This window comes from Macaca fascicularis, chromosome 18 (genome assembly GCF_037993035.2).
Source record: "Macaca fascicularis isolate 582-1 chromosome 18, T2T-MFA8v1.1".
NCBI lineage: Eukaryota > Metazoa > Chordata > Mammalia > Primates > Cercopithecidae > Macaca > Macaca fascicularis.
Genome location: NC_088392.1, coordinates 46,416,928 through 47,570,360, shown reverse-complemented (window position 1 = coordinate 47,570,360; position 1,153,433 = coordinate 46,416,928). Strand labels below are relative to the sequence as shown.

Here is a 1,153,433-nt window from a genome sequence, read left to right as displayed (position 1 = left end):
GAGCAGTACATCCACCATCAGGGTTCTCTGTCTAATCTGTTTTTATTTTTAGTCTTTGTCTCATTTCCTTATAAATGAATACAGGTGACATCACCATGATTTTCTCGTACTGAATCTGGAGACTTAAAGCTAGAGTGGGTCTAGATGAACTTTAAATCTTCCTGATGAAGCTTGGGGAGTGATAGCAGGACTGGAAGATCAACTGGGGCTGAGGGATGCTGTTAGGGTTAGAAATTGAGAAAACATAGTTTATGGGACCAGGTTCTGGGTTCCTAGATGAGCGAACAAAAATTAAATCATCAGCAGTAACAACACAAGAGATTTACTGTGGAATCAGATATGTTTTGATGGGCCCTCTATTGCTCAGATGATAGACACACCCCAGTAATTGGATAGCTCAGCTGGAAACATCTTAAGAGAAAAGTTATCATTGTCTCATGAAGTTCTGAGTAGCAGGATGGCCTCGGTAGGAAAATGCATCTCTTGACTACGCTTTGCACAGGTGTGAACATTACCCACTGGTGAGTAATGTCAGCTGAAAATGGCTCTGTTGTCAGTGAGCATCCCAGATGGAAGTCTTGAGCCCGTTCACTCTGGCTTTTGAAAAATATTTTTCTTTGAAAGACATTTTATTTTTAATAAATGAAGAGCTGTGAGTCATCTTGCTTTAGAACTGGAAGAGAAAATTTACTTCTGCTATAATTAAAGAATAATTATTATTCTTTCCTCTGAGGGAGAACTCTGGGAGATAAACAACTTCCAGATAAATAAGGCTTAGGGAACATGGGCCAAGGCTTCTGTTGATTCACAATATATTTATCTCTCTCTTCCTCCCAAATAAAATATAATGATAGTAATTATTTTTAAAAATGATTCCCTTTTTAATCATTTAAAATTGCTGTTTTCCACTCCACTCAAGCAGTAATTGCTTTTATGGCCCTGATGTAACTTGTGGAGAGGATGGGGACAGAATAAGCAGTTGAGAAAATCTACTCCCTAGGCAGCAACTCCAAGGCACCAATTAGTATGAGCTGACCTTGAACTTGGTGTGCAGTAGGAGGCAAGAGGACTTGACCAGGGTATGAAGACTTGGATTTGGCCACTTCTTACCTGTGTATAGATTTGGTGGCAAGTCATTTAATTTCTTGGAGGATGGTTACTCTTTTGACAAATGGTTATAATTCTTAATTTATCTACCTCATTGTGTTTATCTTAAATGACTATTTTTTTATATATATATGTAAATTACAGTAAAGCATATAAATTAGGGTCATGGAACTTTGAGATTAAAAGCATTCTACAGGAGGCCAGGCACAGTGGCTCATGCCTGTAATCCCAGCACTTTGGGAGGCTGAGTCAGGTGGATCATGAGGTAAGGAGATCGAGACCATTCTGGCTAACACGGTGAAACCCCGTCTCTACTAAAAACACAAAAAATTAGCCCAGCGTGGTGGCGGGCACCTGTAGTCCCAGCTACTCGGGAGGCTGAGGCAGGAGAATGGCACGAACCTGGGAGGCGGAGCTTGCAGTGAGCTGAGATAGTAGTGTCACACTACATTCTAGCCTGGGGGACAGAGCAAGATTCCGTCTCAAACAACAACAACAACAACAACAACAACAACAACAAAAACATTTTACAAAGAGAATGCTGGCCCTAAATATTTTCACATTTTCCAGTTTCCTTCAGTTGGATGAAAAGCAAACTAACCCTGGAATTCCTTCCTGAAGAAATTTGGAAGTGACATTTGTGGGGATACATAAAGAGAGAAGGAGTCATCTAAAATTAAAAAGGCTTCTTGAAGTTTTTATGACACGTGCAGTGCTGTCAGCTCTTTCTCAAGTGTGGAGACAGAAAGGAGCTACATCACATTTGGGTAAAAATGTACTAAACTGCCAAGGCCTTCATTAGAGCATAAGGTAGTATATTGTAGTTATTAAGCAGGTACCTGGAGGGGTCAGTCAATCCAAAGCTTACTCATTACCTGGGGATGATATTAAAATATCTACCTCATATCCTATGAATAAAATAAGTTCGTCCAAGTAAAGTACATAGGAAATTGCCTGGCATATAAAATATACTTAATAAATGGTTTATAGGGATGGCTCTATTAATTTTACAGAGAGTACATTTCTGACTTCATAGTATAATTTGAGGAACATTGAAAAACCTGATGATCCAAGTATTTCCCTTTTCAATATTTCTCAGTGCTTTCCCCTACTTTTTTCCCATTCAAAATCTTCTCATTCCAAGAGAACTAGCTATGATCTGACTTCCTGAGATCAGGTACTGTGCTTCTTTTGCTTACTACTGTGCATCCAAGCCCTTCAAGGTGCACTTGGCAAATGTTCTTGCTGAGTAGATGTATGTTAGTAACTTTATGGAAGCTGTAATCCATGTGTTCCAATCTCTGCGTGATGCCAGAATTAAAGAAGTGTCTAATTCCAAAATAATGGCAAAATAAGAATGTGTTTATTTACATTTCTTCAACAAATGGAAAAGGATACTGCTATGGACTGAATGTTTGTGTCCCCACAAAAATGTATATGTTAAAGCCCTAATGTGATGGTTTGGGGAGATGGGCCCTCTGGGAGGTAGTTAGGTCATGAGAGTGAACCCTCCTGAAGGGATTAGTGTCACTATAAGAAAAGGAAGAGTGCAAACCCCCTTTCCCTACTCTCTGCTTTTTGAGAAACAAAAAGATAGTCATCTGTTTGCAGTGGGCCCTCACCAGACATTGGATCTGCCAGCACATTGATTTTGGAATTTCCAGCCTCCAGCAGTCTGAGAAATTAATGTTTGTTTTATAAGCTACTCAGTCTATGGTATTCTGTAGTAGTAACCTGAATTGGTTAAGACTGATACAAAGTTTACAAATTACTTCTTAAAATGTTACTTTTTTTTCTCAATTAGCTTCCCTCACAAAAGACAGCAACTCTTGTATCTTTCGCGAATTTTTCAAATTAGGTTTTGCTCATTCCTAATCCAATGTATCTTTATCTATGTCTCTTTCTTTCCCATTCTGTACCATAAACCCTGGAAGAGCTTGCCTGATAAGACAGAACCCTCATTATAGGGCAAGAGAGGTTAAAGAAAAGAAAAATCTCAGTGCAAAGCCAAAACTTGCTTTAGTTGGCAGTGAGGGAAAGCTGGAGACATTTGTATGACGATGTATTGTTGTTGATTTTGTTAACTGAACAGTTTTTTAATTAAAAATTAATTTTTAATTGAAAAAAACCCTTAATAAACTCTTATTGTCTTATACCCAGAAGCAATTGACATACGTGAAAAGTACTTGAAAATTAATCATTCACTGCTCTTTGACAGATCTGTTTTTGTCTCTATATGTTACTTAAATCTCTTATTTTACTGAACATTTGTCCATTATGTCTTTTCTGCCCAATTAGTAGATTTTTAAGAAAATTAATTTTATGTATAATACCTAACATGGTATTTTATACATAACAAGTGTTTAGAAATATTTGTGGAGATACTTTGAAAGACTTATCTATAAAACAAATTTTATCTAAAAGGGATTTTATTCTGAGCCATTACTAGCCTTTATACGATAAATTATTTTATTATTCAAATTCAAGGTATTTAAGAAGGGATGCTTGAGGCTGAGGACATGGGGGAATAAAAACAAAATAGGGTGAGGCAAGTTGGGGAGTGTGGCTGCGAGTTGAGAGATCACTGGATTAGAACTTGCCAGAAAGAAGGAAGATAATGCCAGCAAGGAAAAGAGAGGGGCCCATTAGAGTAATATAAAGTCTTTTACATCGTATTATTGTTCCATACAATTTTCTCCTTCCTTCTTCTTGGTGAGCAGATTATAATTTCCCACTCCACTGGCTTTTTCATATGGCTTACTTTGGCCAATGAAATGTGAATAAAAGGGATATGTTTTGCTTCCAGGCAAATCTTCAACAGACATTCAGGGATTTCTCTGTTGGTCTTTTCTCTCTGCTACGAGCCTGGCCTGATGCATATGGGGCCTGCTCCTTCAGGCTTGCCTCAGGAGAAAAGGTAGGGAGAGCTGAAGCTACACAGCAAATACTTAATAATGTTAACATTTTAAAAATAATGTTTTCTAGAGAGAGATTTGTGCCATGGACCACTCCCTTGGTTTAGCCAAATTTGTTTTACAAACATGGAACCATAGATAGGCATAGCATTCTCCAACTTCCAGAGATAATCTGCAATTACCTGTATTAAAAATATGTAAATACGGGAGGCTGAGGCAGGAGAATGGCGTAAACCTGGGAGGCGGAGCTTGCAGTGAGCTGAGATCCGGCCACTGCACTCCAGCCTGGGCGACAGAGCGAGACTCTGTCTCTCAAAAAAAAAAAAAAAAAAGTAAACAGATATAATGAAAATATTGTGTATCTATAAAGAAAACAATGATTAATTATGAAAATTTCTTTTGAAGATATTCTACTTCAAGTTATAGAGTATATGGAAAGAACTGTAAATCATTAGGATTCTGGCATGTAAAGTATTCAAAGCAGTGAACATTATTTTAGGTAATGATATACTCCCTCTCATTCCTGAACAATTTTGATTTTTAGGAATAATCAAGGAAAACCTGTTGTTGAACCTGTACAGAGTTTCATAGATGTTGAGCATTTTGAGGAAAACATCTTTTGTCTTTTGCAAGCCACCTGCACTTGCAAATCATTCACCAGAAATGAGAACAGTAGCTGAGACTGTTGAACTTCCTCTGATGCAATTAGTGGACAGAAAGTCATTAGTGTAACTCTAGACACAGACAATTGTCCAGACTTCAGACTGTTTTGGAGGCAGCTTCTAGGTCAGTAGAAGGAACAGTATCACTCAAGCTAGCCCACGTAGTCTCTAGCTGTGTCTCTATGAGTGCAGAATTATTTCTTTTTTTCCCCTCTGTAGTAATTATTATTAGATTCTGCCAATAAATTTTGTTTTTCCCTGGTTTATAATAGCTAATATTTATGAAAAATTTTCCACGGGTCAGCATATTAACTATGATTCCTTTGGTTACAAGTGATAGAAATCCCAACCCAAGTTACTCAGGTACAAAGTTCTCTTTTTGTACCTTTCTCAGGTGTACCTTTCTCGTGTGATCCAGCTTGCATGTAACAGAGGACTAGCTGGCTTTGAGGATGATTCAGACCAAAGACCAGCACTTTCTTCTCCCACCTCCACCTCTTTCTGTATATTGTCATCATTTTTCTTACTGTGTTCTGGCTTCTTCCATAGGCTGTTTGGGGCTCATATCTTTCCAACTGCGACCAATAATTCCCAGTTTGCCTGAGACTTTCCTAGTTTCAGTGCTGAAAATCCTGCATTCTGAGAAACCCCTCAGTCCTGGGACAACCTGGACAGGTGGTCTTCAGCGAGGACAGAGGCTTTTTCCTTATTCTGTAGTTCAAAGATGGTCTAATTTTGTCTCGATTGATTCCTCTTTCCACCCTTGAGGACCAGTCACTGTGGCTAGAAAGTGAGGTCCTATGGTTAAATCAGCTTAGATCAGGTGCCTCCTGGAGGCTCTAACCAATCATTTATCCATCTCCAAATTTCTTCTTCTTCTTGTTATTATTATACTTTAAGTTCTAGGGTACATGTGCATAATGTACAGGTTTGTTACATATGTATACTTGTGCCATGTTGCTGTGCTGCACCCATCAACTCGTCAGCACCCATCAACTCATCATTTACATCAGGTATAACTCCCAATGCAACCCCCCCTCCCCCTTCCCCATGATAGGCCCCGGTGTGTGATGTTCCCCTTCCCGAGTCCAAGTGATCTCATTGTTCAGTTCCCACCTATGAGTGAGACCATGCGGTGTTTAGTTTTCTGTTTGCTGAGAATGATGGTTTCCAGCTGCATCCATGTCCCTACAAAGGACATGAACTCATCCTTTTTTTCTCCAAATTTCTCAAGGCTGTTTCAAAGCACTTGCCTCCTGGAATTAAGGGAAGCAGGGTGAGTAACATGATGGCATCTTCCATTCTAACCCTTGTCAAATGACAAGTGCGGGGCAAACCTAACATTCACTGTTGACTAGAGTTCGACGCAAAGCTAAGTGCCGCATCCAATTTAGTCCTTAGCAACCCCGTGCAGCAAATACTCTCATTATCTCACTTTTACAGATGGGGGAGCTGAGATTTCTTCAAGAGGCAATGAGACAACAAATGAAACCTTAAACACCCTTATAATTCTTTCTGGCTAGCTGGTTCGGTACTAATTCCTAGTTTGCTGTAGTTTATTTTGTTTTGTTTTTAAGATTTTCTCTCACCACTACATCATGCACTCATCTCTTTCTCCCTTGAACTTCCATGGCACTAATTTGGATTTTTAAATTATAGTTTTACTATGCATGTGCCGTTTTGCTTAAAAATAGTGTCTCCTCAAGAAGCTTCTATTCTATTTGAGAGCAGATTCTACATGACCCATCTCTCTGATCATTCTGTTTGTTTGTGAGTGTTCATCTTATGTCCTACATGATAGTTCTGGATTTTTTTTTTTTTAACCTTGCACCTAGTTTTTTTCCAGTCATGTGTGTGCATTTATTATACTTAGAATCTTGTTGGAATTTAGATACTTGTAAATTAAAATGACTTTTATTTTTAGCATCTTTTTTTTTTTTATTGCTTGGCCTTAGGATGGTGACCATTAAATGTGCAACCTAAATGTGTGCAACAATTGCAGAAAAAGCCTGACATGATAATTATAATAGAATCAGTACCACATACTCTGAAGTTAAATAAATGGGAGGCATAATGTAGACCAGGCAGGGATAAAAAACAGTGCAACTTTAGAAAGATATTTAAAGGCTACTTATAAATGCTTAAGCAAAATGAGAAATCTGGGAAAAGTTTTTATGCTAAATGTTTGCAGAACTTAGAATATTAAAGGAATATTCATTGAAAAGTCACTTGACAAAATGCTGATTTCCAACCTGCTTACATTTTTTAGTGTCCTATAATTTATTTTTAGATGACATGTTTTGTTTTTAAATCTAAAAAGCAAGTGTTTTAAAATAGATGTGTGAAATTTGAAGATGAATAAAAAATAGTAAGGATTGTCAATTATAAGTTGTTACTTGAGGCCAGTTACTTAACTTCTCTGAGGCTCAACTTTGTAAAGTGGTGGTGATAAAGTTAGGCCCAAACAACCTAGGATTGTATCTTCCCACCCTAACAGTTTTTGGTTTATTTTTTATTTTATTTCTATTGTTGGATTCTTACATTCATTATAACTGGACCAGAACCTTTATAAGAATATTAAGCACTGTTTACTGAAGACAAGACATGATAAAAATAGCTATTATTTTAAGGCCTTAACTAGATGTTCATTAATTTTATCAAACATGAATTTTAGATAGCCATACCTATAATTCAGTTAAAAAGTGATGTTCATATTCTCATATAGATGAAGCCTAAAATAGAGGCAAAAATAACAGAAACAGATTCTATGGGTAAGGATAATCTGATGGACTTTTAGGTTTCATGATTCATATTTCCTGCCTATAATTTAAAATTATGAGAATAATTATTATCTTAAAATATGAAACCAGATGCCTTGTTTTATTCTGTTAAGAGATGTCTACCTATATGCAAGGTGCTAACTTACCTTCTTGGTTTTCTTTTAACCAGGATCTTTCTAAATTTGACATAGATTTAGTTAAATAGGTTAGATAGAGGAATTTCATTGTTTCTGGAAAGGTAACTCATGAAATTCAGTACTTTTCATGAGATATAATTTTAAGCCCTGCATACAACCTAGTGTAGTTCTGGGGTCATGATATATACTTCAACATGGTTAACTCAAAGATAATCCTTTATCCTAATATGTCATACCTGCTCCCAATGTTTGCAGCATCCAGGGAAGAATAAAAATGGAAGCTTACATTCCATATGTCTAAATATTTAAAAGTTATACATCAAGCTAGTGAATTGTTGAATCTAATGCATTCTATTCTCTCCCTCCTTGGCTAATGCATCTTTATAATAACCTGGAATGACAGGTTTGTGTTTAGATACCTGAACACACCCCTCTGGCCTAAGATCACATCTTTTGTCTTCCCACCCATGTTTCTGTTCTGCACTGTGAGGGACCTTACAAGGACATGAGTAAACGCCCCAGATTAAGCTTTACCTATGCCCTTCCCACAGCCTTCCTGGAGCAATCCTTGGGCCCAAGGACATCTACACCAGTCACTCAATCCACCCTGAATCGAACAGTACAGAGAAGAGGTTCCTGAAGAGGATTCTGGGGAATGTGGGCTCCAGGTAGACACATCCTCTTGGGTTTCTGTGGAGGGCATGGCTAGAGAAATGCTCCAGTGTCACTGGAGAGGCATCTTTTGCTTGATTCAGACTCTTTCAGTTATGATAGAAACTCAAGGAACCATATTAGATGACTCCACAAGGATAATTTATTTCAAGTTTACCGGGAAGACTGAAGACCTGGAATGTGTTGGGTGTTGGGACCAAGGACAGAATCTCCCTCTTCTCTTGATACTGTGCCTCTGTGCTTTAGTCTGTCCCCCTGCATGTAGTTTTTCTAGGTCCACATGGCTGGAAATCTGAGTACAGGCTGTTCCTAGCTGTACCTGTTTTAGTCTGAACAACCAAAAATACGCTTTTATTTCTCATTCTAAAATTCTATGGCAATGAGTTTGCTCTTCTTGGTCCAGGTTGCTTATCCTCAACAAATCCACTATGAACAGCTGGGCACGGTGGCTGATGCCTGTAACCCCAGCACTTTGGGAGGCCGAGGCGGGCAGATCACCTGAGGTTAGGAGATTGAGACCATCCTGGCCAACATGGTGAAACCCCGTCTTTACTAAAAATACAAAAATTACCTGGGCATGGTGGTGCCTGCCTGTAATCCCAGCTACTTGGGAGGCCGAGGCAGGAAAATTGCTTGAAGCAGGGAGTCGGAGGTTGCAGTGAGCAGAGATCCTGCCACTGCACTCCAACCTGGTGACAGAATGAGACTCTTTAAAAAAAAAAAAAAAAAAAATTGCTATGAACAAGGAAATGGAGTACAGTGGTTGGCAGAGAGTTTCATGGCAAATAACACAAAAGAAATTTCATGAGAAAAAACAAACTCTTGAAAAATAAAATTTAAAACGATAAGTTGATTTTATGTTGTAATTGGAATTCTGAGCTAATTCTTGTAAGAAAAATAAAGAATATGCAACAACTTAACCATCCTTTGCTTTACATTTGGCTTTTCTAGCACCTTCATGGAGAAAGTCCTTTCTGTATAAATATTTGAGGGCTTCACCAGAAACACTAAAGAGCCCCCTTCATTCTTTGTTATTTAAATCTTTCTTTTCTGAAGCACCTATTCTGTCTTTTGGTTTTTTCTTCATTTTTGTTATTAACTAGTTTAACTCTACTTTATTCTGATTTTTCAAGGGCTTTTGTGTGTTCTAAGCAGTTTTCTATGATCACTTTCATAGACCTCAGGAAATCTTGAATCTTCTGCAAAATGTGTGATTTCACTTTGCAGTCATTTTACATTCCATAATCATATGTGAATGCAGTGCAAATAAACAAGAGACACCCACCAGAATGGTAGAGCAGGAAGGATGGGTAGGTTGAGGCTAGGTTAAGAACTGTGGGGAAGTAAAAGGATTTACTTGTGTACATAGTTGACTTATTAGTGAATCTTTTCATGTTTTAAAGAATTTTTCCTCCCTAAAATATCATTACTATGGGAATCAGCTAATAAATTTTCAGCAAATGAGGACTCCAGAATAAACATGTGACTAAGAGTAGGATTTTTTTTTAGTGGGGGAGGAATTTGAACAGTTTGGGGTATGGCTCTGCCAATTATTTGTGGTTTCCTTTCATGCAAGGAGCTTCTCTCCAGTCTGTAGTTTCCTCCTCTATAAAATGGGGTCAAAAGCCTCCTTTTCGTTGTATAGTTGGAAAAATTAAAAGGGAAAATTATCTGGCACTAGTGTTTTCTCAGTAAGTGGAAGCTATTGATTGAGACACATTTCTGGTCCTCGAGGAGCTTACTTTAGAGGGGATAAAAACAAGAACAGTTAATTACAACATATCATGAAAAATGCAATAACAGTGATTTGCAATAGCCATTCAACAAACGTTTAGGAATGAGAAGTCATCCAGGAGAGGGGTGTCAGGGAAGGCTGCCTGCTGGGGTGATACCTGGGGTGATACCTGAGCTGATACCTCAGGCACAGACAGAGTTATCCAGATAAAAGAGGGTGGGGGGAGGTACTGCTAAGAGAAGGGGTCCAGACCAAGGCCCATTAGGAGCAAAGGCACAGGAGTGACACAGAACCCACATTCAGACAACTGCTCACAGGTCTTTGAGGCTGGAGTCAGATGAAAAGGCAAGATGCAACAAGAATTCTTTGTAATTTTGTGGGGAGAAATGAATTTCAAGTTACAAATATCTATTCACAATCAACCTTGCAACTAACTACCTTATAAGTTATATTACCTTCTATATGATCATGTGAACATCTTCCCTCCCCAAACACCAAAAAATATAACATAATTCCTAATTTAATACACCCTGGTATTGGTATGGTTAAATAGAAATATTTATATACCTTTATAGAGACCTTTATAATATATATTTAACGGAGTCTGATTCTGTCACCCAGGCTGGAGTATAGTGCCATGATCTTGGCTCACTGCAACCTTCTCCTCCCGGGTTCAAGCGATTCTCCTGCCTCAGTCTCCTGAGTAGCTGAGACTACAGGCGCCCGCCACCACGCCTGGCTAGTTTTTGTATTTTTGTAGAGATGGGGTTTTGCTACATTGGTCAGGCTGATCTCGAACTCCCGACCTCAGGTGATCCACCCACCTCAGCCTCCCAAAGTGCTGGGATTACAGGTGTGAGTCACAGTGCCCAGCCAGCCCTTTATAGTTTTTAATATACACTTACATTATCAGATATGAGCCTCACCATAACCTTGTCATGCAGGTGAGTTAACTATTAGTTTCATATTCCAGATTAGAAAACCCAGACTTAGCAATATTAAGTGACCTCCTCAAGGACACATTCAGCATAGTGCTAAGACAGGATCAGGGTCTTCTGAGAACTGGTTGAGTGCCGTTGCTTTTTCCTCTGTAACAATGGTCAACAAACCTTTTCTGTAAAAGGCCAGATTGTACACATTTCAGGCTTTGTGGGCCATATGGTCTGTGTCACAACTATTCACCTCTGCTGTTGTAGCATGAAAGCAACGATACACAATGTAAAAATAAAAGCAAACAGACATCACTGTGGTCCAATAAGCTTTTTTTCTTTTTCTTTTTTTTTTTTTTTTAACAAAAAAAGGATGGATGTGGACCAGATTCAGCCCAGTTTACAGTTTGCCAATCCCTGCCCTGCCCTTTTAAAATTCTACGGACATTTTTTCTATATTAAGTAGTGGAGAATTTTAGGTATGTGGCTCCAATACATTTTTCATGCATATTCATCCCTAGTATCTTCTATCTGGATAGCACTTATTGTGTTAGTGTCACAATCTCCCCTTTGTTCTCTCCTCCATAAAGATCACCTACCTCTGGAATAAGCAGGATTTTTTTCCCATTGGTTCCTGGGTCAGTTCCTACAGAAACCAGCTCCTCTTTTCTCACTAGTGTTTTCACAATCTCTTTCAGCTGCCTCTTGGTGCTCTCTACCTTGCTTCTGATCGTTGCCTGGAATTTAATGTTTCCATTCTCCCTATGGCTATTGTTATATGGGCTTCCATGGAAAGGAAATGGAGAGGAGTTTCCGTACACTAGCCTCAGTTTCCCAAAGCGCCATTGCCACAGGCTGTCATGGATAACATATTTTACTGAAGGAGTCTCACCTCCATCCCTTATGACAAACTATCATGTAGAAAAATCCCACTTTTCCTTTAGGAAACCCCCTCAAAGGGGCTGTTCTCACCACTGGGCCTAGCCTCTTCCTGCTTCCAGGACAGGTTGCAGCATACACACTGCAGAGCCTGTGCTATTCAGCCTGGAGTAATACACACCTGGCCACATGCATCCAGGCTCCTCTCCCTCACTCGCAGTGTCTCACCAGCCAGTGAATTCTCTTGCTGTCACTGACTTAATTAGCCCTCATTCTCTCTCATTTGGAATACTGTCTCCTTCTTACCAGCCTCCAGGCAATTTTTCATTATTCTCTCATTGGTCTGGTCTTCCCATCCCCTCACAACCTGAGCCATAGTTCCTAGAAGTAATGCTGATCACATCACATCCCTGCTCAAAATTCTATTCATAGTCCCTTTTACCCACAGCATACAGTGCACATTTCTTAGCTTCACTCAAGGCCTTTCAAAATCTGGCTCTATCTTTACTTACTTTCTTCTCCCACCCCTAACTGAAATAGGTCCTCTCTTCCTACTATATGTCTAATAACTCCCCATTCAGGAGAGGTCTTTCCTCAAACTCATGCCTTTAAAAACCCTTTTCCTAAGCTAGTAACATGGGTAGACAGTCTGCTTTCTTCTCTACTACAACTAAAATACGGTAAATAGCACTGTTTAGCAATAGTAGGCCTGGGATAGGATGGTAAGGTATTGATGCTGTCTGTTCCAAACACCTATCCTAAACACCACACACATACACACACACACACACACTCTACATAGACATCAGTTTGGCCTAAAATATGCTAAACACACCACATGGTATTTAGAAGAAGAAATGGCTTACAAATGTGATTTGTACAGATTGACTATTACCTATGATTACCCTCATTAGATAATTCCTCAACTCCATTGTAACTGCCTAATTTGTTTCTAGACAATACTCTGGCTGGGCGTGGTGGCTCATGCCTGTAATCCCAGCACTTTTGGAGGCTGAGGTGGGCAGATCACGAGGTCAGGAGATTGAGACCATTCTGGCTAACACAGTGAAATCCTGTCTCTACGAAAAAATACAAAAAAAAAAAAAAATTAACCGGGCACGGTGGTGGGCGCCTGTAGTCCCAGCTACTGGAGACGCTGGGGCCAGAGAATGGCGCGAACCCGGGAGGCAGAGCTCGTAGTGAGCCGAGATCACACCACTGCACTCTAGCCTGGGCGACAGAGCAAGACTCCGTCTCAAAAAAAAAAAAAAAAAAAAAAAAAAAAAAAAAAAAAAAAATTGTTTAATTTCTGAGTCTATGAAATTCATCACAAAATAAGATTGTGTTGACTTGGTGGTTTTCCCTTCCTCCCCTCATCACTCCTTCCCTTGTTTTCTTACTCCTTTCTTCTCTCTGTCTTCTTTCTTCCCCAATTTCATTAGTTTTGAGTTTCTCCTAGATGCACAGCATTGTTCTTTTGGTTGTGAAAAACTCCAAGAAGTAGATGTTGTCCTGGTTGATGGATGAATATTGAAGCCCTCAGGTACATAACAGTAAGGAAAAGATGATAAAAGAAGCTATGTACTTGATAGAATAAGGTTTAGAGAGGGTCAGAGGAGAGAGAGACTGCTCTGAGAAGCAATCTTGGGACATGTGAGCTTGAAGCAGGGACCTAGAGAATAAATAGCATTTCAGTCAACAGAGGGCAGAGAAGTGCAGCTTCACAGGGGAGGGGCACTGCGTGTCATGGGGGCAGTAATGTGATGTGTGTTGGGGATATCAGTTTAGTAATGTTTAGGGGGAGAGGTAAATTTGAATCAATCTGGAATTTGTATTGTAAAGAGTAGGTATGTGAGGTTCAGTTTTTCTATACATAAACATATCAAGAGGGATATTTGCTTTGCTTTTGAAATTGTACTTGAGCTCATTCCCCAATCCAATAGAGATGAGTAAAAATCTTCCTTTGGTTTTCATTTGTTCATCAAGAGCTATTGATTGAGTGCCCATGTTTATCAAATACTGTGCCTTACTCTGTTCACGTAAGATTGTACATCAGACTTAAGTATGAATTGTATGTGAGATTGTGGATTAAATCTCCAAACCTGTATTGAACGCTATTTTCACATTTCCACATACTAGTAAATGAGAGCTTTCCAGTCCATCTATTATTGAGGTTACCACTGCCTTGACTAAAGATAGAGAAGAAAAATTCAAAACTTGATTTTATTATATGAGCTTTACTAATTGAATTGATTTGTGAAGTTATCTACTATCTATTTTAACCATGAAGGATAATAGCTGTCACATGCATCAGTGTCACATTTATTTTGTTATGGCAGAGTACAGAAGTAAACTGACTATTTTCCCTAGAGTTTTTGCACAAAAGGGACATGGTTATCTGCTCCTAACTGAACTGCATTAGTGGATCATTCCTTATATGTATCCTAGCAACATTGAAAACAACCTAATAACTACCCAATTCTCCTCATCAGCAGACTGTGCAGTTTTCCCTGTGTTCACAGACACAATCTCAAGGTCATTGCCAAATCTCCAGTTAACTATACTATTTGAAATGATTCAATTACATTTTCCCAATTAAACAAAAGGCAAAAAATGATCAGGAAGTAATCATGTGTCCTAGGAAATAGTGTGTGTGGGAGATTGCGAGGAATATTTGTTTCAGTTATTATCTTGTGCTGAAGAGGTTTGATCCAAGGTTAATCATCTTCTGCTTAGCTTCATCCTTCCACTTGGCTAGGTGCCTGCCTAGTGCCGGGAGAGCGGAGCGACACTGGGGGACAGATGAGGCTGGGAATGATTGAGTATGGGTCTTCTCTTTCTACTTTTTTCCTATTTATTTGTGGAATGGCACCTGGCACTTTAAATAGCATCTTTAGTCAGAGTGACTTAAAGTGCTTTCCAAATAGACGCATTATCCTTATTTTATAAACAGAGGAAGACAGAGGGACAGTTATGTGACTTGCCCAAGGTCATAGAAGTGACAGAAGAGCTGGAAATAGTCCTCAGAGTATTGCCACACAATCTCAAATCACGGGTGTCCTGATGAGATGCAGCGGAGGCCAGGGAGTCACAGGACCGGGTCGCTGCCAGCTAGTTCTGTGTGACGGAGCACAGTACTCATGCTCTCTGGCTTTGGTTTTTCTTATTTTTAGAATTAATAGGGGACAGGTTTTCTCTGAGATTCATGCTAGCAATAAATTTCGACGTCATGGTTTCAGAAACATCTACCTCTTCACTTTCAAGATAACGGTAATTTGGCAGAGCTCAATTGACATTTACCTCTGTGGTTTTTTTTAAAAGAAGAATTTTCAAGTTAATGACAGTTTAAATTAAAGAAAAAAAAAAGCCCACTTGTTTGGCGCCCTTGGTATCACTAATTAGAGGCAAGTGAGTTTATTCAGTAGCATTGTCTCAGGGGAGGTCTAGCTGAAGTATATTCTATTGGCCATATATTTTTATTTATTTGGCACAGTTTTTATTGAATACTATATTCAAAGCCTATGTTAGATGCTTCTGGAATGCAGAAATGAGTAAAATATAATCCTTGCTCTCTATGTCCTTACAATGAGTAGGAATGGGTTATTAAAAAAAACACACACACACACACACACACACCTCAATCATTAGAACCCAAGGAATAATTAAATAACAGTGAAATAAGTTTAAACTAGAGGATTGAGGCAATGCCCTGATAAAAATGGAATTTTGGAGTCAGGAAACTTGGATTTGAATTTCAACTCAACCATTTATTTGGTCAGTATATAGCAGTTCGCATAGATTCTATAAACCTTGGTTTTTATTGTCTGTAAAGTAAAACTAATAATAATGCCTATTTCATGCAATTAAATGACATAATTGATGTGAAAATTTTATACTAGATAAGTTTATGTATAAAAAGGAATTAGGGGCTGGGAATTAGAAAAAAATCTAAAAGAGATGGTATTTGAATGACGACTTGAAATCTCAGATAAATATCAATAACTGAAAAAGGAGCAATGAAAATTAACACATTAAAAAGCCACACAAATGAGCAAAGGCCTGGGGACATTCAAGAATCTGTAGTCGATAAGGATATTCACTTCTAGAGTTGGTGAGGTTGCATGCTTTTATAAACAATCACTCTTATTTTCAAACATTTCATTATAATTCCTTCTTACTAATTCAGATTGACCTCTAAGAGTAAAGCCTGTGACATTTTATTATATGTTGTATGACGAAAAAGCTATAAAACTAATTGTCATGTGCAGCCTGACACCCCACAGACAACCTTAAAGTCACATATAAACTATTTGTTATTCTTGTGTAGTTATTTACTTTCTGGAGTACCCATTTCAATACTTTCTTACTTTTCTTTTTGCATTACCCTAGACCCATTGGGAAAATCACCTTGAGGGTGTCGGCTGATTATTTCTTTGCCTCCTCTTTGCCCTATGTAAAGTGAAAAATATATTCTTGGAGTGCTTTTTGATGAATAGAACTTTGACAGGGTATTCCAAAAAGTATCTTTCTTAAAATAATTTGATTTTGAGGAATTTAAAATCTATCTAGGAACTCTCATGCATTACTGATGGATATGTAAAGTGGTGCAGCCACTTTGGATAACAGTTTGGGAGTTTCTTAAAGTGTTAAAGGTAAGTTTATCATATGATCCAAAAATTCCAGTCTTAGGTATCTATGAGAAATAAAAACATATGTCCACACAAGATCTCTACATGACTGTTCATGGCAGCATTGTTCAGAATAGTCAAAAAGTGAAAACGACTCACATGTTTATCTATTGGTAAATGCATAAACAAAATAAGGTATATCCATAAAAAGGAATATTACTCAGCAATCAAAAGGAGTAAGTACCAATACATGCTACAAGGTGGATGAACCTCAAAAACACTGTGGCAAGTGAAATAAACCAAACACAAAAGACCACATTTTTTTTTTTTTTTTTTTTGAGATGGCGTCTCGCTGTGTCCCCCAGGCTGGAGTACAGTGGTGCGATCTCGACTCACTGCGAGCTTCGCCTCCTGGGTTCACGCCATTCTCCTGCCTCAGCCTCCTGAGTAGCTGGGACTACAGGCACCCACTACCGCGCCTAGCTAATTTTTTTTTTTTTTAAATTTATTTATTATTATTATACTTTAAGTTGTAGGGTACATGTGCATAACGTGCAGGTTTGTTACATATGTATACTTGTGCCATGTTGCTGTGCTGCACCCATCAACTCGTCATTTACATCAGGTATAACTCCCAATGCAATCCCTCCCCCCTCCCCCCCCATGATAGGCCCCGGTGTGTGATGTTCCCCTTCCTGAGTCCGAGTGATCTCATTGTTCAGTTCCCACCTATGAGTGAGAACATGCGGTGTTTAGTTTTCTGTTCTTGTGATAGTTTGCTAAGAATGATGGATTCCAGCTGCATCCAAGTCCCTACAAAGGACTCAAACTCATCCTTTTTTATGGCTGCATAGTATTCCATGGTGTATATGTGCCACGTTAGTGTGCATGTGTCTTTATAGCAGCATAATTTATAATCCTTTGGGTATATACCCAGTAATGGGATGGCTGGGTCATATGGTACATCTAGTTCTAGATCCTTGAGGAATCGCCATACTGTTTTCCATAATGGTTGAACTAGTTTACAATCCCACCAACAGTGTAAAAGTGTTCCTATTTCTCCACATCCTCTCCAGCACCTGTTGTTTCCTGACTTTTTAATGATTGCCATTCTAACTGGTGTGAGATGGTATCTCATTGTGGTTTTGATTTGCATTTCTCTGATGGCCAGTGATGATGAGCATTTTTTCATGTGTCTGTTGGCTGTATGAATGTCTTCTTTTGAGAAATGTCTGTTCATATCCTTTGCCCACTTTTTGATGGGGTTGTTTGTTTTTTTCTTGTAAATTTGTTTGAGTTCTTTGTAGGTTCTGGATATTAGCCCTTTGTCAGATGAGTAGATTGCAAAAATTTTCTCCCATTCTGTAGGTTGCCTGTTCACTCTGATGGTAGTGTCTTTTGCTGTGCAGAAGCTCTTTAGTTTAATGAGATCCCATTTGTCAATTTTGGCTTTTGCTGCCGTTGCTTTTGGTGTTTTAGACATGAAATCTTTGCCCATGCCTATGTCCTGAATGGTACTACCTAGGTTTTCCTCTAGGATTTTTATGGTATTAGGTCTAACATTTAAGTCTCTAATCCATCTTGAATTAATTTTCGTATAAGGAGTAAGGAAAGGATCCAGTTTCAGCTTTCTACTTATGGCTAGCCAATTTTCCCAGCACCATTTATTAAATAGGGAATCCTTTCCCCATTTCTTGTTTCTCTCAGGTTTGTCAAAGATCAAATGGCTGTAGATGTGTGGTATTATTTCTGAGGACTCTGTTCTGTTCCATTGGTCTATATCTCTGTTTTGGTACCAGTACCATGCTGTTTTGGTTACTGTAGCCTTGTAGTATAGTTTGAAGTCAGGTAGCGTGATACCTCCAGCTTTGTTCTTTTGACGTAGGATTGTCTTGGAGATGCGGGCTCTTTTTTGGTTCCATATGAACGTTAAAGCAGTTTTTTCCAATTCTGTGAAGAAACTCATTGGTAGCTTGATGGGGATGGCATTGAATCTATAAATTACCTTGGGCAGTATGGCCATTTTCACGATATTGATTCTTCCTATCCATGAGCATGGTATGTTCTTCCATTTGTTTGTGTCCTCTTTGATTTCACTGAGCAGTGGTTTGTAGTTCTCCTTGAAGAGGTCCTTTACATCCCTTGTAAGTTGGATTCCTAGGTATTTGATTCTCTTTGAAGCAATTGTGAATGGAAGTTCATTCCTGATTTGGCTCTCTGTTTGTCTGTTACTGGTGTATAAGAATGCTTGTGATTTCTGCACATTAATCCTGTATCCTGAGACTTTGCTGAAGTTGCTTATCAGCTTAAGGAGATTTTGGGCTGAGACAATGGGGTTTTCTAAATATACAATCATGTCATCTGCAAACAGGGACAATTTGACTTCTTCTTTTCCTAACTGAATACCCTTGATTTCTTTCTCTTGCCTGATTGCCCTAGCCAGAACTTCCAACACTATGTTGAATAGGAGTGGTGAGAGAGGGCATCCCTGTCTTGTGCCAGTTTTCAAAGGGAATTTTTCCAGTTTTTGCCCATTCAGTATGATATTGGCTGTGGGTGTGTCATAAATAGCTCCTATTATTTTGAGGTACGTTCCATCAATACCGAATTTATTGAGCGTTTTTAGCATGAAGGGCTGTTGAATTTTGTCAAAAGCCTTTTCTGCATCGATTGAGATAATCATGTGGTTCTTGTCTTTGGTTCTGTTTATATGCTGGATTATGTTTATTGATTTGCGAATGTTGAACCAGCCTTGCATCCCAGGGATGAAGCCCACTTGATCATGGTGGATAAGCTTTTTGATGTGTTGCTGAATCCGGTTTGCCAGTATTTTATTGAGGATTTTTGCATCGATGTTCATCAGGGATATTGGTCTAAAATTCTCTTTTTTTGTTGTGTCTCTGCCAGGCTTTGGTATCAGGATGATGTTGGCCTCATAAAATGAGTTAGGGAGGATTCCCTCTTTTTCTATTGATTGGAATAGTTTCAGAAGGAATGGTACCAACTCCTCCTTGTACCTCTGGTAGAATTCAGCTGTGAATCCATCTGGTCCTGGACTTTTTTTGGTTGGTAGGCTATTAATTGTTGCCTCAATTTCAGAGCCTGCTATTGGTCTATTCAGGGATTCAACTTCTTCCTGGTTTAGTCTTGGAAGAGTGTAAGTGTCCAGGAAATTATCCATTTCTTCTAGATTTTCCAGTTTATTTGCGTAGAGGTGTTTATAGTATTCTCTGATGGTAGTTTGTATTTCTGTGGGGTCGGTGGTGATATCCCCTTTATCATTTTTAATTGCGTCGATTTGATTCTTCTCTCTTTTCTTCTTCATTAGTCTGGCTAGTGGTCTGTCAATTTTGTTGATCTTTTCAAAAAACCAACTCCTGGATTCATTGATTTTTTGGCGGGTTTTTTGTGTCTCTATCTCCTTCAGTTCTGCTCTGATCTTAGTTATTTCTTGCCTTCTGCTAGCTTTCGAATGTGTTTGCTCTTGCTTCTCTAGTTCTTTTAATTGCGATGTTAGAGTGTCAATTTTAGATCTTTCCTGCTTTCTCTTGTGGGCATTTAGTGCTATAAATTTCCCTCTACACACTGCTTTAAATGTGTCCCAGAGATTCTGGTATGTTGTATCTTTGTTCTCATTGGTTTCAAAGAACATCTTTATTTCTGCCTTCATTTCGTTATGTACCCAGTAGTCATTCAGGAGCAGGTTGTTCAGTTTCCATGTAGTTGAGCGGTTTTGATTGAGTTTCTTAGTCCTGAGTTCTAGTTTGATTGCACTGTGGTCTGAGAGACAGTTTGTTATAATTTCTGTTCTTGTACATTTGCTGAGGAGTGCTTTACTTCCAATTACGTGGTCGATTTTGGAGTAAGTACGATGTGGTGCTGAGAAGAATGTATATTCTGTTGATTTGGGGTGGAGAGTTCTATAGATGTCTATTAGGTCTGCTTGCTGCAGAGATGAGTTCAATTCCTGGATATCCTTGTTAACTTTCTGTCTCGTTGATCTGTCTAATGTTGACAGTGGAGTGTTGAAGTCTCCCATTATTATTGTATGGGAGTCTAAGTCTCTTTGTAAGTCTCTAAGGACTTGCTTTATGAATCTGGGTGCTCCTGTATTGGGTGCATATATATTTAGGATAGTTATCTCTTCCTGTTGAATTGATCCCTTTACCATTATGTAATGGCCTTCTTTGTATCTTTTGATCTTTGATGGTTTAAAGTCTGTTTTATCAGAGACTAGTATTGCAACCCCTGCTTTTTTTTGTTCTCCATTTGCTTGGTAAATCTTCCTCCATCCCTTTATTTTGAGCCTATGTATGTCTCTGCGTGTGAGATGGGTCTCCTGAATACAGCAGACTGATGGTTCTTGACTCTTTATCCAGTTTGCCAGTCTGTGTCTTTTAATTGGAGCATTTAGTCCATTTACATTTAAGGTTAAGATTGTTATGTGTGAACTTGATCCTGCCATTATGATATTAACTGGTTATTTTGCTCGTTAGTTGATGCAGTTTCTTCCTAGCCTCAATGGTCTTTACATTTTGGCATGTTTTTGCAATGGCTGGTACCGGTTGTTCCTTTCCATGTTTAGTGCTTCCTTCAGGGTCTCTTGTAAGGCAGGCCTAGTGGTGACAAAATCTCTAAGCATTTGCTTATCTGTAAAGGATTTTATTTCTCCTTCACTTATGAAACTTAGTTTGGCTGGATATGAAATTCTGGGTTGAAAATTCTTTTCTTTAAGAATGTTGAATATTGGCCCCCACTCTCTTCTGGCTTGTAGAGTTTCTGCTGAGAGATCTGCTGTTAGTCTGATGGGCTTCCCTTTGTGGGTAACCCGACCTTTCTCTCTGGCTGCCCTTCAGATTTTTTCCTTCATTTCAACTTTGGTGAATCTGGCAATTATGTGTCTTGGAGTTGCTCTTCTCGAGGAGTATCTTTGTGGCGTTCTCTGTATTTCCTGGATTTGAATGTTGGCCTGCCCTACTAGGTTGGGGAAGTTCTCCTGGATGATATCCTGAAGAGTGTTTTCCAACTTGGTTCCATTTTCCCCCTCACTTTCAGGCACCCCAATCAGACGTAGATTTGGTCTTTTTACATAATCCCATACTTCTTGCAGGCTTTGTTCATTTCTTTTTCTTCTTTTTTCTTTTGGTTTCTCTTCTCGCTTCATTTCATTCATTTGATCCTCAATCGCAGATACTGTTTCTTCCAGTTGATCGAGTCGGTTACTGAAGCTTGTGCATTTGTCACGTATTTCTCGTGTCATGGTTTTCATCTCTTTCATTTCGTTTAGGACCTTCTCTGCATTAATTACTCTAGCCATCAATTCTTCCACTTTTTTTTCAAGATTTTTAGTTTCTTTGCGCTGGGTACGTAATTCCTCCTTTAGCTCTGAGAAATTTGATGGACTGAAGCCTTCTTCTCTCATCTCGTCAAAGTCATTCTCTGTCCAGCTTTGATCCGTTGCTGGCGATGAGCTGCGCTCCTTTGCCGGGGGAGATGCGCTCTTATTTTTTGAATTTCCAGCTTTTCTGCCCTGCTTTTTCCCCATCTTTGTGGTTTTATCTGCCTCTGGTCTTTGATGATGGTGATGTACTGATGGGGTTTTGGTGTAGGTGTCCTTCCTGTTTGATAGTTTTCCTTCTAACAGTCAGGACCCTCAGCTGTAGGTCTGTTGGAGATTGCTTGAGGTCCACTCCAGACCCTGTTTGCCTGGGTATCAGCAGCAGAGGCTGCAGAAGATAGAATATTTCTGAACAGCGAGTGTACCTGTCTGATTCTTGCTTTGGAAGCTTCCTCTCAGGGGTGTACTCCACCCTGTGAGGTGTGGGGTGTCAGACTGCCCCTAGTGGGGGATGTCTCCCAGTTAGGCTACTCAGGGGTCAGGGACCCACTTGAGCAGGGAGTCTGTCCCTTCTCAGATCTCAACCTCCTTGTTGGGAGATCCCCTGCTCTCTTCAAAGCTGTCAGACAGAGTCGTTTGCGTCTGCAGAGGTGTCTGCTGCGTTTGTTTAGTTTACTGTGCCCTGTCCCCAGAGGTGGAGTCTACAGAGACAGGCAGGTTTCCTTGAGCTGCTGTGAGCTCCACCCAGTTCGAGCTTCCCAGCAGCTTTGTTTACCTACTTAAGCCTCAGCAATGGCGGGCGCCCCTCCCCCAGCCTCGCTGCTGCCTTGCCAGTAGATCACAGACTGCTGCGCTAGCAATGAGGGGAGGCTCCGTGGGTGTGGGACCCTCCCGGCCAGGTGTGGGATATGATCTCCTGGTGTGCCTGTTTGCTTAAAGCGCAGTATTGGGGTGGGAGTTACCCGATTTTCCAGGTGTTGTGTGTCTCAGTTCCCCTGGCTAGGAAAAGGGACTCCCTTCCCCCTTGCGCTTCCCAGGTGAGGCAATGCCTCGCCCTGCTTCAGCTCTCGCTGGTCGGGCTGCAGCAGCTGACCAGCACCGATCGTCCGGCACTCCCCAGTGAGATGAACCCAGTACCTCAGTTGAAAATGCAGAAATCACCGGTCTTCTGTGTTGCTCGCGCTGGGAGTTGGAGACTGGAGCTGCTCCTATTCGGCCATCTTGCTCCGCCCCCTAATTTTTTGTATTTTTATTAGAGACGGGGTTTCACCGTGGTCTCGATCTCCTGACCTTGTGATCCGCCCGCCTCGGCCTCCTAAAGTGCGGGATTACAGGCGTGAACCACCGCGCCCGGCCAAGACCACATATTTTTTTATTTCATTCATATAAAATTACCAGGGAAGGCAAATTTATAGAGATAGGAAGTAAACATAGAGTTGCTTCCGGATAGGAGTATGAAGGAGGGGTGAGTGCACATGAGCACACTTTCTGTTTTGAAGTGATGAAAACTTTGAATTATGTTATATAAAAGTTGCACAACTCTACCAAAAATTAAAATGGGCAAATTTATGGTATGTAAATTTTACCTCAATAAAACTAATAAAAAGCTATTTGGAAAGATAAGATACATTTAAGGCAAAATACAAGGAGCATTAAAATTTACTGACGTGTGTAATGTGTCTTAATTTTTAAGAGATTAGAAAAGAAAGAAAATCACTTTTGGTTGAGTGTTAGATAATTCTTTATGGAAAAAGTAGCTTTCTGAAGTGACTATAAAAGAGTTTGCATTTGAATTGAGTGTTGAAAGATAAATAGAATTCATTCAAGATCCTTTAATAGTTTGACCCAAAGGAAACTGCTTTAAACTCATATATTTTTTTTAGGACACTTTAGTTTTGATTAGAATTTCCCACTCACTCTTTGTTAAATACTAGTTGATATGTATCACTCTATCTTAGAGTTTTACTTTGCCTTTTAGAAGTCCCTTTATAAAAAATAATAATAGCTTATTTCTTTGTATTCACCAATAAGGAATCTATCAGAGTACATAGTTTAGTTAGTGCCCAATAAAAATAGCCTTTGGTTGCTTAAGTGACCAACTGATACCATGCCAGGTGGGTAGGTCAAAATGACAGGGGTAGGGGGTGATAAGCCTTGTACTTGGCAGAGAGTTGATAATTCATTGGGGCCCAATTAGGAGGCTCTTGAATGCCAGGTAGAGGAGTTTGGCAATCGGGTAGCAAAAGAGTGGCTAATACAGATGGTATAATGAAAAGCAAACCTGCCAGCAGTGTGAGGGTCAGCTTATGGGAGGAAGGCTTGGCATCAATTAAGACATGATAATTTTTTTTGTGATCACAAATTTTAAAGCTCAGTTCACCTTATTGAGCATCTGGTGATTGTTTGCCTTACTTTAAATTCTACTTCCTGGAAATCATTTGTTTTTTTTCGGTTCTCCTTTGACAGTAACTTGAGGAGGCTGAGTTTATTTGAAAAGTTCCTCCAGCAGCATTCTTTGGAACAAGGCAACTTTTTTTTCCCCCCATAAATTTTATTCCTGTTCTGCTATCATTGTTTTGAGAGGCAGCTATAGGAAATAAAATTTCTTTAAAAATATTGACCCAGACTAGATATTGCATTGTATTTTGTTAAATAAGATACATTTGAGTTGAAAACCCCTTTGTGCTACAAAACTTGTTCACTCATGAGACTTTAGTATCATGTCCACAATATTTTATTTCTTGCTGGATAAAGAAGATTCCTTGGCGTCGCAGCAGCCCACAAAGTCCCACTGTTAAGAGCAGCACTGTGATTTAGTTATTTCTAGTCTGACCTGCAACATATCTGATAGACCCAAATGAATGCCCTGAGCTCCGCAGGGCCTGAGGACCAGAAGGACGTGTGATCTTGAAGTCAGTATCAATAACCATAGCACATAAGCTCACATCCAGTTGTACATTTTCCTTCATTCTCCTTATGAAATGGTGAGTTCAATACTCTTCTATTTTGAAGGGAATTGAAGTTCATGGAACAAAAGGGCTATTAATGCTACACAAATCACACTGATGTTGCAGTGGACAGCTCCTACAACTCCAGCTGGAGCTCATAAAACTCTGAAGTCTTGTGCTCCTTAAGACCAAAAGGTGGAAAGATGCACATTAACTTATTTTAAGGTGAAGGGAAGAAACGCATCAAATCAAAAAGCGGACAAAACAGCTTCCATACATGTACTCCCCATATTTCAGGGAGAGCAGAATTTGGGATGGACTTAAATAGCCTCTTGCAGAATTAGACAATTAAAATGCTTAGCAATGACAAAGATACATGAGCAGGCTTTCCAGGAGTGAAAGCACTTTCATTGGCTGGACTTTTGGCAGGTCATTTGAGCTGGCATATTTTTTCAAACAAGTTGATCATCACTTTCTCCTCCCAGTTAAGTTTGGCAGAGCCACAGAAATCAAGGTCGGTTTATTAAACTGAACTGTCCTTATAGAAAGTTTTAGATAGATTAGTTTGACCCACAGTAGAATTGTTCTTGAAACACGCAAATATCACGCACTGAACACCTCAGGATTTAGTCAGAGAAAATTCCAGTGGTTTTGAATCGTGTTGAAACCAGCCGTCACTGTTAAAATATATTATCTAGTTGCAGTGCCAAACTAATATCACATCATGTCTACCGTTTTGCATCAAAAGCAACAATTGTGTGGTGAATTTTTGGTGTGGTAAACCTCAAATATATAAATAGGCTCCAGAGAAATGAGGTCTATGATATACTATGATTCATGTTAAATTTTTCCTCAAGGAACCCCAGCTACCAAGATATCACAGGGATGTTACTGGAAGATTATACAGAGGGAAGGCTCCCCAGGCTTAGCTGAGGAAGGGAAGAAATTGGTAACTATGGAAACAAATGAGGTGTGTGGGGGTGTGAGAGATTTGGTGACCAGGTGCAGGAGTCTGTTGTTCCAGAAAGAGCAGTGCTCCATTCATCAAGCCTTAAGCAGCCAGGGAGATCCATAAGGGAGTGGTCACATGGAGTGATCACTCACTAGCAAAAATGTAGTAGGAAGGGGGTTAACCCCCAATCTCCAATCGTCTATTTCACTGAGACCTGAAGACAAAAATGTAGTAGGAAGGGGATTAACCCCCAATCTCCAATCGTCTATTTCACTGAGACCTGAAGACCTACCACAAATAATTCCTTTCCTTGTTGTAAGCTTTGCCGTGCAATATATATATATATATCTCACTCTGTTGCCCAGGGTGGAGTGCAGTGTCATGACCTCGGTTCACTGCAACCTCCTCCACCTCCCAGGTTCAAGTGATTCTCCTGCCTTTGCCTCCTGAGTAGCTGGGATTACAGGCACGTGCCACTACACCTAGCTAATTTTTGTGTTTTTAATAGAGACAGAGTTTTGCCATGTTGGCCAGGCTGGTCTCAAACTCCTGACCTCAAGTGATCTGCCCACCTCGGCCTCCCAAAGTGCTGGGATTACAGGGATGAGCTACCGTGCCTGCCCCTGTAATACTTTTATATAGATAAAAATACTTCTGGGAAGGGTAACACTAGAAGTTAAAACCCCAAGAGACTTTGGATATGATTTAGTGCCATGTTTCACTTTACAAAAGAGGAAGCCGAGGCCCAGAGAGTTCAAGCAAGAGTTATAGCAAGTTCACAGTGAGTCCAGTACTAAAACTCACTTTCAGGCTTTTCTGCTATATTGAATCACCACATATGTGTGTTCATTAACATTAAAGCAATTTGACTTCATATGCCCTTCCTGTGCAGCTGTGGTTCTGATTTAAATATCATTTCTTGAGAGCCACATAGGTTATTGACTCATGTTTCTACCTATTGCCAAAAACAACCACAGTCGTTTGGGGGAAAAAAAAAAAAAAGTTTTGCAGAGATACTTGCTATTTGGTTAATTTGAAAAGCATATCCTGGATGATTTCCCCTTACCTTAGAACTTCTTGTAAAAGATTCAGGAAGTTTCTGGCATTTTCTCCCTTTTTAACTTTTTCTTCTTTTATCCTGGAAAAGAATAGAGAGAAGATTGGTATATAATGAATGTTGAATGATGAGCAAGAATGATTTTCTTCCAAAGTCAGGGTTGGCAGCTGGTCACTCGCTGAGTGATAATAGCAATAAAAACAAGAGCTAACACTGATGGACCGTTTACCATGTGCCGCACATATTGTTCAAAATGCCTTCATTATTTGATTGAACTTATTTTATCCTTATGATTTTGCTACAAAAGGTTGAGCAATTTTCCCAGCTCTTAAGGGCCAGATCCAGGATTCCAACTACAGAATCTTCCTTTCAGAACCTAAGACACTAACCACTCAACCACACATAAATTTTTTTACAGAATGCAGCTGATTTCCCTGAACTTTCTTCTTGGTGATCATTGTTACAGTTGCTCCTGTCCTCCATGCTGAAGGGTACATGTGTAATCTGGATCTCTAACATTTTATATGATATTAATTGCTTTTCTCTGATGTACAGAAATATTCAGATAAAAGAGGTCCTGGGGTTATGAGACTAAGATAAGGTGATGGAAAAAAGTCCAGGACTTCTCAAGATTGGTGACCCCAATGGCAAAAACTTTCCAATGGCTAGAAGCACCTCTCTATTTTGTGACAAAGGAAAAGTTTATTGTGAGAAATGTTGTCTAAGAGACCAGAGACTACCCTGTACCACTTGTGTGCTATGAGACGCTGGGCAAATTACTTTTCTTCGAGAGATCTGATTGGTCAACTTCATATTCATCTTTGTGTTTTCTTCTTTTTTTTCTTCAATCATTTAGGAATTTCAACATTGTTTTTCCACATGACTCTTCTTGGAGAGTAGAATAGCTAACGCTACCTGCAGATAAGAGCCAGGGCAGGCTTGAACTCTCACCTCCATGTCCCAAGTGAGCCCTCCTCTTTTTGGCTTTATGGTGGGTCAGTGCTGAATGGCAAACCAGACAGAGCTGCCTCCAAGACAGCTCATCACTGGCAGGAAATCATTCTAGTTCCTGGCATTACACCTACACATTCTCTTTCATTGCCCATTTCTCCACTCCCAGTCATAACAGATTGGGGGGGGTCCTTGTCCTATAGTCCGATGCAACTAGGAAGGTCTGGGGAGTGGAGACAGGGATGGGGAAAGAACCGTCAGAATGGTCCTCAGCTGCTTTTCAGCTAGTGAGGCTGGATGCAGAGGTGGTCCATGGCCATAGTATTAAAGGAAATATGATCGTCATCAGCTCAGCCACCATCACTCACCCCAGGTCTCACCACCAAATACAAAAACAGCACCCATTTCCATACCTTGCCCTCTTTGTTGACACTTCCTCCTTGCTTTCTTTTCCTGTTAATCTTTTTGTACATGTTAAATAAATTTAAATAAGTTCCACTAGCATAAGCATTAAAGTGAGAGAAATTTCACTATTCAATTTACTTTGGACTGTCAGAGATGTCAGTCAGGATTGTTCAAGTAGATGAACGGTGTAGAGATGGGCTTGGGTGGGTGTCACCTGAGGACCGGAAGAGGAAAGGGCAGAAGGAGAAATCAACACCCAGATCATCAACCAAAACCCCCATCTTTTACGTCACAAGAGTCTCTCTTTCCCATTTTCTAAGAAGGATTCAGCGTGGAAGAGGCCATAAAAGCATGTTTCTTTGGCATTCTTAAGTCTAAATAACGTGGTTGGGCTGAAAACCTGTGTCCAACACAGTCGGTTTCACCGTGAAGATGTTGAGAGTCAAACCCAGCACAGGGGCATACGCCTGCAATTTAGCTGCTTGAGGCTGAGGTGGGAGGATGGCTTGAGGCTGGAGTTTGAGACCACACTATGCAACGAAGGAAGACCACATCTCAAAAAAAAAATAAAAATAAAAAAAAAAGTACAGGAGTCAAAACCACCACAGAGCCTCAGGTGTCCAGTTAATATAGAATGTGAGAATGAGACTTCCTCTCAGTTCCCCAATTCCCCCCTCCTCAGTCTCTGTCGTTTGATTCTTTGGGTATGACAACTTAGCACATAGAGTAAGCTCACTTCATGTTAGTTAAATGGAGTTATGAAATGCACAACATTGAGAATTTTGAGAAAATAGGGGCAACAAAAAGAGTAGGAAGGTACCATGCAAAAAGCCTCCCCACCTTATCCAGCTCATGCATATACATAAAACACAAGAAAGTTAAACAGAATTTCATGATATAGTTTGTAGTTTGTCTTAGTGAAAGAAATTAAATGATTTGCAGTGAATTTCAACCCGTTGGCAGAATTCATGGACCTATTGCTGTGCAGACACTGCTGCTTGAGGGCAATGGAATTGGAAATTTCCATGCACCAGGGCTCCATGGCCAGCAGATGGCGATGTTTCTCAGTTTTACAGGAAGATGCCAGGCCAGAGGCCGTTAGTTATGCAGGGCGTGTTTATCAGATGGCTGTTAAATCGGTTCAAAATCTGTAAAGGATGACAGATCAGCTCTTATTTATTTATTTTTACTTAGAGTTGATGAATTCAGTGAAATTTCATGATGGGAGAATGAACGCTGTGCCTTCGTGTTGGGGATGGGAGCAGAGGACGACCCGCATCCAAAATGGTTGGGTAGCTGCGTTTTATCTCCCTCAGTTGCTTTTTAAAATGAGATTCTTCTCGCGCTGCCTTCTGGCAGCCTGGATTTAGTCAATTGGGACCAAAGGGCACACCGGCAGCAGTTTTGTTCATTTTCTTTTCTATTTCTTTATAAGTGGGCTTGTCTTCCCGGATCAACCACTTGGCCCGCAGATCCTGGGGCAGAGGCAAAATCTGGGTGAGGCTGGGTCAGGAGCCAGAGCAGGGCTGCTCAGAGTTGAGGAATGGGAGGGAGGAGAGCTGCTCCTAGGCTCGCTCTCAGCCACGTGGGAGAATTGGAGACGGATCCACTTTCTCCTCCCTGAGCACAGCAGCTATTGCACTGAGAGCCAGCATCCCTCTGGAAAGAGGCCGAACCATTTTAAGCAGAGGGAAAGAAATTTGTGGACTAAATTGGTCTTAAAATACTGCCTCCTCTGTGTGCTGACCCATTAAAGGACATGGCACCACCTGGGATCCAGGGTATTCAGTTTCTTGATTTGGAGGTGTCACTAGCCTACTGTGTGATGTTGAACTTGTTTTTTCGTCTGTAATATGAACACTTTGATGGAAATCTTACAACCATACTTAAAATTGTATTCTTCTGAACTAGCAACTCTTGTGATACAGGAGAATTTTTAGATGCCCAATTAAGTCAGAATATTTAGGGGTGGGACCTCGGCGTGCATCTTTTTTTAATAAGCTGTCCAGGTGATGTGAATGTTCAGCTGGGCTTGAGAACTATTGCTCTAACCAGGGGATCTCAAAGGAAAGTCTCAGGACAGCAGCATCAGCCTCACCTGGAACCTTTATTATTATTATTATTGACACAGAGTCTCTCTCTGTCACCCAGAATGGAATACAGTGGCATGATCTCAGCTCACTGTAACCTCTGCCTCGCAGGTTCAAGCGATTCTCCTTTCTCAGCTTCCCAAGTAGCTGGCATTACAGGCACCTGCCACCATGCCTGGCTAATTTTTGTATTTTCAGTAGAGACAGGATTTCACCTGTTGGCCAGGCTGTTCTGGACCACCTGACCTCAAGTGATCTGCCCCTCTCGGCCCCCCAAAGTGCTGGGATTACAGGTGTAAGTCACCACGTCTGGCCCAAAAACTTTTCAGAAAAGCAAATTATTAGTTGCCCTGATCAGAATCAGAAATTCTGAGGGTGAGACCCCAAAATCTGTTTTAACAAGCACTCAAGGTGATTTTGATGCAAGCTAACGCTTGAAACCTACTGTCGCGTTTGGGAGGATGAAACTTCCCCATATCTTTTGCATAAGTGAGGCCGGGGATTACTTCTGGGAATGGGATGTAAACACAGTGCTGTATGTCATTTCCTGGGCTAAACGTTTAATTGTTCGTGCATGACCTTCCATTTTCTCATCTGGGTAGGTTGTGTGATTTTAAATAGAAACGCAGCATGCTGGAGCTTCTGCTAATTCGGACCCCAGAGTTGCTACATGAACATCTTGTAAATGAAAGACAACAAAACAAAAATTTTTATGTTAAATAACTGAAATGTTGTGGCTGTTTGTTACTGCATTATAGCCTATCCTATCCTGATGAATGCAAGTACTAATGCTGTAGTTCTGACAATTTGGTTTGATTAGTGCTGATAAGAAGAGAAGGGACTCCCCCATCCCTCCTCAGTCACCAAACATCCATTTCACAGTTCTTCTAAGAACATATATTTAGGTTTAACATACTAGGATAATTTAAGACAAGCTTCTATATCTGGTTGTGGGTTGCACATGCCAAAAATGGGAATGGAATTGAAAAAAAAGACTCAGTCTCATGTCCTGATGTATCCAAATATCTATATCTGGTATTATAGTGTTCAAATATTGGGGTCCGAGTTTGCATCCTTGAAAGTTCTTTCTATAGCTCCGGATTATTATGCTGATACTAAGAATTTGATATTGCTTCTTCCCATTGCAAGAGCTCAATTCTGGGAAGGCATTCTCCTTCTCTTTAGACCTTTCCTAAGTAGACTACTTTGTCTTTCTATGACAGGAACTGCACGTTTTGTGCTCCTTTACTGAGGCGAGCGTCCCTGGGCTTGTCCTCTCCCCACCATTGCTTTTTCCTTTATGTATTTATAACCATCACTCTATTAAGACTGCTTCACAGGTTGGCTACCTTCATTTCCAATTTTATATTCATTAATAGAAACTTTCTCAGACCTCTGTTTTCATCATTTCTACCATTAATCTTTCTTGACTATTATTGTTTTGTCAGACCCCATTACTGTTGTCATCAAAATCATCATCACCACCATCATGAATATTGACAGCATAGTCAACATTTATTGAAATTTTGCTACGTTGTTAGGGTCTGAACTATTGATCATTGATCAAGGCATCATGTCTTTGACCGTCCTTTTGCCACATCAGTTTGCTCTTCTGCTCTGCTTTGTAACTGTCTCTTACCTTTTCATACTTCTGCGACATGAAATTACTGCCCTGATCCAAGATCCTTTATGTATATTTTTCTTATTCCTACCTTAGTTCATTTATTAAAAATTATAATGCTCTCATTTTCTTCATTAAGATATAGCCCTTAGGATCTTGATTTATAAACAGCAAATGACCAATTCTCATTCCTCTAGGGATCTCTTTGTGACTTAGTCCATTTTTAAATTGGGAGTGCTCAACAAAAGCTGCTGTTATATCTGCATGAGTTTTTCCCTCTGGAGTTAGTGTTGACGATCTCCCAAGAGTTTATTTGATTGGGTCATTAAGATGGATGAAATAACCATATTGACTGTTTAGTGAGCTGGTTATTACAGTAATCTTAATGAGAGAATTAGATCGATCCCAAGGTACTCCAAATCCTTATTTGATGATTGACCTACAAGCAATCAATTGCCCATGTTGCTCTATATGAATTCTCTGCTTCCAGAGAATTCAACCAGTCTCACACCCCACACCCCCTGCTAAACATGAACTCTACAATACTCATATACACATGTACATGCATGAGAAAACCCATGGGCAGATGCCTCATTGGAGATCAGGCTGGAACACACAAGTAAAAATGTGCAAGGGGATTTCATTTGTGTTTCCGAATGTTACTAGGACTCAGTCCAGGGAGGGCAAGAAGGGGAACTGGTGGCAGAGTGTAACCTTATCACATGATGCATGTGGTCACTGGAGCAGGGTGCTCAAAGCCTATTTGTGTGGATGTTGAAGCAGGAGGGAAATATGAAGCTTTAAAATTTACAACACACTCTAATGTTTGTGCTGCTATAGCAAAATATCATAGATGGGTAATTTATGAAGAATAGGGATTTATCTTTCACAGTTCTGGAGGCTGGGGAGTCCAAGATCAAGGGGCCTGTGTTGGTGTCTGGTGAGGGCCTGTTCCATCAATGGTACCTTCTCACTGTGGCGACCTCTCTTGGAGGAAGGCAGAAGAGAAACAAGGGGCAAACTCTCTCTGAAGACTTTTTTATGAGGACTTTACATCTTAATACCACCAGAGTGGGGATTAAGTTTCAATGTTAATTTTGGAGGGGACATTACATTCAAACTCTCCTTCCAACTCTTCTCTTTGGGAAGTTCATCTATAAGCTGGGAATTGTGACCCTAACCCTACCAACTGTACAGGACTTGTGCTTACTAGATAAGACCTAGATGGAAAAAAAACTTTGAAAAGTATAAAGCATTGTAGGAATGAAGATACTCATACTCAAGGCCTAATATCGGCCATCAAAAGGAACTCAAATGTGGGAGATAATTTGTCAGCAATGACTAACTTAAAAAGTAAATGTTTTCTCTAATATTTTAGTAACTTCCTTGACCTCAGTTACCCAGATAATAGCCTCATATCTCACCCAAATGTTTGCTTTGCCTGTGTGCTTGCATTTTGAGTTTCCCTCTAAAGATAAAAAAGAATTTGTGTGTTTGCGTGCACACATATGTGTCTCCGATGGGCAGAATTTGGGAGTGTGTAGAATCTTGAAAGGGCACAGGGGCTTCAACTGAATGATCCAATCTGGCTTTGAAGCCATTTACAGGACTCAAAGCTCTAGACTATCCTGCTGAGACTCTCACACAGAGCAAGAAGGAGGGATGAGAAATGTCCATAAGTATTTTCACTCAAACCATGATGCAGGAAAGAAATGCCACAGACTATCAAAGAAACCACTATTGATGTCTCCTGTTTCTGAAGCGCTACAGAATTTAAAGTACTAAAATGTAAGTTTGGTCTTTTTGCATCATCTTTTATAATTGTCTTGCTTGTAAGGGGGTTTGTCCTGTTTCCCCAACTATGTTTTAATGTCTTTTTTTTTTTTTTTTTTAAACCAAAAATGCCATCCTCTGTTCCCTAGAACCTATCATTTAGGACACACGCCAGGTCTTTTTTTTCCCCTGAAAAACTTGTCCCTAAATAATTCAGTTAGTCTTAATGCATTTGCTTTTACACAACTGAGCTCTACCATGGTTTTGAATTAAACTACCTCATAGTGTAACACTAGACAGATCTCTGAATTAAGATGACAGAACTGAAGGAAACTTTGGGGGTTCTCAGATGTAAAACCTTTATTTCACTCATGAGGAAGCTGCAATCTAGAAATCTGGACTCCTTAAAATTTACACATATTTCTACCTTGACAGAGCTTAGAAAAGAATCAGGTCCCTTGATCCCAGCCCAGGGCTCCCTCCACTATAGCATTTACTCGCAGCTCTCGTTCTGACATAAACCTGCTGTGTGGCCTCGGGCATTTCATGTGACCTCTCTTTGCTTAGCTTTCTTGTTTTTAAAAAATGAGGCTAATATAAATCTCAGTCCTTCTGTCTCAGATATGCTTTGTGAATCACAGGAGACATGTGAATTCACATTTATGTGACTAGACCTAAAATCACTTTGAAATAACAAATTCTGTCCTAAAGTAATACAGTATATTATTCTATTGAGATAGTCATGGACCAGGCTTGTGTGGAATCGATACTAGTTGATGCTAATGATATTGATAATGTGGATAGATGTCAGAGTGTATGTGATGCTGGTACTAGCAAAGCGAGGAATACAGCTTTAAAACTGGAATGTGAGGGCAAAGGAAAAAACAGAATACAAACCTGAACACCTTGAAATGACTCCCCATGGACCCAAGGAATACGAGAGTTAAGGAGATTTCATTACAAGGAAGTAGAGGGGCTTGTAAAACAATAGCCAATATGTGGTAGATTAAACATCTGCTGCAGACATAAATCGAATCCCACTCGGAAACAGCCGTATCCTCTGTAGAAATAACGCTGTTCATAGGAACATTATATACGGTACAACCATGGTAAGGAGAAGACACATTAACCCACTATCTTAAAGGTTTCAATCTCATTTTTTTATTTGTATTTCAGTTTTTAATCCAGCTATAGTCATTACAAAGTATTTAATGACTGACTTGCTAATTGTGTATGCCAGGATGAAGCTGAGAGAAGTTAACATACAAACTGGTCATTAACTATGTTAATGATCAAGTTCTTTGGGCTTATGACTATTATAAGCCATAATTAACAGTTTTTAACAATTTTTTTTCTTTTTAGTGAAAAACAAAGAAATATTCTTGAGGCTCAGACAGAAATAATGAATGCTGGCCTCACTGTTGTTTCTTCTATCATAAAGAACAGCTTCTGGGACAAGTTCTTGTTTTCTTAATCATTATTCGAGCTCTTCAAAGTAAATGTTGGTTCTGGTCAACTGAGCAAATAGGCTCTGTCCTGTCCTCACTAGAACATCATGAAGGGCTTATGCCTGGACCATACAGCCTCTCGGCTTCTAGAAATGTTTCCATCAATTCTCACGTGGTAAAAAAAAAAAAAAGAATTTAAAATGGTGCTGCAAACTGCAATCTTGGGGCGCAATTTGCCCCGTGGAAAAACTCCTGGGCCTGATGAAGGCTTGCAAAACTTTAGCTGTGTTTGTGAAATTTATCTTTTCCACACTGTACCCTTTCTTCCCCACATGAAATATCTTATGGCCTCTCATTCTCTCTCTCATCGAAAACATTCTTTCCAGAATGAAACTAATGAACATCAGAAGATAAAAATGACTGATCAATAAAGTTTTAAACCACAGGTGAAGTCAACTAGTAGAAGGACTGCCCTTATCTCCTTGGCCTTGGAGGACAGAGCTCTAAGAAATAAGGGCAGAGTTGGTGGAAGGGCACAATTTCCTTCTGGAGCTCCATCCTCATAGGTTAGGACCCCAACACAAACTTATTAGTCCATTATAGTTCTACTGCCTAGTAATTTCTTTAAGCTTTTCTTAAAACACCTTGGCCTACTATAAAATGAGGGGAATTAAAATATTTATTTTTATTTTAAATGGTTTTTCTTTAATTTTCTTTCATGAATAGAGATGGGGGTCTCACTGTGTTGCCCAGGCTGGACTTAACCTCCTGGGCTCAAGCAATCCTTCCATCTTGGCCTCCTAAACACTGGTATTACAAACATGAGTCACTGTGCCTGGAAAAAGTATTTTTTTTTTTTTTTAGACGGAGTCTCACTCTGTCGCCCAGGCTGGAGTGCAGTGGCCGGATCTCAGCTCACTGCAAGCTGCGCCTCCTGGGTTCACGCCATTCTCCTGCCTCAGCCTCCCAAGTAGCTGGGACTACAGGCGCCCGCCACCTCGCCCGGCTAGTTTTTTGTATTTTTTTAGTAGAGACGGGGTTTCACTGTGTTAGCCAGGATGGTCTCGATCTCCTGACCTCATGATCCACCCGTCTCAGCCTCCCAAAGTGCTGGGATTACAGGCTTGAGCCACCGTGCCCGGCCTGGAAAAAGTATTTTTAAAATGTCATTGAACTTTAAAAATCTTTATTGGGGCTGGGCACAATGGCTCACACCTATAATCCCAGCACGTTGGGAGGCTGAGGTGGTTGGATCAGTTGAGGCCAGGAGTTCGAGACCAGCCTGGTCAAAATGGTAAAACCCTATCTCTACTAAAAATACAAAAATTAGCCGGGTGTGGTGGCGTGTCCTGTAATCCCAGCTACTGGGGAGGCTGAGGCAGGAGAATTGTTTGAACCCAGGAGGTGGAGGTTGCAGTGAGCCGAGATCGCACCATTGCACTCCAGCCTGGGTGAAGAAGTGAGACTCCATGCCCCCCACCAAAAACAAAAGTCTTTATTGGAAAACAAATATTAACATTAGTATTAACAACTATTTTGTATTTTTAAGTTACTCTAGAGAAAAATATTTCAGATAAAAATATATATATTTCCAAGATAAAAATTAGATTAGAAACTTTCTATGAGAACAAAAATTAAAAAATAGAGACTACTATGATCAGTGATATATTTTATTTGATGTTCAGCAAACATACACTGCTGTGTTCCAGGTGTAGCTTGATGGTGATGGTTACAACAGGAACTGGACGTTGGCACCTCTTTCGTGGTACAGTGCGAGGGACTACTGTTGACAAGCTATGATGAACGTGGAAGCTTTGGGTCCTGTGGGAGTCTCTGTGGGTAGGGGCGGGTGGAGTCTAGCCTAGTCCAGGGTGCAGGGAAAACTTTCTGGGGAAATGAAGTTTTGTCAAGAGGCAGACCAACTGCCTCTTTTAATGAGAACTCCTGAAATCCTGGAAGAACGCAGGGCTTCTGCTAAGCGCCGTGTCAACAGCAGTGTCACAAAAGAAACAGAGGGTCATTGGATGATCAGGTGCTAGAAACAAGCCTAAAAGTGACTGCCTATAATGGAGGAGTGGTGCGAATACCTAAAAAGGAAGCAACGATGTATCTGAGTCACAAAACTTCTGTATTTATATGGTCTGAAAACTGGGGCACAATGTAAATGACGAGTTAATGGGTGCAGCACACCGACATGGCACATGTATACATATGTAACAAACCTGCACGTTGTGCACATGTACCCTAGAACTTAAGTATTATAATAATAAATTTTTTAAAAAAATATTTGAAATCAGAATAAAATGTTTTCATAAAAAATGCTTTCTACTGGAAGAGTGGAGGTTTTTGCTACTAGCCTTCTCTTAGTGACATCAGAGAAGTTGGGTCTGATTAACATTGTGTTGCATCATTCATGGAGATGAGCTCATGGTAGGTAATGGAGGCCCTGCTGAACTTCACACATTGTAAGAAAGATAATGGTTCATAGAAAATGGCCAAACCCTTTTTATATGAGTCACGTTATCAGAAGTTATCCTTTCCTGGAATTCACTTCTTTCAATTAATTTTTTAAAAATAATAACTCACAAAAGCTTTTACTAACACATTTATGAAGGATGTCCTACATGCTTCATAAAGCCTTCCAGAAATTTCCTTTTCCTAGTGTTTTTCTCTCATGTACTTGAATAGATATGGCATCTTTTGACAACTAATTATCTGACTTTTGAATATAGCTTTTATTTACTGGGTAGTAAAACAGCGAAAAGTTAAATTATGGCACCCAATTAAGCAAATCTTTTGCTTTGGTCAGCTAAAGGGAATGGAAAATTTATTTATTTTTTCTCTACTATAACTTCTTTTTATCAGTAACTTGACAAATGGTGTCACTAAGATGGTAAGTTTTTTATATTGAAATGATAAGACTGAATTTTAGAAACTGTTAACTTTTAAGAAGTGTACATAATTGGATTCTTTTTATTTTTCTAGTTTTATTCTCATATATTCTGTATTTCATGGCTTTGCTTTTTATTGCCTTCATTCTGAGTTAAATATACAGTCAGCTTTGTGTGGAATTAATATCTAAGATGTTGGGATAATGTAAGCTGCTCCTAACAATGGATCACAATTCATTTTAAATTAGTGAGTTCATTTAAATGAAATAATTGGGTCATTATTTACATATACACAGTTGTTTCCAAATTTTATTGGGAATAAAATAATAAAAGAGTTGCACTGACAATTTTGACATCTCTATAACTCAGGACAAGAGATGACCTATTTTCTCTCTCCTCATATTATAGTCCCATAATTTCCCCAATTACTACCTCATAGAAACGTCAAGTTGGTGTTGAGTAGTTGGCAAATAAATGAGAGTGCTTGAATTGTAGCATTGTTCAGCTCAGAGATAACTGCATTTTATCATGTGGAAAGGATCTGTGTTGCTAAAGTGAGGGTAACACAGAAATATCAACCAAACCCACAATAGAAGAGAAATCCACACTTTTAAGAAGACTCGTCCTCTCCCCTGACTTGACATTCATCAGCCTCCTTGATCACTCCAACCTTTGCTCCTTGGCTCTGTATTCATAAGACATTTTCTGTGTTAGTTTTTATTTAGCTGATGTGAGTCGGTCTTTGCTTTTCCTCAAATAAAGTCTTTAAGAATAAGTACCATTTAAAATTATTTTCTTTTATCTCTCCCAGTCAGACTCAGCTAAATGTAGGCAAATGTAATGGCCAAATAATCTAATAACCAGCATGTTATGGGAATACAGGAACTGACTCTGTGTACTTGAAGCCTGCAATGGAACAGGCTCTGGAGGCCCCTGCTGTGCCTAGTACTCACCCTTTAGTTGCTGGATTGTGAGAATATCCAGTAAGTGCCTGAGAAGGGGCTGGAATAGCCAAAGACAGTGGCTGTTTCCTAATCAGTTTGGAAATATTTCAATATTTTGGGTAGACTAACAACTCTAGCTATGGGAAAGCATTATGGTTGCTAGAACTCAGATGTTTCAGCCTTCAGCAGACTGTGACTAAAACTAAGTTTCCTTTTGACATCCAAATCATCATGTTGCAAGCCTGTGAAAGCTCACACATTTTTTTTTTTGTTTTTCTTCTCAGATATCTCTGGACATGTCTAGGATGGCTGATAAGTTGGGTTCCAAAAATCCGTCCAGGTAGTGGTTCCTACTGCTGCTAAGTACCAGCTGCAGGCCATTGTACCATTCTTCAGAAGTGCTACAGGTAAAGCATCTTTTCTCAGGCACCTGTTACTCCCTCTGCACCTCTTTATTTAATGTGTGGGTCAAGCCTTGCCCGTAATTTCACAGAGTGATGGCTAAGGACAGCTTCTAGTGCTTAGACTTTATAAAAAGTTGAAGAAAAAATGGAGAAATCCAAACCTGGAAAGTGATATGACTCTTCTAAAAGTCCATTGGTTGTGGTCCCTCCTTAAGGAAATTTCCAATGGGTCCCTTAGCTCTGGTCTATTGCAGGAACCAACTGCACCTACTAGGTAGCTTTTGATCAAGGCTCTTCTCAAAGCCTAAGACTCACTTTTCTGAAATCCAGAGGGAGAAAAGTCTTTTAAAAAATTCCTATCCAAAGCTGACTCTTCTATCTGCTTTACTTATCTCTTCCCACAACTCTAAGGCCATTCCCAGCTTCTAAAATTTTCTAAGTTAGGGTCACTGCATTAGTCCATTTTCATGCTGCTGATAAAGACATACCTGAAACTGGGCAATTTACAAAAGACAGAGGTTTAATGGATTTACAGTTCCACGTGGCTGGGGAAGCCTCATAATCATAGCAGAGGGCAAGGAGGAGCAAGACACATCTTGCATGGATGGCAGCAGGCAAAGAGAGCTTGTGCAGGGAAACTCACATGTTTAAAACCATCAGATCTCATGAGACTTATTCACCATCATGAGAATAACGTGGGAAAGACCCACCCCCATGATTCAATTACTTCCCACCAAGTTCCTCCCATGACACATGAGAATTGTGGGAATTACAATTCAAGATGTGATTTGGGTGGGGACACAGCCAAACCATATCAGTCACTTAGTCCTGGATCACTTTAAAAATGGAAGGCTAGAACTCTACTCCAGATTTCCCTAAACCCAACTCTGTTCTACCCTCATATTGTCTTCATTTCACCCTAGAGAAAAGGAGCGAATGTACTGCATATTCTTACTAAGTTCTCTCACAACTTCCTGATTCCAGCTATTGAGCTGCACATGTGCATGCATCTCAAAAAAAACAACTTTCAGTTAAGGGGGGGTTTAAACTCTGATTTAGGGGAAAATGTAATAAGCAGATTTGCATAATTTTGCAAAAGCTAATACCTATTTTCTAGCACCCGAATAAAGAGAGCATGATATCTGAGTTTGAAGTGCCTATGTTCAGATTCCTTCATAACTTTCAATTCTCCCCCCAAATAATGGGAGTAGTAATCGTAGATAGGAATAAATAGGACCATCCATCAGAGTGACCACTCCCAGAAAAAATGCTGTTTCTATTAGCAAAAATGACTTCCTCAGCTTCCAGATCACTCCTCCAACAAAAACAGAAGTTCCATTCTTTACCAGGTATTTTGATGAATTTGATTTATTGTTAAAGAAAGTTAAAATTGTAAAGAGAATTATTAATAGAATTATTGTCTCTCTGAGTACATGTGACTGTGGAATAGTGGGGTCTGTAAGTTACTGATGGCCTCTAAGAGTGAAAATGTCAGAGCCATGGGGCTTTATAATGAAAACAGAGAATGGTGGGGTAGAGAGTTATGAATAGGTAAACTTGGATGGAAAGTTGTGAATAGGTAATGTGTGTGTAGAGGGTGTGACAAGCCTGTGCTGTTTTACTGCCTGAGATATATTTTAGCACATACATTAGGATGAAATTTTCAGATATTAACAGGGATTCCTGTTATTGAACTTCTTTAACTCTTTCTCATCTCTTGGGGAACAGTGGGAGCTTTCTGTAGGCACTGCCCTCAGGGGAAAGGCAGATTTGGTGAGTATGAGGAATCTTTGGTCAGCTTTGAGGTTGTAAAGCCCACAGCAGAAACAACAGTTTAGAAATCTATGCTTTCCATGTGCAAGAAGCAGGATTTTTGAAATTTTTATAATGGTTTCTATACATAGGTTTCAAAGAGTCAGATCTTGGAGGACTAAGTACAGTTTTACTTATTCGGTTTACTAAAAGCTAAAGCAAAGGGCAAAGGCAACTTGATAAACTACGCATTGGCACTCAGTCTGCCCAGCAGTGACCTACAGACACTTCCACTCATATTCCAGTGGCCAAAGTGAGTCATGTGGTCCTGCCAGGTTCAACCACGGAATGGTGTCTAATCCTCTTACAGGTAGGGCACCACAGAAGAGGATGCCAAATATGGGTAACTAGACACACAGTCTGCCACACAGACAAATGTACATTTCAGCAACGCCGTGTGGAGAACAGAGTGGGCACACGTCTGTGGACTGCTCAATCCCTGCATGCTTGACACCGCTGGAGTTCAGACCAGTACTGTGTTTCTGATTAGACCTGGGAGGGCTGAGGAAACCACAGCTTATGTAACTCCTCCTACAGAGAAATTTTCCTCTAGAAATATTTCCAGTGAGCTTCGTTTTTTTCCCACTTCTGTCAAGAAGAAAACAACCTGACAATAACGGCAAGGGGGACAGGGGAGAAGCACAAAGTCAAAATGACAGGCATGGAATGAAAGAATCAGGCCAGTAGTGATGTATGAAATGTCCTACTTTTGATTTTTCATGTAGGAAACACTTAAAATTGATTTGCATTTTCTCCGTCAATATTCTTCGCCCCTATTGTCTATTTCTTGTGACAGGATGGATATCCTGTCTCCCTCCAGTCTTCTGCCTCCCTATTTTCCGTCCCCACTTTCCCATGTAGTTAACACTAGCCATCCTTATATGTAGTATAAAACATAGCCTATTTACATATTAATCCAGCAACCACAGAGGACATCAGAAAACCTAAGGATGGCTGCATTTAGGGCTCAGTGTAACAAGGCCCTTTGAGTCTTAGACTGTGATAAAATGTGAAGTGACATTTCGCAGAAGGAAAAGCTTCTATTTTTACCTTAGTGTTTAGAAATGGCCCCTGGGAGGAATTGTTGCTCCATCTCAGGGCTTCCCAGATGTGTCAGATTAGAGACCCACCCACTGGAAACACTTCAGGAAGTAGTCAGCCACTCCCTGGGGCTTTCCTAATGACTGGCCATCTTGTCTGAGTTGGTTAACTCAGCTGGATGCAGTGTGTGGTGTTAATTCAGTGGGGCTAATTAGACCAAGGTCATGGGTTTGATTTTCTAGTTTTTTTGTTTGTTTGTTTTGTCTTTGTTATCTCAGAGAAAATCATTTCTAATCTCTTATTGGCTAACTTAAAAATATGTATTATTGTCCTAAGGAAAGCAAATTAACATATAGCTGTACAAACTACAACTCACCCCTCCCTTCTAGAATACAAAGAGTATTTTAGTATGTGTGATGTGCTATGAATAAGCATTAGCTGCAGTTTAGTAGGATGGGCAAAGGTAAAGAGTTTGCAACATGCTTTGGCTCATTTCCGCTGCTACTGTGCAGTGCTAACAGTGGCTATGTTACTAAGCCGTGCACTGCAGTTCAGTAATGATGATCATTGAATGTAACTGGTAATGGTCAATGAGATTTCTCATTGGATGATGCCAGTCAAACCACAAACTCCTCTAGATGGCATTGGTTGGGCCATCTGCGTCAGTGTGCCTGGAAACTGTGGTGTGTGGCTTCCCTTATTTCATTAGCAGCAGGTTGTTTCCTATGTGTCTGGCCTTTCTAGCTCTTCCAGGGCATGACCTTGACTCTGCACCAACTTCTAGAGTCTACCTCACTGAAACGCTCCTCTGAAAACCTTAGGCCTTGAGAAGTGGCACAATCTATACATTAATATTACCGCCCCCCCCCACTTTAGTGACTGTAGCATCACATTTAGCCACGTTGTTTTGAAATTTTCATCTGTGCCATGAATAATTTAATTGTTAACCTAGAATAGGCACAACTCAAAATAATTAGCCAAATTTCCCCCAACACTTAGTATGAAACCCTTATGACAGGAGATATTTATTGAGTACTAATCTACATTGTCAAGAAGGGCTTTGCCATTTCAAGTTTATTCTCTCTCATGTTGCATTCCCCTCTGAGAATCATCATCATTGTATTTACGATCTGGACTTGTTGTTAGAGAGACTAACTCCAACAACAAGTCGCCAAGACTTATATCTCATGTAGTGAGTTCATTTCTCCAGAAGCCAAGATTACTTCTGAGAGGTCTTACCAATCTGTTGGCCTTAGAAACCAGGAAAAACCCCTCTGTTTTATAATCATAAAACATTTGGACACAACCAAGTCACTTAATGATATTTTCTATTAGCCTTTAAGAGAATCAGCCCAGGGAGCACTAATGCCTTGTCCTGTGCAAGGGTGAGCGAAGCTAGTGAGTGGAAGGTTGAAGACAGTAACCTAGGAATCAGGAAGTCTAGGATTTGCTGAATCTGGCACAAATCTCTTTGTGCCTCATTTGGCAAAGTGACTGATGCATGTAGTAGTTAAAAAATTAGATCTTTTCCTTAAAAAGATTCAGAGAATAGTCCATCCTTATTATCCACAGATTCAGCATCTGTGGATTCAACCAACTGTAGATTAAAAATATTATGAAAAAAGTAATATAAATTACAATACAGTAATTAATAATACAAATAAAAATGCAGATAGCATTTACATTGTATTAGTTATAAGCAGAGATGATTTAAAGTATATAGGAGGATATATATATATATATATATATATATATATATATATATATATTCTTAACAGTCCTGAAACCAATCTTCTGTGGATACTGAGACTGCACTGAGTAACCGTAATATTTAATATGCTTTTATTTTGCCTTGTTAGTAGACCCACCACAAAAGCCTATCTGATATTGTTGATGCTTGGCCGTCAGCAAACACTCTTCTGCAAGGGCAGTGAATTACCATGCTCCATTGCTGTGTTACTCTGTTTTCACACTGCTGATAAAGATATACCCAAGACTGGGCAATTTACAAAAGAAAGAGGTTTAATGGACTTACAGCTCCACATGGCTAGGGAGGCCTCACAACCATAGTGGAAGGTGAAAGGCACATCTCACATGGCAGCAGACAAAAGAAGAGAGTTAGTAGAGGGAAACTCCCCCTTAAAATAACCATCAGATCTCATGAGACTTATTCACTATCTCAAGAACAGAATGGGAAAGACCTGCCCCCAGGATCCGGTTACCTCCCACTGCGTACCTCCCACAACACATGGAAATTCAAGATGAGATTTGGGTAGGGACACAGCCAAACCATATCAGTTTCCCATTTGAGACGACACCTATAGATGCTAGAAACACCAGCCCACCTTTTTCCTTCTGCCATCACTTCACCAAAGGAAACAAGAGTGTCAAAAGAAAGTCTTTTACATATAGCTATTAGGTTATCTGTTTGATCTATTTAGTAATTTATTTGATGTTTAGTTTAACCTAATTTCATGTGCTTGAATAATGTTGTGGAAGAGTTGAAATAAGGTATACAAAAGTATGAAGTTCGAATATGGAGGTCAAAAGAAAATGAAAGAATAGAAGACCGTAGGTTGTAGCACTGATTTATCAAACCTTCCAAAATTCCTAGAAAGCCCATCACATTTTTCAGTGAATACTGAATCCAGTAACATTTTAATGCTTTGAAAAAGCCAATCAGCTCTACAGGGGACCAGTCTTTATAGCCGTGCTGCCCAGCTGAATAGCTGCTAAGCACATGTGACTATTTACGCTTAAATAAAATTAAAAATTTAGTTACTCAGTGGCATTAGCAACATTCAAGTGCTCAATAGACAGATATGTTAAGTGGCTAGAGACTTGGACAGTGCACATATAGAACATTTTCATCATTGTTTGGAAAGTTCTACAGGACAGAATTCTAAAGAATTTGAGAATCAGAAAATTCACTCAGATGATAAGTGCACGTTAGATAAATATGCAACACTTTTTCAGGAAAGGTTTTTTTACTTGTTGGAGTAAGCAACTGCTGCTCAGGTATTTATGATATACTGCATGACATTGAAATGTTTTCTCCTCATATTGATAAGAGATGTTGGAAAGGGAAGATTGTTAATGTTATTGAAATACCTTGTATGTGTGCTAGACATTTTGCTGCGTGTATTAAATATCACCTCACTTATGACATAGCCAACCTTAGTAAAGTTTTACAATTAGCTGGATTTTTACAAATGGGAAGAAGACCCAGGTTCTACAATTAATAAATGGAGAAAAAGCAGTTTGTCTGACACTAAAATTAGTCCCTCTAACCATCTCTGTCTCTCTCTCTCACACACACACACACAGAGAGAGAAAGAGAGCGAGAGAGAGAGAATTACTGTGTTAAAACAAATTTTACCCTCATTAGAATTTGCCAGATCCTAAGCATAAAGTACTAGACTTACTTCTACATGAGTTGTATGGACCTAAGAACTGGATTAAAAAGAATTGCTATCAAAGCATGAATTGAACAAAATTTGCCATGATTAAAACTCATTTTTCCATTTGGAAAATCTTCCCTTCAGGACAAGATGAAAAACATTCAGAATAAAATGCATGTAGATTAATATAATCTTCAGAGACCGAGGCAAGAAACATGTAAAAGAGAAAACAGAAAACAACAACAACAAAAAATCAGCCATTTGCTCTAATTTTCTGGTGATGAGGAGCTTTCCTGTACTTGTTATGCATAGCTTGAGAAATTCATTTCTCAACTAGACCAGCTGGGATACATGGGGAACAAAGACCAGCACATCTCAGATGTGTATAAAGGCTCACTTAATTTCCAATGACTACATTCCTGACATGCAAAGATCATAAAGAAGCACGTAGCTAGTCAACTGTTGTCTTACAAACAAGGTAATGAAAGATCCTTTCACCATAAGATGTCAGACATGTGAAGAAATAATACTTATTTCTGCAGTAATGAAGTGTTTTTACAGAGTCCAGATGCAGCCTGTTTGATTGTTGAGAAGCTCTACTATGGCCCTGAAGTCAGACAGACTTGAGTTTGCATCTGGACATGACTCTTTAATTGTGTGGGGTTAGGTAAATGACTCAATTTCTTTAACATTTGGTTCTCCCATTTCTAAGGATGGAGATACTACAGTTTATTCTACACAGAGTTGTGGCAGGAACCAACTGAGAGAATACCTGTAAAGCTTTTTGCACTATGACTGGCTACCTGAAATACTCAGGATAAGCTATTATTATTAGAATTATTAGCAAATCCTTTTTATTAAGACTAAACTGCCTCATTTATCTAAAACCCATTAATCTTATTGGGCCCTCAGGATTCAAAAAGGGCAAACTGACTCTACTGTATGGCAACAAAGTCTAACACACCAATCAGGTCTAGGTCTCTCAACAATTCCTCATACGACAAAATTTTCTAATATGATATTATTCATGGTAGCCTACTCTTCTGTGCATTAATGACTATTGTTCTTCTTTAAAATGTGATTCTGTAAATAAAATTCAGCACCTTAGATATGGTGTGACAATGCCAGAGTACAGTGGAACTATCACTTTGAAGGACTGATATGCAATATGTTTGTTACTGACAAATCAGTTTACTTTAAAAGTTAGCCATAAGAGGCCGGGCGCGGTGGCTCAAGCCTGTAATCCCAGCACTTTGGGAGGCCGAGATGGGTGGATCACGAGGTCAGGAGATCGAGACCATCCTGGCTAACACGGTGAAACCCCGTCTCTACTAAAAAATACAAAAAACTAGCCGGGCGAGGTGGCGGGCGCCTGCAGTCCCAGCTACTCAGGAGGCTGCGGCAGGAGAATGGCGTAAACCCGGGAGGCGGAGCTTGCAGTGAGCTGAGATCCGTCCGGCCACTGCACTCCGGCCTGGGCGACAGAGCCAGACTCCGTCTCAAAAAAAAAAAAAAAAAAAAAGCCATAACAGATCTCTTGCATCTGGGAAGATGGAGTAGACATATTTCCAAATTCCTGCCACTAATTGTACTAAGTACAATTAACGACCCCAGACATTATGCATATAAGAAACAAAAATACTGAAAAGTAGAGGGAAGTCAGATCAACTGAGAAATCAGGGAGCCACAGATTTATAAAGTAGTGAGTTCTCTGGGTTTTCTGCAGAAGAAAACTTTTATATATCCCAATGGGTGTGCACCCATTGAGGGATAAAAGTCTACTCTCTCTAGCTAAAGAACCAGGAAAACAACAAGAAAACTCTCCCCCATCTTGCTGAGATAGCATTAGATAAAGCCTAATGGAGAGTCAAAACTTTTACCATGCCCCAGTAATAATGGGGCTACCTTCCCCTCTGCCCTCTGGTTTTAGCAAAGGCAGAATGGTGACTACAAATGAAGCACTTCCACTCCTCCTAGCCAAAAAGATATCTGTAAAGGTATAGCAGAGAGCTAGAATTATCATTCTACCTAGTGGTATTGAGGAGCTTCTCCCCATTTAGGTGTCAACAGAGGTTGAGTGGAAACCTGCACTTCTGCCCCTACCTGGCAGTGTTGAGAGTAAGGAGCTGATACCTTGTTCCCTTCCCCTGACAAAGTATTGTCAGGACAAGGCAGTTGAATAAAAAAAAAAATTAAATAAGATCTACAACCTCATAACATAATATCTAAAATGTCAAGGTTTTGATTGAAAATCACTCATCTTACTAAGACCCATAAAGGAGTCACACTAAATAAAACAAGATAATCAATAGATGTCAACACTGAGATGGCAGAACTGTAAGGATTATCTGAGGGAAAAAAGTAAAGCAGCCATACTAAAAATGCCTCAACAGCAATTACAAACAAACACAGAACAAAAAATAACCCCGAAAAGATATATGAAGTCTCAACAAGAAACGGAAAATAAAAAGAAGAACCAAATAAAAAAAATAGAACTGGAAAATAACCAAAATAAAAAGCCTAGTAGATAAACTTTACAGCAGAATGAAGGGAGGAAGAGTAGAGAATGTGAAGACAGAACAATAGAAATTACATAATCTGAACATCAAAGGGTAAATAGACTAAATTTATGAAAAGAACAAAGCCTCAGAAACCTGTGGGAAAATAGCAAGAGACATAACATTTCTGTCAGTTAAGTCCCAAAAGGAGGAAAAGAGGACAGAGACAAAAAGTACTCAAAAACCTAATGGCTGAAAACTCAAATTTGGCAAAATATATAAATGCATAGATTGAAGAAGCTGAGTGAACATTAAACAGAATATACCCAATGAAATCCAACCAGGAAAATTTATAATCAACCTTCTAAAAACTAAAATCAAAGGAAAGGTTTTTAAAAAAGTGATAAACAACAGCTTATCTATGGGGGAAAAGCAATGTGGATAACATTGTATTTATCATCAGAAATTGTAGAGGCCAGAAATAAAGAGGCACAATATTTTTCAAATGCTGAGGAAAAAATGGCTTGCAACCCAGAATTTATGCTCAATAAGACATATCCTTCAAGGAAGATGGAAAAATCAAAACATCAAAATATTCTCAGATAAAGGATTACTAAGAGATTTTTTTTTACCAGCATACCTACCTTAAAAAAACATGACTGAAGGAAGTTCTTTAAACCCAAAGCAAATGATAAAAGAATAAGTTTCTGGAACATCAATAAAGAAGAAAAAAACAATTAAACAAATGACTAAATACAATAGATTTTTCTTCTTCTCTTCAGTTTGCTATACAATGTTTGACAGTTAAAGCAAAATTATAACAATATCTGTGCTTCTAAATGTATATAGAAGAACTTTTATGAAAAATGAGGGGGAAGAGATATAAAGGGAATAAGATTTCTGTTCTTCACTCAAACAGGGATGATGACATCAATAGACTGATAAGTTATGTATGTATAACGTAATACATAGCACAACCACTAAAAAAGTCATCTACCAAAACACACTCAAAACACTATTAATACATAAAAAAAAATTTGAAAAATATTTTGTAACCCACAGGAAGACAGTAAAAGGAAACAAAAACTCAGAACAAAGAGAAAACACAAAACAAAAAGGCACACTAAAACTGTAGCATATCAATAATAACACTAAATGTAAATAGTATAAGGGGCATTAATGAAAAGACAGACATACAGATTAAACAAATATGATTCAACTACATGTTGTCTACAAAAAATTCACTTCAGATACAGAATGCAGGGAGGTTGAAAGTACAAAGACGGGAAAAAATACATCATATAAGCATGAATTAAAATAGAGTAGAATTTACTAAGAAGACATAGCAGTCCTAAATGTCTATACTCCAAAAAACAGAGCCTCAAAGTATGTGAAATAAAAACAAAAAGAAGAAATAGGCACATCCACAATTTTAGTAGTTGCATTTCAACACTCTTCTATCAAGAATTGATAGAACTACTAGATAGGAAATCAGCAAATATATAAAAAAAACCTCAACAGCACCATCAAACAGCAAAATCTCAGCATAACACTCCATCTCCAAAAAGCAGATAAATATTGTTTCAAGTGCTCAAAGAATATATACCAAGGTAGATCACATGCTGGACCATAAAGCATACCTAACACATTTAGAAGCATTGAAATCATACAATGCATTATCTGATCACAATGGAATCAAACTAAAGATCAGTACAGAAAGATAACAGATAAATCTCCAAACCCTTTGGAAATACATAATTTATTTGTAAATAGTTCATGGATCAAGGAGGAAGTCTCCAGGTGAATAACAAAAGGATATTGAACTGAATAAAAATGAATTATCAAAATGTGTAAGATACAGCTAAAGCAGTACGGAGAAAAATATTTTGGACCTTAAATGTTTACATTAGAGAAGAGGGAAAAAAACTCAGATCACTAATTTAAGCACCCACTACAAGTACCTAAAACAAGATAAACAAAATAAATCTAATGTAAGGAGAAGGAAAAAAATAAAGATAAGAGCAGGAATCAATAAAAACAATACAGAAAATTAGTAAAACAAACAGCTGGATTTTTTAAAGTCTGAATAAATCAACGAATCTCTAGCAAGACAGGCAAAAAAAAAAAAAGACAAAAATTACCAATATCAAAATGAAATAGAGGATATTACTACAAACCCTGAGTACATCAAAAGGATAATTCTTAGAGATTGGTATGACCATCTCTACAAACATATATTTGACAACTTAGATGAAATCTATCATTTCCTCAAGATACACAAACTACTTCAACTCACTCAATATAAAATAGATAATTTCCATATCCCTATGACAATTAGAGGAATTAAATTTATACTTAATCAACAACCTCCCTCTGAAAATATCTCAGATCCATGTGGTTTTATTGGTAAATTTTATCAAAAATTTAATGCAGCATGTAATGTAAATTTTCCATAAAAATAGAAGAGGAAATAATTCATTTTTTGAGGCTAAAATTAATGTAAAAAAGAAAACTACATGTAAATAAAAGAGATCAACATCTCTCATGATGTTAGACACAAAAATTATCAACCAAATATAGATGATTGAATTCAGTGATTAGGTGGGATTTATTTTGGGTATGCCAGAATCCTTCCTTCACCGGTTCAGATATGCAGTGCCTACATGATTCTCTCACTCCTTTTTTTAAAAAATCCATCCCTCAGCAAAAGGTGACACCAATCATGTACTTTGGAGGATACTTTTGTTTATGGTCAATTGCCATTTCAGTTTTGTCACATTCTTCTGCCCCCTGCCCCATCAGGACCTTGGAGAATTCTCTTTCTCCTGCTCATCTAGAAGAGAAGACACCCTCCCCAGAATACCATGTCCTCTCTTTCAAATTCGGGGTCAGTCCTGTTTATACTTTAGTATAGTGATGCTCAGTTGCCATTTCAGCCTTGTCTTTAATTCATAAAGAAATGGCTTGGCTACCTTGACAAAGTGAAGTCAGGCATATGTGAACCAGGAGGAAGCTGACTTTTGAGCAAGGGGCCTTCCTCTCCTGAAACTCCGGAATTGGGTGTTCTAGGTGATTGGACCCACTTGAAGAGTCAACAATGTGTAATGTCCATATTGGAATCGAAAAGATTCTGGCAGTCATGCTTTGCGTCTTTTAATTGCTGAGCCTATGATACTTACATTTAGTTTTATTGCACTTTGGGATCCATCCCGATTTACCCTTTCTATTTAGTCAACTCCAGCCTAGGCTTCATAACTTGCTTGCCTTTGGTGCATGGTAGCTTATTAGAATGGCACATATAATGATAGAGACTGAGGGAAATTCTCCCACTTCTTCAATCCGCCTTATCACTTTTGCAGGCAACATCACTTTATGAGCACTTCAGCCTTAAGTCAGTGGCATCTCCTAGATTTAAAAAATCAGACATCACTCAATTGCCTTGCTATGTGAAGAGAAAACAATCACTCCGGTGTAATGCTGTTTCTTCCAAGATGGCTGTTACTTCAGGCTGCCAAGAATCCTCTCATTAAGAAAAAGTGACAGCAGCTGAGTACCTCCATCTAAGTCTTGAAGCACATGCCTCTTCATCTTTCCCAACCACCAAATCCAGCACCTTGTTTCTCGCCTCTGAGGTACTGCATGGTAAGGTAGCTGGAAATCTGCTGTCATCTCCTATTCCTCTGAGAAGAGAGACAGTTCCTGGACAGAGGCTTCTGATCTTTACTAAGCCTGACGTGAAACTCAGAGGGTTGTGGTGCACTTCTGGCTTATCAGAAGAAAGTTACAGTAAAATCATTGTTTCTCACAGATTTCTATTCTTAAAATGTCTTAAAAATAAGAAGAACACTACAAAATAAGCAAAATAAGACAAACCATAAAAAGGTAGATAAAATCAAACTTCTGTCATGCATTTGTGCTTAATATGTATAAGTCTCAGGGAACTGGGGCATACCAAAGTATAATCAAGAATGACTCCAAGTTTGGAAGAGAGAGAACATGGTGTTCTGGGGAGGTCTCTCCTCTAGAACAGCGGGAGAAGGAGAATTCTCCAAGGTACTGATGGGGCAGGGGGGGCACCATGAATATGATGTCACTTAAGGAACTTTCTTTGACCCTTGAATACACCTTTGCCAAAGCAAAACAAAGAAGATGTACCACTCATCACTTTTGAAAACATTTGTGTTAGGATTTCAAAGCACAAGTGAAACTGCCATTGCAAAATTTACAACAGAGACAGTGAAAGAAATCTGACCTAACCAACTCCATCCTGCTTCTAACCTCCAAGCTGTCCTTGTTCATTCCCCAGTGTTGGCTGAACTAACTTTGGGAGAAACTTAGTTTATAGTTCATAGTTTAAAACAGACAATAACAGCCGTTTCCCAAAACAAAACCCCTTCTTGCCTGGGGACTCGACAGCCTTTGGAAGACTAACAAATTAGCAACAGGATTAGCAATTATGGTTTAGGAATCATGCAGCTGGAGACTATGAGATTCTGACCTTCCCCAAATTTCTCCTGGGGATAACATCACTATTGTAAAACCTAAGATCAGTGCTTGAGATATTTTGCAGGCCCTGCACTTGATGGATCAGCTGGCACCACTCAGATTGATAAACTGGCTCATCTAATTGTGACCCCACCCAGGAACTGACTCATTACAAGAGGACAGCTTTGACTCCATATGATTTCATCTCTGACCCAACCAATCAGCACTCCCGACTCACTGACCTCCCCCCACCCACCAAATTATCCTTAAAATTGCTGACTCCCCAATGCTCACAAGACTGACTTGAGTAGTAATAAAACTTGGGTCTCCCACACAGTGTGAATTATTGTTTCTCTATTGCAATTCTCCTGTCTTAATAACTTGGCTCTGTCTAGACAGAGGGCAAGGTGAACCCATTGGGCAGTAACACTAGTTAAGTTTTTATTTTATTTATATTTTCATTTACAGCTTTCTTAGTATAGACAGTTTTTCCTTGAGAGTACCTAAATACCAAAAGCACAAGGCAGATGGACACTTCTTTAGAAAATGTTTATTTCTGGCACGACATGGTGGCTCATGCCTGTAATTCCAGCACTCTGGAAGGACGAGGAGAGATGACTTCTTGATGCCAGGAGTTGAAGACCAGCCTAAGCAACAGAGCAAGACCCCTTCTCTCTTAAAAAAAAGAAAAAAGCTACAATGGTGGGACATGCCTGTAAATCCCAGCTATTCAGGCAGCTGAGGCAGGAGAATTGCTTGAGCTCAGGAGTTCAAGATGACAGTGAGCTATGATGATACCTCAACACCCACAGCTTGGGCAACAGAGCAACACCCTTCCTCTACAAACAAAAAAATTAGCCTGGTGTGGTGACATGCACCTGCAGTCCTAGCTACTTTGGTGGGATAATTGCTTGAGTTCAGGAGCTTGAGATGACAGTGAGCTATGATCGCACCACTACATGCCAGCCTGGGCGACAGAGAGACCTTGTCTCCAGGACAAAACAAAACAAACAGACAACAACAACAACAAACAACAGAAAAAAGGAAAATATGGATTTCTGCTCCTTTACCTAGAAAAGAGCAACAGAGGTTAGGGAAGGAGGTAGTGGCAGGTCACATGTTATTCTAATTCTTGAATTGAAAGATGAAGTCTTCCTTGTGGAATCTCTGTTTTTTGATGATGTAACAGGCATATCTGAGCAGGTTCTTTGGTCCTGACTCTCAAGGGGAGAAGCTGTCTCTTGTGGAGTCCTGTGTAGGAGGCTACTGGAAAATTTTACCCCTTTAGCTGAGTGTTGAATGCTGTAAAAGAGATAACCAGGAACTTGGATGATAACTCCCAGTTGTCAAACCCTGACCAAAGGTATTTCTTTCCTCTATCAATGCAGCTTCTCCCTCCTTATTGGTACTCTGTGTCCTTCGATTTGACAGGTGGTTTATATATTTGATCTCATAGACAATTTTGTTTTTTCGTCTTAGCTTAATATCTTATTCAACACCTTCCTATGTCATTATCTTGTTAGCTTATAGAGCCAACCTTTATTTCAGACACATACACACCCATACTCATATATAATAAACAGATTCTGTTAATACAAGTTATTTTCCACCTAACAATTTACACACATTACTCCATACTCAAAAGTGTTATTTCTACTGCATACTTCACCCAACAATGGTGTCCTTAAAATATGCAATGATTGAAAAAGTGGAAGTCTACACAATTTGAGGATTTTTCTACAAAGTCTCCAAACTGTTGTAAAAATGCATAAAAATAATTTATTTGTTTGTTTGTTTATTTTTTGAGACAGAGTGTCACTGTCTCATCCAGGCTGGAGTGCAGTGATGTGATCTTGGCTCACTGCAACCTCTGCTCTCCTGGGCTGAAGTGATCCTCCCAACTTAGCCTCTTGAGTAGCTGGGATCACAGATATGTGCCACCACACCCGGCTAATTTTTTGTATTTATGTAGAGTCGGGGTTTTGCCTTGTTTTCCAGGCTAGTCTCAAGCTCCCGAGCTTAAAGCGATCCACTCACCTCGGCCTCCCAAATTGCTGGGATTACAGGTGTGAGCCACCATGCAGGCCCAAAATAATTTATATTTTGATATGCTCTTTTGTAGTTTACATGCATTACTTATGTGTGTGTTATGTTGACTGTTTTCTCTGAAAAATCAGTGTGAGAGGCAAAAATAAGCAAATTGAGTTTCAGAGAAATTGAATAGCTGGTCTAAGTCCTCAGAATTTGAAATTGACTAGTATCCCCAACTTCTGATTCTCAGTCCAACTATGTATCCTATCAGATCTCCTCTACACTCTTTCAGGTATGTATTGTCAATACGTAATCAAAATCAGTTTGGGGACATAACATAAAGGCCAGGAAAGGAACCATGTGGACCCCTATTCCTGTCTTTTTTCAATATCTGCTTATGTACCAGTGTACTCTTTTATCTTCCTTAAAAAAAAGTTCAGTATCTTATGTATCTTATGCTTGACACAAACAAAACAACAAATATTTTAATGAATAAATGTATGAATTACAAATTAGACTTCTTAGAAGAGGTGGCAGGTGAATGGAGACATTAGAGTAACTATTAGACCAATAAAAAAGCAGTATTGTCCCCCATGAGTTATCTCTCAATACCTAATCTATTTGTTGTCGGCCAGATAACATCAAGCTCAAAAAAGCACTGCCAGACCTCGTAAGGGAATGACTCTTATAAACACACTCCTATGTTCAAGTTTATAACACATCTGCCCAAGAAAACTTACGTGCCCTGCAGATCCTAGGAGAACTAAATTGTTTGACATGTGGATCTAAACAAGCCCTTTACAGTTTATTCCACCATGAAATGAACAGTAGAAATGAATTCAGAATTTGGACTCTAGCCCAGTTTCTTTGTCAGATTAAAATATTTTAAAATTTACCTGGGCATGGTAGCTCATGCCTGTAATCCCAGAACTTTGAGAGGCCAAGGCAGACAGATCACTTGAGCCCAGGAGTAAAAGACCAGCCTGGACAACATGGAGAAACCCCATTAGCCAGGCATGGTGCTGCGTGAATGTAGTTCCAGTTACTCGAGAGGCTGAAGAGGGAGGATAGCTTGAGCCTGGGAGGCAGAGGTTGCAGTGAGCTGTGATTGCACCACTGCACTCCAGCCTGGGTGACAGAATGAGACCCTGTCTCAAAACAAAACAAAAAAATGAACAATTAAATTAATATATAAGTAGATATTCATTGTAAAATGTTTCAAGCTATAGAGAGATACATACAATAAAAAAGTAAAAGGCTTATCCCTGTTTAAAAAATACCTGTATAATATTTTATAGTGTAGATGAAATATGACCTACACCATTGTACTTGCCATCATTTTTCTTATATGGCAAACGATGGCATAATAGACATTCTTAATATTTGTCTTTGTGTACATGTATAATTATTTTTATAGGACAGATTTCTAGAAGCAGAAGTTCAGGGTCAAAGAATATGTCTGTGAGTAATTTTGATAAATAATACTAAATTTCCTCCTAAAAAAAAAACTGTATCCCTTTAAAATGTCACTGATTTCTCACATACTTTTCAACACTGGAGTTTGTCTTTAAAATCTTTAAAATTTCTATCAATGTAGCATAGTCTTCCACAGTAATGCTTCCCGAGACCTTAAACAATCTTTTTGTTTTGTCTTGTTAGAAGATTCGGTAAAAATGGGTTCATAAATTCTACTTCAGGAGAGCTGTGAAGCTCCAAAAGGGAATCACTGTGTCCTGTCATTGTTGCATATTCTCATGAAAACCAAGGGAAAAATTGCATTTACCAATGCAGCCGAAAGCACTGTTTTTAAACATTAAGAGATAAAATTGTTCTTCATTCAATACTGTTCATGGGGAATCAATTGTATAGTTTGTCAGAAGTACAAAGGTATAAACCAGAAATGAAATTCTAGGGCCACCACCCCAACCAACTGAATGGACTCCTTTTCTCAGCTGATGGCATTCCAAAGTTAACCTGAAACAAAAGTTCAGGCCATGATGGGAATGGGTGGTCAGACATGCCTCATTATGCCCTGCACCTTTTGAATTCAGAAACAACTCACCAGCATTAACGTTAAAACAGACCTTAAAGATTATCCATTCTCTTTGAAGCTTGTTACCTGGAGGCTTCATCCACATAATAAAAACCTTGGTCTCTACAACCCCTTATCTTAACGCAGGCACTCCTTTCTATAAATTCGAGGTCTTTATATAAACTCTTTCAACCAATTGTTAATCAGATTTTTTTTTTTTGAGACAGAATCTTGCTCTGTCAAGCAGGCTGGAGTTTAGTGGAATGATCTCAGCTTACTGCAACCTTCACCCCTCTGGGTTAAAGCTATTCTTGTGCCTCAGCCTCCCAGAAAACTTTTGCCTCTACCTATGACCTGGAGCCCTCCCACTGACTCCTTGCCTGCCTTCAAGTTGTTCCTTTTTACTGGGTGGAACCGATGTACATATTACATATACTGATTGATGCCATATTTCTCCCTAAAATATATAAAACCAAGCTATCACTTGAACACCTTGGGCACATGAACTCAGGACCTTCTGTGACTGTGACAGGGGCATGTCCTCAACTTCGGCAAAGTGAACTAAATTCATTGAGACCTGTCTTGGATACTTTTGGTTTGCAGACCCCTTACATGACTGTATACGTGCAATCATCAAATATGGCATGGCGCATGAGGTGGGGCTATAGAACCCATTCCAATTTACTCAGGTTTCTTGGGTGTCCTGTGAATGGGCTCACATTTTCCCTCTGGAGTTTTTCAAAGCACCAATGCTGTGAGAGTTCTTCATAGGACCATACGCTCCTCTTTGTGGAATGTAAGAGTAGACTAAAAATACTGATGCCCACCCGCCAAACATTTCCATAAATGTTTCCACTTCTTATCTGAAAACTGGCATTATGTGATCACAGTCAAAAGCAGGGCACCATTACTTGCTCTAAAATTTAATTTAGGAGACTGTAACCACCCAATGGGTTTACCTTGCCCACTGCCTAGACAGAGCTGATTTATCAAGACAGGGAAATTGCAATAGAGAAAGAGTTTCACTCATGCAGAGCTGGCTTTATGGGAGATCAGAGTTATATTATTACTCAAATCAGTCTCCTTGAAAACTCGAGGATTGGGGATTTTCAGGATAATTTGGTAGATAGGGACCGATGAGTCGAGAGTACTGATTGGTCTAGTGGGATATAAAATCATAGGGCATTAAAGCTGTCCTCCTGCACTGAGTCAATTAACCTGAGTCAGGGCATAAGACCAGATGAGCCAGTTTATTGACCTGTGTGGTGCCAACTGATCCATCAAATGCAGTGTCTGCAAAATATCTCAAGCACTGATTTTAGGTTTTATAATAGTGATATTATCCTCAGGAGCAATTTGGGGAAGGTCATAATCTCATAACCTCCAGCTGCATAACTCCTAAACCATAATTTCTACTGTTGTGGCTAATTTGTTAGTACTACAAAGGCCCAAAGTTAGTTGGGCCTACACCCAGGAATGTGCAAGGACAGCTTGGAGGTGAGAAGCAAGATAGAGTTAGTTAGGTCAGATCTTTCGGTGTCATAATTTTCTCAGTTATAATTTTGCAATGGCAGTTTCAACACTCCAGTGCTACAAAGAATCCTGGCATTCTTCCTCCTCACCGCAAAGGAAGCAGGATAATAGCTGTTGAAGTACATTTTTAGTCTGAATGTGCCAATATTTTAGTCTTCACAGAGGAAATTTTCTAGCAGTGATCTTTGATGTGTCACCATGACTCTGACTGTAGCCCATTCTTTGACTGGAATGGACCCAAGGAATACCCTTCTTTATTGCCTATTGAAGAGGCTAAGCAGGAGATGGGTGCTTTTCATGTTAGCCAGTCAAGAGATATTTATAGAGATCTGTTTTGTGACCAATCCTGTGCTACATGGGGTTGCGGGGAATAGTCTCTCTCCCAGAGTTATTTTGCACAAAACATTTGGCAAACAGTTTAACATTTTGCTAGAATGGCTGGTACAGGTAGGTCGGAGTTGTTTTTGGCATCTCTGCCTGACATTCCCATTGCTACCACTCTGGTTTAGGTGTTGTATTTTCTTAAGTCTGTGGACATCATTTGCAGTTTTCTTTTACTTAAAAATATATATTGCTACAATTTTAGTCTTTATGTAACTTCTGTTCAAAAGCCTTCAAAGGCTACCCATTTTCCCAGAGTTTAAATCCAAATTTTTAATACTTTTGATTCAAGGTGTGAAGGGAAAATGTGGGGGCCCCAAAATTACTAAGCTAAAGGGAAAAGTCAAGCTGGGAACTGCTCAGGGCAAACTTGCCTCCCATTCTTTTCAAAGTCATCCCTCTGCTCACTGCAATAGATGCATCTCTGATTGCCTCCTTTGGAAAAGTTTAGCAGAAACTCAAAAGAAGGCAACCATTTGTCTCTCACATACCTGTGACCTGGACGTCCCCTTCTTGCTTTGAGTTGTTCCCATCTTTCTGGATGGAACTAGTGTACTTCTTACATGTATTGATTGTTGTCTCGTTTCTCCCTAAAATGTATAAACCAAGCTGACTCCCGACCACCTTGGGCACATGTCATCAGGACTGCCCGAGGCTGTGTCATGGGTGTGCATCCTCAACCTTGGCAAAATAAACTCTAAATTAGCTGAGACTGTCTCAGATATTCAGGGTTCACAAAGGGTATACATTACCTGATTCTCACCATGCTTTCTAGCCTTCACTACCTTTGTACTCAAGTTTGCTCAGTCTACCTATTTTAGTCTACTCATGGTTCTGCCAACATGCCACCAACTTCCCTCTGTAGCATTACTCATTTTTTCTAAAGAGTCCTCACCTCAAGGCTTGTCAAACTATTGCCACCTCCAGGAAGTCTTTCTTGATTATTTACAACAGCAATTCTACCTCCTATTTCTAAATTCCTATGGCATTTGGTTTGTAAGTCTCATGATACTTAACATCCTTTTCCCTTGGGTAGGTGTTATAGGCTCTGGAACGAGGTAAGAACCTGAAGGGGAAAGATAAAGTGTTATTCTTTGTATATTCTTTCTAATAGCAGAGATTGGTAAATAAATTTAGTAATGATATAAAAATATAGAAATTCAGAGAAGAGGGCTATCAGTGTAAGCTGAGGTAATTAGTGGAGCAGTAAACATGAACGTAAATTTTTCAGGATTCCCCACAGGGTCAGCCACCAGTCTCTGTAGGACTTCTCTGAAGGCATCTGAAGTCTTTCCTAAGTATTTTTGGAGACAAGTATAGCCAAAATCCTATAGCCACCTAAACTCAGCAGTTGATATTATAGGATGCTGCATGAGATCTATTTGCAATTTGTTTGAGGCCACAGCACAGCAGCATAACATTTTATGGTCCCATTTTATACAGTGGGGTTTCTCATTTTCGAATAGACCCATTAAAACTCTTATTAAGCTATTAAGTGTCTACAAGGTGATTTCACGGCTGTCATTACAAATGCTGTCTTCATGGCAGACACTTCGGCAGAAGACCACTTGCTCCCACCTTCACAGAGCACACTTTGCTTTTAGCTTCTTCCCAAATGTAACTGCCTATTTCAATTTTGCCTTTTTCAGGGGGAAAAAATTTCAAAATGTTTACTATTTTTAAAGAAGAAAGTCACCTTGCTCAAAGGAAACTTGGAACTCATATGAACTCTTGAAACATTTCTCTTCTTTAGTGCATCAGTTTCAGAGGGGTGACTGTGGACTTTCTTTATACTCGAAGGCAGGCATTTTCCCAGAATATCACAATGCTACCACAACAGGTTCCTGTCTGTATTGACCCAATAGCAGGAGCAGAAGGCAAGTCAAGGAATATGGCAGCTTCCAGATTAGCCTCTGGATGCTGTCCATTCCAAGGCATGTGGGGGCAGATTGCTAGTACATTTCAAGCCCACTTCTGCCTCAGAGACTTTGTACTTATTCTTTCTACCTAGAGTACTCCGCCTAGATATCTGTGTAATATACCTCCTATCTTGTTCTCCTCTCTGAGGTGAAATGACTTTACCAGCAAGGACTTTACTGACTACCCCAAATAAAGAAGGATTCTGCTTCCTATCCCATCGCTACTTCCAGAATTCCATACCAGATTCCTTTTATTCTGCTTAATTTATCTTCACAGTACTTTCTACAATCTAACTTGATATGTATTTACTTATTTTCTTTTGTACTGTCTTTCTCCATCCATTAGAAGTTAAGCTCCTGGAGGGAAGGGTCTTTGTTTTAAATCAAAGTATTCCTAGGGTTTAGAACAATGCCTGACACATGTTAGGCACTAAATAAATGTACCTTGAATTTTTAAAAACTGTTCTTTAAAACTCAAGAAAATAATTTAATTCTAGTGACCAAAAACATCTTAGAAATGATTTAGGGCAACCCTCTCCCTTCACAGAGGGAGAAACTGAAGACCAGATTGATGGAATGACCTGCAGGGTGACTTGGTGATCAGTTGTAAAGCTGGGACCCAGCTCAGTTTGTCTGATTTCCAGACCACACCCTTCAAGCACATGGCCATCTCAACTCCAAATGAGGCGATTTCTCACATTTTAAGTGTTTCGGCAAGAAAAAGAAAGAAAAGGAAAAAGCTAGAACAGAATCAAGGTGGGTCTCAGGGGATTTGGTCATTTGCCAGGGCAATGAGCAAGTCCCACATTACTGAGAACCCAAAGATAAACCTTCTGTATCTACTCTGCGTATTTAACATACGCGTTGTTGTTGTTGTAACCAAAGCAATTGAGCAAGTAAGAAACATACTGAGGGCCGGGCGCGGTGGCTCACGCCTGTAATCCCAGCACTTTGGGAGGCCGAGGCGGGTGGATCACAAGGTCAGGAGATCGAGACCATGGTGAAACCCCGTCTCTACTAAAAAAATACAAAAGAAATGAGCCGGGCGCGGTGGCGGGCGCCTGTAGTTCCAGCTACTCGGGAGGCTGAGGCAGGAGAATGGCGTGAACCCAGGAGGCGGAGCTTGCAGTGAGCCAGGATCGCGCCACTGCACTCCAGCTTGGGCGACAGAGCGAGACTCCGTCTCAAAAAAAAAAAGAAAGAAAAAAAAAAAAAAAACATACTGAGAAATCCATATCCCTTGCCACTTAATAACAACACATCATTTTGTAAAGTAGCATGCTACGGCCTGGTGGCAGCTGATGCCATTTGTTCTTCATGGTGACATTCTGTAAGGTATAAGAACTCATCATGCCTAGTTAGCAGATGTTCTCTGAGTTCCTTCAAACCAGTTGATAGAAAAATTTGCCAAGAAACATCCTGTTTTGGACAAATTATTGTGATCTACTCAAATAAAGACATTGTGATGTTTTACTGTAATTATCATGTGACTCATTTTCTTTAGTGCTGGCATCAAACTCAACCAGACCCCATCAGCCCTGACAATGCTATGTCTCTGTGATGCTCATGACCATGGGAACCCCTGCAGACACCTCCTCCTCCTCCTTTGCGGTTCTGGGGGCCATTCTGTGCCCCTAAGGTCCTCCTTTTTTCTCACCAATACATGTATTTTCTGTCCTTCATAACTCTATTAAACCTCACATTTGATGGTTGTTTTCTTAAGCTTCCTTTACTTGGCTCCTGCATTATTTATTCCTTCCCAACACAATCCATAGTAATGACATTCCTATTACATTCCTCTCCATGCTTAGTCATGAATGTTCTTTTGCCATATCAGCATCTACCGTACATTGAGAGGAAAGAGAGAAAAACGTGTCCTTGTCTTCAAAGGAGTTTGAAAATTTCTTGAGAGGGAAGTCTAACATCATGAAGCAATAAAGGGGGCAATTAATGGCAAATTGTGTAGCACTGACAAGATGCTGTGCATAGGGGGGCCTGCAGTATAGTGGAGAAGAAAAAACATTTTGGCATCTCAATCTGAATTTAAACTTTTTTTCCTCTTACTAACTGGATAACCTTGGGCAGGTAACTTAATCCAAGATAATAATGGGAGAAAAAGCACAATTTCTACTTTACCTGATTGCTGTGGAGTCTAAGGAGGAAAAATATGTGATGCATGTGGCACAGTGCAAGGCCCAGAGATCTTTGCTGCTATTGTGCCTCTAGTTAAATCACAGGTCCCCCAAAACCAAGAGCCCCCAAATTTTGTCCAATTCTTGTTACGATTGGATGTGACATGGGGATCCTGATTAAAAGGAAAATGGCTGCTGATCAAGAAAAATGTTAAAGGCACTGGTGGAACAGTAATAATACAAGGTGTTTGCAGGAGAATGGAGAATTCCAACTGGGTGCAGTGGTTTATGCCTGTAATCCCAGCACTGGGAAACTGAGGCAGGCAGTTCATTGGAGCTCAGAAATTTGAGACTAGCCGGGACAACAATGCAAAACCCCATCTCTACCAAAAATACAAAACTTAACCGGGTGTAGTGGGCATGTACCTGTAGTCCCAGATACTCAGGATGCTGAGGTGGGAGGATGACTTAAGTTTGGGAGTTCGAGGCTGCATTGAGGTGTGGACCTAGCTGGGTAAGACTGACTGAACCTAATATGGCACTGGATTTGACCTAGGTTTCACCTGGGATCTCATTATATGTTCATTAACATACTAAATCACACACACACCAGTACCATGACAGTTCCAGGAACATCCATATTTGGTGTAAAAATGGGTGGCACCACAGTTCCAGGAAACCTCCACCTTCTTCAAGGAATTTTCTTGAATATTCTACCCCTTGGTAAAAGAAACCCATAAAGGTAGCAGCTCCAAAGGCCCTTGGGCGTGACTGTCTCTTGAGTATGCCCACACTCCCTTTATTGAGTATGTACTTTTCCCTTTGCAATAAATCTCTATACTTTCATTGTATTTCCATTGGTCCTTGAATACATTCTTGCAGTGGTCTCAAGAGCCTGGACAGCAGCTGGGGTTGAGGTCCCACTAGTGTTTGGGGACCTCCAAGTGATACCCAGGTAGTGATACCTGCCCACTGGTATCACTGAGACATCCCATTAGCCTACAAAAGTTTTCTGCCATGTGACTCCTGAAAACACACCTTAGGTATTGACTCCTTTGATCTAAGCACTTGCCTTTCTTTGAGGGTCTTCTCTTCAAATGTGCATGAATGAGAGACTCTTCTATTCACAATATAGTTGGATCTGTTCACAGCCTGAGGCTTGTTCCTGCAAAGTACTGGAAGAGGAAGATGGGAGTAGGAGGATCCAGAAAAGCAAGGAAAAGAAAGTCACCCCTGGTGAAAACAGTCCATCTCTTCTTAATTCACAAATTTTGTTCAAAACTATCCCAGCATATATGAATTTTTCAGAGAACCACAAGTCCTGCTTTATGCCTTTTTAATAGGGTGAGCAAGAAAAGAAATACTTAACTACATTTGGGGGTGTAAATGCTTTAATACAGGAATATTTATTGTTTAAAATAATTTGTTTCCTTAGAAAAGGTTTAGTAGTTTTTCTGAGTTTCAGAAATGTCAGCCTTGCTCAAATGGAATCCATAATTGAGACATGACACCATCACTCCCAAATATTTACTGGGAGTTTGCCTCAGAAAATAACTGCCTAATATCACTGCAAGATGTGCAAACAATGCAAAGCAAATTGGGTTTCCTCCCGATGAAGGTGTGGATGTAATGCAGCATGAAGAATGATGGGGCTCAATCTGGTGTAAAAGCAGCACCAGCAAAAGGGCCTGGTGCCTTGTTACGAGGCAAAAATCCTGTCTACCCTGATGATTAAATTAAAACGAGGTCCTACATTGTCACTGTTGGTAAAATGACTTATCTGCTTGCTCCTATCCTTCTCTACGCAGTGCTAGTGTGTGGGACGGACATGGAATGGGGTGCTTGAAAAGAAAGACATGAGCAAATTTTTCTCCTGTCATTGAAATTTCATTGCGAATCTCTCAACAACATGGAATGCTCCTGTTGGAGCCAAAAGCCCAGTTATCATCTCTGGAAAACTGGAATAAAAGAAGAGTTCAAATCACAAGGCTCTTCCAAACGTACCCTCTCTCCCTTGCTTGTACTCTCTTCTTTCAAATTATTTATCTTCATCAACACAATGCTGGAGGCAAGCGCGTTCTTGGCTGGGCACACGATGCTATGGGACCTTAAAAACAAATGGACTAGCTGCAGGTTTAAATAATGCTATAGTCCTCAGATGCTCTATATTATTCATAACTCTTTCAGCTCTATTATCTCATGTGTTCCTCTCAGTGGCTCTGTGAATTACCCAGGACAGGAAAGAAATGATAGAATGTGAAGATAGAAGAGTCAGTAGAGGTCAGAACCCTTCCCCAGCCCCTCAACTTTTTTTTTTTTTTTTTTTGAGATGAAGTCTGGCTCTGTCACTCTGAAGTGTAGTGGTGTGATCTGGGCTCACTGCAACTTCTGCCTCCCGGGTTCCAGCGATTCTCCTGCCTCAGCCTCCCGAGTAGCTGAGACTACAGGTGCACGCCACCACGCCCAGTTAATTTTTGTATTTTTTAGTATAGATGGGGTTTTGCCACATTGGCCAGGCTGGTGTCAAACTCCTGACCTCGTGATCCGCCTACCTCAGCCTCCTAAAGTGCTGGGATTACAGGCGTGAGCCACTGCGCCCAGCCCCGCTCTGCTCTTCTTATTGAGGAGCCTGAGACAGAGAAGGAAAGTAACCTCCCAGAGGAGGTTACAGACAGGACCAGAAATCACATTGCCCAACCGTCAGTGCAGGTTTTCATAACTGAAAACTGATGAAAAGGCAAGCAAGAAAACAGGCAGACAACATATGTATGTAAATAAATTATGTTGATTCGTGGTTAATTAGGCAGGGAGAAAGGGGCCTTCAGAATCTTGGGCAAGGAAGATAAAGGAAGCTTTATATTTTGAAAAAATTGACAGAGGATGTTAATCCACACAGCCCTCCCACTCCCCTGCTGTAGAGGGGAAAAAAATAGCATTTCATCCTTCTGCATTTTTAAATGTCTATCCCAAGTTGTGGAAAGGAAAAAATGCATAGGAAATGTGGGAGGAAGTGGGAAAAGGGCTTACTGAATGCCCAGTGACCAGGCATCCACAAAGTGCTGGGTAACTGAGGACTGACATGATGCTGTAAGAACTGTATTTGAGGTAGGTGAAGGCTTGGCTCTCTGGCTCTCCTAAGACTTTTTCTGAGACTCTCTGATTTCTCCTGTCTATGATCACTTTTCAGGCAGCCTCCAGGTTGTCCTCATGGGAGATGGCACACATTACATGGAAAATTATGAAGTTTGAAGTACAAAGAATTGGATTCCAATCTTATTGGCCATTTACTAGCCCTATAATCTTGAGAAAGTTATGGTCCCATTTTGCCTCACTTTTGTCATCTGTAAATTTTGGAGGGTAATACCTTCCTCACTGGGTAGCTTTGAGGAATGCATGAGCTAGATCTGAGTAGTGGAGGTTGTATTTTCAGGCTGCCTAGAACTCTTAAACACCCTCACTATGCATGGGGAATGTGTCACCTTAATAATTCCTTCTCTTATAGAAGGAGCTAGGAATTATATCCCGGTTTTCATGCAAGCAATAACACAAGCTTTATCAGTGATGTGCATTTTGTGGGCCATCAGTAGTTGTAAAATCCCGTTTCTGGTCTACAACTGGTATCAGTGCTAACAACATTTGTGGTTCCTGGTAGTTATTATCCAACATACTGGTTGACTGGTTGACTTAATCCAGTCTCTTTTTTAAGGGTGGGTTAAGTTTTTCAGTCTTTTTTTTTTCCCTGAAGAAATGTATGTAAGTATATATGAATGTGTGTGTATATATATGTTTTATTCTTGAGCCTAGGGCTCAGTCCATTTAGGTTTATATCAAAAACAGTAGGAAGTAAGGTGATTCTCTTGTTAGAATGTTTCCTAAAGGATCCTTGAGGGGCCTTGACTTAAACTGAGTGACTATGTGGACTTGCCAATTTAGGTTTTCATATTCCTAATCACTGAACATTCGATTTTGGTCTTCTCCATCCTGGTTTTCAAGGTTTTAATTTTTTTTTTCTTTTCTTTTTTGTTCTAGGATGATTACTTACTTCCTGCATTCTAATTTGGATTCTTGAACCCATCATTTCACTCCCATTTCTTTTCATGTTTTATAGCTCCAGTGCCATGACAGTTTTAATCTTCTGGCTCCATCTGCATAGATTTCAGTCTCTAATTGAGGAAAATCATCTGTTTTTCTCAGGAGCCCCTTGATTCAAGTTTACGCAAAATTTGCCTTTGGAGACTATCCTGTTAATTAAAACAGTTCAGATCCCACTTGTATGTGAGACAGATGCTTCTCTGGCCACCAGACAGGTACCACTAAAGGAGGTACAGGTAACAGATCATTTAATTTAATTACATTTTCACATGTCAGAGAAAAGATGTATGAGATAATATTGCACAGCCCCTGCCTGCCTGCCTGCCTTCAAAGAGTCCATGGTTTAAAGGAATTACACATAACAAAAGTAATGTGGCCATGATAAGAATGCACAGAGAAGGGGCATTTTGTTCAGCTTCAGTGTGTGGGGCTAGGGTGATGTCAGTAAAGGCTTTCTGGAGATAATGCCTGAGAGGAGGCTTAAAAAGTAAATCAACATTTTCCCAGGGAAGATGGGAAGCAAAGATACACTGGAGTGGTAGAGCTGGGGACACTACTGTGACTTAAGATGCAGAAGCATGAAGCAGCCTGGCTGGCTAGGATACTACAAGTAGTACTAAGAGGTAAAGAAGATGGCAGAAAGTGGCCATATGGGCTGAGCAGTTGTTGAGAAATATGAAACAGAGGGTCTTCTTTCTGATCATGGGCACAGATGCTTTTCTATGACATGAGGCAGACCTGAGTGAAGACAGGCTTAAGTGGAGGCAGGCATAGCTTACTTCTTGCCCTTGAACTAAGGGCCAGTGTGTTAGTCTGTTCTCACCCAGCTGTAAAGATACTACCTGAGACTGGGTAATTTATAAACAAAAGAAGTTTAATTGATTCACAGTTCTGCATGGCTGGGGAGGCATCAGGAAACTTACGATCATGATGGAAGGCAAAGGGGAGGCATGGCATGTCTTAGATGGCAGTAGGAGATAGAGGGAGCACAGGGGAAACTGCCACTTTTAAAACAATCGGATCTTGTGAGAACTCCCTTACTATCTTGAGAACAGCATGAGAGATCCGCCCCCATGATCCATTTACCTTTTACGAGGTCCCTCCCTTGACACAAGAGGAATACAATTTGTGATGATATTTGGGTGGAGACACAGCCAAACCATGCCATTCTAACTCTGGTCCCTCCCAGATCTCATGTCCTCACATTTGAAAACCAATCATGCCTTCCCAAGAGTCCCTCAAACTCTTAACTCATTCCAGCATTATCCCAAAAGTCCAAGTCCAAAGTCTCATCTGAAATAAGGCAAGTGCCTTCTGCCTATGAGCCTGTAAAATAAAAAAAACAAAAAAACAAAAAAACAAAAACAAGTTAGTTACTTTCAAGACAGAATGAGGGTACAGACATTAGGTAAATGTTCCCATTTCAAATGGGAGAAAGTGGCCAAAAAAAAGGGGGCCATAGGCCTTATGCATGTCCTAAACCTGGCCAGGCAGTCATCAAATCTTAAAGCTCCAAAATCTCCTTTGACTCCATGTCTCACATCAAGGACACACTGATGCAGGGGGTGGATTCCCACAGCCTTGGGCAGCTGTGTGCCTGTGACTCTGCAGGGTACAGCCCCTATGGCTGTTTTCACAGGCTTGTGTTAAGTGCCTATGGCTTTTCCAGGTGCATCATGCTAGCTATCGGTAGATCTACCTTTCTGCAGGGCCCTCTTCTCGCATCTCCACTAGGCAGTGCCTCAGTGGGGACTCTTTGTGGGGACTCCAACCCCACATTTCCCTTTTGCATTGCCCTAGTAGAGGCTCTCTAGGAGGACTCTGACCCCAAAGCAGACTTCTGCCTGGACATCTATACATTTCCATATACCCTCTGAAATCTAGGCAGAGGCTCCCAAAGCTCAACTCTTGTTTTCTGCATACCTGAAGGCCCAACACCACATAGAAGCCACCAAGGCCTGGGGCTTGCACCCACTGAAGCCATGGGCTAAGCTGTACCTTGGCTCCTTTTAGCCAGGGCTGAAACTGGAGTGGCTGGAACACCAAGCTCCATGTCCAAAGGGTGCACAGAGCATCAGGGCCCTGGCTTGGCCCATTAAACCATTTTTCCCTCCTAGACCTCTGGCCAGTGATAGGAGGGGCTGCCTTGAAGATCTCTGAAATGCCCTGAAGACACTATCCCCATTGTCTTGTTGATTAACATTCAGCTCCTCTTTACTTATGGAAATGTATTCAGCCACCTTGAGTTGCTGTGCAGACAGTGAGTTTTTGTTTTCTATCACATGTTCAGGCTGTGAATTTTCCAAACTTTTATGCTCTTCCTCCCCTTTAAACATAAGTTCCAAATTCAAAACATCTCTTTGTGAGCACATATAGTTGTATGCTTTCAAGAAAAGCTAGGTCACCTCTTGAATGCTTTGCTGCTTAGAAATTTCTTCTGCCAGACTCTCTCAAGTTCAAAGTCCCACAGATCTCTAGGGCAGGGGCAAAATGTCATCATTCTCTTTGCTAAAGCCGAGCAAGAGTGACCTTTGCTCCAGTTCCCAGTAGATTCCTCATCTCCATCTGAGGCCACCTCAGCCTGGACTTCATTGTCCATATCACTATCGACATTTTGGTCAAAACCATGCACTTCTCTAGGAAGTTCCCTACTTTCGCCCATCTTCCTGTCTTATTCTGAGCCCTCCAGACTGTTCAAACCTCTGCCTGTTGTCCAGTTCCAATGTTGCTTCCACATTTTCAGGTTATCCTTATAGCAGTGCCTCTCTCTGCCAGTACCAATTCTCTATATTAGTCCATTTTCACATGCTATAATGATGCTAACTGGGTAATTTATAAACCAAAGAACTGACCCCCAGTTCCATATGGTTGGGGAGGCATCAGGAAGCTTACAATCATGGTGGAAGGCAAAGGGGAATCAAGGCACATCTTACAAGGGAGCAGGAGAGAGAGGGAGTACAGGGGGAAATGGCCATTTTTAAAACAAATCAGATCTTGTGAGAACTCCCTCAGTTTCACAAGAACATCGTGGGGGAACTACTTCCGTAATCTAATAACCTCTCACCAGGCTCCTCCTTTGACGTTGGGGTATTACAATTTGTGATGAGATTTGGGTGGGGACATAGAGCCAAACCATATTAGCCAGCCTCTTGGTGGGAACTTATTTCTTTTTGCAGGTGCCTCTCTATTCCTAGCTTACTCAGAATACCCTCCTTCCTCAAGCAAGTGTGACTTAGGTCATCTGCATCATGATTTCTCACGTCGCTAAGATGAGAAACCTCCAGAGATTACCCACAGCAAGGCTGCAACCTGTTGATATGACTTTACCTTTCTCTGCCACGGGTAGTTTGTCTCCTTTGTTCATTTACTCTGAGGACACAAATCTTTCTTGTCATCTTTGGGGTGGAGGGATAGGGTAATTCTACTTTTTACCATCAGCCACTTTCTGCCTAATCAGTACTTCAATCTCCACCCCAGAAAGAATCATTGATTTTTTTTCCAGATTATCCTCTGACTTGTTTGAGGGTCCCCTATCATGTTATATATCACCTCCCATCTAGGGCACCCTCTACAATTCATGAAACATTCTAGACTTCTACATTTTAGTAGGATCTGGGGAATCAAATTTAAACCTTGGATGTTTCAAGCCTACCAGGGTCAAAAATTAACTTTACAATTAGAACCGTGCTTTGACACTTGAATGAGTTCTCACTGCAGGGATGCCTTTGAAAAGCGATCTGGCTTCTTATGATTGATATATGCGGTGGAGCTTCTTAGCAAACTACTTCCTTTAGAAGTTAATAGAAGAACATCCATGTTCAGGAAATCACTGTTTGCTGGTAATTGAGACAATCAGATGTTTCAAAGTAGGTGAACTGTGAACAAATGAACTCCTGAATGACAGCAGGTGACAGCGTGTGGCCTCAATGTTTATACTGTGTAACCATGATCACCAAAACACTCTCATCTATTTTAAAACAGAAGAAACTATCATCAGTGGATAAAACTGGATTTAAAAGCAAGCCACCAAAAGCTCATGATTTTTTGAACTGAGCATTTTTCAAGGATGATAACATAAATACAGTCAAGCTACTTCTATAAATTTTTTAACTTTGATACCTTTTTGGAAAACAGATCCCACAGAACCATCTTAGTAATATGGATTATTTTTATAGGGGAAAACACCAACAAAACCCCTTAACCCTAGACTCTCCACTTGTGGCTTAATATTTATCAATTCTTTTTTATTATTTCTTTTATATTTTCCCAATTATTTAGATTTTAGAGCTAGAAAGATTATTCAGTAATGACATTTTAGTGGCATTTTAATTAATGGGTTCACAGTTCAGGTCAGTGTATTAGGTAATGGTTGTAGGTTGGAAGCAGGCAAAGGCAAACATCAGCCCTAACTCATGTGATATCTGGGTTAAGAGAATCTTTGTGTATAAATAGCCTCTCTGTGAAGAAGGTATAACAGCATGAGTCACGCTTTTTTTTTCTTTCTGGGACTCTGAATGATTTTATATAAATGTTAATGAGTCCCCAACAATTCAAGTTTTCTTTAAACTCCTTCATAAGTATTCCTAACTTCAGACTCTCCTTTTTTCAACTATTTTGCATATTAATAGCAATTATCCCACACAGGGAGAGGAAACAGCATGCCAAACCCTGTGTTAGAATCATTAGCTCATTGTAATATTAGTCCTGAATACAACCACAGTTACTACATCAACCTCATTTAAAAAAAAAAAAAAAAAAAAAAAAAAGTCTCAGCGATGCTAAATAACTTGCTCAAGTTTGGACAGCTATTTTGAGGCTAAGTTAGGATTCTTTTCTTTTTTCTTTTTTTTAAGGCACTGTCTCACTCCATTGCTCAGGCTGAAGGGCAGTGGCACAATCACGGCTCACTGCAGCCTCGAACTCCCAGGCTCAGGTGATTCTCCTACCTCAGCCTCCTGAGTAGCTTGGACTACAGGTGTGCACAACCATGTCCAGCTATTTTTTGTATTCTTTGTAGGGATGGGGTTTTGCCGTGTTGCCTAGGCTGGTCAACTTCTGGGCTCAAGTGATCAGCCTACCTCGGCCTGCCAAGTTGCTGGAATTACAGATGTGAGCAACTGCACCTCATCCCTGAGTTGGGATTCAAAAATAAATTCTGATGAACACGCTGCTGTTCTACAGTATTTTTCCTTCTGTTATGGTGAGTTTGCCTGATTTTTCTTATTTAATTTAGGGTGGTTCCCAATGATTGCCTTTAAAATCTACTTGTTTAACAGCCAGCCTTAGAATTTTGCCAGTGAGGAATGTTAAGCTCCTGAAGGTAACTGGATATTCTTTCCATGTTTTCTGTCCTGGGCTTCTTATACTTTAATAGATGTCCTGCACATTCTTGTAAAAGATGTTTTTTATTTATTTATTTATTTATTTATTTATTTAGAGAAAAGAATAGCTGCAGGATAGGGTTGTGTCCTACCTGTTCTCTGTAACCTACCAGTATTACCTGATTTTGAGTTGCTGCCAACATCTGTGACTGTAGCATTCCCAGTTCTCTCCCCATGCACATTACAGGGATTTCTCCATCATTGTCCTGCTGACATTTGACTTTGCAAATCTGTTCAAGTTCACATTTAGGTTGAGCATCAAGAGTAAATACGTGTAGGGGCCAAAGGAAAACCTTCCCTTTGTCGTCTAAAGGTTTGCTGAAAAATCAACTGATAAAGAGTAGATTAATAGGAGAAATGACATACAAATGTATTAGTATGCATGAGCGGAAATTGCAGAGCGATTGCTCCATCTCCCAATAGGGCACAGATACTTATATACTTCTAAGGGGAAAGGGAGATGGGGAAGTGTGGATAATTTTACAGGGTGGTAAATAATTTTTAGAATAATTCAATGGGCTTGAAGAACATACATTGGCCTGGGACAAAATCTGTTGAGCCTGCAGAGCAGACAATGGCTTTTGACAAAAGTCTGTTGACAGACTTTAGCCTTTCTTCCTGCAATATGAGTTCAGTTACTGAAAACTCAGGGAAGGGACCAGAGATAATTGTTTTCTTCTTTGGCAGGTCCAGATGTTAGGCAGATAAGGGAACTTCAGGTAACAATTTCATCTTGTCCTTTGGGAGAGACAGGACTAAGAGATAGTGGGAGCTGGGGTCAGGGGTTAGGGAGTGGAGAACAGAGAGACCTTGAGGCTTCTTTTTCAGTTGAGCATGTCAACATGCCATTTTTGGAGGGTATTAGTTTCTGAACCCCAACACATGGAAGTGGCGCAGTTGATAACTTGTGTCAGATTAATGTATTTAAAGACAATCCTAAACAGGGATTCCATTCTCTCATTGGAGGAACCTTTCTTGAAATAAGGCAAATTTATCTATCTTCTAAGCATTTTTATGTTAGCAAGAGACTGAATGTAATATTCAGGGGAATATACTTAGTTTTATTATTTTTTCTTCCTGTATGAAACACAGGTTGGAAAGGACATTTGTCATAAGAGGACTTTTTCCCCAGGTCATTGTCTGTGCATTAATCTTCAGAATGTGATGGACCATGTGAAACATTATAATTTGTCTGTGGGATAAAATCCAATGGGAATCCAGAAAGCCATTCATGCAGAAACACTCTTGGAGGCCTTGGTAGGCCAACTTTGAATACAGACTTCGTCCTTTCATCTTTGGCAACAGCCAACTGCTCTTTCATGAAGCGCCGCCTTGTTATGTTCAAAGAGTTTATTATTAAAATAGAGCTAAGCACAGTTCTGTATTCACCATCTGCTGGAAGGTGGATTGCTGCTGGTATGTTTACAAACTACCTTACATACTCTTTATCACTGGCTTATACCTAGAAAAAAAAAAATATATATATATAATCTTTTTTATTGTTTTTATGTAAACATACTGGGTGACAATATGGTATTCAGCTTGGTCAACATTTGGTGTAATGAATCAATAGAAAAAATATTTACATTTTTCCTAGTGGCTAATGTATAGGCATTTTTACAACTTCTGACTAAGTCAAACCAATTGATTGTACTTGTATACACAACAGTATTTATTGGTGTATGGGTTCCAGGGACCTTTTCTTATCTAACCATATGATGCCCAGATATCAGTTTGAATGAAAAGCCTAGCCAATATTAGGGCTCAGAAAACAACACTGGAAAGTATGGTGTTTTGGCATGCTGAGCACTTTGAATGAAAATAAATGGGGATGTTAGGGGCTGCCTCAGAACTAAAAACTTTCTATCCTCCTCTTGTTTGTCGTCTCTCAAACTCACGAAGGTACTCTGTCTGGAACTTCCTTTTCTGACTGAGGAAACTTCTTTCTAAAAGAAGCGCCATTGCCCTAAACCTGGTTCCCACAGAATCCCATTGCAAAAACAGGAAATATTAATCACAAAAGAAAAGAAGATACTAAAAATCCTCAACACACCCAGTCAGATTTTTCATCTATTCTTCTAAGGGCATCTTCCAGAGATTACCTAAGAGACTTTATCTACATAATAAGGCAACATTTGTTCACAGGGCACTTCCACCCCTCAACTTCCTATAACTTGCCAGTCCCATTCAGTTTCCAAAGGAACCATTTACAAATTACTGTCTGTATTTTGGGCCCATTAAACTCTACTAAAAAATCATTTACTATGCCTGAAAATTGTCTACATACTCCCATTTCCCCCTCACATATGAAGAGAGTGCATTTAAACCTCAGCTATCTGACCCTTCTTTGAGTCTCATATTTTTTATGGTTCCTGGGCTCATGTACATTAATATATTTGTATGCCTTTTTTGCCTGTTAATGTTTCTATTGTCAGTTTCTTTCAACAGAGTTGAATTTTCAGAGGGAGAGGAAAAATTCTCTTCACTCCTTTACCAATCAGCTATATATTTTGTTGATATAGTAAAAAACAATAAATAGTAAAAAATAAACTTTCATATTTTCAGGAATTTGTTTAGGAAAAATATTTGAATAAACTGAATATTTTGCTTAATTAGCAATTATCACACTATAAACATTATATGTATCACACAGATGATTATTTTCCAGATAAATAGAGTACAATGGAATTAATGTATGATTAAAATTCTGTTAAAAATCATTGACAACCTGATTTAAAATTTGAAGACCTTTCAAAGCTTTAGGCTCACCATTCTAAATATATATTTAATTACTGAGAATCTTAGAAGCAGGGATTATGTGGAGGTAGGATTTTATTTGCAAATTCTGGAATATATCCTGGAAGTTGCTTTGTTTCTCTAATAAATTCCACAGATCAGGTTTGTGACTTGATTATAAGAGCCAAGTTATGCAAGAACAAAATTAAATCAGATATTTGAATTCCAGGTTGAGAGAGAATGATATGAGAATAATTTCGCTTTATCTTAAGATATAGATGATTTGGACTCTAACCAGAGCTCCCACAACAGGATGTGAGGTGAGGTATTTTCTTTTTTTTTGCTGGTCATAAGCACTTATGAAAGATAATAAACCCTAAGCTTTTCAAGGACAGTCACCAAGATGTAAACAATTGTTGTTGTTTTATGTATTATCCATGAGGAAAAATGAGATGCATTACAATAGGAAAAGCTACTGCATTCGCCTTCCAGACTGTGTCTTACAAGACCAGTCAATCAAAATTCTCAGGGAATAGCACCTCTTCCAATGTTCAGCTTAAGTATATGTCTGCGAAATGCATTTGAAAGCTTAATGTGTGTCTTTTGGAGTGACCATTCTTTGAATTTTCATTGTCCATTTCATTTCCAGGAATGGTAATCCTTCACTTTATGTTTGTAAGCACTGCCCCATCCTTGGTATTATTTGATTTGCATAACTATGTACTGTGGGAATAGAGTTATAATTCCTATGTACTGGTAAAAAAAAAAAAAAAAAAAAAAAAAATGTCTCTGAATCCAGTACAGGCAGAAAAGTTGTATTTGAGAACCTGCCAGGTAAGAAAGAGGCAGGTTAGCCAGCAAGAGGGAGAAATAATCACTTATGATTTCCTTAATGACTCACAAAAATGGCATTGGTCATTAAAATGCATTATACAGGTGTAGTTTTATTTAAGCCACATGTCAGGTTATCTTCTTTTTGTTATTTTTTTTCAAGATTTTATTAACCAAATATTACAGGCTAAGCATGGTTCTCATCACTGGAATGGCTACCACCTGTGCTGCTTTTGCAACTAGAGGAGAACCATGATCACTCACTCCCACCATGAGTACCAGCGTAGAAACTCCTCTCCACCATTGCGTCCAGATGCAGGGGTCCCTGTGGTTTGTAAGAATAAATAGGAATACAAAATAAGAGGCTCAATTCTCCTTGTCAAATATAAGGGAGGAGACTTCTCTCTGCCTCCCTTTGTTAGGTGATTTACTATAGAAAACTTGTAAATTCTTTCTCTATCTCTTTAAAATGTATGTTCAGTTTCTTAGGCATTAAATAAGGGCCTGCCGGCGTTATGACCTAGGAATGTCTTTTTCAAGAACCTGGGGGCCCTCTTTTTGAAATGGAAATGTCAAGGGAGACAGTACCCCTGTATCACGATTTCTGTGGGAGGGTAGGAGCCTATAACTTCAGTGGGTGCCTGGCTCCAAGCTGCAAAACTACCTTCTGTCAAAAAGATATGGAAAGTTTATTTTTCCTTTGTATAAAACCAATTAACTAACACAGATGGTCACCCCAATTAACAGGTAAATTTAGGATAAACTATATGTAATAAATGGCACTGTCAAATCCTCTTACTTGAGGACTAATTATTGTCTATTTAGAGAGCGTGTAGATAATGAGTTTTATCCGGTTGGCTTTATAAAAGGGTTAGATTTCTTTCTGTCTTTGCAATCTCTTAGCAGATTGCTTGTGATGTGTATCACATTCTGGTTTAATGCTTATTCAATAATAAAACTGTTCTCTTTCTCTACTATCTTATGGAGAGGTTTTCTGGGTTGAGGGAAGATTTTGTTTTAATTGTATTTATCCAACAGTCTTACATGCAACTTTAAGGCCTTGTGGGAAAACATCCTAATGAGGAGGTCAAATGAGGTAGAAAGAAACAATTCCAGGTCAGAGCAGGCGTTGTCACTCAGACTGAAGTGTGAGTCTTGGCTGACTGGTGGAGGCTCTGGGTAGAGGCACTAGTTACCACTTACATGAAAATGACAAAGCTAGGTAGCAAGTTCTCCTTAGTTTGATCCCTTCCTTGGGCATTTAAAACATGTCCCTTATACATGCTCTCTCTTTAGTCTACTTTTTCAAGCACTTCTCAGACTACCAAATCTGTTCCACAAAATCTCTTCAGGACTGGGTTCCAGACTTCTGGGCCTTTCCACTCAAGACTTTAGCACCTACTTTACCCCATAGTTAAATTAACTTTTTCTTTCATTCCTCAATGCATTCCCTTCTTATTCCCACAATTGCTCTCAAATGATCTTTCCAAGAGTTAATGGCCAAATACTTCTTCTGACATCTGTTGAGATGATCATATGGTTTCTATTTTGTTGATGTGGTGTAAATTAAAACAGAAGTCAAACTATTAGCAGCACAGGACTCGTTTGAGGCTTTGATTTTCAAAAACCAATAGGACCTTGACAATGATAACTGTGGTGGTACTGGTGGTGTTGGGGACAATAGGGCAATTTTTCCAGGTACAGGTAAATAATAAACAAAATTAAACATTAAAGTGTTATGTTTTTTAAAAAGTTGAAATTTCCAAGCCTTTTCCAAGCGCATTTAGATCATTGCTTTGCTTTGCCTGAATCCGCATGGGACTTTCTGGAACAGGATTTGTGTGCCTTGTAATTCACCCAGTCAAGACACTTCACCCATCTTCCCTTCTGTGATAGTGTTAAAAGAAAACCTTAGATAAATTAAAGGTAATAGAGTTTAATTGGGCAAAGAACAATTTGCCTGAATCAAGGAGCCTCCCAAGCCAGTGTAAGCTCAGGGAGACTCCAGCGCATCCATGTGGTAGAAGATTTATGGACAGAAAAGAGAAAGTGACATACAGAAAATGGAAGTGAAGTGCAGAAACAGCCAGATTGGTACAGCTTGGCATTTGCCTTATTTGAACACAATTTGAACAGTTGGCCACCTTTAATTGTCGAAAGCTTGGTGATTGGCACAAGGGTAAGTTAATCTGCTTGCACATTTAGTTAGGGTTACTATGTACAGAGGAATCTTTAGGCTGAACGTAAAATATGAAATGAAGCAACTTTAGGCTAAACTTGATTTTACAATAGTATATCCTGAATTCAAGGCAATCTTCACAAATTTGGGCACTTCCTTACCTTGATGCTGTATTACATCTCAATACAATTATACCTAAACATTAAAAAGCAATAAATTATGTAAGCAGTATTTGTGCCATTTGGATAAAGTATCATTTTATTGTGTTTCTCAGTGTGACTTTTTATTATTTCATTTGTCTCCAATGCATTTCATACGTAACAGTCAAGAAGATTTTCTCTCTTAGCATCCACCTCCAAGCTACTTCATGGCTTCCAAATTTTGCTTTGGTGTTTTCCCAGCCGTAGAATGATACATTCTTCTCAATACCTTCCATATTAGGAGCTAGCACTGATAGCCTTTAATAATGCCATTGTTTAATATTCACATTGACCATTTAGATATAGTGTTTCCGTCTTTTTTCTACATGCTATAACATATACCAGTTTATAATAACGATAATGATAACAATAGTATAATTTGTCATTTTTTTTGAGCTTTTATAAAGTATAATAAATTTCATGGTCATTTTATATACATGAGTTTATTTGAATTCTAAAACCATATGAAATAGGTATGATTTGTATCTCTACTATCCAGAAAGAAAAACTGAGGGTTAGAAAGTTGAAGTAACTTGCCCATGCTTACACAGTGAAGTACCCTATTTTGGATACTTAGCCCCACAGCTAGACCCTTTAGTCATGTTGCCATACTACTGTAAAGTAGGTAGAGTTTTTGTTTAGTTACTAACCTTCCTTCAAAAGGGATTCAAGATAGCGTTGTTGTTCTTTTATTAAGCAGATAACAAATCTGTATTTCATAATAATTAAGGATGTAGCTTCTGTGTCTGAAGGCCTGTGTTAGTTGTTTCTATTACTGTTATGCTAGTATTAATGAATAAGAAATTTTTTTTTAAAATTACACTGCATGTGCACAACATGCAGGTTCGTTACATATGTATACATGTGCCATGTTGGTGTGCTGCACCCATTAACTCGTCATTTACATTAGGTATATCTCCTAATGCTATCCCTCCCCGCAAGAATAAGAAAATTAAAAATACTCCTTAAGTTTGGGTAAGAGAACATTTCCAGTCAGGAGTGGGTCTTTTAACCCAACAGAAAATTTTTCTCTAGACTGTTGCAACAGAAGGAACAATTTTGTTATTTGGAGGCTGTTATCCACAGAGCCAACCCAAATCACCAGCTTCATCCGTTAACACAAAATCAGTAATCTGAGAAGCAAAATGGATTTGGTTTGTCTAATAAAGGGACAAACTTACGATAAAAATATGAAATGAGTTCAAAATAGTACCAATGCGGACATAGACCTATTATATTTTGACATTCAGTAATTTGGTAAAATCCAAATATTGTGTCATTTCAGTTAATACTTTTTTTTTTTTTTTTTTTTTTGAGACAAAGTTTCACTCTTGTTGCCCAGGCTAGTGTGCAATGGTGCGATCTCGGCTCACCTCAACCTCCACCTCCTGGGTTCAGGTGATTTTCCTACCTCAGCCTCGCGAGTAGCTGGGATTATAGGCATATGCCACCATGCCCAGCTAATTTTGTATTTTTAGTAGAGACGGGGTTTCTCCATGTTGATCAAGCTGGTCTCAAACTCCCAACCTCAGGTGATCTGCCCACCTCGGCCTCCCAAAATGCTGGGATTACAGGCATGAGCCACCATACCCAGCCCAGTTAATTCTTCTGGTGTCCTAATTTTAGACCTTCAGACCTCATTCCAGGGATATCATATGGCATTTTAAAATAATAACCTCCAAAAATAAAATATTTAACTTAATCAGAATATTGAACAATACTGAGTAAGAATCTTTAATGGGCTACTACCTGAATTTGAAAAAGGAGGAATAGGCCGGGCGCGGTGGCTCAAGCCTGTAATCCCAGCACTTTGGGAGGCCGAGACGGGCGGATCATGAGATCAGGAGATCGAGATCATCCTGGCTAACCCGGTGAAACCCCGTCTCTACTAAAAAATACAAAAAACTAGCTGGGCGAGGTGGCGGGCGCCTGTAGTCCCAGCTACTCGGGAGGCTGAGGCAGGAGAATGGCGTGAACCCGGGAGGCGGAGCTTGCAGTGAGCTGAGATCTGGCCACTGCACTCCAGCCTGGGCGACAGAGCTAGACTCCGTCTCAAAAAAAAAAAGAAAAAGAAGGAATATCAGTCAAAGATATATGAATAAAAGAAAATTGGTAAAGTCCATGAAAGCAAGAAATTGTCTTCTAACACTCAGGACTTACATACAACCAGTTAGCCCTATGCAAAGAAAACTCTCTGTCTTATCTGCCTAGTATTGATAGAGGCAGGAGGCAGAGAAATTCTAGGCAGACAGGGGCAGGTCCCTAGTGAAACCTCACCTTCAAGTCAAAGTAGCTTGAGACCTGCACCCAAAAGTGTGAACCTCTATCCCTGTTTGCCCACTTTCTCCTGGTTGGTTCTTTCTGAATAATGTCTTTTTTACCAATTGAATGTTGCCTTTTCCAAAACCACCTCTGGCTGGCCGGGCGCGGTGGCTCACGCCTGTAATCCCAGCACTTTGGGAGGCCGAGGCGGGCGGATCACAAGGTCAGGAGATCGAGACCACGGTGAAACCCCGTCTCTACTAAAAATACAAAAAAATTAGCCAGGCGCGGTTGTGGGCGCCTGTAGTCCCAGCTACTCGGGAGGCTGAGGCAGGAGAATGGTGTGAACCCGGGAGGCGGAGCTTGCAGTGAGCCGAGATCGCGCCACTGCACTCCAGCCTGGGCGACAGAGCGAGACTCCGTCTCAAAAAAAAAAAAAAAAAAAAAAACCACCTCTGGCTTGCCCCACCCCCATCTTGTGCCTATAAAGACCCCAGACTCAGTTGGTAGAGGAGAGATGGCTTGACTTTGGAGAGAAGACTACTGGACTTCAGGGAAGACTACCAGCTGGACCCATACTCTTTCCAGCTCCCCTCTCTGCTGAGAGCCATTCCCATCTCTCAGTAAAATTCTTCACCTTCACCATCCTTCAAGTGTCAGCAGGACCTGATTCTTCTTGGACGCTGGACAAGAACTCGGGTCCCACCAAGTGCAGGTACTCATAAAAAGGCTGTCATAATGGCCCTTTGCCCTCGCTGGTGGACAGCTGCACCATGTGACGAGGCAAGGGGCCAACTGAGCTGTTAACACACAGCTGTCTGTGGAAGGTGGAACTAAAGAATCGTTGTAATACACCCTGTGGGGCCTTGGGGTCACACGTAACCCCCTACACAGACACCTGGGCACTGCCCCTTGGAGCTTGCTCCTGCTGGCGCCTAGAGTGGCTTGCTGGTTACTGCACTATCTCACTGGTGCCTGGTCTGGCCATGGGCCCCGTATAGAGCTTGCCCCTGCCACCACCAAGACAGAGAGACCCTGGCCAGATCCAACATTCACTCGCTCATGTGCTCCCTCCCACTAGGGGTTGAGCATGGAGAGCTGAGTAAATGGAGCACCCCTGTCACGAGTCTGATGATGAGGCTGAGAAAAATCCTGCATCAGTATGATGACCAACCCTTAGCAAAATACATCCTGGTTTTCAACAGCAAATTCTCTTTGATGCCTTACAGGGGTTTTGCTACACTTCATTTTTAAACATAAAACAACAAACATACTAGCCTGGAGAAAAGTTCATTTTTAGCTAAGCTGCCTTTTAATTCAGGTATAACACAGTGCCCCAAGACTCTTCTAAATTTGTCCTGGTAGATATTTGCAGATCTATTTATCATGGTCACAGCATGAAGTAGTTTCGGATTTATGTGGTGAGCTTTAGACTTTTGGTATTTTCTCTTGTGGCCTCAATCTATCAGAAAGCAGCCTGCATCACATTTAACACCAATATAGCAGTGTTGATAATGCTCAAGCAAACAGCATGCACAGCAAAGAGGACTCTGGCGGAGATGGAGAGGTTAGAATGTTAGCTAGAAGCCTAAGCAGCATAAACTGAAAGATTTTTCAAATCTATAGGATTTTTATATATTTGAGGGGGGAATAATGTGTGCTGCTGAATTAGAAACCTGGATAAGATTTCACATATAAGTGGAAAATTACAGTTAAACTCTATGTGTTTGGTATGGTTTCAGCAAAAGGCTTTCAGAAGGTTTCAATGAGAGAGAAAATGGGTTTCTCAGAGGTCTGGGTCAACCAGACCATAAGCCACAGCATCATCACTTTCCCACTATCTAGTATAGAACCTGCCATAGTAAAGGTGATGATAACTACAGTTTAGGTCTAACTCAAAGTCAGATCATGCTATAGCTGCTTGTAACCTCTAGATTCCTAACTTTTACCATATCATCACTTCACACCTATGTTTTGCTTCGGATGGCACCCAAAATATTTCAAGCTGCTTTCCTATCCAATTTCTCATTTCTAGCTAGGGAGCCATGTTATGTCCAAATCCTAGTAGAGGTTATTTTGGCTGAAGAGAGCCATGAAACAAGTTATATATTTGTAATTGAGCGTAAATTCACTTTCTGAAGCCTAGCCAAATTTTTGTCATGCTATTACATTGTATCTCTGCACATGATAGATACTAGGTGCTCAGTAAATTTGCTGACAACTTTAGACAAATGAAATGGAAAAAGAATGAGGGGCTGTCATGTGGATGCTAGAGTGTTTATAACAAACATTGGCCAGAAAACATTTATTGCTTCAACAAATATTTACTGAGTATATACTATGTGGCAGACACTCGACTTAACGCTGAGATGTAGTCTTGGCACTGGGAGCTCAGAGTCTATTGTAGATAACACCCACATTAACAGAATAATTATGTTCTGGAGTGGTGGAAGCTGTACCAGAATGTGAGAAAACTAGGAGGACAACAAAGAAATGGTGTGGGGGTTTGGAAAGAGATTAATATAAGAAAGCAAAACCAGTCGCATAGAATTGTTTACCTCTTCTTGTAAACTTTTATTTTGGTGTTGGTTGTGAGATATAACATGCTTATACAAAAGTGTGTAGAACAAAGATATACCATGTAGTGATTTATCATAAATTGAACATTTATGTTAAAAAGTGCTTTTCAAACGATCTGTAATGACAGACCAGATTTTGTTTTTGTTTTGTTTTTCCTAATCCATCAGTTAAAAAATACAATTAAAATGAAATACTAAAAAAGGAAAAGGAAAACACATGTTTTTATAAAGATACAAACTTTTGAATAAACCAGTAGAAAAGAATTACCAGAAAAATAAAAGAGAAAGAACAAAGATAAACAAAATCCAAGTCAACATTTTAAATTATTGTATCCAACAGGCATAAAATTACTTGGTAAAATAAAGTTTCTGAATATCTATTGTGAATTCTTGTACTTATGTGAACCCATGGACTAATCATGGCAATTAGGCAAGGTTCAACTGCTAAAAAAACTGATAGGACCCAAATTGACAAAGCTTACAAAAATTCAGTCTGTTCCAGAAGAACATACATTATTGCAGTAGCATTAAAGTAAAGCTACATATCATGGCCAAAGGCTGTCTCCCAGCAAGATGTCCAGAGAGACAAGATGCAGGTTCCAATTGTCTTACCTCTGTAGCATCATATTGGACACACTTTCTTTTGGACCATTAACATACATATCGAATATTTAGATTCTGGGATCCCCAGATGGAGTTTTGCTGGTGCTTCTTATGGTCATATAGGCATATTCTTGCTATTAAACCAGTCCCAGTAACAGAGTTCTTCAGTGGTCATACTGGAACCAACTCTAAATCATTAATCTCAATGTTAACAATGAACAATGCTGACAAGTTGGCACAAACCACCCTAAACTCCTTAGACTCATGTTAACAAAAAAACACACACCATCATCAGTACCTTGATCAGCATCTTGAAGGTACTTTAGCCAAACAGCTCAGGCCAATTCCAGGCCTGTTGGAATTAACTTCACAGTGTTGGAGCCAAGGGAAGACTTTCCTTTCATTGTCTCAAGGTTCACTGAAAATCACTGACAAGAGGCAGATTAATAGGAGAAAAAGGATATAAATGTATTTGATTCTAGTTTTATGTGACACAGAAGTCTTCAGAATGAAGACCCAAAGGTACAGGGGAAATTATCCATTTTATGCTTAGGTTCAACAAAGTATGGGAAACTATTTTTAAATATGATTGGACAAAAGAGTCTGATCTGATCTTAACAGACTGAGCAGGGGAACCCAGCAAGGCCTGTCTGTCTAGTTTTTCTTGTCCTCTCTGAGCACGTATTTCTTCCTTCTGTGCATGGGGCAGGACTCTCTCTGGAATGAGGGTCTTATGACCTACAGTCAAACAAGGCACATCAGATAATTTCTTTTTGGCCAGGTTTTTTTTTTTTTTTTTTTTTTTAAATACTTTAAGTTCTAGGGTACATGTGCACAACGTGCAGGTTTGTTACATATGTATACATGTGCCATGTTGGTTTGCTGCACCCATTAACTCATCATTTACATTAGGTATTTCTCCTAATGGTATCCCTCCCCATACCTCCCACCCCATGACAGGCCCCGGTGTGTGATGAGCCCCTCCCTGTGTCCAAGTGATCTCATTGTTCAATTCCCACCTATGAGTGAGAACATGCGGTGTTTGGTTTTCTGTCCTTGTGTTAGTTTGCTCAGAAAGATGGTTTCCAGCTGCATCCATGTCCTTGCAAAGGACATGAACTCATCCTTTTTTATGGCTGCATAGTATTCCATGGTGTATATGTGCCACATTTTCTTAATCCAGTCTATCATTGATAGACATTTGTGTTAGTTCCAAGTTGCTATTGTGAATAGTGCCGCAATAAACATACGGTGCATGTGTCTTGATAGTAGCATGATTTATAATCCTTTGGTTATATACCCAGTAATGGGATGGCAAATGGCCAGCTTTTACCTGAAAGGTGGTGGTAGCGGGGAATTAGAGTATTTTTAGGTTTTATGATGACTTTTGAAGAGAAAGCTATTTGGTTTTTATGACCTGTCTTGGGGAAGAGAGCTTCTATGGCTAACCTTCAAGGGGAAACAGACTCAAAGATAGGAGGGTGGGAGAAGGTCAGAGAAAAACTTTTGCTTCCGAGGCTGTTTCTGAGGTCTTCATTTTGGTGCATGATTTTCTGAGTCCTCAAAACATCATAACTCACAGCAGTATATGGATGGGTACTAGGTTATGGACCACGCTTTGAGTAACAGTGATCTATGGAACATAAGAATGGAACTAAAAATAGAATGGAACAAAAAACAGAATATGATAAGTACCCCAGAAGTCTTTATTATGCCCTTACAATTATTAATCTCTCCTTGTCTCAAAGGTAAACCAACTATCCTGAATCCATGATGATTACTTTCTTTTCTTTATAGTTTTTCACCTCTGTCTCTTTTTACATTTTAAATAAATAGAATCATAAAGCATATATTACTTTGTGTATGGATTCTTCTGCTCAAAATCATATTTACAATATTCCTTCAATCTCTTAGGTAGTGTTGTAGTTTGTTCATTTTCAGTGCAGTAATGAACTCCATTTGTGGCTCTACTATGATGTATCCATTTGAATATTGATGAACGTTTGGGTGGTTTTAAATTTTTGACTATCATGAATAGTGATGCTGTGACCGTTTGTGTTCATGTAAATTTTGTAATTCTCTTGCATGTATAACTATAGTTCAACTGTAAAGTCGCAGGTTATATATGTTTAGCTGTTGTGCTTGCCGCCATATAGTATATTAAAAGAGTTGTACCAATTTACTCTTCCACTAGCAATATAAAATTTCCTTTTGCTTTACATTGTTGGTAATAACAGTATTATTAATTTTTAAATTTTTACCACTTTAGAGAATGTAGAGGATAATTATACTGTGGTTTTCATTATATTGCCCTGATTATGGAAAAGAAAAGGTTGAACATTTATTGGCTATTGAAATAGAGGCTTTACCTATTCAGGTTTCTTGCCCTTTTTTCTACTGATTTCTATTTTTTATTGACTTGTTGTAGTAGTAGTAGTAGTAGTAGTAGTAGTAGTAGTAGTAGTAGTAGTAGTACTTCTTCTTCTTCTTCTTGTTTTTTTTTTTTTTGAGATGGAGTTTTGCTCTTGTTGCCCAGGCTGGAGTGCAATGCCGCGATCTTGGCTAACTGCAACCTCCGCCTCCCAGGTTCAAGCAATTCTCTTGTCTCAGCCTCCTGAGTAGCTGGGATTATAGGCGCCTGCCACCACACCCAGTGAATTTTTTGTATTTTTAGTATAGACAGGATTTCACTATGTTGGCCAGGCTGGTCTCGAACTCCTGACCTCAGGTGATCCACCCACCTTGACCTCCCAAAGTGCTGGGATTACAGGTGTGAGTCATCATGCCCAGCCAGCTGTTCTTTTTATATTGTGGATATAACTCTTTCTTTAGATATATGTGTTGTAAATATAATCTCTTATAGTGTGGATACCTTTTAAAGGCATCTATTGATGATAAACATTTTTAATTTTAATGTAGTAGCACAGTATGTAAGTACTTTCCCTTTACAATATAAAAATGATATTATGCTATATTCACCTTTTGCCATCCCAAGATCATCAAAATTTTACAGAAGCCTCGTTGCTTCGCATGTCACACATAGATATGTTTTTTATTGTGTGAGGTAAGAGTCATTTTATCATATTTTTCACTTTGATATTCAGTTAATCCAGAACCATTTATTGAAAGGAATATTCTTTTCCCATTAGTCTACAGTAGCAACTTTGTCATTAATCAATTACTTATTTATTGTGTGGGTCTCTTTCTGGGCTCTTTCCTCTATTTCACTAATTTAATTTTCTATCTTTGTTCCCCTGTTACACAGTCTCAGTGACGAATTTATGGTAATTCCTGCTACCTGGTAGAGTAAGTCCTTCTACTCTGTTTTTCTCCATTAGTGTCTTAGCTGTTCTTGACCCTTCACATTGTCATGTAAATTTTCGAATCAGCTTGACAAGTTTCACATAAAAAATTGATCAAATTTGGGGATCGCTGACTATCCCTCCATTTATGCCTGCTTTCATGTGTTTTACTTAATAGTATTTTATCATTGTGAGGGCTTGCACACATTTAATAGATTTATTCCTGTGTATGTGTTGCTGTTCTGGTACTTGTTCTAAAATTTCATTTGAAAATGCAACCAATATTTGTGTTTTGATTTCTGTATCCACAAACCTTGTTAAACTCATTTATTAATTATAATGATTCATCTGTCTTTTGCGTTTTCTATATCTACAGTCATATCAACTATGAATAATTACAGATTTATTCATCTTGCCTATTGAAGGTTAGATTCCCCATACATAGCCCTGAGACAAACATTCAGGTGTAAGTGATTTATATGGAACTTGATCTCAGAAACATTGGAATGGGAGTAAAGAAGTGAAAGAGGATAGCTGATACAGGGTTCACTCTCAAGAAAATTACCTTGAAAGCTCAATCCAACTGGGGAATTAATTAATCAATGTAAAAAATTTGCATCCGAGTTTTCACATTTAAGGGGTAAGCCATGTAAAGTACTTACTGTAAATCTTCTGTGGACCTGTGGTTAGAGATGTTACCGGGAGTGAGTTCATTCTCTGGGGTGAGCCATTTCTAGCCTGCTAGTAGGACAGGTGAAGGGACTCCAACAGTGAAAGAAAGACTTCAGAAAAGAAATGAAGGTGCTAGTAGTTGACTGGTGTACACTGAAGTGGTAAAGTCAAGGTGGTATAGATGCAGTACCAATAGCACCTACTATAGTGTTCAATTCTTACAGAATTTCTTTCTTTTTCTTACATTGCTATATTGGCCAAACCCCTAGTCCATATTGATTAAAAGAAGTGATAAAGGTCATTCTTGCATACTGTCTGATTGCAAAGGAAAAGCTTCCCCATAAGTTTACTATAAATACCTTTATCAAATTATGGAAGTTTCTTCTATCCACATATATTTTTAAATTATGTATGAGTGTTAAATTATATCAAACATTTTTACTTATCTAAAGAGACAATAGTGTTACTTTTCTCATTTATTCTGTAAATGGGCTAAATTTCATTGATGATTATTATTTTTGAAACCCGGCCTCGCTCTGTCACCCAGGCTGGGGTACAGTGGTGCCATTATGACTCACTGCAGCTTGGAACTCCTGGGCTCAAGTGATCCTCCTGCCTCAGCCTCTTGAACAGTTAGGACTACAGGTATGAGCCATTGCACACATCCTAATGTTTGAATACTTAATTAATATTGCATTTATGGAATAAACCCACCTTGTTTGTTTTGGTTATTATATTACAAAAACATTTTGGTAATATTGAGATTTTTGCATTTATATTCCTGTATGAGATTGGCTAGTACTTTTGTTTCCTTTCTCTTGATTTGCCCATTAAATTTTCCTGGAAAGGTTATGCTGGTTTACTGAAATGATTAAGAGGTATTTTTTCTTTTGCTATACTCTTGGAGAATTTGTATATATTGAAATTATCCTTTCCTTAAATTATTGGAAGTATTTGCTGAAGACATCTGGGCCTAGAGTTCTATATGGAAATATTTAAAATTATATATTTGATTTCTTTAATAGTTATATAAATATTTATACTTTTGATTTCTTCTTGTTTCAGTTTCATTACATTGTATTTTTAAAGAAATTTTTTCATTTTATTACAATTTTAAAATTTATTCACAAAGTATTTCATGAGAAATTTTTATTTGGTTTATAATAAAAAAGACTTCTACATTCTTAACTTTGGTTATTTGTATCTTTTAACTTTTATTTTTCCTTGATCAGTGTCACCAGGGATTTATTAAATTTATTGGTCCTTTCAAAGAACCATATATGGCTTCATTGACCCTCACTATTTTATGGTTGTTTTCTGTTTCATTGATTTATGTATGTTATTTGCTTACTTTTCCTGTTTTGATTAACTTTACACAACCTTCTGTCACCCTCAGGAAGAAAGTATTTCTAAAAGTCAGTCTCTGCATTTTGGCCTGATAATTATTTACTATCTTGCTTCAATATTTTCAAGCAGATGTTTTAAATTTTTGTATCTAGCTTTTCTAGTTGTCCTCTGAGAAAGTACTGGCCCAATTTAGCTAATCCACTATTACCCAAGGGGAAAGTCTCCACTGGTTTATTTTTTGACTTTTTTTTTTTTCTTGGACAAAGTGTCATGTTTTTATCTGAAAGCCTTTCCAGCAGTCTTTGGATAGAATTGAATTCTCTGATTAAAACTGCATTAATTGGTAAAATAAAACCTTTTACAGGGAATGCAGAGTAGAGGAGGGGAATAAGGGCCTGAGACAGTAAGGTATTACCTGCTGTAATTGGCTTGCATCTGTTCTTAGGCTCACCTTTAGGTTCAGGACCTCATCTAAAGTGTGATGGGAGCTATTACATGTGAGGAGGAATAACATTCTGAGTGTTCCCATACCTTCTTCCCCTTTCCTTTAATGTTTCTTGCAGCTCTTTTTTACATGCCAGAACGAACTGATAAATATGAGCCACCCACTATAAAGTATAAACAAGAGCTGTAAATATTGATACCTGAAACAAACTTATGGCTTAAGTGTAAGAAGAAAAACTTCAGATGCATACTTACTGGGACTAGATAAAAAGACAATGGCTGAAGTGAGGACAAAGGAGTGTGATAATGTGGATAGCAGAAGGTGGGACTGAGGAACCATGAGATCCACTGGGGAAAAAACCATCAGAATTGGGAAGCTTCATGGAAGCTGGATCACTGTAAGTGGTGTCTTTCATCAATGTCTGGTGAGACCAGTTGCTGATAATGGTTAGTGTGTTGTTTGTTTCAGTTGAAATAGTCTTACCTGCATTGTATGATTCTACCTTACGCTGGTGCAATGTATGCCTTGTGAACAGCATTCCATTTTTTCTTTTTTTTTTGAATTGCACATTTATTTCTCAGCATTTCCCCAACAGCAGAAGAGAGAGGTCTTGAATTATTCAAGGGGTGTTGGTGACATTAAGGTAAAACCTCACCCCTGACCAAATTGTGCCACCAGAACTAATTTGTAGCAATTGTGTGGTGGTAACAATAAAGCATATGGCCTTCCCTCTATATGTATAAAATGTATACTTAAATGAGCACTCTTATATTGGTAACTCAGTTTTTACCCTTGCAGAATTTATAGCATAGTTCAGGAGGAAAGACACACACACACACACACACACACACACACAGAGACACACACATGCACGCACGCATGCGCGCGGGAGCGCCAAGAAAAGCCATTGGGTTAAATATCCATCAATAGCACAGAAGTTAAAGGCAGATAGGTGTGGGCTGGAGTTGTAAGGAAGTGTTTATGCAAGATATGAGATCATCTAGGTCTTAGAGGTTATAAAAAGATGAAGGACAGGAGATTAATAGATTAAACAAGATCAACATCTTGACCTGTACCCTATGAACAATGGCCTTTTACTCAAAATAGCATATATCCTTTAGCTTACTACAGATATGACTCTCACTGCTACACTATTTGAAATAGTATTAACTCATGCATCTCAGTTTAGTTCTTTCTTCTTTGATTTCTCTACATTCTTTTTAGAGTTATTTTAGGTCTAGAATATAATAAATACTTAATTTAGATTGGAGATTTTGAGCCAGCACAAAGGATATTATCTTAGAATAACATATTTTCTATAGAACATTAACAGAATAGGTTGCCAAGATCTAAATACCTGTAGTCAGGTGAGTTGTCAGATTGATTTCTCAGTGAGTCATTTTTGGTTGGTTGATGAACCATGGCTGCCTTCTGTAGGTGGAGATTTATAGAGCTATAACTTCAGACGTTCTCAGTTTTATCCTAGGTCGGGAAAGATAAGTCAATGGTAGATATATAGACATAAGTCTATTTTCTTTTTTCTTTTTCTTTATTTTATTTTATTTTTTTTAGAGGGAGTCTCACTCTGTCTCCCAGACTGAAGTGCAATCGTGTGATCTCGGCTTACTGCAACCTCTACTTCCTGGGTTCAGTCGACTCTCATGCCTCAGCCTCGCAAATAGCTGGGATTACAGGCACATGCCACCGCAGCCAGCTAATTTTTGTGTTTTTGGTAGAGATGGGGTTTCACATATTGGCCAGGCTGGTCTTGAACTCCTGACTTCAAGTGATCTGCCCGCCTTGGCCTCCCAAAGTTCTGGGATTACAGGCATGACACATCATGCCCAGACGACATAAGTGTATTTTCTTGGCCGGGCGCGGTGGCTCAAGCCTGTAATCCCAGCACTTTGGGAGGCCGAGACGGGCGGATCACGAGGTCAGGAGATCGAGACCATCCTGGCTAACACGGTGAAACCCCGTCTCTACTAAAAATACAAAAAATTAGCCGGGCGAGGTGGCGGGCGCCTGTAGTCCCAACTACTCGGGAGGCTGAGGCAGGAGAATGGCGTGGACCCGGGAGGCGGAGCTTGCAGTGAGCTGCGATCCGGCCATTGCACTCCAGCCTGGGCGGCAGAGCGAGACTCCGTCTCAAAAAAAAAAAAAAAAGTGTATTTTCTTCTCTTGGCTCAACCGTAGCTCTTGTTCCACCAAGATTATTAACACCTCAAGATCTTTCTCAACAAGATCACTGAGGCATTTCTATCAATCCATTAAAACTATAGTAAATTTTGTCTTTAGGATGGCAAGCTTAAAGCCATAGCAAACAATAAATTTATAATTCTGGGGGCTTCAATCAGTAGATAATAGTAGCAAGAACCTATATGATTAGGCTCTGAGCAAGGAAAACAGAGAATATAATCAAGGTGATTAAGTTTTTGTTCTATAATGTAACTCAGTGATGATAATTTGGAGTGTTTTTTTTAAAAAAAAACATAAATATCTGGGATAATATCAAGTAGTTTTTAAAATGAAGTTTCTATCATTATTTCATGTAATCTCAATAAATATCACAAGGTAGATATTTTTAGTATCAATATAATTTTTACTAGTTTGGAATAAATTTGGTTGTTTGTAATAAAAACTCCACTGAAAGTGGCTTAAATAACAGAGTTCAGTTAACAAAATCTCTCATAATAAGAAGTTCCAAAAAGGTGGCTCCCAGACTGACTAATTCAGCAGTTCAACTCCATCAGGTCGCATTTCTCTTTTTTGCAGTTCTTTTATCTTTCTTTTCATGGCTGATGGTTGGACAATATTGGATTCAAACATGACCTTCTCACACAATAATATTCAATGCAGGTAGGAAATGGGGAGTGTCTGGGGATGGTCTTCGTATGCTTCACTCTATTTGTCAGGGAGGCATGTATTTCTAAGAAATCTTCAGCAGTATTTCTCTTTGGTTTTATTTAGTTTTGTGCTTTTGTCTTGCTGTTGGGCTGAGAGACAGCCTTTGAGTGGATTTGGGCATTTCCAACCAGAATAAAAAGGCAAGGGGAATTGTGACCAACAGTATAGCTGCCATATTTACCAAGACTGACAGAGAGAATATGATCTTTTAATATTCTTGTAGGCTTTATTTTGAAGGTGTCTCATCATGGTAATAGAGAAGTAAGAGAGAGGAATTGTTTTTATATTAATGACAATATAAATTACAACATTAATTGCTCTCACTTATCAGCACCTACTTTCTCCTAGGAACTGTGCTACTTGGTATTCTTTGCATAGATTGTTTCCTTTAATCTTTTCCCCATGAGACAGTAAATATAATTCATCTCAATTTATAGATGAGAAAACAAAGACTTAGAAAGGTGAAATAATTTGCCCAGTATCTCTCAAGTGGAAAAGAAAAAACTGAGTTCAAACCCAGGCAATCAGTTTTCAGATTATGAATTCCTAATGACTTACCATTCTACTTCCCTGTGAAATAATAGTGTTTCTCCAAGAAGTCATTGGTTTTCTCCTCTCTGAAAGGATTGGAATGTTCAGAAAAAAGTTCAGGGCCCACAATGACTGCTTGAAAACTTCTGTTTCCATAAGCTGTGATTGATCTATTTCTCAGGGTATGGTCTTGGCAGAGAGAACAGAAATGACCATGTGCAAATCAATTGCTGAGATTTGAGGGGCTCCTGAAAGTCTGCAAGAAATAAATCTTGCCTCTTTTGTTCAGAATAGTATTCCCAGTGCCTAGCACAGCACCTGCTAGGCTTCTAAACCGTATTTATTTATTTATTGTTTTTACTAGCAATATATGTATTGCTTCTCTGACACCTCACTGCATGAAATGATAGATGCAAGCATTTAAAGTTTTTCTTTTTTATTATATTTTAAAACTACTAACAATTTAAAACATTTGAAATGCAATAAATAAGCCATTTTTAGATATAAATTAATTCATTAGGTCTCTCTATCTTTTTCTTTAGGATATTTAGTTGAGACTTAATACTTAATCAACATAACAGGAAAGGTAGTTATGGGGCAGAAGTAGAGGGGAAGTATGAGGATGTTTAGAGGTTGAATATTGCCCAACAGGGGTGAGTGTGGATAAAGCACTAAATAAGGTGGCTCAGTAACATTAAGGCCTTGGATTAATGGGATATGTGTCACCAAGAGAGGAGAGACCACAGTTATTTTGATCAGTATTATTTCTACCTGAACTATGAAACTACCAAAACTTACTGAGATGTCATAGAAAAAATTTCAGATAGAAAGTTAAAGACCTTTAATTTTAGACCTGATTCTATCAGAAACTTCTTTAGTGACTTTTGTACATTTCTCTACTGAAGTGGAATTAAAAGGTATTTTTTCTGGGATACAAGAAGCAAAACTGACATTCTATGATTCTGAGACAATGGCCTAATTTACCCATTCTAACTAATCAGAGATGGCAAATGTGTGACTAACACACAGGTCACCATTCCTAGCCCTACTCCTATTGTGAGCATCACTAATCAAGTGCTGCATTGTTTCCCACTTAATTGAGATTTAGCCTCAGAAATCAACACAGAATACCAAGAGACCTCTGCTTTTCGATCTAAGCTGGCCACATAGAGCAAAAAGAGAGAAAAAAAAAAAAAAACACTCACTGCTGGGCCAGGCATGGTGGCTCACGCCTGTAATCCCAGCACTTTGGGAGGCCAAGGCAGTGGATCACGTGTGGTCAGGAGTTCAAGACCAGTCTTGCCAACAAGGTGAAACCCGTCTCTAATAAAAATATAAAGAATTAGCTGGGTGTCATGGCGGGTGCCTGTAATCCCAGCTACTTGGGAGGCTGAGGCAGGAGAATTGCTTGAACCCGGGAGGTGGAGGTTGCAGTGAGCTGAGATTGTACCATTGCACTCCAGTGGGCAACAAGAGGGAAACTCTGTCTCAAAAAAAAAAAAAAAAAAAAAAAGGAAAAAAACTGCTATATGACTTTTGTAGGTAATAAATTTATTTCAATGCTGATATCACTTATTTAAAATAATTAACTTTTTTTCTTTACAAATACAATCTCGCTATTTTTCCCAGGATGGTATTGAACTCCTGGCCTCAAGCAATCCTCCTGAGTCAGCCTCCCAAAGTACTGAGTGTATAGGTGTAAGCCATCACGCCTGGCCCTCTTTAAAATAGTTTTTGTTGCAATTTCAATTTTCTATTGCTGCTCTAAGAAATTACCACAATTTTTGTAGATGGAAACAACACACATTTATTACCCTACAGTTCTGAGGTCAGAAGTCAAAAATGTAGGTGTGTCCGCAGGCAGGGCTCTGTTCCTTCTGGAGGCTCTAGAGGCACTTCTATTTCTTTGAGTTTTCCAGCTTCTAAAGATCACCTTTGTTCTTTGGTAGTGGATCCTTCTTTCATTTTCAGAGCCAGCAGCGTCGCATCTTCAAATCCCTGTGACTTCTGCTTTCATATCTCATTTTCCGACTCTGCCTCTCTCTTATGAGGACTCTTTAATTACACTGGGCCCACTAAGATAATGCAGAATAATCAGCCCCTCTCAAGACTCTTAATCACATCTATGAAGTCCTCTTTTTCATATCAGGTTCTGAGGATTAGAACGGGCTTTTTGTTTTGTTTTGTTTTGAGACAGAATCTTGCTGTGTTGCCCAGCCTGGAGTGCAGTGGTGTGATCTCAGTTCACTGCAACCTTTGCCGCCCGGGTTCATGTTATTCTCATGTCTCAGTCTCCCGAGCAGCTGGGATTACAGGTGATGACTCCCACACCTGGCTAATTTTTGTATTTTTAGTAGAGATTGAGTTTTACCATGTTGGCCAGACTGGTCTCAAATGCTTGACCTCAAGTGATTTGCCCACCTTGGCCTCCCTAAATGCTGGGATTACAGGCCTAAGCCACCGTGCCCAGCCTGAACAGCGACATCTTTGAGAGGGCATTCTTCTGCCTACCACAGTGATTAAAGTCTTTCCAGAGCCCCTCTTTTCTATGTTATTTACTGCCTCTAGCATATTGTGTTAAATATTCTCAATTATAGAAGTGCATGTCATGTCACCAAATATCTTTCAGAATCAAGTTTGATCATCAAACTAGGCAAAACCATTTTAGGTCAAAAATGAGATTTACCTACGAAGTAATGAGACATTTTCTTTTGTAGCTACGAGTCTGGTTCTGAAAACATTTCCTAAGGGGGTTACCCAGCAATATAAGAAAGAGCACTGCTGTTAAAATAAGTGTAAATATCCCAAACTGAGTGTTTCAAATGGCATAGTCATGCAGATGGCATATTATAGCGCCAAGGAAAATGACTGAGTTTAGAGAGGTTGAACTGCTCTTCCCTGTAAAATCAGCATCTATCACAGTGCCTCACTCATACATAACACTAAATGATTGAATTAATAAAATAATGGTATAGACACCCAATGTACATGGAAGTGAGTTCACAGTTCTAAAACTTTATAAAAATGGAAAACATCTTTATGAGCATCCCAAAATATTAAGGATGGCCATGATATTAATATTCAAGCAGATAAAATCTATTTAAAACATTTCCTAACTATCTTGTCTTCTTAAATGTCTTGCAACTTAAACGAAGGGAAAATAACAGGGATTAGCTCACTTCTATTGTCTGCTTTTCTGTCTTAATCAGATTTCACAGTGAAAAAAAAAATATAGCATCCTTTAAAGGCGGAAAAATAAGTGCAGTCCTTGGTGATTTTAATCACTTCTTAACTGCTTTCCTGAGAAAGCCCCATCTGCCCTTCCAGTCCATCTGCTGGTTGTTAACACTTAGTCAGTCACTTGACAAATCCAAAATCTGAACTGAGATTGGGGAGGGGGATGTGAGATCATGGTTTCTGATGATTACATGTTGTGATTGACACACACACACAAATCAAGATGCCTTTGTTCAGGCTCAGCTTGAGCAGGACCTGGAGCCAATTTTGCCCAGGAAAGTAATGTCAGTGTGGCCAAGGGAAGATGCACCATTGCAAATGTTCATGGTTCTGCTGGACATTTCTTTGTTCAAGAGTTAATTTTTCTTTGTCATGAAGGCTGGTGATCAAATTATTTAATCATTTAATCACCAGTACAATAAAAAAAGAGATGAAATTTGATCCAGTTTCCTGATAGAAAACGTGGCTGTTGGACTCCTTAGACTGATTTATTTAACACCAATATCTGTCAACATTCAGAACAGATTCTTGAACAGATGGCTTGAATGTACTTAGAAAAGGAAAGGCTGTAGACTCTTCTATTTGAAAAGGGGCATAGTAACTATCCAGGTGGGTCTTACTTTACAGCCAGGAAAACCAAAGTCTAGCAAAGTTGAGGGAGCTACCATGGGACATTACTAATGCTTATCAAACACTAGTTACACAGTAGCCTTTTGTCTGGTGGAGTAGAGCACATTCTTCCATATGACCCTTGAACCTTCTTCTTGCAGTCCACATTTCTGAGCTGTGGAAACTCCACATGTGAAGCTGATGTACCACTTCACCTGACATATTTTCACTTTAGCTTGAAGCTTTTAGCAATGAGATAGCTGTCAACTTCAGCTTGAACAAAATCAGTTTATGTGATCATCTCTTTGGGGCAATACATTTTATTGGATAAGTTCAAGTTGCAAACACCTGACTAAATAGTAACTTGTGTGGAAAATACTTATAGATATTTCTTTAATTTGAGCCAAAATTATAAGTGATATTAAATATCACATTATATATTAACATAAACTTAGAGTTTATTACTAGCAATATAATGCCATGATTAAGAAAACTAGCTATTCCACTCAAATATGCATTGGTGGTATGACATTTAGAGTATTGTGCTTTGATCTGATGATCACAATCAAGAGAACCTTTGATAAAATGCTTAGAGTCCAGAAGGAGGCCAAAGGAATGACCAGGTTGTCTGAAAACCATGTTACGTGAAGAACAATACATAGAATGAGACGTGTTTGACTAGGAACAAAAACATGTTAAGAGAAAGACATGGTATCTGCCTTCAAGTAAATGCAGTACTATCAGTTAAAATAAGTTGGAGTTGGTTTGTGTCACTTCAGAGAACATAACTAAGACTTGGTTGGAAGGTGCTGCAAAGCAGATTTTGTCTTAGTACAAATAAAAAAGAATTTCTTGAAAAGTAAATCTGCCAACAGCATAATGTTTAACTGCTTCAAATAAAGGCCAGAATGCCTGGCATGAGTAGAGATGTCTTTTGAGGAAAGAGTTCCTTTAAGTTTCACCCAATTTAGATGCTAAGATAAGGAATTTCCAAGGATCTACTATGTAAAATGCACTGTTAGATTGTATGGAGTTTCAAAAAGAAGTATACAACAAAGTTTCTTTTTTAAGATGCTTGTACTGTAGTTTGAGAATTAAAATATGAAAACATGAGCATCTACCGTAGCCTTCTGGAGAATATGTGTTATCTAATTAAGAGAACAGGATAATCACAATAGACAGGGAGAGTCAGAAAAGAATTTGTGGGAGAGGCCTTAAAAAAAAAATGGTAAGAGAAAGAGTGATGAGAATTGTGAGGCAGATAGATTGTGAAAGTGTGACTATATATGCTGTGATCAGAGAAACTTTGATCAGGTTACTGGGTTGTTTTGGGAGAGTTGAGACCATAACAGAAGAGAGATGATTGTGAATAGATTTCAGTATAACTTGAAAGGCATATTTAGGAATTTAAACTTTTATTTTTATGCAGTTGGCAACCATTTTATGCCTTTACATGGACAGGGAAATCGTATGATGAATATGGTATTGAAAGAAAAAGACTTGGATGTGCTTGAATAAGAAAAAGCTGAAAGCAGCAAGCACAATGAAATAGGCTGCATCCTTGGAGAAACACAGACAGCATTCTTGGAATGGCAAATATGCTGTAGGTTGCTTCAACCACTTCAGGCATCAACAATTGCCTTGACACTCATTTAGCAACTTGTCTATGTCAAATAATGAGAGTTACCTCTTTGGAGCCTTTAGCAACCTAGCAACTACAGAGCCATAACAATGTTGTTTATCATCTCCTTGTCCAGCCTAATGATGCATGATTCTGTTGCTTCTTAGACTGAATTGGAAAAAAAAATTTCTGTTGGAACACACAGGAATTTTACATTTTTCAAAATAGACAAGGCTATTAGCCTCCTAAGTCTGAGAACTCATTTTCATTTCTAATTAGTTTCTGGAATCGTCAGAGAACACACGTCTTGCCACTTTACTATATTTTGGGGCTGAGTAAATTTAACAAGGGCATGAAAAAACCTTTCTTTCCGCTCATCGTAATTTCTGAGCATAGGTAAATAAGTAGGATCTTTACATTTATATTAGCTATGGAGATATAAATGTCAGTAATAGTCACATACTATTCCAGCTCAGTCAAATCATACCGTAACCATCATATAAATCTTTCTTGCTTGAGAAATGGTTTTCCACTTGTTTAATTTCATATTAAGTTTCCAAGATTCATCTTCTTTACAAAATCCTTTCTCATTTTATCTTCACAATAATTCCCTAGTGAATTCAGATAGAAACAGAAGAAGAAAATTGGATTTTGAATCAGGAATCCAGAATTTTAGTCTTGTCTCTGCTGCAAACATGCCTTGGTATAGTCATGTAAGCTTTCTTCTTCGGTTTTCTTTCTTTTTACGTTAAAAATGGTGACGTTACCTTTTTTTACATAAAAGTGTACAAAAACTTTTTATGTTAAAAAGCTCAATATGCAAACACCTGAATAAATAATAATTTATGTGGAAAATACTTACAGATATTTCTCTAATGAGAGCCAACATTATAATGCCCAAGCAAACTAATAATGCTGCTTTATCTATTTCAAATAAAACACCCCGAGTAAGCACATACTGTTGCTCTATCTATTTCAAAAGTGGTTGTGAGCATCTGAAGAGACAGAAAAAGATAAGGGAACATTTTGATAACTATTACACCTGTGCTTATGACTGTCATTATTTTCAGAATTAACACCAGTGTAGGAGGAGAGATTATAAGTATGAGAAGGAATTGTGAAGGTTATCCTGAATTCTGTTTTATTCCTCAGCTACTGCACTGAAAATAGCTAAGCAAGTCATTGAAGTTCTTGGAAACTTCACATTTTAAAATCAAAGATAATGGAGTGGAAGAAATAGGTCTATGCACATGTACAAAGTGAGCAGGGACATAAAAACTGGGATGGACTCATCGAAGGAAGTATTTCAATTATATTTGTTTTATTAAAATTACAAAGCCCAAGCTGTATGAGTTGTATTAAAACATCCAAAAAAAAAGGAATATAAAAGAAAAAGAAAAACAGATGAATAAATTAAAGAAAGAAAGAAAAAAAACCAAACAGGTCTATGAGAATTTATCTGGTTACCGGGAGCATTGCCAGCAGCTAGTATAGAGTATTTGAGCATGTGAATCTCATAACTATGCCCCTTTTATGTATATAGGGGGATCCAATTTGAAGAAAGATATTTACATCAGTTTTCTATGCTGTATCACATATTACCAAAAATTATTGGCCTAAAATCATACATATTTATTATGTTGCAATGTGCATGAGGCAGGAGTCTGGATGTAACTGAGTCTTCTAATTAAGGTCTTCAATACTAACTGGGCTGTGTTCTTATCTGGAGGTTTGACTGGAGAAGAATCTGCTTTCAAGTTCACTCAGTACATTTACAGAATCCATTTCCTTGAGGCTGTGTGGCTGAGAGCCTGGCTCCTTATCGGCTGTTGGCTACCCTCAGGTCTTAAAGGTTTTGACTGTTTGCTGCCACATGATTCTCTCCATATGCAGTTCCCAGCATGGTTGTTTGCTTTTTCAGGGTCAGCAGGAGAATGTCTCTCTCCAGTTTGTTAGGACATTCTTATACAGCATAAATAAATCATGGTGGCGATATCCTACCACCTTTGCCTATTTATTGGGTAGAAGCAAATAACAGGTCCTACTTGCATTTAAAGAGGGGGTTATACAGGGAACTGCAGCAGAGGATGGAGAGCCTGAAAACATCTTAGAATTTTGCTTACCATGGCACTAAGCCAAGCCTAAGTAGCTTTGATTCACATTGAAATAAGTTTTAATTTCTTTCTTAAAGATTGCATTTATGGTTTATGTATTATATATTATGTTATAAATGGCAAAAAAATCCCTGATCACATTGGAGTACACACTGCCAGTCCAACATTTGTCATAGTGAAGTATTTCCAGGTTTTTGCACCTGTCATGGTCAAGATAATATACAGCTACAAAATACCAAAGAGAGAGAGAGAGAGAGAGAGAGAGAGAGAGAAGACTACCTAAAGGGAGTAAGAAATAAAAAATGCTGTTGAGATAAGAACAACTCTGTTTGCCAAAGTTTCCCACTGAAGTTGCCCACTTCAGTTTTCCAACTTGATCTCCTCTCTCTTCAAGAATACAACTTTCTTTCTCAATACTTTCAAGCCAATTTAATAATTTTCAGTACAGGTAAAATTACAGTAGGCTGTGTAATAGGAAAAAAGGAAATTCTCTCTTTCCTTTTCAGTGAGTGTTTCTAAGAGCGTTCAGAGAAAAAAAGTGAATTTCTGTCTAAAAAATTTTTCCACTTTTAAAATTCCAGAAAATTAATTTATTAATTATATGATTAATTTAGGAATACAGCTATATTTATAATTTAAAATTATATTGACATTTTCCTTTCATAGATTGGGTGAGAATAAACCTGAAATATGATAAATTATAATAGTTTTAGACTCCTGAGCCCCATTTTTTTCACATGACCTGCTAGCAATATTAACACCTGATTAATCATCTTCCAGGAAATATTCTGCATAGTTCAAATTAATTTGGTTATAATATTTGTTTAATTACAGCATTTAAATTTATAGTTGGTTATTCAAAATGCATGCTTGTTTGATTTCAATTCAAAAGGAAAGAGAATATTTATCACTCAATTGACTTCTCTTGTAGTCATTGTGATTTTACAACAAGAAAGTTGTTGTGATGCAATTTTCCAGAAGGCCCACTGGCTTAACTAGAAATTCTCTCCCATACTGCTTCTTAGAATAACTGAAATGCTGTCATTAATCATTCATGCATTCATTTATTCTTTCCATGGTAATTCAATAGTTCCTTGATTATTGTATGTGCCCAACTTTTTGCTAGGAGCTTAGAAGTAGTGACAGTGGGAATGGGTACACAGCATGGGTTAGATAGAGACCCTGCTACTAGGTAGCCCAAATTGAATAAGGACGGTAGAAACATAAATTACCAATTATAATAGAAAGCAATTAGTTATGTAATAGAGTTATGTGAAGAAGACAATGGTAGTGTAGAGGAAGAATCAGCTCCCTCTGCCTGGCGTAAATAGAAAGGCTTTTTTGAAAAGGCCATGTTGTCCTTGTAAATTTTCTTGGAGAATACCACCAAGACAAAGGCACGTGGATGTGGCAGAATCAGGTATATTCCATGAGTAGGAAATGGTTTTGTGCGGAGGTGGAAATTGTAGGGGCAAAGGGAGGACCTCCCATTTGCCCTCTGAAGGTTTGCTAAAAAATCAACTGACAAAAGGCAGATTAATTGAAGAAAAGGCATACAAATTTATTAACATGCACATGGGGGAGAACCACAGAGTGATTACCCCAAACTCCCAATGGGGTTCAGAGCTTATATACCATCTTGAGGTTACAGAAAGAATGGGGGCTTGGATCATGGTAAAACAGGTTTTGATGGCAAGACACGTTATAGCAAGGGAAGAAGAGGGGGTCTGGCTAGCAAAGGTGGTCTTGTTATGTAGATGAAACGTCACAGAAAGCAGCCCTCTGAGAGAAGAGATGGTTAATGTTTGTTTTAGATCTTTAAAGGTGTCAGACTCTCAGTTAATCTTTCTTAAATCTGGACAAGGGAAGGCCTCAGAGAAAACCTGGCTATATTAATGCAAATTTTCTGATCAGTGTAAATCTTCCCCACAAAAATAGCTTTGCAGGGCTAATTCTGTTGCAGGCCCTCTGAACAACCACCTCAAAATTGGTCAGACAAGAATATTCTGAGGTGAAATATTTTTATTTCCTTCAAAACCAAGGGAGGTAGGGAACTTGCCAGATTTGATACAGGTTGAGTCCAGCTTGTGGAAATCTTGAGTATCGTGGTACCATGAGTTTGTTTTTTAGCTGAAAGAGAAGGATGCCTTGAGGAACAAATGGAGGAATCATTAGGATAAGGTTAATTGAAGAACAAAATGTTCGAAGAGGTATTATAGAGTCCTGGTTGTAAGAATGAAGGACGTGAGGCACGAAGGAAAGAAGAATGAATAGAGACAAAGATGAGTGTTGAGTTGGAAAGGTGAGAGCTAGAATAAGATTATAATTTGGAAATGTGTTTATATGCTCTATAGTAGCACCTTATTAAAATGCAGATCCTTTTTAGGTGTAACAGAGAGCTCTTTCTGATTAATATGTTAGTAGGGAATTCACTTAGCCACTGAGGGCGAGGCCCTTTGAGAATGGGAGATGGGACAGTAACTGGCCATCATCAGGGATGATAGAGAATGGGAGCCAAGGATGTGGCAGAGAGATGAGAGAGGGACTTAGGAGTAAAAACTGGAGGTCTGGAAAAGCCAAATTAGTCTCTTACAAATCCTTTCAAGGGCTGGTTCTATAAAATTGGTGCAAAAGTAATTGTGGTTTTTGCCTTTACTTTCAAATGTAAAAATCACAATTACTTTTGAACCAAACTAATAGTTCTTAAAATACAGCATTGCCTATGGTACCAAGTGCTTAGGCATTTCTAGACTAGTGTGTGGGTCCTTGTCTGCTCCTCTGAAGCATCAATGGCCCATTAAGCCCTGCTGGGCCATAGGACGACAGTCAAGATGTTTGGGTACTAAGAGAGTTCAACTTGCGTGGTGAGATGAGAAAAGAACTTTTATCTGAGGAATGTCAGTCCTTTTAAGTCACTAGGCCTAGAGAGGATTTAAAATGAAGTAGCAATCATGTTCTACTCCCTCACTTTTAAGCTGTAGAATCATCTCTGGAAACTGCTTGCTATTGCCACAAGTGGTTATAAATTTAAATTTTTAAAATTTGTATTTTAATAGTTTTTGGGAAACAGGTGGTTTTTTGGTTACACACATAAGTTCTTTAGTGGTGATTTTGGAGATTTTGGTACCCCCATCTTCTGAGCAGTTTACTCTGTACCTAATGTGTAGTCTTTAGGCCGTCACCTCTCTCCCGCCCCTGAGTTCCCAAAGTTCATTATATCCTTCTTATGCCTTTGTGTTCTCATAGCTTAACTTCCACTTATAAGTGACAATATATGATATTTGGTTTTCCATTCCTGAGTTACTTCACTTGGAATAATGGTCTCTAACTCCATCCAGGTTGCTGCAAATGCCATCATTTCATTCTTTTTATGGCTGATTAGTATTCCATGGTGTTTCATATATATATATTACATTTTCTTTATCCACAAGTGGTTATAAATTAACCTAATAATGCCATATTAGACATTATAACTCACACCCTATAGCTTAACAATGTGTAGTCAATCAGTAGTTTTTGTTATATTAATGTGAATTATTGGTAAACAACCCAGGAACTGCCTCTTCTTTCCCTTTAAAAGTCCACTTGTAATTGTTACTAATTGAAGTGTATATTCAGAGAAATTTGAATCTATATATCCATGTTGCAGTCCTCAAGCTAGGCCCAAATAAACTCTCTACTTACATTAATTCTGCCTCAACTTCTTCCTTTTAGATCTACGCCAGCTTGCCTTAACTGTGATTTCCACTGATACTGGGCCCTTGCAGGGTTATACTGTGATTGGGGACGATGTTATACACGTATTTGGGGGGTTTTATTACAGCTTGCATCATTACAGAACTATGAGCAAACAGGACTTAAATGACTCTAAATGCCCTCTACATCATATTGTGAATTCCTGGGATTTCATAAAAAAGAGAAAAATACTCATCAACTAAACTCTAGATGTTGCTTGGTGTTGAGGGAGGAAGGTATAAGTTAGTACCAATAGAATAAGTGTGATTAATTTTCGAGTGCTCTACTTTTGCCAGAAGGTCTGAGTTGGTGTTCTAGTTTTGTCAGTTGCTGCTTTCTAATTTTTTTTGAAGCAGTGAGAACTGAATAAGATATTGTTTCTGAAAAACCTTTGTAAACATCAAAGAGTTGTACATGCATAACACATTTTAGTAATACTGCTTTTGTTTGTGAGACACTCAAATATCACGTGCCACATCTAACACATATGTGTGAGAAATTGTCAGTCTCAGACTTAAATACAAACAGAATTCATATTTCACATATTCCATATTTTAAAAATCAAGGTTATTTTTATTATAAAAGTAATGCCTGCTTATTATAGAGTTTACCACATCAAAAGTAGAGAAAAAAGTTGATTGTCTATCACTCAAAGCTAGCACATTTGAATGTTTTTCTTGAGATTTCCTGTGAAAATGTGTAGTTTGTTTGTTTTATGTAGTTGTAATTATACTTTATAAGTTTTGAGTCCTGACTTTTTCATTTGACAGTGTAGTATAAGGATATTCTCATGTTATTTTAACCTTAAGGAAATATTGTTTTTAGTCATTTCATAAATTTCAACCATTGGATATATCATAGTTTGCTCTTGAGTCTCATAAGAAGTTTAGCAGTCTGTGATTTTTGCCATTATAACTTGCTCCTATGGTAGCATATCTTAAGTTATTCTTATGTTAGTTTATATCTGACTTTACAAGTATAAAACTCCAGAATGAGGTGGGTAATTATGGGAAGAGTAAAAAAAAAAAAAAAGAGGCTAAATACAAATACTTTCGTTCTTGTTGTCTTGACAACAGAAGAAAAGAAGACTTTCTTTTATTAAATGGAATTATCAAGATCAAAGGTGGGCAAAGAGGCCTGTAAAGAGGCAGATAGTAAACATTTTAGGCTTTGTAGGCCACGTAACCCATTTCTCAATTAGTTACCTTTGCTTGTGGTGTGGAAGCAAACAATATGTAAATGAATGGGTGTGACTGTGATCCAATACAATTTTATTTACAAAAATATAGGTTGGGCTGAATTTGGTCCCTGGGCCGTGGTGTGCTGACCCCTGCTTGAAATTGTGATTTCAATTATGTACATTTTGAGTGTGCTATATAGACTTTAAAATGTGAATTTCAAGCTGAAAAATGTATTGTTTAAAGCATAACTAGAGTAAGGTCTTTGGAGTGATGGGCCTTGTCAGTTATTCTTCCTAGAGGAGTGCAAATTCAGGGAGGGACAGTCTTCATATATTTATTCCATGTAACAAATACGTAGCTCTTTGTATATGCCAGATACAGTTCTCAGTGCTTGTGTTAGTCTGTTTTGCACTGCTCCAAAGAAATACCTGGGACTGAGTAATTTATAAAGAAAAGAGGCTTAATTGGCTCATGACTTCACAGGCTATACAGGAAGCATGGCAGCATCAGCTTGGCTTCTAGGGAGGCCTCAGGAAAATTATAATCATGATGGAAGAAGGCACAGCGGGAGTCAGTACTTCACATGACAGGAGCAGAAAGAACAGAGAGAGGAGGGGCAGGCATTAGACACATGCTTTTAAACAACCAGATCTTGTGAAAACTCTACCATGAAAACAGCATGAGGGAATGATGTTAAACCATGAGAAACTGCTCCCATGATCCAAGTACCTCCCTCCAGACCCCACTTCCAGCACTGCGGATTATATTTCAACAAGAGATTTGGGTGGGGACACAGATCCAAATCATATCAGTACTTTAGGTATATTAATATAATGAAGCTTGGGTAAGACTGTTGAGTTCGCTTAGTGTCAGGTTTACTTATTTGTTCTTTTTGATTCCTTGAAGATCTTTCCTCCTCTGCTTCAATACTCCAGTGAATGTGAGTTGTCCTGATTATCCAAACTTACTATTAGGAAAGAACCACGTACGTCATTTACACTAGAGGTCGTGGTAATGAACATCAGGAAATAGTATCTCTTGGTATGCTTTCTCACTAACGAGATTTGAAACAATCTCTCTTTGTCCCTAATTCTAATTTACAAAATGGGGACTGTGATTAGATGGATGGTTTTTACAGCTCACTGTAGATCAGAATTGAAAAAGGATTGAAAAGTGTCTCTATTTTAAAAATATCTCTTACTAAGTGTTTACTAAGTGCTTGGTAAGCTTAGTGCTTACTATGCTTGTTAGATTCTTATGAAGCCAGCCCAGTGGTCCTCAATCTTGGTGTACATTACGCTCAACTCGGAAGTTTTACAGACACTGATACCTCAGTCAAACCCTTAGAGATTCTAATTTCATTGGCCTAAGATATAATCTGGGCATGAAGATTTTTATAAAGTTACACATGATTCTACTGTGCAGCTGCTGAGCTAGTCTGAACTTAATCATCTGATTTGTGTTTGCAAATGGGTTTGGAAGAATTTCAACATATTTTCTTTTCCCCATTATGAAGAGTCCAGGACTTTATATTATTAACCCAATATAATATAAAAAAATATGGTAATTGAGTTATTATAACCATATTTATCCAAGGTTATGTTCAAGTTACTGTTTCTTTAGAGTATACCAAACTTATCTAAATGATTTTGAGAGTGCTGTGTTACTGCTCAAGGCCTTAATAAATTGTAAAATATTTGAAGCGTAACACAAACTAATGTAAGTCAACATGTTCTCATGGAAATCAAAATGTACATGTGGCATGTTGAATAACTGTATTTTTAGATCACTTCAAGTAAAATCCTGAGACCATGTTGAAGAGCAGTGTCTGTCGCTGGTTGTTTAAAACTAAATTGAATTAGAAGACCTGGATTTGACATTAGAGGCTGGAAGATTCAATGATTAATCCATCAAAAAACTAATTTATATCCTACATTGGTGTAAAAAAGGTACCATACTCTTGGCTTTGGCAGATGCCAAACTGAAGAAAATATAATCTTTGACTTTGGGTAATTTGTAATGTTAAATAAAACTTAAACAGAGAACAGGATAATAAGTGCCAATTTGTAACTGCTATATGAATTCAGAACAGCAAAGCTGATAGGTAGACAAGGTGTAATTAGAGTGGCTTTCAAAGTGAGACCTGTAGGCTACTTGCACAAGAATACTTTATATATGGTAGCATGAATACATGGCAACACCTTATACCATGGATTCCTGGCATTCTCATCCAGGACTACTCAATTAGTCTCTGGGACAGGGAATGGAAATCTGCCTTTTAAACAGATTCTTCAAGTATGTATTATATATACTCAGCTTGAGTACAATAGATTTAGCAGGTATATGAGCCAGGCCTTAAAAGATGGTTTGGAGCTATGTAATTATGATAGCAGTTAACATTTGTTAAATCCTAGATACTTTCTAATATTATACATGTATTACATCATTTAATCCGCATAAAAATGTTAGGCATTTTATTTTTTATTATAGACCCAGAGGGTACATGTGCAGATTTTACAGGTTTGTTACTTGGATGTATTGTGTGATGCTGGGGTTTGGGTTTCTGGTGAACCCATCACCCAAATAGTGAACACAGTACCCAATAGATATATAGTTTTTCAACCCTCACCCCACTCTCTCTCTCCCCACTTTTGGAATCTCCAGTGTTTATTATTCTCATCTTTATGTCCATATGTATCCATTGTTTAGCTCCCACTTATAAATGAGAACACACAGTATTTGATCTTCTGTATCTGGGTTATTTCACTTAGGATAATGGCCTCCAGATCCATCCAAGTTGCTGCAAAAGATATGATTTCCTTCATTTTTATGGCTGTGTAGTATTCCACATGTATATATACCACATATTCTTTGCCTGATTCACTGCTGATGGGCACCTAGGTTGATTCCATGTCTCTGCTGTTGTGAATAGTTCTGCAATAAACATATGAGTGCAGGAGTATTTTTGATGACAATTATTTCTTTTCCTTTAGGAAGATACCCAGTAGTGGGATTGCTGGGTTGAATAGTTGTTCTATTCTAAGTTCTCTGAGAAACCTCCATGCTGTTTTCCATAGGGGTTGAACTATAAATAGTTTACATTCCCATCCACAGTGTATAAGTGTTTCTTTTTCTACGTATCCTCGCCAACATCTGTTGTGTTTTTGACTTTTTGCTAATAGCCATTCTTACTGGTGTGAGGTGGTATCTCACTGTGGTTTTAATTTCCATTTCTCTGATGAATATTAATGATGAGCCCTTTTTCATATGTTTGTTGGTGTTTGTATGTCTTCTTTTGAGAAGTGTCTGTTCATATCTGTTGCACACTTTTTAGTGGGTTATTTGGTTTTTGCTTATTTATTTGTTTAAGTTTCTTATAGATTCTGGATATGAGTCCTTTGTCAGATGCATAGTTTGTGAATATTCTCTTCTATTATACAGGTTGTCTCTTTATTGATTGTTTCTTTTGTTGTGCACCACCTCTTTAATTAAATCCCATTTGTCTATTTTGGTTTTTCTTGCATTTGCTTTTGAGGCCTTAGAAGAGTTTTTCCTAGATTTTCTTCTAGAATTTTTATAGTTTGAGGTCTTACATTTAAGTCTTTAATCCATCTTGAGTCAATTTTTGTATATGGTTAGAGGTAGATAGGGACCCAGTTTCATTCCTAGGCATATGGTCAGCCAGTTTTCCCAGCAACATTTATTGAATAAGGTATATTTTCCCCTTGGTATATTTGTGTAGACATTGCTGAAGACCAGTTGGTTTTAGGTGTATGGCTTTGTTTCTCAGTTCTCTGTTCTGTGTCATTGATCTGTATGTCCATTTTTGTACCAGTACTATGCTGTTTTGGTTACTGTAGTCTTTCAGTATAGTTTGAAGTTGAGCAATATGATGCCTTTGGCTTTATTCTTTTTGTTTAAGATTGCTGTAATAGTCCGTTCTCATATTGCTATAAAGAAATACCTGAGACTGGATAATTTACAAAGAACAGAGGTTTAATTGACTCAGAGTTCTACATAGCTGGGGAGGCCTCAGGAAAGTTACAATCATGGTGGAAGGTGCCACTTCACGGGGCAGCAGAAGAGAGGATGAGTGCCAACAGGGGAAATGCGAGACACTTATAAAACCATCAGATCTGGTGAGAACTCATTCACTATCACAAGAACAGCATGGGGGATATTGCCCCCATGATTCAGTTACCTCCCGCTGGGTCCTTCCCACAACATGTGGGGATTATGGGCATTACAATTCAAGATGAGATTTGGGTGGGGACACGGCCAAACCATACTAATTGCTTTGGCTATTCAGGTTCTCTTTTTGTTCCATATGAATTTTAGAATAGCGTTTTCTAATTGTGTCAAAAATAACATTGCTAATTTGATAGGAATTGCATGAATCTTACATTACTTTGGGCAGTGTAGTTATTTTAATGATATTGATTCTTCCTGTCTATAAGCATAGGATTTTTTTTTCACTTGTTTGTATCATTTACAATTTCTGTCATCAATGTTTTATAGTTCTTCTTATAGAGGTCTTTAATATCCTTGGTTAGATATATTCCTAGGTATTTTTTGGAAGGGGTTTGAGTTCTTGATTTGGTTCTCAGCTGTAGCTGTTAGTGTATAAAAATGCAACTTGTTTTTTGCACTGATTTTGTATCTTGAAATTTCATTAAAGTCATTTATCAGGGTAGGAGTTTTTTGTGAGAATCTTTAGGATTTTCTAGGTGTAGGATCATGTCATTAGTGAGCAAAGATCATTTGACTTTCTCTTTTCCTTTTTGGAAGGCTTTATTTCTTTCTTTTGCCTGATTTATCTGGCTAGGACTCCCAGTACTATGTTGCATAGGAGTGGTGACAGTGGACATCCCTTTTCTTGTTCCACTTCTTAGGGGGAAATGCTTTCAATTTTTCCCCATTCAATATGATGTTGGCTGTGTGTTTGTCATATATGGTTCTTATATTTTGAGATATATTCTTTCAGTGCCTTGTTTGTTGAGGGTTTTTATCTTGAAGGAATGTTGGATTTTACTGAATGTTGTTTTTTTCTGCATCTATTGAGATAATCAATAGATGCTGCTATTCTATTTGGAGGGGTTGAATAAACAGAATTCTGCCATCTGGAAACATGATATGAACAGCTTTAATACAATTATAGTAGAATCAGGAGAGTGGCCCAAATATAAACACCAAACCAATACAATTTAATGATCAATACTTCCTCTTTTCTTGAGGCTAGAATCAGGTAAACTTATGGTAAGGAAAGTGAAGTTTTTCTTTAGATGGTGGAAAATACATATGTTGGAGACATTTTAGGCTTTAACAAATGTTGTATTCATTGGGCATTCTGGAAGTCATCATGGGAAACAATGATGCAAGTTGTGCAAACAGACCAGAAGCAGAGGCCTGAAGATGGTTAGTGGGTAGAGTGGCAGCTAGTGGCAGCAGAAAAGAAGCTCAGACGGTCCCAGACTAGATCAACACTGCTTTCTACATGTTAGGACTGGCAACATAAATCATATCTGAACAGGCAAATGCACCGAAGGGGTGGGATAGAGCCAACAAGCCTTGGTAATGAAGTGAGAATATTAAAACTTTTAACTCACTGGTTTGCAAGGACCCTTCTTCCTTTTTGGGTATTATAGTTGACCTCTGAAATAAACCCTTTAAGTATTCAAGAATAGGTTATTATAAAGTCCATGTGAAACATGGGTACATCAAAACAGAAATTTGTTGGCTAAAGTGACATTTAGCATTGCTCTTGGTTTTATACAGTCAGGACCCAAAAGTAGGGATTATCCGTAGTTGTGAATGTTGAATGTTTTTGTTTAGGACCTAATGTCAACAATAAAATTATTTGTTTAGAATGACTAAACCAATGAACACTGTGGTAAGACTTGATCTTTTTGCATAGATTTTAATCAACCTATGGAAAGGATGGTTTATTGTATACTCTAAGGAAACAGCCTAGTGACCACTCACCATCCACATTTCATTTGAACTGAGCTGCTCCTTCCTCTTTTTCATCTACAATTGGGAGAACTTCAATAAACTCCAGGCATCTGAATTCATTCTACTGTATGCTGAAGCTGTGAGTGCTTGAGTTTCCTGATTATAAACATTTATGTTGAATGATTACTAGATAAATGATGCAATACAGTTTGTCTTAGTCAATATACATTTTACTAATTTTATAAAATAATTTTAAAGTTTCATAGAATTATTAAGGATCTGAAAGAGTCACTTAATTTGTTTGTATAATACTCTATTGTATTTTAAGAGAAAAAATAAATGACTCGGATGTTATTCATAAATTGAGAATTCCCCAGTATCTCAGGGACACATCATGTGAGATTATCAAGTGTTTAGTGTCTATAGGTTTTATTACCTAGTACCTTAAAATCATTGTATAAAACATACTACAAATATTTTAATATGGGGTTCTTTTTTTAGAATCTTAATTTGAATTGTATTACAAAGGAAACACATACTCTGTAGAAAATGCTTACAAGTAAAACAAATCTCAAAGACAATTACTTCTTAAAATTTTAAATGTATCATTTCAGATATAAAATATTTTAATAGACAACTGAATCACTCCATGGGTGCCTACTATTTTTAACACAGACTTTTTCATTTAATAGTATGTCATGAATATACTTTCATATCTAAAAATAGTTACTACATGTTAATGGCTAACATCTCCTTTTATGTTTACACTAAGATTTATTTAAGCAATCCTCTATTTTAGGGTGTTTAAATTATTAAATATATCATTAACTTCCTTTGGCTGAATGATTAGAACTGGGAATGATGAATCAGGGAAAATTCATTTTCAATTCTTTTAAGGTATATAAGTCAAAAATGACTCCTGGAGAATGATGTAATTTACACTCACTTCACAAATACAGAAGTATCAATTTGATAAAAAGGGGTAGTCCTTGTTTCATTTATGTTTCTTCCATTACCTGTAAGTTCTATCTTTTTTCCATGTGTCTGTTGTTAACATAATGCCTATCCATATCTTTGCCCTTTTGTCTTTTAGTCGGCTTATAATTTGTATTTTCTAGAATTCATTAACTATAGCAAATTTTTTTGGGCCCTGCATCATGCACTCTTGACCTGCCTCTAATATCAGTCATAGCTGTGGATGACAATCCTGTTCAAGGTCAAATTCTCATCAGCATGCATGTCATATCTTTCTGCCTTCCATTTCTGGGCATTCTCCAAAGTCTTGCAGTCTACTTGGTTAGAAGGAGGTAATACTCAAGCAATGAGGGATTGGAAGCCGTGGATCACAGCCCCAGCACACCTACACTGGATGCTTAATCCTGGGAAACATATTGTATGCTTCTCAGAGGTCTCAGTGGCTCCTGTGGCCTTTAACGGTGACTTTGTTCAATGCCAAGTGTATTAGTTTCCTCTTGCTGCTATAATACATTGATACATATTTAGTGGTTTAAAACAATCTTAAAAATCCATCTAATAGTTCTGTAGGTCAGAAGTGCAAAATGGGTCTCACTAACCTAAAATAATAGTGTTGGCAGGCCTTCATACCTTTTTGGAGGCTCTAGGGGAGAATCTATTTCCTTGCTCTTATTTTTTTTTTTTTTTTATGTTCTAGAAGCTGACTATATTCTTTGGCATATGGCTGCTAACTCCATGTTGGGATTTGTGTATCACTTGCTGACTGAGTACCTTGAAAAAGGTGAACGTTATTGATTTTATAAGATTGAGTCATGTTCTGCCTTTCACAGTACAGTAGTAGGCTTAGTCTGTGGAAGATTCAAGTCTGTAACAAAGCTGAGTATGCTGGAGTAGAGGGAGAGAAAGAACATCTTTGGAGTTAAAGATAAATTTAAAGTCTAGTTCTTGGACTCACTTTCACGTGTTCTTAGATAATGTGCTTCACTTCTCTGAACCTCAATTTTCTCATCTGGTAATTGGGGATGTAAATAACATATTTCATAGTAAAGGAGTAATTAGGAAAATCATGAAATAGCATTTATAGTAAAGCATCTGTCATGGGCTTGATGAATAGTTGCCATTTTAGAACACTACTCCAGCAATTCTCCCCCTACTTCTGGCACTGTAAACTTTTCTCTCTCTACTGCCTCATTTAAAGCAGCATAAAAATTGGCAGTATTTCTTCTATCTATAAAAAGGCTCTAACTTAAGCCCACTCTCCCCTTAAGATAACACTCATTTCTCCACCCCTTTTTAAATTCACGGTAACATTCTTCAAAGAGTAGCCCATACTCTGTTTCCAGTTGTTCTTCCTCCCTCTTTGGGTCTCTATTTCTCCCTAAACTATAATTTATACGCCACAACATTTACTAATTTTTCAACTACAACTCAATGATTTTAATGAATACTTGCTCCTGAAGGGATGCTGTTGAATGGTGTAGAGGACACTTTTCTTGGTCCGCTCACATCACCTTGGATCCCTTTTAGCTTATCTCTTAACCTGCCCTCCAGCTTTGGGGAGGCTTTGCTGCTAACAGAGGGCATCTGCAACCATGACAGAGTCATTCCAGGGTACTGGAAACATCTTGATTCTCTGGAGAGCAGGAAGTACCTGAGGCTTCATGTTACCACCCCAACCCTGAAACCCAGGCTGTAAAGGCCAATGGCTAGCTGCTGTGGGAGGACAAAAGCCTGGCTTCTTCATCTCAAGTCACGAAAAACTCTGAGGTATGATTTATATTCCAGAGCTCCCCAGGGGATGAGGCTGAGGCTGAGACACGTGTAGCTTCTTTCCCTTTATTATTCTGATCCCCTTGCTCCTTAAATGCTTTTTTTTTCTGGGGATGCTTCTTAGGAAATCACTTCTACTTAACCCCTTGGCTCTGAGTCTGCTTCTGGAAGAACCTGACCTCCCCAGATGACCCAGTGTCAGAACTGGTCACCCCCACAAGCAGAATTTATGTTATATGCATGGAGGGAGCAGGCAGGCATCATAAAAGTCTAAAACAATGTGGCATCCTGTAGTGGGAGATACTTAGGGGAGATAGAGAAGACCAGGGTCTCAGATGAGCAATGTGAAGAGGTCCTCTGAACAGTGATTCAAGCGGACAGCACTCTGGCCTTACACATCATCTAGTTTCATCATCTCTTCCTAGACCTAGCTTTCTGTCTCTGAGGCCAGGCTTTGTTAGTACATGCTTAGGTCACTGATGTAACTTGCTGCCCTTATAAGTCTAGTAACAACCTGTATTTGTATTTGGGCCTTCTCCAAGGTCCATATTTTGTGACTGTGAGGAACTGAGAAGGAGACCTACAGGACTTATTTCCCAGTCCTGATAGGATAAAGTAAAGAAACTGGCAGGAATCAGCAGATGGCAACCAAAACTACCCTGGCTACCCTCACTGCTCATCAGCATGAGACACTGTCACCAGCGCCATGACAGTTTACAAATGTCATGGAAACAACCCGGAAGTTACCACCTCTTTCCTAAGAAGTTCTAAACAACCTGCCCTTCAGTTTGCATTAACTCCACCCCTTAATTTGCCTGTAATTGAAAGGGGTATATTATACAATTGCCAAGAGCTCATAGGCTGTCGACTCTGGGCACACTGCTTATGAGCTATACCAGTCAGTAAAACATTGCTGTCTAACAACATTGGCTCACACTTGAATTCTTTCTTCAGCGAAGCCAAGAACCCATCTGGGCTAACCCCCAATTTGGGGGCTTACTTCTTCCTGCTTTGGAACCTCCTTGGAGTTTCTAGATTCCTTCTTTAAAGTCTTTTTCCCTCCTCAAGATCTGTATTCCCTGACCTTGGCCATAAGAGTTACCTAGTTTCAGATAATGCGAGTTAACTGTAAGACCTTGAGTTCAACTTTATATTACATAAGACAATACACACAATGGCAGAAGAAGAGGACTTGCTGGAGAAAGAACAAACAAATATCCACATAGCAGGTTGGGCCCTGTCCATCTCAATAAGTCACAGAGTGTCTTGATTTTTGACTCAGTCACAGTCAGGCAGGCCTGAAGTAGGCCTAGTAGGTTCTGTTTCACGTGGTAGTGTGAAAGGAAAATAAATCTTGGGACAGAAAAATCACGAAGCCAGGGGAAAAGACAGGCTTGGCATAATGTTAGGCAAACTGGCGACCCATTTTATTCCTAAATAAGATAGCTACAAAGATAAAGAGCTACTTGCCTCCCTCATGATTTACCCACAAAGAAACTCCTTGTGGACAAAGTATAGACAGAACTCAAAGTCATCCCTCTAAGGCTCACCTGAGACAAATCCATATCTAATTGTTTCCTCTGCCCTATTGTTTATTTAAAGTGCAGAGTCACTGAGCCAGACTAAATTGTGTATTCAGTGGAAGGCTGATCAAGAACTCAAAAGAATGCAACTTTGTGTTTCTTATTTACTTATGACCTGGAAGCCCCCTGCTTCAAGTTGTCCTGCCCTACCAGAGTGAACCAAAGTACATCTTACACATATTAATCGATATCTCATGTCTCCCTAAAATATATGAAAGCAAACTCTAGCCCGGCCACCTTGGGCACATGTTATCAGAACCTCCTGAGGCTGTGTTATGAGCATGTCCTTAACCTTTGCAAAATAAGCTTTCTAAATTGATTGAGATCTGTTTCAGATATCTTTGGGTTTACAGTAGAAAAACATATGTCTTTAAAACATTGCCAATGAATTTGAATGGGTAAGTATCTAAGGATTTGAAAGTCAGTTTTGTGGAATACTTACTCGTGGACATTAATTATATTTTGATTTTTACTATTTTCTGTGTGTTGAGTTTTACCCAAGAGTGTATTTGCTGGAGTTGACCCTTTAGGAACTTATAATTTTTATTATCTGCACTGTGCTGTTTGCATTTGATAATTACTCATTACATGCTTATTATTAGTCTGGCTGTGTCAAAGTATCATCTTGTGTTCATAAGGAGTTGACCTTCAGAGGCAGGGTCCTGTCTAATGATTCTCTGACTTGTAGTTAATAACCATTTGTAATAACTTATCAGCAATATTTTCAATTGATGCCCAATCCTTGTTATCTTAATTTGTGCCCTCTTCCTTTTTAGTAAAATCTCTCATTTGTAATAAATTATGTCGATGTTAATAAAGAAAGCCAACCTGATACCTGCCGAGTGTTTGGGCAGTGTCTTTCCTGATATTTTCTCTCTGAGGCTTCAGATGACTGAGCAGCCCCACCTCTGCTGGTGGTCAGAAGACAGGATATCCTCTTGCTTGTGTGGTCAGGGCGGAGATGTCTCCTTGACAAACTAAGGCTTAGCAGTGATGAGCAACCAGTCCACTGAGCTCCAAATCTCCCTTCCGTGTCATAGCATCTTTCTGGAGCCTATGGAGGGTGTTGTGAAAGGGCAGAAGTTTCTGACAAAGTCAGGACCAAGGGGAGTGAGGGAGTGTATCTTGTCATTGCAGTCGTACAAATAAAGAACACTGAAATACTGATGTCCTCATTAGTGGCACAGGATATTGGGAAATTCGCAGCTGCTTCCTCGTGAACCTCATGTTGGTTGTCTGTGAAAGCTCACTGTTCCCTCTGCTCCATCATATCTACTCTCTTTTTCTTTTTGTTTTTGCTCATTTCTTCTTGGCAGTTGTTTCCTATGTTGTCTGAACTTCTTGAATAGTGCTAGGAAAAGAACACAGGTAAGATAGAGCAAAAATATGATTCTGTTGTAGACAGTCAGGAAACAGTGGAGGAGACGTCTTTTTTTGTTGTTGTTGTTGTTTTGTACTTCCTACATGTTGCATATTCAGCCAATATTTTACATATGTTGATTCATTTAGTCTTCATAACAGTTAAATATTATTTCCCACAATATGATGGGCAAATAAACCATGGTAAGTACTTTGTCCATGGCTCTACATGGACAGGATTTTCTTATTGCAAAGCCACTAGTTACTTAGTATTTCCTGCCATCTCCCATGCTGAGCTTTGATACAGTCTCATGAAGAGGGATTTTCCTGCCTGATAATCAAGAAGCTATGTAGTAAGAAGATTTGGCTACATTGCGGTAAGAAGCAGACTAGACCTAGAATTAGAAGACTTAGGTTGGAATTCCAGCTCTGGCACTCATTATCTGTGTATGCTGGATAAGATAATGCAAGATAAATCTGAAAGCAATGGGCACATGCAAGATAATCATTTATTCAAAACAATCTGTTGCTGTGTAGCTTTGAGTAAGTCACTTAGCCTGTTATTTTCAGTTGCATCACCTCAAAAGTGAGGTTAGTTGTATTCCTGAGTAAACAGGTTCAGAGATGCTTAGATGCTTAGCCCTTGGCCTTCTGCAGGACTGTAGAGTGAGAAAATTTGAATGCCAAATTTCTCATTCTCTCTTTTTGATGGCGATATGCTCTTGAGGGACCAATAACCCTATATCCCCTTGTCTTTCTTTTTACTTGCAAGCATTTAGTTTTAACTCTTTAATTCCCATTGAAATTTGATTTCTTTTAAGGATTACGCATTTGAACAAGGGTTGTTGTAAGGGAAGATTTTAGTCTTGAACAATGGGAAAGGTGCTCTTGAGAGCAGCAGCCCCACCTTGGTTTCCCCAAATTATTCCAGGTGATTTGATATGTGTAAGGCTGAGTCTTATGGCTACTATTTTGATGTCAGGCTGAGAATCACTGTGAGCTGAATAATGACAGTACCTAGCACTTCTGTAATGTTCACTGTGTGTAGGCATTGTGATCATACATCACATGCATTACCTCATTCAGTTTTAAGAGACTCCCATGAGATGGGTACTAATATTTATTTCCGTTTTCTAGAAGATGAAATTGAAGCCTAGGGAAGTTAAGTAACTTGTTTAAGGTCACGGACTAATAAGAGACAGTGGCAGGACTTACCCTGTGCAGCCCCAGTGCATACTGTTCACATTCTGCTTCATGGTCTTGGGATAAACTCAGATGAATCACTGTATTGGCATATTTATTTTTGTCATCAGCAGAAAGTAGAGCTTAGGAACTTGGAAGAAAGGGATACTTATCAGTCGGTATTTTCCCTTGAAAGACACTTATAATACAATATTAAATTCTCTCTTTGAAGTTCATCCATTTCAAATAATATTAAGAATAAATAGGGATCCACAATCCTTTTTCCATAATGCCAAAATCAAAAAAGTACCCCACACCAAAAGTTTTCATAAGTTTATGGCAGAATGATTTGACAGCCAAACCTGATCTGAACTTGAACAGGGTCATGTATAACTTTATACCACTTAGTTTAAATATGTTTATGTTTTGCTGCATAAAATTAATACATTTAATGTGTTTGAATCAAAGTTATACATTATGTAATATACAGCATATGCACAGTATTGTCTTTGTAAAATAAAAAGAATTCAGAATCTGAAACATAAATGTCTCAAGTTCAGAAAAGGGCCTCTGGGTCTGAATATTTGGTACAAACTGGCCCTGAGTAATAATTTTTCCACTTTATGATGGTGCAAAAGTGATGATAGCCAGTACACTCCTCACCTTACCATGATAGGTTTATCAGGAAATAGCCTCACCGTAGGTCACAGACATCGTGTAAATTAGGCTGAAGGATCTCATTGTCGACTGTGAGGTGCTGCAAAGGTTGAATATGATGTAGGTTGTCTTTGTCTGGTATGACATTGCATGGAATCACTAAACAGGTCCTATTAGAGAATGATGCATACTCTATCCCTTCCCTCATACCCCAGTTCACAACAACTTTCACTGCTCGGTGTATCTACTGGCAGTTGAAAATGTTGGCAGCATCTGTAACAAAACTGGGAAGATTCCCCAAGAGTTTACCTTTCTCGGATTGCACAGAGCCATCTGTAAATAATCTGTTCTAGAAATTTGCTGGAGTTTGATGTCCACCCAGAAATACAGAATTTGGACTTTTCCTTTTTGAAAATTGATACTTTCACCCCTACCTTGTTGAGTTATTTTCTCATTCCTGCTTCTATCTATCCTTATTTTCTCTTGCCTCTTACTTTCTTCTTTCCACTCCTCTCTTTTCTCAATCTGGGAGGATGGGGAGATAGATGGCATTTTCTAAGGGAGCCAGATAAAATCTAGAACTCAGAAGTAAAGGAGGGTCTAATTCTAGAACAGACCAGGAGCAAAAGCTGGAAGATTAAGTAGCACATATAACACAAAATGAGAGAGAGCATTACCTTCAGCATTACTTCTCTCAGGCTCCTATCTTTTGAAGTAGTTCTTTAATTCCCTTTCAGGAGAATGGAGCCATAGCTCTGGAATTGTAAAAGCAGAGGCTGATCAGAGAGAGAGTGTAAGTATATGAGTATTTGTCAGCTGCATGAGGAAAATCACTCACATTAAATCACAGATAAAGTTTGTGTTTCCACAGAGATAGGGGTGTGGCCTGAAGGCAGAAGATGGAGCACTACACATATCTGAAATCCTTCAGGATGATGTTATTTTTTAAAATATATACTTTAAGTTCTAGGGCACATGTGCACAACGTGCAGGTTTGTTACATAGGTATACATGTGCAATGTTGGTTTGCTGCACCCATCAACTTGTCATTTACATTAGGTATTTCTTCTAATGCTATCCCTCCCCCTGCCCCACACCCCCTGACAGGCCCCCATGTGTGATATTCCCTGCCCTGTGTCCAAGTGTTCTCATTATTCAATTCTCACCTTTGAGTGGGAACATGCAGTGTTTGGTTTTCTGTCCTTGTGAGTGTTTGCTCAGAATGATGGTTTCCCGCTTCATCCATGTCCCTGCAAACGACATGAACTCATCCTTTTTTATGGCTGCATAGTATTCCATGGTGTATATGTGCCATATTTTCTTAATAAGGTCAATATTTGATGGACATTTGGGTTGGTTCCAAGTCTTTGCTATTGTGAACAGTGCCACAATAAACATATGTGTGCATGTGTCTTTCTGGTAGCATGATTTATAATCCTTTGGGTATATACCCAGTAATGGGATCGCTGGGTCAGATGATATTGCTAGTTCTAGATCCTTGAGGAATCGCCACACTGTCTTCCATAATGGTTGAACTAATTTACACTCCCACTAACGGTGTAAAAGCGTCCTATTTCTACACATCCTCTCCAGCATCTATTGTTTCCTGACTTAATTGCCATTCTAACTTGTGTGAGATGGTATCTCTTTGTGGTTTTGATTTGCATTTCTCTGATGTCCAATGATGATGAGCATTTTATCATTTGTCTGTTGGCTGCATAGATGTCTTTTTTTGGGAAGTGTCTGTTCATATCTTTTGCCCACTTTTTGATGTTTTTTTTTTTTTCCTTGTAGATTTGTTTAAGTTCTTTGTAGATTCTGAATATTAGCCCTTTGTCAGATGGGTAGATTGCAAACATTTTCTCCCATTCTGTAGGATGCCCAGTCACTCTGATAATAGTTTCTTTTTCCATGCAGAAGCTCTTTAGTTTGATTAGATCCCATTGGTCTATTTTGGCTTTTGTTGCCATTGCTTTTGGTGTTGTAGTCATGAAGTCCTTGCCCATGCCTATGTCCTGATTGGTATTGCCTAGGTTTTCTTTTAGGGTTTTTATGGTTTTAGGTCTAACATTTAAGTCTTTAATCCACCTTGAATGAATTTTTGTGTAAGGTGTAAGGAACAGATCTAGTTTCAGCTTTCTACATATGGCTAGCCATTTTTCCCAGCACCATTTATTGAATATGGAATCCTTTCCCCATTGCTTGATTTTTTTCAGGTTTGCCAAAGATCAGATGGTTGTAGATGTGTAGTGTTATTTCTGAGGCCTCTGTTCTGTTCCACTGGTCCATATATCTGTTTTGGCATAAGTACCATGCTGTTTTGGTTACTGTAGCATTGTAGTATAGTTTGAAGTCAGGTAGCATGCTGCCTCCAGCTTTGTTCTTTTTGCCTAGGATTGTCTTGGCTATGCGGGATCTTTTTTGGTTCCATATGAACTTTAAAGTAGTTTTTTTCAATTCTGTGAAGAAAGTCATTGGCAGATTGATGGTGATGGCATTGAATCTATAAATTACCTTGGGCAGTATGGTCATTTTCATGATATTGATTCTTCTTATCCATGAGCATGGAATGTTTTTCCATTTGTTTGTGTCTACTTTTATTTCATTGAGCAGTGGTTTGTAGTTCTCCTTGAAGAGGTCCTTCACATCCCTTGTAAGTTGGATTCTTAGGTATTTTATTCTCTTTGTAGCAATTGTGAATGGGAGTTCACTCATGATTTGGCTGTTTGTCTGTTATTGGTGTATAAGAATGCTTGTGATTTTTGCACATTGATTTTGTATCCTGAGACTTTGCCGAAGTTGCTTATAAGCTTAAGAAGATTTGGGGCTGAGACGATGGGGTTTTCTAAATATACAATCATGTCGTCTGCAAACAGGGACAATTCAACTTCCTCTTTTCCTAATTGAATACATTTTATTTCTTTCTCTTGCCTGATTGCCCTAGCCAGAACTTCTAACACTCTGTTGACTACGAGTGGTGAGAGAGGGCATCCTTGTCTTGTGCTGGTTTTCAAAGGGAATGCTTCCCATTTTTGCCCATTCAGTATGATATTGGCTGTGGGTTTGTCATAAATAACTCTTGTAATTTTGAGATACGTTCCATCAATACCTAGTTTATTGAGAGTTTTTAGCATGAAGGGCTGTTGGATTTTGTTGAAGGTCTTTTCTGCATCTATTGAGATAATCATGTAGTTTTTGTCATTGGTTCTGTTTACGTGATGGATTGTGTTTATTGATTTGCATATGTTGTACCAGTCTTGCATCCCAGGGGTGAAGCCAACTTGATTGTGGTGGATAAGCTTTTTGATGTGCTGCTGGATTCGGTTTGCCAGTATTTTATTGAGGATTTTCGCATTGATGTTCGTCAGGGATATTGGTCTAAAATTCTCTTTTGTTGTTGTGTCTCCGCCGGACTTTGGTATCAGGATGATGTTGGCCTCATAAAATGAGTTAGGGAGGATTCCTTCTTTTTCTGTTGATCAGTATAGTTTCAGAAGGAATGGTACCAGCTCTTCTTTGTACCTCTAGTAGAATTCGGCTGTGAATCCATCTGGGCCTGGACTTTATTTAGTTGGTAAACTATTAACTCTTGCCTCAATTTCAGAGTCTGTTATTGGTCTGTTCAGAGATTCAACTTCTTCCTGGTTTAGTCTTGGGAGGGTGTATGTGTCCCGGAATTTATCCATTTTTTCTAGATTTTCTAGTTTATTTGTGTAGAGGTGTTTATAGTATTCTCTGCTGGTAGTTTGTATTTCTGTGGGATCAGTGGTGACATCCCCTTTATCCATTTTTATTGCATCTATTTGATTCTTCTCTCTTCTTTATTAGTCTTGCTAATGGCCTATCAATTTTGTTGATCTTTTCAAAAAACCGGCTCCTGGATTGATTGATTTTTTGAAGGGGTTTTTGTGTCTCTATCTCCTTCAGTTCTGCTCTGGTCTTAGTTATTTTTGCCTTATGCTAGCTTTGAATGTGTTTGCTCTTGCTTCTCCAGTTCTTTTAATTGTGATGTTAGGGTGTCAATTTTAGATCTTTTCTGCTTTCTCTTATGGGCATTTAGTGCTTTAAATTTCCCTCTACAGACTGCTTTAAATGTGTCCCAGAGATTCTGGTATGTTGTGTCTTTGTTCTCATTGGTTTCAAAAACATCTTTATTTCGGCTTTCATTTCATTATTTACCCAGTGGTCATTCAGGAGCAGGTTGTTCAGTTTCCATGTAGCTGTACATTTTCAAGTGAGTTTCTTAATCCTCAGTTCTAATTTGAATGCACTGTCGTCTGAGAGACAGTTTATTGTGATTTCTGTTCTTTTATATTTGTTGAGGAGTGCTTTACTTCCAGTTATGTGGTCCATTTTAGAATAAGTGTGATATGGTGCTGAGAAGAATGTATATTCTGTTGACTTGGGGTGGAGAGTTCTATAGATGTCTATTAGGTCTGCTTGCTGCAGAGATGAGTTCAATTCCTGGATATCCTTGTTAACTTTCTGTCTCGTTGATCTGTCTAATGTTGACAGTGGGGTGTTAAAGTCTCCCATTATTATTGTGTGGGAGTCTGAGTCTCTTTGTAGGTTTCTAAGGACTTGCTTTTTGAATCTGGATGCTCCTGTATTGGGTGCACATATATTTAGGATAGTTAGCTCTTCTTGTTGAATTGATCCCTTTACCATTATGTAATGGCCTTGTCTTTCTTGATCTTTGTTGGTTTAAAGTCTCTTTTATCAGAGACTCAGTTTGCAACCCCTGCATTTTTTTGCTTTCCATTTGCTTGGTAGATCTTCCTCCATCCCTTTATTTTGAGCCTGTGTGTGTCTCTGCATGTGAGATAGGTCTCCTGAATACAGCGCACTGATGGGTCTTGACTCTTTATCTAATTTGCCAGTCTGTGTCTTTTAATCAGGGCATTTAGCCCATTTACATTTAAAGTTAATATTGTTATGTGTGAATTTGATCCTGTCATTATGATGCTAGCTGGTTATTTTGCCCATTAATTGATGCAATTTCTTCATAGTATTGATGGTCTTTGCAATTTGGGTTGTTTTTGCAGTGGCTGGTACCGGTTGCTCCTTTCAATGTTTAGTGCTTCCGTCAGGATCTCTTGTAAGGCAGGCTTGGTGGTGACAAAATCTGTCAGCATTTGCTTGTCTATAAAGGATTTTATTTCTCCTTCATTTATAAAACTTAGTTTCACTGTATATGAAATTCTGGGTTGAAAATTCTTTTCTTTAAGAATGTTGAATATTGGCCCCCACTCTCTTCTGGCTTGTAGGGTTTCTGCCAAGAAATCCCCTGTTAGTCTAATGGGCTTCCCTTTGTGGGTAACCCGACCTTTCTCTCTGGCTGCCCTTAACAATTTTTCCTTCATTTCAACCTTGGTGAAACTGACAGTTATGTGTCTTGGTATTGCTCCTCTCGAGGAGTATCTTTGTGATGTTCTCTGTATTTCCTGAATTTGAATGTTGGCCTGCCTTGCTAGGTTGGGTAATTTCTCCTGGATGATTTTCTGAAGAGTGTTTTCCAACTTGGTTCCATTCTCCCCATCACTTTCAGGTACACCAATCAAACGTAGATTTGGTCTTTTCACATAGTCCCATACTTTTTGGAGGCTTTGATTGTCTCTTTTTACTCTTTTTTCTCTAAACTTGTCTTCTCACTTTATTTCATTAATTTGATCTTCAATCACTGATACTCTTTCTTCCACTTGGTTGAATTGGCTGTTGAAGCTTGTGCATGCATCACAAAGTTCTGGTGTCATGGTTTTCAGTTCCATCAGGTCATTTAAAGTCTTCTCTACACTGTTTATTCTGGTTAGTCATTCATTTTTTCAAGGTTTTTAGCTTCCTTGCAATGGATGAGAACATGCTCTTTTAGCTCGGAGAAGTTTGCTATTACTGACCTCTGAAGCCTACTTCTGTCAGCTCATCAAAGTCATTCTCCATCTAGCTTTGTTCCATTGCTGGTGAGGAGCTGCGATCCTTTGGAGGAGAAGCGATGCTCTGGTTTTTAGAATTTTCAACTTTTCTGCTCTGGTTTCTCCCCATCTTTGTAGTTTTATCTACCTTTGGTCTTTGATGTCTACGGATGGGGTTTTGGTGTAGATATCCATTTTATTGATGTGGATGCTATTCCTTTCTGTTTGTTAGTTTTCCTTCCAACAGTCAGGTCCCTCAGCTGCAGGTCTGTTGGAGTTTGCTGGGGGTCCACTCCAGACCCTGTTTGCCTGGGTATCAGCAACTGAGGCTGCAGAATGGCCAATATTGCAGAACAGCAAACATTGCTGCCTGATCCTTCTTCTGGAAGCTTCATCCCAGAAGGGCACCCACCTGTATGAGGTGTCTGTTGGCCCTTACTGGGAGGTGTCTCCCAGTTAGGCTACACGGGGGTCAGGGACCCACTTTAGGAGGCAGTCTGTCGATACTCAGAGCTCAAACGCTGTGCTAGGAGAATCACTTCTCTCTTCAGAGCTGTCAGACATGGAATTTTAAGTCTGCAGAAGTTGCCTACTGCCTTTTGTTTAGCTATTACCTGCCCACAGAGATGGAGTCTAAAGAGGTAGTAGGCCTTGCTGAGCAGCAGTGGGCTCTGCCCAGTTCAAGCTTCCTGGCCCTTTATTTACCTACTCAAGACTCAGCAATGGCGGATACCCCTCCCCCAGCCAGGCTGCCACCTCACAGTTCAATCTCAGAGTGCTGCACTAGCAGTGAGCAAGACTCTGTGGGTGTGGGATCCGCCAAGCCAGGTATGGGAGAGAATCTCCTTGTCTGTCAGTTGCTAAGACCTTGGGAAAAGCACAGTATTTGGGCAGACATGTCCCATTTTTCCAGGTACAGTCTGTCACAGCTTCCCTTGTCTAGGAAAGGGAATTCCCCCAACCTCTTATGCTTCCCAGGTAAGGTGATGCCCTGCTTCAGCTCGTCCTCTGTGGGCTGCACCCACTGTCCAACCAGTCCCAATGAGACGAACCAGGTACCTCAGTTGGAAATGCGGAAATCACCCATCTTCTGCATTGATCATGCTGGAAGCTGCAGACCAGAGCTGTTCCTATTCAGCCATCTTGGAACCCAACTCAAGGATGATGTTCTTGAGGGATACATTCAAGACTTCCTCCACTGCTATTTGTAATATGTTGGCACATGCTTCTCCCCAGAGCTATTCTATGTGCATGTAGTTTCTCTCTAGGTCCTGGTATACTTGCTTCAGTCATGTTGTGCGTTGGAATCTGCCTGACTTGCTTCATGCACAAGCATGGGTACCCATGGGTGTGATGGCTTTTGGGCTCTAGGTTTGCGTCTTCATTTCACTAAGTATAACTTCTACTCATGCATCATGGTCTGACAAATGAAGGTGAGCAGTAAGCTCAGGATATGATATTTGAGTCCTTTTTTTTTTTAAGTTGATCATGATAAGTATACAGAAAATGTCATAACCTTCTGGGTGTATGTTACGCTGGCTTCTCTTATCAGATGCAGTGTCTTGGAAACATAAATCCCAGGCTTGTAGCTGAACTAACAATACCAAAGAAGACTTTTGATCTCTGCCACTTTACATGTGCACAGTTGTTAATAAAACTTCTTTACCTCTTTCAGCTTCACTTATAAAAATGGAGATTGTGAACTATTTGAGCTCTAAAATTTCTGTGTTGCATGTTTAATATTCTAAAACAAAGAGCTTGGAATTGGCAGTTACCTGGTAAAATTAGAATAAATCTCTATCCAACAACTTCATCACTATGGTGATCATATACTCTGATTTGCCAAGGCAGTTCTGATGGATGTCTGTTGTGCTGGTATAGTTATTGACACTATACCAGTAAAGGGATATAGTAACCCCTTTATTCTCCAAGAGGTCTCCAGTTTAAAGGACAATTTACATGGTTGTTCTATAGATAACACCCATTGTCCCTAGTCAGACTTTTTTGTCCCTAGTCAGAACATCCTCATGAATGTTCTCTAAATAAGGCCAAGTTTTGGATGCACTGCTGAGTCCTGTGTCCTATTAGGTTCCCTTTTCCTTCTGGCCCTGACAGGTGATAAATAAACAAAACAAATGGCCTCTCGGGAGCTGTTGTCAACTTTGCTCCTACCCAGCCCCAGTTTGAGATGTTTTTTGTTCCTGTTCCCATCACTCAGGCCTTGAAGGCTGATAGATTTCTGATTTCTTCCTTGAAACATGACATGATGAATAAGGCTGCATGCTTTACTGCACAGTCCAAGAGAGAGAACTCTAAAAAGTGATTGTCCTATACAATGGGAAATTATTTAACAGGGCTGGCCTTTTGCATGGGGAAAAGTAGGAGCATGATTTCGGAGTTCAGAAAAATTTTCTTCCCCAAAAACATCTCTGGGGAATGAACAATCTTAAAATTTTCTTGAACTAATGTCAAAAGATCTGCAATGAGAGAACTGGTTTAAATTGTATACATTTTTAGGAAAGTAAATTTCATGGCATTCAAACTGTCATTTTACCCCCAGCAACCTAGGTCCCATAAAGAGAAATAGAGTATTCATATCTCCAGAGGTGAGATGCCAGTTCTTCTGTGCCTTGCATTTGTTTGGTACACAATATCTAAAGTAGTGTGATCAATTTTAGGTGTCTCATTATCAACAAATACTAAAAATGTCCAGCACCATTTTTTTTTCTTACTTTTTATAGTATCATCCCTGTGTCTAGGTGTGTTTATTTTTGTTTTCTAATTTGTATTGATCAGATTGCTTTTCTCTCATCATCTGACATATCTCAGCATAATGAGGACCGGGAAGTTGGAGTTCTGAAGAAGCGGTGCGGGAGATCAGAGAAAGGACAAGAATATTAGTTTGAAACTTGAAACCTTCGAAGAACGTTGCCTTAGTTAAAATGTTCCAATGATATAATTGAGTGGTCTGGGGACAACAAGAGCTACTGCCCAGAATTTCTCACTGCCTCATCCGTGCTTTGGTGTCTGTCGACTTTCCTCTCTATTGCCTCTACCTTAATCATAAATTTATTGAGCATTTTACGTGTAATAACTTATTTAATTCTCATAAAAACCTTGGGAGGGAAATTCTATTAATATTGCTATTTTATAAATTATGAACTTGAAGCTTGGACAGGTGAAGCAACTTGCCCAAGATCTATGTTACAGCTTGTATGCAGGAGAGTCAGGATTCCAGCTCACACATACATTCCAAGCCCACACTCGTTTTGTTTTGTTTTGTCTTTTGTTATTTTATTTTTTCTTTTACCTTTTTATTTTTACCTAATTTCAGACTTACAAAGAAGTTGCAAGAGAAAAAATCCTATATACTCTTCACTTGGATTTTCCAAATGTTGACATATCACCATATTTGCTTTATTATTTTTATTCTCTGTGTTGTAGTTGTGAGATACCTCTTTGCCCCTAAATACTTCAGTGTATTTTCTAAGAATAAGGATTTCACTTACATAACTATCGTATAATTAAAATCAGGGTATTAATATTGTTGCAATAGCTAATCTAATCCAAAGACTTTATTGAGATTTATATATTCTATAATGCCCTTTTATAGTCCAAGAAAATCCTGCATCACACATCACATTTAATACTCATTTTTTTTAGTCTCCTTTGATTTGGAACAGTTCCACAATCTTTTTTATTACATGATATTAACTTAAAAACTACTGTCCAGTTATTTTGTAGAAAGTTCCTTATTTTGGATTTGTTTACTGTATTATCAGGCTATTCATTTTGGCCAAGAATACCAGAGAAGTGACCTTGTATTCTTCCCGGTGCATAAACATGTGATTTGGCTCTGTCCTATTACTGCTAATGTTAACTTTGGTCACTCAGTCAAAGTGGTATGTTCTGACTGATTCCATTTTAAATGTTACATTTTTTTTCCCTTTATGATTAAGAAGTATCTTGTCAGGAGATACTTTGAGACTATATAAATGTCCAGCTACTAAACAAAGTTTCACCCACTATATTTAGCATCCACTGGTGATTCTTACCTAAGTCAATTATTATTATAGTGGTTGTCAAGAGTTACTTTATTAATTCCAATATTGGTTCTACATTTAGTTAGTCATTCTACTATAAAGAAGAACTTTCCTCCTTTCCCTCCTTCTGGCCTTTCTTCTTTCCTTTTTTTCTTTCCGTCCCTTATTCCTTTCTTTCTTCCTTCCAGACTCTACAAACCTAACACTCAAATATGGGTTTGGAATGCATTATCCACCAGGAGGAACTGTTCCGTTCCCTCCCTCCCTCCCTCCCTCCCTCCCTCCCTCCCTTCCTTCCTTCCTTCCTTCCTTCCTTCCTTCCTTCCTTCCTTCCTTCCTTCCTCTTTCTTCCCTCCATCCTTCCCTCCCTTCATCTCTTGTTCTATCATTATTTCTTCATATTAATAATAGACTCATAGGCCATGCACAGTGGCTCACGCCTGTAATCCCAGCACTTTGGGAGGCAGAGGCGGATGCATCACGAGGTCAGGAGTTCAAGACCAGCCTGACCAACATGGTAAAACCCCATCTCTACTAAAAATACAAAAATTAGCTGGGTTTGATGGCATGCACCTGTAATCCCAGCTACTTAGGAGGTGGAGGCAGGAGAATCGCTTGTACCCAGGAGGCAGAGGTTTCAGTGAGCTGAGATTGTGCCACTGCACTACAGCCAGGGCGACAGCGTGAGACTCTGTCTCAAAAAAAAAAAAAAAAAAGACTCATAACGTATTATTTAAAGGATTATAATCCATTGCTATTGCTTTAAAGAAATTGATACTCACTTGTCCTAGATTTGGACAGAGGGTACTCCTTTAAGCTAATGCCTACATATGAGGTATTTGTCAATACTCCATCATTCTTCAAGCACATTCTTACTTTGAAGGTGTTCTAGGTTTGTGTTGTATTTCCCCAGCCCTGGAATCAATAGTTCTTGTTCTTTCTGGTGGATAATGCACTCCAAACCTATATTTGAGCATTAGGTTTGTAGAGTCTGAACTCCTAACCACTGTGATCACTGTGTCTCCTAAGTTCTCTTGTTTCTTCTCTGGACTCTGTGACAGCATGCTGATGATGTCCCCGCAGCCACCTTGCTCCACTCCAGTTTGTTTTCCACACTGTAGCATGATGTTCTTTTCAAAATGCCTCCATGATCTTGTAAACTTTCTGCTTACAAGACCTCTTCATGGTGTCTCTTGGTAATGAACTAAAAATATGTTTAATCTGCTTCCTGAGACTACTCCTGGCCTCTGAGACAACTCCAGCCTCTTCTCACTCTGTTCTCTTCCTTACTTTCTGCCCTCCAGGCAGAGAAAGACCTCCCTGGTCTTTCTTTTGGTTACCTGAAACTCATATGTTCCTCCTAGTTCAAGGCTCTGCTTGTGTTCACTTCTTGTTGAATGCTCTCACATGCAGCTCTCCACCCAGCACAACTCCTCAGATCTCAGCTCAAATGTCACTTCATTAGACTTCAGCCTAGATTAGAGTCTCTCACTGGGCCCCATTTCTTTATGTCTGTTTGTGATTATACACTCAATACTGTGATATTTTGATTAAATTTTCTTCCCTACTCTTCACTCTAAGCTCCATTCTCAACACTGTTTCCTTAAAAACCTGGACAGGGTTTGGCACATAGTAAGAGTTTTATACAAATTTGGTGAATAAAGTATATACTGCCCACATAGAAGCAAGGATTGACTGAAATACTACTACATTGTAAATGCCCAGAATTAGACTCTTTTTGTTGTTTTTTGTAATAGTCTTGAAATAATTCTGTTGCTATAATGAGGTTGCAGAAATATTAAAAAGCAATGTAATTTTAGAAATCAATATACAGAGGGCAAATATGATGCTTTGTGTTTTCGATAATAAGACTGTGCATTTGGCTGAAACAAGCTTTTGATTTGAAAGAGATATCAACATTTTAAGTAACAGTTCTTTGAGAAAACAATAAGTCATTCTAAGATGAGATTTAGAATGGAAATACGTTTATTTTCAACCTACTTAAAGACAATAGTTTGGCTGTCATTGATATTAGATTGCCAGCATTATTGTTAGAAGCACCATAGTATTAATTTGAATCAATAGTACCTTAATTACAGTACAATTTTCTAAGTAACATCGTCGTCCCCCAAGTCATTGTGATCTCTCTAGTTAAATGTGTTTTTCCATGATAAAATAATCATCAAGCTATGTCCATCCCCTAAGACTCAGAATGTTATTCAGTCTGCACCTTATTCAGCATCAAACCACTATTACTGTCAATTAAGTTTCACTTTAAAATGGTAGAAGTGGAAGTAGTCAGTTCCTTCGACACTTAAAAAGCTTTTTTTTTTTTTTTTTTTCTTTTTTTAAATCCTATTCCAGCACCATCCTTCCTAAGGATTTTTAATTTTCTTCTATACCAATTTTTAATAAACTAACAACCCACAGATGAGAAATAAAAACCCATATAAAAGGTGATTAAAACATAATGCAACATTATTCATTCTCACAAGTATCCTGAATTCCCATGGCAAATTACCAAATTTTACAGTTTTAAAATAGGGAAATGGATATGAAGTTAGTAGAAAAATTTGCATTGGTGATGAATATCATACATATGCATAATACCCATAAGAAAGACAATTACTGCAGCTTTGCTCATTGGCCAGTGGGCATTTGCCTGATATGCACTTAAGTTCTGTGGAAGAACCAGGCTTATTAGTCAAATGCCATCTGATGAGAATAAGGATCAAGAGTTTACTGAGGCATTTGTTTCCAAGCATTGTGTAGAGTCTTTGTCTTTAAGAGCCTGCCTGCCTTCCTTCCTTTCCTTCCTTCCTTCCCTCCCTCCCTCCCTTCCTCCCTCCCTCCCTCCCTCCCTCCCTCCCTCTCTCCCTCCCTTCCTCCCTTCCTCTCTCCCTTCCTCCCTCCCTCCCTCCCTCCCTCCTTTCCTCCCTTCCTCCATTCCTCCCTTCCTCCCTTCCTCCCTTCCTCCCTCCCTCCCTCCCTCCCTCCCTTCCTTCCTTCCTTCCTTCCTTCCTTCTTTCCTTCATTTTTTGAGACAGAGACTTGCACTGTCACCTGGGCTGGAGTGCAGTGGCGCAATCTTGGCAAACTGCAACTTCCGCCTCCCAGGTTCAAGTGATTCTCCTGCCTCAGCCTCCCCAGTAGCTGGGACAATGGGACTACAAGTGCCCGCCACCACGCCCGACTAATTTTTTTTTGGTATTTTTAGTAGAGACGGGGTTTCACTATGTTGGCCAGGCTGGTCTTGAACGCCTGACCTCGTGATCCACACACCTTGGCCTCCCAAAGTGCTAGAATTACGTTTGTGAGCCACCACACCCAGCTGTCTTTAAACTGTTCTCCCTAATTGAGACTTGAGTCTTCAAAGGAAGCCCTTAAGCAAAGATGGGAGGTGAATGTGAATTCTATTCAGTTCCTGTGTTTAGAATTATTGTTACCTTTTGACACATTAAAAAATTGATATAACACTACGTGGTTAGCATATGTTGTGTGCATAGAAAATTACATAAAGTACACTAATATTATGAATAAAGCTCAATGAGTATGGACATATGTACACACTCATTTATCTACTACCCAGAAGAAGATATGGGACATTTCTAGTGCCCTAGAAGGCTCTCTCATGCTCCTTTCCAGTTGGTGGCCCCCCTCCAGCCCATAATTACTACTCTGATTTCCTTAATGAAGTCATACATTATACATCTTTTGCATCTAACTGAAAGTTACCCATATTGTTGCATGCATTAGTTACATTTTTTAAATTGTTATATAATATTCAATTTCGTGGAAAACTACCATTTATTTGTCCATTTTCTTGTTGATTGACATTTAGATGATTTTCTTATTTTGATCATTATAAATAAAGCTATTATGAACATTATCGTACACATCTTTTGGTGGCCACATGCACTCGTTTCTCTTGGATATATGTCTAGGAGTAGAACTTCCATTTAATGGGTAAGTGTATTAGTTTGTTTTCATGCTTCTGATAAAGGCATACCCAAGACTGGGTAATTATAAAGGAAAAAAGGTTTAATGGACTGACAGTTCCATGTGGCTAGGGAGGCCTCACAATTATGGTGGAAGGCAATGGAAGAGCAAAGGGATGTCTTACATGGTGGCCGGCAAAAAGAGAATGAGAGCCAAGCAAAAGGGGAAACCCCATATAACATCATCACAACTCATGAGACTCATTCACTACCATGAGAACAGTATGGGGGGAATGGCCACCGTGATTCATTTATCTCCTACTGGGTCCCTCTTACAACAGATGGGAGTTATGGGATCTGTATCGCAAGATAAGATTTGGGTGAGGACACAGCCAACCTGTATGAATAAGTATTAAAAATGTTGCATTTAAAGGTATTGCCTTTTCTATGATAAAGGCAATGATCATTTTGCATGATAAACTAATCATCAAGCTATGTCCATCCCCTAAGACTCAATCTTCCAACTTGGTTATACCATTTTACATTCTTGTAAACAATGTGTTGACACTTCCAGTTACCTCAATCCTTGCTGATATTTGGTATTGACAAGTCATTTTAGTTTTAGCCATTTTGATGATGTGCATATATATTTTTTGGTAACTTCTGGCTTTAGATTTTTGTATGGTTTTTAGATCTCCAGTTTCATTCTCAGATTTAGCACCTCGGATTTAGCCCATCTTTGTATCTAGTACTGGTGTAACAGAGTACCCCCATCTTTCTAGAGGTGATTTAATTATTTTTTTTCTCTCTTCCCCAACTTCCTGTTTTCTACTTAGCCCTTCTGAAATGCAAATATAGGCTTTCACCTCCCCCCTGTCACCAGACATTCTTTACAGGCCAAGTTCTTCTAACTGTGTGTTCCAAGACAGATCTCTCTGGCAGAGTTGACAATCTGCAGACCAAAGCATAGTGCCATGGAAATTTCATCTCCAGCGAGTTGTCTCAGAACTTCCATCCTCCCTGGGTCACCTCTGAACTCACACTCACTAGCAAGGCTTACCTAATGCATGCCCACCTGTCCACTGTTATGACTTACTTCTGCCCAGGAAGGCACCAATTCAAAATCCTGTAGATAAAAGGTAGCAGGGGACCCCTGCCCTTGCTCCTTTCCTTCCCTACCTTATAAAAATGTCTGCTTTCTGCTCCAAAGGTGAAATAGCACCTTTGAAGGCAGGATGCTTTGTGTCATCTTCCCCTTTCTGAATAAATTCACTGTTTGTGTGTGTCACGTCTTACTCTTGTTAAATGAGCTATACATACAGGGAGCAACTAACCTGCTTTTCAGTTACACCAGTCACCTTCTCTGATGTTACTTTTCCTGATTTCCTCCAGTGTATGTTTGTTTAGAATCTCATTCTATAGCTACAACACTACCCCAGTTTTATTTTTATTATTACCTAGGCATTAAAAGGTAGCAGTTATTTGGATGTACCTGGAAAATAAGGTAGACAACTTAGATAACTGCTTGCTTTTTTAATTAAAAGATCAGATAATACATACAGACAAATATAGAGAGAAAACAAATGTGCTACTGCATGCCAGCACCATCTGCTTTCCACACAGCTAATCTGAGATCACTGGAAAGAATTAGGCTGACATTATTTATATAGAATTGAGTCGAATAGAAACTGGTCCTTAAATGACGAATAGGCTTTGTATAACTGATCCAAAGGCTCATCCCAATGGATAGAGATGGAAATACTTCAGTGTTTTTGTTTCTGATAGCAGAGCTAGAAAAAAATAGAAATGACCATAAAGATTCAGTTAACCAGCACATACAAGGTGCGGGAAATTTGGTCAATAATATCTCATGAGGAATCAAATATCTAAACCAGATTAACACATTTTTGTCAAACTTTCTGATGGGCATAGTCTTAGTGTCCACGTTTGTTTTATGTCTCAGTAAGGAGAGGCTATTGAACGTGATTGATTTTGTCTCTGCAGACTGGGGACCTTAAAGAGATTTGGCGACATCTCAATGGCCCTGAATTCTCAGTGCGCTGTATTAAACATAGAGACAGAGAATGAGTTCACACCCAATCTATGACCTTAGGATTTGCAGTGCATTTTTGAAGTAAAATGCTCCATGTTGGTTTTCTTGTCTACTGCTTCTTTCTCTTAATCCGTTGAACTGAGAACAATATTACATTTGCCAGGTGGTTACTTCAGTTTCAATTAATTGAGGCTGTACCATCATTTGCTAATAAATATACTTTCCTAAGGTGGGAAGCCAACTAGAAAAGAGACATGAAAATCAAAAAGTCACACAAGAACACACAAAGTCAATATTGTGTTAGGACTCAGTGAAGTCCACTTTATTAGGTAAAAGCAACAAGTTCTGAACTTATCTCGGGACTGGAAGAATTAACTTGATCTTGATCTTGATCAAGTAGGTATATTTTCTTTTCTTTTTTTTCTTAATTGAGATAGAGTTTCACCCTGTCACCAGGCTGGAGTTCATTGGCGCAATCTCAGCTCACTGCAACCTCCACCTCCCGGGTTCAAGCAATTTTCCTGCCTCAGCCTCCTGAGTACTGGGACTATAGGTGCACACCACCATGCCCAGCTAATTTTTGTATTTCTAGTAGAGACAAGGTTTCACCATGTTGGCCAAGATGGTCTTGATCTCTTGACCTCATGATCTGCCCACCTCAGCCTCTTAAAGTCCTGGGATTACAGGTATGAGCCACCGTGCCCAGCCAAGTAGGTATATTTTCTTGAAAATAACATGAAATTTTGAAGTTCAGTGGTCAGGGTCCAAGTTCCAGATTTAGTGTGACATTTAGCATGATGTTAACTTTTCTGTGAACCAGTTTTGCCAGCCAAAACAGGAAATAGTAACAATAATACTTAAAAATTATTGTGAGAATCAAATTAGAGATACACATGAAATATCTGTATGATTGGTGAAAGCTTAGGACAACAGAAGATATCATTATGGTATCGAATGAAACCATGGAGTACAGAGGGGTTTTGATAGCGTGTGAGGTAGTGTCCTTACTGTGCTCATTTGATCATATGTATGGAGGTGAGATGATGTCACTTTTAGTAATTAGTGAATTACTCAAAGTCTCCTTGAGCTTGTTTGTTTGAGAGAAAGCAGCTGGGCTTACCTTCCAGTTTGAATTCTAATTGCTTTGGTTGTAATAAAGAAACTGAAACTCACCTGTTCAGGGGTTATATCCGATGAGGGAAACATTACCTTAAGTTATCTGATTAAGCATAATTTGGGTGAGAGAAACTGGCCATCAGTGACTTGCTCCAAGGGCTGGAGGATGCCCCTTAGCTGTACTTGTAGGCTGAAACAGATGAAGACCTGAGCAGTACAGATTTCCAGGAGAGGAGAAAGGAAGGTTTGGTGCACTGAAAAGAATGCTGGTCTGAAAATCTGGAAATCTGGATTTCAGCAGCAAGGAGGTGGAAGACCTTGGCAAATTGGCCTCTCTCCTTTTTTTTAATTCCATCCTGTCTGTCTGTCTGTCTGTCTGTCTCTCTCTCTCTCTCTGTCTCTCTCTCTCTGTCTTTCTTTCTTTCTTTTGTTTTTTCAAGATAGGATCTCAGTCTGTCATCCAGGCTGAAGTGCAGTGGCATGATCACGGCTGCAGCCTCAACATCCTAGGCTCAAGGAATCCTCCCACCTTAGCTTTTATTTATTTATTTATTTTCTTAAGAGAAGGAAGAATTCACTGTGGTCCTCATCATTATTTCTCACTGTGTTTCCCATGTTGGTCTCAAACACCGGAGCTCAATTCTCCCATCTTGGCTGCCCAAAGTGCTGGGATTACAGGTGTGCATTACTATGCCTGACCTTTCTTCTTTAGACCTCCCTCTTATGTGTGAAATGGTTGGGATGTCCTCACATTCTTCATTCTTGTCTACTCCCCAGTGTAGTATCCTTATGGTGTCTTTTTGCCCTCCATTAAAATCGATCAGGAAAGGATTTAAAAGCCATCCATACTAAACTACACACAACTGATGAGATTTCCACTGTAGAAGAGATGGAAGTTTTAAGCTTAAGGAATGAAGCACCAGCTGTAGAATTCCAGGCATTAATCAAAAGGTAATTATTTTGGAAGCAAACAGAAACTTTCTGAGAGCCTACAATCAACACTTGGAGGTAGCTGTGCTTTTTTTTCTATACTGTCATCTGGCATGAGTGGAAAGATAAATATGAGAGAAGCAATGTGTTTGGGAAGTTCATCACAGCGTGCAGGCCCTGTATGGATGCCAAATAGGGAAAAACAACTCATCATCCTGCCCTGCTTGGCTGGTTTGTGCCCCGATTTCCTTCTTAGGGGTTGCAGAATATTTTATTTAGTTTCAATGTCTCGTTTTTGAAACTTATACTCTATAAGTAAATAAGATTGTACCATTCTAAAAGAGAAGAGGCTTGACTAAGTATGTTTGGTCCCTGGACAGCAGTAGCAGCATCACTTGAGAACTTGCTAGAAATTCAGAATCTCAGGCCCACCCTGGACTCACTGAATTAGAATCTACATTTTAACAAGATCCCTAGGTGATTTGTGAGCACATTAAAGTTTGAGAAGCGCCGAATTCATGTATCAGGACATTTATTCCCCAGTAATTAAAATCCCTGGTGAGTGTCACCAAAGGCCCTTTTCTCTAATTTAAGCGGTTCTTCTTGCAATGCTGTTTTCATCCTCTGGCTACTAATATACAGTTGTCAGATCCCTCAAGCCCGCTCAGAATTGCTGTGAAGCCCAGCCTTACATATTTAGTTCTTTTAATGTTTGCTCATAAATCAAGTCCTCCGTCCCCTTAATCAATCCAGCAACTCTCCACTGAATTTGCAGCAATTTGTCAACATCTTTCTATATCTGAGAAGCTCTAGGCCTGAATGTAATTTTCTATGAGGAGACACAGGTATTATTTACAGGATTTAAAATTCCTTTAAGATATGTGGTCAAGGCTAATAATCAAACAAAGTGAAGGTAGTGTATGTGCAAAGACTAGACAATCAATTAGAGATACATTTGATAGTAGCATCATCACCATGGTCCTCATCATCATAAACTGCAATCAAACGATATCTCTCAAACTCTTATGTGTAAGCATGGTGGCAGGTACTAAGGATAAACAGAGGTATCAGACAGGATTCTATTTCTTGGAAAGGTTTGAGTCTCAGAGACAAAGGTTTGCAATAAAATAAGTAATAGGAAGTAAAATAAGTGATTGAGGCCCAGTAAGGAGAAGAGAATTATTGTGGACCAGGGTGCTTAGAAAAGTTTTGGGGAGGTCTTAAGAAAATGTAGCAATCTAGATTAATGGAAAAAAGTAGAAAGAATATTCTAGGCAGAGCAAATAAATTGAAACTATGGTTTTAGACAAACAAAAATTTTAACTCTTAAAAGTAGACTCTCCACCCACCACATTCTAGATTGCCTATTTCTTTTTCTCTCTACATTTTTCATATCTTCTGAAGGTTTTTATTAATCATGTATTACTTTAAAAAGAAAAGTAAATGATACTTTATGAAGCAGAGAGAAAAAAATAACTTAGTTTATATATTTTTAAATCTTACTCTCTCTTTCATCTAAGAGAAGGGAGAATTCAGCAAAACAGTGTACACAGAGGAAAAGTCAAGGTTCCCTTAACTGCCCTTTTCTCATCTTCAGGCTGGCATAGGAAGGGAATGGATCTGCAAAAACAGCCTCCTACAACATTTTCCAGTGAAACATTTGAAATCAGGCTCGGGAGCTCTGAGCTCCACAGCTGGTCCGGTTGTGACTGAGTTGCATGATGTGGGGTGTCACTTATTCTTTCATATGCCAAATGGGAGTTGTATTATGTTTATCATGGGTTTCATAGTAGTCTTATTAGGATGATAAGACCTTAATAAGGGCTTCTAACATCCGGAGCTAAGTCTGTAATATAGTGGTATCAAATAACTGTGTGATTTATTGTCCAAATTCAGATGTCTTTGAGAATGAGAAGGGCTTTTGTTAATATTCACACCACAGCAGCCCGTAACAATGAGGCCTGTCCCCGCTCGTAGGTCTGTTTGGTCAACCCAGCGGGTACAGACCAGAGTATCACTACAACTCTGTTGTGGGAGAAAGAAATGTCCTTTTCTAGTAACAGATTGTTTGGTTTTTGTGAGACTAAGATTCCCCCCGCCCCCCCAGTGTAAGCAGCTCTGCCCAGAACCCATGTTTTGGGTGAAGAACACCCTTAGTCTATGGAGTGAGCAACAGGGATTTGCTGGATATAACAATTTTCCAGCCTCTCCCTCTCACCTCTGCTATTGAAGATTGACTTAGACCTGCTCTCAAGGCCACAGAATAGATTGTTGCATATTCTAATTCCTAATGCCTGTTGGGCAATAACTCAGGCTGATTCCTTCAGCTACAATAACAAGGTTTATTTTATTGCAGTTTGAAAGCTGTTTGGGGCCTCACTAGGAGAACATGTCCCCTGGCTCAAATAGGTTAAACATCTGCTAACATTCCCCCCAACTTTCTCCTTAACTTTGTTTTATTGTTATTGCCCTCATGAGGCCACTAAGCAGGAGTTCATGGGAGGAAGAATGGAAGTGACATTTCTATCATCATTCAGCACATTCAGGCAGTTTATTATCTGGAAACTCATTCCTCCTCAACCCCCAAGGAACTTAATATGAAATAATATTAACACATTAAGCATGTAATGTGAGGCTGCATTAATTAATATAATGTGCAGATCTCTTACAAATTGTGACCCAACTGTACTCCTATTACTGAGCTCAGACATGGAGGCGGGTGTTACGTCCATGTTTTTTTAAGAGAAAACATGGTGTCCAGAGGGTGACTAGGCACGTGAGATGCCTAAAAACAACCTTGTTCAGTGTGCAGGAGAAGAGAGATGTGGAATTTCTCTTCTGGAAACTGAAGGCTTGCCATGGGGAAAAGAAGTGCATTTATGTTAGTGATGATCCAGAAGACAGAATGAAAGCAACGTAAAAAATAACTTCCTGCAAGGTAGATCGGAGGCCAGCCTATGTATATGGGAGATATTTTAGAAAAGGCTAGTTATTAGGGGTGAGGCAGTTTTCTGCCCTGGATAAGTGCAAATCTGTAAAGAAACTCAAAATCTAGGATTCTGTGGTCTGTAGTTTGTACTGTAACTTGAAGTTTATTAGTCCTTCTAAGCTAGAAACCCACTTGAACTTAAAGCAACTGCATGTCAACTTTTAGGTTACTATTCTCCACATGGGTTCTTTTTACTCTATAAAGTAGTAGTTTGCTTTATAGTAACTGCTTTCAAATTTTGAGAATATTTCTTGTAATTATAATTGTCATGAACATTTCCTGTTGCCTCCCGAACATAAATTTTCTCCTTTTTGGCAGATTTTACTCAGGTTTCTATCTTTCTCTTGTGCAGCTATGTTAACCTAGAAAAGCTGAGCCCATCTCTAGTTTCAGAGATGGGCTCTGATTAGTTGAATTGATCGTGGTAATGACTTACCAGTCATTGATCTGGGAATAGACATATGACCTAATTCTGACCTGTGAGACTTAAGATGAAAATGGTTGGAGGCATTTGCAAAGATTCTACTTTTATGAGAAAGGAAAAGAGGGTCTTTTTTTTTTTTCTGTCTCAGAAAAGACAAGAGGCATCTTGGCCTCAAAAACTGATATCCATCATAAGATCATGATGAAATACAGCCTGAAGCAAGTCCACAGTGAGAAGAGAAAAGAATCACAGAAATGGGGCTGGAGTTTCAACTGTATTAAGCCAGAAGGCTGCCTATCTCCAAACTTTCAAGGCACCAGCACAGTTTCTGACTGTTTAAACTAATTTGAGTTGGATTTCTATTGCTTGTATCTAAAAGTATCCTAACTGGTAAGATAAACCTTCTGGAGATGATAGTTAGGGACTTTATTTACTATTCACCTTTACTTATTATTATTTTACTTTTATTTTAAACTAATTTTAGACCAACAGAGAAGTTGACAAAAATAGTAGAGTTCATATAAACTCTTCACTAATATTACCATCTTACATAACCACAGTATACTGATCAAAACTAGGAAATTAACTATAGTACAATACTGTTAACTATGAACTTTATTTGAATTCCACTAGTTTGGCCACAAATATCCACTTTTATGTTCAAAGATCCTATCAAAGATCCCACATTGCATTTAGTTTTAATGTCTCCTCAGTTTCTTCCAATCTGTAACAATTCCTTAGTCTTATCTCTTTCAATATCTTGACACTTTTGGAGTGTACTGATCAATTATCTTTCATGATTACTGGTTGCAGGTCTCCTCAGCTCTGGTTTTGCAAACTAAAAAGTCTTGTGATTTTTAATGCATTCATGAATATAAATTACTCAGAGTTTTTTGGCTTCTTTTGTAGTAGTCTCTCTTGGAAACATTTCCTTTTCATGATTATATTTTATTTTATTTTATTTTATTTTATTTTATTTTTTTTTGAGACGGAGTCTTGCTCTGTCGCCCAGGCTGGAGTGCAGTGGCCGGATCTCAGCTCACTGCAAGCTCCGCCTCCCAGGTTTACGCCATTCTCCTACCTCAGCCTCCCGAGTAGCTGGGACTACAGGCGCCCGCCAACCCGCCCGGCTAGTTTTTTTGCATTTTTTAGTAGAGACGGGGTTTCACTGTGTTAGCCAGGATGGTCTCGATCTCCTGACCTTGTGATCCGCCCGTCTCAGCCTCCCAAAGTACTGGGATTACAGGCTTGAGCCACCGCGCCCGGCCCATGATTATATTTTAAAGAGGACACCATCAACACAGTATAAGAGTTTACTTGGGATTGTCCTCTGGTATTATTAACAAAAGGGTTGCTGTTTTAATTAATTTGTAGCTTATTTCCAATGGTCATTTTGAAGGTTTTTCAAAAGTTTGTTTGACATTTAGGCCACAAAAAAAGACATTCAACAAACATATATTAAACTCTCACTTTGAGCAAGAAATTGTGCTTCTTGTTTGGAATACAAAGGTGATATGACATAGCCCATTCTCTCAAGAAAAACAAAATATTGGGAGACATCTTCAGAGAAAGGTAGATTGTGGTCCTTAGGTCTGTTTTAGCAAGTGTGGTTGAAAATCTGTAACCTGTTATTTTCATCAACATGGGGTGTGTCTGGGCCAGTTGCTTAGGGAAGAAACATGGTCCTAAAAGAGTAAAGGGAGAGCATCTTTCACTTCATTCTAATACACACACACACACACACACACACACACACACACACACACACACACACACATTATATATATCTTAATGTATAAATACATATTCTATAAATATATCAGAGAAATATATATGCAATTGAGAACAGGCATATCTACAGTCACCAGAACCAAGAAATCTGTTTACTTTCATGCAAGATTTAGGCAGATTAAATTTTCTTCATATAATCTCTCCAATATTTTGCAAACTTTGTGTCTGGTGGTTGGACTGTCAGATCTTATGACCATTTACTGTAACAGTCATCACCAGACTATTGAAAAAAATGTGGACTTAACATTATTATGGCCTTTACAAAGGCAAGATACTAATGAAATGTACCTTGCAATAATTTTGGGCATTCAAATTAATTAGAATTAAAATGAACATGCTATTTTCCTAGAAACAATAGTCACTCTCCGAAGCTCTACAAATACTGTAGTTATAAAAATCATAATTTGTTCTGAAATAGCTAAAATGTGTGAAGCTTAATCTGTAATGCCTTGTAGCCAATGAAGCTGTGTCAAGTTTCTGCCATTGATTAAATGTAGTAGCAGAGCTGGAGCATTTAATCAATCATAAAAGCCACTTTAATGCATTGTATCACTCTAAAGCTAGAGTGATTAGGGCAGTTGCACTGCAGGCCAGAATGCAAAATGCAGAACAATAAAAGGGAAGGAAAAAGAGTCTATGTCCAGGTCTTCATGTTTCAAAACATGCAAAAGGATAGTTTTGTATGCATTATGTGTGTCATTTTACTGGCACAGATATGGCAAAGCAATCATTATTTGCAATGTGTAGAGCTATGTCTGCACACATATAAGTGAGCATAAACAAGTATAGTAGTTTGAGAGAAAAAATAATAATGGATTTTGAACAATGATGAAATTTTATGCAGTATGTCACTTCTGAAAGTTACTTAATTCCCACCTAAATGAGAATTTCTAACGTTACACATACCACTGCCATAGGAAAAAAGAAGGTATTGACAGAAGAAGAAAGAAGAGGAGAAGAAAGAGGTATGGGGAAAGAGAAAGGAAGGAAACAGGGAGAGGAAGAACTGAGGCCATGTGACTGGTATATCAGATTTGATATAATAGGATGGTCAGTGTAGGGATCACCATGTGGCATGGAATGATAAGACCAAAGAAAGTAATGATGGGGTGAGACCATACAAAGAAAGAAGGTAGATGAATGATCTATTTACATGGATGAATGAGGATTTATCTTGGTCCATTATGAGGAAGAATTATAGTGAATACCACAACCACATGGTATTGATAAATTGCTATTCGTTTTACCTACATATATAACCTATATATATAAAATATTATAATTTAGTTCAGAATTAATCTGTGTATATCATAGTATTCGATTATTGTGCATATTCAATTAATTCCTTTGTGATCTTTGTCAAGTCTTGAGGCAACAGAACCTCAGCATTGCTGAGGAGATATTCCTGAAAGAGTTGGATCCAAACTGACATTTGAAGTTGAAACTATGGATTCCAACGCTGATAGAAAGGCAAATTATCCCTGACAATGATCTCATGTTGTATCACTCTGCAGCATTTACTGCCAAAATGTTTACCCATTTGTACAACTAAACTGAAGAGGAATCTGGCTTCGCAGCAGTTCTATGGAGCCTTGCCCTCACCTTTTCTTCATGCTCAAATTTTAGCTTTAATGTTTTGGAATATATTGTGAGTTTTGATTATTAATCATACCTGTGTGCCTTCATTATTTTGACTGGATGCCAAATTTGATTGTATAATGACAGTTGTACAATAAGCACCATGTAAATACTTAACAAAATTACCTCCTTAAGTTTGAAATTTTGAGCTGCTACTGAGCATATTAAATGACCACTGTCTTCAAGGAATTGTTAATATTACCGAAAAGCCAATGTTAGTACGTATGATATTACATGTAAATATCTTGTATAATAGAGCATATAAATGCAAATTGCAGGCTAAAATTGTTGTAAGATCTGAGAGAAATTCAAAGACAAATATGGCCAGTGAGAACCAAAGTGATCAAGGAAGACTTCAAGGGGGAGGTAGGATGAAACCCAAGCCATCATGATAAATTAGACTACTTGAAATGAGTAGAAAAATTGATCAAGAGAATTTAGAAGCATCATAGGCTTAAGAAGCATCCCATAGTTTCCTGTCAAACAACTGAGGGAACACAGAATTTAGGGGTGGATCAAAAACATTAGAGAAGACAAGGACCTGAGCATAAGTGCTTCAGAAGACAATATTTTCCAAAAAAAGTTTCAAGGTGAATATTTCTAATGTGGCATCTGTTCATGCGTTTCTTTTGTTGACACAGTGTAACCATGCTGAGGAAATTCCTGAGAGAGTGGGACCAAGGAGGGCACTTGGTTTTTATTCAAGTTAAAGAGTGGCTTTGAGTGTGCACAGGATTATCCTAAAGGCGCTGAGTGTTTGAAGACAGTATGGGGTCGTGGGGGTGGGCAGAGAGAAGTACTTGGCTTTGGAAGACTGACATATTTTATTCAGTATTTCATAGCAGGCTCTGACTATCCACATACATAGCTGAGCTGCTGTTTATCTCCCAGTTTTTATCCTCTATCTTTTCCTTTTAGAATTAGAGCCTCTAAATTTTAACTGGACACATGCTACCCAAAATAAAGTCTTAAACTTCCAGACTTCTTTATACTTAGTTGCAGCCATTTGTCTAAGTTTTGGCTAATGGGATGAAAACAAATTCATATTTTGAGTTTCCGGGTTATGCCCTCCTTGTGGTTTGAATCTGTATCTCTGCTAAATCTTATGCTAAAATGTAATCCCTGGTGTTGGAGGTAGAGCCTGGTGGGAGGTGTTTGGATCATGGGGGAGAATACCTCATGAATGGCCTACCACCATCCGCTTGGCGATGATGGAGTTCATGCAAGAAACGGTTGTTTAAAAGTGTGTGGCACCTCGCACTCTCTCTTGCTCCCACTAGTTTCCATGTGACATGCTGCTTCCACTTCACCTTCCCCCATGATTGTAAGCTACCAGAGGCCTTCCCAGAAGCTAAGCAGATTCTGGCACCATGCTTCCTGCACAGCCTGTCAAACTGTGAACCAATTAAACCTTTCTATATAAATTACCCCATTTCAGACATTTATTTATAGCAATGCAAAGAACAGCTTAATACAGCCCTTAAAAGAGAATGGACATGATCTTTATGTCCTCTTCTTCCCCTTTCCTGCCGGGTTGAATGTGAACGTGGTGATGAGCTATCTTGGACCGTGAAGGACAAGGGCAGCACACTAGGAAGGGCAGAGCTGAAAGATGGAAGGAAGCAAAATCTCGAACTGTGTTGTGTCATCATGCTAGCCTTCGACTACCTAACATACTCATGTAAGAGAGAACTGCACTGCTGTTTAACTTAGGCCAGTATATTTGGGGGTCTTTTTCCTTCTGCAGTTGTTGGCAAGATGTAAATATTTTGATGATTGCTTACTAAAGGCTTATTGATTACTTGAGTAAATTAAGAAGGGCTGTTTCAATATTCACTCATAGCACGTGCTTTGATCACATTTTACTTGTAAGGAATTTGGTTTTCTTCTCAGCCTTGGACGTAATTCACTCTGCAGGAAGATAGGCAGCTATGTGGCCCCATCTTTATTTTCCCCATATTCATTCACATTGATAGTAGAGCAAGGCACCATGAACACGTGGCTGGATGTTTCTGAGTGTTTTGTGTCACTGCTTTTGTCACTAGAATAAGACAGCTGCTTATTTCACGATCCTTATTTTGGAGGTTCTTCTGAAATTAGTTTGAACACATTGAAGCACATACCTTTTTTACAAAGGTTATCATGTCTCTACTTTGAACTTTGAAAAGAGTCGAAGAGATGTAATCATTTGCAAGCAGCCGTTGTGTGGGGTCCTTCATGTCAGCAGGTTGTCACAAGCAGAGACACAGAGGTTTGTTCTCTGTTGGGTTTCATAATTTCATTTCCCTGACTTCATTAATACCAGAAAATTGATGGCTATGACATTTAAAAACATGTAGGTGTTGAAGTCAGGCCTGGGTGATGTTCTCAAGAGAACAAATGCTTTCCAAAAGTCACTGGGTATTACCTCTTGCTTCGTTACCTCTGCTGCTACCATCTGCGAATTTCAGAATCATTTCTGACTGAGGCAAAGGATTAGCACCTTTGCAACAGTGCCCTTCCAGGCCAGCACGGTGAGCCCTCCCTGTACTCTGAAGGAGAGAAATGTGGTTTAAATCAGGTTATAAACCCACAGACTCTGAACTAATCAGCAGTGGGAAATTTCTGGGAAGGCAGGTCCAGGGTTATCAAACTCTATTAGAAGCAAGAGCATCGGTTATGCAAATAGCATCATATTAACAAAGTCAAAATCCCTGGGGAAAAACATTTTTCTTTCACACTTCTCATCGAGATATAAAATGCATTAACATTTTAAAAACAGCATTATTGAGGTATAATTGACATATGATAAACTGCACATATTTAAGTGCACATTTTTAAAGTTTTGACACTTACATATTTGGGAAGTCACCACCACAGTCAAAATAATCAGCATGCCCATCAGTCCCAAAAATTTTATTTTTAAATTATATAGTTTTTTTTAGTTTTATTTTTAGTTGACGTATTACAATTTTACACAATTAAGGGATATAGAGTGATACTTCAATACATATGCAATGTGTAATGATCAAATCAAGGATATTAGTATTTCTATCACCTCAAAGATTTATAATTTGTGTTGTATACATTCATAATCCTTTCTTCTAGCTTTTTGAAAACATGCAATAAATAATAGTTAAGCATATTTATCCTACAGTGCTGCAGGACCCAATAACTAATTTCTCCCATTTAGCTGTAATTTTGTACCCATTAACCAACCTTTTCCTATCCTCCCCTCCCTACTACCCTTCCTAGCCCTAAGAACCACAATTCTACTTTCTATTTCTATGAACTCAAGTGTGTTTAGCTTCCATGTATGAGTTAAAACATGTGGTATTTATATTTCTGTGCCTGACTGATTTCACTTAACATAATGTCCTTTAGCCACATCCATTTCTCCACGAATGACACGATTTCATTCTTTTCTCTCTCTTTTTTTTTTTGGCCGAATAATGTTCCATTTTGTATATATACCACATTTTCTTTATCCACTCATCTGCTGATGAACATTTAGGTTGATTCCATATCTCAGCTCTTGTGAATAGTGCTGCAATAAACAGAGGAATGTGGACATCTCTTCAACATACTGATTCCTTTACTTTGAATAAATACCCAGTAGTAGAATTGCTAGATTATATAGTAGTTTTATTTTTAGTTTTTTTTTTAAGAACTTCCATGCTGTTTTACATAATTGAATTTCAAATTTACATTCCCACCAAGAGTGTGTAAGAGTTCTCTTTTCTCTACATCCTTGCCAGCATTTGTTATTTTTTTTTTCTTTTTGATAATAGCCATTCTAACTAAAGTGAAATGATATCTCAATGTAGTTTTGATCGCATTTCCCTGATGATTAGTAATGCTGGAAAAATTGCATTTTTGCTTCTGCTTATTTTCTTACCTTTCTTTCTTTCCTATGTTCTACCACTCCACCTTCTTCTTGATGAAGAAATAGTACTTACAAGGTCACATGGGAGGTGAACATAGTAGGATGTGAGGAAGTGAAGGTTCAGTAAGAGTTCTGTGGTATGGAAAGATAGGCACACATGTCTGCAGAGCTGCCTATTCTTCCTGCTCCAGAAGCAGCCCTGCTCAGTCTCCATACTTAGCAAGGTGCCCGGCAAAGACTCAGTGACATTCAAGTCTATCAAGCAGATTTCCTAATTTATGTATGTGGGATTTGCAAACTTCACCATAATATATTGTGAAAGTTTTGCATTCTTTCGACAAGATATATTGAATCTCAGGTCCTGGTCTCTGATTGATCCCAACACTGGGGTCATATGTTAGAGTGTTACACAGTTCTCTGACAAGCCTTTATTATATATTGTAAAAGGCTAACATCCTGGGTGAAAATCCTCAAAGGTCATTCCTGAAAAAGGGCCTAGGCTTTTGAGTTGGGTGTGAAATGCGGAGCTGTTTCCACTCACAGTGTTGGCCGTACCAAATACATGCTCCTGGCTCCAGCTGCCTTTATCAAGGTGTGAGATGCCTGTTTGGAGAGAACTGCCTTAAACCAAGGTCATGACATTCATTCTCAACATGAGAGAAATTGATTTTTTAAATTTCTGTTTCATAGCTTTAGAGTACTTGTAGCCTAGGCTAGGCTACTCCAAGTAAATATCCTGGGAACAAAGAGGACCCCAAAGGAGCGTTGATGTGGCATGCCACCAACGGCTTCCCTTGGAAAAATCGGGAAGTCAGTAAAACTTAGAATTTTGCCTGTCATTTTACTCAGATTTCTTCCTTTCTTGGGTCTCTATTGGATGACCAAATCTTAGACATTTCCGCAAAGGATACTGGTAATAACACAAATTGTGACTACTAACAGAGATTTAATAAATGTCTGGAGGTTTAAAAGCCCCAAACCTCAAAGGAATAAAGCTGTAATGATTGAATGAAAGCCTATTTGTTTAAGGTTTGGGGAAGGAAACTAGGACACAGGCCCTGTAAATTAAATCGCTGACAGGCTTTCATCCAGCCTAGATGACCCAGTTCCTCACCTGGGGTAAAGAAAGCAAAACACCAATAGTAGATCAAGAATACCAACTGCATGCAAGGACATTATATGCGTTAAAAAATTATCTCAGGGCGGCTGTCACGGGCCCTTTCTCCGACTTGCTGACTCACCTTAGAAATATTACTTCCGGCCGGGCGCGGTGGCTCAAGCCTGTAATCCCAGCACTTTGGGAGGCCGAGACGGGCGGATCACGAGGTCAGGAGATCGAGACCATCCTGGCTAACACGGTGAAACCCCGTCTCTACTAAAAAATACAAAAAACTAGCCGGGCGAGGTGGCGGGCGCCTGTAGTCCCAGCTACTCGGGAGGCTGAGGCAGGAGAATGGCGTGAACCCGGGAGGCGGAGCTTGCAGTGAGCTGAGATCCGGCCACTGCACTCCAGCCCGGACGACAGAGCCAGACTCCGTCTCAAAAAAAAAAAAAAAAAAAAAAAGAAATATTACTTCCCCATTGGTTTGCCGAAGAAGTTAGGATAGATGATTTCATCTATCCGCTTGAAGTGAATCTCTTTTCCTCTCTGTCTGCTGTGGCACACGGGAATCAGTGAGAGAATGAGGGTAATGGTAACTACAGAAGCACTGGTAAAATTTTCTTAGTGTATGCCAGTCTGTGTGAGAGAAAAAGATGTCTTACTCAAGGTTAGTTACAGGGAGACGTTGCTCCCAACACTCTAGGATTTATGACAGTCCCACTCACTATTCTGGAGAGCAGACTCTAACCCTCCTCATTGGATACAGTTTGTGGAATTGCTGCAAAGTGTTATTCTTTGCAACAGATGGCATTCCAGGCATGTGGCAAAATTACTCTATTTTATTTGGGCATCAATCAAATTTTAGAAGGGTGAAATGAAATGATTTGGAACAAATGAGGTATTTTTCCCCACTCCATCAGGTACAAACTTTTTAAAATTTGTTTGCTGGGAAATACATTTTATTTAAAGTTACAGAATACTAAGAGAAAGCTTTTCAGATTGTGTATCCTCTGACTTGGAAAGGGAGAAGTGGCACAAAGCTAAGCAGCGATATTATCATTGTTTAGCCTGGGGAGAAACTTAAAGCCTAGGAGTAGAGCTACCAGTTTTAGAAGGTAAAGAAAACCAGCTTCTTCCTCTGCGTGATTTGAGAGGTGATAATAAGGTCCTACTAGACGAAGATAATTTGTGAATTATAGGAAGTTAAGACTTTAACGGTCCAATTGAGTTTTCACTGTGGGATGATGGTATGATACTAAACACATGAAGATGCCTTAGAAAACCACTAGAGACATGCTATCCATTCAATCCATTTCAGTTTTCATCATTGTAGTGATTATTGTTGCAATCACAATGTTTCCCTGTGAATGTTTCACCCTTTGCACTTTCCACGATAATTTACCATTGTTTATTTATGTGACTTTCTCCTTATTTGTCTGGAGCTCCGTGAAAGTAGGAGCTGAGCTTGAAGGCATTTCTTAGCATTCCATGCTTATCTAACCTTGAATATTAGAGATAAACAAAGCAAGTGTTATTTTGCACATTGAAATTTCCTTCTTTCTGCAGACATTTTTCTCTTTTCAAAGAAAAATAGCAGCCACAGCAGCACTAATAGTCAGGGTTCAAATAATAAATAAGTTTTATATTAAAACTATATGTGAATCAAAAGCCACTACATATAGGTAAACATGACTCTTGCAGAATCTGAAGACTGATTTACTCAACACCACTGCAACTCTGTTGTAGTATGTTTCCTGTAGCCAAATGCTACAATTACCAGACTCCCATAAGCTCAAACTATTGCTGTGATCTGAGTCAGCCAAATACACCTGGATGAGACTTGGAAAGCAGACATAAACATCAGAACACAGAAATGTACAGTTTTGTAAAAGTATATTCATGGAAATACTTGTGTTTTGTTTATTTCCTTTTGTTCTGTGGCAGTTGTTCTGGAACTTCTGGTGTTTAACACCCTAGTTAACAGCCTAACTTTTTGGGTGTTAAGCAGTAGGTGACACTATCACTGGCATTTTCATTGGAATACCTCAGTGATGTATATGGGTATCTATCTCTGCTTAAGTTAAGCTAAGAATAGACTGTGTTGCCTGCAACTAAGAACACTGACCCATACAATAAGTGGGAACAGAAGTGGCAGGTAGGAGATCCAAAAAGGAATGAAAATCTGAAATGGGTTCTCTAATTTGGAAGGGGAAGGATTCAGTTACTGTTAGAGGGTGGGGTATTGGTATTATTCCATGCCACTCAATGCAAACTGTGATGTTTAAATTATCTCTTTGGGCCACCAGAAATGAAAGAATGGTTTTGATAGACTGAAAGAATTCTACAATAGAACATTACAAAGAGAACAATAATGATGGAAAAGACTAGCTACTTCTACTCATATTGAATAATTAAAGAGAAAAAAAAAAATAACAGACTCAGGATCTTAGATTCCAGGCTAAGTTAGAAAACAAGAGAGTTTCTGTGACCTACCTAAAACGATGTCCTGTAGGTCCAGGACCTGATCATATAGGTTGCTGAATTTAAAATACTTAAATTTACAGTTTATGAGGTCTCCCAGGCAAATGTGAAGTCATTGATTGGTAAAGAATTAGATTCCACTGGATTAGAATTGGGATGCTTGGGGAAATTTCAATAACTCTGAATCCCCTGTAACTCCTAGGGCTGGCAGAAGCAGTCCCCATGTCCTGTCAGATAAGACTGATCCTGTGATGCTTGAAGACATTGTAATAACTTAAAAAAACAGGGTGCTAAGACTCCCCGTCTTGCTCTACTACTTCACCTGGCATCTGAACGTAGATCCCAGTATGCTCTTGAGGATCAATTAAACAAACCAAATCTGGATGTTGACTTATGCATTTCAATATTTTACATCAGCAAAAGACCTTGGATATGTGTGTAGGAATTGGTCCTAAGGGTGCTAGACCAAAGAGGGGAAATTATATTTTACATCAGGTTAAAAATGTCTATATTGGTACACTTATAATAAATTCTGGACTTAATGTGCTAGGTCAAACTAGCCCAAATAGCTGGAAGTAAATTTTATAATTTTCTTGTACTTCTTTTTTCTTATTAAAGATGGATCAAATGGTAGTAGTCTATATCAAATGAAGTGAAGATATCAGAAATGTTTTGGTTTAATATAAATCAAGAAATCCAAAGTCTTAAGAAAATATTGGATTTTAGGGTAGATTTATTACGTGTGACTTATTCATCCTTTCAAAACATCTAGTCCTTCCTGAAAAACAGCCTAGATGTTATTTCTTTTCATTCAGCATAGAAAAATACATTGGTGAGAGAAGCAAAAGAGGCCTTAAAAAGTACTTCAATGACTCTCCTCTTTAGGGTGCGATAAAGGTGAGAAATGTAACCATTTAAATGGCTTCCTGATCTTAATGATAAGGTTGGGTACTCAGAGTAACAATGACAAAGTAATACTTGTTAATGCCCAGAAGCAAGAAGGGCATGCTATGTTACCATTGAAAACAGCAGGCATAACTGATAATCAGAATAATATGACTTACATGAAATTTTGGCAATGACTAATTGATCATGGGGTTCCTAGAGTTTAAATGGGTAGACATTTCATCAAAATTTGACTTGATTTGCATACCTAAAAGAGAATAACTCAGGGCTTGGTGAATAGAAGCTTGACTTGAATCAATGGTATAGACTCTTGTAGGCCCTCAACCAACTTATAATCCTGACCTAGCACCAGTTGAATGAAGGGAAAGTTGAACATGCTTAAGGAGGGACTCTGTCTCAGTCTGTTTTGTGTTGCTATAACAAAATATTGAAATCTGGGTAATTTTTAAGAACACAAATTTGTTGTCACACAGTTCTGAAGGCTGGAGAGTCCAATATCAAGGTACCTGTGTCTGGTGTGGGTCTTCTTGCTGCATCATCTAAAGGCAGAAGTGAGAACATGAAAAAGAGCAAGGGGAGGTAGAGCTTGTTCTTTTATAATGACACCAATCTCATCCATGAGGGTGGAGTCACGATGGCCTAATTACCTCTTAAAATTCGACTTTTTAATAGTATTACAATGGCAATCGTATTAGTCCACTCTCTCATTGCTATAAAGAAATACTTGAGACTGGGTAATTTATAAGGAAAAATGGTTTAATTGACTTATGGTTCTTCAGGCTGTTTAGGAACATGGAACTGGCATCTACTTAGCTTCTGGGGAGGTCTCAGAAAACTTATAGTCATGGTGGAAGGCAAGGAGGGAGCTGACATTTCAAATGGCCAGAGCAGGAGAAAGAGAGGGGGAGATGCTATACACTTTTACACAACTAGATCTTATGAGAACTCAAGACAATAAAAAGTGGGAAATCTGCCCCATGATCCAGTCACTTCCCATCAGGCTCCACCTCTAATATTGAGGAATACAATTTGACATGAGACTTGGTGGGGACACAGATCCAAACCATATCATTCTGCTTCTGGCCCATCAAATCTCATGTTTTTCTCACATTACAAAATATAATCATGACTTCCCAATAATCCCCAAAAGTATTAACTCATTTCCAGCATTAACTCCAAAGTCCAAAGTTCAAAGTCTCATCTGAGACAAGGCTAGTCCATTCCACCTATGAGTCTGTAAAATCAAAAACAAGTTAGTTACTCCCAAGATACAACGGATGTATAGACATTGGGTAAATACTCCCATTCCAAAAGGGAGAAATTGACCAAAAGAAAGAGGCTATAAGCCCCACAGAAGTCTGAAACCCGGTAGAGCAGTCATTAAATCTTAAAGCTCCAAAATAATCTCCTTTGACTGCATGCCTCACATCCAGGATATACTGGTGTAAGGAGTAGGCTTCTAAGGTCTTGGGCAGTTCTGCCCTTGTGGCTTTGCAGGATTAAGCTCCAATGGCTGCTCTCAAGGGCTAGTGTTGAGTACCTATGGTTTTTCCAGGTGCAGGGTGCAAGCTTTCAGTGGACCTACCATTCTGGATTCTGGAGGATAGTAGTCCACTTCTCATAACTCTATTAGGCAATGCTGCAGTAGGGACTCTGTGTGGGGGCTCCAACCCCACATTTCCCTTCTGCACTGCCTTAGAGGAGGTTCTCCATGGGGCTCTGCCCCTGCATTAGGCTTCTCCCTGGGCATCCAGATTTTTCCATACATCATCTGAAATGTAGGTAGAGGCTCCCAAGCCTCAACTCTTGCACTCTGTGCACCCTGGGGCTTAACATCACATGGAAGCTGCCAAGACTTATGGGTTGCACCCTCTGAAACAGTTGACTGAGCTGTACCTGGGCTCTGTTGATCCAAGGTTTGAGCTGGAGCAGCTGGGACATAGGGAGCAGTGTCCTGAGGCTGTACAGAGCAGTGAAGCCCTTGGCCTGGCTCACAAAACCATTCTGTCCTCCAAGGCTTTGGGGCCTGTGATGGGAGGGACTCCTGCTAAGGTTTCCAAAATGGCTTTGAGGCCTTCATCCCATTGTCTTGGCTCTTTCCCCTTGGCTCCTTTTCACTTATGCAAATTTCTGCAGCCTACTTGAATTTCTACCACCCCTAACAAAAATGGACTTTTTTTTTTTCCTACCACATGGCTAGCATGCAAACTTTCTAAAGTATTATGCTTTGTGTCTCTTTTAAATATAAGTTACAATTTCAGGTCACTTCTCTGCTCACACATATGAGCATAGGCTCATCACCTAAATCATCACTCTCAAGTTCAAAGTTCCACAGATCCCTAGATCAGGGACACAGTGCAGCCAGTCTCTGCTAAGGCATAGCAAAAGTGACCTTTATTCCAGTTCCCAGTAAGTTCCTCATTTCTATCTGAGACCTCCTCAGCCTGGACTTCATTGTCCATGTCATTATCATCATGTTGGTCACAACCATTCAACAAGTCTCCAGGAAGTTCCAAACTTTCCCTCATTTTTTAGTCTTTTTCTGAATCCTCCACACTCTTCCAACCTGTGACCATTACCTAGTTCCAAAGTTGCTTCCACAGTTTCAGTATCTTTCTAGCAATGTTCATTCCTTGGTACCAATTTTCTGTATTATTCTGTTCTTGCATTGCTATAAAGAAATACCTGAGACTGGGTAATTTAAAAAGAAAAGGGGTTTAATTGACTCACAGTTCCACAGGCTGTACAGGAAACATGGCAGCATCTACTCAGCTTCTGGAGAGGCCTCAGGAAAGTTACAATCAAGGCAGAAGACAAAGAAGGAGTTGGCTTTTCGCATGGCTGGAGGAGGAGAAAGAAAGAGAGAGGGGAGGTGCTATACATTTGTAAACAATCAGATCACATGAGTACTCAGGACAGTACCAAGGGGGAAATCCACCCCCATGATCCAATCACCTCTCAGCAGGCCCTCCCTCCAACACTGAGGATCACAATTCAACATGAGATTTGGTAGGAACACAGATCCAAACCATATTAGTAATTAAATTTTACTATGAGTTTTAGAGAGGGGAAGCAAATCACTACAGACCCTGTAATGACTTTTCAAGTATTAATTATACATTTTTCTCTCAGCTTTTCCCAAAGAGATTGCTGGCAAATCTAAGGTTAACTTTGCCTTAATTGCCCCCTGGTCTTTGGAGAAGTTACTGGACGTTGACTCTATGACCATACTGTTCACAGGTAAATCACAACAGTACTGTGGTCCAGAGGTCATAGTTGAGACTTATGAGTGAATATCAGGTGGTTATGAGAATTTATGCTTGATATTATGTCCTAGTGGGCCCAGAGGATTCACAAACTCATCCTATGGCTACTGTGGTATAGATGGAAAAGATATATACTCAGCAATAAGCAGCAGTTCCATGTTAGCCTTGAACTTGTGGAGTGGAAGCTATTAAAAGACAAGTGGATGTAAATGACGAGTTAATGGGTGCAGCACACCAACATGGCACATGTATATATATGTAACAGACCTGCACATCATGCACATGTACCCTAGAACTTAAAGTAAAATAAAAAAATTTTAAAAATTAAAACAATTTTTAAAAATTTTAAAAATAAAACAATAAAAAAAGACAAGTGGAAGTCCTTGTAACAGAAAGAAATATTCCTAGAATAAATGCAGAGGTTGGTTCATAATCATAAACTCGAAAGATACAAAGATGGTTGTTTCTATTATATTCCACTTAACATTGTGATGACTGTGTAGTGAAAGAAGAGCCTTGGTAATGATAAAAGATTATTAATGTAAGCGTAATTAAATGATGAATCCAATTGTAATTTTCCAGATATATTATCTTTGTTATTAGCAGATAATCCCAGCTTTTGGCTCCTGTTCTTTAGCTATTTAGCTTGAGAGGGTTTTTAATGCCCCCTCCACCCCATCCTAATAAACAGAAAATGCCAGAAAAAGATTTTTTCTGACACCTGGAAGGAACACCAGTGTACCATAACCATCTTTATCTGGGCTTAGTCAATGGCTACATGCCTTGATTTTGTCCTCAGGAACTTTCTCCGTCACATAATTTCTCAGGATAACATGTTGGTCTACAAAATTGATGGCATCATGTTGATAGAACCAGGGGAGCAGGAAGTAGGGTTGCCTTAAATAGTTCAATAGGAGTCACGTGTGCTTGGCACCCCAGTGAAGATATCTGGTGATATATACTTTAACGTTCGAGGCTACATCTTCCAAAGAGAAATACAAGTTGCAGCACATTTTATCTTCTCTCATTAGGATAGAGGCATGATGTCTAATGGTCCTATTTGAATTTTGGAGGCAACACATATCACATTAAAGTGTACTGTTTGAACTTATTTGCCCAAAATGCCTATAGCCTTGGGCAAGAGGAAGGTCTTATATATAAGCATCCATCTTGTATATAAGCAATGCTGCTAGTTGGCTCTCATGACCCAGAGAATCCAATGGTGCTAAAAACATCTGAGGCAGATCGGTATGTTCTGTGGGCCCTTTGACAAGCTCTCTGGGGAATTATAGTTGAGGCTCCGGTTTTGGAGCAAAGTCAAACCCTCTTCTGAAACAATTTTCCTTTAAGAAATAGTTGTGAGCTTGCTAATGAATCATAATGTAGAAGAAATCATAGGACATGTTTACATTTAACCTAAGTTGCTTATCTTTAACTAGGTGTAGTCTAATCTACTGTGTCATAAAGTCAGATGAAACCAAGAGCTTTTTATCAATAAATTTAACTATTAGTTAGAATATTATGCAAATTACATAGGATATTGCTGGCCAAAAGCCAGCTGCTAAAAGTTATGCCTCTCACCCCAATATGTCTGAGTGGTTGATGTGACTGGTACTCACTTGGATGGTGTCCTAAGACGTAGCTCTCTCTCTCCTTGGGCTTTGACTTCCATTCTCTGGAATGGGAAATACCGGATACTCAGTTTACCATAAGCCACATCCACGGGGGAAGGGTATGCCTAGATCTATTTGTTTTAGAGAATACGTTGTGATGTGTCTTTTTTTTTTTCTATTTATTTAGACACATGAGGAACTGAGAATAAGAAAGGTTAAATGAATTTCCCAAGGTGACAGTTTTAGGAAACAGTTCAGCTGATGCTAAAGTTCTCTCATTCTTTATCCAATGTGCTTTTCACTACAATTCTGTTTCACTTGGGCTTTAACTGTTATTACTTTAAGAACTCTCAGATGATGCCTTTACATAGTACTAAAAGATGTTACAAAAAATCCTTATTCTTTTCATTTCCCAGGGACTTCTCTTTTTTCCAATCCCAAAATTACCTTCCGCCCTCCATCCCAGTCTGTCACTGCTCCATCTTACTCTAAATGCATCAGTAGTTTGTTTTCTGATTAGGCTACTTTTATCTTTGGAATTTTGCAGTGTAATTTCATCATCATCATTCTTTCCCCTTGCTCTTGCCAACTTTAGGCGTACTGGTTTCTGTCCATTGTTTACTTTACATCATAAAAGACCAGCAATTGGAAAGGAAGATTCAAAGAAAAATTAAGCAGACCAAACCTAAATGATTAGACTATAATCCTACAGAAAATAATGATCCTTATCCCAAGGCAATACTCTTTCAAATATGTGAAGACAATAGTTATTTTCCCCTTTGAGTCTTCTTTTCCCCAGGCCTTCCTGCCTTTGCAGGACTTACTGCCTTAGTCCTTCTAAAGCATTTTCACAAGCCCTAGTTTTGCTTTCTGTTTACTAATCTTGCGGATGTGCTCCCATTTTTTTATATAGACAAGTTGACCAACTATGCCACTGCCAGTATGGAAGAAGAAGATGATATTTTCTCTTGCTCTGACCTCTATATTTCTATGAAGAACGCCCAGTTTTATTCTCACTTTTTTCCTCAGTAATGTCACACTTTGTATCTCTTTTTTTCAGCTGAAACTTTCAATGTATTTTTACCTTGTATCTTCCTTTAGCATTCTTGAGTTGTTTCACATTCCTGCTACATAACTAATATTATCACCACCCATTGTCTTGCTTTATCCTATGGGATGTGCTCTTTATTACAACTACTGGTAAAATTTCCCTACTGTGACCTCTCTTCCAGTTCCAGAGTTATGTAAAGATACTTGCTTACAAGCCTGGATGTGGTCCAATCGGCTATCTACACTAATGTAATCCTGCTTCACATCAAAGGCACAATATCTGCAAATTTGCTTTACATCTATAGCTTGAAACTGACATATTCTTATTTTGGTTTTTTGGGAAGACATTTAGTTCTTCTTGGTCCTGTCTGAACACTGTCAAAGAGAATTCCCTCCTTCCCCTACCCCATGACTTTCAGAAAGTTATTGTGACATTTAGACAGCTATAATGTTGATAGTATGTTTCCTTTATTTCCTCCTCTGACTTAGGTAGAACTCTACAGAGCATTGGAGACTCCTGAATCAATGGTGCAGATATTCATTTTTCACTAACTTTGACAACTGTCTTGTACGTTTCCCTTCCCCATTTGGCCCAGAGCTAACCTGTGCCTCTCTTGCTGGAATATGGGGACCTGGACGTTTCACAGGCTGACAGGGTGAGACAAAAGCAAATGCAGCTGACCTGATGGGGATGTTGTCAGATGCAGTCAACCCCACTGGAGGTATACTCACTCAGAGAGGCTGGTCCTGAGTGCTCCTCCCATCTGCCTCCGGGTCCCATGGTTGTGCCCTGGCTGTCCCAGGCTGACAGTGGGGCTAGCCAAGCATAGCTGTTGTGAATATCTCAAGACGATTCAGACAAAAAGCCCAGACATCATTTTGCAGAGGATATTATACATACAGACTTGGAAGCAGTTTTAGGAAAGGTGGATAAGGTCCAAGGCAATTTTTTTTAGCTCTATTTGAGGGTGTAGGGGGGTGAGTGGGAGTGAGGGTGGGGTTGCAAGTCCAGGGAAAAGATACCTGACTTGACTGACCATCTTGAGTGCAAATTATTAACTATACAAATCATGAGTGGTTGGCAGCTACTGTTTTTGTTTGTTTGTTTTTTGAGTCAGAGTCTTGCTCTTTTGCCCAGGTTGGAATGCAATGGTGTGATCATAGCTGGCATCAGCCTTAAAACTCTGACTAATTTATTTATTTATTTATTTTTAGAGATGAGATCTCACTATGTTGATCAGTCTGGTCTCAAACTCCTGGTTTCAAGCTATTCTCCCACCTCAGCTTCCCTAGTAAATGGGAGTATAGGCGCAAGCCACTCTGCCTGGGTCTTTTTTTTTTTCAAGCCAAATCTTTCCCTCGGTAAAGAAGTTCCTCCCACTTTCCACCAAACCTGGACTTCGTGGTTGTCACTTTTATGCATTATGGAAGGGACAAATGTGAAGGGAGTGAGTATATTTTCATATATTTAAGAGAGTGTCTATCTTTTATTGCATTATGAATATGGCATTTGGTCAGGGAAGCTGAGTCCCCTAGACAGTCAAAAAAAAATGACCTGTAGATACTGTTCCAGGTCCCAGGCCTTCTTCAGGCTGCCAAATATTAGCCTTCTTCAAGGCTTACTTCAAATTCCACCTTATTTTGGAAGCATCTGCCTATTAACTCACCCAGCAGAAATTATTCTCCCTCTGAGCTCGCCAGAGCATGCACATTGTCTGTGATGTCACTTATTTGGTAGATTTTGAAAGAGGCAACTTGTTTTGCTCCTGTGTGCTTCCAGTCTTGAAGCTTCCCTGGCTACCTGTGTGGCCTTGGGGAAGTTAGTTAGCCTGCCTGAATCCATATGCTCTCATCTCACCCAGACAGATGATAACATGGCCCCACTGTCCTAATCCTTGGGTATTGCCATGATTCGTTGTTACTATGTTAGTGCCATTGCTTCATAAGCTGTGAGGAATTCCAAGGAAGTCAGTAATGATTATTATGACATCATATAATTTCTAAAGTGGAGGCATCTTTATTTTTCCCAACCATACTGACAACTACTTGAGATCAAGGATTAAACATTATGAATCTCTGCTTTCCTAACAGTGTAATGCTATGAACATAGTAGAAAGTTAATAAATATTTATTGGGGGCCAGACGGGAATCATGATTCCCTTGAAAAATTACAAACTGTTGACATATCATCACCAACTTCTTTCCAGAAAAAGAGTAAGTAGATTAAATGATGATTTATTTTGCAACATTGTAACTTTAAAGTCGTTGTACTGTGGAATTTGTGAGTCACAGCTTCTTGTCTACAGTATCAACTCTAAGAAGAGACTATAAAATAATGACACCAGTTAGACAAATTTGCCAGAACTTTCCATATCTAAATGCTTCAAAATATTTACTTTAGGAGGTTTCTCAGTTATTTCAGAAGCCATTGCTCACCATAATCAAATCCTAGTACAATTCAAAATAAAAACAGACAAACAAAAAGCAATCATTGCTCTGCCCAGAACAATGTCTACCCATCCAAATTCTTCAGTCTTCCAATCAAGGCCCATCTCAAGCTGGCTTCAGCCAGCTTTTCCTCTCTTACTATTCACTAAGCAGATTTAGCATGGTGAAGGTAATGTTAGATTTGTAAGAAATGTAGGGGCAAAATCTAACTCTGTCTCTCATTTTTCTATGACCTTGGAAGAAGTGTCTCATCTATCCTGAGTCTTAATTCTTATATCTATGAATGAAGATACTGATGTTTTTCTGTCTCAGCATAAGGATTAAATAAGATGAAACACAACATATGTAAAAGTGTCAGTTTGGGAAATATAGTAGGGTCCTAACAGGTGCTAGTTCCCTTTTTTGGCATTCTTTAGACAAATTCCTGATTTTCTCCATACTCACTGATCTCAGCGTTGGGAATGTCCACCCAATGTCTCTCTTCCTACTTAACTTTTACAGACTAATTCAAGTTAGTTTTACTGGGCAAAACCTCTACTGTCCCCTCTGACCAGAAAGGTCTCTTTTTCTCTAAACTTCTTTAGTACTTGTAAAACTAATCATGTATTTGCCCTTTGCTGATCCATATTATTAAGTAAAAAAAAATTCATTTCCTCCACAAGATTGTAAGTTACCTAGAAGACATGGATTTCTCATATATATTTATATTTCCTTTATTCTGTAGGAAGGTGTCATGCCTATAGGGAGGCAGCTCATTGTAGGGGAAAGAACCAACGCTTTCACATGAGGCAGACCAATTTCCAACTACAAAGTGGACAAAGTACTTGAAAGATGTTATATTCATATACACAGTCAGGTAGATGAATGTTTGATTTCTCCTATTAAGTACATATGTGTCCATTAAGTATAGCTATACATTTTTCTTTACAAGTATAGATAAGATTGGGTATAGAAAGTTATGAGTAAATAAAAAAGTTCTGGTAAAAGTCAAAACTGAGCCAAGAACAGGAATTGCCAGGCAGCACCAGCAGCCCTTAAGAATAAGCAGGATGCTGTGTAAGATAATGGATCAGACAAAAATGCCAATAAAAGAATTGACTGAAAAATTATCTTTTGCATCTCTTGAGTAAATGTCATCCTTGGCTCCCTCCTGCTTCCACTCCTCATATTTAAATCCATTCTCAAAATATGTTCCCAATCTGTCTACTTTTCTCTGTTTCCACAGCTGCTACTCCACATGAAGCTACCACTCTCTATCATCAGGATTATTTTACGGTCTCTTACCTGTTCTCCCATTTCTGTCCATTTTTCCTTTCTTTACAGAAGAACCAGATGACTCTTTAAAAACATAAATCAAATCATGTCATTACCTGCAAAAATACCTAATGGCTTCCCTTTGAAATAGAATATTTTAATCCTGGCTTACATGTTTTTTAAAGCCAAACAGCTTTTTACCAGAAGATGGTATTACACATGGATGACTGGCAGATATTTCTCTGGTAGAATAAGATTTGATGCTGATGATTTGATATATGGCCAGGGGTCAGAGTTCAGTCAATACTGCAATTTGTATTTAAAAAGAAGTGATATTCTAGGCATTCAATATGGAGGAAATTTTTGTTTCAACATGGGCCATACCATACATATACTTTGTATTGATGCAGGAGTTTTTCTTGACATCTTCATCAGACTTGCAATGGGAGTGCCCTGCTTACTTGGGCTGCTGTGCTGCACCTCTTGCAGGAGGGAATGCATGAGCTAGTGAGTGTGGAATCTAGCTGGCCATTTTGGGCACTGGCAGGAAAAGGCTCCATGGGCGGCCCCACGGTAGTGCCCAGCTGGGTGTGCCTGCCACCCCTGAAGCCCCAGAGGGTGTGTTACAGTGGTATCTTAGCTCCACCATCCATGGACAGCCGTGTGTTATCAGCTCAGTGGGTCCCTTACCTCATCGTGTAGGGCAGCTGCCCTTTGCCAGTGAGGGCAAAGGGCCAATGTGACAGACATTTTTCAGTACCTGGCTAGGTGGGTCCTGAGCTTTTGTCTGGTATCTAAGAAGAATGAGGTCGAATGGATACTTGAAGGATGGTGGAGATGGATAATTTTATTTAGTCATGCTTAGGGCTGTCAGTGGAGAGGGAAGCTGGAGAGGGGACAGGTCAGGCAGATAATCTTCCCTGAAGTCTGGCCATCTCCAGCCAGCCCTTCTCTGAAGTCCAGTCATCTGGACTTCATCTGAAGCCATCTCTTCTCTGGAGTCCAGTCATCCCTCTGAAGTCAAGTTGCCTCTCTGCAGTCAAGCAGCTTCTCTCCCTCTACCAGCTGAGTCTGGGGTCTTTATAGGCACAGGATAGGGAGCGGGACAGGCCATAGGCAATTTTGGAAAAGCCAACACTCAATTGGAAAAAATCCATTATTCAGAAAGAACCAATGGGGAGAGAGCAGGCAAACAGGGATTTAAGTTTTTACACTAGGCTGTGGGTTTCAGGCTTTTCAGCTCGGAGGTGGGGTTTTGCCAGGGACCTGCCCATATCTGCCTAGCATTTCTCTGCCTTCTGCCTCTATCAGTATGGAGACAGTGAACAAACCAGAATGATAAGTAGCCCTTGAACCTGGCTTTCCTCTCTCAAGTCCTTCCTACTCTGTTCCAATGAAATCCTCCATTGTGTCTATAAAAAGCAGCTGAGTTTTTGTTTACATGTCTAAAAGCCAAGAATGAATAAATACTGCAGTGTGGTGAAAACTGCAGGTCACTTTGTGGTATTTGTTTTATCTGAGTTTTACAAAGCTTCCTGATAATTTCACAGAAGACAAAAAATCCCGTGAAAGCTGAGACCTTTACATTTTCTGAACTTATAAAATGTCTTTATTTGGTTCTAAATGACCTCTAATAACATGCTCATGGCAGGAGTTGAGATTCTATGTACACTCTACCCACCCCCTTCCCAAATGCACTAAAAGTTCTTCTTTGATAAAAATTTATAGTTCTTGGAATTTCAGCGACCTACCGTCCTACCAGATCACTTTCTTGGCTTTACTGTCATCTATATTTAAAAGCGGTTCCTCTTGTAGCCACAAACTGCAACTTGAAATGTCAACATAATATTTTATGAATGTTTATTATAATAAACAATGAAAGAAAAAATACAAGCACAGGGTTATACTCTAAGGATCACAGGATATAAATAAGCATCGTGGCTTACAGAAGGAGAGAAAAATGGAAGTGCCATGTTTGGATATAGAAAGAGAAGATTTCTTAATAAAAAGTGATTATAAGACAGAATCACCAACTATGTATTATTGAATGAATCCAACATACCCTAACTATCTGTGTATATCTTTTAAAGCAGTATAATTAACAAGTTAAGTTTTAAAATAATGTAGACCTGTCACTGTCACTGTTGGAAATAGTCAAATAATCTTTTTTTTTTTCTTTTACAACATACTTTTGCATAATTTGTTCTGTAAAGTAGACTAAATCATGTTAGAGAAAGTCATATCAATAAATATTTTGAGCTCCTACCATGTTTTCTGTTCTTGAATAGGTAGTAAATAACAAAGGACTGAAAATATTTTCTTTGCTTTTCAGGAGCTTGCTACCTTCTAGAAGAGATAAGTCTATAAACAAGGCAGGAAAGCATCAAATGCTAGAATTCTCGGAATAGATTTCAAATGCTCTAGCATTTTCCATTTGTAGGGAGTCATATTTCAATAAAGCAGATGAAGGCCATTCAAGGTTTGGGCAAAATAATTAATGTAGAAAAGATGTTGTCTGTGGGGTGTATCAAGATGTCCACCTCTCTTTTCAAGGAATGATATTATATGACCTATATGGCTGTGAGCTCAAGCTCCACAAACGATCACACAAATCTTTTCCAATATTCTATCTGAAAGTATTCTTCCTACAATATACTGTATGGAAGATGCATGTAATGATTTGATAAATAAAATTACAGATGATTTTTATTCTCAGTGGCTTTTTAAAGCAAGTCAAACGAAAATTATTTTCAGTCTAACTGCAGCAATTTTACTTACTGTAACTAAATCTGATAGTAACCTGACATACAATGTGAAGGAAAACTTGAACTCGTTATATTATCTTTCTTTTATTGTGTCACTCATTCAAAAGAAGAAGGGATTTGTACTAGATTATATCAAAAGTCCTTCCCTAATTGAAATGTGTCTTTTAAAATCTTGTATGTTTGAGATATTCTCTAAATGTCTTAATGTTTTATCATTTAAAAAAAAATCTACTGATTATATATATGCATATATATGTGTATATATATGCATATATGTGTGTATATATATGCATATATATGTATAGATGCATATATATGTGTATATATACGTGTGTGTGTGTGTGTGTGTGTGTATATATATGGTAAATGGGGTACCCATTGCCACAAGCAATTATGCTTTGTGTTACCAACAAACAATTATACTCTTTTAGTTATTTTAAGATGTACAATTAAATTGTTATTGACTATAGTCACCCTGTTGTGCTATCAAATACTGTCTTGTTCATTCTTTCTAATTATTTTTTCTGGTGTGTATATATATATATATATTTGAGACAGAGTCTTGCTCTGTTGCCCAGGCTGGAGTGCAGTGGCGCGATCTCGGCTCACTGCAACCTCTGTCTCCCAGATTCAAGCTCTTCTCCTGCCTCAGTCTTTCAAGTAACTGGGACTACAGGCCTGTGCCACCATGCCTGGCTAAGTTTTTGTATTTTTAAGTAGAGAGGGGATTTCACCATGTTAGCCAGGATGGTCTCGATCTCCACCTCATGATCCACCTGCCTCAACCTCCCAAAGCATTGGGATTACAGGCGTGAGCCATGGCACCTGGCCGATATATTTTACAGTTATATATATTCTCATACTTCTGGGTGTCTTTTAGGTATTAAATTTTGAAAGATTCAGAAGACACCAAGTCTAGTAATAAACTAACCATCTAACTTTTGACATAATGCTAGGACATATGTCCAAATTCAAAACTCAAAAAGACTTTGTGGTTTATTTTAAAATAGAGTCTATGAATAAGATAGTATCTATCTATCTATCTATCTATCTATCTATCTATTATCTAACATCTATGTGTCTACATATATCTTATTACTCTTAATTGCCTATATAGGAAAATTGACATTATAAAAACCTGAAGTTTTTTTTTTAAAAATTTTAATGTTTGTGGGTACATAGTACATGTATACATTTATGGGGTACATGAGATATTTTGATACAGGCATGCCATGCATAATAATCACATTAGGGTAAATGGGGTACCCATCACCACAAGCAATTATGCTTTGTGTACAAACAACTCAATTACATTCTTTTAGTTATTTTAAGATGTACAATTAAATTGTTATTGACTATAGTCACCCTTTTGTGCTATCAAATACTAAGTCTTGTTCATTCTTTCCAATATATTTTTTGTACCCATTAATCATCCCCACTTCCCCCAGCTGCCATGCCCCCACTACCCTTCCCAGCTTCTAGTAAACATCCTTCTACTCTCTATCTGCATAAGTTCAATTATTTTAAATTTTAGCTCCCACAAAGAAGTAAGAACATGAGAAGTTTGTTTTTTTTGTGCCTGGCTTGTTTGACTTAAAATAATGATCTCCAGCTCCATCCATGTTGTTGCAAATGGCAGGATCTCATTCATTTTTATGAGTAAATAGTACTCCATTGTGTATATGTCCCATATTTTGTTTATCCATGTATCTGTTAATGGACGGTTAGGTTGCTTCCAAATCTTGGCTCTTGTGAATAGTGTTGCAATAAACATGAGAGTGCAGATATTGCTTTGATATACTGATTTTTTTTTTTTTTCTTTTGGGTAGATCTAGCAGCGGGATTGCTAGATCATATGGTCTCTATTTTTACTTTTCTGAGGAGCTTCCAAACCATTCTCCATAGTGGATATACTAATTTACATTCTTACCAACAGTGTACAAGGGTTCCCTTTTCTCCATATCCTCACCAGCATTTGTTATTGCCTGACTGTTGGATAAAAGCCATTTTAACTGGAGTGACATAATATTTCATTGTAGTTTTGATTTGCATTTATCTGATGATCAATGATGTTGAGCACATTTTCATATACCTGTTTGGCATTTGTATGTCTTCATTTGAGAAATGTCTGTTCAGATCTTTTGCCCATTTAAAAATCAGATTATTAGAGTTTTTCTTACACAGTTTTTGTTAGTTCCTTACCTATTCTAGTTATTAATCCTTTGTCAGATGGGTAGTTTGCAAATATTTTCTCTTAATTCTGTGGGTTGTCTCTTCACTTTGTTGATTGTTTCCTTTTCTGTGCAGAAGCTTTATAACTTTGTGTGATCTCATTTGTCTATTTTTGCTTTGGTTGTCTGTGCTTGTGGTGTATTACTCAAGAAATATTTGCCCAGTCCAATATCCTGGAGAGTTTCCTCAATGTTTTCTTTTAAGAGTTCCATAGTTTGAAATCTTAGATTTAAGTTTTTATTCCATTTTGATTTGATTTTTGTATATGGAGAAAACTAAGTGTCTAGTTTCATTCTTCTGCATGTGGAAACCCAGTTTTCCAGCATCATTTACCAAAGAGACTGTCTTTTTCCCAATGTATATTCTTGGCACCTTTGTTGAAAATTAGTTCACTGCAGGTGTATAGATTTGTTTTTGGGTTCTCTATTCTGTCGCATTGGTCTATGTGTCTAATTTTATGCCAGTACCAAGTTGTCTTTGTTGCTATAGCTCTGTAGCATAATTTGAAATTAGGTAATGTGATTCTTTCAGTTTTGTTCTTTTTGCCCAGGATAGCTTTGGCTATTCTGGGTCTTTTGTGGTTTTGGAAGAATTTTAGGATATAAAAAATTTTGTGAAGAATGTCATTGGTATTTTTATAGGGATTGCATCAAGTCTGTAGATTGCTTTGAGTTGTATGACTTTTAACAATATTTATTCTCCCATTCCATGAACATGGAATATTTTTTCTTTTTTTGTGTGTTTCTTTCATTAGCATTTTACAGTTTTTATTGTAGAGATCTTTCACTTCTTTGGCTAAGTTAATTTCTAGGTATTTTATTTGATTTGTAGCTATTGTAAGTGAGATTACTTCCGTGATATTTATTTATTTATTTATTTATTATACTTTAAGTTCTAGGGTACATGTGCACAACGTGCAGGTTTGTTACAAATGTATACATGTGCCATATTGGTGTGCTGTATCCGTTAATTCGTCATTTACATTAGGTATATTTCCTAATGCTATCCCTCCCCCCTCCCCACAATAGGCCCCGGTGTGTGATGTTCCCCTTCCTGTGTCCAAATGATCTCATTGTTCAGTTCCCACCTATGAGTGAGAACATGTGGTGTTTGGTTTTCTGTTCTTGCGATAGTTTGCTGAGAATGATGGTTTCCAGTTGCATCCATGTCCCTACAAAGAACATGAACGCATCTTTTTTTGTGGCTGCATAGTATTCCGTGGTGTATATGTGCCACATTTTCTTAATCCAGGCTGTCACTGATGGACATTTGGGTTGATTCCAAGTCTTTGCTATTGTGAATAGTGCTACAATAAACATATGTGTGCATGTGTCTTAATAGCAGCATGATTTATAATCCTTTGGGTATATCCCCAGTAATGGGATGGCTGGGTCAAATGGTATTTCTAGTTCTGGATCCTTGAGGAATCGCCACACAGTTTTCCACAATGGTTGAACTAGTTTACAGTCCTACCAACAGTGTAAAAGTGTTCCTATTTCTCCACAACCTCTCCAGCACCTGTTGTTTCCTGATTTTTTAATGATCACCATTCTAACTGGTGTGAGATGGTATCTCATTGTGGTTTTGATTTGCATTTCTCTGATGGCAAGTGATGATGAGCATTTTTTCATGTGTCTGTTGGTTGTATGAATGTCTTCTTTTGAGAAGTGTCTGTTCATATCCTTTGCCCACTTTTTGATGGGGTTGTTTGTTTTTTTTTTTTCTTGTAAATTTGATTGAGTTTTTTGTAGTTTCTGGATATTAGCCCTTTGTCAGATAAGTAGATTGCAAAAATTTTCTCCCATTCTGTAGGTTGCTTGTTCACTCTGATGGTAGTTTCTTTTGCTGTGCAGAAACTCTTTAGTTTAATTAGATCCTATTTGTCAATTTTGGCTTCTGTTGGCATTGCTTTTTGTGTTTTAGACATGAAGTCCTTGCCCACGCCTATGTCTTGAATGGTATTACCTAGGTTTTCTTCTAGGGTTTTTATGGTTTTTGGTCTAACGTTTAAGTCTCTAATCCATCTTGAATTAATTTTAGTATAGGAGTAAAGAAAGGATCCAGTTTCAGCTTTCTACTTATGGCTAGCCAATTTTCCCAGAACCATTTACTGAATAGGGAATCCTTTCCCCATTTCTTGTTTTTGTCAGGTTTGTCAAAGATCAGATGACTGTAGATGTGTGGTATTATTTCTGAGGGCTCTGTTCTGTTCCATTGGTCTATATCTGTTTTGGTACCAGTACCATGCTGTTTTGGTTACTGTAGCCTTGTAGTATAGTTTGAAGTCAGGTAGTGTGATGCCTCCAGCTTTGTTTTCTTGGACTTCCTCTTTTCCTAATTGAATAACCTTTATTTGTTTCTCTTGCCTGATTGCCCTAGCCAGAATTTCCAACACTATGTTGAATAGGAGTGGTGAGAGAGGGCATCCCTGTCTTGTGCCAGTTTTTAAAGGGAATGTTTCCAGTTTTTGCCCTTCCCAGTATGATATTGGCTGTGGGTTTGTTACTTCCGTGATTTCTGTTTAAGATTCTTCACTGTTGGCGTGTAGAAATGCTATTGATCTTTGTATGCTGATTTCGTATCCTGCAACTTTACTGAGTTTATTAGTTCCAATTGTTTCATGGTGGAGTCTTGAGGTTTTTCGCAATGTAAGATTATATCTTCTGACTTTGGGAGGCTGAGATGGGCAAATTGCTTGAGCCCAGGAGTTTGAGACCAGTCTGGGCAACACGGTGAAACCTCATTTCTACAAAAAAATACAAAAAATTAGTCAGATGTGGTGGCATGTACTTGTATTCCTCACTACCAAGGAGACTGAGGCAAAGGAATAGCTTAAGCCTGGGGGGCAGAGGTTGCAGTGAGTTGAGATTGTGCCCCTGCACTCCAGTCTGGGCAACAGAGCAAGACCCTGTCTCAAAAAAAAAAAAAAAAATTGAACAACAAGAAAAAAGATTACATCATCTCCAAACAAGGATAATTTGATTTCTTCCTATCCAATTTGGATGCCTTTTATTTATTATCTTGTCTGACTGCTCTAGCTAGGACATCCAATACTATGATGAATAGCAGTGGTGACACTGGGCATCCTTTTCTTGTTCCAGATCTTTGAGAAAAGGTTTTCAGTTTTACCTCATTCAGTATGATACTAGTTGTGGGTCTGTTGGATATGATTTTTATTATGTTAAGGTATGTTTCTTCTATACCCAGTTTTTTTAGGGTTTTATTATAAAAGAATATTAAATTTTATCAAATGCTTTTTCACCATCAGTTGAAATGATTATGTGGTTTTTGTCCTTCATTCTGTTGATATGATGTGTCACATTGATTTACCTGGGAATGCTGAACCATCCTTGCATCCCTGGGATAAATCTCACTTGGTCACGATGAATGATCTTTTTAATGTGTTGTTGAATTCAGCTTGCTCGTATTTTGTTGAGGATTTTTGCATTAATGTTCATCAGAGATAAAAGCTGGTAGGGTTTTTTTTTAATGTGTCTTTTTCTGGTTTTGGTGTAAAGGTAATACTGGCCTTGTAGAATAAGTTTGGAAATATTCCCCTCTTCTTGTTTTTCAGGGTAGTTCAAGTAGAAATAATATTAGATCTTCTTCTTCCTCCTCCTCCTCCTTCTTTTCTCCTCCTCCTCCTCCTCCTCCTCCTTCTTCTTCTCCTCCTCCTCCTCCTTCTCCTCCTCCTCCTCCTTCTCCTCCTTCTCCTTCTCCTCCTTCTTCTCCTTCTCCTTCTTCCTTCTCCTTCTCCTTCTTCCTCTCCTTCTTCCTCTCCTTCTTCTTCTTCTCCTCCTTCTCCTCCTCCTCCTCCTTCTCCTCCTCCTCCTCCTCCTCCTCCTCCTTCTCCTTCTCCTCCTTCTTCTTCTACTCCTTCTTCTTCTTCTTCTCCTCCTTCTCCTTCTCCTGCTTCTTTCTTCTTTCTTCTTTCTTCTTTTTTGAGATGGAGTCTCGCTCTGTCACCCAGGCTACAGTGCAGTGGCACAACCTCAGCTCACTGCAACCTCCACCTTCCAGGTTCAAGTGATTCTCCTCCCTCAGCCTCCTTAGTAGCTGGGATTACAGGCACATGCCATCAAGCCCAGCTAATTTTTGTATTTTTAGTAGAGATGGGGTTTCACCATGTTGGTCAGGCTGGTCTTGAACTCCTGACTTCATGATCCGCCTGCCTTGGCCTCCCAAAGTGCTGGGATTACAGACATAAGCCACTGTGCCCAGCCATATTAGTTCTTTCAGTGTTTGGTAAAAGTCAGCCAGTGAAGCCATTAGGTCCCAGGCTTTTATTTCCTGGGAAACTTCTTATCGTGGCTTCAATCTCATTATTGTCATTGGTCTGTTCAGGTTTTGGATTTTTTTTTTCAGGGCGAAATCTTTGTAGGTTGGATGTGTCTAGGAACTTATCAGTTTCTTCTAGATATACCAACTTATTGGCATGTGGTGGCTCATAATAGCCACTAATGATCATTTGAATTTCTGCGGTATTGATTGCAATGTTTCCTTTTTAATCTCTGATTTTATTTGGGTCTTCTCTCTTTTTTTCTTAGTGTGGCTAAATGTTTGTCAATTTTTCTTATCTTTTCAAAAAACCAACTTAATGTTACCTTCGTCTTTTGTATTTTTTTTCCCATTTCCATTTCATTTATTTCTGCTCTGATCTTTATTATTTTTATTCTTCTACCAATTTTGTGTTTGAGTTGCTCTTGCTTTTCTCGCTTTTTAAGATATATTGTCAGCTTAATTATTTGAAGTTTTTCTTCTTTTTTGACAAAGGCTCTTATTGTTATAAACTTCCCTCAGTACAGCTTTCACTGTATCCAATAGGTTTGGGTATGTTGTGTTCCCATTATCATTTGTTTCAAGAAACTTTTAAATTTTCTTCTTGTTGTCTTCAGTGACCCGCTGGACATTTAGGAGCATATTGTTAAATTTGCATATGTTTGTATAGTTTGCAAAATTCCTCTTGTTATTGATTTCTACTTTTTCTAGTTTGAATTTTTTGTTTGAAAGGTCACACATCTGTCCCGTCTTGGTCCCTTGTGCCTTGTGTAGTTCATTTTGTGAGGTCATGTTTTTCTGGATGATCTTGATGCTTGTGGATATTCTTTAGTGTCTGGGCATTGAAGAGTTGGATATTTATTATAGTCTTCACAGTCTGGGCTTGTTTATACCTGTCCTTATTGGGATGCTCTCCCAATATTCAGTGGGACTTGGGTGTTGTTATCTAAACTGTATCTGCATTAGGGGGCACTCCAAGCCATGTAACACTGTGATTCCTGTAGACTTATAGAGGTACCATCTTAGTGATTTTAGATAAGAACCAGAAGAATTATCTGAATTATGAGGCAGAGACTCTTTTTATCTTCCCCTACTTTCTTCCAAACAGTCTCTCTCTTTGTGCTGAGATGCCTGGAGCTGGGTGTAGGATGACACAAACAACCTTGTGGCCACCACCACTGGGAATGCACTAGGTCACAGCTGAAGCCAGCAGAGCACTAGCTCTCATCCAAGGCAAGCTGTATTCACTACATGGCTACCATCTTTGTTTGATCAAGGCCCTAAGGCTATACAGTCAGCAGGTGGCAAAGGCAGGCCTGTTTGCTTACTTTTAGGATGGTGAGCTCCACGCAGCTTCAGGTGGGTTCAAAGATAACATCCAAGAGCGAGGAATTGGAGTCAAAAACCTAGAAATCTATCTGGTGCTCTATTCTACTGTTACTAAGCTGGTGCTCAAACCACAAGACAAAGTCCTTCCCATTCTTCCCTCCTCTTTCCACAGTCAGAGGGCCTCTTCCTATGGCTACCACCATCACAAACCCATGGGGAACATTGCCAGCCTATTGCTGATGTTTACTACAGGCCCACGGGCTCTCCAGTCAGTTTGTGGTTAATGCTTCTAAACCTGGAACTCACCTTTCAGGGCAGTAGGCTCCCCTCTCATCCACACCAGGTCAAGAAATGCTGCTCAAGAGCCTAGGCCTGGAACTGGGGACCCCAAAAGCCTATTTGGTATTCCACTAATCTGTGGTCAAGCCGGCACCTAAGGTGAAAGAGAAAGTCCCCTTTACTTTTCCTGCATTTTTCAAGCAGAAGTAGTATCTCATCATAACTACAACAACTGGGAATGTGCTGGGTCTCACATGAAGCCAGCATGTCTCTGAGTCTCACCCAAGGCCCATGGTGTATTGCTGCTGGTTCTTCAGGGGCCAGGAGTTCTTAAGTTAGCAGGTGATAAATCCTGCCAGGACTGAGGCCTTCTCTTCAAGGAAGTGGGTTCTCTTCTGGCCCACCATGTATCTATATGTGTTTTCCAGGGGCTGGGGCCTGAAATGCAAGCCTCAGAACTCTGCCCAGTTCCCTATTCTACTGTGACTGAGCTTGTATCCAGGATGTAAGACACATTTCCCTTTATTCTCTGTCTCCTCTTTTTAAGCAGAAAGAGTCACTTTCATTGCTGCAAACTGCACTGCCAAGGGTTGGGGCAGGGGTAGTACAAGCACTCAGCCTTCCTGCCGATGTCTCAGTAGGATGTGTGCCCCCACATCCACTGATTCTGTGTCCAACACAGCACTCAGACTTGCCTAGGAATTCTGGTCCTTGTGGCCTAAACTGCCTTTCAAGTTTTATTTAGAACCGCAGAGCACTTTAGCCTGCAGTTGTAAGTCTGGCCAAAACTCAAGTTCTGACAACTGGCATGGGCAATGGGCAATTCCCTTTGGCTAAGGCTAGTCTAAATGCTCCCTCTGTGGACGAGCAGCAGCTGAGTTTAGCCTGGTTTTACTTTCCACTGTGACAGGGCAGCGCTGACTTCAATACAGGGCCCAACAATTGCTGCACTCTTCTTCCCCCAAGTGAACAGATTCTCTGCATCATGTGGCGGCTGCTGCTGCTAGGTGGGAGTGGAGGAACAGGGGAGGGCTGGTGTTAGCTATTCAAGGCTATCTTTCCCTATCCTCTTCAGTTTCTATTTCTGCAATATGAAGTAAAAACAAGGTACTGTGATTGCTCACCTGATTTTTCGTTCCTATGAAGGTGGCTTTTTTGGTGTAGTGGTTAAATTTGGTGTTCCCGCAGGGAAAATCATCAGTGAATGCTTCTATTCAGCCATCCTGCTCTGCCCACCTCTGAAGGAATTTTTGATTCAGTTATTGGCTTTCCACACCCAATCCTGGCCATTTGTCTTCAGTTTCTCAGTACATATATTCATCCTCCTAAACTGTTCTTTCTACTTAACGGCATCATAATCTATTGCTCTTTGGAACTAGAAACCTTCTTATTTACTCTGGTCACTTACTTTCTTATTCAATGTCACCAGATCCCATTGATTTTAGTTCAAATCTTCATCATCAGTCGAACCTTCTGCACTGATAGGTAAATTCCACTGCTAAGCAGTTCTAGTCCTTAGTAAGCTGCCTCACTTCTCAATGTCTTGTTTCCTCACCTCTTAAGTGGAGATGATAGTAAGTTCTTTCTCATTGGTTTATTATACGGATTAGGTGAAATAATGCAATAATATGCTTAGAAGAGTGCCTGGCACCTATTAAAATAAATTCTATTTATGACTATATTATCATAATTTGCTAGACTTTTAAAAATACCTTCCTTTATCACTGGCTTGGCGTCAGTGTTTGAATTGAAACTTGTCTTCCTGAATAAAACTAGGATTCTCTTTGTAAAACCAGGTTCTTTTTTTTTTTTTTTTTTTTTTTAGGTTAGATGTCTTCTTCCTAGGTTTTATTAAAATAATTATGTCATCTCTGAAATACATAATCTTAAAGTTGTGGTTGAATTTTTATGAATTTGTTTACTAAGAATTACCATCTGATGATATTTATTCTAACAATTCCATGACTTTCCAAATTTTCTATTGTATACATGCTTTAAAATATGTCTTTTAGTATATTATTAAAATATTATTTAAATATCATTGAGTAATTATAATTAGCTATGTGACAATATTTTAGACCAGTACAAAAAGAAAGATTATTGAATATTGCTAGTTTTGTATAATTCTAACTTTTAAAATGAACTTATACATAATACTTTCAGCAACTATTTGTATTGTTTTTTTTTTTTAATTTATTTATTATTATTATACTTTAAGTTGTAGGGTACATGTGCATAACGTGCAGGTTTGTTACATATGTATACTTGTGCCATGTTGCTGTGCTGCACCCATCAACTCGTCATTTACATCAGGTATAACTCCCAATGCAATCCCTCCCCCCTCCCCCCTCCCCATGATAGGCCCCGGTGTGTGATGTTCCCCTTCCTGAGTCCGAGTGATCTCATTGTTCAGTTCCCACCTATGAGTGAGAACATGCGGTGTTTGTAAAACCGGGTTCTAATTATGCTACCATGGTCTAAAAGTCCTCAGTGGTTCCCATGCATGTATAGTAAAGTCTGAACTCTTACCAAGGTGAGCAGAATAATAAAAACTGAAATTATTGCTCCACTCTTATCTCTACATATCATTCAACTTTTCACCAGGGATGTTGTTTACTTTTAGGACATGTGGACAGATAAGACTCATGCTATCACGAGTTTCATGCTGTGCTGGGACTACACTGCATCCTTATGTACTTTCTTGCATCTAAGCCTTTTCACAGTCCTCTTTCTGCCTTGAATATCCACTCGCCTCCTTTCTGTGTCTAGTGTATGTGAACTCAACCTTCTAAGACCTATTTAGATGACTCCTTCATTTTGAAGCCTTTTCTATGATTCAAGTATAGGCAATTGTTTGAGCATTAGAGTTTCCACAACACGTTAGATATATTTTTATTATGGCACTGAACACCCTGATACATTCTTGCTTGTTTGTTCTTTACTTCCATTATCCTGCATTATAAATCAATTGAAAACAATGGCCTTGGCTGGGAGGAGGGTAAGGGTATGAGATGAATCTAGGCTATGCATTGTTCCAGATATTTTTCTTATGCTGTTCCATTTAATCCTCACAATTAGGCTATAAGAATTAATGAGCCCAAAGTAACTTTAGGAGGTTAAGTTACTTATCACAGTTATGAAGTATAAAAATTCAAGCTAGTTGTGAACTAGGGAGGCAACTATTCTTTCAAAATTACTGAATGCATTGCATTGATAAACAGAAAGTTTTTTTGGATAATTGACATCTTTACTTGTCTTCACCAAAATCTAGCCTTTTTATCCTGATGATGATAACACACATTTATAGTATCTCCTTCGTACAGAGCAGAACTTTTTAATGCTCATCCTCAGAAATCCAGGATTGTACACATCTGCCTCTGAGCCCGCTTTGGAAAGTAGAAGCTACAGCCTTTTTGGCTTTAATCCTCTTTAAGTGGAGAAACTATAGTCTCAAAGCCAACCACAAATAAATGATAAATCAATTTCTAATTTAATTCAAACTCAATGTAAGTTATGCCAAACCATTGGGAAAGGCCAGAGGGTAAAATCAAAGGGTTGGGGAATGAAATTTTTTGACTTTCAATTTTACCCCAGGCTTATTTGGAGCTCCAAAAACAGGGCAGCTGTGTGGCGGAGGGAAAGTGACCACCTAGATCACCAGGGGGAGGAAGGAGGACAGCTGGAAGCTCATTCACCCAGACTCCACTTTTGATTTTGGGGGAACTTTCAGTATAAACTTAGTGGCCACAACTGAATGCAGTATATGTAGCTTTTGCAGCAGGGCAGATCAGCTCTCTGGATCTATTTTCATGGTTTCTGCTTACTTTGCCGTGGACAATCCTTCTCTTTAATAAATCTGATGTTGCTGAATAGGTGTTCAATTTCCCATCTCCCATCTGAGGCTAGCTCAGGAAGAGATTTATTCCTGTCTATGTGGTCAAGCAGCCCTGCAGACAGTGTCAATAGGAAAGGTCACCTGATGTTTGGCTGCCACGCAGCTAGTTCTTCAGGACAGATCTGCTGCTGCTGCTGCATTGAAATGTGTTCAGCACCTCTTCAGGGACAGAGGCATTAAAGTTAAATGTTACAGATGTGAACGGATGGCAGCGAGTAGTTGGGTTTGCAAAAGAGCCCTGACTCGGGATGAAAATGTTACCTGTGGTGACAGAATTTATTTTCGAAGCAAAAGGAGTTTTTAAGGATAAAAAGAAAAGGAAATTAAGAAAGGAAACTTGCCTCCCTCTATAATCTGACCCCATCCTACCTGTCCAACCTTGTTTTTCCTAATGGAGATCCTCATCTCTGGTCTCCTCTCTGAAAGTCTGTATGCATTTCATATCTGGCTGAAAGGCCTCCTCCTCTGCCTCCTTTCTGTCCATAAGCTAAAGACTCAATGGGTATTGGTAACTTGATTTGTCATGCAATTCTTTGTTGTTGCTGTGGCTTTTTTTTTTTTTTCAAAGTCAATGCTATTGATTTTTTCTCATTTTAAATGCCTACCTTCCACAGAGCTTTCTTTATTATTAAAGTTATTATCATTCTTTAATGTGAAGATTTATGGGGTCACATGGCCCAGGAAAGATATAACTACCCAGGCCATGAGATTCATATCTTAGGACCCACTGAGATCCCATATTGCAAAAATAGCTAATAACATGCAACTGGAATTGGCAATTTATAGAATTTCCTTGTCAGCGCTGTAAGAGACCACTGATACAATCTTTTCTAACTGTCTGGTGTGATTAATGAGCAAATTCTTTTATGTCCAAAAGGAGATTATCTGCCCTTTATGAATAGGGTATACACTTGGTCTGATTTTCTAAAAATAGAGATGGTTAAAACTAAGAAACCCATAGACTGTTACCTAGGTATTTTTGTAATCAATACTTTAAATTTGTAAAGTTAATGATTGGGATTTTCCAAAATAGAGGTAAAATTATAAAGGAGTGTACTGATAAATCTGAACCAAACTTGTTCAGAGTCCCAACAGTAAATATTAAAAGAAAGTCTCCATGGATAAGAAGTGAGTATCCATAAGTTTGAGAAGCTTGTACCATGGATACAACCAGAATTAATGGTGTTACCAGCAGGATTCTTGTTTTTGAAAGTGGGTATGAGAATAAGGCTGGGGCCCAGTTCCAAAGAAGCCAGGATACATTCAGGTTTCACAGTAAGTATATAAATGCTCCAAGTAATAAGAAAGACACCATTGCTAGGGATAAATTATGACAAGAACATTCATCAAGTTTGTAATTTCCACATAATCCCTACTTTATGTGCTGGCATAGTACAGTCCTAGACAATACATTGTATGGTGGCATATTCAATTTTACAGAAAAGACAAAGATGACTTTTTGACTTTGGTTAACCCAGTATTTCCCAAACTCGTCTTTAACCATGGTTCTTTTGTGTGTGTGTGTGTGTGTGTGTGTGTGTGTGTGTGTGTGTGTGTGTATGATATGCCTATTAACCACTCACAGACTTGGCATGCAACTAAATCACTTTGGAAATGCAGATCTACAAGTCCTATGTTTTAACTGCCTTGTGGTCTGGACTGAGAAGGCTTAATGGCTTCAGCTATGGGGTTACAATGCACATGGGGCAAGGGACTAGGCAGACTGTGAGATGAACTGAGTAAAGGTATACCTGCAGAAATTCATATACCTCAGTATACATTGAGGAGGACATATAAATAAGGGAAGTAAAGATGATGAGGAGAAGACAATATTTCTCTATTGATAAACTGAATAGGTAAACCTGGTGGATGTAGTTGAATGTGGTAGGAAAGAAGGGTTGTTATTTTAAACATGGAATGGTAAGTATAAAATTGTATTAAAGGATAATCTACTGTGATGTCACATATGATGAACTGTAGGAAGAGAAGGTAGAAGATAAGGCAACTGAATGACTTGGTTGAACTAATAAAGCATGGAATGATATAGATCTGAAATTGGGTGATGACATTGTGAATGGAACCAAATGTAAGAAGGAATGAATAAAAGACCAGATATGGTATCTACCATGATAGTTGAAGAAAAAAGAGTTAAAAATTATTTTGCAATTTACACTTCCAGTGATTAGAGAAGTGTATTGGGGGAACCCACCCCCAGTATTTCAAAGTAGGTTTTTTTTTTTTATTTTTCCCTAAGTATTGGCTGGTCTGCGAAATAAAGAGAAAGAATACAAAGAGAGGAATATTATAGCTGGCCCGCTGGGGGTGACATCACATATCAGAAGGTCCATGATGCCCACCTAAGCCACAAAACCAGCAGGTTTTTATTAAGGACTTCAAAAGGGGAGGGGTTGTACAAACAAGGAGTAAGTCACAAAGATCACATGCTTCAAAGGCCAAAAGGAGAACAAAGATCATGTACTTCTGCCAATAAAGATCACAAGGCAAAGGGCAAAGCAAAGATCACAAGGTAAAGGGTGGAATCAAAAACTCCTGATAAGGGTCTATGTTCAGCTTTTCACGTATTGTCTTGATAAATATCTTAAACAACAGAAAACAGGGTTCAAGAGCAGAGAACTGGTCTGACTTCACATTCACCAGGGTGAGGTTTTTTCCCCACCCTAATAAGCCTGAGGGTACTGCAGGAGACCAGGGTGTATTTCAGTCTTTATCTCAACTGCATAAGACAGACACTCCCAGAGCAGCCATTTATAGACCTCTCCCCAGGAATGCAATTCTTTTTCCAGAGTATTAATTATCAATATTCTTTGCTAGAAAAAGAATTTAGCAATATCTCCTACTTGCACGTTCATTTATAGGCTCTCTGCAAGAAGAAGAATATGGTTCTTTTTGCCTGACCCCACAGGCAGACAGACCTTATGGTTGTCTTCCCTTGTTCCCTAAAAATTGTTGTTATTCTGTTCATTTTCAAGGTGCACTGATTTCATTTTGTTCAAACACATGTTTTACAATTAGTTTGTACAGTTAATGCAATTATGGTGGTCCTGAGGTGACATACATCCTCAGCTTACGAAAATAACAGGATTAAAAGATTAAAGTAAGACAGGCGTAAGAAATTATAAGAATATTATTAGGGAAGTGATAAATGTCCATGAAATCGTCACAATTTACATTCCTCTGGCACGGCTCCAGCCGGTCCCTCTGTTTGGGGTCCCTGACTTCCTGCAACAGGAGTGGATGGTTTTCTAACAGAAATGATACTGTTCCACAGGCAACCAGAACTCGAAATCTCATATGTAAGGAATGAAAAAAGGAAAAATCACATTTTTCTGAGGACATCAGCAAAGATAAATAAGTATGTTAGTAAACAAGTTCAGAGTAATAATTATAATTAAATGTCTGCAGCATCTATATAAAAGTGATACATAAGCAATGTTATGTGTTGGTTAAGATTATCCAAGGTTTTTCTTTTTTTTACTGTTACAAAATGTCTGTGTTGACCATATGTTTATGCCATGAAGTGGGAATTATAGCCAACTTCTTCTTTTTCTTCTTTTAGAGTAAACCTCTTTCTTTTTCATTTCTTGATATAGACCAAGGATGAAATTTGGAAATTGTTTTTAAACACATTCTTGTGCTTTTATGGGGTATAGCTTGAAACATGTCAGAGGGATGTACCATCTTTGCAATCTTTAAACAATAATGTTGGAAATATTTTCATCCACTTACACAATTAATAAGCTAAAAAATTTTGAATATAACAAACTAAATTTCTCCAAATATTTAAACATTGATTGAAAACTTAATTAAATGTTGTATAACTTCATATATCAGTTTCTCTTAAAAGCTTTAAACTGCTTAAAAGATTATAAAAGCTGATTTAGCTAAATTAATTTAAAAATTCCAGTAGTCATAATGGAATTATGACCATTTTATTTATTTGCCATAGAGAAGTTTTGATAAGAGGGTATCTGTCAGATGGGTGGGGATTTTGCTCTTTAGTATGTGGAGTAGTAGTATTTTTGCTCTTTAGTATGTGGAGGGCTCCCCAGGCATTGGTGAGAGAAGCTACACTCTGGGTCTTTTCCACATGATACTAAGCTTCTGAAGATATGTTAAGCTGGTTTTATGCTTAGACCCCAAAGTGGTGTGAAATCATTTAAAAAACTTAATTTAGTCAAATAACTAGTCGAGAATCGACTTTTCTTATGATTGTTAAGTATCTGATCATTTGCAGATATTTAACGTTTTTGTTAAAAATAAATGCTCATTTAACTGAAGCAAATTTATGTAAAACGTAATTGAATGTATTGGCCTTCCTAAGAATGGACCTATAATTACAAATTGTATAAAATGAGAATGGTGTGTTAGAGAACAGATAAAAGCCCTTCTGCCAACAGATGCACAGTGAAAATTATTCCAAGATTGAAAATTACTATATATCCTGGCTCTCTTATCACTTCCTGGTTGCCTTTTGGTGTGAAACTTCAACATTCTGAGTCCTGATCCCTCATCTGTAAAATGAAATGATAACTAATGTCTTACATGGTGGTAACGGTGATTAAATTAGATAATAAATGTAATAGTACCTGCACAATGCAAGTCCATATGTTATCCTCTGCTTTGGGTAGCTAACATGTACAAGTATGACTAGATAATAATCATAACAGCTGATGAGACTTTATTTCTCCAAATTCAAGATGAACTTGAAGTGAATATGAATGGATAAGAACTATTTTATTATAACATAAGATGACTTCTATGGAGGGTGAATGGTCAGAAGTAGCATCACTAATTCTTCTTGTTTTTTTAGGTGTCATAAACTTTCTAAGATAGTACCTTTCCTGAAGACTATGAGTTTCTGTGCACCCTAGGACCTCTATAGAAGTTAGATAATTCTTGATGAAGTTAAACAATCATATTGTAAGAAACTCCTCAAATCAAGAGTAAATTAAAACAAGAGTAGCCTTAAAATTTACTGCAGAGTACATTAATACAGTTCAAATCTAAATATCTGCTCTTGCATTTCTGTGACTTTTCATGCCATGCTGAAAATCTGGAATGGAAACTCTCATCCATCTTGGTGATTTCCTAGTGCCCTGAGGATGGTTTCATTTAAAAGCATTTGAAGATTTAAGTTCTTTCTGAGATGTGCTCTTGTTTTCAGGAATAAAAGTGGCATTATGATGAGTTACTACGAAGTCCCTATTCATTTACCAGTTTTAGGCTTCCGAAAATTAGCTGTCATTTTCAGCATTTAAATTCTTAAGCTTATAAAATGGACTTGTGTGGGACTCAATGATTAGTACTGTGTAGTTTACCTCCCACATACTTGCTGCTCTCCCTTTCACCTGTGCATGCTGTCTTTTCTGCCTCAGATGCACTTCTGCAAAGATTCAGACAATCATTGAGGTAGTAGAGAAAGGTCATGTAAAGTCCTTGAGGGTTTTGTCAGAACTTTGGCTTTTGCTTTGAATGACTTGAGGAATCATCAGATGTTTTTAAGCAGAAGAGTGAGATGATCTTCATTTAAAACTGAAACTCTGGTTACAATGTAAAGAACAGATGGTGAGGGACAAGGTTGGAAATAAAGACTAGTTGGGAAACTACTGAATTAGCCCAGCTGAGAGACAATAGTGGCTGAAGCTGGTATACTATGGAGATTCTGGATGTATTTCGGAGTTGGGGCCAAAAATACTGACAGATTGGATGTGAGAATGACTTGGAGATTAACATGATTAAAAATAATTTTGGACTAAGAAAACTGAAAAGAATGGAATTGTGGTGTACTGACAAGGGTATAACTGATGAAAACCAGGCCTTAAGAGGAGAATGTCAAGAGTTAGGATTTAGATGTGTTAAGTTTGAACTGCCTGTTAGACATCCAAATAAGGCTGTCCTGTGTGTTTTGGATATGTCTGGAATTTGGAGGGTAAGGTACATAAAGACGACAGGCAAGGGTGGGCAGGGTGCTATTTTATATAGGATTATAAGGGAAGACTTCTTTGCCAGTGTAACATGTAAGAACAGATTTGAAGAAAAGAAATAAATTAATAACTAGAACTATCAATCTGGGAGTTTTGGGGGATCTATGTAGTATTTTGTAGCCACTTGACTGGATGAGATTGCCTAGGCAGTTAGTGTAGGTACAGACTAAAGAAGTCCAAGGACAGAGCCATGGGACTCTCCCACATTTAGAGGTTGGAAAAATTAGAAGCAATCAACAGAGGAAGTTGAGGAGCAGTCAGTATAGTGTTAGGCAAACCATGAGGGAGTGATGTCTTAGAAACCAAGTGAAGAAAGTTTTTCCAGAAAGAAGGAGTGAAGCACTGTGACAAACACTACAGAGAAGTTATATGAGAACTGAGAAATGGAAATTAAATTGGGCAATGTAAAGATCATTGTGATTTTGATGGAATCTATTTCTGTGATCTGGGCTCAGCTTACGAGCCCAGGGAAAGCTTCTTGTTTCTGATTGTATATGATTCCTGGTAATCATTATTTTTCATCTTTAGCTACTAGGTTATAAAGAATAGTTTTCTTTTACATCACTTAAAGGGATTAGAGTTGTGGGTACCCTTGGTAGACTAGTAATTTGATGCCCTTTCAAAATGATATTATTGAAATAGTTAAGATGAGGAGGAACTTATTTTAATGTACCGTATAAATTGGCCCCCAGACAGCTACCCATCTAGCTCACTCCTTAACAGAGCTCTCACCCAAATGGCCACTCATAGTGACAGATGGTTGAAGTAGTATGTAAAGGCATGGGAGGTGGAAGGAGCGATGGCCAATAATCAAGTGATGTGAACCCTGGCCTGGGCCCTGTCACTGCCCAACTCTTCTATCTGCAACTATTAGCAAGTTATTTGATCTTTATGGGTAGTACTCTTCTTAGAATTGAATTAAATAATCTTTAATATCATCTTTAAATTCTAAAAAGAAGGCACTTTCATTATCAATCATATACGCATATTATTGAAAGAGATGTAGCTACAGGAAGAGGGGAAATAACACACTGAAGAAAAATGCTGAATGTCTCTTATATCTAAAATGAATGCTGGGACCATCTTCCCAGCTGCTGCCAGCCCAGAACACCTGAGACACATTAGTTCATTTAGCAGAGAGCTTTACATCACCTTCTGGTGTCCATTGTGAATCCCCTCTGAGATTGTTCTAGTAAGAATATCTTGGGCTCTTTCTGGGAGAGAGAAGAGTCTCTGTCCCTAGGTTATTCTTGCCTGGAAGGCTAGTTTTAAAGTTAATAGAAAGATTTTCCAGATGCAGCAGTCTCTGGTTTTTCTGACTGTCTATGCAGTTCTAGGTGTGGAACTATATATTCCTGCATCTTTCACCTCAGTCTGCTGCTGACTGCTCAGAGTGACCTAAAGGCTTGCATCCCACTCCTGGCCAAGCTGATCGAAACACTAATTTTAGTTATGACATGACCCAGTTATGGTATAAACAATCCTTTATCCACAAAGTATATTTAAATCTCCTGAGGATGACTATATGCTAACTTCATAACCTAGAGAGGGCAACAATACATGCTGTGTAAACACATCACATTGTAATGAATCGAACTGAATTTATTAGAATCCATTATGTCCCTCAGGACCAGAAATGTTCTGGCTAAGAAGCAAGAATCACATAGGTGATTTTGCCAGACCCTAGCACAAATAGAAATCAAATAATTTGTGCGAATTGAACTGTTAAACTGAATTTCTTCCATGGAGACCTATTTTATGTCTTAATTGGCTCAAAATAAATGTATTACATCATTGTCTTGGTAAAGATTCTTTGTTAATGTCTACTTTTCCTTATGCCCTATTCTATCCAAACACATATGATTCTTGACCAGTGCATTTAGCAAATATGAGAATTGACCATTTTCAATTGTTTTGGCAATCATGAGGATGTTGATAAAGGTAGGGGTTGGGGGCAGAGGTGATTCTTTAATGATTTTCTGCAAATGAACGTTGGCTAAGTTACAAGAGAATTAATGTGAAATTAAATATTACAGTAAGGCTATTATCAAAAGAGGTCACGGTGATGAATGGCATATTTAAATGAGACCACCAGAAGGAATTAGAGCTGAAGCCTATTAATCCCAGTCAGTCTGCAAGACTCCATTTTTATGTAGATTAAACTATATTTCAGGTTGATAAATCATCATGACGTACTCTGTGACAAGAGCCAAATTTCTTTCCCTTTCTTTATTTCTGTGTGGTTAGGGCTACAGCTGGGTGGATACAGTTTAGTGAGAACTTCCCTGTAATGGGCAGCACTGATTGAGATGAGTGGCAGATGATGATTTAGTTCATATTGTTGGACCTCTGGTTTGACTTCCTTTCCTTTTAGCCAGTGAATTTGGAGCTGCCAATAATTGCGGAATTATTTATGTGTTTTTTCTTGTGTGTGTGTGTGTTGGCACTGTGTGCTGTTCTTATTCCTGCTGCTTTTCCTTAGAAATCCAGTTGCACTTCCCAGATTTTCTTTTTCTCTTTGGAAAACTTGGTGCAATTAATGTATTTTCCCTTCCTTAAATTAAGTGAAATTTAATAAAATATTTCTGGAAAAACTGGTGTGCTTTATTTTTAGGTTCCAATTAAACCACTGTAAACATAACACAGATAAAGTCCATGCTATTCGCCCAACTGAAAATGGTTGCTCCAGAACATGTGATGGAAATGGGATGATGGATAACACAGCTGGGAGCGAGGGCACCTAGCTTAGCCCTACACTAACCAGCCCTCTGACCTTGGACAAATCACTAAAATTAAAACATACAGCATAGTACATTGTGCATGATAGGTTCTCAATGAATATTTAGTATTAGGTGGAGTGTACTGAACTCCTCTAATTCCAGACTTCCTTCTAAATTAAGCATCATATCTTGCATGGATGGAAAATGTGACAGCTGCAATTGACCCACCTGCCTACAAAAATGAGCCTGCTGGCTCTCACTGGTCTCGACAGATTCATGGTATGAACAACTTCCTAGCTTAATTTAGCATTATTTCGATTTTTAAAGTTTTTGAGAATACTTTAATCTCTTTTATAGTAGTAGTCCCTGCAGCCTAGGAAGAACAGGCATTGTTATTCACCTGAGGAAGAACCAGAGCAGCAGATATTTGTGGCTTCTCCAAACGGAAGCACAATTCTAGTGCTTCAGCTCTCCTGAAGTACAAGAACTCTGATCCCCAATGTATAGGGCTGTGTACTGTCCTGTGCTGCTACTAACCCAGGTTGTAACTGTTTCCTTGCAAAACAACTTGGGGGGTAATATTATTTCATGAGAAAAAAAAAACGTGGTCAATGAGAATTAATTACCTTTTGGTCCTGAGGGCCATGGACATCTGAGAGGGGTTGAAATTGGGGTTTGCCACGGTATTCCTTACCATCATTGTTCCTTGGGTGTGCTTCTTGTCATTTACCATACCTCTAACTGACCCATTGAGCAGTGAATGGGCTGGGGAAGGCAGGAAACTGGCTTGTTCCCCAGAAGCATCACATTGTGGTTGTAGCATGACCCAGTTATGTCGTGAGCAGCATGTCTCACAGAGGGAAATAGCTTGGAGCCTGGCCAGGGCAGGAGAGAAGCCACATGGTCGGTGAGTACTGGATGCTCTCTCTGTGGCAGGAAGCAGCCTCCTAGCTGTGTGCCATCTTGGGAGCTTGCAATATTGCCAAAACAAAGTAAGGGCCTTCTTGTTTATAGAGGTAACTTTATAAGGACTATTGTAATTCTCCACTAAATATATGTGACCTTCACCTGATACGGGTATCTGAGATTCCCTTGTTGGAGAACAAAGACTTTTGATTCTATTGCTGGAGTCTAGGCATAGAGTGCAAAACCCCTGATACAGAGAACATGTTGAGTTTAAAGTTATTCATATCAGGGAAGTGTACATGACTGATTGCACTAATTTCAGAAGGAGGGTGAAAACTGGGATTCTCACGCATGTAAACACACACACACACACACACACACACACACACACACACACACACACACACTTCTACATACTCTTGTTTTTCTTAAGCTGTTTCCTCTGCCTAGAATCTTACTATGCCTAATTTCTAGTCATCTCTCCAGACAGGGCTCAGAGCTTACCCACCTTGTGATGTCTTCCTTCTTTCCCATCTCGTTGCCTGATTTGACTTTATCCTCTTCCTCTGGGCTTCTACTGTACCCCATGCATGTTTCTACTGTGGCATGTATTATGCTATATTTTCATACATGATTTTTCTCAAGCATGTTCATAGATGTACCTTTATAGAAAGCATTCTTTTTTTGTTTAAGTTTTGAGACTGTATTTGACTTATTAAATTTAAAAATGTAAAAATCTACTTCTGGGAACATGATTTTTAGAGTTAATGGAAAGGAACACGAGACATCTATATATTCATTAACTGAAATCAATTTTATTGTCCTTCCTAGATTTCATAATAAGGTTTTCATAACATCCTGGATATGGATAAGATTCAGGTCCCAGCGTTCCCATGCTACTCTGAGCCATTTGCTTATGTCTCGCACCTGTATGATGCAAGGAATCATGTCTCACACGAGGGGAACTCATGAAGACTTGTCAGGGGGACAGAACGACCCTCCAACCTGAGAGCAAGGTTCTCTTTTACTCCAGTGTTGCTTGGTTCTCTAAAGAGATTCAGCTGGACTTCTAGACAGTTTGTTGGAACACAATTGAAATTAGAAACATTTGGAATATAGCTATGCAGTGATATGTGTAGGGAAGAGATAGCTGTTGAGATGCTTATGGGTGAGGTAGCTGTTCCTCTGAAAGAGTAAGGGAAAGGAGCAGCCATGGGGATGGGGAGGCAAATTCAGCCTCACACAGAAGCCATTATTCTGTCCCTTCACAATTATAACTGTGATACCCACTGTCCTAATGAGTCAGCTGAGTCTCTGTCCTGCAAGTTCATAGATTTGACTTCCCCATGCCTGGGTACCAAGGCATTCTCAAATTGTGATTCTAAAATTCCTAGGAGTTCAAGGCTTAACCCTGATCACATCACCAGTGCTAAATTAACATGACGTGATTGATTCTTCTAGACCTCTGCCCTTACTCTAAACCTAGCTATTCCACTAGCCAACCCATCACACTACTGTCTCCTCTAGCAGATGATTTGTACTCCACGCACTGATATTATTCTAGAATGCTGTGGAGAGGAGATTTTTAGCTCAAATATAGGAACTAAAAAAGTCCCATTGTTGGTCCTCATGTCACTTGTCTGTCTACATGCATCGATTTTAGAAGTCCAAATCTTACTTGGCTCTGAGTCTTTGTTCCCTCACTTCCTTAACTGAACTTCTGATCCGTGTCTTAGCTCACTTTCTGGACATGATATCTGGCCTATCTGACATACAGGATTTTTATAAACTCATGTAAATATCATTAGAAACTAGTAAAGGAGAGAGAGAATTGGTGAGAAGAGTGGGTCTCACAGTCTGGAAACTGATTTTCAATTGACTACCATAGTTCCTTGATTCTGAAAAGCACACTTGTTTTCTACAATTGTGTATCTCTGAAATCAAGGTGTCCTGTAAATAAGAATTAAATCTAATGCAGAAAGTATCTTTTCTTTCTGAAAAACTTTTAATGCATCAGTGTGTTGAATCTGTGCTCAAATCTAAGAATGAAGAATGAAGGAAGTATTATATACCTGCAAGTATTTTGGTTATGTTGATTTGCTAGCCCTAAGGGCATTAAGGTATGTGGTACAGCTAGGAAAACTGAGATGAGTAAAGAGAAGACAATCAGGGATCAGCCAGGGAGCATAGGGCTAGTTTTTCATTTTGACCTCCAATTCTTTCTTAATTATTTGCTCTGAGCATCTGAGCCTCCTTCCTGGATCTTGCATGCTTCAGGCTGCTTCTTTGTCTTTGTGGTTGAGGTTAGTGGAGGCTGTGTCTGAATTTAATATCCTGCTTTCTTATAGTGAGCTGATCCTTTCAAGGCACAGGTAATTCAGCAACACCTAAAATATTATTTGCCTTTGTGGGGGTTGGCGGTAGAGTTCCTATATACCAGAGCAAGTGCTTTATGGGTGTATACAGTTTATAATTTAATTCTCAGAACAAACCTATGAAGTGGTAACTATTTTCTCAGTTTTACATATAGGGCAGCAGGTCTAAAGATGCTCAGTAAATTACCTGTTTTTGACCCAAGGAATTTCAAAGAATTTAATGATGTTAGTCTCTGAAATCCATTTTATGGTCATTATGCTGACCCTCAATAGACCTTTATAGCACCTTAATTGGATATAGTGAAGATGAATATGTTCGCAATCTCTCCCACATATGCATGACACACACACACACACACACACACACACACACACACACACAATTTATCAGCAAATTTATTGAGAAATAGTTTAAGTCTGGAGACAGGAGGTCGGGATACGAAAGTACCTGGTACATAGATACGGAGAAAGGAATTGAGTGCAGGCCAGAGAGCCTGCAATCTTCAGTACTGAGTCAGAACAGCTGTGTGCACACAGGATAGGAAGCCATTGCAATGCTGAAAACCGAGGAACAAGAAAGGATCCTGGGAGGTCATCTAATATCTTTCCTGTTTTCAGACAGTTCCAGATTTAAGCTGTTCTGAAAGCATTTATGTGGAATTTGAAATGAAATGTAGCTGCTTAGTCTTTAATAGAAGACAAACAAAATGCAGGAACTTGTGGGTCGATTCTGAATAAGGTATCTTTTTTTAATGCATCACACTGGTGGGTGAACACATATTTGAAAGGGCTTAGAATGCACACAAAGACTCTGTACTTTGACCTTGACTAATGTCAGAGAATGCAAATCCCCACAGTAAGAAACTACCACCCAGAACTATAAATAAAAAGGAAATGAGAAATAAATGAGCTACATTTTGGTATTTTGTGACAAATCCCCCAGATTGATGAGAAGAAAACCACAAAAACGCGTCCTGGAATGTTGAGATCCATAACATATGTACAAAATGCAAAAGCCAAGCTTCTTAATGCTTCTTTACGGGCTGCTTCTCTACGGACTGCTTCTCCATGGGGGTTGTCCCGAAAAAAAATGTGTTTTGGGAAGTAAAAGAGAACCTTCACTCTAAGATCTTAGTTCTGCAGTGCTTAAATCCCTCTCACAGTGACAGAGACCATAAATGATGCTTTTGAAGTTAGGTTCAATCTAAGAAAAGATTCTTAAGCTTTTAATAAGACTCTGGATAGAATAGCTGGATCAGGATTTTATTTTTTGTATATCGTCTGAATGTCACTGAACAAAGCATTTGGAGACAGAGGAAGTGTAGGGCATTATTAACTGGAGGAAAAGTGATGACTTTTCCCTTTTTGTTCATTCTTAATAAATTATGTGCTTTCAGCCAAAATAAATGGGCTCAGGATTCATAACCATTTCACACTTCATGTTAACTCTTTTTGTTGTTCCTCAGCTCCCTGTGAGCCAAGTTCTTTATGAAGACTTGCTTTTATTATCTGAATTAATCTAGAGTTCTAGGTAGTAAGGATTATCCCCTGAAACCATGAATGAGAAAATGGATATAGGTGAGGTGCTTTTCCTCTGCTGCTTATCATAATTTACACTGATCTGGATTGCAAGTTTTAGGGGAGAATTTGTTCAGTTGTGTATTGGTAGATATTTAACAACTGGCTCTCCAGAAAAGAAAAATAAATAAATAAAAAGAGAAAAAAATCCCCACTGATAACCGTGTTTGGCCATTTCCTTGGTATAAATGCTCTCACCAGTGTTGAATTAACCTACCAGTGCTTTAATAACTGGCCAAATTTTGCCAATTGACAATTGTTAGAACTGACTTTGACCTTTCATTACCTCTTTTAGTTTTGCTTCTCAAAATTCTCTCAATTAAAATTGGAAAGATCATTCCAATAAGCGGAAACCACCACCGCCATCATCACCACCACACTACATTAAGTCAAGCAAAATCACTATGTACCCATAGGTATGTGTAATTATCACGTCACCTACAATTTTTAAAAAAATAAAACATGCAAAAAAAAAGTCAAACTGAATATTGAACCCTGCAACACATCACTAGGGAATACAGTATGTCTTATTTAAACTTGCCTATAAGTTTTTGGATATACTGTATGTTATAGAAACTTAACTCTTGTTTATATCAATTAACCCTATGGTAAAATTGTTTCTTTAATGCAGTACATTGTTTCCCTTGAAGTCAAACTTTTCAAAAACCTATTGACAATATTAAGTGAGGACTCACTGTATACCCTAGTTTACTTTTATGTCTATTTAAGGGCCACAGAGAGTATCAAAAATATAAGCCCAGGCCTCACTTCTGGATGGCTGTGAATAATAAAACATATCCTCTTCTTTATTTTTTTTTTAAGTTCAAGCAATTTTTACATAAACAAAAGTGATTTATTGCCTTTAACCAAAAGTCTGTATTTTGGCAGGAATATTGAGTTCATCATTGTACAGTTCTAACCCCTGAGTGCCTGCTTACTCTGCCTGAAATATTCCCTTGCACTTTCCGCCTGTCACAGATGACTCTTCTTCTTGGTCATCAGCCAAAAAAGAACACAAGATGCTTAGCTGGTGAGGTAACCTGTTGATTTTAGCTTTGACCTTTTAAACCTCAGTTAGTTTTTATTATTTGGTTTGTTCAGGAATAGGGCAACATTCTTGATGACCATACACTCAGTGGTCAGCTAGGGCAATAACATTGATGCTCCTGTAATTGCCAAGCAATGCAAAGGAAGTAATGAAGAATACTCATGGCTAGACTTCAGGCAGCTAGGGCAGGAGGGTACAGTTTGGAAATGATGGCTGCTTGGTTCGTGTTAGCACAAGAGTCAGGCAGAAGAGCATTTAGGGAGAAATTAGAGGAATAAGATTGCATGTGTCAGTCCAGGATAACATAGTCTAGATAAACTTTGTATCTCTAGTCCTAATTATTAACTTAATGCCTTTACATTATCTCTTTGGCTTAGAAACCTGGTTATTTCCATGGAAACAGGGCTAAAATATCAGGGCATAAATAAGGAGAGTCTATATGTGTTATCCTGATAGGGTGGTATATGAGTTTATTCTTGCATTGCTATAAAGAACTACCCAAGACTAGATAGTTTATATAAAAAAAGAGGTTTAATTGATTCACAGTTCTGCAGACTGTATAGGAAGCACAGTTGGGAAGGCCTCAGGAAACTTCCAATCATGGCAGAAGTTGAAGGGGAAGCAGGCATGTCTTACATGGCTGGAGAAGAAGGAATAAAGGGAGGGGAGAGGTGCCATACACTTTTCAACAACCAGATTGTGTGAGAACTCACTCACTATCATGAGAACATCAAGGGAGAAGTCCACCCTTGTGATCTACATTATCTCCCACCGGGCCCCTTCTTCAACACTGGGGATCACAATTTGACATGAGATTTGGTTGGGGACACAAATTCAAACCATATATTTGCAACCCTGCCCCTTCCCAAATCTCATGCCCTTCTCACACTGCAGAATGCAATCAACCCTTCTCAACAGTCCCCCAAGTCTTAACTCATCTCATTATCAGTATTAACACAGAAGTCCACAGTCCAAATTCTCATCTGAGACAAGGCAAGTCCCTTCTGCCTGTGAGACGTAAAAATCAAAAACAAGTTAATACTTCCAAGATACAATGAAGGCACAGTGATTGGCTAAATACTCTCATTCCAAAAGGGAGAAATAGACCAAAACAAAGGGATACAAGCCCCATGCAAATCTGAAACCCAGTAAGGCAGTCATTAAATATTAAATCTCCAAAATAATCTCCTTTGACTCCATGTGTCTCACACCCATGTCACACTGATGCAAGGGGTGGGCTCCCAAGGACTTTTGCAGCTCTGTCCCTGTGGCTGTGCAGGGTGTGGCCCCTGCAGCTGTTTTCAAAGGCTGGAATTTAGTGTCTGTGTCTTTTCTAGGTGCATGGGGCAAGCTGTTGGTGGATCTACCATTTTGGGGTCTGGAGGATAGTGACCTTCTTCTCACAGCTCCTCTAGGCAATTCCCTAGTGGAGACTTCGTGTTGGGGCTTCAACCCTAGATTTTTGCTTCACACTGCCCTACTAGAGATTCTCCATGAGGGCTCCATCCCTGCAGCAGACTTCTGCCTGGATATCCAGGTTTTTCCTTTCATCATCTGAAATCTAGTTGGAAGCTCCCAAGCCTCAACTTTTGCCCTCTGCCCGCTCACAGGCTTAACACCACGTGAAGGCTGCCAAGGCTTATGGTTTGCACCATCTGGAGAAGAAGTCTGAGGCATATCTAGGGCTGTTTTAGCAATAGTTGGAGTTGCAGCAGCTGGGCCACAAAGAGCAGTGTCCTGAGGTTGCACAGGGCAGCAGGGCTATAGGCCTGTCCCTGGAAACCATTCTTCCCTCCTAGGCCTCCAGGCCTGTGATGGGAGGGGCTGCCACAAAGGTCTCTGAAATGCCTTCAAGGCATTTTCCCCATTGTCTTGGCTATTAACATTCAGCTCCTCTTTACTTATGCAAATTTCTGAAGTGACTTGAATTCCTCTCCCAAACATGGGGAGAGGAATTCTACACGGTCAGACTAAAAATTTCCTAAGCTTTTATTCCCTGTTTTCCTTTGAAATATAAGTTCCAGTTTTAGCTAATCTCTTTGCTTATGTATATGACCACACACGAAACAATCACACCAAATCTTGAGTGCTTTGCTGTTTAGAATTTTTTTCTACCTGGTACCCTAAATCACCACTCTTGAGTTCAAAGTTCCACAGGTTCCTTGAGCAGGAGCAGAATGCCACCAGTCTCTTTGCTAAAGCTTAGCAAGAGTTTCTTTTACTCCAGGTCCCAATAAGTTCCTCATCTCCATCTGAGACAACCTCAGCCTGGACTTCAATGTCCATGTCACTATGAGCACTTTGGTCAAAACAATTTAACAAATCTCTAGGAAGTTCCAAACTTTCCCTCATATTCCTGTCTTCTTCTGAGCCCTCCAAACTGTTTGAACCTGTGTCTGTTGTCCAGTTCCAAAGTTGCTTTCACATTTACAGTTATTTTTACAGCAATACCCCACTTTCTAGTATGAATTTTCTGTATTGATCTGTTCTCACATTGCTGTAAATAACTGAGACTGAGTAATTTATAAAGAAAAGAGGTTTAATTGACTCACAGCTCTGCAGGCTGTACAGGAAGCACAGCTTGGGAGGCCTCAGGAAACTTACAATCATGGCAGAAGGTGAAGGGGAAGTAAGCATGTCTTACATGGCCAGAGAAGGAGGAAGAGAGAGAGGGGAGCGGTGCCACACACTTTGAAGCAACAAAATCTTGTGAGAACTCACTATCATGAGAACAGCAAGGAGGATGTCTGCCTCCATGATCCAATCACCTCCTACGAGCCCCCTCCTCCAATATTGAGGATTACAATTCAACATGTGATTTGGGCAGAAACACAAATTCAAACTATATCAGGTGACCAACTTGTTCCTGTTTGTCTATAAAAATGGAAAATATTTTTCCCATTTTAGAACTGAAAACACCTTGTTCTGGAAATGCTCTCCATTCACAGGAAAACAGGAACAGTTGATACCCTAGATCCTGAGCATTCAGATCACATTCCCATAGTAAGTGTATGTTTGTGTGTGCATGTGTGCACTTATTGAATCAGATTTATAAACTACTATATGACACATCCATCAATTAACATTTTGGGGTGTACAATTGTTTAATCAGATATTATCTATCTGTTTATGCCATAATTAAGTCCATAAATTTTCAACTTGTCAAAAAATATGTCATGAGGGGCTTGTTTTTCTGACATCAGGATATAAGAAATTAATATATCAGTTGTGCCATTGCAACAAACACATTAAAAATGACATAAATGTCATAAAATAATATTTTTGAAAATTTGACAGAAATTAATATTAAACCCTCTGTTCAATAGAATATAGAACTTCCTAGGCCTATAGGCCTCTTTTCAATTTACTATCATTTACTTTTTACTTTACTATCAGTTTTGTGCTTTTAAAGAATACGTGGCTTTGCAATTTAGGCAGAACTTGTGTTAAATCTTGTATCTTCCACTTGTACAAGTCATAACCTCTATTTCAAGCCATTCTATCTTTCATTTCCTCTATAAAGTTGTGCTTTTTTGAAGACTTATATTTAATTGAGATAATACATGTAAAAGGTTTGATCCATAGTATATGTTCAATAAACATTAGTTTACTTCCTTCATTTTTAAAAAGCTAGTACCATGTTTGGCCATATCCTGTTTTGTAATCTTCTCATAATTCTTTTGTAATGATTGACAATGGTTTTGTAAAAATATAGATCAGCTAGTGATATGACAGATAGGACAGTAATTTATAAAGCAAAACTTTTATTTTCATAACACTAGTGCATAAAATACTAATAACAAATGTATCTGATTACTGCCTAATGTGAGACTAAGGATTGAATACTATTCTGTGCTCTTTCATTTTCATTCTGAAAATGAAAACATTTACTTGAGGTGTGAATATGCTTTTGATGACAATAATGAATCCTTTCTTTCATGTTCATACTAAACTATTTTTGAATATTATATAAATACTGGTGCATCTTAACAAGCTGACTCTAATTACAGTACACTAAGTCAAGGTGCCAGCCCCTGATTGATTAATTACTTGGTTGACTTGACTGAAGTTTGTCAAAGTTAACTCTCAGTATATTTGTAGAGCCAGTAATGAAAATGAGTGGGGATACTAAATACAAATACTAAATAAAATAAGATATTAAAGATATGTTTATACAAACTTCTCATTTTAAAGAAGAAACAAAAAAGTAAGTGTCAGAAGGAGCAGTCCCAAAATCACACAGAGATTTAGCAACAATTAGGAAAAAAATTAAAAATCTTGGCATCCTAATCAACACTGTCTCCACCACATTTTATATTTTATAAAAGAGATTCGGTGAGAAGCTTGAAAACAATGTCTTTTTTTCCAATATTCAGAACACATAAATTTTTTTCAAGAAAATTTGTATTCTAAAATTATCAAATACAGGGTCACTAATTAGCAGAGTGGAAGGATACAACTACATTCTCATTGGAACAATTCTATAGGAGTTACTCTACTAATTGGGTTTTAGGGGTTGTTGCCCTGGCCAGTTGACTGCTAACCCCTGCAGACAATGGTATTATGTGATAGGTATCTATTCTTACTCCTTGTCCAGTTACATTAATTGACTGATGTTGATAAATCTTTATTTAATCACATCACGAGAAATAAGAAAAATGGTCTATTTTAGAACATCAGAATAAGAGCCTTTTCCCAATGCAAACCAAGAGGATTGTAGCTCAAAATATCTATCATTATCTTAAAAAGTGATCTTCTTAATGAATATTGTAATTGAATTTAGTACCAATAACCAGAAGAAAATTATACAAATTTAGTTATTAAAGGAGATTATGTTTACATTCTCCAAGAGCGTTGTACAAAGTTGCAATGAGAACTAAGAAAATACAGAGAGAAGAAAAAAGGATGCATTACTGAAATTCTCAACAGAAAAAAAACAGACCAACCTGGACCTGAGAAGAACAAAATGAAGGCTGAGGGACCCATGAGAAGGGTGGCGTTGGGGGGATGTTGGTGAAATTCACCAAAAAAATGGATTTTGGGAGGCAGAGCAGCTTATTTGAAAAGGTTGGGTCATAAGGAGTATGTACTTTAGGTGTGTTAAAATCTTATTACATGAAGTTACATAAACTTATATTACTGAGGTGGGAAAGTTCAGTAGACAGTATAAGTCATGGGCATTGAGATTAAGGTAGAGAATGCAGTTGCAGCAATATCTTCCAGAGTCACTGATATTTGCATGATACCATATTCTCACCATGTATCAAACCATGTATGTTATAATAAATTACCTTGTCCAGACTCTCCAGGGATTTGCTCATACTTCAGTAGAGGAAGCAGACAAATAAATCAGTGAAAATAGAGAGTGATAAAAATCATGGTAAAATAATATATAAATGTCCTCTGGGATCCAGAGGGAGAAATTGCCTCTAATTTGATTTTAGAATGGAGCATAGAAATTTGTTCATTGCAGAGTGGTGGAAGAGCAGACCAGGGAGAAGACCAGAGTTGGTAAAGCCACGGAGGTGGAAAAGAAAACACAAAATTTTGAAGGAGCTCATTATGGATTCATCATAGATGGTAAAGAGTGAATCAAATAACATGAACTGAAGAGATAGCGAGTAGTACCTTGTAAAGGTTGTTGTTAGTCCTATAAAGAATTTGAACTTGTTTTTGTTGGGGCAATCATTAAATCATTTTCATCAGAGAAGTGACATGATCAGATTTGTATCTCAGGAAGTTCAGTTAGGCTTTGTGAGAAATGAACTAGAGGGAAACAAGTAGAAAGACTAGACAAGAGGCCATTTCAAAATCTAGGCAGGTGATGATCATGGCTTGAAACAAGAATTTTGATAGTTATTTAGGGGGTAGAATTAGTAGACTAGGTGAATGAACGAATATAAAGACCAGAGAATAATAATAATTCACATCTAAAACACAGGTTGTGGCATGATGGGGTCATTCATTGAGATAGTGATAACAAGTAACCAAGTAAAGAAAGAAGGATGTGATCTTGAACATACTGAGTTTGAGGTACTCATGAGAATCACGAGTTGTCACCTTGACATATGCGTTTGGAACAAAGTACAAAGGCATGAGATGAAGTAAAGACTGGGAATTATTACTAAGCTTTAGTTTTTAGGGTTTTTTAAAAGCCTCAAAATTAAATTAAATCTACTATGAAGAGCATGAAGAATGAGGAAAGAAGAGGTCTTCATGCAAAACCCTGAGAAACCCTAACATTATAGGCAGAGGTAGAGAAACAACCTGTAATGGATTTAGAGGAGGCATCTATGTATGAAGAAAACCAGAGAAATGTGGTGGTACAAACTTGAATATAGATAAAGTGGACAGTTGACTCTACCTTGAGGTGGAACAATACTGGGTAGATGTAATAAAGGAAATCTGGGGCAAAAATTTAAAAATTATGGTAAGATTGTTGCAGTGATCAGAAAATGGTAGCTAAGAGAGCCAAAGAAAGAAAGACATGAAGCAATAAAAAAAAGTGTCAAATCCCAGAAATTCTCAATAATGTCAAGATATAGGTAAAGAGAGTAACAGAGTATAAGAAAGATAAATATTGTGGTAAAGAGTTTTTTTCATATATATGCATTTAAAATTTCTACAAATAATGTATACATACATTCTTATTGAAAGCAATTCAGGACATACAGAACTACAAAGGGTGAAACATTAAAATGTCTCCTTATTGTCCTCATTATTAACCTTTTTCCCAAAGAAATCACTCTCAGCACTTTATCCTTTTGGAAAATTTCTATACATTTATACATACACACAGCTGTAAATGTTTTATTTGCACAAAAATGGATTGTAATATTCTGATAAAAGTCCATTAAGGTACATTGTTAATTGACTTTTTTCATTTAACAATATGTTTCAGTAAACTTTCATATCAGTATATTTTTATCTACCTTATTCATATAAATAATTGCATGATATCCTGTATTATGCAATGACAATAATTTAGCCATTTCCTATTGTTGGGCAATTAAGTTATTTGAGAACTGAATTTAAATGAAATGTTTCAGAAGTAAAATAACACTGGGTAGTAGCAATGTTTAGGGTGAGGGCAGTGAGTGGATGGCAGAAATAGGGTGGGGGAGGCATTGGTGATAAAAACACAGAGAGGAAGTTACCAGTTGTTCAGTGGCTTAAAACAAGGGGTACTGAGGACACCTGGGGTGGAGACAGAAATGGAGCTGGGCCAAAGGGTGGTATGCTCTACACTAAAGGAAGCAATGAAGAAGGATGAATGACCAGGCGTATGATAGATATTAATGATGAGGAGGTATTCAAATTATATGATTAGGTAAAAAGAGCTGCAAGAGTTATTTTTCTTTGTTATTTTTCTGACTAAGGTCTAAATAGAAATATCCTAGAAAAATCACTAGAGAGAGGGTAATGAGAATGATGACCACTTCTTTGACCTAGAGGCAAGGAAAATGAAGGAGAAAAAGAAACGTTCATTTGAGACACATTTATTACAATTTTTATCCTTCAGGCACTTCCAGATATCTTTTAAGGCCTGGAAGGGGCAAAACAATTCAGGAAGCAGTTGAAGATAAAGAGGTTTACAATGGAAGAGAAGATCCAGGTGCCTTCAGGGAAATGCTTGTGGTTAAAAAGAGATGAAGATGAGCATCCCTGGAAAGAGGAAGAGCCAGCCAGGTACGGTAGCTCATCCCTGTAATTCCAGCACTTTGGAAGGTGAAGGCTGAGGCAGGAGGACCACCTGAGGTCAGGAGTTCAAGACCAGCATGGTCAACATGGTGAAACCCTGCCTCTACTGAAAAAAAAAAAAAAAAAAATTAGCTGGGCATGGTGGTGGGTGTGTGTAATCCCAGCTACTCAGGAGGCTAAGGCAAGAGAATCACTTCAACCTAGAAGACAGAGGTTGCAGTGACCCAAGATCGTGCCACTGCACTCTAGCCTGGGTGACAGAGCAAGACTCCTTCTCAAAAAACAAAAAACAAAGAGAAAGAACCAAGCAATGTGGAGTTGAGAGAAGAGGCAGGATGTGAACAAGGGTGCTGGGAGTATGTGGGAGTATGAGGTGGTAGGTTGAGACAGCCTGCTGATTCCTCAACTTAGTCCTTCCATTGGCCAAGGAGGAAGTGGGAGTGAGCGGATTCAGGCCTCTTAAGTGTTATTCATGACCTGGAGAGAGGGTGCTCATGAGAAAATTCCGGTTACAGCAAAGAGGCTGACAATTGAAACCAGTCCCTGCAACTGCCACTTTGCACTAGAAATAGCGCCTCTCTCCTGCAGACGGCAATGATATAGGGAGCAGTGTCTCCGTACCAGGGTCGTCTCTGCAAGTGATTCTCCCAGTCTGGGTGCAATTTCCTCATTTTAAAATAAGTGATTACACTAAATTATATCCATAGTCAAAAATAAAAGATTCCACATATTATCCTTTAGTGCATAAAATTTTCTTTCTTTTCCTTTTTTAGGAAAATTATACCATCAGCAAGACTGGCATCAGCAAGTAGTTCACAGTGTTGATTGTTCTTGGTTTCGTAGGATTTTATAGGAGGTATGGCACTTATTTAAATGGATTTGTTTCTTTGCTACTCCTATTCCATGTTGGCTAGACAGCTTTCCTTGGGGTCTCTCATCTATTTCAGTGCCATTCCATTCATCACTCACAAATCATTAATTTGCCTGTGTTGTGTTACCTCCTGAGATTTTCTGTTTCTGAGTCAATAGAGTTGAGAGCTAATGTACATTTCACAAATATTGCTGGGAAAAGGGCTTAGAGCAATAATTGAAGAGACTTTCTATTTTAGTATTGTATGTACCATAATAACTCATTCCTTTTATATGAGCGTGGAAGAAGGGAACTGCCAGATTAGAGGCAAGTGCATCAAAATCATTCCTCCATGTATTCAGTCAGACAGAGTTATGTTCAGCTGAACTTAAATCATAAGCAGTTATTGACCACCAATAATATCCTTAGCATTGGGCTTGGCTAAGATAATGGAAGGAACATGAAACATGGTTTTTCTCTCAAAATAGTCACAATTAGTTGGAGAGACCAAAAACAACCATATAAACAGATAAATAAAGATCAAAAGTAAATAATATTAATTGTTAATAAAAGAAAAGGTATTACAAAGCAGAACTTAATGAACAAATAAATTATACAGATAGGAATTGCCATAGACTTTGAAAGGAAATGGGGATATTTCAGGCTATAATAAATAGTGAAGATTTTAAGGTAAAGTTTAGTGTTAGATCTTAGTGTCTTGAGTATATAGCTTAAAGTATAGGCAGGATTTGAACATATGAACAGAATTAGGAAGGAGCTATGCAAGGTGGCTGTTTGAGAAAGATCTGAACAAACACATTACAGTGAGAAATAGCACTGTACATTTGCAGTAGAGGACATATGAGTGGAAGCATTAGGAGTTGGAGTCAGATGATGGAGGCTACGGGAGATAAGCCTGAGGGTTTTGGTTTACTCTATAAGCAGTCTTTGTTCAGGACAAGGGAAATAGAACTCTGATACAGAGAGACATTGTGAGTGTCAATAAGGAATGAATAGAGCTTGAAAGCAAGAAGACCATAAGATTGATGAGAATAGAGCAAAGTCCAAGGGAATAGGCCTGAACAGATGCAGTACAGTGGGAAAAGGTGAAAGAAACCCTGGGAAGAGGAGGACTGACTCACTCACAAATGCCTATCCTCTTTCTGCTTCCTACACATTATTCTCAGAGCCATTGTACTAGTTGATCTCTCCATCTGCCATAATCTTCTTTCATAGCTTTGCATAGTTTTTTTTTTTTTTTGTCTTTCATGCTCTCAAAAAACTGTCTGTAAAAGTGCCATACATTTTCTATCACATTCCACTGTCTTATTTTCTTCCTTATTCTTCATTTGTTCATTTTTTTTGCTTGCTTATAGTAATATGGCTCCCTTGAAAAAGCGTAAGCTCTTTGGGAGGCTGAGGCAGGAGAAGCACTTGAACCTGGGAGGTGGAGGTTGCTGTGAGCTGAGATCATGACACTGCACTCCAGCCTGGGCGACAGAGTGAGACTCCGTCTCAAAACAACGATAACAACAACAACAAAGTGTTATTAATCACTGCTAGTCACCTGGAGTACATTAGTCATGCTGTTCTCTTCTTCCTACCCTTTTATAAGGAAGTCATTCCACCTGTTGCAGAAACAGGATAACCTATGCTAAACCCTCCTGCTTAGAGGGTGTGGATGGTCTTGAACTCTAATTCTTCCAAATAAGGTTGCATTGGTGGCTGTTCATGAGACTAAAAAACAAGCATGCTGAAATGTTCCAGATGGCTTCTATCCAATATTTTATTTGTAACCTGCATAAGAGATGTAAATAAAACTGACTTTTATCTTGATTCAGTCACTCCTCAGTTAATCACAAATGCCACAAATCACAAATGCAAGAGTTCAAACAAACAGAACTCTTGCCTACAAAGTTCATAACTGTGATCTGCAGCACCCAAAATAATAGCTGGCACACAGTAGGTGCTTAATAAATACTTGTTGATGAAGGAATGGCAGTGAGAAAAAAAGGTGCAATGATGTAAACATCATTTCTGAAGGCTGTAATTCACATTATTATCATATGTGTAATGTGTAATGATGAGTCTGTGCTTAAAGAATTCCAAATTAAAGTCTTGATGCCAATGACTAGCCGAAAATATTACCCCTAGGAAAATTAAATGTTGTACCAAAAAATAAGAATATTTATTCCATTAACTTAAGTGCCCATAGGACTGGTGTAGAATTCCTTCAAATTTATTGAAAGAATGCTTCAGACAGGTTCTAATATACTAGCAGCAGTATCTCTAAGGTCTCCTTCCTTCCAATGCCAACACTCTTATGATTTTAAGTTACTGGTTTCATAATCCAAATCAATATTATTTTTATATAAGTACTCAGCAAGGGTAGCCACACACTTATTCCACTAAAACTTCAAATATCTAATATTTATGAATGTTACCATGGGGAACAATATTCATAGCCTGTTTCAAGAACCACATAATTAAATATATCTCATAACTTTATATGCTTCAGTTTTTGTTTAAAGTTTTATGAGAGAAACCACTAATTTTTTTAAAAAACACACATTGAGGCACTTGTTAAGACTGAATCAAATTTCTTTAACATAATCTAACACTGTGCAGTGATAAGTTAGAAGTATAAATTGAATTTCATGTTAAATTGTGCATTTGTGATTAACTGAGGAGTGACTGAATCAAGATAAAAGTCAGTTTTATTTACATCTCTTATGCAGGTTACAAATAAAATATTGGATAGAAGGCATCTGGAACATTTCAGCATGCTTGTGTTTTAGTCTCACGAACAGCCACCAACACAACCTTATTTGGGAGAATTAGAGTTCAAGACCATCCACACCCTCTAAGCAGGAGGGTTGAGCATAGGTTATCCTGTTTCTGCAACAGGTGGAATGACTTCCTTACAAAAGGGTAGGAAGAAGAGAACAGCATGACTAATGTACTCCAGGTGACTAGCAGTGATTAATAACACTTTGTTGTTGTTGTTATCGTTGTTTTGAGACGGAGTCTCACTCTGTCGCCCAGGCTGGAGTGCAGTGTCATGATCTCAGCTCACAGCAACCTCCACCTCCCAGGTTCAAGTGATTCTCCTGCCTCAGCCTCCCAAATAGCTAGAATGACAGGCATGCTCCACCACACCTGGCTAATTTTTGTATTTTTAGTAGAGATGGGGTTTTGCCATGTTGGCCAGGCTGGTCTCGGACTCCTGACCTCAGATGATCTTCCCGCCTCAGCCTCCCAAAGTGCTGAGATTACAGGCATGAACCACCATGCCTGGCCAAAAAATTGCTACTTAATCTAAGCAGAACTAAATTAGGTAGAAAAGTCAGAAACCTAATTTTGATTGCAAAAGAGTTTGCTCTTATTCATTCACTGCTATATGAAATATTTTTAGCAGAATTCTAAGCATGCCAGGATGATGTTTAAAAGGAAACTTAAACAATCCTTTTACAGAGATAACTGTGAGCTAAATTCACAGAAAGCTGTAATCGAGTGGTATGAGCATCTTCACTAAGAACATTATTTGAGAAGTATGGAGGTAGGAAGAACGATAAAGGAGAAAAAGAAAGAAATAGCTCAATAGGAAGAGAATATGGAACAAGCAAATCAGGGTTGAAAAAGGACTGTGTTTAACTTTACAATTTCGCTTCTAAAAGTCACTTTCTTTCAAAAAACAAAAATAAGGAAAATAACTATAAGCAGTGGTTCTCTTCTCCACTACAAGGTTCTGCAGTCTAGCTTAAGAAAATTCCCTTGATCTGGAAATAAGTTAGATAAAAATCCCATGGGGTAAAACTATTGTGAAGTGATTATGAGCTTTCTCTCCTAAAAGGACCAGCCACCAAAGTGTACAATAGCACAATCAGCTCAGCCTCTGTGAACTGCTTCAGGCGTGTCTCAGTGGATCCAGTGTAAGTGTTTTTACCATCGGGGAAAAAATGGTATTCCTTAGAAAATGAGGGTTCCACAGACTATTTAACATAGACATGAGAAGTGCTACAAGGCAGAAGAAGAAGTTATGGCTTGAACCTGTTAGATGATCTTCTTAGGTGTTTATTAATAAGTTATAGGTTGTGTTTTTTTTTCAATGATATAGCAAGGATTTTTAACTTTTACAAGATATCAAAGGAGTTTGACTCTCATTTTCCCTGTGGATATTTGGTGGAGAGTCTCTAGATTATGGTGATAACAACACCTTAGATATTTATTCAAGAAGTGCCCCTTGTCCCTTCCTTCAGAGAATTCACAAATCTTTATTCAATTCTATCAGTCTCTGGCAAGGGAAATGCCATTTAGTCCAGTGAACAATTAATAAATGGTGCTCAGTAAGTGCTAGTTGATGATAATGATAATGATAATAATGATGAGATGATGATGATGATGGTAATAGACATCTTGATTCAAAAATAAATATGTGTAATGTATCTGTATATATGTTTATGTATATATGTAAATATACATGTTTCAAATGCTCTTCAGCCTTGAAAATGAAGATTGCACATTTTTCTTTACCATATGTAAAGGAATGCTTTCAGTTTCTGGTTTCCTATGTAAAAATTCTAGAATATTTTATCATCAATGCTTGCACTTAGTTTTAATGAGCAGTCATTTCTCAGCTGCATATAAAATGCTTCAGTAAAATAAATGGAAAAAGTTATTAGTCTTTAGTTCTTGGTGCAAAAATGATTTTCCCCAAAATTGTAAGGATTAGAAAAGTATGGTAAAATAGTAGATTTTTAACTCCTATCCAAGCCATTAATCTCTTCTCAATCTTTAGGATTCTGTAAACTTTAACATGTACTGAGTTTACTCTTGAATACTCACAATCACTTACTCTCCTTCAAGCTCTCTCAGCCACAAATAAGATAGACAGCTTTCATGTGTGGTTGGGAAATTTCCTCTTGTAGGATGGAGTTGTGCAGGCAAGAAATAACTCTTAAGATAGTCTGGGGAATGAGTCTAAAACATGGGCAGACAGAGGGTAATGTGAGACTGTATAGGGGGATGTTTGGGGGCATAATAAATAGAGGAAGAGTGGTACACAGACATATTTTTGTCCTAGGAAAATAATGTAATGTAAATTTAGTAAAAATATGTTCGATATTTATTCCAATATATCCCACAATAAGCTAAGAGAAATACAAAATTTGATGTCTTGTAGTTAAAGAGTAAACAACAAGGACTGTAATTTTCTTCTCCTTCAGTCAGCCTGCATAATAGGGAGAGCTATTACCAATTCATTCATTCATTTGACAACCACTAATTGAGCTTTAACTATGTGTCAAGCTTTGCAATAAGATCTGCTCTTTCAAGTCAGAATCAAACACTGTCCTTATCTGAAAGAAACTCCCAGCTTGAAGGGGAGGAGGTGTATACATATGCACTTAGGATATTGAGATAAGTGAGGAGGTGGTTTGTAAAGACCCCGGGAAGTATAAAGAATAAAAGCACCCATTTGTAAGGTGGGGCATAAAGTGTCAAGGGCATCCACAGACAGGAGATGATAACCAAATTGAAGGATGAGTAGGAGCTTATCAAGCAGAGTGGAAAGGCCATTCCAGAATCAGAGGCTCCCGGGCACAGGCATGATGCAACGGGGATGATTCAGGAAGCTACAGGGAGTCTGGTGCAATTGCAGTAGGTGTTGTCTTGAGGGCAGTGATAGGTTTTGAGGTTAGAGAAATAGGCAGGCACCAATTCACAGAAAACTTTTTTTGTAAAGCTATAAATTTTGAGTATGAGGCAGTCCTTAACTGTATCAAATGTGAGGATATTTCTTAAAACCACATTTTTTTCAGATGCACACATGACAGAATAGTTACTAAATGAGAAAATATATAATGACATAGGACCACAATTAATAATGCACTTAATAAATTTATACTTTACTGATCACTACCAAAAAATTTACTGAACACTTACATTTTGCCCTTCATGGTACTGGGAAAGGAAGAGGTGCAATTTAAAAGAGACAGTTCTGGTTCTTGAATTGCTTAGCATCTATTGAGGGAACAAATAGTTAACAACCCAAAACAATACATTGTGAAAATTTCAATAATGGAGGGACCTGTAGGTGTAAAAAGGATTGCAGAGATAAGAGAATCCTAGGTTTTCTTAGAAGTGTCAGGGAAAGTGTCACAGAAGGAGGCTTAGCTTACTTTTTGCAAAAGGAGTAGGAATTCTCTAGAAAGAAACATTTCTATGAAGGAGGCAATAGGGCATTTTAGGTGGGGGAAACAGCTTGTGCAAAGGCGTAGAAGTTGGGAAAGGCAAAACATGAACTTACAGGAATGGCAACAAGGTCAAAGGGCTAAGAAATTATGACTGTGAAGATTTCTTTTTATCTAATTTGGAAAATGAAAAGAGTTAGTTATCCAGCATATAAGAGGTAGGCAGATTCTTGACCAACTAGTTTGGCATTGGGACTCCTGGGCATAAGAACTTTTAATTAGAACGTCTAGTTATTATTGGAATCTACAGCGATTCTCTGCTTGCCTGAAATATCACAGCGAAAACAACAGAGGAAGCAGCTTTGTAGGAATTATACAACATTATAAAAATGGAAATAAAACTGAAATTATATACACTTCTAATTTGAAAATGCAGATCAGAGAGAAAATATCAAAATGATAATAGCTGCATTTTAAAAGCACTATTTGTCACTACTTTGCAACCTACTATTATTGGACTATTACCTCGATGATTAAACTTTTCAATTACATGTTGCATTGTATTAGACTTTATACAATCATTAATTAGTTCACTCACATAAAACCCAGTGAGGAAGCTGAAAGATTTTATTACCCACTGTTTTACAGATGAGAAAACAAAGGCAACAAGGTTAAGTGGCTTCCTGAATTTTTCCTATTGGGTCTGAGGCCTGCAGGATGGGAGTCTGGCCCCCTGCATGGCCTGCCTGGCATGGCATCCTCAGTTCTGCTCCCAGCTTCACATGCTCCACTAATTGGGGATGGGTACCCCTGGTGTTCTCGAAAATTAATTATATTCAAAGCTACAAGATGTATCTGTTGTAGTCTATGTTTGTTTACTTGTGGCAATTAGTGACCATCTGCTCTGGAGGTGATGGTATTAGGCCCTCCTTTGGAAATGGTAACTTCTAGGAAGGAGAGGCCCAGGCTATTAGGGAAGGAGGACTGACAAATGAATAGGGTCTTGGGTTCTCCAGAGGGTGGAAAGGCTGCATGTCAGACGTGTAAGAAAAAAAGCAAACTGAGTCATTTACCCTCTTCTCTTGTGGCCTCTCCTTTTTCTCTATCTTCTCTCATCAAATCATGGTTATTTGCCCAGAGTTTCTGTCAGTCCTCTGAGCCCAAGCTAAGCCATCATATCCCCTGTGACCTGCACATATACATCCAAATGGCCTGAAGCAATTGAAGATCCACAAAAGAAGTGAAAATAGCCTTAACTGATGACATTCCACCATTGTGATTTGTTCCTGCCCCACCCTAACTGATACATATATTCTCCCCCTGCCCTTAAGAAGGTACTTTGTAATATTCTCCCCTGTCCTTGAGAAGGTACTTTGTAATATTCTTCCCCACCCTTAAGAATGTACTTTGTATGCCTATCCCAAACCTATAAGAACTAAAGATAATGCCACCACCCTTTGCCGACTCTTTTTGGACTCAGTCCGCCTGCACCCAGGTGAAATAAAGAGCCTTGTTGCTCATCAAAGCCTGTTTGGTGGTCTTTTCACACGGACACATGTGACAGTTTCTATTAGAGTAACAAAGAGCTGCTGAGACACAGTGTGATCCCCTCGATTTTGGCCCTTCTTCCCAAACAACTGCACGTGGCTGAGTTCCTAGGATGAGCCTGTATCTACTGTGCACTTGCTGTGCACCTAGAGGTGGCCATGGCATGGGGGTGACATGGAGAAGCTACATGAGAGGAAAACGTCAATACCAGATGAGGGATAGGAAATTAGATAGGAGTTGCATGATTATAAAGAATGTCCCTGGTAATTGTTTTATGGGAATCTTCTGTACCTTTTGGGATGATGAAGTTGTCACTTGGCCTCTGTCAGGGGCTCTCATGCCTGCAAGAAGGCCTAGGCAGCCTGGGAAATGTAAGAGAGTACTTTTTAAAAAAGAAAATTTAAGCTGCCTGGCTGATCTACAAGATAACAAATCCCCAGGTGTCCTGGCTCGATTTCCTCAAACAGTCTGCCAACCTGAAACGTGACTCTGGTGAAGCTTTGACTCCCAAGCTTACTGCACGGGCCAAGATCTTGTTCTGGTTGCTTGAGATTAGGCATTTTCCCTTTTTAAAAGGATTTTTTCTTCCATTCTCAAGTCTGTCTTTTTTTGCCTGTATGCCTGGGGTCTCCTTCTTGAGTCTGATCACTCATTTACTGACAAGTAAAACATACCTGTCCCATGTCTCCTACTCATTATTGGTGCTGTTTTCCTCCAACCTTTTTCATTTGTTGTAAGAAACTAGCACCAGGGAGACCACTGACCTTAAATCTAATATTATAGGAACTCTGCTGCATCCTTCCCAGAACATTTACATTTGTAAAGATAATGGAGATGGCCAACTCAACAAGCTGCTTTTTCAGGAGAAAGGTTCAGAATTCCTGATGATTTCTAATGGCCTTGGCGGTAGAGTGCTGGGCCAGTTTCCATTGGTTTACAAGAACTAATTGTACATACCTCTTTCTTTTTCCATGTCTAGTAACCTCACCCTGGTAGCCTAAAGTTAGCTATGGTGGGAGTATTTACACAATGGGAATTGGTAAACCCTACACATCAGGGCTTCTTTTCTTGGAAAGCCAATTTACCAATACCCCATTACCTTTAGGCTCCATTGTGTAGATGATGTCCTTCTGTGTGGGTGATTAAATGTGGTCTTGTTTGCTCACCCTTTTGTATCTCATAACTCAAAGCTGTAAAGTGTTCAATATGTTGAGCTGCAGAACTCATAATGTTTCTGGCCTGAGTTTTACTGGCGGCAGGTTGTAGAGTGAGCTTGAGGAGCACAACCTAGCCCAAGCCACATTTCAGGTGGCTGGTTCATTCTGGGGAAGAAAACTCAGGCTTGGAGTCAGAAGCCCCAGACATTTGTCTTTCTTCTCTCATGAATCACCAGCATAGAGCAATTATCTGTTAGATGGGGACAATCATTTGTTCTCACATGACTCTTACTAGCTTATCCTAAGAAACACATGGAATGATGTCTTTTAAGTGAGCAGGTTGCACATGGCCAGGGTGAAGAGCATGGATTTAGGAATAAGATGGACTAGGTTCAAAATCTGGGCTTGTCTATGAGAATGAGCTGTGTGACCAATTCCATCAGTTCTAAGGTGCAGCTAATGACAACTTATCAAAGTAGCTGTAATGATTAAATGAAGTAACCATTTAAAAATGTTCGGAACTCAATATATGGCTGCTACTATTATGAATAGTAATGCTTTGAAAATACTATACACATTTGAAGGCATGACTATTATTTTATTTCAGTACATGGAACATCTGTAGTGATCACTTGCTCTGCTACATGACTTACAGTGAATGTTTAGTAACTTTTTAAAGGATTTGTAAAATTCAGCAAGGTTATTTTCAGTACATTTCAAGTTCAGGTGAATTACTTTCCTAAGTAACCACAATCCTCAGAGTGGGGAAAAAAGAGTCTCTGCTTCAGACAAAATATTTTTGGCAAAGTGACTGAAAGTTGTCCTTCAAAAATCTAAAGAACCTAGGTAAGTGAAACTGGCTGGTAATAAACTGCCTTAATAGATATGAGACATTGTAGATTTTATCATGGGGACTTGAGAGTTGTCATAAACATGGCACTTACATTCTAATTTCTTTAGGGGTTGTTTGTAAGATTCTTGTAAGTGTTCCCTTGGGAACTAACCTGTTCACATTCAGGCTGAAAACAGAAGTGTGCTTGGCTGATTCCTTTTAGAAATGTAAATTGAATAGAGTTATACATTTATACAATCCCAGGAAGGCAGCATCCTTTTCCCATCTCCCCCAGAGTAGAAACAAATGAGGATTTGATTTGTTATTCTCTGTGTGTATACTACTAGGGAACAGCGAGGCCCATATATGGCAAGAAAAATATTTCACTTATCAGGGTCATTTATTCCAGGTTAACATCTCACTTCTGAAGAGAAAATAATCAGGAAATAGTTGCTAGGCTGCCACACAAAAGGCTTTCATTCTCTCTGTTGAGCTGGAGGAGCAATGCTGAGGGTTCCTTTGAGGAAGGGGTGGAAATGTTTGGTGGAATGAGCCTTAGCTTTGAGGTCCCCTAGAGCACTGGGGAACCTTGGGCTAGTTGTTTAGTTTCTCTGAGTCCCAGTTTCCATGTTTGAAATACAAGGGAGGCATTTGCTACTTTCTGGAGTAATGATAAGGATTAAAACAGCTAATGTATGTGCAATAGAATGTCTGACACAGATCTGGAACCAATATTAATCTTTACCCCAACAACCAAGGATTTTAGTTATTAACACCTTGGGTATATTTGTTACTGGTTTCTGAAATAATAGCAGATTCCCTCAAAGAAGGACTGAGGTAATAAAAAGACCCTGAGCTAAGGGTATTGCCCTGAGGGGTGGAACTGTGTGGCAAGGCTTGAACCTCCAGGTGGCCTGATTGTGTCAGGGGTGGGTACAGCAGAAGAGGGAGGAGCCTAGGGAAGTTGAGGGTAATCCTCCCCTACTTTGCAATTTTGCCTGGAAGAAGTCAAGGAACTTGGAAACCTCCTGCTTCTGTAACTGTTGCAAACATTTCCTACAATTTTGGAATTTTACCTGGATTATCCTAATTATTGTTATTATTTTTAGTAAGGTGTTCCTCCTGAACCAGAGGAAATGAATCTGGTGATTGGCAGTTTCATCCTGCAAATTAAACATAAAGGGAAACAGAGCTACTTTGTTAAAGGTTTGAGAAAACATAATTCTTGTTTAAAAAAACAGGCAAGAGGCCGGGCGCGGTGGCTCAAGCCTGTAATCCCAGCACTTTGGGAGGCCGAGATGGGCGGATCACGAGGTCAGGAGATCGAGACCAACCTGGCTAACACGGTGAAACCCCGTCTCTACTAAAAAAATACAAAAAACTAGCCGGGCGTGGTGGCGGGCGCCTGTAGTCCCAGTCACTTAGGAGGCTGAGGCAGGAGAATGGCGTAAACCCGGGAGGCAGAGGTTGCAGTGAGCTGAGATCCGGCCATTGCACTCCAGCCCGGGCAACAGAGCAAGACTCCGTCTCAAAAAAAAAAAAAAAAAAAAAAAAAAAAAAAAAAAAAAAAAGCAAGACCAGTCAGACGGATAAAGATGTATGGGTTAATTGCTGAATCTGCGTCTCACCTGCATCTTTTATGTGGCAGATACGAATACTTTATAGGAAATGAGGTCCTCAACAGGAGAATTATGGCCTAATGGCCTGACATTTGTAAAGCTGTAAAATGCAAGGGGAGATTTAACAAGCAAGATGAGCTGCCCTTCCGCATATTAACACAACTATGTACCTACGCACACATCTAGGTGTAAATAGTGTATTTATAGCATTAGGATTCTCCGAAGAATATTAAGTAGATGAATGTGGATTTTAGTTTTTTGTTTTGTTTTGTTTTATTACAAGAAAACCTTTCTGTTTGTCTGGAAACTTTCGGGGGCTCTGAGTCTTTTTCACTCTTTCAGAGGTCTCTGCCTCTGTGATGTGTTTTGTAGCAGGGCTAGCAGGACTGACAGTGCACTCAGATTCCGGGAACTGAGGCTGGGCGGTGGGTACTTCAAGCTTCCTAACAAAGATGCTGCTACACTGGAGGCCAGAGGGCCTGGAAGGCCCACCCCATGTAACTGACTTTGCTTGCAATATTTGGCTTTTCTGTTCCTTGCCTAACTTTCTTTCTTAAAGCTTTTGGAGTTTTTAACAGTGTGAGATTAGCCTAACTCTTGAAATATTTTTGATTTAGAGTCTAAGAGGAAAGTGACATTGTTGGACCACCAGGCAAAATGAAACAGGTTAGGAAATAAGTGTAAGAGGGAAAGAATATTTCAGCACTGCTTTTCCCTTGAACCGTGGTTTTCTTTCATGAACCTATAGCCTCTTACCTACCCCAGTAAGCGCCACTGAATTACACAAACTAAAACATGATAAAAGAAAAACTGCAACCAAATTAAATTTAAAGGAGTTTAACTGAGCAATGAATGATTCACGAATAGGGCAGCCGCAGAATCACAGCAGATTCACAGAGACTCCAGCAGAGCCATGTGGTGGAAGAAGATTTATAGACCAAAAAAAAAAAAAAGGTGGGGGGAGGGGGAAATGACCTACAGAACTAGAAAGCCAGGTACAGAACGGCCAGATTGGTTACAAGTTAGCATCTGTCTTACTTGAACACAGTTTGAAAGCTCAGCAGTATAGGAATGGTTGAAGTATGGCAGCCGGGATTGGCCAAGACTCACCTATTGTTACAGGCGCATACTGTGAAGTGAAGTTTTCAGTTCTTTCCTGCCTGTTAAGCTAGGTTGCAGTTCATCCACAAGGACTCAAATACAGAAGTGAGGAGTCCTTCTCAGGATTTTAGTTCACTTTAACAAAGAATTCTTATTTTCTCAAGTCCCAAATCAAGGTGTCACGAGGTCCCTGATCCCTTAAAGACTTAAAGAAAATACCCTTTCTTGCCTCTTCCTAGCTTCTGGTGGCTCCTGAAAATCCTTGGCTTTCCCTGACTTGCAGCTGCCTCACCCAAATCTCTGCCTCTTTTCTCACGTGGCTTTCTTCCCTGCGTGACTGTGTCCCGCTGTCTATAAAGAAAGACACCCTAAGAATCCCTGTAAGAACCTCTGCCATTAAGAACACTTGTCATTGAATTTAGGCTCCACCCTAATCCAATATGACCTTATCTTAGCCTCGTTGTATCTACAAAGACCCTATTTTCAGAAAAAAAATCACATTCACAGTTTTCTGGGGTTAGCATTGTAATATGTTCTTTTGGGAAATACAACTAAACCCACAACATTCGAGTAATAAAAATAAATTCATGATCTACTTTCAGTATGAAACATGAGTTGTGAACACATGTCCACACTAATATTTAACATTGTGAAGCAACAGCCAATTTTAGAGATGGATGTGTAGTTTGATAAGTTCCCCAATGTTTCAGCAGGCATTTTCTTTGCTAGAGAACAGTTGCTTAAGGATGGAGAAAATCAGGGTGAAAGAGTTTTACAGTTCCCACTAAATCTGGACTTCATTCCCAATCTTCTCTCTGTATTTATTTTTTTCCTCATTAAATAGAGAACCCTCAGTCCAGCCAGGCGGTATTCTCCTGTAGTCCTACCCCGATTCTGTTCTCATATTTTATTATAGATTTAAATTTCTGATTTCTTTTTTTCCTAGAGTAATTTCCCACTGAAAACTTCATCTCTAATGAAAGGAAAGACTCTATTCTTCCTCAAAAAAGAATTGTAGACATGAGTTACAATGAACAGATTAGGACGGTGTTTTGAAGGGAGGTTGGTTTCAGTGCTCTTATCATCAGCAGGAATGCCAGTTCTGATTAATGTCAGTTCTTTGTGCATAGATACACACTCAGAGGTGTTTAAGCAGACTTTCTCCTTTGCTTGATTGTCTGGGTGATTTTTTTTTCTCATCGTTCACCTGTTCGAGGTAAGAACTAGGGTATCCAATTGCAGAAAGCCAAAGCCATAGACAATGCCATAGTTACGTACTTCTAGCTCCCTCTTGTATCTCAAAGAGCTTTTCTGCTCACCAAACAGCACTTGTTCCACTTACGGGACTCAGTTGAGAGAATGGATGAGCAAGAATTTATTGGCTGAGTTAGAGCTTGGAATAGAAAGCTGCCTTATTCACCTTCATGAATCCAATTAGGGTGGGTGCAGGAGAGAGCAACACATCATCTTTCCTTTTAAAATTCTGTAAAAGTAAAGGCCATTCTGACAAAAGTTTTCTATAACAAAATTTTGTCTTTATTTCAGAGCGTAAGCCTTGGTGAAAATTTGCTGATCTGGTTATAGCACATTCACAACAATGGAAATCCATATAATTAATAATCACAGGATTTTATTCTTGGTCCAGCCCAGGAAGCAGTCACTGTCTATAGTACAAATTTTCATGTGCTCTTGGCACTGTTTCACAACAGAAGTGAAAGAGTCTATGGCTCTGTAACTCTTTCACTTTTTTAAAAAGCTATTTTATTCATTATTCTTAGCTCCTCCAAATCCAATATGATTTTCCCAAATTTACTATTTCTTCTCCAAATTGGGCCCCTAAATATGGTAAATTTTGGCTGGAATAATTTTTCTATCTTATGTAGAGTACATCTACTCACTCATATAGAAGCATAAACAGAAAATTATTACTTTTTCAGTTTGGGAAGCACTTACTATTAGCTAGGCAGTATATTACACACTAAAGATAAAATGATTAATGCTTGACAAAACCCTGTCTCTGCCAAAAATACAAAAATTAGGCAGACGTGATGGCACATGCCTGTAGTCCCAGCTACTCTGGAGGCTGAGGCACGAGAATTGCTTGAACCTGGGAGGTGGAAGCTATAGTGAGCCGAAATCATGTGCTGAAACTCCAGCTTGGGTGACAGAGGGAGACTCTGTCAAAAAAAAAAAAAAAAAAGAGGAAAGAAATATGAATGCTGCTGGTCCATGTACCCTGGTAGCTCAGGGGTGTGTGTGTGTGTGTGTGTGTGTGTGTGTGTGTGTGTGTGTGTGTGTGTCTGTATGTATGTGTGTGTTGGGGGCAAGAAGAGTTGAGAGTAGGGGAGTAGGGTATATAGAAAGTGTAAGGATGAAGATGGAGAGGAGACATGTTAAGTAGAATTAAACAAATGGTGTAAGTGACACACATGGGAGGGAAAATGTGTTGTGTACAAAATGGGCCAGGGAGGGCTTCTGGAAGAAAAGAAGGCCTGAAATGAAAAATGCCTTACATATAACCAGGCCAAGCTGTGAAATGGAGTTTTAAGAAACAGCATGTACAAGAGGAAGGAGCTATATTCAGAGGCTGGCAAGTGGTTCAGCTTGGCCATCAGTAGGTATTCAATTTATAGATTGATGTCTAGGGAATCCCTCATTCTAGTCCAATTCCAGCTTAACAAAAGAATGTGAATGCCCAGTGGGGTTCATTAAAATGGATGTGAAATATGTTGCATGCAGAAGTGTGAATGTACATTACTGTAGGTTGTAGTACATTCACATATATTTAAAGAAATGGAAAGAAAACCCTGGTCTTCTGTGATGAGCTATGTCACTCCCTCCCATTTAACGTGATTAAAGTCAACGTTCAGTAGGTCCATGGAGCTTTCTATGCTGATCCATATCTCCTGGGTAGCAAGCATTTTCTTTTATCCTGCATATTAGGGTACAAAACAGCAGTGTGGCATCAGTTATAAAAGAGAATCTAGGTTAAAAACAATACCATGCAGTCCTGTGATTCTTTGAGTTCAGGATTATTAGGCATGTTTTACACAAATGTCCCTGCATTTCCAGTTAAGAGGGGGAAGTGTTCTCTGTTGGCATTGCTGTGATCTGCTTCTAAGTTCAAGATTGGAGGGTCAGCAGCAATGCCAACAGTTAGACCTTTCACTGCCCACTGTGTGTGCCTTCTAGTCTCTGGACAGTGTGAATGAACTGCAGGTGTGTGTGTGTGTGTGTGTGTGTGTGTGTGTGTGTGTGTGTGTGTGTGTGTGTCTAGGTAGGTAGGTAGGTGGTTTAGGAAGGTAGAGTATCCCAGAGGCTTTTTACCAAAGGAACCTGAAGAGAACGTGTGTGTGTGTGTGTAATTTCACATGTAGAATGAGTCAGCCAGCCTTAGAACTACTAGATGGAAAAAGATAGTCTGGGAGAAGTGGTGTGAGAAGTGATGGGAATTGCCAGAGAAGTATTTTAAAGGTAAAATAAAATATGTTTTTCATACGTAAAAGAAAGGACCACCTAATGTGAAGATACATACATTTAAAAAAGGTATTAATTTTGTCTTATGTATTTGGGAGGATTGCACCCCTGCACTCCAGCCTGGGCAACAAGGTGAGACCCTATCTAAAAAAAAAAAAGAAAGAAAAAAAGAAATATAGGAAACAAACCAATAAATATAAAGAATGATCATTTGAACTCCTTCTGTAGGTTTGTGATAGCCAATTCAGGAAGATAAGGAATAAATGGGGTGGGAATATAACTTCCCAGGGTCAATGGTTGCTATCAAAACTTGACATGTGCCTCTGGAAAGTCCTGCTTCATGGTCTTCTTTCTTCTTTCCTTTCCTTTCCTTTCCTTTCCTTTCCTTTCCTTTCCTTTCCTTTCCTTTCCTTTCCTTTCCTTTCCTTTTTCCTTTCCTTTTTCCTTTCCTTTTTCCTTTCCTTTTTCCTTTCCTTTCCCCTTTCCTTTCCCCTTTCCTTTCCCCTTTCCTTTCCCCTTTCCTTTCCCCTTTCCTTCCCCTTTCCTTTCCTTTCCTTTCCTTTCTTTCCCTCTCTCATTTCTAGAAGATGCTTCTGAATAATGCTGTTTCATGTTATTCACCCTGTGAATCCTGATGGTGGCAATTAACTGATTTGTCTTTTTCTATCTTTGTTTACATTCAAAGAAAAGTTTATTATTAGTGCGCACTCTGTGTCATGCAAATATGTGGGTGTAACTTGTTGGATAATAGTATTAAGAAAGCTGCTATTTGTTTATGGAGCACTTTGAAGTTCTCAGTGTGTGTATGCCTCCGATATCCCTTCTGATTCTTATGATGCCTTTAAGAATTGGAGGACTGGTTAGAATTCCATTTAACTACAGATAAGGTTGCAACAACTCAGGTGAAGTTATTTGGCCAAGGTTATACAGCCAGTTCCACTTAAGGTCTGGATTGCAAATCTAATAATTCCAACATTTCATATTTTTTCACAATTTCTTAAATTTCTTAATTTACTAAAACAACTTTTATAGATTTTAGTAAAGAAAGGTCAACTTCTTTGTAGAAGCTCACATTTTAAGGATGACCTTGCATGCTTTAAACTGAGAGAGTCATTTCACAAATAAAGTGTTCCAAGTGTCATAGCACACTTTAGATGGCATGATGGTGTCAGAAAGTTCTTTCCTCATACACTTGGGCTATTACTTAAGTCCTGCTTATAATCTTACTGATTTCAATCATGTGTTCACAAATTTTCCATAAAAAGAGTGTACTGTATGCTAGATTTATAGATGATTTCAGTAAAGTAATTTACATGAACAATTTTAGTTAAACTTACAGTAACTCTGTGAGGGCTGTTAGTATCACTCCTTACTACCACCACCCCACCCTGACTTTTTTAAGAGCTGGTGTTTTGCTATGTTGCCTAAGCTGGTCTTGAACTCCTGGCCTTGAGTGGTCCTCCTGTCTCAGCCTCCCAAAGTGCTGGAATTACAGTTATGAGCCACTGCACCTGGCCCGGTATCTCCATTTTTAGGATAAGACAACTGAGACCGAGAGATAGATGTTAATTAACAAGGCATCAGGCAGCTGGCAGATTAATTTTCACATTCAGGTCTGACTTGATCAATGCATGGAAATGCTTGTTACACTTCTGATTAGTTCATAACCTCAGTTATTTTCGTGTGGCCCAGAGCTGGTGTGCATTACCTGAGGCTGTTTCAGAATCATATTTCTCCTACCTGCTCTGCTGGTGGTTGATATTCCCTTGTATTCTCGTGATGTCTTTCTCTGTTGTCACCTGGAGCAGCCACATCAGTGGGGACAGAGTCTGCACTCGGAGCCCCTGATCATCCCAGAAATGTTGCATAATGACCTTGTCTCATGGGACTGGCCTGGTCCCCTCTGTCCCTGCATACCACAACCTTACTTTCCCAGTCCCAAAGGAGAACATGAAGTCCGGGTAGCTTTTGATAGCAGGTGTACCTTACATCAAAGTCAGCCTGTTAGCTGCAGCTGAATGGTTCTCTTTAACAGAACTTATTGCAACTACCATCATGCCTCTCAGATACTCCCAGCTTTTGTTATGTTTAAAGTCGTATTTTTCCACGCAGAAGAGTGACATTCTCATGTCAGGGTCTGTGTCTGGCTCCACCGAAGCATAACAACCTTTAGCTAGAGGACAAGACTTCCATGGATTGCTCAGCTGCAGTGCTCAATTAGTCTTCCAATGTATATTTTTTCCCCTATTTTCCCCTAACATGCTGTCAAACATGTCAAACACAGAGCAGCTTTTTGATGTGGACACTGCCTCATTAGGCCCCAGCTGAGATCATTAAATTCTGTTTCTTTAAGGCTGATGGAAAGGGCAGATTTATGTTTCCTTTGATAGAGCTGGTCTTAAATTTCCTCCCTATTGTGAGACGGATAGCTGGTGATGAATCAGTGAGATTTCAGACTCCACTGGGGGCAGATTGGCTGTTCATAGGATTGAGGTTTCTGGGCTAGAACAGTAAATGGGAATCATTGAGTGAACACACACATTTCTGATGTTGCCTCCTGCCGTGGGCCAGTCTTAGTGGCATTACCTGTCACCTTTAAGACAGGGTTTCTCAACCTTGGAGGTATCAATGTTTTGGACCAGGAAATCCTTGTGACAAGAACTGTTCTGTGCATTGCAGGATGTTACCAGCATGCCTGACTTCTACCCAGTAGATGCCAGTAACACACCCTCCAAGGTGTGCCAACCAAGTGTCCCCAGACATTGCCAAATTTCCCTTGAGGGCAAAATCACCTCCAGTTAAGAAACACTTTAAGATATTCCAGGAGTTAGCTCCCTCAAGTCAATTACCTAAAGACAATAAACCATGAGTCTAAGTTATACGGTGGTAGGCATGGAAACATCAGATGGTGCTCGAAAATATGGCCAGATGAGCAGACTGGGAGTCAGGAAGAAGTGTTTGTAATGACTTCTGACTTCTGTCTTGTTTACCTCTCCTTTCACTCTTAACCCCTCTTTACCCTACTTGCTGATACTTAGTTCTCATCTGCTATCTTGTAGCACACAGTTTGCTGCTATAGTTTGGGCCAAAGTTGGATCCCCTGGTGACTCTGTACATTCTCCGGGCTGTACTTTTCTTCCCACAATATCTATGAAACATTACTTTTATGTGTTCTGTTCTCCAAGAATCCTGCTGACTAGAGAAACAATATACATACTCGTAATTGAGTATTAATAGTTGTTAAGGGTTGAATGGTTTCATTCTCCCAGTGTGTGTGTGTGTGCGCGTGTGTGTGTGTGTGTGTATATAATTTCAGTATAAAACAACTGAAAAATGTGTGAAGAGATATTTAGATACCATAGTAGGACTACAAATAGGTTATATGACGAGCAAGACTCCAAATCACAGATCTACCTAACTATGAGAATCTTGGGTTTTGTAGTTCAGGATTGGGGTATCTTTAAATAGAATTTCTTTACTTCTGATCCTATAGGACAGTTCTTCAAACTGTGTTGATAATGCAATATCTCAAAAAATTGAAAAAAATGTGTGGGCCTCAGTATGTGTATCATTTGTAAATTATATAAGTAAACTATTTTTAATCATACTATATATTAAGAATTAAATTCTATAATTTTTGGATAATTTTTACAAGTTGACGTTATATATTTTTTCCATTCCCCACAAATCATCCTATTATTCTGAAAGTGCTTAAACCCCTACACTGGAAACCTCTTCTTGGTCCTCCATGGATGAGGTTCAGGAGGCCTCAAACCCTCTAGAATTGGGTATATAATTTTGTGATCCTAGGCACAAGTTGCATTTTTGTCCATGGCATTCGCACCATTTAAAAAGAGGTCCATACTCTAAAAGTTGTTCAAGACCATATATGGTGACCTTTGAGAGTAATCAAGCATCCATTCAGTGGAATGTGGTAGAATTGACATCTTTATGTAGGGATGTAGGAAACAGAGCAGCTTTCTCTTCAAACACTGGTCCTTCTTGGCTCCTGATCCTGAATCCGGGGAGTTTTCTCAGCCTCCATTCTTCTGTGGTCATCATGAGCTAAGTCTTTGAATTTTAATTTTTCAAATATGCAATTACCCTGACATAAAGCTAGAGGCAATTTTGGATATCCTATAGTTGTCCTTTCTATTTTTAGAGATGAGAAAAGCATAGCTTCCAAGGTCATCCAAGTCTTCTGCTCATGTACATATATGTTACACTGGTGCTCTCCGGGGATTATTTTTATAGTTGCTTCACTCTGTAATCATTTTAATGTTAAAAAAAGAAAGTTGCCACAAACCAATGACCTCTGGTGTGCAAATGTTAAGAAATATTTAATATGCTTCTGGAATTCATCTTGAATTTCGCTGAGGTCTGGGCACCTGGACAGAGTGACTGAAACAGCAAACTTATCATTAAATGGATGGAAGTATCTGTGAAAGTATTTGAAGGGAAACAAGTGGAAATGATGAGTAAAACAATGTCTTTAGTAGTTAAGAGGAACTTATTTCATTTAGTCTGTGATGAAGCTGTTTTAGGGATTGCATTGCAAGTGTGTGCATGCATCTACACACACATACGTATTAACACATCAGAACTGTATTTTAAGTTAAAGGAAATGAGGAATGGCATGAATATTAATTCCCTTTTCTAGATACTGCCATTGAAAATCATAGGACCTGAAGCTTAGAGCATTTTTGCTCATCTGTGAAACCTGTTGCTCATCTCGTGTTTCAATCTCTGTCCCCACAGGTTATCCCCACAGGCTGTAGTTGCTCTCATATCTGCTCCTCCCCAGGGTCAGAAAAATGGGTAGTGTTGTGTGCGATTATACCCTCACTACTATGCTGCATTTCACTCTGCTCAGATGACTATTGCTCCCATGGGAAGACTCCTTCCTGTGAGCTAGACATCCATTACCGAGCCCAGAGCCCATGCCTTCCTTCTTCCCTAGAGCCCTGCTCATACTGAGCACAACCTGGGGATGATTGTGGGTAGCATTCTTCTCACTGTGCTTCCGAGAGCCTCTGTAAGGGCTGATAAAGCCATGATACTCTTATCGGTTGCACACATTGGGCTTCTGAGTGAGCCTGTCCAAAGTTTGAAAATTATTGATTTTGTCTACCACCTTTGTTACCCAGAGACAGAGAGTGACTTCTCTGTGGTCACTTCCTATGGCCACTCCTCTATGGTCAGAAGGAATTCAAGTTCTGCTTCCCATCAGGTCTTTATTCTATTAATCTCCACAGTCTTTCTCTGTGTTTTCCTATTCTAATTATGAAACTAGACAGTGGGTTTATATCCCAGATGAACCAGTTTCTAGCTGGAACAAGTTATTTAACCCCTATGGTTCAGTTTATTCACTTGAAAGTTGGGGTTACAATGGAACCCACATCTTGGGTTTAATGTAAAAATTAAAGAAGACCATGTGTGTAAGCACAGGCGTGGGCAAATTCATTTATTATTCAGTTCATTTATTCAACAACTAGTGATTGTGTATGCTGAATGAAATTCTGCTCTAGGTTGTGGGAAAAGAAAACTCTGTACTCATGGAGCTTATATTGAGAGGGGCAAGACAAAAATAATAATGAAATATTTACATAAGTGACATAATTCCAGACAGTGCTCTTGAATACAAGATGCAGGGATGGGGAGAGATGGATGGGGAGAGATGGATGGACGTAGGTGGGAGGGGTCACTTTAGATGGTGGTCAAAGCTCTGAAAAAGTACAGTTGAGAAGAGGCTTTGTATTACTCTGTTCTCACACTGCTAATAAAGACATACCTGAGACTGGGTTATTTATTTAAAAAAGAGATTTGGGTGGGGGCACAGCCAAACCATGTAAGGCCTGCATTATGTGAAGGAGAGAGCTTTGAAAGGATTTGACCTGAGAGCAGTCAGGTAGTGGGACAGAGAGAATGGAAAGTCCTTGTACCTTACTGTCTTCTAGGAACAAGAGACCAGTGTAGTTGGAGTGAAATGAGTGAGAGGAGGATACTGTGGTAAAATATGAGACTAGAGATAGCAAAGTGTACAGATAAGAAAATGTTTCAAGTCCTGGTCTTAAAACAGTCACTTTTCTTACTAAATTCTAACCATGAAATATAACGTCTCTGAATTGATTAGAGTGTTTTTTTCCTTACCAGCTCAAACTAGAAGAATGTATTTTATTGGGTTTGCTTAATTGTAGAGTCACCATGATGTGGTTGCCAAGGTTGTCTAGGGCTGGTGCTATCAATGTACTTCCTCTTTGAAGGTAAGCTGACTGACCTGGACATGTGTAACTCTAGGGCTAGAGGGGTACCATCCACACTACTGACTCTAAATAATCTCAGTACTGGCTTGAGTTCTCTCCATAACTGTTCTAAAATCTAACATCTGTATGCTCTCCTATGTATAACTCATGGTATTTTTATTGTGTAAGATGTTGACAGTGGAAAATATTGAATAATTGGCCATACAAGTCCATCCTACCAGATCATTAGTAATTGTATTCTTCACATCTTTAATATTCATGGCCTGTCAGCTCACTGGGGTCACATAATGACCAAATCTTACTTAATATCATGTGAATTTTTTGATTTGGCTCAAAGTATTAGCCTGCAGTATAGGAGTAGGCAACGTAGCGTCTTGAGCCTGAGTTTATGTGTTTATAAGGAAAAGGACACTTTAAAGAATCCAGCGAAGGTATATTCCATGGGGTGTGTGTGTGTGTGTGTGTGATTGTGTGTGTGTGTGTGTTTGGAGAGAGAATGGAAGGGACCATGGGGGAGAGAGAGATTTCTTTAAACCAATTGTGTATATGTATATGTTTATCTCTACATGGATGAGGGTTGAAATAAACAACAAAACACACTTAGTTTCAAAACAGATAATTTACTAAAAGTATCTCCCATTTAGATGAATTCTCTGATATGTGAACAGACTTATGAATTACAAATTTCTGGACAGAGAACATAATAAAAAAAAAAGCTCCGCCAAAGTTGGCATATTCTGAAATGCTCCCTTCAAATGTGACCAAGGTGTATCATGGAGAAGGAGTAAGTTCTCAAGAATGGAGCAAAGAGTCTTGAAAAGCTGTGGGCTGGGGAGGTATTCTCAGGCAGCAAAACTGAAGCCTAATCAAGGAATATTTTCTGTCCCCAGGTACTATCACAACATTTCATCAGGGGAATTTCAGAATTGCTATGGACTAGTAATTGCTCAATGCTGCTCAGAATTCTCCTTTCTGAATCAGTTATGGAGACTGTTCCCCCTTTGTATGTTAATTGTGTGTGTGGAGGGAAACAACTTATTGCTCTTATTTTTTTTCCTGTTTTTCTCCTTCCTCCTCCTCCTCCACTGCTTCCTTTTCCTCTTCCTTACTTTTCTCTTCCTTACCCCGTCCTTTTCTTTCTTTTTCTCCTCCTTTTTCTCATCCTTCTTCTCCTTCAAGTTCACCTTATACTTCTGTTTCAACTTCTTATTCCCCTCGTTCTCTTCCTCCTTTTTCTGGTTTATGATTCTCCAGATTAAGAAGAGCCATATATAGAAATATTGTTGCAGATACCATCATAGGAGCTAAAACTTTGAGTGTGATGATCTAATAGGATAAAACTTTGGGGGTTCTTCCTTGAAGATAAGGTGAGTATATTTGTGTGCAAGATAAACAGAGGAAACATGGTGAACAGGAGGGTGACTGTGATAGATTGTATTATTCAGCAAATAGTCATCTCTGCCTCTCTGCTCATTGATTGTGAACTTGGCCATGAAATTTATTTTTTACCAATGGAGCATAAATGGACAAGACGTTCAGTATGTTCAATCCTGGATCCCATAATGACAAGACCTAAATGTAGACCTGATCCTGACCCTTGACCTGGAACTGAGCCCAGAAAATGCTACCAGGAGTAAAGCCAACCTGCAGCAAGCCTAAAGATCTATGAGTAAAAAATAAATGCTTTTTGTTATTAGCCATTACGTTTTTAAAAAAATCCAACATATCTTCTTTGAAAGTTAACTAATATAAGCACTTATTAGTGTCAAAGTCTGTTCTGAATGGTAGAAAAATAATATCAAGCAAAACAATCAAATATTTATCCTCCAAAGAGATATTCTGTGTGTGTACACCTACGTGTGTGTGTGTGTAGTGTATATTCATTAGTATTTTATATATAATATATAGATACAAATGTCTTCAGTTGTGTGAAATGTAAGAAGACGTGCTCACTTAACATGTCAGAAATAGTTGACCCAGGGAGGTGGAGAGAAAACAGTAATTAAAACATCGAATAATTTTTAAATCAGGTCTTCCAAACTTCAAATCCTGTGCCCTTTTCTCTATATTATCCAGCTTGCCACTGCTGTTTTTTCACACTTTTCTGATTCAGGGAAATTCCCAGGGCAGGGAGCCAATAAAGATTTTACCATTTAAAATGTTCTAGAAGGGTCCTCCCTCACCCATATGACAGCAAGCACAGCTTGCAGTCAAGAATAGCAGAAGTAACTTCCATCCAAAGACAAAATGCTCCCAGGTTTCCTTCTCTACTTGTAGCAGCCTGGGTATAATATTGTTAATCTTTCATTACCGGGTAGAAGAAAAACTTTAGAAAAATGTTTGCCCTATACAAGTGACTTAATAAGGCCTTAATATACAGACGAAGACTTTTGTTCCCAGGAAACTAGTAAGCGTGCATAATTTTATATTCCTGAGAAAACTTCCCTCTACTGATCAAGCAGGTTTCAGTCTACCTGTATTTATCTACACAGTTGCAAAATTACCACAGGTCAACCATGGCAGTGTAATGATTTGTGCCCTCACAGAAAACACGGAGGCTGACTAAAAACAATTATGTAAATGTTGTTTCTATAGTTATAGTTGTATGTTTCTCACACTTTGACATACTTAGCACATACATAAATATGTCTTTTTAGAGCATATTATAGTTTTCAACCATTTTTACATATATCACCTCATTTCACTTTCCTAGCAGCCTTGCCATATAGGTAGAACAGGGTTTATTCTACAATTCATAAGTGAGCCCAGGAAATTCTAGTGGTTGACTAAAGTCAACACAGCTACAAAACACAAGGTTGGAATATAAACCTGTTTTCAACCTCATTGTCTGATAGCCTTACCATTTTTAAATGCCTAGCCACCACTTCCTGTCCGTTTTGTAAATATCTGAACACTTTGCAATTGAAAAACAAAAGCAGTTTCCTAAAAGAAATAAATAGTTGCTATTTTATAGGTGAAAGGCACTACTGAACTCCTTTCCCTGTAGAATATTTAAAGAATGAATTTGAACAGGGTCCAAAATAAGAGAAAGGGTAGAGACTTAGCCCTGGAGGGTAGCAGCACAGTTTTCTTACATTATTTTATGCTGGGTGCCTACTGCAGAACCTGGCACAGGATGAGTACTTGGCACATACTTCCTTGAGTGAATGAATATATGCACGAATAAATTTTGTAATCCAACTACACATTGTGATAACCAAATGTAACTCAAGTCTCGTGGGGTGCATACTTAGGAAAAATAAGGTCCTATTTGAATAGGGTGGCAATCTTTTATAAAAAAAACAAATGCGTCAATGAATAATCTTAACCAGCTTCTGTCTTAGCATCCTCACCATTCTCCTCAACGTCTTGCAACCTGGTTTTCCTGCTGTTGAACGGTTGTTGCTGTAGTCCACAGTGACTTTTTTTTTTTTTTTTGAGACGGAGTCTCGCTCTGTCGCCCAGGCTGGAGTGCAGTGGCGCGACACTGCAAGCTCACTGCAAGCTCCACCTCCCGGGTTCACGCCATTCTCCCGCCTCAGCCTCCGAGTAGCTGGGACTACAGGCGCCCGCCACCACGCCCGGCTAGTTTTTTGTATTTTTAGTAGAGACAGGGTTTCACCATGTTAGCCAGGATGGTCTCGATCTCCTGACCTCGTGATCCACCCGCCTCGGCCTCCCAAAGTGCTGGGATTACAGGCTTGAGCCACCGCGCCTGGCCTTTTTTTTTCTTTTGAGATGGAGTTTCGCTCTTGTCACCCAGGCTGGAGTGCAATGGTGCAATCTCGGCTCACTGCAACCTCCACCTCCTGGGTTCAAGTGATTCTCCTGCCTCAGCCTCCCAGGTAGCTGAGACTACAGGTGCTTGCCACTGTGCCCGGCTAATTTTTTTTTTTTTTTTTTTTTTTTTGAGACAGAGTCTTGTTGTGTCGCCCAGGCTGGAGTGCAGTGGCATGATCTTGGCTCACTGCAAACTGCCTCCTGGGTTCAAGCAATTCTCCTGCCTCAGCCTCCCAAGTATCTGGGATTACAGGTGCTTGCCACTAAGCCTGGCTAATTTTTGTATTTTTAGTAGAGACGGGGCTTCATCATCTTGGCCACGCTGGTCTCAAACTCCTGACCTCACGTGATCTGCCCACCTCGGCATCCCAAAGTGCTGAGTATACAGGTGTGAGCCACCGTGCCCGGCCAACAGTGACTTTTTTCCTCTTTAGGGTTTCTTGCATCTGCCTACTCCTCTCCAGCCCTATGGCCACCACCTGAGTTCATTTCCTCAGTAAGACATGTCTGAGCTACTGCTGGGGCATGACTTCACTGGCAACCCACCAAAGCTGTGAGCTACTGCTCTCTGAATGATGAAGGTTGTGCTTGAGTGTCTGTTCATTGGCAATATATCTCTTTTGCCTGCTTTTAACGCATTTTCAAGGCATCACTCAATCCACAGATAAAGTTCCTCTTCGTTTGCTAACCCTCCTGAGTGATTCTGAGTCCATCAGGGCAAATGGAAAAGAAAGAAAACCAGAACATCTGATGACCACTCAGTTGCCACTATTTGCTAGATGTTGGTCTCTGTGCAGCCAATGAGCTCCTCAGGCCCTACTTGAAGATCAGGTTTGTGGTATAAAGAAAGTATTTTAGCACTTTCTAAACTGTAAAATTCTATTTAAATGTAAAATAAAAGTTGCTATATTGAACATCTACCCATATGGAAGCCAATTTGGTTTTTTAAGTCTATAATCCTAAAATCCTAAAATGAAACTTCTATTTTACAGATAGGGAAACAGAACTCTCTCATAGAGGGCTTACCCAGCTCTAAAATATTTGATCCCAACCATCACATGCTTCCACTTATTGAAAATATGACTCTGCTCAGGTCCTTTAATATCTCCTCACTGAACAGCTGATCCAAGTTGAGTTTCTTGGTCTAACATACCAGACCCTTATATCAACTGGTCAAAAACTTGTATGCCTGACTTCTGAACATTTCCTGATATTTTTTTCTGACTCTCGAACATCTACCCTTGGTTCTGGCTACTACAATTTCTTTATTATGCCTTCTCCCTTCCAAACATATTGTAAGCCCCTGCCTAAGACTTCTACAATATGTTTGGATTTCTGGACAGAAAACAGGATGAGAAAACTGCTCTGCCAAGGTGGGTATATTCTGAAATGCTCCCTTCAAATGTGGCCAAGGAGTAAATCCAGACATATTGTAATCCCCTGCCTAAGGCTTCCTTTCTTCCTTAAACCTTCACAGAATAACACCCTAGTCTGGTCTCTTACTCATAAAAAAGGTGGCAAGAGAACTCAACTAATTCACAAAGACATGCTGTTGTTTCAATCATTTTTGAGAATTGCCCTCTGTTTGTTTTATGTGTTTATTTGCATGTTTCAAACTAAATAAACTGTAAGCTTTGAAGAGCAGGGGAAATACTGATTTTTAAAAAAGCTTTCTTAACACTTTACAGAGAACTCTCAATTTTAGACAGCCTTGCTCAATGAATTATTTATCTGAACATATCTTGAAAGGTGGATTTTCCTCAGAAAGCTACATTTTTGACTCTCCTTTGATGGCACCTACTTACTTCCTAAAGCTGTTTAATAGTAACACACTCTGTAAAATATTCCACTTTCAAAGACCCTTTTTAGGTAATTGTTGAACTCAAACTCACAATCACCACATAAGGCATCTACTGTCATTCCTATTTTGTAGATGAAAAACCTAAAGCCTAGGGTCTAGATGGATTGACCAGGGTTAAACAGAGAGTTACTGAGAAAGTCAGAATTGGAAGGAGGTTTCCTGCTACCCACCCAATTCAGCATGCTTGCACCATGATGCCTTTCTACCTCCTGTTGCCCTGCACCCAGTTGGAGCTTTATCCATCGGCACCTTTACATTATGGTGTTTGTAAGGATGGCAATAAGAGTATGCACATTAGCATAATAAAAAGTGATGTGCAATGGCTTGACAGATCCCTCAGATTTCCTAATGAGAAAGGGATATTGAATTTGAAATTCATAATTTTGATGAGTGAAACCATTCTACCCTTTTGTGTAAACAAGGTTACAGGAAATATTTCCTGACAAGCATGGTGATGCATGGGAACCTGACAGGGCTCGTATGTCATCTACTAGTTACGACTTTTTGACCTTAAACCATTTCTTTTGTGTCCTGGCCCTTTTCTGCTCCTTTTTAAAGGTGCAACTCATCTGTAGGATGCATTTTTATTCCTTGAAGCCCATCTATCAACTTACTGAAATACAGTCAAAGCCCTTTCACTCTTACATACAGTACATTTGTAGGCCATCAGTGGAACTGCTTGAAAATTACAGGGCACCATAAAACCCACACTTCTCTGAATTCAGCCCATGCTCAGCAGTTTTCAATTTGCTTCCTCCATTATTTCTTACAGGTGTGCTCAGGGTTATGCAATTAGATCACATTACACATTTAAAATTTTCCCCCTGACTCCATCCTTACCAGATATGTAAAAGATAACGTGTTTTGAAGAGCTAACTAAAACTAACAGAATCTGGTAATAGAAATATTACTTAGATGTGTGTGTGTATATATATATGTGTGTGTGTGTGTGTATATGTGTATTTGAAGCTTTTTTTGTTTTGGTGAGGTGACACATACCACAAGACTGTCCTAGAATCAGGAACATCACTATCTGAGTTATGTAAGAAGATTAAGGTTTCCAGAAGTTTGATTTTTACCCCACTTTGGTCACCAAGGTAACTAAACAAATATAGCAACTAAATATAATATAAAATGCAAATATGCTTATTTGTTTTAAAGATGTTTCTTAATTAGTGCATCCAACAGAAATATAACATGAGCCAAATATGCAATTTTACATTTTCTAGTAGTCATATTAAAAAAGTAGTTAATTTTAATAGTATGTTTTATTTAACTCAATGTATCTAAAATACTAATATTTCAACATGTAATCAATATAAAGATGTCAAGATATTTTGCATCTTTTTTGTGTGCTAAGTCTTCAAAATATATTGTGTATTGTATGCTTAAAACACATTTCAGTTTGGACTAACCATCCCAGTGGAATGCTGAGACCAGGTCTCATTGGATTCTAAGAGCTAAATTTTTGGAATTTCATGAGCTAGTTGATGGTAGGTTGAAATTGCCCACTGTGGGAGTGTTTATTCCAGAGAACTATCAAATGCTGCAATTTCTGATTGTGGGTGGGATTGGGGAGCATACTGTTAAACGTTTACTAGCATACCACCTCTCAATAGTCACTGTGGCTAGTGGCTACCATATTGATAATAGTGCATGCCTAGGTAATAAAAATAATTATATATTTATTAGACAATATTCTTAAGCATGCTTAGAACTTTCTTTAATGTTTTCTAAGTGTGGTGACAAAATGGTGCATTTCACAATGGACAGCAGGAATAATAAGCATGACTGAGTGTCTATTAGCAGCAAAAGCCACACTGCTCCACTGCTCCACACAGTCCCAGGCAGGGTTCGGTCTGGGGAAAGATGGCTTCTTGTGTACTTTAAGAATAAGTCTATTCATGAGTGCTGGCATTGTTGAGGAGACAAGTAAGAGAAGCGGATTAGCATAAAAACATGAGCAAGACACTTTCTTATAACGTTGTAAGCAGCAGTTCTTCTGTTTTATGAGGAAAATAGAGATTTTATGTAAAGATATTAGCTTATCTATTTAAACCTCATAAAGAGTTATTAAATATTATTTATTAAAGAGCACATAATTCACTGGGTTTTAAAATTACCTAATATACTTCTAATAAATTAAATTTAAATAATTAAATCTAATTTTAGTGGAGCAGAATATGGAGAAGGTATTCTAAGGTGTTCTATTGCAGAAGTCTCTGATATATGTAACAAATATATACTCTTCCATAAAACAATAATATTTTGCTTTCATTGGGTGTGTAACTATGTGCCAGAGACTTTAAATATATATTTCAGTTGATTTACACAACGGTCCTAAGATGTGGGATTAATTATATGAATTTAAAGAGTAGAAAATTGAAGCTCAGGAAAGTTAGTGAGTTCAGCCAGCCCTCAGGTAAATGGTAGATCTGAACAATGAACTAAGGTCTTTCTTATTTCAAAGTCTGGACTTTTTCTCTAGATCATATTGCCTCCTTAGGAGTTTAATTCATGTTTATTGGATTTTTCTGTTTTCCTTCACTGGGAGGATAGGAGTAAAGGAAGGTTGGAAGCCTCATGATGTTATAAATACTAAAGCCTCTTATGTTCAAATGATAAGGTTGGCAGGAACTGAGGAAAATAACAAGCTCAAACATGTAAAGCACAATATGAGCTTTATCTTGTTCACCCTGGTATCCCCAGTAAATATCACAGCACTAGGGCATGATGGGTACTAAATACCTATATGGAGAACAAATGTGTGCTCTTACAGAAAAGCAAAATAAAACAGAAAACAATAACAATAGCAAAACCCTTACTCTCCAGGAATGATCATGGCAGGCGGCATTTCCCTAGCACACACCAAACAACAGGCACTGTTCTAGAGGCTTCACTTGCATTGCCTCATTTAATCCTCACAACAATTATATGAGGTTAAGTACAACTAATATTTCCATTTTACACATAGGGAAGGCTGAGACACATGAAAGATACAAAACTTCCATGCTACAAATATATAGCATTATTGAGATTTAAACCCAAGGAACCTGAATCCACAGTGCACACTCTTAGCTACTACATCCTATATCTGCTTTTTATTTATTTATTTATTTTTAATTGAGACATGATCTTGCTCTCTCACCCTCTCACCCAGGCTGGAGTGCAGCAGCATGATTCCAGCTCACTGCAGACTAGACTTCCCTGGCTCAATTGATTCTCGCCTCAGCCTCCCAAGTAGCTGAGACCGCAGGCACACGCTACCACACCTGGCTACTTTTTGTATTTTTTCTAGAGACGAGGTCTCGCCATGTTGTCCAGGCTGGCCTGAAACTCCTGGGCTCCAGTGATCTCCCTGCCTTGGCCTCCCAAAGTGCTGGGATTACAGGTGTGACACTGTGCCCAGCCACCTATATCTGTCTTGTTATATAGCAGACAAGTCATAGGCACCTCAAACTTTTAACAATAACATGATGAAAATACAAGTTCAAAGTGACTATGAAAAAGAGATATATGTGATTTCATATATTAGTTCAATATTAATTTGCCATACTAGAAATAAGAAATGATTGTGGGGAGAGAAATCACTTCACACTCTCAAACTATGGAAGATAGCAGAGCTGGAACTTAGGTTATTGAAGGATAAGTGGGATTTGTATAAGCAACAGAAAATTAAAGCATATCTAGCCAGAGAAAACAGTATGAATATATACATAAGTAACAAGCTCTAAATCATATATGGGCCTGCAAATTTTGGAAATGTTGGAGTGGACAATAGCAGTGGAAAAGTGGTTATGGGTGAGAGCAGGCTTAGGTCTACCTCATATGCAGTGAGGAATTCAATTTTCCACACATTAGGCACTCCTATTCATGGAACCTCCATCACAGGCAATATGAGGATTTTAACACCTCCAGGAAGGTATGCATATTCTAGTGTGCTATATGACCGATAACTCTAACATAATGTAAAGTAAGGTAAGTGGTCTAGCAAGCACAGTGCTGTGGAAGAAAAGAAGAATATGGGAGTTTAAATAGGGAGACGCATATGGTACTGAAGACTGTAGGAACGGCTTCACAGATCATGCTGTATTTGGAGAACATCATTTGGTTCGTTAATGCATCATATGTTATGTGATGAGGAACAATGGTAAATGACACTAGAAAGATCAGTTGAGATCATAGTGTGGAGAATGGCAAATGCCAAGTGTGAGGAACTTTGCTTTATCAATAGCAAGTGAGTAGGTAGCCTTGATGGGTTTCGAGCTTCACAGTCTAGAATTACATTTCCATTTTCGGAAAATAAATCTGACAGTTATAATGGGACAAAGAATAATAGCAGGATTTGTAGGCAGGAATTAATGTTGGTGGTTATTCTAGAAGGTTGAGCTAGCGATAATGACATTTGCAGATAAGATAGTGGCAGTAGATATAGAAAGAAGAGGATGTGTGAAAGTACTTTGGCTACTAAAAAAATTGTTCTCAGTATAATGAGGACAAAAACAGGATTTGAGAGCAGGGAAATGGCAAAATCAAAAGTATATGACTTAGAAATTCTCTTGCTCTGTTCTTCATCCTTTAGTATGTGCTGAGATTCAGATAAAACAGGAATGGTGGAAGTTTAAGAGTTTAGGGATGGCAGATAATATCTAAAACATTTGCCCTCCTTTGAGCAGTCAGAAAGAAAGTTGATTGCCTAATATAGGTGTGGGGACAAGGGAAAGCCATTTTTCCAAAATATTGTGTGAGAATGTATTAAACAATTCATCTTTTAAAAGGTGATATCACTGTATTCACTAGCAGAAATGCTACACAAATGTTATATTCGTTTTTTTCTTGGTCGACTTTAGCCATCAAAGTATTTTTGCAGGGTAGACATCATGTCTGGATAAACTAATATTGCCACTTCTCATATAATCTGTGCTGAAGGATCTCTTTCTTTTTTATAAAATTGCCTGCCCATCACTGACCAATACTGGAAATTCATAGACAAAATAAAATGAATAAAAAACTGACATGTAACTTCAAACCCCATTTATTATTATTTCATTCAATCGACCAAATTACTCCATCAGATTGCTAAAAATTCTAAATTACTCCATTGAATAACTGTAAAAATTTCTAAATAGTTTCAGTTTCTGAGCTTGTCTCATCGTATCAGTAACCAACATCTCAGGCACCAGCACCTCCCTGCTCTGCCCATTCTTCCAATCACTCTGGTGTGTTCATCGCTACAATGTGATTTCAAAGATTTTAGGAAGAGTAAGGTTCTCTTTTATCCTGTTCTAATACTCTAATTCTACTTTGCCTATTTTCTGCGTATTGTGAGGGAAAATATTACACTTTTTGTCATCTATGTTTTTAGCTTAAGGAATAAGTGAGAACCCACATACCTTTGCAATGACATATACTTTGTACCACCCTCATATATACTTTGCTGAGAAGAAGTGTAATCAATAACTGATGGATAGAAAGGAAACAAGACAATGCCACTACTCTACACAAACAAACCACTCAAGCCTATGTCGCTTGTTCACTATCTACCAAATTATCTTTCAGCCATTTGCTTCTTACACTACTTCCATTTAACAAGCTCCCCATTTCCCTCCACTTACTAGAATTTTATCCTACTTCAATGCCTCAACCAAGTCATAGCTCCTTCGTGAATACAATCATGGCCCAATGCAACCCATAATCATTTCAACCTTCTCTGACATTTTTAGAATGACTGTACTCTCACTTGGTATTATTTGTAACATATTGCCTAGTGCTTATTCTTGCTCTCTTATTGTTTTCTCTATTTAAAAAGACACATATTTCCTACACATATTTAGAGTTTTCTTTTTACATACCTATATGCACACCGAGGGACAATAATAAATCAAGCAACTTTCAAAGAATAACCAGGTAAGAAACAAAATTACTGAGACTATGCAGAAGGCCCTGCATGCATCAGCATTTGCATCCTCCTACCTCTACCCCAAGAGACAACTACCATCCTGATCTTTATGATAATTAATCTCTTTCTTTTCTGGACAACTTTTCTACCAATGAAAATATTTACAAATGAATTATTAAATATATACAAATATATGCACATAAATTTATGTATATATTTTAAAATATAAATATATTCCTATAATTATATAAATAAGTATACATACATATATATGTATGGTGTATATTTACATATTTTTACAGTTCTGTTTTTTATGAACCTAATAGGAATTAAATCATGCTGTAGGCATTTTTCTTTCCTCAATATTATATTTATTGTATTAATCCACGTTAATTTGGGTGACAGGTCATTTACTTTCACTACTCTCTAGAAATTATGTGCATGAATACATAATTTACTATCTATTATATTGTGAATGAATTTTTTGTTGTTTACAAACCAAATTTTTGCTGTTGTGAACAATGATTCTGTAGACCCATGTCCAATTTCTCCTGGTACACATGAAGTATTCTATAGTATAGAACCATGGGTCAGACTGCTGCATTGCAGGGCATGAGCATGGTTCATTTAACTAGATAGTGCCAAACTTTTATCACATTAGTCGTACCAATTTGTACCTTCTCCAACAGTGTATGACAGTTCCCATTGATCCATAGACTGGACATCATTTGGTGTAATAGATGTTACTAGTGCCCATCAATATTTCCAGGACACCTCTTCTTTCAGGGGACAACAAGGCTGATCACACTTCCTCACCTCTTTAAAGCTAAGCAAAAGCATGTGACCATGTGACTTAGTCTTTTCTTTGGACAATGGCATTCATTTCTGGGCGGAAGCATCGAAAGACATTATAATTCTCCATGTTGTTTTTCTTCTGTGGCAAGTCCAGATGGCAGGGTCATAATATGGTGAAACGTCTTTCAGCCTTATTTACCATAGCTTTATAATGAGTTGTGATAGATAATGAGTACCCAACCTCAATCTCTCTTTTTAAAACATTTGACTGTTCCTGATCTTTGCCCTTACAAATATATTTTAAGATCAATTTGTCAAATTCCATGGTTAAGTCTGCTGGAATTTAGATTGGAGTAATGTGAACTTAATAGGTCAGCATGGGAGAGAACTGAAATCTTTACAATATTTTATCTCCTAATGTAGGATCCAAGAACAGATAATTTTCCTTTATTTAGGTCTCATTTAGTGTTTTTCAATCAGGCTTTATAATTTTCTTCATAAAGTGTTTGCAACACATTTGGTAGATTTGTCTTACGGTACTTCATATTTTTGATGCTACTGTAAGTGCTAATTTTTAGATTTTTCTTTTTTTCCAGGTATTTTTGACATATGGTTATTTAATTTATTTTCTTGTGGAATAATGGAATAATTTTGTGCCAGCAATCTTATTAAATATTCTTATTAATGTAAACATTTTATTTACAGCCTCTTTTGGGCTTTTTAATACAACAAACATATTACCAATAATTGTCCTTTGTCCTTTCCAAACTTTATGCCTTTTATTTTAATTTTTAAAATTCATTATTATGCTGGCTAAATAGAAGTTGTGATAAAAGTCATATCACAAAGGCTTTTCTTCAAAGAAAATGCTTTCAATGCATTTTTTTATTCATTCATTGCAGGGCATGAGCATGATTCATTTAACTAAATAGTGCTCAAATTTGTTTTATGAGGTTTTCCTTCTTCTTTCTCTCTCTGTCTCTGTCTTCCTTTCTAGATACCTGTATCAGGTTAAACATTTTTCTTCTTTTCATAGTTGACCAAGAGTTTTTTCATCGTGAATACATGTTGACCTTTAATAGATATTCCTCCAGATTTTTTTGAAGAGGTCCTATAATTATTTTTAATTGTGTTCAGTAATTCATATTAACTTTAGCTAATATAAATTAATTAATGTCAAATCAATCTTTAATTGTTACGATAACCCAACTTGGTCATAGTTTTCATTCTTCTCATATCTTGTTATATTCAGTTCATTCATGATTTGCCTTAGATAGTAGTTATGTTTATAAGTCATTTTGAGCATATTTTTCATTCACATAATCTCCTTGCCAAGATTTTGTATCAAGCTAATTCTAGACAAGCAGCTCTCATCTGGGACTTATTTTTGCCTCCCAGGTTTCACTTGGCAATACTCAGAGATAATTTTGATTGTCACAACTTGTGGTGAAGGTACTATTGGCATTTAGTGAGTAGAAGTCAGGGATGGTGATGAACATCCTGTATTGTACAGGACAGCATTCCAAAACAGATCATTATCTGGTCAAAAATGTTAATAGTGAGAAATCCTGTTCTACCTTCATAAAATTGCATAATATATCTAAAACTGAAATTATTTGTTTTATAGAACTCATCAATGAAGATACAGAGGCTAAGAGTTTTTTTGTGAAATATGTTTGTCTTTCTGTTTTTCTTTGGTTATAGAACAAGTCTGGTTTCTTTTGGGAGATTTAGTAAATCATATTATCCTGATAATTAGTTTGCTTCATCTAATATTTAAAATTTATTGTCTAAAGATGTTTATTGTTCACCTTAACAACTTTTAAATATCTACAGTACCTGTAGTGATTTCTCCTTTTTATATTTCATATTTTTTCATTTGTCTCTATTATGTTTTTGTGTGTTTGTTTCTCTTGTCAGTGTAACTAAGGTTTCTCTGTTTTATCAGTTTTTCAAAAAACTGTTGATCCTTTTGTTGCATATTTATTTTCCATTTCATTGTCTTTTCACTTATGTTTACTATTTCCTGTTTACTGTCCTTTTAAGATTTATTTTTCTGTTTTTTAAAAGTTCTTAAGATAGATACTTGGTTCACTAGAGTTAACATTTTATATTTTCTACTATAAGTATTTTAAGGCTATAGCTCCCCCTCTGGTTTTACTTATAGTTGCATGCTATTTATATTATACATTTTTAGTGAGCTTGAAAATATTATGTGTTCTGTAACTGGTGTATAGTATCATCTATATCTCAGTAGCTCCAGTATATACTAATTACACTGTTAAACTCTTCTAAATCAATAACTCTTTTTTATGATTTATATAAAATATATGTCATCTCTCATTGTGATTGTGAATTGCCAATTTCTTCTTGAAGATATCTCAATTATTTCTATACATATTGAGACTGCATTATTAGTTATATTTTAAGTTTAAAATTATATCTCAAACTGATATGCAACTTCAGCAAAGTCTCAGGGTACAAAATCAATGTGCAAAAATCACAAACATTCCTATACACCAATAACAGACAAATAGAGAGCCAAAACATGAGTAAACTCCCATTCACAATTGCTACAAAGACAAAAATATACCTAGGAATACAACTGACAAGGGATGTGAAGGACCTCTTCAAGGAGAACTACAAACCACTACTCAAGAAAATATGACAGGTCACAAAAAAATGGAAAAACGTTCCATGCTCATGGATAGGAAGAGTCAATATTGTGAAAATGGCCAACCTGCCCAAAGCAATTTATAGCTTCGATGCTATTCTCATCAAGCTACCATTGACTTTCTTCACTGAATTAGAAAAAACTACTTTAAATTCCACATGGAACCAAAAAAGAGCACACATAGCTGAGACGATCCTAAGCAAAAAGAACAAAGCTGGAGATGTCACACTACCCGATTCCAAACTATACTACAAGACCACAGTAACAAAAACAGCATGGTACTAGTACCAAATCAGATACATAGACCAATGGAACAGAACAGAGGCCTCAGAAATAACCCCACACATCAATAACCATCTGATCTTTGACAAACCTGACAAAAACAAACAATGGGGAAGGGATTCCCTATTTAATAAGTGGTGTTGGGAAAACTGCCTAGCCATATGCAGAAAACTGAAACTGGATCCTTCTTTACGCCTTACACAAAAATTAACTCAAGGTGGATTAAAGACTTAAACGTAAGACCTAAAACCATAAAAACCCTAGAAGAAAACCTAGCCAATACCATTCAGGACATAGGCATGGGCAAATACTTCATGACTAAAACACTAAAAGCAATGGCAGCAAAAGCCAAAATTGACAAATGGGATCTAATTAAACTAAACAGCTTCTGCACAGGAAAATAAACTATCATCAGGGTGAACAGGCAACCTACAGAATGAGAGAAAATGTTTGCAATCTATCCATCTGACAAAGGGCTAATATCCAGAATCTACAAATAACTTAAACAAATTTACAAGAAAAAAAATCAAAAAGTGGGCTATGGTTATGAACAGACACTCTCAAAAGAGGACATTTATGCAGCCAACAAAAATATGAAAGAAGAGCTCATCATCACTGGTCTTCAGAGAAACACAAATCAAAACCACAATGAGATACCATCTCACACCAGTTAGAAAGGCATTCATTAAAAAGGCAGGAAACAACAGATGCTGGGGAGGATATGGAGAAATAGGAACACTTTTACCTTGTTGGTGCGAGTGTAAATTAGTTCAACCATTTTGGAAGACAGTGGGGCGATAGAAATACAATTTGATCCAGCAATTCCATTACTGGGTATATACCCCAAGGATTATAAATCATTCTATTATAAAGACACATGCACATATCTGTTTATGCAGCACTGTTCACAATAGCAAAGACTTGGAACCAATCTGAATGCCCATCAATGATAGACTGGACAAAGAAAATGTGGCACATATACACAATGGAATACTATACAGCCATAAAAAAGGATGAGTTAATGTCCCTTCCAGGGACATGGATGAAGCTGGAAACCATCATTCTCAGCAAACTAACACAAGAACAGGAAACCAAACACTGCATATTCTCACTCATAGGTGGGAGTTGAACAACGCAAACACATGGACGCAGGGAAGGGAACATCACACACTGGGACCTGTTGTGGGGTGGGGGGCTAGGGGAGGGATAGCATTGGGAGAAATAACTAATGTAGATGACAGGTTGATGGGTGCAGCAAACCACCATGGCACGTGTATACCTATGTAACAAACCTGCACGTTCTGCACATGTACCCCAGAACTTAAAGTATAATAAGAAAAAAATTATTTTACTTATGGATGAATTCAACTTATTAATATTATGAACTACCTATATCTAGTAATGCTTTTGCTTAAAAGTATATAGTGATAGGAAAACCATTCCTGTTTACCCAGTCACCGCACCCGGCCTGTATCATTAGGTTTTAAACTTATTGCAAATCACAGGTGGTTGGATTCTTTTCAGTTTGGTTGATTTTTTTGAATTAACTAAGTTTTTATTACTTTAATTGGAATATAATATCTAATATATTGGAATTTGGATCAAACATCTTATTACAAGCTTCCCATTTCCAAAATATTTTGTGCCATGTTTTCCTTCCTTTCTGCTTTTGGAATTGTTGAGATTAATTTTTTAGCCATCTCCTGACTTATCCTTTCATGATTTTGTACACTTTTTTTTCTTTTTTTGAGATGAAATCTCACTCTGTCTCCCAGGCTGAAGTGCAGTGGTATAATCTCAGCTCACTGCAACCTCCACCTCCCGGGTTCAAGCAGTTCTTCTACCTCAGTCTCCCAAGTAGCTGGGATTACAGGCACGCACCACTACACCCAGCTAATTTTTGTATTTTTAGCAGAAATACAGGGTTTCGCCATGTTGGCCAGGCTGGTCTCGAACTCCTGACCTCAGGTGATCTGGTCTGCTTGGCCTCCCAAAGTCCTGGGATTACAGGCGTGAGATTTTGTACATTTTATAAGCAAATATCATCAAACATGGCTATGTTAAGCAGTTAATGTTTGTTTAAATTCACTAACAAATTTATCACATTAGTGTCCATCATTTTTTCATCTCAGATTTGATTGTCCATCTGTTATCACTTTGCTCATTATATACTATTTACTATTTATTTATTTATCTCTAGTTAGGGTCTGTTGATGTAAACTCAGCTTACATGTTTCAGAAAATATCTTCATATTGCTATCATAAGATATTTTTACTCAGTGTAGAACTTTTAGTTGACATTCCTTTTTTCTCTGGGCATATTGAAGATATTATTCCGCTGTATTTAACTTTTAGTTTTGCCAATGAGATGTCAGCTGTCAGTGTGTTATTTCCTGGAAGATAATTTCTCTTTCTCTCTTTCTCCCTAGCTGTTTTTTCTTTTTATTATTGGAGTTTTATGTTTTAATTCTATTATGTTTATATTGTTTAGTATTTATTGGATTTGTTAAATATATATACAGATACACACACACATATATACACACACACACACACACATATAGATGTCTTTCTTCGATTCTGGAGAATTCTCAGCCATTTTTATTAAAATATTGTCTCTGCCACTTTTTCTTTTCTTCTCTGGAATAAACATAGATATTTTTCTCTCTATCCTCTATGCATCTTAGCTTCCTTTTATATTTTCATCATTCTACCTCCTTTTACTTTATTCGTGATAATTTCTCAGATCCCTGCTCCACTTTGATAACTTTCTCTTCCATTATGTACACTAAAGTTTTAAGTTTCAAATAATTTTTTTTTTTAATTTCTGGAATTTCTATTTGCTGCTGCAAAATCTGTGTTTTTCTTTAAGGATGTTTGTCCTCTGCACATATTCAAGCTTGCATTTTATTTTGTTTTAAAATTAAGCAGTTATTTTTTTACTTTCCCTACTGCCTAGTTGTTTTGCTTTTGGTTATATTTTATTTTGACTTTAGAATGTACATTTGGTTTTGTATGCTTCTATTTCTTTAGTGAAATTTCCTGTTATTTAAGTTGTCATCACATCTTTCCTTTAATTCACTCAATAGAGCTTACTTTAATTCTTTTACTAAATTTATAATAAGTGCTTAAAATCTTTGTCTGCTAAATTCATTATCTGTGTCCCCTTGGAGTTAAATTTATAATGGCTGATTTTTCCCTGAGCAGTGTAGATCATTCTTCTTATTTCTTTGCCTGATATATATGCACTTTGTTAACTGGACAAAGCTAGTCAACCAGGAATGTGTGAAGAGCTTCTCTCTTCTCTTCTGTGGCTCTCACAGGATCACCCCATAAAATATATGATGGCCCACTGCCCACCCCCATCAGCATCATAAACTTCGGCTCCGAGAACTGTAGGTTTTTCTCATTCGTTTGGTAGCAAGTTTGTTACTTTCACTGACAACACTACTGTGCATGTTCACCCTCCATTTAAAATTGGGCCTACTCTTGCTGGAAGACACAGCCCTAGTTTTCCTGGCCAGCCCACACTGGTAACTACTGTTTTTGTTGCTGGAGCTGGTAGAGGGTGGATGGCAGCAGCTCCATGCAAAAGGATTGCAGACTCTGCAGCTCCTACTCAAAGTTCTAGCAACTTTTCATGACTAGCCAATGCTCAGGATTTTTTGTTTTTCTTTGATAAATTGCTGGAGCTGCAAAATGGTTGTTTTGACCATTTGGAGCAATTTGATCATTGCTTTTAGGGGTGGGAATTCACCATAATCTTCATTCTACCATAGTCTTACATTAGATATCTAAGTTGCTTTAAAAGTAAATAGTTATTCTGTAAACTCATTCTAGTTATTTCTATATCTGAAATCTTTACAGATCTTTTAAAACCCTCTGTTCATTTCTGCTGGTTCTTGCTCATGGTATCCTGTGTATTTAAAAAATGTATTTTTGTCTTTGAAATATTTCTTGGAGGAAATTACTTGAGGCCTTAGACGAAGATTGTTTCTTCCAGAGAAGATTTGCTTTTGCTTTTATTGGATATCTGAAGGTACCACCAGCCTAGTGACACTCAGAGTTAAGTTTTTTGCCTGAGGTATTTATGGTTCATGAATGGTATGAATTTGGGATATAAATCTATGTAAGGGCTGACTTGCATGTCCTGCTTTCAGTAAATATTTTTTCCATTCTACTCTTCATCAATGCTGAGAAGCATTTACTTTTATGACCCTCAAGGTGGATGGGAAAAGGGTTTGGTTACCATACCAACTTACAGTGAGGATATAGTTGTGTGGGCACCTCCTTTTAGACTCTAAACTAGGGTAGATTCGGGACTTACTGTTGTTGTTTTCTGTTCGGTCTGTAAGAGCCGTCTATAGGATCTAAAGTTCAGCAAATTGGCAAATGGCAAAAGCCGACTTCAAGTTCCCTTTTTAATTCTTTGAGTTCTTATTTTACTCTGTTTTTTGTTTTTTTTTCCACTTTTTGCATAAGAATATCTTACACTTTTGTGACATTTGGATGAATTTTAGAAACTGTGTATGTATTTGTATTTGTAGTTATAGTCCAGGATTCTTATTGTGTCAGCGGCAGGATCAGTGCAAGTCTCTAGTCTACCATATTACTGGAGTCCTGCCTTTTCTACAAAAGGAAAAGCAAATGAAAATATCTATGTTTTTATCTACTCACCTATAGTGCCTAGCATAATCTCTTATGTGTAATTGATATTCAGTATACATTTTAAAATACATGAACTCTTTTTACTTCTTATATCAGCAAAATATACCATTAACATCAATGTATAATGTCTTTTATTGTAGATAATCTAGTCTCACCTTTATATGATTCTTAAATGGCCTCATTAATATTTGTATCATAAGCACTTATAGCCTCTGCTTCTGTTTGTGAATAACTCCAGTGATCAGTAACTCCTTTCCTCCTTTAGGGGCCAATTCTATTTCTAGTTAGTTCTACTTTTTGGGAAATGCCATTTATGCTGATCTGAAAAACCCTGTAAGAAAGATGTAATATACGTAAATATCTGCATTTCAAAGCAATGCATACATGCAATTGGTAAGATAAGAACTAAGTGCAGAGGCCAGAGAAGGCCCATTCTGGTTGAGATGATGAAGAAAAGTACAGTAGAGAAAGGATGAAGTTTGGTATTAAAAGATAAAAAGGACTTCAATAGAGAATAGAGATACAGAAAGGGCAGGTCAATGAGTGAAAGCAATGAAAGAGTAGTGGTAGAAAAATGTTACTCATGTTTGGAAAATTTTAAGTAATGTGAAAATTTTTGTGTAGGGTAAAGTTGGAAAGGTAGTTCCAACTCCTTTAGAATCAACTTCATAGAGAACTTCGAAAGTTTCCAATAATTGTTGTTGTTTGTTACAGTAGAAGGGTCTGCTTTAATAATACTAATTACCTATTGCTGTCTAAAATACATTAGATCATTGAGAGTCTGAAAACAAGAAAACATATTAGGAATAGTTATCAGAGTCTGAGCTTGAGGTTATCAAAAATTGGATAGAGGCACTTGTACTGAGAATTGAAGTAAAGAAATGGATTTAGGAAATACTATGATAGAGGACATGTCTTGAGTCCTGATTAGATGTAGAAAGGATAAAGAGAAAAAACAGTAAAATTTAACTGGGATTTTGGGAGGAGTAACAAGAAAACATGTTGTCTCACAGCCAGAGAATATGAACTTGGAAATATTTTGATAGTGAAGATGATGAATTCAGCTTTTATATATGCTGAGTTCAAGACACATAAGACACATAGATAAGAATGTACACTTCTTCTGTAAGAAGACATATAAGACTGTAATCCATGAGAGAGGGAAGTCTAAGATGACATGTTTGGGAATCCTTTATATGGACATGATAGATGAAGCCAAAGAGAACAATGAAATGATTCATGTTGAGTTATTTGACATTTTAAAAAGTATATAAGTATTTTAATAGTGTGACCATTTGTGTCTGGAAATTTTGAAAAGCACAACGATCTACAATGATTTATTTAACTCTATACTGATCCGTAGGAAGTTTTTGACATGGGAAATTGTGCTAATGAGTATTTGGAAACAAGAAGTGTATTAAGTAAGGATTTACAAGATCATTAGACTTTCATTTTGCAGACTCAGTCAGATCTGTTCACTATAGTCTCCTGTTGGCATAATTGGTTTCCTGAGGACTTATTACCTGTAGATGCACAATTTTTCATTCCAACAATGTTCTGCATTCCTTTTGGACTTTCCTGTCTTGAGGATCTCTTTAAAGAGCTAAAACCTCAGGAACTTCTTCTACTTGTTTCTTTAAAGTCAGGATGAGAGACAGAATAAAGCATCCAGCCATGATGGTTTTTCCCCAGGTTCTTCTCTCATGCTAAGCCCTTTATGGTACGATGTGCCTCTCAAAGAGAATGCAGATCTAATACTATTGCACCACTCTGAAAGAAGCATGAGGAGAAGGCAGAAGAGCTATGAAGAGAAAAACAATCCTGATACTTTTATTATTCTCAACAAAGGAGCATATTTTCTAGAGTAACCTAATTTTGTGTCTTTGGTTCTTGGCAGATAGTAATGTCCTGGGTTCTTGGAAGTAGAAGGTAGATGGATATAGAGATAATAGGGATACAGATAGAGATGGAGAGATATTATTTACCTTTATGACTGTGTATTAGGGAAATAGCGGTGTTGAGAAAATATATCGGTTGATGCTGTGAGTCAGTAGTTGACAAAATTGGCTGCCTCGTGGAGTAATTTGCATAGCTCTTCAAATAATAATCACATGGACCACATTTCTGAAGAGTCTAACTCAGTAAGTCTAAGCTGGAGTACTCCCTGTGAACAAGGTTTCGCCTTGTCCACAGGTAGTACATTCTAAGACCCTCAGTGGATGCATGAAACTATGAATAGTACTGAGACAACATATACTACATATTAACTTATTTTTCGTTTCTTCACAATTTCATGGATAGTAGATTTGTTCTTACGTGGATCTTGGCAACCTCAGCATTTATGTTTTTTCTTTCCTTATTAAGTTGAGAACTTTCACCTTTTCATGTAAAGAAAGCACTTAGCAACTTCTCTTCGGCATATCTGAATTGCTAGCATCACTACTCTTGTGCTTTGGAGCCATTATTAAGTAAAATGAGGGTTACTTAAATACAAACACTGAGATACCTGCACTGTTAATCTGATAAATGAGACAGCTACTAAGTGACTAATGGGCAGATAGCATAGACAGCATGGACATGCTGGGCAAAGACAATCCTCATCTCGGGCAGGATGGAGTGGAAAGGAGAAGGACATTGTGTGATTTCATCACACTACTCAAAATGATCCACAATTCAAAACTTAGGAAGTGTTTGTTTATGGAATTTTTCATTAATATTTATAAACTGCAGCTGACCACAAGTAACTGAAACCGTGGGAACAAAAACCATGGATAGGCAGAGGATTCCTGTAGGTGTCTAAGATAGACACGGAATAAACCAGTCTACCTGACAAACAAGCTTCCTGAGTGATTCTGAGGGGCAGGGCTCCTGTTAACTTACAGGGCATCTTTGTGCAATTAGAGAGGTACATGATCCTCCATCCCCAGGGCAGATACAAACTTATACCGAGATGCAGAGCTTGGTGAGTACAGTATTGACTAGATTTAAAGTCTTATCTACCTCCTCCTTGACTGAGTACCTGTGTACCATGCATACACTGTACAACCAATAGTATCAGCCCTGCTCATGGGCACTAGTTGTCAGATCTGCTTCTAAAGGTCACTGAATATTAAGGAGTTTCAAGTATAAAAGTCCCCTATGTCTTCCCAAATATCAGCCACAGCCTTGGTATGAAATTCCCTTTGGCAGTGGAAAAAGTCTTTTTCTGTGTCACTGTGCACCATTTCCCCTATCTAGTTTCATCTTTTCTCACAGACTATCCCCTCTCATGCAATACTCTGACTATTCCAATTGCTGAGATACTCGCTGGGAATGCTCTCTTACTCCTGCCAGCCATTTATCCTGAGATTAGCCTCTCTCAAGAGATAAAGAGGAGTTCATTGGCCTTATTTAAATGAACTTGTAAAATAAACTTATCATATTTTGTTTAATTTGTAGGACACCAACAATGGACTCACTGTATTATATTGTCCTATTACTTTGTCAGGTGTAGGTGAGCTCAGCAGGAATCATGCTTAAAGTGATTTACTGGCACTGCCAAGAGAAAATGAAAGAAGAGTGGGCACTTTCACTATTTTCAGTCAGTGATAGAGGTTGTTCCTGAGGGAGATAAAGGTGGCCCGTGCATCAACCACATAGCGATGTTGCTAAGTCATGAGTCACCTTTAGGCTGATGTTATAAAAAGGATTATCCTATATTTGCAAGTAAGTGATAATGCTTATATTTGCTTTCACTCAACCCACCTCATCTGTGAGAGAATATAAAGGCCTGTGTCATGATAGTAGAAATGAAATGAGACTTGCTCAAGTTTTTCCAAATGTTCCCATGTGTTCTTCCATTGAGTCCTGAAACTCTGCCCTAAAGAACTGATTTCTGAATTATAAAGTATTCTAGATCATATTTCATTTGAAAAAACTACGGCTCAGAGGAGTGAATTGCCCAGGGCCATACAGCTACCTGTCCACGAAGCTAAGGCAGAACTCCTGGATTCTAGTCCTATGTACATTTATTATGTCATGTTGCATTTACCCCATTGCTCTTGCTGGTATTCTGTTTAGCAATCAGATAATCTCAGGAGAGACCACATAGTATGTTCTTAACACTTCAGTCTTAATGAGTTGTAAACTTCATGATAAAAGAAATCAGAGTAAGACAGAAGAAACCAGGGTAAGATACTATTGGATTCTAAGAAACAAAAAGGAGTAAAGAAAGGGGAGGAAAAGTTGAGGAAAGAGAGATTCAAAGTGAAACCTTGGAGTGTCAGAAGGAATTTTTGTCCTACCTGATTTTCAGTTTTGCTTTGGGTCAAACTGGCCTTGTGAAATCAAGAGTTGTTCATTAATCTGCCTGCTTCCCAAGGCCAGTGTATTATCACTATGTTTATTATCTGTGAAGCTCTGCGTTACCAGTTCATTTTATTCCTATCCTTTTTATTCTGAGGAAGACAAACAATTGTGCTATCACCCAAGTAGGCAGTGTCATCTGTGAAAATGTGCTGCTTCCAGGAGTCGGGGATCGGTGCTCTTTGTAAAAGAATTTTAAATCAGAGGAGACTGTCAACCATCACAAAGAGGAACTTCTTGTTTCTTTGAGTTCCCACTACCTTTTCTAACATGCCACAGCAATCTTCATATAGCTGAAGGAAGTCAGGCATGAAATGGTGTTCTATTTAGTTTAATGGTAAACAGACAACTTCAACAGCCACATTCAACACATTAGCCTTGTGTTGAAAGACTTGATAATTTTTAATAAGGTCAAAAAGTGTTCTGTATATAACCCTACTGTATAGCAGAAGTATCCTTGGCTGTCTATTTCTTTTCTTTGTCACAAAATATATTGCAGAGTGAGGTTTCATAACAGTGTTTTTTTTAGCTTTTGCTTTCACAAAGTGAGTAGCTCATGGTTCCATGGAGTTCAAAAAGAGAATTAAAATGGAAGAACTTCCTCCAAATGTTGAAAAGATCTTAGCTATCTTCTAGTCCAAGTCCTTTTATTTGTTAAAGAAATCAAGTCTAGAAAAGTTGAGTGACTTCAGTGACTCAATTTATTAATGCATAGCTTATTTTTTTCTCCTTCCCTCATTTTCTCCTTTTCCTTCACCTTTTCTCGCTCCTCTTCCTTTTTTTATTCTTTTGTGCCACTCACCCTTTCATTTCCCTTTCTTCCTCTCTACCCTCCTTCCTTCCTCTTTCCCTCTTTCCTTCCTTTTTATCTTCTGTCTTTCCTTCCTGTGTTTCTTCTTAATGCTATGATATTATTTTTTACCTCTCTTTCAATTTTATTTTTGTTTTCAGTATAAAAGGCTGCTTCTCCTCACACCCACACAGTGGCTATTTTCCTACAAGATGAAACGCCATTTTCCTGGAAAAGAAGAGAAAGCAGTGTGTAATACCTGATTTTCTCTTATTTTCTAATTATTATGTTTCCTGGTCCCAACATGTCTAACTTCTAAGTTTAACTCTAAACATCTAAGTTCTCGGGGCATCATGTTTCTTTTGGTATTCATTTATTTACTAGGTGAATAAATAGTTTGCTCTAAGATTACATTAAAACTTCATCTTCCATCTGATAGAATTAAGAAAACTCGAAGAAAGAGCATAATTATTGATTATTTTGACTAAAACATGAAATATATTTCAAATATGGATTATTACAATTATTTTCCATGGATGTTTAGCATTATTATCTCATGTAAGTCTTGTGATCATCTTCTGGGGATAATATAAAGAATATGACATTATCTTAATTTTCATAAATGAGAAAATGGATTTCTAAGATTTCACATGACTTGGTAAAGGTCATATGTCTCAGCATTAGACCGATATTGGAAACCAGACTTTCTAACACCCAGCTCAATATTCTTTCACTGTACCAAACACTTCTCCTCATGACAGTAACTTCTGTTTGATTATGTACTTAATCAGAAGCTGTGACAGAGAAACTGGGCTGAGAAAGAGTCTTGGGAGGGTGAGACATGGGACAGCATTGTGGAGGAGAACGGAAGAGAGGATTGTCTCATTTAACTTTAGGTCTGTACAGAGATAGTGGCAAGATAGAAGAGAAGTACCTGGTTTATACGAGAGACTCCACATCATTATGAAACTGCAGATTCTATTAGTCCAGAAAATTTATTTCAAGGTTGGAGGTAAGCACCATAGACAGCTCAAAACAAGCAAAGGACTGAAGCAAAGGGAACCCATGATACAGATCAACGAATCTGACAGTGGGAAAAATAGTAACCAGGACAAATAAAATTATATAGTACTATGGAAGGATTGGATCTTTCTGCTTTTTGGTCTTAGGTAAATTGCCTATTCAAACAAATTTCCGTGTGTATGTGTGTGTGTGTGTGTGTGTGTGTGTATAATTTATTTTCTTCTTTTGCATAATCTGCATCAATGAAGGGCTTCCAATATGTTCAGTGCAATATGATCAGTTCCATGAATGATATCCTTGCATGCCGCATTCTCAGATTCTTCTCATTCTAGGGCTCTGTGTCAGAAACTGTTGTGTGGAACAAGACCCACTAACTTGGGACTTAACAAGTGTTTACTTGACTTTGCATTGGCTTCATATAGGCTAGCATCTTGTAGATTAACAATTTACTCCAAGAACAATAACATGTCACAGCACTGCTTAAGATGCAAGTAACATTTTCCTTCACTTGGAGGGCCCATTTAACAAGATGGTCTAAGGATATGGTTTGAGTGTATGCTATCTCATGAGCTATCACTGTAGGTTTATGTTACTAATTTTATTAAATATACAATAATTAATGTTTCCAAAAGGTATTAGTCTCTCTTTTAAAGTAACAATCATGGGAAGTTGTAAGCAAGTTTAAATAATATACTCATTTTGGGAACTCTTTTGGAATAATTTTAAAAATGTACCAGAGTGCTTTTATTGGAACTTGAACTCTAAGTGCCCACCTAATGCCTGTTGGTTAATATAACTTATATCATAGGACCATAATAAGGAGGACAATAGATAAAGTTCTTCCAAAAACTCCAGTGATTCTACTAAACCCTGTTCACTTCCTTTGTTGCAAGTCAGAGAACACAGTTTCTGGTCTAAACTATTTCATTAATTGTGTAGTTTGAGACAAGTGTTTTAACCACTCAATATCTTTATCTAAAAATTGGATTACATGATCTCTTAGTTTCCTGCCAGCTTCATCAGTCTGTGTTTCTGTGGTCCACTTGATGTCAAAGTCAGTATTCAAAGTCAGGTTCACTTTGGGAAAGTGTGATCTATTTTTTTAAAGATTGTCTAGGTTCACAAGTTTAATGGAACCCTGCCTGTGCCTTGGAAATACTGTCTATGATGGTTAAGCCATTTTATAATATGCAGGTTTAAAGTGATCTAATAACTTCTCACAATATAAAAGAACTTAAAAATATTTTTTTAAAATTTTGAACATAAGGAAATTTACCAACTTTAATTCCACTGGGTAGAATTAAATCTGCAAATAAGTGGCTAATTGTATGTACTTATTGTCAATTGGGACTTCAGTAAAGAGCACTGCCAAGCTGTATGCTTTGGATAAGACAAGCAGTGTGGAAAGAAGGAGCAGGGGAGCAGAAAAAAAATAAATAAGAATAATGGAATGATTGACGAGTTTTGAATATCCAGGAGAATTATTCAAATAAATAGCACTGACACATTTTTAAACAATCATAGATAGATTCAAGTAAACATGAACAGAAAAATAAACAGAAAGGAGAAAACTCATCCTGTGACAGTCTGTACATTTTTTTAACCTAAAACATCATTGGGAATAAACACAAAAATGGAATATAACTTAAATATTAACAGAGGTCATCGTACCTAATGAGAATAAAAAACAACAAGCTCAGTTAACCCACTCCCTACCCTCCATTCTATGAGATGCCTCATGTCTTTTCTAAGACTTTGGGAACATTTCAAGGTCTTGTAATTTCCAAAAATTCCAGGGTTTTGCAATTTCCTAAGAATCTCTGGCCTGGTGTCTCCCCTCCAGCCAAGCTGGAACAGCGTTATAATGCCCATCTCTTGGTGTATCTCCTTCTTAGGCTTTGTGCTCATGCTCAACGTCGAGCTCAATCTCCTGATGTGGCTATCCATTAAAGCCATTCCATGAAATGTCTACATATACAAAATATTGGCCGGGCGCGGTGGCTCAAGCCTGGAATCCCGGCACTTTGGGAGGCCGAGACGGGCGGATCACGAGGTCAGGAGATCGAGACCATCCTGGCTAACACGGTGAAACCCCGTCTCTACTAAAAAAAATACAAAAAACTAGCCGGGCGAGGTGGCGGGCACCTGTAGTCCCAGCTACTCGGGAGGCTGAGGCAGGAGAATGGCGTAAACCCAGGAGGCGGAGCTTGCAGTGAGCTGAGATCCGGCCACTGCACTCCGGCCTGGGCGACAGAGCGAGACTCCGTCTCAAAAAAAACAAAAAACAAAAAACAAAATATTTTGGGAAATATAGTGTTCATGGCAGCAACAACAAAAATTTAAATCTTTCACATAGCTATTGTGGTGTTTTGGAGCTGTGCCACCATTTTGGAGCTCTTTCTGTGGTTCTTGGGCATACATTAAGCCCTCTCACTTTCAGGAAAGATCTCCCCCTGCTCAATTCCCCTTCCTCTAACTAGCTACTCTGAGGGTGTATGTCCTCCCTTTAACAAGAATGCAGATTTTAACTTCATGTGGTTGATGGTCAGGTTTTCCAATATCAAATAAAACCTTGCACTGAGTTTAGAGAAGTTGATCAATAACAGCATTAGCTAAGTAAACAAAATAATATCTCAGACTGTTGAGTTTGGGAAATGATTCTCGAGTTTGCCTCCTGCAATCTTAACAACTGCACATGGCTATCAGACCATGAAACTACTAGAATGCTTATTGTTTAAACATTTCCCCTCCAACTGCACACACATTTTATCTAGAGATGAATTTAAGCATGGAAACTTTAGTACCGAAATGAAACACTAAACACAAAGTGCAAAGAAGGCAAACACTACTCATCTGAGGAGAACATGGCAGTGATTTAAAATCACATGTTTTTGTCAAATAAATCTTTAGGCCAAAGTGGTGAAGTACTCTCGCATTCTTTGATCCTTTGCAAGAAGACTATAAATGTCAGGAATGCCAATGACAACAGAAAAAAATCTACATTATTATGCCTAAATTATCATTTGATTCTTTTAAAATGGTCTTGCCATGTTATATTATTTCTTAACACACCAAGATACATGCTACATTGGATTATAAATTACTTTGAATCTCAGAATCCGAATTTGCAAACTGCTGTGAGTTGTCAGACTGCTATACTGATTAAATGAGCAATCTAAACATTTGCATGAAGAAGAATTCCTAGGGCAATACTCAACTAGAAAACAAGTTAGAAAGAGAATAAAATGACTAAGAGCTGTAGGTGGGAATCACCACCAAGAAAGTGGCAATGCTGTGTCACAAATTTGGGGCTGTGGCTATGTATGAAAACCAGCAGGCAGGTATTAGAGAGAGTGAATGGTGAAAGAAAGGAGGGAGGGAGAGAGTGAGACTTAGAGGGTAGAAGGAGAAGACTGGAAGATGAACGTGGTTCTGAGTGAGAACATAATTACCATGTAAGTGGTCACAGCCTCCCTTCCTCAGAAAGAATTTTGAGTGTCAGTATAGATTCCCTTTCTTCTCATATCATTTCCCAACAATGTTGCCAGTATCTTCCTTGCTCCACTCATTTTCTATCCAAATAGTATGTCAAGTTAGAGTGTCAACTTTTGATACATGGCCCCTAGTGGAGTTAGTTCAGTTGGCAAGACTAAGAAAGAGTTGAACAGCCTGTAATCCCAGCACTTTGGGAGGCTGAAGCAGGGAGATCATGAGGTCAAGAGATCAAGACCATCCTGGTCAACATGGTAAAACCCCATCTCTACTAAAAATACAAAAATTAGCGGAGTAAGGTGGTGCACACCTGTAGTCCCAGCTACTCAGGAGGCTGAGGCAGGAGAATGGCTTGAACCTGGGAAGCAGAGGTTGCAGTGAGCCGAGATCGTGCACTTCAGCCTGGTGACAGAGTGAGACTCCATCTCAAAAAAAAAATGAGTTGAATAATTCTGAAAAATTCTTTAATTGGACTATGAAGTGAGTAAAAAAAATACAACAGCCTCAGGCCACCGTAATTTTACCTGTGAAAGCCACCAGCCTTAAATAAAAACAGGACTTAGAATAGAACATCTGGTCTGTTTGCATCTTTTGACACACCTGGAGTAGCTAATATCCTTTACCCACGATATTGATGCCTGCAATCTTAATTGCAGGAGTTAATGTTTCAAGGAAGAGTTAGAGTAAGAAATGTGAGTGGCAACAAATCTGTGCTGTTTTTCATGGAGCTGCAATCAGGCATTCTTTTGCCAAAGGAAGAACAGAGTTAAGTTAATTAAAATGGCTAATATTGACTAGAGATAAGATTTTGTATTCCAGCAGGTGCTCTTTAAATTTGCCTACTTATACGTTATGATTAATCATTCTTCTCTAAAGAATCTATGTATTTCAAAATTGCAATTACCTTTATATATTTGACTAATTTTATACAATATCAAATTATGGATTTTGTACACATTGTTCTCCAAAATTGCTAGACAGATGTGACAAAGTCAAAATTATTAAACTTAATCTATCTTAAATGGTCAAAAATGATTATGTTGTAGGTTTAATTGGAATTAGAGAAAGGGAATTTCATAAGTACACTATTGTCTTAGTTTGGGCTGTCATAATACAAAACCTTAGACTGGATAATTAAGAAATAACAGACATTTATTTCTTACAGTTCTGAACACTGGGAAGTCCAAGAGCAAGGCGCCAACAGATTCAATGTCTGGTGAGAACTACTCTGCTTCCAAGATGGCACTTTCTTACTGCATTCTCACACAGAAGAAGAGACAAGTACTGTGTCCTACCACGGTGGAAAGGCAAAGAGGAGCCAAACAGGCTCCCTCGAGGCCTTTCTTTTTTTTTTTTTTTTTTTTTTTGACAGAGTCTTGCTCTGTCTCCGGGCTGGAGTGCAGTGGCGTGATCTCGGCTCACTGCAACCTCCACATCCCAGGTTCAAGCAATTCTCCTGCCTCAGCCTCCTGAGTAGCTGGGACGACAGACATGTGCCACTACACCCGGATAATTTTTTGTATTTTAGTAGAGACGGGATTTCACCATGTTGACCAGGATGGTCTCGATCTCTTGACCTCATTATCCTCCCACCTCGGCTTCCCAAAGTGCTGGGATTACAGGTAAGAGCTACCGCGTCTGGCTCTCAAGACCTTTTATGAAAGTACTAATCCCATTCCTGAAGGCAGAGACCTCATGACCTGATAACCTCCTAAAGGTCTCACCTCTTAATACCTTCACACTGAGGATTAAGTTTCAGCATGAATTTTGGAGGGAAACAAACATTCAGACTATAGCAGTTACCAATCTTTACGGGGCTACTGCCCTCAAAGTGCACTCAATTTACATCATATCAATTGCTATACTAATTGACATTGTTTTCATCATGTAATTTTTTTTCCACTTTTGCTCTGCTTTTTTCCTGCCATTATTTTTTAGCATTGCTATTATATGCATTAAAACATCATTGTCATGTTACATTTCTTTTAACAAATATTTAATGAATTTCTCCCCTTCATTGCCTGCAGGATAAAGATCCATTACTTGGCTTTTAAAACTCTACAGGACATAGTCCTATGTGAAACACCATCTTTTTATGGGTTATAGTAACAAAATTGGTGCAAGCCTTGTAAGAATGCTGACCTGAGAACCTAGTCAAGGTAACTTAATTTTTTTTATCCCATGGATAAAATATAATCCTATATCTCAGTTTTTAAGTTTCCACATGATTGCCTCCTGCCTAATCCTTTATCAGCTGTGACCCAACTTCCCATACTTTATCCAGTACACTTATGTGTAGCATTAATGACATTTTGGTCAATTACGGCCCACGTATACAAAGATGGTCCCATAATGTTATAATGGAGTTGACAAATTCCTATTGTCTAATGACATCATCATTGTCATGTCATAGTACAAGACATCATTAACATGTTTGTGGTGATGCTGGTGTGAATAAACCTACTGTGATGCCAGTTGCATAAAAGTCTAACATATACAATTAGGTACAGCACCTAATAATTGATAACATACATAAACAACTATGTTACTGGCTTATACTTTTTATTGTAATTTTAAAGTGTACTTCTTCTACTTATAAAAAAAAAAGTGTTAAATGTAAAGCTGCCTCCAGCAATTCCTTCAGGAGGTATTCCAGAAAAAGGCATTATTATAGGACATGAAATCTCCATGCATGTTACTACCTCTGAAAATCTTTCCGTGGGACAAGATGTGGAGGTAGAAGATAGTGATATTAATGATCTTGACCTTATATAGGCCTGGGCTATGGTGTGTGTTTTTGCCTTAGTTTTTAATAAAAATGTTTAAAAAGTAAAAATATGTTTTATAAATAGGAAAAACCTTATAGAATAAGAATATAAAGGAAGAAAGTATTTTTGGACAGCTGTGCCATATGTTTGTGTTTTAAGTCAAGTATTGTAACAAAAGAGTCAGAGTTAAAAAATTAAAATGTTTACAAAGTGAAAAAGTTACAGTAAGCTGAGGTTAATTTAGTACTGAAGAAAGAAATTTTAAAAATAAATTTGGCTTAAGTGTACAGTGTTTATAAAGTATACAGTGTGTCCGGTAATGTTCTAGGCCTTCACATTCACTCACCACTCACACACTGACTCACAAAAAGCAACTTCCAATCCTGCCATTTCCATTTATAGTAAGTGCCCTATACAGATGCATCTTTTTTAAAAATTGTCTTCTATAGTGTATTTTTACTGTACTTTTTCTGTGTTTAGGTATGTTTAGATATACAAATACTTACCATTGTATTACAGTTGCCTGTACTATTCAGTACAGTAACATATTGTACAGGTCAGTAGCCTAGGAGCAGTAGGCTGTACCATATAGCCTAGGTATGTAACAGGCTATACCATCCAGGTTTGTGTAAGTACACACTATGATGTTAGCACAATGATGAAATAATCTAGTGACTCATTTTTTGGGGGGAAGTAATCCCTGCTGTTAAACAAAGCATGACTATAGTTAAAACTTCTGTTGTTCCCTCTTTGCTCTGGGGCCTTACACCTGCTGATCCCTCTGCCTGAAAGTTTTTGCCCCAAGCCTCCTTGTTAGCTCTCTTATTTTAGCCTCCCTCCTACCCCTATTTTATGTATCAAACAACTTCCCCTTTCTCTGAGAACTTTTTATGGATAGCTCAGCTTGGACTAGGTGCCCATACCATGTGTTTCCATGCCATTCTGTGCTGCCTTTATTATACAAAGATATTGTCACACTTCATTGTAATTGGTTCCATGCCTTCCCATAGACTGTAAAAAGTTTGGATCACCTTCATTTTATTCATCATTTTATTCCAGTATCTCTCCACATCCCATCATTTCTGGCTTATAGCATATGAATAAATGCAATTTCCAAGTTAAGGCTATGAAAAAATATTTTTGAGAGCAGAAAGAAGTAGCAAAGTCAAAGTGATAAATGCAAATTATAACATCAAAAAGCAATTTTTCAAACATTGTTTTTGAGTGGAAAGAGTGGCAATGAACAAAGTTCTAAAACCAAGAAGACTTAGCCAAGAATTCTACACTCCATCCCAAAGCAAAGTGGATCTGTATTTCCCCCAGGTTGTTTGAATCCCTCTTGTACTATGACTGTAGTTTCTAGTTTATTTCTTTGCTGATTTTGTTTTTCCAGTTTTTAGTATTTCGTTTCCTCCATTTACCTGAGTTCTAAATGGCAAAACCACAGCAATTTTCGTTCTTGCCAAATATCTCCTCTGACACAGCTATCTTCCCCCAACCTTAAGTTACTTTCCAAGTATTGATTTTATTGTTGATGTTCTTATTATCTCCAGTTTGGTTCTAAGCTCTACCAAGGAAGGAAGAGTGCCTTGTGCATTTTGGGGTTCTCGCTTAAATTACCTTGGGTACTGTCCAGCACATGGTTAATAATCAATAAACAAACAGCCCACTGGACTTGCCAGTTTTCCTGGGAGAAGGCGTCTTTTATGTCAGGAACAAAATATATTTTACAAGCAAAGAATGCATAGATAAACTTATTTTAAAAGTTCTATATTTTTATATTACTTATTTGATTTGTTAGTGTTATTCTCTGCTTTATTCCAACAGAATGTGATGTGGGTGAGAAAGGATGATAAAGTCAAAGCTACCTTGGACACTAATCAAAAATTTAGGTTAAACTGTATAAGTTGTCTGAGCATCAGTGAGTTATGCAAGCACTCTGGGCTTCAGTTCTCTCACTTGCAAAATAAGAGGCTTGGGTCAGAGAATTTTAATGTCTCCACTAGCTACAACAATTCTATGATTACTTTCATATTATGCAAACAGAGATCTTTACACCTGCTGAGAATCTCAGTGTTTATCCATGATAGTTAAATAATAATCCATTGATAGTCAAATGCTCTTGTTAAAAGATTTCAATATGTTTAATGAGTATGTTTATTACCAATTGGAAAACACTGAGTGATATAAAAAAAATTCTATCACTTACCATAGAACTTCCCTTCAGCACACAAAATCAACCACCAAAACTCTAGTATTATCATGTATCTACAACTCGAATTCAGTTTTACTCTGCTGCTGCAAAGAGTTCTACAAAAACACACTGTGCTTGGCTAACCTCTGGACACATAGTCACACCTATTTAATGTGAAGGAGTTTGCAAGTGCCACTTTCCAAAGTACATTGTGGGAAAAGCTTTCAGCAAGATAAGTCACAGCTAAATGCATTCTTGAAGATTAATTATCACTTGGGTCTTTTCAGCTTTCAAATATACAATTGCATTAAGCATAAATTAACTACCTTGGAGCTGCATAATGGACACTGGGTAGAGGACTTTCACCTTTATGTCTTTGGTTGGAATCTATCCCCAGCTTAAGATTGACTGAAAGTCATTATCCTTTGTCAACTGTTCGGTGACTTATGAAATGAGTTATTGGTCTTAGTTAAGATCCTAGCGTAGCCAAAAAGACCTTCACAATTGATGATCATCAGGAACTGCAGGGACTTGAGAAAGAGGGTCAGAGATTGAATTGGTCATGGAAATTGAATTAGCGTTGCCCGGTCCACCTTCCAAATACTCATTGAGGCTGAGTTTTGCCCTTCTCTGGAAAAGAACGATTTCAGTCTTTAGGGTTGCTGACTGGACGTCTTTCATTAGCATAACATGATGGAGACAATTTATGGCTTTTTCTTCTAGTTAGGGCAGCATAATTCTCCCCAATTCTTTTCTTCACATAAAGAGATATCTGAAGGCTTAGTCAACTGTGGAAAAGATTTTATTTTGTTTGTTTTAAGTATCACAGAGTACAGAAAAGCTACTGAGATTCCATAATATATCTCATCATTATTGTGTCTACGGAGGCAAGAACATGTTGGCATCAGATTATTATTTTTATCTGTCTAGAAATAACATGGTTCAGGAAAAGGCGTCCTTGTTATGTGAAGGCTTTTGTTGTCTGAGTTTTTTGTACCTGCCCTGCATCTGTCAGTGAATGGAGTTTGAAGCTTTGGTTTCCCCACATATGAAGTAAAGGATATGAGACTGGATTTTTCAAAGTCTCTTCTGATTTTATTGGGTTCTAGGATTGACATATTTTCCTTTTCCTGAAGGGCCTTCAGTAGTCCTGGGACTATATGGAAACCTGGGGCTTTTCTCTTAGGAAGACACTATTATTTTAATAGTTGAACATTAGATAGGATGTAGCTTCATTTGGAAGTCATTAGCTGAGGAACATAAAAAAAATTATATTAAATGAAGAGTGGGAATTATTAACAGTGACGATAGAGAACAGATAAATAAAAACTAGAGTTAGAGTGTAAATGGGTAAACAATGCTTTCTATCATATCCCAGGAGGGTGAGAATGTAATTCAGAAGGATTGCAAGAATCATTTCAAGTGTAAAGATGACAATCAGAGGCCCAGCGTAGAGACAGCAGCTGAATCTGTGATGGTCAGAGGCCAAAAATTGGTGCCTGGGAGTTCAGAGTTCTTTCTCTTCTTCTTCCTTCCCTTCCCTCCCCTCCTGTACCTTCCCTTCTCCTCCTCTCCCCATTGTAAAATACATATTTAAAAACCAGAGATTGGCCAGGCGTGGTGGTTCAAGCCTGTAATCCCAGCACCTTGGGAGGCTGAGGCGGGCAAGTCACCTGAGATCAGGAGTACGAGAGCAGTGTCGCCAACATGGCAAACCCCCGTCTCTATTAAAAATCCAAAAATTAGCTGGGTGTGGTGGCATGTGCCTATAGTCCAAGCTACTCAGGAAGCTGAGGCAGGAGAATGGCTTGAACCCTGGAGGCGGAGGTTGCAGTGAGCCAAGATCGCTCACTGCACTCCAACCTGGGTGACAGAGTGAGACTCTATCTCAAAACAAAATAAATAAATAAATAAAATAAAATACAAAACCCCTGAGATTTATACTTGATTCTTGAATTTTTCTTCACTCTGCTCATATAGATTCTACTATTAAGTTCAGTTGATTTAATTGAATTTTCCTATTACTCTTCATCTCCACTGTCACCATTTTAGTCTAGACACTTGCCATCTCTTATCCAATTTACAGGGATAAATTTCTTTCTCTTTGATTCCAGTTAGCCCACTTTCCCATCTTGAATCTTTTCTCCACATAGTTGTATAAATCATCTTTTAAAAAACATATGTTAGAAAACAACTTATGTTCTTAAAACCTTTCATAGTTTCACATTTTCATGAAATCCAAATTATTTACCATGACTTAAGTATTCTGCCTTGAACTTTTACATATCTCCAATATTGCTTTATGTCACTGAGGTCGACAGAATAATGTCCCCCACTTCCCCACCAAATGTAGACATTCTAATTCCTCAAACCTGTAAATATATTACCTTACCTGGCAAAGAGAACTTTGCAGAGGTGAGTTAAGAATGTTGAGATAAGATTAGCTTGAATTATGTGTGTGGGCTGAATGAAATCACAGGGTTTCAGAAGAAGGAGGCGGGAAGGTCAGAGTCAGGGAAGGAGAGGTGATGACAAGCAGAGGTTGGAATGATGCGATTGCCAGAAAGGGGGACCATAAGCAAAAACAGGCTGCCTCTAGAGGCCAGAAAAGGCAGGGACATGGATTCCTTGGCAACCTTGATTTTAGCCTAGGGAGACTCATTTCAAACATCTGACCTCCAGAACTGTAACTTGTGTTGTTTTAGGCAACTAAGTTTGTGGTATTATGTGACAGAAGCAATAGAGAGCTAATAAAATCACTCTCTTCATTCACAAGCAATGCCCTACCTATGTGTCTTTTCTCGGTTCTTGGAATACAACATGGTTTGCAATGCCACGGGGTCTTTGTACCGACTATTAGCCTGGACTTGTGTAATTCTATCCATAATTATGGGCTAATTTCACTTACTCCTTTTGTTATCATCAGTTTAAATGACATCTCCTTGGATAGATCTTCCCCAACCTCTTCTTTTATTTTCTTTCAGCTCCTTCTTTTCGTTTTTGTTTTAATAGGATGCCTTTGTCCTGACAGTTGTTTTGTTTATTGTATACTACTTGGGGCTTTTTGGTCCATTTTATGGGTTTTTCCCTCTTTTCTTGGTCTACTGCTTTCTGTAGAACTAAGTTCCATGACAGAAGAAACTGTACCTATCATGGTTAGCCTCGTATCTTTAGAACGGTGTCTGGCACATAGTAAATACCAAATGAATATTTAAAGTCTTCTTGGCAGACAAAGTGAATGATTTAGGGGGAAGCAGCATATTAGGAAGAGACTCTACTCTAAGAAAGGAAAGCTACTAAATGCTAGCCAAGGATGCCCAACCATTGCTAGATTTTAGGCTTGATTTTGTGCCACAGGGGAGATCAGGCCCTAAGGACAACAGGACAAATGCTAAAGGGGAGTTGTCAGAGAAGAAGCCCAATCCAGGAAACTAAGCAAATCTAAATGGGACTGGTCTGCAAAGGTGCTGTATGGGGCTTAAATTTCAGACAGGTGTTTGTGCCTGAATGTTAGATCCTTGGTCAGGTGAGGCTCAGAGGCCACACAGGAACCCAGCAAATGGAGCAAGTTGTAACTCCTAGGATAAGGGAAAAAAAGATGAACCTAAGTGGAAAAGAGGGCAGAGACCACTACTCTCTTGTCCAACTTGGAATCCTGAAAATTTGATTTAATGCCAGGCACTTAAGAAATCCCTAATAAAAATAGGACAAATACGAGTGAGGGATGAATGAATGATGAATCTATGTATATAAAAGTAATTACCATAATACTTGACGTATTAGACATTCCCGCTCTCTTTCTCTTTTGTAAGTTGTAGCAAATGATGGAGCTGGTGCTGTCTTCTATCTTGTCAGGGACGGCTGTGGAATTGGGGATGGGCTTTTGAAACGCCAGCAGGTCCCATGGTGGAAAAACTGGAAAGACAAAGACAGAAACAAGGCAGGGTCAGCAGCAGCAACTGATTGCTTCAGGGAAGAGGCTGCTTAGAGGAGATACTAATACTGTCGCTGTTTGAGTGACGTTTCTTCAAGATTTTCCTCAGTAAAGTGAGTTAGATTAAGCTTAGTATAATTAACCCAAAGAAATTAGCTTTAATCAAGTATTCAATTCTGTAATTTTCTTGTCTGCTTGATCTCTCTATTCCTTCCTAATCCTTTTGGCATTCAATCCTATTTTATTCTAGATTGATATCTGTTGAATCAATTTCCCTGGCTATCTAAATGACATTTGCTCCAAAGAGAAATAGCAGGCCTTAATTCCCCTAGTGTGTTAATTTCCTTGGGCTGTCATAACAGAACACCACAAACTGAGTAGCTTAAAACGACAGAAAATTATGTATTCTTTAAGGTTATAGAGTCTAGAAACCAAGACGTCAGCAAAGCCACGATCCCTCTGAAGGGTCTAGGAAAGAACAATTTTCTCTTCCTAGCTTCCAGTGGTTGCCAGCAATCATTGGCATGCTTGTTCTCATGGCTGCATAATTCCAGTCTCAGCTTCTTTCTTCATATGGCTTTTTCTCCTTGGTTGCTCTGCTTCCAAACTGCCCTCTTCTTACAAGGCCATCCATTATATTTGTTTTAGGGCTCACCCTAGTCCATTATGACCACATCTTAACTTGATGACATTTGCAAGGACCCTATTTCCAAATAAGGTCATATTCACAAGTTCTGCATAGGCACGAATTTTTTGGGGAAAACTATTTAAACCACTACACACAGAAAGAAAGAAAAGTACTATTGTGGGATATGCCTAGGTTGAAGACTTTGTTGAGGAAAGCCTGGGGAATTTTTCACAGAGAGTTTTGTTTCCTGTATACTTTCTCATAAGGGACTGTCCCTTAATCATCTTTATATTCTCTGTTTGTTTTTTTTGAAACTTGTTCTATACACAGAGGTATTTATTGAATACTACAAAAGCAGTCTTGAATAAATGGACATTAATAATGATCCTCTTGGCTTATGACCCCAGCAGTCCTCCAGTACTAATGAACTAGCTTTGTATTGACTCAGGATCTAGGCTGGGGAATGCCTGATTCACATGTCTTGGCCTCCTGGGATCACCAAACTTTTCTCCTGACATGCCTGTCACCTGGGTGATATGTTCATGACTCCTTTTGACACCTGAATTTTGAGCAGTGCTTTGAGAAATGAAACCTACAGGATGAGGAATTTTTTTGTTCAACAATGTTAGTAATAGACTGGTGCTTAAATGAACTATTTTAAAGATAATATTTATACAGACAATCTACTTAAAATAAGAGGTTGATACAAAAGAGTTGTTCTTCAATTTATAACAAGCTGTCTGGCTAAATTCAACTATGTTGTTTCTAAAAAAGCCTAAGAAGTATAAATCTAAACTTTAAAACAAATGAGCTGGTAGAAACAAACAATGCTAAATAATATGTTACATTTTCTAATTGTTTCATTTGATCAGTACCCAGTAAATAAGACATGAAATATTTTCTTCTCTTACCAAACAGGAAACTGAAGCTCAGAGAGGGTAAGTGGTAATGTTAAAGATAACAAGGGAACAATGAGTGGCAGGGTTTTATGTCTCCATATTCTGGTCCCCTTCCATTTCCAGTACATCACTGCTTCCCATTACCTGGGGTTACAAGGTTCTTTTCACAATGTCTACTCAGCCTGTAGCTATATGTTACCGCCCACTTCTCCATTTAACTTGGTCATAATATGGATTTTGTTCAGAGACTACTAGATTTTTCATGTTCAATTAGTTTTAACATTATTTTCTTTGTTTACAGTCTTTTAAAAAATTACATCTCAAATATAAACATAAAATTAGAGAACAGAGAAGTCCTGTGTACTTGGCCCTAAAGTATCCAATTCATAGTCCGACAGCCTGGGTTTAAGTCCTGTGTGATGTAGGGTGAGCTGCTGCACTCAGAGAGAGAGAGAGCAGTCATGCTGAGCCAGTGTGGGCTCCTGAATTTGCCAACCCTGTGACATGCCCACATCTGGATATGAATGAGGAGAAGAGCTCCAGCAGGAAGTATTTGTAAGTAAATTGGTCATTCTGGTTGCATTGCCAATTAGACTTTGCTCGGCACGTGAATGACTTTGGGCCTATTGATATTTGCTGTGACACTTAAATGTTCAGCACATTATTGATTCTGAATGTCAAGCCCTCTGCTTAGATGCTGTTTCTATGTGATGAGCAGATTACCACAGAATACTAATTGAACCAATTAAACACACACACACACACACACTTTTTTTGTGTGCACAGTGCTGACAAACAGCAATTTTAGTGCACATTTTATCAGAGCCTCTTCTCAACTTTAACAGAAGCAAACAAAAAGCAGTCTTTTAAGTGTTGCTGAATGGTTTGTGGTTATTTCATCAAGAATGAAATATATTTAAAAGATAAATTGCTTCCTACCAGCATATATATTTCTATTGTTTCCTACTACAAAATAATTGATGAGAATATTTCATAAATATAATTTCAAAGAGTTAAAAGACTGTTTTTGGTAAGTATCTAGCAAAGACATTTCAGTTGATAAGTGTTAGTCTACAGTGTTGTAAGAATAGTTCTTAATATTTTGCAATTGATGATTTGGCATCTTGGAAATCATAGGCCAAATTAACAGCTAAAGTAGTTTACATTCCTACCATCTTGTGTTTGCACAGGTGCAGAAAAATCATATTAAAAATCTTCCAGCCACAAACCCCAACACCTATATTTTGCTTCCTGCCCAATAGGAGGTATTTCCACCTAACAATGTCCTGCCACTATAGAATTAAGGGCTCTCATTCACGCCTTCCCCTAACTCTTTTCTCCTGATAACCCTGGTGCTTGCCCACGTGGTCCCACAGGATGGTATGCCTTCTCTTTTTGGGTACTAGAAGTAATAAACTATTCTTTCAATGACATTGGCTTCTCTATGTCATCACTCAGTCACCTTCAAAGTAAATTCCAGGTACATTTAAAAGAGCTATTTAAAAAGTACAATTTTAAATGATTCAGTTGTAAGCTATTTCTCCCTTTTGACATACCTACGTATATAGATACATACACATACACATATCTAAAATCATTTTAAGTACATACTTCTAGAAGCTTAGTTTAAAAATAGCAAGAAAGTCTTTAACACACATTTACTTGAAATAATGCAAGCTCTTTACCTCAAAGAATCAGAAATCTTTTGATTAAAATTAGACTAACTTGTTTTATGATTTAAGGAATTAACAGTGAAGTTCTACCAGGTCTATAAATCATATGAGAAGTCATCTTTAGCCTCAGTCTCTTCTGATTCTGACATAATAATCAGGACCAGAAGGACCTACCAATAAAAAATGAGTTCTTTTTTGTCTCTCAGGCAAAATTGCCCCATGTTTTTCCTAAACATGGATTCACTAAAATATCCTCAGGCTTTTGGGAAGGGAAACATTATGGCTTACTATACGACGACAAAGATAGCCACCAGGAAACACACCTGACAACCAAAAAGCACACCAGCAAAATTATTATCTCTGTTTGTTTAAGATCTATTGTCATAAACCATGGTTTCAAGTTCCTAGTTTCTGAAAGCTGAAACAACATTGAAATCTTCAGTGGATTTGTTATAAAAAAGACCAATTCAATGCAGACATTTTATGGAAAAATAAATGCCTTGTTGTTATGGCTAGTGGAGCATCATCTACAATAGTGACATGATGGGTTTCACCACTGTAGCATCAAATTCAACCCTCACATTAATAACACAAAACCACGAGCTGATATTGAGTGTTAAGGGTGTCCTTTCATGTTCCCTCATGAAGATGAGGATTAACTGTGGCTTGCCAAGCATTTACAGGATAATCTTGTCTTTAACTTCAAAAGGGATGCTAAATGTGATAAAGCCAGATAGCATAGCACTCTTATTTGCAATGTTATCTACTTTGGTGCATACACACAGCTGATGCACTTATGCCGTCAGGAGACTTTAATAGGTCACACTCTCAGAAAAAAAGATGGAGTTTCAAAGGCTGTACTGGGACCTGCTAAGTGTAATCCAATACAGTAGGTCTGATCTTGTCAAGTATATAAGACACTCCCGAAGTTGTCAGGCAGTCTGACAACTTCAGGAGCTCAGGAAGAGCCCCCTGAGCTTCCTTGCTTCTGGTGCTGTGTGATTGTAAGGCCAACAAGACAATGGCATCCAATCAAGCATCACCAACAAAGCACCAACAATACTGTCAACAAAATAAGGCATTTCTTTCAGCTCCAAAGACTGTGCAAGTCAGTGCAGTGGCCCTCGCCTATGATCCCAGCACTTCGGGAGGCTGAGGAAGGAAGAGTCCTTGAGGCCAGCCAAAGCAAAACAATTAGACCCCGTCTCCACAAAAATAAAAAATAAATAGCCAGGCATGGTGGCACACACCTGTAGTTCCAGCTACTGCAGAGGCTGAGGCAGGAAGATCATTTGAGCCTAGGAGTTCAAGACTGCAATGAGCTATGATCAGGTCACTGCACTCCAACCTGGGTGACAGAGTGAAACCCTGTCTCTAGAAAAACAACAAAAACTGAGAGGTGCTATTAAATGAACCTCCCAATTAGCTATTTGAAAAACAACTGCTTATTTGAATTAATTAATTTTGTTTCTTTGTTTTAAATAAATTTGTAAGTAAATCTAGCTATCAGGAAAAAAAGTCCTTTTGGATGTCATTAATAGTTGAGTCATTAATACCTGACTTAGAGAAAATGAAACACTTTTCTCTCAGTTTCTTCAATGTGGTGGGTACAATTCTAAGTTCATAAATACAGTTTGCAAGACATATGACTTTTATTTTCTTAAATCGTGTAATTACCAAACCTGAGAGTTTGCCTTGCGGAGGTTGATGGGAAAATTCGCTTCAGGTCATTTGAGGTTCAGGCCCCACAGCCTTGTCAAAGGTTATGCCAAGGTTCCATGTTTGTTCCAGAGAGACCCCTCCGGTCATGGGTCTTTATGTCCATGCTTGGAATCATGGAGATGGCTGTTGTCTTAGCTCCCATGGATCCTTAAATCGTGGATTACCACTCTTTTGGTGTCTTGAAATAGATGTGGGCATTTTTTGTGGTGTGGGGTCTGAGATGTGCACATCAGAGACTTCAAAGTCCTCCCCTCTTCCCCAGGACACCTCCACAGAATAGGGAGAAGGCACCTGTTTCACCAAGAACCCAGGCTCCTTTATCTTCAATTCTGCTCAGAAGTTAGCCTTTCCTCCTCAGGTCCAATTTTATTAATCATCAAGTCAAATTGCACTCAAGGCCAAAGAAGTAAATTGCTGAGTGAAGTGAGTAGGCAAAGACCATCCATGATTCTTATGAAACGAACATTGTCTTAGCCAGTGTGGGGTGAGCCAATCCCCTTATGACAGGGATATGGGCCCAGTGTGGCCCAAGTGCTGATGTCTGTAAGAGATTTCAGAAGCAGATTGTTGTGTGAAATTTACCAATTCTTAGTGCTGACAAGTCTCATTTTAAAATAAATTAATTGATTAGCCTTTAAGACTATCTGCAAACTGTCCAGGTCTAAAATGACCTCTGCCCAGGATGCTTAGGTTTATCTTTTCAATTAAGTGGAATTTTTTATTGTTTGTTTGTTTTGGAAATGAAAGAGAGAGGAAAGTATCTTCCCAACAGATTCTGCCTTCTACTCAATGACAAATCCCCTCCACTACAAATTCATTCCTGTCCCTCAGGACAACATGCCAGGGCCTGAAACTGTTGTGTAGAGGAATAGATAAGGGAGAAATATGAGAAAAACAACTCTGAAAGCAGAAATGTATCTGCCACACTCTCCATGATAGAGCACCACCCCTCTCTGATTCAGAAATGCAACTTTGGAGTAACATTTTATTTCTTTATTTTTATCTGGAGTTGTATTTTACTTCCCAACTGAGCTTCTGCTGGGTCTCTCTTAGGTCTCCGTCTTCTTACTTTTTGCCATTCTTCCCTGCCTTATACCCCCAATGGCCTCATACTGCACCGATTCCTTACTGAATTGAAGTCTTGGAATTGAAACTGCTCAGAAAGAGAGGTTTGGGTCTACAATCCAAGTGTGAGTTCATGATGGTTGCCTTGAGGGCTTGGACGTTTTCTATTTTTCCTCATGGCAGTCTCAGTGCAGGTCCTTTTTGTTGAATGAATAGATTTTGCCACTGTTCAGGGCAACATGATTGGAGTGTCAGGATGAGCCCACAGAGGTTCATGATTTCGTGCAGCCCTTCAGACACATCTTTACAAAGTTCAACTCCTTCAGTTCGTATAAATCCAATACCATTTTAGGTGCTTTACATGTACTTTTCCTAAAATGCAGCTGGGGTTATGACCGCCTCCCTATAGCAGCTGGACTCTAATTGCTGCACGTAAACAAACATCATCTGGAACAGGGCCACCTTATAACACTGGATGCTATTTATTTTCAAGACTACCAAGGTCATTTATCACTAATGGCAGGAGTCTGTAGCTGGCTGGAGTTGGCAGAGTCCTGTTTCTATGCAAGCTGCATTTCAAACTGGCTGCAAGCATCTGGGAAAATGAACAGTCTAAACTTATGGCTCTCAAACCTCTATCCAATTTCCATGACCTTGTCTTTACATGATGTCTTCGTATGTCACAATATCATCCATTTGTTGTCTACATAACCAATTAACATGCAGTTGTGTATGAGTGTCATATGCTATTTACATTCTTATATGTCTATATCATATATCTTTAGGATATAAGTGGGATCCCTTTGGGAAGCTTAAAGTATTAAAAGCTATAAGCACAGAAATTTGACATTGTTGAATGTGTAGAAATTAATAATCACTGAAGCATAGGAAGGGTCATCTCATTCTAACCCTTGAGTTGACAGTGAAGGAAGGGCAGAGTGTCAGTGGAGCCCAAAGAGGAAAATGATCCATTTGTTGGGCCCCTGAATGTCTTCCTTTGCAGAAGTCAGGGATAACAAATTCACACACTCAGCCCTACATACACATACTCAGTAATATGATTTGTTTTTCAAATTAGAATACATTTAAGGAAAATTATGGCACAGAATTCAGTATTCTGGTGGCTCAGTCTTAACCTGGACCCACTCTAATCTCATATCTAAATTTTTATGATTTACAGTTTTATTTTCTATGCTTCTTAGACCAAAACCTCTTAGTGTGTATGCTATAGCTCATAACAAGTTACTGATTGATTTCCCTTTGTAGCTCTAGATGATATTTTCTGGGGATTTGTACCATGTACCAGATAGCATTTTAAGTACTTTACACATACTTCCTTCCTTGAGCCTCCAAAAACCCTGTGAGTTATGTAAGATGGCTTTACTTTATATTTGAAAATCTTGAGGCAGAAATAGGTTGTGTTTTTTCCAAGGTCTCACAGCCAGTGAGACCCAAGATTCAAAGCCAGCAGCCTAAACTTCAGACCCCATTCTTATAAACACCCAATTTATATCTCTGACTTGATTTATGGAAATATTACTAGTTGTTGCATCAACAAACAAAATTGGACACTGTCTAGTTCCCATTGCTGGAGTCAGGGTACAGATGGCTAGGAGGTCAGTCATTGAGGGCTTGGCCGAGGGAGGTTCCAAGGCTGGTCCTCAGTTAAAGGGAATGTTTTTTTAGTGAAATGAAAGAAAAGTAAGATCTGACTGTTGATATGGATCATATTCCAAGACAGAGGATAGCAGTTGGTGTTAGAGGAAATGCTCCTTCTATTAGATCTGATGAGTTAGTGCAATCAATAAGCACAAGTTTAGAAAAGGGATTTGATCCAGCACTTTGGGAGACCAAGACAAGAGGATCGCTCGAGGCCGTGAATTTAAGACTAGCCTAGGCAACATAGCAAGACCCTGTCTCTATTAAAAAGCAAAGCAAAGTGAAGCAAAACACAGCAAAGCAAGGAAGGAAGGAGGGAGGGAGGGAGGGAGGGACGGAGGAAGGAAGGAAGGAAGGAAGGAAGGAAGGAAGGAAGGAAGGAGGGAAGGAAGGAGGGAAGGAAGGAGGGAAGGAAGGAAGGAGGGAAGGAAGGAGGGAAGGAAGGAGGGAAGGAAGGAGGGAAGGAAGGAAGGAAGGAAGGAGGGAAGGAAGGAAGGAAGGAAGGAGGGAAGGAAGGAAGGAAGGAAGGAAGGAAGGAAGGAAGGAAGGAAGGAAGGAAAGGATTTGAATTAATTACAAAGAGAAGTAATGAAAACAGCATTAAGAAGGTGGCTGGAATGTGACTTACAAGGGTGAGGTAGACTGACCGCAGGAAAACACAGCAGGTAAGTAGACAGACATAGCATGATTAGCAAATAATTTTGCTGGTAAGAAGCAAGGCCTTTACAAACTGTTGGTTTCCAGAGCTAACTCCAAGCCTTTTTGTCTGTGAGGAGAGGAGCAGAAACAAAGTAGGCAGGGCTAAGAGACCATAAAAAGATTTGGTCAGACAAAAGCCAGACTTAGAATCTTCATGCGTCTGCTTTTTCTCTAGGGTACATTTATCCTGGCTCTTTCCCATCCTCTAGAGAGGCTTCGTCTAATGCCCAATCTATGGTAGTTATCTCTGTTTCTCTTTTTCATGGCAACAGTGCTTCTTTTTCCTTGTATAAGGTTACACAAAATGTGTACTGTATACTCATTTATACCCATTTATTTGTTTATTGGTTGTTTTCCTGTCTCAAATACAAACTGTATGAAGTTAGCAATCATTTCTGATTTTTTCAAATTGTGCGCTCAAGGACTGTTCATAAGTAAGCACTGAATAAATGAATGAATGAACAGGGCTCAGGCACAGGGATAAAACAGATGAGCCATGTAATGTACCAAGCCTAGAGCTAGGGAGGAGACTTTGGAGGGAAAAAATGATCACTTATGTTGAATGACCACCTGACTATTATTTAGCATTGATGAACTATCTAAGATCCCTAGTACTAAATGTTATAAGCATGTAATGAAGACAGAAGACAGACACGTCTGCAATGGCCTTTTCACAATGTCATCACTGGGAGGAGCTTCATCCTCGATATAAATTTTTGGAAGTTCTGCTTACTAGTGTGCTAATATAGAATATTCACCAGAATGGATGTATATTGAACTAGTATTTTCAGTAAACCACCCCTGAAAGTACAGAATAAAAAGTTTAATGGGGTAACTTATTCCACTTAAGTGTATCTGACATGAAGTGTAAGAGTATTACATTCTTTCTATCTGTTCCTCCAACCTAGCATACACACTAAAGCTTCTCCTCCTCCTCTCCTCTCTTCCCCAGAGGCTCTGATCTTTTCATTACAGAAAAATCACTCTCACAGGGTTCTGCTGAGGGTGTGTGATTACAGATGATGCCAAGGAGCACTCCGGGAACCTCTAATGGGGAGGACACAAGACAAAGCAAATGGACAGTCATTTTTCCAAGAGATGGGCCCCCTGCCATGAGGAAGCTCTTCAGGCTGCATCTCCTTTTTGTGTTTTTATTTGATCTTTAATAAAGAATATTAAGACTGAGCTGACTGCCTGCTACAACCCTCTAAACACAGACTTACATTTGAGAGGCTGAAGGGAGGAAACGACAGCCCCGTGGTAAGCAGGGAGCTAAGAAAACAATATGCAATGAACTTCTCACCTCTGCTCCCTGTCTTGAGGCACAGTGAAAACAGGATGCCTCCTATTAAAAGGTTGTCTGCTATATGGGGTCTTGTTAGAGGTCTGGGACTACAATTGGCAGGCCTGTGCAGATCTTATTTATCTATTATTGATGCTTGCTTTCACCTTCTTCCTTCTCAGAAAGTTTCTGCTTTTGCCAATCCTAAATCTCAACCTCTTTTTATTAAACAAGGGCCAGAGTTAAAAACAAAGGTTATGTCAACAGAAATAAGCAGCATAAGGCTTTATAGTTATTCTGCCACTTCTTAACCTCGCGTTTGCAAGGATTGCTTATCTACTTTCAGATTCGAATGAGACAATCGTGCGATAACTTCTGAACTTTATTATTTGTACTTCAGTTCTTGTTTGTAGAACTACATCTAAGAGGTAGGAAGGATGGTGATCAAAGTGTTTAATAGTCGTGGAGATGCAGTCATGTCACCTGACCTTAATTCTAGCTCCATTCCCCTTAAAAAGAACTGTCGGTTTCAAGAATTAGTGGCCAAACTTTGGAAGACATTTTCCCGGGGAAGGGGCTTGCCTCTTAAGCCCTTGCCCAGACTTCCCCAAGTCTCTTCTAGTATGCATGTCATTTGATAACTTATACTTGCAATTTCATTAGTGAAAACGTCCTTACATTGTTCTGGTGGACAGTTTATCCACCAAAAGCTGCCCTTAGATATCCAAAGCTTAGTGCAAATGAATTCCTAATGCTTTGCAAAAAGCAGATCTTAGAGAGAACAGAAAGGAGAGGGTCTCTGGACACTGACCACCATAGAAAGTTAAAGAGGACAACAGCCCATGGAAAAAACCAAAAAGATACGAGAAGGCTACAGACCTGAGAGGCTGTCACTGCCAATTAGGATGTTGGCTTAATTGACACTTTACCAAAGATCCTCTCCTCCTTTATTCTAAAATTCAAATTGGGCAATAAGCCCCCAGAACCCTCTGTTTGGTGCTGCTGGTCGAAAAATATATACAGATATTATCTCGTGGCTGATGCAGCCTAGCCTGGAGCCAGAGCAAGAAGGAGACAGTGAAGGGCACAGCAGGAGCTCCATTATAGGATGATATATAGTATGACATTTAGATTTTGTTTTTAAATAGATTTACAATGCTCCCTGTAGTTTTTTTTTTTTTTTTTTTTTCTTCTCACTTGCACTTTTTCTTTCTTTTTTTCCAAATATGCTTACACATTCTCCTCCAGACTGGGTCTTTCTAATGTTAAGGTGAGTGCACAAATACTAGATTTTTTTTTTTTTTTTTTCAGTTCATGATGAATGGAGTTCAGGATCAGATGCCAGAGAAAAAAGATGACCAGATAAGCAGGTTTTGAATTGGTGCAGTCTCCCTGCGACACTGCTCAGCCTGTCTCCCGTTTCACATTTCAGTGTCTGTAACAGCCCCCACCTGTTTCCCAGTGCCAGGCCTGCCTTCTCAAGACAGCTGAGCCTGGAAGATTGTACCCACTAGAAGGATAAGGAAGTTCATTCCTCAGCCAAGTGTTGGTGCAAACTCCTGCTATAAAATAACACTGGGAAAATGACTGTCAAGTCATGGATCAGTTTTGTAAAAAAAATGATTTAATAGGTGAAGAAAAAAATGCAATTTTCTGATGGAAATGTTTGGGAAAGAACAGTAGATACAGAGCCACTTTCTTAGGTTGGCTACTAATTAGAGACCTCGTCCTGGGGTAGTTGCTTATTGTGGGAAATGATTAGGCTTATGTGCTCTCATGAAGGAGTAGATTAAGACAAATATGCTCTAATGTCTCCTCCTCTTTTGTGTATGTGGTTTTGTGAGCTTTCATGGTAGAATAGTATTCATTTCTGTTGGTTCTACCAACATCCCAGAACTTGACACCCATTCTCCCTCCTCTTCCTACATGTCTGTGGTGGGATAAATTCTCTGCAACCCACTAGCTCGTGCAGTTAGAAGTCACTACCCATAATGAAATACTATGAAAAGAAAAGCTATTAACAACTTAAAGAACTACTTCTCATTAAGATATTTGGACAGTATTATGATTCTTAAGAATGGTTCTGAGGAACGACTTTTGAGACAGTGATAAATGGTGGAGTAGTTATTTCTGATCGGTTACCATTTCATATTAAATCACAAATGCTCTACTTCCTGCAAAAGTCAGTCTTACTTAAGTGACTCAACTACATTTAGCCCATGTCTCCATTTAGACTAGTCTTCATTTCTTTATTTGTTCTTTTGAATACTTTTATTGATTACGGAGGCCCGGTGTTCCTGTCCATGTGCTTGGTACCTGGTAGGGAAGATACAATCCCTGTCCTTAAGCAAACTGCAGGTTTTCAACAACAGCCTCCTCTGAAATTGAAGGAGAGACGCATTGTTTTCCTGTTTGGCCCAGATACTTTTCTGAATTATCAGGAAAAAAATGATGGAGGATGGGGACAATATTTTTCTGAAGGAAAAGAAAACAGAAAGAGGATCTAAATCAATAAAACGTTTTTAATCAAAGGAGGAGATTTACTGGTGGCTTACCCTGTCTCTTAACTTGTGAATTAACAAGGGTGGCATTGATCAAAGGTCTAACTGGGACATTGTCTTTGGCTCTTTGCAAAACAGCCTGATCAAGTACTGCTTTGTGTGGTGTTATCTGAGTTCACAGAAAAGAGAAATCCGAATTAGCTTTGGTTGCCTTGGGAAGTTTCTTGGTGAAGTGGGACTTGAAGTGGTCGGACCAACACTAGGCAAAAAGGAAGTCATTCCAAGAGGACTAGTGGCATTAGTGAATGCAGGATTAAATGTTGCACATAGATGAGATGAATAGTATGGCTAATGCTCTTTGTGTCTTAGGAGCAGAAAACTCAAACCTCTGCCGAAATTAGGAATGTCATATAAATGATTTAAGAGCAGAGGGTGAGAAATAGAGGCTGATTTAGCTTTCGCAGAATTTGGGTCCAGCATAGAGAGAGAGTTCTATTGGTCAAGAGAATTTAGAAAGCTGCCTTTGTCTTTATGCATGTGTAATTTTAACTGTTGACAGTTTAGTTATGTTTTCAAATCCATGTGGTGCAAATGTAATGCATCTGTTGGGTAGATCTTTTCTAAACACTACCAGCTTGCAACCTCTTCACAAAAGGATTAAGATTGGATTGGCAGACTTAGCAGTCTTCTCAAGAGATCTTTGAAGAGTAGGAGACAACATTGTGCTCATAGTTAACAATACTTGACCACACACTTAAAAATTTAAGTGGATAGTAAGTGAAATAACTCAGGAACAGGAAGTCAAATACCTCATGTTCTCACTTTTAGCTGGGAGCTAAACAATGTGTACACATGGACAAACAACATGTAATAATAGATACTGGACACTCTAAAAGATGGGAGGGTGAGTGGAGGTGAGGAATGAGAAGTTAACTATTGGGCACATGTACACTGTCTGGGTGATGAGTACACTAAAAGTTCAGACTTCACCACCGTGCAATATATCCATGTAACAAAACTGTACTTGCACTCCCTAAATATATCAAAATTTAAAAAACTAGAAAAATAGCCTTTAGAATAAAAAAATTAAGCGCATAGGTCTCATGTTATCTGTGCTTACCACAATTAAAAAAAAATAAGTATGAAATCAATTAGCATGATGCTACCGGAATCTGTTTATACAACGATAAAACAGAACAAAAATGAAAACTCCAAGGAAAAAAAGTGTTCTATTGAGAATGCATCTTATATGTACTATGTGTGCTATTTCTGAAAGTCACAGTGATTAGCTTTGAGGTTGAAAACAAAGACAGTAAGAAGCCTATTTGGATATGTTAAAGACTTTTTCTCTCTTTACTTTTCTAAACAGTATCAAGTGATTTTATGGTATCAATAACTCTTCTTTATTCATTTCTGAACAGTGACCTCCTGGGAAAGATAACATTTATTTGGGTGAAGTTGTAAAATGCATAATTTGTATCTGAAAATCAAAACTTGACAGCAAGTTGTTTGTATCTTTTTTTTTTTAAATCAAACATTTCTGAACTAAAAAAAGAGAACATTTCTCATTTTTATAGCTAGAAACAGTATCGCATAATGAGGATAGTGCTTTTCCATTGTGAAAAATGATGCCAAGAATGACTAGAAAAGATAAATTCTCCACACATACTCACAAAATGTTACAACTTTCATGTCATGTGTATCTATTCTTCTAAGATGGCCTTAAGCTACAGGGAAATATATGTTTTCCCAGAGGATAGGGTCCAGACTACTTGAGTTAAATATCAGATTTTGCTTTCTACAAGGTCCTGCAGTCATGAGTATTCACCATAATGCCATGAAATCACACCATAAATCTATGTAACCACTTCCTTTTACATTCATTATTTGAGAGCAGAAGCAACTCTCAGAATCAGAAGCAGCATCTATATGGTCAGGAAGGAAAGGCTTGCCATACTATTTTTTTTTTTAATAAACTTAGCACAAACTTATAAACACATTATTCTGAAATGGGAATGTATTAATCCAATTATAGCAGACATATTTGAAAATATTTCTTAGCTGATAAAAATGCATTTAACTGATAGTTGATGTATCTATATATTCACACAGTATAATTATTAAAGGAGAAATTTCAATGATATAAGAAAAATTCTGATGCATTCATGTTGTCAGTCAAAATTTAAGTTTGAGATACAGTGGGATACATAATCAAAAGTGTAGGATACAATTGCTACCCTTAGGACCAGCTTCCAAGCAAAATCATGTTTAAGCAAAGTTCCCCTTGACCACCCGTGTTTGCATTCAGACTCCTTTTTCTGTGTTTTGGGGGCCAGTCTCTGACTCATGCCTCTGTTCTCAGATACCCGTTAGGAGAGAACTTGCCTCAGGATCTCTCACTCATCTTCCCTGTTCCTATGGCTCTTTAAATGGGCTTTTAGGTTGTTAATGAACAATCTAAAGGTTGTTGTAAATTAATTCTATTTAATTCACTGGTGAATCTTTGTGCACTTCACTAGGCAATTTCCTACCCAGTTGAGAATATTCTTCCAGAAAAAGAAAATATTCAGACACCAAAATAGATATCTTAAAGATGCCAGAGTTAACCCTATTTTAAGTGTTAATTACATTTATCAAATGTCGTACATTCCGTTGTTTTATTGAGGGATTGAAGAACTAATGCTCCCAAATTGAAATGATGCTTACCATGTCATATACAATCAATATAGTTAGGACAGACAATAAAATCTCTTTTAAAAGCACCTATGTAGAAGACTGAGTTGTTTGGTCTAGCAAGGAAGCAGGATGCTTATCTCAACATTTTTACTCTTTCTTGTCTCAAAGACAGTTTGTACTTGTGTGTTACATGCATGCAAATGTGAGTGTGTGGGACTATGTCTCTAACTTTTTATTATTAATATTATTATTATTATTGAGATGGAGTTTTGCTCTTGTTGCCCAGGCTGGAGTGCAGTGGCACAATCTCGGCTCACCACAACCTCCACCTCCCGAGTTCAAGCGATTCTCCTGCCTCAGCCTCCTGAGTAGCTGGGATTACAGGCATGCGCCACCACACCCAGTGAATTTTGTATTTTTAGCAGAGACAGAGTTTCTCCATGTTGGTCAGGCTGGTCTCGAACTCCCAACCTCAGATGATCTGCCTGCCTTGGCCTTACTTTTTAACCATACCCGATTCTTTTCTGTTTCTTTTTTTTGCAGAAAAAAAAAAAATCCATGTTTCTTATGCTAATAAACGCAACGGTATTTATCTAATACCAAAACAAATACTATATAAAATGACAATAATTAAAACTATCCACCCTTACATTTATTTACTAAAAAGCACAGAAACAAAACATATGCTTGTCAAAATTTAGATTTGTAAAAATTTGATTCAGAGAAATTAGGTATAATGAAAATGGCAAATGCAAAAGTAACAACATAGGAAAAAATATCTTTACATTATGGTGTCATTTTAAAATTTAATCATATTTATTCCAAATTGACATGAGTTTTTAAAAATTAATATTAAAAAAAGATCGAAAACAGTTTGCTCTGTGGAAAATTAATCATGGAATTCAATTGAGTTCATGCAATTCAATTTGGAAATAAGAACGTGTAATCAATATTAGCATAATTCACATGAAAATGTTTTTACAATGCCCTCAGGATCAATATGAGCAACGTCAGAGTGGATCACAATATCCTCACAAGCTCAATTTGAGATGGAGTACAGATATAAATATAGAATAACAATAAAGTTTTTAGAAGAACAAATTTTAAAAAACCATCATTGTGACCTTGTAGTAGGCAAAATTTCTTTTAATAGAATACAAAAAATTAATAATCATAGAAATTGAAAACAACTACTGTCAAAAGACATCAAGAGTGAAAAGACACCCCATAGGAGAGAAGATAATCATAAAGCATATGTCAAAAAAAAAAGATTCACAGCCAGAATGTATAAATACATAACTTCTACCAATTAACTAAAAAAAACCAATGGAGAAATGAAAAAAAGGCTTGAGCAGGGGCCTAGGAAAAATGGATATCCAAATGGCCAAAAGCACAAAAATTAATTTTGAAGAAATACAAATTAAAACCATAATGCCATAATGCCATACACAAAAACTATTTTTTTGAAAATAGTTTTTCAAAAAAAACTATTTTATTTTATTTTTTTTAAAAGAGAGATAATACCAAATTGCTGGCATGAGTATGGAGTGACTGGATCTCTCATGCTTTGCTAGTAAGAATTTAAATTGGTATAATTGCTTCAGGAAACATTACATAATATCTACTAAAGCTGTACATATGCATATCCTATGATCCAGCAAATCTACCTGAGAAATATACCCCAAAGAAATGAGTGCTTATGTCCAGCACAAGACATGCAATTTAAGTATTACCAATGGCCAGGCACGGTGGCTCACATCTGTAATCCAGCACTTTGGGAGGCTGAGGTGGGTGGATCACGAAGTCAAGAGATCGAGACCATCCTGGCTAACATGGTGAAAACCTGTGTCTACTAAAAATACAAAAAAATAGCATGGCATGGTGACACACGCCTATAGTCCCAGCTACTCAGGAGGCTGACGCAGGAGAATTGCTTGAACTCGGAAGGCAGAGGTTGCTGTGAGCCAAGATTGCACCACTGCACTCCAGCCGGGGCGACAGAGCGAGACTCCATCTCAAAAAACAAACAAACAAACAAAAAACAAAACAGCAACCAAAAAAAAAAAAACCACGCACACAAGAAAGTATTACCAATAATATTAGTGATATGAAGCATAGGATGGATAAGTATATTGTCATGTACTCCTACAATGAAATACCATACAGCACCCAAAATGAATAAACTCCAAGTACATGCAACAGTGTGGATAAACCTCTCAGACATATTATTGAGTGAAAGAAGCCAGACATAAATGATCTGACACAGCTGGATTTCATTTTTATAAATCTCAAAAAGAGGAAACATTAATCTATATGATTAGAAATGAGTGGTTTCCCTCAGTTGGAGTAGAAGATAGATAGCAACCAGAAAGGACTTTAGGGAGATATGCCTTCTGGAGTCTGTTGATATTCTGTTTCCTGATCAGGGTGTTAATTACATGACTGTGTTCACATTTTGGAAATTTCATTGAATATGATTTGTGCATTTTCTTGAAAATTAAATGTGATGTGTGTACTTTTTGTATATGTATGCGATATTTCAGTGAAAATTGAAAAACATATTAAGATTAATACATTCTAAATGTCTCCCTACCTTATTCCCAAGGTCTGTTTTATGAGAAAGTAAGAATAAAAGTGCATCACTGAAAAAGAAATGTTCTATGCTACTTCCCTTTCCTTCTCAGTGTGAAGGTGCCTTGAATTTAATATGGGAAGTATGCAGTGGGTGGGTAAACATTTCCTTTGCTGAAGGGGTAAAAGTTAGTGATAATCTTCAGTGATAAATTTTCTGACATTTCCCCAAGAGAACGGGTTGTACATCATCTTCAGCCTAGAAAATATGTGGCCTTCAATACAACCTCTTTTATTGTCATAATGGGGAGAATAGAGTACATGATCTAGGAGCTCCAGATAGAAAATTGCTTCACTTTCTTCAACCAAAACTCACTGTGCCACTGCAAGGCTAGGAAAGGAACCAGAAGAAGAGGTATACAGAAACAAGTCTTCTGTGGGAAAACTTTTGAAATGCTCACATGTAATGAAGCAACCTAAATTTCTTGGCTAGTGGAGCTCAGCCACAAACCAGTGGGGAATGTTGTAGGGAAGCACTCCTTTCTTTCAACCCATGCCGATCTCCACTGTGTGTAAACTCTAGTAGCGTATTCTAATGTATTTACATCTGAAAATAAAGATGTACAAATCATTTGAAGCATATATGTGAGTACTCAATCAAATTCTTAAATTGTGGCATTTACATTTGTATGTAGAGAAACTTGGTTTGTATGACTTTCTTTTTTTTTTAAGTTCTTATCAAAAATTTATTTTTGAATATTACTAAAATTTCTATATCTTTTGGGGTACAAGTGATTTTTGATTACATGGATGAATTACATAGTGGTGAAGTCTGAGATTTTAATGTACTTATCATCCGAGTAGTGTACATTGTACTCAATATGTAGTTTTATATCCCTCTCTCCTTTATTTTTTAATATAATACTGTTTATTTAACTTCAAAAACATTTCAGCATTCTAAACATACAAAAAAATGGAATATTGCAAATTATGTTTAAGTACAGAAGGTTTTTGAACTTTCTTTTTTTATTATTATTATACTTTAAGTTCTAGGGTACATGTGCATAACGTGCAGGTTTGTTACATATGTATACATGTGCCATGTGGGTGTGCTGCACCCATCAACTCGTCAGCACCCATCAACTCGTCATTTACATCAGTTATAACTCCCAGTGCCATCCCTCCCCCCCCCCCACCCCATAATAGGCCCCGTTGTGTGATGTTCCCTTTCCCATGTCCCATGGGAATGAGATTCCCATGATCTCATTGTTCAATTCCCATTTATGAATGAGAACATGCAGTGTTTGGTTTTCTGTTCTTGCAAAAGTTTGCTGAGAAAGATGGTTTCCAGCTGCACCCATGTCCCTACAAAGGACACGAACTCATCCTTTTTTATGGCTGCATAGTATTGCACGGTGTATATGTGCCACATTTTCTTAATCCAGTCTGTCACTGATGGACATTTGGGTTGATTCTAAGTCCTTGCTATTGTGAATAGTGAGTATGGCTTACTTTCTACAGTGGCTGGCACAGGGAAGCCATTGCCTGCCATCTTGAGAATCCAGTGTTTTGGCCACACAGGAATCTTATAATCATGTCTAATACTTTCTGAAAAAAGAAGCTGTCAGGACAAGAGAGTTCTTTATAGAGAGTTTTCCACAGAAACCTAATCATATATATATAATTAAAAATATATATGTGAGGCCGGGAGCAGTGGCTCATGCCTATAATCCCAGAACTTTGGGAGGCTGAGGCAGGTGGATCACGAGGTCAAAAGTTTGAGACCAACCTGGCCAATATGGTGAAACCCCGCCTCTACTAAAAATACTAAATTAGCTGGGTGTGCTGGTGCATGCCTGTAATCCCATCTACTTGGGAGGGTGAGACAGGAGAATCGCTTGAACCTGGGAGGCTGAAGTTGTGGTGAGCCGAGATCGTGCCACTGTACTCCAGCCTGGGCAACGAGAGCGAAACTCCATTTAAAAAAATATGAAATAAAAAATATATATGTATGTATATATTATATAAAATATTATATAGTATGTTACATAACATATATAAAATATAATTATATATACCATATATTACATAATATATATATTGAACTACCAGGATACAAAAATAATATTAAACAATATGATATTATCTATTTTCATTTTCTGGTAACATCTCATCCTCCAATAGTCTACTTCATCCCCCTTTTGCTGTCTCACTAGACTAAGTTCTAATAGCTACTAGGTGGAGAATTGGAGCAGTAATTCAAATAATTCAGGCTCAAAAGACAGGACACAACTGATTCATTATTTCTCACAATACTGATTTTATTGGCCTGATTCATTATTTCTCACAATACTGATTTTATTGGCCTGAATAACCTTAATAACTGTCCATTTGGCCTTGATATTCACATACAAAGACAGCTTTCAGCAATTATCAAACAAAAGATGAAATTTAAAAATCTTTTGGAGTGTTCAATTTCTTTTTGTCCTACAGCATGAAAGCCAGGCTTTATTTTCATGGTCATGTCAATCACTGTGTTTCAGACAATATGGCTTAGAAAATGCAGAGGTGGGGTAGAAATTATCCTTGAAACTCTTACTATTTCTAGACCATAAAAGATTTCTTCATCTGAGCCTGATCAGCATTAACTCAGAAGAGACATTTCTGAAAACTAATGATAACATCAGGTATGCTTCAACATTTACATTTCCTATTCAATTGAAAATTAAACACCTCCTCCTCCTCCTGAAAATGCTGGATATGTGCATATTTAGTTAAGTTTTATTAGCTAATGAATTAGATTCTAGGAAAGTCAGCATCTTCCAAGTCACTAGTTTACATACTTAATTAAAACTCTATTGACTTCATTTGTTATGCAAAATAATGATTTTGGGATTTGGGGATTAGAGGACTTTTGTTAGGGAGCTAGAATGTGCTGATTTTACGGGCTTCCTTCATAGATTTTGTGACTCACATATACAGAAACAGTTGTCATACATTTCATAAAGCTTTGAGGCAAAGAAAGAAGAGATCAGGGTTTGGGGAAAGTGTTTTTTTGCAATATTTCTCCTTTTATAGGTCTGCGGTTAATTTTAGTTTTCAAGAAAAACAAAAGTACAAAAAAAAAAAAAAAAACCTCTTAAATGAGGTCCTCTCTTTTTGATCAGGAGGTAACAAGTTATCTACTAGTTACAGATAGGGACTTCTCTATTGGAGACCAGATCATAACATGAAGACAGACTGTGCAGTGTGGGTCTCTGTGGTTATTTTAGGGCTTCACACTTAAGAAGAAATGTGTCTTCACTCCTTCATCTATTTCTTGGCATTGTTTAATGCTTTAAACAATTTCCAACGTATTTAAACACACATGTTCTTACATTCCTCATTGCTGGCCCATGGGCTAGGTAGGGTAGCTTATGAACTCTATTTTTAAGTGGGAAAACTGAAGTCTAAAGGTCCTGAGGTTTCCAGTCTCTGTGGTCAAATTTGCACACAGAGCAGAGGTTGTAACTCATGGCTGGACACTGTCCTCAGTCTCTGTGAGTCTGATGTCTGATGTCTTAACAAAACACCTAAGCATGACTCACTCAATTGAGTCACATGTGGCATATGTGAAGGGAAGAATCAAATTGCATTTGAGGGATAGGAGGGATCTCCGACTGTACTCAGTAATGACCCTTCAGAGGCAAGAGGAGGAATACTGGAACCTTCTGTATATTTTCTTTTTTAGCTGTAGTTATGGATGCTGATGTGTTTTTATTGTGGTCGTTGTTGCTCTGTTTTTCAAGTCATACTTTTTTGATGCCTAGAAAATATGCAAAAACATCTATTTTAGTTTCATACAGAAAATAATATTACAACTTATATACATCATGTTGTTGTCTCTGATTACTTGCTTAAATGATTAGAAGTTCAATAGATCAGGACAAGAATAATTAATCATTCAAAATGTCTTTATTTAGTAGTTACTCTGTGCCTTGTTCTGTATTACCTATTCTACAAGATACAGAAATTATAAAACACTCTCTCAGTCTTGGCACTGACTACGTTTTATGAGGTGAGACACTCATACATGAGTCCAATAACATTTAAATTATTAAATATATGACTGACAGTAAAGATGAAATAAGAAATCAGTATGGTGACAGGCACTATTAGACAGGGGCTAAATGCAGGCACCCTGCAACTGGACTATCCAGATTTTAAACCCTGGTTACACCATCCACTAACTCTATGGCCTCACTCTTTTATTATTATTATTAATTATTATTATTATCCTTTAAGTTCTAGGGTACATGTGTACAACGTGCAGGTTTGTGCCATGTTGGTTTGCTGCACCCATCAACTCATCATTTACATTAGCTTTTTCTGCTAATGCTAGCCCTCCCCAGCCCCCCATCCACTGACAGGCCCTGGTGTGTGATGTTCCCCACCCTGGGTCCAAGTGTTCTCATTGTTTAATTCCTGCCTATGAGTGAGGACATGCAGTGTGTGGTTTTCTGTCCTTGTGATACTTTGCTGAGAGTGATGGTTTCCAGCTTCATCCATGAACTCATCTTTTTTAATGGCTGCATAGAATTCCGTGGTGTATATGTGCCACATTTTCTTAATCCAGTCTATAATTGATGGACATTTGGGTTGGTTTCAAGTCTTTGTTATTGTGAATAGTGCCACAATAAACATACGTGCACATGTGTCTTTATAGTAGCATGATCTATAATCCTTTGGGTATATACCCATAATGGGGTCACAGGTCAAATGGTATTTCTAGTTCTAGATCCTTGAGGAATCACCATACTGTCTTCCACAATGGTTGAACTAATTTACCAACAATGTAAAAGTGTTCCTATTTCTCCATATCATCTCCAGCATCTGTTGTTTCCTGCTTTTTAATGATTGCCATTCTAACTGGCATGAGATGGTATCTCATTGTGGTTTTGATTTGCATTTCTCTGATGACCAGTAATGATGAACATTTTTTCATGTGTCTGTTGGCTGCATAGATGTTTTCTTTTCAGAAGTGTCTGTAGAAGCTGTTTAGTTTAATTAGATCCCATTTGTCTATTTTGGCTTTTGTTGCCATTGCTTTTGGTGTTTTAGTCATGAAGTCCTTGCCCATGCCTATGTCCTGAATGGTATTGCCTAGGTATTCTTCTAGGGTTTTTACAATTTTAGGTCAGACATTTAAGTCTTTATTCCATCTTGAATTAACTTTTGTATAAAGTGTAAGGAAGGGATCCAATTTCAGTTTTCTGCATATAGCTAGCCAGTTTTCCCAGCACCATTTATTAAATAGGGAATCTTTTCCCCATTTCTTGTTTTTGTCAGTTTTGTCAAAGATCAGATGGTTGTAGGTGTGTGGTGTTATTTCTGAGGCCTCTGTTCTGTTCCAGTGGTCTATATATCTGTTTTGGTACCAGTACCATGCTGTTTTGGTTACTGTAGCCTTGTAGTATAGTATGAAGTCAGGTAGCGTGATGCCCCTAGCTTTGTTCTTTTTGCTTAGGATTGTCTTGGCAATGCGGGTTCTTTTTTGGTTCCATATGAACTTTAAAGTAGTTTTTTCCAATTCTGTGAAGAAAGTCATTGGTAGCTTGATGGCGATGGCATTGTATGGCCTCACTCTTAACCTCCCTCTGTCTCAGTTTTCTTATCTGTCAAATACAGGTAATAATAACTATTAGTACTACTGTGAAAATTAAATATATTAAAACATGTAATTTTCAGCACAGAGTACATGACCAATTATTGTTTGCTATTATTATGGGCTGGGACATACCTAGAGGTCTTAGACAGGAGATGAGACTTGGAGTAAATTATTTATAATAAAATAATTCAAATGAAGGACAGAATGGATTCTGGGTCAGGTTAGTGACATGAATACATAAGTAGCTATAGTAGGGATGGAAGTGGCTAGCTCATGGATTATGGAAAACCACATCATCAGTAGAAGAGGAAGCAAAAAGAAGAGAAATAGTGCTGAATAGATGGGGAGGTTTGGAGGAACTGACTGAGGTTCATGAAGAGCTGGCCTGTCAGAAAGCTGGAGCAGGAACTTTGCTTTGGCTATTGCCTTCAGTCTCTCCTTGGATTCAAGGACATTCATTTACAAAGATAAGCCTGGCTGCATGGTTTTTTATTTAATTGTGAACAAAGTAACATAGTTATTTCAAAGAAATTCTAAACTGTAAGAATTAATACTTTAGTAGTTTTTCTAGAAACTTCCCTGGACAACATTATGAATGAAAGAAAGAAAGCATGAATGAATGAATGAGATCTTTAGTTCATGGAAAGCTATCTTCATGTAGAGTGTTCTGTTAGCACAGGGAACCTCACAGTGTCAGTCCTTAAAGGGGGAATGTGATATATTTTAGAAGTAGTCAAGGTTATATACAATAGTTTTTCTTCTTGTTTCTTCTGGCCACTGTCACTCCTTATGAGTGTCCATTGTTCCAGACCTTTACATTATTTACTATTGTTTCTCCTTCTCCCCCGGTCAATCTTTCCCCAAATTAAACATTTCTGACTTGTGTCTTAGTCACCAAGCTCTTTCTGGGAAAATTAGCAAATAATATATACAGCAAACAGGTAATGATTCTTTATATTTATTTACATTGTATATATATGTGTTATCTATATGTGTATATATATGTGTATATATATATAACACACACATATATATAACAATGTAAATGTGTGTGTGTGTGTATATATATAACATTATATGAGTTTATTTCTACATCCTGTTCAATAGATTTTATGGTGCAAGCCTAGAAGCTATGTATATCAATGACTGTCTGTGGCAATATGAGGAGTTTGCACCAGAATATAAATCTAAACATTGCTTCCCTTCTCAAGAAAGTTGTGTTTCAAAAAAGTAAGGCTTTATGGCTTCAGCTCTGATATATAAAGAGCTTGGAATTCATCATCCCCTTCTTTACACCAAAAATGTACTTGAGCAATTTAAAAATCAACAACTTTTTTTTGGCCAATCAGAGAACTGAGGTTGCAAAGCAAATTGGCACCCCAAAATCTGGAAAGGCAGGTATATCTGAGGAGTCACAGCTTATATCTGAGGAGTCATCTGCTTACCTGAAATGGAAGCCACTGGATCCATAAACTAGTAAGAGCACCAAAATGGTAATTTTGACAAATTGTTGGAAGCTGAGTGTGAACTAGTGTGGAAGTGAGAACATATGGGGTTTGAGAGAGTCACAGTCTTACAGGAACTCCCACAGTTTTGTGGCTTTACCCCTGGAAACTTCATGTTTTCAGAATGAATATCGAAGTAATATTTCCTCATGGCTTGAGGGAAAGGGTGATGGTGTGAGGAGAGTAACTACTGTGAAATAAGCCCAGAGTGTTCTCCATAATGAAGACTTACTCTGCAGGGAAGAAGATTTTACCAGAGTCTTAGGTAAGCTTGGAGAAAGGCATTCATTAGAATCTAGCTCCCTCTAGACTTCCTGTCTCACCAAAGTGGGGAAATACAAAAGCTATACAACAGGAGAAACATTTGAAAAGTCATAGCTCGTATACAGTACAGAAGGCCACTAAATGACTGTTCAATCATAAGATTACAGAACATTCTTTCTCCCCCACTACCATCCTTACCACTAGACCAAAAAGGCTCCAGTACAGTAACAGTGGGTTAGAGCTGAAAAAGGTGCAAGACACAGACTGTCTCTGAGAAGGACAGGAGGATTGGAATAGTCTTCTATAAGGCATGTACTTTATATAAAGTGGAACAGTGTTATTTGAGGGAGAGATTATTAGTTGAAAACGTGTATTGGAAGCTGTAGGGCAACTACTAAAATAAACAACAAAGGATTGTAATTGATATGGTAAGAGAGGAAATAAAATAGAATAATATGAAATACTAAATTAAAACTAGAGAAGACAGGAGAAAAAATAAAAGCAACAAATAGAAAATAGTTACATACACGATACATATTAAACCATATAGATGATGATATTAAACATGAAATGTCTAAATACACTAATTAAAAGATAGAGGTAAGCAAGTAAGACTCAGCTCCATGTGGTCTGCAAGAAGCCCGCTTTAAATACAAAGACATAGATAGGTTAAACATAAAGGAATAGATAAAGATATACCATGCTGACATTAATCAAAATGAATCTGGAATAGCTACATTAATTTAAAATCAAAAGGATGTTTGGGAAAAAATTATTAGAGAAAAAAGGAGCACTGCATGATGGCAAAGGGATAAATTCTCCAAGAAGACATAAGAATTCTAAATGGGTGTGCACCTAACATACACGTCAAAATACATGAGGTCAAAACTGATAGAACTGAAAGGAGAACAGAGAGATCCACTATTATAATTAAAGATGGCAATACCCCTTTTTCAGTGATAAAATAAAGTGATACATAAATCATAACATAAAATAATGAATACACACATAAAACAATAAAAATATTGTTAGATTGTAATTTAAAGTATAAAATAGACATCTATGAGTCCATGGTAATATGAATAAATGCTTGAGTAAATACATGTGGAAGAGACTAATCTCCCATGAAAAATATTCTAATTGATTTATGTAGATACTCAACCCTGAAGGAAGCAGCACACACCCCTCCTCTGTTTAAATGTGGGCTGCACATAGTGATTTCTTCCAAAGGCTCCAGTGTAGAAAAGGGGGAAAGAATGCGTTTACAGTGGAGAAACCTTGCAAACATGATCTCAGCCAAGTGCCTGAGGTAAACTTCAACAGGGAAACCATGTTGTTAGCATGTACTCTTCATACGATGTGATACAAATGGTACTTTACTTCTGTGATCTGTCTCCCGAAAACACAATCACAGTCTAGCAATGAGTAAAACGTTAGAAAATCAAAATAGAGAGACTTTCTACAAAATATGTGACCAGCACTCCTCAAAACTGTCCAGGTCATCTTAAGGAAAGTCTGAGAAACCGTCACAGCAAGAGGAGCTTTAGGAAGCATGACTATTTAATAATTACAAAGTGATATCCTTCATGGGATTCTGGAACAAATAAAAAGGATGTTAAAACAAAAACTAAGGAAATCTGAAATTTCCTTAGTTTATAAAATTATAAATTTTCATAATAATAATGTATCAATATTGAAGAATTGTAACAAAAGTAACATATAAGCATAACACGTTAATAATAGGGAAATGGGTATGGGGGGTATGGGGTACATGGGAACTCTCTGTAAAATCTCAATTTTTCTAAAAAACCAAAACTGTTTGTAAACAATTTTTTAAAATAGTCAAACCAGTGCTGTTAATGACATGGAGGAGAGAAATGCTGGTGCAAATATGTTTTTATATTACCATAGACCAGTAATTTGAATTCATTTTTCTGGTATCCCCACACTTTGGGCAGCTCTTGTGCACATCACTTTTCACATTCCATGAAAAAAAACGAATCTGATGGTCCCAGTGAAATTCAATGAAAGCTGCAGAACAGTTTTCCTGTGTGATCAGAAGGAAAATGTAGCAGTTTACTGAACTTATAAAATGTCTCTGCCACATGCTTTCAATGGATCATTCTGGGGACTTTGGGAAAAGACTCAAGTGGAGGTCAGGGAGGAAGCCAGAAGCCTGTTTAGCATTCTCCCCTTGCTGCCTGAAAAATTCCTAGCTCGTGTCTGTGACTAAGGGTTTCTTCATCTGAAGGCTTTCCTTGACCTTCCTAGGTACATCTTTCTGTTTTACACCCTCATAGCACCGGACAACACAATTGCAATTTTACATTTCTGTGTATGATAGGATAATGTTTGTTTCCCCCATTAGATTATAAACTTACACAAATTATTAAAAATATTATATAATTATTTAACATTTTATTAAACATATTAAAAATGAGGGCAGAAACTGGATCTGTATTTGCTGATTTTTTTTAACATTAACTGCGTACCTATGGATGATCAATGCTCACTAAATATTTGCTAAATTAATGGATAGAAATTATTTTGAATGCCATATTACTTTGCTAGGGTTGACATACAAAGTATCACATATTGGGTGACTTAAACCACAAAAAATGATTTTCTCACAATTTTGAAGACTAGGACCAACATGTTAGCTGAGTTGGTTACCTTAGGGAACTTTTTCCTTGGCTTGAACATGGCCACCTTCTGTTTGTTTTTTTTCAGATGGCCTTTGTGCATGACTGTGTCCTAATTTCCTTCTATAAGAACTCGGACAACCCTATATCCAAATACAAATTCTGAGGTACTGAGGGATAGGAGGTAAACATATAAGTTTTTTGGGGGGTCACAGTTCAACCCACAAAAATGCATTATTAGCATTTGAGCCTAAAGACAAGTTTAAGAATCAGTGACCTGTTTAGGTGTCACTTAGATTCAGAGGGTCAAGAGTCCATCCTTGATTTTCTTACTTCTTATTTTATATTTCTATTATCTCCTCTTCCAATTAATTCTTTACCTGTTTACTTTGACCTGAGCGTTTGTGATGGGATCTTACACTTCTGAATGTCTTCAATGTTTGGATCAGTACTTTATCTTTAACAGATAAATGTAGTTCACATGTGCACTTTTTGGAGGGCTTTTTCTTTATATCATGTGATAATGCATAGATATGATATTATTTTCCCCATTTTACTGATGAGCAATAGGAGCAAGTTGTTCACAGTCACGCAACTGTAATTATCCCATTAAGGGATCGTTATAAAAAGAAACATGTCTTCAGACTCTGAAACAAGGTCTTTCTAAACATTTTAATTGTTTATATAGTAAAAGCTTTCATATTCCTTACAGAGTGTTTCCAGAAATCCTAAAGTGAGTTGCAGAATAAAACTCACTGGAACCCCAAACTTTACTTACAAACATTTAATTTCTGTGGTATTAGTCCCTTTGCATCAATTTCTGCAAGAGCTAAAAATAATAAGATTAATGACAGTCATGCACTTGCATCCTTCCTTCTCAGAACCAGTCTGAGTGGGTTATATAAGAGGGGAAGGACTTTTTAGACTTCTGATTGCTCAGAGAAGCTAGAAGGCCAACCGTGCTGGGGTTTGTCCAGGGCTAATGAGAGCATACTGTAATGATGGGATTTCTGTACCTCAGTGCTGGCTCCCTAAGCTTCTACCCTTGAGGTTGTTTCCCTTCCCTACCAACTCATGGGGTGATTTATGCATCCCTCAAGTGTCTGTAGTCAGCCTCAAAGGCACAGGTGATGGGAGGGCCTCAGAGTCCAGCTCGGTGATAGACAGTTTCCTGCTGTTGGGCATTCCATTTATGTGAAACACTTACATGTGAAATACCATCTCACTCACAGATTGAATTATTTTCTTCTTTCTCATTATGATGACTAAGGAAAGAGAATGAGGTGATTAAAATTTTTTTTTGGAATAGCATGTTAAAATATGACTATTAAAATATTAAAATAGCATATTAAAAGTATTAATCTCCTCTCTAAATGGGGCCACTGTGTGCTTTCTAATGTCCATCTGGATATGAGAAGCCTCCTTCTCACCATTTTCTTTCACCTCCAGGCATCAATCACCAATATTATTTAGAATCGTGTGTGTGTGTGTGTGCGCGCGCGTGCGTGCGCGCGCATATAGGGTATGTGTGACCATCTTTGTGTAATTCTGTTTGTGCACCTTGAGATATACAGAGGATTTCTATTTCTCTTTTTGCCTAAGAATGTATAATTAGTGTCATTTTATTGGGGAGAAACTTTTTTTGTCATTTCTCTGAAGTTGACATTTGATGATTGTATTCTGAATTCTACCACTCCTCTAGGAAAAAAAAAAAATCTCAAATGAAGATTGTACATTTTAAGTCTTGGTTTTCCCTCTTGAGGTATGCTATTTTTAAGGTCATTAATTCAAAATAGAAACATTTCTTTAAAGCACTAGAGTAAAAAATTTTAAAATATGGTGCTTTGATGTAATTATGAGAAAAGTGCCTGAATCTTAAAACTAACTGTCTATAAAGTCCGTATAACAAATGATTATATATATAACAAAGTAAAAGCAAATAGTGTAGAATATTAAAGTTCTCTTCCAGGACAATGGGTATTGTGGGGGATTAAACAGAAGCCCCTTTGCTCTGATCAACTGCAAAGGAGAGAAACTAAATATGATTCGGTGATAAACAAAAATAGCAAAGACTGATCAGGGCAATGAGAAAAAGCTGTGCAAGGACAGATGCTCATCAGGCCAGAGAATTTTAAGTGCTAGTAGCTTTACTTCTGCATATTCCATCAGTAGAATCAGCTTTGTTCTTTTAGTCTCAGTGACACTTTGAAGGTCTTTGCATTCATTACACTTTTATACACTGCTTTTCTTTTCTCTTTGTTCTTTTTATTTCATCCAACACACTAAGAAAGGAAGAAGTTTATTGATACATTGCCCAATAAAATACAAATCTGTTGCAACACAATGCATACATTTTATTAGCATTCTTGTTAGTTCTAAAAATCAATTCATCCATACACACTTATTCCCAGCCTTCAAATGGAAAGCTCTCTTTATGCAAGAGAAAAAGGTATTTAAAAGTGACCAAATTTTCAAATGAGGAATTGGTTATGCTGAATTTCTGTTCCAAGATCACTAGGTAAAAATTCCATATCTAATAATGTATTTTAGGAACAAGCCAAGGTTGGTTATTAAGACATAGTAACATTAAACTAATATTTAAAAATAGATTTAGCTATATTTACTCCTGAGAAAAAGATTTCTGTGGTCAGGACAAAACCCACCTTGATCTTAAAGGGACATTAGCAGTGCCCATATCAGAGCCTTCTCACATTCTTGGAATAAAGTAAACCACCCCAGAGAAGGTGAGGTCACCAAATGGATCATTCTTCAAAATGAAAGGCAGTCTCCTACTTTCTCTTGAGACATTTCTTCCCTATTTGGGGATTTTGTGATTGCTGTTCTGGAGGACACACATGTTCTTCTTCCATACAGGGCAAATCCCTCTCTTGGGTTTGGGCAAAAGAAGTGAATCCACCTAACAGCGTTCTGATTAGATAAGAATATCATTGGATCTTATCCAGGGACAAGAAAGTGGCATGACCAAAGGCTCTCCTTATGTCTCTTTCTCTAAATGATGTCCTAATTTGCAAAATGGTACTAGATAGAGTAGTTTCTGATAAGGAGCTTTTTGCTGTGGTGTCTGTTCTTCCAGGTTAAAGGCACACAAAGCCTTCTGTGGTTCACTTGTGCTTGTCTTCTGAATTCACTGAAACGTGGCAGAATAAAGTTAAGGGAAAATGAATTTTGACTTTACATAGTTAAATGAGTAGGAGTTATGGCAATGAAAAAAAAAGAGATTATAAATAAGTTTTGACTTAGTAAGGGCTCTTTTTCAGAGGAAGAGTCAGAAAGAGACTTTTCTGATAGCGGTTATAATAACCCTGAGCTTGAGAGCCCATGTGCTGCTGAAAAGGATTATGGTTTTTGTATCTTAAAGACATTAGTTGCTAATTGGATTAGCCATCCTTATCAGTTTTGGACTGAGAAATACCCTTGTAATGACACAGCCCTCCATAATGAAGTACCATGTTAATGTCTATCGGGTAGTAGGTTAGAAATATAGTTTTGAAGAGTGAATAATGACAGTAGTCAGTAGTCACGTTCTTCAATCTGAATATAAAGAATTAAACTGAAAAATACTATTTTTAAATGTATCTACAAATATGTAAGATTAATGTATATTAGTAATGCATTTAATAAACCATACTCATTAAAAATAGAATTTATAAAACCAGAACATTTTGAAAAAATCCAGACATATGGTAACTTTATGGTTGATGCAGTGAGTAAATATCATCCAATTTTTTTATTTTTAATATCCCTTCTATTATAGATTGAGGGCTCCTGGCCTTAGTTTGTTCAGGTCCCTCCTTTTACACTGACTTTGAGCTTGGTCATACTACTTGCTTGGACAGTAGGATGGAAGTAGGCATGATGCCTAGAGACTTGACATGCACTTTTTCACGGTATTTGCCCTATTCCTGTTCTTGGAATCCTGCTACCAAGTGAATGAGTCCAACCTAGTCTACAGGAGGATGAGCGTGCACACACACACAATCGTACTCCATGAGACATTTCTGTCAACAATGGACCACATATGCAATGGTGGTACCAGAAGATTATGAGATTATGATACTGTATTTTTAATATGCCTTTTCCAGGTTTAGATATGTTTGGATACACAAATACCACTGTGTTACAGTTGCCTACAGTATTCTGTACAGTAACATGTTGGACAGATCTGTAGCCTAGGAGCAATAGGGTCATGCCATATGTCCTAGATGTGTGGTAGGCTATGCCATCTAGGTTTGTGTAAGTACACCCTACAATGTTTGCACAACAATGAAATTGCCTGAGGACATATTTCTCAGAATTTCTCCACATTGTTAAGTAACACATGAATGTGTGTGTATGTGTGTGTGTGTATATTACATTTCTTTATCCATTTATTTGTTGTTTAACATAGATTGATTCCATATCTTGGCTATTTTAAATAACATTTCAATGAACATAGGAATGCAGATATATTTTTGAGATACTGATTGCATTTCCTTTAGATATATATCCAGAAGTGGAATTGTTGGATCATATGGTATGTCTATTTTTAATTTTTTTAGGAACCTCCATACTGTTTTTCCAAAATGGCTGTATCAATTTACATTTCCACCAACAGCATACAAGGGTTTCCTTTCATAACACATCTTTGTCAACACTTACCTTCTGTATTTTTTATGATAGTCATTCTAATGACTGGAAGGTAACATTGTTGTTTTGATTTACATTTGCATGATGATTAGTAATGTCAACTTTTAAAAAATATGACTGCTAGCCATTTGTATGTCTTATTTTGAGAAATGTCTTTTCAGGTTCCTTTGTTTATTTTTAGACTGGGTTATCATTATTTTTTTTTTTTTTGCTATTGTGTTGAGTTTTTACACATTTTTGGATATTACCTCCTCATCAGATGTATAAATGGTCAATATTTTTTCCCATTTTGCAGGTTTTTCCCTTTACTCTGCTGGTTGTTTCCTTTGCTGTACAGAAAGAAGCTTTTAAATTTGATACAATCTCATTTGTCCATTTTTGCTTTTGTTGCCTGTACTTTGGGGGCCATATCAAAAAAACTGTTGCCCAGAGCAATCTCAGAAACTGTTTTCCCTTTGTTTTCTTCTAAAAAGCAGCGATTCTTAATGAAATTCCTTATGTTCTTCTCGGGGAGAAAAATGAGACTCTAAAGCAAAGTTTCTCAGTGTGTGGCCCGCGGGTCCCATACATCAGTTCTATATGACTATTGAAAATTCAGATTCCTGAATACTACTCCCATAAACTGAACTAGAATTTCTGTGGAGCACCTGGTGAAGGGGAGTGGGAATGAAGCCTGGGAAGCTGTATTATTCATTAAAAATCCATGTTGTGGTCGGGCGCGGTGGCTCAAGCCTGTAATCTCAGCACTTTGGGAGGCCGAGACGGGCGGATCATGAGGTCAGGAGATCGAGACCATCCTAGCTAACACGGTGAAACCCCGTCTCTACTAAAAAATACAAAGAACTAGCCGGGCGAGGTGGGGGGGGCCTGTAGTCCCAGCTACTCGGGAGGCTGAGGCAGGAGAATGGCGTGAACCCGGGAGGCAGAACTTGCAGTGAGCTGAAATCCAGCCACTGCACTCCAGCCTGGGCAACAGAGCAAGACGCTGTCTCAAAAAAAAAAAAAAAAAAAAAAAAAAAAAAAAAAAAAAAATCCATGTTGTTAGACTTTTGGACCAGTGCTTTAAGAGAATGAATTTTGACAAAAACTGAAGCAATTAACATCACCAAATAAAACTAAGCTACTTGAGACAAATGAGAGAAAATTGGAAGCTCCCTCCTTAGCTGAAGGGCAAAAGAAGAGAACAGGAGACAGAGTAGGAGGCTTTGGCCTCTCTGCAGACACATAATCAGCCAGGAACCTCTGACAGGAGGACTGACAGAACATTTAAGCACAGGAGCATTTTCTCAGCAAGTTCAAGGCGATTGTGTTGCTGACATGGTGAACATTCCCCACCTAGTATTTTCTATCTCCATTTATTCAGTTACTGTCATCACAGTTTTAGATGTTTTCATTACTTTTTTTTTTTTTTAATTGCTTTTGGTTCTGATAGTGTATGTGTTTGTGAGCAAAATCTGGCTTGGTGATTCACAGGTGAATCAGTGCTGTGGGGAACAGAGAAAGCAGGTTGGAAGGATACACTCGAAGGCGAAAGACATCCTGAGACTCTAAGCCTCGACAGAACTAGCAGAAGTCTAAGGGACAGCTTTGCATGTCCACACAGGGTGTATTAATGTTTATAGTCAATATCATCTCAAGGATTTGGGAGGTCTGGAGGGTAACTAGGTCACACAATTAAACCATTGCCAGTAGCCATCTTCTGTTTGGTTTGTGTGGTGCCAGCCAAGGCCTCCGGGCACAGTTAGTGGATACTATTAACTGCTGCTACTTCTACAGATGGTGATACAGTTTGGCTCTGTGTCATCACCAAATCTCCTCTGGAATTGTAATCCTCATGTGTTGAGGGAGGGACCTGGTGGGAGGTGATTGGATCATGGGGTCAGTTGCCCCCATACTGTTATGATAGTGAGGGAGTTCTCATGAGATCTGATGGCTTAAAGGGGGCAATTTCCCCTGCACTCTCTCTCTCTCCTTCTGCCATGTAAGACCTGCCTTGCTTCCCCTTCCTCTTCCGCCATGATTGTAAGTTTCCTGAGGCCTTCTGAGTCATGCAGAACTGTGAGTCGAACCTCTTTTGCTTATAAATCACCCAGTCTCAGGTATTCTTTATAGCAGTGAGAAAATAGTCTAATACAGATGGTCTCTCTTGAATAACCTCCGGTAGCTGAGAGGCAACATGTTTGCAGCCCTGAAGATAAATGTGCCATTGTTCCTTTCCTGCATCCCAGTCACAATGCAGTATTGGTTAGTCCTAAATGTGCCATTGTTCCTTTCCTGCATCCCATTCACAGTGCAGTATTGGCTAGTCCTCTAATCTGACAGTCCCTCCATCCAGCTTTTGAATCAACAACCTCAGCAAAACACAGAGTGGCTCTCTCAGGGATGAGTTTTTTTAAGCAGCCCAGATATCTCAACTTCCTTTTTTCTGATTCGCTAGAGGTGAAAGAGTACAGTACAAAGAGCAAGAAAGGTGAACAACTTTTTTCTGCAAGCCGAGAGCAAAGTCACAGGATTGTTGATATTCTTAAAAAATCATGCTAGCATACAGATACTGCAAGAAGGTCTTGGGCCTTATTTACAATGAACATTGGAAGAAATTACTTCTATGTAGGAAGTAAATAAGCATGCTACGCATTTGGCAATTTGTACAGATAGCTTTGTAAAGGGAACAGATTTTTGAGATTAGGTTAGTACAATCTCTGTTAATGTTAAGAGAAACTGAGCTCCAAAGAAATTAATTACTTTTCTGAACTCACAGATTTGATTGTTGTACAGGTAAAATGATCAATAAAAAAGAAGCTCAGGTTATTTTTTTTCTCCATTATAAATCAACTTATAATGAGTCAACAATAAGCCTAGAGTTAAAACAATATGAACAAAGAAGACAGTGAAAACATTTTCTTGATGTAAATACACTTAAATTTATGGCAACTCTATAAAGAAAAGATGTTTTAAGCAATTGCCTACATAATTCCAGCCACATAACAAAAGCCTCATTCTTTTGCATTTTAAAATCCTGATTTAATAGATTGTTTCCAATTTGTTTTGCTTGAGCTATATCTACACCATATTTAAAATCTGTTCTATTTTCTTAGCCATTGCCTTAGAAGAGTCTCTAATTTTCTTTTTTTCCCAACCATAGAAAATGCTTCCAGACTGGTCTGCTTGCTCAATCTGTGCTGTAGATTGTTGCCATTTTCTAAATCATTGCCTGATCATGATCTTGCCCTGTTCAAAGCCCTTGATAATTTTATTTTACTGAAATATTAGTATAAAAGCAATATTAAGATTAGTCCAAACTGCTCACAATTTCAGTTTGCTACCACAGAATCTTTTTTTCATTTTTTTTTTTTTGTGTGTGACTCCTTACCCTCCATTTCTTTCCAAACTTCTCTCTCAATATTTCATGCATTCTATGCTCCAGGCACAAGAAACTAGGCATGATCCTTGAATATATCAAGAGCTATTCCTTCTGTCTGTGAGATCCTTCTTCTCTTTCTCTAAATGTCTAAATCATTTCCATCATTATCGCCAAGGTTATATGTTAACTTTTCTATTACTTTGAATCCCTTCTGCTTAAATTATTTGTCCTGCTTGGGTTTGCACTGTATATTTTGTTTTTCTTTTTGTTGTGTGGAATGAAACTTACAAGAGTCTGATATAAAGTTAGTGTGGCATGCTTGTGAAGTGAAATTGCTTTCTTAGAAAAAAAAATAATTCTCAGACTTCCAAATTTGACAAAAGAATTTATGTATTCCTGTAAGGAACTGGTGTGTAAATGTTAAAAGAATGCTTTTGCTTCTAGAACCCCAGAATTCTGATGCTGGGGTTTAAGCACTGACTTTAACACCTACCAGCTTTGTGAAAGTAGGCAAGTTCTTTGCAATTTTTGCTTCTGTTTTCTCATCTAAACAATACTAATTTCATCAGGTTTCTAGAAGTGTTAAATGTGTTGTACAATGTAACTCACTTACAATAATATCTAACAAGAATAAGTGCCCCAAAATATTATCTATTCTTATAATAATAGAGAGTAAGCCCAACACACGAACAAAGGTTTTGTTCTAACAGCGACCCTTTTACTTGTTTTCTTCAAATATGTTTTAACCTTTAAAAATAGTTTTATTCATGAGCTGAAATAAGTAATCTTGTCTTTTATCTCCTTAAGCATAGAATAAATAAATATTATTCTAAAATCTGTACTTAAAAATTCCAATTAACTAGATTCTTATAGGTCTAATTCTAATTTATGTTGTTTTTATTGGAGCTCATAGATGTGGTCTTGTGTTCTAATAAAAATCTCACTTGATTTTTGTTCATTGTTTGTTTTAGACATTGCCATTTACTGTATCACCAGAAATAATAAAATAGCTAGAAATAAATTAAGCAAGGAGAGAAAAGGCTTATACAATGAACATTACAAAACATTGCTGAAAGAAATGTGTCAAGAAATGTTTTAAAGAAACATTTTTATGTTAAAATGTTTTAAAGAAGGACTAAATAAATGAAAATACGTGCAATAGTCATTAATTGGAAGATATATTAAGATATAATATTGTTAGTACACTATTAACCAAAACAATTTACAGATTTATTAAATGTCAACAGCATTTTCTTAGAAATTCAAAAGCTGATCCTCAAATTTATGTGGAACTGCAAAGGACCACAGTGAGCCAACACAATATTGAAAAGGAAAAACAAAATTGATCACTCAGTCTTCCCAATTTCACAATTTACTACTATGGTAATAAAAACAGCATGGTACTGGCATAAAGATAGAAATACATATCAATAGAATAAAATGAAATGTTCAGAAATCCATACATCTATGGTCAGTTGACTTTTGGCAAGGGTTTTTAAGACTATTCATTGCAAAAAGAACCTTTATTTAACAAATAATGTTGGGACACTGGTATCCACACACAAAAGAATAAAATTGGATGCATATCTCATACAGTACACAAAATTTAAAAATCAATCAACAACCCAAATATAGAAGCTAAAACTGTAAAGCTACTGGAAGAAAACATAGAAGTCAACCTTTATGACCTTAGGTTTGGCATTGGATTCTTTTTTTTTTTTTTTTTTTTTAGGACACATCTTTTCTTTTTTTATTTTACCTTATTTTCTAGGGTACATGTGCACAACATGCAGGTTTGTTACATATGTATACATGTGCCATGTTGGTGTGCTGCACCCATTAACTCGTCATTTACCATCAGAGTGAAACGGCAACCTACAGAATGGGAGAAAATTTTTGCAATCTACTCATGTGACAAAGGACTAATATCCAGAACCTACAAAGAACTCAAACAAATTTACAAGAAAAAACAAACGACCCCATCAAAAAGTGGGCAAACGATATGAAGAGACACTTCTCAAAAGAAGACATTTATGCAGCCAACAGACACATGGCATTGGATTCTTAAATATGATACCCAAAATATTGTTACCAAGAGCAACAATGACAACAAAAACAGGAAAATTGGACATATCAGAATTTAAAACTTCTGTGTATTAAAAAAGATTAACAAGAAAGTGAAAATATAATCTACAGGATGGGAGAAAATACTAGCAAATGACATAGGGTCTAATATGTATAAAATTACAGAACTGTTACAACTAACAAGAAAAAGAGAAACAACCCAGTTCAAAAATAGGCAAAGAATTTGAATAGGCATTCTGTGAAGAGCATATACAAATGGCCAACAAACACATTAAAAAATGCTTAACAACATTAGTCATTGGTAAAATGCAAAACAAACTACAATGAGATACAATTTCACACCCAATAGGATGGCACTAATAAAAAATAGGAAATAACAATTGTTGGCAAGGTGGAGAAATTAGGACATTCATACATTGCTGGTAGAAATGTAAAATGTTTTAGCCACTGTGGAAAACAGTTTGGCAAGTCTTCAAATAGTTAAACATAGAATTATCATATGATCTAGTAGTTTCACTTCAGATATAAACCCCAAATAATTAAAAGCTGATGCTTGAACAAAGACTTGTACACTCACATTTAGAGTATCATTATTCACAATAGCTAAAACATGAAAATGACTCAAATATTCATAAATAAGTGAATGAATAAACAAAGTTTTGCATACATATAAAATAGCATATTATTCAGTTTTAAAACGAGTTCATACTCCTATTGACTATTACATGAATAAGCTTCCACAGTATTTTGCTAAGTGAAAGATACAAAGGGTCATATATTGTGTGATTCCATTATAGAAAACAGAGAAGGCGAGTCCATAGATACAGGAATTAGAGTGGTGTTTGCCAAGGACTGGGGGCAGAGAGAAATGGAGAGTTACTATTTAATGGGTACAGTTTTTTTTTCTTTTGGGATAATGAAAATGTTTAGAAATTAAAATAGAGATCATGGCTATATAACATTGTGAATATCCTACTAAATTCTTAAATGCTTCAAAATGGTTCAAAATGGTTAACGATTCAAAATGGTTAAATGCTTCAAAACGCTTCAGAATGGTTAAATTTATTTTAATCTCAATAAAATAAATAAGAAAATGTATTCACATTTATTTATGAAGTTTTTTCTAGTTTTTTTCAACATAAGGCTTAGACAGAATTGCCCAGTCAGCTTTATTTTTTATTTTTTGTATTTTACCAGTGTGCCTTTATTTATTTAATGCAAATTATTTATGTATTCTGCTTTCATTCAGGGTTCCCCAACCTTAGCACTATTTATATTTTGGGCCAGATAGTTCATTGCTATGGGTGATTGTTCTGTGCAATGTAGAATGTTTAGCAAGATTCCATCCCCCACCTACTAGATGCCAGGAGTATCCTCAGCCCCAATTGTAGTGATCAAAAATGTTTCCAGGTATTGCCAAATATGCCCTGAGAGGCAAATGCGCCTCTGGTTGGGAATTCTGCTCTGAATTAAGATGTTCTTGGCCTTGTTTGCATCAGCTCCTAGAGCATGCAAGGAGTGTCTATGAAAACTCTACAGTTGTATACACCCAGAGGGAAAGTAGAAAAAGAGTTAGTAATTTCATGTGAAGAAAGGTTTAGAAAGTTAAAAACAAATTTGAAAATTGTTCTCCTTCAGGAGTCACAATACAGTGATACGATGAACGTGTCCATGGATATTTCTAATGCCATATGAAAGAATATGATAGGAGTCTAGGATAGGAGGAAGCTCTGATTTTAAACACCAGTGCTACAGCAGAGGAATTAGCCTCCACCACACATCTGCCTTTTCAGCTGATATCCAAGTGCATCAAATTAGGGGAACCTGAATCACATCCAAATCCTGGTTGAAAGTAAATCAAGGAAATGTAGGTTTTTTTCCTCCTTTTTTGTGTGTGTTTTCTAAATTTTCAACTAAGAGGAAGTTCAAATTTGAGTTTCAAGAACCAATTCAAGTAGCTACTGTGTAAAGAAATTCACTTAGATGATGGGTTGCATGAATGTCAATAAATATACGAAAAAAGTACCTAAAATTATTTTGAAGTTTGCTTATTACCTTAACATTATTGAAAAATAGTCATTTTTACTAATGTGCAAATGAACAGGATCTGGCACAATTTTGTAGTTCAAACTGGGACAGTGTAAATTTCTGAAAACTAACATATCTATCTCTTTAAACACTGTCACATAAACTACAGATGTAGTTTTTTGTTGTTATATCCCTGTGTCTCTTAACCCTCTCTATTATATCTTATGTAAACTTTTACCTGAATAATCCAAATAATTTTTACATCATTTTCCCTATTTGAAGTTTGTCATGTAGAGCAGAGTACTAAAGCTTCTTGGTGAAAGTTGACTTGACTCAAATGGCCTGTCTTTCTCCATAGATAATAAAGTGTTTTATTTTCCAATAATCCTTACTGAAGTATATTTTAAAGTGAGAGAAAGCTGGAGAATCTTTATTTTATTGGAATTCTAACCTACTAATTTTCACACTGGGCAGGCAAGCTGCCACTAACCTCAGGCAAGTCAATTTTCCATTTGCCTGACTCTCACAGGTAACTAATGGTGGACAAGGGCTGACTGCATACTTGCTGTGCTGACTCGCTTTGAGGATTACCTGCTATGTAAAATTGACTTTAAGACACTTTATTATTATTCTCCTCTTACAGCAATATAATAACACCCCCACTTCTCTCCCATTAGATAACTCTTGTTCTAGTGAAGCCCATTGGTCCTCCTAAAACAGGTGAAATTAATCTTATTAACTAATTTAATTGTAAATTCTTATAGCTTGATGTGTTATCTTTCTTTGTCTTTATTTATTTATTTATTCATATTTATTTATTTTGAGAGAGGGTCTCACTGTGTTGTCTAGGCTGGAGTGCAATGTCACGATCATGGCTCACTGTAGCCTCAATTTCCCAGGCTCAGTTGATCCTCCCACTTCAGCCTCCTGAGTAGATGAGACTACAGGCATGCACCATCACACCTGGCTAATTTTTGTACTTTTTGTAGAGGTAATGTTTTGCAATGTTGCCCAGGGTGCTCTTGAACTCCTGGGCTCAGCCACCCACCTGCCTCGGATTCCCAAAGTGCTAGGATTACAGCCATGAGCCACTGTGACCAGCTGGCATAATGTATTTTAAACTCTATCCAGCATTATTCAGGTGTGGTTGAGGAAGATGTTTTTGATCAGGACAACTCCTAAATCACATTTTATAGATTGCAGTATTATATCTGCCTGCTTTACTACATGAACAAGAGATTTATTGAGTGATATACGTAAAGATCAATTGTTTGTATAGGCAACTGAGGGCTACTCATCAACATACAGATTTATACTGATTGTAGTAATATCTTGGTTATATGGAAGACATAAAATTATTGCATTTTAAAGATATGACAGCAGAAATAGAGTATCTTTACAAGTTAACCAGATATTAAAGAATTCAAAACAAAGCAATCCAGTCTATGAATCAAATGAGATAGAAGGTGATTCTTTATATAACATATTGTTTACTAATGTATACCTCAGCTAAATTTTTTTCAATAGAGAGTATGTCTGCAGTAGTAAATCTGCTTAAATATCAGTGAAAGCATTCCAAAACACACTCAAGCATTAGTAAATTATACTCTCATTTTTAAATGAAAAGACTGAATTTTTTATGAATTTTAAATGAAATGAAAAGTTGTCCTGATCTTATGTTACAAGATTGTTTGTTTAACCCAATAAATATTCTGAGAACTGAGTGAGCAATATCTGCAAGTATCACTTTGTCCACATTGTGTCTTTGGATAAAGTAAATGGTTGATTGTCAGGGCCCTTTTTATGAAGAAGGAGATGTCAGGAGACAATGTCCAAACATTGACCAGACTTTCTTACATGGCATATAAAACTTTGGTAATATGTCCAAAAATGATAAACTCTCAGTATGCACTAAGCTTCAGGTAACTAACAAAGGATGAGACCACCAATCAATACCCCAAACACAAAACACAAAGAAGAAAAATAATATATTGCTTATTTAAGTGAAAAAGCCTATGCTGGTCAAACATATGCTTTTAGAGCAGAGCAGGACTTTGCTCTTAAACATAAATTTTATGTGTAAGATTTTTAGGAAGGGAGGAATTCAGAGTCTGCCAGATTTCAGAGGTGGGAGTGAGTTGTTTTTAACTACAGATGTATGCCTGATCAAGTGAGACTTCCTCATTAGTTAACATTCAGAAGCATGTTCATAAGTGTTAATCTACTTCTGATTGCCTAACTTTTAGAAGCAAAGTGCTGTCACTGGTTGGTTGGCTTGCAGAAATATATTCATTGAGTTGTCCACATTGATAAATAATGATATGGCTACATAATTATCAGATTTTTTTTCCCCTAAAAGTAGAAAATGCTTTTCCCTTTAGCATAATTATCTTCAATAATGTAGAGAGTAGCAAAGTTATGAAAAAAAGCTGATCATCACTAGTCATAAGAGAAATGCAAATCAAAACCACAATGAAATACCATCTCATGCCAGTTAAAATGGCGATCATTAAAAAGTCAGGAAACAACAGATGTTGGAGAGGATGTGGAGAAATAGGAACACTTTTACACTGTTGGTGGGATTTTAAACTAGTTCAACCATTGTGGACGACAGTGTGGCGATTCCTTAAGGATCTAAAACTAGAAATACCATTTGACCCAGCAATCCCATTACTGGGTATATACCCCAATAATTAGAATTCATTCTACTATAAAGACACATGCACATGTATGTTCATTGTGACACTATTCACAATAGCAAAGACTTGGAACCAACCCAAATGCCCATCCATGATAGACTGGATAAAGAAAATGTTGCACATATACACTATGGAATACTATGCAGCCATAAAAAAGGATGAGGTCATGTCCTTTGCAGGGACATGGATGAAACTGGAAACTATCATTCTCAGCAAACTAACACAGGACAGAAAACCAAACACTGCATGTTCTCACTCATAAGTAGGAGTTGAACAATGAGAACACATGGATACCGGGAGGAGAACATCACACCTCAGGGCCTGTTGGGGTGTGAGGGGCTAGGGGAGGGATAGCGTTAGGAGAAATACCTAATATAGATGATGGGTTGATGGGTACAGGAAACCACCATGGCATGTGTATACCTATGTAACAAACCTGCATGTTCTGCACTTGTATCCCAGAAATTAAAGTATAATTCAAAAAAAATTTACAAAGACATTTTCAGGATGCTTTATGTTGCAAGTAATGGAGACCAAACTCAAACCAGCTAAAACCATAAAAAATGTTTTTGGTTTACATAAGAGAAAGTACAGCAAAAAGTCAGATTTCAAGAATTGACTTAATTCATCTGCGAATCTCTTTACCTAAATTTTCTAATTCTCCCCTCTACACAGTGTTGGCACCATCTTCAGGCTTTAGAGGACAGATTAATTCCTAGAATAAGATGGCATCCAAGGAAAACAGTGTTAGCTTTATTAATCAGGAAGATTATTTTTCAACAAATATTGATCTTTTATTATTGATCTCAGTTGGATTACCTATAAAAATTTGAATCAATCAATGTGAAGGGAGAGGAATTACTTCTAGACCAATCAGACTCACCCCCAGATTTGTGGATGGGTTCACCCTGAGGTGTGTGGGTAGGATTGATACTTGAATAAAATCATGGATCTACAAGGATAGAGGAAGAGAGAATAGATGCTGGAGGGAAACCAATAGTCTACTATATGTCATAAAATGAGAAATACAGTACCTAATATCTGTATTTAACATTTACTATATATTTTCCCTTTTTATTTTATTTGATGCTCATGACCATTATTGATGGTTTTTGGAACAGTTACTTATTTCTTTCAAATCTTTCAACTCCTTTAGGCCCACCCTGCATTTATCCTCATTAAAAAAAAAAAAATTCCAATAGAAGCCCATATTCCATTCCTGAAGACAAAATCACCTTGCTCCTGTATGCTTTTCTCTATCTTTAAGGCACTTCATTTATTTATCTTGGAAGTTCTATTGATTTTTTAAGACATTTCTTAGCCCTTCTAACTGTAATTTGTCCCTTTATCATATTGGTCTCAGTGCTTTGTACATATTTCTGTAATAGCATTTTACAAGTTTGTTTTATACTTACATATTTATGTACCTATTTCACAGCTATGATGTGAATCTGGAGGTGAATGGGCAAGGAAGGAAGGGATCGAGGACCTTATTTTAAATATCTTTGCATTTCTAGTAGCTAGCAGTTCCTGGAAGACAGACATTCAATAATCATTAAATGAGTAATCAAGGCAGAAGACTCATAGTTGTATAACTTTGGTAAAATCCATATATTTGTCCTTTCTTCACTTTTCAAATGGCAAAAATGAAGTTAATATGGAGAGTGTATAATGAGCATTATTTTCCATGTTTATAAACTTAAAATGAGATGTGTGAGAAAATCTTTTGCAAAAGGAAACTCATGGAGGTAAAATGTAATACTATTATTGTTATTATCATTCATTCACTCTCTATATATTTATTGTTTATTCGGTCTCAGGTGCAGCACATGGAACATACTGCAACCTGAAGGAAATGGTCGCTTACTATTTCTTTTAACATCTCTGCCCCTATTGTTAACTGAGACAAAACAATCATTTGGAGTGTTTTTGTTTTTGTTTTTGCTTTCATTCACAGATGGACCTTCTCCTACAAGTCTTATCTTTGAAGTCTCCAAAGTCTTGGCGTTTTCCAGGCCAAAGACTTAAAGGCCAAGTGGACCCTAGGGGAGATCTAGTGTCCCATCCAGACAGCCAAGCTCATGCATCCCTGGATTTGGATGGATGGTTTCCCATGGGGCCTTGGACAGATTGGACCCAGCACTGGCACAGGGCTGACTTGGAAGAATAAGCTCCTGGAAACCTCGATTAGTGTTTGGTGTATGAACATTAAACAATACTGAATCTGGAAACAATACATCACACAGCGGGTCCAAGGAAATAAGCAGAAGGCTGGCAGCAGGCCAGGGCCAGGGGCCAAATCGCTCCTCAAGGACAATTCTTCATGGAGAGATGACAGCAGGCTTGAGGACAGCAGGTATGACCTAACAAGATAATGATATTAATTACATTTTGAAAATGGAAAGAGGACAAAATGAAAGTGGTTTTTATTTTGCCTATGTAATAACAGATTTTACTTCTTTTGCCCAGCTATCTTGAGTCTGAAAGAAATGGATTTAGTTTTAAAAAATAAGGCAATATTAACTTATACTAAACACTATTGCACCCCAGACACTGTTATATTTGTTTGTTTTAAATGTGTATTGACTTAATACACATAAATAACCTTTGGAATGGGTAGAGTTATTATCACCATTTTACAGGGAAGAAAAAGGGAGACAAGAGAGGTTAGGCAACTTGCTCTGGGTCACACAGCTAGCAATGATGGAACTAGAAATCAAACAAAGGTAATGTGGTCCCAGAGACCACTCGTTTAAGCATGATGTTGTACTGCCTCTATATTCTGTCATAATTTAAGAGAGGGTGAAATTCACCTGGATGGACAAATAACCCAATGAAACATAAAATTGAATTCAGAAACAGGCTCTTGCACATACATACTCTTGCTATATGATAGAGGTGGAATACAGATCAGTCAGGGAAAAGATTTGACTCTTTAATAAAAAGTGATAAAGAAATTGGTTTTTCATTAGGGAAAATATAAATTTAGGTGCTTACCTCATGCCATGTGCAATAATTAAACCTAAGACTGAAGAGTTACATGTGAAATGCAAAGCTTTTCAACTATCAGAAAAATGCATTTATTGCATTTGAGAACAGAATAATTTTTTAAAGTATAAACTGTGTAGGTATTTTAAAAAGAATTAAGTTATAATTTAAATTTTTAATTCAACAAAATACATATTTTAAAATGAAAATACAAGTTTACAATTATAGTAAATATTTGCCACACATGAAATCAACAAAAAATTTGAATCTAGAATATGTAAAGCACTTCTATGAGTCAAATAAGTAAATATATGCACAACTTAAAAACTGAAGCAAACATATAAAGAGATTTCACAGAAAAGGAAACATTAATGGACAACAAACATGAAGTAATTCTCAAGCTCATTATTAATCAGGCAAATTCAAACAAAGCCATAAAAGCTTTCATTTCACATTCAGCATTTCGGCAAAAGTTAAAATTTATGACAATGTCAAGAGTTGGCAAGGATGTGAGACAGAGGTGAATGTTATAGACTGCTCTTGGGGTAGAAGTGTATGTTTGTATAATCTCTCTATGAAATAATTTGTCACTACTTGGTAAGCTTGAAGATGTCCAAACTCTAAATTTGAAAGGACAGTTTTCTAACCTCTCTTGTATCTCCGTGTCTTCATTTGTACATTTTACCTAACTCACAAGGCTAGTGTAACGATTTAATGAGTTATACATATAAAGTGCTTTGCTTGGAGCTTGGCATGAAATGAGCAGTGTTATTTTTTTTTTCTGAGATCTTAGTTTGCACATGTCTGTACATCTTAATTGAGATTTAGTAGTCATAGCTTTTAAAATATTCTTTAAATATGGTTTCTTTGTATCACTTGATCAGGATTCCCTCATGTCTATTATATCAGATTGGGACCTTCAGGATCTAGCATATCATCTTTATAGTAGTATCCATTCAGTGGATTTTATTATTGGCTGAAATTTTAAGTATTAATTGACTTAAATTTTCCTTTTGGTATTCCTGTATCTGGTTACTGTGAATGGTCTTTGTGATAGAGGATTGCTAGGTGGTTACTTTAGGTTGGATAGTTGAAAAATAGGAAAAGAGCATTCCAGATGGGGAAAGAGCTAATGTAAAGGATCTAAGGGCTCAAGGTGAACTTGTCAAAAAACAAAACAAAATAAAACAAAACAAAGCCAGTGGCTAGAGGGAAGTATATAATCAATTTGGAAAACAAGAACGGGATCATGTCACACTACGTAAGTTTATGTTTTCTTTTGTACAGGTACAAATCCACAAACAATTTACAGCAGAGGTCTATCAAAATATGATTAGCATTTCACAAATACTTTCATGACTGCTTTGTGAAGAATAAATTGCAGATGGACAATAGTGAAAGCAGAGCGACCAGGCAGAGCAATACAGTGATAACCTGGGCAAGAAATGAAGGTGGCTTGAACCAGTAGTTACGAAGCTGAAAGGATTGAATAGATTTGAGATATGTATTGCTGGTAGTCAACAGATGTGCTTAATGATTGAGATATTGGGGAGAATAAAAACAGAAGACTAAAGGATAATGCATAGATTTTTGGTCTAAACACTGGTACCATCTAATAAGATTTGACAGCCCAATGTACTGTTGGGTAAGAGCAGAGGATGGATAAGGAAATCGGATTTTATTTTGGCATGTTAAGTTTGAGATACAAAGTAGATATTTAATTAAATATGTCATGAGGGCAGGTAGATATATGAGTTTGGTATCCAGTGACAGGTAAGGGCTGAAGATAAAATTGAGGAGCCAGCTGATTTAAACTTATATTTTAAATATAACTTGAACTATATTTTAAATCTATGAGTTTAAGTTTCAGTTTTCTTATTAGGTAACTTCCAGAGACATTTTTGAGAGTCAAATGAAGTAACAAATAAAAGTGTTTTGCAAATTACCCTGGGTACAAAGAACAATGGATTAGGAATTAGAAGATAGGAGTTTTAGTCATGGCACTTTCATTGGCTAGTGTTAGCACTTGAGCCAAGATATGTAATTCATTTGGACTGAGTTTCCTTAGTTATAAAATGATGAAATTAGAATCATAAACTTATTGTTCTCTTTCTTGTCTCATATTTGAAAAGAAAAACTTCCCTCTATTGTTGTTAGTTTCCCTCCTTCACTGAGAAGAGCAGGGCCTATAATTATTTAGCTGCAAATTAATTAAACATGTAAACTTTATAATCACTTTATTGAAAAAACATTAAGCTCCTAAATGGAACATTACAAGGACATCTTAACTTTGAGCCAGAGAAAGGACCCAAGAAGCAGACTGAATTCAGTGTCTGTCTGTGCAATTTTGTACTGAAAGTAATCTTGCTTTTCTTATCTTGATTTGCAGTGGCCAGTTAATTTAGGCAAAGTGGATCTGGGAGTGAGGATAAATAATAGTAAGAAAAAGAAAATAAGTATTGGATAGATTTTTTTTTTTAATCATGAACAAACAGAAGTCTTTATTTCTATAGTTAAGCAAAGCCTTTATGGGTGGAACAAACATTTTAGAAAGCATAGTTAATTTTGGCTGCATTCATATTTTTCTGTGACCTTGACATTTATATAATCTGGATGCAAATTTGTTATTAGCTTAGAGGACAGGTGAGTATGAACTGGCTAATGGGCAACAGTTTAGAGACCACACAAAGATATTACCAGTCTCTAAGTTCTACATGCCATGCACAGAATCACAAATTTCCAAAGACTAGTTAACTTAGAGCTCAACTTCGTTCCTTTAGGACCAATTATAGACGGCCTTGAACTGATATCTTATGAAAAAACGGATACTATTTTTGTACAATTCTAAATGATAGGTAGTCTCTTTTTCTTCCTTGCATTCTGTTTTTGTTCTTAGAGAAACAAATAGACAAAGAAGTAAACATGTAAACTTATTTGAATATATTGGGTCTTCTGAGAGCTATCCATCTTCATGTTCTTCAAGTATTTGTTATTCAGCTTTCTGCAATACCTCATTAATACAGTTTATCTTTTTATGCATGAGTTCATTTTAGTATTTTACATTTTAAATATGTTAGCCAGAAAGAACTATGATGACTTAGATATTTAATGACAATTGCAGAACTTCGTGGAATGCACCACCTTCAGGATTGACTCAGTGAGCTTGTGTGATTAGAGAGTCCCATATCTTTCTCTTAAGACTGTTGAGCCAGACATTACCAATTGTACACTTTTATAAAGTTTGAACTTTTTTCAGACTTAAATTTCGTAAGTTTCATATATGGCATTTCCTTCAACCTGACCTGTCTCTTAAAAGCTCTGTGTTCATTTGACTCCCATGATCACTAGAATGCAAATCTACTCTTCCTATTCTTTGTGTTGATGAGACTACTGATGGCCAGCACAGTATTCAAGTCAAGATGTTTTCATTTCAGGGCTTGTCATCAAATACCATTGTGACATATAGTGTCTTTTAATTCTAACCAAACACAAATCAAGCTTTTAGGCTTATTATTTTAATGCATGCATGAGTCGAGTTTTAGAAAACTCTGATCCCTGACAAGCATATTTAATTCTTATTTTTATAACGTAATAATTCCTGTAGTATTGATATCTACTCTTTTTAAAATGATAAAATTTACATTTTCTATGTTACATTTATCCTGGTTTATTTTTGCCTAGGTTCCAGCCATTATATATCATTTGAATATACAATCTGACATCTGTTGTGCTAGCTTGGTCGGTTCTTAAAGTCATACTAAAATGTCTTCTGTCAATCCTTAATGAACTATATAATGAAGAGAAAGCCAAGGAGAGAATTCCATTGACTGTTGAGAGACTTGTCCTTTGCTACTTGGAATCTTTGCTTATGTTCTCAATCCTATTTCTGGATCTTATGGCAGAAGATCCTCAATTCTATGCTTCGTTTTCTGGTTTCATGATGTTATTGTGCAGACACTCTGCCTGGATATGGGTAAATTTACCTGCATATCCCTGAGGTACCATAGGGTTGCATCTCTGATGCAGACTCATTTCATAATTCTAACCATTGAGGAATATCTATCTTTAGATAGCTTTAGGTAACTCCCACCCTGCTCTTTTATTTTCTGTTCCCAGCCAGTAACCTTATGTTTAAAGCCTACCCCTCCTTCTGTGACTAGTGTGCTAGTCTGTCCCGTCATATAGTTCATGTTGATATTGCACCTTCTCTGATGATACATGAAGAATATGGATACTATTAAGTTGTTATTGTTATCACTTCTTTATTTCTAAAAGATTCAGTCTTATTATTAACATAATGTTCATAATAACATGATTACCATCATCAGCTTGGTAGTAGTAACAGCATCAAAAGGTTTAATTAGAGCTATTATGTTTGCTGTTTTAATGACATGATGAGTAAAAATCACAAATACTAAGCCATTATTATCCCATCTTCTTCAATGTCAAATGAGGCCTTTCTCAAACCAACCATGCCATGTCCTCCATTGATTAGCATCACCTCTAAAGATGGTAATTTATTTGAAATTGATCGGTCATTAATTTAACATTTTTAAATGCCAAGATTTAAATCTGAATACTAAGTCAGGAGGCCAAAAGCTGCATTCATGTATACTGGCTTCTTAAATAAGGTTTACAGATCCCAGAAATTCTCATATTCATATTAGTTGACCAAAACAGGCTTAACTGGCCAATTTGACTTTTTCTACTAGAGAAGAGCATTTACATTTTAAAACTGCTTTCATTGCTTCAGATGCCTTGTCTGTGCTTAATTCTCATTACAATTATATAATTGTATATAATTATATAATTGTTATCTTCATTTTGTAGATAAGGTAACCAAAGCTAAGAAATATTAAAGAGCTACACTAAGGAAATAAAGAGCAGAATCAAGGTGTGCATAAATACATCTGACCTCAATGCCTGTTTTCTTTTTCTATTCTGCCTTACAGGAAGAAAATTTTCCTAACACTTTACTAGGTATATTATCTTGAAAAACTTCTTTAATTCTCCTAACTATAACATGGGTATGAGAATAGTAACCATCCCTTAGAATTGCCTTGAAGATTTAATATAAAGTTCTTATTACAATTTATATCATGTAGGTGATTAAATATACATTATATGATAATGATAAAGATAATGAAGATAATTCTTGCTGTAGATTAAACCATTCAGAAAAATTCCAGAGGAAGTTATATGGTGTTTTAGAAATAACACTTTATTAGGAATGTACTCAAGGAAAGAAAGTACTACAAGGTGCTTCTAAGATTTCAAGCCTGGTTGAGGGAGAGAATTAGAGTGTCAGTATAAAAGAGAGAAATAATAAAAGTAATGATCTACTTGGGAGTAAAAAAAGATGGGCTTCGTTATTGGCACACAGAGTTCCATGGAGTCTCTATCAGACTGTCAAGATGGGGATAGCCAACTTGGAATTGCATCAGTGGGAATCGTGATAAGGAGAATCGTGAGAGCTAAAAAACTATGTCTGTGAGGTCTCTGCATGCATCTCTGTTGAAGCTAATAGAGTCAATAAAATAGATCAGAATGAGAATTTAAAGTGTACAAAGAAAAGAAATGGGAACAGAAACCTCATAGCATCTACATTAAGGCCAGAAATAAAGAACACATTTACCAGCAAGAAATGACCGAGGCCCAGGAGTACCTACATTTGTTGACTATAAAGCAATCAGAGGTTTTTCTGGGGGGTAGGTGGGGGTGGTGGATAATTATAACTGACTTCTTGCTTGTTGTTTAACTCAGACATCAAAATACCCCTGCCCGTTTGAAACAAGTTGTGAAGACACTTTTGCCTCCTCAACTTTTTGTCCATACCACAGAAATTTGAAACTGCAAATTGAAGAAAAAATGACTATTTTGTTTTATTTTCTGCTTTTTTATAGCATCAGGGTAATTTCTGTATATTCCCATTAACTTTCTTCTATTCAGACACTGCAGATATTAGGACAGAAAGCATAGGGCTGGAAGACTGAGGTAGGTAGTAGATATTTTAATCTAGCGATAGTCTTCTTGACTGACGTTAAGTTGTAACTCTACCTACTTGACTGTAAATTTTGAGGACAGAGAATATGTTTTTATATATAAGCAATCAAATATTGTTCAGCAAATAAATACATAACAAATGAACAGCTAGATAAGGGATTTTCCCAGATAAATAGCCTTGCTTAGAATTCTAGTTTTTCATATATTTTAACCATTTAGAGAATGAGATAAGCAAGCAATGGGAAGTGAAAAGAATATTACCTTAGCAACGCTGAACTAGATAAATGAGTACTTAGCAGTGGGATTTATAGAGAAAGCTTTGCAAATCTAGCTGTCCTCTAACTGTGGTTCTGGAAAGTGGATTCCTCTATTACCTAAATAGTTGGTGAAGAAAGGCAGGAAAAATCCATATGCAAATTCTCTTTCTTTCCTCAGTCCACTGCCAAGTGTCCTGTCATATAATCTTACTTAGATTCAAGGCAAGTTTGAAATGCAGTGTTCTTGTGCACTCACAAGGTTAAATGAGATTGGTGAACATTTAGCTACTGTTCGGTTTTTCAACCTCTGAAACTCAGTAATTACGTGACCTGCTTTAGCAAATATTTTGCATTTAACAAGAATCTCCCCCGGACAAATCTGCTGTATCTCTTTCCTGTCAACTGATGCTAACTTCTAAGAAAATATCAGATGCTTTCGAATTTTGTTTCACTGGTACCTCGGTTTTGATACTAATTTTTGGATTAATTTCAACTATTCTGCAGCATCAAAACACTCCCCACCCCCAAATCTCATGACTTAACTCAGTTAAAAACTGTCATTACCTCATGTCTCAGTGTGCTATAGAGAAGGAGAAGAATTTCCCTGCTGACACTTCCAAGCAGGGACTCAAGGACTTCGGCTCCTTTTCTAGAGTGGTACCATTATCTCATGCATGTAGATGAGGAAAAGTGAGTAGATGGAAAATCATGAAAGATAGGTATGATCAGTTTCTTTTTGGCTACTGTGTGGACAACTAGGCTCTAAAAGGTAAAGGTAAGGAAGGCATAGACTGGTTGGGAGACTACTGGAATAATCTAGATGAGAGCTGCTGATGATCGAAGAGGGGAATTAGAGGGGGAAGTAGTGAAGAGACAGGATAGTAGATAAAAATTTAGAGTACAACCCATGAGTCCAAGTTATATGGCTAATAAGTAGCAGAACCCAGATTCAGTTCTTGTCTAATGTCTGAGTTTATTGCACTATTCCATGTGGCTTTAACTTTACTCTTCAGCTTATGTGTGGAATAAGCAAATACTTAACAGTCTTTTTTTGTTTGTTTGTTTTTTGTGGCTCAAAATACACAATTCTCCCCTGCTATGATGGATCCTGACTAGCAGGTTCACAATCTAGTCATTTGTGGGCATGGGGAGAGACTCTCACCCATTGAGACTGCTCATACTTCTTGTTAATGAATAAGCTACACTACTCAATTGCTCAGTCAAGTGTTTTTTTTCCCCCCACAATCCTCATGGATTTGCTTGTTTCATCCATTTTCTTGTTTACCAAGAGGCAAGTCAGGTGGTCTGGGATTGCTGCTTTGCCTCTAGCTGGCTTCAAGTTGAAATGACTGAATTCAACACCATTGTTGAGACAATGTACAACCCTTGTTCTTTAATTACTCCTACTTACTTTCACCACATATTGTGATTCATTTGCTTAAAATCACTGCAATAGTAGCTGCCATAACAAATGCTTTTCTGAGAGTCAGATTAATGTTCCCCTTTGTTTCCAGTTTATCTGCAGCCTGTCTGCAGTAATATACTCAACCCAAACAAGCGTATTTTTCACTCACAGCCTGCCTTTTATGCGTCCCACTGACAGTTCCTTAATAAATAATGCATTTCTAAATGTTCCTAAGCTTTTTTCCTTATTAATAATTCCAGTAGCTTTCCCATGGCTGAGGGGTTTAATTTGGTCACTGACTCGATTTTATTCTTGCCTGTTTCTCTTTATTTTACTTTTTGAAACTAGTGTCTGGACAAGAAGGAGGTTAAAACAGTGCTCTATCGTAGCTGGTATTCAATAATTGTGAGTTAGTACACACTACGCATTCACATGTATAATGGAGACTTTCTTGGGTGTTTTTTTTTGTTTTGTTTTGTTTTGTTTTTTTGTACCTCTGGTCCTTTTGCCATGAGAACAAAACAAAATCCTTGAATCCCATTGAAAGATACCTTCAGGTTGATTCTCTGGAGACGTATTTGTCACTATGTTTGCAAAATGCATTCAAATTAGCATGTTTAGGTATGAGATGTTTATTTTTGGTGTTTTCAGCAAACTATCTTTCTTTGTGTTTATCTGTAATAATGTGGAATTGTAACTAATGCCTAAAGGAAGTCTTTGATCTTTGTTACAAAAAAAGTGTTGGTTCAATGCATAAAGAAACAAAAATAGTCAATTAGAGGAAAAGAAGAATAAATTCATGTAATTACTCATTCTTCACACTATGTTTCTCTGTTCTGATAACGCTAACTGGGAATGTCCGTTCCATTCTTCTTCCATAAAGCATTTTCTTCATAGCTAAGATCCATGTCTCCCTATTCTGAAATCACCAGTTTATGGCTACCCAGTGGATGAATTTTTAAGTACTCCCCTGTAGTATTCCCTACTGTTTCATCATTATTATTTCTTCCAAGCATATTATGAATTGAAGGAGGTGGGAGCAAGGCTTTGGCTTAGTTACATAGCATTTCATGTGAGATTTATCAGAGAAAGGACACTCAATATATGTGTTATAATTAATTGATTTATTTACTTCTATTTACATGTTATCTTTTGTGTGTGTTTTGTATCTTTTTTTTTTGTATGCTTGTCAGGAATTGTCTTTTGTGGAAACTACACAAGCCAGCAATTATGTTTCAGTTTTTTTTTTTTTAGTTTATGCTGACAACCAGATTATTCTACATATAGTAGGAGTTAATAAATGATGATGTACTACAAAGAAAGAGACAGAAAATTTCACCATAATAAGAAAGTTGTTGAGTAAATTCATTTTTCTAGAAAAACTAAACAGTTTTAAATACTAACTATAACATATAATTTGCTTGATTCCTTGTGCTGTTGTAAAACCAGTTTAGCTCCTACACTACATATACTCAGGTTTTGAAAAGAAAAGTGGTGTTACAAATAAAGGTAAACAAGTTTGGATTCTAAGAAATTTTGATTTGAAAAACAATTCTGATAATCCTATTATGGCATGTAGAACCTCACAAAAGCATTCAGTCTTTGGAGGGAATACACTATCAATTTCCCACCAGGATTCTCTAGTCCTATCTTTTCAATGCACACCAATCAACTTCCAACTGCTGGCACCTGTGCTTTTTACTTGAACACTTTCTCTTGTCACAGAAATCTCCAATTTTGCACTGGTTGGGTGGAACAATTCTGAGTTGTGTGCCCTACCTCACTCCTACAATTTCCCTGTGGGCTTAATCTCTAGTCTTCTATAGTGGTAGTTGGTTTCTCATTTGCCTTTTATTGTTTACCTTTACTTTGCTGTGCTTCCCTTCCCTGTCCCAATTCCCCACTTCCATACCAGCATTCCTGTCACCCTCAAAATACAATCCTCACACTTGAATTCTTGAATTTGTGTCTATATCTGGGGGAACTCAAACTAAAACACTGAGGTATGCTTCTTATTTCAACATAAATTTATTTTTTATTTCAATTATTTGAATTTATTTATGCTTTACTGATTTTTTTTAATGGAAACCCACTCTGGACAAATACAGAATTCTTCATGTGATGGCCCTAAGATTGCATGAATATGTACATTTCACTTGAGAAATAGGAAGAAGCACTCTCTTGAGGAGAGCCTGCTGAACGAGCTTAACCTAAATCCTCATTAAAGCATATAGTGTCTGTATTAGTCTCTTCTCATTTTGCTAATAAAGACATACCCAAGACTGGGTAATTTATAAAGGAAAGAGGTGTAATTGGCTCACATTTCAGCATGGCAGGAGAGGCCTCAGGAAACTTACAATCGTGATGGAAGGGGAAGCAAACATGTCCTTCTTCACATGGCAGCAGCAAGGAGAAGTGTAAAGTGAAGACGGGGAAAAGCCCCTTGTAAAGCCATCAGATCTTGTGAGAACTAACTCACTATCACAACCACAGGATGGGGGAAACTGCCCCATGATTCAATTGTCTCCACCTGGTTCCTCCCATGACACATAGGGATTATGGGAACTACAGTTCAAGATGAGATTTAAGTTGGGACACAGCCAAACCATATTAGTGTCATTCGCAGGGATGTTGAGAAAGGCAAATAAAATCTTTGGTAACCAGCTCATATTTGGAAGAAACACTCACTTTGAAATAAAAGGGAAAATTTTAGTTTTTATGTTTAAAGGGAGTACAAAGAAACCAAAGTTCTAATACCATGAGCATAGCAAAACTGAGATAAAAATGCAAACCTATTGATGTACTCACAGTCTCACATCTCGGGTAATGCTCTAAAGTTCCTTCATTTCCATCTGATGGCTAATCCAAAGACGTTGTTTCTCAGGAATAGCTGATTGGTTGTCTGCAAATAGTCAGTCCCTGAAACTACAGTTTGGATGTGAGGCATTGGCTCAATGAAGCAGAGAGATGGCATGAGGTAGCCTGGAACTGATTTTCTCTTCTGACTGCATATATCAGAGCCTGATTTACCACTCGTTTATAATTAGAGTATTGATCAGTGTGCCGATTCACTAAGAACACAAGTTAACATATTATATGCTATCCAAAACGTCAATTGCAAATTCTTATAGCTTGTATTTGGGGGTCAAGTAGTTTTAAGTATGATTTTGTGTGTTGTCCATACACCAATTCAATTTCTGTAGCTTTGCTTGTGATGTGCCTTCTACCACACACCCTCCTGTTTTGGTATCTACTGAACTTTATTTGCATTGCAATGCCCGAAGTCACATGGAGTCAGATTTCATTGCCCCACAAAGGCTTGTACTATATTCCAAGTTCTTCTGCAGTTAATGTCAAAACCACTCACTGGTTTCTCTTTTGAGGTAATTATTGTTTCATGCCTGCATGCACGTCCTTTCTGATATGATAGTAAGATAGTAAACAACTTGAGGGTTTTAACTTGCTTTTATTTTATTTTCATGATGTCTACCACTCTTTGGGCACTTAGCTTTTCTCTCTTTCTCTCTCTCTCTCTCACACACACACACACACACACACACATTTTTCTTAAATAAATGAACCATTCATTATTTTAAAGAAATTGGTGGATACTTGCTAACATTTACCCTTGCTTTTACTTTCTGTGAACATTCTCTCTAACAATGAAAAATGATTTTTGAAGTGTTCTCAGTCTCCTGAAACCCTTTCGTTAACTTCTACCCTGTTCCTGCCAGTGAGAATCTTGTCTTTAAGTATTTCAAAAACGTTGCTACTAAGAGTGGTCTTCCTGCCCAATATATACAGACATACTTTCATATGCATCCAGAGATCAGAAGTACAGTTCTTCTCTAAAATCAGAGAATGAGGTGCTCAACAGCAACCTTTCCACCTGTGCATTTGGTTCCATGACTGAGTCTCTCATGTCTTCAACTTTTCTAACTGTATTGACTTCCTGTTCAATCCAGACACACTCTCTAATCTCTCATTCTATTCCAACTACATACATTTTCTGTCTCTCATTCTCTTCACCAATTACTGGAATCTATTATTAACCCCACTTCTGGACTCATTCTATGAGGTTCTCATCAAAGATACTAAGTGCCAAATGCAGGAAGCATTTTTAGTTCATGTATTACTGGACCTCCTCTACTATATTTCATCTTGTTCATCACTTTCAATTTCATAAAAAATTCCCTTTTTTACTATTCTCCTGCATAGCTCTGTTGCCTAGTTCTGAAAGCTTCTTTCTCTGTGGTGATCCTTTCTCCTCAGTGTCGCATCCCTCACAGATCTGCCCTCAGCTAATTCCTCTTCTCTATGTGTGTTCTCTTCATAGATTATTTCACATTTCTTTGTATCAATTAATAGCAATATGCTGAATCTCAATTACTACCTCTACTAGAGAGCTCTACTTTAAGCTTTAGGTCCACATATTTGATTGCATGTTGGGTACCTTCACAGATATTCTACATCCAACAAGTCCAAAATGTACTCACTAGTTTTCACCTTAATGAAATTGCCTTTTTATCAATCAACAATTGATATAGTTATTCTCCCAAATATCTTTCTAGTCCACTTTGTCTTCTCTGTTTGTGTAATAATTCAAGCTCGCCATCTCTCAGTGGGACTGCTGCAGCCACCTATCAATTTGTCTACATGTCTACAGGACTGGTTCTTCATATCCAATGTCCTCTTTCACTGAAGCAATTTTTCTAAAGCGTAAATTGGTTCATTTTCTTCTGCTGAGAAAGGAAACATTTGCTCTCTTCCATAATAAAGTGTAGCTTACTTAATGCAGCTTCTAATGATCCACACAGTCTGTTGCCAGCCCATCGCTATAGTCTTATTTCTCTTAACTCTTGTCCTAAACTATTATAGGAACATGGAACTCACTGTAGCTTCCCACATACCTGTCTAGTCATATCTATCTATCTATCTATCTATCTATCTATCTATCTATCTATCTATCTATCTCTCTCTCTCTCTCTCTCTCTCTCTCTCTCTCTCTTTCTATCTAGCTATCTATAAATCTATCATCTATCTACCTATCATCTATCTTTCTATATATCTATGTATTTTGTCCTCACTCTGAACTTTTATTTATTTATGTACTCTGACGTAAAATCTCCACCTCCTCCACCTCACTTAAGCACACTTATTCTCTACTTTAAAAATAGAAATATTTTTAGAGCAGTTTTAGTTTCACAGTAAAATTTTTAAAAAGGTACAGAGATTTCCCATATACTCCCTGCCCCCATAGATACATAACCTCCCCATTGTCAGTATCCTGTACCAGAGTGACACTTTGTTCCCGATGAAACTACATGGCACATCATTAGCAACAAAAAAGCATAGTTTACATTAGAGTTCATTCTTGGTATTGTATATTTTGTGGGGTTAGACATACATAAAATGACATGTATCAACTGTTGTAGTATTATACACAATATTTCACCGCCCTAAAAATCCTCTGTGCTCTGCTGCTTCAGTCCTCTCTCCCTCCCTCCCTTCCAATCCTGGCAACCACTGATATTTTTACTGTTTCCATAGTTTTAACTTGGAATCATACAATGTGCATCCCTATTAGGTTGGCTTCTTTTACATAGTAATATGCATTTCAGTTTACTCTATGTCTTTTCATGGCTTGATAGCTTATCTCCTTTCAACACTGAATTATGTTACCACAGTTTGTATAGCTATTCACTTCCTGGAGGACATCTTGGTTGCATGCGAGCACTGGATATTATGAGTAAAGCTACTATAATCATCTAGGTACAGGTTTGTTTGTGTGGATATATATTTTCAACTCCTTTGGTTAAATACCAAAAACTTGATTGATGGATCATATAGTAAGGGTATGTTTAATTTTATAAGAAACGGCCAAACTGCATACCAAAGTGTACCATTTTTTATTTCTACCAACAATGAATCCTGTTGCATCACGTTCTTTCCAGCATGTCAGTGTTCTGGATTTTGGTCATTCTAACAGTTGTAAAGTATTGCCTTACTAGAGTTTTAATTGGTATTTCCCTGGTGACATATGCTATGGAGCACCTTTTCATTTCCCCTTTTTACTTATGTGCCTTCTGTATGTTTTTTATGGTGAGATATCTGTCAAGCTCTTTGGTCTTTTTTGTCTTCTTACTATTGAGTTTTCAGTGTTTTCTCTTTATTTTGGGTAAATGTGCTTTATTAGATATGTCTTTTGCAAATATTTCTCTCAATCTGTGGCCCGTTTTTTTCATTCTCTTGACGGTGTATTTAACAGAACAGAATTTTTTTACTTTAATGAATTCTAGCTTATTATTTTTTCTTTTATAAGTATGTTGATACCATCATACCTAAACTTCATCACCAAACCCAAGGCCATCTAAATTTTCTCCTATGTTTTCTTCTAGGAGTTTTATAGTTTTGCATTTTTACGTTTAGGTCTGTGATCAATTTGAGTTAATTTTCATAAACCTAAGATCTGTCGAGATTCATTTTTTATACATGAATCTCCAGATGTTTAAGCACAATTTATTGAAAACAAAAAACTGTCTATACTTTGTTGTGTTACCTTTGCTTCTTTGATAAAGATCAGCTGATTATATGGGTCTATTTCCAGGGTCTGTATTCTGTTCCATTGTTTTGTCTATTATTTCACTAACATCACACTGTCTTGATTACTATAGCTTTATGATAAATCTTAAATTTGGGTAGTGTCAGTCCATTCACTTTGTTTTTCTCCTTCAATACAGTATTGCCTATTGTGGATCTTTTACCTGTTCATATAATTTTAGAATCTGTTTTATCAATATTCACAAAATAATTGATGAAGTTTGAATTGGGGATGCGTTGAATCTATAGATCAAATTGGAAAGAACTGGTATCCTCACACAATTGAATCTTACTATCCATTAACATAAAATATTTCTCCATTTATTTAGTTCTTTGATTTCTGTGATCAGAATTTTGCAGCTTTCCTTATATAGTTATTGTACATATTTTTATTTTGTGGAGTGCTAATTTAAATCACATTATGTTTTTAATTCCAAATTCAGCTTGTTTATTACTGGTATATAGAAAGGTGATTGGCTTTGGTTTATTAATATTGTATTGTACAACCTTGACATTATCATGTATTTGTTCTAGTAGGTTTTTCTTATTGATTCTTTTAGATTTTCAACATAATTAGTGATGTCATCTGCAAAGTTTTATTTCTTTCTTCCCAATCAGCATATTTATATTTCCTTTTCTTATCTTATTGCATTAGGTAGAACTTTCAGTACAATGTTAAAAAGCAGGTGAGAGGAGATATCCTTGCCTTCTTCCTGATCTTATTAGAAAGGCTTCTAGTGTCTCATTAAGTGTGTTGTTAACTGCAGGGTTTTTGTAGATTTTCTTTCATAAGTTGAGGAAGTTTCCCTCTATTTCTACTTTACTGATAGTTTTACTATGAGGAAGAGTTGTATTTTGTCAAATTTTTTTTTTGCACAACAGTAAAGTGTTCATTGAATATTCTGAAGTTTATTTAGACATGTTCTTTTTTTCCAGCTTTTATCTTAGATTCAGGGGGTACATGTGCAGGTTTGTTATATGAGTATATTGTGTGATTTTGAGGTTTGAGGTGTGTATGATCCCATCACCCAGGTAAGAGAGTAGTATCCAATAGTTAGTTTTTTAACCATTTCCCCTCCCCCCACTTCTAGTTGTCCCCAGTGTCTACTGCTGCTATTTTTATGTCCATGAGCACTCAATGATTAGCTCCCACTTATAAATGAGAACAGATGGTATTTGGTTTTCTGTTTGTGTGTTAATTTGCTTTGGAAAATGGCTACCTACTGCATCCATGTTGCTGCAATGCACATGATTTCATTCTTCTTTATGTCTGCATAGTATTCCATGGTATATGTGTACCACATTTTCTTTAGCCAATTCAACATTGATGGGTATTTAAGTTGATTTCATGTCTTTGCTATTATGAATAGTGTTTTGATGGATGTGCTAGTGCATGAGTCTTTTTGGCAGAACAATTTATTTCTAAGTTCTTTCAGAAATCTCCAAACTACGCTTCACAGTGGCTGAAGTAATTTACATTCCCACCAAAAGTGTATAATACTTATCTTTTCTTTGCAATGTTACCAACATCTGTTATTTTTTGGTTTTGATATGAATTTCTCTGATAAGTAGTGATGTGAAGCATTTATTTCATATGTTTGTTGGGTGCTAGTATGTCTTCTTTTGAGAAGTGTCTTTTCACATCCTTTTCCCATTTTTTAAATGGGATTATGTTTTTTGCTTATTCAATTGTTTATATTCCTCATAGATTTTTAATATTAGGACTTTGTTAGATGTATAGTTTGTGAATATTTTCTCCGACTCTATTTGTTGTCTGTTTACTCTATTGATAGTGTCTTTTGCTTATGTGTTTAGTTTTATTAGGTTCCATTTGTCAATTTTTGCTTTCGTCACAATTGCTTTTGAGATCTTAGTCATAATTTCTTCCCCAAGGCTAATGTTGAGAATGCTGTTTCCTAGGTTTTCTTCTAGGATTCTTACAGTTTGAGATCTTATATTTAAACCTTTAACCCAAATTGAGTTAATTCTTATATATGGTGAAAGGGAGAGGTCCAGTTTCAGTCTTCTACATATGGCTAGCTAGCTATCCCAGCACCATTTATTGATAAGGAAGTCCTTTCCCCATTGCTTATTTTTGTCGACTGTGTCAAAGATCTGATAACTGTAGATGTGCGACTTTATTTCTAGGTTCTCTATTCTGTTCCATTGGTCTGTGTGTCTGTTTGTGTACTAATACCATGCTGTTTTGGTTACTATGTAGCCTTGTAGTATAGTTCAAAGTTGGATAATGTGATGCTTCTGATGACTTTGTTATTTTTGCTTGGGATTACTTTGGCTATTTGAGTGTTTATTTTATTCCATATGGATTTAGAATTGCTTCTTTTCTAGTTCTATGAAAAATGACATTTGTTGTTTGATAAGAATAGTGTTAAATTTGTAGATTGCTAAGAGCAGCATGGCCATTTTAACAATATTGATTCATCAAATCCATGACCATGGAATGTTTCTCCATTTGTTTGTGTCACATATGATTTGTTTTGACAGCATTCTGTAGTTCTCTTTTTAGAACTCTTCACCTCTTTGTTTAAATATATTCCTAGGTGTGTGTATGTGTGTATGCCTATCATAAATGGTGTTGCTTCAGTTTTTTTCCTCAAATTAATCTATTAATTTAATTAAAAATTCTAATAAATATTCAAGCACTTTTTTTGTAGCACAGGACACAGAAACCACATATTAGAGTAAAAAGAAAATCAAGAGCAACTAAGACAACCTTTAAAAACTGAGAAAGGAGAGGAAGCATGTCCTGTAAGGAGACACGAATTATTATAAATTATAGTAATAATATCTATGTGTATTGGTACAAAGTTATACAATTTGGCTCTCAGCTCGAATGTTCTTGGTGTATAGATATGCTACTGATTTTTATACATTGATTTTGTGTCCTGAAACTTTATTGGTCATTTATCAGTTCCAGGAGCTTTTTGGTGGAGTCTTTAGCATTTTCTAAGTGTAGAATCCCATTGTTCCCAGAGAGCTAGTTTGACTTCTTTTCCTGTTTGGATAACTGTTCTTTCTTTTGCCTGATTGCTCTGGCCAGCACTTTCAGTACTACGTTGAATAGGGGTGGTGCATTTTTCCATTTCTTAAGAGGAATGCTTCTAGTTTTTGCCCATTCAGTATTATGTTGGCTATGGGTTTGTCATAGACGGCTTTTGTTATTTTGAGGTATGTTCCTTCAATGCCTACTTTCTCGAGTGTGTGTGTGTGTGTGTGTGTGTGTGTGTGTGTGTGTGTGTGTGTGAATCATGAACTGTTGTTGGATTTTACCAAAAGCTTTTTCAACATTTATTGAGATGATGATATGGTTTTGTTTTAAATTCCGTTTATGTGCTGAATCACATTAATTGATTTGTGTTTGATGAATCAACTTTGCATCCCATGAATGAAGCATCCTTGATTGTGGTGATTTAACTTTTTGACGTGCTCTTGATTTCAATTTGCTGGTACTTTGTTGGGGATTTTTGGGTCTATATACGTCAGGGATATTGCCCTAGAGTTTTCTTTTTCTGTTGTGTCTTTGCCATGTCTTGGTATCAGAGTGGATTCTGGTTTATATAACAAATTAGCAAGGAGTCCCTCCTTGCTATTTTGATTTTTTGGAATAGTTTCAGTAGGATTGGTACCAGTTCTTCTTTGTATATTTGTTACAATTTGGCTGTGAATCTATCTGGCCTAGGGCATTTCTTTCTTTCTTTCTTTTTTGGTTGGTAGGCTTTTTATTATTGATTCAAATTTAGAACTCTATATTGGCCTCTTCGGGATTTCAATTTCTTCCTGATTCAAAAATGGAAGATTATTTGCTTCCAGGAATTTATTCATTTCCTCTAGATTTTATAGTTTGTGTGCATAGAGCTGTTTATAATTGTCTCTCAGGGTATTTTATATTTCTCTGGGGTCAGCTATAATGCCACCTGTGTCATTTTTTATTCCACTTATTTGGATCTTCCATTTTGTTCTTCGTGAAACTAGTTAGTGGCCAGTTAATCTTGTTCATTTTTTCAAAAAACCAACATTTAGTTTGTTGATTTTTTTTTTTGAATGTTGGTCTCAATCTTGCTTATTTATGCTCTGATTTTAGTTATTTATTTTCTTCTGCTGGCTTTGGGCTTAGTTTGTTCTTGTTTTTCTAGTTTCTTTAGGTGTGATGTTAGATTATTAATTAGAGATCTTTCTAACTTTTGTGGTAGGTGTTGAGTGCTATGAGCCTTCCGGAATCTTAACACTGCTTTTGCTGCATCCCAGAGATTTTGGTATGTTCCGTCTCTGTCTTCCTTCATTTCAGGGTTTTTTTTTGTTTGTTTTGTTTTGTTTTGTTTTTGCTTTTTGCTTTAATTTCACTGTTTACCTAAAAGTCATCCAGGAGCAAGTCGTTTAATTTCCATGTAGTTGTGTGGTTTTGAGAGATCTTTTTGGTATTTATTTCTGTTTTTATTCCACTGTGGTCTGAAAGTGTGATTGCTATGGTTCTGATATTTTGGAATTCATTGAGGCTTGCCCTATGGCCAAGCATGTGGTCAATCTTAGAGTATGTTCTGTGTGCAGATGAGAAAAACGTATATTCTGTGGTTGATGGGTGGAGTATTATGTAGATGTCCATTAAGTCCTATTGGTCAAGTGTCAAATTTAAGTTTAAAATCTTTTTATTAGTTTTCAGCCTTGATGATCTGTCTAATGCTGACAGTGGAATGAAGCCCTCCACTATTATTGTGTGGCTAAGTATTTTCATAAACCTGGAAGGTCTAGTTTTTTGAACCTGGGTGCTCTTATTTTGGGTGCATATATGTTTATGGTAGTTAAGTCTTACTGTTGAATCGGTTCCTTTATCAGCATGTAATGCTGTTCTTTGTCTCTTTTTACTGTTGTTGGTTTAAAGTCTGTTTAATCTGAAATAAAAATAGTGATGTCTACTTTGTTTGTTTGTTTTGTTTTCTGTTTATGTTGTAAATCTTTCTCCAGCCCTTTATCTTGAACCTGTAGGTGTCATCATGTGTGAGATGGGTCTCTTGAAGACCATAGCAGATAGGTCTTGCTTTTTTTCATTCAACTTGCCACTCTGTAACTTTTGAGGGGGGCACTTAGACTATTTACATTCAAAGTTAATATTGATATATGAGGCTTTGATTCTATTGTGAAGTTGTTGGCTGATTGCTTTGTAGTTTCTATTGTGTGGTTGCCTTACAGGGTCTTTGGGCCCTGCACTTAAGTGTGCTTTAGTGGTAACAGGTATTATTCTTTAGTTTATATATTTGGAACTATTTGGAACTCTCTTAAGGATCTCTTTTAATGCTAGTCTAGTGGTAATGAATTTTCCCTTAGTGCTTGATTGTCTAGAAAATATTTTATTTCTCATTCACTTATGAAGCTTAGTTTGGCAGGATATGAAATTATTGATTAGAATTCCTTTTCTTTAAGAATGTTGAAAATAAGCCCTCAATTCCTCCTGACTATTAAGATTTCTGCTGTGAAGTCCACTGTCAACCTAATGAGGCTTTGTACATGATCTGACCTTTTTCTCTAGTTCGCTTTAAGATTTTCTGTTTAGTATTGACCTCGGAGAGTCTGGTGACAATATGCCTTGGTGCTGTTTGTTTTGAATACTATCTCACAGATGTTCTCCGAATTTCTTGTATCTATATGTCCACCTCTCTAGCATATTCAGGGAAATTTTCTTGAATTATTCTCTTAAATATGTTTTCCCGGTGGTTTACTTTTTCTCCCTCTTTCTCAGGAATGCCAATAATTGATAGGTTTGGTCACTTTACATAATCACATATTTCTTGACTTATAAACAAAGTATTTCAATTGTATTTTGAAATTCGTTAAGTGAGTTTTTCAACTCCAGAATGTCTGATTGATTTCTTTATAAGATTTTATCTCTTCCTTCATTTTCTGCATTGCTTTAGAATTTTCCCTGTGTTAATTTTCAACCTTGTTTTTGAGCTTGTTGAGCTTCTTTCACATCCATGCTTTGAATTCTTTGTCTGTCATTCCTGAGTTTCCATTTTGGTTAGGAACTGTTGCTGGAGAGCTAGTACAATCCTTTGGTGATGCTTTCTCACTCATATGTTTCATGGTGCCAGAATTCTTGTGCTGAATCTTTGTCATTTGGACACATTTGCACTTTTAATTTTTGCAATAATTTTTTTCTGCGTAAATTTTTTTTCTTTCTTTCTCAATATTATTTTCTTTTCCCTTTGCCCCCCTCTTTAGGGGGTGTAACTGTAGAGCATACTGGGTAGGATCTTTCGGGTTAGCTTCCATAAACCCATGCATTTCTTTTGGCAGGTTTTATATAGGGTTATGCAGTTCAACCTACAAGCCAGTAGATGGCACTTATGGGTGGGAGCCTGCTTGCTGCGCCGGCGTGGCTGGGTACACACTTGATCCATGTTTACTGGGAGCAGCTCTTTGTGGCGCAAGCTGGAGTGTAGTGGCGCCAACTTGGCTCACTGCAACGTCCGCCTCCATGGCTCAAACGATTCTCCTGCCTCGGCCTCCCGAGTAGCTGGGATTACGGGCATGCACCACCACGCCTATCTAATTTTTGTATTTTTGGTAGAGACGGGGTTTCGCCACATTGGCTAGGCTGGTCTCAGACTCCTGACCTCGTGATCTGCCCGCCTCCGCCTCCCAAAGAGCTGGGATTACAGGCGTGAGCCACCGCTCCCGGCCAGTGAGCTGCTCTTAGAGTGCATAGTGATTTGAGCTCCCTGCTCAGTCCTGGGAGGAGATGGGGACCAAGATAGATGGAGCCAGACCTGACAGTTCTGCCTACAGGTCCACCAATGGCAGGCACAAGCACCAGCGCCAAGAGAAAATCCAGTGCGTGGGCACCGAGCATCCTGAGTGTGCCTAGGTGTGGAGCCAGGAAACCCTCTCAACCACAAGTTTTCTGCACAGGGATGGGAGATGGCCTAAACTCCTAATCCAGGTGAGAAGGTGCTCCAGATGCCTGGAGATTTGCCTCGGCATGCAGAAGAGAGGCCCCCACAGCACTGTGATCTATGTCCGTGAAGCGAGGGGGCAGCTCAGGCCGTTGGTCCAGGCAAGTAGGTGCTCTAAACACCTGGACCTGTGGCCCGAGGTGGAGCAGAGAGGGTCCTGCTGCACTGCAACCTCAGGGGAGCAGGCTGGGGCAAACAGCAGTAGGACGCACAGACGGATTACAGGTTGCCCAGGTGGCCCTGGCTGCAGGTCTCACTGTTCAAGAGAAACTGTAGCTGTAGCAACTCTCCTCCTAGGGAGCGCACAATTACAGCAACTACTGCTGAAGTGCTTTCCAGAGTTCTGGCTGTGGAGACCCTTATCTTCGCTCCAGAGCAGGTGCTCCAATCTCTTGCCTGATACTAAAATGCTTGAATGGCCCTGCTGAAAGGTTGCCAAAGGAAGGCTAACTTTGTATATGCCCAGATTAAAAATAATGTCCTGCTTTTGGTACTGGGTCTGCAAAAACGTCAGCAGCTTTTCCAGTGTCTTTCCCTCAGAGCATTTCTAAGCCTCCCTTCAAGTTAGCTCCAGACCTTGGGAGAAACAAAGTTCTCTCCCTCGGCCCCGGTTGCTCAGGTTCCCAGTGGAAAGGCAAATCACAGAGCGGGGCTCTGTGCTTCTCTCACGTACTGGAGCTTCACTCGGTTTTATCAGCAAGACAGCATTACAGCGGCTGTTTGCCAGCATTCTCGTCCCTGGGATCATGAGGTATCCTTCTTGATTGCAGTACATTCCCATTTTCCTTCTTGAATTAAAGCTCACAGAGTATAGCCACTTGTTACTTCCAAATGACTGAGGCACGCTAAGAGTCTCTAATCTGCCAATTTGGAAAGGAAAAAAAAAAGCAAAACCCAATTGCTTTTCTTAATCTATTAGCATTATTATGCAATTTTTCTTATTTAGCCTGTTGTGATGGATTTATCTGGGATAAATGCCACTTGTTTGGGTTTCATTCTATACATTGTTGAATTTTATTTGCTATTATTTTGTTGAGCATTTTCTGTATCTATTGTTTATTAGAGATACTGGTCTGTAGTTCTCTGTAATTGTAATGTCTTTGTCTGGTTTTGATATTTGGGTGATACTGGCCTCATGGAAGGAGTTAAAAAAGTATTTCGTCTCCTTCTATCTTCTGAAAGAGATGGCAGAGAATTAGTATAATTTCTTCCTTAAGTGTTTGGTAGAATTTACAAGTGAATCCATCTGGGCCTTGTGTTTTCTTTAGTAGATATAGACATATTCAGATAGTTTTTGACTCTTGTGTAAGTTTTAGCAGATTGTGACTTTTAAGGGATTGATCCATTTCATCTAGATTTTTAAATTTGTGAACATAGATTTGCTCATAGTGTTTCTCAATACTAAGTCCTGAATGTTTGCGTCTCCTCCAAATTCATATGTTAAGATCCAAATGTGCTAGGCAGTGCTATTAGGAGGTGAAGGCTTTGTGAAGTGATTAGGTTATGATGACAGAACTCTGATTAATGGGATTATTGCTATCATAAAAAAAGATCTAAGGGAGCTCCTTCACCCATTGCAGTACATCAGGAAATTGGGCCACCCTTACTAGACATCAAATCTCCTGATGCCTCCATCTTGTACTTCTCAGCCTCCAAAACTTTGAGAAACAAATTTCTGTTGTTTATAAGTCACCCAGTTTACAGTATTTTGTTACTGCAATCTGAATGGACTAAGATACTTGATGATCCTTTTAATGTGCATGGGCTCTGTAGCAATGTTCACTCTTTTATTTCTGGTATTAATAATTTGTGTTCTCTCCCTTTTTTTTTCTTAATTAGCCTGACTAGGTGCTTATTGATTTTATCTGTCATTTTACACAACCAGCTTTTTATTTCATTGTTTTTCCTGTATTGATTTCCTGTTTTCAATTTCATTAATTTCTGCTCTAATTTTTATTTACTTTCTTCTGCTTACTCTTAATTTGCTTTTCTCTTATTTTCTAAAATGAGAATGTAGATTATTAATCTTAGCTCTTTCTTCTTTTCTAATATAGGTATTCAATTCTGTTCCTTTTAAGGAGTAGCTATTTCTTTCAAATTTACTTTTGAGCATTGCTTTTGCTGCATTCCAGAAATCTTGATAAGCTATGTTTTCCTTTCTACTAAGTTCAAAAATATTTAAAGTTCTCTTGAGAGTTATTTGACCCATGTGTTGTTTACACATATGTTGCTTAATTTCCATGTATTTGGGGAAATTTCCAGTTATTTTGCTGTTACTAATTTCTACTTTAATTCCATAGTGGTCTGTGAGTAGACACGATATTCTTTTAAGTTTATTAAGGTGTGCTTATGACCCAGAATGTGATCTAGCTTTGCCAGTGTTCCATGTGAACTTGAGAGGAATTTGAATTCAGCTGTCACTATATGAAATAGTATACAGATCTCAGTTTTATCCCAGTTGATTGATGGTGTTGTTAAATTCAACTGTGTCTTTACAGATTTTCTGCCTGATGCTTGTGTTCATTCCTGATAGAAGGATGTCGATGTCTCCAACTATAATAGTAGATTCATTCTATTTCTTCTTTCAGTTCCATCAGTTTTTGCTTCACATATTTTGACACCTACTTATTAAGTACATACATGTTAAAGATTGTTATGTTTTCTTGGAGAATCGATTCCTTTCTTATTATGTAATACCATTCTTTGCAGTCTGCTCTGTCTGAAATTAATATAGCTGCTCCCACGTTCTTTTGATTACTGTTGACATAGGATATCTTTCTCCATTCATTTACATTTGATCTACATGTGTCTTTATATTTAATGTGTGTTTCTTCTAGACAATATGTAGTTGAATCTTGTTTCTTTAGTTCATGATGATAACTTCTGACTTTTAACTGATGTATTCAGACCATTAATGTTCAAAGTGATTATTTATATACGTATTTTATGTATTTTATCTTTGTTATCTTTGTTCTTTGTTCCCGTTTTTGTCTTCTTCTCTTTTTCTGCCTTATGTATGTGGTTTTAATTGAACATTTTATATGATTCTATTTTCTCTCCTTTTTTAGCATATCGGATATACTTATTTCCCCCACTTTCGTTAGTGGTTTCCCTAGAGTTGGCCGTATGCATTTATAGCTATCTGGAGCCCCCTTTCAGAAAACACTATACTACTTTACAGGTAGTGTGAGCACTTTATAATAACTGAGTTAAATTATCAAAGTACATTATTAAAATTGATTTAACCTGTTTCTTTTTACTCTTTTCTGTGGCTTCTAGACAACTTAAAATTACATGTGCCACTCACATATTTATTCTGGATAATGACGGTCTCAAGTATGCTTCCACTTGGGGAGAAAAAGTTATCTGTCTAATCTATCTATAGCTATCTATATAAGCTAGATAAACAATGAACATTTATTTTTATTTCTATTTTTTTTCTGAGTTTTATATTTGGTTCAGAGAGTACAGGTGCAGTTTTGTTACATGAGTAAATTGTGTGTTGCTGAGGTTTGGTATATGAATAATCTCATCACCCTGGTAGTGTGCATAGTACCCAGTAGTTTTTCAACCCTTGCCCCCTCCCTCTTTCCCCTTCTGGTAGTGCTCAGTGTCTATTGTTCTCATCTTTGTGTCTGTATGTACCCAATATTTAGCTCCCATTTATAAGTGAGAAGATGCAATATTTGTTGTTGTTGTTGTTTCTATGTTAACTTGCTTAGATAATATCCCCTGGCTGCATCCATTGTTGTGGCAATTGAAATGAGTTCCTTCTTTTTGTAGCTGTGTAGTACCCATGACGTATATGTACCACATTTGCTTTAGCAAGTCCACTGTTGATGCACCTAGGTTGACTTCATGTTTTTTCCATTGCAAATAGTGCTGTAATGAACATACTAGTGCATGAGACATTTTGATAGAACGATTGATTTTCCTTTGAGTACATAGCCTGTAAAGGGATGGCTAGGTAGAATGGTATTCTGTTTTAAGTTATTTGAGAACTCTCCAAACTGCTTTTCACAGTGACTGAACTGATTTCAATTTCCACTAACAGTGTGTATAATGTGTTCCATTTTCTCCACAACCTCAACAACTTTTTTTTTTTTTTGTACTTTTAAAAATAGCCATTCTGACTGATGTGAGATGATATCTCATTGTGGATTTTATTTTATTTTTTTAATGCATGGAATATATCTGGAAGGACATACAAAAATCTAGTTAACTCCGGGAAGGGAAACTGGGAAGCTGTAAGTCAAAAGTAGAATGAAGATTAAGTTTTAAGCCCTTCTGATTTGTACCCTTTGAATTTGTCTTCCATATACTCACAACCTATTAAAAGTGAAAATAATAAACATATGTTTTTAAAACTAAGATTCAATCCATATGAAGAGCTTTAAGTGTCCTTCCCTGAGCTGCTTCTCTAATCAAGTTGAAGTGTCCTTATTTCTTCTGTAATTCCCAATTATCACTAACATTACACTTACTGGATTGTTTTATAATTTCCATTTGCATCTTTATTTCACATATACTCTGAGCTTTTGATGCACAAGAACAAAATAATTTTATTAATCTTTGCAATCTCACTACCTAAACTAATGCTATGTATAATTCTTAGCAAGAATTTTTTTTTCATAAACGAGAGAGAATTAACAAATATTTCCTCTTTTTCTCCATTGACTGTAACCCTGATATTCTATGGTCTGGAACTAATGGAGAAAGAAGGCAGAATTTTTAAAGTGTGAGAAAAAGAGAAGTTGAAAGAGGAAAGAGAAGTGAGGTTGCAGGTGGGAGGGAATTTCACTTTCTCATCACTCTCCTTGCTCTGTGGTCACATTATACCCCTGTAATGTCACATTCTTGACTTAATTTATATAAAAGAAGACTAGGTCATGGATGGGCCCACACTCACTGTGGTCTGCTGGGCATCAGGCCCTGGAAGATCCGGAACAAATGCCAGGGGAGGACTGATCCACTCGTTCCCTGGCCGGCTACCTCACTTGCTCTTTCACCTGCAACTCTACCTGTTGGCCTTTTTTCTATTCTGTTTAGACATGAAGGCCCCATGCAATTTTCCTTTCATAAGGTGGCCCCTTGTACATTGACGAAGTTACTTTAGTTGAAAATGAGAGTTTGGTGGGCTTCCTGAAAATCTTATCCTACCTTCACTTTCAGCCAGAATATAGAGTCTTTTATTTAACTTCTTATAGATAGTTGACCAAAAAGAAAAAGTCTAGCTTTGCTTGGAAGCACTTACCTTATATAAAATTGAAACACCTTATTAAAATATATTGACCTGTGGCAGCTAGAGGCTGTGGTGCTAAAAATATTGTTAATAAAATGAATCACATTTCATAAGAGGACTGGGACAGTTAAAATTCTGAGAGAAATGGCAACTGTTTAAATGCAGACAATGTGTGTGTGTGTCTGTATATGTGTGTGTGCACATGTGTGTGAGTGTGTGTGTGTGTGGTGTGTTCCCCCCTTGAAAGCTTTTATCGTACTCTGGAAACAAATTGGCCCCAGGTCTGGAACCTGTTAACTACCTTTTCAAGCTAACGCAGTGCTAGAAATGTGTGTCATTCTATTTTACTGAGGCAGGGCAGTATATCTTACAGCAAGAATTATGAGTGCAAAATGCTCTTCAAGAAGGATTGTGTTCTCATGGTAGGCTAGGATTAAAGATCATTAGAAAGAGGTTATGGTTTGTGTCCTACTTGGTCATTGGATGCCAGGTCTTTTGCAGCATAACCCAGTACCTATAATATTCACATCTCTTCCTCTCTCTTTACCAAACTTAGAAAAAAAGGTATCAGAAAATCTATTGTATTGAAGCCAAAACCCACATTTTGTGCAATAGATTGATTCATATTACATCAAAATGCTGGTGATTCTTTTAGACTCAGAAAACTACCATGTGGGCAGAGATGAGAGAACTGTTAAATCTATAACAGACTCAGACATTCTCTCCATCACATCCCCATTTACCGGCCATTCAACTGCTCTTGAACAACCTCACAGAGACAGCACACCATGCTTTAGACAGATCCAAATCTTAAAGCCATTTTCCTTTAATATACCTACATTCTGCTTCCCTGTAGTTTCTAAACTTAGCCTTTGTTTTATTCTTTTGAGCTAAGTAGAACAACTTTAATCTCTCTTTCTCATGGTGTCATGGTGGTCCTTCATACCCTAGGAAAGTTACTTATGTCTCTTTTCTTCAATTTTCTCTTTTGAAAATTGCGGATTAATATTAGTATCAAGTTCTAGCTTCGTGACTGCTACTATCAGTAGAATAAGAAGGTTGTTAATGCTATTACTAAATAAGATCATATGTATAAATAGTGTTTAGTGCAGTGCCTGGAACAGAGTTAGCATTCAATAAATGTTATCTGTTTTTACTATTACTATTATTTGAAGACAACTCTATAGTAGCATTAAGTCTTCTCTTCTCTAGAATACATGTTTTTGTCACCCTCATCTCCATATTAATTTTCTGGAAGGTAGGTATCCTTTTTAATAGAGCAACCAGATGTGAACACACCATCTTGGTTGCAGCTTGAATGACAGTACAGAATGCTTCTAGAAATGCTCTTCTGAGTACTGTAACTCTAGCAAACTGCTTTAACCAACTTTACACTTTTAAACAGTCACTGAATTCCATAAAGCATCCTTTGAATTGAAACTCCTGTCTTCTTCATATCAGCTTCACGTGAACTATTGCAAAAACTGCAATTATGTTTGCACCAACGTAATAGTCTCTAATTTGTACCCTTTGCTGGTTTGTCCTTTAACTTAAGGATACAACTTTGCATTTATTTCTAATAAAGTTCATCTTATTTGATTTCATCCATTATATTTTTCAAATAGTTAGATTTTGGTGTGTATGTAAAAAAGGAGGAGATGAGCATGTGACTTATTTCAAGCATGTATTTCAAGTAATTTTTCATATAAACAGAACCTAAACAAAAGACTTTGAATTGTTTTTGAACTGTGTTCTCCATGACTGCCCTGTTCCTGTGCTGACATGAGAATTTGTTCAGCTATCCAGAGATTGAATTCTTTGCTTCACTATTGGCAATATTTACTGGAATATTGTCAATATGAGGTGTAATAGGTCGGTCTTGACTTTGTAACTTTGATCAATCCATGCTAGGAGCTTAGAATGAAGCAGAAATCAAGAACAAATTATTGATGTGTCCTGAAAGGGGCTCAACCTTGTGTATCAGGGTCTACATTTCTACTTTCTAGGTAATGTGATTTGACCCAGCACTGGGAACTAGGAACACCTGAGTGTAGGTACCAATTTGCTGCAAACACTTTAGTGTCTTCCACAGGAAAATTTGGTTTTTCTTTATATCTACTTTGTATCATATTTTAGCAAATAAATGTCTCTATGCATGCTTGTCTCTAGTCTGGCAATTCAGCACTTAAATTGATTTGCCTTTTTTAAAAAAGAAAAATTTCACTGGGAACAAAGGAAGCGATCAATTTTATGTCAATGAAAGAGCTAAGGTTTCACCTTCTAGTTGGATTATGTCTGCACATCACTTTTGAAAAGGTAATTGGAAAATTGTGCACTTAGGTGGTTAAAGACTTGTTCAGTGATGTGCTCAACCAAAAAGAAATATTTAATACTCTGTCTTTTATGCAAAGAATTTGCTAGAAATTCAGAGAGAGTCTGGCATTGGCCATAGGGATTTAGAAGAAGTAGCTTCTGAAGAGGTTAGGAGAGGAGGTGAGTCAGGCCTAGGCCTGGAATTTCTTACTTTGTATGTGGTATCTGCTCTAGCTAATTTTTCTCAATTTCTGCAATAGAAGTGAAAGCATTGTAATTTTAAGAATAAAATTTTCCTTTCATTCTCATCCTTTTCTGCTCTGAATAATGGAATAGCATAAAGATACTACAGTTCCACACCCTGACAGCTCCTCTTGTATGACTGAGCTTTGTAATATTTTATTTCAAGAAAATATTCATAGTTTAACAAGCGATCTCAGAAACTAATCTAATCAATTTATCTCACTCAGCATTTTTAATTGCCTAATAGATCCCCAGACCTGGTATGTGTTTAATACATGCTAGAAGTATAATAATATTCATAGATTTTTCAAGACAGAAAATATTTGTAATAGATGTTATCTGTGTCCTGGTTGAACAACCAAGGACACTCAACAATTGATAGACTCAGCAAGTCTTCACATTGCACTGGTAGAATTTACTCGCATCAGATGCATAAGTGAAATACATGGATTTTATTGAGCAGTTGGTAGGAGAAATGGAAGAGCACTTTGCTTGCCGTGCCCTGCAACATAGTGCCTGATGAATCGCCATTTGCCTAGCTCTTCTTGCCAGTTGCCCCCATTTCCAAGCCAGTAGCCTTGCCTCTTTTTTGTTCCTCCTTCCTCTTATAACATATAATCTTTAGATTTCACTCCAACCTCTTTTTTATGCTAGACACTCAGAAAACAAAGAAACCTGCAGTGACCATTCTTCTTAGGGAAGTCTGATGAAAATTATTAAGAATAAAAAAGGTACCACAATGCATTTTTTTTTTTTACATACAAAAATAGAAATTTATGAGATGGTTAAAAATCAAGGTGAACTTATCTAGTTAGAAAGCATTTTAAACCATATCACTGAATTATCACTTTCCCTTTGCAGCCTTTCCACTAGACTTAGTGCTGCAGGGAAAAGGAGAATAGATATCACTAGGTAAATTATGCCATTGCTCAGATATAAATTTCCAACAAGACAGCTTAGATTTTCTAATAAAACAATTATTTTGGATGCAGGCTTTTATTTCCTGGGAATTCAATACTGAGCTTTTACAGATCAAGAGTAACTACTGGAGGTTTTACCATACCGTAGCCAATGCATAGGAAGGACAAAAGAATTAATCATAAATAAGCGGAGGTCATTTCACACAGGGGAAGGGCAATCTTTCCTGTTGTGGGAAGAGATGCCAGGAGAGAGAGGAAGTGATGGACAAGAGGCCAGAGACAGGCCATGTGTGGTGGTTCGCGCCTGTAATCTCAGTACTTTGGGAAGCCAAGGTGGGCGGATCACTTGAGGTCTGGAGTTCAAGACCAACCTGGGCAATATAGCAAGACTGTCTCTACAAAAAGTACAAAAATTAGCTGGGCATAGTGCATGGTGGCACACCCCTGTAGTCCCAGCTATTGAGGAAGAAGGGTCGCTTGCAACCAGGAAGGTTGAGGCTGCAGTGAGCTGTGTTCACGCCACTGCACTCTGGCCTAGGTGACAAAGTGAGACCCTGTCTAAGAAAAAAATGCTGAGAGTTTGGGAAGAATCAAGGACATCATGCCTGATTCTTAGCTTCTCAGGTATAACCAGGGGAGATTTTATACTTCTAAAAAGGTCCCTATTTAGTAACTTGGTATACACAAGCCTATCTATAGCTAACTAAAGTTGAAGCAATTATTAAATTGGAAATGAAAGACTGGTCATTGACTTTAGCAACAGCCTATATAATGTCATGCTCAAAGACCAGGTGGAGCCAGCCATAGCTCAGTGATACTAGTTAAGGGTAATATGGATGGGGTGGCTCAGATGGCACCAAATGCACACAAGAGCCTGAAGGAGAGTCCAGGATCCCTTTAGTGTGATTCCCTCAAGAGTCAACGATTTGAGTCTCCCTCTAACCTCTGAGCTGTAGAAGTTTCTCCTTGTTAAAAGATGGCCCTATTCTTAGAAGAGAGAGAAGAATGGAAACGTCTTAAGAGGATGAGGGAAATCCTGAAAGGTCAAAGAATTTTCCAAATAAGAGCACATTATAAATTGTAAAATGGAGATAACTTGAATTAAGATGAGAGTGGAGATGAAAGAGATGGATGTGTTTAGACAAATAGCTTAATTAGAAAGTATACTTTTACAATCTGATTTATAGTTTATAAATTTTGATCCTGCCAAAATGCTTATAGTTAAGAGTCGAAATGTATTGTCAAAAGAAGCTATTATATGAGCTAGGAGTAAACATACTGTGACAAAACGGAGAAGTAGAGATAAAACAAGGAGGGGAATTGTGAGCTTGAGTTGTCGGTCAACTAAAACTACAAACTCAAAGCACCAGAGAATGTCAGAGAGAAACAAATTAGAAGTCAATACAATGAAAGCAGCAACAAAGTCATGTGAGAGGAGTCAGTGGTTGATTTTGCAAAAATCTCATGAATTTTTGAGCTTTCTTTTTCTTTTGTTTTCCAGGCTTGGATTATTACTCAACAAGCCAGGAAGAAGATTTTTCTTTTGTCTCACTCGGTTGCCAGGCTGGAGTGCAGTGGCGTGACCTTGGCTCACTACAACCTCCGCCTCCAGGGTTCAAGCAATTCTCTTGCCTCAGTTTCCAGAGTAGCTGGGATTACAGGTGTGCTCCACCCCACCCAGCTAATTTTTGTATTTTTAGTAAAGATGAGGTTTCACCATATTGGCAAGGATGGTCTTCTTGATCTCTTGACCTCGTGATCCACCTGTCTTGGCCTCCTAAAGTGCTAGGATTATAGGCGTGAGTCACCATGTCCAGCCCAGGAAGAAGATTGTTAAAGCAGCAAGGCTAAGCTTGCTTGAAAAAGATGACCTCATATGAAAATGCCTAACAATTGTTTGTTCTCATCTGTCAAAACGTGGTTCCTTTTCAAAATAAATTCTACTCAATTGAAACATAAATTTTATGTTTCACATTTTCCTCAGTGAGAAGAGTTCTTAAATCATCAAGGCCAGGCCGGGCGCGGTGGCTCACGCCTGTAATCCCAGCACTTTGGGAGGCCGAAGTGGGTGGATCACGAGGTCAGGAGATCGAGATCATCCTGGCTAACACGGTGAAACCTGGTCTCTACTAAAAATACAAAAAATTAGCCGGGCTCAGTGGCGGGACCTGTAGTCCCAGCTGCTCTGAGGCAGGAGAACGGCCTGAACCCGGGAGACTGAACTTGCAGTGAGCTGAGATCACGCCACTGCACTCCAGCCTGGGCGACAGAGCAGACCCCGTCTCAAACAAACAAACAACAACAACAAAAATCATCAAGTCTGGCAAATTTCCTTTAGGCTAAATAGCTTGCAAAATATTGAATTAGTTTCTTAACAGTTCTACATAATTGTGTAAAATTATAAGTAATTTATGTGTTAGAAAAAGTTTCCCAAAGTAGGGCTTGTTCAAGGTACTAAGCTGAACAAACAATGGAAAACTATATGCTTGAAATCAAACTAAAAATTGGATTTTAGTCTGCTGACAATGATCATATAACTATATAACAGATTCACACCAAGTAGAAATATGACTCATTTTGTTCACTGTGTAAGTTGGTTTTTGTCACATTGTGTCATAGTAATTTCTCCTAATTCTAAGAGAATTGGTCCTTTAAAAATGAGATTATAGTTATATTCTTCATGTTTTTTTTTTTTTTCTAAGCTGGTGTAAGACTTAGATTGCTGTTGACACTCAATGTACTACTCTCCAAACATAACTGAGTTTTCTAGAAGAGCCATTACTGAATGGCTCTCTATCACCAATGGCCACTGTTATCTCACTCTGAGTTTAGCCTTTAGTGTTTGACATCAGTAGCTTTTCAAAATTACCCACTCAGGCCCATTCCCCCCAAAAGGTTTTTATTTTACATTATGGAATTCAAAGGATTTTGTGTGGATTTGTAGGTCTTTGTTCTTTCTTTCTTCCTTTCTTTCTTTCTTTCTTTCTTTCTTTCTTTCTTTCTTTCTTTCTTTCTTTCTTTCTTTCTTTCTTTCTTTCTCTCTCTCTCTCTCTCTCTCTCTCTCTCTCTCTCTTTCGTTCTTTCTTGCAGTAATTACTTTCTTTTGTCTGCTCTCAAGCTGGTTAAAGAGGGTCTTACTTTTTACTGCAAATGAAAAATCAACTCATTTATTTTAGCCATGTCATGGTAGTTTGGTTCAATGGTTTTTCAGAATGATTAATCAATCAATGAGTTGTTGAGTGATTCAACAAGTATTTATTAAAGACTTCCATGTACTACAGTCTACAGTGCACCTTCCAGGGGGAACAAATCAAAATTGAAGCACAGTTTCTGCCCTCAAGGTTGGAAGACCCAAGACTTGCAGTGTTATTATTGGATTGAGACCCTCAGGAAGTAGTTCTTGAAAAATATTTAGGATGTACAAATCTAGAATGGATTGATCATCACAAATTTGGTGACTAGCATGAATAAAAGATTAACTGAGTCTAATGAAGGTTAAGAGTGATGAGAGTGACCTGCAGAAAGTAAAAAATCCAAAACATGTGTTAAATATTGAGGTATGTTAAATATGCATATACATATATGTATATATGCATATATATGTTTATATGGGGGTGTGTGTGTGTGTATATATATATATATGTGGCTCCCTAACAGATTAACTTTTCTAATTATTCAGACTTTGCACCTGTTAATTCCCTATTGCTACTTTAAAAAATTACCAAGAACATGGTGATTTAAAATAGCACACAGATATTCTTTACAGTTCTGAGTTCTGAAATCAGTTACACTGGGCCAAAATCAATATGCCAGCAGAGCTGGGCTTTCTCTGGAGGCTCTCGGATGGAACTGGTTTTCTTGCCTTTTCCAACTTCTAGAGCAGCAGGCGTTCCTTGCATCACTTGGCTCATGACACCTTTCTTAATCTTCAAAGCCAATAGCACAGCATCTTGCCTCAGTAGTTATACAGCTTTCTTCTGTGTCAAATCTCCCTGTGCCTCATAAGGACACTTGTGGTTGTATTTATGGCCCGTCTTGATAATCCAGGATAATCTCCCCATCTCAAGATCTTTCACATTGGCAAAGTCACTTTCACTGTGTAAAGTAACATTGTCAGGTTTCAGGGATTATGGTATCTCTGGAGAAATATCCTTGTGGGCCATTCTTCAGTCTATCACAGACTTCCATTGAAATTACTTCATATTATAGCAGAAAATACTGAGAAAGAAAATGGTGGTGCTTCTTTTGGAAAGAGGTGAAATGTGAGAAAGTGAATTCAGATCTGGAAGTAGAGGAGTGGATAATTCAGAATGGATTATGAGAATGTATGTTTGGCCTCCTGTTTATCTCACAGACGCTATTTGTTGCTACCACTGAGGTTGTATAATATTGAGTCTACATATACATATGTGGATCCCTGGGAATACCCTGAAGGCATGAGCTCAGGCCGTCTGAAGAGGTTTATTCAAGGAACCACATAATGTCTCTATTTGGCAACAGGAGCTACCTCCTTTGCAGTCACAATGGAGTCCACCAAGACACAGGGCCATCTTTAGCACCTGGCATGCTGCTCCTTGTCTGTGTATCCAGGAGTTAGAATAATCTTAAGATCTAGAATTTCCATTTAAACAGTCATTCACTCTGCCTCCTGGACACATACTACTGTTACTACTGTAAATTAGTTTTTTTTTTTCCATGCTGCAGTCTAATTCATTCTCAAAGTGCAGTGCATCATGACTTACAATCTAATTCTTAGCAAAGTGCATCCACATGATTTTTTTTTTTTAGATGGAGTCTTGCTCTGTCACTAGGCTGGAGTGCAGCGGCACGATCTCAGCTCACTGCAATATCCACCTCCCAAGTTCAACCAATTCTCCTGCTTCAGCCTCCCAAGTAGCTGGGATTACAGGCGCGTACCACCACACCCAGCTAATTTTTGTATTTTTAGGAGAGACAGGGTTTTACCATGTTGGCCAGTATGGCCTCTATCTCCTGACCCCGTGATCTGCCCGCCTCGGCCTCGCAAAGTACTGGGATTACAAGCGTGAGCCACCACACTGGCCACGTATTTTTAATCATCCAGAGCCAGTGACCTATCTTCATTTTTCCATACATGGTATATCAACTGATGGCACCTAAATGCCACATGCTACTCCTATGATTTCTTATTGATCACTGCTTTCTCATTCCCAGGACTCTAAAAAATTGTAAGTCCTTCAAGTGCAAACATTTTTACATTATATTTTTACATCTTTTTAGCTACTGACAACCACTTCATAACACCAAGCTGAATGTCACTCCACATCTTTGTATTTCAAATGAGCACCATTGTGAACAGAAACCCAACCTAGGACTTATGTAAAATTTCTGCTGTGTTTAAACATTGCTGTGGGACCTTTGATAAATCATTTTCCCACTTTGAGTTTCAATTACATTATCTGAAAATTCCCCATTATACCTACTGTCCAGGGTTATGGTTAGGGTCAGGGAAGGCCATGGTTGAAAAGACATTTTGAAAGGTAATGTTAGTGTAGGGTAGTATTAGCACAGGAATTATCACCATTAATTAAGTTATATGAATCTTATGAAATACTTCTGTATTAGTCCATTCTTACGCTGCTATGAAGAAATACTCGAAACTGGATAATTTGTAAAGAAAAGAGGTTTAATTGACTCACAGAGGCAGGGCTGGAGAGGCATCAGGAAACGTACAATCATGGCAGAAGGAGAAGCAAACATGTCTTCCTTCACATGGCGGCAGGAGGGAGAAGTGCAAGCAGGGGAGATGCCAGAAGCTTATAAAACCATCAGTTCTCCTGAGACCTCACTATCATGAGAACAGCATGGAGAAATTATCCCCATGATTCCATTACCTCCCGCTGGGTCCTTCCCATGACACATGGTTATTATGGGAACTACAATTCAAGACGAGATTTGGGTGAGGACACAGCTAAACCATATCAACTTCTTTAAGTTAAATCAAAATACTGTAGCTTTGTATGAGTATTTATAAATGAATAGAATTGTTGAGTAGGAAAGGATCATAGGTATATGGTCTATATCCCTGAAGAAATAAGATAGCTTCACTATGGTCACAGTCTAGTTAATGGTGAATCTGGAAATGAAGTCCAGATTTTTTTAGTTTAGAGCAATGGTATTCAACCACTTCATAATACTTACAATAAAAATATGATGACTTCTTTATTTGTTATGCCTACACTCTATGATTACTGCTCTATCTATTAAAAGTTATTAAAGTTTATTACTATTTTATTTCTAAGGCCAGATTACTTTGTTGCTTTGCCTTAGCAAATTGCCATTTATAAGAATGTCTGCTTCAAAATCAGGATGTTGTTGTTGTTGTTTTAAAAGGTCAGTTTATTTGTTTCTTTTATTTGTAATATGTGCGGATGAGAATCTTGAAAAATAGCCTATGTTAGATTTCTTTTTCTTTTTTATTTCATTCATTTAGATTATTTTTTGTTTTTCAACTTTTATTTCAGGTTCCAAAGTTACATGTGCAGGTTTGTTACATGGGTAAATTGTGTGTCACTAGAGTTTGATACACAAATGATTTCCTCACCCAAGTAGTGAGCATAGTATCCAATGGGTAGTTTTTCAATCCTTACCCTCCTCCTACCCTCTACCCTCAAGTAGACCCCAGTGCCTATTGTTCCCCTCTTTTTATCCATGTATATTCAATGTTTACCTCCCACTTATAAGTGAGAACATGTGGTATGTGGTTTTCTGTTCCTGAGTTAACGGCCTCCAGCTGCATCCATGTTGCTGCTCTAGACATAATTTTATTCTTTTTCATGATTGTGTAGTATTTCATGGTGTGTATGTTTCACATTTTCTTCATTCATTCCACCATTGATGGGCATCTAGGTTGATTCCACATCTTCGTTATTGTGAATAGTGCCGTGATGAACATATGAGTGCATGTGTCTTTAGTATAGAATGATTTATATTCCTTTGGGTATATATCCAGTAATGAAATTGCTGAGTTGAATGACAGTTCTGCTTTAAATTATCTGAGAAATCGCTAAACTACTTTCCACAGTGGCTAAACTAATTTACATTCCCACTAACAATGTAGAAGCATTCCTTTTTCTCTACAATCTTGCCAATATCTGTATTTTTTTCTGACTTTTTAAGAATAGCCATTCTGACTGATACGAGGTGATATCTCATTTGGTTTTGCTATGCATTTGTCTACTGATTACTGATGTTGAGAATTTTTTTCAAATGCTTCTTAGCTACATGTGTGTCTTCTTTTGAGACATTTATGTCCATCACGTATTCTTTAAATGGGGTTGTTTTTTGCTTGTTGATTTGTTTAGGTTTCTTGTAGATTCTGGATATTAGAGCTTTGTCAGGTTCATAGTTTGCAAATATTTTTATGCTCATGGATGGGAAAAATCAATATTGTTAAAATGGCCATACTGCCCAAAGCAATTTACAGATTCAATGCTGTATCTGTCAAACTACAAATGTCATTTTTCACAGAGTTAGAAAAACTATTTTAAAAGTCATGTGGAACCAAAAAAAAAAAAAAAAGAAAGAAAAAAAAAAAGAGCCTGAATAACTAAAGCAATCCTAAGTGAAAAGAACAATGCCAGAGACATCACACTACCCACCTTCAAACTATATGACTAGGCTACAGTAATGGAAACAGCGTATTACTGGTACAAAAAGAGACACACAGATCAATGAAACAGAATAGACAGCTCAGAAGGAATGAGACACACCTATAACCATTTGATGTTTCACAAAGTCAACAAAAATAAACTATGGTGAAAGGACACCCTATTCAATAAATGGTGCTGGGATAACTAGCTAGTAATATGCAGAAAATTGAAACTGGACTCCTCCTTTTCACCATATAGAAAAACCAACTCTAGATAAATTAAAAACTCAAATGTAAGGCCTAAAACTATAAAACCCTTAGAACAAAATCTAGGACATCTCATTCTGCACATAGCCCTTAGCAAAGATTTCATGACAATGTCTCCAAAAGCAATTGCAACAAAAACAAGAATTTATAAATGGGACCTAATTAAACTAAAGAGCTCCTGCACACAGAAGAAACTATCAACAAAGCAAACAGACAATCTACAGAATGGGCAAAAATATTTGGTTTTAGAACTGATGACACCAAATTGTTACTCTCAGGTGACTGATTATATACACAGGGAACACCAAATAATTTGGATATAGGACACCTCATTCTCTCAAAAAACAACATTTTTATATGTCAGAACACAAAAGAATGTAGGGGAAATATTACACTTAGCAAAGAAAAAATAGTAATACAAAATTTGCAAGTGACAAGGAAAACATAGTTCTTATGGTCATTTTTGTAAAAGTTTGAGTTCCCACCTGGAATATAATAGCAAGATAAGGGGATGGGCCTCAGCAGGCAGTGCAAACTGATCTCACTGCAACTTAATGCATAATGAGAGTCTTCATACCTCATTGGTCTCATCTGAGGTCTGGTTGAAACAATAATTGTTTATTTTCATTGCTGACTAGAATTCCACAGGATGAATACGCATTGATGGAAGAATGGGCAAATAGGCTGTTTTGTTTTTGTGTCAACTTGGTTAATATTTAGGATTGTGAGGACACAGATAGGTGTATAATGCCCAAAATTTGAATCTGTCTAATCTCCTCTATTGCACAGAATACATAGCCTAGGTTGAATGATTTGTTTCTCGGGCTCTGTGGCTGCATCTCCTCAACTGAAGTCATGAAATCATGAATCACAGATTCTGAAATGTTGTTTAGAGACTTAGTTAATTAATTGTGGTAATACTTCAATCCATTTGTGTATCAACATACCTAGAAATCCCTACTTTTCTACCTTAAAGACTATACATTTGAACCTATATTTGAAAAATTGCAGTGCCAGGGAGGTGCTAAGTTGTATTATTATGTCAGAAACATATTTGGGACTGGTGTAAAAATTGTGATGATCCCAGAGTCTTTCAAGGAACTGAGGGGAATGGATAGATCTATTTTTTAATTGGTTTGGACAGCTGTCTACACAGCTGCATCCTGGCTATTTATCTTCGCCCAGTCACATGGTCCAGGACATCTGTCTATGCTACTTTCCACCCCTGAGAAAACTAATGAGGTCATCAGATACGCACTTTAGCCAGAGCTGGAAAGGATCAGCTAACACTGGGATGACTGCTGGTCTGGCTTTTCATGACATGGTAGGCACATGTTTTGTAAAATATCTCATTATTTTTAGAGGGGCAATTCCAGAACCTGTGACACAGGACACATCTTTTATTTGGAGTGAGCACAACATTTGTTTCTCAGTTAATCTCAAATGCTGGCTACTGCCATGTGAAAAGCTAAATGTTGACAATGAAAGCTGTTGGCTCTCCATCTACTCCTGTTACCTCTACTACTGGCCTTTCTCCCTAAGCCTTTCCTGTCCAAATCCTGTTCATTTTAAAATAACCAGTCAAAATGTCATCTCCATTGTTAAGCCTTATTCACTCCCGAAGTTCACGTTCTCTTCCTGCAGAGTTTCCGCTGAGCTTTGTTTTTATCTTGATTGGTATTTGTGTTCTGCATGTCTACTTTTCTTATACAAACGACTGAGATAATGCCATATTTATCTTTGTGTTTGGCATGTTACAGTATGATGAGTAACAAGGTCCTGATCTTTGTCGAATTATTTTATATTTCTAGATGAGTTATGGAGAATCCACTAAAATTATTAAGGAGATCTTTTTGTGAATATTCTGAATAAAGATAATTAGTGTTAGAGTATCCTTGGGAGGAAGTACACTAAATATTATTGTCTGCAAAATAATTGTATAATTATTATAAACCTAACAACTTAATATAATCTTACTTTATGAATACCGGGGATACATTGCAGACTTAGACCGGGAAATAGGCTGAAAAGGCAAAACTCCAAAGAATATTAATGCAGAATTACATATTCCTGGAGACAAGTTACAATCCAAGCAGTGTTACAAGGGCAAGATGTTATCGAAAGGTTTCCTGTAGGTGTGTTTTTCTATTCATATGTGAGTTTATTTGGAAAAATTTATTCTGATGGATCTTTTGGTTCTGCACTGGTTCTCTGGAATGAAGTTGGTGTAGAAAATGAGACACTAATATGCACTTCATAATTCTATAAAAAGCTGTCATCATTGTAGCAGGGTGACAGGTCAGTGGACTCAGCTGTAGCATAGCCTTGGAGTGGGCTGAAGAAAGTACAGTGAGGTAAGGGAGATTTACCTCCTTACTGGAACTAAAAGAGGTTTGAGGACCTATATTCAGAGTGGAGGAAGAGGTGGTCAAACATACTTCCATCTGTCAAAGATAAATTACTCCCTCCTCCCAACCTCTCATACATGCATAAAGTATCAAACTATGTGGTGTTGAGCAGGAAGATAAGCAAGGAAAAGGCCAGGAGGAAGGCTTTGGTAGGGAAAACCATGGCCAATAGACTTGGGAACTATATATATATACACAGATACCCAGTTGGTTTCGTTTTCTTGCATTGTATTTCCCTTATTCCATCCTCAAACCTTTAGAAAGTTTTGCTAATATTTCAGTCTTGTGTTTGCTGTTTTGGGTAAAATAAAAGAAGGAGTATGTGGTTAAGTTTTCAGTCTGTTGTTTGCTGATCTGAGTAGATTAAAGGGAGAAGCTTGGAGTGAGGGGACAGGGGAGAGTCACAGCAATGTGGAGTAGGAAGGCAAGAGTGAGCCAACAAGAGAGGCCAAGTAGAGACACCAAAGACAAGTAACCACACAAAAACTCTGTTATTTAGTAGGAGTTATATCCTGTGGTAACTGGACATACAGTGGCCTGCAATGATAGTTCTTGGATGTTAAAGGTAGGATAATCTGAAAGCTGGAGATGAACTCTGGGAACACTGAGTTCATTCACTTCTTTTCTTTTAAATAGCCAGGTCACAAGTAGGAAACATAAGACTAGCCAAGAAGGAACTAATGTAATAGTATGAACTGTTGACTTCAAGAGGGAAGGTGACATCATAGTGTATATTACTTTGAGAATGACATGGAAATAGACTGGAGTATGGAGAAAAGGGGAAAATGAGAAATATCTTTCTTTCTGGTGGGTCAAGGATAGCACTGGGTGAGCTGCACGCCAGTGAAAATGTCTCAGCCCTTTTTATCACTACAACATGATGTGAAAAAACAAGTAAACCAAAAACAATTTTAAAAACATCAAATATAGTCAATAGATGAGAAGATCATTTGTTTCCTTACTGCCTTGCTTTGAAGGATTATATATTTTATTGTTTTAACTAAAGCAGCAGGATTCACTCAACTAGGTAGGAAAATCTCTGATCACAGACTTCCTCCTGACTTCTATGGAAGCTAATAAGATCATTTACTTCTTTATTGTCCTGTTTTTGGGGATTTTTTTTTTATTGTTTGACCTAAAGCAGTTGGATTGGCTCAAATGGAAAATATCCAACCGCAGACTTCCTCCTGGATCCTATAGCCCATGTGTGAGCTTTGCTGTTGTATTGTGGAGCTTCCAGAACAGGCCATGGCTGGGGCTTGTAGGCACAGATGCTGTCCCCTGAAAGGGCTTAGAAACATAAAATGAAGGTGGGCCAAAGTACAAAGTAAGAGGCTTCTGGCTCGGCACATATGATGAGCCGGATGGAGGTGAAAAATTAGACATAATTGCCTCCATGTCATCCAAACTAAATGCCATTTAAAAAACTGCATATGGATTTTGTTTCCCTTTTGATTGTTATAATGTTTAGAGACATCTGTGAGCACTTGTGGATATGGAAAGCAGGATGCCAAGGGTGCAGTTTTGTAAAGGTTTTGTCTTACAGGAGAGAAAGCACTGAGTTTGAAGTCTGGATTACCAAGAGCTTAAATGTTGGGTTAGAGTGCCATTTCTACTTAGGAAGTGTGTTACTGTTGACCAGTTTCCATAATTCTGAACTTCGGATTCCACAAATGTAACACAAAATAGTAATACATTTTATAAAACCAACCAGCCCTACTGCTCATGTTCTCATGATTAAAATACTTCAAGAGCATCAGGCACCTCCCTGCCTGCAGGACAAAGTCTGATGTACAACACTGATTAATGGGAACTCTCTGGTCCTCCATATCTCCCTCTAATCATATTTCTCACACTTCTTCCACTCTGACCCTTCACAATGCTTCCTTCCCTCCAGCCATCCTTGCTACTTGCATGTGACACTATTGTGCCAACCTGTCTCCTGTCTCCTTGCTTTTGTTTTCTAAAAACAAAAGTCTGTGTCTAAAATGGTACTTTGCTTCCCTAGTGAATTAACCAACTGAGTTTTCCCAGGTCCTTTTTGGAGCTTCAAATGTTAATTATTTTATGTAATTAGCCTCCCACCTTTAAAAGAAATTCCAGATAGAATTAAACACATCTCTTGTGAGTTCCTTGAGACTTCAGAGTTTTTATGTTCCTAGCATGTAGCATGCAACTTAATACACATAAAATGCTTAATGCTTTTGTTGAATGGATGGACCAGTGAATGAGAAATGAGAAGTCATGAGATTGTATATTCATGATGTGGAAAGAAGCTATACTGATCACCAGTTTATGTACCACCCTCACGCCCCAGCCTTCCACACTCACTATAGCATTTCTATCAAGATTAGAGGTCCAGCACCATCAGAAATGCTCAGAGAAAATTTGAGGCTTGAGTCAGATTTTGAAGGGTGGTATAGGTATAGGGGAGATTTGAGGGAGAACTAGCCAGAGATGACAGCATGAGTTCATGTAAAAAGTCACATAATTACCAGTCTGGTTTTGCTCTAAGGAAAAATTTTGTTTTACTGACAGCTTTAGCTGCTTGGACGTGCCCATCAGAGTTCTGGCCTTGGATAAGGGGTGCAGAGTCTATCACTCACAAAACCCTATGCCATTCAAGCTCTTACCTTTTTCAAACAACCTCCACCTACTCTTCTCCATTGTGGGTAGGATCACTTCTGTTCCAAGCAAACTTCTCCAATACCTGCTTCTACAATCCCAGCTCACTGGTCTAAACTTAAAGGTACACAAATGTATTTTCCTCTGCATGGACTATGAAAATAACAAAATATTTCTCTCCTTTAATTGTGGGAGACTACAAGTCAGGCCAGAGGTAAGCACAACAATAGTGGGGGTGAGAACTAAATAATGCCTGCTACCTACGTATTTTCCCCTAATCCAATGTATATATATGCATCCATGTCCTGCTCACTTTAGGGTTATGTGTTGCCTTCTATGCTTTTGCTGAAGGGGTGGGCCAATTAATGGGAAATGAGGAGTCATGGGATCATATATTCATGATGTGGAAAGAAGCCATACTGATCGCCAGTTTAAGCGCCACCCTCATGTGCCAGCCTTCAACAGTCGCTATAGCATTTCCATCAAGATTAGAGGGCTAGGACCATCAAGAATGCTGAGAGAAAATTCTTCAAGGCCCAAGAAGGCATTGAAGAATTTGTTTCCAATTTAGAATTTAAAGATCTGAATATTGTCCTTCCAAGGAAGGAAAGAAGGTTGGAGAGGAATAAGTGATAGATAGAGAAAATGAATTTTTCACAAGAACAAAACAGAAATTGCAAATGCAATGTTCTTGTTACCATTTACACAAAGTTCAAATATATCTTTTTGAAATATAAATTGAAATGTTACAAAACTCCTGGTGCATTTTTTTAGAACTCTAGAGTTTAGATATTAAAACTTAAAATCCAGTTATTTATACCATCTCACCAAATTGAACTCCTCAGCACTTCAGAAACAGACCAATGACAGTGTAAAGCCCTCTCTTCCAGTTGACAATTCCATTTTCTAGGATTTGAAGCAAGTCTTTGTAAAAACTAAGGCTATATTTCCACAAAACCAAAAACAACAACAACAAAAAAAAAAATAGAAAAAGCTAGTCAAGTTAATTTCCAAGGAAGTCTCTTAAGATATTTACCTAATGAATTAAAAAGGCAACTTTTGATGGATATATTTGAACCCTTCTATCAGCCCTTTGTGTGTTATATGGACACATCCTTAGGAATTGCTATGTGTGTGAGTTAAAAATTATGCCTGTAGCACCAAATATCAGATCAAGATAATAGTGTCAGGATTCCTGACCTAAAAATCTAGTCAAACCAGGAAAACAAATGATGCATGAAGCACAGTGAATTCTCCAAAGATCTGAAGTATTTGGAAGTATGACCTTGCGTGACCCAAGTCATACTGAGTATCTACTGAGGCAATGTACACTTCTTAGTTTTATTTCTGATATTTAGAAAAGAAGAACACAAATCCATCTCTTCAAATGCAAAAATCAGTCATGTAAATAAGACAGCTACTTCCATTACCAAAGTTCACTGTTCTGTTTAGTATGTTCAATGAAAAAATCTTGACTGTATTTCAAATCACAGTTGCTCTTACAGAAGTAAAGACTGACATGCTTCCATTCAGACTTGGGTTTGCTTTCACATGGTGAGAATACTTTGTTTTCCTTTTTTTTAAAAAAAAAAAAAAAGAAAAAAAAAGAAAAAAAAACGTGAGCTCCAGTGCATGCACACAGCAATTTATTTTGGTTAGGTCCATTTGCTTGTCATTCTTTTTCCTTAAAATGAATGATGCCAGGGATTCAGACCACATATTTCAAGCTGTAACCAGGTTTCACTATGCGACTTTCAGTGGCCTGACATAGGCTATGTGCACACTTCAGTTTTAAGTGCCTCGTTTCAGAGTTGGAGTGCCAGCTCGAATACCATAAGTTTCATAGATATCTATTAGCCTACTATGGGTAGATAACACCGATATTTTTTATTTACTTGAAGAGTAAAAACTGGCTTTGTGTAAATACTAAAATCTAAGGCTACAAGCATGTTTCATTGATCTTTTATTAGTAAAGCAGTTAGGTGTCAGAGGTCCCCAATCATCCTCTGAGAGGAAATTCATTTAGAGAGGAAGAGGGCATTTTATAATTGTCTAAAGCTGGATATTCCATAAAGAATGGGAATTGCTTTAAAGGGCTGATTGGAAATCTTCATGTCAGGGGTTAAAAGACTTAAAAACTAGAGTTTGGTAAGAGAAACTCTGCGCCTGGTGAAATGTCATCCTATTCATCTCAGCTACCACTAGGAGCCAGAGCTCTTACCTCTGAGTGGCTTCTGTGTTCTTTTTTTTTTTTTTTTTTTTTTTTTTTTTTTTTTTTTTGATTCCTTACTACTGTGTTTTAAAGTCTTAACATTGAATCTGATTGCCCAATAAAGCTCTGTGGGCTATCTGAGTTTTACTTCTGTGTGTAGTGGAAAAGGTACGAATTAGGACTGCAGAGCCATGCTTTGACAGTTGTGTGATCTTGAGATATTGCTCAATTTTTAAAAATAGAGATGTCATAAGATTCAAATAAGCTAAAGCACATAAAAATGCAGGCTACAGAAAAGGTAGAAAATATTTAACATCAATATTTTAGATTGCAGCACCCCATGATAGAAAATGGGTAAAGTCCAACAAGGTGACACAGAAAGGAGGCATAGTCAGTGACTTCAGCAACGTGGGATATGCTTTTTCAGGCAACATTCAACTGAAAAGTTGTTCTTTCAATGCCAAAAGTCAAAGCTGTGAAAGTGCTTTTCAAAATATAGTCCACATCTAGTAGTATCTAGACTGGGTAGTATGGCTATCCTAAATGGATGTCAATAGTACAACTATTTCTATTTACAGGGATCAGTTGTTATAAAAGGACATTTAACACCATACACCTCCAAAAACAGTGTACAATGGGATTAGAATAAACATTAATGATTTCATTGAGTTGTAAGCCAATGGTGTTAATCTACCTCCTAGCCCTTCCCTAAAATAAGTACATGCTTTTAAGAAGAAATGTATTATGAATACTGAAGCATTGAAAATATGATTGCATTTTTTCCTTCATTTTTTAAAATGATTCTTTTCAGCTAACAATCTTGTCATCTTTGCATTTCTCACATTGACTTGACTTTTCTGGGAGAGGAGGTGTGCGTTTGCGTCAGTGTAGGTGGAACAATTTGCAGGTAGGGCTCCTCAAGATGGTTCATCACTTGGGCTACAGTGGGGCTACTCCCTGTCTACCTTTGGGTTTACCTGCACAACTGGGCAGCCCCTCAGTGGTGATGGTAGGTATTCTATCATTTACTCAGAAATAAGTCTAAGAATGGTAAATTTCAGAGCTCAATACTGTAAGGATGAGGCTCAGCTGCATCAGACAACAAAAGGCTGCTTTTGTGCCAGAGTGGAGTCAGGGAGTGGCCATTTCACGGTCAGCCTGCTCCAGTTGTCTTAACCACTGAATTGTAACCAACTTGCAAAGATAAGATGAATTGCTAGGAGGCTGACTTGCAAATAGTCAATTCAGTCAGCCATATAGACACAGGCGGTATAAAATGGAGGTCAGCTATGCACACTCAGCTGGCAAGCGATGGAGGGTTTTGCACCTTGAGGTCATTTATATGAAATGAGTCCCAGGCTGAAGAAAAGAAGAAAATTGCTTCTTAGTCAAGAGCACTGAAATCTGGAGTTTATTCTGAAAAGAGGCTTGGAGAATATCTGGTCTAATCCCTTTCTGTTATATAAGTAAATTGAGGCAAAAGGAAATTCATAAATTGGTCAGTATTACTAGAGTTAAGGAGAGAGCCAGGGTTAAAATTCAGGATTCCAACCTCCATTTTAGTGCTTTTTACCATACCCAAGGGAAATGTACTCCATATTTCCTTTCAAAATGCCTTTCCAAAAAGTTGCAACAGAGGGTGTCTTATATTTTACCCTACTCTAAAGCTGGTGTGAATTCATGAATGGGTACATAAAAGGAGGGAGGATATCAGACTCGTTCTTACGATATCCTTGGGATAGAAGGGCAGAAGAGAGATGTGAGGAAGAGTGTCCTCCTCTTTATGGTGGGGATGTTTAGTTTTTATTTTATAGTTTAGAATTAGACACTGTTGTACTTCTCTTTTTGCAATTATATATGTGGAGGCTTTCTTAAAAATAGTTGGACCCATGCTTCAAAAGTACAGATGCAACTATTTTTAATATAAGGAAAACAAGTCTTCAAAAGTATCAGGAATGTTATGCTGTTTTTATTTTAATTAAAAGCCACCTAAGTGATATTTAAGTGCTAATGATATTTCTGAACAGTGAATTTCATGATATCCTGTAGGTAGAATTGGGAAGTAGCTGGTTCTGCTGTTTCACCAGGACAAATTAGAAGAAGGAACATTCTTTCCTATTACAAGTCATAGTACATTTATCCCCATAATATTCAACTTGCTTAATCAGCAAATAAGAAATATAAACAAAATGAAACAAACCAACAAAACAAGTAAAAGTTACATACTATTGTCCATGTACCTTTCTTTGGTTATTATATAACATCTACAAACTTCCTTAAATTTTTTAATTGAAAAAAATTGTAAAACATGAAAATATTTGAAATTGCATTTATTTTTATTTACTTTTAGTTTTGCAGAATCATTGGGTGGAACAGATATCTTTTCAACTTCTAACAGCCTATGACTTTTATAAAGCTAGTTCCTCAACTGTATTTATGTTTTTCACTTGCCTAAGAACCTTAATTAAACGTTTACTAAGGAATCAGAAAAATTGATGAATATCTGTAAGAAGAAAGTTCATATTGTCACGTAATAACTACTACTCTTAACTTGGGGTTTTAAGAAGGAAAGAACAAAAAACAGAACAAAACAAAAATCAAGAATATCTTTTATAGTTGTGCTGCCATAACTGTGTTTATCGTTAAGTGTCAGAATGCTATCAGTGATAATGTCTTACTGAATAAGCAGGTAGCTTACCTGATCTCCATCTCCACAGCACCTAATAGATATTGTGGGAACACAGATAAATCTCATTTTATGTTCTGCTTTGTCACAAGAAAATTAGACTGTGTTCTTCTAAGGAGCATGAGGATATATACATATTCATTGTAATCATCCATAAAAATTACTTTAAGTTGAGCCACTATAAGCTTTTTGGGCACATGCAAAATCTGGATGACATGTTTTGGCTCATTTCACAGTGACTTGAAAAAAAAAAAAAAAAACTATACTTTTGAGTGATTTGCCACCAGACCTTTAGAAATAAGACAAATTTGTGGATTTTCTTCCTCAGAAGCATATTGCAAAAGAGAAGTATTGATTTTATTTCATTCAGGCAAAATTGGTTATTTATTTTTACTTATGGCCATTGTAAAATAGAGCTGAGCGGTCTTGTTATGATCAAGTAAGAATGATCTATATTGTTTTCCTGGATATTGAGTAGAATCCAAACCATATTGAGGTCAGCAGTGTTAGACAATTTCCCAGCCTTGAGAGGTGGCGATAGGATGAACGTAGCTTGTGGACAGCATGTCTGAGTCAGAGCAATAAACTCTGGCTGTGCATGCACCTCTATTAGGAGCACAAAAGAATCAGAAGTCTCATTTCAGACATGATAATGATGTAGACTTAGATGGCCATAATAAACGTGTAATTATTTTTCAGTCAGTTGGTTTATTTGATGATCCTGGAATGAAACACTCTAATGGCTCCACATTTAGCAGACACACACATACAGGCACAACTAAATAAAGCAGCACGTTAGTGCCAAATGCCTTTGCCTTTTGATATCCCAAAGGACAACATATCTAAAACTACATAAAAGTAAGTTGCATACATATTCATCAAACATTTGTAGAATATCTGATTTTATAATTCAATACCCTAATATATAGGATGATGAAACTGAGGCCTATTATTATGTCTATTATTTTTTCCTAAGTTCTAAATCAGTACTTAAGCCACTAGGCAGCACTGGTTTGTTCATGGTTCTATTAGAAATATTGTAGGAAATGACTTAGGGCATCTTTATCCACATTGCTTCCTCAGTCGGGTTCGGTATTACTCTACCTTGTTCTCTCACTTCAGGGCTCAGCCTGAATTATACCCCTCAGAAGGAACTGCACTGCTAACCTTGTCATCCTTCTGTCTTTTACTCTCTATTGTGTCACTCTGCCTATTTTTCTCCCAGCATTTAGAAAAAAATTCTAATTATTTTGCTTATATATTCATCTGCAAGTGTATTTTAATCTTCTCATTGTTACGAAAGCTACCCTAGGTAGGGTCCTCATCTGTGTTGTTCGTCACTCCCTTGTTAGAACACGAACAGTGCCAGGGGCAATGTTGTGGCTCCATTCATATTTAATAGTTGCATAAAAGCGAGGGAGAATGGGGAAAAAACATTAATAATGTTTAAAGTTCAGAGGGGAAGGAGTCGAGGAAATTAATGGATGTAATAGTAAGTAGAATATTCATGCACACTGTAGAGACATTAAAAAATGCTTTGGGGGTCAACAGGTGGTAGATTGAGGAGAAATTTAGAATGTTTGGAGTAAATCAGAAGAGTTTGATAAAAGGGGGTTTGTGGTAGGTGGAATAAATAGCTCTCAAAGATGTCCACATCCTGATCTCTAGAACCCGTAAATATGATGTGACTTTCATGGCAAAGGGAATTTTGCAGATATGATTAAGTTAAGGATCATGAAATAGGGATCGTATCCTGGGTTATCCAGGTGGGTCATCCAGGTGGGTCCAATGTAATCACAGAGGCACTTACAAGAGTAAGGCAGAGGCACGGCGCGGTGGCTCACGCTTGTAATCCCACCACTTTGGGAGGCCAAGGAGGGTGGGTCACCTGAAGTCAGGAGTTCAAGAACAGCCTAACCAATGTGGTGAAAACCTGTCTCTACTAAAAGTACAAAAATTAGCCAGTCATGGTGGCATGCACCTGTAGTCCCAGCTACTCAGGAGGTGAGACAGGAGAATTGCTTGAATCTGGGAGGCAGAGGTTGCCGTTGAGCGCAGATCGTGCCACTGCACTCCAACCTGAGCGACAGAGCCAGACTGCTCAAAAATAAATAAATAAATAAAAATAAGGCAGAGGACAGTGAGAGAAGGAGATGTGATTATAGAGGCACAGATTGGAGAGAAGAAAAGAGAGAGACAGAGGGAGATTTGAAGGTGCTACCCTGCTAGCTTTGAAGGAGGAAGAGGCCGTGAGTCAAGGAATGTGGGTAACCTATAGAAGCTGGAATAGGCAAGAAAATGAATTCTCCTTTAGAGCTTCCAGAAGTAATATGACCCCGCCTATCCACTTTGGACTTTTTACCTCCAGAACTGTAAGATAACAAGTTGCATTGTTTAAGCCACTATGTTTGTGGTAATTTCAGCAATAGGAAACTAAGATTTAATCCCAGTACCCAGAGAAATAAGTACTTCTTGACATTTAACATTATTTGTTTCCTTTTCATAAATGGACTTTTGATCAATGAAGACAGTGAAAGAGAATATTAGAGCTGACACTAAAAACCCTTTGTCATATTTGAAATAAATAGTTTATTTCTAAATTGCAAGTCATATTTAATTTAGCATTATATTCTTAGCTCTAAATAGAATAGAAGTTAGTGTGATAAAGAAAAAGTATTAGGGCAAGGCCATATCTACTGCCCTCTTGCATATTTGGATAAATTTCTCTTTCTAAATTTCAGGGACAGCAGAGATGGCATTATCCGCTTTGGTCACCTCATCCTCATGTCCAGTCTCAGGGAATGTGGTGAGTACCATTCCAGAGTTTCAGAGTGAAGCCGCAGGCTTGGCACTCAGCTCTGTCTCTAACAATCTATGAGACTCACAAGTCCTTTCTCTTTCCTGGTTCTCAACTTATGCATAAAATGTGTGTTAGCTTATGCTCAAGGCCCCTTCCAGCTCTAACTTTCTAGGCCCCAATTTAAGCTCTCTAAGAACTTGTGTTCTTTCCATTTTGGTTAGCCTTGTGTTGTTTTCAAGGAACTATAATGAACATTCATCCGTTTCTCCAAATCACATGGTAGGTGGATTTAATTTCTCAAGGAGTTATAGAAAGAAAACACAACTTTCTGGGAGACATTGAGGAGTCTCTGAAGAAAGAATATATACCACATATATTTGTCAGAGCTGACACTTTCATCTGATTATGAACCGGACACATTTTCAAGTAATCTTTCTGTTTTTATGATTTTGTTCAGAGAGTCAAACCAATGTCAGGATAAATGTTGAATTTAGTAACATTTCCTTTACTTACTATATTACTTAAGTTTACAAATGTGGGTGTGGCAAAAGAAGTGTTAACCCACAAATCATTTAGTCTTCCAGTCTTATCTGCGGAGGATACAATCCAAGACCCTCAGTGGATGCTTGAATCCATGGATAATAGTGAACCCTGTATATGTTAATTTTTTTTCTATCCATATATACCTTTGATAAAGTTTAATTTATAAATTAGGCACAGAAAAATATTGACAAAAATAATGGTTAATAACAGAACAATCATAACAATATGTTGTAATAAAAGTGATGTAAATGGGGTCCTTCTCTCCCTCTCTCAAAATATCTTCTCTTACTGTAGTCGCCCTTATTCTTGTGATAATGTGAGATGATAAAATGCCTACATGATGAGATCAAGGAGGTGAATTACATAGGCATTGCGACGTAGTGTTAGGCTACTACAGATGGTCGCCAAACATATAATATGATTTATGATTTTTTGACTTTAACATAGTGCAAAAGCTGTATCATTCAGTAGAAAGTAGTATAATACTCTGTAATGTGGAACAGCAGCAGTGAGACCCAGGTCCTAGTCAAGCATGCCCTCATGAGGCAACCAAAACTCCACAGAGTGCTGTGTTGTCAGATGATTTTGTAGTCTTATGCAAGTGTTCTAAGCATCTTTAAGGTAGTCTAGGCTAAGCCAGTAAGTTAGACGTATTAATGCATTTTCAACTCATGATGTTTTCAATTTGCAATGGGTTTATTCAGAAGTAACCCTATCTTAGGTTGAGAAGCATTTATATTGACCTTCTGACGATGTGTCAGGAGAATTATCTGCTTTAGGTGATCCTGGATCATCAGGCCATAGCGATGTAAATAATTGGATGTCAGGAGCAGACAATGTTTATGGTTGGGGATCCGTGATAGTTGAAAGCTTTTTGCCAAAACCTTTTGGAAGAACATTGTAACTGAACATTGTTCTCTCTTTTTAACTTGTCAAAGTGCTGCTTCATAAATTGTAATCTTGTGATGATCATAAAGTTGACTTTATTGCTGTGCTCCATTGGAGGATTGTATTCCAAAATTTTGTCCTTTAATGTCAGTGCAATTTGAACCACTTTGGCAAATTTTGGTAATGTTCACTTTACTGGTTCTCCTTTGGTCTTTTCTTCTTTATCTTCCTCTTCCTTTGCAGATGACTCAACAGTTCTCTTTATTACTTATTTGTTAACCATTCTTAATGGCCTTCAATACATTCTTCCAATTCTTCATCAGACATTTTGACAAATCCTTCTCTACCAACTTGTCTTGCTGCATGAATGGCTTTTCTAACTTCTTCCTTGATTCCTGGGAAGCCTTTAAAGTTATTCACAACTTTATAAGTTCTTTCAGCAAGCACTCACAATTTCTGGTTTTATTTTATCCATTGTCACTTTAATGAGTCATTACATCAACAACAGTGAAGAATGATTTCCAGCACTACCTTATGCCAGCTCAGGCTCTGCATCAATTGCTGATCAAATCCAATCAAATAGATAGTGTGGGGGCAGGGAGAGGGCATACATGGCCTTGAGAAATTGAATGTTGCCCTGGTGAAGGAGGTAAAGTAATGTGGTTGTATTTAAAGATAAAAATACAACCTTGACGTTTTTATTTTCATAGCAAACAGATTGAAGATGGCCAGGTGCATTGTCTGTTACTAATACGACTTTAAGTTCCAATTCTTCCCCTTCCAAGTATTTTATTTTTAACTTCTGAGATGAAACATTGGTGGAACATAAACAAGATGGCTTTTACCGATGTTTTCTGATTATATTGCAAGGACACAAGGCAGATAATTTTTGTTTTTGTTTTTGAGGGCTTGTGGGTTCTTTGTTCTGTGCACTACTCCAGGCTTTATTATATCTTCACAGTGTTGCCACATAGTACCAGAGTTATTTGGGGCCTTCCATGGTTTATGCTCTGGTGCCCTGTTTGCACTTTTATTTTTTCTTTTTAAACAACTATAGGTTCTATTGGATATCATTTTCCACAGCAGCCTCATTTAAGCACAGTTCAAGACATACTTTGTATGGTATTCTTTCTCCTTAATCAAACTCTTCAATTTTGGCAGAAATATGGCAACAGCTTCTCATTGGCAGATGCAATCTCTCCATTAATTTTTATGTTTCAGTCCAAAGTTATTCTTGAATATGTGTAACCATCCCTTATTTGCAGTAAATGGTTTGGTGTCACTCAGTTCAGGGAATGCCTTCCTGAAGTCATTGTATAGGCACAATGCGTCCTGATGCAACACAACGCCATACATCTGGACACACTTTTCTGTTCATGTTTTTCATGCGCAAATGTAATGCCTTTTTCATCTTCACCAATCACCTGTCACACACTGTGACTGTAACTATTGCAGTTTAAGGTGTGACAGCAAAACTAACACAAATTTCTTTTTTCTTTTTCAACGATTTCATGGCTAGAAGATTTGTTCTTACTGTAGATCTTAGCAACTTCACAAAATGTTTTTTCTTACCTTATTAAGCCAAGGACTTCCACATTTTCACTTAAAGAAAGCACTTTATGGCTTCTCCTTGGCATATCTGAATCACCAGCATCACTTCTCTTGTGTTTTGGTGCCATTGTTAAGTGAAATAAAGTTCCCTTGAGCACAAACATTGCGACAATTGATCTGATAACTTAGATGGCTACTAAGTGACTGATTGACATGTAGAGTGTATAGTGTGGATGCATTGGAGAAAGGAAAGATTTATGTTCTTGGTGGGACAAAGCAGGGTGGTGTGGAATGTTATCACACCACTAAGAACAGCACACAATTTAAAACGTACAAATTGTCGATTTCTGGAATTTTCTGTTTAATATTTTTGGACTGTGATTAACTTCAGGTAACTGAAACTGCCCAAAGCAAAACCATGGGTAGAGGGGTACTACTGTACTTGCTTTTACCTGGGTTCCCTAAAATGAGAACTCCCAATGTAGATGGCCCTAAGCTTCTAACTCACATTCCAAGTCTACAAGGATAGAGAGAAATTTGAGAAACCAAATACATTTAGGTTGTGTCCACATATACAAACTGGTTTTGGGAGAACTAGTGATGAAACTAAGTTAAGCAATTATTTAGAATGGGATTATCAACATTTAATTTCTTACTACTGGAACTTGCTGAATCAACTCCTCCTTCTCCGAATTCTGTGTGTGCAGACTGTGATCTTAAAATTAGTGCTAACAGCAAAACCCCTTTACCCCTTGCAGATTTTCCTCTTAAGTCTTTCCTGGGAGAAGAATTGCTCCCATGGTGTGGCAAAAGGTAGATGAGTGTTTTGAAGAGCCATTCAGTTCATTATTTTCAACAAGAATTGAAACATTGAGTTGAATAGTTTAGAGACCTGAATGAATCATCAGATTCAAAATCAGAATCTGAACAGCAACTATTTACAATTGGAACAACCCTAAGCTTCAAAATTTCTAGCTTGACTGGGTAAACTAGGGCAAGTAAAAAGTTGAAGGAGTGATACAGCTATTGGGAATAAAATATTTAGAAATCTGAGAGATATTCTTTGAAACACAGACTTTTATTTCATGGGTAGATAGATACATCAAGGATACTGCTGTTTGGGAAGAAAAAAAATTCCCTTGAAGTACAAGAAGGACTAACTTACATTAATCATCTTCTTATATTGAAGGACTTAACAACCACAGCACTGGATCAGTACATCTATGATTGAGTTTTGATGATAATGCTATTATCTGTGTAAGATCAGAAAAAAAATGACTTCACTTTTCTTGTTTGTACAATGGGGATAATAGTAGCACATGATGGTCTATTCCTGGAAAGTTTTTGGGAGGATGAAATGAGATAATGCCTGTGGTTCTTGAAAAACACTAAGGATTCAGTGATGGTTAGCTCTTTGTATTATTAGTAGTATTTATAAAATATGTCTTAAGAAATTCTTCTAGGCTAGCAGTGAGCTAGAATTTGAAGACAGAGTGCCACTGAGTAGCTCATAGTTTAATGAAACAATAGCCACATAATAAATAAGAGCATTATAATGTGACAAGAAGCAAAGACAGGCATAGGTAAGGTATATTGACTGTATGGAGGAGGAATTAAATAGTGACATCAGGTAAATTTAGAAAACACTGTTTATGGGAGGTGATACTTGAACCCCAATTCATATGATAAATTGAAGTTTCCTAGGAGGGAAAGTATTGTGAGAATGGGTTGTCTGGCTTTTAGTTTTAACTGAAGCTGAATTTGAGAGTGCTTCAATGTAATTTTGTGATCAATTAATGGTACATGATTTTATTTATCTAGTTGTTACCATTCATGGATGTGGGAGCGGAATATAAGGGTATCCATTTGGACAGGAAACAAGTGTGAGATTTTGAAAGACATAATGTAGCACTCTCAGGATTTCGGATTTAATCTTTTAGCCAACAGTCAGCCATAGAAACTTTAGAAAACTGAGGCGTAACATGATGACATATATTCTGACATTTTAGACAGATCACTGTAATAACATTGTTGAGAAAGGATTTTAGGTCAAAAAGACAATATGTAAGGGGAATGCATAAAAGAGTCTTAACTTTAAGTCTATATGAGAAATGGAAGGAGTTTTACCTAAGACAGTAAAAGCATGATGGAAAGAAAAATGTAAATCTAAGAGGATGAAATTTAGTTTCTTGGAAACATGTGAGATATAAAGGAGACACAGATGTCCAGAATGACCATATTGATGGTTATAAATTGAATTAGCCTATTTAAATACTGACACTGTTGTTACAGGACAGGGGTCCTGATCCAGACCCCAAGGGAGGGTTCTTGGATCTCGTGCAAGAAAGAATTCAGGGCAAGTCCGCAATGCAAAGTAAAACTAAGTTTATTAAGAGAGTAAAGTAGCGAAAGCTACTCCATAGACAGAGTAGGAAGTTCCCGAAAGTAAGAGGAGGAATACATCCATCCTAGTTACAACGCTTGTATATACGGAGAGATATGTTCTGCTACAAGGGTTTGTGATAAAGGATTAATTTTCTGAATGACTGTATTTTGCAAGAATCGATGTTATTATCTTTAAAGCAAAATTAGGAAGGCCTTTGTTCTCCAGATATGAGGATATTTGGACACTCCCAAGTCTGGGTCTGTTTAGTAAACATTATTAATTTGTTCCCTTCACCATAAACATCTAGAGGGTAGGAATGCCTAACTTTCTGAGAATGCATCCCAGTAAGCCTCAGCGTCATTTTTCTAGCCCAAAGCGCCCAAATGGAGTCACTTTGGTTTGAAAGCCTCTGACACTATTAATAAAGATAGGGTATACAGATGTGGCTTGGATTAACAAGTAGAGAGAGAGATTATATTCCATTTTGAAAATGATAAATGTGAGGTGCTTAGCTTACCTCGGAGTAGAAAGTCAGATGCCAAGTGTTATAAATGAGAGACTGAGGGGAGACGTCTTGCATGACCATGCTTGCCTGGGGGTTGTCGGCCTGCAGGAGTTAGAGGAAACCTAGACAGCCACTGTACTTCCCCAGAGACAGACTTGAAAAGAAAGATTAAGGAGTGAGCATTATCTTTACCCTTAACTCAAAGGGGGTACCTAGATGCTCCACCTACGTTTAAACAAACAAAAGAGTTAAGTTGGTGAAATGTAAAACAGTTGATGAATCTCCATAAAGAGCACACAGGAGCTTCTTGTACTATCCTTACTTTTTTTTTTTTTTTTTTTCAAAGTTTAAATTATATCAAAGTAAAAATTTTATCAAAAAAGTCTTTGCAACTGTGTCAACAGAAACACTATTAAATAATTACTCTAAAAATTGGTGTAGAATGAAACAGATTGACAGGGTTGATGAGATACTTTTTAAAATTAGATTTATTAATTATTTTGCTAATGTTACTAGTATAAGACTTTTACTTCAATGTTAAGTTCTCTGATATGGATTAATAGAAATTTGCCTAATTCTGTGATACTGTGAAACTTCCTGGTAATCCATAGTGAGGAATTAAGTGAATGTGTTATCATTCCCATCAGTGGGTAACAACCGGACCAGAATTCTTCATGAAAATGTAGGAGGGAATAGAGGGGTCAGTTATCCAGGAAGTGCAGTTATAGGAATCCAACTTCAAGGCTGTAAGTTTGACATGTGGGATGAATGTTCATATTAACAGAACTCAGATAATTCACAGTCTCTGACTTGGGGCTCTTACTTGGTGAATGCCGTAAAAAATGACATAGTACATTTTTATTTTGGTAACGCTTTCCCATTACCTTTATCGTGAGAAAATCTATCGAAGCCCAAGGGCTTAGAAAAACACCATACTCTTATCCGTTTTTTGGGGGAGGATATGTACAGAAACAAGTTATTTTAGTTCCTTGAATGTGGTCATAATGTACCAGCCAGGAGGGCTTTTTATGAGTCTTCCAATACAAGATAGAGTGGATTTTGTTATTAGAATATCAGTTCCAGTAGAGATACCTCCTAAAACCAGCCATTTAACGGTGTCTCTGACATTTGGCTTTTAAATGCAAATATATATTTGAAAAAAAATCCACAGAATTAATTTTTAACGATTTAAAACTTCCAAAAGAAGGCCTTCTTTTAAACTAAGAGTCATCAAAGAAAATTTTGATAATACAATTTTTATTTTATGTGAAAAATATTTATATAATTTACATTGGATCTTACCTTCCTTGTCAATAACCTTGCTGTTTGATAATTGTTTTGTGTACAGTTTTTAGTGACATTCGAAGGTTGCATATACTAACAGTGTTCTCTTCAGCTACATGACCTTGTGTGAGTTATGCTACCGTTCTAAACCTCAGTTTCCCCAAAATGAAGATAATAACAGAGTATTTATCATCTGCGTATTATAAATATCAAATGAGATAATGCATATGAAATGTTTAGCATGGTGCCTTATCTATTCTAAGTAGTCAATATATGTAAGCTATTATTATCTTAAGATGAAAACTTTAATCATTTTGTTCTTTTGGACTAATGTATCTATTAGTCTATTGGCACAGAAAATCAAAACATTCATATTCATTAATGGTCTGAAATGATCATTTGTTTTTTATTATCTGGTCAATTTAATTAAACTCCCAATGTCATTTTGTATACTAATCAATGAATTATATAGTCAGTCAATATTTGTTTTTGAAAACTTACTGTATGTCCCCTGTCTTAGCCATTGAAGAGGATACAATATTTATACGTCTCCCCAGGGTTATTCTTTAGCTAAATACTGAAAGCATGCCTAGTGTTTGGGTGTTTGTGATGGACTTGTACCTCTTAGTTATTTCAATTCTGTTTAATTTAACAAATAGACCCTGCTCTACTTTCACAGAGGAAATACACAGATTATACAGATAGTGGGGAATATACGGATTACAAAGCTCAGACTCTATCCTTAAGAATCAGTCTCGTGGGTAAAACAAATGATCATAGTATAGCGTTTTATTCAGCACAATAAGTGTTCATAAATGATAAAAATGCTAACAGACAGTAATGGAGAAAAAAATGATCAGTTATATCTAGCAGGCTTGAGAGGACTAGATTGAAAATGGAAGCTTGAACTGGGATGTGAAGGATGAGTACACACTCAGTTTAAAATTCCAGGCAGAGTAAGGAGCCTGGAATACCTGGAAGAATGAAAGAGCTGGCATGTAAGAAAGAATTACATGTTATTTGGTTGAAGAAGAAAAGAATTAAGTGAAAGAAGCAGAGGAAATGGGAATAAATGGTATGGGCAGAATCACATGATACATCTTGGTTATTTCAATTCCTACCACATTTTTCATGGGAAATCTAGTTCCCCCTTCTCTTTGGGCTTAAAATAAAATTCAAATGTATTTCCGGTATGTTATTTCCCTTTCCATGTGAGATGATAATGTATATATTTCATCATGGGTGATTTCCTTGCGTGAATAAATGAGAAACTGGAAATCTCAAAACAATAAAACATTTTTTTGCAAATGTCTCACTGCTGATCCTTAATGGAACTTCCTTCCATTATTCCAAGAGCTGTACTGACTGCTCCTACAGGACCCTGAGGGTTTCTTAGTCCCTTCAACAGCACCAAGTCAACTCTTGATTCTTCCTGAAGGGGTCACTGAGGAGCCCCAGGTAGCAGCTGCCTGCTACCTGTCACTTTTTGAGAAATTATTCAAAGTCTCCTATTCTTGCCTCTGGGAAATAGGCCTATGAAATAGCCCATGCTGTCACACTTCTTGTTGATTTTTAGGGTTTTTTTTTTTTTTTTTTTTAAATTTCTTGGCTGTGTTTCCAGTTAGGTCATTTTACTGCAGTAGCTAAGGGAAAGTTCTAAAGTTTTCTAGAAAAACCTGCTGAGATGACTTCTTGGCAGCAAAAAATTCAGTGTTTTAGAGTGCCTGGCCAAAGCACAAAGTTCACTTGTAAATAGTAATCTCCCCATTCACAGAAGGCAGATGGTCGCCTGTGTAAATACCTGGAGTAATCCTCAGTTTTCCTAAATTGGACAGGGAAACAAGGGCAGATTTCTGGACCTCTATCTTTCCTGACTGAATCAACATCTCAAGTGAGGGACATGGGATCTGCCTTTTAAGGCAGTGCCTATTCCATAGCAACTTTTTTTCTCACTAAAGTTTTAAGAGCTTTGATATAAACTAAAACATTTGAAGACACTGAAAGATTTTGAAAGTTGTGCTGCGGGAAGATTAACCTACTAGCGTAGTACAAGATAGATTAAAGCAAGGAGAAATTGGAGGCCATGATGTAGTTAGAAAGTTATTGCACTTCTAAAACAGGTCTAAGGGCATGAGGACAGATATTAATCTGGTATTTGGGTGAATGTGTGGCTGTAAATCATGGTAATATGTAGAGAAGATTGCAGTATAAATGTTTTCTTTCGATGTGCTTAAAAGACATCTTCTGGCATAACAAACTCTGCCTCATCATTAAGAAATAGTGAAGAGATGGGCATGTGCTTTAACTTAAAAGGGCCAAATGTTCTCCGTGAGTGTTGACATGAAACTGGGAATTAAATATGACCATCCAACTTCTCCAAGAAAGACATGCACTGAATTAATAAGCTTGAGAAAGCTTCATCTCGCCCTAGTTGTGAATGTAACCAGATGGCCAGTCACACATGCCACTGAGAAACACTGAAGTGGTTTTGTCTTTTTTTAAAACAAACTAGGTTTTGATTATTCCAAGATGAAAGCTATTATGGAAAATGTTCATTGAGATAGGACAACAATGAAGCCGACAAAAATAGCACAAGAAACAAATAAAAATGAGAGGTTTTGTGGGGACAGGCACAAAGCAGGTTTCCAATTCTGCTTTAGTTACTTAGGTAAATGGAATTTTATAGTAAAAGAGCTGGACAGGACTACTGAGGCTGCAGTGTTCTTCACTATACAAATGAGGAAACAACAATTCAGAGATGAAGACTTTCCTGTGTCCTTTAACCTACATCACCAAAGCATTTTTATTTATTTCAAAACTGATGCAAGTCATGCCAAAATAAACACATGTATGTGTGCTATCTTACTGATTTTTAAAAAATAAACTTCTTTTTAAACTGAAACATAACATAGATTCAGAAAAATGACACTCACATTGTCAATATTCTAATTGATGAATATTTACAAAATGAATTATGTAAAAATGATGCAGTAAAGAAATAGGACATTATCAGTAACTCAAAGTTCCTCTTATCCTCTTTCCCATTTACTATTTACTCTAAGCTTATGAGCTCAGGTTGTTTTAAGTTTAAGCCTATTAAAAGCAATGCTATTTTGAAATATTTTTGTGCATGTCTTTTATAAATATACATGCTTTCCTAGAAGTATAAATCTTAGATTGTAATACATGTATACAATTAACTTATTAGATTTTACTAGTTTCCTGGCAGATACTTGCATATGGACATTAAATTTAAAATCAAATTAGCACTGTCAAGCTTGGGGAAAGAAGAGTCTGTTAATAAACTTTGCTAAAAATAATTAGATATATATATATTTTTTAATGAACCTTGATCCCTACCTCACAATATAGACAACAGTCAATGGCAGGTGAATTGTAGTAAATATTAAAATTTGAAAAATACAGCTTCAAGAAGTTATATTAAATAATATTGTCATAGGCCGGGCGCGGTGGCTCAAGCCTGTAATCCCAGCACTTTGGGAGGCCGAGACGGGCGGATCACGAGGTCAGGAGATCGAGACCATCCTGGCTAACACCGTGAAACCCCGTCTCTACTAAAAATACAAAAAACTAGCCAGGCGAGGTGGCGGGCGCCTGTAGTCCCAGCTACTCCGGAGGCTGAGGCAGGAGAATGGCGTAAACCCGGGAGGCAGAGCTTGCAGTGAGCTGAGATCCGGCCACTGCACTCCAGCCCGGGCTACAGAGCAAGACTCCGTCTCAAAAAAAAATAAAAATAAAAATAAATAATAATAATATTGTCATATACTCTGATGACTTTTGGGCAGAGAAAAAAAAACTTTTTATAAATTGATGAAATGGAGCCACATTATCTCTAAGACTTTCTCTTAAGAAATAAAAAGGTAAACAGAGTGAAAGATACTTGCAATACATGCAACTGGTAAAGGGAATGAATTCAGAATATATAAAAATCTCATACAACTCAAAGAAAAGACAGCCCAGTAAACATTGTGCCAGTCTGGAATGGGCATTTTAGGAGATAAAATATCCTAATGACCAATTAAAATAAAAAATTAGCATTAAACTTAGAGTTAAATACTACCACACACTGAGTTGGTTAAAATTCACTGGAGAGGAAGACAAACACTGGGTTTTCTCACACACTGCTAATGGGAATGTTAATTGCCACACCTATTTTAAAAACTGTTCTACATTATTTATTGAAGTTATAAAGACTCTCCTGAGTTTACACCCAACAACATATATCCCATGAGACAAGTACTAGATTACTCACAACAGATTAATGCATAATATCCCAACATGAAAACAATACAATATTTTATCCAAAATAGAACTGATTATTAATGTTATATATCAAATTATGGAATACAATAATTAGTATGGTAGGGGTACGCAAACCTTTTTTCTAAGAGAGAATAGGGAGTGGTGATAAAGAAGAAACATTGTTCAGAAGGTATTGGTGCTCTGCTTTTTTCCCTGGATGATGGTTATCCAGTTGTTTGCTTTGCGATTATTCATTGAACCATTCACACATTTTGTACACTATTCTGAAATACATTTTTATTTAACAGTAAGAAAAACAGAATCAACCAAATTTGATAAAGAATTCTTATACTAGAAATAGAAGAGGAATATTGTGGGGTAAAGCTAAAAAAAAAAAAGAAAAACGTAGCTCCAATACTAATCAGAGTCTTTGGTTAAATTAACATGGTATTTTCACAGTGCCTTAAAGAAATCATTATAGCACCCTGATGAAATAACAAGGTTGGAGGTGGGAGCTCTCTCTGCAAAAGCCCATTTCTTAGTAATAACACAACTTGTTTTAAACAGTTGTGGGAGCTCTCTCTGCAAAAGCCCATTTCTTAGTAATAACACAACTTGTTTTAAACAAGGGATTAGGGGCCAGAGGATCTTTTTGAAGGGAAATTCAAAAGACTAAGATTATTTGAGGTTAACTTTTCTAATGTTGACATGTCCCAAATTGTATTTCCTCTATTTCTTAAGGTGGCAGCTTAAGTTAATAAAGTGGGAAAATACATGATTCTTATTCAGTATTTTCAGAAGGAATATTCTTATTCAGTATTTTCAGAAGGAATATTCCTTCTTGTATGAAATGCTCCTCCTCCTCTTAGGAGTGCTGGATCTACTGCTGAAGGTCATTTGCATATGAGATAGTCTCATCCAAAGCTGGCTGACTAGTATTCTAGGAGGATTGCAGTTGAGACTGGGGCAGAAGAACATTTAGCATCAGGAACTATTCTTGCTGTGAACTTTTCTGGAGCCATCAGTATCTCTGATTCTTTCTGCTTCTGGAAATACCTTTACTGATTATTTTAATAAGACTTTCTACCATTCATCTTTCTCTGCGGTCGTAGACTGTTTTCATGGACAATTGACTACTTGACTTGCTCTCTTCACTATGTAGCCTCATCCTTATTGTTTTCATATTTGTTTACATGAACTCTGGTATGCTCATTTTGTGTGTACTCAGCTTCCTGAATTTGACTTTTCACTTGATCATTTAAACTTCTGTTTCTTCTTACTTAGCATGAGCACTGTAGATTAACATGGATATGAATGTGGTAAACATGAAGTTTGAAAATAATGATTTTATAATAAACAGCAGAGAGAGAGAGAGATAGGAAAGAGACAAGAAAGGACTGGGGAGAAAAATAGCCAGAAAGGCATGTGAATAAATAATGAAACAAGTGAAGAGATATTTTAAAAGGAGCTTGCTTAGAGATGCAATGGAATGAAGAATACTGAAGAAGTGTTGCTCACTAGAGTAGCTACAGGAGATGAAAAGAGGAGCGAGTGTTAGAAAGGATAGTTTGCAGAAGGGTAATACATACAGCAAGCATTTAAAGATGAATAAATTGGTGTAGTATAAAGCCAGGTTCAATATCTATTAAGAGCAAATAATCTACTTTTGTCCTAAAATTCCTTGGATTTGGGACCCAGAAGTAAATGGCAACAAGTCTTCAAATACTAGATCAAAGCATCATTTCATTGTATGATGTGTGTTAATAAACTGATTTAAGTATATGCTGTCATGATTTTACAAACAATAATAGGAGTTGCGTGAGAAGTGCAGAGCAGCAATTTGATAGAAATTGTCTGTTGGTTAGGTGGTGTGAGAAGTCCTGCTGAAGATGAAATGAAATAACAGGTTGTGGACTGTTCATGCTGAGACAAATCTAATAATCTGATTGAAATCAGTGTGTCACCGTTGATATCCCCAGACCTCATGGGGAGTAGTCTTCATTCACTTCCCTATGCCATCACCTGCATGACTCAACATCCCCACCATTGTTGCTTTCTCTTTTTCTTCAACAAGTATAAAGCTCTGCAATTAGATAGACACAATGACTAAAAGCATGGAACTTGCAGTCAGATCTAATGGTGACACAGAAAACAAATATGTAGTTGGTCAGTTAATTCTTTAAGTAAGTGCTATAAAAGAGAAATGCAGCTTGTTAAGATAGTGTACAATCAGGGTGGGTGTGGTGGCTCATGCCTGTAATCCCAGCACTTTGGGAGGCCAAGGTGGGCAGATCACCTGAGGTCAGGAGTTCGAGGCCAGCCTGGCCAACATGGTGAAACCCCATCTCTACTAAAAACACAAAAATTAGCTGGGTGGGGTAGTGGTGCCTGGAATCCTAGCTACTTGGGAGGCTGAGGCAAGATAATCGCTTAAACCCAGGAGGCAGAGATTGCAGTGAGCTGAGATTGAGCCACTACACTCCAGCCTAGGCGACAGAGCAAGATTCTGTCTCAAATAAAAAACAAAACAAAACAAAAAAACTAAAACAAACAAGACAGTGTGGACTCGGAATTTGAGAAAGGTATTTATCCACAAGTAATGTTATTTATGCTGAAATAAGCCTACTTTATGCTTTGGGCATACACAGAGTTACCCCCTTCTTTCACATCTCACCCAGTCCTTGCCCTTCCTGTCCTCTACATGAAATTCTTCCCAGGGTTCCTCATGGTACATTGCCTGGTAACCGTTTTTGAAACGTTTGACTATACCTAAGGCTTTGAATAGATTGGAAAGGCCCACATCTAAGTGTTTGTTAATATATTCCCTAAGAACACACCGTTTACTGTGTGCTCTCAAATATATCACATAACATTAGAGTAGAATGTTTTAGTCAAAAAAATAAAATATAAAAGCTTGTAACATACAATTGAAGACTTGAAGACTTGAGGTGGAGAAGATTGGGTATCACCTGTCGCAATCATCAATGTGTGGTCTAAATGACTTTTAATTTAATATAATAGCTGCAGCTAATGTAACTAGCAGTGAATTTTAAATATTTTCTCATTGAAGACTACTTAGCAAAATTTTTCTGTTCTTAGCATTATAGTGATTACTCAACAAGACTAAAGAAACAGCATGTGTAAAATACAAGGTTGAGCACAACATACTCAAATGGTGCCAAGAAGACTCATTTTGGCTGACATGGGGCACTGTCTCACTACAAGGAAAATAGAAGGCAGTATGGTATTGAAGTTGGGAGACTAGGCTTTTGATGCTGGAAACTGAGTTAAATTCTGGCTCTTTCTCACACTGCCGACATAAATGTTCATAGGTTACTTATTCAGTCTCTGCCTCAGTTTCTTCATTTGTAAAATAGTGATACATATTATATCATCACAAGATTGCTTTGAGGATTTAATGGAATATTGCAAGTGTAACAGCTCAGAACAGGACTCTACTAATACAGAATATTACTGCTACAAGTGATTGAAGCCCAATTTAAGTCGGCTGAAACAAATAAACAAATAAAATATATTTTTGGCTCAGATAAAAGAGAAGGACGGGAGTGGGGTTGAACTTCAGGTCTAGCGAATCTAGGAAATCAAATTACCTGTCTCACCTTGTGCCATTGAGTCTCAGCTTCATTCTTTCCTACTGCAGACAGATCTCTTCTGCTTTTTGGAAGACATGACATGGATTCTTTTAGACTTAATCCCATCTTTCCTTGTCAGTTGTTAGGAGTGGCTTATAAATGTCCATGCTTTAGCAACATATAGATCTCCAGCAGGATTTTGTTTCCCCAATTTTGGGTCACAGGTGCACAATTCTGGTGGAGGAGTTTAGACTGGAATCCCTAGCAAAACAATTTACTGAAGTGGAGAAGGAGTAGTATCCCCAGGAGGAGCAGGAAGGTATAGTCCTAGAGAGGAGAAAGCAGGAAGATTGATAAGTGATATAAAGTGCTACTAGAAGATGAATGTTGAATAGATGTTGAGTTTCTGTTATGGCACAAATGAATTACAAAGTTTGAGGATCCTTGAGTTGGCAAAATGGGACTTACGGATGACTTCTTTGGATTAGAAAGGAGGAGTGAAGGGAGAAATTTCCAGCCAGTTCATCCATCCCTCATTCTCATTTCGTAATTCACAATTTCCCCAAAAAGGAAGGGTGAGAGAGCACATCTGTGGTAGGCAGAATAATGGTTCCCCCCAAATTTTTGTTTCCTAAATTCTTGCAACATATGCATATATTATGTCTCAGGGTAAAGGGACCTTGCAGCTGTGATTAAATTAAAGACCCTGAGATGGGAAGATTATCCTGGATTATCTGTGTGATGCCATATAATAACAAGTGTCCTTACAAGTGAAAGAGAGAGGCAAGGATTTAGACTCAGTAAAGAAGATGCAATGAAAGCTGAGGTAGCAGTGATGCAGTTGCTGGCTTTTCAGATGGAAGAAGGGGCCCCAGCCAGGAAATGCATCTAACCCCTAGAATATAGACAGGGAAAGGGAATAATTTCCCCCTAGAGACTCCAGGGGAAGACATACTGCTAACACATTGATTTTTACCCTTGTGATATTCATTTTGGACTTCTGATCTTCAGAACTGTAAAGTAATATTTTTATTGTTCCAAGCCACTAAGTTTATAGTACTTTTTCTACAGCATCCATAGGGAACTAATACAACATTTATACACTTACTCTAATTTCTCTGTTCCTTCTCCCACTCTCCTTCTCTCTCACTCTCCCCAGTTTGCTAGTTCTTCTTTGTAATTAGTGTGAAATTCATTGACTTGTATTCCCCTAGAGATTGGGGCAACAACTTTAAAATATGACCTCATATTTTAATATGAGGTCCTCAGAATAAACTGCTCTGTTGTGCTGTTTTACTTGTAGCACCCAGTAGTGGTGGGCTTCTCCTCCTTGTGGTAAACATCTCTAGACAGAGCCCAGGTTAAAGGCAAGTCATAGTTGACTTTATATTATCAGTTTATATAGCTCAGATAGGTAAGTTTATTTTGAGTTTTCATGCAAGTGTATCTAGAGATATCTCAAATCATAATTAGTTGAAATTTTTTTATTCGACTTGCAATTGGCTTCTCTAGTAGCAGAGGAACTTGTGGGAAGGAAAGGATGGTCTGCTACTGGCAGAAGAATGAGAAAGAATCACACTGGAAAGAATTACAAGCAGATGTGGATGACGTGGGCTATTCTTCACCTTCATCCATCTCAAGCAGTCTGCTCTCAGAGCAACCCTTAGATCCCTTCAAGCCTCTGTTTCCTGTTACTCATTTGCACGTAACTGGTGTATTGAACAAGCAAGGCTCATTAGAGCAATCAGAGTACGCCTTTATTTTCTTTGCCCATTGTCCCAGTTACTTTACTTATGAGATAGGGAGCTGTTTGAGTTTTTTTCCCTTACTCTGGAGGAATATTCAAGGCAGACCCATAACTTTTCTGATTTTTTAATGTATTCAACATCCTACAGTTAATTTGAGTCACAAAATAGATATCTCAGCACTCAAAATGTTCAGTTCCATGGAATCGTCAGATTTATTCACAGTTACAGCTACTTTACCTACTTTCTCAGCTGATGATTACTGCTGTGGGTGGCAGAGGTATGGCAGCTTCTTATTTCTCCCCTCATTGCTCCTCCCAAACTTGCAATTTATGAGTCTTTCAGGGTTGACTCTTAGTAAAGGAGAAATATTAAGGGGAAAATGTTTGTACTTGGGGCATACAGTCACATATGGATTTTATGCTGAGTCTTGCTAGTGTCCAATGCTGATGTGAGTTTGCAGAGAGACAATGCCCAGTTAAATTTGAGTTTTGGATGAATAGCAGATTTGTTTGTTTGTTTGTTTGTTTGAGACAAGGCCTCACTTTGTCACCCAGGCTGGAGTGCAGTGCTGCAGTTATGGCTCACTGCAAACTCAACCTCCTGGGCTCAAGTGATTCTCCTGCCTTAGCTGCCCCCAAGTAACTGGGACTACAGGTGTAAGCCACCACACCCAGCTAATTTTTGTATTTTTGGTAGAGACAGGTTTCTCCTTATTGCCTGGGTTTGTCTCAAACTCCTGGGATCAAGAGATCTGCCAGTCTCAGCGTCCCAAAGTGCTGGGATTATAGGTGTGAACCAGCAAGCCCGGCCAAACAGCAAATTAAAAAAAACAAAAATACGTAATGTCTCATGCAATATTTGAGACATATTTAGACTAAAAATTGTAGATAAATTTTTTACTTATCTGATTTATCAATAAATTTTTATTAATGGGTTCTTTGTATTCTGACAGAAATACCTTGAATATGTTGCTGGGCTCTATCTTGCTAGCCTTTGTAGTACCTTATTAGATAAGATCTAAGACAATGCCACATTATTGTTCTATCATGCTTAACCCACATTTGAGCTATAAAAAATGCTTGTGCAATCTTTGTCCTGGTTAATGCTGAGAGTGTAGGTCACCAATTTCCCCACCTCGCTTTGTTCCCACTATTTGTCTCTTGTCTTTAGCATTTTCAGTCTGTAGTCTGGCATGAGTTCACTGCACTCTTTACCTGCAGGTGACACATATTACATATTCAGAGAAGTCATATTGGATTTACATTCTCCAAGCCTGAGGTAAGAAGCAGACACTCTATCTCTACCCTTAGGAGAAGAAATTCTCAGCAAGGAAACACCTCCTTCCATGAAAGTGTTCTCCAAATTCTTTCCATCTCCAAACCAAATCCTTCCATTCTCTATACTCCTTTGATTTTTTTTTTTTTTTTAAATTTGCATTGTGTTGGGAAGCTCACTTTGGTGCAATTTATCTTTTGTATCTTGATGCTTTCAACAAAGTTCCTAACTTAATATCCTGTCCATATGAAATAACACATTAGAATACATAATCTCTAAAATGTCTTCTTTCACTACTTTTCTACATTATCTGGGACAGCTTTCTCCTGTTCTGTTCTGAGTGATTTTTGTCCCCTTAAATGTTAGATGTCTCATTTTTGCTATACAAATTTTTTCTGGTCTTGAAGTTTATTTGCAAATATTCTTATTGTAACATCAGAGGAGTTGTCACCTAGTAACTATAAGATCTACAAAGAAACACAATTATTTTAAAAATATACAAGAGCATGTGTATCCACAGTGGATGCATCTTTCTAAAAAGCCATTTTAAAAAATATAACCTTCCTTAAAATTCTCCAAGAACCCCTATCGCTTACCAGATAAGGTATAAAATGCTAAATAGGACATGGATACATTCCATGATGTTGTCCTTGCTTATTTTTCTCAGTTTTACCCTTACCCCTCCTCAGTGTGTACCTTCTTTGAGGCCATTATATTTAAATGCTTTAAGTCACTCCATGACTCCATGCCTTTGCTTACTCTGTTTCATTGTCTTAAATGCCTTTCTTGGTCTTATTCAAGTGACAAAACTAGTCAGATTTTAAAACACAAGTTGAAAAATCATCTGTCCTAAATAACTTTTGTTGAGGTTCTGTCACCCCCTCTCTCAGAGAACTGTAACCCCCTCTTTTCTGGTCTGTGGACCTCATTGATTCCTGCAAACACTACTGGGATGACTTTTAAAAAAATGACTTTAATTATTACTTACTTCTATTTGATTATAAATGTCTATCTTCCTCTATCGGACTCTTAATTCTTTGAGCCAGAATCTATATAATTTTTCTCTGCAACCCTAACAGCTAGTTCAGTATCTTGCACATGGCATATGCTCATGTAATGTTGTTCAGAGAGTAAATTAATAGTGTGTGGGATCCCCTTCCATGTGGTCACTTTGGGATGGAACATCATGCTTCTGCTAATGTGCCAGTAGCCAAACTATTTGGGGAAATTCTATTTTGAAATTCAGAGCCACTTCAGAGCCATGCAAGAAAGCAATGTTGGTCTTAGATAGCTTTTTGTTGTTGGAGAGAAAACAAAATATACTAAAATAAAAAAAAATCAAGTCCACCTAGAAGGTAAGAATCGACAACCTTTAAGAAGATTCAAGTAGGCATTAAACAAGAATTGTTTGAAAAGGAGGAAACAGCAGAGATGCCTTTAAAGACAGCACCCCACATTATATAGTGGACTACTGAGAATGGTTTTCCAATGAAAAGAGCAATATTTGTTTCTACAATTATAGAGTACTGATTTAATTTTGTTTTCTACATTTTTTGAGTAATGTTTGAGAATATCTTAAAAGGTTACATCCATTTTCCACTAAGTATTATAGGATCTGAGTGCATCTTAATATATTACCATTTGCTTCTTGTGGAAATAATAAAATCAACTATAATTTTTTAATAAAACTTAAAAATATTGTATTCGTATTTTATAATCTCAATATATGAGAGAGATTGAATATAAAAATGGAATAATAGCCAGACCACATACAAAACTAGAACTCTGACTCATTGCCTGCAGGAATCTGCCTAGGAAACCAACCCTTTATCTACAATAAACAACCAGAGAGCCAACCTGCTATAAATCAGACTTGCAGGTAGCCAGATTGCTATCACTAGCAACAATACAGGAAGCTAAACAATGGTATCTATAACAATCAGCCCTGAATGGCCAGTCCTTGATTAATAACTGACAACTTTCCTGACTTTTGTCCCTGCTTCTAACTTAGGGCCAATCACAGAGAGCCATATATGTAGCTCCAAGCAATCACATAGGTTGGCTCACGTGTATTTGGCCTGCATACAACTTCCCCATGCCAATAGCTTCCACTGGGGCACACTGGAAGCCTTTCCCCTTGTTTCACTATAAAGCTTTCTTTCCCCCTCTTCTATCTGCCTTTGAATCTCTGCCAAAACACAAGTAATAGTGACTTACTCCCTTGCTATAGCAAGGTCTGAATAAATAGACTTTGTGTTTCTTACTTGGTTGGTTTTCACTTATTTCTATATATGTGATGTTCATATTTTTTTTCTCCTTCAGAACGTGACAAATATTGGACAACTTATGATTATTCTACACATTTTTGTAATGAAGAAGTGTGTGGAAAAATGACCACAATTAATAGAATGCTTCCTTTATTTTTAGACTACAGAAAATTATATTTAGAATCTGGTTGGATTCTGATTTAACATAATAGCTCTTCTCAGTTTCTTCTTTTGTCTTTTCACTGCTCCTGATTATCTACTTGCTAATTACAGTTTTAATTATACTCTCATCTCCAAGGATCAGGAACCTTTTTGACAGAAGGAAAAAATAATAAGAGTAGTTAATATCCTGTTCACAAGTGAGCCTCAAATGTGTTGCATTTTTTTGTGAATCAGCAGTTACCAGTTCTTTCTTTCCAGCCTACATTTGAAAATTTACCTGACAGATGAGGAAACTACAGTGAAGAATATTTTAATATGCAAGACACTAGTGCTGATCGATGGGAAATTACTGGGTAAACTGCTGTGATTTGCAATCCGCAAGCAACAGCAGAATAGAATGCCATTCTGGCTTAATTGTTCCCCTTGGTATATGGTGTCCGTGGGATGCTACTCTAGCTGTTTGAAATCACCTTATTCCTGGGAATTATGATCATGAGATCTCTTCACAGCTAGTCTGCTGACTTGTATATCATGTTTGATCAAACAAAATGCTGTAAATGCTAGCTAGGCTGGGGACTCCAGGCTGTTTGTACTCAATTACAAATGCTATATGAAGTTTTATTTTCCTTTCTGAGAATGTACTTAAGAGGAGATAAATACTCTTCGAACTGGAGTTGTGTAGCTAAGACCTACTATGGTGCTTAGATTATACTTCTATAGGTTTGGCCCTTGAGAATCTGATGTGGGCTATAGTCAACAGATTTTATATAAAAAAAGAAGTGAAAGAAGAAAAAGAAAAGAAAGAGAGAGAAAAAGAAAGAAAGAAAGAGAAGAGAAGAGAGGGAAAGAAGGAAGGAAGGAAGGAAGGAAGGAAGGAAGGAAGGAAGGAAGGAAGGAAGGAAGGAAGGAATTATTTATTTTGAATCAACAATAATTTTCTAATTCCATCTGTCAGTGTGCCTTTTTGCTATGTCAGGTCATAAAGGAATTGAAAAAAGTTTATTCTTTGAAGAAAGTCACCTGCAAATGAAACAAAGATAGAGGGCTGTATGTATTATATCTTTATGCAGTCTCCCCTCTTTCATTTTGACTCTTTAGAACACCTGCACATGCCCTCCAGAAACAAGCACCTCTCTCTCTTGAGGTTTTCCCTTCACTGTTCTGGCAACTGAGTCATTCAGTACCCTGACCACAGTGCTCCCTCTTGGGCAAGGCACCAGACACCAACACGTTTTTTCCTTCTCCCCGAACCAAAACTTAACTCTATTCCTTTGGGGGCATCTCCTCATGAATTTACTTACAAATCAGTTTATACTTAGGTGTTTAGAGATAATCCAAGTTTTACTCATTATACATTAATATATATTTTAACAATGGACTCTGGAGAAAGGCCATGGTTCTTCATAATGGGAATTTAAAGCTCTATTGAAAGCCAGAGAGGGAGATGTAAGAGGCTGTTGGCCTCCCCTGAAATGACATTTTGATGGGCCTTCTAACTTACCTGTGCAAAGCCCACCCTTGACCATGATGTCATAAAGAACCAAATATGATTCCAGAAAGTTTGAAGCTTTATTCTTCAAAACATAACCTGCCAAAAAAAAACAAAAACAAAAACCAAAAAACAAAACAAAAAAAACCATCGAATACCCGCCATGATGCTTTGATGTGGTCTTATTCTCTCTGAGTTGTTTTTTCTATCTCAGGTACTCCATCTCTCAGTACTTCTTCTGAAGATAGGAAATCGTTCCAGAAAGGGACTCCCTACACACCCTCAGCAGGAGCTAAAATCATGTGCGTTCTCTGTTCCCAACACATTTGAGAGAGCTGAGGCCTTGGTTGTAGAATTAGGATTCGATTTAAGTGTTTCTGTTTTTGGTCCATCCCTGCTATTTTTGCAGTGTGTACTGTACAGGAGACTAAGAGGAGATTTCAGATGCCTCCTGCTCTGGCTCTATACTGTTCTTTTTTTTTTTCTTGAGACGGAGTCTCGCTCTGTCGCCTAGGCTGGAGTGCAGTGGCCCGATCTCGGCTCATTGCAAGTTCCGCCTCCCAGGTTCACGCCATTCTCCTGCCTCAGCCTCCCGAGTAGCTGGGACTACAGGCACCCACCACCATGCCCGGCTAATTTTTTGTATTTTTAGTAGAGACAGGGTTTCACCGTGTTAGCCAGTATGGTCTCGATCTCCTGACCTCGTGATACGCCCATCTCGACCTCCCAAAGTGCTGGGATTACAGGCTTGAGCCACCGCGCCCGGCTATTCTGTTCTTTGTGCTTTCTATTCAGCACCAGGTCTATGGGATGCAAACCTTCCTTTTAAGCTAGGGTTGCTGCCATCTGCCTTCCTATCACATAGGGCTTTGAGTTACACAAAATTGAGATCTGCAGGTTCATGGTGTCACCCTGGCTAGTAGATTGCTTAAACATTTTCACCACTCTTTTGTTTTTATTGTTGATTTTCAAAATGGAGCTAACAATAGCTACTTTATAAAAATCTTTGCAAAGATTTAGAACATTGTAAAATGCATAGCCTGGTATATAGGCTTGGTGCTCATTAAAAATGTGGCCCTCCTGGCTCTGCTTTTCACCTTGCTAATCTCTTTGATTCTAAAGACAGATAAAAATTAACAAAGCATCTTTCTTATGAAACTAAAAGCACATAAGGTTTAAAAGTGTTAAGAAATTATAAAACCAGGTCAAAGAATTACTTCAATTTTTCTGAGTCATTACTGAAGGACTTAGGATACATGAATATGCTATGATTGAATTCATAGTTGGCATCGAAAGGATACCTGATCTTGCAAAAATGACCAACTATGTGTTGAATTTTGAGGAGTAAACATTAAACCACTAGATGTGAAGTTTTTCCTTTACTGATTGTGAATCAGCTAAAGTCAGGAGTCGGTAGACTTCTGACTTACTGACTTCAAAGTTAGGGAATTGGTGAAGCTTGTCTTTGGTATCTCTTCCTGATTTCTTTTCTCCTGCTACTCTTTCTGTTTTTTCATATGTACAATGGCCTAATCTCTCCTCTCTTTCTCCTTAAAATCTCAAAAGAAACTGATAACAGTTACTCAAATAGCAGTCATCATAAATCACTAGTTTTCATCACTCAAGGACCTTTACATTTTCAACATTATACATGGGAGTAGAAAGATTGGTCCCTAATTGAAGGAATTTGAGCATTTTCAAGTACAGTAAGAAAATACTTAGAATAAAACAGAAGCCCTTTCCCAAATTCCTGAAATAAACCACCAGTAATAATAATATTTGATTTTTCTTTTTTTAAAAACACTGATCTTTGAATCTGTCCCATTGAAAATATTAGAAGATTTGAATACAAGCATGGGCGCTTTAAGATCTATGCACGTCCCTGAAAAGATTTAGAGAATAAAGTCCAGGACCTGTAAAAAGAACATACTGTTATACACAGCATGTCCAGATATAAAATAGCACAGTTATGTAACAGTTTCAGTAACTGTAAAATTAGGGTAAAATTATTAAATATAAAAACATAGGACAAAAAAAGGGGATATGCTTTAAAATCATTTCACGTCTATGGGACTGAAGCAATGGAGATTTCATGAATCAGATATGAGCATGTCCAACTAATATGTGGACTTTTCAGGACATAGGAATAGCTCTTCCATCTTTTCACTTGAAAGTAAGTAAAAAGATAGTAAGCTTGTGTTTTTCTTCAATAAATATTATTTATTTGGTAATTTATGTAGTGAAATTACACAGTAACAATAATTGCTCTAATGACTCACTGTCATTGTTTTGACACAAAGAAATCAATTGTTTTCAATAAAAAGAAATGCATTAAATAGAACTCAGTATTTCTAGATGAGCTCATTTAAATAAATTTGTGTACAATATTTAGAACAAACTACACACACACACACACACACCCCACATCAGTTTTTGTCCAGGATAAAGTTTGTATGACTGAAATGATAAATCCTGAAATATGATTGAATTGGATTTCCTAGTTGATTTAAGGCCTTACTGTTGGTTTAAGTACAGTCTTTTACTTTGATTGGAATTGTGCTTATATGCTTATATGGACATATCTGGTGCATATGCTTTTAGGTAGGCACACAAGTCTTAAAAAACTAAATTATATTTCAAAAATGCAGAAGTACTTTTATTTATAAATGTATGTGTGTAGCAATAAGGCAAAGTTTCTTAAATAGATAATTAGCCTAGGAAGTGGATATGTAAGAATATGAATATTTATATTAAATTTCTCTTTCTCTGCAATAGACAGTTGGCCACTAGCCTTAGATAGCCAAGACTATTTTTATGCTCTATATTCTATACACCAAAGAGGTGCAAATGTGGGAATCTTGAATTTAAGACAGCAGGTAAGGCTACTTATAAACCCATGAGATTTTAAAGATTTTACTCTGTAATTATACAGACTTCTCCACAAGTAATTGTTTACATAAAGAGAGAGTTTCTTAGTCCATTCCTGCTGCTATAACAACATACCACAGACGGGGTAATTTATAAGCAACAGAAGTTTATTTTCACAGTTCTTGAGGCTGGGAAATCCAAGATCAAGTCGCCGGCAGATTCAGTGTCTGGTGAAGGCTCCATCTCAGCTTTTTTAGACAGCTCCTTGTTTCTGTGTCCTCAGATGGCAGAAGGCAGAAGGGCAAAAAGACATAGCTAGTTCCTGCCAGCCGTTTTATAAGAGCGTTAATCCCACTCAGAAAGTCAGAGCCCTTATGACTTAATCATCTCTTAAATGTTTCACCTTCTAATACAATCACTGTGGGGCTGAAATTCCAACATAAGAATTTGGAGGACACATAACTTCAAACCATAGAAGAGGGTTAGTTATTCACTTACTCAGTATGTGTTGAACATGCTATGACCCAGGCACTGTGCCAAATATTCAGAAGTCAATGGTGACTAAAAATCCAATTCCCAACAATAAGGAACAGGATTTAGGGAAAGACTGATGAGAAAGCAGTGGTTACGGAAGAGATCAATGTTCTGTGATGATAAATAATGAAACATATAATACAGCTACTTTAGGGAGTCATTGAAGACATTCAAGAAGAAACAAAGGATAAAATGAAAAAAGAATATGGTAGAGGGGTGGAGCAAGATGGCCGAATAGGAACAGCTCCAGTTTCCAACTCCCAGCGCGAGCGACACAGAAGACAGGTGATTTCTGCATTTTCAACTGAGGTACTGGGTTCATCTCACTAGGGAGTGCGGCACAGTTGGTGCTGGTCAGCTGCTGCAGCCCGACCAGCGAGAGCTGAAGCAGGGAGAGGCATGGCCTCACCTGGGAAGCACAAGGGGGAAGGGAATCCCTTTTCCTAGCCAGGGGAACTGAGACACACAACACCTGGAAAATAGGGTAACTCCCACCCCAATACTGCACTCTACCAAGGATCTTAGCAAATGGGCACACCAGGAGATTTTATCCCACACCTGGCTGGGAGAGTCCCACGCCCATGGAGCCTCCCTCATTGCTAGCACAGCAGTCTGCGATCTCCCGGCAAGGCAGCAGCCAGGCTGGGGAAGGGGCACCTGCCATTGCTGAGGCTTAAGTAGATAAACAAAGCTGCTGGGAAGCTCCAACTGGGTGGAGCTCACAGCAGGAGTCCTGCCTGTCTCTGTAGACTCCACCTCTGGGGACAGGGCACAGCTAAACAACAACAACAAAAAAAGCAGATGACATGATTGTATATTTAGAAAACCCCATTGTCTCAGCCCAGAATCTCCTTAAGCTGATAAGAAACTTCAGCAAAGTCTCAGGTTACAAAATTAATGTGCAAAAATCACAAGCATTCTTATACACCAGTAACAGACAAACAGAGAGCCAAATCATGAATGAACTTCCATTCACAATTGCTTCAAAGAGAATGAAATACCTAGGAATCCAACTGACAAGGGATGTAAAGGACCTCTTCAAGGAGAACTACAAACCACTGCTCAGTGAAATAAAAGAGGACACAAACAAATGGAAGAACATACCATGCTCATGGATAGGAAGAATCAATATCATGAAAATGGCCATACTGCCCAAGGTAATTTATAGATTCAATGCCATCCCCATCAAGCTACCAATGAGTTTCTTCACAGAATTGGAAAAAACTGCTTTAAAGTTCATATGGAACCAAAAAAGAGCCCGCATTGCCAAGACAATCCTAAGTCAAAAGAACAAAGCTGGAGGCATCACGCTACCTGACTTCAAACTATACTACAAGTATAGTACAAGGCTACAGTAACCAAAACAGCATTGTACTGGTACCAAAACAGAGATATAGACCAATGGAACAGAACAGAGTCCTCAGAAATAATACCACACATCTACAGCCATCTGATCTTTGACAAACCTCAGAAAAACAAGAAATGGGGAAAGGATTCCCTATTTAATAAATGGTGCTGGGAAAATTGGCTAGCCATAAGTAGAAAGCTGAAACTGGATCCTTTCCTTACTCCTTATACGAAAATTAATTCAAGATGGATTAGACACTTAAATGTTAGACCTAAAACCATAAAAACCCTAGAAGAAAACCTAGGTAATACCATTCAGGACATAGGCATGGGCAAGGACTTCATGTCTAAAACACCAAAAGCAACGGCAACAAAAGCCAAAATTGACAAATAGGATCTAATTAAACTAAAGAGCTTCTGCATAGCAAAAGAAACTACCATCAGAGTGAACAGGCAACCTACAGAATGGGAGAAAATTTTTGCAATCTACTCATCTGACAAAGGGCTAATATCCAGAACCTACAAAGAACTGAAACAAATTTACAAGAAAAAAAAATCAACCCCATCGAAAAGTGGGCAAAGGATATGAACAGACATTTTTCAAAAGAAGACATTCATACAGCCAACAGACACATGAAAAAATGCTCATCATCACTGGCCATCAGAGAAATGCTAATCAAAACCACAATGAGATACCATCTCACACCAGTTAGAATGGCGATCATTAAAAAGTCAGGAAACAACAGGTGCTGGAGAGGATGTGGAGAAACAGGAACACTTTTACACTGTTGGTGGGATTGTAAACTAGTTCAACCATTATGGAAAACAGTATGGCGATTCCTCAAGGATCTGGAACTAGAAGTACCATATGACCCAGCCATCCCATAACTGGGTATATACCCAAAGGATTATAAATCATGCTGCTATAAAGACACATGCACACGTATGTTTATTGCGGCACTATTCACAATAGCAAAGACTTGGAATCAACCCAAATGTCCATCAGTGACAGACTGGATTAAGAAAATATGGCACATATACACCATGGAATACTATGCAGCCATAAAAAAGGATAAGTTTGTGTCCTTTGTAGGGACATGGATGCAACTGGAAACCATCATTCTCAGCAAATTATCACAAGAACAGAAAACCAAACACCGAATGTTCTCACTCATAGGTGGGAACTGAACAATGAGATCACTTGGGCTCGGGAAGGGGAACATCATACATCGGGGCCTATTATGGGGAGGAGTGACGGGGGAGGGATTGCATTGGGAGTTATACTTGATGTAAATGACGAGTTGTTGGGTGCTGACGAGTTGATGGTTACAGCATGCCAACATGGCACAAGTATACATATGTCACAAACCTGCACGTTATGCACATGTACCCTAGAACTTAAAGTATTATAATAAAAAAAAAAAGAAGAAGAAGATGGTAGAAACAATAAAGTCATGAAGAAGACTTTAGGCAGAGAGTGAGGATATGCTAAGGCTCTGAGAATTCCAGGGGATCCCAACATACTGAATAAATTGTAGAGTAAAGGGCAGGTGGTAAACAGAGACTGATGAGGAAAATAAGGGCAGGGTCGTGGAAGGTCTTTACACTGACCTAAATAATTAAGATTGCATGCTGTGACAATAGAAACCATGGAAAGATTAAACAGGAAAATGATCTGACAAGGCTGGACCCTTAAAAGATCACTCAAGCTACAGCTTGAAAAATATTATTGAGAATCAGAAATTGGGGTGGAAGATACGCTACTTTGAGATTTTGTAATTTTCAAAAGAGTGTTGGTAGTCTGAAATCATTTTACTTGTAGTGAAAGAAATGCAAACATTTCAGAGGTACTATATATGGTGGTAGATTCAAAAAGGCTCTGTGAGATATTAAGTGAAGGGAATAAAAACTGATGCCCGTTTTTTTGATTTAGGTAATTGGTTTTATAGTGGCATTGTTTAATGGAATAGGCGGGATTTTAACAGATACTATTTATTAGTCAGGGTAATTAATACTAGCTGCTTATATTAAAAAAATCTTAAAGTCCAATTGCGTGAGAAAATTGAAGACTTGTTTTTGCTTATCTCATAGTTTTGATAAAGAAGACAGAGTTTTCCTTTGGCCACTCAGGAAACTTGGCTCCTTCCATTATTTGCTTATTCTGTATCAGGAACTTTTGATTCTATTTGCACTGGGGAAAGACAGAGAAAGAGACATTTTAAAAATACTTTTATGCCACTGTTTTTTAAACAGTATATATTGTTATCCTGACTAATATAAAAGTGAGATCCTGACTAATATAAAAGTGGGATCCTGACTAATATAAAAGTGGGATGATACCTTTGAATAACACTTTAAACATATGACAAATTTTAGTGATTAGGGAGCAAGCAGGAAGAAATGTGGCATCAGATTTTGGAAAAAAAAATGCCTATACATGTTATACAGTGGCAAAAAGATTGGGGAGAATAAAACATATTCCCTTCAATAATGTGAGAAGTGAACCATATGCCACAAGTAAACTGGCAGCTTTAGGTAGAGTTTGTTACATAGAACCTTCCTTGTATACATTTGTTGCCTGTGGCTGCCTTGAACAAGAATGTACAATGCAGAGGAGACCTCAGGAGACGCTTGGCCATGTTTTAAGCAGAGAGAGAACAGAGAAAGACCAGTAATTTGGGGGCTTGCAGGGTTGAAGAACTTGACTTCTTATAGACCCCAAATAATAAGACATGGAGTTTTAAATGGTATTAGCAAAAAGGACTAGTTATATTTCTCAAGTGAATATTGAGGGTCTTAGAACAAAGGTAAAACTAAAGATTTGTACTGCTCACTCAAGGCTAATATACCCTCAAGATGGTCACCATTATGCTAAGAGAAATACATGTAGTCAACAAATCAAAGATATAAAGCCGATCTTAGAACTATGTTTTAAAAAAATCATAAACTGAATCTAGCAGTGCATCACAAAGCTAATCCACTACAATCAAGTAGACCTTATTCCTGGGATGCAAGTTTGGTTCAACATATGCAAGTCAGTAAATATGACTGTAAACATAACTACAAACAAAAGCATACTGTCATCTCAATAGATGCAGAAAAGGCATTTGATAAAATTCAACATCCCTTCATGTTAAAATCCCTCAACAAACTAGGCACTGAAGGAATATACTTCAAAATAATAACAGCCATCTACGGCAAACCCTCAACCAACATCATACTGAATGGACAAAAGCTAGAAGCATTCCCCTTGAAAACCAAAACAAGACAAGGATGCATTCTGATGCCACTACTGTTCAACACAGCATGGGCATCCTGGCCAGAACAATCAGGCAAGAGAAAGAAATAAAAGGCATTCAAATAGTAAGAGAGGATGCCAAACAATCCTCATTTGCAGACAATATTATTCTACACCTAAAACTACTAAAAAGCTCCTTAATCAGATAAACAACTTCAGCAAGTTTCAGGATACAAAATCAGTGTACAAAATCACTAGGATTCTTGTACACCAACAATATCAAAGCTGAGAACCAAATCAAGAATGCGATCTCATTTACAATGGCCACAAAAGAATAAAATACCAATGAATATAGCTAACCAGCAATATGAAACATCTTTACAATGAGAATTATAAAACATTGTTCATATAAGTCAAACATGACACAAACAAGTGGAAAACATTTCATATTCATGGATAGGAAGAATCAATATAACTAAAATAGTCATACTGCTCAAAGCAATTTACATATGTATTGTTATTCCTATCAAAATATCAAAAACATTCTTCACAACATTAGAAAAACTATTTAAAAATTCGTATGGAACCAAAAACGAGCTAGAATAACCAAGGCAATTCTAAGCAGAAAGAACAAAGCTGGAGGCTTCATGTTTCCTGATTTTAAACTATACTACAAGGCTAGAGTAGCTAAAACAGCATGGTACTATTACAAAACCAGATACATAGACATATGGAACAGAATAGAGAACCCAGAAATAATGTCAGACACCTAGAACCATCCAATCTTCCAAAAAGTCAACAAAAACAAGCAATGGGGGATAGGACCTCTCATTCAATAAATGGATCTCAGATAATTGGCGGACCATACGCAGAAGACTAAAGCTGGACCCCTTTCTTTCACCATATACAAAAATGAACTCAAGATGGACTAAAGACTTAAAGGTACAACCTAAAACTATAAAAACACTGGAAGATAATGTAGAAAATACCATTGTGGACATAGGGGCTGGTAAAACTTTCATGACAAAGATGCCAAAAGCAATCATAACAAAAACAAGAATTCACAAATGGGACCTACTTACACTAAAGACTTTCACACAGCAAAAGAAACTGTTAACAGAGTAAACAGATAAACTACAGAATGGGAGAAAATAATTGTAAACTGCACATCTGACAAAGGTTTAATATCCAGAATCTATAGGGAACTTAAATCAACAAGAAAAAAAAATCTAATTAAAAAGTGGCCAAAGAACACGAAGAGACACTTTTCAAACAAAGACATACACACAGCCAACAAGCATATGAAAGAATACTCAACATCACTAATTATTAGAGAAATGCAAATCCAAACTGCACTGAGATACCATTTCAGCAGTCAGAATGGCCATTATTAGAAAGTCAAAAGATAACAGATGCTAGCAAGGTTGCAGAGAAAAGGGAATGTTTATACACTGCTGGTGGGAATGTAAATTAGTTTAGCCATTTTGGGAAGCAGGTTGGTGATTTCTCAAAGAACTCAAAGCAGAATTACTATTCAACTCAACAATCCCATTATTGGGTTTGCTGAAGAATTAAGGATTATAAAAAGGAATACAAATTATTCTACCATAAAGACACATGCATGTGTATGTTAATTGTAGCACAATTCACATTAGCAAAGTCATCAAATCAACGTGAATGCCCATCGATGGTAACCTGGATAAAGAAAAAATATATATCTGATCTAATGATTTTGCTGTTGTGAATGGTCATGTTGTGAATATGTATTGTGAATATATATATACACATGTATATTGTGTGTGAATATATATTTGCTATTGTAAATATATATACACACACACATATGTATCACATGGTGTGTATATCTATATATAGATACATATGTCTATGTAGATATCTATATATAGATACATAGACATATGTATCTATGTATCTATATATATACACACACACATAGACATACACACCATGGAATACTACAGAGCCACAGAAAGGAACAAGACAATTTTTTGCAGCAACATGGATGTAACTGGAGGCCATTATCTTAAGTAAACTAACATAAGAACAGAAAACAAACACTACATGTTCTCACTTATAAGTGGGAGCTAAAAACTGAGTACATATGGATGTAAAGAAAGAAGGGAACAACAAATACCACGGCCCACTTGAGAGTGGAGAGAGGGAGGAGGCTGAGGATCAAAAAACTACCTACCAGGTACCATGCTTATTACCTGGGTGGTAAAATAATCTGTACCCCAAACTCATGTGGCATGCAATTTACCTATATAACAAACCTGCACATGTATCACTGAACCTCAAAAAAGACAACAAAAGAAAAATATTTGGGTATAATTATTGGTACATGGAGCAGACATAAAGCAAATTAATCAGAAGCATAGTACATTTTTGAGATAAATGTATTGACAAAGAAACCATAAAACTAATATGAAAAACAATCCGCTTGATTGTTTGAAACAAAAAATGATCTTTAGGCTTTCTACTTTCCAGAAGAAGGCAGTCTTTAAAGTCCATACAGTATCCAAGTATGTGTAAAAGGAGGAACCTTTTGGGCAGACAGAAAAAAACATATTTCTCCTTCCTCATTGCATCGGAATGGGACCACGTGACTGAGTTCTGGCCGCTGGATTGTGGCCAGAAGTTGTGTCTGCCTGTGGCAGTCTAATCGCTAGAATGTGCTACATGATGTTTAATGTGTGTGCTCTGACTCAGTTGACCATGTGACAGAAACTAAGAGACCACAGGATGGATGAAGCTTACACTGGGAGAGCATTGATGTACATAAGAAAAAAACTTCCAAGTGTTAAACCACATGTATCAGAGGTTAGCTGTTACCCTAGCATCAATCATTTTTTTCCATCAGTGTAGGCTTAAGAGAGAAATGATGCTTTCAGTTTAAAATATTTTGACTCAGCCACCCCTTTGGGATGTCTAGAGTCTGACATTTAGGTCTATTAGAAATTGCAGGAGTAGAAAACATTACCCAGGAGTTGAGTATGTGGTGAGAAGTGAAGGGAGCCATGGGTCTTACCCCTGAGGAACTCTGTCATTTACAGATGGTCTGAAAAGGGTGGTTACTAAAGGAAGCTACTAAGAGTTGATCATACATATAGAATGAAATTTAGGAGCCTGTATTGTCACTAAAAATACAAAAAGCAGGTGCTTCAAAGAGGAAGCAGTTCACCATGCAATACTGTGCAGAGACATTAAAAAAAGATAAGGGTTGAAAGGTACCCATTGGGGTCTCATTGATGATTTTCAAAACCAGCAGTTTTATAGGAGTAGTGAGTGTGGCTCCAGATTTCAGTGGGTTGGAGCCTGAGTTGAAAGTAAAGAAGAAAAACGTGTGTAAGTGATTTCCAAGAATCTTGGATGAAGGTGAAGAACAAGATAATAATGTAACTAGAGGAATGTATAGGGTGAAGGCAGGATTTTAAGACATAAGAGGATAATAAATGGGTGAATGATTGACAGACAGCTATTCATCTCTACTGGTGATTACAGAGAATCCCATCTGACACACATTATAGCTCCACTTCTAATTCCAGAACAATTTCCCGACTTTTCCTACATTCCTGTGAAGTTAGATTGTAAAGTTCTTCAAGTCAGGGCATGTCTTTTATCTCTATGTTTTCTCCAGGGCTAAATGGACATTGAGCGCATAAGAGTGTCATAAATATTTTATTGATATTCAACCACAATAGATATTGTCACTGCTCGATGAGAAATCAGATTCTGAAGAAAATTCATGGTATTACATTTCAGAAATAGGAATAGAATAGGAATTAGAAGAGAAACAAGATCCAATTTTCGAGAATTTTGATGGAATTTACTAGGGAGTTTTCAGAACATTCTTCTGTAAACATTTTTAATATTAGTTTGCCACTAGCAATTACTATAGCTTCAAATATAAAACTGCATATGTATGTTATAAAATACATATTCCTATAATTGTAGTTTTAATGTGACCTTTCAAATTTTTGTTTCATTTATTAATCATATTAATGCTAATAAACTACTACTAATAAACGCACCTTCACTTTTATCTTATTTAACTTTCACATTAGGTAAATCTAATCCTGATGACATCTAGGAAGGTAGGCTAGAAGATATATTTCTTTCTACTTCGTGACAGATGGGATTCGAATTCAATTTCTTTACTTCCCAGTCCAAGGATTTTGCGCTATACAAGCCCAATACATGCATTTTTGATATTTATGTCTCAAATATTTGGCTGCATACACCTAGTCAGTTTTTGTGTCTACCTTCTTTTCCCTGGGTTCTTTGATCTTTGATATGTTTGAAATGAAGGATAATTATTTTATTTAAGTTGAAATGACTGTTTAACACATCCATCAAACACATGTTTGTTAGATGACTTATAGATCATGAAGATTTGAGGACTACCTCCATCTGAGAAGCCCATTCAGGCTGCTAGAAACCTTTTTCATCTTACCGGGCTGGCACTTAAGATCTTGGCTCTGTATCCAATCTTAGGGTACTCAGAGAACAACAATACACTTGCTCGAATTCTCCAACTCTTATTAATAACGTTGCTCAGTGGATAAGTAGAAACTAGTAAATAGGGTGAGAATATTATCTGTGCCTTTGAAATAAATTAATGCTTTTTGTTATCCATAACCATCTACATGTGAAGGTTATTCTGGCCACAGTAGAAAACTGATACCAGTAAAAGCAGTGGATCAGGAATGCAAATCACTTGAAACTACAGAACATTTTAATGTTTAAAGATTATCTCAAAAATACATTTAGTTTAAAAAATGGCAGCTCATGCTACTAGCTGAAGTTATAATATGGTAACTGCACTGTGATTATCTTAGCAATGGTCAATCCACATTTTAATTGTCTCTTTGTCAAATTGCAGTTAATGACCTTTCCTTCTCATGAAGATGGAATAAAATATGCCTTTGGAAACAACCAGAAGGGAACATAGTCTAATGAGAAATTCAAATGAGTGATATGAAGCTGCCGAGCTTGCACCTAGTACTGTACTCTGAATGGCATGTTCTTAGTAATCAGATATTTCTGAAAATTATTTTAAAATTATGAAAAAAGATAATTAGTTGTCAGCTGGAGACATTTCAGAGTTTTGCAAGCCAATTTTGAACTAAGTTTTATACCCAACTTCCAAATACTTTGAAACTGTGCTTAAATTGGAGAGTTAATCTCTCCGAGAAAATATTATCATTAAATTTCCAAGAGAAGAATGCCCCTTAGAAATACAGACATGGTTTCAGTGAAAGAGATCTGGACTGATTAATTGTGCATTTTATGATTAGGTTCACCAACAGATAGTTATATATACATATAGATATTTTGTAGACAAGCCATTTAACTTCTCCATATGTTAGTTTTTTTCCACTTATAAAATGGGAGAATAATACCTGTGCTTTTTGCAGTAATTCTAAGGTGTAAAATGTGTATATCCAAAGGAATAAGTATTTAGAAAATATCTATCATTTAACAATGCAAGGTTTATCATTAGTATATCCTAAATTCTGTATAATACTATAATTCGCTAGCCATTGTGGACCTATAGTACTTCAAAATATGATACGCTTTTCTTTTCTTTCCTTTTTTTTAGATTCTATTTTCAAAATTGGCTCACAGCTTGGATATATTTGAGTAAAGCAGCTCTTCCTTATGTCCCCAATCATATGGCTCTTGAGCATATAGGAAAGAGTGTGAAAGGAGAGGGTGGGAAACATTACATTAAAGATTCAAACTCCAGAGTTTTTTTGATTTTTAGGATCTTTACAAAAAAAAGGGGGAAGAAAAAGAAAAAAAAAAACAGTCTATTAAGGCATCGTCTATGGTCAGATATATCTCTCTATTTTTTTCCTTTTTTTTTTTTTTTTTTACTTTCATTAAGTGCCACTAAAAAATTAGGTTCAATTAAACTGTATTAATCTCTGCTGAATTTTGATTGAGCGTATATATATGTATACACCTAGCTTAAAGCAGGTATCTGCCTTTAAAGATAAGAGACCTCCTACATGCTTTCTTTTATTAGTTACCCTGTTTCAGATTCAGCTTTGTATCTATATCACCTGTTAATGTGTGTGGACTTACGTAAATGATAATTGAGGGAACGCACCCTGTTTGGGTGTAAGTAGCTCAGGGAAGCAAACCTAGCAAGTAGCATTTGGTTTCCTAGATAATGGTGCCATCTTTTTGGCACTGATGGAGACAATGAAATATTCATGAGTTTCTTAAAGCCTTTTGGAAAGAATGTGTGCTGGAATGGAACATTAATGAGCCAGTTTCTTCTGGTTTCATGCCAAGCAGGGGCTGTTAAATAATTAAGGTGTGACAAGCCAGAGTCTACACAGGAGGAGGTGGGAAGAATCAGTCGCTCAGCATTGGAAATGTTCCCCTGCCATCTTGAAATGAACACCCATCTGGTCCAAGTTATCTTACATTCCTTCGGGTATTCTCTTTAAAAACCTTATGGTATCCAATGCATTAAATTGTTTTGATAAAAACCTGCTTGAGGAACATTGAACTACTTCTAACATGTTTGGAAATCATTTAATTAGCCTTTATTGAGTGTGATCAGCATTGTGTTAGGCACTGGAGAGAAAAACGAGACAATTGTGCATCAAGATTCCTACCCTCTTGTATCCCCAAACTAGTTGAGCAGCTATGGAAAAAGTTACTCTGTGAGCAACTGTTAAATTTTTTAGAGGTTGCAATGCGTTAGGGAAAGATGCATTGACCGTTGAGTCAAGGAAGTTTTCATAGAAGATGAATGAGCTTGGGCCTTAGTGGAGATATTAGACATCCACGAGCAGAGAAGAAAATAAGGTTTTATCTTAAGAAGAATAAGCAAATGAACAAAAGTATAGAGGAAGAAATGCACAAAAGAGGAAGAGCAAAAATATTGTGTGATGGCGTATTAATAGCCCTACAGAAAATAATGTCCTTGTTTTTCACACACTAAAATATATAAATGGTACAAGCGTATGTTCTACAAAACGTTGACTCCTCAGGATATACAACCTCTGAAAGTGAAGGTGGGTTCCCAACAGAGATTGCTTTAGTCTTTCAGTAAAGTAGGCAAACTGAATTCTGAGGAGTTTTTATGTGTACAGATCTCTTATATCAGTTCATGAAAACAGACATTTTCACAGTCTTGCATTAAATATGCAAAATCTCATGGTTCTTTCATAATAGAAAGTATTCATGCTGCTTTCCTTGGTCATTCATATGTTATCCCCAGAATTGTCAGTCTGCGGCCTTCTCTGCAAGGCTGGGCTTTGCAGATCTTTAATGACTACATTTGCCTGTTTGTATTTCTGCTTTCCCTTAAGCAACTGTTACTAAGCACCCACTGTGCATAGAATAAAAGGTTTTAAAAATGGTCTCTCTCTCTCTGACTTACAGTCTAGTTTAGAGGAAAACACAAGTAAGAACATTTATAAACAGTCACCCAGAATCTTATCAAATAAATCTTAGCTAATATCTTTATGAATTTTCACTTAGCCTTTTTATCCTATATGGCATGTATAGATTATTTGTTCATTTTCTAGAATTATAATTCTGTCATATATACAGTTGATGTCCTAATTTAGCCCCCTTTGTGATAAGTTAAAACATATCCTATTCGCTTGTAGAATCTGCTTTTAAAATATTTTTTGAGTCAGGGTCCCTCTCTGTTGTCACGCAGGCTGGAGTGCGGTGTTAACATCATAGGTAAGATCATAGCTCACTGCAGTTTCAAGCTCCTGGGCTCAGGTGATCCTTCAGCTTCAGTCTTTGAAGTGGCTAAGACTGTAGGTCCATGCCATCAAGCCCAGCTAAGGTTTTTTTTTTTTTTTTTTTGAGACAGGGTCTCACTATATTGTCCAGGCTGGTCTTGAACTCCTGGCCTCAAGGAATCCTCCCACCTTGGTCTGGCCTCCCAAAATGCTTGGATTCCAGGTGTGAATGACTGTGCCTGGCCTTTATTTGTAAAATAGACTTAATTGCCACATAGCATAATACAATTTATTAAAGTATTTCTTATTCTTGCACATTTACATTGTATGTTTTATTACTATAATTAATGCTTTGATAAACATTACATAAATCTATAATTCACTCCTTATATTCACAGGGTAATTTCCTAGATGTGAAATATTTGTTTCAAACTCTATCAGCATTGTTCGTGATTTTGGCACATACTACCAAACTTTCCTAAAAATACCAATTTATTATTCATTCAATATATGAGAAGGCCCATTTAGTTCATAAACAATTCCTTGTCAATTTGTATATGACCTTTTAAAAAGGTCTTTGTCTATTTCATAGATGAAAATCATGACATTGTTTTTACTTGTATTATGTATAAAGTTAAAAATTTTCTCATTTATTTAACGGATACTTATGTGGGATTTTTACTTGTGTGTGTGAGTTGTTTCATTATAACATTTGCCCACTCTTTTATTTCTGTAAGTAAGCTTTAGTAACTACTAACAACAATAGTTATTTTTAAATTCTTCATAAAACTTTTAATAATTATAAATTTTATTTGAAAATTAATAAAAAATTATAGCCAGGGCTTGTTTATACCAAATGCAAGTATAGAAAGAAAATTGAAATCTTATGTCATATTTAAGAATAGGTTTAAATTACTAGGCATGAGCTTTAGAGGCTGGTCATTTTCTTCTAATAAGTATGTCTCATTTTCAAACCTAAGGTCCACTTGTTAGCCTTCATCACTTGATAACACACAACCTCCTACAGGGTAGGAGTTATTGAAAAATCAGACTTGGATTCTCAGGAGATGATGTAAAGAGATCAAATGGTATATTTTATTATAAAGGGTAAACTTATCTTTAAATGCATGGGAATATTTGCTAACCATTGTTCCGATTTGGGGTTTTTGAACTTGCTCGTTTATCTCCCTGGTTTCTGCCAGCCAGAGGTAATAGCATCATTCTTGTTAATAAGGTATAATTTCACTCCTCCATTACATTCTTCTTATTTTCCCATAGTCTTCCATAGCTGCAGTCCTTTTTTTTTGTGCTAATCCTCCCATGTAAAAATCATGTTACTTGTTTTTTATATATAACTTGCAGCTTTAAAAGTATTATTTCCTCAAAAAAGAGAAAAAGTGGCTCTGCCCTCAAAATACTTTGCACAATTTTTAAACATTTAAGAACAGCTAATTTGTTGAGTTAGGAAAAGGGAATCTTATTATTTTAGAATGTGCTGAATCATTCAATATAATGCAGCACAGAAATTCCAATTTCACCCTCAGACTAATTGTCCAGAAAGAAAAATAAATATACAAGAAAGTTAGCTATGTACAAAGTGCCCGGATGGTTAATAGATAAGAGAGGCATTTGGGAGATGATGTATTTATCTGTTCTTACCCCATCTCATTCTATTAATTGAGGCAACTTAGAATAAGAGAGTGACAGCAGTAGTGAAGGAAAAAAAGATAAATAGAAAACAAGACTAGAAAAGGATGAAATTAGTACATATAACTGCAGGCAGGGGTTACACATGTAGCTTTAATCATCTAAATACTAAAAGCAAAGAGGGAATACAGAGCAGTTTAAGATTCACAGTGTCCGTGGCAGCAAACAAGCTGATCCAAGAAGGAGGGCATTTCGTGATACTGAGATGTACACACTCTATCCTGATGGATTTCATTGAATATATATTTTTAATATAATAACAAAAACACTTGAATAAAGGGAAAAGATGCCAGGAGGACACACTGATCTCAGGCAAAGTAACTGGGAATACTAGTATATGATTTTCTAGCATCCCATATTTTTCCCTATCAAAGACTTTTACACTATAAATTCTTGCATAGTTTCCTGTTTTCCCTGCCACGTGGTATACTCAATGATAGTTATTCAACTATTTTATTCTCATTGCCTGGTATGTGGTATAGCAGCAATAAATTTTGAGAACAAAAATATAAATGCATATATTTTTTCAATGAAAGTAAAGACATTTTAGGACCTGGATTGAGACATGGTACATATTGGAGCTGGCTATAGTGACCAAAGAAGGTCTGTACCAGGTTTTGTTTAATGATGGGTATACCTACAAGTTGCAAAGACAATAGAGGTATATTGAATGAACCTGTCAATCAAATGACTTTCTGTTCTGTATTGCAAGTTGCGCTAGCTCAAGGGCAGTTCTAGTTCTAAAGGTTAGTACATTGACATGAGAGAACTGAGTGCAGGAGTTAAAGTCAATAAGCATTGTTCTTAAATTATGGAATTCTTGGGCTCATTAATGTGTTCATGTACCTGGTTGGTGCCTATCCTCAGAAACACTGCCTTTGGGCCTAGAATGGGTATCTGCATGCCAACTCTGAATTTTGTCCTCTGCCTCTCTTGAACTTTGGTTACCTTCTTTTATTATTCCTTTATTGAGAACCTACCTTTTATCAAGCATTTCCTGAATGCTTGGGATAAAGTGGAAGAGAAATCCCCACCCTGCTTTCACATAGCTTGAATTCATAGGGATATAGACATATAAGGTTGAAGAACTGAAATGTTCCTATAGTATATGGGATAATTTCTTTGGAAACCTAGCAGTCGTCCAGCCCTTGCCACCGTACAAGGATATTTTGTTTTCCACTTTGTGTTGCTAAGTCAAACCGGAGTCTTACTTGCTTGCATTTAAACTTGTCACATCAGGTTCTTGAATACTCATCGTGGGAACCAACCCCCTAGTCAAGTGTCCTACCAGTCCGAGAATCAGTTCATGCATTCCAACCACTGTCCTAGTCTAGGTTATTTTCCAACCCTCCTGGCCTGCTCTCTTCTATTGTTGCAGAAGGCAGTATGGTTTACTGCATTTGAAAGCCAGGAAGAATTCAGAAGAATTCAGCTCTGATACTCATCAGGAGTGTGACCTTGCAAAATTATTTAACCTTCTGATCCACAGTCTGTGAATAGGAATAATAATGCCTTTCTCTAAAGGTTTCTGTGAAGGTCAATGCAGATGAAATATTATTCTCTCTCAGTGTCTGGCGTGGCAGCCCTTGTTTCCTATCTTAGTTCCCGAGAACATAGGTATAGCCAGTAAACTATGCCTGAAGGAAGGAAGTAGAAGTCTAGGAAACTGAAAAACGATTCAATGAATTTATAAGTTGGGATGATTTCCCTTGACAGTACCCTTAAATAATCCATTGAAAGCTGTAATTTATTAGTAATGTTTGGGATAAAATAACTTATCCTTTGGGAAATGTAAATGATGATGTGGTTCTCATAATCATTGTTGTTTATTATCTTGTATTCATTTCACACTTCAAAATATGGTGAGTTAACTCTATGTAGAAACAAAATAACAATAACTAAGAATCCTCAGGATAGGTAATTGTTTTGTATTCAAATCTGTTAAGATGTTTATTATCTTATCTTTGCATGGAACTTTTTAAAAATATTTAGTGATTAAATTAGAAACTTCAGAAAAAAGTTTGCTGTAAAGGAGAAAAACATAGTTTCTCTCATTTTTTGCAATAATGCCAATTTGTGTGTGTGTGTGTGTGTGTAGTTTTGAATAGCAGTAAAGTTTAGAGTGTCATTGTACTTTCTAAGTGTTGATTTGTGTTTTAAATCCTCCAGCTGGTCTAGTATAAAGCGGCAATTTAGTTATATTTTTATTCAGTCAATCCCCCACACTTGCTCACACTTGCTCTTCCTAGGGCTATGAGCCTTTATTAAGGTTATAAAATGCTTCGACCTTCATCAAAGGCACAGTGACTTCCCTTGAGGTCCAAAGCATTAATGATGAGGTGAAATGCAAAATCATTATCTGAGGGCAGCATCTCTCCTACCTCAGTAGCTATTCAAATCATCCAATTGAAAGGCAAACCTATCCAAAAGCTAATAAAGAATTCTCCCTGGCAGTTGAAATATTGGACAAATTGCTTTTCAACTCATGATAGGATGTTAACTGGTTGACAGCCCAATGCTGCTTGTTCACTATATTCCACCTCTGTAAGCTGGGTAATTGATGGTCTTTAGGTCTAGAGGTCAATAGTTGCTGTTGAGTTTGCCATGAGAAACTTCACCATGGAAATGGGCCAGTGGTGAATGTTTATGACTTGTCATTGTTTCAGCATCAAAGTCTCTATGAAGAAAGCCATACTCATTCAGGGGTAGTGTCACATTTGCATTTGACAGTTTATGAAAACTTGTAAGTGTATTGGTGGAAAATTGAATGCTGACAACATGAAAAAATGTTATTTATGTGAAAATCAGTTTATAAAGACTGGATCTCATTCCCTTCCCTTCAAAAACAAAGCAGTTTGCACCAAAGTATGTAACACTCATGGGTGATAGTGGTGACAAATAAGTGTCTCCAGTAAAATTAATCTGTTTATTTCATCCCAGATTTGAAGACTATATTAAAAAGGCTCATGTATTTAAGAGCTAGAATAAATCATGAAAGTTCATCTTGACCAGTTATTATCCCACTTTCCTATATATAAAGTTACTCATTAGTTACATGGTTAAAACATAGGGGAGTTCTTTAGGAATATATCAAAATTTGGACTCCTTACAATGATCATATTTATAGTGAGACAGGTGTTCTTGGGCTTCGATTGCATAATGCAACCATTTGATGTATACTATCAGAAAGACAAAATATGTCCCAGTTAAAAGGGATCTAAATAATAAACTAGTTTAGGAGTATCCATCTAGTTCCTGTGTCCACAGAGAACCTGGATGTATATAGGTGAAAATGTAAGTTGATAATTATTGTCAACACATCATAATACTTGCTTGAAATAATACATTTACTGATAGATGTAAAGATCAAATTTATTTGCTTTTGATTGTTTTGACATAAACAAACAAAGAGAAACAAGAGAGAAGCTATGATTGGGCTAAATTTGAGCTAAAAGCAAGAATCAGAAAGAGTAGTTCCACTCTAAATCTGAACACTAAAAATGTGTCTTGGTAGGTCAGAGCATACCTAAAAGTAAAATGAGTTGTGGAAAGTATATAAAATCTCAACTTTTGGTTAAGGTTAGAGAACTAAATTTAACCTCTAATGTTCGTGTAGGTCTTGGTACTGCCAAAGCATTTCCTCATATAAACTAGGCATTAGCACATAATACACAGAGCACTGGACTGAGAATCAGAAGACCTGGCTTCTCAGAATGACTCAGACAATATCCATGACATACTTAAAATGTTATTTTATTTGCCAAGGTCCTTAATTTTTTTATGATACCAGATAATCTTTAAGGCTTCTTCTAGGTTCAAACTTCATGATGCATGTACGTTCATTACTGTTAAATGTGTTGTACACAAGAAATCCATTAGGCCAGTGTGACTCGAGTTACGTACACTGGGACTTTGGGCATCTTGAAGGCAGGAGGTCTGCCTCCTAAAGACTCAACCATCTGTTTCCTCACTTTTGGAGGAGGAAACATTTTTAAGGTAGCAACTGAAAAAAAAAAAAAAAAGTCTAATAAGGAGAATTTTAAGGTAAATTTACCTTGGACCTAGTTAGCCTAGTTAGGACCTAGGTGCCCTACATAGAGTTAACTTCAGACTGGGCAGCATTGGGTAACGCCTTCTAAAGGCTACCCTACTCCAGACAGTGTTTGGACTCTGGTTTCTCATGGAAAACAGGAGTGAAAGGAGCAGCTGAAGAACTAGTGGAACTTGTGTCTGTGTCTTCAGTATTTCCTATAGATGAATACAGAAAAAGAAGCAAGAAACAAAACTACGCCAAGCAATGCATTCAACATACTTGAAGGTAGAATATGGCTTAATTTTTAAATAATTGTAATCACAAAAGAAAGACAGACAAATGAAAACAAACGAGAAAACACCAAACTCTGGGAAGTTCTTTTATGAGCCTGCACATGGCACAAGACTTTGAGATCAAACAAGAGCAATCTGAGGAAAAGCGGAGGGAAGAAACAAGAGGGAAGCTGTGATTGGGCTAAAGTTGAGCTAAAAACAAGAATCAGAAAGAGTAGTTCCACTGTAAATCTGAACACTAAAAATGTATCTTGATAGGTCAGAGTATATATGGTAGGGAAAGAATTTAACAGTGCATGTCACTTGACATGGCAGTCCCCCAGAGCTCCCGACAAAGAAGAAGACCAAAAGTGAGAGAGAAACATCTTTCGTCAATTAAGTGGCAAAAGAAAAAGCAAAAGGGGAGATAGCAGGGCTATGCAAGATAAAAGAGGACAAGAAAACAAACAAACTGGAGGACACCAATTTTTCCCTCAATTGTAAAAAGTAAAATGAAAATCACTAAAGATTCTAGATTTCGATACCGTGACAGAAGAATATGCCATTAAAAGTATTAATCTCATAAACCACCCCAAATGCACAGAAAAAACAGAAGAAAGACAAATAAATCTATACAAAATTACTGTAACATATCAGAAAATATGTTTTATCACACTTCAGCTGATAAAGATTATTTTTTTCCCTGTAGAAACATAAAGCAGGACTTACAGTCTACATTCCGGCATGAAAGAAGCTTGGAAGTCACTGCTCAGTTCTAACAAGTAAAAAGTTAAAAAAAAAAAAAAAAAAAAAACTGAAAAATCAACTCTTCTTAGATCTGTAAGGGTGTTAAGGTCATAGGGCAAACTACTGCTCCCAAAATTGGAGAGACAGACAGGCTGGATACAGAAAATCACAACTTATTAGGAGCAGAAACCCATGAACAGAAACCTCCATTGAAACTAGAGCAGGGGTAGAAAAGCATGAACTGTAACTGATGAATTGCTGGAGGCTGAGTACTGAAGTCAAAAGTAGAATAAACTTATTGATTGTTGTATAGGCAATAGGTAGGATTTAAAGTGTACCATTAAAAACCAACAAACCAGAGAGTAAAGTGTTAAGAAAGCAGGGGACAAAAGAAATAAAATAATAAAAAGAAGTTAACAAGTTAGATTATATGAAAACAGAAGTTGCATGTGTGTATGCGTGTGTGTGTGTGTGTGTGTGTGTGTGTGTGTGTATTGCCTGAGAGTATATTGGGGCATACTTGTAGGGGGTGGTTCAGTGAGACTGAAGCAATGTCTTCCTTCAGACTTGAGAAAATGCTGTTGAAAGCACAGGTATCACTAGTATAGAAAAATATATGAGTGTATGTGCACATATAAGTATATATACACATATATAAATTTATCTCTGCAATGCATTGCTTTTCAACTTGGAATTGAGAATGTATGTGATTTTTATTACATGAACTGTTGTTGCTTTGACAGAAGTGGCAAGTGGAACTAACACAAAGCCTAAGCACAGTTGCTGTGTTTATCTTTGTAAGAGTGATAATATGATTAAGGGAATACAAAATATGTAGGATATGGACTAGCCACAGTGCTGGTGGCAAAAGGGAAAGAAAGGACATGCTCTTGAGCAAATGAGAGATATAGTCAGTGTCGGATTTCTTCTGGTATGTTTGGGTTTTAGAATTATATTCTTATAGCTTTCTTAACACCCACTATTTATTAAAATTCTTTCAGAGGAAAAACAATAAATAAGCCTGAAACACTTACTTTAGCCTCACACCCTCTTTTCCATGAAATGCCTTCATAAAATGTTTTATTATCAAAACAATTGCATCTTAGCAGAATAAACATTTTAATTGGATGGGTTGACAAAAGGTGACTCATTATCTTGCAGAATATTTTCCCAATCAGAGTCTGTGAACAGTTGCTCTTAGGGTTGAGCTCTTCTCTTACATATCAGAGCCCAACATATTGCATACTTTCAAAATAATTACAAAATAAGTATACAAAAGTGTGAACTATTTTTTATTTTTCACAATTTATATGCAGATCCAGTTTTCCCTCTTTTAGACACATTACAGGTTGTCAATTCCCTTTGTTGTTTATAGCTCCATAAAATTTCAACCCCCATGAACAAAGGAATACGCTAGTCTACAGAACTAAGCTTAAATTATTTTGCTCCTACTCAGAAAAGTAGTTTATTTCATAAACTTCCCTCATTTAAAACGAATTTATTTTGTCTTTGATGCTCACTATAAATTGCAACCATGCTTCATTCTAATATATTCTATTTGGATCCTCAGAAGATTTAAAGGATGCCAATTTCCTGTACAGTTTATCAGAAAATATTTAGCACTTCTGTTCAGAGCAAACTTACAAAAACACAAGTAACAAAAGACTTATTACATTGTTTGCATTTTAGCATGTTTTCAGAATTGGTAACCTAGTTCCTTCTTGGTTCCTTTTGACAAGAGTAAGTTTAAAATTAAATATTAACCCTCCTCTCCATAAAAATACACATATATTATTTATTTAGGATGCACCAGTTATAAAATTATTGAGAGATTTTCATATTTTTCTGCAATGCCTACATAAGGATTATCCTTCCTTATTTGATTTGACTCTCTTTCCTCATCAATTTTATTTAGTAGCCCCGTCACCTACTCTTGTCTAAAAAGAAAATGAAAGACACTATTCCGTGGGTAGAAGAGGGAGGGTTAAACTTTCTTCTAGCATTTCTTTTTTTCCAAGAAAAAGGTACCTAACTAATCTGGTGGATCGAATCCCAGAGCATTGACTGGACCACGCACACTCAAGTGTTAAGTTTCTGTGTGTTAAAAGGCCATTCATATTGTGATGGTCAATTTTATGTGTCAACTTGACTAAGCCATGGCGCCTAGTTGCTTGATCAAACAATATTCTACATGATACTGTGACTATTTTTCGGTTTGAATAACATTTAAATCAGTAGGCTTTGAGTAAAGCAGATTACTCTTGATAATGTGAATGGGTCTCAGTCAATCAGCTGAAGGCCTTTAAGAGCAAAGACTGAGATTTCCAAAAGAAGGAATTCCAACTCAAGACTGTAACATCAGGCCGGGCGCGGTGGCTCAAGCCTGAAATCCCAGCACTTTGGGAAGCTGAGGCAGGTAGATCACGAGGTCAGGAGATCGAGATCATCCTGGCTAACACGGTGAAACCCCTTCTCTACTAAAAATACAAAAAAAACTAGCCAGGCTTGGTGGCGGGCGGCTGTAGTCCCAACTACCGGGAGGCTGAGGCAGGAGAATGGCGTGAACCCGGGAGGCGGAGCTTGCGGAGAGCCGAGATCAGGCCTGGGCAACAGAGCGAGACTCCGTCTCAAAAAAAAAAAAAAAAAAAAAAAGGAAAAGAAAAGAAAGAAAAGAAAAGAAAAAGAAAGAAAAAGACTGTAACGTCAATGATCAATTCTTAGTTCAATCTCCAGCCTGTCAGGAGCGCTCTCAATCTCTCTCTCTCTCTCTCTCTCTCTCTCTGTCTCTCTCTCTCTCTCTCTCTCTCGTCTCTGGAGAGCCTTGACAAATGCACCTGCTAGTGGGTCTCTCCTACCCATTTTCTCCTTGTGTTTGTCTGGTGGAGTCTTCTAGGTACCTGGCTAACACAAAGTGATCCTTCCCCTGATGTGTGCGGCTCCCTTAGGACCACAGATAAAGCCAAATATCATCCAGTATAATCATAAATCTTACCTAATACGCCAACATATTCTAATGCCTAAATTTGTTGGAGATCGAGAGGGAAGCTCTATGTTGTCTGAATCTGTCTAAATCTTGTTCTAACATAATATAGAACCACTCTGGGCAGAAGATAGAAAAAAGAGTGGCACAAAATCTCATCTGTTGAGGTCTCACTTTGCTTTCAACCCAAGGCATTTGTTTTACATTATTATATTATTTAACATCATTACATTCACACCATAATCCTGTGAGGTAAACATTGTCATGAGAACACTCAAGATCACAGAGCCCTTAAGTGTCTGAGCTGACAGCCACTCCAATAAAGGAACACCCACTCTCATAGCTGTTACTGTTTGCTCATCTGCTGACTAAGGTGATAGAGGTCCGTAAACCCACAACAGAGGAGAGGACTGGCCTTAAATGTTAATTTTCTGAAGGTATTTAAATTATATTCTTCTATAAATTTTATTCTAACCACATAATGAAGACTGTTGTCCACCAAAATCCATGTTCTTTCACAATTATGGAGTTGGACTAAGAGTCAGCTGTCTTATTGCAGACTGCATATCTTAGCCCTCTTAGCAACAAAGCATTGCCATGTAAATGAATTGACATGTGGCCTTTCAGATTTTGGATATCTTGCCATACTCTTTTTTCTCTCCCTACTGGCTGAGATGACCAGGGCATGGCCAATCATGAAGTCATTTTCTGCAGATGGCAATGCCACTGTCCACCTCTGTCTCTGCATCATGACAAAAAGGGAACAATCCACTTGCCAAGAACACCTACCCTGGACTATTACATGAGTAAGAAACAGACTGGTATATCTCTTAAGTCACTGAATAATTGTTTGGTGTCTTATTGCAACAGAATACCTTAGTCTATCCCAACCAGGCATATTCTGCTTATATTTTTAGTTATTTAGTTAGCATATAACATTTTACTATGTAAAAATATAGTACCCTAAAATATTTCATTGGTGAACTCATTGAGATAATTATATAAATATATTTATGCATGACCAAAATTAACTGTCAAGTGAATCAATGGGGGAAAAGAAGATTACGTCAAATTGGTTGAAGGTCCATGTATTAAAAAAAAAAAAAAGTAATTGGTAATATTTGACTGTTTTTTCCTTTCCAGTGTATTTTAAAAGTAATATGTAGATTCAATGCCATATCAGGTGTGTGCTCACTCTATCATGCAGGAGTATTTTTATTTCTTTGCTGCTCTTCCTTATAGCTATGTCCTAAGCTTATCTCAAGCAAATTGTATTTTCAAAATCATTAACAACAAAAAATGAAGACAGTGTCTCCACCATTTGCTTGTTCATTTAAATGATATCATTGACTCAACTTCTCTGATGTCTTTTAATATGGCAGACCTTTATTACAGATGTTTGGTGAAGTCTTACTGAAAATTGGGCAATGGGATAGATGAATTCTCATAAGCATTTCTAACTTCCTATAACATGGTTACTTTTATTAAAAAATTATTACAGAAAGATGCCTTTCCACACTGACTAGTTTTTACTTCCTTAGATAACAGATCAATTTAATGTCCTAACAATATGCTTCAATTTGTTTTCATGATCATGGAACAGGTGAGCACATATAAGAAATGTCAAGATTCATCAGTATGGCTGAATATGGATGTTCCATGTGGTGATTTTCAACATGGTAAAGGGAAGAAAAAAAATTGATCTAGCAATATAGCAAAGGCAGTACTAGATAATTTCAGTCTTCATATCCCACCTTAGCCCAACTATAAACTTTTTTCTCTTTATTCATATTTTCTACTCTTATCTTTCTATGGTCCCTAAATTCTCATCTGTGAGATATAATTTATGAAAACATGCATTGGGTCCTACAAATATTTTTAATAAAAACCCATTACACTTGAGGAAAAAAAATACAAAATCCTTAACTTGGCTTCCAGTGAACACAATTTTTCCCCTGCTGGCATGACTTCCAGTTGCTCTATATATTTTCATCATTCCTAAGCCACAGTGACCCTTGTGTTTTCACTGTTTTTTAAAACACTGAGTACTTTTTTCCCTTAAGGCTGTCTCGCACACTGTGTCCTTGGCAGGAAAACTTTTTTTATCCAGTCTTCTTTCTGCTTCAAGTTAAAAGACACTTCCTCAAAAAGGCCCTTTCCAACCCAGCTTCTGTGTTATAACTTAGCACATACCGGAATTGTAATTTACTTTTGTGTCTGATATTAATTATAGAAAATCTGTCAATTTTCTGTAGTGAATGCCTATTGGTCTGCCTGCTTAGTATTTCTTCCTATTTTCTATGAGTAGAAATATCTTTCTGGAAATTTCTTTCTTCACTCAGCCTTTGTGAGATATCTCCTAAAGATGTCTTTTCTGTTATAAAATTGTAGCCATCAACTACAATTTTCTAGTAGAGAAATGGACACCTAAATATAAGACTTTTCTGCTAGTCACAATTGATTGAAAAAAGACCAGAGTTTTTCCATAGGATTTTTAAAACATAGTTATCACAGTCAATCTTCCCTCAAGAACAACTCTGGTGCTCTTAGCAGCCTTGTTTCTACAATTTGAAGAAATACTAGATGTCTACAATAGAAGAGAATGAGGCTAATATGCAGAAATTAGATATGAGAAGGACACTGAGAGCAGCAGTAAGTGAGTTCCTGGGACTAGTTCTCCCGGAAACCAGGTTATAACACTGACCTTCTTACAGATGGACTGATTTTATGAGGCACTCCAGTGTCTAGATAGCTTAAGTTGGACTGCTGTTATTGATAATCAAGATTGCCCCAGGAGCTGTACACTTGACAAAGTCATGGTGTGTCTCTCTTAAAAGGATGCCCAATCTTTCTCTTTTCTTTGAAACAGATATATTTGCATAATTTTACAAAGGAAGCTCTATCTGTTAAGGCCTATTACACTACAAAGGACTCACATACTAATAAGTAGGTTTCCTTATTTCTAGACCTTCAAAGGTTGTGTGAAGGGCTTTCATTTTGTTTTAGGTTGAAATCCGAAAAATGTCCGAAGTGTGGAAATTTGTTTAGTACCTTAAGTAAAGCCAACTATTCTAGACTTTTTTTCCCTATTATGTTCCTTTCTTTCTATTCTCCCAAAACATAAACTCTTATTTAAAAATGTGTTTAGGCCGGGCGCGGTGGCTCAAGCCTGTAATCCCAGCACTTTGGGAGGCCGAGGCGGGTGGATCACGAGGTCAGGAGATCGAGACTATCCTGGCTAACATGGTGAAACCCCGTCTCTACTAAAAATACAAAAAAAAAAAAAAACTAGCCAGGCGTGGTGGCGGGCGCCTGTAGTCTCAGCTACTTGGGAGGCTGAGGCGGGAGAATGGCGTGAACCCGGGAGGCGGAGCTTGCAGTGAGCCGAGATCACGCCACTGCACTCCAGCCTGGGAGACACAGCGAGACTCTGTCTCAAAAAAAAATAAACAAATAAATAAAAAAAATAAAAATAAAAATGTGTTTAAAATTGTATTTTTTTTTTTTTTTTTGAGACAGATTTTCGCTCTTGTTTCCCAGGCTGGAGTGCAATGGTTTGATCTTGGCTCACCACAACCACAGCTTGCCGGGTTCAAGTGATTCTCCTGCCTCAGCCTCCTGAGTAGCTAGAATTACAGGCATGTGCCACCATGCTTGGCTAATTTTGTATTTTTAGTAGAGACGGGGTTGCTCCATGTTGGTCAGGTTGGTCTTGAATTCCCGACCTCGGGCGATCTGTCCACTTCGGCCACCCAAAGTGCTAGGATTACAGGCGTGACCACTGCACCCGGCCATAAAAATGTACTTTTAATAAAATGTATTGATCTGATTTGTAGCATTTAAGACTTCCTATATTTGGTTAGCTTAGGTATGGTTGGGGGTGGGAAGGAACTCAGCTATTTTGGTATTTTTTCCTGAGACTATTTTGCTAATGAAGGTTCCATCGATCCAACTGAGTGGTGATGTAAAAATGTAGGCTCCCTTTGTCTCTCAAAATTCCCACCCTGGGACCATACTCTTGCCACCTCACCATATACTTAGAATATTTCAGGGAGTAAAGTCAAGTTGAAACAGCATTTCCTACTGTTTCACCGTGATTGTTTGTACAACAGATGCAGGCAATCCATCAACGCCAGGAGGAACTGAAAGGAAAATGTTCTCACGACCATAGACACCAAAACACAATCTTAAAATGCTGTTTTAAAAAGCAACAAGGAGCAATATTGGGCCCTTTTTAAAAAATAAGTATATTGTTAATATTAAAATATTTAAGTGATCCATTTGGAAGTAGATTGAACACAAGCCCTATGGAAATACAGATTGGATAATTGGATAGGTGAATAATTGCAATAATGACAATGATAACACATAACTAATTATAGATTACAAAACGCTCTCTGAGCCAGGCACGCATTTAATGTGTACAGCAGTTCACATGAGGCAATGTTTTTAGAGATGAGAAAAATAAAATGTAGTTAGGGGAAGTGATAGAACTAGTGTTGTCAGATGAAATACAGGGCATCCAGTGACATTTGAATTTCAAATTTTTTTAAGTTTAAATGTGTCTCAAATCTTGCGTACTTATCTGCATTCAAATTTAGCTGGGTGCCCTGCATTTTTATTTCCTGAATCTAGTAACCCTAGATACGATACAACAAGATCACACAGTTAGTAATTGGTGAAGCAGGTAATCCTTAACAACTTTAGCTGGGTGCCCTGTATTTTTATTTCCTGAATCTAGTAACCCTAGATACAATACAACAAGATCACACAGTTAGTAATTGGCGAAGCAGGTAATCCTTAACAACCAGTGGAAAAGTAGCTGACATGAACTTTGAAGTCTGTAGTGTACGCTCAGGTGGAATTATTGTCATTGGCAGGGCATTGCATGAGACGTGACTTCACACCCCAGATTGCCAGGTGAGAAGCTAGTCTGAAATTGTCCCTGACCAGGCACATATTCTATTGAGCCTTTTTGAAATATGTGTGGTATGTTGACACAGATAGGGATATACATTAATTATAAAGGTTTCTTCAGTGACTACCACATCCACCAATTGTTGAGGGTTAAAGATCTCTTCAAGTACAGTGTGTGCTCCGAGATATTCATGAAAAACTAGCACATAATTAAAAAAATACTAACCAATGGGTTTCAAGTCTGAGCTTGGACTCTGTTAGGAAATAGATTCCAGAAAGGACATTTTGTGGACAATATAGAAACAAGGCCCTCCACTTTTCTGAACTTGTCAAGAATCACTGTGGCAAGTCAGTGAAGACTTTGGTGGGCTTCTTGATTCAATCTTCAAGGCAGACACTTATGGATCCTACTAAGTACTATGTATTGTTCCACTAATCACAGTTTTTAGGTTCTTGAATCTACATATGAGTGCAAAGACAAATAGGTAAGAAACCTATAGATTTTGTCAATAGAAGTTCAAAAATTTAAGTTGTTTCAGAGTGAGCAATCAGAAAAATTTCAGAAATGTACATATGATTTTTTTCCACATGTGGCCAAAACAAGAGTTCTATAGCTTATTTTATAAAAAATAAAATTTAGTTAGGGGAAGTGATACAACTAGAGTTGTCAAATGAAATACATATCAAGCTAGACAGAAGTAGTACATATCAAACTAGACAGAATTGGATAGTGGTAGCTGGTTAAGTTAACTTGACTGTAATAAGATGCAATTTATAGGTTTGGGGTTAGCACAAATTTTTTTCCAGTGGACATATCTATAGAACACTAAAATTAAGTTCCCCCATAGGGAGTCAGAGTCATTAAGAATCCTAAGAAATGGGATCTTCTCCTATTTAGGCAGCAGAGCTGAATTCATGGTGCTGTCTCCTAGGAGGAATTCAGTTGAAAGTTATATAATAAACTAGTACTACTCTGTTACATTTTGGATGTAATCGCCCATTTGAGTATTTCTTGACTAAAGTGGCCTTCAAGTATCATTCCAGGAGTATGCCTCCAGTACCATGAGAAATGATGACATAGACTTCTACTGTGGAGTGAATTATACAAATGGGGGATTCAGCAAGCCCCAATCTGTATGTGTTCAAACTAGGCAAAAAACATTAAGAGGCTTAACACTTGACCACAACGACAACACTAAAAAGCCATAAGCCGCAGTATTGTGTTCCAAGGCAATGTTAAAATGTATAGATTCTTTTAAAATATAAACGTATCTGAAAGGGAGAACAGCACTTATATCTAAAGGAAACAGCCCCTATAAGTGATGATGGAAGAGCAGATCAAATTCCATATAGAAAGTGATGCAGATTTAATTAAGGAGAGACACAAACATCACTGTAATAAGAGTGATACGGAAAGTTTGGGGAAATCTCATTTGAGCCATAACTTTTAGAGATTTGGCCATGTGGGTGCTTTTCCATCTTCCTAGAACAACAAGATCAATAAATTATGACCTTTTTTGGAATCAAGTTGCTGTTTATTCTCCCCAAATTGTGTACAGTGCACTATGAGATAATGAATAACATTTAAGCAACTTAAGCTTAAATCTTCTTCTTTTAGAAATTGAGATTATCTTTTTGATGCGGTGCTGGATTCGGGTTGCCAGTATTTTATTGAGGATTTTTGCATCAGTGTTCATCAGGGATATTGGTCTAGTGGGCTTCATCCCTGGGATGCAAGGCTGGTTCAACATATGCAAAGCAATAAATGTAATCCAGCATATAAACAGAACCAAAGACAAAAACCACATGATTATCTTAGTAGATGCAGAAAAGGCCTTCAACAAAATTCAACAGCCCTTCATGCTAAAAACTCTCAATAAATTCGGTATTGATGGAACGTATCTCAAAATAATAAGAGCTATTTATGACAAACCCACAGTCAATATCATACTGAATGGGCAAAAACCAGAAGCATTCCCCTTAAAAATTGGTGCAAGACAGGGATGCCCTTTCTCAACACTCCTATTCAACATAGTGTTGAAAGTTCTGGCTAGGGCAATCAAGCAAGAGAAAGAAATAAAGGGTATTCAATTAGGAAAAGAGGAAGTCAAATTGTCCCTGTTTGCAGATGACATGATTGTATATTTAGAAAACCCCATCGTCTCAGCCCAAAATCTCCTTAAGCTGATAAGCAACTTCAGCAAAGTCTCAAGATACAAAATCAATGTGCAAAAATCACAAGCATTCTTATACATCAATAACAGACAGAGAGCCAAATCATGAATGAACTCCCATTCACAATTGCTTCAAAGAGAATAAAATACCTAGGAATCCAACTTACAAGGGATGTAAAGGACCTCTTCAAGGAGAACTACCAACCATTGCTCAATGAAATAAAAGAGGACACAAACAAATGAAAGAATATTCCATGCTCATGGCTAGGAAGAATCAATATTGTGAAAATGGACATACTGCCCAAGGTAATTTATAGATTCAATGCCATACCCATTAAGCTACCAATGACTTTCTTCACAGAATTGGAAAAAACTACTTTAAAGTTCACATGGAACCAAAAAAGAGCCCACATTGCCAACACAATCCTAAGTCAAAAGAACAAAGCTGGAGGCATCACACTACCTGACTTCAAACTATACTACAAGGCTACAGTAACCAAAAGAGCATGGTGCTGGTACCAAAACAGAGATATAGACCAATGGAACAGAACAGAGCCCTCAGAAATAATACCACACATTGACAACCATCTGATCTTTGACAAACCTGACAAAAACAAGAAATGGGGAAAGGTTTCCCTATTTAATGAATGGTGCTGGGAAAACTGGCTAGCCATAAGTAGAAAGCTGAAACTGGATCCCTTCCTTACTCCTTATACAAAAATTAATTCAAGATTGATTAGAGACTTAAATGTTAGACCTAAAACCATAAAAACCCTAGAAGAAAACCTAGGCAAACCATTCAGGACATAGGCATGGGCAAGGACTTCATGTCTAAAACACCAAAAGCAATGGCAACAAAAGACAAAATTGACAAATGGGATCTAATTAAACTAAAGAGATTCTGCACAGCAAAGGAAACTGCCGTCAGAGTGAACAGGCAGCCTATAGAATGGGAGAAAATTTTTGCAATCTACTCATCTGACAAGGGCTAATATCCAGACACAAAGGGTAATATCCAGAACCTACAAATAATTCAAACAAATTTACAAGAAAAAAACAACGAACCCCATCAAAAAGTGGGCAAAGGAAATGAACAGACATTTCTCAAAAGAAGACATTTATACAGCCAACAGACACGTGAAAAAATGCTCATCATCACTAGCCATCAGAGAAATGCAAATCAAAACCACAATGAGATACCATCTCACACCAGTTAGAATGGTGATCATTAAAAAGTCAGGAAACAACAGGTGCTGGAGAGGATGTGGAGAAATAGGAACACTTTTACACTTTTACAGTGGGACTGTAAACTAGTTCAACCATTGTGGAAGACAGTGTGATGATTCTTCAAGGATCTAGAACTAGAAATACCATTTGACCCAGCCATCCCATTACCGGGTATATACTCAAAGGATTATAAATGATGCTGCTATAAAGACACATACACATGTATGTTTATTGTGGCACTATTCACAATAGCAAAGACTTGGAACTAACCCAAATGTCCATCAATGAAAGACTGGATTAAGAAAATGTGGCACATATACACCATGGAATACTATACAGACATAAAAAAGGTTGAGTTCATGTCCTTTGTAGGGACATGGATGAAGCTGGAAACCATCATTCTCAGCAAATTATCACAAGAACAGAAAACCAAACACTGCATGTTCTCGCTCATATGTGGGAATTGAAAAATGAGATCACTTGGACACAGGAAGGGAAACATCACACACTGGGGCCTGTTGTGGGGTGGGGGGACGGGGGAGGGATAGCATTAGGAGATATACCTAATGTAAATGACGAGTTAATAGGTGCAGCACACCAACATGGCACATTTGTATACATATGTAACAAACCTGCACGTTGTGCATGTGTACTCTAGAACATAAAGTATAATAATAAAAGAAAAATGAGATTATCTGCCATTCAAAATGTAAGTTCCCTTAGCTAGTTGAGTGGAGATTTATGTCTTTGATGAGAAAATTTTTGATAGAAAAGCAAAAGTTTTAATAGGGTTCTGCCAAAGGTGGAGGTATAACAGGAGGAGAAAGATTGTGAAATTTTACCATAGCTTCTCTACTCTTTATCCTATAGGAAGTACAAAGACATCCTTGCCATTTGTTGGAATGCTGTGCTGCTGAAGGCCATGGACACTGGGGTTGTTTGTCCCTAATCACAAGGGAGCAATACCAGATCTATTATCTCAGGTTCAGAGAAGTGAGGTGTCTGACCTTCACACAGGATCAAATGAAGAGTAAAATAATTCCAAATATGGTCTGGTCATTGCATGTAATACAGAGTAAAAGTTATTGTAAGACACTTTCACCAGTTTCTGTCACTTGGTTCCTCAAATGTTTGGTTCATTCTAATTACATAATCAGCCTTCTGATTCAAACAGCAGGTTTCTTCTCAAGTAGGTAGCATAGAAAAGAGAGATCCAAATAAACACAATCATAAATGAAAAAGGAGACATTATAACTGATACCACAGAGGCACAAAGATCATCAGAGACTATTATATATAAGTATATGGTCACAACCAGAAAACCTAGAGGAAACTGATAAATCCCTGGAAGCATACAACCTCCCAAGATTAAAGCAAGGAAAGCAGAACTCTTATACAGGCCAATAATGAATATTGAGATTGAAACAGCAATTTGAAACTCTCACAACAACAACAAAGCCCAGGATGAGGAGGATTCACAGTGAAATTAAACCAAACATGCAAAAAGATCTACTACCAGTCCTCCTGAAAATTTTTCCCAAAATCTAGGAGAAAGGAGCTCTCCCTAGCTCATTCTACGAGGCCAGTGTCACCTTATCCCTGATGAATATAGATGCAGAGATCCTCAACAAAATACTAGCAAACCGAATCCAACAGCACATCAAAAAAAAAAAAAAAAAAAAGGTACACCATAATCAAGTGGATCTTATCCCAGGGATTCAATGAGGGTTCAACATACACAAATCAATAAGTGTGATATATCACATAAGCAGAATTAAAGACAAAAATCATAGGTCATTTCAATAGATGCAGAGAAAGCATGTGACACAATTTAGCATTAGTTTATAATAAAAATCCTTAACAAACTAGGCACAGACAGAAGATACGCAACATAATAAAGGCAATATATGACAAATCTCCAGTCAACATCATTCTTAATGGAAAAAAGTTGAAAGGATTCCCTCTAAAAACTGGAACAAGTCCAAGATGCCCACTTTCACCACTTCTATTGACTATAGTTCTGAAAGTTCTTGCCAGGGCAATCAGGCAAGAAAAAATAAAATAAAATAAAAGGCATCCAAATTGAAGAAAAGAGGAAGTCAAATTATCCCTGTACAACCTCTACAAAAATACAATATGGAGATTTTTCAAATAACCGAAAATAGAACTAGTATTCAATCCAGCAATTTCCCTACTGGGTATATACCTAAAGGGAAAGAAATCATATCAAAAAGATAACTGCATTTTTGTGTTTGTCATAGCACTATTAACAATAGTAAAGATATGGAATCAACTTTTGTCCATCAACAGAGCATTGAATAAAAAAAAGGATATACATGTATCATGAAATACTACTCAGTTATTTTTAAAAACGGTGTATATGTACAACTTTTTTTTTTCCATCTTATCATTGTTGGACATTTAAGTGGATTCCATACCATTGTTATTGTGAATAGTGCTGCAGTGGACATACGTGTGAATGTGTCTTTTTAATAGAACAATTTATATTCCTTTAGGTATATATACCCAGTAATGGGATTGCTAGGTTGAATGGTATTTCAGTTTTTAGGTCTTCGAGATATCACTACACTCTGTTCCACAATAGATGAACTAATTTACACTCCCACCAACAATGTATATGCATTCCTTCTTCTCCACATACTCGCCAGCATCTGTTAGTTTTTGACTTTTTGATACTAACCATTCTAACTGGTGTGAGATGGTATCTCATGGTTTTGATTTGCATTTCTCTAATGATCAGTGATGTTGAGGTTTTTTTCATATGATTGTTGGTTGATGTATGTCTTCTTTTGAAAAGTGTCTGTTCATCTCCTTTGTCCACTTTCTAATGAGGTTGATGTTTTTCCTGTAAATTGGTTTAAGTTTCTTATAGATGGAATACTATGCAGCCATAAAAAAGAATGAGATGTCCTTTGCAGGAACACAGATGGAGCTAGAGGCCATTATCCTTAGCAAAGTAACACAGGAACAAAAAAACAAATACCACATGTTCTCACTTAAAAGTGGGAGCTCAGTGATGATAACACATGGACACATAGAGAGGAACAACACACACTGGAGCCTATTGGAGGGGGAAGGGTGGGAAGAAGGAAAGTATCTGGAAAAACAACTAATGATTACTAGGCTTAATACCTGGGTGATTATATAATCTGTACAATAAGCCTGTATAATGTTTATACAAATTTACTTGTGTAATGAACCTGCACATATACCCCTGAACTTCAAATAAAAGTTTTTAGAAAACAAGAATGAGAAAACTTTCTCTGTACAACAAGGAAAGATTCCCAAGACATACTGTTAAGGACAAAAAGCAAGTTACAAAACAGGTTATATAATGTGCTACCTTTCATGTACATGCATATGAGAGGAGTAAGAACATGTATTCACATTTGTTTTCATTTACATAAAGAAACACTGGACAGATATATAAGAAGCTATTAACGAAGATATATAATAAAGAGCAGAGTTTCTACAGGGTAGACCAGTCAGGAGTGGAAAATACTACTACTCAACCTGCACCTTTCAGAATTTTTTTTCATGTTTTTAATTTACCTTTACTACCTATTTATTTGGTTCAGGATTCCATTTCCTTCACTTTGAGACCAAGTAATCAGGCTTCAGACTTCTTACTTCTGCCTGCCAAAGTCACTAACCTCATGACAGCCGTAATTTAGGATAGAAGAATACCAAAGTTCTTACTCAACTGTTTCCTTAGAAAAGAACAAACTGATAAAACACGTGGGCCCCTAAAATTTGAACATCATCTGTAAGACTGAGTTAAAATGTGTTATAAAAACATCTTCTAAAAATGTAAAAACAGCAGAGGAATGACCATTTGCTAAAAAAAATACGGCCGGGGGACACTATGCTAAAAAATATGTGTGGAAAAGCAGTATAGAGAGTGGTCCTCCTTCTCTACTCCTTCTATAATTTTGATTTCATTCTTGAGTTTTCATAATGGATTTTTGTAAAGAGGGGAGATTTGCATTCAGGTCTAAGATTACAAGCATTTTAAGGCCACTTTGAACACAAGTATTTTTTTTACTAATCACTTCTGTGGTTCCCCTGCCGCAGACAAGAAGAAAAAAGAGAAATGGAAAGGGAAAGCTACGTTCAGGGCATGTAAGGGTTTTATCTAGCTTTAAGGGTTAAAAGAATTGGCACAAATTTTTAAAAAGTTAAGCCACTTGTCTAAAAAAATTAAATAAAATCATGTCTTTTGCAGAAACATGGATGCTGCAAAATGGAGGCCATTGTCCTAAGTGAAATAACTCAGAGACAGAAAATCAAATACTTAATGTTCTTATTTACAAGTCAGAACTAAATATTGGGTATACATGGACACACAGAATGGAATAATAGACACTGGACACTACAAAAGGTGGGAGGGTGGAAGAGCGATGAGGTTTGAAAAAAATACCTGTTGGGTAAAATGCTCACTGTTAGTGTGTCAGATACACTAAACGTCCAGATGGCACCACTACTCAACATATACATGTAGGAATCTGCACTTGACCCCCTAAATATATAAAAATTTAAAAATAAAATACTCAAAAATAAAAAAGATATCTGGCATGGACAGTGAGATACGTCTATTAGTAGTTTAAGTTTCAGCTGCAGGACTGGTTAGCCTCACTGAGAATCCACACTGCAGGGGTGGTAGCCAACAATGTATGAAAAAGTCCAAATTCTAGAAGCGGCTATGCCAAGGTATATTGATCTACACCTCATTTTATGCAAGTTACATTGGTGAGTGGTAGAAACGTTTTCATTAAACAAATTAGTTCTTCGGTAATTATGCTGGTAAATAATAAAAATAGATGTTATGGGTAAAATTGCAAGGTATTCAAAGTATATGGTTAACCAAAAAAATATGGAATCACTTCCCCTGTTTAAAAATAGACCATAGAAATTCAGTCAGAACGATAGTCTCTATGTTAGGAAAGGAACTGGAGACTATTTGGTTCTGCCATTAGTTTCTGAAAAGGGATAGTTACCTGATGATGGTGATAAGAGTAACAGAATCCTACCTCTGGAAGGATGTGTGTGTTGTGTGGACCTTTTCAGGCAAGCTGATAGAATATCACAAAGAAAGTGAGGAACTGCAAATTTGCAGAACATGAAAAGGAAATAGTGTGTGCCTGCTTACAAATAAAGGAGTTTTTGTTTTTCAAATAAACATTGTTTATGTGGCAAAATTTGGTCTATAATTGGTTCTCAATGTAATTCTGATTGAAAGGTTCTGAGTGGAGCTAACTGTCACAGGGCATTACATAGTTCAGTAGCTCTTATTGCCTCCAAAAAGAGCCCAAGAGTTAGACAATCAAATTGGCTTGAGTCAGTTTTCAATGCTTAGGAATAACTTTTAGTGGCTACTTTTAGCACTTTAGCTGACCAAGAGAAGAGAGATTTGAGGAAAGGGACCAATTTTTGATGCTACTTAGAGAATGAAGCCAGTGTCTTAAGGCATGTATCCCCAATGTGTACCAGAGCCCCCACTAAAAAGGTTACCTTTCTTCAACAAATATGCAGAGTTGAAGATGGGAAATTTAAGGGAGGTTACTGAAAAAAAAGAGATGTTATTAAATGAGAATATGGATTTGAGGTGATAACAGTAAAGTGCTTTGGAAGCACTTTTGAGAAGCTCGTTTTTGTAGGAGGAATATCAACACCTGGGAAAGTTGCATTAAATAAATAATGCTGCCAAAAGCACACCAGGAGCGTAGATGCGCTATGAACACAGAGACACAGAGCTGAATTAATGAGGACATCTTGTATTAAATCATTTGAAAACCTGGATGCCATTTGTCACTGAAATGCAACTAAATATACATTTTATATACTGTATAATGCTCACTCTCAGATAGAGTGTATTACAATGTGAATATATACACCATGTGGATGGATATATTTTTCTTTGCCTAATTCCCTGTGGGGATATGTGCTGTCAGAAGGATGCACCCTTAGATGCTGGGTAGGGAGGGCAGAACAATTATAGGCCTCCTGCAAATGGCACCTGGCAAACTGCTAAAGAATTCATACTCATGGGAAGGCCAGAGGGCTTTTGTGGAATGTGGAAACACTTTAACTCACTCCCTCCTCTCCAGGGTCCATCAGTACACTGTTGCCAGCTTCATCTTCTTCAATCTCCAAATTTATCATATCTGTCTCCGATGTATAACCCTTAAAAAGTATTTATTTCTCACAGATGAAATCCAAATACCTACACTTGGCAGTTCAGACCTTGCAGGGTATAGCCTATGGAAAGAAATCCTGCTTCGAATAAGCTGGGGATTTTCATGTTTGCTAGACTTACCTTAAACTAGATTGGCTGTGCTTTTCTCAAGCTTTTTCACTCTGTTTGCGTTGCCAAATTTTATTCTGAAAAGAATCAAAGGTTTTGTGTTTGGGGGAAAAAAGGGTGGGGCTCTGTTCCCAGTTGATTCTGTAGGTAGTTCTAGGGAAAAAAGAAAGAGCACAACAATAAAGCCTTCCTTTCCATGAGAAAAGATTGCTTGCCCACAAACTCTGTCTAGGCATTCATAAGCAATTTACATAATCAACGTGGATTCCAAGTATCTCTGCACTTGACTGCATTAGATAAAAACAGTTTGTGCAATATAAATTAACTTGGCTCTCCCAACTTCCTATTTATAGTTAAGGAAACGCTCTCTTACCTTAAATGGAAAGAGGATGTTCTAGGATCAGAAACTTGTATCAATGTGCCAAGGCAGTAACACTGCAACTTGCCCCTTCTGAAGTTATTACTTCTCCAGGCCTTCATTTCACCACTGGAGTGAGAGGCATCTAAGGAAAGTATTAAAAGAAAGAAATGTCCAAAGAGTGGAGCAAAAGAGATTTGTGTAAGCCCAAGTGCAAAGGAGTCTGGCCCTGTGCCCCATGCCTGGTGCCAGTCATCCCAATCCTAATTGACAAGTTTGTTTTTTAATGTCTTGTCTGCTGGTGTCTTATCTGACATCTCTTTGCTTAATCCACATCATAGAATATTGTCTTATGTTTTCTTCTAGAATTTTATGATTTTACTTTTTATATTTACATCTATGACCTATCTTATTTAATTTTTATATAGTTTAAAAGGTATAGACTGAAGTTCATTTTTTTGCATGGAAGGTTTAATTATTCTAGTATCATTTGTTGAAAAGAGTTTTCTTCTCTTCTAAATTTACATAGTTATTTTTAAAAGTCAGTTGTACATATATGTGTAGGTGTGTTTCCGAATTTTCCATTCTGTTTCATTTATCTATTTGTCTGTCTTAATGGCAGTATCACACAATCTTAAAAATCTTGAACTCAGGTGATGTTAGCCCTCCAAGTTTGTCCTTCTATTTTAAAGTTTTTAAGGGATATTCTAGGACCTTTCCATTTTCATATGAATTTTAGAATCATTGTGTCACAATTTATACAGAAAATGTCTGCTAGAATCTTGATTAGGAATATGTCAGTTCAATATTACAGGTCAATTTGGAGAATATTTAATATCTTAGCATTATTGAGTCTTCTGACTCATACAGAAGGTTGCTTCGTTTATTTAGATTTTCTTAATTTTTATCAGCAATGTTTTATTATCTTCAGCATGCAGGTTATCACTTTTTTATTTTTTCTAAATATTTCAAATATGTTGAATTTATTATACATAGTTTTACTTTTAAGTTTCAAGTTCTGATTGCTTATTGCCAGTATATAGAAATCCAATTGAATTTTTATGTAGCCATCTTGTATTCTGAAAATTTTCCAAATTTTCTTATTGGTTCTGGCAGCCTTTTAATGGATTCCAAATAGATAGATATGGTGTGTGAATAGATAGATAATAGATAAACAGGTCTCTAAATAGATGCATAATATTGTGTGTGAATAAAGAGAGTTTTACTTCCTTGATTTCATTCCTGTTTCCTTCCATTTCTTTTTCCTACCTTATTGCGCGGAATTGACCCTCCAGTACATCTTTGAATAGAAGTAAGGAAAGTAAACAACCTTGTCTTTTTTCTGATCTTAGAGGGAAAGTATTTACTTTACATTATGAAGTATGATAATGAGTGTTGATATTTTTGTATGTGCCGGTTATCAGGTTGAGGAATTTTTCCTACATTTCTGGTTTGCTATGTGGTTTTCTCAGGAATAGATGTTGAGATTTGTCAAATACTTTTTCTGTGTTTATTAAGACAACCATAATGTTTTAAAATCTATTAATATGGTAAGTTGTATTAATTGATTTTCATATTGCAATCAACCTTGCATTCCTAGGATAAACCTTACTTACTTTTAATCATAATATACTTTTTACATATTGTTATATTTAAATTATAAAATTTTCTTTGGAATTTTTTAGTTAATTTCGTGGGGATCTTGGTTTATAGTTTTCAATATAATAATGGCTTTGTCCAGTTTTGGTATCAAGGTTTTGTGGAATGAAAGGTGATCCTCAAAAGGATATATCTTCATTCTAATACCCAGATTTTATGAATAGCATCTATACGGTAAAAGAGTGAATAGCACCTTTTATGGGAAAAGATGATTAAGTTAAAGATCTTTAGAAGTGATGCTTATCTAGGATTATCTGGTTTGCTCTAAATCCAGTGATGAGTTTCTTCATAACACAGAGGCAAAGGAATATTTGAGACACACAGAAAAGTGAAGGCAGAGACAAAAAAAAAAAAAAGAAGAAGAAAGCAAAGTCATCACAGAGGCAGAGATTGAAGGGATGTGGTCACAAGCCAAGGAAAACTTGGGAACACCATAATTAGAATTGAGATTTCAGGAAAGACACTAGATAATGAATCAGAAAATAAAATGAAGTTGTTGCAAGAAAAATCAAGCACCTTGGATAGGGTAATGATGAACTAGAGAATCCTTCTGACATGTGACTGTAATCATCACCCCACTAAGAAGAGAGGCATACTGTGGACATTATCCCTAGGGATTGTGGAAGACCCACAGAAAAGCCTAGACCAGAAATTAGAAAAAAATATCCATAGGATTTTTCCACAATACTTTTATAATTGATTTCATTCACCAATTATTTCTGTCTACGTATTGGAGTTTGCTAAGTGGTTGACATGTGAGGTTTAAAAGACAATTAACTAAGAAAATCGAATTCAATTGACAAAGTTTTAAGTATTCTATAATGAAGTCTTTTATGAGAGTATGAAATGTGTTTCATGAAAAGAAATAAAAACTTTGAAATTAACCATTTCTTCAAAAATCAATGGTCACTCTGAAATTGATTGTTTAGGGTCTTTCTTTGGTCTTATATATGCTACAGTCTATGGTTGATTAAGCCAAGACCTTGCCTTTTTCACGTGTTCTTAAATATTTGTCTACTAGAATACAAACATGTCATGATAGACTAATGTAAATGGAAAGCTTCACCTTGCCAAATGGATTCATTGCATGTAAATTGCTACCCCTGAATTCTTATAACTGATTTTAATTCTCAGAAAAAAATCCTGGCTTCATAGTTTAAAAATGATAAGCTCCTAGAAACATTAATTTTAGTTTCTTTTTTTCTCAGCTAATTGAGTCAAATGACCCAAGTGTAAAATTTGCCAGCAGCATTGATTTTATTTAATATAAAAAGCTTTCTTATCTACAGAGAACAGCAAAGAAAGCCTTGGGTATGCACATTTGTCTATGAAGCAGCAGTATCTTCACAGGCCTTGGCCTTTGGGGTGAAAAAAACGCAAAGAACAAAGAACAGTCATCTTGAATTTTGAGTAGATACACATTTAGTTGCAGTTGTAGATTACCTACAGGCAATGTGTCTATAATTCTTTCCCGTTATAAATTCTAATTTGTCCTCCTGGGATTAAAATAAGAACGGATTAATGAACATTTTCAGGGAAAAAGACCAGACATACCCACTTAGCATCTTTCTTTGACATCTCACATAACCTCTCAGCATCTTCCTCATATTTCCTGTTTAATTTAACGTGGTAATTTTTATTAAGGACAAAACCCACTAGAGAAAAATGTAAATAAAAGGTCAGAGCTCAATCTACTTTGTTATAAAGCCATTTTTATGATTTATTGTTTTTTGAGGGCATTCTATTCTCTCAAAATTTAGTGTTTAAGTTTTGTCTGTCTCCATAGAGAACAAATATCCTGCATTCATCTCTACAAATGTTTATTAAGTACCTATGTGTACCAGACATGTGCAAAATTCTGCAAATACTAAGATAAATAAGACATAATTCATTTCTTCAAGAAGTGCTCATCCCAGTTGAGGTGACAGATATGTTTACCATTAACAAAATACAGAATAGAAAGAGCAGTGTATGTAGTGTGAAAATTACTGTGGAATCTCAAAGAAAGAAACACTTTTCCTTTGCAATCTTTGTATTGCAGTTCACCACCACTTAACAACAACACCACGAAATCTCATGAGTAATGAACTTGAATGTAAAAGACGGCTTCAGAGACAGTGAGTGGCTATTTCACAATTTGCCCTAGGAAGGTACCCTAAGTTTGATTTATCCATATTTTGAAAATACAACCAGCCAGCACAGCCTTGACAGATGCTATAGAGCAAGCACAGTGGGAATCTGAAGTCAGCCTCAATTCTAGGCTGAAACATGTTTTTTTTTCTTCACACATCTTTGCACCTACATAACTTGGTGCAATTTTAGAAAATTTATTATCTGGACATTATCAGTTTTGCTCTGAGAAGAAGTTTACTGTGAGTTTTTGAGAGAAGAAGATATCGCAATTGATGACAAATGACTAAAGAGAAGATTTTAATCTACTTTATTTGTTTCTTATATATCCTCTGGTGATGGTTACAGAAGTCAAAATGCAGGTGAGCAAACGTACTTTTTTGGTGTTCCTTTAGTTTTATTGATTTTTAAAGAAACAGACAAGAAAGGAAAACATGGCTAGCTAATGAATTATTTGTTTCTTAGGTATACTTCTATATACTGCATTTAACCTATTTAAATGCATCTAATTTAGATTTAAAATAACAGAGCAATTTGTCCTCTATTTATGTGGGATTTATTGATGAGTGGAGTTTTACATAGTTTTGGAAGGCATTAGAGTAAGGATTCAGGGTATAACGGCTTTTATAATAACAAATGCTCAATACCTTACAATGATTGATATTTCTGTGGTTGAAACAGCAGTAACAGCAGAAGGTTTTTATAAGAATTCCATTTTAGCTTCATTAGAGATCCCCAAATTATTAGAAAGTGATAACAACTGCTTCTGCAATTGTTATAAAACAGATTATTCTAGCAGTTCTCTTTATTTTAACAATTTATTTGAAAAGAATTTCAAATTCACAGAAAATCTGCAATAGAACATAGAGCCTCTATATGCCCTTTACATCGTTTCCCTCAATGTTAACATCTACCAGATTTGCCTTAGTGTTTTCTCTGTATATTGCACTTTTTCTCTACCATGTGAGAGTGAGCCATGGGCATGACACACTATTAGCCCTCAGTGCTTCAATGTATACTTGCTCAAAAGAGAGACATTTTCTTCATGATGAGAGTACAACCATCAAAATAAAAAAATTATCAAACCAATGTTACCATCTTTTCAACTGACCCCGTTCAAAGTTTACCACTTCTCCGAATTGTATTTACAATCTCCTGAATCATGTGTTGCATTTAGTTGTCATAAACACTTAATCTCCTTTGTCCTTGAATATTGCCTGCCTTTCCTTGTCTTTCACGAACATTGATGTAGTATATGTTTTATATACTTTAAAACAGTATAGGCCTGTTTTAAAGAGTATAGGCCTGTTACTATGTAGACTTTCCTTCAATTCACATTTCAGTGGGTTTCCTCATACTTTATGCATAACTTATATGTAAACAAATAAAAAATTGGGAGAGGCAGCAATTCATTACAAGTGATGCTATGTTTTCTTCATTGCATTATATCAGAAAGCACATGATGTCAATTTGTTCCATTACTAGGGATATTAACTTTTATTACTTGGTTAACAGAGTGTCAGCCTTGTGTCTCCACTGTAAAGTTAATTAGTAATAAGTATGATAAATTATTAATTAATAAGTGATAAGTATTTTATGAGAAGATACTAGGACTTATGCTGTAAGGTAGAGCTGTCTCTTCTCCATTTATTCAATTTTATTCATTTATTGATATCAGAATAAAATGGTGGGTTCTTATCATGTGAAACTATTTATATATATATATATAAATACAATGAAGCCTCACGTGTATGACGTTTTTACATATATATGTACTTGAGGTTTTATTTTGAAGGCTCAATTTATTTTTGTTTTAGTCAATACAATAAGAGTCCCCTTCAAGATGGCTCCTTTGTCTTTTAGGTATATGCCCATCATTTTCTGAGTACTTTCCTACTATCTGGTACCATTTGTTCTGGACTAATCTGCTATTTTTTGTGGCCTCAGTTTTGGAGTCAGCCATATCTCCAAGGACCTTTTTTTTTTTTTTTTTTTTTAATTTATTTATTTTATTTTTTAGTAGAGAAGAGTGTTTAGAAATCAAACACACACACATAAACACATACATATATTTGTTTCATCTATTTATCTAGTTGTCTATCTGTCTGCCAAATATAAGTTCACCCCACTCCCCCTAATTTCAACTCAACATCACAGTGCTTATTCTAGTATTCACCTTTTCATGTTTGTATAGTGAGGAGTCTAGATGAAATAATTATCACAGTTTTTATATATTTGCTAGTTCTCCCCTGTGTATGAACAGTTTAACAGCCACAGAATAGAAAGTTCAGTGCTGGGCAAGCTTCATGACCTGCACTCTGGCACACCTTTCAAAAAAACATAACCCGGAAGAGGAGGAAGGGAAAGAGAAAGGAGGAAAGAAGAAGGAGGTAGGGAAAGGTACCGTACTTATTTTTTTACATTAATGTATGGTTTGTATTTATGTTATTTAGTGTGTGTGTGTACATACACTAAATTATATATACACACACACATATATATATTATATATATACACACATATATCTTTTTTATATATATATAGAGAGAGAGAGAGAGAGAGCCAGTTTTTAAACACAAGATCAATTAGGAATCAAACCCAGGGAGTGGTGGTAAGTCATGAACAATGAAGAACTCAGTAGATTTTTGTACTCTATGCAGGCAACAATACAGATTGTATCAATGTTTTAGATAGTCTATGTATGTAACTATATATATATATATATAGACAGAGAGAGAGAGAGAGTCTCACTCATTCTGCCACCCAAACTGAAGTGGAGTGGCATGATCACAGCTCACTGCAGCCTTGAACTCCTGGGCTCAAATGATCTTCCCACCTCATCCTCCCAAGTAGCTGGTACTACAGGTGTGCACCAACATACCCTGCTAATATTTTTATTTTCGTTTTTGTAGACATAGGGTATTTATGTTATTGAAGCTATATTTGTGGTACTTAATGTCAGTAACAGTATAGAGTATGGATATTTCATTTAAATTATACTCACTTGACCCACTTTTATAACCAAATATTGTCATCCTGGAAGATAAAAAGAGGGTATCCATGTTATGCCATAATTATATTTGGTTTACCCCAATATTTTATAATTTGTGTACAAATTATAGCATATGTAAGAGGTAAGAACTACTACAGAGAGAGAAGTAATCATGTGATGATAGTGTGTATGTGTGTGTGTGTGCTTGCATGCATGAAAACATTTTTTATTTTTCATTTTTTAAATTTATTTTTATGAGACAGAGTCTGGCTCTGTCATCTAGGCAGGCGTGCCGTGGTATAATTTCAGCTCACTGCAACCTCCACCTCCCAGGTTCAAGCGATTCTCCTGTCTCAGACTCCTGAGCAACTGGGATTATAGGAGTGTGCCACCACGCTTAAGTCTTGTATTTTTAGTAAAGGTGGAGTTTTGCCATGTTAGCCAGGTTGGTCTTGAACTCCTTACCTCAGGTGATCTGCCTGCCTTGGCCTCCCAAAGTGTTGGGATTACAGATGTGAGCCACCACACCCAGCGGAAAACAGTTTTTATTAATTGTTGAGGAAGGCTGACTGACCTGGCTAATTGAGTCATGAACAATAGCACAATCTTTTTGGTAAAAATAAATACTGGTAAAAAGCTTTACATAATTTAATAGCACACCTTTCTTCTCCCACAACTATGGGGAAATGCAGCCTCACACTTACAGGTGTTTTATTAGCTCGGAGGTACAAAGTAGGCATATAACCTCTTTGTTAGGCACGATGAAATCTCAGATCTGGTTCTCTGTGAGTTCTAATGGCCCTTATTAAGAAAAGTGAACTTAGAGTAAATGTGACAACACATTAGGGGCAAGTTGCAGCTAACCTTAATAGTTACCAACAGCCAGTTTTTAAACACAAGATCAATTAGGAATCAAACGTAGGGAGTGGTTGTAAGTCATGAACAATGAAGAACTCAGTAGATTTTTATACTCTATGCAGGCAACAATACAGACTGTATCAATGTTTTAGATAGTCTATGTGTGTAACCACCGTTAATTTCACCAAAAAACTTAACACATTTTACATGTTTATGCTAATTAACAAGTTGCTAATTTTACTAGTGCAAAGATATTTCTAGGATTCATTATTCTAACTTGAGGTACAACAAATACACATTTTAGCTAAAATACCAAATGACTGAGTGTTAAGATATATTTACCAAAAGCCAAAAGTGAAATTGTATCATTATTTGTGGTCAAGAATTAAATCAATTGACCACATTGCTATGTAAGACCAAAATGAACACCAATCTTCCCTTTCCACACATACTCAGTAATGCCTATGCCAAAGTATTTTAAATAAATTTTAAGCCAATTATAGTCATAATAAAAATTCATCCTTAAATATTTCAGGGTGTTTTTCTACAAAATAAGTCATTTTACATGGATAAAATGATAGAATCAACTTAGCAACAGTAGCACTAATTCTTCAACAACCTGATAACTAATAAAATGCCTCCCTCTGTCCAAAGATTTCCTTTGTTGCTCACCTCTCCCAGTCATAATCCAACTCAAACTGTGCACTACATTTTGCTATATACAGTAAGATTTTTTTTTCAATCTTCAACAGTCTTTAATGCAATGTCATTCTGCTAATTGATCTGTAAATTGCTCATTCTGGTTTTTTGTGATTACTTCCTTGTGGTATCATTTGATGTTCTCTTTATCCTTGTATCTCCTATAAAGTTAGTTCTAAAGAAAGTTAATTCTAAAGATTCAATTAAATTCAAGATTTTTATGTTACATAAGTATCAGAGGTAATTTTATATCTTGCATATTATTTTTCATGAATTTGAGGATCCTTAGGAACGAATTACCTTTCATTGATTCAATACATTTCAATCAATACAATCATTCTTATCTTTTCAGTGTTCACATTATCACAACATTATTCTATGAAACCTCCTTCAAGCTAGCACCTTTGTTCTTTTGGCATGATCAAATGATGATTGAAAGCTTTCCTCTTTTTTTTTTTTTTTTTTGCGCAAGGTGTACCATACACCCCTTCTACTATTCCTGCCTTACACATGGAAACAAGACATTTTCCCCAGGAACCCAGTATTCTTTTAGCTGAAAATTATATTAGAAACAAACGTCTAGATGCTTAGGGTATATATCAACTTTGGATAAGATAATAGCTCTTTGTCAATTTTGTTGGATTAGTAAAGATGTATTTTTTTCAAATCATGAGTTCAAGTTGCTATTTCTAAGTCAGCTGTAACATCACAGTGTGGATATGATTAGGAAGTAGAGTTCCTTAAAAAAAAAAAAAAAGAGTTTTCAGTGAAGTCCTTCTAGAAAAAGTGACATGAAAATTGTTAATACAAGCTAATGTATTCATGTTAGCTTCCTGGGAAGGACATTCTAGTTAGATGGAGCAGTACGTACAAAAACCCTAGGTAGAAGCTTGCTTAGGGTAAGGAAGAATGAGAGATCTACTGTGGCTGGAGTAAATCCCAGTGAAAGAAGAGAGAAACCAAAGAGACAAAGTCAGCATGGATGTGGAGAGTGGGGAGATGGAGGACAGCATTGGAAGTATTTGAAGGGATTTGCATTTTGTGTTAGGTAACATGGATGACAATAACAGGACATTTTCTTTTGTTTTGAGATAACCAAAGGTTCACTGAACCCTGGAAAATGTGAGAAGAAATAACAGCTTAAGCACTTCTTTGTACGTTGGGAAGAGTGTTATTTGCTCCGTATTTCTAGATAAATTTTTGGTAACATGCATTAAAAGCTGAAATGTATTCACTCTGATTTTCTAAATCAACTTGCAGGATTTTTTCTTAATAAAGTAGTAGAACAAGTATTCAGAATAATTTACAATAAGAAAAAATGAGAAGCAATCTATTAGAGAAATTATTATAACTATGCTAAATTATTTTAATGAAGTATTATACAGCCATTAAAAGAATGACATGAAGCTATATTTTTTTACGTGGTGAGTGCTATGTCATGTACACTCAAGGGAAAGAACAACAATAAACTAGGAAAGATAGGAAGAAAATCATAAACCACTTCTTTGAAAAGATCTCTTAGTTCTTTTAATCTTAAATAGATAAATTTTTGATAAGAGAAATAATCAGAAAACAGATGTAATTAAAACAAAATTTAAAAAACCGGTTAGGTATAATAAAATGTAAAATATAATAAAATATATGAAAATGAATTTCCCAGAAAAAAAAATAAATTACAAACTACAAGCAAAAATAACTTAAAAATTGGCAAATTGGCCAATAACTTTTAGTGATGGTGACATTTTTTTATTTAAAAAAGCTACTTTCCTTCCTTAACCAAATATAAAAATTCTTGGCCTAAATAGTTTTGACACGCCTTTTACCAAGCTTTTAAAGAAATAGATATTTTATAACATATAATATTTTCCAGAAAAAGAGAAAAGGAGAAATGATTATTCAGTTGTTTTGAGGTTTGTATAAGTTTTATTCCCAATCCATTATACACAGGATGAGAAAATTAAGTGTAAAACTTCAAAAGACAGTATTATCTAATAAAAACATTATGATTAAATAGGATTTTGCCAGTTTTCTAGATGGTTCACAATAAATTACCATAATAACTCTTATCATGGCCTATAAACTTTGCATAATCTGGCACCTGCCTATGCACTTCAGCTTAATGTGTGTCTTTCTCCATTGTTACTAGATTATAACCTCACAGATTTCTATTTCTTTCTATGGAGCATCAAGCTCTTAGTTGTCTCACAGCCTTTTGCTTATAATTTCCTTTTCCTGGAATTATTTTTCAAAATATTTCCTATTGACTATCTTTTCCCTCTCCCATCTCAGGTTGAAGACTTGCCCCTCAGAGAGAACTTTCTTGACTACCTTCTCTCAAAGAAGCCCCTCTGTCTACCTTCCTTTCCAGCAACTATCTGAATATCTTACATGCTATTCATTTATTTGGGCATCAGTTCCCACTTACTGAAACACAGGCTGCTGAAGGCAGAAACCTTCTTTGGAATATAGGGCTGGACCACAGGACTCAGTACATATCTTTACATAAACTTCACAAATCATGAAAGGGAGCATGAAAAACATATTTGGTACCTCAGTTTCCTCATCTACTACTTGGCCTGATAATCAATGCCCTACTTACCTCAAGGGATCTTTATGAGAATTCAGGAAGATATAGAAATGTGAAAATGTATTCTGAAATGGGAATAGATATTATTTTTATTACTATTCTTGCTCTATTATCTTAGCTGTTACCACCATTTGAAAAATAATCAAAACTGCAAAATAAATTTTTCTCCTAGTTCTCGTCAGCATCATTTATGTGAGGTGGGTCATACGGCAGCTGGATGTTGTAATCATTTCTAATGTCCTCTCTTCAGGGATAGAGATATACCATTCACTACTTGCCTGAAAACCAAGATTATTACTGTCGTATTTTTCCACCACTGAGCTGTGCCAAGGATGTTTATGTCTGTTTTGTTGCCTTGTAAACAGATGAACAAGATCCAAAAGGAGAACCACGGTGACTGTGCTGGGATAAAGGGCTGGCTTGCTTTTTAAAAGCCATCAATAAGAAATATGGGGATGCATGAGGACTGGTTGTAAATGGAAGACATCTATCTGAGACAGAAGCAATCTGTCCATGAATGCAGTGGGCTTTCCCTAAGCCAGCAATAAGAAGAAATGGGTGTAAGGCACAGGCGACACATCAAAACATTATTTTTTAAGAAAGTTGAAAAAAATCTCATCTTTAAAAAGGATTCCCAAGGTAGAATTATTTTCAAAATTTTCTATTTGGTCAACATTGCATGAATTTCTCATGGACTAATTATTGATTTAACTTGAAATATTAATGGGAGTACTCAGTAGGTACCATGGCTTGTTCTGGAGGCCAAAGTATAATCAACCATACTTCAAACTTCAAGTACGGAAAATGGCACAAAGCTATTGCATATACCTTTAGGTACTTTGTAGTTTAGCAAGTGGTTTTGTGTGCATTACCTTATTGAACTTCCAGAATAAATTCTGCAGTCATATAAAACAATCAAACCAAAGTTATCTAGGCAAAATGACTTCCTCAAAGTCATTCAGTTAATAGATGGTGTAGCCTAGATGTAAATCAGGTCATCTGCCTCTTAAATCAGTGCTCTTTTCACTCCATCACTCAAGTGCTTGTTATCTCAAAGTGGGTGGCATTAGTAGCTATAACACAGGCCATGATGTAGTGTTTGCTGTGTGACAGCCACACATCAAATGCCGGAAGAAATAAGAGGTTACCTGGAGGAATGAAGTAAGAAATTACCTGGAAGGCATGGCATTTCTACAAAGACCAAATATATGAAACAGAATTTCTGTCAAGAAGGAGCTCATGACCTTCTTGGTGCGTATGATATAGTTGATATCTGAAATCATTGTATAGCTGTCAGCATAAACAGCACTAGGAATACAGAGAAAGTAAGGTGATATCTGAGAAAGTGCCAATGACAGATACAGTTAATAAATAAAGAAAAATAAGCAAAAGCCATAAACAGGAAATCTTCATGGCACTGTAACTTGGAGAACTGGCCACTTGAATTGGAAGGTTGTCTGTATTATAGGATGGGCAGCAGCATCACATGCTGTCAGATCTAAGGTCTCGGGGATGAGCAGAGACTTGAGTGGAGCAGAAACTGAATTGAGGATTAATAATAGCTATTTATTTAATTATCATTTGGTTTCTCCTGAAATAACCACGCTAAAAAGAATTAACCAAATAAACTTTATGATACTCTAGTGTGAGGCTAGATTTAATTACTGCATTTTAATGGCTTTTCACTTTGTCAGGTACCTCAGGCTGGTTTTAATGCAGTCAAGTGGGAATTTATAATGGATAAGGTCTTTGGATATTGTCAAGTTTTCTCTGAAGATGCTACTATCTAGGTGGCTATGTGAATACAGACTATAGTCAGTATTTAAAATATTATTTGTTTCTTCTAAATACAAAATAAATAGATGCCAATTATAGAGAATTTAGATAGCACTGACATTAAAATGCTTTGTAATGTTAAATTTTGGATATAAAACCCCACTGTTAAAATTTTAAAGTACTAAGTTTTAAATTGTTATTATTTGTATACAGTATTTATATACTTATTTGTATTTTTATTATTATAATTATATATGACATATGTCATATATACATATATGTAACATATATATCTAGGTATACATATATAACATATATAAACGTGTAACACATATGTGAGGCATATGAGACACATGTACAAAATTATTTTATCTGTCATATAATTATAATCATGTATATATAACTTTATGTGTAGACAAATTACCTATTTATATATAACACGTATATCGTGTGTGTCTGTGTCTGTGTATACATATAAGCAGAGAGACAACACATTTCACTTACATTGCCATTATACTACGTATACAGTTTTGTGTTCCGCTTTTCTCCCCACTTAACAATTGTGAAAATTGGAGTGTATTATGTAACCCTGTATATTAACCTCATCTCTTTCATCAGTCACCTTCTCTCAGGCATTTGTGCAAAGGATGGTTTGCCAGACAACTGTGCCTGAGTCATTTCACTTTGCAGATGATTTTTGCACTGCTTGCCGCCCTCTTGGTGCCACTGTTTTCTCTATGGAGGCTCAATAACTGGGAATCCAGGGCAAATTCCCCCGATCCAATTTAGCCATCACTGTGCTGACCTCACCAAAGGGGTCATGCAGAAAAAAGTATACCCATCGATGGCCCTATCTACAAATTTTACTAAACATCACACAATGAACACTGTGCATGCTTGTACAGTCCACTTTCCTAAAGGATGGAGAATGATCAGAGGTGATTAAGGCTCAGGGCACAAGAGGCAGGGTGGAAAATCACCTGGATGCTGAATAAGGCAATTCCTGGAATCTAAGGAAAAGAAAGAAAAATTAAAAGCTTTCTGCATCCTCATTGCTTTGATTTGCTGTACCGTCTTAAAAATACACTCTCTGACCCTGCTACTTCCTCTAAAGGACACAATACTTTTGAAGCAGCTACAGTTGTCTGGGGTAAATACCCAGGGTTCGTCTGGTGCTAGGAAAGTTTAGGACAGGGACACACACGAGTTTAGGAGCGGAGGTTTAATAGACAAAAGGAAGAGAAAGAAAAACAGCTCGCTCTCTCTAGTGAGAGAGAGAGGGGACTTTCAAGAGGAAAAGGCTGGCTGGTGGTGAATGTGCTGGATTTCATGGTCAGGTTTGAGGAGGTGGTGTCTGATCTGCATAGGGCTCACAGATTGGTTTGATGAAGTGTGACGCTTGCATAGGGCAAGGAAGGCTGGTCACCCCACCTTGAGCTGATTATGCAAATAGACTTTCCCAGGCCTGTGCCATCTTGTCTGCTCCTTACTGTACCGGTGACTGACAAAGAGAAGAGAAGGTGGAGCCGCCATCTTGAGCATGTGTGGTCCTTAGTTTCTGCCGGCATTCACCCGTGCAAACTCCCAGCTTGCTTGTCTGCCTGCAGCTCAGCTTTACAGGCTGCTCTTTGTTAGAAAATGATTTGAGTCCGCTTTTCATTAAAAGGAAAACCTTACCGAAGATTTCCATACCCTCACTATCTGCCTAAGTAATTCTTCTTAACTCCTGTGTCACCTTCAGACATCATATTTCCCACAGTCTGTGCTGTGTGTTTTCAGAAATACACACTTTGAAGTGGTTTGAAGGTTCAGATGAAGAAGGGCTGGTGTATGTTTCTCAGAAGACCAGCTCTGCCTCAGGATAGTGAAGGCCCATATTTGGTACACTGTGAGATATTTACCAGTGTGAAAACATGAGCCTTTGCCTTTCTCATGCTTCTGCAGTCTTCATGTGGGAAAAAATTAGATGAAAGTCACCTTGATACATTTAGGCACATGGACACATATACATACTCTATACAAATAATAATTCTCACATCAAGGACAAATCTAAATACATTTTATAAGAGGCCTTTTTTTTCCTAATGCAAATAATCCGTACAGCTTTCCTTACTCGATATGTAGAAAAAGCTTTCCATGGTTCTGTAGAAAAGTATCAGATATCGTCTCTACTTTTTACATCTTCCTCTACTTCGAGACATATTCAAGGCCTACTGATCCATAAGAAATGAAGTCTAGTAACTATAATTGTGAAACAATTGGTGATACCTCCTGAAATTTCAGTTTTTCTTTACCTTGAGATAGAAAAATGTCTTAAGCATGGTATGTTTCCTTTCTGAGTGCCACTATTTGCTTAATTACTCCACAATTCTTGACTCTTCATGTTTTTATCTATCTTGTTTATAAACCTATCAACCTTTAAGGATCCTTTCACTTGCTTCACAAAGAATCAGACATGTTGGAGTGTATAATAAGCTAAATGGCAAGAACAATGAACAAGCTTTCAGCAAGTCTATGTTCTGATCTTTACTATTTCATTGATGACCTCAGGATCACTGGACAAATCACCTAAACTTTAGGTACTCCAGGCTTGCTCTTTTCAAAATTATGGAGAAAAGCAGAGCAGTCTTTAAAATCCCTTCAAACACTAATCTATGGCTCCAGAAATATTTGAATCAGTAATTGCTAGCTCTGAGCCAGATTATTTCCAAATGCTTTCAACTATCTCTGATATGTAACAAATTATCAGCCATAAAAGGAATTGTTTTTGATTTTAAGTAGAATGGCATCTGTCGGGGTTATTTAAGACAAATAATAATTGTTTAAAGTAAAGGAAGGGGAGATAATTGTGGAAAAGTTGGTTATCAGTGAGTGCCTTACTGACCTCGGTCATTACATAGACAACGCTCTGTAGGTTTTCCATCACTTAACATTCATTATTGAGCTCCTGTTATAAGCTAGGCACTGTCTTAGCACAAGGGATCCATTAATAATCAAAACATAATGGTCTCCATGCCAGAGATGTTAAATTTGAGGCTTAATCATTACAGAATAGACCAAGAGCCTTGTCAGTGGCAAGCTAGGGAAAGTATAATGCCCTCATGTGGGGGGAGGTGTGAGAGTTTAGTCCTTATGTGGAGCTTGAGGGAGGACAGGGTGCAGAAAAGAGGAAAAAGATTCTTTCTATTAAAACAAAGTAAAAACTTGTCTAGTCCAAGCCTGAATAGATTTTATACTGCTTGCCTCGTTTTGGGCAACAAGATACCTGGCCTGAGCGATCTCACCTCTTAAAATATCTCTAAGTTACTCAACTTTTTGACTACGTCCTAAAATTCTGACTAATGAACTTTGGCCTCTGTCACTATTTCTTCCTTAAAAGCCTTCTAAGTAGTTCTCAGATTTCATTCTGAGAGAAGTAATGCTAAAAGCCTTCCAACATGCTAAGCTTTCATTTTCAGCTACTATCCTCTCCCTCAGAGCAAAGGTTACATAAGATACAGCACTCATGTTGAAATCCAGACTGTGGATGTATGCTCCAAAACAAAGTGTAGGTGTGCTATCATTTCTATTCAATATTAAACTGTTTCCAGACCACCATTGCCCTCACCAAAAATGACACAGTAGGAATTATAGGAGTAATAGATTAAATTTAAAATAATTGTGATTTGAGAAAGATGAAGAAAGAAATCAATAGTTAAAAAGCACATGAAATGACAATCGGATAAAAGTGAAACAGATGCAGATCCTAATATCTAGTCAACTACTATTACCACAGATTGGGTAAATTGTGTTACATCTTTGCACTTTAGTATCTTCATCCATGAAATGAAACAGATCAGAAAATCTCTAGGGTCTAAATATATCTTTCTGGTATAGTTTAAGCAGTCTTATTGAGAGCAGATGATCCCTTGACTTTTCCAGAGCCACAATCCTCTAATTCTTACATTTCCTAGGATGTATTAATTCTAGAGATAAGAAAGCTAAGATGTGAATTAACCACTTTTTTAAAGGACAGGAAATACTTACATAGTAAATACAGGATTTTTTTTCAAGTACCTGAGCAAGGAAAACATGGTCTAAGCTTTTGAAGCAGGGGTATCTTGGTCTCAGAGAAAAGAAAAGGGTTGTCAACAAAGATAGTTAAGAATATAATAGACAAATAAGAGTCTTGGATGGTTATTATTCATCTGATATAAAAGTATATATAGGGAACTTCTGATGATTAAAAATTAATATTTGATACTCTTACCTTCAAGAATAGAATATGGCAGGATTTATGGTCTCTTCTTATTATAAAAGGTGAAGTCTTTCTCTCTCTCTCTCTCTCACACACACACACACACACTCTCTCTCTCTCTCTCTCTCATCACCTGTTCTAAGGGATGCCAGCTTCTATGCCAAAACTGAGCTATAGTAAGGTCCATGTGATAAGGTGCTGAATTTGTCTCTGGCCAAAGGCCAGTGATGAACTGAAGTTCTCAGTTCAACATTCAGCAAGAAACTGAAGTCTACCTACCAGCAGCCTCTTGATTGAGCTTAGAACTGAACTGTTTTCCAGTCAAGCTTTCCGTTGAGATTGCAGCCCAGATGACAACTTGAGTGCAACCTCATGAGAAACTTTCAATACAAATCATCTATGTAAGCAACTTGCAGATTCCTGACCTATAGAAAATAGGAAGTGAAAGAAAATTATTTTTATGTACTAAGTTTTGAAGCAATTTGTTATGCAGGATTAATACCAAAGTGAACCACGGTCCCTCTCGAAGGGGTCTTCCACTTCTTTGGTATCTCCATTTGCTACAAAGTAAACAGACATTTCCAAGTCTGATCTCCAAAGTCCATTTTAACCTATTTCTTTCAAGCACAACACATTTTATACAACACAACATTTCTGTACATATTTCCTGAGTTGCAGTCTAACTGGAGCTAGGCTTTTCAATGGAATTATGCTTTTAAGATGCTGAGGCTTGGTATGTGGATTTTCCATGGATTAAAGTAAATAAAGAAAAACAGGCAACCCTTCCCACCAAACTATTCAGCTTTTAAAGCACATCCCTTTTGCAGTATAATTTCAAGTTTAAATATACTGAATCTGTCTGAAATGGAACTTTCTGAAATTGAGTTTGAGTTCTAGTTCCACTCATTAAAGTTGTGTGATCTCAGGCATGTAACATTCTCACTTCTAAAAAATGTGCGTCATATTTCGCTACATTAAAGAATTAATATATGGATTAAATCAGACAGTATGTGTGAAAACACTTAACAGTGCTTGATGTGTAGACATTAGATAACTGTTTCTTATCATTATTATTGTTATTCTCTTCCTTATTCATAGAAGATCACTGTGTTTAATTCAGATACACTCTCTTCTTTTTAAAAATCTAATTGTACCTTTTTTGTTCTTCTCTAAGGGCACTTATTATATTTATTTTATTACAGTTCTTTCTACATTCTAATCATTTTATGCAGGGATGCTATAGTTTCTCTCTTCCCTGAACTGCCTTACATATAGCACAAAACTATAAGGAACACCACATGTGTTTGCTGAATCAAGTCAAACTGTAACCTTTAAAATAGTTTTTAAAAATAATATTGGCTTCTAACTTTTTTCCTAATATCTACAACTCAGATGACTCCAGGTAGATGGATATTTACCATATTCTTAATATCTCCATTGAAGGATTTCTCTGTTCCTACTAAGAGTAATGGGCATCTTAGGCTTCATAGTTAGATGTGATCTAAATATAGAGCACATCAAGCCAGTCCACTAGTTGAGCTCAGTTTCTTCACCTTTATTTCGAGTCAAGATATTGAAAATCCCTTCCAATTCTAACTTCTGAAAGACACACTTTCCTTATGTATCATTCGTCTTTTGTTTGGGTTTAATCTGCAGGTAGACAAAGAGATTGACTTTTTAGTACTCCAGTCATTATGTACCTTTCTGGTCTGTATAATAAGAAGGCATTTCCTTTTGGGCCAAATAAAATTGACTTTTTAAAATACTTGATTTGGTTTCTTTCCTTCGATTTTACAACTTGAGAAGTCTGATGTGAATTTAATGATTCACATAAAAGCCTAGTGTATTCATACAAAAACTACTTTTATGTGTGTTCTGGTTCCTGAGAAGACTGAAAGCATATGTGCTAGTCTGAGAAACAAAGAGGAAAAAAATGACCATTTGAAAGGTAGTAAAGGTTTATTTTACATCCTAGTTGCATTTATGCCACTAGCTGTGATTACCTTAAAATCTTTATATATATATATATATATACACACATACACACACACACACACACACACATATATATATGAGATAATAAAAAGCAAAGTAAAAGTGTTTTTTGTCCCTAGCAAATTGTGATGTTTATTAGCCACATAGGTGTATTGATAAACTATATTAAAATCATAAATTTTTTGAGAGCTAAAAGAGAGCATGGGAATGATCTCATCTAGTCATTCCTAATCTGGGGTTCCTAAAGAGCTACTTTCAAATATTTTTAAAACCTAATATAAATTATCCAATGATCTATGATATAAATACGCAATAAATTATTTCACAGAATATTCAGATCAGAGGAGTGAAAATAACAGTAGATGTTTGAGCTGGTACTTTCTTGCCCTGTTTTTTTTTTTTTTTTTTTTTTTTTTTTTTAATATAAACAAAGAAAATGAACCTTAATGGTTTATTTTCTCAGGGTGACTCAGAACGCTGGTGTCAGGACTCATAAGCCCTTTGCAGATTTCCATTTAGTATTCTTTTCATCTTACCTTCTGATTACAAATCATTCTGAGACTGAACTAATTGTCTGTGGTCTCACTGGTAAAAGCCTTATGGCTCTATCTATGGGCCAAATTGTACCCAGGTAAAAGCTTTCAGAGAAGCAGACTCTTATTTTAGTTGCTGGCTTAACACTGTCATTTTTGAGAGTCTCTGTGATGGCCACTGCCATCTATATTTTGGATCTGACTTCTTTGGATCTCTGTGTTATACCTGTGCTTTCTGTGCAATTAGAATCTGTCCAGTTTTGGTCCCACTTATTCACATTAAAGATCATTTTGACAATATTATTGTAATAACATTTACTGAGTATCTACTATGTAATAGCTATTTTATTAAATACATTAGACATATACTTCCTTCAAAGCTAATACCAACTCTGTGAGGTTCCAGTAAGTAAGATTTGTATAATTATAGTATTTGACCATGCTCGCTTAACTTCTAAGTATCAGATCCAGGGTTATTATTCAGGCATTATGGTTATAAAGCTGATGTATTCTCAGTCCAGAATGCAAAAAACTTGGATGTCAAAAAATCGGGTTTTTTCGCCCAAATGGGAGCTGCAAGCTAGTGCTGCCTCCTATCTGTCGTCTTAATCTCATTGTCCATTTGTGTTTATATAATCAAGATGAAGTTTCTTATAATTAAAAAATAGATAAAAATTATTCTTATCATTTTCTCACTCAGCCTTTCCTCCTCTTTTACTAATTTACTGTCCAATATATGAGGACCTTGTCTAAGCAATGACCTACCTTTCCATCATGGCTTATCTATTTATCACAGCTTTGGAAAGATGCTCATAGAGCTGTCAGGTTGAAGAGGATCCAACAGTTTAACAATATTTATCAATGGTTTACCAATTAATGGCTTACAATAACTTCATGAACATTTCATGAAAGGTTATTTGTATGTTAAAAAGGGTAAAACATTAACTCAAAAGCATGACTCAAAAATAATAAAATTTGTGGGGGATAAAATTACAGAAATTTATATTTCAAGTGGGGGAAAATAGTTAACAGTTAACCCCAAGTCACATGATATAGGCAGTTTTCTCATTCCTGCTTACAGCCAGATATATATGAGATATTGGGGAAAGAGGTATATATGAGGTGCTAAGAGAGTTTCATCGCATGGTACTATGGGTCCATATTCAGATTATCTGGGCTCTGGAACTTAGGTTTTATTTTTTGTTGTTAATTCATTCAATAATCCGACGTTGGTTGAGAAGCTAATAATACACACAGAGGAACCTTAAAAGTCTATAGAGAGAAGGATGCAGTCACGACCCCTGTGCTCATAGAGTATACAGATAGTTTCAGGTGGAAAACAGACTGACTGCACACTTACATGTTAAGTAACTCACAGTTACACTTGTCAAATGAGGGGCTTTGAAAAGATAGACCAGAGGAACTTATCCTAGCCTAGGGTGTCAAGGAAGAGGATGGGAAACCACTGAAGGGTTTGACTGAATGAGTGACAAGAACCAGATTTGCATTTGATTTTGGATGTATCTTCTCAACCAACACCCTATTTACCCTCTTCTCTTTGTAGCCAAACTGCCTTAAGATTTTTCATTACAAAATAATTTTTTTCTTAATTTTCCATTTACTTTGTAAACATTTCATACTATGAAATATACCATACACACAAAATGTATATCAAATCCACATACAATTTAAAAGTGAACATGGTTAAGATACATTACCATACCATAAGATATATTACCGAGATTACCCCCACTTTGGGATACTACAGTATTTTTGCCCCTCTACTTCCTACTTATCTCCTATATGAAACAATTCTGAATTTTATAATGAATCATGTCTTGCTTTTCTTTATTCTTTTACTAAATACAACTGCTTTCATCAGCAATATGTTGCATATTATTGCCTATTTGCAAACTTTGCAGATGTGTGTGTCCATGTGTGTATATAAACACATGTCATGAACATGTATATGTATATATAGCATATACATGAACATATATAGCCATGGGCAATACAACTCTAAAAGAATTTAACAATTTGAAATAATTTTGCTTCCAGATTACTTTGCAAGTATCTTTTAGTTCTCATGCCAATCCGTCAATCCATGATCTTCTTTTAGAAGAAAGATAAATAGAATACATCAAAGGTTGGTAGACAAATGTCATATATGTGTATATTAATTAAAATATTATGCTAGGCATGTGTGACTTTTTAAATACACTGGTTTAACCAATGTTTTAACCTAAGTTACCAACTATCGCATGGGATGAAATGTGCTCTATTATAAATGAATAGAATTATTAGCAGTGTGTCCATTTACCTTAAAACTAGTGCATACATTTGTGTTAAATTGTTTTTATGTTATGCCATGTAATATCATGGTACTAAAGTGCTCATTTTTGATCTTAGAGTTACTTAGATAAATTATTACCAGATTATTTTTTTAAAAATTCTAACTAATATCTAGAGCAGAGTAGAAGTTCATTTGTCTAGAAATCTATAGAACAACTTCAGGATGGCCCTGAACTGCATGAAGTTGTTTATGTACATGCGTAAGTCTATCTGTGGGTATAGTTGTAAGTGTAGTTGTGGGAATGAATATCATTCTTGCCACTCACTCTTTGTTCTTCACTCCATTTCAGCTCATTCTTAATCCTTGTAAACACTTTATAATCATTTCTCCTTCCTGTTCCTCCCCTCAAAAAACTTGCTTATCAAGGATTATTATGCATAATAATTAGATATCCAATCAATTTCTCATAATCTGGGCCCTGATTGCATGTTTCTTCTGTAGTAATAATTGCCTCTTTGTGTTTCTGTCCATTTCTTCTCCTATAGTGCTGTCATCTTGCATTGGTGTCCACATAAAATTCTTGACAGGTTATATGAATCTAAAGAATATGATACCAAATTATCCATGAGATAACTTTTTTATTTTATTTTGTGATAGGACCTCTCGCTCTATCACCCAGGCTGAAGTACAGGGGCATGACCACAGCTCAGTGCAGCCTTGAACTCCTGGGCTTAAGCGATCCTCCTGCTTCAGCCTCCTGAGTAGGTAGAACCACAAGCACATACCACCACACGTAGCTATTTTTAAAAAATATATTTTTTTTTTATAGAGATGGAGTCTCACTATGTTTCCTAGGCTGGTTTTGAACTCCTAGGCTCAAGTGATCCTCCCGCCTTGGGCTCTCAAAGTGCTGGGAGTATAGGTGTGAGCCACTGCACCTGGCATATATTATTTTTTACCTCGTATTTGTTCTCTCATTTGATCTTCACAACAAGGAAATTGATAAGGGTCACTATTCCCGTTTTTACAAAGAGAAAAACAAAAGCCTAGAGAGATGTCAAATATTTTTATGATCAAAAATTCAATTACTGATACATCTGAAAATATATCCACATCTGTTACTATTAATCTAGGCCTAATTGCAGGCTTCTACTTAGCTTAGTGACTACGTAAAACCAAGTAAATCTCTAGTACTAGAAAAAACAATATGCTTGTAATAAGATAATCTAGATTTAAGTCTTGCTAAATACTAGATTTGTTACTAGCATTGCTAAATACTAGATTTGTTACTTTATTCAAATAACTTCTCTCTGGATCTTATCTTCTACATTTACAAAAAGTAAAAATAAAAAAAAAAGAAGAAGGGAGAGGGTCATGTTTGAGTTTATCTTGTCCCTTCATGCTCTAAAGTGTGTAATGGTTTGTTATTTATTGGTAATAATCATGCACACTGTATGAATAACTCTATCCTGCTCTCTGGCATGGTGGGTAAGAGCACTTGTAGTTCCTTGAAGGAAAGAAGGAAAAATCTCCTACAGAATGCCTCTAGGACGGATTATAGCCTTAGGCTCATAGGACCCCAAATATAACAGCACTCAGCTTTGTAAGGAGCAAAGGAAACCAAATGACTTGGAACAGGATTTTGACATGCCTGTCTTCGCCAATCCCTGCTAAACTGCTGATGCTGTTTCTCCTTGTGAATCACTCGACACTCACTCAGTTGTGCCATCACCAACTGCTCTTCTTGGCAGGGCTCTCTGAGGGCTTCGCAGGCCACTGCCTATGATACAGTGCCAAATGGATTGTGGGATGGATGATTGACGATCAAATAAGCATCCTGCCTTGTGGCAACACAAAACGTAACTGTTATTATTACGTATGCAGCCTTTCAAAACACCATGTTAAATAGCCCATGTGAAAGGAAATTAAACAAATTACTATTAGGAGTTACTTTTAAAACAGATGAATTGAGGGGCCAACGATGCTCACTTCTAATCAATCACAAAGGTTTTTCTCATTTCCGTCTTTTTCATGCCTTGTTTAATTCAGTTACTCACCATTTAGTCATTAACTTGCTGCAAGAGCCTTCTTACTGGACTTTTTGCTCTTAGTCTTGTCTGTCTCAACCCGTTGTTCACAGTACTGCTTTTTTCAGGAAGGTTCCCTATGTCCTTTACAACAAAATCCAGCTTGCTTGGCATTGCATAAAATACTTTTCCTGGAATAGACCCTTCCAGGCTCTCTAGCTCCATTCTTTGTCACATATCACTGCTCACCTTATGTGTAGCTCTGTCAGCCTATTGGTAGTTCTTTTGACAGAGGCATCCCTATTAATGATGAATACTTAAATGCAAACTTTTAATGAAATAAATCATTTACCTTGAAGAATGACAACTTTCTGATTGCTGCGAGGGTTATTTTTGGTAGAGCCTGAATGTTTGCAGTTGCTCTCAAACATGGAGCACATCTCAGAAAGAAAGAATACATATTGAGTACGGCATTGGGCCAAATGATAGCCCTGCAAAAGATATGTGCATGCCCTAATCTTCAGAACCCCTGAATATTATCTTATTGCAAGAGTAAATATTTCTGTATGTCTTCATTTGGGTTGCTGTAACAGAATACCATAGACTGGGTGGCTTAAACAATAGAAATTCATTTCACACAAGTCTGGGGACTAGAAAGTCCCAGATCAAATTGCATGCAGAACCACGTCTGATGAGGGCACTCTTACTGGTTTGCAGAAAGCCATCCTCTTGTTGTATCTTCACATGGCGGAGAACAGAACAAGCAAAAGCCAGCTTTTGTGTCTCTTTTTATAAGAACACTGGTATGGTCTGAATGTTTGTGAAGCCCTCATGAATGGGATTTGTGGCTTATTAAAAAAAAAAAAAAAAGCCCAAAAACTTGCCTCACTTCTTCCACCATGTGAAGATGTGAAGATGCAGTTAAAAGATACCATCTGCAAAGAAACAGGCTCCCACCAGACACTGAGTCTGCTGGAGCCGTGCTGTTGGACTTCTTATCCTCCAGAACTGTGAGATGTCAATTTCTGTTGTTTAAAAGTTACCTAATCTATGTATTTTGTTATAGCAGCTTGAACAGACTAAGCCAGGCACTAATCTCATTCATGATGCCTCTATCCTAATGACCTAATTACCTTCTGAAGACTCCATCTTCTAATACCTTCACAGTGAGTATCAGGGTTTCAACAAATGACTTCTGCAGGTAGGGTGGCACAAATATTCAGTCAATAACATTGTATATAGTAAAAGATGTGATTAAGATGAGGATCTTGAGAGTAAGATCTTACCTTGGATGATCCAGGTTGACCCTAACGCCAATAACATGCAAACTTGTACAACAGAGGCACAGGGAGTTTTGAGATGAAGAAAAGAAAGCAATTTGCCTATTGAGGCAGAGACTGGAGTAATGTGACAAGCCAAAGAATTCCTGGAGCCAGGAGAAACTGGAAGAGGCCATGAGTTCTCCCCAGGAAACTTTGGAGAGAGCAAGTCTCTGCTGACACCTTAATTTCCAATTTACAGGCTCCAGAACTGTATGAGAATAAATTTCTGTTATTTTAAGCCACTGAGTTTGTTGTTACTTGTTACAACAAATTAGTGGCCACAGGAAACTAATACAAGCACTTTAGTGAGAAGCATAGGTAGCTAGGAGTGCACAGAGTCTAGCAGGCAGGATTAACTGAAGACTTGCAAAGCATATAAATAAGTGATTTGCCCAATGTCAAGTCTTCATCTTTACACTAAAGGTAACTAAGAGAGCATTGAGTCACACATTTTGTTTGGTAGATAGGAAAGCTGAGGACCACTGAGGTTCCATGGCTTTTTACAGCTGTGCGTGTGGAGAGTGACAGGGCCATGGTGAGAGTTTATGTATCCTGAGAACCCCCAAAGCTCTCTTCATCAGTCATCAATGCCTGTCTGTTGGAAATGGCAGCTTTATTCACTGTAACTTTATTTGTAATCATAAAATGTTGAAACATGACTAGGTCTCCACAACAGAAAACTGGTTTGGATAAATTATATTACATCCAAATGATGGGATACTGGTAAGCCATTAATATATTCCAGTTATTCAAATGGATACTGTAGAAATTTAAGAATATATACTGAAACAAATGTATGATATATATCAGAGAAAACAAGGAACTCACAAAAGACTATCGTGAGTACAATTTTCTTTTTATAAAGAAATCATTTAAAAATTTACCAAATGTAGACTTGAAAGGTCATACACCAAAGTGTTAATTGTAGTTGTTTGTGATAATAAGGATTATAGATGACTTCTTTAAAAAAATTGTTTTATAATTTTTCTGTAATAAATACATATTGATTTTACAATTAAAAGGATTTTTTTTTTTTTGCTTAAATTTCAAAGAACAGTCATTGTGTGCCAGTCCCTAAGGTGCTGTTCAGGTGACCAGACACAGATATCTAATCTATATTGTAATTAAGAACTAGGTTAGGAGTTTGGGATTCAAGGCTATCACAAGGCAGAAAGTACAGTAAGAGTGAACAACAAAGAAGCAGGAAGAAATGTGGATGGAGACAGTGAAAAGGGGATGCAGATGCAGATACACTGGCTAGAAGATGGAAAGTTTATAGATAGACTTTGGATCTCTACTATGTTAGCTAGCTTAATTTTATGATTTGCATTGCCATTATTAATTGTAACATATGGATTATTTTGAAGACTCAAAGTTTTCCTCAGTGTGAGATCTCAGACAAGGCAGTCTGTGGAACATCTGGGCAGTATAGCCTGAATATCGTAGAGATAAACTTTCCATTAAGACTGGAGTCAGCTGAAGCCTGACCTACTAGAGAGGGAATGCCTGGTGATGAGAGTGAAGAGTTAGGAGAGATTTAACCTGAGAACAGGAGAAGATTCAGGCAAAAAGCAGGGGTGTGTATAAGTCTATGTCTCTATTTGTGTGAACATCAGTCCTGAACAATCCCACTGGTCTTAGAAATTTAGGGAGATTAATTTTTCAGTGACAATGGACTTTTGAACAAAGAGAGAAAAGAATAAAAAACTCCCCTATCTGACACTAGAATGATAAGAAAAGTAAATCTTTTAAAAATTAGTGATGTTTTATATCTTGTCCTGTAACAAGTTCTAGCTGTGGTTACAGATGAAACATCATTATTCATAGCACCTTTTGGGGAGTATAAATTACTATAACCTTCCTGAAAAAAAATTTGACACTTTTAATAATTTGTCCTAAAATCTTAAGGAAATAATTTGAAAGGTAGCAAAAAAATTGTGTATAAATATGTCATTCCTGTGGTATTCCTAATATTGAAAACCCAGAAACAAATTAAATGTCCAAAATTAGATGAATGATCAAGTAATATATAATACATACATATGATAGACTATTCTGTAGTCATTAAGAATCATATTTATAAAGAATTGAGTGAAAAAGGAAAGACATTAAATTGTAGATACATTACATTAACTATACATAATTTATATACATACATGAACATTTTACACACACACAATACTTTGAAGGACATTTTTCATTCTGCAAATTTTAAAAAATAAATTTATGCATGTCACTTTTCAGGAACATATCTACTATGTAATTAGATATATCAGTACTGTCATATACGTCTTTCTCTTTGCAAAGTAATTAACATCTTACTTTCTTGATATCAAAAGTTTAAATTATTGCCTTTTAGATATAAACTATTTTAACTGGGATGAGATAATAACTCATTGTAGTTTTGATTTGTATTGCTTTGATGATCAATGATGTTGACCACCTTTTCATATACCTGTTTGCCATTTGTATGCCTTTTTTTGAGAAAAGTCTATTTAAATACTTAAAGGAAATCAGTATATCTAAGAGATATCTGCACTCCTATGTCTGTTGCAGCACTGATAGCAATAGGTAAGCTTTGGGAGCAACCTAAGTATCCATGGGATGAATGAATAAATAAAATGTGGTACATATACACAACGGTGTACTATTCAGCCATAAAATGAAGGAGATCCAGTCATTTGCAACAACATGAATGGAACCGGAGATCATTAAGTGAAACAAACCACACACAGAAAGACAAACATCACATGTTCTCACTTCATTGTGGTCTGTAAAAATCCAATCCATTGAACTCATGGACATAGAGAGTGCAAGAATGGTTACCAGAGGCTAGGAAGGGTAGTGGGTAGTTGTGAGGGAGATAGGTATGGCTAAAGGGTAACAAAAATAGACTAAATAAGACCTCCTATTTGACAGCATAATAGAATGACTATGGTCAATAATAACTAATGGCATATTTTAAAATAACTTAAGAATGCTATTGGATTGTTTGTAACTCAAAAGGTAGATGCTTGAAAGACAGATACCCCATTCTCCATGATGAGCTAGTTTCACACTGCATGTCTGTATCAAGACATCTCATGTACCCCATAAATACGTACACCTACTGTGTACCCACATAAACTTAAAAAAAACCAAAAAATTAGCAACTTCAGATTATATAGAACATATAGATACAGACTAATTGGAAAATTGGGGACCAGAAAATATTAAAACAATATTTTTTATGTATGAAAACAATGGTGTGTACAGATAGACCTCACTTGTTTCTTCTGTATTTTAGCAGCACATAGAATATTTAGTTCATTTATAGGTAATTTTCTGAATGGTAGAGGAGTTCACTGTTGTTCTGGATCCATGAAGAGATAAGAAATAAAATTCACAAAGCTTATTCACCATTATCAAGTCAACTTTATCCCTGGGATGCAAGGCTGATTCAACATATACAAATCAATAAACATAATCCATCACATAAACAGAACCAATGACAAAAACCACATGATTATTTCAACAGATGCAGAAAAGGCCTTCAATAAAATTCAACATCCCTTCATGCTAAAAACTCTCAATAACTAGGTATTTATGGAATATATCTCAAAATAATAAGAGCTATTTATGACAGATGCATAGCCAATATCATACTGAATGGGCAAAAGCTGAAAGCATTCCCTTTGAAAACTAGCACAAGACAAGGATGCCCTCTCTCACCACTCCTATTCAACATAGTATTGGAAGTTCTGGCAAGGACAATCAGGCAAGAGAAAGAAAGAAAGAGTTCAAATGGGAAGACAGGAAGTCAAATTGTCTCTGTTTGCAGTTGACATGATTGTATATTTAGAAAACCCCATCGTCTCAGCCCCAAAACTCCTTAAGCTGATAAGAAATTTCAGCAATGTCTCAGGATACAAAATCGATGTGCAAAAATCACAAGCATTTCTCTTCATCAATAGTAGACAAGCAGAGAGCCAAATCATGAGTGAACTCCCATTCACAATTGCTACAAAGAGAATAAAATACCTAGGAATATAATTCACATGGGATGTGAAGGGCTTCTTCAAGGAGAACTACAAACCACTGCTCAAGGAAATGAGAGGACACAAACAAATCGAAATAAAAGAGGACACAAACAAATGGAAGAACGTTCCATGCTCATGGATAGGAAGAATCAATATTGTGAAAATGGCCATACTGCCCAAATTAATTTATAGATTCAGTGCCATCCCCATCAAGCTACCAATGACTTTCTTCACAGAACTGGAAAAACTACTTTAAAGTTCATATGGAACCAAAAAGAGCCCACATTGCCAAGACAATCCTAAGCCAAAAAACAAAGCTGGAGGCATCACGCTACCTGACTTTAAACTATACTACAAAGCTACAGTAACAAACAGCATGGTGCTGGTACCAAAACAGAGAGATAGACCAAGGAAACAGAGTAGAGCCCTCGGAAATAATACCACACATCTGCAACCATCTGATCTTTGACAAACCTGACAAAAACAAGCAATGGGGAAAGGATTCCATATTTAATAAATGGTGCTGGGAAAACTGGCTGGCCATATGTAGAAAGCTGTAACTGGATCCCTTCCTTACACCTTATACAAAAACTAATTCAAGGTGGATTAAAGACTTAAATGTTAGACCTAAAACCATAAAAACCCTAGAAGAAAACCTAGGCAATACCATTCAGGGCATAGGCATGGGCAAGGACTTCTTGGCTAAAACACCAAAAGCAATGGCAACAAAAGCCAAAATTGACAAATGGGATCTAATTAAACTAAAGAATTTCTGCACAGTAAAAGAAACTACCATCAGAGTGAACAGGCAGCTTACAGAATAGGAGAAAATTTATGCAATCTACCCATCTGACAAAGGGCTACTATCCAGAATCTACAAAGCATTTAAACAAGTTTACAAGAAAAAATCAAACAACCCCATCAAAAAGTGGGCAAAGGATATGACCAGACAGTTCTCAAAAGAAAACATTTATGCATCCAACAGACACATGAAAAAATGCTCATCATCACTGGCCATCAGAGAAATGCAAATCAAAACCACAATGAGATACCATCTCACATCAGTTAGAATGGCAATCATTAAAAAGTCAGGAAACAACAGGTGCTAGAGAGGATGTGGAGAAATAGGAACACTTTTACACTGTTGGTGGGACTGTAAACTAGTTCAACCATTGTGGAAGACAGTGTGGCGATTCCTCAAGGATCTAGAACTAGAAATAACATTTGACCCAGTCATCCCATTACTGGGCATACCCAAAGGATTATAAATGATGCTGCTATAAAGACACATGCACACGTGGGTTTTTTGTGGCACTATTCACAATAGCAAAGACTTGGAACCAACCCAAATGTCCATCAATGATAGACTGGATTAAGAAAATGTGGCATATATACACTGTGGAATACTATGCAGCCATAAAAGAGGATGAGTTCATGTCCTTTGTAGGGACATGGATGAAGCTAGAAAACATCATTCTGAGCAAAATACCGAAAGGACAGAAAACCAAACACCACATGTTCTCACCCATAGGTGGGAATTGAATAATGAGGATACTTGGACACAGGGTGGGGAACATCACACACCGGGGCCTGTTGTGGGGTGGAGGGAGTTTGGAGGGATAGCATTAGGAGATATTCCTAATGTAAATGATGAGTTAACAGGTACAGCACACCAACATGGCACATGTATACATATGTAACAACCCTGCATGCTGTGCACACGTACCCTAGAATTTAAAGTATAATAATAATTTTTTAAAAAGCTCAGATAGGAAAAAAATTAAAAATAAAAGAAGACATTTATGTAGCCAACAAACATATATAAATAAACTCATCATCACTGGTCATTAGAAAAATGGCAATCAAACCCACACTGAGATACTACCTCATGACAGTTAGAATGGCGATTATTAAAATGTCAGGAAGCAACAGATGCTGGCAAGGCTGTGAAGAAACAGGAATGCTTTTACACTGTTGGTGGGAGTGTAAATTAGTTCAACCATTGTGGAAGATAGTGTGGCTAGATTCCTCAAGGATCTAGAACCAGAAATACCAGTTGATCCAGCAATCCCATTACTAAGTATATACCAAAGGATTATAAATCATTCCACTACAGAGACATATGCACACATATGTTTACTGCAGCACTATTTATAATAGCAAAGACTTGGAACCAAGCCAAATGCCCATCAATGATAGATTGAATAAAGAAAATGTGGCACATATATACCATGGAATACTATGCAGCCATAAAAAGAAATGAGTTTATGTCCTTTGCAGGGACATGGATGAAGCTAGAAGCCATCATTCTCAGCCAACTAACACGGGAACACAAAATCAAACACTGCATGTTCTCACTCATCACTCATAAGTGGGAACTGAACAATAACACATGGACACAGGGAGGGGAACATCACACACTGGGGCCTGTTACAGGGTCGGGGGCAAGGAGAGGGAGAGCATTAGGACAAATACCTCATGCATGCAGGACTTAAAACCTAAATGACAGGTTGATAGGTGCCGCAAACCACCATGGCACATGTATACCTATTTAACAAACCTGCACGTTCTGCTCATGTATCCCAGAACTTAAAGTAAAATTTTAAAAAAATCAAATTTCCCCACATAAATATGTACAGTTACAATGTGTCAGGAAAAAAAAAACCCACTTATAAAAAAAAATAAAATTCAAAAACACCATAGCTGATATTCCCAAGAAGCTTGCCTTGGGAACTGGGAGTTTTGTTTTTGAAAAGTCACAAAGTCAACTGGGAAAGTTTTGCATTTGAGATGCAATTCCCTGAAGTTCAAATGATGATTTGTGTCTTTACCTTCTCATGGGGTCTACCAGGCATATACCTGGCATATAGAGGGTATTGCAGCTTGTGTCTGTGGCCTACTCCAGAGACATACTCCACACTTTTGTCCCCCAACACCTCCTTGCTAAGACAACTTTGATTTTATCAGCTAACCACTCTCTTCCACAGGGCTCTGTGCTTTTTACAAAAGTCTGAACCAGTAGACAAATCTCTATTTGTCTAAATTAATCACTGTAATAACATTAAGAAAGGCAGAATAAAAGTTCAAAAGTATGAGTCCTTCCAGACACATTCGAGATACTGAATTAACAAACCCAGAGCCACCTTGAAGCAATCCTACCTTGTTTTACTCTTTGTTATATGCAGTAACAAAGCCCTTGTGTGGTTTAAATCCTTCTGAGTTGAGTTTTCTGTTACTCAAAGCTGAAAACATTTCCATTGATAGAGAAGGTAAAGAAAATGTTTGTTGAATTGAATTCACTTAGAAATACCATGTGAGATTCATAATTAGACACAAAGGGCTAGAAGACAAGGTAAGAGACTTACTCAGGGGCCTGGTCATGCAGAAATTTAGGATCTGCATCAAAGCTTTGCAGTGATGAGAAGCTTTCAGTGATTTTGAACAAGGAACTAATAATATTTCATTCTACCATTTTAAATTCATTTTTTATGCCTTCAACATTGTTTCCTCTACCCTATTACAAATAATTCTTTATATGTAATAAAGCTGTTTTGCTTTCATTCTATCTTTTCCCTTAGCCATTTGTCTTCTTATTGATCTTCTACAATTCTTATGATTTTAACATTAATGCTATTAATCCAGCTCTGAACTTTTGACCTTCTTTCTCTTCTGTGTTTTCTTCTATTTGCCCCTTGGCTTTGTTTTATGCTTTTCAGGGCTTTTAGTCTCTCCAAAAAGAAAACTCTTTTAAATGTGTGGAGTTGGGGCCAGGGCTACATTTACTGAAGTGAATATAAATAAAATTGAAGAATCTCTTTGCAAAGTAAATCATTGGTCTTGAATTAATATTTCAGGGTAAATTAAATTTCCATACTTAAGATAGACATTTGGAAAGGCTGACCTACAAGTAAATATGTTGTTTCCCATTATCTCTTTTTAATAATGTGGAACCTTTAGATTTTTCTTTGAAGGTATGAGTTTGCTAGTTTTGCAGTTGAGTGAAATTTGGAATTTGGGTAAAATATAATTTATTTGAAATTGAGATGCCCTTTCCCATCCATTTTCTTTCAATTATGCTGTGATTTATCTAATATTCTCCAAAATATGCCTGCTTAAACATTTAAGCAGTGTTTATCAAAGACTTTCTAGACTTCATTTCTTTGATCAATTGAAATATAATTGTCTGCATCACATGAACATTTGGTTTCAAACTTGTTAGCTATTCTATATTTGGGAAATTATAAAATTGTGTTGTTGAATATTAGTTGAATTATAAGGCATTCAATAAGCATACTGATGTGATAATATCAGTGGGAGAAATCCTTTTCCGTGAAGGCTTTGATTTATTAAAGTTCAGTGACTTGATTAAGAAATGAGACACAGGAGACAATGACCTGACTTTCAGTGGACTAGGATGTACCTTATTATCTTCAAATACTTTATTGTCCTTTTTCTGACCATGAGGTTTTAGCAGTGGTTCTTTCCTGTACTCTGAAGTGTTAGTGGGAGAACGATCCTTTTTAACATTTTTTTCTAGACTGCAAAGGCAAAAATAACAGTTTTCTTCTCTCCTTATTTTAAGAGTCATAAATTATCTTTGTTTTGTTTTATCGGAGAACCCCCTGCTGATCAGCTTCCAGAAGATAGAAGGCAAATGTTTTCTAAATGAATTCATATATTCTCTGCTAAAGTACATATCAGTAGAGTTATAGTAAGATTGTCCCATCTTTTCCTTCTTGTTTTATTTATTTACTTATTTATTTATTTATTTATAATGAAGTCTTGCTTTGTCATCCAGACTGGAGTGCAGTGACACAATCTCAGCTCACTGCAACCTCCACCTCCCAGGTTCAAGTGATTCTTCTGCCTCAGCCTCCCAAGTAAGTGGGATTACAGGCACACACCATCATACCTGGCTATTTTTTGTATTTTTGATAGAGACAGGGTTTCACCATGTTGTCCAGGCTGGCCTCGAACTCCTGATCTTAAGTGATACACCTGCCTCTGCCTCCTAAAGTGCTGAGATTACAGGCATGAGCCACCACACCTGGCCTGATTGTCCCGTCTTTTCTAGGGGAAGCCCAGAGCACAGTTGTGTTACTTCCGCAACACAATATGTTTATTCATTTACTTACTCATTGATTATTCACTATATAAGACCCTGTGATGTATTTTAATGTGCCTAATCTCATTTATACTTTATACCAATTTGTGAAATAGGCCTCACTGTTATTCCCATTTTACAGATTAAGAAATGAGAAGCTCAGAGCTCAGAGAGATTGTAGCTTGCGTAACATTTTACTGCTTATTTGGTTGTTTAAAACCATTCATTCTGAAACCAAGGAGCATAAAGCTATAGGCAGTTTTGAAAGAACAAAATGAAGGGCACCTTCAATAGTATTAAAATGATGAAGAAAACACACAAAATGGAGGAAGGAGATAAGTCCCCAGGAACATTGATTTTTTTATCTTGTCATGCCCTAGCTCATGAAACAGGCTTTTCCAAAAGCCATGCCCTGTGCAGTCTTGTGCTCAGAGAAAACGGTACAACTGGGAAATCGACACACATAATTTTTCCCCTTCACTTCCATACTATCACCCTAGACCACACTTGCCCATCTTCGTACCAAGGTTATAGCTGGTACCTGTCAAATTAACATCTAGCTATCACTGTTTTCTCATCTCAATCCATCTTACATTTAGTTGCCAAATAAAGTTACTCTACGTCAAACATCTGAAATACTGCTTTTAAAGAAGTCTGAATAACTTCGTGGCCTGAATAAAATACTTGAACTGTTTGGAGAAGGGCTTTGTAAAATTTGTTGTTAAGTAGAAAGAATGGGTCATCATTGCTAGTAATGTAGCCTCACATTTCTCTTAAGTGACCAATTCTTTTAAATTTTTATTCAGTCCTGAGTAAAGTATAGGTATTAGATTACATAATTGCTCATAAATAAAATACAATTATGGCAAGCTCTTTTCTCCTTCCAATCATTTCTCCAGAGCAAGAATTACCATTTTAAAAGGCAAATACTTGTTATTTCATCCCACTGTTTAAATTCCTTTAACAGCCTCTGGTTTCTCTCAGCTCTTACTCAAATGGACACACATGGTCTCATTCCCAACTTTTCCCTCCTGTCGCATCATTTCATAGATTTTTTTTTCTTTCGTTTCCTGTAATATTGCTCTCCATTACTTACCATTCGCCCAATTGCCACAGGGATGATGCCCATGCTGATCTTACTGCCAGAAACCTCTTAATACCTTCCCTTTCCTCTTGGTCTAGATAATTGTTGTTCATTCTTTATATGACAACTGAATCCTCCTATCTTTAGGGAAGCCCTGACCTCCTCAATTAGATCAAATTCTCCTATTATGGACAATATTTATGTACTCAAACTCTCCTTTATTACGTTGACTGCAGTCGCAAATTTAGAATTACAAATGTAACTATTTCATTGCCATCTTTCCCTGATTAGACTATAAGCTCAAAGACAGCAAGGACCGTGACTGTTTTAGTACAATTTTATCCCCAAGCTTAATGCAGTCCTTGACACAGAATGGGTTCTCAGAAAATGTTTTCTCACCATATGGATGAATGGTTTGGCTCACTGTGTTGATTACTGAGGGGTTAATAAACAATGCTGTGTAGAGTGTGTTGCACACAAGAGTTCAACATATTAGTAACTGAATGAATACATGAATAAATTGAATGATTTGTGAGCCAATTATCTACTTCTGAATTTGTGGTTCACGTATCATTTTAGTTTGAACCATACATTTACTACCTTAGAGGTCCGCTTTCTTTCCACTGATAACTGAAAGGATATGAGTAATTTCTATTGTTAACCTATAAAATCCTAATGAATTCAGAAGATATGATATATAGTGTATTATACAATATGTTCCAGAGGCCAAGCTAAAGCATTCAGGGAATGTCGATCTTTCTATATCCTAATTCCATTCCCACTTTATATAGTAACTGCTTAGTGCTCAGAGAGGTGAAGGACTTGACTGACCCAAAGTCACAGAGTCTATGATTCTGGCACGAGGCAAACAGAAAGCTCTTGAGTCTATAACTGATAGAGTTTTTCAGCTTACTAAACATCTGCAGGGTACTGACACATTAACAGTGCTTTTATTTCTCACTTTACCTGTTCTACATTTAAACGTATAGTCTAATTGCTGTAAATACAGCATTTCTCACCAGTAATAAATTAAAAACCTTTGGCAAACTTCTCTTAATTGATGCTTTCACTCCCTTGTCTACTGTACTACCCTGAAGGGAGTGACTTTCAATAGCATTGCTTTCAGTGTCTTATTTGTCTTACCTAGAAAGGAAGGCAAACAGTCCTCATATTTTTAAAGGAATTTAGATTTTAAAGAGACACTATGGATCTGTTCCAGAAGCCATATTTTAAAACGTATTTATTATATGGCTTTAATTACACCTCCGGAGAAGACTGAACAATGCAACACAGACAGTTCACAGCATAAATTATTGTTACAATCTTAATGGCATAACAGGTGCACAAGGAAAATATGGTTGTTCCTTCTTTTGAGATTAAATTTACTAAAATATCTACTTTTGAGATTATATTTACTAAAATTTTACTAAAATGGAAAATATAATAATCTAAAGTCATTCTAGCAAAATTTGATGTCTGAAGTTTCACTCAAGCCTAAAGTTGTCACGTCTTCTTTCCATTTGCCTCTTCCTTGAGTTTTTCATCACCGGCATTTTTACACTGGATTTTGCCATATTAAGTCCCTAAATGGCAGTGAAGTGTACTTCAAGGAGCTTGACTGACCTCACATACCTCGGGACTTTCCCTTCCTTGGGGCCTCAGTTTCTCTCTCTATATGGGAGGACTGGGTTGAAATAATTTATGTGGTTTCCTGAAACACTGTTTATCTGTTATGTAATTTAACTTTTTCTTTAAGAAACAAGGTTAATTTATATGGAATATTAAAAAAGTGGATGGGATACAAATCACATTGACATTATCATTAAAACTATGCACCAGTTTTTTACAGGGCTAAAATGTTGATTTATTAATGTACTCTTTTGTCCATAAGAATTTATAATTTGGGCAAGTATTTTTGAAGGAAGGCAGAGACACCAGGTTTCATATATCGTGGGGAATTAAAGGTTGAACTAGACTGAAGCAAATGGATGAAAAAAGTAGAATATGGTAAATCCAGGTGTGTTTTGCATTACATTCTTACTTCCCACCCTGCTTTGTTGTTCCTCATCCATTTATTCCTCTTAGTAATCCTTTTATCCTGTGGCCCCTGGTTACTTTGTTCTATCCCATAAATCCAAAGTCTTAGGTACAATAGATGATTTATACCTATTACCCACAAAATGATGAATGGTCTACGTTCCCTTTCTCATGTTCAAATTTCATGTGTTCTTTGATCCTTCCACCATAGGCCCCTTTGCTCAGTTTCCAAAAATAGCAAGTAGATCCTATGACAAATATATTTATGTTGTTGATATTTTAATGAGATAGCTAGATTTACTATTTTCTTAACATTTACATTTAATAGTGGGTGGGTGGGCTGAAAGAATGGCTGCACTTCTGCTATCTAACCCCAGATAGAAACTCTAAGAGAAAAGCTTCAGGCCAAGTAGAAGTGTTTAAGCACAAGCTGAAAATGGAGGATTTAAGGTAGGTAGGTTTTAGGGCTCAGTCTTAAATCATGTAAAGACTCACATCAGAAGAGCTATGACATTTTACACAAAGTTGGTCAGAAGGCTTAGTCTTTTTTTTTTTTTTTTTTTTTTTTACCCTTTTTTTTTATTATTATACTTTAAGTTCTAGGGTACATGTGCATAACGTGCAGGTTTGTTACATATGTATACTTGTGCCATGTTGGTGTGCTGCCAACTCGTCAGCACCCATCAACTCGTCATTTACATCAGGTATAACTCCCAATGCAATCCTTCCCCCCTCCCCCCTCCCCATGATAGGCCCTGGTGTGTGATGTTCCCCTTCCCAAGTCCAAGTGATCTCATTGTTCAGTTCCCACCTATGAGTGAGAACATGCGGTGTTTGGTTTTCTGTTCTTGTGATAGTTTGCTAAGAATGATGGTTTCCAGCTGCATCCATGTCCCTACAAAGGACACAAACTCATCCTTTTTGATGGCTGCATAGTATTCCGTGGTGTATATGTGCCACATTTTCTTAACCCAGTCTGTCACTGATGGACATTTGGGTTGATTCCAAGTCTTTGCTATTGTGAATAGTGCCGCAATAAACATACGTGTGCATGTGTCTTTATAGCAGCATGATTTATAATCCTTTGGGTATATACCATTTAAAGCAGTGTGTAGAGGGAAATTTATAGCACTAAATGCCCACAAGAGAAAGCTGGAAAGATCTAAAATTGACACTCTAACATCACAATTAAAAGAACTAGAGAAGTAAGAACAAACACATTCAAAAGAAGGCTTAGTCTTAAGTGTGACATATGCAATGGAGATCTATCTGTCATCTATCTGTCTGTCTGTCTGTCTATCTATCTATCTATCTATCTATCTATCTATCTATCTATCTATCTATCATCTATCTTTTTGTTTGTTTGTTTGAGACAGAATTTAGCTCTTGTTGCTCAAGCTGGAGTGCAACGGCAAAATCTCGGCTCACTGCAACCTCCGCCTCCTGAGTTCAAGCGATTCTCCTTCCTCAGCCTCCTGAGTAGCTGGGATTACAGGCGCGCACCACAACACCCGGCTAATTTTTTGTATTTTTAGTAGAAGTGGGGTTTCACCATGTTAGCCAGGCTGGTTTTGAAATCCTGACCTTAGGTGATCTGCCCGACTTGGCCTCCCAAAGTGCTGGCATTACAGGCGTGAGCTACTGTACCCTGCCTATCTAATCTATCTATCTATCTATCTATCTATCTATCTATCTATCTATCTATCTATCAATCAATCATCTATCTATCTATATCTATCTATGTATCTATCTGTCTGTCTGTCTATCTATCTATCTATCTATTATCTATCTATATCTATGTATCTATCTATCTATCTATCTATCTACCTACCTACCTACCTACCTACCTATTTAAGATGAAGTCTCGCTCTGTTACACCCAGGCTGGAGTGCAGTGGCAGAATCTGGGCTCGCTGCAAACCCCTCCTCCAAGGTTCAAGAGATTCCCCTGTCTCAGCCCCCGAAGTAGCTGGGATTACATATGCATGCCACCATGCACAGCTAATTTTTGTATTTTTAGTAAAGACAGGATTTCTCCATGTTGGCCATGCTGGTCTTGAACTCCTGACCTCAGGTGACCCACCTGCCTCAGCCTCTCAAAATGCTGGGATTATAGGCGTGAACCGCCACGTCTAGCCAGATCATTATATTTTTAAATTTTTAAAATGTGTTTCCATATCTTGAAAGTTGTATTGACCCATCATTGTCTCTCTCTCTCTCTCTATATATATATGTGTGTGTATATATGTACACACACACACGCATATATTATATATATGCATATATATACATACACACACATATATATATGTTTTTTAAGATATATAAATATATCTTTATATATATTTAGTGCTTCAGTGGAAGAACAGAAGCCCCCTAAAAAAGGGCATCATTTCACTACTTTGACTACTAAATTCTGTTTTGTTTCTTATCAGAAGAAGAGCAATCTTGTCAGATTACTTAAAAGAAAAGTTCGAGCTTGCAGTGAGCTATGATCACACCGTTGAACTTCAGCCTGGAAAACAGAGAAAGACCCTGTCTCTAAAAAAATTAAAAAAAAAAAAAATAAAGCAAATGGGTCACTCACCAGAATCTTCTTCTTAACTCACCACTCAAAGTCTTTCAGGCTGAATATGGTGTGAGGTTGCTTTGGGAACACTGGAGCTACTGACAAACTTCCTCATAGCCGTGAGCACACACAGTATTTTCAGGCAACCTCCATTCCCATTGGTCTGTGCTTGTATATCACTTTTGCCAAGGAATGTTAGGAATAAACTGGACTCCTTGGGGCATCCACACATGGGCTAGACCGAGGGGGTGCAGAGAGCTAGAATAGCCTCACTGAAGCAGTACCCAGGGATCACAGTGCCCTCTTCGTGCATGCCAGGGATCCAAAAGAGAGGCAGAGGTGCTGGGCAAGGTGGACTAGAAGGACCTGGGTCAGAATAAAGACACTGTGTTGGAAAGGACCTTGAGACCCATGGAAAAGGGACAAGATCATTGGCTCCCGTAGAGACTGGCTGTTTTTCATGACACACTTTCCAACCCCTGACATACCTCACAGTCAGCCCAGTAAACAGAGTAAGACAAGACCTTGAGTTTAAAAGATCACAGAAAATACGGGGGATACCACAGGGCATAGAAGATAAGAGAAAGAAACTACTACCATGAGGTCACTAAAGCCACACCTTTCTCCTATACTCAGATGCAATTTGAAAAGGAGAATAAACAGAGAAGAACTTTGAATAATCAAACAGTGACCCAACTGCACACAGCAGAGGTTGGTTAGTTAAAGAAATGCCTTAAATTATTGTCTCAGATTAGCACTAAATTACTGGCATGAGCTAAAATTTAGTCCCATCTACCACCAGCTCCCCATTAGTCAGGGGTTCATGAGAAATAACATATGAATTATAGGGAAATAAAGCAGCTATCTGTTCCTTGTGCATCTGAGCATCATACAAATGATGTGCAGCCCAACTGCCCATGTTTTTTCCTCATTGATATTTTCTACAGAAGTTTGCAGGTTCAACTAGTGCTTCCTGAACAAAAAATATAACATCTTAGGCTCCCATTTGTCTCTCATCTGAAAAGTTATTTAATCATGTGTGTCTATAAGATAAATTAATAAAGAAATACTCTAACATAGGTAAATGGTACTTTTCTGAGGGGCAGAGATTGTATTCAGAATTTCCCAGTACCTTTTCACCAAATACACACACACACACACACACACACGCAGTATCCAGAAAAGTTTTTGGTACCTAGTAGGCATTTCATTGCTATTTGATAAATTGTGTGGGGTGACTACACATTGGCCTACAATGAACATTTATGCATATTGGGCAAAAGCTTTCAGAGACTTGCTTGGCAATGAAGGCGTATGCACACTGTAGTTCTCTGAGTTTTTGGAATTACTTAGATGTCCTTAGTCTGGTAAGACATTTTCAGGGATATGATTAGAAACAAAATCTTGATAATTTGTCCTTACACAAATTATCAATATCAATAGCCCTTGGCATAAATATCTAGGTTTTATTATGGGACACTTTCTTTTGGTTCATTCTTTTGAAAGAAAGACTGGTTTAAAATAATGCTCAATGTCTGCCTGTCTCTGCTGGTGATAATTACCTTATATTCTTTTAGCATGTGGGTTATAATTTATAGAACTCCTTTCTACTATAGAATAAAATGATTGGACTTTGTATTTGTTCCCCAATCCAAGCCTCACTGACGATTTCTAAGCTACATAAATATTTTCCAGGACTCTAGAAGCATAAGGAAAGAGATAGAGGAAAGGAGAAATGAGCTATAGAACTCTAGAGCCAAAGGCAGAAGAGTTGACAATGAAAGATGAAAGTTAAAATGTATGAAGATTTGATTGTGCTAGAAAATGTGCCAAACACTATCATTTATGTATAAGGCAATCAACAGGTTTTCAAAAATGCAGGCTTATCATTAGAAAATAGGTGCCAAGTATTATTTCCTAGATCGCATCTTCTGGTAAACAGGAGAGTCACTGATGGAGGGCAGGATTCGTAGGGCCTTCCCAGGTTTGGAGGGTTCTGGGGCCCTGTGCTGCAAAAGGCAAAGAATGTACTGGAGGTGAGTGTGCCCGTTTAATGGGACAAAAGCAAAGGATTAAACAATCCAAGGCCAAGAAAGGAGAAAACAATGACCTAAGACTGTAAGAAAGAATCTTGCTATCTTAATGTCTTCATGTTGTCTCCATGTTTGTTATTATTATTTTTTTGGCTTTCCTCCTAATACAGTGGATCTGGTTTTAGTGGCAATATAAGATGTGGCAATATAAGATGGGGGAAACTTGATTAGTTTGTGCCTCACTCCTTAGAAGATGTGGCTTGAGTAAAACCCTAGGGATAAAGTGGCAGTAGTTACTAGCATAAGTACATGACAATGTCCTTGATCCCAGGGTCTAAGAGAAAAAAAGTGAAGTCTAAGTGGGTTTGAGAGACAGCTTTGGCCTCAAGCAATAAAAGGACCTGTAAGTACAATATCGTGAAAGGCTAATTTCCAGTTCAGCATCTAAAAAATGATATTCCCTAAATTCTCTTTTAGCTGTATCTGTATCACGATGTAAAATGTCTTTTTCTTGTCTGAGAATTTGTAATCTCATTGTTCTCTCAGTGGAGTGAAACTCATAGGTAAATGTTAAGCTACAGGGCCCATGTTTGAGTGATTCATTTCTGAATTCTCAGAGTTTAGCAAGTACCAGAGGCATTGTGAATAATGAAGAAGAAGTGAATGAATATTGAATGATAACTATGCCCCTCATCTCTCTTTTTCCCTAATTAATGATTAAAAACAGTCCTCAACCCATGAAGATGGGCTTGATAGATTCCATCGCATGCTTAGCTTTATGGTTTTCCTCTTCACGCTTGCCTATTAAACATTCAGAACTGTGCTCTCTGGTAGTGTATTTTCTGAGCTTGAATTTAATAAACCCATTCACACTATGAGAAAAAATGAGTGAATGGGCAATTTCATTTTACGTGATGAGTCATTGTAAAACAAACAAGAGAAAAGCCTCTGGTAGCATTTCATGTAAGGGAAGAGAGGAGATTTTGGCAATATAGGGAGCTCATAGGGTCTCTGGAGCCCTCAAGTCTCATACCGTGCAAATGGTCCTGATGCGGGTAAAGCAACCCTAAGAAGGACTTCTCAATGAGGGGAGCAAAGCGTCTTTTAATGAGCTTATGAACCACCAAATTCATAGTAGGTTCTCTCTTCCCACTACAGAGACAACATCCTTTTGCCACAGCCCAGTGCCTTCACTGTGATAATTTTGCCACAACTTAACTGGGGCAGAGCACTGTAAATATGTAGATATTTTATTTCAGCTCTCCAATGACCCAAAACCAGTTCCTATTATTAATAATTCCTGTAAGGTTTATCTCTGGAGCATTCAAGAAGAAGCACCATGACTTCTACAATAAGAAAAGACCAGGCTGCAGATTTCTGCCCTGAATTATATCCTGAGCTTCTTCATTATTTACTGAGATTCCTGAAATGCAAACAACCAGAGTGTTATCAGGCAAAGGCAGATCCCCTGAGCCTTTTATCATTCTAGCTGCAATTTTGCATATTTCCTTTATAACCAGACAGCATACCAAATGAAGCTAGACTCTTTAAAGGGAAATGAGGCAATTGGAATGTCAATTTTATTTAGTAATATATTGTAAAAACTAAACAGCATATCCAGCTGATTGACAAAATCCATCCAACTGTTAAAGGCAAAACAAAACTATCTCAAGAGGTACAGTTATGCAGATCTTGCTTTTACCTACAGGCAGATATTTAAAGAGAGAGAGACACACACACAGAATATTGAAGCAGAATGCTACATATGGAATTGTCCAACTAATAAAATTCAGAGAGAGTGAGGAACTCAAAAGCAGGGATATCATGTCATATTTTCTCTCTTCTTCTTCAAAGAGCCTTTTAGCTTCTTCCACAGGCTGTCTTTCCTCTTCAGTTTCTTTTCCATCAAGGATGGCATGGACTCCTTCTTGCGAATTTCCCTCACTAAGCCATGAAAAGCATCATCAATACAGAATCTGAGGGCTGCGGAGGTCTCAAAAAAACCACAATTATATTCTTGGGCCAGATTCAAGCCTTCTTCTGTAGAAACCTAAGGAAAAAACAAATAATATTTAAAAGACAGAAAGAGAAAGACTCTTCAATTAAAAATATGTTCTCTACTAGAGCTGTGGACCCCAGTTACATTTAAAATATATAGCAATGTGAGAATTTGTTTTAAGAGAGAATCCTAGAATTTTAGAATTTGAAGGACAAATGAGAAGTTAGAATCCTTGAAAGGATGGCTGATTTAAAAATTGAACTAGAAATTAGCTCTCTGGAATTCAAAAAAGCAACATAGCAAAGTGGTCAAAGAATAGCTTTATATTAAATCTGCTTTGTTTCAAGTACCAGCTGAACTACATTTCAGCTTTGCAAACTTGGGTAATTTTTTTGACTTTTTCCTCCCCCGATTTCCTCAGTGTAAGATATTAATATCTACCTCAAAACCTCTTTGTTAGGGTTAAGTGAGATCATCTAGAAGAGGCACATGCTGGGCACATGTGTAAAGCTCTATAAATGTTAGTTGTTATTATAGTCCAGAGCTTTCACTTAAGAGTAAATTGAAGAGATGGAGTTATCATAAAATTTAAAAAATAATAATCTATCAAAAGAAAATGAAAAGCAAACACCACCATTACGGGTAAATAAGCCCCTCTCTAGCCAAATATTCTGGAGCAGGTTTGACTCTCCATAAGTTTTGGTGGCACTTATCCAGACTGTGGTTCATGCTGTTGTAATAGATCTCTAGAGATCATAGACTGACTGAGGCCAGGGACCATGTCTGTCTCACTTGTCATTCCTTTAGTATCTACTACAACTCCTGGTGCCTACATCACCATTAGAAGTATTGGAAGAGTTTAAAGAATGATCAACAAAATTACCCAAGGTTGAATAAATATTAAGTAAAATATAAAGATAAATTATACACATATATTAGCACAGTGGATTCTATGTTCCTGTAGCTGGTACTAACATTCCTACTCAAAATTTAGTGCTCCCATGAAGCCCTACCAGATTATCAGTCCAGAATCCTGAGTTACCAGGACTCTGAATAATAAATAGAACTCCTAACTCACCCATTTTGGATGTGTGGTATAACTAAGAAAAAAAAACAAAACAAAACACACACACACACACACACAACTTTATTCTTTTAAGTTGTTGACATTTTGCGATTGTTGCAATCAGGGCAGAAACCAACTTTTAAAACTGTTACAACACATCATATGGTTAGTAAGTGGCTGAGCTGGAGTGTAAAAATCTATCAAGTTTATCTGATCCCAAAGACAGGTTCTAGATTGATCTCACTACTGGCTGTTAAACAGAGATGAGTAACTTGTTACATTTTAACCCTATGAGATAAAACATGTCTGGATTCTCTCTCTTTTTAAATTTTTTTTCATTCCTGCTGGTAAACATACCAATTTTTTTAAGCTCATTTCTATCTTAAAATAACTTAAGAAATGCAGTGAAAACAATCAACTAAAGCTAATAACATTCTGAATTGCCAGCAATTAGGCAAAGTTGTTTATTAAGTAACTTCCCTGATTTTCAAGTTATCACAAGTGATAATCTTACCAAATGGTATGACACTGTATAATGTGGGTTACCATTTATTTTTCAGTCACCTGTAAGAATTTTCCCCACCCAGAAGCTAATGATGCATATTTTACGTTTTTTTATAGCAACACAACAGTTCTGGAATTATTTTCTATATTTATTGGCCTTCATTAGATTACACTCATATTAATACAGCCTAAATGCCTCTGTGACTTGCAAAATATTTTTTGTTTTGTTTTGTTTTGTTGCTACACTGCTTTCTAGCAGCCAAGGAGTAGATTTTTGACAGCTCAGCTCCAGGCTGTCAGGTGGGTTCTGGTGTATTCCTCTTGTCCTCTTATTTTGGGACTCAGGCTATGAGAGACCCTCTTATCTTGGAAATGATATTCCAATACTATAGAGAAGATTCACAGGAGGCAGAAATTATTTTACCTATATCCCAGGGGCCAAATGACACATGGAGAAACGTAAAGTCAATGAGGCGGGACATATGCTCAACTCACATTGAAGCATGGCCAGAATGGAGAGAAAACACAGAATTTCAAAAGAATGATTCAATTGATCACAGTTAATATAAATGCATTACAGTCTCCAACTTTAAAAGACAAAGACTGTCCAACCAGATTTTACAATAATCACTTGCAGTTGCAGTACATTATATGTAAAGATATAGAAAGTGAAATTTGAATGGAAATTTACACATGAAAAAAGCTACTGTAGTTTAAATATCAGACAAAGTAGACAGTAAGTAAAAATAGAGCATTATTTGAGCAAAAGGGAAATATTTTATAATAGTAAAGGAAGATATTATACTAATTAATTATTATGTACTAAAAATATAGTCTCAGTTTAAATTTTAACAGTTGACAAAATAAAATCCAAAAGTTTAGTGGGATATTTTAATGTATCTCTCTCAGCAATTGAAAGAACTGGTAACAATCCTATTGACACTACTCCACAAGATAAGGAGAGAATCCTCTCTCCCTAAATCATTCTATGAAGCCAGTATCACTCTAATACCAAATCCAGGAAAGGACATAACAAAAAAAGAAAACTACAGACCAATATTCCTGATGAATATAGATGCAAAAATCCTTAACAAAATACTAGCTAACAGAATCCAACAGCACATCAAAAAGAAAATCCACCACAATCAAGTGGGTTTCATACCAGGGATGGTTTAACATATGCAAGTCAATAAATATGATACACCACATAAACAGAATTTAAAACAAAACTGACATGATCATCTCAATAGATGCAGAAAAAACATTTGACAAAATCCAGCATCCCTTTGTGGTTAAAACCCTCAGAAAAATCGGCATAGAAGGGACCTGCCTTACTGTAATAAAAGCTATCTATTACAAACTCACAGCCAATGTAGTACTGAATGGGGAAAAGTTGAAAGCTTTCCCCCTGAGAACACAAACATGACAAGGATGCCCACTCTCATCCCTTCTATTCAGCATAGTACTGGAAGTCCTAGCCAGAACAATCATAAAAGAGAAAGAAATAAAGGACATCCAGATTGGTGAAGAGGAAGTAAAAATGTTGCAGTTTGCTGATGATATAATTTTATACCTAGAAAACCCTAAAGACTTATCCAAAAAGCTCCTAGATAAATGAATTCAGCAAATTTCAGGATACAAAATTTATATACACAGATCAGTAGCTCTGCTATACACCAACAGCAACCAAGCTGAGAATGAAATCAATAACCCGTTTTACAATAGCTGCTAAATAAATAAATAAAATACTTAAGAATATACCTAACCAAGGAGGTGAAAGACCTCTACAAGGAAAACTACAAAACACTGTTGAAAGAAATCATAGATGACAGAAACAAATGAAAACACATCCTGTGCTTGTGGATGGGTAGAATCAATACTGTGAAAATGACCATACTGCCAAAAGCAATCTACAAATGCAGTTTCCATCAAAATACTGTCATTCTTCACAGAACTAAAAAAAAAAAAAAAAAAAAAAAAAAATCCTAAAATTCATATGGAAGCAAAAAGAAGAGCACATAGCCAAAGAAAGACTACGCATAAAGAAGAAATCTGGAGGCATCACATTACCTGACTTCAAACTATACTGTAAGGCCATAGTCACCAAAACAGTGTGGTACTGGTATATAGGCATATAGATAAATGGAATAGAATAGAGAACCCAGAGGCTGGGCGCGGTGGCTCATGCCTGTAATCCCAGAACTTTGGGAGGCCAAGGCGGGCGGATCACAAGGTCAGGAGATCAAGACCATCCTGGCTAACATGGTAAAACCCCATCTCTACTAAAAATACAAAATATTAGCTGGGCGTGGTGGCGGGCGCCTGTAGTCCCAGCTACTCAGGAGGCTGAGGCAGGAGAATGGCGTAAGCCCAGGAGGCGGAGTTTGCAGTGAGTCGAGATTGTGCCACTGCACTCTAGCCTGGGCAACAGAGTGAGACTCCATCTCAAAAAAAAAAAAAAGAGAGAGAATAGAGAGCCCAGAAATAAAATCAAATACTAACAACCAAGTGATCTTTGACAAAGCAAACAAAAACATAAAGTGGGGAAAGGACACCCTGTTCAACAAATGGTGTTAGGATAATGGGCAAGCCACGTGCAGAAGAATGAAACTGCATCCTCATCTCTCACCTTATACAAAAATCAACTCAAGGTGGATCAAGGCCTTAAGTCGAAGACCTGAAAACATAGAAATAATAGAAGATAACACTGGAAAAATCCTTCTAGACATTGGCGTAGGGAAAGACTTCATGAGCAAGAACCCAAAAGCAAATGCAACAAAAACAAAGATAAATACTTGGGACTTAATTAAACTAAAAGTTTCTGCACATCAAAAGAAACAATCAGCAGAGTAAATGAACAACCCACAGAGTGGGAGAAAAGCTCTGCAATCCCACAGAGTGGAAAAAAACCCACAGAGTGGAAGGAAATCTCCACAATCTATCCATTTGACAAAAGACTAATATCCAGAATCTACAAGAAACTCAAAGAAATCAGCAAGAAAAAAACAAACAATCCCATCAAAAAGTGGGCTAAGGACATGAATAGACAATTCTCAAAAGAAGACATACAAATGGCCAACAAAAATATCAAAAAATACTCAACATCAATAATGATCAGAGAAATGCAAATCAAAACCAGATGCAATATCACCTTACTTCTGCAAGAATGGTCATTATCGGAAAATCAAACAATAATAATAGATGCTAGCATGGATGTGGTGAAAAAGGAACACTTTTACACTGCTGGTGGGAATTTAAACTAGTACAAACACGGTGTAAAACAGTGTGGAGTTTCTGTAAAGAACTAAAAATAGAACTACCAGTAGATCTAGCAATGCCACTACTGGGTATCTATCCAGAGGAAAGTAAGTCATTATACAAAGAAGATACTTGCACATGCATATTTATAGCAGCACAATTCACAATTGCAAAAACATGAAACCAGGCCAAACAACAAGTGGATAAATACACACACACACACACACACATCATGGAATACTACTCAGCCATAAAAAGGGACAAAATAATGGCATTTGCAGCAACCTGGATGGAATTGGAGACCATTATTCTAAGTGAAGTAACTCAGGAATGGAAAACCAAATATTGTAATTCTCACTCATAAGTGGCAGCTAATGCACTATGATAATGCAAAGGCATAAGAATGATACAATGGACTTTGGGGACTCAGGGGAAAGGGAGGTGGGGGATAAACAGCTACACATTGTGTCCAGTGTACACTGCTCGGGTGATGAATGCACCAAAATCTCAGAAATCAACATGATAAAACTTATTCATGCAACCAAATACCTACTGTTCTCTCAAAACCTATTGAAATAAAAATAAGAAATAAAGAAAAAATTAATAGGCAAATATTCAGTAAGGATATAGGAGACTTGAACGAAACAAACTCAACTGATCCAATTGACATATACAACATGCTATAGCTAACAAATGAAAAAGTCACATTCTCTTCAAGTTAACTTGGAACATTTATAAAAATTGACTTTATCCTAAAGTGAATCTCAAAACATTGCAAAGAATAAAAATTACAACATAGTCCAAAATAAATGAAAATGATCTAGAAATTAAAAAATAAACTCTACTAAATTCCCAAATATTTGAGAAAAAGTATATATGTAAATAGTCAATAGGTCAAAAAAGAAATTACACAAACATTTTCAAAATATTTGAAACTAAATGCTAGTGAAAATGTACTGAATCAAAACCTAGAGGACTATCTATAGCTTTATTCATAATGATGCTTATAGCATTACAAGCATGTTTTTAAAAAGCATAAACACTCAAGTTTAATGATCAAAATATCAACTACAAAAACTAACCAGAAAGCTCAGCAAATTAATTTAAAGAAAGCAAAATCAAAGAAATGATAAACATAGAAATAGTTAAAAAAAAACAAAACAATTATGCAATAGAGAAGACAAAATCCAACATGAATTCTTTTTATAAAGATGTCAAAATTTATAAAGCCCAGGCAAGACAGATTAAGGGTGATGAAGAAAAATAAGTCATAAATAAACAATATTAAGAATGAAATAGCATATATCACTTCAGATACTACAAACATAAAAAAGATAACATGTGAACATGATGTTTGTCTCAGTATATCAGAAATATTCGGTGAAGGAGTAATTTCTACCAAAATATAATTTTCAAAAGCTTAAATACAAAAAAAAATAGAAAGTCTATATTGTCCTAAACATTACACAGAAAATTAAATTTGTGATTAAAACCTTTCCTACAATTTAGTCTCTATGACCAGAAGTCTTCTTCAATGAATATGTGTAGATATATGCAACAAAGACATGCAAATTGTTTACAGTAACATTATTCACAATAGCAAAAGCAAGCAAACAAAAACACTGAAAGCAACACAAACCTTATTACCAGGAGATTTGATAAATAATTTGCTATATATTAATACAATGTGATGCTGTTAAATGTAAATAAATGACATAGTATTATATACAACTTAGATAAATCTTACAAACATAACAATGCTGAGTGAAAGAAATCGGACCTAAGAAACGTTGTTAGTAAATTTTTAATTTTAGTATAGTTTTCTATTTACAGACTATGGCAACATATAATTCCCATTTACCCCACATCTAGTTCTCTCTATTGTTACATTAACACATTACACAATTACATTTTTCGAGAGTTTAAAAACAGAAAAACTATTGTTTAGTGTTAGGAGTCAGTATAGTGTTTCCTTTGGGAGGAGATACTAGAAAGTTTTCTGGGCGCCTTTAATAATCTTCCATTATTAACCAATATGGTGATTTTAGGTGAGTTCATGTTGTTGTAATTTATAAAGCTCTATAGTTATAATTTGTCTGCTTTATATGAAATTGCAATTAAACACTCAATTAAATAAATGCATTGTAAAACATGCAGCACTCCCTTTGAATTTGGAGTATAATTTTGTACTCTAGTATAGTAATATTTCTGTAGCTAAATATTGCAACATTCACAGCAAAAAGGATATGTAAGATCTCCAAATCAACTCAAATCACATCAAATCATGCTTTGTCACAAAAATTAGTTGGGTCTGGTTAGGTTACACTAACAAATACATTAAGAAAAACTTTTATTTATCATATTAGTTTGGATTTTTATCGCAATCTAACCAATCAGATGACAAATTGTAGACTTGTATTAGTTTTGGGTGCGAAGGTTCAATATCATAAAGATAATAAATCATTTCAAATTAGTGTATAATTTCAATTAAAATACATTAAAAGCCTGAAAACTTTTGAATCATAGGATGTCATACAATGATACTAAAATTCATAGAGAAGAATAAAGGCACAAATAGAGAAGAAATATTTGAATTCTAATAAGAAGGAGGTAGGAAGAAGAATAGTAACAATAATGTTGGTCTCACCTGATTAAGGCCATCTGTAAACCTATAATGGTTCAGGCAGCGGGGCATTAGTTAAGGGTTAGACAAATAATCTTATTAATGCAATAGAGAACCTGGAAAAAGATCAACATATCTATGAAAGCTTTTCTATTATTAGGATATCATTCCAAATCAGTGGAGAAATGAAGATGCTCTCAGTGGCACCCTGACATTGAGTTATCATTTTGGATTATTTTTGACCAAGACATATAGAAGTTATTTCTATCAACATAGAAAGGTAATTTTTCTTTAAGAAGAGTAGAAGTAGAGAAGGATTGAAGTTAAGTCTTTAGCTAAATCCATAAATTTTTTAAGTATTTGAAAAAGGTATGTTTAGTTGTATATATATAGTACATATATAGATATGCATATTTTATACAAACACACACTTACATTTATAAAATATGTTCTAATGGTTAAAATGTAAGCATCACAAATAAATCATTAGGGACTTCAAAATTCAGTTAAAATTCCAATGTGATAATCAAGCTCGACTAGAAATAAAATTAGTAAACAAATCCCATGCAAATGTTCTTGTTGGAATGATATACAGCAAAACAGCACCTTTAATAAATGATATAACTGAATATTTTATTTTTTGTAGGAGGCTGAAGTATATTTAAACTGTGCCTACCCATTACTTTGATACGTAATGTAGCAATCATGGATCACCTAATTCAAAGCATAAAATGTAGTTTGCATATGATCTTAGATTTATTATCAAAATATTAATTCTGTGTTATCTAATGGAAGAATAACATGAATTTTCACATTTGCTATAATATCTAAATGGAAATTAAACTTAGTAAAACATTTAATCTTTTCTATATTTCCTTAAAAATTATTATTAGATCAGTGACCTAAAGTTTTTATGTTTTAAGAAAAATACCAAAAGTGAAAGCATACTTTAACAATAAAGTTTTATGTTTCAAGAAAATACATTTTCATGTTTTAAGAAAATTTCATGTCATACTAATACTGACAAACCATACATTTGTCATACCTATCTTTGACCTTGAAATTTATAGGCCATAAATTTAATGCAAGAATTTGAGTTCAAACATGTCAAAAAAACAAGCCCCAAAATATTAATTTTTACATATTTCTGGGTTTTATTCTTTCTATTATGGTCGTTTTGAAGGTCCATTTGTAGGCCATATTGCAACAGCATCATAGGGAATAATTTTTAGGACCACAACAATCCACTAGTGGTGGTCTGACTGGTTTGGAACTAGAATGTATTACGAGAAGTAACAGCTTCCATATTAGAATTGAAAACTAAGGTAATTAACATATTCTTTTAGCATAAGATATCTTGTCTATCTGAATTTTAAGTAAAATTAAATTTTAAGTAAAATTAAATATTGAATATTCATCAATATTCATCTACTTGATATAGTAACTCCTAAGAAAGAAGCACAATGGTAGAAAGGACTTAAATTTTCTTACTTTTCAAATGAGGAGTTTCAGGCTCAGAAAGGTTAAGCAGTGGTTAAGAAATGGCTCAAGGTCACACATCTAATTAAGTAAAATGTCCATCAAGTTCTACTATCTTCCATTAAGCACCGCTTCCCTTCTTTCTTGCTGTCTCTCATGGGGAAACCTTTCCAGTTCCCTGTGCTGAGATTCTATACATATTTAGTTGATCTGATGTGAGGTTTTACAACTTAAGATCATTCTTAAATAGTAAACAAATGGCACACAATATTTTATATTGCACTTACATGAAAAGTTAAATTTTAAATAAATATAGAAATGTGGGGGGTGGGGAACAAATGTTGCAGAGAGATTATTTTAGGGGTAAGAAGCAATTGATGCAGATATCATTATACCACAGTGCCCCTCAATTGTAAAGAAGGAAAGTTTTTGATTTAATGTGCCACCTGGAGGCCTTAGAAAGCAATGGCAGAAAACAAAGAATAAAGAAAAATGTCTCATATAAGTAATAGAAAATTTCAATAACCCAGGGGTGCCATCTTTTTAATATATATGACCTTTTTCACCAAAGAAGATCACCATGTAATATGCCAGGCACTCCCTGAAATGCCATTTCCCATCTGCCAGAGGAGGCATTAGAACACAGCCACAGCTGCATGGGGGGTTGATGAGATCACTGGGGCAAAAAGGCAGGCAGAGCCTGTTCTAGTCCAGCCCAGCTGCTAGTGGGAAGCGGCAAGCATCCTGGCCAATTAGACTTTCAGTCCCAACAATACGCTGACTTTAGGAGCTTTCTAGCTCTCTGCATATTTTTATCTTTTACCCGAGCTCGGTAAAAATAAAATACAATAAATTAAATTATTGTAAAGGTAGCCAGAGTAATGGTGGTTGCCTAATCAGCGATATAATTCTTAGCAACACAAAAGGAAACTCTGACACTGCTTTGCTATGATTGCTAACCTTGAGTGAAGGAGATTGGCAGAAAGATGGGTCTGGCTCCTCCAACAGAAGCTTTGCAAGCAAAAATCTTAGTGGTTATGCCTACTGGGTGCTGTTAAAATGCTTAGTGCATACAGCAAACTCTTTGGGATTTATTTTATATTTTTAATATCTTCTTGTAAGTGTTTCACTCCATTATTTCCCATGGAGCTATTAATTTTCATTATGCAGCCTACATTGTCAAAGTAGCAGGAATCAAAATTTCCTGGGAAACACATCTTATTTGCTAACTTGAAGGAAAAGTGGCCTGAACTTGAATTTTTCTATTTTAGTTTGTGTATAATTGATTTAGATCAGTTTTAATGATGTTAATGGCCTTGCCAGTTTTGGCCAGTTGTAGTGAAAGTGCTTTTGATTTATTAAACTTGATTTATTCACTTATTTAATATGAGAGTTACTTTTTTAAAAAAGAGATCATCTTCCGTTTAAAGGTAAGTGCTTAGATGTCATCACAAACTCCTTCCGGGAAAAGCAAAACAAAGCAAAGCATTGGCAAGATGTCCCACGCTTAGCTGCAGTCACTGAAACATGGAAAACCATTCTTGACAGCTCAGAGTGTGCTCACACGGTGTTCCTTCCAAGAGTACTCTATCTGCTCTGCTATTTTTCCCAATTATCTTTTTTAGATGGGTGAGCAAGTCTGCAAACTAAGCAAAAAACTCAACTGGTGAGGAGATGTCTGTAACTTCTTAGCACATCCCTCTTTTAGGAGGGATTATGTTGGAGTCTCCTTCTCTTGTACTGTAAATGAAGAGGGCAAGAATCCTCCTTCCCTTCTTTGCTGCAGGGAGAAGGAAAAGAACTCCTGGTCTTCGTATCAAAAACTCAGATTTCCACCTGGGTTCTTAGACTGGGAAGGGGTGTGGATTGTGGAAACGCAAGGGTAGGAGTCAACAGAGGCAGTTTGGTTGTGTGCTTGTCTGTAGGTCTCTTTAGAATGTGGAGTACATTTTACACCATAGAGCCCATCATTCCTCAACACATATTTTTATGTCTTTACATATGGCTTTTTTTCCCCCATCTGGAAAGTCTTTCATTTTTCTTCTCTCTCACTTCTTCCTGACCTACTCAAGGCTTTACAGACCAGTGCAGTCAGTCGATGGTGACCTTGGTGGCCTCTGCTTTGCTGTGCAGCTTATCTTCCTTGAGGGAAGTTCATAGGCCTTAGTTGTTTTATCTCACCAACAAAACTGCAAGGCAGCTGGACAGAAATATTTTGTCTTATTTTAATCCTCATTGTGCCACACATTAAGCAAGCCACACACTTTGCAGTGGCGGGTGCTCATTAAATATTTAATTTGGATGATGATGAAAATGACACCAAATAAACAGTCACTGGAGACCACAGAGTCCATTATAATGAGTTCATAAAATTGAAATTTCAGAGGCCAGGATATTGCCCTCGACTGTATTTTTGCTATATTGTGGGCTTCAGCAAATGCCTACAATTATGCTACCGTGGGTAGGTTCTGGAATCAGATTACCAGGATCCAAATGCTGGCTACACCACACTTTAGCCATAAATTCTCAGGGAGTTGCTTAGACTGTGGTTTAATTTCCTCATAAAACTCTACTTCATAGAATTGGTAATAGGATTTAATGAGCTATTACATGAAAGGCACTTATATAGTTCCTAGTATACTGTATACTCCCAATAAATATTATTTTTGATTTGTCTGTTTGTTCACTGTCTAAAAAGAAGACAGAGGAAATTTTAACTTTTTTCAGACCACATTTTAGCCCGTTTATAATTTTTTCTACTTGTCACCATGACCTACAAATTCTACACGATGTTATCTCTGTTTCCCCAAGTCCGATTCATACCACTCTCCCTCATTGATTATATCCCATCATATTTGATACATGCCCAGTACAAAATCTTCTTGCCTTCAAATATTTACAGTTGTTGTTTCCTCTGCCTGAAATGTGCTCCCCTACAGGTCTCCTCCTGACTGTTTTCTTCAAGTCCCAGCTGAAATATCAACTCCACTGAGACACCTTGCCTAACCGTCCTCTCAAAAGCATTCTCACACATCCCCACTAATGCAATCCCATTACTCTTATTTTATTGATAGGAAGGGTATTTAATTACTATCAATAGTAATTAGTGAGATGATCTCACAAATTTGCCTATATGTATTTTTCATCACCCACCAGTATAAAATAAGCTTAGTTATTGCTGAAAATGTGTCTGTTTTGTTCACCTCTGTACCTGATCTCCAGCAAAGTGGCTGGCACTTAAGAGGGCTCATTATTTGTGAATGACATCACTGGAACCCAGGCCATGGGAATACAGCTGAGGCTACAATAAACAGAGGAGTTGGTTGTCGATTGAGACAAACAGATAAAAAGAAATCTCAGATCAATGACAGTGGCCAGCACAGGGTACAGCACTGTGGTGGCATTTACAAGTGATGCCCAGCCCTGTCTTAGTGGTTCTCAGCTTCCTGAGACAGGGAGCCTTAATCTTAGACCTGAATGGCAAGTAGTAATTATTTAGGTTGGTGAGGGGAGGTGGGATGTTGGGGGAACAGGAAGGAGTCTTGGTAAAGGGACTAAGAAAAGCCTAAGGCAAAAGTGATCATGGTGCTTTTGTGGGATCATCAGTAGTTAATATGGTTTAGACCAGAGCACAAGGGAGAAGAAGTGAATAAGAGCACAATCAGAGGAAATTAGTGAGTTTAGATGTCTAATTTATTCAGATCTGTGTGAAATATATTAGGAACCCATCAAATAAGTAATTTTTAAAAAGCCTATTTCTTGAGTGCCTACTCCGGAAATGTAATAGGTTTTCTCTGTCTTGCTGTTCTGGAGAGATATTGATTGAATGGAAAGAAAAGCAGAACATAATAAATTAAATCGTGTAGCCAGTCGTTCTGAGAAACGGGATGGTAATGGCTCTAGGGTAAAGGGTTTTAGACTGCTTTGTACAGGAGACATTTGAAGTCTCAAAGGCCTTGTGCTTTTCATCCCAGAAGCTCTGGTGTGCAGGGCGGAAAGGTTGCCATGGCAGCCAGGAGTTGCCATGAAGGGAAAAAAGAGAAGGTTGATGCTAAATATTTTGCTAACAGCAATATCTGCCTTCTTTTTTGAATTTTTCTCCTAAAGACTTTGCTTTTAAAAATACCTTGCTAAAAATACAAATCAATAAACTTGGGAAGTATGTGCAATATATATAAATGCAGGACTATGCACGTGTAAATATACATACATGTATGTGCATGCTTAAGGATATCTTCACATGTTTGCACTAATAAATAAATGTGTATATTTGACGTATATTAAATCAATGGTTCTTCTGAACCTTCAGGGATTGGTTATTATGAGTAACTAAATTTTCCATTTTAACATGGCCTAAAAATGTACTCTTTAAACACCAAAGAATTTTAGTATTTAATCTGTTATGTTAACAAATTTGTATTAGGTAAAAATAGAAGAAAAAAACTTATGTATTATACTTGTAACACATAAAACAATTATAATTAAATAATAAATTGTATAACTCTACAATGTCTGGATCTCCTGCAGAATATAAGACCAGGAAGGCAAGGGATATTATATTGCAAGCAACACCTCAATGCTTTACAAGTGAACCATGTTCAATAAACACCTTTCCTATCTCTTCACTGAATGGAGACTGAATAAATGGATAGGAAGCTGAGCAAAGAGGAACCAACCAGTTACTACAGAAGAAACTCTCCGTGAATTAACTAAAGAATTGGAAGCTAAAATCTCACTTGAATTACTTAAGGTTTTAACTTATTTTCATTAACATGTCTATGCAATTCACTTAAAGTGTCAAAATGCTTGATTACATATGTTGTCAGGTTAGAACATGACCCTGCAGAATCTCTGGACAGAAAAATAAGAAGACCGGGTCTTCACGCCTTCTTGAATGAAATCTAGGGACCACAGTAGCAAATGACTTTGATGAAGCCTAGAGGAAAGCTCAAGCCTCCCCAGAGGTATCCTGGGCTCCTTCAAGCTCACAATCAACTTGTATATCTTTTTGGATTATATTTGGGTAAAGCATGCCATGAAAAGAAGGATGAACTAGAACAAAATAAATTTTACAAAAGTTCTAACCCCAGTATCTACAGAAAACAAAACTGAACCAACGTTCTACATTTTCTGGCCTTACACACAGGGAGCCAGGTATTTTTTGAAAATGTAGGTGCCTGTGCTTATTGGTACCACTATACATTTATATTTCAATTTTAACAGAGTCATCAGTGCTCTTGTCAATCGTTCTACTTATTATCAGCCAGTTCCCTTTCCTATTTCTCATTTAGTTCTTCAAATCCTTCATTTCTTGTCTCAGGTCTCTGACCCCATCCTTATTTTAAGCAGATGCTCTCACCCTCCTATTTCACCTCAGTGAGGAAATAAAAGCATCCCAAAAGTATGATTTCAACATCCTGGACTAGCACCTGGAAACTCATCTGTATTATTAGACATCTTATCTTACTCTTGTCTTTGTTCTCTCAGGCAAAGAGAGGTTACTGATTCTTGTCAAGTTTGATACTGCTATCTGGGCTGAATAACCTTTTTTTTTTTAATCTATTTCAATCCTGCAGTACTAGTTGTCCCACCTTTCTCCCACATTTTCAGTCTTCTTCTGTAACAGCCCCTTTGGTTTCAGAAAAATATTCAAGTCTCAACTATTTTTAGTATTCAGTTCATTTACTCTCTTATATCTGCCCTTTTTATAAGATTATACAGAGAGAGGATAGGGCTGGGGAAGGAAAGGATTAGAAAAAAAAAGATGTACAATTTCAAAATAAAATACATTATAGGTTTATGTGCTGGTTTATCTTAATCACTTCTAATTTTCACATTAATGTTCACAATCTGTATTCTATTTCACCTCATTCTTCTAACGTGGTTTTGCAAAGGTATCATTCTTACTGTCAAATCCAATACATGCTTCCAGCCATTTTTACCAACTGCAATATTTGACAAATTGCCTTCCCTTATTTCAATTTTTCTCCTTTGAATTGATGGTTTCCTCCTTTCTTGATTTTCTAGTCCTTTTTTTTGATAACCCTTATTTTATTGTTATTTTTATTTTTATTTTGAGAAGGAGTTTTTCTCTCATCACCCAGGCTGGAGTTAAATGGCACAATCTTGGCTCACTGCTACCTCTGCCTCCTGGGTTCAGGCAATTCTCCTACCTCAGCCTCCCAAGTAGCTGGGATTACAAGCATGTGCCAGCGTGCCTGACTAATTATTATTATTATTATTGTTGTTGTTGTTGTTGTTATTTTTGTATTTTTAGTAGAGACAGGATTTCACCATGTTGGCCAGGCTGGTCTCGATTTCCTGACTGCAAGTGATCCGTCTGCCCAAAGTGCTGGGATTGCAGGCATGAGCCACCATACCTGGCCTGATTACCCTTTCTGAATATTCTGTCTGAATATTCTGATGTTTGACTCTTCACTCAGGCTTTTCACAATTATGTGCCCATTGATTCTGTCCTTGATTCTGACCAGGACTTAAATCATCAACTCCTACAGTTCCCATGCCTTCAGGTTGGACTGAAACTATATAAATGGCTTTCCTGAGCCTCCAGCTTGCAGATGGCAGATGTGGGACTTCTAAGCTTTCGTAGTAGCATGACTCAATCCTTCATAATAAATCCCTTTCACTGTATCTCTGTATATCCTATTGGTTCTGTTTCTCTGGGGAACCCTGAGTTATACAATCCTAAAAGCAAAAGAATTCAGGATTGCAATAATCTTAAGGATCATCTTTCAGGCCATTAAAACATTACCTATGTCTCTTCCACGTCTCTGTTAATGACTGTTTAGTTTCTGGAGGCACGCACTTACTGCACATTCCTCTGTAAAATGACCATTTCCGTCAATGTTTCTTACATGTAGTCAGAAGAAGATTTGAATTTCTGAGCTAAAATTGTTCCTGGTCATCAGGTACTTCAAATTCCATCTTCTATGAACTGAAAAAATGAAAACAGTTTGGGAATACCTAAATTTCCAAGATAATATAGTTCTTCAATATTGGAATTGGCATTAAAACCCAGGACTCTTTTTATTACCCTGTCTCTACACAAAGATAATGCGGTTAAAGAGATGGTGCATAAGACAAGAGCATTTTAATATAGAGTAAAACGAAAGAAAAGGTTTAGGAAAGAGAATTCCTGGGGCAATCAGGCTTGCATTGAGATGTGGGAGACAAGGATTACAGGCTGCTGCCAGTTTTTACAGTTTTTGTCAGAAAGCAGCTGAAAACCTTAGACTGCTAGAGCTGGGGCTTTCACTTTGTTAAATCAAAATATATATACATATATACACACATATATGTATATATATAACATGAATATGTATACTATATATGGTATATATAACGTATACATATCTCTATATACTATATATGTATATATAACATATGTATATGTGTATATACTATATATGTATATATAACATATGTACATGTGTATATACACATATAGGTATGTATATATACTATATATGATATATGTATATGTATAACATATGTATATATGTATATATACTATATATGTATATATAACATGCATATATAGTATAGATGCTATATATACGTATGTATATATGTATATACTATATATGTAAATATAACATGTATAGAGTATATATACTCTATGTATATATCATGTATATAGTATATCATATGTATATATAACATGTATATATGTGTTATATACCTTATATATAAATATATACATATTATATATGTATATATAACACTTGTATATGTGTGTTATATACCATATATACATACTATATATAACATGTATATGCATATATACTATGTATGTGTATATATACATGCACATATATAGTATATATACATATATACATATGTTATATAGAATACATATACACTACATATTATATATAACATAGTATATATGTTATATAATATAGTATATATACTATATTACATATCTAGTATATATAACATATATACTAGTATATAACATATATACTAGATATGTTATATATAACATGTATATATAGTATATATAGCATATGTATATATAACATGTATATAACTATATATAGTATACATGTGTATATATACTATATATAGTATATATATGTGTGTGTATATATATAATTTTTTTTTTTCGAGACCAAGTTTTGCTCTTAGTTGCCAAGGCTGGAGTGAAATGGCATGATCTCTGCTCACTGCAACCTCCGCCTCCTGGGTTCCAACAATTCTCTCACCTCAGACTCCTTAGTAGCTGGGATTACATTCATGTGCCACCATGCATGGCACATTTTGTATTTTTAGTAGAGACGGGGTTTCTCCACGTTGGTCAGGCTGGTCTTGAACTCCCGACCTCAGGTGATCTGCCGGCCTCGGCCTCCCAAAGTGCTAGGATTATAGGCATGAGCCACTGCACCTGGCCTATACTTTTAAAATGTACATTCTCTGTCTTGATAATAGACTATATGTCTGCAAGTCTCCATCCCCTGGATTTTCGGAATATTATATGTAGATCCAAGTGACTGCACAGATGACAGCTTTTAACTGTTGCAAGAAACCCCTCTGTGGCCTTAGAAACTCCTTTCATTTGTTGCTTCCCAAGCCTAGTTGCTTGATCATTCTTCGGATGAACAAAATGACCTGCCTCAGTGGCTGGACACACAGCATGCTGGCGTAAGGAAGGTAATCTTGACAAGTTTGTTAAGAAGCAGCAGCCTGAGACTGCATTTCTAAGTCAGTGACACCTGTTTTCTCTTCCAGATTCTGGTCATGTCAGAGCACCTGGCAAACAACACTATCACTGCAATGGCTTGTCAGCTCACTGACATTATCTGTGCTTTATCCTCTACAGAAGCAGCTGAGAACATAGTTTGTGTTAGTCAAAACAGTAAGTCTCACTGAGATACAATGGAAAAAAGCATCCTATTTAAGAGGATGGTTGCTGAAATCAAACGGCCTGGGTTCTAGTCCCATTTCTGCCACTTACTAGTTGAGTGACCTTAATTGAATTACATATAAACTCTAATACTCAATGTCCTCATCTTAAAGTGGGTTAAGAGACATGATTGATTTAATAAACAGAAGGCCATTTGCTTATTGTATACTAAATGTAATGATATAGGGATTTTTTGCTTGTTTCTTCATTTAACGCATGGCTTGTCTCCCTGCATGCATCATGCATCCTGATATGAGTGATGAGTTTGATTCTTGTTTTTATGACCACCATGAGAGGGTGAGGTTGGGACTCCTATGATTAGATATTCTAATATAGTTGACGTTATTGCCATATCTGTCCTCATAGTAGTAGACTCTTCCTTTGGGCATACTTTACTGAATCAGACCTAAAAGCATTTTGCTAAAATCACAAGTCTTCGTTTGCAAAAGCAATCACAGTTATGTTAATCAATGCAGGCTAGAGTCACTTTTCTCTTCAATCTGTTGAGAGACATAGATATTGTTTCAGTTTCCTTGTTGTTTTCCCACACTTTTCTTCCGCATAGTCCTGTAAATTCCTTGTTTTCCTTCATTATCCTGTTTTATCACTTTAGCTTTTCTCCTTGGACTTGTCTTTTTTTACATCTTCACTAGTCAATATCCTGCTAATCCTTACAGGTTTTCTAAAGTAACTCTCAGTCTCCACTTCAAGAAGTGTTTGTTGATCTCTGAGACTAGGTATAATTTTTCTTTTTTAAATAAAGAAATCCATAAGCATTTGCTTCTTATCACTTGTCTATTATTACAAGTAATAATTTTTTCTTATTCTTTTTTTTTTAATTTATTTATTATTATTATACTTTAAGTTGTAGGGTACATGTGCATAACGTGCAGGTTTGTTACATATGTATACTTGTGCCATGTTGGTGTGCTGCACCCATCAACTCGTCATTTACATCAGGTATAACTCCCAATGCAATCCCTCCCCCCTGCCCCCTCCCCATGATAGGCCCCGGTGTGTGATGTTCCCCTTCCTGAGTCCAAGTGATCTCATTGTTCAGTTCCCACCTATGAGTGAGAACGTGCAGTGTTTGGTTTTCTGTTCTTGTGATAGTTTGCTAAGAATGATGGTTTCCAGCTGCATCCATGTCCCTACAAAGGACACAAACTCATCCTTTTTGATGGCTGCATAGTATTCCATGGTGTATATGTGCCACATTTTCTTAATCCAATCTGTCACTGATGGACATTTGGGTTGATTCCAAGTCTTTGCTATTGTGAATAGTGCCACAATAAACATACATGTGCATGTGTCTTTATAGCAGCATAATTTATAATCCTTTGGGTATATCCCCAGTAATGGGATGGCTGGGTCATATGGTACATCTAGTTCTAGATCCTTGAGGAATCGCCATACTGTTTTCCATAATGGTTGAACTAGTTTACAATCCCACCAACAGTGTAAAAGTGTTCCTATTTCTCCACATCCTGTCCAGCACCTGTTGTTTCCTGACTTTTTAATGATTGCCATTCTAACTGGGGTGAGATGGTATCTCATTGTGGTTTTGATTTGCATTTCTCTGATGGCCAGTGATGATGAGCATTTTTTCATGTGTCTGTTGGAAAAAACTGCTTTAAAGTTCATATGGAACCAAAAAAGAGCCCGCATCTCCAAGGCAATCCTAAGTCAAAAGAACAAAGCTGGAGGCATCACGCTACCTGACTTCAAACTATACTACAAGGCTACAGTAACCAAAACAGCATGGTACTGGTACCAAAACGGAGATATAGACCAATGGAACAGAACAGAGTCCTCAGAAATAATACCACACATCTACAGCCATCTGATCTTTGACAAACCTGAGAGAAACAAGAAATGGGGAAAGGATTCCCTATTTAATAAATGGTTCTGGGAAAATTGGCTAGCCATAAGTAGAAAGCTGAAACTGGATCCTTTCCTTACTCCTTATACGAAAATTAATTCAAGATGGATTAGAGACTTAAATGTTAGACCTAATACCATAAAAATCCTAGAGGAAAACCTAGGTAGTACCATTCAGGACATAGGCATGGGCAAAGATTTCATGTCTAAAACACCAAAAGCAACGGCAGCAAAAGCCAAAATTGACAAATGGGATCTCATTAAACTAAAGAGCTTCTGCACAGCAAAAGAAACTACCATCAGAGTGAACAGGCAACCTACAGAATGGGAGAAAATTTTTGCAATCTACTCATCTGACAAAGGGCTAATATCCAGAACCTACAAAGAACTCAAACAAATTTACAAGAAAAAAACAAACAACTCCATCAAAAAGTGGGCAAAGGATATGAACAGACATTTCTCAAAAGAAGACATTCATACAGCCAACAGACACATGAAAAAAATGCTTATTCTTTACTAAAGGTAACTTTCATGGACATTAGAGCAGTGTTCCTTTTATCTCTATGTCTTTTGCAAGTGGAAAAATCATCAAACTGACTTGAAAACCTGACCTCTATTTCCTAATATTAAATATTAATGAACTCATTGTTTATAAAATCCTTCTCTTCTTCCAATTAACAAAACTCTTTCTTTAGTAATTTCAATTCTTAGTTCATCCCCCTCTCATAATATGTGAGTATCAAAGCGACCTGAATTTGCAGTTATTTTTTAAAAATTATTATTATTATTATCATTGAGACAGAGTCTAGCTCTATTGTCCAGGCTGGAGTGCAGTGGCACAATCTTGGCTCAGTACAACCTCTGCCTCCCAGGTTCAAGCGATTCTCCTGCCTTAGCTTCCCCAGAAGCTGGGATTACAGGAATGCACCTCCCTGCTGAGCTATGAATTTGCTCTTGAAATCAGCAATTAATTTTTCTCAGTGACACCTAATTCAGCAAAAGTACCAGTTCCTTTGACCAACTGTAATTTGTTTAAGTGCAAACCATGCATTGAGATGGAGGAGGCAGGGATTAGAGGCTGCCTGGTAGAGATGTAAGCCAAAAAATCATGGAATCATTGTCATTAGAGACACTGCCAGAAATAAGTTTATTCACATGTGAGAGAACTCCAGGCCATTTGTATAGGTCTCACTGGGAAGAAGTTAATAATATTAAGAGGAAAATAATTATCTGTTAATTTTATATCTTTTAGACTTATGCCTGGCGTGTATAAACAGATCCAGAATAAACCCCTCCCATTTCCTTCTGTACAATAACTCTTCTAATATGGAAAATATAGATCATGTCTTCTATTAATTGTTTTACCACTGAACTGTATTCAAAAGACTGTTTTGTCTTATTTTCAGAAGACAGACTTTAACCTGCAGAATCTTAAACAAAAATGACGCAGAGAGAAGAAAAATGAGTATATGGTTCTATCTTTCTTTGTTCTTATAGCAACCAAAAATAAGTATCCACAGAACAAATAAATATCAACAACAACGATGAAATTTTGGTTGCAAGATCATTACATTTCTAACAAAAAGGATGCATAACTGCTTGACCACACCAGATATTAAAGGTTTTTAAAACTATGGTTGATACTCCCTCTGATTGGATAAGAGTAGAATTTCAAGTCTTAGTTTGTCCCCCTCTCATAATATGTGACTATCAAAGTGACCTGAATTCACTCTCAACTTTTTAAAATTAGTTTTTAGTTGAACCACTGCACTGAAATTTATTTGTCATATTAGAATTTTCTGCTTTCTAGGAAATAGCTTCCTTCAATGACCTATTCCAAATGCATTTTCCCTAGCTTGCAGCCTCTTAGGAACATTGGATTAGCAATGTTTTTGTTGATCTCAAATCAACCAATGCAGTGTATATGTAACTAGTAGACCCTCCATAAATATTTTCTAAACTCTAATCATTCAGGTGAACATTAGCAAGATGAGTTTCATAATGCTGCCATGCGTCACTTAATGATGGGGATACATTCATGAGAGATGTGCCGTAAGGCAATTTCATCATTGTGCAAACATCACAGACACAAACTTAGATGGTACAACCTACTATATACCTAAGCTACATGATATAACCTATTTTTCTAGGCTGCAAACCTGTACATCATATTGCTATGCTGAATACTGTGTGCAATTGTAGCACAATCGTAAGTATTTAAACAAAAGAAGGTACAGTAAAAAATCAATATAAAAGATTAAAAATGGTACACTGGCCAGGTGCGGTGGCTCACACCTGTAATCCCAGCATTTTGGGAGGCTGAGGTGGGGGGATCATGAGATCAGGAGATCAAGACCATCCTGGCTAACACAGTGAAACCCGTCTATACTAAAAATACAAAAAATTAGCTGGGCGTGGTGGTAGGCACCTGTAGTTCCAGCTACTCAGGAGGCTGAGGCAGGAGAATAGCGTGAACCCAGGAAGCGGAGCTTGCAGTGAGCCAAGATCACGTCACTGCACTCCAGCCTGGGTGACAGCGCGAGACTCCATCTCAAAAAAAAAAGGTACACCTGTATGGGATGCTTACCATGAATGAGTAATGAGTCAATGTGAAGGCCTAGGACATCTCTGTACATTACTGTGAACTTTCTAAACACTGTACACTTAGGCTACACTAATTCAATAAAAGCATATTTTTCTTTCTTTAATATTAAATTAATCTTAGCTGACTGTAGCTTTGTTGCTTTATAAACTTTTTATTTTTTATAACTTTTTGACTCTGGTAATAAAACTTAGGTTAAAACACAAACATTGTATAGTTGTACAAAACATTTTATTTTCTTCTATTTTAAGTTTTTTCTATTTTAAAGATTATTTTATTTTTGATTTTTAAACTTTTCTTTTTAAAAGTGAGACACAAACACACACATCAGCCTAGACCTACACAGGGTCAGAATCATCAAGACATTACTAAGTGATAGGAATTTTTCGGCTTCACTATAATCTTATGGGACCACCATTGTAGATGCAGTCCATCATTGACCGAAATGTTGTTTTGCAGCACGTGATGGTATATCTGCTTTTCTGGGTCTAAGATGAGTGACACTGAATTGTTGAAGGATGAGGAACATTCACCCAGATGCTAACCACTTCCCACCTTCCATATGCTACACCCTAGCTACTTAAAAGTACTTGCATGTTTTAGAATGTATCATTACCTCTACCTAGATGCATTTTCCAGGAACATACCCCATCTCTTGAAGGTTTAACCTCCACTGTCTTCGAAGTGAGCCATTATCTTTATCCCTTAATTATACATCTTTCCATGTATCTTATAGATTAGATGTCCTCTTTCCTCCATAAATAGCAGTTCTTGAGGAAGAAACTATCAAGTTCACTTTTTATCCTCAGAATTTAACTATAGCGGAGTTTTAATAAATATTTTCTGAATAAATTGGATTCACAAATAAAGTCACAGCATCACATCACTAATGTTATCCTCTCATCAGCTAACCTTATTTCACTAAGCATGTGCCATCTCTGAGAAAGCTATGAAGAATTAGCATAAATAATTAAAACAAAAGTTTACTTTAAAAACTAATTTGTGATGCAGCCTTATTTAGTTTGTAGTGTTTACTTGCCAGCTGATTTGACACATTTGAGAGTCCATTTATCTAAGCTATCTTGAAAAGTCACTGTGGCTTATTGAAGCCTTCATATTTAGGCACTCAGTGTATCCTTCATCACTAAGCTTCTCTGAGGCTATATTTTCTTCTCAATGGGGCTTGGAATATCCATTAATTTTGCCATTAGTTTCTGTAGCTGATGCTTGGAAGGCGTAATAAATACATTTGCAAATTGGTAAGGTGAATATTTTGCAATTATAGAAGCAATTAATATTTAGTTGTGTAAGAAAAAAATCTTTTAAGAATCATGCATCCAGTAACAAGAAGTGTATGCCAATGCCTAAGCTTTAACTATATGTAGAGAGAATAATGTCAGAACAATAATGCAAATGACTCAATTCATGGACAATTTAAGAACAATACACTTTAACTTGGAACATGTCATTTTCTTCTCTGAGACTTGTTGACATACAGCCTGTCCTTATGAAAGAGGAAATATTTACTGTCTCCACAGGTATTTTACAACATTAAAATTCTATTTGTGGCTTTTGTAAACCTCCCTGGAAAATTACAAGTGAGATTAAAAGAAACTCTGACAGCCTAGGGAAGAATTGATAGATGACCTGCTGTATTTAAGACAGCCAACTTTCTGCTAAGGTCAGCCCTCACATACTGAGAGGCCAAAAGCAAAACACAAGCCCCAGGGAGACCAGAGAGGCTGAAAGAACAAAGTGTGTCAACATCAGTGACTTCTAGCCTTAGACTAACAGGAAAGACTATTCTAATATGTATGTTTATATCATAGAGGCATATATGTTTACTTTCATATTTTTATGTAGACACATATAATACATAATATGTTTTGGCTGAAACCCCACCCAAATCGCAACTTGAATTGTATCTCCCAGAATTCTGATGTGTTTTGGAAGTAACCCAGTTTTAGGTAATTGAATCATGAGAGCTGATCTTTCCCGTGCTATTCTTGTGATAGTGAATAAGTTTCATGAGATCTGATGGGCTTATCAGGGGTTTCCATTTTTGCTTCTTCCTCATTTTCTCTTGCCACCACCATGTAAGAAGTGTCTTTCACCTCCTGCCATGATTCTGAAGCCTCCTCAGCTATGTGGAACTGTAAGCCCAATTAAACCTCCTTTTGTTCCCAGTTTCAGGTATGTCTTTATCAGCAGCATGAAAACTAATACAGTAAAGGGGTACCAGTAGAGTGGTGTGTTGCTGAAAAGATCTCCAAAAATATGGAAGCGACTTTGGCACTGGGTAACAGGCAGAGGTTGGAATAGTTTGAAGGGCTCAGAAGAAGACAGGAAAATGTGGGAAAGTTTGGAACTCACTAGAGATTTGTTGAATGGCTTTGTCCAAAATGCTGATAGTGATAGACCAATAGAATCCAGGCTGAGGTAGTTTCAGATGGAGATAAAGAACTTGTTGGGAACTGGAGTAAAGGTGACTCTTCCTATGTTTCAGCAAAAAGACTGGAGGCATTTTGCCCCTGCCTTAGAGATTTATGGAACTTTGAACTTGAGAAAGATGATTTAGGGTATCTGGCAGAAGAAATTTCCAAGCAGCAAAGCATTCAAGAGGTGTCTTGGGTGCTGTTAAAGGCATTCAGTTTTATAAGGAAAGCAGAGCATAAAAGTTTGGAAAATCCACAGCCTGACTATGTGACAGAAAGAAAACCCCAGTTTCTGGGGAGAAATTCAAGTCAGCTATGGAAATTTGCATAAGTAGGAAGGAGCCTAATGTTAATCCCCAAGACCATGGGGAAAATGTCTCCAGGCCATGTCAGAGACCTTCAGGGCAGCCCCTCCTATCACAGGCCTGGAGGCCCAGGAGGAAAAAGTGGTTTCCTGGGCAGGTCCAAAGTCACTGTGTTGTGTGCATATGAGGGACTTGGTACCCTGTATCCCAGCTGCCCCAGTCATGGCTGCAAGGGCCAACTTAGAGCTTGACCTGTGGCTTCAGATGGTGGAAGCACCAGGCTTTTGCAGGTTCCATGTGATGTTGTGCCTGTAGGTACACAGAAGTCAATAATTTAGGTTTGGGAGCCTCCGTCTAGATTTCAGAAGATGTATGGAAATGCCTGGATGCCCAGGCAAAAGTTTGTCACAGGGTGGGTCCCTTATGGAGAACCTCTGCTAGGGCAATGTGGAAGAGAAGTGTGGGGTTGGAGCCCCCACACAGAGTCCCTATTGGGGCACTGCCTAGTGGAGCTGTAAGAAGAGAGCCATGGTCCTCCAGACCCCAGAATGGTAGATCCACTGACATCTTGCACCGAGTGCCAGGCAAAGTCAGAGACACTCAACACCAGCCCATGAAATAAGCTGGGAGGGAGGCTGTAACCTGAAAAGCCACAGGGACAGAGCTGCCCAAGACCATGGGAACCCACCTCTTGCATCAGCATGACGTGGATGTGAGACCTGGAGTCAAAGGAGATCATTTTGGAGCTTTAAAATTTGACTCCCTCGCTGGACTTTGGACTTGCATGGTCCCCATAACCACTTTGTTTTGGCCAATTCCTCCCACTTGGAATGGCTGTATTTACCAATACCTGTACCCCCATTGTATCTAAGATGTAACTAGCTTGCTTTTGATTTTACAGGCTCATAGGTGGAAGGCACTTGCCTTGTCTCAGATGAGACTTTGGATTGTGGACTTTTGAGGTAATGCTGAAATGAGTTAAGACTTTGGAGAACTGTTAGGAAGGCATGATTGGTTTTGAAATGCGAGGACATGAGATTTGGAGGGGCCAAGGGTGGAATGATGTGGTTTGGCTCTGACCCCACCCAAATCTCAACTTGAATTGTATTTGCCAGAATTCCCACATGTTTTGGGAGGAACCCAAGGAGGGGTAATTGAATCATGAAGGCCAGTCTTTCCCATGCTATTCTCATGATAGCAAATAAGTCTCATAAGATGTGATAGATTTATCAGGGGTTTCCACTTTTGCTTCTTCCTCATTTTCTCTTGCCACCACCATGTAAGAAGTGCCTTTCACCTCTCACCATGACTTTTGAAGCGTCCCCAGCCATATGGAACTGTAAGTCCAATTAAAATTTTTTTTCCCCCAGTTTCAGGTATGTCTTCATCAGTAGTGTGAAAACAAACTAACACAATATATATGATTATACATGTAATATGTAGTAATATATGCATAATATAGTATATAGCATATATATAGCCTCATGAGAATAAAAATAAGATGCAGGGATTTTTTAATATCTTTGATTTATCATTATAGATTTCTGCTCCTCACCCTCACTGATCTAGTTATCTTTCTGAATAATTTTGTCAGAATGATACTGGGATCAATGCAAGATAGATTTTGATGAGGAGTTACGCTTAACAAAATCATCTAAGTCAGGATGGCAGGCCCAAGTGCTGGTCTCAAGGTAGCCAAGAAATAAATTACCCTCTGGGTGCCTGAGCCAACCAACCACCAGTCAGCAGATGTTCAAGGTTTCCATGGATACCTCATCCTGGGCACAGGTGAAGCGATAACTCTTCAAAAGCACTTTGCATAACTATGATGGTGGAGAGTTCAGTGGAGGTTAGCCTAATTAGTTACCAAGGTGAAATTAGTTTCTATGACAGTTTCCAGAGCCCACTTTAATCACAGGACAAATAGAAATGAAGAAATGAAATTGTAAAAGAAAATAGAGATTTAAACTTATATCTGTTTTTATTGTTCCTCTAATATTATTGAATGATTTCCTGTTGCTTATAACAGAAATTCCCAAATTTATGTTTTAGGAAAGTTATCCCATTTCCTAGCTGGATACTAGATGTTTTATGAATTGCAGGATATACGACCATGACCAGATTTCTGTTTTTCATGGATAAGGTATATTTTATAATTTGGAGTAGGTTGGGCTGGATTCTACATACATTTCAATGATAGATTTTTATCATTGCCTGCCCCGAAGGCCTTCTCCCACATGTTTGAAATGATATCCCAACTTCCCTTTGGATCAATACACTTCTATTTCTCAGCTCAATGGTTTTTATGGAGTTGACCCTATTTCTGGCTTCAGGGGTAGGCAAGTAACCCAGGCCAGGCTATTCAGAGAACTACATCTCTCTATCCAAATACTGGTTCTGTGATTAGCATCTAACCTAAACAGGCTGATATGATCCCTCTGTGGGAATTTTGCTAGCATTCTTGGGAAATCATCATGTCCTTTGATGGTAGAAGCTAAGATTCTGAAGTGTTTCTACCTAAGAAAAACATCAATAGAAAGGTAAGAAGAAGAAAGAGAAAGATATATTCTGATAACATCATTAGGGGCTCTGAGTCTACTTATACCTGAAGCCAACTGAATTGGATTTCCCTGTTATAGGAGCTAATACATTCATTTTTGTGACTTTATTTTTTTTAAACTACTACATTGGTGTTCTGTAACAACTGAATGGGTCCTAATATAGTTATCAAGGGTTTTTTTTCAGCAAATAATATACAATTATGTAAGCCATTGCCTGGGACTCCTTTCTCGTCATCTGGGGTTGCCAACTACTATGTAGATATTACTGTGAAAAGATCCCACAGTTGAAAACAAGATAAATTTTAAATGGCCAGGTTCAATGGGAGCCTGATACCCTTTACTAGATCTTCATATTTTGTACCAAATTTCAAGAATTGGTTATGTATTGTTTAAAACATAGATGTTTTAAAATAGGCTAAAAGCAAAAAGTTTTTTTTTTTTTTTTTGGCACACCAGAAATTGGTGAGCAGCATACTATCACTTCCTCTCTCCATCTCATGGGACTCAGAGGGCCACTCAATCTATGATTCCCTGTAGAATGTGATTATATTTATAAGAAAGATGTCTTACTTCCTAACTGGATATTGAATGTTTTCTGAATTGCAAGATACACCACCATGCCTAGAGCCACTGGACAATGGGAGAATGAGTGAACCTTAGGAAAAGGGCAGAGTGTCACAGTGAGTTGGAAGAACTCCAATATGGGTTTCTACAGATCCAAGACAGTCATGGTTGAGATTCCTAGGTTTTTTGGTAGCCTAGGCTGGGTTTGGAAAGAAAGTGCAGTTTATGACCGTCCACCCAGAGACTGCTTCATAGGGCCAAGAATTGATGCCTGGGGTATGCACAGAGATCACTGAATCAGGAAAGGAAGAATGTGGAATTGTCCTGTGTTTTCTCCAATGTCACAGATCATTTGGGTCACCTAGGCACTGAAGGACAAGCTAATATATCACAGCTTGGACCGCTGTCACTGCCAAAGACCAGTTGGTAGGATAGTCACACCCTCCAGAGCCAGCAGAAAAGTCACAATGACTTAGATGCATAGCTTCCTATCTGAGTAGAACATAACAATCCTCATGTCTCCCTCCATAGACTACACACATATATACCTGCAGTTTCTGCAGTGAGAGAAAGTTGATGGAACAGGAAGAGAGAGAGTGAGAGGAAAGTGAATTAGTGTTCCATTTCCTTGGCATGAGTCTCATTCTAGTTCTCTGAAAGTTCAGCCCAAGCTCTTGAATATGGGACTCTGAAGCAGACAGTGACAAACAGTAGCAACTAGACTTTGTTAAATATTTACCAGATATGGGATAGCTGTAAACTGGAAAAGACTGAAAACAAAAAGGCACAACTGATACTTTCTTGGTAAAGGATAGAGATTGTTCGGCAATATTACATTTTCTACTTTTGCATGCCAGTTCACAATGGGTTGGAACTTAAAACAGCAAAATATATTTCAGTTATGTCTGAGAGTCGAGACTGTTCAATACAATCTATCTGTTGATACTCAATGAAAGAACAAAGAAAAAAAGGAAAGAAGGAGAAGGATGGAGAGATGAAAGAAAAAAAAAAGGAAGGACTCAATCTATTACTACCATCATTTCATTTTAAAAAGGTCATGTTCAAATCTAAACATAAAATGAGGAGGGAAGAACTAATATGACCTAAAGTTTCGCTCTTTTTTTTCTATTTTATGCAAAAATTGTGCAAATTTTCTGAACTGGCATTTGGACGCAGAATACAAACTTTTTCACACAGCTTCTATGACTCCCACTCATTGACCTTTTCAGGACCATCTCCCACTTTGCCTCTTTACTCTTGGCTCAAACTACATCAAACTATGCAATTTTTTTTATTTAAATATACTTTGCTAGTTTTCCCTTCATTGTTTCTGTATCTGCACTTCCCTTAGCTAGACATGTTTTTCCTTTCTTGTCAGCTTTATCAATAATTATAGTATCAAGACAGATATGAAACATTAGTTTCATTGTGATGCCATTTTCTCTAATGTTTCTTGTACCTTCTTCTATGGTGATATTTATCACATTTCTCTTTAATATTTGTTTTTATGTTGATATATTTTACTTAAAATTAAGCTCTTTGAGGGAGAGGAAGAAGTATACAGTAATAGTTAAAAGCATAAATTATTATACTTACATATCTGTAATGAAACCTCATAATCATGAATTCAGATCCTATGGGGCATCAGGCAAACTATTTTACCTCTCTGAGCATCAGTTTAGCTGTTTTTGTAACTTTTTTTCTCAGAATTTGGTATTACCATACAGTATATATGTAATACATGTTTGATTATTACAATCATGAATGAATTGATTTGAACAAATACATGGAGGGTGTTAAGACAGCCTTCTCCTTTCATAAGGGGAAGAAGTCACTAAACAATTTAGATTTTTTTCTAGTTTATTTTCCAGATAATTTCTGTTATATCTGTTGGGATGCAGCCTAATTAACTTGTTTGGTTGCTTATTGACTGGTAATGTTATTCAGAGTATGTTTCTTTCCTCAAATATGAGCAATAGAGTAGTTCAAAGAGTTACAGTGACCTTTCAAGTGAGGCAGGAATTAGAAATTTTGCCATGCTGCCCTTTGCAACATTTTTGATGGCTGTCAGTCCATGCATGACTTGCTGATATGACATTTATCCTATGTCCAAAAAGATAAAGAATCGCTATAATAGGGTCAGGGTAATTGAATAGTGATGGCAGAAGCAACTCAGATCTGCTTCTTGAGTTGGCAAGAAGGGGGTTAGTTAAAGAATTAGAGACAAATATAGATGAGAAGTTATCCAATGACAGAAGTTGGGATCTCCAGAAGTTAAGTGACTCATCCTAGGGTACAAAGCAAATTAATAATAAAACTGGCATGAACCCCCAAGTCTTCTGACACCAAATCAATGCTAGAATGACATGGTGAGTGCTTCCTCTTCCTTCAGAATTTCTCTTTGAAAGCCATTGTCTTTGGATGCATAAAATACCTGACACTGGCACACACTTGCCCGCTGTTCTCAACGGCAATATTTTGACCTTAATAGTTTTTATCTCAAAGTAAGCATCTTTCTCCTGAATTCACTTTCTTTCATTCCAAACATAAACCTCTAGCTTAATTTCATTAAGAATTCCCTCAGCAGTGCCTTCAACCCTCCAACCTTTTGTTCTCAAACACATAAATCCAATAAACTTCTAGGTCTTCCAGAAGTATAGGAATCATGGCTTTTACATTGTGACATAATAAAAAATGTATATTTTGTCTCTCCTACCAGTTCCTGACAAAGAGCTACTAAAACCTTTGTAATTTCTTGAGCAATTAGGATGCTAGGTACACCTATTTTTCTAATATTTGCTCTTTGACCATGGTTCCTGATGCGGAGCTCCTAATAAAATGTTCTCGGTGATAAAATTGTCTTTTGCTCTAATGAGGTGACTTTTGATTTTCTTGGGCTCCTGGGTGAGAGCTGATCACCAGAAAGGCCAAACCATGATTAAAAACTTGAACTTTTCAGCCTCACCCCCAAAACTCTGGGAAAGGAGATCCTGGGGTAGTTGGAAATGATTTTTGCCCTTACCTTTGGGAAGCTCTTTATACATGCTGCTGCTGCACAGCAGGTCTAGCGAAACCTTGGAGAGCCATGGGTCTGGGAGAAGGGTCAAGAATAGAGAGCAAACATGTGTTTATTTAAAATTCTCCTCTCATTTGAGACAACTTACCTTCCAATGAGAGCCATAAACTTAAGCTGTATTAAAAAGGCTTGTTTCTTTATTCATCCACGGAAAAATAAAATTGTTTTTTACCCCCTTCTGTGCAAGGCAAAGACTAAATATTGGTGTTTTCTTAATAAATATTTATGTGTATGTAAATAAAGTGAAAGTCTTTAAAACTCCTGATAGTTGTGAACTGATCATAAAGTTTGATGCAGAACTAACATCTCTGACTGTCTGAGAAAACAGATTGAAAGGAAATCAATTCAAACCAAAAGTAATGGAAGGAAGCTCTTTGTATATGCTCGGAATAAATAATAAAGCCAGAGTGATAGCATTGAGAAACAATTTAAGGTAAGAATATCGGGAATAGAAACTGACGAAAAAAACAGTTTATTTTCTAGATCATGGGTGTGGCAAACTAAGGTTATTAACATGGGTGTGGCAAACTAAGGTTTTTAACAACAGTGGACTTGAATAATCAGCCAGTACAGAGACCAGAAGACTGAAATTATGCCCTCCTTTAAGCAAATTTGTTTTAAATAATTTATTTGGTGGTAGGACTGTACTACATGCTGGGTGAGCAGTATCTAACATAGTCTCTGTCCTCAATTTCTGAGTGTATATTTTAGTACTGAAATGCATAGTAATTAGTCAATTTAATATACAATAGCAATTACAATAAATGCTATGAAGGATAATTGTATAAGGAATTAATGAGTATACAAATTTGAATACATTCAATTAAGGAAGTCGGAGAAAGGATCCTCAGGAAATAATAATTGATCAGAAAGATGACAGAAGAGTTGCCATTAATTAGATTTACCATGTCTATCTCTATAACACAAAAGCTGGACCCTTCCTATATTTTATTCTTTAAAATAGTAATTATTTAAAATGACTAAAAGGAAAATATTTTCCTCTTTAATTTACTTGGTTTTCCTCTAAATTCTAAGTGCTACACAAAAAGGTTTGTAGAAAATGTTGGACTAAACGTGAATGAGAGCAATGGAATTGACAGTTTTACCAATGCTGTGAAAAGCAATTAATCAATGTCACTAGGGGCCAGTAGGTTAACACTTCTTTTAAACAAAAAGTATTTTCACATCTGTAAAAGTTAAGAAAAGGAAAGCAATTCAGACCTTTTAAAAAATGTTTATTTTTCCTCTTCGAAGTCTCACTGTGAGACCAGTATTATTTTAATGACTACATATTTAAATGGTAGACTCAATGGTGGCTTCTTTGCTTTGCTTTGTTTTGCTTTGTTTTGCTTTGCTTTGCTTTTTCCCCTCCTCTCCTCCCAACTTCACAGGCGATTTTTCCAGACAGGATCTAGTAATTTAACTATAGGGGGAAAGTCTCTAACAGGCCAGAAAACCATGAAGGGTAAATCCACTATGTGTCTTCCTTGGAGAATGACATACTCTCTCATTGCTGCCCCACAAGTTGACTATATCAGTGTATCTATGAAAGACCTGTCCTCAGATAGAAAAAGAAGAAAAGGTAAAACATAGAAATATTATCTATCATTTCCCCAGACAGTATTTATGTAACACAGAGAAATCAGGTCAATCAGGTAGCCAGGCAATTTTTTTTTTTGAACATTATCAATTGTTCAAATTTACTAGACATTTTTCTTAACTAAACCAAGTGAATAATTTGACACCATGGAGAGATAGCCTTACTCAATTTGTTTATTTATTTTAAATATTAATATTATTGTGAAATATTAGAAGGAGAGCTATATCTAATGTCTTTTATTCTTATCTTAGTTTTCCCAAAAGTAAAACATTTTTTGAATGAGAAGTTTATACTAGATTCTGAAATTCCATGACCTTTAATACATAGTGATGGAAACACGAGGATGACCATGACCACCTATATGTTCTTCTAGTGACACTTCATACGCAACAGTGTGATAGCAGAGATTGAGACTTAAAATTGTATTATGCTTTTGAGCACATTACACCTTATCATCTATACTTTTCTCATTGCAAAATAAACAAGAGGAGTAGAAAATGATATTTCGTTGAAAAAGTCAACTTATGTGTTTATCAGTTTATATTGATATAACAGGGAGTCCAAGTCTTAGTGGCACAACATAGCAAAAGTTTCTTACATACATTAAATTTATTTCTGACATATGCAATCTTCACCACAGTTTGGCTGAGGGTTCTGTTCATTGTAGCCACTCAGGAATCCATTGTATTGTAAGAGCTGCCATCTTCAATAAGGCTAATCACTATGCTAGAGAGAAAAGACATTTCTGAAAAGCCTTGCAGTAATAATTAAATATTTGGGCCCAGAAGTGACATACATCATCCCACTTACAATATACTGGCCAGACCAACCACATGGCTTCACACAATCATAAGAAAACCATGAAGGGTAAATCAACTATGTGTCCAGAAGGTAGAAACCCAGAAATATTTTAGGTACCACATTAATAAATGCCATACCCTCTTAGGAGTAAACAGTGATGTCAGGACCAAAATAGATTGCTCATAGCCATCTATGGGTTTCCTCTTTGCTAGATTTCCCCAAGGCAGTTCTGAGGGCAGAAGAAACTAACACACACACACACACACACACACACACACACACACACACAGATGTAAATACACATATATACACACTTTCATACTTTCTTTTCTCCTTCCCAGTACTATTCGGTTTAAAAAAAAAAAAAGTATCTTGCTTAAGGCAATAAATTGATGTGATGAGATCATGAGAAATGCTGTAAAAGCTCGAAGATGGGTTCAACTTACTTTGTAATAAAAGTTGGCAGCTGCAAGTGGTCTGGATTTTGGCTCAAGAGTGTCACAGTGTAGGAAAAGGGCATAAACACAAAGGGAAGATACAGTGATAGGAAGGATAGAATCTGAAGAAAAGTATTTCCAGGTCTTAGACAAATGGAAATATATAAACAATTGGAAAATAGATGATCAAAAGAGCAAAGACATCTGAGAATAAAGATAGACGACAATTTTATTAGATTCATTCATTCACTTATTTATTCTTTCAGCAATTACTAACTGATGGCTGACACCTGCTAAACCTGTAGTTGGCTCTTGATACAGAAAGTACAAGATCAACACAGTCATTCACTCCATGGAACTCATAGGCTTACACATAAAAGGGTAATATTATTATCATAACTAATTTTTAACCTTCACTGAGAACTACTACAAACACATGAACTCTGTGTTCATTGGAAATTATACCAAAAAAGTAACAAATGTCAATTTTACTTGCTTCTTAAATCTATCAATATCAAAAATCTTATTTTTCAGCCTGCTTCTTAAATTTATCAATATCAAATATCTTATTTAATTTTAATAAAAACAAACTTATGAAATAGTACTAGTATCATGTCCATTTATGAACAAGGACACTGAGTCTCAGAGAGATTTAACAACTTGCCAGAAGTTTTGCACTAGAGCCTAAATTCAAATTTGAGAATTGTGACCCTGTTTCTCACACTCCCAATTATTGTTCAACAACAACAACAAAATAATAAAATAAGTCACATGCAGGAGATTCTGTGCAATGAGAAGCAATGGGAAGGGCATAAAGAAGGGAAATAACATTATCAGAGTTAATTTTCAAAATGTGATGGTCAACATGTATCTAAAATAGACTGTAGAAAGTCTAGAGTAGAAGAAAAAGGAAAACAAAGAAATTTATTGAAGTATTTTAAAGACATGAAATTGGATTAGGGTGGTGGTAGAAAAGGTGGAGGAAAATGGTCAGATTCTGCAATACCTTGAACATACTGTTCCCAGATTGCATGTGGGTTTAGGAAAAGAGGGGAGAAAGTTGTTCTTAGGTTTGTGTCCTGATCAGTTGGGTGAATAATGTGCTATTTACTGAGATGGAGAAAAACATAAAAGTTTGGGGGCAGGAGAAATAAAAAATTCTGCTCAGAAATCTTTCAGTTTGAAATAACATATTAAGCCTTCCAGGGGAGAAGAAGAAATGTCGGTCTGGCCATTGGGAATACATGTCTGGACTTCCAAAAAAAAAAAAAAAAGAGAAACAAACAAGACTGGAGGCACAAATTTGGGATTCAATAGCCTACAGATGGGATTTAAGTCATAGTCCTGGATGTCTGAGTATAAATAAATCTCTGGGACTTTCAACATTTTCAGGTCAGGAAAAGGAAGAGGAACCAACAAAGAAGACTTAGAAGCAGCGGCCAATACAACAGGAAAATAACCCGGGGAATGTAGAATCCTGAAAGCCATGGAAGGAATGCCTCCAGGTTCAAAGGAAAAAGGTGATCAACTGTGTCAAAAGTTGCTGCTGATATGTCAAGTAAAATAGTGTTTAATATGTTGGAGTTCATTGTCAGTATACATATTGTCATTTAGATTCAGGTCAATCTTCACTTCTGACTTGTTAGAGATTTTAGTAACATAGCTGTAGACCACAGTTTTATTTTTTCTTTGGAAGCTACTGTTACCAAAACTTGAATTTTCAAGGCTTACTCCATTGAAGAGGCTAGTTGTTTTCTCCTAAAAACCTATGTTTAACTTAAATAGCTAGTATCAGATAAGCAGTAGTGTCTGGAACTTTTAGCCAGTATAAACCATATAATCTCTTGCTACATGATAAAATAATCATATATATTTAAAAAACATACTCATAAAATGATCATCAATAAGTAAAGAACAGTTGCACCATAGTAACTCCAATTTGGCACACCATTTATCCTATTGGTCCTCTTTGCATATTGGTTTTCAGGAAAACTTTTTTGTGTGTGTTCTGCCCTACAACTGCCATTTGGAAATTTGCTGTTCAAAGCCCTCTTGCTGCCTGTGGCTGGCTGCTATGCTTTTAGAGCAAAGGCACAGAGTAGGACTGATCTATACAAGTACTCTAAAATAGTGTCATTAAGCCCCTTAGTTAATTAGGTCTGGACTGCTCCCTTCTGCAATCAGAACAGGAATTATATGCTCATTTCCTCTCTTACAATGTCACCAAAAGAAAAAAAAAAATCTTTACAGAAAATATGGCAGCTCCAGATGGTGACTTTCCATCAATTAAGAAAACAGATAATTTTAGTTAACCCTTGGAAATCTTACTGTCATCATTTTTTTCTCTTTTTTAAATCTATTAACTCTATAAATGATCTTACCATATGTTTGCTAATGATTAATTATCTATAAATACTGGACTTTATAAACACTTATGCTCCATATAAAGTTAAAAATTAAGAAAAACCAATACATTTTCCTAGTTAACACATTAAATATATTTTAACAGAAAAATGATAACCCATGTACATGGGATTATCTGTCATTTTTAGATGTCATTCTATTGTTCACAGCACCAGGCACCCTGACAGCACCAGGCCAGCAACTCTGCAGTCACCATTACCAGCTCTATTACCCACCACATGATGCCTCTATCCTTTCTCTTGAGCTCTAGCTGCTAAGAATTCCATGTAGATTAAAACATTCCAAATGTCTATATCTGAACAGCTAATTTCTTATTTTACATATTTTCCTTAGCTATTTTGCAAGCATCTAAATGCTCTTGAGCACTTCCATCCCATAATGGGCAAAGACAGCACACACACAAAAAGAGGCAATCCATTTGACTGCTTGTCAGTTGCAGTTCTGAAAAATGTGTTTCCCTCTGGACAAGAGATTGGTTATGATTCATTAAACTCATTGACTTACTATGAACTCTTTTCGATTTCCCTAGTAACCCCCTTCCCCAGAAAAATGGTAATTGAACCAACACATTATACAAATCAGAAGTTTCACTAAGATCTTTTTTGATTCCAAAAAATAAATTTAGTGAAGATACCATGATTTTCATATTGACCAAGATGTCCTTAATATTGTCCTCAGCTTAACTGAGTTTTAGACAGGCTTCTTCCTGCCTAGAGGCCCCTGACCTCCCTTTACTTAGAGCACTTATTTTATTAAACTTGCCCTTGTTTTTTCTTTTCTCCTTTGAGATGTAAATCTTCAATGCAGGAATACTTTTTAAAAAAGAATTTGTGAGTCATCCCATTGAAATGTAATTGTCAAAAAAGATAGAGCCCTGTCTCTCTTCCTCTATTGGAGGGTAGGAGGCTTTTTTTCAACAAGTGATCATTAACAAACACACAACCTGACCACATGGAGAAAATTCCCTCATAACATCCTGCAGTGCTTTTCCATTAGCTCACTCCAGTGGTTAAAAAGTCTCCCAGCTTTTTTTGCAGGGGGATTAAATTCAATCTCTCTCTTCTATTGCAAGTCTTGACCCTTACTGCAATAGTCTTGAATGAGATCTTCCTTTCCATTTTTAATAAGTACCTGGTGCAATTATTTTTTATAATATAACAGGAGCTGTGAGAGCTGTGGTCACAATATAAATGTAATTCTCATCCTACAGAGCTCACAGTCTGTTCAATAAATAGAAATGAAAATGCATGAGAGAATTACTGAAAAAGTCAGGGGAATAGAGGTTCTATGAGAGAAGTCAATGTGATTTGGAAATGGCCTACAAATAAGATCGTTAGTTAATACCTGTGTGAACGCAAAGGTAATGCTGTTCAAAGAGCAACTCTGATTTTGCCACTAACTGCTCTGTGACCTTGAGCAGGTTACTTAATATCCATGGATCTTGGATTTTTTCATACATGAAATTGAGACAATCGTTGATTTTGCTAGGTGATGAAAGTTAAAATTAGCAACTATGATATGATAGTTGTAAATTTCTAAATTTTTTATATATATTAAATTACTCGTTTATATATTTATATTAAATATTTAAATCAAATGCCCGAGTCAAGTCTCAATTTAGAGTTGTTTTTTTTTTTTTTTTTTTTTTTTTGCCAAGGTTAGGGATCATGGCCCATGACACAGTCTCAAGGGGTCCTAAGAACATATACCCATGGTGTTGGGTTACAGCTTGATTTTATACATTTTAGGGAAGCAGAATTTATAGTCAAAGACATAAATTAATACATTGGCTTGGTATAATTGGTTCAGCCCCAAAGGCAGGACATCTGGAAGCAGGGGGCTTCCAGCTCATAGGAGGATTTCAAGATTTCCTGATTGACCATTGGTTGAAAGAGTTAAGCTCCGCCTGAAGACTTGAACTCAGCTTGAGTTAAGGTAAGGCACGAAAGGGTTGTGGAAGCCCAGGCTTCCTGTCATGTAGATGACACCTCCAGGTAGCAGACTTCAGATAGAATAGATGTAAATGTCTCTTCTCAGATCTTAAAAGGTGTCAGACTCTCTGGAAAAGACCTAGTAAGAGAAGATTCTCTACATAATGTAAATTTTCCCTATAAGAGACTTTTGAAGGACCATTTCAACATATGTCAAAGAAACATATTTTGGGGTAAAATACTTTTATTTCCTTCAGGGTCCACTGTGTATCACATGATTTTATACCAAAGACAAGTTAGAACTTGGTATCTTCTTTGCTACAAAGAATTTGTTTTGTCAGTCTTAATATCTTTCTGCGTTAATGTTGATGCTGGTCAGTCGTGACTGAATTCTAAAGGGAGGAGAGTGTAATGTCTGACTCTCCCTTTCCCACATGGCCTGAACTAGCTTTTCAGGCTTTTTTGGTTTTTTTATCCCATTGGCGAAGAGGTTGTCCAGTCAGTCAGTTGGGGGGGCTTAGAATTTTATTCTTGGTTCACACATTCAATTCTCACAACAACGTTAGATGGTACTATTATCATCTCTATTTTATATATGAGGAAACTGAGGCAAAAAGAAAGTAAATATCTTGGTAAAAATAATCATTTCCTTTGTGGTTGACCTGCAGTGAAACTTTAAGCACTATACTTTACTGTTTACGTCACTCAAATAATATCTGTGAAAGTGTTTTCAAACTGAAAAAAAAAAAAAATCAAATGCACTGAAAATAAGTATAAATAGAAATCCACTCTGAAAATAATGAAAATTGGTTCACCTTTAAATTTCTGATTTTATGCATTCTAGTATGTAAGGAGTAATAAACAGAAACTCTGTAAATGATGTTTTCCTGATAATTCTTTTCAGTTTCTATATTCTAAAAGATCAAATATTTGTCTTCCTCTTTCGTACTATTTAAAAAATTCTGCTTCAATTTCTACATACCTAAATCAGCAGCATAATCCCTTGATAAATGCTTTTCTTCATAATGCTAAGGACAGACTGAAATTGATGCTTTCTCTCAACTGCAAGCAAGGGAGAGAAAATCTAAGAGCTGCGAACTTTCCCTTTTGTTTATTCCGCCTGGCTAACCACCCAAAGCAGCCTCTCTCATCTGCCTTAACTGCTGCTATTGGGAAGGTCAGAATTGTGCTCCACACATCTGTCACCATATTCCTCATGACTTTTAGGCACCAGAACCCAGAGGAATGGTAGAATTGAGCTAGGTTATTGATAAATATTGATAGCACGTATTAAAACATACTAGTGCATATTGGCTAGTTCTGCTATTTGGGGATTTTTGTTCTCTGACTGTCCTTGATCTTGCCCGTTGCTTTTCAATTATTTTCACACTTGCGTTAATGTATTCTGAGACATAAGCAAGGATAAGGAGAGTAATGCAAACTTAAATGAATCCCTTCCATTGCAGTTGTAAGCGAAAGTCTGATGGGGTAGAGCTGAAAATGACAGACATTTGCCATGTGACTTTCGCTCTTGGGAAAATGGGTAATTTCATCCACCTTTTTGCATTGCTCTATTTCTGGCATTTTTTCCTACTGAGAAAAGTTTTCTTATGCAACAGCAAATAAAATAAATATTTATAGTAACTCCTTGAAAATATATTAAAGATTAGCTTCAAGTTTCAGAAAAAATGTAACTCTTCAATATCTCTCAAAGCACAGGAAAATGTATAGTTTCTTTGTGTGTTCAGCATTGATTCATCTGGATGTAAAGACTGGCTCAGCCTTAAGAGTCTGGGAGACAGCTAATTAACAATCCATTCAACTGATATTTAGTTGGGCTGCTCAAAAATTGTCCCTTGCTACAATAGCTAATTTATAAAATTAATAGTTAGAGATTAGTGTTCATGTATTTTTGAGTAGAGTATTTATTGAATAACTGCTATGCTCTTATTCCTTAGTGTTATATAATATGTTATTTGGCTCTTTCTAAATTGTTACACCATATAACAGGCAGCAGGATAATTTGCTTAAAAAATAGAGATGTTTATAATATATTTACACATATCTTATAAGATATTTATAATATATGATGTGTTCATTTATGCACATATTTGCCTGACTAGCAAGATGATTAGTAGAAAGATAGATGGATAGATTAATAGATATATAGATAGGTAGGTAGAAAGATAGGTAGATAGATGCAATATAAGACAATAGTGCTCTGTAAGTATAAGACAATTTAGACAAAGAAAAGAATAGCATACAAAACATTATACAGGCTAGAAAATAAATGCTCTAAAAATATTGTAAGAATTCTGGAGGTCAGTTTTCATAAGGAGAATCATAGAAACTGAAAAAGCAGATATGCTTTAGTAATTATGGTTTTAAGCCCAAGCTTAATGTGGCCTAGAATCCCCTTGGTGGGGAATCTAAATGTTTCAATGACAAGACAGAGAGCTCTAAACATGGACAACAAAGGCAGAATCTTTTATCTACTGGGAAAATTTTAAGTTAAGTGCCAGAGACAGGCAAAGAACAAGCAAGATCATTTCTAGGGAGTCTGGAAAGGTAATGGTCTTAAGAATCCAATAACAGAGGAAGGTGAGAAACAGGATAATCGTTGATAGGTACAGTTACACATGCACAACCATAGGCTAGTGGACCTACCAGGATATTCCAGAAACTCAATTTGTACTACAAAGTCTATAGATGCTGTGTTTAAAATACTTGTAAGTCTAACTTATGTTATTGTAAGTATCAGTGTCTTACCAAACATGTTTGTGCAGATTCTGATGCCATGAATGGAATTAATTGTGTAATGTGTATATATTTCACTCAAAATAATAAGGAAACCGAGGCAAAAGTGAGGATAGTGAGGACTGGAGTGGCTACAGAAAGCCACTCTGAAAAATGGAACCTAAGCTGGTCACTGATACGTGGGCAGAAATGGACAGGCAGAAAGTAGTAATGGAGAAATTAGGGCAGAAAATAAAGGTATGGGAGAAGTAATGAGAGGATTTCAAGATAAGTGGAAGGAAATGAAGATTTTACATGAGTTGGTCCAAATTATATTTAGCCTGTGCAATGTTAAATGCAGTTCTGAATACCAGCTTCAGGAGTAATAAAAAATTAGGTGGTTTTCAACTGAAATAACACTTAAATTTTTTTTCTATTTTAAACAAAAATGTTGATGTTTTTTAAGTTTGTAATTTTAAAACAAGTTCCAGAGGACACAAGGGGGCACACAGCCTAAGTGAGAGCTGCATATGAAATGTCTATATTCATAGTTACATTAAGCACTACTTAATTCTACTTAGAGGAGTGAGTTGTGAAGAGAGAGAAAGGAACATTTAATAGCTCATTTTGCCTGAGTTTCCCAATCAGGTAAGTACCGTGGAACATGACATCATAGTTATCAGTGTGGATCTCACTTTAAAAATAATTTATTTGTAAACATTTGGTGGACATGAGAGCTGGATTATAATTCTAACAATCTGATAGAAAGTAAAATTTGTATCAATTCCATTATGGCAAGGTCATTTATTATTCCTTATTGGGTAACATATTACGTATATTTTTTTCTGAAACCTTCAATTAATCACCATAATTCAGCACTCATGTACTTCTTGATATTAAAGGAAAACTTTCAGGGGAAGAAATTTTCAAAGAATTAACAATGGCAAAACCATGCTTTCCTTGTTCACTAGTTATTTGGAGTGAGTATAGTTGTACACACTTCTCATTCTCCTACCACAGTTCTACCATAGTTCTATTATTTTATTCACAATATATATTTGCCCATCTCTCTTTTACATATCTAAATTGTGCATATTTTTCTTTTCTTTTCTTTTCTTTTTTTTCTGAGGCAGAGTTTCACTCTTGTTGCCCAGGCTGGAGTGCAATGGCACAATCTCGGCTCACCGCAACCTCTGCCTCCCAGGTTCAAGCAATTCTCCTGCCTCAGCCTCCCTAGTAGCTGGGGTTATAGGCATGTGCCACCAGGCCCAGCTAATTTTGTATTTTTAGTAGAGACGGAGTTTCTCCATGTTGGTCAGGCTGGTCTCGAACTCCCGACCTCAGGTGATCCACCCGCCTCGGCCTCCCAAAGTGCTGGGATTACAGGCGTGAGCCATGCACCCGGCCTAATTGTGCATATTTTTCAAGGGCAAACTCAAAATATGCTAGCTGCATAAACCCTTCCTTGATGATTCTAGTCTTCATTCATCTCTCCCTGACACTTAAAAGAAATTAATCTTAAAATGAAATGAAAGATAAAGGCAAAAGAATGCCATGGTTGATGAACTAAGATTTGAAAATACTTGGGTTTCAACCACTGTGCTACTATTTTCTTTTACCTGTCAGGCAAATTACTTACTCTTCATTTTCCTCAATTTCTTCTGTTGTAGAATGGGAGCAACAGCAATGTTCAGGGCAGTTACAGGTATTGAATGAGAAGATTTTCCAACATGCTTTACATGGTACTTGATTGTAAATTCTCAGTAAATGTAAGACATTTCTGCTAGTAAAATATTAGAATTATTATTATTCCACCATCAGAGAAATTTTTAGAAATGGAACAACTCCATATTTTGTATTCACAGCAACTGCTATGTTTTTTCTGTCAATAAAAATCTTAACTAGCCTTCTATATCCAGTTCAAATCTTATATCTATCATTAACACTGTCTCAAATACTTTAGTAATCATTAATCTCCTTTGAATTACCCTAGTATTCTTAGGGAGTTACATAATACTTTAACAACATGATTTATAGAACTTTGAATGCACTTTGAATTCAAACAGACTGAAGCTTAAATCTCTTCTCTGTCATTTCCTTGCTATGTATCATTAGACATGTAACTATAACTGATCAAAGGTAAGGGATTTTACAAGTTCCATATAAGAAGATCTAAAAGAATTGTTCTATTTTCCAACTATGTGTCACATATTTAGATGTAATATTTAATTTTAAAATTTGGTTATACGTAAAAAAGCATTTGTTAAACAACGTATTAATTTAGATATAGCATTTTTTCATATTTCATAAAAATTATTTATCCATTCATCATCATCTTTGGTATCAGCATCTCATAAGTCAGTCATTTCTAAGGTCATCAAACCCTATTTTCCAGAGCTAGTTGAGATACTGCATTTTTGAATTTCTGAAGGATGCTGTCTATGGACATTTTACTTTAAGTCTCAAGTTTCATTTGCATAACCTTGGCATAGTTGATTACTTTTTTCATTTGCTCTGTAGGAATAGCTGTGATCCAAATTGTTTACTGCTTTGGGCTTTTAAATGACTTTAAAAGTCTTGTTTATAATCATCCCAGTACATGGAGGTGAGAGATTATATCTCCCAGGAATCATTATTAAATCCATGTTAAGTTTCTTGGCCTCTCTCTTTTTTTTTTTAATTTAAATTCTATTTCTAGAATCATCCAACTCCAGCTATGACTGAGAATGTTTCAAATTAGGATGTCTCCATCTTACGCTATTTTATTGTATAAAATAAGGTAACTGGGGGTAGCAGTTACTCCCCAAATTTTGAGCAGTACTAAAGGACTCAATCATTAGGTTATTCTGTTTATGAGGGATAGTTTTGTATTTGAGCATATGTGGAACTCATCCCCTTTGTGTGTCAGCAATCTCATTTATAAAATAGTATTGTCTGTGTATATCTACAGTTACAGAATTGTGGGGATGGTGAACTAAATGAGACGGCAGGGAGCACACGGGGTATCGTGCCTAGCACACTTTGCATCTTTCATACATTTTACAGTTAGAAAGAGTCACTAAACTCATTAGAGAATACTGATGCCAGGGTAACTTGCCCAAAGCAATGCAGCTAACGTGAATCTGTACACAGTTTATCCTTGAGTAGGCAATTAAAAATACCTTTCTTAAATTGAATATACTATACTATATTATGGTATATTATAATTTCTTAAATTGAATACACTATAGATGATAGTAAAAAACTTCAGAAATAGATGAATAGAACATTAATTCATAGCAGATTTAAAGGGTGAAAAAACGAGGTGAATGGCTCAAATTTTTGGCACATGAGAAAAGAAAAAAAGGAAATAAAAATCAGTGACTGGAAAATGGTCCTAGAGATATAACTGTCAAGGAGGCTCAATGTATTGACAATTATGTTTTCCAAATTAAGACTTTTGGTTTGGTAGTAGATTGGTTCATATTAGTGTGAGTTTTAACTTTCCTGTACACAAAGGGTGTGAATTTATTCTAGATAGCTGTCACTTTGTTATCTATCTTCTACTTTCTGTGTGTACTCTTATTTACTCAAGGCATTTAAAAACTGACACAACACATTGTTATTCATGAAGTGAATATATTTATAGAATAATTTTATATCACTACCATTATACCTTTATAACTACTTGGTGTATTTGTTTTTGATAGAAATTAAAATAAATTCACTTATTAAAATATATATGCAACTATTAAAACACAAAGATACTGAAATACAAATGTATACTTACTTAAATGGCTTTGCCTTTCTGTTAGTTCACATAGTACAGTTTGGAGCACAGTTTGGCAATTAGATAATCTTAATGCCTGGGACTGACAATCATCTCCGGTTTCATCCTATTGTCACAGTGGTATTTTTCACTTGTCTTTTATGCGAACTCTTTGCTCCAGTCACCTAGTGTGCCTCATTTCCACCCACAGACCCTACATAATAAATCTCAATGCTGTGACTTCGTGTCACACCAGAAAAACCCATCACCTTTCTTCCCATTTATCAAAACTCGTTTCTCCAGATCCAGTCTTTTTGCTCCAGAGAACTTCCCCGTGATCCTATGTTGTTTTATCCTCATCCTGTTCAGAATTTCTACAGCTCTGATTATCATATTAGACCATCGTAGAATTTCAGAAATACTCAAGAGGCGACAAAATTTATAGACAGGAAAAGTGGAGTCTTTCAAAGAGCAAATGAAATCTCCAGGAAAAAGAAAATAACATCAGCATGCTTCCAGGAAAGATGAAGAGCTTCCTTACAGAAACTCCATTATGCAATCTGCCATAAAGAATATAATAAACACTCAACGCAGAAAGAAATATTTCTCAGTACTAAAGAAGCACCTATAAAAATCTGGAGCTCAAGCTATGTTTTCCGAACACGAGTTAGCAGGTTCAGAGTCAATGCAGTTGCTCATTTATGGTAAGTTCTTTGATACCATGCACTTTTGTTTAATGAATGTGAGTGTATCTTGTCTCCCAAATTAAATCGGCTTATAGGAGACAAACATATGTCTTTCCTTAACTATTTTTATCATTATCATCTGAATACTCAGTAAAAACTTTTAGAATTATTAAACATGAATCCTAATGGTTTAAAGCAAGAGTTTTCAAACATTTTAGATCTCAAGATTCCACTCTTAAAAATTATTGAGAATTCAGTGGATCTTTTGCTTATCTTGGTTACATGTGAATATTATTTACTTATTAAAAATTAAAACTGATACATTAAAAATATGTATTCATTTATTTTAAATGAATTTATTTTAATTTAGTAAACTTTAACAATTTAAAATATGAATATTAATAAAAGTTTAAAATTTAAATTATCAAATTTTAACTTGAAAATTTTTAACTTGAAAATTTGATAATTTATTAATTAATGTAAAATAGCATTAATATGCCTTTTATATGTTAACATAAATAACTTTTGAAAAAAGTAATTATAATTTGCAATCAAAAATATTTGTTGAGAAGAGTGTCAGTTTTATATTTTTCCAAATGCATCTAGTTTAATACAAAACAGCTAGATTCTTAAATCTGCTTCTTAATGAAATATTTGCTAATATATTGTTTAGTTAAAATATATGAAGAAAATCTGAGATCTCACAGATACTTAGTTGGGAGAGGGAAAAGTATTTTAATAACTTCTCCGGGTAGTTTTGGATATTTTCTTTTGATACTACGCCAACTATCATACACAAGATGATCGTTTTCAAAAGTTCGATTGCAATGCGGAAATCCAGAACCAAGTTAATAAATGCTCCACATTTTGTTACACTTAGAATTCATTGGTCAATCTTGCGATTTGAACAAATCTTCTTCCATGGATTGTTTTGAAAAATCCTGCATTCGTCATTTGAAATCATGGTTTACTCTCAAGTGAAAGTTTTAATGTTGATGTGTTTTATTATGTAATATCAAAAATGAGATTCACTAATATCACCACCAATTTCATCAGAACAATTTTTAAGTATTGGAAACCTGTCCAGCTCCATGTGGTAGATGTAAATTTCTAAAATTCTAATTACTATTTGAAAGTTTGATGATATTGTCATTTATTCTTCAAGTAACAAGCTAATTCATTCCTTTCTGAGGCAACATCTATCAAATACCCAAGTTTGAAAAGTCATAGTTTGTCAGTTGGTCATTATAAATAAAAAACAGTACTCTAAACAAAGTGGCTAATTTTGCATGCTACTCAATTGCCCAAGTGCTTTTCCTGTGGACAGCCACGTAACATCAGTATGGGGCAGAACTGGCTTATGTATATTTACCATTTCTTCATACAGAATATCATAGAGCTATGTAGTCAAGGATAGAGATTTAATAAAATTAATAATTTCTAAGAATTATGCAAAGACATTTTTTGAGTTTTGTCACTTTGTCAGTGTGAATCAAAGACATTCTTAAGTGAAACTGGCATATCTTTACCGTGTGTTGTGATCAATGATAAAATGCCTGCTAGTAGAATTGAGTGCCACTATGTTTATTCATTCCAATGCACCAAGAGCAATTTTATCTACCATAATTTCTGTAACATCAGTACAAATGTCAACAGAGTGAAAATGTAAAAATGCTCTTAGTTGTATTATAAAAAGAGTGTTGACATTGTAGATTATTTAAACAGGTCTTGATTATCACCGTGGTCCATAGGCTACACTTTGAATCATTGGTCTAAGGTTATATCTAGGTTGGACCACCAATGCCGATATTTAGGCTAAACTCTTTTCTTCCTTTGCATTGAATCTATAGATTGCTTTGAGCAGTATGATCACTTTAACAATATTAATTCTTCTGGTCCATGAGCATGTGAAGTATCTTTGTTTGTGTCATCTACTATTTATTTCATTCATGTTTTGCAGTTTTCCTTGTAAAGGTCTTTCACCTCTTGGTTAAATTTATTCCTAAGTATTTTTTTAGAGATACTGTAAATGGGATTGTCTTCTTTTAGTTTTGTTCTAAGCAATATCACTATTGGGGTGTAGAAAGGCTAGTGAGTTTTGTACATTAATTTTTTATCCTGAAATTTCACTGAATTCGTTTATCAAACTTAAGAATTTGTTGATGGAGTCTTTAGGGTTTCCTAGATTTAAGATCACATCATCAGCAGAGATAATTTGACTTCCTCTTTTCCAATCTGGATGTTTTTTCTTTAGTTATCTTGCCCAATTGCTCTGACTAGGACTTCCAGTACTTTGTTGAATAGGAGTGGGGAAAGTAGGCATCCTTGTCTTGTTCCAGTTTTTAGAGGGAATGCTTTCAACTTTTCCCATTCAATATGATAACGGCTATGTGAGTTTATAATACATGACCCTTATTACTTTGAAGTATATCCCTTCTATTCCTGGTTTATTGAGAGTTTTTGTCATGAAGGGATCCTGAATCTTATCAAATGTTTTTTCTGTGTCTTTTAAGATGATCATATAGTTTCTGTCCTTAATTTTGTTTATGTGATGTAACAGATTAACTTTAATTCTTTCACAAAAATTCTTTACAAACTAATTTACACATTCTCAATTTCATATTTCTTAGCCCCACTCCCACACATTTATAATTTCCCTACAATTTGAAAACCCTCAATTTAGACAACCTGAGATATAGCTAATCTTTCCTCTTGTATTTCCTATTCAAATAACATCCAACTGAGCAGATCGATCAATAAGCACATACATCTTTGCCGCTAAACACGTTCCTCCTGCCTATTTTAAGGATGTAAGGCCCTCTAGTACAGAAAAAACACTGGATGAGAAGACCTACCTACACCAAAATGCCTTAATTTACTTTCATTTATTTTTATTTTTTTTGAGACAGAGTCTCGCTCTGTCGCCTAAGCTGGAATGCGGTGGCGCCATCTCTGCTCACTGCAAGCTCCGCCTCCCAGGTTCAAGCAGCCTACCCAGGAGCTGGGATTTCTGGCGTCTGCCACCATACCCGGCTAAGTTTTGTATTTTTAGTAGAGATGGGGTTTCACCATATTGCCAGGCTGGTCTCCCACTTCTGACCTCAGGTGTTCCACCCGCCTCGGCTTCTCAAGGTGCTGGGATTACAGGCGTAAACCACTGAAACCGACCCTTACTTTTTTAAATCTCTAACTTAAAGTTTTTAAATTCTTTTTATTTTGATAATGTGCCTACAGGAAGAAAAGTTTAATGATGTGTTCTCATTTTACAGATAAGCAAACTTATGCTCAAAGAAGCTGAGACATTGTTGACTCTCTTCTACCTGCCCCTCTGGTCTGGCCCAGTCTTCCCAGTGATAGCAAGAACAGAGACAACGCCATCAACAAGCTTCCTGGGTGATTCCATTCTTGGCTGCCCATCAGACACAAATCTAGGGGAATTATGCTCCACCCTTTCCTGGCCTAAGGGTTTCCTCCCTACATGTCTTTTGTTGTTAGTAGAATAAGCAATCTAATGTGACAATAAACTTAAAATCTATATTAAATAAACTTGGGAAGCAGCAGGACTGTAGGATCCCAAAATTATTAAATATGCATGTTTGAATTAATATAGTCATATAAGATAATCCAATTTTCTTCTTTTTTTAATTACATAATTTTTACTCGATGTGTTTGTCAGGTGACTATACCAACCCCAGACAAATCCTAAAGTGTTGCCTTGACCAAATTAGATATGTCTTCAATTATTTGCTTTGTCATTTAGTTACAATATATGGAAAATGAGTTTGTGTCCCAGACTATTCTGTACGCGACTGGGTAGCTCACCTTCTTTTGTCAATAACCTTAGTAACTGTTTTTGTTGTATGTTAATGAAATTATATTATGCTTTCATAATAAAACTTTTGCAAGTAACCAAATATTTACTTCATTGCAGTAGCTTGTTAAGAGCTATCTATTGGTATCCCACTGACTTGTTTCATTATTTTTCCACTTCCTTTATACAATTCATTGTATTTTGGTGAAGTGTGTTTTTCTAAGATTGTTAAATCTTAATTTTGAAAAGCTAAACTAGACTTAGAAAATATGAATACATTTTATTGACAAGTTCAATTCGTATTGTTTTAATCTATTTTTGTGGTAAACATTTGCTGATTTCTGCTCTTTTGATCTATTCCTGTTTCTTTTCTTAACAACATTTTCCTCAATGGTTCAATCTTTCTTCTGTGCTTGGCCTCTGCCATTATAGTACTATTTATTCCAGCTATGATTTCAGGGGCACTTATCAGACTCCAGGATGACCAGTCAGAGTACTGCCTTCTACTGGCCACAGTAATTTGTCAAAAGATTGGAATGTGACCCAGTCATAGCTAATAATACATTGTAAGGATTTTGGTAGACTGCTGGAGAAGAAAAATGTGTTTTTTCGCTGGCCATGAACTTGGAAGGATATAACTTTAGATCTGTTGTAGTTTTCATGACATCGTGATGGAAAAACTGATCCGAAGATGGAGCCATAACATAGAAAGTAGCAATGGATAGAGAAAAAATAAATCTCATTGATATATATTTAACATTGGTTCCATCTATATAAAAAAATCTCATCTATGTCTTGCAACTTTTGTTTATTAATTCAATGAATTTATCTCCCCCACTGTTCTCCTCTCCTTAATTCAGCTTTACTTGGGTGCTCTTTGATTTGCAGCTGATGTAATGCATACTTGGACCAAGTGTGCATGGTACTCATGACATAAATGCTTAAAGGCATCAGAGCTTAGTACGCGGGGGAAATAACTTAACTATAATTTAGTCAATTTAATTGACTTCTTGCTATTTACAATATCAGTCATTGCAAAGTAACTAGGCTCAACTCACAATCCCATTGCTATTTTCCAATCTGTTCTAGTCGACGTATATATGATATTATTTATAATAATAAGAGTAACCAACTTTCACTTCCATTTGCCTTGTACTTTATATATATCAGAGCATTTTCATATTCATTCTCTAATTTAATCCACAGAGAATTCAATGAAGTAGGGTAGGTAGCATTTACATTTTACAAATGAGAACAATAAGAAATGTATAGATTGCATGGTGTGTCGAAGCTCATATACCAAGTCCATAGTGAAACCAAGCAAGACCCCATTTCTAGTTGAAGAGCTTTTTCATTTACTGTACTATTCCACAGGTTGACTTTTTTGTTTAACCATAAATTCATTTGTAAAATAAATACAAATGCATCCCAAATCTATCTATTTTTAGTAATATGTCATTGAATAATTGCCTCACTAATGTCAGCTTTACTGAATGGTTAGGTTCCACTCTTTCTGCTCTCCTGTGCAAAACTGTAGTGAGTCATGTTTTGTTAACTTTATTTTTCTCTCCAAAGTAATAGCTGATTTGCTAGTATTCTTATCCAGATACCAAGGGAAATATTGAAAGTTAGAAAATGCTCCCTCTTCACAAGCACTCTCACTGTTAACCCAGAGCCCTCAAAAAATGTGTGTTTCAATAATAATGTATTTATTAGTTTTAACTACTTTTCTTTTTTTTTTTTTTTTTTGAGACGGAGTCTCGCTCTGTCGCCCAGGCTGGAGTGCAGTGGCCGGATCTCAGCTCACTGCAAGCTCCACCTCTCGGGTTTATGCCATTCTCCTGCCTCAGCCTCCCGAGTAGCTGGGACTACAGGCGCCCGCCACCTCGCCTGGCTAGTTTTTTGTATTTTTTAGTAGAGAGGGTTTCACCGGGTTAGCCAGGATGGTCTTGATCTCCTGACCTCATGATTCGCCCGTCTCGGCCTCCCAAAGTGCTGGGATTACAGGCTTAAGCCACCACGCCCAGCCTTAACTACTTCTTAAAATGGTTTGAATGGACTAATATAAGACCTGCTAGTAGTAATACAAGTGGCTCTGTTAAATATGGAGGATATAGGAGGAAGCAGCTATATGTAAAATGAAATTTCATCTTTTGAGTTTAATTTTTATCTATAAAATGATACCAGTCAAATTTTCTAAGCTTTTTTCCCTATGCTGCCCAACAGAAATTATTCATTTAAACTTAACTGTTTCACTTCTTGGCCTGTTGAACAGTACACGGGCATTTTTAATCGTCCCTCATACATCTACTCTTCTTCTCTAAGAACCTATTCTATCATTTTAAATCAGCTCAGGTTCCATATAGCTATTACATAAATCCTATTCTGACTTCTCAGTCAGTCATCTTTCTTACCTGGACTTTTTGTTCTTGTTTAAGGAAAAGGTCTCATTAAGAGAAATAAATTTGGGGAACTTCAACATATGAATACCAAATAAAGTCATGAAACTGAATGAGATCACCCAATAAGTGAGTACAGTTAGAAAACAAACAAACAAACAAAGAAACCTGAGGACTGAGACCTGGGCCATCCAAATTTAGAAGTTGGAGAGATAAAGAGAACCCAAAGGGAAAAAAAAAAAAAGACTAAGAAGGAGTAGACAGAAGGTTCAAAGTAAAAATTCAGGTGAAAGCAAGAAGTATTCTAAGGAGAAAAGAGTGATCCACTGTGTCAAATACTATTTTTGAATCATGATTAATTTTTACTTCTCTACTCCTGTTGTTTATTACCTGATAGAGGAAGATGGGTATCAAGATTAACCAACAAGTTTCTTGATGTTTTTCTTTTCACATTTTCTGGGACAGCCTAATGACTTTTGGAAAAGCCTTCTCTCATATCCAAACCTCTTAGAATTTCTCATTAGCCCCCTACAATTAGCACTTTTTTTTTCCTGAGACTGTCGTATACATAAATATTCTGTGCTCCCCAGTTCAGTATTTAACTAGAGTATAAGAAAGAATACAGTTATCTCATAAGCATACATTCTATTTTCCTCCAAGAAAACAGTTCACTCTTTTTGGTGAAAGTAAGGCCAGGCATTCCTTCTTTTCCTCCTTCCAGAGTGCCCCACAGGGTGCTAGGCCACACACTGCCTAGCAGACACAAACAATCAGAACTTCCCCAGGCATAAGTAGTGCAATGTTGTAGCCATGGTTCTTCCCTGACGTGGTAGCATCAGACACGCCACTAATCTTTTCAATCATTGGAACCTTCATTTTTAAAGTAGGAATATCAACCTAGGCCAAATCAAATCAGTCATTTATATGATACACATTGAAAGGTATAGATCATTGAATAATCCAGGTTTGACTAATTAGTGAATCAGTTTTGCATTAATTCTAATGCTTGCTTCTACAGTACGTCTTCCAAAATTCTCCTAACAGTGCTCTTGATTACAAAGCTAGAAGCATAAGCAAACACGAGCTTACTTTTTTTAAGGTTAATACAGATAGTTAGATCTCAGAGACACAGTTTATATCTCTGATTTCTACTTCTGATTAAAAAATATATTTCATATGGATGTCTCTCTGCAAACAGCTGAAATAATTTTTTTTAAAACCCTCAGAGCTAATAAAAGTGATGGAATTATTGTGCATATTTATTATAGGAAACAGTTCATATTATGCAGTAAAAGCTGATTTATATCATGTTATTTATCAAAAGAGGAACGAGAAATCTTTGAGGACTGCCTTGCTAATTTTTCTTTTAGCCTGATGAGAAATAATACACAATAAAAATGATAAAAATAATTGCCAGGGGGGCGGAGCAAGATGGCCGAATAGGAAGAGCTCCAGTCTCCAACTCCCAGCGTGAGCAACACAGAAGACCGGTGATTTCTGCATTTTCAACTGAGGTACTGGGTTCATCTCACTAGGGAGTGCCGGACAATTGGTGCTGGTCAGCTGCTGCAGCCCGACCAGCGAGAGCTGAAGCAGGGTGGGGCATCGCCTCACCTGGGAAGCACAAGGGGAAACGGAATCCCTTTTCCTAGCCAGGGGAACTGAGACACACAACACCTGGAAAATCGGTTAACTCCCACCCCAATACTGCGCTTTAAGCAAACAGGCACACCAGGAGATTATATCCCACACCTGGCCGGGAGGGTCCCATGCCCACGGAGCCTCCCTCATTGCTAGCACAGCAGTCTGCGATCTAACCGCAAGGCAGCAGCCAGGCTGGGGGAGGGGCGCCCCCCATTGCTGAGGCTTAAGTAGGTAAACAAAGCCACTGGGAAGCTAGAACTGAGTGGAGCTCACAGCAGCTCAAGGAAACCTGCCTGTCTCTGTAGACTCCACCTCTGGGGACAGGGCACAGATAACAACAAAAGCAGCAGAAACCTCTGCAGATGCAAACAACTCTGTCTGACAGCTTTGAAGAGAGCAGTGGATCTCCCAACACGGAGGTTGAGATCTGAGAAGGGACAGACTGCCTGCTCAAGTGGGTCCCTGACCCCTGAGTAGCCTAACTGGGAGACATCCCCCACTAGGGGCAGTCTGACACCCTACACCTCACAGGGTGGAGTACACCCCTGAGAGGAAGCCGCCAAAGCAAGAATCAGACAGGTACACTCGCTGTTCAGCAATATCCTATCTTCTGCAGCCTCTGCTGCTGACACCCAGGCAAACAGGGTCTGGAGTGGACCTCAAGCAATCTCCAACAGACCTACAGCTGAGGGTCCTGACTGTTAGAAGGAAAACTATCAAACAGGAAGGACACCTACACCAAAACCCCATCAGTACATCACCATCATCAAAGACCAGAGGCAGATAAAACCACAAAGATGGGGAAAAAGCAGGGCAGAAAAGCTGGAAATTCAAAAAATAAGCGCATTTCCCCCAGCAAAGGAGCGCAGCTCATCGCCAGCAACGGATCAAAGCTTGACGGAGAATGACTTTGACGAGATGAGAGAAGAAGGCTTCAGTCCATCAAACTTCTCAGAGCTAAAGGAGGAATTACATACCCAGCGCAAAGAAACTAAAAATCTTGAAAAAAAAGTGGAAGAATTAATGGCTAGAGTAATTAATGCAGAGAAGGTCATAAACGAAATGAAAGAGATGAAAACCATGACACGAGAAATACGTGACAAATGCACAAGCTTCAGTAACCGACTCGATCAACTGGAAGAAAGAGTTTCAGCGATTGAGGATCAAATGAAGGAAATGAAGCGAGAAGAGAAACCAAAAGAAAAAAGAAGAAAAAGAAATGAACAAAGCCTGCAAGAGGTATGGGATTATGTAAAAAGACCAAATCTACGGCTGATTGGGGTGCCTGAAAGTGAGGGGGAAAATGGAACCAAGTTGGAAAACACTCTTCAGGATATCATCCAGGAGAACTTCCCCAACCTAGTAGGGCACCAACATTCAAATCCAGGAAATACAGAGAACGCCACAAAGATACTCCTCGAGAAGAGCAACTCCAAGACACATAATTGCCAGATTCACCAAAGTTGAAATGAAGGAAAAAATCTTAAGGGCAGCCATAGAGAAAGGTCGGGTTACCCACAAAGGGAAGCGCATCAGACTAACAGCAGATCTCTCGGCAGAAACTCTACAAGCCAGAAGAGAGTGGGGGCCAATATTCAACATTCTTAAAGAAAAGAATTTTAAACCCAGAATTTCATATCCAGCCAAACTAAGTTTCATAAGTGAAGGACAAATAAAATCCTTTACAGATAAGCAAATGCTTAGAGATTTTGTCACCACTAGGCCTGCCTTACACGAGACCCTGAAGGAAACACTCAACATGGAAAAGAACAACCGGTACCAGCCATTGCAAAAACATGCCAAAATGTAAAGACCATCGAGGCTAGGAAGAAACTGCATCAACTAACGAGCAAAATAACCAGTTAATATCATAATGGCAGGATCAAGTTCACACATAACAATATTAACCTTAAATGTAAATGGACTAAATGCTCCAATTAAAAGACATAGACTGGCAAACTGGATAAAGAGTCAAGACCCATCAGTCTGCTGTATTCAGGAGACCCATCTCACACGCAGAGACATACATAGGCTCAAAATAAAGGGATGGAGGAAGATTTACCAAGCAAATGGAGAACAAAAGAAAGCAGGGCTTGCAATACTAGTCTCTGATAAAACAGACTTTAAACCATCAAAGATCAAAAGAGACAAAGAAGGCCATTACATAATGGTAAAGGGATCAATTCAACAGGAAGAGCTAACTATCCTAAATATACATGCACCCAATACAGGAGCACCCAGATTCATAAAGCAAGTCCTTAGAGACTTACAAAGAGACTTAGACTCCCATACAATAATAATGGGAGACTTCAACACTCCACTGTCAACATTAGACAGATCAACGAGACAGAAAGTTAACAAGGATATCCAGGAATTGAACTCATCTCTGCAGCAAGCAGACCTAATAGACATCTATAGAACTCTCCACCCCAAATCAACAGAATATACATTCTTCTCAGCACCACATCGCACTTATTCCAAAATTGACCACATAATTGGAAGTAAAGCACTCCTCAGCAAGTGTACAAGAACAGAAATTATAACTGTCTCTCAGACCACAGTGCAATCAAACTAGAACTCAGGACTAAGAAACTCAATCAAAACCGCTCAACTACATGGAAACTGAACAACCTGCTCCTGAATGACTACTGGGTACATAACGAAATGAAGGCAGAAATAAAGATGTTCTTTGAAACCAATGAGAACAAAGATACAACATACCAGAATCTCTGGGACACATTTAAAGCAGTGTGTAGAAGGAAATTTATAGCACTAAATGCCCACAAGAGAAAGCAGGAAAGATCTAAAATTGACACTCTAACATCACAATTAAAAGAACTAGAGAAGCAAGAGCAAACACATTCAAAAGCTAGCAGAAGGCAAGAAGTAACTAAGATCAGAGCAGGAAGAAGTTGAATCCCTGAATAGACCAATAGCAGGCTCTGAATTTGAGGCAATAATTAATAGCCTACCAACGAAAAAAAGTCCAGGACCAGATGGATTCACAGCTGAATTCTACCAGAGGTACAAGGAGGAGCTGGTACCATTCCTTCTGAAACTATTCCAATCAATAGAAAAAGAGGGAATCCTCCCTAACTCATTTTATGAGGCCAACATCATCCTGATACCAAAGCCTGGCAGAGACACAGCAAAAAAAGAGAATTTTAGACCAATATTCCTGATGAACATCCATGCAAAAATCTTCAATAAAATACTGGCAAACCGGATCCAGCAGCCCATCAAAAAGCTTATCCACCATGATCAAGTGGGCTTCATCCCTGGGATGCAAGGCTGGTTCAACATTCGCAAATCAATAAACATAATCCAGCATATAAACAGAACCAAAGACAAGAACCACATGATTATCTCAATAGATGCAGAAAAGGCTTTTGACAAAATTCAACAGCTCTTCATGCTAAAAACGCTCAATAAATTCGGTATTGATGGAACGTACCTCAAAATCATAAGAGCTATTTTTGACAAACCCACAGCCAATATCATACTGAATGGGCAAAAACTGGAAAAATTCCCTTTGAAAACTGGCACAAGAGTGGGATGCCCTCTCTCACCACTCCTATTCAACATAGTGTTGGAAGTTCTGGCTGGGGCAATCAGGCAAGAGAAAGAAATCAAGGGTATTCAGTTAGGAAAAGAAGAAGTCAAATTGTCCCTCTTTGCAGATGACATGATTGTATATTTAGAAAACCCCATTGTCTCAGCCCAAAATCTCCTTAAGCTGATAAGAAACTTTAGCAAAGTCTCAGGATACAAAATTAATGTGCAAAAATCACAAGCATTCTTATACACCAGTAACAGACAAACAGAGAGCCAAATCAGGAATGAACTTCCATTCACAATTGCTTCAAAGAGAATAAAATACCTAGGAATCCAACTTACAAGGGATGTAAAGGACCTCTTCAAGGAGAACTACAAACCACTGCTCAGTGAAATCAAAGAGGACACAAACAAATGGAAGAGCATACCATGCTCATGGATAGGAAGAATCAATATCGTGAAAATGGCCATACTGCCCAAGGTTATTTATAGATTCAATGCCATCCCCATCAAGCTACCAATGAGTTTCTTCACAGAATTGGAAAAAACTGCTTTAAAGTTCATATGGAACCAAAAAAGAGCCCGCATCTCCAAGACAATCCTAAGTCAAAAGAACAAAGCTGGAGGCATCACGCTACCTGACTTCAAACTATACTCCAAGGCTACAGTAACCAAAACAGCATGGTAGTGGTACCAAAACAGAGATATAGACCAATGGAACAGAACAGAGTCCTCAGAAATAATACCACACATCTACAGCCATCTGATCTTTGACAAACCTGAGAGAAACAAGAAATGGGGAAAGGATTCCCTATTTAATAAATGGTTCTGGGAAAATTGGCTAGCCATAAGTAGAAAGCTGAAACTGGATCCTTTCCTTACTCCTTATACGAAAATTAATTCAAGATGGATTAGAGACTTAAATGTTAGACCAAATACCATAAAAACCCTAGAGGAAAACCTAGGTAATACCATTCAGGACATAGGCATGGGCAAAGACTTCATGTCTAAAACACCAAAAGCAACGGCAGCAAAAGCCAAAATTGACAAATGGGATCTAATTAAACTAAAAAGCTTCTGCACAGCAAAAGAAACTACCATCAGAGTGAACAGGCAACCTACAGAATGGGAGAAAATTTTTGCAATCTACTCATCTGACAAAGGGCTAATATCCAGAACCTACAAAGAACTCAAACAAATTTACAAGAAAAAAAAATCAACCCCATCGAAAAGTGGGCAAAGGATATGAACAGACCTTTCTCAAAAGAAGACATTCATACAGCCAACAGACACATGAAAAAATGCTCATCGTCACTGGCCATCAGAGAAATGCAAATCAAAACCACAATGAGATACCATCTCACACCAGTTAGAATGGCAATCATTAAAAAGTCAGGAAACAACAGGTGCTGGAGAGGATGTGGAGAAATAGGAACACTTTTACACTGTTGGTGGGATTGTAAACTAGTTCAACCATTATGGAAAACAGTATGGCGATTCCTCAAGGATCTAGAACTAGATGTACCATATGACCTAGCCATCCCATTACTGGGGATATACCCAAAGGATCATAAATCATGCTGCTATAAAGACACATGCACACGTATGTTCATTGCGGCACTATTCACAATAGCAAAGACTTGGAATCAACCCAAATATCCATCAGTGACAGACTGGATTAAGAAAATGTGGCACATATACACCATGGAATACTATGCAGCCATAAAAAAGGATGAGTTTGTGTCCTTTGTAGGGACATGGATGCAGCTGGAAACCATCATTCTTAGCAAACTATCACAAGAACAGAAAACCAAACATCGCATGTTCTCACTCATAGGTGGGAACTGAACAATGAGATCACTTGGACTCGGGAAGGGGGACATCACACACCAGGGCCTATCATGGGGAGGGGGGAGGGGGGAGGGGGGAGGGATTGCATCGGGAGTTATACCTGATGTAAATGACGAGTTGTTGGGTGCTGACGAGTTGATGGATGCAGCACAGCAACATATGTATACATATGTTAGTATACATATGTAACAAACCTGCACGTTATGCACATGTACCCTAGAACTTAAAGTATAATAATAATTAAAAAAAATAATAATAATTGCCAGATAAGTCGACACTGGTGAGAGGCATACACCATTTACTTATGGCATTTCTTTTCCATGAAAAAAATCTTTAATATGTCAGACAGTAGAAAAATTGACACTAACATTTTAAATGTTTTTCTTGTTTTGAAACTAAGGGGAGAGACGGACAAGAAGGCCCCCATCTGCTCCTGGTCGCACTGAGCTGAGTGCTGTGCCCAGGGTTTTACATCGGTTTTCTTGTGGGTCAACTCCCTTTAGGCATTCCTGTGAGATGGACAGACTAATAGTAAATTCAGCTGAAACTCTCCCTTAGCCCTGGCATTTTCTTTTAGTAATTTTCCATCCGCCACCCTCCACTGCACGTCTTGGCTATACATTTCTACCTGCCCGTGCTGTATTTGGAATTGAGCCCACTTCTATACTGAGGTTTGTTCCCACCATGGAAGAGTTTCTGAATAAATCTGATTTCACCACTTTCCTGTCCAGCTCTGGTTTTCCTTTGACAGGTCTTCCGGAAGACTCAGTTACCAGAACTGCATTATAAATTCAGAATGGAATAAATTGCAAATATTACTTAATACCTACCTATAGTTCCTGCTTCCTTAATTAAAGACAGAAAAACTCAGGACATCAGAATAGTGAAGTAATTCACTTGGTAAAAACAATAAAAATAAGTTAAAAATCCTCTTTTTCCTGAATTTACCTGCTAATCTTAGATGTCTCTAAATCTGTATGTACCAATTTGTAACAAGGAATAAGAACTTCATAAGATTATTAAGAGAATTACATAAAATAAACTGTGTCTACGGAAAGCATCTATACACCAGGCCCTCAGGAGATGGCCTGAGCAGAGGAAACCATAAATATTAGTCTCCTTCCCTGCTCCTTAGCTTACTTTGTAGGAGAAATGAAAAGCACTGGAAATCAGGCATATAATCTAAAAAGAAACTCAAAGTCCTAAGAAAGGTCATTTAAAAAATCAGAGAGTCCATGGCTGTGAATTGTAGTACTGAAGAGGAGGAAAAGATGTGTTTACTCTTGTGGTGGTCACGCTTTTAGTCACTCAAAGCACATGAAGAGCTTACATTTCCATGTGAAATTCTGGGCTCTATGACCAAAAGTTTCTCTCTTTTTATCTTTAAAAAAAAAAAAAAATCAAAAGACTCACCATGAGAGTGATCATATTATGCAGTTTGATTAAACTTTTCAATTTTATTTTGTTCAAAATAATTACTTGCAAACTTGGGCATGTTACTATTGTTTGTTGCAAAACATGAGAAAGGGACCTCACAACTAACCTCAAGCACAGGCAAATGCAAGACCCCCAAGATCTAGGACCATTCCCTGAGTCACTATTAGGGCTTGAAGCAGTACTGCCTCAGAAGTTTTCAAAATATGTTTTCCTCGTTAGCCGAGTTCCATAATCATTACCTTGCTATGAGCTGGATTTACATGGATAGAAAGCATGGAAAACAACATATAGGTCACTAGTGGGAAGAGCTAAGGCCTTAACTTATTTATAAGGCAAATTTAAATGTTTTACAAAATACTAAAATGGCAAGGTATACAAGGGAATACAAGACATACAATGCCTACAAGATGACAGATAAATAAAGGGAAACATGCCACTATTCTTGGCTGATTCTCTATACCCTTATTTGCCAAATATCAGGTTTGTGTCATCCTCTCTATTTCCTTTCAGATCTACAAATTCTGTTATTCTAGATCATGAAGCTTAACTTCTTGAAGATATGCAGGCTATCATATAATAGCATGAAATATATAATTTTAATTTTCTGATCTTTTAAGCCATTATACCAACAGAAATTTTGCCTGCCTTTTCAGCATGTATGCATTGAGATTGTGGTGTTTTGTTTTCAGTTATTCAAAATTCATCACTGAGTAACCCCTATGTTTCAAGAACCATTCTGAATTTAGAAAACCCTGAGCAATTATCTCAAGAAGTTTTCATTCAGATCCATTTATGTTAATTCTGGGAAAAACAAAAAGGTTTAGGATTTGTGAACTTAATATTAGGGGAAATGTTACCCCCACAGTCATGCAAAGTTAAAACTAAAAGCATTTCTGGCAAGCAACCGTCTCTCTTTGTTTTTTAAGCATTGAGATTATGTATATTTGATGAAAGCTAATTCACTTTAATTCAATTTCCAATAGTTTATAATAATATTGCCTTTTCCCTCCTAATGTCTATTGAGTTAAAATAAAGTGTTACAAAAACAAACAGAATACAGCACAGAACCAATAGATATTAAATTGGAAAGATAATTACACATCTTCAATCAGACTGTCCCTTCTGATGGGACTGTAGGGAAGTAAACTTGTCAAGGGACATTACATTGCACCTTATGTTCTATTCTGGCTTTCCTTCCCCCAACCCCTCCTTTCCACCATTGGCATCTGGCCAGTCAATGGCTACATTGCATGTTGAAAACTGGGTTGCCACTGATTTCCAGACAATTGCTTCAGAAAAGGGTTCTGTCTGTATTCACAAGGACTTAATTGAAAATCTCTTGTCTCTCTGTTAGAGGAAGCCTGGTGATAACTCTGGTGCAGATGGAGCCATAAAGAACCCTCCCCTCAGGATCTCAGCATGCTGGAGAATCATTCCGGAGGCTTTTCACAGGTCTTTAATCATAATCAACCCAAGGAACTGCAGCCAGTCTCATTGAATAAACTGTTTATTTTAGTTTTAGTGTTTGTTTGTAATTACTTGTTATCCTCAACTACTGTCACACTGTCAACATATTAACTTCAGCAGTTATCAAGAGGGAATTATTCTGAAAAATAAATAGGGCATCTCTGTCAGGACTTCAGAGATAGAAAATAGAAAAGTAGAAAGAACCAAATGAAATTCTTTTCCCTACCCCACAGCCCCCAGTGGAGTTGGAACAATGGATTCAAAGGCAATCCTTTCATGAAATAGCAATATAAGTAGCTGCAAGAGTGTTACGGAATAATAAGATTATAGAATTTCTTGGAATGGGCTTTAGAAATAATCTAGTGAAACCCTTTATCTAAAGTAGAATTTCTCACTATTGCATTTCTCATAAATAATCATCTTTCATATCCATTTGAATGCCCAAATAAATAACTCTAAAAATATTTCAAATTAACTTATTAATCTTCACCGCTCTTCCCATAGCCCAAGCTACCAATGTTTCCCAATTGAGCTATTGCCATCTAAATAACTCCTAAATGTTAGTTTTTTTTCTCTTTCAGCTTCCTTAATCTATTTTCCTTTCAGCAACTGGAGTAATCTCCTTAAAGAAACAAATCCAGGCCTGTTCTTTTCTTCAATGACCACTTTCTTATAATACAATGAAGACTAAAATCTCACAGAGCCCAGCATGAACCGGATCCTGCAAAACCTTCTAGTTTCATCTAAGAACATGCTTCCCCATATTTTACGTCTTCATCCATATTGGTTTTACTTTACTTTCTCATTTGCAATGAGCAACATTTGTATTTAAGTTCCCTGATTCTGCACTTTCTTAGCTTTTCTTTTGACAATCAGGTCTCAGCTAGAGTTCACCTCAACACCAAGCAGCCTTCTCAGAACCTCCCAGAGTAATCGAATTCTCCCACTATTATTATAGATCTTGCACTTTTCTTTCATTGATTTTATTATAATTGGAATTTAAATAATTATTTGTATATGGATTTTATGTCTTTTCCTCCATGAAGCTATCGGCTCCATAAAGTTAGGGAATGTGCCTGTCTCAGTCACCAATATATCTCTGGCACTTTGAAAAGCAGTCTGGCTCAATAAACATTGGTTAATCAAAAGAATGGATAAAAAATGGCATTTTTTTTTAAAATCATTATTAACTACTATTTTGTGAGCCTGTTCATCCCGTGAATAGGACTACAAATTCAATCATTTCTTTCTTATTTTGCTTCTTTGGAGCTGTACACAGCTGGTCCTATACATGTTTGAGGACAGCACATCTCCCTGAAGCATTTATTGTTATTTTTTAAGATGATATTGATTTGTAACTTTATTCACTGTATACAGAATCCGGTTTCAATCTTTAGCTGCCCTCCTCTAGATCTCTAGATTTCTGTGCTACTTCAGGGATTAATATTTAAACCATTATACATTTGAACCTGCTCAATTCGCATGTGGAAGTAAACATCAGAGTTGATCTACTCTTAAGGTAACTGTTCCTCCATTTGTTTGAAGTGCATTGCATTCTTTCTTCTCCTCCAAACTCTCTTATGTTTTCCCCTTAGTTTCCTATATTGGAATTATTACCTCTGACTGCGTCCACAATTCTGTTCTCTACTTCATGCTGTTAATTTTGCATGTATTCCCTTGGTAGTTTTGTTTTCTCCCATAGATTTCCGTAGCACCAATTTTTTAAAATTTACTATTAGTCTTTAATGGAAAGTAGAAACAATAAAAAAAGCAAACTCAGCCTCATGTGTCCTGATTTGTCAGCTATAAAGCATCATACAAATGTATGTTAGTGTTGATGAAGTAGTGATGATGGTGATGGTGAAGAAAAAGAAAAAAACAGTTGTCATATCCGCAGAGAAGCACCAAGCTTCACCTCTAGTCTTTAATTTTTAATTACATAGACAATCATCCTTGACTAATCCCAAACTAGTTTTGGAAATGTTAGAGTATAACATGGCTGGCTCTTTGGTCTGAAAGTGTAAGCTCCTGACTGAATGTAAGCTGACCACATACATGTATTCTATTGGATTAACAAGAGCTCAGTTAGGTATCTATTCTCTGATGTTGAAATTTATTGAGAGGCAGAAAGATCCAGAATGTCATGAACTCTAACTGGAGATACCCTGGGAATAACTTGTTCTTTTTTCAAGCATAGGATACTGACAACATCTGGGTCCTTTTCAGAATCAGAATATCCAAAACCTTGCCGTGATTTTAGCCAGGTACAAAATGTGAAAAATTTGAATTCAGATTTAACCCATTAAAGATTTCCCACCTGAAATTCTGCAGCAATAGTGAAAATAAGCACTAACTTATGTACCTCAGGCCTAGAGGAAATCATACCAATATGCTACAAATAGCTAACTCCGGTTTCTCCTTTAGTCACTAGCACCAATTACTGATGACTGTCATTCCTTCTTTCTTTCATACCCATCTCCTGAGTTACAGAGGGAATATGATGTATTTAAACAGCTATTTGAAAGTGTTTCCCATGATGCTGTTTTACAATACACAAAAATGTTAACTGGATGCTAGTGCTACCAGATGTTTCTGCGGTTTGTTGAACAATGTACTCAGAGCATGGAAACTGGGCTTCTGTTCAATGTCGTTTTGGCCACCCAAATGCCAGGAGTCATGGGACTTTTTCTATAACCACACTGATAGCCCTATTTATTTATTTTATAATTTTTATCTGACTTATTAAAAGATTACAAAGCAGGCATGAAGACAATGCAAGAAACACAAATCAGGAAGCCCGAATGCAGAAAATATAGGATATCATAGTCAGAATTAGATAGAGTTGAAAATAGGGTCAGAATTAAAATCATGAATTTTAATTAGGATTATAATTAGGATAAATGTGAAGTCTTTTACTTGGGTCCAAACAATCAGTAAAAATGCCAAGATGCTTGAGATTTTATCTGTAAACCAGTTTATACAAAATGGGAAAGCAGTTCATTAGATTGCACGCTCAGTATGAACGAACAGTGATATGGTATGGTAGTTACAAAAAGTAAATGCAATTTTGAGCGGCATAATAGAAAAAGTAAAAATAAGAAAGTCAGAAATTGCACTGTTCTTGGCCTTGATAAGATAACATCTGTAGTCTTGTGCGCAGTTTTAGGCATTGTGTTTTACGGAAAATATTTATGGAAGGATGCGCTGATATAGAAGACCAATGAGCAACATTGCCTAGTATCATCATTTCCTGTTTGCACATTGCCAAGATAAAAAATGAAAAACTTTGTTAAAAAGAATAATGGCTAAAAGGATGGAGGCATTATTTATTTTGTAAACAATTCCTGGGACTTGGGACATGATTTTTCTTAAAGTGGCTCTTCAAACCACATACGAAAGTCTTCTTGCTGAACCATCTTTTTCTTTATTCGTTTTCAGGATTAATTCTACTGATACTGCTGATTACATGAATATTTTCATACTTCCTCACTTTCTCTATATTGGGTGTCCTAGAATCTCAAAATCATGCTATTGTCAGGCATTTTGGAATGTTATGCCCTGTTTATTTACAAAGCAAAACAAAATAAAAATCTCTAACATTTTATTTCCGGCTTTTGTGTGTGTGTGTGTGTGTGTGTGTGTGTGTGTGTGTGTGTGTGTGGCAGTATACTATATGCGTTGGAGTGAAACAGGCTTTAGAGAATAATGGCTCTGCCCTCTACCAGAAACTGGCCCTGGGCAAAGCCTTTACCTTGCTAAATCTTAATTTCCACTTCCGTAAGTTGGAGACAATAGTGCCACTCATTCCTTCATTCACATATAATTTTAATTAAATATTCATTAACAACCACCATAGGCATTGTACATCTACCAAGATAAAACATCAGCTTATCTGCCTACCTATCATCAGTAAATTCCAATGACTTCATCATCCCAACCTATTTTTTTATTCAAATATATTGGTGTTTTTGTTAAATGAAACTGAATATGCCAAATTTTCTCAGTCTCATATTATCCACAGAAAGGAACTGAGATCTACCTTATTTAATACTAAAATGAATTAAGAATATGAAGTAGAAGTTTGTTATTTGGACCACTTGGAGCTCTTATATTTGTTTGAGATATCTGACCTGGTTTGATTTGATATTGTTTGTCACTGAATACTATATGATGATGTGAGTGTTTGATCCGATATTGTTTGTTCCTGAATACTATATGGCCATGTGAGTATGTTTGGGGTGGATTGTAAATAATGGGAGATCTTCATTTCTGTCCAGCTTTCCTGTTAGTTTTCTGTAGGTGGAGCAGATATTTAGCATGCATTCTTTTGACTATTGTGGTATTATAGGATGCAGGGGTTTCCGTGGCAACTCCACCTAATTTAAGCAGTATAAAATAATAGAGCATGTTTTGTGGGGCAATTAATACATGTTTTGGTACATTCGAACCTGATGCTGTTTGCTGCCCACGGTATTTATTAATAGTCCTATAAAGCATTTTGCAAAGAACATTGCTTTGATAAAAATAAAACATTAATTTAAAAAATTAAATTCCAGCAACAACTCTGTTTTAATTAACTTTCAAAATATGTTTCCTCTTTAAGAAACAGAATCTGTTATATTGGCTAGCATAGAACTGGATCCTGAATAGAACAAAGTACAGGTAAGTATTGAGATGTTGTGCCACTGTTAAGAAAGCCTGTTAACATCTTAATTTTTTTTTACATTCAAGCCCAAAAGGAAAACATGAGCTGAAAGGACTTGATACATACTTATTAGTAAATGAATCAAGCCATTTATAAGTGAATTGAAGAATAGAGCCACATCTGGTGGAGTATAAATCACACACACACACACACAAATGAGAATAAGTTTTTAAAGTCAGGATGTCCCAAGGAAGTTTTTACAAAGCATCAGCACTTTCAGGATAACAAAATACAGATCAAGCATAAATTGTACAAGAAAGAACATTCACTCCAATGTGGATTAAGACTTATTTTCTTAAGAAATTAAAGAGGCTGGGTGTGGTGGCTCAAGCTTGTAATCTCAGCACTTTGGGAGGCCAAGGCAGGTGGATCACTTGAGGTTAGGAGTTCGAGACCAGTCTGGCCAACACGGTGAAACTCCGTCTCTACTGAAAATATAAAAATTAGCTGGGCTTGTTGGTGAGCACCTGTAATCCCAGCTACTTGGGAGGCTGAGGCAGGAGAATCCCTTGAACCCAGGAGGCGGAGATTGCAGTGAGCTGAGATCGCGCCACTGCACTCCAGCCTGGGCGACAAGAGTAAAACTGTGTCTCAAAATTAAAAAAAAAAAAAAAAAGAAAAAAAAAGAAATTAAAGATAAATCCTTCTACGTATCCCCAAGGGTTTTCCATATTTAACACGATAAATGATTAACTCATGGCCTTGGTCCTGAAAGTAGATGTCAACTGTCACAGCCCACTGTGACTGTGACCAGAGTATGCTGATTCAACTCACTTGAGGGTCTTCACCGTCATCAGCTTACCAGAACTGATAACCTCTAGTTCCTGTTTTAATTTGCGGATAGGGACAAATTTTAAAACCTGGATTTTGTCATTCTCTGTTTTCCTAGATATTCCCTAATCAGGCACACATGAGATAGTGTGCAGGGCAGTGTCAGGCCACTGGAAAGAGAACAAGGATTTTTAATGGTGAGGCTTGAAGATTATTTCAGTTTTCATCAGCAAAAATTCTTTTAAAAAGCAAAAGCATGGTAAAAAGCAAAAGAAAACACTCACCTTTCTCTGAATACAAAAATTTAAGAGTAAAGACCAAGGTTCTAGACCAGTGGTTCTAAATAGTTTATGTGAATTACATCTATTGACTTTTACCATATTAAAAACTAAAATTAAGAATTTTTATCACATGTATTAATTCATGCTAAAATAACAATTATAGATCTGTTACGAGTTAACATAAATAACTTTATGAAAAATATATTTTCCAAAACAGAGCAAATTTGTGAGAACAGTATTGCTTTACATTTCTTCAAATCTCGTTAATATCTGACCCAACATAAGAGAATTGGAGCCTGATTACCTATTTTTGAAATGTAATATGTTGCAAGATATTATTTAATTGAAATACATGAAGACTATCTGAGCTCACAACATTGAAAAAGAGAGTATTTCAACAGCCTTTCCAGGTGAATGTGGATATTCTTTTTTGCTTTTATACCAAAACTTGACTAAAATACGTTTTAATGTAGAATCTAAAATCATATGAGTAAATGTCATATATTCTATTACATTTAAATTTATTTCTCTAGCTTTCATTTCAAATGAATCTTGTACTGATGCCTGATTTTGTAACATCACGTATTCATCATTTGGAAAATACTGGCTCACTGAGCTATGCTGATCTTAAAAATGTTAACACATTGATTATATAATATCAAAGAATCACATTTATTGATGTCACTACCCAGTTTATAAGACAAATCTTTATGTGTAGGGAGGCTGCAAAGTCAGGATGTGGATAAAAGCTTTCAAAATTTCTAACTGTCCCTTACTCAAACGTTATTGCTGACTACAAATACTGCTTGTGCTTTCCCTTCAATGGATAGGCTTGCTTTAATACAATTTTGAGAAACTGTCTACCAGCCTCTTACTGAATACTCATAGTTTGTTTGTCAGTCATGTTTTCAGGTAAAAATAGTGTTTTATGAAAAAAGCCATTCACGATTTAATGATACAAGTACTTGTTCTCAAGACTACTTTGTACTTCATGTCACAAAAGTGTTTTAGGTGCACCTCTCATTTCATTGACAGGTTAAAGAGATAGGTAATCAAAAGTGGAGATTTAATAAAATATATATATTACATTATTATATTATTTTATAATATATATATTATATATATAAATATATATATATATACACACACACAAATCCATTAAAGGCATTTTTAAATAAAACTGATTTTTTAAAGTTTATTTTGGCCAGGCACAGTGACTCATGCCTGTAATCCCAGCACTTTGGGAGGCTGAGACAGGAGGATCACTTGAGGTCAAGAGTTTGAGACCAGCCTGACCAACATGGTGAAAACTCATCTCTACTAAAAATACAAAAAATAGCCGGGTGTGGTGGCGCACACCTGTAATCCCAGATACTTGAGAAGATGAGGCAGGAGAATCACTTGAATCTGGGAGGCAGAGGTTGCAGTGAGCCATGATCATCCCATTGCCCTCCAGCCTGGGCAACAAGAGTGAGACTAGATCTCAAAAAAAAAAAAAAAAAAAAAAAAGTTTATGTTTACTTTTATTTTTTTCAGGCCTGCACGACCATGAAGAACACAATGACAACAAATGCAACTTGTGGCACTGCATTGATTTGTGCTGAGAGGCCACAACTTTCACCTCATTTGCTTTTATATAATCAGCTTAAATGTTCACACAGTGAAATAAGCTAGTAGCAACTTACTATTATGAAAATAGTTTTGACTTCATAAGATCTCAGGGGTCTGTGGACCACACTTTGAGTGTAACTATTCTAGATTAACACTTTGCAAAGCAATCAGCCTAAATTTGCTTGACTTTAGAAAGTAAATGATTACTGCATTTGCAAAGGCAATAGTTATAAAATTTTTAATATTTCTCTAATAGCTGAGTCCATACTTAAGCAATACTGAGAAAATTCAGGAGAGTAAATTATAAAGAGGATTTTCTAGGCTAGCAGGTTAGAAGAATTATTATTCTCTGAAGGAAATAATTTTTTATCATGGTAACTTTAAAGAATTACTGCTGTGATATATTTATGAAGAGTGCATAGCTTTAAATTATATATTGTATTAATTGTAACTGTTCATATTTTCTTTCTTTCTTGTCTGGACTTCATTATCCCTATGGTATTGGCCTTTCAAATTACGTACCTTTGCATCTTTCAATTTATAAATTTGTTGCCTTAAATTTCAAAAAAGAAAGCCATTTTAATCTGGGTAATTTCTTCCTTTCAATATTCTTGACAAGACATGGACCTTAGGCTCCTCTGTTTTCTTGGTGAATAGGTCATTCATTTCATACATTTTAAGCAGCCTTGAATAAAGTCTTGTGTTCTGAGAACACTTCTGATATTTTAAAATATGGTAGGCTGGGTGCAGTGGCTCATGTCTGTAATCTCAACACTTTGGGAAACCAAGGCGGGTGGATCACCTGAGGTCAGGAGTTCGAGACCAGCCTGGCCAATGCGGTGAAATCCCATCTCTACTAAAAATACAAAAATCAGCTGGGCGTGGTGGCAGGTGTCTGTAATCCCAACTACTGGGTAGGTGGAGGGAGGAGAATTTCTTGAACCCAAGAGGCAGAGGTTGCAGTGAGCCAAGATCCCACCACTGCACTCCAGCCTGCACAACAAGAGCAAAACTCCGTCTCAAAAAAATAAAGTATCTGAAACTGTTAATCCTGAGTGAGAATAAAAGCATAAAACAAAACATTTATAGTCCTTGTACTTTTGTTATTTACGAGAACCCTTGTCCCTTAGAAGCACAGAGCCCTTGTCCCTTAGAAGCACAAAGTCTAGAGGCAAGATTACTTTAATACAAAGTGAATGTGTGTGTGTGTGTGTGTGTGTGTGTGTGTGTGTGTGTGTGTGTGTGTAATCTGAAGGAAAAGAAATTAGATGTGAGTTTTCTTGAGAACTTCAGCAGGTAATGGTGTAGGTAGCAGTCAATGCTAAAGATGTTAAACAAGGCTTTCTGATTATCCTGGCTTATAGAGAAATGAAAAGCAATTCAAAGCTGGTTCTTTTGGCATATGTGGATGATGTGTTCGAAAGAGCCCCACAGATCCTAATGAGCTGTCGGTTGGCCAGCTAGTCAAAATTCTCAGTATGCCAGAATAAATACGAACAAAGGATTAATGAATTCCTAGAAGACTTAGCATGGCATCTTTCAAGGTTGTTTTGCTCAATGGAGCAAAAGCAAAATCATTTAGCATCCATTCTCTCGCCTCAGAGTTGCACGAGATAACTAAGAAGAGTGAGTTACTGCTGAGAAGAACTAAAATATTCACATGAAGGTCTGTATCACAGATGCTGGATATTTACCATACTCAGAGGTCTGCATTCTGCTAAAACACATCAAGAGGATCTGGAAAATGATGTGCTTCATAGAAAAGAGAGATTATGCAATCATGCAAAAAATACACATAGAGGACATGTAAAGTCATATTTTTTTGTAGAGATTTTACTCCCCCATCCTACTGTTAAAGGGAAGATCCACAGTTCTGTCTTTAAAGACAAAACCTGATTCTATATCTTATTTCAGTGTATATTTCATGATATAAATGTCTAAAATTAAACAAGTAAACATCATTTGAATTAATAAGTTGGCAAAAAAAGAGAATTCAGGTTTTTTTTTTTCATGATGAGTAATCATTCCTTCCTTTCATGAAGAGGGAAAGGAATAGTTAACACATTATCAGTTAAAAGTTTGATTAAACTGAAAAGTAGGTCATCTTTGTTCAGCAGAGTTTCCTCTTTAAACTACTTTTGCCTTATTTTGTAAATATCAGGAAAAAATGGTAGGACATGTAATTTGTTCACGTAAATCATCACTGTGTGGAACAATTCATCAAAGACTGGGCTCAATAAAAGATCTTAGCTCTAAAAATAGCCACAATATAATTATACTGCTCTATTTAGACAGTCTCTCTACCAGTAACAGTTACTAAATTTAAAATAATATTGATACCAGAAATGCTGGCCTCAAGCTTTACAGTAAAGATCTGGATTTCCCAAGCTTTCTAGCGATGTTACAATAAAAAGAGAGCTTTAGAATATATGTACATTGGGTGAAATTTTGGATTAGAACTGGTCTTGTTTTCAAGGATTTCATCATACTGTTGAGATAGGATAGGCAAAACAAAATGTAAAGGTCATAGATACTTATTGCATTATGTGATTAATAGAAATATGAAATTCAAGAAATTATTCTGACTATATTGTGTTTTGAAAATCATCTGATCTAAGTCATAAAATTTTAGTGCGGGAAGGAAATTCAGAGAATATCACAACCAAATGCCCTACTCAGATTAAGAAATAGGGGCATGGTTAAAAGACTTGACCAAAGTTCTATAACTATAGCAAGATTTAAACTCAAGCTTCTGAAATCTCAGTATTATTTGCTCTCCACCACACTAAGCTGCCCAATCATATGTGTTGTGTAGTTTCGTTAAGTAAGTCTTCATTTTGAGCCATGAAACTGGGGAATTTCAAATAAATTCCAAAGTTACCCTGAATATTTTTTTTCTACTTAGTCATGAAGAGCCAGTTCTAAATGAAATCTTGTAGCACTTACCCACTTGGATGAATGTTCAACCTTTCCCATCTCACCTGTATGAGGCTACTTTGTAGAACTGATTTCTAACAGACTTGAATACAGTTTTGTATGAATAGATGTATCATAAAATAACTGTCTAATATAAGGTTTGCTAGAAGAAATAAGACCCAATGTTAGATAGATCAGTAGAATGACTATAGTTTACAATAATCTATTACATATTTCAAGAGAGCTAGAAGACAATAATTCGAATGGCTCTAGATTAAAGAAAACACACATATTTAATGTGATAAATATCCCAAGTAAACGGATTTGATCTTTATAACTTATATGTGTATTAAATTATCAAAACTATGTATATCTATTATGTATCAATTTTTAAAAATCCAAAAAAACTCAAGAATAACTGTCTAAAGAAAGAGATAATAAGAATTGTAAGGTAACTTTTAATGAGGTGTTTTGGGGCCATATTAATAAATAACAGGGCTCATTGTTGTGGGCTATTACCAATACTGTCAAAACTAGTAACCCACAGAAAAGTAATCACTACTTGCCTTTATGGTAGTACTCCTCTAACGCACTTGCAAAGTAATCTCAGAAAGACATGCTCATTAGTGGCTCATTACTTAGCTGTCTAATTGCTGTTCATATCAGCAACACAAATCACAGAAAAAACTTATTAAAGTAAGCTATTAATTTTTTTTTCCTGAAGAGCTTCATTATACAGTATCTTCTCCTAATTAATGTAATCAGCACCATAAAAATCCAAGATGAAAGAGAACCATTAGGTCATCTGCATTCAACTACCTGGAAATAGAGAGGCTATTCTCTACAATGACCAGTTCATTAATCTCAAGCAAGGAATCTCACTGACCTCACTATAAATAACTGCTTCCCTTTTAAAAACCCCTACCTATGACGTTAAATTTCTTTACTCCATAGAAACTTTTCTTGGCTTTCTTTAAGAGGAGAATAGGTGCTAAATTTCAGAGTAATTTCTCTACATGAACCTTCTAATGCCTTCTCACTAACTCCAGTATGAAGCCCATAAACCTTCAGATACAAAATCTAAACTTTTTATTTTGCCTGGTTTTACACATTGTGACTCCAGACTGCTTTCTAGTTTCAGCCTCCTAGCATTGTCTGCTCTCTGAATCTGAACTTTAAACTGCAGATAAATCTCTTCAATTTTTATCTCTCTAAAAAGTGGTATAATTTTCCCTATCTTTGCCTTAGTTTCTGCCATTCTCTCAGTTTGGGATGACAGACTCATTCCTTTCAACTTTAGGAATGCACAGAAAATTTTAGATTTTGTCTGAAAAGTTAGAGTAGATGACCTCAAACGCCTCTTTTAATTCTTAGATATGGTTGTTTCTTATTCATCCCTGAGGGATCACCTAGCATTAAGCTGCAGATCAAATAAAAGATCTAGAAAGAGATGATTACCACAGACTTAAAATTACTTAAATGCTATTCTTGATTCTTGAGTATTATCCATAGTTTTCCACTGAATATTAAATTGACAGCACCATCTAAAGCCAATAATAACATTTTTTAAGTGTACAAATTTTCACATTGAAGTCATATTTGTAGAAGATATGTAGATGTAAGGATATGTAAAGTAGGGTCACAGCCAGAAAACAAAGGACTACACTAGTGTTGAATGGTTTTACAAATGACCAAGATGAGAGAGAACCATATGTTAGTGATCCAGGAAAGTCTCCCAGATTGTAAAGACCTGACAAGAGATCCAAACTTACATATCGTCAAATGGTTGAACTCCCTATTTAGCTTCCTTAATAATGAGATCTAAAGTTGTTTTGAAAGAAGTAAATTTAAAAATAAATAAAATGATAAATATCTAATAAATAAAAATAAATATTGCTGCATTAAAAAATCCATGTATTGTCATGTCTTAGTTGAAAAACATGTCATGTCAATCCAAATATTGTCATGCCTTAGTTGAAATGGAATGGAAGGATTCATTTGCAAAGCATGGCAAGGTGCTAGAATGTTGAGTATATAATTACTGATTAAAAGACATCAAAGCCAAAAGAACATATATAAAATGATGAAGAAATAAATGAGCAAGTACCATGAAAACTAAGTTATTCAGAGAATGCAAAGCTCTAGATCTATCGCAAGTGAGCATTGGGTGAATAAAGTAAATTTGAGCTACTTATGTATGAATATTGAATCATTCTTCATAAATATGAAAGTCGTGGGGAAACAGTACATAAAGAAGATACTTGGAAGCAGAAGAAAACACAGCTACCTGTAAATATGCAAGATGTATGGTAAGTGAGATAGGAGCAACTCTTCATAGTAGATTGAGTTGGTACAGAAGTTATTGGTGCTGTTCACCGACTATTTCTGGCTCTCTAAAACCAGGACATAACAGTATTATACATCCTAGAGACCTTTGAAAACGGCTATGACTATGTGACTCACTTTGGTCAATGACATGTAAGTCGCATTTTAAGGGCTAGTGAACAAGTCTCCATATTCTGATTTTCCTGCCTGGAACATCACAGAAGTCCAGAAAGGGAGCTTCCCTCAGTTTGTGTCTCTTAGTGAGGATTATGGGAAGTAGAATTCTCTGCCAACTTAAGATTGACAAGAAAATAGACAAATAATCAAGTTTTGTTAAGTCCTTTAAAGTCATTATAAGAACATTTTCAGCATAAATTGGTTCATACTGAATGACTAAAATGGCATCTTTGGCTTGGAGAATTTTGTTAGAATGTCCCCATTTCTTTACTATACCTCTCTTACGCGGTAATACAGCAAAGTGATTGATTTTAAGTGTTCTACTCCTAGGAACTTTCCTCTCTCAGAGACAGAATGCATATCTTTATTTTATATCCTTAGGGTTTAACACAACTTCTGACAGTTAGCAAGATCTTCAATGTGTTTTGTGGAAGGAGAGAAAAGGGGAAAGAAAAGAAGAAATTAAAGAAAGGTGGATTGATGCAAGTCTCCCAGGCCGTCCATGCTGATTGGAGACACTGATTTATTCAAGAATTTGTGACTTATATTTATCCTGCCCAGAGACAAATCCACTCTTAAAAAAGCCCTTCATTAGCTTTAATGTTGCAATCATACAGAGTATTTCTCAAAAAGTAAATGTTGTAATCCTTTCGGCCTGTTCGCAAGTTTTACAAAAAATTAAACTATTAAATTTCCAATGAATGTCAATACGTGCTTTAAAGCATATTCTGTTTTGCTTGTACAGCCACCTCAATGAATATTAGATCCTAAAGTTAGTATCTGGTTCAGTCCACATGAAAGTAGCTTTATGGCAAGTGAAAGTATAGACGAACAGAATTAGTTTTTGTTTGGCATATACAAACTTGCAAAAAATCAGTGGCAGATAGTAGCTTAGTAAGAATAAAGAGAGAGTTTTTACTAAAGTTTATTTTTACATACTCAGTATTTTCTTTTGAAGGTGCCTATTTAATAGGTTCTCTTATTAAAATAATCACCATTGGTTGAATTGACTTTATTGTTAACAAAGAAGAATTAAGAAAACAATCAATTGAAAGAATTCCAATAATAGGCCATGCACTTTGAAAGAAAAAGAAAAGTAGTGGTGGAGTTATAACTGTAGATGGATTTTTCTAATATCAACAGCTTTAGAGAAGTACCACTGTCCATTATTTTGAATTTTTTGGCATTACAGTTTTATGTTTTATTCCTTTAATAATAATACAAAAATTAGGAAAATAAAAATTCATGTCTAAACTTATATTTGTACATATTTTCAATATATCCAAAACAGCCATATAAGTCAATACTGAGCCATTTAAGTCAATACTGAGCATCTACAAAGATAGTCTCTCTTTAGAAAGATGCTATGTATTATTCAAATTTGACAGAAATGTTCAGTAAAAGAAATAAATTCATTTAGTAACCTTCTGGTGAAAGTTAGTACTCCAAAAATAAAAATAAAAGTCAAACTAGTGGGGATCAAGATTAGATTGCAGCTCTCATGGGCGGACAGAGCAGCGTGTGGAGGCTTGCATCATGATATTTTGCTACAGAAAGACTGTAAAAATAAATCAGGACACCCAAGAGGACCCACAGACCCTGAAGGAAGCAGATTGCTCCTGCAGGACCAAGAAGACACCACAATACTGTGAGTGCCCAAACTCTGGAAGTGGGAATGGGAGATCGTCCAGTCCAGAGCACACATACCCACTGGGGAAACTGAAGGTCTAGATTATGGGAGAAGATTCTAACCCTACCTGGAACTGAGTCAATTGAGAGAGCTGAGTGAAATACAGGGGTAGAGGAAGCAGCGGGGTAAGGCCTGTGAGCTCACTGTGTCTCCTAGCAAACCATTTATGCCTGGCCTTACAGGGGTCCTTTGGGAGGGCAGTCAGAGGCACAGGGAAAAGGAAATCTCCAGCTGAACTTCGTAATAATTTGAACTGATTGAGAAATCTCCTATCCCGAACTTAGGGGAGGGCATTAATCTGGTGTGCAGACTCCACAGGCAGGGGAAGAACAAAAGTCACACTTGCTATTGCAGCTGAGAGGCAAGTAGCCTGGGACAAGTTCTCAGCCCTGCTCACCCACTGCCTGGAAACAGACTCGGTGCTATTGGTGGGGGCACAGTGGAAGTGAGATCAGCCCTTTGGATTGTGTGGGAGCTGGGTGAAGCCTGTGACTGCCAACTTTCCCCCACTTCCCTGACAATCTGCATGACACAGTAGAGCTAGTCACAATCTTCCTGGGATCATAACTCCAGTGACCTTGGAACTTCACCTCCATCCCCTACAGCAGATGCAGCAAGACCTACCCAGGAAGAGTCTGAGTCACACATGCCTGGTCCCGCCCTCACCTGTTGGTCCTTCTCTACCCACCATGGTAACTGAAGTCAAAGGGCATAAGCTTCTGGGAGTTCTAGGGTGCTGCCCACCGCCCGTTCTTCACCATACTACCATAGCTGATGCTCTCTGGAAAGCTCCACCTCCTGGCAGGAGGCCAACCAGAACAAAAAAAGTCCATTAAACCACCAAAACTAAGAACCCTCACAGAGTCCACTCCCCTCTCCCCCTGTTACCTCCACTGGATCAGGTGCTGGTATTCCACCCCAAGTACCAGTCTGGATCCTGGTAGACTTGCTAGGTGGCTAGATCCAGAAGAGAGATAACAATCACTATGGCTCAGCTCTCAGGAAGTCACATCCATAGGAAAATGGGGAGAGTAGTACATCAGGGGCATGCCCCGTGGAAAAAAGAATCTGAACAACAGCCTTCAGCCCTAGACCGTTCCTCTGACAGAGCCTACCCAAAATAGAAGGAACCAGAAAACCAACTCTGGTAATATGGCAAAACAAGGTTATTTTACATCCCATAAAAATCACACTAGCTCACCAGCAATGGATCCAAACCAAGAAGAAATCCCCGATTTACCTGAAAAAGAATTCAGGAGGTTCGTTATTAAGCTAGTCAGGGAGGCACCAGAGAAAGGCAAAGCCCAATATAAGGAAATTGAAAAAAAAAATGATATAAGAAGTGAAGGGATAAATATTCAATGAAACAGATATCATAAATAAAAAACAGTCAAAACCTCAGGAAACAATGGAGACACTTACAAAATGCAAAATGCTCTGGAAAGTATCAGTAATAGAATTGAACAAGTAGAAGAAAGAAATTCACAGCTCGAAGATAAGGTCTTCAAATTAACTCAATCCAACAAAGACAAAGGAAAAAGAATAAGACAATGTGGACAAAGCCTCTAAGAAGTCTTGGATTATAGTCAACGACCAAACTTAAGAATAATCACTATTCCTGAGGAAAAAGAGAAGTCTAAAAGTTTGGCAAACATATTTGGAGGAATAACTGAGAAACATGTTGCTCTCTATATCCAATATGTGTACAGAATTGAGGAAATTGACATGTTCAAAGAGTGGAGAAGAATGAAATAAAGTAGGTAATTATTTGATGAATTTTAGTAAAGTAGCCCTGTACCAGTATGAATATAGAAATTAATAAGGTTGAGGGTAAGGCCTTTCTTATGAAGGGGGGAAATATACTTTTCAGAAAGTTCTCCAGGGTATCCAAGGCAATCAGAAAAATACAAATCACTCAAAATCCAATTATGTAGCAATCAGGGATATAATAGTAACTACATTTTATTTAACACATTAAAGTATGTTTAAAAATCTAAAAATCTTCATGATAGCAGGGGACAAACGTAACAACAATAGACTATACATGTTGAAAACATCATTAATTAACGACAAGAAACAGTTGAAAGACTTGGCTTTAAGAATCCAGTCTACACAGAGAGCATGACAGCATAATCTTTTTCCAAGAACGGCTTCAACTTTGATCTTTGAATCAGCTGATATGTCCTTTGGAAATAGCAAGCTAGTCAGGACAATGGTGTGCCAGTAAATATTTAATAATCAGACTTCCAAGCAAAAAAAAAAAAAAAAAAAAAAGTTTGATTTGTAGTTTGCCAATTTCCATGGTATAAATACCCCCACTATGGCTCTATGGCTGATTTCAAACTGCTGATTTCATGATGTCACTGAACACAGACTTGGGAAGAGATGCTTGTGCACAATTGGCTCTTGAGAGTTAACACGAGTCAGTGGGAGCCTACTCCAACACACCATGGAATCAGGGGCACTCTCATGTCCTTCTGCATCTAGGGGAATGAATTCACCAAATGGTTCACCTAGGAAGGCTAGATATTACCATCATTCTCAAATAGTATTGTTATTGAAGTGTGCATAGACAAGTAAAATGCAACACTGGGAAACAGAAGATTTTGAGTTGAGATGTATTATCTAGTCCTTTCTCTGCCAATAACTGCCTGTGATACTTAAGCAAGTCTGCTCAATTCTTGGAGCCTCAGTTTCTTAAGTGTAAATGAAAGGCTTACATAACGTTGTTCCCAAGAACTCTTTCTATTCAAAAATATATAATCCCACATAATAACACAATGTAAACAGCAAGGCAAGGCCCTATGACTACTGTATCTAAGCTAACAAGGAATGATAATACATCTGATAATTAATTTTCAAAAGGCTGTACATTCGAATCAACTCCATTGTCAGATCAAGGAAAACCAACAATAAAAAAACAGAAGACCCTGATTTAGCTAGGAAGAGAGGGAGAGGACCCTCTTTATTTTGGTTCCACTGCTCACTATACATCAGATAGTATCAGCTAGAGAAGTGCCTCACATACTTTGGGTGCATAAAAAATAACTGGGGATCTTGTTAAATGCAGATTTGGATGGAAACATTCTGGGGTAGGGTTTGAGAATCTGCATTCCCAACAAGCTTTCAAGGGGAAGCTATACTGCTGGTCTGAGAATCAGACTTCAAAGAGCAAAGATTTAGACGGAAGTAAAACTTTTTTTTTTTTTTTTTCAGTTTCTCAGACTCCAATCTGGCTCTGGAAGAATTTCAGGGGGAAAAAAGGGATTTGAATCACATCAGCTATTTAAACAGATCTGAATTCACTTTGGGAGACAGAACATCCACTATTTAGTTGAAGCTAAATTGATTATTTGATTCACTGTGTTCTCAAAGTTGATTCTCTTTTAATATTTTTCATCTAGTTAAAAGGTTTCACAGAATGTAAGACAATGGATTAGATTTGCAGAGTTTTGTTGGCATAATGGAAAAGAAAGTCCATTTTGTGACCAGTCTGATCTGTAATAATTAGTTTCACAATTATTATCCAACAATGTCTTTGAATAATTAATTGGATAATGTTCATGTAGGTTTGAAATTACTTCCATCAAAAGGTTAACGTTTATTAGATGTCATAATTATGATATGTACTAAAGGAGTTTAAAATAACAGATTAGCATAGCTTTTGAAGGCAATTGCATTATAATGGAAGTAAAACTGTATTGTAATTCAGTCTATCTGCATTGAATTTTTGATGAGTGTCGCTTATCTTTAAATGGAGCTGGAGAATTGGAGTTTGGTCCAGGGGAAGGAGGGAGGACTTTAGGGCCAATGAAATTTGGGTTTGAAATTTTGGTTGGCCAAGTAATAATTGTGCAACCTAAGACAAACCACATAACTTTTCTATGCCTCAATTTCCTAATACATAAAATAGGGAAACAATATTTCTCTTTCAGGGCTGTTGTTAAAATAAGTGATAATATTTATAAAGTACCTAATAGAGTACATGCACAAACCAAGCATCCAATGAGTAGACATTTGGAATCAATAATTTTAATGGCTATTGAAAAATTATATTATTTTTGTGCTATATTTTCTGTTAATAATAATATACAGAATTTATTTAGAGATAAAAATTGCATTTATTCATAACACACATTAGAGTAGGTATTATTAGAGTACTATATTTGTCATGTTATTTTGATTTTACAAGATGAATTTTTATTAAACAGAGTCGTCATATCTACTAATAAGACATCTACTTAATATGCTTCATTGTTAACATAAAGTGAAATACCACAGAGGAGACTTCTTTGAAAACAATAAGGTATATTATAGATATGAGTTACTAAATATTCCACCAGAGAAAATGATCATGCATTATCTGACCCCCACAGTTAAAATACTGAGGCCTAGAATGGGCAAAATTAAGCAAGATGGATCTGTAAAAGACCTTCATAATTCCACTTTTCCCTGTTTGTGCTACACATTACAACTGGTACTATGGAAAACACTTTAAATGTATAAAGTGGGATGCTTTTCCTCTGAGAAACTGAAAGATAGGATTCACACATGAAGCAATTAGAACCTTAAATGATAGAAGGTACAGTGCTAACCCTTTCTATATGTAAATATTGAGAAAAGAATGAACTCTGGATAATGGAATCATCAACTAAGTCTTCGCAGAGGTCATAGATTCTAATTTTTGACCTTGAATGTTAGGTGGATGTGGAAAAGTTGTTACAAGCATTAATGGATCACGTTCACTTAGCTGAGGATCTCAAGAAGCACAGAAACAGAGCAATGAGCTTTGAGCACAAAATCCTGTATGCATGCTACTAACTGTACTAAAAAATGAATCCTCAGAAGACATAGTCAATACAACTGGTTAAGTAGAAATGCGTAAATTATGGAGCATCTGGACTACAATACAGCAGCATTTGAGAACAATGTGGTAGGGTGAACAGTGACATAATACAGAAAGTATATCCAGTTAACAGTTAGAATTTTTCTAGGCAGAAAGAACTGAAATGGAGAAACATTCAAAGTAGAAAGGATATAGTTGTCTCCAAAAGGCTCATATATATTGAGTCTTTAAAATATGTTCCTATTCCTTATATCTGTTACAAGTGCTAAATGTTATAAACATATAGCACAGAATTAAGGAGATGACAGATCAATGCTATATCAAAGTTTAGATCAGAAAAGTCATTTGCTCAGGAATATGAAATACAAATGAAGGCAGCGGTGGTAAGAAACCCAGCTTGTGAGCAAAAGTGAGATACTCTTATCTAAAATAAATATTTATCTTTCTGCCTTATATAATGAGATGTTACAGTTGAAATTGGAGGAACTGATAGCATCCAAATCATTGGAGTCACCAAATTTGTATTCACCAAGTAATAGGATTATGCAAAAACAATGTAAATGCCACAGTCCTTGCATTTTTATCATAACACTTAATACTGAAAACTCTTAGTTCCATTTCATTAAAATCACCAGAGATTTGAAATAACATGTAAGCAATATGTCAAACATAGAAAATATTGCCATTCATAAACTGTTCATTTCCAAAGAATATTGTGTTGAATCCTTATTATTTTAGGTGTGGTTTTGTTTTTTGTTTTTTCCTTCTAAAGCAAGCCTGACTGTGTCCTGGTGACGTATTCTCCAACAAAGTGGGTTTTATTGTATGTTTTTATATTTAAATAAAGTACATCTTTATGTGTATCTCATTGTACTCTACAAATATCAATTAATTGACCCTGCTTATGTTATCCCCAATTCTTAAAAGACGGAGTGCTTGCCTTTCATTACCTAGTAAAACAATGACTTTACAAACATGTACAACTGTTCCACCTGTATTCATTATCCCATTTTATTCGCCTGTTAAATGCATTCAAGTCAACAGAGAATTCAGTAAAAACAGCAGTAAAAACAAAGATCAATATGTACAAAAAACAATGGATGTTTTCTATGTGCTACTAATATGAGTAGAGTACACTCGTTACCATACCTGTTAACATACAAAGGATTCGTTTCAGGATACCCTGTGGATACCAAAATCCACAGATCCTCAAATCCCTTATATAAAAGGCCAGAGCATTTGCATATAACCTACACATATACTTTTGTATACTTTAAGTAATCTCTAGATTACTTATAATACCAATATAATGTCTACATATCATTTTATTCATGTGGATTCAATACAGTACTCAGCACAGAACAAAGTTAAGTTTCGCTTTTTGGACCTTTTAGAAATTATTTTTTCCCCAAATATTTTGATCCACTCTTGGCTGAACCCCTGGATAATGAACCCACAGATATGAAGTCAATTCCATTTTCATTTCACTACTGGCATTCACCTTTAGTTCAGCATTGACTGAGAAATACTCATTCATTTGATCACTACATTTAAAGCATCAGAAACTATTCTTGGAGCTATAGATATACAGATGAACATCATCATGACCCTGACCTCAAACAGAAAATGAGTGTTTAGGTAGAAGGCAGAAACAAACCAGTTTAAAAAAAAAAAAAAAAAAGGGTGACCTGAATTATCTTTCATTCATGGCTTTACATTTAATATTCTTCTCTGGTCTCTGTCCCAGCAGTTTGACCTGCAGGGGCTACATCAATAGGCTTTATAACTCTCTGCCCTCCTGTAAGATTCAGCCAATGCGGAACCATGAAAGGGATTGGAATGAAGAAGGGTGACATCACACTTTTTATTCCCCTGGCTTTCTTCTTAATGGTTCACCTTGGTTTTGAGAGACAGGACTAGCCGGATTTCCTAGGCCAACTGAGAATCCCTGAGCCTTGCTGGGAAGGTGACCACATCCACCTTTAAACACAGGGCTTGCAACTTAGCCCACATTCGACCAATCAGAGAGCTCACTAAAATGCTAATTAGGCAAAAACAGGAGGTAAAGAAATAGCCAATCATCTATTGCCTGAGAGCACAGCGGGAAGGACAAGGATCAGGATATAAACCCAGGCATTGGAGCTGGCAAAGGTAACCCCCTTTGGGTCCCCTCCCCTTATATGGGAGCTCTGTTTTCACTCTATTTCACTCTATTAAATCCTGCAACTGCACTCTTCTGGTCCGTGTTTTGTTACCGCTGAGTTTTCGCTGCTGTCCACCATTGCTGTTTGCCGCCACCCTCACAGACCCACTGCTGACTTCTATCCCTCTGGATCCAGCAGGGTGTGTGCTGTGCTCCTGATCCAGCAAGGCGCCCATTGCCACTCCCCATGGGGCTAACGGCTTGCTGTTGTTCCTGCTCGGCTAAGTGCCTGGGTTCGTCCTAATTGAGCTGAACACTAGTCACTGGGTTCCATGGTTCTCTTCTGTGACCCATGGCTTCTAATAGAGCTAAAACACTCACTGCATGGCCCAAGATTCCATTCCTTGGAATCTCTGAGGCCACGAACCCCAGGTCAGAGAACACGAGGCTTGCCACCATCTTGGAAGTGGCCCACTGCCATTTTGGAAGTGGCCAGTTACCATCTTAGGAGCTCTGGGAGCAAGGACCCCTGGTTAAAAGTTTGCCTAGGCCCTTGTGCTGAAAGTCACAGAGCCTATTAAGGAGGGTCTCTCTATAAGATTTCTTGCCAGATTCTGCTAACCATTTCTTCTCTTTATCCTTTCAGGTCTGGAGATAGAAAAACTATGATATATTAACCATCCTTTCTACACTCTGCCCACCTTTGTATATAGTCTTTTTCTCCTTAACTGATTGCCCTCCATTTCCTGCTAGGACACTGATATAGTTTGGATGTATGTCCCTTTCAAATTGCATGTTAAAATGTGATCTGTAATGTTGATGTAAGATCAGGTGGGAAGTGTTTTGATAACAGGGGTAGATCCTTCATGAATGACTCTCCCCATGGTATTGAACTAGCAGGAGAGCTTCTTGTTTTAAAAGAGTCTAGCTTCTTTTTGCTCTCTCTCTTTCCATGTGACACACCTGTTGCCCCTTCACCTTCCCCCATGAATAAAAGTTTCCTGAGGCCTTCACCAGGACCAGATGCCAGTGTCATGCTTTCTGTACAGCCTACAAAACTCTAAGCCAAAATAGGCCTTTTTATCTTAGTAAATTACTCAGTCTTGGGTATTCTTTTATAGCAATGAAAAACGGACAAATACAGACCCTGACTGATAGAGAAGACTTTATGTAACTAATGGGAATTAGAACCAGACCCTGTATAACAAAGAGGATTTGAGGAAATGATGTAGCATGGTGAAAAGATTTAAAGAAGGGGCGATGAACAAAAATACCACCTTAAACTGTGGCATCAGGATGGTACAAGGTGGATTCACATGACTGTAAGTAGGTTAGTTTTGATAGAGTAGACAGTTCTTGCTGGGAAAATATGGATGATAAGGCTGTAACTGTTACTTTAAAGCAGTAGTTGTCAACCAGGGGTAATTTTGCACCCAGGGGATATTTGGCAATCAATATCTGGAGACATTTATGATTATCAAGACTGGAAGAGAAGAGGAGATACTGGAGGTGCTACTAACACCTGGTGAGTAGAAGGCACAGAGCCGTAGACATCCTGTAATGCACAGGTAGCCTGCTCTTAACAGAGAATTACTCAGCTTAAAATGACAATAGTTTAGTTTGGAATATGTGTACTATCCTTTGACTACTTGCCCTTCCATTACAATGCTGGCAGGCAGGGAAGTTTCATGCATTCATTTAGCAAATACTTACTAATTACAGATTATCTGCATAACACTGGGTGAAGCCCTGTGATACAAAAGCATATAAAAAGGAACACGGTGCCTAACCTTACAAAGCCTGGAACCAAATGGAGAAAAAAAACACATTAATCAAACTATTAACAAAAGTTCATGTAAAGTAGAAACTGGGTAACTGTGGCCATTGAAAATACAGGAACTTAAAATGGGAGAAAGGGGAGGGAGTTGTTCTATATAATGAGATCAGAAAAGACCTGATATAGGACCCTAAAATAGTTTGGAAGTGTATCCCCTCCTGCAGGAATCCAGTAGGAATTAGGTAAGGCAAGAAGAAAGATAAATGCAGAGGAGACAATATGTGCAGAACTTGGAGATACAAGACGCTGGCTAACTCCATTCATGCTTGTAGAGTATTTTTACTTTAGGATTGCATTTGTGTTTGAAACTGTTTTATTTTTCTTCCAATTAAAGAATAAGTAGTTCAGAACTCAGAACTGTTTTCTATTCCTTTTAAAGCTTCTACACCTGTAGGGAATGCTTTATAAATGACCCTAATTATACTTGGCTCAATGGCTAATCATGCATAAAACTTGAGATCCAAAATTTAGACCCTGAAGTTATTTGGCGATTTCACTCATGTTGAAGAAAACTTATGCACATGTTGTTGGCAACAGTTGATGGTGGCAGTTTAAAAAAGAGCTGCCCAGGTCTCTTTAGATTTTCTACTCTAGTAAGTTTCATCTGCAATGGTTGGTTCCAATACATTGTTGTACAATATTAATAGACACCAGAAATCACTGCCTCAATCTGGCACACGGGTTGAAAGCACACTAAATGGAGAGTCAGGGGACCCGCACCGTGCTTCAGCTCTGATCTAATTACTCCACAATAATCAGAACCTTCCGAAAACTATGCATCCTGTTTCTTTCTGCTAAAGGTTTATCAATAATATCTTTATTTTACATATCTGAAGAAACAATGACACCATGTCTTTGAAACCACACAGAAAATATATAAGGTACTAGGCAAATGTAAACACATACACACTTTTTGAAAATAAGAATTGGGAACTCATAGCATAAAAAGCATCTGCATGAAATTCAAAATGCAAAACGCTGGCCAACATCCAAAGAGAATAACAACTACAATAAAGTTGGCAACCAAGGCATGTGCCCTTGAAAGCAGAGTTTAGGCAGGAGAAATAAACTAAGTGATTCCTACTGTTGATACTGTGCCCAAGAAAACTATGGTGGAAAGCCTATCTGTGGAGCATCCCCAGAGGTTCTAGTAAATAAATCAGCACTGGGGGGCAACAAAGAGGCATGAAATTCCTGATGTGGCTGATAGCCTCAAATCAGATAACTCTAAGCCTGCTTTGTGATGGGTAAAGACAAAAAATACCCGTTTTCATTTTTAGTCAGAAAAATGTCTCTGAGTGCTCCCTCAGCTGTGGTATTTTACAAAAATAAAGCCTCAGAGCCAGCCAAATTTCACTGCGAGGATATTCATCACAAAATATTTCACACATTTGTTTCAAAACTATGGAGATGGATATGGCCAATCCCTAACTGATTATTTAAGTTTACCTTTATCCAGCTTGGATAAAAACTCAGTGAGAGGAAAATGACCTTGTTATTTCCATGCATCTGCATTCCACAAGCATTGATCAAATGCATACTTGCTGCAGTGAACTTTGATAAAAACTGTGGAAGCAAAGATTAGATGATTAAATAACTGCTAATATAAAAAGCATACTTAGGTGTAAACGGCGTTACAGGAGAATCAAGAGATCAAGCTTCTGCTTTTAAGTTCTGCCTAATATGATTGTACCTGTGGCTGGCAATTTATCCCTGCATACTTGTTTCTAATTATAAAAAGAGAATGTGGATTGGAATAAAATAATACTAGTAAGCACATCTGTAATTTATTATATGTCTGTTATGCACCAGTACTACACCAGAAGTTTTACATTCACCATTTTATTTAATGTTTACAGAAAATGTTTGAGATAGATACACATATTTAATGGATAAGAAAATGGGCTCAATTAACAGAGTGAAGTTAATCAATGAGAAAGAGGCAGACCTGAGATTGAAGCTCATGTTCTCCCTATCAGCTTATCCTTTTCCTGTTCAAGCATGGGGAAGTTGTTTGAACAAGATGTGTTCAACCTTACTATTATCGGGAAACACTCTTCACATGTACGGCATAATTCTGTGTAAGTCATCATCTTTTCAAATGAAGACTTTTGGTTCATCTTCAGACAGTTTCCACTCATTTTCTTGTTTATTTAAATCAAACAGTTATTCAGTAAATGATGGTTAAAAAAAAACATGAGAAAATATTAATTTCACTATTACTAATGGTTCTAGATGCATGAGTCTATAACTTTGTGAGAAATATTTGAACTTTCAACTCTTCTTCAAAAGGTACCATATTTTTAACCTTGAATGTTATACACTGAAAGAAGTGAATGTTGAGTTGATAAATTCTCTTGGTTTAATTTCATACATTTACAATTTAAAAGCCAAAGAACAAGGGGAAGGTTGTAACTGGCACAGTAAGTCAATTAGACTGTTACAAAGATTAGTCATAAACAAGGAATGACTTATGGAGATGTGTTCCACTTTCATTACCATTGTCCATTCTTTCTTGGAATTAAGTCAATATAAGAGTGCAATATTCATAGCTATTTTTGACACTCCATTGACAATTGTAACACTATGCACAAGATTCATTTCCGTGCTACTTTTCAACCTTTTTTCTCAAAGATGCATAAAATTATATGGTAATCTAAGTATTAAGCTGAAGAGATAATAACTGACATTTCAGATCTAATAATGCATGGTTATAAATCAGATAATTTTATATCTCTGCAGATATATTAATCTAAAAATCCATTTGAAGCAGTGGGATTTTAATAAGGATATTCATATCAAATTATTCTCCTAGGCAAATCTCTAGCTATAAGCTAGTTTAAATCCTGTGTTTGTGTGTGTGTGTTTGTGTGTGTGTGTGTGTGTGTGTTTAAATTATGAGAGAAAAAAACTAAGGAGAAAAATTTTGATAATGAAGAAAAATGCAGAACACATACTATCAAGACTTTATTGATAGAATTTCAGCAAGTTATTCTATGCCTGATAAAAGGTCATATTCAGAGAGCCATATTCATGAAGTTGAATTAACTTCTATTTTCAAGCTAACAAAATACTAGATTGGACCATTCCCATCAACTCCATTAATTGCAGGAATTTGACATTTTGCACATATAATCAGTTCTACAATTTTGGCTGAATTCATCAATCTGTTTAGTCAAATAAATTTGATAATTTAGTCAAACTTATGTTATTTAATTTAATGAAAAATAATGGTCACCTCGGGTTTTTTAATAACTGATGAAAATTATTTCCATTAATACACATAATCTCTAAAGACAAGATAAATATTAGTATAAGTATATGGAGAATATGAGACAAAGAAAAGAGTAGAAAAAATACATGAAGACAAATTCATTCCATAATGTATTCAATATAGGCTAGAGATAAAGAATTTAGTTCTAAACTTTTAACAGATAGTGTTAACCAGGAGATAGGACCAGCCACATAATTCAATGTCTTTATGGTGTAAGTTAATTGATTGCCTGATTAAAACAAAATATTTCTAGTACTAGGACTAATAACAATTTTTCATAAAGGAATAATGCATCCATAATGTCCCCCAAAACATCTTTAAAGTATACATTTTTTGTATACTAGAACATACCTAATTTAAAAAATTTGTAAACTAAGCATTTTACACAAAACTATAGCACAATTTTACTAATGTACATAGATGTAAAAATGTGACATAAAATATAAGCAAATCAATTCTAATAATATATAAAATAATATCAACAGGAATAACAGTAGCAAAGATTTCATGCCTGGTACTGTTCTGTGTGTTTTATGTATATATGTATATTAATTTACAATAATCTCTAGGAAAAATTATAATCAGTTTTAAATGGATCAAAAAATATATTCGGTATGTTCAATTGAGAACCAGGGTTTAGCTAGTATACCCTTTGAGCTTAAGTCCTCTGTGCAATCTCTATGCCTTTCACTCTTTTTCAGCTATTTTACAACTCTGTAAGTTGTAGAAAACTGATAACAATGCAAATAATTCTTGACTATATAAATGCATAAATTTCATCGGGTGGAATGCCATTAATTATTGCCCTGTGGATAGACTCATTTGACATCCCTTTGTAAATTAATTTCTGCCTTGCTTGTTGTCTATATGTGGAGCACTTCTAACTCTCCTTTGAATCAGTTGTGACATCTTGCTAAATCCCTTATTAATTAGTCAATTAAAATTATTGGCAAATGTTCATTGGATATTTATTTGAGAGTGAGAATTTTACCTTTTTCACACACACAAAAAATCCTAATTGGGTTTATACATATTTAATCTCCAGGAGAAGCAGGCACTCTCTTACATCCATTTTACAGAAGAGAAAGCTGAAGCATATAGATGGTAGTAACTTTCCCAAGACTGTTCACGTAGTAAGTGGCATGGCCAGAATATGAACATCTGGATTGTTAGGTTTATCTCAACATGATAATGTTTAATATTGTAACTGATAGAGAAACAGATTAAGAGAGAACAAAGATTTAATCACTGCAAGATATGCAAAAAAAATTCCATAAAATTTTATATTTATGTCTTCCCACATCAATCAACCAAACAACCAATCTCTCCCAGCAAATGGAGATAAAGAAACTGGGAGCTAGCATCATGTTTTAATGTTTACATATTAGAATTATTTCATTAAGTAAGAATGTATCAAAATCCTACCATCACACAGGTTGACATTATGCAAGAATATACAGGCAGTACATTCAGATGAAAAAAATAATTTAAGGGTTGGAATAAAAATGTTATTTACTGACAATTTGAGATCTACATGGACTATTCTAAGGTTTTTCAGAAATATGATGTAAGAATTAGTAGGCGAGTTCAGCAAATGTGACAAATACAAGGTACATTTTCAATAATTAGTAGCATTTTTAAATATAAGTAATGAAAATTAGAAAAATAAAATACTAAAAGCTAAAATCCATGTTAGCAAAATAAAATACATACTTATAAACAAATCTAATAGTAACATCTGCCTCTATTAAATTACCAAATATTGAAAACATAAAAAAAAAAAATCCGTCTCTACTAAAAAAAATACAAAAAACTAGCCAGGCGAGGTGGCGGGCGCCTGTAGTCCCAGCTACTCGGGAGGCTGAGGCAGGAGAATGGCGTGAACCCAGGAGGCGGAGCTTGCAGTGAGCTGAGATCCGGCCACTGCACTCCAGCCTGGGCGACAGAGCGAGACTCCGTCTCAAAAAAAAAAAAAAAAATCCAGGTTATGGAAGTTATTTGGTTACTTAAAATATATGTCAGTTCTCTAAATTCATGTGGAAAAGTCCAAAAATGAAATTCTTAAAACAAACAAGCAAACAAAAACAAGGAGAGAAGACTTTGCCTAATGTGTTTGAGGTTTTGTGTAATGCTATTTTTTCTATAGTAATGAGAACCATACAGAATTTGTGCAAGAAAGAACAGAATACAGGGTTTAGATGCTGACCAGCATAAGACTGTGTTATATTTTAGAGGAAGTATCAGAAATTGCTGAGAAAAAGAAGAATGTTAATAAATATTGTTGAAGTAATAGGTTTTCTATTTGAGAAAAATAAAATAGCATTAGATATCTTCATTAAATCACATACAAAATAAAGTAAAACTGTAAATTAATTAGTAGAAAATATGAAAAAGACTGACTTAAAGACCTCAGGATAGTAAAAGATTTCTTAAATCAGGCTCAAAAGGCAAAAATAATGCACAAAATAATGAAGATATTTGTACAAAAATAATACACTTTTTTTTTTAAACAAAAGACTGCAAAAATAAAGTCGAAATTCAAAGACAAGTAAAAAAACTAAGGAAGATATTTCCAGCATAAAAAAGAAAAAGGGAATGGGCAAAGAACTCACATACAAATCAGTACGAAAAGGTAGTATGGCAAAATATAAAATAAACGTAGGATATGTCTAGGCAATTCACATAAGAATAAAATGGAATGGTCAATAAACATATAAAGATGTTCAATGTCAAGCATTTAGAAAAACGTAAAATAAAACCACAATGAACACCACTTTATTCTCTATCAGGTTGGAAAATGAAAGGAAGAAGTTTGACAATAATAAGTGCTGCCAAGGATATGCATTGACAAGAAACTCTCAGACTCTGCTGGCAAGATCATGAATTTTTACAACCACTCTGGAGAAAGATTTGTCAGTATTTTGTATGTAATACATATGTAATTATCAATTCAAAAACAGTTATAAAAGATTCAGTGAAATTACTATCGAACACTTACATTCATCATTAAAATGAAAATAAACCTCATAGTTGAGTAACGATAGAATAATTCACTGTGGCCACTACTTGGAGCATCAGCATAGATAATTTGTTTGTAAAACATCCACTTAGGTGACTACATTGTTTAAACTACCTGTAGATTTTGAAACTACCATTCAGTTACATAATGCAAGGCTATTATTTAGTGATAACTTTGGTTTTAGAATAGGTGGCATGCAGCCCTTCATTTTTGCAGAAAATAATTAACAAAGTCAGTTGGCTGTTAAAGCAATTAAGTTGGTTGAGTTAATATAAGAGAATCAGTTAGGTTAGGCAATGGTGACCCAAGACCTTTCATGGAATGAAAATTGAACCTTGGTGGTAACTTGAAAGGAGACTCACCATTAATTCCGGGGAAAGAAATATGGAAAGTGAAGGGAATTGTCACATGGCCTGGAGCGTAAAGATTCATAGTATCTTCTGTTCTCACATTGAAAGTAAGCAGGGGACTGACTGAAAAGGCTTAGACTCAGCCTTATCATGCTTCTCTTGTTGCCTAAAAACTAAATTCATGTTCTGGAAGTAAAAATTAGCATCCCAGCCAGGCGCGGTGGCTCATGCCTGTAATTCCAGCACTTTGGGAGGCCGAGGCGGGCAGATCACGAGGTCAGGAGATCGAGACCATCCTGGCTAACATGGTGAAACCACGTCTTTACTAAAAATACAGAAAATTAGGCGTGGTGGCAGGTGCTTGTAGCTGAGGCAGGAGAATGGCATGAAGCCGGGAGGTGGAGCTTGCAGTGAGCCGAGACCTCACCACTGCACTGCTCCCTGGGCGACAGAGCCAGACTCTGTCATAAAAAAAAAAAAAAAAAAAAAATTAAGGGGTGCTTCGGACAGGGCACAGGTGCTGCCCTACACTAGTTTTCTGACTAGTTTGTACCCTTTTCCGGCAGGGCACAGGTGTTGCCTCCGTGACCTCTCACCGTTGTCTATGAGTAGTGGAACACTAAGAGAAATTCCTGGGATCCTTCCTGGATCATTGGAAGAACCATCTGGACAGGTGGAAATAAGTATATTTACAAATGGATTTGAGCCAGAAGCCTGACTATCCTCTTTACATGGTTCTTTTTTGTCTTATGGTTCATGAGTACAATGAGAATAGCTCATCCAAAATCTGATTCTGATGTCTAATATATAGATATATTAGATGATCACCTTATATATATATAAGAATAATATATATATTCTGATGTCTATCTATATATATTAGATGATCACCTTAAAGACATATATGATTATCATGGCTTTTTCAAACATGATTTTGAGAACTAGAATTACAAAAGTAAAAGTAATATTAATGCTATAAAACACACATCTCTTCATATAAAATCTGGAAAGTATGACACACCAGAAAGTAATACTTTTACAAAAGGTTAAACTCTACTACCTACACAGTAATAATTATTTCTAATTGGAGGGTGGCTCTGTGAACTTCCTGTGTCTCTAGGTTGAGCCTAAATTGCAGGGAGATGTTCGGAGGGACAGGAGGAGAGCCAGGTGTGACGTCCAGTACTGGAGAGCATACAATGGCAATTAAAGGACAAAGAAAAAGTCCATTACCATCTGTTGTTATTGGGATTCTCTCGAATTAACACCACCTTTCTGGCTATGTTTCTTAAAAGTCAGCATAAAGGGTAATCAAATTCAAAGAAACTTAAGAAAAACTCAAGGATTACAAGGAGCAGAGAGAATATAAGTAGTGTGTGAGGTTAGGAGATGCAGATTAAAAAGTAATTAAAAATAAAATAAATAAGAGTAGAAATAGCAAAAGCAAACAAAATGTCATATAATAGATATGTTATAATTTAGAGGATTAAAAGAACAGAAAATAAATCAATGGTAAAGTTGAAATGAAAAAGTTAAATATAAAAATAAGTGAATGTAAAGATCCATGGCAAGGATTTAAAAGTATTAGAAATAAAGAGGATTGAGGAAAGCTGTATTTAAATTATCATTCAAACAGTGGGAAAATGAGATACATAGATGACGAAAACAGAGAAATAAAAAGATTACCAGAAGCAAACAAGGAGTGAGAATTTCTAAAAATTCTTGCAGCTGTCCAGTTGTTTTTCTTGACAGATACCCTCACCCCTAATGTAACGGGCAGAATTTAGAGACCATAACCAGCCAGCTGCACACACTGAACTATCACTTCCTTCAAGGTCAGGCTCATAAAGTCACTATCTGAAGTGGTAAGAACATTATGTTTTTAATACAAAGCCACAGGTGCAGTTTCTGGGTTACAAAAGCAACCATCAACAACTCAATTTGGTGTTGCCTGGTCTTCTGTGTTCTATTCACAGTAATTATTTGGAATGACAGTTTGAACTGCTCTTTACAATAATAAGATGGTCAACATGGTCAGGTTATCACATGACTCACAAATATAGACAGCAGTGAGAACGCCTTCCTGAAAGGCTTCACTCAGTTGCTGAGCAATTTTCCAGGGAGGAAAAGCTTACATGAATAACCCAGGGGAAATTATATGCTGCCCATTCAACAGACTTGCTGGATTAAGAAGATTAAACTTTGGATCCATAAAGTGTATAGACCCAAGATCTACAGGAACTAAATAAAGACAAAAATTTACTAATCATCTGTAGCTGAAAACAGGGGTGCCAAATCAGACTAGAACTCAGAGGTCCTTCCACATCACTCTTTCTATACTGTCTGACTGCCTTGTAAATATAAAAACAATAGATGCTACAGGAATTTAAGGCAAGATAGTGAACAAGTTCTGCTTCAATCATAGATAGGTTTATAATAAGTGCTTTTTGGTGGAAGGAATCTGTTCCTTTCTGAGACCATTAAATGAATCAAGACTGATCAAGGTCTCCACTTAAAAACAGAATCACTGGGTCACCAATTTGACTTTCTTCCCGAAGGTAATTGGTAGAAACGGATTCTTCTTCCCATAGTATTTTCGAATTTACTCTTCTAAATACAGGCACAGAACAAAGATGTGGGAACTGAAAGTGCTTTTTCTTATTGCATAATGAAATTCAAGTGTGTTGACCTCCTGACCATGATGTATAAGTCTAATGATTTTAAAATTACTTTTGCCTGCTGAGTTGTATATTCTATCCTGGGACTAACTAATTATCATTTTAAACTGAACAGATTATGTAAATGAGTGTGCTTGATAGTTTGTTCTTTTCTTTGTGTATACTATGAAAGGCAGGAATAGTTTCTCAAATAAAATGAATTAAACAGCTGTGCTTAGGATCGTCTCAGTGTTAAAACACTTGTTTTCTCATAAAGATAGTTTTATATCTAGACAAGCAAATACTTCAGAGGAAGAGTAATTTGAAGGACGGTAGGAAACTCCCATTCTCCGTAAAATTAGCTTTGGTTTTTATTGCTTTCTTTTCTACCACATTTGTCCTTTGTTGCTCAGAATATTTTTCATTATTATTATTATTATTATTTTAGTTTAAATCCATTGATAATTTGGGCACATTTGCCTTGGCAGTGTGGTCAGTTCCTTTAATCAAAACACAGATAGGGGTGTGGTCTGTGTGAGGATGGACATGGGGCTTGTTTGAGGCCTTAAAGGAGAGTTCCAAAGAGCAGAAAATGTGATGGAGGGTCTAGGAAGAGGAGAGAGAACTGGAGGCAGAAAGAACTGTCATGAGGCTGACATTTGTGAATAAGAAGTTCGACATTTGTGAATAAGAAGTTCTACATTTGATCTAATTGTTGCAGGTATGGAATGCAGGTAGATAAAACATACACTTAACTAGGAAATGGATGTTCAAGTAAGATTGACTATTGTTCCTCTCCCACTCCCTAGTGTCAAATATACATCAAGGTCAGGGAAACCACCTGAGTGATTAACCCTGCTCCTAGCCCTCCAGGCCTCTTCCCTTCCCTGCAATGGATGTGACCCTACATTAATCCTCTAGCTTCTAGAGCAGTTACTTGGAAGATCAAACTTTATATCCACTAGATTTTCTTCCAATCCTACAAACATTCACACAAACCCAAGCCACAAATGATCATGTCTACTGTTTTTATACTTGATTTGCTATTCCTAGGTTAAAGGCAGACTCACAGGAGAAATCTTCAGGGCAGACAACAACCAGAGGAAAAAATTTACAAAATAGGCTGAAAATGGGAAAGAAATGAAGAAGCAAGACGGAAATCGATAGAGAGGCAGCTTATGGTCCAGGGTGTGTCACTAGATTTGGCTTTTAATCATTTAGTATATGGTCAGAGTTAAGATGAAACCAACCATTACATTTAATCTTGAGCCTGTAGCAGTAGTGAATAGCTAAGTGGTATAATAAATATGTGATTAGTTTCCAAATACTGTAAATACCAAGTGAAAAGTGTTGATGAAATAAACGTGTAGGCCAGTCAGTTGATCCCACCAATGATGAAACCATGAATTTTTTTTCTTAGATTATTTCACACAAAACCTGATTTCCAAGCAATTCCCACTGTCAGAATATACCTAATAAATCATTCTGTAAAAAGACCCTGAATGCAAATCTTATCTTTTATTTATTGCTATTGATGTACAATTTTTGTACATATGTATGGAGTACACATATTTTGACACATGCATAGATTGTTTAATGACTAAATCAGAGTAGGATATCCACTACCTCAAACATTTTTCATGTATTTGTTTGAAAGCATTTCAAATTTTCTCTTCTAGTTAATTTGAAATATACAATATATTGTACTTAATTATAGTCACCCTATTGTGTTATCAAACATTAGAGTTTATTCTTTCTGGCCAGGTGAGGTGACTCAGTCCTGTAACCCCAGCACTTTGGGAGGCCAAGGTGGGCAGATCACTTGAGGTCAGGAGTTCGAGACCAGCCTGGCCAACAAGGTGAAACCCCATCTCTATTAAAAATACAAAAAATTAGTTGGGCGTGGTGTTGCATGCCTGTAATCCCAGCTATAGGGAGGCTGAGGCAGGAGAATCACTTGAACTCCAGAGACAGAGGTTGCAATGAGCTGAGATCCCGCCACTACACTCCAGCCTGGGTGACAGAGTGAGACTTCATCTCAAAAAAAAAAAAAAAAGGCTTATTTGTTTTATCAAATTGTATGTTTGTACCTATTAACATATATTTATTCATTTCTCCTCCCCCAACACACACCCTTTTCAGCCTCTAGTATCTATTATTCTACTGTTTACCTCTATGAAATCAATTTTTTCAGGTCCTGCATATGAGTGAGAACATGTGATATTTGTCTATTTCTGACTTATTTCACTTAGCATAATAACCTTCAGTTCCATGTTGCTGCAAATGACAGAATTTCATTCATTTTTATGGCTGAATAGTATTCCATTCTGTATATATATTACATTTTCTTAATCCATTCCTCTGTTGATGAACATTTAGGTTGTTTCCATACCATTGCCGTTGTGAATAGTCTTCCAATAAACATGGGAGTGCAGATATCCCTTTGATACACTGAAGATCTTGTCTTTTTAAAAGAGAGGATAAACTCTATGGGCAAGAAAGCTGCTTTAATCTGTACAGCATTTTACATTACAAATACATGTATATATACTATCTCATGTAATTGAATAAGTAAAATAACTTGCACCAAAGATCAAGTAACTTCAAAGTTACAGATGGACTCAAACTAATTCTCTTGAGTCAAAATCCCAAGTTATCTCAATTTCCTATTCAATTAGAGGAATGACTTGTTCAATACCTTTGTATTGGTTGATTCAGATCAAACTGGGTAAATAAAAAACAAGTATTTATTGAGCACCAACTCTGTGCTCAGCCTTTGGTACGTATGGATAGGAAGAAAAGCAAAGAAAAATAAAATAAAATAAAAGACACAGTATTGTTCTCAGGGTACACTCTTCCTGTGGTGGAAAGGATTAGCTTTGTGAAGAGGGGAAGGAGAAGAAACATGTTGTTATTATTGTCTGTTAAGTATGGTGCTATTGATTTTAGTCTTTTCAATAACCACTAAAAATACAGATTGCTTCTGTTTTACACAGAGGAGTTCAAACAAAGAGACATAAAATAACTTGCCCTCTCCCCAAGCTGATGTGGAGTGGACTCAATCAGACTGAAGTCTTTCCCTACCATGCTTTCCTCCTTCCCAGGGATTATAAATAAACAAAAGGCAAAAACTCATTTACCATGAAGTTCACAAAGAGAGGAACATAGGACTGACTGTTTTGTCCAAGATTCTTGCCTGGTTTGTTCATGGTATAGTTTCAAGTTTTGTAGACTGAGAATCCAAAAGTCTGCAGTCTAGATTTGTACTTGCTTTAAACTCATTCTGGGGACTTGGACAATTCATATAGACTCTAAGAGCCTTTATTTTCTTACCTGTAACTGAATGGAATAAGACAAGCACACAGTTTTGTCTTATTTCCAAAATGATGATTTGACTAAGTTTGATCTACATTAACTATATGACTGGATATTTGAAACTCCATTATTTACACATGCAATGGTGGGGGTCGGGTAACATTTTGTTATCATTCTCTCTCTGTGTCTCTCTCTAACACACACACACACACATACACACATACACACATACTTCTACAATAGTCTTGAGTAGTTTCCAAAATGTTTTGCAGAACTAAAATAAGGTTATCTATATAAAAATTAATTTTTACTGAGTAGCTAGGGAAATGAATTAGAATTACATGAATAAACATTTTAAAACAGTTGAAAAATATTTAAATATGCAAGTATACAGTGAGGCACTATACTGCTTTTTCAAACAATATCACAGTCCAATAAATACATTCAATATTTTGCACACTTAAATATGTACCTACAAATTAAGCTAAAAGTAGGTCATGCCAGAGTGAATTCATTGCATCCTTTAGGATGTTTTTGACATGCTTGACATAAATTAGTCTCATAACAGACATGATTGTTAAACCATGCAAGCACAAAACAAAATACATTTAATTTTGCTGAATGAGCTGGTCAAGCAGGAGTCCTCAAACTGTCCTCACACCGCCCTTTGACATAAGAAGTCAAATGTTTCTACTTAAAGAATCATACAGTTATAACCTGTGAAGCTTCCAGTTACAATATTTCACTTTTAACTATTTCTAATTAGAGTAAGATTTCAGGTCAAAATGTTTCAGACAAGTCAAAAGATATATTGAACAATATGAGGACTACTGTTAATAATTGTATATTATATTCAGGATTTTTGCTAAATGTGTAGATTATGGCAGCTCTTGACCCAGCTATAAAAAATGTATAGCTATGTAAGATAACAGATATATTAATTTGTTCCACTACAGTAATCATTTACACATACATACACACAACTTATAACATCATGTTCTGCACCTTAAATATACATAATAAAATTTATTGTAAAAAATATTTCTGGAAACCTATGTTCTACATTGGCCACACTCAATGCCCTCGTAAGGAGATTTCTCCAAAGCTTACATTAGTCCATTCTATTTATATAATATTATCTTCCAAAAACTTCTCCTGCTACTTGTTTATTAAAAGATTTATTGACACAATATTTAATAGCTATTATAGCAGGATATGTATAAATGATGTGCAGAGAAGTACACATAAAGTTGGAATTGTACCTCAGAATGATAATCTTTAAAGGTAAGGTTTTCAATGTAAATAAATTAATGCTTGTGAAGGCAGGAATCAGTTTTAGATACCATGAGCCCCAGATACTTTCAGAATAACTGGAGATTAAATAAGAGTTATAAATAAATAGATATAAATTAAACTTAAAGAGTTATACATTAATTTTACTAAATAAAATAAAAGTTATAAAATCAGACTGTTTTCTCAATATGACATCATTTAAATAAATATAGTAAATTGGTATTTTCCAAATATAAAATTGTTTATCTCATTATCAACAACAATGCATTTGTTTATAGTAAAGTATCCAAATCATTTCACTTCTTTGGGCTTCAGTTTTCTACTTTGGAAAGTGGAAAATGAGGTAATCTTTAAGTTCCCTTTCTAGATGTGAATCTTATTTCTTATTTAAGAACTTATTTCTTACACACTTCCTACTCCCATTTCAAAGTTGTGGGAAGAAAGAAAATTTGGACAGTAATAATCCATAAGGGCAAATGTGACACAAACTTTCATCAAACCAAGCCAACCAATATTAAATAAGAAACCTTTCATCTCATACTTGACTTTCTTTTTTTTTTTTTTCTCGAGTAAGTGTCCTTCCTTTCTTGTCTTGGAGGTCACAGTGGGTTTAACGCTCCCTGGAAATAAAGATCTACAATAGATTCTGTATCTACTTCAGATATAGAATCATCAGTGGCTAAGCTAGGCTGAAGGAAATGACACAGAGTAGGATGGGGAGAGTAAAGCCGAAGTTCCTCCACTCTACCTCTGCTTAGGAGCCCACGTGTGTGGAATACTCAACATACTAGAAAAGCAGCATGAAAGCCCTGGACATGGAAGACCGGAAGGCAAGAAAATAGCAGAAAAAAAGGAGGTGAGCAGGCAAAGCAACCAAATTTTACTTCTTTAGAGCTTTATCTCAAAATGAGAGAGGAGAGGCTTCGTTTGGGAATACTAACATACCTTTTCCTCATTGTCGGTTAATAAAGACAAAGAAAAGGAACATTAAGCCCCATAGAAACGATATGAACAGTAATAGAGAAGAAAAATGCCACCAGCTCTTTTAGCCTCTGCTGAGTAATGTTCACTTTACTTTGAGATTACCAAAATATTCAGAAATGTTATATCATCCTGTTTCCCATCCCCCTTCAGAAGGAAAAGAGCTCTGAGTTAAGTACATCACAGTTTTTAAGATGCTTTCTGATTTGCATAAGAATTTAATTAAACCTTTCCCCAATACAAAATCTCTAAAGAATACGGCTCCTGATTGATAAGATGGGAAGGACTCTAGTTGTCTTTACCAATATCAGACAGACCTAGTGGGTTCACTAACGCATCATTTTTCAAACTATCTATGGAGACAGCTGTTTGTTTTCTTTTCCAACTGTCATACCTGGATACACAGTCCTAATGTACACCCACACCAAGCCCTGTTTAATAAAACAATTCAACTGATTATGCCCTTGAATATCATAGTAATGTTAAAGTGCTACAAATTTTTCTTTTACTTCTTTTATTTATTTATTTATTTATTTATTTATTTATTTATTTATTTATTTTGAGATGGAGTCTCGCTCTGTCACCCAGGCTGGGGTGCAGTGGCGTGATCTCAGCTCACTGCAAACTCTACCTCCCGGGTTCATGCCATTCTCTTGCCTCAGCATCCAGAGTAGCTGGGACTACAGGTGCCCGCCACCACGCCTGGCTAATTTTTGGTATTTTTAGTAGAGAGGAGGTTTCACTGTGTTAGCCAGGATGGTCTCGATCTCCTGACCTCGTGATCCAACCGACTCGGCCTCCCAAAGTGCTGGGATTACAGGCGTGAGCCACCACACCCGGCCTCTTTTTTAAAAATGTCATTTACTTTCAAGTTCTATACTTATCTCATGCTAATCATACGCAGTTTATGGGCTGGCACCTGTTTAGGGAACTACTTTGAGCAAAAATGCTATTCAAAGCTGCTAGGAGGTTCGCAAAAGAATATAGCCAAATCCTTCTCCAATAACACAGTTCTTTAGATAAGACAAGCAAAACTACATGACAGGAAGATGAGCAAAGAAAGTATTGGGATTTGGGGTAAAACCTGGTCTTTCCGTAGTCCCAGTTTGAGCCATTAAGCCAATTTCCCCAGGTTGTGTTGTTTATTTTTGTTGCTTTGTTTTTATTTACATGTAAATTTAAAAAATCTTTTAATTTATATTAAACCAGGCATTTTGGAAGCAGAACATTCTCAGTTTCTGTCTACACAGTACCAAGGAAATTAGGTAAATATAGGACTATAGCAGTAAAACATGAAGTAGAAAAATAAATGAAGCATATGAATTAATATTTTCCAGGAAGGGAAATACCTATATAGTGAATTTTTGGGGAGAAAAAGATGTCATGGCAATATAAAAACCTGACCAACTCGACCCTGATTAACTCCTTCTCTAAAGTGCTGAAATTCCCAGATGCCACTACAAAATCGGATTCTTCATTACACATTCCACTGCACTACTCTTTAATTGCTTTATATATTTTATTGCTTTTTCATTTCTCCAAGCGGATTAAATAAGCTTACCAAAGGCAGAGTTTGTGCAATATGTTTTTTTTTTCCTTTATATAACTGCATAGGACTTATGTGAAGTTCTTCTCCACAAGAAAGAGTAAGGTTTCCAGAAATAGCCCTTCTACTTTTTCAGGCTTTTTGGAAATACTTCCCCAAAACTTTATTCTGCAATATCATTTTTGGTTAAAAAACATGATGGACTGGAGTCCTGATGGATTTTTTAAATAACTTCTAGAAGTTCTTCTTCATTTTCTAATAATAATTATAACAATGAAAATTACTATTATTATTAGTGTATGTTGATGCCAAGATCCCTGGCTATATGTCATGTAATACTACCTCTAATCTTCCATGGCAATTAAGGGGCATGAAGCTTAAATTTATAGGTGAGAAAACTGAAATTCAAGAAGGTCAAATAACTCTTCCCTGGTCACATAACTACTAAGTGGCAGCATTAGTACAAAGCATCAAAACAGCTTTGTCTCAGTCCAAAGCCCCTTTTCTTCATATTGCTTTCTTTTTCCTATAGACATGTTGCCATTTTAGGTTTACAATATCTTCTTGATTACATGCCTCAGAATTTGAAAACCAAAATCTGTGGGTTTACTTTGATACCCTAAAGCCCATGAGTCCGGATTAAGCACTAGAAAGTTTGCTTCAGCTGTTATTTACAACCGAAAAGAACAAGCATTAGAAACAGCTACATATGGTATTGAAACTGGCATGCACAATTTTCTCTCACTTGAGAAGAAGGAGCTTGCCAGAGCTAGTGCATGCCTCACCTTGCAGAGCAACTTCCGACAACAAGACGTTCAAGCCAGATGGGTCCTGGCAATCGGCATCACAACACCCAGCCCATAATGACAAGAGAAACGCTAACATGACAGAAAGCTAGTAAACATATTAAAAATCTTCCCTCATCCTAAACCAATCCTTTGCACACTGGAAAATGAAAAGAGCAAAATCTCAATAAACCAAATTAGCAAAAATTAAGAGAGGGCGAAGCTCCATGTCTGACTTCAGCTGACCTCCATTAGAGGGCCATTTCTTTAGGATCAATACCCCTAATGCATAACTATAGACACCCACCAATCAATGGGAAGTGATAAAGGAAGCAGAATCAATAAACATTAGAAGAGCTAGAGAAAGCGAAGAAAGAAAAAAAATACAGTGAGAATACTGGACTTTGCTTAAATGAGATGTATGGGAATTGCTTGAGAGCCATGTGTTTTCTCACTAATCTAAACTATTTCCCTCAACTGAAAAAGCTTATATCTTGGCCTGAGTTGACTTTATGTGCAGATGGTTAATATCACAGTGTGATGTGAGGGCTTGATTGACTTAAATGATTTCCTCAAGAAAATTCCATAGTATGAATCATATGAAACTATAATGTGATACTGTAATGTAACAAAGTCCTGTCTTCATGGTCTTCTTATAAAATGTAAGTGCTCCTAGGAGACTAATACATCATGTCATTATCACTGTAACATCAATTATGTAGTATCTACCATTTAGCAAGTACTTAATATTACTGTGGCCAGATAAAATTCAGAAAACCATGCAATATTTAAGACTGAGAGAATGAGCATACAAATGGACAATGGTCAGACCATACCTAAAAATAAAATGCTGACCCACAACCTTCCATAACTTTCCCAGGAAACCAACTTCATATCTATAATAACCAGTCCAGGAAGCCATTCTGCTCTATGTCAGACTTGCAGGAAGCCAGACTGCTATCTCCAGAAACAATCCAGGAAGCCAAACAATAACTTCTTTAAAAATCAGAATGGTTAGGTCTGGGTTAACAACTGAAAGTTTCCCTAATTTTCGTGTCTGCTTTCAACTAAGGGTCAACCAAAAAAGGTTAAATGTGCACTCTTAGTCTATCACATAGGATGTCCCGTTCAGGTTAGCCCGCCTACAAGATTCTGTATTGCAAAAACCTTCAATCAGGGCAGAGCTGAATCTTTTGCTTGCTTCCACTATAAAGCTTTCTCACTTCTCTGCCTGCCTTTCGGTCTCTCCCAGAATACAAGTGATGGTAGCTGACTCTCTTGCTATGAATAAATAGCCTTTTCTTATTCTCATTTTTTTCTTTCATTTATTCCCACAGGACATAAAATATTAGAAAATTATTTACTGTTTATCTAAAATTTAAATCCAACGGGGCATCCAGTGTTTTCATTTGCTATTTCTGGCAACAAATGTCATATTTACTATATGCCAATAACTTACTATACGGCAATACTTACTGTATGCCAAGAACTTACTGTATGGCAATACTGAGAGTATGCCAAGAACTGCCATAAGAGTTAGACACACATTGCTTTTAACTTTTTTCTTTTTTTTTTTTCCAAAGACGGAGTTTCGCTCTTGTTGCCCAAGCTGGAGTGCAACTGCGCAATCTCGGCTCACCACAATCTCCGCCTCCCAGGTTCAAGTGACTCTCCTATCTCAGTCTACTGAGTAGTTGGGATTACAGGCATGCGCCACCGTGCCCGGCTAATTTTGTATTTTTAGTAGAGACAGGGTTTCTCCCTGTTGGTCAGGCTGGTCTCCAACTCCCGACCTCAGGTGATCCGCCCACCTACGCCTCCCAAAGTGCTGGGATTACAGGCGTGAGCCCAGCCTGGCTGCTTTTCACTTTCACAATATTCTGAAGTAGATATCATTCCTAAATGAGCATCTGTGGCTTAAAGACATTTAGCAATTTGCTTGAATCCTAAAACAAAGGGCTCAAAACCATGACTGTTATATGGTAAATCCCATGCCCTTTACCACTAGACTACCTTCTGAAGTTAGGACTGGCATTTCCACAGAGAAATTTGCACAAAATTTCTGTTTGGCAAAACCTGAATGCTAACCTATAAGCTAGCGAGCGGGCAGAAATTGGTACCTAAGGATACTAAGTAGAAAGAACACAGAAGATGTGCTAGATTACAGAAGGAAAGAAAATGAGAAAGAATGAATGATGTCAATGATACGTTTCAGTAAATGCTTTTATGAAAAACCTCATCTTAAAAAACGCAAACATGCATGATCATTATAATAGGTATATCAGACAAGCTCACAGATATTTTCCTTTCTCTCCAATCCCTTGTATACCATAAACTGTTAGAAAAACAGCCTTCAGTTTGCATAACAACAGCTTTTCATCCATAAAGCTTAAACTAAATAAAATTTGAGGCTCCTTTTTGAAAATGTGCAGTTTTAAAGTTATAAAATCATAAAATGTTACTGCTTTCTAATTTTTCTTCTATAAAGAGCTATGATAAATAGGTGAAATTCAGTTTCTAGAAAAGAGTATTTCCTCTTGATGGTTTACTTCTTTCATCTAACAATGAATATGTACCACCCATAATTTTTCATTTTTATATCCTGGAGACCTGAAATTAGTGTCAATATTAAGACATTTAAATGTTGCTTTCAGTTTGCATACCCTAAGCTTACATCAAATTCTGAACTTCTCTGTATACTTCTACAGCTACCATTCAATAACTATATTATACCAGTGAAATACGTTTATTAATTTAGGTTGTGTCATGCTTCCTATTTGTGGATGTTAATTTTTACTTTTAATATTATAAATAAGTATATGCTTCCATGATTGTACAAGGGAATTATCTCATTATTATTTATTAATCCAGCCCAGAATTGTCCAAGCTCTGAAGCAGCTTATGCCATAGTTTATATTGATCTCTCTTCTCACTCAGCCCTCAAGAGCTTTGTCATAAAGCTTATGCTACCCACGTCTGGCACATTCTACATCCTGCATTCACATAATGGATTCTTTTAGCCATAAGTTGAAGACATCACGTTATTTTTCACAAAAATTCTTTGGTGGTATTTTCCCATTGTTCCAGACAACCTCCAACCAGTTGAGGGAGGTAAAAAATTTGCTGTGGGCTGATATGCAACTAATTTGCCTATTAATGATATTTCTTCCCAGGGGAAAACATTCCTTTAATGTCTTTGCCAGGCTCACCTGTGTTGATGCAGGTCTGATTACCATTTGTTAATTTTATTTGCATTCATTGATCCATTTATATCAGTCACAATTTGACTTAATTTCCATTTGGCAGAAAGCATACATGGATGTTATCAAACTGTCTAGGAAATAAAATAGCCTTGATCCTCGTATTATCCAATGTCTGTCATTTTTAAACAAAATATATAAATGACCTGGTCTGAAATAGAAGGTGTAAATGTAAATTACTAATGTAAAATATTTTATTTCCACAAAGTATAATTTTATTGAATATAATAAATACATTCAATGTATTTTTCTCAGTATACGAAAATGTATTAATGTAAATATACATTATAGAAGATGGCGGGTCTAGAAGTCTAACAAATATGCTTCTCAGATATTTATCAAACACCATAAGCAGAGCTAAGACTTTAATAGGACACTAATCTGTGTCTTCCTACCTCAAACTGAGATAAAGTTCATTACAGATTGAGCATCCTAAATCCAAAAATCTAAAATTCAAAATGCTCCAAACTTTGAAACATTTTGATGTACCAACATGATGCCACAAGTGGAAAATTCCATACCTGACCTCATATAATGGGTTGCAGTCAAAACACAAAAAGTTCAGTCATCCCAGAGGAAGTGTGATTCAGAAATAGAGTAAAGCAGGTCCTGATGACTTCAGCTGAGCCTCTTAGCCTTATCATTTTTCAAAGCTGAAATAAAATTAGAAAATAATCTCTTCCAAAATTCTTCTACAGAATAGAGAGCTGAGGCCCAAAATTGTTTAGTGATTTTATCAGATTCCTATTGATTTCTAAAGCCAGTAATATTTCTATTATTATGTTTTTGTTAGAATCAACTCAAGTCGACATTTTTACCTAACACCTGCCTTGCACTAGATATTCTTCTAAGCATTGGGAATATAATGGGGAACAATGTGAAGTCTTTGTAATTAAATAGCCATGACTAGCAGACAAAACAGTAGGTAAACACTCACCTCACATAGAATGTGATGAGTGCTACAGTTGGGGTGAAAAATGGCTATAGTGATTCCAAGTAGGGACACCATACTTGTCTTGTGGAGCATTATTCCAAAAAACTCCATATATTAATGAGTATATGGTTCAAACCCATGAGTTTTAAAACCTGCTATGTCATCCTTTGAAAAATCTCCAGCTGCGTCTAGGCATCTCTTATAATTTCCTCCTATTTCCCTACTAAGATATCAAAAGAAAGCAATGAAATACTGATCTCAGGATCATAATTTAGAGATCATGAAATACATACTTATAAAACTCTGATGCTTTGGCCAAGATCCCTTCCAGGGTGTGACCACCTATCTGGAAACTTGGTGCACAGGACTCAGACACATAGAGCCACAAAAGGTAAAAATCAAAGTAGGAGATTTTATACCTCTCTCCAGAACTCTGGATTCAAAGCACAAGTCTGTTCATTTATCATTTTATTGGTCTTAGTGACATTGGAATAAAGCAAGAAAGCTCAAGGGAGTTCTCAATTTAGACAGTTATTGTGACCTATTTCTATAGATTTTTGGCAAGTGTATAACAGACTTGGATATCAGAAAAATGTTGATGTTTGTAGCAATGACTGGAGAGATAGTGATGAAACAGGGTCTGTCAGCTCAAGAGAAGTCTCAGATTGATTTTCCCAGAGAAACTGATATCTAAGGAAACAACTGAAATACAATTAAAATTATTTTGGTGAAGACAAAAAATAAAAAAATAAAAACATTTGGGTAAGAGAAAATATGTTACCTATTACAGGAATAAAGGAAAGAGTGACTTAAGAAATACAAAAGAAATAGAGTCTAATTGATAATTAAAGTGATGCAGGATTTTCTCAGACCCTTTTTGGACTCGTAACAGGGGCAAATGTTTTCTCAGCCTACCATGCTCGACCCCTTGTGAGAAGGAGCATGTGAGCAGGTGAGTGTGGGACTCCCCCGGCCTCTCTGGGCACTGACATAAGAGTAAGCTCTGTGTGACTGCCCAGATGGGGATGCCTGCAACCCCAAAGCCCCTGGGGCATGTTATAGTACTCTCTTAGCTCCACCGTCCATGGACAGCAGTGTATCAGCTCAGTTGGCCACTTGCATTGTCGCATGGGGCAGCTGCCCTCCACCGGTGAGGGCAAAGGGACAATGTGACAGACTCTTCTGGGTGCCCGCACATGGTGGGTCCACAGCTCTTGTCCAGCATCCAAGAAGAATGAGGTCACATAGACACTTGAAGGATGATGAAGGCAGATAATTTTATTAGGTGATGGAAGTGGTTCTCAATGTTGAAGGAAGCTGGAGAAGGGATGGGATGGGCAGGTAATCTTTCCTGAACTCTGGCCAGCTCATGAAGTCCAGCAGGCTCTTCCCTGAAGTCATACTGTCTCGCTGAAGTGAGGCTGCCTCTCTGAAGGAAAGCTGCCTCTCTCCCCTACTGACTGAGTCTGGGGTCTTTATAGGCTCAGGATAGGCAAGGGCAGGGCAGGCAGTCTGTAGTTTTGGAAAAGGCAACATTTGATTGGTAAAAAGACATTATTTAGGAAGAACCAATCAGGAGAGAGTGGGCAAACAGGAATGGAAGTTCTCACTTTGGGCCTCAGGTTTCAGGCTACCTTGGCTTGAAGGTGGAGTTTTACAGGGGACATGCCCCTATCTGCCTATAATTTCTCTGCCTCCATCCTCTATTAAAAGTAGTGCCAGATACATAACAGGTATTCAAGAAATATGTGATTATTAATTGTACAAGTGGACAATGAAGTAATCAAGGGTAATATTTAAGCTTTGGGGTAGGGCATTTTATTAGTGGACCATTATTGCCATAAAAATCTAAAAATGAGGGCAAATGTGTTCAGTTTTGAATGCCTTAGAATATCAAAATTAAGAAGTTGAGTATATGGGATTGTAACTCAGTAAAAAAAATCTTGATGATAATACAGATTTAGTAGTAATTGGCATATTGAAGACAACTGGAAAAAATAAAATGGAAGAGATTTTTCAGGGGTCATGAGTAGAGAAAAACAAATGAGGAAAGTCAATGGGGTAGTAAAAATTAAAGGCCAAAGTGAAGAGATTACAGACACTAGACAGTAGTTAAATTTTTCAAAGAGTGGGAAGAGGTCAAATATGTTTCCAAATGAAGACAGTTTAAATATATAGATTTGAGGAAAAAATATATAGATTTATATGTTCTCATATATGTATAAATTATCTATATATTTATGTACCATATAATCTTATTTTTATTTAAGGGAAAAATATATAGCTTTATATAGACAGTAGAAATACAGATTTGAGGAACATTATTGACAAACTTGACCTAATTAGTATACACTGCAGTCAGTAACTATAGAATGCACATATTTTTCCAGTACACGTGAAGCAATTATAAATATTGGTCATATATTTGCATAATGCAAAGTTTCTTACATTCCAAAGAATTTAAATTATAATAGAAATATTATATATTATATAAATATTGCAGAAATTATAGAGTATATTGTCTCACAAATGTCCAATTAAGCTAGAAATCATTAAATACAAAAGGTAATTGGAAAATACTTTTCTATGCAGAGACTAATAAATAGTTGTATAAAAAAACAAAGTATTAAAGAAGAAATCATAATTAAAATTAGAAAATACTTCAAAATATTTAGAATTAGAAAAAAATATTATATCTTCAAACTTGTGGGTTGCAACCTAGAGGGAAATTCAAAACTTTTTTTAACGCATGTATAAGAAATAAAGTTTTAAAATCAGTATGCTACGTATCAATGTTAAGAAATTAACCAAACAACAAAAAATTCTGACTAAAAATGTAGTAGGTAATAGGAAGAAAATAACAAACATAAGAGCAGAAATTAGTCTAATAAAAAGCAAAGCAAAACAGAAGCTCTTAAAAAACAGCGATTTAATTGTATTAATTCCTGGACATACGGAGCAAAAAAGAGAGATAGCAGAGAGTAACTAAAATCAGGAAGAAAAAAGGGGTGTAATGTAACTTCATCAGACACTGAAAATATCATAAGCAAGTACGATTAATTATAACTCAGCAAACTTTACATTAAATAAACTAATTCCCAGAAAAATAATACATAAATGCCATATACAAAGAAAAAAATCAGAATAATCTTTTTTCTTTTTTTTTTTTTTTGAGACAGAATATTGCTCTGTCTCCCAGGCTGGAGTGCAGTGGCCCGATTCGGCTCACTACAACCTCTGCCTCCCAGGTTCAAGCGATTCTCCTGCCTCAGCCTCCTGAGTAGCTGAGACTACAGGCGTCCACCACCACCCCCGGCTAATTTTTGTATTTTTAGTAGAGACGGGGTTTCACCATATTGGCCAGGCTGGTCTCGAACTCCTGACCTTGTGATCCGCCCGCCTCGGCCTCTCAAGTGCTGGGATTACAGGCTTGAGCCACTGCGCCCGGCCGTAGAATAATCTTATAATTATAAAATAAATCTGTAACTAAACACCTCTGCAAAAACAAGTTTTTCAAATCATGAATTTGAGTATTTATTACAAACATAATCTTACATAATTATTCTTGCTTGGTATGGTATCAGCTTTGATAAAATTTAACAAGAGAGTTATCACAGTAGAAAATCAGAGTCCAGTCTCACAAACATAGATGCCAAAATCTTAAATAAAATAGTGGCAAACCAAATCCATCAATATAGAAATGAACATTAAATCACAAACTGAGGTTATTCTGAGAATTAAAATTTGGTTTAATATTCAACAAAAAACCAATGTAATTACTTTTGGGAACAGAAGAAAGAAGAAAAAGTACACAATTATATCAATAGATGCAAAAACTTCAATGTTATTATACATTAATATAAAAATATTTAACTAACAAAGGATAAAAGGGAGCTCTTCAAAGTTATAAGAAGTATTTATAAAAAATCCAGAGCAAACATCATACTTACATTTTAATGTTAAAACTTTATTTTTGAGGTTAGGAAAATGTTATGAATAGCCACTGATAACACTGATATTTAATATTTTACCAGAGTGTTAGAACACTTGATATCTTGAACTGAAGTGCAATTTTATGGGTTTTCACTCTGGTGTAACCTATTGAGTTGTGCATTTATGTTTTGCACTTTGCTGTATGTAGGTCACATACTCCTCTTCCTCCTACAAATTCAAATGTTGACAACAAACTACTATTGTTTGCCATGTGGTAAAAGGTCTTCAAAAAACCTATATTGAACTGTTCCTCGCTAAGGAAAGTGGTCAGTACTTGTTAAATTCAATTGAACAAACCTGAACTTAATCACGATTTTTAAAAACAAAGCATACACATTTTAACTTGAGTATTAAACAAAGAAAAATGTGGTATAAAAAGGTGTTGCCTTAGAGAAGCAACTTATTAGACTATAGGAAATAAAGAACTAAAGAGAAACAAAGATATCCTGACCACCATAATCATTCATGTCCTGGGGCTCTACTTAATGCTCTTCCTGACTATATCTCCATGCCAGGAACACTGCAGAACTAAGTTGTCTTACTTGAAGCAATATTCTTTATCATCGGATCAACACTCAGACTCCACGGGAAGTCATTTTAATTAAAAATAATAATAATAAAAGTAGCAAAATTACCTTCACTTTAAATATCTTTTTCTGCCCTAAAAAAATTCTAGATAGTTCTTTTAATAAATCTTCATGCACCTCAAGATGGTTGCATCATCTGTCATTCTTCATGTCTCCAGTCCATATAACGATAATTTCTAATCTTTAAAAACAGTTATCTTTTATTAAAGAGATTTAAGTCTTTTACATTATATTTTTACTGCTGGAGAGATAGTTGGAATTATTTGTAGCTACATTCTAGGTAGGCCTTTGGGGAATAACAATTATAGTTTGCAGTATAATTTTCAGTGTTTCAACAAGGAAGACTCAATATACATATATTTTAAAAATAAAGTTAAATAAAGGATAAGAGCATTAGAATTTGAATTAACAGATTGCTATAATTTTTGCATAGTCAGTTGGATCAAGGTAAGACAACTAGATATGTTACCAGGCTGGCTACTAGATGATAAATCTAATGTATAATGAATTTAGTAAGTATTATGACAGACACTGTGATAGGCCTCCTAGGTCCCCCTATAATAAGAGACATTACCTAGCTGCTGGAAATGTAGTAGGCAGATAGTGTTCAGTTGTCAACTCCTTTAGTCATTGCCTGTCTTCTGGGAGCTGCCTAGCCAAGCTCATTCCAAGGGTGGTTTTCATCAGAAACTCTTCAATGTTGGCTATGTTGACATGTTGACCCAATACAGAACAATGCTGAAAGGCAGTTCTATCTCCAAAACTCTTTCCTAATAGATTTGGCTGAGACTGTCATTGGGTTTGCACTGCAGAGCTGAACTTCATTTTAGAGTCTACATCCTACAGAACACAACCTATTACAAGGCTCACAGACTTAAAAGGACTATAGCAGTATAACATGTTCAAGACTATGAAGCCGAAGTGGTCTTTCTCAATACAAGTTAAGTGAGTGGATATATCAGTGTACACCTATCTTCCTGTAGTCACAGGCTTCAGTAGTCCTAATTGAAACTTGGCAGTTAGCATGGAACAATAATGTAGCTACAACTTATACAGCACTTATTCTGTGGCAAATTTCTGCAGGTTTGTGTATGTATTTATTCCATAAAAAATGTTGTGAAGTAGGAATTATTATTATCATAATTTATTTTACAGAGAAGAAAATGGATATCATACATACTGACGAGCTAGCCTGGGTTATAAAGACAGAGAATGACTGACTCAGGTTCAAGCTGCTGCTTGGCTACAGAGTTCTCTCTCGTTAGCATAAACGGCATGTCATTTACAGAAAGCACATTGTGAAGTTTTCTTTTAGTGAAAATATGTTTGAAGTACTGTTCTGAAATGGTTATTCAACTTTAGGAGTTTATTAGAATAGTTTGATGATTGAAGCAATGTTTTGGTGCTTGAAATTGTCTAATTTTAAGAAAATGTCATTGATTATTACGGTTTATCTGAGATAGATCTGTAAACATATTGATCACTATTTCTAGGCCTTCTCTCCACTTCTACTTGTGAAACTAGATCACAAGAAACCAAAAGGAATAATTTAAAAGAAAACATTTTATAGGCATTAGTTTATTTAATCCTCCTAATACTCTTTGTGTTACCTGCTATTTTCAGATGAGGAAACAGACCTAGTGAAGTAAGCTGACTTGTCTACAGTCACATAGCCACAGGACATCTAGTGTAGAGCTGAGATATGAACCCAGGCCATCTGGGCCCACATCTGAGTGCGTAACTATTCTATATACTGCCTCTGAATATGATCCAGTCTAAAATTCAATATCTATAGGCCAAATAGAGATTCTCCATCCAGACCACAACAATCCCTACTATATAGCACCTAAATCTCCTCATACATGTTGTGCGCCAATAGGAATATTTTTTGATTTAGTGTCTATGTTTGCAAGTGCATCTAAATTTATTTTAGAGTCAGATGACCTGGGTTCAAATTTCAGTAGTGTCACTCATGTACTGTAAATGACTCAACTTGTGGAATCTCGGTTTTCTCATGGGTAAAAGTCAACTCATAGTCTTTTTCAGGCTAAGTGTGAAGATTAACTGAGATGATGCAAATAAAGTGTTCAGTACAGTGCATGGCATATAGTGAAGACCCAATATAGTCATTGATTATTATTAACATCTGTATTAGTACAACTGAAGCACCAAGTTATCTTCAAGTTTGACAGTGGACTTCAACAATAAGAAAAATGTGAAAAACCTTCTATTCAGAACTTTCTAAATTATGTAGTGAACTGTGGAACATTTATTCATCATCACCTCATATAAACCTAAACAGAACAATACTGTATGAATTAACTGTTTCTGACCTAATCCAGCTTGATGAGCTGGAAAACCCTAAGAAGGCAGGAAAACCCTAGGGAGCTGTGCTCTCAGCTCAATCAGCAAGAGCTGTCTGACAAGGGAAAAGCCATGTCACCCTCTTGGTCCTCAATTTTCTCATCTATATAATTAGGACTGCATTAGATACACTCTAAGTTTCCCTTAAACAATAATAGTCCACAATTCTTATGCTAAGTCTAACACAAAGGTCCAAAGTTCATGTCCCTCCAATTTTTAAATACACTAGAAAGTATAATTTTAATTTAAGAAAAAATTACACGTGTGTGTGTGTGTGTGTGCGCGCGCGCGTGTGAATATATATAACAAGATTAATAAAATGTTAATGAATCCATTCTGGGGCCACACAGGGACATTTAGGGAAGAAAAATATCTGGCAATGATAATTCTTTGGAATGCTCCCCTCTTTATCTCTTTATGTTTAATTTGCTATCACAACAATCAGTTAACATCTGGACAGGAAATTCAAAACGCCACCAGTTTTGAAACATTTTTCCCTAGGGCATGGCTATCACTCAGTTTCACCATTACCCACATTATCTAAATTGCTTGAACATGTTTATGCACAGTTAATGGATTGTATTGTAAAGAGCAAAGTTGGCCTGGACATAAATCTGGTGGCAGACCATATTTGATGATGACTGTGTTAATAGCCTTTACGCATGAATTCCTTTTACGCATCAAGCTGACTCACTGACAAAGATACTCCTGAAAGATGGAGTGATTTCAAAGGCTTGGGGAAGACTATAGAGAATGGATGGAAAACACTTACACTTGATTTTCTAGTGAGAAAATTCAATGTTTATGGAAAATGTTGAAGATATGTAAATAAAGAAAAAAATATTTCATGAAAGCAATATGTAGAAGATGCAATATTTACCTTATTATTTTTCTTTGTTTTTCATGCAAAATTCTTAAGAGTGGGGTTTTCAGGGCCCAGACCTATTCTTTAGTGTTGGCTGCAAGTCCTACTTTGTCCAAAGTGCTTCCCTAACTCCCGGTTCTTATACCTAGTGAGCTCATCCATTTCTGAAATTACTGTCACAACATATTAGGCATTCTCTTTATGACTTTGTTCTGTCACCATCACATACGTTGTTTTCTCAACCTACTCTATAATTCCCAGAGGCTAGGAGCCAGATGTTATATATATTTCACATCTTCCACATTGCCTTTTACAGTGAAGTATACATAAGAGGTGCTCGTAAGTGAGAAAATAAAGTTAATGAATTATAATGAATTAATTGGCAGTGCCAATGACCAAACTTTACTTAATCTTGTCAAACTGGTGCCACTTTTTCATTCAGATGATGCCAAAAGTCTAGCCAAAGGAAATTGCTATTACTCCAAAAACCCTATTTTGAGGTGGCTTTTTCTCTTTTCCATCTCTGCAGAGCTACTTGATACTTTACATTTGTGGTGTGCTTATCATTTTAAATGTAACTTTTCACACAGAATCTTGTCTAATTTTGACAATAAGCCAGTTGTGTATTCAATAATTTAATTTTGCTGATAGATTGTTTTAGAATCAATTACTGAATAGAACATCTAGAGATATGTGTTTAGGAAGCAAAACAAGACAAAAACAACAAACACAGAAAAATGTGGAGGATTCTCAAAATATGTGCTCAATGTTGCCTATCACATCTTATTTCTAGAAGCAGTCATAGGCATTGGAGCAAAAATTGAAAGGCAAAGGTTTTCAATATTTTTTTAACCCTTAAACTCTTAAAAGATAGGTAAAGGGCCGGGACCGGTGGCAAACGCCTATAATCCCAGGACTTTGGGAAGTCGAGTCAGGTGGATCACAAGGTCAGGAGATCGAGACCATCTTGGCCAACATGGTGAAACCCTGTCTCTACTAAAATACAAAAAATTAGCCAGGCGTGGTGGCACGCACCTGTAGTCCCAGCTACTCCAGAGGCTGAGACAGAGGAATCGTTTGAACCCAGGAGGCGGGGGTTGCGTTGAGCTGAGATTGCTCCAGCCTGGAGACAGAGCAAGACTCTGTCTCATAAAAATAAAAAGTAAAATATAATAAAAGACAGGTAAGGGTTTCGCAGCAGTGCACTGTAACTCCCATGGGTAATATTTGCTCTCTGAGGTATCTACAGAGGCAACAGGTTGCAGGATACATGGGATCCCACAGATGCCTGCAGAGTCCTCCCTGATTTTTGTCTGCTTCCAGACACCAGGGTAGTGAATCTGATCTCCAGTTCAAAGTGCACTACAAGGATATAAAAGTGCTGGTCACCATCTATTATCACCCTCAAGACTCGACCATAAAATTCTGTTCTCTAAATTAAGCCATTAAGTCCTGAAGACAGCTATTAAAATACAAAGTGTGCCTTAACACAATAAAATGGTAGCAGATTATGATATAATTCTCTCTCATTTATAGTTTAATACATTTAGATGAATTAATCAGGTTCTTTGCTGTTGCTTTAAAATCTATGATTACAGCTTTAAAACTTAGGAAAGGTCAGTTTTGAAACAAATTGAAGGTAGTAAGAAAGGCAATAATGAATTTAGCATATAGGGAATCACAGATAAATGTCCTATTGAGTTAGGATACACAATAAAATATTAATAAGGCCCTGATTGAACTGATGTGTCTAAATGTGAGATTTAGGATGGGTTGATTAATTGGAATCTTATTTCATGGTATTCAGGCTCTGGGACTTTTTCCTCACTTTTACCATTTATTTGTTCCTCGGAGATGTTGTTGAGAGACAGGGAATAGAGTCAAAACTAAATGGAAATGGAAGTCCATTTCCAGATGTTCTCCTTTGAACAGATTTTGCCCTCTTCTATGATCACATGTCCTTTATAACCTTGTCACCTCTGCCTTTATAGTTTCTAATTTACATGCCTGTAAAATTAAGTGAACTCAACTTAATTCTCTTCTGAGACTTTCTTTTCAGAATTTCTTTTCTTTTTTTTTTTTTTTTAGACAGAGCCTTTCTCTGTCTCCCAGGCTGGAGTGCACTAGCGCAATCTCGGCTCATTGCAACCTCTGCCTCTCGGGTTCATGCAATTCTCCTGCCTCAGCCTCTCAAAGAGCTGGGATCGTAGGTGCCCACCACCGTGCTCAGAAAATTGTTGTATTTTTAGTAGAGATGGAGTTTTACCACATCAGCCAGTCTGGCCTCGAACTCCTGACTTCAGGTGATCCACCGGCCTTGGCCTCCCAAAGTGCTGGGATTACAGACATGGGCCACCATGCCTGGCCTCTTTTCAGAATTTTGTAATGATTTGAAATAAATCTATGATATCTGTCTTGTATGCATGTTTACAATTAGTTACACCTTCACTATTGACATAAAAATGATAAAAAATTAGGTCTATCTGCTAAGCCATTTGGCAGTATTTAATGAGAGTTGAGTTGTCACAATTGACACTGCACAATTTTAATAACAAGCTACCCTATATCTTTTAAAGTCTGACTACGTACAAGTTAAAATCCCATCCTGGTCATTGGCATAAGCTCAGACTATGTTGAAACATAGCAACTGAATTCATCATTTGGAATAAATTAATAAAATATTCCTTGCAGAATTTCTAACATTTTGTCATGTGTGTTTATTTTCTAGCCTTTGCATGTTAAAAGCATAAAACTTGAAATAAAGACTCACAAAATATTATAAAGGCTGTAAGTATTGGAGGATATAGTTCTCACATATAAATTTATATTTTTGGCTTCTTTATTCATATTTTAAGCTATTATTATAATTTTAATTTGGTCTCTACAGCAGAATTTCTCAGAATCTGAGGATTTGCCCTTTTAGATCTGTGTCTCTCATTCAGCCTAGTAAACTCCTGTGTACATGTTCAATAATTTTCAGTAATTGTATGGATTTTCCAGCTATTTTAGGTTCTACAAAAAGGCAATTCAAACATTTGTTTTCCTAAATCTCTGACCTGTGTCAAACCTAAAAATAAGTTGCAATATATGTTTAGAAAAAAACTCTGGATTTATGTTCCAATCAAAGGATTAAACTTATTCTATTCAAATAAAACTTATTTTCAGCTTGTAAATTCTGTGTAAACTAGATTCAAGGGAGATAATCTATTCCTTCTCTGCCTTCTCTTATTTCTTATTACTGGTAGCTTATTACATTGCTTGATCCTTTAACTGTTATCATGAAATTAGTAATTCATTGTGTAACTTTATTATTATTCTTTAAACATTAGCTCTGTCTCTGTAAATATGATGTGAACTCCTTGAGGACAAGGACCATGTCTTACAATACTTTGGTTCTCTGCATTCTATAGCTAAGATTAGCACAAAGTGGTGTAGTACATGTACCTTTATAGTTTTATTACTTAATAAGGTTTCCAATTCTCTAATCAATAGGTCAGAGAAGATGATATAACCTTAGTTTGATGGTCAGGGGCATATGTATTATTCACATTATATTCCCATAGCTCTTTGCCTTGGATCTTTAAGATAGTAAGCTTATAATAAGTAACTAGCAAGTGGGAGATCTTGCATGATTATCCAGGAAGGCAAGTGAAAGGCAAAATTCCACCTCACTTTTCCAATTAGCAGAGGGTGAAGCATTCTTGTGTGGGGAGGTTTTTAAGCCTCCTTCCGTACCCATGATGCTCTGTTGTTAGTTGAGCCCCTACCTTTCTTTTAGGGTCTTAAGAGTAACTGTGAACTTAACTTGACCTTTGGAGCTGAAACAAACAAGTTTTATTTCTCTGCATATTTCTCTATCTGTGAGACTAGGCATACAGTTGAACAATACTGAGAATTAAAAACAAATAGCTGAAGTACTTGTTCTAGGAAATATTTGCTCCTAGAAGATAAGACTGTGAACCAACTAAAATAGCTTTATATCTAGATTAACAGCTTGATCATAAAAAATTACATTAAGACCTTGGCCTTGCTGTATCCATCAATCTAATACTAGTATGTCATAAATACTGAGTAATCCCAACCATTTGCCCTTCCTGCAGGACACACCTTAAAATCACACAACTGCTACCCAGACCCCAAATCCTACAACTACTCTTCTCTAATCTCCTCCTTTTCAGATGCTACTAAGAGGCTATAAAGGTGGTATTCTCCCTTACTGGAGTAGGTATAAAAAACTTGGATTTATCTTATTAATATATTTCTATGATAAAATTTAGGGAGAGTCAACATTCAACAATTTTCTAAATCAGGTGGAAAATCAGTCATCAGAATTACATATTATAAGTGTTCTCATTTCTAAAAACCAGCAAAATATTTTGCACAGCTAAGACATATCTCTATCAAATGTTATTTGATGAGATCAAAACAGTTTTTACATTCTTGAGATAACAAGGCCTGGTGGGATCTTGTTTTTTTTTTTTTTTTTTTTTTTTTTTTAGGTTAGATTATTGTATAGAAACTTTTCATCAGGGAAATATTTTCTACCCTTCTAATGATTTTACTTAAGAATTACCATTGTGAAATTTATAAGAGATTAAGAGGTAAATTTTTATTCCAGAAGCATTTTGAAAGGGCAGAATAGTCACTCAAGATATACAATTATAAGAGAGGTTAACCATCTCTGCTCACTGCTATAATTCACTAAATGTATCACACAATAAAATTCTGTGATAACTCACTTTTCCTGACAAAACCTGTAATGAGAACAGAAAATGGAATAAATTCATCTATTCACTTGACCCAACCTGTAAGTAGAAAGGGGGGAAATGCCACAGAATTATACCTTCTAAAAGTCACCATCCAGCTGTAGTCTATGGTTTTCCTTAGATTACTTAGCTATATATCTTTTATAAATCTTACCTCTCATTTCAAAAGTTCACAAAGTCTAGTCAGCATTTTAGGTAATAATTATATAATGTAACCTAGAAAAACATTTTGAATCCTGTTTTTTCTATTTTTGTATAGCATATAGCTTTCTAGCTTGCCTCAGAGTTACTAATTACATCAAATGCTACAAAAGGATGATGATATGCAAACATTTGATAAACATCTACTATACATAGGTAACTCTGCTAGCTGAATTTTAGTATTTTTTTAAAAGGCACTATGTCTGTTCTGTCTTTATTGAGAGTGATGTTGGGGCTCAAAAAACACCCCAAAATGAAGCCCTCAGGAGCAGCCTCAGAAGTAAAAGTTTTTCTTTGACTTTCTTCTGCCCTCCTGTTTCTCAGGCCCATTCTTTCTTAGGACTAGCCATAGAAACTAGAATCCTTCTTTCCAAAGGTGGATCATAGAGACCAGAATCCATTTTCCTCAAACCATCCATAAAGCCTAAAGATAATATTCTAACTTTTCCTCACCTTTCTATGTCAAAACAGTCCAAAAGAAATTGTATGTTATCTACTTTATTTGACTATAGGTCATAAGACCTTTGTTCAGGAGAGAGTCCTATCTCATACCTAGAAGGAAGGAATGCATACTCAGAGAGGCCAAGAAGAATCTAGGTAGACACACATTGCTGGTTTACCCTACTCCATCTAGCCACATTAGATCATACCCTTTTTGCCCAATCGTATTTCTATACAGCTATCCATACTTTGTTGAGCCTAACATAAAACTAGACAATTTCTCTTGAATCTTTTCATTATGAAGGCTTCTGTGTATACACATTCAATACATTTGTATGCCTTTTCTCCAACTAATCTTCCTTAGGGGTTTGATTTTTCAGTAAAACTTCAGAAGGCCAAGGAGAACTATGACCCCTATAGTGATATCAAGAGGGACACAAGACAGTCACAGTACTGTTCTAACTGGATTCTGCCCTCAATTCTTCCAAGAGCAAGCTCCTTAAAATCATCCATGTTCAATTTTTCTTCTGAACATGAAGGGATTAGACTAAAAGAGTGGTTCTCAAATAGTAGGAGAGGGGAATTTTTCCCATCTTTCCCAAGAAGACATTTGGCAATTCCTGGAGACGTTTTCAATTATCACAACTGGGGTTAGGGGAGATACTGTCATTTAGTCAGGAGAGGCCAGGGATACTGTGAAACATCCCACAAACTACAAGGTCACTTTCCACAGCAAAACATTATCTGTCCTAAAATATCTGTAGTTTCACAGTTAAGAAATACTGAACTATAATGTCTCTAAGATCCCACTTCAAATTCTATAAATCTTTGTCTAACTCTTTTTTGTCTATGTGATTCTTTTCAGCTCATTTTTATATGAAATACACATTTATGGACAACAGCATTGAGTTATTTGTTGGAAGATACAAATTTTAATTACCCTGGTATAATTTTTTCCCTGAACTAGTCTAATAGATCCTTAGCATAAGAGCTTATAATTGAATACACAAACAATTATACAAATAAATTACTAAAAATAAATTATTATAGAACAAGATAAGTCAAGACATTTTTGATAAAAGAACTGAATCCTGATGGTGTCATTTACAACTACATCCCACACACATCATAGCCAGCCCCTGAAAAGGGCCTGCATACATCACAAAGTAAGAATTGTGCAATGGTGGCTATGCCCTGGATGTTTTTGCATACATTGATATGAAGGGGATCTTTATTTCTGTAACTAGATTGTACAGGATAATTTGATCTGGGACAGGTTGCAGGCCAAAAGTGATTTATGGAGGGAATTACATGGTACTTGGTAATTCTCAAGAGCTAGGTACTGGAAAAGAGTCTTGGGCTACGTAGGTAAGACCAAAGGTGATTTAATAACATTTGCAGATGACTCAACTTCCCCTTTTCTCTTTTGCCTTTTAGTCTCATTGGGTACTTATTTCAGACTCTCTAATCCACATCTCTGTCATGACATCACCAACTACTCCACCACTGTATGCCCCATGGGAGGCAAGCTGGTTCTCAATGAAATATTCACATGACAGCAAAGTCTAAGGATCAGAAATATAACAGAGACCCCATCTCTTTCTGACCATGCTGTTCCACTAGATTAACAATTTGATACTCTTCTTATGTTGGGTTTGGGTCATCCATTTTGTTAAGAGATTCTGCAGAGCAATATTCTTTTAGAGTTTCCAAAAATAAATACATCAAGAGTCTATCTGTCCTCTATTTTCATCAAATTATCCAATACACCTCCTCTTCTCCCTTTCACTAGGCCTATGCTAAACAGGGGCTAACCAAACCTAGAACACCTTATCTCCTTTAAAAACGACTGACTTTTATTCGTATTATTTCTGAGCATACTATTTAGAGTGCCACGAAATTTTTAGATCTCTCTGTATTGTGACTATCACAATCCTAATTCCACCTTCTCCCCCGGATGTTTGATATTTAAGCCTGACAGAGGAGAATATCTGGTATATTGAAAAACAAAAGAGAAAAGCACTCTACTTTTTTCTACTTCTTAAAAATTAATAATTGATATGGTTTGACTCTGTGTCCCTACCCAAAATTCATCTCAAATTGTAATCCCCATGTACCAAGGGAGGGACCTGGTAAGAGATGATTGGATCATGGGGGCTGGTTCCCCTATGCTGTTCTTATGATAGAGAGTGAGTTCTCATGAGATCTGATGGTTAAAAAGTGGCACTTCCCCCTTCACTGTCTCTCTTCTGCCACCATTCGAAGAAGGCCCTTGCCTTCTCCTTGCCTTCTGTCATGATTGTAAGTTTCCTGAGGCCTCCCCAGCCATGTGGAACTGTGAGTAAATTAAACCTTTTTCATTGTAAATTACCCATTCTCAGGTAGTTCTTTTATAGCATGTGAAAATAAACTACAATAAAATACAATAATATTACACACATCTGTAATATCACCCAGGGAGACAAAAAGATGCTGTGACTGATGAAGCCAAACATATTGCATTATGGTAAATGTTATTTGATAAAATCACCTTTATCCAAAAGCAGAAATCAATAATTTGAGGTTCCTGGTTTTAAATAATTACAGTGCCAATTTCATATTTGTGAGTCCATTAAAACTTGAGCTAATTCTCACAGGTTCTCCCTTTATACATTTATTACTAATGTATTTTATTGTGTGCTATGCATCATGCATTATACTTCACAACTCAGCATACAAACTGCCTGAACTGAAATATGTGTTGGTTAACATCAGTGTTTCAGCCTCCTGACGAAGTGTCATTTTTCATTGCAATTCAACTGTCTATTGTGGATTTATATAACCTTCCTAATAAGATTATGAAACTCCTGAGGACAGAGAACAACTCTCCCAACTTTTTGTATTTTCACTGATGCCTATTATTAGGTAGAGGATAATGTTGGGGAGCATGAAACACATACTGAATAATCTATTAGTACTTACAATCTTTGAGTTCCCACAGATACCAATTTAGGATTCACATGCTTCCTGTTTTTATTTTATTTTTTCTCTGTCTTCACTGTTGTACCTCCAACAACAAGATGAGGCATTTTATCCAATGAATAGAGCAGAAGCCTCAAATCTGGTAATGATAGACTAATGTTTATAAACTGTGATCATCCTCTGGGCACAGATTATAGAATTTACTGTGTTGATATGCCAGCAAAATAAACTATCCATCACTACTGAAAACTTTTAGACAATCATATCTAATTTGGCAGAATCTTCCTTTTGTTGGCTTTTGGAATTCAAGGGTATGTAGGTGTATATATGCATTTATCTTAGACTTCTCATCATTCAAAAGGACACTTTGAAAAAGCTTGACAAAATCAGAGGACCCTTAATCTTAATGATCAAAGCTTACCTCTACCATTATTCTTCCATTAAATATACCAATATTTAACTCTCCCTGATTTTCTTTGTGGTATTTTTACCAGTGAAGAAGAAAATTCTCCCACTACATCTTTCCTGGTATATGTAGTCCACTAAAGAAAAATGATCTAGATAAGAGTAAACAATGTTATTGAACTTCTTATAAGCAGTAACATAAATATCTTTCCAATTAAACTTGGATGACACATATGCTTTCTTGGAAATTCCGGAAAATGAACTCTCCAATTCTTTCTTTGAATTAACTTCTAGTATATTCAGTGGAACCTTTCTCATTTCCTCAGCCCTGTTTCCACTAGTGTCAGGTGAAGTATTCTAGCAGTGCAAAAGCTTTGAATATGGCTACAGAACACCTCAACCCGAATCTCAAGCCATATTACAGAAAATTCTAGAAAATCCCTTTCAAGTGGTCAGCAAAGGGTGTGTATTTCAAGAATAAATCTAAATAAACTAGTCAGAACTTGAAATAAATAATTGGGGCACTGAAGCCAAACTAATTGCATCAGATACTGGGTCTGTAAAAAAAGAAAGAAACAATGATGGGATGTCATTAAGAAATTGTTCCAGGGAACTAGCAACTCTATTCACAAATTGAATAACAAAATTGTATAAGGAAGTGGAAAAGAAACTATATGATGTTGATACTGTTAAACAGAATCAATCAGCTCTTCCAATAACTTCCTGACCCAGAACACACGGCATAACACTTTCCTATCAATCACTCACATCTACCTGTTGGTTGCCATGCCTTTCTCCTTTTTGTTTGGAAAGTTTAAATCATCACAGGAGAACTTGAACCAGGTATCAACATTTTAAGTACTACACCATTAATGAGATTTTCAATTTTCTTTTCAATTTCATCTTTTTCCACATTATGCCCCTGAATAATTGAAAACAAAGTTTTATAAATTACAAATCCACATGAAACCTCTGTGTACAATAGTCATTTAATTAGTCAAGCCTTTCTGTTGTTGTTACCGTTAATAGAGTAATTGGTGTTTCTACTGCATGGTCTGCACTCTGGTGTACTCTGACGGGAAGTCAGAACTGCCGTTCTTTCATGGGAAATAGCCAGACATCTGGACACTGTCTTCTAACGAGAACAGCACAGGAAGGGAATTGAAAATTCTGTCTTCATTATTTTGGCAGTTTTCAAAGAGACTCGCTCATATTGAAATTCTTGAGTTTTTAGGGAGAAATTCTGTGCTATTTACACCATGCCACTCAATCTGTTCTTCCATTTATCCAATGTAAAGAACCAGATCCTTTTTCACAGAGCCTGAGTTACACTACTATCTTCATTTCTGCCTAGCAAGAAATATGCCTGACCTTAGTTCCCTCTCTGGCATCTCCTGACTGATTTGAGCAGCAGCAGCAATCTATATTTTTGTACTCTATCACAGAGCCTGAGTTACACTACTGTCTTCATTTGTGCCTAGCAAGAAATTCCAGTGACTTCAACACACAAGCTTAACAATTTTCAGTCCTCCACTAAGCCTTGCCAAGGCAGGTTAATTTTTAAGAGGCTCCATATACCCTGAAAGGTGGGGATTGTTATAGACCCAACTCACCATGTGCCCACAGTCTTTGCCTATGTATGGAAATGTATGCCTTGTATGAAATCCCAACCACCTGCCTTACTTACTAAATGGACATTCAGCTGCTCTTTGGGAACCTGAGCTTCAGTCTGATTGACAAGAGTCCATACCTTGGGACTCATTCTTATCAGCTCTCATTCCCAAGAGTTTAGACTCTGTACTTCACACCCAGAACTAGTTATAGCCCAGTTACTGACTCAGCATATCACCTCAGCCATGAGCATTATTATCTATTCTTTGTAACAATCCCTCAAAATAAACTCTGGCATTCTAATCCAATCCAATGCAAGCTGATCCTAATCCATTGCAAGTTTTGATGACTGATTGTGCATAGCTGGCCATCCCAATGTGTCCCTGGGCACACTATGCTGGGCCTCAGTCCCTGAAGACCTGATATGGAGTCCCTGTGTTCTGCAAATCCAAGCCTATCTTCTATTGTGATTATCAGCACAGATAGATTGAATTTAATTCTTTGACCAAATCTGGGCCTCAGGTCCACTTACTTTCCTTGAGGACCTGATGTGGAGTCCCTGTGTTCCACAAATCCGAGCCCATCTGCTATTGTTATTACCAGCACAGATAGATTGAATTTAATTTCTTGACCAAATTTCCCTTTGTCCTTCACATGGTATATTATGGCATCTCAAATCAATAGGCACATGGCAATGTATAAATGTATTACCTTGAAGTCTAACATAAGAGGCTCTCCACAAATTTCTTATACTTTCTAGATATGAATCACTCATTCACTCAATAACATTTTCCTAGGCCCTTTAACAGGAAAACAAGCAGCAAAAATATCAAGTATTCTATCTTCCAGTATTGGATTTAAAAAAATACAAATAAGAAATTGTAGTTTTAAGAAGAGAAATGAGACATTTAGTTTTATGAACTTCAGAATTGTCTACTTGAAACTTTGGTTATGCAGATTGCTTGGGTGACTGCTAATATGTTGATGGTAGAATTTAGAAAGACTAAATCTAACTCTGAGCCTCCCCCACCATTCCCCCATGCAACTGCAATACACTCTGCGTATATTCCTAGCCCCATGCAATCTACATTCTAGAAAAACCAGATCACATATGTCTTCCCAAATGTTTTACCAATGTTTTCAGGCTGCATCCTCTGCCTGGAATGTTCTTTCCATCAATTTCTACCTAGGCAAATTTTCTCCTGGCACTTCTTTTTCTGTGATACCATCACCTCATAGAGGCTTATTAGCAAATCCAGTTCCTCAAGCTTGGTAAAACCAGCACCATCACCTATCTATTTCTTTTGTGTAAAGCCATCTCACAATACAGTCCATAGATAAAGCAATTGACAGAAGATGCCCTGGACCTGGGTAGGTGTTGATTATGGTTTTGAAACAGTTGACATGAGAAGCTGGTTGGTTATTTTCTTCCATCTTCACTTACTTATGCATTCAAGTTACTAATGGATATCTTAAACTAATGCATATGTCTTGTTATCAATCCTTAAGAAATATTTAATGTTCAAAAAGGAACAAATGTACATTTATCCCAAGACACCTATAATGTTGATCAATATTTGTAAAAGAAATGAAAATATACTCTCTCACAGACAAGTGGTCTGTGAACAGAATCAATGCTATACTAGATAATAAAGAAAGAAAAGATTATATTTCTCTCTCTTTCAGTCTCTCAGTTTTCCATTAAAATGCCTTCCCCAAGCTCTGATACCTCTCTGATCTATCACTCCCGTAATCAGGCATCTATTCCTCCATTATTCCTACTGAAAATGGCAGAATTATTTTCCATGTGCTAGGTCTTATGCCCTTGGGAATTGGTCTTCAGTGTCATTAACTCTGGCAATTATTTCAATATTCGTCTCATCAGGGAAAAAAAAAAAAAGAAAAAAAAAAGAAAGCACCCTCTTCTCCTAGGGTCACTCTTTTCTTTCAGATATTATATGAATGTTATTTTTAGCAGTTCTTTAGAAAATACGTCAATCCCACTTTATTCTTAATATTTAACCTCAGTATTATTTAGCTCTGTTCAGTATGAAATAATATTTAAATGGCTTTTTTTGGTATTTAAACATCTTTAGACAGCTCAAAAATTCTCATTATAGAGTCATGGTTTTGCTATTTCTTACATGGCTTTTGTTCTATTTTGTTTGATTGCACCTAGTTCTCTGTCACCAAAGGGCACTTGCTAATTGAATCTCCTGCTTTAAGTTTAACGCCTTCCAAAGTGAGTAAGCTTTAAAAATCTCTATTTTATATCGGCAAAATTGAGCCATCATTTGTTCAATGTGAACTATTCTTTACTGTTCTTCTTAAGACTGCTCTTTACCTTAATTGGGAGGGAGGGTTCTTTATAATCTCTCACTGATTTGCTTTGACTTTTTTTAGCACTGTCAACTCTACTAACATGAGAACATTAATTAAATGTGGCTGGTGACAACAGGCTTTGTGGGGATTCTGTAAAACTCATATGTCCTATGTCAATGATTGACAAGTGAGAGTGCATTAGAATCACTGAGCAAAACTCAGTTTGCTGGGCCCTATTCCTGTATTTCTGATTCGGTAAGCCTGGATTTGCTCTAAAAAGCTGTATTTCTGACAGACTCCAAGCAGATGCAACTGGTCTGGGAACCACACTTTGAAAACAAATGTCCATAGAATCCAGTTTCAATACACTCTAATTAACTAGTCTAAGAGGCAGTCAATATCCTAAAGAGTGCAGGTGACTGGGAAAGAAAAAAAAAAAAAACCTATTGGAAGGTCATAGTGGCTCATGCCTATAATCTCAGCACCACTGAGGCGAGTGGATTGCTTGAGCCCAGGAGCCTGGTCATTGCTTATGACCAGCCTGGGCAATATAACGAGGCCCTGTTTCTGCCAAAAATTAAAAAAAAAAAAAAAAAAAAAAAAAAAAAAAAAGCCGAGTGTGGTGGCACAAGCCTGTAGTCCCAGCTACTCAGGAGGCTGAGGTGGGAGGATTACTTGAGTCCAGGAGGTGGAGGCTTCAGTGAGCCAAGATTGCACCACTGCACTACAGCCTGGGTGGCATAGCAACACCCCACCTCTATGGGAAAAAAAAAAGTGCTATCACTTCCTTCATGATTCTCAGCAATTTCTGTACACTATAATAATCTGGGGGAGCTCTTAAACCTCTGGAATTCCCAATCAATTAAATCAGAATTTCTGGGGTTGAAGCTCAGGCATTAGAAGTTTCTGAAATATGACAGGCAACTCCAATGTGTGGACAGTGCTGAGAACCACTGCCTTACTTTAAGGAGTATTTTCCACAGGTAAGTCAAATCAGTAAGTTTGGAAGTTGAGGGGCAAGTTAGTGTTTGTCTTAACTTATACTATGTGATTTACCAATAGAAAAAGTAGACAGAAGCATATTTTTCTATACATGCTTTTTTAACTGCTGGGAAAGTAGATCCATCACTTTCCTGCGAATTCATGCACATTGAGAAATGTGATTTAAATCAATGGTCCATTCAATTGTCTATTACTGTCTTTTCTTCCTCAGTGGGATCTCTCATAATTGCTCCTTAGTTTTCATTTCCATACTCAATAAATTATTAAAAATGATAGCTCATATTATGCTGGTCTTATGGAGGAGGGAGAAATGGCTAGGTATAGCTGTGAAAACCCAAGTTTAAGCAAACTGAGGAAACCAAACCTGGCTTATCAATGTTACATAATTTGCTCAAGATCTTATGGCTAGTACATGATGGATGAAGCCAACATTATTTTTAATTTCACACATTATTTCATTACTGAAAATTAAATGAGTGCTTTTTATATGCTAGGCAGCAGTGTAGACACTGTGGATGCTCTTTACTAAATCAAAAAATACTTGTTAAATAATGCTCAACTCTATGGAGGTGGAATATGCATGAGACTCATGCAGAAATGGCACCACCTTGTTAACATCAATCCAAAGAACGTGTACAGTGAAGGTTCACCAATGACTTAAAGATTTTCAGGCACAAGAATGCCAGTCTTTAATTCATTATTTAATTTATTATTGGTAATATTCAAGTGGAAATTGGAATATCAGAATCATCATAGAATCAGGAACCTCAATGGCTTTTCCCCCAGCCTTTCTCCTAATTTAGTACAGCAATTATAAAACGTCTGTGACAGATGAAAGTCCGGACTGGGCTTGAATACCTTGAATTAAGGGGTTCTCACTTCTGTACTAGACGGACTGTTACATGACTGGAAGCTCTAGTTGGTGAATTCTGCACCAGATGGAATCTCAAATATATTTACATGCAAATTTTTTCTTTTAAATTAAGTCCTAACATCATTTGTGGAACAAATTGCATTATTTCTTCTACATCCGTAGTCCCCAAACTTATTGGCACCAGGGACCAGTTTCATGGCAGACAATTTTCTACGGATGGTGGTGGGTATGGTTTCAGGATGAAACTGTTCCACTTCAGATCAGGCGTTAGTTAGATTCTCAAAAGGAGCACACAACCTAGATCCCTCACATGCACAGTTCACCACAGGGTTCGTGCTTCGATGAGAATCTAATGCTGCAGCTGATCTGATAGGAGGTGGAACTCAGGCAGTCATGCCTGCTGCCCCACTGCTCACCTCCTGCTCTGCAGCCCGGTTCCAGGCCACGGATCAGTACAGGTCCATTGCCTGGGTTTTGGGGACCCCAGTTGTGCATGACAGTATTTCAATTCTGATTTCTTAGATAATAACTGCTCAGAGACTACTTGCCTCAACACTTCACTAAGTATTGGAAAATATTGTTTCTCTTTATATGGTCTTGCCTTTATCATCTTGTCATAAATTTTTATTATAGTTGCTGCACCAACATTAATTTTTAGTCCTGATATAAAAGTTGTTTGAACCCCAGTTGTACCCTGTCCCCTTTGGTCTGGTTAAAATTTTCCATCCTTGTGTGGTTGTTTGGGATATAGCCCATTTGTCCCTCATCCCACACACCAAAAGCCCAAAACACTTCACTGCTGCTGATCACAACAAAACTTGTAATTAACAACAGAATCATGTAAATAAGCTCTCCCCTTTGTATGTGTTTTCTTCAAACTAGTGAATCCACAGTCATGAGGAAAAGCTTAAAGGATAATGTTCTTGGACCTTAATAAAGGTATCATCCCACATATCCTTTCTCTACTCTCTGCCTGTTGGTTGAGTTCCGTGCCACCTCCAGACTTCCCATTGACCCTCATGGGCACCCCTCTTCTCTCTGGGATCTGTAAGTAATATTTTTCTTCTGTTTTATTTGTTAGTTTTATCTTCTTATTGTGCCTCACATGGCAAACACACACTAACCTAACTTTCTCCCTGGACATTGGTATCTTGGAAAGTGGCTACTTGTCTCGTTTTATGGCCACTCATAAAGATATCAAAATCAAATTAAAGAAAAATCACAACACATCTGGTTCAGATTTATATATTAACAAAACTTAGATAATTAGAACTCTTCTTAATAATAAAATCAGCTGAGTTTCTTCTGAAGCTATTGTAATAAAAATAGCTATTGTAATAAAATAAAAATAATAAAATCAGCTGAGTTATCTTCTGAGGCTATTGTACCCTTTTTTTATTTGAGATGCAGTCAGTGCAGTGGTGCGATCTCGGCTCACTACAACCTCCGCCTCCCAGGTTCAAGCGATTCTCCTGCTTCAGCCTCCCACGTAGCTGGGACTACAGGTGCATGCAACTATGCCTGGCTAATTTTTAGTAGAGACAGGGTTTCACTGTGTTGGCTAGGATCTGCCTGCCTCAGCCTCCCAAAGTGCTGGGATTACAGGCGTGAGCCACTACACCTGGCCTGTACCTTCTATAATTCTTTTCTAGGATTGAATTTTGTTACCTAATAATTAGAAAGCAACATTCTCAAAAGGTATGAAATCCTTTTGAAACAAGGACTCATCTTTAAAATGCTACTATTGAAGATCCTATACGTAGGGAAATTCTAGGCAAGAAAACAACCAATAGGCCAAGAAGCAACGGCATGTCACTGCATTTCATGTGAAAGGTTTCCTATAAAGTTGGGCAATATGGCAGCCCTGCTCAGATGATTAAAAAAAAAAAAAAAAAAAAAAAAAAAAAAAACCTTATGTGATAAGAACATTCAGAATAGAAGTTTGGCCTTAAATCTTAGGAAATTCACTTTTAGCAGTTTTGTCAATATACCTTTCAATAACTTTATAGTACACAAACATTTCAAATCCTTAACAGCTTAATTTCCTACAAAAGACTGAACATTTCACTTTTGGAGATTACCTTTCTCATCAATAGGAACAACTCTGTTATTATTATCACCATTATGATGTGGACTGCAAAGCCCTCAATTATTGACTTGTGGTCTATGTTCTGACGGTGATGACCTACATCGTGCACTGGGCCACTCTTGCAACAACTAACTCATGTTGAGATATTATTATTCAGTTCATGTTTGTAAAACATCTCTAAGATTAAGTCTTCTATAACTGCTACAGCTCATATTCATCACCTAAACTCTCTTAACCCTGTTGCATTCATCAGCAACATACGTTTTAACACTTAATATTTTCTAATGTTTCCTTGTCTGGTATGATTTTATATCTCAAAAACTACACTTTAAACTATATTTAAAACATTCTGTAGAAGTCATAATCATTTACATAGTCACGTAAAATCATTTACGTGATGTGAATTTAAGTGTGTGTGTATACAACCACTGATTTATTATGAATAAAGTATAAAGTAACACCTGGACACACAACTAATCCATACTGAATCTGTTTAAGCCAGATATTATTTGTGCCTCTAGATAACCAAATGTCATGGACGCATACTACTGAGGAAAACTTAGAATTTGAGCAATAAGAAAGCAAACACAATCACCAAAACTCATTATTCCTCAGCCTGGGCCAACCAAGTGTGGATATTCTGTATGCCTCATGGCCAAAGGTGTAGAAGGGTAGAAGCTGCCTTGGCCAGTGTGCTGGGCTTGCAAGTGGAAGTACTCTGAGGGAAACAACAAACTTTATCTTGTTACTTTACAAAATATTTACATGTCAACTTAAGAGTGGCTAAGAAACACTTAGCTTCTCTAAGTAACAAGACTTATTTCAAATGATCTGGGGACACAGGAACCATGGTAGGGAGTGTGTACAAATGCCCTGGTAACATCCTATATGCCAAGGATGTGAACATTAGCCAATGGCTTTGTCCCATAGACTCACTCAGTCTCACCCTTTGCCAGGCTGCCAAATTGCGGAGGAAAGTGAATATCCAGGGCCATCCCCTTGTCCTTCATCATCGTGCTTTAAAAAGTAATTCCTCTATATGTGAATTTTTATATTAAGAAAAAAACAAAACAAAAAACCAAAAAGGATTTGTGGACTTTTTTCTTTTACTGTAACACTTTATTTTAGTTACGAGTGACAGGAAACCCTCTCAAACTGGCTAGGCCATTGAAGAAAATTGATTGGCTGATATGGCTTAAAAGTCCAGAGACAAAACTAAATCCAGATATGTCTTGTTTGTTGCTCAGATGTGGTCAGATCTAATTTTTCTCTCTTTCTTCCTGTCTATCCATTGAAGGTTCATCTACATTGTAGACCTGTGCAGATTCAGACACCACCTCATGATGTCAAAATTGTTGCCAGAGGGAAAAGGTCTTCTCTCTACAACAGTTGAATGGAAGTCCTAGTCCTCTCATTGCCTGGATTTGCATCCTGTGCCCAATACTGAATCAATTGCTGTAGTCCATGGAATCCTAAACCTTCTCTGTTCACAGCAATCTGGTGTCTCAATAGTCTTTTTCATGATATCTTAGGTCAAAATAAATGCTTTATTAAGTAATTAGGTCCAAACAACTTGATAAGCATTCATACCTTAACAACATAGTAGCTGCTTGAATATATACTACACACACACACACACACACACACACACATATATATATATATATTTAAAAACACTTTTATTTTTAAATAAACTTAATTACCTAGTAATGGGATATGTGGGCTACGGCAAAATTTCTCAAATATTAGAATCAGAATAGACACTTCCACTCTTATTTCTTGTTCCACATTAATTTTTTCACACAGCACTTGTTGTTTTTATCATGATAATAACTGAAAAACCAGCTTCACAAACATATGATATCATTTGGAACATCACACAATCCAATGCTGTTTGTAGTGTACTATAGATGTATGACAATGAGTATCACCGTGTGTGAGTATCACCGTGGCTCTCTTAAGGATTTACAGTATCTCATGATCCACACTCCGAAAGCCAAAGATGTCATTAGAATGATGGAAGATGCTGCTTGGACTTAGCTGTCCTAACCTAGTCCTTGACCTGAGGGTGAGGCTGACTTCATATGACTGGGTGTGGAGACATTCTCCAAGGGGAATTCAAGATGCTGTTTAATAAAATGAACTAAGAATGTTCATTTTATTAAAATGGCTGGGCAGTAAGATCTCCATTATATCCAATTTGTTTCTCCTTATTATTGAAATGTGACTATATTTATTTGCTTTTTGGGTTTTATCTATTGAATGAGACTTAAAGTTCCCTAAGGGCAGAAGCCTTTCTATAGTTGAAAAACATTTCAAGTCTATACTTTTCATATAGTAACATGCATTAGGTTCATATCATTAGTTCCCCTCTGAGTAGAGAAATGACAGTCACATAAAAGATGATATTTAATAAATGATTATTGACTGGTTGAGAATGTGAGAGAAAATTTTATGAGTAAAAACATAGAAGACACATCTAGGAACATTTTTTTTCCTAAGTAATATTCCCCGTATTTATTTTATACACTTTGATTTTAGAGTTATTTAACAGTTCTAGTAATTTTACTCCCTTTTGTTCTTCTCCTCACTGTTCCTTGATGAGTTTTTAATTTTAAAAAAGATGAGAATACATCAACAAGCAAGAAAGAGCATTTTTCTTCTGCCAAACAGAAGGAATATTCAAGATGATAAAAGTAGATATCAGAAACTTGTTAAAGCAAGTCATCAAAAAGAAAAGAACGCCACACTCCTAAAATTCATTTATTTTCAGGAAGGAGGGGGTACATTTTCTAAACTTACATAAGAAAATTAACTTCTCTGTCCTTGGAAATAGTTTTGAAGCAGAGAGAGGCTACATGGCATAGTGTAAACAGTACTGAACTAGGAATCAGAGAACTGGGAATCAGTGAACTGTGGCCCTGGGGAAACACAACATCACTTTCTTGCTGATATTTCCTGAGTTTAACGTGGAGAGCACAGTTTTAGATACAGAATGGGAAATAAAGGCTGATTCTCCATCACAACATCATTCCACTGAGAGATGGAAGGGAACAAATTATGAATCAACATAACCCTGCTCCCATCCCTGAATTATTGAGTATGAAACTAAAACCTTGGAGAGGCTTAAACAATCTATCAGCTGCTAAGCTTTCGTTAGAAAATTAGCTCATGATATGTAATGGTCTTTCTTATACATTTTAATTCCTTTTAACAGTTTAAATAGAGCTTGAGTAATAGCTTCTTAATGTTCACTACAGAAGGTAACTAAATCTTTAATGGACTCCTGCTACAGCCTGCTTAATATTGTAATTTAATTGAGGTCTTTGTAAAAGAAGTTTTCTTCACTTTTTTATGTATTTATACTTGCAGATTTGCTGAGGATCCATGTTTCAGTTAAACTGTTTTGCATAAACACAACTAGTATTTGTATGTGACTGACATGGAAATCTTTACAATAGAAGAAATTTGTTTACATCTGCATTGTTGAAATCTTTAGATTAGAAGATAAATTTTAATTGAAAAAGTAAGAATTGGCCAATGCTTAATTTCTATTTATGTATGTGCAGGCCCAAGGACCTGTCTTGTGTTTCCCAACCATGCACTGTGAAACCACCATTGTGCCTGTTTCTGATACGTCCCTTTAATGAGGTTCTGGTCTCAGAATCTTCATCATACCATGTTACGAATCAAGAGAAAAATGGAAAACCAACTTCCCTTTACTAGAGGATTTGACTTTTTTTAGGCACCCACATGTTAAGCTGAAGGTCTAATGATGTAATTTTGCACAGTTGTCCATAGCTGGGGAAAGGGAGTGAATCCATATGAGAGATGGTTTGCAAGGAGTCCAGATAAGGTTCACACAGGGCTTCCTGGTGCCATGAGAATCATACTGCAGAACCAGGAATCTATTCCTCTGAAATTGAACTAATCATGCACAGGCAGCATGTGGTTTAAAGTTTATTTACATAGTTTAAAACTAAGCAGGGAGAAAAATTGAGAACCAGAATAGTCAGCATGTCATGGTGACTGGCACCCTCATCTTTTCTACATATTGCTTTCCCGTCTCTCAGCTCTCCCTACTACTAGAGTGTCTGCCACCTCTTTTCCCCACTTCCTGCCATTCATTTAGTTTTTCATCCCATATTTTCCTTTATTCTCTCTGTAGTTTTAGCCTGACATTCTGGTCTTTTGAGATAAGTAACAATGGATACACTCTTGTGTTTCATTTTGTCTCAGATTTTGACTTTACCCCTTGGGCATGTTACTTTATATTTTCTAAGTCCCAGTTGCCTTCTCTCTGTCTCTCTCTCTCTCTTTTTTTTTTTTTTTTTTTTTTTAAAGGTAATGTACCTACTTCACAGAATTATTGTGAGGCTGGAATGGGAGAAAATATAAAGAGGATAGCACTTTCCATAGTGTAAAGTACTAGTAAATTGTGTTGTATTGTTGCTGTTTTTATTTCTCCATGACTAGCAAACCTTTGAACACGTGGAAACAGAGATGCTTGGTGGTATGCAGGCAAAATCTTTAGTCAATGCCAGATCTGCCCTCCTTATTCAATATGCTGAACTATGGTTTAAAAACATGTTTTAGGAGTTTTGCAAATAGAATATAATTGGAAACCAGGAATATTTTTATTACCAGTATAAATAGCTTCAGAAAAAAGGAAAATGTAATAGACCTATCAGTGAAGCCAACCTTTTTGTTTTCTTTACCCATCTCCACCCAAATATTTTTATCCCGTGTTTTTCCTGTCCTTCTTTCTGGTGAAGAGGGTGATCTGATCTTTTTAATTTTAACAGAGTTCTAGGGATACAGCACATTGACTGGCTTAGCTGTTTGAATGTGAAAATAGCATAGAAGGGAAGAATGCTGTACACAAAGGATTTAATCTTAGATAATGTCATTTATCACCACAGAGTTTGTGAAGGAGATGGTTTGGAAAGGACTTCCCTTAACCTATAATACCTCCTAAAGCATCAACAGATTTTTTTAGGGAGGGGTAGGATTTGTGAAGGTCAAATCATAAATCCAAAAACAGAAAAGTCAATTCATTATTCAGTTAGTCACTGAACTTGAACTATACGCACTCAGAAAGTTTAGAGCTAGAAAGGTCTTCACAGATCATTTGGTAGTTCGGCGCTCTAACTTTTAGTATAGAAATTAGATCTCAAAGAAGTGAGGTGATGAATATATTTCTCATTACAGTGACCGATATTACATAATTCACGTATTCTCTCCCCCAGTGAAGATATTTTTAGCACATATTCAAATAATATTAGTACATTCTGAAACCGAACATTAAACTGTGCCTGAAACTTTTTTTTCAGAAAACTACACTGATTAGTTGAGAAAGTATGTTCATGTGGAGTTATCATTTTTAGGGGCATAGAAAGGGAGTATCTAAGATGAGACAGAAAAGGAATGAGGTCTTAAATTAACTTTGTTTTCAATTTCATGCCTCTTTGCTCTCTTTGGTCTCCACCACTTGTGAGAAAAGTAATCACATGCGGATGAGAAAATAAAAGCAAAAACCACGAATAACATTATTACTGAAATCGTAAAGTTAGTAAATAACACTAGAAAACACGTTCCCTGGTAATTTTGAAAAATGTATCCTTTTGTGTTCATGTATTTAAAGATTCATATTAATTTTAGTACAGGTTTTTTTTTCTAATAAGTAATAACCAAGGAGTAATAAGTAATAGCTAAGAAATACATTGTTAAATGCCAGCATTATGCTCCTATGGGTGCATTTAATTCTTTGTTCCCACATAATTTGATATTTTGTGAAAATGAACTACTATCCCATGGTATTAAGATATTTGACATTAAGTTCTTATGAAATTCGATTTTTTAAAAATCCTGCTATCCCTGGTAAGAGTAGTGGAAAATCTAAATCCTCACAGTTTTAAACTCCATTTTCACTAGATGGACTACTCCCTGTACTAAAGAATGGCATGGGGAATTAGCTACAGAGAACATTTATTCTAGTTTTCAATGTTCTGCCTCTTCTTTACATTCCACTACCCTTGGGAAATACCATTTTTATAGTTTCACTTTCTGTGACAGACACTGACATTTTTGAAACTAAAGAAGAAAACTACCAAATTATTAAAAGAATCAAGACAGCTCAGATATAGGTAGAAGATATATGGTTAGGGTATATATTATATAAATATTCACATAAAATTTAAGTATTCAGTTATGTTTTGATTAATGTTTTATTCCTGCTCTATTTTTGACCTGAGAGAGATCTTTGTTATTTTCAGGTGACTTTGAAACTGTAAATATTTTTTGTTGTTTTTGTGGTTATCTTATGAGGATAACTCTGTTCTGCTAATTGCTGTTGTTATCTTTCCATCAATATTTTTTAAATTTCCTACTTTGTGCTAGGTTCTGGTCTAGATTCTCACCATTCATGAGTAAACAACCAAAAAAAGAACCCTTATCTCTGTTTTGTGTTTGTATACACTATATATATTTATATTATATATGCATATACACACATAGATACATATCTATATACAAATAAAGATATATGTATATATGCACACACATATGCATAGATAAATATGTATGTTTATATACAGCTTGAGTATCTCTACTCTGGAAATCTGAAATCTGAAATACCCCAAAGTCCCAAATCTTTTGAGCACGAACATGATGTAACAAGTGAGCAATTTCACACCTGACCTTATCTGACAAGTTGTAGACAAACCACAGTCAAAATTTTATTTCATGCACAAGATTATTAAAAATATTACATGAAACTAACCTCAGGCTATATGTATAAAGTGGATATGAAACATAGGTAAATTTTGGGAATGTATATTCACGGCAAACTAAATCTACGTCTCTTGAGTTGCAAGAAATATTTAAAAAATAATGAATTCTGTGTTTAGACTTGGGTCTCATTCCCAAGATATCACATTATGTATGTGCAAATTTTTCAAATTTCAAAAATCATTGAAATCCAAACACTTCTGGTTCCAAGTATTTCAGATAAGAGATATTCAACCTGTGTAAGTATATTCATATACATATATATATTATATATATAAATACATATATATATATATAAAAATATATAGTTGACCTTTGACCAATGCAAGAGTTAGGGCACTGACCTCCTGTGAGTGGAAAATCTGTGCAGAACTTTTGATTCTCTAAAAGCTTAACTAATAGCCTGCTGCTGACCAGAAGCCTTGTTAATAGCATAATTAGCATGTATTTTGTATGTTATATATAATATATTGTATTCTTATAATAAAGTAAGCTAGAGAAAGAAAAACATTATTTAAAGAATCAAAAAAAGAGAAAACATTTGCTATTTATTAAATAGAAGTGAATCATCACAAAAGTCTTCATCTTGTCTTCAGGTTGAGTAGGCTGAGGAGGAGGAGGAAGAGGAGACGTTGGTCTTGAAAGAGGTGAAGAAAAAAGTGGATCCATGCATTTCAAACCCGTGTTGTTCAAGATTCAACTCTCTCTCTGTGTGTGTGTGTGTGTGTGTGTGTGTGTGTGTGTGTAAGTTATATAATCAAACACTACGATTTCCTGCCTCTCTCTCCATCTGCTTCCAAACTTATTCCCCATTGGCAACCACTTTCAAAACATTTAGTTATTCTGTTGTCGTAAATCTCCATGTCACTACGAACCATAGTTACATTGTAACTTCCTGATTTTTCTGTGTTAGGCATTTCTCTTGACTTTCTCTGTGGAAGGTGAGAATTTAGCTTTTTGTACCACCCCCCCCCCCACCACCACCAATTGTTACTCCTACTCACCTATTTTCCTCATATCTTTATGGCGTATTTTGACTAGAGTACTATGTGCTATTCTAAGTAACCCTTGTAATTTCTCCACTACTTAAAAAGTCTTCCCTAGGGTTTATAACTATTTTGGTCTTTGTTTATGTTTCTATGTACTTATCACTAATTCAATGTCAAAATCTCTTCAAATTACTCTCATTTTCTCTCAATATATTTAAATACATCAGGTATTTTACCAAGTCAATTTTTTTAAAGAATCCTCTACTAGAAACTTCTGACTGGTTCCAATCTGAATGACTTCTTTCCGAACCTGTGAACAGCTTTCATCATGGGACACTATCACCATCTTCCTAGAAATTTTCTCTTTATTTTGAGTCAAATCCCTTGTTGTCTGAATATTACACTTTCTCCTGTATTGTTCCACTCCTTCATTGTAGCAGAGAATATCTTCCAAAAGTTTGCTAACAAAAAGTACAGGGATGAAGTATATTTGATATCTTGAATTCTGAAATATCAGTCTTATTTAATAAGTGAGCTGGATATGAATTTTACTGGGATTTATCTTCAGAATTTTTAAGGCATTGCTTCACTATTATTAAAATTCATTGTTGCTATTATGTCACAAAGCAGAAGCTATTTTCATTTACGATCACTTGCATATCACCTGACTTCTTTTTTGTTTTATTTGTTTTTGTTTTCTCTTTCTGCAAGCTGATAAACTGTATTCTTTATATGTTCTTTTCATAATAGTACATTTTGTTACATTTTTATTTTTGAGTTTTTTCTTAAGTTTCCTCCTCTATCTCCTCCAAATTATATTTTAAGTGTTGTTTGTTTTGGTTTCTAGTTTTTCTAGTTTTCATGTTCCTCAAATGATAGGTCATCCAATATTGTCTGCTCATATTTAAAAGTGAAGCATTAAAAAATTTTCAAAGTTAATAAACCTTAAGTGGTTGGGCAGAACTTGTCAATTGCAGGCTTCAATTGTGACAATTTGGGATTTGATGACTGAGTTTTAATCTTAATGTATTTATAGGTATTGCATTCTCATAGGCTGCTAATTTTCTTCTGGAAACACTAACTCCAGTCTCTTTATCTGACAGCTGGATTTCTGGGAGCTCAGTGAAAGAAGAGGGCTGGCTTGTAACATATAGTCACCCAATGTTCACTTAATTTCTCTCTGTTGAGTTTAGATCCGTTTCCCTTAACTGATCTAGTGTCCCTGCTAGAGACACAGTTTCCTCTTTCCAAATCCAATCTTTTCATACCTGGGAGAGGGATACTAATATAGTTGTGTGGCAAAAAGGACTGGATCTCGTACTATAGGTTCTTCTTATGCAGACTTCCCAGCAATTCTCCTGTCTGTGCCCTACCCTGACTCCATCTCTGGAAATACCTGGGGCTGTTCGGGACTTCTAGAGCATAAATCAATTTCTTTATCAGTTTTCTCTACTGCTAGCTAAAGATGTGCTTTCCAACTTCTGTTTTCTTGATTTTTGTTTTACCTCTTTAAAAAATCCCCTTACTATTGCTTTAGTGGGGTTTCAAGAGAGTTGAAAATATATATGTATATTCAATCTACTAACTGTAGCAGGAACTAGTCTGTTACTGTTGAAACTTTTGTTTTGTTTTGTATTTGCCTTTGCTTGTGGCATCTGCATTATTGTTCTTGCCTTGTTCTTATCTTTTACATATGTAATTTTTCTCATTTTTTCTACGTATTTATGCCTTTTTTGTCCCCAACATAATTTTATTCCTTAGAGTTTCCTGTCTCCATATCTTTTATCCCTTCTCCGTAACTTCATCCTACTTTAAATACTTCATATACATTGATTACTTTGAAATCAGAATCTTGAACCAAGACTTCGCCCTTCTGTTTCAGAATGGTGATTTTAACAGCAGGGGCATGTGTCCAAAACAGAATTCTTCCTCTTCCTACCTCTTTTTTTTTTTTTTTTTTTTTTTTTTTTTTTTTTTTTTTGAGACGGAGTTTTGCTCTTGCTGCCTAGGCTGGAGTGCAATGGCATGATCTCGGCTCACCGCAACCTTCACCGCACAGGTTCAAGTAATTCTCCTGCCTCAGCCTCCCGAGTAGCTGGGATTACAGACATGTGCCACCAGGCCAGGCTAATTTTGTATTTTTAGTAGAGACGGGTTTTCTCCATGTTGGTCAGACTCATCTTGAACTCCCAACCTCAGGTGATCCACCTGCCTCGGCCTCCCGAAGCTCTGGGATTACAGGCGTGAGCCACTGCACCCGCCCGTCTTCCTGCCTCTTTTAAACATCCCACATCCTGCTGCCTTTCTGCCATTTGGAAACTCACTGTTAATGGTATCACAACCTAGCCATTAATTTAAAACAAACAAACAAACAAACAAACAAAAAACAGAGGTTGTTTAAACATCTTTCTGTCACTTGTTTTCCATATCCAATTGGTCAATAATTCACATTTTCTTTGCTATCCCAATTCTTATTCAACAATGCTCAATTTTTGCATGTCTTCCCTTATTCTAATAGTTCAGATTTTTACCCCTTCAATTGATTCTTTATTCAACCTTTAAAATCATATTTTCTAACACATATATACAACTAAGCCATTTCCTTGTTCTAAACATCCAGTAATACCTCCTTGTGTCGATTCCCATGGAAAAGTACAAGGCTCTTTGTGATCATGCATCTTAGTCATCTTGGCTTCCTTGCTGTCCTCGCATCTTCTCCTCTCCGTATGCATGAGGTGTTGTAGCAAATGACTTGAGATTCTCGAAATTGTTCATGCTTTTTCCCTCCTCTGCATACTCTGTTATCTTTATATCTTTATCTGTCAGCTCTTTCTTAAAATCTCAACTCAGATCTAAGAAGCATTCTCAGCATGGTCATGTTGGTTATGTGCCTCTCTTCTGTGCTTCCTATTTATAACTATCACTCAGCACTTTCAACATTATGCTCATTATGGCCTATTAGATCAAGAGTTTTCCAAGGTTCAGAATTATATCTTATTCATGTCCAGTAGTAACACCTAGATAGTGGGTAAAGAATGTTTATTGGATTAATGAATTCCTGTGTTACATTTTTAATTGTTATCTCAGGCAAAGAGGTGGATCACTCCAAAGCATATTGCTCATTTAAATTTAACTTTTTCCACATGATTGTACAAATCTTAGTCTTGCTTTTCTATAGAATATAAGCATTTCATGCTTTTTTCAAAGTAGCCTCTGGTTATGGTTTATACCTCTCTATTTCACATTGGGCTCTTGCTTTCCACTTGATTATTTTTTAACTATTTATTTTCTGCCACTCAAGTTTATAGCTGGGTAGTAAAATACAGGCTTAATGGATCAGTATTCAATGATGGAAAATCATCCAGCTACGGAAGCACTGAAGATATCAAATTAGAGGCAGTGCTGATTCATTCCTTCCCCATATGATATCTGCCTGCAAATGCTTGCTGGCCATAACATGAGGGGTCTGGATCTTAGACTGCATCATGCTACTACATATCAGGAGGATGATAATTTTCCATTTTTCTATGTTTTCTGTTTAAAAATAAGTTATCTTTGTAGCAGTCTTTGCTAATTTCAGTGATGACCAGTTATTTATATCTGACTGGCCATACGCTTTAAAGACTTTGACCTAGAAGGAACCATCAGTCCAGTTAAGCAACTAGTATTTCACACTGATGCTTTACACTAAATCTACTGGTTAGCTGGTGGAACTGACTAGGTAATTCAGTCAAAAGAGGTGAATTTTTCATGTCAGCATAAAAAGAGGTCAGAAGTTGGTATCAAGATCACTGGGTCTAGTCACTGTCACTTTTTAAGTGGTTTGACATGGGTCAATCAGTGAAACTCTAAGCATTGATTTCTGCTTCTGATAAATAGGGTAGTAGAAGGAGTATGGTCTTCTCCAGAAGCGGACCACAATAAAATATTAAGAACAGAGCTCTATTTGGATGATTTCCTCTGGCCTTGGAGTTGCTCCTACAGACTATACGAATACTGCTTTGTAGTTATAGTAAACTGTGAAAAATTAGGCACATTTGTAGATTTATGATATGCCTTCCCCTAACACTTACATAATGTCTGGCAGTAAGTAGGTAGCTTGATAGCGTATAATGATTATATATTCCATTATATATTTTTATATATTATATATTTATATTAACAAAATCTTTAAGAATTAAAGAAAATTTCTCACTGTATATCTAACAACCAATAGATAAATGTTTACTAGTTACCAAATAAAAACACTTTTGAATTGCAAATAAAGAAATAATTTGGAGTTTGAAGTGGTGTGTGTGTGTGTATGCACAAGATTGTGTGTGTGTGTGTGTGTGTGTCTGATCGTATTTCAGAAGCCCAGGCAGACCTGGTGTGCTAGCATATGTAAAATTCTAAATGCTGCGCAAAACACTACTAAGGCTAAGTTAGTTTTGTTCCTGACAACAAAGCCAGGAACAGAGGAAGCTGGTGATCTAATATTGCTTAATGGACTATTGCACAGTGCACAATGTCATTGTAATTGCTCTGTAGTTAATTTGTGGTACTCTGTATTTGTTCCATCTACGACTGTGTTAATTTTCTTGCCAAACATTATCATAATTCATGAGTAAATCCTCTGTTGAAGAAATTGGACATTAGAGACTCAGCAGGACGCAGATTTCAGATAGCACTTTTGCAAATTGGTTACTCTAGGTGAATGCTTCGGGTTTCTCAGATTTCCTTTTGCTTCATCCAACATATGAGAGGACAGGCAAATCTTTTCTCTCAGTGGGACGCCCCCATGCTATTTTCAGAAATATATGAATTTGTGATTATGTAAATAATCCTTTGAAGTAACATTTTATGATTCTAGATATATAAAAATGGAAAAGTTTCTCTTCAAATCTTGGGTAACTCCAGCTATGCAGAAGTTTGACTTATCAGAGTTCCTCTGTTCAGATAACTGATTTTTCTTTTTAAAACAGATACTACTTCTAAAAATGAGTCTTGAAGATCATGAGTCTAACTACTATTCTTTTCTGATTAGAATCCCAGAAGTGTTAAATGGCAACCCTAAAAGGATATAGACCATTAGCAGCTGAACAATGTCTTCGTAATGCTATGTTATAAAAGTTTGTGGGTTACTCAGCCTTAAAAAAGCTTAAAACATTTGCAAGACAATAAACTTCTATGTAATAACCCAAATAAACCCAAGTTATAGATGTCACAACATTAAGGTTTGCCATATGCTAAGAGTTAGCAACCTAGAAAGATGTTCTTCAGGAGAAAAAGTCTGTCAGTTTGAAAACAGAGCATAGCAGTGTGTCTCAAAGGCTTTTCTAAGAAGATGTGAGTAACCCAGGAACTCAGCAGTCTCTCCCAGGAGCTGACAACTCTTGAACTTTAAATATATTCTAAGGTTGCCTGTCCCCTATTGGATTCTCAGTTGATTTCTCTTAGCCCGGAAGGTTTAGACCCTCAAAGGAAATTACTCTCTCTCTTTTCCTTAATGTCATCAGTTAAGGTCATAGCTATGAGAAACCCTTTCACTATGATTGATAGATTTCTATCGCTTTTTCTCCTCATCATGGCTGTTCATGTTATATAGATCTGTTAGTTGTGTCATTCCAGAGATGCCAGATAATTCAATCACCCTCAATATTCATTCTCCAGTACCACTTTCATTATTAGAGGTGTCCGTTTGAACCCACTGGAGAGTGAGTGTATTAGTACATTACCTTGAGTAATAACCTGGTAACTTGCTATTATCCATAGATTACAGGTTAATTTGTCAATTGAGAAACTGCTACCTGACAGGCATGGGAAAACAGAATGCAGAATAGATAAAACTTTAAGTGAAGTGAGAGAATTTTAAAACTTACAGGGAGTGATCCTTGTTGGTTATAGAGCAATTAGTGGATATCACATAAGGCCACCACCATTGGTTTCCACCTCTACTATTTTCCTTCATTTTCCAATCAACCTTCTTTAAAGGTTATTTGCACTTAAAATATCCACTCTGTCACTCTGGTTCACTTTTTAACCACTTACAAAAAGCTTCTACTACAGCTTCCCAGTGAAACTGTTTTCACCAAGGTTACCAAAGTGAAAGGCTTGATAGTTGTCAGCTTATACCGTTGGACTAACTCAAGTCAGTTTTGATATTAAAATGCTTCTGTCGTGAATTCATCTTAAATCAAGGTAACAACTGGCTCTCAAAGGTATCGCTGGCAGCAAAATAAAATGAGAGCATTAGAAATAAAGAAAACTCAAAAACTTTATGTGCTACTTCTGTAACATTCATTTCACAGATGATAAATTAAAATCAGTTATACCCCTAACAAAAACACTGATTACTAACAGAAATATTCTCTAGTTAAAGAATAGTCAATTAGGTTCCAAAATATACTGGAAATAGTACAAATATATTTTCATGGATCTTTACTATTAGAGGAGAGGGCTGGTGGAATAACAGTAATATCTAATTAGTTTTCATATTGTAGGACTTTCCATATGGATATTACAGACCATTAACCAAAGTCACTTAAATGCAAGACATTTTCAAAAGGTTTAACACATATTTGCATATATAATTTCTGTGATTCTGATTTAAAAATTAATCCAATAAATGTATGATATTAAAGCTCCTATTTTTTATTAAATTTCACAGATCTGCAAGGGCCTAGTCATAGAAGTATACTGATTACATTCATTCTCTGACATAACCATGAAGGGGCCTGAGTCCAACAGCTCAGTGTCTTTTCCTTAGGAAGTGATTTATTAGTAACCAGGATGTGTGATTATATTAATTCAGCAATTGTTTTTCTTCAAAAGGAATTCTTCTCAATTTTTTCCTTTAGATGAATTGGGAAATAAAGGCCTAGTGATAATATTAGACTTACTGCTGTCTATGATTTTCAATGGTAAGCTGCTGATTAAAGTATACATTTTTGAAGTGTAAATTTTGAAATACATTTCTACTTCTGTCAGTTTTATATTTGCTTCCTATCAAAAGCATCATAAAATCTTCATCAGACACCAGAGGAATGAATACTTTAAACAGAACTTGGAAATTGTATTGCATGCAGAATAACAATATAAATGAGCATAATAACAATTAGTAGGGTATAAATCGATTGATAAAAATTATGCTAGACATGTTAGATATGCTAGAGAGCACAATGGGAAGAACTAGAACATTAATAAATTGAGATAGTTGGATTGTATGAACTAATAACTCAACTGCTTTGTTTCTGGTATGGAATAGAGAGATTCCAATGCTAGATTTCTTACAGTCTTTCATGGTCAAGGAAGTCTGCCAGAACATTTGGGAAATTATGCAAACTGGTGTAAGTCTTAGAAAAGTGAAGATAACTGGGCACATAAGTTGTACTGCCTTTTCCATAATTTGATGACATCTGTATGTTGTGTGAGAGGATTGGCAGATTATTTTGTAGCACATAATGAATGCTAACATAATTTGGGGCATGGAGTATTAATATAATAAATAAACCAACACAGAAAATGACAGAAGGGCAACATGAAAATTAAACAGAAATGATAGTAGTAAGATTGGCTGTTTTCTGATTATGAGATAAGAGGGATGCCTTGTTGCCTCCAAAATTCTTTGGATTAGATACAAATTATCTAGAAAAGCTCATAACAGAATTCTAATAATTTTCTTTTGCAAGACCACAATGCTACTTTCATTCAGGAAGGATGACAGAGTTGAAGTTCCAGGTCATGTAAGATTGTTTCTAGAAAGAATAAAATAGAAATTGGAAGGCCAAAGTCCCCCCAAATTATGAGGTAGATAGAGTATTTTTAGTAACAAAATAAATCATTTGTTTAAGAACAATTCTTTGTTTCATTTAATTCATTTTGAGGTGTGACTTTGGAGATAAAGATATGCTGTTAAAATAAATCAAACCTAAAAATATATTAGGCTAAATAAAAGTACCCAAGACTTTAAAGGTCAATTGTAGGAGTTATTAAGAAGATAAAATATACAAAAAGTAAGTAATTAATAAATATCCCTTAGTTATCAAGAGAGAAAGAAGTAGTTTGTTTGAGAAAAAATAAAACAGTACTTTGAAAAAACATCATGTTATCTAAGATTTTATACCGACACAATGATTTGCATATGTGATTTCATGGTAGGTAATCTCTCTTGGAGTTTGACAAGTAGCATGAAATAGAAAATTTCAGACTTCAGGCTTTGGTAATGTATCACTCCATACATAAAAGAATTTGTGAAAATCCAAAACACTGACAAAAACAAATGCTGGCAAGGATGTGCAGCAACGGGAATTCTCCCTCATCACTGGTGGAAGAGGGGGGAGGATGCAAAATGGTACAGCCACTTTGGAAAACAGTTAGGCAGTCTCCTAAGAAGTTAAGCACACTCTTATCATGCAACCCAGCAATCAAGCTTGTTGGTATTTACTGAAATGAATTGCAAATTTATTTCTACACAAAGACTACCTACAAATGTTTACAAAAGCTTTGTTCATAACTTCGGAAACTTGAAAGCAACCTAGTTGCCTCACTCAAACTGTGGTACATTCATACAATGGAATAGTATTCAGCATCAAAAAGAAATGAGCTATTAAGTCATGAAAAGACATGGAAGAAGCTTAAATCTCTATTACTTAAGGGAAAGGAGCCATTCTGAAAAGGCTATACACTGTATAATTCTAACTATGTAACATTCTGGAAAAGGTAAAACTATGGAGACAGTAAAAAATCTGTGGTTGCTGGAAGTTAGAGGAGAGAGAAGAATGAATAATCAGTGCACAGAGGATTTTTAGAGCAGTTATATTATTCTGTTTTATGCTACATGAATTATGCTACCATGGATTTGTCAAAATCCATAGGAAGTACAACACTGAGAGCAAACTCTAATGTAAACTATGGGCTTTGGGTGGTAATGGTGCATTAATGTATGTTTATAGATTGTAACAAATGTACCGCTATGGTGGGGGATTTTAATTGTGTGGGGGAAGGCAGAAAGTACATGGGAACCTTCTATATTTTCCACTCAGTTTTGCTGTGAACCTAAAACTTCTCTAAAAAAAAACAAAGGATTTTGTTTGTTTGTTTGTTAGGTTGTTTTTTGTTTTTGTTTTTTCCCAGTAATGGTAATGCTAGGTTGAATGGTAGCTGTTTTAAGCTATCTGAGAAATCTCCAGACTGATTTCCACAGTGGTTGAATTAATTTACATTCCCAGCAGCACTGTATAAGCATTCCCTTTTCTTCACAGCCTCCTCAGCATCTGCTTTTTATTTTTATTTTTCTTTTATATAATAGCCTGGGTATATACCCAAAAGAAAATAAATCACCCTATCAGAAAGACACACGCAGTCATATATTCATTGCTGCAGTATTCACAATAGCAAAGACATGGGATCAACCTAGATGTGCATCAATAGTAGATTAGATAAAGAAAATGCAGTACATATACACCATGGAACACCACAGAGCCATAAAAAAGAATGAATTCATGTCTATTGCACCAACATGAATGGAGCTGGAAGCCACAATCCTAAGTAAATTAAGGCAGGAACAGGAAATCAAATACTGTATGTTCTCACTAGTAATTGGGAGCTAAGCATTGAGCACATGTGGACATAAACATGGAAACAATAGACACTGTGAACTTCTGGAAGAAGGAGGGAGGAGAGTGGGTTAGAAAACTACCTACTGGGTACTATGCTTAGTATCAGGGTGACAGGGTCAACACTCCAAACCCCACCATCATACAATATTCTCATGGAACAAATCTGTACATGTACCCTCCTCTTTCTAAAATGAAAGTCAATTTTTTTTAGATTTTTTTTTAATGTAAAAACATTGAAGAAACTAAAATGGATTTTAGTATAATGGACAATATTTTGATCAATTGTATCTGTTATATAAATAAGTTAACATATACTGTTTTAAAAATAAATGACATATCCTCTTTACAAACCACCCAGGCAATCCAGCTTTCCTCAGGTATTCAATTATGAAGAGATTCTGTTGATCCAACATTACTTAATGTATCCACCAACATATAGGTGTAGTATTTAAAGGGATATAAATTACCTCTTTAGAATAATTCCTTATCTTTACCACATGCTAAACTTTCTGATTTCACTCCACCTTAGATGAATTATATTATATATATAACTATAGGAAAATCGGGTTGTGTTGCTTTCTTGCAAGAAAATAAAGTAGAATTACCATTGACTATTCAATATCATAGATATTTAATTTCTTGACATTTCTGTCATGGTAACAGACTTATATTCCTAGATATTTTAATTAACTGGGGTTTCTAACTGAAGAAAGAAGCCAGTTTTCTAAACTGAAAAATCAGTTATTTTTTTTTTTTTGTAATGGTTTAGTGATGGCAAATATGCCCTAAAGCTAAGGAGAAAAGTCATTTTGTGATGGACACATTATTGACAAGCTTCCTTTTAAAAATGTATACCACCATCAAACATTTATACATATAATCACAGAAGATAAACATACATACTCTATCTCATGTAACATAAGCAGGCATGTGTGTTGACAACGAAGGTTCAGAGAAATGCAGAAAGAACATTAGATTTTTTTGCTATTTATAATCCATTACATCAAATACTTTCAAGTAGGGATAAGAATCATCATTCATTTAACCAGACTTGTCCTTGTGCTATGAATTTGTTTAGTTTTGTTTTTCACAAAGGACATGCATTAAAGAGATAAAACCCCCTCCCATCTCCTACAAATGTTGAGCCTCTTTGAATGACTAAATATATTTATATGTTTAGGCAGTATTGTATTATGCATTATGTTGTGATATAACAAGCTGGATGATTTGGGCATCATTTCTGGCTACCACTGAGATGACCTTAGGAAAATCATTTGACTTGAGTGGGAGTTCAATTTATAAAATGAGAGTTTCAGGATACTTTATAACTATATTACCTTCCAATTCTGTTTCTATATTCTTTATGGAGGATAAAATATGGTTACTCTTTATTTGGACTATTCCTATCATCATCCTATTATTAAAAAAAAAAAAAAACCCAAACAGAAATTGTCATGAAAGTTATCAGTAGCAAAAAAGCATTCAAAGATATAACCAAGAATGAGAATTTTAAAGTAGTTTTTATCTTGTAGATAAAATTTTTAATACTATCTACTACACAGCTTGAACTCTATTTGGCAAGATTCTTAATTTTTTCAGTTCTTTAAATGCCACAGAAGGAAAGAAGGAAAAGAGGGAGGGAAAGAGGGAAAAGAGGGAGGGAGGGAAGGAGGGGGGGAGGGAGGGAGGGAAAGATGGAAAGGAGGATGAAAGGAAGGAAGTGAAGATGGAAAGGAGGGAGGGAGAGAGAGAGAGAGAGAGAGAAACAGGGAAGAAAGAAGGGAGTGATGAAAGCATAGACGTCCTAAGAGCCAACAAAAAGGTCCAGAATAATCTTCTTGTTAAATTTTTAGTAAGTAATGGCCAAGGACATTAATGTAGCCTGCTTTTAGACCCATTTAATTGGTTTCACATTCTTTCAGCTATGTTGCAAAATCTAAAAAAAAATTATAAACACTGAAATAAAAGAATAATAAAAATAAATCAACTTACCTCTGCCTTATTAAGCTTCCATAAACACAGAGCTATATTAGGGAATAGGACAGTTGCTTGGCGTAGAATTCTAGGAGCAATGCTAAACTATCACCGGAAATAGATACAACAAAGAAATTTATATTTACCGGAAGTTATATCAGGGACTATTTAGTTTATAGTTGAAGAGAAGGTTTTGATGAATTATTTGGGTGAAGGAGAAGTTTGAATCCTCCAACAGACATATTAAACTAAAAATAGATCATCATTTAGTGACTGAAAAAGAGGAAGTTCTGCATAATTCCAGAGCCTGTATTTGTTGAAATCCAGAATATAAGGATAGAGCTGAACAGAGTAGAGATGCAACCCTAACCCCAGCAATTTTTCTTCTCTGCCTTTCCCTAATGGTGCACTCAGCTTCAGTCCTAAATAACTACTGTTCTCATATTTTAAAAATAGCAACTTGAAGGTAGGTCAAACCATCCAGATATTCACATTCTTTCACTGAACTGTCATATAGCCTTCCATCTCCATATTTAAAACATACAAATGATTATTATGATCTCTACACAAGTTTCTGAAGTTATTAACATATTTTCTCTGTATCTTATTTATATAGAAAGTAAAAATGCTATTCAATGTCCACAGAAAAACTGCACACAGATTCATGGTTGCCAAAATTTAGAAAGAACCATGATGTCCTTCACCAGGTAAATGAATAAACAAACTACGGTATATCCAGACAATGGAATATTTTTCAGCATTTAAAAAAATGAGCTATCAAGCCAGGGTAAGGCATGGAATAACTTCAAATTCATCTTATTAAGTGACAGAAGTCAATCTGAAAAGGCCATATGCTATATAATTCCAACAATATGACATTCTGGAAAAGGTACAACTATGGAGACAATGAAAAGCACAGTGGTTGCTAGGGGTAAAGGGCGAGGAAGGGATGAATAAGCAGGGCACAGGTGAATTTAAGCAGTGAAACTATTTAGTATGACACTATAATGATAGACATATGTTATTATCTTTTTCAAAACCCAGATAATGTAAAACAATAAGAGTGAGCCCGACTATAGAACATGGGCTTAGGGTAATAATGGTCTGTCAATGTAGATTTATTGATTGTGACAAATGGACTATTCTGGTGAGAGCTGTTGATAATGGGAGAGGCTTTGTGTGTGTGGGGGCAGGGGATATGTGGAAACTTCTGTATTTTCTTTTTCAATTTTGCTATAAACCTAAAAAAACATACACTCTAAAAATTAAAGCATATTAACCACAACAAACCTGTCCAGGGTAGAAGGCCCAGGTCAGTGTTACCTTCTGCCAAAGTTCATGTTTGCCTCCTCTAATCTACATTATAATCTTTTGCTTCTGAACTCTGTAGCACTTCTTACCTAGAGTACTAATTCAGCTCTAAGTATACATTCTCCCTTGCACTCAAAAAACCTTTCATATGTGTAGGCCCCATTTTTCCAGCTTAAGTGAATGTCTTTTCTTTAAAATTTGTCCCAGAGCTGGACTTACTATGATTAAGAAGTTCTCACAAATTAATGTATTTTAATACTACCTTAATTGGGGTGTATTGTATTATACAGATTCTTAAACTATGACTAAAAAATAATAAACTCTGTTCTCAGAATATCTTGATGCTTCAGAGGAAATAATCCTGCTTAAGAGGCTGAGGTCTGCATTGCTAAATTGTTTTGCCCATATTAAATCTTATCTGACATTGTGCTGCCTGATTCACGTTCAGAATCTGGAGTTGCTTTGAATCTATGCAAAACACAACACTTGAAAATATAGTTGAAGAAAATACCCCAGTCATTTGACAAATAAAGCAGATTTAAGATTATGTACATGTACATAAAACATGTGTTAGTGACAAAATGCCTATAAGAAAACTAAGAATATCTATTTTTCTTTGAGTTAAAAATGGATAAGCAGAATTACCTGAAATCCTGGTGTCTTATAGAAAGATCACCTACCTACTGCTCTTTGCCTGGGAATGAGTCTGAACACTGAATTCAATTCACAGTGTTCTGTTAGCAGTTCTCTGGATGGTCCATTTCCAAAGTTGTCTGAATTAGGTCTACTGAAGTGAAAGAACTAACACTTTCTCTCAACCTCTAACCAGCTTTGAATCGAAAAATTATTACTAAAGCATGGAGGCCATTTTTGGAAATTATATCACAATAGATGGTCAGTAGGTCCTAAGATCCAAAGCCCACAGGAATTTGGAGATCAGTTGATCATTTTAAAAGCTAACTCTCCTGGGCTTGGTGGTACGTGCCTGTAATACCAGCTACTCAGGTGGCCAAGGCAGGAGAATCGCTCAAACCATGCAGGCGGAGGTTACAGTGAGGCAAGATCGCGCCACTGCACTCCAGTCCAGCCTGGGCAACAGAGCAAGACTCTGCCTCAAAAAAAAAAAAAAAAAAAAAAAAAGCTAACTCTCTGAGTCCATGCTGTGCTGCTATAATAGACCTTAGTCTTGTTAATTCAATATAATAAATATTTATTTCTCACAGTTCTGGAGGCTGGAAAGTCCAAGATCAAGACATAAGTAGATTTGGCGTCTGATGTGGGCTTCCTCTCTACTTCTAAGATGCCACCTTCTTGCTGTGTCCTCAAAAGGCAGAAGGGGTGAACAGCTCCCTTAAACCTCTTTTATAAGGGCACTAATCTCATTTATAATGGCAGAGAGCCTTGATGACTTACTCATCTTCTAAGGGCCTCAGTTCTTCATCTTTTTACATTGGAGGTTAGATTTCAATAGATATTTTGGGGGGACACAGAAATTGACACTGCAGCACTTTCTAATTTTAGGATCTTAAAAACATGGAGTTGGTCATATTAGGACATGAAACCCGTAAATGAAACACCACCTTTGAAACAGTTTTTTACATGTTCCTGTTCATATGAATTTCCAAGTATCTATAATGAGGATAGAAGGCAAGAAAAAAAGAGGGAGTCAAAAATAAAACCACTGACTTCATTCTATCATGGGCTGGTATACCCCTCATTCCTTTGATTACTCTTTGGTTATTTTTCACCCTTAGTTAAAACTCATTTTTTTTTAAGTAGTTTAACTCACAAGATTAAAACAATTGAACTGAAATGTGAATGAACAATAGAAGTAATCCCTTCACAAAATTATTACCTTTAAAAGATCAAATTTTAGTAAAAGTAATTTACCAATTGAGAGATTGTAAAGTGTATTCAGGACAGCAAGCGTGATAGAGGTCTTTGTCTATGTCAGAATGCTGATGGCGCTCAGCAGAAAGAGCCAGCTTAGCTGATCCCTTGCAGCTGTACATCACTCCTGTCACCTCCCTGTATATCCTGTGGTGGCAATGACACATGAAAATAGAAAGAAGACAGGATGTTGGCATAGTCAATGCAGTGAGTGCTTTGAAGGCAGCTGGTGAAACAAAAAGATTGTCCATAAAACATGCACTGATGTCACAAACTATGAGTTTCTTTGGAGACCAAATTCTAGCAGAAATCAACAGAAAACTGAATCCAATAATCAGCAAGACTCACAAAACATTTCAAGCATCAGTGAAGAGAAACTTATCTAAGAGGCAAAGAGTATATAGTGGTCGTAAAAGAATCTCACTAATTCCTGGATGGATAATGAAAGAGCAATGTATTTAACAAAATAATTATTAGTAGAACAACACTTAATGTAAGTACATTTATAATACTCAAAAAGTAGCAGTCTGATCAGTATAGGCTATGCTATGATAATTAAAGGCTATGCTATAATCAGTCAGGCTATGATAATGAAATAAATAGATCTTGATATGTCTGATATTGGTAAATAGTAGACTGTGAAATCAACTTTAAAAAGGAAATAATGAGAGCAGTTTATAGAGTCAAAATTGAGACACTTTACAGTTACAATTAATTTATAATTAAAATTAAATTGTGCTGTGTGGAAGAAATTATACTGTAGTAGGATAGGCAATCACATTGACTGACTTTTCTGTATATAGATATACTTTTGAATAATTTGTAGAATTCAGTCTGTCTGAAAAAGTTCAGCACTAACCATAATTGCTCTATGCATAGAGAAGTAGTTTTAGCAGAGGGATTAAATGCCTTTGGACTTTGCCCCTCCAGGTAAATATGATGAACATAAACGCAGGTGTTAATTTAGTCTCTTCTCAAGTTATGAAGAACCTAGTTTGGAAGTGGAAGCCTCAAGTATTAGTAGAGGGAGGAAGAGGGCGAATTTCCCTCTTATCCCTAATTAGGAAATCTGCAGATAGTTTTATGATAAGAACTCAATTAAACTTTGGCATTTTAATCTTATGCAATCAGATATAAGATATTAATTGGAAACTCCTTTCAAAACATTTTATCCTATCAGTCTTTGTTTTTCTTCTAGCAATTCTTGTAGTGACTAAATTGCCCTGTGCCGGATCTCAGCTCACTGCAAGCTCCGCCTCCCAGGTTTACGCCATTCTCCTGCCTCAGCCTCCCAAGTAGCTGGGACTACAGGCGCCCGCCACCTCGCCCAGCTAGTTTTTTGTATTTTTTAGTAGAGATGGGGGCCCTGTTTTATAATACTCAGAGCCTCAATTATAACCTTTTGCATAGCTTACAATGATTACTAGTCATTACCAATTAAAGACTTCGGATCAAATAGAAAATGTTTCCTATTTTCTGACATTGAGAACAATACACATGTATTTTAGATTCATGGTATTAGACCAGAATTCTCTGAAAATGAAACATTTTATAATTCTTCCACATAACAATCTTAAGAATTCTCATTAAATTCCTTTCAAATACGTATTCTTGTTTTTACTTCCTGTTCTATCAATCTCCAAATTTGAATGCTTTGGGGGCAGTAAGACATGTGAGCATAGACTTCAACATTAAAGTTACAGTGCTCACGGTCAACACCAAAGTAAAAAGGCCACTATGTAAAAATGTGATTGGATTAACTCGTTTGAAGACATATGAATTGTAAATGGTTTTAAGTGAAATTCAAGAAAACTGGACTATTGTCCAGGATTTTCACTCAATACTTTTGTGATCTTAGGAAGTATTCGGTAAGACACTTTCCTCTCTTGCATAGAGTGCAAAATCTGACATCTCTATTAACGGACATAAAGGGATCTCTCAGTCACAATGCAGAGCGGAAGGAGCAAGTTGCACAGCAATGCGGGCTTAGTAAAGCATGAATAGGCATTCAAAAATCTATAAGGAAACACATCAAACTGATAACAATGGTTTTCTCTGGGATAGAAACCAGGAAGATGGGGGATGCGGCAGGTACAGTAGAAGGCAATCAAAGGCAGACTTTAGATTTGCTGGTATAGTTTTCGTTTTTCATGCCTGTAATCTCGGTACTTTGGGAGGCCAAGGCTGGCAATCACCTGAGGTCAGGGGTTCGAGACCAGCCTGGTTAACATGGTGAAACCCCATCTCTACTAAAAATACAAAAATTAGCCAAGTGTGGTGGCAAGTGCCTGTAATCCCAGCTACTGAGGAGGCTGAGGCAAGAGAATCATTTGTACCTAGGTGGTGGAAGTTGCAGTGAGTTGAGATCGCACCATTGCACTCCAGCCTGGGCAACAAGAGTGAAACTCCATCTCAAAAAAAAAAAAAAAGTTTGTTTTCCTCTATCACTTGTGAGAAGGTGTGGATTCAACTTCCACTTCAAATTTAATCTGTAGAGACAATGACAGAAATTTTTCTTGCATTCTCTTGTACAGTATGTCTCTCAGTGGCCATTTTTCAGAACATTATCCTGACTAACTGATTTTTTAGAGAGAGGAAAGTTAACTGCCCATCACATTTTGAAAGAAGTTTATCAATATTGTTTAACGTGAGTGTGGTATTCTCTTTACTTTCTGTTTCAAACTATGTCCCTCTGTCCACTCTCTCAACATTGCAATACAATCTTGGATTCTTCTTTGAAAAATGTTTTCTGTCTTATGGTCAAGATTCTGCATCCTCTTTTCAGTCAGAGGAATGTGCACATATTAATTTAATCTATTGCGCTAAGAAGTCTAGATTGTCTGGAGGAACTGATATTATATCAGAAAGTATTCAGTTGACTCAGGCTTTTACACACTAAACTACCTTTGCTGATCATGGTGACCTCCGGTATGTTTAATTATTATTTACCGTGTGAATACAACATCATAGAGTGAGAAAACCTGTTAAGTAAATGCCATTAGATGGGTATTCCAATCCTGGCTTAGGTAACAGTTTTGTGACCTAAGGAAATTGACCTTACTATGTGATTTTCTTTCCTTACTTGAACTTGGCTTATCTGGTTTTCTTCACCAGGCTTTGGCATTTTTAATGATGCAGTCCCTTCAATGTACTCAGACAGGTGTGACTTCTTCTCTATACCCATCATAATTCTCTATCTTTTGTGAGACCAGCCTGTCAACCATATAATCACAGCAAGGTTCCGCAAGTACTACACAGTCATTGGAAGAAAGCAAAGAGACAATGTATCATTTCTCATTTCTTTTACTTCTTTACATAAATCCCCTGATAACTTACTCCGTTGTTGCTTTCATTATCCACCCTTACCTCCCAATACACTAGTTACAGTGTCAGACCTGAGAGAGAGAGACTTGCTGTGTTAGATTCTGATCTGATGGCACTGGGCAGTGTCACAGCTGGCAGCTGCTTGACAGTGGGAAAGGTTAGTCTAGGGCAGGGGTAAATGGGTTTGACTTGGTGCCCAGAGAGACTGGGAAGAACAGTGAAGGTAAACAAAGTAGCTGAGAATGCCTTATAACTTTGCGATTGAGAAATGTAGGGAAAGAAGAATAAAACATTTGCATAGTTTACCACATGCATTCCTAATGCAGTGACCCCAAAGGGAGCAAAAAGTTGATTTTAGGGGGCTAAAATGTCATCCTTTGTTTATGTATAAAGCAGAAATGTATAAAGTACATAGCACATAAACAGATACAGTATACCTATGATATTAAAGTTTCATGGTGGATGTAGTTAGGGAAAAAATGTGTAAAACACCTACTTAGGGGAATTAAAATAAATTCAAATATAAGTATAAATTAAAACTCAATAGATATAATTAAAACTCAAACATAATATAACTAGACATATAATTTTTTTTAAAAAAGGATTAGAAACACTGGTCTAGCATCATTCAAAAACAGGCTATCAAGTATAGAGATGCCTGAATGTAAATAATTAGCCTTGGGGATGGAATGAGATTCCTGAAGATAACTTATGTAAATAAATAAATGCTTCAGTCTTTGGGTTATACCACAAGTAAACCAAAGTTTATACAGTTAACATCTCTGGCAGTAGCTGGTAATTGTGGGTGAAAGATGGAAGTAGAGGCAGAGAAGGGTGAAATGGTCAGGATTTCCTATTGAGACTCCAAAGAGAAAGAGGCCAGGGTTCAGATTCTGTCATTGCTTTGTAGGCTCCCTAACTTGGGAGGAGAGTATTGAAAAGTGTGGGCGGCCGGGCACAATGGCTCATACCTGAAATCCCAGCACTTTGGGAGGGTGACGCAGACAGATCACATGAGGCCAGGAGTTCCAGACCAGCCTGGCCAACATGGCAAAAATCCATCTCTACTAAAAATTAGCTAAGCATAGTGACGGGTGCCTGTAGTCCCAGCTGGTTGGGAGGCTGAGGCATGAAAATTGCTTGAACCCGGGAGGCAGAGGTTGCAGTGAGCCGAGATTGTACCACTGCACTCCAGCCTGGGTGACAGAGTGAGACTGACCTAAAACAAAATCAACAACAAAAAAGAGAAGTGTGGGAAATTGTATAGTCTTCTTCAGAAAGATTACAGGTTTAAACATTGAGGACCAGGAAGTCAAACCACGAAAACAAAAGAAGCAAGCATGACATTATTACTGTAACCATGTAATAACAAACTCCAAAATAACTTCGAGTGATAAGCACTAAAATAATGAATATTATGTTATTATATAATTTGTTCAATTAATATAGAGTCCATATTCAAATTTCACTGTTTGTCCCCAAAATGTCCCCTAAACATTTTGTCCTGCTCCAGAATCCAATTCTGGTTTACAGATTCCATGCAATCATCATGTCCTTTTAGTTATTTTCAATCTTGCCTGTCTCTTGGCATTTGTCTATTATGATAGACAAATTGTAAAAAGGATGACCAATTAGTTTACAAAGAGTCTCTCAATTTAGACCTCTCCAATGTTTTCTTGTCATTAGATTCAAGTTATGTACTTTTGAAGAAGAATACTACATAAGTGATATGCCCTTTTCAGTGCCCCTCATTGGAGCACAAAATATTATTTGTCTCATTACAAATGATGCTCACTTTTATCACTTGGTTACAGTGTTGTCCTTTAAGGGTCTTCACTGTGATAATTAATACTTTTTAAATAAATAATTAATTTGTTGAAAGTTATTTTGCGACTACATAAATATCCAGTTCCTCATCAAAATCAAACGTTCACCAAATAGTTTTAGCATCTATTGGTTATTCTTTTTAAAAGTAATTGTTTTACAGTTTGAAATATGTACTTACTAATAGAGAAGTTACTTCACTACATTGGTAAACTTACAAAATCATTCGATTCAAAAACTATTTTAAGAAACATAGTCCTCGTAATTATTTGAGGAAAAAACACTAAACTGCTCTAGACGCCAGAAAAAAAAAAAAAAAAGAGACACAAATTGAGATTGTGCTGGATAAACTGAAGGACACAATTACAGTAGATATACATTGAGAACAAGAAGGAACCAGAACAAGTCAAAAGTCACTTTGATGGAATCTACAGTAAGGTGTATGAAGTCAAAAACACCACGATCAGTGAGTGGAAGAAAGCATTGTAAAATGTCACCCCATAGCAGTTAATTCTGCAGTTGTGAATGCAACTAATTTATGAATAAAATTTAGGTCCCGCTTTTCTTATTTTTTAACGTGTTCATAGGGCTGCTGTAACAAATTACCACAAACTTTGTAGATTAAAACAAGAAAATCTCTCACAGTTCTGGAGGCCAGGAGTCTGAAATCAAGGTACAAGCAAGGGTCTCTCCAATGACTCTAGGGGAGAATTCTTCCTTGACCCTTTCAGCTTCTGGTGGTTGCTGGTGTTCCTGGGTATGTGGCAGCACAACAGAATCTCTGCCTACATTTTCACATGGCCTTTTTCTTCTTTCTGTATGTTTCTCTATCTTTGTCTCTTTTTAATAAGACATCAGTCATTGGATTTAGGGCCCATCCTAAGTTCAGAATGATCTCATCTTGAGATGCTTATTTATGCCTGCAAAAACCCTACTTCCAAATAAGGTCACATTTTTAGGTATTTGGAATTAAAGCATTAACATATATTTTTGTGAGAAATTATCAACCCACTACAAGATGTTTGACATCTAACCAACCAAAAGATAGGTTCAGTTGTTCATGAAGGAACTTAAGCCTTTGTCAGTACACCAAGACAGTGACAAAGAATAAGCAGTTGAGTGAGTAGAAGGTGAATAAGAAAAGATCAAGTGACTTAATGGGACATGGAAGTTGACAGGCTGGTTAAAATGAAGTGGTCAAGAAGCCCATGAGTAGAACTGCGGTGCTGAGTCACAGCATTTAACGGTAAGTCTGACTGGGTAGCTATTGATTCATAGATGTAATATTGGTCAAGTTTGAGTTGCGCAATGTTTCTCAAAAATGGTTCATGGACCACCTGCATTATAATCATCCTGAGTGCTCGTCAACCTACAGATTCTGGAGTTTCCCACAGACACAATTAATCTAAATATTTGAAGATAAGGAATAGGACACTTCAAAATGAGTGCTTTCCTTGGTTAATTCTTATGCCCACTGAGATGTGACAACATTCAACATAGTTGAATAATAAGATGATTCAATTATTGAGATCAGTGAGTGAAAGAAACTCAAGGGAAGGGAGAGATCAAGAGTTGAGATGTCCTGTGTGGCAAGTGAGTCTTTATTGTCTACAGTGTCCCATATGTCACCTCAGTCATCCCTGATGTTTTTTCATTTGTCTATTTACTCACTGTACCTGTAACAGCTTTTCTCTAGTAGCTGCTTATGAAAAGGCCTCCCATCCTACAAGTCTTAGTTCATATTGGTTCTTCCTATCAGATCTATAGTGATTACCTTTATTTCGATTCATGTCAAAGTGTGAGGTAATGCAAACCTGAGGTGCATTAAAAGCTCAGCTTTGGGACATTCATTTCCTTCTGAAAATATGCATTCAGTCACTAAAAATATAAATGTTTAGCATGTGATTGGCTGAAGCTCAGCTGTAGTAATTGACTGAGCTGTAGTAATTTTTTTTATTAAAAAAATCAGCTATTTTTTATAAAATATCCTGTTAGACTTTAAGTTTGTTTATGTATTAAATAAACTTGTAGTTCCTTACCTAAGGAATCAAGGTAAAGAAGCAGCCTCAGGCCAAATTTAGTTTAATTTAACACATTTTAAAAATCTTCATAAAAGTACATACTTTCTCAACATTGTATTACATGTATAATCTCATATATTATTAAATTGAGCAAGTTAGTTTAATAAGTATAAAACCATATAATTTAAAAACAATTAATAAAATTTAATTAATGAAATTAATGAAAATGAACCACCAGAAACTAATTATTAACTAACCTCCAGTAATAATACTTAATGTCAATTAGAACTTAGAGTGTGCATTATATGTCTTAATTCACCTAAATTGAATGTATGATTAAGAAATTTAAGATTATTTTTAATAAGGTGTTTTTCATTCTATAAAATTTAATGCTGTATAATTTTTGAAGAAATTTCTGCTTCTCTTTGGTGGAAGATATTATTATAAAACCTCACATGTGACAGATATGGTATAGACACTTAATGAGTTTTAAAATTAAAATAATGTCTCTGGGGCTTTTGAGAAAACCTACCTTAGAGTCAGGAATATAAATGAAAAGTCAGGTTATGAGTCCATTTCATGACAGGCAGACACAGTCACTTGTTAAAATGAAGTGAATCCCCATCTACAAATAATTAGATTTAGGATTTGCCAGGTTAACACTGTATAGCCTCATTGTACTATGCCTTTTTAAAAAAGAGAGAAGCTAAAGAGTGCACATGAAAATACTTTTAGTCAAAGAATTTCTTTTGATGGTATTGGCTATATCTAAAGTCAAAGCATAATACCATCACAACCCTGACTCCATCTTCTAATATAGGCTTCCCTAAAAAAATAAATGTACCCTTAAATAATTCTCTCTCTCTTTTCATTAATATCAGTGTTGATAGCACTTTCAGTAACAAGATATGTGAGGGATAACAGAGATTCAGTTTTGTAGGCTGAGGTAGAAGGGCTTAAGAGGAAAAACTTCTATGTTTGTGAAAGGGGAGAAATATGAATGATATCACAGAGAAGATAGTAAAAGATGGAATCTGAAAGCAGGTAAAGCGGGGGTGAATCTTTAACAGTGGCTCTCAAAATGTGAAACACAGAACTCTAGGCATTACCAAGACACTTTTAGGAGATCTCTGAGGTCAAAACTATTTTTATATCACTGTTAAAATTTTATTTGGCCTTTTCTACTGTGCTGGCATTTTTACTGATGGTGCAAGGGCAATATTGGATAAAACTGACGGTGCTTTAGTATGAGTCAAGGTAGTGGCATCAAATTGAACTAGTACTTTTCTATTACTTGCTGCCAACTGCTCACAGTATACAGAATGGCAGTTTAAGAATAAATTTGATGACACAATAAACATTATTAATTGTATTAGATATGGATGCTTGAGTTCGTATAAGTTTAATATTATGTATAAGGAAACGGGAATGATGCTTAAGGCAGTTCTGCCAATGTACAATTGTTGCCTTGGATTAAAGCACTTGCACAATTGTTTCAGTGAGAAGTTGAACTAGCGATGATTTTATGGAACACCACTTTTGCCTGAGAGAATGATTAACAGACAAACCACAGTTATTCAGACTTGAGTACCCAGCAAACATTATCTTGACAATTAAAGAAGTAAAGCTTTCATTGCAAGGGGAACTGACAATACTTGTTGCCAGTAACAAAATTTGAGCTTGCATGCAAAAATTAGAATTTTGGAAAATGTGCATCCTCCACCATGGGCTTAAAATCTCCCGGTTATAAAAGACTTTTAGATATATTGGAGTAAAATTAATGAATATGATATTTTGATATTGTACAAGTAGATGTGTCACCATTTAAAATATATATATAACTCATTGAACCAATATTTTTTAAAAGTCCAATGCATGATATTACAAAACCAAGCTGTTTTGCTAAAAGGTCAATTTAAAGTGCAAGATAGCCCAATAAGTTTTGATGTAGGCGAATATAAAATTTTATTGATGTGCCTTTAGATAGCAAATTGTAACTATTTTTTAAGCAAATACCACTTGTTGAATTTTGCTGTACTGTCAAAGGAGAATATCCAAAGTTCTCTGGAAAATATATTAAAATATCTCCCCTTTTCTGAAATCAGATTTTTTTTCATATACTTTAACCAAAACATGTCTGTTGCAGATTGAATGAAGGTGCAGATATAGGAATCCAGCTGTCTTCTTTTAGACGAGGCATTAAGGAAATTTGCAAAAATTATAAAACAATGTCACACATCACTAATTTTGAGATAAAATATAGGTATTTCCCATAAAGGTCTGTTACTAATATGATCATGTAATGAGTTCATTGTTAATTTAAATAAAATATAAATATCATTAATAAATTTAAAAATTATACTTTCATTTTTAATTTGATAAATGTCAAAAGGTATGAACAGATAAACAGAAGCTCTTTGGGGGGGTTCTCAGTAAGTTTACAAATGTAAAGGGGACGTTCAGAATTACTAGTATTTATGTTTCTTGCATATAACATGTTTATTAATTTGTCATGATGGTGATTAGTATATTGGCATATTGTAAAACCCTAAACTAAAGCAAATTATTAAGAATATAAATTCAGAAAAGGACAACAGATTGCAACCACTGAAAGTCCCATAGGGAGCTTCACAGTTATTGAGAATATTCTGTTTCTAGGGTATAATGTTTACATGTGGTCATTCTATTACTGTGTACTTTATAATTTACACATAGTATTTTATATATTGTTTAATCAAGTATTTCAAAATTTTAAAAGGTGCAAATAGAATTCTAAATAATAATTTATTGGAAGATGGGAATGGAAACAATTGAAGGGCCATTGAGGTATACAAATTCATTATTTGTCAAGATAAAAACACCTTCAGAAATAAAACAAATATGTTTGTGGAAAACTGGAGGTTAACATAATAGAAATATAAACTGTAACTTTCAAACAACAAGAGAGATAAAAAAGAAACAAGGAATTGTTAACTAATGTCAGAAATTAATTAAAAGAAAAAATCATGAATAGGAAACGCCAAATAAATATAAATGTATCAATAATCAGAGGCAAATGGATTAACATTGACTTTAAGTTATTTCATAATATTGGATTTTAAAATTGAATTCTATAAAATTAAAACAAAATTTATTTATATATTACTTACAAGAAGCACAATTTAAATAAAATGACAGAAGATAAAGGACTAGAAAAGATAAAAGAAAAAAGTCAAAAAGATGGAGGAGGCATAAAAATAGTAGAAAAATAAGTAATTCTGGATATTCAAATATAATATACTAGTGTGCTTTTAACAAAATCATAGTGAATATGACACCAACTAAGAAAATTATGAGAAAAAATGGACAAATTTTCATTCACACGAAGGTGTTATATTTTAACGTGCTTCTTTCAGAATCTGATACCATAAATAAGCCAAAATAAACTCTATGTAATACATTTATTGATAGATAAAAGAAAACAGGTTAATAGGTTGATAGATAGCTACACTTGTTTCTAGAGCCCCAAAATATAGAAGATATTTCATTCTTAAGCACACAAAACATTTTGCAGAAATCAATTATCTAAGAGCTGCAAAGCAATTTTCCATTTTAAAGAGCTGATTTCACAGAGACTGTCTTGTCTGACCACAATACAGCTTAATCAGAAATAAAATATTTAAGTATAGATATAGTATAAATGTATGTTTGCAAACTAAAAAAAAACTCTTGACACAATTTGTATACTATTTAGATGAACATATGACATTTATTTACAAAAATATAAATTATCATAATTGCCTCTGGAATAGAAAACCCTCACCTCAGTCCATGACTCCTAACACTACCCAATCCATCCCCACAAATAGAAAGATAAATCAAGTCCAGAAACTCTTACAAACCTTCATGAAACAGATAATGCTATCTATCACAGAAGCACAGATCAAGAAGGAAGGCTACTAGGCTTATTTTATAAGTCATTCTTACCTTGATGCCAAAATGGACAGGAAGAATACAACAATAGAAGTATAAGCAAATCTTACTAAGGCATCCTAAGTGAAAAAGCAAGCAAATCAATCAAAGCATTTTTAATCAAAATCAAAGAAGAATTTTTCCTGAAACTAGGCAAATTAATTATAAAATGCATGTGGCAGAAGAAACGTTCAAGAATTTAAAAGACAATAATAAAAATTAGGAAAGGATATGTGCCTACAAAATAGCAGTATACATTGTAATGCTATATTATTATAATAGTATATAGGAAGATAAATAAAATGTATAGTGTTCCTACAAATAGACCTAGGCACACACAAGAATTTCTTTGTATGACAGTGCCAATTAATATCTAATATTTGATCAAGTAGATTTACATAATGGAAAAAGTACTCTATTTCTATGTTGCATCGTACACAAAATAAATGATTAGATAAGGCTTAATTGTCTAAATCCAAAGTTTGAGAGTATTAGAATAAAATATAAGAGAATATTCCTGTGGCATCAAGCAAAACCCTTATCAGCAGACACACTATGGGTAGCAATGAGTCAGGACAGATGCCGGCCATGACACTGGAATAGGGTGCCATAAGTCTTTTTGGTGTCAGATATTAGTCCTAAGCTACTGGATCTTTGGGAATTTAGGCAATGTCCCAGAGAGGAGCATGAGAGACTAGAGCAGCAGTGGTCACTTGAGCAAGAAGGAGGCCTGAGGTCTGGGAGATAACTTTAAATGAGAGCTACAAGAGCATTTTATAGTTTAACAATGGATGTGCTGTTTCAGTGTGCCCTAACTACATTAGTTCTGGTCTACTGAGGAAGAAATTTGTAGGCAAATAACAAAATACAACTCACGAAAGGAAATTGAAATAATAAAGTGGATAAAATATATGATTGATTGGCATATACATATTTGACATACAAATAACAAATAATTAGCTGGGATATATAAGAAATTTGTATTCATCAATTCATACACATAAAGCAGATAATAATAGAAATTTGGGCAAAATATGTAAATAGACAATACACAGAACGGGGTGTCAAAAGAACATGAAAAATTGTCCCACCTAAGTGGCAATCAGAAGAATGAAAGTCAAAACAGAAGGATGTGATAAAATTTAACATTAGCTGGATGAGCCAAAATTGTAAATTCAACAACTAGGACATAGTAAGATGGATTTTTATTTATTCCAGAGGATGTATACATAAATTAGTGAAATTGTTTTGGAATAAAATTTGCCAATATTCCATAAAGCTTAAAATCTTCATGCCTTCACACAGTTTAATTTCCCTTCAATCCATGTCTACAAGGGAAGCTTTTTCACTTGTATTGGAGGAGATGTGCACAGAAACATTCCTAATGGGATTGCTGGTAATGCAAAGAACTGGGGAGAAAGTTTAATAATAGATCAATAGGTAATTTTAATATATTCATCGTTTGGAATATTATTGTATGGTCATTTAACAAATAAATTAGATTTGTATATGTTAACATAGATATCAAAATTATAACAATGTGTAAAACAAGAGCATGGTAAATACATCTATATGGATATACCTGTATACCTGTAAGACTTGCTGTATATATGTGATGTATTTAAATTTACTTAAACATTACAGTAGGTAAAACATTCTGTATTATATCTAAGTTTACATGCTTTTTAAGTACAGAAAAAACATGTGTTTTTTGTTTTTGAGACAGAGCCTCACTCTGTCACCCAGACTGGAGTGCAGTGGTGCAATCTACACTCACTGCAACCTCTGCCTCCGGGTTCAAGCGATTCTCCTACCTCAGCCTCCCAAGTAGGTGGGATTACAGGTGCCCGCCATCATGCCTGACTAATTTTTGTGTTTTTAGTAGAGACAGGGTTTTACCATGTTGGCCAGGCTGGTCTCGATCTCCTGACCTCAGGTGATCCGCCCACCTTGGCTTTCCAAAGTGTTGGAATTACAGGCGGGAGCCATCGTGCTCAGCCAAACACATGTATTTTTGATGTTGACTATATCTGCTCTAAACGAACCAGAATCTAGGATGATGATAAAACTGATGAGATAAAACAGAGGCGGCTGGATTTAGCAGAACTAGGGATAAGTGCTAAGGAGGAAAGAAATACTTACAAGCAACATTTTCCCATTTATCAATTAAAAGTAAGTGAAGCAAATTAAAAAATATATATATATATATGCCTATACACATATTTTTCCAGCAATCTTTTCATTTTAAGCCTTATATCTCTCGAATGAAAGTTTGTTTTTTCAATATTGAACATCAATTTTAAATAGGCTGGAGAGGATATGTTCCTCTGTTTGGGGCACCCAGCCATCTTGAATTCCCAAGATATATGCAATTATATGCTCTGCCCATTATTATGACTTTATTTGCCATATGGCAGCAACAAAATAATACAAATTTTCTTTTCTTCTCAAAGTAAAAACCAAATCTATCTCTCACGGGGTCTCATATATACAGACATATATCATACTGAATATGCAGCAAAATAGAATCATAAAACTGCTTAAATCATATTACATTAATGTTATTTATTACTATGCAGTTTTCTTTATAAGAAATGTTCCCTTTGATTACAATAAAAGGGTCTTTTTTCTTTGATCCCTTCTAATTCAAACACATTTTAGAGGGAAAAAGGGTAATTCTTAATTTACAAAGTAGCATGATACACTTAAGACACTCTGATGATGCTTTGGAAATTATTGAATTCTGAGAGAAAAGCCACCTTCTACCCAGCTTCTGTCCTGCTGTTCCTAACGATAATTTTAATGGCAGATTATTTTCGTTTTTGGAGCATTACTGACAGATTGGAAACAGATGACATACATCATTAATTTCCATTTATGGAATGCTGCATTTCAAAACCTGTCTTGCCTGCCCCAGATTTGTCTGATAATTATGAAAATAGCTTTGTTTCCCTTATTAAGAGAACCAGTAATGAAAACAATACAGCTTTTTCTATTATTCCTTGTCTTTGTACACAACACTCAAGGCCTAGGCTAGCCAACCGTCCTACCTATTGTCTTTCTCTCATTCCTATCATCAACTTCAGAATCTGATGCCATAGGGGAGGCACTCGATAATTTTTGAATTGCCTTTTCCTAGCATGGTGATGTTCTGTGGGGTCATTATCTCAAACTTGTTGTTTTGCTTATACCTCCCTCAGTGTGTGTTTCATAACAAAAAGAAAAGCAAATTATGTCTCTATCTACTGTTTTTTTTTAAATCTTCTTTTAGAAAAGATTTGTTTCTGATTTTGTGTAAGCTAGTTTATCCCTTAATTAAGTGCGTACACTAGTCGTGTAGGCAGATGTGTCAACAGATGAATACAGTGTGAAAAGTGCATAAGGAAAATCATTGACAAGTGTAGAGGTCACAAGAACACGGCACACCAATGTTTGATATTCAGTGACTAGCAAAAGGTACAGTATGGCGATTGTTTAAAATTCAAAGGGATGATAATTAGTAAAATCACTTGGCATGATGGAGATGGACAAGGGTCATGCTTAGATAAAAGAAGACATTGTAATTTACTTTGTAGACTATTGAGGGGGTTGAGCACAATGATAAAGACATTTTCAGTTTTTAGACATGCATTTGGAGAAAAACAAGCACAAAGCTCAAAGCAGAAACCGACCAGCGGTGCTTAACAGAGGCTGGGAAGAATCTAGCATAACCATTATTTCATCTGAATGACACTGACTCCATAGTGTTGAATTCATAATTTAAAAAACTTTACAACAAACAGTAGGCCCATAAAAATTTACCAGTGAGTCTATTCCAACATTTTAAGTAAATAGTATCATTCTTACATAAAATATTTCAGAGAATAGGAAAAAAAATAGTTCTGAATTTTTTTTGAGGCCATAGTAACATTGCCTCAACTAACAGTTGACCAGGATATAACAAAATATTAATCTAGGTCAATCTCATTCATAATCAGAGATACAAAAAACATCCTAAACAAGGTAACTGCAAACTGAAACTAGCAATATGGCATCAAGACTTGAGTTAATTTCAAGGAAATATCTGGTAGACTTACTTCATGAGTAAAAATTAATCAATAAAATTCCCAATTTAATAAGATAAATTGATGAAATTCCTAATTATAAGATAAATTGATGAAATTCTCAATTTAATAAGATAAATCTTATGATTCTATCAAAGGAAAATCAAAAATATTCATAAAATGTAATATTCTTTTATGATAGACACTCTTAGCAAAGAATGACAAAAAAATCAATTTTATAAAAGAAGTGTCTGTCACAGTAAACATAGCTAATGAATACATATTTGGAGCTTTTTGTTTAAAATCAGGAATGGGGAAAAGATGCCCAACTTAATTTACCTTTTATATTTAGATCTATAATTCTATTGAACACTGCAGGAGAGAACTTAGACATAATTCAAAAAAGAAATGAGATAGGATTAAAAAGTAGAAAGGAAATAAGATAATGTTCATTATTTATAGATGACATCAGTGTGTATATAGAAGATGCTAAAGGTAAATCGTCAAAATGAATGAGTGAATTTTTTTAAATTATACTTCAAGTTCTAGGGTACATGTGCACAACGTGCAGGTTTGTTACATATGTATACATGTGCCATGTTGTTTTGCTGCACCCATTAACTCCTCATTTGCTTTTAGTGAGGTTTTTGGATGTGGCAGATTGTGTTTTCTAAGATGGGTGCAACAAGATCTTCCATCTAGCATGTTCTTATTATGGGATGGTGACAATCCTCCCACTGAGAGGTGGAGTTCACATTTCCTCTTCTTCAACCTAGACAAAGTTGTGACTATGGAGAAACAATGCTATAGGACTGGGTCATCATATGTGATTCAGCTTCTGTTTGGTCCTCTTGGGTTGCTCATTCTTGGGGTTCAAGCTCCATGCTGTGAGTAAGGCCACAGCATATGGATAGAACAAACGGTCTCTCTCATAAACAGCTGCAGTTGATACTTCAGTCAACAGCAAGCATCAACCACCAAACAGGTGAGTGGGGAAGTCTTAGATGACTGTAGCCCCAGAAGCCATTTCATCTCAACCAGATGGGAAATTTGAACAATAACTGCCTAGATAAACCCAGTTAATCCCTAGAACCCCAAATAAGTAATAAATAAGAAAATAATTATTGTTTTAAGAAACAATAATTTGAAATGATGCATTGTGCAGCAATGAATAGGTAGGTAAATATATACAAAAAATAGAAAATAAAATGTAAAAAATGATTTAATCCTTCAAAATTGTGAAAAACATAAAACTTAATGAAAGATGTACTAGTCTTCCTTTAAAAAACTCTAAAATATGATGGAAAATACTAAAGATTAAATAAATAGTATTTACAATGTTCATTGATTAAAATATTCAACATTGTAAAGTTGTCAGCTCTCCCTAAGTTATTGACTATAATTCAATGAAAATGTGGATAGGTATATGTGTGTATCTATTTGCATGTGGAATTGACAAGCCAATTTTAATATGTTTATAAAATGGAGAAAATAAAAAATAGAAAATTTCCAGGTAAGAAAAATAAATTTGAGGCCTTTCACTACCATATGTCAAGTCTCATTACAGAACTACTGCAACTGGGATATTATGTTATTAGAGTGGTTGTAGACAGACAATGGAACAATGGAACATATGAGAGAGTCTCCAAGTGGACTAACACACACATGGTCAGGTGCTTTATCACAAGGGTGACCTTGAAGAGTAACAGAGAAAGCAAGATCTCTTTCACAAATGGCACTGGGTCACACTGACTCTCATATGCACAAAAAAAAAAAAAAAAAAAAAAAAATTCATCCTTACCACAGGAATTCTAGTAGGACTACAGGTGTAAATACATAAGGTAAAATAAATAATCTAGAAGAAAACAAATACAACTTTCACAAGCTTAGGTAGAATAAGATTCCTTAAAATAGTTTCACAGAAATCACCCACTATAAAACAAAAGACTGATAAACTGTACCACAATAAAATTAAGAATTTCTTTTAATGAATGGTATACTCAAAGAATGATAAAAACAAGCCAAGTGGGAAAAACATGTACAACATGTATTTCTGACAAATGACCACATCCAAACCAATTGTCAGGACTCCTACCTACTACTGGGAACAATATAACCTAATAGAAGACTGGCAAGGGACTTGAATCAGACTCTAGTGAAAGAGGATATGGAAATTACCACTCTGCATTTGAAAAGAGGCTCCTCTTCACTAGTATCCAGGGAAATGCAAGAAAAAACACAAGGAAATATCATTACATGCAGAATGGAATGTTTAAAATTAAAAAGACTGACAAGTTGGCGAGGATTCAGAGTAGACGGAATTCTCATACACTCCTGGTCGTAGTGTCAGTTTAAACAACCACATTGGAAAACAGTTTGGTAAAATCTACTGAAGTTGAATATATGCACATGTTATGACCCAACAATTCAACTCCTAAATATAGAACCAGTAAAAATAATGAATATGTGATTCAAACAATAAGAGAAAGAACATTAATAGCAGCAGTATTCATAAATGCCTCAAACTGGACACTATCTAAGTGTTCATTAATAACAGAACAGATGAATAAATTGTGACATATCCTAACACGGGAATATTATTCTATTATGATAATAATAAATGAACATGTAAAACCATGGATGAACCTCATAAATATACTATTGACTGAAAGAAGTCAGAAACGTAAGAATACTCTCATAAAATTTCATTTATGGCTGGGCACGGTGGCTCATGCCTGTAATCCCAGTACTTTGGGAGGCCAAGGTGGGTGGGTCATGAGGTCAGGAGTTCCAGACCAGCCTGACCAATATGGTGAAACCCCGTCTCTACTAAAAATATAAAAATTAGCCTGGCGTGGTGATGGCACACACCTGTACTACTTTGGAGGCTGAGGCAGATGAATCCCTTGAACCCGGGAGACAGAGGTTGCAGTAAGCTGAGATCGTGCCACTACACTCTAGCCTGGGCAACAGAGTGAAACTCTGTCTCAAAAAAATAAAATAAATGCATAAATAAAAAATAAATTCTTTTATTCTAAGTATAAAAAAGGGTCAACTTGTCTGATGTTAAAAATCAAGGTAGTGGTTTTCTTAGAAGAGAAAGGGGATCATTTATGTAACACCCTTCAGAGGAGTTAAACTTTTAATGTGTCAGATTCTATTTCTTGACCTGTGTGGTGGTTATACAGCTATATTCAGTTTTTGATAATTAATTAAGTTGTACACTTATTATTGGCATACAAATCTGCATGCGTGTTAATCTTTAATACAAAAAAAAAAGTTTCAAAATACATTGTACAAACCTAAGACAGCTTAAAAAGAGATTACTCAAGAGTCTCTAATGAATACTTTCATTCAGAATTTCTTATAGATGTGGCAGGGTGCAATCCTCTTTAGCGGGCCAGATTTGGTCTCTTAATTGCACAGCTATCATTAGTCTCCTCCCCTGTCTTCCTGTTGAAAAGGAGGTGTAGTGAATAAAAGCATATAAAAGGGGTCCCCTTTATAGAGAAGAGGGGGGTTTTGTGGGAAATATAGCGGAGTGATTGTTGAAAATCCTGATGAGGATTACTCTCCTTTTTGCTCTTAGCCATATTTTGACTCTGTGTCTTTTCTACCTCTTGAATTCTCCTGTTTAAAATGAGGTGGTCTGGATTAAATTATAGCTGAAATCCCTTCAAACTCAAGCTCTTGTCTCTCCCTCAGAGTTGTTCTGTGCATTTTGATAGATTAAAAGAGGTCAGCACCACCTGAACCTCACTTTGCAATCAATCAATCAATGGCCATAAAATACCCCATATATACCCAAGACAGTGCTGGAATGTGTGAGGGATTTAAGAGAATTAAAATAAAGAGAGACTGATTTTGAGGGACTTATAGCATAATTTAGAAGAAAATAAAAAATAAACATTCCCAGAACAAACAATAATTAATAGCATCAAGGTGAGGCATTTGATATATATTGAAGGAAGTCGTAAAACAGAAAATTCTCTCCAGAATAACTTTGGTGAAGTCATGAAAGAAAATGCATGTTTTAACCCGGGTCTTGAGGAATAGAGAAAAGTGTTGAGACTAGGAAGGCATATTTAGTTGTCCAGTGTGAGCACAGGCAGGAAACATAATGAAATATGCATGGACAAATGTTTGCTGGAGGTCGGAATAGGTGCCTTCTAGTGATAAATAAAAAGTAAAAATATTTATTAGCTGAAAGCCCATTGATAGGTGTACTCATTTTACTTCTGACCCATTACTGGATTCTACAATTTGGAAACAGATTGGCCTTAAAATGAGATGGATACAAAATTTCAGATAGGAGAAATAAGTTCAAGAGATCTATTGTAAAACATGGTGACTTTAGTTAGTATATTATATAGTTAAAAATTGCTAAGAAAGTATGTTATGTGTTCTTACCATGAAAATGATAAATTTGTGAAGTAATACATGGGTTAATTAACTCTATTTAGCTATTCCACAGGATAAACAAATTTTAAAACACCATATTGTATATCATGAATATATACAATTTTTATTTGTCAATTAAAAAGTGAATATTTATTATTTATTTATTTATTTATTCATTCATTTATTTATTTATTTTTGAGACAGAGTTTCGCTCTTTCACCCAGGCTGGAGTGCAGTGGCACGATCTCGGCTCACTGCAACCTCCACCTTCTGGTTTCAAGCAATTCTTCTGCCTCAGCCACCTGAGTAGCTAGGATTATAAGTGCCCGCCACCAAGCCCAGCTAATAATTGTATTTTTTAGTAGAGACGGGGTTTTACCATGTTGGCCAGGCTAGTCTCAAACTCCTGATCTCGTGATCTGCCTGCTCGGCCTCCCAAAGTGCTAGGATTACAGGCATGAGCCAACAGGACCAACCGTGAATAATTAATTAAAAAAAAAAAGATATAAACCAAGCTCTGACCTGCGTGAGTAACAACAGCAGAGAAACTCCAGCCATTCCAGTCTCTACTTCACATGTGATGCAGTGGCAGGCAGAACAACCCACTCTCAGAGCCAGCATCAGCAGAACCCTGCATCCTCCTGGCACCAATGGACTAGGAAAGTTCCTATTACTACTGCAGACAACTTCAGAGGTTGAGCAGGAAGCCCCAAAGGCGTCAAGGAACAAAACAGACTAGAAAACATTGCAAGGAGAGGAACAACTAAATCATTATTGGACCCAAAGCCCACAAAAAGTAGTCCAGAACTCACATACAAACCCTAAACAGAGCAACTTGCTGCCAAAACAGAAAACATAAGTAGGATTAAGAGTCTCCTAATGTAATGACTAAAATGTCTGGGATGCAGTAAAAATCACTGGTACCAAAAACCAGAAAAAATCACAATATGAATGACAAAAGACAATCATTTGATACCAATACCAATACTATCCACATGTTGGAATTATCTGTTAAAATTTTAGCCAGGCATGGTGGCTCATGCCTGTAATTCTAGTGCTTTGGGAGGCCAAGGCAGGAGGATTCTTGGAGGCCAAGAGTTCCAGACCAGCCTGGGTAACACAGTGAGACCCTATCTCTATAATAATTTTAAGAACTAGTCAGGTGTGATGGCATGTGCCTGAAGTCCCAGCTATTTGGGAGACTGAGTCAGGAGAGTTGCTTTAGCCCAAGATACAGAGGTGGTAGTGAGCTATGATCATCACTGCACTCCAGCTTGGGTGACTGAGTGAGACCTAGTCTCAAAAAAAAAAAAAAAAAAAAAAAAAAAAAATTAAGGCAACCATCATAAAATACTTCGATAATCATTATAATTTACTGTAAAACAAATTTAAAAGACATGGAAAATCTCAGGACACAAAAAGAATATATAAAACAAAAAGAATGAAATAGAAATTATGGAAGTGAAAAACAAAATAACCAAACAAAGAAAAAAACAAGCAAAAATTTCATTGGATGTTATCAACAGCAGAGTGGAAAAGACACAGAAAAAATCAGTGAAATTGAAGACAAATTAATAGAATTTATTCAGTCTGAACAACAAAGAGAAAATAGACTAAAAGAAAAAATAAACAGAGATCAAGGGATCTGTGGGACAATAACAAATATCTGACATTAGAATCATCATAATTTTGATGAAGAAGAGAAATGGAGAGGAGCTAAGAAAATATTCAAATAAATATTGGCTGAAAGCCTCCCAAATTTGGCAAAACACATAAAGCTATGGATTCAAGAAGCTGAGTAAAACTCAAGTAGGATAAACCTAAAACTACACCAATCACATTATAATTAAACTTCCGAAAACTAAAAACAAAGAATAAATCATTAAAACAGAGAAAACCGCTGCATTTTCTATAAAGAAAAAAGCAAATTTAATGACAGAATCTGCCATCTGAATCCACGGAAGACAGAAGGAAGTGGTACAAGTTTTATCAAGTACTGAAAGAGCAGTCAATCCCGAATTGTGTATCTGGTGAAATAATCCTTCATACTAAAATAAAGACATTCTCAGTTGAAGGGAGACTGAGAGAATTTGTTGCTAGCAGATTTATCATTAAAGAGTAGCCACAGGACTGCTGGTGGGAATGTATAGGTAGGTAAGTTGGTGCAAAAATAATCGTGGTTTTGCATTGCTTTAAATGGCAAAACCCACAATTACTTTTGCTCCAACCTAATAAATTAGTACAACCACTATGGAAAATGGTATGGTGATTCCGTAAAGAACAAAAACTAGAACTACCATTTGATCCAGGAATCCCACTATTGAGTATCCAAAGGAAAAGAAGTCATTGTATGAAAAAGACACATACCCACACATGTTTATGGCATCACAATTCACAATGGCAAGCATATGGAACCAAACTAAGTGCCCACTGACTGAGGGTATAAAGAAGATGTTGTATATGTACACCATGGTATACTACTCAGCCATAAAAAGGAATGAAATAATGTATTTTGCAGCAACTGGCACAGAGCTTGAGGACATTATTGTAAGTGAAATGACTCAAGAATACAAAACCAAATATCATATGTTCTCACTTATAAGTGAGAGCTAAGCTATGAGGATGCAAAGGCATAAGAGTGATATAATGGACTTTGAGGACTCAGGGGTTGGACTGTTAGGAGTGGGGTGAGGAATAAAAGAGTACACATTGGGGACAGTGTACACTGCTCAGGTGACAGGTCCACTAAAATCTCAGAAATAACCACTAAAGAACATAACCAGGTAACCAAAATCCACCTTTACCTAAAGATTGCTGGAATACATTTTAAAACCCTCCAGTTTTCAAGTTTATGTTTCGCAAATCTAAAAATCAAATCACCCTAATACAATAAAACAATTTACTTTCTTAAAATACAGATAGCTGAAGGAAACTCTAAACTAAAAAAAAATTATAAAAGATGATGACTGGGATCTTTAGAAAGTAAAGAACAGAATGAGTAAAAATTGCAGTAAACATAATAAGACCATCCTTCATTTCATGAGTTTAAAAATTATACTTTATAGTTGGAGTAAAGATGAACACCATCTAACATGGTGTTCTATGTATGCAAAGGAAATGATTGAGACAATTATACCTGAAAGCGATTAAGGGGACCTAAATTGAAGAAAGGTTTTTATACTTAACTTGAAGTGGTAACACAATGACACCAGCAGGCAACTACTAAGAAAACTATATAAACAGCTATAATGAAAAACATAAATACATCAAAATAGAATTCTAAAACTATTTTCAAGTTATCCACAGTTAGGCCAAGATACATACAGACAAACAATGGACAATTGAGAAAGAGAAAGTGAAAACAGAGAACAAATAATAAAAAGGCAGACATAGGCTCTAAGCGATCAATAATTATTTAATTGTAATAATCTAAACCAATTAAAAGGCAGTGATTTGCATAGTGGAATTAACAAACAACACCCACTTATGTGTGGGCTGTAAGAAATCTGCTTCAAACACTATTGATATAGACAGGAGGCAGGGAAATACTGGGTAGAAGAGGTTGGTTTCCTGGCAAAGTCTCCGTTCTCAAGCCTGGAAACCCATAACCCTAAATGGGAACAGACATTCCTTTTTTCCTGCCCAAATGTTGCATTTTGACCCACAACATCCCGCTAACCTGTACAAACACCAGGCTCCAAGAGCAGATGACCAGAGGAACAGAAGAGTGGCAAAGTGGCAGAGCAGCAGAGTGGTGAGGCAGAGAAGGAGAGAAGAGAAGCAGTACCTGAATGTTGAGAGGAGTTCAGCTGGGGACAGTTGGAGAGATTAGCTATGGGATGACCATACTCCAGGGGATGATCATCTTCCCACTCCATCCCCTTTCCAGTTTCCCATCCATCTTACTGAAGGCACGTCCATCACTCAATAAAATCCCCACATTCACCATCCTTCAAGTGCAAGTGACCTCATTCTTCCTGGATGCTGGACAAGGATCCAGGAACCAAGAGGGGAGGGTGTAAAAGACTGTCATCTGACTCTCCACTGAGCTGGTTTAACACTTAGTCATCTGTGGATAGCAACTGCTAAAAGGGCATTAATTGTAACACACCCCTAGACACTACCGTGGGGCCAGGGTCCAAAAACGCTCATCCTTGCTCCTGCACCTGCCTATCTGCCTGCTCCCCTTCCAGTAAGGGATTTGAGCACATGGTGGCAGAGCCACATCCCTGTTGCAAGTCCCAAGAGGCGTCAAGGAACTCTCCTGTTTCATTATGACACAGATAAGTTGAAAACCAAAGGATAGAAAAGATATATCAGGCAAATATTAATTTTTAAAAAGGAGCAACTATAATAATACTAGATCAAGGAGACTTAAAAGCAAACAAAATTACTACAGACAATAAGGACATCACAAAATAATAAATGGATTAATTTGCCAAGAATATAGCAATCCTAAATGTTTTTGGACCAAACAACAGAACTTCAAAATACATAGAGTAGAAACCATTAGAGGAGAATGAGAAAGAAATCCATAATTATAACATGGGTTTCAAAATCCCATTTTAAACAATTGATAGAAATCAGCAAGGAGAGCGAATAATGAAACATTAATCAACAAGACCTACTGTCATTTATAGAACACTCTAACCATCTACAGCAGAATCCATATTCTTTTCAAGCTTACATGGAACATTCACCAAGATAGACTATATCATGGTAATAAAATAAACTTTAACAAATAAAAAAAAACATAAAATCACACAGAGTATGTTCTCTGACCACAATGTATCAAAGAAGAGTATACCAATAACAGAAACTCAGGGAGAAATTTTTTAACACCTTGGGGATTAAAAATATACTCCTAAATAATGGATTGGTCAAATAGGAAATATCAAGGGAAAATAATACATAGAGTAGAATAAAAATAGACACAAAATATATTTTTAAGAGACATAAAGAAGAACAAAATAAATTCAAAACAAGCTGAATTAAGAAAATAATACAGATAACATCAGAAATCAATGAATTTGTAAACAAGAGAATAGGAAACTAATAAAACTAAAAGCCAATTAATCTACAAAAATCAATAAAATTGGTAAACTTTTAGCAAGATTGACAGACATAAATTGAGACAAGACCCAAAGCATAAAATCAGAAATGCAACAGAAGACATCTCAACAGATCATCACATGGGTAACCATATAAGATAGTGGATATGTTAATTTGTTTCACTATAGCAACCATTTTACCATATATACATATCTTACATTATGTTATATGCCTTATATATATGTGAAATTTTTATTGAAACAAATTTTTTAAATGATTACAAGGAAATATTATGAATAACTTTACATTCATCAATTCAGTAAGGTGGAAGGAATAAACCACTTCTTGAAGACCACAAACTCCTCAAACTCAGCCAAAATCAAATAAATAGAATAGTTCTATAACTATTGAAGAAATCAAATTTTTATTTTAAAAGCTTCTGCTCAAGAAATTTCCAGGCTCAGATGGTTTCATAGGAAATTTTTCCCAAATATTCAAAAAAGAATTAACACAAAGTTTACACAATTTCTTTCAAAACCAGAAAAGGGAATACTTCCTAATTCATATTATGAAGCCAGTATTAAACTGATACCCAAACCCAACAGGGATCACATGAAATGTAAAAATTGTAGACCAATATATCTCATTAACTCAGAGGAAAATAATTCTCAAAAAAATTTTATCAAAATATTATAGAAAAATATATATGTATAATAATGCATTATGATAAAATGTGATTTATTCCAGGTATGTGAGACTGGTTAAATATTCAGAATATATTAATGTAGTCCACCACTTCAATAAGCCAAGGAAAAAAACTTATCATATCATTTACTACAGATAAAGCATAGTAAATACCCATTCATGAAAAAAAAAATTCACTTTCAATACATTAGGAATATAGATGAATGTCCTCAAACTTATAAAGAATACCTATTATAAAAACTACACCAAGCATCATAATGGTGAAAAATTGAATGCTTTGCCTCTAAGATTGGGCACAAGGCAAAGATGTCTTTCCTTACACTTACAGAAATAATCCTGGAAATTTTAGCCACTGCAATAATGCATGGAATGGAAATTAAAGATATACAGATGAGAAAGCAAGAAGTAAAACTCTCTATTTGCAAATCGCAAGCTTGTCTGTGTAGAACACCCCAAGTAATCTACAAAATACTTTGAGAACTAATAAGTATCGCTTGTGTTTAGTAAGGTTACAAAATACCACATGAATACACAAAATGCAAATGCATTTCAAGATACAGACAAGAAATAATTGGAAACAGAAATGTAATAGCAAAAATTTAATACCATTTTCCATTACTCCTAAGAAAATTATATAGGTAAGAATCTAACATTGACAGTTTTTGCATAATTAAATTTATAAAATGTTGATGAAGAAATCAAAGAAGAGCTAAATACTTGGAGAAACATATTCATAGATTGGAAAACTCAACATAGTAAAGATGTCAATTCAACATAACCAATAGGTTTAATTTAATTTCTTTCAAAATGTCATTGCAGTTCTTTGTAAACATAAAATTACTCTAAAATTAACAAAGAAACATTAAGCATTAAAATAGCCAAAATATGTTTTAAGAAGAAGAAAAACAAGGGAGGAATTATTGATGCTAAGACTTATGTATGTATGCTGAACTAATCAGGTCAGTCTGGTAGCAGCAGAAAGATAGACGGATCAAAGGAACAGAATAGAACATGCAGACATAACTCCACATGAATATGCCTAATTAATTTTTTATGAATGTGTAAAAGCACTTCAATAAATAAGGAAAAGACTTTTCAATAAATAATGCTGAAGCAATTAACCATCCATCAGCCAAAAAAAAACACTTTATACAAAAAATAATTTTCAAAATGGATAATTGATATAAATGTGAAACAAAATGATAGAATTTTTAGAAAAGAACATAGGAGAAACTCATGTGTACCTACGACTAGGCAGTGTTCTTAGATTTGATACCAAAATCACAATTCATAAGAGGAAAAAAAATCAATACATTTAGTTCATCAAAATGTAAAACTTTTACTCTGTAAAAGATCCCATTAAAAGACAAACTACTGACTAAAACCAAATATTTCCAAGTCACATATCTACAAAGGCCTGGAATCTAGAATATGCAAAGAACTCTCATAACTCAAACTTAAAAAAAAAAACAATCCAACCAGAAAAGAGTCAATGGACACAGCGAAAATGAAAATAAGCATTATCTTGGTGAAATAAGCCAGGCACAGAAAGACAAAAACTTAACGATTTCACTTATACATGGAATCTAAACAAGTTGGGCTCATAGAAAAAGTAAAAAAGTGGTTACCAAGGACTGCAGGGAGGGGTTGGTAAGATGGTCAAAGGATACAACACTTCAGCTAGTTAGGAGTAATAAGGACAGGTGATCTATTCTACAATATGGTGGCTATAGTTAATAACAATATGAAATTCCTTGTGAATAACTAAGAGTAGATTTTAAGTGTTCTCACTACAAAAAATAAGTATTTAAGGTAATGCGTATGTTAACTAGTCAATTCAGCCATTTCATCATGTATAATTTTACAAAACATCATGTTGTACCTGATAAATATATATCATTTTACGTCAATTAAAAAGGTAAATAAGAAAATAAAATGGTCAGAAGTATGTACAGATACTTAACTGTAGAGGATATTTAGATGACAAATATACTCATGAAAATACGTTCAATATCGTTAGTCATTAGACTAATGCAAATTAAAATCATAATGAGATATCACTATATGCTGATCAAAATGACTAAAATGAAAAATAGTGATAATATCTAATGCTGGCAAGGGTGAGAATATAAAATAATAGAGCCATTCTGGAAAATACTTTGGCATTTCCTTTCAAAACTAAAATGGACTTATCATAAGTTCTAGCAATTGTGTTCTTGGGTATTTATTCCAGAGAATTAAAAGCTTATGTTCACACAGAAACTTGTCTGTGAATGCCCATAGCAGCTTTCTTCATCATAGCACCAAACTGGAAATTACCCAAATGTCCGTGAAAGGGTGAATAAACAAATTGTGGTATATCCAAATCTGAATGCTATTTGGTAATAAAAAGAAAACACACTACTGATAACAAACACTTGGACATAATTCAGGAAATAATGCTGAGTGAAAAACAATCTCAAAAGGATGCATATTAACTCATTTCATTTATATAATAATCAAAAAATAAAATAATTATATAGATGAAAAAATGACATGGTAGACTAGTAGTTGCCAGAGGTTAGGGGTTGGGATAGGAAGGGGATGGACAAGGAGCAACACGACAGGCCTCAGAGTAAAGGCAGAGTTGAGTGTTTGATTATGCCGGTGGTTAAGGAGGCTACACATGTGACGTAATTGCATCAAATTATACACATACACACATGCATGAGTACGTGTATAACCGGTAAAATATGAATGAGCTTTATGGATTGAATCAATGTCAGTTTATTATTTTTCATATTATTCTAGAGTTGCATAAGATGTTAACATGGGGAATGCTAGGAGAAGGATGCACAGGGTTTTTATACACATTTGTTTGTAACTTCTTGTGCATCTGTAATTACTTCTAAATAAACAATTTGTAAAAGCTGGGTTATGTAATTCCCTAAGCACGTGGTTGAGTTAAAGTAAAAAAAAAAAAAAAAAAAATAGTACTCCATGAACACACAGCTAGTGCTCCTGATTCTGAGTATCTGTAGTTCTATCTATGGATATCATTCTTTTGGATTTACAGTATTGTCTTGAATTATCTAATGCACCTACAGCTATACTTATAACTACACACACACACACACACACACATACATAAACACACACCATACACTTGATTATTAAGTATAGCCAGAGTCTGACTGCTGAGTGTTGAGGAAATTTTCCACAAATGTTAGGGTTTGGGCAGGCAAGGATACCTACGAAAGGGAATAGAGACCTGAAATCTTAGACAGGGTCATAAAAAATTTAAAAAACTTTACCCACTCAGTATTTATTTCCTTTTTGGCATCTCTTTTAAGTGATTGGTTTTAAAATTTACAAAAGATTAGTTAAGAGTGGTATTGTAATACTGGATTTCATTTCAAGGAACCAATCCAATTCCCTAACAGCTTTGCTTTCTTTCTTTTCCTTAAAAAGAAACAAGCTTATTTCCCAAAGCCTTTTCTGGCTTGTCAATTTTACAAATGCAGTCAATGATCCATGAAAACCAAACAATTCAGTGAAAGACAATTTAAATAAAGAGGGAAAGCAAACAGTTACAATGTCAGTTCAATCTGAGGAAACACAAGCTCTGTTCCAATGGAACATGAAACTATCAAGTAGAAGTCTATTGAGGTGTAGATGTGCAATATAAACAGTGAAATTTAGATTTTTCTAAATGACAAATTTGCCTGGAAAACTACATTGAATCTGTAACACTTTCAACATTGTTGTTTTTAATATAAGCATTAGTTAATTTTTATGTTTAAAATTATTTTATATTTTAAACATTTGTATACATGCATGTGTATATATACATATGTTTGTATATATGTGCATATGTAATATATATACACACATATTATTATGTATATATTACACTGTATGTATATATATATTTTTTCTTTCAGGTCTCAAATATTTCATTTAAGGCCTTTAAAACACTTGTAGGTTCTATGCTCTTATAGTGTCCCCAAATAAAATTATCCTTCATGTACTTCATTTTATATTCTAGCCCACTGGCTCTCTAACTTTAGCATACTATACTCTAGAATCACCCAGACAATTTGTTAAAATAGATTGCTGTGCCCTACCCACAGAGTTTCTGATTTATCAGAACTTGGATAGGGCCTGATAATTTGTATTTCTAATGAAGATCACAGGTGGTACTATCTCTTTTGGTTTCAGGACGTTTTAAGAACCACAGTTTTCGTCCAAGATGAGTTTTTCCACACATTTAAAAATTAGTTTAGGTTTTCTGGAATGGCCAGTAATCTTTTGTGTCTGTTCTCTAGCTCCAGATTACTTGCCTTTACTTAGCTCATAAACTACGCTAAAAAGCAGTAATTTCTTCAAGGCTCTCCTAGGCAGATTTCAGTTATTAAAGAATTGCTACTCTATTTTACAGCTGAAAAGTTGGGAAACAATTTCAAAATTAATTTTGCAAAATCCATGCGCTGAAGCCTATATCAGAAAGCTCCCTGAGCCTTCACCCAGATTAGTTACTCTTACTTTTCACACAATTCATATGCACTTGATTAGCTCTTTCTAATTTGTAAGAGAGCTTATTAGAAGAATACTAACCCAAAGACTATTGCAATAATCCAGAGGAGCGACAGCGATAGTAGCACCCAGTATTTATTGAGGCGCTGCTCTGTGACATACACCATGCTAGATAACCTATTGACATTATCTCATCTGTCCCACCCAAAAAAACTATGACAGAGATACTATCATCCTATTTTACAGAAGTAGACACTGAGACAGAGTCTGAAGCACAAGATGTTTATTAGGAATCAACATTTGTGAAAGGAAGGAGAAGGAGGCAGGGTTGAGCAGAGAGAGAAGTTGAACGTTAATGCAAGCCCAACAGAGTCTTTACCAAACTAGTGGGGGCTCTCTAGCAAGATTTGCCTGTCAGTATCTCACATTGGGCTGAAATGGCTGGAAATATATGCCCACACTTAACTTGAAATGAGTTTCCCCAGAAAGGGTGTGACATCAGTAATTACTATGAATTATATCTTCCCACCCCTGTGCTGGGCAGGAAGTACTTCTCTGAAGAACTTACGTACGTATCTTGTGTCTGTTACTGATTTGTCCAAGGACACAGAAATCATCTGAGTAACAATTCAAACCCAGGACTATCTGATTCTTTCAATTACATAATCTGTTAGTTTCTGTATGCTGCGTACATTTCTTAACAATGTCATGAGGACTCCATCATGGACACCCACTGGATTGTGTGATAAAGCAGTGATGACCTCAGGTGCCACTGAGGAATGTAGAAGATTTTGTTGCTACATGAAAGGTCTCTAAACCTCACTATAATCTTGTCACTTGCCATCCTGTCAGTGTGCAGTATGAGTATGGAATTCGTGAACAGTTAGCACTATCCCTTTCACTCAAGCTACCATCATTTCTCATTCTGATGACTGAAAGAGCCTCCAAATGCATCTCACTGCTTCATGGTTGCTCCACGCAATGTCAAGACTGACTTAATAGAAATGTATTCATACCACAATTCTGCTCAAATGTTTTAAACAATTGTTCACACCTAAATAAAATCCGAATTCTTACCGAAGAACTTTCAAGCTCTGTATAACCTGATGCTGTCTCCTCACCAGCTATTATGGCTCTCAAACATGCTAAGCTAAATCCAGCCATGAAGATTTTGCAAGTGCTGTTTGTTCTATCTGGAATGCTCTTCATCCAAGTCCTCCCCACACTCTAGAGTTGTGCTCAATGCCATCTTTTCAGAGAGATCATCTTGACCACCCTAGAGAAAATACAGCTCCGATTCTTACACTCCACATGCCAACTCCTTCCCTTGCTTCATTTTTCTCCTTTGCTCTTTTCACTGCTCAGAATTGTGCAAACGTGTGTATGTATGCATGCATATTTGAGTATGTATAATTTTATTCCTAGTATCATTTTTGCATTGTGCAGTTAGAATACACATACCCATACTCAAATTGTTCATTATCTGTCTCCTCCACTGTAACTTCACATTATTACCTATAGAGATTTTAGCTGTCAAGTTCATCTGTGTACTCCCAGATTCTAAAAGAGTGCTTGTTACCCATTAGGAAAATTAATTAAATTTAAAAAATGACAGTAGTGAAAACATATATGTGTAAGCTAAGGTAAGTCAAATTCCAGTTCTACAACCAACCAGTTTGGATAAATCATGTGAAACTCTAAGCTTTGTTTTGTTTTGTTTTCTGTCTCAACTGGAGTTAATACATTCACATTTATTTTATTAAATTTAATAACATATTACAAAATGCTATGGAAAAGATAAATTGGGCTAATGAATAGTTAATTGAATTTGAGTATCTATCCCAAAATAATGAGTAAATTACTGAAGCTTTTTTTCTCTTCAAAAACTAAGCCCTCATCATTTAGAAAATATGTTTATATAAATTTTCCAGTGCACTGACAATGAAAGATAATGAAGCACTACTCTTTAATTTTTAAATTTGAGTGGTATTTGCAATTAATTACTGCATTATACTATATCCAATATGCTCTGCTACATATTTATGCTTTGCCTTTGATTAAATGTGTCTTCAAGGGAGACTCTATGAAATTATGCTTAGGATGCTTGATATGTGTGTACTAGGCAGACTGATCTTCCAAGTTTCCCACTGATCACTCTACTGCTTGTGTACACTCATAAGACCCAAGGTTTCTTCCTTCCAGCCTAGATTGATTCTTTTCAGTCCTTCCTAAAATAACTGTCACCATTCACCTTATCTTTCTTACTTGGTCAAGATATTCATTCATTATCTTTGTTCTTCAAATGTGCTACCCATATGGGTCTTTCCTGGTTTTCAAAAAGCATTGCACTTATGGATTGTGCCATATTGTTCAACATTTACCTGTGTTGTTTAAGGAGGCTTTCTCCCTACATCATATGCACAGATCCTGAGGAGAAGAGAAAGTTCTTGAGGACAGGGACTGGATTACTCATTGCTTTACTATATTCCGAAACCATCACCACTCTCCAAATATAAGTAGATGCTTGATATAACTCTAAATAGATAGTATGCTTTTTTAAATCCAGTAATTCCTAATTCTCACAATTCCAAATACCCCCTAAGTAAAGAAACTATTTTAATTAGATATCTCACTAAAGAATAAATAAAGGCGTTTCATGATTTCAACTCAGTACTTCAAGAGTTATGTAGACTGTGGGAAGCACAGTTTCAAGGCCTAAAGCTGAGAATTATGCTGCAATTAGGCTGTTGGGACCAAAAGGTTTGTCTACGTTCAGGATAAAACAGTTTGGCCGGGCGCCGTGGCTCATGCCTGTAATCCCAGCACTTCGGGCAGCTGAGGCAGGCGAATCACCTGAGGCCATTACTAGAGACCAGCCTGGCCAACATAGTGAAACCCCATCTCTACTAAAAATACAAAAATTATCTGGGCATGGTGGTGGGCACCTGTAATCCCAGCTACTCGGGAGACTAAGGCAGGAGTTGAACCTGAACCGGAGAGGTGGAAATTGGCGTGAGCAGAGATTGCGCCACTGCACTCCAGCCTGGGTGACAGAGCGAGAATCCATCTCAAAAAAAAAAAAAAAAAACAAAAAGTTTGTGGTCTGCAATTGATGTAAAACTTTCTAATCTAGCTCGCAGATCCCTGAAATTTACTTCATTCATAGCCTACTTCTGCTTTGCACAGCCGGTCAGGGTTTTGGAAAAAGAGAAATCGGGGATTATCTCCTTCTACTCTCCAGTGGGAAGACAGAAGCCTGCATGAATAGGGACAAAGACCACGGGAGCTCAAGGCCCTCATGTTGTTCAGGAATTAAGACAGGCTTTAGAATAGCCTGGATAAACTTTGGACAGAATTTTTTGGCTGTTATAAAACAGAACTTTCCAGTAATTTTGAAACCCATTTCCTTACTTTTATTTTTCCTCACACCAAAAGGGTAAGGAAACCAACTTTGGGCTATTACTGGCTTGTCCATGGCCTGGAACTGCCCACTCCAACCCCAAGAATTATTATCCTGATTCTTCCTGCTCCTCCTTGTCCATAAGATGCTATTGCTCTGAGAAGCATAGTATCTTGAAGCTGACATAAAAAATAAATTCATGATAAAATGACAATGGTTTGTAGGCCAACCATAAGACATAGTGAGATTTCAAGCCAGAACACACTGGGTTTTGTCTCTCAACTCTAATTACCTGTGTGACCTTGAACAAGTTATTGAATGTATTAGAGATTCAGTTGACTCATATGTAAATAGCTATACAGGAGACTACTTCATGGTCTTGTGGTGAGGATTAAATAAAATCTTATGTGTTAACGTGCCCAGCACAGAGCCTTGAAAACACTAAATGTATCCTCAGTAATATCACCATCAAAATGAATATTGACCACAGATTAAATACTATCATTTGAGTCCTTCCACATTAAAGCTCAAGGAGGTGAATAATGATAAACACATAATACACTAAAACTCGTTGTCTCTTTATTTTTTATCTTTTTTAGAAAGGGCTCTGGGATTTCCCAAAATGCATTAAGAATACAGGCACCTATTCTTACCAAATATGAAAAGAAGCAGCTTCAACCATCAGAATTCTTTCCTTCCAAAAGTCTTTCAGGGTAGGGTGATAAGGAATAAGAGTTGCTTAGTGAGAATCCTACTCTTTTGCCTCTCACCACTAAACAATAGCACCAGCGTAATTTCACCTTTCAGAGTTTAACTTTATCACTCTAGGAATCCTTACAGAATTCTTTTGAGCTGCAAACCATCTAGGTGTCAGCATTTTTATTTTTCTTTGAGTTTCCTTTTTTTTTTTAATGAAGAAATAGAGATGTAACCTTTCAAATACTGATGAACAAAAAGAATACAATGTGATAGTGTTTTAGTCTTAATTTTGTCACTAGCTGCAATAGTTTAGTAAAGTCAATTGCTATCAATATATTCATTTGTCAGATGTCCTCATTCTTCAAATGATTGGCTTACAAATACACAGGGCAGTTGCAAGATTAAAATAAAGTACGAATTGAAATCATTTTGCTAAGAAAAAACCACTCTGCAGTTTTAAGAATAATTATTGCTATCACAACCACAGCCAGAAGCCAAATTTTTACATCAACATTTCATTATTGGAGACAGTGGTACACGAACATTTTTACAAAGATTGCAATTTGTGTTTTCATGGTTTTTGCACTTTCTGTGACTATCTTGTTTACAGTACTTGCTTTTATCTACAAGGAAAAGACTATCAAATCTGCAGTTACACATCTTAATATCTTTTCCTGGGTTTTTATTTCAGTGACATTTGTAATGCTTGTGATTCCCTTCACTGCTAATCTGAAAGGAGCAGCTAATTATCCAGGCTGGGATAGGGGTTCTGATAAACATGCCTTTGTGAGATCCTAAGGGTCACCTTTGAGCCTGGTAAGACAGGGCCTGGAGAGGGAGGGAAAAGTAAATGTCAGCCAGCTTTGGAGTCATGAAGAGTAATCATTGTAGAGAAAGTTTAGTTGATTTTTCGCCTGAAAAAATGTTACCTGAATGTTTTCAAATTCACTAGTTTTTCAGAGTCACTTGTAGCTTTCCTAACTGAAACCCAATCAGAGGTTTTTGTTCTCCAGGAATTCTTAGAAGTGCAACAAAATGGGCATATGTTCACTTGATGGTACATTTAGGGTGCTTTGTCATGCTAGTTCCTAGAGGCCCTAAGAAAAGTAGAGCACTAGCACTCTTCAGAGGAATATAGGAAAGGTTCAGCTACTAAGCCTCCAACTTTCTTCCTTTGTGCCAAGTATCTAAGAATAGATTCATATTTAACTGATGAGATAAACTTGAATTCTAACCCATAGAAATGCAACCATATTATGCTGAACATGTCTTTGGACAAAGAGAAACAGCAAAGTAAGATAGCAGAACAGTTGCAGAAGAGATGAACAAATAGTATAGTTCCTAAAACAATAATTAGCTGCCATTTTAAGATGCTTAGATTCTCAAGTAGAATATACAACAATGTCATCACAAAAATGCATTGCACTAAATCATAGAAATACGTTCCCTGTTAAACATCAACTTGTAAACATGGACTCTGTATGAGATCTTTTCAATTTAAGAAAACTTAAAACGTATTAGGCATGAAAATCCATATTTATAATATCCTTAAGATAGGAGACAACTATTTGTTTTAGTGAAGATTCCTATGTTAGTAAAAGGTTTTACTAGTTGACTACTTTAAATAGGCTAACAATAAATCATTAACTGGAATAACATGAACTATTAAAAGCCAGTTTAAACTTAAGGTCGATGAAAAGAAAGATGAAGCATCTCAATTTATAACAAAGCAACTCAATTTACAGAATTAGATTTACAAAAATTTGATTTGCATGCCACTTCTCAGTAATATTACTTTGTACAATGTGAGTCATGGGAGTGGAATTGTGATATGATTTGCCTGATTCTTGAACCAGGGCAACTGATTTATCATTACTATCTTGAGAACTCAGGGAGGAAGCCATCATAGTTCGATCATCTGTTATTGCCCAAGAAGTAGTGTCTGACCAGATGAGAATAAAACATAATGAATGAACTATGTAAGTTTATGGTAATGAATCTCAATCTAAGCTAGACATAGTTTCTTCCTTATCAATTTTGTTTGTTTGGAGAAGTTTTGAGACTGTCTATTGATCACATTGATATAGCAGATGCAGCCTGAAGGAAATGGATGGTATATAAGAGTAATTTCTGATGCAACCTGAGAAGCAGTGGCTTGTTCTAATTCTGGAAGGAGGGAAAGATTCTGTTTTGATCATCTATTGTTGCTTGAAAAATTACCCCCAAAACATGGTAGCGTAAACAATTTCGTTTTATTTGCCACTGATTCTCTAGTTCACAAATCCAGACAAGGCTTACCTGGGAGATTTCCTGTTCCATGTGGATTGGCTTGCTATCTTATGAGGTTACAGTTATATGGCAGCTAGTGCTGAAACATGCAACGTGTCTTTGCCCACATGTGTAGTGTCTTGGCAGGGACAGCTGTGAGCCTGAATCTCACTTTGTCCACATGACTATCTTCTCATGGTTAGCTTGGGCTTCTTTACTTGTACTCAAGGGTGAGCAGTTAAGTGACAAAGGCAGAAACTGCAGAACTCTTAAGGCCACACTTCAGAAGTCAACAGAATCACTTCTACTATATTCAGTATATAATCCCAGATCCTAGGGGATGGGGCACTAGCAAGGACACTCTACAAAATAGCATATGTGATCAAATATATTATGGAGGCCAACACAATTTACCATGTGACCACCATGACTTATTAGAAAAATCATGTGCATAATTTCTTTCTCATAATTCTCGATATGAACCTTGGAAAGCAGCCATATTTTGTACTATGTATTATCAGAGCAAAAGACAGAAGCTACCAGATAAAATTGGCACTCACCTGGCGGAACTGTTCCAGGTCAATTTTGTTACCCACCAACACCAGGGGAATTTCATAGGTATGGCGGACCTGAAAAATGAGCTCTTTAAACTTGGCAGCCTCCTGAAATGATTGACGGTCAGTGACGGAGTAGCAGATAATGAAGCCTTCCCCACCTCGCATGTACTGCTCCCGCATGGCTGTGAATTCTGCCTGCAGGAAAAAAAAATAAATTTAGTTATGGGCTGTCAATATAGCTAATTAATAGGAGGTTTAAATGTAATCATTATGAAATTTGAATGTTTTAAACTATTAAGAATATTGATATTTAATCATAGGAGATTTCATTTATGAGATCTTAGAAAAACATATTAAACAGCAATTTTTACTCATGGACTCTTAGGGATTGTATAAAGATGATATATATATATATTTTATTTGTAGTGACCTCACTTTAAAAAAATGAATCTAAATGTTTATACTCCAATCATTACATTTATTTGAACCCAGGCTAGATATTCTTTAAATTACATATTTCAGATATTTTTGGAACCAATTTTCTTTTCTAGAAACATTGAAGAAAAAAGTGTATTACCTAAGGAAGTTGGCTTCACTTTGCAAATGAAAGTAGGTTTGTATAGGGGATTTGCCATAAGTCTGCCAAGGAATCTGGGAGAACAAATTTTTCTACTCAAAAATATGAAAATGAATTAGAGTTAGACCTTGGTCTTCCTTGTGAATGGAAAAAGTTATTAGCATTGATAATTCCAGATCCAGTTATTTATTTGGGTGTTAGATTTGTCTCATGAAGGTACATAAACAGAAGGATCTAGATTGCTGAGGGATGGATCAATTTCTACATTCTGCTGACTCTTTCATCTTCTTTCAACTACAACTTCTCGGTGACTGAAAATTCAATATTTGGTCTGAATTACAATTTGGAAAGTTCCTTTAAGTCTAAAATATCTGTTTTTATTCACTTTTATTCTGAAACTACTTTTTTTTTTGTTTTGTTTTTTTGAGACTCTGTCGCCCAGGCTGAGGTGCAGTGGCCGGATCTCAGCTCACTGCAAGCTCCGCCTCCCGGGTTTAGACCATTCTCCTGCCTCAGCCTCCCGAGTAGCTGGGACTACAGGCGCCCGCCACCTCGCCCGGCTAGTGAAACTACTGTTAAAATGGCCATGGCTACTTAGATAGAAGCAATGGAAAATATAAAATTTAATTTCTGTCTGTGGAATAAGCAATGAAAGAACAAAAGAGCATATTGTGACTTGGACAATTCGTGCTATGAGTAATCAAAGAAATAAAATTTTTGGTGGGTTTTAACTGTGTTTGAAGAATTTGAGAAAATGGGACTTCTTTACCTAGTAAAATGTTTATAAGAACTCACAAAATGCCCCACTCAGAGTAATTGTTTAAATAAATGTTATTTTGATTTAAGCTAGCTTGAAAGATGGGAGCATTTACGTAGATCCAGGAACGTTGGAGAATTAGGGTGGTTGCAAGTCCAGAGACTGATAAGGTTAATACATTTCTGAGTTAATAAGTGAATTTCACCAATCATTTTCAGTAAATATGGAATAAATGTAAACAGTGTTTGCATCAGTTTCAGCAGTCATTGCAAGAACTGGATCACAGAGAGGACAAGAGACTTGTCCAAAGACCGACAACAACATGATACAGAGTTGGTTCAAAAAACTCATGTTACCTGACTCTCACTATATCAAATTACTTAGCATTAAATTTTATTTTAACTCAATCCTAAATTTCACTATGTGAGTGAAATGTACTAATTTGGGAGAAAAAAACATTCTATTGGATCCATGTTTCATTCCTGAACCACGATTGAGTAATAAAATATCTGAGATCCCTCATAGTTCTGACATACTCTGATTTTGAAACCCTATGTCTGAATCAAACCTCCATAATTGACAGGACTTGACTAGAGAAGTATGGACTGAAAATGATATCTGATGTTTCTCAAATTCATAATTACATTTCTTTGGAAAAAAAATGATAGGATCATCTTAGAAATATGTTTGATCTTTAGGAAAACATAATTTGATCTGTTATATCAGTTGTGTATGATTAAAATAATAAAAATGCAAGCTAAATTGGAAAAGATCTATTTTACAATTTAAAGTTTATGCTATTTTCTGATTATTATTTTCAGTACTAAAGTTTTTGATTTTCAATCGTCTAGTCCTTTTTGAAAATTAACAAATACAAGTGTTAGCAAAATATTTAAATGGTACAGATGTATCTAGTACCAATTTAGTTTTCTTCCCACCCCAAACTTCTAGTTTTCCTTTTCAAATGCATCAGCTAATAGCTTCTTTAACTTTACACTACTGTCTGTGTACATACAAGCATATACATGTTCCTTTTTCCTTTATATATCATTCTAAACTCAATGGGGAAAAAATATATATCTTTAATTAAAATGTAATAGCCCTACTATACCTTGGAAACTATTCTATATAAGTATATATAAATATTGCTTATTCTTTTTTATAGAGACATCATAATTCTTTTTATACATGTACCATAATGAATTTAGCTACTTATCTATGAACAGGCATTTAGATGGCCTCCTTTTATTCTTATTATAGAAAATACTGTGATATATATGTTCTTAAACATTGCACAGATTTATCTATACCTGAGAAACAGTATTTCTAGACCAAAAAGAACATATATTTTACTTTTGAGAAATATTGCCAATCTCAATGCCAAAGACATTGTGTCAACAATACTTTCTCCAGCGTTATATAAATGTGACTATTTATCCTCATTTTCAACGATGCTGCTTATCAAATTGTTCTACTTTTGCAAATCGTAGAATTGAAACATCATGTTCCTTTTATTTGTATTTATTATTTATGTGTTATGATCAACATGTCCTATGTTTTATATTCATTTGTATATTGTCTTCTACATATTGATTTTATTTTGTTGTGAAGAATGTAGTAGTTTTCTTTGAAGGGGGTTGGTTCTTTTTGTTGTTCAATTGTAGATTGTTTCTTAAATTTGAACTGAAGGAATATATTTCTATGTGAGACATAAGAAAAAGAGCAATGCATTTGACGACTTCAACAAAAATATGCCATAAAGAAATGACTAACAAATTTGATAAAGCGTAACAACCTGTTAGGAAGATAAGCAAATTACAGAAGGCAAAATTCACAGAGAATATTGGATGATTGAATGAATAAAGGTCCAACAGTGCTTGTTAACCAGATTCAAAGTTGTACACATATCACATTAAAAATAGATATGTCAAGGAATAACATCTGATCTAAATTGGAATCTCTAGGTATAAAGTTCCAGCATACATACTTTAAAATTTGGATGATTTTTGTTTTGCACCTATCTGTATGAATACATAACTGAATGTATGCTCAGAGTGGTCTTTATATTCTAGAAGCAGAGAAAGGTAGTCATAGTGCATGACCTCTAGGACTGCTACTTAAAGCATGTCTTCTGACATGTCACATAACCTCTCTGGGCCTCAATTTCTCCTTTTGTTAAAGATGGATTAGGACATACACTTAACTAGTCTTACAGGGCAGTAGAAAAGCTCAGATGAGAGAAGAGATGTGAAAATGCTTTGATGAATTTTTTAAATACAATACAAATCAAGCCTATTATTATCTCTGGTACAAATCTGGCAGAATAGAAGCTTTCACTGGGAAAACAGGCATGAAATCTTCTTTTAGCTGCATTAAATATAAATGTGGCAGTGTTTTTTATATAAGCTTCATCAGAAAAGTATTAAGCTTTTTTTTTTTCCCCAAACAGAAAATCTTTCCACCAATAAAACAGATGTAATGAAGCTATCATAATGAATGGGGAGGATGTTTTATCTTAAATGACCTTTTCTATACCAACTCTTTACACAACATGTACACAAGTTTCTGTGTGGGGTGTGTGTGTGTGTGTGTGCGCGCGCGCACGTTTTACTAGAAGATGCAGTAAAGGCTGATGGGACACAGAGATTTGAACAAAATCTCTTTACTATGTATTAACTTAATAATATATGATAAGGAAATCACTTTAAAAGGAAAAATGCCGTGTTCACCATGTTGCTTCCGCCTTCATTCACCCATGAATTAAAGATCCCTATTTCTGTTTGGTGTATCCTGAATGTTAATACCTTCTTCGTTTGCTTCCTGCTATAAATGAAACTTGCTGGTTAATTATTCAGGAACATTTCTAGATTCCATCTGCTATCTATAAGTAGCAACATATTTATGTAATAGACCCTTTGTATAAAATGCTACAAATATAAGCATTTCTAATATTTTCAGAGCTATTCTGAGTACAGCATTCCAGTTTGATCAGTTGCCTTTGATATACTCCCTTGTACTAAAATTGTGTGATAATCTTTCTATATTCGGAAAATGAATACAGAATTTTTGATGAATCTCATATTCCAGCTTCTTGATTATCAGAGTAAGAATTTTAAGCAGGTATTAGAACATGTAGGAATTGGGCCAGCTCTCCACTGCATTCAAGTAGCAGTACTACAAAGATACGAATGCCTCACTATATTTAAAAAGCACTAGCACTATATTCAGACCAGCTTATTAACCACTCCCAGTAAGGGCACACAGATAGCATTACATATATTGATCTGAATCCCTTTTGGCCATCTCTTTAATGAACCACATGTCCATATTTGTTCTCCTTATGGAAAAAAAAAGTAAATTAAAAAGTCAGTCATATACCTAACACTGTACCAAGTGGTAGGAGATATATATATATATATCTTCATTGGAGAAACACAACCAAGCCAAGATAAATTGAATGAATAATAGTTAAGATCTAAATGAACCTTGGGGTTGAGAAAATGGCAGGAACAGTTTTCAGAGGGAAGGCAAAGAGGGCTTGGTAGGGAAAAGGATGTGATGTTCTTCCTTAACTTTATTATTTGTACAGAACTCCTCAACTTTCGGGTAACCTCACTTCCAAAGATTATGTATTCTCACTTTTAAATAGCCTTTCATAGTCCAAATTCATCATTTGCATAGTAGTTAATCATCTAGGACCTGCTTAGCCTTCAATAGCTGAATTTTTGGAGGGTGGCATAGCACAGAATCATGTGATTGTTGTTTCTTTTATTTGCATCTTTTTAATGAAAGTATAGAAACAATTCTAAAGGATTAAAGTCTAGGTATCATAAATTTACTATAACTTATGCAAAGCAAAAGGATTGCAATAAGTAGGAGTGGTGGTTTCTCAGTCTCAATCTGATGCCTTAAACTGGTTATGTCAACTGAAATGAAAATGAACAAACAGATTTTATAAATGCCGATAATGTGAGGTCAAAGATTGTGCCTAAAAGTCAAAATATAATTAACAAATACCATTTTACAGTTTTCAGAGAAGATAAGCTATCATTTGTTTTTTGGTATTTGACACATATTTTTAGGAATGCATTTTATCATGGAATACTGCTTGTGCTGTGCCTAACTCATTCATCAAATATTTATTGAGCACTTATATATGACAGTTGTGTAAGATTTGAGATTGGTAAAATAAATACATATAATAAAACTAAAATATGGAGATATATATTTTTTTATTTGTCATTTATATATATATGACAAATAAAAATTAGAGCATCAGAACCAGGATAGAGTGAGGAGACAGAGTTTGATTTACAATTTGACTCTGAACATCTAAACAACCCAAGCTACAATGAAAACATGATCAATTATATCACTTTTGTTATCAATAACAACATATTAATTTGACACAAATCTCCCCTAAGCACTGAGAGCTGAAGGCAATTTCTCTTCTTGGGGTTGAGATAAGAGACAACATCCCCAGTGTCAACCCAACTAGATCTGTAGTATCAGGTTCTCTAAGACTATTCTGTGATTGTGTTTTTCAATGTAAGCCTTGTCAAACATTTCATAGTCATACTCAATAATACTGATGGAAGCTTCAAGTAAGATAATAGAAAATTATTCCATAGAAAATGATTAGCGTGTAATAATTGATAATGATGTTTAAAATCTTTTTAGTTTAGTTGTTGGCATTGAAACTGGAGGCTTGAAGAGTACTTGGAATCCAACTATAATGATGACTCCTGGAAAACTCTTAACTAAATACAATTTGAATAAGCACTAAGGTTGTAATGCAGGAATAGCTGCATAATTTGTAGATCTCCATGCAAAAATGAAAATGTGAGGCTACTTGTTCAAAAATAATTAAGAATTTCAAGACAGCAAGAGTAATACATTAAAACAAGTGCAATGCATTTCTGGGCTTGGGACCCTGGGCAGCTGCAGCAATTGCCGGCTCATGAAGTCAGTCCCATTGCAATGAGATTAGCACAAAATAACAGCCAAGAGCACATGTGAGCGGAACTAGAACTCAGGAGATTTTTGTCAGGAGGAAAGTAACAAGCAGGCAGCCTTATTGTAGTAGGATTGGTTTGGCAATGGTGAGAGTCACAGTGGAGGAAAGGGCCATTGAGAGCAGGGAGAAAACCATGAAGGCTTTCGCAGTAATTCTGAAGTGAGGTTTCACAAAAGGAGAAGGAAAAGCGGGGGGGGGGGGGGGAATTCTTGAATGAGAGGTCACAATAAAGAAAAACGGAGAGAAAGGAATTATGAAAAAATGACATGAAAAACATATCTCACATTAGATATAAAAAAAAAGTATAGAGATATTAAATGAGATGGCCGAAGTCCTGGAGCTATCAAGTAGAAAATCAGAGACACATTGATACCACTGCCTCGCCGAGGAAAGAAAGAATTAAATTAAATTAAATATGGTTCCAGTTTTTGTAGCCCTGGATCTGGTGGTTGTAATGACAGAGATCAGCTGATTGAGAAAGTAAATAACTTAAGAGCCATCATGTCCCACACAGAGTTCTACTTGTCTAGTTAATATTAGACATCCAAATGGAACTATCCATAGATGATAACTGGAAATATGGCTTAGGTGAAAGATTAGAATCTAAATGGGGTAGTTGTGACAGACTCAGGGGACAAGCCTTTTGGATTGAATATGTGAGTTGGAAATAGGGCACAAATCAATTAGTCTGGATCAGTTTGGGGGGACAAATTCTTTTTATCCCTTCTTTTTGAGATTTGGAGCTTTGCCTCCATTTGAAGTATTTTATCTATTTTAAAGGAGATTTTATAGAAATGGTTTCTGACAGCTTTCTTCTAGTTTTGTTCTCTTTTGCCAGGCATGCTCAGTACTGAACTGTCCTCAGATTTTGGCACTTATGCCTCTTTCTTTTATTGTAATTACGTGTGTTTTATACACATTCCCATCACTAGACTCTAACCTACCTGAGCATCATATTCTCCAAAGCACTAGGGACAGTGCCTGGATCAAAGCCCAACAGATAATTATATTATCACTTGGTTAATTACTTACTTTAAGCTAAATGTTTTAAAATATGTTACTATTCCCTGGATGATATGCACTTTAAGGGGAGTGAGGATTGGGGGCAGGAGGATGAAGATAAAAGGGAAAGGGAATCAAATCCTTAAACTAAATGGATAAAGCTTTTAGTTACTTATTCATTCCTGTACATGTAAGGCCAGGTCTAGTTTAACTTTTAGATAAACCTATATCCCATTGAAATCCACAGCAATTATAAAGCAAGTTAATGTTCCTTATTTCATTGTCTAGCATTGGTCATTTGTCTTACGCTAAAAAGGGAGGAGGAAAGAGGAATCTTACTGTATTTGGATCAAATTTTGCACCAAAATTTCTTTCCCATAGAAGTCTGTTTGCCTTTCCTCCTTCTATTTGACTTGTATTTTGTCAAAGATTTAAAGTTTCATGATCGCCTCTGGGTGGTACAAATCCACTAAAAGATATTTCTAATCACAGCTGGCTTCCTGTTTATCCTGGAGGTCACTCATACTGGGAGCTGTTTTCCTGCTGATAAAACCTACAGGAATGAATCTTGGAAGAAGTCAGCATAACTGTGTTGTGAAAGGATTTCATCTACCGCAGTTTAGTCATTCCCAATGTGATACTGAAAGGATGATTTCAACAAAAATAGAGTGAAATAAGAAACTTCACATGACAAAGTTGCAGTTGCTAATTGATTTAGAGTACCTGATAGGATACTACTATAAATAAGAAAAATGATATGGGACTCATGCACACACATACCCACACATGCTTTCTCTAAAAAAGCTTCACCATCCACAATGAAATTCATATTTCTAAATATTAAATAAAAAATAAATTACTATTTGGTTCCTCCTTTGGTAAAAACCAAATAATCTTGTTTTGCAATATAAAGAATAATTTGTCTCCAGAGAATTATAAAATTTTAGAATTGTATTGACAGTCCAACACTCCCTCATCATACAAGTGAGGAAAGTGATTATTGGAGCAGATGTTTGTCCTCTATGACATCAGAAGTACAACCAGGAAGAGGTTACAAGGTTCTTGACCATCATAAAGTGCTGGATATATTTCATCCTCCAGCTTAGTTATACCTCCTGAGTGGCTGCTCTAACCCCAGGGTCTCCCTTTTCCAATCAATCCATCAGTGGGGGGAAATCCATCCATTTCACTATCTGATTACTCTTCTTTAAGTACTGCATTTATTCTGCAGCTCTTCTGTCTCCAAAGGTCCAGTGGTTGCACATTTACTTTCACATCAAATCTATACTCATCAGCCTGATTTTAAGACCCTATATAATCTGATATCATGCTACCAATCAAGCTTTATCTCCAGTTAATATTGAATATGCCCTCTCTAATGGGGTCACTTCTCTCATGGCCTGATCATAAAAGTTGTCTCTCTTACCATTGTGCTTTCATGAACATTATTCCTCATACTTGAACCTTTTTTAGGGAATCAAGAATTTAGTGATTATCAGATGCAAACTTTTTACTTTGCAGATGAGAAAATCAGAGCCCAGAAAGGTAGTGATGATATCATTTTCTCATAGCTAATTAAAACACAGCCAGCTCAGAAAGCCCAGTTTTCTAATCCGTTCTACATCACATGGGTAGCTTTCTTTCCTTTGCTGTGATCTGAATCCTGTGCATGCTTCTAAGTCGATTATATTCTTCCTGTGTTTTTTTTGTGTGTGTGTGTGTGTGAACCCATACCTAACAAATCCAGCCTTTATTGAGAATTATTTTTTGTATATTTTCATCACTTATGAACTTAAAAAATTAGCAATTAATTATATCTTTCTTATTTTCTTTTTATTCAAGGAATTAGACTTGTGTCACCAAGCAAATGTTAAACATTAATTAGAGGACAACATCTATGCTTAAAGTGTTTTTAACACTTACGTTGCACTTATATTGCTTGATAGATTTTTAACATTAAAAAATTCAACTAAATTGCTGCCATTTGAACAAATAAATGCCATTTAGAAAAATATTTTGATGTGCTAACTCTATGATAATGTATGTATTCTGGAACACAGACATAATAAGCAAGCTTCTAACAGTAAAGGAGTTTGTGAGTACTAATAAGGAAAATCATCCTAGATAAATCTTTTAAGATAATTGGTAGAAGAAAGTTTTAAAATTTATATTGTTAAGGGACAGGCCTGTACCATCAAATTCAGCAAAATTTTTGTTCCCAAGTCAGTCAATATCTTTCTCTCTTTAAAAAATACATTTGTAATCTTGTGAAATGGTTTGGCTGTGTTCTGGCCAAAATCTCATCTTGAATTGTAGTTCCCATAATTCCCACATCCTGGAAGGGACCTGGTGAGAGGTAATTGAATCACGGAGGTGGTAACCTCCATGCTGTTCTCATGATAGTGACTGAGTTCTCCTGAAATGTAATGGTTTCATAAGGGGCTTTCCCCCGTTTTGCTCATTCTTCTCCTTCCTGCCACCATGTGATGAAAGACATGTTTACTTCCTATTCCACCATCATTGAACACTTTGTGAGGTCATCCAGCCACACTGAACTGTAAGTCAATTAAACCTCTTTCCTGGCCTGGCGCCATGGCTCACGCCTGTAGTCTCAGCACTTTGGGAGGCCGAGACGGGCAGACCACGAGGTCAGGAGTTTGAGAGCATCCTGGCCAACATGGTGATCTCTACTAAAAATGCAAAATTAGCTGGGCGTGGTGATGCATGCCTGCAATCCCAGCTACTCGGGAGGCTGAGGCAGGAGACTCGCTTGAACCCGGGAGTCAAAGATTGCAGTGAGCCAAGATCACACCACTGCACTCTAGCCTGGTGACAGAGCAAGACTCCATCTCACAGAAGAAAAAAAAAAAAAGAAAACCTCTTTCCTTTACAAATTACCCAATCTCAGGTATGTCTTTATTAGCAGCATGGGAACAGACCAATATGCCTTGCATCTTGCATAAAAATATATTAGGAAAAAATTTAAATATATTGAAAAAAAAGTCATTGTTTGTTCCATATTATTTCAACTCCCTGCAGTAACTGTGGTCAAATAATTTGGTTATTCAAATATAATTGTGTTTCATTACACTTTTAAACTCAGGTGAGCTGTTCCATAACACAAAAACATCATCATATCAGTTTGGTAATTTTGGAATCATTTTGATCTAGTTATTTAAAATATAATAATTTTAAAATTGCATATTCGACTGCATTGGAAAAAATAGGATTTCATTATTAGGTTAGGGCCGGGAAAAATATGGGGATAATGGAGAATGATGAGATAATGATGATATTTGAGTTTTAAAATTATCAAGGCTGGTTTCTATTATGGTATTGTTTGTGAGATGCCTCAAGATGGATTCACTCTGGAAGTTAATAGTTTTTGAAATTGTTAGTAAGTTGTAGTAAATATAAAAAGTATGGATATATGAATATCATATTAACATAGAGCATAGATATTAACATCATAAGATATCATATGCATACATATAAAATATAAGCACATATATTAATATTGTATAGCATATGTTTTATTATTTTAAAATGTATTTTGGTGGCTAGGACATATGATAATTTTAAACAATGCTTTTCTTAAACCCTTTCTATTGCAGCAATATTTTAAAATCAAAAGCTTCCTGTTCAAGAGAGTGGGCAATTTCTCAGTCTCTTGCCCCTCAAAATGCAATTGAAATCACAGAACTATTGTTATTATTTGATATCTATACTACCATTGGAAAACAAAACGATAGCAACAGTAACTCAAAATTTCTGGAAAATTAAAAGTGAAAGTAGAAAAAAACGATAAATAGAAAGAGTCCTAATGAAGTCTTGGGAATTGTCAAACACAGCATCATCAACAAATAGAAAAAGTCATAGTGTCTGCAGGTAGTGATCAGGGTAATTAAATAAAGAAACGGCTGGGATTTAAAAAAAAGAAAAGAAAGAAAAAAGAAACACCTTTCCCCTACATTATCAGTTACTGCCTTTACCACTTGTTCAAAAACCCTGCAGACCGTGTTGAGGAAGACACAAGGTCTAACTGTGGGATAATCTGGTGTTAGTGTTGGGGCCTCAAGAGAGAGAACTGAGCAAATGCTGAGATGATTCCGAATTGCTTCACTAGAGAGTGGAGTGGGGCAGGGCTGAATGAATGCACAAGGACACTTCTCAGTTAGGAAATGTGCTAAGGGAATCCCCTGTGTCACCCTACAGCAGAGACACTCTCTCCTTCACGTTTTGTGGCAGTCTTCTGCCTGCAAGTCTTTCAGATTTTAGGAAACACGGATACTGCAGGGTTGGTTAACAGCCACGAAGCTCTGGACTCATCCACCCAGCCCTTGTTAGATGGTGTCAGTGCAGTTACATGGGGTGCCCCTGCTGGATCCTAAGATCAAAGAGAGCCGGGAACTTGTCTAGTTCATCCTCATACAGTCTTTGTACAGTGTCTGCTATAAGATATTAGACATATTGTTACCAGAAGGCAGGCCTAGAGTATGAGATGTCCAGGTTCTTGGCATGTTGAACAAAGAACTGAACAAAGTGCGCAAAGTAACAAAGGAACGAAATGGTGAAAATAAGGATTCATCGAAGCTAGAGAACGCTCCACAGGGTGGGAGCGGGCCCCAGCAAGCAGCTCAAGACCCCGGTGACAAAGTGTTCTGGAGTTGAAGTGCCCCATTTTGAGGTCTGATTGGCTATCCACTATGTGGATGAAGGATTTGGCCTGTGGCCATTTAGAGGCCAGAGTGGATTTGGTGCCCTATGCAGATGAAGGAATGGCCTGCACTTGGCCCGTGGGCAATCAGAGGCACTTTCCTTTTACATTCGAGATGCCGTGGGAAAGGGGGTGGTACAGGGAGTAGTTTTGGATACTTTGTTACTGGGGCTTAGAGAGAGAGGGATTTTCCTTTCCCTCCAGTTTTAGGAAGTGATCACAAGTTGGCCTTAGAGTGCCTGCCTCCAGACCCAGGTGTTTTCCTTTTTGATCTAGCTTTAGGAAATTAGCTCCAATTGGCCTTCACTTCCCTGTCTCCAGACCCTGTTCTCCTGCCTCAATATCATATGCTAAAAACCAAATAAATAAATACACTTTTTGTATCACAGTATCAGGTGCACTATCATTTAACTGGTGAAATTGCCAGAACACACACAGACTTCCATTTCCTAACCAGCTTTTGCCATAACAAAAGTAGAACCCAAACTTCCGTCACACTGGACAATGTTAAGTTTCCATTTGAGTATGTGAAACAACACAGAGAAGTGCAAGAGGTTGTTGTTAACGATGTTGTTTCAGTTTCAGAGAACTCATAAACAAGAACCAATCTGAGAAATGTTGGACTACTGAAGTGAAGAACCAGAGACATTACACATTTTTCTAACCACTCAGAAACTTTTCCTGACTCCTGCTCATTCTGTGTTCTCTATCTTTTATGCATTATCATACTTAGAACACCAATTTAACCCTTAAGTATATATACTACATATGGCATTCTTTACTCCTCCTTCATATCAAGGTGAGTACATGTGATGTAATTATGACAATGTGGACCAGGCACGGTGGCTCACGCCTGTAATCCCAGTACTTTGGGAGACCGAGGCAGGTGGATCACTTGAGGTTCAGGAGTTCGAGACCAGCCTGACCAATATGGTGAAACCCCGTCTCTACTAAACATACAAAAAGTAGCTGGGCTTCGTGGTGCATGCCTGTAATCCCAGCTACTCAAGTAACTGAGGCACTGAGGCAGGGGAATCGCTTGAACCTGGGAGGTGGAGGTTGCAGTGAGCCGAGATCGTGCCATTGCACTCCAGTCTGACAACAAGAGCAAAACTTGACTCAAAAAAAAAAAAAAAAAAAAAAAAAAAAAGAAGAAGAAGAGAGAGAATGTGACTTGAGGGAACCACAAACATGACATTAGATCTGCTGGGCAAATATCTTGATTTCTCTGGCCATCTATTTTCTCCTCTGGATTATGGAAAATCAATGCCTTTCCAGTATCACCAATGTGAAGATTAAATAATATAATGTATGAAAAATGCCTTCCTCTATGTTGGTTCTAAAATGGTTTGCCTCTGAAAAATACTAGCTATATGGTTACTGTCATTTTTTTTATTCCTATCCTCATGAAACTCACTAAAGTAAAATCCCTAACTGCAATTTTTATTCTTGAATAATTTGGCCAACAATTTAGTCTTTAAATGTCCTTAAAAACATGCCTGCTTCTATGCAGTGCCCATGAGAAGAGTACTCTATTATCCAAGTGATTCAAAAATTATTTTTTATGCTACTTGAACCTCAGAGGTACAGCAGAGAAGGTGGTAAACAGGATAGTAACAACTTGACTGTGCTAGCAACATGGTAAGTAGGGCAGCATGCATGGTTCCTATTTTCTATTATTTCAAATAGGAAAGAAAGAGAAAGGAGATGTGCTCTGGAAAGCATCAAATGCAACTGCAAAACTGGTTTAGTTATCAGCTAACCACAAAGCTTCCTGATCTATATTGTCTCAGGGCTGGATCTCATTTGCTCAAATTTAGATTGACTGGAAAAGACAGTAAATAAGACAGGGATGGAGTATTTCTGGGAGTTAACGTAAGTTGTAAACAACAGAGATAAAATTCAATGGGGGAACATAAAAACTAACCCAATCTTATCAAACTGAAGAACTCGGAAAATAATAATTGCAACTATTTAGGGAGATAAGAGGATAAATACAACTCTTCAGGAGGCAAGGGATTGGCTATTGCTCTTTGAGAGACAAATGTAAGGTAGGGTCAGGGCACTGGTAGTTCTCTCCCTCTGACTGAGGACTCCAGTGGCTATGGGGGATTACCTTGAGCTAAGAAAACTTCAGCCTGAGGCAGAGTAGATAAATAGAAGGATATTCAAATATTGATCACCAAGGTATTCCAAGGATTTTTGTAAAGAGGAAATATGATATCTAAGAAAGAAAAGAGAGTGGAAGAGTAACTACATTTCACTTGATTCAACAGATGTTTAAAATTGGGTATTTGAAAGTTTTAAGTGAGAAAGGAAATAAGCATAAAATAGTATTGAGTGTGGCCAAGGGGATAAAATAATGGCATAAAACAAAAAAAAAGGGACTGTCAAGCAATGGATGCAGAAAGCCTGGTGGTAGAAATGCCAGTTCTGGAGATATCCGCAATGAGACCGAACAAGTTCGAACACATCTATTTCAAGAAATTTTGGTCTTGAATGAAGAAGAAAGAGCAAAATGATACAATAAAATAATTCCTTCTCACCTAATTTTTAAGATTCACTAAAGTTTAAGACATATGGTGCATACTGCCAAAATTTGGTACTTCCTTTCCTCCTCTTCCCTAAAAACATTGTCCTTCAAAGCTCTTGAAGGAAGACTTCACAAGATAACCAAGTTTCAACTTTAAAATATGCTTTAAGACATAATTTTGCTTCCAAAATAGCAAGCTGCCCACTCCAGTGTTAGAAGTGAAGAAAGATTCAAACATGGAAAACATTCTATTTTCATTTAGTCCAAATGCTCAAGAATTATTAACTTACTCTGATAAGAGAATTAGTAGTAATAAAATTATTAATATAGCACACATAATACACTACTTTTTTAAGAGAGAGCATCTTGCTCCATTGCCCAGGGTGGAGTAGAGTGACACAATCATAGCTCACTGAAGCCTCAACTTCCCAGGCTCAAGTGGCTTTCCCATCTCAGCCTCCTGGGTAGCTAGGACTACAGTCATGTGCCACCATGCTCAGCTAATTTTTTTTTTTTTTAAATTTTTGATAGAGATGGCATCTCACTATGTTGCCCAAGCTGGTCTCAAACTCTTGGGCTCAAGCCATACTCCTGCCTTGGCCTCCCAAAGTGCTAGGGTTATACTGGTGTGAAGCACCACCCCCAGCCAATAGACTACTTATTTACTTAGAAGACATTAAACAAAACAACCAACTTAATAGAATTTTTCAAATACATTTATTGAGAACATAAGAAAGCGGATGATTTGAACATGAAAACTGTCAAAGAGTTATATCGGCAAGAGGCTGGTGAGAGGGATTAAGCATGGGGTTCTGGAGCTATACTGCCTGGGTTTGAATTCTGACTCTGCCACTTCATAGGTCCCTAGGATTCTGCTTTTTCATCTGCGCAATGCAGTTAAAAAGAATACCTACCCTATAAGGTTGTTGCAAGACCAAGTCTGTTATTACAACTAAAGATCGGTAAAAAATTCCTCCTGTAACCAGCTTCCAAGACTACCTGGACATAGTAAGAACCAATATACTTTAGCAACTATAAATGTTGCTTTGTTTACTAGGTCTGTTTCCTCTGCTTAGCTCAAGATAGAACTAATAGCTCTATTTGTCATAAATGATCAGGAATGAGATGTGGAATTGTGGTTTGGACTTGCCCCTTTTAATCACCTTTTGTTAGGCTGACAGAGCTACAAATAAGCCTAAAGCCACAGATAATTACCCACAGGAAGAAATTCTACTTATCTCCTGAAATAGTTTACTAATGCTTAATCTGGTATGACTACTAAAAGAAAATACCTATTTCAAGTTTTAAAATTTTATTCTTTATTCCAAGTCAAAATATGCCTACACAATTTTTTTGCAAAAAAAAAAAAAAAATTGCTACTGAAGTAACATTAGTATTTATATCTAAAACTTGGACTGCAAGCCTGATTGCAAACATAGGTCTCCCTTCCAACATAATACTAGAAAACAATATAACCCTTGATAGCTCTTGGCACATCATATAATACAAAAAACAAAATAAAAATATGTCATTTAAAAAAATTATAAGTACAATAATAGTATGCAAATAATGACTAGAGCCAGAAGGATTTGCTTGAGAAAGTTTCATACATGTACACGTCAATTTGCATTAATGTGACCATTCCCCTATTGCTCGTCTACCTGAATGAAGACCTGATAGGGATAAATCATATAGATTAACACCTGAAAAGCAGCCAACACTGGTGTTTTAATGTAGCCAAAGCCGAATAACAATAGTCCAGGAAAGATACATTTTATGCCCCCATGCATTTGTTTATGCGGCTCCCTGTGCCTTAAATTTCCTTTCCATTCGTCAAGGTTCAGTTTAAATGTTGCAGGTCACATCTTCTCCTACTTCTCTTCAAAGGAAAAATCCTCTCTCAAATTTTGAAAGGCTCATTTTATATATATATATACACACACACACACACACACACATTTCATATATATTAATATATTTAATATATTAATAATATACATTATATACACAATATATAGTAAATAACATTATTATTCACTAACATTATATATAGTTAAATATATATAATGTGTATATCTACACACACACATATATAGACACACACACACATTACACACCCTCTCTTCACAGGGGCACTGTGTTACCCTTGATGTCTACTTGTTGGCCTATCACACGGTACGGCTGGCTTCCAGGTCAGGTGCTGTATCATTACAATGTAAGTAAGAACGTATTAGCGGAGGGCTGCACACAGCACTTAGTAGGTCCCCCACAACTATTTGTTAAGTGAATGAAAAAACACGTCATATAAAGTCCTTAACAATGTATATGCCTCTTTTGTAAGCTTCATTTTATTTTTCAAAATGAATCGTATTGAAAGGCATCACTATTTCCAATTTATAAATTAGGAAAATGAAACTCAGGAATATTTAATATTTTGACCAATGTCACACAGCTAGTGAATAGGGAGATGAGACTATTAATTTAACTCCACTTAACTCTTAATTCTGATGTACATTCCAAAATAGCATGCTGGTAAGTTTTCTGACTCTTAGAGCAGCAACGTCATTTGCTTTATGGTACAAAGTCTTCCTGGTCTAGGAATTTAAATGCAACTGCTCTGATAGTATAAATGAAAGTCCCATTTATTCATAGTTGATATCTTGGAAAATTGTGTTTATTCTGTCAGGCTTGACACTCAGGCTTCTAATACATGTTATTTGGCTTTCTGACATTATTCAGCAGAAGAGAGGCTTTAAACAGCATTTAAGGGAAAGGAGCAATAGTTTGATCTTGAATGGGGCAAGGAAGGGATATCCAGACAGAGACTTTACAAAGGCAAAAAGAAATGAGCAAATGGTATATATCATTTTAAGCAGATTTGCATGACTGGAGCCAAGAACTACTGTCAAGGAAGAAAATAGACTGGCTGTACATAGAATTGGGATAAGAAACTGTCAAGATAGTATGATTTGAGGAACACTAAAAGCTATTCCCTTGCCTAGAAGTACTTTCCCTGCTGACCGCCCCCCGCCCCCCACCAATGCCTAATATTACTTATTTTTCTGAGTTAGAGCATCAAAAATTTCTGTTCACAGTCAAGTCTGTTTTCTAGGAGGGATGAAAGTTTCATTGTTTCCTGTCCATAGATACAATGTGAAATGGTTGATCAAATTACCCAAGGTTAATAAATTCCTTAAAACAATGCAAGTAAATCCAGAATAAGGCATGTAAACAAACATTTTCTAGAGAAGGTGATAATAATCCCTATTCCCCTTACCAAATAGTGTTGTTGTGGAGTAGAATTAATCACATCAGTTTTCTATGGGGAAAAATGCCAGATACTTTAATGTATTATTATTTGCTTTAATATCTAACATGATAAATTTAAGTAGAATTAATAACATTGATTTTACAGCGCTGTTGGTTAAGTATTGTTCTGTTTCATATATATGTATATATATTTGTATGTATAATTAATATGTATATTTTATTCCAGTTAATTTTATGAACAACCCTATAATGAAGAGACTAAGGAACTAAAAAGGAGACAAACTAAGGAACAGAGAAGTTAAATAACCTGTCCAAGATCACACAACTAGTTAGTTGTAGAACTGGGATTACTGTGATAGGTAAATTTGTTTAATCTCTGTCATTTCCATTATAGCAGTTTATGCAAGGATAAGTGATATTCAAATTATCAAGGTATCACTTATGTATGACTCATCAAAAAAGTTGTTTGTAGTTGTTATCTTAACTGTTCAAGTTAAAAAAAAAAAAAAAAAACAGTGAATATGTCAAACACACTGATTTGCCCTTTGCCTTTTCACAGTAGAAATAATCCCTTAGAACTTAGAAATAACAATTGATCACCCCCAAACCTCTGCATATGGCTTGGCATAAGGACTGCTTTTTTCTGGCACACAGAGTGGTTGCTTCTGCCAGGACTCAACTTCTATAATTTTCAAATTACTTGAAGGCATGCATGTACATTCACCCTCTGGACAGTGAAGGAGAAGTGGACTCTCAGTATCGGAAGTCTCTCTCCACTCAGGAGTCCAGTGTCTTGCCTCCTGGAATATTTAACATTAAATCAACTCTCACAGCTACGTGTGGTCTTCCTCTTCCTTTAACTGTTACCTTACCTTCAACAGTAGGTCACAAATAAAATCATTTTTATCAACGTTGTTTCGTTACACATTGATGAGGAAAAAATATCAGGCCACTGTCTGCGTGGAGTTTGCACATTCTCCCCATGTCAGCGTGCATTTTCTCCGGGTGCTTGGGCTTCCTTCCATGTGCCAAAGCTGTGTCCATTAGGTGAATTGTTAGGTTTAAATAGCTCTATCCTGAGTAAGTGTGGGTGTGAGTATGGCCTGCAATGGGATGATGTTAGTACAGAGTGGGTTCCCACCTTGTACCCTGAGCTGTCAGGATAGGAAAATGAGTAAATGAATGAATGCCAATTACTGTAAAATAAAAATTCACCAAATCTGCATAATCATATAAATGTATGACAATAAGTGATGTGACAGGAAAGTGCCCATCGAGCCCGCCATGCTGGTGATTGATGATGTTTGAACTGCATGGTGCTAGTGTGTCCAGAGTTGGTTTCTTCCAGTGGGTTGACAGTCTCTGACTTCAAGAACGGAGCCACAGACCTTCATGGTGAGTGTTACAGCTCTTAAAGATGGCATGGACCCAAAGATTGAGCAGCAGCAAGATTCACAGTGAAGGGGGAAAGAACAAAGCTTCCACAGCGTGGAAGAGGACCCAAACAGGCTGCCACTGCTGGCTGGTGTGGCCAGCTTTGATTCCCTTGTTTGTCCGCTCCCATGTTCTGTTTCTGTCCTATCAGAATGCTCTTTTTTCAATCCTCTCTAGAATTGGCTACTTTTAGGATCCTGCTGATTGGTACATTTTACAGCATGCTCATAGGTGCATTTTACAATCCTCTTGCTAGCTACAGAGAGCTGATCGGTGTGTTTTTGCAGAGCACTGATTGGAGCATTCTACAATCCCCTTGTAAGATGAAAAGTTCTCCAAGTCCCCACTGGACCCAGGAACTTCAGCTGGCCTCATCTCTCAGTAGGAGGTACTCCTGACAATTTTCAATTTGCAAATACTTATTGTTTGATTTAACCCACCATCACTATGACCGTTGTCACCCCTGAATCACCACAAATTGGGTAAATAATTCTTTTACATGTTTTTATTAATCTTTCCTAAATGTATGCATATCTCACATTTATTTCTTTATTTTTAGAAGTGGTTTGGGTCTTTATTTAGAAGTTTGATAATTTTTTGCCCAGAAATAGGTCATAGGAAGTTAATTCTTGTTTATAAATATTAGCTTATGGTAGAATCAGTTTTGTGATGTCATTTTATGTAAAATCAAAGTGTCCAAGAACTTGTCAATGGCATTAGGACATTAGGTGAGGACTTACTGTACTTACTTTTGTCCTAAATTATGGGGTCATCCTTCTCTTTTATTCCCACACCTCACATTGAATCTATTAGCAAATGTGGCCAGTTCTACCTTCAGTGTATCTCCAGAATCCAACTACTTTTTTCTTTTGGAAAGGACACCACATGGTGTAAGCACCACCCCATTCCCTTACTTTATTGCAATAGACTCCTAGCTGCTTTTCCTGCCCCTACAATGTCTGTTATCAACACAGCATTCAGACCAAGTCTTTGAAATGTAAGCCACGTCAGGTCCCTTCCCTACTTTGAACTGGCTAATGGCTCCCAGGTCCTTCAGTGGAAAATACAAAAAGTCTTGACAATGAGCCCTGGGGCCATATGCAGACTGCCCCCTACCCTAACTTCTCTCTTCCTGTCTCTTACTGAGCCTCACTTGGTCATCCCACTCCAGCCACACTGGCCTTTCCTGTTTCCTAAATGTGCCAGGCAAACTCTCACACTTCTTTGTTTACTTTTTCATTATAGTTCTTATGCCATCTAGCAGACCAACAAGTTTGGTTGTTTATTTATGTTGTTTATTGTTTGTCTCTCCCACTAAAATGTGAGCTTCATGAGGTCAAGGATTTATGTTTCCTATATTTGCAGCAATGTCCCCTAGCCTGAGGCATGCCTGGCACAGGACAGGTGATCACTGAGTCTTGGGAAGGACTGATTGGCCAGATGGGCCCCCGTGATTTCGAGAGAAAGTGTGCATCTCAATGAGGTAGCCTCTATTCAGCTGCAGTGCACCATTTTCACATGGGAGAGAGGGCCAGGAATATGAATTTTTATCAGGTATCTCCCAATTCTCTCTAAGATTGAGAAATAGTTTTAAAAATTCCATTGTTGTTGTTGATGATGATGTTTTGATTTTAGGTCTTCAAACTAAGCAAATCATGTTGGTAGGGACAGGTTTGTCTACAAGTCATTATTTTGGGGCTCTGTCCTGAAACTGTGAGATGCTAAGAAATTTTTAGATGTAATACTCAAAGATTTCCTTAAATTCCATTTTCCAGATCACACTTATTTCCAAGAAAATGTACAATTTATAAGAGCCAATGTTTTCAGCCATCCTAGGAGGGAGATTTTATCACTTCTGGAAAGTCTTTCCCCATTGAGCCATCTAGGAGAGACAAGAGGGCAGTTGCAATGATTAAAGGAGTTCCAAGGGTGATTATTTTAATTATTGCATACTAAGAAAACTCAAACATTAGTTTTTGGTTTACATTCTCTTTTGTTTATAAAATAATATTTCTCAAAAATTTACTTAAAAATTACATTAATGACATAAATTAATTACATTAATTTCTATCCAACTTTATGTTACTCTCAAATATAATTTATTTATGTCTGATAACTTTAGCACTTGTACTTTATGAGATATTTTACAGGTATATTTTGTCATTGGCAATTTAGCATTCAGTTAATTAAACTGCTCATTGATGTTTATTCCATAAGAGTCTTTCTGCAAAGGGCAATTACATTCTACAAATATGCATAGGCAATAAGTACATCTAGCTATTTAAAAAAAAAAAAAAAACTTCTTTATTCATCCCATGTGAGTGAAAATGTTGAGTTATCGTTTAATATTCATTTAGGCACAGGGATCTTCTCTGAAAAGGCAAAACATAGACTGGCAAAGATCCATTCCGTTAGAATGTCACAGGCTGAACATGCCTCCAAGACTGTGGGCACCAACACTGTGAGAATTTGGTGTAGGTTTTTGATGCATAGGCAAACATTATGGGTGTTGTTGTTGAGTGTTTACCCATGACAGAGGAAGCATTAGCTTATTTCAGTTAGGCAGTGATAAGGTTACATTTGATTTGGTTACTAATGTCATCATTTTGTACTGGGTGTGGTCTTTTTTCAAACTTCTGTTCTCTTATCCTTTTTAAAACATGCATGCATTTTATTTCTTTCTCAGACTTGTGCAAGGACACATCATATCTGTGAAGGCTTTTATTTACAAGATGTGCAAGCTACGCATATCAAATCCAACAGTCAGGCAAAATCACCTTATCAAGAAATAACAAAAAATACTAAAACCAGAATCTGATAAATTTTAAGCTAGTTTTATCATTTGAAGTATTTGCATGAGGAAAATTAGAAAACAGGAACATCAGATCAATGGTGTTGGTTGAAGAACAAGCACTAATTGGTTAATGTTTTTTGTTGTTTAATTTCTATTTTTTTAAAAAAGGTCATACAAAGGCAAATTTTAAATGCTGTGAATACTTTGGGTGCATATTTTAGGCACCTGTTTGCTATCTTTTAATACAAAACTAAAATTTCTCAAATGTAAAATTAAGTAAACTAACCATAATATGTACACCCTATGAAAAAATAGTTTAGTCTAAAGGAATACAAACCTGCATGCTAATACAGCATTTTTATTAAAAAAAAGTTGCACTTGTAATAATTTCTTAAGGTAGGCCAGTGGTTCACACAGGTTGCTGAACCTCTAAATTTGCATTTCTAACAAGTTCCCAGTTGATAGTGATAATGCTGTTCTGAAAACCACACGTTTAAAATCATGGGTGTAGCTTATGTTTTTCTTCATCTCTCCTTTGTGGTAGGTCTGCTACAATTCTATTAAAAACAACACAAAATTCTTGTGTTCAGGAGGCAGTCTACACTCTTTTAAACTACAGTGAATCTAATGTTTCCTATCAGTTAATAAATTACTATACAGGTATATTTTTAAAATATTCTAATAATATATACTATACCTACAATTCTGAGAGATTTCAAGGATTAAGGAGTAATTACTTCTCTGATTTGCTAATAGGAACAAAACAGTATATACTATCTAAACTTTGTTAGAAGTTATATTATCTAAATCTTGCCAACTTTGTTCTTATTAAGGGTGCTATGAAAGACCTAGAAACTAGGAATTATCGAGGGTAAAATTATATTGCCTAAAATCTCAAAAAAATCACTTTTGCTACAGGAAATTTAAGGTAAAGTACTCTGCTATTTCAGCAGAGATGTAAATGAATGTGAAATTTAGTGAGTTAGCATCCAAAGATAGTAAAGAAAAAAATATGAAGGTCACTTTCAGCTCTGAAAATCTTATTCATGGTAAATTACCAGACCTAAGCTTTTAGAAGTGCAAAAGATTTTTTTTTCTTTTCATCTTGGTTCCAGAATTTCTTTGCCTAGCAAGAGATACTACGGACCAGTAGCAAAATGGGTCAAAGAAGAGAAGTGCTATCTCTCTTTTCTTTTTTACACATCTTAGATGAAAATTATAACTATGAATATGTGGATACACTATAGAATTTCCAACTAAGCAATTGGCAAATGATTCATTGAAGAGCTAGATTTGTGTTAGTTCTTAATCCAAGCATTTAGACATATGGATATGGGGAAAACTGACCTTCAAGAGCACATAAAACTATCAGGAAAGAGAAGGATGTTGGAAATTGAGATGCAAACATAGTGAATAGCTAGCGGTTCCATTTGGAGAGAAAGTTTAACTGAGAGTGGACTGAATTCCTTTGTCTTGAAAACACAGTTGACAGCTGGATTGATTAATTCATTTGTGGAGTTCAGGTTAAATTGTTTGTGGATGTTGTGATCAGTCGATTATTTACAATTCAATGAGTGAATCTTTCATTGCCCACGACTGAGCACATTAAGAAAATGGAATTGAGTTCCTTCAGTGTTTTGCTCTGGATTTCCTGTATTAACGTTTGTTACTGCCTGTGCTATTTCATGTCTCTGATTTTGCAGTGCATATTAGAGGGGGCAAGCCTTCTTAGAAATCACTTGATAAGGACTGAACTTAATAAGGACTTTAAATGTTACAGTTATAAATGTGAAGGATTTTTTATACAGAGAATGAGGCCATGAATCAGCAACACTGCTACTATCCCAACATAGTAAGCATAAGGTGGGCAAAGGAATTAGAAATGTGGGTCAGTAGCACATGGACTATGAACAGCTTGAAACAGATCAGCACAGAAAACTGCAGAGGAAATGCGTATTGATATAGAACATCCTGCTCAATGTTCATAGTAGCTGTATATAAAATATATTTAAGTCAAAAGAAGAAGAAAATGTATATATTTCTTCCCCTAGAGAGTAGGTGCTACTACTTTAAGATATATTTTATGCTTTACCTAAAGATATGAACTAAAAAACTTCTCCAAGTATAATTTATACATATTTATATCTATGTATGTAGCTGTATGGATTAGATGGATTGTACCTAAGTAAACAAAGTTAGCAGAACTACTTTTGGAATGCAGTTTTCAGCAGACTTATTTCTGTTTCAGTATGATACACCATACCTCCTACCATTCTAAATGTGGCACATATAATATGCTTTTAATTGGAATGAATTACATTTAATCTTATGCAGAGGATACTGAGACATTTGTGACATCTTTAAGCATAATGAGGAATGGAAAAGAAGGAGTGAAAATAATTTTCTTAAATAGTATAATGTCCTGACATGTTGTTCAAATGTTCAAAGATATTGGCACACTGAAGTAGTTAGAGGAGAGAGGGGAGGTGTGGCGCTTCCAAGTTGACTCCCAGGGTCTGATCTCTGATATTTGGTCTTCCTCAGTGACACTCTGAGTTCTCCAGGAGCAAGGAGGAGTTTATGATTCAGGGTAATGTACCAGTGTTCATCCTGGGGCCAGAATGAACACATGTCTTGTTATAGAATCAGCAGTCTAAGAATGGGACACATCAGATGGGATGACAAGAATTGAAGTCAGGACATAAAATACAAGTTTGGAAAGTGCACATGTATTCTAGAAAATGGACCTGAGCAGAATGCAAACCAGGGAACCTCCCAGTTTGCCCAAGGAGTCCTAGATGATATCTGACTTGCCTGAGGTATTCGTTAATACATCCTTATCCTCTGAAAAGTGTCCTAGTGAATAAGTTGTATGATCATCTTAATTAGAGGAAACTCAAAAGAAATAAACTTCAGTTGGGGGGCATTACTCCCTCAGCTGGAGCAAACGCAAAGCATGCAAAACCCTGCGATGGCAGGACCCTACTCCCAAGTCACCCTCAAACCACCCACTTTCCTCTCCATTATACCCCAAGAAACAAGTTAAATCCCAAAGTATAGGAAAGGAAATGAGAAAGTCAGAGAATCCTGCCCACCTGGGAGCTTAGAACTCTCCAAGCAACTCTGCTCTTGTTAAAGCTTCATCGGTTTTTCAACTTACTTTTCAGTCCTTCTGATTTCCCACAGCTCTACTTCCCATCTGTGTTTCAGCCAGTCACACAGCTGGGGAGAAATTAAAATAGAGAGTGCTGCAGCAACGCTTACAACTTGGAGCTCTAATTAGATGCCCTGCCACATAGACCATGGCTGCCAAGCCAAAAAGCTCTGAACTATACCACATATCTTCCTGCTCCAAAAGGGGCACATGTGTGGTGCGGGGTGCCCAGTGAAAAGCCAATAATTCCCTATTGATGTGAGGATGACGGGGAACTCACTGAATAAAGGAGTCAGCCTAAATCACAATAGAGAGAGGCTCCCTAACAGAAATTTATTTGGAAATAGGGCATTACAATGGACATATGCATACCATAGTAAATTACGTGTATATTCAGGGAGGCAAAGGAAGACAAAGGTTTTCAAATGAAAAAATGAGGAACATTACATAAATGTTTTAAAATAATTATTCTTGGCTACAAAGATCAATAACAGGGGTGATGCCAGTCTGTGGTTAGACAGGCAATTGCTGGGCAGATATCCTTGCAGAAATATGTTTTGTGTAATGTCATGATGGCCTTTATGCAAGGTTGTAGTTTTTGCAGTTTTTTTCAGTATCAGCTATACAAGTATGAGAAATCTCTCTTCATAGCCTTCCTCAGCTCTATTTAACTATTTATTAGTTGATTCTGACAACTTTCACAAAGAATATTCAGAGGGACAGAATTACATGGGGATTTGGGATTAATAATCTGAGACCTGTCTCTCCAGTGATGAAAACAACTAAAGAATAAATATGGTTGAATAAAAAAAAATAAAAGTCTCACTGAATCTGTACCCCAATTGATCTGCATTTTAATATGTTCCTGAAGGGAACACCTTTAGGGCTTGGATGTTACATACACAAGAAAGAAAGAATAAATATCGCTACTCATTTATATCCACATAATGGGAGAATCATCTCTTATCATCTATAAGATTTGACTTTGTGACAATTAAAACAGCTCATGCACAAGATATAACATATTAAATCATATAATGAGGCTTGTACCCAAAACTAGAAGTTGGCTATTTTACTTCTTCCAACAGTTTGTGCTTCTGCATTAATTTTCAGTCAATTATTCTACACTCAACTGCTTATTTACTTCTAGTTATTTAAATATATATTTTATATATTATAAAATAATATATATTTTATATATTATAAAATAATATATATTTTATATATTATAAAATAATATATATTTTATATATTATAAAATAATATATATTTTATATACACACACACACATATACTATAAGGCTACAGTAGCCAAAATATTATGGTACTGGTACAAAAACAGACAAATAGACAAATGGAACAGAATAGAGAGCCCAGAGATAAAGCTGCACACCAGCAGCCATCTGATCTTCAACAAAAAAATAAACAATGAGCAATGGACTCCCTATTCAATAAATGGTGCTGAGAGAGCTGGATAGCCATCTGCAGAAGAATAAAACTGGATCCTTACCTTTCACCATTAAAAATTAGCTAAAGATGGATGAAAGATTTAAATGTAGGACCTCAAACTATAAGAATCCTACAAGAAAACCTAGGAACACCATTCTGGACATAGACTTTGGGAAATAATTTATGACTAAGTCCCCAAAGCAATTGCAACTAAAACAAAAAATGACAAGTAGGAACTGACTAAACTAAAGAGCTTCTGCACAGCAAAAGAAACTTTCAATAGAGCAAACAGACAACTTATAGAACGGGAGAAAATATTCACAAACTATGCATCTGACAAAGGTCTAAATATCCAGAATCTATAAAAAACTTAAATAACTCAAACAAGCAAAAAACAAATAACTCAATTTTTTAAAATGGGCAAAAGACATGAACAGACTTTTTTTAAAAAAGTTATAGAAGTGGTCCCCAAACTTGTGGAGCACGTGAAAAAAATGCTCCACATCACTCATCATCAGAGAAATGATGATTATCAGAGAAATGCAAACCACAATGAGATACCGTCTCACAACAGTCAGAATGGCTATTATTAAAAAGTCAAAAAAATAACAGAGGCTGCAGAGGCTACAGAGAAAGGGGGAACACTTACACCCTACTGGTGGGAAAGAAAATTAGTTCAGCCACTGAGGAAAGTCCTTTGAAGATTTCTAAGAGAACTTAATATAGAACTACCATTTGACGCAGAAATCCCATTATTGGGTATATATCAAAAGGAAACAAATCATTCTACCAAAAAGACACATACCCTTGCATGTTCATCATAGCATTATTCACAATATCAAAAAGTCATGGAATCAACCTAGGTACCCATCAGTGGTGTAATGAATAAAGAAAATGTAGAAAATGTAGTGTATATATACCATGGAATATTATGCAGACATAAAAATGAACGAAATCATGTCCTTTGCAGCAACAAGGGTGCAGCTGGAGGCCATTATCCTAAGCAAATTAACACAGGAACAGAAAACCAAACCGTATGTTCTCACTTATAAGTGAGAGCTAAACATCAAGTACTCCTGGACATAATGATACCAACAATATATACCAGGGACGGCTAAAAGAGGAGGGATGGACGGGGGTAAGCATTGAAAACTAACAGTTGGATACTATTCTCTGTACCTGGGTGATGGGATCATTCATATCCCAAACCTCAGCATCACATAATATACACAGGTAATAAACCTGCACATGTACCCACTGAATCTAAAATAAAAGTTAAAAAAGAAAATATGTGTATATATATAAACATTATATGATCCAGTAATTCCACTTCTGAGTATTTAACCAATAGAATTGAAATCAGGATCTCAAAGAGATATTTGCACTCCCATATTCATTGCAGCATTATTTACAATAGCCATGACATGGACTGTAAATAATGCTTCTACTAAATGTCCATTCATGGAATAATGCAAATAGGAAATGTCGTTTATATACATACACTTTGTATTAGTCTGTTCTCATGCTGTTAATAAAGACTTCCCTGAGACTAGGTAATTTATAAAGGAAAGAGGTTTAATTGACTCACAGTTCCACATGGCTAGGGAGGTCTCACAATCATGGCTAAAGGCAAATGAGGAGCAAAGTCATGTCTTACATGGTGGCAGGCAAGAGAGTTTGTGTAGGGGAATTCCCCCTTTATAAAACCATTGGATCTCCTAAGATTTATTCACTATCACAAGAACAGCATGGAAAAGACCCACCCCCATGATTCAATTACCTCTTACTGGTTCCCTCCCATGGCACATGGGTATTATGGGAGCTTCAATTCAAGATGAGATTTGGGTGGGGACATGGCCAAACCATATCACACTGGAGTATTATTCAGCCTTCAAAAGGAAGGAAATCCTGCCATTTATAACACTATGGATGAACATTGAGGACATTATACTAAGTGAAATACGCCAGACCCAGAACAAATACCATGTGATACCACTTATGTGAGGAATCTGAAATCGTCAAACTTTATAGAAGCAGAAAGTAAAATGGTGGTTTCCAGGGGCTGGAGAAAAGAGGAAATGGAGATTATTAGTCAAAAGGTACAAAGCTTCAACTGTACATCATTAATAAAGCCTAGGGATCTACTGTATAGTATAGTGACTATAGTTAGTGATACTGTATTGCATACTGGAAATTTTTCTGAGAGGGTACATTTTACATTAAGTGTTTTTATCCCCCCTAAAAAAAGGGTGTGGAAGGAAATTTCTGGAGGTGATGAGTATGTTTATGGCATAGATTGTGTTGATGGTTTCACAGATGTATACTATACAGCTTTTTATATGTCAATCATACTTCAATAATATGGTTTAATAAAGAAAATAAATGATACTACAAGTAAAAAAAATTTCCAATTGTATTAAATACAAAAATATATATGCCACATATGTACACATTCAGATATATATAATGTATAAAGAATAATTTAGGCCACCACCAGCTTTAGAAATAAAATATTACTAGAGCTATTAGAATTTCCTGTATATCTATCACTGAGAATAAGGCTTGTATTCTTGAGGTAAACATTATTCCGCATTTTTTTGCTTATCTTCTCTTTCTTTTCTTTACAGTTTTATACTCCTGAGGTGGGTTATTTTTTTTTTTTTCGTATTATACCATCCTTTCTCAGCTTTCCCAGAAAATCGACAGAATAAATCACGTTTTTTTTTTCATTGTTATCTTCCTCTGCAGAAACCTACATTGTAGTTTTCTTCAATTTGCAAAATCAGTCTCATTCATTTGTTTATTTTGTTTCTTCCCATAATGTGTAGCAATCTCTCATCCATTGTCTTCTCTTTTTGTCTTTGTGATTATGAAAATTTTAGTATTTTCAGATCATTTTAATATGTTTTAAAAGAGAGAAAAGAGACATATGCTGACATTCTGCCATGTTTGTTTCTAAGTCACTGTACACTATTAAGACATACTTTTAAAATTTCTCCTAAAACCTTATCTTTTATTATGATACTGACTTATTTTAAAGGAATACTAAGAATCAATGATTAGAAAGGAAAAATATTTGATGGAGAAAATGAGCCATCTCAGTGGCACCCTAAAAGTGAGCGATACAGAGGTAAGGCCAGGAACAGCTGTTGCTTTGGGACTATGGGAGAACAAAGAGGACATTATAAAACTGTAGGAGGCCTTTGTAGACGAGCCAGTGGTAGTATGATTCCCATGACCTACCGATTCTGGCCTATTAGGGGCAAGGATGCTTAAAAGAATAATAGGAACCAACAACACTGTTGAAGCTTGGGATATTTCCCAGTTGCTTTCCCCAGAAAAGTTCTTTCAAATTTAGTTGTGATGCCCAATGCTATTCTTAAAATATTTCAGTTATTATTTTTATAAATAAATGTTTAAAAGAAGTGTGGGATTTTAAAATAAACTACTTTAGAATAACAGTAGAGACTAGATAATATCTAGAGAGCCTTTCCAACTATTATGCTCCAGGCTGAGCTGAGATCTCAGGCTTTTCTTATCTTCTAGAATGAATACCATTTCTCATCTAAAACTTGAAAAGAAACAAGTTTGCTGAAGAGGATATTTCTGCAAATTGTAGGGTTTATGCTCCTGAAGTGTCTGAGGTTGCAAGAAAAATATCTCACAGAGAAGAGTATAAAAGCAGAAAAATCAATAAAAGTAGCAGTGTATATTTTAAAATATAGTACATTGGGCACAGTGGCTCATGTAATCCTAGCACTTTGGGAGGTTGAGGCGGACGGGTCACTTGAGGTCAGGAGTTTGAGACCAGCCTGGCCAACATGGTGAAACCCTGTCTCTACTAAAAATGCAAAAATTAGCCCGGCATGGTGGTGGCACCTGTAATCCCGGCTACTTGGGAGACTGAAGCAGGAGAATCCCTTGAACCTGCAAGACAGAGGTTGCAGTGAGCCTAGACTGCTCCATTGCACTCCAGCCTAGGCAACAAGAGCAAAATTCCAACTCAAAAGAAAAAAAAAAAAAAAAAAGACTGTAAATACATTAGGTTGTGGCAAATGTAATTGCTGTTTTTTCCATTAAAAGTAATGGCAAAAATAGATGATGGTATCACCTTCCAAAAGAAAATAAAGAGTAATCAATTTGATCTAGTCCATGATCCTTCTGAAACACGTTCTTCCTTATTCAAGACAGACAGCCTCACAAGCTCCATATAATGTAGACTTGATCAGATTTTAGTTTTTTGAGCCATCTCTTACTTGCTTGAAGCTGGAAAAGTTTTGAATTTTTATTTTCTTTTTTTTTTAAATTTTTTAAAGTCTTAATGAGATTTGTACGTACAACACGGCCTTTAGATGATTTTCTCAGTGCATGCTTATGTCCCTGATCTCCAGCCCATACAGTGAATTGGTGCTTTCTCTATGTTCTACCCACCACAAAAGCATTTCTATAGTAAATTTCCATCATGGGATGATGGAGCAATGATTATTGTCACCTTCCTTATTTTAAAAGGACAGATGTGAATCTCTATACATATTTTGCCTCTATTATCTTCATTAATTTAAAGACTTCTATTATCTTTCTCCTCAGCTTTATCCTTTCAAAAATATGTCACTTTACATTTACTACCTCTCTTACTGTTCTCAATTATTACTTTTCCTTCTCTGCATAGCAGATTCAGGTCACAATAACTGGGAAAGCAATAGGCTGTATGTTTGCTTAACAATACTTGTGTTGTTGGGCATTTCAAAGTATTTTATATCAGACAAGCTATGTGAAGCTTTGGGAGGTCAGGAGGACACACTGGTGTCTCCATGAAGATATGAGGAGGCCAGGGGAGAACACATGAGGTCATTTTATAATATATTTCTGAGGAAGTCAGATAAGCAGTAATTAAATGATCAGCAAAAATAGTTGACCATGATAATTCAAGCTGTTTCAAAACTGTGACCACAAGAGCTGTAACCATAGATTGAAATTGTTCAATAGTACTGTTGTCATTTCAGCCAAGAGTTATTGCTGTTGGAAACCAAATTGTATGCAGAAGAGCAGACACCAGAGAGTCCAAGGATTCAGATACAATATTTACAGGCAGAGGAGTAGGATAACAAACCAAACACACAAATGATACCAGACTGATATGAAGGCAGAAGCCAGCTGACCGAGGTGGCACATGAAGAACAGTGGTTTGATTATGAACTGGCCTTGCTTTGGTGTTGAAGATGTCCCAACACTCTCTCCACTTAGTTTTAAAGAGGGTACTGTCAGGTTAGGACTTAAACAAAAGGGTCACAAGGGCCCTCCCCTTCTGACGTTTTATGATTTCATGACTTTCCATGAGAAATAGCGAGTCAATATCAGAGCAGACGCTAAGATCTTATTCTCTGGTTATATGCCTGAGTCTCTACCCCAAGTATTCTGATGTAATTTGTTTGAAGTAGCCTGATACTCATGATGTTTTTAATTATAATTGTCCTTTTTATTGAGATTTAATTCATATAACAGAAAACTCACCATTTGAAGTGTGCTGTTCAGGTTTTTACTGTATTCACAAATTGTGCAATTATCACCACTAAGTCCAGAACATTTACTTCACTCTGAAAAGAAATCTCAAATGTATTCCTTGTTTCCTCTTTCCAACTCCTGGCAACCACTGTGAGACTGTAAATACTCTGTATGAATTTACCTATTCTGGAAAATTCATTTAGTCTTTTTGGATGTAATTTCTTTTGCATCTGTATGTAGTCTTTTGCATCTGTCTTCTTTCACTTAGCATAATGTTTTCAAGATTAATCACCTCGGGGTGCTTAAAAGCTACCCTAGGTGATTCAAGTATGCAGCTAAGATTGAGACCACTACAAAAGGAACCCTCTCTTTGCAGAAAATTCAGGTAAAGACTGAGTCGCTGGAGGATCAGAAGGTTTGGGTTTACTCTGAGTTCTGAAGTGATTCTTAACATCCAAGGATAGAACTACCTCCCTTAGCACCATAAGAGCAATGCTAATCTCTACCCACACTCCACATCTCTGCTAGAGGATGCTCATGATTAAAAGAAATAGGTCAAACCCCCAATAATCTAGCCAACTCTTGCTCAGTGCCCCAGGAATAAGTGCTGATTGCTAAATAAGTCCTTTTTATTCTCTCTGTGTCCTCCTTTGCTGTCATTCTGCTAAATCTTTGATCACTTAGGTATGGAGATAGTGTATCTGTAACCTCCATGGACTATTTGGGCTTTGTGGAATGAGATGAAGGTTAGAGATAAATGAAACATGTACTTGAAATTTGATTTCCTCTCTGCTCCATTTCATCGGTTTGAGAGACGGTGAATCTAATCACAGATTGATCTTATTAAGTCTAATGACCTGATGATTAACAAGAGAAATGCATCTGTGGTCAAATTGCCTGTTTTAATTATTCTAAGGAGCAGTACCATCAATGGGCAGCAGGAAGCAGTCTCTTAGATGTGGGTTAGCTTGCACATCGTGTTGTCTCAGTTATTACTCTCTTGTTACCTAGCAGAGTAATTACAACCAAAACACTCAGATGTACTCAATGTCTCACAACTTGCAATAGGCAGTGTGAGGCAGAGGTGAAAGGTTTGATCCTGATATGTTTCACAAATTATAATTGCATCCTGATGTCCCAGAAAGCTGCTAAGAGAGGAGATGAGAACAAGGTGGAGAGGAGTCCATTGGTAGGAGATAAACAGGAGACTGTTAGAACACAAGGAAGCCAAAGTCTAGCCCAGGAAAGTCAAAATAGAAAGGACAAAATGTTTAATGATAATTCAGGCAAAGACTGTTTGGTGTCTGGGCTGTTCTATGGCAAAGGCCTCTTAGAGACAACAGAAAAACCAGACCTGACCTCATACTATTAATCACCATCAGTTAAAAAGTGGAATAGTTTTAAATGATACATACATTAGGCATTACATATTCACTTAAAACACAAATGTATATTCAGTTTCAAATCTTTGATGGTGAGCCAACACACTCCCTTTTGGAAACAAGTCTGCCAAATGGAGTTATATTTTTGCACAAAATATCCATAATGCATCCTTCGTGTTTTAAATTTTGATACCATTAAAGTAGAACAAGAATTTAACACACTTTAGAGTCTAGAATCTATAAGAATTCAGAATTATAGATTTTTAAATGACAAATTTTAAACTGTCTTGCCAATCCCTGTTGCAACAATAATTTGGGAGGAGAGAGAGGTGAGACTCATGGTTAACATACCATTTCAAATCACTCAACTTGGTCTGCATGTTGACTCTCTTCTAACGGTAATTTATCAGTTCATGCAATTTACGTAAATTAAATAGTTCCTGTAATCCCAGCAATTTGGGAGGTCGAAGCAGGTGGATCACTTGAGGTCAGGAGTTCAAGACCAGCCTGGTCAACAAGGCAAAACCCTATCTCTACTAAAAATGCAACAATTAGCCCGGCGTGGTGGCGCGCACCTGTAATACCAGCTACTTGGGAAGGCGACGCAGGAGAATCGCTTGAATCCAGGAGGCGGAGGTTGCAGTGAGCTGAGATTGTGCCACTGCACTCCAGCCTAGGCAACAGAGTGAGACTTCTTCTCGAAAAATTAATTAACTAATTAATTGATTCATTCATTCATAATAATTTACTTAAAAATTATGTACAACTGGTATAAACTGGTTTGGAAGAAAACATTACTGACTCTTCGTAAACATGTTGGAGAGAGCTTCAGTTCAGGTATAGCAGAGTGCAATCTTGCCGGCAGGATTTAGAAAATTTGAGACATTGATCATTAAGATTTTGAGAGGAAGCGGGGACCACTGGTTAACCTGGTGGGTGAGTTAAAGAGGAGGCTGGTTAAAAGAGTTCCTACTGTAAGAGCTGATAAGAACAGAGTGAGGTATTCTATCACAGGCTTAGGAAGCCATGGAATGCTCACCTTTGCAAGGCAAGAAACAGTCTATAAAAATTGGTCTCTTATCAAGACTATTTCAAGATCAGCAGTTTGAAAATATCCAAAGTTTATAAATTTGCTATAGATTTCTGTTTTAAAATGTAATTTTGCATTAGCATCCAAGCAATTATTATCTATTGTTCTATATAAAATGTAGAGTCTTGATCTGTTATGTTACAAAATATATAAAAAATTGTTGACTATATAAAAAAAAGATGTGTACCCTTCTGGTGCCTACATATGCATTCAGCAGCTAGAAATGTCCTTCCAGCTGGCTCTAGGTACTGGGATAAGAATGATTATCAATTCTGATTAGTATAGAAGCTTCAGGCAGCCGCGAATTAGCTAATATGATAATACACTTCATAGTAATGGGACATAAACTAGGGGTGCTTTTGAAATTCAGGGAACAATGTTTGTAATAACAAAATAAGGAGATGCGGACAAGCTCGACAGGAATCTGTTGGGAAGAGGCAAAAGAATGATCAAATATAATATATAATTTGATCATGAAAAATACTAAAATGTCAGGCCATGTCCAGACCATCAATATTGCCAAGTGCAACTCCTGAACATTTCCCTAAATCCTATCTCTACATCTGAAATGACTCTGGAATGTGCCCCCCTGTCCATTCATTCACAGAGCCAGACTACCACCCTTTGCTTGAAATTCTGTAAAGGCGTTTTAATGATCTTCCTACATGTATTGTCTCCTTACAGTTCTTTCTCTATACTATTCCAGGGTGAACATTTAAAAAGACAACCCCACTTTATTACTCTCCATCAATGACATCTCATTACTCCTGGAACAAAATTCAGACTGATTAACCTGGCTTGGTATAATTAGACTGACCTGCTTAGCCCTATTTTGGCACATGGTCCCCCACACGCTCCCTGTCTGAGCAGTACCGGGAATCTCTCAATTTACAAACTTGGTATCCTCTCTCCTGCTACAGACGTATCCATATGTCAGTTTTCATACCAGCAATAGTTTTTATTTCCTCCCCTATCTGCCTCCTGAACTCAAGATCATGTCTTAAAGCCTTCATTGACCTTAACCTTCCATACTATGCCAGGTTCCCTGTGCACAGTTTCAATTGTATACAATAGCTTAGTTTTACATTTGTCTTTTGCACTAGACCACGCTTCATGAAGGGACTCCATCTCTGCCTTGTTCCTACACTTTCTTGTGTCCAGCTTCATATGTAAACATCATATGCTCCTAATAAACGTTTTCCGACTATATTAACTATTTTTACTGCTTACAAAATAATTTGAAGTCCTATTATTTGACATTTTAATTGCCAGAGCTAAAAACTGTAGGGACACTGCCAATATTAAAACAGTCATTTTAAGACAACAAAAATGCTTTCTTATAAGACTTCTTTAACAAATTAGAGTAAAATTTATTTACTGAGTTCAGGAATTACAGTATATATAATGATAAGTTTAACACGTATTATACTAATACTCCTAAATTCTACAATTAAACAGTTACATCTTCCATTCTAGATCCTAAACAGATACTAACTTTAAAAAGACAGTTTTCTCACTAATTGAAAATTTTCATTTATCATTCTCCTTTTTGGAATTTACATGTTAAGAGACTTTCATTCAATTTTGAAGTAAACGGAATGGAGGGCCCAGGCTAGTATGTTACTCTTCTCCTAACAGGCTCTGGGGACAAGTCATTTGTCAGATTTAAGCCACTGTACTCCATTTAGACTAATCCACATGATAAAACTGTAGCATTAATAAAAGTTCATAATTTAATTGCACTATGAACCATTGCTTAGAGGCTTATCTGTCCCATAGGGGATCAACAGCCTGGTGAGGACATCATAGCGTATGTAAAATAATGCACCCATTTATTATGTGCCTAAACTTGAGATATTTCTGAGATGACGACTAGGGAGATAACCAGGCATGTGGAGAAGCCACGAGTTTGTACCTCTTAACTGAAGTAAACTTAGTATAGGTAAAGTTGGAAGAAAAGATGAATGAGATTATGTAACACTACCAAACAAATACTGAGGTAAAAGAGGACATTTTTAAAAAGTAAATTGTATCGTCAATTACAAATAGTCAGAAATTTCACCTCTGTAGAGTAATTGAAATGTCTTAGCACTGTTCAAACTTCACCTTTTTGTCCTTCATTCCTAAAGACACAGGATCTTCATAAAGGGCTACTTTTCTCAGCACCATCTTAGAAGAGAATTAAGGAATTGTCACAGAAGTCTACATTACCTAACATTAGAAACATATTTTCATGGTCAAAACCTCTACAGAGCATGTAAACTTGAGAAGATTTGGAAGCAATTCTTTGAGGATTGTGATCCTGCCAATGTTTTTGTTTGTTTGTTTTTGTTTTTCTTTTGAGACGGAGTCTCGCTCCATTGCCCAGGCTGGAGTGCTGTGGCGCGTTCTCGGGTCACTGCAAGCCGCCTCCTGGGTTCACGCCATTCTCCTGCCTCAGCCTCCCGAGTAGCTGGAACTACCGGCGCCCGCCACCACGCCCATTTAATTTTTTTGTATTTTTAGTAGAGACGGTGTTTCACTGTGTTAGCCAGGATGGTCTCGATCTCCTGACCTCATGATCCTTCCGCCTTGGCCTCCCAAAGTGCTGGGATTACAGGTGTGAGCACCGCGTCCAGCCTATTATTTATGTTTATAATATTCCCCCTTGTGTCTTGGAGTGTCTACTTTGTAAAATTAAGAATGTGGTGGCGCATTTCAAAACTATTATATCTGTGATAAACAGAGGGGGATTATTTTAAAAGTCATTCTGATTTACAAGGTTTGTACATAAAAGAATAAAAAGTAGAAAATAATAAATGTTATAGTCACTATACACCCAGCTAATAGGTATCCTAATCTTCTACTGTAAAAGCCATCCAACAACTTCAGTTTTTTTCTGAAGTGACACAAATTCTACATTGTCTTTTCATCTCTGAGTTTAATAAATATCTGATTAGAAATACTACTAAAGTTGTTACCGGTTACCCCAGAAGTAGAGCTTTGACAAAGATTGGACAGCAAAGCTGGACAACTTATTGCAGGACGCATCAACTCAGGTTTAACACAGGAGTACTGAATTCCGAATAGGATTACACTCAGACTGTGAACTCTTATCAAGACTCAGCTAGAGCTATTCAACCAAGCTTACTCTAATACTATCCTCTGATAACTGGCTTTCACTTGTAACCACACATTTCTCTGAACTAGAGTGTAAAATCAAGGTAGGAGTATACATGGCACCTAAAGAACAAGTCAAGAGAACAGCTGTGCAGTAGTAAAATAATCACATTGATCCATTGTGAAGATGTGTGACCCATATTAGTGAGTAGACTTCACAGTTAAATTTTATAATCATATCCCTTGAGCCACTGGGTGTGTTGCTATTTAGGCTACATTTTCTATGGTCTCATCAGAGCCATATGAAAACAGCAATACTTTAACCACCACAACTACTAACATGGAGTCATCTGGCATTCTAACATCAATTAGTGGAAATACCTCCCAAAGCGGTATTCTCTCAGAGGAGAGTGAGAGTACACATTTTACATGGCACAGTTCGTAGAGTCGTTATAAATATATTGGTTTTATTGACTTTCTGTAGTTTAGTGAGAAAATGATGTTTGGCTGTACCTCACCTATCTCACCTGTGTCTTGCCTATTTTTTATTGCTCCATAACACAACATCTTTTCTGTAAATTTCAGATGTGAGAATAAATGAGAGAAATGTTTAGGGGTGAAAGCACTGGTAACTATGAAAGCAGACTACTACCATACTCACACATGAAATCTGCCTGATACAAAATAGTCAATCATTCCACCAGAAAGAACTTTGGATTTCCTGGGATAGCAACTTTATTTTAAAATCAAAGTTGCATATCTGCAAATAAAAGTAATAACACTTTGCATTTTACTATAAATGGAGCTTTTCTGTATTATAGCAGGAAAAATGAGAAAACAATTTAAAAAATGGGAAGAGGAAGCCCATTTAAAATGGTTTTAAAACTATTTTTATCCTTTGAGGGCATCAGTTTATAAGCCCATTAAAATATTGCCGATGAAAATGCATTTTTAATTCCCATTAGATAAGATTATATTTTAACTTTCATTTGAAACTTGAATTGATTCAAGATGAGAAAATAGCATTCTCAGATAATAAGCTGAAATATCCTACATAACTGCCAGAGCCACTCACAGACGTGTGTTTAGGGAATGAAAGTGTGTTTATCTGAACAGGCTTTGAGAGTCAAACAGTTTTGCTTCAAAGGAGAAAGCAGGATGCAACATTTTTGGCTTAGGAGTCTGGCAGGAAAAATCTGTCTTTTGATTTCTTAGTGATATCAAAGATACTTATTAGCTTAGTGGAGGGACTCCATTCAGTTTCAAACCATCATACTAACAGATACCCCCTCTTTCTGTGAGTAGTCTCTGAATGAGATGGTCATTATCGTTATCATTTGCATTAAATATAACTCAGAATTCACAGGATGCTAGTATACAAATAAACTTAACAAATGGTCTCTGGAACAACCCTATATAAAGTGGCTCCTCGTCAAATTCTATTGATCAGAAGACATTTTTACTTACTTTTGAGGGCACTTAAAGGCTCTGGGACAATACATTTTCCAACTCTTTTGGTCACAGTGTGTCTCCAGTTGCTCGTTAAAGTCAAAATCAGCATGCTATTTACCTATCCATGTTGCAAGGAATAATCCACGTTCCTTGAATAGGAGCATTTAAGCATCTCTGCTTCTTCATTGCAGAATCGATTTCTAATGGAGAGATTTGGTTCCCCAAATACCATTTTTTCCTGATTTTCAGATGAAATGCAACATACTTATTTTCCAGGGCCTTCGAAGATTCTTAGGAATAAGAATAGGTTTAATAGAAAATAAGCTTACCAATATTCTTGAACCAGAAAAACCCAGTATATATAATTTTCTTCTGCAATTGATTGAAAAAAGTTACCTAATTAAGCTACACCTATATTATAGTTATAATTATCACCTACAGTATAGCTTAGCAAGACCCCAGGCATAGACAGTGACATGGGAACATCCAGTATATCTGGAAATCCATGAAGGGTCAAGACAATATTTAGAAGCAAATAAATGGAAAACTGGGTTCTTGGAACTCATTCAAGGCTTGAGGAATCCCTCTTACTCTTTGACTATATTTCCCAAAGAACAGAGAAACAAGTTTTAATATCATAATATTGCTATATTCATGGGAAAAAAAGAAGGAAAAGTTTTTATAATATCTTTCTTTGGCTTTGTGATCAAAATGTTGTGAAAGGGAAATAAATCCTGGCCGGGCACAGTGGCTCACACCTGTAATCCCTGCACTTTGAGAGGCCAAGGAGGGCTGATCGCTTGTGGTCTGGAGTTTGAAATCAGCCTGGCCAACATGGTGAAACCCCATCTCTACTAAAAAAATACAAAAATTAGTTGAACATGGTGGCAGGCGCCTGTAATCCCAGCTACTGGGGAAACTGGGGCAGGACAATCACTTGAACCCAGGAGGTGGAGGGTGCAGTGAGGTGATGTCAGGCCACTGCACTCCAGCCTGGATGACAGAGTGAGAATCTGTATTAAAAAATAATAATAGGCCAGGCGTGGTGACTCATGCCTGTAATCCCAGCACTTTGGGAGGTTGAGGTGGGTGGATCAGGAGGTCAGGAGTTCGAGACCAGCCTGGCCAACATGGTGAAACCCTGTCTCCACTAAAGATACAAAAAAATTGCCGGGCGTGGTGATGAGCACCTGTAATTCCAGCTACTTGGGAAGGTGAGGCAGAATAATTGCTTGAACCTGGGAGGCGGAGGTTGCAGTGAACCGAGAACGTGCCATTGCACTCCAGCCTGGGTGACAGGCTGAGATGCCGTCGCTATTTATCTCAATAAATAAATAAATAAATAAATAAATAAATAAATAATAAAAGCAATCAATCTTGGGACCTCAAACTCATTAAGCCAAAGGGAAAAGTTAAACTGGGAACTGGGCCACGCAAACCTTCCTCCCCATTTTGGTTTCTCAATAAGACAGCTACAAGATAAAAAGCTACATGCCTCCCCCGTATTTTGCCCACAAGGAAATTCCTAGTGAGCTCCAAGATCTTTACCCTAAAGTGTTTGTGTTAAAATTTTACCATGGCCATGTAAATTGATAGCTTGTCTTGACAGGTGCAGTCACTACTCCATCCCCACCTGACACAAATGCATATTTGATTGTTCCCCTGCCCAATTTTGTCTGTTATCTAATGTAAAAATACAGATTCACTACTGAGCCAAACAAAGGCGTGAACGACTATGTTTTTCTACCCCCACTCATATAAAAATTGCATACTTCTCAATATCTTGCCCTTTCCCCTTTAAATTTGAAGCCCTCAAAAATCATCTTCAGAGAAAGTCATAAACCTGTCTCCTCAGTGTGCATCCTTAACTTTGGCTAATAAACCTCCTAAAATGATTGAGATGTGTCTCGTCATTTTTGCTGACTGACAATGTCCCGTTCCTAAAAGACTTGTAATGGTAGCCATCACTATTCATGTGTTTTTCTTTTCATAGACTAGTATTTTGGAGGTTGCACGTATAAATATACTTCTTCAGAGATATTAAGTTTTTTGGGAGAAGCCCTCCTGATTTATCTTTCTCTGGTTACCATTTTGCTTGAACAAAAACAGTTGATTCTCATTCTTAAAACTTAACTGAGAGCTACCTTAACAACACATTAATGACATTTTCTCTTAACTGGTACATCTTGGCTAAGTTGCAAATTTCATGAAGGCAGGAACAAATGTTTAAATTTGTTTGAATCTGTCATAGCTATTAGTAACGTTCAGAGAACATAATCCATGTCCAATACTGAATAGTTCACTGTTAAATGAATGAACAAACCAGTTTTGATCATGATACAATGTTAGAGCACAAATTCCTTCAAATAACATTTAACTCTTTGTTTTAAAAATGGGAAGAAAGTGAATCACAGACACAATAAATATTTTGTCTTACCTAATGCTACACATCCCATTTGAGTCAGATGTGGAAAAAAATAGGTCGTATGATCTATATGTTTCGTTCGTTTTTATTAAATCTTATTCTTAACTGTGCCTCTGCTTCATGACACAACTGTACCGTAGTTATGGCAAGCGGTATGGGCTAAAGCTAACGTCCTCACTAATTTGATCGTTCATATAGATACCAAATAGAATGCAATATTGTCATTCATTTATATAATCTAAATTCTTTCCCAATTGATCAATATATGGACCGTGTAAATCAAGGAGAAGCTGAAAACAAATAGCCCTCATGTTTAGAATTAGGGAAGATAAAACTTTTTGTACAAAATATTATGAAGGATGTAAAGAACTACAAAAATATTAAAATACAGTGGTAAACAAACATTTGTACTGATGGTTTTTTTTTTTTCCAGAATTCTCCCACGATTTTACCAACCTGAGTATTTGATTCATTGTTCAAAGTTTTCAACTAGGTGTCTTTTAATTATATCACTGATATTCTCAAAAAGTGACACGTTAATAGCAAGCACTACCACTCAGTCCAGTCGTATTCACCTTCACAGAGACAGCTTTTAGAAGAGGTAATACAGCCATATCACTGTAGGATTTCAGAAATGATTCAAGAGCATAATGCTACGATCGATCACTCCAGTTTGGCATTCAGAAGCCATGTGACCTTGGATAAGCCACTTTTCTGAGTCCCAGTGTCTTTATTTGTAAACCAAAGAGACTGAAATATGTGACCTCCTGAAGCTTCTTCTAATTTTTGATATTCATAATGATAGAAATTTTCATGGATATTAAGTGGAAACCTTTGTAAACTGACTTCAGAGTTTCTGCCAAGAACTATCCTTAGTGAAATTTCTGTTGGCACAGTGGCCCAGCAGTGATTATAGGATACAAAGTTCTGTCACCGTCCAACACAAAAATGAAATATTGAAGGAAATGCTTTGAATTAATGGTGACCAGTAAGCTAAGAAATGATGAGATCATTGAATAACATTTTGTTTCTCAGCGATTTCTATCAAAAGTATACTTTAGGCAATCTTGGTAGTCATTTTATGTAGTTCTTTTATGCCAAGTATAATGTTTTTTTAATTTGGCAAATTTAGTCTTGAAATTGCCAAGTTTTAGCTAAAAATATAAATGATAAATATAAATCTAAATGTTCTACATATCACACTGATGAGCAATTAGGTGCTTAAAGCATATTTTGGTAAAAACATTCACTATTTGTGAAAGTTAAAGAGGTGATATGATAAAATATGTAGTAATGAAATTTGATATTTCTTTCTTCAGTTTTAAGTCTAAATTCTTTCTTAATATGTACAAAAATCAAAGTGTAAGTTCTCCGAAGTCAGGGACTACCGTAATTTTATTTCTTTTGTATCAAAATGAAATAGTCAGCATTATAAATCTGTGGATGTTCAATTAATCATGTTGAGAATGTGAGATAGACACATACAGAAATATATATACATATATAGACATATGTACACATATATACGTATACATGTATATATGTCTATGTATATACATATATACATAGTATATGTATATGTATATATACATACATATGTGTATATATACATATATATATGACAACATATAAGAGGAAACATAGTTGCCTCTTAAATACAGGGAAATACTAAGAACTTTGTAATTGGATTCCATAAATCTTTTGTAAATCTTCCAGAGTTGATGGTCTAGGTAATTTTTTTTTCCTGAGTCAATAGAGATATTTACCCTTAAAACATACTGTGGAAATGGTCATCTTGTAAAAGTTTTTTTCTAAAATTTCATACTTTGTGCCTTCTTTAGCAAAAAAATCCAAATCATAATTTGTAATATATTGAGAGTGTAATCATGTTATTTATTAATATTATTATTATACCTGGCTGCTTGACTTTAGAGCAAATTGTCCCAGATTTACATATTTATAAAATAATTTTTAAGTTTTGTCTTACATTTTAAAATAATTTCATCTTTTTCTGTAAGTTGTCAGTTTATTTTACTATTAAAATATTTGCTTCTAGAAACCCAGTTTTAGCTCTAAAAATTATAAACAAAATAAAACTAGGTAATCAGCATGTTATATCTGACACTAGTATCAAATGGACTCAGAATGAGAACATGATAGACTCCCTTGTCGTGAAAGAGTTTATAAACAATATATGAATTTTATTTTATGGATTTTTTGGACATTTGCTTGGGCTACTAAAATCATTTTTATTTGGTTTCTATTTTCTGGTCTTGTTCAGTACAGTGACTGACTTTTCCAGTTTGCATGTTTAATCACCATTGGTTTTATAGCCATGTACTGTACAGAGCCACTGTACTGGAGGAGAGCTACTAGTTTGTGGTTTGGATGACTATATAAATTAATTCAAACTGGAACACTTTCGAATGAAATGCAATGCCACCAAAAGAATTAACAAGCATTAATTGCTATACAACAGGAGATACTAACTTGGAATGTCCTGGGAAAATCAGGATTCATGGTAATCCTATTTCTAGTAATGTTAATAGTGAATTGTTTTCAAGCATCTCAGAGCCAAAACAATGGATCACAATGAACTTGGCCCATTTTCCCCAAGATCAAAGGGTATGCCTAGCTCTATCAATTTGAGATGTGAGTATAGTTGTAAACATACTCTGTCTTCTCATAGTTAAAGCTAGATCGGCATTTGTTGATTATCCTAATGACAAATGCTTATGAAATCAGTTTGTACTTAAATATCTGGCTATATCTGGCTATATTTTTAAATGTTATTTAAATATCTGGCTATATTTTTAAATGTTATTTTTCAAGTTTTCTTTTACCTTTTCCTCATATATTTCTGACTATATGGCAAGTCCTTCAGGTTAAACCTTATTTCTAGAGTTTTTAAAAATGTGCCTTACTTCTAGATGGACTACGTAATACCAGCATGGAGTGATTTAAGAGGTATGTGAATGGAATACACATTTTAAGATTATAGTTACAGCATACCTGTATTAGAGTCTAGTGTTGGGTAGGTAGCAGTGAGGAGAAGTACATTGGAGGAGGTAGTAAAAGGAGAGTAAAAATCTCTCCACTTTTTCAGTTTCACATCCTAAGGATAATACATAAATGTGAAAATTGGGAATGTTCTTAAAGCCTACCTTCTCATACCTTTTCACTTTGATGCTACATAGCTTGCATTGACTCTTAGTAAGTTAGTTAGCATCTATCAAATAATCAAAGCTATCAAAATATAGTAAAAGCAGACTAGAGAGTTTGGACACATATATTGATTCTAGAATATAAGTAGTGAGGAAATGTCCTAAACATCATTCTAATAGAAGCTCTTGATTTGGAACTTTATTTCCAGTTTGGGAACAATTCTAGCCCAAGTTTTGTTCTTTTGGACCTTAAAATATCCACAATCATTTGTAGAATAATAGGATTCCTTAAAGAAGGGGTAATGTCCTAAAGTATTCTCTTTAAAGATAAGCCACAAACTGGGGAAGAAAGGAAAAAACAAATTTTTTGTGGCTAAAAAGCAATTTAAGCTTTCAGAGAAGAATTATATAAACATTAGGCTAGTAGTAATTCAGAAATCACAGGGCTTTATATCTGGAAGACACTTTAGAGATCAAGTCTAATTTCTTCATTTCCCAGATGAGTAAACTAGGTCGAGATTGGCTACAGGACTTGCTTTGACTGCAGAGTTGGTTAGGGACTAAACCTAATACCAAACTACAACTCTTTCCCATTGTTCCAGAATGACTTAATCCAGTCCAAAGCCAGGTATGGGGCAAGACCTAGGTCATGGAATTGACTGGATATGTTAGCATGCCAAAAAAGATAAATAAATAAAGTAACAACAGCAACAAAAAAGAAGGTATTTGGAGAATTACTTTTATTGCTTCTAATAAGAATGAGAATTATTCAATACATTTATAATTAAACTTACTACATATATTTTACTAGAGTTTCACCTAAACTTGTAATTATCTTTAAAATACCTTATCTTTAACTTTTTATTTAGATCCTTAGATATCAAAGATAACCCAGTATCAAAACTTGTGCACTTCTACCATAGTACTTATCATAATTTGCTGCAATTTTTAATTTAGTGTATCTTCACTTCCCCAAACCTCAAGCATTTTGAAGACAGAGCCTCAATTTTATTTCATTCTGTATTTTCTTGACCTATTGCAGTTCTTGGTACACACTAAGTCCATAAAAAAGTGAAATAAGAAAGAGCTTGAGTGGAAATGTAAATGGATTGTAGACACAGCTGACTCAAGAATTTGCTGTACTATCTTAGATAAATCACATTACCTTTACGAGCCTTGCATTTTCCATGTATGTAATGAGTAATTTTTTTTTTCAGGAGATAGATCTGGAACCAATAGATGGAAACTATAAAGACATTCTCAGCTCATTGCAAGAAAAACTCTTTCTAATAAGTTAAGTTTTCCAAAGCTGTGCTTGTTTGTTTCCTAAAACAGAATTCTTAACAAATGGAAGACATCAATCATAGGCTTAATGAGCATGTAGCGGAAGAGTTAAGTATTAAAACAATTAAATGATGGAAAGATGCTTGGGGTACAACTTCTTTATAATCTGAGATCTGGTGATGCCATGGGATTATTGTGGCACTGCAAGATTATGTGTATAGTGTGATGAACTGCAGGACATGCTACCCCAAAATATAGTACCTTGGAAATGCGGAAAACCCCAAAAGCAGAAAGGTCTGTCTGAACTTCTATCACCCCTGCTCTTTTGAAGACCCTCATGGGACAGGTATCCAGTCCTATACCCAGAGCAAAGGCATATTGCACAAAAATGCCAAAAGGAATTTTTGATCCTTTATGGTGTGGTAATGGTTTGGTTTATTACCATTACTAATGGTTAATATTAGGTTATATTCATTTTTATTCAATCATACTTGACACGTCTGTTCATTCTTAATCAAACCTGAACATAAAAATACACATTTTTTCCTGGGTCTTTGAGTCTTCCTTTTGGAAAGCTCTCACATTATGTAAAGCTCTGGTTAAATAAATAATTATGCTTATCTATTGTTAATGTCTCTGTCTTTTGTTATAGGGTGTCAGCCATGAAACTTGCGATGGGCAAGAAAAATATATCACTTGTTCTCTCCTAAAAGCACAAACATGAAACACATTGGGACTTGGCCTCCAATAATGCCACCAAGAAAACACCCACTTTACTTCTTTGTATAACATTTTACTCAAATTCTAGGTGATGACATTAATAATAGCTTTTCAATCTACTTCCTGGATTTGTTGTAAGGATAGTAAATTTCAACATACATTGAAAATTAACAGTACCAAAAGAAAACAAGGTGATATAATTAAAAGTATTTCAACAGTATTCTCTCCTGTTCCCTACAGAGAATATAAATTATGTTAAATCAACTGTATAGACCACCCCTTGAATGGAAGGATTTAATAATGGTTTGAAAAACAACATATCACCGTCTGTTTTGCCTGATGTACTCCTGACTATGTTTGGCTGCAGTTGAAATTAGCTTTTAAAAAATTTTATTGATATGAACATGTAATAGCTTTATCTTTTTAATTGTATGTTTGCCAGTTTCTCAGTATTACTAGAGCATAGAATTTCAGATTTATCTCTCATCGCTTACACACTTCACCCACGATGAGGTAAGATTCTCCATCTCCAGCCATATGTAACTAAAAATGTTCTATTAATATTCTGTATTGCTCAGCTATTGCCACAATAATGCTATAAGACAAACCACCGCAAACTTAGTGTCTTAAAGCAACTAGTGTTCATGATTTTTCTAGTTCACAAATCTGTGTGGTGTCTGTAGCAGATTTGTTCCATGGGTAGGTAGACTGGGCTTTCTTTCTTTCTTTGGGTTGGGTTTAGTTCTTTTCACAGGTTTTCTCAACCACTGAGGACCAAGGGCTATCTGCAGTATTCCCTTTTCTTGAGAAGTAGCACAAGTACACTTAATGCTTCTAAAGGTCTTGGACCACGACTAGCAGATTGTCTCATCTGCCTGCATTCCATTGGACTAAACAGTGACCTAGCCAAGTCTACATCAATAGAAAGGAGAAATATATTGGCTATTCATCATTATATTGCCACCACACTTGGGACTAGTAAGTCTACATAAATACTGTAGACTGAATGAATATTCAATAAATGAAAATTTCACTTTCTACTAAAGCATAATTCTAGTTGAGTGTTTCCAATAACACAATTTTGCTATTTCCCAGAGCAGCCATTTTTTTATTTGAGCATTTTAGTTGCTACAAACCCTCTATTATCATGAGTAAAATTTAACCTACTCAGTGTTCTTCCAATTAGATCTCTAGTTTCCACTTAAAAACAAGTACACTTCCTCTTAGATAAGACAGCCCTTTCAAATAATTGAAATAATTTTTCCATTCTATATATTCCCAGTAGCTTCAACAGTGCTAACCCCAAAAGTCCATTGTCCAAATGTTTCTAGAAGCAAATTCATCTGTTAATACATAGATTTCAAATAATCTTCAAATAACTCATAAATATAGAAAGATATCACCTATTTCTAGTTGCTTGTACACTATCAATATTCCAATTATGCAGATATTTTAAAACTAGTAACATAAAGTGATGAAAAAATACAATGTTTTAAAATAATGAAAATCTTTAAGTACAAAGGGAAATAATATAATGAAGATTTGTGTATATATGATGTAGGTCTTCAACTTAATAATTTCCTATATTTAATCAGAACTCTAATAGAGCATGAATCATTACATGTATAGATAAAATCTACTTTGTATTTCTCCCCTTTCTTAACTTTTGCCCTTTCCCCCATAAGAGGTAATGACTTGCTTAAATATTTTATAAAAATTTACCACATTCTAAGCCACAACCAAAAATTCTATATACATCAAATAATCAATGTTTTACAGACTACAGACTACATTATTTACATTTTGATCTGAAATCAATAAAAAGTTATAAACAGGATGTGTATGTGAAACAATGTTTACTTTTGTAATGACTGCAGTATTCTGTTTAAGTTAAATGTGTTTACAAATCTACAACTACACAGCTTTTTAAACTAACACCAACAAAAGTGCATTAAAACTTTCTACTATATAAAATTTTCTATTTGTAAATGATTTACAGTTCTCTTCATTTGCCTTAAATATTACAGATTAGAATTTTAGAATATTGTGAAGCTTTTTTTTACAAACTGACACTTCTACACTTTAATAATATTTTTGCATAACATCTATTTGCCTTATATTAATACATTTATACTTGCTTTGACTTTGGCTACTTTTGCCTACCTTTTTAATACCTTATTTGATTTTTCATCTTTCTGTACACTTACGTCTCCTTTAACTCAAATATAGGTTAGTTTTATTCTTTTGTTCAATATGATACTGACGATATTTGCCTATTTTAGGAGAGATTTTTAAATTTTGATTTCTGATGTTTTGACATGTATCTATTATACTTCCTTGTTACCTTTTTATTCTTTCTTTTTTGTCTTATATTGTATTAACAACTTTTTATTTTTTCTTCTCTTTTTCCTGTGCTTGCATCAAATTATACGATTTATGTCTAGCACTTAATATATGAGTTCATATTTTTAACACAATCATTTTGAAAGTATGAAGTTAAATAAAATATCCATGCTTCTTCAAAATACATCTAGGACTTGGAGATGTTTTAAATCTTACACCTTTCCTCACAACTTACTTCTAATTGTGATGTCGTATTTTAGTTCTATTTTTATATCACAAAAAATTATTTCTCTTTCTCCTCCTCCTCCTTCATTTTCTTCTTCCCTACAGGTTTGCAAACTAACGTATTAGACCATACTAAATCTTGGTTATGTCCCTTATTCCATCAGGCTCCTTAGCCTTAGTTCCATGAGCAAATCTGCTAAGCAGATCTTCCTTTATATTCACTAAAATTCTCTAATAGAAATTATTATCACATCAGGATCTGTGTCAGAGTTTTGTGTAAACCTGAGGAAAAATAATAAAGTATTTTTAAATTTTATAATTTCATTGGCAATATAACACCTACATGGACTCTTTTATTTTTAGAAAATTGAGGGAATTTGGAAATATTCTGGTTGGTAATTAGTAATGGGTCACATTTAATGTTGATTATTTTTAAATTTAATTCCTGACTGTTATCACAAATTCATTCTTCTTCTGCTTGAATAAAGTCATCTTCTCCTTTGTGGTAAATATATTTGAAGCTAAAGCATAAAATAAACTCAGAGATCAGAGAGGTTTAAGAACATCACCTACCTGGCCAGCAGTGTCCAAGATGTCCAAGTAAGCTGGCTCATTGTCAATCCTGACCTGGGTCTTATAAGCATCTTCTGAAAAACACAAGACAACATTTACATTTAAATGTGACAGGAAAGGCATTACTAATTTTTAGATTTCATATAGAAAAATTTCTAAGTTACTAAGTAAGATAATCAGAAATATTACTCAAATAACATATACAGATTGAAAATGATATAAATCGGGAAAATTATAGGAGAAAGTGTTTCTGCTTATGGTGAAACCAAGTAGATTTCTCTTTCATCAGGAAAATTTTATGATCTGCAGTGCCCTAGTGGTGTTACCTAGAGAAAAACATGGAACAAATGTTATTAGTTATTTCCTAACAATGCAGGGCAAAATAGCGTCCTATCATCTTCATGGTAAAGGCCTGGATGCTTTATTAGAAGATCAGGAGTAAGATAAGATTCCCTGCTCTGACCTCCTTTGTTTAACATAGTCCTAGAAGTCATAGCCAGAGCAATTAGGCAAGAAGAAAAAGTAAAATCATCCCAATTGGAAAAGGAGTAAAATTATCTCTGTTCACAGACAACATGATCTTATATGTAGAACCCTAAAGATTACATACATGCAAACCCTAAATGAATTCAGCAAAGTTGTAGAATATAAAGTCAACAAGCAAAAATAAGATATGTTTCTATTGACTAATAATAATATGAAAAGACAATTAAGAAATCAATTTCATTTATAATGGCATCAAAATTAATTAAATACTTAGAATTAACAAAGGATGTGAAAACTTCTACATTGAAAATGGTAAAATGTTGCTGAGAGAAATTAAAGAAGGCACAAAATGTTGAAAGACATTTGATATTTATGGACTGAAAGACTGTTAAAATGTTCACACCCGCCAAAGGAATCTACAGAGTTAATGCTGGGTTAAACGGTAATTCTGTTTTTAGTTATTTGAGAATTTAGCACACCACTTTCCACAATGGCTGGACTAATTTTCACTCTCAGCAGCAGTGTATAAGCATTCCCTTTTATCTGCAACCTCACTGGCATCTGCTATTTTTTTTTTTTTTTTTTTTTGACTTTTAAGTAATGGCCATTCTGACTGGTGTGAGATAGTATGTCATTGGGTTTTTTGTTTGCATTCCTCTACTGATTAGTGATGATGACATAAAGGGATGTAGAATTTTATCAAAAGTCTTTTCCACATCTATTGAGATAAATAACCATGTGGGTTTTGTTTTTAGTTCTATTTATACAATGAATCACACTTATTGATTTGTATATGTTGAGCCAAACTTGCATCCCAGGGATGAAGCCTACTTGATCATGATGGATCCGCTTTTTGATGTGCTGCTGGATTTAGTTTGCTAGGATGTTGTTGAGGAGTTTTGCATATGGATGAACAAACCATAGCTGAGAGTGTGGGATCCAGGTCATGGGCTGCTTTATAGTACACAGCCAGGACCAAGGTCAGTGGGCCTGTTACTCAAGACAGAGAGGACCGTGAGCAGATAGTGATGATGGCAAGGTTAAGGCCAAATTTAAATATAGCTGAGTCCACAGAGAGATGAGGCTGTCTTTGGGTCTATAATTGGGAAGACAGTAAGTGAGCCTGCCACCTGGATTTTGGCCTGCCTTCTCAAAATCTTCATCCTTGGTCTGGGGCTCCACTAGAGTTTCACAACTTCCTACCTAGATCCCCAAGCTCCCACCATGTTCCCACAAAGTCATTTGTGAATGGCTGTCAAATTATTGTTGCTGTGGGGGAATATGAGCGGGAGATCTCCTATTCTGCCATCTTGCTGACATCATGTACCCCAATTCAAGATCTTTCTTCTATTTTAACATAAGCATCTACAGTTAGACATTTCCATTTTAGCACTGCTTTTGCTACATCCTATCAGTTTTAGAATGCTGTGTTTTCATTTTCATGCATTTCTGAATATTTTCTAATTTCCCTTGAGATTTCTTCTTGAACTCATTCGAAGTTTGAGAATTGGTTGCTTAATTTCCACATATTGTAAATCTTTCAGTTTTCTTTCAATTGTTGATTTCTAGTTTTATCCCATTGTGATTGGAAAAGATACTTTGTATCCTTTGAATATTACTTCCTACTTATACTTGAAAGATAAAGAAGGAGCACTTAAATTGAATAGGAGGAGTTAAGAGAAAGTGAAGCAAGAGAGAGAGAGAGAAAAAAAAAAGCAGATCAGAATCCCAAATGTTGAAAAGAGTATTTTTGAACAACAACAATAAAAACTTAATTTCAGTGTGGCTAAATCCAAGAGTTTAGAGAAGAAATGTTGACAAAATGTAAGAGATAAATCAGATTAACTTATGAATATATTTAAAAGAGTCATGTATTTGAATTAGGTATCTGAAGTCAGACTGCCTGGGTTTAAACCCTGGTTCCAGAATTACTAGCTGTCAGATTTTAGGAAAATCACTTGACATCTCTAAAATGTAGATGTCTCATTTGTAAAGGTACAATTATTTGTATTTGGGTCATGGAGTTGTTTGAAGGATTAAATGATATAAGGGGAGGAAGTCACCTTATATTTTGTGTGTAATAAATACAAGAGTATCTTGTATTTAAAAAAAATAATAAAGGATAAATATGTTCAGTATTATTAAGAAATGTGGAGTTCATTATATGCCATCTTCAAATGTGCATTTTAAAATGCTCACTCTGTCTGAAGTGTGGTGAGTGAATTGCAAGGCGGAAGACTAGAGGCACAGAAAGAAGATTAAGTAGATATGTAGTAATCCAGGTGAGAAATAATGTGTAAGATAATGGCATTAGGGTTGGAGGAAAGTTGGCAGATTTGCAAGATGTTTAGAAGGTAGAAACTATAGCATTTAGTGACTAATCAGATGAGAAAACAAGAAGGAGGAAGGTAGAAGAGAAGCTCTCAGATTTCTTGCATTTGAAGTTGGGCAGATGGGCATGACATTTCCTGAAAGGGGAGGCAGAAGGATAACCTCATGTTTAATTTTAGAAATGTAGACTTTGCCTTGCCTGTGGCTCATTCAAGTGAAGACAATAAAGAAACAGTTATCTGGGCCTGAAGCTCTGGATAAAGCTCTAAGGCTCTTCTTTCATTGTATTCATTGATGGTCTTATTCATGCCAATCTTATTATACACAGCCGGTTAAATATCTATACTTCTGTAAAACACAGTTTTTACATTATCTGTAAAACACAGCTGGACCTCCTGAAACTGGAAGTCACAAACTCCTAGAGTCTGGCTGCAATCTACATTTTGTTTTATGTAGCATTTATATTATAAGCAAAGAGCAAACTGAATCACTGCTAAAAGATTTTAGAACATCATCTGATTTTGGCACAACTCAATAATTATTCATACTATTGATTGTGAGCCACAAGTAAACAAATGAATTATTTTCAGAAACTGTTGTTGTAGAAAGTAGTAATGATCAACCACAGGAGGCATTTTTCCAATGCATAATGCTGAGTAACTCTCACAAATCAGATTATTGCTAGCTGTGGGAGATATGAAGACACACAAAAACACACATGGGCACTTACAATCATGGTCTCTACTCTCAAGGGGTTTGTAAAATCATGGTGGGAGACATACATATAAACACACATATACAATGAGATGTTAAAATCGCAAAATGTATAAGAGCATAAATCCCACTTCAAGGAAATTCATTCCTTATGACTGTGCTCCAGAAGGCAGGAGTTGTGGAAAGTATGACTTGCAGGGTGCTCCATCTAGTATGATTTTAGCAACTCTCAGCCATTCTAAATGTATTCAGCATATGGCCAACCACACAATTTTTCTATTTTCTATTCCATTGCTCTTTGTACATTCACTGATCTTCCTCTCACAAAAGAGAAATCTTGTGGAATCACTTGCAATTTATTTGAAGATGCATGGGGTTGTTTTTCAATTTCATAGGGAAATAAGAATAGTTACTCTGAAAAGGACTCTGTGACCCAAGGATTATAAGTGAATCTTTCAGATTTTGTGTTTGTTTATTTAAACTCAAAGCCCCAAAGAAGAGCCTGCTGAGGCCAGGGGCACACTGAGTAATCTAGGCGAGAACTCCTCTGTGTGATTATTTGAGCTCTAGATAAACCCAGCACATGAAACGTATATCAAATAAAAGCTTCTCTTGGGATCAGAAAACCCCTTAAAAAGGGACTTGATGAGAATTGGCTCGAAACTAAAGACAGACCTTTTATCCAAGGTTTTTTTTTTCTCTCTTTTAAAAAGTGTCTATCAGAGTACACATTTCATTGTGGGGAATCTAGGTCACCTGCCTGGCCTCCATAGAAACTAATCCTTTTCATTTCCTCCCCATAAACAATCTTTCTGTTTCCATTCATTCACTCCCTTTGAGACCACCCATGCAGAAATACACTGTCAGAAATACTCTCTTGAATGCATATAAACACTTCCCTGAATTTCAATCATCTTCCTATAGACCCAATCCTGAAGTGAACTGATTTATCTTCCCAAGCATGAGGCCAAATGTATACAAAGCTTTATCAGGCAGAAATGGTAGCAGCTGCCTGCTATATCATTTGCGCAGAAAAGCACACTGGGACTGCATTCTTGGAGGCACTACTACCTTAAAATTTATCTCAAAGTACTAATGTTTAATTTGAGATCATTTCTTCTCAGGATATATCTTCTCCACTGTCCCTCTTCAGCAGAATTGCTGAAGAATTGTAAGAAGAAATCACTAAAGTCCTGTATTAAAGCCTCAAATCTATCACTAAATATCTGTTATTGGTAAGCCATGAAACCTTATTTTTAAGATGGCAATAATAGTAAACACTAGTCAATGCATGGGAGTTCTATCAGGATCAATAAAAGTAGCACATAAGATAGTGCTTTTGAAAAAAGAAAGCAAAATTCAAACTCAAGGAATATTATGTTGTGAGTTTTATTTAGCACTGCTTCAAATTAGCCATGAAACTAAATTAAAACAAAATTATTTGTGCTATTTATATTTACCCATGTGAAAATGTTTTTCCCAAGCAAATCATAAACATTTTGGCAAGATATGTTTGCAATAAAAACCAGAAATATAAAGTATTTGATTAATTAAAAAGTATAAGGTGTTCTGGATAATTTTCCCAAAGCAACTAATATATTTTTTTTCAAAATAAACATATTCATTTAAATAATTTTAAAATACTTTAGTTGCAAATATAAAGCTGGGATAATATAAGACCACCAAAATATATAACTAAGAAAAAATACCAGAAATGTAATGGTAAATTTTCATTAAATGACTTTCACATATCTTAAGATGATTGAATACTACTTACATGGTTTGCCTCATAATCTGAAATATGTAATTGGTATTATAATGCAGCTGTTTTTCTATAACTCCAAGCTATTATACACCTCCAAGATATTAATCACTGGCCCAAATTTTTTAAAGGCAATAAATAGTACAAAGTCTCATAGAATCTATTTATAAGATCTTTCTCAAAGGATTACTTAAATAAATCATCTCAATTGTAGGTACATATGTGTGTGTGTGTGTGTGTACAGAACAGAAGTATCTAGCAACGTACTGTGCTGGACACTTTTTCTTGACCAAAATGTTAAATCATGGATGAATCAGCGTTGATACAAATAATTTGAGTATGTAATAGGTGCTGCACACTCAGAGGGCAATACAGTCTACACAGTTGAAAGGGCAGGTGTTTCCACCCATACTGAATTTATAATCTTGTGGGAACACATACAAAAGCAATTTCACTATGTTTTAATGAGTGCTACATTAGAAATATTTTGAAGGATGCTTGTTTAGGGAGATGTCAGAGAACACTCAGAGGAACTGATGTTAACCTAAGGTCAGTTCTTCAAGTCATGGACTGAAAACAGAGTTTGGAAGGAGGAAGACGAGGAGAGCTCTGCCAGGAAAAGAGAAAGGAAGTTAAATGAAATCTGATGTAACCCTTCCTTTGAGCCTAAACATTCAATGAAATGTCGTAAAAGTTTGTCGAAATGTTTGCTGGCTGTGAAAAAGGCTTGTAAAACTGGCTGAACTGAGTTTGTGGGATGACTTAGGGTAAAGAACAACCTTTCCTATCATAGAAGTAAAAGCTGAAGACAGGATGCCACAAGGACATAAGCCCTAAACATTCATAGGAATTATAAGGCAGGTCATGCATTTTTTCTCATCCTGCAATATTGATAATTCAGTACAGTTTACTTAGGTGTCTGAGAATAGGTCTCTGAGAAATAGGAACTTCGAGATTACACAGAAATTGAAATCTTTCCCCCAGAAATCAACTACCCCACTAGCTTCTATTTCTATAGATGGAATCTCCCTAGCATCAGAGGGATGCTGGTTGGTATCAACTACCCCACTGCCACTAGGTAGGTAATAGGGTAGTTGATACCAATCAGCATCTCTCTGATACCTCCCAGAGATTCCCAATGTCACTGCTCTGGAAAGTCTGCCCAACGTGGCCAGTCACACACTTTCTGTGGTGTTCACAGGCAGATTCTGCAGTGACCAGCACGCTTGTCAGAATGTCTGTGCTCCTGGACTCCTCTGTAGGAGGCCTTGCCGAGAACAGAAAACCCAGTGAGGAGGGGAAAGCTGGGGTATGTCCTGTGGAAACACAGAACCCTGCCTGGAGATTTGCAGGTACAGAAGACCACTACTGGAAGATGCCATTTTAAACAATGACTTCTCAGATCAAGGACAAGCAGATGGAGATGTACCTGACAAGGAATAATACTCATATTCTGAGAGGTGACATGGACCCCTGGCAGGAGTGTGCAGACGAAACAGCCAAATCACGCTCTTCCCCAAAGTCATTATCTACAGAAAATGCTTCAGGGTGTATCTCATATGTTGGAAATATTTAATCTTTTTCTTTCAACCTGAGAGAATAGAAGGATCCATTGGAAACCTAATTCTCTGGCTTTCTTCTGTCAAATAGATATGAGCAGCAGGACTAGGTCACAGTCACTGATGCTGAATGTCTCCAGTTCTTTGGTTCTGCCTCACTTAATTATTGTTTGGGGATGAAGGGAAAGAGGAAAAGAAGAAGATATTCCTCCTCCCCAGCACCTGGCATCTCGTTCTACCTTTTTTACCCCTCAACATACCCTTGAAAAATGGCTTTATGATCCTAAGACCATGACCTCTGCAATATTTGTCTTCCAGAGGTTTTATATGATAGAATGAGCTTAAATACGTATTCTTTCTTCACAGAAAAATAAAAAGAACTTTTATGATCAAGGCAATTGTATGAGTCTCAGAGTCTTAATGACTCTTCATCCTCATCTGATGGACCCTCGGAGAGGATTCCAATGTACCTCTGATGCCCATCGAGAAACTATGAGAACGTCTAGTGACAAAGGTCTGATTTATACTAAGACTGCTATTTCTGGGAAGATAAAATCGATGAAATTTTTCCTATTGTTCCTGCTATGTAAAATTTTAAACCAGGAGCCAATCATAATCCCAAAAGACACAATCCAAAATGCCATAATCTTGAATGTTGAAATACTAGAAGATCAAAATTCCAGAAATATAATTCTGGAAAAAAAAACTAAAAATATTAAAAATATATTCATTCATATTTTAAGGGAATTGTTTGGAGAAAAATATAAAAATATGACAGAATACTTCATAGGCCTCTTTAAGCAATAAAATAAGCAATAATAACATACATATTTTTGCAAACATAAAACACTCAGGTACATTAATGACAGTCTCAGGAATGTAACAGTTATGAGAAGAAAAACTATATTCATAAAGAAATAGGTCAAAAAGTGAAATGTATAAACACATATCACAAAAGTTGTTCATTGTGTGCGCATAGCTTTATAATTACAGTCCACTGAAGCACTGTCATGAACAGCCTAAGTACTGGCTAGATTGACTAGAATCCATGATGGGTCACCACCATGTATGTCTGAAGAGCTGAGATCTCAAGAAATTTTATATTTCACAAATGCAGATGTACAAAAAGGACTTCTCTTCATTGATGGTGGAAGGTTTAACCTTTTTACATTGAGTACCAAGAAAGCCAGTGTTGTAACTCCTAGTCTGAAACCAAAGCCTCAAGGCTTGAGGAGCTGCTGGTTTAAGACCTGGAGTACAAAGGCTGGTGAGCCTGGAGTTCTGAAGTCTGAAGCAGCAGAGGAAAAGTCTGTCTCAGCTCTCAGAGAAAGATCAATTCACCATCCGCATTTGTTCTCTGCAGGCCCCCAGCCAATTGGATGGTGCTGCCAACATTGATGGCAAATCTTTCCCAGCTAGTCCACTCAGACTCACCCAGTGATCTCTGCAAACACCCCCACATACACACCGAAAATAATGCTTTACCAGGCTTCTAAATATTCCTTAATCCAGTCAAGTTGACACCTAAAATTAAGTCCAAAAATCCACTCCTTATCATCTTGACACCCATACACGTTTCCTAAAACCATACTTAATGTCCAAATAAAGATAATTACAAGGTAATAGTTTCAGATAACATGATACAGTTATCCCATACTGTAATTATCAGGATTTTAGACTTTAGGGATTTTAGACTTTTGGGATGTAGATTTAGGAATTTTGATCTTTCAGGATTTCCACTTTTGGGATTATGGCATTGAGGATAGTGTCTTTTGAGATTATTATCCAAATTTACACTTGCTCAAAAATTAAATACGTATGTGTATATTGAACAAAACACATACATAATTTGTATGCTAAAAATTATACAATACTAATGAAAGAAATCAAATATTTAAATAAATATTATTTTTATAGATTGGAAGACCCAGTATAATAAAGATGTTGATTCTGTACAAATTTATGTCATGATTTAACAAAATTCTTATCAGAATTGCAGAACTTGTTTTGTATCTATAGCACAATTTATTAAAATATTTTATGAAAAAGGAAAGGATTTGGAATAGAATATTAAACCCACAATATAATGAATAGAAAGGAATAGGAATTTTGAAAAAGAAAAATAAAATGGGAAGAATCAGTTTACCTGATTTTAGGAGTTATCATACAGTTACAATAATCAAACCAATGTGATGTAGGCAAGGGTTACAGACACATAGAAAAATAGAATAGAACAGAGAATCCAGAATAAAACCCACAAAAATGTGACTGACTGAATTTTGACAAAGGCACAAAAGCAATTTAGTGGAGGGAAAAATATGCATTTTTAACCAGTGGTGTGGGACCAACTAAACCCCCATAGGCAAAACAAATAATCCTAGAGCTAATCTCATGTCTTTCACAGAATTAACCTAAATGAATCACAGAATTAAATATACGATTTAAAACTACAAGTTTTAGAGAAAAATGAGGAAATCTTCAGAATGAAAAACTCTTAGAATTAAATTTCTAAGATGACATATTAAGCATAGACTATAAAAAAAGAACTTCACCAAAATTTTAAAAATCAACATTTTTTGCTCTATGAAAGACTCCGTTAACATGAGGAAAAGACCAGCTAGAACAGTAGAAAATGTTTGCAAATCACATATTTGACAAAAAACTAGTATTTAACATATATAAATAACTCTCAAAACTCAACAGTAAAAGCAAACAAATAGGCAATCCAATTACAAAGTGATCAAAAGACGAGAAGGGCAATTTTCACCAAATATTATATATAGATGGCAAATAAGCACATGAAAACATGTTCAACATTATTAGCCTTAAATAAGTGCAAATTAAAATCACAATAAGGTATCACTACATACCTATCAGAATGGCTAAAATAAAAAATGTAGTGACATCACCTAATGCTGGTAAGAATGTATAAAAATTGGATCATGCACACATTGCTGATGGATACATAGAACGTTACAACCATTCTGAAGAACAGTTTGGCAGTTTCTTACAATAATTTAAAGAAAACTAATCATGCATGCATCATACAGAGCAACAATCGCATTCTATATGTATCGTACAAAATAGCAATTGCACTCCTGAGCATTTATTTCAAAGAAATGAAGACATGTTCACACATGAACACAAAGAAAGTAATGTTTTCATGTTGTTTATCTTAGCTTTATTCATAAGAGCAAAAAATTGTACACATAGCAAATATTTTTCAGTCAATGAATGGTTATACAAACTGTGATACAACCATATCATGGAATACTGTTCGATAATAAAAAAGCAGAGGAGTGGAGTATCACTAATACAGGCAATAAAGTGTGTGCATCTTTTTCAAATTTTTCTAATTGAAACATGCCAATCTTCATTGGTTAGAGACTGTATGATTCCATTGTATGATATTATTTAAGTGACAAAATTGTCGGTATAAAGAACAGATTTGTGGGTGCCAGGAATTGTGGAGGGAGAAAGGTATGGCTTCATAAGGTAACATAAGGGATCCTTGTGGTCAGTGAAATGTTCTGTGTCTTGACTATCAATATCAATATCCTGGTTGTGACACTTTGTTACAATTTTCAAGAGGCTACCATTAGGAAAAGTGCATAAGGGGATATGAGATGTTTCTGTATTATTTCCGGTTTTTATTTATTTTCATTTATTATAGTTTGACTTCCAAGAAGAAACAATCTGTATTATTTCTTATAATTCCATGTGAACTTATAATTATCTAAAATTAAAAAGTTTAATTAAAAATATCAGTATCCACTTATGTTTTAAAAACTCCAAATTTCCAAAAGCATATTAGAAAACTGGGCAGAGAAAGCATCTTGCTTTACTGATTACTGTCTGTCTAAACAAAACCGAAAGCTAACAACATGATTTAGAAAAAAATACTAAAATTATTCCCTCTGAGAGTGGGTACAAGATAAGAAAAGTCAGTATCAACAATTTTATTCACCTCATGCTTGTGATTCATACCTGCTTAGTTCTACAAGAAGAATGATGTGAAAAAAAAATGTTTAGCACAGAAAAAATGCCACTATTCATGAAAAATATTGTTTGGGCAGGTATGTAGAAAATTCAAAGAAGCTATAGAAAAACTAGATCAAATAAATGAATTTGTTGAGTTTTCTGGAAACAAACTTAGTAAAGAAAAATAAATTGATTTGTGAGTATAAGAAACAAAGAGATGGGAAATTAGATTATTTAATGATGCAATTTACTATAATATAAAAAATTATCAAATTCCAAAGAATATATTTTGTAAAACTTTTGTTAAGACTTCTAGTTAGAAAGCTATGAGATGTTATGAAGAAAATTAAAGATCATCTAAATAAGTGGAAGTATAGGTCATGTTTATGGGTTGGATGATTCAAGATTGTAATGATGTTAGATGTTCCCTAATTGATCTAGAAATGCATATCAAACAGATTTTGGGGTGGGAGCAGTGATGCACAAACTGATTCTAAATTTATATGGAAATGAACAGAGCCAAGAATTTGTTTAGAAAATCTTGGAAAAGGACAACAAGCTCTACCATGTATTAAGACTTACTATTAATTCATAGCAGCTAAGACAGTGTGATATTGGCACATGGGTAGAAAAATAAACAGAATACAGAACCTACACACTAATGAATCCTTTTTTAATACTACAGTTAGCATTTCTGAGCAGTGGAAAAAATCTTTCATTAAATAAAACTGTTAATTGAACATAAATATTGTAATTTATATATTGGATATAAATATTGGAAAATAATGGAATTTGCTACCTCACATTATATACAATAAAGAAATTTTAGTTAGATTGTAAATGTAAACATTCAAAAAAACAATAAAGCATATGGGAGAAACTTTAGAAGAATACCTTCATGACTTAGAGTTATAAATCTTCTTAATAACTAATATAAAGCTGCATAAAGTAAATGATTGACCACTTGGAATAAATTCATAAAAACTGGGCTACATTAAAACAAAAAAAAATTTGTTCATCAAAAATTTTTAATAAGAGAATGAAAATACGAGCCATTTTATGAAATAAAGTGGGTGTAACAACAAAATGTTCATATCCAGAATATGGTGTTTTTTTTTGTTTTTTGGTTTTTGGTTTTTTTTGAGATGGAGTGTTGCTCTTGTTGCTCAGGCTAGAGTGCAGTGGCATGATCTTGGCTCACTGAAACTTCTGCCTCTTGGGTTCAAGCGATTCTCCCGCCTCAGCCTCCTGAGTCACTGGGATTATAGGTGCCTGCCACCAGGCCTGGCTAATTTTTGTAATTTTTAGTAGAGATGGGGTTTCGCCATGTTAGCCAGGCTGGTCTTGAACCCCTGACCTCAGGTGATCCCTCCCAAAGTGCTGGGATTACAGGCATGAGCCACCTCGCCCAGCCCATATCCAGAATATGTAAAGCATTCCTACAAATCATTCACAAAAAGGCAACTGCCAATGAAGGGCAGGCAAGAGATTGAGGGTTAGCTTTATTTTCGGTTATTGTGATGGTAGTTTTTGGTTGGTTTGTTTGTTAATAATAACAGATAAAGCTGTTTATTTTTATTATTAAAATTATTATTATTTATTAATAAGGTTATTAATATGTATTATGTATTATTATTTATTAATAAGTTTATTTTGAGATGGAGTCTCACTTTGTCGCCCAGGCGGGAGTGCAGTGGCATGATCTCAGCTAACTGCAACCTCTGCCTCCTGGGTTCAAGTGATTCTCATGCCACAGCCTTCTGAGTAGCTGGCACTATAAGTGTGCACAACCATGCCCAGCTAATTTTTGTATTTTTAGTTGAGACAGGGTTTCACCATGTTGGCCAGACTGATCTCAAACTCTTGGCCTCAAGTCATCCGCCTGCCTTGGCCTCCCAAAGTGCTGGGATTACAGGGTGAGCCACCGAGCCCAGCCAGCTGTTTATTTTTCATAATAAACCAGAAATGTAAATTATTATTTTAGTAAATAAACTTAAAGCTGTATAACCTTATTAACAACCAATAAAAAGCAAATTAAAACAATCATATGATGCAAATGCTAACCTAACAGCCTGGAAATTTAAAAGACTATCAATATCAAATAATGGAAAGTTTGTGGTGCTATGAGAACTTTCGTAATACTACAGTTGGTGTGTAAAATGGTTCAACCAGTTTAGAAACTGTTTGAAACTATCAACTAAAGCTGATCCTACACATAACTTACGTGGCAAGCTGAATTATTGGTTTCAGTTATATATGTACACATATATAAGTGTGCGTGTGTGTGTATGAGAGCATAATATAAGTGTTTATATATGTGTGTATATGTGTGTGTATGTATACACACACGTATCATGGTCTCATGGCAAGTGGGTGTACTTCCCCATTCTTTGATTTTAGACTTGACCATGATAAAATAACTTGCATAATAAAATAATAATAGGTGTGATGTAAGAAGAAGCATGAAACAGGCATGTGAGGTGCAGCTCATGCTGCTCTGATTATTCCATTGCCATGGGAAAAACATTCCCACATCCTACTGATTTCAGAAGCAACCTGGATACCTATCTGAAACAAAGACGTCCCAACTCATCTACAGGTGTATGAGGGACACACAAAAGTTATTGTTACTACTCCGACTTTGTAGCAATGTGTTATACAACAAAAACATACTAGAACACTTTATTACAAGCAATTTCACACATCAGGGCTATATGTACATGTAGAGTTACACATGCACGGGAAAGGCATACATGAGAATATTTATATCACCATTATTCATACCATCCCTAAATTAGAAACAACCCAGATGTCTTAGTTCATTTGTGTTGCTATAAAATAATACCTGAGGCTGGGTGACTTATAAAGAAAAGAGGTTTATTTGGCTCACAGTTCTGCAGACTGTACAAAAGCATGAGGTCAACATCTGCTTCTGATGAGGGACTCAGAAAACTTCCACTCATGGCAAAAGGTGAAGTGGAGCAGATGTCATATGATGAGAGAGGGAGAAGGAGACAGGGAAAAAGGGGGCAGGCTCTTTTCAGCAAGAGCCTTGTGGGAACTAAGAGTAAGAACTGTGAGAATAGTACCAAGCCATTTATAAGGGATCCACCCCCATGACCCAAACACCTTCCATTAGGCTCACCTCCAGCATTGGGGATCAAATTTCAACATATGTTTGGAAGGGACAAATATCCAAACTATATCACCAGAGTGTATCAGTAGTAGGATGTATAAATCAGCTCCAGTGTACTCATAGAGTAGATTATCTTTGCTGTGAATTTTTTTTAACTATAGGCTACAATAATGTGTTTCAGTCTTAGAAACATAATGTTGAGTGAGAGAATCCAGACAGAAAATATACTTTACTTTGAAAAAAAATGTTTTAAAAAGAGAATTTTGTAAATTCCTGAAGTGTATGAAAGGATAAAATATTCACTTTCTCTAACTGTTCCTATTTTTATGGTAACACTATATCTGCACAAAATTAACTCATCATTTTTTTCCAATAATTTTCTTATTTTTCTCTAGTCTATAACAATTGCATTTCATATAATGACAATTTCTAGATAATTAGTCTTCACATTGAGTAAATACATTTCTGACAGTGTTGGTGAGTATTGGTTTTGGGGATGAAAAGCAGAATGATGTCGAAGGACCTTTCTGTTTAAAACATCTTTCTCATTGGCCTGGCAAGATGCCCCAAGTTCCACCTCTCTGCTTCATTCCCTCTGGTGAAGATAAGCCATTTTACTTCCAGGAACTCCCTATTAAAATGCAATAAAACTACAGGAGAGGTAAAATATTAAGCTATTATCAACCACAAACAGCTTACCCTGAGATTACTTTTGCACAAAATTAGCTGTCACAAGAGAAAGCGGAAAGCAGGGCCTGAGGGAATGATCAGAAGGAATGATAAAAGGAAAATGGAAGGGGAGAGAAAAACTGCTAATAGATTTAGGAGCAGAGACTAAGAGAGCACTGGGTGAACAGTGGAGCTGCAAGAGGTGGATGGGCTCCTGAGGACCAGAAAGCACCGCAGGTTAGGGCAGCAATCTGCTGAAGAGTAATGCATGCGTGGGAGAAAAAGGTTCATTCTGCTTTCTTCTCAAAACTGATGAACAATATACACGTTTTTTTCTTGTTCCCCAAGCTTGCTGAACACGGAGTTTTAATAAGTGAACCCCATTACACACCAAAGATAAATCTGACAGAGAGGAACATAATGCTTGCCTTTGTGAAGTTGGACAATCCTTAATTTGTCAGCTTCTCTAAGAGCTACAGAAACAAAACTTCCTCTATAGAAGGAGGACAAAATGTTTTGTTTCTGTTTTTGTTTTTGGACAATGAATGAGCTACAGTGAAGCTTAATAAACTTTTCTGTACATACAAATCTCCTGAGGATCTGGTTAAAATGCAGATTCTTTTTCAGTGTTGGGCCGGGACTGGGATTCTGTATTTTTAGTAAGCTACCAGACCATTCCATGCTTCTGGTTCAGAACTTACAACAGCACTATGCAACAGAAATATCATATGAGCCACATATTTTTCTAGTAGCTATACTAAAACAATAAAATGAAATGGATTAAATTAAATGTAATATATGTTATTTAACTCAATTTATCCAAAATGTCATTTGAATGTCTGCAAGCAATATAGAAAAATATTGAGATATTTTACATTAATTTTCTTACACTGAGTTATTAAAAGCCATGGTGTATATTACACTTAGAGAACATGTTGATTTGGACTAGTCACATGTCAAGAACATGAAAGTCCAAGTAGCTCATTGATACTGTGTTAGCCAAGGCAGATCTAGATAGAAATGATCACTTGTCGCAAAACCGTAGATCTCCGTAGATTCAAAATGTAGCTATAGAATATTCTTTCACAGCTCTTCGTGGCCTTTTTGATGAGACAAAACAATAATTTAAAATATTATACAAGTGAATGTCATCCCTACTTATGGTTTAAACTCCTACTATGTTTTAGGTAACTATTGCATAGTTTACTTTTTGTATTAGGGTTATCCTGAGAAAAAGAACAAGTAAGATAGATGTATGTACACACACACATATATTATGCATTTTCCAGCATATATATTATACCTTCTGTATTTACAGATATATATGTGTGTGTGTGTGTGTGTATACACACATATATATGTGTATATGTGTGTGTGTATATATGTGTGTGTCTCTCTCTCTCTATATATATATGAATTTATTGTAAGGAATACAATAATAGAGGCTAAGTTCTTAGATCTGCAGCCAATGGGCTGGAAAGCCAGGAAAGTCAGTGGTGTTTCTTGAAATTCAGTCCGTCTGAATTTGAAGGCCTGAGAACCAAGAGAACTAATGGTGTAACTTCCAGTTTAAACAAAGGAGAGGACCAGTGACCCCAGTTCAAGAAGTCGGGCAGTAGGAATTTCCTATTACTCAGCTTTTTTAGGACTTCAATGGTTTGAATGGGGCCCATCCACATTAGGACGGGCAATGTGCTTTCCTACATGCACAGATTCAAATATTACTGTCATTCAGAAACATTCTCACAGACACATCCAGGATAATGGCTGACCAAATGCCTAGGCACCCCATGGCCTAGTTGATTTGATGCATAAAATTAACCATCACACTTCCCTAAGAGGGCTTTGTGCATTTGCTCAGTTAGAAACTGTTACACTCCCTGTTGAACTTCTACAAAACCTTGCACATAACTCTGTTAAAGAAACTTGTTCATTCTGCTGTAATTATTTGTCTTAGTCTCAGCAGTATGAAAGCATGAAGCATGCCTTATTCATCTTTGTATATTCATTTTCTAGCATTCTGACAGGTACATAATAAGTGGTCAGTAAATTCAGTTTACTTTCTTCTCACGTTATATCTAGCACTCTGCTCAGTTTTTTCAGTTGTGATGCTTATTTAATTTGCACAACATGTTGTCAAGTATATATCAATATGTCCATTTTAAATATAAAAAAGAGGTGTTACACTTTACAATCAGAGCCAATAGGCAGTGGTTGGGAGATTAAGTCTGTTAGACACCAAAAGCTGCTCCTATTGTGCTACACTGTTTTTTTTTTTGTTTGTTTGTTTTGTTTTTTAAGACTAACCAAAGGAATATAGAGGTTTTCTTTAAAGATTTGGTGTTGTTTCTTAAATGAATTGAGTAAATGAACTAGACTCCCAAGTCTAGTCCAAGCTCAAATTAATATTCAGATATAAACAACAAAAAGCAGAACCATTTCTAAAACCACATTGACTAAAACACAGGAAAATCATGATACTGGACAACTGTTAAGTTTGTAACCCAGAATCTTTTGAGTCCTACCTTCCATGATTGAGACAGAAGCAGCAATGCACTTCCTCAGCCTCCTTTACGTAGAATTTACAGGCTCTTGTATCCAATGAAAATGTTCATTCAAATGTCAGCAATATAAGGATACCTGTGCCATGTGTATTTGAATATCTGGGAAGAAGACAGTGTAGGCAAACACCACTCCCATACACACTGGTGGCAATGACAGTTTCACTGCTGGGTTTGTGCAACCAAAGCATAATTTAGACCTGCTTCAGGATGTGTACTCTCAAAATTCACTTCTGTGTATCCACTGCAGGTGATGTAAGCAATATATACAAAATTCTTTCCAACTTTGGGCACCTTGAAATCATCCTAGAGAAAGGACTGCCCACACCACTTTACAGAAGACTTGAGTTTGGACACTCAATAGCCTGGTCATCCCTATGAAAATTATTTTTCCTGGACCTAGCTCTTATTTCCTCCTCCTTCTTTAGGCTTCTGCACCATGAGATATTTGATTGTTTCTTCTCTTCCCCAAAGCAGCAATTCTCATTTATAGTCTCTGTGTCACCTTTAAACATCTGGTCTCCATTTACCTTTCCACCACTCAGTGGGAACAGCCTGTTGTTTCAGAGATACGCACCAGAGCAAAAGACAAGGACACACAGCTACTGATTAATTTTTGTAGCATGTAATTCACTCCTTAGTTTTTCTCTCCCTTCTGAGGCAACGAATGTAGAAAATGTCTGCCACATGCGGAGACTGAGTGATTGGCACATGTTCCTTTCTATGGTTATGGGCTATCAGCAGAAACTCAAAGACGTATTTTTGTTTTTTAATTTTTTTTTCCTGTTCCCTTCTTTACTTCCCTTCCTATGTTCAAAATTATGACTGCACTTGGAGAGGAAAAAAAAAGCAATGTTGAGAAACCAAGGAAAGAGAAGTAAGAAAGAAAGAAAAAGAAGAAAGAAAAGGAAAGAAAAAAACATAAAAAAGAAAGGAAGAAAGAAAGACAGAAAGAAAGAAGAGGGGGAGGGAAAGAGGGAGGAAGAAAAAAGGAAGAAAGGAAACTGACCTGGAGTTCTTACCTGATTAAAAGTTTACCTTGTTTCATATTTTAATGCCAGAGAGACACAGCTAATGATGCTAATCTTGTATCCCATATGTGTTGTCATGGATTTCACCTACTCATTCAAAATATATTTTGAGCATCTACAAATTTGTTTTGGAGCATGATATAAACAAAACTGAAAAAAAATCACATCTCTCACATACTATTACGTAAAGGAAGAGAACTTAAAATAATAAAAGGTGATAAATAGTGAAGCACTAGTTTGCTATCTCAAGGTGTTCCCATCAAATCTTGGAAAATAGCCAGTGACTCCAAGAAGCTTTCAAATAATAAAGATGAGGAGTAGGTGTCAACATCTGGGATTTAAACATGCCTGATGATCATTGACATAGAGTTATTTTTCCATGTCCTTGACTACTGTGTTGAGAGAGAGAGAATTTCAATGAAAACCAATGGAAACTTTAGATTGTAACCAAATCATCTAAGCCACAGAACAATGTGGCTTGTTGCACACAGCTTGCAACAAGGCTCTGATGGTTTCACAATACATTTTTCCACTTAACTTCCAACTTCCATCCACTCACTGCTATTTGTCCTATTTTCTAAACACACAAGATTTTTTTGGGTTCTCTTAATAAACCATGGGATAACACACTTTCATGACATTGTTTTACTAGGAATGCCTTCTTCCACCTCTCTATTATGCAAAGTGCTGCTTATTAGCTTTAAGAACCACCTCAAATATTATTTTCTTTGTGAAGATTTGACTTACCCATCTGTCTCAAAATACACAACTACAAATCAATTTACTACATCTCTATAAGAACACTTTGCTCATAAGTAGAGATGCCTATAAATTCTTGCCCATACTCCCTTTTCAGTTTTGGCTCTTCTGTTTGTGAAACATAACCCTCTACTCTCTCACTGCTAAAATGTGTAATACTCTTTTTGCCCCACAAGCTAGGTCAAATAGATTGGACCAATACTAAGCACTTGGTCTTAGATAACAAGTTGAATCTGATTTTCTGGAAATAGGTTTTGGATTTTTTTTTTTTTTAAAGATCCCTTGGTGATTCTAATGTGCAGCCAGAGGTACAAATCACTGAACTAAAGGAATAAAGCTATACACTACATTGAGTCAATATTCAATGTCTCAAGAATGTAAAAAAAGAGATACAGAAATTAAATTACTAGGTATCAAGATCATGTATAGCCAGACTGGGCTCCCAATTTTGCCAAGTGGGTGTGCTAAAGCTTAGAAGGCTGCTCTGCCAGTCTGCAATGGTGTCTGCAATTAACGCCTCTTCATTCTTTTGCAGGGGTTGGGGGAATAATGTCATATATATAATAATAAAAGAGGTAAGTTTATAGGACTTTTACAAGGTAACATAGACTGTAAGTGCTAGATGATTGCAAACTGGGTTACTGCAGGGAATTTGTTGTTGGGAAGACCTAATTTGAGGTCCAGTTCTAAAATATGTCAACTCAATTTTTATCACCAAGGACTACAGATGTGAAGGTTTATTATAACAAAAGAAGAAAATAAATGTCTACCTCAATGTTTCCCCCTACTCCTTTCCCAAGTCTCGAAGAAAAGCAAATTTACAACTTCCTTAAGAGACAACTTTACTATTATTTTCTAACTTCAAGAAGTTCTTCAGTTTAAACTTCAATATCTTTATTTGCATCTGAGGCTGATCTCTGCTTATGCTATGATTTTTTCATAGGCACTGAGCAATAATAAAAAAATATATTTCATTACTTTGATCAGTTCATAATAATCTGACATTCATAATGCAGGTTCACTTTGTTAAAAAGGCTGACACTCATGGCCATACAGGTTGCGTAGAGTACAATTCTAGACGGTCCTGTTTCCTTAAACTCCAATGTGAAAGAAACTACCCAGAAGTGTGAAAAGTGAAGTCCCTGCCTATGAGAAAAGGCGAGAAGTGACATATTTACATACAAATGTGCATGACCATACATTTGCAGCTAGAGCAAATATTAGGATATTCATGGGGCAAGAGAAGTTGTTTCCACTGGAGAAAAAGGAGTCAAACAATCCAACTTGGCAAATTAACTGAGAGTTCCAAAGACAGAAATGGCCTAGATAATTATAAAGTGATCTGAGAGTAGAAATTGAATGCAAAACAGTACCTGATCCACAAAATCACTGAGGATTTTATCAGGACACTTGAAGGTTTTCATTTCATGACTTTCAGAGTCTAGAGAAGTTAAGATTTTCAAAAGATACAAAAAGACAATATATCCAGAAAATAGGTGATAAAAGGAGGAGGTTGTAATGCCAAAGAATGGCAAAAACAACAGACATCTTTAACTTCCTATTTCTTCCTTTAATAAGAGAATTGTATTGAGAATCAAAAGATCACACTAACATTTGTAAAGAAAGAATGAAATCTCAAAGTGTATTATTAGATTGTAAGGGAGTATGTAGCTACTGCAGTGGAGTGAAAAATCTCCTTTTTCAGATTAATGGCATTTTAAAGTTCAAAAAAAGTGTATAAATGACAGTTTGAACCATCACCACACAGGGTAATGTGCTTCATATAGGTAACTGACTTGCAATCTCAGTTGACAAAATGGAGAAGTATAACCTGAGAGAAAAGATAATTGGAGAGATTAGTAAATGTTTGAATTATTCTGTCTAGATTGATAAATGGTATATTGTTTTAGGTGTATAGAAGTTTTCTAATAGTTTGCTATAAATGTTGCCATGTGTCACAATTTGCTTTGCATTTTTATTAATTTTCACAGAGGTACAGAAAAATACATGTTCATATAGGAAGATGGTTTAAAACTGAGAAAGATGATGAATAGTTTAAATGATGTAACTGGTATTCCAAAGGTCCTTGACAGGGTTAAATAATCAACTGCAATAGGACAAGACTTCAATGGAGATTGGTACAATTTTCAAAGGATGTTTTCTTTTTCCTTCTTAATATCTATGGACAGGATAAAGAGATTTACATTCAAAATAGCAGTTATGATAAAAATGAGAATTTTTCTATTGATAAGTGATATGGTTTCTCTCTGTGTCCTCGCCCAAATCTCATCTCAAAGTATAATCCCCATGTGTTGAGGGAGGGATGTGGTGGGAGGTGATTGGATCATGAAGGCGGTTCCCCTATGCTGTTCTTGTGATAGTGAGTTTTCATGAGATCTGATGGTTTAAAAGTGTTTGGCAGTTCCCCGCTCCCACCCCCTTGCAGCCATGTAAGATGTGCCTGTGCTTCCCTTTTGCCTTGAAGTTTTCTGAGGCCTCCCCAGCCATGTTGAACTGTGAGTCAATTAAACCTTTCTCCTTTAAAAATTACCCAGTCTCAGGCATTTCTTTATAACAGTGTGAAAACGTACTAATACAACAGGAATCCCAAAAGAAGTCAATGAAGTGAAGTATTCACAAAAGCCAGCCAAACTCTCTTGGGCTATAGGGGGTTGCATTGGGAAAGAAGAAATATCTGTATTTATTTAAAACAATATTATCTACTGATTAGGCTATTTCTATTTCATTCATTCATTTCATATCATTTCATTCTATTTCATTTCACTCATTTCGTTTATCTATTTCATTTCATTCATTCAATGAACTATTTCATTCATTGCAGTGGGATGCCACTCTGATATTGACAGACTGTGATATACACAGGGAGAGACAAGAATCATTTGTGGATTTGAAGCCTTGTTACAGAAGAGAAATGGAGGATGAGAAATGGTAGATGTTCAGCCTAGAGAGGGGAGGGCCACACAGTGAATGTTTGATGTCAATTTTTTAAAGGGCTTCAATGTAGACAGAAACTTTTATTGTGGCTCTAAGAGTACCTTAGACATAAAACAAAACAAAAATAAAGTATTTGGTGAAATTTCAAGGAAAAATATTTTAGCTCAATATAAGGAAAAAATGTATAGGCAAGTTATTCACATACAGGCCAAAAGATAAGATAGGTTTTATTGAAAGAAAGTGAGTGCCGATAAACATGGGTTGTAGTCAGAAGAGATGTGGTCAAAAGAGTTCAAACATAAGATAGGTGTTTAGATTGAATATCTTTTAAGACTTTTTTTTCCCATCTCGGTACGGAGGAATTATGGAAACAGATAGGGAAGAGCATTATAAACAAATTTGAGACTAGAAATGGAATGACAAATAGTGCTTGTCTTATTAGGGCATTTGGGATTTTATCTGGAGACTTCAAAGTTTAATTTCACTTCTTTTAAACATAATTTTCCTCATTTTCTCTTTATGTTATTAACCCTCTAACTGCACTTTCTAAAGATCTTGTGTCAAAGGGCCATTCATCTGTTAACATAGAATTGAATCCTTTTAAGCTGTTCTGGTTTTTGGAGTAGCACAATTCCACAACCTATAAAGAACTCAATCAAATTTACAAGAAAAAAACAAACAACCCTATCAAAAGTGGGCAAAGGATATGAATAAATACTTCTCAAAAGAAGACAGTCATACAGCCAACAGACACATGAAAAAATGCTCATCATCACTCGCCATCAGAGAAATGCAAATCAAAACCACAATGAAATACTATCTCACACCAGTTAGAATGGCAATCATTAAAAAATCAGGAAACAACAGGTGCTGGAAAGGATGTAGAGAAATAGGAACACTTTTACACTGTTGGTGGGACTGTAAACTAGTTCAACCACTGTGGAAAATAGAGTGGCGATTCCTCAAGGATCTAGAATTAGAAATACCATTTGACTCAGCCATCCCATTACTGGAGATATACCCAAAGGATCATAAGTCATGCTGCTATAAAGACACATGCACACGTATGTTTATTGCGGCACTATTCACAATAGCAAAGACTTGGAATGAACTCAAATGTCCATCAGTGACAGACTGGATTAAGAAAATGTGGCACATATGTGCCACGGAATACTATGCAGCCATAAAAAGGATGAGTTCGTGTCCTTTGTAGGGATGTGGATGCAGCTGGAAACCATCATTCTCAGCAAACTATCACAAGAACCGAAAATCAAATACTGCATGTTCTCACTCATAGGTGGGAATTGAACAATGAGATCACTTGGACACAGGAAGGGGAGCATCACACACTGGGTCCTATTGTGGGGAGGGGGTGGGGGGAGGGATAGCATTAGGAGATATACCTAATGTAAATGATGAGTTAATGGGTGCAGCACACCAACATGGCACATGTATACATATGTAACAAACCTGCACGTTGTGCACATGTACCCTAGAACTTAAAGAATAATAAAATAATAATAATAATAATAAAAAGAAGATGAGGAATACCTCCTCTCCTAGCTGGAGCAGATGTGTGTGCATACCATAGGAATGAAATTTCAGAACTTTATGGATTAGTCAGGGTTATCTAGAGGGATAGGACTAATAGGACAGATGTATATATTAAAGGAAATTTCTTAAGGAGTATTGGTTCACACGATCACAACGTGAAGTCCCACAAGAGGCCATCTGCAAGCTGAGGAGCAAGGAAGGCGTTTCACATCCCAAAACCTCAAAAGTAGAGAAGCTGACAGTGCAGCCTTCAGCCTGTGGCTGAAGATTCAAGAGCCTCTGGCAAACCACTGGTCCAAGAGTAAAAGCTGAAAGAACTTGGAGTTCAATGTTTGAGAGCTGGAAGCATCCAGCACAGCAGAAAGATGAGGCTCGGAAGACTTAATCGGTCAAATTTTTCCACTTTCTTCTGCCTGCTTTTATTCTAGTCACACTGGCAGCTGATCAGATTGTGTCCATTCAGGTTGAGGGTGGGTCTACCTCTCCCAGTCCACTGACTCAAATGTTAATCTTGAGTCCCAGTCCACTGACTTGAGTCCCAGTCCACTGACTCAAATGTTAATCTCCTTTGGCAACATCCTCACAGACAGAACAATAATTTGCATCCTTCAATCCAATCAAGTTGACACTCAATATTAACCATCACATTCAGTAACACACTTTTAAAAACTACCCACATATTAGTGACAATTACCACCCTCTGCCTAAAGCTAAAGCTCTTTAAGGTGAAAGGATAACAGGTACTGGCTGCATGATGCACTAGTCCCTACAAGGTATCCAGATGATCACTTGCAGGGACTACAGCATTGATGAGCCACTGAGGAGGGAGAAGTTTGATCCATTTTAATTATTTACCTGGAGTAGAAATTATAATCTATTATAATAATACCTGTTATAGGAGGAATAATGCTGCCTGCCCCCCAAAGATGACTAAGTCTTAATCCCCAAAATCTAGGACTGCATTACATTACACTGCAAGGGGAAATTGAAGTTTTATGTGGATTTAATGTTGTTAATAAGCTGAACTCAGCATAGAGTATTCAGGAACATCCAGGTGTGACCAATGTAATCACAGAGGCCTTTAAAGAGGAAGAGAGATGCAGAAGAGAACAGGGAAAGATGTAACTACAGAAGGAAGGATAGAAATATGCTATGTTGTTGGCACTGAAGATAGGGGGCAGGTAAGGAAAAAAGCAAGGCATGCAGGGCAGCCAGGAAGAGCTGGGAAAAGAGCAAGGAAACATTCTCTTCTAGAGCCTCTAGCAGGGAACTCAGGCCGGCTGGTACCTTGATGTTAGTCCAGTGAGAATCGTGTCAAAACTCTGACTTCCAGAACGGTATAACATTAAATATGCACTGTTATAAGTCATTATGCTCCTTGCCATTTGTTATGACAGCAGTAGAAAACTAATAAAACATCCAAGCACAACATTTTTTTCTGCATTCAGGAAACAAAGAAACATATTTAAGAGAACAGAAAAGTAGAATTCTCTTAAAGGCATTTTTAAATGAGAAATTTACCAGTGCTATTTTTCTAGTCCTGTTTGCATATGTGTAACATTTTTCTGAGTGAAAACACAAAGACCCTTACGTTAATTACAAACAGTAATCAGAGTTGATTTGTCTTATCCCTTCAAAAGAAAGCCTCCTATATGAAGAATTGGTCTCATACAGATTTTGTTTCCTGGCAAGAAATAACTGAATTAAAAATAAATTTATTCAGTGTTAATCACATCTATTTCTTGACTTCTGTTTAATTGACTGTGGCACCAACGTCCATAATAATTACCAAGAAAAGAAGCTACGATTCTTTGATAGCCTATTCTGCTCATCCAGCTAAAAATGGATGACTTGAGATTAAAACTTTTGTCTTTCTGATGCCAGAACTTTGGTCCTCTCCACTCTATCATTACTTTTTTTTTTTTTCCTCCTCAGTGACACACACACACATACACACATTAATATTGCTGTCCTGGTCCTACCCAGGTTCTGAAGAATGGTCAGTATGGTCCAGAATAGCATGTCTCGCTCCTTATTTTGAAAGTAGTAAAATCTCCATTTTCCTACCCCAAAAGATATTCAATATGACCTTCTGTGGCAAAAGGTTCATTCTTTCTCTGCTTTTTCTGTACTCTATTCAAAAAGTCAGAAGTATCTGGGTATGCTCTGTACTGATTTTTCTCCCCCCAGGTGGCTGCTTCACCTGCCAAAAACAGTACTTTAATTATCAGTAGAGATGGCTATTTTGGCTAGCCTGGAGATTTTTTTCTGCTTAAAAGGCTGTGTATTTATGAAAAGGACTTTCATTTCATATTACTGTATTTAAATCTGTCTCTGAGAGTGGGGGCCCTAATGAATAAGGTCTGTATTAAATGTATTTAATTATTACAGAGTTTCCAGTCTCTGTTCCCTAGGCCTGGATCAACATGCCTATCACAGGGAGGCACATTGTCAGCAGGTCAGTTCTCCCTGCTCTGCTTAGAGTGAGTTTAGCTCATTCAGAACTGAAGTTAGAGGTGTTTTACGCAAACATGACCCCTAATCCTTGGCTTACATAAACTAGGGTATTTCTATTTATCTCAAGGGGTGTTATCAACATTTAAAAAGTAATTTTCAAAAGACTTTTTCAAAGTTAGTATGAGCCTCATAGCAGGACTTCCCCATAAGCAGATTTAAATCTACTGGGAGACCTCAAATGCCTCCAGTGTGCCTGACACTTTCTGAGAAGTGCAGTTGGTCCATTCTGCTGACTCTGAGCTTTGCTCCTATGCTAATCTTTTCTCTGGAATGAGTGACCTTGTACCACCTCTGCTTCATACTCATCCTCCAGGACTTGAGCTAAGTACTTCCTCCTCTTCTGTGAGACCGTTCGCTACAACAAAGTAATAATGGCCCTTTGCTACTCTCACTCACAGATTTTCTTTCTGTAAGATTTTCACATTGTGCTTCTTATTATAATTATTGATGTTGGCCTATTATCTACCTATTAGATTGTTAGATCTGCAGGCTCGATTACTATGCTGTGCTCATGTTTGCCTATCTTCACAGCATTGAGCACAGCCTGGCTATCAGAATTGAACCCAACTACCAAAGAGAGAGATCAGGGAGGGGAAAAGTAATTGTGCCAGAATCTGGAAATATTTTTTGTGTAACCTCTAAGACTTCCTAGCTATGGGCCCTTTAAACAAATCGCTGCAGCTAAGAAAGAAAAAGGTATAGACTTAGAGATTATGACATAGAATTTTTAAATTATAGAGTGCCCCACCCCTCAACTCTTCACCTCTAATGCTTTAGCTAATTCTATCTCATCTCCTTCAATCTGGTTTTAAAGCCTGCTGTGATAAACTCTAGGTAATCAAAGCTTGAGAATATGAAATTTGATTTTAAAAAGGAAATACTGTAAACTAGATAGTTATTGTAAAGTTGATTTACAAAAATAAATACTGGCTATTAATTTAAAATTATCATTTATTTCTATTTCTACATATAAAAACAGTTGGTTACAAAGAGAATATTTTAAAAATCTGTAATATACACTTTATCATCTCTGAGATTAGAAGACAATGTTTGGAGAGTGGAAACTAATGTGACTGAATAAAATGATAGTGAAAAAACACTATTAACAACAAATGCGCATCCATTTTCCATTAGGAGATCTCACTTAATTACTCTACAGTAAGTCTCCTGTTGTCAGTGACAGCATTGCCCAAATTTGTGGCAATGACAAGATAAAATCACTTAGAAGAAGTGAAAATAGATTCTGGAAAGATGACAAGGGTATAGATTTTGACTCCCTCAATTTCCTCATTTTAAAAAAATGCCCCCTAAGGCAAAACCATCCCTTAAATAAAGTATCCTATGAACCCAAAAATATGATTAGATTTAAGACTTATTACTGAATGCTCCACATTGCATGGGATCAGCATATGTGTAAGAGAAAACAGAAACAGAGGTAGACAACATGAGGTCTGATGGATCTGAAAACTAGTACTCATTCAAAAGGCCAGAAAGCCTCTTGGAGAATAGTAGCTGCAACCAAGGGGTTTACACACTGCAATAGCCAGAGAGGGCAAGAAATCCTCCGAAGAAATGAAGGTGGTGAAGTAGAATGCTCCCTTAATGCTTCCAAAACTAATTAATTAAAATTCTTTTCCATAACAAAAGCCCACGCTGAGAATAAACTTTTGGGGAAAAAAAAAAAAAAAGAATTGAGAATAACAGGTTTAAGAGAGACACAGGAAACAGAATGTTTAGATAAAAGTGGGGGAAGAGAATGAAGAGAAAAGCTCCCAGAAAATAAGCCTTGAACAGAAAATTGTGCTGTAGAGTAGTACAGTAGTTTTTAAGAAACTATCTTAAATGGTGCCTCTGTCTAAAATATCAGGAGAATAAATGTCATATAAAAATGTATAAAAAGGTTAAAGCCATCTTTTGTGCAAATATCAGTAAGTAGAAAAAGAAAGAAGGAAGAAGAAGAAAAAGAAGAAGGAGGAGGAAGAAGAGGAGGAGGAAGAGGAAGAGGAGGAGAAGGAGAAAGCAGCAGCAGCAAAACATCCCTGTAGACAAGAAAATCATGTAGGACAGTTCACCAAACATTTGGGAATGTTACCCAATGTTTTTTAAATGAGTTAAAATGCATTAAGAGCATAATGCAAGATATTAAATAACATAAATCAGAATTAGGAGAATTAGGAAGTAAGGTTATAAAGAACAAATCATGTCAGAAATAAAGGCTTAAGTAGAAAGACCTCAAAAATGAATAAATACGATTGGTGATGTCTTAAGAGTAGTGAAAGGTAAAACTTAAAAAATGTTTAAAAAGGAAAATAAATTTAAAAAAATAAAAAACATTCAAAAGAATTATAAATATATGACAGGCAAAGAAGTTCCAAAATATTAATAAAATAACCTCCAAAGAAGGAGAGCAAAGCTGGAGAAGACAGCAAATATTAAGATCTATAATTCAAGATGATTTTTCTGGAATTAAAAAGAGAATAATTTAAAATTACATTTAAAAAAGTTATATTGTATACTTGAGAAAATCAGCCCAGATCTACCATTATAAAGAGAATTATTGGACTTGATATAAATACAATTATTGGACTTGATAGAAAAACCAAAAAGAAGAAATAATAAATAAATAAATAAAACAGATTGTCATCATACTCTTTATTTGAGAAAAACAGAGTAATATATTTAAGGTGCTCAAGGAAAGAAAATATAAACCAAAGATTTTATATCATGCAAACTAACTTTCAAGTATAAAGATAATAGACAATTATCTACATGCAAAAACTTTAGTAATGTTTCTATAAGCCCCTTCTTAATAAAATACTACAGAAGGAACTTCAGATGACTCATACAAGTGATAAGACATTGGCTTAAGAAGGGATAAGCATTAAATCTATATTTATATGTAGAATTAAGACTATATGAGGGAGAGGATGTCATGGCTATATGCTCTGATAAGATACACTACAACTACTTTTAAAATGTGAAAAGAATGGGGCCAGCATATGCAAAATTTTATTTTTTAACTTTCAACCATTACATTTTCCAGCTCTATTCGCTGAAAAAGTTTAGAAGTCATGAGCACACAGTAGCGATGACTATGGTTAGCGCACAGGTTGTGGTGTTAAATCACCATTTTGTGCTGAGACAAACCAGAGGTTTTTGAGAAATGGCTGAGTACAGTTTTGAGGTGGGAAATGAACAAGAGGAGCTAAGAACATATTTTCATATCAGATCAGAAGAAAGCTATCAAAGACTATTAGAGTTGTGTTCATAAGACTCAGGAGTCAGCTTGAAAAATTGCCACTGGAAAAAGATAAGGCAATTAGAACATCACTAAGGACAATGACTTCACTGAAATAATGCCCACCAGGTATGTTTGTCTATACATTCATAATGACATATGGTTACTTTCGGAAAAAAACTAGAGAATCATCTCATTATTTTGAAAACTGGTAAATAATGGAAAGACTCAGCAATTAATTATCCTGTCATTTCTGTACAAACTAAAACAAGGAGTGATCAAATAGTATTGGTCATTTCATTTTATAAAAACATACCACAAACTAAGAAAAGTAGAAAAGATAGAGTTGGGATATCACCATTTTGCAATTCTTAATGAATTAAGAAATTAAGCATTGATTATCAATGGCTGTTAACAACACAAAAAGGAGGCAACCAGATATTATGTGTCTTTGGATCAAGGACCACTTTGGATAACACCACATATGAATTTGTGTTTCCACAAAATACCAAATCTGAATGTGACTAGAACTTTAGCTCCAACTAGAAATTCATAGGAATTTCTGAAGGCAGAGTAACGTATAAACTACACAATGGATAACAGCAGAGGGCAATTAATATTAATAATAATATTTTTAAAATAAATTGCTCAAAAACAAATAATACATGTAATTTTACATACATGCATAGATATGTAAATATACTCATATAGGTATACATACAATGTACACATATATAAGATTATATGTACACATATACATATATATAAAGAGAGTGGGGAAAATAATGGTAAACTATAGTTCTATTTTTATCAATGGAGTGATAAAATCATAGAGAAAAATTTAAAAGTGATTTCATAAGAGTTATAATTAGGGTTACTTGCAGTGGAGAGAGCAGCGCAAAGAGAGCTTTGGGGTAAACTGGCAAAGTTCTACCTTATTTCATAAATGGCGGTTATAAGGATACTTTTTCTTATACTAACTCATTAAGCTGTACATTACTTTATGTTATCTTCAATAAACAGCAATACGAAGTAAACAAAAAATAAAAGAGCTAAAGTATAATATTTCATTTATTCAGATCATTTATTTCACTATGAAATAAACCTTACATTATTCAATACTAAACCTCTGGGCACATTTTATATTATCATGAGCTGTGAGAAACAAACTTGGGATGGCTTTGTATAAATCTTTCTGTCTTGGAAAAAGATGTTTTTAAAAAGGTTGTAATAGCACCTTGGTAAACAAGACAATTTATTTAAAGAAGTAGTATCAATGTAATGTTTATTACAATAAATACACAAAGGATTCAGAAATTTTTATTTTCTAGCTATAGCCTCTGTGGAGCTCAGTTTCCTAATTGGTTAAAAATACAGGAGTCCATATTTGTCTTGTTAAAGTTATGCTGAGGATCAAGTGAGATACTCAATTGAAAACATAAAAAAGCAACACAAAGAACTATATTCTCATTTGGAAATGTGGCAAACTACCACTACTCTAAATGATCTTCAAGTAGTAAATACCTTAAATATTTGGTATTTATTAAAAATAATTAATTAGAAACCATCCATCAAAATGTCAGTAAAGAATCTAAAACTTACTAAAAATAACCTAAGACATCCTAATTCCCCATGTCTACATTAGAAAAAAGTTAAATATACACATCAGTCACAAACATGAGTTTTTAAATTTAAATGTAATTTTGTTGTTTATAAATAAAGAAAATAATACAAGAAATGTGACAGCAACATTTTTCAGCAAGTGGAGCTCAGAAGGGATGGATCATTTAAGATAAAATTACCTGAATGCAATTTGTATGTGGACAAAAGATTTTCTTGTGTACTCGCAGGTCCTCTTTGCAGGGCTAGGAAAAAACATATTTCCTTAAAGAGTTAAAATGCTTCCATTTTCAATACAAATGGAGAAGGAAAAGAGAAGTGTCAGGCAACAGAAAGCTGGTCATTGGTGAAGTTTAGAGAAATTAGGCAGCTGGAATATTTTCACAACCCATCCCCTCTTCTTTTTGGAACAGCCTGAATATTTTCATGGTCTTATTAAAGACAATTTCAGAAACGCTTTTGTGCATCATTGGATGCCATTTTTAACCAGACTAAATCTCATGAAAATTTATGTTTAATTCTAAAACATGTTCCACCCACTACCGTATTCCAATTAAAGCGTGACATTGACACATCCCATGTTCCCGTCTGATGCAGTGTCGAGAATGCACATAATCTCACATGCTGGTATCTCTCCAAACCAGGAAGCTTCTTTCACCTCTAATTTGCATGATGCATTCATTTTCAAATTAGTCACGTGATTAATGAGCATCTTGGAGAGTGTCCAGTTTTATCCACTCTGTCATATTCCCCTTATTCCTACCACCAGACTCAATTAACTCTCCCAGCTAGTGCCAAATGATTGCACACAGTATAAATTATGCTTGTTCATTTGTTCCAGAAAACAATCACATCCACTGCAATTTAGAAATTGTTTTCCATTGGCGAGGATAATTAATTGTTAAAATGTGTATCAGCAAGCATTTTCCTTTACTACATAGATCAAACCTTCAACTATTCAATATTTATCAAACTCCAAACTTGTACTCCACAATCTTCATCCTCAGCCTCTGAAAAAAACACTGCAGGTTTGTAGAGAAATTCTTATAATGAGCTGTTGTTGTCAAACTTCAATTAGGCTGCAGTCCTCTAATAGAAAAGAATTAATGTAAAAATGACTTTATAATGAGGAAACTGAAGACTTAGGATATTGTTTTCTCACCATTTTATATCATTTGTTTCTCCATCTCACAGCTCAGTTGAACTTTGCAAATTTTTGTTATTTGAATATCCAGTCATAATATGAAAATTATGCTTCTCTGCTTTTCTGCCTTCGCATCATCTCAATTTAATTGACATTGTTTTCAGTTCATGCATAATCTAGAAAGAAAATAATTGTATTTCTTCTGCAACAATTGTGTTAAGGTTTGAGTCATTAATAATAATTACAAATTCTTGAAAATAAAGTATAATAGTTGCTTTTTAAAACAGTTGCATTTTCACTGGAAGTTCCAGACAGCATTTCTGTTTCACAAAGAAAGAATACTCATTGGGCATCTTGGTTAAAATTATTTGTTTAATTGAAAATCTTTAGATCTTTTATTTGAAAATGCACCCACATGTACACATACCAGAGCTCTAGGTCATGATTAATTTTTACAGGAATAAAGTAAAAGAAAAAAGTTGTAAACAGGTAATTGTGCTGTGGTGGTAATATTTGTACATGTTCAACATTGCATAATTTATTGAGAAACATGGGATAACAATTATTCTGTTACCAGGATATATGGGAGAACATTAGCTGTTCCCAAGATATAATTCTGGGTGCTAAAGACATGGGACCTAAATAGGTAGAAAGAGTCTTGCTTCCTGTGAAAGACAATGGAACAAGAAATACATGTCCAAGAAAAGATATTGGTTAATGATAAATGTTATACAGAAAATTTTATAAAGGTAATATAATAGAGTATCTCCAAAGAGAAAACATTTCAGAGGATATCTGAATGACAAAGAGGAGTCAGCCACAAGGTACAAAAGTCTTCTGGGCAGATAAAGCAACTAGTGGACAAAAGCACGAAAATCCGGATCCAGCATGGTGGTGTGATCAAGGAGGAGCAGGTAGGTGATACTGGCTAAGGAATAACACGCAATCAGGAGAGTGGGACAGAGTACAGGAAGAGATCAGAGGAGCAGGCAGAAGCTGCATCATGCCACCAAAGAGGCCAGCCAGCTGCGTTACTCTAAGTGCAATACGAAGCAAAGGAGAGAGATGTCCTCTGGCAGCTATGTGGAAGACACACCGGAGTGAGACAAGACAAAGAAGTGGAAGGCAAGCTGTGCGATTTCAGGCATGGATTGCACAGTCTACCTCCACCTTTTATTTTATTGTATCTCAAACAAATGTAGATTAAAGAAAAGTTTAGTAGAGAAGAATAACAGAGAAATTAAAATCAACCAAATGGAAGGTTTTATCCTGAAAATAAAATATCCCTAGGCCTAATTTAAGAACTCCATATTAAACTTCACTGATAAGAATTTGAACCTTTGTCTCTGTTCACTTCCCTCTGCCATAAACATTTCTTTCCCTCAACAGTTATTTCAGGGTCAGTTTGGGTTTGATGTGTTCCTAGTGCTTTTTCAGACATCTTAAACTGAAGGGGCCATTTTTTGCTTTCTGAAATTCCAGAGCAATTATTGTAAATGCCATTTCCTTGGAATATTCAATAAAGTTGTAATAATTTCATATTCCTCTTAAACATATTTTTGTATTTTAATAGGGAACATTAATATTTGAGTATCAAATTAAAAGATCGCATAAATTGAATATGGTAAGATATTTAAGGTCAGGAGAGCTTTTTCGTGTTCCTGAAATTATTCCACTGGAAAACTGTCTATTTTTCCCATGTTCAAGTTCAATGAATTCTGTAACCCTAGGACGGCATTAAGAAGAGTTCAGCTATGAGCAGCATAATTGTGAAAGGGGTTAATAATAAAATTCAAGGTTGTTTAGTGCTCATCTCCTTTCTCTTTTTCAGATGGTGTGGCCTAGGAGTACAAATTACTGCAGACTGAGGATTATTGTGCAAAGGTCAAGACTATTTGTTTTAAATTTACTGGATTGCAAAGCACTAGAAAAATACCTTATTGCCTTCAGACACTGCTTTTCTTTTTTTCTTTACCTCTATAAATCAAAACCACATTTTTTTTAAATGGGAAAAGTCATTTCTATATATGAACTTTTCAGCGCTGCATTCAAAACTTGAATTGATATATAATAGAGCTGTCTTGTTTAAAACATAGTAGAGATCATTTATTCTGGGGGATTTGTATATTATACTTAAGAGGATCTAAGAGAAAATTACGAATTTTCACATTTCAGTCAAATTTATGGAAATACAAAGGGTAGTATCTGTATTTCTACCTTTTCTAATTTTTAAGTGTTCTCTATACTCATTTTATTGGTTTTACTTTTCATACTCTATGCTCGAAAATAATGTATCTAAATATATGTATTATATGTTATTTTATTTATAAATAAGGGTTATTACATATTTCCATAGTATGATTATAGAGAGTAATTTTTATTCAGCACTTATCTAAAGTTTATAGTCTGCACATATATTTTCTAAATCAGTTCTTATCATAACTCCACATTTTATGGCAGATAATATTAGCCACATTTTGTAATTGAAGAAATTCTGATCCCAAAAAGTTAAGTGGCCTGCTAAGAAAAAAAATTGGGGGGAAAAATCCATCACATGCAAGGGTCACACATTTATTACAATATTATTGATTTTATAATCACCTGAGAAATTTTTCTGTCCAAAAATTCCAATGTCCATTGATAGTAAGCCATATAAAAGGTAATAAAAGCACTAGCCCATATTATTTTGTGTCTCAGATGCTCTTCTCCAAACCAATAACCTGATTCACCTTTTTCAGAACAAATCCTCTCCCTAAAATTAAGCATTTCATGTGTAGATACATGTGTTTGTACAATGCACAGTTGAGTCATATTTTGAAAGGTTGCAACATCACTGAAATTAGTGAATAACTGATCAACGTGATGACTTTGAAAAGATTCTTATTTGAATGCCAAATTCTGGCACTTTTGTTTAAAAACTGGTATAGATTTTATGATTAACTACAATGGGTTCTTTATTTTTAAAAAAAATGCAAACATGAACTATAGCTTGACAGCTAATAGTTTGCATGTGAGTAATGAATATAAATTTGTGTCAATTATTTTCACTTTCCTAGGGATATTACAGTGTCCAGGAATCATGACTGAGAATTACTGCTCCCACAGTTTCTGATTCTCCAGGGGGAGAATGTTGAACTTTCATTATACACTGACAAAATATATTTCTCCTAGTATTTATAGATGAGCTTAGGAAAGGAAAATATAATTACAACAGAAAAACATGCCATCATTTGGGGTCAAGATTACAGGAGAACTTCTGTATACAGTAACATTTTTTAAACATTCCTATATCATTACTGTTTTGTTCTGCATTATACAATGCTGAAGTATTAGACTTATATGAGTCATGTTTTCTTTCTGAAACTATTGCTGTTGGCACTATCAGAGTAACTATCTGTATGATAGATTAACTCACTGCAACTTTTGGTATCAAATGCTATGAACTTGAAAACTAGATAAATAAGCATCTTGATGTTGTGTGTAAAGACAAAAGGAAAACTGACTTCCACAAAGGCCCTGACATCCTCTCCTGGGCAGTTTTCACAAACTAGGTCCTTTTGGTTTCCTTATGGTTCCCCAGCTCTAGGCTAGAATCACTAAATGCTGCCATCATTGAGTCTTAAGCTTCTCTTAAGGAGTGAAAATATAACATCTAAATGTATTCACTAAGTAAAATTGAGTTTCTTCAAGTCTCCACTGCTGGGTAAGGCAATGGAATTTCAAAATAAAAGATAATTATGAAACCAATAATCACATTCATGAAGACACAGTCACTCACAATCCAGGGGACGTGGAGTATCGGGGAACTTATCCTTGAAGAGGTAATACTTGAGCTTATTTTTGGAGCAAAAATAGACTTTAATTAAGCAAAGCACAGAGAACTGAAGGAGAAGCAGAGGTAGAACAAGGCATAAGAATGTACTTTAGACACATAGATTCACTTTTTGAAGAAGCACTGTGGAAAGAGGAGAGGCATTGATATTTAGTACAAAAAGAAAGACAGTATTGCTTAAGTGCGAAGAGAAAAGAGAAGAGAATGGTGCTTACAAGGCTTAAAAACTTTACAGAACAGCCGAAGGACAGCATTGCAAGACATATTACATTTTTTTTTCTCCTGTTACGGAAAGTCATTGAAAAATGTTAAGCAGAAAGAAGGATGTGTATTTGTGTTGTGTAAATGTGTGTGAACATATGATCATATCTGAATTTTAAAAAGATCACTTTGGAGACTTTCTTTTTAAGATGGAGGCCTTTACTCCTATCTCAGATATGTAGAAATAATTAAAAACAAATAAACATTTTAAAAATATAATAAGTAAGTACATAAATTTTCTCCAGGAAGGAGACTTTCATAAGAAAAAAGGAAGAAAAAGTGGGAATAAAAACAAAGAGATCAACATTGTAAATAAAAAACACAAATAAGGTTGCAGGAATGAGTCCAAACATAGCAGTAATTTTTAAAACTGAATAAGTTAATCTATTGAAAAGAAAATTTAACTGATTAAATGGAAAAATTCTTAAACTACATGGATAGATAGCAATAAAATGTTTAATAATCTGTATAGTACCATATCACAGAAAACCAAAAGTTAACAATTTTTATAGCTATGTACAATAACATGAATAAATTTCACAAACATAATATTGAATGTAGAATAGCCAGATGAAGAATAACACAGACTGTATTTACAATTACACATATATATGTGTTACAAAATGAGGCAAAAATGTTTAGGCACACCTGCTTTCTATTAAAACTTAAGAAAAGCTTGGAAAATGTAGGGTTATAAAGAACATGATTGTGGGTAGACAGCATAAGAAGTACTTATGAAATGTTGACAAGGCATACTGTTTTAGCTGTGTAGTAGTTGTATGAGTGGTTACTGTGTAATAAAATATTGAGCTATAGCAGTCAGGAGAGTGAAAATAATTTTAGAAAATATTTTGGAGATAGAATCAATAGGTCAATGGTAGTATAGCTAAGAGGGTTGAGTCAAGGATGACCTCCAATTTCAGAAATTGAATTACTAAATGGATAGCAATGTCATCACTGACTCAGACAACACCACAAGAGGAACAGTTTGGATGGGTGTGAGATCATAAGTTTAATCTGAAGTGGTAAAATTTGAGATAGGCATAGAACATCCAACTAGAAATGTCAAGTAGGTAATTGGATGTTTAGTTTTAGAAGTCAAAAAAGTGATCTAACTTAGTTATTTTCAGGTATATGAGATATAAATTTTGGAGTCTGAGATATGTAGATCGCAATTTTTTAAAAATAAATATGGCTGGCATTATTTTACAAATAAGAAAACAAAGGCTCAGATTGGATCAATTACTTGCAGAGAAGGACAACTAATTTGGACTCTGCTCTGCTGATATTTAATTTAGTCCCTTTCCATCATATAAATTCTAAATGTACAGAACATACTATAACATTATAAAGGAACATGCTTTGTGACCCCACCACCTACCCCAGGTAAGTCATAAGCACATCAACTCTAAATGACTGCATCCAGGAAATATTCAAAGTTAAAGGAAATTACCTATCTTTCTACTAATGAGAATGCACATTATGGGACTGTCTTTAATCAGAGAAAGTCAAATTATAGAATATGGACAATTGACGTATTCAATTTGATTATTTACATGAATCTGACTAACCAAATATTTCTAAATGTCTTTTTCCATGTCCTCACTTCATGCTGAATAAATACGTACTAATATGGACAACTTCAATGTGAAATGTCAAAATGTTGTCTTCCTTGTTCACCAGGAACCATAACAACATAGTAGTTAAAATTACATTAGTTAAATTAAGAGCTTTAAGCAGAATCTGCCATGGCTAATAACAAAGTTCCTCTTTTAAGCGGCCAAAAATTAAAAGATATTTGTAAACAGCTCTGACACTGGGGTTAAAAATTATGGATTAGGATCCTAGTTTTACCAACTTCTGAATATATGGCACTGGGTAAATGTGTCTAAATTACACTAAATCATTGAAAGTACTGAGAGGTATGTTACAATTTTAAATGTATCCCTAAGTAGAATATTTTACACTCTACATTTTAAAAATGATAATTACACAAATTGGGAGAAGAAAATGCACACTTTGTTAGTTCATTTTAGGTACGCTTAAAATAACTTTTACATCTCAATTTGCTTTCATCAGCAATCAGTCAATATGTAGGTCATGCCTACATGAATACTTTTCTTCTCACTCACAATTATTAACATAATTGGCTTATTAGGAGTCAATAAATAATAAATATATCTTTTAAAATAAGCTATTAAAATAATACAAAGTATAAATATAAGTAAGTTGCTTTCATAACACAATTGGTTCATGTTTGCTTAGTTATTTAGGTTGACCAGCAGTTATTTTAATTAGCTTCTGAATTTAGTCAGCATCAAAGATGGTTAACTAAATATTTCATTGGTTATAGTACTATCTGAAAACGATATTAAAAGAATAATTATAACATTGTTTATCTCACATTACTTAGCAGTAGTAGTTAGAATTTAGAATTAGGAAATGATTATAGTATGCCAGGTTCTAGGCTAAGCACTTCACATTTATTATCTCAATTAACCCTCACAGGAAACTTACGTGGTAGGGAGAGTTATTATTTCCACTTTTCATTTGGAGAAATAGACGTTAGTAAATCATACGTAGAAATGTAGTTGTCTTCCCAGCATCACACAGATGAGAATCACATGCTATTTAAAGCCGGATGCACCAAACGTCCATCTGTGAGCTGGTAGAGCTGGCCATTAGTTTTAGAAGGTTTAGATTATTTACAGTGAATCAATAATATTGGTGACTATAGGAAGAAAATTGTCTTTGTAACCTGATACACACACGTCTACTGCAAGAGAAGACAGTAGACTGCAGTGTTACTAAGTTTATGCTGATGTGAACTTTCTTCCTTTTTTGTACCACATAAAGAGTTAGTGGAGGGGGGTGACCTAGTAATTCGGGCTCAAGGTCAAACAGCTTTGTAACATTTGTAAAATTAATCACACAGTTCAGTTCACTGACTCATCCCTGTAACTCCCTTTCCCACATACTGCCCCTAACACGAGGAGTGGTTGGAGTAGCCACAGATGTTTCTGGCATCAGAGAAAGAGGTAGAGGGTATTGCAGAGGTAAATTGACTGTGACACTACTAGAACTGAAGTTTTGGGCTGCTTACTTGCAGAGGTGCCTTCCCAGACCCTATACATAACTATGTATTCAAAGTTATAACTGTTTCCGCTTTTCTTTAAAGATACGAGTATTTCAGAAAACCACATCAAGTGGGCTAGTAAGTTAACTATACATAGAAGTGATTGCATATAAAAATATACACTATTAAAACAAGTTAAATTAAATGTATCCCCAAATCAGAACAGAGACAATTCATAAAACAGCAAGAGAAAAATATCTAGTCACATAGAAGGGAACCCCCATCAGATGGACAGTAGATTTCTAAGCAGAAACCTGACAGTCCAGGAGAGAATGAAAAGATATATTTAAAGTGCTGAAAGAAAAAAAAAAACAAAAAACAAAAGCAAACAAACAAAAAACCTGCCAACCAAGAATGAAATACTAAGCAATGTTATTCCTCATAAATGAAGGACAAATGCAGTCTTTTCTAGACTAGCAAAAACCGAATAAATTTGTCACCACTAGACTAGCCCCACAAGAAATGCTAAGGGAGTTCTATACCTGAAAGTGTAAGGACAATATTTACCATCATGAAAATACAAAAGCATAAATCACTGGTAGAGCAAACACATAAATGAGGAAAATAAAGGGGTCAATATTACCACTACAGAAAGCCATCAAATTACAACAATAAGCAATTAAGAAAGAACGAAAGAAAAAAGTCAAAGAACAAATAATGTACAAAACAACCAGAAAATAATGAACAAAAGACAGAAATAAGTGTTAACATATCAAGATTAATCTTGAATAGAAACAGATTCAATTTTCCTCTTAAAAGACACAGACTGACTGAATAGCTTTTTTTAAATGATGCAAATATATGCTACCTAACAGAAACTTACTTCACTAGTAAATACACATACAGACTGAAAATAAAGGGATAGAAAAAGATATCCCAAGCATATCAAAACCAAGAATAAGCAACAACAAAAGTGCAGGCCAATATCCCTAAAAAACATAGATACAAAAATTAAAAAAAAAAAAAAACTAGCAAACTAAATCAAACAGAGCATCAAAAAGATAATACAATATGATTAAGTGGCATTTATTCCAGAGATTCAAGGATGGTTCAACATATGCAAATCAATAAACATGATACATCACATTGACAGCATAAAGGAGAAAATTTATATGATCATCTCAATAGATCCAGAAAAAGCATTGATAAAATTCAATATCCCTTCATGACAAAAAAAAAAAAAAAAAAAAAAAATCCAAAAGCTAGACATAGAAGGAACATACCTAATATAATAAGGCAATATATGACAGACTCTCAGCTAACATCATATTGAATGGGGAGAAGCTGAAAACATTTCCTCTAAGAACCAGAATAATACAAGGATGCCCACTTTTACCACTCCTATTCAATATAGTACTGGAGATCCTACCCAGAACAATCAGGCAAGAGAACAATATAAAAGGCAACAAATTGAAAAACGGTAAGTCAAATTACCCCTCTTTGCAGATGACATGATCATATATTCAGAAAACCCTATAGACTCTACTAGAAAACACTTAGATCTGATAAATATATCCAGTAAAGTTGCAGAATACAAAATCAACATACAAAAATCAACAGTGTTTCTATCACCAATAATGAACTAGTGCAAAAAGAAATCAAGGATTCAATCCCATCTTCAATAGTTACAAAAAAAAAAAAAAACCTAGGAATTAATGTAACCAAGGTGGTGAAAGACTGCTACAGAAAAGCTGCAAAACACTGATGAAAGAAACCAAAGAGGATACAAAAATCAAATGGGAAGACATTCCATGTTAATGGGTTAGAATAATTAATACTGTTAAATTGGCCATATTACCCAAAGCCATCTACAGATTCAATGTAATCCATATCAAAAGAGGAATGCATTTTTCACAGAAATAGAAAAAGCAATCTTTAAATGCATATGAGGCCAGGCACAGTTGCTCATGCCTCTAATCCCAGCACTTTAGAAGGCTGAGGCGAACAGATCACTTGAGGTCAAGAGTTCAAGACCAGCCTGACCAACATGGTGAAACCCTTTGTCTACTAAAAATATAAAAATTAGCTAGGCGTAGTAGCTCGTGCCTGTTGTCCCAGCTACTTGGGAGGTGGAGGCATAAGAATCACTTGAACCTGGGAGGCAGAGGTTGCAGCGAGCCAAGATCATGCCACTGCACTCCAGCCTCAGCACCAGGTGAGACTCTGTCTAAAACAAAACAAAACAAAATGAAAAAAAAAAATGCATATGTAACCTGAAAAGAGCCTAAATAGACAAAGAAAAAAGAGCAAAACTGAAGGCATCACATTATCTGACTTCAACATATATTATAAGGCTATAGTCACAAAAACAGCATGCATGGTATTATTACAAAAATAGACACACATAGCCCAAGGAAGCAAAATGGAGCACCCAAAAATATATCCACAAATTTATAGCCAATTGATTTCCAACAAAGTTGCCAAGAACATGCATTGGGTAAAAGGTACTGTCTTCAATAAATGGTGCTGGAAAAAACTAGATATCCATATGCAGAAGAATGTAATGAGACTTCTGTCTCTCACTACATACATAAAAAAATTCAAAATGGATTAAGGACCTATTTGTAAGATCTGAAACTATAAAACTACTACAAGAAAACATAAGAGAAACACTCCAGGACATTGGGCTAAGCAAAGATTTCATATCAAATACCTCCAAAGCACAGACAACAAAACCAAAAATAGACAAACGGGACTGCATTAAAAAAGCTTTCTACACAGCAAAGGAAACAGTCAACAAAATGAAGAGACAACCTGTTGAATGGGAGAAAATATTTGCAAACAATTCATCTGACAAGGCTTAATATCCAGAATATATAATGAACTCAAAAAACTCAATAGCAAAAAAGTAAATTAATTAATTTTATAAAATAAAAATTTAATTAACAAGTGAGCACAGAACTGGAAAGGATATTTCTCAATAGATGACACACAAATGTCCAACAAGTATATGAAGAAATGCTCAATATCATTAATCATCAGGGAAGTGCAAATTAAAACCAAATGAGACATTATCTTACCCTGGTTAGAATAAGTATTATCAAGTAGTGAAAAAATAAAAGATCCCGGTAAAGATGCAGAGAAAATAGAACTCTTACACACTCATGGTGAAAATGTAAATTAGTATAGTGATATGGTTTGGAATTATGTCTCCATCCAATTCTCAGGTTCAGTTGTTATCCCTAATGTTGGAGGTGGGGCCTGGTGAGAGGTGATTGGATCATAGGCGAGGTTCCTCATGAATGATTTAGCACCATCCCCTGAGTACTGTTCTTATAATAGTGAGTGAGTGAGTTATTGTGAGATCTGGTTGTTTAAATGTGTGTAGCACCTCCCTCATCTCTTTCTCCTGCTCCAGTCATGTAAAAAGTGCCTTCTTCCCCTTTGCCTTCCACCATGATTGTAAGTTTCCTGAAGCCTCCGCAGAAGCAGAAGCCACCATGCTTTCTATGTAGCATGCAGAACTGTGAGCCAATTAAACATCTTTTCTTTATAAATGACCCAGTCTCAGGTATTTCTTTATAGCAGTGCAGGAACAGATTAATACATACAGCCATTATGAAAAACAGTATAAGGGTTTCCAAAAAAAGTAGAAGTAGAACAATCATATAATCCAGAAATTTCACTACTGGGAATTTATCCAAAAGCAATGAAATTATTATATCAGAGGGATTCCCATGTTTGTTGTAGCACTATTCACAGTAGCAAAGATAAGGAATCAACTTAAATGTCCATCAATGGACGAATGAATAAAGAAAATGTGATATATAAACACAATGGAATACCACTTGTCCATAAAAAAAACAATGAAATCCAGGCATGTGCAGCAACATGGACAGAACTGGACCTCATTAAATTAAGTGAAATAAGCCAGGCACAGAAAGACAAATATCATATGTTCTTGCTTATAAGTGGAAGCTTTATTTTATGGAGGTAGAGAGTAGAATGATATTTACCAGATGCTAGGAAGGGTGTGAGTGGTTGGGAGTCAGGGATAAAGAGAAGTTGACTAATATGTAGAAACATACAGTTAGATTGAAGGAATAACTTCTAATGTGTGGAAGCAGAGTAGGGTAGCTATAGTTAACAATGAATTGTATAATTCAAACTAGCTAGAATATAGGACTTGAAATGTTTCTAACACATAGAAATGGTCAATACTCAGGATGATGGATACCCTAAATACCGTGACTTGACCATAACATATTCTCTACGTGTAACAAGATATCACATGTACCCCATAAATATGTACAAATATTATGTATCAATAAAATATTTCTAAAGTTTCCATATTAACCTCTTGATATTTATTTATTGGTAGGCTTGTATATTCTGTCTCTTCCACTAAAATGTAATCTCTATGAGGGCAGGAAATTTGTTTTGTTCATTGCTATAGCCCATCTCAGAAATAATATTAGATATGTCTTAATTATTAAAAAATGAATGAACATGTGTCAGAATATTGATAGGTAAAGCAGCCAGAAGGAGTAAGACTTCTCCTAACCTGTAGAACTCAACAATAGTAAGATTATACTAGCATATTTAAACAATAAGTGGTTTATTCAAAAGAGCTTATCATGAATGCTGAGAAAAGAGTGTTTACTCAATTTTTCTGGGACTGAGTGAAATCATAGTCTATTTTGGAGTACAGAATAAAGTGTTATAGTCTTTATTGCAAGACCAATGCAGTCGTGAGAGATGTTTTACACAATTCTTAGTATGACATCATTAAAACTTTCAGTTCTCTTAATTTCCTTGGACTGATTCAATACCAAACAGGCAGGTCGTATATTCCAATGTAAGACAGCTGTCATGGAGATCATATGCTACTCATATCCAGTTTTTCAATAGAGATTTCACATAGTAGATTGGATCAGAATTTCCAATTATGACTTATTCTCTTTTATGTAGTTTTGCCACAGGAAAAATTATGATAATCGTATGTGCTTTGAGTAATTTCAGTCGTGGTGACAGTAATATCTCATTGCAAGTTAATAAATTGACATTATGGTTGCCTTTCCACTCTCTATGAATAAATTCTCTGAGACTTCAAAGAAGAGCACAAAGTCTAGGTTGCCTTTTCCTGACAGCATTCCGTTTCACCATTTTTATCTTAGAGTTCGATTAATTCCTGCTAAGGAAATCAAAATATTCATTTTGTCTTCAGCAGAGTATAAAGTAATTATATCTAAATTATTTCACCTAAAAATCATGGAAAACAATGTCAACACTGCATTTTTATAGATGAGGAAAGGCCAGCAATACATGTTAAATTTTTCAAGGTTGAAGGGACAATAAGTACTTTAGTCATTCACTCAACAATTTATTGATAATCTGCTATAAAGCATACACTGATCATTTTTGGGAGACTCCAATGACTAAAACAGCATTAATTTTTTTATTATACTTTAAGTTTTAGGGTACATGTGCACAATATGCAGGTTTGTTACATATGTATATGCATGCCATGTTGGTGTCCTGCACCCATTAACTCGTCATTTGTATTAGTTATATCTCCTAATGCTATCCCTCCCCACTCCTCCCACCCCATGACAGGCCCCCGTATGTGATGTTCCCTTCCTATGTCCAAGTGTTCTCATTGCTCAGTTCCCACCTATGAGTGAGAACATGCGGTGCTTGGTTTTCTGTCCTTGCAATAGTTTGCTGAGAATGATGGTTTCCATCTTCCTCATGTCCCTACAAAGGACATGAACTCATCCTTTTTTATGACTGCATAGTATTCCATGATGTATATGTGCCACATTTTCTTAATCCATTCTATCATTGATGGACATTTGGGTTGGTTCCAAGTCTTTGCTACTGTGAATAGTGCCACAATAAACATACATGTGCATGTGTCTTTATAGCAACATGATTTATAACCCCTTGGGTATATACCCAGTAATGGGATGGCTGGGTCAAATGATATTTCTAGTTCTAGATGCTTGAGGAATTGCCACACTGTCTTCCACAATGGCTGAACTAGTTTACAGTCCCACCAACAGTGTAAAAGTGTTCCTATTTCTCTACATCCTCTCTAGCACCTGTTGTTTCCTGACTTTTTAATGATCACCATTCTAACTGGTGTGAGTTGGTATCTCATTGTGGTTTTGATTTGCATTTCTCTGGTGGCCAGTGATGATGAGCATTTTTTCATGTGCCTGTTGGCTGCGTAAATGTCTTCTTTTGAGAAGTGTCTGTTCATATCCTTTGCCCACTTTTTTGTGGGGTTGTTTGATTTTTTTTCTTGTAAATTTGTTTAAGTTCTTTGTAGATTCTGGATATTAGCCCTTTGTCAGATGGGTAGATTGCAAAAAATTTTCTCCCATTCTGTAGGTTGCCTGTTCACTCTGATGGTAGTAGTTTCTTTTGCTGTGCAGAAGCTCTTTGGCTTAATTAGATCCCATTTGTCCATTTTGGCTTTTGTTGCCATTGCTTTTGGTGTTTTAGACATGAAGTCCTTGCCCACGCCTATGTCCTGAATGCTATTGCCTAGGTTTTCTTCTAGGGTTTTTATGGTTTTATTTCTAACATTTAAGTCTTTAATCCATCTTGAATTAATTTTTGTATAAGGCATAAGGAAGGGTTCCAGTTTCAGCTCTCTACATATGGCTAACCAGTTTTCCCAGCACCATTTATTAAATAGGGAATCCTATCCCCATTTCTCATTTTTGTCAGGTTTGTCAAAGATCAGATGGTTGTAAATGTGTAGTATTATTTCTGAGGGCTCAAACAGCATTTATTTTCTAGCTAAGGAAGACACATGTAACTATATACTAAAAAAGAAGGTAATATGTGCTTTGAGGAAAAGAATAGAAGAGAGTGAGTGTATTCTGGAGGTTCGATGGTGGTCAGTGTAAGCATGTTCGAAAAAAAGGCATTCGAGTCTTGAAGCAGAGACTTGAAGAAGGTAAGGATGTTAGCTCTTTGAGTATTTGAAGAAACGTGTTCCAGGAAAGGAAATATCAAGTTCACAGATGTCAGTGTAAGATATTATCTGGCATGTTTCAGAAACAAAGGGGATAGTAAGGATATCAAATAAATGAAGAAGAATGCTAAGAAATAAAAGTCAGATGGTCAAGGTATGTCACTCATATGCTTTTATAGGCCGTTGTCAGTTAGCTTTTACTCTGGGTGAAATGAGGAGCTACTGAAGGGTGTTGAACAGAGTGACATAATCAAGCTTATGTTTTAAAAAGATCTTTCTGGTATAAAAATAGACACATAGATCAATGAAACAGAATAGAAAGCCGAGAAATAAAGCCACATACCTACAGCCAACTGATCTTCCACAAAGTCAAGGAAAACATACACTGGAGAAAGGACACTGTATTCAATAAATGGTGCTGAGAAAACTGGATTGTCATATGCATAATAATGAAACTGGACCCCTATCTTTACCATATACAAACATTAACTCAAGACGGATTAGAGACTTAAATGTAAGGCCTAAAAATATATTTAAAAAAAAAACTAGAACAAAAACTGACAAAAACTCTTTTGGACATTATCCTTGGCAAGTAATTCATGACTGAGACCTCAAATACAAATGCAACAAAAATAAAAATAGAGAGAATTTAAGTAAACTAAAAAGCTTGTGCACAGCAAAATAAGGAATCAACAGAGTGAACAGACAACCTGCAGGGCAGGAGAAAATATCTGCAAACTATGTTTCCAACAAAGGGCTAATATCCAGAATCTTCATGGAACTCAACTTAACAACAACAAAATAGCTCATTATAAAGTGGGCAAAGAACATAAAAAGACTTTTTTTTTTTTTTTCAAAAGAAGACACACAAACAGCCAACAAATACATGAATAAATGCTCAGTATCACTAATCAGAGAAATGCAAATTGAACCAATAAGAAATCACCTTACACCAGTCAGAATGTTTATTATTATTAGCCAACAGGCCAGGCGCGGTGGCTCATGCCTGTAATCCCAGAACTCTGGGAGGCCAAGGCAGGCAGATCACTTGAGGTCAGGAGTTCAAAACCAGTCTGGCCAACATGACGAAACCTCATCTCCACTAAAAATGCAAAACTTAGTAGGGCGTGGTGGCATGTGCCTGTAATCACAGCTACTCAGGAGGCTGAGGCAGGAGAATTTCTTGAACCCAGGAGGTCGAGGCTGCAGCGAGCTGAAATCATGTCACTGCATTTTCAGCCTGAGTGACAGAGTGAGATTCTGTCTCAAAAAATAAATATATATAAAAAAAGTAAATAAATAAAAAATAAACAAACAAAGTCAGCAAATAGCAGATCTTAGTGAGGATGCAGAGAAAAGGGAATGCTTATATACTCTTGGTAAGAATGTAAATTAGTACAAACTCTGTGGAAAATGATATCAAGATTTATCAGAGAACTAAAAATAGAACTACCATTTGATTTAGCAATACCACTACTGAGTACCTACTCGAAGAAAAATAAATCATCACAGCAAAAAGGTACCTACACTTGTATGTTTATTGCAGCACTATTCACAATAGCAATGACATGGAATCAAACTAAGTGTCCATAAAAGAAAGACTGTATAAAGAAAGTGTAACATATATTTGACATATCTATATGTCACATGAATAGATATATATCACACACACACCCACACACATATATATATGCCATGAAATACTACTAAACCATAAAAAATAAAGAAATCATGTCTTCCGCAGCAACATGGATGACATGCAACTGGAGACAATTATCCTATGTGAAATAACTCAAATATAAATTCAAATATCATATGCTCTCACTTGTGAGAGCTAAATATTGTGTACACATGAACACAGAGTGTAATAATAGATATTGAAGACTCCAAAAGGTGGGATGGTCGAGGGGTGTGAGGGATTAAAAATTACTTAATGGAGACAAGGTACAATATTCAGGTGATGGCTACACTAAAAGACCAGACTTCACCACTATACCGTATATCCATGAAACAAAACTGCATTATTACCCCTCAATCTATAAATAAATAAATAAAGGCAAAACCAAAACAAAACAAAAAAACTCTGTTATAGTGAAAATAAGCTGCAAAGTGAGGCAAGAGTAGAAACAAAGATCTAAAATAGTAATCTAGGCTGGGGATTCTTCTGGCTCAGATCAAGATGGTAGCAGTAGAGGTAGTGAGAATAGATGAATGTTGTACATATCTGGAAGTAGAGTCAATAAGACCTCCTGATCATATATTGTGTGGCAAAAGAAAAAAATCAAGAAATAGTCAAAGGTTTTAGGCATGAGAACCAACCCAGAATGATGAGATTACCATAGAGATAAGGAAGGCTGGCCAGGCACAGTGGCTCACATCTGTAATCTCAGCACTTTGGGAAACCAAGGCAGGTGGATCATGAGGTCAAGAGATTGAGACCATCCTGGCCAACATGGTGAAACCCCATCTCCACTAAAAATACAAAAATTAGCTGGATGTGGTGGTACGTGCCTGTAGTCCCAGCTACTTGGGAGGTTGAGGCAGGAGAATCACTTGAACCTGGGAGGCAGAGGGTACAGTGAGTTGAGATCATGCCACTGCCCTCCAGCCTGGCAACAGAGCAAGACTCCATCAAAAAAAAAAAAAAAAAAAAAAAAGAAAGAAAAGCAAGTAAGCAAGCAAGCAAGAAAGAAAGAAAGACAGAAAGAAAGAGACAGAGAAAGAAAGGCTGTAGAAGAAAAAGAATTTTTTTTTTTTTTTGTAGAAAGAACCAGAGGTCAGCTTTGAACAGGGGAATTTAGGAATGTCTATTAGGCATCTAAATGGAGAAGCTGAGTTGGAAGCTGGAGATATAAGTATGAAATTCAAGAGAGAAATATAAGATGGAAAAATAAATTTTGGAGTTGTAACATATACATTATACACAAGGCCATGACACTGAAGACAATCACCAATGAAGGGAATGTGGAGAGAGACAATAAGAAGACCAAACGCTGAGTCTCAGGGGGACTTCAATATCTAGGTAAACAGGAAGAACCAGACAGTGTCAGAAAAGCTGTTACAGAGGTTAGAGGAAAATCAGGAGAGTATGATATGCTGTATGCCAAGTGAAAAAAGTGGATGAAATCCAAGAGTGGTAGAACATATCAAATGCTGCTGGTAAGTTAAAATGGAGATAATTGATATTGTCATTGGACTAGTCACTAAAGAGTCAAGGTAACCCTCATAAAAACAATTTCAGTAGAGGGCTGAGATGAAAACACGACTAGAGTTGATTGAAGAAAGTAGTAGAAAGGGAATTAGAGTTTGGTGGTACATTCAGCTCTGAGTAGCTTTATAGCAAAGCAGTGGAGAAATATGAAAGGCACTAGTAGAAGAAGTGGGGTCAAAAATGAATTTTTAATTTTTCTTAATATTTAGAGTATAAAAAACACCATTTTTATGATGATGAGAAGTGATTCATAAAAAGAAAAGATTGTTTTGAGCAAGATTTTTGATTTGGACATGGGGATGGAATCTACTGAATGGAAATGGCAGTACTGGCTTATGTAGGAGCATTGGCAGTTCACCTAAGTTAACAAGTGGCAAGGCTGAGTGTGGACTCAGAGTGGTGGGTAGCTTTAGAAGTATCTTCTGGATGGTAGTCTTTAAAATTTGTCTTCTGGTTGTTTCCATTATCTAAGTAAAGTAGAAAGCAAGGTTATCAGTGAAGATAAGAGAAGTTGGTGATTTTAGGGGAGTGAGAAACTGAGTAGTCTATGACCTGGATATGTATTCCAGGGCACCATTAAAAGCCTATTTAAGATCAAGCATAATACATTTAAAGTGAGACCAGGTTTCATGGTCATACTCAGCTGCTCCAGTGCAATTTCATAAAAGGTTTAGGTTTAATTTGGGTGGTGCTTAGCTTACTATATCAAATGAGAGAGTTAACGGGTCTGAAATTATGTGACCATAGAAATCTAACTTAGATAACAGGGGGAAAAAAAATGACAGTGAAGTTGCTCATGCATTCTTTGTATTCCACAAATGTTTTGATCATTCCTAATAAACATGCGCTGTGCGAGGTCCTGTAGGAAAGAAATTCAAAACAAAGCAGGCATGTTTCCTGACATCATGGAACCTACTTTTTGTATGGGAAGATGAACAAAAAATTAATAAAACTTTTAATTCAGAATTGAATAAATATGATTAAGAAAACAAGCTGTGTGCTGATATAGGAAATGCACTTGTATGTTTTGCATTTGTATGTGTGTATGTGTGTGTATGTATGCTTATGTGTGTGTTTATGTGGTAAGCAGTTAATTTAGATAAGATGATCAGAGACCTCTCTGAGGAGATGTATGCAAACTGAGACCTGAAGAATGAGTAAGAACTTGTTCTGTAAAGAGCAGAAGGAAGGTGTTTAAGGTACAGGAGAGTATCTTGACAAAACCCAAAGGCAAAGAAGAGGTTGCTTGGCATATTTAAAGAACTAATGGGAGTCCAGTGTGGTTGGTGCACAGCAAGCAAGAGGGTGTTACAGGATCCATTTGGAAAGAAAATAAGGAGCCAGGATGAAGGCAGAATTCAATATCCAATCTAATTAGTTTCATACGAATTATTTTTCTATCCTATCACATTCAAACATTCCAGAGTCATTAATAAATATAATTATTCAAGTTTAGTTTATAGGCCTTGATTTCCTTCAAGACTTATACTGGAGCACTTATTCTGCCAAGTAGTAATATCCTCCCTTCTCCAGACCCTTCAGTAAGTATCCATTCAGTGTTGCTCTGTAGACCATGGCTCTGTGGTTTGCTCTCTAGAATAATTGGATACATTAATCTATGCAAATATATAAATGACTCCTAATGGTTCTGGGCATTAACTCTCCCCTAAGCATTTACATTTTAACAAGAATTTTCTAGTGACACAAAGGAGTGACTCTATTAGTGTACATTTTAGACACAGAACAGGCCATTTTAGTGTAATTCAAACACAGTATTTTTCTAAATTCACAGCTTAAGAAGTATTTTGTTTTTCTACAAGAGATATTGAAAAATGTATACTTAATGTGGTACATTTGTTCCATGCTGGTCTAACAGCCGTTGAGCATGAGGCTATCTGCAGATGACCTGTCTATATTGTTGATGTACTTTGCTGCTTGTATAAAGTCCTTATTTTTTCAAGCTTCCCAAATCATTCAGGAACACTTAACTCTATATATAGCATTTTATTCTTTTTTTGTAGAATTTGTTACAGTTCTTACCAATTGCTCAGAAATAATATAAATCTTTCAGTTGAGTGTATTATGCAGTTTTCATGGTTTGTAAGTGAAATTGGAAGTCTAAAACACTAAAAGAGGAAAAGCATTCTCAGTTGAGTCAATTACAAGAGGATGTGTTCCTTGAAAATAGAATATGTAAGTATAGTTGGAAACTTGTTGGTCTTGTGAGTTTCTGGGCACTGTGAGAACCAAATAAATGGATGGGCAAATTAGGTAATAAAGTAATAACCGATTGCTCAGTTGTTAAAGTCTAAAGCAACCCTAAGAAAAAATTGGTTAGGTCCTTAAGGCCAGTTTTTTTGTAACTAAATTGTGTTCTGTATTAATGTAATGACCTTAAGTCATCTTAAGGCAATGAGACAAAAAAGAAAAAAAGAAAGAAAAATTGGACTCTAGACAAAGAGATATGATCAGCTCTCAAAGATGATGAAATAAAAGTAGGCAAAGAAACTCAATGAAAAAGGAATTCTTGCCTATCATTGTGCACCTTTGACTCCTTTGCTTTGAACAATGCCTGAAACATAAATATTTGTTAAGGAACTAATATTGAATAAAGAGGAAGGATTAGGAGAGCAGAGGAGTAAGATGAGAAAAAAATAAAGACTGATTGGCATTAGCACAATGCTTTTAATTTGTCACGAAAATTTTCTTTTGCTAATCATTTTAGGTCAAGAAATAGTAATTAACAAACAGAGAATTTTTATAAAAGACTGCTAGAACACCTTTGATTAGTATTAGTTTAGTTGCTCACCAGGACTCTAAAGTTACTATAGCAATATCTAAAAATGATTAATGCTTTCCTAGAAATGTATTTGCTTATTAATTTTCCATTTAATGAATATTTTATAGCATCTGCTATGTGTTTAACATTCTGTTTAGGTCCGGGATACACTAGTAATAACATATTGGGCGTTTTTAACCTTTATGATACTTTAATTTGACAGATAATTATCTAAACAATTATTTAATTTCTTAGAGATTAGTGATATTAAAACTATTCAAGATTCTAAAAGAATGTATAAAGGAAAGGTTTATTTCTGGGAAGTCAAAAGGGGCACTCTTGAGGAAGCAATATTTAAATTTAAGTTTAACAGAAAACAATGAGTGAATAAAGCAAAGATGTAGGTGAAAAAGTGAAGAGCATTCTGGGTAAAATATGGGTGAAAATGCCCTAAGAGAGAAAAGGGCTTGACTAGTCTGTGGATCTAAAATAAGGTGGATGTGGTTAATGCCCAATAAAGAAGTGGCAAGTGTGGAAACTGAAGACATAAATAATAGCAAGACCATGAGAGTCTTCACTTTGTTCTTAGAATTTGTTTATGCTAAAAATAATACAACACTAGGGACCATCAAACAGAGATTACAGTAGTCCAAATTTAAATTTTTCAAGATATTTTTTGGTTCTGTGTAGAAACCAATTTTAAAACAAGTCCAAATTGGAGATGGGTGTGGCTTAGAAAAACATCGCAGAAAAGGTTATAGAGAGATGGGAACAGTTTTAAAACCTGTGATAAAGGTAGAAACAACAGAATTGTGTGAGTGGTTTAATGTAGAAGTTTAAATAGGTATCATGAATTATTCATGGGTTTCTGGCATGAGATGCTGGTGGGTGGGGTGCTTTACCATGAGAAAGAGTCCTGGAAAAAATAAACATCTACTACAGAAAATCAGCTATTAGTTAAAGTTGAGGCATGTTTAGATTTTCTGCCTTGGAACAATCAAGTGGAAAAGTTAAGCAGGCTGTCAGTAATATTCATCTTTCTCTCACAGAAGAGTATAAGACTGTAGGTATCTAAACCCTTAGCCAGGCCTGCAAGATCTTCAAAGATCTGGTGCCTGGTAATGTATTTAGCTCTCGCTTTCCATCCTACATATCATGCCATTTACACTACCCTTGGGCTTCTGGTTCCCAAAATGCCCCAGCTCTGTCACTTGTTGTGCTGTCTTGTCTCGGTGCCTATACTTTTTGTTTTAGCAATCCCTCCTCTTCACTGGCCTAATACCTATGCATCTTTCAAAAATAAGTTTAGAGCAGAGAGTATCTGCTCTAACCTGTCAAACAAAATTATGACAGGCAATTATTTTGAACTGAACTCCTGCCCTGGGCCTAACACATGAGACCAAACCAAAATGAAGTCACTCACGCTAGATGCCACAAAACCAAACTGAAATTTCAAGCTAGCAAATAGACCTGTGAACAGACCAATCCTTTCTGAAAGCAAGAGATTCCATTCTATCTGAATCCGTGTAATAAAGAAGTCTTCTCTGTTTTAACCCTTTCAAAAACAGTAATGTGAAGTAACCTGATGTTAACCAATCAGCTTTTCCTTTCTATTGTTATAAATTCATTGGTTACTGATGTTGAAATTGTTGCCAATAAATAAGGGAAACAATTACTCCTTGGGAAGAACAGTGATATCAAATATTGTATCTAACTGTTTTCAGTGATAAAGGGATCTCACGTTTTCAGAATTGAGGTATATTTGAAAGAAGAATAACTCTAAGCTGAATATAAAGGAGAAAATAAAGCCATATATATCCCTCAAATATTTCAGAGAAAAGGCTATTTAAAAGCCTCAATCAGTAGGGTAACAAACAGATCTAGAGAAGGATCGAAAAATATTTATTTCCTATCTCAATTGTGAAAAAAGTATCTTTGATAGGTGTTAGCTTTTATAATTTGTATGACTTTCAAACTGTACTAATATGAATTTCCTCTTGAGAGGTCATTAAGTCAGCCACACTGAGTTATAGTTATGTAGCAGAAGTAGGTGAAAGGTAAATTATTTTGGACATTTACCTTCTGCAAGCAGGATACCAATGGAAAATTGTTAACCAATATTCCCACTAGAAAGGCCAAGAAATGAAATGATGGGAAAATCGAATCAAAAGTAATAAAGTACTCTATGTTTCCATTTTCAAGCTTCTTCCTCTAAAGCTGTTTTATTTATAGCCAGATAAAGGTATGATTTTAGCTATCTGTTAGTACTGAATGTCCAGGTATCTTAATCTCAAGTGATAGATGTGCCTCATGGATAACTAAAGGAGGCATCATCATATACTTCTTACTTCTTCTTTTTGAAGGAGTCATTTATGATTTATTCACATCTACTGCCCTATTCAAGCTGTTAGATGTGACAGGCTGGTGAACAAGAGGCTGGTTTTTGAGACACCAATACATACAAAGTTTAAAGAACAACAGAAAATAATAAACAACTGAGTGAATTTCTGATTTCATAAATTATATATTATATTATTGAATTTTCCAACAAGATAAAAGATTCAGAGATTTTCCCAAAGATTATGCCTCTTCTGTAACTTACAGTGTGTGGTATGAAGCTATTGGCATTCTAGAATTTCTAAGATATTTAGAAAATTGACTTAGAGAATTATCAAGCAACTGTTGCAGCTAATCACTTCTAAAACTTTGCAAAGTAGTTACTTTCTCTTTAGAAACAAACCTCAACTTAGTGAGGAAGTCCTTTCCAGTTACCACATACTAATTGCATGTATTTAAATATAATCAATTTACTTCAACTGATGAGGTGGTCTTAATAAACAATCAGACATTTAAAAATAAGTATGTTTTATATTTGTCAGCAATGGTATGCAAGCTAATATTCTGGGGCCTTTCAGGGAAGAATACAGGAGTATAATTTACAGGATGATATTGAATATATCAAGTTAGATCTTGAATTAAAATTTCTTGATGAGCATAATAGAAACTAGATGATCTTACCCATGGGTGGGGTGAAGATAAGAGATATTCAGACTGAGGGAACAAATAGGGTAAGTAATGGGGAGTGGTTAAAGGAGCTCACCATCCAGACAACCAGTCAGCCATGAGGCTATATGCCCCCATCTCCGGGAAATAATGCTTGATGTGTTTTTAATACCAGTGTGTTTCTAAGCAAAGAGTACTACAGTGGACTCTGCTTGAAAATTTCCAGCCAATTCTTTAAAGTAGGTTTTTGAATCAGTAAAGCAATTTTAAAGACATCTTTTGTGCTTTGAAATAGGAAGAAAACGTGTTCCCCAATGCAAAGCGTCTACAGTATATTATGACAGAAAGACAATTGGGTAGGAGGAATAAAACATGAGTGGTGTTTTGGCTCTAGCAATATTTTTACACCTTAAACGTCAGTTTCCTAACCTTCAAGATGAGAATGATGGATAATGTTATGTCTATATCTAACATTCCAAATGCACCATTAACATGGTTAAATAACTCTGCAGTAGAAAATTCAGAGACTGACAGAAGGGAGTAAATGACCAAATACATATATACTCACATCAACTTTACTATCCAGAGTACAATTTTATTATCCAGAGAAACTTCTCAAATCAGATAGCTATCCATTATTAGATACTGAAATCACTTAATGGATTCCAACCACCATTTACCAGAAAGAAATAAAATAGAACAGATAATACTAGGCTACCCGGCGAGAAGTAAGGACAAATATTGTCTCTTGAAGCTTCTGTTGTGGTAGTGAGAGACAGGACTAGCTGGATTTCCTAGGCCGACTAAGAATCCCTAAGCCTAGCTGGGAAGGTGACAGCATTCACCTTTAAACATGGGGCTTGCAACTTAGCCCACACCCAACCAATCAGAGAGCTCACTAAAATGCTAATTAGGCAAAAACAGGAGGTAAAGAAATAGTCAATCATCTATTGCCTGAGAGCACAGTGGGAGGGACAAGGATTGGGATATAAACTCAGGCATTCAAGCTGGCAAAGGCAACCCCCTTTGGGTCCCCTCCCCTTAGATGGGAGCTCTGTCTTCACTCTATTTCACTCTATTAAATCTTGCAACTACACTCTTCTGGTCCATGTTTTGTTAAGGCTAGAGCTGAACTTTCATTCGCCATCCACCACTACTGTTTGCGGAGGTCACAGACCTGCCTCTGATTTTCATCCCTCCGGATCCAGCAGAGTGTCCGCGGTACTCCTGATCCAGTGAGGCACCCATTGCCACTCCCGATGGGGCTAAAGGCTTGCCATTGTTCCTATGCTGCTAAGTGCCTCAGTTCGTCCTAATCGAGCTGAACACTAGTCACTGGGTTCCACGGTTCTCTTCCATGACCCACAGCTTCTAATAGAGCTATAACACTCACGGCATAGCCCAAGATTCTATTTCTTGGAATCTGTGAGGCCAAGAACCCCAGATCAGAGAACGCGAGGCTTGCCACCATCTTGGAAGTGGCCCACTTGTATTTTGGAAGCAGCCTGCCACCATCTTGAGAGCTCTGGGAGCAAGGACCCCCTGGTAACAGTACGTTACGTATTATAGATTTATGTGTATGTGTTCTGGGTAATAGAGTAAATTATAATTATTTTCCATCAACATTGCTAATATTTTCAAGCCATTAGTAACAGTGTCTTTATTTGAGCTTACATAGAAAAGAGGTTTCTACTTACCTATAGTGGGGTCATGATAATCAGGAAACTGATGACTAATAAACTGCATTGTCATTGCTGAAAGAAAGAAAAACGCATTTTGTTTAATAAAAATTCACCAATTAATCAATAAGTTATTTACCAACATAGTTCACGAATCTTTTAAAAGGTTCTGGTGAATAAGTTAGTTATGTGAGTGACTAATTTAATTTCACACAAAATGAAAACAGTAAGACAAAGTTCTAGAGGGAAAAATGTGTCAGATAATGCCAGATACTTCTCTGAAATAAATATGTACAAATTTTAAGTGTATTTCAATAAAAATGGTATTAGAGTAAAAACAAAGAAGCTCTTGACATAATGAAGACATAAACCAGTTACAGAATTGCTCTTGACCTGCTCTGGTTAAACAGTTGGTAATGATATGTAAGTCCCTTTCACCAAAGAATCTGTACATTCTTTGGAACTCTTAAGTTTTTCATCTTAAAAGTGAATAGATAACCTCTGAAGTTCTGATGAACTATAAAATATGTAATTACATGATTATCTTTAACTGTTCAAAATTAAAATTATTTCAGTTACTTTTATTTTGCCTAATAAATTTATGTTATTGACCACCTTTTTCTCATTACTTTTTTTCTGTAATTCTGTATTCTCCACATTATTTCCAAACCTATGATTTTGTAAAACATTTGTAATATTTCTATTGTAGAGTATTTCCTCATGTGAATTTCCATTATTAGGAAGCAAAAGGAACTCTGAAGCAAAACAACAAACTTATATAAAAATAGTGTATAATAGCTCTTCTCTTTCTTTTTTCCTTACTCTTGCATGTGTGTTTGTTAACAGACTCTCTCCCTGAGCAAACTTTAGGTAAGATCCTAAGCCTTCTTCTCTACTAGGCCTCAAACATGGACCTTGTCCTTGCATTCTGACTGGGTCTGTATAGCCCACTTGTAGTACAAATCCTGCTAAGTCAGTTTAGAGAGAATCCTCCCCTGACATCTGATCACTCTGTCCTACCTTCAACAAGAATCCTGCTAAGTCAGTTTAGCAAGAATCTTCCTCCCCTTGATGTCTCCTCTTACGAATTTTCCATTCATGGGTGTAACTCCTCCCCTCTCACCTTCCTCCTCCCCTGTACCTTGCCTATAAATCTCCACGTGTCCTTTCTGTATTTGGAATTGAGCCTAGTTATATACTGAGGACTCTTTTCCCTTGTGGAAATAGTTCCTGGATTAAATTTATTTTTATTGCTTCAACTAGTGTCCAGCTCTGGTTGTTTGGTTGTTTTTAACAGTGTATACACACTTTAGCAAATGTTCAGGGCAGAGAAGACTCAGTTCCATTCAACAAACATGTAGAATGCACTAGTCTGACCCTGCTGAGAAATGCAAAGAAATGGAAACTGACCCAGTGGAAGAGAATTTCTGTTTTATGCTTTAACAATTGCTTACTTCCTTTCTTTGCATTGACAAAAGAAGTCTCTACATGAAAGTATTACTCAATTTGACAGCCTTGGGCAAATTTTTGAAATGCAAATCAACATTCCTTACAGATAGCCTGAGGAGTTAGAATACTTCAGGTAAACACTGACAGCAACATGTTTATTAAGTGGATATGAAGAAGCATTTGGAAAATGTTTTCCTGAGTTTTAAAATGGCAGTTGTCTCCCTCTCTTTGTTCCTGACTGGTTTGCTCCCAGTTAGAATACAGAGGTCAGAGGCATGGCTTCATGTGAACAATTAGCTATGGGTAGTCAGTCATCTCAATTTCAATAATAGCTTAGTTCAGTACACTTAAAACTAAAATGAAGATATTCCTAATCCACTCAAAACAAATGGATATACAGTTAATTACTAATGTGATTAACAGCCTCAACATCCATCTTATGATAGTCAATTATTTACGCTAAAATCTCACAGATGTCTTTGCATCCCTTCCCTCTCATATCCTCCATACAAACATAAATTTTAAGTTTTCACTCCAACAAATTTTTCAAACATCTGGATTCTGCTATTACTCTAGTTCAGAATCTTATATTTCTTTTGAAAATCTCTATTGTATTAGACTAAAAACTGTTTCCTCCATAATTATTTTATTTTCTTTACATTAGCTCTTTCCCAATGGTACCATCATCATCATTAAAAAAATTATGTCACTCACATGTCAGCTGCTATTAAAATAAAGAACATAATCTTCAACATGATATGCTAATATATGTGGTCTTTCGTGAACCACATTCATCTTTCCTTTTAGTCTGAACTTATACCACTGCCCAAACAGCTACTAGCCTTGTTCTCAGACTTAGTGTGCTACTTTCCATCCATGAGAATGCGTTTATCCTATGATATAAAAATGACCTTTGCCATCTTCATTTTGATATCAGAATGATGAAGACTCACTCCTTGCCAAAACTTCAGTCAGGCTTCTCAGAACCCTCTTCTCACCTACACCTAAACTTTTGTACTTCCATATTCATCTTTTCATAACCCAGATTCAGCAAAAATACTGCTAAATCAGTTTAGAGAGTATCCCTTACCTTTGATATCTGATCATTCTCAATACCTGATCAAATTCTTCATCCCCACCACTCCTCAAGAAATATTTTATTTCCCTGCCTTCAGCAAGAATCTCATTAAATTTGACCAGAATCGCCCCTTCTGGATATTTCTTAGTAATTTTTCCATCCACTGACCCCAATCCTGCTTCTTGGCTATACATCTGCCTTAGTGCTTGCTGTATTTGGAACTAAGACCAGTTCTACATGCAGTTCTTCTTTATCCTTTGCCATAGTTCCTGAATAAAATCTGTTCTTACCAATTTAACTACTCTCTGGCTCTGAAATTCTTTAATAATGTTAATAATGATTGATATCTCTACCAAATGTCACACCATTCTATCCACACATTTAAACGTTCCTCTACCAGGTATCAGTACATGACACTCATGGAAGCTATCAAGAAGCAACAGAACGAACTGTTATGGGCTAAGTTAATTGCTATGCAATTGGGAAGGAATTATGGAGCCTGAAGAAGTTTTGAACAAATTTAAGAAAAAAGATGTGAAAGCATTTTAATAATAGAAATATTTAGATATAGACTTGAGAAACAGACAGCCAACATCAGAAATAAATGAATCAGTCAAGGACTTACCTGTTACAGTTATTTATAAGAACACCTAGGCCAGGAGCAGTGACTCACGCCTGTAATCCTAGCACTTTGGAAGGCCAAGGCGGGTGGATCACCTGAGGTCAGAAGTCAAGAACAGCCTGGCCAACATGGCGAAATGCCATCTCTACTAAAAATACAAAAATTAGCCGGGCGTGGTGGCGCATGCTTGTAATCCCAACTACTCCGGAGACTGAGGCAGAAAATCACTTGAACCTGGGAGGTGGAGGTTGCAGTGAGCCGAGATTGTGCCACTGCACTCCAGCCTGGGTGACTCCATCCTGGAGCCAGACTCCATTCCCCACTACCCGCCCCCAAACCCCCACCCTGCAAAAAACAAACAAACAAACAACAACCAAAAAAACCCCAGCATATATTTAGATGATGGAATTTGTGCTGTAATGGAAACCTGCTGCTTGTTGTATAATTGAAAAAAGCCCTTTACGTGTGGAATCTTCTGACCCACAGCTGAGACAGACAGAATCAAAGTAAAAGGAGCCAGCTGAGCTTTGTTTCAGAACTCAAAGGATAATTTCAGAAAGATTGATTTGTATAAGTTTCTTCTGTGTTTTACAAAGTGGATCCCCTATGGGACATCTAACAGGCATTTCCATTTGGGGGAGATAATTTGTAAAAAAACAATTTTTGAAAAATCTCTCCTAACTACCTATCAAGCTCAACCTATTATCACACTGGAGAGAATCTGCTATCAGTCAGACTGGAGATTAAATTTTATTTCATTTTATGTTACACAGTTTTACCTCCTCAAAAAATTGGCATTCTATTATTCCTTGCTAAAGAGCAACTTCATAAGAAACTCAAACTCATAATTCTATCCTTTTTTCAGATATTTTAATTGTATTGACTTTATAATATCTTAATACATTGGTTCTAAAAATCTAATAACAATGGTCTATCTTTTACTCCCAAAACATTCGTTTATATACACACAAGAACACAATATTGAGAAATGAGTAACGATCAACCAGTCCCAAGTGAGAACAGTTGTCCTAGAAAATACCAGCATAAGTCAGAAATCAATATTTTGATCAGAATGTTACTGTATAAGTGAATAATTGAACTGTGAATTGTGGCTTTTATTATTAAAAAGCTTCCCTTATGTCATTTAATTATTTTTATTGTTTTGGTCTGATCAAAGTTATAATCACTGCCTTAACTTTGTTTCAATTTTGGGGGTTTATTCCTAATTTTTCTTTGAATTTACAATTGTAAATCACTGTGTTTCAAGGGGTTTTTGGTATACTATAGTGCTGGATTTTTTTGTACCAATTTAAAATTTGTTTTCTTTTAATAGGCAAGTTAAGTCCATTCACATTCTTGTACTCATGTTCTTATTCTTGTTTTAGTCTAGGTTTAAAATTGAATATAATAAATCTTCATCATTACCTATTTTTTTCCAAAATTTTCCCAATCTTCTCTTGATTGGATGGAGGAATACATATATATATATATATATATATGTAATTAATGGGTACAATATTTCCAGTGTTCTTGCCTATTTAAAACTATTTTTCTATAGCCTTGATACTTACAAGACAACTTAGCTGGATATAAAATACCTGTCCTGCACTTTTCTTTTTTCTTTTTTTTTTTTTTTTTTTTTTTTTTTTTTTGAGACGGAGTCTTGCTCTGTAGCCCGGGCTGGAGTGCAGTGGCCGGATCTCAGCTCACTGCAAGCTCCGCCTCCCGGGTTTACGCCATTCTCCTGCCTCAGCCTCCGGAGTAGCTGGGACTACAGGCGCCCGCCACCTCGCCCGGCTAGTTTTTTGTATTTTTAGTAGAGACGGGGTTTCACCGTGTTAGCCAGGATGGTCTCGATCTCCTGACCTCGTGATCCGCCCGTCTCGGCCTCCCAAAGTGCTGGGATTACAGGCTTGAGCCACCGCGCCCGGCTGTCCTGCACTTTTCTAAACCATATTAACTGTTTGATCTGTTTTCCTGGAGATACTAAGGATTCTTTTTTCCTTATAGTCCACTAGTTTTACTAAGTTATGTCTTGAAATTAATAGTTTCAGGCCAGGCATGGTGTTTCATGCCTGTAATCCCAACACTTTGGGAGGCCGAGGCAGGCGGATCATGGGTTCAGGAGATCGAGACCATCATGGCTAACATGGTGAAACCCCGGTCTCTACTAAAACTACAAAAAATTAGCTAGGTGTGGTGGCAGGTGCCTGTAGTCCCAGCTACTCGGGAGGCTGAGGCAGGAGAATGGCATGAACCCGGGAGGTGGAGCTTACAGTGAGCCAAGATTGCGCCACTGCACTCCAGCCTGGGTGACAGAGCGAGACTCCATCTCAAAAAAAGAAAAAAAAAATAGTCTCAGATTTTTTTTTTCAGGTACAAGTGGGTCTTTTCAATAAGTAAATATATATTTTCTTTAATTTCTAGAACTTTTCATTAATTTTTTTTTACATGTTGTTTTTATTCTTCAAGGATTTGACTTTTTATACTGTTGAATATTTTTTGCCTGGTTTTCATTTCTACCAGATTTTCTCTGACTCTTTAGACCTTGTAAAAATTATTATTAATCACATATTCATTCTCCTGATTGTTTCCCTGCTCTTCAAATGTCTCATTTTTCATTCTAAGCTATTCTCCCAAGAGTACCCTGTGATTTGTCCATTATTTCTGAGATGATTTTGTCTTTTCCTACAATTTCTTTTTTCTCAGTATATATCTTCTTTAAGTTATTTCTGTTTCTTAGTTTTTGAATTTCTGATTCTGTGTTTAAATTCATTTACACAATATTATTTGAGGATATTTAATTCAGTTAAGCTTCTTGTAGTACATGTCAATGCTCTGTTAAATTTTGGAGGAGAGTATTTATTAGCTTAAAACAGTTGATTCACTCTTCTTTTTTCTTCTTAGGGTAGTTTTGTATCATGTTTGTTTCACCTTTTTTTCTCTGTTCTTATGCGTTACATATTCAGTTATTACATCAAGGGTGTTGTCTTCTGTCAGGTTAGTACAGTGCAGGGTTTTTATTTTTATTTTTTTTCAAATTATGTAACATTGACAGGTGGTGGGGATCATAGAAGTAATTGTCTTATCTTGTTTCTCTTTCTTTTCAACAGAATCTTTAGTTTTATTCACTACCTTCCTACCTTTTCCTTCACTGCCACATCTTGAAGGTGAATACCTCTTTTCTAATTATTTCCATCTCCCTGAGAAGCAGATTGTCAGTTCTGGTTCTGCTTACTGTCAAGCACATTATCACCTCTGTGAAACCTAAAGTTCCAGACTAATTTTCAGTATTTTGGCAATTAGAGTTGTATGGCTTTCTTTCGAAAAATGATTTTACCTATATTTCATTTGAGTACTTGACTTTCCTTTCCTCTTTTTCTCAATCTTTTAAGTCTTCCCTCTGTCCATCCTCTACAACCCCAACCTTGTAATGGCACCAGAATTTCTGTTGACTTTTTTTTTTTTTTTTTTTTTTTTGAGACTGCATTTCGCTCTTGTTGGCCAGGCTGGAGTGCAATGGTGCAATCTCAGCTCACTGCAGCCTCCACCTCCCAGGTTCAAGAGATTCTCCTTCCTCAGCGTCCCGAGTAGCTGGGATTACAGGAATGTGCCATCACGCCCAGCTAATTTTGTATTTTTTATACAGATGGGGTTTCTCCATGTTGGTCAGGCTGGTCACGAACTCCTGACCTCAGGTGATCCACCCTCCTCGGCCTCCCAAAGTGCTGGGATTATAGGCATGAGCCACCGCACCTGATCTCTGTTTTACTTTTCTACCTAGAGGTAATTTGGCATTCATAGTGTAGATCACATGTGATTTAATTGTACTTCTTGTTGGTATTTTGGCTTTGTGGAAGGATATAGGGAGAAATTCAGATTTAAGAGGCCAACTATATTCTCCTACTCATTTCTCACTGACCAGTAAATCCTTATGTGTAAGCTAGAGCCCACAAAATTCTTGTAAGTATAGATCTTCAAAACTTGATGCTGAAAATGAGCAATTAATTTTTTTCATGGAGAATTTATGTCAAATATGACCTAAACACAATATATTTAGTTTCTGTTCTTATCTATGCATCAAATTACTTCAATTAGATGACTAGAATTTATTTGTCTAAAAAGGCCGAGAGAGAAGCGTAAGAAAGACTGTCACTGGATCGCAATTCGGTCATGACCACTGAGAATAAGAAAAATCATACTGTCCGTTCCAAAAGATTTTAAAGTTCACCTATGAAACACCTATTGAGCACCTACTGTGTGCTAGATAATGACAATACCAAATTAATAGGTGGAACCCTTCAAATATAGTGAATTCTAGATGTGTTTTAGACCTCCTGAATCAGAAAATTAAGCTGCTTGCATATGTGAGTGTGAGTAGGGGAGAGATTGATGGAAATAGGTGCCCTGGTATAAGTAGAATGTATAAGAACACATTTCCTAGCTTTGTCTTACAAAGCATTTATTTATTTATTTATTTATTTATTTATTTATTTATTTATTGAGACGGAGTCTCGCTCTGCCACCCAGGCTGGAGTGCAACGGCCGGATCTCAGCTCACTGCAAGCTCCGCCTCCCGGGTTCACGCCATTCTCCTGCCTCAGCCTCCCGAGTAGCTGGGACTACAGGCGCCCGCCACCTCGCCCGGCTAGTTTTTTGTATTTTTTAGTAGAGACGGGTTTTCACCGTGTTAGCCAGGATGGTCTCGATTTCCTGACCTCGTGATCCGCCCGTCTCGGCCTCCCAAAGTGCTGGGATTACAGGCTTGAGCCACCGCGCCTGGCTACAAAGCATTTATTAGTGCAAAAGGCAAATAGATGAACAAAGCTTTTGGTATCTTTGCTGCAATTATTTTTCACTCTTGTCAAATGCAACCTAAAGGAGGTTGGAAGATGACGGTTCTGTTCCATGTAGTCTTTCCCAGATCCTCTCATCAGGTGGTCTCCCACCCCTCAGAACTTCAAGGCCTCCTCTGAGTTCCTTATGACAACTTGGCAGAAAAGTGAAGTAAGAGAATTCACAGAGACTGGCATGACAGAATGTTAAGGAGAAAAAGTGCCATAAATATTGTACCTTACTATATCCACAGTCTATTATCAAAACTCAGTTACTTGGCTCCTCCTAACTACTATGAGGCTGGGGTGCATGTTAGGAAGAAAAGAAAATATGTTTGGTGAACACATAGCAGGCTTCAGCATAAGGGGGAAAAGGATATTTAAAGGAAAGGTGGAAATGTCAAATGAAGGAAAATGAAATGTTATACTTTCCCCTCAAAAAGAAAAATCATTTTCTGAAAAACTAACTTTGGCCTTAATGTTACTCTGTATCTTACTAGCTTCTATAAGGAATGCTTCTAAATTATCTGAATAAATTATCTGAGATATCTTTTAATTTTTGATGAATATTACCAGAAATTATTATAAAAAACCATACTTTTAAAATTTTTTGTAGGGTGCAACAACTTACATGCTAGAAATATATGCATAATTGTATTTATTGCTTTTAAAATTAATTATCTAGATAGGAGTACATCTGAAATAATATGTGATGCATTTTTTCAGGTTTACTATGTGCTTATCATAAAAATATCTGGGAAAAGAAATAACAATAGGAGGTTTTTTCTACTGTATGCACATAAATGCTTCTTTGAAAGTTGGTTAGTGGCTTTATGGATACAAAGAAAGTGAAGAGTGTATATGAGTAGAGAAGACATTGGATTAGAATACTTGCAATCTTAATAAAAGTAATTAGGGGTGAAAATAAAGAATGCTTAGTAGACTCAATAGCCCTTTGCTTCGACTTCTAATATTATTACAGTTAATTTATTACCCTTGTATATCAATTAAGAATACTATCCTACTGTAGAAATGGACATTACTGAATAGTAAGCTCTGGATACTATTAGGAAGTACCTGATGGATTTCATATCAAAGACCCTTTTTCTTTATTAGTGGCCATATCATTAACATATGTTATGTAAATGTAGTGTTTCTAAGGACTTTATAAAATATTCATTAAGTACATATAATAAATAATGGCCAAATGCATATTAAATGTTCATACAATGGTAGTGGTGAGAGATTAAAAACAATCATTTTTAAAAGCAAACACATTTTGTGTGGACTTCTTTTTTCATGCGCATATTTTTATTTAAATTTCCATTTTATTATTTAGATATTCCCATAATTTACTATTTCATTTTAAAGTTAAATATAAGTCAACTGCTTCTTGCTTTGCATAATTCAGTATTAAATCATCAAATTTACTTCTTTGAAAATCTGAAAATATTATATATCACCCTCCTTGGAATGTCAGTGGTATTTAGCCAGAGGCAGAGACTGTCAGTTATGAAAGAGGAAAATTATAGAAAGGGGTTATTTTCCACAAAATTATATATATATATATATATATATATATATATATATATATATATATATAGCATAAGATCATACAACTCATTATTACTCCTCCAACCCACATCTACTCCTCCAAAAAATACTTGATATTTATGCGAAGTACTAAACTAAAGCAATTTAGAGAATAATACAATCTAAAAACTCAAAGACAGAAGTTGGCAAATCACTGCTTTCCCTTTGAGAATTGATGTCCTGTCAGTGAAATGGGAAAAAGGAGATTGGGAGACAGGTCACTAAGATTTAGCCCCATTTCTCTTGGTTTTTGGGACCTTGAAAAAATTACTCAAATTCTCTGACTTAATTTTCTCATCTGAAAAATGAGAGGAGGGAAGAGAGATAACTTAAAACCACCTCCAAATTAAGCATTCTGCAATGCGTCTTTCTTCATTTCATTGTTACTATTGTCATCATTCCTTCCTCGTCTATTTAGAATCTGGTTATTTCTCTTGTACTCCAATCCTCTATTTTAGTCATTCTGTTTCCGTCACATTGACCTTCAGAGTTTGTCATACCTTTCAGTAACCCCCTTTCCCAAGGAGCGTCTTTGGTGGTGCTTCTACCTGTGCCTGGAGAACTCTCCTCCAGATACCTGCATGGCTTGCTCTATACTTCTTTCAGATTATTACTCACTTGGGCCTCCTCTGGGAGGTGTTCTCTCATTACTGAATTTAAATCGAAACCCATTCCTCCTCCTTGGAACTCCCTATGTTCCCTTGCTGGCATTCATTCATTCAAAAATACTGTGTGTCAGACAATGTTTAGATAGTTGGGATATATCAGTGGACAAAACAGATGAAGACCCTTGTCTTCTAAAGGTTTACATTTGAGAAGAGGATGGGGAGTTGTGCAGGAGGACAGCAGTGAAAATACACACACATTTCCTTACACAGTAATAATATGTTTAATGGTGACAACAGCAACAAAAAATAAAATTATGATAGCATTATTTTAAAAATAAACATTTAGTATGGTAGTTGGGATAAAATTCTATGGTAAAATTAAATAAATAGACCATTTTCAACAAGAATAAGAACCATGTACCATTTTCCACTATTAAATAACTTGTTCATATAGTTTATAAAAGTATAATAATGAGTATTAAATTATTATCTTTTATGTCCCAATAGATACATTTACAAGAAATTATAGGATTTTTATTGAAGACATCATTATTTAAAATAAGGCAGAAGTTATGTCTTTTAAAATTTTAAATTTAGGATAATATTTTATATATCAATTTAAAATTATTTAAGTTTGATTTATAATCTTACAAAATTCCTTGAAGGAACAATTTAACAAAATTGTTTTGAGAGTCATGCAGTAATGTGGTCAGGTTACAGAGCTATATCAAGGAATCAAATTGATTGGGCCATAGGACCCCAAAGCCAGACTCTTTCCGTTGTGCTAATTGGTTTTCATTAATTCTTTCCTCTTACCTGAAAATTTATGCACCATGTGGGCCATTGATATTTGTCGACTAATAACATACACGTACACTAAATGTTTATTTTTGAATGAATAAATAAATGCATCTAAAATTAACTTTTGACTCAAAGTCAAATTAAGGTAAAAGCAGGGAGAGAGGACTGGGCCTGGTCGCTCATGCTTGTAAACCACCACTTTAGGAGGCCGAGGCGGGCAGATCACCTGAGGTCAGGAGTTCAAGACCAGCCTGACCAACATAGAGAAACCCCATCTCTATTAAAAATACAAAATTAGCTGGGCGTGGTGGCACATGTCTGTAACCCCAGCTACTTGGGAAGCTGAGGTAGGAGAATTACTTCAACCAGGGAGGCGGAGGTAGCAGGGAGCTGAGATAGCTGAGATAGCGTCATTGCACTACAGCCTGGGCAACAAGAGCAAAACTCCATCTCAAAAATAAATAAATAAATAAATAAATAAATAAATAAATAAAAGATAAATAAAAGAAAGCAGGGAGAGTCTTCTTTTATTTTCCCCTCAGCACACATATTTACAAACATTTTGTAAATTGCATTGAGTTGAAGGTCAGAAATAGCACTATAAAAGTCCATAGCACAGGATCATTCGCAAGGAGGATATGTCCAGAGGAAGCATGGCAGAATAGCACCCAACACTCAGGCAGTCACGCTGCTGAGCACGGAGAATAAGACTGAGATAACCACCAACCTGGAATGGCCCCAACCAGGAGTGATAGGATCTTTTTAAAGACAAGGTAAAAGGGAGGTACTAAGAATAGTAAAATAGGGTCTTTGTGGGGTTTGGTAAAGATCTCCTAATTCTCTTTGCAGCTTTTAATACTGACAATGTTGATCTTCCGTACTGAAATAATGTTGAATCAGAAATTGGGTAAGAGGTATCCCGATCCCTCTTTAATGACAGCTTTCATTTTTTTCTAATTAATGCATTTCTAAAATGAAAGAGGTTCTCCTCTGTTTTCTCTAGGGATACTACAGGTTCTAAGTTTCTATAAAATTAACATTTAAAAAGGGGTATTCAGCACTGGTGGTTTGGTGCTTTCCAAATCAAAAGCATAATTCCACATATTTATATTAGGGTAATGAAGCTCATTAATGCAGGCTAATACCAAACCTACACTTCCCAGGGTGAGAATTTCTGAACCAATTCTTTTCTTAGAACAAATCCATCACAGTTCAATGGTGGGAAGGGAATCTGACATTGTGGTTTAATGTATTTAGTCATAAGACATTTACTGAAGGGCTGGTATGTCTACGTTTCTATGGGTCCTGTGTGGTTATAGGATATGGACAATCAAGAAGAAAAGGACTGAGATTTGGGGGTTGAGGGATAGATTAGAAAATAGCATCATTTGGTTGGGGGAATGGTGTTCAACTGAGCAGCTGGATGGGAGCAGCACCTTTTGCAAGTCTTCATTTCCCTGAGTGTTTTTCCTTTATGGAATGTTCCCCTTTGCTTTCTTGACATTTCTCCACAAACTCACTGCTAATGGAAAGAAATTGTGCTTTCCAGGACTTTAAAAACTCTATTCATCTTCACTGACTGATTTTCAAGGATGATTGATGAGAAACAAAAAAGCAAAGAATATTAAAACTAAATGTCATTACTTGCTACGTGCTGACAGTTTATTTTGAACTTAAACGAAGAAGAAAAATAGACATTTTCACTAATATTTTCTCAAGTATTTTATCATTTAGGATAAACCTCATCTCCTCAGGTAAATAAAATACCTAAGGAGTATTTCAATATGCAGTGCCCTGCATACCTGTGCATACAACTCTCTGTGTAGTGCCATTCTTATAGCATAATAACTAATGGAGACAATTACTGGAGTCTCATCTACATGAATAGGTGGTAGTGACTACAGACAATTCCAAAGCATTCGCATTTTAAAATGTGTATAATTTGCCATAGGAATTATCATAGATGTTAATATCTAATCCATATGAGAATTAATATTGTTATCATTTGCCATAATAAGAATTTACTCTGTCTTGACACGCTGATCCTGCAGTGAAAACATTTTTTGACATTTTAGATAATCATGTTTGTAACTAATAGACACCAACATATACCTGGGGCTGAAGGTTTTACTTTCATTGGTTTAGAAGATTATCAAAGTATTAAGGCACCCATGATTTAAGTGTTGCTGTAATATCTGCATACATCCTAAGCATTTTCTTTTGTTTGATAAATCTCTATCCTACTTGTAATAATTTTGTAAAAACACTTTGAGAATAGATCATAGAATAGTCAACTGCCTACCTTATCAGAAGGGCACTGGAGGGCACAAATAATATTTTTACCTCACCTCTAATATCTTTTTACCTCCTGCCTGGATCTTCCCATTTTGTGCCTTGTACCATGAATGTGTTTGGCTTCCTAGACTCTTTTCATAAGACATCATTAGCTTCCATCAGCTTCCACAGTACTTTATGAAAAAAACTGAAAATGGAGGATGGACCATATCCTGAATAAAAGGCATACTCTTTTATGGCCTTATCCGGATCATATGTATTTAAATTAATCATGGTAATAATAATAATAATAATGGTGATAATCTTTATAATATTATATTTTCACAGTGTTCTTTTGGTTTACGTATTATTTTAACCATATTTTTCTTTTCACAGCATATGTGAAATGACATCAATCTAAAGGCAATGGCTGGGTCTCAGATGCAAGACAGGCAGTCCTGATAGGCTGGAATGATGAGACAAACCCAGAAAGATAAAATGTAACAGAATCATGCAAAAATCTTGTATTTTAGTCAATAATCAATGTGACAATTACAAAACTACAAGAATGAGTCAGTGCTGGTATGACATCTGTTCAAATGAAAAAAAGACGTGGAGGTTAGGATCAGATCTACATAATTATCTGACAAAAACATAAAATTCGAAGGATTTGCACAGTTTTAGAGCAGATTGTGACCACATTATTAATTTTCAACATAACTTGTTGGTCCACTGGGCTAGATTTGTTATGGTGACACGAACACATCCACTGACTAGATCAGTCCCTGGACTGGATTTTATCTTGCCTCATAGTAAACATGCTTTGGCTCCACACAGTATCCTGAGATGAGCTCTGCCTAAAGCTGGGCTGCTTCTGCTGCCTTCTAGTCATCTGAGAGGCAGAGGCCTTGGCTCCCTAGAGACTGGGAACGTGGTGTCTGGCAGACAACACAGGGTCTTCAGCAGTCAACATTTACAGAATTGAATCATGCCTATTCTCCCTAGGGCAGTGATTCTTAGAATATGGTCAAATAACCCTTAGGGTCTGAGAGGCTCTTTCATAGGGTAAATGAGGTTCTCTCTTTTCCCACTTGTCTGTATAAAACCAGCTTTCCTTATGTACTCAACCAAAACAACATACTTTAGCATATTGAACACAGAAACAGATAGACAAATGCAATTATTTTTTAAGCTATGCATCCATGGAGAATTTAAAACAAAACTTCAGTTTTAATTTATAGTATGGTAGATATCAGTAAAAATAATTCACATAAACAAAGCTCTTCAGGGTGCTCAGTAATTTTTGAGTGTTTAGTGTGATCCTCAGATCAAAAAGTTTGAGTGCCACCGATCTAAGGCAAAACTTCACCCTTCCAAATAAAAAAAAAAAACTATAATTATTCATACATCAAGTAATAAATATTTCAAAAGCCTATAATCGAAGATGACACAATATGAAAGCATACTTGGACAAGTTGTCTATATGACTCCAGATCATTTCTTTTTTCTCATTTCCTTTTATTTTTCTACCATTTCTCCTTTCTCAATGTCATATATTCATGGCTATTGTGCTTATATGTCTCCCTTTTTTCTTATAATCTTTCGGTTTTTCACTCATTTTGTCCTTCTTGCCATATCCAACTATTTCTCTCAACACTCTTTCTCCCTTTCTAGAACTTGCTGTCAGTTTTTGTTTTTCCACTTCACCACTATCTTACCTGTGCATAATATCAAATTATAGAATTAAAAATTAATGCTGTGCTTAATCAATAAAGTTTTAGTAAATTTCCACCAAATCACTCCCTCTACTCTCATCCCAAGACAGTTAACATTAAAATTTTGGTGACTAAAAACCAAAACAACACCAAAAATAAATTTATAAGTTATACTTAAATGTAATGCTTTCATTTTTCTACAGATATGCTTTTTAATATTCTTAGGAAAATATAAAGAGAAAATAAAGTTAAAATAAAATAAAATTATTATATTTATAAACTAACATATGAGGAGTCTACAAATGAGAAGAGTGAGCAAAACGTGAAGAAAAGGGGAGAAGCTGCTTTGAAAAGGTCTGAAGCCAGGGGCTCAGAAAGATGGAACATACCAGGGAGCCATGCAATGGAGCATGGTTAGAAAATTTGGGACAATTTAATAACAGATGTCAAATTTAAAGTTTTGCTTGCTTTGTGGTGAAATTATACTCCTTTGTTTCTCCTCTTTAATAAATTATATGACACAAAAATATGAGGGGAGTTCTACTGTTTAAACCCATCATGGAGTGGAGGCTGACTGGTCAAAGAGGAGGGCAGCCTTGGAAGCTGAGAGCAAAAGTTGAAGCACATGAGGCCAATGAAATGGCTGCAGGTGTGGGCTGACTCAGGGATAACCCATAGGGATCTGCGATCTATCAAATTTGGAATCACTAAAGATACAAAGAAGGTATACTGTCACAATGTATGTTATGCTGGGACTTGAACCATTCCATTGAGACCTTTTCTGACTTTTAAGCCAGTGCCTTTAACAACCTTTTATTATATGATTGTATTATATGGGTTCACTAAATTCAAAGCTAACTGATGTCAGGCTCCTGTTTCTTTTGTATATCTATAACAATAATGTTAGTGTTAAACATGACATTAAGTGTAGCATGTATTCATTGAAAATTGGTGACTGGCTCACTGCTGATATAAATTAATGCATCAAATATTTTAAAAACCAATAATTCCAAGAATTAAATATTTAGGTTGTGAGATTACATGAAACTGTCAGTCTGGGAAAATGGCTAAGGAAACAAGTTCTATAAGTTGAAGACATTTCCTGGATACTTATACATTATGTGACTTTAGGAGAGTTATTAAGTAATTAGTTATGTTTCTTAGTTGCCTCATCTGAAATGTAGGGTTAATAATAATACCCACTATGGGGTTGTTATGAAAAGTAAGTGAAACAATATATGTAAACAACTTAAACTAGTGACCAGACAATTGTAAGCTCTTGGTAAACATTTATTGAGATTTACTTTTAAACTGTTTTATTTGGAATGATTCAAACGATTTGTTTTTTTCAATGTTTCATCGTGGTCTCAGGGTCTATCTGGCTAAAATATGATGTTTTTTATAAAACCACAGCTCACATATGTTCATATGATGTTGTCCCATCTGTTTGAAATATTACATTTCAATCAACTGTTGTTTCGCTTTAATGAATATACCTTGTTTGATGTTCCTTATATTATCACAGGAATGCCAGTTGTTCATTTTTCTGTTGTTTAATTAATGAATTAGTAGAGAAGAGAATATAACCAATAATCTGGTTTCTAAAATTGTTTCAATCACACGTTAGACTGAATTGAAAAACAGTTTGAATCTAGAGTAGTCACTTCACTTATTACTTGGTTAGGGTTGTTTCTGTCTTCTTAATACATACATTGTAGCATCAATAGCATGGCACTCCAACTCTCTGGAGCAAAAGTTAAGTGAATTATGGAGAGAAAACTGGCAAACCAGCATGGACAGACATGATGATAGTGAATCTTGGCTTGTGAAATTCCAAAGACAGCCTGTAGTTCCCTTTCATAAACAATGGCACAGTAAGAACTTCCAGGAAGTTGTCCAGGGTTTGATAGAAAGATCATTGAGCAGCTAAATTCTCATAACATCAAATGCTAGTTCATTAAATTAATTCAGACAAGTCACAATGACAGCTCTAGCTCAATTTCTTTACTTCTAAATCGCAAGCGCTGTACTAGAAATGTTCTTTTTATTTTCTGTACATTTAATCAACAAACAACTGCACTACAGCTAGGTCCTCGGTAAGTTTTAGGGACACAGAGGTAAAAGGGGTAAATTCTATCTTCAAGGAACTCACAACAGAATAAAGGATAAAAATTAAAAAGATAATTACATCATTGTGCACTAAATGTTATGATAGTTAATTGCAGGTTCTAATTTAGGCAAAGAAGAGGGAATGCACTCTAACCTTGGGGAGAATTATTTCTCTGAGAAGGCAGGGCATCCTGAATCTTGAATAGTGAATATGTATTAATAGTTAATGATACACATGGGTAAGCAATAGAGGAGACTTACAGGCAAAGGAAATAGCATCTGCCGAAGTTCCAAAGGCTCAGGCAACAAGCGGTATTCGGGCATTTCTGCTAATTCAGTATAGATGGAGCTCAGAGTGAATGTAAGGTGTACAGCTTGCAGATGGAGGCTGGAGAGAAAATCTAAAGTCATATCTCCAAGGGCCCATTGTGTCATTAAACATTTTAAACTTTCTTCTGAAAGCAATGGGTAATTGAGAAGGGATTTTTTTTTTTTTTTTACATGAAGGAGACATACTCAGAATTGCTTTTTATTTGTTTGTTTGAGACAGGATCTTGCTCTGTCTCCCAGGATGGAGCACAGTGGCACAATTATGGCTCACCGCAGCCTTGAATTCCCTAAGTGATTCTCCCACCTCAGCCTCTCTAGTAGCTGAGACTGCAAGTGTGCACCACCAGGACTAGCTAATTTTTAATTTTTGTGTGTGTAAGGACTGTATCTTACTATGTTGTCCTAGCTGGTCTCAAAATCCTGGAGTCAAGTGGTCCTACTACCTTGGCCTCCCAAAGCATTACGATTAGAGGTGTCAGCAACCTTGCCCAGCAGAATTGATTATTGAAAATAAAATCTAACAGCAAAAATGAAGGAAACTATATAAATAGACATTTCTGGGGGTAGGAATACCTGTTAGGAATCAGCTGTGTGAAATCTGAATGGGAAAAGGTGAAGGCTACACAGAAGACTCCAGCAGTACAGGCGGTGTGGTGTTATGGCGTTTTGGTAGCAGTACAGGCGGTGTGGTGTTATGGCGTTTTGGTAGCAGTACAGGCGGTGTGGTATTATGGTGTTTTGGTAGCAGTACAGGCGGTGTGGTGTTATGGCGTTTTGGTAGCAGTACAGGCGGTGTGGTGTTATGGTGTTTTGGTAGCAGTACAGGCGGTGTGGTGTTATGACGTTTTGGTATATATTGATTTGCGTCCAGGGTTCCTGGTTCATAACTCCCACAGTAATGTTGGTTTTAGTCTTTTGTTACCATGTTGGATGTATTGGGCCTCAGGGGCAGGCCTCAGGAAACAGAATCCCCTTCTGTCCTCCATCTGCCCCAAAGTAGGACTCTAATCTCTCCTGCCTTTCTGATTATGGGTTTTAAGACCCTCCCCAGAGAGGATCCTGCCCAATACCTGAGGGAAGCAATGCTAACATTGTGAAGCTTCCATGAAAAACCCAAGAGGACAGGGTTTGAGGAGCTCAGGACAGCTGAACACATGGAATTTCCTGGAGGACAGCACTCCCAGGGAGGGCACTGAAGCTCCACGCCCCTTCCCCTATACTTTACCCTGCGTGTCTCATCATCTGTATCCTTTTGAAATATCCTTTTTAATAAACTGGTGAACATAAGTAAGTGTTTCCCTGAGTTCTCGGAGCCACCCCAGCAAATTAATCCAACCTAAAAGGTGCTAGTGAGAACCCCAACGTGAAGCCAGTTGGTCAGAATTTCTAGAAGCTTGGACTTAACAACTAGAGTCTGGCGTGGCCGGGGGGAATATTGGGGGCTGGGACTCCAACCTGCAGGATCTGACACTATCTCCAAGTAGAGAGTGTCACACTTGACTTAGAGGAGACCCAGTTCACTACTTGATGGGTGGGAAAACAAACAACAACAACAAAACACTTATTTGGCCACAGAAGTCTTCTGTGTTAATGATTGCTGTTGTGGTGCCATGAAAGTAGAGGAAAAATTCAGTTAAAGGGGAGAGATTTTTCCATTACAGATAGGAAGTTTTGTAATAGAATGAATAGATATTACAGAAGAGAACTTGGAGGAATTGGAGGCTGATCAAATAGATGAGGTATGAAAGATAGTTATTTTTTTCTGAGTGGATGGGACGGTGACCTTTGCTAAGGGAACACAGAATAGTAACAGGTTGAACAAGATAAAAAATTTCCATACAGGAGAGGTTCACTTTAAGGTGCCTGTGGGCTTATAATGAAAGACATTCATAAATTGGACATATATGTCTAGAGATCGGGAGATGATCCCTCAAATCTTTTCATATACTATAACTTAAATTTATTGAAAAAATTAACTATGAAAACATTTTTAGTGTTAACTGCCTGCTAGCCATTGGTCTAAATCTAAATAATTAAATGAGTGCATATAAAGTACTTGCAATATGCATTGCTCTTGCTTTGAAGTAGCTCATTAACTCAAGAGGGATATAAGCCATGTTGTCTAACTTACCAAATAGAAAATCAAAATGCCAAACAAAATGTTTAACTTTTAACCTTTTAACTTGTTATGGAGACCCCTCAATCAGATCTTCTCAGATAAAATTCCTACTTGTTCAAGTTAGAGGTTCTCTTGGACCCTTTTCCACTCCCTATCTCTCTTGTCTTCCTACCTGAATTTTGGATTATCACAAGCCTGTTCATATCCTGTATAACACAGAGTCAGAGAAAATACCCAGGACTTCACCAAAGTTTTACGAGACATGCCAGACAATAGCTTGCTGAACAATATCACTCCACTCTCATGAACGTATTTTAAGCCTTTACTCCTCTTGCTACCATTGTTCATCTATTCAACGGTGGCTGATAAATAAAGAATGACAACTTATTTTCCTTCTCACAATGTCAACCTTTAATTATGGAATTACTTATGTATATAACTTAAAAAGTTAAATAATACCATTGATATGTGTATAAAAAACCTGAATTTAACTCATTATAAAACTAATGGCTGCTCTGAGAAATTTAATTAGGATTATGTAAAGAATAAAGAGCTATTTACAGGAGTGGATTTATTAATTGGGCTTATATATTTCTATTATTTTATCCAAGGCAGTTTTTAAGATGTAAAATATAATTTGAAAAGAAATGATGAATATTTCCCAACTCTATCTTTTTGAATACTTCATGTGCTTTATCATATAACCTCCCATATAAAACTCTCTAATTCCTATTACATATAGGATCAGTTCCAAACTCCCTAGTTTGAAATTCAGAAAATCTTCCTAATCTGTTAGCCTGAATTTGAACAAAAAAGTCCAGGGGCTGGTAACCTATCAAACTGCTCCTTTCCACACTGTTGACATTGCCCCAGTCATGCCTCTTACCTACTCCTCTTTCTTCTCTATTTAAACTCATAACATTTAGCTCAGTTTCCCTTTCCTAAGAACTTACCTGATCCTCCAAGTCTTTAATGGCATCTGATTATCTTAAGCACTAATTCTCTGCCTTCTCTCACACTCTAATAATATACATAGGTCTGTGACTTCAAGTAGCCTATCAAAGCAAGTGTAGAGAAAGTTGCCAGGAGTGAGCAGGAGATAACTGTTCTATCTTGCCCACCAGAATAGTCATATTTTTTTCAAGTCTTGGAGGCACTTTTTGATAGATACTATTTCATGTGGATAATTAAATGGGGTCCAGAGAGGTTTGAAAACTTGCCAAAGCCCTCTCCACTTTTAATGAGAACCTCTATTTGAATCCAATACTGTCTGGCATATGTTCTTCATCCTCTTACCTATGGCCACATTGTAGGAGTATGGGCTTTGAAGTCAGGGTATTAGGATTTAAATTGCAATGCTCCTCATTTTAGCTGTGTGGATGGGTTTAGGAAATGCTATCTATGCTCTTTGCTGAATAATTTACATACTTACTAGTGGTAAGTTTGTGAGCAAGAACCCTAGACCCTGATACGTAAGTTGTGCTCACTTCATAAATAGGGAAATTGAAGCACAGGGAATTTAGGAAACTTGTCCAGAGCCATATAATAAGATACACGACTGGATTGCAATCCCAGGCAGTCAGCCCACACTCTGAACTATTATACTTATTATTATGATAGCTTCTATGGAAAGCTATCATAACCCCTTTAAGCAGCAGGCGATTTCTTATGTATAAAATGGGTATAGGATTGTTTCGAGGATTAAATGGGATGATAAGGAAAAACTAAGCATAATGACTGGCACATAAAGGAACTAGATAAATATTTTTTGTTATCTTCATCATTTTATTATACTGTCTGGAGGGCTGGGAGGAAGAGATTCAATATTTTTAACCCACCCAAAAGTGATTCTAAGCATATTTAAATGTTCTACCTTGTATTCATTGATTTGATCATTAAAATGTTAGGTGTTTTAAAAGATGGTGAAGAAAGTAAAGGCACTATCAAATATTGGTAGATACATGGATTAGTAAAATATTATATTTAAATCATAATAAATAATGGAGCATTGTTTTACACTTTCATATACAAAGTAGTTCCTTGTGGAAGAAATTTCCTCTTTAGATCTTATATCCATTTAACAGCAGGAACCAACAGTATAATCTGCTGCAGAATCTAAACACTTGCTTTAATCATACTTGCCTATAATAGAGTCATACAAATGTATTTGGACCCTATCACATCCATTTCTATCATTACCTCCTTAACTAATATCTAAATGCTCCACGGGCAGAGTTCTTGGCAGGATTTGGACACACTGTAACTCTTTGACCATTTGCAATTCCCCACTGAGAGGGGAAATCAGTTTTTTGTTGAAAGTTAGCTTTGCTTTGTCCCCACCTCCAAATTTGATCCAGCCTCTCAGTAAATGTCTGTGACTGTAAGGATGTCAAGGCTAGAGTGTACAGCTCAGTCAGTATCAATATCCCTTCTGACAAAAATGAAGGACCTGAAGGTAAACAGGATTATGATGGCCCCCAGGTGAGGACAGAAAGAATTTCAAGATGAGGTTAAAAGGTGTCTCTTTGAGGCAATATATAAATGTGTTACTAATAAGATTAGGAAGAGTTCTAAATCTCGCAAAGCAGACTAATCTTTAACTCCTAATAGCTAAATTGGACTGTGTCGAGTAACATGTTTAAATAAAAAAAGGGCATAATAATGAAAGGTGGTCTATATGGACTGGAGAATATTAATTGAAGCATAATTACATGCCAGAGGGTTCATTCAGCAATGACTATGAAGGAGACAAATGATATCTGGAAAGTAAGTATTTTAACAATTAGACAGACAGATTTAGGATACGCCGAGTAAAATTTTCCATAGCTCTTTTCAATTCATTATATGCTGTTTCATGTCCAAAAACCCATCTGCTTTCCTAGTCTGTTTTATTGATACCTTGATAATAGAAAGATTTCTTGAAATAGCAGAAAATAAGGTGATTCACCAAAAAAGAACTCTTATTGTAAATTGGCCATTCTGCTTCTTAAATTGTTGAAATTTGATCAGAATGAATTAGTCACACAGATTTTCTTACTCCCATGATGCGTTCATAAAAGTTTGTTTGTGAACCTGCAAAACCAAGAAGAAGTTCTGAACCTGTAGAGATGCCCTCATGGTGATATATGTGGTTTTCAATCTGCTGATTGTTTTCATCTACACTGGAGTTTTCAAATATAGCTGTGCTTTGGATTCACCTTGGTTTCTATTAAATGCATCAATTCATGGGTGACCCTTCAGGCTTGTGGAAGTAGCTAGGGCCTGATACACTGTTATTTAAAAAGCTTTTGAGCTGATCCTGGTGTTATATTTTCTATGCTTTCTGAAAATATGGCCATAGAATAAGGCCCTATTCATGAGAGAAGAGAAACCTGATAAATCAGGGATTGCTTCTCAGTTATGTATATAAATAACAATCTCAAAAAAATTGAGAACTAGCCATATTCTTACAAAGAAAAGCTGTGTAAGCAGCATAATTCTCTCAGAGCTCCCCATGGGGTCTCCTCCAGAGACCTGGCCTCTGGGAGAGCTTGATGGATGTCTGGTGATGAAAACAATGATGAAATGGCACTAAGACACTAAGATGGAAATTATAGTTGTGGGTGCTTGACAACTCTGTATCAAAAGCTGAATTAGAGCCAGATTAGTTAAGACAATCTCTCAACTTCAAGTAGATCTACCCCTAAATCAAAAGAGGGTGCCCATGATATCCTTCAAGTTATCCAGAAAAGAGTCAAAAATGATTAAATAAAATAGATTCATCATTATCCACAAAAGGGAGGATTCATACTACATTTTTGGTAGCTCCTTTAGTAACTCCTGAACACAAAGACAAAAGGAATTCTTCACTGTGTTTGGAAAAAAATATGTCATTTAAAATATAACACAAAGATAAAATCCATAGGTGTAGCATTAAATAAATGACATTATTTAGAACCAAGGATGGTACTGGAGGTTTTTGCACATGTTGTTGGTCTAGGAGAAAAGGATGTGGATTCCAAGGAACATAAAACTTCTGAGGTATACCATGGGTCTAGTAGGCAAGGATGTGACTGCAGAGAAGTAAGCTAAATGAGCCAGGGAAGACAGGTACCCTGGTGTTGGCAGGCAGGACTTTAAGGTTATAGGTTAGCAATAGCAACCTAAAAATTATAATTTTATAAAGGTGAATTCCACACCTAAGTCCTCAGTTTTTCTCTGAATTTTATTGGCTTCCATAGTGTGTGTGGATGATCTACACGAGAAGGTTTATGTAGAGTCCAGTCCTCTTTGCAAAAGTAAGAAACAAGTGAGGGCATATAAATAATATGCCTAGATCTGCTCTTACTGGACAAGCAAAAATTGTCTCTTATTATTGCACATGCAGAAGCCTAACCTTACCAGGAGATTTTTGCACAATACTATATTTAATATTTAATAATACAAATTAGTATTTACACTTTAAAAAGTCACTGATAAAAACAAAGTCCAAGGTATTGGAGTCACCAGTGCTCTCTGGAAAGCTAGGCCAACACAGTGAAACTCATCAATACTACAGCACACTGAATCTAAAAAAAACGATGAAAGTAATATTCCATCCAAGATTGTGCAGACACTGTCATCAAAACTAATAAACATTTATTGTAAAAGATTATTGGGAAGCTTCCTGGAGCTGTTTTCTCCTAGGGAAATATGAATTTACAGGAACTATGGTTTAAAGGAAATTCTATCACCCATCATATTTTAGGCTGAGAAATGACCAATAGGGTACAGTGTAAGTGGTGGCACTTATGAAACAGGAAGTCAGCACTTGACAGCCATTTTATTACACCTTGAACATATTGAAGAAATAAATCATAAAGGTCATAAAGAATTTGGGCTTTTGAAATCTGGGCTTGGGAGCAAGAGCCCAAAGTCTATGGAGATTACGGATATGTATTCTAGGCACTGTACACATTTGAGTTGCTCCAGGCATTAGTAAGGTCCTGGCAGTCAAGCATCCCCGGGGCTTCACCGGGGAGGAATGAGCAGGACGATAGCTTTAGACTTAACAGAACTGCCACGATCTTTGAATTGCCCTCAGCAAACAAAGCAAACTGCCTGCTTCCTTACTCTTGCCCCGATACTTCAAATTTCCACAACAAACATTGATTTAATTATAATTATGGGATTTTGCTTTTCCCTGGTGTGAGTTCTGGAAAAAATAAAATTCCTTGTTCTTGTTCTGATGATGAAGGGTACATAAGCAAGTCTAACCATTCAGCGGGCTGGAGGTGGGGGGGAAGTATATAAATGTAGGTTGCCAGAGGAGACTATTTGTAGATATCGTACATTGAGTTATATATTTCTTTAGGCAGGAGGACTAGCTCACAGTATGAAATGCTTATTCATATTTGTTATATCCAAGTTTTCTTTTTCCATGCCTTCTCTTGTCCTATAATGTATTGTTCTAATCAGCAGACCTATTTTCTGCCCTCTTTGAAACCACGATCTTACTTATTGTTTGAGTTAAATCACAGAAGCCTCTAGCCCTTGGCTTTCTCAAAGTGAAGCACTATATATAAAATGAGTTACTGCAAATAAGACAAGGGCCAGTGCCATAAACCTGTCAACCTCATCTCCAGGATTTTCATTCCAAATAGCACTACGTACTTTCTTAAGATTACTTCGCTTTGAAAAAGGACAAGCTTCCATTAAAGTTAGGCATCTGTGAATCTCATGTTTCAATACATTCCCAATAACACAAAGGAACTGGGAATATTAAACATGGATCATGCATGCACATGCATTAAACTGGCATTCAATATTTAGTTACCATGAGAAGCAGGTGGCATTTAGTGTGGGTTTAAGAGTAGGGGTATAGCACCTTACAGTTTTCCATACTCCACCCAGGAACATCAAATAATTATGGGGCAGCAGATCAATATTTTCTCTGCCAATGCAGCTAATCTTCCAAGTGATTGACACTTTTGTTTTTATTTTTATTTTTTTGTATATCATCTAAGGCAGAACCAGATGTAGCAAAGGGCTTGGGCCAAGAAACCAAAATGAGCTCAGAAGCCAACCATCCTTGGGAGGATTTTGGTGTGTCTTGCCTGGGCAACATATAATAGAATTTTGGACTTTCTGGATCCGTATGAGAAGAGGCAATGTACAGTGAACAAACAAAGCAAACTAGAAATGTATCAGGTAGATTTTAATTTTGGCATAGCATCTGGTAAATGTATTATCTCTAAATTAAAGTGGTAATTAAACTAAGATAGCTGAGTAGTGGCTTAGCAGCCAAGTAATTTGCTGCCATGCTACATGGTTTAGAAGCACAAGTTTGGTTGTAACTTTGTTGATAGTAATGTTGATGTGTCCTTTTTTTATGTATTTCAAATATCAAATGATTAAAATCACTTGAATGTACAGTGATACAAAAATTACCTTTGAATCCATGAAAGGATGATCAACGAAGTGACTGGCATGAGAAGCCCAGGTGTGAATTACTGTTCTCAGACATAAAGATCCTACATTATCTGCTATTCAAGGAATAATCCAGCTTTAGAGTCACCGGGGAGCTTGCAAGAAATGCAGACACTAAAGACTCTGTCCCAGACCTACTAAATTAGATTCTAATTTGAACAAGATAATTCAAAGGTACATTGAAGTTTGAGATGCACTTATATACTACACTCAGAAGATTTGATATGTCCTTGTGTGTGTATGTGAGTGGGCAGGACATATACACAAAAATCATTCATAAATTCACCACACTGTCATTGAAAATTCAAGTCTATAAAAAATAACTGTTTCTCGTCAGATGCAGTGTCTCATGCCTGTAATTCCAGCACTTTGGGAGACCACGGTGGGCAGCTTGCTTGAGCCCAGGAATTTGAGACCAGCCTGGGCAAGATGGCAAAACCCTGTCTCTACAAAAAATGCAAAAATTACCCAGGCATGGTGGTGTGCACCTGTAGTTTCAGCTACTCAGGAGGCTGAGGTGGGAGAATTACTTGAGCCTGGAAGGTCGAGACTGCAGTAAGTTGTAATTGCACCACTGCACTCTAGCCTGAGGGTACAAAGTGAGAACTGTCTCAACAACAAAAAAATAGCTTATTTTTCAATACTTTGAAGCCTTGAGCCTATTACTAATATTGTTCCCTGTCTCCTGGTCCTCAGGAACCACTCATCTCCAATCTTCAACACAGCTGCTCTTCCCTACTGGCCCCACAGCAAAAACAAGCTTGCACGGGGGCCATAGGCTTGAAGAATGCATGGAAATGAAAAGAGGAATGACATGACCATCTTTTTAAGATAGTAGAAGTCACTGTTAGTATTTATTGAGGACATACAATGTGCGAGTCTTTCTTGCAAGGATTTAATATACATCATTTCATTTATCCCCACAATGTCACTATGACATGGGTATAATTATTTATCTGTTTTATGGATGTCAACAGTGAGTTTCAGAAACATTAAATAATTAGCTATGGGCATAAAGCTAACGTAAGGTAGAAGCAGACTTCATTCAAAACCACAATGTTATTCTTGCTTTGGATAGAGTATTCAAATTTTACACTGGTTCAAGCTTGAGTGATATCAGGAGTTAATAGCAGTTATCATAGACAAGATATACATGAGAAATTGGACTAGTGTCGCATAATTAGGTTAGAAATAGGACAGCAAACAGAATGAAAAGTTCACTGATCTCTCTGCCTATCTAAATTAATTCAATTTTTCATCTTGCATACCAAACTTCCAGCACTTATAACTGATGGACATTTATGAAATATCTCCTTTCAAACTTCAGCAAACACTTATTTGATGTAAATTACTTTGACCACTTACTAACTTGACTTGTTTTATTGGTCTATGAAATGCGAAATTTCTCCAGTTAAACTGTGACCTCCTTGTGGGGATGAGAATCATTGCTACCCTTTTTCTCTTTTATTTTACAGAAAAGACAGCATATGTCCTGGCTTTAGCTTTTGTTTAACATGTTTATGGATCAATTGCCTAGCAGATTCTAGACAACTCTTGATTTTAAGGGATGTCCTAGAGTGGGTCCAGGATTTACACATGTGCCACGAGTGGGAAGTAACCCCACCTCAGAGGCTAAGAAGGCCAGGAAGTTCCAGGAAGTTTATGTCAGGGACAATTAGGCTTGAAGCACAGTATTTATTCTGTTTGTGATCTGAAGTTCATCCATGACAACACAGCATGTTAACTAAATAATTAACTTGAAAAGATCTGAGAGGTATTTTATAGAGAGCAGTAGAATTTTAGATCTAAAGCAAACTTTAGAGAGGATAGCATTTCAACTCCCTGAATCAGAAATCAGAGTTCATAGAGAATAAGAGAGTTATCCAATGTAGCAAAGCAAAACTCAAAATAGAATCAAGGTCTCCTGATACCCTGTCGAGTATTACTCTGCCATATGATGCTATCTTCACAGCCAAGCACATTTGATGTTATGACTGAGTAATAAAACTTCCTTATTAGAAGGGACTCTGAAGGCCACTAATCTTGTAATGAAACACTTGATTCCAAGTTCCAAAATACAGTCACAATGACGCCAGAATAATCCAGCAGATAAAATTGCATTTATAGTTAAGGGTCCGCATGGTTAGCAATGGGATTGGGAGATGTTATGAAAGAATTAGTTATGCCTTCATATTATTCCAGAATGTGTCAGGTCTGGTGTCCATTACCAAGCCGGATGCCAATGATGGGATCTAGCCAATGATGCCAATGATGTTAACTCCATTGAGGAAAGGATTACTTCACATTGAAACTTTCAAAATATAGACACATAAAAACAAATTGAAATGCACCCCAGTCATCCAAAGATCATTTAGAAAAAAAAAAAATAAGTAGATGAACTAAAACACAATGACTACAGATTTTCTCTGGTGTACATAGGAGAAAACAGATCTTGTGCCTTTTATACTGACAATCAAAATTGGCCCTTATTTGGCTCTGTTACATGTGAAACCAGGTATTTTAGATCATTCCAACATGAGGAAAGCATCATTGTTATCCCTACAGTTTATAATGACTATAGTAGAGAGCAGATGCCCAGTATTTTTTTGAATGCTTCTAATAGCAACTAAATATTTGAGCATGGCATACCCATAGCGAGTGTTTCCATGCACTCATTTAATGTATTATAACAATCCCTGTGACCAAGATATTATAATATCTACATTATATATAAAGAAATTGAGGCTCAAATATACTGTAAGATAAGTAGTACAGTGTAACATAGTTGATAAATGATCAAGACAGAATTTGATTTCAAGTTTGCCAGATTCTAAAACCAGTCCTCTCAACCGTTTTATGATGGTTTATTTATTGGCTCTCTAAGACATTTCGGTTTTCTTCATTTTTTCATAATATTGATTTTACAATTATTTTCACTAGAGTAATGTGTAATAATAATCCATAAAATAGTCTACCATTTCTCAGTATTTTCTCAAACTTCTTTGATTCATACATATTAACATAGTCACAGAAAGCTCAGGGCCCTCTTATCCCTTGCAAACAAATAATAAGCAACGGATATCAGACTCTTTTTCAGGGTTCAGTACGCTACAGATGATAGCAATAGGAGACAAACAAATTCGTAGGCAGGCAGGGACAAGTCCCCTGTGAAACCTGACCTTCAAGCCAAGAACAGTCTAAAGCCTAAAAACCGAACTGCCAGTTCTGGATAAAGGCCATGACCTGAGGGAGAACTTTCATCTGTCTTACCCACTCTTTCTCGATTGGTTCCTTCTGAATGATGCCTTTTAACCAACCGAATGGTGCTTTTTCCAAGACCACTCATGGACCAATCAGCAAGTAGTCCCCCATTCTAAGCTCACAAAAACCCCCCACTCAGCTTCACAGAAGGCAGCCCACTTTCAGGTTCCCTCTTCCTGCTGAGAGCTAGTTTTCTGTTGCTCTATAAAATTATACTCTGCCTTATTCACTCACCAGCGTCTGGGTACCTCATTCCTCTTTGTTGCAGAACAAGAACCTGGAACTGGCTGTACTGAGGGAGTGAAAAAGATTCAATGCTCCTGCCCAATGAGGTGTGGGCAGTGAGAGTAAAAGAGCCATCATTCTCCCTCCCACTCACCAACCAATGGGAAAAAAGAAGCTGCTGGTGGCCACTCCCTCTAGCCCACCAAAGAGCAGGAGAGAAGAAGCCACAGGATGGCTCTCCCTCCCACTTGCTGAGCTACAGGAGTGAAGAAGCGAAGCTCCTGGACACTACTTTCTCCGGCTCACTGAATTAGGGGAGCAAAAACGATGCAACATAGGGAGGTTTACATGTATTTAAGGTTTTATATGAGCTACTATGCAGATATTCAGGACATGGATAGATGAAAAAAAAAAAAAAGAGACTTTTTTTTTGTGTGAAGTATTATGACAACCCTCACGATTTCCTAAAAAATTGAGAGTAAATGTCTATGCTTTACTTCAAGACAAAAAAGAGGTAATTCCTTAGGATGGGCAGTTGTGACCCAGTTACAAATAAAAACATCACAGTTCCTCCTCCTCTATACATTCTACATATTCCCATACAGTACAGTCTGCAATCCATTATTCTTAGTGGCTGAAAAGATTTTGATGAGATTTATTTTCTATAGCTTAGAACATATGAATTATGAATATTAATGTTCCAGTGAAGATAAATATTGGATAATAGTATTAAATATGAATTCTCAAATTACATGCATAGCTTCAGAGACTTTGATAAGCTACCCTTTGTCCTCAGGAGAACCACTAAATTGATGAGCTCCGCAAGACCAGATCACTAATTTAAATAGCCTCTCTATCAGTCTGGAGTATCTAGAACAGAGCTGGGAAAAGTTAACATACTTTTGATAAATACGAGTCTTATTTGACAGGATAAAATGACCACCTGTTTAAGTATGGGCAAGTGATATAATATCAACTGGGCACATAATAAGAAAAAAGTAATTCTGACATGCAATTGGGGATTCAGAGTGAGATATAACGCTTTAATTAGAAAAAGGCATTCTAACAGAAATATGATATGGAAAACTTAGAGCGTGTGTGGCTATCAATACAACTGGACTTTATTAATAAGAATTAGAAAATTATGGTTATATTTTAAAAAGGAAAGTTTAGGGACATACCAAAGTGATGGACATGGCAAAGAGATAGCTATGGTAGTTATATATTTTCCTTGAGGGTTATAACCATAGAAAGAAGCTCACAACAGAACAGATTTAAATCAAACTATGCAGATTAAATTATGCCTGGACTCATGCCTTTCTTTAAAAAGTTGTTCAGTAAATATTAGTAGATTTGAGTAAAAAAAGAGATAATACATCTTATACATTTCAATATGGAATCATTATATCGTCAATTTATCCTGGAGAAGGGGTGGTTTAAAACAAGATTCACCATACTTGTGTCAGGAGTTTTTCTCACAGCCAACCATCAAAAGCACAGAGTTCTATGCCTGTAGCCTGGTGTGTTGACCAATATTGGCAAACTTACTTGGCTCCACTGGTGACGTTGGGGCTAAACGAGTAGCCAATTTCTTGTTTATACACAGGAATGTAAACCCAATAACTTTCCATTTGTGTAAGAACATATTTGAGGACATTGATAACCCTTATGCATTAACAATTTTAACACAAATCATTTATTTTACTCCCCTTTTGAAATTAATTTTAAATTTGTTGGAGTTTTATGGATTCTTCTTTAGTAATATGTTCCATTCAAGAATCCAGTGAAATGCCTTTAAACTTCAATTTTGAGTCTTAAGTTATTTTCTTTTATTTAGGATACAGCTTTTTCTGGAAATCTTAATTACATAAAATACAGTTCTTATGTGACAGCTTAGAAGATTCACAAAAATGAGAACTAAAATATTTTTCTCAAAATCAAGGATTGCATACTTCTTTCATTTTGTTACTAAGCAGGTCACCAGGCATGTTATGTCAGTAAGTCAAAAGTGGGCTGTGAGAATGATTATGAAAATGTCTATTAGGTACCAACAAGAGCTGAGAGGTCATAGGGAGGAGTAAGACCTCATCCAGATGACAACTTCTCATTAGAGAATTCCAGTGTCTTAAAGTAAAAGGCGTGTTAAAACTTCAATCATTGGTTTTACAGATGAAAAATTTATGTCCAGAGAAAATAAAGGATTTGGTTAGGGACTAACAAGCTCAGCAGTGACAATACTGGAAGCAGAAAGAAGATTTCATGGCTTCCTTAACATTTATTCAATAAAGTCTGATAAAGTAATAGATGGATGCCCTCATAAGGTGATCACAAATTTCAGAACAGAAATAAGTAGAATTCAATCTTGGATTTGTTGAAGGAAAGTGAATTGAGGTAGGAAAAATGCTAGCATCTTCCTTACTACAGAAATCTCAACTCACCAGAAAGTTATATACCAGAATATATAATACACCAATAAAAACATTTATTAAGCATTGGTTTCAAGTTAGAGTAATGCATAGCCTTTTCAGAAGAGAGTTAAGTGCATTTATTATTGGTGAAAATAGCTTATTCCCCTGACTGCAGTAGCTCTAAGTAATGTATATTTTGGAGGTGACAAATTTCTTTTTACATCCTATTACTAAGCAATAGACATTTCACTCAGGATAACACAAGAATTAAATAAAGAGATGAAATTTCAGACAGAATAAAGTACTTAGGATCAGTAGATGGCAGGCAGGCCCCCGTAAAACACTGAAAGAACACTAGAGTAATATGATTTGTTGAGCAATTTTTCTTCTGGGTTCACGTGATGTGTTTTAACACAGATACCCTTAACAATGAAGTTCTGAAAGAACAATGGTCCCTGTAAGAGCACTTTTCAAAATCGATCACAGTTAGAACATCAAATTCTCATTCTCAGTAAGATGACTGGCCAGAAGTCACTTTACCTAAAAATTTAACCAAAAATGTTATATTCTGTATTCCTCACAATAACTATTGATTTATTCTTATTATTTGTTTATTATTTATTTATGAGACCGAGTCTTGCTCTGTCACCCAGGCTAAAGTGCAGTGGTGCAATCTCAGCTCACTGCAACCTCCACCTCCTGGGTTCAAGCAATTCTCCTGCCTCAGCCTCTCCAGTAGCTGGGATTACAGGCATGCATCACCATGCCCGGCTACTTTTTGTGTTTTTTTAGTAGAGACGGGATTTCAGCATTTTGGCCAGGCTGGTCTCGAACTCCTGGCCTCATGATCCGCCCACCTCAACCTCCCAAAGTGGGGCGATTACAAGTGTGAGTCCTAGCCCACAATAACAATTTAAATAGGTATAGTTTAGTGAGATGTATCAGGTTTTACTGGATTTCCACATTATAAGCTCTGTTTAGCCTCACTTTCACTTTTTTGAGTTTTTTTTTTTTTTTTAAATTTTTTTAGAGACATGGTCTCAATCTCTTGCCCAGGTTGGAATGCAGTGTGGCACAATTGTAGCTCACTGTAGTCTAAAACTCCTGGGCTCAAGCGATCCTCCTACTTCAGCCTCCCTAGTAGCTGGGACTACAGGCCTGAACCACCAACATCAGCTGTCATTTTCACTGTTTCTAAACATGCAAAGTAAATCACAAAATAGCAACTTATTTCATTTTAACTAAACTTTTTTTTCTGTTTTTGTTTTTATTTTTCTATGCTTTCGTTTGGTGTGCACTCATCAGTAGAACTTTCTGAGTCACAGGGAGCAGATCTTCAACCATCTGTACATGCATAGGTATTTTAACAGTAATCAAAGTGTTTTATCTTCTTTAGTCACTTGAATTAATGCTATCTCATTTTCACTTTCTTTCATTTTACAAAATGGAAGCAATTAGACAGGTATTCCTGCATGCTATTGAAAATTGTGTGGTAGCAAAACTAAGACAAAGAGAGTAGAACTAGGTAACTCCCACTTATGTGATCATGGAAGGTTTCATAGAGAACATAACATTTGAGTGAAGACATGAACAATAAATACAATTTAGAAAGGAGGAAGTGATAGGTGGAAAACTTCAGATATATAAATAATGGCTTAATCCAAAGCAAGTAGTTGGGATAGAAAAAACACATGGTGAGGGTCTGTTTAGTGAGTAGCATTTATGCTGAGGCTATGAAATTATGTCAACAATAATATTTAATTGTGCTTTAATTTTATGACAACAAATTTTAATTTATAGGTTTATTTCTCAAATTTGAGACTTCATGCATTCCCAAAAATTATTTCAATGGTTTCACACCATAGATACCTGATTAGAATCTATGAATTAAAACCTAGAATTTAAGCTAATTCTAGATTAAAAGTTGAGTGCTATCTATTTAATTAAACACTTGATGCATCATCGTCGTTATAAAAAATGTAAGCACATGCACTAAAACCAAGTGGTAAGTCTGGGTTACAAAGTGCCCATCTAGAATGATCTGGAATATGCTTACAATGATTTATGACTGGTTATTTAAGTTAATTCACAAAATTTACAAAGAAAATCCATAGAAAAATTTCCTACTCTGATAGCAAGGGTCTGTAAACCACCATTTAAGAAGCGCTGTCTTATAGACAATTGTACACCATTAGAGTTTAAAAGCACAATCAAATTGGTATTTACAGAAGAAATATTCTAGAAGATTTCATCTTAAGAGACAATTGGGAACATTTGAAATAAAATGTTCATTTAACTAGTCTATCAACTAGCATATAGATAAGGCTCTAGGTTTCACCTAGATGATAGATGCTAGAGAGACAAAGATAAACACATGGCTGTGTCATAAAGAAGCTCATGGTTTAGTTAGAAGAAAGTCCTCTTGACATATAAGCATAGTAAAATATGGAGATTCAATGGTGGAGAAATTGACAAGGAAGCGCCATCTAACCTAATTTGGAGGCCAGAGAAGACTGGTTAGGCTAAGGATTAAGCAATGCATACAAACTGTATTTAAGCATGTGTTTGGACAAGCGTTTAGAAATGAGGTGGAGCTTTTAAAGAAGAAAGGACAGCATGGATCAATGTTCCTCTGATGTTTCTAAAGTGAACAATTGGAAGCAGGGGTTGCGTAGGAATAAGACTGAAAATGTAGACAGCAATTAGATCCCTGCGATTGTAGTAAATTGATGTTAAGGAGTTGATTTTGTCTTTAAGCAATAGTGAATTCTAGGATCCCGGGAAGCAAGACATGACATAGTTGACTTGGCATTCAGTAAGATAACTATACGGAGAAGAATAGCAAAGAAGATTCACAGTAATGATAACTTTCTGGGATACAGCATGAGTGATAGAGATGAGTAACTGAAGAATAAAAATCATATTCAAAAGGTAAAACTAGTTAGTAGGACACCACACACACATAAGGAGTGACTAAAAGGAAAAAAATTAAGCATCAGCTATTATATTTCCAGCTTATTGGGTACATATAAATTGAAAACAAAAATGTTGACAAAAGGAGTCAAACTCTGTAAAATATTTGAAGAGATTATTCTGAGTCCACTATGAGCGACCATGCACATGACACAGCCCAACATGAGTGTCTGTGTGCATGATATGCCCCTTGGGAAACCTGAGAACATGTTCTCAAGGTGATCAGGGCACAGCCTAGTCTTATACATTTTTGGGAGACATGAGACATCAATCAAATATATGTAAGATACACATGGGTTCAGTGCAGAAAAGTGGAATAGCTCAAATCAGGGCTGAGAGGAGAGAGTTCATTCAGATGTTTGGAAAGAAGAGGGGCTTAGAATTTTATTTTTGGTATGCAAGACTATTCTGAGAAGAGAAAATAATTAAGAAAATAAAATGATCAGTTTAGTTTTTGACATGTTGATTGTGTAAGGCCTGTGAGATATCCAAGGCTCTAATGGGAGACACAATACAAACTTGAAATTTGGGCAATGCTGCATGACCTGGAAATACAATTGTAAGATTCAACAAGTATTAGTACTTGACTAATATGATGAGGATATATAAGATAGCTACAATTTATTGAGTAATTACAAGAGGATGGACTCTCCAAAGTCCTTTAAATGAATTATCTCATTTAAGACTCAGAATAAATGTGTGGAATAGGTACAGATGAGTAAACTGAAGATTTGATGTCAAGAGGTAAATTGTCCAAGATCACACAGGTAGTTAGGGTTAGAGCTCAGACTCAGGCTTGGGAAAGCTGACTTCAGGGGATTTACTCATAATAACTAGGTTAACCATCTGAAACATGGATTATCTGAGAGAGTGTATAATGGAGCTTTGGACAATAGCAGAAACCTATGGAACAGCAGCAATTTTGTATTTTATATTTATTATTTTATTGGAAAATGAGCCTATGAGCACGTAAAGAACAGAGAGATCCATAGCAAATCAGGAGGCATAGTGTCATGGGCATCAAGAACCTAGAGAAGGATGCAGTGGTCAATTGCATAACTGCATCTCAGAGGCCAGTAGAAAGGTAATATTGTTTTGGCAATTGAGAGAAGATATTCAGGAAATTCTGCACAATGCCTTCACAGTCTAGCTTCAGTAGATTTTGAAATTTAAATGATATTGCAAATGGTAAGGTAGTAATTGATTGATGTCACTACAGCTACTTTTTTAAAAGTTCATAAATAGAAAAGAGAGACACAAATAAGAAGACAAGAGGCTTCAATTTCTGTTGGTACAGTTCACATGTTTGTACGATTTTGGAACCTTGCTTCCCTAAACTCAACATATCAGAGGCATTCAAACCAGGGTGACTCCATCTTGAGTGAGGGTTGGGAAAAATGAGGCCGGGACTTGCGGGCTGCATTCCCAGGAAGTTAGGTATTCCCAGCCTCTAGATGTTTACGGTTAAGGGAACAGTTGATAATATTTACTAAACAGACCCAGACTCAGGAGTGTCCTGATATCCCGAAATCTTGAGAACAGAAGCATTCCTTATTTGGCTTTAAAGACAATATCAATTCTTGCAAAATATAGTAATGAAGAAACTGAATCCTTTATCACAAACCCTTGTAGCAGAGCACATCTCCCTGTGATTTTGTTGTTGTTTTTGTTTTGTTATCCTATATATAAACAAGCATTTTACCTAGGGTGGGTGTGTTCCTCCTCTTACTATTGGGAACGCCCTACTCTGTCCATGGAGTAGCTATTCTTTTTTTTTTTTTTTTTTTTTTTTTTTTTTTTTTAGACGAAGTCTCGCTCTGTTGCCCAGGCTGGAGTGCAGTGGCCGGATCTCAGCTCACTGCAAGCTCCGCCTCCCGGGTTCACGCCTTTCTCCTGCCTCAGCCTCCCGAGTAGCTGGGACTACAGGCGCCCGCCACCACGCCCGGCTAATTGTTTGTATTTTTAGTAGAGATGGGGTTTCACCGCCTTAGCCAAGATGGTCTCGATCTCCTGACCTCATGATCCGCCCGTCTCGGCCTCCCAAAGTGCTGGGATTACAGACGTGAGCCACTGCGCCCGGCCGGAGTAGCTATTCTTTCCCCACTTTATTTTCTTAATAAATTTGCTTTGGCTTTGCACTGTGGACTTGCCCTGAATTCTTTCTTGCGTGAGATAAAAGAACTCTCTTTTGGGGTCTGGATAAGGACCCCTTTCCTGTTACACTCTGAATTGCTCTAAATAAGTCTTCGTGTTATCTCTGTTAATTTAGAAATACAATGTTATCATCATCACTTTAATTCCATCTAGACTTGGCTTGTCTCTACCATGTAACCAACCTCCTTGTTTTTGTCTTTACCCACCTACAGTCTATGCTTCATACAGAAACCAGAGTGACCATGGAAAATATCAATCAAACCCTTTTATATCCCTGCTCATAATTTTCTGATGGCTTCTGATGACACTTAATATAAAATCTGAACTCCTTGCCAAAGACCTGCAGACTTCTGGGTTTGGTCCCTACTACATCTGTGACCTTAGACCTTAATGATGTCTCTTTCTGGAGTATTCTTTCACCAAATATTCACCAAGCTTTTTTCCTCTCACTTCCTTCAGTTCTCAGCACAGACGCCACTTCCTCAGAGAAGATACCCTTAAGAACAATAAAATAATAACTTTCTCATCTCTCTCTACCCCTCTTGTTGTGCCTTATTTTTGTCACATTACTTCTCATTACCATCATATTATATTGTATCATATTGTAATATACATTTCTTCTAAAACGTAAGTTCTCTAAGTCCCTGCAGCTAGAAAAGAGCCTTGCACTGAGAAATGCGCAAGTATGTATGCCAAATGAATGAGCAAAGGAAGGAAAGCAGGTTTATGGCAATGTTGCATATTGTTAGGAAAATAAGAGCTGGGGGACTTATTACTTTAGAAGTTTTATTCAACTGGAAAATAATTTTTCATGGCTCTATTTAAGGAAGCATATCACCATACTGTCAAATAGACAATATGGGTTAGAGGAATTGGTAATCAACAGATTACAATCCTTTCATCAGGACCTGAAAGCTTAAGAATGTAAAGAAAAGCTATAATCACAATTTCTCTTTCTTCCCTTCTGCTTTTAGAAATATTTCAGGAGACAAAACCTATGGTGATCCCCTATTTTCTTCATTTATATTAATGGAAAGCTATAATGGAGAAAGTGGTAATAAGGACGATGATTTCGATTCAGCTCAGTAAAACTACAGTGAATCCCCGAGTGCCAAGGACTGTGCTAGAAACAAACAGCGAAGTGCCATTTCAAAGAAAGAAACATGATGAGCTGAGAATCACATTCGTTCACAGGTCACACAGGATGCATTTTTAACCAGAGTGAATGCAGTAGAGGATAAGGGAAACAGCTTTTATTGATCTTGTTATTTATATGAAAACATGATGTGCCTGTTTAGCACAGTGCTCATTAAGTGCATCAGCTATTATGTAGTGAATTTTTCCAACACAATGAATATATTCAGCCGAAAATTACCAAAGCAACCATCTTATAGAATGATAATGCCTGTGAGAAACACAGCAGCAATCCAGTCAGTTAAATGTCTGCCCATAGATTTGGGTATTGCTATAACAGTCCACATGCTTTTTGCAATTACAAGCCAGCTCCATATTTATCAGTTTATTTTCCGTATACAGCCAGTTTTGTCATCCCTTAGACCTTGTAAAAAAGCTGGTAATTAACCTTTTCTGGTTACACTTGTATAAAATGTGACTGAAACAACCTAATACAGGAACAAAAAAAGAACATTGGCTTTTCTTTTCTTGGTGTTTTCACGGGTTCAAAGTGAAATGTGTATTTTTACCAATAATTTTTGGGTTTCTCCATCTCAGCGATATGCATCTTGCAGACTATTCTGTTGCATCTATAAGCAAGGGAAATTTTTAATTGTGAGGTTTGCTTTAGTGGTTCAGTTTCTCTGAAAATTAGAAGTAAACATTTTTTAGAAGTCCTGAATAGTCTCCCTTTTCAAAACCATCTTGGTGTCAGGCTTGTTTTTATGATCACTCTGAATTGTTAGAATCTGATGCTTTTATTTCAACTCTAACCTGTATATATCAAAATATATGCAACTACATCCCAGGTTCTTAACTGGCAACTGGCGGTGGAATGTGTGTGTGTGTGTGTGTGTGTGTGCGCGCGCGCGTGTGCCTGTGTTGGTGGGCGGGGGGCAAGGCTCAGATTTCGAATGGGACAAAAAGAACATCTTCATTTCTAACTAACAATTGGAGGATACCCTTTCCAAATGAATCTCTGATTGACAGTTGGCATTTTCTTCCATTGTTAATATACCTACCCTACTGGAGTACCATTAGCAGTATCCGTGGCTTTGTTACCGATGTATATATGCGCTGTTTGAATCATATCCAGGTTGTGCAGATATCTCAAGGTGTTGCTAATGATTATCAATACCTTAAAATTACAGTAGTTATTTTCTCTTCTGATAGATCTTATCCAATGTGTGAGTAAGGAAGTATTTATATTACTGTATTACATTTATTAATAGTTTGACAAATTTTTTTAATACAATTGGTTTTCTTTAAAATTCTACCTTCTTTATTTTGTGTTTAAAAGCATTATTAAGAGGAGAGGTTCTATAGATTTCATCAGACTCCTAAAGGTATCTATGACTCAAAACGTGACAGGCGAACTGGAGGCATACGATACCTTTTTTTGTTCACTTATTCTCCTTCTGAATCTCACTATTATCAAAAGAATGATCAGTTTTCAGAAAATTCATTCATGCCTCTGGATATCCTAGTTTGTGTTTGTTGTTGTTGTTGTTTTGTTTTTGAGATGGAGTCTCGCTCTGTTGCCCAGGCTGAAGTGCAGTGGTGTGATCTCAGCTCACTGTAACATCTACCTCCCCGGTGCAAGCAATTCTCCTGCCTCAGCCTCCCAAGAAGTTGAGATTACACATGGGTGCCACCACGGCCAGCTAATTTTTGCATTTTTAGTAGAAACGGGGTTTTATCACGTTGGACAGGCTGGTCCCAAACTCCTGACCTCAGGTGATTCACCCACCTCAGCCTCCCAAAGTGCTGGGATTACAGGAGGGAGCCACCGCACCTAATTTGTGATATTTTTATTCCTGAGCAGTTCACCAAGAAAATTCCAGAATTGAGATCTCTCTTCTAAGTCTTTTTCCAAATCAATTTGCTTATGACACTGTTGGCAGAGTTAATAATCAGCCAGTCATTTAGGGCTCAGAGTTCTTTTTAGCTTTTTATGACTACATAAAATTGCAAAAAGAAAACAAGACATCACTCTCAGAGATAAATTGGGAAATTACACCTGTAATGTTTCAGTGAAAAACAAAACAGTCAATTAGCAAGCTAGTCATCAACTCTAGCTAAGTAGCTAGGATGGATTGCTGGTCTAGTTCTTGCTCAGAGGACTTCAGGGTTTCTTTATTTTTTCCCCCATGCCGATTTCTTCCACAAATCTTTACCTTCTTACCATCTCTACTCTGCATTTCATCTGCCTGTTCTGAATTTCATTTTTCAGGCTTTTTGCAACTTCCCATATCTTGCAAGGTGGTAACTAATTAGTCTCTTACTGGAATTGACACTAAAGGAAAAACAAAGATACAAGAAAATTTCCTCACATTCTATTTCTCTGTTATTCAACACTTAACACTTACTAGGTGTGGGATGCTGTAGAAAGGAGAATAAAGCATAATTCTCCTCCTCAAGCAGCCTTACACATCCTAGCTCCCTCTTCTCTCTGAATCATGTTCCCCATATACCCTTTCGCTATGTTTCAACGGATCCCACGTGTCTGAATTTAAAAAGTGATCTTAGGGTAAATTGCTATTTCTAACTAGAAATGTAACAATAACTTAACAATGAGGGTGTAGAACTCCTCGGGGGCCACAGTTCAGCTTTCTGAAAAGTGGAAGAGCTGCATCATCCAGAAAAGTTAATATTCCTATTCCCCATCTTCTTAGTCAGATGACAGTTCATCATCTCATTGGTTAGCATGAGATCAGTCCTCATTGACCCTCTGAAGCTTCCTCCTCTTGTTTGCTTATGTTGTTTATTTTATTCTGACAGTTTGTAGAACTCACAATACAGCTTTCAGAAAGGGTGCTATCATATGCTTTGACTTTCACTTCTTGGTTATGTTCTTCTTATCACAACATAATAGCAGAAAATGTGAAAGAAGTTTAATGTTGCCGATATTTTGTTCCTTTGGATGTATCTGGTGTGGCATTTAAAGGTATAATATCATTCTTTCTTTGTGATGCTAGCTCCAAACATATATTTACATGTAAATTATTACTGATCTCCACTATGCACTGTCTTCATATAACTAAGGCCCTCATCCAAAGATAACCCTGCCTGATTATCTAAGCCTTTAAATTAAAACCTTACTTCTTTATACATGGATTCACTTTTGCAGATATCTTCATATGTGAACTGAGTTAGAGGTGGATGCGGATACAAAGATGAAAATAAATATGGACCCTGTCATCCAGGAATGGCAATTAGGAATCCTCCCCTCCAGCAATCCAGACTGGTGGACTGGACATACCTGGTTTCCACTAACCATAAAACGTAAGAGTCCTATAGTGGCATTTAAAGAAATTTTGCTGTGCATAAGAAAACAATTAGAAATAGTATGTGGGTTCTAGGAATGCCTTATGAAAGAGGTAGCAGTTTTAAATGGATGTGAAAGTATGGAAGGGTATTTGATAAGCAGAGATAAATGAGAGAAAATGTTGCTATCAATGACATAGAGGGAAGAACAGGTAGATTGAGTCACCTGGTATGCGTGGACCATAATGTATGTGAAGGAAGGTGAAAAAATGAGTAGTTTTACAAAACAAAATTAGACTGCTTCAGAAATGGCCTTTTTGTTTTTTAGATACACAATTACATATAGTAACTTTACTAAATAATCTTTTGCTGTTTAGAAGCAGCATAAGAACAGTGGCAGTATTTAGAAAGTAGAGATCAACTAAAATAAACTCACTTAATATTTAAGCAAAAATATTTCAATCAAACCACCCAGCAATGAACACACTATCTCTTAACATATTTGTCTATATATCTTCAGATTTTTCTTTGCATATGTTTGTAGGCATGCATTTGTGTGTTTATACATATGTGTATGTATTTATAAGTAAACACGAGATTACACTGTACATATTGTTTTGTAACTTACTTTTTTTTTTTTTTTTTTTGTATTTTTAGTAGAGACGGGGTTTCACCGTATTAGCCAGGATGGTCTCGATCTCCTGACCTCGTGATCCGCCCGTCTCGGCCTCCCAAAGTGCTGGGATTACAGGCTTGAGCCACCGCGCCCGGCCTTGTAACTTACTTTTTTAAACTAGTGATTCCCATCTTTCTACTTCAGTAAATGTTTGTGTTATATAAAATTCCGACTATGTTCAAAGTTCCCCAATGAGTCCCCAAATTTTATGCATACCTAATTTACCCAGACTGGGATCTCATCCAAAACTGTGCATTACCCCTTATTTTTTTATGCATTACGACTTTTTAAAAGATACATTTACATGTATGTTCATTGTAGCCGTATTCACAATAGCAATGACATGGAATCAACCCAAATGCCCATCAGTGATAGACTAGATAAAGAAAATGTGGTACATATACACCATGGAATACTATGCAGTCATAAAAAGGAATGAGATCATGTCCTTTTCAGGGACATGCATGGAGCTGGAAGCAAAGTAATGCAGGAAGAGAAAACCAAATACCACATGTTCTCGCTTCTAAGCAGGAGCTGAATGATGAGAACACATGGATGCAGGGAGGGGAACAAGACATGCTGGGTCCTATTTTGAGAGGACAGCGGGAGGGAGAGCATCAGGAAAAATAGCTAATGCATGTTGGCTTAATACCTAGGTGATGGGTTGATAGATGCAGCAAACCACCACTGCACACATTTACCTATGTAACAAACCTGTACATCCTGCACATGTACCCTGGAACTTAAAATAAAATAAAATAAAAAAATTAAAAGACTCTTTTAAAAACACAGTACTAAGATGTGCCTTAAATTATTTATTATTTTTAGTTTTGTTGTTATTCAATTCAACTATATCCTGTTTTGGTTTCATGCTTACCAAATAAGAATACTTATATTCCCTGCTATATTTAAAGTTTAAATCAGCAGCTCTTCCTTTTTTTATTTCTAATATGGGCACCATTAGAAATAAAAATGATTTTTTTTCACATTGATCTATATATGATACAAGCAAAAGAAAACTAGTTTTCTCTTTCATAAAGTGGCATGAACAGAGGTTATGCTGAAAGAAGTTTGTAGGCATTTTCTTTTCTGTGTGTCCATGATTAACTTCCTCAATAAGAAATTGACTCCTTTGTAAATCTTCCTGTTTAATTAGTTTAGAAACTGTGAGAGGCTTAGATATAACCAGTCCTAAGCACACTCAATGCATGCATACACATCTTTTGCTTTATAAAGAATGACTTTTTATAGAAAAATTGAATTCTGTCTTAAAACACAAAATTTAAAGTATGAAGTTCCTGTGAATTTTTCTTAAATATACTGCTCGTTTCTGAGTCTAAATATACATGCATATTATTTTTAGGATCATTTAATTATAGTTGGAATTGTGGTTGCAACCACCTTTTCAATTTGCTGCCATTTTGCCTCTTGCTACAAAGTATCATTTTGGCTCCCCCTCTTTTTGTCTAAGAACCCTGTCAATCTCATCAGATGAGCAAAAAATGCCCTTGCTTTTTTCAAGCTACACTAGACAAAAAGGAAAGAGAAGAAAAATGGGCTTTTGGAAGATGATTGAATTTTGTATGAATCCAAAGCTCATTTCCTTTCTGGCTTTAGTGAATAAAAGGATATTTTTGAGATCCTGCAATACCAAGTATCATTTTTTTTTAATCATTTTAACATGGGGAGTCATTTCAATAGAAACAAGCTGAGATGAAGGACAATTAAGCAGAGGCCCAACTTTAGAGTGCTTTTGGCATTCCTAGACAGGTTCTTTTTTGTGATAATATCTAAGTTCTATTCAATTTCCTCAGCTGTATACTGTGGTACTTAGAGCTTCACATTATTCGGATTGTTAGAATATATTATTTATTTCTTCTAGAAAGCTTAAAACAGTACTACTGAAACCTGGATAAACTGAATGGTGATGAAAAGAGGGCCGTCCCCAGAATGTGTGGACTGATTTCTGCAGTTCATTAAGTGCTTATGAAATGTTCGTCTACTTAGAGCCGCATAACTATAGCATTCTTTCCATTAAATTGATCTTTTTTTTTTTTTTTTTCTCTCAGTAAGTATATATTGAGCATCTACTAAATGTCAAGCTTGGGATACGGCTGCAGTGAACAGGAAAAAAAGCAAAAGCAAAAACAAAAATCATCCTGCCTTACATAGTTTATGTTCTAATAAGGTATATGTTGTGTTGTGAGGAAAGAGGAGTGTAAGGGTGACCAAAAAAAAAAAAAAAAAAAAAAGTATCATATGAAATATACTGAATTTTGGTAAGTGCTAAAGTAATACCTAAAAACTGTGTAGGTATTGAGGGTAGGAAGTTGCTAGGATGGTCTAATAAAGAAGGTAATGTTTGACTGAGGTCCATAGATACGTCTAGGAACATCTCTCTCTAGCTCACGATACTGAAGAAGGCAGAGAAGACTCTTGTCACCAGATGAGCTAGGAATAAGTTAAATCCTAAGAGACATTCAGAGAGCAATGGCAAAGACTGTGTTGTTTCTTTTTAAGAGGTTCAAACACAAGCCTCGGTTGAATCCAATAGGACCTATAATTTTCTGTTTCTTCGTAAATAGTGTCAGAGCAATCATAGGTATATAGTGCCAGGAAATAGAAAAGATGCCTGAGTGTTTTCCATATATAAGTACTGAGAAGGCAAAGTTTTGCTTATGCATGTGAGATTATTATAGAATCTTATCCAAAAAAAAAAAAATCCATCTATTAGGTAGCTAATAGAGACTCATTCAAACTCCCAACTGGGGCTGAAATTTCTTGCTTGTATCCCTGATGACATGGCCAAAGTACTCTTTTCTTTTTTTTTTTTTTTTTTTTTTTGAGGCGGAGTCTCGCTCTGCCGCCCAGGCTGGAGTGCAGTGGCGCGATCTCGGCTCACTGCAAGCTCCGCCTCCCGGGTTCACGCCATTCTCCTGCCTCAGCCTCCCGAGCAGCTGGGACTACAGGCGCCCGCGGCCACGCCCGGCTAAGTTTTTGTATTTTTAGTAGAGACGGGGTTTCACCGTGTTAGCCAGGATGGTCTCGATCTCCTGACCTCGTGATCCACCCGTCTCGGCCTCCCAAAGTGCTGGGATTACAGGCATGAGCCACCGTGCCTGGCCCAAAGTACTCTTTTCTTGAACATTTTTCTCTGGGGCATTTTGTTGTTGGGTAGTTTCTATTTCAAGGAAAAACATCTTCATGTTGAGTTTAAGCCTGGCCCTCTGTAGCTTGAAATCTTATCTGTTTTTATCTTTATTACATCTTTAGTGAGAATCCTGTAACACCAGGAGACTCCAGTTGTTGTCCAGGATTAAGTACTAACTGACTTTACGGCTATGATGATTCATGTAACATCTTTTGAATTCAAATTGTAACATGAGCAATGTAGCAAGCACTTTTATAACTGACAGCCCATCACTTATCTGACAGCTATTGTGCCCACCACCTGTCACCATGTCTATTTCTATAGCCTGAACAAAGTCTATGTGCATTTACCCGTGTATTCTTTATTAGATGTTATTAGAGATTAAAACAATAGTGTCTACAGCAGGTAGTATGTAGCATTTTTTTAGGACATTGAATTTTTTAAATGTATTATGCTTCCATTTTCTGTGTAAGGTGAGGCAAAATTACCTAGATGATTACTTCTCTTCAGCTAATTCAGGTTAATATTGCCATCAAATTCTCAAATTTAGCAAAACATTAATATTTTTCTAACTGACATGTCTTGCTTCCTCCAAAGACATTCTGTTTTGAAAGGGATGCTAAAAAAAGAATCTTCCTATGACCTGGCCCAATTTCATAGTCCACCCCAGCATACTGCATACCATGGACAGCTAAGCTTTCTGCTTTTTATTACTGTGAGTAATGGCATTGTCAATGTTTAATTTTCTAATTTTAAACTCCCTGGCTGAGATGAGAATTCAAACCTCTCAAAGCTCTCCCACTTGACAATTCCTCTAACCACATCTCCATTCTCTGCAAATCTAAACTCTCCACAGGTTGAGCCTGTCCCCACTCTGGCCTCTCTGTGTGCCACGTGCGTTCTTACCACTGTACTTTTGCTCAAGACTGGAGGGAAGGGTCTACTTAGTTCCTTCCAGCTAGTCTTCCTTCCCGGTATAGCTGAATTCCCACATTTACGAGAAAGCCTTTCCTGATCACTGCCACATGTATAAATCTATACAGCCTCTGAATTCCAAAACATCTAGAATCTCTTTTTATGGATATATTCAACACCTCCAAGTAGTCTATAAGTTCCTTTAAACCTCATGGATCCTTGCATTGCACACTTGCTAAACATCACTGGCTCTGTGTACTACCTAGCATAGTTTACATTCCTCCTGGAGCCAGCAGTGAAAAGAGTATGGCCACGGGGTGCAGGCAAAATAGGGAGAAGGCTAAGGAGAATCCCAGACTCCCGCTTCCAGGGACGTTTTTGGCCTCAGATATGGAGCTTTGGACGGAGGAGAGTTAAAGGCATTGTCTCAGATTATCTTTCTTAATCTTCTTCTGATTTGTTTCTCTCTGACTGTGGTTCTTTTACCTCAGCTGCATCAATCTTCTGTACAAGAGCATCTACAGAGTCCAGAGGGCTAGTATACATCCCAGAGGAGCAGGAAAATGAGCAGGGACACTGTAAAAGATGTGCCCTGGCTGGACTGCAGGATCCACACTGTAATTAAATATAATTCCAGTGACAGAGCAGAGCCCTGTCAGATAAATTACATTCTGTTTGAATACTTAGCACTTTTTTTCTTGGGCAAACATCAAAGATAATTTGTTTCATTTAAAAAGAAAACAATTGCAATTGCTTTATAAATATTGTTCCATGTAGCAGCAAAATAATTTATAGAAATACAGACCCTTACAAATCATCTAATTCAATTTTTAATTTTTCAAATGAAGAACCAAAACAAACTAAAATCACAAAGACTTGTAAAACTTATTCATGATCACTCTTCAGGGAAGGCTGGAGCTGAGATTTGTGGGGTTTTTTTGTTTTGTTTTGTTTTGTTTTACTAATAAGACTGGAAATAAAACAAAGACTGAACAGACAAATCAGAAAAAAAATACTGGAAGCACTATAATGAATATTTCTAATCCACTATAAACATTTTTGTGGCCAAGTGAACAGAAACCAAGAAAACATATTTTTCAGATATTTTCATGTATATTAAGACACAATTAATTTATGAGTGAAGAATTCCCAATTTCTCCTATAGGACTAATGTAATCCCCAAAGATAATCGTTAACTAGGGCTCTGATGACAACTAAAGACATCAAGAGGGTTCCTTGGAAAAACCCCAAGCAAGGGAAATCTGACTTATGACGGGTGAATACAAAGGACAATTTTCTTTTCCCATAATTGAAGTCAGTGTCATTTTTCCATTTTATGTTTTAAGCTTCAGCAATATGTCTAAGCAAACTGGAGACATACTACATTTGAAAGTAAATTTGGAGCCTATAATCTTGGTTTCATCAGACTCACTGTCGGTCAGTGAAGTTCGTCATGATTGGACTGCTCTCCTGTAAAGAAAAGGAAGCCTCTGGCCTTCGAATTTCAAATTTGAATATGAAAAAGGCACCCGAGCTTCACTGCACTACTTCAGTCAGTAAAAGTGCCTCTGTCACCTACCTGGGTTCTGCCACAAAATCTGCAAATCTTACTCACTCATTACATGTGATGACAGTTGCTATTAAATACTGGTTTTATTAAGATGTTGGTTAATTTTCATATTCAAAAAGTAATTAAAGTCTTAGGATTGTCTTGCCAATGCGGGCACTTTTCTGATTCCATATGAACTTTAAAATAGTTTTTTCCAATTCTGTGAAGAAAGTCATTGGTAGCTTGATGGGGATGGCATTGAATCTATAAATTACCTTGGGCAGTATGGCCATTTTCATGATATTGATTCTTCCTATTCATGAGCATGGAATGTTCTTCCATTTGTTTCTGTCCTCTTTTACTTCGTTGAGCAGTGTTTTGTAGATCTCCTTGAAGAGGTCCTTTGCATCCCTTGTAAGTTGGATTCCTAGGTATTTTATTCTCTTTGAAGCAATTGTGAATGTGAATTCACTCATGATTTGGCTCTCTGTTTGTCTGTTATTGGTGTATAGGAATGCATGTGATTGAACAAAGCAGGAGGCATCATGCTACCTGACTTCAAACTATACTACAAGGCTACAATAACCAAAACAGCATGGTACTGGTACCAAAACAGAGATATAGACCAATGGAACAGAACAGAGGCCTCAGAAATAACACCACACATCTACAACCATCTGATCTTTGACAAACCTGACAAAAATAAGAAATGAGGAAAGGATTCCCTATTTAATAAATGGTGCTGGGAAAACTGGCTAGCCATACGTAGAAAGCTGAAACTGGATCCCTTCCTTACACCTTATACAAAAATTAATTCAAGATGGACTAAAGACTTAAATGTTTGACCTAAAACCATAAAAACCCTAGAAGAAAACCTAAGCAATACCATTCAGGACATAGGCATGGGCAAGGACTTCATGTCTAAAACACCAAAAGCAATGGCAACAAAAGCCAAAATTGACAAATGGGATCTAATTAAACTAAAGAACTTCTGCACAGCAAAAGAAACTACCATCAGAGTGAACAGGCAACCTATAGAATGGGAGAAAATTTTTGCAATCTACCCATCTGACACAGGGTTAATATCCAGAATCTACAAAGAACTTAAACAAATTTACAAGAAAAAAATTAAACAACCTCTCAAAAAGTGGGCAAAGGATATGGACAGGCACTTCTCAAAAGAAGACATTTATGCAGCCAACAGACACATGAAAAAAATGCTCATCATCACTGGCCACCAGAGAAATGCAAATCAAAACCACAATGAGATACCATCTCACACCAGTTTGAATGGCAATCATTAAAAAGTCAGGAAACAACAGGTGCTGGAGAGGATGTGGAGAAACAGGAACACTTTTACACTGTTGGTGGGACTGTAAACTAGTTCAACCTTTGTGAAAGACAGTGTGGCAATTCTTCAAGCATCTAGAACTAGAAATGCCATTTGACCCAGCCATCTCATTACTGGGTATATACCCAAAGGATTATAAATCATGCTGCTATAAAGACACATGCACACATATGTTTATTGTGGCACTATTCACAATAGCAAAGACTTGGAACCAACTCAAATGGCCATCAATGATAGACTGGATTAAGAAAATGTGGCACATATACACCATGAAATACTATGCAGCCATAAAAAAGGATGAGTTCTTGTCCTTTGTAGGGACATGGATGCAGCTGGAAACCATGGTTCTCAGCAAACTATCGCAAGGACAGAAAACCAAGCACTGCATGTTCTCACTCATAGATGGGAATTGAACAATGAGAACACTGAGACACAGGGTGGGGAACATTACACACTGGGGCCTGTGCTGGGGTAGTGGTAGCGGGGCGGTATAACATTAGGCGATATACCTAATGTAAATTGTGAGTTAACGTGTGCAGCACACCAACATGGCACATGTATACATATGTAACAAACCTGTATGTTGTTCCCATGTACCCTAGAACTTAAAGTATAATAATAATAAATAAATAAATAAAAAGAAAAAAAAAACTAACCTAAGAGATAACCTTGGAACATAAAAAATAAATAAAAAAGTAATTAAAGAGAGGGAACTGAGGTTTTAAATTTCACTAAGTAGTCACCGCACTCAGTTCTTAGTTTCTTTTTATTTATCGGTAGCTAAGACCTCCGGGTCTAATAGACTTTCAGGCCACCAATCTATATTCAGTTCCTACCCTGTGCCAGACCGCTTTTCTCTGTTAGAGAACGTATGCACATCACCTAATTCCTCACATCAACTTATCAACCCTGCAAAGGCAGGCATTTTCCTTCCCATTCTAATTATGAGAAAAACAAGGTCAATACAGGTTATACACGTTCTGCTCTCCAAGGTAAAACACACCTGATTAGTGATAGATAAAGGAATTGTATCTGAGATTTTCTGATTTCTCACACCTTGCTGTCTCCTATTTAATGTTTCTAAATTTAACCATTAGGTAGGGCTTTAGTGCAACATTTGGATGTTTGATCACATTGACTTAGACATTCAGCCCATGGCAACCTGAAGCTAAATGACAAAAAAACCTACCTCCTTACCTCACACCTCTGCTTCTCCCTTTTGCCACCTTAGTGCTTACCTGCTACTGTTTTTGTTTTGTTTTGCTGTTGTTTTTATTTACATTTAGGCTTGAAAAATTGGCATTGACCTTAAATAATTTTTTATTTTCCAAAACCCACTGTATGCTTATTTCTTTTGATTCTTTCACAAAGCAAGGTAAGAAGGGAAATTCTTAAGTGTCCCAATGTACTGCAGAAGACACCAAATCCGGAGGTAGCCATTCAGGGACTGGCTTAACGTCCCTTGCTGCCACTCACTTGCTCTAAGAACAACTTCTATTCCTGTTGGTCCTGTATGCTTTGCATAGGGTTCATTCTTCTTAAGAAGGATGACCATGAAATTTACTATCCAAACCAGGACACTCTGAGGATAGAAAAGGATTCTGTTTAGAATAAAGCAAGGATAACAGGGACAACCCAGGATCCTGGGGCAAACCTTATCAGATGGTCACCCCAGTCTAAATGAACTTGAAAGTTTTCTTTAAAACAATGATCCTTATTAGCAAATTGCCAGGAGTTTTGGTGACAAACGATAGTCTCTGTTATGTAAGAAATTAATCCAGTTTTTCTCAGTGATTGATATACTAATTACACATATAGTTCTATTAATGGATATACATGAACAATAGTAAAAAGGCCCAAAAATATTTTACCCTTTGCATGTTTAAACTTATTTATGTTTACATAATAATGCTTAAAAATAATCATTATGTCGCTTGTGTTACAGCACTTTATAATTTATATACTGCTCTTGTAAGCAGCTAACATCATTTATTATTTTTTAAACTTCATAATAACCATAACAATAATTATCATAATGATGGTTAATATTTATTAGCAACTATGCATTCTCTCAATCAGTACATCTTCTCAGTAAACTATAGAGTAAGTATTATTGTTTCTCTGTATTAGAGAGAAAGAAATTTAGGGAAAGAGAGGTTTGGTAACTTCATTGCCATGATGCTGCTAAGTCTGACTTCATATGTGCTCTTACCACTGTTCATCAGGAGTTCTCCACCTTGAGATAAATGTGCATGCCTCATCCTTCCTGTTTCTTTCACAGAGAAGCAAACAGGGTATCAAGAGGCTGAGTTCCTCCTAGAAGTCTCCTGATTACTAAGAGGGAGAGCTATATTTAAAACTCAGGTATTTTTATTTCCTGTTTGTTCTGCCCTCTTTTATCACACAGTGTTTCATGAATAACAGATTTATTTTTAATCAACACAATAGCTTGTTTAATGATGTTCAGAAACTTCAATATAAGTTTCAAAGACTCTATCAATAGCATTCCTTCTCATGCTGTTTAACTTTTCTTCTTTCCTTCCTTTCTTCTTACATTCATTTTTTTTCCATTCTTCTTCCTTCATGACTACCAACACCAAACATTCTCTGAGTAACTGTTTAACTCTTAGCAGTAGGGTAAACACAGGTTACTGTAAAACAACATAACCTGTTTTGGATAGTCATAATCTAGCCCTGGGCTTTTTTTGGTTGGTAAGTTATTAATTACTGCATCAATTTCAGAACTTGTTATTGGTCTATTCAGGGATTTGACTTCTTCCTGGTTTAGACTTGGGATGGCGTATGTGTCCGGGAATTTACTCATTTCTTCAAGATTTTCTAGTTTATTTGCATAGAGGTGTTTATAGTATTCTGTGATGGTAGTTTTTATTTCTGTGGGGTCAGTGGTGATATCCCATTTATCACTTTTTACTGTGTCTATTGGACTCACAGCCAAATTCTACCAGAGGTACAAAGAAGAGCTGGTAACATTCTTTCTGAAACTATTCCAAACAACAGAAAAAGAGGGACTACTCCCTAACTCATTTTACAAGACCAGCATCATCCTGATACCAAAACCTAGCAGAGATACAACAACAACAACAAAAAATTTTAGGCCAGTATCCCTGATGAACATTGATGTGAAAATCCTCAATAAAATACTGGTAAACCGAATCCAGCAGCATGTCAAGAGGCTTATCCACCACAATCAAGCTGGCGTCATCCCTGGGATGCAAGGCTGGTTCAACATATGCAAATCAATAAACATAATCGATCATATAAACAAAAACAAAGATAAAAACCACATGATTATCTCAATAGGTGCAGAAAAGGCCTTAGATAAAATTCAACACCCTTTCATGCAAAAAAAACACTCAATAAACTAGGTATTGATGGAATGTATCTTAAAATAGCAAGAGATATTTATGACAAACCCATAGACAATATCATATTGAATGGGCAAAAGCTAGAAGCATTCCTTTTGAAAACAAGCACAGGACAAAGATGCCCTCTCTCACCACTCCTATTCAACATAGTGTTGGAAGTTCTCGCCAAGGCAATCAGGTAAGAGAAAGAAATAAAAGGTATTCAAGGCCGAGCCTGGTGGCTCACGCCTGTAATCCCAGCACCTTGGGAGGCCGAGGCAGGTGGATCACGAGGTTAGGAGATCGAGACCATCCGGGCTAACATGGTGAAACCCCGTGTCTACTAAAAAAATACAAAAAAACTAGCCAGGAAAGGTGGCGGGCGCCTGTAGTCCCAGCTACTTGGGAGGCGGAGGCAGGAGAATGGCATAAACCTGGGAGGCGGAGCTTGCAGTGAGCTGAGATTCGGCCACTGCACGCCAGCCTGGATGACAGAGCTAGACTCCGTTTCAAAAAAAGAAAAAAGAAAAAATACAAAAAATTAGCCGGGTGTGGTGGTGGGCGCCTATAGTCCCAGCTACTCAGGATCCTGAGGCAGGAGAATTGCGTGAACCCAGGAGGTAGAGCTTGCAGTGAGCCGAGTTTGCGCCACTGCACTCCAGACGGCTTGACAGAGTGAGACTCCGTCTCAAAAAAAAAAAAAAAATCCCTATTCAAATAGGAAGAGAGGAAGTTAAATTGTCTCTATTTGCAGATGACATTATTGTATATTTAGAAAACCCCATTGTCTCAGCCCAAAATGTCCTTAAGCTGATAAGCAACTTCAGCAAAGTCTCAGCACACAAATTCAGTGTGCAAATATCACAAGCATTCCTATGCATCAATAACAGACAAACAGAGAGTCAAATCGTGAGTGAACTCCCATTCACCATTGCTACAAAGAGAACAAAATGCCTAGGAATACAACTTACAAGGGACATGAAGGACTTCTTCAAGGAGAACTACAAACCACTGTTCAAGGAAATAAGACAGGACACAAACAAATGGAAAAACATTCCATGGTAATGGATAGGAAGAATTAATATCGTGCAAATGGGCATACTAGCCAAAGTAATTTATAGATTCAATGCTATTTCCATCAAGCTACTGTTGACTTTCTTCACAGAATTAGAAAAACTACTTTAAATTTCATAAGGAACCAAAAAAGAACCCATATAGCCAAGACAATCGAAAGCAAAAAGAACAAAGCTGGAGGCATCACGTTACCTGACTTCAAACTATACTATAAGTCTACAGTAACCCAAACAGCATGGTACTGGTACCAAAACAGATATATAGACCAATGGAACAGAACAGAGGCCTCAGAAATAACACCACACATCTACAACCATCTTATCTTTGACAAACCTAACAAAAACAAGCAATGGGGAAAGGATTTCCTACTTAATAAGTGGTGTTGGGAAAACTGGCTACCCATATGCAGAATACTGAAGCTGGACCCCTTCCTTACACCTTATACAAAAATTAACTCAAGATGGACTAAAGACTTAAATGTAAAACCTAAAACCATAAAAACCCTAGAAGAAAACCTAGGCAATACAATTCAGGACATAGGCATGGGCAAAGACTTCATGACTAAAACACTAAAAGCAATTGCAACAAAAGCCAAAATTGACAAATGGGATCTAATTAAACTGAAGAGGTTCTGTACAACAAAAGAAACTGTTATCAGAGTGATCAGGCAACCTACAGAATGGGACAAAATTTTTGTAATCTATCTATCTGACAAAGATCTAATATCCAGAATCTATGAGAAACTTAAAAAAATTTACCAAAAAGAAAAAAAAATCAAAAATTGGGCAAAGAATATGAACAAACACTTCTCAAAAGAAGACATTTATGCAAACAACAAACATATGAAAAAAACCTCATCATCACTGGTCATTAGAGAAATGGAAATCAAAACCGCAATGAGATACCATCTCATACCAGTTAGAATGGCGATCATTAAAAAGTCAGGAAACAACAGATATTGGCAAGGCTGTGGTGCAATAGGAACACTTTTACACTGTTGGTGGGAGTGTAAATTAGTTCAACCATTGTGGAAGACAGTGTGGTGATTCCTCAATGATCTAAAACCAGAAATACCATTTGACCCAGCAATCCCATTACTGGGTACATACGCAAAGTATTGTAAATTATTCTCCTACAAAAACACATGCACACGTTATGTTTATTGCAGCACCATTTACAGTAGCAATGACTTGGAACCAAACCAAATGCCCATCGACGATAGACTGGATAAAGAAAAGATGGCACATATACACCATGGAATACTATGCAGCCATAAAAAAGAATGAGTTCATGTCCTTTGCAGGGACATGGATGTAGCTGGAAACCATCATTCTCAGCAAACTAACACAGGAACAGAAAACCAAACACTGCATGTTCTCACTCATAAGTGGGAGCTGAACAATAGGAACACACGGACAGAGGGAGGGGGACATTACACACCAGGGCCTGTCAGGGGGTGGGGGGCTAGGGGAGGGATAACATTATGACAAATACCTAATGCATGTGGGGCTTAAAACCTAGATGACAGGTTGATGGGTGCACAATGGTTTATGGCACAGGTAAACCTATGTAACAAACCTGCACATTCTGCACATATATCCCTTAAAGTATAATAATAAAAATGAAGTAAGTCATAATCTATTGAAAGATACAGACCTATCAATTGAGGGTTTTTGTAGCCTGCACCATGGCCATGTGTGAGGAGCAGTGGGAGTATCTTATAGTTCTGTGGATAAAGGTGGGATGAGGAGGAGGTAGGAAAGAGAAGGAAAGAGAAGAATGAGAAGAAAGGAGGAGGCTTTTTTGAAGAAATGCTGCAGTGGCTTTTTCAGAAGGAGGGGAGAAAATATCTTTCTAAAATTATTTATTTACTTCTATTATACAGAAACAAAAATAAAAAGAAAAATATTTATTAATGTATTAATTTTTATTTAATAAATAATAATTGTATATCTTTGTGGGGTACAATGTGATATTTTGACCTATGTATACATTGTAAAAAAATTAAATCAAACTGATTCACATATCTATTATCTCACCACCTTATTAGTGTTTTTTGTAGTAAGAATGTGGAAAAAAAATATATTTTTAGCAAGTTTGAAATATACAACATGTTATTATTATTTTAGTCACTACACAGTGCAATAAAATACTAAAAAGTATTCCTCTAGTCTAATTTCATACGCTTTGCTCAGTTTCTTCTCTTATTCCATTCTTCCTCTTTCCTCCCAGCCTTTGGTAATCACCTTTCTACATTCTGTTTCTATGAGGATTTGTTTAGAGTCTACATACATGAAGTTGTAGCATTTGTCTTTCTGTGCTTAGCTTATTTAATTTTGCATAATGTCCTCCAGTTCCATCGATGCGGTTATAAATGACATAATTTCCTTCTCTTCTTAAGGTTGTAGAGTATAGGGTTAGTATGCCTTATCCAGAGATATGGTTTTGCCGTGTCCCCACCCAAATCTCATCTTGAATTGTAGCTCCCATAATTCCCACATGTGGTGGGAGGAAACTAGTGGAAGATAACTGAATTATGAGGGCAGTGTCTCCCATACTGTTCTCATGGTAGTGGACAAGTCTCACGGGATATGATGATTTTATAAATAGGAGTTCCTCTGCACAAGCCCTCTTGCCTGCCACCATGCAAGACATGCCTTTTGCCTTCTGCCATGATTGAGAGGCCTCCCTGGCCACGTGGAATTGTAAGTCCATTAAACCTCTTTTCCTTTATAAATTATCCAATATGTCGTTATCAGCAGTGTGAAGATGGAGTAATATGTTCAGAATACTTGAGACCAGAAAAGTTTTGGATTTCAGATTTGTTCAGATTTATGAATATTTACATTATTCTTAAATATTATGTTGAATTCCTAACCCCAAAACCCAAAATATGTCATGCTTTAATGAGCATATGCTTTGAGTGTCATGTTAACACTCAAAAAGTTTTAGAGTTTGGAGCATTTTGGATTTTGGGATTAGGGATATTCAAGTTGTGTAGACATTACAACGATACAACAGCAATACAAAGAATCATAAAAGACTACTATGAACAACTATACAAAAACAAATGTATAACTTAAGGGAAATAGATGAATTCCTAGAAACATGCAACCTACCGAGACTGAATCAGGAAGAAATACACATGATAGAATACCACACAGTCTTAAAAGAAATAGTGCTTTTAGAGGGAGGTGTTGGATAATTTACATGTGAATAGCAGGGTAAAACGTAAATGCAACTGTAGACAAAAATGGAGACAGAACTTGAAGGTGGTGTATGCCCCTGTGGGATTCACATTTTAACATGAGGGCTGGGGATTAAGAACACATCTCACTCCACAAAAGGCACTGCATGGCTGGCCAGAACAAGGTCCAGGGGCTCCCCTGACCAGTGTAGTAAAGCATGCAAAGGGAGCCACAGAAAGAGCTATGGGCACACAGCAGGAAGCCTGGGGATGCTAACCTTCTGGACGAAAAGATCATGCTCTATCTGGCACACTACTATGGAGAAGTAAGAGGGCAAATACCACACTAAATAGCTTCTCAAAGACAATTTTGAGAAAGAGCAGGGCTAAATAGAGTATAATAAGAGTTCAAATCTTCCTGCAGGACAGGGACTGTGTCACACTCATCTTTGATTCCCAGCATGTGGTGCAACTGCTGGTCCAGAGTAGGTATTCATGGCTGGGCATGGTGGTTCACACCTGTAATCTCAGCCTTTGGGAGGCTCAGGAAGGTGAGTCACTTGAGGCCAGGGGTTCGAGACCAGCCTGGCCAACATAGCAAAATCCTGTCTCTACTAAAAATACAAAAATTAGCCTGGTGTGGTGGTGCATGCCTGCAGTCCCAGCTACAGGCGTGAGTCCCAGCTACAGTCTGAGGTATGAGAATCACTCGAACCTAGGAGGTGGAGGTTGCCGTGAGCTGAGATCACACCACTGCAGTCTAGCCTGGGCAACACAGCAAGACTCTGCCTCAAAAAAATAAAAAAGTAAAGAGTATGTATTAATGACACATTGAGTAGATAGAAATAAGAGATATGATCTTTAAAATAACCATAGTAACACTTGGATGTGTTTGAATATGTTCTTATTAATAGGCACTATTTTGAGCATTTTATAGACATTAATATAACTAATCTTCCAGATAATCCTGTGAGACACATCAGCACCTGTGTCTCCCTTTGAGACTCAAACAAGTTTTTGGGCTTTGATTACTTTTAACTACTCATGAATTTACCTTATTTGGTCTTACCAAAAAGTCGCTGTGTGATTTCCTTCTCTCTGTTCCTACAGTATCTGTATTCAACAATGTTGTAAATAAAAACCACAGGTCATTTTATTTCAAAAGTGTCCTTCATCAAATACCTATCTTGTATCATCTTTGTCTTCTTAATTTCAAGTAAGGGTCTGAGGGAATTTGTGTAAGTGCTCCAATAGTGCAAGAATACTCATAAGTTTATTAAGCAATATTTCTTTTTTAACCATTCCTGTAATGAAGTTACTGAAGTTGCTTGGTGGTCCTTGGTGTGGTTGTCCAGAGGCCAACTCACCAGCACAAACTGCACTAGCCTGGAAATACAAGTGACAATGATGTAAGCGATACATGTAGAAGCCAAAGCTTACCTCTACTTACACACAATTTCAGTCTTTGCTATTATTATTAGTCTGTTGTTTCTTAATAATTTTACTGCTTTAATATTAGCCTAGTCTATAAACAAAATTACAAAGCCTAGTAGCCCAAAATCAGAAGAGCTGACATCTAATCCCATTCCTGTCACATAATAGCTGTAATAGTCTTGAGCAAAACTGTTAAAATGTCTCAGTTGCCTCCTCTTTGAAGGGCATATTACTCCTCACACCATTTTTTAATTGCTGTTAGAGAAACTATGTAAAAGTGGAATAAAAACTTTGAATACTTTCAAAATGTTATTAGCGGATTATTAATGACATTATCTGAAGCAGGTTTGCTGGGAACTTTTGCAGTTGCCCAACATTGACAAAAAGAGAATGTAAGAAAAAATGAAGCTCAATTACAAGTTCTTCCATGCTCTAATATTTCTAATACATTGCATTTTATGAATAAGCAGTCCATTAAGAGTAGTTTAGTAAAAAATTGAAGCCAACTGAAAATTTGTTTAGTCTCTATCTTGAGGAACGTAACAGGTGGGCTTTTATGGATACCTCTATTGCATAAAATTTTCCTCACAGTGAAAAAACAGGTGAAATTCAGGGCAAGAACTGAAACAGGATACAGAGGAAAATATACAAAGTTGTAGCACAATATTCTATCATAAATCATTTCATGATTTTTCTTAACAGAAAAATTCAAAATAAATTATTCATGAAATTTGTCCACAAATATTTTCTTCAACTTGAGCTTAACTTTGATGAACATAGTGCATTTGGTCAGACTTATTTATCATCATTTTCACAGTCTCCATTCCACTTTTCTTGGATTTTTATAGAGCAGCAACAGTGAATTAACTGAATCCATAGCCACCAACCCCAAGGGGGACCTTACTAGAACATATCTATGTTCAATATTCTCCTTCATGCAATATTTGTTCCTGACAGAGACAATCTAAGGAGAGGTATGTAAAAGTGTTAATTATGGAAAAAAACATGAGACAAAGTTTTTATCATTGATTATTTTGGAAAAATATAAACTGAGAGTTCACTGAAAATACATTTAATTTAAAAAATCTAAGGTTTTTGAGATAGTTATGTGTGTACACGTGTATGTTTTAAATAGAGTTTTCCTGGCAGAAGATAAGGATGCCCTTTCTCACCACTCCTATTGAACATAGTGCTGGAAATCCTTGCCAGGGCAATCAGGCAAGAGAAAGAAATAAAGGGCATCCAGATAGGGAGAAAGTCAAACTATTCTTGTTTGTAGATCCTATACCTAGAAAACCCTATAGTCTCATCCCAAAAGCTTCTGAACCTGATAAACAATGTCAGCAAAGTCTCAGGATACAAAATCAATGTTCAAAAATCACTAACATTTCTATACACCAACAACAATGAAGCCGAGAGGAAATCAGGAACACAATCCCATTCATAATTGCCATAAAAAAGAATAAAATATCCAGGAATAAAGCTAACCGGAAAGGTGAAAGATCTCTACGATGAGAACTACAAAACACTGCTCAAAGAAATCAGAGATGATATAAACAAGAGAAAAACATTCCAAGGTCATGGATAGAAAGAATCAATATAATTAAAATGACCACACTGCCCAAGACAATTTGTAAAAAACTATTTTAAAATTCATATGGAACCAATAAAGAGCCCAAATAGCCAAGACAATTCTAAGCAAAAAGAACAAAGCTGGAGGTGTCATGCTACCCAGCTTCAAATTATATTACAGGGCTACAGTAACCAAAACAGATTGGCACTGGTACAAAAACAGACACATCGACTAATGAAACAGCATGGAGAACCCAGAAATAAGGCTTCATACTTACAACTATCTGATCTTTGGCAAAACTGACAAAAAACAAGCAATAAGGGAAGGATTCCCTATCCAATAAATAAAAGGATTCCGTATTCCCTTCAGCCACATGCAGAAGGCTAAAAATTGGACCCCTTCCTTTCATATACGAAAAGTAAATCAAGATGGAATAAAGATTTAAATATACATCCAAAACTATAAAAAGCTTGGAAGACAACCTAGGCAATTCTATCCTGGACCTAGGAATGGGCAAAGATTTCATGAGGAAGATGCCAAAAGCAATTGCAACAAAAGCAAAAATTGACAAGTGGAATCTAACTAATTAAAGAGCTTCTGCACAGAAAATGAAACTATCAACGAGTAAACGGACAACCTACAAAATGGGAGAAAAATTTTGCAAACTATGCATCTGACACAGAAGCTATAAAGAACTTAAACAAATTTACAAGAAACAAAAAAAACTAAAAAGTGGGCAAAGGATATGAACAGACACTTTTCAAAAGAACACGTCCATGTGGCCAACAATCATATGAAAAAAAGCTTAATATCACTGATCATTATAGAAATGCATATCAAAACCACAATGAGATACCATCTCACACCAGTCAGAATGGCTGTTACTAGAAAGTCAAAATATAACAGAGGCTGTTGAGGTCGTGGAGAAAAAGAAACACTTATACACTGTTGTTGGAAGTGTAAATAGTTCAGCCATGTGGAAGACAGTGTGGCAATTCTTCAAAACCCTAAACATAAAACACCCCATGATCCAGCAATCCCATTACTGGGTATATACCCAAAGGAATATAAATCATTCTGTTATAGAGACACATGTACATGTATGTTCATTACAGCACTATTCACAATATCAAAAACATCACATCAATCTAAATGTCCAATAAAAGTAGACTGGATAAAGAAATTGTGGTACATATACACCATGGAATACTATGCAGCCATAAAATGAGCAAAATCATGTCATTTGCAGGAACTTGGATGGAGCAAGTTTGCTAAGGTCATTATCCTTAGCAAACTAATGCAGGAACAAAAAATCAAATACTGTATGTTTTCACTTATAAGTTGGAACTAAATGATGAGAACACATGTACACATCTAAGGGAATAACACCAATGGGGTCCGTTGGAAGGTGGATGGTGGGAGGAGGGAGAGGATCAGAAAAAGTAATTAATGGGTACTAGACTTAATATCTGGGGGATGAAATAATCTGAACAGCAAACCACCATGATACAAGTTTACCTATATGACGTTTCCCTATATGACAGACCTGCACATCCCTGAACTTAAAATAAAAGTTAATAAGAAGAAGAAAAAAAGAAGAAAATTCTTTAAATAAATTAGAGTTTTCAAATTTGTCCTCCTGAATTTAAAAGTAAATAAAGAGAATGTGTTTTCATTTACTATTTATTTTAATATATATTATATATTTCATTTACTATTTATTTAATATATATACATCAAACGCTTACTTTGATAAAGATATTGGCCTTTGTGCCATTATTTAAGACAAAGAAAATAAAATTGTTGCCCTCACAGTGTTTATACACTCACTTATAGAGATTAGACAACAAATGGCAATCTTAAGACAGAGACATGTTTTATTTTTTGTTTTTGTTGTTCCTTTTCCAACCGATACCAATAAGATTCATTAACAGCTTTGGGCAGAAGCTTGATCATCAGTTCTAACATTTATATTATAGTGGGTGGGTGATAATAGAATGCTGAATAATGCGGTCTTTACCATGGTCTCATTTGGAAACACCTTGCTTCTGACAAATATGGCCATAAGCAGCAGGTCATGATTATCTTCATTTGGACCCTCTTCTGTGGCTGGGCCTGTAAGGCTGTTTTCCTATGAGCCACATGTGCCTCATATTCCTTCACTTTAAACTGGATTGTTCTCCGGAAATTAAAACAAAATTGGATGTTCAGTTACCTAGCAGAGAGAAGATGTGCTACAACAGAAATTGCATTATATGCTCCAAAGACAAAGATGACCTTTGGATTATGTGTTATTTAGGATTCTGAATGCTCCTGGTCTCTTCTCTGCCTGCAATAATTGAGGGAAGATCTCATCTGTTTTATTTAACCTTTCCTTCTTTAGCAATATTTAAAAAACATCTGATGTGTCCTTGGCCTCAGCTACATCTAGGTTTTTAAGCACTATCTACACATATCTAAGTAAAATGATTTCAAGCTTTGAAAGAATTCAAAATAATTATATGCTTAATCATTTATCATTCCATATATATTATTTCATGGATAATTTAAACGGTAACTGGGGTCAAAACGATAATAGAAGTTTTCTTTTGATGACATCACATACAAACACATTATGAAAAATAGTCCTACTTTCCAAGGTACTGGGACCTCTACTACCTTTGAAAAATTATCAGAGGGTCTAGAGAGTGACTCTTTAGCTTGTAGATGCACATGTAGTTACCTCTCCCCAAGAAACATGCTTTTAGCAAGGGCTCTGTAGAGCTCTGACTCTGTAATCCCCAAAACTGAAGCTTACGGAGATAGAAAACACACTCTAGCACATTTGCAATAGCCAAAATCAAAGATTTGGTTTTTCCTCTTTAAAATGGAGTAATCATACCTGCCTGACCAGGTCACAGAATTATGAGGTTTGAATATCTTAAGACTGCTTCATGTAAAAAATGTTTTTATTCCCTAAAATCTATTTAACTAAAATCAAGTTTGTCATCTCTTCATATGAAAATGGCAGAATAGATTCTCACTGAATACGGGGTGTGTTTTTGGGGTTGTGAAACTTAAATACAGTCTCAAGATTAACTGAGAATATTCTAGGAGCATTTTAAAGACGTACTAAGTCCTTCAGATCAAAAACCAATGTGATTACAAGCTGAGAGGACCATGGTTGCCAATAGGAGCCCCATATTGACTGTTATCAAGACAGAAGCTCAGCTTGAAGGCAGCATTTTATGTCAAAACAGTTTCTCAATATCAAGTAAATGTTGAAGGAATGACAGTGAGGCAAGATAGTATTATGTAACTGCAAGCAACATAATATTATTAAAGCAAGAAATCATGGCTGAAACTTAGGTTCTATAAACAGTCTCTTATTTTGCCTCTCTTGGGCCAGTCTGGAATAGTCAGGGGAAGTTTCTGTCTTTTTGTTAGTAAAAGTTACACCTTAAATAATGTTATTTTTATCACTAAATATTAGCTAATACAAGCTTTGGCAAATGCATAGTATATTCTTATATGTAAGCAAGATTATAATTTCTGCACAATAGCTATTATAATTTTTTTAAAGAATAAAATTACAGTGTAAAACCACTAACACTAATTTTATTAGCATTGAGTCAAACAGAGAAACTTCTTGAAAAGAATATGTGAGTAGGTGGGAGAATTTATTTAAGAGCTGGAAAACGTCTTGAGTTAAACTGATTCAGTGCTTTCACTTTTTAAATGAGAAAATAGAGCCCCAAAGTACTGAAGGCTACTGTGGTATTTCTTGTTAAATTGTGTCACTGTCAGTCAAGGAAAAATGCTCATTTCCCCGAGTCTATTGGAGTGGGCTGTACCTCCTTCCCTACTATCAATGGCAAAGCATAACAACTAGTTTTCATTGAGGAGATGGAAATGTGCTTTCCTGATTTTCTGTAGCAAAAATCACACTTACTTTGGCTATATTTCAGAGAAATGTGTTTTTTAAAATGTTTATTACTATCAGCAATTTATTGTTATAGACCTGGCTCTTTTATTTATTCCCCTTTTGTTTTTTGTAACTGGAGGTTGTTGGGAGATTTGCTTCCCCAAAATAGCCACATTTAAATATATGACGAGGGAGCTAGAGAATGAATATCCTGGAAGTGATGAAACCTATCAGCATGTAGAAGGTAATGCTTTCTTCTGAGTTGAAATTTCCAAAGAGTCAGTTCTCTGTGAGGTCAGTTAAAAAGAGAAGACATGAGCTAACTCCAGCATTTTGGTTGCTGGGAGGTGTAGGATCTAGAGACAACTGGGGAACTGGTGAAGGTCATGAAAACTGTTGTGCCTCTCAGGTCAGTACTGACGCTGACTTGCAGAAATGCTAAAATTTACCATCACCACACTATCTTCACATTTCCATATTATATTAAAATAGTTTATGCAAGATGAGCTACCAAGGTTTGGATTGCATAAGAAACATATGTGAGAAGCAAAGTTGAAAATGAAAGCCAGGGCTGGAACTGAGGTGAGGCAGGCACAGAATTTGGAGAGAGGAGCAGGGGAGCAAGCACCAAAAATTCAATAATCTAGAAAAATTACTTTTAGTGAATATTTAAAAATTCAAAATTAATGCAAAAATCCTTGAAGAATATTTCAAAATTGGTATTCGTGTTTTTTTGTTTTTGTTTTTTTTCACTTTGCCTCAGGCTCCAATATGGTTCGGCATGGCTCTGATGAAAGATATGGAAGATCAAGGGAAGTCAGAGAGAAACTAAATTATTATTTTATTCATGGAATTGAATATAAAAGAAGTAGTATTATAGAGGATGGGTACTTACAAAATCTGAGTTGGAGATGGAAGTGAAATCCCAGCTTATAGATTAGCTTCAAATCCACCTCTCTCTTGCTTTTAATAATCTCATACTGTGGATCAGTGGTCATACATTGTGCAATGTATTTTCTTTTTTCTGGTTCTTGATAAGATCATGGATTGTTAATTACTTTGAATTCAGTGAATTGGCATTAGAAAGGTTAAAAAGACTTTCAAGAAAACAGGATCTTTATGATACAGAAAATGGCATTGAGTTTCATGGCAAAATGTATTCAGGGAAATTGTATTGAGAACAGGCCCACTTTGTTTGTAGAAAGACTTCAAAATTAATTAATAGAATTAATGTAGATATTATGGAATAACATATGGAAAGATAACATCAAGGAATTAAGAATGAGAATAAGTCAAAATATTAGACATAAATCAATAAACTGTTGTTTCTATCCATTACAAACCTCAGGTGGTACATTCTGTTTTAAAACATAGACAAGTGTTCTTATTGCTCAGTTCCCACTGATGGGTGAGAACATGCGGTGTTTGGTTTTCTGTCCTTGTGATAGTTTGCTGAGAATGATGGTTTCCAGCTTCATCTATGTCCCTGCAAAGGACATGAACTCATCCTTTTTTATGGCTGCATAGTATTCCATTGTGTATATATGCCACATTTTCTTAATCCATTCTATCATTGATGGACATTTGAGTTGGTTCCAAGTATTTGCTATTGTGAATAGTGCTGCAATAAACATACGTGTGCATGTGTCTTTATAGCAGCATGATTTATTATCCTTTGGGTATATACCCAATAATGGAATTGCTGGGTTAAATGATATTTCTAGTTCTAGATCCTTGAAGGATCACCACACTGTCCTCCACAATGGTTGAACTAATTTACACTCAGTGTAACTTACAACTAATTTTACAACAGTGTAAAAGTGTTCCTATTTCTCCACATCCTCTCCAGCATCTGTTGTTTCCTGACTTTTTAATGATCACCATTCTAACTGGCATGAGATGGTATCTCATTGTGGTTTTTATTTGTATTTCTCTGATGACCGGTGATGATGAGCATTTTTTCATGTGTCTTTTGGCTGCATAAATGTCTTCTTTTGAGAAGTGTGTGTTCATATCTTTTGCCCACTTTTTGATAGGGTTAAAAATTGACGAGTTGATGGGTGCAGCAAACCAACATGGCACATGTAAACCTATGCATCAAACCCACAAGCTGTGTACACGTACCCTAGAACTTAAAGTATAATAAAGAAAAACAAAAAAACATAGACAAGTACACAAATAAATTTAAAGCTCACTACTTGGGAGAAAATTTATTTAAATTACTTGATCTTATGTAAAAAAGTAAACAATTTTAAATTCAACATATTCATTATATCTAAACACAAATGGTGTAGGATTATATCTTTAATACCTATCCACTTCCTTATCTGCATTATAACTGTACTCACTGGTTTGATCACTTGAGCAACAAATGCAGATTCTAAGTATTAACTCAAATGACATGATAATTTGATTAGACAAGATATTTAACACTATTATACCTGGAAATACTTATGTGAAGAATATGGATGTTAAAAAACTCTACATTTTTCCTTTACACTAATATTAAAGGTGAGGAATGTAAAATCAAGAGAGGTTGCTCTCTCAGCTCGCTACTGAAAGATTCTGGCTTACTAGGAGACAGTAGATATTTATACACAGTAATGTCTACATTTACAGTAATTAAAACTTTGCAAAGGTGTTAATAATTAGAAGAAAAAAACACTTACATAGCACATGTTCAAGAAGCAGAACAATCTGGAAAAGTAAGAATATTTCACATTGGAGTAGAAAAAGGAAGGAAGGAATGAAACAGAGGAGTGAATATAAATCCCAACTTGTAAACAAGTATTTCCTCAGAGTCTGTTAAGAAATCCAAGAAAGCACATGTGCTAATGAAGATGGTCTAGATTAGCACCAGCAAACCAGACACAGATAAATTGAATGGAACTTTAAAATTTGGCCTATCTGAATTTCTCTGGTCCATATGTTAGTAATTCATAGAATTTAGCTGGAAACTATCTTCTTCCTTGTCAGGTTATTAAACAGTATCCTTTGAGATTTAGAGGGGTGACAGATTTCCTAAATCTAAAAATGAATCTACTTTTCAAGAAGAGTAAATCATGTGTATAATATCACAGAAGATTATTTTTAACATGGGAAGTTTCCTTTCAGGAGAAAATATGTAGTTATATTGCCTATAACATTCAAAGACACATACTAGCAGATACATGGGAACAGATTATTTACATATTATATTTTGGTGACTACTAGAGAGATACTCTTGCTTTCACATTTCTCTTTTATCAGTGTATAATAACTAAAATGGTTTTAAAATCATGTTAGTATATTTGTTTGGTGATTAAATATACTTAATAAAACAGCTAAAATTACTAACTAAGTTGAGTGGTGGGGGTTCACAAGTGTTTGCTTTATTCTCAATTTTTCTAGGTTAGATTTTTTTTATATGTATCAAGAAATTCATACTCAAAAAGTTATATAAAGCTAAAATTCTAGGGAAATTACTTAACATAAGTGATACAATCATTTATGCCACAGTTTCTTGAATAAGTGTCTTTTATGCTAAATTTTGAGTTCTTTGAGAAAGTACGATGCTAAAAACAAAATCTAATGGACTGAGAGAAAAATGTAATGAAGGTATAAAGTGGAGAAACAAGCTTGATGCTTAGAAAGAGGTGTGTCTTTGATCCTATCCAAAGCGTGTTAGCTGTAGTTTAGAATCAGAAGAAACTAATTTTAACTAACAAATATGCAAGTGTCCAGTATATCTTGAGTCCTTGTTATCATGAGAAAGAGAGAAAGTAGCATAGTGTAGACTAAGGATTCTCAAACTGCTGTACAATATAATTATATGGGGAAGTTTGAAAACACCCCTTAGAGTTTCTGATTATGTAGGTCTGACGTGGGGTGTGAACATTTGTGTTTCTAACAAGTTCCTAGATGCTACAGCTGCTGAGGACCAGGGAGTGACAATTTGAGAAGTACTGGCATAGGGTATAGAGCATATAAAACTTAACTTATAGGAGTTTATATTATAGAGAAAAGACAGGACATACACAGAGAAGGTTAAATATACAAATCCGAATATGTTAAATGTTAAATAAATAGCACAGACAGCAAAAAATAGAAATACTGAGAGGGAGAATAAATTACTGTGGGTTTGGATATTTATCTTTTAGTTCTTGAAGAACGAATGAAATTAAAATAGGCAGAGGAAATTCCAGAAAGCTTTTGGAAAAGAGTAGAATATCTTATGCAAAAGTTATGTATAGAGATGTAAGGTATACTTGGGAGACAATGGAAAGGTCCTTTTGTCTGGAGCAAAGGGTTTGTATAAGGAAACAATAATTCCCATTGGGTGAGTTTTATTGGAGACTGACGCTAGAAGGTCTACATAGAAATCTGAATACAAAGTAACTTTATCCACCAGACAGCTTTTAAAGACCTGAAAAGTGTTGCTACAGAGCTCTTTATTACAATGATCTCCAAGGGTAGTTTTTCCAGCCAGACTCCAGTGAACTCGCTATTACATAAATCATAACCAAAGTCTTGTCCTTTGGAAGACCATCCATCACTTTCAGGAAAGAGGCATTTTTAATATCAGCATATTAAACACAAATGGATATTAAAAACTCCAACAGATGATTAATCAATAAAGGTGGAAGCAGAGGACCTTATTAGTTAGCTAGATATTAGCTGGTGTAGCTCAAGTGTTAGCTATAAAACTTGAAAATTAAAAATGATAGCACACGCTGGGAGTGATGGGGAGAGCAGCTCAAAGAGATGTAAAATGTGTGACCTTCCAGGATAAGCTCAAATTGAACAAAATACTGAAGCTATAACCTGGTTCCTTAAATTCTCTTTTGAATTCACTTGTGTCTAAAGGTTTTCTGCATGAGAAACTTGCAGTGTTGGAAGTTGTATTAGAAAGTCCTTTTCTGAGGGATCAGAATGATTCTAGGTAATAACCTTTTATCATCAGAGTTTTCAAAAATAGCAGAAACATGTCTCTTCCTTTTTGGGAAGAACCAGGAGTTTAGAAATCAGAAGGCACTTTCTTTCCTAGAAAATCTTTAGCAAACGCATTCTTTGGTTCCCCTCCTTATAAGCCCATTTGCTTAGGATTGCATGAATCTTTTCACCCTAGATAAAGAGAGAATAGTTGTAACACATAGCAACGTAAATAATAAATGCTTTTATTGAAGTAAGGGAGAATAAAGTCATCTCAGTCTTAGAGAAAAATGTAGAAAACATAATTATCAGCCTGGATAGGGCAGAATAGAGTTTTTTGCAAAGACATAATGGATACAATAACAATAGCAACAATAACAACCACAAGGACAATAACTAGTGCTTATGAGGAAGTACCAGGGACTGTTTCAGGATTTTATTTACATGAATTCATTGGAAGCCTATTCATTAATTGATTGGAAGGCCATTGTACTACCAACCCCATTTGACAGAGAAGAAAACCAAGATTCAGAGATGCTGAGTGATATGCCCATGATCACAACATTACTGCAAGAATTGACCAGGATTTAAATGCTGGTAGCAAGATCTTAAATCTTTGCTCTTAAGCACATACTATACAAAACAAACCCAACCTCAGAGGAGTGAACAGTCATGTCAATATTTGGGATGAAATAGAGAAACAGGATGGCAACATCTGGCCTATGCTCCTAAGAAAACCTCCATGCTGTTGGCATATAATTTTAAGGAAAGGGGAGTTGCAGTCTTCTGATTTTCTATTCTGGTTCTAGGTAAATCATATATAGCAAATTTATGTGGAAAAGATAATCAGAAAAAAAGAGCACTAACAAGATCAGCTTTGATGCTTTGGTAATTGTAATTTCCTTATCATTTGTCTCTCTTTGCCTTTCTGAAGATGTGGGCTTGGGCTAGTTCTATGACTCTAGCATCCAGAATGATGGCTGGAAAGCTACAGAACTCAATCCATCTATACTGTATATTAAATGAATGAATGATTCAGTTTAAACCTCCTTAATAGAGTGTGATTTCCAAGGTTATAAAGATCTATAAACAAGTTTTTATTTACTCCCCTTTCATCTAAAATACTTAAATGTAAGTTTGCATTTTTAATCTTATATATATATTAATGTATTTCTTCCTCACTTTAACTATCATGCTTTTTATTAATATAAACTATCAATCTTTTCATTAATATAATAAAAAATAACTTCAGACATTTATCACATACCTATATACAGATGACACTTGTTTATTTGGATTATTAAATTTAATCTTCATATTTCCCCTACAGCATAGGTTCTGGTTCAAAAAGTCTTAAACTCAATGGGAGTATAAGCATCAGAAGACCATAAGCATGTGTATTTGTGTATTTTGTCTGTCTATAATATCAAGAGCCACGTATGCTCTCTTTTGCTGCATAACATTAAAAGAACAATCTTGCAGGGTTTTTTTCCTGACAAATTTGCATACAATAATCCATTTCTATTGATGGCAAAATCATTTTTGGCTTAGGCCCACAACACTCTCCTATCAATCACTAAATGCTTTTGGCATTTCTTTCAAAATATAACTAGAGTCTTATCACTTCTCACCTCTACAGTTACAGCCCTAAATCTCATAACCCATTGGCAAGGCTGGTATTATTTTCCATACTTTAGAGATAAATACATTGAAGCTTCACAAGTTTAGGTAACTTCATTTCATTTATTCACTAAGCAGTTGGGAGAATAAAACAGACATTCTAGTGTTGGGGAAGGCCAACAATAACTAGTAACATAATCAGTTATTACATTGGAAAGCAATAGGTGCTATGGAAAGAAAAAATTGGACCAAAGAAAGGGAGATTTGGATATGGTAGGAAGGTGAGGTTCTCCAATAGATTAGGCCGGTGCAGACAGGTCCATTGATGCGACAATAGGAGAGAGATGCTTGAAAAAGATAGAGTAAGCCAAGCAGCTATCTGGAGAAAAGTATCCCAGGCAGAGGGAAAAGCTAACACAAAAACCCTAAAAGGGAAGTGTGCCTGTCTGGCATATTTTAGGAACAGCATGGAAGCTGATATTTCTGAAGTAGAGACAGCAAGAGGGAGGTTAGTAGGACATGAGATCACAGAAGTGACATTGGCTGTTAAAAGTGCTGTGAGTGAAGCAAGAGCCATGGTAGAGTTTAAAGCACAGTAATGACAAGATCTGACTTGCAGCTTAAAAGGACCACTCTGGCTGCTGTGTTAATAAATGGTAGGAGACAATTGAAACATGCAGAAGGGTTAGTGCAAAACTATAGATACAGGCAAGAGAGGATGGTAAGTTAGAATTCAATTCACAATTGAGTGTTGAAAAAAGGATACCTCTGGATATACAAAGAAGACAAAACCAAGGAAATTACTTATGAATTGGATGTGGACGTATGAAGGAAAGAGAGGAGTAAAGCATCAGGCCAATGTTTTGTGCCCGTGCAATTGGAAAGATGGAGTTGCTATCAGTTGATCTGAGGGAGGCTGGTGGTAAACAAGTTTGAAAAGAAGATCAGTGGTTTAGTTTTGGGCAATTTTAGTCTGCATTTCTGGACTTCAAAATCCCCCAGTGTCTCTCTCAATCACTGCCTCCTCCCTCCCTTGAAAGGAGTCCACCTAGGTGACCTCTTCCTTTTTTGTGTGTATGTATGTATATACACACACATGCACAGACATATATGTGTGTGTGTGCATTCACACATGAATATATGCACATTATATATATTTTCTATGTATAATTAATGTGTGTATATATATATAAAAATTCTAACACAATTGATTCACTCATAGTAATGAACACGTAGACTTTTAATTGAGGACTATTAGGAATAATGCCACTGTAAATATTCTGACCATGCCTCTTTGTTCATACATATGTGAATTTCTTTTGCGTATATGTAGCTGGGAGTAGACCTGTTAAATCATCTGATCAAGTTACATATTTCTTCATCTTGGTACAGAGTGTCAAATTATTTTGTATGGTGACTGTATAAATTCATACTCTCATTATACCCTGCCTCTCCGTTAGCATTGTAGTCTTTTTAAATTTTTGTCATTTTAATTATGTCTAATTATACAGATATAAATGTAGTCTAGATATAAATTTAATTTAATACAAAGACATAAAGGTATAAAAATTACATTCAAGTCATGTGACTGGATAAAATACCGTAGGAAATTAAAATGAGAAGAAGCCCTGTGTCCTGCAACATTAAGAGATCTAGAAGAAGAGGAAGAATCAGCAAAGTCACTTGATTTATTAGTGGGAGAACTGAATTTCCATGCATGCCTGTCCCTCTTAAAAGTCCCTGCTGTTTCAAACATGCCAAGCTGTCTCAGAATTACACTCAAAAAATATATAAATAAGCTAAGAGTGGCAGACCACTTGTATTCTTGTCATAGCAAAGTATTTTAGGTAAAAATGTTTTCAATTTGCTTTTCTGTGATGAAGTGGAAGGCAAATTTTTTTAAGGGCAGAAAAAATATAAAAGGCTTTTGTGGGGTGGCTCTAAAGAAAGTGTGAAAGCTGGTATTAGATCGTTTAAGTTCATTCAGTATGACAACGCAAGTAGAAAAGAGTAAGTAGCTAGCTAAACAAAAAGTAGACAAAATAGGAAGGAAAACTTTTTAATCCTAGAGAGTAAAGTTGTTTTCTGTATGTTTATTTGCTTTTTCTTTTGTTATTGTTTTGCTTGTTTTCTAAAAATGGCAACAACTTTGCCTATGAAATAGGTTTTGCCTTCTTGATTTTAGAGCTTCCTGACATCAGGGAGAAGTGATGCTTTGATTAGAATCTAGTCCTATTGGAGATTCTATGGTCTTCTCTTCTTAGGATTTCCTCTTATCAAAATTAAAATTAAATCTTACGCAGAATGACTTTTACCCTCCCGGGAAACATATGTAGAAACTTGTGGCTAATTCTGAATTCATTGTTTCAACTACAATCTACCTCAGTTTTTCTTAGTGTTGACCAAGAAACAATTGTTCTTTGTTATGTTAGTAAACATTTTGAACTTAGAACCATGGGGGTAAACAATGTTCTGCAGTCTTATTTGCTGAGATCTTCTCATAACATTTTATAAAATATTCTTCTGCCCACTCCAACCCTCAGGAAACCTTCCCGCCACCCCACCCCCCACCCCAAGAGTAGTCCACAGTTCTGATGTGCAGTGGGAAAAGGTTTGGGAAATAAAACATGAGTTACTTTCATTGATTCATATGTATTTGACTGTCAGCTATCATAATCTTTGGCTTTCAAGGAATGTGTACACTGCTTCTGATTCCATCTGTTGGTGCATGCTCAGTTCTTTTTAGTTCAGCGTTTATTTATTTATTTATTATTTTTCTTTTTGGAGACAAAGTCTTGCTCTGTTGTCCAGCCTGAGACTACAGGAGTGCACCACCAAACCCGGCTAATTTTTGTATTTTTGGTAGAGACGGGGTTACACCATGTTGGCCGGGCTGGTCTCAGGCTTCTGGCCTCAAGTGATCCGCCAACCTCGGCCTCCCAAAGTGCTGGGATTACAGGTGTGAGCCACCGTGCCCGGCCCTTAACTCAGCATTTATATTTTACTTGTTTGTGACTATCTGCCATGTTTTGATGGATGAACTTCCTGTGGTCTATTTGTGTTTCTGAACATCTTAAACACTGGGTGGGCTTATTCGCCTTCAAATCCGTTGTCACCAAAGACTGTTAACGCTGGCCTGAGTCTAGGTTGTTCCCAAGCCACACCCTTACTCTATACTCACATACCTGCCTCTTCTCTCTTGGTGCCAGTTTCTTTCTCTATTATTCATGGCTCTATTGTGAACTTTTAGGATATTGCTTAGTTTTATTTTAATACATATGCTTGGTGTCTTACTCTCTGAATTTCCTCAAAGATGAAAGAAGGGTATTATGTTTATAAATATTTTTGAAGCTTTACTCCCATAAGTATCATGGGAAAAGGAAGACAATATAAAATCTATTTCCTACTCTTTATGAATTTGCTATTAAAACAGGAAAATTAAATATAAAGAGATAACAAATTAAATACAAATTCAAAATTTAAATAACATCTAAGACCACAAGCCAGATGCTCAAGGAACCTGAATAATTGTAAATAGTTATTGGAAGGGATAATAATCAGAAAGAATTTTAAGTGTTATAAAGAAGAGAGAAGATATTAGACTGGAGTAGACAGGGAAGATATTAAAGAGCAAGAAGTACTTGTGCGGAATCTGAAAGGAGAGATCAAATTGAACAAATTGAGGCAAAGAGGAGAGAGCTTATTTTAAAAATAACTTTGTAAAGAATACAAGAAAAAAGTCCTAAGAATCTGGGTAACAAAAAGCAAAATAGTTTGTCTAGAAGACAGATGACAGTGATAGAAGGACATATCTGGGTCTATTTCAATTCTAAAACGATGGTGTTGGAATAAAGTAAGATATCTTAGTTGTTAGAGGAGAAGAATCAAAAGAGTATTTCAGGACAAACTGACAGTGGTATGAAGATCAGGTAAGAGTGAGATAAGAGGATTTAAAAGATGATAGAAGAAATCCCACTACTGGGTATTTATCTAAAGAAAAGGGAGTCAGTATATCAAAAGGATACTTACACCCCCAAGTTTATTGCACTACTATGCCCAATAACTGAGATACGGAATACACCTGAATGCCCATCAACAGATAAATGGATAAAGGAAATGTCATATACATACACATGGAATGCTATTCAGACATGAAAAAAGAATGAAATCCTGTCATTTGCCGCAACATGGATGAACTTGGAAGACATTACATTAAGTAAACTAAATCAGGCATAGAAAGATAAATATCAAAAGTTCTCACTTGTAAGTGAAATCTAAAGAAGTTGATATCATAGAAGTAGAACTGTGGTCATTAGAGACTGGGAAGAGAGAGGGAGGGTAGGATGGGGAGAGTTTGGTTAACAGATGCAAAATCACAGTTAGATGGGAGAAATGAGTTCTGGTGTTTCACAGCGCTGTATAATGAATGTGGTTGGCTATAATTTATTGTGTATTTTCCAAAAGTTAGAGAGGATTTTAATGCTCACAGCACAAAGAAGTAATAAATGTTTGAGGTGATAGATATCCTAACTACCATTATTTGATCATTACACATTGTACACACCTATCAAAATAACACATAAATACATATGACTATTACTTGTCAACTAAAAATGAAAGAGGAAAATAAAAGACGCTGAGGTGTTCCAGAATTCTGTTACTCAGAATTTGCCCATATAAAATCCCTAATGTTTTTCCACTGATTTCAGTCCTAAGATAATGATGTTGGAATAAAGTAAGATATATTTCTAAACAGTAAATAAATAAATAAATAAATAAAATAGGCAAGAACCAATTAGCTAAGGTTTTTATAATTTCAAATAAAAGATGTGTCCTTTTTGCTACTAAATAAAGAGCCTGATTTCTTCAATTAAACAAAAATCTGTATCCATGTAGCTTATTATTAGCTTTTCCTGCAACCATTAAATATGACTCTTTCCCTTTAAATGTTCAGTGTTGCTAATATGGACAATGGAAGACATGTCGTATTACTCAAATTTTATTAAAACAATACACATATTGGAAAAATTAATTTCAGTCTCGATTCAGGCAGAGGTATGCTCTGTTAAAAGCCATAGCCCCTCTCATCAGGCCCTTTGTGGGCTACTGTAGCAGGCAATTGTCCTCCAATCCTTTCTCTAACAGGCAGTGCACTCTGTGTGTGTCTGTGTGTGTGTGTGTGTGTGCATGCGCGCACGCGTGTGTGTGTGTTTGTGTGTGGTATGGGTCAATTAGGACGAATAAAGGGATTGTTTACTAAGGTAACAAGTAAACCACTGTTATTACTGTCACTGAAATTACCACTCAAGAGACCAAAGCAGAAACTAATCAATATAAGGATCTAGAGAGCAAGAACAGGAATAGAGCAGGTGCATATACAATGGCAGTTTTACAATATTCAACACAAATTGTATTTTCCTAGGACCTGTCTGAAAGATGTGTCACTACTCTTCCCTATATTACAGAGGTAAACTGCCTTAGGTGGAGGCATGGAAAGAAGGAGGAAGGAAGGAAAAAAAAAAAAGGGGGAGGGAGGAAGGGAGGAAGACAGGAAGGGAGGAAGGGAGGGAGAGAGGGAGGGAACGAGTGGTTTTAATGAAGGTGTAATATTGGGCACTATGATCTATAGTTTTTATTTAATATTTTCCAATGTCACCTACCCAGCAATTCTCTGAGGATATTTTAATTAAAGCCTTTAATGAGGAAAACGGGGACTCAGCAAGCTTAAGTGACCTGTGCAACGTCAAGTGCTATTAAGGGTAAATAATTAAAAACAAAGCTATCCATTTATGTTATAAACATTGTCCCACAGTTTGTGCCAGGCTATGTCATTAATATTCTGAGTATGAACTGTTTTCATAGTTATTATTGTCATCCCCATTTTACAGATGAGAAAAGACAAATATGGATTTCCTAGGTTACCCAAACCCCCAGTTCACATCATTATGTCATCACTTCTGTGGTAGGCCTTCATTCTACAGATCAAAGGTTGATCAAAAGAATGCATGATGAGGAGCACAGTGCACAATGGTTAAGGACCTCAGCTCTGGCAGTGACTGAATTCTGTGTAGTCACCTCAGGCTCTGGGTTCCTGAGTGAATTACTCACCGTCTTCAAGCTTTACTATTCTCATCTATTAACTAGGGATATTAACCACATCCACACTGCTGGGTTTACTGAGATTTAATAAATTAAAATATTTAGTGCATTTTGAAAAGGATCAGGTATATGCAAAACTAAGAAATGTTCACTTTTATTTTGCCATTCATTGCAGGAAGAAATTGAAAGAATAATAATTTGGACGAAACAAGAAACATTCCTCTTTTGTGAATGCACACAGATGTGTGAACACAAACACGCTTTATTGCTCATTTTAAAGCATATTAAGAGGAACTGTGAACTGGTAAAGTGTCTAAGGACTTCTGATTCATTCAATAAGTAACTACCCAAACATTGACTTTCACATATCCAAGAAATCTTCTGATAAAGGACTTCCGTCATCCACCACCACAACAACTTCTCTAACTATAATAGTTAAAAATCTTTATTCGGTGTTCCATTGTTAAGACCACAAATTATCTACACTATCTCATTTCAGTTCAATTAAAGATTTTTTCCTGGGACTGCAAATCTAGTTTTCTCTCTGATTTCCTTTTCAATGCAACATCTCCAGGCAGGCCCCATCCCCCACTGCCCCTTCAGCTTTACATCCTTCACGCATACTTTGACGAGAATCAGGTTTCTATCTGCCCAATACACTTGGCAGCGGCAGGATGCTGAAGTGCTTGGAGTGTATGGGGACTAGAACTATCAATATTCTCATGCTGACGTTGTGGTGCTAGCTGAAGTAGAATTATAGTAGGCAGAAAGGACAGAAATGATGGTCTGGCAGAGTGACTAGCAATGGCACTTAACTGGTCCCTGCTGAGCAACGAGAAGGACGGATGGCACTGTTTGGTCAGGGTCACCAGAAAACTGGTATTTATGAACAAAGCCCAAGTGATTGAGTTGATATCATTGATGGGCTTTGCAAACAGCCAGAGTCATTGATAAGAGTGCACCTTGCAGGTGTGTGAGCAGTACAGAGGACCACCGTCTGTCAGTGTGTACAGTTGCAATCCCACCACACTGCAAACACACATACACACAGAAATAATCAGTCATAGACAGCAGCTTGATCTCCAGTGAGATTTTATGCTGGTTTATGGGAGGCGACATGGCCTATTGGAAAAATTCATGCTCCAGAAAGGAGACTCTAGTCCCAATGCTACAGATGAACAGCTGAACATTGTATGGTAGGTCATTCTAACTTCCTAAGCCATAGTTCTCATTGCTTCCAAAATACCTCCCATACATCTCTATCATTGCCTCACAAGTCAGTTTATACATCTTGTTTGTTACCCTGGTGGACAGAGCAGAGGCTGTGTCTAACTCTTGGTCATATCTGTGGGCTTTTCACAGGTCTAGGTGCATGTGCGTGCATGCATGGTTGTGCGAGTGCACACACACACACACACAAACACTTTTTTGTCAATTTCTATTAATTATTCCCAAATGTATATGTTTAAAGAAAATATGCTTCCCTAAGTAAATCAGCACCTAATTTCAAAAATCTGTGTGGTTTATTCAGCACCCTGTTTACTTTGTTAGCATGATCCCAGGTTTCAATAAATTTCTATAATTACTGGGTTACTTGGTTTTCTCAAGTTGAAAGGAATTGTCACCTTCTCTCTATGTGGTTGAGGCCCCCAGGGGTCTCTGAATAGACAAGAATAAACCAGTCTTTGGTATCTCCACGCTAAAATGTTTAGTCAGAGCTCCTCATGCCACCCACTACCCCATCTAATAAGGGTAGCACTCTCCATTGTTTGTGTAGAAAATTAAAAATATTAAAATATTTTCATATGGATGATTTTGTGTGGTGTTTAAAATACATGTATGAAAATGCAGCTGAAGTTAGAACTCAGGTTCACAGCATCACGTCTTCAAAAAATAAAAACTTTCAGGTGAGAAAATAAAAATAATGTAAACATCGAACTTAGACATCCATATGTAGGCACATTAGGTTCATCATTTAATATCTATGTGCCTCGGGCCATATTACGTGTGTGTGTGTGTGTGTGTGTGTGTGTTTGTGTGTGTGTGTACCTCAGTTTTCTCATTTATAAAATGCAGACAGTAATGCTTTCCTCACAAGATGAAGGCAGGGCAAGGGGTATAGGAAGGCAGGGGAATGTGACAGACCATCAGCCATCAGAACACCAAAGTAAATGCGTGAACGTAAGGAGCCTAGCAACATGTGGGCTCATTGAGGGACCATTACATGCTCGTTCATCTCCAGTCGTAGATGGGGCAGACATATCATATAGTACTCATATAGAGCTGTGGTAACTCTCTTTCTTCACTTTAAAATCTACAGAGCACATATAATCTTGGAGATGTTGTCAATCACAGCCTTTTATCGCTTGAATTCTGTTTTCAATCATCACTTGAGTGAGTAGATACCAATTTACTCTTTTGCTGAGCCTTATTTAGACCTCTTGTCCAGTGCTTCCTGACAGTATTGCAGTGAGTGATGGTCTGCAGTATAACTGAGGTGGTAACAATTAAGGGTGAGAACAGAAGGCACTGGAATCTTAAAATCTTTTTACTTTGCCCTTGTTTATTTTTTTTCTTTTGCCTTGCAGTGCACAGGGTTAGGATAACGCATGGCCAATTGTTCAGCTTTGTCAGATTCAAAGTTCTGTTAATGAAGTACAACACAGAGGCTCTGGGACATGAATTATGCACTTGGTTGATTGCCTTGATTTAATTTATCAGATAAAGGCTCAACTTCCTACCTGCTTTCCTAATTCACTGAGGTGGAAGGAATTGGTTGTGTGTTGCTTTCTGCTTACCTCAGAAATACTGCTACTGCTTTCTCTTTATAAAATCCTGGTACATGGCTCACGCCTGTAACCCCAGCACTTTGCGAGGCCGAGGCAGGCGGATCACGGGGTCAGGAGATCGAGACTATCCTGGCTAACACGGTGAAACCCCGTCTCTACTAAAAAATACAAAAACTTAGCCGGGCACCGTGGCGGGCGCCTGTAGTCCCAGCTACTCAGGAGGCTGAGGCAGGAGAATGGCACGAACCCGGGAGGCGGAGCTTGCAGTGAGCCGAGATCCAGCCACTGCACTCCAGCCTGGGCCACAGAGCCAGACTTGGCCTCAAAAAAATAAATAAATAAATAAAATAAAATAAAACAAAATAAAATCCTGGTACATGAAACTGAATTTACAGAGGCAAAAATTGCAAATGGCCGTGGGAGAGAATATGTTTATTTTACAAACGAGTTTTTTCTTTACAAAGAATTCACAATAGAAACATTTTAATAAATTCTGAGTTCCGTAATCCTTTTGGTGTTTTCAGTTTATTTGTTTTGGTCAACTTTTTCACAGTTAACTAAGGCATCTATTGAGCAAATCTCAAAAGATATTTTTTCAACTACCCCTTAAGGACACTACATTATCAAGATCCTGCCATTAAAAATTGTAAGCCTTCACATCCCTTTGTGCCCCTGTATACACTGTTTATGTTCAATTCTCTTCCTCATATCTCCCTATACTTTTCCTCTTCTGCATCAAAAAAATTCTCCTCATCCTTTAAGACACAATTTAAATATCATCTATGCTGTCATATCTTCTCAACTTTCACATCTCTTATAGCCATCCCTTATCCTGAGTTTCCAAAGCTCTTACATTAGAAGCCTAATATAAACTTATTGTTTTGTATTACACGTTACAGCAAAGTTTCCACCATGAGATGGTGCACCCCCAGAGGTCAGGAATCACCTGAAATCACAGTTATGAATAACACCCCCTCCCTTCTCAATGACTTGCATAATGTTTTCGTACATATTTCACACTTGAAGATGTATGTTAAGACAACATTTCACCAAATAATTCCAAGATGTGTCCTAGGGACCAGAGAAGGACATTCAGTTCTCATCTGACATTGGGAACCTTTCTCTAATTTTCCCACACAACTTGATAGAAGAACAGCTTAGATTTAGAAAGCCTGAGTTCATGTCCAGTCCTTACTTTCTGACTTTCCCACTTCCGTTACTCTTAGACAAAATCTTTTGATATTTCTGTGCTCAGATACCTCTCCTACTTGCTTTCTTATTTTATGATCAAATAAGATCATACTACAGAATAGGTAAAATGTTATTTTTACCCCAATTTTATGCAATAATATCTTATTTTGCAAAATATGATCATTATGAATCTTAAATTCTTTAAATCTGAAAACGTGATTATTATCGTAAGTGTATGCCTATATACACATATCTCCTGTACTCCATAAATACATATACATATACCTACTAGGAAATCATAAAAATAAAAAAAGCAATAAAATGCATATCTACTAACTTAGCATAAATCCCAAATGCAGGCATTTTCCAAAATACCTGGAAAATAAGATATTATTATTATTGAATAAAATCTATTGAATAATTTGATTCTGAACTTGGAGAACCAGATATGAAGCCAATGAAGGCAATATTTCATCATGCTCTGACACTGAGGAACAGTCTTGCTGTTTCAAACCACAGTGGCAAAGGTCAATATTTAAAACTCGTAAGGATTGTTTAGACTCCATAAAACTTTAAAACTGTGACCATGAGATAATTTTTATTTTTTTTACTTTTTTGAGGGTAGTTGAGTGGATGGGCAGTGGAACAAAATGAGAAGGATAAAAGAACATACTGAACTTTATTGGATAATTGGTCTTTTTTTGCTGTTTTCTTTTGTTTTTAGTTGTAATCACCATACATATAAGTTTCTATTTTACTGTCATTTATTGTTATTTCACTGAATGTGTGTATATTTATATGTGTGTTGTTTCTTAAGTAGTTTTCTTATCATGAATCTTAACTTCATTATTTTTTAAATAAACTTTATTGTGTATATTTAAAGTATACAATATGATGTTGTGAGATAAGTATAGACAGTAAAGTATTTACTCTAGGAAAACAAATTAGCATATCCATCATTTCACACAGCTACATTTTATAGGGGGTGGTAGTAAGAGCAGCTAAAATCTACTAATTTATGCAGCACTATTAACAATAATCAAGATTTGGAAGCAACCTAAGTGTCCATCAACAGAAGAATGAATAAAAGAAACATGGTACATATACACAATGGAATACTATTCAGCTATAAAAAATAATGAGATCCAGTCATTTGCAACGGCATGCATGGAAATGGAGATCATTATGTTAAGTGAAATAAGCCAGACACAGAAGGACAAACTTTGCATGTTCTCATTCATTTGTGGAAGTTAAAAATTACAACAATTTAGTTCATGGAGGTAATAGAATGATGGCTACCAGAGGCTGGAAAGGGTAGTAGGAGGAGGGAGTGGAGATGGTTAATGGGTACAAAATTGTGGTTAGATGGAATGAATAAGATATAACATTTGATAGCACAACAGGGTTATTATTGTCACCAATAAATTATTGTGCATTTTAAAGTAACAAAAAAAAGCATAATGAAAGATTTATAACACAAAGAAATGATGAACGCTTGAAGTGATGGATACCCCATACCCTCATGTGATTATTACACACTGTATGCCTGTATCCAAATATCTCATGTACTCCATAAATATATATATATAAAATATATACACCTACCATGTACAAACAAAAATAAAAAAATAAAATCTACTAATTAGCATAAATTCCAAATAAAATATTATTACCTATAGTCCTCATCCTATACATTAGATCTCTATATTTGTTCCTCCTAAACGTCTGCTACTTTGTATACGTATCTGTTACTTTGTATAGTGCAGTTTTGATTCAGCTCACTCTGTGTGAAAATTGGGGAGTGATGGAAAAGCAGCTTCAGTGGTGTCAGAAGGACTGGATTCTGGATCTGACTCTGCCACTGCTGTATAAATGACCTTTGCAGGTCTCTTCGACTCTCAGTGCCTCAGTTTGGCCATGGTCCATATAATTCTTGTGTATCCCTGTTTTCTCTGCAGTTAGTAACACTCTTGGACAATATTACATATAATTTTAATTATAAAAATATAAATATAAATTATATATTTATACAGAAGTGTTATGCATAGTGTCCAATTAGGTTAAAGATTAAAGAGGCATAGATGTATAAATCAAAGTGATAGCCTACACGGTTAAGATCTCTTCTAAATATAACATTCGAGATCTAGGAAATGCATTACCAATGGATCTGTTTTCTTCTTAATAGTGAGTGATGCAACTCTGTGTTCTTCTCAGAGCATTAAACATAACGTAGTAGAGTTAGATAAAACATCGCCAAACTCTAAATTATTATCCCCATGACCAGGCACAAGTCATTTTTCTGACTTCTGTTTTTCTCATCTGTGAAATAGAAATACCGACTCTGACTGTGGTTAGGACTGAGTATAAGCATGAAATACATGTAACCCATGCCTGCCATGCAATGGGGGCTTCATAAATGTCTATGTCTTTCATTTTTCCTCTCTATAGTAACTAGCATAGGACTGTGCATAATACGTGCTCAGTAAACTTTATTGATTACTTGTGGTTTAAAATTCCTCACATAAAGTACATTCATTACCTGACATATTTTCAATCTTGTGGCAATTCCTATTTCAGTAAAGTTGCAAATTCTTTAAAAGTTTATATTCAAAAAATATTTTGGTAAAACCTGGATAAAAACATTTCTCAGGCCAGGCACAATGGCTCATGCCTATAACCCCAGCACTCTGGGGGGCTGAAGTAGCAGCATTGCTTGAGGCCAGAAGTTTGAGACCAGCCTGGGCAACAGAGTGAGAACCCATCTCTACAAAAAGAAAAAAGAATAAATATTAATACACATAGAAAATCTCCAAGATTTTAAAAATTATAGTCACCGTAAATTGAGTTTTTAATCCATGTTTAAGGCTGACTTGGACTTGACTCTCAGAATTGGAAACAGAAAGCAGCTTGATGTACCTTCTTTAGTTTCTTCAGAAGAGCAGATCTCTTCTGCAAATCTCTTCACACAACCCATGGTAATGGGGTTATACAATCCCTTCATATACCTCTGTTGATCTAAGTCTTCAATATGAAAAGTAGCTTTTAAAACATATTTTAAAGCCATGATCATGCAACTGCACCCCAGCCTAGGCTTAAATGAAATAAAATAAACAATGTATATTTTTAGTTCATTTGAAAGCAAATATTTTAACCTTCAATAGAAGGTTAATATTGAGAATCAGTGCTTGAGTGTTTATATTCTGATGTAATAACATCAGATAAGTCACAGAGGAAAAGTCCAAGGACCGGATGATTTTATCACTGTGATTTCAAACATTTAGTCATAAGGACAGCATTTTTCAGGTGTGAAACTGTAGTATGAGAAATATTCTCTGGTGTAGTAGCCAAGGTTGCCATTTATATATAATCAATACAACGGAACTGTTTACACCCTTTATCCTTAACTTTCTCTGAGAATGAGCCTGTCATTCCTGTCTTTTCATTTCACTGGAAAAGTTTTGTTCAAGTACTTAATTATGAATTGAATTCTATTGTACAAAGCAAAGATGAGAGCAAGACAGGCCACTCTGTAGGCCATGTGTCACATTGAAAATCCATAGTCATTGGAACAGTAACAATGATCAGTCAGCACAATTAATACTTGGGAGAGATCAAAATAGAAGACAAAACATCACCACTATAATATCAGCAATATCACAAGAAAAGTACATTGCTGAAGGATGTTCCTGTCCAAAAACTCTTTCTCCAAGTTTCATTACCATGGAATAAAATGAAGTAGGCTAAAAACCAGTCACTCTGTCCCCACATCCCCCAAGCTCCTGGTGAAAAAGCAAATACCTAACCAGCAGACAGAAGCAATACGGAGGCACATTATTGCGACTATTTCAGCATCTCCCTGACCTCAAAAGCTTCTGGTGGCATTTAATGTGAGTTGACCTTTTGCTGTTTTTTTTTTTTTTTTGATCTGTTTTTCTCTCTTCTTCAGTATTTTATTCTCACATTGCTTATTTCTTTCTTCCTCACTGTATCCGACTGGATTCTTAAAAAGTATAACTTCATTTTATATAGATCATGTTGTCTGTATCCTTCCTCCATCCCTTCCTCTTTCCTTAAATCCTCCTCTATTTTGATTCCTTCCTTCTCAAATCATTACATTTAGAGGAGAAAGCTGTGTAAAAATTCCTCATTTATACACAATTGCAAAGCTTTTCTTTCACAGTTTTGCCTCCCCAGGAGAGATGAATAATTTTTTTCACTCTGATTTGAATTTTGCTACTGACCACATTCAGATGTACCTAGTTCTTTTATCTTTTATGAGAATTCTCTTTTGTAGGGGAGAAGAGGTAGGGGTGCTGAATTCTATGTTTCTTGCTATCTTTAACTTTGCTGTCCACTAAAGTCATAATCTCCTTCCTCTTCCTTCACTGTTCAGTTTTCTTATCCCTTGTGGACCCATCCACCAAAGTTGTCAGCTTTTTGGTTTCTTCTGCCAAAAATGTTGTCTTCAACTTTTAATTTTTTGTCAACACTAAAACTATTGAATTGTCCATACTAACTATAATATTTCTTCTGCCTTTTAGCATTCCCAAAGATATATTCCCAGTGGAGATATTTCATATTTATATAAAAAGCCGTATTTATTTATTTTCTAGTCACAGCCATAGCTCCGAGCTATCTAACATTTGATCAGCCTGAAAAACTACTATGTATCTATTTTTTAATTTTTTTTATATTTGGCCTTTTAGGCTCCTCGAGAATCTCAACAACTGACACTTCTTTATGTACCAAAACAAATTTATTATTCTTCATCTCTATTATCACCTCATCTTTCTCCTTTAATTGACCATGAAGTTTAGTTTGCTCACCCTGCACAGGACTCACAATGGATATCATTCCATAAATCACTGCCACTTCCAAAAACCAACTTTCTTTCTGATATTCAAAGCCCACACACACTATGTCAGACTATAGATGAGGAAAAAGAACCTCCTAATGAAAGAAACAAACACAACAATCAACACTGATCATCCTGAGTATATGTCTGTGTTTGTAACTGTTTAATTGCATTTTCATAGCACTTCTTTCTTTATTTGAAGATTTTTGAGAATAGGAGCACATTTTTCTCATGCCATGACAATTTCATACATATTTTTATTATTAAAAAAGACCTATACACTAAAAGCAAATATCACCCAGCATGAAATCAAAGAAAACAATTATCCTCTTAAAGTTCTGTGGATCATCACTGGCTATCTGCATTCTCCTGACTCATCAGCATAGGTTTAACAGTCCTGACACTTTGGAGCATCCTGCCAGATGCTCAACTGCCACAGTTCACCTCTAACAGCATCAGCAATATCATTCTTGTTTCACTCTATAGAGTTGTCTCTATAGAGGCCCCTCCTTCCCCAGCATTTGGTGTGAAAACTTACCGCTTTTACCAACTCCCCCTGCTCCCAGCATTACCACCTTGTACTCTCTGGACCCGCCTGATGCGCTGCCCGGGGAGCAGCTGGCTTCATTTTCTACCTCCATCTTACCCGAGGGACTGGAGGAAAAAAAGAAGGAGAAAGTCACCCGTGTCAGGTGCTTGCTCGAATATTAAGCAACTCTAAAACTGTGTCAAAGCAAAGGTTTTAGTACGAGGTAAGAACCATCAGCGTCGGGCTGGCTGCTGGTCCTCCGCTCGAGCGGGTCTCATAGCAACCACTTCAATTGCTTCCAATAAAAATCTGGCTTTTGCATCCCCCACCCTTCCTTCCGATCCTTCACTCTTTCACGTCTCCTACAATCTCTCTCTCTCTCTCTCTCTCTCTCTAATTTTTATTTCCTCCCTCATCTGATTCTTTCTGCATTTCCCTTCCTCGCTATCTGTCTCTCTCCTTTCTCTTTCCTGCCTACCTCCTGCACAGTCACAGCTGTTAGTGGCACACACACATTCGACCCCTTTTCAGACTGGGCTGCTAGAATGGAGTGAATCTGAGACCTCACAGGAGTTGCTATGTCTCACAGGATGACTTCTGTAGGTACAAATTCAAAGATACTATTTTCTTTTAAGGATTTCTTCTGCTTATAGTCTTGCATTTTATCACTCTTCTATTGCAGTTTTCATTCTGGGAAAATGGAAAAGCAAAACGAAAACAAAACAGAACAGTAACTCAGGGCTCATCAGGATGGATCTTCAGTGTTATTGAAATAAAGCCGGCTAACAGGAATTGTTCAGCTCACTAGACATTTGCAGGTTTAACATAGGGAGGTAATTGAATTAGATCATTGTCATGTTTGGACAAGGCTCATGCTTGTTTACATTACATTAAGTTATTAGAAACAACCTAAATCACAAGGACTTTATCAAGCATGAAAGAGATAATTGATAAATATTTTTACTGACAACTATACTAGCATAAAAGATTGTAGAAGAATTTTTTAAATGTCTAAATTATTATTCCCTGTTTGAATTCTTACAAAGCTTTTGCGGTCTTTGTTTTTCTCTAAAGAACTTCTAAACTACAGAGGGTTTAGAATGTTTTCAATAATTCCTAATTATCATAATAAGATCCTGTCTTTCAATCAACATGATGATGTCCAACATGTTTATTGTCTATTTTCTAAAGCTTGAATCCTTACTAGATGCAGACAAGTGTTTGGTGTGCATAGGCTTGTCTTTCTATCTAGATTTTACGCTCCCCTAGGAAAGGAACTGTATTTAATCTATGTCTTGTGATTCTATAGTGTGTGCACTGAGTAGGCACTCGATATATACTTGCTGGTTTGTGGAAAGGCTTCAAATTGTTATAGCCAAGAGCACAGGCTCTTGAGCCAGATTGCCTGTGTTCAAATCTGGGCTTAGCCACTTACCAGCTATATGACCTTGGGAAAATTCCTTCACCTCTCTGTGTCTCAATTTCTTTATCACTGAATAGTTAATTAAAACTCTACTTTATTAACTCATTACGTCAGTTAATATTTATATAGTGTTTAAAACTGTGTCTGACAGGTGATAAGTACCACACAGGTATATGATATGAAGATTATGTTATTATTTTGAATCTGTGCTGCTGTTAGTCTACTGTTTATAAACACTCGCCCAAGAAGAGAAGATTATCTTTTCATGTGTTTATTGGCCATCTGTATATCTTCTTTGCCAAAGTATCTGTTCAAGTCTTTTGCTTATTTTTATACCAAGGTGTTTATTTCCTTATTGCATTTTGAGAATTCTTTATATATTCTGGATATAAGTCCTTTATCATATAAATATTCTGCAAATATTTTCCTCTAGCATGTGGTTTTTCTCAACAGTATCTTTCAAAGATCAGCAATTTTCAACTTTTAATGAGTCCAATTTGTAAACTCTTTCTTTTACCGATCATCCATCAGGTTTTAAATGAAACTTTGTCCAATTATTTTATTCCCACTTTTTCTATATTTTTTACTCTTTGATTGTGAATTCACTCAATGTCATAGGTCTATTTATCATCTTTCTATAGGTAACTGCCAAATTTGTCATTCTGGACCCAATTTTTTCTTTGAGCTGCAGAATTTATTCTGTTTCTTGGTTGTCTCCATCAAACCCTGATTATACCTTAACCTCAATATGTCCAGTGGTACAGCACCCTCATCCTCACTAAACAAAGTCAACAGTGTTTTCTACCTTTGTAGGGAGCATTACCACCCTCCAGGTCCTCGCTTTAGATTTACCTCTTCTAGTATTTGACCTCCTTAACTGAAGCAGCTCTTTAACTTTTTCTCCCTGAATCCAAGTTCTCTGCCCTTTGTTCCTTTTCACGGCCCTCAGTTCATCCCATACATTGACATCAGAGAAATCCACATAAAGTGTCAACTTGACAAACCCTGTTGTAAACATATTCATATATCAAATGCCTAAAAAATGCAACCCAGTAACTCAGGATGGCACATGGAGACACAAAGCCTTTGTTCCAGTCTCCTGTTCCAATGCAGCCCTCACCCTCCCTACAATAGAGTCAGTCAAAGGACGCTACCCGCCTTTCTTCCAACAAAACTATGATTTCCGTGATTGAGTTTCATAAAGAACTGGGACTATAATTATCCTGTAATTATTTAATTGAAACTTTATTCCTCAATGAAGTGGTATATGTAAACAATAGCATTTAGCTTCAAGGTCTGGGATTTTTTGTTCGTTTGTTTCTAGTTGTGTTGCTGAAATTCTTGTGACCTTGAGCAAATCATGTGCCTCTCTAGCTATTCCACCATCTGTTACTCTGTTTTCCACATCAGCCATTCTGATTTGGTGAGAAAGCACAGAAATTGTCATGCCGGCTGTGTCCTTGGTTCTGTTCTTTACTTACCATATTATTTTAATGTTGATTAAGGGAAAAGAATGCATGGAAATGTCCCTTCATGATAAGTAGGTGAGTGCCTTTCCAAATAATAGACACTGTGAGATGTGAAAAGGACATATAGGTAGTGAATTGGCTTACTTCGCAATTGTTAATGTATCTGCCCGTATTCCTCCTATAAAAAGTAGTAGGTTTTTTCTTTTTCTCATATTTACATGGAAAAAAAAACATGAAGTACAGGGAAACTTTCCTAGATATAAAGCCCCCTTTCTTTATCTCTTCTTTGAAATTCAAAGGCACTCCGCCCTAGATCCTTCTCCTGAAGTACTAAGGGCCAGAAAAACTTCTGATTGATAATGCAGAATTTTGAAGCATTCTGGTGCTAATGTTTTTCAGTTTTATTCAGTGACTTTTGTGAGTTTGCATTTCTCCTCCCTTGCCTTGACTAGTACACCCAAAAGTCTGTGTTGTGTGTTTTTGTGTGTTTGTGTGTGTGTTTGTGTGTGGTGGTATATCTCCTAGTTGTATAAATGATGATTGAATAGAGTCCTTAAGTAACCCAAATCATTTCCTAACAGATGATTTTGCACTTGAAAACATTATTAAATGATCAGAGTTTGCATTCAGTTCCTCTACCCTTCCCTGGAAGTTGCCATTCTTTTTGGATGGCATATCATTTCCTTTGAGTGCTGGTCTCCATTAAATTAAGATGCAGATGTTCAGTGTTTATTCAGAGCCACTCAACTCCCTAAGCAGGCCCAAGCCCGCTCCACCTTGCTTCTGTGTGCTACTGCTGCTCACCATTCCAGTCTTTCTCAGAGGACAAAAGGGGAAGCTAATTTAACAAGCAATTCCCTCAAAAGCAATGTATTTGCTTTTATTTATATTGATACAGTTCTAAACTCCCTTAAAAACTGCCAAGGCATCCAGTCACTCTGATAGGAATATAGGGGAGAAGTTTGGAGTTTTGAGAGTTATTTTCTCACCTTTCTGGTTATTGGTAGGTAATTTTTCATGCCATTGTATGCAAAGCCACCTTTCTTTTCATTCTAATTTATTGTATGTTTTACAATGACTTATTTACATTGCAGTCCACCTTACTAAGATGTTAAGACCTCGTCTGCATTCAACGTTAACTCTCTAGGATGTTTCAGTGTCAACAAACACAAGTTCAACAAAATGAGTTTTAAAGACCTAATTAGCTTTTATTTGTAATTCATGAACCAGGCGCCATCCAGTCCACAAAATAGACAAAAGGTCCAGTGGGCATGGCAGTCTAGTCACTTTCTGTAAAGCAGGTTGACCAAACACAAGAAAACAGAGTAGAGCAAAAGCACATTAAATAATATCAAGTTCTTCAGGTTACTATTACCACATAAAGCAGAGGGGATTTTCTTACCATGCTGGGTCAGGTTAACTGAACCCTTTTTGATTGGTTGATGTGAATCTCCTGCTTTGTTTTTTTTGTTTGTTTTGTTTTTAAATTGGCAGCTTGAAGATTTGATTATCAACTTTCTCCTGTTTTCTTGGAAGGTCAGATCTTACAAAGCTGTTTAGCTTAGGTTTTGGTATGGTAACGTGAAAGTTTAGCATAAGTGACTCCATTTTGCGTTGGACTGCTGGGGCCAAGTGTAGGGCCTCAGTCCAGATCAATGGGCTGTCATAAATTTTATTCAATAGCACAGTGCCTGGCATATGCTAGATGACTAACACATTTTTGTTAAATGAAGGAATTTATTGTACCAACTGAGTGACCATATATTGCTGCTGTTAATTAAATTAACCTTTCAAAGTGTGTAATTTACTATGAATACTCTAATAAAAAGACAAATCAACTTAGTTGATAATCTCTGAATAAATGAATGTTTGGCATGCATATTCTCACCATGAAGTGTAAGACTATTGTACAAACTGGAAATATCAAAGCCAAAGCATGAAGAAGAAAGAGCTGATTTTGTAAATAAAGAGCAGAGCACAGACTTCTTTGCCACACACTGACCTACTCACATTCAGTAAAACTCAAAGTCAGTGTGAATACTTCGGTTTGCGGAACTTTTACCCCGAAGGCTTACTTTAGAAAAAAGGAATTTACATGTAATCTAAGTGACTTGCGTATATTTATTCAACATGTATTCATTTATTAAACGTAGATTAATTTGCTCACTGTCAAATTCATTCATTCCACAACTGTGTTCAGCCTTTCAGAAAAACAAAGGAAAACACAATATAGTTCATGAGGTCAAAATTATTATAGCCTGGTGTGGGAAAAAAGGCTGCTGTCCACTAGGCCTTGGAATAAGCCAGTATATGGCAAGTCATTGAATAGATAAATGGGCAGAGTATGGCAGGTTGGTGGCAGAAGGGGAGACTGACTCCAAGTAGGAAGACAAAGTGAGGTGTCAACAAAGAGGACTGCCTTGGGCTAGGACTTAAAGTAAATATCCGAAGTAGGAGATTACAAAAGCAAGAGTGTTCAAAGTTTAGAAAATAAAATGTATTTGGTAAATTATAAGTTGAAAACATAACTGATGCAAAAGAACATAGGAACATATTCCAAAACTGGATTATAGATGAATCACAGAGAGTTAAATTATAGCATATAGAGCTTGGATTTTGTTGTTTGTATGTTTGTTTTTTACCTCTTTTCTTTAAGCAAAGCACAAAACCAACTGTGAAGTAGAACAGCGAATAACACAGGTTTCTGATTAGAGAAAAATCAAGGTCTGGCTCGAGTTTACTTTTTATCCATTAAACCTTTTTGACTTTCTCAAATAGCAGTGAGTTGGAACTCAGCTAAATTTCTATAATATTTATTATTGTTTAGTCACTAGTTTGACACTTAGCATTCCGTCATTTTCTAAATTACAACCTATTTGAAAGGAGCCCCTGTTCCATTTTACTGTATATTTTTTATGGTCTTAGGTCCAGGCCCTGATGTAAATGATAAATAAAAAATTGTTCAGACTTTTTTTATCAATATACTTCATAGTAATATCTGATATGGATACTACTGATTATAATTTTTTCATCTTCAGTCAGTCAAAGTTGACTTTTACAATGTAAATGAAATAATATTAGGCTAAGGCTACAGTGAAACATAGACAAGCTAAAGATGTGAATATTTAAACCCTATAAAAACAAAATTACTTTATAGTGGTAAATTTCAGAGAAATATCCTGCAAATTTCCATCTGCATTTTATTGCTCAGAGATTTCAATCATTTTTTACTTTCCTCTGTTTATGACAATTATAATTAATGTCTGCATTAATGACTGAGGTCATGTAAGATTCTGCAATATAATGTCCAAGATATGTTTAATTTTATTCAGCATAATTTTGATATAATCTGTTTGTTATAGTTTCATCTTGTAGTAAATGCCATCAGTTATCAATTTGAGTTGTTAAATATTAGAATGTATTATTGTGTTCAAAGTCTGGATAAGGAGTTACTATAGCTACCTCAGTGCACAAAATGGCTAAATATGTAACCAAGTTTTTAATATTGTGTTTGAATAATTTTATATTCCACTGCAAATACTACCACAGAGCCCTGCTATTAACATTAAAATAATTGTTTTCTAGTTTAAGAGTTAAGACAATATTACATTTTTACCAATGTTATTTGTGAGACTGCTTTAATTTCTACTGAGAGATAAGAAATTAAAATTAGAGGATGTCTTAGATACATTTAGTATAGCCTTTCATCTGAGAAAATACCCCATAATCAATAATTATTGATCTATGCTTTGAATACTGAGTATAAGAAATTCACTACATTATAAAATTGCCCAGTGTGATCTCCTATGATAGTGAAAAACCTCAGATTTTAGATTAAAGGAAGCCTCATTATGGACTGACCTCTCTTACCAATTTACTAACAGTATTATAATGAACAAATATTTTCATCTCTCAGAGCTTTATTGTCTTTATCTTCAAAACAGAAACCTAACATAGGGAGTTTTTGTGAAATTCAAATGAGATGATGTAAACTCAGTGTCTGGGAACACCATCCACAGCAAACAATTAGATATTAGAAAGTTCACATGAAGCACTCTCTAGACTAAAAATACAAAATTAGCTGGGTGTAGTCTAATCCCAGTAACTCAGAAGGCTGAGGCATGAGAAGTCCTTGAACCTGGGAGGAGGAGTTTTCAGTGAGCCCATCTTGCACTTCAGCCTGGGCAAAAAGAACAAAACTCCATTAAAAAAAAAGAAAAAAGGAAGGAAGGAAGGAAGGAAGGAAGGAAGGAAGGAAGGAAGGAAGGAGAGAGGAAAGAAAGAGAGAGAAAGAGAAAAGAAAGAGAGAGAAAGTTCACTCATTTGTCAAGTACCTTTCAAGTAAGAGAGAAATGGAGCTGGGGGTCTTGGTTATTCCTGTCCCATGAAATTTGGAAACTGTGTTGAGTCTGGGACAAGTCAGTGTGGGAAACGCACAATCTTTTCCAGAAGCATGGAGGAAAGGACAGGTAATGCTCAACATTATTATGTCTAGTAGGTGCTAAGTACAGAAGGGTGGCAGAAGAGAAATCTCGAAAGACAGCTTAGAAGTAAACTATGATAGTTTTTTGTTTGTTTTTGTTTTCGATTCTGAGAATTTTGGAATTACACACCAGGTGATGTGAAGCCAAAGATGGCTTTTAAGCAGAAATGTAATATGAATAGGTTGGTGTTTTACAAAACTTACAAAGCTCTCTCTAGAGGTAATGTGAAGAGGGGATTACAATGAGGAGAAGCTAGGCAGCAACAGAATGTCTGGGTGGTTCTTTTGGTTCTGTGCAGAAAAAAGATCATAATCTGAACTAGGTTAATTAGGTCCATGGCTGAGGAACTGTGAAGGTAAATGTGACCCATGTCACATGACTGGAGAAAAATTGGCAGGTGGTGGTAATGCCTGGGACACACGGACTAAGAAAGGAACAGGAATCAAAGACAGCTGAGGTTTTCTGTTTAGATTACTGGTTACCATAGACAGGTAATAGTATCACTGCCAAGGTATCTCAAGGTACAGAATTGGCTGAAGTAGACAGGGAGATGTCCAACAATCCAATTTTGTTTGTATTAAGATTGATGTGCATGGCTGGGCATGGTGGCTCATGCCTGAATCCCAGCACTTTCGGAGGCGGAGGCAGGCAGATCATTTGAGGTGAGGAGTTCCAGACCAGCCTGGCCAACATGACAAAATCCTGTCTTTACTATAAGTGAACAAAGTAGCCAGTAGTCAGGTGTGTGATGCACGCCTGTAATTCCAGCTACTCTGGAGGCTAAGGTTTGAGAATCACTTGAACCCAGGAGGCAGAGATTGCAGTGAGCTGAAATCATGCCACTGCACTTCAGGCTAAGTGACCCAGCAAGACCATCTCAAAAAAAAAAAAAAAAAAAAAAAAAAGAAAGAAAGAAAGAAAGAAAAATAAATAAATAAAAATAAATAAAATTGATATGCTTTTGGAATATCTCATTAAATGTATAAAGAAAGCAGTTTCAAACCATGGATTTGCAGTTCAGAAGAGAGGTTGAGACTTATGGATAAGAGATCTTCAGTTTATTCGTGGTAAATGAAAACACAAAAAGAGATGAGATTATCTATGGAGAGCTTGCTCTAGAAAGAGGAGAGATCTAAACATGCCTTTATGAATGGAGAGATTAACTAAAATTGACCAAGGTAATATTTTCTCTGTTCTCTCTTCAAGGTGCTTTGCTAAGAAATTTTTTGTGCTTTTTTTTTTTTTTTTGGGACAGGGTCTCATTGTGTTACCCAGGCTGAAGTACAGTGCATGATCATGGCTCACTGTAGTCTCAAACTCCTGAACTCAAGTGACTCTCATGCCTCAGCTTCCTGAGTAGCTGGGTCTACAGGCATGCTCCACCACACCCAGCTAATTAAAAAAAAAAAAAAATTGTTGTAGAGCTGGGGTTTTTCTATGTTGCCCAGGCTGGTTTAGAACTCCTGGCTCAAATGATTCTCTTGCATTGGCATCTCAAAGTGCTGAGATTATGCATGAGCCACTGCACCCAACCTTGCATTTTTTTTTTCATTTGTATCTATGCAATGATCCTTTAAGGCTTACATCCATATTATTGAAAGGATAAAGAAGAAACATACAGAGATTTAGGAATGCCGTGAGGAGAATAGAATGCAAACAAAAAGAGCCTTGAAGAAACAAGTGTTGGTCAATACCATCAAGTGCTTCAGATTGGTCGTGTAAAAATAGCAGTGACAGTATGTCATTCCATTTGAAAAGTAAGAGCTCATTAGTGAAAACAGAAATCCTAGCAGAAAAGTAAGAGGGGAAATCAGATAGCAAGAAATAATGAAATGAGTGGAGTCCAGGGGTTTCGTACTGAGATATATGCTTTTAATTTGAAAAGTTGATGGTGACAGAAAAGAGTATGATAAGATCATATCCTTGTCAAGGTTATGACTTGAAATGGTTACAGAATCAATGGAAAATCATTTTAAAGATATGATTGGAACAATATTTATAAAAACAATTGATGTTATTCTAATTACACATATTTAAAATAGCTTGTCAAAGACTCTACAACTAGGGAGCAGAAAATGCCAAGATTTCGCCTTAATTTTTACAATGAATATTTGACAATCATATGTCTTTTAAATGTATATGCATTTCTTGCCTATTCCTGTGAGTTTTTTTAAACTATATTTTACCCTCCAGTCTGTGATAGATCTTAACTTTTGTGTTAGTTTTATTGTTTGGTGTTTTGCTTTCAGCTAAAACTCTTTTTATAACCTATTGTAAACTTTCCTTCACTTAGATTCAGGCAATCATTCTTGTCTTATTATCTTTTGTGACTGTAAATAATTTGCTTTGTTTATTTTGTTACCTTGATGATATTTATAGATCATGTCATAGAGACCCTACCTTGGAGACCTCTCTTTTGTAGACTGTATAAATTTCATCCCTTATACCTCAACTCATATGTCTTATTCTCTAATCTTGGGATATATTTTGTTGACCTTTTGATTTGTCCTTTTTCTCAACTCACCTCTACAGCTTGTCAGTATTGCCTAGAGAAATTGGGGTGGAAAGCTAATGGTTTAAAATGCTACCTAGCAAAGAGTTCAGATATACTTCCCAACATTCTAACCAGAATACTCATGAAGATGGAGAAAATAGAAAAGCAAATTCACTGAGGAGAAAGCCAAGAAAGAAGTAAGGCTAACTGGAGAAAAAAATAATCACTGACATTTCTGTTCTTGACTTGGTGAAATCTACCAAGTCTGCTGTCCCAAATACCCAAAGAGAGACACATGAAACTCATGCACTCTCTGCACTCTCCCCTGATTTACAGATGAGCGTCTGCACCAAATATATAACTGGGCATGGATTATTCCACTGTCCAAGTGCTGATTTTTGAGATTTTTCAGGAGCCTACTTTCCCATCATATTTTTTTAAGCCTATCCATAATTGTAACACGGTGTCACATACATAAGAAAAGTGTGGATAGTTATATTTTGCACTCTGGAGGTTAGTCTCAATAGAACAAGAGAAATGAATAACCTAAGGAAAACAGCGTTCTATATATTGTAAGTTATCTAAGCACTCCTCTTCAGGGAGCTAAGAGTGGGGACCAGGCAGCATGGGGAAACTGATACTCAGACAGATTCACGCAGGTGCAAATAAGCAACCAGAAAAGAAGCTTCTGAAAAATGTTGTGGCACAAGAAAAAGAATGTTATCATAGTGACAAAGAGGAACAACAGACCTCTGAAAAATCTTACAATTCTATGATTTTTGCTCCAAAAATATTTACATAAAATATTTACAAGTTCTTAATAGTATATAAGAGTATGGCCTCTACAGAAAAGTAAAAACTGTTTTAAAACAGAATTTTTATAGAAAAGTAGAACGTGATATAAAGAAAAGGCTCACAGATGAAAGTACAATAGTGGGAGAAGGAAGATACAGCGTAACACTCATAAGTAATACTTGTTATTTATTTTAGTGTCTGGATTGGTATATATGATTCTCAATAAATATCAACTTTTATATTTAATAAAAGATTTAAAATAGGGTGTACTATTGGAAAATGCAAAGAAACCTCTGTTGCACTAATGGAGTTTAAACTCTAATTGAAAATGGGAAGATATATTTGACAACGTTGAAAATTAAACCAGTGGTGTGCAGCAAAAACTTAAAAACATTTCCCAGGATGCAGAGGAAAAAGGCAAGTTGGTAACAGTGACGAGAAAAATGATAGAGCTGAAGGACATTGCACTTTCACCCAAATCATAAATGATGATTGTTCCCTCCATTCCTCTTAGAGAAGAGGAGAATGAGCACAACAGACATAGTGCCAGATTTGACACGAAGCACCAGCTAAAATCACCAAGTCAGAGGCATGTTGCTGCAAGAGTAGGTATAAGGCAAGCAGGATGTAGATTTTTTTTTCTTCTCCACCTAACTGCTATGTTTGTTCCTTAGGGAATAAATATAAGGAAAATCATCTTGGAAAGAAATCAAAACAGAGCTAAAAGGGACTACAAAGACACCAATAATGTGAACACAAACGAATACTAGCAAAAATAAGGAAACCAAAATCAGACACTGGGGGCTCAGCCCAGGAGAAATTTTCTGAATTGGTGAATGTCATGTTTAATTAGTTGTCTTCAAGTGTTATACTGAAGGTAGCCCCTCCAGGAGCTAACCCTGGTTGGAGAGGACGTGATTTCCAGAAAATATATTATTTATCTCAGTCCAAAATGTTAACTTACATGTCAGTTAAGGTTTGAGCCCACACATGAGGTCTTATTGTGTTACTGAGCATAGCTCACCAAGATACTTAAGAAAGGGTCTGTTGGGCTAAATAAAGATGGCAGACTGGGAAGGAACCTAAAATAAAAGTGAAAGTCAGAGGAGAAAGAGTTACCAGAGATCAGCCTGTGAACTTTATGTATCAGCTCAGGAGCTCCTTCCATTTACTTGAAAAATCTCCCCTGTCTGAGAGAAGAGCTCGAGGACACGTGGGCTGCTGTTTCCTTAAGCAGTTGGGTCGTGTTAATTATGTGCCCATCAAGCAGCATTCTGCACTAAATTTGGCCTTGCAGGAAGATAATATGAATCCTCAACTCAGGCACAAAAGGCTTTGGCAGTCGCCTTGACCTACTTCCCCATCTTTCAGCATCCCCCTCTACTTTCCAGATTTGCATTCCTCCAGGTTAGGCTCCGTACATCAGGGATTGCAAGCTCAGGGGGAGCTAATTCAGTGTTTTACTGTTATAATTAACGATTTATGTTGAAATAGAATATTTCTCTTTTTATCTTCTGCTTATCCTAGTTCTGCCTTTGGAATGCAAACAGTCTAAACACTGATGAAAAAGCCCTTCGCATCCTTTTGCTCTTTTTTCCAGGCACAATGCTAGTTTCTGTAACAGTTTTGTGTCATTGATTAAGACTTTTCAGTATGCGTTACCCTCATGTAAAAGCCTTCTAAATCATTCCTGTTATATCTTAGAAAACTCATCTATCTCTCTTTCCACTCAGATAACTAATCTAATCATAAGCCACCTAGCAGTAGGATGAGAAACTCATCAAAGTCTCCTGCAATCAAGGTATCCAGCAAACATCCTGCACTGTTAGATGCGGCCCTAAATCCCAACTGAAGTACTTATCGGGTTTAATTGCTGTTTTACACATGTATGGGTACAAACGATACTTTCTTTCTTTCTTTTTTTCTTCCCCCAAATGTGAATTTGTGCTTTGATGCAGAAATGCTTCCACCAACTTCCTGGACTGCAAAGTCATGAAACATTTAGTAGCTGTTCATTGCTCCTTGCTTTCTGATGCACTTAGAGCATCTCATAAGCACCCCAAAATAGACCAGGAATGTAAAGTGTAGTGGATTTGGGTGGTTAATCTCAATCTCCAACGGGAGAAGGCACTGGCAACTCTAAGAAAATAGTGTAGGCTAAATGTTAGACAAATTAAAAAGTAAGACAAAGTCCTTATTGAGATTGGTAGTTATTGATTCATTGTGAGTCTAAGTACACATGTTAAGCCTCTAAAGAGTCAAAAGCACTGCTGATGTATTATTGGGTTTGCAGAAAAATGATCAGGATACAAGAGAGAAAGAATTACTATCCCAGAAATTACAGCCTTCAGTTCTCTTCAGGCTCTGAAAGGAATGATGTTGTCTAATGACTAAGGCAGAAATATCACTAAGTGTCTATTAGAAACTTAAAGTAAGGAATAAGTCTACCACCTTGAAGCCCAGCTGGACTTCTTACAGACAGAAGTACTGGAAAACTCGGACTTTCAAACGAGGAAAGGATTCACCGAATGTAACTTACATAAGTTATTGGCCATGAACAACTTTAACAGAAATTGTCTTATGAATTACTTTGAACATTCTACAGTTAACATTTTTTTTTAAAAGTCTTAGAGCTGCAGGAGTGTTGAGATATTGTTCCAGCAAAATTTCCTACCCAATTAAGAACCCCCACAGCTGGGCCTGCTGTGTCTTCTTGAATTCCTTCAGTGACAGAGAGCAAACCTCCCCTTTAGCATGAATCCAAAGTACCAGTGATGGCTCAATTAAGGATTTAGCACCAGAAGACATCGTTTAATTCTTAGTTCTGCCATTTACTACAGGGATGAAACACTATGTTTTAGAAATTCTGTTATATATTTTAAAAATCTATAAAATCAAATAATACTCAACACAGACTATAAAAATGTAGCTGGTTGTTTTTAATCTAAAATATGAAACAAATTTATGGTATATAGTTTTGCTATTAGTTTTTTGAAAGACTATAATATATTGAAATAAATTTGGTTGATTTGTAATTTCTTCCCATTTGTTTTAGTTTTACTGTGTGCAGCAATAGAGAACAATCTTTCTCAAAAATAAATATTTAAATGATTGGCAGCAGTTATCCTCCTTCAGCTTAGTTTTGTCACTTGGAGGCCAAGTGCCCTCGGTTTCTGCCAGGTTTCCTCTTTGGAGACACACTCCTTGTCATATTGCTTACCCTCCTTTGTGTGTTTCATATCCAATTTGTCAGTGACACTCAAAGTGGGGAGCTGGAAGGAAGCATAACACTTCTGATATCACTGAGCACTCATGGATACAGTGAGATGACTCTTCTTGAAGCCAGAGTATCATGCTTTTATAGAGCCATCTTTAGCATATTCAACCACACATTCATTAAAATACAGCATTTTTTCATGTATTTGAATGTTCACTCAAATCCTCCTTTTACTGTTTATTTTGTGACTATGCCTTATTTCACTAAATGGATGGTCAATCTCTAGGGGCAGAGGTTACTTCTTTTGATGCTAATGGCACTTGGCGTCTGCTAGGCTAAGTGTTAGATGTTCAAAGAGAATATGTATTAAATTGAGTCAAATTAAATGGTATTTAAAACTTCAACAGACAGCAGGCTAACTACAGTCCCAGAAACCTCCTAGAACCATTATTTGGGTATTCTTTTCACATAAGGTAGGAAAATTAGAATCACATGAAAAAAAATGTGAAGAGGGAATGGCAAAGATCTCAGCCTCCAATACAAAAAATTAACCTATGTTCAATAACAGACTGCATTGTGAATATTGATAGTGTCCGTATAAGCCACACAATAGCAGAGGATTGCAGCAGATAAAAACTTAGGACAGGCTATCCTCTGTTTTAGAAAATGAATACCCCTTGATCAGAATTTGTTAGTGCCATGTGTCAGAAAGTAACTATAGTCTTTTAAAAGTCCGCTTGGCAAAGTGCCCCTTAATAACATCCAGTCTCCCAGTACCTTTAATTGTTTCCAGATCACTAACCATTTGATGGAGAGAGCACAGGGGATGGGGTAAAAGGGAAAGTGAAACTGAAAGCTAAAGGGTTTGGAGCCACTACTAATTGAAGGTCAATCAGGAAAGTATTGAGCATCTGACAATGAACATCTCAGTCCGAGACAAGCAAGGGTTTGCATTGCAAAGGCTGTGTCTGCTGGGAGCACTGTTTGGAGAGGATTGTGCAGGAGGCACTGGTTGCACCAGGTGGAGGTGCTCATGCCCTACCCAACCCACCACGGTGCAGGGCTGCCCCAGAACATTTCAGGGCCCTGAGTGGATCTCGGCGAAAAGCCTGTTCTCTATCCTGACCCATGCTTTCCATGAATGACAACTATTTTTCCCAATCCTCTGTTTATATATTATATGACTCAAAGCCTTCCTTCTCATATTCACTCTTTCCTTCTTTCTTTCATCTTCTTCTCAGCACTCTTAAGTCCATGTATTTCAAATCTTGAAAATTTTTCTTTTTTTTTAACTTTTGAAGTGATTTTAGGTTTTAGATTTTAGATTCTGGTAGAAGAATTAATGAAATTTTCATCTAATCAGTGGATCATTTTTAAACAGTTGAGGATTTTCTTTCTGTGTGTTCTTTTTTCTCTCTCTCTTATGTCATGTCCTGTAAATTTGCAGGGGGTATCTTTAGAGTAAGATGAGAGTAGGTCAGCTATAAAACATTCAAGGGATAACCCCAGCTGCCCCCTTCCATCAGCAATGGCAAGGAAAGAGCTTAGGGTTTCTGCCTCAGTGGAGCATCAGACTGCATTTGCAGCCGAGGAAACACGTGGCTTTCTGAGGCAAAAGTTCAGGTTGGATTCTCTGGATTGCGACTTTGAGATTAATAAGCCCCTCCCTCCCCCCCTTCCCCAGGGAGCTCCACTGGAGATGATTTTGGCCAAAGGCAAGTTTTCTTTAAATCAGGAAAATAGGCTTCTTAAAGTAAAGCCATCTCCACTCAAGCTGTCACTATAACAGAAAATAGACTGTCACTTCCAGCTGCCAACACAAGGCTTTGGGGGAAGACTCCACATTCAGAAGTGTGTAGATTTTCAGTTGAATACGGTTGATTTTCTTTTTTTTTTTTTTTTTTTTTTTTGAGACGGAGTCTTGCTCTGTCGCCCAGGCTGGAGTGCAGTGGCCGGATCTCAGCTCACTGTAAGCTCCGCCTCCCGGGTTTAGGCCATTCTCCTGCCTCAGCCTCCGGAGTAGCTGGGACTACAGCGCCTGCCACCTCGGCCGGCTAGTTTTGTTTTGTTTTTTTTTTGTTGTTTTTTTTTTAGTAGAGACAGAGTTTCACCGTGTTAGCCAGGATGGTCTCGATCTCCTGACCTCGTGATCCGCCCGTCTCGGCCTCCCAAAGTGCTGGGATTACAGGCTTGAGCCATTGTGCCCGGCCGGTTGATTTTCATAAAGTGACCACAATCTGCATGCTGTTCTCTCCCATCCTGTACTTCAAAAAACCGTATAAAATAGTTAAATAAATAAGCAAAGAAAATATAAATTAACCCTATGTGCAAACAGGTCTAATTGGAATTCTCCTTTCCTGTCCTTTTTTTCTTCAAATAAAACTACTAGCTCTTTAAAAATTAATCAAAATTATACTTCTACACAGTTTGCAGATTTGAATAAGCACAGAAAGTTTAGAACATAAACAAAATCTTAAAGTAAAATAAAAACTTACATTTTGAAGAGGACCTTGAAAATTCATAACACTAGATAGGGCTGTGTTTTCCCTAAGCTGTGTATGATGCAAAGTGACAATCAGGCTAGAAAAAGTCTACTTCACACTTCATGGTAGCATGTGCCACAGGTGAATGATTTGATTTTAATTTAAGTACTTCATTACCATTTCCAAATAATGAGTTGATAAAGTGTACATTTTAATTAGAATGAAAAACAACAATATTTTACTGTGATTTACAAAGTATACCAAATTTTGATTACAAATTTGCAGATAGAAAATAATTCAAGGACATTCTCTAATTTAAAAAAATCTCAGATACTTCTCAAGGAAGACATTTATGCAACCAACAAACATGAAAAAAAGCTCATCATCGCTGATCATAAGAGAAATGCAAATCAAAACCAAATGGGATACTGTCTCACACCAGTTAGAATGGTGATCATTAAAAAGTCAGGAAACAACAGATGCTGGAGAGGATGTGGAGAAATAGGAACACTTTCACACTGTTGGTGGGGGTATAAATTAGTTCAACCATTGTGGAAGACACTGTAGCAATTCCTTAAGGATCTAGAACCACAAATCCCATTTGACCCAGCAACCCCATTACTGGGTATATGCCCAAAGGATTATAAATCATGATACTATAAAGACACATCCACACATGTGTTTATTGCAACACTATTCACAATAGCAGAAACTTGGAACCAACTCAAATGTCCATCAGTGATAGACTGGATAAAGAAAATGTGGCACATATACACCATGGAATACTATGCAGCCATGAAAAGGGATGAATTCGTGTTCTTTGCAGGGACATGGATTAAGCTGGAAACCATCATTTTCAGCAAACTAACACAGCAACAGAAAACCAAACACTGCATATTCTCACTCATAAGTGGGAGTTGAATAATGAGAACACATGGACACGGGGAGGAGAACATCACACTCTGGGCCCTGTCAGGGGATGGGGGGCTAGGGGAGGGATAGCATGAGGAGAAATACCCAATATAGATGACAGGTTGATGTGTGCAACAAGCCACCATGGCACGTGTATACCTATGTAACAAACCTGCAAGCTCTGCACATTTATCCCAGAACTTAAAGTATAATTAAAAAAAATAACAATAAAGACTGCACTTCCCACTTCTAAAAAACAAGCAAACAAACAATCAAACAAAACTGGTGGCACGGAACAAATATGGAATAAACTACAAGGATTTGGATTTTTAAGTCTGTTAATATTTTTACTTTGCTCCCTTGTACCATTCACCAAGATCTTGGTTATATAAGAACATAAAATTAGAGGCCAAGATGGGCGGATCACAAGATCAGGAGATCGAGACCATCCTGGCTAACACGGTGAAACCCCATCTCTACTAAAAATACAAAAAATTAGCCAGGCATGGTGGTGGGCGCCTGTAGTCCCAGCTACTCGGGAGGCTGAGGCAGGAGAATGGTGTGAATCCGAATGGTGTGAACCCAAAAGGCAGAGCTTGCAGTGAGCCGAGATTGTGCCACTACATTCCAGCCTGGATGACAGAGTAAGACTCTGTTTAAAAAAAATATATATATATAAAATAGAATAAAATAGAAAAAAAATCTCTTAAGACATTTCTCAGGCACTTTGAATGTGCAGAGCACATTCTTTCAGTGATATCACTTAAAATATCAACCTGTATCGTGTTACATGTCCACTCATAAAATCATGTATGACTTTGCATACTTGCTTAGGACTATTAGTTGAGACTTTGTAGGAATCTTGTGTGAACTAGTCTCACATAAACAGAGTATATGGTCACCTTGATAAAGGATTTGAGAATGCTAAAAAGAGACTCTTACCTTGAAATGTCTACTTCACATGACATCATTGTGTTATGATGTTTAGTGATTTATAAACTTACAACATCTTTGAGCTGAGAGAGATTTTTTAAGAAATGGTTTATGTGTATCTCCTCATTTTAAACATTACAGAAGAAAAATCTAGACAGATTGGGTGACTTGGACAGATTCCTCATCTATCTTCCTAGAAACTGTGTTGCGATCCTGAACGCAGGTGTCTTGATTCCAGTCAAATGATTACTGGACCCAGCTTTGCCCTTCCTCCCTAAATTCTACTTTTAAAATTCAATGTCTCCTAGAACAAATTAATGATATGGTTTGGCTGTGTCCCTACCCAAATCTCAACTTGAATTGTATCTCCCAGAATTCCCATGTGTTGGAGGAGGGACCCAGGGGGAGGTAACTGAATCATGGGGGCTGGTCTTTCCCATGCTAGTCTTGTGACAATTAATAAGTCTCAGGAGATCTGATGGGTTTATCAGGGGTTCCCGCTTTTGCTTCTTCCTCATTTTTCTCTTGCTGCTGCCATGTAAGAAGTGCCTGTTGCCTCCTGCAGTGATTCTGAGGCCTCCCCAGCCATGTGGTACTGTAAGTTCAATTAAACCTCTTTTTGTTCCCAGTTTTGGGTATGTCTTTATCAGCAGGGTGAAAACGAATGAATACAGTTAGGTTCAGACATCAGTTCAGGTTTTGTTTTCTTTTGCTACTTTCCTAATTGTGGGCTTGCTAGTGAGGTCTACCAGGAGCTGGAAATTGAAAACTGGAAGGTGTTCCAATTAGAGAATGAGGGTGTGGGATGGAAAGACACTAAGAAAACACGGGGTGTGGAAAATCACCGAGACAAAGTTTATTGTGCCATCTAAACCCATGGTTGTACTGAAACAACAGCTAATGAGAAAATATCAAACTAAATATTGAAACTATTGTAGTTCTCTCAAAACTGCGGATTTTCTGATGATGCCATTTCTTTTTGATCACGGTCCTGCCATGCCCAACTCCTATTCCCTAGGAAAAATAATACTATAAAGAACATGAGACCAGGTGTAGTTTTTCCCAATTCCATTCCTCATTACTTTGTTGAAAGAGGTAGAAGTAATTATTATGGAATTTAGAAAGGATACCTAACAATATCCTTAGATGAGCGATCACACCTGTAATCCCAGCACTTTGGGAGGCCGAAGCAGGTGGGTCATGAGCTGAGGAGATCAAGACTAGCCTGACCAATATGATGAAACCCCATCTCTACTAAAAATACAAAAATTAGCCGGGCATGGTGGCAGGTGCCTGTAATCTCAGCTACTTGGTAGGCTGAGGCAGGAGAATTGCTTGAACCTGAATGGCAAAGGTTGCAGTGAGCTGAGATCGTGCCACTGCACTCCAGCCTGGGTGAGTGACAGAGAGAGACTGTCTCAAAATAAAACAAAAAACGAGAAGGGCAAGGGGTTCACAATCTGGTTCCATTCATATGCCAAATCTAGTGGAAATGACTTTCCTATAAGCTGAAGGGCAGTTCAGAGGAAGATGACACAGGTGGCAGATGTGTGTTTCTCATTTTTTGATAATGAATAGATCCTCCCCCACTAATTTTATTAAGTGCATTATAATTGTTCCTCTTCTGGTAAGTAATATAAAACATCATATGTTTGATTAATGTAAATAGGAACATGCACCAGCTGATTTTTGATAGGTCAGAAGTTGACTGGAGACAGAACAATAATTTCACTGACAAATGCACTGGATGTATCCAGAGAGCAAATTCCGAAAAAGGTAAGAAGGACTGAAGATCTGAGCTGAAAAATACAAAGAGGAAGAAAGCAAGCAAAGGAAATGTAAATTAATTTGTCAGGAGCTAGCTTGTGCCTCTATTATATGCAAATTTCCATCCTCCTCATTTCACCAAGAAAGAACTTTGACCGAATGGAGAAGTGACTGGGGACTGGCAGTGGGTGTGATTAGAAGGAGGAGGAAATTGGCTGCATGACAAGGATTTAACAGCCCAGAAAGGAAGATGGCTATAAGAATAAGTAACTCAAATAAAATAAATCTTGACAATGCTGTGAGGAGACTATTCATTGCTCTCCCGAGAGAAAACCCCTGAGACTTTGTGGAAACAAAGATGTCATCATGGAGGATAAATTTGACTGGAGGCATGCACATGTAGAAAAACTAAAGAAAAGTTTTCCAGACAAAGAACTTGAAAAAGTGGTGATATGATGCACATCTGGCTCTCAGACAGATACGGCATCTACTGTGTCATTTAATGCTCACTTACACAGGCATGAGGTAAGGATTAACATCACCATTTGTCAATGAAGATGCTGAGGTCTGTAGATGTTTAGTAACAGACACAAGACTATATTGGCAAGGATAGAACTCAAAACTTGTCTGTAGTCTTTCAATTATGCTTCAGGGCTTCTCATCCCTTTCTACACAGGCATATTATAAAAGGCAAAGGAAGACCACACATTTTCTGAGGTGCACCACTATGTGCTGTAGCCTAGTAACAGAGTAGGCACAACATTGCAGTTATGTTCCTTTAGGGATCTTGCCTAGAACTTGGAAGATAAACCAGAACGACTCTGTTCTCAGGATCTCTCTACTCACTAGGATACAATCCTTCCTCATAAGCCTGGCACTGATTCATGTAGGTGAGAGAGACTCCCACTTTCTCAGCTAATAGAAAATTTATTTTTGAACTCTTTCACACACTTACTCTTCTGCCACAGGGAGCCTACACATTAATGTGATCTCTCACTTTGCACCTAATTAAATGCATGTAAATTCAGAAGTACATCATGTCGTTGTACTAAGAAATAGATGTGCTGGATATAATCTAAAGCCTACTAGGAATTTAAAGTTCAGAAATACCATGGTAATTGCTTTCAAGTTTGAGTGAGTGTTTCAAGTGTTGAGGCTGAACAGCCATCCAAAGAAAGGACACCCATGCAGTCACCAAGCATATGGTGCTCAGAATGGCCTTCTGTTCTTCCCAATTCCATTCCTCATTACTTTGTTGAAAGAGATAGAAGTAATTATTACGGAATTTAGAAAGGATACCTAACGATATCCTTAGATGAGCGATATCGAATCCATTTGAACATCATGATTTTTGAATCTTCTGTCCACACCTCCTTATCCGTAGTCCACTTCCGGCAATATTATTTAGCATAGTACTTTGCAGGAGTTTCTCAGAGGCCATTTTTGATCTACAGAACTTTGAAGTTTGAATATTGAAGCCAAATTTGGGATCATTTAAACTTTTAAGATTTGCAATTGCCTTAGATATAAGAAGTCCATAAATACAGCTTTAGCCTTTTAAGATGGAAGAAAATGATTTCTAAATTGAAAAGGAAAGACACATTTTTTTTCAATATATTTGCCTGCCTCTCAATCTTATAGCCTCATAATCATATCTGGTATGATTATAAATTGATTGGATTTACATTCTTATAAGCAGATTAAAACCCATTTACTCTAGTGAACATTATTCTTTAAAGTGGTCTCCATAGAACACTATTATAGTTATTATAGTTATTCATAAGGTGCACAAATATTTCAGCACACTTTCTTTTGGATTAATCTTCAGATCCAGTTCACAAAGTGCAGAAAGCATGAGTTTTATGAATTTACTGTGTCCCATATTGCTTATCACCCTACCCTATTTCAAACAATGTGCTTAATGACCAGTTTCCAAATAATATATCTAATATTTTGAGGAGATTTCCATAGAGATTATCTGATTTTTTTTCATCAAAGTGAAAAATTATCTTTGGACTAAATATACAATATAATGGTCCTGTTGGTACTAACTAAGAGCATCTAAAGTGAGGAGTTTCATAAAAACAATTCAGAGAAAGGAGATCTCAAAAAATTATGGAATTTATTTAAGATCTCATTCACAATGTTTAGTTCCTGACAAAGTTAGAACATGGCTGAATTTAACCTTGTTCCTGAACGTTGTGTTTCAGAGCTCTCTACAGCACTCTGAACCCCTCTGAATTTCTGTTACTGAGACTCTTGGCCCTCCCCAATCTGGCAATTTGCACATAGCCTGTCTCCTTCACCATGCAGGTCCTGCCCCAAGCCATTGGTCTTCCCATTTTTCTCCCAACACTCCAGAAGTGATAAGTAGTTTTCTAAACACCTCATTTGAAAAAGAAGAAGAACGAAGGATGAAGACGAAGATGAAGAAGAAGAAGAAGGAGGAGGAGGAGGAGGAGAAAAAGAACAGGAAGAAGAAGGAGGAAGAGGAGGAGGAGGAGGAGGAGGAAGGGAGGGGAGAGGGGAGGGGGAGGAGGAGGACTTTAACTGGGATACATGAAATGGTTTGACTGTGTCCCCACCCAAATCTCATCATGAATTATAGTTCTCATAATCCCTACATGTCATGGGATGAACATGGTGGGAGGTGATAGTGAATAAATCTTATGAGATCTGATGATTTTATAAAGGGCAATTACTCTGTACACTATCTCTTGCCTGCCACCATGTAAGATGTGCCTTTGGTCCTCCTTTGCCTTCTGCCATGATTGTGAGGCCTCCCCAGCCATGTAGAAATGTGAGTACGTTGAACCTCTTTTGCTTTATAAATTACCCAGTCTCAGGTATTTCTTCATAGCAGTATGAAAATGGACTAATACAATATATAATTCCAATGTTTGTTCAAAACTTAATCTCATTACTTGGAACTGTTAATAATTATTTGTCTTAAGAGCTGTAGTGGAATTAAATTCATCCCTTTCCTTATTTTACTTTCTATTTGAATACTTAGAATACTTACCAAAGTCTCTGAGTTGAGGAGAAAGGGGCAAGTCTTAGTTCTTGAAGCTCCCTCCAGTCTGTCCATGACTTGAGCTGAAACATGACTGGAAAAGCCTAAAGTCTTAGGGAAGATTAAGGAAGCAGAGGAAGTCCACAAGATGGGAGCACATTGCTATGACTATTGACAAGGAAATATATAGTGATTTATTTTATTTGAAAATTCTGTCTATGACAATTGCCTGTGACATTTGCAATCGATGCTATAGTTCAAGTCCTAGAAGGCAGGGTCATAAGTATACAGCACATGTAAGTAGGAAATGTAGGGCCCAAAAGACAAATTAAAATTTAAGTAGAAATAATGTTAACTCTTATACTTAGATTCTTTTACGTATCTGAAAGTACATATCAGCAGATCAGATTGGAAACAAATGTCAAGACTTTTGCTAACTACAAGTCACACAATATGACTGTTATGTAAACCAGCATTAATTTACATTAATAAAATACTACCTAAGTCAGGCTTTCCTATTTTCTGTATTCATCTGCTCACATCTGTACTACAGTGTTCAGTTCTGGATAAAGTATTTATAAGAATATTGATATAGTAAGTCAAATCCACAGGGGAATAGCCAGGATGATAAGAAGGCTAGAAATCAAGTCTCTTCATTAAAAGTTACTGCAGGTGATAATGTCAATAAAAGAGAAAGCTAAGAAAAATAAAATAAAGAGGACTTCTTCAAATATTTGAAGCACTAATATGTGGACAGAGCACTGTTTGTGTTGTAAAAGCTACTGCTAATCCATGTATATTAAGAGAATGTTCAGCCAAAGAGTGGTTGCCTATCAAACTGAGCTGTACACATTGGGATCAAATGACTCTGGGGTTAGGGACTCCCTCTTAGTCAAGTTGTTCAAACAAGTATTGAAGAAACACCTGTTAAGGATTCTTAGAAGGGATTCTAATACTATAGACAAGGTAACCATTGAAGTTGTTTCTCCCATCCTGAAATACACATGCAACGATCACATAATCAGAGAATGGATTTCACTTCCAAAATAAAACTGAATTTATCATTAAAATAGTCAATGGTTTTGAAACATTGTAATTTTTTAACATGTAAAAATGTTTGAGGTCTATGTACAACCCAGAGCAAACTGTTAGAATGGAAATGAGATCCTCTTCTATGGTGTTTGCCCTCACCACACAATAACTATATCACACTCTTTGGCTACGGAAGACAACATGGACCATTGAGATGATTGTCAAGGAGGGTTTTTAAATGAATTGATTTGGAAATAATGCCTGTGTTTCTCTCCTTGCGCATGTGCTGTGCTAAGCACATGCCATCAAAGCCAGGGAGATAAAGTGACCTTTATTTGTTGAAATCACAAGCAACGTTCATTCTCATATAGCTCCTGAGAATGAAAGGAGAAACCTACCATTTCCCACATTTGTTTTTATTTTACAAATGTGCATCTAATTTAACATCCACCTGACTTTTATTTTCCTTCATGAAAGGATGTCGGATATGATAAGGGGGAATCAGTTAAGTTAAAAACCACTTTCAGCCTCATTGTCCCTTTGTGTTAACAAAACCTCATAAAAGCAGATGGATAGCCCAAGCCAGCTTCTTTCTATGACCATCCAAAGATAAACACTCTGTGCCTTATCAGCTGAAAAGGGAATTCTTCATTTTTATCAGAGAATGGACTTTAGTTGCTTGCAACAAAATTTAGTTTGAAACAAAAATCGATGGCCTCATTTGGCATTGTTTAAAAATAATCTTTTTAAAAAATATTATTAAACCACAGAGAAACAACTAGCTCTCCCAAGAATTTCTTTCCTGTATAAATCCTGAGTTAAACAGCAAATGCTAACTTTTGGCTAACTAACTGAATGAAGATAGAAGTGTAGATTCTATACAAGCTATCAGGAATTTTAATGAGATCATAAAACTAAATTCCCTCATTATAATTATTTCAAATGAGTAATAAAAAGTTTGTATCCCAAGTTTATACCAAATGTCTTACCTCATAAATGTATTTTACTAGCTCACAATATACTCTTTCCCAGACCTCAGAGAATAATTCACAGATTTCTCAGATCCTATCTCTATAATCCTTCTGTTCATATTGATCCTCTATCCTTTTAATTACTATATGCTTTTGCCAGTCATTTGAGAATCATCTATTGCATCGCCCTAGCATTTGACTTTTGACACGGGCTCATCTTCATTTTTTGAATGGGCCTTAATTTTCTCAAGACTGAAAGCCATGCTAGCCCAGGCACCATTTTGCACCCAGAGGTGCTCTATGTATGAGCAAATAACATTAAAAGCAGTAAATGCATTTGGGAAAAGTTGTCTACTAAGGAAGTGGGAGTCTCAAAATTAGAAACCAAGTTGCCTCACCCACAGGCCCAGATTCTTTCTTCTTTATCATCTACCTCCATTGCATTTCACTCCCAAGTATTGGTCACTTTAGGGAACAACTGGATAACTATTTAACATATGTATTAACTCACTTTCTCTCTCTTTATTCTTTACATTTTAAAGGGTTGGGGGTACAGAATTCATCATGTCCTAGGACAAAAATCAATGGTGAAATTTGAGGTGTTATAATTATTGGGGAGATGTTTTGATCAAATCTGAACTTTCTCAAATATCACAAGTTTTATAATAATACGAAGAACTGCCAACTCTGCCTATATAAAGTCAGTCTCTTCAGGGAGTATGCTGGGAGCATGACAATGTCATTTTCCAAGCAAACTGGAATCTTCTGCATCAGGACATCCATACATGGATAGAAAATAAGTGTCATCTATATAATGTTCATCATTCTTTCTCCCAAAACCAAGAAGTGCATTCTGGCTTGCTAGCCCTTGCAGTTTGGTTTTATCTAATATAGTATAGTGAGAGAGAAACTTTCAGACATAAAGAGAAAAATCATCAAATTCTCTATTTGATCAGTAAGTATTACTAATGCAATGGTATAAGTTATGATTGCTAAACCTGTATTAGTGACATAGATATAAATAATCATTATATAAATTTTATAATAATTTTCTCTTTACTCACTTCCTGTGAGTTTACAAGTATAATTTGTGCAAACCCTCCATTCAACAACATAAGAGAAACAGAAAGGAATGCAAAGGAAGCATGAGAAAAAGCCCAGCATTTAAGGAAATAGCAAATTTGAGGACATCTCTAGGCATTAAAATACATAAGAGAGATGAAAAGATAAGGTAAGGTAACATATCATTCCATACACAATTTTGTATATGTATAATAAAATCAGAATAGTTGAAACATAGGTGACATTATTTTGAACCAAAGAAAAAGTAGTATGGCTGGGGGTGGTGGCTCATGCCTATAACCCCAGTGTTTGGTAGACCAAGGCAGAAAGATCGCCTGAGGCCAGGAGTTTGAGACTAGCCAGGTCAACATAGCGAGACATTGCCTCTAAAATATAAAACACATAAAAATAAAAAAATAGTGAAAATTAATGAAAATGTCTTAGAAAATAAGAGTTTCAACTTTCACTACTAACAAATTTCTAGCCAATTATTTTCTATAATTATTTTATTAAATATTGGTAATAATGAAAATAGTAACAATTATAATACTAATAACTGTCACGTTTGGAGCTTTCTATATGACTGGCACTGATATAAGTATTTTACATACATTAAAAGATTTAATTCTTCCAACAATTCTATGTGCTAAGCATTTTTATAAGACCCAATTCACAAATGAAGAAATGGAGGCAGAGAGAGGTTAGGTAATTTGCTTGTGTCTATTCAGCTATTCAAAGTCATAATTCACTATACAATATTACCTCTCTCATCTACCTAACACTTTCCCCTTTCTTTGACACATACTTATTGAGTGTATACTTAATCATTTATTTTTATTTATATCCTGTTAGTCAAAAAAATTAGAGAAAAATAAAAGAGAAGCTAACAGTGGGAGACCTTAGAGTGTAGTCAGGCATTAAACAATTATACCACAAATGGCCTGGCTTTATCAATGACAAACTATATAACAGAACCAATGATTCTTCCAGGAACCATCGCTTGTGTGCATGAGCTTGTGCCAGCATGATTGCCAGGCATTAGTCCACCTCTAATGTTCCTCAAGTTTCTGAGAGTACCCACAGATGCTACCACATGTAGACTCAAGACCCGTCTCCTGATGTCTATATGTTTTTGTTGTTACCTCTTTTGATGATGACTGTCTTAAGTTTGCTTTCTGAAACACAGTCTTGCTCTGTCACTCAGTCTGAAGTGCAGTAGCACCATCTCGACTCACTGCAACCTGTGCTTCCCGGGTTCAAGCGATTTTCCTGCCTCAGCCTCCCAAGTAGCTAGAACTACCGACACGCGTATTTTTAGTAGAGATGGCATTTCACCATGTTAGCCAGGCTGGTTTCAAACTCCTGATCTCAAGTGATCCACCCTCCTCGGCCTCCAAAAGTGCTGGGATAAGAGGTGTGAGCCACAACGCCTGGCTAATGATGACTGTTTTAAAATTACTTTCTCTTGGTTACAGCCATCCTTCAGTTATCACCACTCCACTGGACTACAAACACCTTCATTCACCTCAGTGACCTAGTATGACCAGACAATTCCATTAGTCCAACAACTTTTTTGGTAAAATCTTGCTAAACAAAGTGGGCTAAAATAGAGAACTATTGCTAATTGAAATGGGAGTATTTGGATTTTCCAAGGATGCCCTCCACTGTAATACTGCCCTCTATGTAAATTCACCTGAAATGTTTACAAGAAATGTCCAGGATCTATTATGCCTTATAATCCAGGCCCACTGAACATGCATAAAGAAAACACATTGTATCTCCTTCACCCTTATCTAAGTCCCATCTCCAAAGTTTTCATTTCCCTTCATAAAATTGATTCCTCCTGCTGATAATGAACAGTAGAAACTACCATCGGATTATTAAATTGGCCTAAAACTTTCATTAGGACAATTAAATTACATTAAAATATAATAATACAGTATATCTAATACATTACAAATGTCAGTTTTATAACATAGAACATCATAGGCTCAATCCAGCTACTTTTTCTGACTCTTCTCCTATGTGACATGAGGCCCATGACTTTTTACCACTTGGAGGGATTGGAAATGGATAGACAGAGATGTCAACTCATTTTCCTTCTCAAGCAAATAAGAACTCACATGTATATGTCAGACACAGGCAACAAAGAAATAGAAAATGCAAAAGAGATAATTAAAGAGAGTTTAATAATGAGACTACTTAGCCAGATTAAGTGAGGCCAATAGGAAATAGTGACATTAGCGATAGCCAGATACTCATTGAAAGTGGAGAATATTATGAGCCCAATGAGGCCTAGTAGGTAGAAGACATACCTACCTCTCAAAGGATAAAAATCCAACCATCGCTGCACCACCACCCATCTACAAAAGAGTGTCTCATTTTTATGAGGCAATAAAAATCTCAAATTCTTTTATCCTTGTCCATCTGAACTCCTGCTGGTATGTCCCCTTTGCTGAACCCAACCAGAATCCAAAGGCAAGGGGGCACAGTTATGAAGTCTATAGGGGTGAGTACTGAAAGAAGTCAGGCAAGTGGGCCTGAAACAGCCAACAGAGAATGTCCACTAAAACACATAACTCAGTATGATGAGTAGATACTTTATAAAACACAGAAGTATAGATCTATACAGATGCAACTTTCGGTTGCCAAACAGAATTAAGGTCCACAGAAGAATCGATCTGCTAAAAGACTTTCTGAGAATAAAAAGCAATAGTTTACCTAAAAGTAAATTCTCCTGGGCACAGTAGTGGGTGCCTGTAATCTCAGATAGTCAGGTGGCTGAGATAGAAGGATCACAGGAGCCCAGGAGTTTCAGATCAGCCTAGGGGACACAGAGAGACCCATCTCAATAAATAAATAAATAAATAAATAAATAAATAAATAAATAAATAATATTTCACATTTAAATTAAATCTGCTGAAGAAGATAACGTCTCTTAGAAATTTTAATGGCAATCATTCTTCTTCTTGTTCTTGTTAATGTACCAGATTTCACAAAGGATCTTAGGTTTAACAACAGCACATTCTTGCACAAGTACAAAAATAGAAAGTGCCAAAATGAAAGTGGGTGTGGTGATTTAAACAGAAAATCTCAGCTGAGGACACTTCTTGAAACTGGGCATGGATTTTAGTTCAGGGCATGCTGGGAAAGTAAAAATATGATGAGTTATTGTTCTGGTTTTATAATAAGTGAATCGGTTTGTCATGAGAAACACCATTTTGTCAGAGGATCCTTAATCTGGAGCAAGATCAGAGCAATGATTTAGAAGAACAATCTGGTAGCAATGTTTTAGACTAATTAAAGTAGACAAGATAATAGAAAGAAGACCACTGGGTTGTAGGCAGGTAGAGAGGGTGAAAGGCTTGTATTAGTGATCCATTTGATCAAGAATAGTGTAGGGGCAGAAAAAAGGGAGAGGTACTGGGTAAGGTGATGCACTGAATGGGAATAGGATTTAGTGATTTAGTGAAAATTGGGGATGATAGAGGGGGAAAAATTTACACATACATATATTTAGGAGGCAGGATAAAGAAATGATATAGCAAAGAGGGAAAGAAATTCTCTGCAATACAAGAGGTAGGTTCATTTGGGAAAGTCAGCAGCTTACATCTATACTTACCCACTTCTATTTAATAACATTGATGCAAGGACCTGGCAAATAGTTCTATCTTGGATAAACAGATGTCTAAAATGCGTGTATCTGTGGTGTCAGAGATCAGGCTTTGGATAGACATCAATAGTGGCATTCACCCACTTCCTTTTACCCCTATTCAAAACCCAGGAAGAAAGGGATCTAGACTTAGCATTGACATGCAACAGGGGCTCCTACAGTGTGAAGCCATTAGAGTCATACTTGCCTTTCACCTCCCTCAGGATTAGGGCTAGAATTTTTGATGGAAGTGTGAAAACACTTGCAAATTGTGAGTAACCAATAAATATTTGAATGAATAAATAGATTTTCAACTGAAGAGGCCTAAAAAGACTGTCAATATAAGTGGTATGAAGATAGCAATAACAAGTCTGCTGTATTAAACAAATAGTTACTGAGGATCTACCGTGTTATAGGAACAGTCTCATGAGCTAGGAATACTGTATAAACAAGAATGATCTAATTATTGCCCTCTTGGATATGGGACTGAATAGATACACCTTACTTTGCAGGGGCCTCAACTCTATAGAGCTGAAAGTTACAGATGAATGGACAAGGTAAAAAAGATGAAGTAGGCCTGATAAATTCTAGCTCTGATTAAGGCTTGAAAGTAGGAGACTAAAATAATACTTGGAAGACTTCCTCAAGGTCTGGCCTAGTGCACCGCAAAAGAAACACCAATGAGACTTTGGACAGATGCCTTAGCCAGGAATATACACAGTACTACACTATAGGTTTGATGAGAACAAACCACGTATGTCTTATTTACTAGGGCTAGCACTTTGTAAATCCTCAGTTAATATTTCTGTTTCAATAAAATAATGAAAATGGTTTTGTGTGAAAGAAGGAGCAGTTAAAACATTTTAAAAAATAAAAATCAATAAAAGGTGACATTTTTAAAATAAAGATTCAAATATTTTATATTTCCGTGATAGCTAAAATAACAATGTGCAGGCTGGGTGCAGTGGCTCACTCCTGCAATCCCAGAAATTTTAGTGGCTGAGGCAGGAGGATTGCTTGAGCCCAGGAGTTTGAGACCAGTGTGGGCAACATAATGAGGCCTCATCTCTACTAAAAGTATAAAAAAAGAAAAAAAAAATAGCTGGACATGGTGGTGTACATCTATAGTCCCACCTACTTGGGAGGCTGAGGTGGGAGGATCACTTGAGCCCAGAGGTTGAGGCTGAAGTGAGCCATAATCAGTCCACTGCACTGCACTCCAGCCTGGGTGACAGAACGAGACCTTGTCTCAAAAATAACAAAACCCCAAAACCAAAACCCCAAGATGGTACTTAGGTAAGAATTGACAGAAAGTTTAATGGTACAAAACAAACAATCCTCTGTGCGTGTGCATATGTGTGAGTGTGTGTATGTACACATAAAAATTCATATGTATACAGAAAATTATGAAATATATATATATTAAGAGAAACAGCACATTACTTAATACCTAACATTATTATGGGATACTTATCAAGTTATCACCTCATCTTATCACATAGACTGAAGAATTTTAAGATAAATTAAAAAGTCAGAGTGAAAAAAAAGAAACCATAAAATACAGAGAGAAAATGCAAGTGAATACATGAACATGCTTGTTCTTAATGGGTCACATTAACCCAGGGCCCCTGTGAAACAGACCTGACTTTCACAAATTACCTTTTACTATTTCAATTTTGCCTCTGGCTTATAACATTAGAAATAAGTGATCTGTAAGAGTTATGACCACCAGAGGGGAAAAGCATAAAATACTCTAAGATGTCCAAAACGTTAGATTCCTTTTGTCTAAGTTAGCCAAGAAATCTAAATCATTTGCAGTTGGGTTTTGAGAAACATATGGGCCATCAGACTTCCCCTGAAATAGAGTGAGCAAATTTAGAGCTTGACGGAGTCAAGTTCATTTTGGCATAAGACTTTTTGTTGTTTTACTGAGAAATATTTTCACTACTTTTTCCCCTGAAAACTTCCTTAAAAATTCACTTCAAAAGAAATATGTTATTTATTGATTAAAAAAATACTTAGCTTCTACTGTGTGCAAAGTTCTAAATTATTTGCTGGGGTTATAGAAATAAAATGTAGGTTGAAACATCTAAAAATTCCTACCAAAAAAAATTTCGAAATCCAGGGAGGGTTTTTAATCTTTGAGACCCTGTCTAGATAATTGCTGCCATCTTCTCAGATAATTGGAGAAAGAAAGTAAACACAGCTTTCAAACCAGCCTTGCTTCTAGTACAGCTTTGGAAACAGCCTCATCGTACCTTGAGTAGACAACTCAGACCTACTGAAACCCACAGCTATATATTTGTGAGTCCTTCCTTCTATGGAAAACCCTCGAAAGCTGTTCCTTTGTCAAGTTTTATATTTGAACTAAAATAATCCCTAAGAATTTTTCAGTGTTTTATATCTTTGATGTGACAGTAGTCCAATTTAACTTGTACTTTCTCTATGAAGCCTGTTGTGTTTTAAATCACCTCCAAACAATTTAATAGTTGGCTTTTTTTATTGTGTAATTTATGCTTTTTTGTTCATTCTTTTGTCAAACATAGAGTCTTGTACTTCTATATTGTAACAGAAATACTCTGCTACAAATTAGGATTTCTCTGGGATTATATAGTAAAAGCTTAAATATTTGTCAGTGTAGTGAGTAAAATTGACCACAAAAATTTATCAACCACCACACTTTTATTAAAGGAAGACTCATGATTATTTTTTTACATAGCTCCAGATAGAGCTATAATTATGTGATGGCTTTCCAGAAACATTTTATTGAAAATGAAAGATTGACGGAAAAAAGTTACAAAGTTAGGAGACTCTATAAAGAAAACATGTATTTACCCAAAGCCTTTCCAAACTTCTCCTTTCCTTTACTTCACAAACATGAGTCCCTCTTTTCTCTTCCTACTTCTGTTCATTCACTTATGTTTTTGAGCTACTCTTGTCCATGGTATCATGAATTCTCACCTTCATATGTTCTTAGATCATTGTTTAATACCCACTCCCACTTTGATGGTGCTGGACACTCAGCAGTATTTTTAAAAAATAATTGTTGAATTCAGAACCATCTTTATATGTTCTTTCAGGTTTCTGGATTGGCCAGCAGTACTGTCTATACTTAAATCAGAACAGCTAAGCAGTTTAGGTGTGGAAATGCCCTGTGTTTGAGACGTGGGTGTATTTATTACATTTCCTCCAAAAAACAACTCACCCGTGTATCCTAGAGCTACTCATGAAATATTCACAGCAATATCACAGTTTTATTATTTAAATTAAATAATATATTTGACAAAGCACTCAGTACACAGGAAGCTCTCAATAAATGTTAAGCTCTGTATTTAGCTCTTGCTCCTCCTCTAGACAAAGTGTGTTTTATAAAGCATAACTGAAACATACTGAATTTTAATATAAATTATTGGCCCTGTTTTCACCAATTGTAACAAGAAACAGAACAAAGATCTTGGAAATTCTGTGACATAAACTGAAAGTGTGAGAATTAGATGGCTTACGGTATGAACATAAACTTAGTTATAGTTTACCTTCCAGGAACAATTCATGCTCGACTATGATGGCTTTTCGGTCACCACAGTCAACTTTCTGGACATCACTCAGCAGTGACAGACAATTCATCACATATAACAATAAATATGAACTTATAGCTGGAAATCAGGATGAATGTTATCCCAAGCAACAGTGGTTGAATTGGCAAATTACTCTTCACCATAAGTACGGTAACCTTGGGAAGTTGTTGAGCAATAAAATGCACGTCACAAAGACATCTGATATTTGAAAAAGAACCCTGAATTAACCAGCAAAAAGGAGTCATCAGTCTTTCTGATAGATGGGTAGAGATTAATCCTGTTTGCTGGTTCATAGCAAATCATGTAATGCCTATCTTCTCCTACACCAAAACGCTGCTCCATACTTGTCAGACTTTCTCTTTAAAACACAGATTAATATTCGTCCACCTTCTATAGCTACTCATAGTCTCATTCTTCCTTCAGCTGTAATAACCACACCCTATTTTTTAATACGTCGTATTTAAGGCCACTTTAAGAGGACTGCTGTGTATTAGAACTTAGAACATATGTGTGAATTGCATTTACAATTTATTTATGCTTGTGGCAAATGTATTTACTCTCTGATATATTTAACAGATTATATTAAAAATGCTAGGAAGTTTAGCCCAATATGAGGCAAAACAAAAATTATTAGCAACCATTTTTCTCTGGATTGATTAATAACATCAAAAAACTATCAAATTTCATTTTTCATTTTCTTAGGTTGTGAAAGTTATTATTATCCAACAGTCATATATCATACAAAAATGATATCACACTGCCAGTAAATATAAATAGAATACATGTTAATTAAAATTATATATGCAAGATCATATATTTTAGACTCAATTCTCATAAGTAAACACATGTATTGGCTTGAGAAAATACTTTGACTAGTGATTTATTTAAACATCTTCCAAACAGAGAAATCATGTCTTATGGTTTTTCTTTGCTATATGAGCTCTATATATGAACTTTCAAAACCTGAGCAAATAAGGTTATCTAATGTATTTCAAAGGGTTTTCTAAAAGAAACCAATAAAATTAAAAATTGAAATAGATTTTTACATTTTTTCTTAGTGTTTTGGAAATATTTTCACTTCTCTTTGAATTGTTTGCCACAGAAATATCTGTAGCATTTATTTGATAATGCGTTTCATATACTATTTGGCATCTGTTATATTGTCTCTAATCAAATAAAGTTTTCTTTAACTTTTCTCTTTACAAAGGCAAGTACAGTTTACTTTGTTGCATTTGGTGGGAAAACAACCTTAAAGATTCTCAAATACCTTCATTAAACAGATAAGGTTCAAAGAGTTTAATGACTTGCATAACATGTACATTTTAACAGTTCCAGAAAGAAAATGGGTGTTTAGCTTTTTGACTAATGTTCTTTCCTGTTATTTCTTTGTTAATACATATATGAGTTGCGTTATTAGCTCCACTTATAGAGACCTCAACTTACGTTCTGAGCAAAAGGCACTCAACCCAGGCATATATCACCTGCCCTTGCCCAGAAACTTTGCCTCTTTCCTTTTTGCCTCTTTCAGCACTACTGGATTACATGAAACATGCACACACACCCCATACCATAATAACTTACTGCCATAAATTAACTTATTTATAAATTGACCCTCCAAAAATAGACTCCCTGGCACAATATAGTTACCAATACCCAAGGCATTTTTGTGAGCTCACAAATCTTAAGTTTACTTTGTTTCTATTGCCTTGTCATTGCTCAGTCTCTAAAGCTTTCTAAGTGGCAGTAAACAAGTATAGTCAAGGTAAAATAGTACACCAAGTTCATCATGGTCAATTCCAAGGATAAAGAGGGTCATAGCAGATAAGATCGTCTCCAAATTTGTCATTTTCCACAGTACATAATGTCCTGACCATGGTAGATATTCAAATATATTTGTTGAGTTGGTTTCATTTATATATAAAAATAGGATTGCTAGCAAACCATTAACCAAGTGGTTACAATTGTCCATTAGTTGCTCACTGACTTAACTTGACCAAACTTTAGTCAGGCTTCTCTGCTCTCTGCAGGTCCCTAAACTTTGGCTGGCCCTAAGTCTGAGCAAGCACTAAAACACAAAGGATCCCCTATTAATAGCTCATTTTAAGAATCAGCTGACCACAGCTAAAAATACTTTCTGTGAGACCACCCTGACCATGCTGTCTGTTCGCCTCCACTCACTTGCCAGTTTTTCCTCGAAAGCTCCTACTAGCCCTGCCTGACCTTGCTTATAAAGAAAAGCCTTTTTGTGTTTGATTTTGAAATGCTTGTAAATCCTAAGCTTGGAGCATTGTGATAGTCTTTTTGAATAAAGTTTCTCCTAAATTTAAGTCTGGATTTGTTTTTATTTGACACCATTATCAGACATAGATCACACAAGGAGGAATTTCCTTTACTCAGTGGCATATCATTCTTCTACAAAGGGAGAAATCTAATAGCATTATATTTTAAGTGTTAGCATTCCCTATAACTTAAACAAATCTACATTTTTATTCTTTATTTATTTGGCATATTCAAGCAGTAGTGTTGGTGTCTGTGGGTTTGTAATAGAAAGTGATGAGGTATTCTGAACAGCTGTCAATAATGTCATACCATTAACCATATACGCAGTGACTAGAGGGAAAAATAATCAGAATTCATATTTTATATCCATATTTTATTTTTGAACAGCAATAAGATAGGCTATCTCAGGAAATTCAGCATAACTGAAGTCAGTATAACTTCAGTCTGGTGTCTTAATACCATCTGAAATGCACTAAAGATAGCTGCTTCAGAACGATAAGGCTTGAAATATGGTTGTTGGTTTGAACTTAATGTATGAAGAATAATAAAACCATTTCACAAAGAAAATAATGTAACATAAAGTGAGATAAGAAAAGAATATCAATGTATCTAGCACTTAGATTCCACATGTCAGGAGATTATTATTAGAACAATTTACTATTATATCTTATTTAAATACCACATTATTTCCAATGTAGTTACCACCAGATATGATTTTCACTTTTTTACTGACTCTATTCCAAGACTTCAAAAGACTTAAGAACTGTTTTATAGAGTTATCTTCTTTGAGAATTAGAAAAGGAGGCATGGAAAAGTTAGGCTGCTCAGGAGGCAGTGTTATAGATTGGTAAAGGGCTCCACAGTCCTCCTTTCCTTTGCAAAAAAAAGCCTCAGTTTCTTGGGGTTCACTCAATTGAGTCCTCATTTTAGTGAAATCTGATTCTATTATACATGGTTTGGAGAAAGTAGTATATTCTAAAGGGTGGAGGACTTCACACGTTAGCTATATTTTTATTATGTTTTAAGAGAAAATAGCCAAGGAATACACTGAAATCATTATAGATGTATTTCAACTTCTATCACTATAATTTTGGAAAGGCAGTCTTGGCACGAGGAAGTATAAATGATATTGTTTTGTTTTTAATTGTATTAATTGAGGTATGATTTACAATAAATAAAATGCATGGCTATTTGGTGTTAAAGGTTACAGACTTGTGACTCCCTCTCTTTTTCTCTCTCATCACATGTATATTATATATACAGCAGCATATAGTACATATATAAAATGTACAATGATATAATGCACAAAAACATGGAGACAGGAATACACAAATTATGTTAAGGATGCAAGGGAAAGTTAACTTTGATGGATCAGACAGGATAAGCAATTCCTGAGAGGTAAAACTGAAGGGAAAGCACAGGACTAAAGAATTGAGTCTCTTAAAATCAGGTTAAGAAATTTGTACTTTCTCAGTGACATATATTAAATGTACTGCTCAAATGTCTGGGGTTAGGAAAGAATTGGATAGGCAGATTGGCTGATCTTGGCTGGGTCTGTTCACATGTTTGGCTATTGGCTGGCTGGTTTGTGAGGCAAATGCTGTGACTTGGCTCTGCTCCAACTGTAGTGATATGCTGGTAAAGTGTTTTTCAATGGAAAAAAAAAAAAAAAGAGTAGTGAGAGTGGAAGCCCTGATTTGTAGCATTTGCTCATTTCTCTGGTTTCAAGCTACCAGTGGTTTAACAGCTGTCTCATGAAATTTGTGAATATTTAACAATGAAGTCGTGCAAGCCTATAAAAATCAATTCAAGCACACTGCTATAACATACCTCTCTCTCCAGAAGACTAGCTCTAGGGTGCTGTCATGGTGATGGCAGAAGTACAAAAGGGAAAGCTCCAATACACAAGCCCATTTCAACCTTGGCTTGGGTCATGACTGCCACTTTCCACTAGCCAAAGCAGGTCCCATAGTTGATCCCTGTGTCAAGAGGTATGATGAGTTTCTCTTCTCATGAAGAGGGGGCCATCCAAAGTACACATGGTAAAGGGTTTAGATTCAGATTTCAGCATATCCCTGTAACCCATCATACTGAAGATTCTCATATTTTATTTAAAGAATGTGCTTTTGATACTTGTGTATTAATTTCAAAACTGAGGCAAAACATACCAAAAATGATTTCATTATTTGACAATGGATACTCTGAGAAATCAGTATGATTTGCTGACTCTTGGATTTGGTGAAATCAGCTTGTCTGAATTTTCATTTTGATTAGCACATACTTTCTCTTACTGATATGTATTTGTACACATGCAAGAAAATCTACAAGTAACTTAGAAAATATATATGCTATTTTTTTTTTTAGCCTGAGAGAGTATAATTTTGTTCCAGGTTTGAGAGAATCTTTCTTGGCAGCAAGTCTTCTTGTGATTGATTAGAATTCAGGAGAGATAGTGAGAATGTTGGCATATCTAATAAAAAGAGAGCGAATCTGGGACTGCTTTCAGAGGAATAAAAATAGTGATGGTTCGTGGAGATGCTGCTTGTCCTCATTTAGGGTTGGATTATCTTCTGGTGTTTGTAAACTTAACAACCCTTGATCACTCTGAAATTCTAATAAAATCTAGATTTTCCCCCAAATGTGCTAATGATGCCAATGTCACTTTTACCTGGCAAAGAACCAGGAATTAATTCTGAGAGGAGAATTTATTTTCTGAACTGAGACCTAAAACATATAACCTCGCCATTAAGTTTGAGGGTACATTATCAATTACAAAAAAACATTCTTGCTGCTGCTGTGATCCTAACAGATCCGTAAGTATTTGAATGTGGATTTTTCTTCACCTTTCTGCTCCTTTGATCCTACTTTTCAACGCTTAAGAAACAGAGAAATTTCTTCCTGCAATGCATGAGGAAGGCAAGGCTTTACTTTATAATATGGGTTTAACTGAAGGACTTGTCAAACTGAATGGAATGTAGAGTGATTCAGATGTTCTGACAAGGGCATAGAAAGCAAAGAACAGCCCTCTGTGGTTTGTCAAAAATTCATCTAAAGAACACTTCAACTACTCCTACTTGGAAAAAAAAAGTATATTATAAATCCCAAATCCCTTCTGTTTATATTATAATATAAACCTCCTCCAGATGAGAGCATAATGAATTAAATAAGCTCTCTTTTCATAATAAATAATAGGTTGATACTTAAAAGATGTTTCCATCAAAGCATCTTAGGAAACTTTATTTGCATTAATTGACTCAGCATTAGTAACACATAGAAAGACTGGTGCTATTACTTTTCTTACTCTGTGTTCCCGAATTTTATTTCTTCCCCAATTGATGCATTATATTTTTGTAAGTTCCATCAGAATCCTGATAATTCAATAATAGAATTCAAAAGATATAATTGATATAAAGTATTTAATTAAATTGCAATGGCAGAATAATTACGGGATTTACAATATGAATCAAAATTTTTTTCACTAGGTATTCTTTTCTTCTCAAGATTCCTTTTGTTTCTTTGTCATTTTATTTAATCATGCTATTTATGAAATAGTTATTATTGAGTAATTGGCTCCAAGTGACTCTGACTATTGAGAATTCTACTTTTCTCTCAAGATCAACAAAGGTCTTGCATCCTTTAGGAAGACTTCCTTGTGTAATTCAATCTTTATTTTGTTTCATTTGTGAGACTGCAACTATGATGGGCCTTAAAATTATATTTAATTTATTTCAAAGGTTGAAATATGTTAATTGTTCTTAAACTAGAGTGTTATTTTATAAAGCTATTCCAGGTAGTACTGATTTTTGCTTTTGGCTTTGGTAGAAGCTCATACCTGACTCTTGTTCCCACAGAGAACTACAATAAATTGATAAAATATTCTGAAAAAACTTTTTTGAAGGTATTAGAAACCTTCCATTTCTCCAAGATCGGAAGGGCTAAACTTTCTGACAGAAGCAAAGTACAGATAGGGGAACCTGCCACTTACTGTATTTTTCCTGGCAGCATATTCAAATTCTACCTTGATGACTCAATTGCTGAGTAGAACTCTGGGCAGTCTAACAGGATGTGGGAGACAGCAGTTGGAGTTCAGATCCTGCCCAGGCAGGGGAGCCAACGTAAACATCCAAAGATTTCATTGAGGAGTCTCTAAAGCCCTTCATTCATATATTAATTATAAAAAAGCATTCCTCAAGAGTATATTCAATTTTTAATTAGTCCAATCCTTGAAAGAAACTATAACAAACTATCCCTAGTTGAAGTTTATTTAAGGAACAAATTCCTACAAAACAACAATAATCAAGAAAATATGGTGCTGGCATAGATGGATTTATAGGCCAATGAAATAGGGTTAAGATTCCAGAAGTCTTTACTTATTCCACAAAATGAAACAGTTGAGGAGGAGAGTGGCAATCTAAATAACATATAAAATAAAATATCCAGTCTGAAGCAGGGGAGATAAGAGGAAACAAAACATCAAAATGTGCACAATAGAACAAACACATGTGGAAAATCAAGGTCTGAGATAAGGCAAAAAGCAGTGTTTTCCTGCTGTCACCCTCAATACAACTCAGAATACTTCTGTTACCAGATAATGTGGGGGTTTTCCCTACATACCAAGTAATTCTTCCACAGATTCTCCAGGAGACATTATCCAAGTGTCCTCTAATTCAGTTCGATTTTGATTCTGACACAACCTATGTAGAGATAACATCAGATCCTAGATTGAGGACTTCATCCCCCAAAACTGCCCCCTGCTGAGACAGCTAGGTGGGAAGGACTCCATGGCAAAATTCTAACTGGCCTGTGCACTGGGGTGGAGCCACAGAAGTTCATGCCATTTGCAGCAGGGAGGAACCTGGCCCCTCCTCTTCCTGTGTGGAACCTGGAATAAACTGCAAGGCAGGAAGTGCACCAGCAGGAACTCTGGCTTTGTGGAAGGTCTCTGTTCCCCCTTTTCTTTCATTTTACCCAATAAACCCTGCCCTGGTCACTCTTCAAATTGTCTGCAAGCCTAAATCTTCATGGCCGTGTGATAAGGACCCAGTCTTTAGCTGAACTAAGGAAAAGTCCTGAAACATTTTTGGTGCCCAAAGTGGGACTTGAAAAGTAGTGAGTGTAATGGAGACTCAGAACCTCTCACTGTCCCTTCTAAGCCTTTTCATTCTCGGACTTCTGAGGGTAGGGGAAATAGTACCCCCATCCCCATTGCTCCCAGGAGTCAGGAAGGTCAACCTCAGTCTCCATGGCTTTTCCTTCCTTTTTCAAGAGTAACCTGCAAGCAGCAGCTCACTATCACCGTCCCCTCCCTGCTGGGACTGGGCCACATGGCCCAGGGAATCCTGGGTGGCTGGTTGGTAGTCCCTACCATGCACTGCTCAAGATTTCCTCTTCTACAGCCAATGGGTTCAACTCCATTGGACAGTAATTAATCTCCCTGGTGGAGGAACCACTTGCATAAGAATAAGAGGTTCTTTCCCAGGCATTTTAAAACTGTTCTTCTTTACTTTTCTCTTATACACTGCATCAGCAGTTAACTTTTAAAGCTTTTTTTTTTTTTTTTTTTTTTTTTCCTTTTAGAAGATGGTTCACTAGGCCAGGAAAGATAAGGATCCCTGTTTATATTCTCTGTAAAGTTTTGGTTGTGAAAAAGGGTGTTCTGGGGACTGGGCTTTCTCTGGCCTATGTGTTTTGTATGATGTCTGTAAAAAAAGCTTTAATTAATTTGGTCTAAAGAAAAACAAGCACTTAGATCAAATTTTTTTTAAAGGGAAGATAAAAGCTGTAATACCTTTCAGTTCCCATGATTTTAACCTTTGAGAAATAAAAACAACCTTAAAAAATATTGGTGGCCGGGTGCGGTGGCTCAAGCCTGTAATCCCAGCACTTTGGGAGGCTGAGACAGGCAGATCAAGAGGTCAAGAGATCGAGACCATCCTGGCTAACACGGTGAAACCCTGTCTCTACTAAAACAATACAGAAAACTAGCCCGGCGAGGTGGCGGGCGCCTGTAGTCCCAGCTACTTGGGAGGCTGAGGCAGGAGAATGGCGTAAACCTAGGAGGCGGAGCTTGCAGTGAGCTGAGATCCGGCCACTGCGCTCCAGCCTGGGCCGCGACAGAGCGAGACTCCGTCTCAAAAAAAAAAAAAAAAAAAAAAAAAAAAAAAAAAAAAAAAAACTATTGGTAAAATGCAGGTGTCATTAAAATAGTTGAACTAAATTCTGCAGGTCAGATGCAAGGTTTGCTAATTGTTTTAAGGTTACAAACTGTGTTTTTTTTTTTTTTTGGTTTTGAGAACTATTTGATTTGCCAGCTTTACAATTGATAAGGCCTATGGACATATGAAACTAACTACACCCTTAATTATGCTGGAAAAGTTAAACCTTGGCTACACTTATGACACAATTAAAACAAACTTCCAGATTTTACATTAAAGTTAAAAATGTCTAGGAGTTACCATTATAACATGTAATTGAGACTACTGGAAATAGATTTACATGCATGGTGTCTAGGAACAATAAAATGTGTTTTTTTGTAAAAGGTTATGGGAAGGCATGGAAATGTAAATTTTTGCCTAGGGTTAAAGGATTATTTTGAGTTACATGTAAAACACTGGAGGTTCAAATAAGTGGTGGAAAAATTGTGGAAATTAATCTTGCAAAAGAGGTTCTCTATGTGAACATATTGACTAAATCCTGGAAAGGTATTGTATTAGTCCATTTTCACACTACTGATAAAGACATACCCAAGACTGGGAAATTTACAAAAGAAAGAGGTTTAATGGACTTACCATTCCACATGGCTGAGGATGCCTGAAAATCATGGCAAAAGACAAGGAGGAGCACACCACATCTTATGTGGATGGCAGCAAGCAAAGAGAGAGCTTTTGCAGGGAAATACTACCTTCTAAAGCTATCAGATCTCATAAGACTTTTTCACTATCGTGAGAACAGCATGGGAAAGACCTGCCCACATGACTCAATTACCTCCCACCAGATCCCTTCCACAATACCTGGGAATTAAAGATGCGATTTGGTTGGGGACACAGCCAAACCATATCAGAATTTTTTGGTTTATCTGTAATTGAGCATTGAAATAAAAGCACAATGAGGTTTGCTTAAGGCATGAATGTGCTCTGGCAAAATTTATTAAGTGTTATAAAGGTTTTTGCTTCTTTAAAATTTCTGAGTTATCGTTTTGGCAAAATAAATAAGTTATGGTAATCTGGAGTTCTATTTCATAATAGCAAGTGCTTTAAGCATATTAAACAGGTTTCCTAAAATCAAACTTCAGTTTCCAAATTGTCTTTCCTAATGCCTGGATTTTTGAATAGTTCCGAGGGCCCCTAAAACTTCCAGAAAAGAGAGGTAAACAGGATTATTTGACATATGTAAGTATGTGAAATTGCCAAAATGATGTACAATCTTTTTAGGTTATATTTTTGGGAATAATGCTAATACATGTTCCAAAATTTCATGGGATTTCTAAAATTCTAATGTCTAAGTATAAGCTATCAATCATAACTAAGGTTGTTATGTTAAGTTATTGTTAACTGCAAAGGTAACAAGACTTCTTTGTCAATTGTGTTTCTAACTGTAACTACCTTGGACATTTTGTTATTCATGGACAATTGTTGTCTTGTTTTAATCCTTTTCAAAAGATGGTGTATAATAAGCTACAGGACTCTGACAGGCACTCTCAAATACAGGTTCTGATAACTTTGAAAATTGTAATATTTGAATAAAGAAAAATGTACAGGACTCATGAATAGCTAAAATGTTCAGGAATAGCAAGCAAAACAATGGTTAACTAAATAAACTGAACTCAGGAGACTGAAGCAATTCTTTTTAATCTTTGCTTGGATTATTTCTGATTCTTGTTTTGTTTTTCAGAATGAAGGAAACTTATTTTGAACTGTTTATGGCCTTTAATAATTGAGTAAGGTATACTCCTGTGAACAAGAGTTGGAGTATATTTGCTTCTCTCTGCCTAGTTTCTCCAGAATTTGGAAACTATGAGTATTCTTAACTTATAGCAATATGATTGTTCGCATCAGTGCAGTAAGAATTTGTCTTTTGCAACAGGACACACACAATTGGAGAAATTGTTTATTTTACCAAGGTTTTAACTGGAAGGGTTTATTTCCCTTTAAGGAGTCAATCTTGACTTGCAGAGATGTTAAAAGCCCCATGGGAGATTGGCCTCATATGTTTGCCTAAGCAGTCCTTGTACAGGGTTTCTGATCTGTGGTCGGTAAAGAATGTCGCTTTCTAGGAGGTTCAGGATCTCCAAGTTCATTTTGAGACCGTAAGAGGAGAGGATCACCCAACTCACAGGTATTTGAGGATACAAACCCATGGCCGGACTCAATTTTTAAAGGTCTTATTTGAGATTCCTTGTGGAACAGAGTTCCATCAAAGCCAATCCAAAAGACCTATGTAGAAACAATTATTCTTGTACTTTATGTATATAATCAGGCCTACTATAAGACTAAAGTCTATTTTGCAAACAACACAATCTTATCATGATTTGTTTTTTTAAATCAAAATTAGGACTAGAGAGACAGAAATTATGTTCCAAAACTTAATATAGATTTTTCATTAAATTCTAAATTCATTAGTTGTTCTTAAGTTTTTGCCTACATTGTTAGACTAACCCTGCTTGTTCCTGTGAACCAACCAGCAATCTCCAGCTGCAGCTCAGATAGAACAAGAGGGATGGCTAATGTAAAAAAAATCTGGATCAATATTCTAGTTCTGAGCAATTATCTTGCAAATCCTGCCAGGTAATTGGAATAAATAGGGTGCCCATCAGCCAGAGGTTTCTTTTTCGGAAAGTAAGACCAAGGAAAATAACCACAGCTAAGCACAATACACCAAAATTCTAGCAAGGATAACTATAGCCACCAGTTATCTGATTATGTCACAACTTATCTTTTTATCTCCCTTATTAGAAGAGGACTCAGTCCCACAGCTTCACCTTAGCATTCAGCCAAAAGGAGTCCATGCAACCCCCGACACACATTTTTTTTTTTTTTTTTGTCCCAACCTCAATTCCAAGCTTTGCCTCGAAGCCCTAGGAAGAAAACTGGATCTGAGGGATCCAAAGGAAGATGATAACAGAAGTTAAAAAGCACAGTGCAGGTGAGTGTGACTGATTCATGCAGATTAAGCCAAGCTCAAGCTTCCTGTTTCATGGATAAAGGCCACATTAGTATCCATGTCATAGGTTAAGGTCTAGGGAACTCCAAGGCTACTGACAGTAGGTGGGAAAGAGACATGATGGGATTGGATAATTTCTATACCCTAAGTCCTCTGCTTCATGGGTGCAAACCACTTTGGTACTCATGGCAGCACCTGCCAATGTCACCAGGGCTCAGGAATGCAAAGATGAAAGGAAAGAGGACACTCTTCCCTCTCTCCTTCATGTACCCCAGGTATCTGCTAGGAAGTAAAGGGAACCAGGGATTCCTGCTCTTCTTTTTCTAGATAAGTAGCCATTCATCTTCAGTCTGTTCCCTTTTTGAATGCATCGTGAACTCCTCGGACTCCTTTAAAAAAACACCTACTTTTTTCCTTTCTCCTCCTTGGATCTGTCTTCACAGATAATAAATTGTGTCTCTGTACTACAGAACACTCCCCTCAGATGCATCTTCCAAACTGGGAAAGGTTAATTTCTCAAACCTTAAACTGGTTGGCTTAGGATTGGGCTCAGGGAAAAGGAACTCAGAAGTCCAACATGCTGGCAAAAGGGTAAAGTGTTTTGCCAGTTCGGCTTTTGGCCCCCTTTCCCTGCACAAACTGGCAAATGTCCTTGGGATTTTTGAGCTGTCCTTACCCCTCCCCTTGTCTCATTTTGATACATATTTTCTAATAACCAGATTTGTGTGTTCTTTCCTTCAGTCCATCAAACTCTAAACGGTCAGGCAACTAGAGCTGCTGACGCTGGCACCTTCTGCACTTCTGCTCAGATCACTTAAACAGGCCTCCGAGGGAGCTCTGATTGCCGTTTTCCAAAACAATGCCCCTTGTCAGCAGGAAGCAGTTAAGATTCATCTTCATCCCTATCCTTACTCTAACTGCAGTTAGATGTACCTTTTTTTTTTTTTTTTTTTTTTTTTTTTTGAGATGGAGTCTTGCTCCTTTGCCCAGGCTGGAGTGCAGTGGTGCAGTCTTGGCTAACTGCAACCTCTGCCTCACAAGTTCAAGCCATTCTCCTTCTTCAGCCTCCACAGTAGCTGGGATTACAGGCGTGCATCACCATGCCCAGCTAATTTTTGAATTTTTAGTAGAGATGAGTTTCGCCATGTTGGCCAGGCTGGTCTGGGACTCCTGACCTCAAATGATCTACCCACCTCGGCCTCCCAAAGTGCTGGGATTACAGGACTGAGCCTCTGTGCCCAGCCTGTACTTCTTTAAAGTGGGAAATGAGACAGCCAGGAAAGGATCACTGGCAAAACTCCAACTGACCTGAGCACTGGGGTAGTCACAGAATTTCACATTATTCGCAGTGGGGATGAACCAGGCCCCTCCTCTTCCTGTGTGGAACCTGGAATCTCAACTGCAATGCAGGAAGTCCAACAGTTGGGACTCTGGCTTTATGGAGGGTCCCTGTTTCCCCCTTTTCTTCCTTTTCACCCAATAAACCCTGCCCTGCTCATACTTCAAATTGTCTGTGAGCCTAAATTTTTATGGCCATAAGACAAGGACACTATATTTAGCTGAAATAAGGAAAATTCCTGAAACACTACCACTTCAGATGTCAATTATAAGCTCCAGGTTCTGGCTTGTGCTTTCAACTGACAGGTTATAAATTGGGTTCTCACTACCTCCTCCTTGGGCTTGGTTAATTTACTAGAACAGTTCAGAAGACTCAGGGAAACACTTTATTTACTTTTTTTCATGTTTTCCAAAATTGATGGAAAATATCAAGCCATAGATTAAAAAAAATTACTATGGACCTTAAGTAGGAAAATCACATCTAAGCATATGATAACAAAACTGTCATATGACAGAGAAAAAGAGAACATTTAAAAATGACAGTGGTGGAGTGAGGGAACATTACCTTCAGCGTAAAAACAAGGAGAGTTGGCTGGGCGCGGTAGCTCACGCCTGTAATCCCAGCACTTTGGGAGGCCAAGACGGGTGGATAACGAGGTCGGGAGATCGAGACCATCCTGGCTAACACGGTGAAACCCCGTCTCTACTAAAATACAAAAAAAAAAAAAAAAAAAAAATTAGCCGGGCCTGGTGGCGGGCGCCTGTGGTCCCAGCTACTCGGGAGGCTGAGGCAGGAGAATGGTGTGAACCTGGGAGGCGGAGCTTGCAGTGAGCCGAGATCACGCCACTACACTCCAGCCTGGGCAACAGTGCGAGACTGCATCTCAAAAAAAAAAAAAAAAAAACAAGGAGAGTTACAGTTGAGTTCTCAACAAAAACAGTGGAAGCAAGAAGCAACAGTATAATATTTTAAAGTGCTAAAAGTGGGCCAGGTGTGGGGACTCACACCTGTAATCCCAGCAGTTTGAGAGGCTGAGGAAGGATAAGTTTGATACCAGCCTGAGCAACAAAACAAGACCCCATCCACAAAATAAATAAAAATGAAAAATAAAATGCTAAAAGTACATAACTATTAACCTTGAATTCTATACGAATTACAGATATCTTTGAAATGTGAAGGAGATTAATTCTCTAAAGTCTAGGAGAAACTTGGAAAACTGGGAAATACAAAATACTATACCTTTATAAAATCTGCTGTTTTTGTGTCTGTCTCTATGTCTATATGTGTCATGTGTATGTGATATTTCATTACCAAATCATGTAATAGAGCTCTAATCAATTGGCTTAAGGAAAAATTGAGTGCTTAAATCAAATGTTTTATCCGAAAAATAAAAGTTAGCTCAAATGCCTTTTGGTTCATGTGACTTTGGTAATCTTTGGTGATTAAAACTAGCTTCACAATTCTCTTCAGTAAATTTAAAATCTTAAGGTCATGTCATTTTAAATGAAGAAATTATAGGGTTTTTACTAGATATTAGGGTTACTAAGAGAATAGTAGCTAATACATGTAGACAAAAGAAAGTCAAAGGATTCATTCTAGGAAGGTAAAAATGTTTGAATCGTTTTTAACAAATAGGGTAAAAAAATTGATAGGGGTGAAGCTAAGAGGAAAAATAAAAGGGGAAAGTCCTTTTCCTTTCTCAGCAGGGTGGTAATCTAGATTGTTTGAACTCCAAAATCTGAGACAGTTTTTTGTCAATTTACAATGTTTATATGCCAAAGTTATGGAGATGCACCCATGACACAACCTCAGGAGATCCTGACTACATGTGCCCAAGGTGATCAGAGCATATCTTGGTTTTATACATTTTAGGGAGACATGAGACATCAATCAACATGTGTAAGATGAACACTGGTTTGCTCTAGAAAGGTAGGAAAACTCAAAGCAAAAGCGGAACAACTCAAAGCAGGGAGGGGCCTTCCAGGTCATAGGTGGATAAAAGACAAATGGTTGCATTCTTTTGAGTTTCTGATTAGCCTTTCCAAAGGAGGCAATCAGATATGTATTAATCTCAGTGAGCAGAGGGATGACTTTGAATAGAATGGGAGGCAGGTTTGCCCTAAGCAGTTCCCAGCTTGTCTTTTCCCTTTGACTTAGTGATGTGGGGGCCCCGAGTTTTATTTTCCTTTCACAACTGTTATTGAGAAATAGAATGAATAAATAGAAATTAAAAGGGTTAAAACAGAAGTCTTAATACAACATTATTGAGAGTTGGGTGAACCAAACTCTCCTACTGGTTCCCCAATATTAAAGGTACCCAAATCAGTTTTCTATATTTACCCCAGTTTGGAGAAATTTATGAAAAGTTGGAAGGCAAAGATCCCAATTGTTTTAATTTAATTTAATTTAATTTAATGTAACTTAATTTAGGAGAGCTAAGTAATTAAACATGAGGCCAAAGTACGTAAGAAAGTGGCAGTCTTTTATTGCAAATATGCACACTCTGGGGCGAAGTTCTCTGGTCCTCAGGTGTGGGGGGCCAGGGAAGTCACGCCCGGCGCTCTCGGGTGATGTTCTCCGGTCCACAAATGCGGGGGCTGAAGAAGTCACACTGGCTCCTGCCAGTGGCAGACTTTTATGCATTGGTACTGGAAGGGGGAGGGCAGTGGGCAGGATAAGGGCGTGATAGGGGCATCTCCATAGGCGTGGCCGGGTAAGATTTGATCTCTTCGGATTGACATCACCTGGCGCATGCTCAGTTGATCTGCATCTTCCCGCGCGCGGGAAAGTTGGTGAGGAAGAACCTGGAAGCAACATGGATTATGCCTTCTTGTTAACCTTCCTCCATCTTGTCCTTTCTCCTTCACCCAAACAGTCCACCTCTTATTGATTATAAGAATTTAGGGTGCTGTGGTCTGTCTGGCTGCCTCCTGCTGTTAAGGGGCGTAGTTAGGGTCTGAGGTTGGCAGTTGGGTGTAGGGATGCAGGAGCATTTGGTTGAAGGTGACTCGGGTGATCTCTTGAACCTTGGCTCGGAGAAATTTTATTAGAATGGGAGCAAGACATAACATAAGGCAGAGGATTAGTATGGGAATTAGGAATGGAAGCATCTGCTGTACTACAGGCAGTAGCCATACCGGTGGTCCGGGGGTTAAGGGGGCATTAAATTGTTGAAGCTAGGGAAACCCCGATAATTAAGGGAAGAAAAACAGCCCGCTTTTGGATGTTATTGCTGGAGTTGAGCTGGGAAGCTAGTTCAGACAATTCTCCTTCACTATACAGGGTTAAGCTAGGCACTAAAGATACCGGAATGCAAAGGGACTGGGTGATGGAGGTATGGTTAAGAGTTTTAGATAGAGTTTGGTTACACCAAAAGTAGCCTCCAACAGGGGCCGTCTGGGTCCTGCTGGGAGCTTATGTGCAATTACACCATGAAGAGTTTGGCGTAGAGTAGCAAAAAGGAATCTCTGTCTCACTCTGTCTCTCTTCATCTCTGTCTCTGTTCATCTCTGTATCTCTTCATCTATCTCTCTCTGTCTCTCTTCATCTCTGTCTCTCCTCATCTCTGTCTCTATCTCTGTCCCTCTCCATCTGTCTGTCTCTCTTCATCTCTGTCTCTCCCTATCTCTGTCTTTCTCCATCTCTATCTCTTCATCTCTGTCTCTGTCTGTATCTCTTTGTCTCCGTCTCCCCACCTCCCGCTCACCAAGGCTGCTCCCCTCACCAACTCCCCTACCTCCTGGTTTCTCCCTATCTCTGGCTCAACAGGGACTGAGTGCCGCAGAGGCCCTTGGGGAGGTCTGGGCTTTCTACTGCCTTCTGGTTACAGCCTCTCCTTCCCTGTATCTGTCCTTCATCCTGGCCTAATGAGTCCACATTTTATTTAGGGAGAGGGCAGAGTGACAACCCTGGGGGGGGGGGGGACAATCTGCAGTGCCCTGCATGACTGAGTGTATCTGGTTGTCTGTAGGCCAGGTTTAGAATCTCCATACAAAGTTAGGATTAGTAGGAGTAACTAGGGGAATTAGAGTGAACCATAATAATGATGACAAAGGTGTAGAGAGTAAGTTCAACATTGCCGAAATCACAAAGGGCACCCTGCCAAGCTAGGTCTTGTATGAGAGTAAAAAGTTGGGAAACCTACTGGTTGGGGGATGGGTCGGGAAGGAGGGTGTCTATGAGGTTTATGAGGGAAAAGTCAGTTAAGTTAAGATGAAGAATGGTGAGGAAGCGGGAAAATTTGAGGAGGGTGTTGATCCTTGAGTAGAACCTGGTCACCTGGAGAAAGGGAAGGGGAATAGATGTTTTCAGTTAGGTTAAGATGTCTCGTCCCAAGAGGGGGTGGGACAAGAGGGTATGATGAGGAAAGAGTGGGCAAAGAATGCATAGTCCAGGCAGTAATTTAACACTGGGGTCTGGCGAGGGTTAGACGGTTTACCGTCTACCCCAACTACTGAGATAGTGGATGGCTGGCTAGGACCTCCATAGGTTGGCAAAGCAGAATATAATTATAAAATAGAATAGGTAGCCTCCGTATTGACGAGAAAAGAAATTGGCTTACCCGCTATCTGTAGAGTTACCCTAGGCTCGGTAAGGGTGACCGGGGTCTCCAAGTGTGGGCACCGTCAGTCGTCGTCCAGGTGTAGGAGCTGGAAGGAGCCTTCCGGCCTTTGAGGAGAGGCACCACGTTGAGGCGCAATGCCTGCCCTGCTGGCGGGGCAATCAGACTTCCAATGTCCTTCCTGTTGGCAGGTTGGGCACGGTGTGGTAGGCAGGTGAGGATTTGGACACTGTTTTGCCTAATGCCCAGTTGTGCCACACTTAAGGCATGGACGAGACGGAGTGGCCAGCTTGGCCTGGGGACACTGGTTTGCCTAGTGTCCTGGGTCTCCGCATTTATAGCAGGAGCCCTTGGGAGACTTGCTCTGTGTCTTCCCTGCCGGCAGAATGGGCAACGCAGGTTGGAGGGCAGCCACTAGAGCTTGCGCTTGAAGCACAGCCCTTCTTTTCTCCTTGTCTAGCTCTGTAGCCTCAGCTGCTTCTTCTCTGGAGTTAAAAACTTTGAAGGCCAATTTTCCTGTATGGGAGTCTGAGGCCCATCTTCAACCTTTTTTGTTTTCGAATATCTGAGGCTGACTGGGAGATAAAATAGGAGGCTAGGACAGCTGCCCCAGCTGGGGAAGTGGGCTAGCTGGGTAAATTGGGCCAGTGCCTCTGTAAGGCGATTTAGGAAGGAAGCCGGGTTCTCATCTGGGTGTTGGATAATTTCCTTTAATTTATTAAAATTGACCACTTTGTTAGAGGCTGCCTGCATACCGGCTGAGACATTGAATCATAATGTCCTTCCTACAGCAGCCAGGCTGCTGCGGTTGGTAATCTTAATCTGGTTCTATGGACGGGACAGCCACCTTTCCTAACAGGACGGTGGCGTTGGTTAAATGCCATTGATCTGCGTGTGGCCTGGCGGCTGCGAGAATGCACTCTCTTTCCTCTGGGTTAAGAGTGGAAGTAAGAATGACATGTAAGTCATGCCAGGTAAGGTTATATGCCTGGCCTAGGTATCGAAACTTTTTGGAATATTAGGTGGGGTTGTCTAAGAAGTCGCCAAGTCGTTCTTCAGTTTTGGAAAGGTCAGCCAGGGAAAAGGGGACGTGGACTCCAACCACGCCTTCGGCTCCGGCAACTTCTGGGGGGGGCGGGCGGCCAACAAACTAGCAGGGGAGGTTGGAACAGACTGACCAGTAAGGTATGTTAAGACAGGCTGACTGGTAGAGGGCTGACTAATGGGGGCCGCTACCGCGGTCTTGGAGCGAGTGTGGACGGAAATGCGAGAGGTAAGAGGAGTGGCTGAGGGAGGAGTGTCGGGCGGGGTGGTGGGAGCTCCATAGGGAGGGGTGAGAGGAGTGGCTGAAGGAGGAGCGTTGGGAGGGGTGGTAGGAAGTCCATAGGAAGGGGGGTTGGAAAGTCGGGAGTGAGGTCGCCTGCCGTCAGCCCCATCTGAAATGGAGGTGGAGTCCTCCTCAGTTGCTGAGGTGGGGGCCAAGGGCCGGGTTTAGGGGTTTAGGCTAACAAGACCTGGGCCATTTAACACCAGGCGCACAGGTCTGGACGAGAGCGCAAGTCCTAAAAGCCTTGAACAGAGATAATTTCTGACCACTTTCTGAGCCTCTGGCAGAAATTAGAGAGATCTAATAGAATGTTATAGTCAAGTGTGCCGTCTGGTGGCCATTGAGATTGGTTGTCTAATTTATACTGCGGCCATGCCACAGTGGAGAGGTTTCGAGTGTGAGGTTCCCATTGTTTAACCACCAGAAATGGAAACCGACCTCACGCAGTGGCAAAGCGTCCTTTGCCGCAGCTAGAGACCGGGGGCTCCTGGAGCCACTAACGGAGAATTGAGGAACTTCAAGACGGACGTCTCCGGGTTGAAGACCTCACTGCGCCACAGGGTGGCTACGTCCTTGGGCGTAGGTACGACTCCAGGCCAAGGACACGGAAACGGACGGAGATGGTTAACAAAGGGGAGTACTCACCGAAGGAGAAATTCTCAGAGCGGCACCAGTGGGAGGCTGGAACACTTGTTCGGTGTTCGTGGCTGGTTGGGTTGGGAGCCGGTTCGCTGCGGAGAAGGTTCGTTAGGCCCCTAGGGGATGTTGAGGAAGGGTCTCCTCCTGGGTCGGGTTTCGGTGCCAACTGTTTTAATTTAATTTAATTTAATGTAACTTAATTTAGGAGAGCTAAGTAATTAAACATGAGGCCAAAGTACGTAAGAAAGTGGCAGTCTTTTATTGCAAATATGCACACACTCTTGGGCGAAGTTCTCTGGTCCTCAGGTGTGGGGGGCCAGGGAAGTCGCGCCCGGTGCTCTCAGGTGATGTTCTCCGGTCCACAAATGCGGGGGCCGAAGAAGTCACACTGGCTCCTGCCAGTGGCAGACTTTTATGCATTGGTACTGGAAGGGGGAGGGCAGTGGGCAGGATAAGTGCGTGATAGGGGCGTCTCCGTAGGCGTGGCCGGGTAAGATTTGATCTCTTCGGATTGACATCACCTGGCGCATGCTCAGTTGATCTGCATCTTCCCGCGCGCGGGAAAGTTGGTGAGGAAGAACCCGGAAGCAACATGGATTATGCCTTCTTGTTCACCTTCCTCCATCTTGTCCTTTCTCCTTCACCCAAACACCAATGAGAATAGCTGACCAACAATTGCCTAGGGGCAATGTTGAGGCTGGTAAGTAAAGATAAGAGTGAAAAAAAAGGTTAATCCTTTGGCTTAACACCCTGCTGGAAACCCAAAGTCTTTTTCACAAGAGAGGATAAAATGATTTGGGTGTGGAATAAAGTTCCTGGTACCTAAACATTAAAAATGTAAAGATTGATAGGGTTATGAAAGTTGAAATGTTTAAACAGACTTTACATAAAGTAGTTGTGACTCCTTTATTTAAATGTTTTAAGAAAATTAATATTGTATCTAACTGGGGTGTTCCCCCTACATAGTACTGTAAAAGAGAAGGCATATAAATCTGCCCTTGGAGCAAAATGAATTGGACACGCTAAATGGGAACTAGTAAGATTTTCCTGAGCCCATAGACTGTAGAATAGATGCTGGAGTGCTGGTTGGGACAAATCCTCCACCTGACAGCCCTTTGCAGAATGTTTACTGGGGCATCTGGCAAAAGCCTGTGAGTATCTTCCAGTGATGACTACTGGAACTTTGGACTAGAACATTTCCATCTGGGGGGCATTTACTGCCTTGCTATGGGATGTTAACTGATGCTGCCCCTAAGGCAATGGAAATAGCAGTGCCCAAAAGAGTTTCATGATAAAATAGAAATGGTATATATAGGATTATTCTACTTAGAGAGTGTATTTCCTCATGAGAAAATACTCATGAGGCTAGAGCCTCTTTTTCCCTTCGGACTGACTTTGGGACTGTGTAAGAAACTGCTGAATTCTACAATACCTAATGAACAGCTTTCACCTGACTGATAAAGAGAGGCTTGACTTGTGGATGGCAGTTCCAGTATGAATGGATAACATCCTATTTGGAGGGATGCTACTCTGATTGAAGAAGAGTCCAGAAAACCATCTTTGTTTGGAGCTATTTATAGCTTAGAGTTGGGTAAAGTGTATTTTTGTGAGCAAATTGATCTTTCTCTCTACATGAGTTCTCCAAAATTTGAAAACTATTCATGAGTATTTTTATTTTGTGGCAATATAGCTATTTGTATAACTTCAGTAAGAATCTTTTTGTTTTTTTTTTTGTTTGTTTTTTGTTTTTTTTAATAGGACACCATTGAAGACACTGGTTATTTTACCAAGTCTTTGACTGAAAAGACATATTTGCAGATATGACCAGGTAAGGAATTAAGGTTGACTCTATAAAGCCATCAAAAATCCTATTGGAAAGACTGGCCTAGTATCTTGTCTAAATGGTTCCCTTACAAGGCTTCTGACCCATGGTGAGTAAAGAATGTTACTTTCTAACAGGCCCAGACACCTCAAGATATTTTAGGACTTTGAAAAGAGATAAATTAGTACAGTTATTACAAGCATAGTCTAATGGCGAATCCTTGACTTGTCTTGTCTTCTGGCTTTGAGGCTTTGAAGAAGTCAAGTCCAAAATTTCCTATATAAGTTCCAGCAAAGCCAATGTAAAAAGGAGCCTATATAGCTAATCACTATACTTGCTACACTTTATGTAAATAATCAGGCCAAGTAATAATGAAACTAAAATTTATTTTGCAGATAAGTTGATGCTGTTATGATTTATCCATGGTAAATTAGAGAAACTGAAGAAAGAAAGATTTATATTCTAGCTCTGATCATTTTTATCTTTTTTGAGTTTTTATTTTTTGCCTACTGTTTGGGCTATTTCCTGGATATAAGAGGTCTGAAAAAGAGCTAGGTTTTAATTTTATCATGCTTCTTAATGGATGGCATACAAACTATCTTTTGATCGTAATCTTTGTGTGCATTATGTATCTACTGTTCAAATGATCAATGTTATGCATCTTTTGTTGTTTTACTTCTGTGAAAATGAAGTCATGATATTCTGAAGACTAGAAGTGATTCAACAGCCTGTGAATTTTCCTTATTTTGGAATCTCACTGTGTGAGATCGCCAAGTAAAAAGGGTTCCCCAGAGTATCTCCATTCGGCCTGCACACAGGGAGGACAGGGGGAGCATCAAGATGTTCACGCTGTTTACTGAGGGGAGAATCCTGGCCCCTCCTGTTCCACGGTAGTAGGATTTGAGGTGGAGAGACTGTTAGCAGGACTCCCATCTCGCTTTGTTGTGTTGTTCTACCTTTTTCCTTTTTTCCCAATAAATTTTGTCCCCCTCACCCTTCAAAGCATCTGTGAGCCTAATCTTTCCCTGGTCTTGTGAGAAGAACCTGAATTTTTTATGTTTTGGAGCCCAACATGGGGCTTGTAAAAGGGTGAATGAGATGCAAACCAAAAAAATATTTTTCTCTTTTACTTCTAAGTCTCTTTTCCCTTGGACTTCTTCTGAGGGTAGAGCAACTCCCGTTGCTCCTGGGGGTCAGGAATATCAGCCTTGATCCAACTCAGCCTTTCCATGGCCTTTTTGTTCCTTTTATCAGGATGCACAGCAGCAGCTCCCCATCACCTTTCACTCCCTGCAAGGGTTGGAATGCATGGCCCAAGGCCCCCACTTGGCTGGATAGCATTCCCCACCAGACACCCAGGAGTCTCCCCAACACCTGACCAGGGAATCCAGCTCCATTGCACAGTAATTAAGCTGTTCTCCCTAGTGGAGGAACCACTTGCATAAGAATAAGAGGTTATTGCCCCAGACATCCATTTCTCTTCCCTGTCAGCAGGTAAGTTTTAAACAAGGTTGTTTTCTTTTCTCCTTTTGGAAGAAGTTTTGTTGGGCCAGGAATGATGGAGATTAGTTTATATTTTCTGTAGAGTTTTAATTGTTAGAAAGGAATTGTGAGGTTGGTCTTAAGCTGTAGTCAATCTGGTGTGCTTCATATGTATTTCTTTATGGTCCATAGCAAACTTTGCTGCAGGACTCTATCTTGTTTTATGTCCTTGGGATAATAGTCTGTAACCCCATGGCTAGGCTTTGTTTAGCTTCTGTGAGGCCCAGATTCATCCTGGCTTGGGGAATGAGTCCTTTCTGGTTTGACATCTGCATGACCTTTTGCTATTTGTTTATTCCCCTCCCCTCCATGAACCACTTTGGATTTTCTTTTCTCTAAGCCTTTAGTAAAATTTGAAAGCCAGAAATATTGGCCACTTGGCATGGCTAAAGTCAGATAATAAGGGGGTTAAAAGAACTTTTTTAAGAAGTACTCAGCTTAATTAAAATGTGGATATCCAAGTTATAGTTATATTTATAAGGCCTTTATATTTTCCTTTCCTTTTACCTTGCTTTGCTGGAAAAAGTGTTTTTTTTTTTTTTCTTCAGTCAACTGAGTTATTTTTCTCGATTTTGCCTTGTCACTTTTAATGCACACATGAGAGGGGAGAAACCTCTGGTTTCCTAATGGAACCCCAGGAATTAAATGCAGATAGGTTTGTCACCCCATGACAGAAGATCTTATGGGTTTTCGTCTGCCGGTCTGTGTACTTATATATGTGTTGTTTATGTGATGTTTGTCAAATGAACTCTAATTAATTTGTCCTAAAGGAAGATAAGTGCATGGATCAAACATTTTTTAAAGGGAAGATAAAATCTGTGGTACTTTTTGGTTCATGTGACTTTAATCTTTATGAAATAAAAAGAGTCTTAAAGATCATTGGTAAAATGCAGATGTCATCAAAATATAAATAAGTGTACTAAATATGCAGGTCAGATGCAAGGTTTACTAAGTGTTTTAAGGTTTTAAAGTGCGTTTTGGTTTTTGATAATTGTTCAATTTGGTAAGACCTGGGGACATATGGGATTAACCACACCCTTAGTTATGATGGAAGGAGTCAAAACTTGGCTGCACCTACCACATAATCAAAACAACTTACTAATTAAAGTTAAAAGTTGCTAAAAGTTACCATTATGACATGTAATTGAGACTACTGGAAATAGATTTACATGAGAGATATGTAATAACAGTCAAATTTTTTTTTTTTTTTTTTTTTTTTTTAGACAGAATCTCACTCTGTCACCCAGGCTGGAGTGCTGTGTTGCGATCTTGTCTCACTGCAACCTCTGCCTCCCAGGTTCAAGCAATTTTCCTGCCTCAGCCTCCTGAGTAGCTCCGGGGCCTGTTAGAAAGTGAAATTCTTTACTGATCACAGGTCAGGAACCCTGCACGAGGACTGTGTAGAAAAGGGTATAAGGCCAGTTGCTCCAAGGGGCTTTTATCGGTTCTTCAAGTTGAGCTTGACTCCTTAAAGGGAAGTGTACCCTTCCAGTCAAAGCCTTGGTAAAACAACCAGTTTCTCTAATTGCATCCTGTTGAAAAATGAAATGTATTCTTTTTGCACTGATGCAAACAATTGTATTTCCATAAGTTAAGAATACTCACAGATAGTTTCAAAATTCTAGAAGAAGCAGGCAGGGAGAAGCAAACATGCTCCAGATTTTTATCTTGGGGCCTTAAGAGGAGAGGATCACTCAACTCACAGGTATTAGAGGACACAAACCCAATCTTGGGCTTGGCTTTAAAAGGTCTTATCTGAGATTCATTGTGGAACAGATTTCCATTAAAGACAATCCAAAAGGCATATGTAGAAATAGTTATTTTTGCTGTGCTTTATGCAAATAATCAATGGATGTATAAACTAAAGTCTATTTTGCAAACAACACAGTCCTATAATGATTTTTTTTTAACAAAAATGAGACTAGAGAGAAAAATTATGTTTCAAAAGTTATCATACATTTTTCATTAAATTCTAAACTCATTAGATGTTTTTAAGTTTTTTTCCTATATTTTAGACTAACCCTGATTGTTTCTGTGAACCAACCTGCAATCTCCAGCTGCAGCTCAGAAAGAACAAGAGGGATGGGTAATGTGGTAATCTGGATCAATATTCTAGTTCTGAGTAATTATCCTGCAAATTCTGCCACATGATAGGAACAAGTAGGGTGCCCATCACCCGGAGATTTCCTTTTTGGGAAAGTAAAACCACGGGAGTTAACCAAAGCCAAGCATCTTGTAACAAAATCTTAGCAAATATTACTACAGCCACCAGTGATCTGGGCATGTCAGAAGACATCCTTTTCTCTCCTTTATTGGAGAAGAACTCAATTCCAAGCTTCAGGTGAAAGCCCTAGGAAAGAAAGCTGGATTTAAGTAATCCAGAGTCAGATGGTAATAGAGGTTGAAATGCACAGCACACGTGACCATGGCTAATTCCTGCCGATTAAGCCAAGCCTCCCATTTCATGGATGAAAGTCATGCTGGTATCCGTGACATAAATTAGGTCTTGGAAACTCTAAGGCTACTTACAGTGGAGAGAATAGAGGCATAGGTAAGAGTGGGTAATTCCTATTGTCTAGGCCCTCTCTGCTTCATGGGTGCAAGCCACTTTGGGACCCATGGGTAGCACCCTGTCACAGTTGCTGGGAGTTGGCAATACAAGGATGGAGGAAAGAAAGAGGAACGTCTCATTTTTCCTTTCTCACACACCCTGGGTATTTTCTAGGAAATAGTGTAACCATCCATCTTCAGTCTGTACCCCTTTCAAATGCATCCTGAACTCTTAGAACTCCTTTGAATAAAATGCCTTCTTTTTTCCTTTCTCCTCCTCTTCCCTTTCTTCACTGATAGGATTGTGTCTGGGTACTACAGGATATTCCCCTTAGATGGATCCTCCAAACTGGGAAAAGTTAATTTCCCACACCTTAAACTGGTTGGCTTAGGATTGGGCTTAGGGGAAGGGAACACAGAAGCCTGACATGCTGGCAAAAGGATAAAACTTTTTTACCAGTCGAGGTTTTGGCCTCCCTCTCTCCATGGCAAAGTGATAAAAGGCCTCAGGATTTTTGAGCTGTCCTTACCTCTCCTCTTGTTTCATTTTGATTCATGTTTTCTAATGACCTGTTTTGTCTCTTCTCATCTTCAGGCCATCAAACTCCAAACAGTCATGCAACCAGAGCCTCAAATGATTGCCCTTTCTGCTAGGGACCCTTAGATAGGCCTATGAGGGAGCTCTGAATACCATTGTCCCAAAAACAGCGCCCCCCATCAGCAGGAAGGGGTTAAGACTGTTCTTTATTTTTATCCTTATCCTTATTCCAATTGGCAGTTAGATGTACTTCTTTAGAGGGATTAATGAGACTGCCAAGTAAAAAGGGTTCCCTGGAGAATCTTTAGCCAGCCTGAGCACTGGGAGAATGGGGTGAAGCTTTGGAAAGTTCACACCATTTGCTGGGGAGAGGAGCCTGGCCTCTCTTGTTCTTGGGTGGTAACCTGGGATTTGACCAGTGAGGTGGAGAGCCTGTTAGCAGGAACCCATCTCACTCTGCTGTGTTGTATTTCCCTCTTTCCTTTCAACCCAATATATTCCATCCCTTTCACCCTTCAAAGTGTCTGTGTGCCTAATCTTTCCTTGTCGTGTAGTAAGAACCTGGATTTTCCTACAATATATGCACTGCCAATAAAGCTATACAATATTAAGCACCCTCCCTAAAAGCTCAGAGACCATCACAGAAGAGAAGAGCATGTGACATTGTAAGAGCTGGATTAGGAGGGTGGAGTGTAGTGGTCAAAGCAACTTCATCTTGGAAGCTACTATGCTGTGTTAACTTCTGGTTAACTCCTATTCCAGAAAGTCTCTAAAATTTCCAGTTTATCTATTTTTCCTTATGTAAGAACAAATTCCTACCATAAATCCCGTCATTAGGTCAAGGAATCTCTCTGTTATCATAGTTCAATTGTCCTATAAATCCCTTCTGAACCACTCCTTTCCTTTAGTATATTCTGGTGGGTAATGATACAGGGATCCGCCATCTTGTCTTGTGTCCACCTGAGACACAAACATGACTTCTATTCATAAGTCCCTAATAAATGTTTCTTTCTAAGAAATAAAAGAATAAGAAATAAGATAAATATATCAAAATGATAGATGAATAAATTTAATAAGAAGCTATAACAATTCTTCATTCTGTGACCTAATAAACCTGGTATTAGAATTTGTTGTCGAAAAAAATGAGATAATTAATAGAAAACATAGATTTATTATCTAATTGGGAGATTTTAGCGTATCTTCTTAAATAAATGATACAATAAGTCAACAAAAATTCAGTAGGGAAACTGAGTAGTTGAATAACAGGTAATTAAACTTAAACTAATTGATCTAACATTTGCAAGATACGTATTTATTTAAAGCTTACATAAAAAACTTGCCAAAATTTACTATAACCTTAGGCAAAAAGTAAATCTCATCAAATTTCAAAAGGTCAAAGTAATTCAGAAAATATTATCTGAAAACAGAAATAAACTAGAAAGAGAAAAACCAAAAACACTTGGAAATTAAGCAAAAGATTATTAATCCATCACCAAGAAGAAACCAGAAAGGAAACAAGAAATAATTTGTGATAATAATAATAAATGACTGTAATGGAAATATGACTTCAAATTTTTGAGATGTAGCTTAGGTAATGTTTAGGGGAAATTTCATGATCTGATTCAAGATCGATATGAAAAATTGCATATTTTTCTTACATAAATAGAATGTAAAAACTATTATGTAGATTACATTTAAAATGTCAAAAATAAATTTAAAATAAAAATATTTACATGAATAAATTCAATGAAAGATATGCAAAATTACCCCCAAATTACTAAATTTTAAAATAAATTTAAATTATGTATTAAATACTTCATGTTACAAAATGTCAGTCTCGTTAAATTGATCTCAATTAATTGCAGTCTTGATCAACATTGCTGCAGAAATTTGTTGCAGATATTTACAAGCTAATGTTACAGTAGGTAGATAGTCAGATGTAAGCCAGGCAGGAGAGGGTTCCCCCCACCCACACCAGTAATGTCGGGTGACCATCAGGTGATACTCAGGAAATTGTTAACTGTCTCACTAAAATAATGATTGGTCACAGCCAGGGAAAGGCAGTGTCCTAATATATAGAAAACATCTGAAACTGGTGATCAGCAGCTTCCTGTTATGGTCTCAGGAGTTGGGTGAGTGGGCTCAAGCATGTGCATTAAGAGAAAAAATGGTCGAGTTTAATTGGTATACGATCTTCTAGAAACATTCAACTGGTAAGGGAAAAATGCATCAGGGGAACATACGGACAGCTCCAGTAAACACACTTTGCATGCTTCCCTCCCAAGCACTAGCAGGCCACTGAGCATGTGGACAGCCTACCCCAGTGGAAGAATCAGGGGAGAAGGGACACAAGACCCTGGAAGCATGCCTGCCAACATATAAAACTTCAAGTCAACAGATCAAATTGTGCACTTGACTTCTCAAGTCACCCGCTTGGCCCTCTTCCAAGTGTACTTTACATCCTTTCATTCTTGCCCTAAAACTCCTCAATAAGCTTTCACTCCCATTCTAAAACTTGCCTAGGTCTCTCCTTCTCCTCGTCAAATTCTTTCTTGTGAGGGGGCAAAAATTGAAGTTGCTGAAGACCCCTATGAATTTGAAGCCAGTAACACTAATTCTAAAATCTGTAAGAAAACAAAAACGAACAAGAAAACATAATCGGTGTTGGTGAAGAAAAATGTTAAAAGAATTTAACATTTTAATTGAAATAATAATAAAAACACGTTAATTAACCAACATATGAAGGGAACAAAATAGACCCACACATATATTAAAATAAGATTTACAACAAAGGTGATACTGCAGAGTAGTGGAGGAAAGACGATCTTTTCAGCAAACGGCATTAGGTCAATTGAACGTCCATATAGTAAAAAATAAATCTTGAGCCACCTTCACGTTATAAAACATGATTAATCTCATGTAGACTGCATACATAATCTTAAAGTAAAATAATACAACTTCTAAAGAGTAATACATGAAAATAACATGATCTTTGCAAAATATTTTTTAACAGGGCATAAGTAAGTACACATGAACAAAAGATTGAAAAATGCAGACAATCTTGAAATTAAGAAAAATATATTCCTGAATTTCAAGGATGAAAAGTTAATATAAATAACATGAAAAAGAATAATCATAGGCTCATCTCCCTAGATTCAGAACAAACTTCTCTTGAAATTCAACACTAATTTTTAATAAAAGTGCTTTGAAAACAAGAAATGCAGGGTAATTTCTCTAATATAATCAGAAATATCAAAAACAACAAATATTCATAATAGTGAAATATTAATAATGTTTTTTCTGGCATTGGAAATAAGATAAGAATGCCTGCTTTCATAAGAGAATGTATGTCTGCAACCTCCACTTCTTTTCAACCTTATACTGGTGATCCTAGTCAGTATACTAGCCAAAAAATAAAAATAAAAATAAATTTTTTAAGAATTGCAAAAATAGAAATAAAACTACCACTATTATCAGAAAACATTTGAATGCACCAAGAACATCCAAAATATTCTACAGTCAACCTCTTAGAATTCATAAACAAGCCAGCATCTGGAAAGTCAGAGCCTTTCCACATTATGACAACACTTCCATTCTTCTTCCCAGTAGCTTATTACATGAAACACAAACGCCATCTCTCTGGATACCTCATTGACCTAAATTGTGCCTTGCCTTTTTCACATTGAGCATGCCATATTCACTCTTTGGGGCCATCTAATCTAACCTATGTCTAAACTAACATCTGTGTTCTCTTTATCATATTGTCCCTAAATCCATCCACATACCCATGTGACTCTCTCTTCTACCCTGTAATTCTTTATCGGATCATTCATGTGACACTAGATTTGTATCAATATTTTCTATCTTAGCAATAAGCTGGAAACTCCTTGAAAGCAGGGAACACCTACTGAACAAATTTGTTTTAATTCTGTCTTTTAAGGTTTATATACTCAAAAGATATTGACCAAATGAACAAACAAAACAACTTACTAAAAAGAAGTGCTGTAAAATGACATTTTGACATTTTTTTTTTTTTTTTTTCGTACTGCAGCTTTTTCTCTGCTTGAACAGCATGTCTGACAATCTATATAAATACCTTGCCTCAACTCCTCGTTCCTAAATCCAGATAGCTAGTCATGGACAATCCCTTAATCAATTTGCAACTCAAGCAAGTCACAATCTGGATGACCTGAAAGAAAGAACAAAATGGGCTTCCCCTGGGCACAGCTGGCATGATATACAGGGAGTCGGAAGATGTTCTTCACTGTAATAATTATTTTGACTCCTACCGAATGGCTTAAACTCCCTAGATATCATTCGCAATCTATTTTTGTCTGTAAGAATTTTAGCATTACCACCTGTGAGTGAGAACATGTGGTATTTGGTTTTCTGTTCTTGCGATAGTTTGCTGAGGATGATGGTTTCCAGCTGCATCCATGTTCCTACAAAGGACACGAACTCATCCTTTTTTTGTGGCTGCATAATATTCCATGGTGTATATGTGCCACATTTTCTTAATCCAGTCTGTCACTGATGGACATTTGGGTTGATTCCAAGTCTTTGCTATTGTGAATAGTGCCGCAATAAACATACGTGTGCACATGTCTTTATAGCGGCATGACTTATAATCCTTTGGGTATATCTCCAGTAATGGGATGGCTGGGTCAAATGGTATTTCTAGTTCTAGATCCTTGAGGAATTGCCACACTGTTTTCCACAATGCTTGAACTAGTTGACAGTCCCACCAACAGTGTAAAAGTGTTCCTATTTCTCCACATCCTCTCCAGCACCTGTTGTTTCCTGATTTTTTAATGATTGCCATTCTAACTGGTGTGAGAAGGTATCTCATTGTGGATTTGATTTGCATTTCTCTGATGGCGAGTGATGATGAGCATTTTTTCATGTGTCTGTTGACTATAGGAACGTCTTCTTTTGAGAAGTGTCTCTTCATATCCTTTGCCCACTTTTTGATGGGATTGTTTGTTTTTTTTCTTGTAATTTGATTGAGTTCTTTATAGGTTCTGGATATTAGCCCTTTGTCAGATGAGTAGATTGCAAATATTTTCTCCCATTCTGTAGGTTGCCTGTTCACTCCGATGGTAGTTTCTTTTGCTGTGCAGAATAGGTGGGAATTGAACAATGAGATCACTTGGACACAGGAAGGGGAACATCACACACTGGGTCCTATTGTGGGATGCGGGGAGGGATAGCATTAGGAGATACACCTAATGTAAAAGACGAGTTAATGGGTGCAGTACACCAACATGGCACATGTATACATATGTAACAAACCTGCACGTTGTGCACATGTACCCTAGAACTTAAAGTATAATACAAATATATATATATATATATATGTTGAAGGAATAAATACTTTTCCTCCATCAAAAAAAAAAAAAAATTAACATTCCCTTTGATTGAATTTCAGGTATAGTACAACACTGGATGAAAATCAGTAGGAAATTAATATTCAGACAGCTATTAAGGATGTTAAAATTAACAGCATTATTATTAAAGTGGGCATGATAATTTATATCTAGGCCTGTAACTACATTTTTGCCTTTCCAGCTGGATAATGTTAGGACTCACTTTAGATTTCCAGCACAGAGTATTATGTCATCAGCCCTGAGTCATTCAAAAACACCTGATGAGTACTTTCTATGTCAAGGAAATATACAAGCACTGTTGGGACACAAGTGAACAAGGCAGACAGATTATTTGACCCCATAATGTTTACAATTTAGTGCTATAAATATTTTTATAAGTTAATAATGGGTCCAAGCTATTTATTTACCCCTACAGTGGTTTATCATCTGAGACTGTATTTTTCAGTCTGTACTGTGTCTTAAGAATATTACATTTCATTATTTTACTTCTCAAAATGCTGAGGAGAGATTTCTTATTTAATTCATATTTTTCTCCTTGTCTCAAAATATATTCAAAATAATTTAAATATCAAGTTAAGTTCAGCGATTCCAGAATATCTATAAATGTTTTTTACAATAAACAAACTCTTCAATTTTGATTTGAGGAGATTATTTTACAAATAAGAAAATTATTTTACAAATAATTTTTTTCATAATTATTTTACAAATAGGAAAATTGATTATATTATATTCCATGTTCCAACAGAATACCAACTTTGCAGGAATTAAGAATTGGGTGAATGTTTATTAAAATAAAATGGAAATTATATTTGTAATTCGAAGCCATGATTTACCTCTGAAAAGGTAAATAAGAAAAATATATAGGAAGGAAAATGTAAAAGGGACTAAGATTCATTGGAAAAGTTTTAGTTGTCAAATTACTTGAAGACCTTTCATACTGTATTTTTTTTATTATATCATTTGTTCTTGCATTTTATGGTGCATTTGACACCACATAATATGACATATCAAAAGCAATATCACAAGTGGAAAACAAAGACAAGGCTGAGTTAGGGCCTCTCAACTGCAGGATTTGTGTGTGTGTGCGTGCGTGTACTACATTGTTTAACATCTTCAATTTTTTAAAATATTATCAACAATAATTTATTAACTTACCTCTAAAGTTGTTTTTTGATTTTTTTATTCTAATTCTTTCTTCTAATTTTACAAAAGAGACTGTAGTCTCTCTTGGTTTGTAATCATCCACTGGCTCATCTTGCCCTCTGCCCAAATAGAGCCAATTTATCAAGACAGGAATTGCATAGATAAAGAGTTTAATACATGCAGAGCTGGCTAAATAAGTGTCTTGAGTTCTATTATTACTCAAAACAACCTCTCTAAAAATTTAGAGGCTGGAGTTTTTTAAAGATTTGGTGGGCAGCAGGACTAGGGAATGGGAATGTCTATTGGTTGGGTTGGTTGGGGACAAATTCATGGTGAGTAGAAGCTGACTTCTTGCGCTGAGTCAGTTCCTGGGTGGGTGCCACAAGACCAGATGAGCCAGTTTACTGGTCTGGGTGTCACCAGCTGATCCATCAGAATGCAGGGTCTGAAAAATACCTCAACTACCAACCTTAGGAATTAAAATAGTAATGTTATCCACAGGAGCAATTGTGGAAGTTAGGAATCTTGTGGCCTCTGGCTGTATGGATCTCAGGCAAGGAGGGGGTTTGTTTTGGGAAAGGGCTGTTATCATCTTTGTTTCAAAGTTAAACTGTAAACAAAATTACTCCTATGGTTAGCTGGGCCTATATCCAGGAATGAACAAGGGCAGTTTGGAAGTTAAACACAAGATGGAGTCAATTAGGTAAGATCTCTTTCACTATCATAATTTTCACACTGTTATTTTTGCAAAGGCAGTTTCAGCTTGAAAAAACTAAGAAGTTTATAAAATTTACATTATCTTAGTATGTGACCTAAGAAAACCTTCAAATCACTTTTTAAAATGTAACTTTAAACATTTTCAAAACGTTTTAAAGTAAGTAATTTTAGTATGTGAGAGAAATATGTTGTAATTCAGTTTCCACAGACTAAATTATTTCACCAAATTATAACTAGAATTTCCGAATGGATTGCTTCTCATCTTCGCAATCAAATGGATGCCCAAGCATATTCAGAAAGGGTGTTAATGTCTCTAAACTTTTAATCAGTGCTTTATTTGTAATTATGGCATATATTATGAGCATAATCTGTATTGTCTAGGCACATTTGTAACACAATACAGTCACTCAGTTTTAGTACATTTATTTGCATCTGGACCTGGGACAACATTTTCACCCAGTGAGACCTCAATCATCTCAGTAGTAGAGTATCTGATGGTTATAATAAACTTACAAGGAGAATTGCAGTGCGTATGGTGGTATGGCTTACCCTGGTAAAGGCATGTGAAAATAAGGAAAAACCTCCATGTTTTAGGTAAGTAAGCTTTTGGACTTTCTTAGCAATACTTTCTGAATATTTAATAAAATGCTTATGCTTCTAATGTTAGTAATTTTATTATATTACCATTCATTACAGATTTTAATAAAGTTCCAATATTAACAACAAAAACAAAAAAATCACAGAGTTATAAAGTCAACTTCATTTAAAATGGCATTCAGGAATAGCTTACTGGTAGAGTTTGGTAAAATCTGACATCTGATTTTTTTCTCAACAATTAAACAAAGCCTTAAAGTTATTGGTAATATCTATACAAAAAAAAAAAAAAAAAAAAAAAAAAACAAAAAAAACTTTCCCACTCTCAGACTAGGTATTCTTGATATATTTACATTTCAAATTATACTACAAAGCTATAGTAACTGAAACAGTATGCTACTGGCATTAAAAAAAAGGAAAAAAAAAACAGACACATAGACTGATGGAAGAGAATAGAGAACTCAGAAATAAATCTATACACTTCCAACACATTCAACAAAGGCATCAAGAGCATACACTGGTGAAAGGACATCCTCTTTAATCAATGGTACTTGGAAAACTATATATTTATTGCAGAAGAATAAAACTCAATCCCCATCTTTTACTCTATACAAAAATCAACTAAAAATGAATTAAAGACTTAAATGTAAGACCTGAAACTATGAAACTACTAGAAGAAAACATTGAAAAAATGCTACGGAACATTGATCTGGGCGACGATTTTTTGAGGTAAGCCCTCAGAAGCACAGGCAACAAACGCAAAAATAGACAAATGGGATTAAATCAAGCTACAGTATCTTCTGCACAGAAAAGGAAATAAGTAACAAAGTGAGTGGACAACACTCAGAAATGCTTAACATTACTAATCATCAGGGAAATGAAAATCAATACCCCAGTGAAATATCATCTCAACCCAGTTAGAATGGATATTATTAAAAGAGAAGAAATAGCAGGTTCTGATGAAGATGGGAAGAAAAGGAAACCCTTGTACACTGTTGGTGGGAACATAAAGTAATGTAGCCACTATGGAGATTATGGAGGTTCTTCAAAAAACTAAAAATAGAACTGCAATATGATCCAGCAATCCACTGCTAGGGATATATCCAAAAGAAAGAAAATCAGTATATTGAAGAGATATCTGCACTCTCATATTTATTGCAGCACTATTAATAATAGCCAAGATATGGAAGCAACATAAGTGACCATCAATGAATGAATGGATAAAGACAATGTGGCATGTATACACAATGGAATATTATCCAGTCATTAAAAAAGTGAAGTCTCATCATTTGCAGCAATATGGATCGAAGTGGAGGTCATTATGTTAGGTGAAATAAGATAGACAGAGAACAACAAATATCACATGTTCTCACTCCTCCATGTTCTCATGTGTTGGAGCTGAAAACGTGGATTTCATAGAGGTAGATAATAGAATGGTGATTGTCAGAGGCTGGAACGGAGTGAGAGAGGAGGTAGCTGAAGAGAAGTTGCTTAATTGGTAAAAAATACAGTTAGAAGGAATAAGTTGTAGTATTCAATAGTACAGTAGGGATTATAGCTAATAATAATTTATTGAATATCCCAAATTAGTTAGAAAAGGAAAAGTTGTAATGTTCCCAACACAAAGAAAAGATAAATATTTGAGGTATAGATATTTCAATTACCCTAACTTGATCTTTACACACTATATACAAGTATTGAAATATCGCACACAACCCCAAAATATGTACAGCTATGACGTATCAATAAAAATATTAAAAAACCCCTCCAAAACACAGATTCAATATAGAACCTGCTTCACAGTTGCATTTTCCCCCCATTAGACCCAAAATACCATGATCTCTGACATTAAATATTTGTTATTAGAATCAATTTTGCCAGCTAGCCTTTATCTTATTTGTACATTTATTTTGTTCATAATATTGTATAAGAATTATAAGCATTGGTTGATTTTACTTACCTTTATTTTGCATTCCTTACCTTTTATTGTTTTTTTCTCAACAATATCCATAAATAGGGCATAAATGTGTGTATTATGTATTTATTATGTATTATTGTAATTTATTATTTCACTGAGACACTTCTGAATGTGAAAGGGAACAAAAATAATATTTTTTAGGTCAGGCCAGGCATAAATCAGATCTCTCCTGGGAAAACTGGGATATATGGTCATTCAACATAGATAACTCAAGTTTGAAAATCATTGATTTAATCCAGCATTTTGAAATAATCACAATGCATGTCTCTCACCAACTTCCAGCTGGTTATAGAGCTAGGAATGGTTAAAAGAATGTAGTACAAGCACCAGCATTGATTTCCATTTTGTAAAATAAACTTCCATTCACTAGTATCCTTAACGAATTGAAAGTGTTACACATTAACATTGGAGCTAAATAGTAAAAACATAGGTTAGTATTACAAATATATTTGATCGCTCACGCATGCCACTTGAACATACAATTTCTGAGGTAACTGTTGGACTCAGAGCAATTTAATCTGATCACCAATAGTTTGTCTATTTCTACTTTAATCTTTGATAAAAATCTGATAGATTTCCTCAAACAGTAATTCAATAACGTTTATGACACAAAACTTCTTAGTCCAAGAAAGGAATACGTGCACTTTAGAAGCTATTTCAACAAGTTTGAAAGCAGGCAGAGAATTCAAGGTAATCAATGACAGACAAGGAAATTCAGGTGGCTGAGACACTTTTCCTTCTTCAATAGCTTTCCAGATGATGGAGGTTTTATTAGAATGTGCTTCACATTTGCTAATGTAGGTCTACCAATATCACATATTCGAAGGTGATATTTTACTTCTCCTCTCTGTTCCCTATGCATGCCATCATTAGACACCATTGATACAGAGCCACCTGTGAATACAGCACTCAACCATGCATGGCATTTCTAAAGTAATTTGGAGAGCGATGACAGCAGGTAAAATTGGAACACTCCCAGAGGATGCTCATTCTGCATGCAGAGACATTCCAGATATATTTGAAGAGTTTCTCTAATTTGCATTATTTCTAAATACATTTCACATACTTTTCCAAGTTTGCTAGCTGTATTGCAATATGCACATTAATATTTAAGCTTATGTCAGGCTTAGATATATGAATTAACTAAGAGGCATAAATTAAGTGCACATTTATGTGATATTTTATGGAAGACATGTTATTGTGGCTCCCTTAGCTTTGGAATGAGACAAAGACACTCACACAGCTCTTTCCTTGTTGACGCTGACATGCCCTGGAGTACCTCTTGCACCTTCCTTAGGCTGTTCAAGACAGTAAATAACTATGAGTGGATTTCAACAAATAAAAAATTCAATCAGTTAATAGTTTAAATCACAATTACCTAGCAGGTGGTTATTTATTTTCAGGACTGGGAAAAATATGGGCTTCAAACATTGTTGTCTAAAATGTCTCTGCTTGAAAACCTCCAATTACTAGATAATCATTACTACTGAAAGCTGCTAATTCTGTCTTTGTACAGTTCTAGAGGTCCTTTGAATATCTCTCTATCTGTCGTAGGTAAAATTTTGGTCCCATAGTCTTCGCTCCTTAGTTTTACTCCTGTGCTTATGTTATGTTACATGAGAAAAGGAACTTTGCAGATATAATTAAAGGCAAAAGATGAAGTCAGAGATTTAAAGCATGAAAAAGGTTCAATGCGCCATGTCAATAAAATAGGGACTTCAGTTCTGCAATCATAAACAATTAAATTCTACCAACAATCTGAAGTAGATTATTCCCCATAGTCTCTAGATAAGATTCCAGCCTTGTCAACACCTTGATTTCAGTCTTGTGAGACCCTGAGCAGAGAACCCAGTTGTGTTATGCTGTGCCCAGACTTCTGTTTGACCCCTGAAACTACGAGATAACAAATGGGTGTGGTTTTTATTTTGTGATAATTTCGTAAACAACAATAGAAGAACAATATCTATTAGAAGTATGCGGGAACTTAGAGAGCTTCTTGTTCAACACTCGTTTAGTCATAAGGAACATTGCTATAGTTTGGTTATAGTTTGTTTAACCACTCCAAATGTCATGTTGAAATCTGATGCTCAGTGTTGGAGGTGGGGCCTAGTAGAAGGTACTTGTGTCATGGCAGGGGACACCCATAAGTAGATTAATGCCCTCTCTGGGCAGCCAGTAAAATGAGGAGATGAATAAACCTTGTTTTCTTTATAAAATACTGAACAACAGGTATTCCTTTACGGCAACACAAATGGACTAAGACAAAAATGAAATCCAAGGAAAGTAAAAGATTTGTCCAAGATTATAGTTCATTTATTTATTTAGAGACAGGGTCTCACTCTGTCACCCAGGCTGGAGTGCTGTGGCCCCATCATAGCTCACAGCAGCCTTGAACCCCTGGGTTTAAGTGATCCTCAAGCAGTGTACCACCGTACCGGACTAATTTATTTTTTTTTAATTTTTAGTTTTTGTTGAAACAGAGTTTCACTATGTTGACCAGGCTGGTCTTGAATTCTTGGCCTGAAGAATCCGCCTATGTTGGCCTCTGAAAAGCATTGGGATTACATGTATGAGCCACTGTGCCTGGCCAAGGTCATAGTTTATAAGTGACTATCATTTACTGGCTTCCTAATCTTTTATACTACCTTAATTTGTTGATTTGTTCATGAAACTATTATTTTTAAAACTTTTTTTTAAGAAATAAAAGTGGAAAAGAGTTTGAACGTCCTCCTGCACATAGTATCACTGTTTTGTTGAGCTACTCCTATGTACTCAGTACTGTGTTTGATGCTTTAAATATATTATTTACTTTATACAATTCTGGTATGATATGTATACAAATAAAAATATTGCAAAAATATCTTAAGTATCAAATTATGATAGAAATTATTTGCTAAAAGTGAGTTCAGAAAAATAAGTTATTACCTTATAATAGAAGGAATCAAGGAAAGTTCTATGGAAGTGGTGACACAGTTCCTGTGGATTAAAAAGTGGGGAGAATATGTTCCATTTCAGCTGCCTTAAGTAGTCTTGAATGCTGACATTTGGACTCTGAGCAGCGTGAAAAATGTCAGCAAGAGCAACAGATGCTTGGGATCAGAGCACTTGCCTGAGCCTTCTATTCTCCAGCACTTTAAAATGTCTTTCTTGTATTGGTACTGTAATTTGCCTGGCCCTTTAACATGAAACCCATATGCTACCTACTATTGCTTAAATTCCATAAGTAAGATCATTAGGGCATCTTTTGTTCTTTCCTGATTTCCTTTTGGCATGCCTTCCTCTAATGATTTAGACTAAGTATGAAGTTGCACAACAAGAGGCAACAGCAGTATTTTTGTCTGGGCCAAGAGTACCTAGCAGGGCTCAGAGGTCCACGAGGGATAGCTAAAGACAAAATTCACATAAATTAAAACTGAGGAATGAGTCAATTTCTGTAGGTGCATGGAAAAAAAAGAGGATATCATGAATGATGTTTTTACTACAATAGTTTTATTGTTCTATTCAAACTGAGCATAGGGTGCATGAAGATGAAACATGTATGTTATAAAGTTAAGTTGGCATTAGATAGTAGAAGAGCTTAAATAACAAGTTATGAAATTTGAGAGGTTTTAAATTTATTTATTATAGATTTGGACAGTGTTTGAATCAATTGCCAGAGAAGTGTGAATCATTGGGAAAGCTACTCTATTCGCTATATATAAAAGAGTTGCCTCTTACGGGAAGTATAAAGGAGGTATATTTTCATGGCAAGAAAGATAGCTGTTATTTATTTGCAAACCTATTGTGGCAGAAGCTATCAAGTATTTCACAAGATCAATTTTCTCTTCAATCAGTGAGATGTGACCATATGATTAAGTTTCAGCCAATGAGGTAAGTTAATATTGTGTTGCTCTCCTAGACCCTGCCCATAAAACCTTGCCATTCTCAGGTATTCATGCTCTTCCCAATTCTACATGCTTTTAAATCCTAAGTAAAATGACATTGGAAAACATATATTGAAAAAGTAGGAGTCACAAAATGATCCCTGAAGGACAGCTGCCCACTAATCATAAACACTTGTTATGGACTATGTGAAGAAAATAAACTATCACTTAAGGCTTTCTACTAATCAGATTTTTCTGAGGGGAAACCCCAATATCTCAGTGTCTTACAAGAGCAAATATTTGTTTTTCACTTACATTACTTGAGGACTGAGGTTTAGTGGCAGTTCTGCCCCAGGCAGTGGTTGACTCTGTATTTATTCAGTGTGTCTTTACCACATGGGGCCGAGGTTGCAGAATACTTTACCTGAGATATGCTGTTCTCTTGGCAAAGTGAAAAATTCAAGAATCCTAGACAATATAGTTAATCACATTCATAGTTGTGTAGCATTCATCACTTCCATTCATGTTCCACAGGCTAAATAGTCAATGAACAAGCTCCACGTCTAGGCATGTGTGTGGAGGTTTGGGAGTGGTGCTGTCATATCCTTCAGGGAAGGATTTCCTAGAGTGAGTAATTGAGAACAATAATACAATCAACCATAGAATTTTACATTTTGTGGCTTATTTGTTACAACTTACTCATTCTAACTAATACGCTTACTACTAATATATACACTTTCTGGATTAAAGACTTTTTCATATATGATCCTGACCTTCCACCCCATCCCAACCTGTGCCCAAAATGTATTTTAGATATAAAGAAACAGTTGATGAATATTCCCAGGGATGTTTACCATATGGAGTAAGAGGCAAAATTCAAGTACAGCTCTGCCCGTTTTATTTGTTCTAACTAAAAATTTCTGATGCTACACACCACCATAATTTTCTAACACTGGCCAGTCACCAGGCAGCCTCAGTGTTTCACCTGTAATTTGTGATTGTGCTAGATGATTTCTAAAGTATCTTCCATATGTCTGAGTCTGTGTCACTCATTAAGATGGAGAACTGCCAGTATGAAATCCTATCTTCTAAGCTTTGTGGATAACTGTTCTGTAACTGATACATGATGTACAGTTCAGTTGCTTACCCCCCAACATATTATCCAATTTATTTTGTGAAAGATATGAAACATGCAATGCAGCAGACAGCCAAAGGTAAGTTGCAGCAGCAAAGATGCAACATCTTGTCCTCTCAATTGCACAGGGCATGCTAGAATCCAGCAACTTTTAAGCAAACGTAACAACTTTTAAGCAAGGAAACAAGACAGAGGAAACAGTGAAAAAAAAAATGTCTGAATGCTACCATCTATTACACTTTCTCTGTGCCCGGCACCATTCTAAATCCTCTTAATCTGTTCTATTACCCTGTGATGTAGGCATTTATATTACCTCTTATTTCACAAAAGAGGCCATTGATGAGTAAATTGCTGAAGTGACTTGTCCCCATTTATAAGACTAGGATTGAAATTCAGGCAGTTTGCCTTCAATATTTATCTCAGACCACCTTGCTGTGTTGCCAGATGAACATAACCCCAAGAATTTACTGTGTCTTCCCAGATGCTGCCTTTATGTAGCACAGCAAGAAACTCCAGAGTCCAGCATTGGAAACATGTTTTCCTATTTTGTTTCCCAAGATTTTTCCTTCAAACTTATTTTAGTCCACTGTCAGATCATATACATGTATTTGCTTAAGTTAAAAAAATTCAGTGTCTGCTTGTGAAATGCAAATACCTTTAGTCAATGCATTAAGCTTTTGTCATATAGAAGTATTTTTCTGTGTAAATGCCATGCCATGAAAAATGCTAATGTCAGATAATTTAATATACTAGTTGGTATTCAACACTCTTCTCCCGTCACCCTCCTACTCAGAACCATCTTCCAGGTAAGTGCTACATCAAAAAGGAAGCACTTGACCTGAGAAGTCAAAAATAAGTGGATAAGGAAGAGGAAAGAGATTCTAGTTAGTGAAATGGTGAGTAAACTGACAGAGGTAAAGCTGTGGAGAACACCCATGGATGTATGAGGTCAGTAGGGTGGAAATGAATCAAGGAGAGTCTTGTTAGGGGAACACTGTATCTCTGTTCTCCAGCTGAACCTAAACCTAAATGAAGTTTTGCTGAAGCTTTGAAATGGTTGGGTACTCTTCTACATCTTCCTCTCCTGTTAAGTTCTTGTGAATGTTCTTCTTGTGTACTGGAGCTTATTAATAATTATATAACTAATATCTCAAGAAGCCAGTAAAATAGTGACTTGAAATTTGACCTACACTCTTACTTTTGCTCTTTAGTATTCTAACTGCATAATCTCAAATGGCTAAGTTAGGAAAAGCTTTAGTTTTTCTATCTAGATAATAAATGTAATAAAATTTTCTTGAGAGAATCAAATAAGATATAGTAATTGCAAATTCGAAAGCACTATTGCCAATAATTAACAACATTAATTAAAAACATTATTATTGAGTGATGTTTTTCTTTTAAATTTTGTTTTAAGTACTCTGTTGCTTTTGACCATCATAAAAATCAGGTGCAACAGGGGAGGGGAGAGCTTTTGATATAACATAGTTTGAAAAACTAGTAAATAAACAAAATTACATTTTTTGGTTCTAGAACTTCACACAATACATCATAATATAAGTAAACAAACACTTAGAAGGCAAGTCTGGTGCATTTATATATTCCTAAGTGGACTTACCACAACAGGCTTTTTAAAATGTTCTTACAAATTTTAAGAGAGAAAAGAAAAGAGAAACTTGACCAGAGAAATAGTTTTATGTATACAAATATATATGTATATATGTGTGTGTATACATAAATATATGTACATATTTAAACTATATGTGTGTGTATATATATATGAACTTTAGTAAGTAGAACTAAAGTTTGTTTGCCTATTTATTGGCTAGATAATATATTCACATCTTTCAAAGACTTGAAAATATAACGTTTTCAGTGAAAATTTCACCACTCATTTTTTTCCTGTCCACCTAGTTCCCATTCTCCAGCATGTAAACCATTACTTCTAGTTTTCTGTTTATGCTTCCAGAATTTTTATACACATGCAAGTGTGTGTGTGTGTGTGTGTGTGTCTGTGTGTATTTTTTTTTTTCTTCTTCTGTCTTAGAAATATGGGAAAATAGTTTTCTGTGTACTTTGGAGTGCATTCCATATTGAAATGTAAAGAGATTTTCTGTTCTTTTCTATTTTGGAAAGCTACATTAAGACATTGAATGATGCTAAATTTTTGTTCTTACAAACAAGAGTGAAATCAATAGTACCACAAACCTATTATTTTGAACATATATAGTATAGCTGAAGAAGCATTCTGATGAAAGAAATGGCTGTATCAGTGGTTCCTGTCAGGGGTTGTAGTATTATAGTTTGAATAGCTGAATACTTAAATATCTATATATTAAATGAAAAACATCATCACTACTGTATGTATCAGATATTATAGAAAAGGCTTCGCTTCAAAAATTAAACATTCAGATAATAAAAGCTTACACACTTACATGCCAATATACCAACATTAAAGTGAATCAGATTGAAAAGCTTTCCAAAGTATATCACATATTTTGGTGCTTCTGAGAGTAGACTAAAACATTCATAAATATTCTGCTTACAGTCTATTGTCTCAAACTCATCACCAGCAGCCCCCGAAGCGCGCACACACACACTCACTCACACACATGCACACACCCTCCTATGTGCTGATTCTCTCACTTTTGTTTCTAAATTAAGGATATCTGAAAGAAAACTTAACTGAGTATTTGGCAGTTAGGAGTTCTGATTTCAATATCCCAAATCTTCTTTTGACCATTTGGATCCCTTGAGTCAGTCATTCAATGGCCAAATATCTGGATCTGAATCCTGAAGCCAGGTGAACTCTAACATTCTTCCTATTTCTGTACTACGGTGATTCTGTAATGCCCCCGAGTCACTCAGTTCAGAATACAAAATTAACTTCATCTCCTTTCTCTTCCGTACACACATATCCAAAAATTTCTAAAAATTTGTTAAAGTCTGAATTTTTAGTATTTCTTAATTTGTGCTTTCTTTCAATCCCACTGCCACTGGGCTAATTTAAGCCCACATTATTTCTTATGTGTACTGTAATAACTTCCTAAAAAAGTGCACATTTGCCTTCTGGGATTATCTGTGTATTTCAATTATTCTTTGTCACTCTTGGTCCCTCAGAACAATGAGTAATTGGGGTTTGTTTATATAGATGATTTTATGAAATCATGCTTTCTACTCTATATGATATGGATTGTGATAGTTAATGTGAAAACAATATTATTTTCAACATTTTAGATTACTAGTAGTCTCCAAATTTGTTAAGTTGATAAATGAAAGTTAATGGCAAGAAGATATCACTGAAATACATGCTCTTCACCAAGAATAAAGAACATATTATTGTTAGTGTCTCAGGAGAGAAAAAAAACAATATTATATTATGAAAAAATTCACCTTATAGAAGAAAGTCAGTGGGATAGAAATGAAAGTCAGATTAGTTCATATGTGAAAACAGCTGGAAGGCTTCTAGTCAGCTGGATTCTGTAATTTCTAGGTTATTCTTAAATAGATGTGTGTGTATTTTAAGTTTTTTTAAGTTGTCTCCCACATAAGGCAATATTAGTGTGCAATAAATGGCTTTACAATTTGAATAGTTGTATCTATATCTGAAGAAGTAATTGTGTTTTTCAAAATGGACAAAGTGCCTATTATACTGACAATGTCTAGTTATAATCTGGGTTTTCACTACCTATTTTTCAATAAAAATACATCACTAAATGTTAAAATATAGCACTCTTCTCATTTTAAACAATAAATAAACAAATAATGCAGAATGAATAAAGTTGTATTGGAGTTGTAGAGTTGAGCTAGAATGTTAATAAAATATTTGTTTTTGATGAACATGAACTGAGTTAATTCCTTGTCCTACACTCCCTAATTGTGTGATATAGGAAAAATTACTTTATATCTCCAATCTTCAGTGTCCTCGTTGGATAACGATAACTGTAATACAAGCTTTATTTTGTTGTTTTGAGGATATCCAAAATAATGCGAAACATTTCACACAATGTTTGGCACAATGCTTGTACCATCATTATTATCACCATCATCATCATTTCCTGTATGTTTGAATTATGGAGTTCCATGTCATATATTCTTTATAATGTGTATTATGTATCCATTCTGAAATATGGAAACATTTCGTGTGTGTATGTGTGAATATATGGCACTATAGCGCTGTGTTTGGCCTTTAGAACCATTTTAACAAAGGTGACAATTCATAATATTCATTTTTACTTTTTTACATTTATATCTTACCCATTGTTTTGGTCTCTTATGGGTAAAGATCGTGTATTGTTCATAGTTAAATCTCAGATAAGTAAAAAATGAAAATATACCGGTATTAACAGCATCTACTCTTTGTCATACATTGTGTTAAATATTTTACAAATATACTGAGATGAGCGTTCTTAACTTCTCCTGAGGTATGAAAGGTTTAACTAAGTAATTTAAATGATAAAGAGCTGGTAGGTAAGGTTCTGGGTCACACACACAGGTCTCTTCCTTCAGCATAAGGATTTTCTACGACACCCTTTGACTTCTCCCTGGGATAGAGAGTAGAGCCAAGTACACAGTAGACATTCAGAGAAAATGTATGGGATAGACAAATAGCCTAAGGAATAAAGCCTGAGCTTTATTTGTGTTTTGAATAGTTATAAACATAGCTGAATAAGAAATTATATTTCTAAAAATGTACAAAGTCACTGTCGTATTGACAATGTCTACTTATAATCTGGTTTTCATTGCCTATTTTTAAATGAAAATATATTGCCAAAGTTAAAATATAGTCCTCTTCTCATCTTAGATAATAAATAAATCAAAATGAGGAATGGACGAAGGGTAAATTCTATACTTTACAAAAACAAATCTTTCACTTGTGCTGTTTCTTCCACCTGCTACATGCTCTTATGATTTCTCCATGTCTAAATTTTTCACAGGTTTTTTTTTTTTGTTTTTTTTTTTTGAGACGGAGTCTCACTCTGTCACCCAGGCTGGAGTGCAGTGGCGTGATCTTGGCTCACTGCAAGTTCTGCCTCCCGGGTTCACACCATTCTTCTGCCTCAGCCTCCTGAGTAGCTGGGATTACAAGTGCCCGCCACCACACCCGGCTAATTTTCCTGCATTTTTAGTAGACATGGGGTTTCACCATGTTAGCCAGGATGGTTTCAATCTCCTGACCTCGTGATGCACCCACCTTTGCCTCCCAAAGTGCTGGGATTACAGGCGTGAGCCACTGTGCCCAACCCCTCACACTTTTAAAGTTGATTAATCTTTATGAATTAAAGTTAGGTTCATTTTAGGCAAATATTTTAATCCATATTTTTTTACTTTTCTCAGGGAAAATGGTTCTTTGGTCTGAACTGGAATTTTGATTCATTTCAATTTTTATAGAAATTTCATAGAAATATATTTATGCATCATTAGTAAAAATCAATTGAACTGGGAAACTAATTTGACTGATAACATCACAATATGTCCCTAATTCGCTGTGATAAGGTGTTGTGTATGAGGAAGTTGACTGTACCTGTACATTTTATTATAGCTGTTATTACAGAGTTTTATTCTGTAGATTTTACTAACAGAGCCAACAAATAATCCCAGTGGTAATTTATGAGTGTCTTTTCCACCGTAGGTGGGGTCTGGATTAAATTTGCCACCTAAACTCAGTAACGATTGCGCCAAAGACGAGTCCTGAGAAAATGCCTATCTACAAAACTGGAAGCTATATTTAATATGAAACTTTCTATTTGCTAGTTCGTTCTCATCATTTATTCAGTTAATTAGTCATACTGGTTTCCAAACAAGCAAATTGGATTATTGTAGTAAAATGAGAAAATATTAGCAGATATTGCTGCTTAGAGAATTTTAATTTTACATTATAACCTGGAACTGCTTAAAATGGCATTCCTCACTTGAACCAACTGCCCCAACCGTCAGGAGGGACTGAAGTTACATTCAACCATTGGCGATCACTAGGAGAGAGGGCCAATTTAAATTAAAGACATTTTAAACTGAAAAACAATTTTACTGAAAAGGAGCTACTTTTCAAAATGCATACTGAGATACAAATGTAAATATATATGTAGACATATAAGCGAATCATTGGAATAGAATGGCTATTGATTCATCTAATAAAATTTGGGGATTTATCTGGTTTCCTGAAGTGGCTAAGCTTCGGGTCTTTCAAATGACTTCAAGCTTCCTTAGGCTGTTTTTTCCTTTTTGTATTAATTTGTTTAGTGTCCGTTATTTATATACCTGAAATTAAAATATATATAATTCAGGTATACAAACACACGGAAGTATCTTTAATATAAATGAATAAAATTGGAATTTAGATTGTGGCAGACCCCTGGAGACACAATCACTAAATCAACATTCTTAGAGCACCTGTTTTTATTGAAAATGGGTTTCCTCACATTGAAGTTTTGTCTCATGCCCAAAGAATTGAAGCAGGTCACTTCACCGGCGTATTACACAGTTTGCAAAAAACAAAATATCTCTATGAATAAATGTCTTCTCCCCAAATAGGCATAGCTCTCTCATGAATCTCTAAGTGTCAAAGTTAAGCTGCTACATAAATAAAACAAGTAAGATAACATTCCAAATTAACTGTTCATTAAAATTTATTGTATGAAATTCTCTAAAATGACCAGTTCATATGGTATATGAATATTTACCTCATGGAAAAGATCATTTTTGAATCTAAGAACTAAAGCTCTGAGAGTTGAAGACGGACAAAATAATCAAAGGGTAATGAAGAGAGGACCATTACATGAGAAGGTGCCTGTGCAGGCCTTTGGACATTATTACAACTACTATTATTTTTATCTTTATCATTGCTGTTATTATTTTTTTTTCAAAAAACATTTTGACAATCTGGAAAATAGCACCCTCAGTTAAGAGAACAAAACCCAAAATCGTTATACCTGATTGCACGTTTAAATCTCATACAGCTCCTGGTCAAAAAGGCAAATATCAAGCATAAGAATGAAGCATAAGAACTACTAGATCTAGTTCAAAGGAACATGAATAACTACAACTTTGCTCAAAGTAGTACATTATACCACTTCGTGCTTACTTACACAAAACAGTACATTAAAGAAAAATCTTGTTTCAGCTTGTCCATAGTGTTTCATGCCTGGGACATTCTTTCAAATGATACTTGGTTCCTCTTCTCATTCTGACCTTTTATAATCTCCTTCTGCCTTAATCTTGTCCCACTGTATTCATTCCAATGACAATCTCCGACAATTATCAGGTATCAGACATCAACTTTGTGTGGGAAATCTCCCACACCTATTTTAGTAGTTTTAGTCACTTTCCTCTGACTAAATTCTCCCATTTCTAACGTTTGACTCCTATGCATTGCAATGCAGATGTTCTAAAAGCACCTTAGGAAGAAATGTTTAATCAGAGTTTCTAATTTTGGACAATCTTGGTAACAGCTACTTTGAAAGAAGAAAATAGAGGCTAATGAAGGAGGCTCGCTGAATGCTCAAAATGATGAACCGAAACCAGCTAAACCTGCTCTTTTCATGAAGTTCTCTGCTTTGGTAATGCTCTCAGTCCTTTCTTAGTCTCCCACACTCAAACTTTTGAATATCTTTGTATTAGTCAGGGATCTCTAGAGGACATAACTAACAGGATAGATCTGTGTGTGTGTGCGCACGCGTGCGAGCGTGTGTGTGTGTGTGTGTGTGTGTGTGTATATATACACATATGGGAGTTTATTAAGGAGTATTAACTCGCACAATCACAAGGTGAAGTCCTAAAGGCCGTCTGCGTGCTAAGGAGCAAGGAAGCCAGTCCGAGTCCCCAAACCTCAAAAGTGGAAAAGCCAACAGTGTAGCCTTCAGTCTGTGGTCAAAGATCCAAGAGTCCAAAAGCTTAAGAACTTGGGGTACAGTGTTTGAGGGCAGGAAAGAAATGTTCAGCATGGGAGAAAGATGTAGGTCGGCAGACTTAGTCAGTCTAGTTCTTCCACGTTCTTCTGCCTGCTTTTAATTCTAGCTGAGCTGGCAGCTGATTAGATTGTGCCCACCTAGACTGAGGATGGGTCTGCCTTTCCCAGTCCACTGACTGAAATGTTAATTTCCTTTGGCAACAACCTCACAGACACACCCAGGAACGTTACTTTGCATCCTTCAATTCAACCAAGTTGACACTCAATATTAACCATCACATCTTTACTCTTCCCTCACCTTTTTCACATTAAAAATGTAATTTTGAAAAAAAAACCCACAATCACTTGGAAGCAAATGTTTTCCTTATACACCTCTCATGCCTAGCCCTCATTTTCATTACCGATGCCACTGTTCATGTACAGACCTCTCCTCTTTCTCCTGGACCATCACAGCAATCTCCTCCCTGGCCTTGTGTCTTTGGTTCTCTCCCCACTTCCCTACAAGTCTCAATCTGTCTAGTACAGTCATGCCAGAGTTATCTTCTAAAATTACCACTTCCAATTTCCACTAGTATGCTTAAAAAATACCTCCTCCAAATAAGCCTTCATTCCATTCCATTCACTCTATACATCTCTCCGTGACATGGTCTCCCATGAACTTATTTCTATGCAATTTTCAAACTTTACTTCTCAGTCTTACACTCTATAGTATAGCAAAAACGAATGGCTTACCGAGACAGATGCGTATCCTATAATTTACAAGAACAATGCTTTCATCTGTACCTTTTCTTTCACCAGCTATGTGTTCCTGTAATCTCTCCATGTCTAGATTTTTCACACTTTTTGTTGGTTCAAATTACACCTTTTACAGAAAGCCATTTCTGTTGCACCCAGTCAGAACTAAGTTGTAACTTATTTTGTCTGTATCTTTTGTGAATAGAAAAATCAATCTCCATAAAATATTTTAAAGAGGCTTATTATGAGCCAGTATGAGTGACCTCAGTCTAGGGAATCAAAGTCTGAAGGAGTCCTAATGAAGTGCATCTGAGGTGGCCAGATGACAGTTTGGTTTTATACATTTTAGGGAGGCAAGAGTCATAGGCAACGACGTAAGTCAGTGCATGGAAGGTTGGTTCAGACTGAAAAGTTAGCATATCTTGAAGCAAGGGCTTGCAAGTCATAGGAGGATTCAGAGATTTCTTTAACTTGCAATTTATTAAAGAAACAAGACTTTGTCCGAAAACTTGGAGTTAACAGAAACGAATGTTTAAATTAAGATAAGGATGAGTCAGCCACAATATGACCTGTTTAGCAAGACTGATGGCCAGCAGGCATGACTTACCCCTTGCTTGGAATGGCCTTAGCTCTTGTTTATAACTTGTTATTTTGTTGCCACAAAGAGTCTGCATTGTCCATCTTATGATCTCTATTTTAACATTAATGCTGACCAGTTGTGCCTGAACTTTAAAGCGGCAGGGGCTATAATGAAGGATGTCTGACCTTCCTTCCTGTCATGGCTGGGGACTCAGTTTTAAAGGTTTCTCTGGGATCTCCTTGGCCAAGAGGGAGTTTGTTCAGTCAGTGAGAGTTTAGAATTTTATTTTTAATTTACGCTCTATTATGACACATACTTTTAAAAGTAATGGCTCGTGTGATGCAATTTGTCTTTTACAGAGAACAAGCTAGATCTATGTTAAATAGATAGCCATAACATGTTGTCGTATTCTAACTTGCTATTCTAAGCAAGTTACAATGTAATGAGCAAAGTGCGATCTAATTTTTCTCTAAACAATCAACAATGAAGCATGTCTGACCTTCCTTCCTGTCAAAAATATTACGACGCATACTTTTAAAAGTATGTCACTTTATTTTATTAACATAAAATTTTAATGTTAATTTATTTTATCATATTTTATTAATAATGTATGATTTATGTTTAGTGGTGACGGAGGAGGAGAAAGAGGAAGTGCAAAAACAAGAAGAAAAAGCAGAAACAATAATTGAGAGAAGAAAATTAGGCACCTGCAATGCCAGCACACAGAAACAAAGGCTGTTAGAATTTTAATGTATCCCTTTGGGTATTTTAGCAGTGTATATATAGTAACACACTATATATGCATTTTTAAATGTTTTATTTCTTAAGTTACTTTTAGAACCAATGGTTTTAATTTTTTGAAATGTTACTCTCTAAAAATTACAAAATTGACATGTGCTCATTGCAACCAATAAAACAATGCCCCGAAAAGTTCAAACTGTATAAAATACATATTTGAAGATATACAGAATTACATATGCATATGAATAAGCACAAAAATATAGGACCTATTGTTGATTGTTTAGAGAAGAATGAAATTGTACTTAATCACATTGTAACTTGCTATTCTAGCAACAGTCTGTTATGGGTATCTATTTACTTTTACTAACATAGATCTAACTTGTTCCCTATAAAAGGTGAATTCCATTGTGTGGGCCAATATCCTTCTTATGTAATTCTTGTTACTTTTAGTTTCAAACTATGCTGCAATAAACATCCTTTTATACTGAATCAATCAGATCTCAAAGATAATTTCCAAAGTGAAACTGTATGGGAGCCAAAAAGGACATACCTATGACTTGGAACTACTAGTATAAAGTTATCATCATCCCTAGAACAGAAGGGACATAGAAAGGTAAATGTTACCACAAATTGAAGAAGAGATTCACATAAAAAAGACTGCTTTAAGATGACAAATGACCTGTGCTTGATAAGTGTAGCCAGCCTCAAATTACCTCTCAAAGGAGTCAAGAAATTAAATATTATGATCTGACTTTTCTACCCAACTCTTCCCTGGCCTCCTCCTAAGGTTCCCCAATCAGAAGTTAAGTGGCACAGGAGACCATTCACATAATCTCTACAGATTAGTCTGGTGGGGAGGGGGAAAGGAAGAGAATGAAGAAGGGGCAGTATGGATTTGATGGAGAAAGTTAAAGACATACTGCACACATAAAGATTTATATACTGGCACTTTCAGTTCTATAAGCTGGATTTGTAAGAGGTAGTTTGTTAGGTATACATGTCAAACCTAAACATATAATACTAAATTGCTTTTTAAGAAGACTACAGCAATTTGCACTTCCATCAGATTGCATCCTGCTTTTACCCATAAAATTGTGTCATTTTCCTTTGAATTGTATTCTTCTTCGATGTCAAATTTAGTGATTGCATGGTGTCTAATTCTTTTGATGTGTCATAAGTCATTTAAATCCTCTTAGTGTATTAGATTAAACACAAAGCAATAAGATCTTTAGTCTATTTGTTACTGTTATTTTTTTTTTTTGATAAATTTCTAGAAGTAAAATGTTATAACTTTTTGGTCAAAGAATCTGCCCAATTTCCCACATTTGTAAGTGGTAAATTATGTTAATGAAATGTTTACCAACAAGTACTTTTCAAGCTATCCATTGATAACAGAACAGAAAAACTAATAGACCAAATTAAGTTACTGAAATTACACATACATATTAAATTGATTTAACACATACAGCATGAAGGAATGGGAAAGAGGTATTGTGAGTAAATATTTATGGGATCATGTATATGTTGGTTAAAATACTACTCAGACTGTGATAGACTGTGTTCATTCCAAGTTCAGGTGTTGAAGACCTAACCCCAGTGTGCAGTGGGCTGTATTGGAGATGGGACCACTAAGGAGGTAATAAAGGTTGAATGAAGTAAAAAGGATGGATAGGGCTCTGTTCCAATCGAATTCATATCTTTTTTTTTTTTTTTTAAGAGAGGGTCCCATTCTTTTGTCCAGGCTGGAGTGCAGTGGTGTTATATTCACTCACTGCAGTCTCAACCTCCTTTTGATAGAAATGAGGTCTCACTATGTTGCCCAGGATGGTCTCAAACTCCAGGGCTCAACCACTGCACCTGGCAGATTAGTGTCCTTATAAGAGGAGACACCTGAGAACTCTCCCTCCACCCCTAGCTCTCTGATTTCACATGGAAGAAATGTCATGTGCCCTCACAACGAATGCAATCAGCCAGCACCTGGATCTTTGATGTCACAGCCTTCAAAACTATGAGCAATTAATTTATATCATTTAAATACCCCAATTTGTTTTATTTTGTTGTAGCAGCCCAAGTGTACCAATGCATTGCCTGAATCCTCTGTCATGAAATTGTCATATGTCCTGTCACTCTGCAGCATCAGGCTACCCTACAGATGGTGTGGTTACAAGGACCAGAGTTAGGACTTAGGACAGGAGTTTGGCAGATGGAAGGTGCCTAGAGTCAACATGACACACTTGATCTATTGCAGAAATAGACTTACAACGACACTTGCTACATATGTAGCTCCCTGACTAATGTGCCTAGCAGCTCTAAGGTTTATCTATATGGGGCCAGGATAGATTATAATGTGTATCATAAATTTATAAATACATATTTTCCAGATGAAATGTAGACACTAAGATAAATCTGAATTTCATATAAACAATAACCAATATATACACATATATATGCATATATATAGAACAACAAATATATATACACATATATGTGTATATATATAACACATATATATATGTGTGTGTATATATATATACACACACACATATATATAACACATATATATATACACATATATATGCATATATATAGAACAACAAATATATATACACATAGATGTGTATATATATAACACATGTATATATATAACAACAACAAAATATATACATAAGTTGTCAATCTGGAGCTGTCATAATCTGCTCTCTATATTTAAAATTTGCTTGGCATTTCTATTCTTTGCCACATATAAGATATTCTTGATTGTTCCATTATTTTTGTCTGTATTCAAAACACATGTGATCCATTTAGTCTATGTATGAGCAATGTGTCTCACCAGTTAGTAACCTACCTATTATCTATTCTTATCATGTCTCCTGAGTTTCCTCCATCCTACTGTGTTTTTTCCCTCTGCTAGAGTTGAAAAAAATACTCCTAAATAATACAGCAAGCACATAGTGAAACAACTTTTACCAAATATTATTATACATGTATACATCATTTCCTTCCCAACTCATAATTAACTTAGTAAAAGTATACATTTGATCCTTTTTAGGGGAAACTCTTCCCTACTTCATCCTCACTCAGATATTGAAACTGAAGTTTCCTCCCAGGATTCAGCCTACCTGGATTTTGAGCCAATACTTGCAGAAGCAGGTGAAATCTTTTCTTGTTTGGGGAAAGAATAAGGAAGCATGGGATTAAAAGCTCTATTGAGTGACCCTGGAGCCTAACAACTCATCAAGCTTTTGTCTTTTCATGGTTCTTGATGAGGGACATATTTCAGTTCCTTGAATACACAATGCTTTCCAAAGGTAGAAAATTTGTTTATGATTTATTTCCTGGTAGATTTTGTATTTGTTTTATCTCAAGCCTTCTCCTACATTGCAAAGTTATCTTCTGTATTTTAAATATAATGGCACTTTCCTCATTCTGAATTAAGTCTATCTATTACATGCTTTCTTACCACTTTGTACTCTTCTTTACAGGGTTTATCATGAAAGAAGTATAGGGCTTGTTTTTATTAGTTAATTCATATAGTTTTCTGCCAATAGAATGTCAGTTTTATTGTAGCTTTATTTATCATCATAAAAAAGCATTCAGAAAATTTATTAGTGTACTACTTGGCTTGCTTTAATATCCTCCATAGATAAGACCAGTGATGGTATATGCATAATGATTTTTGTTAATTAACTATTGAACAATCAAAGCTGGATATATTTGTATTGGACCTGACACAAAGTAGAAGTCTAAGTAAATTAGATTGACTTTTTTATACAACTCACAGTCTTATTTTAAAGATTTTCTTCAAAAATGCCACCAAAATGGGCTTTGGAAAGCAGCACCAATGGAATAAGTATACTCTCTCATAGGAGGTACTTTGAAGGCTTACTTTTGTTTTAATTTAGCTTTGGCATACCTATTTAAAAATAGTATTGATCTTTGGTAATAATGTATATAAAATTATGATTTTTGTTTTTACGTTTAGTCTAATTTTAATTTTTATTACACTAGAGACCTGAACTTCAGTGGAGTTTATTTTTGCATTTTGGAGTACTCTAATTCACTGAGGATGCTCTTCTATAGAAAAATCTAATTTAGGCAAGACTGTATGAAACTGGAAGCCTTAACTACTATGAGGCAATAACAAAAAGATATGCCACATGCAGGTAAAACTGGCAAATGCTTCAAAATTACATGAGAAGACAGGTGTAGTCAAGCTATGTCATCTTCAGTTCCCAAGATATTTTACATTTTTCTGGACTTTTCTGCCTGAGACATAAGTTAGGAACCAAATGATATCATTAAAATTCAGCCAGCATCTCAGGATACAATTTTACTCTGTTTAACTCAAATGCTTGGTAAAATTTTGGATGCAATTTTTGCATAATTTCCAAATGTTCCTTTTTGCTCTGAGCTGTATTTTTGTATATTCTACTTCCAAATCACTGCTAACAACAAAACAGACAATAAAAAATTAAGAAAAATGCACATTTGAAAGAAAACTAAGTTATTATAATCCTCATACCAGGTAATAATATTCAACAAAATTTCCACACCTTCCATTAGATTCCATAATTGGGGTAATCAATATAAATAGACAGAGAGGGGTGAGAAAGTAAATGTGGGCTACATAATATACAGAGAAGTGGATGGGGGTGGGGAGAGAAAGTGAGACAGGCAGAGAGAAAGAGATAAACTATCTAAACTTCATGAAAATCTATTATAATAATCTGTACTCATTTCGGAGACACCTAGATGATTACGAGGAGACCAGATTAGTTGAAGGCTTCTCAGCTACCAAACCTTGTCAACAACTCATGGATGCTTTCCACAGATGGTCTTGTTATTACTCCTTTGAGAACTATATAAATCATTTATCCTCCTGCAAACAACCTATCAGTTGGATTAAGGAACAGACTGATAAACTACTATGTTCTGTGACAGGAAGCCATGTCTTTAGTAAGCAGCGTCCAAACCAAACTGCGTCTCTACTTGAGTACAACTATTATAAAGAAAAACTATTAAAAAGAACCTCAGCAAAGACTAATAAAGGGGTACAGTGTTGTATGCAATAGCATACGCATGCGTGTGTGTGTGTACACGCATGTGTTTGTGCAGGTGTTTGTGTACATCTGTGTAAGAAACAGACAGACGTAGAGTGACAGGAGGAAACAGAAACCAGAATAACAGACAAGGGAGTTCTTCAATGGCAAAGACCTAATCTACTCATGTTTTATGCCAAGCATTGTTTTGGTACATATGAGATTTTTGATATAAAATATGGCTGGAGTGATAGGCCAAAATATAATTTATAGGACATCAGAAACATTACTGGGTCAGCAATTTAACACAGAAAATCACATCCTAAGATAACACGGTTTTGTAGTTCATAAAACGTACTTTAAAAGCCAAGAGATGAATGCTTTGAGTCTGCAAATTGGGACTTTAATATGATGTTTAAGTTTCTTTGAAATTAGGCTCCAATAAAAACTGTGTAAAATGAACATAACATTTCAAGAATAGTTACAAAGAGTTATTTTAACTTTAAGCTGTCTGCAATTCAGTGAGAATTCCCTTGTTAAACAATCAGTCCTAGTTTAAGTGATGCTATTATCACTAGGAGCCTCACAAATGAGTATAAACAGGGTATTGCCCCTCAAGACTGCTTTTTAAAAACCTGTCAAGTGTTCTTTCTTTCCATCTCTTCACCGAGTGAGTTATTCTAGCACTGAGCAATTTGTGCATCATGTATCTTCATCTCTTGTGCTCAAAAAAGGTAATAATTTTCTGATTTCAGCTCTGTGAAGAAGTATACTTAATGTGTCAGGTGTTAAGTAAATTGATGAACATTACCAACTGTGGTTTGTAATTATTAGAAAATGATCATAGAATCATCGAATCTTAGAGTTGGAAAATGATCTATAGTGATCAGTTTCATTAGGAAAACAATTTGTGCAAGCAAAACTTTAGACAAGATTACAACACATAAGAAGATGGCTATTTGGGTGGAATAAATGCATTTATGTTTAATTGATAATTACTTATTTGTTATAAGGTGAACGATAAGAAGAGTGTTTTGTGAGGAATATTGTGCTATGGTAACAGACAATTTCTCAGTCTCAGTAGTTTAACAAGCAGTTTATTTCTCATCCACAAAGCTTGTTGCATTTCCAAAGAATCTCATGAGCAACTTGTTCCAAGTAGTGATATAGTGGCTTTGCTGCTTTGCACTTTCAGTTCTATTATATGAAACACAGGTCAAGTCCATAATCACTACAGCAAATCAAGAGAAACTCAAGAATAATATCAACAATTAAATGTTTCAGTGTGTGATTCTTGTCACTTCTGCTTCAAATACATTGGCCTCATCATTAGTCTGCCTAACTACTAAAGGATGCAGAATTATAATTCTCGTATTCTTCCAGAGGAAAAAGAGAGCTAGATAGGTGTTGCAAGCAGAATATACCACAGAAAATTTATAGAATTGGTATTACTAGTTAGCCAAAGTGCATGTTTAGGTAACTCTAATAGATACTAATGAATTATCCTGCAAAATGATGTTAAGTATTAAGACATTAAAATACATTTTAATATATGGGCTAATATTCTTCTTAAAAATTTCTGGACACTTTTACATATGTATTATTCCTCATGAAATTTGGTTTCATTTTATTAATTTAAAATGTTTTTGTTGACACTTAATGACATTGTATTAATTTAGTAATTTAATTTAACAAGTTTTCTTAATATTTTTACTACCTTAGAAACAACTATTTTTTTCAAATATTATTTATATTATTCAATACAGTTTAATTGCCTTCATAGAGGTAGAATAATTTTTATAAAAATATACAAAGAATGGTATATATTGCTTATACAGTATGTAATTGTATGCTATTCAAACTTAATTATACATCATTTAGTGAGAAGGATACATTCAGAGAAATAAGTTGTTCACACGACTTTATTGTGTAAACATCATAGAGTATATTTACACAAACCAGCTGGCATAGCCTTCTACACGCATGGGTCATATTGTATAGCCTATTGCTCTGAGGCTATAAAACTGTGCATAATGTTACTGTACTAAATGTTGTAAGCAATTGCAGCACTATGGAAAGTGTTTGTGTATCTAAATATATCTAAAGATAGAATAGGTACAGTAAAAATACAGTATGAAATATTTTTAAAAAGGTACATCAGTGTAGGACACTTGCCATGAATGAATCTTGCAGAACTGGAAGTTGCTCTGAGTGAGTCAGTGAGTGAGTGGTGAGTAAATGTGAAGCCCTAGGACATTACTGTACATTACTATAGACTTTATGAACATGGTACACTTACACTGCACTACATTTATTAAAATATTTTCTTAATAATAAATTAATCTTAGCGTACTGTAACTTTTTACTTTATCAACTTTTTAATTTTTTAACTTTTTGACTTTCTGTAATAACACTCAGCTTAAATAGCAAACACATACATCTGCATAAAAATTGTTCTTTATGTATTTCTGTAAGCTTTTTATTTTACATTTTTTATTTTTTATTTTTTGTTTATTTTTAAAACGTTTTTTTTGTTGAAAACTAAAACACACACATTATCTGAGGCCTATAGGCTTAGGATCATGAGTATCATTGTCCCACTGGAAGGTCTTCAGGGGTAATTATGCGCATGGAATTGTCATCTCCTCTGCTAACAACGCTTTCCTCCGGAATGCCTCCTGAAGGACCTGCCTGAGACTGTTTCACAGGCAACTTTTCTTTATTTAATATGTCTAGTGTGGTAAATACATAACTCAGGAACATATTATCATTATCAAGTAGTATGTATTGTACATAATAATATATATTAAACTTTTACATGACTGGAAGCTCAGAAGGTTTACTTACACTAGCATCATCGCAAACATACAAGTAATGTGCTGAACTACAACATTACAATGGCTATGATATAACTAGGTGACAGGAAGTTTACAGCTCCATTCTAATCTCATGGGACCATCATATATGTGGTCTATCAGCGACTGAAATGTCACTGTGAGGCACATGACAGTAACTATTTATCATACTGGATAATAAAGGATCTGGTTTTGCATTAATTTTTCCATAGATTATTATTAATACCCTGGAAAGCGAATGATTTTTGTGTCATATATTTGTTATTTGATTACATTACTAAACATATTATTATTTCAATAGCTCTTCAGTGAGATTTTTCACGTTTCCCAGGTGAACAATTATATCACCTGAGAATAATGGTTATTTAATCATTTTCTTTTTCTCTTTGTGCTTTTTCATGTCTGGTCACATTGACCTGCCCACTAGAATGACAAGTAATATTAAGCATACTTTTATTTTTTCTCTGATTTTGGTTATTTGCCTGCTCATGAGTGTAACTATTGGTTTGGGTTAGGCACTCTATTCATAATAGGAAGACATTCTCTTATGATTAGATTTGAAAGTGGTATGAATGCTGAAATTATCAAATATTTTTCTAGCATCTATTATCATGATCACTTATTTGTTCTCTGAAGTTTTGATATAATGAATTATAACCATGTGTTTTCTAATATTCAGTCTTTATTTTATTTTAGTAGTAAACCTTAATTGATCATGTTATATTATTCTGATAGATTTAATTTACTAATATTTTCTTTATGAAATTTGCCTAAGTATATGCAATGTTGGAATCAGGTGTACTGAGCTTAGTAGAATAATTTGTGCAGTATATATATTTTTTCATTTTTCAGCTTCTAAAGCAACATAAATTCTTAGATCTTTAAAGAAAGTGGAGAAAGAAAACTTACCTTTATACTGTCTAGTTCATTTTTTTAAAACTATGTTCTCAACTACTTGTTCTTGTCATTTTGCTTTTTGGAAACTCCTTTAATCAATATTGGTCGTTTGTATATTTTTATAAAATTCATAACTCTATAAGTATTTTCAAATTTATAGCTATATCTATCTATATTACATAGATTTGAATATGATGATCCTTTAAAACTTACCTGCCTTTGCTGCATTGCCATTATCATGGTGTTCTAAACTGTCCCTCTTTGCATTTGTGTCTGTCTTTTCCAGCACTGGCTCTTGGATTGATTTATAAAGTCTGCTTATTGTTCTGTTGGTCAGATAGTTAATTAACTAGGTATAATAATATGTCCAATTATAACCGGCTTATAATAATTAATAAGCTAAGAGGGAAAGCTGATTTTACAGTCTGTATTCTTGTACTGGAGCTCTTATATAAACTCACGTCACTCTATTCTACATTTTGTGACCTTTCTTTCTTATCCACCTTGCTCCAAACAGAAAATAAAAAATAATTTTGGATATTTTACCTATCATTTACAAACTTTTGTTCAGTTTTATCCTTTCTACATCAATTTTAAATTTAACAGATGTATATTTCCTGTGATTGTTTCTTTTTTGTTTTTATATTTATTTTTATTGTTTTCTTAGATTAGAGGTTTTCACAGAGCTTCTTTAACAAGACAATTCATAGTAAAAACTAGGTCCATTGCTTTTTTGCTTTATTGATTTATTCACTCAAATTTAGGGTGTTTATTTTTAATCAAGTTTATTTAGATATAATTTGCATAAAACTAAACACACACACTTAGATGAGTTTTGACAAATATATACCACCTTGTAACTACCTCCCATTCATGATATAGAACCTTTCCACATTTCATTAATCAAAAATGTTTCACATACAGCTTTCAATCTCACCTCTATCCCCTCATTCACTCAAACTCAATACTGGTTCTGGAAGATCACAGATGAATTTCTATGAGTATCTATTAATTTAGTATGTCCTATAATGTAATATAATTAGAATTATACTCTTTTGTGACTTATTTTTACTCATGCTTTGAGTCTTATCCATGTTGCTGTATTTATCTACAATGTGTGGAATAATATTCTATTGTATGGTTATACCATAATTTATTTATCCATTTATCTACCATGAACATTTAGTTTGTTTCCAGGTTTGGATATTATAAGTAAATTTACTATTAAAATTCACAAACACATCTTTTTGGTGGACAGATATTTTCATTTGGGGGTAAATGCTTAGGAGAAAAATTGCTGACTCATATGGTAAATATATGTTTAACTCTTTGAGGAACTGCCAAACTGTGTTCCACATTAGTTGTTTAATTTTATAATGTTACTACAGCGATGTATAAAACCTGTAGTTGCTTCAAATTCCCACCAACATTTGCTACTGCCAATTTTTTAAAATATTAGCTACTCTAACAGTGTATAGTGATATCTCATTGCATTTTAGTTTTCAATTGCCAGGTGAATAATGATATTTTTTGCACCTTGTCATATCATTTATATGTCTCTTTTCATAAAGTGCCTCTGCAATATTTCAGTCTATTTAAGAAAGTACTTGGTCATTTTCTTTTTATTGAAGTCTAAATGTTCTTGACATATTCTGTAGGAAAATCTTTTGTTAGATATATGTATTTGAATAGTTTCTTCCACTCCATGAATTGCTTTGATGTTTACAATAGTATGTTTTAAAGAGATTTTTATTTTGATGAATTTTAACTTATCACTTTTTTTTGCTTGTTTTTTTCAGTAGTTTTATGTCTCCATTTGTATATCTAGATCTATTATCTATTTGTAGTTCATATTTTGTTTGTGCTATGTGGGTAAAATTCAAAATTCATATTTAGACATATACAGTATGTCAGCACCATTAAGAAATAACAGCTTAAAAAAACTGTATCATTTTTCTCATTGAATTACTATAGTGCTATGGTTGAAAAATAGTTGATAATATAAATGTGAATCAATTTCTGGACTATTATTTTGTTTCATTATCTTGTATGTCCATTTCTAAGTAAATATAAACATTTTTTAAAGAATTTCTGAAACTTTATAGGAAGTCTTGAAAGTTCTTTTTTTCTACATACATATTTTGTATTGTTTTTGTTAGAGCAATTTCTATTTCTAAAGCATCCATTTTGTTCTTTCTTATAATTTTATTTGTTTTGTGAGTTTCCTGTTTTCTCATTTAAATCATATTTTCCTTTAATGATTTAAGCACATTTTATAATATCTATTTTAAAGTGCTTGCCAAATGCAGTGTCTGGGGTATTTCAAGGTCAGTTTTTATTGACTATCTTTTTTTCTGAACTATGGGTCAAATTTTTTAATTTTTGTGGCATATCTAATTTTTATTGCATACTAGACAATGAAAATAATATGTCATAGAGATTTTAGGTTCTGTGACGTATTATAGAATCTAATATGTCTATATTAGGTTCTATATACAATTCATTGTCTTAATATTAATTCATGTACAAAATCAACTTCAGAGGAAGAATGTTGATTTTGTAGTAGGAAGTATAAATACTATGTGATTATCTTGAACTGTTGTGGACTTAATACAACGAATTTTTAGGGTGGAAAACCTAAAATACTTCTCAAATCTAACTAGATGATATTCAAACACCAAACTCTGTCTTTAGTGTATTTTTTTTTTTTTTTTTTTTTTTTTTTGAGACGGTGTTTCGCTCTTGCTGCCCAGGTTAGAGTGCAATGGTGTGAACTCGGCTCACGGCAACCTCCGTCTCCCAGGTTCAAGAGATTCTCCTGCCTCAGCCTCCAGAGTAACTGGGATTACAGGCGTGCTCCACCACGTTCAGTTAGTTTTGTATTTTTAGTAGAGAAGGGGTTTCTCCATGTTGGTCAGGCTGATCTCGAACTCCCGACCTCAAGTGATCCACCTGCCTCAGCCTCCCAAAGTGCTGGGATTACATGCGTGAGCCACTGTGCCTGGCCTACTGTATATCTTATAAGGGGTTGGTTTAGATTTGGTTTCAGCCAATCTAAAGTAGGTCCTGATAGGAGTATGATTTGCTCCTGAGAGAATTTTCAAGAACCTCAACTGGATGCCTAAAATGCTAATAGAGTACTATTAGTTGTCTCCACTGTGTTTGAAAAAACAATTACTTCCAGCATCACTAGACCATTGTTATCTCTGTTCTGCTCACAACTTTATAAGCTATTCTTTGGTAACCCTCAAGGCTGCACATGTGCTGCCCAGCTCTCAGCTGAAGACTCACACAGGACCCAAACAGGTTTCCAGAGAGCACCTTGCTTAATCCCGTCCTGCCCATTGCACTGTGGATCCCAACAGCTTTAGCCTCCCCTCATAACATACTTTTGCTTCCTCATCCCAGTGTGACAGCTGTGCTAGTCCTGGATTCCAGCTCACTGTGCTGTAGTCAATTAGCTTTTCTTCAAGAAAATAACTGAAACAATTTGGGGGTCTATCCCCTCAGTTTTACTTCTCTCAGGATTTGTCATCTTATTGTGCCTGTTTTCTGTGACTTTGGCTTTTATTCTCTGGTACCTAGGTTTCTAATCTAGAAAATGAAAGCTTTAATACTAATTAAAATTTAAGTTCTTTACCAATTCTAATCTTTCATGAGTCCAGAATATATGCATTACCTTGTTTGCATATGTAACATTTGTTTTCCAGACTTTTCATTCCCTAGAGGGTTTGCAATAAAAGAATAAAATATATTTATCATGACAAACTATTCACAAACATATATAATCAACTTACATAAAATATGAGGTAAAATAATAGACCACAACTCATTGAAAGCTGTGTTTAAAACTAATAATTGAAGAGGAAGTTACTTTAAAAAATTACAAATTATTTCTGCTGACAATATCAGTATTCAATGTTTCAGGCCATTATTCAGAAGGCATCGCATCTAAGAGGTTGAAGAAGCTTCTTCCCCAGTTACTTGAGTGCCCTTAGAATGGAATAGCAGAAAATCTCATAATCATAGTAATTCAGCCTCATTTATCCAAGAGTATTATTATCAGACATGTTTCACACCTGGATTCATACCTGGTATTGGACTCACAATGAAGAAAATACCACCTAAATTATTCAAATATAATGACTTAAGCCATACATCAAGATGCACTATCTAGAAAGACTTCTTGTTTTTACTGCTGTTTCTAGGCAAAAAAAAAAAAAAAAAAAAAAGAAGAAGAAAAAGAAGAAACCCAAAGTGAAATTATTTTTAACAGTATTTCAATTTTAAAAATGTAATTAATTTTATGTGTATATAAAACTGTTTTACTACCATATGATGAAGTGAATATTTTTATGAAATAAAAGCATTTAAATACTGCTGATTACCTTGTTGAATATGGGAGAAATTCTTAGCAATTTCTGAGCACATACAGTGAATACATTATAAATACATAAAGAAAGGTTAAAATGGTTGTATTTCAATTTGGATGATAACAAATATGCTAACTTTCAAGAAAATTGGCAAATTCCATTTTAACCAAGCTCCTTTTTCTATTTAATATTCAGTTAATCACAGCATGTAGTTAACAAGATCAGCCTCCTCTCTGAGTCAGTTCCATATTTGTGGGCTTATTTTTTTTTTTCCAAGAGTGTTGACTATTTATTTACTCTATAGAAGACTGAGTAAAATAGATTGCATTACCTTTCGTTCTAAATGCTAGTGTGTACATTCCATTAGAATGAAGATTCCAGGTCTGGAAAAGCAGTAAGGTTTTCAAAAGATAAGAAGTCTCTGGAAGATTTGGAAATCATCCTAATCTCTCTTTGCAAAAGGATACAGTCCTTTTTCCTCTGTAATATAAATTAGTTGTAATAAAGTTGTCCCTCGGTATCCATGGGGGATTGTTTCCAGGACCCCCTCAGCCTCCTCCCTGTGGATACCAAAATCCATGGATGTTCGAGGCTCTTATATAAAAGGGCATTGTGTTTGCATATAGCCTAAGTACATTCTCTCATATACACTAAATCATCTTTAGATTACTTATAATGCCTAATACCATGTAAATGTTATGTAAATAGTTGTTATACTTTATTGCTTCTTATTTGTATTATTTTTATTGTTGTATTGTTATTTTAAAAAATTTTAAAACATATTTTTGACCTGTGGTTGGATGAATTCAGTGATGCAAAACCCAACGTTATGCAGGATATGTATTCAAAATGTGGACTAAGCAAAGGTATAGACAAATAAATTAATGTGACAAAATAGAGCCCATAAGTAGGCCCGCATAGATATAGTAAATTGTTCTTTGACAAAAAACAAAGACAGTATACAATGACGACAAGGTAGTCTTTTCAAGAAATGGTGCTAGAACAACTGGACATCCACTTGCAATAAAAAATGAATTTGGACATGGGTCTTGCAGTTTTCATAAATATTATTTCAAGAAGAATCGTAAACCTGAATGTAAACACAAAGTCATAAAATTCCTTGAAGATAAAATAGGAAAAAAATCTAGATGACTTTGAGTTTGTTGGTAACTTTTTAGATATAATACCAAAGGCATGATCCATGAAAGAACTAAGTTGACAAGTTGGACTTCATTGAAAGAAAAATGTCTGCTCTGTGAAGGAAACTGTCAAGAGAATAAGACAAGTAATGGACTGGGAAAAAGTATATGCAAAAGACATACCTGATTAAAAAGTTGTTGCTTTATATGTACATAAAACAATTTAAACCCAACAATAATAAAATAAACTTTAAAAAAATGAACAAGGGATTTGAATAGGCATCTCATCAAAGAAGATACACAAAGGCAAAGGAGCACATAAACAGTTGCTCAACGTCATATATAATTATAGACTTATTAGCTGAAACAACAATGATATACCACCATAGAATGATCAAAATTGAAAATGTTGACACCACCAAATGCTCATGAGGACATAGAGCAATAGGAACTCCCATTCATTGCTAGTGTGAATGCAAAATCATACAGCAACTTTAGAGACAGCTTGACAGTTTCTTACAAAACTGAAGATATTCTTATCATATAATTCAATAATCACACTTCTTTCTACCTAAATAAGTTAAAAACTTGTGTCCACTCAAAAACCTACACACAGATGTCTATAGCAGTTTTATTCATAATTGATGAAACTAAGAAATAACCAAGATGACCTTCAGTTGTTGAATGGTTAAAAAAACTATGATATATTCAGACAACAGAATATTATTCAACACTCAAAGAAATGAACAATCTAGTATGAAGAAACATAGAGGAAATTTAGATGTATATTTCCGAACAGAATGAGTCAATCTGAAAAGGCTATATTTTGTGTGATTTCAACTCTATAATATTCTGGAAAAGGTGAAATTATGGAGATAATAAAAAGACCAGTGGTTGCCAGGGGCTGGTGCGGAGGGAGGGATGAATAGGTAGAACTCAAAAGGTTTTCAGGGCAGTGAAACTCTTTTTTACATACATTTGTAATAATCCATAAAATGACCCTAATGTAAATCTTGGATTTGAGTGAGGGCGATATGTTAATTTTGTAGCAATGTACCATTCTGGTGTGGAATGTTGACAGAAGGGGAGGATATGGGTGTTAAGGGGATAGGAAATATATAAAAACTCTTGTACTTTGTGCTCAGACTTGCTGTGAAATGGAAACCATCCAAAGAAGTAAAACCTATTTTTAAAAACCTGTATTAACTCTTAAAAAGAAATGGGTAAAAATACACATTGTGAGATAATTGTGAAAAATTTATTTTAACCACAATTAATATTAATAATATGATAGACAACTATGAACCTAACATGAGCTGAATAGATAAAAAGTAATAGCAGGTACTAAAAATGTTCCATTTATTCTTAGATTTAATTATTTGAAAAATGTTTGTCAAGTATTAAAGTAGATAATAGTTACAATATAATATGTGCTAGTCAAATCGTATTAGACATATGTCACTTTGAACATGTTCCTGCATTTTCACATGAGAGTGAGAGAAGACAAAAAGTTCATTATAAAACTCCTGGGCAGAGCTGACACTTTAGACTTTGTATCACCAATATCATTTCACTTTTCAATATTAGTCTGACAAAAACATTCACAAGTGTATCCTGAGATAAAAGACATTTCTAAAATGTTCTTGGAAGATATATGTAATTAGCAATATATTAATCCAAATTTGATAAGCTATGCTGTAATAACAGATAAACCCCCAATAGAAGTGGTCTGCCATAACAAAGTTTTATATCATTAATATATAATGTTTAACATGGATGCTGCTGATAAGGTTCTCCAGGACCACTCTCTTCTATGTGGTGTTTCAGAATTTTTGACTCTGGCTTTCACAGTTCTTTGCTTCCAGGTGCATGAAGGAAGTAGTGAAAGCCAACCTTTGAGAAGCACCATTTTCTTACTAAACTATTTATTTATTTTTATTATAATAATTTGGCTTTGTACAGTAATTGGTTCTTACTTTCATATCCAAGTCATCTTTTATAATAATATTTATACTCAAAATAACTTATAAAAATCTTTAAAGTGTTTCATTTATATTATCTCAATTACCTTCACAACTGTACTCTAATTATTACATTGACATTTCAAAGATGTCTTCAGCCGTTTATAAATACACAGATGATACAAGTCCCCGAAATGGTGACATGTACTAATGCTTTTCAACAGTTTAGGACCTTTCTTACCGTACAGATCTTCTGGGTTTTGCTAGTTTTCTTTGTTTTGATGTTCAATGCTCTCTAGGAGATTGCTCTACAAGACCTTTTGTTATGTGGCGTTCACTGAGATTTCTTCAGGAGACTTAGGTAACAGTTATTTCTTCAATTGACTGGTGTTTGACTGGTTCTTTCTGAAACTTCTATTTTCCCATCAGGCAGGTATGAAGTGCAATAGTTTAGCATTCCATTATGGCCATTTTCTCTCAGAATAAATGTAGATGCATCTTAGCAGGATTGCTTTGAGTTCATTTGAATTTTGGGGATTATTTGCAGTTCATTTGGCCCACAGGAACTCATCCATTTGTTGTATGACACACATTTTTCAGGTCTTTTCTTTTTTCTCCTCCCTTCCAGCCTACACATTCCCTTGCTTTTCCTCAGCCTATTGTCAGATCCCGACTTGACCTTTGTGAGCTGGTGGTCCAAAAGTTTTAATGTCGCATGACACATAGGTATATTGGGATTTCTACCTTGTCACCTTAAATTTTCATGCATTATTCTTATTGTGTTAATCTTTCTAATTCCTTCAATTCCAACTTTCTATCTGTGAGGACCTTTCAATTTTCTGGGGCTGCCCTAGGGCAAATTGTAACGTAAATGAATATTTTATTCAGTATTCAACTATTTGCTCCTACAGTTCCTTAATCTTAGTCTGTAATTTTTTTTTTTTCTCTTGTTGCTCCTTGAGTCCTTGGGATTCCATGAGCAAATCTATTCACCAGCCAAGCCTGAACTTACCTTTACTAGAGATTTGAATCTAAATAATCTAAATAATCACTAGCATCTATCTTGTGTAATTCTGCAAGAATCTTCTTTGTAAATTATATTACACGTTCTCTGTTTTCAAAAATAAATTATAGTTAAGCAGGGTAGACACCACTTAATTTTACTCTGCTTCAACAGATGTTCTTTCATAAAACCACTCAGTGAATTTAGTATAATCAGGTATTAGCACAGTTCAATCAATGGGGGAAAAAAATTATTGGTCTTAAACATGGAGATGAGGGCTGGGTGCAGTGGCTCACGCCTGTAAGCCCAGCACTTTGGGAGGCTGAGGCAGGCAGATCAACTGAGGTCAGGAGTTTGAGACAAGCCTGGCCAACATGGTGAAACCTTGTCTCTACTAAAAATACAAAAATTAGCTGGGCTTGGTGGTGGGTGCCCGCAATCCCAGTTACTCTGGAGGCTGAGGCAGGAGAATCACTTGAGCCTGGCAGGCAGAGGCTGCAGTGAGCAGAAATCATGCCATTGTACTGAAGCCTGGGTGAGAAAGCACAAGACTTTTGTCTCACCAAAAAAAAAAAAAATCATGGAGATGGCTAACGACCCTTTTCATGGATGTGGACACCTACAGTCACAAGAACCAGTAGTTACCATTTTTACATGACTTCATAAGCAAAGTGATCAATAGGATGTAGGGAGAGGAAAACAACAGAAATATGTGTGGATACTTATGTAGTATACCTACAAAGGACCTCCTCCCAAATAGTGGTGAGATTGGTGGATGAGTGGCAAGTGGAAGTTCCACTTGGACTACAGGGGCAAACCAGAGAAGTACTACTTATTGCTACTAATGTGATTCCAAATTGATCAAGTCTGATGTGAATTAAAAAATGTATTTTTACCAATAGATGTGATCCTGGCACTCAGATTGTTTATATAGTCTGCAATACTATTTAGCTACTTAGTGATGCTTGTTTCTTAACGTTTATACCACTACCTCTTGGTTTTATGATATGCTGACGCTCAGCCTCTTAACTCTTTTTTTTTTTTTTTTTCCCCCAGGACATCATCCTCTAGTAGAGGGCCAACACAGGAGAAAAGGCTTTTATTTATGAGGATTGGTTTGCAATTTCCTAGACCTGTAGATGTACTATGTATTGCATAGAAGGTTCCCATTGTTGTCCCAGCCTTTGAGACTTGTATCTGGAGTTCTGTTTCAGGAGCAGCATTAAAAAAAAAAGAGCATAGCACCTTCAGAGATAATGCCAGGTTTCCATATGAGAAGCCCATCATTAAATAGAGCAAGCAGTGACAAACATTTTTCTGATAACATCATTGCAAAAATTAGACAACTTTTATCATTTTTCACTGTCTCACAGGAGCTTAAAGATGTTCTATATACACATAGATCCAGATAAAATCAAGCAGATTTGCTGTCTCAGCTAATCTCTTCCTCTTACATAATTACTGAAAAGATAATCTTTGGTCCCAGCAATTGCCAGTGAGAGGTAACAACAGACAGGGCGGATCGCAGTAATGAGATGGGCTTTGGAGTAGGATTGAAAAGACTTGAATTCCGATCAGCAGATCTCTGATTTTTGAAGAATCATTTAGTCTTTGGGAACCACAGCTTTCCCATCTTTAAATACATCTACTTTCTAAGGAATAAATACATCTACTATGTAAGGTTGTTGGGAATTGAGGATGTATATGAAATGCCTGGTTTAAAGTTATCTCACCAAGTGTTTGTTTCGTAAGCTTTTCTTCTTAAGACTTTAAGACATCTCCTTGTCTTTTCCGTGCATTAAAATATTTCTTTTGGATATGTGCAATGATTCTTCTATCAATTTTCAAAGTCTGTTTTGGATTCCATGATTTCTTTAAATTTTTTTTTTCTACTGTACTTATTTTTTCTTATTTTCTAAGGAGAGATAATGAAGTCATTGTAAGCTGACTGCATACGTAAGTTTTATTTTTCAAATGTAAACTTCCATTGTTCTATGAATTCCTGAGAAGAAAACACAATAGCAGTAATAGCAAGATTTATTTACAAAATTATATTTTATTTTAATTAAAGAAAATGAAAATAGCCTCAGAATAGTATGGAGAAGATATTCCTGATAGCAGGAAGGGGCAGGAATGTATTGAAACACAGATTGAGAGAAGAACAGGTAGTATATCTTCATGTGATCTCCGAGTAAAGTAAGTTTGTTTGAATAAAATTATCAACAAGCATGGTTTGAATCATCATTCTTGTTCAATAAAATTAGACACTCTTTGATGCACACTTTATTCGACTAAGTCAACTATTCTGACCATCAATGAGTTAGGTCAAAAACAGTTATGTAGAAAAGCGGCAGTGATTAATGACCTTTCTGTTCTGATGTAAAACTCTAGAAATAAATAAAATCCCCAATTTACACAGAAGTCAATGGACAATTTTTTTTTTCTCAGGAAAACCTAAGTTCCCTGTTGCAACATTAATAGCTTGGTAAAGTTTTTGTTATTGTTTTTTGTTTTTAAATAAAAACAGAAACTATCATCAGAATTTTGCCTCTTATATTCAGTAAATAATTCATCATTCAATATTACGTTTATAAAAATAAAATAATTTGATTAGAATTAATTGTTTCTATAAGCCTTGGGTGGAGATTTCTCAAAGATTATTCTTTATCTATGTCATAACTTTCTCACTGTGAAGCACTAATCAGACAGGCTACAGTGTTCCTGACAGTCTATTTATTGCTTAATTTTTTCTTCTTTCCCAACAAGACTTTTATTTCAAATAGTCACTATTGAATAATATATCCTCTAAGTAAAATCTTCCTTCCTGATTGAAGGATAATTATTTTAATATAGTGACTGCAAACAACTACCACTTACTGTCCAACCATGGTGGGTTTTGTTTTGCTATATTGTGCTTTTTGGTCTGTGTGTCTCAAACCTGTACATTGGCAGTTATCTTTCTTATCAGAAAACAGGCCGCTGAATTTGACATGTGGTGATGGTTCAGAATATGAAACTTTGGCACGGTGAACAGTCAGAGTTGCCCAGAGCTTTATCCATAATCTCCTTCTCTGGTCTCCTAACGGGTTAGAAGCTCCAGGGAAGAATTGTCTGTATGTCGTTTCTAGTCTCTAATTATGTCATTCTAACACAGGTGAAATTTAATGAATGTGTTTCTTTTTATCAAATTTTTTGAGGATTAGACTGAATAATATAGGTTATGGGATCATCCCTGGATTTCACTATAAGCTACTTAAACTTTGTTAGTATGGGTAGTTTTATCGGGAGGCCAACCAATCAATCAATGAACAACAACAACAACAACAAAAATAATTGCTAAGAATTGATATGCTCAACATTGTAAAAACTGCCACAGAAGGAACAATCATTCATCCACTTTGAAAAGATCTTTGTGAATAGGAATCAAATTAGGAGTAAGGCCAACTTCATTGCTAAAATAATTAGAAAAATACCCTTGTGAAGCAGTGCTGAGGAAGGCAGCTGTGTAAATTGCAGTAGACAAGTGAGTAATCTAATGAGAGGTGGTTCTCAGGAGCTGTGTGAGAGAAGGGGCAAGAAGGTTAGGGAGAGATGTGGAATAAGTACAGTCATTGAAGTTGAGAGTTAGTTGGCTTTAATTGTGAGTAAGCAGTAGAGACAGTTAGGGCTTTCTGCATAATTCAGAGATACTTATAGTAGAATAGGAAGTGATATTAAGATTCCCTAGAGGCCTTTTAATTGGTCCAGAGGGTTTTCATTAAGTAATCAATTAGCTGGACTCCATACATGGTATCTAAACCTACATCTCACAGAATAAGATGTGCATCTCTTCAAAGTGGAAGAATTATTTTTCCTTATGTGACAGTTTTTACATCCAATCTTAACATGAAAACTAAAGACATTAATTATGATATGACTGAAATAAAAGTAAGTATTATGGGGTGAAGTGATCATTAGTCTATCAGAAGAAAACAGAGTTTTTATCATGGTTCTATTACTAACTAATTCTGTGATCTTGGAAAAGTTTACTAATATTTTATAACTTGAATTTCCTTAACTATAAAATTAAGAAATTAAAAAGAATAATCTTTGATATATGTCCTAACTGTAAAAAAAAAAAAAAAAAAATAAGAACTAGTGTCATGTTATCTGACTGACTATCCTATGTGGAATAGTGAGTTTTCAAACTAAATTACCTCTTTTTGTTCCCCCAAAAAAGGTAAGATGTGAAGTTTTTTTTTTTTTTTTTTTTTTTTTTTTTGGAGATGGAGTCTCACAATGTCACCCAGGCTCTACAGTGCAGTGGTGTGATCTCGACTCACTGCAATCTCCACCTCCCGGGTTCACGTCATTCTCCTGCCTCAGACTCCTGAGTAGCTGGGACTACAGGCGCCTGCCACCACGCCTGGCTAATTTTTTGTATTTTTATTAGAGACGGGCTTTCACCGTGTTAGCCAGGATGCTCTCGATCTCCTGACCTGGTGATCAACCCGCCTAGACCTCCCAAAGTGCTGGGATTATAGGCGTGAGCCACAGTGCCCAGCAGAAAATTTATTTTAAATTAAAATCATGTGTTTGCTACCTGATTTTCTCACAGGAAAACTTTCCACATTTTCTGCCTTAGTCCATATTTCTCTCTTTCTCTTTTGAAATGTAATTTCCTTTAGATGGTTTCAGTCTATGTTTTGGAGGATAATGATTATATTTATTTCTTCAAAAATGAATGACTACTATGCAACAGAACCTGTGTAGCATTTTGACAAAATGATGCAAAATGTACGTCTGGTTCTAACTAGAGGATACAGGTTTTCATATATGGGAAGGCAAAACAAAATTAGATACACAAATAATATAGTGAAATTAAAATTAGGAAAGTACTCTGAAGCAACTAGCAGAAAACTATAATTGACTACATGTTGAAGCCGTGTATTTGCAGAGAGTGGTCGGGAAATGTCTGCCTGGGTAGACAATATTTGAGGGGACATCTGCATATTGACAGGGTCCAACCATGTAAAGCATCATAAAGGGGGAAATTCAGGCAGATGGACCACATGTGTAAAGCTGGGAAATAATTTATAAATATTGACAGGGGCCAACCATGTTGTAGAAAATGAAAAATTCTTTGGGAAACAAAGGCGGGTAGATCACTTGAGCTCAGGAGTTTGAGACCATCCTGGGCAACATGGCAAAACCCATTCTATTAAAAAATACAAAAATTAGCCGGGCGTGGTGCCATGGGCCTGTGGTCCCAGCTACTCGAAAGACTGAGATGGGAGGATAGCTTGACCCTGGGAGGTGAAGGTTGCAGTGAGCCAAGATTGCCCCACTGCACTCCAGCCTGGGTAACAGAGCAAGACCTTGTCTCAAATAAATAAATAAATAGTCATGAAAAGAAAAAAGAGCACAAAAAAGAAAACAAAAAGTTAGTGTGATAAGAGCAGAGTAAGCAAGTAGAAGTGTTTCGCCCTCACAAAAGGTTGAAACATAGGCAACATAATGATCCAGCAAAGACTGATTCATGTGGGTTAAATTAAACTCTTCTTGGTGTAAGTGTTAGAAATGTATCTCAAACCAGGCAAAGTGCTGAAAGGTAATATTAATTCACTGAACATTCCAGAGTGGAAATGGCTTGAAAGAGCAGCAAGATATAGGAATGCAAGAAAGTTGTGAGGACTTTGTTTCTCTCTACCTTTGTTTCTCAGGCCAGCTTTCCTTTCTTTCTTCTTAACCATGCCATTCATATATAATGGGAAAGATGGCCATTAGAAACTCATTTTACATCTTCTTTGCATTCTCAAGCCAATTTCATTCTCAGATGAGAAAGTAATCTTCTTTCCTTTCTCTCCAATAAAGATGTTCATTATTTAATCTTTGTTCACATGTATATTGATAAAACATTTAATTTGGCCACAAAGCTGATATGCACTGACTCAAGTGGTGATGGGGATAAGCCATCCCTGCTCCAATCACATGAGCTGACATGGAGGAAGGCGTAGATTTCCAATAAGAGAGAGAAAAAATAATCATAGAAACTGTCATAGATGGTCACTTTATGAAAAGGAGATCAGATCTCTTTGTATTGAAATGGAGTGATAGAGATGAGTATTAAGCTGAAAAATGCAATTTTTGCAATCATGTTTTCAAGTTCACTTCATTGGTTTCAGTCTGGGAAACAGATCTCCGAGGAAGAATACCTTCTATGGTGTGGACCACTGTAAATCAGATTTCCATCACTGCCAACCATGTAGAAGGTAGCAAAGCCCCATGATTCCCTAAACATTTCATTCCTAATACCAAAAATATTTTCAAGTAAAATTCAAGATCATTCTTTGGCTACTTAGTCCACAGGAGAAAATTTTCCTTGGGTCCTAAAGACTGTAGAAATGCACACTGGGATGACAGATGAGTTATATTTCTTTATGCATTTTAAATTATGAGAATTTACCTGTACAAAAGTTTCATTATTACAAATAAAGTGTCTACAACTTGTGTGGAAACAGCATCCAGGAAAGAACATAAACAAGAACTAAGAGCCTTAAATCCAAAAGATAGGGGAAATACACTGTCTCTAACTAGTTAGGAATCTTAGGTATCTTAGTCAGTTTTCTGTTGCTTATAACAGAATACCTAAAACTGAGTAATTTATAAAGAAAGACATTTATTTCTTACAATTATGGAAGCTTAGAAGTCCAAGGTTAGAGGGCTGCATCTGGCGAGAGCTTTCTTGCTGGTGAGGGCTCCCTGTAGAGTCTCCAGGCAGTGCAGGGTATCACATGAAGAGAGGGCCAAGTGCTAATGTGCTAGCTCAGGTCTCTCTTCCTCTTCTTATAAAGCCACCAGGCCCACTTCCCTGGTAATCAATTAATCAATTAATGCCTTAATTCATTCATGAGAGCTCTGCCAATCACCTCTTAAAAGTCCTACCCCTCAATTATGCCTCATCAGGGATTAAATGTCAAAATGAGTTTTGGGGGACACAAATATTTAACCCATAGTATTCTGCCTCTGGCCCCTCCCCACACACACACACAAAAAAACTCATGTTTCTCTTACCTACAAATCCCATCACATAGCTTCAGAATCTTAACTTTTTTTCCAGAACCAACTCAAAAGTTCAAAGTCAAGAGGGTCACCTGTGAAAATGTTGAATCAAAACAAATTATCTGCTTCCAAGGTACAGTGGCTAGAAAAGCATAGGGTACACACTCCCATTTGAAAAGGGAGAAATAGTAGTCAAGAAGAAAGGAGTAACAAATTCCAAGCAAATCTGAAGCCCAACTAATCAGGCATTGAGTCTTAAGGCTCCAGAATATTCTCTCTTGGCTCCACATCCAATAATTCTTTTGTACCCTGGTGTAGGGATTGAGCCTTGAGGCCTCAGGCAACCCTGAAACTATGGCTTTGTTGGGCTTAGTTCACCCAGCTCTCACAGGCTATCATTGCATTCTGATAGTTCTGAAGTTCTGGGGGCTCAGTGGCAGTCCCGCTTCCACAGCTCCCCCAGGCTTTACCCAGTGGGGACTGGGTGGTGGTCTTGCTTTCATGGTTTCACCAAACATTACCCTGGTGGGGACTCTCTTTAGCAGTTGCAACCCCACATTTCCACTGGGCAATGCTCTAACGGGGGCTCTCTGCAGTGGCTCTGCCCTGTGATGAGTGTCTATCTCAGCCTCCAGGTTTCTGACAACATCATTTGAAATCTCATTGGAGGCTTCCAAGCTTTTATAGCTCTTACTTTCTGTAAGCTTGAAGAATCAGCACCACACGGACAAATTAAGATTTCTGACTTGTACTGTCTGGAGCTGCTGCATGAACCACACTTGGGGCCATTAGGGTCTTGGCTAGGGTGTCCCGAAAATGCTGTGCCCAGATGTAGGGAGGAGAGTCCTGAAGGAGCCCTTGGTAGCAAACTCATAAAGAACACTCTGGGCCTGTCCCCTGAAATCATTCTGCACTCCTAGGCTTCTGTGCCTGTAATGCAAGGAGAAGCCTCAAAGATCTCTGAAATGCTCTCAGGACTCTTTTCCCCATTGTCTTGAAAGTTAGCACCTGGCTCCCTTCTGTTAGTGCTAATATCTTTAGCAAACCCACACCTTTGGTTTATACTCCAGAACATATTTTTTGACTCTCTGTGTGGCCAGGCTGAGAATTTTCCAAATGTTTCCACTCTGCTTCCTTTTTAATTATAAATTCTGTATTTACATTATTTCTTTACTCCCCCAATCTTAGTTTAAATAGCCGAAAGTAATCATGCACCTCTTTCCATAATTTGCTTAGAAATTTCTTCTGCCAGATAGCCTGGATCATCACTCTAAATTAAGCCTTCTATAAAGCCCTCAAGCATGGACATGGACACAGTTCAGCCAAGCTATTTGCCAATTTGTAACAAAGATGGGCTTTATTCCAGTTCCCAATACCTTGTTCCTCAGCTCTATCTGAAACTTGATCAGAATGGACTTTACTGCCTGTATTTCTATCAGCATTCTGGTTCTGAAAGTTTAACCAATTTGTAAGGATTCTGAAATTTCCCTAGTCTTGTTGTATTCTAACTTCTAACCACAATCTAAACTTTTTTAACCTGCTCCTCCAAATTTTTTCAGCAGCTGCCCAATCCCTCATTCCCAAACCAATTCCATATTTTTACATATTTGTTAACAGCAACACCTCACTTCTCAGCACCAATTTTCTGTCTTAGTCTATTTTTTGCAAATTTTGTGTAATTGACTATGCCTTCTCTTACAGTAACAGAGGCTGAGAAGTTCAGGGTTTAAGAGCTGCATCTGGTGAGAGCATTATTTTTTGTTGTTGTTGTTTCTTTTTCTTAAAGACAAAGCCTGGCTCTGTTGCCCAGGCTGGAGGGCAGTAGTACGAACACAGCTCTCTGCAGACTTGACCTCCTGGACTCAAGTGATTCGCGTGCCTCAGCTTCCCACATAGCTGGAACTACAGGCATGAGCCACCATGCCTGGCTAGTTTTTTTTTTTTTTTTTTTTTTTTTTTTTTTTTAGAGACAAGGTCTCACTGTGTCCCCAGGTTGGTCTCAAATTCCTTGGTTCAAGAGATCCTCCCACCTTGGCACCCCAAAGTGCTGGAATTACAAGTGTGAGCCAATGCACCTGGTCTTTATTTATTTATTTATTTATTTATTTATTTTGAGACAGAATCTCGCGCTGTCACCCAGGCTGGAGTACAGTGGTGCAGTGGTGCGATCTGGGCTCACTGCAACCTCTGCCTACCGGATTCAAGCCATTTCCCTGCCTCAGCCTCCTGAGTAGCTGGGATTACAGGTGGCCACTACCACGCCTGGCTAATTTTTTGTGTTTTTACTAGAGACGGGGTTTCACTGTATTAGCCAGGATGGTCTCAATCTCCTGACCTCATGATCTGCCAGCCTTGGCCTCCCAAAGTGCTGGAATTACAGGCATGAGCCACCGCACCTGGCCTCTTTTTATTTTATTTTTTAAAGAATCAGGATCTTACTCTGTTCCCCAGGTTGAAGTGCAGTGGCATAATCATTCTTGTGATTATAGGTCAGTGCAGCTCTGACCATGTAGGTTCAAGTGATCCTTCCACCTCAGCCTCCTGAGTAGTTGGAGCTATAATACACAACCACACAACCAGCATACCCAACTTTTTTTTTTTTTCTTTTTTTTTTAGAGAGAGGTAGTCTCACTATGTTGACCAAACTTGTCTTGAACTCATGGCTTCAAATAATCTTCCACCCTCAGCCTCCCCAACTATTAGAATTACAGGTGTGAGCCGCTGCTCCCAGCTAGAGCCTTCTTGTTAATGGGGACTTTCTCTGCTAAAGACTCCTGATGTGTCATGGGATATCACATGAAGAGGGAGCTAGGCATGCTAATCTGCTGTCTCAAGTCTCCCTTTCTCTTCTTAATTCATGAGCCATTAATTCATTAATACATAAATGGAGTAATCCATTCATGAACTCTCTCTCTTACTATCCAATCACCTATTGAAAGCCTCATCTCTCAATACTGCCACATGGGGATTAAGTTTTAATAGGAGTTTTGGAGAAACATTCAAACCATAGCATCAGGTAAGATGCTTAAACCCCCTAAATCCATGTTTCCCTAATGATGAGAGATGAGGTGAGAATTAAATGTGATAAAGCTTTTATCATGGTTAACACAGTAGTGAGCACAACATAAACAATTAACAGATGTTCCCCATCGTTACTAATTGTTAAATAATATATTTGTATTTAATAACCCTGAACATCTTTTTTTTAGGACTGAAGTAATGGATTTTATGTTATTTATTCATTTTCTGTGACTCATCACCCTTTTGAATAACAATTAGATAATAACTTTTATTACATAAAGTACTACAAAAGAAATTACTACAAATAACTACTGTATATTCAAAGAATGTTTTGGAAAATATCGAATTATTATTACAAATTTTGTGCAATTGACTATGCCTTCTCTTTCCTTTTAGAGTCCTTTTGTCACCTCTAAGCTTTACCATTAATATACACTGTGTACCACAGAAATCATAAAATTGTGTTACATAAAATGAGATTCTATGAATGTGATGTAATGGAAAAGGTGTAGGATTTAAACTCTTATAGACTTAGTTTTCAATCTGTTCTACCACATATTAGCTGTGAGATTTTGAATAGATTACTTAATTGCACTATCTGTAAATTTTGTTTAAAAAAAAGCAGGAATAGGGATATAGAAGGTGAATCATATCTTCTCTGTAGGAATGGCATGGGGCTTAGAGATTTTTTTAAGTCTGTAACAAAAATATTCAAAGAATGATAGCTATTAATATTAGGAATTAAAGAATTTTAGGCAAGTAAGGAGTGATTCATTGCTGTAAGGATATTTATTTATTTTTTTGTGACTTTTAAAAAAATTTTCCGTAAGTTATTGAGACACAGGTCATATTTGGTTACATGAATAAGTTTCTCAGTGGTCATTTATGAGATTTTGGTGCACTTATCACCTGAGCAGTATACACTGTACCACATTTGCAGCCCTTTAATCCCTCACCCTCCTCTCACTCCTCCCCCTGAGTTCCCAAAGTCCATTGTATTATACATATGCCTTTGCGTTCTCATAGCTTAGCTCCCACTTATCAGTGAGAACATGCAATGTTTGGTTTTCCATTCCTGAGTTACTTCACTTAGAATAATAGTCTCCAGTCTCATCCAGGTCACTGCAAATGCTGTTAATTCATTCCTTTTTATGGTGCTATAGTATTCCATCATATATATGTGCCACAGTTTCTTCATCCACTGATTGATTGATGGGCATTTGGGTTGGTTCCATGATTTTGCAATTGTGAATTGTGCTGCTATGAACATGTATGAGAAAGCATCTTTTTCAAATAATGAATTCTTTTCGCTGGGTAGGTACCTAGTAGAGCTATTGCCGGATCAAATGGTAGTTCTTCTTTTAGTCCTTTAAGAAATCACCACACTGTTTTCCATAGTGGATGTACTAGTTTACATTCCCACCTGCAGTGTAGAAGTGTTCCCTGTTCACCACATCTATGCCAACATCTACTGTTTTTTGTTAATTAAAAAAATTTTTTTTATTATGGTCATTCTTGCAGGAGTAAGGTAATGTCTCACTGTGGATTTGATTTGCATTTCCCTGATTATTAGTAATGTTGAGCATTTTTAAATATGTTTGTTTGCCAGTTGCATATCTTCTTTTGAGAACTGTCTGTTCATATCCTTAGCCCACTTTTTGGTAGAATTTTTTTTTTTTCTTACTGATTTGTTTGAGTTCATTGTAGATTCTGGACATTATTCCTTTCTCAGATGTATAGATTGTGAAGATTTTCTCCCACTCTGTGGGTTGTCTGTTAACTCTGCTGACTGTTCCTTTTGCCATGCAAAAGGTCTTTAGTTTAATTAGATCCCAGCTATTTGTCTTTGTTTTTATTGCACTTGCTTTTGGGTTCTTGGTCATGAAATCCTTGCCTAAGCTAATGTCTAGAAGGGTTTTTCAAATATTATCTTCTAGAATTTTTATAGTTTCAGGTCTTAGGTTTAAGTCGTTAATCCATCTTGTCTTGATTTTTGTATAAGGTAAGAGATGAGGATCCAGTTTCATTCTCCTACATGTGGCTAGCCAAATATCCCAGCACCATTTGTTGAAAAGGGTATCCTTTCCCCACTTTATGTTTTTGTTTGTTTTGTCAAAGATCAGTTGGCTGTAAGTGTTTGGGTTTATTTCTGGGGTTTCTATTCTGTTCCATTGGTCTATGTGCCTATTTTTATACCATTATCATGCTGTTTTGGTGACTATGGCTTCATAGTATAGTTTGAAAGCAGGTAGTGTGATGCCTCCAGATTTGTTCTTTTTGCTTAGTCTTGCTTTGACTATACGGGCTCTTTTTGAGTTCCATATGAGTTTTAGTATTGTGTTTTCTAATTCTGTGAAGAATGATGGTGGTATTTTGATGGGTATTGCATTGGATTTGTAGATTGCTTTTGGCTGTATGGTCATTTTTTACAATATTGATTCTGCCTATTCATGAGCATGGGATGTGTTTCCATTTGTTTGTGTCATCTATGATTTTTTTTCTGCAGTGTTTTGTAGTTTTCCTTGTAGAGGTCTTTCAACTCCTTTGTTAGGTATATCCCCAAATATTTTATTTTATTTTTTGCAGCTATTGTAAAAGGGGTTGATTCTCTGCTTGGTTGTTGTTGGTGTATAGAAGAGCTACTGATTAGTGTACTTTCACTTTGTGTCTGGAAACTTTGCTGAATTCTCCTGCGATTCTCCTGCCTCAGCCTCCCGAGTAGCTGGGATTACAGGCATATGTCACCACACCCAGCTAATTTTGTATTTTTAGTAGAGACAGGGTTTCTCCTTGTTGGTCAGACTGGTCTCGAACTCCCAACGTTAGGTGATCTGCCTGCCTTGGTCTCCCAAATTGCTGGATTACAGTTGCGAGCCATCGTACCCAGCCTGAATTATTTTCTCAGTTCTAGGAGCTTTCTGGATGAGTACTTATGGTTTTCAAGGTAAACGATCACATTGTTAGCAAACAGTAACAGTTTGACTCTCTTCTTACTGATTTGGATGCCCTTTATTTCTTTCTCTTGTCTGGTTGCTCTGGCTGGAACTTCAAGAGGAATGGTGAGAGTGTGCATCATTATCTACAAAAGAAAAAGTCCAGGACCAGATGGATTCACAGCAGAATTCTACCAGATATTTAAAGAAAAATTGGTACCAATCCTTCTGACACTATTTTACAAGATAGGGAGGGAAGAAATCCTTGCTAATTCATTCTATGAAGGCAGCATCACCCTAATACCAAAACCAGGAAAGGATATAACCAGAAAAGAAAACTACAGACTGATATCTTTGATAAACATTGATGCCAAAATCCTTAACAAAATACTATCTAACAGAATCCAACAACATTTCAGAAAGATAATCCACCATGATCAAGTGGGTTGCATACCAGGGATGCAGGGATTGTTTAACATATGCAAGTCAATAAATGTGATACACCACATAAGCATAATTTTTTAAAAATCACATGATCATCTCAACAGGGGCAGAGAAAGCATTTGAAAAAATCTAGCATTGCTTTATGATTAAAACTCTCAGCAAAATCAGCATACAAGGGATATAACTTAATGTAATGAAAGCCATCTATGACAAACCCACGGCCAACACAATACTGAATGGGGAAAAGTTGAAACCATTTCCTCTGAGAACTAGAACAAGACAAGGATGCCCACTCTCACCACTCCTCTTCAACTCAGTACTGGAAGTCCTAGCCAGAGCAATCAGACAAGAGAAAGAAATAAAGGACATCCAAATTGGTAAAAACGAAGTCAAACTGTCACTGTTTGCTGATGATATGATTGCTTACCACAGGGATATTTAAATCTAGAGAGAAAATAAGAGCATATGCTCCTCTCTCTCCTACATCACTGATTGAATTTCGGACACTAGTCAGACCATTGGAGGACTGCTAGAATCAAGCATCATGTAGAAAATAAATAGTATCATGCTTGAAGTTCTTCATTAGTGCCTGTAGCTATCAAGTAATAGGAACACTGTAATGGTGTTCTGAGCTTAGTTACTATGATCTCTGGGGAGTTCAAAGTAATTTGCAGGTGGAAAATTAAACGATGCAGTTCAGGATAAAATTGAATTCCAAATAATTGTTAGAGAATTAAAATGCAATCGAACCAGAAATCCTAATCAGATTTGAATCAAAGCATATTCATACTGAACTGTGATGAAAAAAATCAATGTATACTTTGGATATCATTTTTGTCCTATAACAGCCTTCATGACATATATTTATAGCTTATCTTATTACAATAATTTTGGAATGTGGCAATAGAATGAAAAGCAGTGAAAGCTTTTCCAGTGATAAGTTCTGTAAATCTTGAGACTGCCTTTTCCTCATTGGGGCCTAATCCTTACATATTACCACCCACCCTTTACTCAGTGATACAATTTTTTTTTTTTTTTTTGAGATGGAGTTTTGGTCTTGTCACACAGGCTGAACTGCAATGGCATGATCTAGGCTCACTGTAATCTCCGCCTCCCAGGTTCAAGTGATTCTGTTGTCTCAACCTCCCGAGTAGCTGGTATTACAGGTGCCCACCACCATGCTCGACTAATTTATGTCTTTTCAGTACAGATGGAGTTTCACTATGTTGGCCAGGCTGGTCTCACACTCCTGACCTCTGATGATTCACCCACCTCAGCCTCCCAAAGTGCTGGGATTACAGGTTTGAGGCACCACACCCAACCTTCAGTGATACAATTACAATCCTAATCAGATCTCTAATGTTCCATTTCACTCTCACATTTAACAGACTCTGCTACTATGGTGCAAATAGAAACATTAATTTAAGTGAACAGATACAATAGACATCAGAAGCATTGTTCTCTTTTATTTTGAAAAATAGAATGGACAAATGGCTGAATACGTACAACCTCCACCCCACTACCCTTTATAAGACAGAGCATTGTGGAAATGATGCGCCTTCAAAATCCACGAGGCAGAATTGACTGGAAAGAGATGTCTCACCTCACCCTGTGTCCCATTGTCTCATTTATTCTGCATATCAGAATGCAGGCTATTATGGCACCTCTGCAATTGTGGCTGGACATGTTCAAGGGCAAGAATTCTTATATTATCTCTTTCCTCGGCACCACTAATTTCAGTAGCACTTGCTTTCAACATGAGCCTTCATCCCCAAGGTACATGATTCACTGCTAAGCAAAAGCACTCTGTGACTTATTATAGTTTTTGTAAGTTAAAATATACACATTCCAGGAACTCCTTAAATGTGAGGACAGAACAACACAAAGACTGCCCTTTTTTCTTCATCTTCTTCTCAGAGGTTACCATAGATACCAAGATTGCAATGGCAACTGCTGGCAAATTCACCTAATTGGATTTAGATAAGGGTAAAAAAAGTACAATTATCAACCTATGGGCATGGTGTTTTATTGTGAAATATTTGATTGCCCTCAATTATTAGCAAGCTTTTCTATAGTACCACGCGTTGTTTGGAAACAGCTTTCCCATTTATTTTTTCTCATTATACTTACAATGACTCACAGTGCTATCTCAGAAAGATAAATGTGTATAGAGGAGATGAGAAGTGTGCGTGTGTGTGTGTGTGTGTGTGTGTAGACAGAGAGCAAGACCATGAGGGTCAAGCTTACAGGAAATACTCCAAAAAAATGAAATATAGAGAAGAAGTGCAAGCTACAAAATACCTTTGCCATCGTTGACAATGCACACTCTGCTTTATTCAGTTCAATTTTCTGGTCATTTGTTGGAATCTCTATAGTAATGACATATGTAAACTTAAACACCTCTTTTTGAAAAGGAATAAATAAAAATTTGGTGATTCCAAGAATCACAGTATGTTTGGGCTTTAACTTTTTTTTTTTTTTTGTACTTTCTTTAGTAAGGGAGCATCTTTCTCTGACAGATATTTCAACCTCTCGCCAGTAAGAATAAAGCAGTTAAAATGCCAGAGTTTCCACTATACCCCGGGAAGTTTCTGTATAAGAACCTTAATAGTTTTCACTCTTCAATGTATCTTTTTTCAATTTCTTCACACTATGCAGTTACTTAATTTTACCATTTTTAATCACAAATAATTCAGTTTTTTTCTCTGGTATTTACACCTGTAGAGACTTTTAGATTTTTCTCTTACCTTTAAAGTCAACGGTCTTTCTTCTCTGGACAAACAAGAACATGTTTACCATGAGGCTAAGTCCAAAATGAAAGTAATTTGTTTCAGACTGACCCAAACACAGAAAAGTGAAATTACAAAGGAAAAGTTAAAGAAATAATGTAATATCTTTCATAACAGAGTTCTTTTTTATTTTGTTTTGTTTAGATTTCTTTCCACATTGACAACCACTTTTAAACCATGCTACAAAGATACGTGGAAGAATGTTATTTTAAATATAATGGTTTACGACAATTTGCATAGAAAAATAGGTACAAGAAGCAAAAAACTACTGAATATAATTTAGTGACAAAAGATTCTTATTATGGCCATGTTTCCTTGCTTTCATGTTTGCTTTAATAAATTGATTTTTCTGGACTTATTTTTGAAAATCTAATCCCAAATTGAATCTAAAGCTCAGCATTAGATTCAGAACTATCTTCTTTTGGTAAGCAGTACCTTCTCTCAAGATCTGCCATTCAATTCTCCTTGTTCTCACTAGTTTCTAGCTCCTCCAGCTAATCCAATTGCCTCAGGATTTGGTTCAGTTGTCACCATGAAGTATAGTATACACCAGGAAGCTCTGGATTCTACCGTTGTTAGGGGATATTACTGACTACTGACAAGTTATGTTAATTTTATTTTACTGTTTTCTGAATTACATTCCCCCTTTTTACTCACATAATATTGTAGACTATTATTTAGACTTTTGCAAAAGTAATTGGAGGTTTTGCCATTACTTTCCATGGCAAAAACTGCAATTACTTTTGCACCAACCTACTGTAATTAACCCTTACCTTGTCTTCTCACTTCCACATTCTGCTTTGTTATTCACATGGTTATTATCACACATAGATAATCATCATAGTAGTGTGGGTGTGTATGTCAATAATGAAAGAGCTTTCTAATGATTCCCTGATGCCTTCTGGTCTAATTTCAAGTCCACCTACAACAGCATGACAGAATAAAACTTCCCTATAAAAATGCTCTTGGTTAACACCATTTCTTATGGTTATACTACATTTAATTTCCAAAATTCCACTTTAAATTCAAATTCATATCAAAGGTCTGTTTTTGCAAATCCTCCTTTAACTTCAACTGGAAGCTGATCACTTTATTCTGTGACTTTTCCCTAAATTTTGTACCTGTCTCAGAACAGTATCTATCTGACTAAATGAATCAATGAATTGGTGAATTAAATAATAAATAGGTTTGGGGTACAAAATATTCGCAGTCACTTGTACCTCTAACATTCTACAATTCTTGACATCATCGAGATACGGGGGGAAGCTTAGATAATGAAGGATAAAAAAATGTTGATATGGTTTGGTTGTGTCCCCATCAAAATCTCAACTTGAATTGTAGCTCCCATAATTCTCACGTGTTGTGAGAGGGACGCAGTGGGAGATAAGTGAATCATAGGTGTGGTTTCCCCCATACTGTTCTCATGATAGTGAATAAGTCTCATGAGATCTGGTGGTTTTATAAGGGGTTTTCCCTTTTGCTTGGCGCTCATTCTTTCTGGCCTGCTGCCATGTAAGATGTGACTTTCACCTTTCCCCATGATTTTGAGGCCTCCCCAGCCACGTGGAATGGTGAGTTCATTAAATCTCTTTTTAAAAATAAGTTATTCAGTCTTGGATATGTCTTTATCAGTAGTGTGAAAATGGACTAACACAAATGCATAGAACAAACTACATGAAAACATTTCTAATAATAATAGTAAACATATTTTTCCTCAGTACAAATGTTATCTTATTTTGAGCTTCACCTTAAAAGCCTTTGACATAGGCAAAATTGATGTTATTATTACATTACAAAATTTAATAAAAAGGCAACTGGTATGGATCACCTGCATCAGAATACTTGTTAATAATAAAGCAACTAGTGTGGATCACCTGAAATACTTGTTAAAATGCAAATTTCTATGCCTACTTTGTATCTACTGAGTCAACTTTTAAGAGTATAGATTCTTGAAATCTGCATTTGAACATTGTTTTTCCATCTAGGTAATACTTACACATACTAATATCTAATACCATTGAAATAGAATATTTTTGTTGAATAAAGTAATTAGATTTCATACACAGATATGAAATCTCCTCACTCATAGGATGAGAATTCTTGTAGTTGACAGGGGCTTACTGAGAGATAGATGGGGTTAAGGGATTAACCAGGGAAATCAGAGATTAAATGTAGGTAGAGAACACTGAGGGAAAAAAAGTTAATGCTCAAAAAAATCAGGAGGTTGGAGTCAGAATCTAAAGTTAGCTTATCAGACCTGATACCGATAGGCAGAGTGAGAAATTTGAATGTCACTCTGAAGTTAATATTTTGCATATTTAAGTTACTGTATTGGAGATCATTGTCTTGATCTTTACATGTTGACAATAATATTATTCTTAAGGAGTTTTTTTTTTTTTAAATGGAGACTTCAAGAAAATAATGGGCATTTCTGATAATACAGAAATAATAGTTAAATCAAATTATGTGAGAATGTAATCCTTCATGGGTATATTTTAATTCATACCAAAAGAAAACAGAAAATAGATGGTCTATGTTACATTTCTTTGCTTGTTTTTAGAAGCAACTTCCTCAATGAAAGCCATTTCTTGCTGAAAAGAACTTTCTACCTAACCATTGGCCAGGGAGAAATTTTCTTTACTGGTTACTATTCAATCCTCTGAGAAGTCACTACAATAAGTCATTCTACCACAGATCTCCTGAGACAAATCAAATTTAACAGAGTCATGGATGTAATATGTGTATGAATCTCTTTTGGAAGAGAAAACTATTTTCTTAGGTTGAAATGATTTTCGTTAAATCCCAGCTATTTATCTTTGCTTTCATTGCATATGGTTTTGGGTTCACTGTCATGAAATCCTTGCCTAAACCAGTGTCTAGAAGGGTTCTATGGAAAACAGTGTGGAGATTCCATAAAGAAATAAAAGTAGAAACTAACATTTGATCGAGCAATTCCACCACTGGGTATCCACCCAGAGGAAAAGAAGTCATTTTTCAAAAAAAGACATTTGTGCACACATTTATAGCAGCACAATTCACAATTTCAAAATTGTGGAACCAACCCACATGTCCATCAGTCAACGAGTGGATAAAGAAACTGGGGTGTGTATATATACAATAGAATACTCCTGGGCTTAAGCAGTCTGCCCGCCTTGGCTTCCTAAAGTGCTGGGAGTACAGGTGGGAGCCACCATGCCCGGTCTGCAAAAGCTTTTTATCTTGACATGATCCAATTTGTATACTTTTGCTTTGGTTGCCTGTGCTTGTGGGGTATTACTCAAGAAACTTTTGCCCAACCCAAAGTCCTGGAGAGTTTTCTAGTGTTTTCTGGTAGTAATTTCACAGTTTTGAGGTCTTAGATTTAAGTCTTTAGTCCATTTTTATTTGATTTTTATATGTGGCAGGAAATATCAGTCTAGTTTCATTCTTCTGCATATAGATGTCCAGTTTTTCCAGCACCATTTATTGAAGAGACAGTCTTTCCCCCATTGTATATTCTTGGCACCTTTATCAAAACTGAGTTCACTATAAGAATTTGGATTTTTTTCAGGTTCTGTATTTTGTTCCATTTGTCTATGTATCTGTTTTTTATGATCTTTTGAATTTTTTTTCAAATTCATTTATTTTTGATATCATATTTATTATTTCTTTTCTTCTACTAATTTTGGATTTGCTTAGCTTCTGCTTTTCTAGTTACATTCAATATTATTATTGGTAAGGAGGGGCTTATTCCTGCCATTGTGTTATCTGTTTTCTGGGTTTCTCTTCCTCTCTTCTTTCCTTCCTGTCTTTCTTTTAGTGAAGGTGATTGTCTCTGGTGGTATGATTAAATTATTTGCTTTTTAATTTTGTGTATTTTTCAAGCGTTTATCAATTTGAGGTTAACACAAGGTTTGTAAATACTATCTTATAATCCATTATTTTATATTGATGACAACTTAACACTAATTGCATAAACAAACACACAAAAACTAATATAAACTCTACACTTTCACTTCTTCCTCTCACTTTTTATTTTTTCTTGTTTCTACTTTGTTTTGTTGTACTGTCTACGTCTTGAAAATTATAAATATTATTTTTGATTGGTTCATCGTTTAGTCTTTCTACTGAAAATATTAATAAGAGTAGTTTACACACCACAATTACTGTGTTATAATATTCTATGTTGTTTTGTATACTTACCAGTAATATTTGTACCTTCGCATGTCTTCTTGCTCATTAAAATCTTTTTCTTTCAGTTTGAAGAACTTCCTTTAACACTTCTTATAGGACAGGTCTAATGTCAATGAAATCTCTCAGCTTCTGTTTGTCTGGGAAGGTCTTCATTTCTTCTTCATGCTTGAAGGATGTTTTCACAGGATATACTATTGTATGGTAAAAGTTTTTTTCTTTAACATTTTAAATACCTCATGCCACTCTCTCCTGGCCTGTAAGGTTTTCACTGAAAAGTTTGCTAACATATATATTGGAGTTCCGTTGTGTGTTATTTGTTTATTTTCTCTTGCTTCTTTTAGGATGCTTTCTTACTTTCTTTGATATTTTGCTTATTAGATTCTCTGAAGTATGCTTCTTTGGGTTACATCTACTTTGTATTCTGTATCCTCTTGTTCTAGACTGTTCATATCTTTCTTTACATTTGGGAAGCTTGCTGTTATTATCCCTTTGAATAAACTTTCTAGCCCTCTCTTTCTCTACCTCTTCTTTATGGCCAACATCTCTTAGAGTTGCCCTGTTGGGGCTATTTTCTAAATCTTGTAGATGCGTTTCATTGTTTTTATTCTTAAAAATTATTTTGTCTTCTCTTACTGTGTATTTTTAAATAGCTTGTCTTCAAGCTCATTGTTTCTTCTGCTTGATTAGTTCTGCTATTAAGAGACTCTGGTGCATTTTTCAGTATGTCCATTGCATTTATAAACTCTAGAATAGCTACTTAATTCTTTTTGATTATTTCAATTTCTTTTTGAAGTTTATCTTATAGGATTTTACATTTCTCCTCTGTTATCTTGAATTTCTTGGAGTTTCCTTAACATAGCTATTTTGAATTCTCTTACTGAAAGGTCACATAGCTCTGTTTCTCCAGGATGGGTCTATGCTTCTTTATTCAGGTCATTTGTCGTGGTCATGTTTTTCTTGATTGTCTATTTATCTATTTCTTGATTTATCTATTTCTAGAAATTGGAGAGTATTTATTGTAGTCTTTGTAGTCTGAGCTTGTATGTGTCTGTCCTTCTTGAGGAAGCTTTCTAGGCATTCAGTGGGACTTGGGCCCCACACCCAATAGCACTGTTGTTTTTGCAGACTCATAGAGGCACTCCCTTGGTGATCTTAGATACGATCTAGAAGAATTCCCTGGATTACCAGACAGAGACTCTTGTTCTTTCCTCTTTCTCCCAAGCAAATAGAATCTCACTCTCTGTGCTGAGCAACGCAGAACTAGGGGTATGGTGATGTAAACATCACTGTGGCCACAACAACTGGGACTGTGCTAGATGAGACCTGGGGCCAGCACAGCCAGGGTCTCACTTAAGACTCGCTGTAACCAATACTTGGCTACCACCTATGTTCACTCAAGGCCATAGAGCACTGCAATCAGCAGGTGATGAAGCCAGCCAGGTTTGTGTCCTTCTCTTCAGGGCAGCACTTCCCCCCAGGCCATGGATAGATCCAGAGATACTCCCTGGGATACAGGGATTAGTCAAAAACCTCAGAAATTTGCACTGTGTTCTATTCTTTTGGGGGTAACCTGGCACTCAAACCACAATACAAAGTTCTTCCTATTCTTCTCTCCTTTCCCACAGGCAGAGGAGCCTCTCCCTATGGGCATCATCACCACCGGCCCTCGGGCATTCTGCCAGACCACCCCTGATGTTCACTTAAAGCCCAAGGACTCTTTAGTCAGCTTGTGATGAATACTGCCAGGCCTGGGACTCAACCTTCAGGGAAATGACATCACCTCTGGCCCAGAGCAATTCTAGAAATGCTGTTAAAGATCCAAGTCCTGAACTCAGGGTCCCCTAGAGCTTGCTTGTTGCTCTATTCCACTGTGGTCAAGCTGGTAGCTAAGGTGAAAGACAAAGTTCCCTTTACTTTTCCCTCTGCTTTTCTAAAACAGAAGGCGTCTTTCACTGTAACCACCACAGTGGCAGCGTGGAGTCACACCTGAAGTCAGTAAGTCTCAGAGCCCAGGGCCCATGGCATACTACCTGCGTGTTGTTCCTGGTTATTCTGGGTCCAAGGGCTCTTTAGTCAGTGGGAGATGAGTCCTTCTAGATTTCCTTTCAAGGCAGTAGGCTCTCTTTCAGCCCAGGGTATCTAGAAATGTCATCCATGAGCTGGGCCTTGCAATGATGGCCTTGCAACTCTACCCAGTGCCGTATCCTACTGTGGCTAAGCTGGTATAGTTCTCTTTACTCTTTGATCTCCTCTCCTTAAGCAGAAGGAAGGAGTTACTTTCTTTTTTTTTTTTTTTTTTGAGACGGAGTCTTGCTCTGTAGCCCGGGCTGGAGTGCAGTGGCCGGATCTCAGCTCACTGCAAGCTCCGCCTCCCGGGTTTACGGCATTCTCCTGCCTCAGCCTCCCGAGTAGCTGGGACTACAGGCGCCCGCCACCTCGCCCGGCTAGTTTTTTTTTTTTTTTTTGGATTTTTTTTTAGTAGAGACGAGGTTTCACCGTGTTAGCCAGGATGGTCTCGATCTCCTGACCTCGTGATCCGCCCGTCTCGGCCTCCCAAAGTGCTGGGATTACAGGCTTGAGCCACCGCGCCCGGCCAGGAGTTACTTTGATTGCTGCACACTGTGCAGCCTGGGGTTTGAGTATGGGTGGCACAAGCCCTTCCTTAGCTGCTCTGGCTCGTGTCTCCTTAGGTCATGTGCCACCCTAGTCCTCTGTCTCTGAACCCAGTTCTGCACCAGGAGTTGCCTAAAAATTGCTATGCTTGTGTTTTAGACTGCCTTTCAAGTTTACCTAGGACCCCAGAGCACTTTGGTCTGTAGTAGCAAGGCTTGCTGAGAAACTCAGTTTCCAACTACTGGGAGGGGTGATTCCCCTCAGGCTAGGGCTTATTCAAGTACTCCTTTCATGCACGGGTATTGGCTGAGTCCTACACGATTTTGATCTCTACTATGACCAGGCAGTGCCAAATACAATATAAAGTCCTCCAGTCACTGTGTTGTCCCTCCCCAAAGTGCACAGAATTTCCACACCACAAGGCCCCTGCCAGGGAATAAGGGAGGCACGACATTGGCAATTCAAGTCTGCCTCTCTGACCGTATTCATTTCCTCTTTTAGCAATATGAAGGTAAGACCAGACACTGTGATTGTTCACCTAATTTTTAGTTCTTGAGATGGTAGTTTTATGTGTGCAGATAGTTGTTAAAATTTGATATTCCTGTGGGGGGGAACAAATGGTGTAGGCTTCTATTCTGCCATTTTGCTCCACCCTTCTCATTTTAATTTTAATTTATGATATTGCTTTAGAAACCTTAGTATTTCATACATATCTTGTTAAGGCTTTCAGTGTTCTACTCTTCTCATTTACAAGATACTGAGGTAAACTTTATTTCCGGTGCTAATGACTGACATGTAAATTTGGTTGACATTTTGGATAGAAGGAACCTAGATTTATCTCAAATATATTCAGTTGTGATTAGCAATTTTCCATAACAGGACAGCCTCAAAACAACAGCAACAAAAAGCCTACAGAATACTGTCAAAGCTCTAAGGGGAAAAAACCTTGAGAAAGTCTCATTAAATTCATTCCACTGGTTTTAAGGTAATAAATAAAAAATAATGAGACGGAGCCTTTTCAAATAACTCATAGTTATTATAGGATTATTAAAAAAATAAAATGGTATCCAATCTAAATGTATCTCATCTATTTAAGCTAAACTTTTCTGTTGATACGTATACACACATACATACATACACACACACACACACACACACACACACACACACTCCCTTACTATCTTAAAATGTTGGTCATCCATGTTTTCCTATTTGTCCATTTGCTGAGAGGGGTGCTCTCTTTCTATCTGATGACTACTTAGACTGTTCATTGTGGTTGTTTTTGTTGAATTAGCTCTCATCAGACCAATATGGTATCAGTTCTCTTCAGTATGATAGATTTTCTCTTTTTGTGATTTAGGACAGCTTGCTCTGTTGACTAATTGTTTTTCTCTCTGTTTTTGAGTTAAGATAGGTTTTATTGATCTACAAAATTTGATGAAACTTACCTTTGTCATCTCCATTCTTATGTAACACTTGTCTAATTCATTAATTTGTCAATGATTGACTATATTCAAAGTGTACAGTGTGATAATTTTATATTTGTATATATTGTGTAAGGATTACCACAAATAGTATATGCATTAGCACTCATGTTAAACTTTAGATCCCAAGAATTTTTTTTCAGTTATTGTACTTTTCAGTTCTAAAATAATTCCTATCCTGCTGCTAAAATTTATTCTTTTTCTTCATTGTTAACATATTTTTCTTTCATCCTTGAGCATAGTTTTAATAGCTGACTTAAAACCCTTATTTGCTAATTCTAACATGTTGGTCATCTTAACTCAGGCCTTGATAGTCTTTTCTCTCGAAAATGGAACATGTTTTTATGCTTTTTCATACGGTAAATGATGTTGGATTATATTCTTTAGTAAAGTATAGTTGGAGGGGAGGGAATAGGAATGAAAGAAAGATTTCTCTGCCTATGCCTTTTTTTCTTTTTCTTTCTTTCTTTTTTTTATTTTTTATTTTTTTTTGACTGAGTCTCACTCTGTGGCTCAGGCTGGAGTGCAATGGCACAATCTCAGCTCACTGCAAGCTCCGCCTCCGGGGTTCACGCCATTCTCCTGCTTCAGTTTCCCAAGTAGCTGGGACTACAGGCGCATGCCACCACGCCTGGCTAATTTTTTTTTTGTATTTTTAGTAGAGATGGTGTTTCACCGTGTTAGCCAGGATGGTCTCGATCTCCTGACCTTGTGATCCACCTGCTTCGACCTCCCAAAGAGCTGGGATTACAGGTGTGAGCCACGGCGCCCAGCCTCTGCTTATGCCTTTTAAATTTAGTTTTGAATTTTAATTGTATAAGTATTTCACATATTCAAAAATAGAAAAGGAAAGAGGCCGGGCGCGGTGGCTCAAGCCTGTAATCCCAGCACTTTGGGAGGCCGAGACGGGCGGATCATGAGGTCAGGAGATCGAGACCATCCTGGCTAACACAGTGAAACCCCGTCTCTACTAAAAAATACAAAAAACTAGCCGGGCGAGGTGGTGGGCGCCTGTAGTCCCAGCTACTCGGGAGGCTGAGGCAGGAGAATGCCGTAAACCCGGGAGGCGGAGCTTGCAGTGAGCTGAGATCCGGCCACTGCACTCCAGCCTGGGCGACAGAGCAAGACTCCGTCTCAAAAAAAAAAAAAAAAAAAAAAAAGAAAGGAAAGAAACAAGGCTTAATATTAAATAAGAGAAATAAATTAACCTATATAGACTTGTATGTATATGTATGTGTGCATGTCTATGTGTGTATATATATAATATTAATGATAAAATCACTTCAAGTGACTTTTCAGCAGTCCTTAGAAGAATGCCTTCAGAAATTCAAAGTAATTTTCTTCAAACATCGCAAAGTAATTTTAAACTTTCCTGAGCTTTACAGTTAATAATATTAATGAAATTGCAACTGTGAAACTATTTTGTGTATATTGCAGAACGAACCACATAAATATATTCATGTTATTATGAAACCAAAGAGAAAGTACATTTTGTTAAAATTTGATAAACAGTATCTCTATATATAATGTGTTTCAATAAAAAGTGTCTAGAAGCTGCAATATCACAGCAGCAGTGAGTATATCCAGCATCCAGATGCTAGTTTCTTAAAAAATGTAACAACTACTTGTAAAAATAGTTTATTCTAGGTCCAAGGTAGGAAAAATATAAAATAAGCCTGGTAATACTGTGGTAAAAAGTAAAGAAGCATTCAAAGACTAATGGAGGTGTTTTAAAAGGATCACTGGAGCCATGTTGAAGGGGTTCTAGATTGCCAAATTTCTAAAAACTGGAGCATAATGAAGAATTATAATATTAATCAACGGTACCAATGTGAATACATAAAAATTCATGAGACTATAGCATTACTCAAAAAAAAAAAAAAAAAAAAAAGAGAGAATCAATGGAAAACTCATTTACTATCATTGGAGTAGTTCATTTTATCAAGTCCTTACTGTAACAATTGATTTTTAAAAAGGAAGCATACACACACACACACACACACACACACACACACCATATTGCTTTTTATATTCTTACTTGCTGAGAAAAAGCCATTCTACTATAGAAACATGCCAGCAAATAAACATACAAATGGGGTAAATTTTTTAAATTACTTTTTACAGTTTCCAATAACATCATTTATTCAAGTAAAGATCATCAATTGTTGCATTAAATATTGGGAGTATTTTATATTATTCTATTTGGTGTCAAAGCATTATCTTGTAAATTAGTAGCTAATTCAAAAGAAAAAATATGTACCTTTATGGAAAGTTCTGACAATCATCACTTTAATCAAGTAAGCAATATTAGAATACCTAATACCTACAGCAGGACAAACTGATGTTACCTGTCTCATGATGTGATGCAACAGAAAGCATTTTGCATCAGTATGATTCATTCTTGCTAAAAATATTGATCTAATCTAATCAAAACTTTAGGCCTATTTTTTCATACTAAATCTAGAGGGAAAAAAAAAAAACCAAGTTGAAGGATATCTAAAGGAAATAGATAAACTGACAATAGCAGGACCCCCTGAAATACAATTGCTCTCCTTAGAAAGTCAGTTTTGTAAAATACAAAAACTGTAAAGAATCCACTTCCAATTAAAGAGATTAAAAAGGTCTAACAACAAAATACATGAGTAAAACTTGAGTGCATTCTCGTCCACTACAAAAATAGAACCAAAAATAAAATATATGCAAAAGTAAATATGGGCTGATTATTGGATATTAGCAAATTATTAAAGTTTTCTGATATGAAGGTGGTGCTATATTTATGCTTGTTCTTATTTTTATGAGATGCACGCTGAAGCATTTAGAGGTGATGTATCACGATACCTGCATCCACCTTCCAGATACATCCAGATACATCCATGCATCAGTAAATAAACAAATAGAAATAGGATACATTTAGTCAAATGTTGATTGTTAGTAGCTCTTGGTAGTGGGCATATGGGCATTCATTGTATTATTTTTTGACTTTTTTATATTTGAAAGTTTTCATACTATATTAGAAAGTGAGACAGTTATAAATATCTGTAGGATTTTGAAATTTCATAATACTGTATAAATGTGGTTTCCTCATCCCACATTTCTTTGTAGCAGATAACTTCACTGTTACATGTTCTTCTCATTTACTGTACCCTGTAGTTTCTTCTGTCAGCTTATCTCCTCTTATGTCTCTAAACACACCCGTACATCAATGAAATTTAATCACTATTGTTAATATACATTCTATCCACATCTTTGCTGTTCTTATCTGTCTGCTTTTCATAGACATTTTCTCTTCCAGATTATTAAAATTCTGTCCATTTCAAACAAAGCCTTTCGTAAAGTCTTTTCAAATTCCTTAGCCAGATGTTCATTTCTCCTTTTTGTATTCCATTCCAATTTTTGCTTCTAATTCTCATTGTAACTTAAATAGCATTATTGTCCTATGTATGTGCATTTTTTCCTGGCCTTTTCACATCTTCTATTTTGTTTACATGCTCCTAGCTCCTAGAGTGCTGTACACTAATTATAATCAATTCATTATTTCAATGATACTTTTTATTGTCTGACACTGTGCTAGAATGTGAACATGCAAAGATGAATAAAATTTTTTATAGAGTAGAAATTGTTGAGAGCTCCATGAGGTTATATATATTTAATTAAGACAAACGTGAAAAAAAGGGGTTTCTTTTCTTTTTTTTCTTTCTCATTTTCTTTTATTTTTCTTTTGTTGTTGTTGTTTCTGAATTCACTGAATTGCCTTGGTATTCCTAAGTTTAAAGCGACTAGTGTGCTGTCATTATCTGACTTGTGAGGCCGGACTAAATAAGATTTTTTTCTGTTACTCTCATACTGTCTTATGTAAACAGGCTTGTACTCAGAAATTACTGTTTTTAATATTCATCTTGTCAGCTTCTTACTTGTTTCTTAGCTACTTGGAGCCCAGAGTATGGAAAAGAAAAACCTACTAGAATATCTACTTTATCTCTTCCAGGGTTCTTACCAGAAAATATTTTCGAGTACTTTGACCTACTCTACTGTAAATGACCTTAGTGATGACACTTTTAGATTGGCTATTTACTACCACAGTCTGGCCTCTATATCACAGCCACTTTTTAATTTAATTTAATTTTATTTTTTTGAGACGTAGTCTTACTCTTGTTGCCCATGCTGGAGTGGAATGGTGCAGTCTCAGTTCACTGCAACCTCCGACTCCTGGGTTAAGGTGATTCTCATGCCTCAGCCTCCCAAGTAGCTGGGATTACAGGTGCCTGCCACCATACCTGGCACATTTTTTCTGTATTTTTAGTAGGGACAGCGTTTCAACATGTTGGCCAGGCTGCTCTCAAACTCCTGACTTCAAGTGGTCTGCCCACCTCAGCCTCCCAAAGTGCTGGGATTAAAGGTGTGAGTCATGGCACCTGGCCCCCAGCCAATTTTTACCCCATTCACTATTTCATCAAGGTTGTGTACATGTGAGATTTATTTTTACTTTTATATATTGTACTGTATCAAATGTTTTATTAAATTCCAACTCAACTCTTCTACTCTTCTCTATCTGACATTTATTGTCACTTTTTCTGGAAAATCTGTCTACTTCTTTGGAGTAAATAACTGATCCAGAAAACCATGGTCAAATTTTATGACTTGGGCACTTCTGGAGCTTGAATATTATCACTAAATTCAGACATCTGGTTTGCTGTACATCCTCAGAAATTTCTCAAATAATAAAAATTTCTAAATTAATTTAGAGTTTAAACTAATTTGGAAGAACTTAAAAAATATACTGCCACCTTTACTTTTGCAATTCTATTAGTCAATGGTTGACTAGTATATCCACCCATCACTATCAATGCAAGAGCTGACTGAATTCTTAGTCATCATCTCAAATTTTGTGAGGTAGGCACCATGTTTTTCTTTGCTTTTATACAGAAAATGCATTGCCTCTTGGATTCATCTACAGGCTCAGAATGCTTCAAAATGTGTAAAACCTTGAAGTAATGATGCCATATCAAATGAAGAGAAAATGAAGTGGAAAGAAGCTATCGCCTTGTGAATTTAAACACATCTTGCCTTTTTAATTTTATTTTTATAATATTTTAAATAGTGACTGTGAATTAGTCACTTAATCTCTCTGTCTCAATGTTATTCAGTGATGACGTTCTATAGTCTGTTTTTATATATTAGTTATCAAGATAATTTAAACTTAATTGGCTTCAGTATGAAGTTACCTTTATTTTTTTCTTGTATAAAATTTAAAACGTCCTTTAAAATGAGTTTAATTCTCCAAGCTATGGAGCTGGGAGGAGCAATCATAAACTCATAGATAAATTTCTGTTTAGTCCTTTCATATTATGGGTGTAAGTGTAGCAACTAATTAATTACACCTTTCATAAGATCTTTCTCCAAAATTTGAAAAGGAGTAACTTTTCTTTACCTCTGAGGGGAAAATGTTCTATGTTTCTACATCCAAAAATTTAGGAAACAGAATGATTAAACAAATATCTGCAGACCACGCCTTTTCCAGCATGTGAAGATTTATGAGTACTACTAACACTGCCAGCAACAAGCAGGGAAACCATACTAAAGTGGTTTCCCCGATATGTCCCTGTTTTCTGGTTCTTTCTTATTTTTTTTTTTTTCTATAACATTGGAGACTTATAGCTCGACATCTCTTTGTATCTGTTCAACCTGAAAATTCTACCTTCGCAGATTGACTGATTTCCTAATACTAAAGAATGAGAATAGATGTTATTATAGTACAAGAAAGGGATTATCATAAATTAATCAAGTAGCTCCTCTGCACAATTTCCTTGAGTATCTGCCACATGCTCAAAACAAAATGACAGATCAACACATAAAGAGGCTTGAGATATAACCAGACATTCAAGGTACACCCGTAATAAATAGGTTAACTATGCAACATAGAAACACAACTACATATTTATTTATGTGCTTTATGTTATAAATAAAGAATGGATTCAAAGAAGTGGAAGAATAACAAGAGCTTCAAGAGCTTTAAGAGCTAGCGGTGGGTGGCTTCACAGAAATGCTCCCTCTTGATCTGACATTAAAGGGCCGTGTTTAATATAAAAAGAGACAAGGCCAACTGTAGAGAGTACTGGGCAGGTTACAAAAAGAAACAAAATAAAGATCTTGTGTAAAAAGTAAGATATAAGTGTCATCAAGTAATAACAATGTGAGAACCGTGTGTGATTACAGACATAAAACCAAGCTGTCTACACGCAGTTTCTTTCTCACATTGTAGAGCCTTGTATTGTTCTTACTTCTCGCCATAACAATGTGAAGAGGCAAAAAAACAAACAGAAAAACAAACTTCCCCCACTGTCTGCCCATCTCCATCCTAGTTACTCATTTTTATTTTTTACCCAATCTGTTTTATCCTATAAACTACTGCTAATTAGTTTATCTAAGCATTGCTTAGATTCTGTCAGCACCCCTTCTCAAACTCTGAAATACTTTTATTGCCTATGGTATGATGTCCACAAATCTTATTCTGGTATTCAAAATCCTCAATGGGATCTATCCCTAATTTGGCTCTCCTGGAATAATTCGTACTTCTCCCTAACTGTTTCCTAACCTTCAGCTCAGTCTGTTGACTTTACTTAGAGTACCTCTCTGGTCTTCCAGTCACCAAAATTCCTCCAGAGATTCAAGGTGCACTTTGGTTTTTATCAATTCTGCTCTTTGGATGTTCCAAAAGGAAATGATGGCTCACTTTTCAATATGCCTATGTTAATTTATTGCATTCCACTAGTCTTTAAACATGTATTTTAAACTCTAGTTAATTTTGGTATCTTAACTTACTCTTTAGTTCAGGTAGAAACTATATATTACCAGTAGTCCAGGAGTAAAGATTTAGTTTGTGCTCAACAAATGGATGTGAACTGAACTAAATCAAGTTGAATATACCATGCATGAACAAATGTCTTGGCCTGTAGGATCCATATACATGCAAAGGGAAATTGCAAGGACTATTGGTCATTTCATAGAAGCATTGTTCTTAAGCTCAACGATGGTTTGAAAATTTACTTTAGCACACTGTTTCCAACAGAATAGCATGAAAGGACATTATTGTCTTATTTTACTGTTGAGAAAACTGAAACTCAGAGTGGTTATGTGCTTTGTTGAAACTGTCGCAATTAGGGAATTCCCAATCTAAGCTTCCAAAGCAATGTCTACTCATTTTAAGACTTGGAGTCATTCTAATAGACGGCTGTGAAACATTCTTATCAAGTCATGGTTAACTAGCGAATTCATGCACATATGAATGACTGTAATTTTTTTTTTATCTCTCCACATCTCCCATGATCCAGTAAATTAGGCCACGTATTTAACAAATATTTATTGTACTCCTCCCCAACACACACACCTGCAAGCAAGTTAGATAGACACCGGTATGCTCAAGAAGGCCTAAGCACACTCCACATGGAGTTCTCTATGATTCTGGGGTATGGAGAGGGTAATGGCAAATGCACTACTTACCCAGTTGCTTCTCAAAACATCCAGGAATTAGATTTTTGTTGTTGGTTTTAAATTTATCCACAAATATTTGAGGTCACAGTAAATACAATCTCTTTTTTCATGAACATGTACCTAATGGGTTTAAATTACACAAATTCAATGGCAGGATTTGACTGAAAAAGAAGTAATCAATGAATGAAAATTTAACACAAAGCCAGAGAGCTTTCGTTGAGGTCAAAATAGAAACCAGACCTAAAGTCTGTATGTTAGGCATACCAAAATTATAGTGTCTCTTTTGACATTATGGATTTTGATAAACCCTCACAGATCAGGGGCTCAACCTTGGAAAACTTCTTATTCAAATGATGTACAATCTTGAAGTTGCTGAGTGAGCCATAGCTCACCCTCTCTGTGAATATTCCCAGGGCTTCTCAGGCTCTTCTCAGATGGAAAAGTTGGCAGAAATGCTCAGCGTGCAGTACCCTACATTCCATTTGGATCAATTCCTAGATGGAAACAGGACCTAAATTATGTTGAATCATCTAAGCATTTGGGGAGTGGGAGCAGTTGTAACATGAGCCTCTAAATATATAAGGTGAAGAGAAATGATTTCATAATTTAATTTACTTGGTCCATTTCTTATGTTTACATTTTTAATGAGTTTTTACTCACAGTTGAGGATCCATGACTTTTAGTCTGAAGTTTTTATTTACCAGCATCACTACTAAGCTACTGGTAGCAGTAAGCAAGTACATACAGGATGGACTAGATGTGGATTTATGGCTGTGAGACAGTGCACTCAAGGATTTCCAAGGAGAGTTAATAAAGCAAGAATGTTTGTACAGCTAACATAACTTCATGAGGTAAAAATTAGGTGAAAGCTTAAAAGTTTCTATTCATAATAGAATAAAGGAACATGGCAGATCCCATGTTGGTATTCAAGAAGGGTCAAAACACTGACACAGAGTGTGACTAGATAGAAATGCTGAGGTTGAGTCAAAAGAAACCAAATATAATGAAGACACGAGACAAAATTCATAGTCTATGAATTTTAAAATACTTTTGTTTCCAAAATATGATGAGAAAAAATATTAAACATAGGAAAAGAAGATCAGATAGGAAGACTTGTTTAAATACTACTGAACCCACATTGCTTTTTATGGATAGGCCCATAAAAAAGCATAGCCATGGCAGGAAAAGATGACCCCAACCAGGTTTTATTTGTTCTTAACCTTGATTTATACACCCTTGCAGTATGAGAAAAAAATGAAAGGAGAGTAGATGACTATGCAGTATTTTCCAAAGAAAGCCAGCCTTGTAGAAGCCAGGCCTGTGAGTGCAATATAGTAGAGGGCAGATTCAAATCCTGAACATCTGTGTTTTATCAAGCACTTTACATATACTGTTCCATGAAAGCCTTCAAGGTAGTTATTCATTGCACAAAATGAGGAAACCAAGTTGCAGAATAACTTGCTCAATGTCACACAACCAATAATGGAGAATGATGAAGATCAAATCATGATGTGTCTGTTGGCAAAGTTTGTACATTTTCCAGCCATGCTAAGCTGCTTCTTTGTTGGTAAAATTCCTAGTTAAATGAATAGAGGTCATTTTCTGAAGTTGATGAGAACTTGGAGTAAAGAAAAAGAATAAAATATTATGACAGAAATGATGCTTACATGAAATAAGGGAGCTGTCTACACAGCAAGATTAACTCATCAATGTATAATAACAATGAATAAGAAAAAGGTTTGAGAGAGCGATGACACTGCTAATGACTAAAAGTGTGACTGCTGTTACTAATAATATAAAAAATTTACTCTGAAATTTCTAGATTTAGCATCTTCTCAACAATATAACCAGAAAAACATGCTCAAACATTTGAAGAACTGAAACATCAATTTCTTCCCCTATCACAATTAAATGTTTTACTAGTTCATTCTTTTCTCTGTTATTTAGTATTCTCAGACAATTGTGCATACATTTTTACTCTCTGGAATACATTTCAGCAAAACATGTAAAATTTGAATTGCATGGTATCTGATCTGGAAATGAATATGCTTGCCAAATACTTCCTGAGCTTTGTTGCCAGTTGGACTTTCAACTCATGATTCTAACATTTCCAGGTTTTCCTTTCAACATTATCCTGTACAAATGAATTGTCTTGAATTTGTGGTTTAAAAAATGGTATTTGGTTTCTTCACTCATGTAAGAATGAGACACCCTTTACAAAAATTCATAGCATCCTAAAATTAGCTTGAAGGGAACACATTTAGTAGAGTTAAAGGAAGGCAATTCTGCAAAAGGGAACACAGGTAGAAAACTTGAAAAGACTAAAGGTATGAGTATAATAGTTCCAAAAAGGAGACCCTACATGAACAGAGTTGCTAAAAACAATGTTAGAATTTAATGCTGGGAGAAGAGCAGAGCGAAAAAAATCACAGAATTGGTCATCAACTCTGATGTACTGGGCTTCCAACCAATTATGTGATGTTGAGAAAGTCATCCTACCTCTTAAATGAGCTGTTTTAGGACTTAGGGAATAATATTAGCAACAAGCAAATCACAAATTTCAGTGACTTCAACAACAGTGGATTAGCTGGGAGTTCATCTTCATATCATGGGAGTGAGGGTGACAGAGCAACAATTCTATCTGAAACATTTCCAAACACCAACATAATACAGGAAAAAAAGAATGTCAAAAACCATTCTTGGCTCTCAAAACTTCCACATAAAATAACAACATTACTTTTCTATACTCAAACAAATCATCTGCCTCATCCACCTTCCTTTAGTTGAGGTGAAGTGTGATCTTTTATGTTGCTAGAGTAGAAACAGCTTGGGATTTTGGATAGTCCTGCTAATATAAAATTTATCTTGTAACTTGCCTGTGAAACATACTGTTGGGAATGTACACATAAGAGTGAAGAGGCGATGTTGTGCACGAATACCTTCTTGTTCAAAAAGAGTTCCTGCAACAGCTATTGTCAATGCCAAAAGTAGTGTTATCTCTTGGAAGCCTCCAAAACATATTGATTTTAACTTAATCAATCCCTCCTGATGCCAGGAAGACAGCACAGACCAGCCAATGAAATTGAATAATTCGGATTACAGAATTAACTCATGAATGTCCATTTGTATCACTCCATGAAACAAAGCTCAGTCCTAAAAAGACATGGAAAAAGTATTTTTTTCATAAGAGAGAGGGAAAGATTTCCAACATGAGCAGCCAATGTCCAGGGCTGCAATGCCTTTCCAAGTGGCAGAAGGCAGTGAAAGGGTAACCCTAAAGCACTGAGTTTGAGGAAAGAAGGATAAGGTGGAATTGCTTCTCAAATGAATCATCTTTTTTCTTCTTTATTAACAATATTTTAAGGCACAACTGATATACAAAGAACTGCACACATTTAAGGATACAATTTCATGAGTTTGAACACATGCAAGCAGTTTTGAGATCATCACCACAATCAAGGTTATAGACATGTCCAACGTCTTCCAAAGTTTCCTTTTGTTCATTTGTTTTTATTTTACTCTTTTATCTCGTTTAGTGATAAGAACACTTAACATGAGATCTACCTTCTTAACAAATTTTGAAGTGCACATTACCATACTGTTCACTAGGGGCACTTTGTTGTACAGCAGATCTTTAGAACTTCTTCATCCAGCATAACTGAAATTCTAGTCATTGAATGACAACTCTGCACTTCCTCCTCCCACAAGCCCCTAGCAACCACCATTGTACCCTTTGTATCCATGAGTTTGACTACTACAGATTCTTCATATAAGTGGAATCATGCAGTATTTGTCATTTAGTGACTACCTTATTTCAAATAGCATAATGTCCTCCAGGTTCACCCATGTTGCTGAAAATAGTAGGATTTTCTTCTTTAGAAAAATACTCAATATTATTAGTAGCATTAGTAATCATTATAATAATTATAATCTTATTTGTGGAAATATTATGCATTTATATTTATTATCCCATTAGGTCTTGTAAAAAAAAAAACTGTGTAAAACTGAACAAGTTACTTTCTTGAAAATTCTTAGAAATTTTACGTTACGTGCTCATATGATTAACATATGTTATAGCCCCAAGAAGCAATACACTTCATACAGACAGAAAATAAAGAACTAAAACATGTACTTTAGCAAAGAGAGAATGGAAGGAGGGAAATTCTATGATTTAATAGCAATCATTCATCAAGACATACTGTCACTGCACCATTTCAAATTCGTAACTAAGCCTGAAAAAGTATATGATATGAAATTTAAGTTTCAGTTTTAATTTTTCTCTCTACATGCTTAGAACCAGAGATGCAAATTTCAATGGAAAGATCATTTTTCAGCAGTCTTTTGAGTTTATGTCTTGTTGGGGGAAAACATACGTACATATATACATACATGCATATCTGCATATATAAAATAAAACCACCTGGTATTTGAAACTCCACATCTGCCACCATGATTCTTTGGTTAAAGATCAGAACCCAAAGGAATAGAAAAATAACAACAAACAATTTTTAATTTAGTTAGTATGTACAGAAATATTCAAATGCCTTAGATCATTCATTCATAACCTTCCAAAATCTAGCTAAAACATGTATTTGTAACTCTCTTTTCTCCAACACGTTGTCTTCAATAACAATGAATTGGTTGATATTGACAATCTACAAGCTTTATCAGTATTTTTTCTTGTATAAATGCCTATAAACATTCAAATGTTTAAGTTTGTCTTAAAGTCACATTTGCAATGAATCAGCAAATTTGTTGTTATAATTACTCTTTCCATTCTCTATAATCCCATTTTACTTCATATCACTATTATGGCATGTAATACATTTTACCCCGTGCTTTAAGTCTTGTACATACATATGTCTATTTCTGTGTGTGAGAAGACCTTGAGGGCAGGTATTGTGTTTTATTGATCTCTTAATCCCATCGGTTACAAATTCTACAAGCATTTGTGTGTCTGATACTTTTCCCTGATTTGAAATAAATTCCCATTGCTCTTCTAGTACACCACTTGCCTTCAAAGTACCTAGCCATTACACAAATTATCACTGCTACCTTCAAAACATCCCTGGATCTTTTTAAGACCAAATTGTCTGTTTAGATCTAGGTAACTGAGCAACTTCAAAATGTCAGAGCATTAGTTTAGATTCTCAAATAGTAATGTATCAGGGATGGAGGAGAGACGTGGGGTGCAGAAAAACTGTTATTACCACAAAGGATAACTCACTCACGTTACTTTCCACTGCAGTATCTATGGGTTTATTCCTGAGCACTGGCACATATAACTCATGGCTATAGCTAACTGGCGCCATGCAAACTGGAAGGACTCTGAAAAGAACTATCTTTCTTTGGAAGCAGGGAAAGGAGAATCTCTAGGACTCATGTAATTTGACACAAAGTTAGCAGAGAGGAAGTTCTTCCCAGTTCCATGAAAAAGAGAGTTGTAGTGTGACATTTGGGCTTTAGAAAACACCACACTTTCTCATCACTGATAATGCTGGTGGTTTGGACCTATGAAACACCTGCAGAGAGTCACTCATTAACTGCAATGTGGGTACTTTCTGCAGTGTTGACACATATCAGAAGGAATCTCACTGTCACTTTATGGAAGCATTACTTGAGGCCTTGAAGCTTCCAGAGCATCACCACAGGGAGGGATGCTGACCACTGAGTGGAAGAAAATGACTAGTACACTGAAAACTGTACTTGTGTGCATATAGGTGATGCTCCCTTAAAGGTGTTGGAAATAGAAAATTGTATGGAGTTGGGAATAGATGATAGGGGATCAACTGACAATTCTGGAGCCAGAAGCATTTGAGGAAGAATTCCAACTACTGATTGTGACTGTAAGTATGGTAGTTGACATCTCTAACCGGATGGCCAGACATGTAATAGCTTTTTAGAGATGCATAAACACAAGTGAAGAGAAATGAATTTTATACAACCAATAAATGTGAACTGTTGCTTCCTTATTTAGTCTTTCTGCATTATTTTCTAGAGCTCTTATTGTATACCCTCACTTTCACAAGGCATCAGCCATTATGCTGTCCTTCAGCTGGCCAAGAACCTGACTTCTGATTCTCAGTAACGCACCTATTTCTGAACCTCCAGCTCTATGTCAAAACAAACCATACACTAAATCAGGATCTTTATTTGTAATAATGCAGAGGGCAAAGGATAAGTTATTCAGATAGTCTGAAATGTGAAGTACCAAAAGACTACTTCAACTTTGTCTGTATGCCAGCCCTCCTGTGTAAAATAGTATATAGTGCTCTGATCTATATGCCAGCTAGTTCTATTGTGATACTGTTAGGTACCAAACACCTCACCAAAGTCCTGTTATCTATACAGGGCGGTCATATGGTTAATTAGATCTCTATTATCTTTTAAGTGTTAAAGTTCTATCATTCATAATCTGATTGAAGTTAGAGATTTTTTAAGAAAGCCCTGCATGTTTGTTACCATTTTGGGGAATTTCCTGACTGCAGGATGCCACAGTGGGAAGTGGCCATTCTTTACAGTAGAGAGGAGCTCTCTCTATTTAGCCACCTTTAAGCTCACAGACCAGAACCCCCGTCTGTTGACTTGTAAGCCTGTATGGAACACACCATGTTATTGGTAACATTTTCATCTCTCAGAGGTTATTTCAAATCACAACACAACAAAAGGAGCAGTCTTGTGTTCCTTGAGTGAAATTTCATTGCATCCCACTTTGCTTCTAGTGCACTGGTGACAAATTTAGCCTTTTTATTTTCATTGTAAGGGGAGAGCTGTCAATTTAAAAGAGATGGCAGTCATGTTCCAAAGGTCAGGCACAATTTCTGAGAGTATTGTATGCTTAAGATTTAAGACAGAAGATCTTGAATGTAGTTTTCTTTAAGCTATTTTTCTCCGGTTGGGGCTTCCTAAATTAAGAAATGTAATAAAAGCTAAAATTAGAGTCCAAATTTGGTTTTTCAGCTGTTTATTCACAGTTTTTGATGTGTTTATGACTAATTAGGGATGCAGACCTTGAAAATGCCCAACCATTAAATTTTTAAGTACATTTATGAAAGGCATTCCAGATTGAAAGCAGAATGACATATGGAAATAATATGTTGACTGGTTCTTCCCATTTACTATTGGATGGTAGAAAATCCAAATAATTTCTTAGAGAGTTGTAGGGAATCTTATATTCTAGGTCTATTTTCCCTTATTCTAAGCTGCAAAAATAAAGGAATCTTGACTGAAGGGGCATAAGTAATCAACACCTAGCACAGTTTCATAAAGTTAGCTTCTGGCATTTGTTTTCCTGATATCTTTCATTCATACATCAATTTAACACATATTGACTAGGTACTCAGAACATTGTTCTAGGACTGGGCAATAGATACCCTAGGTCATGGCTATTACGAGGTCTATATATCAGTGGTTGGGAGCAGAAAATAAAACAAATCTATAGTTTCTCAGAAAGAAATAAGAGCTATGGGGATAAATAGATTGAAGGTGGAGATGAGGCAGAAGCTAGGGTTCAACAAAGTTGTCTTATAGAAAAGGATACTGAAAAGACAGAGGAAATAAAACAGCAAAGCCTGCTGGAATTCTAGCTGGGAGAGCATCTAAGACAGAGGGGGAGTATCTAAGACAGAGGGGGAGTATGCAAGAGAGCAGTATGCTTCATGTTTCTGATAAGCTGCAAAGCCTATAGTGGCTAAAACAAAGTAAAGGAGAAAGCAAAGAGCAGAAGTGATCAGCGAGTCTCCTGGAGGACAGCATGGAGGTCTTGCTGGTCATGTTCAGTTGGGAAGGGTTTGGAAGGTTTTTAGCACAAGAATGACATAATATGGTTTATGATTTAAAAGAGTAATTTATTAGGACTGATGTGTAGAGAAGAGTTTTTTGAAGAATGCTTCAAGGATGGAATTTGGGAGACTATTAAGGGACTATAGAAATAGTCCAATAAAGAATTGGTGATAACTTGAAATAGAATGGTAGTAGTGGATACGGTGAGTTGTTTTCAGTTAAGAGGGTGGAGCCGAAGAGCTGATGGAGTGGGTTTATTGTGCGTTCTGCTTTGAGTGTGTTGAATTTGAGATACCAATTAAGTATCTCAGTGGAAATCCAGAATAGATCTATAGAAGATAATGCTGATTGAAAAAAAAAATCTATATTCTTATGTGAATGAGAAGACAATTCTTCAAATCTTGAATATAATTTTTAAAAACACCCTCTGTACCATGGTATTAAAGGATAAATATAAAATATAAAATAACTTTTCTAAATAGTTCACATGGTAATTTTTTGAAGATTCAATGAGTTATTGCATAAATGTACTTTATAAATTCTAAATCAATATTGCTTAAAAGTTTCTGCTGATCAGAATTGCCTGCTGATGTTTTGTTTGTTTGTTTGTTTGTTTGTTTTGATTTTGGCTTATTATTTGTACGTTTGCTTTTAAACCTTATTATATGATTTTACCTGAAGTTTACTGGGACAAAAACTTCAAGAATGAAGCTTGTTAATCTAGTGTTCTAAAAAAATCAAGACCCTCAACTTTCAATTTGCTTCTGGTTTTAAGACTCTCTGATCCAAATCTGTAACAGTTAGTATGTTTTAAAAATTGTATGTCATTATACAAACAGCTCTGTGAAGTCAAGCCAGTATTACATCAGATTTGATATACAAAACTTTGCTTTGTTTAAAATTTTCTAATGGGGACACTCTATGGGATAACAATTCTGTGACAACTCTAAAGCCAGATCTCCAGGATAATTTTAAAGAACATCAAGTTTATCTTCACAGCCTATCATTCTTCTTCACATTCTTTTTATTTGTTCACCTTACATTCACACTTAAGAGCTCAGTTCCTCTTGGCGAAAGTAACCTGATTGAATTACATGCATTCACTTCAGTTCTTAACAACTTAGTGTGTTATTACATTATGCTCTGAAATATCTTAAATAATCTTAAGCAATACATCAGCATACTGTAAAGTAGACTTTTGGAAGAGGGACTATTGAACACAAAAGAATAAACAGCAAAATCTGAAGTATTTCCAGACTGACATCTATTTAATAAAAAGAACTTGTAAAGATTTTTTTTCTTTCTTTTTTTTTTTTTTTTTTAAATTTATTTATTATAATCACAAGCTTTCTTTTTTTTTTTAACCAATTTTGGAAAGCAGTTCCTTTCACCTGCAGAAAAGATGAATCTCAATCAGTCTGAAGGAAGCTACTGAGGGAACATCGCAGCAGCCCAGGTCCCAAGTTAGTTATTTAAGAAGTCAACTGACTCAGTTACTTTTCATCTGACATGGATGCAAGATTGTGTGAAGGCGATGATACAGAAACTGAGAAAGAACAAGCAATGGAAGAAAAAATAAGGTCTATATTAACCAAATATAGATCTTGGTTTCAACATTGTTGTTTGAAAAATCTCTTTTTTTCAGACTGTTAATCTTTATAAAAAATATGGTATGGAAGGACTAAATTAACCAGACGTGAAAATAGAACTAAGTAATCTTGGGTCATATAGAATTATGAAACCTTAAAATATTAGAACAAAATTGACTTTCTGTGATAATAGCAGAGTTTAGACTGGGACCTTGATATCCTAACTGCCAGTCCCTTCTCAATAAAGCATTTCTGTCCCTTTGTGATTTTTTGCAATGTACTCATTTCTATGATAGCAAGATGAAACTATGGAAATAGTTTTTTTTTAATTTCATGGCAAATTAATTATCACTTTTTAAGTCAAAAATCAGGCCTATAATTAATAAAAATGGTTTTTCTATCTGTTATTGCAGTGAAAAAAAGCCAAGTAACATGGTATGTGTGTCTCCTTTTCTATTTTAGTAAAACTATATATAGCTATATATATATATATATACACATATAAAAAACATAAAATTTAAAAATTTAGTGAAGGGCTTCCTCCTACTTTCTTCCCATGAAATATATTTTCAGAATATGGTTACAATGTTTATACTATCTCTCTTTGGAAATGAATGACTTTCTGTGGCTAGCTGGAGTAAGGATACAGATTCTGTGGTCCACATACATCAAAGAGAGGAACAAATAGAATAAGAAAAACCTTGGTATCCTGGTGTCCAAAAGTTATATATTGAATATAAAACAACATGTCTGTCTGCATCTGGAGAATTAAATTTCTTTGTCATTCTCTTTCTCTCCATGTGTTATAGCCTAATTTTTTCCCCCACAAAATGCATCTATTGAAGTCCAAACCCCTAGTACTTCAGAATGTGACTGTATTTAGAGATAAGATTTTTTAAAAAGATAATTAAGGTAAAATGAGGTCATAAGAGTGGACCCAATCCAATGACTGGTGTCCTTAGAAAGAGAGGAAATTAGTACACAGTCACACACAAAGAAGATCATATGAAGATAGTGGAAAGAGACGGCCATCTACAAACCAAGGAGCGAGGTCATAGAAGAAAGTGGCCCTGATGACACTTTAATCTTAGACTTCTAGCTTCCAGAATTGTGAGAAATACATGTCTGTTTTTTAAGTCCCCCAGTCTGTGGTATTAGTCATGGCAACCTTAGCAAACTACACCAACACCTGTGTTTTTATTTTTTTAACATTCCTCAGCATGCAAGCCTATATTTGTTTTTTATATTGTAACTCTGTAATTCTTCATATTGTTTTCTGTGTGCTTTCCTTATAATTACTTGAATAGAATTATCATGCTATAATACTGGTTTGTAGTCATGTACACCTTTGCAAATGTTCCAGCAACTTTTGCCTTAGTGCGATTCCTTTTATAGCTTTTGAAAACTCAAGTTGAAAATTTTGCTTTTGCAGCTAATAACATGTTTGATATTTAGTTATATAAAAAGCATCCAGAATTTGGCAAGCATGCATTAATATGCATGAATAAAGGAAGATCTGCATCAACGTAGCAACACAGTTCGTTAACCAACTAAAAAATTGGTTACTACTTCAAAATAAAGCATTTTTTAATACAGGTGGAATTATCTGCTTGGCCCCTCTACCTCATCAGATCTCCCCATTATTCATGCCAGGTCTTCATGAATTTCTTGCAGTTCTCAACTAGGTTTCAACATGAATTTTCTCTTTCTCATGAATTTTGGTTCTGTCTGACCTTAAACCTAAGCTCTCTCCGTAATTCTTACTCCCTCCAACCATGCCCCCCCTTTTTTTTTATCCCCAAGTGCCTTCACTGATAAAATGCAAATGTTAACCTCTGATAAATTGTCAAATTTCCAAATGATAAAAATCAATATCTTTCCTACTTTCTTCATGAGTGGATTTTTTTTTTTTTTGGTAAGGATTCTTTTTACTGTGATGTAAAATATAGTTGTGAACTTCTAGAAGCAGTTGACTACTAACAGATATCAATACCTATTTTAAAAGTCCTGCAGTTTAATTTACTAGATTTTCTTTTTCGCCTCTGTAGATTCAAAGAAATTCAATACACATTTTCTGAAAACGCATTTCCACTCAGAACTAATCACTGTTCTACCATCCTCTCATGCAATCTCCACATTTTGCTGCAGTGGAATTTTTATCAGCCCTTTTATAGAGAGGAAGAAACTGAGACACTTAAATATTTAATAACAAGGCAGTCCTCACTCAGCTAGTGAGAGATGAAGCCAGGATTCACACCGAGAGAATCTAAATATGGACCTCATGTTTTTATCCATTAAGATATAGGGAGAATAAAAAATCTTTTACATAAGAAAAAGAGAAGTTGACCTAATAAAGCAATTTAATCAATTCACATTTCATCAACAAAAAGTCAAGAACTATGGAATTTTACTTACCAGAAATGATTAGAAATGTTTCCTTTAAAATAGGTAAACCTTTCCCAGTTCATAAATAATCAAGCCTATCCATTTTCTATTAAGTTGTGATTTGGCCTCATAATCCATCTCCATCTCAACATGATGCTCCACATAGTTATGATCACTAGATTGTCATCAATATTCAAGATGACATCAAATTGTCACCTCTGTACCAAACACTCAAATATGCATGTTCAGAGAAGTAGATAGTAGTTCTTAAAAATGTTCAGTGGAAACACAACACACATTGTTTCATGCATGTTCTTTTTGTTTGTTTGTTTGTTTAATCTAGATGGAGTCTCATTCTGCCACCCAGGCTGGAGTGCAGTGGTGCCATCACAGCTCACTGCAACCTCCGCCTCCAGATTTCAAGTGATTCTCCAGCCTCAACCTCCCGAGTAGCTGGGATTACAGGGGTGTGCCACCACACCCAGCTAATTTTTGTATTTTTAGTAGAGACAGGGTTTCAGTATGTTGGTCAGGCTTGTCTCGAACCCCCAACCTCAGGTGATCTGGCCGCTTCAGCCTCCCGAAGTGCTGGGATTACAGGCATGAGTCACTGCGCCCAGCCACATTGTTTTATTTCCTACTAACTGTGTGTAATAGACCTGTGTTAAAAACAAACAACCACCACAGCAACAAAAAACACTGGGGAATCAATTCAATTAGTACTTCTCATTATTTTCAATCTATGCTATATATTAATATCTGGCATGATCATAGAAACTGGGGGTCATAGAAGCAAAACACACAATACTGTGTTAGCTTAGAAGCAGCTCAGTATGATGCACACAAAGCAGAGACTTTAGGTTCAGACTGCCCCAGGTTGCATCTCTTTTTGTCACTGTGGGGTTTTAAATTAGATAACATTCTGATACTTATCTTTATCACCAGCAGAACTAGAAGAATATTGCCGACATCTTATGTAGTTCCATGAATTCAGTGAGGTAATATAAATTAGAAAATGCATTGTATAGGTTAGATTTAAATGTGATACAGTATATGTTTCAGGTAGCTGCTACTATGAACAGATACTGGATAGGAACACGGAAAAGAATGTCACAGAAAGATTCCTCATTAAGTGACAGTATAAATTTTAAACAAGTCATCCCAACTATAAGGTGATGGTATTAGTACTAGAGGTAATAAGGCGGCAGCGACACTAGTGTCACAGTTCTATCTGCGACCTGGATCGGGAAACGATTTGAAGATGAGAACTAGGCATACCTCTTATCCAAGGATTATGTATCATTATGGATTCTCCACTGGATAAATGACATACGAATATAACGGAAGCTAAGGCAATACTTTCAGTAAGCTCCTCCCTTTTCTCTGTGAGTCATGTGGAGTAAATATTTTTTCTAATACTATTTCTAAATTTGATTCAAATCTGACATTTATAGTGTCTCAAACTTTCATTAACTAAATATATATTCACTGAGCTTACTATATGCAAAATCCTGACCTAGCTACTATGAAAGTAAAGATCAATAAAACACATTTTTTTAAATGATGGCCTTTAAAATTAAACCATCATGCATTTGAAATTGATGCTTTAAGGGAGTAGTATAAAGGTTTATAAAGGAAGACTGTCCCTATATGCAATCAGGGAATTATTTCTGGAATATATTGTTATGTAAAAATATAAAGTAGAAAAAACATGTATTTCATGCTTCCACTCATCTAATAAAGAGATATATGTAAATATACAAATACTCATATTTATTTATGTTAAAAATTAGAAGAATCAACCCAAAACTTTTAAAAGTATGGGAGAGGAGGGAACAGCTTGAGTGTATAAAGATAGGCTTTAGTTAATATATTTTTGTTATAAATTTGAAATAAGAAAATGGAAAAATTTCATCACCATAAAATAGAACTGTATTTAGAATGAAAAATTTTTAAGTAGAAATAAAAAGCAAACAAGAGATATACTTAAATAAATGAGTTGATGGCATAAATACACAGAAACTATCTCAAATTACTTTAAAATGTAATACATTTAACATTATATAAAATATAATATTTTACATATATTTAAACATTCTTTTAAAAATATATATACTTTAAATTCTGGGGTACATGTGCAGGGCTTGCAGGTTTGTTACACAGGTATACATGTGCCATGGTGGTTTGCTACACCCCTCAACCTTTCATCTACATTAGATATTTCTCCTAATGCTGTCCCTCCCCTAGCCCTCTACCCACCGACAGACCCCAGTGTGTAATGTTCCCCTCCCTGTGTCCATGTGTTCTCATTGTTTCACTCCCATTCGTGAGTGAGAACATGCGGTATTTGATTTTCTGTTCTAGAGTTAGTTTGCTGAGAATGATGGTTTCTAGCTTCATCCATGTCCCTGCAAAGGACATGAACTCATCCTTTTCTATGGCTGCATAGTATTACATGGTGTATATGTGCCACATTAGCTTTATCCAGTATATCATTGATGGGCATTTGGGTTGGTTCCAAGTCTTTACTATTGTGAATAGTGCCACAATAAACATACGTGTGCAGGTGTCTTTATAGTAGAACGATTTATAATCCTTTGGGTATATACACAATAATGGGACTGCTGGGTCAAATGGTATTTCTGGTTCTAGATCCTTGAGGAATTGCCACACTGTCTTCCACAACGGTTGAACTAGTTCACACTCCCACCAACAATGTAAAAGCGTTCCTATTTCTCCACATCCTCTCACCCAGCATCTGCTGCTTCCTGACTTTTTAATGATTGCCATTCTAACTGGTGTGAGATGGTATCTCATTGCGGCTTTGATTTGCAATTCTCTAATGACCAGTGACGATGAGTTTTTTTTTTTTCATATGTTTTTTGGCTGCATAAATGCCTTCTTTTGAGAAGTGCCTGTTCATCTCCTTCACCCACTTTTTGATGGGGGTGCTTTATTCTTGTAAATGTTTTAAAGATCTTTGTGGATGCTGGATATTAGCCCTTTGTCAGATGGACAGATTGCAAAAATTTTCTCCCATTTTGTAGATTGCCTGTTCACTCTGATGACAGTTTCTTTTGCTGTAAAGAAGCTCTTTAGTTTAATTAGATCCCATTTGTCAATTTATGGCTTTTGTTGCCATTGCTTTTGGTGTTTTAGTCATGAAGTCTTTGCCCATGCCTTTGCTATGTCCTGAATGGTATTGCCTCGGTTTTCCTCTAGACTTTTTATGGTTTTAGGTCTTACGTTTAAGACTTTAATCATGTTGAGTTAATTTTTGTATCAGGTGTAAGAAAGGGGTCCAGTTTCAGTTTTCTGCATATGGCTAGCCAGTTTTCCCAACACCATTTATTAAATAGGGAATCCTTATTGCTTGTTTTTTCAGGTTTGTCAAAGATCAGACGGTTGCAGATGTGTGGCATTATTTCCAAGGCCTCTGTTCTGGTCCATTGGTCTATATATCTGTTTTGGTACAAGTACCATGCTGTTTTGGTTACTGTAGCCTTGTAGTATAGTTTGGAGTCAGGTAGCATGATGTCTCCAGCTTTGTTCTTTTTGATTAGGATTGTTTTGGCTATGCAGGCTATTTTTGGTTCCATATATAATTTAATGTAGTTTTTTTCTAATTACGTGATGAAAGTCAATGGTAGCTTGATGGGGATAGCACTGACTGTATAAATTACTTTGGGCAGTGTGGCCATTTTCACAATATTGATTCTTGCTATCCATGAGCATGAAATGTTTTTCCATTTATTTGTGTCTTCTCTTATTTCCTTGAGCAGTGGTTTGTAGTTCTCCTTCAAGAGGTTCTTTACATCCCTTGTAAGTAGTATTCCTAGGTATTTTATTCTCTTTGTAACAATTGTGAATGGGAGTTTACTCATGATTTGTCTCTCTATTATTGGTGTATAGGAATGCTTGTGATTTTTGCATATTGATTTTGTATCCTGAGACTTTGCTGAAATTGCTTATCAGCTTAAGGAGATTTTGGGCTGAGACGATGGGGTTTTCCAAATATAAAATCATGTAATCTACAAACAGAGACAATTTGACTTCCTCGTTTCCTATTTGAATACCTTTATTTCTTTCTCTTGTCTGATTGCCCTGGCCAGAACTTCCCATACTACGTCAAATCAGAGTGGTGAGAGAGGGCATCCTTGTCTTGTGTCAGTTTTCAAAGGGAATGCTTCCAACTTTTGCCCATTTTGTATGACATTGGCTATGGTTTTGTAATAAATAGCTCTTATTATTTTGAGATACTTTCCATCAATACTTAGTTTATTGAGAGTTTTTAGCATGAAGGGGTGATGAATTTTGTCAGAGGTCTTTTCTGTGTCTATAGAGATAATCGTGTGATTTTTGTCATTGGTTCCCTTTATGTGATGGATTATGTTTATTGATTTGCGTATGTTGAACCAATCTTGCATCCCAGGGATGAAACCAACTTGACAGTGGTGGATAAGCTTTTTGGTGTGCTGCTGGATTTGTTTTCCTAGTATTTTATTGAGGATTTTCGCATCAATGTTCATCAGGGATATTGTCCTGAAATTTTCCTTTTTTATTGTGTCTCTGCCAGGTTTTGGTATCAGGATGATGCTGGCCTCATAAAATGATTTTCTTTTTTTTCTATTGTTTGGAATAGTTTCAGAAGGAATGGTTCCAGCTCCTCTTTGTACCTCTGGTAGAATTTGGCTGTGAATCCATCTGGTCCTGGACATTTTCTGCCTGGTAGGCTGTTAATTACCACCTCAAAGGAATTTATCCATTTCTTCTGGATTTTTCTAGTTTATTTGCATAGAGGTTTTTATTCTCTGATGGTAGTTTACATTTCTGTGGGATCAGTGGTGATATACCCTTTATCATTTTTATTGTGTCTATTTGATTCCTCTCTCTTTTCTTCTTTATTAGCCTGGCTAGTTGTCTATCTATTTTGTTGATATTTTCAAAAAACCAGCTCCTGGATTCATTTATTTTTTGAAGGGTTTTTCATGTCTCTATCTCCTTCAGTTCTGCTCTGATCTTAGTTATTTCTTGTCTTCTGCTAACTTTTGAATTTGTTTGTTCCTGCCTCTCTAGTTCTTTTAATTGAGATGTTAGGGTGTCGATTTTAGATCTTTCCTGTTTTCTCTTGTGGGCATTAGGGCAATAAATTTCCCTCTAAACACTGCTTTTGATGTGTCCCGCAGATTCTGGTACATTGTGTCTTTGTTCTCATTGGTTTCAAAGAACATCTTTATTTCTGCCTTAATTTTGTTATTTATCCAGTAGTCATTCAGGAGCAGGTTGTTCAGTTTCCATGTAATTGTGTGGTTTTCAGTGAGTTTCTTAATCCTGAGTTCTAATTTGATTGCACTATGGTCTGAGAGACTGTTTGTATGATTTCCTTTCTTTTGCATTTGCTGAGTAGTGTTTTACTTCCAATTATGTGGCCTATTTTAGAATAAGTGTGATAAGGTGCTCAGACGAATGTATATTTTGTTGATTTAGGGTGAAGAGTTCTGTAGATGTCTATTACGTCTGATTAGTTCAGAGCTGAGTTCAACTCCTGAATATCCTTGTTGATTTTCTGTCTCATTGATCTGTCTAATATTGACAGGGGCTGTTAAAGTCTCCCACTATTATTGTGTGGGAGTCTAAGTCTCTTTTTAGGTCTCTAAAACTTGCTTTATAAATCTGGGTGCTCCTGTATTGGTTGTATACATATTTAGGATAGTTAATTCTTCTTGTTACATTGATCCCTTTACCATTATGTAATGCCCTTCTTTGTCTTTTTTGATTCTGGTTGGTTTATAGTCTGTTTTATCAGAGACTAGGATGGCAACTCCTGCTTCTTTTTGCTTTCCATTTTCTTGGTATATCTTCTTCCATCCCTTTATTTTGAGTCTACGTGTGTCTTTGCAGGTGAGATGGGTCTCCTGAATACAGCACAATGATGAGGCTTGACTCTTTATCCAATTTGCCAGTCCACGTCTTTCATTGGGCATTTAGTCCATTTGCATTTAAGGTTAATATTGTTATCTGTGAATGTGAGCCTATCATTATGATGCTAGCTGGTTTTTTTGTCCATTACTTGATGCAGTTTCTCCATAGTGTCAATGGTCTTTACAATTTGGTATGTTTTTTGCAGTGGCTAGTACCAGTTTTTCCTTTCCACATTTAGTGCTTTCTTCAGGAGTTCTTGTAAGGCAGGCCTGATGGTGACAAAATCTCTCTGTGTTTGCTTGTCTGTAAAGGATTTTATTTCTTCTTTGCTTACAAAGCTTAGTTTGGCTGGATATGAAATTCTGAGTTGAAAATTCTTTTCTTTAAGAATGTTGAATATTGGCCCCGACACTCTTCTGGCTTGTAGGGTTTCTGTTGAGAGATCTGCTGTTAGTGTTAGGGGCTTCCCTTTGTGGGTAACCCGACATTTCTCTCTGGCTGCCCTTAACATTTTTTCCATCAATTCAACCTTGGTGAATCTCATGATTATGTGTCTTAGGGTTGCTCTCCTCAAGGAGTATCTTTGTGGTGTTCTCTGTATTTCCTGAATTTGAATGTTGACCTGTCTTTCTAGGTTGGTGAAGTTCTCCTAGATAATATCCTGAAGAGTGTTTTCCAACTTGATTCCATTCTCCCCATCACTTTCATGTACACCAATCAAACGTAAATTTGGTCTTTTCACATAGTCGCATATTTCATGGAGGCTTTGTTCACTCCTTTTCATTTTTTTTCTCTAATCTTTTCTTTCTGCTTTATTTCATTATCTTCAACCTCTGATATCCTTTCTTCCTCTTGATAGATTCAGCTATTAATACTTGTGTATCTTTCACAAAGTTCTTGTACTGTGTTTTTCAGCTCCATCAGGTCATTTATGTTCTTCTCTAAACTGGTTATTCTAGTTAGCAATTCGTATAACCTTTTTTCAAGGTTCTTAGCTTCCTTGCATTGGATTAGAACATGCTCCTTTAGCTTGGAGGAGTTTGTTATTACTCACCTTCTGAAACCTATTTCTGTCAATTTGTCAAACTCATTCTCCATCCAGTTTTGTTCCTTTGCTGGCGAGGAGTTGTGATCCTTTGGAGGAGGAGGGGAGTTCTAATTTTTGGAATTTTCAGCCTTTTTGCACTGGTTTCTCCCATCTTCATGGATTTATCCACCTTTGGTCTTTGATGCTGATGACCTTCAGATGGAGTCTCTGAGTGGATAACCTTTTTGTTCATGTTGATGTTATTCCTTTCTGTTACTTAGTATTCCTTCTAACAGTCAGGTTCGTCTGCTGCAGGTCTGCTGGAGTTTGCTGGAGGTCCATTCCAGACCCTTTTTGCCTGGGTATCACCAGTGGAGGCTGTAGAACAGCAAAGATTGCTGCCTGTTCCTTCCTCTGGACACTTCATCCCAGGGGTGCACCCACCAGATGCCAGCCAGAGCTCTCCTATATGAGATGCCTCTCAGCCCCTACTCAGAGTTGTCTCCCAGTCAGGATAAATGGGTGTCAGGGACCCACTTGAGGGGGCAGTCTGACCCTTAGCAGAGCTTGAACGCTGTGCTGGGAGATCCGCTGTCCTTTTCAGAGCTGTCAGGCAAGGACCTTTAAGTCTGCTGAAGCTGCGCCCACAGTGGCCGCTTCCCCCAGGTGTTTGGTCCCAGGGAGATGGGGGTTTTATCTATAAGCTCCTGACTGGGGATGCTGCCTTTTTTTTTTTCCCTCAGAGATGCCCTGCCCAGAGAGGAGGAACCTAGAGAGGCAGCTGGGCCACAGTGGTCTTGCTGAGCTGTGGTGGGCTCCACCCAGTTTGAACTTCCCTGAGGCTTTGTTTACACCCTGAGGGTAAAACTGCCTACTCAAGTCTCAGCAATGGCAGATACCCCTCCCCTGCCACCTAAACATGAGCGTCCCAGGTCGACCTCAGACTGCTGTGCTGGCAGTGAGAATTTCGAGCCAGTGGATCTTAGCTTTCTGAGCTCCAAGGGGCTGGTACCCGCCAAGCCAGACTACTTGTCTCCCTGGGTTCAGCCCCCTTTCCAGGGGAGTAAACGATTCTGTCTTGCTGGCATTCCAGGCACCACTGGGGTACGAAATAAAAACTCCTGAAGCCGCTGGTTTTGTGCTTGAAACCTAGAGCCCTGGTGGTATAGGCACTGGAGGGAATCTCCTGGTCTGTGGGTTTCAAAGACTGTGGGAACAGCACAGTATCTGGGCCCAGTACACCATTCTTCACAGCTTCCCTTGGGTTGGGGAGGGAATTTCCTGACCCCTTGCACTTCCTGGGTGAGGCGATGCCTCACCCTGCTTTGGCTCACCCTGCATGGGCTGCACCCACTGTCCAACCAGTCCCAATGCAATGAAACGGGTACCTCAGTTGGAAATGCAGAAATCACCCGCCTTCTATGTTGATCTCGCTGGGAGCTGGAGACCAGAGCTGTTCCTATTTGGCCATCTTGCCAGCAATCCTCTATTTAAACATTCTTAAGACGATGTACCTTAAGAAAGAGAAAGAACTGCTCTTAAAGTAGGTTATATAATATTATTAATTTTGGAGAATGATATTTTTGACAGTGATATTAGTATTGCTTTCTTTTTTTGGTTTGGTTATAGTTGACTTCTATTTCCCATTAAAAAGCTTTATTGAGGTTTAATGTATATATAACTAACTGCACACATTTAAAGCGTACAGTTTGGTATACTTTGGTACTTACTGTGTGGATGTTTTGGTACTCGTTGTATGTATCAAGGGCTCATTCACTTTTATTGCTGAGAAGTATTCCATTTTGTAAATATACTACATTTTACTTGTTCATTCACTTGTTGATGAACATTTGACTTGATTCCAGGTTTTTACTATTACAAATAAAGCTGCTACGAAAATTCATGTGCAAGGCTTTGTGTAAACATATGCATTCATTTGTCTTAAGTAAATACTTAGGAGCAAAATAACTGAGTGACGTAATAGGCATATTTTTAACTTCTTTTGAAAATTATAACTTACTTCCCAAAGCAGTTGGACATGTTACATTCCTTTTAGCAGTATACAAGGGGTCCATTTCCTCTATAACATTGTCAGCTCTTGGCATTTTCAAAACTTTAATTTGTGTTACTATAATTGGTGTGCAGGGTATCTTACTGTGGTTTTAGTTAGCATTTCCCTAATGACCAGTTTCCTTGGAAAATCTCCTCCATATCTTCAGTTGCTTTTGGCAGGTACGTTTCCTTAAAATATATTTGAATTCTAAAATGTAATGACTCTTTTAACATGCCTGTGTACACTTTTACTACAATTAATACAATTTGAAACAAAATAAATTAGCAATAAATTCCAGTTTTATTCCATTTGCACAATCATTTTTTTTCAACATGTGATTACCGTAGAATATTTCTGTAAAGACTAGAGCTGTGAAAAATGTCTGATTCTCTAGATGGTGGATCCTGTTGTTCCCATTTGCCTTAGCTGGTGTGTAATGGTAATATAATATATTATAGATGTTCTGGTCTGTTTTCCCTCCTTATTTAAGAAAAAGTAAGACATCCAGTTCCACATAATTTTATTAACCAAATATTTCTCAGGATGTGAAAAAAAATGAAAAAGGAATATAAAAGCAGTGATATAAAATAGGTAATGAAAGATGTTAAAATAAGAAATGAGATAAAGGAAAAAAATAGGAGAGTAAATAAAGAATGGTGGCTGAAAATACTGGTAAGAAAAGTAAATGAAATATAGAAAAGTGAATAAAATTTAGAAAAATAAAGAATGTGAGAAACAGCCTAAAAATCTAGCAAAGTCAGTTGATGAGGTCCCCTTGAGGAGAGTGGAATGGTATGGAGGGAAGGGCAGGGCAGGCCATGAAATCCTCTTGAGTACTACTCCTCCCTACTTGATTCCATTGTCTATGCTCCTTGATCCTCAAGTTTTGCTTCTGTTTGATAAGGATAATGATATCTGCTCCAGATGATTGTTATGAAGAGGTTTTTAAAAGGTGTATTAAAGATTTCGGTGCTCATTAATTAATGTTCCCTAACCTATGCAAGGAGATCCACTAGGGAAACTTGAAAATTCAGACAGCAATAAGAGAAGCCTTAGTACAGAATCCATTGGCAGAAAGTCTGCATTGAAATGGGTTGGGCAAAAGCAGCAATTTATTCATGTCTTACAAACATGGTCTTACAAACATCATACAGAGCTGGCACAAAAGAACAGACACTGTCTCGTACACCATGCTTCCTTCCAAAACACTTCTATTGAGTTACAACATCAGAACAAGTCAATTACTGAGTTACACAGTTCTTCAAACATGGATACCTCCCCATTTGGGTGGTGAGTTTGGCTAATCAGACAAACAATTAATTTACATGTTTAATACAGTGCAGGATTTGTAACAGGATTTAAGATATTCACATTGATATTGTAATACATTCTAAAACAGTACATTTTTTCAGAAATGATGAAATTAGGTATTAAGATCTCCCTGCCTGTTTCAATTCCTTTGTTGTTTTTCTTCTTTCTTTTCTTAAAACCAGTTGCAAATAGTTTTACTCAACTTTTCACACTCAAAAACACTTCAAATTTTAAAAGCTAAAAACTATTTACAAATTACCCATTTTAATTTTAAAAGTGTTTGTTGTTGGTTTCATTGTTCCATATTAAAAAAGAAAATCCTTCTCGTCCAACAACCATACCTCAGCTGCTACCACCATTAACTTCTGGCTGCTGTGAAGAATACTTAGAATTGGCCCCTTACAAATGTTCAGAGGTCCAAAATATATTCTGTTCCATGGCCCATGATACCAAATGCACATGTATAAAATGGCCATTTGACTTCCCCAAGCTACACACCTACTACAGATCATTTCATGTTGCTTTCACAGAAATGCCGAGTGGAGCAAGATGCCATGAGGTGACTTTGTAGTGAAATGAAGACAATGATTGGGAAATATGCTTTTTTAATCCCAAAGTCATTTTAAAAGCACAAAAAAGAGGTTGATTTTTAATCTTTGTACATACAGAATGTAATACATTTTCTTTACATTAGGCATAGTCATAAAAAGCATGTATAAGTTGTTTGGAAAATGCATTTTTCATAGAATTTACAAACACTGTGATATCAAACACATTCTCAAAAACTGCTAAAGTACTGACACAAAACCTGACTCAAAATGTAAATTTTTCAGTAGACTTAATTTCTAACTTGCATATTTAATAATTCAACTGTACTCAAGTTCCACTCATACTTCTCTAAAAACTCAAATATAGTGACATTGCTCTCAAGTTAATTCTTTTCAAATAATCACAGGGTGCAGCTTTAATCTAACAGGTTCTGAATGAATTTCAGAACACTGGCACTGGAAAATGATACAAGACACAAGTCTGTAAACTGCTCTATAGACAACAGCTCAGGACAAATTAGCCTAGAAAAGATAGTGAAACACATTCTTTGTTGTGCTAATTTGACAGCCTAAGTATATTTTGCATGAACATATGTAAATTACGTTAGAATTGCTCTTGAACGATTTTGTAGTCTTACATTTGTTTGTTGGTTAAGTAACACTTTTTATCTGGCAATGTAAAAAATCTTCACAGTCTTTTCTGGGGGACAATAAGTTAAATGAAGACTTCGGTGGCCATGCTGACTCGGTACAAACCATGGCCTTAAAAGTACACTTGCACACTATACCTATTTCCTATAAGAAAATTGCGCTTCTAACTGGATTTCTAGTTGAAGTTTATTTCTTTATTCACTAGCTAATTCAACGATTTCACGAAGGTACATAGGGGTTTCTCAGGCCACACTAAGGCTTGTGACAGGCAGTGAATAATCCAAGGCCATGGTTCTTATGTGAGGCTATATTTTACAAAATTTTGACTCACATGTAACCTTAGCGGGGAGAAAAATTATATTTCAGCCACAGTGTTCCCAACTCAGCCCTTTGACAAAATCATTTCTCAGCTTGTTCACTGTCCTTTTGAAATGCATCTAAGTTACCCTTATGATAAAATTGCATCAAATAATTACAAACCAAACTGAAATGACCAGATACTTTTATATGCAGGACAACCATTTGCACATGACATAATTAATAAATACAAACTGGAGGACATTTTTTTAAGTATCTTTGGAATTAAAGAAAAAATGATTTCCCCAACCTGAAGATAAATGGATAAATTTTCACAAGGCAAGGCATACTTTTCATTTTTAAATCTTAATAATCACATTAACTTTTTGTGACATGTTCCAATGAGATTGTCACATTTTTAATTTGGGATTCTGGCACAGTATTAATAAAATGTCTGATTATTCCTAGTTATATCACTGGTCATCTGAAGGAAAAATTGAATATCTTATGAAAATTTATCCAACTCTTCTAATAAATAGGGAAATTATCATGAAACACATTTGAAGTTACTTTCTGGTCTACTAATTCAATCCATTTCTAGCAACAACAGCAAAAAAGGTAGCTTGATTTCCCAAGCTTGCAATCCAATATCGAAAGAAAGAAAATTTCTCCTTGCCTAGTAAAAACCTTTAAGTTCCAACTCATGGCTAGGATGCTAACCATCACAGAGCACGTGCCACTTGGCAATTTGTCTCCTGGGGTAGTCACAGATCTCTTTCCAGTGCTCTCCACCAGTTCCTTCTGCTGCTGCACCCAAGACTAACTGCCCGATTACCTCGTTTCGGGACCCCCTTTCAGAATCCAAAACCAAAAATTCAACACTTATATCTTCAAGGCCCTCACAAGGAATATCAAAGACAAACAGCTCATTGAACACTGCATTGGGGGTGCATTTCTTCACATGAGTCTTCTTCTTGGAGATTCTCTTTTTGGCATGGTACAGGTTCACTTTGACATAGGGATCTGCAATGGAACATAACAGGCATTACAATGGCATAACTGGGCTAGAGAGCTGATATCAAGATAACAGTGCCCTTAGAGAACATGGCATGCCAATGACATGTGGTTACCAGAAAAATAAGTAAAAACAAAGGAAAAATATGGATAAAGCTTGGCCTTTCTCTTGTCAACAGAACTGAAAATAAGGAAGAATATGGAAAATAAGAGAATAAAGTTCTAAATTAGAGAATAAGGGAAAAAATTAATGATAGGAAAAGAGGTAACACAAAAGGAAAGAAAATAGAATGTTCTATGGACCCGTTCTGATTATTATTAACTTAGTCCAAGAATAGAATAGAAGGAAAAAAATATATATTAGACAACATCTAGCTTTACTGACTTGTGTGACTTTGGGTAAGTCTATTTCCCTGACTTTTGGCTGTGTTTTCCATAAAATGAGGATTTAGAGTCCACAATGTCAATGTTTTTTTTTAGTTTCAACTTTTATGAATTTCTTTAGTCACAGGCTGGATTTGCTTTCTATTTCCTAGTGTTGAGCTTCTCTGTGTCATTGTTAGTATGTAGATTTTAAGTTCATGCCACTTTATCACAATGCTTTTGCCTTTTTCTGGTGGCAATATATGAGTCAATTTTAGCTTCATAATCTAATCTTTTAAGACCATGTTTTCAACTTCCATCATTAAATAATACTAGTAATAACATTAGATGATATTTGAAGAAGTGTGTGTTTCTAGTTCTCACAATGCCCCTCAGGATGAGCAGTATTATGGCCAGTTTGTACAGAGGTTGAGAAACATACCCAATAATATTTTGTTAAGGAATGGAAGGGTTAGGATTTGAACTCAGGTAATGTTAAACTGTAGCTTATTTTGTTTCTCATTTCTATACAACAAACAATTAGTGTTTTGTTTCATTTTTTTGTAAAGTTAGTCACAAAACTAAAAGCTAACTTTTACAGTAGATAAACAAGGTATTAGAGAAAAGATAAAACATAAAAGAGTAAGAGTAGGTGGGCTCATTTGCAGTAAAATACATTCCACTCATACAGTGAACCTGAGTATTTCAGAAGCATTCTTACCTGAAAGTCCGGACACATCAGATTTAGGCAGATGTCGAGCTTTTAAGACAACCACAGTTAGAGTATTTGTGGTGGACTGATAGCAGAGGGAAATCAGTAACTCACCCCGTCCTGAAGACTTCTAAAGAAAGAGAAATGTGATATAAGTATTTCTATCTTTTTAGCTTTGAAGTTTGTACTTTCATTAAAGTTTAAATAACATTGTCATTTAAATGTAATCTTCTTACTTATTTTTATTTTTATATTCTAAGGAATCGAAGAGTAAAAGCTTTTGTGCAGGACCATCGCTGCTTGAAAAACCACTGCCTGCCATCTTGTGGTCTTGTTTGGTACTACAGGATGTTAAAATTCGCAATAAATTGACCACACCCATTACTTAGAAATGTTTAAAGCATATTTAAATTATATCCTACACAGGATTATTTTTGGCTTTTGGTTTTTAACAACATCTATACTTTTCAAAGTTATTACTAGTAACAAAGCTTATCTAATTATTTGCATGAGTATGTGTTGGGTCAAATGACTGCACATACTCATGCAAAAAATTAGATAAGTTTGATTTGATTTCAAATTCTTTACCACCGACATGTTGAAATTTGAACTCAGTCCCAGTGAGATTTATTCCGACCCCAACTACCTTCCTGGCACAGAGGGATAATGGAGTTAAAATTCTCTGCCTCTTTAACAACAGCAAATTTCCATTCAAGCCAAGAAATGAATTGATTTTAAGTACTGGAGAGAATTGTTTTGGGACGGTGTCATAGCGTCCTTCTTTGAATGCTACTTAGATTTCATTTGTACTTTAAAGACAATAGATAACATATCCAATAATTCAAAGTAAAATTTTTGACTGAAAGTAACAAGATATTAACTTGGTGTTTGTTTGCAACTAAGAGTGATGGCTGACACAAAACTAAAACTGCAATATATTTATACAAAAACTAACATGTGACAGCTGTATAAGTAGGCACTCTAAGGAGAATAAGAGTAGAAGAAAGATCCTTATTCCCACTGTGCCACTAAATCAGCCGGGTGTCTCAAACAAGCTGTGCAATGTCTCTGAACCTTGACCTTCATTAATTTCACTAGGAGAGGAGACAGTCAAAATGAGCTGTCAGGTTTTCAGTTCTGAAACACTATGTTGTTTCAAAAACGTAAATTAGTATGTTTATTGATTTTTATAAATAATTCTACTATAGAGAGAAGTTATTCTGAAATACTACTGTTGAAATCAATTGAGTTTCAAATTTAAAGTGAAGATGGGATTAAATTTGTTTAATTGATGCCTTATTTTTTCTAATAAACCCAGAACTACCAGAGTAGTATAACTACAAAAATAGAGGAACTCATTTCCTACTATACAGTTTAGAGATAGGCATTGATAATTGAATATGACCTGATACCTCCTCCTTGAAAAGCAGTTCCATTGAAAGTCAATACAATTTCCAAATCTTCAGGAAGAATTGATTTAATTTTAAATTTCCATTTTAAATTCAATTACGTTGACCTTGAAACCTCTTTGTTAACTTGCCTATGAATAAGAAATATTCACCTATATTTTAAAGTAGCAGTGTCTGTCAAAATATTTATGATAGAGATTAACAAAAGTATTTACATAAGTGATATCTAAATATCCATAAAGAATGCATATTTATTTCATATCATTAAAACACTTTGAGTATTTCAGTTATGGATTAAATTTTATTTCATCTGTTCTATTCCCTTGATCTCCATTAGATTATAATTAATAATAATTAAACATGGTAAGGATGACATGTACAAGCTTATCATATTAATGAAAATTCCTCAGACACCAAAAAGCTACATAAAAGATTGTTTATAAATACTTTAAGCACTGAAAATAAATTACCCTAACATTTCTCTTGATGATCTCTCTGTTCATTAACATTTTTCCTTCAGATAATTCAATTCCCGAGAGAGGAATTAGAACTTCCCCAATGATATCATCTCTTGAAAACCTGTCAAAACTCAAAATTGTGAAGTGCAAGGCCAATTCTTGGATTTGGGTGTAGGGGATCCCATAGAATGTAAAGGTCTCATCAAAAGCTGGATCCAAGGTTTTTCTCAGCACTCTAGTTTTCACTTTATGCTTCTTCTCTGGGAGGATCGTCATTTTGATATATGGGTCAGAGGTCATCGACTGCTCGTCCATGGCTGGCAAGCCACGGGCTTCCTTGATATTGACCACAAATGCTTTTTTCTCAAAGTTGTATTCTAAGGAGAAGAAGAGAGTTCCCAGCTTCTCTTGTTTTTCTTCTGAGGAAAGGGAAGTGCTGGACTTTAAACTATCAGGGGAAACTGCCTCTTTTTCTCCTTCTAAAAAGAGCTTCGGGGTTGCATTCTCCAGATCAGAAGGGCTGCCAGGTTTGAGGTTGGTTTTGGGAAAATTGCCATTGAGATCTCTCTTTTCAAGATCCAGATGCAATGAATTCTTTGGCACAGTTGGCTTATTCTTTACTTCATTTTTGTCATCTGCTCCAAACTTCTTTTTGCTATTTAGGTTTTCAGGGTAAATATCAACTCCCTTAAGCACATGCACAAACTTGTATGGAGGAGTCTTGTTAGACTTGGATGATTTTCTCTGACAGCAGATCCATGCAAAGAGAGAGACTGTGAAGACCAGGCCAAATGCACTGAAGATCCCCACCACTGTGGGGATTTCATCTGAAAAATCAAATGACCAATAATATACATTAAAGAAGCAGAGCTGGAGATACGAGCCTTTTGAAAAGCCTAATAGAGCTAGCAATTGCTATAGGTTGAATAGATTGAATTACTTTCCAACTGATATATATATCACACTAACTTCAGATACAAAAACATCCCCACAGGAAAAACATAAAGTATAGTAGAAACTCCTTCATTTCAGTAGTTTTTCATTAGTGAAATGAAAAGACAAAATGGTCCTGAACAGATACGGGGGAATGCTTAATGACTCTGACCTATCTTTGTTTTCTCAGGTAACATGAGACAACTACGATATGATGGATCAGTACTAATTTCATTATTTTTTATTGTCATTTTGAGGCTTTCCAGAGCATCAAATTTTACTGGAATTCTAAGTAGTTCTTTACCCAGAATTCAAGCAGCAAACATTTAGGGACCCAGTGGTTCACTTAATTGTAGGAAATTCTGAAACAGTATTTGGCATTGCCACAAACTCATTAGTAATTTTCATCCCAATTATGGAACAGTGGTAAAAGAAATACACATATATTAGAGAAAAATAAAACAAAAACCGAAGAGTAACTGGGTACCAATATTTTGTAACTTGTAACACTACCATCCCTCTGTATGACAACCCCAAATTTCTCAAACACTGAAATTTTCAAAGTATAAATTAATTAAACTTAAATAAGATAAAAACAGAACAATAGGTATAAGTGAATCAGCATTCCTTGACATATAATGAGAACAGTGAAATTTAGAGTTCAATCTTATCTATAACTGTTTCTTCCGCTAGCACATGGCATGGCAAATGATAATCAAACTGAAATTGTCATTATTTTCTTGAATAATGGCACATTAAATTACTGACATTAGGTAATATCGATTATGCATAAGGCTTATCCTATTTTATGTGTAAGCATCTTTCTTAAACAAATGGTTAGTAACACTATGGAAGCAAAAGCAGTATTATTACATCGGTACATAGTGAATCAATAGAGTCAAGGCTTAATATCATCAAAGTGAATACAACTAATGTAATATTATATACATTTTGTTCCATTGCAATATGCTTTTTATCCTAAATAGTGAATAATAAAGTTATAAGTTCCAGCCCAGAAAGGGTTAAAACTTTTCTAAATAACCACAAGAAATCCAGTCTTTTGTTACTTCCCTTCCCCATCCCCCCAAATCTTCTGCCAATCTACTTCATAATTATAAAACTGAACTCAGAGAATGTAAGGTTAAGAAAAGACAAATGAAGTAGAAGGTAAAAAATCCAATAAAACCGCAATAAAAATCCTGTATTTTAATGTATAGAAACTGAATCATGTAAAGATGAAATAAACCTTTGACTTCTCTAGGTAGAAAAAAGAAACAGTGACTACTATAATATAAAGCAAGAGCTAAAGATAATCTGCTAAACTTAGTACCAGCTTTTCAGTTTTTGCTTCTATTCAAGTCTTTGTGGAAAAAAAAATGCACCCACATTCCTGGACTATAATAACCCAAAGCTAGGGAGCAAAAGCAAAGTCATGAACTGAGACAGTTCTTTAGTCAATGTAAAAACAATAAAAACAGCAGAAAATCATTTTTATAAGTAGACTGATAGACCATGCTAGAACATATTTTCACTAGTACAGTCTCTAAAAATTCCTCCGTTTTAGAAAATCATTCAGGTTTCAAATGAAGAATTGGGAATAAACGTCATACCAAAATAAACCCAATAACCCAAAAGGAAGGCTGGGAAAGAAATTCATTTATGAATATAATATCATAAATTGTCCCTATTTGATATTTATGTCAAATGGCAAACATTTTATATAACATGGAAACACTTATCTACTCCCTATGTATTCTCCACTGATAAGGTCTTATAATCTTGAAAGCCAATATCATGGTTATTTTATTCAGTTTAATAACAATTATCATACATCTGTAGATATCACTCCTCTTCACAAACTTCTATGAAATTTCATGATTTACAAAATACATGTAAGTAAAATTCTGACCTTTTTCACTTGTAATACATTGGATTCTAAAAATAGTACTTTTTTATCCTACGAATTGCATCTAATTTTATGTACTGAAACCAAAAACTTGTTGTAAGAAAAGGAAAGCTGAAGGCGAAAATTGGAGCCCTAATTCAAGTTTCCAGCAGCTTTCAGCTAATTGTGCAACCCACAATACTTCCCTCATCTCTCTAGGTTAGCTCAGCAGTGAAATGAAATAGGCTGAGCCAGTGCATTTTGAAACTCCCTTTAACCCTACTACCATATGATTCTGTCTTTCACTAGCAACATATTTCAAAGATACTAGAAAAACATAGCAGACAAAAACACCCATATGGAACACCCTGTAATAAAATATACATTGCCAAACCCCAATAGACAAGTTGCTTTCTTTAACCAAGATCAAGCCCCAATGTAACCAGAGATATATTTAGCTTCTCCTAATAAAATATAGATTTACCTACAAAATAGATGAAACCAACATGGGAAAAACAAAACCCTTTTTCTTTACTCAGTGCGTGCTGCAATTTACAGAAGTACCTGAAAATTTAAGAACTTCTTGAAGGTAAATTCTCTCTAACAGAAGACAGTTTTAAGGAGAGAGATACCAAGGAAGGGAGAGAAGCCGCAGAAGTAAGCCACAATTACCTGACTGCCATTCTCATTTTCCTTTTAAATTAACTACCTAGGAAATCTGTATTCAACAACCAGGGAAAAAATAAATGAATAAACAGCCCACCCCAGAATATTCAAGGAACAACCGCAGTCATAAGTTCAGTAACTTGCTTACCAAATTCTTCCCGGCTGGTGGTGATCGGAGCCATTTTTTACTGCGTGTTTCTGTCCGAGGTGCTGAAGGAAAAAACTGCCTGGCTGGATTCACTTGTCTGGATCGGAAGCGCCGGCTTTCCGAGCGCTGAAAACAACAGCGCAGAGCCCAGGGGACCAGCTCCTGGAACAGGGAGGAGGCAAAGAGGGAGGTCCACTCGCCCTCGCACAGTGATTTGCCACCTCGGTTCCTGTTTTGGCTCTTCTGAGAAGCTCATCTCCGAGCTCCAGACGTGGCTGGAACCCGAATTGACGCAATCCTGACGCTACAGGGCTGAAATCAGCACCTGCCCCCCTCCCCTCCTCCCTTCAAGCTTTCCTTCTTGCTTCCTCCCTCCTCTCTTGAGGATTCAACACACGCTCATCAATTGTTTTAACTGTTGGACCACTAGAGATTAGCTTTGCTGTTTTGTGGGGGCTCAGAGGCTTACCGAGATGAGCCCCGAAACTGATCCCTGTCAGTTCCTAATATAAAATCTCCTGATCACCTAGATGAATAAAATTGTGTTTCTGAGTTATCAGAATAACGTGACTTACAGAGGAGAAATTTCTGGTTCAAATGACTCATTTTAAGACGCAAAAACGTATTTTCTTGCTTTTTAGTTTTTTCTTTGACATGTTATACATATGACACTTACTACATTTAGAAAAGATTCACTACAAATTGATCCATTTGACATAAGATAGTTTCTCCACTATAATCCTTTATGTTCTAATAAATTATTAGTCTAAATATTTTGCTGGTACAGTTGATCCTTCCTGATCTGTCAGTTCTCTTCCCTTTAATACCTGACATTTGACCAGTTAAAGCACTTAGGAACAGATGGAAATAATTCCTTGGATATTCAGACTCACTCTCAGTTATGACTTTTGCATATAATGAGACTGCTTCTGAAATGACATTTATGGTTAAAAGGCCTGACTTCTAGTATGCTTATACAAAATAGTTCCAATAATCAGGCCAACATCTGAGGTAACATTGGTAGCATTGGTTATTTCAAAGGAAAACATTCCTTTTTCTAAACTGATGATATTCTCGAGGTGAAAAACTGGGAAAAATATGGTGTCAGATTCTGATTCATTTGAATCTGAAGAGTGTGCCTTTCTAAAACAAATGCTTAGCAATTTTTCAAAGGAAAGAAGTCAGGCTGTAACTCCAACTGTCAATTATTGCTCTGCAAAGAATTTCTTTGCTCTGGAGTTAATAAGCAAATGACATTCAGTGTGTGCTGGGATGTGGGAGAAGGGATACAGGGTGAGTCTCAGAAAGCTACTGTGCAAGTGGCAGGTCCCTGCACATTGGCTAGCAGCAACCCAGAGCATCAAGGCTCTGTCTGGGGAGAAATTAGCTTCAGTTCTTTGCATCATGGAAAATTTTATAAACCAGTCTTTTTTCTTTGCCATTCTATTTGCTCCCACATACTTGGCATTTGAATGTTCCTCTGACACATTTTTTTAAACTTTCTATCTTCATGCTATGAAAACACACAAACTAATTTGCTGTATTTAATTTTTCCACTGGCAGAGTCTGTGGTTGTGTCTTTATCATTTCGCTTTATTCAGATTACCTCAATTATGCATGCATAATTGAGGAAACCCCACCCGATGGGGTTGTCCCTAGAAATAAATATCTATTAGGTTAAAGAATAAGTGGCATTTATTTGTGATGCATATCACAGGTGGACTAAATACATGGTGTGATGTTTACTAAAGTGTATATTTTCTAGCTAAGTTATTGCTAACATATGTTTAAGTTCATTTTTTGTAAATATAAATACCTTATGTGCATGTTCTATATAAATTAGTATCTCATTAATTTTACCTTCAGATAGTAAAATGCTGTTATCTGTAAACTGTACAGATTGTTTAAACTCTATTTCTATGAAACCCACTCCATCCTTTGCTGTCTGACATCTGAGGAAGCATCGTGATAAGATTACCTCTTGCCCAGAGCTAATGCTATTGTGGACGAAGTAACTATTTCATTGCTTGCTTTATAAGCAAACTGAAAAGAACTGTTATTAATTAAATGTCTGAAGTTTTCTTCACTTTCATTTGATGAATAGCATTTTAGGTATTATTCAGTCTCTTTAGACAAGCTTCTAGCAACACCAGATGAGGAGTGGGCAGTAGACAGACCCCACACAGAGAAAAACCTGTAAGATTTTATGATTGAGATTCACACCCTACCACATTATTGAATTATTCTTTTTAGATCCGTCAAACAAGTAACCAATTTACTGACGTGCAAAATACTGCTCTAGAAGGGGTGACTTGGGAGGAGGAGTTGTTGCTAGGTAACCACTTTTTCACCACCCAAAACACACAGCCTCAAACAAGTTCTTGCTTTGGCAAACACAGACCATTCTGTGCAGGCGGCAGTATTTACTTCAGAATGATTCTTTCACTGTTAAAGTGGTTCAACTTTTACATTACTTTCTTTTCCAATTGCAAATGTCTATATATAATTTGAGAAACAATTAACAGAACACTTGAATTTAGTTTTAAGCAATTTAGTTTAATCTGAAGCTATTGATGACTAATTACATGATTGTTTTTGTTCTATTTTATAACAATTTAATTTAGTATATATTTTGATTTTTAAATTATTGTTTATGTTATTTATTAATTGCATAGTTCAGTCTATATTTTCTCTGTTCCCTTCTTTGAAAAATATTATTGGTGAATGTATTTAGAAACTCATGCCAAGAAAAATATAATTTCAAAAGGTTATGAAAACATTACCATGATCTTCAGTAATCTTTAGTAATACCTACATTAGTAATAAAATATCATTTTACTAAAATATCATTTTACCCACTGGTATGTGGGTGGAGTAGACTGAAGTATCTGATAACGGGAAATGGATAATTGTTTCAATGTTCTGTATTATTACATTATGAATGCTGACTCTAATGCTAATGGAATAGATTTATATTACAAACACACCCAAGTAAAAATACTGCAAGACAAATGCCTCCTCATTTCGTATCACAGAAATCCCTTTACTACATTTGTTTTTCTTTAACACATTCAACATTTACTATGTACATTTAATAGTTCACATGACAGTGAATCCAAACCACCAAATAAATAAATAAATACATACATACATACATACAGCTTACATTCTTTTCTTTATTTTCTTTCAACACATATTAGACATGTATCACTACATTTTTGCAAAGTGAGGGATTTATATTTGTCAAAATAAAAAAAAAAAGATCTTTTTCTTCATGGGGCATATACATTGCAGAAGAAATCGACAGCTTTTTCTCTAGAACTAGACAAAATTCTTATCAGATCATAATTACATACATATTTATTTTGCCTTGTTCTTTCTACAAACTCTAGTCAACACTATTCTACAGCCATCACATTTACCTTATTCAGTCTATTCTTATTGACTTTTCCCCCCTCACTATGGATTCATTATGATTCTTATACAGATTGCATTCTTTGTTTCCCTCTATCTCTCTATAAATTCTTTATCCTTTAAGAATCAGTTGAAGTTTCATTTGTACTATGAAGTTTCTGACTTATCAGCACTCATGGATTTCTTCTGATTTAAATTCTTACAGCACTATCTCTAGTGAAGTCTTTTAAGCCAAGTTGACATATCCTTGATCTATATACCAACAATTCCCAAAAAGACAAACCAAAGGCCTTCATTAATGCAAACACCCAATATTCCACAAGATTCTTACTTTTTTTATCTTCTATGAACTAATTTTTTTATGACTCCTGTATCCATTTTGTTTTTACTTTTTAGACCTGCCTTCACACTGTGGCCTTTGAATAAACTTCACAAATTCCTAAGTCTTGATATCTCAACAATAATTTGATCTAGAGTCTTCCTAGAAGATTTTTGTCTTTCAGTTTATCTTGAACGTATTTCTTGCTAGCTCCTCTCCCTCCTTTTTTCAGTCTATTCCTAAGTAAGACCTCTCTTAGTCTTCCATTATCACTAAAAAACTGGGATTGGGCAGAGCAGAAGTATAGTAAATTATTCATTTCAGGTAATGGAGATGTAACAAATGTTTTATTATTAGACAATATTTATTTTGAAAATATAAAGATAAACACTGGTAAAACTGGCATGGATTAAAGCTCAAAAATTACTGGATTATATATAGTCTTACATAAAATAGACAGATATAAAAAAACAGGAAGCAAGAGTAAGGTTAAAATGAATCATAAAAATGATAAAAAAGAAAAACAAGCAGATAGCGTGAGTAAAATCTAATCATCTAAGTAAGCGTGGAAAAGTTACAGATTCCAAGGTGAAAGATCTTACACTGAGTTAAAAAAATAAAGTTTAACCATATGCTGCTCACAGTAAAAATACTGAAATAAAAGTGGCTAAAACACTGAAATAACAGAATGCACAATGAGTTATTAAACATAGATAAATGAAAAAGATTAAGTTTAATTTAAAAAGTCAAAAATGAAACTGGCCAGGTTTGGTGGCACGCCTGTGATCCCAGAAATTTTGGAGGGTTGGGCATGCTGGCATACTTGTGATCCCAGCATTTCAAGAGGCCGAGACAGGCAGATCATTTGAGCTCAGGAGTTCTAGACCAGCCTGGGCAATGTGACAAAGTCCCGTCTCGGCAAAAATTACAAAAAGTATTTGGGTATGGTGGCATGCGCCTGTAGTCCAGCTATTTGGGAGGTGAAGGTGGGAGGATCATCTGAGCCCAAGAGGCCAAGGTTGCAATGAGCCATGATCACTTGCCTGCACTTCAGCCTAGGTGACAGAGTGAGACCCTGTCTTGGGGAGGAAAAAAGTCAAGAATAAAACATCAAAAGAAATAAAATACACAATTTTATAATGTGAAAGTATATACTGACAATAAAAAAGCAACCTTTTTTAAGGCTTATGTTCCAAATAGCTTACCATCAAATGCATAAAGCAAAATTGTGAAAAATATTGATGAGAAATATACAGCAATATAGCTGCTAATTACAGACATTATCACTTCTTCCAACCACTTACAGACCATTTTAATTCCAGGTTTGGGCCATTTATCTGGGATGACAAAATTTTACCATCATTCTTTAAAAATTCAAACTGTAAAATTCAAGTTATTTTCAAGGCATGAAAACTCTTAGAGAACAGAGATATTTCCTCAGATATTTATCATAGGATTACTAGGAATTCGAAGAAAAGTGAGAAGATATTAAAACATATGCTATTTTTTTAAAAGATATGGACTTAAAATTAAGAAACTATAATCTTCGATGATTATGTAGTAGAACACCATTGAAAGTATATATATGTGTGTATGTAAGTGTGTTCATGTGTGTGCACATCCAACAAGGCAACAAACCAACAATCTCCTCACTAACACATATAAATAACAGAGAAAGTTTTACACAGGGCAAGGAGGTTCCATGTTTGATAATATACTTGGCAGCATTGTAATATCAGGAAGTTGAAGGCAACCTATAAATATCCATTGTAATATGAATGAATAAATTGAGTTAGGATTCTGTAATTCTGAAGTTAAAAGCAACCAATTATATCTGTATCTATATCTGTACCTATATGTATATCTATATCTAAAATACATATATATTCCAATACACTTATACCTTATAAAATGTTATGTTAGATAATTAGAGTTATAGGAAAACACCATTTAGGTTATAGTGCATTTTATTTGTGGCAGACCTGCCAAAAACAATTAGAAAGCCATAGGAAATGTGTTTGAAAAACTTTGTATTGCAGCATTTATGAATTGATGAGGCAACTAAAGATTCTAGGGCCAAGATACAACGGAAACTATAGAGAGGTGAACTGAGATTTTGCAAGTTACTTTTCCTCTCAGGAAATTTTCTGATTCTTAAAAGAAAATTTAAAAAAACTGAGAAATCAGGAAAAGAAACAGAGCTAAAAAATAGAAATGCAAGCAGGTATTTTACTAATCTCACAGGACTGAAGAAGCAATAATTAGAGTTAGGGAATGCCTAGGCAGGTAGGACATAAGGGGCTGGAATCCTCAAAAGGAAGAAGATACAGAAATTGTCACTGCCCTGAGTGATTTTTAGACCCAAGACAATTGCTCAGTATTTCAACTTTCAGGCGAGAGGTTTAGACGCTAAGCAGAAAACTACTGAAAAACAAAATGATGGCTTCACCTGATTCATGGTGCTGAGGATATAAAATGTATGCCGTATTATCCATCAATGAAAATAATTCTTGGCCCGGAGCAGTGACCCACGCCTGTAATCCCACCACTTTGGGAGGTCGAGGCGGGCGGATCACGAGGTAGAGAGATGGAGACCATCCTGGCCAACATGGTGAAATCCCGTCTCCAGTAAAAATACAAAATTAGCTGGACATGGTGGTGCGTGCCTGTAGTACCAGTTACTCGGGAGGCTGAGGCAGCAGAATCATTTGAACCCGGCAGGTGGAGGTTGCAGTGAGCCGAGATCATGCCACTGCACTCCACCCTGGTGACAGAGTGAGACTCCATCAAAAAAAAAAAAAGAATTCTTAGTAATCTCCACAGGCTCTAGTTGGGACTACTGAAGAACTACACCAAGGAGAACAGATAAATCGTCTGTAGAATGAACCCTATAGAAACATAACTCTGGCTCCATGTATCTTAGTTCTTGAGTGGATACACCGAGGGCTGCTACAATTTTTTATACACAATGTCCAGCATAGAGTTAAACATATCAAGTAGGAAGTATGCAATAAAAATAGGTAAATAGAGTAATGACATAGACAACTGTCATTAATATTGATAAGAGATAATAAGATGAAGTTATTTACCAGATAATTAGAATTTAGAAAACTGAGACTAACATTCTAGACCTAGAAAATACAGTTTTGCCCCAAATAAGGAGTAAATGAACATCATGATTGAATAAAGTAATAGAGAGGATTTGTGAACCAGAAGAAAAGTCTATAAATAATATCCAGACTAAAATAGAGCAATGAAAGTGTGGAAAATTCAGAAAAGAGGTTAAGAGATATAATGAAACATGGTAAACAGTAGTAGCAGAAGTACAATTTGGCAACCCAGAAGTGAGGGAAAGACAAAATGAAATAGAAGCAATATTTGAAGAAAAAAAAATGGCAATGAAATTTCTCAACACAATGAAAAAGGTCAACTAGTATGTTCTAAAGACACTAAAAACTCCAAACAGGATTAAAATAAAACCACATAAAGTCTCATAGTTAAATGACTAAGACCAAAAGGCAAAGAAAAACATATTGAAAACAATTAGAAGATAAGATAATAACATTTAAAATGCAGCAATAAGACTCATCCAACATCTTAATAGAGATGACAGATGTCTGAAGACAGTAGAATAGCAACTTTAAAATGCTACTGCCAATCTAAAATTTAATGACAGCAAAAGTCAAGGTGAAAGAAAGAACTTTCTAGAAAAGTGGAAACTTAGAAAATCCATTGATGGCAAATATTGACTAATAAAAGGAAAGTGATCACAGACAAAACCCAAATGCAGAGCAAAACAAAAAACATGGAAAAGGGTAAAACACGTCTAAGTATAAATTAATATTAATAATAAATATGCATGGTGTGAGCTAACATATAGAGGGATTTCAAATATATGGCCAACAATAATTTAAAGGGTAAAATGGAATAAGTTTGGTTCCAATGTTTTAAAATCCGGGAAATGTTAAAAGTAATAACTTATAGTTGAGTTGTAATCTCCAAGATAGTTATAAACAACAGCAGGAAAAATATACTTAAGAAGTGCCAAAAAGCTAATAAAAGCTAAAAGAAAAAAAGAATAGAAAAGAGAGAGAAATAAGTGGTTTAATAGAATATAAGTAACAATTTGGATTATATTAACCTAAAAGTATCATTACATTAATTAATTACTAAATATTCCTTTTAAAAATAAAATAAAAGTTTGTCAGACTAGGAAAAAGATAAAAACCGAACTCACTAATTCTATACTGCTTATGAGACACAAAATTTAAAAATGAAAAAACAACAAAGTGAAAAGAAAAATATCCTACCTCTTGTACACTCACCAAAGGGTGGAAATATATATATATATATATGAATATATATACCATATATATAATATATATTCTGTTAGGTTGGTACAAAAGTAATTTAGGTTTTTGACATTACTTTTAACCACACAAGCCGCAATTACTTTTGCACCAATCTATACAACTGTATATTCTGATAGATATGTGTGTGAGAAAAGTGGATTTTTACTTCAGACAAACTGGAATTAGAAAAAAAAAACATTTTATCAGAGCGATATAGGTTAGAGTGATAAATTTCTCGCTATGTAAGGAAGATATAAAGCTTTTAAATTTGTGCCCATTAATATAGCTTTAGGAGATATAAAGCCAAACATGGAAGAACTATATGAGAAATTAAAAAATCCACATCATAAAGAAAACTCACCCAAACTTTGTCATAACTTATACAAAAAGCAAGCAAAATCAGTACAGATATAGACTTTTTAAATGAATTAATAAATTTGACCTAATTATCAACTACCACACCCAATAATCTTTACAAGAGAACATTGAACATGGATCACAGAAGAATCTCAATAGAAATTAGAGGAAAATATTGTCAGCTGAATGATAATGATAACATGTCACATCAAGATCTACAGAAAATAGCTCTAAATGTGCTTAGAGAGTATATGGTTTATACTCTCCAGGTATACAATTCCTGATAACATTGACAGGAAAAAAAGAGGGAAGAATACAGATTACAGATGACTTGAGAACAAAAAAGGCAAGCCACAGAGTAGAAGTTAGAGGGTATATTTGCAATGTATAATCCTGATGTAGGAATTGTATCCAAAATATTTAAAGAAAAATCAATGTTTAAAAGACAGATATTTCAATTAAAAATGGACAAAAGTCTTGTAGAGACACTTTACTATGAAAGATATTATATCCCAGGTAGATGATCATAGGAAAGTAGCTTGGCATCAGCGGTCACTAAAATCATGCAAATTAAAATCACACATAATGGATAGTGCTACACACCTACCAAAAGGATCAGTGGAGTAGATTCTAAGTTTTGCAAAAATATAAGACAACAAGAGCCTCTGTCTTAGGTTGTTTATATTAGTACAAACATTTATAGAAAATATTTTACAGTATTTAGTAAGCAGAACATAGTCACACATTAAGGCCCTCCAATTCCTCCTATTGCTAAATTCTAAATTTAAATGACTGGAGTGTTCATAGTGGCATTATTTGCAGTTGCCAAAAATTAGAAACAGCTGGCTTTTCCTATCAATATTAAATTGGATAAATAAGTATATTCAGTAGAATATTATACAGAAATGAAAAAGGAAATACTGCTACATATAACAAAATACATTTAGTAAATACAATGTTAAATGAAAGAAACCAAACAGAAAAAACAGTGCATAATATGTGATTCCACTTATTTAAATTTTATGAAACAAGAAAAACTAGTCAATAGTGGTAAAATTCATATAGTGATTATATTTGTAGGGGTCAGTAACTGGTATGGAGCACATAGGCGGTTTCAGGGTTGTTGATATTCTCTATATTGATCGGGGAGAGGATATAAGGTTTTTTATTTCTTTTTAATTCATTAAATTGACATGTTATAATTTGTGTACTCTGCTATATATATACACATATATATGTATGTCAAAAAAGTTTACCAAAAGTTATGTGTGTACATAAACGTAACATTGCTACATGTTTTACAAGGGTAAACGTATTTTCAACCACATGTTAATAAATGCCTACACATGCTTATAGATGCCTATAAGAGAGAAGAATGTGACTGGCAATTGGACTTAAAGAATAAAAAAAATAAGTGAAATTAGAGATAAACTATGCATAGATTTAAGATGCATCTATGGGTCTTTTAAAAATAAAACCTGAGTATTATTCTGAGTAATCTTTAACTTTTTAACTATCTACTCACTTTAAATTCTATCTCAAAGATTTGCACTTACCCTTTGTATTTACAGTAACATATTAATTCTGAGCTGTTTCTTTTATCGCAGTATACATATTGAAAAAATAGATGGTTAGTAGGAAGAAAGAAGAAAAAGCTCTGCATAAAGATTGTATGAAGACAATGTATATGAAATGTGAACTTCTTGAACTTTTACGTAAAATGAATATGCATTTCCAAATGTTCTTCACCGTGGTCTCAGCCTTAGCAAATGAAACGTAGAAGATACAAGTCCCAGATTTCACTTGAGAATCCTAGAAGCTGCACAGCATATGAGGAGTCCGATTATATATATATATATAACTCAGCTAGGGATAAAGTTCAAGGGGCTGGAATAATTATGTAGTGTCAGAATAGTGGAGTAAGGATTGGAAAGTATAGAACTCCCTGACCTGAAAGATTCCTTTCAATTATTAGATGCTATAACCCTGTTCTCTACCCCAGATAAAATACCTCTGACTTCCACATCACTGAACCCTGTATCGGGTGTCACTTCCAATGCCAAAAATCCACATGTAGCAATCAACATGCCCGGTCTCCCCACAAAAAGATGAACTATATCTTTGCTTCCTCATCCTTGCTTTATATAAACTTCCCTGACTTCACTGTAGCCATTTCGTCACACGAATTTAACATTCATCTGCTTACTGTTTTTCTCCTCTTCCTTTCACAAACTCATATCTACTCTCAAGTGAAAAACTAGTAACAGTTTCTTATAGCACATATTGAAATAAAATATTTTTGTGACTTCTCTTGAGGATATATGTAGTTTAAAGACTTACCTCTGTGAATGGAACCAAATACCTTTCTATACTCCAGGGAGTTATGAAAGGGGCAAAATCACCTGTGTCCTTCCCTGAGCATCTGAAATTATATAATAGTCATGCTGTTTTGTCTCTTTTTAGAGTATATTGCCTTAGAAAGCAGGACACACACTCATAAGCAATGGTGGAGAAATTAAGATCAAAGTTTAACAATATGATTTAATAGTGGCAAGGAAGAAAAAAAAATTTGAAAGGTTAACTTAGGAAATAATTCAGTATCTGAGAAGATAACCACCAATAAAGAAAGGAAAAGTCAATGATAGCTTAGTGAGTCAAATCACAACTATTAAAATGTTATTTTTTAGGTAACAGTGGATAATCCCAGTTAGGAATTACTGAAATTAATTTAGTCTTGTTTGCACATTTTTCTAACCCCTTCCATCTTTTACTGAAATTAATTATTTTTAATTGAACTATAACCTACTTATTCACTTTTGGCATACAGCCATATTTAGTGAATTTGATGCGCAGTCATGGCTTTCAAAATTGCTGATTATTTCTATTGAAATTGTAGAAAATCATTAAATGTCATCTAAACATCTAAGGTTAAATTTTTGCCAATATCCAGGATATAGCATAGGCCAGCATATAAAGACAGAAAGGAAGAAAAAGCAAAAACAGATAAAATGGTAAAGGAGTAGGGAGATGGGAGAGAAGATAGCAAGACTATGGAGAAAAGGAAGAAGCTAATCAGAAAGATGAGTGAGAAAGCAAGCAAGAAAGGAAAGGAGGAGGAAAGAACAGAAAAAAAGAGAGAGCATAACTGGCAACAAACCAAATGTCCTTCATTGAATGAAAAATAAACCATCAAGTCTTGTAATAGGTTTGTGTATTGTTTGATAAGAAATTGCCAGGCCGGGCACTGTGGCTCACATCTTTAATCCCAGTACTTTGGGAGGCCGAGGTGGGCAGATCACTTGAGGTCAGGAGTTCGAGACCAGCCTGGCAAATATGGTGAAACCCTGTCTCTACTAAAAATACAAAAAAATTAGCCGGGCATTGTGACGTACGCCTATAGTCCCAGCTACTCGGGAGGCTGAGGAAGGAAAATCACTTGAACCAGGAAAGCAGAGGTTGCAGTGAGCTGAGATCAAGCCATTGCACTCCAGCCTGGGTGAGAGAACAAGACTCCATCTCAACAAAAAAAAAGAAAAAAAAAAAGAAAAGAAAAGAAAGATAAAGAAAGAAAAGAAGGAAAGAAATTGCCAAACCATTTTCCAAAGTGACTATCATTTTGCGTTCCCATCAACAATGCATGAGTGTTCCATTTGCTCTGTGTACTCATCAGCATTTGGTATTGTCTGTATTTTTAATTTTGGTCATTTGACTAGGTATGCAAAATACGTAGTGATGCCTTATTATGGTTTTCATTTGCGTTTATTTTATGGCTAATGATATTGAACATCTTTTCATGTGCTTACATGCCATCTATACTCTTTGGTGAAGTATCTCTTTGAATTCTACATCCACTTTTTAAAATAGAATGTTTCATTTTATTACTGCTAAGTTTTGATATTCTTTAATACATTCTAGTGGACTACAGATATGTAGATATCTTCTGTTGCATGTGTGATTTACAGATATTTCCTAACAATCTGTACCTTGTCTTTGCATTGTCAAGAGTATAATTTACCATCTTTCTTCTTTATGGATCATGGTGTTGGTATCATTTCTAAAATCTCTTAGCCTAACCTCAGTCAGAAAGACTTTATTTTAAAAGTTTATATTTATTTACATTTACACTTAGATCTGTAATTCATTTGGAATTAATTTTAGAATAAGGTCTGATGTTTAGGTTCGGGTTCAGTTTTGTTTACATATGGATTACCAACTGCTCCAATATCATTTGTTGAAAAGACTTTCCTTTTTCCGTTTAATTGCTTTTGCATCTTTGTCAAGATGAAATGATCATATTTTCATGGCGGTATTTCTGGACTCTCCATTCTATTTATCTATGTATGTATAACTTTGCCAATACCACACTGTATTTATATCTGTAGCTTTATATTAAGTTTTGACTCCTATTAATGTGATTCCTCCAACATTTTTTCCCCAAAATGTTTAGCTGTTCTAGTTCCTTTGCCCATTCATATACATTTTAGAATGAACTTTTCTATATCTACAAAACTCCATCTGGGGTTTGGATTGATATTACATTAAATCCATAGATCACTTTGAGAAGAATTGACATCTTTACTCTGCTGAATCTTCCAAACCATGAACCTGGTAAGTCTCTGTACTTATTTAAGTTTTCTTTGTTTTCTTTTTTTTAATCCACATTTTGTAGTGTATCAAATACAAACCCAGTACATATTTTGTTAGATTGATGACTAAGTATTTTATTATTCGTAAATATATTATATTGATATTGTGTTATAAATTTTGGGTTTCAAATGTTCATTATTTGTGAGGAGAAACAAACAATTGAGTTTTCTGCATTGCCTTTATATCCTATGATCTTACTAAGTTCAATTATTAGTGCTGGAAGATTTATTTTTTATTATTCACTGGGATTTTCTGCATCAAAAATATGTCATCTGCATTTTTGTAGAGAAGAACAAAATTCCATTTTGGAGTATGAGTTTCCAAAATAAATTGTTATTAGTGGGCTGATTTATGCAGGATCAAGCAAAAGAAAGTGTAAACATGTCTCTGCATCATATAACTGCAATAAAAGTTTCTTTGAAAAGGAAAGATTTAAACAGATGCAGTGAGTACAGAAGGTAAATTTTAGTAGTGTTTGTACAGGACAGTAGTGTCTAAAATATTGGAAATAGCTTAACAAGAGTTTGTGGTACAGCCTGAACACCAACATAATGGGCTTGTACTTGTTTGAGTTCTTCATCCAGTAAGCATCTATTAAGTATCTGTCAACCCATGGACGTTCAAGTATTGAAAATGAAAGGATGAATTAAAATATCTGAGTCTATATTTGAGGAGAATATATTCCAATGAGAAAGATAAGCTTATTAACAACTAAAAAGTACAATAACATGTCATCAGTGCTATAAATGTATATGGACATTGACTCATTCTAGCCTATTGATGATTTGAAAGCATTTCATGCTTTACAGGGATAAAGAGTGACATATTTAATGTAGCTTTAAATTAATATAACCCCATCTTGAGAGTAAATAAGTTTTATTTCAGTCTATTCTCAATGTCCTTCCAAATTCAATCATTTATGAATTATGCTTTATCTGTCCAGAGATTATTGATACACACCAACCAGGCTTGATGTTATTATTAGCAGCATTTGGGACTATCTCAAGTTTGAGTCAGGTCCTCATTGAACTTTTCATGCCATTTGAATCTAGAAACCAAGCTCATTTCTGACATCGTAAACCTTCATTAGTCTCCTGTCTTCTGTTGTTAATGGTATTAACAAAGACAATCAATATCCATCTGTGGAGCATATATAGCAACATAGGTATGTTTTAGAAAATGGGACTAAGTGATCTCATCTCCCCTATGTAGTGAGATTGATGGTTCTTTTGTTTTGTTTTGTTTTGTTTTCAGAAACTCATTGTATTGGATAAGCAGATTTTATTACCACATTCTAGATTAAAATTACTAAAGAAACTTAGAGAAGGGAGAAATCCAATTCTGCAAGCTTCTCCTCCTGATATTGCATTTTCATCTTTCAAACTTTATATTAATTTCTTCCAAACTCTTTCTAAAGTTTCTCTTTTACTTATGTCTTCCAAAGTGAATGATAAAGAATTAAAGGAGCTAGAAGATGTGAAGGGCGGATTCAAACTCTGTTCCCTGTTTTTGCAGCAACATTCCCCTTCCATATGGCCAGCATAAAAGCATTACTCGAGGGTGGTTGTTGGTATAAAAAAATGAAGAAAGAAAAATTTTGTCTTCAGCATTTCTTTATTCATTGTCTACATTTTCTCCTTTTTCTTTTTCTTTCTCATCTTTCTGGCATTCAGGACTCCTAGAATTTACCACACGGTGCCTCACGCAGAGTAAGGAATTTACCCACACCCAAACTTCATTTCCCCCTCACTTTTTCATCTCTATTTTCTGGGCTTTTCCTTCTCCTTGCCCAGATTTATCTGATTAATTAGATTCAATTTAGTATTAGGTCATAGTGGCTTTCTGCATAATGGCTTTCTGCAGTTACTCCCCTCAGGTACTATTTATAACTTTTTTTTCTTTTTTTGTCTGAGACAGGGTCTCACTTTGTCACCCAGGCTGGAGGACTGTGGTGTGATGTCAGCTCACTGCAGCCTTGACTTCCCGGGCTCAAGAGAGCCTCCTGCCTCAATACCCCAAGTAGACGGGACTATAGGCATGCACCACCACGCTGGGTTAATTTTTTGTATTTTTGTATTTTTATTTTTGTAGAGTCAAGGTTCTGCCATGTTTCTCAGTCTGGGCTCTAACTCCTGAGGTCAAGTGATCCACCCGCCTCAGCTTCCCAAACTGTTAGAATTATAGGCCTGAGTCGCCGGACCCAGCCTGGCCCTATTTATAACTTAATAGTCACTGTATCTGCAAAACCATCTAAAGAAGTAAGAGCATGAACCTTGTAAGAAAAGGTGGGAAAACAACTCAGTGCCATGGTGGGGACACTACGTAAAACATCACCTTGGCAATTTTTTTTTTTTTTTCAATAAAACACTTCCCTGCCTTGAAGTTTCCTTGAATCTATCATTTAACTCACTTTTCTTTATGGTCAGGCATATGCTTTTTTGTCTGTTTTTCTTTATGTCAGAACATTTTGAATTCATGGAGCAGCTAGAAAAAATTCAGATAAATCTTGAAAACAAGTTCCATCTAAGAAGGCAAGGATAAAGATAATTTTCTTTTGTTGCTTTTGCACTACCTTCAGTAACACTGGAATCAAAACTAAAATCTGAAGACACATACCTGGAAAGAGGAAATAAACTCTCAGACACAAATTAGGAATTTGCAATCAGGATAAGAATTTTAAAAATTCTTGTGTGCTGCTTGAAATGTGCATAATAGTTCTGTGAATTTCTACATGCAATGGAAAGTAAGTACATTGACCTAACTAAATAAAAGTCATTGGATTGAAAGCACTACATACAATAAATGAAGTACCTGCTGAAGTGACTCCCTTTTCTCTAGGGATGCTAAGTTATTGAGTTTTCTTCAGAACTGATTACTAAATGATTACAGGGTATATGCCCAAATCCTTTGAACTGCACAGTTTCTTGTAACTCTTCCTAAACATGTTTCAGGATCAATATCCAAAGTGTTTCCTTGCCATGGACTCCTTATCTGTCATTCTTGGCACCAATTCCCCATACAGATAAAGGTGCCTTTATGTAGAGACCCACAAGCTAATAACATTCTCATCCACTCAAAAATGCATTCTGAAATGGGAAAGGCAGTTGAGAATTCTATCTCTTTCCAAAGCTCATCTGTACAGGAGTATGTGCATCGCAGTGCACTTGTTCTATGCAGTCTTGCATTTTGGCTATTTCTACATTTCAAATGGCCTTTGTGAGCTTATGAATAATGTTTCCTTGCCTGCCGGGGCAGCAGCTTACATGTGTAATGTGGTTCTTTGTCTGTATCTGTCCATGTTCCATGAATGTGCATGCATTTTCTCCTCTCAAGTCTCTGTATGTTTAAGTACAATCATCCACTCTTTGCATCATTCTTATGGCCCCCTGTGATGTGATGATGTTTGCTTTCATTGACCTCTTGTCAGTATTCATGGGAATTTCACACTAAAGCAAAGTGTTAGAAAAATAAAAATATTATTTCTACTTTAAATATGTTATTTTTATTTTACTGAATCACTAAATTTGGTATACATGGCACTTACATTCCATCCGGGATCACTTTTGTATATGTAGAAACTATTGTGCTTCTAACTTACTCTTTTTATTTTCATTTAATTTTTATTTTATATGCAGTATCTTTTTTAACCAATAAAATACATTACAGACCAACATATTAAAAGCATTATACTGTTGTCTTGATTGCTTCAAGACCCTAAACGAGTAATCTAAAATAATCTTTCATTGAAGTTGAAGCCTAATATATTTATTTGTGATGATTCCATCAAACTAAAAAGAACAAACATTACATGTACATAAGCAAAACTTTCCAAAACGTAAAACCTAAGCATTGTTATTACAACTAGATGGTAAAAGGAGTTTGAAACATCTACTGAGGACAGTGGGCACAATATTTTATCTCTAAATGAAATAGAAAAGGATAAAATGTAATACTGAAAGTAACATGAAATGAAATTAACCTAATTCCATTAACTGGCAAAACTTACTCTTCATCATATATAATATTTGTATGAAAATGTTAAAAATTTTATTTTATAGACAGATATATTAAAGCCTAACATGAGAAGTAGTAGAGGTTTTCTCTTTTGTTGCTTGCTTACCCCTAGAAAATAAGTTACTCCTAGAAAATGCATCCTATAGTGGTTGAAGGAATTGATAAGTCCCTTGAGGCCATACTGTAGAAACCTGATAAAATCGAGTAAATTGAGTTGATATTACAACTGCATTCATTTGTGTTAATCCTCTGACCTTGTTGAAATCATGTGCTGTATTACTCTGCTGTTGAACTTGTCTCTAACCTGGCACAGGCATTCCAGTAGCAAACCAAAATGAGAAATAAAAGAAGAGAAATAAATCAAACATTCATTCTTTAATTGAAAACCCTACTGCAAAATGTTTGGAACTCCTTGAAGATAAAAGCGCTGTGAAGGGATTATCTGTTCTTGATGCATCTCACACACTGTAATGTCCCAAAATTTTTTAATCAAAATGGTAACATCAGGGCACAATATGTTTCAAAGCAGTTAACAAATTAGCAATAAGAATAACAATCTATTTATGTATTTTTAAAAGAACAGTACTCTTTCTCTTTAATATAAATGTTTTCATTATTTATTGTCACCTCTAGCACCTTTAAATTCATGACTCATAATTGAGAGATAGTCCTTCATACACGTTGCATCATCTGATTGCTGTGATTGAGGATGATGATGCAGAATGTGAAAGTGTCTGTATCAGTCAATGCATCTGCAGATGAAATGACTGGAAATGCATGAATCATCAAGTGTAACCTGTGGATTCTATGAGCAATATGTTTCCCTTTGTACTAATGCAACTTTCTCTCAAATAGCTGTGGACTTTAATAATATAATAGAACCATATAATTTTATAGCTGTTAGAGATCTCAGAGATCTTTAAACCCTCCTTTTTAAAATCTAGGTGTGGGCACAAATACTCAGTTTAGTTAAGAATTCTGATACAAGGTCACATAGCATGGTAGTGGCCAGTGTGAACCACAATTAAAAAAAATCAATGTTATGTCCTTTTCAAAATAACTTTCAGTTTCTGTAGTTGATGAATGCAATGCAGCTTATCTGTCTCTTTTATTGATGAGCATTCAAGAAAGCTAAAACAATTTTAAGTTGTTACCGTGTTTAAAGTTCTAAGAAAATACTGAGAAACCCAAATGATTTATTTTTTTCATTTTTCAAGGTATTTGAGTCTACCATTGATAATTATGTACTTTGGAAAATTAGATACAATTTATAATTAATGTTTATTATTATGAATGGAAAAATAAAACATTTCCTATGTGAAGAAAGTCAACTGGGAGAACCCAAACCTCTGCCTGATGTTTCATTAACAACTGCCCCTATTATCATCTAAAATTAAAATGCTTCTAGTTATAAGCATTCTTCTCATTGCTTCTCTGCATGTCTTGATGTTTATGGGATCAATATGTAATTTAGTATCAGTAAGTTTAATCATAATCAGCCAGAGTGCTGTGTTTAGCTGAACCTATAAAATGTACTATAATGATTCTAAAATGTTTAATTTAATAATCACTGCCTCTCTGCATATGAATCAGAGACCTGTGTTTAATTATTGATAGCAATTAGTACACAGAAGCAGACAAACACCATCTGGTGGTAGAAATGCTTCTATGGCTGTCCTCCTTTCACTCTTGGTTCTAAAGTCATGCATCATTCACTGGGTTCCCCTCAATGGAAAAATTGGGTTTCTTTTCATACCCCAACTACTGGAACTTCTGTTGCTTTAATCACCATAATATCAACAGCTACTGTTCTCAGAGCTAAGAGAAAGCCATCAGTCAACTGGGTTTTAGCATCATAATCAGACCCCAAAACAATTTTTCAGTGAAAACTCATCCTGAATGCATCTCATGAATAATAATAAGAGTGGTGTTAAAGTGATAGAACCTCAAGGTCAGATACTCAGAACAAAAAGCAGTGTTCAACATAAAACCTATAGCAAATGCCAAATGTTAACTAATTAGGTAAATACATTATTCAGAGACAAACAGGTGCACCTGTACGTATGTGTATGTGTGTGTGTATAATTAAGGTAGACAGCCTTCTTCTATATTATACAGTTTAAAAGAGTTTCTGAAACGAGGGTGGAGGTAACTACCAGGAATACTCCTAAGTGACCCACCATTGTTATCTCACCAGGGCATAAAGTGCCTTCGTATACCTACTGTATCCTCAACACAACTGCTTAAGCCCAATGTGGGACTATGTCATCAGGGCCCCAGAGCTGACACCTTTTTATTCCTTATGCTTCTCACTGTTTATCCATGGTCATATACTCTAATGTCACACATTGGGCAAAGCTGAATTATATGTGTACCAAGATCTAATTCTGCTCAGTCCTCTGGTTATGGGGCAGAGACAGAGGCAGCTCAATCTCTTAGGAGGTCACCTGCAGCATCAAGTAGCCTTGTCCAGGTATTATGGTTTGTCAAAACATCCCTACATGAACAGACATACTATGTAAAATTAGTGCCCTGTATGCCATGTCATGAAGCAGAATGCAGCCCAAAAGGGGCTTCTGCCACCTAGACACATACTTCAGTAGCCAGTGACAAAATGCTTAATAGTCCTTCATGAGCAAGGGGCCTAAGGAATTGCTAAAACAACTTCTGGGTCAGGTACAAAGAATATTGTATCCTAATCAAAGTGAAACTAGGGTGGAGAATGATGATTTAAGGGTAGTCTCAGGCAGTGTTGCCAAGGCTTAGACTATGTCTGATTTGGATATTTTTGTCTTTGCATGTATTGGTGATTTCTCTCCATTTAAAGCTAATGTGTCTTTTGGTGGAGTTCAAGCTGGAGGGATCAAAATAAAATTGAAACAACATGAGTGACCTACAAGGTCAAATGAGGTAGAGAAGGGGCTGGTGGCAGGACATTTAAGGTTGCGTTATAGTTCTGTGTGATTTTAAATTTACAATGTGAGGCCCTGGTCCGCAACCCAAAGGACTGAAGAAGGACTGAAGGGAATCAGATCTTGCTACACGTATAACTCAGCTCAGCCCAATATATGTCATAGAGAACATGAGCTGGGTTAAACGATAAGAACATGAAGGAGGAGTCAGCTGTAAGGCCCTGGTGGCATACTGCCATATTGGGAGTGGGCCATGCAAGAAGCCCAGGAGCCCCATCCAAGTTATTAGGGATCCATATTAGATATTGGCCTGAAGAGAAGTCTGGGATATCAGAAAGAGTGCCTGAGAATTTAAAGATAAAAGGTGGAAAAAATGCTTAAGCCCAAGTCTTTGGAGTAGGCCAATGCATCTAAGTCACATGCCTTAAAGTCCTGCAAGCCTATGGAAATGTTCCAAGCACCACGTGCAAGGTTGTAGCTGAACAAGGGAAATCTGAGTGTTCCACACTGGGTTCTATCTACTTTGTTTTGCATAGCAAGAATCTCCTATCTGTTTTACATAGTAGATTTCCATGAAAAATTCCATTTGAAGAAAGTATTCAATCAAAAAGCCTCTAAAAGTTTACTTGACTAGACAATAAGGGTGATAAGAATGCAGCATCTCAGAAGCCAGACTGTATTCTGATCTGGTGAGCATCATGTTTTGCCCCCAAGGATGTTTGATGGCACTTAGGCTTCTGTGCTGTTATGGCAGGTTAAAAAACAGCGCTTAAAGAGGTGGCTGTCTGGGAAAGTGATGGGTAAAAAGACAGGCAAGGGCAGCTGAGATCTGTATAACACTCTGCAGTGTAGAATGATGAGTGGGTTGAGTACATGCACTGGTGTCTGCTGTACTCTCAGAAACTGAGGTTGGAGAACAGATTCCTGTGCAAGACCTCTGCCAGTGGCAGGAGATTTGATCAGACCTTTGATTTTACAAGAGAAGATACATGGGTTCTTCATCCAATCCACTGATTTAATCAAATTTGTGAAGAGGTTAAAAGCATCACAGATTGCTGTATTATTTTCTTTATACATTGCCCCTGAACTATAGATAATTGTGGCTACAGCTGTTCATGAAATATTCATTCATTCAAGCATGGCTTAAGAAAAGTCAAGAACAATGAAATAATTTCAGTGGGGCAAACTTGTTCTAAAGGTCACCCATATATTTCTTCCAAAAAATATTCTGGCAGAGAATCAGGAAAGATAATGATTTTATCGTATAAAAATAACAAAGTGAGCCAGGTTATTCACTGGAAAAAAAATCTAGTTATATTGTTTCAAAAAATATGCCAAAGAGGACACATTTATACCTTGTACAAGCGAGTCCTTCTTGGTTTCGCCTACATTGCATGACAGAGCCCACTCTATTAAAAATTTTTCCCCAAATTCTTACTGCTATAACTATGGAGGAGCAGGAATTTGGAAGGTTTGTATATAAAATGTATAGTAAATATTTACTTGAGATATGTCATTTTTCTATTCAATTCCTGTCCCTTCCTTCCCTGACTCTAGAAGTTATAATGTCCTCAGTAAGAAAGTTTGTAGACAGGTTGGCGAAAAGTAAAAGAGTTTATCTGATTAGAAATGTGGTAGTTCATATGAATACTTAAAGTTTGAAAATATGTTTCAAAAAGTCATATAATGAAGAATTTCAAAACCTATATTTGAGGGCTGAGGTCAAATTGAGTTCCAAAAAAAGAGGTCAACTTAGTATTTGTAATTCCTAACCATGCGATTGTGCATGGCTCCCAGAAGGTCACTAGAGATATGTACCATGAATGAAAAGCAAACCATAGGATCTGTGGTTCTCAGTAAATGATAGCAACAAAATCCAGAGAAATTCATGGTATAGATTTTTGTAAAAGAGGCTTAGTAAAACTGTTCAAACTTAATGTTTTTACATTGTGGTGAAAAGTAAATAAACATTACAAAAGAAATAGGTCACAATGAAATCTAGTTAAAATATTGAGAGCTTATAGAAAAATATGCTATCATGTTAGGAAAATTGTTAACATTTTAGCCACAAATGTACTATAATTTATACAAATAAGAGAAGCACTCTTGAAACAACTGAATTTTAAGATTTCAAGGAATTTTAAATGTCATTTAGCTTAGTGATTCTGTTTTTAAATATCCAAGTAGGAACCCATATAGAAGACCATTGGTTCCTGAACCTACCAATGGGACCATGAGGAAATGGCATTATGATTAAACTCACAGTCTCAAGAGTTAAGCAGACCCCTTACCAATAATACAACTTTAGCAAGTGGCTTCACCTCTCTAAGCCTCAATTTCTGCATTTGTAAAATGGGTATAAAAATAGAACAGTTGATCCTCCTTATTCACCAGTTCTATATTTTGAATTTACTTACTCACTAAAACTTATCTGCAACCACAAAATTGATACCCCTGGTACTTCCATGTTCATTTGTGGTCATGCACAGAGCAACAAAAACTTTGACTTGCTCAATGTGTATATCCCCAGCTGAGGGTCAAACAAGGCAATTCTCTGCCTTCTTGTTTCAACTCTCCTACTACAAACGACTGTAGTTTTCATCATATATTTAGTGCCATGATGTATGTATTTTTGTGTTATTTGTTGCTGTCTTCACCAATTAAAAATGGTCCCCAATCTTACTGCTGAAGTGCTATCTTGTATCCCTAAGCATAAGACAGCTGCGATATTCCTTATGCAGAAAATACGTGTGGTAGATAAGCTTTATTCCAACGTTATACTGCTATTTCCTGTAAATTCAATGTTACTTAATCCATATTTTATATTAAATAAGATGTCTTTAAACAGAAATGTTTATAAGACAAGGTTATGCATTTATTGGTTAATAAAAATGTTGTAACCAGAGACTCACAGGAACCTAACCCTGGATTTTCCCTAGGAGCATTGGTTCAGTGTTTGATAACTCATAACAACATTATAGAACATAACTACCATAAATAACAGTAATATACTCTACTTACCTCTCTCAGGAGATAATACATTTTAATCTGCTCAGTACTGGACTCAATACTTGGTACATAAAATATATTTAATAAAAATAAACACTATTATTAAATGCAATATCATAAGGAAGTCTTTTCCATTTCCAGATATTTCACATTAACTAACTTTTACTAATTTGTGGCACCTGAAAAATTGGTGTGTGTGCTATCTTTATCTTTGTTCAGGTGACCATTGCAATGCAAACCATGGTAAGTGTCTTAGTTTGTTCAGGCTGCTATAACAAATTGTCATAGATGGGGTAGCTTACAAACAACATAAATTTTTTTCACGCAGTTATGGAGGCTGAAAAGTCCAAGTTTAAGGCACAGGCAGATGTGGTGTCCAATGGGTGTCCCACTTCTTCATAGCTGGTTGTCTTCTCACTCTAACCTGACATGGCAGAAAGGGTGAGGCATCTCTCTGGAGTCTTTTTTTTTTTTTTTTTTTTTTTTTTTTTATCAGGACACTAATCACATTTACAAGGGCTTTGCCCTTCTGACCTAATTGCCTCCTAAGTTCCCTACCTCCTAATAACATTATATTGGAGGTTAGTATTTTAGCATGTAAAATTTTGGGGAGAATATACATTCAGTTCATTGCAGTAAGGTTGACATGAATTTTCTTTGTTTCCTTATTCAAAACTTCCTCTTTGATCTGCATCAACAAACACATTCGTAACCCTCATTGAACATGGTCATTTGACCTGTTACAGAGAAAATACTTCTCAATCATCAGCGTTTCCTGACTTTGGAGGGAGATTTAGTTATAAATATATCTATAGGTATGGATGTACCTACTTGGCAACATGTTATTGTGGGAATCATGCTTTACTAGTGTGGTGGGAACAGCCTTGTTCACTGAACTTGCGAACTATCTCTTCCCCTGGCGACACAACTAGGTGACATTTCCCAGCCTTTCTTGACATTAGACTGAGTTTTACTAATGTAATGTGAGAAGAAATTATGCCACTTCTGAGTCTGGCCTAAAAAACATTCCACGTTCTTTCTTTTTACACGGATTGATGCAGGCAAAGACTGTGACTTTGGAAGCTGCTGGTAAAACCTATGTGTTTGAATCACACTTGGAGGAAATAAAACATCAATTATGAGCACGTACTTTCGACTTTATTTGAATGATAAACTTCTATTATTTTGAACTATTATATATTTTGGCATTTATAGCAACAACCTTACTTATATAGCTGGGATTCAGAAAACTTAAATTTTGGTATGGGTTCTACTATTAGATGATGATGAGGTTTAAACTTAGATGAGGTATTTAATTTTGTCATATCTCAGTGTTCATCTGTATAATGGAACTAATAATGCTTTTTCAACCCATCGTACAGGATCAGAAGAGACTCCTAATAAGATAATGGATCTGAGAGTACACTGCAAGGCATGATATATGATAGGAATGCAAGGCACTATAAAATAATTTGGGGTGCCCATGTCTCTCAAGTGACCAGTAAATTGAATTAATACATCCACTCTGTGAAAAACAAACCCTGCTTCTTCTACATATGAAAGATTTCCTGCTCAGCTTTTGTAATTCTAATTAGCATAGATGGAGCATCATGATACTCTGATGACAGGGTTAGCACATAGCTTCATGTAGCCCTGCCTCTTACACCACAATGTGGAAATACTCCCCTGTGTATCATTGTCCAAAGTGAAAGCACTAAATTACAAGTAAAGGTCAATTATAATCTAGTCTACAACTTCACTCAGGTCTAAATCACATTAATCTCACACTCTGCAGTAAATGAGTAAGTGAAAAATACACCAAAGTGTGATGTAAGCACTCGGGAAGATGATGCTAATGGTTCATTTTTGAAAACCCAAAGAAGCATTTCAAATTCATTAATCCATTTTTTCATTTTTTTCTATTAATTACTGAACATATTGACTTTCGTATATAAAGTAAAAGTATGTATTTTTAACTTAAAAACATGTTGATTTAAATTTTTTGAGAGATGTAGAAAATTTTTCATATCACTCATCATCAGCAGATTTAAAATCCACACTGCTAAAAATTATCTGATAGAGCAAGACACCTGTTTGCTTACAAGCTAAGATACGCCTGGGGCACTACCGTAGGTGCTTCAAAATTTCACCTCCCTCATCCCAGTCTCCACTCCCCACTCACCTCTTTCTACAACACATCTACAGGGCCCCAAACTATCATTTCTAGAATTCTTCATTTGTAAAGTATATAAACTTTTAAACTTTTTTCTTACTTTATAAGAAGGAGATCACGATATGTATAATCTTTTGAGGATGACTATTTCCACTTAATTGCTAGGGTTCATCCAGATGATGCCGCATCACTGCTGTTTATTTGTTTTGATGGTTGCATACTGTGGGAGGTAGGATTATGGAAATCAAAGATATTCTGGTCCTAATACTCAGAACATGGGAATGGGTTAAATTACATGGCAAAGGAGAATTAAGGTTGTAGATGGAATTGGTGGAGGTAGATGTGGAGATTATCCTGGATTATCAGGATGAGCCCTATGTAATCATAAGCATTCTTTCAAGTGGAAGAGGGAGGCTAGGGGAAGCATTTCAGAGTAATTCTATGTGAGAAAGACTTTACTAGGCATTGCTGGCTTTTAATATGGAAGGGAGCAATGGATCAAAAAATATAGAAAACTTCTAGAAGCTGAAAAAGCAAAAAAATTAAAAAAGGATATCTGAAAACACAGCCCTGCTGATACCTTAATTTTAACACAGTGATACTATCTCAGACTTCTGAACCCCCAGAACAGTAAAATAATCAATCTGAATTGTTTCAACTCACAAAGTCTGTAGTAATTTGTAGCAGCAGCAATAGAAAACGAACACATTACTCTTTGACTCTCCCATTTAGGAACGGTTTGTGTTGTTTCTAAGCTGTTAGTACTGTGAACAGTGATTCTGAGAACATTCCTGTACACATCTCTTTTTGTACATGTGCAAGTTTTTCTCTTTGGTATTTACTTAAACATGAAATTGCTGTGTCTACGGATGTGCAAACGGCCAAACATAAGAGATAAATTAAAATTATATCCAAAATGGTTGCACAAATTTATATCCCTACAAACTATGTATAATAAGCTATGTAATTTTACATCCTGTTGACATGGTTAAACTTTTTAATTTTATCTATTTTTTCTAATTGCATAGCCTTATAATACTCTCTTACTGAAATCTTGATTTGCAATTCCCTGATTACAAGTGATAATAGTCATATCTTGTTTGTTATCTGGTTAGCGTGCTGTTTCCTATAAAATATTTATTTGTTTCACTTATTTTAAAATAAGGTTATTGGGTGTTTTATTTGTTAGAGTTTTTATGCATTTTTATACTAATCCTTTGTCAGTGATGTAGACAAAAATTTCTGAGGACTTGCATGACTGAGACTAATTTAATATAACAGTATTTCTAAGTAACTATTTAGGGTCCTTCAATACTTTGAAGGCTATGTTACATGTAGCATAATCTTAAAAAATATTCTTTGCCTTTGAATATGATCTACAATGTCTCTAAACCTCGGAAATTTTCTTGGTGTCTACAGTATTAGTATATCTCATTATTATGTCTAAGTGTCTTCGTTGGCACTTTCTAAGCGCTTTCAAATTGTTGTATATCATCTTTTTTTAAATTGTAGAAAACGTATCTCCATTATTTACTCAAGTGTTTGTTCCTTTTATTTTTCCCTCTTTCTAGAACTAGCTGCATGCCAGCATTATTATTTATAGCTTCTATATATCTTAGCTATGTTTTGCTATTTCTTTATATTTTCCTTTTTTATTGAGGGCAAATTTATTTTTTAAATCTGATCTTATAGCTTGCTAATTCATTCCTCAGATATACCTCATCTTTTTGTTTTTAAAATGAATTGTAGGTATTATATTCTTCATACATTTCTGTTTAGTTCTTTTATGCTTTCTTGAGTTTATTTTATGTGGCTAATCTTCACACTGGCATTGTGAAATCACTAGCATTTCCAAGTGACTAGCTGAAATATAATTGCTTGACTGAATCAAAACACTCTAGGTTGTGATTCAATTTTAATCTTAACATTTTCAAAGGTATATTTGTAATTTAAAAGTTAGACACAAATAAACTTTTAATTTATAGGATATGTGGGCTAGTAGATTTTAGCAAAAGGTATTTTTAAATTTCTCAACTAATTTCTGAGCCATCTGAGCTCTCCCCAAGAGGCACAGCATAGTAGGAGATATTTAATACTAACTTCTTAAAGGCTGCTGGATTTAGGGCCTGATTCATTCAGAGTCAGTCCAGAACAGTGCCTGACTCACACACAGCAGGCACCCAGTAAATATTTGCTTAATCAACAAATAAGTACCTTGTGAGGATAGCATAATTTAGTGTTCTGCACTTCTTTAATTAATCAGAGTAGAAAACTCCCAAATGAAAATAGACACGTATGTGTCTGATTTGCCTGATATTTCTAAAGCAGTGTGGGTGGGTCACAACAGAATAATGTGCACCTTAGTCAGATTCTATAGACTGTGATGCTTTTTAGAAGGTAATGTGGTGCAGAATGTCTCCGTTACATCGTTTCACTGAAAATTCTCCACTGTGGATCTCAGCAGACTAAATGTATGCCTTTAATAACTACCAATTAAAGTATTTCTTCCTTGGACTTGGATTTTTTCTTGAAAATTTTTAAAGGACTTTATAAAGTTGAGGAATAGCACCCTATAAAAACAACATTTCCTGCCTTCTAAAATCCTGTTATGGATCACGTTTCTCTAGTATTTATAGGATTGATTTAGACAAGAGGTAGGGAAGCAATTTCACTACAGGGCCAGAAAGTAATTATCATAGGATTTGGGGGCCAAATGGTGTCTATCACCATTTTTTCAATTTGCCATATAGTGTGAAAGCAGTCACAGATAATATGTAAATGAAGAGGCTGTGGCTGTATTAAAAAAAAAAAATCCTCATTTATGGAAGCCAGTGGCAGCCTGGATTTGGCCTGCAGGCTAAAGTTTGCAGTTCACTGACCACTGATTTAGACATTTCAAATAATCAAAGACATATACATGGATAGTTACATCAGATCATTCTGAAATCCAAGCCAGCATGGTGTAAATTAGGGATTTCATATTTAGATGAAGCTCAATAGGCAGCCAAGGCCCAAATCTTGAAACATTGTTATGATCAATTCCAGAGAATTTGAATTGTATCAATGAGAATTTGTTACTGAGTTTCATACAGGGCAATAATACAAACAAATCTTTATTTACAGATCCATCACAGGAGCAACAAGAGGGAGGTGAAGCTGGAGAACAATCAACTAAGACGTCATTCAGCAACCAGGTTAAGAAACTATGAAGGCCTAACTCAAGAGAAAGTGATTGTGGTAATTATGAGGAAAGTTGGTTTGAATCTTCTAAGAGGTTTAAAATTTCCAGGATGCAATGAATCTAATTAGAGGTGGAAAATAAGCAAGTGAAAATCTCCTAGAAAGATCCAGAGCTTTGTTTCGACTTGAGCCTCTGGGTGAATGCTGGTGCCCTTTACTAAAAGAGAAGACATAAAAGGCATATCTGATTTAATAGGGCAAAATGATGAGCTCCTTTTAAGAAACTGATAGTTTATATTGTCTGTGAAGTATTAAAGTAGAAATGTCGAGTAGGCTGTTGGTCATTTGCCTCCGAGCTTAAGAGGTAGGTGTACATGTCAAAGAACAGTGAACTGAGCATGGAACTCTGTGAGCACCAGTATATAAGGGAAGGATGAAGGAAGATGGAATTAGAGGAAGATCTGCATTACTGTTTTTCTCATTACCTTTTTCATCTTCCCTTTGAACCTTGAAGTTTTCCAGGTTGCTGTCATTCTTCCCCCCTTTCTTTTGTCATTCTGTGAGTTTTTTCTCTGGACAGTTTTATCGATTTATACATTTGGCTCCAAGTTTGTGAAATTTCCATACACTATTTATTTTCTGAAACTCTAATGTATTTCCAATTAAATATAAATAGGTCCATCTCCAGACAGCAACCTTAAAATGTCAAATACTCATCTAATATTCCCAAACCAAGCAACACCCTGACCTCTGAACTCTCAAGAAAAAATAACACTGTGAACATCTGTGCAGTATACTTCCCTTATCTTTCACACGTAGTCAACAACCCCACACGTGGCTTCTCCTCAGGTGTTTCTTCCTCTCCACTGATATGATCCATAACTTTACCACCTCCTGCCTTAGATAATTGGACATCTCATCTGGATTACTCTGTTCCAATGTCTACCAATTCCAGTTCATGTTCCACAGTGCTGTGGAATGATCTGACAGAAAAGGAATCTGGTTGTTTTGCATACTTAGAATGATTTAGCCCATGATGCTCTCACCACCAACAATCATGTATGACATAAGATTTGATAACAACTCTTTATGGACTCTTCAAAGGAGTGTGTTGCCTGTCATCGCAAGGGAGTTGAATACTAATTAAGACCAAAGCTGCCTGAGCAACAGAGAGAGAGCCTTTCACAAATATTTTACCATGTTAATTTTCCAAATAATCTTCCTGCAATAATATTATCCTCTTATAATATAATTCTCACATCTCTTTGATAAGAGGAAATAAAAGAACTTCTCAGGAGAAGTTGATACTATAATGTCATATTTTTTTGTTTATTCCAAATATTAATAACCCAAATTCCAGACTTCCTATTCTAGTCACACTCTTTTCCAACATCTTTGTTTAACAAGAGTTATGTCTGGAACAAGTCTGATGAGCTGGGAAAAGAAAAGACAAGGAGTTAATATAATGAACATATCTGATTAGTATTCCAAGCAATTTTTTCTTAAGTTAAAACTTAGCTTCTCCATTTACTCCTCCACAACACTGCAGCTCACTGTTGATTCAATTTAAATATTATGTCTTTAGTAGTAACAACAAAAATAGTAAAATAGTAATGATAAAACTAACAATTATACATTGCTTCAAAATGTCTGGCATTGTAAATCCTATACATATGTTAACTTATCCAGTCTCCAAAACCAACCAAGGAACTAGTTGTCCTTGTTTAGAGATGAAGAAACTGAGATGTGAAACTTGCTCAGGGTGATGGAGTGTGTAAGTATTTGAATTGAGTATGTATCATAAAATCTGATAAAAGAGTTTAAGTTCTTACCCATTGCCCAATAGTGCCTCTCTTAACTATATGCTCTACCAAAATCATATAATTAACAATATAAATTGATATTATTCTTGCCACTTCTATCACTTCTTGAATAAAATATAAACTCCTCAGCTTAGAATACAAAGAAGTTCAAATGTTTCTGTATCATATTTTGTCTCCAACTTCCCAAGGGTTCTTCTGACACTGAGTCTGGACACATAATGCTCCCACTTCCCTGGAAAATCTCTACATGATTGGATTCATAACCTGGTGATAACTGGAAGGATCACAATCAGATACAGGAAATTTGTTGGCATTAATGTCTTCTGTAAAGTGTGAATTAACAAATTTTGGAGTGCTGTCTCAATTACATTTGAATCCTTAGAACTAATAGGAATTCTGAAAATGCATAGATAGATAAATTTCAAAGAGCATATTATAATCTCTAATTACTTAAAGCCTTACCTTTTAAATATAACTTGTTTGGTTGTGTTCTTAATTTACTAATGCTAAATTAAAGACAAAAATAAACTTCTGTGTTTAGTATGTCTCATGGTCCCTAACTATGGAACCACATGTAACTTTTGATTATATTTTGAAAATTCTTTAAATTATTTACTTATCCATCCATCCACACACACACACACAATAAGGTGAATCTTTTGATTATATGAGAAATACGAAGATGCTACATTGTCCTGCATTTTATTGTGAGCATTTAGTGTTGCAATCCCTAAGGCAGTGCTTTAAAATAAGCTACTTTCAGATAAAAGTCTCCTTAGGAATTTTTAAAATGAATTTCTTCTGCATAATTAGTTTCATTTCAGAAAAACATTACAAATTGTTTAATACATCTATTTTTGCAAATTTTTGTTGTCTACGAAGTAGCAAAATAAAGCGGAAAAAAAACACTGGGTTGGTTCTAAACTGGCTTATTCCATGCATTTCTTAATTTAATATGCATTTATTGAGTATCTTTTTGTGTGTTAAATTTGTCTTCAGAGGCCGGGCGCGGTGGCTCAAGCCTGTAATCCCAGCACTTTGGGAGGCCGAGACGGGTGGATCACGACGTCAGGAGATCGAGACCATCCTGGCTAACACGGTGAAACCCCGTCTCTACTAAAAAATACAAAAAACTAGCCGGCCGAGGTGGCGGGCGCCTGTAGTCCCAGCTACTCGGGAGGCTGAGGCAGGAGAATGGCGTGAACCCGGGAGGCGGAGCTTGCAGTGAGCTGAGATCCGGCCACTGCACTGCAGCCTGGGTGACAGAGCGAGACTCCGTCTCAAAAAAAAAAAAAAAAAAAAAAATTTGTCTTCAGGAAGTATACAATCTAATGGAAGATACTCATTCAATAGCAGATTTATTCCATGAGTATTTATTCTGTGTGTAGAACATGCCTTGTATATTCTACACACATAAACAATGAACTGTAATAAATATTGTATGTTTTCTGAGGTGGTCATGTATTGTGAGTGGAGATGTTGTTTAATTTAGTGCATTGTAACAGTTCTGGGGTGGGATACCTTTTTGCCCTGGGAGACTGGATATAGGAGCCAGAAATAATTTTTAAAAGGACAGAATTTACAGGATGAATCCTTATTCATATGACCTTGGAGAACTAACTCAACCATTCTGAGCCTAAAATAATTTATAGGGAAAAGGATAAGATTTAACACATACAAGTTCTCTTATGAATTCAAAATATAAATTTTATAAATTTATGAAAAAAGAAGAAGTATAGCTAATAAAAATCGAGAACAACATTTTTTCTTAGGCTCAAGATTTGCAACAAGGGCCTAAGTTTGAACTCTACAGAGCCTCAATTAGAAACTAGAGAATCTATACCATGTATACCATATATACAGATCATATTTATATCATGTGTAGATCATATATAACATATATAGATCTTATATAACACATAGAGATCATGTGTATAATATATATAGATCATCTATATACACACCATATATATTATTATGATCTATATACACACCATATATAGATGATATATAAAAGACATCATATATCGATATTGTATATACATACACCACATATAGATCATATACATACACACCACATTTATAGATCACATACATACACATCATATTTATAGATTATATACATACATACACATCATATTTATAGATCTATATATATACACACCACATTTATAGATTGTATATATACACACCATATTTATAGCTCTTATACACACACACCATATTATAGATTATATGCACACACACCATATAGATCATATATACACACACACCATATATACAGATCATATATCTATATAATCCCCAAACTGTTTCAACATCTATTCATCATTAAAAATTAAGTATACTCACCAATATGTAAATATTTATTCATTTATAAATTACATAAACATGGAACACATAATCAATATACTTGTGCAGAATCTAGACAAAGAGGGAATACTTTCCAACTCATTTTCAAATTTTGATATCTAAACCTTTCAAGAAAAGGAGAGAAAAAAAAATATGGTCCAATCTCGATCAAAAACATAAATGTCAAAATTTTAAAGAAAATGTTAACGAAAGGAAACTGGCAATATATTTTAAACAATGATAATGATAAAGTTGAGTTAAGCTGATAAATGTAAATCTGATTTAATATTAAAAAATATAATAGTATAATTTACATTAAAGGATTAATAGAGAAAAATTACGTTTTCAAGTCAATGGACATAGAAAAGGCTTTTGATAGAATTCAACAACCACTGATGATTTTTTTAAAATCCTAAACTCCTTTTTAGTGAATTTGAAGTGAAAGAGGAAAAGTTTTCATCTGATAAGAGGTATATACCAAATTGCCCAAGGCAAATCTCATACTAAAAGGTAAAGTGTTTTCTTTATAAATTAGAAGTATGACAAACACGCTCCTTATATCCTCACTTGGTTACTAACATATTAGAGGTCTTGGCTGTTGCTTTATGGCAAGGAAAAAACAATAGAAATATGACTATAGAAAGGGAAGACATTAAATTGATATTTCCCTTTAGTCACAATTGTGTATGTAAAATTTCAGCTGAATGGTATTAGTTTAAATGGGTTACATTATGCTGTGATAACGAAGACATATTAAATTCCAGAAATTTAAAATAGTAATAACCTATCTTCTGTTCACACTACATTCTAACAAAAGTGAACAGGGAATTCCTCATTGAATTCTCTCAAGGACCGCAGATGATGGTGGCCAAATTGAGACACATGATTTCATCATAATCTTGAAAGTGAGAATGAAAATTAAAATCGATCACCAGCAATTAAATTTTTCCACCCCGAAGTTGCCTAACTTCAAACGGGTGAGAAAATGCAGCCCTCCAGATGGTCCCAGTAACTGGAATATTTGTGAATAATCAAAATGGCCAACATTGGAATCTGCAGATCAAATATGATAACTAGTAAAAGTTCAACAATGTTATATGATATGAAATATATATATATACACACACAAAAAGCAATTGCACATTCACTAGAATAAATAGCTAGAAAATATAATTTTAAGACTCTTAATTTAATAATGTGAGTTTGAATAAAACATACAAAGTTCCAGAAATAAATCTAAGATGCAAGACTGAAACGGACAAAAGTATAATATTTTATTAATAAAAATGAAAGAAAATTTAAATAAATAGATGTAATATGCTCCCAGAAGAATCTATAAATTTAATGTTACATCAGTCTACCTAAATTGATCCTCATGTGTGCTTGTTTTCATAAAAAAACAAATTCACTGTATAATTTATAGCAGAGAGCAAGGAGCAAAGAATTGTTGAGAAAATTAACCAGGTAGAAAGACTTGTCTTATCAAAGTGCATAAAGTATTAATAGAGCATGAGATTAACACTTAGGCCAAAGCTATAGAATAAGAGCCCTTGAAAGACCCATAGCTATACGGAAAATTCATTTATAAAGTTGCTAAACTAGTATTAAAGATTATTGAGAAAAGCATGGATTCATTAATAAATCATGCTTAAGTAATTGGTATCCACTTGCCAAATAAAGAAATTAAAATGTGATGCCTACCTCACAGCATACACTCCTGGCCTTTCACCCAGGCCCCATACTCACCTGTATCATTCATCCTCCTTTCTTCAACACGCCCTTCTCCCAGGTCATAGATATTAATTATTTTGAGGGAGAAGGTAGGCTTTCTTCTGAAATTGATAAATCAAAAGTTTTTAAAATTCTATTGTTTCTGCCATTGATTTGTACAGTCTGTTTTGGAAAAACAAAACAAAACAATTACTTTCATTGTTCTCTTTTCTAGCTGTGACATATATCTGTAGAGGTAGGAGAAAGAAAATCATCCATTAGCCTGTGCATACTAGGGTACGGGAAGGCCACAAGTGTAAAAAAAAATCTTCGAAATGAAAACACATCGTCTATTATATGCCCAGAAGAAACTGGAGATAGAAACACATTTTGGAAAACTTTTATAATGTTATAATTTCTATTTTCATGAGGGATGAGGTTCATGCCTTGGGCTGAGGGGCAGTGGAAATAGGCAAGAACGTATATACTCAAGTAGTACTATAAAGCAAGGATTGCAGCAATGTCACGTAGGTGGCACTGGGAGGTGGGAACATCTCCAACATTTTCAATGCTGATTGCTGGTAGACTCACCTCATTAGTGACACAAATGGGACCTATGGTAGTCATAGGGGAAGTGGTTTTAGTGGTAAAGGTGATGGTAAGTGTTAGAGAACAATATTAAATGCAAACAAAAGTACCTACTACATCTTTTGAAAGGTAAGGTTGTAATACAGGTTTGAAGTTGCAGTTCAAGAAAAAAAAGTCTCTGAAAAAAAAGCGATTTAGTTGATTACTAAGTTCAGTATATACTGCTCAATTCTAGGCACATACATGAGCCAAGGCTACTGATTCAAATTCTTGGACTCCAAATCCTATGTTTTTATGAAATCTTTCCTTATCAACATTATAGATTATTTACACAAAGCAAATCTGACAGCAATTCTCCATTTTTCCCTCTCTCCCAATGTCTCTCCCTCCAGATGTTCCTCCCTCCTTCCCTTTCTTTCCTTTCTTCTTTCCTTCTTTCCTCCCTCCCTCCTGCTTTTACTTCCTTCCTTCTTTCTTTTCTTTCTCTCTCTCTGTTTTATTTTAGAATGGAAGGAAAATGCAACTTGGCCACCTCAGAGGCCATATAAGGCTAGACAGAAATTTTTTCAATTTTACTCATGGAGGAAGTCTGAAAAAAATAGGCGTTGTGATTAATAGTATTTGTGTTATTAAAACATTGTGACTAATAAGAAATAAGTATTACACTTCAATTTATTTATTAGACATTTATCCAAACTCTCCTTTGAATATTACTGTTGAAAGAAAACTTAAACAATAGACTTTTCATCTATAAGACCACAGCCAAAATCCCAGACAAGCAGGAAGACTAAGAAGTGCAGGGAGAGAAAACAGGGAGAGAATATTCTGAAGGTGCATCAGAGAGCAGAGTGGAGAGCTTGCAAATTCGTTAAGAAACAGAATTATGAAATACCTTCTAACATACTTGGATATGGATGTAGGTTTATATTATGCCATTCTATCCATGGATTTGTACTTACATGAAGTTAAATCATAAGTGGATAAAGTTATTTTAATTGAGCTACTTAGAAAAATATCTATAGCAAAATCAAAAGTAAACTATATGGTGGATTCCACTTTCTGGGGCACTGTATTATAGTGAAAGCATTTTACCTTAAATTATCAAACACATGTTTTATGAATAAGATCCTATAGCACAATGCTTGGTCTACTTTGTATAAACATAATGATTTTCTCCCATTCTTAATACAGAACGAATGTTTTTGTCCTTATGCAATTGATCTTGTTCTTATAGTGGCTGATTCAAAATATTGGGTCTGTATCTAGGGTATCATGGCACAACATGAGTCATCCAGTAATAATTTTAAAATGTGCATTTTCTTTGATTTTGTTTTTTTCTACTGTCCAGTTTCAATAACTGAACATTCCTTTAGCTAGCTTTCAGTTAATTAAAAAGCCTGTAGCAGAGTACTGAATGTGCCCATAAGAAAACCTCAGGCAGTGCAGATGGCCCCACCTCTGCACTCAGAAGCAGAAAAGTAGTCCTCTGAAACAGCTGTGGGCTGGGAGGCTCTGAGTGGGCTCTGCCTTCTGGCATGCAAATAAGCAAAGTGTATCTGACTTGAATCTCCAGTGCTCTAACAGTGTATTGCTGTGATAAATATCTTTTCAGCTGCAGGAGTGTTCAAAATTTATTCTCTGCAGCTCTATTTCTTTGCTGAGGTTGTCTGCTATCTGGAATGATGTGTATGCTACATATTGCCAAGAAAGCTGTGACTGCATGTAGGTAGGTATAGAGAATGTACGCATTGGAGAAAGCAAAGTCAGTGATACCACAGACGTTTTCTGAGCTCCCATTTGATCTCCACCAAGAAACTCTAAGATGTGGGATTAATTATACCTTTACTCATTTTTCCTCCAGTTGCTCATATATCAGAATTTGGGAAGATTCTAGCATTGTACAGCTTAATTGCGACCAACCCTTACCTTACCATATTGAATAAGCAGTAAATATTGATTGAAACTAAGTACATTCCAATGTATTCCCCTGCCCTCAAATCCAAACACAAAAAATCAAATTACCAAAGGGCACAGAACTCAATTCCCTCTTTGTGAGCATGAGGAATCTTGCTGTAAAAGCAAACTGAAAATCAATGACCCCATGATATTCCCAAAGGCCTGTTACAGGAAAAAGGGTCTCAGTCAGAATCAAGGCATGCAAAGCACTTTGTGGTACAGTGTCTACATACCAGTGATTGCACTATGTTTTGGATATCACTTTTAAATTAGTGAGGAATTACACTAAAACCAGAGGAGATTGTTCTTATGGTTATTACATCTTTGTATAGACAAGTTACCCATTTACATATTAAAAAATAAACAAAATCAGCACATTAACAAAGAATAAGCCAGCCTGGCCAACATGGTGAAAACCTGTCTCTACTAAAAATACAAAAATTAGCTGGATGTGGTGGCGTGTGCCTGTAATCCCAGCTACTTGGGAGGCTGAGGCAGGAGAATCACTTGAACCCGGGAGGCGGAGGTTGTGGTGAGCCAAGATCGCGCCACTGCACTCCAGTCTGGACAACAGAGTGATACCCTGTCAAAAACAAACAAACAAACGAACAAACAAAAAACCAAACCAAAAAAAAAAAAAAAAAAAAAAAAACACACACAAAGAATAATTCCAGATGCTAGATACTGCTCACCACCCAAGTACAGGGACTAACAGCCATTCTGAATCAATTAACTCCTAGGCTTCTCCTTAATACTCTAATTAACTGACTTTCTGTTATCTGAGTTATTATGCATTGGTAGAAAAGGAGAATTCTTTGGGGCCAAAGAATGCAAGCAATGTTAAACTCTTATCTCATAGAGCGTGGCGTTAATATACTCTGTATAATAAATGACTAAGAAAGTGATAGCAGCAAAATTAATTTTTGGTTTTATGGGGCAGAATGTATTCATATCTATAAGAGAACCTCTTCTGCTGACAGTGATTATTATACTTCATTTAAGAGCCAACAATTTAGTTACAGTATTTATCTATCACTTTAATAAGAAAACCACATCAGCTGTTGTCCCTAATTACAATTATGGTGCTTTTTATTCAAGAACCAAAAACAGATTTTTGTTTTTAAATTGCCTTTTTTTAATGCTTATGCATTGAAATACAAGTCACTGTGTCAAGATTCAGAGTGGAAATGCAATCAAGATTTATATAACAAATGAGCAAAGACATATTATCATTACAGTTGTAACAAGAATACACTTTGCTAAATATCATATTCTCATTTCATTTATGTACGTATTACAACTTTGCTTTTCTGAAATTTAAATCCGAGGTGAAAACTCCATGAGCCATTCAAGATGTAGGCAAATTAAGTAACTATTGTGCAGGACATGGTCTTTATATCTGGGTACGAGGAAGCTACCCAGGAAATGCCATTGTGAAAGTAATACTTTATCTTGAATCTAACACAAATTTGTTTAGCAAGAAAAAATCTTGCTCTACTTCTCTTTTTACATTAAAAAAAAAAAACACACACACACACATACACACAGTTTCACAAAGACATTACATAAAATTCCACTGGTAGATCTCCACTGAATTGTTAGGTAATGTTAAATAAAAATTGTGAAAGGCCATTGTTTTGGACTGAGCTCCTGCAATAGACCTTAACAGACCAGATCAAAATCAAAATGACGTCACTCAGGTCATATGCCACAAAATCAAACTGAAAATCAAAGGAAGGAGATAGATCCCAAAACAGAACGTTTTCTTTTCCTAAAAATAGAAGCTTCTAGTCTACCTGAGTCAGTGTAATAGGAAGTCTACTCTGCTGTAACCCTTACAAAGAAAGTAACCTGAACAAACCTGATGTTAACCAATTAGTTAATCAGTTTTTTTTTCCATTATTCTGTTTTCTTGTTTCCACCTTAACAAAATCCACAGTTCTGCCATTATCAAGTGGGTGCTCTCATTTAATTTTGTGGAACAGATACTGCCCCCATTCATGAACTGTGAATAAAAGCCAATTTCATCAATAAGTAAACTTGTAATTTTGTCCTTTGGCAGTAAGGATATTCTTAGTGACATCCTTACCACTTAAAACATATTTTCTCAATGGTAGTAAACTATGAGGTTCTATAGAAAACATCCTGATTTTTCTTCTAGGTCAAAAATAAGCTCCTTGGTTAGAGGTACTTCTGACCAATTATTAGGTTAGTACATCAGCTCTTAGGATCTCAAGCCCTGCTTATAAATGTTTTCTAACTTTTAAAAGTTTGTTACAATTGTATTAATTTAGATTCCTAGGTATAAAAATATAAAGTTCAATTCTAAGAGATGATACAACTCATGAATAGATTTTATTTAACTATACTAAAAAATTCTACTGAAATTTAAAGCTAAGAACTCAGTGCACAATGTGCACATTATAATTAATGAACTACACTGTTTATCTACATTTGGGACCAACTGTCAGAATGCTGACATCATGGCTATCCATGCCTTCTTAGTCAAAAGGAGGGATTCCTAAAAACTGGCAATGTGCTGAAGAATATCATTGACCAGCGCACTTGGTGCTCATCTTGGGAGGGAAGGAGTACTGGAACCTGACCAGTGGACAAGGGAGTGCTAGAACTCTAGAACACTGACTTGCAACACTTCTGGAGCTGGTGAGAAAAATACACTTGTTTGCAGACTCTACATTACATATCAAGCATATATATGTATCATAAAAAGGAGTTACTCTATTATAACGTCCATACTGGCCCCAAAGTGGCAATGGCAATGACTTTACAAAGGCAAGAATTCTTAATCTTTGCTTCAGGTTCTCTTGTGAATGCTTAAAAATTGTATACACAATTGTGTATGAGTGTGTGTGTTTGTGTGTGTGTGTGTCTGGAGAGTTAATAGCTTTGATTTGTTTCTCAGAGAGAACTGTCATAATCTTCACAACTATATACCTCTGAATTGAGTACAAGTCATTGATACAAAAGCAAACACTTAGCTTTTTATATAATGGAAGGAGCATCACTGGAGGCAGACAGAACTTGTTTTGCTCCATTGGCCCAATGTTTGTTAGTGCTAGAAAACTGAGCTAATCACTTCAGCTCAGAAAGTCTCCAGCATAGGGGCTGCTAGGAAGTAGGGTATCTTTGTGACTATCACACAAAGGAATACTTTTCTCTTCCAGGTTGATGCAACCCACATCAGGCACAGAATGCAGTTCAGCCCCTGTGGTTGTGTAACTTCATGAAGGTATAGCCTACATGCTTCTTATTAATGTGAACTCTGAAAATTTGAGACAGATCTCAGTTAATTTAGAAAATTTATTTTGCCAAGGTAGAGGCGGTGTGCCCATGACACAGCCTCAGCAAGTCCTGATGACATGTGCCAAAGGTGGTTGGGAAACAGCTTGGTTTTATACATTTTAGGGAGACATGAGACATCAATCAATATATGTAACACATAAATTGGTTCTGTCCAGAAAGGCAGGGACAACTCGAAGCAGAGAAGGGGCTTCCAGGTCACAGGGAGGTGAGAAACAAATCGTTGCATTCTTTTGAGTTTTTGATAAACCTTTCCAAAGGAGGCAATTAGAATATGCATCTATCTCAGAGAGTAGAGGGATGACTTTGAATAGAATGGGAGGCAATTTGCCTTGACCAGTCCCCAGCTTCAATTTTCCCTTTAGCTTAGTAATTTTGGAGGCCCAAGGTATTTTCCTTTCACACTAATAACACAGGAATAATTCGTGCAATACACTTTCACTTATTATGAGAAATAAGGACTGAGTCCAGTCCTATGCACTGAGGAGGCAGTTATCTGTCAACAAATCCGACAAAACCTCTGCTCTCTTGGAACTTATATTCTGGGTGTTGGTAGTTGTTTGGGGGAAAGGAGTGGTAAAGAGGTGATAGTTAATTAAAGATGATATTTAAAGGCATTTAAAAGATATCCGGGAAATGAGACAGAGAGATAAAGAAAGTGGGAGAGTAGAAAATAAACTATATGATTTATTAGAATTCTCCTTGACATATAAGAGGGAATTAAATAGGCTTTTATACATGGAAATTGTACTATGGAACATTATTGGAAAAAAGGCATGTTTCAATTCTAGTAAGTTCAAAGTGTTCTCATATGCCACTACATTGTTAATGGTTTTCAAATCATTAAAAGGACGCACTGCTTCAAATTATGCCTACAAACAATTCAAACTGACAGTTTTTACCCTTCATGCTTGCTTCAAAGTACCCAAGAAAAGATCTGAGGGTCTAAAGTTAGCTAGCCCCACCATACGAAATGAGACTCAATAACTGCAGAAAGGAGGAAGGGACTTGGATTCTAACAAGCCACCTTCCTCATTCAAACTGACAGCATAACCTAGTAGACAAAGGTTTAATGTCTTCTTGTATAAGCAATCTCTGTTGATAAAACATTTGTCTTTCTGGTTAGTCAAGGGGCTATTTAATAGAGCTGTCAATCATTTTTGGAAGAGAAAAGATAAAAAATAAAAAAGGAAGTGCATGGAAGAACTTGTTCATTTTACCCCCAAACCATAATTTCCAGCCCTATTGTAGAGAACAGATTTGCCTGTTAGCAACTTGACAGGCTGAGATGGCTACTCATTATTTATTTTTCAAAACAAAAAAGTGGGTGAGACTGTCATTACTTTTATTTTCATTTCTTCTAGAAGCTCTAAGAAAAGAAATTCTCCCTGGAGACTCATACAGGGTTAATAAAACCACAAACTTTTCTCTACTGCTGAGCCACAGTTGCAGAAAAAGAGAGAAAGAAGAAGAAGAAAACAGGCCTGTCCTTGTTAGCTTTCTGTTTTGAAGCCTTAGATGTAACCTGACCCCTTCCTGAGAAGGAAGAGAGCATTACTGCACTTACCCTCACTCATTGAAGATGGAGATACTGTGTTCACAAAATGAGGCTTTATTACTGTCTCCATTTGATGTCCAAATCCCAGAGCAACAATAAAATGATGATTGTAGATGTGCATAGGCCTTTCTGCTGACCTTCTGACTTCCCAGCACAACTGACTGCATTTTTTCCTGCATAGTAATAAAAATCCTCACCCCATCTATTACTGCAAATGTATCCTTTTCAATTCAGAAATTTTAATGTTTATCCTATTATCATTTTATAATATATTTAAGAACTCCTAAAATCTAGGCTGTCTTAAGCTCTTCCCTCGGGGTTTGTTCAATTAAACAATATTTATTGATTGCCTATCATGTGCAAGATACTATGAGAGACAGAGAGATAAATGTATGTGGCCTCAGGCCTAGAAAAGCTAACAACCCTCTCTTTTGTTCCAAAGTTTCAGAATTCGACCAAAATTTTAATAGCCTATTCCCCACAATAGGCGAGGTAGAATACAGTATTCGCCTTATGAAAAATGTAAAGCATATGGTTACATTTTTCTTGTTTATCAAAAAATATGTCATTACAGCTACACTTTCAGAAATCAAAAGAATAATTCAGTATTTACACAAAACCCCATTATTTTGCTATCCCATGCCTACTAATTAGATGCAATGGACCATATCGACTTCTCTTGGGAGTTTTAATTTTTCAAACAAATGTATGAAGTCAAATGCAAAGTTAAAAGTCTCTGCTTACTGTTAGTTTATTTGGAAGCTAAACAGAAAACATTTGCTTATTCAGTCAACAGTGTATACTGAGCCTCTCTAGAGTGCTAGGAACCGTGCAGGCACTGCAGATAGAAAGACAGCAAGCCTTTGAGGAACTTTCAAGATGTGTCCATTGAGAGCATTTTTTTTCTGAGATTAAGTTGAAAACACAGAAAACTAACTTCGAATATACAGGTGTTAGACTTTCTTTCGAAGCTTTCTCTGGCATAGCCCAAAGTTCTCTTTAAATTCTATTTTCAACCATAAGTATTTGTAGACATGCTTCACCCAGATTCAACCACTTGCCATTCCCTACTTTTGCCAAATGGTCTCACCTTATATTTTTGTGTTTTCTGTCTTCCACATCACTGGCCATTTCCTTTTCCTGCATCAGTAGTTCCACAGCCCATTCATCTATCAAAGTCCTAATCGATCGCACTCCTCTATAACGTTTTAATAAGCATTTTAGTTGGAAATAATTTGTGTATCATGTAATTGTCCATTCTGCTTTGTCTAAATTTCTTATGAAAATATCCACTTATATATTTTCTACTACTAATGCATTTAGTAGTGTTATTTGTATTAGTTGTCATCTCTACTAGATAGTGTGCTTTCTCAGGAGAGATTCAAATCTGATGATTCAGAAGAGCTTCCTGATTTGGAGAACACTCAATAAATACTTCCCAAACCAGTCAATGATACAAAATGCAATAAAAGCATGACTTTTCAAATGTTAGTGTGCACAAGAATCACCTGGAGAGGCCTATTAATATAAGGACCTCTGGGCCCTCCAAGAGAATCAAAACCAGTAGGTCATGGATGGGCTACAACAATGTTGATGGTGCAGGACTATGGGCCCTGAGTAGAAACTCTACCATCACCACACTCACAATATTAGGGCATAGTCAGTTTATTAACATTTTTGTGAGAAAATAAGCATGAACTGTAGACTAAAACTAGCTCTATTTTAGCAAGAGGTCGTTAGGTAGATGGAACGTCATAAACAAAGGTATTGAGGTGAAAGAAATAAAATATTGGCTTGATTGTAACAAAACAGCTAAAGTGGTATTCTCTGAAAAGTGAGTAAGATTACACAGTACTTTTCTTTTTAATACACGTTTGGGATGGGCACGGTGGCTCATGCCTATAATTCCAGCACTTTGGGAGGCCAAGGTGGGTGGATCACCCGAGGTCAGGAGTTCGAGACCAGCCTGGCCAACATGGTGAAACCCTGTCTCTACTGCTAATAAAAAATTAGCCAGGCATGGTAGTGCACACCTGTAATCCCAACTACTCTGGAGTCTGAGGCAGGAGAAGTGCCTGAACCTGGAGGCGGAGTTTGCAGTGAGCTGAGATTGTGCCATTGCACTCCAGCTGGGTGACAGAGTGAGACTCTGTCTCAAAAAAACAAAAACAAAAACATGTTTGTTACTGCAGCAGTTGTTCACCATTATCATGTATTATCCTTGCCATCTTGAACCTATCAAAAGGATATTAATACATTCTATTAATTATCAAAAAAAGCATGAAACAATGAGAAGTTATAATATATTTTCATATGGCATATTATCATAAAACAAAGAAAATGACCTTAAATGATTAAATCAATTTAGGGAAAATAAAAGCATGAATCACACATGTAGAAATACACTGAATCATTGAAAAGATGCATTAAATTCTCACATAAATTCTCAGAAAGTTGGTCTTCATGATAACTGGGCTAAAATTACCCATCCATGTATTTTATTATAAGAAAGCAAGAGGGCTGATATTAGAGAAATAAAAAGTAACTAAGTTTTCCCAGTTCAACTAATCATTGTCTAATTATTAATTGAAATTAGGAAGGAAAGCAGAAGGAAGTTCCTTTTCTTTACAAAGACAACATTTGACATTGACACATAACAAAGAGGTAGAGGGCAAAAGAGGTCTGACCTAGCAGACCAGTATATAGTTGATAAGTGCTGTCTGTGAATTTACTTCAATAGCCTTTAGCATTTACATTGGGAGTCTTTATTAATGAATGGGATGCTATTTACTCTACCAACAAAAGACACTGTGATGGTATTCTCCACAGCCAGAACATAATTCATATGTGTTACAAGGTTCATAGAATTTATATGTGCAATAGCTTCATATAACTGAAATAATGGAAATTCTAATCTGGTAGGCAATTTCTTACTTGCTATTTCTTGATATCCTTGTAATTAACACAATTTATTAATATCCTTTGAACAACTCAACGATGGCAATTCTCATTTCTAGTAGGTAGTCTTGGATATGCTTACTAAGTAATGAATGCTGCTGCCGTCCACTCTTGTTTTTATATTTTCCAGAAGAAAATGGAAACTCCTCATGTCTTACTAGAATAAAATTTAACAGTGTATTACAAAGGCACAAGCTTAGTTTTTCAGTTTTTAGTGGTAATCATCTGTGATTTGGTCTCTTTGTAGAAGGCAGTCTCAGCTGGAAGCAAAGGCATGTTCATCCTGAGAGCTTACCTGACTAGGCATGTGGGGAGGGCTATTCATACATGCTCATTTAGAAATAGATGATGAAGGGCAACCTAAGGGAAAAGCCACCAGAAATGGTCAAAGAAAAAAGAAAGCTGCATTCTGAGAGCAGGATAGTATATAACTCAGGTGATTATGCAGCAGAAAGCCCTTGAAATCTTATTAGAATTTGTTAGGGTTGTAGTAGATATTTGACTGATTAAAAACCATAATAATGGTCAAAAGAAACCCTGAAATTACTATAAGTTCACAGGACAAGACAATACCACTTCTTAGCACAATGGAAAACTACACAATAAAATGGTGGAAGAGACTTTTCTCTGTTTGGCAAGATTATTAGTTCTGCTTGTAAAGAGCATGAAGGTGGAGCATCCTCCACTGGGATCAGGTAAGAAGCCAAGAAAGTCATTTCATGCTGGTGCCCTCATGGTGATTATTAGGGATACTAGGCACTGAGTATGATAGTTTCCTGTTCAGCTTATTTTATAAACTGCCAAACTCTCTCTCTCTGTTTTGTTTGTTTGTTTGTTTTTTCTTTTTCTTTTTTTTTTTTTTTGAGACGGAGTTTTGCTGTTGTCACCCACGCTGGACTGCAGTGGCACAATCTCAGCTCACTGCAACCTCCCCCTCCAGGTTCAAGTGATTCTCCTGCCTCAGCCTCCAGAGTAGCTGAGATTACAGGTGCCCGACACCATGCCCAGATAACTTTTTGTATTTTTAGTAGAGAAGAGGTTTCACCATATTGGTCAGGCTGGTCTTGGACTCCTTACCTCAGGTGATCCACCCGCCTTGGCTTCCCAAAGTGCTGGGATTACAGGTGTGAGCCACTGCTCCCAGCTGTAAACTGCCAAACTCTTTATTTAGAGTGGCTGTACTATTTTACATTCCCAACTAAATGAGTGATTCAATTTCACCAAATCCTCACCAGCATTTAGTGTTGTTATAATTATTTTAGTCATTCCTATAGGTATATAGTGATATTTTATTGTCATGGTAATTCTCATTTTCTGATGGCTAATAATATTGAGAACAGTTCCTTGTGCTTACTTTCAATTATTTAGCCTATTTAGTGAATTTTCTCTTGATGTTTGGGGCCATCTTCTAATTAGATTGTTTCGTTTAGAGACTTTAGAGAGTACTTTATAGAGTCTAGATATTAGTCTTTTGTTAACCAGTGTGAATGTTTTGTTTGCAAATAGCTTCTTTTCTGTCGCTCTGTATCTTGTCTTTTCATATTCTTACTAGGATCATTGGCAGAGCAAACTTTTTATTTTCCTGAAATGAAATTTATCAGTTTATTCTTCATGAATTGTACTTTTGGTGTCAAGTCTAAGAACTCTTTGCCCCTTTTATCCAAAAGATAGTTTCCAGTTTTTTCTAAGTTTCATGGCTTTACATTTAAAAATGTCTGTGGTCTGGTTTAAGTTGATGTTTATATAAAGTATATGACTCAAATCAATGTTTTCATCTTCCTTTTCTTTTTCTCACTTATGGATGTTTAATTTCTCCATCACTGCCTGTTGAAAGAACTATCTTTCTCGGCCGGGCGCGGTGGCTCAAGCCTGTAATCCCAGCACTTTGGGAGGCCGAGACGGGCGGATCACGAGGTCAGGAGATCGAGACCATCCTGGCTAATATGGTGAAACCCCGTCTCTACTAAAAAATACAAAAAACTAGCCGGGCGAGGTGGTGGGCGCCTGTAGTCCCAGCTACTCGGGAGGCTGAGGCAGGAGAATGGCTTAAACCCGGGAGGCGGAGCTTGCAGTGAGCTGAGATCCGGCCACTGCACTCCAGCCTGGGCGACAAAGCGAGACTCCGTCTCAAAAAAAAAAAAAAAAAAAAAAAAGAACTATCTTTCTCCCATTGAACTGTTCTTGCGTGTTTGTCAAAAAGCAGTTGAGTATATTTGGGTGAGTTTGCTATTGGGTTCTGATTCTGTTTCATTGTCCTATATGTCTATATATGTTCCTATTAATACCACATAGATTTGAACACGTATATTCTAATAACACATAAATTTGACACATGTAAATTGTGTCAATTTTTAAAGTGTTAATTGATATGATCATATAATATTCTTTTTTAGCTTATTAATATGGTGGAATATATTGATTAAATTTTAAATATAGAGCCAGTCTTGCATTCCTAGAAACCCCATTTTTCATGTTATAGAATTATTTTTATATATTGCTGAATTCTATTTTCTATTATTTGTATAAAGATTTTGTATCTATATTTACAATAAATATTGTTCTTTAGTTTTCTTTTTTGTACCATCCTTTACTGGGTTTGGTATCAAAATAATGCTAACTTTATAAAATAAATCGGGGAGTGTCCCATCCAGTTAGAGATTCTGAAAGAGATTGAATATATTTGTTGTTGCTGTTGTTGTTTTATTTTTACCTGTTATTGGAGTGCAGGGGGTATTTGGTTAGATGAGTAAGTTCTTTAGTGGTGATTTGTGAGATTTTGGTGCACCCATCACCCAAGCAGTATACACTGCATCATATTTGTAGTCTTCTATCCCTTACCTTCTTCCCACTCTTCCCCCCAAGTCCCCAAAGTTCATTGTATCATTCTTATGCCTTTGCGTCCTCATAGCTTAGCTCCCACATATCAGTGAGAACATATGATGTTTGGTTTTCCATTCCTGAGTTACTTCACTTAGAGTAATTGTCTCCAATCTCATCCAGATCACTGCAAATGCTGTTAATTCATTCTTCTTTATGACTGCATAGCATATATATTTTATATATATAAAAGACATATATGAGATATATATATAAGATATATATATGTCACAGTTTCTTTATCCACTGGTTGATTGATGGCCATTTGGGTGCATTCCACAATTTTGCTATTGTGAATTGTGCTGCTATAAACATGCGTGGGTGTGCAAGTATCTTTTTCTAATAATGACTTCTTTTCTTCTTGGTAGATATGTAGTAGTGGGATTGCTGGATCAAATGGTAGTTCTACTTTTAGTTCATTAAGGAATCTCCACACTGTTTTCCATAGCAGCTGTACTAGTTCACATTCCCACCAGCAGAGTAGAAGTGTTCCCTGTTTACTGCATCCATGCCAACATATACTGTTTTTATGATTTTTTAAAAAAAATATGGCCATTCTTGCAGGAGTAAGGTGGTATCACATTGTGGTTTTGATTTGCATTTCCCTGATCATTAGTGATGTTGAGCATTTTTCACATGTTTTGCTGGCCATTTGGATATTTTCTTTTGAGAATTTTCTATTCATGTCTTTAGCCCGCTTTTTGATGGGACTGTTTGTTTTTTTCTACTGATTTGTTTGAGTTCATTGTATATTCTGGATGTTAATCCTTTGTCAGATATATAGATTGTGAAGATTTTCTCCCACTCTGTGGGTTGCCTGTTTACTCTGCTGACTGTTCCTTTTGCCGTGCAAAAGCTCTTCAGTTTAATTTGGTCCCAGGTTTTATCTTTGTTTTTATTGCATTTGCTTTTGGGTTCTTGTTCATGAAATCCTTGCCTGAGCTAATGTCTAGAAGGGTTTTTCCAATGTTATCTTCTAGAATTTTTATAGTTTCAGGTCTTAGGTTCAAATTCTTAATCCATCTTGAGCTGATTTTTATATAAGGTGAGGGATGAGGCTCCAGTTCCATTCTCCTACATGTGGCTAGCCAATTTATCCTAGCACCATTTGTTGAAAAGGATGCCTTTCCTCACTTTAAATTTTTGTTTGCTTTGTTGAAGATCAGTTGGCTGTATTTGGATTTATTTCTAGATTCTCTATACTGTTCCATTGTGCCTATTTGTATACCAGTATCACACTGTTTTGGTGACTATAGCCTTATAGTATAATTTGATATCATGTAATGTGATATCTCCAGATTTGTTCTTTTTGTTTAGTCTTACTTTGGCTATGTCGGCTCTTTTTTGGTTCCATATAAATTTTAGAATTGTTTTTTCTAATTCTGTAAAGAATGATGGTGGTATTGTGATGAAGATTGCATTGAATTTGTAGATTACTTATGGCAGCATGGTCATTTTCACAATATTGATTCTACCCATCCATGAGTATGTGATGTGTTTCCATTTGTTTGTGTTCTCTCTGATTTCTTTCAGTACTGTTTTGTAGAGGTCTTTTGACTCCTTGGTTAGGTATATTCTTAAGTTTATTATTTTCTTTCGGCAGCTATTATAAAAGGAGTTGAGTTCTTGATTTGATTCTCCACTTAGTCATTGTTGGTGTATAGAAGAGCTACTGATTTGTGTATATTGATCTTGTATCTGGAAACTTTGCTGAATTCTTTTATCAGTTACTTTGCTGAATTCTTTTATCAGTTCTAGGAGCTTTCTGGAGGAGTCCTTTGGGTTTTCAAGGTAAAAGATCATATCGTCAGCAAACAGTGACAGTTTCATTTCCTCTTTACTGATTTGGATGTCCTTTATTTATTTCTCTTTTCTAATTTCTCTGGCTAGGACTTCCAGTACTATATTGAAGAGGAGTGGTGAGAATGGGCATCCTTGTCTTTAAAAAAAAAAAAAAATGTCCAGGACCACATGGATTCACAGCAGAATTCTACCAGACATTCAAAGAAGAATTGGTACCAATCTTTTTGACACTATTCCACAAGACAGAGAAAGAAGGAAGCCTCCTTAATTCATTCTATGAAGCCAGCATCACCTTAATACCAAAACCAGGAAAAGACATAACCAAAAAAGAAAAACTACAGATCAATATCCTTGATGAACATGGATACTAAAAATCCTTAACAAGATACTAGCTAATGAAATCCAATGACATATCAAAAATATAATCCACCATGATCAAGTGGGTTTCATACTAGGGATTCAGGGATGGTTTAACATTTGCAAGTCAATAAATGTGGTACACCACAAAAACAGAATTAAAAACAAGCATTATGTGATCATTGTAAGAATTAAAGAAAGAGGAAAGAAACAGAAAAGGTGGTTTGACAGTCAAGTATGTTTTTATTTTAGAGAAAACCAACCTGAGAGGGGCTTCTGGCCAAGTTAGATCAGAGCCCACTCTCTTACAGACTAAGAGTTTTTAAGGATTTGGGGTGGGAGAGTTTATCAGAGGCTTGGACTGCTTCTGTGTCTCTTTGCTGTGCCTATCTGGGAGGGAGAGTTGTGTGTCTGTTCCCATACATCTTACTGCAGCTAAAGGTATACCCTGTGAGTCTGCTCTTTACTTCCCTCTCTTAATTCACCTGAAGGGAAAGAATGTGCTTATTAAGGCCCACCATCTTACTGGGGCCCATTGTATGAGGGTGAAGTGTGGTAGTTATACCCAAGAGACTTTCTCTCCCGTCCCTCTGTGCATGAGCTGTCTTACCTGTATTTTACTGTCTGCTCCTTTCTGGCTGCTTGTTGTTAGAAGAGAAGTGATTTCCTTGAAATGCATAAGCCTAGAAAGGGAGCTGGAACTTAAAGTGGCAGTGTTTGTCTGAGATGATGGTGCTCCTGCTCTGTCAATCATCTCAATAGATGCAGAAAAAGCATTCAACAAAATCCAGCATTCTTTTATGATTAAAACTCTCAGAAAAATCAGCATACAAGGGACATACCTTAATATAATAAAAGCCATCTATGACAAACCCACAGCTGACATAATACTGAATGGGGAAAAGTTGAAAGCATTCCCTCAGATTGTATACACTTGGTCTTAATACTTCTTTAAATGTTTGGTTGAATTTTCCAATAAAACTACCTGGGCTTAGATACTTCTCTTCTTTGAAAGATTTTTAAATTATAAATTTAATTTTCTTAATAGTCATAGGGCTATTTAAATTATCTATTTTATATTGGGTGAGCTGTGGTAGAATTTATTTATTTTACATAATTGATCCATTTCAGCTAGGTTGTAAAATGTGTGTGTACATAGTTGTTTTTAGCACTCACTTTTTATTCTTTTGATATCTGCAAAGTCTGTAATAGTATGTCTTATTTTATTACTATTATTGGTAATCTGCAGCTCCTTTGTTTTTCTTTGTCGGTCTTACTGGAAGTTTATCAATTTTATTGATACAAACACATTCAAGATAGTGTAGTCTTCTCAATATATTGACTATTTTACTGTTACATAATGTACATCTATATCTCTAGTAATTTTATTTGTTCTGAAGTCTACTTTATTTGATTGCAACATAAAACATATAAAACCCCTGCTTTCTTTTTATTAAAGTCTGCATGAGATACCTGTTTTCAACTCTTTACTTTCAATCTGTCTATAGCATTAAATTTGACATATGTTTCTTATAGAGAGTATATAATTGGGTTGTATTTTTAATACACTCTGTCAATCTCTTTTAATTAATACCTTTATATTATTTACATTTAATGAAATTATTTGTTAGGGTTTACATTTGTCATTATATGTTTTTAAATTTTCTGTGTATTCTCTGTTTTTTCTTTCTCTGTTTTTTTCTACCTTCCTGTGACTTACTTAAGCCCTATTTTAGAATTTCATTTTTTAAAAAAGTATTTTTAGTGTACTTTTCTGTACATGTTTTCTAGTGTTTATTCTATACGTTATGTTATATACAGATTATTTATCATAGTCAACCTGTGTTGTCACTTTGCCAGCTTTAGTGGTATTGAAGACATACCTCTTTATGTTCCTTTATTTTTCCCTTTTAAAATATAATTGTCTTAAAATTTTTTTCTATATTAATTTAGAACTATGTTAGACAATACTATGCTTTTGCTTTAATCATAAAACTAATTGAGATAACTCAAAAGAAGGGAATCTGATGTATTTACTAGTATTTGTGTGTTTCTCCTTCTTTCTGATATCACAGTTTTCTTTTCTTCATAATTTTTTTTATATTTACAAAGCGTCTTTTTGCCACTCTTTTGCAATAGGCTCATTGGTATCAAATTCTCTTAGTTGTTCTTCACCTGAGAGAATCCTGATTTTTACCTTTATTTCTGAAAAAATTATTATCACTAGACATATAATTCTAGATTAATCTTTTCTTTCAGCACTTGAATGATGTTATTCCATTTCTTCTGGCCTTCATAGTTTATGATAACAAATCCATATCATCATAATTCTTTTTCTTTTAGGTAAGATATTTTCTCTTTCTAATCGTTTTCAATATTTTTTTCTCTGATTTTAGTTTTCAGAAGTTTGGCTGTGTTGTGTCTTGATGTAGATCTCCTTAGACAAATCTTTAGGGATTTGCTCAGCCTGTACAAATTTACGTCTTCTGTCAAATTTTGGAAGTTTTCAAACATCACTTTTTCCAAACATTTTTTCAGTCCTATCTTTTTTCTCCTCTCTTTCTGAGATGCTAGTGACACTTACTTATTTTTTTGTAATCTCCTGAGTTTCTGCTGTCCTCTACTCCTAAGTCATTTTTCTCTGTCATCCAGATTGGGTAATTTCTATCATTCTACATTTCAGTTCACTGATTCCTTCTTCTGTTCTCTCCACACCGGTGTTGGAACCATCCACTGAGCTTTTTATTTCAGTTATGATAGATTTCGGTTGTAAAAAATTCATTTTATTCTGCCTCGTAATTCTATTTCTTTGCAGACTCTGTTTCTTAATTTTTTTTCAACCAGTTTTGTAATTGCTAACTGAAACATTTTTATGATGGCTGCTTTAAAATTTTTGTCAGGTAAATTTGACATCTCTATTATCTCAGTGTTGGCATATATTTATTGTCCTTTATTCTTCTGTTTGAGATCTTCCTGCTTCTTGGTATGATAGTGATTTTCATTTGAAAACTGGCTATTTAGTGTATTATGCAGAAGATACTGGATCTTGTTAAACCTTCTGTTTTAGTTTGCTCTTTCTGACAATACATACATACATACATACATAGATAATACATATATAGATGACAGGAGATTTATTAGAGGAATGGGCTCACACAATTTTGGAGGCTGAGATGTTCCACAATAGGTCATCTGAAAACTGAAGGTCCACAGATACCAATAGCATGGCTTACTCCAAGTCTGGAAGTCTCCAAACCAGAGAAGCCAATAGTGTAACTCTCAATCTGAGGCTAAAGGCCTGAGGACCTGGGGTCCACTGGCACAAGTCAGAGTCCAAAGGCTGGAGTTTCTAGTGTTCAGACATCCAAGGAAAGGAGAAGAATGGCATTTTATCTTTAGGATGGAGAGAGGGAGAAGGGGGAAGGAGAGAGACAGAGAGAAAGAGACAGAGACAGAGGGACATAGAGTTCACCTTTCCTCTGTCTTTTTGTTTTATCTGGGCCTCCAGCCAATTAGAGGGTGCCTGCCCACATGGAGGGAGGATCTTCCTCACACACTAATCTCTGGAAACACTCCCACAGGCACACCTAGAAACAATACTTTACCAGCACTCTAGGTATTTTTTAATATTTTGAATTGACACCTAAAATTAACCACTGATCTCATTATTACCATGTGAGATAGAAGTCCAGGTTCTCCACTGAGCCTCTGTTGACACCTGAGTGGAGAAGGGGCTCCTGTTATTGATTGTTGAGGGTGAGAGTTGTGGATCCTCACTGGGCTTTCACTGATACATGTGGAAGAGCTTCCTTATGGCTGTCTGCATGACCTCTCTTGACACTCTGGAAAAGGTGGCCTTTTACCACTGGGTAAAAGTCCTGACTCTCCACCCAGTGTCCTTTGACACCTCCTCAGCAGAATGGGTGAGAAGTACCTCATTACTACTGGATAGGGATGATACCACTTGGGTGAGGCAGGTGAGTGCACTTTGTTACTTATGGGTAGAAGTGGAAGTCCAGAGGCCACCTGACATTGTGGCAGAGGGGACCTCATTACTTCCTGGTGAAGATGAAAGTTAAAGACCCCTACTTGGCATTCTCTAGCAGCACCCTCCAAAAAATGTAGGGCACTTTGTTAAAGCCTGGCAAGAGTGGAGTCAGTCAGCCTTTGTTGGTGTTGGGACCACAGTTTGTTTTTGTATTAAAAAAAAAATTTAAAAGGCCGGGCGTGGTAGTTCACGCCTGTAATCCCAGAACTTTGGGAGGCCAAAGTGGATGGATCAACTGAGGTCAGGAGTTCGAGATGAGCCTGGCCAACATGATGAAACCCCGTCTACTAAAATACAAAAATTAGTGCATTCCTGTAATCCCAGCTACCTCGGAGGCTGAAGAAGGAGAATGGCTTGAACCCGGGAGGCGGAGGTTGCAGTGAGCGGAGATCACACCATTGCACTCCAGCCTGGGTGACAAGAGCTAAACTCCTTCTAAAAAAAAAAAAAAATGTGTTGTTTGCCTAGAGTGGTCATTATCTAAATGTTTTCTGTCTTGCTAAGTTGCCCCATTCCTGATCCTTTCTCTAGAGAGAGCAGCATTCAGGTGCTTTACTTTTCCATGCTAATTATTGTTTTCAGGTTGCCAGCTCCTTCAGCTCCAAGTCTGGTATATACATGGCAAAAATAAAATAAAATAAAAATAAAATAAAATAAAATAAAATAAAATAAAATAAAATAAAATAGAATAGAATAGAATAGAATAGAATAGAATAGAATAGAATAGAATAGAATAAAAAAACGAAAATCCAGGGAATTCACCAACCATTATAATCCTTGAATTCTAAGGTCTCTAGATGGAAATTTTTGGGTGTTTGTTTTGTATTTAATGCCCAGGGTTTTTCGTTGTACTTAGCAGTAAGAATATTAAAAAGCATGTCTATTTCATCTCTCAGAAGTGTTAACTATTTTTACCACAGCATGATGTGGCCAGGAATTAAACAATCATCATATAATCAATTCATTTGTACCTTCATTTTTCTAACATTCATTGGAGAGCCTCTTTGAGCCAATTACCGTAGGTTATACTGGTGATATGGAGATACACACAATACCTGTCTTCAGGGAGTCATATTTTGTGGGAGAAGCACAATAGATGAGCAGAAATTAAACACAATGTAAAATGTGTTGAAGGTGAGATATGCATGGGGCACTCTGGAAAGCAAATTCAATACAAAGGAGTGAGGCAAAAAGGAAGAGTTATTTTAGACTCTTAGAGAATCTAAATGAGAATTATAGGACAAATATATATTAGTTTGGTGGCCCAGGGTCAAGGCCACCAGGATCATGAAGGCTATCTTTCCACATAAAGATAAAGACCTATAAAGCCACAATGTCATGAAAGAACACAGTGCAGTTGGGAAATGGAAGTGTTTGCTGTGACGTGGGGGAAGGGTATGGAACAATAATGTAGCGGGGGATAAGATAGAGCTCTCATAAAACAAGAGTAATTGTTACATGTCACACTATGTGCTTTGGGTATAAATGATAGCAATAAGAAATGTCTAGACAGTTTTAACCATTAGATCAACTTGATATTTCTAAAACAAAAGGTACACAAAAAAGCATAAAAAATTACGTGTTAATCTAAGACCACATCTGTATACAAGAGCAACCACTTACATATCAGTGATTATAGCTTCGTTTGTCTCCTTTTATTACTATTGCAATTCATAAAATTTACTTGTTGACTTGCAGGTGGTTTACTTGTTTACTGCATATCTCCATGGACTATGACTGTGAATGACATGAATCGATGCTCAATAAACACTTGTGTTCTGACATGCAGTTAATTGCTGGCAACCATCATTATAGAAATAAAATGCATGGGACCGCTGTGTTAACTTGTTCAGGTTTCGATTACCATCTTTCCACTAGGACCACAGTGTTCTGTGTTTCCACCTAAGCAAAGTGACATATACCTCTCCTTATGGTTATATCATGGTAAGTAAATGTTAATTACATAAATGCATTGGCTTCCTTGCTTCTTTATTGTATTCAGAGGTCTTTGAAGAAAATACCTCTAGCTTATTTGTTGATCTAACAACACATGATGGTGCAGTACTAAATGTAAGTTTCAGTCATTGAATAATTAAATTGTTTTAGTTGGAAACTACCTGAAAAACCAAACTGAATCGTATAAGCAAATGTTATCTGATATTGTGCCTTTACTTTTTCCTCTCAATTCTTCCTCCTTCTACTTACTCATCTTTCACGGTTAGTTCTAACCAAGGAGCCAGGAAACTTTCTGACCTTAACAATTTTTCTACAACTAACAAAGGAACATTTTAATCTTTAATTGAATATATCTCCAAAATCATGATTTTGACTCATAAAAGGGGTCTCACATGGCTGAAGAACAGAACCAGTTTTCCCAGAGATAGAGTGGGCTCCCAGTATTAATGAGGAACAAATCAGTTCCTAAAAACAAACATATAACTTCTCTGGAAAGGTCATACCTTCAGCTAATATTTTAACATTGGTGCCCCTTTTATAAGTGAATAATTCAAAATAACTTTGAAAATGTTATCATTCTTCTGGAGAAATAACCCATTAAATAAGCAATTCTTAACAAATGGATTAGATCTCAGTTCTTTTATTTGAGGATGGTTTTCGGGAACTGTGTGGTTAAGCATATGTGTGAATGTGTGTGTGTTTATTCACCTGCCTATGCCTAAAGTTTAAGTTCTTCCATTATTTATCCTAAGGCCATGATCTGTGAATACTTTTCACCAAATGCTAACTATGGACAAATGCTTAGAAAAGGAAATGAAGAACTTCTTTTTTTTTTTTTTTTTTTTTGAGACGGAGTCTCGCTCTGTCGCCCAGGCTGGAGTGCAGTGGCGCGATCTCGGCTCACTGCAAGCTCCGCCTCCCGGGTTTATGCCATTCTCCTGTCTCAGCCTCCCGAGTAGCTGGGACTACAGGCGCCCGCCACCTTGCCTGGCTAGTGTTTCGTATTTTTTAGTAGAGACGGGGTTTCACCGTGTTAGCCAGGATAGTTTCGATCTCCTGACCTCGTGATCCGCCCGTCTCAGCCTCCCAAAGTGCTGGGATTACAGGCTTGAGCCACCGCGCCCGGCCAAGAACTTCTTTAGTGAAACTTCAAAACCTAAATGTAAAGAAGAACAAAAGAATGGAAAGAAGGAAGGAAGGGAGAAAGAGAGAAAGAAAACAGAAGAAAAATCACTCTTCATTTTAAAAATTCAGAGGCTAGGCCTGGCGCGGTGGCTCACGCCTGTAATCCGAGCACTTTGGGAGGCCGAGACGGCAGATCACGAGGTCAGGAGATCGATCGAGACTATTCTGGCTAACACGGTGAAACCCCGTCTCTACTAAAAATACAAAAAAAATTGGCGGGGCGCGGTGGCGGGTGCCTGTAGTTCCAGCTACACGGGAGGCTGAGGCAGGAGAATGGCGTGAACCCCGGGGGCGGAGCTTGCAGTGAATGGAGATCACGCCCCTGCGCTTCAGCCTGGGCTACAGAGAGAGACTCCGTCTCAAAAAAAAAAAAAAAAAAGCAGAGGCTAAAACAACATGTTATATCATTTTGAATTTAAAATAGTGTAAAGCATAGTTCTTATTTCATTCCCAGAGCTGACTTGAATCATACAAAGCAGTCAGTAGCCTTTTACTTGATTTTCAACCACTGCCCCTGGTGGTAAGAACACAGGAAGAGAGAGTGGCTACAGTGGAGAAAATCTATTCTGTTCTCAGATAGCAAATAACTTTTGTGTTGCTTAAAAAAAAAATTGAGGCTCAGTAATTTATAAAGAAAAAAATGTTTATTTGTTTCACAATTCTGATGGTGAGAAAGTTCAAAATAGGGCATCTGCGTTTGGTGAGAGCCTCGGGTTGCTTCCACTCAGGGCAGAAGGCTCACGGGAGTGGGCTCGTGCAGAGATCACATGGAAAGAGAAAGCAAGAGAGACAGAAGGGAGAGAAGGGGGATGCCAGGCTCTTCTTAAAAACCAGCTCTTATGGGAACTAACAGAGTGAGAACTCCCTCACCCGCAAAGGAAGAGCATTGATCTGTTCTTGAGGGATCTATTCCCATGACTCAAAAGCCTTCCATTAGGATACACTTTCAACATTGGGAATTAGGTTTCAACCTGAGTTTTGGAAGGGGACCAACATCCAAATCAAAGCAGTAGAAAAAAAAAAAGGATGACCAAACAGACTCCAAAGCCCAAGATATTCCACGTATAGTACAATTCCACATATTTTAAAAAATGATAGCTTACCATCTTCCCTAAGTATGATTCATATCTCCATATATCAGTGGTTCTCATTGTGTGGTCCCTGGACCAACATCATCAACTGCAGCTGGGAAATGGTTAAAAATACAAGTTCTCAGTTCCTCCCTCAAATCCACTAAATTAGACACTCTTGTGGTGGCATCTGGTAATATGTGTTTTAACAAGCGCTCTAAGTGACACCAGTGCATGCTCAAATTTGAGAACCTCTGCTACAAAAAAATCAAGATTTTTTTACTTCTGTAGCACTAAAGATTTCCATAATAAGGTTTCACTTAAGGTAAATGGTATTTTTCATGACACATTTGGGTGGAAAGAGCCAAACATAAAATATTTTAACAACCCAGCACTTTGAGAGGCCAAGGTGGGCGGATCACAAGGTCAGGAGATTGAGACCATCCTGGCTAACATGGTGAAACCCCATCTCTACTAAAAATACAAAAAATTAGCTGGGCATGGTGGTGGGCACCTGGCACCTGTAGTCCCAGCTTGTCTGAAAGCTGAGGTAGGAGAATGATGTGAACCCGGGAGGTGGAAGTTGCGGTGAGCTGAGATCATGCCATTGTACTCCAGCCTGGGGCAACAGAAAGAAATTCTGTCTCAAGAAAAAAAAAAAAAAAAAACTTTAATAATAACCATGATAATTTGCATATATCACATTCCAAAACAATCACAAGACTTAAAAAATTATTTTTTTTCTGCCCCAAATTTGAAAAATTTTTCTTCTCAAGCATCTGAAATAGTGACATGATGACAGTTACTAACAGGCCCTGGATCAGAGCAGAGTCCACATGTACAGGCCATATGCAGGTCCCTTGAACATTAGGGTTTTCTGGCCTGTCTTGGCTAACGTGATAAGCCCAATAGTGAGCCATCTTTCTACTGTTTCTATAATTGGACAGCTGCTGCCACTGAGATGAAGGATTTTTCCTGGAGGTAACTGGATGAAGCTTTCTAAATCCACCTCTGTACTAAACACGCTAGTGCAATAGACACATCTCTGGCTGTCCTGAAACTATGTCATGCATCACATCAATCTAAGAATCCACAGTGGGTTTTATTGTCTTTAGAAAATGTCATTAGGAAGCTCCTCCTGCTAATGCGATCCTGTTTTCACTGCTCTCACAGCAGTGGCAGTCAATGGGAAAATTCAACACTGGAAGTGCTGTTCATCTGAAGAACAGGAAAGGTATAACAAACAGTTTTTAACTGGAAAATCTCACACTCCAATTCCTTCATCATGGGTGTCCTTTGGTGGTGGAAAGTCAACTACAGCTCTCAAAATTGTTGTTTCCATTTAGGAGATGTTAGTACTGATAGGGAGTTAGCCTGGACACCAAACATTGTCATAATTCACTTTCACCTATTTCAGTCTTAGTGTCCTCCCAAAAGGATCATGGTGAATTTAAGCTAACAAAGTTTTTATTCATTTGTGTTATCAATAGAGAAATGTTGAAATAATTAGGAAAAGGTCAAAAAAGTACTGAAGGTTGGAGTTTAAGCATTGTTTCAAAGCACGCTCTTACATTTATGTCTGAATTTTATCCCTACAATAACCGTCTATGCTATACCATTATTTACCTGTAATAATACATCTCTAAAAAATTGGTGCCAAACAGAATTGAATTTCAGCTATTAATACATCCAGAATATTGCCTATTGTTCTCCTAGTATTTTCACTGCAAAGGTGTGTGGTCTGAAAAAAGAACTCACTGATCTTTATATGGCAGGGGTAAGGGAAATCGTTTTCAAATGTTTCTGTACTCAGGCATAGTTTCCCTTTCTAGGGAAGAAGAGCTAAACTCACCACTCTGTTGAAAGTTGCCAATTTCAGCAATTTACCTCCATTGCATGTATCTGCTTCTACCATACATGCGCTTCTCACTTATTTAGTTAAACATGCAATCCATAAATTCATATTAAATACCAATTACCTCAAGGAACTGGGTTAGGTGCTATAGAGATGAATACAGAAAAATAAAATTCATGAAATTTATAGAAAAAAAGTACATTTCTTCCCAATCAGTGGAGTCTTTTATTTTCTCAGGAATTTATATCTTTTTGACAGTGAATTCCACTGTTATTTTTATATGTCTGCTACTGGATTCTGGAAATAAGTACCCAAGTTTATTAAACTAATTTCACTGAAGATTCTCTTATGATATTGCTCACTTGCCCTGGCTACCTCATTCCTGTATGTATTTAGTCCAACCAGCTAGAGAGAAGTTACATAGTGTTTAAACCACACAATGCAAATAAATGCCCACAATATTTTATGAAACTAACTCAATTTCCATTTGTTTACAAATCATTCTTACATATTTTAAGCCAAAGTCTGAGAAGAATACAAAGATAAGTAAGAGTCAGAACTTGTTGTCTAGGAAACTATAGTCTGAATAAAGATGTAGTCAAGTAATTTGGGAGGTATACAAATAAATACTATTGGAGATCATTGTTTCTTGCTCATTTTGTGGTGGTGGATTTTTTGAGATCCTGAAAGACAGACATCTGGAAAATTGAATGCACACACAAATTTTTAAATATATCTGGACATTTCAAATGAAACATTAAGTCTCAATCATAATCCTGCGTTAGAAGAACAAGAGAAGTGCTAAAGGATCATGACAGACAGATACTAATTCTATTGCAAAGACTGCAAATATTTTGTACTCTAATATATTTAACGTGATCTGAATGAAATGTTAGGATTTTCTCAGGAAGATAATAGAAATAGTGGAACATATTTACAACATTTTCAGGGAAAGGTGACTGAACTTCCATAGAACGTAATGAACAAGGGGTATTTTACAGGAGCAATTACCAAAATTTTATGTAAACACCATATCTTATTAGAAGTTGGATACTAGGAGTTGAGATGATTCTAAAGGTATATGGAGACATTTAAGGTTTTCCAGTTGGTGTCTAACCTAAGCAAATCTATAACAGAGGAAACTTCTTACGGAAACAATGTGGAAGAAAGTTTAGAAAATGGAGACTACAGGTGATTAGGTAGGAAGCTACTTGCAAAAGTAAAAGTGAGCAACAATGATATCAAGAGATCAATAACGAGGAAGTGATAATGACGATGAAGAGGATGCTACTACTACCGAGGATGGTGTTAAGAACAGCTATATCAGTAGGAGAACAGTTCTGAGGTACCAACAAGCAAGGGTCATTGTATTGAAAGATATGAAGCAAATCAGAATAAATTGTCCTCATCTGGCTTCCTTGGAAATATAAATGCCCAATGCATGACAGCTATTGCTTCAGTCCATTATAATATTGTCTTTAAGATGAAAGAGATATTTCAGTACAAATTATTAATTACTTTGAGTGGTAAATTACAACATATATTCATTAAGTTTAAAGTCTCTCAACTAAAAACTATAAGTCCCGTAACACCACAAAGATGAGTCTTAAAAGACAGACGTAATTATGTTTTTGCATAATGGATGTCTTTGGGCCAAAAGTTCAAGTTGCTTTTCCAGACAAAAACCACAAATCATTTCCTATAGAATGTGTTTAGAACACTCTTTGTTTCTCTAGCTTCTTGGGGTAAATCCACTTTATTTAAATTAAATAGATTATTATTGAGGTTTAAATATGGAAGGCATTTTGTTTGCTAGAGATAGGGCAGGAAGAAAACAAAAATGAGTAAAATGTAGTTTCATTATATAAAAGTAATGGGAAAATTTTTTGACAAAAAGCAGCTGGTAATGAGATGAGGAATTATTTTGATGTGGTTGTTCTCAACTTTATCTACAAATTGGAATCACCCGGAAGCTTTATGAACTACTAATATCTGATCTCCAGTCTCAGAGATACTGACTTAATTGGCACAGGTTATAGGCAGAATGACAGGACTTTAAAGGTGTTTTAAATGTACAAACAAGGCTGAGATCTGCTCCTTTTTGATATAGTTGATATTTGAGATTAAACCTTGACAGATGGATAGTACCTTGACAGGCAGAGATAGGAGTGGAGATGGGAAGGCATTTGGAAAGAAAGAAACACAAGGAAGCCTTACGTAGCAAGTGAGTGGGAGATAAACTGAAAATATGTGAGGTAAGGCTATACTCTGGAATGCCCTGTAGAACAGACAATACAGAACCAGAAAGAAACAAGAAAACCTAGGACACCCAGATTCAAGTCCTTAATGTGCCCCTTACTGGTTGGGTAAATTTAGACTCCACCTAACTTCTGAATACAGTTTTCTTCATTTGCAAAATGGAAATAATAGCTATTTCTCAAGTTATATAGAGCTACTAAACAGTTTTGTTAGTCAGAGTCCTCCAGAGAAGTACAACCAGTAAGATACACACATGATTTATTGTAAGAATTTGGCTTATGTAACTTACATATTGTATGTTATCTTATGTATGGAAGCTCAGCCTCAATAGCTGAGAAGTCCTATGATTTGCTCTCTGTCTGCAAGCTGGAGACTCAGGAAAGCTGGTGGTGGTGTAGTTCTGAGAACCAGAGGGACAAAGGTGTAAGTCCCAGTTGAGATCAGGAAAAGGTTAATGTTCTAGCTCAAGTAGTCAGGCAGAGAGAAGTGATTTTTCCTTCCACCACCTTTTTGTCTTTTTATCTTTTTAGATCTTATTGGCCCCCCTACTTTCCCTGGAATAGGCATGAAAATCAATGTTTTATCTTTCCTTGATATTAGAGAGTCTCCCAACTCTTATCTAACCTAAATATCACTGGAAAGTGGAAAATTTGGAAATATTATCTGAAAGAGTGAGTGATGTAGGTAGGATGTCAGTGTTTAGGTGGATGGAAGATTTCATCTTTTTTCATCCCTTCTAAGAGGAATGGCCCAGTCAAGGATTTTAATGTAATCAACAAGGAAGAGAAATTTTGCTCTATGCCATGTACATTTTATTGACCACCGTGTTTTAAATGTAAGGAACAAAGAAGTCAAGGACAGATGGATGCGGCTTCTCTTCTCCTGACACTTCTTGTTCCTCTTGCGATTCCTGCCAAAGTGAGGATCAGTAGATGCTCTTATGCTGTAAGCTGATTCTCCTGAAAATATTTGTCATAACCACGATGCTCTGGAGTGAGGGCGCAAGAAAACCCACTGAAGGGGTGAAAGCAAAATCTAGAGCTTCCATTTACTTTGATTTTATGTCATTTTAAAATCATTTCTAGTTTTTGGAGATCTTTCAGAAGTGTTTATACTACACAATATTTCATGTGCCTAATGTCAAATTAAATAAGACAGATATATGAAAATGTAGGGTCCACCCCGTCCACTCCCATTTCAAGTGACATTGGTGCATGCTAAAAAGAATAAAACATTTTCTCGTTTGAACCAATCCTTCTTTGGGTTTTGGGATCAGCATGTTTTTGTTTCTTCTCTACCTCCTCTTGCTGGCTGGCATGTTCTGGACTGGCTTTCCCTAACCCAAGAGGTTCGAATCTGATTCTTGTGTGAAAGCTCAGGTAGAATGAGCACAAAGGAAGTCTTTCAGTTTGCTCTTCGTCTATGTTTATCAGGTTTACCAGAATGAGACCAAAAGATTCCTTCACTAGAGATGTATTTTGGAATTGAAGTGAAATCTTTAAAGCAATTAAGATTTATTTCTGCTTGATCATTATTGTTTTCATCCAGGGCCTTGAAGGAAGACAGTGGTTTACTCAAACCGAAGCAGCCTCGTTCATCTGGGGTCATACCCGAAAGATTCATTGTTTCATGGCCATGGAAAACTAGGACGCAGATACACAAACAGTGAGCTTAAGAGCCGAAGTTTAATAAGCAAAAGAATGAGAAGAGCTCTCTGTAGAAGAGAAGGGTCCCATAGAAATGGGTCGCCAGTTCCGTGGTGAAATGCAGAGGGTTTTATAGATAAGCTTGAGGACGCAGTGTCTGATTTACATAGGGTACAAAAGATTGGTTGGGCCAGGTGTGCCATTTGCATAGGGCACAAAACAATGGTTAGGACTAGGTGTGCCATTTGCATAGGGCTTGAAAAGTTGGCTGCCTCCACCCTAATCTTTTATTATGTAGATGGGTTCTCTGCCTGACTGGCACCATGTTGCCCGTTCCTTTATTGTACACATGGTAACCAAAAAAGGGAAGATGGAGCCTTCACGTTGGATATGCTTGGCCCCCCCAGGTAACCCTTTTCTATGGGCACAGCTGCCGTCATTCACCCGTGCAGGCTTCCAGCTTCATTATCTATGTTTGTAGCTCAATCTTTCAGGCTGCTCTTTGTTAGGAAAGAAATTATTTTGGGGCTGCTTTTTGTTAGAAAGGGAGCCCTGCCGAGGACTCTTTTACCCTCACTGTCTGCCTAAATAATTTCTTTCTATCTCCTGTATCAGAAGTAAAATAGAGTTTAATGAGGACCTATTTATAGATATGGGTTAAGGGAATCAAGAGAGCTTGTGAATCACCCAGGGATGAAGAAACATGAGAAGCTGGTATAAGTTAATTGAGGGTATACACGCATGTTCAGGATTCTGCTCTCTTGACCAGAAACCTTCTTCACCTCATGAAGATGGTTGACATGAAGCACAAGAGAACTCACCATGTTTTCCCCCTCTAGGTCCTACTTTACTGTGAATAGAGAGACTAATTTCTAAACTCTTAGAAACTTATCCTTATTATATTATTAATTTTGCTATAAGTAGCACCTAAAACTTTGATTAATGTCCACACTAGGAAAGAGTTGCATTTTCCCTAAATAAAATATGAAATTTATGCATGTTTCTTGCATCCTAGTGATTTATTTTTCCTTGATCTAGATGAAAAGATCCCTAGGGCTATTTAAAAAGCTGTACATTAGTGATACAAACATCTTGAGTCTTTATATTAATGACAACATTTTAATTAATTACATATGGATTTTATATTACATCTTGAGGAATCCTCCACCTTTAGACAACAATGTCTTAGATTAATCCAAATTGGTTAGTCCAAATTGCCTCATAGTTGTCTCAGCTCAGGCCAAATTGATTTTAAACATAACTGTTCTGAGGCCAATAAAAGGCTATATTGGACCCCATTTTATTAACATTGTAGGTATGTCTTTCTATGGTTTAAGCTAAGGTATACCAGGAAACCCTTTTCCCCATCTTAGAAAATAATTATCCCATTAATCTGTGTCTTAGGCATACCAATACACACTTAAGAATTAATTGTTTCAAGTAAGATTACTTCCTATTAAAACAGAAAGTTTTTCAAAGAGAATAGCATGATACTCTTTACGTTAGCTACTGGCAGAAATCAGAGCCCCTTGGGAGACTGAGAAAATCAAAACAGTATATTTAGAGTGAAGGTACTGAGGAAAAAACGTTGGGGGCACCAAGAACTGGAAAGGAAAAAACAAAAAGAAGCAACAAAGAAGGAAGAAAGGAGGAGAAATTGGGAGAGGTTAGGGATAGCACACAGCCCCAATCCCCCCCTTTTCCCGTATGTGCTAACCTCAGGATCCTGTGTCACTGAGCTAAGAAGCTAAGATAAACAACGTTTCACCATAAATCATCCCCAAGGCAGGTGATCCTATGACCCACATGTGCATGAGACTCTGGAATGACTGCTAGGCAGCTTTCTTGGGGTGGTGGTAGTGAGCAACACCATCATCTTGAACCCACTGAGGATAACCAAGACTTTAACGTGGGCCAGGCATGTATGGACATCATAACCAGGAAGAATGGAAAGATCACCTCCGGAGGCAGAGATCCCTGACATCAAACCCCTTACACAGTCCAATTAAAGGCCCAGGCCAGCCTCTTTTGGAGAGCCAGCTAGAGAACTCTTCCTTCTGTGCTGTCTCCCTTGTGCTCAAGCATAAGTCCCAATACATTTTGTGTGAAAAAAAATTTATGGCCTCATGTTAATTTCTAGTGCATGAAAAGCCTAAGAACCTGTGTACAGTAACATATTTCCAGGTGACCACAAAGGGACCAGGGTAATATCTCCCTTCCCCTCAGGGACTTGAGGGCCATTAGGGTGGCTGAACACAACTTCTCTTATTGCTGATGACTGACTGCTTGAACCTTTCATTCAACATCACCATGAGTGGTGCGTCTTCCTCCAGCCTCCCAGGGCTCCTGGCTTCACCTTGGCAGAAAACATTTTTCTTTCTTTTCTATTTTGTCTTTTTTTTTTTTCTTCTGGTGCACCTTTTCTTTTTCTTTTTCTCACTTTACCTTAGTTTTACTGGTTTGAGTCACCTTAATAGACATCCATGGAAAATGGGTTGAAATGATTGATTCCCCAGGATTGATTAACCCAGCAGGCAGTAAATGGGTGGCACCCCTCCCTGGCTTAAGTGGTTGGAGAAACTCTGGCTCTCTGGATCTGAATTTTTCAACTCTAAATAAAACTCCTTACTACTTGGCTTCCCTTTGCAGCTCCTTGTAGGGAGGGGAGGCTTGTGAGCTTTTCACTGTTTGTCTTTTTGAATGTGTAGTCCTCTCAGTTCTGTGTGTTGTCTTTATGAAAGAAAAAACAGTATGTGGGTCTAATCCTCGATTAACTATGCCCTAAACCATGTTTTCTTTTTACTTGTATGATAACCAATCTCATCCACTCTCACTTGGTCACCACTGAGTACAGGCTCCAAACAGGACTTGGACCTGAGGTAAGGTCAAGGAGGTAGAGGGAACTATATAAGCCTGCCTTCAATTTCAAAAGAGGATCAGTTCTCTCTCTTCTTTTGCTACATTGATTGGTCCTCTTATGTGATTTATACTACCACACTGTGTGGGATCAACAGTCCTCCTACTTCCTCACTGATGCCGCTTCTCAGGGTCTACATCCAGCCCATGTTCCTCTGACTGAGGGAGACAAATGTATAGTAGTGGGCACTGCTCTCAGCATACTCTAAGGTTCCATGCTGAAATGCATCATCTCTAATTGGGGCAAATTTATGCTAGATGGCTTGAACAAAAAGAAGTTAATTTTATTTTGCAGCATGGTCTGGTTCTAGTACACCCTAGAGACCATAAGAAATGGCCACTGAATGGATTCCTTAATTTTAATATCATTTTGCATGTGGACCTGTTTGGCAAAATGTTCCAAAAATATGGGATGTATCCTATGTACAGGTTTTATAAAACTATATCAGGATCCAAAATAGTGGGATTCCTGTCAGGTATGTGTGTGTGGCCTCCATGCCTTGGCCACCACCAAATAAATCTAAACCAGACTTGCTAACAGATCTGCTCTTTCAGTCTCTGATCAATCCACCCAGTGAATCCCAACTCCACCAACCCATTTGGTTCCTGAACTGACACCATACTGTAATCAGACCTCTGAAGGTATGCAGGCCCCAGCACATCATCAGTGGGGTTCCAATCAGGTTCCAAGTTGGCACCTACTTTTACCCAGTCACCAGCCCTGGGATATTCTCTCCTTAGAGAAGTGACTGAGGAGAGAAGATAAATTACAAGAGTTAATGTTCCCTTTTTGATGGTAGATTGGGGATATGAAAGCAAAAGTTTATCAGATTTTCAGAAGATTATGACAAATTTAGAGATGAGTTTGTTACATCAAACCTAATGTTCTCATTGACATGGCAGGATGTCACTGCTTTTGACACATTGCTGACCTTTGATAAAAAGGACCACATACTAAGAAAGGCCAGAGAGTATTCAGATTGCCCAGTGGCCATGAACCACCACAAGGCTGTCATCTGAGTAGGTTGATATGAAGATGCTACTGACAAAGCTAGAATGGGTCATTTTATTACTTTCCTAAGGCAATGGACAAGTGCATAGTAAATCTCATGAACTATCATAAGGTTAGAGAGATTATTCAGGAAAAAGAGGAGAAAATTCCAGCAATTTTCCTCAACTGTATCATGAAGGCTTTCAGAAAATACACCAATGCTATCCCAGAGTAAGCAGACAGGAGGGCACTGCTTGCCTCACATTTCATTATTCAGTCTGTTCCAGACATCAGGAGAAAGCTGAATAGAGACAGGCCCCCAGATCCTACTGTTGACCCTGGTAACAGAGACTTTTAAGGTTTTCAATAATAGGGACAGGAGAGAGAAAGCTAATAAAGAAACAAGATTAACCAAGAAAGAGTAGCTTTTGGCTTCCCTGATTCATTTGCCATCTAAGGGTGACCCTAGGAGACCCAGAAGACCAGACAACTGAATGCACCCAGCCAGCACTGAACAGAACCAATGTGCATATTTCAGGAAGGAGTGATATTGAAAGAGGGAATGACCTAATCATCCTAAATCAGGATGGCTAGCCACAACCCTAGCCAATCCCACCCTCATTGTTAACCTCTCAGATGAGAGGTATACTTTCACTGAGTAATGTGACTCAAGATCCTACCTGGATCTGACTTTAACTTGCTCCATCATCATCTTTCTAGCAGAGCCTTAAGTCACCTTCTACATGGCAGGTAGAAGAACTGAGTCCCTTGTGGACACTGGAATCACCTACTCTTTCTTTACCCTGTCTGTCCACCCACTTTCCAATTGTAGCTGCATAACAGGGATAGACAGGTGGTCTAAAGTAAGACAACTTACTTTCCTTCTTGCTTGTGAGGCGGGGTCTGCTATTACTACTCATTCATTCCTGAATGTTCCCAAATGTCACAATTTATTGTTAGGTAGAGACTTATTAAGTACAATTGGAGCCACCATTTCCTTGGAAGGGATCAAAATTCAATTAGAAATGGGGCTAGAACAAGGAATTCACTTATTGGCACTCCTGAACAGTCACAGTTTGAAACAAATGCATTCCTGAAGACAACAAGAAACAAGTGGACCCTCAGTATGGGAAACTGTTGTCTTGGGATTGGCCAATAAAAACAGGCTTGAAACCTGGTGCGTACTGTCCATGGAAAAAATAATACCCCCTCAAATCTGAAGCACTACTAGGGATCCCACCATTGCTATGCAAATTTTTGAAACATGGGCTAATTAAATCCTGCCTGTCCCCTTGCAATATTCCAATTCTCCCTGTTAAGAAATCTAATGGAGAATACCATTGTGTATGGAACTTGCAGGTTGTTAATGAGACAGTCATTCCAATCCATCCAATGGTTCCAAACTCATACATTCTGCTCATCTAGATACCCAGGGATGCTCAGTATCACACTGTGCTAGACTTAAAAGATGCCTTTTGTGTGCTCCTATACCTAGTATTCCAATATTCTTTTGCCTTTGAATGGAAGAACCCCAATACCCAGAAAGACACCCAATATACATGAACCATACTTCCTCAAGGTTTTTGAGACAGTTCTCATCTCTTTGGAAATGTGTTAGCAAAGGAGTTAAGCAAATTAAATTTGAGAAATGGGATTTTATGTCAATATGTTAATGATCTGTTAATTGCCAGTCAGACATGTCATGATTCAAATTTTAACATCATTAAAACCCTACATGTTCTGGTTGAACAGGACATAAGGCATCCCCAATCAAGACCTGGATTTCCTTACAAAATGTTCAATATATGGGATTTACTCTGACCCCAGAAGCTTGCATACTGGCCACAGGTCAAAAAAGGGCAATCATTTTATTGCTGATTCCACAAACCAAACAGCAACTCTGGGACTTCTTGGGAATGGCAGTTCTCTGACACATCTGGATTCCAAATTATAACCTAATGGCCGAACTGCTGAGGCCATAAAAGGGAAAGAAAGATTCCCCAAGCACTGGGATAAAGAGTGCCAACAAGCTTTTGAAGCATTAAAATCTGAGTTAGGTCAAGCCCCAGCTCCAAGGCTACCAAATTTAGAAAAATCATTTACCTTCTAAGTTTGTGAAAGATTGGTAATAGCTCTGAGAGTCTTAACCCAGAAGCTGGGCTCTTCCCAGAGGTCAGTGGTCTATTTCTTAAAACAATTAGATCCAGTCATAAAAAGATGGCCTACCCTGAGGGCGGTAGTAGCCTCTGCCCTATTGGTTAACAAAGCCTCCAAGTTGACATTGGGGCAATATATAGAAGTCATCACTCCTCATCAGGTTCAAACTGCATTGGAAGTCAAAGGACACCATTGACTCACTGGAGGGAAGCTGACCAAATACCAAGCTCTTTTATGAGACACCCCTAACATCACTCTGAGGGTATAACAGACTTTGACCCGGGGGACCCTATTCCCATCTGTAGATGATGAGGCTTTATAGCATCAATGCATAAAAGCCATAGAACAAAAATACTCCAGCAGACCCAACTTACAGGATAAGACCCTTAATAATCCAGAGACAGAATACTATATTTATGGTAGTAGTTTTATGGGAGAAGGGACTAGGAAGGCAGGATATGCAGTAGTGAGTCTAAATGAGGTTATAGAGGCAAAAGCCCTTTCTTCTCATACCTCAGCATATAAAGGAGCACCGACTGCCTTAATCAGAGCTTTAAATTGGGAGAAAGCAAAAGGTTAAACTTATGTACTGATTCAAAGTGTGAGTTTTTCATGCTGCACACCCACACAGCCATATGGAGGGAGAGGGAAGTATTAACAGCGAAAAACTCCCCAATCAAGCATCAAGATCTAATCTTGCTTCTCTTGGAAGCAGTGCAGATTCCTCACCAAGTGGCAATCATTCACTGTAAGGGCCATCAGAGAGATGGGTTCCTCATTAGCCAAGGGAACAATAGGACAAATAGGGCTACAAAGCAGGCAACTCAGCCTCAAGAACCTAAGAGTGCCCTGGCCGTAATAGTAATCCCCTCTAAAATCCCCAGTTGCCTGCTATCTTCACAGCAAGAAGGGAAGAATTCTGAGAGATGGAGATATAGGGAGATATTATTGGATGACTCACAGACAACGGTAAGATCCGTATCCTTGGATTTGAACAATGGAAGCTCATCAAGCGTCTCCATGATGCCACTCATTATGAGAGGGATGTTCTATGAGACATAGTCCATAGAATAATTACTGGACAAGGACTTAGAAAGACTATAAAATGGGTGACCTTTGCCTGTGAGTTGGGTACCTAACCCTTAAACTCATCCTATCCCTCCCTCTTTAAGTAAGTTCAGCAAGAGGAACCTATTCAGGAGAGGACTGACAAGAAGATTTCACTCAACTGCCCTCTAAGTCAGGATACAGGTACCTGCTAGTGTTTGTGGTTGAGCCAAGCTTTTTTCACCCACATAGAGGAAGCAGTGGAAGGCTGTAAACCTTTGTTAAAGAAGATAGTATATCAGTTCAGACTTCCCAGTTCTCTCCAGAGTGATGGCTGGCCTTCCTTTGTTGCTAAGATTACCCAGCGCCTCACAACAGCCTTAGGGATAGACTACAAACTTCATGCATCTTGGCATTCCCAATCATCAGAGATAGTTAAAAAGATGAATCATCTTAAAATGATCCTAGCAAAGCTTTTTCAAGAGACCCATAAACTGTAGAGGACTACGTGCTCGCAAACGAGACATTCCCGTTAAGTCCTGCTCTTGCAAACGAAGCAGGGCGTTCCTGATAAGTCCTGCTCTTGCAAACGAAGCAGGGAGTTGGAGGCTTGTTTATGTGTAAACATCTTGAAAATCCAGAAAGTCAGGGAAAGGTCAGAAAAACAACAATGTGTCTTGTGACTTGGCAACATTCTACAAATGACTGTATAAAATAAAGCAGAGCGCGCCATTCGAGGCGGCCGCCATGTTTGTCTTGTCTTGTGTTGTCTTGTGTGTTCATTCCTTTGTTTAGGAAACACGCGGACCCCAACATCTGGTGCAGCGAGCAGGGTCCGTGGCTCCACGAGAGCAAGGAACCGGAGGGGGAACACTCCAGGCAGGTAAATAAAGAAAGGGGGACCCACGGGAAAATTATGGGGAATTCCAACTCTCTGGCCTCTGAATGTTTGCGGTTACTCCAGGGAATGTTGATGTCTATCGGAGTAGAAGTTAGTTAAGGAACATAAGACTTTGAAGCGATTGTTTGCCCATGTTGAACAACGTTGTTATTGGTTTCAATATCAAACGAAAGTGCAGTTAAATCGAAAGGAATGGTTACAAGTGGTTAAAGTCCTGCATTGAGCTCACCAGAGAGGGCAAACAATGCCTCTGACTTTGTGGACTTTGTGTAGTTCCATTACTCAGGCATTAGAGTTACTTGAAACTGACTCAGAGCATGGCGATACTGCCACAGGAGGTGAGGCATCTGAAGCTTTAGAGAGGAATGATCCTAGAGAGGAACATATTTACGCCCCAGTTGTTGAGGACAAGGAATTGGAAAAAGAGCTAATGCCTCCTTCATCTGAAGGAAATTCTGATTTGCAGCGCATTTTAGAGATGTTACAACAGTTGTTAAAATTGCAAGGTACCGCTGCTCCTGTTTCTCCTATCTCTCCGCCATGATCCTTCACAATTGCTTTTATTGCCTTTTTTTTTTTTCCTTTCTTATCTAGAGATGTGTCTTGTCAAGGAGGTTTCAGTAGTATTGGGAAAACTGTTTTCTGAGAAACTTTAGTTTCTGATCAAAAACCTTTATGTTCATTGCAAATTAATGGGATACTTTTTGAGGGATTAGTCGACACAGGAGCGGATGTATATAATAATGTTTGACTCAATGGCCTGACCATTGGAAAAAGAAACAAGTATCAGTTACTCTATCCGGCCTAGGTACTGCTTCTATAGTCTACCAAGGTGTCAAGCCCCTGAGCTGTGTAGGACCTGAAGGACAGCAAGGAAAAGTGTTCTTTTATATTGTTCCCATTAATATTAACCTTTGGGGCCATGATCTTTTACAACAATTTGGTGCTTTTTTAAGCATTCCTCATATTTCTTCAGCTGCCAAAAATATGATGTTCAAAATGGGCTACAATCCTTTAAACTCTTAGCCACTGTCCACAAGCCTCAAACTTTACAATTGAAGTGGAAAACTACAACTCCTGTTTCGGTGGAACAGTGGCCATTATCTAAAGAAAAACTTAAGGCTTTAAAGAATTTAGTTAAGGAACAATTGGCCGAGGGGCATATTGAACCAAATACTTCTGCATGGAATTCCCCTGTGTTTGTCTTGTCAAAAAAAAAAAAAAAAAAAAAAAAGGAAAATGGCACTTATTAACTGATCTTAGAGCTCTAAATACTTGTATTCAACCTATGGGGACTTTATCCCCCGTAGCAAAAGAAAAATTGTCATTTGTAGAAAATAAAATTAGTGAAGCTCACCTTGATTATATTACACCCAATCTTCCACTTTCGTTGTGTCTTTTTCATACTCCCCATTTGCCAATGGCCGTTTTACACCAAGATAATAATAATAATATTCTGGAGTGGCTGTTTTTGGCTAATAAAGCCATTAAAAAAATTCACCCATATATTGATAAATTGGCTAAATTAATTATTAAAGGACAACATCGAGCTTGTCAGTTGCTTGGTGCTGACCCTATAAAAATTATTACCTGATTATCTAATCAATACATTGAATCTCTGTTGGAAATTCATAAGGGTTGACAAGTGGCTTGCGCTGAGTATACTGGTTCTTTTTCTCAAAATAAATTATTTGCTTTTCTGCAACAATATTCTTTACTGCCATATAATCCTATCTCTTACACTCCAGTTAAAGGTCCCACCTTTTTTACTGATGCTTCAAGCAATGGAAAGGCTGGATACTGGACTTCAGACAATTCAAAAATTTCTCACTATCCATTTGAATCAGTACAAGGAGAACTTTTTGCCATTCTTATGGTTCTACAAGACTGGCCTATATGTAACACCATTATTTCCTCAAACTCCTTTACAAAAATTATTTTACTCTTACTTCCTGCACTGCTCCCCCCCTTTTTTTTTATCACTCATATTCGTTCTCATTCAGCTTTGCCAGGACCTTTATCTTTTGGCAATAGTCACACTGATTCTTTACTTATTGGCAGTGTCCAACGGGCTCAGGATGAGCACCAACTACATCATACTAATAGTTTAGGATTACAACGGCGATTTTCTATAACACGCCATCAAGCCCGAGCTATTTTCAGAGCCTGCCCATCTTGTGCTCCTATTATTGCACCTTTTTTAAGTCGAGGCATTCAACAAAATCACATTTGGCAAATGGATGTAACTTATGTTCCTTCCTTTGGTCGTTTAAAATATGTTCATCATACTATTGATATGTGGTCACATTTCCAGTGGGCTACACCATTACCCTCTGAAAAGGCTGACTCTGTTATTACTCATTTACTTATTTGCTTTGCAGTTATGGGAGTCCCTGCTGAATTAAAAACTGATAATGCCCCTGCTTATTGTTCTCGCAAATTGGCTGCCTTCCTCTCTTTATACCATATTCATCATTCCACTGGTATTCCATTTAACAGTCAAGGTCAAGCAATTATTGAAAGAGCCAATGCTACCTTAAAATTATAACTTTTAAAACAAAAAGGGGGAGATGGGTGAGATTCCCCAAAACATCAAACTCTGAAAGCCCTTTATACTTTAAATTTTCTCAACCATTGGCGCCAATTACAGCCATCTGCAGCGGTGAAACATTTTCAACAGCCTTTAGAAAAGCCACAAAACAGTAATCTGTTGGGTGTATTATCCTTCATTACAAGGAAAATATTTAAAAGGAAAAGTTTTACAGTGGGGCCGAGGCTATGCTCTTGTCCATACAGGTGCCGGAGACGAGTGGTTTCCATCTCGAGGGTTGAAACAGTGCCATGGCGAAGAAGAGCCGATCTGAAGAGTTCCTGAAGGAATTCCAGGAGCTAAATCTGAGTGCTCAGAGAACATTCACCTTCGGAACTCGACGTGCAGAGCCCCCGACACGGGGACAACTGAAAAAGTTAAGAAGCCGAAGGGGTTGTTCAACAAGCTGGGCAGCCCAAAACCCCACTGACTTTATTCCTGGCTATGCTGGCCATAGTAAATTGTCAGGTAACAGCTGGAGAATTTACATACTGGGCTCATATTCCTTTTCCACCCTTATATCAAGGTGTGGCCTGGGGAGACAGAGAAATCCCAGTATTTACCAATGATACTGCTTGGATGCCATTGCCTTTTTTAAACCAGGATCCTGAGTTAGACACTGGCACAGTAAATAGTTCATATCAATTTGGGGTTGAAGGGTTACCTATATGTCTTGGGAGTAGTCCACATTGTCTGCATCTTTCTCATGAGGCTGGGGCTGTTTGCTATAACCATAGTCATATCTCTGCCTTTACTATGATTATTGTGGCTCAAAGTTTTAAGTATAATCATACTGCAGTACTTAATGAAACTCTGCCAAGTACCTTATCTTTATGCCCTATCCCTGATGTGTCCGGAGGTGTTTCCCAACTAGAGTGGACTAGATGTAGAAGTAGTGGGCCACGATTTTGTTAGAAGTAAAAAGGAAGAGTTGTAAATACCTTGTTACAGATTGGAGTGTACATGGAGATTTTCAGACTAAATTCAGCCATGTCAACCTGCGTTGGCATAAAGGTAATCACAGCATTTCTGCAGATGGCAATGAAACTATTACTTGGCATGATGGTGGTCTATCACCCCCTATGCCAAATTTGGCTAATACCTCACAAATACAAGGTCATATTTGGAAGTTGCTAGCTGCTGGTAAACCAATGTTCACTTTCACGGGAAACATGTCCTTAAATCTTACTAATATTGCTAACCCTTTCCATATATCTTTGCATTGAAATAGTTCTAGATATGTTTTTGCATGTGTAAGAAAGCCTTACTTGTTGTTGACAGGAATTTTTAAATGGGATAATAATACAGGGGTAGTTAACTGTACAAACAATTGTACATTCTTAAGTTGTATAAATACTACTTGGTGGAATAATAATTGGAATGAGTCTCATTCTGATTTATATATACTAGGAGCCAGAAAAGAAACCTGGCTACCTATAAACTTAACACGTACTTGGAGTGAATCTGCTGGGGTTACTCAAATTTACAAGGTTATGCAAGATCTTGTCCACCGCAGTCGGAGGATGGTTGGAATCGTCGTGACCGCGGTGATAGGACTTGTAGCAATTGCTTCCACCGCCGCTGTTGCTGGATTAGCTCTACACCAGAGTATACAAAATGCAGAATTTGTGCAACAATGGCATGAACAATCACATTTGTTGTGGCAGCAGCAACGAGACATAGATGCTCATTTGACTGAACGAGTGGATAATCTGGAGCAAGTGGTTTCTTGGTTGGGAGATCAGCTAACAGTGTTGAATACCCGAGCTTTGTTGAAACGTGATTGGAACACTACCCAATTTTGTATTACTCCTGTTCCTTTTAACAGCACTGTACATAACTGGACTGAGATAAAGAGACTTTTAATTGGTCATAATAATCTTTCCCTAGAAATACAAGAATTAACACAGAACATTTCTGAAACATTTCGCAATCAGTTACCATTGCTGACTGGTGCAGATTTGATGACTGGTATTGCACAAAGTTTGACGTCTTTGAACCCTATGAGCCCTGTAAAAACTTTGCTGACCTCTGTTTCTAGTAATGTATTGATTGTTGTTCTTGCCTTTGTCATTTTCACAGTCTGCTGGAGACAGTGCCAAAGGGCAAACACCGAATCCCAGCGAGCCCAACACGTATTGATGGTTTTAAAAGATATTCAAACTTGTAAATAAGGAAAGGGGAAATGTAGAGGACTATGTGCTCACAAATGAGACGTTCCCGTTAAGTCCTGCTCTTGCAAATGAGGCAGGGCGTTCCTGGTAAGTCCTGCTCTTGCAAACGAAGCAGGGCGTTGGGGGCTTGTTTATGTGTAAACATCTTGAAAATCCAGAAAGTCAGGGAAAGGTCAGAAAAACAACAATGTGTCTTGTGACTTGGCAACATTCCACAAATGACTGTATAAAATAAAGCAGAGCGCGCCATTCGAGGCGGCCGCCATGTTTGTCTTGTCTTGTGTTGTCTTGTGTGTTCATTCCTTTGTTTAGGAAACACGTGGACCCCAACAATAAACTGTGGATTAAATGCTTTAGTCACACTTCTCAGAATCTGCACAATCCCTTATGTAGACCTGAATCTCAGTCCTTCTGAAATAATTTATGGGATGCCCTTTCTCACTACTAATCTTCTGTTAGATGGAGAATTGGATCAAAACCTACAACACCTAATGTTTTCAGGGCAGGTCCAGAAGGCACTCTTAGAATAAGGAAACAACATTCTGCCATCCCCTGCCAGAACTGGGGCAGCCTCTATCCAGATTAACTCAGGAGATCAGGTCTTCCTTAAGACTTGGAAAGTGGGCTCCCTGGAGGACCAACTATTACTTAAATGAAAAGGTCCTTACTGAGTGATCCTGGTGACTCCAACTACAGTCAATTTACAAGGAATGCCTAGGTGGGCAAACCTTTCCAGATTAAAACTCTTTTCTGCTGAATATTTTCAGGCATGCTTGAAAAGCCCGTCTTATTCCTGCGAGCCAGTGGAGGGCCTTAAGTAGCTGTTCAAGAGGGTTATCTCATAAACAGATAAGTAACGCGGTGGCTGGGCCTGAGACTGATAGCTTCTTTTATGATACTGGTTATTTTGCTGCTGCTGTTTTATCACTTTGCTTAGCCCCCTCCCCTGGTAAATATCTCTTTTGTCCTTGCTGAATATATGGAACTGACCTTGCTACTTCTTGTCCTGGTGCTTGCATTTTCCCCTATGGTAATATGGAATAAACAAAGCTTGGGAAATTCTTTGTTCCACTTTACTCAAACATTGTCTCAGCCCACACCAAATATTTATCAGACTATTGCATATGTCATTAACAAGTCAATGGGGAGGCATATAAAAATGTCTGGTGGGAGCAACCAGCAGAATAGTCCCTGGTCCAAAAGCACTCTATTTACAGAGCCAATAAATCTCTTGTGAACCTAGTCCATCTCATCCACTCAACATCCATTAACCTGAGAATTATAACATGTTTTAATCCATCAGTCGTGACCTGGTATGCCAATGTAGATCCCAAGCTACCCTAATATAACAACTCTTGTGCTCTTTACAGGATACCCATCTGTAACTATACTACAAGAGGGAGCTACATACTCAGTATCCTTAGCCGCACCTGCTCACTAAAAGATGTGATTAACCTCACCCCTGAGCTCTGTCCCTTTTTATGTGCATGATTTCCAACTGCAGTTGGGACATGGCATGAGTTCCAGAGGGTACAGCCTTGGTGGCACAGCTACCTGGGTTGTGTTAGGTTATTCTTACATTGCTATAAAGAAATAACTGAGATTGAGTAATTTATAAAGAAAAGAGGTTTAATTGGCCCATGGTTCTGCAGACTGTATAGGAAGCATGACATCAGCATCTGCCTGACTTCCAGGGAGGCCTCAGGGAGTTTTTGCTCATAGCAGAAGGTGAGGGGGAGCAGGCACATCACATGGTTAGAGCAGTAGCAAGGGAACGAGAGGTACCACAAACTTTTAAACAACTAGAACTTGTGAGAACTCACCCAGTATTATGAGGGCAAGCCATGAGAGATTTGCCCCCATTACCCAAATATCTTCCACCAGGCTCCATCTCCAACATTGGGGATTATGTTTATTTTATTTTATTTTATTTTTTATAATTTATGGGGTCTCACTGTGTTGGCCAGGGTGGTCTCGAACTCCTGGCCTCAAGCAATCCTTCCTACCTCAGCCTCCCAAAATGCTGAGATTATAGGCATGAGCCACCATGTCTGGCCAGGGATGATATTTCAACCTGAGATTTGGCAGGAACAAATATACAAATTATATCATGGGTTGTCACATGGGATCACAGATACCCTTGTCTTCTGACACTGAAAACCAGGGAGACAATGACAAGTACTTCTTATGGCTGCCTTCTAATCACCCATCCTTGGGTCCCTTAGTTACCATCTCTTCTTACCCAGTACTCTTATGCTTAGCTAATGGACTGATGTTCTTGGGAATGGTAAATGGGAAAGGGATAAAAGTTTAATGTCTTGATACCAATCATATAAGTAGCAATTGAACTGTGGATTAGGTCACACTCCTCTTCCTCCTAAGAATATCAAATTATTCTTCAATAACCCCCATAGCACTCAGCTGTCATCAAGAAGGTACAGATGAGCAATGGAGCTGCTGATTGCCAGAATAGTCACCTTAGTTGATTCACTGGTGGGACTAGCCGGGAGAATAATTTACAACAATGTCATCATATAATATGTCACAGCCATGTCTTCATTGTGGCAGCCACAACAGGACAGGGTTTTAAACTCGTACAAAAGTCATTAGGTTATCTGGCTTTGATGGTCTTAGATGACTGATTATCCTTGGATTACCTACTGGCTGAAAAGTAGAAGTATGTGCTGTTGCAAATACCGCTTGTTGTTTCTTCATTAATGTTTCTGGGGAGATGGAACAAAGGGCTGATGTCATCCTCCAACAGGTTACATGGTTACATAACTTTAATAATCCCACTGCTCAAATTGTCTGGGGCTCCATTGAAGGGTACCTACCAGATATTACTTCATTTTTGCCTTTCTTTATATCCTTAGTGAACATTCTGTTGTGGTTATGTGGCTATGTGGGTCCTTTTAACCTTTTGGTAAAGTTTGTGTTTGCCAGGCTTCAACAGTCTCAAGTCAAGCTAATGGTGACACAAGAATTCTAACCCATACCATCCCAGGAAAACCTGAGTCCTTACTAATCTAAATCAGTAGGTCAGTCAGCAAGGAGTTTTTACAACCTCCAAAGGTAGGTGGAGATGATTACTCTTTTCAGCAGAAAGCAGCTCAGAAGATGAGACCTCTGACCGCCCCCCACTGCTTCCCCTTAAGAATAAGGAGAATAAGCTGGGCACAGTGGCTCACACCTGTAATACCAGAACTTTGGGAGGCTAAGAAGGGCAGATCAGGAGGTCAGGAGATCAAGACCATCCTGGCTAACACGGTGAAGCCCTGTCTCTACTAAAAATACAAAAAAATTAGGCATGGTGGCAGGCACCTGTAGTCCCAGCTATTCGGGAGGCTGAGGCAGGAGAATGGCGTGAACCTGGGAGGCGGAGCTTGCAGTGAGTCGAGATCGCGCCACTGCACTCTAGCCGCCTGGGTGACAGCGTGAGACTCTATCAAAAAGAAAAAAGAAAAGAAAAAGAAAAAGAAAAAGAAAAGAAAAGAATAAGGAGGGTAATATCTCTCAGAGGGAAATGAGACATAGTAGGGATGGGACTAGCTCCCACCCTCTGTCCCCCATATTTGTCAGGGTTCTCCAGATAGAGAACCCTGTCTTACTGTCCTATTGGTCAGAACCAATAGAATGTATGAATATATAAAAGGGAGTTTATAATGGAGAATTAGCTCATGTGATTACAAAGAGAAGTCCCATAATTGGCTGACCACAGTTGGGGAAAGGGAGAAGCCAGTAGTGGCTCAGTACATGTCCGAAAGCCTCAAAACCAGGGAGGCCGACAGTGCAGCCTTAAGTCTGCAGCAGAAGGCCTAGGAGCTCCAGGGAAGATGCTGGTGCAAGTTTTAGGGTCAAAGTCCGAAGATCCTGGAGTCTGATGTCCAAGGGCAGGAGGAGTGGAAGGAAGCAAACATCATGCATGTGAAGAAGAAAGAGCCAGAAGACTCAGCAAGGAAACTTATCTCATCTTCTCCCGCTTTCTTTGTTCCAGTTGCGTTGGTAGCCAATTGGATGATGCCCACCCACATTGAGGTTAGGTCTTCCTCTCACAGTACATGAACTCAAATGTCAATCTCCTCTGGCAGCACCCTCACAAACATACCCAGAAACAATATCAGCCATCTAGACATCCCTCAATTCAATCAAGTTGACCCCTAATATTAACCATCACACACCCCCCAACATATGTTCCATACTTGTTAACCACAAGATCCTGCATTCCCAGCTAAGAAGCTAAGATAAGCAACATTTGAACAAAAGTTTTCACTAAGACAGTTGATTCTACCACTCACATGTGCATAAGACCAAGAATGATCCTTATACAACCTTCCTGGGGTGGCAGTAATGAGCAACACTGTCACCTTGAACCCACTGAGCATGCATTAAGACTTCAATACCACATCCAGGAAGAAGGGAAAGATCACCCCAGGAGGCAGATCCTTGACATCAAACTCCTTACTCTGTCCAATAAAAGGCCCTGGGTGGCCCCCTTTAGAGAGCCAGCTGGAGAACCCTTTCTCCTGTGCTGTTTCCTTTGTGCTCTAGCATAAACCCCAATGAACTTTGTTCGGGAAAACTTGCTTGGCCTCATGTCAATTTCCATTGCACGAAGAGTCTAAGAGCCAGTGGTCAGTAACAAAATACCCAAGAGGGTATAGAAGGTGATCTCCCTCATTGCAATGGTCTCCTTGAAGAGAGGGTATGTGACCCTGCCAGCTTTAGGACTCCAGCAGCAGCAGAGGGCTCAGCAAGTGGCCATCCTGTCAGTGCTTATTGGATGAATGTAGAAACTAGGTACTGCTAGCATTTCACGTAAATACGTGTTTCTGTCTTCTTATTTAAAACAGCACTGCATCTTGGAATGTTCAGAAGTAAACTCATTCTTTGTGTTCATTACCTTCTAATGAACATTAGAACAAACACTGAGAATTCTATATGCCATTCTCCTCCCACCATGCCCCCTACCACATCTATTTCCTATGATTGTAATTACCTTCTTTATATGTGATAAATTCTGATCTATTCCTATTTTCTATTCTATTCTATCTTTTGTGTTCTATTCTGTTCTGTTCGATCAAATTGCATTACACTTCAGTAAAAAAGCAATACTGTTTTAATTCACAAATTGATTTCATATGGGGCCATGGGTCACTCAAACTCTGTCTCGTGGATCATTCAAACCTGCAGTTTGAGAAGAATTGCTCTAAAAATCTCAGTGTGCCCTTTGGTTGGAAGTATTTATTCTCTGAGAAGCTTTGATTGAACCTCAGAAATGTTTACTAACTGAAACTCAAATAATGATATTTTTCCTCATAAAAGTAGTATAGTTATAAATGTTAGTAAAATTGGAGCATTCTGGACTCTGAGCTTCACCAGAGGGCTTTTAAAACTAAATCTGATGTTCATACGAAAGATCTATTACTATTTAACTATTTCGCCTAGCATGATGAGAGGACTTTCAATAAACCTAAATATGTCAAAGAAAATCAGCTGCTTCTCTTTAAAAATGTGGCTGATTCCTCTAAAATGAGATTTTTCTCCATCTTACTGGAGTAAATTGAAGAACTGATAGGAAAGTATTAATATTCTATATGCTGTACTTTTGAAAAGCCTCAAGTACTTTGCTCAGGTTTCAAGAGAAGAAATTTTCTTTGAAACATAGATCAATCATTTTATAAAAAGTATTTCATATTGCCACCTTAGAAATTCACAGTTGGATATCCTATTCTCTTGAATGGTTAGTGAAATCTTAGTCTAGGACAGAGCTTGTTCATGTTCTCTCTTGCTTGGGCTATCTACAGTGATGTATTCCTAGCCAATCCAGTCTCACAGAGACTTAGGATATTCTAATTTAGTAAAATGTTGGCATAATATGACCAAAATGGCATAATTTACTTTAAATGAAAATTTCATCTTTGAGTAAAAAGAATTTTTGCTTTGGTGGAGGTTTTGTGTTTTAGTGTCTGAACTAAACAGGTTGAGGCAAAATATACTTTCATCTCTCATTTACCTACAAACTTTAGGGTTTGACTAATTGAAACTTACTATGTGTGCCATCCCATTTGCAGAGCGTCATTTTTCAAGGAATTCAAAAAGGACACAATATAGCTATGAAGAGTACTTTTTATATCATTAATTATGGTTCACTGTCTCAGAAAAGGAATAGAGCATTAATCTATCATCTTTTATTCTGACAAAATAACTTACCCTTTCATCTCCTGCTTGCATGCCCTAATGTCTTTTGCTCTAAAGAGGTAACAGCCTTGTTCCAAAAAATGCAGTTGTGCTGCACATTCCTGCCTGACCATCTCATTCCCACACAGAGTGATGACACTAATTGGCTGTACCTGAAGTGTGGATACTGTTTAGTACTTCTCACCAGTGTTCTGTCAGGTCCCACCTCAAGGAGTTTTTGTTTGTGTGTGTGTGCGTGTGTGTGTGTGTGTGCATGTAATGGGAAAGGATATCAGAATGTTTGTTTTCTAAGCAAATAGCATCCTTTAAAGGTAGTCCTATTTTCTAAGGTAGTCCTGTTTCCAAGGACCCAGACCACAGGACCACAGTCAGAAAATAGGACTATCTTAGAGTTTACTTATTTATACAATGTATTCTGCATTTCTCTTCCAGACTGTAAGCACAACGTGGGTATGGATCTTAGTCTATTTTATATATTTATGTATTCCACAGATGTAAAATAATCCTAATATTTATTTCTAAATTATTGATATTATTTCTTTATGTATATAAATAATATTTAAAATTATTTGTCTTATATGTAGTTAATTTTTCTGTTCACAATTTGACTTAATTATTATTATTTTGGGGTACATTACTTTTTAATTTTCATAAAATTAAATCTATCAATCGTTCCTCTTATGGTCTCCTTAACTTTTAATTGTCTACAGGATCCCCAAAGAAGTGTAAAATCGTGGCTCAGCATTTCTTATTTTATTTCTTCCTGAGTGTCACTAATGTGTGAACCCAGTCAGCTTCATAGACAATCAATTATCCTAGGCCATAAGCACTTATTAAGTGTTGCAATGTTGGTGTTGCACTAGGCATAGTGGGACATATATATATCAGGTAGAAATACAAATTTTTCTGTTACATAAGCAAGGAATGAATATGGAAAATGATAATATGAAAAAGACTTAAAATTGACAACCTTGATAGCTGATGATGGGTTGCCAAATATAGATTCTTAGGTTCTGTGAGTTCAGCATACAAAATGGATAACAGTGACCTAGAATGAGATGCAAAGTTTAAATTAAATCTTAAAATTATCGGAAAGGCTAACTTAGCAAAGAAAAATAATAGTTTCAGTGCACAAAAGCAATAAACGTGTAGTCCTTAAAGTCCTAGAAGAAAAGTTCATAAAGCATGGTGCTCAATGTCAGTGTCTGAAAATTTATTTGCTTATTTACCCTTTCAGGAAAGGAGGGAGGGAAGAAGAGAGAGAGAAAGGTAGAAGGAAGGGAAGAAGAGAAGAAAGAAAAAAGGGAAGCAGAAAGGAAGAAAGAAAGAAAGGGAGAGAGTGAGGGAGGAGGGACAGAAGGAAAGGAAAGACAGCAGGAAGGAATGGAAAGAAGAAAGGACGATGAGAGAGGGAGAGAGGGAGGGGACCTGGGATGGAGGAAGAAAGGTGGGAGGGAAGAAAAGAGGGGAAAAGAAGGGAAGCAGGGAAGGATGGAAGGAAGGAAGGGAGGGAAGAAGAGAGGAGGAAGATAGCATCCAGAAAAGCGCACTAGATATGTAGTAATTTCATGTATGATTTCCTGAATGGCCCTCACTGTACTGCATATTCTAGCATAAGCAATGCATATGATCTGGTAATAATTATATTTTCCTTGCTTGCAATCCTTGATTTGAAAGTATCATTTGTGTTTATAAAGAATCACACATCATGCTCACTTACCCTCAGAAATCTGAGTAGTTATGCTAGGGAATGAAGTTGTTCTATCTAGCTCAGAATCGGTAAGAATGTCTGAGGATCCAAATTGTTATGGGCTACATCTTAAAGGACAAATGAGTATCGGTCAATTGGCTTTTTTAAATCTTCTTGCAATGGTTCTTAAATGCTTGCTTGCAGCAGTTGCTAAGTTACAGAAAATGTCCAGTCTTACTATGCACATTTAAGGTAATAGATTCTAGGGCTTACAAACAACATAAATGATGCAGTTGATAGAGTACAGGCAAAATTTTTGTGGAATTGTACATCATAATGCTTTGTTAAGTGTGTAAGTCCTATTACGGTGATTAGCATAGTTTAGTGATTGACTTTTTATGCAAAGGACAACCAAAATGAAGTTAATATTTCTCATTGCAAGTTATTTAGCAATTAGAGAGAAAAAGTGTAAAAGTAAGAAAGAAACAGAGAATAGGAGTGAGCAGGGGGTATGCTCTATTGCTGAAGTTGCGCCTGTTGAAACCAGCAGGTACAAGATGGCTCCCTGTGCTCTTTGAAGGGGACTATAACACAAGCATGAGCTCCTTAACCCTATTTAGCTGGGAATTTCTCCAGCTCTGAGGATCTTGGTGGAGGTCCCGCTTGGTGGGGTGTGTAACCTCTTCACTTTCTGTCCTAGCTCACACCATTGCCTTGACCTCCTGCCTGGCTCCCCACCCTCCCAGAGCATGTCTGACTACCTGCCCCTTCTTTGTGGCTTATTCATGCAACAGATTTAAAGTTGACTTATCTCCTTCTCTCCAGTTGACACAGCAAACATCTGTATGACATCTATAGAGGAAATGGAGCCAATCAGGAACCTGCATTGTTATCACTAGTAGTCTGGGTTCCACATATTAAGCAAGCTAAGAAGCAGTCACAGTGACTGTATTACTCATCTGAAGATCTTATGCTAATTAGCTATATCTGAAAATTCATAAAAAGGTTCTTAATATAAATCCCAAAAGCTCTTCTGAGAAATAGTAGTGAATTGAATGTGAATTGTATCCTTTTAGGAGCAACTTGTGAGCAGACAGCACAGACCCTAGTCACTTGAATTGAATATCCTTTTTATGTCCTCCTATAGCTATTGGAGAACTGTAAGATAAAATGGACCACTCATCTCTTTATCCCACCAAAATTCTGGAGGAAATTTGTCTCACACATGCCATTTTGATATTGTTGATTTGCCTGTTTGCATCAAGGGAATATGCTTTACCAGTTACAGCTCAAACTTTGCCATTATGTTGTCCCCAAGAGTTAAAGATTTAATTCATTTATTTATTATTTTATATATTCACCATTTATTAACTTGTTATAAATTACGAGATATTGTTCTAGGCAACAGAGAAATAAAGAAAAAGAATGTCATATGCTGTCAGGCAACTTACATACTTGTGAAAAAAATTAAAAGAAATATTTTCCTTATTTTTCTATGAATACAAACAAATATCACATACATTTCTGTGTAGTAACTCATGTTAATTTATATATGTAGCAGAAAGTTACAAATCAATTTTTGGAAAATTTTTGAGACTCGTTGGATTTTTTTTTATGCAGAGTTTTCTCAATCCCTGACTGATGTTTCTTTGGTTGTTATAACACTAATTCGATTCTTATTTTTTTAATAGCACAACTTCTGAAGCTCATCTTTTAAAATTACTCATCTAACTAGTTTTGACTCTGCATGACTAGTCTTCTTTGGCATAGTTAAGAAGCTACTCATTTCTAGAACCATTGATTTTGATGTAACAAAGAAAGAATGGAGGGCAACCTGGCTGCTGGTTTCTTTCTGTTTCTACAGACACAGGAAAAAGCAAGAGCTACTGAGCAAGATGTAGTACAAAGGTATACATGAAAGCTCCAAGAGACCACATCTTGTTTTGATAGGACAAGAAACTACATTTTTTCACTAGAAGGTCTTCTAATGTGAAGTTACACCAGCTGCTGACATGCCTTCTCTTCCAAATGAGTACCAATGGGTTTATCTCCTATTCAAGTTGCAGCAAGCATTAAAGGTAATATTTTCTTTTTTGTTGTTGTTGTTGTTTTGAGACGGAGTCTCACTCTGTCGTCCAGGCTGGAGTGCAGTGGAGCGATCTCGGCTCACTGCAAGCTCCACCTCCTGTATTCACGCCATTCTCCCGCCTCAGCCTCCCAAGTAGCTGGGACCAAAGGCGTCCACCACCACGCCCAGCTAATTTTTTGTATTTTTAGTAGAGACAGGGTTTCACCCTGTTAGCCAGGATGGTCTCGATCTCCTGACATTGTGATCTGCTGCTTCGGCCTCCCAAAGTGCTGGGATTACAGGTGTGAGCCACCGTGCCTGGCCAAAGATAATATTTTCTAATTTAGGATTAATGTATATGCCCTACCTTCTTACAAGAACCCATACTCAATTTTGTGTATTTATTTACCCTTTCTTAATTATTTTCCAGCTATTCATTAATTTTGCTCTGATTTTGTATTTGGCTCTAAGAGTGAAATTTAGGAAAGTGACATAGATTCTTAAGTAGTTGTTTTTGTTTTCTATTTTGATTAATTTCTTATGTATTCCTTTATGATCAAAGAATATGGTCCATATTATATTCTCTCTCTCTTTAGATGTATTCTTTCTGCCTAACACATAGTGAGCTCTTTTGAGTGTTCTGTGGGCATGTTGAAGAAGATATAGATCATGTGTGGAGTAGGAAATTTAATAGGTACTGTGTAATTATGAAATAATCCAATTAATATATTACTTAGATTTTCTTTATCCTTATTAAGTTGGCTCTTCTTGATCTGATTAAGAGCAGAAAAGATGCACTAAAGCCTCCACTGCTTATGTCCTCTCAATTTTTCTTGATTTACAAGACTTTTCATTTAATACATTTTAATGCTTTGCAGTTTGTGACATTCATATCATCATTGTAGATTTTACATTTTACCAATAAAACGTGACCTTCTTTGTCCTATTTAGCTCATTTTACCTTGAATTCTACCTTACCTCTTATTAATATTGCAGACATGCTCAGTTTTTGTTTGTGTATGCTAGAACTACCTTGGCTTATCCTTGTGTTTTAAAAATTTCCAAGGTTTTTAGGTTTAAAGTTTTTTTGGTGCCATATATTTAGACTGTTTTCGTTTAAATAAACCTGAGAGATTTTTCTAGGTGAGAATTTAAGGACTTTCCAACTATAAAATACTCACTTGCTAGCTCTCAAGTCAAAAATATATATAAATATTTTTAAACATTGTCCAGTTTGAAGAGAGTATCATTCTGCCAATACTGTTTACATTTGTGGATGCAGTTACTTGTTTAATTTATGTAATTTACTATAACTGTAATTTTATTAAACCATTTTTGGGCCAAAGATACAATGAAAATAGATTGTCTAATTAGATCATGTGTTTATAGGTAACTGGGGATGTTTTTATTATTTATTATTATTATTTTTTTTTGAGACAGGGTCTCACTCTGTTGCCCAGGCTGGAGTGCAATGGTGTGATCTCAGCTCACTGCAACCTTTGCCTCCTGGGTTCAAGCAATTCTCATGCCTCAGTCTACCAAACAGCTGGGATTATAGGCATGCGCCACCATGCCTGGCTAATTTTTGTATTTCTAGTAGAGACGGTGTTTCGCCATGTTGGCCAGGCTGGTCTCAAACTCCTGACCTCAAGTAATCTACCCACCTGGGCCTCCCAAAGTGCTGAGATTACAGAAGTGAGTCACCATGCCTGGCCAGTAACTGGAGATTTTTAAAGTGTCTTCTCATTCTCTCACAATCTTGTCCAGACAATGTGGCAAATAGTGATTAGGTTTTATTTAGTTTAAGTTTCTTTCTTATATGCGTGTTTGTATTCGTGTAAGAAGAAAAATAAAGAACCAGAGAATAAGTGATATTTAAAGAGCAGTTGATATAGGTAAATAAGTGATTGCTTTAGTTAGTGTATTTCATTTGACAGTATCAGGAACATTGAAAATTATCTATCCATTAGCCTGCCTGGAGTGAACAGACATTGGCCTATCCTGGGCTGTATGTTTGAGTGTGCTCACATGCACACAAGACATAGCATGTAGGCATTGTTCTTGAACATAATAAAGACATTTTTGGTAATTCGAACATGTTTATATCAAATAGGTAGTTTTTTATAAAGTGTTCCACAAAATGAAATTAAAAAACTAATATTTTAGACTATCAAAGTGAAAAAGGAAATAGGAAACAATCAGATAAACAAGAACAAGCTACATCTTAAGAAGGCCAAATAAAGATTTGAAAAGGGAGGTTTTCCTCTCTATCATTTTCATTGGGACTACACTGAAAGGATGGGAACTGTGTCCACTATTTCCTGAGTATTATCCTGACACACATAATGGGAGTATTTAGTGTCTGAGTGAAGCCATGAAAACTACACTGCATGCGAATTAAGAAAACGCTTGTTCCTCAGAATGTCTGACCATTACATTTTCTCTGCATCAACTAAAGAGTACCAAATACAGGATCCTATGTAAGAATCAACCCTTTATTTTTACCTTTAATCATAAATAGGAAGAAGTCACACGTGAACCAGGCCATGGAATACCTCACCCAGTTTAGGGCTATTTTAACTACTACTTCTTTACCCAACTGAAAGGGAGATAATTCTGCTCTAGGTTTCTGGGGATGGCTGAATATGTGACACCTGACACCGAAAAAATGAGAACAGCAGCAGTTTATTGGTCACATATATTCAAATTGTGGGTAGAAGACACTGCATACCATTCGGGGCCACACAGTGGTTGTACTCGGGAACAGAGTGAACAACCAGGGGCTGTGGGAGACAAGTTTTGTAGTATCAAGAGGGTAAGGTGACCTCTTGTTCCTGCTGGAGCGTGTCATTGGCTTGTTTGAATAATTTCATGGGCTGGCAAGGAACTGAAACCTGCTACTTGGGGATAAGCAGGAACTGTGCCTGGTCCCCTTGACAATGAGGGTTGATCTGTGCAGACTTTATCTGTGGGAAGGACAGCTGTGGTTAGGCCTTGTGATGCCCTCCTTGTTTCAAATGTCATGGGATCACATAATAGTGAGTGTTAATTTTAGGCCTTACACCACAGGGGCTGAATGATAAACTCTCTGATGACCACATTTACTCAGAATTGGTTTTCACTGCAATGCCTGGGCTAAACAGAGATCATATGCATATGGAAAGCTGCCTATATTTCTAGGTTCTATGTTTTGTGAGGAATCCTTTATCTATGTTTGGACTTTCTTCACTTTCAGCCTGGCTACCTGGCTCCCCAGCTGGGCTCTGCTTTCATTTGTTGAAATAACACAACCTGCTCATTGCCTAAGTTTGAGGCCCATCTCCTCGGGTTCTTTGCCTTCCTGGCTTCTGGCCACTGTGGTAAACTACAGGCTTAAATACTATTATGCATTAACTTCAGCCTTTAAAACTACCATCTCCCAGCCACAGCTGCTTGAAAGAGAGCATGACTACAGTCATGCTCACAGTTCCTTGTGAAGAGACTTCTCTTAGTGACCTTTGTCCCCTTTACACATACTCTCATACTTACCCAGTTAAGATCCTGTCCTTGGGGAGAGGAACAGCTGGCAAAAGTCAGTCTCAGATCTTCTAGATCCAAGTTCCTCAGAATGCAGATAAATCTGGGGTGAGTTTGAATTTCGGGAGCCAGGTAAAGCACCTAGAGAAAAGGTACTTCCATCTGAACAGGGAAGTAGGCAGACAGTGGCTTACCTCTCCACTGTCTGAACTTTCAGAGTATATGGTATCTGTGATCCATTCATTTTCTCAAAAATACTGTCTTATGCAAATAAGCAAATCAAATTTGGAAACATAATTATAACCAATACAACACAGAGTCAACTCATTATTTCTAAATGAAAGGAGAAAGCTCCACAAGGAACAGAAAAAAAAATTAAACAATTTAAAAATAGTATGTATTCCCTCTCAGAAATGATTTTAATGACTAAAGATATGGCTGAAGACACAGAACAGACATCTCTCAGAATTCTGACACAAATAAAGTTTGAAGTCTTTTCTTGGTAACTGAAGCATGGTAATTTGACCACCTATTGTAGAAAATCTTTTTTGAAAAGGCTGAAACAAAAAGAGCTTTCAGTGTCCTCTGTAAACTACAAAATGCGATCGTTCAGTGATAACCTTCTTATTCACTAATCAACCTGCTTTATCGTGACTTCACTGTAACTCACCCTTTACTAAGATCTTATTGTTTTACTTTATTTCTCAGGCTTCAAACAGCTACTGTGTATGCCTTATCAGTGTTTGTATAAAGACATGGGGTTTTGCTCTAGTCCTTCAAGATGATGAGGAGTTAAGTAAGTAATTTCAATTGTACCTCTTTTAAAAAAGGCTTGAAGCACAGAGAAAAGAAGCATTTCCCAGGACCCTGAAAAAATTCAAAATAAGGCTAGTGGATATAGGTATATGCAAAAAGAAACCAAATTCTCCACCCAATCTCAGTGTCCTACAGTCCAACTTCAGGTTGCCACTTGTTAGTGGTTAGGCATGTTCATTCCAATAAATTATATATAAATGCCCCCTAATTTCAATTTTTGTGCAAAACTCTTATCTTGCTGAGATAGGAGGCAAGACTTGACTCTGGAGGTGGGACTCAGACATGGACCAAATTGTGGACTAGGTAAAACACAAATGGAGCAGAAGCAGCTTTCCATAAGACACGCCCACCAGTGTAGCACGTCAGTTTACTGTTGTCATGGCAACACCTGGGCGTTACCATGCTTTCATGGTAATGACTTGACAACCCCAAAGTGACTACCCTTTCTCTAGAAATTTATGCATAAGCTACCCCTTAGTATACATGTAATTAAAATTAGGTATCAGTATGACTGAAAAACTACCCTGAGTTGCTACTATCAGCACACTGCCTATGGGGTAACCCTGCTCAAGCAGGAGCAGTCGCAGAGCTGTAACACTGCCAGAGCTGTAACACTTGTGCTTTGATAAAGCCCTTTTCTTCTACCCTACCACTGGCTTGCCCTTGAATTCTTTTCTGGAAAAGCCAAGAACCCTCACAGGCTAAGCTCCACTCTGGGGCTCACCTGCCCTGCGTTATTACTACATTTTTCAGTCTTCTGTCTATGCATCTGTCTCCTTACTGAAGTTAAGAGTTCTAGACATCAGAACCTATGTAACTAATGCTTAGCATTCAGAGGGTATACGCTCAAATGTTTAACTAATGGGTTAATAAAACAGTGAAAATTCTCTGATGATAAGGGCATTGAAATCTCATTAAGAACAGTCTGTGCTGAGGTATTTTCTGCTTTATCGATTTTAATATGTGCCTACCAAATTAAAAAATAGGAATTTTATTTCTCTACTCCTAATTAAACCTTGAAGTGCTATGAAACCACTGCTCAAAACTGAGTCTAACACTTAAAATGGCTGTGGTTCTCCAGACACTTGATTTTTACTCACATTTCTTAAAAATTGCCATAATCAGAACACATAAGACAGTGAGTGTCACAAATAATTACCTAAACAAAGCAAAAAACATGCATTGATGAATCTAGGACTTTGCTATTCAACCAGTGGTTCTCCAGCAAGCAACATCAGCATCTTAGCATTGCTTAAAAACTTGGAAATGCAGCCTCTCAAGTCTCATTTATATCTGCTATATCAGAATTGCATTTAACAAGATCCCTAGGTAATTCAAATGCATATTAAAGTTTGAGAAACACCACTAGGATTCTTCTCAATTTCATAAATACATCTTTAAAAAATGGAGAAAAGTATATTTTTCAAATTTTGTTAAGTGGATTGTGAAGGAAGTAGCCAAGGACAATTTTTTTAAATAATAGAGTGTGACAAAAGGACAATTATCCACATTGGAGCCTAAATGAAAGAGTCACCAGAACTGAATTGTCAGAGTGCCTTGAGCATTTTATAGCAAAGTATGTAATGCTTAAATTAACATAACAATGATTATAATCAATACTAAATAATTATAGATATCACTATGTAAAAAAAGTACTTATAGATTATAGGCTACCACATCAAGCTAGTCTATTTCAAGGAAGTAATTCTTTGATTAAAACATCCCTTGGTTTGCTTTAAATCTTATAAAACAAATTATTTTCCTTAAGTTTGTCAGTTGAAACGTTAACATGGAAATGTCCTGTTATTTCCCAGAGTTAATTCCATTAATCATGTGATTTCGATTAGTGTGACTAATTTCCTTAGAGCCCAACGAACATAGATCGATCTGTTGATAACTGTTTTCTGAACCTACAAAACAAATTCTGGCCTGTAGTTTTCTTCTTAGGCTCTACCTCCACTGTCAAAGATCCTCAGCACCCCCGACCTCACCAGTACCAGACCACAGCTAAGCTCCATATAAGGCGGCTAATCACTGTGTTTTTTGTTGTTGTTGTTTTTGTTTTTTTTAATAATAATCATAGTAAGCTTCTTTTTTAGTTGTTTTTATTTTTATTTTTTAAACAGGTATCACTCTGTCTCGCAGGCTGGCAGTGGCTCACTGCAGCCTCAAACTGTCAAGCTCAATCAATCCTTCCACCCCAGCCAGCTGAGTAGCTGGGACTATAGGAACGTACCATCACACCCAGCTGTTTTTTTCCTTTTTAATTTTTAACAGAGATGGGGTTTCACAATGTTGCTCACGCTGGACTCAAACTCCTCAGCTCAAACAATCCTCTTGACGCAGCTTCCTAAACTGCTAAGATTATAGGCTTCAGCCATGGCACCCAGCCAGTAAGTTTCCTTATGATATTTAATTTTATATTTGATTTCCAGGAGCCTTTTTTTTTTTTTTTTTTTTGCTTCACCTAGATCAGTGTTTTCAAATGGTAAGTCATGATTTTTTGGGGGATGAACCAAAAAAAATTAATAGGTTGTGACTAACACATCAGAATAGAATAGAATAGATCATTGTGTATTGTTACATAGTAAGGATATATTCATTACTATTTTATAATACTTCTGTTTCATTGTGCGTCTGTTTAATGGGTCATCATAAAACATATTTCCTATGTTAGGTCTTGTAGTCTGAAAGCCACTGACTTCTAAAATCCTACATGGTTGGCATGCCTCTGTATTGTATAAAAATTACCTCAAAGGTTTTTCCCTTCTGGCCTACATTGTGCAGTGGATACCATTGTTTCATCTGCTCCACCTTCCTCCTTTCTTATGAAATTGTGGCTGTATTCTCCCCACTCTATTCACACTGTTACTAAGTTGTCCAGTTGGAAAATCATAACCTTCACCCTTACCACACATCTGTAGCTCCAGAAATTGGCACATAATCCAAGTGAAACCAATCAGGGTTCTTTGCAGAAATTTTTAATTGAGAAATGAGATCCAGCACACTATAGCTGCTTCTCCAGAAAATATCATAAACTACAAAGCTGTTCAAAGTAACATTCTGTCATAAGACCATGGAAGAGAAAGGTAATTGGTAGAGAGAAAGAAGAAAATGATATCAAGAGAGAAGAAGAAAAATGTAACAATAAAGACTCAGGGTAGCATTTGAGCCCCTCCTTGGTTTATATTTTTCTCCAAGTGACTGGTCCTTGGGTGTCATAAAACATCCCAGTATACCCCCTTATGGTCAAGTGTTCATTTTACTTAAGTTAGTGTAAGGACATTAGAATAAGTAAAGTAATAAATACATAGTAGATATAGTATGTATGTATATAAAATACACATATATAGTGGAGATGTGTGTGATATACTGATATATTTATGATATATGTGCATGATATATATGTGTATATATGTCACACACATATATACACGCGTACATGTATATATATGCACACATACTACTGGTGTCTTCAGTTAAAAAGTATATATTGTTCGACACTCATTCTTCTGGGCTGTTTTTGGGCTTTCATTTTCTTTGAACTATCTAATAACTCTGAAAGTTGTAGGTAACTAATAGTAGTACAGATCAGTTTTTGAAAATTAAATGCTGTTTGGTGCAGGGGCAACCACTGGCTCCCCAAAAAGCTACTTTTGTGTCCATTTGCAAGTTAATTTAAATATTTCTGATATATAATAGTGTTTGTGTTTTGAACTTTCATTTCAATTAATTATAACATCTTACCAGTTTCCTCATTAATAATGAGTTAAATAAAATCTTAACAGCTGTTTATTTACTTGTTTTAAGCATTATATATTTATTGTTAATAACAAAGTTTATTTTTAATTTTTCTAGCCTTTTAATTGTACATGATATGGTTTGTCTGTGTCCCCACCCAAATTTCATCTTGAATTGTAGTTCCCATAATACCCGTGTGTCACGGGAGGGATCTGGTGGGAGGTAGTTAAATCATGGAGGTGGTTACCCCCATACTACTGTTTTCATGATAGTGAGTAAGTTCTCATGAGAGTTGATGGTTTTTTAAGGGGATTTTCCCCCTTTTGTTCATTCTTCTCCTTGTTGCTGCCATGTGAAGTAAGATGTGTTTGCTTCCCTTCCTACCATGATTGCAAGTTTCTTGAGGCCTCTCCAGTCATGCTGAACTGTGAGTCAATTAAACCTCTTTCCTTAATAGATTACCCAGTCTAGGGTATGTATTTATTAGCAGCATGAGAATGGACCATACAATATATATTTAAGGGGCAGAACATAATATTTTGATATGCATATACATAGTGAAATAATTTCTACAGTCAAACAAATTAATATATTCACCAGCTCATATAGTTACTTTGTGTGTGTGTGTACATCCTGTGTGTGTGTGTGTTTGTGTATGGTAAAAGCACCTAAAGTCTACTCTCCTAAAAAATTTCCGGTATACAATACAATATTATTTACTGTAGTCTTCATGCTATTCACTAGTTCTTTAGACTTATTCATTCTACATAAGTACAAGGTTGTACTCTTTGACCTACATCTTCCCATTCCTCCCCACTCCCAACCCAGGTAATCATTATTCTATTTTCTGTTTCTATGTATTTGACATTTTTAGATTCCATATATAAGTGAGATCATGCAGTATTTTTTGTTTTACATTTGGGTTATTTCAGTTACCATAATGTCCTCCAGTTTCATCCACGTTTTCGCTAATGGCAGTGTCCTCTCTAATAACATTCTATTGTGTGTATATGTGTATATATAATTTTCCTCATCCACTTATATGTCAGTGGACACTTAGGTTGTTTCCAAATCTTGGATATGTCATGAATAATGCTGAAATGAACAACGGATTGAAAATATCTCTTAAAGGTGCAAATTTCATTTTCTTGGGATATATACCCAGAAGCAGGATAGCTGGGTCATATGATAGTTCTATTTTTAATATTTAGAGGATCCTTCACAACATACACTGTTTTTCAGTGTATACCAAAAGTAAAATTCGAAGACCCCCCCCTCCCACCGCCTCCAGCTGACTGAATGGACCATCCTCCTGGCGAAGAGGATCCAACTAAATCTGAAAATCTAGTACAGACAATGACAGGAAATGGAGGGAGGTGTCAGATGGGCCTCATTACACTCTCCTCCCTTTGGAGTTCACACTGACTAACATTGATGTTAAAACAGAGGTCCTAAGACTGACATAACAGATTTTTTGTAGCAATAAGATACCAAATTCCAACCAGATTCTAGTATTGAGTCACTTGACAGTTTGCAGGGGCCTGAAAGAAACCAAAGTAGTTCACTATATATATCTTTAACATATTTTGAAATGGCCCTGCAAAGCTGTCTCTTGTTGGTGAGATTTGCACTCTATACAGAATCGCCTTCCCTTTCCATGTTGTGTTTTGTTTTGGATCCTGAAGAGAGGCTGAGAGTGTAGCACCTTTTAAGGGTCTCAATATGAAATGTCTGTCATCTATTGCCTCTGGGGGTGGTTCCCTATGAGATTTCATCTACATAATAAGATCCTTGGTCTCCACAATCCCTTATCTTAACCAGACACTCCTTTCTATTGACTCCAGGTCTTTAGATAATAACTCTTTCAACCCATTGCCAATCAGAGTATCTTTGAATTCACCCATGACCTGCTAGAACTCCCCTCAATGTCACACTTCAAGTTGTTCTGGTTTTCTGGATCCAACCAATGTATACCTCACATGTATTGATTGATGGCTTATGTCTCCCTAAAACATATAAAACCAAGCCATAATCCAATTACCTTGGGCACATGCTCTCAGGACCTCCTGAGGCTGAATCATGGGTCATGATTCATAACGTTGGCAAAATAAACCTCTAAATTGATTGAGATTTGTCTCAGGTGCCTTTTGGTTCATACCACAATGGCTGAACCAATTTGCATTTCTACCAACAGTGTGCAAAGGTTCTCTTTATAATCTCACGTGTTATCTCTTTTTTTCTGATCATTGCCGTCCTAATAAGTATAAAATGAAATCTCACTGTGGTTTTCATTTGCATTTCCCTGGCAATATTGAGCATCATTTAAATACCTGTGGGCCATTTTGGTGATATTGAGCATATTTTATATACTCATTGGCCATTTTTATGTCTTCTTTTGAGAAATGTGTATTTAAGTCCTTTTTTCATTGTTTAATTAGGTTATTTGTTCTTTTTAAAATTCCTCCTGAGTTGTTTGAGTTACTTATCAGGAAAAGGCTTCTTGACATTGGCATTAGTAATTTTTTTTGGATATCACACTAAAAGCTCAGACAACAAAAGCAAAAATAAACAATTGAAAGTGGCCCAATTTTCCTAAATAACTAATATTTATAGATTTTTTAAAAATAATCACAGAAATTGACTTCCACATCTTAAAACTTGCAACTTACTTTTGTCTTATCTGAGCTCTTCCTTAGGAAGTCAAACCTCATTTAGATCACCACACCCAGTCAATGAGATGCCAGACCCTTCCTAATTCCTGTTTACCATTTTCTCTTTTTATCCCCTACCTATTTCCTGTTTTTTTGCATGTAGTTACATTTCTTCCCTGCTACATACAACCCCAATTTTAGGTGGTTGGAAGAAATGAATTTGGGTTTTGGCTCCCATCTCTCCAGCTGATGTCACCCAAATTAAAAGCCTTCTCCTCTGGTAATATTTGTATTGGTGATTGGCTTTCTGTGCACAAACAACAGAGCCTAGACTAAATCCCTGATGTTCTGGTAACACAAGTGAGGCTACATCAAACTAAAAGGCTTCTATACAGCAAAGGAATCAATCAACAAAATGAAAAGACAGCCCACGGATTGGGGGACAATATTTGGGAACCATGCTGATAAGAAATTAACATCCCAAAACTTTAAATCTCAATGAGAGTCATGATTTTACCTCTTGTTAAGAAAAGAAGTATCCTTTAACATTAGAGCTGGCTTTTCATTTTGGTCATTTGGAAAAAGATTCAAATTAGTGAGAAAACTCTTGGGCCGGGTATGGTGGCTCACACCTGTAATCCCAGCACTTTGGGAGGATGAGGCTGGTGGAACACGAGGTCAAGACATTGAGATCATCCTGGCCAACATGGTGAAACCCTGTCTCTATTAAAGATACAAAAACTAGCTGGGCCTGGTGGCACGGACCTGTAGTCCCAGCTACTTGGGAGGCTGAGGCAGGAGAATTGCTTGAACTGGGGCCATTGCACTCCAGCCTGGTGACACAGTGAGACTCCGTCTCAAAAAAAAAAAAAAAAAAAAAAAAAAAAAAAAAAAAAAAAAAATCGAATTAGTGAGAAAACTCTTCACCTGAAAATATCTGTGGAATTAAAACTACAGGTCAACTGAGGACTGTATCTGCATGAAGCCCACCATGAGGAAGAGAATAGCAAAAAATGCAGGGGATAGATTTTTGGATCTGGTACATTTGCTTCTTTTCTTTTCTTTTTTTTTTTTTGAGATGGGGTCTTGCTCTGTCACCCAGGCTGGTGTGCAGTGGCACAATCTTGGCTCACTGCAATTTTCGCCTCCCAGACTCAAGTGATTCTCCTGCCTCAGCCTCCCAAGTTGCTGGGATTACAGGCACACACCACCATTCCCAGCTAATTTTTGCATTTTTAGTAGAGACAAGGTTTCCTCATTTTGGCCAGGCTAGTATTGAACTCCTGACTTCAAGTGATCCACCTGCCTTGGCTTCTCAAAGTGCTGGTATTACAGGAGTCAGCCACGGCTGGGTACATTTACATTTTATTCTTCGCTTCACACCAGCTTCTTCATGATAGGAAACTTTGAGAGTCTCAAAAATCTTGATCAATCTTGAGACTATGAAAGATTCTCAATTTTCTGCACACAAACAGAAATAATTCAAAACATACTTCATGTGTTACTATGGCAATTGCCGGTGCTGTACATATTGAAGCTTCTTATATTACCCAGAATTAAAGGGAAACTCAGTTACTCTTAGTGGTTGTTTTCTTAACCTATGGGATGGTAAGGGTCTCTGCTTCCACCTCCATCTTGCCTCTGTCAGATCTATCATTATCTAAAATGCATGCCATTGTCCAATTGGTCTGTCCTTCCTCCTGTCCTCAACACAGACTACAACCATTCCCAGCTTAGTAGAGTCTTACACAAATCTCATTAAAAAGATTTTCAGGCCGGGCCCGGTGGCTCACGACTGTAATCCCAGCACTTTGGGAGGCCGAGGCAGGTGGATCATGAGGTCAGGAGATCGAGACCATCCTGGCTAACATAGTGAAACCCCGCCTGTACTAAAAATACAAAAAATTAGCTGGGTGAGGTGGCAGGCGCCTGTAGTCCCAGTAAGTCTGGAGGCTGAGGCAGGAGAAAGGTGTGAACCCAGGAGGCGGAGCTTGCAGTGAGCCGAAATTGTGCCACTGCACTCCAGCCTGGGAGACAGAGCGAGACTCCATCTTAAAAAAAAAAAAAAAAAAAAAGGATTTTCGTCTTTCTTCTGTAGTTATTCAATCCTACTTGCAACCACAAAATTATAAGATTTTCAACAATCATGACTAAGACTTATTTATTTCAGCATACAACAACAATCTTTCAGTTATTCCAACTTTCTGCAAAGATGATTAGCACAGATTCATTTTAGCCACACACACTAGCCTCATCCACTTCCTTCTCGATCCACATAATCAATGTATCTTATCAAGCACCATCAAGGGTGTTTCTCTTATTAACTTTGCCTTATTTCACTAGGCTGTTTCTGTAAAGACAGACCTTACAAAGACAATCATCTTAGGCTTGTGTTGTCAAAGGTCAGGTGTGTTGACGTAAGTTGAGTTTAGATCTCAACTTCAATACGTCCTAAAAAATGCTAGTGCGGTGTCTCACACTCATGTGGATTCTTGTACTCTGATCTTTGGCTCCCTTTTCTCACTCCTGCCTTAGTTTCTTTTATTTATTTCCCACATCTTATTAAGTAGAAAAATGTATACTGTTTACTATGTGCTGGGTCACAGAAATGTAATTCTAAAAAGAATCAGTTTTCACCAAAGGGCCAAAGTATGGTGAGGGGGATAGGAATACAGATAAAAATCATAATTTAATGTTTTAATATATCTAAGACATCCTCAGCAGGCTGCATTAAATTAACTCTAAATAAAGAATGATGAAATACAATCAAAACATTCCACAGGAAAATGAAATTTTGAGCTGAGTTTGAAAAATAAGTAAGCTTTTACCAAGTGAGAAAGGAGGTACCAAACATTTCAGGATAGGAAATCAAGCTATAAATATGTGCTGTGAGAATGGTCATATATCTCTTTTGGCTGAACAGTTAATGTGAAGAGAATTTAAAGTTTAGGTGCCTCGTTAGCACAGTAGGTAGTGCTTCAGTCTCATAAAGTCAGTGGGACAGACAATTAGAAAGATAGATTAAAGAGGGACATAAAGCTTGGAGGTTTGGTTCAGTCAATTACTTTGAGCAGTAATTTTCATTTCAATAGAAGTCTGTACATTGTCCTGACTGATTTTCTGCTTTATGCGTATCACTATTGTTGCTGGCCATCACCCCCTTTCCTTGGAACACATGTCTCCATGTTGCACCTCGAGAGCCCAGTGTTGCTCACACAACACACTTACCCAAATCATCTTACCTGTCTCTACTCAAAGCATAAATTGCATGTGTTTCACCTTTATTTAGATATGACTATCTTATTTCTGGTCACACTTGAAAGCATAAGTAACTATTGTAATCTTTGTGCAGGAAGCAATAGAGATTCCTGGCCAGATTCCTGGCTCATGCCTGTAATCCCAACATTTTGGGAGGCCAATGCAAGCAGATCCCTTGAGCCCAGGAGTTGGAGACCAGCCTGGGCAACATGGTGAAACTCCATATATATTAAAAATCCAAAAAATAGTCAAACATGGTGCTACATGCCTGTAGTACAGCTACTTGGGAGACTGAGGTGGGAGAATCAGGAAGTTGAGGCTATAGTGAGCTGTGATCACACCACTTCACTCCATCCTGGGCAACAGTGCAAGACTCTGTCTCAAAACAACAACAACAACAACCACCAAAACAACAAAAAGAAGAAGCAATAAGGCACTCCTGGAGACAGAATGGAAATTCAAATCCATGGTATGGCTGAAGGATGTAAGGAGTGTCAATGGACAAAAACATCTTGCTATTCATGCATACCTTTCTGTGACTGTGGGGTCTTTTGTTAAAAATCCACTCTTTTTAATGCAAAGTAACTCTTGGCGGGTATCTGTGGTAAAATAACTCACCTGACAATTTCCCCACTGATCAGTAAATTTCTGCACAAGTGGAAACCAACTTCCATACATTGTTCATGCTTTTCCATCTGCCTGATATGCTACCTCTGGCATATTTCTTCATGTTAAAAGCTTACCATTCCTCAGGCTTAGGCACCACATCTTCACTGGGGACTCTACATGGAAATGGGGCTTTCTCTTCTTTAAAGAACTTCTCTTATATTTAGGTACTTAATTATATCCTGCTCTGGGTTATAAGTTCCTTCAGGTCACAGACTGTTTTCCTATACATCTCACTATATCTGTGGCATCTGGCACTGGGCCTTGAAGAGTCAAATAACTCAAATGAAATTGAATTTGGTCTTAGTAGGGAAAAATGGCAAACAATTCCATATTGAAGGAGAAAAAAATGTTCCTAATCCACCAATTATAAATTCCCATGCTGAGATTTAACATTCCTGTTGCACTCAAAAATACACATTTCCTCTGCTGGTCTAAATCTTTTCCTGCTTAATGACTTGAGAATGATTCAGAAAGAAGCTTCATGTTTTTTAACCACTAAACATGGTGACCACGTGGTTATTATGCCCCTTAAGCCCATCAGTAGCAATAAAAGAAAACACAGATGCTCAATAAAAAGAATTCCCTAGCCAAGCCTTCTGGGCTTAGAGATCTTAGATCACAAATTAATGTTTTGCATGAAGATTTTTTCTTATAGTGAGAGGCACAGTTTGTATTTTTAAAGGTCAATAACCCTTCACCAAGATTCCCATGTCAACCTCAGAGCAGGATAGACAAAGAACAAAGCTGAGCACAAATTCGGATCACACTACAGGGTCATGAATTCAGTTCTTTTATGCCTTCTGCATTTCAAAGATGTGCTAGTCATTAGTATATTTCTGCACTAGGCAGTGAGACTGGTATGCTACAATGTTTTTCTACCAATAGGTAAGAAAAGTGAACTTTAACCAGCAATAAACTTTTAAATGAGAATACAGCATTCCTTTAATTTAAACAGCCAGCTAGCAGATTGAACTATCTTAAAATTGGTCATTATATTCCCATCTGATAGAGTTTAGAGTCAGTTTCTTAATATATAAAATAATTACACAATACCTACACAGTGAAGCTCATAAAAAAGGAATGCCTAGTTTTTCTTATACTTTTACATTTCGGGATTCTTCATTTTTTTCAGTCTTGTTTTTAATTCCTTGTTTGAATGCATTATTATATTTTATCTGTATCATAAATATGATGGGGCTCCTATAGTTAAAAATATTGAGCTTTTGTGCTTAAAAATGTTCAGTTTGCTCACATACTTGTATTTGTTAGAGATAGACAATGATTAGACAGTGATGTACTCAATTATAGTGGATACATAATAAAAGAAGAAGTGATGAGAGTTTGTCTATCTTCAAAGCTGTGTCATCAGCTGAGGTCATGGAAAACAAAATTATTGAGAAGGATAAGGACAGGATGGAATAATTTAGATTAGTGAAAGTTTTATTGGCAACAACTCCAGGATAACTTTGAGCATAAAAAGTAACATTACAAATAACATTAGCTTCTGTTAATATTTTTTGGGGGGAATGGATGTTATAGACTGTATGTTTGTGCCCCATTTCCCCAAAGAAATTCATATGTTGAAGTCCAAGCCCCAATGTGATTATATTTGGATATAGGACCTCTAAGGAAATAATTAAGGTTAAATGAGGTCCTAAGGGTGAGGCCTTGAACCAATAGAATTAATACTCTCATAAAAAAGGACACCAGGAGCCTATGAGGTCTCTGTCTGTTTCTCCAAGTGTAAACAATGACGTTATGTGAGAACATACTGAGATGGTGGCTACCTACAAGTCAAAAGAAGAGGCATCAGAGTGAGAGCTACTTTGATGGTCCCTTGATGTTGGCCTTCCCAGCATCCAGAGCTATGAGAATAAAAATCTCTGTTGTTTAAGCTGCATGGTATGTAGTATTTTGCGATGGTAGCCTGAGCAGACTAAGATGGTGGTGAGGGTGGGTTCAGGGAGGGGTTAAATAATAATTTCCAAATGTGCACAATATCAAAAATTTGTGTGGGGTAAATTAGACAGGCGTGGTGGAGAGTGCCTGTAATCCCTGCTACTTGGGAGGCTGAGGCACGAGAATCACTTGAACCCTAGAGGCAGAGGTTGCAGTGAGCCGAGATCACACCACTGCACTACAGCCTGGGGGGCAGAATGAGACTCAGTCTCAAAAATAAATAAATAAATAAAAATTTATTTATATATGTGTGTGTATATATATGTATATATATTATTTCAGCACATAAAGTTCAAAAAGAAGCAGAATTTATTTCACAGGGAGGCATACCCAAAATAAACCTCATAAATAAAGGAAGTAAATAACCATATGTAATCAAAATAGTGGTTACATATAAGACAAAAAAAATTCCTAATCAGATAGATGGCATTACTATATTTCTCTGGGCTCAGTTTTCCCATCAGCTGACTAGATTAGATTAACTCCAAAATCTGCTTATAATAATGTGAGTTCTGATCATATCAGCTGTATCTTCTCATCCTTGTGACAGATTATACTTTCTAAAAATGGTTGCAGCCATATCTCTCATGCCACATGCTTTATTTAAAATGTAACTTTGACACTTTTCCATCAAGAAATAGGATCTATGTTCCCTTGCCATGATTCTAAGCAAACTTTTATTTTAGCCAGAATAATCCTATGTGATTTTCAAGGTGAGATCATAATAGTTAATACAGTTTCCATCAGATTCTCTCAATATGTTCTTTTAGAATCCAACTGCCATGCTGTGATGAAGCTCAAATAGTCACCCAGTGAGGCTACACATAGGTGTTAGGACCAACAGGCTCAGCTCAGGTCCTAGTCAACAAGTATCATTCAGCGACATTTGAGGGAATGGACTATCAGATGGCCCAAGCCTATTGCCATTAATTGTCTTCAGCTGCAAGTCTTCCTAGTTGAGTTCTCAGACATTGTGAAAAGAAAAGTCATCTCTTCTGTGACCTTTCCTAATTCCTAAACCAAAGAATCCAGGAGATATATATAAACACACACACACACACACACACACACACACACACACAAGGAGATATATATATACACACACATACACACACACAAGGAGATATATATACACACACACACACACACATATATATGTATAGTTGTTTCTCTACAGCACTACATTTGGGGTGGTTTGTTATGCAGTGATGGTAACTGAAACATTCATAAACTTCAGACATGATAGAATGTTGTTTGTTTGTTTTTGTCATTGTTATTGCTGTTGTAACTATTGAGGTGAGCAGAATTTGAAAATTTAAAGTAAAATCTGTCCAGCAATGAATTATGATGATGATTTATGAAGCTGTAAGTGTTTATCACTAGAAAATTTCAGGTTGGATCAAAACGTCTGTCTTGAACGCTGCAGAAGTCTCTCTCCGGCACAGAGAAGGTGACTTGGCTTGTCAATGGTTTCTTCATTTGTATATTTACGGTGTCTAGATATGTGTCTGGCACTGTGGTCCTTATTTGCCTACTGAATGAATGCTTGACTCTAAAGATATCTCCACACTGTATGGGTTCATGATAGAAGAGATGGCAAAATGTGGATTTATTTAAAACAGCAATAATGACAGTAATAATTGTTATTATAAGTAATGTTTCCTGGGTGACTCCTGTGTGCCAGGCACTAGCTAAGTGTTTTATACAAATTTCCTATTCAATCCTGATAAAGATCCCTCTGGGATAGCTACTATTTATTCTTCCGGATTTATAGATGAGAAAAAATTCCCCTAGATTAGTGATTTCTCCACTACCACTGATAGAACAAGTAGTAGCTGGATTTGGAACCCAGACTATCTGACTCCAGAGACCCTGCTGAATCTCGAGGTAATATGCTGTCCACTAACTAGTGAAATTGAGTCATAAGGTGAGAATGCCAAACTGCACCCTGCCAATTTTAAATTGCAATAGTGTTTCACCTATTCCTTTTGCTATGTACATATCCCATGGACATAAAAGCATGGATTTCCAAGACGGTGACATCAGTCTAGAGTTTCAGTGCTTGGTGACCATGAAAAATAGTGAGATTAACCAGAGGTCCACCAGAAGATCAAATCCATTGCCTCAGTCAGCTGAGAAACCTGTAAAACAAACTCAGTTAATGATCACCCACCATAAAAGTAGTAATATTTTATACTCATATGTTAATTCTCCCCTCAGCCTTCAGCCATTCTGAAATATAGTGTACCCATAATCTGCATAGCATCCTATGAAGAATTGTGTGTAAAACAGAAAAAAATCACTTGTGAATTACCAAATAAATGCCATGTCATTGCAGTGGCTAATTTAATCACATCTCTTATTTAGTTTCTCTAATAAAAATGAATAATTTCTGTCAATTATGATTTAAATTGATTGAAATGGAAAAGTTGAATTTTTAAGACTAAAAGCATTATTGGATTAAAACAAACAAGTAACAGTCAAGATATAATGGCAATCTTTTAAACAATATCATTATGAATCTGAGGAATAATTGGCCAAAATAACAACAGAAAAAAAATTAACTTATTGAAAACAAAGAGAAAAATAAGTCCCAAGAATTTCACTGCATTAGCAGTTGGGGAATAAGAGACAGGAGAGTGAACAATGACATAAAAACCATTTGACGCAGGTCATATGCCTAGCTATGAAGTCAGCTTCCTAATTATCGATGAAAAAGTCACTTATCATTTTTTAGTTTCAGTTTTTTCATTTGCAGAGTGTAATGGAGGAGATTTCTCAATGTTTTTTCTCAATTTTTTTGAATATGAATAAGTTTATTATATTTAAAATGCTAAATCTTTATGATCTAGGTCATATTCACAACGAATTGTGTTTTAGGATAATAACTTTTTGCAACGTAATTCCTTTTCTACTTGATGAGTTAAGATAATGCTAATGCTTATCCATTCGTCAGTAAGAATCTTAAAGCAGGGCTTAGGAAACAAAAGTTTTGCTATTTGGAGACAGCATACTAGAAAAGAGTTTTTCTGAAAGAAAACTATTAAAGTTTCATTTTTTGCCTTCTGAAAATATTTTGAGAAATTAGAGATAATAAGTTATGGAGCACTCACTCTATTGAACAATGACCTAAGCATTTGACAGGTACCAGTTGATTAATAATTGTAACACACACATGAAGCTGATTATACACTTGTCCCCAGTAATAGTTAAGAATATTAAGGCTTCAAGATGGCAAGTCATACAGCTAGCAAGTAGAAAATGTAACATATCAGAAAAACATTCCTGAGGAAACAGATTCTTCTATCTTTGAGTTTATGTGTTTTGGGTTCAACTATTTTTATCGTACCTAGAAATTTTGTGCTATGTATCTTGTATCTGACTGTTCATCTGTATCCTTTCTAATAGTCTTTATTAATACACTTATAAACAGATGTAAAATGTTTTCCTGAGTTCTGTGAACTGCTCTTGCAAATTAATGAAACCTGAGGAGAGGGTCTTGGGCACTGCAATTTAGAGCCATTCAGAAATATCGGTGACAACTTACTACTTCCTATTGGCATCTGAAGTGACGGGCAGTTTTGTGGGACTGAGCTCTCAACCTGTGAGATCTGACACTATACCAAGGTAGATAGATAGCATCAGGGTGAAATTGAATCAGAGGACATCAGCTGGTATCCATTGGAGAACCTGACAGAGAATTTCTTGGATTTTGGGGAGATATCTCCACACATCTAGGTTCAGAATTATTGAGTGAGTGAGAGTAGGAAAAAGGCACTTCAGTTGATTTTTTATATATCTTAGAGTTTCATATAATTTTATTTACAAAAACAGTCGCTTACTCCTTTGGGCCTGCAGGTTGTAGTTTGTCGGATTCCTGACTTAAACTGTATCTTTCCCTCCAGACTTAATAATGTTGCTCTTCCTTTGATAATTTTGTCCAAAAGTAAAATAATAGAATTGTTAGTCTGCAGTTTAATCAAGAGTAGACTAATTTATTTTAAGTGAAATATATAAAAATATAATATATATTACAGTTTGTGGTGGCCTGAGCAGATTTTTAATGACTCCCCATTGTGTTGCCTCTTTCATGCTTTTGTTGACAGACTACCCATGGAGAACATCCCGAGTGGGAAGCCAAGAAAAGGATCTCTGAGGTTTCTTCTTTGATGAAAGGTGACACAGTGATCCATAAATCTTGGTCTCATATTTTTGGGGTCTGTTTTATATTTTTTTCATTGAATTTAATGATTTTAACAAAAATGGCTTTTGGTTGCTCATTTATCAGTAAGTCCAAAGATATTTTTTATTCTACTCCTTTCATTATTGGCAAGAAAGAAGACAGAGCTAGAGTCAATTATTGGCTAAAATGTAGGTTGTAGAAAAAATTATATTTGTGTCTTTCATCACATTGATTGCAATGAAAAGTGATAATTTATGATAATATTACCATACAAATAATTCATGGGATTTAGAGGAACATTGTATCCTTATTCTTGGCAGTTTTGCTGAGACATTTTTTAATATGTTCAGAAATTTAACAGGGCCATATTCTTGTCAACTAATGTTACTCTTATAAAACAAGAAAGATTTCTGTTTCTGTCTATAACACAGTAGCTGATATTGGACTAAGTATCCCACTGAGAACAATTATAAAAGCTGGATATTATACATACAACAGCTGCTCAGAAGCACTGGAGAACAACCAAGGCAGTCAGGACTGGGGAAATTAAGATTCCGGGGAGAAGGAAAATGCATTGAAGTGAAATCAATATTCTCTGCTGCTTCTCCTTGGGATGCTTGCCAATTTCCTGCAGGTTAGAGGATGAACAGAGCAGTTGCACACAAAAATGAAGTTCAGGGCTACTAAACCTACCAAACTGAAGGAGCCAAGGTGGGGAAAAGAGAGCTGCAGAACCCAACATCTGTGCATACTGTTCTCTCAGGGCATTTGCTGACTCCTAAGTGAAACATGCAGAATGAACCACAGTGAAACCAAACGACAAGCAGCTGCTAAGCAACTAAAGACTTAAGTAAAGCATGCTGGCATCTCATGGTTCTAGGAAGATAAGAAATGGATTCAAGTTTTCATCAAGTAAAAGCAGGTCAGGTAAGGACTTTAGACTTTTAGTTGCCAACCTAGAGTAGCTAAACCCAAGGAACAGGAAAGACTGAAAATGGATCACCCTGTTCTTGATAAAGCACATACTCTGTCATTACAGATGATGAAGAGAGAAAACAGAAAACAAGCAGGTCAATATTTAAAGTGATATTGGATATACATTTTCCAAAACTGAGGAAAAAGTTCAGGTCATAGCTTTGAAAATTTTATCAAAATGGAAGAAGTATACAAACTCACAACAACAACAACCACCACCACCACAGAACCCTATCCCTAGACATGTCAGAGAAAAATCGACTGAACTAAAACCAAAAAAGAAATCTGGAAAGCTACCAGAAAATAGTGCACTACATTCAAAGCAGAAATAAGACAATGAAAGCTGACTTTTTAACACAAAGGAAGTAAGCCAGAAATAAGGATGAAATATATAAAGTGTGGAAAAGTAAACAAAAAAAAATTTCTAACCTTGTAATATTTCACTAAAATATAAAAATAAAATAATGATAAATTTTTCTCTAGGAGGTGAGCACTGAAATTACTACTGTAGGAGTGTTCTGGGCAGATTGATAATGATCATAAATAAAGCGTGGTTATAAGATTTAATGAAGAACAGTGATATGGTAAATATAGGGGAAAGCTTAAATGAATATTCACTGCTTTTAAATTTGTGTAGGATTTAAAATGGATATGAATCAAAATATATGACAACAGTTTGTAGAAAGAGTAAATGAATTTAAAGTTTTGTGGGGTCTTTGTATTATTTATGAAATGCTTAAGGGCTAACTTAAAGGAGGCTTCAATAAGTTAAAATGCATGCTAGGAGCTCTAAAAGAAACTTGAAATAATAACCAAAGATGAAAATTAAATACTTAAGTATTAAGTTAAATAATATAATACTAGCCAAATAAGCTAATTTTATACAAATAAATGGCCGAACGAAGGTAAGAACAAGAAACAAAGAAACAAAGACTAGATGACATAATAAAAGGAAATGAAGAGCAAGATGTCAGATTTAATCCCAGCTATAACAGCAATTAAATTTAGCATGAACTAAATACTCCAATTAAAGCAGAAATATCAGATTGTATAAAAATAAAGGCATTCATAAACAGGTAAAAATAAACAATCATTTGACACTTCAAGGAAGTATAATGACACAAAAGGTTGAAATTAAAAGGATCAAAAAGATACACCATTCAAATAAGAGAGTTCCATATAGATTCATTGACTGAGTAGACTTTAAATCAAGAAGTATTATTGAGATAAAAATAAACATTTCATAATAGCAATTCCATAATGGCTACTTTAGTGAAAAAAACTATCATAAATCTCTATGTTCCCAATAGACTCAAAATATAAAATTATCAGTGAATAAAAAGAATAAATAGAAAAGCCTAAATTACAGTGAAAGGTTTAAAAATAGCTGTCTTACAAACTCACAGACAAGTTGACAAAAAATTAGTAGATGTACAGAGAAATTGAGAAACATTACAATCAAAACTGTTCTACTTGAAATATATATGTGTGTATATATGTATATGTGCACGTATATATATTTACATATATATATAAAGTGCCTACAAATGAATAAGAAAAGTACTATAAAGACAATTTCTCCAAAATGGATGTTCTGCATAAGTATTTCCCAAAAAACAACAGTGAAATATAATGAACTTTCAAACAGGTGGTAGGCTTCATTAGTAATTTTAGCAAATGAAGATCAAAATGTGATATAATACAAAATAAACAGAATAACAAAAATTAAAATACATCAATAATCTGGAAACATCAAGCATATACATATACATACATATATACATATACATATATACACACACACACATATATATGCTCCTAAACCTTTACTACTAGGTATATACCCCCCAAAATGTGAATATATGCTCGATATACATGTCCAAGAAGATTGGACAGAATAATTCATAACAGCCTCAATCTAGGACTAACCCTAAAGTTCATCAACACAAGAATAGACAAATGTAGTATGTTCATAGAACTGAATATGATAGAGCAATGAAAAAGGACAAATGACAGCTATGTGAATCTCAAAGACACAATGTTGAAGAAAGTAGATACAAAAGACGTACATTTCACAAAATCTCATTTATAGAAGTTTAAATGCCATCAGAACCAATCTATGAAGAAAATAGATGCAGAGTATATGAGGGTGGAGTGACTTGTGGAGGCAATTAATTAGAGAGTCTTTCATTAGGTTTCTGGAAATATTCTGAATCTTTATGTCAGTGGTGATTGCATAGGTGGTTCAACTTTTCAAAAATGCATTGAACTGTACACTTTAGATTTGGGTCTTTTTTTGTAGATATGTTATCCTTCATTAAAAATAGTTTGGAGTCAAACACACACACACACACAAACAACAACAACAAAAGGAAAGGTAAGTACAGTTTTCTTTGTACCATTCCTGGTTTCTCCCTCTCTACTTATACTGTTATTGAATTCCTGTTTGTTGCTTTTATATTTTTTCCATTATCTCATTTTACTTCTCAAGTTATTTATTTTCCTTATTCTTCAAAAGGATCTTGTAATTTGTGACCTGTCTTGCCCAGTTCACAGCAGCCCCCAAAAAAGATTCTTCTCAATATATATGCTATAAAATGTTTAATATCCGTGTTCACTTAGCCCAAGTTTTTATGGGACTGTTAGCATAGAAAGTATAATATAAGCCCACAGTATGATTAACCTCCATTTATTTCTCTAGTTATGTGGATTTCACGTTGTAGTCATTTTAAAAGCTTGGAGGAGCCTCATTAACTTTACAAGGCAAGGCTGGATTTACAGATCCAATATCTATGTGGAGAAAGCAACGCTGCAGGTTCTGTTTTTATTGGAGGTTCTCTGTTGCCTTTTCTCCCTAATATAGATGTCTTTTATAAGATTACTTTTTATGGAACAAAAGCAACAGGCAATTTCCAATTAAATGCAGATAGTAAGGTTTTTCTTTCTACAGGCACTCAGGTACAAGGATGTGCCCCAAAGCCTTTGAATTTTATGAGGGGTTAATACAGTTAATGTTTTTTACATTATTTTGAATATTAATTACAGTATAAACATTGCCCCAGCCCATGTTTTAGTTAGCATATTTTCAAAACAAATTCACCTCTTATATTAAGTAACCTTTCAAAATAAGTATAGGAAGATTATTACCAGCTCTCAATTATTTTTCTTTTCTGCTTTAACTAGCTCTGTTTTTCTGGGACTAGACAGTGAAATAATTAAATTCGGTGCTTCTTATTGGTATTCAGCTTTGACTAGTGCTTATCTATAAGGCTTAACTATTTACAGCATATGATGAAGAAACAACTTGGCTCTATAATGCAGTTATCCTTCAGTATTAGCACGTCTAATAAATATTTGATCAGTAGAAGGAGCAAAACATACTTAACATAGAATTAAATGCCAGTTGATTGAAAATATACAAGATGTTTCAATACTACCCACTATCATGTGCAAAATTAGTAATTGATATGGTAAAGAGATAATTGGGTTATGTGGCGAGGTTTCCTTTTGATCAAGTTGAGGTAGTGTGTGAAACGTATACCTCTGTTGCATCCTATCTGCTCGCTTTACCAAATATTTCCATTTAACTTTTGGTGTTGATGGTGGAATTGCACAACTCTACAATTTTCTTGTAAGTTTTGACCATTTGATTTGTTTTGCCAGTAAAATGTGAACAGAAGTGCTGCGTATCACTTCCAGGTGGAATGCATTAAGAGTCGGTGTGAAACTTGCCAACTTTTCTCTCTGCCAAGAATGAAGCCCTGTTCCAGATAGCAGCTGCTCTAGAAGCCTGGGTCTGGGAGTGAGCAGTTTACCCAGACACTCTGTGATAATCTACTTGCTTCTGTGAGACAGGAACTTTTGTGGCTTCAAGCTGCTGGGATTTGAGGGTTACGTATGAGCAAATTATAACCCAGTACATCCTGATGATGACACACTTTGAAACTCTAATGATGCCTGCTTTCAGTAATCAACAAACCTTAACTGAACAGTTACTGATAAAATTAGAAATATACAAAGAAATAGCATGAATTTGAGAAAAGCCTACAGAAAGTTAAATGACAATACAAAATCACAAGTCAAGAGATGCTACCGGGGGTGCTTGCTTGGTCACCAAACAAATGGCACATGTAATAAATGGCACATAAAATAAAAGTTAGAATCTCAAAGATGTGAGAAACGACTAGACACAAGCTCCGCAAGGCTCACTGGGAATAGAAAGGCTTAAATTTGGTCCTTAAACATTGGTAGATTTTGAAGAGACAAACATAGTATTCCCAGTGAAAGATGAACTTGAAGAAATAAGGTCATTAAGTTTAAGTAGATTCAAAGAGTAAGAAATAGATATATTTGGAATAAACCAACAATACATAAATTCAGGAGATTACAGGGAAGTAGATCTGGAAAAAAATATTTTAGGACTAATGGTGGCAACTCTTTAATGAGGTTCAAGGAATTTGAATGTAATGGTCTAAGCAGGAGTCATTGATGTTCATTATCATGAGAACAAGAGATAGAATTGGTGGCTAGTTTGTCAGACTGATGAAAGCTTGAAGAGGGAGTATATAGGGAAAGTAGAATAAAAGTAAGGTGTTTGGGAGACATTTCCCAAAGTACTATGAAGATGATCCTCTTTTGTCCAGTGGCCTTTTAGCTAAAGTTTGGTGATGAGGAAAGGGAAATACAGAACAATAAAAGAAAGAAAAAGCGGGACTTCATACTAAATATTAGCTAACAGACTGCCAAATAAAACAAATGCCAATACAGCTAAAAATTCCACAGCTGAGTCAACTTTAACTGTGCCAAGGGAGGAAATACACATCAATGATTAAATTCACTAAGTACTTCCATGAGGGGAAAGCTCAAACATCTTAAAGAACCGAAAAGGAGTTCACAGGCATTATGATAATTGGGAACTGAATCTAGTATGAGAGGACAGAATGAGTTCAGCGGTCTGTATACAGTTGGTTAAAATAATTTCTTTGATCCCTGCTCAGGAAAATCTTGTTAGTTCCAGTAAGAGTCTGGTGTCTCAGGGTCAAAATTTATGACCCAATATAAACTTCAGCAGATTATAATTGGTTAGGATGAAATCCAAAAGAAAGTTTTGATATCTCAGGTAAAAGCTTCTGTAAGAGAAACATTTTCCTTTTGAAGTGTTCATACTGTCTTAATATAAATTTTGTGGTTTTTTTAACTGACTTTTTTTCTTAAGTTTCTCCTGTCACCGTGTAATGAAAAACTAGAAATACCATTTGACTCAGCCATCCCATTACTGGGTATATACCCAAAGGATTATAAATCATGCTGCTATAAAGACACATGCACATGTATATTTATTACAGCACTATTCACAATAGCAAAGACTTGGAACCAGCCCAAATGTCCATCAATGAAAGATTGGATTAAGAAAATGTGGCACATACACACTATGGAATACTATGCAGCCATTAAAAAGGATGAGTTCATGTCCTTTGTAGGGACATGGATGAAGCTGGAAACCATCATTCTGAGCAAACTATCGCAAGGACAGAAAACCAAACACCGCATGTTCTCACTCATAGGTGGGAACTGAGCAATGAGAATACTTGGACACAGGGTGGGGAACATCACACACTGTGGCCTGTCCTGGGGTGGGGGCATCGGGGATGGATAGCATTAGGAGATATACCTAATGTAAATTACGAGTTAATGGGTGCAGAAAACCAACATGGCACATGTATACGTATGTAACAAACCTGCACGTTGTGCACATGTACCCTAGAACTTAAAGTATAATAAAAATAAATAAATAAAATTAAATTAAAAAAAAGAAAAGAAAAACTAGTCCCCTTCTTTGCAAGAGGTTTCTCCCAATATCCTTTTTATTTGAGGTCTGGGCTCCAGAAACTTTGTCTCCTAGATTGTCTGTGGAAAACTAAAATTATATTAATTTATTATATATTTCTTGATCATTGTTTCTCCCCTGCCAAGTAACTATAATTTATTATATATTTCTAATATTTATAGTATATTTTTCTTCCTTATAAACTAACTCCAGACTTCACCTTTTAATAGCAAGAAAATTATTTTTCCTTTAGAAAAAGGTTTATAGGTTTGAAATAATTTTTTTTCTCCCAACCCCTTTTTTCAGGAAAATTACCAGCAAAGAAATTTGTTTTATTAACTTTTAAAACTACAAATGTTTTCATCCTGCCTTATATATTCATAATTGTGGAAATTATTTTTGATAAAGAATACCAAACAAGAAAGGAAAGTAGGTGTAGAGAAAATGGTGGAAGAAGTGAGAAGGAGAAAAATTCAGCAGAAGGAAGAATAGAAGGAGAAGAGGTAAAGATAACAAATGAAATGCATCCTCCAGCTCTAAGCTTATATATATATGATACCTATCCAGTCCATTAAATACTAAGTTACTATAGAAAATGTGTGTTTAACTATAATCAAGGTCTTTAAAAAATACGAGTTGGATTTTTGTGGTACAATTTCAGGTATACATGGTCCACAAGGAGATAATATATTTGCATTCTCTGGTACCTTCCTTTTTTGCCTAAAATAACATATTAGACAAGGAAGAAGACAGACGGTTGAGTTGATACAATTTTGTTGTGGCTATTAACTCTCTATTACATTATCCAATTGGTTTAAAACAATCCAAAGATTGTTTGTGCAGTAAAGAAATTCTAATGTCTCTTAGACATGAAAAAGGGAAAGCTTGTTTTTCAAAAATGATTTTGTCTTAGATTTTCCTTGGGCATTTGCAGGCATTCTTTCCTGAACAAGTCTTCAGACTGCTGCTGCCACCTAGAGAACTAATTTGATATTTGTCTACAGCCAATCAAGAAAACAACAACCAGGCATTTTTTTTTTTTTTTTTTTTTTTTTGTTATTGCAATGTGCTGTGTGTTGGAGAGAAAAGTAATAATCTATTGTGTCACCCCTTGCAAGGTTCATGGTTGAGACCTCTATAACAAAAGATGGATTAATGATAGAAAATCATGTAAACTTATTTTACATAACACAGGAGGGTTCCGAAATGAAGACCTAAAGAAACAGAGGAATATGTGCATTTTTATGGACAGTCTTGTAACAGAAGGATTGAAGGAAAAAACAGTGTAATCTAATGGTATTAAACTGAGGGAAACTTACCAAAGCCTGTTTGTTCAGATAGTTCTCTGTGTTTCTGTGTCTTCAGAGATAAAAATGTTCCCTTTTTCCTAGTATAAGGAAGATACCTGTGGCTTGAGGATCTTATGACATGCTTCAAGGGAAGGTCAGCTAGGTTTTATCACACCTTTTGGGAAAGAAGAAGTGAGAGAAGGTCAGAGAGACAGACCTTCCTGCTTTTGCTGTTTCCTCAAATGCCCAGGTGCCATATTTTGAGGCAGATGTTCTAAACTTGGTCATGTGCGTTCTTATCATTTCACATTAATTATTAACCTCCTCATATTTTTATTGTAACATTGTGTCTTAAAGTTAAATCATTTATATCTTAATGCGTCTTAGTGTTAAATCACTTATTTGTTACCTGGGTCCTTTATATGATGTGGAGAATTGAAACCTGGCTTTCTGGGTAAATTGCTGCATAGAATTTCTGCAAATGAAAAGTAGTCTTACTCATTCCATCTAACAGTAAAAGTAGCTCATTCAGATAAATAATAAATATTAATAGTTATTTGCATGATAATATTTTCAGAATAATGTAGCTCAAATGCATTAGTATTTTCCAGTGTTTATATCTTCCTGCACTCACTTTACTTGTCTTATGTCTTATAAAGGAGGTATTTAATAGACTTCATATGTAACCCAAGGCTAAATATTCTTTGCATTAGAGATATTCAAAATCAAATCTTATAGGCAATGGTATCTATCTAAATTTATCATCACAGTAAATAATAGCGAATTTATCTTTGAATTGTTTTAATTCAAACACAATTTAATTATCTTTAATTGTGAAGTTAGCTACTAATGTGGAATATCTTCTTGAGCTCCATTTCTGTAGTTTAAAAAAAGGTGATATATTTTTGTCAATAAGCATCCGCCTATTGAGAGACTTCTATTATTCACAGAATTTTATGCCAATCAACAGCTGTATTAGTCAACTTTCTCTAGAGGGACAGAACTATCAGGATATATATATATATATATATATATATATATATATATATATATATATATATATATATATAAAAATATATGTATACCCCCCCCCACACACACACACGTATTATATATGTGTATATATATATAAAAGTTTATTGAGTATTAACTCATGCAATCAGAATGTCCCACAATAGGCTGTCTACAAGCTGAGGAGCAAGGAGAGCCAGTCAGAATCCCAAAACTGAAGAGCTTGGAGTCCAATATTCCAGGGCAGGAAGCATCCAGAACAAGAGAAAGATGTAGGCTGGGAGGTTAGGCCAGTCTAGTCTTTTCACATTTTTCTGCCCACTTTATATTCTAGCTGCACTGGCAGCTGATTAGATGGTGCCCACCCAGATTAAGGGTGGGTCTGCCTTTCCCAGTCCACTGACTCAAATGTTAATCTCCTTTGGCAACACTTTCACAGACACACCCCAGGGTCAATACAGTGCATCCTTCAATCCAATCGAGTTGACACTCAGTATTAACCATCACAAGCCCACCCCTTGTCAACTTGAACCTACACAACATCTCCTGAGATCACACATAATCTTCAAATAAAGACAATAAGTTCATAATTACACCTAACATAATACAAGTATCCTTCATACAACCAGCAATGCACTAATACTGAACCAAAATACTATTACAAAGAGTTAACAATAATTAAATGCTAATACAAAGTCAATAAATTATATGTCACATGATAAAAGAAAAAGGAAATAAGATGAAGATATTTTCTTAGTACAAGTGTACACATGCACAAACATGTTTTCAACAAAAGAAGGAGGAAATACTCATGACTATTACAGTCCTGGTTTCTGTTTTGATGACTACCTTCTTCTACTACCCATTCTGTATTCTCTTTGCCTTCAGCAAGCACTTCAGCAGGTCTTGTTTTTTTTTTCCTGGTGAAGTGACACAAACCTTCATTCCTAAAGAGTTTGGGCATTTGTAGTCCTGCCTGGATTTGGTTGTTGTCGTTTCCCATTGACCTTAATCACAGGGCATGGTAACACTAAGAGACACCCTAATGTATCTCCTGTATTCCATGCATTCTCTTCCTTACCTCCACCGTGGACTAGTAGACTGACTTGATCTTGATAGTCCAGGTCAATCACACCAGCCAACACTGTAACACCTTTCTTCGCCTGTTGACTTAAAGGTAAGAGGAGCCCAAAGTGTCCAGGTGGCAATCTTAACTTCCAGTTTAATGGAATCGTTGTGTTTCCTGGTGACAGCATTCCTCCCTCTGGAACTAAGACATGCAGGCCAGCAGAATGTAATGTCACAGAAACAGGAAGCAAAAATTTTTTTCGTGGATCACTAGGGGTGATGGTGAGTGGTGCCACTTCCACTTTCACCCCTCGATTCCTGAACCCGTGAATGCTGGCTATGGGAGAAAGAGTACCATACATTGGATGCTGATTCAGAGCATACATGGCCTTCTGGATAACTTTGCCCCACTCTTGCAAAGTATTGTCACCTAGTTGACATTGTAGTTGGGACTTCAAAAGGCCATTTCACTGTTCTATCAATGCAGCTGCTTCAGGATAATGGGGAACAAGGTAATATCAGTGAGTTCCATGAGCATGAGCCCACTGCCACACTTCTTTAACTGTATAGTGAGTGCCTTGGTCAGAGGCAATGCTGTGTGGAATACCATGATAAGGCATTCTGTGAGTCCACAGATGGTAGTCTTGGCAGATAGTCCTACATTTTCTAGTTAGAGGCAGCTCTAATGGCTTCTATTTGGCCTTTCCCACCATAGTAGCCCACAACCTACCAGTCAGGGAGCCAACGTGGGGGTTCTGCCAGCTGCTAATATGTCTATGACAATTAAGCATTTTGGCACTGGGTAAATGACCACAGGATGAGTCCATCTTACACTGCACCCACTGTAAGTTGTACCTGAGCAAAATTCCATTAATTACTTGACCTTCATAAGCCCCTATTTTAAATGGAGGACCACAATGACGTTTTGGGTCCCTTGAACTCAATGTCAGCTCAGAGCCAGTATCCAGTAGTCCTGAAATGTCTGATCATTTCCCTCTCGCCAGTGCACAGTTATCCTACTAAAAAGCCAGAGTTACCTTTGGGGAAGTATGGGAGAAAGATTAACAGCATAAATTGTCAGTAGTGCAGTAGGGTCATTCCTCAAGGGGACCCAGCCTTCCCTTCATTCAAGGGGTTCTGGGTATGCAAACTGGCTCAAATCTTGAAAATGATTGAGGGGCCATGATTTTCTGTCTTTATAATTCAAATTAGTCTTTTGTCAGTTTACTGCTTATATAAATTAAGTAGGATTAAGTAGGAATCTAATAGGCTTCCTATCAATTTCCTCTAGAAACACCATAATTAGCCAATGCCAGAGCTTTACATGAGTCAGACTATTCTGATTGATACCCTGCCTCTGCTGTCCATTACTGTAGCTAAGCACACCTTGCCTTTGATAGTTGAGTGCCACCACTTTGCCTCTGCCACCTTGGGATCCAATTGTTCCCATTTTAGTTAAATTTTGTAGTTGAGTGACTGTGGTTCCCTCTGTTAGATCTGACATACAGAGAACAATTACAGGGCTCTTCAAAGATGCAGGTGCTGCCCTCACAAATCTATTTCACAAGGCTTTGGTCAAGTGTGTATCTTCTGGACCCTCCCAGCTGGGATGAGTAGGTATAAAGTGACTAATCCACTCCACCATCCCAATCTCCCTAAGCCTTTGGGTCCCTTTCTCTACATTAAACCAAGGGAGATCAGACATTTACAGCTGTCTCTCAGGGGTCCATCTTTTAATCCATTATTTTAGCTAACCAAGCAAATAAACTATTAGAAGCTTTTAAAACTCCCCGAGCTGCCACATTAAATGCAGAGTACCTACTTAGTGGGCCCAAATCAATAAATTCAGTCTGATCCAACGCTATGTTCCTTCCACCATTATCCCATCCCCTTAATATCCATGACCATGCCTGTTCTCCCAATTTTTGCTTATATAAATTAGAAAACTCAAGCAGTTATTTTTGAGCGTAGCACACTTCCTCATGAGTCACACTCTCAACCTCACCTCTAGGGACCTGCTGGGACTTTAATGTAGTAGTAGGTCTAGAAAAAATGGGTGTTAGTGGAGGTTCCTGAGGAGAATCAACATTATCTTGCCTGACAACTACCTCAGGGAAGGAGGCCATCACTGTTGCTTAAGGCAGTGCCATGTTTATCTCGTCAGACAAAGGTGGAAAAGCTGATGGCAGCATGGATTGGGGAGGGGATGTTGCCACTACTGGGGATGGGAAGCTTTCTGGCAAAAACATTTCATCAGAGATTACAAACTTGGTGTCCCCAGCTTCAACAGGGTCCTCCCACACATCCCTATTCCAAGTTGCAAAGTCCCATTCTATTCCAATCAACAACCTCACTTTAACAGTAGACACCTGACAAGGCTGTGCATGCACCTTTCATTGCAGGTCAGCCGCTCACGTGATAAGAGCTTGTGGCTGTTTTTCCACAATTTCAACTCTTTCTTTACAGAAGATAAGACTCTCACTCAGGGCAATCTTAGTAGATTTGAGGCTCAATATCCACTTCTGAAGCTGGGAAATAGAATCCCTGAGTTCATCATTTTCTTTCATCACTTTGTCCACTGAACTTAGGAACAACCAACCAGCTTCATTATGTTCCTTGGTTCTCCACATATGGTCAAAGGTATTATGTATAGAATCACTAAACTCCTTGCCTCTCATGAGCAGTGAATTAGGAGTGTTAAATTCATTTATTTTGCATAACACTGTAAACAGTTCACACCAAGGATTATCAGTGTTCTTCATACTATTGAAAGTAGATTCCTTAGCATTTTGGGGTTTAATCATATTAATCAGCCAACTCCAGAAATTCAAAAGGCAATGAAAGAACTCCATCCTTAATATTCTGTTTCTATAGAACCACTCCTGGTACCAAAATCTGTATTAGTCAGGATTCTCTAGAGGAACAGATCTAGTAGTAAATATATATATATCCACACTATATATATATCCTATATATATATGTGTGTGTGTGTGTGTTTGTGTGTGTGTGTAAAGGGGAGTTTATTAAAGGGCCCACAATAGGCCATCTGCAAGCTGAGGAGAAAGAAAAGCCAGTCAGAGTCCCAAAACTGAAGAGCTTGGAGTCCGATGTTCAAAGGCAGGAAGCATCCAGCACAAGAGAAAGATGTTAGGCTGGGAGGCTAGGACAGTCTAGTCTTTTCGCATTTTTCTGCCTGCTTTATATTCTAGCCACATTGGCAGCTGATTAGATGGTGGCCACCCAGATTAAGGGTGGGTCTGCCTTTCACAGTCTACTGACTCAAATGTTAATCTTCTTTGGCAACACCCTCACAGACACACCCAGGATCAATCCTTTGCATCCTTCAATCCAATCAAGTTAACACTTAGTATTAACCATCACAACAGCCTAGGAGTGTAAATGGAGAGTCCATGACATTACATGGAGGGCTTGTATTTCAGAAAGTGTGGGAGAGCTAACCAAGATGTAAGCTCTACAATCCTGAAATGCAGAGTCTGCTTCTTACAAAAAAGCTGCTTGATACTGGTGAAAAGCTAATGCTTCTTAAACCACCTAATCCATGGTGAAGGACCAGTTTATATTCTCAATCTGTCATGATGGCTAGTTATGAAAAGTGCAATAAAAATCAATATAGAAAAATGAAATCCAAAGATAACAGACCTACAAAAGGAAATCAAGCATCCATTTTGAATTACTATATTTAATAGTAACAAATTTAATCTTAAAAAGTGATCCAAATATTACTGCTCACTCTCATTTCCATTGTTCATTGCCAATTGCTATCAAACAGTTCCTGAACTGATGTAGACCCACAGACCACACTCTGAGGAGCTTTGCTCTTGACTTTCCTGTTTCTGAACCCAATTTCATGGTGTGATGGCTTTGGAAAAAATAAATCGATTCCATGAGAGCAGTGGCTGTTATCACTCTTGCTCAGACTTAAAAGCTATGGAATCAAGTCATCCTCTCTTTTAATCCAGATTTCTATTTTCATATTTAGCCCCAGATCTTTTACAGTCTGAAGAGGATGCCCGTCCAAAGGCTGACAGGCATAGTACAACAGGAGGCAAGTGTGTACCACAGCAGTGACAGGAAATGATTCATACAACAGTTGTAATGTAGGATAAGAAAAAAAGTAATCCTGTTCAACTCCTAGAAAATAACAGCACACCCTGCTGATAACTCATTTTTCTCCCAAGTCTTAGCCTTTAGTCTTCTAATATTTGCACTTAGGCTTTATTGTTCCTACACTCACACTCTCACTCCCACACCAGTGCCTCTGCTGTCTACTCAATATTTCAGATCCCTTGCCACACCTCTGTTATTCATGTAAAATCCCCTTTAGACTTTTGTTCATTTATTTTTTTGTTGTTGTTCTTGTTCACCTAGACTAAAATATAGACATTTTTCTATTGACTACCCTATCTCTTTGGAAGCTTCCATTTCTCTCTTCCTATTGATACCCTCTGAATAAAATATGTTTAAATGTCTACCACATTTATAAGTCCCCATCAATCTTATGATTAACTTCATTCTTCCACCCAAATTTGTTCTTCCTTTAATATATTAGTCTCCTACTGATCGAGTAGTCTTCACTCTCTTCTCTCTCTCATGTCTCATTTATTCCCTAACCAATGTGCAATAAGTTCCCCAAATGACGGAAATATGTCACATATTATCTTTCTTGATGTTGATGCTTTGTCTGCCTGTTTGTTTTAATGCACATATTGTGCTATATCAATGTGTAGTGATTGGTGTCACACTTCCACCAAGTAGAATCTGACTCCATCTTGGATGATGTAGCATGCACATCACAAAAATTAGCTTATTTATGCACTGAACTCCTCAGTTTATATAATTTCATATTTTTCTTACTTTTTTTGTATATATTATATTTCCCCCCCCAAAAAAAAGGATCTAGTAGAAAGAATCAAGGAATAAGTTTGAAAGTTGTCTCTTGTCTGCCTGGTCTGGTGCCTGCTTGCCTCCCTAGAGCCTGTTTTTTGTATTGCTCACTCTGATCCAATCCCACTGGTCTTCTTGCAGTTCAGGCATGCATCATGTACTTTTTCTTCTTTCCTCTGTTTGAAATTGTCTTCCCCTGTAGTTGGCCTTTTATCATTATTAGTTTTCTTTTTTTTCTTTTCTCTTACTTTTTTTTTTGTTTGTTTGTTTTTTGAGACAGTGTCTCACTCTGTCACTCAGACTGGAGTGCAGTGGTATGAACTCAGCTCATTGCAACCTCTGCCCACCTGAGGTTCAAGCAATTCTCATGCCTCAGATTCCTGTGTAGCTGGGATTACAGGTGTGGGCTACCCTGCCCAGTATTTTTAGTAAAGATGGGGTTTCACCAGGTTGCCCAGACTGGTCTCAAACTCCTAACCTGAAATGATCTGCCAGTCTTGGCCTCTCAAAGTGCTGGGATTACAGGTGTGAGCCACCATTGCTGGCCTCATTATGAATTTTCTTTGTAGCATTTATAACTATCTGAAATTATATTACTTTTTACCTATGTATTGTCTTTAATAACCAGAACATAAGCTCTGTGAGGGAAAGGGTTTGCCTTCTTCATAAGTGAGGGGCTTGAGACCTGTCTGTGTTTTCAGAGGTCAATTAATCCACTCTTTATTTGACAGGTGAAGAAGCTATAGTCAACAATAATGAAAATATTTATGCTAGGTTTTACTCTTGGTAAAATGTGCTAAAATGATTCACAGACATTTTTCTACTACAAGTACTTCTACGTATTTCCAGTGAAGTATCACTAAAGGCAGTGGGTAGTGAATGTATAAAGAGGAGGATTTAGAATCAAAATCCAAAGCGACTCCTGTAGGAAAAAAAAAAAAATTGAATTTATCCTAAGAATTAGAGCATATTTGGTGTTTTAGTTCATAACATATCTGTGCTAGATATAATTGAAACATTAATCATTGAGTAATGATTGTTTTCAATTATGATGCATCACCTGTATTCTGAAGACACTGGCATTAAATAATATGTTGTTCAAATCCTGGTTCTAAGATCTGCTAACTGTGAATTGAGCAAATTGAATAACCTTAATATGCCTCATTTTTCTTGTATTTAAAATGAAGACACTTATGGTTTCTAGTTCAAAAAGTTTTATGAGAATTAAAAGAAATAGCATTTGTGAAACCCTTAGAACAGGTGCCTGACACATGGAAAATGGCCAATAAATGTAAGAGATGATTGTGATCTTCACTGTTAGGGAAACATAACTGTGGGGTAAGGTCTAAAATCTACAATATTATGTGCAGCCTTGTCAGCGAAATCTGAGAAAGCCTTGGATGACCTAACCCCAAGTTCTCCCTGTCTCTGTCCCCCTGGATAAAGTCCCCTAGCCAAATAACCCTCTTTGTCAAGTGATCAGCACAGTTCTGGCTCATCTCTGAAGAGTAGGTTTCAGTTCTCTGCTACCCCACAGAATTATTCAAACAAGATAAGCATGTACTCCTGTGAGAATCACCAGTCATCCCACCCTCTAGACAATACAATATCTGTTCCCCACAGCCCATGGTTGTTCACTCTGTTCCCAGGTGCTACTCCTGTGTGGCTTATATAGTGTCTTCCTCCCCTGGGTTGTGAGTGTATGTGACCAATAAACTGTTGTCTATCTCATCTGTTCAGTAACAGATGTCATACATTTGGCCATCCCCGTAGCCAGGACTCGCACTCTCACTAAGTGGGTGACTAGCAGGTGATTAAAATGGTAATAATATACCCCGATTCTGAGAACCTGTCCTCAGGCCCTTTGATCAACTAGTCTGCAATCTCATCTGACAATGGCATTTCAACCTATATCCAACACAAAAACATATGCTTCAGTTGAGCTTTCCTGGTTTGCTTCACAGGGACTTGATAATGCACAGTATTATATATAGATCTAAAGCCATTCATATTTCTGCCCTATAAGTCCTGATGGGTCTTATCAGAGAAAACAAAACTGCTTATATTAAGATATATTGTGACCTATTTCCTCTATCATATCTACCATGCACTTTATATTTAAATACCATCAAACTACTCCTATAATCTTCTTCCATGTTTTCAATTTTTGTGATATTATTCTATCTTCTTAGAACAATGTTCTTGCTTTTCTTTGGTTGAATAACTTTGGTCATATTTGAAGAGTCAACACACACATAATTTTTTCTTAAAAAATCTTTCTTGAATTGAAAACTTGGACCAATATCCCTCATTGCCAGCCTTTAATAAACATCATGGATTAACATCTTCTTTCTCCTCATCTTCTTTCAGTGAGAAACTGTGTCTCATTTATCTCTGGATTCCCAGGGCCCAGAACAGTTCTCAGAATGACAAGCACTAAATACCTGCGGTGAAACTGACCTGATCCACCATTTTCCTCTTTTTGTCGGAGCACTTTTCAGCCACACTACTCTCCACTCTGTTAGTCCATCACTTCAGGTATATCTAGACTAAGCTCAAACTCAGTCCCACATTGGACTTCAATTCACTCTGTCTCCATATTCTATGTTCAAAAAGAATCAAATATTTTCTATGAGAAAACACAAGTATAAATACAATGAAAAAATTTTACTATACTCTATCATAGAATAAGAAGCTACTTTTAAGACAATTTATATCAAGACAATGTGGCAAAGTTACTTTATACTTTTTCCAATAGCTTTAAAATAAGGTTCGGTATACGAATAGACTCCACATAGATATGACATCAGGAATACTGGGAGTCATTCAATAAATATTTAGATTGACTAATTTCATTTATTCTCACCACCTCTCTACTTGCTTGCCCTGGCCTTGGTAAAACTATTTGGAAAGAGAATCAAACATCCTAAAATAAAATTAAAAATTGATTTTTAGTAAAGTTTCATGTATTAAATTACACTCAGTATCAGAGAAGTGATTTTTTTTTATGTTTTCTCTGGGAATCTGACTACTTATAACTGTGTATGTGAGTGTGTATATAAATGGTGGGTATATATACATATCTATTAGATTTAATGTAAAAAGTCATTGCAACTATTTAAAATAAGTGATGGGTTGAATGATCTACAGAGGCAAAATAAAATAGCTAATTTCAGAGTGAACATTTCCATGTTTTAGTCCTGCTTAATAGTTTAAAAAATAAGTTTGGAGACAAATTGGTTTACTAAAGAATCAAGAGTTTGGGGTGTTAAGAAGTAGCCAGTCATCTTATTTTGGCAATATTTTTATTTGCTTCGTCTTTCCCCATGAACATGTGGAGTTAGGTATGGCTGATGGGAGTCTTTTTCAACTTCTTAGAAACTCCATTTCATATCCTCAATCTATCATTTATAAATGTCCTTTTTTTATCTGTCTTCAGATCATTCATGTGCTTTACAAGAATTAGACATTCATTTTCCCCATTTGAAGAAACACCGTGTTGACTGACACATCCACAGTTTTAAAATTACATGGTTTACTTTATATAGGACAGCCTGGTGTATTTGTAGAAAAATAGAAGCAAAAACTAAGGATGGACTGTATATCCAGTTTTTGCTGAAACTACTCAATGTTGACATGTTCCCATGAGAATGTGCATTGTTGTTCAAACTCTAGAAAACCAGTTATTTCCCAGAAGAATTTAATTTTCTGTAATCCTACCAAGCAGAAACATTTCTTTGCTCTGGAGAATTCAATCATGTAAGACTATTTGTTGTTTTTCTTCAAGAGTCACATCTGGAGAATAACTGTCTTTTACCCTCTGACCCTTTTGATAGAGATAATAATCCAAATTCTTTTTGTTTGTTTGTTTGATTTTTTTTTTGGGGGGGGACATGACGTCTCTCTGTGACCTAGACTGGAGTGCAGTGATGCAATCACAGCTCACCGCAGCCTCAATCTCCCAGGCTCACGCAATCATCTCACCTCAGCCTCCTGAGTAGCTGGGACCACATGTGCATATCACCACACTTGGCTGATTTATTTTTATTTTTATTTTATTTTGTACAGACAGCATCTCCCTATGCTTTACAGGCTAGTCTCAAACTCCTGGGCTCAAGACATCCTACTGCTTCAGCCGCCCAAATTGTTGGCATTACTGGTGTGAGCCACCATGCCCAGTCTCCAAATTCTTTTCACACAAATTCATTCCGTAGAATGACTTCTGATTATTCTTCCAGTAGCATCATGCTTATCATATTTATGCAATAAGCTAAAGTAATAAATGATGCAAGACTGAATAAATTAAGGTCATGAAAGACAGAGTACAGGCTGTCCAGCAGGGCTATGGAGGTCCAAAGAAGTAAGAACGACTTTTCACTGCTTTCATGAAACAAGATTGTACAGAAGACTTTACATGGACACGTAGGGAATATATACATACATACATATATATGTGTGTGTGTGTGTGTATATATATTATTTATATATTTTTTTATATATGGACACAGAAATCCCAGGAGAAAATATATAGTTAACCAAAAATATTGAGGAGGACAACAACATCTAATTTGGTAAAAGGAAGTTGAAAATTTGGTGCTCTGATGGAATTTTTAATCTTTATTGATGTATAATTAATATTCAATAAATTGCACAACCATAAAGTATACAATTTGATAAGTTTGATACACATGTACACCTATGAGACATCATCCCCATTAAAATAATAAATAGATGCATTGACTGCAAAAGTTTCCTCACACCTCTTTATAATCCATTTCCTCCCCAGTCCCAAGCCAATCAGTTCTACGCTTTCTGGAACTATAGATTAGTTTGCATTTTCTAAAATTTTATACAGATAGAATCATACTTTCTGTGGACTGGCTTTTTTCATCTATCATAATGACTTTTAGATTCATTTTTTGTTCATGCATCCAGGGGCATGATGATAAATATTTAACCACCAGCTCTCTGGTGGCATTGTTGGTAGGGGTGGGTGTAAGCCATCTGTAGCATCTATTGATTTTCATGGTGCAGATTCCCATCATGATGGATTTTAAGCTACAAACATGTTGTCTCTGAACTCACAGTAGGAAAGAAATGCATATGATCACATCTTGTGAGCTAGTTCTAGACAAATCCAGCCCATCACTATATGCGTCACTGTTTCATTTCTTGTTATTATTGAGTAGTATTGTATTGTGTGGTTTTATCGTAATTTGTTTATCTATTTACCTGTTAATGAACAATTAGGTTGCTTCTGGTTTCAGGATATTACAAATATGTAGAGATGTTGTGAATATTCTTGTGCAAATCTTAGTTTGGACATATCCTTTCATTTCTCTTAGACAAATTCCTAGGAATGAAATGGATGAGCCATATTGCAGGTAAAATATTTCCGAGGTGGCTGGATTATTTTAAACTCTCGCCAGCAGTGTGGAAATGTTGTGGTTGCTCCACACTCTTGCCAATACTTAGTATCATCAGTGTTTTTTATTTTTTCATTCTAATGGGAAAGTAATATATCCCATTGTGGTTTTAATTAACATCTCCCTAATAACGAATGATGTTGAATATCTTTTCACGTGTATTTTTGCCACCTATATGTCTTCTTTGGAAAGTGTCTACTCAAATATTTTGCCTGCTTGTTTATTGGGTTGTTTGCTTTCATATTATTGAGTTGTAAAAGTTATTTATATATTCTGTACAAAATTCCTGTGTCAGTTATACATTTCATAAATATTTTCTCCAAATCTGTGGCTTGGTTTTTCATTTTCGTAAGCTAATAAATCTTTACCAAATTTAACATCGCTAAGATTTTCTCCTTTTTTTTCCCCTAGGAATTTTAGAATTTTAATTCTCAAATTTTGTTCTATATTTCATTTTGAATTAATTTTTGTATACGATGTGAGTAGATGACCAACGTTCATTTATTTGGATAAATGGCTAACCAACTGACTCAGAACCATTTGTTCAAAATATCGTCCTTTCCCTGTTGTTCAACAGATTTTATTTTTAAATTCAGGATACTCATATATGACTCCAATAAGTTGAGAAATGCTAAACCTTTATCAATATTTTTTAATTGTATTCATTCTCCATCTAGAGATTTGTGTACACTAGGTTATGAAGTACAGAACAGTATCTATTAATTTAACACAAGAAAGTTCAAATTTGAGGAGATGGACTGATACGTGTCCTAAGAAGTCAGGCTGCTTAATTTACACTTCTCTATTGTATAAGGGACAGGGAAGAAAGCGTGTGTGCTTGGGAGAAGCAAGGATGTGGGAAAAAATTGATCCATAGGGTTGCAATGAGTGCTGCACTCCAGTAGCACTCAAAGAGGTCTCACAATATGATCATGATTGTTCCAACAAGTCTTGCTTGACTTCTGCGTCATGAAACTCAACCTACAGTTCCTCATCTCCCTATACTTCTCCCAATTCTGCAAGCTAGTCATTAAGAATATGCAAAGTAATTGCATATCAAAAGCCACCTATGAAGTATTAAAGACAAAATAAACCAGTGTAAAAATCCAAAGGAAACAAAGATATTATGATTAGCTTTTCAAAACATTTTGAGGTAATTGTTTAATTGAACAGACATCTGTTTGGTACCAGCAGTAACACAAAACAGTTTTATTTGGTAACCAAAAGAAAGGTAACATCAAAATCAAAGCAAAGCAAAACAGTTAAGATGGTTGCAATTTACTGCTGAAATTATTGCAACTCTGCTTACCTCCTTCCCTTAGAGAAAGTGAAAGTAAGCTAGCTTTTTATTTATGCTGGTTTCAAATATCCTTACCTATTTTTCTCGTACACTATAGACATTCCCTGAAAATTTAAATATCATAACTAGAATAAAAATAAATCATTTATCTTAAAATATTTATTTTGCAGACTGAGTTTTCAACATCTGTATCAAAAAGCACAGTAAACCATGCAATTGGTTTACTCATTTTAGTGATTATTTTATAATGTAGGTATATGAGTAAATGTGAATTTAATTTTATAAAAGTGTAAGAATTTTCATATAAATACATCATTTATTGGAAGAATTTTCTTTGCTAGTCCCCATGTTTTGGTTTGCAAATTGAAGTTACTGTATCTGAATAGGTTGTCAATTTGTTCAACATCTTTCGTAGATCCTAATTAAATAACTTCCAATCAAAGGATAACCTACAGAAAGAACCACTACTTCTGAAATAACAGAAAACCAATAATACATGGAGCTATACAGCAAGAAGAGGCTGAATCAGTAGATGAGAAATAAAACAGTAAATAGAGGGTAACAATAGATATGATATATTCTTGAGTGTATGGGGAGTATTTTCTGCACATTCATAAATCGTTCAGTGAAGAGGAATGTGACAAGGAGCTGGGTTTTGTATCTACATGTGAGGGTTACACAGTAATTAGTGCTTGCCCCAAAGTAGAAATAGCCACAGGATATGTGCTTCCAGGACCAGCTTTACACATTGGCATGAATTGTTAAAGGATTCTAGACAAGGACCTGATGCCTGCTTCCTCCCATCATCACACCCATGCACAGGCATGCTCTATCCATCGCGTTATGCCTGCAACTATACTCCTACAGTTTGTTTTTCAGCCTTTCTCCACCCCCGTCCTTCTCAACAGTTATCTCTCAGCGTAAACAGATCAGAAAGCAGACTTTGAGACTCCGAAAGTGGTGATGTTGGGGATGTGGGTGGCGAGGCTCTAATGAGGAAAGGGAGGAGGTCTCCCTGAGGGGCTCCCTCTCACCTTATGTCTACGGCTTCCGGAATAAAGCCCCGTTAAAGCATTTGCAACTCTGCTGTTTTCTTCAGTGCAAGTTGTTTACCCGTCTGTCTCCTCTTACAGCCTGTAAACTCTTCTAGAGTAAGAAATATGGCATATGGTGAGAGCCTGGCTTAACCAATAAATTAATTTTAAAGACTTTGATTTCCAAGTTTTAGTGAGGATCATTTTAGAATGTCCTTAGAAGACTCATAACTATCCGTATTTAATATTAGACATTTGTGGGGAAGAAGGGAAGAAGCTCAGGAATTTACTGTTCAATATCCATAGTTGTGTTATCTTCTTTTGGTTGTATGTGGTTGCAGGTGTGTGTGTGTGTATGAGTGTGTGAGTGTATGTGTGCGCGCGCGTGCACGTATGTGTGTGTTGCAGTTGGGGCAGTGGTTCTAAAGAATAGAGAAACAATCTGAAAGACAATTTTTGTGTCCAAGGTATTTCAGTATCCAAATTCCTTATTTCGGAATGTTACTTGAAAAATCTCTCATCTTGCCATGAGAAAAATTGGTTCAGATTTAAAACACCCCCATCTGGAACCAATGTCTTTCTCTGTGTTTAACTATGTAATTGTCTGCTCAAAAACAGACACCCCTAATTTCTGTGAAGAAACCTGCTCTTCCTCATGATAGATTCTGGGCCACAAGTGCCTCAAAGCTTCCAAGGGACTCGTAAGCACACATTTGTTTTTTATCTGTAAAACATGTCGAAGTGGTTTCTTCCCAGCTTAATGGAAGGTATGATTTACAGCTAAAAGACTGTAATCCACATGGCTTTTAAATAGGTTATTTCTTTGTTTTGCTTATTTTGAGAGTACATATGTTTCAGCTCCTGAGTAAATTACAGGCTTTTAAGGCTTCACATAGCTATTTTGCTTTTAAGCAGACAGGATTTCACCTTTATTCCTCCTGAGTTGACTTTCTTATTTACAAATGAAAAACAGCAGAGGGTAGCATTTATTTACTTTCTCCTGAATATCAGTCACACAATATGCACAGGAAGCCTATAGAGGTGGGACACACGGGCCTCCCTTCTTAGATGCTAGCCTCTGAAGCTCCTGTCTATATCAGAGCAAGTGCGTAAGAAAAAAGGCCTGCAGAAGAGATGGCTATGAGATGTGAATGATAGTTCTGCTATGTCAGTGGGTAAAAAAGTAAGTGGATAAAAACCAAAGGAAAACAAATAAAGGGGCTGAAGGAAGAGATGATGAATTTTCTGTGATATCTTGTCCAGCTTTTCCTGCTTCAAGATAATAAAAATTAAGAAAGTAATAACAAGAAGTCTACTCGCCTATTCTTTACCTGGTATGTATTAGGAACACTGTCACGTGAATCTAAGGAGCCATTTGATTGAGGAATAATAAATAAAAAGCAATTACATCCATTTGTATAATTCCATCTAATTGATGCTGGCAAATAAATGAGGATATGCAGAGAGAAGATTTTTCTGATGGTAGAGGTTGAAAATGGGTAAAACAGGAAGCACTGAGATTTTTCAATCTTATTTTTACTTGTAGTCATTTATCTCAGTCTTATCCTTTCGTGGTGCTACATGACCTCACGAGGCTTACCTTCTCAGTGTGACAGTGACATCTTGGGGAGCCTTGTCTCCAGGCCTCACGCTGGTAGTCCCCTTGGTCTGAAACATTCTCCCACCCCTTGCTGCTCTTCAAACTCAGTAGCATATGAGTATATTAAAATCCCAGTTTCTCATCAAAGCCTCCCTTCAGTTCTGCCACAAAGAAATTATAGAAATTTGGGAATGTCACTTCTCTAAGCCTTCATTTCTCCCACTTTAAGATTAGCAAATGGAAGTGATCTTTAATATCACTTCTGCTTCTGGTCCTTGAGTTAATTCTGCAAGTGTAACAATGTCCATGCTTCTTGAAAACTCCTACCTCTCCTGATTTTCTAGGTACATTTTCTAAACTATTTGTGCATAACTTATACCATGGTTAAGTAAGAATTTTGCAAGTATTTACTAAACTAACTTTTCCCTTCACTAGAATGTGAATTCATTTTGGTTGTACCATTTTATAATTTTAATTTTTTTGTTCTCTGACATTGTAAATTTTTAAAGTCTCAAATGTTCTGGAATGAATGAGATACCTAATTAGTTTTGAGATTAAAGACTTAGTAGATACAGTGATGTGTCAGCACAAGGCCTTAAGTTTTAGGTGTACCTGGAAGGGAGAGCAGGTAGGCAGAAAAATGGCTGCTTCAAATATCTTTATATTTCAGCCATAATATTATGGTTTTGAACAGATGAACAACTAACATTTAAAACTGTCTTACCTTAGGAAATAAAACAATAAACGTCTGTCTTTTGAGAGGCTTCATCAGGGATTATATGACCACTTTGTGGAGTCACACATGAAATAAGTGATTTCTATGGCCTCTTTTTACTACAATTCTTGCAGTCTATGACTCTATCGTGTTTCTTAGAGTCACACACACCCATATGAACATTCTTCCCTGTTGAATACACAGAGAAGATGCTCTCTAATGGATATAAGAGTAAATGTAAGTGAATCCAGAACCATTTGGATATGATTGCTCATATCAGGGCATGGAAGGCAAAGGTGGTTATGTCTTTGTACCGGTCTTGGTAACAGAAGCTTGAACCCAGTTCAGGCTTTGCTAATAAAGAGCTGTGAGCTTTGGGCAAGCCGTCTTACTTTCCATTGTTTCAGATTTATCCTCAGGAAAATGAAAGAGGTTGAACCAGATAAGTTCAAATATTATCATTAACTTTAAGTGATTGTATATCAGTAGAAACAGATATATACTCCATTTCTAAAAATCCTAAAAGATGATTATCCAAGATCATAAACCACAAACCATTCATTTACTTCACAAAACTAAACTTTGTTTTATAAAGGATTGAAAAGGCAAGCTCATCTGTGTTTATTTATGCCAATTATATATTTACACAAAGCTCTGTTATCATGAAACAAAGTTGGTCAGCATAGGGTGAGGATGAGGAGATTATAAACATTATCATTTACCATTATTGTATGATTTACTATTTATAAACTTTAGTAATTAAAATGATTTTACAACTCTTCCATTAGTCACAGAACTACTGATTCATTATGGAGTTTATACCTGCTTCATGAAAAATCCTGATGACTGAGAAGAAGATGAAAATATCGTGGATGCTTGGAATGAGCTCTAATTGAAAGGGTCGGCTTCAGTGATCTTTATGGTTTGAAGAAGGCATTCATTTTATAGCTTGCTTTATTTTTTTCAGGGATAAATTTTACTTCATTTCTCTTATGAATTGCATTTTGTCTTAAGAAGTAAAAAAGTCTCTATCAGGATAAAGTACTAAATGACAGACTTGGGATAGAGAGAATATGCAAAATCATGGACAGATCTCAGAAAGATTGGAGATCAGAAGGTAATCCTTTCCACCCTAGGTCTACTTTCTATACCTTTACAAGCTTCCAGTATCCCTACCTCTTGCTCAATTGTCCAAGGCCTCAAATTATCCCAGGTTTCTATGTCATTGTTAAAAGTGGTCTCATAAATTCACGCTTAGCTATTAATGGTTTGAATTATTTAAAATAGCAAATCCATTATCCACCTAGAACTGAACGAATTATAAGCAAATTAGTAATATTTGCATTAATCTCTAGAATTTACAAAGTGCTTATACACACATACACACACACAGTGTAATCTCATGATAACTTTACAACATTGCCTTGAGGTATGGTACATACGTTAGATATTATTCATACCACTTATAAAAGGTGAGGGAAATGATTCACAGGGTTTAAGTGACCTATCCACAGCCACTGAGCTGTGGATATCAGGGGAAGAAGATAAATTGAAACTCAAGTTTTCCATTCTAAGACCTAAACCTTCAAAAAATGTGTTTCCTGTAGTTATCTATGCCAACCATAAATGATTTGTTTCAACTTATCTTCTCAATGTTGTTTGACTTTTTCTTTTTTATTCATTTATCACATTAGCCTCCATCTTCAGGATTAGAAAAGTCCTAAACTAGAAGAAACATACACAAATAATGTTTGAGCCGAACATCTAATTTTCAGCAATAGATGACTGAAACACCCAGCATGTCACTATCTATGCTCTTAGAGATTTCGTGAAATATTACAATAAAAGTGACATCTTATTGCTACCAATGTTTAACAGATTAAAAAAAATAAACAAGCCCAAAGTTTCCAAGTGCCTTTGGGGTACAAGGTCAGACTCATTTCTGGAGGTGAGGCTTGGACTCCAGGGCAGAATGAAGACTAGCTGAAACAGGGAAGAGAAAAAAAGAACCTCTCTATAACACATGTTCACCTGTGCCATGTTGGTTTGCCATTGCAACAATAGCACCTGGAAATTACCACCCCTTTCCATGGCAGTGACTTAGGAGTACCACCCTTTTTCTAGAAATTTCTTTGTAATCTGCCATGTGATTAAAAGTAAGTATAAATACAACTGCACAATTGCCCCCGAGTTGCTTCTCTGGGTACAGTGCCTATGGGGTAGCTCTGTTTCACAAGGAGCAGTGCCTCTGCTGCTGCTGTGCACTGCCACTTCAACAAAAGTTGCTGTCTAACACCACTGGCGCATGCCTGAATCCTTTCCTGGGTGAAGCCAAGAACCCTCCTGGGCTAAGCACCAATTTGGGGACTCACCTGCCCTGTATAACTTTGAACAATGTCATCCATCTAACCCATAGAACTAAGGCAAAAACTGAAGTTGCCAATACAAAATCTTATAGATGTTTTTAGTTCTTAATAAAAAACCATTACTATCCTTTCCCCTTGAAGTTCTCTAGAAAAATAATTTCCACCAAATTCGTTAGTATCCTGTTTGATTGTGTTTTCTCACTTGAATCCTTTTTGTCTGTCCAGTGAAACTGAAAAAAAAAAAAAAGAAAAAAGGTATTCTAGTGGTAACTAAGTTTGTCCTACTCAGAAACCAATCGAGAATTTCTTCAGGGCTTCCTGAGTGTAACACTCTTTGTGTAATGACAGTGTATGGTTTCTAAGTGCTCTATTGTGGGGAATACACAATGTAAAGGACCATTTCTGTCTGTTAAATTTACAGTTGAGTAACTAGACAGCATGCGAATAAAATCAGCAGCTGTGGAATAAACATACATCCATGAGGACAAGAAAATCAGAGTGTGGCAGACATGGAGATGCTCCACCCAGCTCTTTTTTTGAGGAAAGACTTACTGCCACCTGCGGAGTGTGGTCAGCTGAGAGTCTCCTGTTAACCCTTCTGGATCAGCCTTAGCTCCATCTCCATTAAGCAAGAGCCATCTTTTCTTGAAGTTATGTTCTTTCCACTTCTGGGGAAAGCTCGAACCTTGTGCCTCAGTGAGGAGGGAGTATGAAGGTGCCTGCTGGGGGACAACCCTTATGGATGATCTGGCTCCACATCTCCCAGCTAAGGTGGATAAGGCCCTGTTGAGCATGGCTCACAATTCAACATTTTTCATCTGCCCAATCCTGTTTTCTCCCCATTTCCTTTGTAGGTGATTCCTGATAAATATCTTGTATCCCAACTCTATTTTAGCCTGCGTGTCCCGGAAACCTAACTTGCCACAAAGAGCTTCTGGGCAGAGAGACCGGAATATTGCAGGGACAGGCAGAGAGAGACAAATATCAGAAAAAGAGCGATGATAGCTTTGCATTTTTTGCTGTTATTCTCCTGGACCTGGCTATAATTTTTGCCTTTTTGTTCTGTTTTCCAATCTTGCAAATTACAATAAATTGCTCTAATTATTGTTAGTATTAGTGTATCGCTTAATTTAATTCAAATCAATTTCTACTTTTAACAACCATAGTCATAACTGTATGACCAAATAAAACAAAGTGCCATGTTTTGCAGAACTGATACAAAGTACAATAAAATCAAAGAGAAAGAACATATTAGTATGAGTTTATAACAGTAAGGAAATAAACATGAATACCAGAATTTTAACCAGTTTTTCTTCAGCCCCCTTCTTTTCTTTTCTTTTTTCTTTCCTTTTCTCATCTCTTCCCTCCTTCCTTCTTTCCTTCCTTCCTTCCTTCCTCTGTCCCTCCCCCTCCTCTTTCTTTCTTCCTGTCTTCCTTTCTTTCTTTCTCCTTCTTTCTTTCTTTTCTTTTTTTTCTTTTTCTTTCTCTTTATTTCTTTCATTCATTCTTCTCTTTATTTTTTATTCCTTCCTCCTTCCCTCCCTCCCTTCCTTCTTTCCTTCCTTCCTTCCTTTGATTCTTTTTCTTTCTTCCCCTCTGCTTTCTTCCTGATCTTTGCAACTCACTGTTCCTAAACAATAGCCTGATGAGATTGCTATGGTGCCAGATCAACAACTGGAGTTTCTAAGAGTAGTATGTCTATCTAGTCTGGGAAATTATAACGGACAAATAGTGCTAGAATTTTAGCAGATTCTGTAAGGTATGGCAAGGGCTTGTATTAGAGAAAAGGAAATAATCATAGACAACAAAATTCAGATTCTGCCACTTTTCCTTTCACATAGAGAAAAATATAATCTACATCTTTTTAAGGCAGCCTGATCTTTCATGTTGTTAGCCTGCATTCTTCTGTTCCTCTATCTTCCCAGCTCAGTGAAATTTTTCTCAACCTCCAGATTCCCAATTTACTAAATTGGAAGCTCCAAAGAGGGATAAGTATATCTATCACTGTTATATCAGTATCCCGAGTGCGAAACATGGGTAATAGGGGACATTTTGGTGTATATTTGCTGAACAACTAGGTTTATTTATTAATTAGCCAATGTTTAGTCTTTTGTTATTATATTTTATAGAAGCTAAGTGATGTACCCTTAATAACGTGGTTCACTGTCGGGTAAATTAAGACCCTGAAACAGTTCAGCCCTTAGGCATATTAAGAGCATAAAGCCAGTGGAGTCTTCTGTGTTAATAGACAGTTAGCTTTCAATAACACACTGCATCCTTGTGGGCAAAAGCAGTAGTGACTGTGGAGCAATTTCCTCCCTCATTCAGCTGTGTCTAAGAGTGAGTGGTATGTGTGATATAGCAAAGCTTCCTAGGATACAAGCAGATCAAAATGACAGGCTTCTGCTCCAAAGATTTAGCTTTGTTTTACTAACATGCAAATGAATGAAAAACAAAGGTAGTTCTTTTCCTTGGAGTAGGGAGTACTGAAGACACCATCAGAGGCCCTATTGAAGGTCTCAACTTCAAATGCTCCAGGAGATCTGTAGTCCCTTGGAAACCAGTTAGGTTGGTGGACTACCAGGCTCTCGGGCAGCTGAATGCAGCAAATGATGAGTGAATGGTTAGGGATGAGTAAAGAAGACATCTAGCGTCCTAGAAAGTACAAAATATCAATTGATTCTTAAAACTAATTTATAACCAGAGTGCATGATTCACCAACTCACGGAAAAGCAGTGCAGAGTCTTTGACCTCCTGTGGTGTCTCCTGATTGGCTGACACATAGATTTTATTTTATTTTATTTTTTTAACTTTCAAGCCCATGTGATAGGTTTGCTCCAACCAGTTTACTACTCCTCTCTGCCCCCTCAGTGAGTGAGCTGGCCACTGCCACAGTGCTCACCCCTGCTGCCATGCAGCGCTTTGAGCTCTCCTCCCTTTTTTGTTTAAAAATAATAACTGTCTTCTATTTAGTCTATGGTTTCCCTAAATACTACAGCTTATACTTGTAAGAATCGCACATATCACCTGAATGACATATAGCTCAGCATTTTCATCTGTACTGCTCTTCTCTCTGCCCATTTTTCAAGAATATGTGTCTACAGTGTTTTGAAGGACAGAAGTTGCATCTTTTAATTCCTCCAGGTGAATCAATATGTTACATGGGTCGCTAAGACATATCTAGTATAAAGTGGCAGGTTCATGTGTTATTAAGCATTGTATATGTAAAAATATAATCTGCTCTTCGACACTTAAAAAATGTCTGTTCCTTATCTATTTACAAATAAATATCTTTTGGCATTTTCAAGATGGTGTTCAATATGAAAAAGGTCATGCTCTAAACATGAGTAAAACATCATTGTCATCAATAAAAAGACACTGTAAAAAAAAAATGAAGCCCCCTAGCGAATGCAACCATATTTAAATTTTTCTGTAGATGTGGTACATTATCAAGCCTTTTAATGCCATCCTTTTCATGTTAAAGTTTGCACATTAGTATAAATGCACTTTTCAAAGTAAATTTGCTGAATAATTTTACCTTACTCTTTTCTTTCCTAAACTTTGCACTCAGATTGGTATGGTTTATAAAACAGGTTTTATATGAAACACTTTGAGCTGCCTTAATGTAATGGAACTGCATGAATGGCAGGTTGAGTGTGAGCTGGGAGTGCAGCAGGATCTTCATCTCCTGTTACTATGCCAATGATGTCTGACTGCACCATGACGCAATGAGAGTTATCTCATTTAATAAAAGACGAGTTCTCATTCAGTACCTCAGAAGAGAGATTTCAATCAGCTTGCAGTCTGGGGCTTACAGTCTACTTGCAGGTTGAAATCATGCTGTTGACAGTATCTCAGCTGGCCATGAAGAGTGTTGTTGAAAGCATGTTTGCTTGGACAAGCACCACACTGAGAAAACCCTTGGCAAAAGATAAACTAACAGGCAAGGACAAGGACATTTTCCAAATAGTGATAATTCCTGACTGCATTCTTAAATTCTTCATCCTCTCTTTGAATGTGGGACATATGGACTTTCATGTAAAATCAGTCCAACTCCCAGAAGACTGATTTGTAGAGAGAAGACTGTCGACGTGATAAACAGCAATTCTCCATCAGTTCAATGCAGATCGAAATTATCTATAAAAAATAAAAGTATGAAGAAAAGAGAAACTGTACAAAAAGGATACCCTGTGCTTGACTGAGAGTCTTGCTGACTGCAAAAATGCTCTAATTTCTCCGCATGTCTGACTCAGGCTTACTTGTGCTTAATGCTGGTAGGTACTTCATCATCTGTCTTTGAAATATCTTCTCATCCCTGAAATGACAACCTGGGCTGCCCTATACTTGCCATGCCTTTTCCAAGTTACAACCCTATATGGGTTCCTTGCCCTGGGTGAGAGCCCCGACATTCAAAGGAAAGAATCACTCTTCTTTGAGCCTGTGAAAGCTCACCTCAGAACTTTGTTGTCACAAAGCAAAGGGATTATTAGTCTCTACAATTGCCCATCAAATCCTCTTGACAGATCAGAAGACCAAGGCAGTCATTCCCAGGATGCTGGTTCTCTACTGAAGCAAAGACATGATCATTGAAGCTGATGGGCAACAATTTCCTTGCTTCTCCTACATGTTGCCCCATGGGGTCTGATGGTTGTCATTTCAGGGATGAGAAGATATTTCAAAGACAGATGATGAAGCCCCTACCCAGCATTAAGCACAAGTAAGCTTGAGTCAGACATGGGGAGAATAAAGTTTACATACTACAAAGTTTACCTGAAGAATTCTTATTTCGTGTATCATAAGAGATTCCACAGGGCCAGCTGTGCCATTTTCCCCCCGCATCTGGGCCATTCATAATATCAGCCCAGTAAAGAGAGATCTGCAAGCTTGCTCTAACCAGAAGGGTAAATCATTGATAAAATATGTAATTCTTAATGTGTTTAACTCAGTTTAGTTCCATTTTGGTACTATCATCAAGACCAGTAATTTTTCTTTGAAAAGTATGATTAGCAGAGAATTCTGCTAGAAATACTGAAAGCTCTGACTCAGTGTTAAATGCAAACTTATAAACAAAACCAGTTAGAGAATAAAAGCAATGGTCGATCTCTGTGCCCATGATAACAATGATTTAGCATATTTGTAAATACATGAAAGACAATACAAGAAATTAGAGAAAATGAGCATTTCTATGTTTACCTGCCATCTTCGTTAAATGTTTTTTCTGGATCCACACAATATGTAATTTCTACTGTGATATCAAGTACATAGGGTTCTATGTCTATGTGAATACACACATTAATAATTAATTACATTAATTAGTTTATCAAATGTGTTATTTGTTCATTAGGTAATCAAATTAGGTTTATCCTTATGTAGATATCATGTGCCTATGTATAGGAAACAGAGCATTGGTAACCGTTTTTATTATTTTATAAGTCTTTAGAGGTTTGCATGCCTCTTTTGCTTGGCCAAGATATTTTGAATAGTGGGCTCAGCTGGGTTGCTGTACCACCCATATCATCTGCAATTGTTAAAATGAATAAAAAAGTATTTTCTCTTTTCAAGTTATTTTAGTGTTGTTTGATTTTCTAAGTGTATGGTGATAGAAAACTACTGATATGCTCAAATAAACAAGACATTTCCAAAATCTCTCTGAGTCCAGCTCTCTGTGGGATGCTGTTGCTGGGGAAGGTTAAAGAGGTACAGTGTATAATCAGTGTCCTTGATGAATTCATCATCTACTTCTAGTGATAAAACTCATACATAAGAACCCAGTAGAAATCAATATAGAAGCGCATATATTCAGCCTTGGGAAAAAAATAATACTATCTTGACATGGGAAATTAATTACCTATACTTGTTCTTGAAATACAATATGCCAAAGTGCTCAACACAAGAATTAGAAAGTTGAATGGAAAATATTCATCACCCATCCCCAGAATAACCTAGAAATGTGAGGGAATTTAAGTGTTTTAGGTCATCACTGTAATAGAAATGTAAGTGGCATGCTAACTTTTTCAGTCCAAGTTAGATACAAATTATCGAACTAGCGCAGATTAGGTGGTATATTGATTTTAACTTTTTCATTTTTTTTCTTTTTTCTTATTCTTCTTTTGTTGCGGACATAATATCATGCAGAATTTCATTCATTCTTCAATAAATCAGATGTAATTAATAGTTCTCTTTGAATCTTTGTTTTAAACACCATTCTACAGGAATTTATAACCTGATTTACTCTACCATCAAGTAGTAAGAAAGAGAAATATTCATTCAAATTAAACATATTAAGCAAATCTAAAAGTATCTAAAATTTTAAAAAATGTTTAGTTTTAGGGAACAAACTAAAAATGATATCTTTAAAAATTAAGGAAAAAAGCATGATTGGCTCTAGTCTTTTTGTTATTGAGAACAAAAAGGATTTCATCTTCATAGAATGTTCTTTTTCCACCAAATGAGAAAACTGAGTCTGCTTCAACGAGATTACATGAATCAGTGAAAGTCATACACTTGTATGTCCTAAAATTAGGACATTTGTCTCTCAAATCAATGCTGTTCCAATTACAGTACGCAATTTTAATAGAAAAAGAACATAACCAATTAATCAAATTCATAAAGTAATAAATCATATGGTAATTAAGTAACTTCTAATGGGGTATAGGAAAAGCTACCCCAAAACATGGCCTTTTGGTGTTCTGAGTATTTTAAGATGAAATTAATTGAGGACCTTCTTCCACCTCCCTCTCTCCTGAAACAGGCCATTGAAATGCTGTAGGAAACGCTAGCATTCCTTAGGAAATGGTACCCCAAAACATGGCCCTTTGGCGCTCTGAGTATTTTAAGTTGAAATTAATTGAGGACCATCTTCCACCTCCCTCTCTCCTGAAACAGGCCATAGAAACTGAAATTCCCCACTTCTTTTTCTTTCCTGAAGCAGGCCACAGCACCTAGGAAGATCCCTTTCTGACATTCTCCCTCCTTTCTCCCCTGAAGATCCTCATGTTACAGGTATCCTGATTTACATTTGGACAAAAGAAATATCACATAGAGAGGCCAAGAAGAATTAGCAAATTCAAGATTAGCAAATACATCTTGCTAATCCTCTCCTGCCTCCTCACACTCAGTTTATTATAATTAGATCAAATCCTTCTGTCCTTCAATCATACTTCTGCATGACTCTCCATAAAAATACAGTTTTCCCTGGTCTTTGGGTCTTTATTACTGAAAACTCAGATATCATGTAAAATTATATTGAATAAATGTATATACTTTTCTATTGCTATTCTATGTTTTGTTATAGGGGATTCAGTCAGGAACCTAGCCATGGTTGAAGGAAAATAAATGCTACCTTTTCCTCCTTACATTTCCGTGAAAATGAGTGTGGAATAAAGTTTAGATCTAAAGGGTTGCATGTTTGGGATAAGCTATTGTAGGGGACACTGCATATCCAAGGATATGACAGCAGCATCAAAACTAGGAGGCAAGAGGGAAGTGAAGGAGCTGAAGGCAGATGTAGAAAGGTAGAAAATAAAAACAGAGGGCCAAGCACAGTGGCTCATGCCTGTAATCCCAGCACTTTGGGAAGCAGGAGGATCGCTTGTGTCCAGGAGTTTAAGGCTACAGTGAACTATGATCACATCTGTGCACTCCTGCCTTGGCTACAAAGTGAGAACCTGTCTTTAAAATATAATAAAATATAAAAAATAAAAACACAAACATAGGCCAAGTTTATAATTTTTCTAAAGACTGGAAACAAAATCTGTGGTTCTCTAGGGTTGTAGTGCACTATAAACAAAAGCCAGTGCCCCGTGCTGCTTGTGCTAGCACACATACGCTGTCACATTTAGTAGGTGTGACCTTGGCTGTTGCTCTCAGTTATTTTATGTAATACTAGTGTCCCTGCCGCTGTGAGGGCATTTTGTTGATGTGATGAGAATCTACAATCAGTTGACTTTATTTAAAGGAGATTATTCTCAACAGTTTGTGTGAGCCTCCTTCAATAAGTTGAAGGCCTTAAGAGCAAAAACGAAAGTTTCTCATAGAAGAAGGAATTCTGCCTCGGAACTGCAACACTGACTCCTGTTTGAGTTGTCAGCCTGTTGGTCTGCCCCACAGAGTCTGCACTTGCAACTTCTCAGCACATACAATCATATAATCCAATATCTTAAAAATAAGTCTGGGAGGGCAGGGTTTCCCTCACAGAAAGTCAGCTGCACGTGCTTCTCTCGCACTTATGCATATTCTGGCCTTCCTATTAACTACAGGGAAGGGGAAATGTCACCTAAAACTAATGTTCAAAGAAACAAGGATCCTTTCTTACAATATCTATGTTTACAGCATACCCAGTGACTTAATTGTCATCTTTATTCCATTACCTTTAGACATGAAATAGTGTCAACAGTCTGAATCCTAAACCTTTGAACATAATGTCAAATTAAATATTAACAATAATCAAGTCAGTATATTTCATTATCACTAAATGGATTTCAGATACAGTATCTCACTGAGCCTCATGATAACTTATGAGGTATATGTTATTATTGTTTCTATTTTATGGATGTTGACATTGTTAATTTGGTTTCTCAGGATTTGAACTTGAGCTTCCATTCATCAAAGTCCAAGCTCTTTGTAAATTTAAGGGATTTATTACCAACCACGATCTATTAGTAGTTTCTAGATTCTTGTATCTTACACATAAGTACTTCTTTATAGCATTGATGGAAAATTCCTAATTTGTATGTTTTGATTCATAATGGTATGAATAACATATTAATTTAATCTAATAATTATTTTCAAAAAAGAAGCATGCTACCTCAATGAAGTGCAAAAAAAATTAGAATAAATGTTTAAATTATTCTAATATTAGCTTTTTTCCCCTTGTATACCAGTGAAAAGTGTAAAACTGTTGTTGCATATAAATATTTGGCACTATTATTTGTAGATAGGCTTTTCACAATTTTATACTGTTTTCAAATAAGTCAGTTATTTTCCGATCAGAAATTGACTGTTACCTCTCTATCACCTCAGCACCATTCTAATTTTTATAAGATATGAAAAAGAATGTCCAAATGGAACGTCCTGGCTTTAAAGTTAATAATGAATTCTAACAACCAATGGTTAATGAACACTCACTTTTTGCCTGGCACTCTCCTAAGTGTTTTGCAACCATTATCTCCTTTAAGCCTATAAGTGTTTTTATTGCTATTCCAGGGAAGCTTGCAACAATAAAAAGACTTGCTCACTATTACATAAATAATAAGCAGCAGTGCAAGGACTCAGACCCTGGCAATCTGACCCCAAACCTTGAACTTGTAACCACTAAGCTGTATCAACACCCTGAAGAAAAATTAAAATAATTAGAGATGCATAAAGTAGCATGAGATGCAAAACTTTAAATATTCAAATGCCAATATTTAAATGAGGCCAAGGAAAAAGAGACATACTTAGACACAACTCATCCTTCACTGGAACGAAGACCACAAGAACAGGAGCATTTATCTGTCTT

General features: G+C 36.6%; 2 protein-coding genes and 1 long non-coding RNA gene across 10 annotated transcripts; 1 reads left to right on the top strand and 2 right to left on the bottom strand.

Annotated features, from left to right (window-relative positions):
- The first annotated feature begins 197,930 nt into the window (after positions 1–197,930).
- LOC102133752 (uncharacterized) lies at positions 197,931–499,603 on the top strand. The gene is made up of 7 exons (XR_010582863.2): positions 197,931–198,488; positions 199,274–199,356; positions 252,312–252,768; positions 253,174–253,305; positions 304,253–304,651; positions 355,804–355,868; positions 497,745–499,603. It is a non-coding gene; the product is annotated as an uncharacterized lncRNA (long non-coding RNA).
- Positions 461,794–897,947, bottom strand: RIT2 (Ras like without CAAX 2). Of its 7 annotated transcripts, none has more exons than XM_065533894.1 (5): positions 897,567–897,947; positions 759,378–759,434; positions 702,514–702,587; positions 652,554–652,745; positions 461,794–462,285 (listed from the first exon to the last, which is right to left on the bottom strand). In XM_065533894.1, exons 2-5 carry the CDS (start codon positions 759,430–759,432, stop codon positions 462,058–462,060), a joined length of 549 nt encoding a protein of 182 aa, XP_065389966.1. In that variant the 5' UTR covers positions 759,433–759,434; positions 897,567–897,947; the 3' UTR covers positions 461,794–462,057. The 7 variants fall into 7 exon arrangements, 6 of the variants coding, with proteins under 6 accessions (XP_065389966.1, XP_005586879.1, XP_073878578.1 ...); XM_005586822.4 differs by lacking the exon at positions 897,567–897,947 and adding an exon at positions 844,983–845,284; XM_074022477.1 differs by lacking the exon at positions 897,567–897,947 and adding an exon at positions 788,835–788,879.
- A 101,942-nt stretch (positions 897,948–999,889) lies between these two features.
- SYT4 (synaptotagmin 4) lies at positions 999,890–1,009,483 on the bottom strand. Of its 2 annotated transcripts, none has more exons than XM_005586819.4 (4): positions 1,009,195–1,009,483; positions 1,005,575–1,006,389; positions 1,003,705–1,003,825; positions 999,890–1,002,629 (listed from the first exon to the last, which is right to left on the bottom strand). In XM_005586819.4, exons 1-4 carry the CDS (start codon positions 1,009,226–1,009,228, stop codon positions 1,002,322–1,002,324), a joined length of 1,278 nt encoding a protein of 425 aa, XP_005586876.1. In that variant the 5' UTR covers positions 1,009,229–1,009,483; the 3' UTR covers positions 999,890–1,002,321. The 2 variants fall into 2 exon arrangements, with proteins under 2 accessions (XP_005586876.1, XP_005586878.1); XM_005586821.4 differs by having other exon boundaries at positions 1,005,581–1,006,389.
- Positions 1,009,484–1,153,433: the final 143,950 nt, after the last annotated feature.

Coding starts and splice junctions, on each gene's coding strand:
- RIT2 (XM_005586822.4), bottom strand. CDS start 845,085: ATGGAGGTAGAAAATGAAGCCAGCTGCTCCCCGGGCAGCGCATCAGGC. Junction 759,435..844,982: donor AGGGGGAGTTGGTAAAAGCG/GTAAGTTTTCAC, acceptor TCTTTCTTTCAG/CAATGACAATGCAGTTTATT. Junction 702,588..759,377: donor TTATCATGACCCCACTATAG/GTAAGTAGAAAC, acceptor TGTGTTTTTCAG/AAGATGCTTATAAGACCCAG.
- SYT4 (XM_005586819.4), bottom strand. CDS start 1,009,228: ATGGCTCCGATCACCACCAGCCGGGAAGAATTTG. Junction 1,003,826..1,005,574: donor TCATCAAGAGAAATGTTAGG/GTAATTTATTTT, acceptor CTCTTTCTTTAG/AAGTCTTCAGGACGGGGTGA. Junction 1,002,630..1,003,704: donor TGATGTGTCCGGACTTTCAG/GTAAGAATGCTT, acceptor GTTCCATTGCAG/ATCCCTATGTCAAAGTGAAC.